This window comes from Macaca mulatta, chromosome 3 (assembly GCF_049350105.2).
Source record: "Macaca mulatta isolate MMU2019108-1 chromosome 3, T2T-MMU8v2.0, whole genome shotgun sequence".
Lineage (NCBI taxonomy): Eukaryota > Metazoa > Chordata > Mammalia > Primates > Cercopithecidae > Macaca > Macaca mulatta.
Window position 1 is genome coordinate 6,525,766 of NC_133408.1, and position 1,089,650 is coordinate 7,615,415.

Consider the following 1,089,650-nt stretch of genomic DNA (forward strand, 5'->3'; position numbering starts at 1 on the left):
AAGTAGTAACATCAAAGATCACTGATCACAGATCATCTTAACAGATATAATAATAACGAAAAAGTTTGAAATATTGTGAGACTTGCTAAAATATGGCACAGACATGATGTGAGTGCACGCTGTTGGAAAAGTAACATCAGTAGACTTGCTGGGTGCAAGCTTGCCAAAAATCTTTAATTTGTAAAAAACTCAATATCTGAAAAGTGCAGTAAAGCGAAGTGCAATAAAACAAGGTATGCTTATAAAAGTAAATAAAACAAGTAGAAGAAAAATTTTAGAGTTGATGAATAGGTTTATCATTTACATTGTGATGGTTTGCAGGTCATACTTATCTCCAAACTCACCAAATGGTATACATTAAATATGTACAGCTTTTTGCATGCCATTCTTACCTGAGTAGAGTGTTTCTAACCAAAGCATCCTCTTTGCTTGATAACAGAAGGACCTGGTAGACAGTAAGACAGTAGAATTATAAATCAGGAGATAAGTGTGTTCGGAGGGCAAGCCATATAGAACAGAACCACAAGCTAACACCTCACTCCAACTAGCATGGCAAAACCCAAAAGATAAACAGTAACAAGTGTTGGTGGGGATGCGAAGAAATTGGAACACATATACACTGATGTTGGGAAGGTAAAGTGGTGCATTTAGCATATGGCTAAACATACTGTTATAACACAATTCCACTCCTAGGTGTATGCCCAAGAAAAATAAAATCATACATCCATATATGAAATCAGACAATATGTGTTCAGTCCTTTGTAACTGTCAGCAGAGTGTTTTCATATTGTGTGATTTAATTTATGTGAAGTGTCCAGAACAGGCAAATCTATAGAGACATAGAGTATATTAGTGGCTACCTGGGGCTGGGAATGGAGGTAAGGGGAGAATGGGGAGTGAGTTCTTAATCAGGTCTGTCTTAGTTTCTTGTGCTTCTATAACAAAATACCATAGACTGGGTGGCTAAAACAACATAAATTTATTCCTACCAGTTTTGGAGAATTGGAAGTCCAATGCCCAGGCCAAAGTTTTAGTCAATTTGTTTCCTGGTGAGGGCTCTTTTCCTGGCTTGTGGATGGTTGCCTTCTTACTGTGTCCCCCATGCAGAGAGAGAGAACAAGGGAGAGAAAACTCTCTGGTGTCTCTTCTTAGAGAGGCACTAATCCCATCATGAAGGCCCCACTCTCCGACCTCATTAACCCTAATTACCCCTCAAAGGCCCTACCTCATAATACCATCTCCTTGGAGCTTAGGGCTTCAACATATGAATTTTGGAGGGCTGCAAATAGTTAGTTCATAAGAGTTCATTTTTAGGGTGATGAAAATGTTCTAAAAATGAAGTGATAGTTGCACAATTCTGTGAATCTCTAAAACTACTGAATTATATGCTTGCAATGGATGAATCATATGGTATGTGGATTTTATCTCCATAAGGCTATTTCTGATTTCTTTGTGAAATAAAAGGTGAGGTTGTTTCCTGAGAACCTGGGGGAAGATGATGCAAGAGAGATAAGATGTTGTGGAGATGAGAAGCGCCTTTGACCAGGAGCCTGCAGGAGGATCACAGGACTGCAGGTTGAAGGGTTGGGTGAAACTGGCATCTGAGAGCTTGTTGTCATACCAGTCCTTCAGATATGGTTTCTCCAGTGGCCTTTGGCAGACAAAGTATATGAATGTCCTCCTAGTTTTAAACAAATACTCAAAGAATACATATTTTTATTTAACAGTGTCTCTCTTTGCAGCAGACTGAGCATATTTGCAAAGGAGGCTGAGTAGAGCCTTGCCCAATGGCCCCCATTTCCTAATAAAACAGCCATTATCACCCCCACCAGCCCCAGTGCAACTGTGCACACTGACTCTATCCATCAGCCTACGTTCTTTCCCTAGAGTAGTCATCATCATTACAAACACTCAGTGTGCCCAATTTTCTTCCTAGAGCTGTGCTATCCCTTTTCTGTAGATTAAAAAAAAAAATTTTTTTTTTAACAGCAAGAAGAGTGTCATTATATCCCCATTGTGGATAACAGACCAAGACTCAGAGGCATTCGGTGACTTACTCAGGACTACGGCTTGTAGGCTTTGAGCTTTGGGACTGAGGGGTACCTGACGACTAGGCTGGTAGGATTTCCACCACTCCGTGCCACCTCTTCATACATTCAATAAGCACTTCCTGATCATGACCCTGTGCCGGGCACTGAGCTCAGTGATGAGAATATAGGGATGGCCTCAAGGAATTGCAGAGACCTGGCCGTCTTGTGTGAAACCAGTCATGGCACGTCATATGCATGGGAGACAGGATAGTTTAATGCAGGTTTTTGATTTGTGAGACATTTTGACACAAATTTTGATGCCACCATTTGACATTAGCTAGGTCAAGATGACTTTATAAACATGTAAAATCCTATTCTTTTTATTTAACAGTTCTTCTATTTATACCAAAAGCTGCTTGGAACAGGCATACCTGAACCTGAATACATCCCTAACTCCCACTTTGGCTAAAATGTATTTCCATTTTTTTATTATAGCAATTTCTTCTATAATGTTTCTTTGTTTTTCCTGAAAAAGAATTGCTTTTGTAATCAGAAAATAAAGCCTTTTCGAGAGTTTGAAGAATGGCATTCATTTCTAAGGAATGTTAGTCCAGTCACCCTAAATCATACTTTTAAAGAGTTTTTATGATATTAAATATATCACAGATACTATGGAGAAAACATTCAGTCATTGAATGGAAGATTTCCTGGCATATCTAGACTCAGAATCAAGATACTTCCTTTTCTTCTTATTCCCCAGGCCCAGGGGCTAAAATTTGTATATATTCTATCAAAAGGTGAGCATAATTGTGAAGCCTACACAAAGCAGAGATTTACAATGTCTATAGTTGATTTTTTCTTTTTTTTTCTTTTTGGTTTTCAATTGTATTTTCTTTTAGATGATATATTCACAAAGCACAATGTTTATACAAATACAAAAGGGAATGTAAAATTTTCCTCCAGTTCTCTCTTCCAGCCATCACCTCCCTTCTTTAGAGGCAACCAAAGTTACCAGAATCTTCTTTGGAGGCAACCAAAGTTACCAGAATCCTGGCAGAGCTAATATACACATATATTAGCAAACAGGTACATGTGTGTGTGGATATCAGTACAGACACATAATATATCCATTCATTAACATAGATATAATGTAGGTATCTAATATGGACTACTGACATTGATTACGTTTTGCGTGAATGATAACAACTATACACATTGATTCATGCTTTGCTTCCAGTCTTATCTGAAATTTACCATAATAAAAAATCTTCTACAAACTGATATTATATAATCTAAGATGCCTTAATAATAACACACGCTTTTATTTTATGGGTCACTAAAAAAAAAGAAAAAAAAAATGCCACCAATTAAATCATGTCACATTGATTACTCATCCCAATATCTAAGACACATCTTAAAGATTGATAAAGTAGAGCATATTGTCATGCAAGCCTGTAGGATAAATCCCCAGAAGTGGAACTGTAAGTTCAAAATGTAGATACATTGTTCTTGACTTTTGATTAGAATGCTTGGTTTATGTGTTAAGAAGGATACATTTTATCACATTAAGAAAGTAGCTACCTAATCCTGTGTTATTGGAGATTATTTTCTTAAAGAAGAGATGTTCATTGTTATTAATGTTTTTGCAACATATGTGAAGATAATTATTCTTTTTAAATTTTTTGATTAATTAATGTCGTGAATTATATTTACTGATTTTCTAATTTTGGAAACCAACTTTGCATTTCTTAAATAAACTATTCTTGGTTAAAATGTGATGCTGGTTAACACAATTTTCAAAGGAAGAAAATATTGGTTCTATTACTAAGTAGCCAAATCTAATTAATAACAACATAATTTAAGGTGATCTCCACCCTCTTCAAGTGTCTCAAAAATCTCCCTATACACTCTCAGGAGATGATCTAACTCCTATTTTATAGGAAAAATCCTCAAATAGATATTCTATTTTATTTGTGAAATTACACATACAAACCTATCTACATCCCTTCTTGTCAGCTTCTGAGTTACAGTGAGTCCCTTCCTCTAATTTAAGGCCAAGTGCTTCCCTGTGTGTTGGCTCCCAAATTCCTCCCAGGTTCTCGTGACACCATCACTTATTTTCATTCTCCAGTGGATCTTGTGTCTTACAATTGGTCCTACTGAAGTGGTGTTGTTTGTCTAGAGAAATACTTGACGTTCATTGTCTCATGCTAAGGAAATTGAAGATGTGGACACACAAGGAGTGGATTTAAGAGCAGAAGTTTAGGCCAGGCATTATAGCTCATGTCTGTAATCCCAGCACTTTAGGAGGTCGAGATGGGTGGATCACCTGAGGTCAGGAGTTCAAGACCAGCCTGCCCAACATGGCGAAACCCCATCTCTACTAAAAATACAAAAAATTAGACAGGTGAACTGGTGGGCACCTATAATCCCAGCTACTCAGGAGGCTGAGGCAGGAGAATCGCTTGAGCCCAGGATATGGAGGTTGCAGTGAGCCAAGATCGTGCCACTGCACTCCAGCCTAGGTGATAAAGTGAGACTCTGTCTCAAAAAAAAAAAAGAAAAGAAAAGAAAAAGAAAAAACGTGGAAGTTTAATAGGCAAAAGAAAGAAGAGAGAGCTTCCTTGTGCAGACGAAGGGAGCCTGAGCAGGTTTTGGGGTTTGGGGCGAGATGCAGTTGGTTTTATAGATGAGCTTGGGGAAGCAGTGTCTGATTTACATAGGATCTAGAGGAGTGGTTGGACCAGGTGTGCCATTTACATAGTGTGTAAAGAGGCTGACCAACCCACCCTAATCTTTTATTACGCAAATGGAGTCTTTACCTAGCTGGTGCCATGTTACCTGCATACTTGGCGACAAAGAAAAGGCAAGAGGAAACTTCCATGTTGAATACACCTACCTGACTTCCAAGTATCCCTTTAACATTGGCACAGCTGCCAACATTCATCTATGCAAGCTTCCAGGTTGCTTATCTTTCCTTGCAGCTTGATTTTTTCAGGATGCTTCTCGTTAAAAAAGAAATTATTAAAAGAAATTTCACCAAGAACTCATTTACCCTTAAACTGCCTACAAAATTTCTTTTTAGCTCCTTTATTACCCCTTGGCTTTTGGACTTGAATGGAATTTTTATTTCCCATAAAAGAAACACCTTCCCTCAACCCTATATTACTCCACACCTGAGTCTGTATCTTTCACCCTTTATAGTTCACCTCTGGGAAAGAAAATAAAATCATATCTTCTGTCTGTATTTTCTCACTTCTGTTTAGTCATCAGTTCTCTGTGATTCAACCCAACACCGCACTGAAATGTTCTTATTAATGTCATTGATAACCTCAAGTTTCCATCCTACTTAAATCTCTTGGTATCGTTCAATACTGTTGATTTCTTCTTGTAGCAGCATCTGCTCTTGGCTTCGCAGCACCACATTATTTCAGCGTTCCTCTTTTTTTGTTGTTGTTAACTTTCATTTTAAGTTCAGGGGTACACGTGCAGAATGTGTAGGTTTGTTACACCAGTAAAGTTGTGTCATGGGGCTTTGTTGTACAAATTATTTCATTACCCATTCATTAAGCCTAGTACCCACTAGTTATTTTTCCTCATCCTCTCCTTCCTCCCATACTCCACTCTCAGGCAGGCCCCAGTGTGCATTGTTACCCTCTATATGTCTATGTGTTCTCATCATTTTCCTCCCACTTATAAGTCAGAATATGTAGTATTTGGTTTTCTGTTCCCGTGTTAGTTTGCTAAGGATAATGGTCTCCAGCTCCATCCATGTCTCTGCAAAGGACCTGATCTTGTTCTTTTTTATGGCTGCCTCGTATTCCATGGTGTATATGTACCACATTTTCTTTATCCAGTCTATCACTGATGGGCTGATTCCATGTCTTTGCTATTGTGAATAGTGCCGCGTGAACATGAGCATGCATGTATCTTTATAATGCAATGATCGATATTCTTATAGGTATATACCCAGTAATGGGATTGCTGGATCAAATGATATTTCTGCCTCTAGGTTTTTGAGGAATCACCACACTGTTTTTCACAATGGTTGACCTAATTTACACTCCCACCAACAGTGTGTTTCTTTTTCTCCACAACCTCACCAGCATATGTTATTTTTTGACTTTTTAATAATAACCATTGACTGGAATGAGATGATATCTCATTGTTGTTTTGATTTGCATTTCTCTGATGATCAGTGATGTTGAGCTTTTTCCTGTATGATTATAGGTGCATGTATGTCTTCTTTTGAGAAGTGTCTGTTCATGTCCTTTACCCAATTTTTAATGGGATCGTTTTTTTTTTTTTTTGCTTGTCGGTTTGTTTAAGTTCCTTACAGATGCTGGATATTAGACCTTTGACAGATGAACAGCTTGCAAAAATTTTCTCCCATTCTATAGGTTGTCTGTTTATTCTGATGATAGTTTCTTTTGCTGTGCAGAAGCTCTGTAGTTTAATTAAATCCCATTGTCAATTTTTGCTTTTGTTGCAATTGCTTTTGGTGTCTACATCATGAAATCTTTGCCCATGCCTATGTCCTGAATTCCTTAAGTTTTCTTCTAGGGTCTTTATGGTTTTGGGTTTTAGATTTAAGTATTTAATCTATCTTGAGTTGATTTTTATACATGGTATAAGAAAGAGATCCAGTTTCAATTTTCTGCCTATGGCAAGCCAGTTATTCCAGCACTATTTATTAAATATAGAATCCTTTCCCCATTGTCTGTTTTTGTCAGGTTTGTTGAAGATCAGATAGTTGTAGGTGTGTGGTCTTATTTCTGGGCTCTCTATTTTGTTCCATCAATCTATATCTCTGATCTTGTACTGGCACCATGCTGTTTTGGTTACTGTAACCTTGTAGTATAGTTTGAAGTCAGGTAGTGTGATGCCTGAAGCTTTGTTCTTTTTACTTAGGATTGCCTTGGCCATTTGGGCTCCTTTTTGGCCTCATATGAATTTTAAAATGGTTTTTTTTTTCTCGTTTTGTGAAGAGTCTCAGTGGTAGTTTAATGGGAATAGCATTGAATCTATAAATTGCTTTGACTTTGAGAAGTATGACCATTTTCATGATATTGATTCTTCCTATCCATGAACATGGAATGTTTTTCCTTTTGTTTGCATCATCTCTGCTTCTTTGAGCAGTGGTTTGTAGATCTCATTGTAGAGGTCATGGGTTTCCTCTTATGCCTTGGGTGGACTGACCTCTACTTCATTTGTAGTCTTGTCCTTAGCTGGCCATTAACTGTAGTTTCTAAAGTTGATTGCCACTATTCTAATGCTCTAATTCAGGTTGACAGAATTCATATCTATAGAGACCCCACGTTACAACTAATGAAGTTTAGTTCTGACGTGAATACTAGTTGATATTTTTGTTTGCATTAAGAAGGGAGACAAAAGTGAAATCTGAAGACCCACATCAGAACTTCACTTATTGGATGTGAAACCTGGACCAAGCTTCTCTTCTTTTACTGTGTTCTCTTTCCCCAGGGACTGTCTCCCATGCCCACAGCTTCATTTACCACATGTAAACTGATGACTCATTACTCTGTGTCTCCACCCATGGTCTTTCCTCTGAGCTCCAGACTCATATATCCAATTTGAACTTGGCTTCTCCTCTTGGAAGTTTTGTTGACATGTCAGACTTGACATGTCTGATCCTAAATTCATGATCTAAATGCCTCCCCCACCCCCAACCCCATGCTGATGTGGTTCTCTCCTCTGTTCCTTCTCAAAGTGACAGAAGCCTCTTTACAGTTATGCAAGCCAAGCTTCTGGCATCTGTTTTAGAACCTCCCTTTCTGTGATAGTCATGAGCTGGAGCTGGCTTGTATTGGCTCATGATAGCCGATTGTTACACCTTCTGGCATTTTGTGAGCTTATTGTTAAATAACAAATTATACGAATTTAATTATAAAAGTTAAATGTTATTAACTTACAATTAAGTAAATTATACTAAAGCAAAGATAATATATATGAAGAAACATCACTTCATAATTATTTTGCTACATTTTCCTATAGTCTATGTGCTTGAGATTATTCATATCTATGGTGTTCATATGTAGAGATGTTAACAGTGCTGCTGTGCGTCTCTTCCCTACTCTGCCCTCTGCGACTTTGCATTGATAACTTGAAATTTACCATGGAGGAAGTATTTTCACCATGAAAATTGGCAAATGTTACCAACCAGAGCTTTATTTATTGCTTTGTTACTTGTCTCAACTTAAGAAAGCATTGGAGAAAATGTTAAAAATGTAGATTAAACTTGTAAATGTGTCATGCCTTTAGCCATTATGATGAGAATAGCACAAAAAGTTGAGGAAATGGACTTCTATAATTCAAAAATTATTAACCCATTCAGCAAGAAAATAGATCCTGTCGTTGACCAATAAGTGAAGTTCTGATGTGGGTCTTCAGATTTCACTTTTGTCTCCCTTTTTAAAGCAAACAAAAATATCAACTAGTATTCATGTCAGAACTAAACTTCATTAGTTGCAACATGGAGTCTCTATAGATATGAATTCTGCCAATCTGAATTAGAACATTAGAATAGTGAAAATCAGTTTGATATGTGAAATTTATAATAAAGAATACTGCTTATATTATTATTATTTGTAAATTGTGTGCTACCGTCATTTATAAGAGTAAAGTTCACAATAAACTGTATGTATAATATATGGAGACAGATGTCACACACATACATCTTTAGTCTTTGATAGTCGGTTTTTACAATTTTACCATGACACCATTGCTCACAGCCCACTCTATTTATTACCAAGACCTGTTGTTTGTACATCCTGCATACCTCTCAACCATACCTATCTCCTCTAACTTAGTCTAATTATGACCATCTCCCAAATGCCAGACCCCTAAGTAGCCCCTCAAATCTATCTTCCTCCCTCCAGTCTTTTTGAACTTCAAATGTGATCATTCATCTTTTCTTTTTAATGAATATTTTATGAAGGACTGGCTGTATATCCTACTCTAGAGGCTGGTTATAAACAGCAATGCATAAAACACACAGAAATCTCTGTCTTTGTGGCGTTTACACTCTGGAGAATTAGAAATTAATAAGTGCCACAAAATGAAATGGAGCAAGGATTGGGGCTAGCAAGGGTGGGTAACAAAGTTGTAATAATCATAAAAATTGCACAACAGTACAGCCACATATTACTGCCCCAGGGACTGGGTTCTGGCTCTACCTCCTAGTGTCAACTTAAACCCAGCTGTTCCATCCTGCTTGACCATGGTCTTAGGTCTCCCAAGCCCTACCCGACGTCAATTTCCCTCTTTCCTCATCCCAGTTTCCACTGAGCCACGTAGACCCCAGGCTGGGTGAAAGCCTCAGGCTTATAGATTGCTTGAGAAAATAATTTGAATAAAAATCTGGAGCTTTATTCTTATTTCAAGTAAAATTTGTTACCCAACAGTGAATGCTAGAGGGGAAATGTGAAGCATGAACTAAAATGTCATTGAGAGTGCATATATTTTAAACAAAGGAGGTGGAGATACTTTGCACTGCATGATGACTGTGTTAAAAGGGTTAGGACTTGTGCAAACCAGTCTTTATAAGCTACTCTTCCTGCTCTCGGTGGATCAGCAATGGAATTGTCTTGGCCGGTGAGAAGGGCCTTTTCCTTCACAATGGCTGAGACGGTATTTTAGTTTTCGATTGCTGCTGTAACAAGTTACCACCGACTTAATCACTTACTGCAAACATTTATTATCTCCCAGTTCTGTGTATCAGTAGATTCCCAAGCCCAGCATGGCATGGCCAGATTCTCTGCTCAGGGCCTCACAAGGCCAAAATCAAGGTACTGTCCAGCCTGGGCTCTTATTTAGAGGCTGTAGGGAAGAATTTCCCTCCAGGCTCACTCAGGTGTTAGAAGAGTATAGTTCCATGTGGCCATAGGACGGAAGTCCCTGTTTTCCTTCTGACCGTTAGCCAGGTTCATTCTCGCTCTCTGGAAGCCTCTACATTCTTTGACTCATGCCCTCTCCGCCATCAAAGTTAGCAGTGGCCATCAGGTACTTCTCACACTTCAAATCTGACTTTCTCTTTTGCTTTCCTCTTCTGTTACTTTTGAGGCCTCTGGTGAACACATTGATGCCACCAGGATAATCCAGTATAATCCTGCCATCTTAAGGTCATTTATTAGTAACTTAATTACATCTGAAATGTAACATTCCTGGGCATAACATCAGTGGTCAAAGTGATGGGGGTCAATATTCTGTCTCCCACAGTCTTCCCTCATATCTATGTGATCCAGATCCATCTCTCATACCTCCTAACATCCTCAAAACATACCTCATCCAATTACAGCATCAACCCAGGGTGCAAAATTTCATCAAAATCTCATCAGTTCAAAAGTATACCAAATCAGAAGCCAGGTGTGGTGGCTCAAGTACATAGCCCCAGAACTTTGAAGGACAAGGCAGGAGAACCCCTTGAAAACAGGTCAACAAAAATAGAAAAATTAGTTTAATGCTGCAATGAGCCATGATCATGCCACTACACTCCAGCCTGGGCAACACAGTAAGACCCTGTCTCAAAAAAATGTTTTTTTAAGTACACCAAATCCTGTCGTCTAAATCAGGTACAGATGTGTAATCTGTCAGTCAGGCCCCAGCGAATGAGTTGTGAGGGTGTTGGCTCCACAAAGCCCCTGCAAGCCAGAAGTTTCCAGGGTGTCTAGTCTATCAGAAGGGACAGAACTGAGCCAGCTTTCTCCAATGCTAGCAGGGGCAGGGGCACAGGTGTTTGGTGATGGCATTGAGAGTGGAACTTGCCACACGGTTACAAGGAGACAGTGGTGAAACGTCCTTTGCAAAAGTCATAATAGTGAGAAAGTGACAATGAAAGAGATCCGATCTAACCAATCCCCATCTTGCCTTTAACCTCCAAACTGCCCTTGGTCGCTCCTGGGCTGGGGCCAAGCTAACTCTGGCAGAAATTTAATTTAGAGTTTAAATGATAAGAGCCCTTCTCCAAAACTAAACCACCTTTGTAAAACTAATGCAAGGCCATCAGGTTAGGAGGATGAGAGGAGCCTGAATTCTGCTAACATGTAGGGATAAACCATTACCAGTCTTTATTCTGGAGGTCACAAGATTTGGAATCTCCCCAGTTACTACTGCAGATAACATCACTATGGCAGAACCTGAGATTTGCTTTTTGAGATGCCCTTTCAGGCTTTGGTGTTTCTGAAAACCAGATCCCCACCCAGGCCCACAACTTTTGGTTCAATTGCTCCTGTGATCCCACCCAGAAGCAGACTCAGCACATAGGAACTCTTTTCCTCATCCCGATGGTTATATCCCCAACCAATCAGCAGCGCCCATTCTCTAGCCATCTGCCTGCCAAACTATGCTTGAAAAACTCCAGCTTCTGACTTTTTAGGGAGGCTGATTTAAGTAATAATAAAACGCTGGTCTCCCATTTAGCTGGCTCTGTGTACATTAAACTCTTTCTCTACTGCAGTTCCTCTGTCATGATAAATTGGCTTTATTTGAACAGTGGGTACAATGAACCCATTGGGTGGTTACAGTGCAATGGAGACCCAGGAAAACACCCATGGTGAACAAGAAGTACCTTGGCAGGAGCCAGCGCAGTGCCTCTCAGAGTGTGGGGACATGCAAAGTGGGTCCTTGAGTCAGGGCCTGGGAGAGCGGGGAACTCAGGGTGGACACATCACTCTTTGCTTTACCACTCTGAAACTGGGCATTCGTGGACCATGTGGTGGTGATGACCAAGGTTCCGTTCTCATGAGAGGAAGGGAATGGAGACTGCACATGGGCAGAGGCCATGCTGTCCTGTTGGGGACCAGCAAGGCTTCCCCTGAAAGCAGCCACAGAACAAAGGGCGTCAGCCCCATGTGGCCTCAGCTCTGTCCCCTCTGCCTCATTAAGCACTATTCTGGCTTGGACCACTCAGTTTTGGGTCTTTTTTTCAGAATTTTGGCAATGGATGAAATGAGAACTGCAGGAGTCTAGGAGGATGGAATTGATTAAAGGATTGATTAAAGTTAGGAGGATGGAGGTTGTCTCTGAGAAGTGAACAGGATAGATCTGGAAGGGGTGGGAATGAGAGCAGGAAAAGTCGTGCTGTGCTGGGTTTCAGAGTTTTGAGGTGTTTGGAGCAAAGAAAGGAGGGATTTGGGATGCAAGATAAAGAAAGAGACTCAGAGAAGAGGAATTTCGAAGAAGCTTTATTGCACACTGTGTTTCATGAATGGAATCCCCCTTTGGCAGTTTTAAAAGACTTCCTTAAAGTCTTTTAAATTGCATTTCAGTAGTTATCTGGGAGTGAGTGGCAATTCTTTGACATTATAACCATGTAAAGATGGTCCTTCAGGCAAGAAGATTTTATATGGTTTTACATGGGGTACATTCAATTGCTTTTGGAGCAAACCTGGAACAACTTTTTCTCCAAGCAGGGAAGTATTCAATAAACCTTTCACTAATTTATGTGTATTTTCCTTGCTGGCCAGCAAGAGTTGAAAGGAGTCAAAAGGGCCAGGCACAGTGGCTCACACTTGTAATCCCAGCATTTTGGGAGGCCGAGGCAGGTGGATCGCTTGAGATCAGGAGTTCAAGACCAGCCTGACCAACATCGTGAAACCCCATCTCTACTAAAAACACAAAATTTGCTGGACATGGTGGCACACACCTGTAATCCCAGCTACTTGGGAGGCTGAGTCAGGAGAATCACTTAAACCTGGGAAGTGGAGGTTACAGTGAGCTGAGATCACACCATTGCACTCCAGCCTGGGCAACAAGAGCGAAACTCCATCTCAAAAAAACAAACAAACAAACTCCAAAACCAACCAACCAAACAAACAAAGCCAAAGGAGTCAAAAAAGTGGAGCCCAATTCCTGGAGAATTTGGATCATAAAGCTTTAGCTAATATGATGAGGCCCTGATGCTATTATTTACCTCTGTCCATCTCAGCACTCCTTGTCATGCTACTCCTGTTAGTTTCTCTTCAGATGTAAAAACAGGTTTTCCAAGGTTTCCCCCACTTCTCTGCTTTCTTCTAAAAAACATGTATGTTTGGTGGTCTCCAATTCTCTTTTGGAACTGTACTTCCGTTGATCTTGTTCATGGCAGATCTGAGAGCTCCTGCCTGTCGCCATTGACTGTGACTCGCTTAGCAGAAGAGAAAGCTGATCTCAGAGCACCTCAGCTGCACCGCAGATGATGTGCCCAAGTTAAAAGCAATGGAAAGGTCACAACACGTCATATCTGGAGCTGGAACATTCCACAATTTATTGAGGATTCCTTATTTTATTTTATTTTTTTCTCCATAAGCACAAATATTGCCAAGAAGAATATGAGCTACAATTTTACATCATGGATAAATTATTCCTTCCACATCGCAATTAATTTTTATTTAATTCATTTTCATTCATTAATTTATTCATTACACAAATATTTATTGAGTTCTTACTATGTGCCAAGTTCGACTGGGTTGGTTGATGGAGAATATACCATCTCATGCTTTTGGCCATGGACTCTGTAATTTAGTACTTTCTAGTTCTCTTTGCCTGTTTCAGTAGATTGTCTCATTTAGTTTTCTCTTTATCACAAAGTGTATTGTTAAAATCTGAATTCACTTATATGTTTCTAAAGCAATAGTAATAATAGTTACTATAATCATAAGATGTCAAGCTGATTTAATATATTAAAAGATCAACTTGCTAACCAATTTCAATGCCAACATACTTTAAATCACTAATATAAATGGTTATAGGAGACAAGAAAAATTTAAAAAGAGGGATAGGAAACTTAGGTGCACTGTGTCCATCAATGACCTTGGGAACCTGTTATAAAATCTTTTACATTTTGAAAGGGTGAAATGAGTGGTTGGAGAAAGACACTTTAAAAAAACATATGCAGGTATAACAATACATTTAGCAAACTAATTGGGGCCTGTTTGCAGTAATGAACCAACCAGTTGCCCATCACAAATGCACCAGTCAATGTTGACAATGGTGACATTGTGTGTTCCCAGAACTCAGAAGGTTGTGATGTGAAAATTATCCTCCAGTCAGCTCTGTTAGCCCTGATTCCAAATTGAACTCTTAGAGAAATATTTGGTTAGACCTGTGCTTTCAAAATGAAGCAAATGCACTTAAGAAAATCAAAATAACTTACAGACAATGGTTTTACAGAACCATGTGGATTAAATGGATTTAACTGTAATTTTAGACAAAATAAGGTTAGTTTCAGGAGACTTCGCACGAGGAGTTTTAAGAAGTTAAACAAAGCACACCAATGCAATGGAATTCCATGGTGGCTGCCTGGTGGCAAAAGCAATAAGCAGCTTCCTAGCTCAGCACAGTAATCAGTGGCTATTAGGCTAAAAGGAATCAAAAGATACAGAGTTCACCTAGAGTTTTTATCGGCATTTAGTGTTTCTTGACTGAAATTACCTTATATTAGTAAAAAAAAAAAAAGAAAAAGAAAGAAAGAAAGAGAAGAAAATAAAAGAAATCCAAATTTGCGTCAGGTCTTCTAGTGGCAAATCAAAGCAAGTGTTGAACAATACAGGTCAGGAAGAAATAAAACAAAAAATCTGCAAAACAAAAACAGTATCCCTTTGCCCAAATAATTCAGATTAACATACACCAGCATCGCTGGGCGATTACTCTGTTCCAGGCAGCCGCAGGTGGATCTTCATACAAGGCCAGATTTCTACCACAGTTCAGTCTCAGAGTTTAACACTTCTCTAACAGCCACGTAGAACAGACATTCTTCAGCTAGGAGTTTGAAGGCTCCCCAGTCGAGCCTCACAATTGCCCACCCAATCCTTTCTACCTCTGGGATGCCCATGCACCAGCAGGTAAGTCTCCTTCCTGGCCCTTTCCTCTCCTTCCTTTTTCCTTTCCGTTTCTTCTCTCACCTGAGCACCCACCACCTTCACCAGGACCACAAGCCCTTGGTTCCTACTGAACCTGGAAACCCCTGTCTCCTCAAGTCTGACTCCTCATGAAGGGTGTGTACTAACTAGTTTCTTGTTGCTGCTGCCACAAATCACCACAAACTTTGTGGCTTAAAACAACACAAGTTTCTTCTCTCATAGTTTTTGGAGATCAGAAGTCTAAAGTGAATCTTACGAGGCTGAGATCAAGGAGTAGGCAGGGGTGGTCCCTTCCGGAGCTCTGGGGAAACCCACCACCTTGCCTTTTTCAGCTTCTGGAGACTACTGCCTGCATTCCTGGGCTTGGGGCCCCTTTGCATCACTCTGAGCTCTGCTTCTCTGGCCACATCTCCTACCGACCTCTTGCATCTGTTTTATAAAGACCCTGGTGATTACATGAGGCTTCCCTGCGTAACATCTCACCAACACCAGATCCTTAATGTAGTCACATCAGCCAGTCCTTTTCACTGTATGACGTGACATATCCACAGGGGATTGGGATGAGGGCATTTGATGGGGTGGATTATTCTGCCAACTACAGGCCCTCACCAAATGCTCCACCATGTGTCTACGGCATCCTCTGTGCTGTCTGGCTCCTATGACAGCAACCATGTTACAACATTTTCAGCTATTTGCTAAAAATTCACTCATTTGCCTGAGAAATCCCAGCCCTTGCCATCTGTGTGGTCCACTTGCTTGCCCTTGGATCTATTTCTGGGCTGTTCTATGCTCTCTTCCTTAACATAGTGGGACTGGCCCCCAAACCAGGCCTGCAGCCCCCATCTGCTGGTTTTGGGTTGCGTTGGGGAAGTCAGGGGAAAGGAGAAGCTGGGACTTTCCTCTGCTTCCCTCTGTGCTGGGTGGAGCTCCTAGCCCCAGCTGCTTGTTCTCTGTGGTTTCCCCTCCTGCTGGTGGTTCCATTCCTCCCCTTGTCCTCTCCATTTGTTCCTCCAGTCTCCTTGTGCTGCTAATCTCTGAGTTGCCTCCCTTTCTACTGTGTGTGCTTTCAATTCTTCTAAACACCTTTTCATTTAATTCTCCCAGTTATATTTCCCTATTAAATTATCTGATGGGGATTTTGTTTTCCTGGCTAGACCCCGACATACCTGCCATTTCAGCAGCAGTGGAGAGGTAGAGATAAAAATGGCTTAGCCTTCTTCTCTCAGAGGTTAACAGTGTGGCTGAGGACACATCAGAGCAGTGTTGTGCGAAACACAATGAGATAAGGGTGACAGGTGCCCGTCAGCAGGATGCCGTGGGGGCTGCAGACAGGTTCTCCAGAGAGATGTTAAGCCTAACATCTAGTTTGGAAGGACAGAAAGAATTTCAAGGCAAAAAGGTGGGGAAAGGACATCTCAGGGGGAGAGAAGAAATCGGTAGACACTGAGGCAGGACCCTGCAGGGAGCCCTTGGGAATGAAGAGTACCAGGTGTGGCTGCGGGGCCAAGTTCACACACCCGGGAGGGGTGAGAGAGAGTGTCCTAGGGCCACTGGAACAAACTAATGTACACCAGCTGGCTTAAAACAACAGAAATCCACTCTTTTGCAGTTGTAGAAGCTGGGAGTCTCTGGAAGTCATTGAAGTCCCATATTCATGAGCTGTAGGACCATGCTCTCCCTGAAAAATCTTCCAGTTTCTGGGGGTGGCCAGTTATCTTTGGTGTCCCTGGCTTGTGGAAGCATCACCCAAATCCCCGCCTCTGTTGTCCATGGTCTGTTTCCTGTGTGTGTCTTAATGTCCAAATTTCCCTCTTGTAAGAACACCAGTTGTTGGATTTAGGACTCCTTGGATTTAGGACACCTCTGTCCAACAGAAAAACTCCCTCCCTACATCTTCACCTAGCCAATGCTTACTTGTCTCATGCTAAAAAAGCAGTAAGCAGAGAAAGACAGTGAAGAGCTGAGTATTGCAATTATCTTTCTATGATTATCTATTCACCCACCCTCCAATTCTCTCCCCTTAGGACAGACTCCACCCAAATCGAGTCTGACCTCATCTTGATTACATCTGCAAAGACCCTATTTCCAGTTAGATGAGAAGTGATGTTTGCAGGTACCGGGGTTAGGACTTGGACATATGTTTGTTGGGGTCATAATTCTTCTGATAATAGGCTGGTTTATGAAGAGCCCCAAATGCCATGCTCAGACATGTGTTTGGTGCTAGGCTGTTATGTTAGCTGGGGAATGACATGAGGAGCATCTCCTCTACTGTTACACTGTCATGAGCATTTAAACCAACCCCAGTCTCCTTTATTAACAAAAAGAAAAACAAAACAGCAACTTTCCCAACCCCATGAATCCCTCTGACTCTCTTCCTTTTAGAAACCAACTTGTCTACCCTTGCTGTCCCCACTCTATACCTTGCATCTATTCCACCACTCACTGAAATCTACATTCTGTTCCCATTACTCTCATCTGCTCCCTCTGCTATCAGCCACCATCTTTCCTTCTACCTGCAGAAGATGCTTCACTCTGCCAAATAGTGTCACTTAGCTGCCACACCCCTATCTGCAACTCAACTTCTCCGAAACCCAGTTATTCACTTCTCCATTTTTGAGTCCTCTGTGAGAGCAATGAATAGCCTTACTACTGCCCTAGCTCCCAAACCAGAGCTCTAAAGTCAACCTCAACACCTTATTCTCACTCCTGCAATATCCCTAACTCTGCATAATTGCACTATCTTTCACTAAAATTGCTGCAACCATCTCCTAAATGATTCCCAGGCTGTCGGTCTAGGTACTGTAAAATGCTTATAGCAGCCACAGAGCTCTTTCATGAATGGGAATCTAGTCATATGGCTCTCCTGCTTGAAACCTCTCCATGCCTCCAATTGCCTCCAGCACAGACTGGCTTCTCATGCTGCTGACCTGGCCCTGCAGGGCTGGACCCAGCTTGTTTCTATTCCTATCATGCAACATATATATTGCCTTACATGCACTATCTCAAGTACTGTACCACACACATTTCTGACCCCTAACTATGCTGCTTCTTGTCCCGCAAAGCTTTCATCCAACAGAAAAACTCCCTCCATACCTCTTCACCTAGCCAATGCTTACTTGTCTCATGCTAAGGAAGCATGAAGCATGAAGCATGAAACAGAGAAAGCAAGTGAAAAGCTGAATATTGAAATTATCTTTCTATAATTATCTACCCCCCCATCCTCCAATTCTCTCCACTTAGGACAGAATCCAGGTGTCCCCTCTCTTGACACCTCAGGATGCAGGAATGCAGGGCCAGCAGATAGTCCCCTACACTGAGCACTAGGAGAGGCCAGGCAATTCCCTAAATGAGGGGAACATGTCAAATACTCATCAGTTCCCAAATGGACAGGGTAGAATTGGCAGTTAAAAAAGCTCTTTGATTTCCAAGCCAAGAAGATATATTTTACATAAATGACAGGAAATTTGTGCTCCTTTACATCAAAGCCCTGTGCAGTGCAGCATGGACTTGACCATCTGTGGGGGGATTGACTAACAGAAGCCACTTCTAAAAGCAAATCCCAGTGAAATTTGCCAATTTGTATTTTGGGAGATATCAAAAATGTCAATGCTGAAAAGGGCCTTAGCTATCACCTACGTTCAACTACTTTGCCCTCTATAGGTAAGAGCATGTGGATTCAGAGAGATCAGATGACTCACTTAAGGTGATTTAACTCAGTGAGGGATGAGCAGACGCAGGCAGTGAGTGTCCCAAGCCCCATGCCAGTGTTCCTTTTATAGACACTTTCTATCATTTCTGATGATACTTTCCATTCCCATTATAGTGAAGAGAAAAGGTCAAAGGAGATTTAGAGTCTAATCTTGTTGAACTGCTTACCAGCTTTGTGATCCCAGGGAAGCCACTTGTTTAAGCCCAGACTTTCCATCTCTACCATGAAGATATGGTTTGGCTGTGTCCCCACCCAAATGTCATATTGAAGTGTAGTTCCCATAATTCCCATGTGTTGTGGAAGGGATCCAATAGGAGGTAATTGCATCCTGGGACCGGGTCTTTCCCATGCTGTTCTCATGATAATAAATAAGTTTCACAAGATCCGATGGTTTTATAAAAGGGTTCCCTGCACACGTGCTCTTGGCTGCCACTGTGTAAGACCTGACTTTGCTCCTCCTTGCCTTCCACCATGATTGTGAGGCCTCCCCAGCCATTAAACCTCTTTCCTTTACACATTACCCGGTCTTGGGTATGTCTTTATTAGTAGCTTGAGAACAGGCTAATACAGTAAACTGGTGCTAGGAGTAGGGTGCTTCTGTAAAGATATGCAAAAATGTGGAAGCAACTTTGGGACTGAGTAACAGGCAGATATTGGAATAGTTTGGAGGACTCAGAAGAAGGCAGGAAAATGTGGAAAATTTGGAACTTCCTAGAGACTTGAGGGCTCAGAAGGTAGAAAGATGTGGGAAAGTTTGGAACTTCCTAGAGACTCGCTGAATAGCTTTGACCAAAATGCTGATAGTGATATGGACAATAAAGTCTAGTCTGAGGTGGTCTCAGATGGAGAGGAGGAACTTGTTGGAAACTGGAGTAAAAGTCATGCTTGCTCTGCAAACCGACTGGTGGCATTTTGCCTCTGCCCTAGAGATCTGTGGAACTTTGAATTTGAGAGAGATGATTTAGGGTATCTGGGGAAGAACTTTCTAAGTGTCAAAGAATTCAATAGGAAGCAGAGGATAAAGGTTTGGAAAATTTTCAGCCTGATGATGTGATAGAAAAGCAAACCCCATTTTCTGGGGAGAAATTCAAACCAGTCATAGAAATTTGCATAAGAAAGAAGAAGTCAAATGTTAATCACCAAGATAAGGAAGAAAATGTCCCCAGGACATGTCAGAGACCTTCACGGCAGCCCCTTCCATCACAGTCCTGGAGGCCTAGGAGGGAAAAATGGTTTCCTGGCAGGGCCCAGGTGCCCCTGCTATGTGCAGTCTAGGGTCTTGGTGCCCTGTATACAAGCTGCCCCAGCCATGGCTAAAAGGGGCCAAGGTACAGCTTAGGCTGTGGTTTTGGAGGGTGAAAGCTCCAACCCTCAGTAGCTTCCATGTTGTGCTGAGCCTGCCAGTGCACAGAAGCCAAGAATTGAGGTTTGGGAACCTCCACCTAGATTTCAGAGAATGTATGGGAATGCCTGGTTGTCCAGGCAGAAGTTTGCTGCAGGGGTGGAGCCCTTATGGGAACCTCTGCTAGGGCAATGCAGAAGGGAAATGTGGGATCAGAGCCCCCACACAGAGTCCCTACAAGGGCATTGCCTAATGGAGCTGTGAGAAGATGGCCACCATCCTCCAGACCCCAGAATGGTAGATCTGACCATGGACAGCTTGTACCATATACCTAGAAAAGCCGCAGACACTCAATGCTAGCCCATGAAACAGCCATCTGGGTGCTGTACCCTGCAAAGCCACAGGGACGGAGCTGCCCAAGACCTTGGGAGCCCACCTCTTGCATCAGCATGACCTGGATGTGAGACATGGAGTCAAAGGAGATCATTTTGGAACTTTAAGATTTGACTGCCCTGCTGAATTTTGGACTTGCATGGGGCCTGTAGCCCTTTTGTTTTGGACAATGTCTCCCATTTGGAATGGGTGTATTTATTCAATGTCTGTATCCCCATTGTATCTAAGAAGTAACTAACTTGCTTTTGATTTTACAGGCTCATAGGCACAAGGAAATTGCCTTGTCTCAGATGAGACTTTGGACTTGCCTTGTCTCAGATGAGACTTTGGACTGTGGACTTTCAAGTTAATATTGGAATTAGTTAAGACTTTGGGAGACTGTTGGGAAGGCATGATTGGTTTTGAAACATGAAAACATGAGATTTGGGATGGGCCAGGGAAAGAATGACATGGTTTGACTGTCTCCCTACCCAAATCTCATCTTGAATTGTAGCTCCCATAATTCCTATGTGTCATGGGAGGGACCCAGTGGGAGGGAATTGAATCATGGGACCAGGTCTTTCCCATGCTGTTGTCATAATAGTAGATAAGTCTCATGAGATATGATGGTTTTATAAAGGGGAGTTCCCCTGCACACATGCTCTCGCCTGCCACCATGTAAGACATGACATTGCTCCTCCTTGCCTTCCACCATGATTGTGAGGCCTCCCCAGCCATGTGGAACTGTGAGTCCATTAAACCTCGTTCCTTTATAAATTACCCAGTCTTGGGTATGTCTTTATTAGTAGCGTGAGAAGACTAATACACATGGGGTGTCATCCATCCTGTTTTTGTCTTTGTCTTATAGCAGAATTTAATATTCTCAGATAACACAGCAAATTCACATCATGTTTTTTTCTAAATAGCTCTTTAGGTAGCAGAAAATTTGCAATGCAAATTAAGAAGTAGTTAGAACAACAGTGAAACTCTGCTTAAGAATCTGGTGGGATGCTGCTAAAGCAGCACTTACTGGTACATTTATAGCCTTAAATGGTTTTATTTAATTTGAACAAATAAAATTATATTTAATATTTAGTCTTACTAAATAATAGACTTATATAATAAGTACTTAAATATTTAAAGAAGACAAGTAAATTAGTTAAGCGTTCAATTCAAAAAGCTAGGTTGAAAAACAGTAGAAAGGAGACGACTTGGATTAAGAATAGTTAACAGAAAGGCTGAGGTGGTTTTAATTACTGAGAAGCTCAATAGCATCAATGGGGTACTGACTTAAGAAAATAAAGGCCGGGCGCGGTGGCTCAAGCCTGTGGTCCCAGCACTGTGGGAGGCCGAGACGGGCAGATCACGAGGTCAGGAGATCAAGACCATCCTGGCTAACATGGTGAAACCCCGTATCTACTAAAAAATACAGAAAAACTAGCCGGGCGAGGTGGCGGGCGCCTGTAGTCCCAGCTACTCGGGAGGCTGAGGCAGGAGAATGGCGTGAACCCGGGAGGCGGAGCTTGCAGTGAGCCGAGATCCAGCCACTGCACTCCAGCCTGGGCGACAGAGCAAGAATCCGTCTTAAAAAAAAAAAAAAGAAAGAAAGAAAATAAATGCAGTCTGAGGCTTAATATAAATAAAACGCTTTATGCCAAAGATGGTGATGGCTACAGAATATTCTGCATTACTCAGTTCAGCTCCAGGGCTTTAAAAGATTGGAATGAGAAGAATGGTGAATCAATTATTCAGGAATTACTATGGAAACTGAATGTCTAACCTAGGAAAAAGAAGCCTATGGAAGGATCTACAAAAGGATGGGTGAGACTCAGTTTATTTGATAATTTAGGAATAAATATAATGTACTTGTTTGGAAGTTATAAAAAGTCAGATTTCAAGTCGTTATAAGTAAAAGATACCCATCTAACAACTGGGAGTGTTCAAATGGAGCAGGGTGCCCTGTGGAGTTGCATCCTGTTGGTTCTTTCCGGAAAGAGTTCAAGATGGTGGGATTATCTGTGAGTAATGGAGAGAAACTAAATGAGAGATTCCTTCCCTTGTAGGAGACTCTGGATCCTAAGAGTCTATTGATCCAGAATAATAATATGATACTGTGTAGTCAATTCTAGTATTTAAGAGCTGCTTTCTACCAACAAAACTCTATTATGTATAAATTTTAGACAAATGTGATCTCGTAATCATGTTCCTGGGGCAGTAAGAGCCACTCCAGATTACTTTCTTCCTAGCACTCATTATGATTAGCAACTATCTTATTTATTATTTGTTTATCTGCTGCTTATATTATTATATACTATTTTCTTATCTGCATATTGCCCTTGTTCTCCTTCCTGAGAACAGAGACCACTTTTTCTGAGATCTCTGCGTACTTGGTACCTAGTAATGGACTGGCACATAGTCGATGCTTGGTACATATTTGTTTAAAGAATGAGTCTAGAGTTCCCAACTTTCTAAATCGTCAATATGTCTTGTTCAAGAGATACATAAACTCTTGAAATTTGCATCTAAATGGGGTCTGTTGGGGGAGAAAGTCTATAGTTTCTATCAGATGTTTAAATGGCCCCCGGATCCAAGTAGGGCTGAGACCATGAGTTCAGTAAGGGCAGGAAGAAACAAACAGGAGTTTATATTTTTTCCTCTAGAACATTGTGGAAAATTTAGATCTAGTGCAAAGTTCAACATTGAAGCTGAGCTTCAATGTACTTGCTCTGTTGGAAACATCTTCATGTGACCTTTCTAGAAGTTGACAATTTGTATAGGATGTAAATCTGATGATTCAGCTTTAATCACAACGCTTGACTCAACAAATTCCCTCTCCTACTCTATTAGATAATAGATTTATTCTAGATTTTTTTTTCAATTTTGAGGAATAGTTGTATTTCTTAATACCATGAAAAAAATTTCAGAGATCCCTAAAACACCTTTCTCTCTCTTTTTTAAAGCACCCACTGGTTTTAGCACAGTGCAGACTCCTGGGGTGGAATTACTGCTCAGAGAAGCACTCACAAAAACACAAAAATATACATGCTTGTGCACACACACACACATACTGGTGCACACACACAAAGACTCACTGTATACCAAAGGGGGAAAGAAAGTGAGTTTGGACAGTTTAGATGGATAATCTACATCATTTAACTGCATCATTTTTATTCCTGTATGAGTAATTTATAATTATCTCATTATGGTAGAGACTGTGGCAAGCTCCATTCTGTTAGGAGTTAAATATACACTTAAAATTAATCCCACTGGCAGCTATGATTGGAATATAAAAATAAAAGTTGATAAGAAATCATAAAATAGTCTGGGCCTTGGCCTCTTTCTGTCTTTAGATGAGTTACTCTTGCTTCTGCAGGTCTCTCATTCTCTGTCTTCCTTTGTATCCATTATTTGCATTCTTATAAAAATCACAGAATATTACAATCAAACCCCAGATTGCGATGGCAGCCCTGAAATTCCAGCTTCTTTATTCCCATCACCTGTGTCCTTCTTACAGGGCTAGTGGGCTCTTTGACAGATGACAATAAAATTGGTCAGGCATGTATCACCATTCTTCCAGCCCTGTCCAGCCCTGAAATGCAAGTAGAAGAAGTCCCACTTGAGAATCTTCTGCGTGACCCCACGTGCAGGAAAGAAAGGGTCGGTCCTACCTGTGAACGCAGGTGAGGGAAACCCTTTTATTATCCAACGTGATGCTCATTCAAGAAGGGGTAAGAAGGTTCTAAATGAGAAAATATAGCTTCAAAATATTCTTTCCATTTTGTCCTTTGACCTGGAGCTAGAAAATAAATCAGAGAGACTTTTTTTTTTCTTTATTTAGGGGGCAGAGATGAAATGGAGGGAATACACCTAGTTACTACTTCTGACTTCCAGAGATTCTTTTCAACTGGAGAGAAGAAGGAAATCTGTCTAAACCAAGAACTAATACTATGAATTTGTAGGGTAATTGCATGTTCATAGACCTTGTCCCCTGGAGCATGTGTTAATCTCTTTATATGTGGAGCATCTGGGATTTTCAGTAATTAAAAGAAAGCTTGGAGCCAGATATTTCCTTAAGGAGCCCGGAGAGATTTAGGCTCCAAGTTCTGTGGAACCCCTGGCACTCAATGACATTTCCAGTACATTGGTTTAAATTGGGCATTGTAGATGTATTTGGTGGTGAGTACTAGCAACTCGAAAGCAATAGGGATACATAAATGCAGGCAGGACAGAGGTTCGTTTGTGGGTGTCAGGCACTCACACCCCAGCTGGAAGTGTGTTTCGTGCAGTTATTTGTGCCAGCAGCCAGTGGCTGTGGAATTTGCATGTGTCCTGCACTGTCACTTGCTTTGGGCCTGGTCACTTCCTCCACAGCTGTCCTTTCCCCTGCCTCTGCCTGGGTCCTTCTCTACGAGATCCATGTTGCATTCCCTGGCTTCACGCGGGATGCCACCCAACCCGTGCCTGAAGCTGCTCCTCCTTGATTTTGTGATCAAACAGGCTGTATTTCTTGTTGCCTTCCTTTTTCTCCACTTGGCCCAGCTTTTGTATTTTCCTATCACCTCTGTGAATGAAATTCGTGGAGTCATGATTTCCCAGGGGAAACAACATTCCTCCCCCACTCCCCACGCCCTAGCACCACATTTGAAAGGGATTTTTTTTTCCCCCAGCTACAATCCATAGAATTTCTGTATTTGGACTTGACTTTTATAGCCCGTCTCTCTGCAGCCGTTCAAAGCTTCCTGGTATAAAGGGGCAACAAGGGCTGGCCACCTGAGTGCTCACTGAGCTCAGGACCACTTGTATAAAGGGCATCAATACTGACCAGCAAAACAGCCCATTGTGTGTGCAGGGCTGCCCTGAGATGATTCCACCCTTGAGTGATGAGCAGGGCTCAGCTGCTCCCAACTTGAGGTAGCATCCAAATTCATGATCATCCCGAGGGCTGCTCTTTGGATTCCACACCACGCTGTGCCATGTAATTGCAGAGTTCAGGTAGATGCAAACACTCTCAGAAGCCATTGCTGCAGTCCATGTTAATTACTCTTCTTCTCCTAGGAATTCAGCAGAGCCAGGCTCCAGGGGTAAGAACTCTCACTCTGCCAACTCCAGGCTCTGACAGAATCACCATTTGAGAGCACTGGGTAAGGACTACAATAGCCCGTCCTCAGGTCTTCCCCAGGGGCATTTCGCGTCTTCTCAGTGAACACAAATGAATTCCCTTCTTCATACCTAAATGAGGCAGCTGATCGACCTGGCACTAAAAAGGTGGACTAAGGCAAAAAGGGCAAGAGCGAGAATGGGAAACATTCTTTGGAGCCCCCAAACAGGAAACACATTTACTTTTTGCATTTCTGCAGACATTCAAAACAATTTCTGAACATTAAGAATCATGCACCCATTTGGAATAATTGAAACTGAAATGTGAAAGGAATTACATTTCACTAATCCATTTACAATGGTATGAATTGCTTCTCATAGCCAACTGCCAGATGGGCTGCTTTATTTAATAACTTGAATGCTAAAGTTCCCCCAGGCAAGGAGACAGTTCTACCACCAACTGTGGAATTTTCTTTCCCTTTCTCCTTTTTCTTGAGGTGGTCTGGCTTTGGTCCAAAACTTCCTGAGCTCTCAGCCAACAGGGGTACCTGCTCGCCTCTTCCCAGTTCCACCCGCCCATGCTGTGCCTCGAGGGGACAAAAGGGGAAATAAAGAACATGTCCTGTTTTGTTCCCACCCCATGACGGCTCAATTTCTCATAATTTATAGAAATAAAATATGCATGATGGCTACACTCGAAGCGCGGGAACAGGAACTCTTAGGACTTTGTGTCAAATAGAATCATAAAACAAAAACAAAAACAAAAACCTTTTGAATCAAGGGCACTTGGGGAAATGATGTCAGGAAGGCCATCTTGGTTGTGCAGCACAGCAAGGCTCAGGGAATTGCTTTTCCCAGGAATCAAAGCACTCGGAGGGCCCTCCGGGATGGTCCTGTTGTCTTCTTCTCAGAGACTCTAAGCTCCTCTTTAATCAGGTTTGATACAGAGTCCAATTATTTGTCTATTTGAAGGTTTGAGATTGCAGAGATGTCAGGAGGAAAAAAGGGTTAGGGCAGAGGTTCTCCACGTGTGGGCTGTGGAATCTCTGAGACCCTTTCTGTGGACCATGAGGTCAAAAGCACTTACATCATATAATCAAAAAGATTTTCTTAATGTAATACTATGGTGCTATTTGCCCCCTTTTTTTTTTCACTGTGTAGACATTTGCACTGATAATGCAAAAGTGATGTTAAGTGTATCAGTCAGAGTCCTCCAGAGAGAAACAATAGGATGGAGAGAGAGAAGAGTGGGATAATACATATATACAAGATAGATAGATAGATAGATAGATAGATAGATAGATAGATAGATAGATATTTTAAGGAATCAGCTATGCACTTGTGGGAATTAACGAATCTGAAATCTGCAGGGTATGCTGTCAGGTTAGAGACTTAGGGAAAAGTTGATGTTTTAGTCTGGATCCCAAAGGCGGTCTGCAGACTGAATTTCCTCTTCCTTCAGAGAGTTTAGTTTTTTTCTTTTAAGACCTTCAACTGATTGGATAAGACCCACCCACACTGTGAAGAATAATCTGCTTTACTTAAAATCTATGGATTTAAATGTTAATCTCATCCTTTTTTTTTTTTTTTTTTGAGATGGAGTTTCCCTCTTATTGTCCAGGCTAGAGTTCAATGGCACGACCTCGGCTCACTGCAACCTCTGCCTCCTGGGTTCAAGTGATACTGCTGCCTCAGCCTTTGGAGTAGCTGTGATTACAGGCACCCACCATCATGCCTGGCTAATTTTTTGTATTTTTAGTAGAGATGGGGTTTCACCATGTTGGCCAGGCTGGTCTCAAACTCCTGACCTCAGGTGATTCACTCACCTTGACCTTCCAAAGTGCTGGGATTACAGGCGTGAGCCACCACGTCCAGCCCTACTCTCATTTTAAAAGTACCCATGCAGAAATATCTAGATGAGTATTTGATCAAACAATTGAGCACCACTGTGTACTCAAGTTGACATAGAATTAACCATCACAGTAAGTAAAACTGCTGGTTCTTTAGGATAAATGAAGGCCGTGGATTCAAACTTAATAGGAGTCATTGAATTCTTCTTGATGAAATAATCTGAAATAATTAATTTTATTAAACCTCAAATCCTGAGTTTGTCTTTTTTAAGTTTAAAAATCAATTTTAATCTCATCACCTTTTACTGTTACCATATTTGTATAATTCTTTTCATATTTGCAAGCATAGCATACATGCATTTTGATATCCTTTTTCATTTAATTTTTAATTAATTATTTTTGTTGGTATATAAATGTGCCTATTTTGGAGGTGCATGTGATATTTTGATATCAGAAATAGGGATATCAATCACCTCCAACATATATTGTTTTTGTGTTAGGACCATTACAAATCTTCTTTTCTAGGTATTTTGAAGTATACAATAAAATATTATTAGCTATAGCCATCCTACTCTGCTATTGCTATTGAACTTTAGAGCTTATTCCTTTTATCTAACTGTATTTTTGTACCCCTCAACCAACTTCTCTTCATCCCTTCTCCCCCCCCGCTCCTTTCCTAGCTTCTGGTAACAATAATTTCCCACTGGGAAGATTTCCTTTCACCACTATCCTTCAGGGGTGTCCCAGCAAGGGGCTGGGGTGCTGCAGCTGTCCACTTCTGGGTGGTGCCCACACATGGTGCAGAACCGTCTGTAAACCAAGCTCAAGTCTTCCCTTCCTCTGTCACCTGATCATAGGGAACTTCCCATGAGGCCACAGCGCAGGCTGGCAGAGAGAAGGCAGTGTAGCAGGAGTGGGGACCATGGCCATTGGGGTCACTTCTTCGTGTAACTTACTCATGTTTTCAGGGCCTGCTTGGGTCCAGTCACGTACAGACCACTCCTGTCTGATGATGGACTGCTCCTGTGCATGCCCAACTTTATGGCGTGGTGGGTCATGTGCATGCCCAACTTTATGACCCAGTCCATGATGGGGACCTCAGGTCACATGGGAACCTGGTAGCCCATGGCAAAGTGTTTAGTTTCTATCAAGGCCCAGTTGCAGGCCAAGAGCCTGTCTCAAAAGGAGAGTGGTTGTTTGTGGAGGATAGCGGAGCCTTCCTCCAAAATCCTAGAGGTCTCCACTGCGATTCACTTATAGGAACTGCCTAAAGCTCCACACTGCATTCCTCTCTGCCACTGACACCTCCAGCACCATTGGAACTGCTGGGTCATATTGTCCAGGTGGCAGGGCAGTTTGAACAGCAGCCTGGGCCTGTTGCAGAGTGTTCTTCTTTTCTGCTCCCCACTCAAAACTAACAGCTTTTTGGATCACTTGATAAATGAACTGGAGTAACAACCAAATGTGTTCCCGCCAAAATCCAAATGGTCCCGCTAGGTGTCATCCTTCTCTTTTGGTTGTAGGAGGGGCCAGCTGCAGCAACTTATCCTTCACGTTAGAAGGGATGTTTCAACAGGCCCCATACCACTGGATCCCTGAAAATTTCACTAAGGTAGAAGGCCCATGAATCTTAAATGGATTTCACTCTCACCCTCTGACATGCAAATGTCTTACCAATAATTCCAGAGTGATTGCTACTTCTTGCTCACTAGGTCCAATCAGCATATGTCATCAATGCAACACACCAGTATGACATCTTGTGGAAGGAAAGGTGATCAAGTTCCCTGCAAACAAACTTGTGACTAGAGAGGTGGATAGGACTAGCGAGATGATAGGCCCCTGAGGTAGGACAGTGAAGGTGTATTGCTGGCCCTGCCAGCTGAAAGAAAACTGCCTCCTGTGAGCCTTATGGACAGGATGGCAACAAAGGCATTTGCCAGATCAATAGCTGCATACCAGGTACCAGGAGATGTGTTAATTTTCTCAAGCAATGAAACTACATTTGGTACATCTGCTGCAATTGGAGTCACCACCTGGTTAAGCTTATGAAAATCCACTGTCATTCTCCAAAATCTGTGTTCTGCACAGGCCAAGCAGAAGGGTTGAATGGGGATTTGATGGAAATGACCACCTCTGCATCTTTCAAGTCCTTAATGGTGGCGCTAATCTCTACAACACCTTCAGGGGTGCAATATTGTTTTTGATTTACTATTTTCCTATGTAGAGGCAACTCTAACAGCTTCCATTTGGCCTTTCCTGCCATAGCAACCCTGATCTCACAGGTCAGGTAACCAATGAGGGGATTCTGCCATCTGCTAAGTGTGCGTCTATTCTAATTATGCATCCAGCACTGGGGAAATGACCACACGTGGGTCTGGAAACCTCCTGGGCCTACTGTAAGTCAGAACTGAGCCAACACTCCATTAATGACTTGATCTCAATAAACCCTACCCTAATTGAATGGCCCCAGTGATGTTTTAGGTTCAGAGGCAGTGTCTAGCAGGTCCTTGAAAAATCTGGTTATTTCCTTTCCCACAATGCACAGTCACTATGGCTAAATGCCAGAGGTCCCTTTGGGAAAGCATCAGAGAAAGTTTAACAGTATACATTTTCAGTAGTGTACCAGTGTCCTTCCTCAGGGAGACCTGGTCTCCCTTTCATGCAAGGGGCTGTATCTGTAAACTGGCTCATGTCCAGAAATTGGTTGAGGGCTCATGATTCGGTTTTTATGATTTGAGTTAGACTTTTGTTCACCTGACCTTATACAGACCAAGTAAGAATGTAGTAGACTTCCCATTTATTTCATTTCTAGGAACACCATGATTAACTCCAATGTCACAGGCCAACATGAGTCAGACTTCTGATTGCTGAATTGCCTCTGCTGTCCATTATAGTAACTGCACCCACCTTGTCTTTGGGGATTGATGCTGCCACTTGACTCCTGCCACACCAGGATCCAATTATCCCCATTGCATTTCAGTTTTCCAATTGAGTAATCACGGTTCCCACTGTAGGATCTGGCATATAAGGAACAGCAATCACAGAGATCTCCAGGGATGCTGGGGCTTCCATACGAACCTGTTTCTCAAGGAGTTGGTGAAACATCTGTTTTCTGGATCCACCAGTGTGGGTGAGTGGCTTTTAAGTGATAAATTCACATTAGCATTCCAGTCTGCCTAAGCCTTTGAGCCCCTGCCTCTATATTAGCCCAAGGGAGATCAGGTGTCTGCAACTCACTCATAGCACACCATCTTTTGGTCCATGTTTCAGCCAACCAACCAAACAATTGTTGCCTGTTTAAACTCCCTGAGCTGCAACATTAAACACAGAATCCCTGCTTAGTGAGCCCCTATTAACACAATTTTCCTGATCTAACTTTATGTTCCTTCCATCATTTTCTAACATTCTTAATATGCATTCCCACAGGTTTTCCAGATTTCTGCTTGTATAAATTAGAAAACTCAAGTCATGTTTTTGACTGTACCACACCTCCTCATGGTTCACCCTGTGTATCTGACCATTAGCGTCCAGCTGGAACTTCAGCATAGTTACAGGTCTGGAAGCAGAGGGATGGTGGGGCTGGGTCCTGAGGAGAATCAGCATTGTCTTGCCTGGCAACTGCCTGAGGGGAGGCCATTACCATTTCCTCGGGCAATGCAGGGTTATGCCTCTCAAACAGGTGGAGAGGGCTACATCACCCAGGATGCCACTGCCGTTGAGGGTGAAGAGGCCACTTTTTTGGGAAAACAAGATTCATCAGAATTTAGGACATCAGTGTCCCGCGCTTTATCGGGGTCTTCCCGCATGGCCCCATACCAGCTCACAGGGTCCCATTCTTTCCCAATCAATGCCATGATTTTAATAGGAGACCCCTGGCAAGACTGGGAGTTCCCTTTCTCATTGTAAGTCAGCCAATCTCAGGATGAGGGCTTGTGTTTGCTTTTCAGCAATGTTAACCCTGTGGCTACAGAAGAGGAGATTCTCCTTCAGGGCACATTTAGAAGATTTTGGGCTATTGATGTGCATCTGGAGCAGGGAGTTGGAATCCCTGAGCTCATCCTTCTTTCATCACTTTGTCCAGTGATGTTAGGAGCAACCAACTGTTGTTATTATATTGTGTGGTTTCCCACAAATGCTCAAAAGTGTCATCTACAGAGTCAATGAGTTCTTTGCTTCATAAAGTGGTGAATTAGGAATATTAAAATTATTTATTTTGTGTATCTCTATTAACAGTTCATGCCATGGACTATCAGTGCTGTCTGTACTATTAGTACAATCTTTCGTATTTTTAGGTCTAATCAGATTAGAGAGCAAAGTTGAGAAACTCCAGAACCAATTAAGAAAATTCATTCTTAAAATTCCGTCTCTTTAGAATCACTTTTGGTGGCAAAATCTGTATTAGAGATTGAATTACTGATTGAATCTCACTGATTGAATCAGTGAGATGTATGGAAGGGGATTTATTAGGGGGAATTGGCTCACATGATCACAGATGCAAAGTCCCATGATAGACCCACTGCAGGCTGGAGAAGCAGAGAAGCCATTCATGTGGCTCAGTCCCAATCCAAAGCCTCAGAACTGGGAATCCCCTAGGGTAGCCCTCGATCAGGCCTAAACGCCCCAGGAGGCTGTGGTGCAAGTCTCAGAGGCCAAAAGCCGAAGAACCTGGTGTCCGATGTTCAAAGGCAGGAGGAGAAAAAGCATCCTGCTCCACAAGGGAGGGAGAAAGCAGAGACAGTGCTCAATCCCGCTTCTTCTGCCCGTTTTGTTTCAGTCAGGCCCTCACCCAATTGGATGCTGCAAACTCACATGGAGGGTGGATCTCCCTCCTCAATCCACTGACTCACACACCAGTCTCCTCTGGAAACATCCCACAGACACACCCAGAAACGATGCTTCACCAGCCATCTAAGCATCCCTCAACTCAGCCAAGTGGTCACCTAAAATTAATCATCTCACAGCTCCACTGCAGCTGACTCTACCCTTTTGGCCAGGCCAACTGGAATCAATGTGTGCCATGCTGGGCACCTCCTCACCATGCTTCCTGTCCAATGTCCCTTTCCTGGCCTCATGTTCTTTCCTCATCTTTTATCTTTTTGCAGACCACTCAATCTCCAGTTCCTGAGCAACGTGCTCTTCAGACCCATCTGGCCTCCAACTCTTCTTATTCAGTTTGGACACACACAAACCCGTCTCAGATTCTTCCTCTGTTTCTTCTATCAGGGACATTCTTCTGACACTTGCATGGCCCAGCATCTGCCTTCTTTCATTCTCTGCCCACATTTCATCATCCTTGGGACACCTCTCTGAGAACCACCCTCTGGAAAGGGACACGCTGGCCGTTTTCTATCCTCTTACCTTGCTTTATTTTCCTTCTTAGTTGATATGGTTTGGCTGTGTCCCCACCCAAATCTCATCTTGAATTGCAGTTCCCATAATCCCAACACGTCGTGGAAGAGAGATGGAGATTATTGAATCAGGGGACCATTTCCACTATGCTCTTCTTATGATAGTGAGTGAGTTCTCACAAGATCCGATGGTTTTGTAAAGGGCTTCCCTTTTCACTTGGTGCTCACATATCTTCCTGCCACCATGTGAAGAAGGACGTGTTTGCTTTTCCTCCTGCCATAATTGTTTCCTGAGGCTTCCCTAGCCATGCTGAACTGTGAGCCAATTAAACCTCTTTCCTTTATCAATTACCCAGTCTTGGGTATGTCCTTATTAGCAGCATGAGAATGGACTAATATCATCATTTGCCATGATATTTCACATTTCCTTTTTACTTGTTTATTGCTTTTCTCCTCCTGTTTCTTTCACTACCATGGACATGTGCCTGTTTCATTCACTATCATGGCCCTTTATTTAAAACAGGACCCGGCACATAGCAGGTACTCAGTGCATATTTATTGAAGAAATGAATTCACTCCCAAAGTCTCCTTTTCCCTTCTGATGTACAAATAAGAGTTCTTAAAACTTGCATTTTTTTACAAAAGAAAGAAAAATCATTTCATTCCGGAAAACAAAATGCTTTCTTTCCTCCCCTTCCTTCTTCAATTCCTTCCACCCAGCCACACCCCACGACTCAGTACCTCTTAGAGACAGTGTCCCTTGGTGGCATAACACACATGGGGTCAGCATTTATCTTCTTGATTTGGGAATGGCATGGACACAGGCTCATTTGCCCCAGTCAGATAAGATTTCCGTCCCCACATCAGGAACTCCAAGTCATTGCCCAAAGTGGGAGTGGGAATGAGATGAGAAAGGAAGAATTTTGTAATTCATCTGGGCTTCAACTCTAAGCATTTATTTAAAAAATACTTTATTTTTTTACTATGGCAGCATATATATGGTAGAGAATTTGAAAACTATAGAAACTTAGTTTTATTGATTGATTAATTTTGATATGCCCATGTAGAATGCTTATCCAGTGCTAGACACTCTTCACAACAACTCTGTCAGGTAGGTACTATTATTATCTTCTTTTATAGATGAGGAAGCTGAGACACAAAGGTTAAGTATTTTGCCTGAGGTCACACAGCTTTCAGGGGAAGAAGAGGTGGGGTTTAAACCTGAATCTGCCTCCAGAGTCTGTGCTCTTAAACACTATGTGAAAATAAAATAAAAATAAGATGTGTGATTTAGAGATAACCAGTGGCTATTTTTCTCTTCTTTGTGAGATTTTGTTTTCCTTTTTCTTTCTCTGTCTCTGCCTCTGTCTCTCTCTCTCTCTCTCTCTATGTGTGTGTGTGTGTGTCTATAGGCAAATTCTGGGCCATATTATAGATTGCTGCTTTGTTTTAAGTAACGTACTTCATAAAATATTACATACCTTACATTTTCTCATGTCATTAAGTGCTTTTAAGACATGATATTAGGCCGGGCATAGTGGCTCACGTCTGTAATCCCAACACTTTGGGAGGCCGAGGCAGGCGTCAGGAGATCGGGAACATCTTGGCTAACATGGTGAAACCCTGTCTCTACTAAAAATACAAAAACAAAATTAGCAGGTCATGGTGGCGCGCACCTGTAGCCCCAGCTACTCAGGAGGCTGAGGTGGGAGAATAGTGTGAACCCAGGAGATGAAGCTTACAGTGAGCCGAGATCATGCCACTGCACTCCAGCTTGGGTGACAGAGCAAGACTCCATCTCAATAAAAGACAAAAAAAATTTGATTTTAGTGGCTTCACGGCATCTCATCCTATGGATGTCTCACCGTGAATGTGACCTGCTCTGATTGTTGAACACTGAGGTTGTTCTGTGTTTTCACCATGAGGAATCCTTTCCATCTGCTGGCCGCTTCCGTGAAGCCTTATGGTGACAGCTCAGCTGTGGCCGCACTAACCTCGCTGCTGTGGTTCCCCGGGATTGGGTTAGGAGAGTGAGGCTTTGGCTGACATCACTAATGGCTTTCTTGTATTTATATATTCGTGATGTTTTTACATCTGAATCCAAGCATGGGTTTCCATCATCATCCAATGACACTGCAGTCAAGAACAACCTCATTTGCTTAATATGCAGTGAACACACAGGTGTGACTCACCCACCCCATGCCGGGAGTGAATCGCCTGATGGTCCCCACCAAGCAGCGGATTTATGAGGCTGTGGAATAACCTTTGCAGGAAACAGAGAGCTTCTATTCTACCACTGCCCCGTTCCCAGACTTTCCATCTCAGCATGCCAGTATCACTGATCTGCGAGCATCTTTGAGAGACACACGCTGCTGAAGCACATTTTCCAAGTAACAGAAACCATTACCTTGGAAAACGTTACACATTTTTGATAGAAATGATGCTAACATTCAGCTCCCCTGGAGCAGGGGTGTTCACAGCATCCCCAGGGCTCTGACCTATGATCAGACCCTGAACAAATGCTTGTTAATGTCCAGAATAAATGAAGGTGGTGAGACAAGCAACCGGCGTCTGATTCTGCAAAGTGAATCTGCCTCTTCCTTTTCTCCAGGACCCAGGATGATCCTCCCCAGCTCTCATCCTTCCCTGCATGTTCCCCAGTGGCAAGCAGGCAGATGGCCACTCCTGCAGCAGGGACCTTTGCTGGGGTCTTAAGATTGCACCTGCTCTTAGTGGTTTCTCTCTCCCCGCACCCACTGCTGCTGTGGTGCAGCCTCTAATCTGATGTTGGCCCATAATGACCGATGAGCATTTGTGAATAGTACAGTTAGCAAAGAGATGTTTACCCATGCTGTGTAAAACAACGAACAACGAAGTTTGTTAGCACATGGGTGTATTTTCTACGTCTGAGGGATGTTTCAGCCCACTAATGACAAGCCTGTGGCCTGTAGAGCTACTGTGTGGGGGCCAGAAAACGACAGGTGCCTGTGGATGGGCTCAGGACTTGGTTTGATGCCATTTTCATCACTGTTTTTCAGATACACAGAGACATTTGCTGCAATTTTTAAGGTAACAGGGACTTGAATGATTTTATTAACATTTCTAAAGAAAGAGCATTTATTAGCCCTGGAGAAGGGCAGCAGCCAAAAAGGAAGAGCATTTGGCCTGAGTCCAAACATTGCTTGGGGACAGGGCTGGCTTCTGGAAGCTCAGTTATAAATAGAGAAAAGGGGTCCCTTTATTTTAGGTGAGGAGGGGATCCCACCTGCTGGGCACTCTGTACACAAAATTTCTGACACTGTGCATGTGGCTTGGGGTCCTCCAGGAAGCTGTACCTAGCAGAATTCGATGTGCAGGAGCCTTCCTGGGGGGCTGTCCATAGTGCAGGTGGGCAGGGAGGGCTTCAGGGCATCATGGGGTCTGACACATGCAAGGAAAGGAGGAGGAGGTAGGGTTGGGTAGAAAGAGCCTCACTCTGAAGTACAGTCCCCAGAGAGTCTTGAGCAGGCTCACAGGGACCCCAAGACTGCCTTAGAGGTGGCCTGCGTTGGCAGAAACGGCCTGGCTCTTATACTGTATCAGAGCTGCCTGGGGAGACAGTGGCCTCAGCGTAAACATTGCAGCAGATCTGGAAGGTGTGGCAGATGGATGCTGTCCACAAACTACACTCCTGGCTGCAGCCTTTTCTCAAAGGGTGGGCTGAGATGCCCATACCCACAGCTGCCCCGTGGTGCAGGTCCACCCACATAGGTGGAGGGGCCCTGGGGAAGGTGGACTGTCATGGGTGGTCCCCTTCTCCCTTCTCAGCTCATCCCGAACTGTCCTCATTCCCCTGGACCTGGCTGTGCACAGGAATTCCTCTCCCAGGAATGCTGGTCGAGATCAGAAAAGGGCCACCATGGTGTGAAGGAGGAAACAGCTGATGGAGAAGTAGAGTCATCAAGAGGGTACCAGGCAGGAAAACACATGGCCCTGACTTCATTTTCCGATACCACAGTTACCAAGAAAGAAGACACAAACTATAGCTGCAACACTGAGGGATCCAGGGAAGGTGAGACCTTTGACATGGAAGCTAGAGCTGAGTTGGCCAAAGAAACCTGGGGAGAAGGACCACGAAGCCCCAGGTGGGTAGCACCACGTAAGTGGAAATCCACCACCACATGTGCCACTACACACAGCTCATAGATTCCTTTTGTTTTCTTTTTCAGTGGACACTGAGTAAATTTATATTTTCTTGTACAGAGGAGCAATTGTTCTGAAGCTGGCAGTGGCTGGGCTGCTAGGAATGGCCACGAGTTTAGGCAGTGCCTGCTCCTCAGTCATTTGTAAATTTTTATTTTCTCGTACAGAAGAGCAATTGTTCTGAAGCTGGCCATGGCTGGCCTGCTAGGCATGGCCACTAGTTTAATGCAGTGGCTGCTCTTCAGCCGTTGGCCAGCTCAGGCCTGAGCTGAGCAGGATGGTTGTCACGATGGTGGCAGCTTTTAGCTCAGAAGATGCAGATACGTGCTCAGAGCCATTGTGGCCACTCTTACTTTCCAGAAAAGGTGTGGGAGCTCCAGGCAGGTGAACCTGCCACACTTGTGTTCTGAGGGCTTTTCCTCTTCTCTTGGCTCATTCTTATCTCCTGAGTAAGCGAGACTCTCTGCTTCCTCATCTGCTCCGGGTCTGTGGTTGTTACTGTGAGGCTCAACCTGGCATTGACCTTCCTATCTGCCATCTGACCCTTTTCCTCCCACCTTTGTATCTGACTCTGCCCTGGTTCATGAAACACCCTGGCCCACCCTCACCTGTGGACGTCTCTGCTTAGCACTTTGCTCAGTCAAGAGGTTTATCCGTCATTTGCTGTAGATAATTAATATGTATTTATATATACCCTGGGATAAATATATATATTTGTATTTTAACATAAATTTTATATATATCTATATATCAGGATTAAAACATATATATGTGTATGACCTAAAATGTGTGTTTCTTTAGCTCAAAATGTTTACTTTTTACATTCAAAACACATTTCCACTTTAAAACATATTTACCATTGTCTGGAAATGTTTTGAACATATCAGTTTTCCTGATGGGCCACTGAACACTTCCTATGATGGCTATGTGGTTTGACTTTGGAATGGTCCTACAACTGAAATGTGCCTTGGCAAATTTCATCACCTAATTATGGCATACGATCTTTCCCATGTGGTAGAAGTAAAGCTGTTTATCACAGTGACTTCTGATATCATACACATTTCTCAAAGTCACATTACAGGGGTTTCATCATGAGAAGGGCCACAGGTGAAACGCCTCTACACTAAGGCTCTGTCATGGATAACAGATGTGACGTGTACACATTTAAGAAGATTTTCATCCTCAAGTTGCTGACAGCCTGATTCAAGAGAAAAGACACAAAAATTTCTTACCAAGTGTAGACACTAAATAGGTGCTAAGTGAGGGACAGTGACATTAAATTCCATGGAGAAAAGAGAGAGAGCTCTATGGCAATGTCACATTTAGCTTGTGGCTGTCTGCATGCAATAAAAATGCACTAATAATATTTAATTACTGTGATGGTGTCTGCCAGGAGCACTGGGGTTGAGTGTGCCCCACTGAAGGGGGAAATGGGAAAGTGATGGGGAGCCAGGCAGGTGCTCTGGGCAGGGACCAGCATGGAACCATGGATTGGTTCCAGGAGACTTGAGGACTAGGCTCAGACCTACTTGATTAGAATGAATGGTTCATTAAAGTGGGGGTGGTGAGAAATGAAACTGGAAATTAAGTGAGACACCTCGAAATTGTGAATTCCAAGATGAACCCTAAGTATCTTCTCCCATGCAGCATGCGGATTCGAGCACAGATGGCCAGCCCACCTGCAGCCCGTAGTTCCTCAGCATCTCAGCCATCAGTTTATTTCAAAAGATGTAATCCAGTGTGCCCACTGATTCATTGATTCGGGGTTACAACGATGGAGGCGTCAGCCCAAACAGGGGGGTTGTGCATAAGGAGAAATAGTGCATGCGTTAGGTGTGGAAACCCTGAGCCCAGGACACTGAGGATTCCCCACACTTAGCATGGTGGGAAGTGAGCTCCCACTTTATAAGAATCCTCAAAGGGTGGAGTTTACTGTTATTGCTGAAAAACTCATGCTGTTTTCCTCCAAGCTAGTGAAACTATTTCATTTGTAAGAAAGATAAGCAGGTTGCGTTCCCTGTGATACCTTGCTTCATGACAATTTAATGAAGAAATAAGAATAATGGATACTCAGATGTGGCACTTGCCACTTTGAGCCCCACTGGGGAGAAAGAGAGAGCCCCACGTACTCACAGAGCTGGTTATGTGCAGATGAGCCCTGGTGGGGGTGTCTCTGCCTCTGCTGAGCCTGGAGGCTGACCCTGATGAACACATCCTGAGGCCCCTTACTTTCTGGCCTCTCATAGCTTCCCCAATGAGAGGCAGGGGAGGGAGATTTGAGGGGGAAAGGGAGCGAGGAATTATGTCCAGGGGTAGAGATGGCTTCCCACTTTGGTCCCTGGGTACTGTGCATCCTTTCTTGTGCCTGTGTTTGAAGACATGGGTCTTCCATTGAACTCTTTGTGGGTGCTCTCTCATTCTTGCCAGGTCTTTGATGGCACCACAGTACCTCATTCTGTGTGTGATGTAGGCAGCATCTTCCAAGAAGTATATGAGAAGAGGATGAAGGCATTTCTCCTTTTAATCTTGGTGATGGAAGGGACACTTCCAAGGAGAAGAGCTAATCCTATCTATGTACCATGGACCAGGTACTAAGCAGTAAACACTTAGCTATTACACGTATTGCCTTATTTCCTTCCCATCCCATTGGGTACTGAGGCCATTTTACAGAGGAGGAGACTGAGGCACAAAGATTAGACAACCATGCAGCTAATGCATGCTAGAACCTGAGATTAAACCCAAGGTCTTTGACTTTATAGTTCACATCCAACCGTATGTATGTTTTCTTCTTGATAAGTATTTCATTTCCTGATTTTTCTTTGATTTCCTCAGTAAAATTTTTCAGAATTTTCTATAGATCAATAGCTAAAATTGATATTATTTTCAAATATTGAGGTATGATAAAATATTTTTTTCCCATTTTAGGTTATTAAAACATACAAAACGTTGTGTCACTGATCTAATTTGGACTTTTTCAATTCTATTCTTAATATTTGTTTAATAGTCCAAATGTCTTGACTTCATTTTTCACTGTAGTGGAACTAGTATATGCTGGACTTAGTTCAATTACATTGCTGATGAATAGTGAGGTTACATTTCTCATAGAGACACTCGGTTAAAAGTAGTTATGAGGAGCAAACTAAATAGAATGAAAATATAATATTAAATAAAATATATTCATAATATGCCATATATGTGATTAAACTTACAAGCAGACTTTACCTGTACGCTTTCTTAGTGTAATTTGTTAAAATTTTTATTTATAGATAAATTAGTTAAACATAACTGTTTTTAATACAGGGCTCTTATTTGAAATTGTTATTTACGTTGAAATGATGGTTTGAAGTTCCCTTTTCATGAGTTACCATTGCTGAATTTCAAATGGTGTGTATACTAAAACCCACATAAGCATGAAATGGAATCTCTGACATAGTTTCTAAATGCATTCCTGGCTCCAAACCCATCATGAGTGAACCAAAACTTATCACCAAAAATTTGTTACAAGAGATAAGACACACAAGACACTTTGACTTTTAGCCCCTCCTCTAAAAAATAATTCAGATATTATAAGCCTGTCTCTCTCAGCTGTAACAATCTTTTCTCTTTCATGTTTTTTTTTTCATTGTGGTAAAATATACATAACCAAAAATTTACTATTTTCAGTCTTTGTAGTGAACAGTTCAGTGGCGTTAAGCACATTCACGTTTTTGTTCAAATGTCTCCAAAACTATTTCATTTTCCCAGATGGAAGCTCCGTACTCATTATATCAAGGTTTTTGAAGCTTGACTCAGCACTCAGTATATTGTCTACCTGTTACAGCTAGCTAGTGTCACGTGAACAACTGATAACCCTATGGCCACCATCCAATTGCTGATAAAATATGAATGCCAGAAGTCAAGATTATAATCCTTCTACATGCCAATACAGAATCCATTGATCTCTATAACAACTCATTAGTCAGCACTCTGGAAGCAATTGTCCAACTGGCTTAGAGTTCTTCTAATTATTCCAAGTTTTCCTCATCAGTCTCCATTGCATTCACAGAATGTAGGAAAGTCTTTGTCAAAGGACTCCCTGAACTCAAGCCAGCTTTCTCCTGGGGTCTTAATCTTTGAGATGAGATCTAACAGATCATCCCGATCTAACAGATCAGTACTCTTGCCAGAAAGAGAAAAATGGTACTTTATCAGGACATCCTCTTAGTGACCCCATGCTCGCTCTTAATTGCTGTGTTTTGCTCATGAACGCATCTGCAAGGCCAACAGGTGTCCAGCATGTTCAGTTGTTTTCATCAGGAGGATTAGCCAGGGTGCCTCCTTGTTCATACTGCAAAGTGAGAGTGACAGCAGTGCAAGCAGGAGGTACCTCTTAGGTGGCTGCTCACTGCCTGGCCTGGCCATGCCATACCCTGGTCCCAGGTGGCACACATGCCCTCCACTTTGGCAACCTATCACCTCCTCCACATCTTGGCACTGCCTGGTACTCCTTGGGCTGCCTACCAGACAATTAAGTGACCCTGAGCCCTCCCAGGTGTCACATCTCCTGCAGTTCTTTTACAATAGCATCCCTTCTGAATTTTCTAGTAAGCTCAAATCCATCTTTTCTAAACCAGCTTTGTGTGTCTGATTTGTCCTGAATTCCTTCTCCTTGCTATTATGGTCATCAAGAGACCACATTCACTTTGTCCCAAGATTTCTGGAAATTTACTTTGGGAAATGTTTATTCAACACCACCTAGCACTTGCCAGACGTTGTTCTCTTTTAACCCTCGTGACAATCCTTTCAGCTAAGTACTGTTTATTGCCTCCAGTTTCAGAGGCAAGATGGGTATGAAAAGGTTAAGCAGCTTCCCAAGCCCTGCAGCCATGTGAGGCTATCTGGCCCCAGAGTCCAGGCTGCTAGCCCTGTATTCTCTGTGTGCTGTGTCTCCAGAACAAACCAGCTCTTTCTTGGCAGTTATATTAAATGTCCCCTTGTTTTTTCTTGGGATAAAATTTTTAGCATTACTGGTAAGCCAATAATGCATTAGATGTTCTCACTAAGATGAATGAGACTTCCCTTAGACCTCCTAGGCTGGAAACCCCCACCATTCTGGCCCCAGAAAGATGCAGATGGTGTTTTCCTAAGGCCCGTTATAGGGGAGCCCCTTCTTTTCCCCTTACACACAAGCTCTTCACTGCATAATCACACTCTGTGGACTTTCATGTAGTCCAGTGTCCTCTGAACACAGAGTGTCACAACTTCGTCTCTTCAATTAAACATTTAATTATGAGAGGAATAAAGCAAGGTAAGTGTTGCAAGTCCCAAGGAAAAAGTGTTCTTATCTTTGGTCTAAAATTGTTAGTGTTCTTTATAGAAGGCCTAGCCCATCTTCTTTCTTTCTGCCTTGCTCTTCTCATCTCTGAAATGGGGTATTATCCATAGCTAGCTCATAAAATTGTTGTACAAGTAATCAATAAATAGCAACTAATTCACAAAACTATATCAACAGCTGAGGCATAGTAATTGCTTTCTACCTTCCCCCTCGAAATTATTCAAAAGACAATTTTAGCTAAATACAGCAGGTACATTCTCTAAATAATTTATTTTTCTCCTCAAATAAAATAATATAGCTGCTTAATTCAAACAGGCACTTAAATCCATTTCCCCTTTAGAAGTAATTTCAGATTAAAAAAAGGAATGAAGTCCATATTTACTGTATAAATAAAACAATCCAGAGACATTTTTAGTGAGCTCAAAGAAGTTAGTGAAGCTTAAAAACATCTCTTAAGTCCTACAGCTTTGGCTCTGAGAAAGCATACATTAAAACTCAAAGCTTCAGGTAACCACAAAGGCACTTCTTAATAATAAGGTATTTCCTGTATTTGTACCATGAGCAATTTAAAGTTTTTTATTACTCATGTTTGTGCTCCCAGAAGTTACTGTTAAAATTTTGTAGCCCTTCTGGTTTCCTTTTTGTAAGTTTTGTAATAATGGATCTTTCTTCAGTGACATTTACCTGACTTTGGCCATCCCCCCATCATAGAATTCCTGGAATAGAATAAATTATTCTCCAACAGAGCTTTATGAATTATAAAGTTTACTAATTCCACTGTCTCACTGAATCCTCCCAGCAGTCCTGGGACGTACTATAACCATGCCCACTTCGCAAATTCAGAAACTAAGACCGTAGAGTCACAGTCGTCTTTTGGGAGTGAGATGTAGGGGTTTATATAGTAAAGCTTTTTAGGAGGTTGAGGTCATACTAGAAAAGGAAGGGCTCTGGTTACACTTTGGATAAATCATATTGTCTTATCAGACTTTTTTTTTCCCCTTATGTTACTGGCAGTTTCAATCAATGATCTGTAGATGATGTATGATTCTAAGCTCTTAGAATGGAAAATATCCATATGTACCATGTGGCAAAACCTCTTTGCTGCCTCTGGGTTGACATGTTTAATTTGGTTTGTCTCAGAAATTTAGACTTGAGGCTTTCAGAAGCGAAGTCGCGTAATTGTGTGGTTTGACTCCCAAAACAGCCAACATGTTTCCTTAAGGCCTGGTTACAAATGCCTGGGATGCTGTGAGTTTCTTTACTGGACAGAGAGTTCCTTGAGAAGCAAGAGCATGCCCGTCATTTCTTTCTTCCTTGGTCCTTGCCACATGGCCGGCGATTATTAAACATGCTTCCAATGGAGTCCCTACCATATGGACATCATTAGGTTAAGGTCTATGGGGGATACACACCATGTTTTGTGCAGAGCTGGCTCTAAGGGCCGCCAAGCTTGGCCAAGGAAACACTGTGTGGCTTCCTCAGCATCAGGGCTGTCACTGTGCCAGGTTGGACCACAAGGGCTCTGGGTCTGAGAGAGGAGCAATGGTCAGGCTGGAGAGAATTGGAAAGGCACTGGGAGGAGCTGGCACAGGGCTGAGCCTGGAAGATAGCCAGGGATTAGATGGGAGTGACGAGGCTGTCACTATGGAAGATGGAGCCTATGGTCCAGGTGTGTCTGGGCCATGACCACTAGGACTGATTCCTCATGGGGAGGGGTTTTTTTTGGGAGTAGAGAACAGGGTCTCAGTCTGTCACCCAGGCTAGAGTGGAGTGGCACAAACATGGCTCACTGAAGCCTTGATATCTGGGGCTCAAGTGTTCCCACCTCAGCCTCCAGAGTAGCTGGGACAATAGGCACACATCAACATGTGATATGGTTTGACTGTGTCTCCACTCAAATCTGATCTTGAGTTGTAATCTCTGTAATCCCCACGTGTTGTGGGGGGGGGCTCTGTGGGAGGTAATTGAATCATGGGGGTGGTTCCCCCATGCTGTTTTCATGATAGAGAGTACGTCTCATGAGATCTGATGGTTGTATAAGCGTCTGCCATTTCCCCCTTCACTTGGCACTCATTCTGTCTCCTGTTACCCTGTGAAGTGGTGCCTTCAGCCATGATTGTAAGTTTCCTGAGGCTTCCCCAGCTATGCAGAAATCTGAGTCAATCAAATCTCTTTTTTAAATGAATTACCTAGTCTCGGGTATTTCTTCATAGCGGTGTGAGAACAAACCAGTACATCATGCCCAGCTAATTTTTAAACTTTTTGTAGAGACAGGATCTCACTGTGTTTCCCAGGCTGGTCTCAAACTCCTGAGCTCAAACAATGCTCCAGCCTTGGCCTCCCAAAGTGCTAGGATTACAGTTGTGAGCCACTGTACCCAGTGTGGGGAGAGTTTCTAACAAAAGTTGAGTTGTGGGAAGGTTGGAGATATCAGCTCTGACCCCCCGAGGTGATGACTCTCTTCCCAGATCCCCTGTCTCTGAATGCTGCCTTTAGTAACTGGACTGCTGACAGGCGTGAGATGCCTGCCAGCAGTGGCACTGAGCTAGCCCTGGGTGCTGCCAGTCACTCATCAGTGAAAAGCAAAGGCTGTTTTCCTTTCAGGTAGAAGAGAGAAAGGGAAAACACAAAGACCAAGCTGGGAGACCAAACACTGTCAAGGTGGCATTTTGCCAACATGCCACAAAAGCAAGCGCAGACGCCAAAGCACGAGCAGTTGGCTGGAGTGGAGACAACACCAGGAAACGGAAGGAAAATGGTGAGAAATGAGGCAGAAGCCATGTGGATGGAATACTATCAAGATGACATGCACATTCTAACACCAAGCCTGTAGCCATAAGTATGGATGGGTCAGAAGTATTTTTTCTCACCCCATCCCTCACTGTGTTGTCTTTTGTTTATATCAAACATTTTCTATTTTAATCACTATATACATCACACAATACTGTGTGATTCAGGTAAAACAGGCAAATTTTCAAAACTCATATTTGAGGTATTCCTAGTAACCACCCAGAAGTCATGATTTTTTGTACAATGTGTGAGTAAGAGAGTTGTTGACTTTGCCTTCTTGTTTTTCAGATTTGGTTAATAGTGAATGGTCTGTTGCTACCGATCTTGGCAATGCTCACGTGGTTTGGAAGGTTCTCCCCTGGACCCACTGGCAGTAGGAGATAAACAAGCCATGTCCCAGTAGGGCGACGTGCAGGCTCAGTTCCAGCTTGGCACCTTTCCTCTGCTATCTTCACAAGCACTCCCTGGAAACACTACCTCCAATCTCATGATGAACTGCACTGTGGAAAAACACCTATTTGAGTAAAACCAAAAGCTTCCTATCATCATTCATAGACAGTCCAGTGCAATGGACTGCACATTTTGTGGGGCAACCATGGAGTTACAATGATTCCCAAATGCTAGTGGACTGATCAGTAATATCAGAGGCAAATACTTGGCAGGTGAAGTTGCTGGAACTCTTGGAGTTTTGGCCAACACAATGTGGATGTTTTTGAATTGTTGTACTTTTTGTCAGCTCATAGCTTCAGTGGTTTACCACTATCCCTATCATTCTGTCTTATATCAAACCCTCCCAACCCTTCTGTTTCTCACCTGGTTTGAACTGGCTAGGCCTCACAATTGTAGATTCTCATGAAAGCCGGAAGTCTTCCTCAGTTGCTGTATTACACATTCATTTTGAATACTTATCTGTTTATGTAACTGTCTCTTCTCCAATATCAAGAAATAACCATAAAGGCAGTAACCACATTTCTCTAGTTGTCTGTTGCCTTCCCAGGATCTAGCAGAGACTGCATGCTTACTTGTTGAAATAATTGTTAGTTAGCTGGTAGGCACTGCAATGTCCCTGAAAGAATGCAGGAGGGATCTGTTACTTCACCAAGATTAACATGTAAATTAGAAAACAAATCATTTTAGTGTCTTCACTCCTGTGTGTGTGTTGCGGGGGGGGTGGATGGTGGGAGCCTGTTTCTGGTCCAGCCCTCAAATTTGAAAGTCTGAAATTTAAATCTTTTATGTCTGCTCAAGGCTTGGTTTTCTCTCCCAGAATGAGATGTACCAAGTAGCCTCCTTCATCGCCTGCATTTTGAATGCAGTTTGGCTGCACAGTGGAATGGAAATCCCTGTGCCAAGATACACCTCTTAAAAGAAAATAATATCTTCCTCTGTGTGTATGCGTGCATCTACATGTATATTGTGGGGACCAGAATATACCACCCCAAAATATAAATGACTGTTGAGCTGAAGGCAATTAAGAAGAAGTAGGTACAGGAAAGCGCTCTCCTCTCCCTTTATTTGTCTAAAAGTAGGACACAGGTTTATAAGGACAAAAGGAATCCTGCTCTGCCTTCTTCGCCTATGGGAGAACAAAGATTAACCACGGAAGACCACCTTGGACACTGATGACCCTGGAGATGATACCAGAAGCATCTCCATGAGCAAGCTTCCCTAACTCGCCTTTATTTGCCATTATGTGTCTTCCTGCAAGCTACTGCCCTGGAGAATCCAAGTCCTTTTCCTTGTCTTGTTACTTCCTTAACAACGTACTGTTCTTTGTTAAAAATGCTATACAAGCCAGAATTCAAAGCCACCCCTTTGAGAACTACTCATTCCCTTAGCGTCTTTCACGTATCTATGAAATATACACGTTAATAAACTTCCATTTGTTTTTCTCTCATTAATCTGTCTTTTGTTACAAAAGTCCATCCCAACTCCGAACTTACAAGCGTTAATTATCTTTCTTCCCCTGGCGTTCATATGTGTGTGCATTCATATGAATACAAGTGAAACACTATTTTTCCTCATATGAAACACTATTTTTTCAACATTTTGCATTTTATGTTAACTATCTTAAGCATTCAAATAGGATCCCAAAGAGTAAGTTCATTTTTTATAATGTCATATAAAACCAGAGAGATGAAGAGAGGGGCAAAGTAGAACTGCTCTCAAAAACCTGCCATGCCTCTTTACCTGAATGTTTTAATTTGGGATAAATATGAGACACTTCGTACACATGTTTTAAATGACCAAGGAAGCAATTGTTTTTGACAGTGATAATTCTAGAAAAGGAATGAAAGCTTCAGTCGCTATGAGCCCATTTCATCCTCAGGGTTCAGTAGAACCAAGACTGTCATGATTTGACCCTTTTTAACACAGAAAGATCATTTGAAGGATAATAAGACTGCAGGAAAATAAAAAGTTTTATTTTTATTCTGGTTTTGGAGATGAAGTGGGGTAAGCAGCCATAACAATCAATAGAAATCATTAGAAAGATTAGGCATAAATGACATATGCTTATAGGGTTTAAAAATACAGCTGTGATAGGTCTTTGGGACTAAGAGTTTTGGGGGTTGCTATGGTTGGCATGTGTCCCCCAAAATTCATGTGTTGGAAATGTAATCTGTAATGCAACAGTGTCAGAAGGTGCACCTTTGGGGAGGAATTACGTCATGGTGACTCCATTCTCATAAATAGATTTATATGTCATTGTCAAAGGGCTTGATGGAGAACTTTGGCTTCTTTTTGCCCTTCCATCCCTTCCACTATGTGGGGAGGCAGCATTCGATTCTCTGGAGGATGCAGCGTTCCAGGCACCATCTTGGGAGCAAAGACTAGACTCTCCACCAGACACCAAACCTGGCAGCACCATCATCCTGGGTTTTCCAGCTCCATAACTGTGAGAAATAAATCTCTATTGTTTATAAATTACCCACTCTCAGGCATTTTGTGATGGCAGCACAAACAGACTTAGACAAAGACGTATACTAGCCAAGCTTGACTGAAAAGAGCCATTTCTTCATCTGCAAGCAAAAGAATCCAAGTGCCATAAGTGGCTTTATGTTTTATTGTTTGCTCTCCCATATATTCTAGGCCTTTGTGTGTTTGTCCTGTGAGAGGTGCAAACAAAAATATATTCACCACAATACTCAAAATGCATCCATCACAACCCCCTGCAGAGCTGAAGTTAACACAGCCTTTTTTTGCAAGGGATGCAGATTGCAAACACCCTGGAGTCATCTCTTGACTACAAAGCTGATACAGCTGAACCACTTAGCGCGGAGGAGTTGATGTTTACAGCAGCTCTCATAGCATGATGCTACTTTGCCTATGATATAGCTTAGAATTCCCTGATCTGTTTTTGTTCATATAAGGTCACTTCAAATTAAATCTAAAAAGTGGTTTGACAACATGCAGATTTTTCTCCTTGCCCTCCATGTGTGTGCCCCATTTCTGTACTGAATAGTGAGATATCTTTTAGGCTGGCCCTTTGCATTTGGTAAATGAACTCCTCTGGAGCAGCTGAAGTGAGTGATCAACAAGGTACATTTCTGTTAATTCTTCTGCGGATGTTGTCTGTTGATATCATTTATATTCCTGCCATACTTCTAAACATGCTCCCCTTGGGTGGACTCTCACAGTATCTTCTTGTTCTTGAGCGGCAGTGTGTTAGGCTGTTCTTGCTTTGCTATAAAGGAGTATCTGAGACTGGTTAATTTATAAATAAAAGAAGTTTAATTAGCTTATGTTTCTGAAGGCTGTATAGGAAGTATGGCGTCAGCATCTGCTCTGCTTCTGGTGAGGCCTCAGGGAGCTTGCAGTCATGGTAGAAGGCCAAGGGGAAGCCAGCATATCACATGGTGAGAGTGGGAGCAAGAGAGAAGGAGTAGGTGCCACAGATTTTTAAACAACCAGATCTTGTGAGAACATGTTCACTATCAAGGACAGCACCAAGGGGTTGGCATTAAACCATTCATCTGAAATCTGCCTTCATGATCCCATCATCTTTCACCAGGCCCCACCTCCAACAATGGGGACTCAATTCAACATGAGATTCAGAGGGAACAACATCTAAACTACATCATTCCACTCCTGGCCTCTCAAATCTCATATTCTTCTTCCACTGAGAAATATAATCGTATACATAATCATCCCCAGCCAATGGTTTCCCAAAAGTCTGAATTCATTTAGCATCACTCACAGGTCCAAAGCCCCAAGTCCAAAGTCTCATCTGGAGATGAGTGCCTACCACTTATGAGCCTGGAAAATCAGAACAAATTATTTACTTTTAAGATACAATGGGTGTACAGGTATTGGGTAAACATTCCCATTCCAAAAGGGATAAATCAGCCAAAAAGACAAGGGCTACATGCAGCCCCCACACAAGTGCAAAACCAAGCAGGGCAGTCATTAAATCTTCAAGTTGCAAAGCAATCTCCTTCAACTCCATGTCCTGCATCCAGGGCTCACAGGTGCAAGGGTTGGGCTCCCAAGGCCATGGCAGCTCTGCTTCTGAGGCTTTGCATGGTTCAGTCCGCACAGCTGCTCTCATACGTTGTGAACCTACAGACTTAACACTATATGGAAGCCACTGAGGATGATGGCTTTCACCCTCTGGAGTGGAGGCCTAAGCTGTAAGTTGGCCCCTCCAGCTGAAGCTGGAGTGACTGGAATGCGGGAAGCAAAGTCCTATGACTGTGCAGGGGTGTGTGGCCCTGGGCCTGGCCTCCCAAAACATTATTTGCTCCTAGACCCCATGGCCTGTGATGGGAGGGGCTGCCTCAGAGATCTCTGAACTGCCTTTGAGACCTTTTTCCCCCTTGTTTTGGCTATCAGCACTTGGATCCCTTTTAGTTATGCAAATCTCTGTAATAAATGGTTGTTCTGTAGCTCACTTATATTCTTCCTCTGAAATTGGGCTTTTCTTTTCTACCACATGGCCAGGGTGCAAATTTTCCAAATGTTTCTGATATGCTTCCCCTTTAAATATAACTTTCAAGTTTAAGTCATTTCTTTCCTCCTATATCTGAGAGTAGGTTGTTAGAAGCAGCCAAGCCACATCTCAAATGCTTTGTAGCTTAGAATTTTTCTTTTTTTCTACCAGTTACCCTAAGTCATTCCTCTTAAGTTCAAATTTCCACAGATCTCTAGGGCATGAATACAATGCAACCAATGTCTTTGCTAAAGCATAACATGGGTGACTTTTGCTCTAGTTCCTAATACATTCTTCATTTCCATCTGAGACCTCAGCAGGCTGAACTTCACTGTTCATATCACTATCAGCATTTTGGTCACAATCATCTAACAAGTCTCTAAGAAGTTCTAAACTTTCCCTCATCTTCCTATCTTCCGCTGAGCCCTCCAAAATCTTCTAACCTCTGCCTGTATCCAGTTCCAAAGTCACTTCTACATTTTCATGTATCTTTACAGTAATATCTCACTCCTGATAACAATTTTCTGTGTTATGTAGTTCTTGCATTGCTATAAAGGAATACCTAAGACTAAGTAATTTATAAAGAAAAGAGGTTTAGCTGACTCATGGTTTTGCAGGTTGTACAGGAAGCATGATACTGGCCATCTACTCAGCTTCTTGTGAGTCTTCAGGGAGCTTGTAATCATGGAGGAAGATACAAAAGAAGCCAGCATATCACATGGTGAAAGCAAGAGCAAGAGAGAGTGGGAGGAGGTGCCACACACTATTAAACAGCCAGATCTCATGAGAACTCACTGTCACAAGAATAGCATCAAGAGGATGATACTAAATCATGCATGAGAAATTCACCCCCATGATCCAATCACCTCGAACCAGGCCCCATGTCCAGTGCTGGGGATTACAATTCAACATGTGATTTAGAGAGGGCACACATCCAAACTATATGAATCAGTGTGTACAACAGCCTCTTTCAGGTCTGTAATGGTTTGGTTGTGTCCCTCCCCAAACCTCATCTTAAATTGTAACTCCCACAATTCCCATGTGTTGTGGGAGGAACCCTGTAGGAGTTAATTAAAACATGGGTATAGGTCTTTCCCATGATGTTCTCGTGATAGTGAATAAGTCTCATGAGATCTGATGGTTTCAAAAATGGGGGTTTCCCCGTACAAGCTCTCTCTTTGCCTGCTGCCATCCATGTAAGATGTGACTTGCTCTTCCTTGCCTTCCACCATGATTGTGATGACTCCTCAGCCATGTGGAACTGCAAGTCCATTAAACCTCTTTCTTTTGTAAATTGCCCACTCTTGGATATGTCTTAATCAGCAGCATGGAAATGGACTAATACAAGGTCTGTAGGGGAAGTGCTGAGCTCTCTTGCCATTTCCATCTTTCTGTAATTTTGAAGCTTTAGTCAACTGATATGCATAGATGAATTCATAGTATTGGGAATAATACTGAATGATCATAGTAGCTGACATTTATTGAATGCTTACAATGTTGTTGGAACTGTTCTGAGCACTTTTTATGTACAAACTTACTTTATTTTCTCAGCCACTCTATGAAGCCAGGTATCAGTTAGGGCTCAGTGGGGGTTGCTTAGGATGATGGGAGGTCACATATGCTTGGAGCTCCAAAGTGCACAATTCTCAGAAGGTTGCTTGGAAACTGCTGCAAATTTCCACATCTGTCTGGTGCTGATGCTCAAACAGCTACCTTTCACTGATCTCCAGGCCAGCTCCAGAGAGCCCATGACAATCTCTCTTTGGCAGAATTTCCCTGGAACTTACTGGTACAGAAAGATGGGGTATGAGTCCCCAGGCCTTACCTTGTGGATTAGGGGAGCATTTTGAAGGCAGATACCCCACTGAATGTCCACACACAGCATCTGAGACATAGAGAAACTGCTCTTATTTCAATTATACAGAAAGAAAATTATGGCGTAGAGACATCAACTAACCATTGACGTGTCCAAGATCTTACAATTACTGAGTGGTGGATTTTAAATACAAACCCAGGCAAACCGCTTTGTAGTTCATGGTTCTAACCACTTTGATCATGCTACCTTCCTGCTAGGTGTGGCATGGGCAGGTGCTGTGGTAAGTGTGCTTAGGCTGGGCCACCTCCTTTAATCCTTGAGACTGTCATTATCCCATTGTGTGCAGATAAGAAAGGATGCTCAGAGGTGTGGAACCTGTGGCAGCTTCTGTAACAGCAAAAGGGGGAGCTGACCACATTGTTCTTCCCTCTGAGCTACTCCACAGAAGGTGGCCAGGCCAGGGATGTCAAGCAAGGGTGTCCATTAGCAAAGGGACACCTGAAAGTGAGCCACAGCATATGCTCATCATGGAAATCTCTTGGCTGGTGGCAGTGGTGGAGGGTGTGAGGTAGGCTCCCGAGAAATCCGTAAAAGAGCCCTGGGAGAAAAGGACCTGGCATTTGAGCATCTTCCTTGGTGAAGGAGCAGACAGCACCTGCCAAGTCAAGATAAACTTTTGCATCTTCAGGTTCATGCTTCCTTCCTATTCAATACTGAAGACTACAGCAAGGAAGCAGCAAGGAAGCGGATCAAGGAAGGATGAAATGACGCCCAGACATTATCCTTGCAGATTTTCCAGCCTAAATCACAGCTGAACTGCAGGAAAATCCAAAAGATATTAACATTTTGGAATTAGACTAGACCGGCATTTTTATATTCAAAATTGAGACTTTACAAATACCTGAAACTGACTAGAAAAGCTAGCTTCCCTGAGACATCACCCAACACTGCAGAATAGAAAATTGAAAAGTAGGTTTGAAGATGGTGGTGGGTTAAAAGGAAAACTATTTCCTGATTACTACCTCCCAAGTTCAGCCCCTTCCATAAGCTGGTTACAAAGACATCATCATCCTTGATTTTCTCAAAGTAGTCTGAGGTGAGGCCACTGTATCTATTTTATAAATGAGCACACTAAAGCTTAGAGAGTTAACTGATTTGCCTGATTTGAGGTGATAAATCTCAAAAATAATCAGACACACTCACTTCACTGAATTAACACGGTTACGTTGGATGAAGACTGCCAGACTTTGTATGTGTTTTATGATTTCTCCTTAGAGAGTTTGTTCCTGTCTAGATGTTGAACACTTGGCTATGGTACTGTAATAAGTTCTGATGGAGAGATTATATCAACACTTAATGAGAAACTGGTGTGTAGTTAATGAATCATTAATATTCAAGTGAAGCATCCACTGATTGTGATATTTGGTAAAGAATCCAAGTCTACAGCACTGTTAATGTTTGAACCTGACATTGATTTGTATAGATTAGCATTAAAGGTAGTATTTTATTACTTGGCAGGAGAGAGGATAGACTGACTAGGAGATCAATAATCCCTTGTGGATTAATGATCAGTTGGGGAAATGAGAAATTGTGAAAAAGATAGAAGTCAAAGAACTATTGTTCCAGACTGAATTCGACCCAGGATAGTGGCCCAACTCAGAATCCTCTGCAGCTGGCATTCTGGTGCTCGGAGTTGAAGAAAGGAGATTGTAACAAACACTGTTCTTGCAATTACTAGGAGCCAGAACACTGCATGAGCTTTCTCACAGCTGAAGGTTTACTAACTCTAGCACCATCTTGGATCTGGTAAAGCCACCCCCAGCAGTCAGAACAATTTGGTTCTGGTCCAGTTGTAGTGTTTGCCCCTAGCTTTGAAATATTTATGCCTGAAATGCCTTATTTTTCTTTCAGGATTAAGCCTATTTGCGTATTTACTTGCCCTTACAATCATACCTTGTGTTATTATTCTTGTCATCATCGCCACTGTCGCCACCATCATCACTATAATGTAGGTCCTTTTTCCTCCACAAATATTTGTGTACTTTTTTGTAATCAAATTAAAACAATGCTGGAAGTCACATATTTTTGTCTCATGGAAAATGCCTACAATCCCTAAGCCCAGTAGCCATGCCAAAGTTCTGAAAAGCCTTCAAATTAAATGTATAAGAAAGCATAATAGAGTATAATATAAGGTAGCAGGGATTGAAAATCTCTAAAAATGAAGTGTTGAAAAATTTAGTGAAATAGTACGGTAGAAAACTGAATGCTAACTTTAAGATACCATACAATGTCTTTTTAAAGCTCTACCTTATATACTTGAATTATGCCTACTAAAAAGATATAAAATAAAAGCTCATGTATTTGAAGGGAACTACGTAGAGTGAAATTATTAAAAATTCCCACTGCATCAAATAAAAATGTACTAATGATTAATTATTTCATACCTCAGGCCTTAAAAAAAGTTTTAAGATATTATCAAAAGAGCATCTTCCAGGACTCTAACCTACAACAGCAAGGTGTGCTCATAACACACTAGTGTCACAGCAGCCAGGTATGAGTCAAGTTTCTTTTTTTTTTTTTTTTGTAAAATATTTCTTTTATTTTTTCTTAATAATTTTCAACTAACACTTCCATAATTGAAATAAAATTCTTTTAAAGTTTTCATCAAAAAGGTTTTCTTCTTTGTGTAAGAATCCCAGCAATTTTACAGCAACTCAGTTATAAGCTCAGAAATCAAAATTTACCTAAAAATTTTTATTGGACATTTAATTCTTACATCGGGCAACCAACTTCATTGATTTTGTTGTTACTGTTGAAAGAAAACTGTTTATTAACTTCACTGTGTATTTTCTGAGAATGTCTCTTTTTTAACTTTTATTTTGTGTTGAAGGGTACAAGGGCGGATTTGCTACACAAGTAAACTTGTGTCATGGGGCTCATTCGTACAGACCACTCCATCACCCAGCTGTTAAGTCTAGTATCCAATAGCTGCTTTCCCTGTCCCTCCCCCTCCTCCCACCCTCCAACCTCTGAAAGGCCCTGGTATATGTTGCTCCCCTCTATGTATCCACGTGTTCTCATCATTTAGCTTCCACTTATAAGGGAGAACATGTGGTATTTGGTTTTCTGTTCCTGTGTTTGTTTGCCTGGACCTGGATTCTTCAGAGCTCTGGGGAGTTAAGACTGTGGAAGGTGGTGCCCACGGATGACTGCCTGATTCAATTGTCTTTACATTTGACATAAAATTCCAAGCAGAAATAGCAGCTTAGAAGTCATTTTCAAAGGTAAAACATAAAGATTTGTTAGAAACTCCAGCATACATGTGATAACTTTCAGCACAATAAAGACATTGCTGTAAAAAATACAAGCGATGGAATTGAGTAGAACAGTGTGAATTCCACACTTTGTTGATTGTTGTGGCTTATGGGTTTTAGTGCACTGTGCTACTGAATCAAATAGAAACTGTTTTCAATTCTTCACGTATTCCCTCTTCTCCTTCCTTCCAGAGACAGGCCTCTTAAACATAGAGTGAGCTGGTGACCTGAATGAATGGGGTCATGAAGAAGGTGCACCACAATGATTCCAGAGCAATAACTGGGATAATAAAAAGCTGAAACCTACTGTTTTCAAGATACAGTTAAGATCGTAATTACTTGGCAATGGATGAGTTATAAGATGGTTTTCAGAATCAACTTAGGTAGAAACAGGGTGCAACTCCTTGGTATTGCTATTATATAAATCAGATGTCTAAAATATTTTGTTGCATTATTTAAAATACAATGGAATAATCTCAATGACATGTCCAAATATAAATACTATGAAGTAAATATTTTTGGGTATGAAAATCATGAATAATGAATCCATCACCTCAAATAATTTAGATAGGATGTTAATCTGTGTTATAGTACACCAACCTCTTCAGCCCTGATTTTATAAAGTGTGCGTGTGTTTTGAACACAACAAGGCTACCATTCAAGATTCTTCTGGCTATAACTCACTGTTAGCTTATTTATTTATTTTTTTGAGACGGAGTCTTGCTCTTTCTCCCAGGTTGGAGTGCAGTGGCGTGATCCTTGACTTACTGCAACCTCCGCCTCCTGGGTTTAAGCGATTCTCCTGCCTCAGCTTCTGGAGTAGCTGGGATTACAGGCACACATCACCATGCCTGGCTAATTTTTGTATTTTTAGTTGACATGGGGTTTTAGCATGTTGGCCAGGCTGGTCTCGAACTCCTGACCTCAGGTGATCTGCCCACCTCGGCCTCCCAAACTGCTGGGATTACAGGCACCTCACCTGGCCCACTGTTAGCATTTTTTTTTTAGATCTTTCTACTACGAGAATTGATGTTTAAAATAATAATCATGGAGCTGAACAAGGAGGGTGAGGCTGGTCATGTCTGACTTTGAGATCCTTAGCCTAACACTCTGGACGTTTATCCCTGAATGGTGTTTTCCTCTGCTGCTGCTGTTGCTGCTATTTTATTTTTACTTTTCGTTTCCCTCAGAATTTAAAGTCTTTTTTCCTTTCCAAGTAGAGACCTGCTTTTATATCAATCAGTGCACGTGCTTAAGGAGGTGTAATGTGCAACCCTTTCCAGGGATGATGGCAATCTACCAGCAGTGAACTTCAAGCTGCAGAACTGAAATGTTCATTAAGAAATTCCAGGCACCACGGAACTGCTGGAAGAGTTGTTGGAGGGACATAGGAATATGGTCTTGAATCCGGGACATGTGGTTTGAATCCAACAGTCAGTACTATACTATTGTCTCTATTCTGTAGATGAGGAAACTAACACACTAAGAAGCTAAGGAATGTGGTGGTCAAAGTCTACCACATAGCTAATGAGTGGTAGAGTGAGATTCAAGCCCAGCTCTCCTTACCCCACACCTGGGCTCCTGGCATCCTGGTGTGCAGTGCTGGTGACATCAGAGAACAAGATGGCGCACACACGTTTCCTGGGAAACGCAGTGCTGTACAGGGCTGGAGAGAGAAATGGATGGAAAATTAGGAGCAGTGGGCTCCGGCCAGGCTTTGAACTAACTGTGCTCCAATTTCCAGCAAACCAAGGACCTCCCTGGGCCTCCAGTGACCATGCTGAGCCAGAGACTCCCCAAAATCTCTCTCAGGTATGAATTATATGACTTTCAAAAAACTGTAATGTGTGAAGTACTTTACAAATTGAATAGAACTAAATAAGGTCTTCAAAAGAAGTGGAAGAAGTGACATAGATGTATTTAAAAGAAATGAAAAACAAACAAACAAACAAAAAACCGAAAAAAACCCAAACACAGGAAAGAGCCTGACTTCAAAAATACTGATTTTCATCAATAATAAAACAAAAAACTATATGGCTACTGTGTTCACCCATACAAAATAATTTGACTGGACTAATAAGAAAAAGTTAATTCCATGGGGCTTTTCGGAGGGGTAGACAGTGGGAGAAGAGAGAAGATCAGGAAAAAAAACTAGTTGATATTAGGCTTAATACCTGAGTGATAAAAGGCTCTGTACAACAAACTCCCATGACACAAGTTTACCTGTTTAACAAACCTGAACTGTACCTCTAAACTTAAAATAAATGTTAAAAAGAAAAGAAAATAAAAAGTTAAATTCAGTAACATTGTCATAAACTCTGTTTGGTTAAATTTTTTATTTTGTAACTTGACAGTACTAGTATTGAAGATGCAACATGGGTAAAGGCCTGGAGTGGCAGACAGGGGCCCAGGCAGTCACTGGACAAACCTGAACCTGCACAGGTGCTGGTTACTGCATCCAGGGAGGCCCCCAGCACGCATGAGCCCAGGGCATGAGCATGACAAGCCATCCTTTTCCAAAGTAGGCAGATCCTTCCAAGAACACATTGGGATATGCAGTCCAAGAGGGCAAGGAAAGCCTCAGAGTCTGGCCCAAATGCCTAAAATCCCAAGAGGATCCCAGAGGAAAGAACTTGTGGAACGAGACACTTGGGGAGAACAGAGGGATAAGATGTGACTTTAACAACATCCTTCAGGTTATCGAGAGGAAAATGATGCCTGTTCTAGAATTTCATTGAATGAATGCAAACTGTAATAACAATAAGCCAGGAAGATTTAAAGGACAATTTTTTTCTATAAGGAAAAGTTTTTTAAGCAGTGAATTGATCACAAAAAAAAAAAAAAAATCACACAATTGACATCAGGCTCCTAAAGAAATACATTATGAACATTTTTTTTTAACCCATGAAGTTTAGCTAAAAACTACTAGAAAGTAGCAAAGAAAATTAAGAAAGAGTTGATGGAAAGTGACCCTTTGAAGATCTTATTTCTTTTTCTACCCTTTCCCTGCAAGATTGGTGGTTAGGCTGAATTAGGTTGGCAATTCCTTTTCCTCAGATATTTGGACATTGCTCCTGGCTTAGGAGAGTCTCATCTCCTGGTTTATTATTTTTAGAAGTAATACAGGTATTATGAATAGTTTAAAATAAAATAAAACAGGGATCCCCCCATGATATGCTAGCAATAAAAAGTGATTCTATAAAATTTGGGTATAACATAATTGGTGGTCAGCTCTGATTCTCTGCCCAGGGGAGAGGAAAGACTTGGAGAGAAAGTTGAGACGAGGAGGAAAATGTCAGGAGACCCCATTTCAAAAAGTGGGAAGACAAAGAGTGAGTCCTCCTGTTGCCGGTTTTCTCCCAGTTCACTTTCCTCAGATCCAATCCCACCAAACATATTGTGCCCAGTCACCAGGGGAATCCAGGAATTGCTGACACTTTTCTGGGCATCCCAGGCAGCCACATGTCCCAAGCCATCCCTACCCAAAGGAAAGCCTGTGCGACACTGGCCAGCAGGGGGTGCCCGCCCCCGGACAGGCAAGCTCGCCTTGTTCATTCCTTAGCCTTTCAGGAGTAACCCCTGGTTGTCCCAGAGCTTCGTGCATGGCAGTGGCACTGCTGCTGGTGGTGTGATGGTGGCTTTTACGTTTCTGCTCATTGAAGGGTGTCATAAAATGAACATTAACCCTCTAAGAAAGATTTCAGTGATTTGCCCTATTTTTATGCTGCAAGTGGATAACTATGCCGCCTTTCAAAATCAATTCTCTGGCAAGGCCACAGCCCTGCTGTAACTTTCCATACATGGCCTTTATATATTCTCAATAGTCCTCTCCCTCTATTCCTCTATTACACCTGTCCACGCTCTACTCCAAAAATTTCAGAAGACTCTCAGTTACCCACCAGGTTCCTCTTTGCGGTGGTTCAAGAGTGACAGATTCCTGGGACTGTGCTAAACAGAAGACTCAAATGTGTGCAGTTGGCAAAGCTTGGGGTAGAGTCAGGTAAGGAGCCATGGGGTGACGTCTTCACTCCGCACTGGTCTTAAATCAGAGCTGACACCTACCTGGTTGCCACCTTAACCTACATTTTGGCTTTGTTTGCTTGGTTTTGCTTATTAATTTATTACTATTTAATTATTATTAGAGACAGAGTCTTGTTCTGTTGTCCAGGCTGGAGTGCAGTGGTGCAATCACAGCTCACTGCAACCTCCGCTTCCCAGGCTCAAGAGATTCTCTCATCTCAGCCTCCCAAGTAGCTGAGATTACAGTCATGTGCCACCACATATATTATTTATTTATTTATTTATTTATTATTTTTGTAGAGACAGGGTCTCCCTATGTTGCCCAGGCTGGTCTTGAACTCCTGAGCTCAAGTGATCCTCCCTCCTTGGTCTCCCAAAGTGCTGGGATTGCAGGAGTGAGCCACTGTGCCTGGCCTGGTTTTGCTTTTGAAGTTGGCTTCAGCAGTCAGTCTTTCCTGGTCAGGAGGCACAGAAAGTAAAATGAACTCTTTCTCATCATTTTCCCCTAACGTTAGTCTTTTATGGAACACAGGATGTGCACAGGTTTGAGCTCCTCTGTGTCTTAAGGCAATGTAAGGAAGCACACCCAAATGAACCAGTTATTTCAAGTTCTGGCAGAACACTACCCTTCGCACTGCTGGTGAACCTGGGCTGTCATTTGCACTGCTGGGCTGGCCTGGTCACCTATGTGGACAGTCTTCCCAATGCTCTCTCTCCTAATTTGCAGGTACAAACCTGCTGAGTGACTCAACCTGTTTCCTGTGTGAGCCTAGGGCAAATAAGAGAAGCAGCTGTCTGTCCTCACCTGGAAACTTGTTCCTGTCTTCACTGAGACTTTTGGAATTGGATAATAAAAATTGTTTTGTAACCCGTATGTCTCTATCACCCTTGTTGTTTTCCTGCTGACCATCAGCCAAGGTGGGTCTCCAGCACTGCTTGAGTACCTGCTGTATACCCTGTGGATATCAATTCGCTCCATCCACACATGGACCTTAAGAGGTTGATTTGGTTTGGATCTGTGTCCCTATGCAAATCTCATATTCAACTATAATTCTCAATGTTGGAAGTCGGGCCTGGTGGGAGGGGATTAGATCATGGGGGCAGTTTCTAATGGTTTAATAGCACCCTTTTGGGTGCTGTTCTCATAATAGTAAGTGAGTTCTCATGAGATCTAATTGTTTAAAAGTGTTTAGCACCTCCCTTCTTACTCTCTCTTGTTTCTGCTTGGGGTCATGTGAAGTGTCAGCTCCAGCTTTGCCTTCTGCCATGATTGTAAGTTTCCTGAGGCCTCCCCAGAAGCTGATGCCACCATACTTCCTTTACAGCCTGTGGAACTGTGGCCAATTAAACATCTTTTCCTTACAAATTACCCTTATAAATTATAAATGGATAGAAGATTTCTTTGCGAGGTGAAGTATTCTAAAGTTTCAAGTATGTCTTTATAGCAGTGCAAGAATGAGCTAATACAGAGGCCGAGGCCATTCTCCCCAAGGTACAGCTGCTCTTATTTGTAGGTAATGTGCCCAGGGTCACCCACCAGTGGGATCTGAACACCGTCATCTAAGAGGGTGGCTTAGAAATCAATCTTCAAAAATAAGTCCCGAACTTCACACATTGGCGGTAGGGAGGCAAAAGTGTGTAACCACCTTGGAAAACAGTTTGCCAGTTTCTCAAAAAGCTAAAAATAGAGCTAACACATGACTCAGCAATTCCACTCCTAGGTACATACCCAAGAGAAATGAAAAGAAATGTCCACAAAAACCTGCACTTGAATATTCATTGTGACACTCTTCACAATAGCAAAAAAGTGGAAACAATTCAAATGCCCATAAACTGAAAAATGGATAAAGAAAATGTAGGATATCAATACAATGGAATATTATTCAGCCATAAAAGTATGAAGTACAAACACATGCCACAACATGGCGAGCCTTGAAAACATGTTAAGTCAAAGAGGCCAATCACAAAAGACTACACATTGTGTGATTCCATTTGTATAAAATGTCCAGAACAGGCAAATCTGTGAAGACAGAGTAGAACGGTGCTTGCCTGGGGCGTCAGGGTTGGATGGGGTAATGGGAACAAACTGTTAATGGATAGAAGATTTCTTTGCGAGGTGAAGTATTCTAAAATTAGACTTAGTGATGGTCTTCGGCTTTTACAGTTTATTTATTTATTTATTCATTTATCTGTTTGTTTGTTTTTGAGATGGACTCTCACTCTGCCACCCATGATGCAATGCAGTGGCACAGTCTCGGCTCACTGCAAACTCTGCTTCCTGGGTTCATGCGATTCTCCTGCCTCAGACTCCTGAGTAGCTGCGGTTACAGGCGCCTGCTACCACGCCCAGCTAATTTTTTTGTATTTTTAGTGGAGATGGGGTTTCACTATGTTGGCTAGGCTGGTCTCGAACTCCTGACCTCAGGTTACCTGCCCACCTCGGCCTCCTAAAGTGCTGTGGTTGCAGGCTTGAGCCACCATACCCGGCTGGCTTGTACAGTTTAAATAGGTCAGCTGTAGGGGATATGAGTTCTCTCTCAGCAATGCTATTATTTTTTTAAAAACATTAGCTTTGTAGGTCATAATTACTTGGGTATATTGGATATAAGTTAGAGGCAGAGAGAAAAAACTTGGTCCTCACAGTCAAAGTTTGGTGGTTACGGAGGGAGCAGGAAGAGTTTACCCACTTGAATGCTCAGAGCTATTATTATTTTTGTGGAATTATTGACACATAGGAATAGAGCTTTGAAAAATTTTAACCATTCTCTTCTGATGGAAAATAGTAATCGGTATCTGCACAAGCAAATACAGATGATAGAGGATGAACCCACATCAGTTCTTTTTTCATTTGATTCACTGAGGAAACAAATAATTGCTCCCAGAGCAACGTGGAATGAACAACTGTTTCATTACTGGAAAAACTTTAACCCCCCCTCAGAGTTTAAATAGGAATACATAAAAAGCATAGTTTCTTCTTCCAATTTCTTATTTTATGGTAATGAAAACAAAGAATTAATAACAATAATCTGACACTTTATAGGCTTTTACATATTCTTAATAACATAAGCACTCTTTTTTAACTTTAGCAATATCTGTGTGAGAAGAATAGCAATGTTATTCACATTTATTTATATATATATTTTTTGAGATGGAGTTTTACTCTTGTTGCCCAGGCTGGAGTGCAATGGCGTGATCTTGGCTCACCGCGACTTTCGCCTCCCGGGTTGAAGCAATTCTCCTGCCTCAGCCTCCGAGGTAGCTAGGATTACAGGCATGCGCCACCACATCTGGCTAATTTTGTATTTTTAGTAGAGATGAGGTTTCTCCACGTTGGTCTGGCTGGTCTCAAACTCCCGATCTCAGGTGATTTGCCCACCTCAGCCTCCCAAAGTGCTGGGATTACAGGCATGAGACAGCGCTCCCTACCTATTCACATTTTATAGGTAGTTAGTATCAAGCATTAGAGTGGTTAAGGATTTTGTGCTTAATCATACAATTCACTAAAATCCAAGTCTCAAGACACTTTCTCATACTGACTGCTCCATTTTAACCCAAAAATAGTAACTTCCTTCCCCTACCGTCATGCCCAGTGAGAGACACATACATACAGAGATTATAAAATTAAAATTCTTTCTCTAATTATAGTTTTCAACTTCTATACGTAGTCATGCCTCCAGAACAGAAAGATTTTACGGAAACGTAAACATTTCCTCCTGGATACAATTACTTCCCATGGAACTCCCTTGTCCTGCTCCAGTTAAGAACCTGGAGAGCAAACAGGCCTGGAAGCACATGTCACCTTTTTGAGGAGGCAAACCCTATCCTACCCTACCCTACCCTGCCCTGCCCTGTCCTACCCTTCCCTTCCCTCCCCTCCCCTCCTGTCCCCTCCCCTCCCGTCCCCTCCCTTTCCTTTCCTTCCTTTCTTCCTCTCTTTCTCTTTCTCTCTCTCTCTCTCTTTCCTTCTTTCCCTCTTTTTCTTTTTTTTGAGATGGAGTCTCGTTCTGTCACCAGGCTGGAGTGCAGTGGCGTGATCTTGGCTCACTACAACCTCCATCTCTCAGGTTCAAGTGATTCTCCTGCCTCAGCCTCCCTAGTAGCTGGGACTACAGGCACCCGCCCCCATGCCCACTTAATTTTTATATTATTACTAGATACAGGTTTTCACCATGTTGGCCGGGATGGTCTCGATCTCTCGACCTCATGATCCACCTGCCTCAGCCTCCCGAAGTGCTGGGATTACAGGTGTGAGCCGCCACGCCCAGTGGCAAACCCTCTTGAAAGACTAAGGATGATGCTTTTCTTTCGGAGGCCCATTGTGTGGCCTCTTTTATTTCTTTACCTGGTGCTTTAACTGACTAAGTAGGCGGCTGGAGGGCTGGAAAAGGGAAAGAACAAAGCCAGACTATTCCACCCATTACTTATTCAACTCTGGAGATGAGGCCACAAGAAGAGAAGAGAGGAGATGACAACCACATCCAGAGAGGGGTGCCACACGGAGAGATGGAGGCTTGGATTGGAGTCGATTCACGAGCCCTGCATTCGACCTTTAGCTCCATTGTGACATAGCAAAGTCATCTTGACTGGACGCTCTGAAGTTTTGATTATTTCACCTATAATCCAAGAACTGGGTTGCTGAGAATTTTATGTGAAACAGCATCCATGAAGGCGGTTTGTTACCTCTAGAGTTGAGTATTTATGGCCATGCCTAATGGACGTTTTAGTGAATTGAGTCAGACTGGGCAGTTTCCTTGATTTTTTAATAAAGTGCACCAGCCTGGTGCTAATCAAGATGATGAAGTGAGTTAAAATAGAGAACGTTAAGACTGACAGAACAGACTCCTTGTGGCAATAAGACACCAAATTATAAACAAGACTTAAGGCCATGTGGGAGGAGTTAGGTTATACACCTCTGCACTTAAAGAGTCCACTATGTTCTGCTACAAGGTTTTTCTGTTTCTCCAGGTAAATGAGCACTGGCCTGGCGATAAGCAATATTGAAACAATTGGAGCTCACCGATAGACAGATACTAACTGACCTCCTCACCTCACCCAATCCCACAAAGCATACTACAGCTTTGATTGGAAAACAGACTAATGTTAGTAACTTTCTCCTGATAAGAGACCAGCAACCACAGACTGGTGGTCTGGCAGGTCCACAGAGGCTGCACATTGAGGATCTTCCTGTCCTCTGCTTCATCTTTTTATGTACAGAGACTAACTTTAATGCATTTAAATATTACGTCTCCACCCCAAACTGAACCTGGGATGCATATTACACGCAGGTTTGCTTACCATGCATGCACATACACCCCTCATAAATATTCACAGCCCCTCCTATAGCTTCTTAAATATATATATTTAGCCAACCCATTCAGCATAAATTCCTGTCTCACCCACCCTCCTTCGCAGTAGCTGCTTTCAGTCTCTGCCGAAGGCTATGCTTCCCAGTCTTTCAGGGTGGCCAGAGGCTGCAACCCTTCATAAGAGATTAAGCTCTCTTCGCCAAGTGTATGAACCTTGGGGTTCTTTTGTATACAAGTGTGAGAAATTTGTCTTTGATGTCCTCTCAGTCCCTGAATTAATGTCCTCTCAGCATGTAGTGCCTTTCCCAAACCTCACACATCCGATCTTCCTCCTTCTGGCTCTTGGAGGAAAGAAGGCAAGGAGCCAAGCATTTGCTGAGTCAATTGAGTTTCAGGCACTCTATCAGGAATGTTTATATGTGGTAACTCTGCTAAGGTGTTCATTACAAAGGCTACATCAGGTAGTCTGATAAGGGATTAAGATGGAACCCTGCCCAGAAGTTATGTTTTAATAGTGAGAAGTTAAAAGTAATCAAATTTTTTAATTCACCCCAGCATTTCTTCATTTGCTCAACAATCATTTATTAAATGTCTACCAATTGGTCATCCTGCCAGCTCCTGTGGGTTAAGAAGGTGGACTCACTGCCAGCCTCACAAGGAGCTAACTTATTGTCAAAGCCCCCAGGGAGAGGGTGGGCAGGCAGAGCAGGCCTGGCAGCAGCAGCATTACGGCTACATTAGTCACTAAACATGCAACTTTGGGCTAGTTTTGCAACTTTTCCAAATTTTAGGTTCCTTGTTAGCAAAACATAGAAAATAATCCTCTCTGGCTCATAGAATGATCTGTGAATGATTATAAAGAGGTCCACATGGGAGGAGCAAGTAGTTCTCAGTGAAGCCCCGATACTGAGCTCCATTCAAGCGTATGCTCGAGCCCTCAATAGCCCCCCGTAATGTGAGGTGCGTAAACAGCCTGTGGGGAATATTGCGGGAAACCCGAAAGAGGGTGCTAGGTCACAGGCTGGGTTACAGGAGATGATATATAAAACTGGCTCCAGATGGGTAAGGGGTGCGCTCTCCCCTGGCAAAGAGAAAGGAGCAAATTTCTGGCATGACATATTTGGTGTGTTTTGAAGCTGTGGGTATCTGGTGGTGTGTTCGGAATCGGTGGGTTCTAGGTCTCACTGACTTCAAGAACGAAGCCACGGACCCTCGCGGTGAGTGTTACAGTTCTTAAACATGGTACATCCAGAGTTTGTTCCTTCTGATGTTCAGACGTGTTTGGACTTTCTTCCTTCTGGCTGGTTCGCAGTCTCGCTAGCTTCAAGAGTGAAGCTGCACACCTTCGCAGTGAGCATTACAGCTCTTAAAGCAGCATGTCTGGAGTTGCTCATCCCTCTGGGTGGGTTCGTGGCCTACGCTCGCCTCAGGAGTGAAGCTGCAGACCTTCCCGGTGACTGTTACAGCTCATAAGCACAATGCAGACTCAAACCACGAACAGCAGCAAGATTTAATTACAAAACAAAATAACAGGCCTCCAGATAGACTCCAGAGGGTTGCCATTGCTGGCTCCGGCAGCCTGCTTTTATTCCCTTATCTGACCCCACCCACATCCTGCTGATTGGTCCATTTTGCAGATAGCTGATTGGTCCGTTTTGACAGAGTGCTGATTGGTGCTACACACAAAAGTTCTCCAAGTCCCCACTAGATTAGCTAGACACAGAGCACTGATTGGTGCGTTTACAAACCGTGAGCTAGACACAGAGTGCTGATTGGTGCGTTTACAAACCGTGAGTTAGACACAGAGTGCTGATTGGTGCATTTACAATCCTTTAGTTAGACATAAAAGTTCTCCCAGTCTCCACCCAACTCAGGAGACCAGCTGGCTTCCAGTCGTTTCTTGGCCGGGGCAGCGGGTGGAGCTGCCCGCCAGTCCCGCACTGTGCGCCCGGCCGCCCGCCCTCCTCAGCCCTTGGGCGGTGATGGGACCAGGCGCCGCGGAGCAGGGGGCGGCGCCTGTCGGGGAGGCTCGGGCCGCGCGGGAGCCCACGGGGGAGGGGCTCGGGCAAGGCGGGCTGCAGGTCCCGAGCCCTGTCCCGCGGGGAGGCAGCTGAGGCCAGCTGAGAATTCGAGCGCGGCGCGGGCGGGCCGGCAGTGCTGGGGGACCCGGCGCACCCTCAGTAGCTGCTGGCTTGGGTGCTAAGCCCCCTCACTGCCCAGAGGTGGCGGCGCAGGCAGGCCACTCCGAGTGCGGGGCCGGTCGAGCCCGCGCCCACCTGGAACTCGCCCTGGCCCGCGAACGCCGCGTGCAGCCCGCGTTGCCGCCCGCGCCTCTCTCTCCACACCTCCCCACAAGCAGGGGGAGCCTACTCCGGCCTAGGCCAGCCCAGGGAGAGGCCGCCGCAGTGCAGCGGCGGGCTGAAGGGCTCCTCAAGTTCGACCAGAGTGGACGCGAGGGCGAGGAGGCGCCGAGAGCGAGTGAGGGCTGCTAGCACCACGTTGTCACCTCTCAGTGGTTCTGGGACTTAGGGTGCCTGTGCATTGGGTGGCGTGGGGGAAGGTGAGTTTTCAGGGTGGGATGTGTTTTATTTCCTTTTTTTTTTTTTTTTAGAGATAGAGTCTTGCTCTATCACCCAGGCTAGAGTGCAGTGGTATGATCATGGTTCACTGCAGCCTCTCACTCTTGGGCTCAAGCAATCCTCCTGCCTAAGCCTCCTGAGTAGCTGGGATTACAAGTTCATGCCACCACACGCCGCTAAGTTTTAAAAAGTATTTCTTTGTAGAGACAGAGTCTCACTATATTGCCGAAGCAGGTCTTGAACTCCTGGGCTCAAGCAATCCTGTCACCTTGTAATGGCGAAGTGTTGGAATTACAGGTGCAAGCCACTGTACCAGGTCTTGGATGTGGCTTTGAAGGGCCCTCTGTGGCATGGGATAGAGGTTGTTTATCAGTGAGAACCTAGTTTAAAGCAGAGTTTCCAGAATGTATTCCCATTCCCCTAACTCTATTACTTTTTACCTTAAAAATGCTTAGTATCTGATTTCTGTAAACAAATTGCCTTAGGAATATACACTTGTTGCAATGAGTGAAATGATAAAATGTATAAAATGTTAATAGTCTCTCTCCTACCGAATTGCCTTCCAGTCCCATCCCCTGACCTAACCAAAGGTAATACCTTGGTTGTGTCTTTCTCCACACACTTTGGGAAATCCTGGCTTAAAGGGAAAACCCTATCACAGTAAGGTGACTGGCAGCAGAAGTGACATTCTCAGTCAAAGGCTTTTTCTGAAGATTCCCCAAGTCACATCACTCCTTAACTGACTTCAAGTCAGGTTTTGTGTCTGCCACAAAGAGAGAGGTTCTTGATAAATGAAATACTGTAAATGTTTTGTATGTTGCTATAGAAAAAAGCTTATAAATACATCTCCAGCTATCATACTGATAAAAAGATCTGATGTTACATGACCTGAAGGAAGGAAAGAAATGTAGGCCACCCATGGTTAAAGTAGCCATGAAAAAAATAGTGCAATGCATTTCTTTTTTTTTTGTTTGTTTTTTGTTTTTTGTTTTTTGTTTTTTGAGATGGAGTCTCGCTCTGTCGCCCAGGCTGGAGTGCAGTGGCGAGATCTCGGCTCACTGCAAGCTCCGCCTCCTGGGTTTACGCCATTCTCCTGCCTCAGCCTCCTGAGTAGCTGGGACTACAGGCGCCTGCCACCGCGCCCGGCTAATTTTTTGTATTTTTAGTAGAGACGGGGTTTCACCGTGGTCTCGATCTCCTGACCTTGTGATCCGCCCGCCTCGGCCTCCCAAAGTGCTGGGATTACAGGCGTGAGCCACCGCGCCCGGCCTAGTGCAATGCATTTCTTAACCCACAAGAGACACACAAGATTTTATTTTATGTAATTTTTTAAATCAGCCATTCAGAGATCTGGCACAATAAGCATAAATATCCCTTATGTGTGGACTTGCTAGTTCTGGATGAATTGTTTTGCATTCTGAAGGAAGACAAACTCTATCAGCCTGGCTGTGCTAAGCACCGAAGATTCCGCTGGGTCAGGCTCAGCTGGGTCTGAAAACTGCTTCCCAGACAAAGGCAGATGAGACACAGGTGGAGGCAGTAACCGGGCCTGGAAGCCAGGAATTCAGGTTTCCACTTCAAAATGCATATCCAGTAAGCTTAAAATATTATTTGGATATCAAATTTGTGTAACACAATTTACTTTTAAGATTGTTTTGATTCTTACTATTCTATTTGATACATTATAAAATAGGCACACTGACCGTATTTATGGTAAGCTCATTTTTGTAGGCTAAAGATTCAGCTTCTAAAGTTAAACTCTGTTGCTTGCAAGAGTATCTCTAGTGTCACAGAAAACTAAAAGCAAAAGGCCACCCAATAGAGCATCGTTATAACATGTCCTTTGGTGCAGATGTGGGTCTTCAAGGCCAAGGTAGGCAGAACATGACGTGATGAGTCTGAACAGTGGAACTAATTCTTCTCTTTGACCCTAGAGGGTTTCTGTTAGGTAAGGAATTGGTGTGCTTGCCCTGTCTCTACCAACTTCCCAGCTGGAAACAGATGGCAGGAGCAGTGAGCGACTGTGAACTGAGGTGTGGGCACCAAGTAAGAGAGGATGACATGACTCAGGAATGGCCCCAGCACAAAGCTTCTGCACTCCTTAGAGTGAAAGGGCAAGCAAGGGGAGCGAAGGGTGTTATAGGACCCTCATCATGGTCAGAAGAACCATAGAAGCAGGTTGCAGACAGGGCTTGTGGAGCAAGCCTCTCTCTTTCTGTGCTTTGGATTCCTGTCCAGGTCTCTGTTGGCCAAACCCAATGGAATCAGTGTCTTAATTCATTTGATCTGTGGTAATAAAAGTACCATAGATCAGTGGCTTATACATAACAGAAATGTTTTTCTCATAGTTCTGGAGGCTGGAAGTCCAAGATCAGGGTGCCAGGACGTTTGGGTTCTGGTGAGGGCCCTCTTTCAGGGCAATCTGGTGAGGGCAGATTGCAGACTGCTGATTTCTCATTGCATCTTCACAAGGTGGAAAGAGGGTGAAATAATTCCTTGGAGTCTCTTGGACAGGGACAGTAATACTGCTCTGAAGGTTCCACCCTCATGACCTAATTACCTTCCAAAGACCTCCTGGTAGCATCACATTAGGCCCCAGCACAAAGCTGCTCCACTCCTAAGAGTGAAAGGGTGATGGGAGCAAAGGGAGTTATAGGACCCTCATCATGGTCAGAAGAACTGTAGAAGCGGGTTGTAGACAGGGCCTGTGGTCATTAGGAATACAGCCACCCACAAAACCCCAGTAGGAGAGGGAGGGAGGAAGGCTATGTAATTAGACTGCTCTCTTTCTGCTCTCTGGGTTCCTATCCATGTTTCTGTTGGTCAAACCCAGTGGAATCAGTGTCTTAGTTCATTTGACTTGTGATAATAAAAGTACCATAGATTCGTGGCTTATACATAACAGAAATGTATTTCTCATAGTTCTGGAGGCTGAAAGTCCAAGATCAGGGTGCCAGGACGTTCGGGCTCTGGTGAGGGCCCTCTTTCAGATTGCAGACTGCTGATTTCTCACTGCATCTTCACAAGGTGGAAAGAGGGTGAAAAAATTCCTCGGAGTCCTTAGACAAGGACAGTCATACCATTCATCAGGGTTCCACCCTCAAGACCTAATTACCTTCCAAAACTACCTAATAGCATCACATTAGGCCCCAGCACAAAGCTTCTCCACTCCTAAGAGTGAAAGGGCAAGGGGAGCAAAGGGTATTATAGGACCCTCATTATGGTCAGAAGAATTGTGGGAGGGGGTTGCAGACAGGGCTTGTGGTCATTAGGAATACAGCCTAATGAGAGTACCCAAGCATTTAAACCTTTGCAATGAGAGAGCCAAGTTGATGCAGTCCACAGAAATCAGCTGCTTAGGGCACAGAGAGAGCAGAGAAAGGTGGAGGGGTATAGAGACCAGCCAGTACTCATAATACCTGGGATACAGTAGTCAAAACTACATCCTTATTATAGTGTTAATGTTATAAACAACAATTAGTTGAATCTACATTTTTATTGTATTTCTATACCTGTAAAGAGTTCATGAGCTATTGCTGTGAAGCAGGATCTCACATGAAGAATAGCATGGCTTTAAGGTGACAAAGACATTTAGTAAACAGTCTCCATGCTTACTCAGAAATGTTGGCAAATATAGTCTGTAACTTTCTGTCTCTTGCTCATGTGTTTCTAAAACAGCTATATGGAGACGTATTTCATATACCATATAATTTACCCATTTAACGAGTGCAATTCAATGGTTTTCAGTGCATTTACAGAGTTATACAACCATGGTCAAATCTGACTGTAGATCCTTATTGTCACCACAAAATGGAACCTGATAGAGTTTGGTTGGTTGTTCTGTCCAAATCTCATACTGAAATGTAATCCCCAGTGTTGGAAGTGAGGCCTGGTGGGAGGTGTTTGGGTCAGGAGGGGGAAATCTGATTGTCTGAAAATGTGTGGCCCTCCCCCCTCACTCTCTTGCTCTGTCTCTTGTTCCTGCTCTAGCCATGTGACATGCCAGCTCCCTTTTCACCTTCCACCATGGTTGTCAGCTTCCTGAGACTCTTGGCAGAAGCTGAGCAGATGTTGGTACCCTGTTTGTACAGCCTGCAGAACCGTAAGCCAATTAAACTTCTTTTCTTTATTAATTGCCTAGTCTCAGCTATTTATAGAAACACAAATATGGCCTAACATAGAACTCTTTACCTACTCCAATTCGCCTTTTCCCATTCTTCTGTTCTCTTTCTACTCCACCTGCTCTAGCCCTAGACAACCAGTAATCTATTTTCTATTTCTATAAATTTGCCTAGTCTGGACATTTCATAGACTTGGAATTATGCCACATGGGGTCCTTTGTGACTGGCTTCTTTCTTTCTTTCTTTCTTTTTTTTTTTTTTTTTGACACGGAGTCTCGCTCTGTTGCCCAGGCTGGAGTGCAGTGGCACGATCTCCACTCACTGCAAGCTCTGTCCCCTGGGTTCACGCCATTCTCCTGCCTCAGCCTCCCGTGTAGCTGGGACTACAGGTGCCCGCCACCGCGCCCGGCTAATTTTTTGTATTTTTAGTAGAGATGGGGTTTCACAGTGTTAGCCAGAATGGTCTCAATCTCCTGACCTCGTGATCCGCCCGTCTCGGCCTCCCAAAGTGACTGGTTTCTTTCACTTAACTTAGTGCTTTTAAGTTCATCCACACTGTAGTAATTACTTCATTCTTTTCTATTGCTCAATAATATTTCATTATATGGATATACCACATTTTATTTACCTATTCATCAGTTAATGGACATTTGAGTTGTTTCAATTTTTAGCTATTATTAGTAATGCTGCTAAAATATTCATGTAGAGGTATTTTGTGGATATATGTTCTCATTTCCCTTGAGTTGATACCTGGGAGTTGAATTGCTGGGTCACGTGGTATCTCTATGTTTAACTTTTTAAGGAACTGCCAAGCTGGTTTCCAAAGTAGCTGTGCGTATCTCATTTCCAGCAGCAATGAATGAGGGTTTCCGTTTCTTTACAACCTTGCAAAGATTTGTTACTGTCTCTCCTTTTGATCCTTAGTGAAGTGGTATCTCATTGTGGTTTTGATTTGTATTTCCTTGATAACTAATGATATTGAGTGTCTTTCCATGTGTTGTGGTCATTTGCCCATGTTCCTTGGGGGAAAAAGCCTAATCACATCCTTTGCCCATTTTTAATTAGCTTATTTATTTTTAATCACTGAGTTGTAAGAGTTCTTTTTATAGTTTGAATACAAATCCCTTATCAGATTTATGACTTGGAAATATTTTCTTCAGTTTGGTGGGTTGTGTTTCCATTTTCTGAATACATGTTTTATGTTTCTTTTGTTAAATATATTTCTAAATATATTTCTAAACATTTTATTTTTTAATGCTATTGTAAATGGAATTGATTTCTAGATTTGATTTTTAGGTTGTTAATTGAAATGGTATAGAAATATAGCTGAAATTTGTAAATTGATCTTGTATCCTGCAATCTTGCTCAAATTATTAGTTTTAATAGTTTTTAGTGGGTTCCTCAGTGTTTTCTATATACAAGATCATTTCATTTGCCAATAAATAGTTCTACTTCTTCCTTTTCAATCTGAATGTCTTTTATTTCTTTTCTTGCCCAATTACCTGGATAACTTTTTTTTTTTTTTTAAACAATATTGACTAGAAGTGATAAGAGCAGACATCCTTACTGTGTTCTTGATCTTGAGGGGAAAATATTCAGTCTTTCACTATTAAATATTATGTTAGCTGTGGGGTTTTGTAGATTTCCTTTATCACATTGAGAAAATTCCTTTCTATTCCTCATTTGCTGAGTAGTCTTATCGTAAAAGGGCATTGGCTTTGTCAAATGTTTTGTCTGCATCTATTGAAATGATCTCAAAAATTGTATTCTTTATTGTATTCATATGTGTTATAAGCATTGATTTTTCAGATGTTAAACAACCTTGCATTCCTAGGATAAATGCTATTTGGTCATGATGTACAGTTCTTTTGTGTATTGCTGAATTGGGTTTCTAGTATTTAGATGAGAATTTTTAAATCTACTTTTATAAGGCATATTATGAAATTCATCCACTACAGATTCTGTCTGTAGTTTTCTTGTGATATCTTTGTCTAGTTTTGGTATTGGGTTAATACTGGCCTGTGGAATGACTTGGGAAACAATCCTTCCTCTTCTAATTTTTGGAAGAGTTTATGAAGAATTGGCCTTACTGGTTTTTCAACTGTTTGGTAGAATTAACCAATAAGGCCATCAGTGTCAGTGCCTGGGCAATTTTTATAGGTAGTTTCTTTTTTTTCTGCTTGGAAAATTCTAATTAGTGTGATTACTATGGAAGTGGAAGTAATTATTTTTTATTTATTTTATTTTTTATTTTGTTTTAAGTTCTGGGATACATGCGCTGAAGGTGCAGGTTTGTCACATAGATACACATGTGCCATGGTGGTTTGTTGCACCTATCAACCCATCATTTAGGTTTTAAGCTCCACATGCATTAGGTATTTGTCCTAATGCTCTCGCTTCCCTTTATCCTTTTCCCTTTCCCTGCAGATAGTGCCCAGTGTGTGATGTTCCCCTCCTGTGTCCATGTGTTCTCAATGTTCAGCTCCCACTTATGAGTGAGAACATGCAGTGTTTGGTTTTCTGTTCCCGTGTTAGTTTGCTGAGAATGATGGTTTCCAGCTTCATCCATGTCCCTGCAAAGGAAACGAACTTACTCTTTTTTATGGCTGTGTAGTATTCTATGCTATATATATGCTACATTTTCTTTATCTAGTCTATGATTGATGGGCATTTGGGCTGGTTCTAAGTCTTTGCTATTGTAGGTAGTGCTGCAGTAAGCATACATGTGCACATTTCTTTATAGCAGCATGATTTATAATCCTTTGGGTATATACCCAGTAGTGGGATTGCTGAATCAAATGGTATTTCTAGTTTTAGATCCTTGAGGAATTGCCACACTGTATGTGGGTAGTTTCTTGATAAATAATCCAATCTTCTTACTTACTATATGCCTAGTCAGATTTTCTACTTCTTTTTTAGTTGGTTCCAGAAATTTGTGATTTTCTAGCAATTTGTCCATTTCATCTAAATTATATAATTTATTTCCATATAATTGCTCATAGTACTTCCTTATAATCTAATTTAGTAGATCAACAATAATATTTCCTGATTCTTTCCTAACTTCAGTAATTTGAATCTTTCTTTTTCTTAGTCAAGCTAAATAAAGATTTCTTAATTTTGTTGATCTTTTCAAAGAAACAACTTTTAATTTTATTGATTTTCCATTGTTTTTCTATCCTTAATTTCATCTCTAATATTTATTATTTTATCTACTTGCTTTAGGTTTAATTTGCTTTTTGTTTTTCTTCCCTAGTGTCTTCACATAGTAGGTTACTAATTTTAGATCTTTCTTATTTTTTAATAAAGTCAATTGTAGTTAAAAAATTCCCTCTCACTGCTTAATCTGCATCACATACATTTTGGTGTTATGTCTTCATTTACATTCATCTCAAAATATTTTCTAATATTCCTTTGGTTTCTTCTTTGACATATTACTTATTTAGGAGCATGTTGTTTAATTTCCAAATTTTACAACTTTCACAAATTTTGTATTGTTACTGATTTCTAATTTATTTCACTACGGTGAGTGAACACAGTTAGTATGAGTTCAATTCTTTTAAATTTGTTTGGGCTTTTTTTGATGGTCTATGCAGAGAATGTTCCATGTGTGCTTGAGAAGATTGTGCATTTTGCTCTTACTGGTTGAAGTGCTCTATAGATCAGAGATCCCAAACCCTGGGCCATGGATTGATACCAGTCCATGGCCTATTAGGAACCAGCAGGAGGTTAGCAGCGGGCAAGCTAGCGAAGCTTTATCTGTGTTTACAGCCAGTCCCCATCACTTACATTACTGCCTGAGCTCCGTTTCCTGTCACATCAGCAGCAGTGTTATGTTCTCACAGGAGCACAAACCCTATTGTGAACTGTGTATGTGAGGGATCGAGGTTGTGTGCTCCTTATGAGAACCTAATGCCTGATGTTCTGTCACTGTCTCCAGTCACCCTCAAATGAGACCATCTAGTTGCAGGAAAACAAGCGCAGAACTCCCACTGATTCTACATTATGATGAGTTATATAATTATCCTATTATATAGTACAATGTAATAATAATAGAAATAGAGTGTACAATAACTGTAATGTACTCGAATCATCCTGAAACCAGCCCCTGCCCACCCTCCACTCCCGACTGTGGAAAAATTGTCTTCCCTTAGAGTGGTCCCTGGTGCCAGAAAGGTTGAGGATTGCTGCTACAGATGTCTGTTAGGTCTGGTTGTTTATGGCATTATTCAAGTCTTTATCTTTGTTGACTCTTTGCCTAATTTTTGTATTTATTATTGAAAGTGAGATATGAAACTATTATTTTTGCATTGTCAGGTTTGCTTTACCTATTTTGGGGACTCTGTTGTTTGTTGTATATACGTTTATAATTGCTATATATTCTTGACAAATTTGTTTTTGTCTTTATAAAATTTCCCTCTTTATAATTATTTTTGTTTTAAAGTTCATGTCATCTGATATTTATATAGCTACTCCAAGTCTTTTATTCCTATATACAATTTTGTATTCTCTTACTTTAAACCTATGTATATCTTTGAATTTAAAGGGTGTCTTTTGTAGATATCATATAGTTGGATCTTGTTTTTACTTTGTCCAATCTGACAATCTTTGCCTTTGGTCAGGTAGCTTAATTCATCCACATTTAATATTGTTATTGATATGTTTGGATTTGTCTATTATTTTACTTTTTGGTTTTTTAAAAAATATGTCACATGTATTTTCTGTTTCTCTATTTCTCATTTACTACTTTATTTTGCATTAAGTGAATATTTTCTAATGCAGCATTTTGATTTATTTAGTCAATTTTTTACTATATATTTTCCAGTTTTCTTTTTACTGGTTTCTCTGGGATTTACAATATACATATAATATATCAGATTCTACTTTAGATTTAGGCTAACTTAATTCAAGTGAATTATAGAAACATTATTCTTATATAACTCCATTCCTTCATTCTTTTTTAAATGTAATTATAATGTTTGTTATATGTTATAATAATATTTCCTATTTTACATTTCTGTTTCTCTTTATTTCTTCTTGTAGATTTTAGTTATCAACTTGTGTCGTTTTCTTTCTCTGACATAATTTTGCTTCTACCTGCCTCCTTTGTGCTATTATTGTCAAATATATTACAATTTTGTAAGTTATGGGCCCAATAATATAATTCCATACATATTATCTTATGCACTTGTCTTTTAAATCAATTGAGAGAAGAAAGAAGAAGAAATATTCAATTATTCTATCTTTTACAATTAACTATATAATTTATTGGGACCTTTTTTGTTTCATAAATTTGAATTACTCTGCTGTCACTTGCATTCAGTTTGAAGATATTTCTTTAGTATTGCTAATAAGGCAGGTCTGTGTGCCATAAATTCTCTGCCTTTTTTGCTTTCACATTAGAAAGATTGTCTTGCTGAATATAAAACTCTTGGTTCTCTCTTTCTCTTTTAGCATTTTTAATGTCATCCACTGCTTTAGCCTCCATTAATTCTGATGAAAAGTCAGCTGTTGAAATTATTGCAGTTTTCTTGTATGAGTCAAGTTGTTTTAGTCTTGCTGTTTGTAAGATTTTTCTTTGTCTTTGGCAATCAACGTTTTGTCTATAATGTGTCTGGGTTTGGATCTCTTACATTTACCTGACTTAGAATTTATTGAGATATTTGGATTTGTAGATTAAAGATTTTTATTATATTTGCTCAGTTTTTAGCCATTATTTCTTTAAAAATTTTTCATACTCTTTTCTCTCTTTGCTTCTTTGATACGCTCGTCGCACTTCACTGCTTGAAGTGATGGTTCCCGACATTTGCTGAGACTCTGGGAATTTTTCTTTATTCTTTTTTCTGTTCCTCCAATTGCATAATCTCTATCTACTTATCTTCAAGTTTGCTAATTCTTTCTTCTACTAGCTCGTATTGACTTTTGAGCCCCTCTAGTAAATTTTTCATTTTGGTTAGTGTAATTTTCAACTCTAGAAATTTCATTTGGTTTGTTTTAATAATTTATATCTCTTTGTTGGTATTCTCTATGTGATGAGACATTGTAAACATATAGACCTTTACTTTTTTAAACATAGTTTCTTTAGCTCTTTGGAAATATTTGTAAGAGAATCTTTGATGTTTTCATCTAAGTCCAAAATTTGAGTCTCTTAAAGGTGCTTTCTGTTGCCTGGTTTGTATTTTTTTTTTTTTTCCTCTGTATGTGTCATTCTTTCCTATTTTTGTTTTTGAATGATCTCTTTCTCTCTCTCTCTCTCTTTCCCCCCCTCTCCATCTCTGTTTCTCTCTCTGTCTCTCTCACTAAAACATGGACATTTTAGATAATATATTGTAGCAACTTTGGATACTAACCTACCTCCCCCGAGGCTTGCTGGTGTTATTTGTTTTTTTATCTGTTTAATGACTAGTGACTTGACTGGACCAGTTTAGTGAAGTCTGTTTCCTCTGCAGTGTGTCAACTTTGATATTGCTTCTCACAGGGTACAGACTTGGACATGCATGACAACAGTTTTAGCCAGGCTTTCTGTGACCAATCTCTTTGTGTGATTTCCCCATTAAGCTTTGGGCTGTTTTCACTGTGTTGAGATCACACTCAACTATTAGCCTCTACCTATTGCTAGCTGATTGCACTATTGTTTTTTGCACTGCCCTGGGGCATACATTGCTCCACCTTCTAATCCAATTAAAATCAGGCCCCTTTTCAGAGGTAGTTTTTGAGGCTTTCTCTGACTCCAGATGACTCATCTTAACTGATTCTCCCCATGGTTCTTTCTGTTAAACTTCTAGCTTGTCTCTTATTTCACTTATTGATATCATGAAGCTATAAGCCTTCTCTTAATTGTTTACCACCACAGTCTCCATTGTTTTTGACAATGCCCTTTGGCTTGGACTTTCCTATGCTCTGTTCCAAATAAAGTCAGTCCTGTTAGGGACAGCTACAGAGTTCTCTCTTTTCATAGCCTGTCTCTCCCTTGGGAAGAGATTTCAATTCTGTTTCAACTTCTCTTTTAGATACAGGGGGTACATGTGTAGGTTTCTTACATGGGTATGTTGTCCATGCATAGTGAACATAGCATCTAATAGGAAGTTTTTCAACCCATGTGCACTCCCTCCCTCCCTCTTCAAGTAGCCTGCAGTGGCTGTTGTTCCTATGTTAATGTCCACGTGTGCTCAATGTTTAGCTCCCACACATAAGTGAGAACATGTGGTATTTGGTTTCTGTTTCTGTGTTATTTCACTTAGGATTATGTCCTTCGTCTCCATCCATGCTGCTACAAAGGACATGATTTCATTCTTTTTTATGGCTGCATAGTATTCATGGTATATATATATACCACATTTGCTTTATCCAGTTCACCATTGATGGGCACCTAGGTTGATTCCATGTCTTTGTTATTGTGAGTAGAGTGGTGATAAACTTATGAATGCATGTGTCTTTTTGTTATAACTGTTTCCCTTTGGGTATATACCCAGTAATGGGATTGCTGGGCCGAATGGTAGCTCTGTTTTAAGTTCTTTGAGAAATCTCCAAACTGCTTTCCACAGTGGCTGAACTAATTTACACTCCCACCAACACTATATAGGCATTCTCTTTTCTCTGCATCTTTGTCAGCGTCTGTTGTTTTTTTATGTTTTGATGATAGCCATTCTGACTGGTGTGAGATGGTACCTTATTGTGCTTTTGATTTGCATTTCTCTGATGACTGTGCTGTGCATTTTTTCATGTTTGTTGGCCGCTTGTATGTCTTCTCTTAAGAAGTGTCTCCTCACGTCTTTTGCCCACTTTTTAATGGGGTTGTTTGTTTTCTCTTGTCAATTTGTTTAATTTCCTTATAGATGCTGGATATTAGACCTTTGTCAGATGTACAGTTTGCAAAAATTTTCTCCCATTCTATAGGTTGTCTGCTTACTTTGATGATAGTTTCTTTTGCTGTGCAGAAATTCTTTAGTTTAATTAGGTCCCACTTGTTAATTTTTTTTGTAATTGCTTTTGAAGACTTAGCCAAAAATTATTTGCTAAGGCCCATGTTAAGAAGGGTATTTCCTAGGTTTTCTTCTAAGATTTTTGTAATTTGAGGTCATACGTGTAAATCTTTAATCTGTCTTGAATTACTTTTTATATATGGTGAAAGGCAAGAGTATAATTTCATTCTTTGGCTTATGGCTAGCTAGTTATCCCAGCACCATTTATTGAACAAGGAGTTCTTTCCCCATTGCTTGTTTTAGTCAGCCTTGTCAAAGATCAGATAGTTGTAGGTGTGTAGCTTTCAAAATAATAAGAGCCGTCTATGGCAAACCCACCACCAACCTCATACTGAATGAGCACAAGCTGGAATCATTCCTCTTGAGAACTAGAACAGGACAAAGATGCCCACTGTCACCACTTCTAATCAACATAACAGTGGAAGTCTTAACCAGAACTATCAGGCAAGAGACAAAAATAAAAGGCATCCAAATAGGAAAGGAAGAAGTCAAACTATCTCTCTTCACTAACAATATGATCCCATACCTAGAAAACCCTAAAGACTCCACCAAAAGACAATGAGAACTGATAAAATTTTTTTTACAAGGTTCCAGGATACAAAATCAATGTGCAAATCAGTAGCATTTCTATACAGCAGGCAGAAGAATCTCTTGAACCCAAGAATTGGAGGTTTCAGTGAGCTAAGATTGAGCCACTGTACTCTAGCCTGGGTGACAGAGCAAGACTCCATCTCAAAATAATAATAATAATAATTTCAGTTTTATTAACTTCCCATGATAGCAGATGAATACTGAGTTCTATTTCACTCTACCATATCTTTGACATTTGCTTCCATCATGAATCTCTCAAGATAGTTGTCAAATTAATCTAGATCCATACTACATGTTCATATTTTCAGTATCCAGTGTTTCTGAGTAGTCCAATATTCATAGCTGAGCTACACAGAGTAGTGCTTTCTTCCCCTTCTCATTTTTAAAAATTTATTTTTTCCTAAAGTTAGTATTTGTCGGGCTCTCTTATTTGCTTGGTTTCCCATGTCATTATTACCAATTCCAAACTCTCTGTCATTTATGTAATTTTCCTCTTACTGTGTTCAAGGACCCAGACATTTAAAGACATCTCCGGAGAGCTTCTGACCAGATTCTGCCTGAGTTTGTTGCTCTCTGGGCTTTGGATACAGCTGCATCTTAGGACCCTCACCATCCTCTTGGACAGTCCCTTCATCCCTGTCTTGTTTTAGACTTTCTGTTTTCTGTACCTCAGGTCTTCTTTTTTGGTTTCTCCTTTTGTTTTAGTGGAGCCCATCCTTCAGTAACTCCCTGGTAAAGCACATCGGGGAGGTAAAGTTTTTCAGACCTTGTTTTATGAAAGTGTATTTATTCTACTTACTAATAGGTTGCTTAGGCATTAAATTCTAGGTTGGAAATAATTTTACCTATGGTTTTGAATGACTTGGTCATCTGTTCTCTAACTTCTAGTACCATTTTTAAGAAATCCAATGCTATACTGATTCTCAATCCTTTGTATTAAATGTAACTATTTTTTCCACTAAGAGTTTACAGGATGGGTTGCTGCTGTATCCTAAAGTGTCACATACGTGTGCTGAGGTGTAGGTCTACATTCTTCTGTTGTGCTAGGTATTTGATGGGCCCTTTCGGTTTGGAAAATCATGTCCTTTGAATCTGAGAAGGCTCCTTGGATTCTTTGAGGATACTCTTCCCTCCATGTGATCTCGCCTCCTTCTGGAGCTACTTTAAGCCAGATATTAGACTCCATGGGCTAGTCCTCTAATTTAAAAAATTTCTTGTATCTCTAATTTTCTTTCTTTAATTATTTTCTATTGACAAAATTGTTTAATAGTAGCATTTCTTTATGTTAAAGAAAAACAAAGTTCAAATGCCTAACCATAATTATGTTAAACACTTGGTGTGCATGCAAATAAAGACAAAAGGCTGCTGAGCCAATCTGAATTTAAATAGAGGTGTTGTAGGTATAATTAACTGTAACTTATTTTTTGAATAAGTAAGAAAAAAGTCACTGGCTGCAAAGGATTATTAGAGATGTATTTTGCAAAATTCATTTATCTGGACTGCCTCTCCCCACCTCTACCCCCTGCCAACTGAGCAGACTTCCCACTATTAACTCAAAATGACTACTCACTCTCACCCCCCAGCAGTTATAGTACACAACATCACTGCCCCACTGGATCAGGGAAATACTGCATTTGGCCTGCGACTCTGCAATCTTGTTCCAGCTTCAAGAGCCTAACAGACACCTCTGATCACCTGAGACTTCTTAAACAGCACCAATACTTCTGTCTGGTTGGAACCTTAAATACCACCACCCATCAGAGACAAGGTTCTCACTAGATTCTAAATCTGTTATTTAAATTACTTTTCAATTTAAAAAAGGAGAGACAGAGAAGAAACTTAACTGGAATAAGGCCACCTAGGAATGTTCTTAACCTCTCCATTCAGCTTTTGGTGGATATATGAAACTACACATAATAAATACAACTTTTCCTCCAGGTGCACAGCTAAGCAACAGCTTCTGGTACTTGACCTCCAGTGTTCAGAAAGACACACTGCCTAGAGTCAAGCTAGTGTGTAGATCCGGTGGCCTCTGCCAATGAGGGCTTGCCAGTCAGCAGAGGACAGACAAATAGGATCCAGCACACACAAGCAGGATGTGTGTGAGGGGAGTAGCCATACTTCTATTGAAGGATGGCTGTAGTACTCTTCATGGTATAGCCTGGACAGATGATAACAAACTTTCCAGGCACAGATAAGTCAACTGCAGTGGAGCCCAGGCAACATTCAGGGTTCTGGCCATCCCTGATGTGTCCCCCATCAATGACCAAGGACAATCGAAGCAAGAGGTCTTGAGACTCCTTGACATTCAGAGAATTGGCCTGGGAGCTGAGGCTGGCACTGGTGAGAACAACAGGTTCCCCAAACACCTAGGCCAAGTCTTGCATAAAGGCATGATGAGGAATCCAAATGCCTACAAGAGGAGCAAAGGGGTTCAGGTACTTGTCCCGCTCTTCTAAGCATTCCATCACCAGGTCACTGATCCTGGCAACAGATCTTTCAAGAGCTCCTTGAGTACTCTCCCATGGCAGGACCTTGTGCATTCCTGCATCCTGGCATGGAGTCTGGAGCCCGGCGTACGCTAAGTGTTCAGTACACATTACCCATTCCAGACTCCTTGGTGAGCCTGGACAAGCCCCTCCTGCTCTCTCTTTAAATTTTTGCTTTAATTTCTAGATAATGGTTTCCAGCCTTTCTACTGAATTTTTCAATTCTGCTATCATGTTTTTAATTTCTTTCTTTTTTTTTTTTTTTTTTTTGAGACGGAGTCTTGCTCTGTCACCCAGGCTGGAATGCAGTGGCTGGATCTCAGCTCACTGCAAGCTCCGCCTCCCGGGTTTATGCCATTCTCCTGCCTCAGCCTCCTGAGTAGCTGGGACTACAGGTGCCCGCCACCTTGCCTGGCTAGTTTTTTGTATTTTTTTTTAGTAGAGACGGGGTTTCACCGTGTTAGCCAGGATGGTCTCGATCTCCTGACCTCGTGATCCGCCCGTCTCGGCCTTCCAAAGTGCTGGGATTACAGGCTTGAGCCACCGCGCCCGGCCCATGTTTTCAATTTCTAAGAACTTTACTTTTGATCTTTGAATGTTCCTTTTGGAAAAATAACATGTATTCTATTATTACAGATGCAATATTTTTTATCTTCTCTCTCTGAGAATAATGGTTGATTTAATGACATTGTCTTCTTGCCAAAGAGTCTTTTTCCTCTATGTCACTATTTTTTCCTTTTTGTTTGTCTTCGTCACTGTCTTTTAGAATAGATTTTTTTTTTTTTTCCAAATGTCTTGGCTCCTTTGAATATTTAATCTGTGCTTGCACTTAAGAATTGTAAAATGCTGGTTGGAAGCTCATTGACACCCATGTATTCATTGACTCTCTAGAGCAGTGGTTCTCAAAGTGTGGTCCATGGAGCAGCAGTTTCAGCCTTCCCGAGGTGCTTGTTAGACGTGCATGTTCTTGAGCCCCTCCCAGACCTTCTGAATCAGAATCTAGAGTGGGGCCCAGCAATCTGCATTTTAATGCCTCCCTCCCACCATAATTGTTATTCATGCTACAGTTGGAGAAGTACTGAAAAGTTAAGGGTGGTCTGCTTCGGTGGCTTCAATGAGGCGATCTGCATGGCAGTATCTTTGTGCCTCTTCTTTTGGACTAACCAGGTATCACAGCATCATCTCTGGCTGCCAGACTCCTAAGAGCCTACTAGAGAAAGAAGGTGGGGAATCTCAACCTTCAGTATATGAACATTTCTTTAACCTCCTGTTTTCAAATTGAATTTCATTTTCAGCTTTGTCTGCTGTCATTCAGTCCAGAGACTGTTTATCCCTCTCTGGAATTAGACCTTGGGTCTTCAGTCAGATGACTGAGGGGCAGTTCCCTTTTGTCCCTCTTGCTGGTTCTGCTACATATCACCTTCAGTTGTCTTGGTTTCATCATCTCCCATGTTGGCTCCCACATTCCACACAGAGCCCCCAGAGCTCTGCAGGATCAGCCGCTGCCCGTGCCTCCTGACTCTCCTCTTGCTTCCCACACTCCGGCGGACCAAGCTCCCAGCCATTCCTGGTCACTGCAGCAGCCCTCTTTGCTGAGGGCCTCAGCATGTGCTTTTTTCTCTAGCAATGCTTTCTTCTTCCATCCTCCTTCACCCAGTCTAAATCTTTGCTACCTGTTAATGGCTGAAATGTGTTTCTCTAAAAGATGTTGAAGTTCTAACCCCCAGTACCTGTGAATATGACCTTATTAGAGATGATCAAGTTAAGATGCACTCATTACAGTGGTTTCTAATCCAATAAGCCTGATGTCCTTATAAAAAGGAGAAGCTTGGACACAGACAGGTGCACTAGGAGAACACTGTGTGAACCCCAAGGCAGAGAACGCCATGCAAACATGCAGCAGAAGCCGAGGCACACCCAAGATTGCCAGCAAATCACTAGACACTGAGGGTAGGCCTGGAAAAGATCCCTTTCTCAGAGCCTCAGAAGGAACCAACCCTGCTGACAACTGGATCTTGCACTTCTGGCCTCCAGAATCATCAGAAAATGTATTTCTGTTTTGAAACGACCCTAGCATGTGGCGCTTTGTTATGGCAGTCCCAGAAAAGTAAGTCACCACCCTCTCTGGTCCTCCTCATGATGCTGTCTGATCACTCATCCTTGGTTAGCACCTCTTTGCCGTATCTCCCCACACCTTACACTTTTTCATCCAAGTACTTTCCGTAGTACAATTATGTAATTGCAATTTCTTTAATTATTCAGATGTGTAGCTACTTGTGCAATTATTGGTTTATTTGCCCCCATTAGTCTTCTTGTCAGTCCTCTGTGCACGTAGGGGTTAGGGTCATGTCTGTCTTATTTACCAACACACTCCAACTGTGTAGCACAAGACTTGGAACATAGCGACTTTGGTTAGCACTGGTCGAAGGATTTAATTTTCTTTGATTTCTTCCCTCTCCCTCTCCTTGAGGGTCGCATTAGTTTTAGACATATAAAGTAATCTGTGACCTTGGCCCTCCTACTGGAAAGGAAGCTCCAGGCCTGCCCCCAGCTGTACTTACTGCAGGCTGCCCACTTACTGCCCTTCCTGGCTGCTGTCAGGGAATGAGGGAACTCACCTACACTTCCAGCTGTGGCCTCCCCCGGGACATGGGACTCACCTGGGGCTTATAAAATGCAGATGCCTTGTCTTCACAGCAGCTCAAGCTCTCTAGGTGATTCTAATATGAGAATCGCTGAATTTGAGCCCATTTACATCTATCTTGAGTACAGTAGTAATTTATTTGGTCACTTGTATTCCTAGTTCATAGCTGATTAAAAACCAGAAGTGAATATGGGGGCTAGGTATCAGAAACTGTCCCAAACACCAAACAATTGAGTTCCGCCAAATCAATGGGAACATTAAGTAGAGTGACAGCTGGGCCTCTGACCTACACTGTAATGTTCACAATGATGGGCTTCAGTAAATAAGAAAACTTTAGTTACGCTCCATGTGCGTTCCTTAACAAGGTGGAAAATGATAAATCGCTAACACTACCACACTGAGCTTATCTATGTCCCAGGCATAGCTCTGAGCAGAGATGATGTTTGATTTAAACCTTACAAGAACCTTATAGGTTATGTTCTGTTGACATTCCCATTTTTCAGATGAGGAAACTGAGGACTAGAGAGAGCCAGTGAGTTGTTCAAGGTCGCATTACTAGTAATGGGAGGGACAAACTCAGATCTTCATCTGTCCAACTTGAAAGTTGGTAATATAAGTGTTTTTTGAGCAAGTTCCTTTTGTTCCCATAAAAGACAATTATTTTTGTGAAAATTCATTTATGATGGCATTGCCTACCAGTGCCATGTTAATGACACTACCAGTGTCAGTGACCCACCAACACCATGTTAATGGTGTGTTTACTTAAAAATTGCACACAAGAATGATGTGGGTAATGGTTGACAAATGTGAAATTTTCAAAAATTATTTAATTTTTATTCAGACCACTTTGGTAGATAAAAAGAAAACTAGAAGTGATTCTATTGTGTTTTACTCCTTTGCACCTTCTGAAGAGAAGCAGGTGGTTTGCTGAGTTATATTTGCTGGGTTTTCCCATCTGATTAACAGTTAATAGCAGAAATGTGCTCTTTTACCTCATCTTCCCTTTTCTGGCCTGCTTTGAGGCTCTCTTGGTAAAATGTCTGGCCTAAGACAGGATGTTCTTTGTGGGCTGGTCCAGACCCCATCTTTGCCTCACTTTCCTGCATGGTGGGTTCAGATCAGGTTGCTATTATAAGCTGATTCTCATAAAAGTCTGTGAATAAGAAAAAGGAGAGCTTGTAGCACTGGGAGATTTACATTCCTCTCCTGGTAGCAAGAAGGTCATTCTGAATATTTGTTTGCAGGGAAATATGCAGTTTGTGCTTTCTCCGCAGGTTCTGAGGTCTCTCCTCTAAAATGGATTGTTGCAGTTTCTTCAAGGGAGTCCAAACAGGGAAAAAGAGAACTAGAGTGAAAGGGCGTTTTGTATTCGCACACACTTCCTCCTCTATTGGTTGATTATGAAAACCCCCAACCTAACAGATGGCTTGGTGCGGGGCTCTTTGTTGAAGATACTATTATTAACAGATGAAATGCATGTGTCCGCCACAGAGACGTCTCAGGAGGGCAGCTCTCCAGCCAGATAATGGTCCAATACTCTATTAGCTTGGTGTGAAAAGGAGAGAATTTTAAAACCAGTTACTTTCACTCTGAAGGGCGAGGGTAAGAGGTACTTCTGCATTTATCTCTTCCTAATTGGAAGAAGACGACTTCTAAGTCTAAAAGTTTACTTTGTTGGCATTTGACTAAGACTGTAGTTTTGGTGGCTGGAGATTTAAATTCATATTAGACTTATTAAGAAACACAAGTAAAACTTTCAGAGTAGAAATGAATGGGCAATCCCTAAATAATTCATTGGTACTTTTTAGCTTATTGAGCCAAATACACTGATAACTTTTAGTCATCCACGGTTATCCAAACTCAAGTCTCACTTGGGATTATGCTTGTGGCTTCTCAGTGTTGGAAGGGACCTCAGAAGGCTAAACACGTTTGAATGTGAGGAATCTAAAAAAGTGAGGAATTACCAGCACTTACACAGTAATTAAAAAATCAGATTAGGGTTGGTTTGTACTTATTTTTTATTACTTTATGCTAATAAATAACACCAATAAATAGTGATCAATCTGTGTTGCTGCAGGGGAAAAGTTCCCAGACCTTGTAACACTTAAAATATATGCAAAATAACTTAAAGTCTTGATCATGACACTGTAAAAAGGTTGAAGGAATGACTTTCTAACTTTGCTGCTTGTTAATGAGTGGAGATAGAAGGGGAGATGTGTGTTAATTTTGAGGAAACTTCTGTCTTTTTCTATACTATACAGCTCTCCTGGGTAATTTTTGAGTCAACTCTAGTGTGAAGAACGAAGGCTTAGATATCTCATGAAAAAATTCACTGGCTCTAGGTTCATAGAGTATGCAGCACTGTCCAATATAACTGTCTGCAATAATGGAAATGTTCCATATGTCAGCACTGTTTAATGTGCCAGCCACTCGCCATGTGGCTACTGAGCACTTGAAATATGGTGAGTGCAGCTGAGGATCTCATTTTTTTTTAACTTCAATTAATTTACCTTTAAATTGAAATAGTCATGTAGCTAGCAGCTGGCATATTTGACAGTTGTAGAACTGTATATAATAACCTCTTAAAGTTCATTGGTATCTTTTTATAATTAAGAAGTAGACTTGTGCATGCTAAAATAAAACAAAATTAGTAAGAACACATCTATTTAATCAAGAAGGTAATTTCATGAAATTATATATTCCTTCTCTGTCCTACTCCAGTCTGTCTTTTGAGATGTAGCTATGGATAACAGCTTCTTATAGATCTCTCCAAGAGCTTTGTATGCATGCATAAACATAGAAATGAGTACACATTTCTTTACAGGAGTGGAAACATACAGTATCCACTAATTTTATTTCACTACTTCTTCAGCTTCAAAATATCTGGAGATCTGTTATATGAGCCCTAAAGCTGCCTTGTCATTTTAATAGCTGCATAATATTCCATAATCTAGATGAATGATTATTTAATTGGTCTCTAATGGTGGATGTTTGTTTTTTTCCCCATCCAGTTGCTATGGTATAATCACAGAACTGACCATTCATCCAGTTATATTTTTGCATATGCATGTGTGGTTGGTATTTCCAATGACAGTAAATTGCATGAGAAGAGAAATCTCAAAGACAACACCAGGATGCAAGTCATTCAGGATTTAATAAGTTTTTGTCCTTGAAATGCTCTCAGAAACAAACAAGCATGAGTATAATTTTCATACAGTGAGCATAATGTTGACTGTAAGCATCGTGTGAGAAACAGTTGCTGTCTATTTTGTCCACTGGTATATCCTATGTGTTCACAATGCTAGCCAGTAGCAGGGGCTCAATAAATCTTTGCTCAATGAATAGGTCGATGTCCTGGTTGTGGATCACATTCTGAGTCTTTCACTTGCTTTGGAAAGGATCTGCCAGAGACCGAAGAGGTTACATTTGTCTTAAATAACAAAAGCTATTAATATCTCTCACAGTCACATATTATTTAGTTTTCAGTTGCTCCTCACCCATCCTTGGAGTAATATCCATTACTATTCCTAGAGAAATAGTTATGAAAAAGTTAAAATACCTTACAGATACTGAGAGTTGCTTTTCAAGACTTTTCTTAAAATGTGATGAAATCATATAGGCATTGGCAGACAGATGTCATTGGCTATGCTCTGGACTGCAGGTGCTGCTTTTAGTTGCTCTCAGTGGGCCTTCCTCAGCTGAGAGGGCACTGCCCTCAGCCACCCTGGCACATGCCATACCTCTGCAAGGCAAAGGCTAGACACTGTGAGCCAGGCGGTCAAGTGGACTTGAATCTGGACCCCTCCTTACTCTCCAATCACAGATCTCCATAAATACTCCATGTCTTTTTTTCTGTAAACCGCTCACCGTCCCTCCCATTCCCGAAAAACGTTCACTTCTGCAAGGACTTGCTCTGTGTAAGTGCAGAAAACGGGTTCCGTCTCCCCTGTCACTTCCTTTACTCTCAACTGCTGTTTCCATGGAGTTTTGTTTCTGACTTCTCCCTGCCCCGTGGCCCGGCCTTCTGGAGGAGAATGAGGAAGTGAACCTGATGGGGTACTGTGATGGTTAATTGTATTTGTTAACTTGACTGGGCCATGGGGTGCCCAGATAGCTGGTGAAACATTATTTCTGGATGTGTCTGTGAGAGTGTTTCTGCAAGAGACTCACATTTGCATTGGTGGACTGAGTGAAGTAGATGGCCCTCTCCATTGTGGGTGGGCCTCATCCACTCTGTTGAGAGCCTGAGTAGAACAAAAAGAAGAAGGAAGGTTGAATTTATCCTCTGCCTGGTCCCTTGAGCTGGGGCATGTTTTCTTCCCCCAGAGTTCCTGGTTATCAGGCCTTCAGACGCAGACTGGAATGTGTACCACTGGCTCTGCAGCTCTCAGGCCTTTGAACTACACCACTGACTTTCCCGGGTCTCATCTGCATCATGCTTGCAAATGGCAAGGCGTGGGACTTCTCAGCCTCCATCGCCGTGTGAACCAGTACCTTACAGTAAAATGCTCTCTACACACACATATATGTATAGGCATGTGTGTGTGTGTGTATATATATACACACACACATACATATATACACATATACATGCACACACACATCAAGTTTCACAAATGTAGTCTATAATATATTTATCCAATTTGCTCTGTTTTCTCTTAAGAACCCTGGCTAATATAAACAAGTTACTTTGTTTAGAGATTTTAACAATGAGAAAAGGTCAAAATGGCCTCTCATCCAACACACGTCCAGTGTAGTGGACGCTGCAGAATGAAACATACCTTCAAGGGTCCTTATGAACTCTCAGGAGGATATGGATGACAAGAGGGGGAAGTGACAAGTGATATGGGAAGAATGGGCCTGTGGATGCATGACTGTGATGGAAAGTGGGTTCACACCCCTCCCTAAAGGTGCTGCTGTGTTTCAACTAGGCAGGACCAGAAAGATCAGAAGAAAAGGAGACAAGAAAGTTAGTTCCAGTGTGTGCCTAAGAACCTGTTTGCTGTATTATGCTACACAAATCTTGTTAGGTTTCATAATATACTTAATTTTGTTTCTTTATTGCCTTTCAACATAATTTTAGATTTTTTAAAGAAAATAAAAATAATCAGATAACCCAGAAAATTATAATAGACAGAGAAAGAACTGGCATCCCACTACTTAGATAACTACCATTGCCATTTTATTTTAGTGGTTATATTTTACATAAGTGTGGTCATGTTATATGTGTTGATTTTCTAAATTAACCCCTTTTTGTTTGTTTTTCTCTTTTCTTTCTCCTCTTCTCTTCACCTCAATAAAATCAGGTAACCAATGTTAATATTTGCTGTGCAACATGTTTTCACCCTTACAAGATCTCTCTTTCTGTCTCTCTCACACACACAGATGTGTGTGTTGTCTGTTTTACAAAAGTGACATATTTTATATCTTCTTCTGTATCTTGCTTTTTTTTATATCTTCTTCTGTATCTTGCTTTTTTCACTTAATTAAATGTGGTGGAAATGTCTACACATCCCTGATTTTTTAAGACTATATTTAATTCAACATTCCTCAAGGATAGGTATTTGGATGGCTTCCTCCCTTTCTCTCTTTTCTTTCCTTTTCTTCTCTCTCTCGCTTTTTTCCCTTGTTTCAGCAAACTGTTCGGCAGCAGATAGCATTCATTGCCAATACAGCTTTAAGTTCTGCTGATGTTTTATCTCAGTGGAACAGATGCCTAAGACTAAAATTGCAAAGTTGAAGGGTAGGTGATTTTTGTTTTGTTTGTAAATAGATATTGCCAGAATCCATTAAAATTAAAGACAGCTACAAAAGTATCAAATTGCCACCAACAATGTCCACAAGTATCCTTTTCCCCTGTGTCCCACCAACATTAGTTTCCTTGTCATTTAGGTCCTTTCCGTTTGGTGGATGAGAAGCAATGTCCAATTGTTATTTAAATGTACAGTCCCCTGCCTATTAATGTGGTTCAGCTTCTGCTCAGCTTTATTGGCTGTTTTGTTTTCTTTTCCTCTAAACGATCACATGCCTATTAATTGCTTTTTGTTGTCAATTGTTAAATGTTCAACCTCATATTGACATTAGGCCTCTATCTATCTTGCAGGTGGTGAGTGTGCCCCTTAGTCCACCCATTACTTGTCTTCTGACTTTGTTTTGGTCAGAAGTTTGTCATTAAAAGAATATTGCAGTTATTTGTCTTTTATTTTATAAGCTTCTGGGCTTCTGTCAATGTTTAAAGATGTATCCTGGCCGGGCACAGTGGCTCACACCTGTAATCCCAGCACGCTGGGAGGCTGAGGTGGGCAGATCATGAGGTCAGGAGATCGAGACCATCTGGGCCAACATGGTGAAACCCTGTCTCTACTAAAATACAAAAAAATTAGCCAGGCATGGTGGTACGCGCCTGTAGTCCCAGCTACTCAGGAGGCTGAGACAGGAGAATCGCTTGAATGTGGGAGGCAGAGGTTGCAGTGATCCAAGATCGTGCCACCGCACTCCAGCCTGGGTGACAGAGTGTGACTCCATCTGAAAAAAAAAAAAGATGTATCCCTGGCCCCTGGGTTATACATGAACATACTGTCTCCAGAATATTCTTCTATCTGAATTGCTTGGTCTTAAATTTTGCTTATGATTCAAGTATTTTTCTTCTGTATATTTTTAATTAGCATTTTTAATGTGTCTGAAATGAAGAGTCCAATTTCATCTTATCCCCAATTTCTTACACTTCTCTCGAGCCACTAAAATTTGGTTTATGTCAATGAAAAGGAAATGCCTGTATAGTTTTCTTCTTTCTTTCCATCTTCTGCTTTCTACATTGCCTGCCTTCCTGTCTTTTCCTCATTCTTGACCTGTCTTTGACACTGTTCCCTTTCTTCTGCTCTTGCGTCAAGGCATAGAACCTCACTAAAAACACAGCAAAGCTGTAGCAGCAGTAACGATAGTAAATACTTACATTTATAGGATCTTTTGCTCTCTGCATGCTGGGCACTATTCTAGGCGCTTGGCAGGTTTTAAGTCATTTGATTGTCACAGCAGCTCTGTGGCATAGGTAGGGTTAACAGACCAGTCTTTGGAGGGCAGAGGTAAAGCCACCTGCACGGGTCACCTCGCTCTGGCTCAGGCTCAGCAGCCCTGACGGGGTCTGACCCCAAGCCGGGTCTTAACCACTGGACTCCAGAACCACATCAGTCCTGCGGGGAACACAAGGCTGGCCCCTCGCCTTTCTCCACGTGGTGTTTTGGGACCTCTGCCCCTCTGTGTTGAGCGCCTTCCCAGTGAGGACGGAACTCCTTTAGAGACCCTGGGGCATTTCATCAAGGCTGTCTTCCCTGGTGTCTGAAAAGCTGCCCACGAAGCCACAGAGCTGAGCTGTGACTGGGGCTACAGGGGTCATACGAGGATCCCTGAGCTGCTTCCTCATTCTGCTGTCCTTGGGGCCATGCTGGATCATTCCCCAGACATTGAAAGCCCCGTGCTGAAACCAGGATTTCTCCGCGTTATCTCATCTGGAGGCCCCTAGCATAACGAGGCCCCCGGGACAGCTGCCTGGCACGCCTGGCGCCTCCAGGAACTCTGTGTGAACGCTGTTCTTTCAAGAGGGGGCCGCTGCACCCCTCCACAGGAGTCCCGGGGCTGGTGGGAACTCAGGTCCCTCAGGCAGATCCAGGCTCGCACCCCCATCTGCAGCTCTCCCCCCAGCCTCTTCCCTCAGCGTCGTCCTTCCCCTCAACCGAATCCCAGTGGGCCGCCATGATCAGTGCTCTGCACACAGGCTTATGTTTGGCTTTGAAGTGTTCTCTGCTTCTAAAACCTATTTGATACAAACCCCGCCTTGACCTTTTCTTATAATTCAAATCCCTAGACTCACTACCTGTCTTCATTTAAAAAAACACCTTGTTAGAGTGCCTGTGAGCAAGCCACCTGCCCAGTGCAGAGTAAAGAAATATTTATTTTGATGAAATGTTTATGCAAGTTGATAAGCTGACTTGACATCTAAGAATTTTTTTTTTAATTCCCTTCCATCTGGGTTTTTTTTTTTCTGTCACAACTCTGTGTCTCCCAAGGTGTGAAATGCAGGAGATGTCACTAAGGGTCTCTGTGCCTTGCCTCATGCAACACTTTTTTTTTTTTTTTAATCGAGTGTCTCTTAATTCAGCAGATATTCATTGAGCATTTACTATATGCTGAGCATTATTCTAGATGTGGTGAGTGTAGAAGTGAACAGAAAGACACAATCTCAGCTTTCATCTAAGGATAAGCCTGTAGATAATTGCATACATTTATACATCAATACAGAGAAAATGAAGCTCAGTGGATACACGCTGGTAGGGTAGAGAATGCTGTTGGTGTGGGGGTTTGTCAGGGAAAGGCTCTCGGAAGAGGTGTTTACGTTAGCAGTGATGGCAGTGGGAGGGCGGCCCCTGGGGTGGCTGAGGGAAGAGTGTGCGCCTGTGCTGAGTGTGCCTGAGCAAAATGCAGGAAGCCAGCGCTGAATGTATGAGCAGGAAGGTGGCAGGAGCAGGGGATCTGGAGCTGGTGCTGGATAACACAGGGCTCATTGCCTTGGTGAGGACGTCGGATTTCACCTTGTATGAAATCACTGATACAGGGAGGCAATGGAGAGTTTGACCAGGGCTTCCAGTCATCGTGTGTGTGTGTGTGTGTGTGTATGTGGGCATTGCAGGATCAAGCTGGCTGCTTTACAGAGACCAGGCTGTGTGTGAGAGAATAGAAGTGGGGAGAAACATAAAAGCCCATGGGAGAAGATGGGGTTCCTGTTCTTGGTCAGAGGCGGCTCTGTCTACACAAGTATCCACCATGGATCTTTTGGAGTCACCTTGCCATCCTCCCCATCCCTCCCCACATGCCCCATCTCTTCCCTCTTCAACTGATCATTACTGGACCTCTGGGTGTTGTGCTTGGGTTCAGGCCAAGCTCTGCCCCTCACTGACTGGTGATAGAGTGCAAGGTTCTGGACCACTCTGAGCCGAGGATTCTGCATCTGGTGGACAGGGAGGAGAGCAGTAGTGCTCGCCTCTCAGGAAAGAGTTGATTTCGTGAGCACAGGCAGCACGTGGCCTAAAACTGAACATACAGGCGCTGAATGAGTATCAGTGACAGGCTAACGACCTCATGTATTGAGAATGATGCAACTGTTATTTAAAGTACTATTAAAGTATTTTCAACTCCTGATCATCTCACCTTTTAAATGTCTTTCACTATTATCTGCAGCAAGTGCCTTTATTCCAGTCCTACTGCGTTGGTCAGGTCTTACTCATTTCCTAGAAAGTCCTCCCTGCATCTTTCTCACATTCCTCAGGCCATTATCCAGTGTGTCCCCAGAAGGGAATGTTTCCAAGGCATACCCCTCATTGTGTCACTTCCTTACTGACCATACATCAGTGGTTTCCTCTTGCCTTCAGGATGGAGCCCAGCTCCTCCTTGCAAGGGGCCTTCCATGACTGTGCTGTGTCCTTCCAGTCTGTGTCTCTGTACATTCAGCTCTCTCTGCTGGGTGGGGGTGGGGAGCAACTGTTCCTTCGTGTACAAGGCTGAAGCCAATAGAGTGTTCAGGACTCAGCTCCGGTATCTGCAGGGAAGCCTTTCCTGCTCACTGTCTCTGCCACACCTGTTTCCACCACACACATACACACACACACACACACGCACACACACATAAAACAATGCACATAAACACACACCACATATGCAAGCACACAGAATACACACACACACTAAAATAAAAACACACACCACAGAAACACATAGACACACAACACACTTTCACAAACACACAAACACAGATACCACACAAACAGCACACACAGAAAGACACACATGGACAGCACACACACAGGCACACATACACCACACCAGCTAGTTGAATTAGATGTGTCAACTCCTGATTATATAATTTATCTTATCAAATTGTTGTCACTATTATTTGAATTTCTTGCTTAATTGAGGTTAGTAGATACTGTGTTTTGGTCTTTATTTTTTTACACACAGTAAGGCATGTAAAGTACATAAGGCTTAAGCATGCAGCGTGGCAAATTTTCCATGTGTATGCTCCTGTGTGGTGTTCACCCACACGCATATGGAGAACATTTCAAGCAGTCCACAGGCTCCCCGGTGCCCATCCCAGTTCATCCTCATCCATCTTTAACCCCACAGGGACTGTTATAACAGCCTCTAGATAACAGACTTACACCATGTATTTGTTGAAGGACTCAGTCAGTTCACTGGAGGAAGAAATGGGTGGGTCGCTGCTGACATTTTTGGTCATCTCTGCCCTTTGCAGTTCTGAGACCAGAGGTGTGGCTGTGTCTGGCGTCAATGAATCAAAACACCCTACAGCCAGATTGAGGCTTTGCCAAGTAATGTGTTTCCTCAAAATGTTTCTGTAGGTCCAGTTGTAGGCTGTGATGACATCATGTAGTGGTTATCTGTGTAACCTTCTCAGAGCCAACTCCCATATCTCATTGAATCCTCTCAACAATCTTCTAAAATAGGAAGGGTGGGTATGATTACTCAATTTTCCACGAGAAGAAACTGAGACTCCAGGTAAAGTCCGAGCTCCTTCTCTGCACAGGGGAGCACTGTGATGGCCCCTGATGCACGTGGCTCAAGTGAGTTACAAAGCAAGATGCTGGTGTCCTCACCCAAATCTACGGAAACCCTTCCCTGCCTCTTGCCTTTTGACTTCAGGCATCTTGATCCTGTTGGGGTTTAACTGCGTTCCCTTCTCTCCAAAACATACGGTGCAATCCTAACCCACAGTACCTCAGAGTGGGACCCTATTTGAGAGTAGGGACATCAAAGGTTGCAAAGGTAATAAGTTGAAATGAGATCATACTGGAGTAGGGTGAGTCTCTAATATAACCACCATTCTTGTAAGAAGAGGAGAAGAGAGGCCCAGACACTTACAGAGAGAAAGAAGGCCATGTGAAGACAGAGGCTGAGATCAGAAAGGTGCAGCTGCAAGTCAAAGAGTGCCAAGGATGGCAGCAACCACTAGAGGCTGGATGAGAAAAGGGGAAGCTCTTCCCTGCAGGTTGCAGAACGCGGAGGGTCCTACCAACACCTTGATTTTGGACTTTTAGCATTCCAAATTCTAAGACAATACATTCCTGTTGTTTTAAGTGACCCAGTTTGGGGACCTTTGTTTCAGCAGCCCTAGGCAACTAATACAGGTCCCCCATGGGAAACTCCTTATTGCCTTGATCAGAATGAACCCCACAGGTCCAATAGGAGTGAGGCTTCACGGTGGAGACCTTCCTGCCTAAAATGCCCTCCTTGCTCATCCCTGGCAACATTCAACCCCAACCCTTCCTTTAGCACAAGGCTCAAAGGCCATAGCTTCGTATATGCTCTCCCGGTTCTCCAACAGAAAACAGAGGAGTAACAGATGCTATACGTGGATGATGTAACTTGGATGATGTAACTCCTCAAATGTGCATTGTTTCTTATTTAGCATCAGTCAAGTGGGCACCAAGGTGGCCTCTTTGACTTCACCTTTCTTCCACTAGGATGGCTGACCAAGAGCTGTAGGAAGACAGAACCGGGGAAGGGACAAGTCTGGATGGAATTGTTTCAGGTCAAAAGTGGTCTTCCAGAGGCTACACTGATTAGCAATACAAAAGGAGGAATCGCTGTAAACCTAAGCTATTTTATAAAGCTGTCTTTTCCAGGTGTCTCTACTCTCAGGGCAGAATGCCCCCGTCCTTGACTCAGTTTTGCATATTGACATCTTAACTGAATTTGAAAGCTCAACTTTCTTGCCATTTCCTCTGAGACTTCTGTATGAAGTACAGTACTCACTTTCCCTCTTAAATTTCCACGGTGCTTTATGTGTACACGTGTGCGTATCTGAGGACAGGTTCCACCTTCTACCTGCATTAGAGATCTCCATTCCAGCCCACAAATACTTACCCAGCATGTACTTGGGCCAGGCCATGAGGATACCGCCCTGAATAGGAAAGAGTGTCTGGTCTCATGGAACTCACAGTTTAGTGAGAAATAAGTGTGTTTCTTACTGAAGTCTATTATGTAAATACATTTGAAAAGACTCTGGTGCATGTGTTAGGCGCATTCAAGATCCTTCACCCATTCAGCCTGTGGCAGATGCGTTAATAGACAACCACATAGGGTCGCACTCACATGGGGTCCCATCTGGTCCCAAGCAAAGAAGGGCCTGCACTTGAGGTTGAATTCTCTGTAGTCACCATCTTGAAATGTTTAATGATATCATCTCTGTTTTACCTTTTCTAAATCCAGTGGGACAGTGGAGTATGACGGGGGCTTGTAGCCTTGGCTCCTGTACCATCCTGCCACCTGCCACCTCTCCTTTGGGAGAGGTTCTCAGCTGTCCACTTCCCAACCTCATGTTCCCCCAACTCTTGAGCAGCCTCTGCCCCTGCAATTGTTGCTGCCCCCCAATAGGGTGGCAACTGCATCATTTTGGAACAGCAAGCCTATGTTCTGCCACCACCTGCCATCTGTGGTAGGTGTCTGGGCATATGTGTAGGACAAGCACTGTGTAGGGGTTCACTGTGAGGCCCGGCAGTGACTGTCCCCTCAGCAGGCTGGCAGTGCCAGGGCACATTCCAGAGCCTCGCACCCACCTCCAGTCCAGGTACCCAGAGCTTCCCAGCAGGGAGGTTGCAATCCCTCAGGGATCTCATGTCCACTGTACATTGGGACAGTGGGCTGTGGGAGAGAGACAGTGGCTTCCCCACCCTCTAACTGTGGCTGGTCACAGCATGTGGGTGCAGCCAAGCGCCAGGAAGCAACTGGCAAGTACAAGCCTCTTGTACTGCACCAAGTCACCTGGAAGCGCTGTGGGGTCTGTGCAGGGCTGCATTCCCATGCCTGAGGAAGAGCAGCATGAAGAAGACACCATGACTGGTTGAGAGAGGCAGGAAGAAAGAAAGGAGAAAGTGTTCTGTTTTATACTTGTCATGGTGCTTCCTTTTCATTTTTTTCATTTTGAGAAAATTTTCATTTTGCAGTGGACCCTGCAAATCATGTTTCCAGCCCTGCTCCAAAACTCAGTAACAGTTAACCACAGCCATTGCTAACTATAGTGACCATGTGCTGTCAACGGATGGAAAGATCTTCACAGCCCTGTGAGTTAAGAACTGTGGTAATTTCCAGTCTGTGTATGAGGAAAGTGAGGCTCGAGTCACATGCAGAAGCCCCACATTGGGGTAGTGGAGGAGCTGCAATTTGACCCCGGGTTTGCCTGACCCCAGTGCCTGGGCACCCTTGCAGGTGGCTAGTGTGCAAGTAAGAATTAATGAATAGGTCAACCAGCTGGATGCAGGGACAGAATCGGGCCCATCCTCTGCCTTCCTGGGCTGCATTTGGGAAGGACCAGGGACTGAGCACCCAGCATTTGCAAGCCGGAGGACACTGGTTCTGGTGCGTGGTACTGGGGGCTGGGCCTGCGCAGCCTGAGTGGGCGGCAGCACGTGATCACCTGCAGCTGCAGAGCAGTGGTGAGCCAGGCAGCATCACCGGCTCAGCTGACCCTTCCCGGTACACAGGGCCTGGCCATCTTGTGCCCAACCCTGGTAAAGCACCATTTTGTTTCTGCCTCACCATTTGCTTCTCCTGTGTTGTTTTGTGAGCTGTCTGAGATGTGCATCATTCTTCTGTATTTGGAGGGGGACATGGAGCCCAGTTAGAAGATACCTGGTGCCTAGGAAAAAGCCTACTCAATTTCCCTTGAAAATATCTCCCTTGACCCCCACCGAATGCTTTTTCTCAGTCCTGATTGTCCTGCCTCTGAGCATTTCATCCTGGGTTCTACACTGGGGTGCATTCCAGCCCTGTCGGTCATTATATTGCAAAGTGATGGATAGATGTACGCCCTTTTGAGAGCTTTAATTTATTATCATGACTTCAGGAATCATACAGGATATTCAGGAAATGTTAACATATTGACTTTTCACAGAAACGTGAAAGGGGTTATATGTTTGGGATTACTCAAATTATCAGCAATTTCAATCAGCTTTTTTATGCGCCATTCAGAGAGCAAAATTAGAAGTGCTTGTGTTTGCATTCTACAATGTATTCAAGATAATTAAAAATTAGCCTGTGAAATCATAGAGATCTTTACAGTAGCAGCAAGGATTTGGAAGGAACATTTCCCACTAGGCAAATGAACTGGACTTTTCTGAGAGTAAATACGGAATCGGAATCCAGCAGCACATCTTATTAAAACTACGAGCATTTCATGTTCACCTCTCTGTGGCTGGCCACCTTCCGCAATAGTCACCCTGGCCATCTCTTATTAGCAACCTGCAGGAAAATAACTAAAAATAAGCAGCTGTAGAAATGATTATTTAAGCCTCTAAGAAATTCCTCCTGATGACTGTGCGTGACTGTGCGGTGGCTGCGCTCTCCCCGGTCCTGTCTCAGTTCGGCTGCACGTCTCTGCTGCTGCTTTAAGACTGCAGAGCGCCCCAGCGGCCAGAGGCAGGGGAGGGGTCCCTGCTCGCCTCCGCGCTCGGCTTCACTCGCCCGGCTCGCAGGCAGGGAAGGTTGGCAGAGGGATCCATGTGACTGAGGCCGGAGCACGGCAAAGATGAGCCTGCCCGCCCGCCTGCTGCCTGGATGCGGAGGGTGAGGGCTGGCGCACGGGAGGCCGCTGGCTGCGCATTCTGGGCACCGGGTGCCCGGGATGAGCTCACGCCCGCGTCTGCGGCTCTCTCCACCTGCCGACCTGCCGGGGGCCCACTGAGCTGACGGCGCACCTGGGCTCCGGCCGCAGCGTGGGGCGCGGCGCCCGGGAGCAGGTGTGCAGGAGCGCAGCGCGCGGCGAGCGCAGCCCTCGCTCCGGAGCCCGGCCGCGCCGCGTGCCCGGGCGGCTAGGCAGCGGCAGCGGCGGCGGCGCCGGCGGCGCGTCCTCGGCAGGCGGCGGGCGGCGGGCGGGCGGCGGCCCCCGGGCAGGTGCCGAGCGGCGAGCGGAGCCGGGCCGGGCGGAGCGCAGGGGGCAAGGCCGGCGCGTCGCTCGCGGGAGGCCGGGGAGCGGCAGGGGCATGTGGATACTGGCTCTCTCCTTGTTCCAGAGCTTCGCGAATGGTGAGCCTTTCGGTTTGTGATGAATTTCATTCCTTATCATTGACCCGGGGGGCGGGGGATGGCATTGGATGCATGGGTAAAGTCTTCTTTCTTTTTCCTCTTCATCTGTGTTTAAATTTTCGTGCTTTTATTTATTTTTTAAATATTATACTTGTTTTTTCGGGGAGGAGAGGTGGCAATGGAGAGGCCGGGGAGAAATTGCTCTGTAATCATTGGAAGGCGCTTACCTAGCCAAGTGACAGCTCAGAGCCTAACTCCAATACTAGAGAGCTGCCTCATTCAGAATAAACCAGGTCTGGTGACAGAAGGAGAGACAGGAAGATCGCCACTTTGAATATTACAACCTGGGAAAGGGATATGACATTCCAAGTGCACGCAGGTGGAGGGGTCAATGAGGAACATCTCCCTTCAGATTCAGTGCTTTTTGAGATTTTTCAAACACGTAATTTCATGCTAGTACAATGTATCTCCAGCACCAAGGAGGGCTTTAAGAAAGATCTGTCCTTCTGTGCACCCCGTGCTGCTTCATGCTCCTCACAGTCGTTTATGTAAAAATATGCACTGATAAGCATTACATCATCTGAAATGTTGACAAATTAAAAAAAAGAAACACCTGTATAGTAGTAAAAATGAAATCAGTGAATATTGTAAATAGCATTTCTTTCCTCATGCCCAGCCAATATTATATTTTGAAATGATTTCTTCCTGGGTATTTAGAAAGCTATTGCTCTTGACTGAGTCAGACCCAATTAGTAAGTGTGACTGCACCTTAGGCTGTCTGTCACCGCGTAAATATGAACTTACATGTATGAATGGCTTCCTCTCTTGTGGGAACCAGAGGAAATTGTCATCATTTGACATCGCCTGGGAGTAGCTACAGCTTAAATTCCCATTTCAAATTTTGAAACACACATCTGCATAAAATGTATAACCTGCTGACAGTTGAAATTAAACCATTAAGCAGAATCCCCTAGCCAGAAGAGAGGGGAGAGAGAGAGAGAGAGAGAGAGAGAGAGAGAGAGAGAGAGAGAGAGAGAGGAGGGAGGGAGGGAGAGAGAGAGGGAGGGAAAAGAAGAAGAGAAGGTAAAGGAAGAGAAGAGAGGAAATCTGGCCCTTGTGAGAAAATACGAGAAGCAAAGGGGAGGCTCTGAGATTTTCCTGGAAGATACACAGGGAAGCTCTGCATGTTGGCTGCAAGGCAGTGCATTTTCTTTACCTACCTAGACAGTACCTAAAGAATCAACATACCAACAGGCCAGAAGAAATGCATGAACATTGTCAATTTTTTTTAAAAAATGGTGACTACGAAAAGGTGGAGTTGAAAGAAGGTGGTATCAAAATGAACATGAAGATGATACTTTCTCTCCAATATAACCTAAAGCAAAGTGTTTGAAACTTTCATTTTGAGATTTCCTAGCAGGAAAGAATTGCAACAAGTTCTGACAAGACACCCATCTTTCCCAGAGGGCACTGTACCTGTCCTGTGTCCTCCTGGGAATTTCCCTTCGGGGACAGATCTGCTTAGGGAACATGTGGAGATGTGTTGGGGAAGTCAGCCCTTTCTGCTCTTCCGTTAATGCAACCTGCTAAGAAATGTACAGATGCCTACAGAGGTGTTCCAAAGACACAGAGCCTTGACAGCCTGTTTCACCTGTCAGGGAGGACCTTTCTGAACTCCTTGGAAAGGCCTGGGTTATAAGGTGAAACAAAATTTGCACCCCACTGGGAAGTGTGTGTTTCAGGATGACGAAAGAGGCTGTGCTGGTTGTCATCAGCCAGTATTTATTTACAGTGTAAGCATTTTGTATGACAAAATGGTATGGAAGAATTTATGATACTGATACAGAGTGTTAGCCTCTGATACACAGATGCTGTATATGTGTGTGACTTTTTTCTGAATTAGCATTTCATAACTAAAATAAACAATCATAGAAATAATTGTATATGGTAATACAATTATAGAAAACCTCAAATATTCTTCAATATGAAAAATACATGCAAAAATTATGTAGGTGCTCATATAGTGAGTTCTGTATTATTTCAAGACTTTTAAAATCAACTGATAATCACCATTATTATTACTGTAATAAATATAGGTAGATGCCACACTATTAGACATAAACAGCAAACACAAATGAATATTTTACATTACTGTATTATGTATTCTGATCCAATCTAGCAGAACGCTATGGAACTATCTTGTATAAAAATGCCCCTCTCTTTATATGATCAAGCATGAAAAAATAAAAAGCCTGACTGTAAAGCTTTAGGATCTTTGAAGGGGGAGGGGAAATCAGCTTTAAACAGTTTTCTAAGGCATGGTGTTCATTACGTACTGGGGAAAGGATCATAAAATATATAGACATGTTGAAATAAGAGTCCAGTTTGGAACTATGCCTGTTCGTAAGACCATATTTCAAAAATATAAGAGTGAATGCTTTCTACCTATCTGAATTAAATTTTAAAAAATGGAGAAGTATTTTTGTCAACAACTGTCATATTTTGTTATACCTCAATTTTGAAAAATTTCTGAATGTGTGTGGTTAAAGATTGATGAATTCTAATACCTAAACTGATTATTGCTAGGCCTCAGGCATCAAAATACCTGACATGATAACTTTTTTTTTTCATTTGTAAAAGATTATGCAGTTTAATATTTGGGACTGTTAGAAAAAGCCCACAATACATCTGCATTTTAACAGTAGATGACAACATTTTTCTTATTGATGTGTCGGAAGTACAGTTATTTCTTAGTAAAAGTATGATTGCTAGACAGGCTGCAGACAGTATTTTTGGGAAAAAAAAAAAAAAAGAAGAAGTCATTGACCAGGCCTTTAATGGGTTAAACCCTTAAATGAATGACCTCACCTGATAAGGTGCAGTAATCGTGTTTTAAAGCAATTTGTTCTGCCATGTTCTGGAAGTACACGCGAGCTTCTGTTACAGTGCAAGACGCCAAGGTACACGTATGTGCAGACACTCACCCACACACGTCCCTCAGTGTCTTCTCAGCAAAGCTTCCTACTGCATTGTGTTTCATCACCATTTCTGCTGGTTTTAACCCCAGAGCACATTCTAGTTTAAAATTATTGCTAAAAGCAGAGCCGGGCCTTCAGACAAGCAGAATGATAAAGAATCAGATTTATTATATATAATATATTTTTGCTAGTATCCTGGCATCTCTGTTTTTACACACACACACACACACACACACACACACACACACACACACAGACTCACACACATGCATTCCTGACATCATCTTTTCCTGAGCCGTGGGATTTTGAGCTCTACTGCATCCGCTTTCATGGGACCTGAGCATCGTGGAGATTAGAGAGGGTGGGGTGATGGGAGTAAGAAGGTGCTCATTAAAGAGAAGGTGAGTATGCAGCACCTTTGAGCTTCATCCATTCACTTGATAGGAAATTACAGAGCACACACTTGCTATTTTATTTAATTAGAAGCAGACCTTTGTAAATACAAATGCACCTTAAGGACTTTGAAGGTGATTTTTATTTAATTCACATTAAAGGAAAGGAAGGAAATGTGTGTAAGGAAAAAATGTTATCAGGTGAACAATTTCAGGGCTGCCTCCCCTTCCCTTTCTACCCCATCTTTATTAAGCAGATTAAAAATCTATCCATAATCTCAGGGTTTACCTAAAATTCCTAGGGCTTTTAACTTAAGCTGCATGCCCCTCCAAGATGCCCTCTGTAGGAAAACAAAACGCCACGCAGACCTTTAATAAATGCCAGTGGATCCTTTTCCACTTTTTGACTCTCTCCTTTGTCACTTTGGTGTGACCATGGTTTGCTGCCTCAGGGGATCAGTGAGTCATGGGGGCTGAACCCACGCAATAAGGCATTTTGGTAGGAGAACTAATTTTGACTAAAATATTTGCCAATTTTAATCCCCAATTCCTGGACCTCCAGGTAGCTGGCAAGGTATTTTATCTTAGATGTGTCTGGGGTAAGGGGCATGGAGTATTTTGACAAGAGACTCAATTCAATGCGTATTAAAACTTGATTGAGAGAGAGAGAGAAAGAGAGGGAGGAGGTCACTTTATAAAGAAAGACCTGTGAACACTAGAGTGGAAATTTATGTTTGCAAAAGAAAATGATGGGTTTCTCAAGTGGGTGCATTTACAAAATCTGTGGCATCCAGGTTTCATAAAATTAGCTGAATTCTACGGGCAAGATTATGAATGTGACTCATAAATAATTACTAGGTAGTGAAAAAGAATGTATTTTGCATTAGGCATTGCATTCCATAGTATTTCAGAAACGAGCACTTCGATTTCCCTGGTTTCCATGCGTGGCCCACCTCACCAGAGCAGGGCAGGCACCCAGGGGTGTGCCCACACAAACGAGCACGTCTGGGCATTTCTTGGCTGCTGCACTGAAGTGCACGCTGGGCCTTGGTGCCCGCACCCTCGGCCTGGGAGATAGGGAGGTGGTGCTACCTGCATGCCGATTGTGTCCCCGCCATAGGACACTAGTGGGCGGCAAACCTCACAAGACTCTTGCAGCCAGCCTTCAGCAGAGCCAGCAAACCCAGCAGCCGCCGAGGGAGGACTGCTCCATGCAGATGGTCAGGGGCTTTCTTCTGAAGACGCCATCCCACGCTGTCTCAAGTTCAGGGCGCCCAAACTCACGTGTCGTAGAGTTCGTCTAACAGGAACTGTGCAAAGGCAGCCGCAGGCCAGGCGGAGTCCGGCAGCCTTTGTTTTCAACTGTGCAGCGGAGGAACATGTTCACAGCAATATCTAGAAACCCGGAAGGTGCCCAGAAAGGAAACAGAGGTGTTGCAGTGGGTAGCGGGCCCGCAGAAGGGTGCATTTGCACCCGCTTTCCAAAGCCGCAAGGGAGCCCCGGCGTGGCGCGCGCCTCGGAGGTGGCAGCTCCGGGAGCAGCTCTGCGCCTGATTGGCTGACCTTCCAATGTCATTCCAGGAGCCGCCGCTTCTCCTGCTGATGGTGACAGGGGTGATGCTGACGTGCCCGCTCCTCCGCAGTCCATCAATCTCCGCAGGCAAGGCTCCGGGACCGGGAGCCCCCTTCCTTCTCCCCCAGGCCCACTGGAAAACACCTGTTCCCCTGGACCGGGGGGTTAATGCTTCATGTTCCAAAGACCTGGGCACAAAAATGCTCATCTTCTCTCTCCCCGCCCCTCCCCCCCCAACTATATTTATGTTCTTTTCTTCAATGTTGTGAAAATGCAAGAAAATTCAAAGTTGCATTTCCCTTACCGAATCTATGGGTTAAGATAAGGCAGTGGGAGTGGAAGATTCCAGCAGCCCCACGGAGTATCCACTATGTCGTTCTGAATTCAAAGGGTGGAGCACACGGATGTTTTCTGCAGGTGACGCAAGGTCTGTCAAGGTGGCAGGAGGGAAGCAGGGACAGGATTTTGGTTTGGAGGTCAGACAGCTTCTGACCAGGACATTCAAAAGGGTTGAGTTTCAGAGATCTACCCCTGAAAAATCCATTCCCTCGATATTATCTTTTTTCTTAAAATCTTGGCTGTTGCCTTGATGGTGTCTATGGTAATCGTTAACCCTGCATTTAGGTAATGCTGATTTCACTAGTGACTACCTCTCTCACTAGATAGACAGGAGCCTCCACAGTCTGAGATGGGTGTGAAGCTTGAGCATGTCCTTAGCAAAGAGCACAGCACATGGTATGGAGTGGTGGAAATAGATGATGTTCCTTATGGAATGAAAGGATGAAGTGACAGGCAGAGCCTTTCTCCCCTCCTTAACTCACCTGCCTCCCTCCCATCCACCTCTCTCTTCTGCCTCTAGCTGATTGGCTTCCCATCCTAGTTTTCTTTGCTGGCCTTGCCCTTCTGGTCCCCATCTTGAAATCTGATGGCTAAACCATTGGACTCTTTTGCTACCCACCTTTTTCTGTCGTAGTGACTCAATCACGGTGAAAAATGTTTATTTTCCAGAAATGCTTGTGGCTTGGGGCATTTTCTTCTCTTTTCAAAAACAGATTCACGTTTCGAGTATCTGATGGGACTTTATCACTGTTGCACAACAGCTATATAATTGCTTTAGGTGCTCTTCCTGCCGTGCAGTGGGTCAAGTGTCACGGACAATAATATCATCCATGTGCTGGACCCCTTGTTCTCAAGTGTATGCTGCTAAATGGCATGATTTAAAATTCCTATACAATGTTTATTGCCCTGTCGCATTTTGAAAGCCAGCCAGAAACATCGAACCGACATTTAGGTTCCCCCCGCCTCAGCTCCTGGGAATTCATTTCTTCATCAAAGAGCCACGCAGGACATCAAAACGAGCTTAGTTTCTCAGGCCTTAATCATCTTTAAAAAGTCATACTGCTGTTTTCTTAAGCATCTCATGGATTTATGGTTTTTTGTCATTATCTTTATTCTTATTTTGCAGATTCAAATATGACAGTTGGTATCTTCATGAAAGTAACATGAAAGGATAGGTTTTAATCATTGTTAAGGTTGATTTTTGTCCAAATATAAAAATCAAATTAAGTGTCTTATAGCTTACAGTATTTATCAGCTTTTGATTTTTGGAGATCTCTATTTGTTCTATGTGATCAACGCGGAATTTTTAAAAAATCATGCAACTGGATTAATTTTTGGTCTTTAAGCCCCCTGGATTATGTAAATGTATATTATGGTTTAACAGAGAGGGATGAATGGGATTGAGAAGATATATGTCAAGATAAGAAGAAGGAAAGAGGCTACTACACAGAGGGATGGAATGACAGGGATTAATGAATCTTGCCTGTATCCCTAGTTATTTTTTTTTTACTGAGAAGACAGTGAGTAAGATTTAAGAGTGAGCAAGCAGTCCTATTTATAGAAAGCTGTTTTTAAGTGCAGCCGCAAAGACAGTGAAAGAAAGAATTGAAAATGCAAGAGATCACCTCCATACTAAATGCTAGCTTCCCCTAACGTCCCAGCTCTGTACAGCATTTTGTAGGAGAGAAAAAAAAAAAAGCATACCAACCCTTGCAGAAATATTATGAAATCTCTTTGGACTCTCTGCAGAATATTCTAGAAATGCTCTCAGTCTTTAAATCTATGTTAGGCTTGGGAAGCTGGGGGTGAGGAAGCAATATATATATTATCTGGAAACAGCTTTAGATCTGAACAAAAGACTGGAGGTGAAGGGAGGACATCAAACTTGCAGCACTGCTACAAATATTTCTTCTGTAATAAGTCTTGCCTTTCTTAAAGATGTTTCACAGCAGGATAGTAGGAGGGTGAAATCTGCATACATGTTTAGAGTAAAGCAATTACTGAGGGAAGAGTTCAAATGTAGGATCCTGTGATTATCACAAGTCCCTTCTTGTTAACCTGTTCTCAAACTCTTGGGTTTTAAATTGCAAGATATGAAGTCCTTATTTGTCAGTCTGTATGGGGCAGACAATATCACCCCAGGCATTGTGATTGACACAAATGTTATTGGACAAGGGAAAAAGAATGCCACATGCTCTGAGAAATGAAATAGTCTTTTTAAGATTCCATATATAAGTGAGATCATGGATTTTGTGTGTGTGTCTGGCATATATCACTTAGCTAATGTCTCCCAGCTTCCTTAAGTATATACAATTTAACATAAAAAAAAGAAATGAAATAGTCTTCCTTTCTAGGACTGTATTTGTTCCTTATAGCATTCTGGGTTTACTGGTTCCAAGTGGGCTTTAGGTTTTATTAATAGTAGAATCGTTGAATTTGTATGCAAATACTGCTGATTTGCAAGTTGGAAATCTGGACAAAAGTCAGGTCCTGACCTGCCCTAGAAGATGATGCTGTGGAAAGTGTTTGCCTTTTGTCTTATAAAGAACCATCTGTAAAATGGATCATTTTGTCGCTAGTCTCTCCAGACTATGAGATTGGCATTTTGATAAGGTGATGGAAAGAAATTTGAACTATTTAATTACTGATTTTGATTCATACAAGTCTTGACTCTTTAATATTAAAAGGAAGAAACAGGAAACAGTTTTAAGTCTGGTTTTACACAAAATCTGCATTTTTTCCCACTGAAAATAATACAGTAAAAGCCAGTGTATAGTTCTTTCTAAATACCCTTTCTCATTATTGGATGCTTCTGCAAAACAACAGTATGGTGATACCCCCCCCAGTGATGACCTTGATGACCTTAGGGTCCCAAAGTGGCTTCAGCATTATCATGGAGTCAACACAATGATCAGGTTGAAGCTGGTGTTAGGACCAGTGTGAGTAGGTCACAGGGGCAGAGGGGAGCTGTTGGGAGGTAGCCCATGCTGTGCACTGAAGATCCATCCATGCCACTTCAGGTGGGTGATTGCAGTGGACTCTCATACCATTGATTACTCATGCTCATATTGAGTAAAGCATTGATTCTTCTCATGAGCATGAACTGCTGGACGATGGGAACATTTCTATGATTGTATCATAAGAGAAAGACAAAGTAGAAAGATAATTAGAACTGCTGCAATTCTATCTGTATTTTGATTTTATTTCTTATTTTAAATACAAAAGACTGAGCTATATTTCCTATATAATAAGGAAACTTCTTACTTTCAGGAAATACACTTTCTCATGAGAGAAACTCAAGATTCAATTATTTTCACAGTAGCCCCACTGTGGTGTGATTTGATCTTGGGTTCCATAGAGATACGGAAAATCCAAGTCCTGATCTGCTTAATTGCCATGTTTATTTTTTAATCTTGGCTGTAGAGCGTTTTTAATAACTGATACGTAGCTAGCAGGGTAGAAATAACAATGCTTTGGAATATTACTTGTGAGATTTTAGGAATGAGCTGAAGACACCCAACAATAACAACAATGACCTCTACCAGCAACACAGGCACCATAGAGAAGGCACCATGGCTACTTATCACTCCTGCCAGCTGTAGTTCTTGTCAGTTCCTGCAAAGGCTAGTCATTTGTCTATTTCGTTGGCTAGTGGAAAGGAAATGCACAAGAAATGTGGAATGCTGTCTAAGGGACAGAATCCTCCCTTCACAAGTTGTTTGAGTTGGCAGCCCAAGTTAGCAACCTCTATCTGGGGCCTTGACGTGACAGCAGAATGTGGGTAGGATGATTAATTACCAGATGCGTGTGTGTACCTATTACGACTCACGCAAATCAATAGCTATTAAATCCTTGGTGGCTACTGTTTTAGAATAGGCTTGATTGAATATTTGTGTAGAAATCTGGGTAGAACCATTTTGACCTGGAGGTGATCTAGGTATTTGTTTTGGGTAAGGAACTCTCATCCATGGGTGGTTTATCTGTGTCTTGGGGGATCTCACATTATCAGCCTTTATTATTCACAGGCACGAGAGGCCCCACATTCTCCCCTATACCTCTACCGTCCCGTTGCTGAGGATGGGAGGGTAAGAATATGCTGTAGGCTTCTGTGGGATTAGATGCTTGGAGGCAGTGGAGGCAAATGTTTATAGGAAGATTGAATATGGAGGAACAGGCTGTGCCAGCCTCATAGCCACACATCCCCTCCATCCCTACATCAGGATAAGAGGAAGACCACAGTCTGCTGACACTTGAAGCTGAATATTAGTTAGTATCTCTCTATCTGGGCCTTCCCAGGTAGGGATCGAGGACACCAGTTCTCAACACCCTGGAGTTCTGGGTCTGGGAGAATGGAGAAAGAAGATACGGAAGTTTCCTGAAATGCATTTCCTCTCATTAGCCTCCTATTGGAAATTCTGATGCCATCATTCTGGGGAATGGGCCGTAGTTTGGAAACTCCTCAGGTGTTTCTAATCCCATGTGACTTTGTCATCTTTTTCCCACCACCACTAGGGTCTCCCAAGTTATAGTTTACATGTTTGTTATGTCGTCTTCCAGCTCTGATACCAGAGAATTTGATTCTGTAGCCTTGGTGTATGCACGGCCTATGAATTTGCATTATGAACACATACCTTTGCCTGTTCTGATCCACATGAACCATAATTCACCTTTGCAAAACACACACTTGCAAAGAAGCTACCCAAACAGTAGCTAGGACGTTGACCCAGTAAAGTTCCAAGTACATCTCGATGAACTGTTGGAGAACTCTGTATTGCGTGGTAATTTATTGGAAATGTCTGTATACAGGGTTAGGGCTTCACTGACCACCATAAGAATCTGGGCATGTTTCAGGATAATCGGTGCTGGGGGTTAGTAACAAGAAAGACTCTTGAGTAGAGGTGTATGTGATCCTGCCAGAGGCACTCCCAAGGTGGATGCTAGCAGCTTGCGAATCATCTGTGTATTAATATCTATCTCTTAGTGCCATCATTTTTTCTTCCAGTTTTAGCGTATTTGATATTCAGGTTTATAAGTGCTTGTGCTTTGCTTATGGTGTTGATTCCATTGTATTTCTCACATTGGTACCTTCTTCAATAGCAGCTGGAGTCCTAGCAGAGAAGCCCTTTGAAACCTACGTGTAACCATGAGGCTCCAAGCAAGAGATCCATAGTGGGAAACCATTTGGGTGACTCTGTTGAACAAGTTTAAGGGATGAGCTAGGATGAGGTGAGACAGGACAGGAGAGTGGATCTGTTTGCAGCTAGAGGTTTCGCTTTGATGCCGCCCTGGGATGCTGCACATGCCTTTGTCCAGGACACAAGCTCATTCCAGAGCCAGATCTAAAGGGCTCTGGGTCATTTGCTCTGTTGGATTTTCTTGGCTTTCTTTTAGGTAAATAATCACAAGTTGACTGTATTTATCATACAAAGCATATGTCATTATGCTAAGTTGTCAGAAAAAAGAGAGAAACTGGCATATAAGGGCATATGTGCATTTTAGACCTTGTTACATATATGACAAAATTGAGGGCAGTTATTGGTGGCAGATTAATTTTTTCAAAACATTGTGTCCTTGATTTTTGCACTAAAATAGACTCAAATGTGTGCTGGAGAGAGGCCTAAATTCAGAACCTTAAAAATATCTTTTTGTGTCCTGAGATCTTATTTTAGATAATATTAAAAATAACTTCCCCTTCTAGGCATCTTAAGTTTGATGTTATAATCCTTTGGCGATTTTATTGTGTTTCACTATAGAAATTACCTTTTAGAGTGGCTGTTTTGAAATTTAGCTTTAGAAGGAAATGGTATAAAAGCCATTGTAGGCTGAATAAATGTGAATTCTGCTTACTCATCACTACAGGAATTGGGGTAGACTGTTTCTTTGCAATAATAGTTTCCTATACTCATGTTCCTTTAAAAGGGGGTGGGCGCATTATATTAAGAAGTCACAAGCTCTGACAGGGGAATTGCAGAGGAAGATTTCAGTTTAAAGTAGCTCACAATTCCTCTCTGATTTGGAGTTTTCACAACCTACATGGTATAGCACAGACGTTCTCTTTTAAATTTTGTAGTAGAGTAGGTCAATCTTTTCCCATCTCTCTGCCACAGAAAGGGCATAAATATTTCCATCATCAGATTTAATAACCTGCATTAGACTCATGAGTAATTGTAAGTGGTGAAACACTTTCTTTATTAAAAAAAGTAAAAATGAGAGATAGTGTGACTCAGTGTTATTATTAGAACAAATCACCTTAATCCATAGAAAATATTTCTTTCGTACAGTAATAAGTGTTGAGTATTTTTCCCTGGGGTTTCTAGCATCTCTTGATAAGAATAAATATGATTAGGTCCAGCCTGACTGGTGGCCAAGGCAGGTTAAGGTTGTGCAATGAATTGATTATCGTGGAGATCCATTTGCAAGAAATGGAGGAGCAGTCTGCATTTCGCCTCTCTCTGTCTTGTTCACCTTTCTCTCTCCCTCTTTAGAAACTGGGAGCAAATATCGGAGCGTCCATGTGCTCAGTGAGAGTGGAGGGAGAAAGCTGTATTTCCCTGGGGCGTCTGGAGGCCTTCTCTGGATTTATTCGTTTCCAAAGTCACTGGTGGTTTGCTCCCTCATGGGTAGGTGGAAGACACTGCTGTGATCTCACGCCTGCTCAGGGCACATTGAAGTCTGGAACCAAGGGTTAGAGTTCTTTGAGCCTGTGAGTTTCCCCATTCAGAGGTGCTCCTGGAAGTGTCTCTCTCAAGATCTTTGATGGAGGAGGCTGGTATTTAATTATTTTTTTCTGAAGTGCAGAGGCATAGGCATTAAGGGTTATTGTAGAGCTTTAAATAGATCCATGAGAAATAAGGTAAATCCATGGAACTGGGCAACTATTATTATTATTATTATTATTATTATTATTATTATTATTATTACTACTACTACTACTTTGAGATGGAGTCTCGTTCTGTCGCCCAGGCTGGAGTGCAGTGGCGCAATCTTGGCTCACTGCAAGCTCCGCCTCCCGGGTTCCCGCCATTCTCCTGCCTCAGCCTCCCCAGTAGCTGGGACTACAGGCGCCGCCACCACGCCTGGCTAATTTTTTGTATTTTTAGTAGAGACGGGTTTCACTGTGTTAGCCAGGATGGTCTCGATCTCCTGACCTCGTGATCCGCCCACCTCGGCCTCCCAAACTGGGCAACTATTATTTTAGGCTCATTGTTTTTTGGCAGATGGAAATAAAAAGACTCCTCCCCCTATTTTTATGACTTGGTTACTTTTACAAGAAGTATGCGCCGGACAAATTGTGTTCTTCAGTGGTTCTTAACGGAGGGCAATTTTGCACCCACAGAGGACAGTGAGCAATGTCTGGAGACATTTTTGGTTGTCACACCTCTGGTTGCAGGTTGCTACTGGCATCTGGAGGGGACACTCACTGTAAGATGCTCAACACCCTGCAATGCACAGGACAGCTCCCCACGACAGAGAATGATCCAGTTCAACATATTAATTGTGCCAAGGTTGAGAACCCTGACTTAAATAGCTCAGAGTCTAGTTACTGTAACATCAGTACTGCATTTTCTCCATGGATTTTAGAGCAGTCCTGGAGAGAGAGGAGGAAGGAAAATGTGAATCTCAGTTGCAATTCCTTTGGCTGCTAAAACCATAGCTGGTGATGCTTGTCATTGATTAACTTTATTTGCTATTTTCTTCCTTTTTTTTTATGAAGAAAGGGAAGCCAAATCTGTGTTGCCTCTTTTGTCATTAAGAACATGGATGCTCAGGGTGTTCCTGGGTTCCTCCAGCCATTTCTCCCTCAAGCAATTATGCTAATTAGTGTTTGATCAGATGATTAAATTATAATGTGATTAATCCTGTGTGCTAACCACTCTGAATGCATTTTCTCTCGCTTGGTTGCCCTGTGCCCGAAGCACCCTTTGCTGCGGCTGGCGGAGGCCTGTTTTTCCCGTGGATGTGGATTTCTGTTTTCAAAGCACTGCAAATTCTCTTTGTTGCCTGGTAAAAGGGAGAGGGGATATTTTTGTAACCTGTTCTCTCAGGCAAAGGCTGGACTGGAGAGGCCTCTGGGAAATATTGAAACCCTAGTTAGAAAGCACTAATGATCTGAAGATATTAGATGTGGAGAAACGCTTGAAGAGGAGAGAGCGTCTGTGTGCACAGACAGCTGTAGTGGCTCCAAAGTCCATGAAGTCTTTTTCTCTGAGAGAGTTTTTGCTGTTTGCCTTCCTTTCCCTCCTGAGTGTCGCCTGAGTCTCTGCCTCTTGTGTATGTGGTGGCTCTGGGAGGGGTGTTCTCTGTTTATTTCAGGTTTATATTTCCTTAAAAAGGCATGCCATCATTTGGTTTTGTTTTCTGATAACACGGCTTAGGTTTGCTTTCGCATGCTGTGTACTTTGGGTGATTTTTTGAGGCTTGTTAATTTACAATGTTGACGAAATGCTTCCTAATGTAATAAAACTGGGACTGTGTAGGAAAGAATGTGAGTAGAAAATATCGATGGTAGTGTTGCCATCGATGGGTTTCTCCTCTAAGGCTGCAGATTACCATGGCTCATTGTGTAGTTTGATGAGCTTAGCAGTGATTGAATTTTTCCTTGCGCCCTATCACTTTTTCTCCCTTTATATTAGCATAACGGGGTAGTCTGGATACAAGAAATAGGAGCATGTAGAATATGTATAGTTTTTTTAAATCAAAATTTGCATGTGTTTTGATCTGGCTGGAACTCATATCCTCTTGCGTTCAAGAGCAGGCCACACGATGATACCATATATCACCATTCCAACCCCTGGGCCACAAGAATTACTCAGAGAGAGAGTAAATATCTGCATAGATTGTCACATACCCCTTCAAATATTGTGTAATCTCCTTCATAGAAATTAAAATCTCTTGGTTTTCTTTGAAGAAAGAAATTCTCCTTGTAATTATTTCCCTAAAAAAGAATGAGGGTCAAAGGAAACACGTATGTACTGGGCATCTAAAGTGTGTGGATGCTTGAGCTAACCATATGATTTGCACTCATTATGTTTATTAGCTACAATAGTAATGATCATAAAAACAATAGCTTGAATTTATGATTTATTACTAGATGTGAGTATTGTTGTTATCACCATCGTAAAGAAGGCAGGGTTAGCGTGCTCATGGTCACACACTTGTTGAATGACAGAATGAGGCCTACGCCTCTGTTCATTCTCAGTCAAATGGGTATTTTTAATTTCAGTTTTACAGACTGTGAAACCAGGGTTTGGAAATGTTGACTGTCAGGCCCTGGTCAGGTGGGAACTGTGATTTGAGAACAGCACTTTCAGCCCAGGTTGTCTGGTGTCACAGTCTTTAAATCTTCTCCCAAATAAAGCCCCATTCCTTCATTTGAAGTTTTCAAGCTGAAAATGATTATGTTAAATTTTCTTTGAAGAGTTGTTTTGGGAAAGTGAAAGATCGGTTTTTAAAAAATCGGTGTATAAATGGAAAATTCATTTACTTTTCCATGTCAGCCAATTCGCTTCCTTAAGTTAGGTATGTAAGAGACAGGTTAATTAACTTTTACCCACTTCAGAGGTGCAACTATTTCATGAGATTGCATTCTGTTGGGAAGAGTAAAATTGGAGACCAGATGACAGTTATATTACATTCGTATTACAGGATAGGATCTTTCCCCAACTCTCAAGTTTAAATCATGCATCTGTTTTTAAGTACATCATATTCCATTTGTCCTGAACTGACTACCAGTTTTCTCAGTGCCAAAATATCAGAATCAAAATATTTTTGAAATTGCTAATTAGAGGCTGAAATTGTGAGTTTTGTATCAGTTTGGGCTTTTCTGCAAAAACACCCAAATTCGTTTTGTTAGTAAGAGTCTGAATCTTATTGAAGCTGAATCATTTTACCGGAAGTGTCCACGGGACATGCGTCTTAAAGAGTTTAGAAAATACTGCCTAGACATTCTCACATATTCAGCTTGACTGAAAGCTGAGTGATAAATAAGAATAAGATATGCCTGTGTGTGTGTACATACCTGTGCCATGCTATGGTGATATTGCTCTTGCACACTGAGTTAAGGTTCAAACCAGCTACTCATATGTGATATATGTCCCCTGAGAAAGGAAATTTGCCTTCTGTGGAGTGTGTCCATTGTCTAAATGTGATGAAAATAGCCCAGTTCTCTCAGAGCTCAGAGCTTCCCTCGGCTGCTGGCTGCAAGGTGGTGGAACTCGGTTTATTGCCTGGGTGGCCCCTCTGCAGGATACACTGCATGGTGCTGGTTGGAACACTGCTGTAATGAAGCCACCACCTGGGTCCACCAGTTGGTCCCCTATCGTGACGATTGCCTTCATCCTGTCCAATCAGCCACCTCACAAACCTTGGCCAGGGATCCCATGGAGAGTCTGACTACAGAGAAATTTAAAGATATTTGATTTCTTGTCTGTGGCCTAAGCGACCTGAATTTCATACTATGACAATACTCATAGAATCACCTTTTTTTTGAGTGGTGAATGAACTTATTTATAATAATTGCTAATATTTATTGAGCTCTTATTGTGTGCCAGGAACTGTGCTAAGTGCTTTATTTTACCATCCCATTTAATTGACAAACAAGTCTTTGAGGTGCTTATTGGTATTATTTCCACTTTACACTTGCGGAAATTCAAGGCTTACAAAGGTGAATGCCTTTCCTAAAGAAGGCATACATCCAGCCAGGGGTGGAAGCAGGATTTGAACCTGGGCAGTCTAATTCCACAACTCCTGCACTTGACTTCCAGGCTGTCTTCCTAGATGAATGAGCCCCAGATAGGTCAGCTGGTTTCTGAGTGCACGTAGTATTTAGAGTGGTGATATAGTTTGGATATTTTTCCCTGCCCAAATCTCATGTCCAATTGTATTCCCAGTGCTGGAGGTGGGGCCTGGTGGGAGGTGTTTGGATCATGGCTTTGTACCATCCCTAAGGACAGATCCTTCATGACTTGGCGCTGTCTTCATGGTAGGGAGTTCTCTGAAGATCTGATCATCTAAAAGTGTGTGGCACCTTCCCCACCTACTCCCTGTCTGTCTTGTTCCTGCTTTCACCCTGTGACCTGCCTGCTCCCCTCTCACCTTCCCCCATGAGTGTAAGCTTCCTAAGGCTTCCGTAGAAGCTGGGAAGATGCCAGCACCAGGCTTCCTGTAATGCCTGTAGAACTGTGAGCCAATGAAGCCTCTTTCTTTACAAATTACCCTGTCTCTGGTATTTCTTTATAGCCTAACACAAATGGCCATGCTTATCTGGAAAACTGGAAATGTAAGTTATGTGGAGAGTTAAGATGAGCCGGATAGCAAACCTGGCTTTCTTAAGTTTTTCTGAAGGAAGATGCAGGAAAAAATGTGGCAATATGGGAATAATTTTGAAGTCTCAGGGTTGGTTTGTTTGCATCCCAGCATTTCCGGAATCTCTGCTCATTCATCATCTCAATCATCCAACATTGCCAAGCACTCGTGGCCTCTCCCATGCAACTGAGCACCTGGTCACCTCCACTTCCCAACATGCAGCATGTGTTACCCATCTTTTCATACCCATTTCTGTGGTATTTGGATAAAAAATTAAACCCTCCAAATTTCAGCGGACAACACTAGGTGACCACCACCTGTCTGTAGTGATCTCGATACCATCGTGGCTCTGTCTCTTGACAGCTGACTGCAACTCCACCTGGCTTTTCCTCTGACCTATTTCATCAGGTGCTCACACCTACTCTGAATTCCCGTGTCTCAGAGACTATTGTGATATACCTGATTACACCGCCCCCGCCTGTCTGCCACTGCATCAGAGCAGCTGCACCTGACCAAGGGGCTCTCGCCGCACACACTGTGCTCTGATAGGTCTCATTATGCATGACCACAAACCTCGAGTGGGCTCTTAGCTCTGCCCTCAATCTCACTTCACTGCCGTAGTTGCTTTCTGTGTCTGTGGGAAGACTACTTCACACCTTTCTCACCTCCCCAAACCTCAAACTCTCCTTCCTTTCCCAGACTCTGAGTCAATAACTTCATATTAAGTCATATGACAAAACCAGAAAAAAATCATACTGAGAAATCAGAAGAATCAAGTGAATACTTGGACCAGTCCCTGCTCTCCAACACACACCCACACACTCAGTTTTTCATGCGCTCAGTGTCCACTCCTGTTTTTATTGCCTCCCTCTCACCTCACTGATGAGGGGGGAGTCAGTTACAGCGGTGGTTGAACACATGACCCTGGGCAGATAAAATTGACAGCAGTGTTTCATTCAAGTATTCCCACAGCCCAGGGGAGGAGGACAGGGCAGGCCATACAGAGTGAGCTAGCAGGGGCTGCGGGAAGCAGGCCTTGTAGTAACAAGAAGGGGTGGTGGCTAGGTGCTCACACCTGTAATCCCAGCACTTCGGGAGGCCGAGGCAGGTGGATCACCTGAGGTCAGGAGTTTGAGACCAGCCTGGCCAACATGGTGAAACCCCGTGTATACTAAAAATATACAAAAATTAGCTAGGCGTGGTAGCACGTGCCTGTAGTCCAGGCTACTTGGGAGGCTGAGGCAGGAGAATCGCTTGAACTCAGGAGGCAGAGGTTGCAGTGAGCCAAGATTGTGCCACTGCATCCCAGCCAGGGTGACAGAGTGAGACTGTCTCAAAAAAAAAGAAGAGGGTGGGGTGTCCCCCGGTTCCTGAGGGAGAATGTGATTGGCTTATTTGGCTGATTCCACAGGCTGATGGGAAACTGAAGCCCACTACTCATGGATAAGCAGGCACTGTGCCTGGTCCCTATGAGCGGAGTGCCATTTGGCTAGGGGACTTTATCCCTGAGAGCACATGGGTCGGGGAGAACTAGCAGGTAAGCCCTTTGAGGCTCTTCTGAATTTACCCAGTTCACGGAACCTTAATTTCGGGTCCCATACCAGACCCGTATACATGACCTTCCCTCCTGTAGCCATGGAAGCCCTGGCCTTGCTCCTGTTGAAAGCTGAAACCTCCATTCATGTCCAGAATTCCACATCTCCCAACTGCTTAAAGACTTTGTCCGTGCATTTATTTTTATTTATTTATTTTTATAGAAACAGGGTCTCACTATGTTGCCCAGGCTGGTCTTGAACTCCTGGGCTCAAGCAATCCTCCTGCCTCAGCCTCCCAAAGTGCTGCAGTTAGAGGTGTGAGCCACCGCATCAGCCCTGCCCTTACATTTATCTCACCCTCAACTTCCACTTCTTCCAGCTCAGCAAACAACACTCTGTTATCTCTCTGTTGCCTCTACTGCTATAAAACATTCTTACAACCACCACCTCCCATCTCGTCACCACTCCCTTCTCCCATCCAATTCCCCTGATACTTTTTAATAGTAAAACTACTGGAAAGAGTTGAGTATAATAGTGCTGCTCAAACTAACTGTGCTGAAGGATCAGTTTTTCATTTTCCAATCTGTTGCAGATTGATGTGAGGTCCTTACAGGACTTGCCTCAAACACAGCTTATTGCGCATGCTTCTTACCACATGAGTTCAACAATACGCAAAGTTGTCTGTACCTCCCTTCCTCAGAATGGAGCCCACTGATCACACCCTTGAATGTTGCAGCAATATCTCAGTTTCTGTGCTTGTCTCACTGCAGATGAGATAAAAGCAGCTGGTCTGTGCATGCACACTTCGAGTAGAGCTGTTTCAACTCACCTGACACCCTCATCTTTCAGTCTCTGTTGTCACACACTGGTCAGTGTCTTCTTCACCACTCCATTGAATCTGCTTTTGTCAATGAAGCCAATGACTTCCACATTTCTAGTCTTTCTTTCCCTCCCTCCCTCCTTCCCTCCCTCCCTCCCTCCTTCCCTTCCTCCCTCCTTCCCTTCCTCCCTCCCTCTCTCCCTCCCTCCCTCCCTCCCTCCCTCCCTCCCTCTCTCTCTCTCTCTCTCTCTCTCTCTCTTTCTTTCTTTCTTTCTTTCTTTCTTTCTTTCTTTCTTTCTTTCTTTCTTTCTTTCTTTCTTTCTTTCTTTCTTTCCTCCTTCCTCCCTCCTCCCTTCTTCCCTTCCCTTCTCCTTCCCTTCTCCTTTCTTCCTTCCCCTTCCTTCCCCTTCCTTCCCCTTCCTTCCCCTTCCCCTCCCTCCCTCCCTCCCTCTCTTCTCTTCTCTTCTCTTCTCTTCTCTTCTCTTCTCTTCTCTTCTCTTCTCTTCTCTTCTCTTCTCTTCTCTTCTCTTCTCTTCTCTTTTCTTTCGACATGGTCTGACTCTGTGACCCAGGCTGGCATGCAGTGGTGCAATCACAGTTCACCATGACCTCAAACTCCTGGGCTCAAGTGATCCTCCTACCTCAGTCTCCCGAGTATCTGGACTACAGTTGCTGCACCACCATGCCCAGCTAATTTTTTAATTTTTGCAGAGATGGGGGTCTGTTTATGTTGTCCAGGCTGGTCTCAAACTCCTTGAATAAAGCAATCTTCCTGCCTTGGCCTCCAAAAGTGCTAAGATTGCAGGCATGAGTCACCACACATGGCCCACGTTTCTAGATTTCCTCATGTTCACTCTCTCAGCAGCTGTGACACAACAGATCACACTTCCCTTCCTGAAACACTGTCACCTGGACCATGCACACCACACTCTCTGGGTTTCCTTCTGCCTCACTGGCTTCTCCTTCTCAGTGTCTTTGGCGAGCTTCTTCCCTCTAATCAGACTAAATGTTTCAGCCCATTCCAGGGATTAATTCTTACCCCTCTCTTCTCCTTTCCTCTCTGCTTCCTTTCCCTTCCCTTCCTCTCTATACTTCCTCTCTATATAATTTAATTTAGGTTGAAGCATTAAATGCCCTCCATATGCTGATGACTTTCATATTCATATCTCTATCCGCGATTTCTTCTCTGAGCTCAAATCCAGATCCTGAAATCCAGCTGCCTACTCAACATCCCTTTACAAAATCACAGGCATCTCAACATTTAAACTCTCTGAAGCAGAACTTCTGGATTTTTCTCCCTGTACCCGCTTCTATCTCACATTTTGGTCATTCAAATTGAGCATCACTCACTGCACAGAACAGAAATCTCAGAGTCATCCTTGATTCCTCTCTGTCCTTCACATCTTATATTCAAACCACCGGCATGTCCTAGTGATGCTACTTTAAGAATCTGACCATTTCTTCTACCTTTACTTCCCTTCATGCTGTGTTCTTCTTTTTGCCTGGACTATTACGATAATCTGCCAACTCACAGCTGAACTTCCACCCAGTAGCCAAGGGATCTCCTCAAAATACAAAGCAGATCACATCACTCCTCCTTCCAAAGCCTCTCCCTTCATCCCTAAAAGAAATACAGCATTGCCTACACCTGAAAGCCTTTCCACGGCCTGGCTTGGGCTGGCCCACCACACCCCCTCCACAGAGCCACGCTGGCCACCTGGACGTTTCTCCAGCTTTCTGAGCTGGTCCTCTCCTCAGCAGCCTTGCACTGGCTGCGTGTTCTGCCTGGAATGCTCTACCCTGGGCCTTTTCCTGCCCCACTTCTTCACTTCCATCAGTTCTCTGTCCAAATATCACCACCTAAGAGAGGCCTCCCCGATCACCTGATCTAAAACAAAGCGGCCTCCTTGATTGCTCAGTTTCTCCTTGCCATGCTTCAGGTTTCTTTGTAGAAGTCAGAGTACTTAAAATCATATACTTAAAAGTTTATCATCTGTCTCTCCCAACTGGGGAAGCCCACATTTGTCTACTGTGCTCACCTAGAAGAGTGACTGACAGGCTGCAGGTGCCCAGTAAGTAGTTACTGATTGAATAATTAAACCAATGAATGTTGTCTAAACCAATGTATAGCTCTTAAGGACTTGATGTCATTGCTGTCTCTTCAATTCTACTTATTTATTTGTCTTTCTGATGGAATGACAGTATATCTCTGTGTGACAATAGTTTCTGCATTTGAAAGATCTGCATTTGTATTTTAATTAAAAGATCCACAAACATTATGCCCTAGAATTCTCAACTCTCACACACCCATATAAGGATATAACAATAAAACCCCTTAAAAAAAAATCTTTGTTGACTACCAATGTAGTTTCTGATATGTTGTATATACTTTGAGGAAAACAAAGTTGTTTGGTTCAAAATTTACTGAAAATGTTTACTGAGGCCGGGCACGGTCTCTCATGCCTGTAATCCCAGCACTTTGGGAGGCCAAGGTGGGTGCATTGCCTGAGGTGGAGAGTTCGAGACCGGCCTGGCCAGCATGGTAAAACCCCATCTCTACTAAAAATATAAAAATTAGTCAGGCGTGGTGGCAGGCACCTGTAATTCCAGCTGCTCAGGAAACTGAGGTAGGAGAATCACTTGAACCCGGGAAGCGGAGGTTGCAGTGAGCTGAGATTATGTGATTGCAGTCCAGCCTGGGCAACAGAGCGAGACTCCATCGAAAGAAAGAAAGAGAGAGAGAGAGAGAGAGAAAGAAAGAAGGGGGGGGAGGGGGGAGGAGAGGGGAGGGAGGGGAGGGGAAAGGGGAGGGGAGAGGAGGGAATGTTTACTGAACAGCTATGTATACTTAACTGTAATATCCAAGAAAGCAGGGATTTTGTTTTGCCCATTGTAGTATCTTCAGTTTTTAGAACAAGGACTGACACATACGTTGCTCCCTCCATATTTGTTGAATAAATAAATGAGAAAAAAACACTGTGTTAAGGACTGTGCAAGAAACAAAACAACTTCCTCTTTTCTGGGTCATGGCAAAGTCTCCAGGACAATAGGACATGCTCAGAACTTCAAAAAGCTTGTACACAATCGTGACCACCATGTCGGACATACAGAGAAAGCACTGCCGTGTTTATGGAAACAGAAAACAACTTCTGATTGGCCTATTTAAAAAGGGCTTCAAAAAGAAGGGGATTTCAAAACTTCACTTTTAAGGTTGTTTATGCTTTTGACTGGGAAAGGGGGGCAGTGAAAAGATTGGCAGGAGAAAAGAGGAAAAGGAGGGATGTCCCTGGGTGTGGAGAGAGAAACACTGAATTCCATTAAGTTTCTGTGCAAAGTCATGGTGGAAGACACATCTAACAATGGGATAGGGGCTGGGCAAGGTGTTTCATGCCTGTAATCCCAGCACTTTGACGCGGCCAAGGCGGGAAGATTGCTTGAGCCCAGGAGTTTGAGACCAGCCTGGACAATGTGGTCAGACCCAATCTCTGCAAAAATACTTTTAAAAAAGTTAGCTGGGGATGGTGGCATGCCTTTGTGGTCCCAGCTACTGAGGAGGCTGAGGTGGGAGAACTGCTTGAACCTGGGAGGTTGAGGTTGCAGAGAACCATGTTTGTGCCACTGCACTCCAGCCTGGGTGACAGAAGCGAGGTCCTGTCTCAAAAAAAAAAAATATAATAAAAATCAATAATAAAAATGGGATAGGGAGCAGATTGTGGAAGGATTTGAATTCAAATTTAGATGGAATTGAATTGAAGATTCGTGTGTTAAAATGATCATCTCCATTTGAGCAATCAGTGCATTATTTTGGTTGCAGCACAGAGGAGACATTGGAGAGCAGAGATGATTGGTGGAAGGGTGGCCAAGCAAAGCCTACTTCCACAGTGCTGGAGTGAGATGATCTGCCCCTAGGACTGGCTGGGTACTGACCGAGGTGGGAGGCTGCAGGGGGAGAGGGAGCCCAATGGGGATGATCCAAGCATGACTGCTGATAAAGTCAGGTCTAGATTATCCCCATGGCAGTGCGTCACAATGTGAGTTTACCGTTAAACTAAAGGTGTGGATAGGTTTTATAGCCTTGTGTGTTTACTGCCAATACTGCCTAGTTGATTTTTTTTTTCTTTTGAGATTCTATGAAATTTGCCTGTCTGCAAACTATGTGCCAGAATGGAGTCACTGACAGGGATTTTAAAACACCTGATGAGAATTATTCTATAATTTTATCACATAGTAACCCAAGAGATGCTGAAATATGACTGCATTGCAATACGTGCGGATCAGAGGGCACATCCTGAAGGGGTAAATCAGCTTAAATGAACTAATAACTGACAAGTTTCATTGCTTCTTGCTTTTGTATTTCTCTTGAAATTAAAGGACACAAAAATGTAATCTTGACACAGTGAATTTGGGTGAGGTTTCACTGTGGCAGTCACCGTCTATTATTTTACAGATCATTGGGCTCAATTTTGGTTCCTGTTAGTATAAAGCTATTTGGGTTCTATAATAACCAGAAAATGAAGGGTTCAGGACAGGTATAAATACTTACATTTTTTGTTACGTGGTATAACTTAGTATCACCCGTATATCCATTTTCCCTCATTCATACACTGAAAAATTTTAAGTTTAAAAATGTGTTCCATGTTGTGAGTTTTGAAAGTCTTGAACAAGTTGACTTGAGATTTATAGGATTCAACTTAGTATAACTTTAGCTTCAGAATAATTTGCAATTTATTTCATATTTCACATCTGTGGCCTTGCTTTTTGGTTGAGCAACTTACTGGGTTTCTTTTATGGTTTATCTTTTTCCGACCTCCTTGTCTCTCTTCCCTTCTCTCTTCATCTTGCACACTTATACACACACACACACACTGAATGTATGTATGCTAAGATTAAGCATTCTTTCTTTTTTGGGGGGTAGTGCTGGGGATGTTGGTGTCTCGCTCTGTCACCCTGGCTGGAGTGCAATGGCGCAATTTCAGCTCACTGCAACCTCTGCCTCCCAGGTTCAAGCGATTCTCCTGTCTCAGCCTCCCAAGTTGCTGGAATTACAAGCATGAACCACCAAGCCCGGCTAATTTTTGTATGTGTAGTAGAGATGGGGTTTTGCCATGTTGGTCAAGCTGGTCTCGAACTCTCGACCTCAAGTGATCCGCCCGCATCGGCCTCCCAAAGTGCTGAGATTGCAGGCGTGAGCCACTGAGCCAGGCCGAAGTATTATTTCTTATAAGAAGTTTATGTTTAAATTCTTTGCTTTTCTACTTATGGAAAAAGTTGTAGTTGAAAACTGAAAATAAAGAGAAGTAGGGTTTACATATTGTATAGACCCATCTCAGCATGATACAGATTGTGAGGAATTGGCACTATCTAAGCAGGCCAATCATGGTATAGAATGCTACTAATGTTATTAATGACCGAACATGAAATCAGTGTAAACTCACCAATGGCCTTTCTTAGAAGGAGAGCATTAATAAACCTGAAAATATTTATTGTGCTTATTTTATGTCCATTGGGAATATGGAATAAAATAAGAACAGTATAAATATGTTTCTTAGTTGGCCATTTCATTAGGAAATTATGACATAGATAAGTACAAAGTAACAAAATCTTTAAAAAAAAAAACAGAGGTAATATAAGCTAGTAAAACAAGGAGAAAAACTGAGTAATCCAATTTAGTTAGATTATAAAATGAGCTGCTGGTCATTCAAAAAATACTTTTTTTGCTTTTTCTTGAGACAAGGTCTCACTCTGTCAGCAAGGCTAGAGTGCAGTGGCACATCTTGGCTCACTGCAACCCCTGCCTCGCGGGTTCAAGTGATTCTCCCACCTCAGCCTCCCAAGTAGCTGGGACTACAGGTATGTGCCACCAGCTTATTTTTGTATTTTTAATAGAGACAGGGTTTCACCATGTTGGCTAGGCTGGTGTCAAACTCCTGACCTCAAGTGATCTGCCCTCCTCGGCCTCCCAAAGTGCTGGGATTACAGGCATGAGCCACTGTGCCTGGTCTTTTTTTTTTTTTTAACTTTTATTTTAAGTTCAGGGATACACGTGCAGATTTGTTGCACGGATAAATTTGTGTCATGGAGGTTTGTTGTACAGATTATTTCATCATCCAGGTGTTAAGCTAGTATACATTAGTTATTTTTCCTGATCCTCTCCCTCCTCCCACTTTCCACCCTTCGATAGGCCCCAGTGTGTGTTGTTCCTCTCTATGTGTATGTGTTCTCATCATTTAGCTCCCATTTGAAAGTGATGACATGTAGTAGGTATTTGGTTTTCTGTTCCTGCACTGGTTTGCTAAGGATCATGGTCTCCAGCTCCAAAGACATGGAAACAACCTAAATGCCCACCAGTGATAGACTAGATAAAGAAAAATGTGGTACATACATACCGTGGAATACTATGCAACCATAAAAAGGAACAAGATCATATTCTTTTCAGGGACATGGATGGAGCTAAAAATGTTAAATATAAACACAGAGGAGGGAGGAAGCTTTGTGAACTGTAGTTGGGGAGGGCTTCACGGAAGGGAAGCTGTTGCCACAGAATCCTAGGGAACATGGATCAGTGCTGTCCAGCAGTTTGGGAAATGGGCTAGGTGTTGACACCACTGCTGTGGGGTGTGTGTGTGTGTGTGCCTATGCGTGCGTGCACATAAATCTAGAGATTGGATGGATCTGAAGGAGGCTGAAGAGCAAACTCCAGGCTGCAGTGAGAAGCTTTCAAGGACTCTCAGAGCAAAGCTGTGTGCAACAGAGCCAAAAGATAAAATGAAAAATGTCCTGACTCTTAAGTTGTGAAAAGTCAAAAAAGACAATTTGACAAACTCAAAGCAGTGAAGATGATTCAAGAAATTAGAGTGTGTGTGTATATATATCTATGAAGATAGATGTGTATATCTATATATGTGAAGAGAGATATATATATGTATATCTGTGAAACCCTCCCCAACTACAGTTCATGTGTGTGTGTGTATATATATATATATATATGTGTGTATATATATGTCTGGATATCTGGTGTCTGGTTTGGGTACAAAAAACCTACTGTAGTAGATTATTGATAATATATTTTAAGGCACTTTACTAAGTTAAAAGCATAATAAACTATAATCTATTATTGTGCTCTACAGAAGTTATTGCTTAATGAGGAAATTAAGGTTAACATTCAAATCTGTGAGTTCTGATGTTTAAGTGGGCATAAATCTTGAATGGAGTTAGGCTCAGGGCCATGCTGGGTGATTCATCCAAATTCACTCACTCTTGATTTTGTTTTTGTTTTTTTTTTCTTTGAATTTTTACATGGCTATAGAATTCAACCATAAGAAATTTTTTTCTGTGATATATATTTATGACCCTAATTAAAAAATATTTTATTTTACTTTAAGTTCTGGGATACATGTGCAGAATGTGCAGGTTTGTTACATAGGTATACATGTGCCATGGTGGTTTGCTGCACTTATCAACCCATCATCTAGGTTGTAAGCCTCATATGCATTAGGTCTTTGTCCTAATGCTCTTCCCCACCTTGCCCCCACCCCCTGACAGGTGCTGGTGTGTGATGTTCCCCTCCCTGTGTCCATGTGTTCTCGTGTTCAACTTCCACTTATGAGTGAGAACTTGCAGTGTTTGGTTTTCTGTTCCTGGGTTAGTTTCCTGAGAATGATGGTTTCCAGCTTCATCCACGTCCCTGCAAAGGACATGAACTCATTCTTTTTTTACGGCTGCATAGTATTCCGTGGTATATATGTGCCACATTTTCTTTACCCAGTCTATCATTGATGGGCATTTGGGTTGTTTCCGAGTCTTTGCTATTTTGAATAGTGCTGTAATAAACATATGTGTACATGTGTCTTTATAGCAGAATTATTTACAATCCTCTGGATCTATACCCAGTAATGGGATTGCTGGGCCTGACCCTAATTTTTTTACCCAAGAGCTTTTTATAGTTCTTGTCACATGCAGGGGGCCTTTATTTATATATCCCTACATACAGTATTTTTCTCCATAAATTGTCAACTTCCTGCCTTATCCCATTCCTGATGATGATATCCTGCTCTTGAGACTTAAGGCCCCAGAGCCCTAGAACCATCATCAGTTAGACATGGAAGGACCTTTGTTAATCACCTGTCAAAATCTTCTATTTGAAAGATAAGAGGGGAGTGAGGATCAAAGATGTAAACTGACTTCTTTAATGAGGCACAATATGAGTTGGATGGAGCTGGAATGCAAACCAAGCCGGCCTATCTCTCAGCTCTAGATAGTTTCCATCATGGCCAACATATTAATGAGAAGAATGTTGGAAGAAATGAGAAATTCACATATAAGCCAATGCAGATCAATATATCCATGCTAGATTGTATGATCTGTCACAACAGCTTGGACCACGATGATCTCGTTGGTTGACTGAGATGGGCTTTTTTTACACTAGAAATTTGTGAGGATTAGTAATTACGTGGCATTAGCACTATGTTCCTAAATTTATGGCTCGACGAATGCTAAGTATGCAATTGGGAGCGTATACACAACCATTATGTGTTTGGCCCTTGTTGTTTTCTCTGAGACTCAACATCTTATAGGGTGAAAATCCAATAATGTGTTTTGATGACACAGACTGCCCCCACTGTCTGGGGAAGGTTCACATGGGGCCGAAAAGCTCCCCTGCCCGGGTGCAGCCCAGCACAGTGCCGTGGTTTGAAGCAATCTGTGTTCAATTATGGTAAAATGTTAAATTAGCTGAAAGAGAATTTTTCTGGTCACTTGAGTCTGCCTTTTGGACTCCATTAATCATTCAATCATTAAATCATTTAAATTAACCCCTTCTAACCAGTCCTAAAATAATCAGCTTTCTGTTCCGTGTTATTCCTCAGTTGGGTTTTCTTGGGCAAATAGCCCTGGGCCCCAGTGAAGAATCCAGCATGCCTTAGGTGCTCAGTGTTGAGCAAAGGGGTGGATGGCTGTTGCGTAAATGGGCTCCGTGTAGGGCTTATTAGACCTCAAATCCTGGTTTCTTGTCATACTTTAACAGGAAATGCTACATTTGTACTTCAGATCTAAATTTTATTTTAAATCCAGAAAAAGCTCTTTTTATATAAAATAATTATGTGGTTATTTTAAGGTAACAATGTCTCATTCCAAAGACCATCTCTTTCCTTTTTTGGTTCAGCTGTGTTTTAGATATTATCTAAATTTAGTCGTTCTCTTAGATTTTATCACATCTTCAAAAAATGCTATTTTAGAGTAAAGAGTATTTTTAATTGTTCTCTTGTTCTTAACCTCAGTGTCCACGGAGGTTTGGAGAAGAAGCAACATACATGAAGCTGAAAATTGATTTCTAAACCTTCAATTAACTTTGGCTTCCCAAAAGCAAATGTTTAAGCATGGGATAACTATCTTATGTGACTTTGTCTTTTTTTTGTTTTGTTCCTTTTTTTTTTTTTTTGAGACGGAGTCTCACTGTGTCACCCAGGCTGGAGTGCAGTGGCGCAATCTCGGCTCACTGCAAGCTCCGCCTACCAGGTTCACATCATTCTCCTGCCTCAGCCTCCCAAGTAGCTGGGACTACAGGCGCCCGCCACCACGCCCGGCTAATTTTTTGTATTTTTAGTAGAGATGGGGTTTCACCGTGTTAGCCAGGGTGGTCTCGATCTCCTGACCTCGTGATCTGTCTGCCTCGGCCTCCCAAAGTGCTGGGATTCCTGGCCAGCTTTGTCATTTTTTTTTTTTAAAAAGGAAAACAACACATCGCGGGGCCATGGCGGGGGTGCCTCCATCCAGCCAGTGTTGCAGGGACAGGTGAATGTCCCTTTACCACATCGAGGCCCAAGGAGCTTTCATCACCGGGAGCTTCTTGAAGTGATGAACCATGCAGTGTTATATTCCTTTTACCTTCTACTCTCTCATATAAATGATGACAAATTGCCTAGCTGTAAATTTGAAAGTCCCTAAATGGCATTTTTGTCAAAGCCTTTAGAACAAAATGCTTACTCGGAGAGATTTTTAAGTCTTGGGAGACGGGACGGTGGGGAGCAGGCCTAATTACTATGCATCATGACACAATGCATTATGCATCACGCTTGCTTTTCTGCTTTTTAAACACTTGTTATGGATGATGAAACTAATTTAAATGGACAAACAGGGCGCTCTCCTGCACATTACTCCTGTGATGTCATATTCTTCTTCCAGGGGATTTCATCGCTGCTTCCCTTGGAAGTCCCCCAGACATGCACATTTTAATAAGACACTTTAATAATTAGCTTAGAGATAATTGTCAGTCAAGGGAAAATAACCTTTTATCATAGGTGCCTTGAAAGTGGCGTGTTCCAGAGAAGAAACAAGCGATCTGATTTGCACTTAAGCTTGCTTCCCTTTCCCTCCTGGCATTTCTGTGGAATAAAATACTACAAACGGGGAGAGTGTAAAAAAAGGAAAAGTGTGGGTGTGGAAGGGGAAGCCGGAGCTGTCAAATTGTTAAGACAAATGGGGCTTAGAGAATCCTAATTAAACCTGAAATTGCTTAGAAACAGGAAGTATGTATTCCTAATTGTTGGCACTAAAAAAAAAAAAAATCTAATTTACTGCATATCTTTAAATAAGAATAACCCATTATTTGGTTGAATGAGAATTCAATCCTTACCTATTGAAGAGGTGAATGGCGTGATTTTAAAGGCTATGAAATTCACCTCCAAAGTTCAGCATCAGCTCTAGAGAATTTCAAGAAAGAGTGAGCTTGAAGCTATGTGTAGAATGTTTTTTATTTTTTTTTCTCCTAGGTGTATTCTAGTTTTATTTTGGGAAAATTTTAGTCTATTGAGACCCTTAGAAATATTACTTGGGTCTCTAAAAAATAAATATGGGCATATAGTCTCAAGACTCAACAGAAAATAGATTCATTCTGAAGACAAGCCAACAGTTTTGCTTAATAAGAAAAAAATGTATCCCCTAAGGCGAGGACTTTAGTTCCTGGGAGGATGTGAAGGATCTCTATTGCAGATCACAGCACTGTTGCTTCCTCCTGTTATTGTACCTTTTGATGCAGAGGATCAACCACCCCCTTTTTATTTATTTTATTTTTTTAATTGAGACGGAGTCTTGCTCTTGTCACCCAGGCTGGAGTGCAGTGGCGCGATCTCGGCTCACTGCAGCCTCCACCTCCTGGATTCAAGCAGTTCTCCTGCTTCAGCCTCCTGAGTAGCTGGGACTACAGGCGCACACCACCACACCTGGTTAATTTTTGTATTTTTAGTAGAGACGGGGTGTCACTGTATTGGCCAGGGTGGTCTCGAACTCCTGACCTCGTGATCAGCCTGCCTCGACCTCCCAAGGTCACCCTCTCTTTTTATTTGGGGATAGGAAGGGCATCTAGCATCCTGACCTCTCAAATTCATTATCACATGGTGCAGGACAGAACTAAGGACAAATCAGGACCCTTTCTGAGCCTTCGCTCAAGCTTCAAATCACACTTCTCTTTTGTGCAACACTCTGACTTTCATTTATTTAAAAAAACACATTTAACATGTTATCCCCACTTTTTAGAAACTCCTTTTGCTGTTTTGACATTGTTTCTGTAGCAGACAGGAAAGGGCAATAGATTGGAATCAGGAACTGTGGATTCTGCCTGTGGTTGCATCTCTGACTTTGGGATCTCAGGGATGTCAGCCACATTGCCTTATCTATGGTGACAGCCACAATGGTGACAGGTGGAATGATGATGGCTGCAAACTTATTGAGCACTTTCTAAATGCCAGGCACTGTGTAGGATCTTTCATCATCACATTTCATTCTCACTGTAGTCCTTTCACCCTTTACAGATGAGGGAACTGAGTCACAGAAAGGTTGAGAACATTGCTGAAGGTCACTAGAGGTGTGTGTTCAGTTTGGATACAGATCACCCGACTTCAAGAACAGTATGATAACCCAAGTCCCTAAACTCGTATTTCCTATCCTGTCTACCTCACGAAGTTATCGTAAACAACAAAGCAAATGGCCATAACTTAGGGAAAATACTTTGAAAACAAGGAAACACACCCTGGGTGTGTGTGACACTTCTATTATTATCACTTTCTCAGGATGTCATTTGGAAAACGGGCATAATCACAGTTGCCTTAGAAGAAAGTGGTGCTCGTTAGGTGGAAGAGATTTGATTAGTGGTGGAAAATTTTGTCTTTTAATTTTTCCAGCAGAGGGTTGGTGCCAGCTTTATCCTGGGAGATAAAGGGACCTACATTTGCTTATATTTGCTGGCTAGGTTCTTGTGTCTATGTGAGGGGCAGCCTGCCTTTGAGGCATTATCTGTGTCAGCCCAGGCTGTGGACTTAGGGATGGAGGCTGCTGGTAGAAACAAATGAGCTTTGTTTAGGGGGAAAATAGCCTTATCTTGTGGCACTCTGTCCCTTCCTATTTGTTCTGAGAAAATGACCAAGTGATAGGCCCTTCATCATGTACAAACACTGTTTAGGTTGGGGTTACTTTTTTTTCTTTTTTTTTTTTGGCAACTGGAAATAACAAAATGGCAGTGACCTGAAGGTTGAGAATGACCTCTCATTCAGCCCCTATAATGTCAGCTGTCACTGCCTGCATCACTGGGCTGCAGCATTTCAGCATCTCTTTCTGAAGCAGATCGGATTCTGCCTAGAAGATTTGATGTGTGGCTCTTCTCAGGCTCTTTTCTCCACTTGTTTTTATTTTGAACTTATAAATTGCCGTCACATTTTCAAACACTGCAGTCACCTCACAAATTGCTGTTTTTTTGTGAATAAGAATACGAGATCAATAGCCTTCTCAATATTTTCCTTTACCGTGAGGTAATCGAAGGTCAGTACATAAAGCTCCTGACATTTCGGTTATCTGGTCTACCTCCTGTTAACTGGATTACCTACTTGCCTCTTGTGGTTGGTCCTAGTGTTTTTATTTCTGCATCTACAATTGTCAGGGCGTGGTTCCAAGTCAATCACATCTGCAGGTCAGCCTCTCATCTTCGTTTTCCATTATATCCTTTTCCCGCTCTTCTTCATGATTAACTAAAATCCCTTGACATCAATGATCTATGTATTTGTCAGTGTTGCTGCTAAGGCTTTAGCATCACCACAATAGAGACAGACAGCTCCCTTCCTCATCAATCCATGTGTTTATGTGAGCATTTAAAATAGCTATTAGATGTAACTTAGACAAAGCAGTATTTCTTTTGTCACAGGACATCTTTTCAAGAGAGATTTTGCACTTCTCACTTTGGTCCTTTCTCTAGTACGCTAAGGTGTGGGACATCCACACAGATTGTTCTTACATTTTTAATGACAACAATAGTAAGCAATTAAGAATGTTAGTTTGATATTAAATATTGAAAAACATCACTAAAAGGTTTACAAAAGGTGCAACTGGACCTGTGCAGAGCCAGAGAGTCTGCATGGTTCTGCAGTTCTTCATGCACAGGGGAATTACACAGTTGGCACATCCCAGCCCATGCTGGAGGCCACAAATAAAGCTGTTGTTTAGTATGCTCCAGTTGCATTTTGGTCACGTGTGCTTATATTAATGCCTTTGCTTTCTGCTTCCTCTTGGTTATTATGTGGTTGCTTGGCTGCAGCAGTGAATTCCAGCTGCATTGATGACCACTGGAAAACTGCAAGAGATCAAAAGATTCAGGGAATCAAGCTTGCCTCATACCCCTCTTAAAGCTGGAAATTAACTCCAAAAGAAACCCTCAAAACTGACCGGGCACAGTGGCTCACACCTATAATCCCAGCACTTTGAGAGGTTGAGACGGGTGGATCACTAGGTCAGAAGTTCAAGACCAGCCTGGCCAAGATGGTGAAACTCCGTCTCTACTAAAAATACAAAAATTAGCCGGGTGTGGTGGTGGTCACCTGTAATCCCTGCTACTCAGGAGGCTGAGGCAGAGAATTGCTTGAACTTGGGAGGTGGAGGTTGCAGTGAGCCGAGATTGTGCCACTGCACTCCAACCTGGGTGACAGAGCGAGACTCCATCTCAACCAAAACTAACTAAATAAATAAACCCTCAAAACTATACAAATATATGGAAATTAAATAATCTGCTCTTGAATAATCATTAGGTTAACAATGAAATCAAGACGGAAATTTAAAAATTCTTTGAACTGAATGATGATAGTGACACAACTTACCAAAACCACTGAGATAGAGCAAAAGCGGTGCGAAGAGGGAAGTTCACAGCATTAAATGCTGACATCCCAAAGCCTGAAAGAGCCAAATAGGCAATCTAAGGTCAGACCTCAAGGAACTAGAGAAACAAGAACAAATCAAACCCAAATAATACCCCTGTCTTCGTATACCACAGTTATTTAGATTAATGAACATATGTGTGGTCTCATAGGTTCTCTTGCCCAACCATGGTTTTTAGGTCAAAGAGATGTGGGTCAAATCCAGTCAACTCTTCCCTAGCCTTTTATGGAATGAAATGGTGTTTGATTTGTGCTGTTCTCAATCATCTCTATTATAGTCTTTAGGATATATTAGGCTGCATTTTTATGCACATAAGCATTTTGTATTTCTCCTCATATTTCAAAGCCAGAGTTCTCTGAGGACATGTCGAAACCCACTTACTCATGTCCCTGCCTATACTCACTCAACACCTGGTGAATTTCAATCTGCCATTCCTTTCACTAAAACAGTTTACTCCAAGATCACCAGTGACATCCGTATTGTTGAATTCAGCAGGCAATTTTCAATCCTCACAGCAGTTTCCAACACTGGTGACCAAAATCTCTTTGTTGAAACAATCTCGTGCTTTGGCTTCCAACTTCTCACTTTTTCCTCCCTTCTTTTATTTTTCTAGTCTCTGTATCAACTGGGTCATGCGTGACTTTTAAGTGAATTCCTTAAAGTTCAAACCAAGGCTCTCCTCCATCTTTACTCTATACCATCTTCTAGAATGATAAATGCATGCCTGTAACTTTCTGTTTCCTACTCTACTTTGAACTTCAGACCTATATGTTGAATTGTCTGGACATACCCACTTTGAACTCTCAAAGTTGCTTCTGAAGCTAATAATCCTAACCAAGTTCCATCTTCTCCCTCTGTGGCCCACAAATGGCCATACCATGAGAGTGTGGGTAGTCATGGTTCACATGTATCCAAAAAGAGAGCACAGGTAATGGAAGGGAATTTAGGTGTCTTGGGAGCCACGGTGTGATTGCTTGGTGAGAGCTGTGGCTCAGGGGTCATTGTCTGCGTGCCGGGCACAGTGTGACAGTAGAATTCATGGACTCCCAAGCTGAAGATACGAGTGCTGGGTTATCTGGGAAGACTTCCTTCAGACACTGGTGTGATGGTGCTGTCATTGACCTGAGTACCTGCATGGAAGGGGAGAATGTATTTTTGCTAAGACTGGGTATTTGAGATGTGGCAGTTTGTGAGGTCAGATGGTAACGATTTCTGTCTCTCAGTTGATTTGCTGTATGTCTCTGATTCGATTCTGTTTCTCTGGTTATATCTGTTATATTCCTGCTCTTCTTCAGCTTGGTTGTTTCCTTACATCTAAGGAATACTTCACTCTTCACTTACTCAGTGGTATTTTCCCTGTAAATCTCAAAGCCTTTTCCTGATCTATTATTTATCTCCTTGTAAGCAAACTCTTCTACTCTCCAATACCAGGAAGATGGGAGATGAAGAAGAAACATCCTCTTTTTGCTGAAGAAAGGATGCCTCAATTGGAGAATATAGAGTGAATCACAATCTAAAGACACCAAGAAGTGAGAAAGGCCAGAACAGACACTAAAGTTGACTTCCAGTGGTCCCAGGTGCCTATCCCATATGGAACCCCACGGGTCTTCAACACAATCTGCTCATCCTGGCTCAGCCCACAGAGAGGTTCTGTGGGAGATAAAGATTTCTCAGAAAACCAAAATGAGAAAGAAAGGCCAGGCCTGGAAAGTGACCCAAAGCTGAGCTAACTGTTCTCTCAGCCTCCAGGTCACCCATGAGGATTTCTCCTTTCTGTCTGCATCAGCCTTTGTTCTCTCTCTGCAGACTGCCTTTATCTGCTTCTCCAGCATGGACCACCTGGTTCTGCTGCGCCAGGGCCCCCTTCCCAATTTCCGGTGGAAAGAATCTGACTCCACGTCTGCCCATTGATGGGTGAACGTTAAAACTCTTTATAAGACACTTTCTTTTCAAGAATTCATGTTGGTGAACTTGTGAGAATTATTAAATCAATTAAAATTCAACAAGCATCAAGTATTTGGTAGGTTATCAAGTACTTGACTGAGTCAAGTCAGGATTTAATCTCGACAGGTAAAAGCTTAAAAAGGAAGCAATCATTTGAATTAATGTTTGAAATGTAGAGCCACAGATACTAATTTGGGGGTTCTGGCTAATATGTAATACCCTCCAAAAGTCTGTTTGTATTTAAATATCACATGGAGGCTCTGTTTCTTCCTCCTTGACTCTGCACGCTGTAGCATGAAAGTGATGACATTGAACTCTCTGTCTTCTCTGGTAGAAGCCCACTGGAAAGGACATGGGAATCCCTGACTAGGGACACACTGAGCCTTCCCATATTATTTGATGACAGTCTGTGCCAGGGCCTCCATTAATTTAACCGAATGAAACATCCCTATCTGGGGTTTCAATAGCACTTCGCTGAGTGTCTCCTATACAATGTCCCCATCATGGTATAGCCTCTCATTGCAAGCTTACAATGACCCCAAGTGAAAAAAATTATTTTTATAACTATAATATATTTTTTTAAAGAGACAGGGTCTTGCTCTGTTCTCCAGGCTGGAGTACAGTGGCACTATCATGGTTCATTGCAGCCTTGAACTCCCAGGCTCAAACAATCCTCCATCCTCAGCCTCCTAAGTAGCTGGGAGTACAGGCACACACCACCATGCCTGGATAGTTTTAAAATTTTTATTTTGTAGAGATAGGATCTTGCTATGCTTCCCAGACTGCTCTTTAACTCTCAGGCTCAAGCAATCCTCCTGCCTTAGCCTCTTGGGTAGCTGGCACTACAGGTGTGTGCCACTGCATCCAGCTAAGAAAATTTTCATTATTATCTCAGCTGTGCAAGTGGGAAAACTGAAATCCAGGGAGGTTAGAGGTGGGGCAGCTAATTACTGATGGGGCCAGGATCCCAACCCAGATCTCTCTGACTCCAAAGCCTAAATGCTCTACCCAACCTTCTCATGTTCCTGGTTTACCAAACCACCCATCAGGAACAGACTGGGAACCTACTGGGTTAAGGAGAACTTCTAATAAATTCATCTCTTTTTATATGACTTGTCTCCCCCTTTTCAGCAAATTTCTGGAGTAGAAGCAATTTGCATTCTTCTAAGATAATTTTCTTTCCCCTGAAGATTACTGCATGCTCCTTCCTGTGCAGACCTCAGGGTGCAACGTTCTCGCTCCTCGGGAACTTCTGAGAGGGTGACTAGCAGATTTGGATCAGGGTGAAGGCTATGTTTGAACAATGTTGTTCTACAAGGAGATGCACAGTAACATTTAGACTACAAAGAAAAGAAGCTCCAGCCCTCTTCTTTGTCTGCAAGTTCAGCCATGTGACCTGTCATCTCACAGTTTCAGCAGAGGGGCCTGCTGCCTCTGGCCTTACTGGGCAGCAGGTGGTGGGGATGGATGTTCCTTCTGCAGCGGCTCTGTCATCTCGCCGGAAATCAGGAGGGAATGGGGCAATGCACTGCTGATATTTTTCTCCTGAAGACTCACTTGCTGGGTCTGTAGCTAAATGTCTTGTCTCATTTTCACAGCCATGTCATCGCCCTTTTCTTAGTGCTCGTGAGTGAGTCACGTGCAAAGGCCATCTGGGAGGAAGGGTTCTGTTAAACCTTTATTTAAAGCATCATTTTGATGTCCTGGGAAATGCACCTACCCACTGGAGTTCAGTTCACCAAATAATTATTAAATGATCATCGTAGGCAGGGGGCTTGCTGTGAATATAACAAAGATGAAAATGCCAGTTGACAGAAGCATGACGTCTCCTAGAGGACCCAGATCCAAGTGAAGCAACTTCAGTCCAAGGAAGGGCAAGGTCTACGCTGACAGTTTACAAGGCTCAGTTTCTTAGCCACTTACCTACTTTTGAAATGCATTCTTATATTTTTAACGTCTTTATTGAGTGACAATTTACATAGCATAGGATTCACTTACTTTAACTGTATGATTCTCTGATTCTTAACAAGTTCACAGAGTTAGAACTACCCCCAAAATATCTCTCATGCCTATTGGAAGTCACTTCGCATCCCTGTTCTTAAGCCCCAGCTGCAGTCAACAGTTTCTCTCTACTTTATAGACTGGCTTTTCCTCAAATTAGGATCTGCTTCTGGAGAACTCACACCAAGACATTGCCCCTTGTACAGTCTTATGAGCTACCAGTCTGTCCTGGGACATGGTAGCAGCTGCTGTCTTGCCTTTATCGTGGTGGTGGCTGTGCTGCCCTGGGGAACCCTGGAAATTCTGCTATCAATCCCAGCAGGTCAGAGCCAGATGGATGTTCTGGTCTCATCTCATTGGATTAGACCCTTGTCCTGCCCTAACAGTCAGGACGAGGGTCTAATCCAATGAGGAGGGGCATCAAAGATTGTTCAAGAACAATCAGATTGACCATGGGAATGGGTCAGTGCTGAGCATGTAGGATAGTCTCTGGGGTAGAAGTTAGAGGCTAGACGCAGGTTGAGGAGCCTGTAACTGATGGTCCAGGAGGGTTATGTCACCTTACAAGGCAGAGAGTGTCAGCTCATCTCCAAATGGCATTTGCCTTTGGGATGATTCCAGCCCACACTGAATAGCAGGTCCATGTGTGATCTCCAAAGTCTTCTTCAACTTTAACATTATGAGAATGGGCCTGGGCATGGTGGCACATGCCTGTAAGCACAGCACTTTAGGAGGGCAAGGTGGGAGGATTGCTTGAGCCCAGAGTTCGAGACCCGCCTGAGTGACATGGTAAAATCCTGTCTCTACAAAAAGTAAAAAAAATTAGGTAGGTATGGTGGTGGTGCACCTGTAGTCTCAGCAACTGGGGAGGCTAAGGCAGGAGGAACACTTGAGCCCAGGAGATCGAGGCTGCAGTGTGCTGTGATCATGCCCCTGCACTGCAGCCCGGGTCACAGAGAGAGACTATATCTCAAAAAACAAAACAAAACAAAACAAAACAGAACAAAACAAAAGGATGGTTGTATTAACCTGAGGCCTACTTAGAATCTCAAGGACCTTTCTCTCTCTCCTCATCTCCTGCCAGAGCTTGACCACTCTGCACTTTTATTACTTCTCTGTTCTACTTGCAAGATGGCTTCTTTTCATTTTTTTTTGTGACCTTTGCGTCTGTATGTTGTCAGCAATCTTCAGTGGGCATTTTTGGGCCTATTGGTTTTCTTGAGGTCCAGTGAGTAGAGATGTTGACTGATACAAGGACAGTGGAGTCCCCTCATTACTTCAATAATTTTAATAGGGAGGATTAATGTCTTAGGTTAATTCCAGGGAGACAAATGCTGAGATTATTTGCATGCAGAACATTTGGGAGAGAATGCTCCTATAAACAATGCTTGTGAGGAAATGAAGCAATAAGAATTAGAAGAGAGGAGAAGTTTCACTGAGAGGAAGCTGTTGTCAGGGCCTTAGCTGGCTCTTTGAGGAACATTGAAGCTGGATGGTCATTCAGACTTGTCCCAAATTGAGTTGGGTTCCAGCAACACCCATTGACCAGTCATTGGATGAGTGATGTCTCTGGGGAGGAGGCTTCTTTGGTTGACGTCATAGAAGGACTCAGCTCTGAATTCTTTGCAAGCAACACACTCAGCAAATGAGAAGATGTGTACCTAGGCCCAAAAGTAGGAATCTGGGCAGCAGACCACAGTTTCTACTATAGACAACAAAAGCCACACAGTGAATGAGCCAAAAGGCACTATGGTTCATGAACTATAATATACCTCCCAATAATATGCTATAATATGTAAAAATACCCCTTGGATAGATAAGAGAAGAAGGTGGATGGAAATTCAGGCTTTCGTCCCTTTTCACCACTTCCCAACCCTCTTCCCTTTTTCTCTCTTCTCTTGTCTCCTGTCAGAGCTTGACCACTCTCTGGTTCTAACTGCACTTTTATTACTTCTCTGTCCCACTTGAAAGATGGCTTCTTTTTATGTTGTTGTGACCTTTGGGTCTTTATATTGTCAGTTGCTATAAATGAATAAAGGCTTTTTCCTTCTTAGTGTGTTGGTGAAGAACTAGGAGTATTGCACTCACTGATCAGGAGGGAACAGGTCTAGGGAGTGCATAGAAGCTTTCCAAGAGGAGTGGACAGGAAGCCTGTCCTCCCCGTCACCCCCCACCCCCATCCCGCCCCACTTCCTGCGAAGGCAGGAGGACCATGAACCTGCAGTTTGGCTGATGGCAGTTAAGGGGCAATCAAAAGGCCAGGCATGGGAACTGGTTCCTTAGTGTCCATCCAAAGCCCCAAGAGGCTGACCTGGAAGGATGCAGTGTGAGAAGCCATGTGTGAATCACAAGTTTAAGGACATAGATGTTTTCCTTACAGAAACAGAATTTGAACACCATATAGTTAGGTGGTCAGCCAGCAACAGAGTTCAATAACAATAAACCCCTAATAAAATATTTATAATGTTTTTCCTCATATTACCTTTCTCCTATGAAACACTCATTTATTTATTCATTCTACTTTAAGTTCTAGGGTACATGTGCAGAACGTGCAGGGTTGCTACATAGGTATACACATGCCATGGTGGTTTGCTGCACCCATCAACCCATCGTTTACATTAGGTATTTCTCCTAATGTTACACCTCCCCTAGCCCCTCACCCCCTGATAGACCCCGGTGTGTGATGTTCCCCTTCCCATGTCCGTGTGTTCTCATTGTTCAACTGCCACCTATGAGTGAGAACATGTGGTGTTTGGTTTTCTGTTCTTGTGTTAGTTTGCTGAGAATGATGGTTTCCAGCTTCATCCATGTCCCTGCAAAGGACATGAACTCATCCTTTTATATGGCTGCATAGTATTCCATGGTATATATGTGCCACATTTCCTTTATCCAGTCTATCATTGATGGGCATATGGGTGGGTTCCAAGTCTTTGCTATTGTGAACAGTGCCTCAGTAATCATACGGAGACACTAATTTCTTAGGGTGATGAAACTAATAGAAATACAGCCATTGAATATATTTGTACATATTGTAGCATTCACAATTTTTTCAGACCTCATAACTGTCAAAATGAAGGGTGAATTTTGAGTACCTCTAGGATTTGGAAATAAATTATGTCACTTTTTACCTACGGTCATTCAAAGATGCTTGTGTAGCAACTCTACATTTGTAATGTAAGAGCTAGAATGGAACTTTAAAATATCATCAGATCTCTGTCAGGTAACTTCACATAAATGAGCTTATTGGTCAACACATGCCTTGTTTTGCATCTACAGGGGTACAGGCGCTGGGAGAATCAGGGCACCACAGACCTGGCTCCCCCTCTGGTGGAGCTGATAGTAAAGCAATCACGTCAATAATGGCAGCATTTTACAGCATAGTAGAATGCAACAGCAAAGTAGAATGCACAACAGCAAAGTAGAAAGCACTTTGGAAGGCCATAGTGGGGACTTAATCTAGCTTGTGGGCCAGGCAGGAAAGAAGGGCTAGCATCATAGTGAGAAGGCTTCCAGGGATAGTAAATCATGATGTGCTGAAGGATCTGAGAAGAGTCCAGCAGGGCTGAGGTGTAGCGGGCAAGGGTATCGCAGTAAATCCCCAACAGGAAACAGATGGCAGGCTAATCTTAGAAAACATTGTGTTTAGGCTGGGCTCGGTGGCTCACATCTGTAATCCCAGCACTTTGGGAGGCCGAGGCGGGCAGATCACAAGGTGAGGAGATCGAGACCATCCTGGCTAACATGGTGAAACCCCGTCTCTACTAAAAATACAAAAAGTTAGCCAGGCGTGGTGGCAGGCTCCTGTAGTCCCAGCTACTTGGGAGGCTGAGGCAGGAGAATGGCGTGAATCCGGGAGGCAGAGCTTGCAGTGAGCCAAAATTGCACCACTGCACTCCAGCCTGGGCAACAGAGCAAGACTCTGTCTCAAAAAAAAAAAAAAAAAAAAAAAAAAGAGAAAGAAAACATTGTGTTTAATAAACGGACCATTTACTACGGTATGGGCTGAGTGTCAGGACAACAGGCTAGATGGTATAGGGCTGAGCTCTGTGATGACGGACTTGCCACCATCCTTAGGCCTGGAGGGGTCAAGGGATCATGGCACAATTCCCAGAACCTGGAAGGGGAAGGAAACTTTGGTTGACAGATGGAACAAGCTAAGTAGATTCACTGGGGAGCGAGCCAAGGGAATGAATCACCGAGTTTACTTTCCTACTGCCCTCCAGTCTCCTGTCGGGACCCCTGTGGCCCTGAACACACCAAAAGTCAGAGGGCATGGAATCTCACTGATGTCGTGATTACTGTTCAGCTGCATGGGCCAGAAGGCAGGGTGGAGGGGGAATGACAAACAGAAGGACCCTTACAAAGAGAGAGAGGGAGGGGGAAAGAGAGACAGACATACAAGAGAGAGGTAAGAAAGTTGGCAGTGGCCAGATTTTAAGAGCGACTTGGCTCATACGAAGGATTAAGGTTTACTTGGAAGTCATTGGGCAGTCATCAGTATGATCAGATTATTATTAAGAAGAGAAGTAGCAGAATGGAGGGTGGATTTGAGAGGAGCAAGGGTGGATTCTAGAAGGCCATTTGGGAGGTCATGACAGCTCCCCAGGAGTTGGGGGAAAGTGAGCCAATTCGAGAATATTAGAAGAGTCTCGTGCAGATGGCTGAGTGGATGTGCCTTCCACTGATTTAGGAAACATTAGCATTAGACCAGTTATGGGGGTGGGGAAGGAGAAAGCTTAAATGCAGGTGTGATCATGGTCAGTATAAATGCCTCTGTTTAAATGCCTCTGAATACTGTTGGGTGGGTACTGTGTAGCAGCAGGAAGTTAAGTCTGGAGCTCAGTAGATAGTCCTGGATGGAGGGGAGTGTTGACTTATAGATGGGAATTTGAGCAATGGATGTGGTAGAGGTCTCTAAAGAGCACAGATAGCATGAAAAGATACCAAAGGCCTAGGACGGAATCCCTAAAAATGCCAACATTTCAGGATTGTGCAGAGACAGATGACTGAGTAAAGAAGACTGAGAAGGAACAGATAAATAGTTGAAAACCAAGTGGGCAGGGTGGGAGGCAGGTTAGAGTGAGTTGCAAAGTGGCTCAGAAATGAGAAAATGGAAACCTAGGGGCTCTCATCTTCTCCAGGAAGGTGTGCTGGGAATGGGGAGTCAGGAGAGAGGCCAGCAGGCAGAGGGTGGTAGGAGCAGAGAGAGCCCTGCTGGGAAGGGAGGACTTGAGCCTATCTAAATGGTGACCAGAGTCAGTGGAGAGGCAATGGTGATTGAGAGGACAAGGGTTCAGGTGGAACAGCGTAATCATCAGGTTGGAATGCAGAAGCCAAGCCTAGCATCCTGCAGAGCATGCATTTTGGGTTTCTATGAACCTCTGGAAAAACATCCTTCTGTGCTTCAATTTAAAGGAAGGTGCATGGACTCTGGGCTCCCCTGATTCTAAACCACAGTCCATCGGCAAGGCCATGTCCACATTCAGAGCTCCAGGAAGCCTCCCCTATCCCTGTGGACAGGACTGGAGGAGTGGCCTTATACTGAACAGGTCACTGTCTGCATGCTAACCTAAGTGAGGGAAGAGTGGATTGGACCCTGGAGTGTTTACAGAGTTGGTGGTGATGGAGGGGTGGTTTAAAGGAGTTTTAGCTATTTCCCCCCTTTCTTTATTAAGCAAAAGGGAAGATTGGCTCCTGAGAGTAAAGAGTCTGAGGCTTGAGTAGGTTAGAGAAGGTGAAATGGTATTTTGTAGAGCAGGAGAGGGGATGCTCCTTAGAGACATTGAAGGACCATTTAGGCTGGTGACTGCAAATTTATTGTGATGAAAATCTTCCCAGCTGTGGGATTTTCCCCAACAACACTCAACAGTCCAGATACAGGTATAAAGGTGTATTTTTCCCGTTCTTCCCTTCCTCTTTTCCTTCCTTTCTAATCTATCCAAATTGGAGTTCATTACCCACAGATTCTATACATAAGTGTCAGTATATTCTATATATACTAAAGTCTGTAGAGTCTAGTAATTCCTAACTCACCAACCTACTACGAGGTTTAACAGTAATAGAATCACAAATATGTCACCTTTCTAAATTATTAACTTGAGAAGAGAAAGAGAAGAGGGAGTCTGGGGGCCTGAGATCAATGACTAGAGGGTTTTGCAGTGCTGAAACATCACACGATTGATCAGACCTATTATGGCTCTTTCACTTTCATGAACATTTTGTTTTGTTTTAACAGAATTTGAGTCACCCCATAGGTGGTTTTAGTGGTCCTTCCCTAGGTGTTTTCTCAGACTTGAGGTGGGTGACGGGGTGGCATATATGTGCTCACACGGCAGAGTGGAGTTCTCATCATTTCACTGCCTTCTTGGCAGAGGGAGGCAATGAGAACGTCAAAGGCATCATTTGCATTTGTAAAGCAAAAGCCAGTGATCACATCTGTATCTACCATATGGCAGATGTTCCATAATTATTTTGAAAAACATACGAGATTTCAGCTGTGCAGCACTTATTGGAGACTTGAGGAAAGAAATTAAGGGGCAGGAAATTTAGGGACGAGTATTATTTTCCTCTTGGAAACTGACTTCTCTGACTTACCCTAAATTTAGTACTTCTAAAGAGAATAATAGATTTTCATCATTGTAAAATATCAGCAAAAACAGACCAAAGTGCTGCCGTAAGGAAAGGAATTCTGTCAGTGGTACCTTGCTTGTCTAGTTCTGAGGTGTGGTCAGCTGCAATGCTGTCACTTCCCCAGGATGTCCATGTCTGTCTTAGTCTGCTTTCTGTTGCTTGTAACAGAATTCTAGAAATGTGTAATTGGTAAAGAAAAGGAATATAGTTCTTACTGTTATGGAGGCTAACAAGTCCAGAGTCAAGGGGCCACATCTGATGAAGGTCTCCTTGCTGGTGAGGACCCTTTGCAGAGGGTCCTCTGAGACCCAGGCCCGGGCCATCGCATGGTGAAAGGCTAAGTGTGCTGCTGAGGTTTGTCTCTTTCTCCTCTTATGAAGCCACGAATGCCACTGCTGTGATAACCCATGAATCCATGAATGGATTAGTCCAATTGTGAGGGCTATGCCCTCATGACCAAATCACCTTTTAAAGGCCCCACCTCTCAATACTGCCACATTGGGGATTAAGTTTCAACATTAGTTTCAGAGGGAGTAAACATTGATATCATAGACTTTTGCCCCTGGCCCCCCAAAATGCATGTCCTTCTCACATACAAATATATGCAAGCCATCCCCATAATCCCAAAGTCTTAACTTATTCCCATACCAACTCAAAAGTCTAAAGTCCAGAGTCTCATCTGTGAGTCTGTGAAATCAAAATGGGTTATCTACTTTCAAGGTACGTAGAAAGACTTGCAGGTTTCTATTTTCAAAGTGATAAATAGGCAAAAAGAAAGGCACTAGTCCCAACCAAGTCTGAAACCTAGCAGGGCATACATTAATTGTAAAGCTTGAGAGTGATCTCCTTTGACTCCACCTTAGCCTCCGAGACAATGGGGTGGAAGTTGGGCCCCCAAGGCCTCAAGCAGTCCTGTCCCTGTGGCTTTGCTTGGTGTAGCCCATGCAGCTACTTCTATGTGCTGGAGTCTGGTGCCTGAAGCTGTCCAAGGTGGGCGTTGCGTGCTACTGGTGACTCCACAGTTTTGGGATCCTGGCGAAAGTCCTGCCTCCATGGTTCCATTAGACATTACCCTGGTAAGGACTCTGCAACAGCTGTGACCCTACAGTTACACACAGCATTGCTCTAGTGGAAGCTCTTTGTGGTGGCAACCCTGCTGCGACAGGTCCCTGCCTGGGCCCCCAGGCTTTTGATGACATCCTTGGAAATCTGGGTGGAAGCTGCCAATCCTCTACAACTCTTGCTTTCTTCAAAGTTGCAGAATTAGCACCACATGTGTGCTGCCAAGAGCCTGCAGAATTAGCGCTACGTGTATACTGACACGTGTATACCTTCCAGAGCTGTGCCACAAGCCATACCTAGGGCCTCTTAAGCCTAACTAGGGCAGCTGTGGAGCACTGTTCTGGGGTGCAGGAAACAGTCCTGTGGTGGCCGTGGGCACCGAGCCTATGGAGGGTGCCCTTGGTCTATCTCCTGAAAGCATTCTGCCCTCTTAGGCTTCTGGGCCTATGATGAGAGAGGCAGCCTCAAGATCTTTAAAATGCCTTCAGGATCTCTTTTTTCTGCTATCTTGAGGAAAAGTACCTGGCTCCCTTCTATTCATACTAATATGTTTAGCAAATGGTCTCTGAGCTACACCCTTGATTTTTCTCTCCTGAACGCACTTAATCACTTTTCACTTGGCCAGGATGAGAGCTTTTCAAATTTTTCTGGTCTGTTTCTCTTTTAATTATAAATTATGTTTTTAAATTATTCCTTTGGTCCCAAATATCAGCATAAGCAGCCAAAAGTAACCACGTGGCTCCTTTTGTATTTTCCTTAGAAATGCCTTGTGTCAGACCAAGGCATGGGGATCACAAGGTCAGGAGTTCGAGACCAGCCTGGCCAACGTGGTGAAACCCTGTCTCTACTAAAGATACAGAAAATTGGCCAGGCATAGTGGCGGGCACCTATAATTCCAGCTACTCGGGAGGCTGAGGCAGGAGCATCACTTGAAACCAGAAGGCAGAGGTTGCAGTGAGCCGAGATCATGCCACTGCACTCCAGCCTGGGCGAAAGAAACTCCATCTTAAAAAACAAAACAAACAAACAAAAATAAGAAGAAGAAAGAAAGAAAGAGGAGTTCGAGATCAGCCTGACCAACATGGTGAAACCCCGTCTCTACTAAAAATACAAAAATTAGCTGGGTGTGGTGGTGTGTGCCTGTAATCCCAGCTACTCAGGAGGCAAGGCAGGAGAATCACTTGAACCTGGGAGGTGGAAGTGAGCCGAGATTGTGCCCCACTGTTCTACAGCCTAGGCAACATAGTAAGACTTGGGGAAAAATAAAAAAGAAGAGAAAAAAGAAAGAAAGGAAGGAAGGAATAAGAAAGAAAAGAAAAGAAAAAAGAAAAGACATGCCTTGTGTGAGATATCCTAGTTCATCATTCTTAAGTTTGGCCTTCCATAAAGCCCTTGGACAGGGACATGCTTCAACGAAATTATTTGCCAATTTATAGGAAGAATGACCTTTACTCAAAGTTTCAATACCTTGTTTTTCAGTTCTATCTGAGATCTCATCAGAACAGCCTTTACTGTCCATATCTCTATTAGCATTCTGGTCACCACCATTTAACCAATTCCTAAGGAAGTTACAAACTTCCCTTAGTTTTCCTGCCTTCTAAGCCCTCACCAGAATCCAGGCTTTTTCTAGCCTCCTCCCTCGGCTTCTATACTCTGCCCATTACCCAGTTCCAAAGCCACTTCCACATTTTTAGGTGTCCATTATCATCAACACCCCACTACTGGTACCAATTTTCTGTCTTAGTTCATATTACTTATAACAGAATGCCTGAAACTGGATAATATATAAAGATAAATAATTTATTTCTTACAGTTATGGAGGTTGCAAAGTCCAAGGTCAAGAGGCCACATTTTGGGGAGGTCCTTTTGCTAATGGGGGACTCTGTGAAGTCCTGAGGTGGTGCAGGGAATTACATGGTGAGGAAGCTGAGTTATTGTTCAAGTCTCCCTTTTTCCTCTTATAAATCCACTAATGTCACTCCTGTGATAATTTATTAATCCATTGACTTGTTAATCTATTAATCAATAAATGGATTACCTGTTAAAAGTCCACATTTCAATATTGCCACGTTGGGGATTAAGTTTCAACATGAGTTTCAGAGGGGACAAACATTCAAATCAAAGCAGTGTACTATCTCCAAAATCTGTAAATGCTACCTGATATGGCAAAATGAATTTTGCAAGTGTATTTAAATTTAGGCTCTTGAGATTGGGAGATTATTTTGGATTAACTATTAAGCCTAATGTAATCACAGGTATCTTTAAAAGAGAAAGGCAGGAGATCAGAAGGATAGTAAAAGATATGATGATGGAATAAGAGGTTGGAATGATGTGTCTCTCATAAGCCAAGGAATTCAAGAGGTCTTTACAAGCCGAAAAAGACTTTACAAGCTGGAAAAAGCTTTACAAGCTGAAAAAGGGAAATCAGATATTCCCCATGTTCCTTCAAAGGGAGTGCAGCCCTGTTTGTATCTTGACTTTAGTTCTGTGAAATTGAACTTGAACTTCTGTCCTCCAGAATTGTAAGAAAATAAATCTACATTGTTTAAAGCCACCAGACTTGGGGTAATTTGTTATAGTGACAATAAGAATCTAATACTGTAGAATAATTTGCTGTGATTTTTTTTCTCTGAGTTCCACCAATCAGCTCTTCCAATGTATTTTCATTATTGCTTTTCCTGCATAGGGAAGGTAATGGGAGCAATAAATTTGACTTAATGTGTTAGCTCTCAATTTACCTATTGGCAATATAGATTCAAATTAGAGAGGAAGCATCATCTACCCCAAAGCCCCAGCAATCTGGTTCTTTTAACTCATTTCACTCCCAGGTATTTTGGTAAGAGAATCACTGATGTTACTTACAAACACAGGCTCTCAATTAAAAAAATAAAATTTTCTTTTTGGTCCAAGCTCTCTCTTTACATGCCTCAACACCGTCCTTTGCCCACAAACGTAACTGTTGATATCTAAAAATGTCTTTGTAGGATAATAACATTTTTACAAAAGTCAATAGCTTTATTTTAGAAGTAAAACATTTTAATGGCTTAGGCTATAGTGTTATAGTATTGGGGATGGAATTTTCCTGTTTTTATGGTAAATTTATTTATCTGAATTGCTCTAATTTTAATATATTTTTAATTTTGTATGATCTTTATTTTATTTTTAATTGAAGAGCAATATATACTGAATGAGTAAAGTTTGTAAAACACTTGAAACACACAACAAAGCAACTCTTGTAGTTCTACAAGGTAGAGAGATGCCGTTAAAAGTCTGGTATGTCTTTTATTAAACATTTACAATTAGGCGATTGTTTTATTCTTTTTTTACTGCTTCATGAACATTTTCTTCACATCAGTAGATCTTCTTCCCTATTACACTTATAATGACAACATCCTGGTTTATCATATGTATCTGCTACTATTAGCTGATCCTCTACTGTAGATTCAGGTTATTCCTTAAATATTATTATTGCCTATTCATGTGCTTTGCCCATTTCTTTCTTGGTGTGTTATTTGAAAAATAGGTTTGCAAGCTTTTATAAATGCTTGGCTTATTAATTTTTAAAAGATATGTATAATCTTCAAAGGTCATTATTTGCCTTTTAATTTTGTTTATGGTGAGCTTTGTTGATATAAAAGCATTGATCAATTTCATGTAATCTGAACTACTTGGCATTTTCATTTTGGGTATGTCTGTGATGATTTGTATTCTTCTTTTTTTTACAGATAGATTTTCTTTCATCTTGATGGTATACTGGATTTTAACTCTTTTCTTCTTTTAGATCAAATGCATATTTCCTTCTTTGTGGTGGAGCAGTGGTGTTTTTAGTCCTTAACTAACCACCTAGTTTATTCTGTATTAAGAACATTTTTTTCCCACTTAGTGTATTTTTGACCCTCAATCTGCTGGCTAACTTGATAGTCTTATTCATCTTAAAGCAGCTCCAGGCTGAATTCAATTATAAACATCAGGATAGTATTACTATGTGATTCTGTAAATATGCACATACTTACATTGTGAGTTAAATACCTAAAAAAAAAAAAAAAAAAAAAAAAGATTTCTTTCTATCAAGGTAGAGAAAAAAGAAGCTGAATAAGCTCTGGACTTCTGGAATGTCTCCATTCAGCTCTTTCTCTGCTTATGTTCCAAACAATTGCATAAAAGCAATCCCAAACAAATGTTTATAGTGGCTGCAGTCTGAAATACTGATAATGAATTCTACATAACAAGTTACACTCTTTCCCCTGGCTGTTTGCATTTAAAATGTACATTTTGCAGTAATTTTGATGACTTCATTTTGAAGCAGCTCTTAACAGACATTTTGGAAACGTCTCATGTCATGAATTTATTCATAAACAAGCCTGTCAAAAACCTTAGTGTTCACTGGGGAGAATGTGTCTCAAATGCATGAGTGGTTGTTCTACCTACATCATCCACCATCTTGAAATATCATTATTCATTTCCATTACTTCTTGGATGTTCTGGTTCACTGCTACTGGGTTTCAGGACAGTGTGGAGAAGAGACCATGACATTGAGTTACCAGCTAAGCAGCATCCATAAGTGCTATATTCTTCCCTTAATTATGATGATAACTTGTGTTTAGGAAGTTGTGATGTTTACTGTTATGGTTAATGGTCAATGTCACTCATCAAAAGGGTGATAAGCCAATAATGGGATCTTGGAACAGGGAAGTCAAGATAAGCACAATGTGTCATTTTTTCCCTACATGCGTACAGTCCTTAATGAGGACTAATAGGCCCTAATGTTTATTTGTTCAATGAACAAGCCATTGGATTGTGAACAAGAGGTCAGCATGGCTAGCAATGAAGTGTAAGCTGCTCTATCAAAGGGCGATACTTAGTGACTAGAGCAAGTCCTAGAATGTTTTACAGCAAACCATCATAGTTACAACACACCGTTTCTACCCCTCTGATCTCCAAGAGACAAGGAAAATAAGTGGATACTCTTGTCTTTCCAATCTGGAAATTAGAATTGGAAGTGGATGCTTTTTTTTTCATTTCTAATTCATAGCTCTTTGATCTTGATTATTCATGAAGCATATGGGTCCATGACCATGTGTTAAATCAGCACTTATCATACTTTATTGTGACATTCATTCCTGGGAATTTTATTAAAATGCAGATTCTTGGGTGGGAGCTGAGAGTCTGCATTTCTAACCAGCTGCCAAGTGTTGCTCATACTGTTTCTGGTCCATGGACCATACTTTGAGTAGCTGACTGATTCCAACTTGTAGGATAGAGACAGCAGAACCTGCCTACATAGGGTTAGAACCTTGTCTCATAATAGTGCATGTGTGCTTAGTGAGGCAGGAGAGTAACATGGATAAAAGTGCAGGTTCTGGGTGTGAATTGTACCTCACTTTTGCTAAGCTTTGTGTAGTGCCAGTCAACCCAATAGTCTCTGCAATCAATGACAACAAAGATTTATTTTGTGCTCACATTACATGTTAGACTGACAGTTGTCCACAAGTCTGCAAATTCTGGGAACCACTTTACAGACAGCCTTCTCTGGAACATGACATTTTACCCTCCTCTGTCAGGAACCTACAATGACTAAAACTTCTGCTCGGATCTGCCTATGTCATGTCCACTCACATGCTATTGGCCTGAGTGAGGAACATGGCCAAGCCTGTGTCAGTGAGGCAGGGAAGTAGACTCCTTCCATGCACAGCGTGTATGGACACACGGCCCCCTGCAGGAAAGGGAGTGAACAGTTGGGACAAGAACACACTTCCATTGTGGCGTAGTAGCTATGTATTCTTGTTATTTTCACAGGATTGTTTTGAGGCTTGAATAAACCAAAATGGATAGTACATTGTACCTACATGACACTTAGGAGAAGCTCAATAAATGCCTGTAATTATAATTGCTTTTGTTTTTGTTCTCATACTTCAGCCTAGTCCTCACTGCACAGTTGCTGTGCCTTTGAGGTTGAGAAAAGTCCTTCTCCCTGCCTTTCATGATACATGAAACATACTGAGGCCCACTAAATACCAAACAATCAGATCACCTGAGGCACCCACAGTTAAAGAAAACTGGATTACTACACGATGAGTTATTTCCAAATAATTTTAGGCATTGAGTGACTTCTTCCTGGCCATCATATTTTCTGAGTTTTTGACTTGAGTTTCAGATCACTTGATTTCCCCTGATTATTCTCTGAATTTGTTTTATGGCCTGTTCTTGGGTTCTTTATTCTACTGACTTGTACTGAGCATCCAGTGAAAGTCAGCTGTCGTGTGAGGAGCAAAGATTCCCATAAAGTGTGGTTACTATTGAGTGAAAATTCGTGAGTACATTCTACATAGAAGCCCTCATTTCACTGTTATCTAATTGCCAGGCAGAGCTGGATGAGGGTACAAAGGTGAAATCCAGCCTAAATTAATAGGAGTCTGGGAAGCTTGAGCATATTTAGTCAGCCAAAGGGAATCATTATAGCTTATGAATAGTGCAGGAATATGACCTTGGATTTGGAAAAAAAAATTGTGGGTAGTATGTGTAAGTTGTTGGAGCCTCTGCCATTGGGCACTTGGTGGAGTGAGATGATAGAGCCAGAGCATGGTGTAGTGAATGGGATATGCATGTATGTGTGAGAGGAAAATAACCAGTGGCTGCATAGCTCTGAAGATGATCAGTCCAAGCAATTGTGGACAGGCAATGAGTTTATGCGAGGGAGGAGGTAATGCATCCACTGGGGCCAAGAGTTTGTGTTTTGAATGGTATAACAAGAGAGAGATATTGGAAAAAGGGGTTCAAATAATTTTCAGACCAGTTATCCAGTCAACTGGTTGATGATCCATGACACAGTACATGTTAAAGGCCTATCAATCTTATTGTGTAAAAGGAATGTAGACCAAGGTTTACGTAGTCACTAAATGCTGAAGGTTGAGATCTTTGTTAATGCAATGGTTCACTTTATTAAGAGGTACATTTTTTTTTTTCAATTTGACTAAGAACAGGCATGCTCTACTCATAACACACTTGTTTTTGGAGCAGTGTGACACACTTGTTTTTGGTGCAGTATATTGCAAAACAAAGTTACTGTGTTAAATTTAACTGTGATTTAAACTGATGTTACCTGAGTCTCCAAAGACCAATGAAACACAAGTGGGATGGAAAAAGCAGCCACTTCTGTTGTTGCCAAATGATAGAAAAGATTTGAAAAATCAAATGCATCGGGTTAGCCTCACTGTACAGCAAGGAAAAAAAATGAATTAATTATAAATAAGATGAATAAATAATTTAAATATATCACTTATTGCTTCTTTATTGCTTAACAGTTGAAAAATTGTTTCAATTAGAAACTTAAACTCAATTTGATAGATGACGAAGAGTGTGCAGCTCAAGATAAATGTAAATCCCTTTGTGATATAAAAATTTGATTTTGCAGTATGAGCTCTATTAAAAAGAAATTAATAATCTCTAGAAAAAGAAGGCAGTGCCAGGAAAGGTTGGCCTTTTCCCACAGAATATTGCTTTTTAAGAGGAAAAATCAATAGGCTTATTATAGAGATAATGTTTTAAAAAATCAAAAATGCAAAATACTAACCACCAACCCCACAAACAACAAAACTAATAAGCATTTGTTTCTCTGGATTTCATATTAAAATCATGGAGTAGGTTTGTGTGCTTCTATTTCACATGATTTTAATTTTTGTCTAAGCCCAATGAAATGCTTCATTCTCTCTTTGAGTTTGTTGGCATCATAAAAAATAGCAGAACAGGCTGGGCATGGTGGCTTATGCCTGTAATCCCAGCACTTTGGGAGATTGAGGCGGGTGAATCACCTGAGGTCAGGAGATCGAGAGATTGAGACCAGCCTGGCCAACATAGTAGAACCCCATCTCTGCTAAAAATACAAAAATTAGCCAGGCCTGGTGGTACAGGCCTGTAATCCCAGCTACCTGGGAGGCTGAGGCAGGAGAATCGCTGGAACTCAGGAGGCAGAGGCTGCAGTGAGCTGAGATCGCACCACTGTAGTCTAGCCTGGGGGACAGAGTGAGAGTCTGTCTCAAAAAAAAAAAATAAAAAAAAAAATACCAGAACAATTTCGTATTTTTTGTACCTAAAAAGCAAGGGATTTATGTATCTGAAGTCACAATGGACCTTAACCAAGACAAGAGTATCCTGGAAAGTTGCTTTGATTCCTATGCCATCATGTTCTAATGCTGCAAAACCCTCCCTCCCCATTCTTGGCAGATATGGCTAATTAATGAGACCATGATCTTTTGTATGTCCAGTCTAAACCTCAGAATCCCTCCCATCACAGGCCTCCAGCCAGCCACTTCTTGGCACGTGGTATGAAACCTACTGCCCATCTGTCCCAGCAGCTGAAGGACTAAGAGTTCGATAACATTTTATCTGGCACATTAACAATTTGCCTGATTTCTTAACTACATGCAAACATCTATAACCTTATGTTTTAGTTTAGTCTGCAGAAATGAGTTCTTTCTATTATGTATAGAAAAAAAGCAAATGTCTCAGGAAATTATGTGGCCTGTGCATTTTACCTTTTGGATCTAAATATACACCTAAGAACTAAATGTGGCCTGAGAATCAGCTCCCCTCCCCCACCTCAAATCCATAACAAATTGAACACTCATCATCCATCAAAAAGCAAACACAAAATAAGAAAACACCAGCTGGGCCACAAATGCCAGTCCAGGCAGCTTTCAATTAACATTCAGAGCTGTCAGAAACTCTACAGCAGGGGTAGAAAACGGATGGTCTCAGCCCACAGATGTCTTGCTTGGCCAGAAGGAGTTTTATTTCTTTATTCTGGCCCTATGTGGGTCCCCTCCTCTCCAGGTATCATAGGCTTCTGTACTGCCCCAATCTCTTTATCCCAGTGACATCTGAAGACCCCTGACTTTGTGATTCCTGATGACTGAATTCGGTCTTTCCTCATTTGCAGTCACATATCTGTTCATCACTCTTTTATAGACTGAATCATGCTCCTCCAGAATTCATATGCTGAAGCTGTAAACTCCTAATGTGACTGTATTTGGAGATAGGGTCTTTAGAGAAGTGTCTAAGTTAAAACGGGGATATTGGGGTGGCCCCTAATTCCATGTAAGACTGGTATTTAAGAAGAGGAGATGGCTGGGCATGGTGGCTCATGCCTGTAATCCCAGCACTTCGGGAGGCTGAGGCGGGTGGATCACCTGAGGTCAGGAGTTCAAGATCAGCCTGGCCAACACGGTGAAACCCCATCTCTACTAAAAATACAAAAAGTTAGCCAGGTGTGGTGGTGCATGCCTGTAGTCCCACCTACTCAGGAGGCTGAGGCAGGAGAATTGCTTGAACCTGGGAAGTTGAGGTTGCAGTGAGCCGAGATGGTGCCACTGCACTCCAGCCCAGGCAACGGAGCGAGACTCTGTCTCAAAAAAAAAAAAGAAAAGAAGAGGAGATTAGGACCCTGGGATACAAAGAGGGATAGCCATGTGGAGATGTGGGGAGGAAGATGACCGTATGTAAATCTCAGGAAAAAACCTACCCTCCAAACAACATGATCTCTAACTTCTAGCCTCCAGAACTGTGAAAGCAGATTTCTGTTGCTAAGATCCGGAGTCTGTGGTCTTTTGCTGTGGCAGCACAGACCAACTAAGACCCCATCTCTAGTCCTGAAATCGTGAGGAAGCAGCACTCCCTAAGTCAATCTACAGTCAGTGAGCTGCGGGGAAATAGACTGCAATGCTGTGATTCATGGCCTGGGTCCCAACATTGGGATGAAGACAATGAGGAGAGTCGCTTTGATTTATTGTTCCAACAATTACGAAGCCTCTTAGGAACAGGACAAGAGAGTATTTGACAGTATCTTGACTCTAAGAACTATAATGACATCTTTTAAAATTCCATTATTCTATTTACAATATAACTAGCAATACTAAGACAACGTAAGTGAATATTATCAGTGTTGCATGCTTTATTAGAGCTTCTTGGAAGATAGACGTAAACACATCCTGCCATCCAGCTGTGTCCACATGAGGGCTTGGAGAGGTTTTTGCTTCAGCAGCCAGTCAGTACCGAGTGTATTTATTTTCCTTTTCTTTTCTTTCTTTTTTTTTTTGAGACGAAGTCTTGCTCTGTCTCCCAGGCTGGAGTACCTCCATCTCCCGGGTTCAAGCGATTCTCCTGCTTCAGCCTTCTGAGTAGCTGGGATTACAGGCAGGTGCCACCTTGCCTGGCTAATTTTTTTTTTCTTTTTTTTTTTTTTTTTTAAGTAGAGATGGGGTTTCACCATGTTGGCCAGGCTCGTCTTGAACTCCTGACCTCAGGTGAACCACCTGCCTCGGCTTCCCAAAGTGCTAGGATTATAAGTGTGAGCTACCACACCTGGCCTATTGAGCGTATTTCTATGAAGACATTTTCCCTGTTCCATGAAGTATCAACTGTGCATTCTGGGTGGGATAACAAAACTGAGTGGAATACTTATTACTTATTTGTTATATGGTTCCTAGAACATGTTACAAATTCTTATTTATTTGTTGTGCTGTATGCTATAGCATCCCAAACATCTGTGATGCTGTGTTACACTAGAGACAACATTCTCACGCTTGCATGCACACTCACACATACACATGCACACACACACCCTCATACACACAATTACTCCCTCCAAAAGTCAATCAGCCAATCATTTATACAACTTCATCCCATAGAGGGTTCTTTAAATTTCAAGCCCATGAAAGGATGATAACTTCTCAAAGCAATTTCCTTGCAGAGGGCAAAACAAGCTGTTAGAATGAGTATAGGTTCTATTAAGGTTAAGATAAAGTAAACTCTACTCAGGGCCTATAAGGAAAAGCTAACTGTGAGAAGCTTGAGAAAGATAAACGTTTGCCTGGCCAACATGGCGAAACCCCATCTCCACTAAAAATACAAAAATTAACTGGGTGTGATGGAGTGCGCCTGTAATCCCAGCTACTCGGGAGGCTGAGGTAGAATTGTTTGAACCTGTGAGGTAGAGGTTGCAGTGAGCTGAGATTGTGCCACTGCACTCCAGCCTGGGAGACAGGGCAAGACTCCATCTCAGGAAAAAAAAAAAGAAAAAAAAAAAACCCAAAAACGAAAAGAAAGAAAGAAAGATAAATGTTTGCATCCTAGGGGCCAAAAGGTGTCCAGCTCCTGTGAGCTCCGGATAGTGGCTTGTAAACCTCTGATATTAGAAAGGATAAGAAATCATCCGTTTCTGTACTGAGCCTTAAAAAAGAAGACTCAACCCTAGTTAGGAAATGTAAACAAGACCTATTTCTGCTAAATTGGTGAAGCCACCAATCAGAGCCATATAGACTGTGTGTTTGTGTGTGGTCAGGCTTCCCACCACTGACTTCATGACTCCTAATGGTAGAATTCTGTCCTGAGAGGCTGAGAATGAACATCTAACTTTAAGAAATACAGCAGAAAAATCAATCTACTCCTTGTGTCATGTGTGACATTTTAATTACCTAGGCAGTGTATCAGGACATAATGAAGCAGCTGCTATGATTATATAATTTTGTCCCAATTATTTACAAAGTTACTCAGCTACTGAAATGTCTCATTGTCATATCTAGCATGCTTAGGTTCTAGAGCAGGTGTTAAGCCTGATTTACTGGCCAACTCAGAAAATTATTCCATGGCTGTCACTTTTGCTTTGGAGCCAAAAGATTAAAATTTAAGTTATTCTCTAAAAGTGTGATTTTATTTTTAATCTTGGTTGTCTTCTTCTGGCTATCAGCTATCTTTCCTTGTCGTCTTGAAGGGTTCTTTAAATTTCAAGCCCATGAAAGGATGATAACTTCTGGTTTTCATTCTCTGTCTTTTTGGTGTTATCAGACTCTGCTCTATCAGCACCCTTCCAACAGGTGAGTGTGCAATATTCTCTGATTCTCCCAGAGGATAAGATGAAGCATTTATAGTAAAATGCTTTCCACAGACCCCTAGTAATACTTTTTTTCCAAGCATAATGAGTACCAACTATGTACCAGGCAATGAGATAAAAAATGCATATTTATTTCTAGTAGAAATTCTAAAATTAGATTCCGATTGCTAAGTAGAAAACAATTCTTTTAAAGGCTTCCTCTTAAATTGTGGTTGCTGAAATCCATAAAACAGTGTAAAAAGGGTCAATTGTTAAATTAATCTTTGTGATTGATTATTGCTGTCCTTGCAACAATCTGGTTTAAGTTAGAAGTTGCACTGTGCCTTTAGTTTTAAATCATCACAGAATCCCTTCCATGTGCTTTTACAGAAAAGAGATTATGATATTTTAAAAGAAATTCACATGGAACATTCTCTAGGGAGGTAGATATATTGTGTGGGTCTAAATGGATGAATTTACAGGATGCTGGAACTTGGAGAAAGTGGTCAAAAATAGCTATCCCTGCAAGTTACCTAACATTACTACCTTGAGGCCGGGGAAGTTGGAGATAAGAATGAGTGATTCCAAATCAAAAGCAGATGGAAGAAAGGGACCTACATGGATAAGAGATGCATGAGTTTCTACTGAGGAGGCCATTCTTATGTTCCCATTGTGACGGGGACTGCTGAGATACAGTGCTTCCTCTAGTGAAGCTATAAAACAAAAGTTATTTTTCTCACTTAAAAAAAAAAAGTTACACTTTAACCCAAAGGGGAACCAAATTTACTTACAAACAAAACAAATAAGGTTAGACAGGGTCACATCCCCATGGCCTGAATTTGTATAATGTACTTTTAGATTAAAAAGAAATGTGTGCTGATGAATTGTTCATTTTTATTCAGAACACAGATATCTAGTTTCAGAAAAGAAGTGTAGATCTACTTGAGTCATAATGTTTTCTTATTGAATAACATGCATTCATTTCAGAACTAAATGCATTTAGTTTATTGGGAATATTGAAGTAATTCTTGGAAGAGGGCAAGGAAGTGGACAGCATGTTTTATTCCGATGTTGATTTGCTTGGATGTTCCACAGACTGTCCAGGCTTTTTGTAGGTCAGAGAAACATTCTTAACCCGGGGCCAACTTTGACACCCAGCAGATACCTTCAATCCTCTTTATCTATCATAGTGTCTGTTTCTCTGTGGTCTCTTTTAGTGCTTCAAGTTTGCTATTAATGATGATTTGAAACTCATTTCCTCGGTATACAATTGGGGGAGGAGTAGAGAAGATTTATGTCACAGTCTCATTTTATCCCTATATTTTGCGGGTCTGACCTCGAATTCTGATCCTTATACTCTCTTAAGTTTATACATGGATAGAATGTTGTATTAGAATGTACTTACAATGGTGGCCATTATTGAGTGCATATTAATTATGGGTTGAGCTTGTAATTAATTGACTTCACGATTGTAAATGTGAAGGGCCTGGTATTACACCGAACTGCTTCTTAGCGCAAAGTAGGAACTCAACATATATGAGTGGAATGGATGAATAAAAGTGAGTATAAATAAATCACGACTGCTAAGATGAACCACTGTTCTACTGTAAACAATGCAAGATAACCCAAGCGTTCTGACATTATGAGGGAGGTGCATCTTTTCTTGAGAAATGGTGTGAGACATTAAGTCAGGGGCCTGATATGAGGAAGTGGTAGATTCATTTGTACCAGCTGTTGAGTGACAATAAGAGATTACAGAAGTCCAGTGTGTCTAGACTAGGCCACATGTGATTTTTATGGTAAATCTGATAGTGGCATGCCAATTGGGACCCATCATTTGGCAAGATGTAACTGATATCTCAGGTCTGGAAAAAAACCTTAAACTGTTTTGTGCTCTTCTGAGTGGCCAGTATGCAAGCCACACATTTAAGATTGACATCACTTTTGAGGGTGTTTCTGCCCCTGAGTAGGGGCCTAACCCATTGTGGCAAATTTTGTGTTTTTGTGAAATACTCTCCCAGCCTGTATTTCATGGACTAGTCCTAGGTGATCTTTGCAAAACAGAAAAAAGCTGTGTCCATGTTCAGTGATTCAATGTATTTAGAAAATTGCCATAAGTTTCAAATTGAGCCCTTGGGCTTTGGAATCAGGCAGGGCCGGGTTTCCAGTTGGCAAATTTGCAAACTGTGTCATCTTGGGAGAGTAATTCAGTCTCTCTGAGTTTCAGATTCGTAACATGAAAAACAGGAACAATAACACCTAATTTTGGTGTCTGATGATTAAATAGGATTCCATGTCCATATTGATATTTAAGCAATTTTAGTGTGTAGCCTGTAGTAACTATACTACAAATATTAGTGATTACTACCATTATTATAATTAGTATTGGTTTCTTTCTCTTGGGTATTTAAAATAGACATAAGAAACTCTGAAGAATCCCATGGTGAAGAAGTCGCTGACTTGCTTTAACCAGCAGTTTCTCACTCTATTTGACCGAAGGTCTTGCTTTTTCACTTAGCATGAAGATGCCATGTCCCCTGCAGCACCCTTTGAGAAAACATGTAAGTGCACTACTTTTTAAAATTCAGTGTCCTTACACGTCTCCTGGGTGTCTTGTTAAACTGAAGATTCTGATTGATTAGGTCCAGGTGGGCTCAAGACTGTTTCTAAAAAGCTCTCATGTGCTGCTGATACTCCTGGTTCATGGACCTCATTATAGGTAGCAAGGACTGGGAGCCCATGACTATGGTATCTGCATGCCTGAAGTTTATATGTGGATGATTTCTTTTTGTTTTTGAGATGGAGTTTCACTCTTGTTGTCCAGGCTGGAGTGCAATGGCACGATCTCAGCTCATCACAACCTCTGCCTCCTGGGCTCAAGCAATTCTCCTGCCTCAGCCTCCCGAGTAGCTGAGATTATAGGCATGAGCCACCACGCCTGGCTAATTTTGTATTTTTAGTAGAGACGGGGTTTCTGCATGTTGGTCAGGCTGGTCTTGAACTCCCAACCTCAGGTGATCCGCCTGCCTTGGCCTCCCAAAGTGCTGGGATTACAGGCATGAGCCACCGTGCCTGGCCAGATGATTTATTTTCGATGAGATAATTGCGTATCAGCATTAGGGACAAAATACCACTCAATGGAAGATGATGATAGGAATATGTGGAAAGGAAAGAAACTAGCAGTCTACCATTTTATGTGGGTCTATCTCTACCCCTCTGGACTGTAAATTTTCTGAGGAGGCACATGTGTTGGTTTCCTCACTATATCCCAATGCCCATGGTTTTTCTTGGCATTGCATAGACAGATCAATACATATTTAATGACTGACTGAATGAATAAATGAATGAAGGACAGGACACTGAGTCTTTTCGTCCTAGGAGTCTCATTACCTGCCACATCCCAGAGGTTGATGGGAAGCCATACTGTAGTAACTGAAAGATATGTACAAGATTAGGATTTAGGCAGCATATGAAAGCCTTACTTTTATGCTTTATTGACAGTATTCTCTATTTTTTGTTAAAAGTCTGTACTACTATTCTTCTGATAAGTGTACTGGTCAGCGAGGCCTTCTTGCCCTTATTTTAGGAAACTTCAGGAGCACCTGTTCCATGGTGGGACCACAAAGGCAGTTTTCCATCACAATAATTCCACAGTGAGCTCAAGGAAGGGTGCAAGGATGGATTCAGTAACTTTTCTTACAGCCCCTGAAGCTCTCTACAAGGGAATATTTTCTCATTAGTGTTATCACAGCTCCTGAAGGACGATAGACAGTCAACTGAGTAGGTCCTCAAATGAGATTTCTCACAGATTTGTTCATCAGTGTGGTACAGGTTCGTAGCTTTGAATCTCACCAAAAATAATTTATGTTTGTGGCTCAATGCAAATTGCTTTGTTCACATCTAAATTTATTTCCATTTTATTTGTATTGGTCTCTAGTTCTAAAAAAGCTTTTAGTGCAGAATCGTCTAGTTGACTTGAAAGTTATCTTTCTGTGCATGTAGACTTTATGAATTAGAAGGCTAAATGGTATATTTTAAATGGATATGAAAATAAAATTAATAAAATAGGCCATGATTTGGCTTTGTTTAGAATGAATATTGTCTCAGTTCATTTGGGCTACTGTAACAGAATATAAGTCCTGTGTGGTTTTCAAAACCAACATTTCCCCACCACAGTACTGGAGGCTGAAAGTCCAAAGCACCAGAAGGTTCCGCATCTGGTTAGGGCCTGCTTCCTGGTTCGTAGATGGTCATCCTCTCCCTGTATTTTCTCATGGTGGAAAGGAAACAAGAGCACTCTCTGGAGTCTGTTCTATCAGGGTACTAATCCCATTCCTGAGGGCTTCCATGAATTAATCACCTCCCAAAGGCTCCACCTCTGAATAATATCGCATTGGGGGTTAGGACATCAACAGTGAGCTTTGGGGAGGCACAGATATTCAGCCCATAACAAATGTATTTGTGCAAAGGTGATTCTAATAAATGTTGATTTGTTTCTACATATTAATCCAAAGCATGTTGTATTAGTCTGTTTTCACGCTGCTGATAAAGACATACCTGAGACTGGGTAATTTATAAGGAAAAAGAGGTTTAATAGACTCATAGTTCCATGTGGCTGGGGAGGCCTCACAATCTTGGTGGAAGTTGAAAGGCACGTCTTACATGGCAGCAGGCAAGAAAGAATCAGAGCCTAGCGAAAGGGGAAACCCCTTATAAAACCATCAGATCTTGTGAGACTTATTCACCACCATGAGAACAGTATAGGGGAAACCGCCCCCATGTTTCAGTTACCTCCCACTGGGTTTCTCCCATAACACGTGGGGATTATTACAATTCAAGGTGAGATTTGGGTGGGGACACAGAGCAGAACCATATCACATGTTTTTGTATATTCTCTAATAAATGAATAATAAATACTTATCAATACATAAAAATTATATATAGTTTTGTATATATAAATAAAATAATAAAAGATGAGTTACTTTAAAAATTTGCTTTAAAAAATTTTTTTCTTTTAAAATATTTTCTTTTCTCCAAAAACATTGCATACTTATTAGATTATATACAGAAGCAAATTTGACCTTTCCAATTTTTTAAAGGTCTGTATGTGAAGAAAGAGAAGAATGAGATTTTTTAGGCTACTGTGAGATATGCTCCTAGAGTTCTTTAGGAAGCAATGGATTCTTCAAATTGAGCATCCTTAAAGCATCACAGTCATTTGCCTTCAACAACGCAGTGCTCATGGACATATGAAAGACATTTTAATGCAGTTTCACATGTGACAAGTTACAAGTGTCTTCCAAGAGTTTCACCACACTGGTGCTGTCCACTCTGTTGCTCGGGATTCGGTGCAGCGATTTTTGAGAGGTGTGGGCCTTTTCGTCTTTATGTGTCACATGACTCCACAGATGCCTTTCCTGTGTCACCCATGGCAGATATTACTTTCCCAATTAAAGTCCTTTTAAAGAATGACTTTTCTCCAAAAGTGGAACTGAGGCCTTTTAGTGATTTGTTGTTATTTCTGACACACACGTACATGTACATGCACACACACACATGCGTGCACACACACATGCAGATAGTAGTAGGTTTAAAGCTATACATTCCACATCAATTTCTCCCCACCTCTGGCTTCCAAGTGCATGGTTTGGCATTGCTGCCTGTGTTACTGCAGGTTATTGCTGCAGTGCCATGTGCTGGTGCTGGTCAACACTGAACAGCAGTGCCCACACCTCATCTATTGTAAAAATCAGTGCCGGCTTTAGGGTAAACTGCCTTTCCGGAGTGAGAACCGGAACCTGCTAATGTTGCTATGTAACAGTCTCGGCAATGTCTGACTCTTTGGAATGTTGCTATTGAATTGGCATTATCCAATGTCCACTTTTACAGCCTCCCTTCTCTCTTTTCTTTCCCTTCTCTCTTTATAATGCTAGAATATTTGCTAGCCGAGATTGTGCCACTACACTCCAGCCTGGGTGACAGGGTGAGACTCCATCTCAAAAAAAAAAAAAAAAAAAAAAAGGTACAAAATGTTACTATTGAGTTATTTTTAAAACACTAATAATAATTCAAGAGATACATGTTAAACATCTTGTTTTGATTTTGCAGAATTTAACTAAATCAATTGCCTGAAATATGGCCACAGAAATATTCTAGCATTATAAAGAGAGAAGGGAAAGAATTAGAAGCATTACAAAGAATTTGCTAGAATATAATGCTAGAAAGCATTATAAAGAATTTGGTTGCATTGTCTGTCTCAGGGGTGAAGAAAAATACCAATAAATACCACCAGCAACCTCCTTGGCGGTTCAGGACATGGCTCCATAATCTGAACTTCCCTCCTATGTTTCCTGAAGGTAGAGGATGTAATCCCTATGTGATCAGCCTCAGGGCAGTCATGTTAAAGTGTGACCTACCTGAATTCTCAACTAAAATTTACCATACAAAAATAAGTGGAAGGTCACTTGCATGATGGAGAAGCAATTCTTAATAAGACATTATTTATTTAATAAGTACAGACTGAATCCCAGCTATGTATGAAGCAGAAAGTGTTTTTATTATTTGTTTTATATTTTATTTATTTATTTTTGAGACAGGGTCTCACTCTGTGGACCAGGCTGGAGTGCAGTGCTGTGATCATGCCTTCCTGCAACCTCGACCTCCTGTACTCAAATGATCCTTCCACGTCAGCCTCCCGAGTAGCTGAGTCTACAGGCGCGTGCCACCATGCCCTGGCTAGTTTTTTGCATTCTTTGTATAGATGGGACTTCACCGCCCAGGCTAGTCTCAAACTTCTGTGATCAAGTGATCCTCCCGCCTCGGCCTCCCAACGTGCTGAGATTTCAGGCGTGAGCCACTGTGCCCAACCAGGAGGTAATTTTAAAACTCACAAGTCACACTTCTTTTCTGTGAGAAGTTTATGATTTAGGATGAAAACTAAGATACTTAGGCTAATAATTAAAATGAAAGCCCATTACTGATTCAAAGTAAAACAGAAGTTAAGAAAGACAGAGGCGGCCGGGCGCGGTGGCTCAAGCCTGTAATCCCAGCGCTTTGGGAGGCCGAGACGGGTGGATCACGAGGTCAGGAGATCGAGACCATCCTGGCTAACACGGTGAAACCCCGTCTCTACTAAAAAATACAAAAAACTAGCCGGGCGAGGTGGCGGGCGTCTGTAGTCCCAGCTACTCGGGAGGCTGAGGCAGGAGAATGGCGTGAACCGGGGAGGCGGAGCTTGCAGTGAGCTGAGATTTGGCCACTGCCCTCCAGCCTGGGCGACAGAGCGAGACTCCATCTCAAAAAAAAAAAAAAAAGGCAGAGGCCACTTCTGGTCAGTTGGTTAGAAAATAGTTGCTGGACGTGGTACCATTGGAGTTGGGCTTGGAGAGGGGCTTAATTTCTGGCGGGACTGGAAGAGAAGGTATTTCAAGTAGAGGAAAATGGGAAGAGGATGCAGTAGCTTGACCATTTAATAATGAAACCTGGTGCAGTTTGGCTACAGAATGTAAGTAGGACATAGCTGAGATCTGTTGAGAAGCAATAATGGCCTGGGTTAGGGTGGTTTCTATGGAAATGCAAAGAAAAGTTAATTAGCTCACAATGTGAGCTTAGTACATGCATCTCTCTGTATATGTTGGGGCTTGGTTTCAGGACCCCCAACTATACCAAAATCCAGGCATACTCAAGTTCAGAAGTCAGCCCTATAGAACCTGCATATAAAAAACGTTGTGTACTTCAGTTTTCCATCCCTCAAATACTGCATTTTCAAGCTGCATTTGTTTGAAAACAAATCTGTGTCTAAGTGACTCATGCACTTCAAATCCACATTGTTCAGGGAGTCAATTGTATGTACATTGGAAGAGTGATTGCAGTAATTAATGCTATCTACTAATCTGACGTTCTGCTATTCTGTATGTTGGAAAGTAAACACAGGGTAAAATTAAAAATGTACAAAATGGGCCAGGCGCGGTGGCTCATGCCTGTAATCCCAGCACTTTGGGAGGCCAAGGTGGGCAGATCACTTGAGGCCAGGAGTTCGAGATCAGCCTGGACAACATGGTGAAACCCCATCTCTACTAAAAATACAAAAATTAGCCAGCCATGGTGGCACCTGCCTGTAATCCCAGCTGCTCTGGAGGCTGAGGTGGGAGAATTGTTTGATCCCGGAAGGCGGAGGTTTCAGTCAGCCGAGATTGTGCCACTGCACTCCAACCTGGGAGACAGAGTGAGACTCCATCTCAAAAAAAAAAAAAAAAAAAAAAAAGTACAAAATGTTACTATTGAGTTATTTTTAACACACTAATAATAATTCAAGAGATACATGTTAAACATCTTGTTTTTATTTTGTAGAATTTAACTAAATCAATTGCCTGAAGTATGGCCACAGAAATATTCTAGCATTATACTGTATTTAGTGTACATGAACAATTCAAGTACTAGTCTGCTAGGGTCCCATAACAAAGTACCTCAGCCTAGGTGGCTTCAACAACAGAAATTTATTTTCTCACAAATCTGGAAGCTGGATTTCTGACATCAAGGTGTCAGCAGAGCTGGTTTCTCCTGAGGCCTCTCTCTGTGTGTCTTTATAGGCCCACCCCTCTGCATGTTCCTGCATCCTCATTTCCTCTTTTTGTGAGGACACCAGTCAGATTGGACCAGGACCCACCCATATGACTTCGTTTAACCTTAAATACCTCTGTAAAGACCCTATCTCCAAACACAGTCACATTCTGAGCAACTGGGTATTAGAAATTCAACACATGAATTTTGTGGGGACACATTTCAGCCAGTAACACTCCACACATTTGACTTTTCATTGCCTGAAATGTTAAGAGAGAAAAATTAATCATTGTTATGAGGAAGCAATTAGACTAATGGATCTTAAATATTATTACTTTGAACTGTGTTTGTTGAGTTCGAAACAATCATTTTGGGGTAAAATATTTTCTGTGGAAGCCATAGTCTGAATATGAGTATCTGGAATTTATTCTCTACTTTAAGGCAACACGTTTGCTCCCTTTTTTGGAATCATGGAAGGGATCCCTTTACTTGTCAATTAGTATTTTCTCCTCTGATGGAACTCTTACAGGGCCACAGGCTATAAGGAACAAATCAGTCTCCTTTTGGTCCCCATCAGAGGTCCTGGCCTGGTTATCCATCTCCAACCTGCTTTGGATCGACCATTTGGTAGTGATTAATTGCTACCAACTATTTCCTTGTGGTTACTCTGGGGAAGCCGGTTCCTTACTGAAGAGTCTTTTGTGAATACTGTACATAGTCAAACCAAGTTGTTATAAACTCAAGTCATGTGTTTGGATGTTTCTTCCTTCTCCTTTTCTTCAAGTCCTCTCTGCTCTTTAATCTTCCTTCAGAGAGAGAGAGAGAGAGAGAGAGAGAGAGAGAGAGAGAGAGAGAGATCCACTGTGTATCTCTTGTTTACCCCTGCACATTAATGTTTGAAGGTGGAAGCCAATGTTTTGCTTTTTGCAAGGGTAAAGGAGCATTTTCTGAGCTCAGTATTTTCCAGGAAGGAAAGCCATCCACCCAAAGGATTGTAAAATAGAACACTCTACTCTTTGTTACAGTTTGTGTTAGTCCAGTCTCATGCTGCTATCAGGGTATACCCAAGACTGGGTATTTTATAAAGGCCTGTTACCCAATTCCGAAGGCACTTTCACATTTCCAGGTATCTTTATAGCAGTAGCCCACTCTACTGGTACCAATTTACCGTGGTAGTCTATTTCATACTGCCATGAAGAAATACCTGAAACTGGGTAATTTATAAAGAAAAGAGGTTTAATAGATTCCACATGGCTGGGGAGGCCTCACAATCATGGTGGAAGGTGAAGGAGGAGCAAAGGTATGTCTTACATGGCAGCAGGCACAAGAGAGTATGCAGGGGAACTGCCCTTTATAAAACCATCAGATCTCCTGAGACTTATTCACTATCACAAGAACAGCATGGGAAAAACCTGCCCCTGTGATTCAGTTACCTCCCATTGAGTCCCCTCCATGACACGTAGGGCTTATGGAAGCTACAATTCAAGATGAGATTTGGGTAGGGACACAGCTGAATCATATTGCTCTGTTTCCTCTAAGCAACCCAAATGGTGACAGAGGGAAGATAAATCACTTGCCCACACTCACACAGGAAATTGGTAGAAAATCTGGTCATTTCATCTACTACTTTGCTATTTCTACAACTCTGTTGGGTGAATGAGTGTATTTGATATAAATGATGCATAATGCAAATGTGAACCAAGGCCTCTGACTTCTTACATAATAAATGCAGAGGGATGATGGAAGACATTTGGATGTCCTCCCAGGCCTCACTCTGTGGAGAATTAAACAGTATTCCATAATTATGCAATGAACGGGCCCAAGCTGGACTGGAGGTGGATGACAGGTAGCAGCTGTGACCAGAACATGCTTAGATCATTCTGTGTTCAAATATAAGAGTCACTGCAATAATGACCATCCAAAATTACTCAGTAGACATTGCAGCATGGTGACAGCAGAGACCGTGCAGCCAACATGTCTGTGTGCAAATCCTGGTGCTATCACTGAGGAGCTGGGTGACTTTGGGGAAGTTTCAGGATCTCTCTGCATCAGGTCCTCCATCTGTAAAATGAAGTTTTTAATAAAAATACTGTTATGGGGCTATCATGATGATTAAATGAGTAAATACATAAAATGCTTAAAACAGGACTTGGCACACTGTAAGAGCTACATAAATGTTGGCTGTTATTATGGATGTCTGTTGGCATAATGCCTCACCTTGATGCTTCAGACCTTCTAGAATATTCCAGTGCTCACATGTGTAGCATGGACCAGGTTGATTCCTATCAATGTTTCTTGACCTGTGAGGACCACCTTTTGAGATTTTATGCCCTACAGCTAATGCATCTTTGTCACCAGTCTACTCAACTGAGTCTGCACTTTGGAGATTGGCATCTTTAGCCTTTGTTGGAATAAACATGGCAGGGGAGATGTTTTAAAAATTAAAATAATGCAGTCAGAGCTCAGTTCTCACTTTGTGTGAATATTCATGTGCTTATTAAGTTTAGCTAACATTTCAGAGTAATTAACTTGAAGATGAGATCTGGGGTATGATGGCAGAGTAAGGCTGGGTCACAGAATACCCTGTCCCTACATATTAATGTTTGAAGAAAAAAAACACATCAAAATGTACATGGGCAGAAACTAACAACCAGGCAGGAGATAATGGTCCTAAAAAAGTGGGTCTTCAGTAGAACCCCAAGGAGAAGCAGGCAATCTCAGGATATAACTCCTGACCCCAGTCTTCTCTCCTGCCCCAAGCAGTAGGGCCAGGTAATTTGAATGAACAAAGTTTTTAAAAACTTTAGGAACTGCCCCCACCCTGCTAAATTTAGAGAGAGGCAGACTGATGGAGGGTAGAAGTACCAGACACAACAAATAAAAACACAGAATGCCACAATACATTTGAATTTCAGATAAGCAATGAATCCTTCTTTTCTCTTTAAAAGTATTTTCCAAATATTACATGGGATGTTGTATTAGTTTCCTGTGCCGCTATGACAAAGTGCCACAGACGTGTGGCTTAATCAGCATTTATTGTGTTACAGTTACACGGGCTCAAAGTCCAAGGTCAAAGTGTCAGGGATTTTGTTTCTCCTGAGACCTCTCTCCTTGTCTTGTAAATGGCTTCTCCTCCCTGTGTCCTCACAAGCTCATCCCTCTGCATGGGTCTGTGTCCTCCTGTCCTCTTCTTATAAGGACATCAGTCAGGTTGAATTAGGTCCCACTCATGTGACCTCACTTTACTTTAATTAAAAGTTCTATCTCTAAATACAGTAACATTCTGAAGTACTGGGGAATTAGGACTTCAACGTATGAATACTGAGAATGGGGTCAAGTTCAGAGCTTCAACATATGAATACTGAGAATGGGGTCAAGTTCAGCTCGTAAGAGGTGGTAAAATCCAGCCAACCAAGATATAATCTAAAGGAACTCAGGAATGGAGCAGCAAGAATAAAACAACAAAAACAAACTGCTGGTAAGCTTTCAAAGCTACACAGATGCAGACTTATGATTATAAAATATAGATGCTATTAAACACAGAAATGTGGAATAATATGTATTAAACTGGGGATGAGGAGGAATGAAGAAAGGTAGATACTAGAGTAAAGAAATATGGCTGGAAATCACTAAACAAAGCAATGAAATTTTAATTATTATATACAATTGTATATATACTACCAGAAAAACTAAATCTAACCAAAAACTTCAAAATTCCTAAAATGAAAATAGAACAACATTATTCTATCCATATCAGTATTTTATGAGATGAAGAAAGGTAAACTTAGGTTTAATTGGAAACATCCAGTAGGTGGAAGAGTTGAGATGTGAGCCATTATCCAGTCCAGTTGGGAGAAGGCAGGAGAATTTTATTAAAAAAAAATCAAGTGGGGATTAGGCTGATTCATGCCTATTATTCAAATTATCTTAGATGCAGAGCCAGTTGAATAGCATAGGAGAAACTCTAGAAGTACATTCAAATATATGTGGGGATTTATTACCTGATGAAGGTAGCTCAGTTAGGTGAGGGAGAGGTAAATCTTCCAGGAATACAGCTGGGGCAACTAATTATTGTTTAGAAAAAAAAATGAAGCTAAATCTCCACCTTACTTCCTACTGCGAAATGAACTATGAAGAAATAAATATTTATATTTAAAATGTGGACCAAAAAAGTAGAAAAAATGTTTAAATTAAAAAAAAAATATTGCAGTAGGGAAGGTCTCGTTAGACATGACAAAAGTCTCGAAGACTACCCATCATTTAATAAATAAATGTTGAAGTTTTTATTTAGATATAGCTTTCTGGTAATTTTTATTTAGATATAGTTTTCTGATAATTTTTATTTAGATAGAGTTTTCTGGTAGTAACATTTATAATTGTATATAATATAAAGTCAAAAATGCAGAATTTTGGATGGTTTTGATAATATATCATTACATATACTAAATAACTAATTTTCTTCTCTTTTAAAGAACACTTAAAGTGAATAAGATAACAATGAATAACCCAGTAGTAAAATGAGCAAAACGTATAAACAGGTGGATACTTAAAATGAAATGTCCAGTTGCTATTTACAAATGTGCTTGATTTGTCTCATGGTCAAATAATTGCAAATCATAAGAACAATGCCATGCCATGTTTCATCTACCAAACCGGCGAAAATGGGAATTAGGAACTGTGTTTGTGTGGATATAGGAACAGGCCTGTCCCTTCCCACTTCTGGTGGCAACGATGATTGGAACAACCTTGAAAGAGGTGACATCTGTCAAAATTCAAAATGGAAAGACCCCCCACGTCCTCTGCTTGGAATTTCCTCTGTGATATTCTCACACAAGATATATTGTAGCAGTATTAATAATGCTAAAAAAGAGGAATTAAGTGTATGATAACTCCCATAAAAGATAATATCACACTGCCATTAGAATGAATGGTTAGATCTATGTGCATTGACATGAAACAATAGATTATCAAATGGCAAAAATGAGGTGCATAGCATCCTACATATTTTAATCTTATTTGTGCACCTCTAATGTATATAATATACATTATATATGTTTATGTACATACATATTTTTCATCTGGAAGAATTCATATTAAACTGTTACCTTTGATTTCTTCCGCTTGTACTTGAAGTTGAGAGCGTAAAAATAACATTTTTACTTTATCCCTTTCTGTACTTTCTGTATTTCTTCTTTTTTTTTTTTTTGAGACAGAGTCTCACTTTGTCGCCCAGGCTGGAGTGCAGTGGTGCGATCTTGGCTCACTGCAAGCTCCGCCTCCTGGGTTCATGCCATTCTCCTGCCTCAGTGTCCCAAGTAGCTGGGACTACTACCATGCCCAGCTAATTTTTTGTATTTTTAGTAGAGACGGGGTTTCACCGTGTTAGCCAGGATGGTCTCGATCTCCTGACCTCGTGATCCGCCTGCCTCGGCCTCCCAAAGTGCTGGGAGCCACCGTGCCCGGCCCCTTTTCTGTACTTCTAAGAGCATTTTACTAGGAACCATCATAGTGGTGCATGCCTATAGTCCTAGGTACCCAGGAGGCTGAGGTGGAATTGCTGGAGTTCAGGAGTTCAAGGCCAGCCTGGGCAACATAACAAGACCCTGTCTCTAAATAACAATAAACACAAATTCTAAAAAAAACTGAAAATGTTTTACTATGAGCACTGAAAAACTAAATCATTAGTTTCTAGAAATTGAGTAAATAAATTGTAATAGCTGCTAATAAGTTTAGGCGTGTTTAGGACAACACTAGCCTAGAATAAATAGCTTCTGGGAGGAAGACATTCCTAGGTGTCTGGGATGCCTGGGTAAGAAAGCATGTGTCTCTTAAAGGCTCTGTTTCTTTGTTAATTCTCTTTAGAATTCTCCCCAATAGTGCTTCAGTGATGCTGTGGAGTCTAAAAGTTACATCCCTCTCCTGTAGCTGAAGACAAGGACTCAGGAGATTTCATTTCACTAGGATGCTCTAAGTTTTCTTTAGAATGATGGGCCCACATCTTTGTTGAACTTCCCCCACTTGATTGTGCAGACATTATCCCTTCAATATTATCTCAACATGTAGTCAACCCTGTGTCTGAATGGAAGCTCTTGAGTGTCCTCATACCATAGAGCCATAAGTTTGATGGAGTTTTCTGTCAAAGATTTTCTCAAATTTTCACCTCATATTGCAGCTCTAGCTTGGATGAAGAACCTTCAGATTTGTGTGCACCAGTGGCCTCTTCTATCCCACTTGACAATGTCTAAAAGCCATTGCAGCCATTCAGTATTGGCTCACATATCCCAGACGCTGAAGTGCTGAATGAGAGACTGAGGCAAGTTTTACAGCTGGAGTGAAAGGTTATTATAAAGTTTTAGTGCAGTAATGAAAGGAAGTACCCTTGGAAGAGGGTCAAGAGGGAGACTTAAGAGATTCAAGTGCCCAGTTTGTGTAAGTACAATTTTCCTTGTTAAAAATTACTATGAGCTGTCGGGGTCTGGTGTGTCACACCTGTATGTAATCCCAGCACTTTGGGAGGCTGAGGCGGGCAAATCACTTGAGGTCAGGAGTTCAAAACCAACCTGGCCAATGTGGCAAAACGTCATCTCTACTAAAAATACAAAAATTAGCTGGGCGTAGTGGCACATGCCTGTAATCCCAGCTGCCTGGGAGGCTGAGACAGGAGAATCACTTGAACCTGGGAGGTGGAGGTTGCAGAGAGCCAAGATCACGCCACTGTACTCCAGCCTGGGCGACAGAGCCAGACTCTGTCTCAGAAAAAAAAAAAAAAAAAAAAAAAAATTATGAGCTAGTCACTACCAGTATTGTTATTCCCAAAATAAGAATGAGTTAGTAATCAGTAGAGTCGAAATTTAGTATTAAACGAGGTAGAAAGTCTATCAGATGACAATTTTTAGTTTGAGCAGTTGTGGCAAGGATTAATTAGAACAAAATTAATTCCTGCTTGTTATGATTGATTCATCCTAGCATGCCACTGCATGCTTATTTTTCTCTACTCCCTAGTTTCTTATAATATTTTTAGTTCATAAATAGGATAACGGGATATACACACACATACATATACACACACACATTTGGAAATAGGTGAGGCATAAAATTATAAATGGTAAGTAAAATACTGAAACCCAAGTCACCTTTACTAAGTCTAGGTGGCCAAGAGGTTGCATGTCAGTTTCTAGAGCTTCATCATGCCAGTAGGCAGGTGGTGGTCCCTTAACTTCTGGTAGAAAGAACATGGGCTCTGGAACTTTGTTTGGAAAGAACACGAGCTTCAGCACAACTTGCGTTTAAAGCCAGATTCTGCTACTCACAAGCTGTGTGACTTGTCTGGCTCTGCTTCCTTGACATTCAAATGGAGACGATGACATCTACATCTGCGATTGTTATAATTGAGAAGATGCATGTAGAAAGCCCTAGGCTCCTAACTCTGCTTATAAAGGTGAGATCCTACATGGTGTGAATGAGGACGCACTTCTAAGTTTGATCTGTACATCAGGTGTCTGTTTCTTCCTTCCCATGATATAGGTGTATATATAAATCTTAGTTATCTTTTTTAAAGAAAACCTAAGCTCCTTACCATCTGGTTTCTGCACACCTTCCTTACCCCACCCAGCCCTCTCTCACTATACAGCAACCACATGGCATTTTTCTATTCCTTGGTGATACCTAGGTAATTCCACTTCAGGCTCTTTACATTGCCATCCGTTTGCCAGGGAGGCTGTCCCTCCAGGTCACTCAAGTCCTGGCTAAGGGCCCTTCACTGACTATGTATTCTGAAGTCACTTCCCATCAACTCACGTATTTTATTTTCCTCTTAACTTTTTATCATATAAAATTATTTGTTGATTTGCTTTTTATACCATTTGTCTTCCTCCCCTTTCCCCACTGGAACGGCAGATCCATGAGGACAGCAGCTTTGCCTCTCTCGATCCCAGCTACTTGGGAGGCTGAGACTGGAGAATCGCTTGAACCTGGGAGGCGGAGGTTGCAGTGAGCTGAGATTGTGCCACTTGTACCCCAGCCTGGGTGACAGAGCAAGACTCTGTCTCAAAAACAAACAAACAAAACTTGCATGCTCCTGTTTTCTTTACTTCTATATTTTATTTTTTAACCCAGATACTAGGTATTATTTTATTATTAGCTTATTCAGATGTTATTTCTTTGGATTTCCTTACAGTTTTATAATTTCATTTGTTCATTCTTACTTGGATCCCCAACCATGTTTTTAAGGTCATGTTCCTTTTTCTTGAAGTATATCCTTTAGAATTTCCTTTATTTCAGGGTTCTTTGTGGTATACCCTCTCAGTTTTTGTTATCTTTAGCCGTCCTTGTTTTATCTTATTCGTAAAAGAGTATTTGGCTGGGCACACAATTCTGTACTGACTGTATATTTTCCCTTTGTACTTTGAAGGTTAAATATTGTTATCTTCTAGCTTTCATTAGTGCTGTTGGAAAGTCTGAAGTCATTTAAATTATTTCCTTTTTGTAGGCCCCTTTAAGATCTCCTCTTTGTTTTTGATGTTCTGTAATTTTATCAAAGTGTGTTTAGACACAAATTTCTTTTTATGTATTCTGATTTTATTTATGTTAGTATATTGTACTTTTGGGATTTTTAATACATATTTTCTGATAGTTCTAAAATTGTATGTTTTTTAAATGATTCTCTTTTATGTTCCTGAGATTCCAGTTAGTTATATATTTAGTCTTCTCATTCTATTTTTTATTTATCTTAGTGTCTCTTTCACATTCTTCATCACTATTCTATTTTTGTCTTACAAATAGATTATCTCCTGGAATTCTTAATGATGATGATGATGATTATTTTGGTTTTCTCCCATTTTCTGAATTGTGTTTCATCCAAAGTTTGTATTTTTGTATTTGTTGCCTTGGTCTTCCTCCTTCATGATGCAAACATTCCTTGAATATCAGATGGATGTTGATTTCCATTTATATTAAAGATTGAGCAGATAGGAAGGAAACTTATGAAAGTAGGCAGGGCTTATGGAATAGTCTTTGTTGCTTTATGATGTGCTGTTGTCTGAAGGTTTGCAGCTCCCACCAAATTTATATGTTGTAACCTAATCCCCAATGTGATGGTAGTAAAAGGTGCAATCTTTGAGAGGTGATTAGGTCGTAAGTGTGGAGCTCTCATCAGTGGAATTCAAGCCCTTATAAAAGAAGCTCAAGGGAGCTCATTGGTCCCTTCCATCATCTAGGGACACAGCATGTAGGCACTAACTATGAGCAATGAACCCTCACCAGACACTGAACCTGCCAGTGCCTTGATCTTAGACTTCTCGGCCTCCGGAACTGTGAAGAGTACATGTTGTTTGTAAGTCATCCAGTCTATGGTATTTTTATGAAAGCAGCCCAGCAGACTAAGATATGGTGAGAGAGAGCTGTGCTTCAGAATCTGCTGACATGTTTTGGTTGCTGACAGCTTTTTCTGTTTTCTTTGCCATAATGATTTTTACTCTTTTCTTAGCTCATTACTCTTACTTTAAGGAAGCTTAAAGGGAATATCAATAGCTCATTCTACCATCTTGAATTAAAAGCCACATGTAATTTTTTAAGAACACTCTCATTATAGTAATCTCTAGCTTGAAGTATGCTCATTGCTGCCCATTGCTCATAGAACAAAGACCAGGATCCTTACATTGGTCCCCAAGGCCCTGAACAGCCTTCTCCCCAGAGAATTTCCACCTTCACCTTAAATCATGCTCCATCTGGCTTTCTGTGCTCTTTTCTCTTCTGCTAGTGCACAGTGATTCCTCCTGTCTAAGGACGTGCACACATCATACGCTCTCTGTCTGCAGGGCCTTTCTCCTTCCTCTGGCCCTCTCAACCTCTGCTCCACAACTCCAACCTCATAATAGATCAATTTACCCTCTTGTATTATCTCACAGCATCACAGATCTTCTTTGTAGTACTTATCAAAGTTGTGATTTTTCTTTCATTTTTTTTTTTTTTTTTTTTTTTTTTTTTTAATTTATTTATTATTATTATACTTTAAGTTGTAGGGTACATGTGCATAACGTGCAGGTTTGTTACATATGTATACTTGTGCCATGTTGCTGTGCTGCACCCATCAACTTGTCATTTACATCAGGTATAACTCCCAATGCAATCCCTCCCCCCTCCCCCCTCCCCATGATAGGCCCCGGTGTGTGATGTTTCCCCTTCCTGAGTCCGAGTGATCTCATTGTTCAGTTCCCACCTATGAGTGAGAACATGCGGTGTTTGGTTTTCTGTTCTTGTGATAGTTTGCTAAGAATGATGGATTCCAGCTGCATCCAAGTCCCTACAAAGGACTCAAACTCATCCTTTTTTATGGCTGCATAGTATTCCATGGTGTATATGTGCCACATTTTCTTAATCCAATCTGTCACTGATGGACATTTGGGTTGATTCCAAGTCTTTGCTATTGTGAATAGTGCTGCAATAAACATACGTGTGCATGTGTCTTTATAGCAGCATAATTTATAATCCTTTGGGTATATACCCAGTAATGGGATGGCTGGGTCATATGGTACATCTAGTTCTAGATCCTTGAGGAATCGCCATACTGTTTTCCATAATGGTTGAACTAGTTTACAATCCCACCAACAGTGTAAAAGTGTTCCTATTTCTCCACATCCTCTCCAGCACCTGTTGTTTCCTGACTTTTTAATGATTGCCATTCTAACTGGTGTGAGATGGTATCTCATTGTGGTTTTGATTTGCATTTCTCTGATGGCCAGTGATGATGAGCATTTTTTCATGTGTCTGTTGGCTGTATGAATGTCTTCTTTTGAGAAATGTCTGTTCATATCCTTTGCCCACTTTTTGATGGGGTTGCTTGCTTTTTTCTTGTAAATTTGTTTGAGTTCTTTGTAGGTTCTGGATATTAGCCCTTTGTCAGATGAGTAGATTGCAAAAATTTTCTCCCACTCTGTAGGTTGCCTGTTCACTCTGATGGTAGTTTCTTTTGCTGTGCAGAAGCTCTTTAATTTAATGAGATCCCACTTGTCAATTTTGGCTTTTGCTGCCGTTGCTTTTGGTGTTTTAGACATGAAGTCTTTGCCCATGCCTATGTCCTGAATGGTACTACCTAGGTTTTCCTCTAGGATTTTTATGGTATTAGGTCTAACATTTAAGTCTCTAATCCATCTTGAATTAATTTTCGTATAAGGAGTAAGGAAAGGATCCAGTTTCAGCTTTCTACTTATGGCTAGCCAATTTTCCCAGCACCATTTATTAAATAGGGAATCCTTTCCCCATTTCTTGTTTCTCTCAGGTTTGTCAAAGATCAAATGGCTGTAGATGTGTGGTATTATTTCTGAGGACTCTGTTCTGTTCCATTGGTCTATATCTCTGTTTTGGTACCAGTACCATGCTGTTTTGGTTACTGTAGCCTTGTAGTATAGTTTGAAGTCAGGTAGCGTGATGCCTCCAGCTTTGTTCTTTTGACTTAGGATTGTCTTGGAGATGCGGGCTCTTTTTTGGTTCCATATGAACTTTAAAGCAGTTTTTTCCAATTCTGTGAAGAAACTCATTGGTAGCTTGATGGGGATGGCATTGAATCTATAAATTACCTTGGGCAGTATGGCCATTTTCACAATATTGATTCTTCCTATCCATGAGCATGGTATGTTCTTCCATTTGTTTGTGTCCTCTTTGATTTCACTGAGCAGTGGTTTGTAGTTCTCCTTGAAGAGGTCCTTTACATCCCTTGTAAGTTGGATTCCTAGGTATTTTATTCTCTTTGAAGCAATTGTGAATGGAAGTTCATTCCTGATTTGGCTCTCTGTTTGTCTGTTACTGGTGTATAAGAATGCTTGTGATTTTTGCACATTAATTTTGTATCCTGAGACTTTGCTGAAGTTGCTTATCAGCTTAAGGAGATTTTGGGCTGAGACAATGGGGTTTTCTAAATATACAATCATGTCATCTGCAAACAGGGACAATTTGACTTCTTCTTTTCCTAACTGAATACCCTTGATTTCTTTCTCTTGCCTGATTGCCCTAGCCAGAACTTCCAACACTATGTTGAATAGGAGTGGTGAGAGAGGGCATCCCTGTCTTGTGCCAGTTTTCAAAGGGAATTTTTCCAGTTTTTGCCCATTCAGTATGATATTGGCTGTGGGTTTGTCATAAATAGCTCTTATTATTTTGAGGTACGTTCCATCAATACCGAATTTATTGAGCGTTTTTAGCATGAAGGGCTGTTGAATTTTGTCAAAAGCCTTTTCTGCATCAATTGAGATAATCATGTGGTTCTTGTCTTTGGTTCTGTTTATATGCTGGATTATGTTTATTGATTTGCGAATGTTGAACCAGCCTTGCATCCCAGGGATGAAGCCCACTTGATCATGGTGGATAAGCTTTTTGATGTGTTGCTGAATCCGGTTTGCCAGTATTTTATTGAGGATTTTTGCATCGATGTTCATCAGGGATATTGGTCTAAAATTCTCTTTTTTTGTTGTGTCTCTGCCAGGCTTTGGTATCAGGATGATGTTGGCCTCATAAAATGAGTTAGGGAGGATTCCCTCTTTTTCTATTGATTGGAATAGTTTCAGAAGGAATGGTACCAACTCCTCTTTGTACCTCTGGTAGAATTCAGCTGTGAATCCATCTGGTCCTGGACTTTTTTTGGTTGGTAGGCTATTAATTGTTGCCTCAATTTCAGAGGCTGCTATTGGTCTATTCAGGGATTCAACTTCTTCCTGGTTTAGTCTTGGAAGAGTGTAAGTGTCCAGGAAATTATCCATTTCTTCTAGATTTTCCAGTTTATTTGCGTAGAGGTGTTTATAGTATTCTCTGATGGTAGTTTGTATTTCTGTGGGGTCGGTGGTGATATCCCCTTGATCATTTTTAATTGCGTCGATTTGATTCTTCTCTCTTTTCTTCTTTATTAGTCTGGCTAGTGGTCTGTCAATTTTGTTGATCTTTTCAAAAAACCAACTCCTGGATTCATTGATTTTTTGGAGGGTTTTTTGTGTTTCTATCTCCTTCAGTTCTGCTCTGATCTTAGTTATTTCTTGCCTTCTGCTAGCTTTCGAATGTGTTTGCTCTTGCTTCTCTAGTTCTTTTAATTGCGATGTTAGAGTGTCAATTTTACATCTTTCCTGCTTTCTCTTGTGGGCATTTAGTGCTATAAATTTCCCTCTACACACTGCTTTAAATGTGTCCCAGAGATTCTGGTATGTTGTATCTTTGTTCTCATTGGTTTCAAAGAACATCTTTATTTCTGCCTTCATTTCGTTATGTACCCAGTAGTCATTCAGGAGCAGGTTGTTCAGTTTCCATGTAGTTGAGCGGTTTTGATTGAGTTTCTTAGTCCTGAGTTCTAGTTTGATTGCACTGTGGTCTGAGAGACAGTTTGTTATAATTTCTGTTCTTGTACATTTGCTGAGGAGTGCTTTACTTCCAATTACGTGGTCAATTTTGGAGTAAGTATGATGTGGTGCTGAGAAGAATGTATATTCTGTTGATTTGGGGTGGAGAGTTCTATAGATGTCTATTAGGTCTGCTTGCTGCAGAGATGAGTTCAATTCCTGGATATCCTTGTTAACTTTCTGTCTCGTTGATCTGTCTAATGTTGACAGTGGAGTGTTGAAGTCTCCCATTATTATTGTATGGGAGTCTAAGTCTCTTTGTAAGTCTCTAAGGACTTTCTTTATGAATCTGGGTGCTCCTGTATTGGGTGCATATATATTTAGGATAGTTAGCTCTTCCTGTTGAATTGATCCCTTTACCATTATGTAATGGCCTTCTTTGTCTCTTTTGATCTTTGATGGTTTAAAGTCTGTTTTATCAGAGACTAGTATTGCAACACCTGCTTTTTTTTGTTCTCCATTTGCTTGGTAAATCTTCCTCCATCCCTTTATTTTGAGCCTATGTATGTCTCTGCGTGTGAGATGGGTCTCCTGAATACAGCAGACTGATGGGTCTTGACTCTTTATCCAGTTTGCCAGTCTGTGTCTTTTAATTGGAGCATTTAGTCCATTTACATTTAAGGTTAATATTGTTATGTGTGAACTTGATCCTGCCATTATGATATTAACTGGTTATTTTGCTCATTAGTTGATGCAGTTTCTTCCTAGCCTCAATGGTCTTTACATTTTGGCATGTTTTTGCAATGGCTGGTACCGGTTGTTCCTTTCCATGTTTAGTGCTTCCTTCAGGATCTCTTGTAAGGCAGGCCTAGTGGTGACAAAATCTCTAAGCATTTGCTTATCTGTAAAGGATTTTATTTCTCCTTCACTTATGAAACTTAGTTTGGCTGGATATGAAATTCTGGGTTTAAAATTCTTTTCTTTAAGAATGTTGAATATTGGCCCCCACTCTCTTCTGGCTTGTAGAGTTTCTGCTGAGAGATCTGCTGTTAGTCTGATGGGCTTCCCTTTGTGGGTAACCCGACCTTTCTCTCTGGCTGCCCTTAAGATTTTTTCCTTCATTTCAACTTTGGTGAATCTGGCAATTATGTGTCTTGGAGTTGCTCTTCTCGAGGAGTATCTTTGTGGCGTTCTCTGTATTTCCTGGATTTGAATGTTGGCCTGCCCTACTAGGTTGGGGAAGTTCTCCTGGATGATATCCTGAAGAGTGTTTTCCAACTTGGTTCCATTTTCCCCCTCACTTTCAGGCACCCCAATCAGACGTAGATTTGGTCTTTTTACATAATCCCATACTTCTTGCAGGCTTTGTTCGTTTCTTTTTCTTCTTTTTTCTTTTGGTTTCTCTTCTCGCTTCATTTCATTCATTTGATCCTCAATCGCTGATACTCTTTCTTCCAGTTGATCGAGTCGGTTACTGAAGCTTGTGCATTTGTCACGTATTTCTCGTGTCATGGTTTTCATCTCTTTCATTTCGTTTAGGACCTTCTCTGCATTAATTACTCTAGCCATCAATTCTTCCACTTTTTTTTCAAGATTTTTAGTTTCTTTGCGCTGGGTACGTAATTCCTCCTTTAGCTCTGAGAAATTTGATGGACTGAAGCCTTCTTCTCTCATCTCGTCAAAGTCATTCTCCGTCCAGCTTTGATCCGTTGCTGGCGATGAGCTGCGCTCCTTTGCCGGGGGAGATGTGCTCTTATTTTTTGAATTTCCAGCTTTTCTGCCCTGCTTTTTCCCCATCTTTGTGGTTTTATCTGCCTCTGGTCTTTGATGATGGTGATGTACTGATGGGGTTTTGGTGTAGGTGTCCTTCCTGTTTGATAGTTTTCCTTCTAACAGTCAGGACCCTCAGCTGTAGGTCTGTTGGAGATTGCTTGAGGTCCACTCCAGACCCTGTTTGCCTGGGTATCAGCAGCAGAGGCTGCAGAAGATAGAATATTTCTGAACAGCGAGTGTACCTGTCTGATTCTTGCTTTGGAAGCTTCCTCTCAGGGGTGTACTCCTCCCTGTGAGGTGTGGGGTGTCAGACTGCCCCTAGTGGGGGATGTCTCCCAGTTAGGCTACTCAGGGGTCAGGGACCCGCTTGAGCAGGGAGTCTGTCCCTTCTCAGATCTCAACCTCCGTGTTGGGAGATCCACTGCTCTCTTCAAAGCTGTCAGACAGAGTCGTTTGCGTCTGTGCAGAGGTGTCTGTGTGTCTTAGTTTACTGTGCCCTGTCCCCAGAGGTGGAGTCTACAGAGACAGGCAGGTTTCCTTGAGCTGCTGTGAGCTCCACCCAGTTCGAGCTTCCCAGCAGCTTTGTTTACCTACTTAAGCCTCAGCAATGGCGGGCGCCCCTCCCCCAGCCTCGCTGCTGCCTTGCCGGTAGATCACAGACTGCTGCGCTAGCAACGAGGGAGGCTCCGTGGGTGTGGGACCCTCCCGGCCAGGTGTGGGATATGATCTCCTGGTGTGCCTGTTTCCTAAAGCGCAGTATTGGGGTGGGAGTTACCCGATTTTCCAGGTGTTGTGTGTCTCAGTTCCCCTGGCTAGGAAAAGGGACTCCCTTCCCCCTTGCGCTTCCCAGGTGAGGCAATGCCTCGCCCTGCTTCAGCTCTCGCTGGTCGGGCTGCAGCAGCTGACCAGCTCCGATCGTCCGGCACTCCCCAGTGAGATGAACCCAGTACCTCAGTTGAAAATGCAGAAATCACCGGTCTTCTGTGTCGCTGGCGCTGGGAGTTGGAGACTGGAGCTGCTCCTATTCGGCCATCTTGCTCCGCCCCCCCTCTTTCATTTCTATGACTATTCGATTAAATCTGTCTCATCCACAAATAGAAGTGGGCAGCTGATTATAGTCTCGAAAGACACAGTCTAGAATACCATAATCTCAAATGTTGAAATCCTAGAAAGTCAAAATTTACAAAGTCTAAAATCCTGAAAATCACAACACCAAAAGATCAAATCCCAAAATTATAATTCTGGAAAAAAATGATATAAAAATTATGTTAGAGACATTTATTTATATTTTTAAAGGGGGACTTATTTGGGAAACATAAAAACATCATAGAGAAACATCCTAGGCCACTTTACACAGTAAAATAGGCAGTAGTAACATAGATATTTTTGCAAGCATAAACATTCAGGTATACTAATGATAGTCACATGAGCATAACAGTTAGGAACAGACAACACATATTCATGAAGAAACAGGCTAAAAAGGGAAATGTATAAATTCACATCACTATGGTTGGTAATTGTGTGCACCCAGCTTTCTAACTACAGTCATCTGAAATACCATGATGAACAACCTTAGTCTTTTGACGAGTCAATCAAAAACTGCAGAGGTTCGCCACTGCATATGCAGTTGTCCAAAGAGCCAAGATCTCCAGAAATTGCATCTTTCACAAATACAAATGTACAAAAAGGATGTCTCTTCATTTACTGAGGAAGTTCAAATGTTTATACTTTGAGAACCAGGGATGCTGACGATGTGTCTCTTATTCCAAGGTTGAAAACCTCAGGACCCTGGGAGCTGCTGGTATAAGTTCCCGGAGTCCAAAGGTTGGAGAACCTAGAGTTCTGATGTCCAAGGCAGCAGAAGAAACATCTGTCCCAACTCTCAGAGAGAGGGATCTGTGCTTCAGAATCTGTTGTAATCTTTTTTTTTGCTGACAGCTTTTTCCAGTTTGCCTTCTGCTTTTGTTCTTTCCTGGTGCCCAGCCAATTGGATGGTGCACCTGACAACATGGAAGGCAAATCTTCCTCACTTAGTCACCCAGATTCATACGGTAACCTCCTCTGGAAATACCCCTCACAGACACACCCAAAATAATACTTTACCAGGTTTCTAGGTATTCCTTAATTTCTTAACACTTAACATTAAGTCCACTGGTCACCACATTAAGTCACCACTGGTCAGCGTGGGTAACTTGGCACCCATATTCCTCTCCTTAAACAATGCTTAGTAACAAGATGGCTAATTGTGCCTAACATGATGCAACTCTCTTGTGATAGTGATTTTCAAGATTTTAGATATTAGGGATTTTAGGCTTTAGGGGTTTGAACTTTGAGGTTTTTGGTCTTTAGGGATTTCAATCTTTCAGGATTTCAATTTTTGGGATCATGGCATTTGTGATTGTGTCTTTTGGGATTATGATCCAAACCCAACAAGGGGTCAGATTGGATTTGAAAATGAGCAAAATTATTATGTAAAAATTAATTATAATTATATGATATATAATTATTACATAATAATATTGCTCATTTTCATTCTCTAGTCTCTAGGTAGGGAATGAATGCATAATTGAATGAGAGATGAATAATAGCAATAAAGGACCTTGGATGGTCTATCTCAGGCTATTTTTTGAGGATATTCAGGAGATCTTTGTTGAATCTGTTCCATGATTATGGTAAGATGTTTAAGCTGAATCTCAGACTCACCGAGATAGAAGTAAGACTAAGTGATGATGAATGTGGCTTCCAGTATGAACATGACTTATTTCTGTCTAATAATGTTTTACATTTGTACAGAACTTTAGGCTTTTTAATATAGTTTCACATATTCAGATGAATTTTGTCTTCATATTTTTATGGGACATTTTGTTGGTTCATTTTGATGAATTGGAATAAGACTGACTCACGTCTCTGCAGGTTATGAGATGCATCTAGAAATGAGGATGCTAGGATCATCAGCCACATGGCCAGGCATCAAAGAAGAAAAGGAACTGTCACTCATGTGTACCTTTTGGCAAGTGGAGCCTAGAAGGCTGTTGGGGCTCCCAGGCAGTCTGGAGCCCATGCTGTCCCATTGCTCCTTCACGTACAATCCATGGAGCTTCACTCGACTATTAACTTCACTCAGTTCGATTCCCAGCACACCAGCCTCTGTCTATGTCTCTGTCACTTCACTTTCCACTACGAATTATACTTATTCTTCCCCTCTGTCACTTCTATGCTCTTTCACTCTACATCTTTTATTAAAATCTCAGGAAAAAAGAAAAAGATTGGTCTTAGGGCAAAGCTCTCACAGTAACCAAGTCACAGGCCACCCGTCCTGTATGATGCGGTGTGCAAAGCACTGTTGTCTTAAAGTGCTCTGGAAGCTCCCTTCTGACTGTCGGACAGCATCTCAGCTGGCACTTCCCCTTGTTCTCAGTGGGGAAGCTTCAACCCAATTTCAGCTTCCCGTGAGACCAATATCTTCCTTCTTCACGGTTGGGGGGCTGCTTCTGAACCCAGCTTCTATTGTGTCTTCAAGGCTCCCATATTCTGGGGATCTGGACTTTCCAAACAGCTGCTTCAAATAGCTGTCATCTAAACTCATCCTGCCTGGTGCCCCAGTAGCTGGATTATTCCCTTGCTTACAAGATTGCTCTCACACTTGCCTTGTTTAAAGGGCAGGCAGCCTAGCAGAGGGGAACTTCCCCTAGAATTCATAGCCCATCACAGTATCTCTACCCAAATGCGTTTCTATGGCGTCAGAGGGAAAATTAGGCTTTCTTTTGCTTACCTTGACTTGTGGGCACTTTGCTGAAATGTTGGTGTAGTGGGTTGAACAGTGTTTCCCAAACATTCCTGTTCTCCTGGTACCTCAGAGTCTGACCCTTATTTTGAAGTAGAGTGTTTGCGGATGTAATTAAGTTAGGATCTGGAGATGAGATCAGCCTGGACTTAGGATAAGCCCCAAATCCAAGGACTGATGTCCTTCTGAGAGAAAAGATGGAAATTTAGACATGAAGACACAGGGAGAAGAAGGCCATGTGAAGACGGAGGTAGAAATTGGAGTTGTGTGTGTACAAGCCAAAGTATGCCAAAGATTGCTGGCAGATACCAGAAGCTAAGAGAGGCATGGGAATTAACACTGCCTACGTCTCAATTTTGGACCAAATTTCTATTGTTTAAAGCAACAAGACGTGTGGAAGTTTGTTATGGCAGCCCTCAGAAATGTAAACAGCTGGGTTTCACAGAAGCAGAACCTGAGAAGGGGGTTCTCGTGCAAGGGACTGATGAAGGATTGGTGAACAAGGGTTGGGTGGGGAGTTGCGTAAGTCAGGGATGTGGTTTCAGCTGGGGACTGGCCTCTGACCTCACAGGCTGGCTCTCGTGCACAGAGCGCCCTGCAGGATGTGATCCACCTGTGGCAATAGGGCCAATGCTTTGACCTGGTCAGCCAGTTACTGACTGTGTGCTGCCAGGAGTGAGCAATGCCTCCAGCAGGAGCTGCTTTTTATTTGACAGAAGACAGCTCTCCGGGCCAGGGTCCACCACCGCCGCGATCATGGCAAGTGTTACTTCTTAAGGCATATCCTGTGAAGTTATGGAATTCATTACGGGCCCTGGTCCATGATGGTGGCAGCCACGAGAGGATGTGCTTTGCGTAAGTAACACCCACAGAGGGAACTGCGTTGCACAGTACAGCAGATGCCCACCATTCTGACAGTGATCTGCATTTGGGAAGGGGGAGGTTGTATGATACAGAGAGGAACAGGGAATTTGGCTGGGTAGGCCACCGAACCAAGAGAGGCAGTTGGACGTGGGCAGGGCTCCTGCTGAGGGGACTAAGACAGTTCCTAAAACTGCCTGAGCTCTATGCAGCACCACCCACAGCAGGGGGTACAGGACACAGGTCTGACATGCCTGTAACTGAAAGAGATAGGCAATAGCCTTTAAATCAGGCTGGGCACAGTGGCTTATGCCTATAATCCCAGCACTTTGGGAGGCCAAGACAAGTGGATCACCTGAGGTCAGGAGTTTGAGACCAGCCTGGCCAACATGGTGAAACCCCGTCTCTACTAAAAGTGCAAAAATTAGCCAGTCATGGTGGTGGGCGCCTATAATCCCAGATACTCAGGAAGTTGAGGCAGGAGAATCGCTTGAACCTGGGAGGTGGAGGTTGCAATGAGCCAAGATCACACCATTACACTCCAGCCTGGGGGGAAAGAGCAAAACTCCATCTCAAAAAGAAAAAAAAATCACTTTTTAAAAACTATTACTAGCAAAACATTTAAAAACAGAAGCTAGAAATATAATTTATGTTGACACAATAGCACATTTTACCAGTCTTTATTATGAAATTTCTGTGTCAATTCCCATCTCTCCTTGAAGTTATCAGCATGTGTAGCAAAAGTGAATATGTTTCATGGCCTCTTTCCCATGAACATAGTCACATTTTATGAAATAAAATTCACGTAAAGATTACATCATAAACTCCAGTCTCCATTTCCCCCCTCCACTGTATGCAACATATGCATGTTCCCTGAAAATAAAACGTGCGTATTAAATTAAATTAACTGGCTATTTTAGGTTGAGTTCCCAGTGTACCTATTTGGAATGCCTTTCCAAGTCAAAAACAGGTTTTGAGGCTGTAACAATAGCATCACAGATAAATTGGATTCAGAGTTTTACCTGAAGTAATTGGGAGTAAAAAAGGAATTGTTCAAGGTTCCCCATTATATCTTCATACTTCCTTTCGCTGGCTCTTGATTTACTTAGAGATGCAGTTAAGATGGAAGTGAGCCATGCCCAGAGGGATGGAGAAGGCAGTGTGAGTGAGTTCTGGTGTTGCTTTTATGAACCACACAAGTGCTCCTTGCAGAAACCTGGGCCGGAAGCCTTCCCCCATGTAGGTGCGGAGAGGAGAAATTGCTCACAGTCCGAGGAACAGCATACATGAGAACACATTTTCAAGGGGTTCTGCTTTCAAAACTGCACATTTTGGGAAAAATGTAAAAGGTGCTTTGAGATAACCTTCGCTCGTGTTTATTCCCAATACTCCCTCCTCTGTCCGTTTCACTCATCACAGCTCAGAACTGCGTTATGACAGCAGCCTGAAGAGGAACCCAGGCCTTTCTTGTAGGACACCCAGCCCGTAGCCTGCTCAATGAAAATGCTTGGTAAAATGAGCAACGTGGTTCTATGCTAATGAAATCTCGTGCCCCCGAGCGGCTTTCTGTTCCTCGTGTGGGCTGGGTGGCCTCTCTCCCACTATACGAAGCCTACACCTCTCCACCCTGCCCAGCCCTGTTTCTTGGTTGAGTTTGACTCTGCAGCTGCTCTTGGGCATGTCCTGGAGTCTGCCAGCCTGGGGTTGCTATGCCGTGTCCATGCTGCCTCGTGTTTACCATGATCCCCTTGGCTGCTTTCTTCGTTTTATTCTAAATTTCCTGGAAGTTTCCAGAAGACAAGACTGCCCAACTTCTCCTCACCTTGGCACCCTTTCTACTTCTTCTGTTTTTGCATTTTACTTTTACTTTCAATGTGCCTCTGCATCCATTTAGTAACAACTAAAAAGTTTTGCTAATTAGGTTATGACTGTCTTAGGGTTTGATGCTCTGTTCTTCTTCTTACCGGCCACATGGTTAGGGTTGCCTACCTAATTTTTCTGTGCCTCAGTCTTTTTCATCTGGAAGATAAGGATCCCATAATAACATTCACCTCCTGTAGGGTTGTTGTGAGAATTAAGTGAGTTTTCGCACACAAAAGGTTTAGAGCCGCATTGGCCATTTGCAGGTGCTGAGTGTTAGCTGTAATTTCTTTTTCTACACCCCCAACTGTTCTGAAAAGACGGCAAGGGCTGTGAGCCCTGACTTGGCCGTAGCAGTAATTTGACAACACTGCATTCTGATTCCATGGAAAAAACTCAAATAACTCTTACAGATGAGTTTCAAAGTCAACACAAGATCACTACAGTACTCTACGGTTCCAGACTTGGGTGGAGTATTGGTGCCTAAGTTGGCCTATTTCGTAGCCATTGGAGGTGTGAGTCTCGTGGCACTACTTCAAGACTTTGATCCTAAGATGTCAATAGAGAAAATATTGAAAAGTTGAGAAACTGATTCTGAATTTGGTTTTTATATTTTGATAAAAATGAAGAGAAACGAAAAGAATTTAAGGAGACCAGTCTTTTAAGAAATGTTCAAGTCAGCTTTTTTGTCTAGGGAAGAAATGAAGACCGGTTGTACAGCAACTCCCTTTTGTTTTTAGGAAGATAACTGGATATAATTTTGAGAATGTTCGTTGGTTTTATCTTGGGGAAGAGTTCCGTGTTATTGTTAAAGAAAAAAGATGACCTTTGATAAGGCAGTAAGGTAGACTTTTTTTCAGAGCCATGGAGATCCTGCAGTGGCATTTTGAAGTAGGTGAGAGAGATTGGGCTCAATTCCAGATATAACAAGAACAAATGGGAGTTTATAGCCAAATAGTGAGGTGGGGATCAGTGGATGGAATATTACTTACAGGAGACATCAAGGGTAAGGGGCATTCTGGCTACATCACCTGAACAAGATTCTTGCTGAACACAAGCCAGGGTGATCAGACATAACCACCTGGGGGATGGTGGAGGAGGAGAAACCTGATCAGATACCCAGGATGGCCAAACTAAGCAGGATTCCTGCTAAAACTGGAGAATGCAGAGACAAAAAATGCTCCAAAGTCAGGGCTTAGTTGAGAAGAGCTTAGAGAGGGGCCTGCCTACAGTCTAGTCAGGGAAAGAGTCCATCATGATACACAGTTGAGCACAAGACTCTTGGGGGATGCTATGAGATCCACCTCTCCAGGGATGGTTAATAGAGGGCTGGTTTGGATTTGGGACTCTCTGAAAGGGCTCTCACCGGGAAGACAGCAGGATACTGACAACACCCACCTGGGTCTGCCACAGCATGCAGGCCTCATCTCCTTCTCCCCATGGGTGCAGCATGGCTGGCCAGCTTTGAGGTTGAGGTCATCTATGAGTCTCTGGCCAGAGATCCCACATTCCCTAAGTGGAAAATGAAGTCTGAGAATTTTCTGTGCTGCACCATCTTTGCTAGAATACTTGACTCAGGACCAACTATTAAGAATACGTTATGAGAGAACAAATAAGTGTATCACAGAGATGTGTCAATCCTTGTTCTGGAATGTTCCCTGCAGTGGGGATTCAGCACAGATCATGGCCACTTATAGCCTTGGGAGTGAGAGCAGAGGCCTGGGGAAGGGCCCTGGTGAGCCTTTCAGGTCTAGACTGTAGTGGATTAATAGGAGCAGACATCCCCAGCCACCCTCTAGAGACAGTTCTAATAGTTTAGTCACCAAACTACTTCACCCTGACATCAAAGGATGTCTTCAATATGCATCTCTTTGATAATCTCCCCTCTTGGGTGAATTTCAGCCTCTCAAGTGGGCCTCCACCTTCCTTTTCAAAGAAAGTAGTTTGTTTTTTCCTCCTCTTCTATAAGATCTTCCATGCCCCTATGCTATATCCAGGGTTTGGTACTCAACTTCTGTTCCCAGTAACAACTGGCTTTTGTTTCTGACTTTCACTACAATTACAATCAATGCAAGCTTTGGGAAGCCTGCTTTTACCCTGAAGCACTTCCACATCAGGAGGTCCGAGCCCAGAGGTGCTCCTTACAGCAGATGGATTGCTGCACTACCAGGGAAAGGCCATCCTGTGATGTTCACCAAAACTAATAAACACCTGGAAAGGGAAGTTGTGTTTAATGAAAATAAACAAGCCGGTTTTATTCATTATGCCCAAAATATTAGCCATCTCTAGTCTTTTCCTCACAGGTTATGGCCTGCAGGAATTACTGGGAGGGTTAGAGAAGAATGCTTTCCGTTAGTGAAACACAAGCTGTAAATTGTGGGGAGCATTGGATGAGAAAATGCACTTAAAATCACTTGGAAACTTGCATTAGCAGGCAGGACAGATAGGTTCTGGTGCTTTTCCCAGAATTATCACACTGCAGCCCTTCAGGGTGGGGGGGGGGGTGTCACCATAAGGTAATGAGGCAGGTGGGAAGGCCACCTGTCTTGGCTCAGAGTCACTGGGGTGCCATCTGGGTGCAATTCAGGCAGGGGGGTGACTGACCACCTGTCCTGGCTCAGAGCCACTGGGGTGCAATCTGGGTGCACTTCAGGCAGCGGGTGACCATGTTTCCTTTAGTGAAGTTATAGCCTATGCTATGTGAAAAGCCTGGATGGTTCCCTAAAATTGACTTTAACGTTGTTTGCCTGTATTAATCAGCTTTAGAGTGTTTTATAAGTAGTTTTCCAGTTAATCACATTCATTATTCTTGATTTTTTCTTTTTGTCCCTGTCACTGAACTTTCACATATGTAGACAAAATAAAATGCTGTATATCTCATAGTGAAACCGTGTAACACGCACACATGCACACATACAGAAAGAGAGACAGAGAGGATGGTGAGCTGCGTACCAATGATGATAATTAGTCTGACTAAACTGGCAATGTCAAACTACTGTGGGTTCTACCTCTCAAAGATCCTGAATGTCAGAGGTGACACCATCCGTGGAAATGGTAATTCATCCTGTCAACTAGCTGTGATGCCCAGGACCAAATGTTAGCAAGGCTGGGATTAATAGCAAGTGATCATTTGCGTCTGACATTCAACTGGGAACTGCTGTGAGATGCTCCCATCCTGGGGTCTCTGTTCTAAATACTTTGCAGGAAGGTTCATTCTTAAATATAAATAGCACACATGGTCTTTGCATTTTGCCTCCCATTCTAGCTGGAGAAGCTTATTTTGTATGTTATCCTAAAGGTCAACCTTCTCACGCTAAAAAAGAAAATGGGCATCAGGCAAAGGTGCAGGGAGCATTGAGGATGCTCAGTACAGCAGCTGGTGGTTGTCCTGTAACTGCTTCGTGCTTGTCTGTGTGTTTTGCCCAAAGGGATGTGGGCCCAAAGTTACTGCCAGGATCTGTCTGTGCCCTAGTTTTGCCCAATTCTCACATCACCAATTCTACGACCCTTATTTCAGGCTGAATAGTTTTTCATGTGAGACCCACTACTGGAGGAAGGCAGCCGTGCTTACTTACTCTAGTAGGAAAAGAAAGGCTGGTTTTCTTAGAGTGAAACTATTTAAAATCTTACCTCTTATTTTTGCAAACACATCCCTCCCACAGTGCTCCTAACATGTTTTAGTTGACAATTAAATGTCTCTGTGAATTAGTTTTTTTGTTCCCTGTTTCACATTTCCCCTACCCATAAGGCTTATGTATTTCCCGTAAAGCAAAGTACTTTTCTTTTAAAACAAAGACCATGAAATTAAGAAAGGTTTTTTTTGGGTGGACGTGGTAACTCATGCCTGTAATCCCACCATTTTGGGAGGCCAAGGCGGGTGGATCACCTGAGGTCGGGAGTTCGAGATCAGCCTGGCCAACATGGTGAAACCCCGTCTCTACTAAAAATACAAAAATTAGCCAGGCATGGTGACGTGCACCTGTAATTCCAGCTACTTGGGAAGCTGAGGCAGGAGAATCACTTGAACCCAGGAGGTAGAGGTTGCAGTGAGTCAAGACTGTGCCGCTGTGGTCCAAACTGAACAACAGAGAGACCCTGCCTAAAAAAAAAAGTTATTATTTTTTGGTATTGTTTTGTCTTTTTAAAAACATTAGTGATGGTGAAATTGTCAGTTGGGTGAGGCTTTCCAGGCTGTGTTTTCTCCATTTGATGCTCTTCCAGCAATCACTTTCTTTCAGTAAAAATCTCAGGGGAAAATAATGTGAAATAATTACTTTGTAAATGATACCAAACCTAAGTGTTAATGTTCAGTATTGATACTGAATGTCTCTCAGCATTTTAGTTAGTTATGTGTGATCGTCCCTTAGGTTTAAGAGTGTCATATATCAGCTATTCTGTTAAGGATGTATATTTAATTCTTTGAAAAAAAATATGTATACTGAATACATACAAAATTGAAAGGCTCTGTTTTGTATTTTTATATATGGGGAAAATAGGGAGAATTTAAATTTATTTTGTAATCGGGTCCTAACAGTTCATTATTTTTAATAAGTAGCAATCTTACCAGCAGTGCTTTCCCACCATAGATTTAATTAGTCTTTCTTCCACCCCCACCCCTTTTGCTAGTTGACGGAGCTGAGAGGAGGGAAACGGCCGCAATTTGAAACCTTGTTAGAAATTTATGAAGTGCTAAAATGTTTTATTCCCAGAGGCTGGCTTGCCAGCTGTCACGAGCTCCCTGCCTGCCTCCACGGCTGTGATAGCAGGGGTAGGAGGGAGGCTGCCAGAGCTGCACAGGCTGGGGAAATGCTGCTCCCGTCAGCAGTACAGGGTGGAGGTGAGCTCCTCATTCCCCTGCAGCTGACCAGCCACGGGTGAGACGAGAATCCAGGGGATCTGGAGCGGGCATCAGAGCCCTAGAATAAGGCCCTTTGTGGCTGTTAATAACAGGCACTGATCACTGATCATGCAATGAGAGGTCAGCTTTGGGTATGGAAATTAAAATGAATAAACACCCATTCTGTTGGTGGCCTCAAACAGATAATTGGCCTCTTCCTAGCAAAATGTCCCTGAACTAATTTCTTCTGGAGGAAACACCTTCTCACAAATGTTACCAGGTGTGAAGGATGTTCTTCCTGGGGTCGTAGCCTACCTGCAGTGACTCACTGTGCCCCCATCCTTCCCCTGTTGCTTCTATGATGCCTGGAATGTGTACCTCAGGAAACAAAGTTAAAAATTTTTTTTTTTTTAGTCCTTGAATGGGAATATCACTTGCACACCATGGTCATAGATACTCTGGAGAATAAACAATTCATAATAAAGGTACAAATCACCCACATTAGATGCTGGACTGGAAGAAAAGCTAAATCTGCCATGATGGAGACCAGGAGGTCCCACGGAAGCAGAGGAGTAGAAGGAGGAGGAGGAAGTGGGCAAGACCAGGGCCAGGGTCTGGGCCAGGCAGTGCCTTCATGATCTGCCTCCAAGTGGGCAGTAATTAGGCATGAGAGAAGAGAGAAGGGACCCCATAAATCTTTATGGCAATGACATTTGTTAGGAAAGTATGCTCGCAGCACCCTCTCTTACCTCCTCTGCCCCTCCAAAGAATTATAGTAAATACTGCTGGTTCCACAGATCTTTCTGACAAGTTCTTTTTTTTTTCTGTGATACATGTGCAGAATGCAGGTTTGTTACATAGATATACATGTGCCATGGTGGTTTGTTGCACCTATCAACCCATCATCTCGGTTTTAAGCCCTGCATGCATTGGGCATTTTTCCTAATGCTCTCCCTCCCTTTGCCCCCGAATCCCCTGACAGGCCTCGGTGTGTGATGTTTCCCTCTCTGTGCCCCTGTGTTCTCATTGTTCAACTCCCACTTAGAGTGAGAACATGTGGTGTTTGGTTTTCTGTTCCTGTGTTAGTTTGCTGAGGATGATGGTTTCCAACTTCATCCATGTCCTTGCAAAGGATACAAACTCATTCATTTTTATGGCTGCATAGTATTCCATGGTGTATATGTGCCACATTTTCTTTATCCAGTCTATCATTGATGGGCATTTGGGTTGGTTCCAAGTCTTTGCTAATGTAAATAGTACAGCAGTAAACATACATGTGCATGTGTCTTTATAGCAGAATTTCTAATCCTTTGGGTATATACCCATTAATGAGATTGCTGGGTCAAATGGTATTTCTGGTTCTAGGTCCTTGAGGAATCGCCACACTGTCTTCCGTAATGGTTGAACTAATTTACACTCCCACCAACAGTGTGAAAGCATTCCTATTTCTCTGCATCCTCACCAGCATCTGTTGTTTCCAGACTTTTTAATGATCATCATTCTAACTGGCTTGAGATGGCATCTCATTGAGGTTTTGATTTGCATTTCTCTAATGACCAGTGATGATGAGCTTTTCTTCATGTTTTTTGGCTGCATAAATATCTTCTTTTGAGAAGTGTCTATTCATATCCTTCACCCACCTTTTGATGGGGTTTTTTTTTCTTGTAAATTTGTTTAAGTTCTTTGTAGATCCTGGATATTAGCCCTTTGTTAGATGGATAGATTGCAAAAAATTTCTCCCATTCTGTAGGTTGCCTGTTCACTCTGATAATAGTTTCTTTTATAGAGCTGAAGCTCTTTAGTTTAATTAGATTCCATTTGTCAATTTTGGCTTTTGTTGCCATTGCTTTTGGTGTTTTAGTCATGAAGTCTTTGCCCATGCCTATGTCCTGAATGGTATTGCCTAGGTTTTCTTCTAGGGTTTTTATGGTTTTAGGTTTTATGTTTAAGTCTTTAATCCATCTTGAGTTAATTTTTATATAAGGTGTAAGGAAGGGGTCCAGTTTCAGTTTTCTGCATATGGCTAGCCAGTTTTCCCAGCACCATTTATTAAATAGGGAATCCTTTCCCCATTGCTTTTTCTTGCCAGGTTTTCCAAAGATCAGATGGTTGTAGATGTGTGGTGTTATTTCTGAGGCCTCTGTTCTGTTCCATTGGTCTGTATATCTGTTTTGGTACCAGAACCATGCTGTTTTTGTTACAGTAGCCTTGTAGTATATTTTGAAGTCAGGTAGCATGATGCCTCCAGCTTTGTTCTTTTTGCTTAGAGTTCTATTGGCTATATAGGCTCTTTTTTGGTTCCATATGAAATTTAAAGTAGTTTTCTCTAGTTCGGTGAAGAAAGTCAATGTTAGCTTGATGGGAATAGCATTGAATCTATAAATTACTTTGGGCAGTATTGCCATTTTCACGATATTGATTCTTCCTATCCATGAGCATGGAATGTTCTTCCATTTGTTTGTGTCCTCTCTTACTTCTTTGAGCAGTGGTTTGTAGTTCTCCTTGAAGAGGTCTTATCACCTCTCTTGTAAGTTGTATTCCCAGGTATTTTATTCTCTTTGTAGCAATTGTGAATGGGAGTTTACTCATGATTTATCTCTCTGCTTGTCTATTATTGGTGTATAGGAGTGCTTGTGATTTTTGCACATTGGTTTTGTATCCTGAGACTTTGTCGAAGTTGTTTATCAACTTAAGGAGTTTTTGGGCTGAGACGATGGGGTTTTCTAAATATACAATCATGTAGTCTGCAAACAGAAACAATCTGACTTCCTCTCTTCCTATTTGAATGCCCTTTATTTATTTCTCTTGCTTGACTGCTCGGGCCAGAACTTCCAATACTATATTGAATAGCAGTGGTGAGAGAGGGCATCCTTGTCTTGTGCCAGTTTTCAAAGGGAATGCTTACAGCTTTTGCCCATTCAGTATGATATTGGCTATGGGTTTGTCATAAATAGCTCTTATTATTTGGAGATATGTTCCATCAAGGCCTAGTTTATTGAGAGATTTTAGCATGAAGGTGTTTTGAATTTTATCAAAGTCCTTTTCTGCATCTATTGAGATAATCATGTGGTTTTTGTCATTGATTCTGTTTATGGAATGGATTACATTTATTAATTTGCGTATGTTGAATCAGCCTTGCATCCCAGGGATGAGGCCGACTTGATCATGGTGGATAAGGATTCTGATGTGCTACTGGATTCGACTTGCCAGTATTTTACTGGGGATTTTTGCATCGGTGTTCATCAGGGATATTGGCCTGAAATTTTCTTTTCTTGTTGTGTCTCTATCAGGGTTTGGTATCAGGATGATGCTGGCCTCACAAAGTGAGTTAGGGAGGAGTCCCTCTTTTTCTATTGTTTGGAATAGTTTCAGAAGGAATGGTATCAGCTCCTCTTTGTACCTCTGGTAGAATTTGGCTGTGAATCCGTCTGGTCCTGGGCTTTTTTTGGTTGGTAGACTATTGATTACTGCCTCAATTTCAGAACTTGTTATTGGTCTATTCAGGGATTCACCTTCTTCCTGGTTTAGTCTTGGGAGGGTGTATGTGTCCAGGAATTTATCCATTTCTTCTAGACTTTCTAGTTTATATGTGTAGAGGTTTTTATAATATTCTCTGATGGTAGTTTGTATTTCTGTGGGATCAGTGGTGATATCCCCTTTATCATTTTTATTGTGTCTGTTTGATCCTCCTCTCTTCTTTATTAGTCTGTCTAATGGTCTATTTTGTTAATCTTTTCAAAAAACCAGCTCCTGGATTCATTAATATTTTGAAGGTGTTTTCATGTGTCTATCTCCTTCCGTTCTGCTCTGATCTTAGTTATTTCTTGTCTTCTGCTCAGTTTTGAATTTATTTGCTCTTGCTTCTCTAGTTTTTAAAATTATGATGTTGGGGTGTCGATTTTACATCTTTCCCACTTACTGATGTGGGCATTTAATGCTATAAATTTCCCTCTAAATACTGCCTTAGCTGTGTTCCTGAGATTCTGGTACATTGTATCTTTGTTCTCATGGGTTTCAAATAACTTGGTTATTTCTGCCTTAATTTTTTTATTTACCCAGTAGTCATTCAGGAGCAGCTTGTTCGGTTTGTGTGTAGTTGTGTGGTTTTGATGCTCTACATGTTTAGAGAAACTTCTTTAGTAATGAACTATAGAAATGATCCCTGAAAGAATTCTTCTGATAAGTCCTTTTTTAAAAAAAGTAAATGTAGCAGAACACTCTCTAATTGGGAGGTTTCCTCTCTGTGTTAGTTTGTTAGGGCTATTAATAAAGCATCACGAACTGAGAGGCTTGAACAAGAGAAGTTTGCTGTGACTTGCAGTTCTGAAGGCTCCAAGTTCAAGATCTAAGGTGTCAACAGGTTTTTTTTTTTTTTTTCTTTTTTCTTTTTTTTTTCTGAGAGCTATGAGGGAAGGATCTGTTCCAGGCCTCTCTCCTTGGCTGGTGGATGTCTGTATTCATGATCACATGATGTTCTCCCTGTAGTGCACATCTGTGTTCAAATATAAGATGAGAGAGGGAGGGGTGGAGGAGAGAGAAAAAGAGCGGGGAGTTGGGGGGAGAGAGAGAGAGAGAGAGAGAGAGAGAGAGAGAGACACAGAGATGCTATGTTGTTGGCTTTGAAAATAGAGGGGTTGGGGGGGGGGCCATGAACCAGGGAATACATGTGGATTCTAGAAGCCAGAAAAGATAAGGAAACAGACTGTCTCCTAAAAACATTTGATAACAGGTACCAAGCTGGGAGACTTGGAGCAGACAAGAGCTGTACTTAGGTTTAGCGAAACTGTGTCTTCGTGATGAGCCAGACTCAAGGATGATAAAGTCCACTACTTGGAAGGACCATGGATGCAGCCTCGGGTTTAACTTGAAGTCATTCACTGAGTTCAGATGCCAGACTGGCTCTTTCCATAAGGACTTGCCTGGTTAGGTGGGGGTAGAAATTCAACAGTGACTCTTGCATTCCAGGAGAAGGCAGGCAAAGAGCCAAACTCAAGTTGTGCTTTGGGAATGTTGTGATTATAAGTAAGTGCATCAGCTCCAGGCTCCACAGTGTCACATGCACACACTATGGGGACTGATCGTGTTGAATCTCAGTGAGGTGTCTTGGGGATCCTGTCCCAGCTGGGAAGGTGAAGGGATGTATTAGAAAGAAGGCTTGGGGCCAGGTGCAGAAGCGGGAAGATTCTGGAGGCCAGGCACAGTCCATGAGCTGTAGCCAGAGACCTGGCATGAGAATCATATCTAACTTCCCAGAAAAACAGGACAGCCAAGCCAGGCATCAGTCAATGATCACAGGAGGAGAGATTTGCAGAAAAACAAAATTCCTCTACCTGGGTGGCAAAATGCCACAGCTGCTGAGGCTTCCTTGACTCTTGCCTGCTTGAAAGTGGCAAAGCAGTGACTGCTGGTGGCTATGAGTGCTTGTTAAATGGCCCATTCTTACTCCTTGACTGGCCTGTGCCCAGGACCTCTGCAGTTGGACAGAAAGAAAGAAAACAGTGTCTCTAGAGTAAGGCAGGTGAGAATCAAACACAAATTCCACTCTGTATGACCTGTGGCTCCCGTGCACACTAACGTCACCTGTCTCAGCCTCAGTTTCATAATGTAAAAAACAGGAGGAATTCTGAAATATTTGAAGCAGGTGTGAAGCAAGGGCCAACTGAATCAATAAATGTGAATGTGGCCGGGCATGGTGGCTCACATCTTTAATCCCAGCACTTTGGGAGGCCGAAGTGGGCAGATCATGAGGTCAAGAGATTGAGACAATCCTGGCCAACATGGCGAAACTCTGTCTGTCTCTACTAAAAAAAAAATAAAAATAAAATTTCAAAAATTAGCTGGGTGTGGTGGCATGCACCTGTAGTCCCAGCTACTCGGGAGGCTGAGGCTGAAGAATTGCTTGAACCTGGGGGGTGAAGATTGCAGTGAGCCAAGATCGTGCCACTGCATTCCAGCCTGGTGATAGAGCGAGACTCCATCTCATAAATAAATAAACGTGAACGTATCCAATTCAGCTCCTGATTCCTCATGGAGGCAGGAAAATGAATGCCCTTCTCGTTGCTTCCCCCTTTTGATGTGTGGAGGGCAATGGCTGGATTTTCATCTGGGACAGTGATGGAGATAGAAGGTGGCAGTGAGGAAGGAAAAGGAGGGAAGCAAAGACTGGCACCCCAGGCTGTGTAATGACTGCTGCCAGGGGCAGGCTCATGGGATGATGGCAGGAGGGTTGGGGAGCTGGCTTTGAAGTCCTGGACTGATGCCAGAGCGGTTCTCATGCTCCTTTAGCAAGTGCTCTGAGGCTAGCCCCAGCCACCAACCCAACAAATTGAGGGCAGCACAGAAGAGTCTGGACAGCCCACTCCCTGCCATATCTATATGCATTATCAGCCTACAGGTGCACCTTGACTGGGGGGCAGAGAGATAGGCAGGTCAGCCGGCAGGCTGCCCGCAGGGATATGGGTATTTATCCATGATCAGAAGGACACAAGGGAGTCATGTGCACTTTAAAGATCATTCAGTTGTTTTTTTTTTATTCAGGCTTAAAAAGATGTAATCCAACCTGAAAAGATTCCAGGGGCAATGAGGAATTCAAAGTAGAGCCGGGCTACCAGGTGACCACGATGCTTGGAGCATTTGGGGGCAGAGAAGAGTCGCAATGCATGGGGTCATGGAGAGTGGCGGGAGTGGGATGGGCACTCAGGATAGTCTTGGAGCTGGGAGGCTGGGAGCCTGGGGACTGTGGAATCCAACCTGGAATCCTCTTGGATGGTCTGGGAGACTCAATGCCAAGAGATGGGACAGGATGGGGCTAAGAGCAAAGGCCCCAGGCTGGGAGGAGCTGTGTGTCCCTTCTCTCTACCCTTCTCTCCCTCTTCTCTTTGCCCCTCCTCGCTACCCCATTTCACACCCCTTCCAGGCAGCCTTGTGCAATCTAGATCCCTTTACTCTAAGGATTGTCACAAGCGCACTTACGTTCTTTGTTTATGATGATCTATTAACGAGAATAAATGTTTGGTTGTGGGTCAGATAAAGGGCTAAAAATCAAAAGTTATCCTTAACATCTTTAAGATGCTACAGTGTATCATCTGTCAGGGCACGAGGGTCTTCATGAGGCCCACTAAAGAATCCCATTTCTCTTGAACCAAGAGTGTCTTGATTGGGAGGAAGACAAGACCATTTGGGGTGTGAAGTTTTGGGGTAGAGGCCCTTTTAGGAGCCAGGTTAGCTTCCAGCTTCCCCAAGGAACCAAGCTGCCTCCCCTCATCCTCGCCTAAGCAAGCAGCTGATGACAAAACCAGAGTTGGCCTGAGGGATTCAAAGGAAAACCATAAATAGACCCTCAAAATAAGAAAATGTAACTAAAATTCTTTCCACTTTATGCCAGAAATCACCACATCTCCTGTCCTCTGTATCTCAGTTTTAGGCCTTTATTTTGTGTTCCTCTTTCTTTTTTCCAGTCCCTTTTCCTGCATTTCTCAGGATATATATTAACGTCCTAGGACAGCCATAACAAAGTGCCAGACATTGGGTGGCCTGAAACAGAAGGAATTTATTGTGTCATAGTTCTAGAGGCCAGAAGTCTGAAGTCAAGGTGTGGGCACGGTGATCTCCCTCTGAGGCTCTGGGCGGGAGTCTGCTTCACATCTGTCTGTGGCTGCCTTCTCAGTCCCTGTCGTCATATCTGTCATACCGAGTTCTCCCTGTGGGTCTGTCTCTGCCTCTCTGGGTCTTTGTCCAGATTTTCCTCTTCTTTATTTATTTATTTATTATTATTTTTAATTTTTTATTACACTTTAAGTTCTAGGGTGCATGTGCACAACGGGCAGGTTTGTTACATATGTATACGTGTGCCATGTTGGTGTGCTGCACCCATTAACTCGTCATTTACATTAGGTATATCTCCTAATGCCATCCCTCCCCTCTCCCCCCAGCCCATGACAGGCCCCGGTGTGTGATGTTCTCCTTCCTGTGTCCAAGTGATCTCATTGTTCAATTCCCACCTATGAGTGACAACATGCGGTGTTTGGTTTTCTGTTCTTGCGATAGTTTGCTGAGAATGATGGTTTCCAGCTGCAGCCATGTCCCTACAAAGGACATGAACTCATCCTTTTTTATGGCTGCATAGTATTCCATGGTGTATATGTGCCACATTTTCTTAATCCAGTCTGTCATTGATGGACCTCATCTTAATTTGATGATATCCACAAAGTTCTAATTTCCAAATAAGGTCACATCCATGGGTACTGGGTGTTAGGACTTGAACTTATCTTTTAGGGGGACACAATTATGTCCACTGTAATGGATATATGTGTTTCCCCCCACATGAAACAGTACTGCACACATAGAGAGGATTCAATCAAGATTTGATGCCAAAACTTAGTGGCCCAAAGTGGCAAACATTTATGATTTCTCATGATTCTGTGGGGGCAGCTGTGCAGCTCTTCTAGTAAGGAGAGGTTCTCTCTTGACTCTCTTACGTGTCTGGGCTTCAGATGGGATGGCAGGCATGACTGGGCCTCAGCACATGCTCTTTACCCTCTGGTGGACTAGCCCAGCCTAGTACTCGGGTGGTGGACCCATGTCCCAGCAAGCCACAATGCTCATGCCCTTCCCAACTGCTTGCATCACATCTGGCAATATTCCTGTGACTAAAGCAAGTTGCATGGCCAGCTCCAGATTCAAGGAGTAGAGAAGTTGGGGGAGCAGCCAAGTCACATTGCACAGGACATGCATGAGGAATGAGAGAATTTATTGCAGCCATTTTTGCAAATAGTCTACCATGGAAGCTGAGTGACATGACCTTTCATACATGCAGAAGAGTAACAATATATACACATGAGCATTTGATGGGCAATCTTCCTTACAGACTGAATTGTAAATATTCTAGAGATAAATTGCAGACTTGGGAGTTACATTGCCTGGCTTGCAATACTACCTCCAAGACATGCAAACTGTATGACCTTTGACCAACCTTTCTGTGCCTCAGCTTCCTCATTTATAAAATAAGATTAATAATACCTCCCTCCTATGGCTGTGAGTTGTAGGATATAAGAAGTAAAATATGAAGTGTTTAGTACAGTGTATTAGTTTATTCTTGCATTGCCATAAAGAAACACGTGGGCCGGGCGTGGTGGCTCATGCCTGTAATCCCAGCGCTTTGGGAGGCCGAGATGGGTGGATCACTTGAGGTCAGAAACTCAAGACAAGCCTGACCAACATGATGAAATCCCGTCTGTACTAAAAATACAAAAATTAGCTGGGCATTGTGGCAGGAGCCTGTAATCCCAGCTACTCAGGAGGCTGAGGCAGGAGAATCACTTGCCCCTGAGAGGCAGAGATTGCAGTGAACTGAGATCATGACATTGCACTCCATCCAAGGCGGCAGAGCAAGACTCCAACTCAAACAAACAAAAGAGACTGGGTAATTTATAAAGAAAAAGGGTTTAATTGGCTCATGGTTCTGTAGGCTGTACGAGAAGCATGATACTGGCATCTGCTCAGCTTCTGGGGAGGCCGCAGGAAGCTTAGAATCATGGCAGAAGGCAAAGAGGGAGCAGGCAGCTCCTATGGCCAGAGCAGGAGGAGGAGAGTGAGGAGGTGCCACAAACTTTCAAATAAACTCGTTTCAAAACGAATATCTCATTTTGCTCTTAAATTCACATCAAGAAACTTTGGAATCCCCTACACAACTCACCTACAGTGTGGGAGGCCGGGGTGCTATCTCAGTCCTGCTCTCTGCCTTATCTTTTTATTCCACCATTTTCACTCTGCTGTGGCCTCTCAGGGTAGGGGAGACCTTCCCTTTCCTTTTCTCCACGCCTGTCAATCCAGAGTTTCTATCACCTCAAACCACAACCACCCTCAAAGCTAAGATGCCTCTCAAGAACCTAGGCAACATCTTTTTTAAAATTTTTTTAAATGTTTATTTTATTTTTGGCAGGTGGGGACAGAGTCTTGCTATGTCACCCAGGCTGGAGTGCAATGGCGTGATCTCAGCTCGGTGCACCCTCTGCCTCCTGGGTTCAAGTGATTCTACTGCCTCAGTCTCCCAAGTAACTGGGTTTATAAGCATGCAACACCATGCCCAGCTAATTTTTGTATTTTTAGTAGAGACAGTGTTTCACCATGTTGGCCAGGCTGGTCTTGAACTCCTGACCTTGTGATCCACCCACCTCCCAAAGTGCTGGGATTACAGGCATGAGCCACCATGACTGGCCCCCAGGCAACATCTTAACCTCATCCTTATCCCCTAAATCTCTACATGTCCTGCCCACTGTGTCATCTCCCTTCCTCTTGCATGTTGTAGAAACTCTGTCCTGAGTCATATTCTGAGTCTTCTCCACACCATGTCTTGTGGCAAAACTCCATCAGACCTCCAAGCCTTGCTCTCCCTTAATACAGAAGGGAATTTAGAAAACCCTTTTCCCTCTCAATTGTCCTATAAATCCAGACTTACAAATTGAATGCTTACCACAGACTCGAGAAACAAATCAGAAACTCAGAGCAAAACCAAGTCTATTTTAGGCTGCGTCTGTCTTTGAAGCAATGGTTGCCGTCAACTCGGTGTGTGAAGGAGACACAGGACAATTAAGAAACAAAAATGACTGGCGGTGTCGCAGGTGCTGTTGGTGCCTGCCTGGATCCTCTCACCTCCTTGCCATTTCCTGGCAGCACTTCCAGCTGCCCAGTAGCAACACTTCACTTGAGGACTCTCTTTGGCAGGTGAAAGTGCCTGAGATGGACTCCTGAGAGTAGCCATGGCCAGTGACAGCCGGAGTTGGTGATGTAAACCTCAGCTAGCTAGGCTTTCAGGAAGAGTAACTGAGGCAGGGTCCTGCTCTGGTTCTCAGTGTCTCCAGGAGATGAAGCTGCCATTTCTCATAGTGGCGACTTGCTATAATGTGCGCTTCATTGACCATCTTCCTTTTATTGTTCACTTGCCTCCTTTCCTGTCTGTGTTTCGTGAAACCAACTACTTCAAATAAACTACGTTCGCTTGAATCCCTGTCTCAGTCTTCTTCTGGGGGATTCTGAAGGTAGAGACATTCAATATGTCAAAAGTATTGCACCTGTTGTGTGTTTTAGGGGAATAATGATGAGCAGAAAACAGAAAGGAGGCTGTCATAGTGGTACTGGGCATGGGGGAAGAAGAGCAGGTGCTGGTAAAATTAGGAGGACTCGAATAGTGGCAGAGCTGGCAGAAACACGGAGGATGGGTCCGAGGGTCTGGTGGGCTGTTGCTCCCCCTTTTCTCCTGTGGAGTCTGAGCACGAGAGGAGGAGCTGGCCTGATGACAAGAAGACCTCACCGCTGTTTCTTGCCATTTTTGCCACTGTCGTGTTCATAGGTTCACTGCCCGTAGCAACTGAAAGAAATGCCAAACGCTTGCACAACCCCCTTCAATTTGTAGGTGAAAACTGGAAGTGTGGACAGGTTAAGTGGAAGCTCAAGGTCATAAAGCCAGCCAGCTGCAGAACCTTGCACTGTAACGGTGACAAAGCCACTAGCTCCATTCCAGGTGCAGTTCAGATTTTTGTTTCTCTTCATTTGTTCTATGAAACTTCAGTTTTTCCTTTTTACTTCTCGACTCTTCTAATTGTCCTTTGTATGTCTATTAGGTGTGGGTTCCCCGTTAGGCTGATCTATAGCATAATTTCTATAATAGGAAAGGGAGCTAAATAGGACATTTAAGATGACTGTACTTATCTAAAGGTTGTTTAAAAGCAATTACTACCATTAGTTTGAAGTGCTACCTCTGGCTACTCTGAGAGTAATGTGCACCCAACAATCCAATTAGTTTGGAAATGGGTTTGTCTATTTCTTACCAATGTGTGTGGTTTAAATTCAGTATAATACAGGTCTAAAGATGTGTCCATTTTATCTGTTGACCCTTTGTATAGATGTGTTGCTTCATCTTTCCATGGATAATATACTCACTGCCTTCTCCCATACTAAATGTTTTTTCATTACAAATTGATTTCCTAAACTATGATTGATGATGTTTCAGTTTCATTGTCTTTGTTAAATGATTGTAATTCTTTCTTTAGTTTTAAGGATTTCCATTTTGTGTCACCACATTGGACTAACCATGGACAACCAGATTTTCCATGGAACGAAGTCCTTTTCTGGGAATTAACAGACCAAGGAATACCTCCTGATATACTAAATTGGAGGAATCCTTGCAGATACTCTCCTCAAACACATATTAAGTAAATAAAACAGTATGTTCATGAAGCACCTCTGGGGTACCAGAAGCACAGATAAGCTGGTGTCCAAAATGGAGCAAGTCTGGCATTGAGGTGATAGAAGAAAAAGGCTGGGCTCCGTGAGCTCTGTCACGTGGTGGAGGCTGAGGGGCCTGTTGTGTGGAGTCAGGGGCAGGCCACATGACAGGGTGTTAGAGATGTAAGTCCATATTTTCTCCCATTAATTCACATCTATTTCATCTATTCATTCATTCAACAAATGCTTATTTAGTGTCTATTATGTAAACGTTTCTAGGGATATACTAGTGAACAAAACACTTGCCTTTCCTCCTTGCTTCCCTCTTTCCTTCTTTCCTTCTCTCCTTCTCTCCTTCTTTCCTTCCTTTTGTAATTCCTTACTTCCAGCTTTTTAAAATTGAGCTTTATTTTCAGGGCTTCCTTTGAACATCTGCATTCTTATCCAGTTTTAGAACACTATTTGTGGTGTTGTTATTCTTGTTGGACGGGGTCTTGCTCTGATGCCCAGGCTGGAGTACAGTGATGCAATTATGGCTCACAGTGACCTCAAACTCCTGAGCTCAGGTGCTCCTCCTGCCTCAGCCTTCTCAGTATCTAGAATTACAAACACGAGTCCCTGTACCCAATCTGTAAAAGTATTTTTAAAATAACTGCATATTTTGTCATATACTGCCTCAAATCTTGTTGGTCCTCTTGCCAAATTGTCAAATATTGGTGGAGACACAGGTCAGTTTCCTAAGGAAAAACATTAAACGTGGTCCCTGCCTCTTGATGCAGCATTTGGCTGCAGGAATGTGTGTGGATTCCATGCCACAGGGAGGGCCCCACCTCATTAAGCCAACCTAGGAGAGGGCCCCAGCTGTGCTCAGTCAGGAGGAAGAGCTGAGGTGGCTTTGGAGAAAAGGAGAGGGTACAGCAGAAAGGAAACATCCACTCTTGGCAGAGTCTTAGGAAGCCTTCTCTGCTTTCTGGATACAAACCTTCACACTAGAATAAAACCATGTGGCTTATGCAGTTAATTGGTAGATTATTATTACCATGTACAAAGTGCTGTCAGGAATGCAAAAGAAGAGATGACCTGCACTTTATTCTTGTTTTGACTCTTCTTGGAATTTTGTCCATTGGGATGAGTTTTGCCATCCAGTTGGGCTATAGAGCTAACAACGAATAGTGTGAATTTCCTGCACAGTGAGCTGGTAATGCAGCAGATAAACAGAACAGAGGCATCAGATCAGTGGCAGAGGAGATGGGGATGGGGTCATTTATATCATGAATATTGGATTACAAGGAGGTGATGCACTCTGCTATGCTTCAATGATTTTTTTAAATGTCACTTTGTCTTTTTTGTCTTTTAAAAATGCAACTTAAATTTTTTTTACACAAACAAAATATAAACATGAATAGAACCCCACTTAAGAAACAGAAGAGTGTCCTTGAAAAGGCCCCTGTGTGCTCCTCTCCAGTCACGTCTCCACCCCATCCCACAGGAGGAACCCCTTTCCTGAACTCCTTGTTAACTGATCCTCAATGTTCTTTGTAGTTGTACCACATGTTTGTAGCCTTAAGTAATATTTTGCTAAGATGTGCATGCTCTTGAACTTTATGTAATTAGAATCACAGAGGAAGAGTTCTTCTGGGACTAGCTTTGTTCTCAACATTATTGCTTTGAGATTTATCCATGATGATGTGTGTAGTTTGTTCATTTATTCAACAAATAAATTTTCGAGGCAAATACTGAGTGCCACACATGGTTTCTGGCTGCTAGGGATACAGCGTGAACAAAACAGAAGCCTTCATCTTAAGGTAGCTTTATTCTAGTGGGTGCGGGAGAGCAATGCATCAGATAAATGAATATGTAGACTAGTGGATCGTAATTAGTGCAAAGAACAAAACTGAAGCAGTGAAGAAGAGTAATTTTAAGGGAGACGTGGAGTTTCAGATAGGTTAGAGTGGGTCTCGCTGAGAAGGGGCACTTGAGTGAAAACCTAAATGAAGTGATAGAGTCTTAGGGATGTCAGCGGGGGTGGAAGAAGGTTTTTCAGGCAGAGCAAATGGCAAACACCAAGGCCTGCAGCAGCCTGTGTGACAAGAGCAGGGTTAGCAAGGGAGGCATAGGAAGGGGAGATGGGGACAGAGAGGATGTCGGAGGTTTTTGAACAGGATGGTGCAGTATGACTTACGCTTTAACAAGATTTATCTGGCTATTGTGTTGAGCGTAGAGCTGAAGGGGAATGGGGACTGGAGCGAGGGCTCCAGGTGGGAGTCATTTTAGTCATTCTAACGAGAGATGGTGTGGACATGGGGAAAGGGGCAGCATGCTGGGTACATCATAAAGGCTGGGTGTAGGATGTTCTGATGGGTTGGATTTGTGGTGACAGAAAAAGTGAGAATCAAGGACTGTAGCCTGAGTAGTTAGAATGGCAGAGGGACTGCTCATTGAGATAGGGAAACAGAGAAGGCAGGGAAGGAAGATCAGGGGCTCAGTAAGAAGAGTGTTCGGTTTCTGATGCAAATTCCACATCCTGGTGCAGATGTGAGCAGGCAGTTGGGTGTAGAAGTTTGGAGTTTAGATAAGAGGTCTGGGTGAGCAATGGAAGTTTTGGAGCTGCCAGCCTGGAGATAATACCAAAAACCTTCAGAATGGGTGAGATCAAAGGGAGAAAGGGAGTGAGTACAAAGAGACTGGGAGAGAAAGAAGGTCCAGGGACTGTGTGCTGGGATACTTCAAAACGTAGAAATCGGGAAGTAGGAACCAGCAACAGAGACTTAGAAAAAGCAGCAAGAAACTTCCTATCAGAGGGAAACCAGGCATGATCAATAGTGTCAGTTATCACTGCTACAGCAAAACACAGGCCACTGGTGACTACAAGAGCATGTTCAGTGGAGTGGAGGGGACAAAAGCCAGCTTAAAATGAGAGACTAGGAGGCTGAGACAGAAAGTGGAGCCAATGAGGTCAGGCATGGTGGCTCATGCCTGTAATCCCAGCACTTTGGGAGGCTGAGACGGGTGGATCACCTGAGGTTGGGAGTTTGAGACCAGCCTGGCCAACATGGTGAAATCCCATCTCTACTGAAAATATAAAAATTAGCTGGGTGTGGTGGCAGGTACCTGTAATCCCAGCTATTCGGGAAGCTGAGGCAGGAGAATCACTTGAACCCAGGAGGTGGAGGTTCCAGTGAGCTGAGATCACACCACTACACTCTAGCCTGGGCGACATGTCTCAAAAAAAAAAAAAAAAATGTGTATCCAATGAAGGATTAGAGGGGAGAGGCTAGGTGGGAGAAATAACAAGGTTTCAGACAGTTACATGCTGCCCTTTATTCATTCCTCTGTAGATGCACATTTAAGTCAATTCCATCTCTCAGCTACTGTGAATAGCGCTGGAGTAAACATCTAGTGCAAACATCCCTTCAACACACTGATTTCATTTCCTTTAATATATCCAGTAATGGGACTGCTGGATCATATGGTATTTCTATTTTTACATTTTTGAGGATCTTTCATGCCGCTTTCCATAATGGGCATACTTACATTCTCACCAGCAGTGTGTAAGAGCTCTCTTTTCTCCACATCCTCACCAACATTTGTTAATTTTTTTTTTTTTTTTGTATTTTTGATAACCATTCTAACTGAGGTGAAGTGATATCTCATTGTGGTTTTGTTTTGCATTTCCCCAATGATTAGTGATATTGAGCATTTTTTCATATACTTGTTGGCCATTTGTATGTCTTCTTTTGAAAAATATCTATTCAGGTCTTTTGTCCATTTTTAAATTTAATTATTTGCTTTTTTGATATTGAGTTCCTTATATATTCTAGATATTAATCCCTTGTCAGATGCATAGTGCACAAATAGTTTTTTTTTTCCCATTCTGTAAGTTGTCTCTTCAATCTGTTGATTGTTTCCTTTGCTGTGCAAAAGATTTTTAATTCTATATAATTCCATTTGTCTATTTTTGCTCTTGTTGTCTGTGCTTTTGAGGTTTTATTTAAAAAATCCTTGCCCCATTCCATGAAGCATTTCCTCTATGTTTTCTTCTAGTAGTTTCATAGTTAGGGTCCTAACACTTAAGCTTCTAATCTTTTTTGAGTTGATTTTCGAATATGGAGATAGTGATCTAGTTACATTGTTCTGCATGTGGCTATCCAGTTTCCGAGAACCATTTATTGAGGATACTGTCCTTCCCCAGTGAGTACTTTTGGCACCTTTGTTGAAAATCATTTGGATATAAATACATATATTTATTTCTAGGTTCTCTATTTTGTCACATTCATCCATGTATCTGTTTTTATGCCAGTGTCATCCTGTTTTGGTTACTATAGCTCTGCAGTATATTTTCATCAGATAGAGTGATGCCTGCAGCTTTGTTCTCTTTCCTGAGGATTGCTTTAGCTATCCAGGATCTTTTGCATTTCCATATGAATTTTAGGATTGTTTTTTCTATTGCAGTGAAGAATGTCATTGAGATTTTGATAGAGATTGCATTAAATCTGTAGATCACTTTGGATAATATGTATATTTTTACACCATTAATTATTTCAATCCATGAACATGGAATATCTTTCTTATTTTTTTTTTTTTGTCCTCTTTGATTTCTTTCATCAGTGTTTTATAGTTTTCATTGTAGGGATTTTCACCTCCTTAGTTAAGTTTATTTATAGGTATTTTATTTATATCTTGTAACTGTTGTACATGGAATTACTTTTTCGATTTCAATTTCAAATAGTTTGCTATTGGCATATAGCAAACACTACAGATTTTTATATGTTAATTTGGTATCCTGCAACTTTACCAAATTCATTTATTCTAATTTTTTTTTGGTAGAGTCTTTAGGCTTTTCTATACCTATCTATCTAACTATGATGATGATGTCTGCAAACAGGGAAAATTTGACTCCCTGTTTTCTTAATTTGGATGCCTTTTCTTTCTTTCCCTTGCCTAATTACTCTGGAATGAATCTTCAGTGCTATGTTGGACAAAAGTGGTGAAAGTGGGCATTTTTGTCTTGTTCTACATCTTAGAAATAAAGTTTTCAACTTTTTCCTGCTCAGTATGATGTTCTCTGTGGATTTGTCCTATAGGGCCTTTATTAAATTGAGGTATGTTGTTTTTTATACCCAATTTCTGGAGGATTTTTATCATGAAGGGATTGAATTTTATCAAAAATTTTTTTCCAGCATCGATTGAATTATCATATGGATTTGGCCTTGATTCCGTTAATGTGGTAATATTATGTTTATTGATTTGCATATCATTGAATCATTCTTTCATCTCTGTGATGAATCCCACTTGATCATGGTGAATTATCTTTTTAACTGTATTATTGAATTTGGTTTGCTAGTATTTTCTTGAAGACTTTTTTTGCATCTGTGTTCATCAGGAATATTGGCCTATAGTTTCCTTTTTTGTTGTTTTCCGATTTTTGGATCAGGGTAGTGCTGGCCTCATAGAATGAGTTTGGAAGTGTTCCCCCCTTGTCAGTTTTTTGGAAGTATTGGTAGAATTCTTGTGAGAAAGATTAGTCGTAGACCTTCTTTAAATGTTTGGTAGAATTTATTAGTGAAACCATTAAGTCCTGGGAGTTTTTTTGAATGGGAGATTCTTTAGTATTGCTTCAATCTGGTCATTCATTATTGGTCTATTAAGGTTTACTATTTCTTCATGATTTAATCCTGGTAGGTTGTGTGTGTCCAAAATTTATTAATTTCTTCTAGATTTTCCAATCTCTTGGCATAAAGACATTTATAATAGTCTCTTATGGTCCTTTACATTTTTGTAGTATCAGTTGTAATGTTTCATTTTCATCTCTGATTTTATTTGAGTGCTCTCTTTTTCCTTAGTCTAGCTTAAGATTTGTTGTTTTCTTATTTAAACAAAAATCCCTCCTTGTTTTCTTGATCTTTTGTATTGTTTTAAAAATGTCTATTTTGTTTGTTTCTGCTCTGATTTTTGTTATTTTCTCCCTTCTAATTTGGGGTTCAGTTTGTCCTTGTTTTTCTAAATTCTGGAGTTGCGACATTGGATTATTTATTTGAGATCTTTCTACATTTTTGATGTAGGCATTTATCACAATAAAATTCCCTCTTAGAACTGCTTTTGCTATATCTTATAGGTTTTGGTATATTGTGTGCATATTTTCATTTGCATCAAGACATTTTTAAATTTTATCTTTAATTTCTTCATTGACCCTTTTGTTGCTGAGGAGCATGTTACTTAATTTCCATGAACTTTGAGTTTCCAATATTTCTTCTGTTACTGATTTTTAGTTTTATTCCATGGTGGTCAGAAAAGATACATATGATTTTGATTTTTAAAACATTTTTAAGATTTGTTTTGTGACTTTCATTATCTATCCTGGAGAGAATACCATGTCTTGTTGAGAAAAATGTGTATTCTGAATCTATTGGGTGGAAAGTTCTGTAAATGTTAGATTCATTTGATCTGGAGGGCTGTTTAACTCCAGTGTTTCTTTGTTGGTTTTCTGTCTGGATAACCTTTCCATTGCAAAAAGTGGGGTTATTAAAATTCCCTACTCTTACCGTATAATAGTCAATCTAAAACCTTTTAGATCTATTAATGTTTTCCTTATGTATTTGAGAGTCCCAGTGTTGGGTGCACATATATTTACAATTGTAATGTTCTGTTTCTGTATTGATCCCTTTGTCATTATATAATGGTCTTTTTGTTTATTTTTACCATTCTTGACCTAAAGTCTATTTTATCTGATATAAACATAGCTATTCCTTTTTTTTTTTTTTTTTGCTTCAATTTGTTTGGAATGTCTTTTTCCATGTCTTCGCTTTTAGTCTGTGCAGGTTTTTATAGATGAAGGATCTCTTGTAGACAGCATATAATTGGGCATTTAAAAAAATCTGTTCAGTCACTCTGTGTCTTTTAATTGGAGATTTAATTCATTTGCATTCAAGGTTATTATTGTTAGGTGGGGCTTTACTGCTACCATTTTGTTACTTGTTTTCTGGTTGTTCTATCGACCCTTTCTACCTTGTTTCATCTCTTACTGTCTTCCTTAAGTGATTTTTTTTCTAGTAGCATATTTTGATTTAATGCTCTTTATTTTTAGTGTATCTATTATAAGTTTTTGCTTTGTAAATACCATGATGCTTAAAATCATGCTATAGTTAAAACAAGTTATCTTAAACTGGTAACAACTAACTTTGACTGCAAATAAAAGCAAGAAAAACAAACCACATTTAACACCATCCCACACACATGCATTTTGATTTTTGATGTTTCAATTTACATCTTTTTATATTAACTCTTAACTAATTGTTGTAATTACTGTCTTTAATAATTGTTTCTTTAGTCTTCATACTTAAGATCCAAGTGGTATATGTTCCACAATTACAGTATTGTAGTATTCTAAATTTGTCTGTATTCTTTTACCAATGAATTTTATGCCTTTAGATCTTTTCTTGTTACAAATTAACATCCTTTTCTTTCAGATGAAGAGCTCTCGTTAGCATTTTTTTAAGACAGATCTGATACTGATGAATTTCCTTAGCTTTTCCTTGTCTGGGAAAGTCTTTATCTCTCCATTGTGTTTGAAGGATACATTTTCCATGTGACTATTCTTGGCTGCAAGTTTCTTTCCCTTCAGCAATTTGAATATATCATCCCGATCTCTTCTGGCCTGCAGTGTATCTGTTGAGAAATCTGCTGAAAGTTGCATTGGGGCTCAAGTGAATGTGATATGTTTTCTTTCTCTTGCTGCTTTGAGTATTCTATATCTTTGATTTTTGATAATTTGATGATGATGTGCCTTGGTTAATTTCTCTTTGGGTTGAATTTGATTGGTGATCTCTGAGCTTTTTATACCTGGATACTGTCCTTTTTCTCCAGATTTAGGAATATCTTAGCCATTATTTCCTTAAACATGCTTTCTAGAACTTTTTCTCTCTTATCTCCCGGGGAACTACTATTATGTAGAGGTTAGTTTGCTTGATAGTATTTCATAATTCTCATAGGCCTTCTGCAATCTTTTTTACTTTTTTATTTTTCTCCTCTGATTGGGTAATTTTATATGTTCTGTCTTTGAGGTTGCAGGTTCTTTAAGTCTGCTATTGAAGATTTCTAATAAGCTTTTCATAAATTTCAATAAGTTCAGTTATTCTTTATTCCTAGAATTTCTATTTGAATTTTTAAAAAATTGTTTCTATTTACTTGTTAAGTTTCTCAAATTTTTTCAAAATTTCACTGCATTTTCTATCCATATTTCCTTGTGAGTCCCTGAAATTAGAGGATTATTCTGAATTCTTTGTCAGACATTTGATAGATATTTAATTCTTCTGGGTCCGTTATTGGAGTTTTGTTGGTTTCTTTTGGTGTCATAATATTTCCTTGAGATTGTTTTTGGTGGTGTTGTTTTTATTTAACAATTTTTGCATGTTTTATGATGATGCCTGCACATCTGAAGAAACAGCCACTCTTCCAGCTTTTGCTGGTGGTGTTAGTATTAGACCTCTACTACTTGATATTGGGACTTAATCAGTGCCCTGCCATTGTTTGCCAGCCTAGGAAACACTTATAGTGAGCTCTGGAACTGAAACACTGGACTAGAACTAAATTGCTGCCCTACTCTTGTTTCCTGGTCTGGGAAAGACTTGAATAAGTACTGGAACTTAATTTCCAAACTCAGTTTTTTCCAGGTCAGGGGAAAACTCCACATGAGCACCTGAGCTTCGTGGGAAGTCTGGCCAGGGATTCAGACCTTCCTGCAGATCATGCTTCCTGCAGCACTATAGTGCTGGCCAGTCTCCTCAGTATGGCACCTGTATCCCTGCTGATTGGAGCTCCAAGATTCCAGCATCAAGTGATCAGCACCCCCACTTTTTGTCCCCAATTCACCCCAGGTAGTTCAGTCTTCCTAGCTCTCCCAGTGGTTCCTGTGGGATGAGACCTGAGTGGGCTTCCCATGAAGATTCCCAGACTGTTAGGGGGATCAAACATCCACCTCCAATTCCATTTTTCCACCTTAGAAACCATGAGTCTGTGGCAATTCTCTGTGAGTGGCATTCTACAAGCCTAGAGAAGAGAGTGGCACAATCTGAAATGACCATTTTTTTTAGTTATTATGGTCTAGTGGGTTTCTCCACTTTTCCCCAAGTTCTGGTGAATTCCCGGTGGTATTCTTGTCTTTTAATAGTTTCCAGTTGTATGTTTGTGGAGGAAATAATGCCAGGGTGTCTTCTATTCTGCAGTCTTGCTCATGTTACTCCTTCATAATTACTGTTACTTTTTACAGAATTGTATTTAGATCTATTGGTCAGTAGATTTGATTATAAGAAATTTTGACCTATTTACCTCATGAGAACAAAGAAAAATTTTGAGACACGATAGGGAGAATTCCTTAGATCAAGGACTTGTGAAGGATCCTGAGAACTGTTGACCAGATAGAAACATGGTATCTGAATAACTCTCTTGTATCACAAAAAGTTTTTTAAAAATATATTTTCTTTATCTCAAATTTTAATTTTTTAAAATATACATTTGTTTTTCCTTCTAGTATAAGGAGATCCTCGCTGCATGTTTTGGGGGTGTGAAATTTGACATCTCTAGCATGTTAACCTCTTGTATTATGTCAGAGTGGGAAATAAGCACAGAAAAATGTAATTTATGGAGAACATTTTCTCATTTTCTGGGACCTTGTAAAGACCCTATTTGTTCCAGGTGACAGGCCCCAAGTGGGATAAAAGGCCATTATTGTGAGAAACGACAACTCAGATATAGCAAAGTTGTTGCCAGGAGTTGATGATGCAGAAACAATTTATTTTGGGCAAGATGGTATTGAATGGGGAGTCTATTAGTGGTATTTTACCATGTGAATTTCTATATGAACCGTGTCTGTGGGAGCACTGCTGCATTTATTTGTGGGATGGACTGCTTTTTGCTAGTTGCCATCAATAAAATCTGTTCTGTAGCTCTTCAAAGTGGTTGCTTCAGCCACTCTCTATTCAGGCCATAAAGATCATGAAATGAAAGCCTTCTGAGCTCCAATTAGAGTAGAATGTTATATCTCAACGCAGAAGCCTTCTTCAGTAAAGTAAGTGTAAGTGTAAATTTGTTTAGTGAAAAGTACCTTTTAGAAATTGTACTTTTGAGACAGAGGCGTTCAAACTCTGACTATTGCTTACTAGGTGGGTGATTTAGGGGATACTGCTTAACTTTTTTGATAATTTTATTTCCTCATCTTTAAAAATAATGATGAAAATGTCAATTAAAAGGATGATGATATTGACAATAATGGCAAGGATGATCACGACAATGAAGATGGCAATAATAGTAACAATGAATCTGGTGATGATGATGACAGTCTCACATAACTGTTGTAAGGATAGGACCTAATGCATGTGAAGTAGCCAGCACAGACCCTGGCCCACTAAAGGAAGATTGTTAAATTTCAGCTGCCCTTCACTGCTTTCCCAAACCTCTACTCTGTTTTCTGGATTTTCTTTGTGTGTATGTAAGTGTATTAGTTTTATATTGCTGCTATAACAAATCATCACAAATGTGGTGGCTTAAAACAACATACATTTATTCTCTTATACCTCTGAAGGTCAGAAGTCCAAAATCAGTTTCACTGGATGAAAATCAGTGTGTCAGTAGGACCATGTCCTTTCAGAGTCTGTAGGAGAGAACCCATTCCCTTGGCTTCTTCAGCTCTACAGTGGTGCTCCTCATATTCCTTGGCTCCTGGCCCCTTTCTCCATCTTTAAAGAAATTCAGTAAAGTTGCAGGATACAAAAATCAACATACAAAAATTAGTTGCATTTCTGTGAGCTACACCAATAATGAGCTACCAGAAAAAGAAATTAGGAAATGAGCTACATTTCAATGAACTCCACCAATAATGAGCTTCCTGAAAAAGAAGTTAGGAAAACAATCCCATTTACAATAGCATCAAAAAGAATAAAATGCTTAGGAATAACCTTAACTAGAGACCAAAGAATAGTATACTGAAAAATACAAAATATTGATGACAGAAATTAAAGAAGATACAACCAATTATAAAGACATCCTGTGTTCATGAATTGAAAGACTTAATATTGTTAAAAGGTCCATACAATCTAGGATGATATACAAATTCATGCAATCCCTATTGCTATGGTGTCCCTTCCAAAATTCAGGTGTTGAAACCTAATGGTCAATGTGATAGTATTAAGATGTGGGGCATTTAAGAGCTGATTAGGTCATAAGGGCTCCTCCCCTTGTGAATGGGATTAAGACTCTTTTATAAAAGAGATTTCAGGCTGGGTGCAGTGGCTCGTGTCTTTAATCCCAGCATTTTGGGAGACCAAGGTAGGAGGATTGCTTGACTCTAGGAGTTCAAGACCAGCCAAGGCAACATAATGAGACATCATCTCCATAAAAAATCAACAAAATTTAGCCAGGTGTATTCGTGCACAACTATAGTTCCAGCTACTAGGGAGGCTGAGGTAGGAGGATGGCTTGAGCCCAAGTGGTCAAGGCTGCAGTGAGCTAAGATCATGCCACCATACTCAAGCCTGGGTGACAGTAAGATCCTGTTTCAAAAATAATAAAATGAAAGAGACTTTAAGCAGCATTCAGCTCACTGTCACTTCCACCTTCTGCCAGGTGAGGATACATTTCTCCCTTCCAGCAGATGCAGCAACAAGACGCCATTATGGAAACAGCAGCCCTCACCAGACAACCAAACCTGCTGGCAACTTGATGTTGAACTTCCCAGATCTAGACCTGTGAGAAAATAAATTTCTATCGTTATAAATTATTCAATCTATAGTATTTTGTTACAGCAGCAAAAATTTGCTAATATATCTATCAAAATTCCATTGATGTTTCCCACAGAAATAGAAAAAATACTTTTAAGACTCACATAGAACCACAAAGGACCCTGGGTAGCCAAATCAATCTTGAGAATGAAGGAAAAAGTAGGGGGCATCCTACTTACTGATTTAAAAATATATTACAAAGCTATAGTAATGAAAACAGTATGCTACTGGCATAAAGACAGATGTACAGACCAATGGAACAGAATAGAGAGCTCAGAAATAAACCCACGCCTGTATGGTCAGTTGCTCTTTGGCAAGCATGCCAAGAATGCACACTAGAGAAAACACAATCTCTTCAACAAATTGTTCTGGGAAAATTGGATATCCACATGCAAAAAATGAAATTAGACCCTTGTATCTAAGTCCATTTTGTGCTGCTATAAAGGAATATGTGAGACTGAATAACTTATAAAGAAAAGGGGTTTATTTAGCTTATGGTTCTGCAGGCTGAGAAGTTCAAGTGCATGGCTGTGGCTTCTGGTGAGGGTATTTGTGCCTCATCACAACATGGCAGAGAAGGTCAAATGGCAAGTGAACACATATGAAGAAGGGGAAACTGAGGAGCATCCTGGCTTTATAACAACCCACTCTTATGGGAACTAATCCAGTCTTGTGAGAGTTAATTCAGTCTCATGAGCACTAATTTAATCTCACAAGAGTGAGAACTCAATACTGCAAGAATAGCACCAAGCCATTCATGAGAAATCTGCCCCCATAACCCAAACCCCTGAGACCACCAGTAGGGTTCACCTCCCAGCACCACCACACTGAGGATCACATTTGACCATGAACTTTGGTGGGGACAAACCATATCCAAACAATAGCACCTTGTCTTACCTCATTCTCAAAAATAAACACAAAATAGATTAGATCTAAATGTAAGACCTGAAACTGTAAATTTCCTAGAAGAAAATACAGAGGAAAAACTTCATGATATTGATCTTAGCAATAACTTCACAGATATGAGACCAAAAGCACAGACAACAAAATCAAAAATAGACAAATGGGACTACATTAAAATGCAAACACATTATATTGGTAACAGTTCATTATAAAAAAGATAACAGGCTCAGCAAGGTCATATTCCAAATACTATCCCTCATTAATTAATACATGTAGTGGTTATGCATAGTGAAGTAATCAGAAATCAATTCACTGTCCTTAGTCCTGATGGGACCTCCTGTTAAGGATTTGGCAGTACCAGTGACAGAAGCTAAAGCTGCTTGGAATTTTATATTCTCCACCTTAAAATGCCAAGATTACCTTGGACTTCAACCTGAGATGTCACATGTGACTGTCCAGGTTGTACATAAAGATAAGAGTGCCCATTGAAGTTGGCCAGTGCACAACTTGTGTGACTGTACATGGTGGGCTTTTTCTGATACCCACCAGACTAAAAACTCTAGAAATGTGTGATCCATATCTATCTTATATTCTCAGCACCTACTGCAGTTCTTGGCATACAGTAGACATTCTCATTTAAGGAAATGAAGGAATGAACATATGGGGATCGTTAATACAAGAACCACTAAGTAACGCCTCATCTGGTGTTACTCACATTGGTATACCCAGCTGCACATTAGAATCACCTGGAGGAGATTTTGAAAAATAAAAATCTCAGCCCAGATTCTATTGACAGACATTCTGATTTATTTCGTCTGGATGGGGCTGCAGTATTACTCCTTTTTAAAGAACTATCCAGGTGAATCTACTGTGCAGCCAGGTAGCTAGAACCTGCTCGTCTAGAAGAGTGGTTCTCAGAATTCATGCATTAAATTTACCCAGTGGACTTGTTAAACACTCAGGTGACTTTTCTTACTCTGTCACTCTGAGGTTGGGGGCTGAGATACTCCTTTTCTAGTAATCACTCAGGTAAGGTTGATGCTGTTGGTATGGGGAACCATGTTTTGAGAACTGCTGTTCGGGAAGACAGCAGAGAAGATAAGTTCCCTCAGTGTGCATACGTGGAAAACAGTTGGTAGAGTGATTCTGGAGGAGCACACGTGTGTTTATTTACATGTTTTATTAATATGTGGCTATGAAAGATATTAAGCACCCATTTGTGCATTTTAAATATATCATTGTATCCCTTCTGTCCAACAGCATTTCACTGTAGACATTTTTAAGTGTCAGTGTTCTAGCTGAAAAACTAGAATACCAAGGAGGTAAATCATTGTCCAAGCCAGACTTGGTCTTTTCAGCATGTCAGAGTCTCATGCTTTAGAAAATCGAAGACCACCTTCACTATTTTGTGTTCCTCCTTTTTCTACATTTCTATTCAGTTTCTGCACTGACTTTAGATGAATCTTTCATAAGAGGGCCTTGGAGTTCTCATCTTTTTCCTATGCCCCCACTAAATTCTGTGTAGCAGCCTTTGTCCTTCTGCATGCCACACAGTAGTTACCTAGCTGAGATATTGTCAGTCAGCTTGAGAGATTGTAAGCTGCCTAACCTAGAGTTGGAGGATAACACCAGTCTGAGATCTTCTGAGCTTAGCATCATTATCAACTTCTTTTACTTCCACTAAAACCTTTGTAAATCACGGCAGATATATTTCAGAACTGTGCCACTTATCTCAATGCCTCCAGGCATTTCAAAGTAGTCATTTCACACTTGCCATCCTCCCTGTCCTTCTGAGTCCTCCTCTCAGCCCCAGTGTCGCTACCACCTCAAAGCCTATGGTTGTTAGCCTGCCTTGCTTGGGTCAAAGACCTTGACTCCTTCCAGATGGATCCTAAACTTCCCTTCCATCCACTTTATCTAAACTGAAATTGTACATTCTTGAAATACACAGCGGCACTCAACGGATGCTGAAAATTATATGATTAAAGTAATTTGCACTGAAATGTAAATGAGGCTTGATGCTCTGTGGAAGTTTTGAATTTTAAAGAGGAGCTTTTTATTCCCAATGGCCCTAATGTGTGGGAAACATATTGGGGGAGGGGGCACCTGGGGTCAGCAAATGCTGTGGACGATTCTCTGCCCTCTTTACCTGGGCTGCCCTTAGTTTGTCTGGCACAGACTGAATATATGGCTTGAAGATTCTGGCCAAACTGTCTCCTCATCTCCCCTTAGCTTTGCAAAGTGGCTGCAGTGAAATCTGCCATACTTGGATTGGCACAGCTCAAAGCTAACTGTATTTGAAACTTCACATTTCAAATCTCAAAGAAGAATTCTGTACTAAATTTAGAGTACATTTCATTTGTGTCAAAATTTGCAGAGCACTGTCTTAGGCGCTTTCTAGCAGTTGCTTTAAAGGGTTGTCGGCTCCAGGCATTCTCTCTGCCCACATACAGGTGTTGTCGCGCGTTCCCAGGTGAGGAGTTAGCAAGGTTTTGCTGTAGCTCTTGGTTTGAATATTGGCAAAAACAAAACAAAACAAAACAAAAAAACACCTACATCATCTAGAGGTGGGCTTTCCCAAGGGACATTTCCACTTGTGATGATGGACTGAATATTGAAAATCATTTCTGGAAACTGTGAAGTGAAAGAAGGCACTGGCACTAAAGTGCCTGCCAGAATCAGGAGATTTTCTTTGCTTGGGGTGGGGGTTGGGGGGGGGAACAAAAACTAATTCTGTACGTTTTAACTGATTTGGGGAATTTAAAACTACAGTTTATCCCCAGGGTTATGGGCTGAACTGCACCTTTTAAAAAAATTATATGTTGAAGTCCTAACTCCCAGGACCTCCGAATGTGACTAGATTTGGAGATAGAGCCTTTCATGAGGTGATGAAGTTAAAATACCGTCATTAAGGTTGGCTCTAATGCAGTCTGACTGGCATCCTTAAGAGGAGATTAAGACGAAGACGCATACAGAAGGACAGCCCTGTGAAGACACAGGAAAGAGAGAGGCCCCAGGAAGAACCAATCCTACAGACACCTTGGTCCTGGACTTCCAGCGTCTAGGACTGTGAGAACTAAATTTTAGTTGTTTAAGCCACTCATCTGTGGTGCTTTGTTATGGCAGCCCCAGCAAATGAACACATTCAGATTAAATTCATAACAAGAAAGTTGTTGTCAAAGAATACATCCTTTTCCTGGACCAGCCTCTCTAGGGCTGCCCCTTCCCTGAACAGGTGGATTTCTCTGTCCAAGTCCTCAAGGGCACGACTGCCACCTCCACCCTCCCAGCATTGCTGCAGAAAGTGCTCCTGCCATCGTCCTCTTGTCACCTGTCTAGGTTTGGTTGTCCTTGCTCTTTCCTCTTTGCGTATGGCTGAAATTAAGAATGGTGACAGAGACAAGACTATAATCCTCTCCTTTAGCCTCAGAGTGCAAATGACACAACATTAAAATCTGGAGAAAAGAAACATGATGATATATGGGAAGGACAGCCAGCTCTGTGAAAGCATCACTGGATGCTAGTGGAAACAGTGCTCTCGGAAAGCATCACTGGACGCTAGCAGGAATAGTGCTCTGTGAAAGCATCACTGGACGCTAGTGGGAATAGTGCTCTGTGAACGCATCACTGGACGCTAGCAGAAACAGTGCTTTGTGAAAGCATCACTGGATGCTAGCGGAAACAGTGCCCTCTGAAAGCATCACTGGATGCTAGCAGGAACAGTGCTCTGTGAAAGCATCACTGGATGCTAACAGAAACAGCGCACTTCCTACCAGAACTCATGCTCCCCCTTCTTCCTACAGGATTGGAGCTGAGAAGCAGCTGCCCAGACACAGGCTGTGGTTTCCATCCTCTCACCCCTTATGGGGGATTGTCCATGTGACCGATCCCTGCTGAGGGGTGGGCAGTTGAAGTGATGCCCCTTCCAGGCCTTGGTAGTGAGGCAGGAAGTGTGTTTCTCTGCATTCGCTGCTGTCTGATTCTAGGACTTTGCTTCTCCAAGTGTGGTCCCCTGACTGGCAGCATCAGCATCATTTGATTTGTGAGATGCACAAAACCTGGGGCCCATTCCTGACCTAAACTGAATCAGATTATCTGGGGTGGGGCCCCCGCAATCTGTCTTTGAACCATCACTCTAGGTGAATCTAATTGACCTCCACTTTGAGAAACACTGGGATAGAAGACATGAGAGGTCTCCAAAAGGCAAGAACCAAGGTTCCCAAATCGCTGTGTAGAGGAAGGGCAGCCACCAATCAAGAACACTGCCAGGGTCACCTACATGTGACTCCTAAGCAGGATGTAAATGCCTGTTAGCTTGGACCACTGCAATTCTGGGGTTTATTTATTACAACAGTTAGGATTGACCTTAATGAAGGGCAGAAGAAGATGCGATTAAAATTAAGATGACAGAACCAGCTCTGGGTCCCTGATGCAGCTCTTTCCCACCCTTTGCTTTAGGAAAAGAGCAAGAGTTAGAACTTCATGCATTGACGTGGTCTACCTGCAACCTGTTGTGCATTTTAATTTAGTTACTTGGTAAAATTTTTAAAACCTTGTTCGGTAACTCCTCAGAAGCGAGAAGCTAATTGTTTTTCTGATGTAAAATATCAAGCAAATACAGTCAACCATTGCTACTTATGGTGAGGGTGTACATATCAGAGCAGACCCTTCTCTGTGCCATGACTGTGTTGTGAAGTGCATTTAACATGAATGAAACATACGCCTCCCATTAGTAGGAGCCACAGCATCCCTTGAAGGCTATCACTCCCCTGGAATGAGAGCTACCTCTCAGACTAAAGTGCAGTCAGAAAGGGAGACTTGGATGGGAGGATCATTTTATTGACTCTGCCTTCAGAAAAGGAAGGTGGTTTCTGCATGACAGGAGGTAAGGCTGCACCTCACCTTTTATGGACTGGAAGACTGGGAGCCTGAACCCACTCAAGAGCCCCTTCTGAGGTCAGCCAGATGCTGGATGTGGCCAGGCTCTGGAAAGTCAGCAGAGAGTGAGATGCTCCTGCTGCCTGCAGAGATTGTGTCCCTCTCCCTTGTGGCTTAGTGCCATCAGCCCTATCATCACTTGATAGTCAGGACACATGAACCCAGAGAGGTTGCTGAGTTTTTTCGAGATGGAGTTTTGCTCTTTCACCTAGGCTGGAGTTAAGTGGTGCAATCTCGGCTCACTGCAACCTCTGCTCCCTGGGTTCAAGTGATTCTCCTGCCTCAGCCTCCCTAGTAGCTGGAATTATAGGTGCTTGCCACTATGCCCAGCTAATTTTTGTATTTTTGTAGTAGAGATGGGGTTTCACCATGTTGGCCAGGCTGGTATCGAATTCCTGTCCTCAGGTGATCCACCTGCTTCAGCCTCCCAAAGTGCTGGGATTACAGGCATGAGCCACTGCCTGGCCAGTTGCTGAGTTTTTAAAAGCAAACCTCTCCAGTAGCTGGGTAAAATGTTGATGTATTTCCTTATAAAGCTGTGTGTCTCTATTTTTTTTTTACATGCTTGTGATCCTATAATATACATCATTTCTGCCTTACAGTGAAATTAAAACCTGTCTTTTATTTTGTAACTAAGAGTCAGAATTCAAGAAATTCACTAGTAAAGCAATCCATTAGTAAAAATAAGAAATTAGAATAAAGGAAAATACTGTCTATTGTCCTAACTCCCATAATTCTAGAGTCTTCCTTACAGTATTTGTTCCGTAGCATAAACTTGCTTTCTGATTGAAATCACGACGTAACTGTAATTTTGCTTCCTGCTTAACATTTTATCTTAAGTACTTTCTATAGTATTTCATAGTCCTTTTAAATGTAATTTTTGATCCATAATATTCCATAAAACTAATGTTCCACAATAAATTATCTTCTTCTTGTGGAGTTAGTTATATAATTTTCAATTTTATAAGGGGTTTTTAAGTAAAATTAAAAAGAATAACGGTGCAAAAAAAAAACCAACTATGCTATTTAAGATTGTAACTTCCGTATATGTTATAGAAGAAAGAAGCTTGGGCTTGACATTATGTGACATCACAGAAAGATATTTGGTCTTTGTCCCTGGTTCTTGACACACGAGCTCCTAAAACCCTTGAGATGTCCTGAATGGTAAATGTGAAGGAAGCCTCTTGTGTTCTAATGAGGTGGTTGGAGGCCTTAGATCCCTTCAGGATGGGGGCTGCTCACCAAAAAGACCAAGCCAAAATTAGAGAATTGGTCACAATTGGAGAAGACTCAGAAGAAATCAACCCTGTGGATACTGTGATCTTGAACTTTTAACCCCCGGAACCATGACAACATATATTTCTGTTGTTTAAGCTGCCCATCCTGTGATATTTTGTTACAGCCCTAGCAAACTAATATACCCACCGCCCCCATGAGCTCACCCCCTGACTTTTGGAGAGAGAAGAGGGGCTGGAGGTTGAGTTCAGTGACCAATGACCAATGATGTAATCAATCATGCTTACATAATGAAACCACCATAAAGCCCCCTAAATGATGGGCTGCAGAGGAGAGCTTCTGGGTGGGTAAACACCCTTGAGTGAAGAGAGGGTGATGGATCCAGGCAGGGAGTGGGGGCTCTTTGTCCTCCCTCTATACCTTGCCCTATGCATCTCTCCTCTCATTTGGCTATTTCTGAGTGACATCCTTTATTTGAAACCAATACTACTAAGTAAAGTGCTTTCCTGAGTTTTGTGAGCAGTTCTAGCAAATTATGAAAACTGAAAGGGGAGATTCATAGGATCCCCTTGACTTTGTATCCAAGTTGGACTGAAGTGTGGGTAGCCTGGGGACCAGCTACTTGCACCTGGCATCAGAAGGGAGGGCAATCTCGGGGGATGGAGCCCTTAAGCCGGGGATGGCGGGGTCTGCACTACCTCTGGGTAGTGAGTGTCAGAATTGATCTGAAATGTAGGATATGTATTTGCTCTTCCAGAGATAATTGGTTGGTGTGAGAAAAAAGTCTGCTAATTTGGGATCAGAAACGCTGTAAATAAAAAATAGTGCACAATGCAACAGATTTGGGTTTGAATCATGACTCTGTCACTTTCTAGCCACGTGACCTTTGTGGTCTTTGATACATTGGTTAATATCTGTCCTCCTCCTGAAAATAGGACTAATTTCTACCCTATAAGGTGCTGGTGGTTGCTCTTTGAGGGTTAAAGGATGCAATGACATTTCAAGTCTCTTAGCACAATGTGTCTGGAATGTCGGTAAGTACTGCACAAATGGTAAATATTTGTAATATAAAATAGGGCCCCGAAAGTGGAAATACTGGGCAAGAGTTTACAGCCTTTTCTTGGGATCTTGATACCTATGGCCGACTTGCTTTCTAAAACATGCACACACTCATTTCAGATGAAAGCAAGTGCGTTTTAAACACTGTGGCAGTTTGTAACGGTTCCTTAATTGCTGTAAATTGTATATGTTCCTTAACTAGTTGTATTTCCTCCTTGCTGCTTGCCTACTCATGTATCCTTTGAATGGAATTTAATTCAGTAAACACAAATAGTCATCTAGCTTGTATCAGTGCCATACTAGGTGTTAGAAATGCAAGGATAATAGGATGCAGTACTTACCTGTTTGGAACTTTAAATCAACTGGGGGAGAAAAACACGTGGATCAGTACCCTCAGTGTGATACATGCAAATAACACATATGTACAGGCGAAGAGAGCAGAGAGTAATGAATTCCTTTGCTAATCTATCTATCAACGCTTTAGCAATTTTTTAAAATTCATTTGCGAGTAGTTGACCAATTTAAATGTCAAACCAACCAGCCTTTCTGTTTTGTGACAATAACAAGTCAAAATCCAAGATTCTCTTCTTACTTTGTCTACTCTTCTTTTCTTGCAAAAGCACATTCACATTTGTCTACCTAAATATATGAGAACATTCAGAACCCAAGAAGGTGGATTGACAAAGCTGAGACTCGGTAGACTGCACGTATTAAACAAGCAGGAAAACAACACTCAGAGTCTACATTTTCATACACCACTGGTAGGGAAAAAGGGTATTAACTGAAAAGAAGGGTGTGGAAATCAAGTGTGAGCCAGCCGTATTGAAACTCTGGCTGGAACGGTGGGATGGAGGTCCCAGTTGAATTTTTCCTAAAAGGCTGCTTGGTAAACATCATCTGTAGATCTCTCCAACAATTGGATTTACATTCAAAGAAGCAGATTGAGGCTCACACTGTGAGAAGAAAGTGCGGTGATTTACACAGGTTGGATGGAAGGCCTTTGTGTCCTTTTTGTATGCATGGCTTGACTCTAAGCTCTGGCTGTGTTGTCTCTTAAAGAGGCCTTTCTCAAGGTGGCTCTTGAATATTTTTAAAAGTATTTTTCAAGGCTCCCTGCATCCAAGCATGGCACCCATATGCTGTGGGTCCTTCTCTCCCTCTGGCCCACGAGTAACTTATCTGAGAGATGAGTTTGGGAAGAGGTAGCAGCGTGCCCCTTGTCTTCTCCTCCTGCTCGCCTCTTGTAGAGTAGCCCCACAGCTTGATCTCTGTAGATGCTGTTAAAGTGGAAAGCTTCAGGTGAAAATTCCCTTGGATTGGAGATCCTCAGTGTCATCTTTTGACAACATTTAGCATTTCTTGGGGTGACTTGGATTTCCAGATGACCCCATGTCGCATCTAATGCACATCTAATTTAATCCTCACAGGGCTTACTCTGCTTATTATTAAGGACTGACATTTGTATAATTAAGTTAGGGCCCATCATCTATTTAAGATTCAAGAGTAAGTGATGTTGGGGTTTTAGAGATGCCAAGACACCCCAGCCCCCTGCCTATATCTGGAATCAATTAACAGAGAGAGAAAGATACAGAGAGGGGTCAGGTGGAGATCAAATACCGTCTCTATGACAAAGTCTGAGCTTGACAATGTGGTGCTGATGGGTGACAGCAATGGCCTTGCTAATCCTAAACCCCAGAACCAAGCCAGGCCCCTGGAGCCCTTCCCTCAACCACAGGCAGGGTCTTGCTGCAACTTAACATAGGGAGAGTGGAGCAGAGCAGAGCAGAGCAGTGGGCATGGCCTCTGTGGTTAAGGAGGCTAGAGGGGAGAAGAAAAGGAGGTGGGTCACTTTCTCTTCCCAAACTCACCTCTCTGATAAGTCACTCGTGGGCCAGAGGGAGAGAAGGACCCACAGTCTGTTGGTGCTATGTTCGGATGCAAGGTTTCTCAGCAGCAGCGCTATTGACGTTTTGGGTTGGATGGCTCTTCATTGGGAGGGACTGTCCCGCACACTGTAGGATGTTTGGCCACATCCCTGACCTCTATTCATTAGATGGCATAGCACTCCCCAAACCTCCCTCATGACAATCAACAGTATCTCCAAACATTGCCAATGTTCCCTAGGGTGGGGTGGGGGAGCAAAATTACCCCAGTGGAGTAATTCCACTTCTTCAACATAAAGTCTCTCCAAAAAGTAAAGACTGGGAGTAGGGAATTGAAACTGCAAAAGAAACTGCAGGCAGCAACCTCCTCAGTCCCATCAGTCAGTATCCAGCAGGCTCCTCTGTTCTTTCCAAGCTCCCGGTTCGTACGTCCCCTGGCCCTTGTCTCCAGCCTTCCTTCCTGTAAGTGCCTCTCCAGTGGGTTATTACAAGTGCAGCAACTACCTGGCCTTTTGCCCCTCCAGTGCCTGCATGCATGGCGCACCCTCCCAGTGCCTGGCACAGTTCGCCATACTTGTGGCCTCTTTTGTATAGGTCAGAAAGGTAATGATTTTAGAGAAAGTTTCTCAGATATTGGAAGAAAAAATGGATGAGAGTATTTTCCCATATTAATCTTTAACTGTCACTGTAATTGCCTCAGATCACTTTGTGCATCATCTGACCTGCCAATCACATGGATCTTACCCAGCACAGAAAAGCAGACACTCTGAAATAGTAGAAAAAATAGCAAGTGATCATCATATCTGTGGTGCTGGCTCCACGCCCGGGACTCGCACAAAGTACCATTAAATGGTGATAATAGTCACATATATTGCTTTCTTCACATTTTGAGTCCTCTCAAAAAGTGTTTCATATTCATCATTTATATGCATTTGTCTTGGATTCAGGCTACACTTTTCTAGTTTTATGATACAAGTAGCTAATTAGAACTAGTATAGGGGCAAAAGTAACTTATTTTGCAAAGCATGCTCCTTGAAATTGCCTCAATAATTGCATGAGCTATTTTAGGAATCAGAGCTAATGTATGATTAATTAGAGGACCCTTGTCCACATCAGTCAGGCAAGGAGCCTCCAAGGAGATGAAGTTGTTGAATCAATGTATCTACTCTAAGTCAGAGAAATACGCATTCTTCTCATGATTTCATGATTCTTAATTGGAATGAGTTAGACTAGATGTTGCTGAGTCAACCTTCAAGGTTCTTGGCATCTCCAACACACATCTCTAACACTCCTCGAAAACATTTCAATACGTTCAATGTTGGGCAGTTCTAATTGTTAGAATGTTCTACTTTACATGGTGGCAGCATCTGCCTCTCTTTAACTTCATTCTTAAAGGAAGGGAGGGTCCTAGGGCCATATAATAGATTTCATTCTCCTGCCCACAGCAGTCATTGCAGAATCTTCAGAATTCTATCATATTTGTCCCATATTATGGTCCCTGGTTCCTCCACCATCCTTGTTTCCCTCTGTTAGGGGCTGAATGATGTCCCCCCAAAACTCTTTGTTGAAGCCTTAACACCCTGACCTCAGAAGGTGACTATATGTGGAGACGGGGCTTTTAAGGAGGTAATTAAGTAGGCCAGGTGCAGTGGTTCACGCCTGTAATCCCAGCACTTTGGGAGGCCAAAGCAGGGGTATCACGAGGTCAGGAGTTTGAGACCAGCCTGGCCAACATGATGAAACCCCGTCTCTACTAAAAATACAAAAAATTGGCCAGATGTGGTGGTGCACACCTGTAATCCCAGCTGCTCAGGAGGCTGAGGCAGGAGAAGCGCTTGAACCCAAGAGGCAGAGGTTGCAGTGAGCCAAGATCACACCATTGCACTGCAGCCTGGGTGAAAGAGCAAGACTCCATCTTGGGGGGCGGAAAAAGAGGTAATTAAGTTAAAATGTGGCCTCTAGGATGGACCTTAATTAAATGTGATGGATATCCTTATAAGAAGAGGAAATTAGGACACACACAAAAAGGGGAATATAAACATACATCGAGAAGACACTTTCTACAAGCCAAGGAGAAAAGCCTCAGAACAAACCAACCCTGTGGATACTGCGAACTTGAACTTCTAACCTCCAGAACCATGAAAAAATATATTTCTGTTGTTTAAGCCACCTGGCTTATGGTATTTTGTTACAGCAGCCCTAGCAAACTAATACTGTCACTGCCCCATAAGCTATAGCCTCGACTTTCCCCTCCTTATCATGAGGACCATCATTGCACCTGCCTTGTGGGTTGATGGGGAATTCCATGAGATCATGCAGTGTGTGGCCTGGTATTTAGTGAAAGTGCTTCTTGTTAACATCATTCTCCTTATCACTCCTATCAGACTATCTGTGTTTAAGTGACTAATAAAAACATTAAATACAGCAGAGTTAATACTAGCCTAATTTTGTGTTACTTCAGAATCTGTAAGGTTGACTTTGACCCATTCCTAAATACTTCTTCAGAACAGTCATGCTTATGGCTCACATCCCTATTACCAAACCTTCCTTATGAAGCTCAGATTTGTTGCCTCTGACATTCTGGTTTACTGACCTCATCCTTTAAAAGCATGAGAGAAACAATGAACAAATATGTAAATTATTTTGTTTTTAAATGCATAGAATTGGTCCAAATATGCAAGCATAAAAATAGTAGTGACTTGGGGTCATAGGTTTACTTTCTATGGGCTAAACATTTTTTCTGATGGTAACAGGATCATTCCATAATATTTTGTCACAATTTCTGTTTTGGGTTTTAGTAATCATTGAGCAAGTTGCATGTGCTATATTGTTAATATTGTACTGTAGTTTTCCCAAAATATGTAAATACTCTAAATCTACTGATTTGCAATCTGGAGTACTGTGAGTCCGGGGTCTTGCTCCCACCCCGTCCTCTCTTGCAGTTTGTGTTGCCTTGGCAACAGTCTTACCAGCACATCACATCAGGTGGCCTCTTATAGAGACAGCATCCTCGGCTGGACAGCGTGCCAGGCTTGTCCTGGGGCATCCTTGATAGATGGTATGGGTATTATTTCCTGCTTATCAAATCTTAGATGAGAACAGTTATGTTTTTACAGATAAGATTTGATTTTTATCAAACAGGGGAAAATGCTGTGACTGGCACTGTCTTCACACTCTCTCTTGGAAATATGTGATCCTGGGTCGGTTTAATTTAAAACATTCCAGTAATAACTTTCAGACGTTACAACTCAATTTTATTTTCAGAAGTCATCATGAAGGAAATATTTAAGAAGTCTCATTTGTCTAAGATTAAAAGCCAGCCACCCACCCCAACCCCAACCTTCCAGAAAAAATATGCCTCCAGGACATTTCTGCAAATGAAGTGTCAAGTCCAAATCAAGTCAAATTTCCAATGTGGAATAATGGACTCTATTTTATAACCTCCTGTGCCCTGGGGGGTGTTTAGGGCCCATTCCACAGCTGGTACATAATAGGTATATAAGGAAAGAGACCTGAGCGGCTAGGGGGTTCTGCTCGGTGAAGCCCAAGCCACATTTCATAGGTTCTGGGCTTATTAATGGTGTGTCTAGTTGTCTTGAGAATGTTCAACTCCAGTCTGTTATGAATACTTAATAGCAAGGAGAATGGGATTCTTCTCTTTTCAGAGAGGTTTCTGTGACTCGGCGAATTCATTCTAGTGTGATAGGCAAACTGTCAAAATTAATGAATTCCAACTGAGATTTGATTGTAGTGCAGTTGTAAATTAGCATTGATACCACAGTGTATGTTGAATGTGCTACATTTTCACCATGGATCTAGCCTAGAGGACGTCTTTGGAGGAAGTCGTTCTAAAAATCATGTTTTCTGGTTTGGTTTTTTTCCATTTTTGATCATAGTTTTAACTCTGGAAGAAGTATATGAAAGTAGGTCATTAAGATTTTCTAGAACACAACAAAAAAGAAGCAGGAAATAAATGTTATAACGAAAGACATATTAGCAGTTTGTTTTGTTTTTGTGTGACTCTGACTTAAGGATCTCATTACTGAACCTCTATCTAAATGTTAAGTGATTATAAAGGAACATGATTCCATTTATAAGGCTGTAAAGTGAGCTCCAAGGACTACACAGCCATACCTAACCCAAGCACATCTTATTATGAGAATTTTAAATAATTATTCTGCAGCAGCGTTTAGCTAAATGGTGTTTTAAGGGGGGATGTGGACCTTTAAGGAGCTGGAAACAGAACTGTGTGTGACTGTCCTTTTTGTTCATGAGAGAGGGCAAGACTTTCTTCTCATTCTCCAAGGGGTCTGAGCCCAGACACAGTCACTGCTTAACTGACAGCCTAGCACCAAATCCCAGCTCTGTTCCTCACGACAGAGTTCACGTTTGTATGGTTTCTCATCTCTGATATAAAAATAGCAGTAACAGCAGCCTGTGAGGTGTATTTTGAGGATTAAAATAAGGTTTTGTATTTAGAGTACTTAGCATAATCCTAGCGCATAATGTATATTCCATAAAAGCCGATTATTCAATCATACCAAGAACAGAAGCAATAGCTACGGCTTTAAACTAAATATAAAGTTTGATAATGCACTTGGTGGTATTTTCTTGGTAGACATGGGGCTAGCAACCCATGTCAGTGGAGACTGAAATATTGCCACGTGTGGACGAACCACAGCTAAGTGAGGGAGCACCCTTGGGCATCTTGGTGCTTTGCTGACCCACAGTATGGAATTCTGGATAACTAATTTCCTTCTCTTCTCTAGAGCTCTGACTTCTCACCTAGCGCAGTCTGTGAAAATAAACATCTATAGGATTAAATGTGACAATAATGGGTGAAAATGCTTGGGAAGGGCCTAAGGTGCTGTGCAAATGGAAGGCGGCATTAAGAATCATTTATAGTGGGCTGGGCAGGCCGAGGCAGGTGGATCATCTGAGGTCAGGAGTTCGAGACCAGCCTGGCCAACGTAGTAAAACTCTGTCTCTACTAAAAATACAAAAAATTAGCTGGGTGTGGTGGTGGGTGCCTGTAATCCCAGCTACTAGGGAGCTGAGGCAGGAGAATTGCTTAAACCCGGGAGGTGGAGGTTGCAGTGAGTCAAGATTGCACTACTGCACTCCAGCCTGGGCTACAAGAGCAAAACTTCGTCTCAAAAAAAAAAAAAAAAAAATCATTTATAATGAATGTTTAATTTTAAAACTATCTGTCATTGAGATTTATTTATTGATATTTAATTGAATTTAGCCTAACAGTCTTGTATTCAAGAAGTATTAAATATTTGTTGAGACTCTTTGCTACATGCTAGAAACTGTTGTAGGTATTGGGGATACATCAGGGAATAAAATCAACCAAAATATCTACTTTTTAGGGACCAAAATTTTAGGATAGGTTTAGAGGCAGACAGTCCAAGCAAGTATAACAAATAGGTAAATGATCCGGTGCACTAAAGACGCTGAAGGCCATGGGGAGAAAGTGCAGGTGTGGGGCGGAGAGGGCGCTGCAGTAGTGGAGGTGCCACACCTTTACCAGGCAGGCAGAGCAAGCATCCCTGAGGGGGAGATGGCACAGCCAGGGCTGGAAAAGGTGAGGGAGTGAGCCCGGGAGTTTCTGTGAGTAGAGCATCCCCGGTGGAGGGAGAGCAGAGACCCAGAGGTGGGAGCCTGCAGGGGTGGTCTAGAGAGGAGGCCAGTGTGGCTGGGGTGGGATCCCCAGGGGAGGGTGGTAGGAGGTGACATCAGAGGAGGAACAAGGAACAGTGAGGATGTATCCTGTAGGAAGATAGGCTTTTACCTGGAGAATGGGGCCCTTGAAAGCTCAGAACAGAGGCCAGAGATGCCCTGAGCTGTCTTAACTGGATCACTCTCGCTGATGGAGCTGATGCGTGAGTGTGTGTGTAGGGGGCCAGGGTAGAAGCAGAGAGACCCACTGGGCACTGGGGAGAGGTGATGGTGGATTGGACCAGGGAGGTGGCAGAGGAGATGGCACGAGGCAGATGCGGGGTATATTCGGAGGGTACAGATAAGGGACTTCTTGACGCTGTGAATGTAAGATATCAGGAAAGCAGGGACCTCTACAGGCACCCACATGCTTGGGTTGAGCAACTGTTAAGAATGATGCTCTTTACTTCTTTGATTAAAACTCTCTTTTTTTTTTTTTTGAGACGGAGTCTCGCGCTGTCACCCAGGCTGGAGTGCAGTGGCCGGATCTCAGCTCACTGCAAGCTCCGCCTCCCGGGTTCACGCCATTCTCCTGCCTCAGCCTCCCGAGTAGCTGGGACTACAGGCATCCGCCACCTCGCCCGGCTAGTTTTTTGTATTTTTTTTTTTTAGTAGAGACGGGGTTTCACCATGTTAACCAGGATGGTCTCGATCTCCTGACCTCGTGATCCGCCCATCTCGGCCTCCCAAAGTGCTGGGATTACAGGCTTGAGCCACCGCGCCCGGCCGTAAAACTCTCATATTTTAAGGATATTTTTTAGTGTACCTTATGGACTCTTGTTAATTTTTTTCTGAAGTACTAACAAATGTTCAGAAGAATCACATATATGAGGAGGAAGGCAAGAAAACTTCTTGAAGTTTTAAGAATACTGGTTCCCAGAACAGGGGTGTAGCTGAGTGGACAAGGAAATTAGGACAATTATTTAACCGGGGTTCCAATCAACAGATTTTTTTAAAGTCTTGCGTGTTTGAGACTCCTAAGTAAGCTTCTGTAGGCAGGATTTCCGCGTTGTATGTTTTCCATCATTGAGAGCCTGTGGAGTGTCATTAGTCTCCAGATGACTGATGTAGATGAGAATGTCTTACTTTGTTTTTCATTGTTGATAACAGAATACCCGACACTGGTATTATAGAGAAATGATATATTTGTTTCCTACAGTTATGGAGGCTAGAAGTCCAAGATGGAAGGGCCACATTTGGGGACTCAGAGAAGAGGGAACTGGGTATGCCAGCTCAGATGTCTCCTCCTCCTCTTATACAGTCACCACTCCCACTTCCATGACAACCCACCACTAATCAATTAACCCATTACTCTATCAATCCATTCATGGATTGATCTATTCATGAGGGCAGAGCCTGCGTGACCCAGTAACCTCTCAGTACTGGCACATTGGGGATTCAATTTCAACATGAGTTTGAGTTGGGGGCAAATATTCAAACCACAGCAGAGAACCGACAATTTGTGCTGCGTCCACTTGGAAGGCACTGTTCTGCCTGGGGTTGGTTTGGGCTCCTTCTGATCATGATTGGAATCAGACGAACTCTCTAGAAACACATTCACTTACAGACTTTGCTTTCTGTGAGTATTTTATTTTCCTGTTAAAACTGTCTCTTCTAGTGTTCAGACTCATATTTTTAAGTTATCTTTTTACACCGAAATTCTTAATCTTCCAAGTTTAGATATGGATTTACCTTGATTTTATGGACTATGAATGCCCTCTTCTCTTATCTTCTTCTATTTTATCTATATAATGATACTACCATTTGGAGTTAGATCAATATTTATGATTTACCTTATTATGACTATGTAAATATTAGCTACAGCTGAGCTGCATAGTATATTATGAACACTTTTTCTTTCTATTATAGCTTTGTGTTTTCCCTACGATTAATAATCACTTGCTTCTTTGTTTACTTAGTTTTCACTGCATGTGTTACTAATTCATTCCCCAAATTCTCCAACAGGACTAAATACTCCTCTTAATACATTCGATGCATTAGCGTGTTTGATTGTTTATTTTTTCCTGGAAACATCTCTCCAGGAGCCTTCTTTCTGCTTTAATCTGGACTGATGTCTGCTGTATGTTTGTTGTTTTGTTATCTTTCACAGTCATTCTGGAAATTCTTTCTGTTTCTCACTTATGTTGTGCCCTCTGTTTTCTGAATATCATATGTTCTTTCTTAGTTTACAACCTTTTAATTCATTTTTAATTGCTTTTTGAAGAAGGGTGCATGAGAGGTCAAAATTTTGACTTTGCATTATCTAAAGTTGTCTTCGTTTACTTGTTTGATACTTTGAGTATGGAATTCTAGGTCAGTCATGCCTTGCTTTATAAATGGCTGCACTGAGGTCCAGAAAAGGCAGGCCCTTGGTCTCCACACTCCTAGGTCAGAACCTGACAGCAGGTTCCAACTACAGAGAACCCCAGCAATGATGGCACCTTTTCTCACAAAGAAATGCTTTCTCCACCTCCACAGAGGTCTGCCTCCAGTTAACATTTAAGTGTTGATTGCATTGTCCATGCACTCAGTGCTGTGTGAGCACACGGTGTACAAGGATGGCAATGCCCCCTTTGCTGCATTCAAGGTACAAATGTTTTAGCAGTGAATAAAGTCACATACACAAACAGTCTTTTGATATGCAAGGACACAAATACAAAAGTGGATCAGGTGGTATGAATACAGGGGATGGTAAAGTCGGGTGAGTTTCATTCATGCAGTATTCCCCAATGTCCTCTGGAAAGATAGAGGAGAACCTCTTACTTGGAGCCCAGACAGGTTTTTTTTCCATCACTGCTTTGGAGACAGTAGGCATTGCTGATAAGAAAAGGCAATTGGACATCTACACTTTGTCACTGCTCCCTCATCCTGCCATAGAAGCTTCATTAAAATGGAAATAAAGGAATTTACACACACTCTAAGAACAAAGGGGAAGAGAGGTGAGATGCTGGCAGTCATGAGATGCCAATGACATTGGATTTAACATTGTGGAGAAAGCCAAAAGAATTCGTACTAGAGGAAGCCAGTGAGCCAGTCTCTCATTCAGAACAAGCCCTGGAAAGGCTGGCAAATTCGAGGGACCAGATTAGACTGGAGTCAATCCTCAAAGAGTCTTTCCATTTTTTTTTTTTTAAATGATCATCACTCATGACTTAAGGTGTATTTGCATTTATGAGAATGGTCATTTATTTCGTTTCTGAAACTTAAATCTGTGCATTACATGAAGAAAGAAATTACTTAAAACATTAGATTTTTGCAAGTCCTTAGGCCAGAGCAAAATGAAAAATGAAGCACTTCTGAACATAGTGAAGTTCTAGCAAAAGAAAATAATGCTCAACCATATATTAGTCAATGAGACTAAGAAGAATTTGTGTCTTTTTATCATTTCACTTCCGTGCTTTCACTTAATGCTGGAGTGAAAGGTTTAATTACTGAACTTGGATTTTACGTGTTTATGCTGAGGTATCACTGCAGTCTCTGGTTATAATTCATTTTCTTCTTTAATCATAGGAGAAATGATTCAGTTGACTTTGGTTATCGTCCTCCTCCCCTTCCCTTTATAATCTTATTTTATTGTTGCTTCACTGCTTTGTTTGTTGCTATTTCACATTGCCATGTTTTTGCACATTCAATTTTGTAATTTTTTTCCTCTCTCTCCAAATCTTTGCCTCTTAATCTGCAGAAAGCAATTCTGTTAACATTATTGTGATGTTATCTTTATTTCTCTGTTATTTCTGCTGATTTTCTTCATTTGTAATTCTTTACATAACTCTGCACTCTTTCTTCATTAATTGGTTCTATTCTTGTTCCCTAATTTTTATGCTTCCGAATCCTAAGGAGCGATTTACATCATTTTGGTTTCTTCATGTGCTTTACTGCCTGTGATCATAATGCTCACTGTGTCTTCTGCTTCTTCCAAATCACTAGCCACTTTCATGCCTTTTGAAACCCTTGAGCTTAAAATGTAAATGCTGGAATGTAGCAAACCACATACATATTATTCATTACAGAGTCTGTATTCCTCTCTGAAAATGTACGCTTAACCCCTAGCAATGTTAATGAGAGTGACTTTCATCCATCCAAAGAGATGGAGAGACTTTTATCTCTAAAACGAATTCCCTATACACGTATGGAAATAATTCTCTAGAAGGGGATTGCAAACAATACTCAGACATTTTCTGGGTAAAATGCTAACTTATTTTTACTTTTGTTCTCCAGAGCTTTGTAAAACCCATAGCAAAAATCAGGCTTTTTCCTTCTTGTTGCAAAATAAGTACAAATATTGGATAAAAAGAACATTCTTATACAAAGTAGCTAAAATCTCAGAAGTATGTTCTTATAGCACCTCAGAAATTCTTTTTGTCAGCCACTCATCCTTGTGGTCCCTTGATATCTATATAATGGAATTTAGATTATAATAGATGATGTATATAAAATGCAGATCAAATGTTACTTCTTAAAAGGAATCTCTTTAGTTATATATAGTATGAAAAGCATAATATTTTTCTTTTAAACATTTATTTATGCATTCAATAAAAAATCTGAGGGCTTCTCTTATGTATTAGCCAGCACACCAGCTGTCTCTAAGAGTAAGATTGCATCATCTCGTATGAAGTGTGCTGCCCGTCTTCTAGATTGCATTGTAGTGGAGTGCACATGCAAAATAGCTACGATAACAGCGATGACAATGTGATGCAAAAAGCTGAAAGGTAGGACGTCGTGTCTAGTATGAAAGGTAGAAGACCAGGAATAAATTCTAAGGAATTGGTGTTTAACTGACATTCAAAGAATGAATAGGAGCTAGTTGAATAAAGAAGGTGAAGTGTTCCAGCAATGAGCCTAGTACCGGCGCAGGCCCTGAGTTGGAAAGGGGACTGGGGACCTAGGACACTTGAGGAGACCAGCATGGCCAGATGCTGGTGTATGACAGGTGTGAGATGACATTGAATTTTTTCTACTCACAGTTTATTAACCTCCAATATGCTTGAATGCAACTTAAATCTCAACAAAAAGCACTGATATGTTACCCTAATGGTAATTAGCACTAAAAAAAAAAAAAAAAAAAAAAAAAAAAGACCCAGCGTTCAGTTCTCCTTTTGGATTTTATGTTTTTCACTTTAATTCCAGCAGATTTGCTTCATGTCCTTTGAAGCTCTTTTATTAGGTACATAGACATTTAGGATTGTTATGTCATCTTGATGAATTGACCACTTTATCATTAAGGAATAACCATCTGTCCCTAGTAATATTTCTTATCCTGAAATCTACTTTGATATTAATATAATCACTCGAACTTTCTTTGGAGTAGTGTTAACTTATATTTTTTCTATTGTTTTTTCACTTTTAGTCTAGCAGTTTCTTTATATCTATAATAGAACTTCTCCTGGATAGCGTATAGTTAGGTCTTGATTTTTTATTTAATCTGACAATGTTTTACTTTTAATTAGAGTGTTTAGGAAATTTATATTTAATGTGATTGTCAATTTGGTTTAATATAAATCTATCATCTTGCTAATTGCTCCTTTTTTCTATCCTCTGTTCCTTTATTTTTCTCTTTCTTGCCTTCTTTTGGATTAGTGGAGTATTTTTTAAATGATCAATTTTATCTGCATTAAAGGATTAACATATAAGTTTTGTTTTTATTTTGCTTTGTAAGTGGTTGCTTTTAGAGTTTACAATGTCCGTCTTCAAAGTAACATGGCTTACTTTAAAATAATATTATATCACTTACTTTATAGTAGAAGGACCTTACAACAATACATTTTTATTTCCTCCTTCCTCCTGCCTTTGTGCTAATATTGTTATTCATTTTTGTCTATATGTTACAAACCGCATAATGCATTATTATTGCTTTAACAGTAGTGTATCTTTTGATGATTTTTTAAAGTGAGAAAATATGATTTTATATTCACCCACATGCTTAACATTTTTATCACTCTTCGTTTCTTTATGAAGTCACAAATTTCTATCTGATACTATTTCTTTTCTTCCTGAAATATTTTAACATTTTTTGTATTGCTAGTCTTCTGACAATGAATTCTCAGCTTTGGAATGTCTAGAAAGTTATTTTGTCTTTATGAAATTTTTTTCTGCATATAGAACTTTAGGTTGACAGTTTTTCTTTACTTTCTTTTTTTAAAAAAAATATGCTTCATATTTCTCTCTCCTTGTCTGCTGGTTTGCATTGTTTCTGATGAGAAGTCTGCTGTCATTCTTCTCTTTATTTCTCTAAATGTTACATGTATTTATTTTTTAATCTGGTTGTCTTTAAGTTTTTTTCTTTATGCTGAATTTGAACAATTTAATCGTGTCATGTTGTGATTTTCTACGTGCTTCTGTTTGGTGTTTGTTGAATTTGATGGATAGTTGAGATTCTAGTGTTCATTAAAGTTTGAAACTTCTGTATATTAATTGTTTGATTTTTTTTCTGTGTCTCATTTTCCTCCTAGAACTCCAACTATATGTATGTTAGGCCAAATGATATTGGCCCACATCTCACCAGTTTTGTGTTTATTGTTTTTAAGCCTTTTTACAATTTGTTTTTCTACTTGGGTAGTTTTAATTGCTCTGTTTTCTGGTTCATTGACAGTTTCTTCTGAAGGGTGTAATCTGCCATTAATCCTGTTTGTCTAATTTTCGTTTCATATTTTACATTTTGAATTTCTAGAAGTTCCATTTGACTTTTATTTGCAGCTTGGCTGTTTGTATTTTCTCCATTTCTCTCATCAGTGAGCTCTTCCTTTTTCCTACTGTCTTGTATGTATTGACGGAATATTTATAAAAGTGATGTTAATATCCATGCCTGCAAATTCTATCATCTTTCATTTCTGTGTCTTTCTATGCAATAGTTTACTCCTAATAATACACCATATTTCCCTTATTGTGCCCAATTTTTATTGAATGACATTGTAAATTTTATATTATTGATTGATTGTTTTCTATTAATTATTATCAAAGTTTTGTTGTGCAGTTAAATTACTTAGACTCAGTTTGTTCCCTTCTAGGATCACTTTTAAATTTTGTTATGATTAATTTGGCCCTTGCGGCTGTGTGATGCACTTCTGAGTACTCGATCTGATATTCCATTTATTAGAAGTTCTTTCTTCTTTTCCTGGTTGAAACATGAACTATTTTCTCCCCTATGTGAGCTTCACAGATTTTCACCTGCTTCTTTCTGGTGTTCCTTATCCAACCTTGGTAGTTTTCTTACACACATGCAAATATCAGCACACAGTTAAGGGCTCATCAATGGGAAGCTTCTTCGGCTCTCTGGAGCTCCCTCTCTATATAACTTCCTTCTTTCCGCTTTGTAAATTCTAGCAACCTTAGTCCCCTCAAGTGTCACACTTCGTCCCCCTAACCCCACAATATATCCAAGTTTTATTTAAATTTCCTCCTTTTGGAATTATCTTAGAAACTCAGGAAGTAAGCTGGGGCACTCATAAGGTCCACTTTATTTGTTTCCTTGTTTCATGTTTTTGTTGTTGTTGTTGTTGTTCTGTACTGCCTGAGAGTTTAGTTAAGACATTGGGTAAATCCAGTTCTTGTTTCTGTGTTTTTGTTTGTTCGTTGTTTTATGATGGATAGAGACAGAATTTCATATTTCTAAGTGATGACAGTTGCAACATCATTTCAGGGCTTGGGAGTAGATAGAATAATTGAAATATATTAAAGTTAAAGGCAAAATTGCTATAACATATGAGCACATTTTTATAACCTGACTTGGAACCACTTCGTAGAAGCCTGGAATGCTTTCCAAGTCATTATGAGCCCATCATTTAACTGATTTGTGATTGTCTGATCCAGATGACACTGAATTTCTAAGCATTTATCCAAATAAAAAACCATTTTGGAGCCTCAGAATCAGCTAAATGTTATGCTTTCTAGATATGTTTACCTGAGGCTAAGTTATATTCCCTTTCATTTTGGAAGACCTTTACATAACCAGTTCATTTTAGTAAGCATACCCACTCACATATTCCTATGCAATCAATAAAGGTAATTTGAACCCAAATGGCATTTCCATTCAAAATGAATGTATCCAATTTGCAAATTCAATAGCCTGTTTTAGTTCTCATGTTTTCTGACCTCTCTGAAGCAATTGACAGTGTTGAAAACTGTTGGTTAACGTCCCAAAATGTCTTTTTGTTTCTAAGACATTACTCTCTAGGGTTTGAGCTACTGATCTCCTAATTTCCTATTTATCTCCTTCATGATTCTTTTCCAATTTCTTTAAACTCTTTAAATTTTTAATTGAAATGTTAAATACATGCAAATCACTGTGTACACATGCAGTGTGCCCAGCACCCAGATCAAGAAAAAGAACATAGCCTGCACCTTGTACACCACCTCATGCCCCTTTCCATTCTCTACACCTGACCCCACCCCCATGGGCAACCTTTATTCTCACTCTCAACATCATAGATTAGTTTTTCCTATTTTGATGTTTGATATAAATGGAACAATACAGTGTAAATCTCTTTGGTGTCTTTTTGCTTTTCTTCACCATTATAGCTGTGTGATTTATAATTTATGTGCAGATTATTCATTGTTATTGGTATGTAGGGATTCAACGTGCCAATATATCACAATATATCAGTTTTGTTATTGATTGGTATTTGGGAACTTTTCAGTTTGTGACTCTTACAACTAGTTGCTGCTGTAGATATTCCAGCATGGATTTTTTTGGTGAACATATGCATGTGCTTTTGTCATATAAATGCTTAGGAATGAAATTATTGAGTCACAGTGCACACATGTGCTCGCTTTAGTAGAGACTGATAATTTTCCACAATAACTTTACTGATTTACATTCCTACCTGCATTGTTTGAGGGTCTGGTTGCTCCACAGTCTTAAGACTCTGAATGTATTCTGTCTTTTCCATTGTAGTTATTCTGGTGGATGTATAGTAGTACCCCATTGTACTTTTAATTTGCTTTTTCTTGATGACCAATGGCACTGAAGCACTTTTTAATGTGCTTATTGGCCATTTATATATTGGCCTTTGTGAAGTGACTGTTCACACCTTTTGTGCATGTGTGTGTGTGTGTGTGTGTTGTTTTCTTTTCTTTTCCTTTTTGGAGACAAGGTCTCACTGTGTTGCTCAGGCTGGAGTGCAGTGGTGCGATCTCAGCTCACTGCAACTTCTGATTCCCAGGCTCAAGCAATCCTCCCACCCCTGCCTCCTGAATAGCTGGGACTACAGGAGCATGCCACCACGCCCAGCTAATTTTTGGTTGAGAGAGGTCTTGCTATGTTGCCCAGGCTGAATTCCTGGGCTCAAGACCTACCTCGGCCTGCAAAAGTGCTGGGATTACAGGCATGAGCTACTGCACCCAGCACTTTTGTCCATTTTTGTTGGACTATTTTTTTATATTAGTGTGTAGGAGTTCATTATGTATTTTGGGTACAAATCTTTGGTCAAATATTATTTTCCTACCTTATAAAGTACTACCTATCCCTGAGGATTTACTTCTGGTTTTTGTCTCTTCTTGTTCTTTACACCTGATATGGTTTGGCTGTGTCCCCACCCAAATCTCATCTTGAATTCCCACATGTTTTGGGAGGGACCCAGTGAGAGGTAATTGAATCATGGGGGTAGGTCATTCCTGTGCTGTTCTCATGATAGTGAGTAAGTGTCATGAGATCTGATGGTTATTATAAGGGGAAGTTTTCCTGCACAAGTTCTCTCTCTTTGCCTGCTGCCAACCACGTAAGACGTGACTTGCTCCTCCTTGCCTTCCACCAGGATTGTGAGGCTTTCCCAGCCGTGTGGAACTATAAGTTCAATTAAATCCCTTTCTCTTGTAAATTGCCCAGTCTTGGGTATGCCTTTATTAGCAGTGTGAAAACAAACTAAGACAACACTTTTCTTGGAATATCTCACCCAGTGATAGACTTCCATTTCCCTGGCTGCCAAATCTGCCTCTAGGGTCTTGGACTCCTATTTCCAATTTGCTATTGGGTGGCCCAAGGGCAGTGCCCTCTTTACCTTAGTGAAACTGACACGTCGTTTCCTTTACCAACCAGCTCTGTCTTGTAGGCTCTCTTTGTAATGGTATAACTGTGCAACTGGGCATGCAAGCAATTACATGTGCCTCGTATTGACTTTTTTATTTTCTTCACTCTTATTGCTCCCACATCCCTGCCCACCAATGCTGGTAGGATCATATCAGACATATCTATAATTAGGCCTTTTTTCTCCCTTCACACCACCAATGCCCAGCTGGCCTAGACCTCCAGCAGAGCAGTCTAGCCAGACTTTCTGCCTGCAGTCTTCTCTCCCTGTCTACTCAGAGTTTACTTTCTCCAACTTCAGTCTGGGAAATTGATTGTTCTTTGTCAGGACTTTCAATGACTCCCTACTTTTTAAAATAGCTTATTAAAATATAATTTATATACCATAAAAAGAATCCACTTAAAGCATTCCGTTTAATGGTTTTTAGTATATTCACAGATATGGTGCCTTCACCACAGTCAATTTTAGCAGATTTTCATCACTTCAAAAGAAACCCTGCACCCTTTAGCTATCACCCTCCTATCCTGTCCCATTACCCCAGTCCTAACCATAGGTAAACCACTGATTGACTTTATGTCTCTACAGAGCTCCCTCTTCTGGACATTTCATATGAATGGAATCATATAGTATGTGGCCTTTTGTTGCTGTAATCTAGGGTCATCCCCATTGTAGCTTGTGCCAGTGCTTCACTCCATTTTATTGCTGAGTGATATCCCATTGTACGGCTAAGCCACATTTTGCTTACCTATTCTTCAGGGGATAGACACATAGGCTGTTTCCACCATTGGCTATTATACATAATGCTGCTTTAAACATTTGCACACAGTTTTGTGTGGACATATGTTTTCATTTCTCTTGGGTATGTGCCTAATTGTCCTTATTGTCTGCAGGGCTAAGCTCATGCTTTTTAGCTTGGCAACCGACACTCTTTACAATCTTGACTTTATAATCAGCACCTGGAAGGTAACCTCTTGCAGGTCAGTGCCCTTCCACACCTTGGTTATTAGTGTGTCTGCTGGTCTTGGCATAGTGCCAGGTACATGATAGGTGCTGAAGAGTGTTTTCAAGATAAATGAATCTGAGGAACCTGTAGCTCCCTCTTCAAATCATGCAACACTTTTAACTGTGCATTGAATTTCCTGCTTCCCAGCACCTTTTTATTTCTCTCCTGACTGGGACAACTTAATGTCCTAATATTTTTTAAGACTTCTGCCTAGAATGTACTTTTCTTTCCTCCTCTGGAAAGTTGTTTCCATTTTTCCTAGGTCAGGTTAGTTTCTCTATCACTTATGCTCCTGTTGCATTTTGTGAATGTTTCTGTCACAACGTTCAGCAAATAGAGTTATAATTTACCTCCCTACATGAACTATAGTACCTTTCAGACTAAAATTTCCTGGACAGTAGTACCAGGACTTGTTCTGTCTTGCATTACTGGGTGCTTCCACAAGACCTGGTACCTAGTAGGTGCTCAATAAATATTACTACATCAGTGAATGCTTGTGTCATTGCCTACTGCAAATTCCTCCCACATCTCCTCTTTTCACCCTGCCCTGTGTGAATCTTAAGAAAAGCTAAAATATTGACTTATTTTCTTTTTGGTGTAACATTCTTCTCTATGTTTGTCACTGGAGCCTTGGTTATGCCATCTGTTACAGCGATGTAAAATATTGAGAAGTCTGCAACTGAAGAAACAGTTCTCCAAGGTCCCTCCCCTTAGCTCCGTTAGTGTTGGTACCCCAGGATTTTCAACCTTGAATTTCACAAGATTGTGCCGAATGTTTCATTTAGCTTTCTGTTCTGAACCCACGATTATTTTTTAGGAACTTTCACACACACACACACACACACACACACACACACACACACACACGATTCACATTAAGGTTGCCTCTGCCCTTACTGGAGGAAGCAAATGTTACTGTATTAAAGAGCAGGAGGCACTCTATAAAAAGAAGTGCTATTATTTAGGCAGATGGATGGTCCCTTAGATGGAAGAAACAAAAGCTGTTGGAATATAGTTTGGGTTTTCTTTTGCCTGTGGCCATATGATGTGTCTCTTAGAGAATGAGTTTATGTTACATTATTAAACCCAGTGGCATGAAGGAGAAAGACTAATGTAAGATTCTTTAAAAATATAAGGAGAAGTGACAGTAATCCCCCGTAGGTCGCTTATCTCTTTAACTACAAGGATTAAACATTTATTTATCATTTTTTTTCCTGCAGTCATTTAAATAACTTCACAGGCTGGCTTGTGGAATGTGATTTTCAATAAGAAACTATACATTTAATTAAGCAATGTTTCTTGTATACATTTACATTTTTAAAGTCTTGCTATTCTTAACAAGACTGCTTTTAGGATACAAGAGGATAAATTCAAATATGACCAAATTTTGCTTAGTTCAAATTACCCACAGTCGGGTTGATGGAAGAATAATGTAGGGGAAAAAAAAATAAAAGAATCCTGGTGGAATTAATTAGCCTTGAAGAGTGACAGTTACCTCATTCCTAACAATATGTTTGGGGTAATGTCAGTTTCTTAGAAAGCTCAAATGTAAAATTACAGTGCTACTATCAGCATTTTTATTTGAGTTGAAAACTGCCATGTTGAACTATTAACTATGCTTCTGATCTGAACCAATTTCTTAGTTAGCAATAATTTTCATATTCTGACTTATGAAGCATTGCTAAAGACTTTAGTTATGGTTGGGAGAGAAAACTATAAAACACTTATGACTTGATGAACACCCCTGCCTCTCTTCTCTGTGGGTAAGATCTATCACTTGTACAAAATGTATTTTTCTCTGCCACCTTTTGACGAATGGTGTTCACTGTGTTTCCCAGCTTAGCCATAGCCCCCACTGGCCCTGGAGGGCAAACTCTTGGTTTCTGCCAGCGATGGAGACCAAGAGAAAAAAGATGGATGATTCAAGTAAGATACCTGGAGGATGCTAAATCTCATGGACACAGCTTCCCCTGGATCTGACTTTCCAGAATACAGGCAGGCATATAATGAAACTAGCATAGTGATGTGAAGAGGCCTCACCTATTCTTGTATGAGTGTGAAGAGTGAAACTTTCGCGAATTGTTGTCTTGGTTCATTTTCTGCTACTATAACAGAATACACAAACTGAGTAAATTATAAACAACAGAAGTTTATTTGGCTCATGGCTCTGGAGGCTGAGAAGTCCAAGGCCATCAGGTGAGGGTCATCCTGGGTGGAAGGATGGAAGACAGAAGCAAGTGCTCAGGATAGAAAGAAAATGGGGGCAGAATGTATTATTGTATAAGGAGCTGACTCCTGTGATCATGACATCAATTCATTTATGAGGGCTCTGCCTCTTATGAGTCACCTTTTTGAGGTCCCACCTCCCAATACCATTACCCCGGCAGTTAAATTTCAACATGAGTTTTGGCAGGAACATTCAAATCGTGGTATTCTGCCCTGGCCTCCTGAAACTTCTAACATACAAAATGCATTCATTTCATCCTGGTACCCCAAAAGTCTTAACTAATTCCAGCATCAATTTGAAAGTCCAAAGTCTCATCTAAATCAGATATGAATGAGACTTAGGCATGATTCATCTAGAGGCAGATTCCCTCCAGCCATGAGCTATGAATCAAAGCAAGCTATCTAATTCCAAAACTTAATGGTGAGACAGGCACAGGATGGACGTTCCCATTCCAAAAAGGAGAAAGAGGCAGGAAGAGGTGACAGGCTCCAAGGAAATCTAAAACCAACAGAGAAAACAACCTTAAGTTTAAAGCTGGATAATAATCCCCTTTAATTGCATTTCCCTCACCCGGGGCACACTGGGATGGGTGTTGGGTCCCCAGGGCCTCAGGAAAAGCTGCCTTGATGGCTTTGTTGGGCTCTTGGGCTCAGTTCACCCAGAAGCTCTCATGGGTTGGAGTCTTGTGCCTTCACCTCTCCCAGGCTGATGTTATGTGCTGGTAGCTCTACAATTCTGGGGTCTCAGGGCCAGCCCCACTTCCATGACTCCACTAGGCGTTACTCTAGTGGACAGTCTCTGCAGCAGCTCTGGCCCATTAGTTCTTCTCAGCACCGCCCTAATGGGGACTGTTTGTGCCAGCTCCTCCTCTAAAACAAGTCTCTGCCCAGGGCCCCAGGCTTTCTGGGAGGTCTTTGAAGTTTAGGTGGAGGAACCCATGCCCCACAGCTTTTGCATTCTGTGCACCTGCAGAATTAACACAACGTGGATGCCACCAAAGTTTACGACTAGTATCTTCCAGAGCAGCAGGTTAAACCAGGCCTGGGACCACCTGAGTCATGGCTGGGGCAGCTGAGGAATACTTTGTTACAATGCAGGGGACAGGTCCCGACACAGCTCGGGTAGCAAGCCATGGAGAGTGCCCAGGCATAGTTATTAGATCATCTAGTTATTAGATTAATGTCTCCTCTGCCTCCCCCTACTTCTTCCTTTATTGGGACAATCTAAAGTTGGTGCTTAGTGTTTAAATGACTGGTTATGTGACCATTTAGTTGCTTAACAAGACATAGTGCTAAAATGCATGAGCTCATTTCACCATACCAATTCTTGACCACTGCATGCCATTCTCATAACTTTCCAACAGTTCTTCCTAATGAAGTTCTTTCTAGGCTATAGTAGCCCAGGAATCTCATTACACTTGCCCCACCTCATCCCCACACCAACATACTTATTGATATATTTACTAAACTTAAAGAATGAAGTTGTGCCACGTGCACTGTAAGGTGTATTTGTGCAAGGAGAGAGAGCAATCCCTCCCATCTCTCTTTAGTGAGGTTAGGGGTTAACCTTCTTGGTTTTACTAAATAGAAGTCTGCATTCCATACAGGCACACGAGAGCAAGTTTTCCTAATGTAACTATGACTCAACACACATCTCAAGGCCCTGCAGGATTCTGTGTCATTGACCACTGTGTTTATACTGATAAACTTTTCTATAATTGAAACCTTTGGCCCTGGTGATATTTCCATCCTATATGACACCAGTGAAAAGAAAACAGTATGGCGATTCCTCAAGGATCTAGAACTAGATGTACCATATGACCCAGCCATCCCATTACTGGGTATATACCCAAAGTATTATAAATCATGCTGCTATAAAGACACATGCACACGTATGTTTATTGCGGCACTATTCACAATAGCAAAGACTTGGAATCAACCCAAATGTCCATCAGTGACAGACTGGATTAAGAAAATGTGGCACATATACACCATGGAATACTATGCAGCCATCAAAAAGGATGAGTTTGTGTCCTTTGTAGGGACATGGATGCAGCTGGAAACCATCATTCTTAGCAAACTATCACAAGAACAGAAAACCAAACACCGCATGTTCTCACTCACAGGTGGGAACTGAACAATGAGATCACTTGGACTCGGGAAGGGGAACATCACACACTGGGGCCTATCATGGGGAGGGGGAGGGGGGAGGGGGGAGGGATTGCATTGGGAGTTATACCTGATGTAAATGAATTGATGGGTGCTGACGAGTTGATGGGTGCAGCACGCCAACATGGCACAAGTATACATATGTAACAAACCTGCACGTTATGCACATGTACCCTAGAACTTAAAGTATAATAATAATAAAATAAATAAATAAATAAATGAAAAAAAAAAGAAAAGAAAGAGTTTTCATTGGTGCCATATATGGCCTAACAGCCAGAGTGATCCTCAGATCTCATCCCAGTGGTGGACCTCTTAGGTAGATATCATCGGCCAACATCCCCAGGGAGGTGTTGGTCTTCGAGTGTGATATCATCCACGTTGTTATTTCTAGCATTGTTGAACAAGACACTTCTTGAGATGCACAGATTGACAATAGCTTTTGATACTTGCCCTGATCAAGGAGAAAGAGGGTCTTTTCAGGGGCCCCTCTACTTTGGGGACATCTATACTCTGTGGCTCTCACAGGGGAGCAGAATTCACATCAGTATGTAGGCTTTCCTGTTCATAATGGAAGGGGGCCACAATTTGTAAGCATCTCTCTATATCAGGACCTCTGCTAAAGGCTTTCGTCTGTACCTCCCACCTTCTCTCTTTCTCTCTGTCTCAACTTCTAACAGTCAGTTCCTAAACTAACTCCAGTCTACTTAAAAGAGATGTAATTTTGTGAAATAGAAATTCCAAAAATACTTCAAAAGGTTACATTATATTATCAACAGAAGTTTGATATACTTCGTGAATTATGAGATGGAAAATGAAAAAATGGGGACAGTGAATGCACCAACTAACAATTACGAATCACACACAGCTTGCTAGGCATTAGGTTTAGGCCTGTGAGCTCATTGAATATGTGAAGTTTAAAAATCAAAATGTTTATATAATAGATAAATGTTAGATTCTTACATGAGTATGTTTTCATAAAACAAACTACACATTGTCACTGTCCAGATTCAATGGGTTCCCAAAAACATAACAGCCTGAAAGTCTTAGTTGTGTCATTGCCTTATTCAATGTAATAATTATTGCTTGTAAAAATGTTTTAATCCAGTGATAATCTAGATGTAGTACTTTCTTCCATCTTGGTGTATTTTATTTATTGCTCATGCTGTATTGGGGAGCTCATATGGGATGTTAGTTGGCACTTTCTGATTATTTTATTTAAAATAGAAAAACATCTCAGAAAGACACGGTTGTAGAGGGTAACTAGCAGAGCCTCAGTTGTTGTCTCATGTTGAGTTATCTGAAGGGAGATGCTCAGAGGAAGAGTTGGCACGCAGAAGGCCTCTTGGGAGTGTATTCTCAAGAGACACATCAGCAAGGATGTGAGGAAGGCAGAATGAGTGGAGGGAGAAGCTCCTCTGCAAAGCTCTGTCAATAGCGGTCTCAGCTGGGATGCACCTTCAGCATTGTTGCACCTTAACATGAGGGGGCCAGGCCTGTGGAGCCACCTTTGACCAGTCATTCCCTGCAGGCCTCAGACAAGGCGGTTCCCTGTAAGTGGGGCTGGTTCCCAGTGTGGGACTCAAGAGAGGACCTGCTGTGGGGCAGGGTGCATTGGCCCTAAACGGGAAATATGGAGAGAGCCCCACAGTGTCCACTTCAAGTGGCAGCAGGAAAGTACGTGCTGTGAGAGAGTCAACCACATCTATCCAGCCTTGTGCCAATGCTTGGATGCTGTGCTTCCTAACAGCAGGGTGGGGACTACCTGCTACCCTCACATTTAGTGAGCAGGCTAAATCTTATTATTAGAGGATAAGTCCAATCACCTTTGTAAATAGTGTTAATTTCTTCATCTCTTTCTTACCAAATCATATCAATTAACTACAGGCAAAGTGAGGGCCACATGTATCTTATCTCACAGACTTAGTAGCAACCCCAGCACATAGCAGGAGCCTGTAACCCCTCAGCCCCATACCGTGGAGAAAGACTAGGTCTGAAAGCACAGGCCACAGACCCACTCTATAGAGAGCTGCCTCTAATCCCCACCCAAATGAGGGGGACTGTTTTGCCACATTTGGTTCTAAGATGAGGAAACATAAATCACAGAAGCCTTCATCAGAAAGACTGAATCTAGTTCTGCCACCTTCTAGCCCTGCGTCTCGCTCAAGTGACTGTATCCTGTGTCCTTGGTCAAGTGACAGCCCTGTGAATCTGCATGTCATTGTCTGCAAAGTGGAGCCTTTGTTTACCTAGCAGAGCTGTTGTTCATCTCGAGTGTTATAAGATTGTCTGGTATGGAGTACTGTGAAGCATCCAATAAATGTTATTCTCACCTCTGACCAGTGAAGTTCATTTGAAATATCTGGGGCTTCTCCTCTCTCTTACAAATATGTAACTAGTTATATACTTGCTTTAGAAAGTCACAGAGAAGCTCAGATGGGCGACAAGTAGGCCTTCATTATGTTTATAAATCTTTTGTTTAACTTGTAAATTCTGGAAGTAACGTTTTATTTGTTCACATAACCAACACTCCAGAAAACCCTTGTTTAGGCCCTTAAATGAATTAAAAAGCTAAATGTGTATGAACACTTTTGCTGATATTTACTTGTAGAAGTGAAAGGAGAAACAATGTAAATGAAAAGAGCAGGAAAACAGTTCATAAGAATATGCATAAATTGGGCCGGGAGTGGTGGCTCACGCCTGTAATCCCAGCACTTTGGAAGGCCGAGGTGGGTGGATCACGAGGTCAGGAGATCGAGACCATCCTGGCAAACACGATGAAACCCCGTCTCTACTAAAAAATACAAAAAGCTAGCCAGTCGAGGTGGCGGGCACCTATAGTCCCAGCTACTCAGGAGGCTGAGGCGGGAGAATGGCGTAAACCCGGGAGGTGGAGCTTGCGGTGAGCTGAGATCCAGCCACTGCACTCCAGCCTGGGCGACAGAGCAAGACTCTGTCTCAAAAAAAAAAAAAAAAAAAAACAAGAATATGCATAAATTGTACATTCACTGATACTTGTGAAGTCTGTATAGAACCATGGAATTATGTAGATGATGTATAAGAGAATGAAACAGTTATAAAAATGGTACCTTTTATGTATGTACACTTTAACATGATATAATTATATAGATAAGGCATGGAGGCAGGTGGACCAGAAGGGAAATGTAAAACTCAAAACAGACACTGTAGGCTGGTGGAGTTGAGTCATGCTTTTGTCAGAATTCTCTTTATTGTTATGTCCTATTTTAAATAAAAGTGCATTGTTGATTTGACATTCTATTTTCTGATAATGGTGTTTTTTTTTTTAACATGGTTTACTCTACAAAGAACCCAAATTTACAAGAAAAAGACAACCCCATCAAAAAGTGGGCGCAAAGAGAAACTTCTCAAAAGAAGACATTTACACAGCCAACAAACATGAAAAAAAGCTCGTCATCACTGGTCATTAGAGAAATGCAAATCAAAGCCACAATGAGATACCATCTCCTGCCAGTTAGAATGGCTATCGTTAAAAAGTCTGGAAACAACAGATGCTGGAGAGGATGTGGAGAAATAGGAATGCTTTAACACTGTTGGTGGGAGTGTAAATTAGTTCAACCACTGTGGAAGACAGTGTGGCGATTCCTCAAGGATCTAGAACCAGAGATACCATTTGACCCAGCAATCCCATTACTGGGTATATACCCAAAGGATTATAAATCATTCTATAAAGACACATGCACGTGTATATTTATTGCGGCACTATTCACAATAGCACGTGGAACCAACCCAAATGCCCATCAATGATAGACTGGATAAATAAAATGTGGCACATATGCACCATGGAATACTGTGCACCCATAAAAAGGATGAGTTCATGTCCTTTGCAGGGACATGGATCGAGCTAGAAACCATCATTCTCAGCAAACTAACACAAGAACAGAAAACTGAACACCGCATGTTCTCACTCATAAGTAAGAGTTGAAGAATGAGAACACATGGACACAGGGAAGGGAACATCACACACCAGGGCTTGTTGGGGGTGGGGGGCTGGGGGAGGGATAGCATTAGGAGAAATACCTAGATGATGGGTCGATGGGTGCAGCAAACCACCATGGCACATGTATACCTATGTAACAAAACTACACATGTATCCCACAACTTAAAGTATAATAAAAAATAATAAAATGCTTTACATGTGATTTTCAATTTTAATTAAAAATGTGACTAATTTTATTTCATAATAACCCTCAGTGTACCTAGTAATGAGAGCAATTTGATCCCAGCAACAAGATCTAGGCATTCACACATTCAGCTTCCCTTTACTGAGAGCCCAGTGAGAGCTGGGCGCTATGCTCCAGGTAATAGTGGGAGTAAATCAAGACCTTGTCCTCATGAGGCTTATCTCTAGTGGCAGAAGATAGACAATAAGTGAATACAAGCTATATAATACACAGTCCGATCATGGCCAGTGTGGGGACAAAACAGGGCTTGGAGCATGAGGCAAAAAACCAATCTATTAAACAGGGCTTGGAGCATGAGGCAAAAAAACAATCTATTTAAAAATTAGCATCCAGGGTAACTTAACAGTTTGTGCACAAAATGTGAAATTAGGATGGCGCCTTATTTTTTAGTATCAGCCTGTCTGCTCATAGCATTTTGAGAAAATTTGAGTTATTTGGTTTTATTTGAGCCTGAGCCTCATGATTAATTTTCAAGATAACTTTCTGAGGCCAGACATTGAACTGCAAATGTCAAAGGCATGTTTTACTTACCCATGGATCCCCGTGTTGTCTTCTTGCAGTTTTCAGTGAAGACCTACACTCCAGCCTCTACTTTGTCAATGCATCTCTGCAAGAGGTAGTGTTTGCCAGCACCACGGGGACTCTGGTGCCCTGCCCCGCAGCAGGCATCCCTCCTGTGACTCTCAGATGGTACCTAGCCACGGGCGAGGAGATCTACGATGTCCCCGGGATCCGCCACGTCCACCCCAACGGCACTCTCCAAATTTTCCCCTTCCCTCCTTCAAGCTTCAGTACCTTAATCCATGATAATACTTATTATTGCACAGCTGAAAATCCTTCAGGGAAAATTAGAAGTCAGGATGTCCACATCAAGGCTGGTGAGTACAGCTCTGGGCTTTGTTTTTTCTGTGCCTGCTTGGGGTGGGAGGACAATGACAATGACAAATAGCAAAATGCCATTGCAGCAGAGGACTAATGAAAACCCCATCATCAGTTCATTCTGACCTTGCTGATGACTTCTTTAAGATCTCCTTGTTTAGATTTCAGAGTGCCTTACATTGTTGGAACTAAACCTTGAAAGCAGCAATTAGCAAGTTGGCAAGTTCTAACATCCCACCCTCCTTATATTTTGTCTAATTTGATACTCTAATTCAAGTTTTCAGCGTCTCAAATCCAATGCATTTGCTTCCACCCCTCCTTTTTCCCCCTTGCCCTTCTCCTACCCCATCGTGGGGGAGGAGAAAGAGAGAAAAAATATGACAAATGGTTGAGCTGGAATAAAACCATAGCATCAAGATGTACTGTTATGGAAACAGAATCAATCTAATATCCTTGCTTTCCTTGTGAAATAGAAAGGCTATTTTAACATTTTTGACTGTATCACATGTTGCTGAAATGTTGTTGGTGCATAAATCCTGAATGGGCTATGTTCCTTTTAACAACATATTGTGTCTTTTTTTAATCACCAATGCTACAAGTCAACCCAGGAAAGAATACTGCCTGAGATACACAGACATCAAAGGCTATATATACAGGACAGATTGTGTGGTTCTATAGATTTAACAAAGCCCTGCAAAACAAACTCACAGCTAGACTCCTGTTAGCAAACAGCATTTTAATTTTTTTAAGTCTAGCTCTGAAATACTTGTGTAGACTGACATAATATAATAGCAGGGCAAAGAGAATGTGACTTTGATTTTTTTCTTATACACCAGGTAGCTGGGGGAGCTTTGCAATAATTTCTTCAGTAAGTGAGTAGGTGCTGGTAGAAGACATCACAACATGAGAAAAATATGAGGTGTTTCTGAATTCCTGCATATGATCTCTTTGATGTAAGCCATCAAACATTAGACTATGACTCATGCTGCTAGCTAGTCATTTTCCCAACTATATTTTGATCTCTGTGACACGCTCATGAATTCCAAAACCTGCATGAGGATTCACATAAGGAAGAACAAAAAAAGATTGTCTTTAATCAAGATATATGAAAATTTGATGTGTCAGATAATTACAATAAAGCAAATGCAATTTGTAAAGGGACCTCTAAACCTGACAAACAGGGAGATATAGTGAATGACTTTTACTGGGAAGACTGCACATTTTAATGATGTGTTATAAAAGCGTATTTATAATCTACAAAACACCACTTATAGGGAAACCTGGAATTTCAAAAAACTATATCTGTATGTATTAATCCATTATGTCTGCCTTGGATTTTCTGTCAGATAAAGAAATGAAATGCTTACTCCTGTTTTAACTATCGTCTTCTAAATTAGTCATAGAATTCATTGTTTTTTGCATGGCACTGAAAGTTTTAGAGCATGGAAATTGCATCATCTTGTCTGGCATCTGTGCTACCTGCCTCTTCCTACCCAGTTGTGCTTTCAGTCTTTATGTGCTGGTGTTCTTGACATCTGAAACCCTATGGACGATGAATCCAGAATATAGATGACTCCTGTATGAGTTTGAACGTATAAGATGGGCAGTCATATTACCCAAATCAAATTTCTCTCCTGATTTCATTTTGCTTTTTATTATGAACACATAATGGTTATAATAATCTTTAGGTTGTCACACTGGATACTTGAAAATCTTTTTTCACCCTGTTTATATAAATGTGGGTACAGAACTGGAAGCTTGTACAAAAAGGCAGATGAAGAGCATAAATGCTACCTTTTTTTTGACAGCTGAAGGGTAAGTTTGAAGGCAATGACTGCTCACTCATGGGGCATCCTGTTCTGTATCAGGTCATCCTAAATGTCTAAATATCCCTGTAGATTGGTGTTTGGATTTTCCCGGAATAAGTTTTTAGGTTGAATGATGTCATAATCTTTCCTTTGGCAGCACAAGGGATTCTCATTCTTAATTTTCAGAAACTTTGACCTAGGTCTGGGTGCTAGCAATTGAAGGAAGGTTTACTCATCATGTGTCATTAATCATCAATCCTAGTTCTAACGTAAGATATTTTCTTGCTTATTCTAAGGGCTGGAATGCAGGTGGGCCACTTGAGACAGTATTGCTCCTTACCCAGGCTGCCTTTGCTACATAGCAAGTAGCAATCAGCCGCATGATCCTGGGCAAGTCAGTGGATTTTTTATGATTGTTTTCTCCTTAGCAAACTGTGCTTTCTTTTTTCTTTTTTTCTTTTCTTTTCTTTCTTTCTTTTTCTTTTCTTTTCTTTTTTTTTTTTTTTGAGATGGTGTCTCACTCTGTTGCCCGGGTTGGAGTGCAGTGGCACGATCTCGGCTCACTGCAAGCTCCGCCTCCCAGGTTCACACCATTCTCCTGACTCCGCCTCCCGAGTAGCTGGGACTACAGGCGCCCGCCACCACACCTGGCTAATGATTTGTATTTTTAGTAGAGACGGGTTTCACCACGTTAGCCAGGATGGTCTCGATCTCCTGACCTCATGATCTGCCCGCCTCAGCCTCCCAAAGTGCTGGGATTACAGGTGTGAGCCGCCATGCCCGGCTGCAAACGGTGCTTTCTAACATTTGACTAGAACTTTTGCTTGTGGCCGAGATGGAGGTGCAGGAGCCACACTTACCCTTTTATCTGAAACAACCAAAAACCAGTGTCCTGAGGCTGATATGGTTTGGCTCTGTGTCTGCACCCAAATCTCATCTTGGAAGATAATCTGCATAATCCCTATGGGTCCTGGGAGGGACCCAGTGGAAGGTCATTGAATCATGGGGTAGGTTCCCCCTTTCTGTTCTCGTGAGAGTGAGTGAGTCTCATGAGATCTGATGGTTTTATAAGCACCTGACATTTCCCTTGCTGACACTCATTCTCCTGCCACCTGTGAAGAGTGCCTTATGCCATGATTGTACGTTTCCTGAGGCCTCCCCAGACATTCAGAACTATGAGTTAATTAAACCTCTTTTCTTTATAAATTACCCAGTCTTGGGTATTTCTTCATAGCAGTGTGAGAACGGACTAATACAACCAGCTAAAAAAAACAAACAACAAACAAAGCAGACAAAATATCTGAAGCAACCATTTTCAAGACTGGACCTCAGGCAGGAGAGGAAAGCAAGCCTTAAGGAGCTGGAAATAAGTTGTGTCCTATGATTGCCTTATGCTTCAGGATAAAGAATATCCAAATCTGCACAGAAATTTGCATAGCAACTTTATTCATCATTGTCAAAAAATGGAAGCAAGAAAGATGTTCTTCAGTATGTGAGTGGATGGGGTAAAGAATCTCTCCTTGACTAACTTTGGAAAAGCTCCTCTGAGCCCTCCTCTCAATGAGTCCTTGACCTTAGCTTTTCATGTCTGATCTATGGTTCCCAACTTTAGCAAGAATCCTGCTAAATCATCCCCTTACTCTTGATACTTGATCACTCTTGATATCTGAGCAAGTTCTTCCTGTCCCATCTTTGATGTATACATGTTTGACCTGACTTTAGCAAGAATCTGTTAGGCCAGTTTAGCAAGAATCCTCATACCTTTGATATCTCCTCTTTCTAATTTTCCACCCACTGGTCCCCTCACTGTGTTCACTGGCTATATAAACCCTCACTTATCCTGGTTGAATATGAAGTCAAATTACCCTTCCCTATTGCAGTGATCATAGATGACTCCCACCAGAATAGACTTGAAGATAATCTTCCTTATCTTTCTAATAAGTGTTAGAACATTTTTTCTGTTTTTTAATTTTTTTTTTTTTGAGAGGACTTCTCCCTCTCTTGTCCATGTCGGAGTGCAGTGATGGGATCATGGCTCACTGCAGCCTCAACTTCCTGGGCTCAGGTGATTCTCTCACCTCAGCCTCCCAAGTAGCTGGGGCTACAGGCATGAGCCACCACACCTGGCTAATTTTTAAAAAAAAATTTGTGTAGAGAGGAGTCTCACTATGTTGCTCAGACTGGTCTCAAATTTCTGGGCTCAAGCCATCTGCCTGCCTTGGCCTCCCAAAGTGTTGGGATTACAGGAATGAGCCACAGGGTCCACCTACAGTTTTTCTTTAACATTATACAAATTATAGTATAAAATGAAGTATTGGCCAGCAATAGAAAAAATGAACTATCAAGCTATGAAAAGATATGGGGGTAAATACCTGTTACTAAGTGAAAGAAGGCAATCTGAAAAAGCGACATAGTACACCCTCTTACCTACTTGACATTCTGGAAGAGATAAACTAGAGAGACAGTAGAAAGATCAGGAGTTTCCAGGGGATAGTCAGGAGGGAGGGAGGATTGAACAGATGGAGCACAAGGGATTTTTAAGGCAGTGAAACTGCTCTGTATGATACGATACTATAATGGCGGATACCTGCCATTATGCAAAGAACTTACAACATACAGTGAAACGTAATGTGAACTACGGACTTTAGTTAATAATAATAATGTATAAATATCAGTTTATTAATTGTCACAAATGTATCACACTAATGTAAGATGCTAATAATGAGACAAATTGAAGAAGGTGGTTAGAGGGAGAATATGGCAACTTGCTGTGAATTTTTTTCTCTAAACCTACAATTGCTCTAAAAAAATCAAGTTTATTCCAAAAAATTAAAACATACTTCAAGTAGCTTAATGACAAAGTAAGCCCCAAGGGAAGGGATGGTGAGATTTAAAAAGAAGTGGAAAAATGCAGGCCAAAATTTTCCAAATTTGATGAAAACTATAAACCTGAAGATCCAAGGAGCTCAACAAACCCCAAGTTCAAGACATGTGAAGAAAAAAATGCACAAAGGCACATTAAAATACAATAAAATTGTTCAGAGCAATGATAAAGATAAAATATCAAAAACACCTACAGAAGAAAGGCATATTACACACAAAGGAACAAAGATAAAGAATGACAGCAGACGGGTTTTTTGTTGTTGTTGTTGTTAATGTTTTGTGTGTGTGTGTGTTTATGAGACAGGGCCTTGCTCTGCTCTGTCAACCAGGCCAGGGTGCAGTGAGGTGATCATTGCTCACTGCAGCCTCAACTTCCCTGGCTCAAGTGATCCTCCCATCTCAGCCTCCCAAGTAGCTGGGACCACAGGTGCATGCCACCACATCAGGCTGATTTTTTTTTTTTTTTTTTTTTTGTAGAGACAGAGTCTTGCTATGTTGCCCAGGCTGGTCTCTTAACTCCTGGGCTCAAGAAGTTGCCCCGTCTTGGCCTCCCAAAGTGCTGGGATTTATAGGCAAGAATGGAAGTAAATTTCTAAAGTAAGAGTGAAATGAAGGCGTTCTTAGACACACAATAGCAGAAAATTTATCATCAGCTGAATCCCAGTACAAGATATCTTAAAAGAAGTTCTAGAATCGGAAGAAAAAATAACACCTGATCAAATCTTAGATCTACTTAAAGGAAAGAACTGCAATGAAAATGGTAACTACATGAGTATCTAAATCAGATTTTTAAAAAAATTGTAATCTTTAAAAAAATAATTGGCTAAACACAAATAATAACAATGTCTTATGAAGTTTGTAACATAGAAGTAAAATGTATGACAACAATAGCATTAAGGCCTACAATAAAGACATAGGAGTATAATATTAGAGGTTGTTTTGCTGTATGTGAAGTTGTGTAATGGCACCTGAATATAGGCGGTGATAAGTTACAGATGTATACTAAAAAACCTAAAGCAACCTTTAAAATAACAAAACAGAGTTATAGCTAATAAGCCCACAAGGGAGAAAAAAATAGAATCATTTAAAAATCCTCAATCCAAAACAAAGAAGAAAATGATAAGAAAAAGGAAAGATGGTAAAAAAAAAAAAAAAAAGTGTGTGTGTATGTATATATATACACACATATTTATGTATATATATACACATATATGTATATGTATATATATACACATATATATGTGTGTGTGTATATATATATATCTCAAATAGCAAAATGATAAACTTAATCATATCATTATCCACATTAAATTTAAATGTTCCAGTAATCTGAATTATAAGGCAGAGATTGCCAGATTGGATTTAACACTGCTTAAAAGAAACATTCTTAGAGGGGCGCCCAACATGGCCAAATAGGAACAGCTCCAGCCTCCAGCTCCCAGCGTGAGCGACACAGAAGACAGGTGATTTCTGCATTTCCAACTGAGGTACTGGGTTCATCTCACTGGGGCATGTCAGACAGTTGGTGCAGGACAGTGGGTGCAGCCCAACTTCAGTGAGAGCCGAAGCAGGATGAGGCATTGCCTGACCCAGGAAGCACAAGGGAGAAGGGAATTCCTTTTCCTAGCCAAGGGAAGCCATGACACACAACACTTGGAAAATCAGGTCACTCCCCCCAATACTGCGCTTTACCAAGGGTCTTAGCAAATGGTACAGCAGGAGATTGTATCCCGTGCCTGGCTTGGAGGGTCCCATGCCCACGGAGCCTCCCTCATTGTTAGCACAGCAGTCTGAGATCTAACTGCAAGGTGGCAGTGAGGCTGGGGGAGGGGCGCCCACCATTGCTGAGGCTCAAGTATGTAAACAAAGTGGCAGGGAAGCTCGAACTGGGTGGAGCCCACCACAGCTCAAGGAGGCCTGCCTGCCTTTGTAGACTCCACCTCTGGGGACAGGCCATAGCTAAATAAAAAGCAGCAGAAACCTCTGCAGATGTAAATGTCCCTATCTGACAGCTTTGAAGAGAGTAGTGATTCTCCCAGCATGGAGGTTGAGATCTGAGAATGGACAGACTGCCTGCTCAAGTGGGTCCCTGACCCCGGAGTAGCCTAACTGGGAGACATCCCCCACTAGGTGCAGACTGACACCTCACACCTCACACAGCTGGGTACACCTCTGAGATGAAACTTGCAGAGCAACAATCAGACAGCAACACTTGCTGTTCAGTAATATTCCCTCTTCTGCAGCCTCCGCTGCTGATACCCAGGCAAACAGGATCTGGAGTGGACCTCAAGAAAACACGAACAGACCTGCAGCTGAGGGTCCTGACTGTTAGAAGGAAAGCTAACAAACAGAAAGGACATCCACACCAAAACCCCATCTGTACGTTACCATCATCAAAGACCAAAGGTAGATAAAACCACAAAGATGGGGAAAAAGCAGTGCAGAAAAGCTGGAAATTCAAAAAATCAGAGCACCTCTCCCCCTCCAAAGGAATGCAGCTCCTCACCAGCAATGGAGCAAAGCTAGACAGAGAATGACTTTGATGAGTTGAGAGAAGAAGGCTTCAGTTGATCAAACTTCTCAGAGCTAAAGGAAGAACTACAAACCCAGTGCAAAAAAACTTAAAACCTTGAAAAAAGATTTGACGAATGGATAACTAGAATAACCAATGCAGAGAAGTCCATAAATGACCTGATAGAGATGAAAACCATGACACGAGAACTACTTGACAAATGCACAAGCTTCAGTAACCGACTCGATCAACTGGAAGAAAGAGTATCAGCAATTGAAGATCAAATGAATTAAATGAAGTGAGAAGAGAAGTTTAGAGAAAAAAGAGGAAAAAGAAGTGAACAAAGCCTCCAAGACATACGGGATTTTGTGAAAAGACCAAACCTACGTCTGATTGGTGTACCTGAAAGTGACGGGAAGAATGCAACCAAGTTGGAAAACGCTCTGCAGGATATTATCCAGGAGAACTTCCCCAACCTAGCAAGGCAGGCCAATATTCAAATTCAGGAAATACAGAGAACGCCACAAAGATACTCCTCAAGAAGAGCAACTCCAAGACACATAATTGTCAGATTCACCAAAGTTGAAATGAAGGAAAAAATGTTAAGGGCAGCAGAGAGAAAGGTCAGGTTACCCACAAAGGGAAGCCCATAAGACTAACAGCAGATTTCTCAGCAGAAACTCTCCAAGCCAGAAGAGAGTGGGGGCCAATATTCAACATTCTTAAAGAAAAGAATTTTAAACCCAGAATTTCATATCCAGCCAAGCTAAGTTTCATAAGTGAAGGAGAAATAAAATCCTTTACAGATAAGCAAATGCTTAGAGATTTTGTCACCACCAGGCCTGCCCTACTAGAGATCCTGAAGAAAGCACTAAACATGGAAAGGAACAACCAGTACCAGCCATTGCAAAAACATGCCAAACTATAAAGACCACTGATGCTAGGAAGAAACTGCATCAACTAACGAGCAAAATAACCAGCTAACATCATAATGACAGGATCAAGTTCACATGTAACAATATTAACCTTAAATGTAAGTGGGCTAAATGGTCCAATTAAAAGACACAGACTGGCAAATTGGATAAAGAGTCAAGACCCATCAGTTTGCTGTATTCAGGACACCCATCTCACATGCAGAGACACACATAGGCTCAAAATAAAGGGATGGAGGAAGATCTACCAAGAAAATGGAGAAAAAAGGCAGGGGTTGCAATCCTAGTCTCTGATAAAACAGACTTTAAACCAACAAAGATCAAAAGAGACAAAGAAGGCCATTACATAATGGTAAAGAGATCAATTCAACAGGAAGAGCTAACTATCCTAAATATATATGCACCCAATACAGGAGCACCTAGATTCATAAAGCAAGTCCTTAGAGACTTACAAAGAGACTCAGACTCCCACACAATAATAATGGGAGACTTTAACACCCCACTGTCAACATTAGACAGATCAACGAGACAGAAAGTTAACAAGGATATCCAGGAATTGAACTCAACTCTGCACCAAGTGGACCTAATGGACATCTACAGAACTCTCCACCCCAAATCAACAGAATATACATTCTTCTTAGCACTACATTGCACTTATGCCAAAATTGACCACATAGTTGGAAGTAAAGCACTCCTCAGCAAATGTAAAAGAACAGAAATTATAACAAACTGTCTCTCAGACCACAGTGCAATCAAACTAGAACTCAGGATTAAGGAACTCAATCAAAACCGCTCAACTACATGGAAACTGAACAACCTGCTCCTGAATGACGACTGGGTACATAACGAAATGAAGGCAGAAATAAAGGTGTTCTTTGAAACCAATGAGAACAAAGATACAACACACCTGGAAAGATCTAAAATTGACACTCTAACATCACAATTAAAAGAACTAGAGAAGCAAGAGCAAACACATTCAAAAGCTAGCAGAAGGCAATAATAACTAAGATTAGAGCAGAACTGAAGGAGATAGAGACACAAAAAACCCTTAAAAAAATCAATGAATCCAGGAGCTGGTTTTTTGAAAAGATCAACAAAATTAATAGACTGCTAGCAAGACTAATAAGAAAAGAGAGAAGAATCAAATAGATGCAATAAAAAATGCTAAAGGGGATATCACCACCGACCCCACAGAAGTACAAACTACCATCAGAGAATACTATAAACACCTCTATGCAAATAAACTAGAAAACCTAGAAGAAATGGATAATTTCCTGGACACTTACACTCTCCCAAGACTAAACCAGGAAGAAGTTGAATCCCTGAATAGACCAATAGCAGGCTCTGAAATTGAGGCAATAATTAATAACCTACCAACAAAAAAAAAAGTTCAGGACCAGATGGATTCACAGCCAAATTCTACCAGAGGTACAAGGAGGAGCTGGTACCATTCCTTCTGAAACTATTCCAATCAATGGAAAAAGAGGGAATCCTCCCTAACTCATTTTATGAGGCCAACATCATCCTGATACCAAAGCCTGGCAGAGACACAACAAAAAAAGAGAATTTTAGACCAATATCCCTGATGAACATTGATGCAAAAATCCTCAATAAAATACTGGCAAACTGAATCCAGCAGCACATCAAAAAGCTATCTGCCATGATCAAGTGGGCTTCATCCCTGAGATGCAAAGCTGGTTCAACATATGCAAATCAATAAACATAATCCAGCATATAAACAGAACCAAAGACAAAAACCACATGATTATCTCAATAGATGCAGAAAAGGCCTTTGACAAAATTCAACAGCTCTTCATGCTAAACATTCTCAATAAATTAGGTATTGATGGAAAGTATTTCAAAATAATAAGAGCTATTTATGACAAACCCACAGCCAATATCATACTGAATGGGCAAAAACTGGAAGCATTCCCTTTGAAAACTCGGACAAGACAGGGATGCCCCCTCTCACCACTCCTATTCAACATAGTGTTGGAAGTTCTGGCCAGGGCAATCAGGCATGAGAAAGAAATAAAGTGTATTCAATTAGGAAAAGAGGAAGCCAGATTGTCCCTGTTTGCAGATGACATGATTGTATCCCATTCACAATTGCTTCAAAGAGAATAAAATACATAGGAATCCAACTTACAAGGGTTATGAAGAACCTCTTCAAGGAGAACTACAAACCACTGCTCAATGAAATAAAAGAGGACACAAACAAATGGAAGAACATTCCATGCTCATGGATAAGAAGGATCAATATTGTGAAAATGGCCATACTGCTCAAGGTAATTTATAGATTCAATGCCATCCCCATTAAGCTACCAATGACTTTGTTCACAGAATTGGAAAAAACTATTTTAAAGTTCATATGGAACCAAAAAAGAGCCCGCATTGCCAAGACAATCCTAAGTCAAAAGAACAAAGCTGGAGGCATCATGCTACCTGATTTCAAACTATACTACAAGGCTACAGTAACCAAAACGGCATGGTACTGGTACCAAAACAGACATATAGACAAAATGGAACAGAAAAGAGCCCTCAGAAATAATACCACACATCTACAACCATCTGATCTTTGACAAACCTGACAAAAACAAGAAATGGGGGAAAGGATTCCCTATTTAATAAATGGTGCTGGGAAAACTGGCTAGTCATATGTAGAAAGCTAAAACTGGATCCCTTCCTTACACCTTATACAAAAATTAATTCAAGATGGATTAGAGACTTAAATGTTAGACCTAAAACCATAAAAATCCTAGAAGAAAACCTAGGCAATACCATTCAGGACTTAGGCATGGGCAAGGACTTCATGTCTAAAACACCAAAAGCAATGGCAACAAAAGCTAAAATTGACAAATGGATCTAATTAAACTAAAGAGCTTCTGCACAACAGAAGAAACTACCATCAGAGTGAACAAGTAACCTACAGAATGGGAGAAAAGTTTTGCAATCTACTCATCTGACAAAGGGCTAATTTCCAGAACCTACAGAGAACTCAAACAAATTTACAAGAAAAAAACGACCCCATCAAAAAGTGGGCAAAGGATATGAACAGACACTTCACAAAAGAAGACATTTATGCAGCCAACAAAAACATGAAAAAATGCTCCTTATCACTCACCATCAGAGAAATGCAAATCAAAACCACAATGAGATACCATCTCACAGCAGTTAGACTCGCGATAATTAAAAAGTCAGGAAACAACAGGTGCTGGAGAGGATGTGGAGAAATAGGAACACTTTTACACTGTTGGTGGGACTGTAAACTAGTTCAACCATTGTGGAAAACAGTGTGGCGATTCCTCAAGGACCTAGAACTAGAAATACCATTTGATCCAGCCATCCCATTACTGGGTATATATCCAAAGGATTATAAATCATGCTGCTATAAAGACACATGCACACGTATGTCTACTGCAGCACTATTCACAATAGCAAAGACTTGGAATCAACCCAAATGTCCATCAGTGATAGACTGGATTAAAAAAATGTGGCACATATGCACCATGGAATACTCTGCAGCCATTAAAAAAAGGGTAAATTCGTGTCCTTTGTAGGGACATGGATGCAGCTGAAAACTGTCATTCTCAGCAAACTATCGTGAGAACAGAAAACCAAACACCGCATGTTCTCACTCATAGGTGAGACTTGAACAATGAGATCACTTGGACACAGGAAGGGAAATATCACACACCAGGGCCTATTGTGGGGTGGCGTGGCGGAGAGGGGAGGGATAGCATTAGGAGATATACCTAATGTAAATGATGAGTTAATGGGTGCAGCACACCAACATGGCACATGTATACATATGTAACAAACCTGCACATTGTGCACATGTACCCTAGAACATAAAGTATAATTAAAAAAAAAAAAAAAGTCAAACTAATGATAAACGTTTTAAATTGAGAAGTAAATTTAACAAAGCCACTCACTGAATTTTTATGTCTTGTAACAAGTTGGAAAATTAAAAATTAAAGCCCACTATTTACAATAGCATTAAAAAAAGAAACATTCTGTAAATACAAGGCATAAATAGCTTTAAAGTAAAAGGATAAAAATGATATACCATCCTCATCAAATCAAATCAAACTAATTAAAATAAAACATTGAAAGAAAGCTAGAATAGCCACATTAATATCAAGCAAAGTGTATTTCCAAACCAAGACTATTACTAGAGTTAAAGCAGTTCATTTCATAATGTAAAGGGGGGTGGTTAAGAGGATATGACTATTGTAAATGTTTATGTACCCAACAATAAAACTTCAAAATACATAAAGTAAAAACAGATAGAACTGCAATGAGAATCAGACATATCAAAAATTATAGCCAGAGATTTCAATACTCCTAGTTCAAGAATTGGTAGAAGTAGACAGAAAATCAGTAAGAATAAAAGAACACTTGAATGACACTATCAATCAATTTCATGTAATTGACCTTTAAATAAAGAACATTCTATCCAACAGTACAATATAAAATCTCTTCTGAGACACACAGACATTTACTAATATAGACCATACTCAGAGCAATAAAACAAATCTCAGATAAATTTGTTTTAAATTCAAGTTGTATAAAATGTTGTTTGATCATAATGAAATTAAATAATTACTAACAATAACATCTCTGAGAAATAACCAAGCATTTGAATGCTAAATAGCACACTTTTAAATGATCTGTCAAAAAAAAAATCAGGAAAACATTTGAAGAAAGAAATTAGAAAGTTTTTTCAACTGAATAAAAATGAACACACCATATATATGAATTTTGGGGATGCCACTAAAATAATAATTAGGGAGATTTTATTGCTCTAAAAAACTTAGTAATTTTTTAAAATGTCTTAAATAGTGGTCTCAGCATCCATTTTAAACTAAAAAAGAGGATAAAACTAAAAATACAAGCAGAAGGCAAACAATGAAGATCAGAGTGGAGATCAACAAATTGTAAAACAGAAACAATAGGGGAAATTATGAAACTAAAATTTATTTTTAAAAAAATTGGTAAAATTGGTGTGTTTTTGGCCAGAAAAGTGAGAGAATAGGTAAATGACTAATACCAAGAATGAGGGAGGTAACATCCCTATATCTTCTACAGGTATTAAAATGGTACTAAGAGAACATTAAGAACAAGTTGATGAAATAAAGTTTTTGAGAAACACAAGCTATCAAGACTCACTCAAGGAAAAACAGATAAACTGAATAGCCCTATATCTGTTAGAGAATTTAAATTTATTGGTAAAAACTTTTCTACAGTAAAATTCCTGGCTCAAATGGCTTCACTACTGAGTTCTACTAATCCTTTAAGAAAGAAATAATAATTTTGGCCTGGCACAGTGGCTCATGCCTGTAATCCCAGCACTTTGGGAGGCTAAGGCAGGAGGATCACTTGGAGTCAGGAGTTCAAGACCAGCCTGACCAACATGGTGAAAATCCATCTCTACTAAAAACACAAAAATTAGTCAGGTGTGGTGACACATGCCTTTAGTCCCAGCTACTTGGGAGACTGAGACAGGAGAATTGCTTGAACCCAGGAGGCAGAGGTTACAGTGAGCCAGGATTGTGCCACTGCAGTCCAGCCTGTGTGACAAAGTGAGTGAGATTCCATCTCAAAAAAATAAAAATAAAAATAAAAATAAAAATTATAAACAAATTCTTCCAGAAAATTGAGGAGAGAGTATTTCCCAAATCATTTTATGAGGTTAGCATTACCCTAATACATAAACAAGACATAAGAAAATTAAAGACAAGTATCTCTTCTGACTATAAATGTAAAAGTTCTAAAAATTTAACAAATTGAATCCAACAACATATAAAAAGAATAATACATTATGACCACAAAGGGCTTATATCCATAATGCAAGGTGAGTTACACATTTGAAAATTAGTGTAAATTATCATATTAACATATTAAATGTAAAAACCATGTGATCATTTCAGCAGACACAGAAAAGCATTGATGAAATCCAACATCCACTGATTAAAAAAACTCTCAGAAAACCAGCAGTAGAAAGGAACTTCCTCAATCTGATAAAAAGCAACTACAAAAAATCCTGCTATAGCGAACATCATACTTGTCAAAGAGTAAATGTTTTCACCCCCAAATGAACAATACCAAAGTGTACACTCTCACCACTTCTATTCTACATCATACTGGAGGTTCTATCCAGTGCACTATGACATGATGTAAACAGATGTGCTGTGACCCAGACCTTCTTGTTTTATTTCTAGAGCATAGGCAAAGTAGTTTTGTCATAATTTTAAAGTAGATTTGTCATAATTTTTAAGTAGATTTGTCATAATTCTAAGAAATAATTTTAGAATTATTGAAATGGTAAATGAGCATTGACTTCATCTTATTCATCAGTTGCATTAACCCTTAAGAAGAGTCAGCTTGTTTTTTGAAGCATTGAGGCTAGGCATTGACTTCTCCTCTCTAGCTATGAAAATCCTGGATGGCGTTTTCTTTTAATAGAAGGCTATCTTCTGTGCATTGAAAATGTATTGTTTAGGGCAGCCACCCTCATCAATGACCTTAGCTAGAGCTTCTAGATAACCTGCTGCAGTTTCTCCATCAGCACTTGCTCCTTTACCTTGCATTTGTATGTTATAAAGATTGCTGCTTTCCTTAAATCTCAGTAGCCACCTCTGCTAGCTTCCAGTGTTTCTTCTGCAGCTTTCTGACCCCTCTAAGCCTCCCTGGAATTGAAGAGAGCTAAGGACTTAGTTTGATTTAGGCTTTGGCTTAAGGCAGTGTTGTGGCTGGTTTGATCATGTATCCAGATTTTCTATCTACTCAAATTTTCTCCATATCACCAATAAAGTAGTTTCACTTTCTTATTTGTTCACTGAAGTAGGACTTTTCATTTCCTTCAAGAACTTTTCCTATGCATTTACAAATTGACTAACTGCACAAAAGGCCTACCTTTCAACCTGTCTTAGCTTTTGGTATGCCTTCATCACTAAGTTTAATCATTTCTAGATTTTGATTTAAAGTAAGATATATGAGACTATTTCTTTCACATGAATACTTAAAGGCCACTACTGTAGGGTTATTCATTGGTTTAATTTCAGTATTGTTGTGTCTCAAAAAAAGGGGTGCTTGAGGACAGCGAGAAAGATGGAAAATGGCCTGTCAGTGAGGTGGGCAGAGCACATATAACATGTATTGATTAAGTTTGCTATCTTCTGTAAATGTGGTTTGTGGCTCCGCAAAACAATTACAATAGTAATATCAAAGATCACTGATCAATGATCACCATAACAGATTTAAAAATATTTTTAAAAGTTTGAAATATTGTAAGCATTACCAAAATGTGACGCAGAGACACAAAGTGAGTTCATGCTGTTGGGAAAATTGCGCTGATAGACTTGCATGATGCAGGGTTTCCACACATCTTCAAATTATAAAAAATATAATCTTTCTGAAGTACAATAAAGTGAGTATTTCATGTGAGAAACACACATACACCCATCCAGATGCAAAGAATGGACTCAGAGACACACAGCAGCAGAAGCGACTCTTTTGTTTTTGTTTTTTTAGATGGAGTCTCGCTCTGTGGCCCAGGCTGGAGTGCAGTGGTGCGATCTCGGCTCACTGCAACCTCCGCCTCCTAGGTTCAAGTGATTCTCCTGCCTCAGCCTCATGAGTAGCTGGGATTACAGGCATGCGTCACCACGCCTGGCTAATTTTTGTATTTTTATTAGAGATGGGGTTTCACCATGTTGGCCAGTTGGTGTTGAACTCCTGACCTCAGGTGATCCACCCACCTCGGCCTCCCAAAGTGCTGGGATTACAGGCGTGAGCCACCGCACTCAGCCAGCCAGAGCAAAACTTTTAATGACGGTCTTGCAAGATCCGGAGCCTGGTAGGCAGGCACACCCAGGGCAGTTAGAGCAGGTAATTTATTGCCTAGCAAGCAAGTCCTTCCCCCAGTTCCTCATTGGTTGAGTACTATGGAGTTATGATATTCCTGGACATCGCCTAAGTTTTATTATCCACCTTATAAGGTTATAACCCAATCCCCTTCCTCACTTAAGTTTTGATTTCCCAATAACAAGACTTTCTTCCCTTTTGTGGGCTGACCCCTCCTCTACATTCTGTTTGCTTATTGTGACCTTCTAGGTGCATGAGCCATGCAGTTTGTTACATCTGCAGGCTGGATGCCAGTACTTAGATTTATTATGCCTTGAAAATGGGCCATTTAAAATGTTTTCTCACATTCAGTGCTCTCAATGTACACCAACTGTGTGATCTCTTAATAAATAAGCTGTGTGTGTGTAATCAAAGTAAAGTTGATTTCAGTTTTACATAACTTCTTATAACTATAAGATGCTTTTTGTAAGCTTCATGGTAACCACAAAGTAAAAACCTATATTAGATATGCTAAAAATATGAAGAAGTATGAAAGAAACTGAAGAGGATACACACACGCAAAATGGAAAGATATTTCATGCTCATTGATTGGAAGAATTAATATTGTTAAAATATCTATACTACCCAAAGTGATCTACAGATTCAGGGCCATCCCTACCAATGACATGCTTCACAGAAATAGAAAAAAAAAAAAATCCTTAACTTTGTATGAAACCACAAGACTCTGAAATGCTAAAGCAATCCTGAGCAAAAAGAACAAAACTGGAGGTATCACACAGTCTAATTTCAAAGAATACTACACAGGTGTAGTACTGGTATACTATAGCATAGTACTGACGTAAAACAGACACACAGACCACTGGGATAGAATAGAGAATCCAAATGTAAGTCCATGCACTTACTCCCATATCATTTTTGACAAAGGTACCATGAACGCACATTCAGGAAAGGACAAGCTCTTTAAAAATTAGTGCTGGGAAAACTGGGTATCTATAAGCAAAAGAATGAAGCTAGATCCCTATCTTTAACCATGTATGAAAATCAACTCAAAATGGATTAAAGACTTAAATTAAGTCTTGAAACTATGAAACTACTAAAAGAAAACACTAGGGAAACACTATAGGAAATTAGTCTGGGCAAAGATTCTTGGGGTAAGGCCTCAAAAGCACAGGCAACAAAAGCAAAAATAGACAAATAGGATTACACCAAGCAGAAAAGCTCTGCACAGCAAAGAAAATAGTCAGCAAAGTTGAAGACATAGCATGCAGAATGGGGAGACTATTAATATTTGCAAACTATCCATCCAATAAGAATATAATGATGGATGAAACTGGAGGTTACTGTGCTAAGTGAAATAAGCCAGGCTCAGACAGACACATGTTACATGTTCTCACTCATATATGGGATCTGGAAACATGGATCTTATGGAGGTAGAGAGTGGAATGGTGGACACCAGAGGCTGGGAAGCAAGGGGATGAGGAGAGGGGATAAAGAGTAGTTGACTGAGGGGTATAAAAATGCAGTTAAATAGAAGGAATATGTTCTAACATTTGCTTCCACAATGGGGAAATTATAGTTAATAATTGTATATTTTTAAATTGCTAGAAGAAAAAAATTTACAGTGTTCCCAACACAGGGAAAAGATTGAAGTGACTGATATTCCAGTTACCCTGATTTTATGATTATATATTTTATACAGGTATCAATACATCACATGTACCCCCAAAATATGTACGACTCTTATATCACAATGAAAATATTTGATTAAAAAATAAATAGGCCTGATTTTATTTCAAAGTCATATTACCAGGGATTTTTTTTCTGATCTAAAAAGATGACAAATTTTGCTGAATGAAGGCTCAAATGATTACAGTGGACCCTGCTGGCATCCCTGAATCAGATCCCCCGAGGTCTGTGCGCTGGTTGCCAAGAACGTGAACCTGAAGCCTTCAGAAGATTGCTTGGGCACTGGAGCCGTTGACAGAAACAAGAGTGGGAAACACCTGGGAGTTCCAACCTCCTGAGGCCAGCCCTAAGCCGATGACAGACAGCTCAACAACAGGGAATCCCGGCTCCTCTGCATGGCCATGCGTGTCAGGCATGGCTGGGACTTCACCTGAAACCACACTTGTGCTTTGCTGCTTCCCTCCCTGCCCTACTCATACTCTCCCTGCCTCTCAGGATTGTGTCCCTGCTCAGTCACTTGAACCCAGCTCCTCCTCTTGGGGTCGCATAAGGAGAAGGGATGGGGAGTGTGCCATTTTCTTCTGACCTCTGTTCTCTCTGAGCGAGCTGGGGTTCAGAGCACCACAGTGCTGTCCCTGCTTTGAGAAGATCTGGGCTTTCAGGGGAGAGCCTTACTTAGGACACCAAGCACAGTACTTAGATAATACTCTTGTCTTCTAATGCAGATGTCAGTCACATTTAAAACAAAGTGTATTTTTTTGCCAGCATCTCAGGTTTCTAGCCCAGTCTCTGTGACAAAGTTAGCAGCAGTCAGATGTAGAATGAAGATCAAAGCTGCACCCATGTCTTCGGGCTGACTGTGGGCTCAGGAAACTCATAGGGCCCTCTGAGAGGTATATCCCCATAGACAGCAATGTTGGTGTCTTAAGTTATGGGGGCCTCAGGAACAAACAATGCTCTGTTACAAAGATCGGGAGCTTTAATAAAACCCTGATTTGCATTTTTTAAAAAAACTATAGATAGTGGCTATAAATTCAAATGTGCATACATGTATATTCTGTAAAAGGATTAGAAGTTCTCCCAGAATGGAAGATCTTTCTATATATTCAGTCTCAAAATATGTATTGAATACCTCCTGTGCGCCAAGTATTTTCTAAGATAATTTTTTAAAGACTCGCTACATGGGCTGTCTTTGTGGAATGAGTAATTGAATAAGGAGAAGGGACAGGGAGTGTGCAGTTTTCTTCTGATTCCCATTCTCTCTGAGTGAGCTGGGGTTCAGAGCACCACAGTGCTGTCTCTGCTTGGAGAAGATCTGGGCTTCTTAGGGCTGACCTGGAGGTTGGAGAAGCAAAAGTCACACAGGTTTAAAATTGTGACTGATGAGGTGCCCTGGTACTGGTGAGGGCAGTGGGTAGCTAGAGAGGAGAAAACTCCATGATATGTGGGTAAGTGCTGGGACTGAGGGGTTTCCTAGAATATTGGACATTGGGTAGTAACACTGGAAATGTCCCCCGTCAGTCACCCCATATTTTTATGGCTCCTGTGATCCCGTCTACTGTGGGGCTGTACACCTGGTGGGAAGGCATTTCCTGTATCTCCCAGTAAACAGGTGAACATCTTATCTTTTCACTTGCCTGTATGATACATGAAACTTGACCCCTTTCCTTGATTTCTATTAAAAATTATCCTACTTATGTCATTAATGTTTGAAGCAGAGTCTGCGGAAGGTTTGGGAAGACAGAGTGATTTTATTGCCAAGAAACAAGCATCACACAAAGGAGCTTACATTGAAATCATACCCCTGCTTAGGGGCCCCATCCCTGTGACAGTAGACTCTCTCTCTGTTGGCCAGTCCCTCTTTCTCCTCTGTCCTCCATCCTCCTCTTCTCTTCTCTGTCTTCTGCTTCTCACCATGCCCAGATTCTCACTTACCGATGAGTTTGATTAGTTTGCCTGTATCTTTGTAATCTCTTTCTATTCTATGATTGTAGACCTCAGTTCTCAGCAAAGGTTTACTTATGCAGGAGCCTTCCTGTACAAAGTCAGTTCCCTCCTCTGGGTGTAAGGTTGTTGCTGAGGTCGGCCTCTTGGGCGCCCTGAATTTTTGCCTAGTGGACTTCCTGCAGGAGGTGTGGAATTGCTGCCTGGACCCTCACCTCATGCTGCATGGGGATTACAGTGGTGGGGGTCGCAGAGATTTCAATACTTGGAAAAATCTCTCTGGTTAGAGACCAGAATGAAGGAATTCTCCAAGTTGGGGAAAAAAGGTTAACGTTAAAAATGGAAACTGGAGAGGAAGGCTCTCATGAAAGACATGCTTTACTATGAAAATGCTCAGCGTATCACAGGGTTAGCCAAGCCTTAACAATCCTCTTCTAAAGCACTCACCTCTGCCTACTGGGGGATTTCCCTTGAGAAATTCACCTTTAACTTTGTTGGTGTGTTAGTACCTTTTGAAACCATGTTCATGGCCAGTTTTCATGGCACATACTTGTCCAGTAAGTGATTAGTTCTTTAAGTGAGCTGGTATATGATAGACAATAGATTTTCTCTGTAGATATCTTAGAAAATCGTAGACTTATAGGATTTAGACTTTGAAGAGGTTCCCACCACAATGTCCTCATTTTAAATTTGAGGAAAACAAAGCTCTAAAGAAGTGAGGCTGGCACATCTAATTGGGACTAGATTCATCAATGTCTTATTTCCCTGGAGACAGATCTTCCCCAACCCTGGGAATCCATCTCTGGCTATTGGTAAATGTGGCCTTACCCAACCTGCTTCTAGCAGACACTGTTGAATTTTCACCAACATTAACTGATTCACCACAGTCACCCTGGGGGGCAGGTGTTACCAACACCATCCCCTTGGTATAGATGGTGAGAGGATGTGCTCACTGCCTCACCATCAGGGAGCGGCTGAGCTTGGATTTGAACCCAGGGAGTTGGGCCTGCTAGGTAGGCTCTCAACACCAGTACCACCCTGCCTGTGAGCCCAGACATCAAGGATGTGGACGTGCACTCTGCACTCTTTCTGGGATGCTGCTATCATTGGAAGTGTTTGAGCAGGCTGTCTAATCAACATCCTTCCCTAAACAACGGACAACAGGATCAATGTTTCCCAAACTGCTTTGAAACTGTCATTTAAAAATTTACTGATGAAAAGTTATTTTAATTGTCTCTGAGTTTTCAAGGCTTTCCAGAAAAAAAAAAAAAAAAGCCTTGCTCGAATTTTTTATTCATTTTTTGCAGTCAGAAAAAAAAAAAAAAACCATTCTTCCCCAGCCCTTAGAGGACCAGGAGCAGTTTGCTATCATCATAACTCTGCAGAGCCAGCAACTTTTCTTTCATGAAGCTATTTCCTATCTCTTGATACCTTCAAGGGGTCTATTAACTGTTTTAGATTGTACTCCGGCCTCTTGGTATAGAGTGTAGTGTATTTTTTTTTTTTCTTCACCCAGGCTGGAGTGCAGTGGTATGATTATAGCTCACTGCAGCCTCAACCTCCCAGGCTCAGGCAATCTCATCTCAGCCTCCCAAGTAGATGGGACTACAATCACACACCACCATGCCCGGCTATTTTTTTTTTGTATTTTTAGTAGAGACAGGGTGTTGCCATGTTGCCCAGGCTGGTCTTGAACTCCTGGGCACAAGTGATCCACCCATCTGGTCCTCCCAAAGTGGTGGGATTACAGGCATGAGACACCTTACCCAGCTATGTATTGTTAAAGGAATGAATGTTTTCTTAAGTCAGGTGATGAAAGACATGAAATGTAGGTATCTTAACTGTGTTCCAGAAAGATATGTTATGCAATTGATGTGTGTGTGTGCTGCAATGTATATATTACAATGAGATACTCTCAGAATGAACCTGTGGACTGTGTGCCTTACTGAGGTCCTCTTTCTGCCTTCCAGTTTTACGGGAGCCCTATACAGTCCGTGTGGAGGACCAGAAAACCATGAGAGGCAATGTTGCGGTCTTCAAGTGCATTATCCCCTCCTCGGTGGAGGCGTACATCACTGTCGTCTCATGGGAGAAAGACACTGTTTCACTTGTCTCAGGTAGGCTTTGCATCTCCGGGGTGCAGGACTCCATGCTCACCTTCTGAAAAGGTTATTTCGGAGATGGAATCGGGTCTCCATTTATGTGTTCATTATAATTCAGAATTAGTATTCTTAAGGTTGATGCTATTTTGTAAGTAAACCTGAAATAAGTGTTTGGCTTATAATGCTTGATTGAGACATCCTTTGGTGAGTTGACTGATGAAGAGAAATTAGTTACCGGCACTGTAACTGTAGCCATTATGTTAACTTTTTTGAGAAAATTGTGGTTTTATGTTTGCTTCTAAAAACAAGGTAGTAGTATTTTGCATCTGTGAGAAACCTCAGCATTGCACATATAGCTGATATTCTGAAACTAAAACCTGGAAAGTGGAGACCCTGTTTTCATGCCCTTTGGGTGTTTTCCAGTGTCTTGAGAGTTATGTTGTATCTCTGACCTATTTATTGAAGATTCTACTAAGAATATATATGTAGCCCTGAAATGTATATTTGCATATGAATAATTTGTTGGCTTATGTTTGGTATCTAGAAAAGATTTTAAATTTAGCCTCCAAGAAGCTTCAGTTCTTTATTTCTAACGGTGTTGAATTCTTGCTCTGCGCTATTGATTTCTTGCTCTGTGTTATTTACCTGAAAAGGCTACTGTCCGCGTGATGCGTGGTGTTCCTGTTCGGTACATCCCTGGGTAATGACTGTTGGCATATCTCGAAATGTGTGTTGGCTGCTTTCGGAAAAGAATTGTGAGGAGCGTAGTCTGTGTTCCGACGTGGATTATAAATAGTTGCCTTTTTTAAACATGTCTTTATGACCTCACATGCAGATGCACACACACACACAACACATGTTAACACACCTCTTGACTAAGCAACATTTTATCAATTTATAGAGAGAAGAATTTGGAACTAAACCCTCATGCTGACACACCATTTTTGTTTTTCAGCCTATTGATTAGCTAGAGAGGTCGATTACTCTACACCAATGACCAGAAGGCATTTAAAAGATCCAAATCAAAATCGAAATACATTGCCATCATAGCACATTACAGGAATCTAGGATATAATGGAATTCTTAGTTTTTATCAAAAAAAATTGTCTTTACAGTGAATTCAAAACCCCTCATGCTTCAATGAACAATACATTCCTTGCTGTTATGTTGATTAATCATCATAATTTAACTTAGGGTGTTGAAAAATACTAAGCTTAATAGCTGAAATGTGATTGTGATAATCAGAATAGAGACTCACTTATACACTTTTACTTGCTAATTTTCTATGTTGAAACATCTTCATCTTCTCTCCTTAGGGGTCATGTTATTTTTCTTCATGGCAAATGGAAGGATTTGATGACAGTCATCTGACTAAGTTCGGAGTCAGACGGGAGAGGCCCTCAAATTTATATGGCAAGGGAGTATAGATTCAGGGAGGGGAAGAATTGGGGTCTATCTTTTCAGTCGTCCAGACTCAGGGACCTAGAATGGAGACCTCATCATTGTTTAACCCTATCATCCAAATTTGTGGCTTCAGGGTCTGCTCTGGCAGAGGAAGAGACTATGGGAGAATTACAAACACCTTCTTAGTGCTTCCACTTGGAGGTGACACATGTTATCTCTGCTCATGTTTAATTGGACAAAGCAAGTCTCATGGCCATGCCTGACCTCAATGGGGCATGTGCCTAAAGGAAGAGAAGAACTGAAATCTGGGTGAGAAATTGAAATATCTACCAGGAGGATTTTTAAACCTTTATTTTAAGTTCAGGGGTACATGTGCAGATTTTTTACACAGGTAAACTTGTGTCATGGGAGTTTGTTGTACAGATTATTTCGTCACCTGGGTATTAAGCCTAGAACCCATTAGTTAATTTTCCTGATCCTCTTCCTCCTCCCACCCTCCACCCTGAAGTAGGCCCTAGTGTGTGTTGTTCCTCTCTATGTGTCCATGTGTTCTCATCATTTAGCTCCCACTCATAAGTGAGAACATGTTCTACCAGGAGGATTTTTAAATATATGTGGTTATGCATGATATGTTTGTTCTTTTGTTTCCTAGACGTCTTTAATTAGCAGCATCCTCATGTTCATGTTTCACCTTTTTGCAATCTCTGTGAACAGACTTTATTTTCCTTCAAATGTGAACCTAATTAAATAAAAAAAGGAAAGGTATATCTAGTGAGGGGATGATGCTGGCATACAGAATGTAGAGTTTATGTCTCTGATAGGAACTGTTAAAGCCCATGTCCTCTCCTCAGTCAGATATTGGAGCTTCATCCTTTCATACAATTTTAAACGCAAAAGTTTTGGAGAAGCACTTGGCTTTTACTTCACAACAGCATCTAGAAAATAAATACAGCACAGGTGTTTATCTTATTGAGGAATACATCATCAGTAAGAAGCTTTGGTTTGTTTGTAAGTAAGTCATTGAAAGAAAGAGAGAGAGAGACTTCATATCAGGTCGTTCAACCTGAGTCGAATAGACTTGTCACTAAAAATGACCTTGTAAATGACGACAAGGCCCCAAAGCAGTGGCATGATCTGCTTATAGAAAGTCTGGAAATTGAGCATTTTCCCTGACTTCTCTTGCTCACCGCTGCAGTCAGACCCTGTTCCCAATGTCTGAGCTCCACCCATCAACAAGGCCCAGAAAAGGAGGTCATGAAGTCACTGGAGGTGACACATGGTTTAAAACATTGGACATCTTAATAAATAAACCATGCTCAGGAGGTTTAGGTGGAGAAGGGTTATATTTCTCTCTGGTTACCAAGACAAGGCACAGATAAGGACAGAGGACAACCTCCCTCCCCCATCACCCAGGCTGTGCCAGGGGTGGAGGGCGCTAAAAGGAGGACCCTCCGTCCTCCACGCTGGCCGGGGCTGAGTCACTCTGGGGAAGCACCGGGATTCTTGGCTTCACGGAATGACCTTGCATGGCACAGAAAACCCCAGGAACAGAGGGACTTTTTCTAAATTAGTCCTGACCTTCAGGGAAGCTGTCCTGAATGCCATATGCACAGCAGATGATCTGTAAAAGGTTAATTTGTCTCTGTTTTGTATATAAACTGTAACTCCTGCTGAACTAGTTTGGATTTATTCCTTGGTATGGCCGTCTCCCAGGATTATCCCTCTTCCCGGATTATCAAGTCATCCCAGCCTGCTGGGATCTGGCTGGGAAATTTGTCCCAGGAAGGATTCCTACTCTGCACAGATCACTTCCTTTGGTGGTTGATTCTCTCCGTGGAGAAAAGCGATTAAATCAGCCATGGAAATAAGCCTGTGCAAGTATCTTAGTGACTGAGTTAGGAGCAGGTATAGGAGTGCCGGAGAGCTGACCTAGGAAAGCTGGGAGCTGATGGCAGTCAAGAGAGGGTCCAGAAACATGATTCACAGGCCAAGGCCCAAGGTGCCCTGCTGGGCTCCCGGGAAGAGTGTGACTTGTCAGCCTGGGGGATACTTAGGTGCTAAGCCTTGACTATTGGGAGATCCCCTGGGAAGGTCAGAGCAGCAAAGACCTGCTTTGAACAGATGAGCTTGGGGTTTATGTGAATCTCTAGGCCAGGGGACCTTTGGAAATCCTGATGAAGGTAAATGGGTGTTTGTCTTCTACAAATTCTTTTTTAAGGAAAAGCAAAATTAAATATGTTGGTGTATTTCCCTAAAAAGAAACAAATTGGTTTCTATTAGTGTGTCTCACTAGGTTTTGCCCTTTATTTTGGTTAAGAAAACAAATGAGTAAGTTATTTTCTTGAGAAGCACAAATGCAGTGTTTGTCAGGGTTTAATGAGTGTCGTCCATTGTCACGGTTGTTTTCAGGAGCTTTACTGCACATGAGGGCCTGCATTGATTTCTTTCCAGGGCAGGCTTCGGTTGGCCTGAAGGTAGACGCAGGAATCCAGTTATGCCTCTTCATCATATGAGGCCATGAGGCTACCAATATCAAGGACATTAATGAGTTCATTGATTTTGAGTGACCTTTGGAAAGAATATCCCAACAGCCGAAAAGTAGAAATCCCATAATTCCACTAAATGGAGGAAAGATTCATAATATCTGATGTTGCTTTTCTGCCTGCCTGGGCTCTTCCCTGGGCCCTGAGGCCTCACAGGCTGACCCTTCCCTCTGGTATGATGGATGGGGGTGGGGTCGTAAATGTGCAGAGGAAAAACATTTCAGGGACAGGCACACAAGGTGCCATCAGGTAACCTCAGTTAATATGACAGATCCTGACCTATTGTCTTCTTACCTCTCTAAAATGAGCCTGGAAAAACAAGAGTCATGATGTCCATGTGGATTTTTTTAGACATCCTTATCACTTATCCTAAGCTGCAATGAAATCCTTTTAAATGCCATAATATTAATGTAGCCCAGTAAAAATATAGTAGCTTGAATAGCGACGTGCTTTTGGAGGTGTTGCTGATGTGGAGATACATAAGACACCATCCTGGAAAAAAACAATATCACTGGCTTTATATTTGGGTTTCCCTTGACAAGCCTGTTGTGAATTTCCTCCTGATTAGGGAGGCCAGCAATAAGAGAGCCCAGCCTTCCGTTTCTGTTTCTTCTGATAAAATTGTGAGAATCTCACCAGAGGTTTAGCTACATTAACATCAAAGACACAGCCCAAGGGTAACTGGATTTGGAAAACGGAAAAAGCAAACATTTTACTATTCCCAGAGAAGCTGCCTCCCTCTTTAGCAGTGGCCCAATTTTCTGCTGTCATATTTCCTATCTGAATACTTCTATTAGTGATGATTCAAGGAGAATTTTATCTCTTAGGATTACTGAGTTCAGGACCAAGGATGATTATCTTCTTTCTGTGTTTTGGGTAAACATGAACAATTTTCTGCCCACATGAAATATCAAAGGACATAAACCAACCACTTTACATGAAACATTTGCTGTAATTCTTCACTGCCACAGTTGGGTCTGGGCATCATAGATAACCCAAGACTTGGGCTTTAAGAAGCACTCCCTCCCCAGGTCTCTGCAGAGATGGTTTCTGCAGTTGAGATGCTGGGGGAGGTTCCTGCACTGTCCCTCTTGGGGTGTTAGTGCTGCAGTGGGCGCTTAGGGGCTAAGGCTGCAGCTACACACATGGTTTTGCCTGGAGAAGTAGAGAAGGTTTCAGAAAGGAGGTTGTGATTTAAGAAAACCTTTGCATTTTAGACAGGGGAAAACAAATTATAGGTGCAGCCAACCAAATTAGACAAGGCTGCCCTTAAGCACGTTTCGGCAAACCAGATTGGATGCCGTATATTCTCATGTGGAAAGGGAGGGAGAGCAGCACAGCTGTCGGGGGACCTGAGGGTCACGCTGTGGGGGGCCTCCACTTTGTGCACTCTTGACTATAGAAGTTAACCTTCCCTTTCTACGGCACTTCTATTGTGATTTTACTGCTCCTCACTGAGCATTTTCCAGACATCTGCTATGCTGTGGCTGCTACCTTGTGGAGACCTGAGTCTGCCCTCAGAGAGCTTATAAGTAAAAGAAATGAGATCAACATTAAAATGATGTAAAGTTAAAAAAAAAAAAACCAAAAACCTAGAGTCATCTGAAAGCCTCATCTTTGATTTTAAAAGTGCCGGAGAGTTGCAGAATTGAAGAAGCATTTCTTTAACATTCACTGAAAAGAAATTCGTAGGACCAAATGGAAAGTATAAAAGGAACATTTTTCTATCTGTTATCATCTACCTAGCTATCTGTCTTTGTATGTATCATCTAATCTTTTATTTATATAGCTTTTAGTAAATAAGAACCACATTTTAAACACTGGAAAGTATTCCTAGCTCAGAACGTGCACAGCAGACTGGAATTAGAAAGGCACAGAGATGTCATGCTTTCACCATGCTATATTTTTGGGAGTGAAGTAACCAAGAAATAGGAAGAGAGGGCCCTGGTCTCTTTCTTTTTTAAAATCATTAATTATGTTATACTTTTGCTATTTAAGTCTGTCGCTCACTAAATTAGTTTTTGCATGTTACCCCGCTGTCACCTGAAAGTAATTAAAAGCTGGTTGTTTACAGCTCTGGAGAGCCCCTGCGTGACACTAAGAATGGGGGTCATGCGAGGTGAGGGGCACAGCCTGAGTCTGCAAACAGCTGCTAGCAAGGCTCCGAAGCAGCCGCAATAGCAGCTAGTCTGCAGGGCCTCAGCCTGCCAGCGGGAGACCTGCGCCCATTCTGAAAGCTGCAAACTGTGTTTTGTGGAGTACAACCCAACACAGAGAAGTACGCGTTTGACTTTTGAACTACCGAAACAAGTAGACAGACACATAGAGATAGGTATGTTAATACTTTTTCTTTAAAAAAGAAAGCAAGAAAAGAAAGCATTGGGGCAAATTTAGCTCAGAGGATCTCAGGAGGGGTGTGTGTACATGTGTGTGATGTGAGTGTCCACTTATGTGTGTGGTGTTCGGTGTGGTGTGTGCATATGTGTGTGTGGTGCATGATGTGTGTGTGTAGCATGTGTGGTGTGTGCATGGCATGTGGGGTGTGTACTCTGTGTGTATGTGGTGTTTGTGCCATGTATGGTGTGTGAGCTCCGTATGTGTGTGGGGTGTGTGTGTGGAGTGTGTGCTGTGTGTGGTGTGTGAGCTCTGTATGTGTGTGGAGGGTGTGTGTGTGATGTGTGTACTCTGCATCTGTGTGTTGTGTATGTGTGTGTAAAACCTCATTTGTTGGACCACTAAGTCACACTAAAATGCCCCTTGATTTTCTATTTTAAGTTTCTGGAATATGACTTGAGTGCAACGCTGACTCAGGTTAGCTGGGTGACCTAGGGAAAGGCATTTCTATCTCTCTCAGGTTTTTTTTTTTTTTTTTTTTTTTGCCTCAGCTTCCTCCCGTGGGTATACAGTGATTTCTGTGGTCCTCTCTCATAACACAATGTCAGGATATTAAAATTCCGAATTGAATATTCCACCTATTAACCAACTACTGTCTAAGTTATTTTTTCACTTTCTTAGATTTAATCTTGCAGGATGTTATATGCGCATGTCAAAGGTCCCCAAGCCCACCCTCAGGTTTGGTGATTTGCTGGGAACACTCAGCATGTAGCTGCATCCATGACTGTGACTTAATACAGGAGAAGGCTATGGAGCAAAAGCAGCAAAGGGAAAAGGCACATGAGGTGACGTTCAGGGGAAAGCGGGCCCCAGCTCTCAAGAGTCTTCTCCCTGTGGAATCACTCAGCATGCACTTAATTTCCCCAGCAATGAGTCGTGATAAGAGGTGCAATGTCGTCTACCAGGGGAGCTCCTGGAGACTCAGTGGCCAAGGTTTTCTTTGGGGACAGGTCACATGGGCACCCTGGTATGTTTGGCATGTACCAAAGTTCCAGACTGTAGAAGGAAGGCAGGTGCTCATCATGAACTGTCTTGCTTATGCAGTTTAGGCAGCGAGCCACTCTTAGGGTGGTGGGAACCCTTCCAATATCCCAGTTCCCAGATACCAGCCAAGGGTCAGTCTTGCAAGCAGCCCTTCATAAGAGTGATAGTCTCAGACCTACTGTGTTAACTCTTCTCTGTGCCATGCAACTTTTTAAATGATGTTGGCTCATCTTCATTTTCATACATTCAACAATCACTTTGCATATGCTCATCATGAAATGCTGGAGAAAGCAAATGAAGAAAATCTCTATTTTGTGTACTTTATTGCCTTGTACCCAAGTATTTCAAGCCTTAAGAAAGGTCTCATCTCAAATTATTTTAAGGTCCGAAAACACATTGACTCATACTCTTCCCTTGCTCCACCTAAGTGTAAATGGAGTTCATTTTATATTCTGACATTAAGGATCTTCTGCCTTCTCTCTCTCTCCCTGTGATGTTTGGTTCTTTCTAGACATAGGAAACAGATGGCCAGCTAAGTCAATCAGATGTAATTTGGACACAAGCATATTCTCTGGTCTGTTGTTCATCTAGGAGTTTTCATTTCAGGGAAGTTCAAGAGAATAACAGGATCATTTAGAAAACAATGTCATGCAGTGATAACCAAATGCTGTTAGATTATTATTATTATCAACAAACTAAAATAGATGTCACAAATCAAGATTTGCTTAGACAATGTGCCACAGTATAAGAAAACAGGATTTGAGATTGAGAAATGTAATTTTGACTCAGAATAACTTACTAGCTACTCAAGAAGTCAGCGTGAACTCAAGGTATTGTCAAGAGCAGAGATAAAGGTGGGTTGGACGAGGCTTATGGTGCTGTGTCCTTTGCGCTGGGCTGGACCGGGTGGAGGAAGGTCTCCTCAGCAGGTGGGTTGGTTGGCCTCCAGAAATCCATCAGGCGGAGCCACCATGGCTGTAAGCCCTTTGTGGCTCTCCTTCTGAGCAGATGGGACAGGACAGTAAACTGTCCAGCAGCCCAGACTTCCTCTTTCCTCAGCAACTGCATCACCTGTGGAATCCCCAATCTAGGAGCCACCCCCTTTCCCTGCTCCACCGTCAGCCTGCAGAGCGTTCCTGCAGTCTGGGCACTCTGAGCATTTATGCCAGTCCGCGATCTCGGCTCACTGCAAGCTCTGCCTCCCAGGTTCAAGCGATTCTCCTGCCTCAGCCTCCCGAGTAGCTGGGACTATAGGCACATTCTGCCACACCTGGCTATTTTTTTTTTTTAGTAGAGACGGGGTTACACCGTGTTAGCCAGGATGGTCTCGATCTCCTGACCTCGTAATCTGCCTGCCTCGGCCTCCCGAAGTGCTGGGATTATAGGCATGAGCCACCGTGCCCGGCCTGGTTTTAACCGGCTCTTCACTTCTTGTCCAGATGCTCAGGTGTTTTTTGCTGCCTGCGTCTGTATAGCTGAAGAGGTCTTTCCCGAGCTTTTTCTCAGCGTCCTGGAGCACCCCATTCTCAACTCTGCTGCACCTACTCTCCAGCTTTCAAAAGATCGTAACTTTTCACTCTGCAGGGGCTGAGAACAGCTCTCTCAGACGACCCTTTCTACCTCCAGCATGGCTCAACCCCAAGTTCTCTCCCACAGGAAGAGCTTTCCTCTTTCCTTCCAGCTTAGCCTCCCACCGTGCTGCCCTCCTGGTCCCTTTCCATGCTCCAACATTCTAGGACCTCTTTTCGTCAGCTGTGCCCTCTGTTGCTTCGGACAGCTTCTCTTTAGTCATTACCGTATTTCTTGTGACACAGGTGCTCAGGTCCCCCAGTTTTAAAGAAACCTTTCCCTTTGCCGACTTTCATACTTCTTTCTTTCTCTATCTTTACTTTCTTCCTTCCTTCCTTTCTTTCTCTTTCTTTCTCTCTCTCACTCCTTTCATTCTTTCTCTTTCTTCTGGCAAACTGTTTTGAGAGAATAGTTTATCCTAGTGAGTATCTTGGGCTCTGCCTGTTACACTCTACTGAAATTCACTACTTCAGGATCACCCGTGACTTCCAAATGTTAAATCCCAAGGCTGTCTCCTGGTCCAGTTTCTCTCTGACCTCCCTGTTAGATGTACACAGTTGACCTACTTCCTCTGTTGGTTCCTGTATTTGGCAACGCTGGCTGCCAAAACAAAATATCACACACCGGGTGGCTTAAACAACAGCAAATTATTTCCTTATGGTCCTGGAGGCTAGAAGTTTGAGATCAGGCTGCCAACATGGTTAGGTTCTGATGGGAGCCTTGTCCTGGCGTGCAGATGGACACCTTCCTGTTGTCCTTGCTTGACTGACTCTCTCATGTTTCTTCTTGCAAGGACACTAATTCTGTCTGATTAGGGGCCCACCCTTATGACCCCATTTAACCTTAATTACTTCCATACTCCAAATTACTTAGTAATTACTGTATTTCTTGTGAAACAGGTGCTCAGGTCCCCCAAATTTAAAGAAACTTTTCCCTTTTCCTTTGTCAACTAACTCCCCTTCCTTTCCCTTCCTTCCTCTCTTTCTTTCTTTCTTTCTTTCTTTCACTCTTTCAGACTTTCTCTCTCTCTCTCTCTCTTTCTCTGTCTCTCTTCTCCTCTCTCTTTCTCTCTCTTTTTTTCTCTGCCTTTACTTCTTTTTTCTTTCTTACTTTTTTCTTTTTTTTTCTCTCTCTCTCTCTTTCATTCTTTCTTTGGGGTCAGGGCTTCATCATCTACAATTTCAGGGGACACAAGGCAGTTCATAGCAGTTGCCCTCCTTTGGTTTGTATCAAACTACACTGACTGGTTGATCTTCTCTCCAATGCTTTCTGTGCTATCTCTTTCCTTGAGTTTACACCTTCTCCACTCAGAAATGTATGTCAATCTAAAAGTCCAGTCCCAGCCACTTTCTGTATTGGTCATTTCATCATCTCCCAGGGCTTCATCCATGACTTGTACCTATGTGACCCTAACTTCAGACCTGCCTTCTCTCCTGGTCCTGCTTATTCACTCCCCCTGCATTCCTCCGGCCACCTCCAACAGAGGAAACCTTCCCTATGACCACAAAGGAATTTCCCTTTGCTTTACTCATTTATTATTTAATACAGTGACTGTATTAGTTTCCTAGGACTACAAAAAAAAAAAATACCAGGAACTGGGTAGTTTCAAACAATAGAAATTTATTTCTTCACAGTTCTGAAGTCCAGAAGTCCAAAGTCACAGCGTCAGCAGGGCTGTGCTGACTCAGAGGGCTGTGGGGAGGGTTCCTGTCAGGCCTCCCAGCACCTGGTGTTGCCTGAGGTCCTTGGCTCCTTGGCATCCTTCACTTGCAGAAGTCTCACTCCATCCAGTCCCTCCCTCTACCGACATGTGACTTTCACCCTGTGTGTGTCTTTGCATTTCTTCTCCTTTTCTAATAAAGACAACAGTCCTATTGGATGAAGGGCCCACTTTATTTCAGTATGGCTGCGTGGTAACTTAAATGCTTACATCTACCACAACCCTGTTTGCAAACAAGGTCACATTCTGAAGCTCCAGAAAGGACATTTTGGGGGGAAGCTATTTAACCCACTATGATTACAAATTTTTATATCTTTCCATCTCCTGCTTGACGCACAGTAGACAACTGATAAATATATACACAATAAGATTCTTAAAAAAAAAAAAAAGCGTTTGTAAAGGAAGGAAACAAAAAGCAGACAGTCCCATCAGGGTAGCCAGGAGTGCCGGTTCTCCAGGCCCTGTGCATCCCTGCAGCCCTGTCCAGGGTGACGCCAGCGTCCAGCTGGCAGCTACACCACCAGCTGCTGTGGTCCCAGCTGCAAGTAGCCTGGTCTGTGTCAGACCGGGCTGGGGGCCAGTAGAGGAGAGGATCCAGGCAGTCCTGGACCAAGCACAGAGCAGCAGGCAAGCTCCTTCACCTGCATTTCAGATCCTCACATTCGGGTGCCATGGCGTATTGGGCATCTTCAAGTCCTGTGTTTCCTTCCTCAAAACGGAAAGGGGGAAATTTGTTAATGGACAAACGACTCATCAATTTCCCAAATGATTAGTAGTCTGAAAACATGTGCATGAAAAAATTGTCTCAAAAGTTACCCCTGATTACAACATTAATTCCAAACTAACTGAATTTTTATTGGATAAACTGTCACCTATGGTTGAAACTTCAACAACTAGATTCTATTTGCAAAGTTGTATTGACTATCCAAGGCTCATGTATGGGGGAGGTAATGAGAGTATTTACAGAATATTTCAGTGTGTGTAGTTCCTGAAAATACAATGCTGATGCTGAAAATATTGGCTGTCCAGAATTGGGCTCTATGAGCTACAGAAAATCCACAGCACACACTGCTCTGCAGTTGAGCAGAGTCAAAATGTGCTTTGAAAAGAAGCTATAAGCAGATACAGTAAATAAGCAAAAATGCACGGATCCTGTGTGCTCTTAGGGATGGTTTCAGGGTTCTGCACGTCTTTCATTTTGCCAGCAGTGCACAGCAGGGCTCGGGTTTGCACTCAGAGGAGCCTGGCTTTGGGTCCCTACTGCACAGCTGTGAGAACTTCCATAGTTAAAGACCTCTCTGTGGACCTGGATACTGTGTTTTTATAAAGATGAAGAATGCCATAACTGCAGTTCCAGGCCAAGTGAGGTGCTCCATGAATTTGAACATAGCTAAGCAATTCCGGACCTCTCTAGGTGTGCATTTCTCTATAAAGCCTGTAGATAGCGTGGAGTCTGAAGCCAGTGTCCAGGTCCATACCCCATATTCAACCTGGACCAAGTTATGTAACCTTAAGTCAGTCATATAACCGTGCTGCGCCTCAGTTTCCTCAACTGTAAAATGGAAATAGGAATAAAAATAACATAGTAAGATTGTTATGAGAATTAAATGAATGAATATAAAGTTCTTAGCACAGTGCTTGACATTAATGTTTGCCATTGTCCTTCTGCTGCTGCTGCTGCTTATTATTATTATCTTCTGTCTAAAGTGTTTGTATCCCAGAAACCAGAAGGTCAGGATACCGTGACTTCAAAACAAATAGGCCGTTGTTTGTGTGATGCTTGTTAGGAAGTAAAAGAAAAGTAATTCTATTTAAGAATTGCTGAAATGCAAGGTGTGCTGAAGAAGTCATGGGGAAATAATCCAAAATCCTTCAATTTCAACATAAAAGCATTAGAATGCTATTGAACCAATAATCTGTAGGATTTTAAAAGAAACAACTCTTTACTTATTTTATTAAAATGTTTATTTTTATTAAATAGCAAAAGTATGATATAAAATGACAATAAAGCAGAATGAAAGGATCTTATTTTTTGCCTTAACCATCACAGCTAAATCAGAGCATGTATTTGCAGTTTTAGAGGATCTGCAAAGGGACATTTGGGAGCCAGTTGAGACCTATGGGAAAAAACCAAATATCCCCAGAAAAAAAAAAAAAAAGCTTTTTTTTTTTGCCAAAAAAATGGCAAAAAAAAAAAAGTTAGTATTTACATTAAAATACTTGTAGCACATTTCAATTATTGAATAGCTAACAATTCTATGGTATGCACATGTCAGGTTATACCTAAAAACTTCTCGACAACCCTATTAAGTATTGACTTTTGTTGGCCCCACTTTACAGATCAGAACCCTGAGGCAGAGAGAGCTTCAGTAAGTGACCCAAGGTCCTTTCTTAAAATTCTCCCTCTCTAGAAGGTAGAGATTTTGCCTTTTCTTAAACTTTCTTTCAGTTTCCTATAGTACGTACATGCATAAGAGCCAACAAATACTGTCAACTGAATGATACACCACTTATAACAGTCAGAACCCTTGAAACTAGGGATTTATTTAAGCAAAAAAAAAAAAATTTTTTTTCAAATAATATGATCCACGACTTAACCTTCTGAATATTTGACATATTTAGGACATTTTATTGTGATTTGAGGGCAATATGCTTTGTTTTTTGAAACAATATTGTATAACTAGAAAAAAACCCAAATAGATGAAATTGTCAGGGACAAAAATAATTTCTTAATTTTAATTTTACTTAACATAATCCCTTCCCACCAACCTCAAGGATAACATTTCCATTCCAGACACATAATAGAAGCTTAACACATGTTTATGGAGTGAATCTTGAATGAGCAACTTTTCCATCAGAGTGGTGGTGGTACTTCCTTTTACATTCTTCTTAATGCTTTAATAAGACCTTTTGCTTTTCTATATTTTTTTCTACCACTTTAAAATACAATTTCACATCAGCCTCTCCTCCCAATGCAAAGAGTGCCTGTGTTGGCCAATCAGGGGCAGCCTGGGATTTCACAGCTGACATCTCCTACGTGATGCTGTTCTGAGGGAAATCGAAATTTCAAATTCCCAGTATTTATTATTCCCAAAACAAAAGCTGCCTTCTTTTATTTTCATGAAATGATTTTATTGTGGCAACCACCTACAGCTTTACACTGCAGCATTTGTTAAAAAGCAGGACAATGCAAGTCATGGCGATGCTGACACGCCGAGCCCTTGAGAGGCGCGTTACAGCCTTTCCTGATGCCCTGAATCCATAGCCACGCCATGATCCTCAGACTTTACTTTCAGTTTTTTATCTAAAGGGACATACGCATTTGGTGAGCACAGAGTGTCAGCCTGTCATGGATAGCTTTTGTGTGTGAGGGCATGTTGTTTCAAACAGTAATCAGTATGCTTCACCAATTTATGATGATGGATCTAAAAACAGTAGAATTTCTGTGTGGAGAAGCTGGATGCTCAAAAAGACACCCTGGAAAGGTTACATGGGGGGAAGGGACAGCAGGAATGACCGTTGCTGAGCCAATCAGATCACCCACACGTGTCCACATGAGGATGCAAATATCACCTAGATCAGCCTCCCATCTCTATCACTGGCTCCGATTTCTCATTGGAGAATTATTTTATAGATGAAGAAAGCACCCAGGTGTGAAAAGTCACCTGAGCAGGGAATGGTGGTGCAGACACTCCAACCTGGGATTTTGTGGTGACTGTGTCTGCGCTAGTCCTGTGTTCAGTTGAAAATTTCTCCATTACTGTCATTGAAGCACTTATACCGGGTAAAGCAATGCTTTTAAAGTTGCATTTTAAAAAGTATGTGACCTGTTTTAAAAAGGCACAAAAGAGATAGAGACACACCAGATATAACTTAAATTATAATCAGTAGGCTTATTATACTGAAGGAATTACAAAGACTAATGGGGTTCTTTTAATTATTTATCTGAAAGAAGTTCATTGAAAACTGTACTTCTCAAAATGATTCATTTTGAAATAAACTTATAACTGAGCTTTACTTCAATATCAAATATTTAAAATATAATGCAAATAATATGTTGTATATCTGGAAATGTTTACCTGTAGTTTCCAAAAAAAAACCAAACCATATTTCTATATAAATATTGTCTTAGTCTGTTTGGGCTGCATTAATAAGTTACCATGAACTGGGTGGATTATAAACCACAGAAATGTATTTCTCATAGCTCTGGAGGCTGGGAATTCTAAGATCAAGGAGGTAGGTAGATTTGGTGTCTCGTGAGGGTTCTCTTCCTGATTCATAGACAGCTGTCTTCTCATTTTCTCACGTGGTAGAAGAGGTGAATGGTGTCTCTGGGGTCTCTTTTTATAAGGGCCCTAACCTCATTCATGAGGGCTCCACCCTGCTGACCTAGTCACCTTCCAAAGGGTCTGCCTCCCCATAGTATCACATTCAGGTTTAGGTTTCAACATAGGAATTTTGGGAGGTGGGGAAATAGATCTTCAGTATATATATATATATATATATATATATATATATATATATTTTTTTTTTATAGATGGAAATATCCTTAGACCAATGTTTCTTGACATTTTGGGGGGATCATGTACATGTTGAGTAAGTAATAAAAACTATGGGGCAGTGGATCTTCAGAAGAACACGCCAGTGCTGAAAGCTGCAAGAGTCCAGGCCTTTTTTGCTTCCCTTCAACCTAGTGACTATCCGCATTCCCTCACCCCCCGTTCCCACTTGTCCTTACCCAGATTAACCAGGGATTCGTACTCCATTAAAATGCCTGATATAGATGTTGGATCATGTCTTTCTTTTTTTCAACCTAAATTGCATTTTGAAACCTTCAGCCACACTCTTTTCTCTGATCCCTTATTTGTCCTGGTTTCCTCTGCTGCTTTTTATGCACACATTTTTTTTTCCTCCTATGCCCATTGCATTGTACCAGTATCTTTCACTACAATTGTTCTTGTACCAGGAAAAGTAAAGGGTTTTTATAAAAAGCCTTCATCAAGTCATTTTCAAACTGCAGATGATACTAGGAAAGAAAGGCCATACTGAGATTCCCCCCCGCTAATTAGATAGTGAAATTTTTAGTTCTCAGCATTGTTATCTGTTTGAATTGAAACCCTATCATTGAAAAAGCCAAATGAACTTGAAATTGAGGAGGGCCATTTCCCAAAAGGGAACGCAGCCAGGCTGAATCCCTCGGTGGAGAGCCAGGGTGCAGGAGGCCCGGATGCACGTGACTCGTTTCCACAGTTCTGATTTCCAAGCGAAGTAATTTGTTCTTTTAAAAAATTATTCTGGGATTCAAGATTTAAAAAAAAAAAATCTGTATTGCCAAATGCTTACCATGCATGCCAAAATATTGAAGAAAGGTATATCTCAGCCTTGCAGGTAATTTTGAAATGATCCACAAGGATTTATTCAAGGTCAGTAAATTCTGTGTTGGCACTTTCTATGTCAGTCTGTGCCCCACACTGTGTCCCCATCAAGTCAATTCCTCTGATGCTAAATCTACTCTATTCCTTGCCTCTAAGTAAAAAACAAAAAACAAAAAAACAAAAACAAAAAACAAAAAACAAGCAAAGGAAAGAACAATATGGCAATCGAAGTCTTAAGCATTTCCTCTTTTACTGAATTCGACACCATTCCATTGCTAAGTGAAGAAAACCTGAACATCCTATTGCTGGCCATGCCTCCCAGGGTTCTCCAGTAAATGTTTTCCATGAAAGCCTGAAGTCCATTTTTGATTCAAAACATGCAGAACCTCTGGGATCCATGAGGCCTGATGCATGACTTTGATAGGACTCTGCATATGCTTAGTTTATGGTCCTGAACATGTGTATTTTCCTGAATGTCTTGTTCTCTGTTTACTGGCTTTGACTTGTTGATGTAAGATGAATCCACATATGTTTCTCTCTTGTTTTATCAAAATGTTTAAGTGTCTTTAGTTTTATATTGAGATTTTAAAAACAAAGCTTTTCTTGCTGGTAAGGATATGGATAATTACTTTCTTGTCAAGAAAAATGGTGAAACTGGAAAACTAATTTCACGTATTTAAAATACACATTTGTTGCATAGTTATTGATCAGTTTGTGGGAAAATATATTCATAGTGACTTCTATTTTAAATTCTGGATCTAAGATGAAGCTGCTTTTTACTAATAGTGGCTATACAGTATAGGTACCCTTGTAAAATGGTTGTGCAGAAGGAGAATAGGAAGGACTATAGATATGTGATTTAAGATATTTCTGTTTTGAAGGGTTAAATTTAGGAGGCAGCACAAGGGTCAAACATTGTAAACTCTGTGTGTAAAGAGAGGATATTCAAGGTGACAGGGATCAGAACCTCTGTGAAGGTTCAGTAAAATTATTTGTGCACATCAGGTTATTATATAGGATGTAAAAATCCAGTTTTATGGCAAGATTTATTTGTTAATTCATAACTCTCATATGTGATCCGGATTTAAAAACTGTAGGACACACTCATAACAATTTAGAACGCAGCTTTTCTTGTGATTTAAATTGGACTTATTTTTCTTTAGTCTCCAACTCTTTCTTAGAAGAATTATGGTGGAGCAGAAACTATAAATGAGGGACAGTTATTTGAACCTAGTTACAGAAACGAAGTTATTGGCATGGGGATTCTGTAGGAAGGACTCTACATTGGATGGAAATGAAGGAATAACTGGAAGAAGAAAGGAGAAACAAATAGGCCCAAGTATACATTTCACTGTGTGAACCCATAATTCTCTCTGATGGCTGCATGATTAATTCAAAGATTTATTGATTTTTCCCTTCTCTAGCCTGCCGACCTGGTTTTGTTGACAGGTTTGTGTGGATCAAGCCAATCTGACAGATGAAAGTGTGCTACCATATTAGTCCCCGTGGTCTGGAACAAATATTTTATACCGTGTCTTTATCAACAGTAACCGAACACATGTGAGGCATCCGTCAACACTCCTTCCCATGCCATGCCATGAAATAGACTCAGGGATGCCAGCCCAACAGCAGAAGCAGCTGGGATTATTCGTTTTAATGAACGTGCATTGTGTGTGTGTGTGTGTGCGTGTGTGTGTATGGTGAGGTGGCAGTGTGGAAGTTATGGCATTTTTATTCTTAGTAACAAATATTAACTGACAGTTAGCTTTTAAAAATACCTTTATGGGCCTGGCGCTGTGGCTCACGCCTGTAATCCCAGCACTTTGGGAGGCCGAGGTGGGTGAATCACGAGGTCAGGAGATCGAGACCATCCTGACTAACACGGTGAAACCCCGTCTCTACTAAAAATACGAAAAATTAGCCAGGCGTGGTGGTAGCAGGCGCCTGTAGTCCCAGCTACTCGGGAGACTGAGGCAGGAGAATGGCGTGAACCCGGGCGGCGGGACTTGCAGTGAGCTGAGATCACACCACTGCACTCCTGCCTGGGCGACAGAACGAGACTCCATCTCAGAAAACAAAACAAAACAAAAACCTTTATGATACCTGAGATTTGCTTCAAAACAATCCATTGCTAGGAGTGAAAGTGTAGCCTGAATTGATAATTTCTGAAGCTGGGTGATGGTACATGGAGGTTTATTATACTCGTTGTATCCTTCATGTGTGTTTAAAATATTCTATAATGAAAAGTTGAGGAAAAACACCTATAAGACAAATCATTTTTTTTTATCTGAAACTTCAGATTACATGTTTAAACATGAGCAATTGGCACATCACTGAGCCAGGAATAGGCAGATTATAAATGTCGTATTTTAAAAATTAATGCTACAATAACTGAAGCATTTTCCTGTTAGTTATGAGCTCTAAATTCTGCCCAAAGACTAGAATCACAAATAAAATGGTCCTTTAAGACCAGTGAATCGTCTCCAAGTTGAGTGTATTCCTTCTCAGCTAATAAAATGAGATATTTTTGACCAGCATTTCTCAAATTGTGTCCATGGAGAGATTAGGAGGATAGGGAAAAGATTATGTGGATTCTGGTTCAAAAAATTTTAGGAAATAATACATTAAACAATAGCAGCCCAGTTCCATGCAGCACGAATGTCAAAGTGATTGTGGACATTTTTTTAAACCAATTGAATCAGTTAATTTTTATTTTTATTTTCTCTTTTTAGATGTATTAGTCCATTCTCACATTGCTGCAAAGAAATACCTGAGGCTGGGTAATTTATAAGGAAAAGAAATTTAACTGGCTCACGGTTCTGCAGTCTATGGAGGAAGCATGGTGCCAGCATCTGCTTCTGGGGAGGCCTCAGGGAGCCTTTACTCATGGTGGAAGTCAAAGTTGGAGCAGAAGGTTCACATGGTAAAAACAGGGGCAAGAGAGAATGAGGGAGGAGCTGCACACTTTTAAACAACCAGGTCTCATGAGAACTTACCATCCGCAAAAATAATTGTGGATAGTGCTAAATCATTCATGAGAAATCCTCCCCCATGATCTAATCACATCCCCAGACCCCTCCTCCAACATTAGGAGTTACAACTCTACATGACATTTGGGCAGTGACACAGATCCAAACCATATCACCAGACCACCCATGATATTCTATAGAATATAATTTAGAAAAAACTACTTTCCAAGGTAAGGCCACTAGAGGCGATTTGCATAAAATTGGGGTTGTTTTAAGCCTTGGGTTCAACAATTCAGGGTTAAATATGAGTTAGATGTTTTCACGGGACCAAACACCATTTATAGGTCTTGAATAAATCTGAAATTTCTACTTTTATAAAGTCATATGTAGATAAACTGGGTTTCATTGGATTCTAATTCTATTTTTTGTATTTTGGTGGGGGGCATCATTTTTATCTTTACTACCATAAAACAAGACACCATCACAGCCAACTCCAAATGGCCAGGTGTGAAGTGGAAGGAAAGATGGAACAAGAGGGAACCAACCGTGTGTAGGTGCTCAGGTAGAGGGAACTGTGGTTGGTGGAAGACCCCTAAGTGGAGTGAGCTTGGATAGGTAGCCGGACAAGGGAAGGGATGGGACAGGGCCAGCCTGCATATGAAAGGCCTTCTTGACTAAGGCAACGGCTTTGGATTTTTATGCAGGAATAATGGCAAACTGTTGAATTCTGGGCTGGGGATTGATGTGACCATTGTTGCTGTGTGGAGAACAGTACGGGGTGGAGAGCAAACATACCATTAGATGAGTAGTAGGAGGCTGGTGGAGACTGACTTGCGTGGTAGACATGAGGTCAGAGAAAAAGAGGACAGATGCGAGAGATGTTTGGGGAGCTTTGATATGTTGGCTGAGAGATTAGATGTGGGGGTGGAGAAAGACAGTCATCAAGGATGATTCAGGTTTTTTAAGGAATTTAGTGCATGTTGGTACCATCAATAGGTGTAGAGACTCTATTATTTAAGGTTATCAATCAGAAATTGAATAGCGTTAATAATAGGCAAAGCCCTATAGGCACTCTGTTCTTGGTGTATGGGTGTGTGTGGGGGATGTCCTATGAGCCACTTAAGCTCACTATAAATATCTTTCTGAAGCCTTCATTGAATGTACTATTCTGGCCTCCTACCTTTGCTCAAGCTGTTTTCTTGTTTGTTTCGCCTTCAGCTTCATCTTACTCATGCTAAGTCAGACTCATCACTGACTTCACACATTTTTTTGTTGGCTGATTTCCAGTTAGTCAAAATAAAAGGAAGCGAATAGTTTTGGCCTTTGAAGCAAAAAGGGACACAGGGACCTCTCTTTCCAGCTTCATGGCTTTATAAACTCTGGATAGAGCAGTTGATGGTCGATTTCTCACAGTAATTATTAGGCACTATAATTTTGCTAAATTTACTTAAGCTAAACTAAAGACCATCAAGAGCACCTTCTACGGGCTGATATTGTGTCCCTCTCTAAAATCATACGCTGAAGTCCTAATCCGCAGTGTGACTGTATTTGGAAGTGAGGCACTTCAAGAAGTAATTAAGATTAAATGAGGGTATCAGGGCAGTCCCTAACCCAATAGGACTGGTGGCCTTATAAGAAGTTGGAGAGACACCAGAGAGTTTGCTCTTTCTCTCGCTGCCATGTGAGGACACAGTGAGAAGGTGGCTGTCTGCACATTTGGAAGAGAGCCTTCACCAGAAACACAGTGGCTGGAAACTTGATTTCGGACTCTGGCCTCCGGAACTGTGAAAATAAAACTTTCTGTTGTCTAAGCCATCCTCTCTGTGGTATTTTGTTGCAGCAGCCTAAGATGACTTAATATAGCACCCTTTTGCTCTTTTGTCTGACTGTGGTTTCTTGGAGAACTGCTGTCTTATGTTCTTCTTACTTCCAGTGGTCATTCAGTTTCCATGCAGTTTCCATGTAGTCTAATGTCAATTCATCTTTATAAATTTAAACTATTTTTCCATTTTGCCCATAGTCATCCTTTTTTTTTTTTTTTTTTTTTTTAAAGGAATCTTGCTCTGTTGCCTAGGCTGGAGTGAAGTAGTGCAATCTTGGCTCACTGCAACCTCTGCCTCCCGGGTTCACACAATTCTTCTGCCTCAGCCTCCTGAGTAGGTGGGACTACAGGTGCACGCCACCACACCTGGCTAATTTTTGTATTTTTAGTAGAGACCAGGGTGAGTTTCACTCTGTTGGCCAGGCTGGTCGCGAACTCCTGACCTCGTGATGCACCTGCCTCAGCCTCCCAAAGTGTTGGGATTACAGGCATGAGCCACTGTGCCAAGCCTCTTTATTCATGTTAGTCTATGAAGACTTTTTTATTTTTTCAGGCTAGTCTGTTCACCTTTTCTTCCTTAGAAGAATTCTCTGTTCTCGTTGTAAGTTTTACAATGTTCAAACTTTGGATCATGTCTTTTTCTCTCTTTGATCTCTTTCTAAATATCCCTTTATTTAAAACTGTGCATAAATTTTCCCTAAAATCATATGGTGAGGAAAATGAACTTTTTACATTTCTTCAGGAAAGTAAACCTGGTCAAAGACTACAGTTTGGAGAAACTTTAGACACTCATGTATGTGACTAGAATGTGGATGTGAATGGTGTCTTTTTAAGCTTGTCTCAGGCTTTCATATGGCAAAGTAGTATTTTTAAGTTCTTTTTAGGTCCTACCTTTACCTTAGGATTCATTTTCTCATAATCTGATAAAGATATTTTTTAATGGAGACTATTTTCTGTTGTACAAGTTACATGGCCAATGTCAATTTGGCTTTTCTGTTTGAGTTGATTGTGTTCTGATTAGGAATGCTAAGTCACCTATGCAAAAGCAACTGAGAACTAACTTAAAAACATTAATTATTGGGGAAATATTTGTACACCCATGTTCATAGCAGCAGCATTTGCAATCATCAAAAGATAGGAACAGCCCAAATATCCATCACCCAATGAATGAGTAATGTAAATGTAGTACATACATTCCCTGGAGGATTTGTCAGTCTTGAAAAGAAAGGGAATTCTGACATATGCCACAACAATCTTGAGGATATTACGCTAAGTGAAATAAGCGTGTCACAAAAAGACAAATACTGTGTGATTCCACTTATATGAGGTATGTAAAGTAGTCAATTTTTTTTTTTTTTTTTTTTTTTTGAGACGGAGTCTCACTCTGTCGCCAGGCTGGAGTGCAATGGAGCAATCTCGGCTCACTGCAAGCTCTGCCTCCTGGGTTCAAGCGATTCCCCTGCCTCAGCCTCCTGAGTAGCTGGGACTACAGGTGCCTGCCACCACACCCAGCTAATTTTTTGTATTTTAGTAGTGATGGGACTTCACCATGTTGGCCAGGATGGTCTTGATAAGTAGTCAAATTTATAGAGGCAGAAAGTTAGAATGGTGGTTACCAGGGGCTGGAGGGAAAGAGAAATTGAGAAATTGTTTAATAAGTACTGAGTTAACACTACTGAAGTGTTCTCTAAAAATGGGTAAGATAGTAAGTTTTATGTCACGTGTACTTTACCACAAATAACTTAAAAAACATATTGCACCTCTGCTCTTAAAATAGCTGCATGGGAAAATTGATTTTATTTGTAAGTAAAGACCTAGATGAATTAACTTGAAATAGTACTATATTATGGCATTATATTTTATAAACAACTTCCAAAATCATAATCATAATTATTTTATCCTGTTTTTTTTTAAAGGATGTGTTTGATGGTATTGAATTTCTAATTTTTTATGATAGTCATATGTTGAAAAAAGGCAAACCTTAGAAAATGAAAAACAAGTATATTGTAGGCTTAAAAATTATAACAACATGGCCGGGCGTAGTGGCTCACGCCTGTAATCCCAGCACTTTGGGAGCTGCGGCGGGCAGATTACCTGAGATCAGGAGTTCGAGACAAGTCTGGCCAACATGGTGAAACCCTGTCTCTACTAAAAATACAAAAATTAGCCAGGCGTGGTGGCGCATGCCTGTAATCCCAGCTACTTGGGAGGCTGAGGCAGGAGAATTGCTTGAATCCAGGAGATGGAGGTTGCAGTGAGCCGAGATCGAACTGCTGCACTCTGACAGAGCGAGACTGTCTTAAAAAACAAAGCAAAACAAAACAAAAATTGTAACAACATTTGGGAAAATAGAATGATAGTAATTTTATTAGTCTTTCTATTCTTTAACACTTAGGTGACTGAACAATAGACAACTAGTACATAAGCTACAGGAAAGCAGAGATTTTGGTCTGTTCTGTTAATTTCTAGCCTGGTAGCTGGCACATAGCAGGAACTCCATGACTGTTCATTTAATGCGTTCATGTTGAGGGTATTGAAGTACTAATTACTCTTTGGGCACATGGATTGTGGAAGTGTAGAGACCAGTCCACAGTTCTCCTAGATATAAGGAGCTTTCCCTGTGTCTCTTGATCACATAATTATTCATCAGTGAGCTCTTTGTTGCTTTTGTATCTCAGGGTAAATAATTTAAATAGATCATATAGATAAGACACTGAAAATCTCTCCACTGAGAGGTGGAGAGATTCGTCCAGGGTCTCAGAATAAATCACTAACAGAATTGTTCTCTGTTCAGGACGCTAAGTGATGCAAGAAATATTTAGTGACCACCTACTCTGTGAAGGCCTTGAGCTTGGCTTTGTGAATATAGCTATGAATAAGAGAAATATACAATCCCTGCACTCAAGGAATTTATAATCTGGTGTGTGTGTATGTGTGCTTGGCAGGGAAGTGATATAACTGCTTCCTGAACTCAATACAATCTTTTCATTACAGAGCCTGGTTTTAGCCCCAATTTCTGTATCTTTTCTTTATTTTTTCCCAATCACTATCTTTTGACTGGACTATACTATGGAAAGGAAGTGGAGTCCTTTGGCATCTCTGGGTGGTCTGGAGTGATCTCATCTTCCAGGAAAACTGTTACACAGTCGTTAGTTTCTGAAAATGATACGACATGCAGCTCACTGAAATACAATTTATTAATTCAACAGATAAAGTTTTATCTTCTAATCTCCCAGAATAGTACTTAAACAGTTTAGTGCACATGAATCACCTGGGAATCTTGTTAAAGAAAGCAAATTCTGATTCGGTAGCTTGGTGTGGGGCCTAGGATTCTGCATTTCTAATGAGCTCCCAGTTGTTGCTGAATCTGCTGGTCCAGGGGTGGTATTGTCAGCGACAAGGGCGGAGGTTCTTAGCCCTGGTTGTTCATTACAGTCCCCTGGGTGGATTTTTACAAATACCAATGCCCTTCGAGATTCGCTTTGATTGGTCTGGGCTTGGACTCCAGCATTCATATTTTGAAAAGCTTTCCAAGTGAGTTTTATGTTCTACCAGCACTGAAGACCACTTCCCTGCACACAAGCAACTGGTGCTGCCTGTCATTGTGTGTAACTGAATCTACTGATGTGATTTGGTACATATCAGTATCTTTTATAAATGCAAGGAAGGCTGGGGAAATTGTCATATGACGACACCCATTGTGGAGACTAGTGTGCAGCAGTGTGTTTGCTGAATAAGTGAGTGAGGCAACCAGTCGTTTTCAGACACTGTAGATGATGGCTACTGACTGGATCCCAGTCCTGTTCCCTGGAGCTCTAGCAATGGTATTTTGTATTTCTAAACATGCTGACTATGGGATAGCAGAGTTAATAGAAGGAGACTGGGGCCTTCTACTTCCAGATAAAAATTTAGAAAGATATTAAAAAGAAGGTACTGGGGAAATAAGTTTTGATCTATGATAGAGAGATAAGATAGTCAAAAACCAAACCAAAGAAATTCAGTTCAGAGTGGAGAGGTGTATTAGTCTCTTCTCATACTGCTATGAAGAAATGCCTGAGACTGGGTAATTTATACAGAAAAGAGGTTTAATTGACTCACAATTTCAAAGGCTGCAGAGGCCTCAGGAAACAGAGAATCATGGCAGAAGGCAAACCAAACACGTCCTTCTTCACATGGCGGCAGGAGAGAGAAGTGCAAAGGGGGAAACAACCACCCAGGAAAACAGCACCCATGACAACAACCACTGGGGCTTTACCATACTTATAAAAACGAATCCTTCCCTCTGGAAGCCTCCAGCCTGACTGTAGGCAGAAGCAGCCATTGCCCATGCAAGGTGAAGAAGAACAGGTGTTGATGAACAGAGTGGACTCAGGTCATCATTGGTGAGGCAAAATTCTATCAGGGATGAAACTGTCAGCAATGGGACCACCTGGAACCCAAGCTCTGCCACTTTCTTGCTGTGTGATCTTGGGTAAGTTACTTAGCCCTTCTGTTCCTTGGTTTTCTCCTCTGGAAAATGAGGATGATACCACTCTGCTCATAGGGTGGTTTTAAAGGTTAAATGAGGTACTCCATAGAAAATACTCATCTCAGGGCAGGGCATGCACAGTGCATGGGTGTAGCTATCATTGTCCTCATCATACTGTGTCCAGAATTGGTGGGTTTTTGGTCTTACTGACTTCAAGAATGAAGCCGTGGACCCTCGCAGTATTACAGTTCTTAAAGATTGTGTGTCTGCAGTTTGTTCCTTCTGATGTTCAGGCGTGTTGACAGTTTCTTCCTTCTGGGGGGTTCTTGGTCTCGCTGGCTTCAGGAGTGAAGCTGCAGACCTTCACGGTGAGTGTTACAGCTCACAAAGGCAGTGCAGACCTAAAGAGTGAGCAGCAGCAAGATTTACTGCAAAGAGCAAAAACACAAAGCTTCAAAGAGCAAAAACACAAAGCTTCCACCTTCTGGAAGGGAACCAGAGTGGGTTGCTGCTGCTGGCTCAGGCAGCCTGCTTTTATTCCCTTATCTGACCCCACCCATATCCTGCTGATTGGTCCATTTTACAGAGAGCTGATTGGTCTGTTTTGATAGGGTGGCAATTGGTGCATTTACAATCCCTGAGCTAGACACAGAGTGCTGATTGGTGCATTTACAATCCTCTAGCTAGACATAAAAGTTCTTCAAGTCCCTACCTGACTCAGGAGCCCAGCTGGCTTCCCCTAGTGGATGCCGTGTCAGGGCCTCTGAGGGAGCTGCCCGCCAGTCCCCAGCCCCACACCTGCACTCCTCAGAGTTTGGGCTGTGGATGGGACCAGGTGCGGAGCAGGGAGTAGCGTGCGCCTGGGGGAGGCTCAGGCTGCTTGGAAGCCCACTGTGGGGGAGATCCAGCATGGTGAGCTGCAGGTCCTGAGCCCTGCCCCGCCGGGAGGCACTGAGGCTTGGTGAGAATTCCAGCGCTGTGAGGGCAGGCAATGCTGGGGGATCCGGCACCCCCTCTGCAGCTGCTGGCCAGGGTGCTAAGCCCCTCACCGCCCGGACCGGCAGCGCCGGCTGGCCGCCCACCCGGAACTTGCGCTGCCCCGCGAGCGCGGCTTGCAGCCCTGGTTCCCCGCAGGTGCCTGTCCCGCCACACCTCCCACAAGCAGAGGGAGCCGGCTCTGGCCTTGGCCAGCCCAAGGAGGGGCTCCCACAGTGCAGCAGCAGACTAAAGGGCTCCTCAAGCGTGGCCAGAGCTGACACCGAGGCCGAGGAGGTGCTGAGAGGGAGCGAGGGCTGCCAGCACTTTGTCACCTCTCAATACTTAGAATGCTTTTCTGTGGACACCCATCATCAGTATGTGTATATCTTCATCAGCAGTGAAGAGGACAGAAGCTCCTTGCTCCCTTCCCGTCATTTTGGAGATGTGGTTTGGTCTTCTCAGGTTGCCATTAAATTGTTGGCAGTCCCCACTGAGAGGAGGGAGGCAGCCAACTCCACAGGCACCTGAGGAGTTGTCCCTCTAGCAGATGTGAGCCAGGAGAGACCTCTGCCAAACTGAAGGTGGGGAAAAGCCTGAGCTGATTCCACACTCTAAGTCACCTTAGGGCCCGAAGAGCAGGTGGCATGAGATACTCAGGGAATGTTGTGGCAGTGTGCCTAACCATGGTTCTGTAATCTTCACACCCAAGGTCATGGCAGCCGACAATTTCTGTCTTCTGGGTAAGATGGGGGTGTATCTGTCCGTGGGCATTCATTCACTGATTCATTCAAAGTGGATGGATTGGGCATTGCCATGGACCAGACCCGGCACAGATGGGGTGCTCAGGGTGGAACAGTGAGCAGTAGTGCCAGCTGTGTCTGTGCTCCTGGGCCTATGGTCTTGGGGAAGACCTCAGGTAATCATGTAAATAATGATCTGCTTACAATTGTGAGACCCACTGGAAACGAACAACAGGAGTGGGGGCTGTACAGGGAATTTCAGGGGACCCGGCATGTCAGAGTTCAGGGAATTTATCCCCTGGACAATGACAAGTTGTCCTTTAGATTGGTTAAAGAAAAGAAGTGTGGAGAGGACATTCCAGGCAAGGGGAACAGGTGCAGTGGGCACTCACAGAAGGCCAAGGGGACAGCCCTGTTCCACAACAGCCTGCTCAGAGTCCAGTTTGCTCCTTGCTCCTGATTGGAGATTTTTCACATACTGTCTCCCAGCAGAGCATTCTGTCCACAGGTATTGACAGTGCCTGGCTGGTCTCTTCTTGTCATTCAAGTTGTAGTTCAGGAAGGACGTACCCAGAAGGCTGCTTTTGACCACTCACTCTGAATTTGCCACCTCTCCACACCCAGCCTCTCTCTGTGTTTTCTTTGAAATTCTCCTGTTCCTTTATTCCTTTGCATGCTATTTATAAAGAAAAGAGGTTTAATTGGCTCACACTTCTGCATGCTGTACAAACTCAGCACCAGCATCTGCTCAGCTTCTGGTGAGGGTCTCAGGAAGCTTGCAATCATGGCGGAGCACACACACCACATGGGGAAAGCAGGAACAACAGAGAGAGAGAAGAGGAGTTTCCAGACTCTTAACCAGTTCTCCTGTGAACGGAGTGAGAACTCATTTATCACCAAGGGATGGGAGGTCCACCTCCAGGACCTAGTCACCTCCCACCAGACCCCACCTCCAACAATGGGAATCACATTTCCACATGAGATTTGGAGGGGACAAACATCCAAGCCTTATCACCTGTGTACCAATTTGTTGCTCCTCCTCTGAACAGAAGTCTTCAAAATAGGTTCTTCGTCACATCCACTGTTGTCCCTTATTTTCAGTGTCTGACAAGTAAGTAGTGGGCATTCCACATCTGTGGAGCAATGGACAGTGGTTCCCAGTCTGGCCAGATTTCCCTAACATAAAAGCATGAAACACTTCCTCTCACAGGTCAAATGCGTGGAATGATTTTGCAATGCAATTCTCGGCACAGCTGACTTTCCTTGTTGCTTCTGCTGGTTTTGGTCACTTTCCCTGGGGTGCTGTGCCATCAGGAGCAGGGGCCTCCTCTTTCCTCTCCTCTCTGTTCTCTCCAAGTGATCTGCAGCTTCATCCTGGGGGGAAACAGGGCAGAGACCTTCTTCCTCAATTTCTGATTTTGCAAGGTAGCAAACTCACATGGGCCTTGATAACAACAAATGAAGAGTGACCAGATCTTTACAAATATGATGAGAAAATACGACGGGAGTCCCGGTGGAGAGTCATCACTTACTCCTTCCATGCCAATACAGATCTCCCCACAGACTTTACCACTGGTTCTATATATATGTGATGCCAGTGGGAAGGTATTTCTCAGCTGTTAGAATAATCCATTTCATTTATCCCAGGCTATGGATAAGGGGACATTTGTAGGAGAGGGGAGACACTTAGGAAGAAAAGACTGGCTTTGTGAATAGAAATATGTTATTTATGCATATGTTGTAGCTTGACCAGACTTTGAGCAGACTGATATCTGAAAACATATTTACAAGCATGTTATAAACTCATAACCCTAAAATATTGTATTTTATTTTGCATCTATAAACTGAGTTTTGAATTTGTGCAATAATTTGTATTATTCAGAACTCTTGACTGCAAGTGACAAGGAGGAACGAAAAAAAAAAAATCTTATTGGCTCATGGAACTGAAAACTCCAGGAGTAACTGCCTTCAGGCCCAGAAGCATGTCCAAAAACTGACAGGAGCACCTCTCCCCCTTGCTGTCAGTCTTACTGCTCTTGGAGTACTCTGGTTTAGATTGGCTCCTTGGCATACCTAGCACAGCACATTGCACACCACCCCAGTGACAGTAGCTCAGTACAGCAGAAGGGAAGAGTCTTCTTTCTCCAAAATCCCTGAGAAGGGTCATGTCATACGCCCACCTGTGAACAAGTCACCATGTCTAGGGACATAGAGATGAGATTTGGAGGGGACAAACAAGCCTTATCACCTGTGTACCATTTGTTGGTCCCATGCCCATAATGGATGGCTCCTCGAAGGAAAACACAAGTGCTCTAAGAGGGAGAATTGGATACCCAGAGACAAAGGCTATAGATTTGCATGATCCAGTGTTGAAGTGGTGGGAGGAGGGTGCCGGCAACATGGGCAATTTCACATTGTGTGCGACTGGCCTGTGCATATGGAGGTATTCAGTGACCTGGCCCTAGACACTCCTGCTAACAGGACACACACATACTCTCTTACACACATATGTGTACACACACACCACACATGCATACATATACACCACACACACGCACACACATTGACATACACTCACATGCTCATATGTCCCCCCACACCATGCAGACATACACTCACATGCACATATGGCACACACACGCCACACACTGACATACACTTATATGCATACACACCACACACACCACACCACATGACATACACTCACACACCACACACATATGCATTACACATACTAGCATACACACACTCATATGCACACACACACACATATCATTGACAACTATGAAAAGCCCCTGCATACCCCAGAGCCCCTCAAGCTGGGCTTATGATGATACCTCAGATACTCTCCCCTTTTTATTTTGTTTCCCATTTACTTCCTACCTTACTCTGTTCAGGCTGCTGTAATAAAGTTTGATAGACTGCGTTGCTTAAACTACAACAGCTCATTTCTCATGGCTGTGGAGGCTGGAAGTCTGAGATCAAGATGGCCACAGGGTGCTGGTGAGGGCCCTCTTCCTGGTGGCAGAAGCTGACTTCTCCTTCTTTCCTCGCCTGGCAGGGAGCAGGGAAGGAAGTGAGTGGTCTCGTGGCTCCCCGAGGGCACTGATTCCATTCTGCTCCATCTCCCATAGCACCATGTTTGGGGAGCAGGGTTCCAGCATATGATTTTAGGGGGCACAAACATTCAGCCCCTAACACTTCCATTCTCATTAATTGCCTTCAAAGAGAGCTAAGCTAATCCTAATGGTAACTTCGGGATAAAGCAAAACTTTGAGAAGACTACATCTGATATCTGCTCTTCAATGCACGCTTGTTGGGAGAAGAGTGTTAAGATTTGGAGTTTGCATCACTTATGGCCAAAATAGGACACTCCTGTATGTCTGCTCTTACATTTAAATATACCACTCTCAATGTGAAGCATGGAACTCCTGCTGTTTAAGAAAGAGCACATATTAAGACTGACATGTCTGTCATGATAATAATTTTGATAGGGGATTAAAAAAAGGAAAAAAATGTACAGAACTGAAGGTGAAAGATAGCCAGGATTAGACCTTTCAATATTAACAGTGAACTTTCTTTACATATTTCTTACATAATCATCAATGCTTATAAATTCTAGTGTTTTTGTCTTTTCACAGTGTTTTTTTTTGTTGTTGTTGTTGTTGTCTGTTTTGTTTTGTTTTGTTTTCAATGTAATGTGCTTATTCCTCAGACTTCAGGTCTTCAGGGTACCTCTGTAACACCCAGTGCGATGCCCAGGGGCTGCCACGAGGCTGGGCATGTTACTTTATGCTCTAACCCTATGTGTTCAATAAGTACTTTAAAAAAAATAAGAATATCTTGCTAGGCATATTTTAAGTAATAAAAATCTCACTTTCAGGGTTTTCTTCCTTCAAATATTAATTTACTATATTATTTTCACTTATTTGCCAAGCAGGGAACTTTTGTTCCAAGAAACAGGAGCAGTTTTAGAAGCTGAAGTTAAACACCTCTCTATTTTCATATTGCCTTTTGTCCCCTTTGGGCAGGCCCCAAAGCAGACATTCTGCTTATAAAACAGAGCTTAATGGCCTCCCTCCTTCTCTCCCTGCCTGAAGTCTTTCTAGAATTTGGAAATGTGTTCATTTTGTTAGGGTGATCTGTTCTCGTTAATGATTTTATCAATCTAAACTCCGCTAAAAATAAAGAAGCAAATCAACACAATGCTAATAAAGTCTGCTTGTTTTCTAATCCTAAGAAGACGTAATAAATTAACCTACATTTTTTATTTTAATTATAAAACCTTGCAAATAGGAATGTTGTCTCTCTTATCCTTACTCTCATTCTTGTGCCTGGTACAGAGCAGATATTTTGTGAGGGGTATTTTTGTTGTTGAATAATTGCATTTCAAATACCCAGAAAAGGACAGAGAATTACAAAAACAAAAAACACAAAAGAAAACAAAAACCAGGTACTTAGGCCCAAGGTAGAGTCAGATGTTTATGTTTTGCCACATTTCATTCATTCATTTCTTCATAAATATGAGTGTTATGAACATCTTGAAACCTTTGCAATGTATTTGTGAATCTGTAAACCATAGAAACTATCACAGTGTATTTTTTAAATGCATATAAATGATATCGTGCATGCTGAGATTTTTCTGAGATTGCCTGTAAATCATTTCAATCAAAATCTCCCTACTTTCTGTGGAAACTATGTAACAAAATGCTTGATTTCCAGAAGCCTCAAGACCAAGGGTTAGGGAGCCTGGGGTGTTCGAACGTCGTGAGAGTCCGAAACAGGCCCTTGCTTGGGCTCAAATTAAACTGAGTTAAGAAATTAGCCTGGAAGGGAGAGAAGGTGATGTCAGATCTTAATAGGATAACATTGCCATGAGTTCTCCTTGCAGCAGAGGAGGCTGCTTTTCTTCAGCAGTTATTGAGATGTATGTTTCTTTTTTCACTAAGTTTCTGTTACTGTTGGTTGATTTTGACCACAAGTTGTTTTCTTGTTGCCTTGACTGTCAAGGACATGTAATGGCAGAGGGATTCTTAGGTCCACAGACAGTACATGCTCTCAGCTTAGGCAAGCCTCAGGCGCTGTATGTGTTTCAGAATTGCTCACATTTTAGATAGCTATCTAAAAGTAAGCGTTAGCATACTCTGCATGTTTTCTGCACCCTTCCGGTGGAATGTGGGGCAGTGAAGCTTCAAGATTTCTGCAGCAGAACTGTGGAATTTTTATTGTGGGTGGAATGAACAAGGCTCGGAGAGAACCTCATGTCCATTTGGGCCATGTTTTGGCAGCAGGTGAATCATGAAAATACTTTTTCATTTTTGAGGTATTTTTGGATTGTGGGATTGCAGAAAAGGGATTGTAGATGGGTGTCGTTGTTGTTACAATATAAATTTCTATAACTTCTGGCCAGTTGATAGAATTATCCCTTGTTTTTCAATGTTGACTTCTATCCCTCCCTACCTCTTTCCCTCCTTCTTTGATTTCTTCTTTCCTTTCTTTCTTTCTCTGTTTGGTCATTTCTTTAGGATTTGAAGATAGGGCACAGCATATGATCTTTAAGGACTCAGATTTTCAAGTTAAGCATATCTGTGGCCAGATTATCTTTCTGCTGCTCATTAACTGTGTGGCCATTGTTCTGTGTAACTTCAGGAGTTTCAGTTTCCTGAGATAATCATATCTACCTCCTGTGGTTTGGGGAAGATACAGTAAGGTGATGGATGTCAAAACATTTAACACAGTCCTTAGCATATAACTAGCACTCGATAGATGCCCACTGCTATTATTGCTGCTGCTGTTATCATATACAACACGCGGCATTGGCTATTCTCTTTTAAGCAATGAATTTATTCATACTCAATTTCTTTAACATTTTTGAAATGCATCTGGTCTTTGCTTACAAGTATGTCATTTGGCACCCTGTCTGAAAATATTATTCATTATGGTTGCTATCATCGGCTTTAGCTTTAAATGTTGCTTGAAGGCCCCTGGAACACAGCTATGCTTGACCATGTGCGGAACATGATGCTGTTCCCATCAGGTACAGCCTAATAGGGGTGGATGGATGGATCGATCGATAGATACATAGATAGATAATAGACAGATAGGAAGATAGTTAGACAGGCAGATAGATGATAGATAAGCATATACATAGATAGATAGATAATTGATAGATACACAGAAGAAAAATGGATGATAGATAATAGAAAGATAGGCAGATAGATGAAAGATACATAGATAAACAGGCATATACATAGATGAACAGGCATATACATAGATGGACAGATAATTGAGAGAACACAGATGATAGTAGATAGATAATAGATAAACAGAAAACAGAGAATAGAGAGAGATGATAGATAACTAGAGCGAGAGAGAGAGAAATGAGAGAGATGATAGATACTCATCTGATCACCAAGCAGCTGTGAACAGAGGATGCTCTGAAATGTGGGATTCTGTCTTTGCTGTGAACAGGAGTACATCAGACAATCCTAGAGGAGGAAGGGAAGAATGCATGGGGCCAAGGTTGTTTCTTTGCTAAGAAATCATAGCCTTGCCAGAGTTTAGTTGCCTCCATTTTTATCAAATAGTTAGAAACACGACTGGTTTTTTGACCCTCGGAGGCACATTGGTGACATCTGCGGGGGCAGAGTTACTGATGATTGTCCATCTGTATGTTGCTGAACCTTGCAATCCTGGTTATCCCAAGATGCTTCCCCTCTTCCAAAGGAGCACTTAGGAGCTCAAGTTGATTACTGCAGGGGCTTGAAGACGAAGCCTCATTTGCCCGATTATCAGAACAGATGAGGTGTGCACACAGCCTTTGCAACTTTCCATTCATCTCAGGAACTAAAATGCGTATTAAGACTAATGTCTTAAATTTATGATTTTATTTGATTCTTTATTCAGCAATTTGAATATTGTGGTTGATTACAAGTATATAATAAGAGCCTTTCTGTGATTGACATTTTCATTTTTCTGGGTAAATAAAGTGCCTCTTGATCTGTTTTTATTTTTCTTCCCACCCCCACTCCCCCCATCAATTTTCTTTTCCTTGTGTTTCTCTGCACATACCGTGGGCATCCCAAGGGGACCGTAGTCTTCTTGTTCATGTTTCAGACTTGAAAGTCGTATTCAAATGCAGCCATATTTTACAGATTGGAAATTTTGCTATAATTAAGCTTCATGAATATGAAGATTCTTGTAGAATTCCCAGGATGCTCCATGGTGAGGATTTGCAATGAAATTTCTTCTCAGCTCACTGTGACCTATTAGAGTGTCAGTCTGGCTCAGTTTCAACATGGTGTTTACTCTTAGGAAGTGCAAACCACATATTAGCTAATTTTTAAGCCATGGCAGAAGCAGCCTGAGAGGCATATGTGTCCAGAGGGCTTGACAAAAAGCTAGAAGGTCAGTGTCTTCACAGATCCATCGAGGTTCAGAAATTAAATGATAATTTTGTAAACCAGGCAGGAAGTGACATTTGTGCAGTTGCCTTTGATATGTTTTCTTCTGCTGTGTTTGGTTTCCTCGTCTCTGCAGAATCTCAGAATGAGCCAGCCTCTAACTGAAATGGTGCTGCTTCATCTTAAAATCTGTTTGTGACAGCTTATGGCAGGAGATCCCTTGGAACCCTTGTTCTCAGTGGGACCTTTCCTAGACTCCTATGTCTGCAATACAAATGTTAATTCTCAGCTGTATTAATCCTCCATATCACTTAAAAGATACCCAAGGGAAACTTTACCTGGCCAATTTCTTTCCACAAAGGAGCATTTTCTGGAGATTACTGATTGCTGGTTGGCTCATTCTTATTTACTTTTATAAATGGGTTATCATTTATAATTCAAAACTCAAAAAGCATATAGAAAAAATTGTAGTCTCACTCCAGTCCCTTACTCTCCATTCCCTGGTGTGCCTCCCCCACCCTCAGGTACTGATAGTTACTCATCAGTATCCATCCTTCCAGAAATTCTCTGTGTATACACAAACAAATAAAAATGTATCACTTTGTACCACCAGTACTTTAGAAATCAGTTCAGCGTGGGTACTCCTGCTGGGTACTCCCTGATCAAATTGCCACATTGTGGAAGATACCTTTCTGCCAGTCAATTTTATTTCTAAAAAATAGTGGTGATGTTGCTTTAGGGTAAGTCGCCAAGGGGTGTAGCTGCACCTGTGTCTGTGCAGCCCTCTGGTATCCTGTTCTCAGCTGAAAATACAGCCCTGGAATTGGTCCACTTCACTTTTTCTTTTTTTGCAGTTTGAAAGGCACTTGAACTAGCCCCTAATGTTGCTTTTTACTCCTTTTACATTTTAAAAGGAGTTGTACCCTGGTTTATTTGCTTTTATTGCCTGTGAAAATGGCTTGGGTAATTAGACCAACGGAGAATCGCATCTTAAGAGCTAATTATTGATATATTCCTTGTGTCAGCTCAAAAGTAACCTCTGGGGATAGAAGATTAGACAGAGTATGCCTGCCTGTGAATATACACTGTCGATGCCTCTCTAGGCTTCAACACACACAAGGTCATGTAAGGCAACCTTACCTACCCTCTTAGGGTCCAGAAAGATATCCACCCAGGAGTAGAGTGTAAATATCACATCTATCAACTCACTCTTATGCCCAGCGGCTCATCCTTTCAAACATGCAAACCTTTCTGTAATGGAAAATCTGAAATACTTTAACAAGTTTAGGAGATCGAGACCATCCTGGCTAACACAGTGAAACCCCGTCTCTACTAAAAAATACAAAAACTAGCCGGGCGAGGTGGCGGCGCCTATAGTCCTAGCTACTCAGGAGGCTGAGGCAGGAGAATGGCGGGAACCCGGGAGGCGGAGCTTGCAGTGAGCCGAGATCCGGCCACTGCACTCCAGCCTGGGCGACAGAGTGAGACTCCATCTCAAAAAAAAAAAAAAAAAAAAAAAAAAAAAAAAAAAAAAAAAAAATCTTTATTGAGCACAGATTTTGATTTTTTAACATATTTTTGATAGACATACTATGGTTTGAGTCCCATACTTGCATTAAAGAGTTAAGGTAGAACATGGATTCATGCACAGTTGGCATTTCATATTTTTTGTCCAGTGAAGAAAAGAAAACCTTCTCAACTTTGATCTCCTTTAGCTTAAAATGAGATAAAATAAGATTTATTCCAGCATCACGCCCTCACTTAAACTGAGCTGATTGTCTTGATTTCTATTTCTTGCTTTCCTCACCATTGGCCTGAAATGAGTAGGCATGACCATTTTTATCCCTATGTCATATGTAATTAAACTCCAGCCTTTACACTGCCACCATCAAAGACAACGAGGAAGAAACATTTTATTATTGCAATTCATTGCCCTAAGGTAGAAGCTTCTGCAATGGTGACACAGAAGCATGATGGAGAAGGCACAAAAATGATCCATCTTCCTCTTTTAAGAGAGAAGAACATACCAGAATTGTGCAGACATAACTTTTTTTTTTGTATTGAAGCATCTTCTAGTGCATTTAAGCTTTTTTCTTGTCAACTTGAGGCTGGAGTGAAGAAATAACACACACAGCTTGTTTGAAAGCGCAGCTATTAACGAAGCAAGAGACAATAGCTTTCACTCATGCACAACAGGGCTTGGCTGTACGGTTTGCAAAAAGGGATGAACATTTTCACATTAGGATTTTGAAGGGGCTGGTGAGGAAACTAAAGATCATCAGCATTTGCATGTGAAAATAAAATGGAAACTCTAAGAAAGATTGAATGTAGCCTTCAAAAGGGGGTAGAAAGAACAAAATGAAATGAGAGTTGCTATGGTTTGAATGTATGTATGCCCCCCAAATTCATATGGTGGAACCTAAAACCCAGTGTTATAGGATTGAGTGGTGGGGCCACTGAGGAAATGATTACATCATGAGCACTCTGCTTCCATGGGTGGGATTAGTGCTTTTTTTGTTTTGAGACAGGGTCTCGCTCTGTCACCCAAGCTGGAGTGCAGTGGTGCAGTCATGGCTCACTGCAACCTCCATCTCCAGGGCTCAAGCAATCCTCCAGCCTCAGCCTCCCAGGTAGCTGTGACTGCAGGTATGCACCACAACACCTGGCTAATTTTTGTATTTTTCATAGAGATAGGGTCTTTTTATGCTGCTCACGCTGGCCTGGAGCTCCTGGATTCAAGGGATCCCCCCACCTTGGCCTTCCAAAGTGCTAGGATTACAGGCATGACCTACCATGCCAGGTGGATTAGTGGTCTTATAAAAGAGGTTGAATGGTGGCTCATACCTGTAATCATAGCACTTTGGAAAGTCAAAGCAGGAGAATCACTTGCACCCAGGAGTTCATGACCAGTATTGGCAACATGGCAAAATCCTGTCTCTACAAAAACTAAAAAAAAAAAAAAAAAAAATATTAGCCATATGTGGTGGCGTACACCTGTAGTCCTAGCCACTTGGGAGGCTGAGGTGGTAGGATGGCTTGATCCCAGGAGGTTGAGGCTGTAATGAGCCATGATTGTGCCACTGTGCTCCAGCCTGGGTGACAGAGTGAGACCCTGTCTCAAAAAAAAAAAAAAAAAAAGAGAGAGAGATTGAAAGGAGCACAATAGTGCCTTTTGCCCTTCTCCCATGTGAGGGTGCAGCTATGGGGTGACATTGTGGAAGCAGAGAGGAAGACTTCCCTGGACACCAAATCTTCCTGTGCCTTTATCTTGGACATCCCAGCCTTTAGAACTGAGAGAAATAATTTTCTGTTATTTGTAAATCACCTGGTCTCTGGTATTTTATAGCAGCACATGTGGACTAAGACAAGCATGATATTTTAGGTTCCTTAAGCAGGGTAGAGAAGAAAGTCAGAATCCTAATATGTCTAGTTGCTGTCAAGATGGGTGCATGAGTGTGGTACACCGCGGACTGTGCACTGCAAGAAAGCAGGCTCCATTTTCTCTCTCCTATGGCTGCTTTGGAACCTCCCTAAGCTAGTGAGTACCTAGTACAAACACCCATTTCCAGGCATATCTCCCTGTCTAGACAGAGCATCTCCCCAGCTGAGGGTGTATCCTCAACCTCTGGTGGAGAACCTGGTAGTTAGTAAGTGTGGCAGGCAGAGTAATGACCCCTAAAGATGTGCATGTCCTAATTTCTGGAATGTGAATATTTCACCTTACATGGCAAAAAGGATTTTGCAGATGTGATTAAGGATCTGGAGATGTGATTACCACGAATCACCTGGATGGGCCCAGTGTAGTTCAAGGGTCATTATAAGTGAAAGTCAGAGTCAGGAGAGTCAAGTTCAGCATGATGAGATGTGAGGAAAACTCCGCCGGGCACTGCTGACTTTCAGGATGGAGGAAGCAGCCATGAACCAAGGAACAGGGATGGCCTGTAAGAGCTGGAAGGTGCAAAAGACACTTTCCCCTCGAGGCTTCAGAGGGAGCACAGTCCTGCCAACACCTTGATTTGGGTCTAGTGAGACTCATTTAGGATTTTGATCTCCAAACCATAAGGTAACAAATTTGTGTTATTTTATGCCACCAGGTTTGCAGTGATTTGTTACTGCAGCTGTAAAAATTTAATGCAGCAAACAATCAAAATGGAACAGCTTCTTGCTTCACACGTGCCATGTGCTGAGATCAAAGAGGTGCTGAGAAACTGCCGCTATTGATTTTGCAGCAGCACCAGAAAGTGCAGAGCATGCTTCTAGGACTCAAGCTAAAAATCCATTTCTATGCTCTTGATAAATGACTTCCATCTGCATATTTGGGTCCATTTCCCTGATAATCAATATGATTTGTAAAGAAAAACAAAAATATTTTTACCGAACAGGAATATTGTATTGGTGATTGGGTTAAAAAGCTAAAGCTAACAGTTTTTTATGTGTGTAATGGGTATGAGGTTTGTTTGGTTTTTTTTTTTTTTTTTTTTTTTTTTGAGATGGGGTCTCACTCTGTCGCCCAGGTTGGAGAGCAGTGGCATGGTCTCGGCTCACTACAACCTCCACCTCCCAGGTTCAAGCGATTCTCCTGCCTCACCCTCCCAAGTAGCTGGAATTATAGGCACCTGCCACCAGGCCTGGCTAATTTTTGTAGTTTTGGTAGAGATGGGGTTTCACCATGTTGCCCAGGCTGGTCTTGAACTCCTGACCTCATGATCTGCCCGCCTCGGCCTCCCAGAGTGCTGGGATTACAGGCATGAGCCACTGCACCCAGTCAGGTATGAGTTTTAATCCACAAAGATGGCATGGTTAGAATTAAAATTTTATTTTTGTATAGCTCAACTTAATTTGTAGCATATACTGTGTGATGCCAGGTGGCAGAATCTTAATTTCATTTAATTCATGGTGATCACAGTCAATGCAGGGTCTTCTCCACTCTGTGTCTGGGCACCTTCCTCTGTGTTCAGGAGTCTAACCTGGGGAACGATCTCAGCAGACCAAGTAGAGAGGGTATGGCCTTCTTTCCATCACAGATACCAATTCACAGCCAGCATGTGCATCCACCAAGTTTCTATCATTGAGTCAGATTGCCTCTGACCTCTTGTGGTCTTAATTATTAATATGAAGCCTCTCCACAAAAGGCTCTTTCAACAACGTCTGTGGCCTTATGAGACACCCTGAAAATGCCTGGCTGTGGACCACACCTCTCCAGAGTTGGAGGAACTGTCTGAGGCTGTTGTAGGACCGTCTACCTGGACACATCGAAGCAGCGGTCTTTTTCTACTGCTCCAAGACCATGTTGTTAACAGGAACCCATGTGGAAATGTTGGACTATGTTGGGGTTTCCTGAGACCACCTCTTGGGTTGATGATTTGCTGGAGGGACTCACAGAACTCTGAAAAGCTATCGTTGTTAAGGTTATAGTTTATGACAGTGAAAGGAGACAGGTTAAAATCAGCAAAGGAAAAAAGTGCATAGGAAGGAGCCCAGGAGAGACCAGGCACAGGCTTCCAGTTGTCTTCCTGGAGACTTATAGGGACAGGGCTTAACTCTCCCAGTGAGAAGCTGTGACAACACATACAGAGTATCGTCAACCAGGGAGCTCATGCAAGCCTTGATGTCCAGGGTTTTCATTAGGGTTAGTCACATAGAGTGCTCAGATGACTTACCTTAACTCTTGAGTCTCCAACCCGCTCCTCCAGGGGTTGAACTGACACAGCGTGGCCCAGAGTCCCAGAAGAATAAAAATAGACACTCGTCATAATCCAATTGTTGGCATAAACAATCTTGCCTGGCCCCAAGCCTCAGGTCTGCAACGACACTTTCATCAGGCTGGAAATTTCAAGGGCTTAGAGGTTACTTCCTAGGAGTCAAAGACAAGTTCTTTCTTTAGAATGTGTGGGATTTGGACCCCCTAAGCCTGCTGGATTAACCCTTTTCTGCACACAGGCCTAGATTCCCTGGGCTCTCAGCTAAGCCTAAAGTCATGTGTGGTTTCCACTGTGTCTCCTCCCATCGGATGTGCCTCCTCTGGACAGGTCCTTGACTCAGGGCTTCTCTGCTGTTAGCCATGGGCTCATTATTCAGTCTGGGTGGAAAAAATTGGTTCTGGCTGATCACATAGCTTTTGGCATCTGTTGTTCATATCATCGACTAAATATCCTAATGAACACAGAGATTAGGCTTTTGAAGCTCAAAGCAGGATTCTTATAGCTAAAAGTTTTTGTTTTTTTTTTTTAATTTCCAACTTTAATTTTAACTTCAGGGGCACATGTGCAGGATGTGCAGGTTTGTTACATAGGTAAACATGTACCATGGTGGTTTGCTGCACCGATCATTCCATCACCCAGGTATTAAGCCCCGCATCCACCAGCTCTTCTTCCTGATCCTCTCCTTCCCTCCATCCCCACCCTTCAACAGGCCCCCAGTGTGTGGTGTTCCCCTCCATGTGTCCATGTGTACTCACCAGCTAAAAGTAACTTGGCTTTCTCATTCCTTTATAATATTTTACCTTTTCCCCTGAGAAAAGAATACTACCAACTAAATGGGGAAGTATGGCCCTAAAGAACAGTGCTGAGGTCAGCAGGTGGGGCCAGCAGAAAAAAAAGGTGCGGGGCTGTCCTCTTTTGTGCTTGCCCCTTGTTAAGGAGGAAATCCTTTCCCAGAAGTCACCAACAGATTTTTAAAAATGCCTTTATCTCATTGAAGTTGGGTCCCACTTAGACTAATTCCTGGCAAAAGAAACTGGTTTTGGTGTATTTGACTTAAAGCAAACATAATATATTCCCTAAAACTGAGTATATATCCATCAGAACAAAACTAAGATATTTCTTGAGCAATCGATCAATGGTATTGGCTATACTATGCATGTAAGAGATAAGACTCTGCAGCCTTGTTAAGCTGCGGTGCAAGTGAGTTTCCAAGAGGTCAGAGAGTGATAAAGTGGCAATAGCTATACTCCAGGGTAGCTGGGACTAAAGGCGCACACCACCACGCCTGGCTAATTTTTTTTGTATTTTAGTAGAGACGGGGTTTCACCATATTGGCCAGGCTGGTCTCGAACTCCTGACCTCATGATCCGCCGTCTTGGCCTCCCAAAGTGCTGAGATTACAGGCGTGAGCCCGGCCTCCCCACTTCTTTATTAATGAAGACAGACGTTCTGGCTCAAGAGAGAAAGGGAAAACTCCTCCTCCTTCTGCTTTTCTGTTCTATCTGGGCTCTGAAAGAACTGGATGACACCAGCCCACGTTGCTGAAGACAATCTTCTTTACTCGGTTTACTGATTCAAATGTTAATCTCTTCTGAAAACACTTTCACAGACACACCCGGAAATAATGTTTAACTGGTTATCTGGGCATCTCTTAATCCAGTCAAGATGACACATAAAATTAACCCATCACAATGTCATTGATGAAAATTGCCTAAATACCTCCATCCTTGTCAAATTGATAACTATCTTGTCTAACCACTTAGTTAATGATAAGTGGAAATGTTGCCTCTAGTGTCATGCAAAATGTGACCGGTAGTAAATGCTTAGAGATGCTTAGATGAAATAAAGCGTTCTCCAAATGAAGAGGTTTTTGTTTTGGGCATTTGACCTTGGGAGCAGTTCAATTAAAAAAAGAAAAAAAAAAAAAGCAAAACAAACAAAAAGTCCCTGTCAGTGATTTTGTAGCACCTGGTAAAATTGCATGTCATTGCTCACTTCTCCCCTGCTCCTCCACCCCTGCAATAAGCTTTGTTGTCTGGTTATATAGTCTCATGACCTCCTCTGTGCTGCTCATCTCACCGAGAGCGTGGAGCACCCTGGAAGTGGGACTCAAGGCCACTAACCTTCTGCAGTCTCCAGGTCTGTACCTGAAGCAAACTCTACTCTCTCTTTCTCTTCAAGTTTCCTTGCAGAAGACACTGCTGACAGAATAGGTGAGACAAAGTGTAGTGCAAAGAGGAGCTGGTGCCATCCAATCCAGAGAGACAACTACCTGTCCTGCAGTGCCCTGGGTTTACTGGCACAGCTGGGCTCAACTGAACCTTTCCTGCACAATGTCTCTATTTTGTGACCTCACTGTGGCACACTCACCTCTCAAAGTGCTTCTAAGACCTCCCCTAATGTGAACTATCTTGGCACGTGTTTTTCCTTTTTCCACCCCTGCATATTATTGATTGTGTGTCACTGTTCTCATTGCCAGGGCATTACATTGGGATTTCTTTGTCAGAGCACATAAAGTGACATATCCAGAATAGGTATGCAGCCAACATAAAACAATGTGGCATCATCTGTTGCTAAAATATATATATTTTAAATTCTTCTTTGGTAGTTGGTAAGCAGAAATAGTCTACTCCTTGAGACCATACATTATCTAACCGTGCTGGCCCATGGAGGCTGTGGTGGTGGTGTAGTCTTGGAAGTGGGGCTGTCTTGGAGGTGGACAGAGGTGGAGGTCCCAGGTAGGATATGTACAATGCCTCCTACTGCTATGGAGTGGGCCGGAGGTGGCAGGGACAACCCAACAGAGTGGGGGGCTGAGGGTAGCCATCGGGAATGGGGGCTGGGGCCAAGACAATGTTCTTTTAAGTTCAACCTTGCTGCAAAGTGCTGGCTTCTGGGTGATGCCCAGCCCAGACACCCTCTTTTGTAACCAGATGCAGTGGGCTGTCCCGATGACCGTTAGCTTAATAGGAGGTAAATAAAGTGTGTGAGACTAAATCACAGTGACAAAGGATTTTTCTCAGCCACTTTGCCAACCAGAGACCTCCATGGCTGGTGATATCCCCTTGCCTGGGCCTCGCTCATTCCTGGGCCTGCCCCTGGAGGCACCCCCACCCACTCAGCTTGCTGTACTATAGCTTGTACCCACGTTTGGTGGTTCCCGAACTCTTCTCCCATGTCCAAGAAGAATGAGGATACACTGACAATTCGAAGGATGAGGATAGGCAGAGAAGAATTGTATTGAGTGATGAAACAGCTATCAGTGGAGAGGGGACATGGGATGGTCCCCTAGCCCCTCAGTCGGGTGATTTCTCTCCCGATGTGGCTGGGTCTGGGGCTTTTTATGGACTTGGAATGGAGAGTGTGTGCTGATTGGTTTATGAGTGTGCAAAAAAGGTTAAAATGAAGACATCACTCAAAGGTAGGCACAACAGTGTAGAAAACTAATTAGGAAAGGGAAGGTATATGTAAAACAGGTGAAGGGTGGAGATCAGTCAGAGAAAAGTGCATCAAAATGGAAAGACAGGTTCTCAATCCAGTCTGTGGATGTACCCAGGACTTGTGGCTAGGCTTTAAACTGTCTTCAGCTTGAAGGTTGGGTTTCACCGGGGACTCACCACTGTCTGCTTAGGGATTTGTCTGTCTCCTGCCACTATCAACAGCTCAGCCGGGGACTTCAGCTTGGGACATCTGCCCAAACGAGGGATCACCCTGGCAATTCCTAACATCAGAAGTGTGGGGACAATTGGATAAACAGTTGATGCTATAGCTTCAGAAACTTGCTGAGCAGTGTGTGTGCGTGCGTGCGTGTGTGTGTGTGTGTGTGTGTGTGTGTGTGTGTGTACAGGGATATGTATGAAATTAACAGAACATTTTTTATTACTAATTAATGTATTTGTGCAGGTTGTTGAATTATTTTAGTATCACCCTGGGAATACGTGCAGCACAGCAGTTATTGAATCTTTTCAGTTACTGAATCGTTTATTCTTTTTCAAAATGCTGCAAGTATGTGAACTACAACTGCTTTCTTTCTCTATTTATTTGTTTTCTTGTCACTCGGTGCATGTGCTGTTGCATGCACCAAGTTAATTCATTTTATCTCCCTAATGAATGTGAATATCTCTCCCTCCTCCTGCGCAGCACATCATTGCCCACTCAGCGTCACTGTTTGGCACATTCAATGTGGAAGACACATGGGTGAGTCATTCTCAGCATCTGGACATTTAGAGACAGCTGGATGCTGTTGGGTGTCTTATTTTTCCTGCAGATGTGAGGCATTATATAAAGCAGCCACATTTGTATTAATGTTGAAAGGTCCTAGGGTTTCTGCATTATGAAATGAAAAATTGCCATCAGCTACTATTATCTGATGAGTTTTGAAGGTATGAAGTTCTAGAAGAAATATTTTGAATGGACATAATTTCTCAAATAATACATAGTTTTTATCCTAACCTATACCAAAGATTTTGTCTTATAACTGTGGTAGCACTATTAAATTTTTGTCTATCCCTGGATATTTTGCTATTTTAGACAAGAGAACCTGACTTTGGACTATGGTTTCTGTAATGGAATTTCTGAGTGGTCCATTATTTAAGAATCATAAAAACTTGCATAAAATTAGCTGTAATCCATCAAATCTTACATTATATTCTTAATCTGGGATTGATGTTTAATCAGATTTTTTACTGTTTTGTAACATTTAATAGGCTATTTATAATTATTTTCTCAGCCATATCTGATGGAAAAATATATTACAGAAGAGTTTTAAACGTTCCAGAAGTAAAGATATAAATATCGAAACAGTGCTCACCCACACAGGAACTAAGGCAAAGATTGTTGCTGTTATAATTTAGGAGCAAATTGATTGGTCTTTGTAAGCTATGATTAGCATAGACATCCTTATAACAGCACGCGGTGAATGCCAGTCTTCTGAACTTTAACAACTCCTCCAATTCAGCCACCAATAAAGTGATGATAATAGGACTGAAAAACTTGTTCTCACAATAATTTGCATAGCCCCATGCATATTTGTGGCTTGAACTTTTCCTCCTCCAAAATCCCAGAGCAAAATTTAAACAACTTTGTATCCTTATGAAGTTATAAATTCTTGGCAAGAATGTATAGAATGATAGCAGAGAGCAAACCAAAACTTTGGAAGAGAATATTGATAGAAACCCTTGGAGACTGGACCGGAGCTATGTGTGCAAGTGGATGCAGTCGTGCATGTGGGGCATGGAGGCTCTCAGCTCTGATGGGACCCGGGAGATGGTCCAGGGCCCCTAGAGGACCTGGAAGAGACAGGAAGAAGAGTTGAGAGTATTCCCTGGCAGCTGAGCAAGGCCAGTCAGCCTCACTGAAATTCAACTACACACCAGCTTTCTACTTAATATGTTAATTTCGTGTTACATTTTCTGCTGCAATCCTTTCTGCCAGCCACTCTGCTTTTACATACTTCATGTTGGAAGTCATTATTTCTGTCATCTCTAAATATTATATTTCATCCAAGAGAGAAAAGCTAGAATATTCCTAGAGAACAGAAACTAAGTTTGCAGGAAGTTCGGTGGGCAACATGATGGACTCCAGATTGATCAATGGCATGTTCTCTTTGCTAAAAAGAAATCAGCATTCGTGGTATCAGGTGAACGGCCACTTCTTTTTGTTTTAGACGGAGTCTCACTCTCTTGCCAGGCTGGAGTGCAGTGGCGAGCTCTTGGCTGACTGCAACCTCCATCTCCCAGGTTCAAGCCTCCTGCCTCAGCCTCCCGAGTAGCTGGGACCACAGGTGCCCACCACCACACCCAGCTAATTTTTGTATTTTTAGTAGAGACAGGGTTTCACCATGTTGGCCAGGATGGTCTCAATCTCTTGACCTTGTGATCACCCACCTTGGCCTCCCAAGGTGCTGGGATTACAGCCAAAAGCCACTTCATTCAGTGATTTTCAGGATTAAGTTCTAGGCCTTATGTTCCACCTTGTGTCTTTCTTTTCAAACCTAGTTTCACGGCCTGTTCCCTTCATTGGCTCAAACTGCACGGTGGCACTTTATCTGCTCCCACCGCCTCCAAGAACGATATCTTTTCATTTAATGCAGTTAATTTTATAGGCTGAAGGCTCTAGGGTTCTAACACTTGTGTTGTTTTTCACTCTGTACCTGTTATATTTTATGGAGGAAATATTATTAATGTCCCAAGACAATTTAAATAATTTATTGTTTTGGAATATTCCCTGGACACAACAAAATACTTTTTGCTCAATTTTTCCATTTTTCTAAATTGAAATGAATTTAGAAGTGAATATGGTAAAATAATTGTATAATGTGGGTCTAAAAAACCACCTGATTTTTTAGACCCATGACCCAATACCATTAAAACACATCACAGTGTTTTGTGAGTTACTGGAGTATTTACCTCAGATAGATAATTGGATAGTGCATTTCTAATATAAAACATGAAGAAGGGCACCATGTATGCCTGCCTGATTGCTATGAGATTTAGGAATCTTCCTACATATTCTTCTCATACTACTGATAGATATAAGTCTTTAGCAAATAGTGAATGCCTTTTAAAAAAAACTGAATTAAAGCATCACATGATTCTACAAATATGGATCAGTTCCAAATTTCACTCCTTTATGCTAACTCAATTAACAGCCTTCTACAATCCAGAATTTCATCTTTATGTATCATCATGTCTAATAAAATATTTTTACTCTTGGTTCATGATTTACACTGCTCTTTATCGGAGACTTTACATTCAGTGACTGCATTTCTGTGGTTTTGAATGCCTGTGTAGCATATTCAGTCATCAAAACCATAAGAAACAGGGCTGATTGTTATTTCTATGCTCGAGAACATTTTCTGTAATTGCTGTGGTTTTCAGGACATCAGACTACCACCACAGAAAGAAGGGAAACGAAATATTAGGGAGAAAGGATGCAAGGAGAGGGTACATTAATTATTCTTGAAAGAGCCCATTGTGCGCTTTCTAGGCTGTGCTAGGAAAGTGTCCTTGATTGACAGTCCCCAGTATGTGTATTCTGTGGCCAAAACCTGAAGCTGGAATAAAATAAAGCTTTTTTTTTCTTGAATCTTTACTTGCAAAATTTGATAGAAGAGTATGAGTGCTTGGCGTTCATTACTTGAAAACAATTTTTAAAATTTGGCAACTCTATTTTAAAACTGTGTTTTAAAAAGAACGACTATATGTCTCCTCAGATTTTAAGGATGGAAGGTTTTGACTGTGAGTTGTCTAGGTTCTTGGTGCATTGAGCAAAGAACTGAACAAAATCCACAAACAATGCAACAAGAGAATGAAGCAACGAAAGTAGTAGCATAAGTCCAGATTTATTGAAGTGAAAGTACACTCCACAGAGTGGGAGCAGGCTCAAGCAAGCAGCTCAAGATCCCTGAATGCAATGTTCTTTAGGGTTTCTGTGAAGCTAAAAGAATTTGGTAACACCCCTAGGTGCCCTTTCGAGGCCTCCAGTTAGTCACCCTCTATGAAAGATTGGCCCACAACCAATCAGAGGCTGAAGTGAAGACTTGGCCCATAGTGGACCAGAGGCTGAGGTGGAAACTTCTGTCTTGTCATCACAGGAGTGTAGATGTGGCCTGAGTGTTGTCTAATTGTTCCTAGAACTGGCTGAACCTGCTGTTTTCTTGCTTATGCCTTAACCCTTGGTTACCCTAAACCCTGTTCTCCTGCCTCACCATTGGTTAGCTATCCATTTTCTATTTTCACTTACTCTGATGAGGGTCCCAACTACAGATAAACCACTTGACTCACCAAACACTGCTTGCTGAAGTGAGAAACATCATAAAGTTATCTGAGTTTGGCTTTGTACTCTTTTATTTGGAAAAGCTTGTTCACCCATCAACCCATCCATTCAGAAAGCATTTATTAAGCACCTGTTGTGTTCTGGCTCTGCTCACTCTGCCAAGCTGTGAAATCAGTGTTTCTCTAGGCGGAGTTCTGAAGTCACCTACATTTTGAATCCAAGTCTTGGACCAACTGAATTAGAATGTCTGGGCTGAGGCTTGGGAAGTTGGAAGTTTAACAAGGTGTACCATGATTTTTATGCGTGGTGAGCCTACTGGTCTCAGTTGAGCAAATGTGGATGGAATGGAGTATGGATTAGTCTGCTCACGCTGCCATAACAAAATACCACAGATTGGGTGACAAAAACAACATAAATGTATTTTCACACATTCTGGAGGCTGGAAGTCCAAGACTAAGTGTTGGCATGTTTGGCTTCTCCAAGGCTTGCAGATAGCTGTGTACGCATTGTGTGCTCACTTGGTGTTTCCTCTGTGCACACATCCCTGGTATCTCTCTGTGTGACCAACCTTCTTATAAGGACACCAGTCATTGGATTCGGGCTCACTTGAACAGCCTCATTCTAACTTGAAGACTCTGTCTTCAAATCTAACTCTACTGAGACTAAGGGCTTCCATATATGAATTTTGTTGGTGAGACACCGTTCATCCAACAGCAAAGCAGAAATGTCTACTCTTGGCTGTCACACCAAATTAGTTGAACCTCTGCCATCCCAAGCCAGGACTTTGTAGTCCACTCTGAAATGCTGGTGGGTGTCCTGTGGAGGTAGTTTCTCCCCTCAGAGCTTCTCAGTGCACAGTTAATGCTCTGAAGTCCTCCTGAGCAGCTTGTGAAACTGAATTTAAACCAGGGTTTTCTACAGTAATTTGACCATGATCCTCTGATGTTTGCAAAATTCCTATTCTCAAACAGGTTGCTCACTTGTAAAATATATTGCTTCTCCAAGCTAGAGAAAATAAAACAAGGAGAAGTCAGGCCCCTTACTGAAGGCCACCCAAGTGTGACTTAGAGCTGAGATATTAATCTCTCTTACTCAGTTCAAGACAGTAGGAAAAACATTGTGTATTTACAGGCAGTAGCCATCAGGCAGATCTTATTCCTATAGATCTGAGCTGCACTTTGAAATTTTATCATATTACTCTCTACAGTTTCTTCATCTACCCACCCTGCCACTCATCCCTCTACTAGAAGACGTTTTTATTTTACTCTAGAGACTGCACCAGGTGCCAAGAACCTGAAACACACAGCAGCCCCAGCCTCTGCATCCCAGAGCCCCGAGTCCAGGCTCCATGCTCTTATCAAAGCAAATACAGATCCCATCACTGGGTCTCCTGGGAGGCCCTCTGCCCTGGTGATTCTCATTCTCATCACACATCAGAATCACAGGAGACTGTAATATTTGAGAGGCCAAGGCAAGCCAATTGCTTGAACCTAGGAGTTCGAGACAGCCTGGGCAATATGGCAGAACCCCAACTCTACTTTAAAAAAAATAAAAATTAGCTGGGCATGGTGGCAAGCACCTGTGGTCCCAGCTACCTGGGAGGCTAAGGTGGGAGGATGGCTTGAGCCTGGGAGGTAAAGGTTGCAGTGAGTTGAAATCACACCACTGCACTCAAGTCTGGGTGACAGAGCAAGACCTTGTCTCAAAAATAAAATAATTTTAAAAAATGAAAATAGAATTACAGGAGAGCTTGTGAAGAGGCAGATCCCTGGGCTTCATTCCTCACCTCTGGAACCGAAAACTCCTGTGAGTGGGGGCAGAAAGATTTCTCTTTTTGGAAGCACTCCAGGTGATTCTGAGGCAGGTAGACTGGCAGCTGGAGTTCTAAACCGTGGCTCTTTCCAGTGTAATTTCTCGCTGCTTCTAATGGGTGCTTTTAACTATGACCTGGGTCAGCTGCTCCCTCTTGGTTGTGCTGGATATGACCCTCCTGCCTCTGTTCCAGCCATGTCACCCTGCTATGCTCTCCTCTTCCAATGTTTCTTCATTCTTTAGACTAGCACCTGCCCTTCTTCATCAAGGAAGCCTACATCATGAGGAACACCAATACTGAAGTCTTCATCTCTGTATTCCTTCAGGGCTGTGGAGTCCAACAGTCAGGGTCCAGCTGTGCCAATACAAGATGTATCACCCTGTACAAATATTTCCCCTCTCTGAGCCTTGATTTTCCCATCCCAAACCCACAACAGGAATACATGAGTGTAATCTTTCTTTTTTTTGAGACGGAGTCTCGCTCTGTCACCCAGGCAGGAGTGCAATGGTGCGATCTTGGCTCACTGCAACCTCTGCCTCCCGGGTTCAAATGATTCTCCTGCCTTGGTCTCCCGAGTAGCTGGGATTACAGATACTGGCAACCATGCCCAGCTAATTTTTGTATTTTTAATAGAGACGGGGTTTAACCATATTGGCCAGGGTTGTCTCGAACTCCTGACCTCGTGATTCACCAGCCTCAGCCTCCTAATAGTGCTGGGATTACAGGCGTGATGAGTGTAATCCTTAAAATACATATTAACTTGGCTTTTATCAGTGTGTAGTAAGGCTCTCCATGTCAGAGTAAATAAATCCACCAAATAGGAGTCAAATAAATTCTTATCTGAAAATCCAAGCCCTAAGATTAGCATATTCTAGAACTTCTCTTTTAGATATTTTCAATCACGTTGAATCTCTTGTGTTACATATTTAAGAGAAGGAGAAAAGAAAGCTTCTTTTGAAAGCCAGTTACCAAAAGAAAGAACTAGAACCAGCAAAGGCAAATTGGTTAGTTTTCACTCAAGTAACTGCTTGACTTAAATGTGATCTGGCAAATGGGCATGACTACAAGAAACGAAAGGCTTCTTTTGAGCTTCTAGAGAAAGATAAAGCACCCTGAATACTTAATCAAGATACCTTTTTCTACGATTAGTGGAGGCCGGCTCATGTCTGTTTTCTGTCTCCCTTTTCCTTGTCTAAGATATGTGTAGCTGCTGCCGTGATGTAAATTTAAACGTCCGTCATGCAGACCACACCCATGGGGCCACCAACATTCTAGAGCGGCTTGCTCTGTGCATCTCATCCACACTGCCATGCACTCTGTTTATGTCATTAGAAAAAACCCTTGCATATTTACTAAAGGCAAGAGGCAAAATAAACTCTGAGTTACATATGTAAAATTTCATGCAGCATCATTCTCCTATGTATTACTAGGTTTGGGCATTTTACATGATGATAGAGTCTCTTTTTACACAAACAGTAGGGCTCCTACGCAGTTGTTCTCTTTCAAAATGAACACAATAGACTAGGTAATATTGTCTGTTTATATTTCTTTCTGAAAGTAGGAATGCTTTCCTAAATTGCTTTCACGTACTGTGTAAAACATTGTAGAAGTTCTGAGGCTTATCTGACATCTCATTCTCCCCTGGTGCGTGTGTGCGTGCGTGTGTTGTGTATGTGTGTGGTGTTTTTGTGTGTGTGGAGTGTGAGTGTGGCAGAGAGGAAAGGGGAGCTATTTGATTCTGTAATTCCTTTTCTGCCTTCTTCCTTTCTCTGTAAATGTTGGATATTTAACCAAATTACTAACGACAGATTGAGCCCTATGCAGATGAAATGTGTCTGTGACAGCTTCCACTATCCATATCTCTTGGGCCTGTTTTCCTGTGCTCCCAGAGCCTTCACTAGCATTCCAGAATCTCCATCCCCATCTCTCACTTATACACACATCAGTCATCAGTTATCCATTAGCTAAGCTGCCTTTCTTAATAGCTTTACACTGTTTGCTTTCTCTGGAACATTTTTAGTTAAAATTTTATAATGCAGTTGCACACAAATGAAGACACAGATGGCTGCATCCTCCATCTCTTCCCCTCGTTTACAGGAAGCTGCGGATCGGGGGGTGGTGTCAGGGTTACCCACGTGGTAAGGGCAGAGACAAGAGGGGACCCCAGTGTTTCCATGCTGCACATGGTCATTGCTGGGGACTGAGGTTTGCACATCACTCTGCCCTGTTCTGCCTCCACTGAGGAGAAAGTCAGGGATGGAGCAAGCTGCAGCATCTTCTGAAAAAGAAAAGGTGGCCTTGTCTCCAGCTCTCCCCTCAAGTCCCACCTTCCCATAGTTTTCTGCCACTTCTCGACTTTCCTCTCTGCAGCTGCTTTGAGATGGCTTTTTTCCAGCTGCACACTTGCCCCTGCTTTGCATCCTCATTCTGGTAGAAGCACAATCTAAAGCTCATTAAGGGAATGAATCAATTCTGTACATCGTGCTAGCTCAGCAGATCACCACACAGGCAGTGCTATTAGCAAGTCGGTGCTTAACACATGGCACTTCCATGAATCAATATGGAGCCCGTGTAGAACAAGACATGTTTTTTTTCCTCCTCCCATTAAGAAAAACTGATGCCAAAAACAACTCATATATTTGCAAGTATGACTTTTATGAAAGGAAAAAGCATTTTTGTTTGCGAAATCATGCTTCAATGCAGGACAGTTGTGAACTGTGATGGCTTTTATTTCTCTTGGGGCTGTAACTTTAAGGGTTTAGAATTTGGAACCACAGCCTAGCTAATCATGACATACACATACACATACTCACACATGCACATACACACAAACACACACACACACACAAAGTGTCAGGAAGAATCATATAAATCACACATCATTTTACACATGAGGGCTCACTCTAAAATAGATACCACTTTTAATATTAACTAAAACCTGTGCTCATTGTCTCATCATTCTATATGTACTGATTTGTCATTCACATTTCTTTCAAAATCATTCAAATTTCTAGCCCACAGCAATTAAATATTAATAGTACTATCTACAAACATGATTGCACAAAATCCAAGTCTATTTTTCCCACTGGTGTTAACAAGACTGCTCACACTTTGTCAGGAACTAAAATTAAGTGTCACATGATCTTAAAACTAATGTCACATACTAAAAAGCTTCCGAGGGAAATTGTAGAAAGAACTCTCGACACCATTGTTCTACTGGACAACGTACATAAAATTATTTTACAGTGATGGGAGGGAAATAGGCTCCTAGTCCTAAAAGCCGTGAAGACAGTAGCAGTGCTGTGGTTTGGCATGATTCTCCTGTGGATCCCAGGGGCGGGTGGATTTCTGCTGTACTTTATCACCAGACACAAAATGGACTAAAATGGACAAGTGTGAGGGACACAGAGGCTGCTGTAAAAAAAAAAAAAATGCAGGATATTTATGGGTCTGTGATGACCTAAATAATGAGCAAACATGGGAATCCCCTGCTGAAAAGCTGTCACAGAACTGAAGCCTGTCTGGAAATATCTTGAGAATGCTGATATCATTTTAATAGGATCTAAAATGAGAATTCTATCAATATAAAATGGGGAGAAGGGCCTCCTTCTATTTTTAAAAAATACCCAACATTCATGTTTTTCATATTTTTCTAGCCTATAATTACTCTTAATCAAAGCACAACAAATAGTAAACAGTAAAAATGAAATAAATGTGGTGACAGTTTGCCAATAACGAGGAGAAAATGTCCCATCTGTCTAGCCGCGAGTAAAATGGGTGTAATTACTGCTCATTTTTCTCGTAATTGCTGAGTTATTAGTTTAAAGCTTACACACAACTGGTGAACAGTGAGTACTACCCATTCCGTAATTACAGCCCCAGCCTCGCCGTGCTTGAAATCAGGGAATGCAAGAGCCGAGGAAACGATCTGAATTAACCCTGACTGCTTGCAAAGAATTGTGACTGTCTATTTAATTTGAATTTTATAAACTCTGAGTTCCTTTGCTATCCAAATGTTAAACCAGAATGTTTGTAACTCCAGCTTGAATTATAATTTGTTTTTAAGCTATAGTCTTGCATCTGCTTCTAATGGTGAACGCATAGGTTCATTTTTGATAGAAATAATCCATGCAGACCACCACCCTTTGCATTGTATTTGTTCAAGTTATGCGTGGTCCATTGATATGCAGGGGTCTGTTAATGTTAACATCTCACTATCAGGGAAATTGCATTTGAAAGTTCAGGATTACACCTGGGTAGTCAACACCTGACATACACAGCAGGGCAAATATAGAAAAAAAGAATCTCCCTTGATTGCTTGTTTATTACATATCAAAGATTAAGGCAACTAGAGCTGTGATTTATTTCTCCTTCCAGTATGCTGTTTTATCTCTGGGATTCACCGAAGAAAGACTAAGTTCTATAATGTTCTCACCAGGAAAATAAAGACTATAGCTACTTTTGCTGATATCACTTTAATAGGATCTAAAATGAGAATTCTATCAATATAAAACAGGAGCCAGGCGTGGTTACTCATGCCTGTAATCCAGCACTTCGGGAGGTCGAGGTGGGTGGATCACCTGAGGTCAGGGATTCGAGACCTGCCTGACCAACATGGTGAAACCCTGTCTGTAAGGGGTTTTTTGTAAAAATACAAAAATTAGCCAGGCGTGGTGGTGTGCACCTACTTGAGAGGCTGAGACAGGAGAATTGCTGGAACCTGGGACGCAAAGGTTGCAGTGAGCCAAGATCATGCCATTGCACTCCAGCCTGGGTGACAGAGTGAGACTCTGTCTCCAAAAAAGAAAAAGAAAAAAAAAATCTATATCTGTATGTATGTATGAATGAAAAGGGCCTCCTTGTATTTTTGAAAAGTACCCAACCTTTATGTTTTTCATATTTTCACATTCTAGCAAGAGTAGATTTTCTGGGTTACTTCTCTTTGGAGTCCTGTCTTTGGTCTATACACGGAACTGTAACTCACCACAGACAGAGAAAGGGCTGAGATGACAAAGCTGGGCTTCATTCTGTGTGGCTCCCTGGGTTCTCAGCCATTCCTAATGAACCTTTGATTTGCTGCCTGTCTCTGATCCGGGAACCCTGATGACAGGTACATTTATTTTGAGGGGTGTATCCTCAAGCTATGGAGTGGTTGTTGAATGAGATGTTGTGAAACAAAAGTCATGAGACCCTGTCCAAAATACTCAGACTAGCGTGGTATTTTTTTTTTTCCTAGCCAGTTATGTCATTTAAGTTACAGATATAGAAGTGGAGACAATGAAAATATAGCATAGTATATTCATTTCCTTCCTCTGAGCCCCAGTGATGCCAAGGCATATTTTTCTATGTTAGAGGGACTACCCTGGAAAAAGGAATGGTTACGGTAAAATTTGGTATGGAATATTCACTGATATGAATCTCACACTTTCAGAAAAAGAGGAGATGAGGAAGGGCCTTAGTGATTATTAAATATAACCTAAGAATCAAAGTTATTTCCATTCCTTGCTGCAGAAGCAGTGAACCACCCCCTTCCTTCCTCCCTCTCTCTTTTTTTTTCTCTCTCTCTCTCTAATATTTAACCTCTTGGTTGAGATAAGCTGGTGAAAATCGTGGAAATGTATTTTAAAAATCTTTATTCTAAGCCCCCGAGAACCACAGTATCCCAGATTCCTTTGAGCTCCGCATAAATGTCTTTGCTTCACGAACTACGTGCATATTATGCATAATCCTTTGGTTGTGCACGCCAGCTGGGCAGCAGAGATAGGCAGTGCTGGGGGCTTGCAGCTTTAAAACTGTGCCCAGGCCTCACTCAGAAGTAGGAAAATGAAATGAGCATTTGCATAATCTATCTCAAGTTACCCAGGTTTCTTTCAATCTTCTTATCACGTTTTTAAAAAATCTATTAAGCGAATATTAGAACAAAATGCATTTTTCTCTTCAGATAATTCATTTTGCCTGCGTCTTTGGGTCCTATAGGGCTTTTCATTTGTTTTAGTTTTTTTAAATGCCTTAAGACTTTTTTTTAGGAGTTTACTTTGTTCCTACTCTTCTCTATTTGAGTCAGCAGCACATATTTAGATCAATTCTTTTGACTTGGAAGTGCAGTTCTGAGCGATTATAAAATTTTTATCTGAAAAGACCCTAAATGAATTGAAGTTGTGAAAATTGTGATAATTTATTTCCTGGAATTGAAATACAGAGAGAAACTAAAATACACATTACATTTTAATTCAGTGTTAATTTCTCCCATTTGCTTATAAAAGAAAACATGGTGCAGATCTTGTGTACTTGAAATAACTGTCCACACTTTCTCAATCCACAGTCACGAATCAGACACACACACACGCACACACACCTGCCCACGCACACACCAGCGTATACTGCTAAAGTAACAAGCCTTCTCTCCAGGCCTGTGCTGCCGAGGCTGGCTGGCCACACTGCCTGCCTCCCTGTCTCTTTCTTTCTTAACTAGATTATTTTCATTAACTCTACTTTCTAAATCTTTCTTTACCTCTGTAGCAATTTGCAGCTGCATCATGTACTGACACATGTTTCCTGAAGTTCCCCAGCAGGCACTGAGTTTTGAAATCCAGTAGTTTCCAGTGTTTGGCCCGCACACCAGTATTTGATCCTGCTGTCCTGTCCTTTTCCTTCCTCCTGACGTCCCTCCCTCCAGGCTCTCTTCTGTGTCTCTTCCCTTTCTCTTCTTTATTTTCCCCTTTCTCTCCCCTTGATGGGATCTCCCTTCTTTCTTTTTGGTTGTCTGCCCCCTCTCTGTGTCCCTTCTTCCTTGAATGGTGACCTCTCTACAGACTGTTCCCAGATGCTGTCGTTCTTTGATTCAACACTGAAGTACTAAGAGTTCATCTGTGCCTGGTGCTTATTCCAGGGGCTGGAAGACAACAGAAAATTTTAAAAAGACAAAATTCCTATCTTGGTGAAACTTATATTCCAGTGGGAGCAGGCAGACAACTACTAAAATAAACATGTAACATGCTATGTTTGATGAAAAGTGTTGTAGAGAAAAATAACTCAAGGAAGGGTGATAGAAAGTTGAGGCCGTTTAATGCTTTAAACAGGATGGTTGGTGAAGGTCTCTGAGAGGTGGACCTGGGTGCAAAGACACCCTTTCTTCTCACTCAGTTATTACCGAAACAGAGAAATCACCACATGCCCGTGCTGAAGACAATGCTGTGGATACACGGGCTTCAAATGCATACATTGAAGTTCACACATTTCTTTAACCTGGGATGTCCCAAATATTTCTTTTTAGATTTGTACATATTTTGTTTTACTGATAGCTTATTTGATACATTAAGATACTATTACAGAGAACAGGAATTTCTAGGGCGTATTGGGAAGGAAGAGTATGGCCATCCTATTGCATCTGAGCTGTGGGTCCCCATGCTCTCAGTGAGATGTGAAGAGATGAGGGAGAAGGATAAATGTTTGGAGGGAGGGTGTTGTAGGCAAACAGAACCGTAAGTGCACAAGTGGAAGCATAGTACCACTGCATGCTGATAGAAGCCATGGTAGTGAAGACCTGAGCGGGGAAACACGGTTCCATCACAAAGTCCCTCTGTGTGCAGGTAGAGGCTGATGCCAGCTCTATGCCTACTGCCAACCACTGCCACCAACAGTCGTGGACAGAACAAGAGGAACAAAAGCCACAGAGCTGGTCTGAATCTCATTCCTCAAACATCTTTCCTCTTATTGTTTTCAAACTTTCTGTGTTTTGAAAGTTCTGAAATGTAACTCTTGTGCTTTCACTCCTCCATTAACCATTCATCAAATCATCTTTCAATAGAGATACTTAAGTTTTGTGTCTTTGAGATTCCTTTATATTGGGATATAAAGAAGCATATCCTACTGTACTTAGGAATAAATAGCTGCTAGGCTTTCTTTTTCTTTCTATTTATTAGGCTATGTTCCTGGGTCGAGAATAAGAAATAGTAAATCCTTTGTGTCCTCCCTCTGGGAGAAGAAAGACCACCTTATACAGCAACAACATGTGGTCTCTGTGGGGCCCATCATTCCCTGGGAGGCTTCCCAATCTAACAGGAGACTCCCTCCCTTTGGGGAAAAGACAGCCTTGTGTTTTCTGTGTATGGTTCATTCCAAGTTACACACATCCAAGCATCTTACACCATTGAACACGCTCCCACAATTCACTGCAGGCATTTGTGTTTTGGCTCCATGCATCCCCATCAAATGGTTCTTAGCCTATAGTCCTGACGGAGGCCCATCTGACCTGCCATCTTATTCTCAATGTCTAGCTAACCCCTCCTTTCTTCTCACTCAGTTATTGCCAAAGTAGAAAAATCGCCATGTGCATGTACCGTACGTGGCTGTAGATACACAGGCTTCAAATGGATACATTGAAGTTCACACATTTCTTTAATGTGGGAGTCCCAAATACTTCTTTTTAAATGTGTACGTGCTTTGTTTTACTGATAGCTTATTTATTAAGATGCTGTTTACTGAGAGCAGCCATTTCTAGGACATATTGGGAATGAAGAGTATAGGCATCTTGTTTTATCTGAGCTGTGGGTCCCCACACTCGCAGAGAGATGTGAAAGTGGGTCTTGCTGTGAGACCTTGTGAAGTCACCACCTTCCTCTCAGGACCACCGCCATTCGATTATACGGTATGTGCATTCCTTCACGTGACCACGTGCCAGATGCAATAGAAGAAGGCATTTCAGACTGCCACTGTCTGCTTCCAAAACCCAAGTATCGCATTGGTTGGAATCGATGAAAGTAAGTGTCACCCAGCCTTTGTGTCCTTTGGTGATGATGTATTAAATAGGGAAAAACCACAGGCTGAGAAGACATCAGTAAACAACCTAAAGGGGGTTTTAGATAGCAAATCAATGTGGAACAATGGATGTAGAAAATTACCAGGAAATGGATAATTAAGTTCCTTCCATGCTCTTTTGCAAAATCTCTGAGAATAAAGTCCCTTAGGACAGATACAGAGGAAAAGTGATGCCAATGAAAACCTTAAGGAAATGATTGTGTGTTGGTGCTTAAAGTAATGGAGTATTTGTGGTATCATAGTGTGCAAATGGAACCCACAGCCTCTTGAAGGGATTCACGCGTGGCCACGTCCGTCTTTCCATTCTGGTGGCACTGGGCTTCCTGTGGATGCAGCACCGTTAAGTGTAGTGTTCTTTCTAAAAGCACCGCACAGGTGCTTTTCAGTCAAGATGGAATGAAAGCCACCGGCTTAGGAATGAAGAGTGAATGAAGACCTCTTGCATTTTCCAGCTCAGCAGTTTCAGTGCTGTCATATAATCTTGTTTTCCCAGTAAGCAAAATGTGTTATTTTATCCTGGGCTCAGTGTTGGATATACTGAAAACAATGATGATAACCAGCAGTTACTATGGAGCACATACTGTGTCCCAGGAACTGTTGCGCACTTTATATGTTTTACCTCCTTACTGAGTGTATACGTGTAAAACAGCTCTTTATTATGTGAACAGAACAACTCCCCAATATATGTCATAGTTGGGTGTCTTTTAATACGTGTGTGTGTGTGTATGTATGTGTGTGTATATATATGTGTGTGTGTGTGTGTGTGTGTGTGTGTATAACAACTGTCCTCTCACCCCACCATCCAACCCAATTTCCTTTTATTCTTGTAAACAACTTTCTCTACCTCTTCATTTATTTACAGAATGACAAGTATTCATAAAGCCAGGTATAGGCAAATTCTATCAGTTGGCTACAATAACTGGATTCATCTTGGGGGAAGTTTTATTTATTACTTTGCCCTCCTATTTCTGACAGGCTCGTGAACCCCTGAGCTCTGGGGTCAGCACAGGCGTCAGCAGCCTTGGAAGCCAGCACAGCTCTTTGGAGGCCCCATGCCCAGGGCACTACCCTTGCAAACTCAGACCTGTAAAGCGATGCCCTCTTCAGCTGCGTGAACTCGTGCTGTTCAAACACACCTTCTCACAGAACCTGTGTAGTAGCGCCGGGAGGCAGACTTTGTCAGAATTGTACCCACATTTTACTAGGAAAGTACCAAGATGCAGAGAGTGTGAAGAACCTGCCCATGGTGGCAAGGATAGTGTCAAAGCCATGGCCTCTGTCGCCATCACCCTTTATTTTTCCTTCTGCACTACAAGCCCAAGTCTCCTGATACGATTGGGAAGCCTCTCGGGGAGTGGGGTGCCCCACAGAGATCATGTGTGTTGCTGTATAACTTCCTAGTTTGGGACGGAGATAAAGTTGATGACTTCTTTGGCCCTCCCAGTCCTGAAATTCTATCATCCAGATTCATTTCAGTAAACATGGAACACCACCTAAATGTGCTGGAGTAAACGGAGTAGTTGTCTGTTTCCATGACTGATTTCAGTGTCTTAACTCCTTCTCACCAGTTCCATGACTGTGGGGCGTGAGGGACAGTACAAAAGAGTAGACCCAATACTAGGAAGTTATATTGGGTTGCAGGAGTGCTCTGAGTCAGCGGGAGGAAAACGGTGAATCACCCATGCAAGCCCAGAATCCCACCCAAAACCATGCCCGTAAATCAGACATATTTTATTTTAAAGAAATAACAAAAGTGGTTGCATGAGGCAAGATGTGGGAGTGAAAGACTGGACCTGATGGTGAAAGCTAGGGAAGGGAATGTGAGCTGGTAGAGCAGTTCAGCAGCTGGCTCAATTATCAAGCGGTGAGATTTGCTGGCAAGAGTCAAATAAGGAACAAGAAGACAAATGACATGGGACAGAGAGAGCTCCACTGTGGCTGAGCTGACCTGCAGATTGGTGGAGCAGAGGAGGGGAGCTGTTGAGCTGTGTGGAGGGGCCACGTATAAGATAATACGAAGTGACTTGGCCAAATTGTGTAAGCACAGAAGGTTCGACGCTGGCATACACAATTTCTGCTACATAACATGGTGTCCTTAATGGCCATAACTGCTGAAAAGCACAGAGGGAAAGTGGATATTATCTAATTTGGAAAATGATAATACTTTTATTCTCCAGATTGACAACATAGATGTTCCAACCCCCAGGGTCTTCCTCTCCTTGGCGCCTTGACCAACGTTCTTCAAGTGGGGACTTTGTTTCATAGCCAACCTCTGAGCCCATTCTTTCTTCCCCCAACTCCCTCAAAAATCAAATTACATTGTAATGATCTGTCCACCTTTGGGTGACATTCTACCATGTTCATCTGAGACTCCAGCGTTTTTGTTTGTGTCCGGTCTTCCAGGAAAGCTGATGGGGTCTAGATGCACTTTTTATATCCCCCCAATGACAAGTATAGTGAAGGCCAAATGCTCAGTGAACAGTAACTCTCTGCCTTATGTCTAGGTGGGTGATGGATCAACACTGAACTTTTTTTTTTTAGAATATATTACTTTGGCTGGGTGCAGTGGCTCACGCCTGTAATCCCAGCACATTGGAAGGCCTAGGAGGGAAGAATCAGTTGAGGTCAGGAGTTCAAGACCAGCCTGGCCAACATGGTGAAACCCTGTCTTTACTAAAAATACAAAAAGTAACTGGGCATGGTCTCGTGCACCTGTCATCCCAGCTACTCAGGAGGCTGAGGCATGAGAATCGCTTGAAGCTGGGAGGTGGAGACTACAGTGAGCTGAGATCACACCACTGTACTCCAGCCTGGGCAATGGAGTGAGACTCTGTATCTTAAAAAAAAAAAAAAAAAAAAAAAAAAAAAAAAGAATATATTGCTTTGTTGTGGTAAAATATACATAACATAAAATCCACAATTTGAACCATTTTTAAGTGTTGACTATACACCATTTAAACCAACAAAAATGTTTGCAAATTTGGGTTTTATCCAGCAATGCATGCATATCATGTAGATTTTATTCTTACCCCACCTCTCTATGATCTTTCTGCCTCTGCTTCTGTCAGATGTGTCTGTTCCCTAATTTTGGACATACTTTGTGCTTTCCTGCTTAATTAATTGTTTGTACAGCCCTTCTCTTTCCTTTTCACTTCTGCTTTCCCGGCCAACACACCTTCCTGTTGGGCTCCATGGTAGACACCCATTAGCATTTACTCCTCGCCTCCCAGGGAATCTAGGTCATAAAGGGCACCCTTTTTGTTTATAGCACTTAATAGTAATTATAACATCTATATTGTCTATATTGTCATTTACCTCTTCTTTTAACTATTCACATGCTACCAGATGACTTCTTTTATTAATCTCTATGTATATGTCAAGTTCTATAGTAGATGCCAGGTCTCCGATAGTAAATATGAATATGATTATTAATATTAAATATGATTTGTCTCCTTTTCTCCTGGGAAATTTTATACTCTGGACAAAGGGCAGACATTGAACACTGTGTCAATCAGAATAGGCTATGTTGTAGTAGGCTAACAACCTTCAGCACCTTCAAACAACAAAGGCTAATTAATTTCTCGCTTACTCCATTTGCCCTGGTGGCTCAGCTGGGACTTTCATGGTCCTTACTCGTGGACCCTCCACACTGAGGGAGCAGGCTGCATCTGGGGAATTTTGGATCTCAGGAGCACTGAGAAAAAGAGAACACAGTAAGTCCCAAACTAGCTCTTAAAACTCTTTCCTCACTTCTTCTCTTGTTTTGTTGGCAAAAACAAGTGACACGGCCAGTTCTGACTTCAATAGTTGATGGATGTGTGATCTTCCCCTAAGGAGTTTGGGTATCATTTAACTGGATATACAGGCTATACACTCAAATGCACAATTACACGTTTTTATGAGACTCAAAACCCTTTCAAAGTAAATTCTGTTACTTCTATTTGAATTTGGTTTTGAATTTTCTGAAATTGAAGGGTTCAAAGAAATGTATAAGGATAATCTTGTCCAATCCCAAATTGTTTGACCCGTGACTCTCAATCTCTGGGCCTTTGCATAAGAGTAGAGATTAAATTATTTTACATTACAGGAAGTAGAAAAAACATCCTAAGTACTTGCCATAGACTAAGTAATATCACACACAACACACACACACACACACACACACACACACTACTACACACACATACACACACAAAGATAGATATATAGGACTGGGTGCAGTGGCCAGGGAGGCCAAGGCCGGCGGATCGCTTGAGGCCAGGAGTTTGAGACCAACCTGGGCAACATGTCAAAATCCCGTCTCTACAAAAAAAATAAATAAAATAAAAAAATAAATAAGAAATACAACAATTAGCCACATGGTGGTGCATGCCTGTAGTTGCAGCTACTCAGTAGGCTGAGTTGAGAGGATCACTTGAGCCCAGGAGGCGGAGGTTGCAGTGAGCCGAGATCGCACCACTGCTCTCTAGCCTGGGTGACAGATCAAGACCCTGTCTCATAAAACAAAAGATAGATAAATAGAAAGATAGGTAGATAGATACATAGAGGAAGAAAGGAAAGAAAAAAAGAGGAAGAAAGAAAAGAAAAGATGCTAAGCGCTTATTCCATGGACCATTCTAAATGTTTTTCATGTATTAACTCAAGAGTCAACAAACTTTTTCTGTAAAGGAACAGATACTATATATTTTAGGTTTTGTGGGCCATGAGATCTAGGTTATTACTACGTAACTCTGCCACTGCAGTGCAAAAGTGGCCACAGACAATACATAAACAAATGATTTTGGCTGTGTTCCAATACAAATTTATTTATAAAAACAAACAGTGAGCTGGTTTGACCTTTGTTTTAACTTAGTTTATTCTGATGACAACCCTACTGTTATCTCCATTTCATAGATAAAGAGGCCTGTAGACGTACAGTAATTTGTAGAAGTGCAGTTGAGGCTTGTAGAGGTGCAATCATTTGTCAAAGTTCTCTCATCTGGTAAGTCGGGGAGCCAGGCTTTGACAAAGGCAAGTTGGCTCCAGGGTTCATGATCCCAACTGTTACGATTCATTACTTCTCTAATAATGCTACTCTGCTGAATTCAGTTAAGCTATCGAAGTATGGATCAGAAAAAGAGGGTTGGGCTTCCAAGATATTTGGTCATTTTATGGATGATCTTTTCTGTCTAAACAAAGACAAAAGACACAAATTATTTGTGGTTTCATTGTGCTGGGGTTGTGTGATTTACTGGGCCACACTAAATACACAAGATGGTATACAAAGTGGTAAAATGCACCATCTGAATCATTCTTGGCATACACTGACACACAACTTTGGGGGTCTTCAAGTTTCCTTCTGGTGCCTCCCCAGCAGGGTAGAAAAGAAGACAAAAACATAGCAGAGAAAATCTGTCCAAGAATGGGGAAGAGTAGTCATGGCATGCTGAGGTGGTGGGCAGCAGCTGATTTAAAGTTAGTAAATCTGAATCCAAATAATGGTTCAATTTCTCTATGCAACCATGCATAAATACCTGTGCTTCTCCAAATCCGAGCTTTCAGGTCTGAATCATGGAGACAGTGTATCTACTTACAGATGCACTGTGGATGATAAAGTAGTTTAAGCACAAGTGTTGGCTAAATTACAACATCTTATAGACATATGTAAAGTTGTCGCTATTACTGTTGTCCTCAGAGTAAGGGTTTTGCTTTTGTTGTATTTCAAGGTGACTTAAGTGTGGTTGACTGCATATAGAAAAGGAAGAATCCAAACCTATACTGACTGTAATTGAGTCTTTAAATTGCATATTTAAAGAAAATGACTAGCTTTTAAAATCCCAAGTGATTTTAGAGAAGACTCACAGAATTGTTCAGGCTTTCTGCAACATATTTACTCATATAGTTGGGGTGGAAGAAGTTGGATTTGCACTTGTGGTTTTCATAGACTGGACAGTTTTTCTTGCCTATTCCACATGTTCTAATGCTACATAATTTTTAAGATTTGGCTCACTCAGCTATCATGATCTCCCAACCTACATCTGTTATCGATTTTTTGTGTCCTTTCCTAGTTCTTTGCATTCATTTCTGTTTGGCACAGGTTATTAGAGTTACTTGTCTATACATTCAACTAACATGTGGCTGTCTGTTGTGGAGAGGCAGTGTACTAGATGTTAGGGACACAAAGCTCATGAAGTAGATACGGCTTCTGTCCTCAGTTGGTGTATCTCTCAGTTAGAATCTGTTACTTGAGGGGCAACTGGAGCTCTTTCTCCCTTCCTACTAGGCTGAGAATATGGAAACCAGGTCCCCAGTTAATTTAAGTTGTTTTCTTGATGTTTAAAGAAAACATCCATAAACTCAAGAAGCTTTCTTATGAATCAAGTTTTCAAGTTTTATAGCATTTGCTTTGTACTACTTGTTTTGACCCCATTGGGAAGTTTTATTTCTTCTGTTCTCCTGATTCTTTACCATTTTAGCAGCAAATATGCACTTAGCATCCACTATGCGACTGATGCTTTGGAAATACTATGGAAAACTTGGTAGCAATGAACCCCCTGCCTTTAAGGAGCTTATATTCTATTTTAGATTAGGGAAGCAGGAAGGTCTCTCTCTATGTCCAACAGAATGAGAAAGAACGAGCCACATAAGTGGTGTCAAAGAGGAATGCAAAAAGACAGCATGGCTGGAGCTGAGTGAAACTAAAAAGAAGACAAGGTTGACAAGAGATGTGATTCAGATCACCAGAGGCTGGGAGACAATGGAGAGCATTTTGATTTTATTCTAAGTTCAATGGAAAGTCACCAAAGAATTGTACGAAGGAGTATAACATAGGGTTTGACACAGTGGGTGAAGAAGATCACACTTGCTACTAGAGATGAGGAGTACACTGTAGAGGGGAAAGTATGGGATCAGATAGGGGGTTATTTCAGGTGTCTACATAAGGGATGATGGTGACCTCAACTGGAAGTAGAGCTGAGTGGAGAGATGTGAGATACATTTTCAGATAGTAGGAACAGGACCTGCTGATGGGTGTGTTGACATGGCCTGAGGGCAGGGATGAGGCAGGAAGATGGTAAAATCAAGAATATTCCTGGGTTGAGCAACACTCCACTGTCCACTCCCTGTGATGCAATTTGGCATTTCTCAACTCTGCCTTCCCTCCTAAAAATCATGAATCAGTAATTTTTTTTTTTTTGAGACAGAGTCTTCTGTCGCCCAGGCTGGAGTGCAGTGGCACGATCTCAGCTCACTGCAAGCTCCACCTCCTGGGTTCATACCATTCCCCTGCCTCAGCCTCCTAAGTAGCTAGGACTACAGGCTCCCGCCACCATGCCTGGCTAATTTTTTGTGTTTTTAGTAGAGATGGGATTTCACCATGTTAGCCAGGATGGTCTCGATCTCCTGACCTCATAATCTGCCCGCCTCGGCCTCCCAAAGTGCTGGGATTACAGGCGTGAGCCACCGTGCCCGGCCCTCAGGAATCAGTCTTATATTAATTTTATTTTGGGTTCTGTATCTGTTGAATTCCATAAACATCTCTCATTTTTTTCTGGTTACTCATTCATCTATCAGAAATTGTGTAAAGTCCATATTTTTTCAAATTTGGACCTGTAAATACTAAAGATTTAAACTACTAATAAACATGTACTTAATTTCAAAAAGAGACTACTAGACGTAGGTGAATAGGGTTTCCCATTTCCTGAGAGGAGGAAGAGGTGAGAAAGATTGCGTGGGGAAAATTGAGAGGAAGATGGGGCAGCAGTAAAGGAGAATGCCAGCTAAAGGGAATTTGGTTTTGTTGCTGTTATTTATGTGTTTTTTATAAAGATGAGATACAGTCAAGCATGTCTGCACACTGAGTACAGTGATTCAATGGAGAATAAGATATCGTGGTGCAGATACAAGAAAGATAAAAGAACAGAAGGAATGACATCCTTGAGAAGGCCACAGGGTGGGGACTTCCAGCTCCTGCAGCAGGATCTGCCTTGAGTGGGTGACTGGGGTAGGTGCAGGGCAGAGAGAGGTTCTCACTGAGCAAGTTTAGGATGAGGACTTTCACTCCAGAAAAGACTAGAGAAGGCCCTGAGAGAGCTGTTAGGAGGGAAGCCAGAGATGAGAAATGTAGAATCTCATCTGAGGCAGTGAAAAAGGAGCCTCCTAGACATAGGATGGTGGGCCTTTGTTGAGTGACTCTTCCATATGAGGAAAGTGCCTGGATAGCTGGTTTCTGGAGAATTTAAGTATTACTGTATTATACATTATAATGCATCTTTATATAATGTTTTTCTCTTATTCCCCAAGATATTTCATTTTCTTTTGGAAAATGTGGACAGTCAGTCTCCATGTATATCTCTGTGGTTTCTAGCTCTTTCTAAGAGCTTTTTGCTTTTGTTTTTGAGACAGTCTTGCTCTGTCGCCCAGGTTGGATTGTCATGGTGTGATCTCCGCTCACCGCAACCTCTGCCTCCTGGGTTCAAGTGATTCTCCTGCCTCAGCCTTCCAAGTAGCTGAGATTACAGGCATGTGCCACCACGCCCGGCAATTTTTTTTTTTTTTTGTATTTTCAGTAGAGACGGGGTTTCACCGTATTGGCAAGGCTGGTCTTGAACTCCTGACCTCATGATCTGTTCGCCTCAGCCTCCCAGAGTGCTGGGATTACAGGCGTGAGCCACCGCGCCTGGCCCCTGGTTTCTGACTCTTATATTAATTTTGTTTTGAGCTGAGTATCAATTGAACTTCATAATCATCTCTCATTTTTTCAGGTTCCTCATTCCTGTTTCAGAAATCGTTCATAAATGTTCATTATTTTCACATTCAGACACCTAAATAACAATGATTTAAACTAAACGTTTAACTTCAAAATGTATATACTATTTGCCTTTTTATGGTGAGAATATATTTGTATAATACCTATTTATGTCAACACAGCAACTAACATAATAAATACACTCTTAGATTATAAAAGCTCACTTTATATAATCAGAGTATTTTCTCCATGTTTCTTATAAAATAACTGGTATGAATAAGCTATTTGGAATATCACTCAATTACTTACACCTCATTTCTTTCAAAATGTGTTGGAGATATTTCCCAATTTGCAGGTGCCTGGAAGGTTGGAGTGATGAGTGTGTGTTTGTGTGGACGTGTGCTTGGATGTGTATGCACACAAAGGTTTCCTCTTCCCTAATCTAATCTGTCTTTCTTTCTTTTTTGGCCTGACTTCTATACACAATTTTCTTAGCTCTTCTGGTAGGTTATTTAGGAACTCAAAAGTGTTGGGCAATGGCTTTCATCTCCTGTCAGGCTTCATTCTTTTCTTTGGGGGGAATGTTATGCATTCCAGAAGACTCTCCTCCCGAGCATCATTCACGTGGTCATGCTGTCCAGGTGCCTCTCACCCCACCTGGAGATGAGGCTGTTCTGTTTTCCTACTTTGGTAATCCCCGCCTCTGTTCTAAGGGCCTGGCCAAAACACAGAAAGTCTTACCTTTTTTTTTAAATCCGATCTTACAACAGTGCTGGTGACATTTTATTCTAGATGGATGTTTGCATGAGGGAGTTCTTAAAAAAAATTTAAAAACAGATTTTTCTGTCTCTGAGCTTTTTTCATCTATTTCCTCCTTCTGTCATATTGCCAGAAGCTAATTGAGAGTCAGTTATGTTTTATTTTAACCCAGTGACACAAGCAATGATGAGTTTTCATGTTAGTAAAGTGGGAAAATGAGATGTGGAGAGGCTGAGGGGCAAAATGAGAATCGGCACAAAAATCTGATTGACACAGCATTTTGCGAGAGGCAAGAATGTCCCTGTTAGGCAGGAAGCCCTGGGTAAGATAACCTGGAATGCGTGTATATGATCAGAACACAGGGCAAAAAACCGTTCTCAAGGCTTATCGCCACCTGAAGATTGAAGGACAAACAAACCTGAGTGAACTCATTGAAAAAAATCTTGTGTGCCTGGAAACATTCTGAAAGGGGCCCCTCCCTTGGGCTATAAGATCAATGGTGAATATCATTATCAAATCAGATATGGGTAAGCCTTTACAGCTCCCAGTTCCCGGTGACTATACCTTAAAGAACAAAACAAAACAAAAATACCACTATCCGTAGGCAAGTGTTTGCTCTTGACTACATATTTACATATGAAAGTCTATTCTGGGGAAGGACAGTGAGGAAGATGGAAAAATCAATGAAAAGCTCCCTCTTGGAATTTGTAGAGACCTTTCTTTCAAAGGCGAGCCCCTCCGCACTGATTTGTTTGCAGAGACCCACACAGGCCCTATATTTATTTAGTTCCTATTTAAAAAGAAGCTTTCCTCCTGCCTCAGACAGACTTCACCTTTCTGTTGCAAAAGATGTTTCCTTGAAATGAAAATGTAATGAGTGTTAGATCAGTAGCATGTAGCTGCCAGGCTATCTCTTTGATCCAGTTCGGAATGCATTTGTTAAAAAGCTGCTTTATTGATTTTTTTAGCTGCTTTTTGCTGTGTTTGGATCATTTGTACATATGCACATCACAATTTTTGCTACATCAAAGTGCTTAGTAAGTTCACTGCACTCAGGAAATAGCATACAAAACAAAGGAACTTTGCTCTAAAAAGATTTCTGCCACTTAACCTCCAATATGAAAATTGTTTTTAATGCTTTTTTTTTTTTTTTTCTGAATAGCTTCAAAATATTTTATGCAGTCTTCAATGAGTAAGCCAGGGCCCCGCTTCAGATCTCCTTTGAAAATGATACATTCTGGAAAAGGAAGGATTTGATAGAACGAGTAAATGCATCTCACATCCATTCTGCTGGACAGGAGTCATTTTACTTCAATTAATTATTTGATTGACTCAATTTGCGGTGGCAGTAGCTTCCAGGAAAGTGTTGACAATATTTGATGTATGTGAGGATAGCTATTAATTTAGTAATAAGTAGAAATTTACTAGGTAACTAATGTGATGTTTCTTTATTAGGTCCAATTATATGACAAAGAATGAGCACATTATAACCTTTAATGCTGATTTTTTTTTTTTTGTATCGTGTACATACAAATCAGTGTTAAGTGCTTTTAATTCTGAACAGATATTTCCTGGGGGCAGACTTGGAGCCGGCTCAGAGGAAAGCATGACTGGGAAGACAGAGCTGAGTTTGCTCCACTTTTGGTCTCAAGCCAAAAGCGCTGACTGTGGTCAAGTGTGGGCTGCCCAAAGGAGCTGTCCATTCTAGCCTCCAACTAGACCCCTCGTGCTGGTAGTATTCGGGTGGGCTGTACCTCCTGCAGATGGACAAAAGAACATGCATTAAAGATTTTATTTAACTCATTCTGTGAGGGAGCTAGGAAAATGTTATAACCAGTTGAAATGGGGATCCAAACCAACATTTATTTGTCAGCAATAGTGAAATGAATATGCAAATGGAGTCAAAACTGGTTTTTCCATGGGAATGGTGTCAGTGGGGAGGGAAACCAATTAAACCCCTATGAGAGGGGCGGAATTTGTGGTGTTCATCAGTTACTTACAACCTACAGGTTTGTAAAATAGCTCAAAGACAGTGAAAACTTAGAATGTGATAACCTCTAAAGTCTAGAAATTGTGTTATTTCCCATTGAAGCACACCTTTTTTTGTACACCTCCAACAGTGGGGCAGACACTCAAATCCTTTTCTTTTTGTCTTTAAAGTCAGGAAAGTAACTGACTTCAGGGGTCAGGTGAAAGTCAAGGGGTAAGAAAATAGGAGGCAGGTGATAATTGTGGGCTTCTAGTAATATTTTGGTAAGTGTAAAGGAAACACGACCTAAAATAGCAATGCATCAATTGAGTATTTAAAAATCTTTTGTCTTTTTTAGAAATTTTGTCATTGTGGTGGTAGTTGATATAAAAAGTAGTTTTCCCCTTTCCTGAATTTTATCTTTTATTTTCTCTTTCTATTTTTTCCTCCCTGCCTGCCTGCCTGCCTGCCTGCCTGCCTGCCTTCCTTCCTTCCTTCCTTCCTTCCTTCCTTCCTTCCTTCCTTCCTTCCTTCCTTCCTTCCTTCCTTCCTTTCTTCCTTTTTCCCTTCCTTTTTCTTTCTCTTTTTCTTTCTTCCTTCCCTTCCCTTCCCGTCTTCTTTCCTTTCTTTCCTTTCTTTACTTTCTTTCTCCCTCCCCTTCCCCTCCCCTCCCCCTCCCCTCCCCCTCCCCTCCCCCTCCCCTTCCATGACCTCCTTCAGTGCCAGTCCACATTTTTGTTTTGATCCATCCCTTTGCACATTGGACTCTCAAAAACAGCAATTCCTAACTGCTCAATTGGATTTGCCATTTGGGGCCATCTCTGTGCATGGCCTCTAAATAAATTTACCAAGTCCTCTTGGTGCAAAATTGAGATATAGATGAATGGGTGCTACCTAAGAGAGGAATGGGGACACCTGGGTCTGGTGGAACAATGTCCCGAAAGCACTACATGACTTCGGCAAACACCGCTCTTTTCTGGGTGCCATCCCATCTTGTCCCCAAGCGGAAGTCAGAGGGTACTTAGCAGCCATGGCCTGGCCTGGCTGGAGGTTTGAACCAGTGATCCTCAAGCGTCTCCGGTCAGGTCACTGGGAATTTATACTTTCCTAGAATGCCCATTTTCTCACTGTCTCAGAATGAAATCTCACCTCATGTAACAGTAGTCATGAAACCCAAAGGCACAATGTGGAGAGGAGTTCACGAGAATGCCTGGTATGAGGAGAGCACCCCAAATCACTCTTAATGAGCTCACCTCAAAATCTTGGGCTCCACTTATCCCATGGCAGTTTTCTTGTTTTTGTTTTTCTATTTATAAAGATGTAATTTACATGTAATAAAATGTATTATTTTTAACATGTATTTCTTCTTTTGAACATATGCTTAGAGTTATACCACAATCAGATAACATTTCTGTGGGACCCCCAAACTTCCCTGGTGACCCTTTTTTGTCATTTTTATCCCCGGTCTCCCAACTTTAGTAACCACTGTTGTGATTTCTATCTCTATATTTTGCTTTTTCTAGAATGTCATATAAATGGAATCCTAGAAATGCAACCTTTTGAGTCTGGCTTCTTTCACTTATAATGCATCTGAGATCCATCAATGTCGTCACTCGCATCAGTGCACACTGAGTCATATTCTCTAGTATAAATGCACCACGGTTTATTTTCTCATCTACTGAAAGTGAGGTTGTTGGGTTGTTTTTAGTTACGGGACATCATGAATACAACCAGTAGAAACATTAATTTACAGATTTTGTGTGTGAACACAGTGTAGTGTTTCTGAGTTGAATGGCAAACAAATGTTTAACTTTATAAAAAGCTGTCAAATTGTTTTCCAAAATAGCTAATCCATTTGGAATTCTCACTAGCAGTATATCAGAGTTCCAGTTGTTCCATCATATTCTCACCATCATTCGGTATTGCCTCCCTCCCTTCTTCGCTTGCTCTTCTCTTTTTCCATTATATTCTCATCATTATTTGGTATTGCCTGCCTGCCTGCTTGCCTGCCTTCCTCCCCTCCCTTCCTCTCTCTCCCTTCCCTTCCCTTCCCTTTTTCCTTCCTTCCTTTTATTTTCCTTTCCTTTCCCTCCCTCCTCCCCCCTCCCCCTCCCTCCTTTCTTCTTTTCCTCTTCCTTCCTTCCTCTTTCTTTTTTCCTCCTTTCCTTCTTTTTATTTATCTTTCTTTCCTCCCATTCTACTAGATTTCATAGTGTTATCTCATATGGTTCAAATGAGATTACCTTAATTATTAATATGTTGAGCTTTTTTTTACATGCTTAAAATCTTCTCTCCAAGTATCTGTTCAAATCTTTTGACTGGGCTGTCTTTCAAAAGCTTTCCAATTCAAATTCCATCTTTCCAAAAATATGAATTCATTAAGTCTAGAAAGTATCGATGGGCATATTTACAGTGCCTGTGGATGCAATGGCAAAACAAACTCCTAGAATAGATTATTTTGTAGTTCCTTAATATGTAGATATTAAAGAAAGCAGTAATCAACTCAAGCCATAGTGGATTCACTAAGAATAAATAATGTAAAGGGACCCATTTCCTTTCTTTTTCATGAATTAACTTAATTTTATATTAGAATAGTTTAATGGATATATTTTATTTCATGCTTGTGAACAAAATGGAGAAATATGAACTATGTAACAATAAGTAAATTATATTTTGTTGAAAAACTATTACCCCAACATATTAATCTTTTTGAATCTGTCAAGCTGGAGGAATATTCCTTAGTAATTAAATTCAACATAATGTAATCATCAAAAATATTCCAATTAAGTCAATAATAGTTTTATAAATATTATTAAATGTGTATATTTTATTCTTATTTTAGAAATATTACATATTATGATAAATCTGTTATAGTTTCATGGGAGAAGGATCCTCTGACATTCATCTCAGAATGCTATACTTCACTTAAAGTTTACCTCCTTTTGTTATATTAACCCCACTTCATGAGATGCTATTTATTCTTTTTAAAAATGTGTATGTCTCACTTTAATGGTGTTGCTTTTGTTTTTTAAAAAAAATTGCTTATCTTTACATTTGAGATTTCCTTTTACCCTGTGGGTTTAAGTGGCATACTGCTTGCTTCAGCCTGTTTTGAGTAATTCTGAGGTAGAAGCAGGACAGATTGCGAGGGCTGACATGCCAGTGGCTGCAAAGTCTCTCCCCTTTTTCCTGGGTCTTGGTAGACACTTGAGTTTCTGCCGTGTTGTCCCTTCCACCTCCAGGTGCTTTTCCTGCCTGTGTTCTGCAGCCAAGTGCCCTGTGATTGCTATAAGAGGGATGAATGAGGACTGGGGGTGGGGATGCAGCAAACTGACCAGCTGCCACCTCTCCATTCTCCCAGTCATCTCTCTGATCATTGTCTCTGCACTAGCTCACAGTCTGGAAGCTTGGAGAGCCTCTTTTGTTTCTCCACTTTTTTTTTTCCTCTGAGCTCTCTGTAAAAGCATGTTTTGGATTGTGCTCTCTTCTTTCAATTAATTTATATCTACCCTCTGTCTTTTAGGAACTTATTTATATTATTTGACAAAGCACAAATGTGCAGAAAAATCCTAGGCCTAATAAGCCCAGATGTTCCAGGTGCAGATTCACACTTCTCTCTCATGAAACTCCCCTTCCCAGGCCATCAGGGTGAAAGCAGGGAGGCAGCTGCTGTGAGGACAGCACTGTCATGCAGCACTAGAGGCCATTCCACACATCGCACCCACTGCCACGGCAACAAGCACCCCTCCTGCCCTCCTGCCCTCCTGCCCTCACCCTTTAGAGGATATCATGTGGAAGTTCCATAAAGGCAAAGACCATGGAGAGTTCATCAATGATTTTAGCCGGTAACGTTTTAAAATGTATTTATTCACTCTTCGTTTGGATTTTCTGCAAACGGAGTACACATTTCGATAGTCATCAAGCAGCCTGTTGATTTCATGTGCACTAACTAGCAATTTTCTTCTTATCAGAGATGCTTATTGAAACATGAGCCTTTCATTTCTTAATGCAATGCCACCTTTTTAATCAGTCCTGCACAGCCCTTAATTCAGGAGCGAGACTGTCAGTAAACAAAGTTCTCCTTAGAAAGCAGACCTGACAATTCCTATTGTTCGTGAGACTTCACCTTCACCAAGGCAGCCATATTGACAAAAGTCCCAAGTGTGTTGCAAAGCAGACGGGTGCCGGTGTTTTGCCTGCCTCACATTGGAACACCCGTCCTCTGTCTGGCATTGCTCTGCAATAGGAATTTTGGTGGGAAAGGAGAAGTTGCAGAATCTGAGTCAGATTGTAGCTTGTAGCTACTCTGTGGACACCTGACCTAGCTTCTTCTAAGTCAATGCTCCTTAACTGATCACAGATTTGACCCCAGAAGTCATATGGCAATGTCAGCAGACAGTTTCAACCATAACGACTGGGAGGGAGCTGCTGGCATCTAGTGTGTAAGGACCAGAGGTGCTGCTAAACATACTCTGATGCATAGAATGTTCCCATGAAAAACAATTCTCTGGCTCCAAATGTCTACAGCACCAAGCCTGAGAAACCCTAGTTTCAGTTACAGTACCTGGAGCCAGTGGATCTCCAGTGTCCTGCGTTGGTCTTGAAAGAGCTGGGAGGGGGCAGGCTGTGGCCTCTGGTGTTCTGTGATGGCAGCAGCAACATCCACTCAAGACTGGTTCTGTGCCTGGCCTTTGTTCTGGGTGTTGGCTTCTGCCTGGCTGTCTTAGAATGTATTTCTGGTGCCTGAGACCATTCTTAAGTTCTGCGACTCACTAGAAGGGCTCATAGGGCTCAGTGAGACTCAGGACTATGGTTCATCACAGTGAAAAAACATGCAGTGGCATCAACAAGGAAAACAAATGCACCAGGCAGTGGCCTCCAAAATCTTCCTGTGCATTTGCACAAGACATTGATTCCTCCAGCAGTGAACTTCAGTGATGTAAGCTGAGTGTCTAAGCCCAGGGAGGGCAGCTTGGGTCTCAGAGGCTAGAGCTTTTATCAGGGGCTGGTCACATAGGCACCTATTTCCAGGAGGAAAGCTGGTGACCACCATAAATCATGCTGTTGACTTGGTACGAACCACCTAGATAAGCTTGGGCAGCAGGTGTCAGGACCCTGGGTGTATAAAACAAACGTATTCATTAGCAGCACAGGGAGTATTGCAGGGCCAAAGTTTTCAGGAACTGACCAAGGGTCAGTTAGGCCTTCCTGAAGAGATGTGAGACTGGCACTGTCAGGCAGCTAGCTCTTTCCTGCACACTGCAGTTGTCAAGACCTTCCCAGTCATTCTGTGCTTTCTTTAGTAACCTTTCAGTGAAGCCCTTTCTGCTAAAGTCAGACAAATTCAGTTATTTCTGCTTCCAACCAAGAAGAGGAGCTGACTCATACACAATGTAATTCAAAAATAATAACCGAGGCCACTTATGGTGTTTGCATTGATCTTGTATGCATGCGTGTGTGTGTTTGATTTGATTTCAGAACATTATCATTTCTATCAGAAAGTGGGCTTTCTTGAAGACTTCATGACAGCCACGCATGAGTCCATGGGCTGGTGTGGTAGGGAAGCACATTGTCTGCCTGTGGCGTTTAATGATATGCATTTTAAATATTTTTTCTTTTTTTAATAGCGCCAAAGACCCAGGACACATACAAAGACTACCCATATCACATGTTTCACCTTTGTTGGTTGGTATAGAGCTGTCTGCCCAGGAAAGACTTTAGCTCCATCTGTCTGCCTGTTATTACACATTCCAGGCCACTTAATACATCCAGCTTAGCTGTAGTCTGAAGTACCCTGCTTTTCTTAGGTTTGAAATGAATGTAGCTCATGCAAGTAAGATGTGTTGTAGTCTCTTAGGAAGCAATATCGCCACTCAAAATAAAGAAAGATCTCAGAAAGAAACGGTACGAATTTGTTGGGGAGTATTTAGCCATGTTGTCTGGCTTTCTTACCCACCACATGTTTTGTTTTTCAAAGCAATTAAAGATAATGATGAAGAGATCACTCTTAAAGTGCTCGTTTTTTACTTTTCAGATTTATTAGAAAGCAGAATTTTTAAAAAAAATATATAAAGCTGACAAAAATTATTCATAGAGTCGTCATTTAGAGAAAATTGTTAATATTTTGGTATATAATGTTCCCATCAATTTTCTTTTTTCTTTTCTTTTCTTTTCTTTTCTTTTCTGAGACGGAGTCTCGCTCTGTCACCCAGACTGGAGTGCAATAGCATGATCTCGGCTCACTGCAACCTCCACCTCCTGGGTTCAAGTGATTCTCCTGGGTTTACAGGTGCGTGCCACCATGCCCAGCTAATTTTTGTATTTTTAGTAGAGACGGGGTTTCGCCATGTTGATCAGGCTGGTCTCGAACTCTTGACCTCAGGTGATCTGCCCACCTCAGCCTCCCAAAGTGCTGGGGTTACAGGCGTGAGCCACCACGCCCGGCCCCCATCTACTTTTAAGACGTGTGTGTGTGTGCACATACATACATATATGCCTAATGTATATAAAATATATAATAACATACATATGTATATATGTGGCAGAAGTATGTGTGTATATAGAAATGCATGCACAGGTAGTCATAATTTATGCAGCAATTTATGCATAATGTATATCATTTAATCCTGTTGATGTTCTTCTGAAACATGTGCTTGTTTCATTGACACCACATTGACCTGCAATATTCTTCTGCATCATGGAAGAATGTAGAATGTCCTCATGGTATTCCATCTCATCTCACACTATAGTTAGCACTTCTGTTATTGGACGTACAACTGTTTCCATTTATTTGCAGTCACATGTCAGGCTGTGATAAACATCTTTAATCAAATCTATGTGCACGTATAATTTTCCCTCCAGTCTATATCTTGGTGGTGGAATTTCTGAACCAAAGAGTGAGCACATTTTTCAAACAATTGAAACTCATGGCCAGTTATCCTCCATAAAAGTAGTTCCAAATTTCACACAATGGGCCTTTTTTCCCACGAACTTGCCGATCTTGATGGTTTGTAATTTTTAAAAAATTCTTTAGTTTGTAAGTAGCTTTTCATTATAATTAAAACAACCTTGATTATTAAGGAGTAGCCAGAAGCCCTTTAAACCGAACCTCACTGGCATTTTTTGTTTTAAATCAGGATGTCAGCCTGTTTAAATTGACCAAGTACATGAAAAGGAAAACAAAACAAACATTTCTTGACTCTAAAAGACCCTTAGGGTAGTCTACAGCCTGCATCTCTCCGACTTCCATGACTGAGGCCTGGGTCTGCACTCAGCAGGACAGGCCACCTTAGGCTGGGCCCCTGGGGGCCATGCCGGGATTGGGACTGGGATGGGGCTGGTTGACAGGAGTCTTCTCGAATTATCTGAGAATCTCACAGGGGAATATATGTGGGTGTGCTTTTTTCCTTTGGCAGGACGGATTAGGAGGACTCAGAGTTTTTCTTCTTGTGCAAGGATAACAATTTGGTCCCCAGATTTTGATTATCTCATACTCACTCCTTTCCTAATTATCCCATATTTGTTAAATACAAGATAATAGATTCTGACAAGCAATCAGCAAATGGGCACCAAGTGATGTGCTTCATTTTAATTGGCTTGCCTTTTTTTTCCTTCTCTGCTAAATTATAGCCCATCAGCATGAGATTCCCTGTGGTGAGCAGCTAATAATATGCCCAGGTGCAGCCAATTTTACTTCCTAAAGAAGAAATAGTAGCTACATATTCCCCGAATGTGAAGTGGAAAAGTGGGCTGTAATAGCTCTTCTCAGCAGTGCTGCATGCTAGGGCACGTTTTACATCCGGATCTCTATTCTAACCATTTTTTAAAAATGCAATGGCAATTAATTTGCATTATATTGATGAATTAATGAGGCACAGTACAGAAGGTTTTCTTAGAGACTTCTGAGAAATCTCTTGTTTAATTTTGCCTTGGATGTTACAATTTTAAAAAAATCTTTTTTTAAGAATTAGGAATATAAAACCACTGTAGATAAACACAAATGAAAATATCACTGTTAAATGAACCAGTGAAACAACATTCCATAATATGTATTTTCCAAAGTGGTGCTAGGATGTGGCTTTGCTTTGGTGCACAAACCCTAGACAAATGTACCCAATGGAATGTCACTTAGGTTATTGGGAACACTTTTCCCTATTTGCCATTAATAATATTTGTTCCTACTTAAAACATTTTAGTGACTTTTAATTAGCTACAGTGAGGTGAGAGTGCATGTTTTAATTTTTATCTAACTTAATTTTATTTTTAAGCCACTTGACCATGATGTGCAGTTTTCAGATAAACCCAAATATTCTTTCTGAGGCTAAATCAATAGAGATTTTCATTATCACATACTACACACAATCTGTCACAGCCATCTATCTGTTATTCTCTCAGTCAAGTGGCCGCCAATACTCTTGAGCCAACTTGAAACCATATGGGAAAGACAATAAAGGAACAAGGATTCCTGTCTTAATTCTTGAACATGGAAAGGAAAAATGAAGGCGGCGAAAACAGAAATGGAGAAAACAACAATCTCCCTTTCCTACCAAGACAGGGAGGGTTTTCTGTGTGACCTCTCAGTGTGTCTTCACTCAGCCACTGCCTTCCATATTACTGCCACATTCTGGTTCAGTTACTGTTGTCCACACATGTCCATCTTCCCTTGTCCATCTCCACATTTCAGCCAAAGGAATTATCAAAACCCTTTGATAATGTGTAACAGACATCCTCATGCTGTGTAACAAACATCCCCTAAAAACTGCCGTTGGCTATGTTCATAAACATGAGATTTGGACAGGACTCAGTGGAGCAACTCCCCTCTGCTCCAGGATGCCTAGGAACTCTGCCGGGTAGACACCAATGGCCAGTAGACAGAAATCTCTTTCTCCTTGGGGCAAATCTGACTTAGGGATTTGTAGAGGCCATTGTCATTCATAAGCTGATACTTGCTTCTCTTCAGCTCATCGCCAAGTGTCCCATCCACATGCTGTTTCTAGCATGGTACTCTCTGGGGAGTCAGACTTCAGGGCTTCAAGAGAATGTTTCCCCAAAGACTGGGGTGGGGACTGCAAGGCTTCTAATGACCTGAACTTGGAGATCTCAGGACCTCACATCCACCAGATTCTCTTGGTCAAGCAGGTCACTAGGACCAGTCAGAATTCAAAGAGAGAGAGGAATTAGATTCCAAATCTCAATGAGCAGAGCAGCAAAGAACTTGAAGACATTTAATTTCTATAAAAACATGTTGGATCATGTCACCCTCTAAGCGTATAACATTCAAAGGCTTCCCATTGCTTTTCAGATAGAATCCAGCACTCACCGCAAACAGCCTGCATGTTGCTGCTGACCAGCCTCGTCTCAAAGTGTGCTGAGTCCTGCTCTGTGTATTTCAAATCGACCGATCCTTTATTTCCCTCACTATGGTGGTTGTCCCACCTCATGCTCCTCTCTTTGCGCACTGTTTAAGCTAAAGCCAAACTATCTTCCAAGTCTCTGTTTAGTAGGGGCGACCTCTACTGACCCGTGGGTGCAGTCAGGCTTCCCTGTCATATCCTGTGTTAGCATCCAGAATTATCAAATAATTAGTTGTGTGATTTAGTACATGCTTCAGTGAAGTCCCATGTGGGCAAGGACATAGTATGTGGTTCAGAGCTATTTGCATAGCACCTAGAAAACTGTCCTGCACACAGTTGGCACTTAATAAATATTTACTAATGAGTCAACATTACATTAACCAACCTTAGGAAAGAGTGCTTACCTGTGCATCTCAAATGACACCGACTCTGTGAAATTCCTGAGACATGCTGGATCTGCAGCATACAGTAGGGTAGCCATGGCCACACACAGGATTGGGCAGAGCATGGTCGGTCTGAATTGAGGGTGCCGTAAAATACATACCCTTTTTCAAAAACATGGTGTAACCACAAAGGGTATCAATTGTGGCATTGATATTTCATATGAATTACATGTGGGCATGATAATAGTTTTAATACACTGTGTTACCTAACAATATTATTAAAATTGAAAACTAGGCCGGGCACGGTGGCTGAAGCCTGTAACCCCAGCACTTTGTGAGGCTGAGGCCGGCGAATCATGAGGTCAAGAGATTGAGGCCATCCTGGCCAGCATGGTAAAACCGTGTTTCTATTAAAAATACAAAAATTAGCTGTGCGTGGAGGTGTGCACCTGTGGTTCCAGCTACTTAGGAGGCTGAGGCAGGAGAATCGCTTGAACCTGGGAGGCAGAGGTTGCAGTGAGTCAAGATTGCGCCACTACTCCAGCCTGGGTGACACAGCGAGTCTCCATCTCAAAAAAAAAAAAAAAAGTAATTTCACCTGTTTCTTTTTTTTACATTTTTATATGACTTTTTGAAAATCTGAAACCACATATGCAGTTTGCATGTTATATTTTGCAGGACAAAGCTGCTCTAAAGAGAAGGTTCTAGGGTGAAATGTACTTGGAGAAACTCTGCGAGCACTCTCACTCTTTAGAATGTTTGCAATGAACATATCAAAGGCCCTGAGAAGTCCTGCAGCAAAACTGCTGTTAACTTTAAGCCAGTGTGTTTCAAAGCTGATTGGACCTTGCGTAGGTCTCATCTTTTTAAGACCTTGGATATTCACCTCTCTTGAAACACACTTAGGGAAATATGATTAGGTAATGGCCACCCTGATGCCTGGCCCTGAGGTCATGGACATGGTTCATGTAATAGTGAATCTTATTAGGGAGATTAGATTAGAAGCAGAGCCTATTGAAGCACATTTTTATTGGGGGAGGGAAGGGGATGGAATCAGATACAGGAGAAGTGCCAAATTCAAGGACTTTGGCAAAATCACACAGCCCCACACATAAAGTCATATAAACACATATGTTCCCACCGGAAGCTGGAAGCCGCATCTACTCTGATGGAGGGGCAGGGCCTCGCCAGACCCAGGGTCATGGGCAGCCCACTCTGAGCTCTTTACAGACCTCTGGGGCTGTTCATTGGTTTGCCTTATTTCTCTAGTTTGCTCGGTTTGCTGAAGGGGCAAACCAAAGGTGGGACACGACTTCAGGTCCACAACGTGACTGGGTGCAGTGTCCGAGACAGAGGGAAGAAATGTAAACTGAGTGGCCGTCAAGGCCCCAGGTTGTCTTGCGATTTCCTCCCAGAAATGTGGGCATTTTTTTTCTTTCTACGGTAAAGAGTGGATATTGTCTCACTGGGCTTTCTGAATTTCATTTTTGATGGGAAAGATGAGAGATTTAAAAGTGCTGTTTCTCAGCACAGAATCCTTGAGATGTTCGTGTGGACTGAGTCCCGAGCCCCGTGTTTGTTTTAAAGGTGTTTGGTTGTCAAGAAAGGTATTCTGTGAACCTAAGAAATAGTCCATCTCCCTATGAGGCAGGAATGTGGTCTCTTTTAAATTAATCCCATGTGAACTGTGACCTCTTTGTTGGACTATCACCAGAATCATCTTGATATAAGAGCACTGAGTAATAAGAATCTAACCAGAGCTTGAGGCAGCTTTGGTAGGCTCACCACCATCTGCTCATCCTGGATCTAGACTTCCCTAGGCAAGGCCTGCCTGTCCTCTGTCAAAGCAAATGCTGGCCTCCCGTAAGCTCCTAATTCTGACAAGAGTGTCTATTTTATCCCCTTACTTCTCCTCCAGTTGATACTTCCCAACGTCTTTTTTACCCTCTTCCCCAACAATTCGGTCCTAACAATGCTCTCCCCTTCCTGAGTCATCCTTCCTTTTCTCACTGAAGTTCATCCCTTCCATACTGTGGGATTAGAAAGAACACTACCTTGTGTTATTCTTGCAGAGCAGCGATGCCAAGCATTTCCCCACAAGCATAAATCTTAATTGCTATTCTTGCTACAAATCATAAATAACCCTAGCCTAGGTATCATTGCACATAAGGAGACAAAGCCAGGCAAAACATAATGAAAAGGTATTAATTGATAACTAAACAGGTGTTCTATCTTGCTCCAGTATAAATTTTATGGCAACGATTTTGTTGAATTGCTGCTTCTGGCACTGAAAATTTCATATGATGTGCATATTTTAACTCTTTCTAAACCCATCTGGGGAAACAAGAACAAAATAGTGATTTAAAAATCAGAAGCAGGCTGGGAACTGTGGCTACTGCCTGTAGTAGTACCAGCACTTTGGGAGGCCAAGGCAGGCAGATGGCTTGAATCCAGGAGTTCATGTCCAGCCTGGGCAACATGGCGAAATCCCATCTTTACTAAAAATACAAAAAATAACTGGGCATGGTGTCACATACCTGTAGTCCAAGCTACTCAGGGGCCTGAGGATGGAGGATTGCTTGAACCCAGGAGCTCGAGGTGGCAGTGAGCCGTGATTGCACCACTGCACTCCAGCCTGGGTGACAGAGTGAGATTCTGTCCCAAAATAAATAAATAAATAAATTAATAACAATCTGAAGCAATTCAACTTATTCAAGATACTTTATCCAGAAACAACTTGCAAATTACCCAGGGTGAAAACCAGTGGTAGCTCCTAGAATTAATAACCTTAAATTTAAAGAAGAGAAGAGGTGCCTGGTACACTTCAAACCAAAATTGTTGTATCCTTTAAGAGTATTGCAAACTTAACTTTCTAAATATGTGAATTTATTTAAATTTCCCAACAAGTAGACTGAATCAATGTTTCCCGAATTGTGTTCCATTAAAACTTCTCAGGGAGAGTTTGACATTTCTGCATTTGAATATGGGCTTTGATGGTCAATAGATTTGAAAAGTACCTCATAGTAGAGATCTACTAAGAATACAATGCACACAAGTACAGTAAAAGTGCTGAGATATTCTGTTGTCAACACACCTGTTTCACTTCAGCTAACCTTCTTTTCCAAAGCTTATTTGGGCACAAAACAGTTTATTTTGAGCTGCATCTCTTATTTTTCCTTAGAACACCAGTTTAAGGAATGTGAAAATATACAATGATGCCTGGTATACAATGGCATGGTTTCTTTTTGTTACTCTGTTCAGCACACCTAACCATTTCTCCCCAATTTTAATTTTGCATATAATCAGAGGATATTTTGCTGTTCTTTCCGCTTTTAAACATATGTTCAAAATATCCATTTTTATCCCTAACTCCATAAAAAAACTCCTATGGCATTTCAAAATTGTAGCCAGGAAATAGAATGGGATGTGATGTCATCAAGTTTTTAGGATAATTTCTCACTGCCAGTAGAAAAATATTTCAGCGGAATTCATGATGATTATGTACATGTCACAGTCAATTTCCTCCTACCATTTATGGTGCTCTTTATAGGTGATAATTCTGTCTTTTGAAGATCTCTGGATCACAGGAACAAGAGTGAGGGCAACACCAAGAGGAAGCCAGGGCCCTCCTGAAACTCCCCCCTTCCTCACTCACTCTTCACTGCAGCCTCTGAGAAGGGACCTTGGCCCTGCACCAACTTCCTTCTCCATCCAGGATGGCATCTATGGAATGGGGCATCTCAGCTTGGGAATATGCTAACCAATCGCTTTGTATTTGTCCGTTTTCTTGCTGCTGATAAAGACATATCCAAGACAGGGTAATTCATAAAGAAAAAGAGGTTTAATGGACTCACAGTTCCGCGTGGCTGAGGAGGCCTCACAATCATGGCAGAAGGCAAAAGGCACATCTTACATGGCAGCAGGCAAGAGAGAATGAGAGCCAAGTGAAAGGGGAAACCCCTTATAAAAATATCAGATCTCATGAGACTGATTCAATAGCATGAGAACAATGTGGGGGAATCTCCCTCCTACCGCCCGCCCATCTTTCCATTACCTCCCACTGGGCCCCTGCCATGACACGTGGGGATTACTGCAGCTACAATTCAAGATGAGATTTGGGTGGGGACACAGCCAAACCATATCATACTTCTTTTCATTTTTCCCCTAAAGAAAGAATATTGATTTCTACAAAGATAAAATCCCTGAAAAGATGGAATTTATTTCCTTAAAAAAAAAAAATCAGAATTAAAGGGAGAATGAAGCATAGGAAATTTGGATCCAAATAACTTGAAGCACATTTCTTATATATGATGATCTTTGTAGACTTCCTTTGACTGATTGGAACCATTTATCTTGGCTGTGATTTCACAGCACAGGCATAATTGTGATTGTTTTATTAGTTCTTTGCTGATTAAGTGAAACGTAATTGTGCTCTTTGAAAAAAGAGTATGAAGTTAGTTGATTTCTTAAAAAGTATGTAAGAATGTAAACACAGGGATTCTTAATATCAGTGCAAGAAAATGACTCAGTGGTGGGACTGTGTTTGGACACTGCTAATAAAGACATACCCAAGACTGGGTAATTTATACAGGAAAAAGGTTTAATGGACTCACGTTCCACATGGCTGGCAAGGCCTTGCAATCATGGTGGAAGGCAAGGAGGAGCAAGTCATGTCTTACAGGGACGGCAGCAGGCAAAGACAGAGAGCTTGTGCAGGGAAACTCCCCCTTTATAAAACCATCAGATCTTGTGAGACTTACTCACTATCACAAGAACAGCACAGGAAAGACCTGCCCCCATGATTCAGTTACCTCCCAGTGGGCCTATCCCACAATATAAGGGAATTCAAGACAAGTTTTGGATGAGGACACGGCCAAACCATATCCGACTGAATACAGAGTGGAGAGATGTTCATTCCATGGAAGCTAAAATGTGCATTTGCTCTGAGCTGTGAGTTCACGTGGAGAAGTGGGCTGCTCAGCTGCTACAGCCCAGGTCACAGTCTGCTGTCTCCTGGCTGTGTGACCTTGAGCACCTTCTTTAACTCCTGTGTACCTGTTTGGTAAAACTTGGGGCCGGCCTGGGTTGGAGGCTAAATTTAACCACAAGCTAGCCCATGTCAGCCAACTAGAAGATTTGTACTTGACAAATATTTGTGTTTGACTGTTGACCTGTGCAGTGTTTACAAATTTATTTTGAAGAGTTGCCAACATTAAATATTTTAAAGGTAACATAAACTCTGGATGTCCAGCTCCTCTGGAAGAATTGTAAATCTGGCAATACAGGCTCTAATTCCCACCTGGCAGCTTTGGCAGTGGCTTTGATGCTCTGCACTCCAGCTCATCAATGTCCCCATCACCCCCTTGTAACCCCAACACTGAGACAAAGTACCAGCTGCTATTTGTGTGACTGTCTCATTATAATTCAGAAGCATGAAATGACTAATGATATTCATATTCCTTTCTAAAGTAGAGTATTTGTTTCAAGAAAAATGAAATATAGCATTTTTGTAGAAATAAGAATGTGCATTGGCTGGGCACAGTGGCTCACATCTGTAATCCCAGCACTTTGGGAGGCCAGGGTGGGTGGATCACCTGAGTTCAGCAGTGGGACCCCAGCCTGGCCAACATGGTGAAACCCTGTCTCTACTAAGAATACAAAAATTAGCCGGGCGTGTTGGCACACGCCTGTAATCCCAGCTACTCAGGAGCCTGAGGCAAGATAATAGCTTAAACCCGGGAGGCAGAGGTTGAAGCGAGCCATGATTGTGTCACTGCACTCCAGCCTGGGTGACAGAGTGAGACTCCATCTCAAAAAAAAAAAAAAAAAAAAAAAAAAAAAAAAAAAAAAAAAAGGAATGTGCATTAAGCACATATATAAGTGAAGAACATCTTATTTTTTATTTAAAACCCATTTGTCTTTGCTCATGTTTACTAATGTCTTGGCCCCTGATAACCTTTCACTCCATAGCCTTTGGTGTAGAGCAGGGATTGGCAAAATGTGGCTCACAGGCCAAATGTGGCCCACCTCCTTTTTTTGTAAACAAAGCTGTATTGGGGCACAGCCATGTTCACTCATTCGCATATTGTTTATGGCTACTTTCATATTGCAGTAGGACACTCGAGTAACTGCAATAGAGACTGTGTATCTCTCAGAGCCAAAAATATTTATCATTTGGCCCTTTGTTAGAAATAGTTTGCTGACTTTGATTTTCAGCTAGGACACACAGAGAACTTGGAAGTGATTACTCCTGGGTTCACAACAAGAAAAAAAGCTGAACAGAATGAAAATCAATGATTTTTCTTGATTCATCAGAGGCTTGAGGTCACAGGGCAAACCACTGGTCTGCAATCTGGAGAGACAGGTCAACACAGAGAAAGACAGCAAAGGTCAGCTTACTGGAGGCCTCTAGAAGCTTGCAGAGCCAGTGATTGGTAGGAACATGTAAATGGTAAGTTCAATGAATTGCTGGAGACTAAGTGTGTGAGGATTGAGAGTTAATATTTCCTAGGAGCCCCTATGGTTTTCTTGAGTTTTTCCTCCAGGAAGCTCACCAGATTCTCACATGAAGGTCAGAGAAAAATCCCCTCAAGTTCTGAGCATGAGAAGTGAGAAGGTAAGTATTTGAAGCAAGCCATTGCATTCTCCATAAGAAAATCATGTCCTCCAAGGAAAGCTACCTTACCAGAGCCTTGTCTGACTTGAGGAAAGGAAAATTAGCCACTAGTGCCCCCCTCTATCCTACCTGCCTCACATAGGAGAAGGAAGAAAAGCTAAAAAACAAAACAAACAAACAAACAAAAACCCACACAACCACAAATCACATCTGAAAGTCACAGTCCAGAGACTCAGGTATACTGCAAGCTGAAATTTTATTATGAGTATAGAGAACTTCCTCTTGCTAACAACTCAGCATCACATCAACAAGACTCTGAAATAATACCAGTGAATTACAGCTAAGAGAGCTGCAAGATGCAGCCTGTATTCAAGAATGAGTTCCTAGGGAAACACAAAGACAACAAGAGAGAAATGTGAGATAAAGAAACTAAAGGCTGTGTCACCTGCAGCTACATCAAGCATTAAATACAGCTCAGGTTCACACAAAACCTCATACTAAAAGTCTAATGATATTAGCTTTCATTACCCAAATATTGTGTCTGACTCTCAACAAATAATAATAAGAAATGAAAGGCAAGAAAAAATACATATGAAGAGATAGAATAAGCATTAGAACGAGACTCATATATGGCAGGGATTTTGGAATTATTAGATATGGAATTTAACTATGATTAACAGAATTAGGGCCCTAATAGGAAAAGTAGATGACAAGCAAGAACAGATGGATAATGTCAGCACAGAGATGGAAACGCTAAGGAAGAATTTAAAGGAGGTGCTAGAAGTCAAAAGCAATGTAATGGAAATTTAAAAATGCCTTTGATGAGCTCATTAATAGACTAGATACAGACAAGAAAGAATCAATGAGCTTGAAGATAAGTCAGGAGAAACTTTTTAAACCAAAATGCAAAGAGAAAAAAAAATGAATGCAAAAATAAGACTGTTCAAGTACTCTGGGACAATTACAAAAGGTATAACATATGCAGAATGAGAATCCCAGAAAAAGGAGAAAAGGGAGCAGAAGATATATTTGAAATAACAATTGCTGACAGTTTTCCAAAATTAATGATAGACACTAACCACAGATCCAAGAGGCTCAGAAAAGACAAAACAGAAGAAATGCAAAAAAATTCTACATGTAGGCATGTCATATCCAAACTGCAGAAATCTAAAGAAAAAGAGAAAATTTTGAAACAAGCCAGAGAAGGAAAACACTTTACCTGTAGAGCGACAGAGCTAAGAATTATACTGGACTCTTTGCCACAAGGTACATAAGTAATGTGCAAAGTGGAGTGCAATGTACAGTATTGAACAACAACAATAACAACAGCACCAAAAAAACCCACCAAGATAGAATTCTCTGTCTACATAATGTTTCTTCAAAAGCGAAGGAGAAATAAAGATTTTTATCAGACAAAAAAATGGAGGAATTTGTTACCAGTAAACCTGCCTTTAACATTTAAGAAAGGTTAAAAGAATTTATTCAGAAAGAAGAAAATGGCATAGGTCAGAAATTCAGATTTACATAACAAAAGGAGGATCTTCGTAGGAATAAATTACAGTAAAATAAAATGCATAAGCAGAATTAGAAAAACTTGCTGTTATAGTTAGGGGCTTCAGCACCCCTCTGTCAGTAGTTGACAGAGCCAGCAGACAGATAATCAGTAAGGTTATAGTAGACCTATGTAACAATGCCATCAAACAACTGAATCTAATTGACATTCTTAGAACACTTCATCAACAACAGCAGAATGCATATTCTTTACAAATTCACATGGTCTGTTCACCAAGACTATATTCTGGACTATAAAAGACATCTCAAGAAAATTAAAAACAGACATCATATAAAATATGGTCTTGATTATAATGAAATTAAACTTCAATGGAATTTAATAACATAAAGACAGCTGCAAATCTCTTAAATATCTGGAGAATAAAAATACACTTCCAAATAATACATAAGTCAAAGCAGAAATCTCAAGGGAAATTTAAATTATTTGCAACTAAACAAAAATACAACCTATCAAAATGTGGGATGCAATGAAATCACTGCTTCACAGAAGCTTATAACATTGATTGCATACATTAGAAAGGAAGAAAGATTTGAAATCAATAGTCTCAGCTTCCACCTTAGAAAACTGGAGTAAGAATTGCAATATGAGCCTAAAACAAGCAGAAGAAAGAAAATATCAAAACTTAGTTAGAAATCAATTACATTGAGACCAGGAAACCAATAGAGAAAATCAGCAAAACTAAAATCTGGTTTTTTAAAAAGATCAATAAAATTGGTAAATCTCTAACCTGGCTATCAAGCAAAAAGAGAGAAGACATGGTTTATTAATATTGGAAATAAAAGAGAGCTCATCAGGAATGCTTTCATAGATATTAAAAGGATAATTAAAAGGACAATAGGGTTATGAAAAGCCCTATACCCATACATTTGAATACTTGGATGAAATAAACTAATTTCTTGGAGGATGCCAACTATCAAGATTTTTATAAGGAGAAATAGATATTCTGAATGGGCCTATATCAATGAAAGAAATTGACTCAATAATTAATACCCTTCTGAAAAAGACAGCATCAGGCACTAGTGTTTGTACTAGTGAAATCTACCAACTCTTAAAGAAAATAGTGATGCCAATTCTTTACAATCTCTTCCTAAAAATAAAAGCCGACCTGACGACATGGCTCATGCCTGTAATCTCAGCATTTTGAGAAGCCGCAGCGGGTGGATTGCTTGAGCTCAGGATTTCCAGACCAGCCTGGGCAACATGTCAAAACCTTGCCTCTACAAAAAATACAAATAATTATCTGGGTGTGGTGGCACGTGGCTATAGTCCCAGCTACTTGGGAGGCTGAGGTGGGAGGATCACTTCCATCTGGGAGACAGGTTGTAGTGAGCAGAGATCTAGCCACTGCACTCCAAACTGGGTGACAGAGTGAGACCCTATCTCAAAAAAAAAAATAATAATAATAATAATAATTAAAAGGTAGAAGCAGAAGGACTATTTCCTGACTCATTTGATGAGGCCAGTATTATCCTAAAACCAAAACAGGTAAAGACATCACAAAAAAAAAGAAAACTACAGATCAATAACTCTCATGAACTTAGATACAAAATTACTCAATAAAATACTAGCAGTTTAAATCCAACGATGTATAAAAAGAATAATGCACCATGATGTAGTTGGATTTATTCCAGGTATTGAAGGATGCTTTAACATTAGTGGCCAGGCACGGTGTCTCATGCCTGTAATCCCAGCACTTTGGGAGGCCGAGGTGGGCAGATCGCGTGGTCAGGAGATCAAGACCATCCTGGCTAACATGGTGAAACCCCATGTCTACTAAAAATATAAAAAATTAGCCAGGTGTGGTGGCGGGCACCTGTAGTTCCAGCTACTCAGGAGGCTGAGGCAGGAGAACGGCATGAACCCGGGAGGCGGAGCTTGCAGTGAGCCAAGATCGCGCCACTGCACTCCAGCCTGAGCAACAGAGCGAGACTCCATCTCAAAAATAAATAAATAAATAAAATAAAAAACATTAGAAAATGAGGGAATGTACCTATCACATTATAATAGACTGAAGAATGAAAATCATATGATCATAACAACAGATGCAAAAAAGAATTTGGTAAAACCAATACTTATTTGTGATAAAAATGTCTCAGCAAACTAGGAATAGAGGGGAACTTCCTCATCTTGGAAAAAAAATCTACATAAAACCTATAACAAACATCATACTTAATAGTGAGAAACTGAGTTTCTTCCCTCTAAGATTGGACCAAGACAAAGATTTTCCCTTTCGTCACTCCTTTTCAACATTGTGCTGGAAGTCTGAGCTAATCCAGGAAGGCAAGAAAAAGAAATAAAAGATGTACAGATTGAGAAGAAATAAATAAAATTTTCTTTGTTCACAGATGACATGGTAGTCTATGTGGAAAATCTGAAAGAGTTAACAAAAAAGTTTCTGGAATTAATAAGTAGCCATAGAGGGTTGCAGGATACAAGACTAATATATAAAAGTCAATTGCTTTCCAATGTACCAGTAATAAACAATTGGAATTTGAAATGAAAAACCAATACAATTTCTATTAGCACCAAAAAACCCGCTTAAGTATTAATCTCAATACATATGTGCAGTATTTACATGAAGAAAACTACAAAATTTTAATTAAATAAGATCTACAGAAATGGAGAGTTATTCTATTTTCATGGACAGGAAGACTCAATTTTGTTACGATGTCAGTTTTTCTCGATTTATAGATTCAGTGTAATCCCAATCAAAATCTCAGCAAGTCAATTTTTACATATCCAAAAACTGATTCTAAAGCTTACGTGGAAAGCTAAAAGACCTAGAATAGGCAAAGAGATACTGTCGAAGAAGCACGAGAGAACTGACATTACCTGACTTCAAGACTTTCGGTATTCATTGCCTTCTGGTGTTGGTGAAAGAACAGGCAAGTAGGTCAATGGAACAGAATGAGGGCTCAGAAACAGATGCGCACAAATATATTCAACTGAATATTGACAAAGAAACAAAGACAATTCAATAGGGAAAGGATAGTCTTTTCAACAAATAATGCTGGAACACCTGAAAATTCATGTGTAAAAGAAACTAGACACAAAATTTAGCAAATATTTTACAATACATGCTTTAACAACAACAAAAAACTCAAAATGGATTAGAGACCTACATATAAAGTGCAAAACAATACAACTGCTAAAAGATAATATAGGAGAAAGTCTAGGTAACCTTGGGTTTGGTTTTGACTTTTTAGATACAACCACAAAAGTATGATGAATGAAAGGACTAATTAATAAGTTGGTGCTATGGTCTGAATGTATGTGTCTCCCCAAAATTTGTATGCTGTGATAGTCTTAGGAGGTGGGGCCTTTGAGAGGCAATTAGATCATGAGGTCTCTGCCCTTGTGAATGAGATTAGTGCCCTTATAATAAAGACCCCAGAGAGCTGCCTTGTCCCTTCTGCAATGTGAGGACACAGCAAGAAGCACCATCTATGAACCAGAAAGTAGCTCTGCACAAGACAGCAAATCTGCTGGTGCCCTGATCTTGGGCTTTCCAGTCTCCAGAACTGTGAGAAATAAATGTCAGTTGTTCATAAATTACCCATTTGATGGTATTTTCTTATAGCAGCCCAAGCTCGCTAAGATAGTTTGACTTCCTTCAATTTAAAAACTTCTGTTCTTTTTATTGTTGTATCTCTGCCAGGTTTTGGTATCAGGAGATGATGATGGCCTCATAAAATGAGTTAGGGAGGAGTCCCTACTTTTCAATTATTTAGAATAGTTTCAGAAGGATGGTACCAGCTCCTCTTTATATCTCAGTAGAATTCGGCTGTGAATCCGTCTGGTCCTGGGCTTTTTTGGTTGGTAGACTATTAATTACTGCCTCAATTTCAGAATTTGTTATTGGTCTATCCAGAGATTTGACTTCTTCCTGGTTTAGTCTTGGGAGGCTGTTATGTGTCCAGGAATTTATCCATTTCTTCTAGATTTTCTAGGTTATTTGCATAGAGGTATTTATAGTACTTTCTGATGGTAGTTTGTATTTCTGTGGGGTCAGTGGTGATATCCCCTTGATCATGTTTTCTTGTGTCTATTTAATTCTTCTCTCTTTCCTTCTTTATTAGTGTAGCAAGCAATCTATCTATTTTGTTAGCTTTTTCGAAAAACCAGCTCCTGGATTCATTGATTTTTTGAAGCATTTTTCGTATCTCTATCTCCTTCAGTTCTGCTCTGATCTTAGTTATTTCTTGTCTTCTGCTAGCTTTTGGATTTGTTTGCTCTTGTTTCTCTAGCTCTTTTAATTGTGATAGGGTGTCAATTTGAGATCTTTCTAGCTTTCCAATGTGGGCATTTAGTGCTATAAATTTCCCTCTTAACACTGCTTTAGCTGTGTCCCAGAACAATGGGAACACATGGACACAGGGAGGGGAACAACACAGGCTGAGGCCAGCCAGGAGGTTGGGGGCCAAGGGGAGGGAGAGCATTAGGACAAATAGCTAATGCATGTGGGGCTTAAAACCTAGATGACAGGTTGATAGGTACAGCAAACCACCATGGTACATGTACACCTGTGTAACAAGCCTTCATGTTCTACACTTGTATCCCAGAACTTAAAGTAAAATAATAATTTTTAAAAAGGCTTCTGCTCAGCAAAAGACACAGTTGAACAATTGAGAACATTAAGAGAGAAGCCAAAGATGGAGAGAAAATCTTTGCGAAACACATACCAGAAAAAGATTCGTATCCAAATATATAAAGCAGCCTTAAAGCTCAACAATATGAAAACAAATGATCCAATGTTTAAAAAGAACAAAAGATCTGTAAGAGCACCTGACCTACGAAGACCAGAAGTGGAAGATAAGCATATGAAAAGATGATCAACATTATATATTGTTAAATAATTTTAAATTAAAACAATAATGAGATACTACTCTATAGCTACTAAAATGGCTAAAATTAAAAAAACTTACAATACCAAATGCTGATGAGATGTGGAGTAACAGAGAAGGCAGAGTCAATTTAAAAGACAATTGGGGCCAGTCGCGGTGGCCCACGCCTGTAATCCCAGCACTTTAGGAGGCCGAGGTGGGCGGATCAAGACCAGCCTGGCCAATATGGTGAAACCCTGTCTCAACTAAAAATACAAAAATTAGCTGGGTGTGGTGGCGTGCACCTGTAATCCCAGCTACCTGGGAGGCTGAGGCAGGAGAATCACTTGAACCCGGGAGGCGGAGGTTGCATTGAGCCAAGATCGCACCATTGCACTCTAGCCTGGGTGACAGAGTGAGACTCCATCTCAAAAAAAAAAAAAAAGTTTAGCAGTTTCTTACAAACTAAACATAGTCTTACCATAGGCTTCAGCAATCATGCTTCTTGGCATTTATGCAAATAATTTGAAAACTTATTTCCCCATAAAAATCCTCACAGGAATGTTTACTAAAGGCAACCAAACTAAAATCAACCGAAGTGTTCTTCAGCGATTGAGTAAGTGAACTGTGGACATCTGTACGATGGAATTTTACTCAGTGATGAAAAGAATGAGCCATCAAGCTACAAAAAGACAAGGAAGCACCTTAAATGCATACAGCCACACGAGGAAAGCCAGTCTGAAAAAGCCACTAGTGTGTGGATCCAACCGTATGACATTCTGGAAAATGTCAGTGACTGCCAGGGATGTGAAGGTGGGAGGTGGGGAAAGATGAACAGGACAAACCCCAGGGATTTGTGCTGCAGTAAAACTATTCTGCATGGCACTGGCATGGTGAATACATGACATTATACGTTTGTCAGAAGGCAAAGAATGTACAAAACATAGACTGCAGCTTAGTGTAAATCGTGGCCTTTAGATAATAGCAAACTTACCACACTGTTGCAAGATGTTCATAATATAGGAAACTGAGTGTGGGAGAGTGGCAGGGGAAAGTGCATGAGATCTCTCTCTACTATCGCCTATCGCCTCAATTTTTCTATACATCTGCAACTGTTCTAAGAAACAGGCTGGGCACTGTGGCTCACGCCTGTAATCCCAGCACTTTAGGAGGCCGAGGCAGGCAGATCACCTGAGGTCAGGAGTTCAAGACCAGCCTGGTCATCATGGCAAAACCCCATCTCTATTAAAAACACAAAAAAATTAGCCGGGCATAGTGGCTGGTGCCTGTAGTCCCAGCTACTCTGGAGGCTGAGGTGGGAGAATCACTAGAATCCAGGAGGTGGAGGCTGCAGTGAGCCAAGATCATGTCACTGCATTCCAGGCTGGGAGGCAGAGTAAAACTCTGTCTCAGGAAAAAAAAAAAAAAAAAAGAAAAGAAAAAATAAATGAAGCCTGTTACTGTAAAAATGATAGGTTAAAAACAACAACAACAACTTGCAAACTTTGATTTAGAACCATGAACCTATACAAAGGACTCTGTGAAATGCTTGGTACCCCATTTCTGTAATTAAACCAACAAAGGAGACATTTGTTTGAAGAAGATATTTTTCCAGGAAATACAACATAACTATGAAATATACAAGGTCATGTTAGAAAAGCAGATTATTCTTCTTTACCCTGTGAATATTGCTCTCGGGATGCAACAGTGCCCTCCAATCAGGCAAAAGCTAGCTTAAGCCAGTAACAGCCAACTGGGCTTAGAAATAACAGCTAAATATATGCATTATGTGGTGAGTGCTTACTATTTATTGAGAGCGTGTTTTATTAGATTTGGTTTTCTGAAAATGTGATAAATTAATTGGGTTGATAAAATTAGCAAAAACAATTGTAAAAAGCTATAATCTTAATTGCAAATGAGATTATAAACTCTCGTTTTTTCATTTTAAGGGAAAAGACAAGTGTGGAAGATGATGCTGTTTATTTTATTTTTAATATAACATCACGTTGCCTTACCTATTATCTTGTGATGAATTCTGGAATACTGAGGAACATGAATATATATATGTGTGTGTGTGTATATATATATGTATGTAAAATGAGGAATGTGGGAGCTATTTTATTTTTCCACAAGAGTGATTTTCAGCTATAAAACTGTAATGTGACCAGGTTGTAGATCACATAAAAATCATTCTGTGTTTCCCTTAAAATTATCTAAATAGAGTTCAGTGGTTTTTCTTAATGTGCACATTTAGTATCACCCAGTATGGTCAGGGGTGCAGGGGGTAGGTTATCTTCAAGATATTTTCTTGTTGCAAGAAATTACCACAATTCTGTGTTCTGTTGTTATTTTTAAGATATTTACCTGCCAAGCCTACAGCATAATTACACTTTCCAACCTCTCTAATTAAGAAAGAACTTTTGGTTCTTTGTGCTGTGGAACTCTGAATAGATGAGAGGTTTCTTCTTTTATCTAACTGAATAAACTAATACCCACAAAATTCAATAAGCTCTTTGACAAAAATGGCCATCGAGGGCCTCTGAGTCACCTTATGTTCATCAACTCCCACCCATCAATGAATATCAGAATATGCGCTCTAATAGGCTTTAAAATTAGTCCTTCCTTAAAAAGATGTCATTCAGGGGAAGCACTCTTATATTTGAAAGCAAGTATCAGAAAGCTGGACAGTGGTACCAATCCTGCAGATATAAAAATATCTTGAGCGTTTTTCTAAAACATCTACTTTTCTAGGTAGTAGCTGTCTGTTACCATGGGACAAGTGAGTCAGCCATGTTGATGTAACGATGTTAGGGTCCTTCTTGCTACACACTCATGTGCCATTTTAAGGCTTACCCCCAGGGAATGGGCTCAGCAAACCACTGCAGAGAAAACAGGCTGGTCCTAGTGCTCTGCCTTGTGCTAGTTCTTGTGCAAAGGAAAACCACAGGCCAGCAGGGACTAAGAATCAGACCAGACACGCACATGCACTCCCACAGAGCACAGAGGGCACAGTTTGCCGCACGTGGATCCCATTACCAACAGGGATGACGTTAGGTGCCAGGATACTCTGTTTCATTCAGGTCAAAAATTTTACTTTGCCTAAAGCATTTCTCATTCGTGATGTTTGGATCCAAAGACTGTAGTAATGTTACAGCTTGCTCGCTTCTTTGCTATTTTCCTTTCTTTTAAAAATGGGATGTCATCAGAACATCCCTTTCAATATAGTATTAAACTATATTTGGATCTGATCCTCTTATAAATTGGAACCAGAGTATGTGGTTAGGTTGTGTCTCATCTTTCGTATTGATAAGTGTTTTATGTGAGGAGGTTCAGAAGAGCTGACTTTCAGCTACAAAGGTTGTGTTCCTATTCCTGAGGCAAACAGCACCCTGGCCTTCTGGGCAGAGCTTGGCTGTGCCATTAAGCAGTGGGAGTCTTTTGCATACCTCTGAATGGAGATGGCTCTGTGGAAACCCAGTATGTCCCTTTCCCTAGCATTATTTTTTCTTTTCTTTTTTCTCTTCTCTTCTTTTCAGTCCCTTCTCCTTTTCCTTTCCTTTTCGGACAGGATCTCACTTTGTCACCCAGGCTGGAGTGCAATGGTGTGATCATGGTTCACTGCAGCCTTGACCTCCTGGGTCCAAGTGATCCTCCCACCTCAGCCTCCTGAGGAGCTGGGACTGCAGGTGTGCACCACCATGCCTGGCTAATTTTTGTATTTTTTGGAGAGATGGAGTTTCACCATGTTACCTAGGCTGGTCTCAAACTCCTGGGCTCAAGAAATTCACCTGCCTCAGTCTTCCAAACTCATGGAATTATAGGTGTGGATATGGAAAGAAATGCATAGCGGGTGGTAAAATAAGAAAGAAACACAATGGCACTAGATGGAACCAAAGAAGGCCTGCCCTGTGCTGCCTGGGCTGGGGGTACTTCAGAAGGTGTCCTGTTTGAAGTTGTACCCAGTAAGTGTTAGTTGCTCACCTCACCAAATACCTACCTGTCCTTCCATCAGGGAGCACACAGAATTGGGCTCAAGAGCATGAAACGTTCTTAAGTGATACCTCTTTAGCATATGGGGTTCCCTTTACAAAGACTGAGACTGCCGTCTTGGCATCTGCCTCCTCTTCCCCTGAGCAGCACCAACAACACAATCATTTGTTCCCATTGCTGGACCCAGTTGAGAGCCCACATCTGTTACTGTAGGCAATCAAGTTTTGATTATCTACATACAAATTATTGATTATGATTATGGCATGCGACCCTCTGTTCACACCTAACTGCTCCAGCATCCTCTTTAGGCCATCATCCCAACATGATCTCCGTGGCTATTCTTTATCACCCCCTACCCTGTGCCAAATATTATGCTAACTAATGGCCTGACAGATGTTATTTTATTGAATACTCATAGCAATCTTGAGACAGTCGTTAGTGTTTTTATTTTTCAGATGGTAAGAGTGAGATTCAAAGAATATAAGTATCTTGCCCAAGGTCATACTCCTGATAGGACAGGCCAGGATTACTGCCCAAGTGAGTCCTCTTTAAACCCCGACTCCTGTCCGCTATTGTGATAATCTGTGTCACACTGTAAAATTAATCTGCTGGTTACCTTCCAGGGACTCATGGCTTTGCAGAATCTCTACCTACCAGCCACACATTTCCAGACTCTATTGCACAGTGTATTATTGTTACAAATCTAGGATTGATTAATATTTTCCTGTTTTACCTTTAAGAGAGTGACCCTTTTTTGACTTCATCCCATTAAGTTTTGAGGTAGGGGCATCTTCCTACAGGCCTTATGGATGAAAATGATTCTCCACAAATTTAAGTATGGTAGCCTCTGAAATCAACTGAAAAGGAACTTGTAAGAAAGCAGAATTTCATTTCAAATATAGTGGGATAAATGAATGGACCCAAGTAACTTTCTGAAAAAGCAAAAACACAAAAACAACAACAACAAAATTCATGCTGTTTAACCTGTGTTCATAGGAGCGGATTAAAGCTTCTATTTTGGAACATGAGATTCAGTGAAGACGTCTGTAGATAGGTAGCAAATGTTAGCAGCTATTTAAGATGTAAATCTGACTTACTGATGAACATCAGAAATGGATCACTTGGTCACTTGGAAATTCAACCTACATTTCCTGTGTGTAAAGTATAAATAGTGTAGTTTAAGTTAACAGGTTTCTAAGGCAGTACCACACTTCGGTTTAGGGCAGAAAATACGTTTAGCACTAATTTTGAACTCTAATCCAGAAACCATTTTGGCTCTTCAAACATTTAACTTAGTCTAATGTATTTTGTTTTGCGTGTTTTAAAACCTTGTTTCCATTTAATCACTGGTACAATATCTGCAATTCATTTGCTCAACAAATATTTGCGTGCTTGTGAGTTCTTCTGAACTCGTTTAAGGGCTGGGGACAGCAACACGTTAGAATTCGATCTGTGTCTTCATGGGGCTTATATTCTGTGAGAGGGAAAGACAATAAACATATGATCCATGGTGATACATGTGTGGTGAAGGAAATAACCCAGAGTGATGCTGTAGAGATGACAGGGGTGAGGGTGATGGATGGAGATGGTCAGGAAGGGATCTCCAAGGTCTCCCTTGGCAAGTGACATTTAAGTCAAGACTTGAATTCAAAGGAAGAAGCCAGGCAGAAGGAACAGCATGGGCAAGCACACAGAGGCAAGAAGGAGTTTGGTGTATTGGAAGAACAGGAAGAAGGGTGTTTCAGAGTGGACAGTTAAGGAATTGGACAGTGAAGTGGGAGAGGCAGGCAGGGGTGAAACCACTACACCTTAAAAATGGTAGCAAGGTCTTTACATTTTAGTTTAATTGGAGCAGGAAGCCATTGTCCAAAACCAAATAATAACTTGACCTTTTGCTGCCTATTTGAGTCTCTTTAACTTATTAAAAGTAAGATTCACAAGCCCCTATGACTATAATATTTGATATTTAGTTAATGTAGTTTATTAGATATTTCAAGTCTTTGAAATATCCTTACGGTTACCTTGCCTTAGTATAACTACCTAAACTATTTACAGAATAATTGCATTATCAGAGTAATTTCTCACCTGAAAAATATAACATTTCAGGTATGCAAAAGTCAGATCAAAAAAGAAAACAAAATCGTACTTAGCTCTAAAACTTTAATGGAGTATTACTGCCTTCCTGGATGTTGTAGACCACCTTCTTAAATGTGACATATTTAGCAATTCTGAATGCCAGAAGGCAGCTGGGCCATGGGGGAAAGTCCTGACTAAGGTCAAAGTACGACCCTGTCCCTTTCTTGCTGTTTAATTCTTGGGCAGATAATGTAGTTTCTATGACACGTAATTCCTTCATTTGTAAAATGGGTCCAACAAGCTAATACGTATTATTGGTAAGCTATTAGAAATCTAATGCATTTTCTCCAAATAGCCTGGGCCATTTGTATTGCCAACATATAATTGGCATATGGTTAAGGGATTGAAGTGAAAAATATTAAATTAGAATTCAGTATGTCCCTATTATAACTATGACCCACTTCTTGGGAACAACCCTAGAGTTTATGTATATTTAGACCTTGTTACCTCACTTTGTTCTTTCCAAACTCATTTTTAATAGAATTATTCCAAGAAATGTAACCCTAGTGGACACTTTCTATTCCACACAATATAACATACACTCACAAGTACACTCCTTTTATCTGTTTCAAATGTCTGTCATACGGGGATAGAAAACAGGTTAGCATACTATTTTTCAGCCTTACTTATATCAAATGGTAAGGGGGCTTTTAACAAATGGCTTTATATAACAACTAGTATTGTGTGTTTAGGTAACAGGTGGGTACTCAGTTCTTTATTGGCAATGGTGATGAGGGAATTTTGATCTTGGAATTCCCAGCCTCCTGAACTAGGAGGAAAAATAATTCTGTTGTTTATAAGTGCATTATTCTGTTTCCAGACTGGGTAATTAATAAAGGAAAAAGTCTAATTGACTCACAGTTCTTCATGGCTAGGGAAGCCCCAGGAAACTTAGAATCATGATGGAAGGCAAAGGGGACGTAAAGCACCTTCTTCACAAGGTGGCAGGAAAGAGATTGAATGCAGGAAGTTCTACCAAACACCAAAAAAAAAAAAAAAAAAAAAAAAAAAAAAAAAAAAATCAGATCTCGTGAGAACTCCCTCACTATCACAAGAACAGCATGGGGGAACCGCCCCCATGATTCTATTATCTCCATCTGGTCTCTCCCTTGACACACGGGGATTATGGAGATAATAGGGATTACAATTCAAGATGAGATTTTGTGTGGGGACATGGCCAAACCATATCAATAAGCCCTGGCATTTTGTTATAGCAACCTGGATGAACTAAGGCAGTTGGTTAGAATACATGATTTTAAGGAAAAGATGAGGAAAGAGAAGAATCCTGAACCTCGCCCTGATAACCAGATGGTTTAGACAGAGCAATACCCCTCTAAGATGCTGCTTCACCTGAGAAATGAGAAGGATAATATTGGTACAGGACTTTCAGAAGTGAGATAATGTTCAAAAGTTACAAAAGGGGGACCCAAGTGTGGTCTCTTGTTTCTTCGTATATTTGACTTTGAGATAGATGTATGTATGTATGCATGTATGTATGTATGTATGTATTTTTGAGACGGAGTCTTGCTCTGTTGCTCAGGCTGGAGTGCAGTGGTTCCATCTCGGCTCACTGCAAGCTCCGCCTCCCGGTTCCATGCCATTCTCCTGCCTCAGCCTGCTGAGTAGCTGGGACTACAGGTGCCCACCACCACGCCCGGCTAATTTTTTTGTATTTTTAGTAGAGACGGGTTTCACTGTGTTAGCCAGGATGGTCTCAATCTCCTGACTTCATGATCTGCCTGCCTCAGCCTCCCAAAATGCTGGGATTACAGGCATGAGCCACCACGCCTGGCCAATTTATTTTTTAAAGTAATAGTAAGTGACATTATTATTTGCTATTACTAGCTGTACACCTATTGGCTGGTTATTGTCACCAGCACTATACAAACTCCTTTAAATATATTACCTCACTTACTCCTCACAGTGACACCATTAAGTCAAGGCTGTTTCCCCACATTTTACACGAGGAATCTGAAGTCAGAGACTTTAATCAACTTTCCCCATGTTCACATGGTGAACAAAGTGGTGGAACCCGGATTTAATTCCAGCTTCAAATGCATGGAGCAGAACCCCTGCAGAGGCTCCATGAATGATGAATATGTCCCTCTGGCCCAAGCATGGGTTAAGAAAGTGGACCTAATGATAGAACACTAAATAGGGAATATTTGAATCATGCATTTATCAAGGTGCTATTGTCCATATCATGTTAATATTTTATATTTACATACTTTCATGTAAGTCGCAGACTCGGGATGTGAATCTAATCCTTTGAGCCTAGGCTTGGTCTTCCCTGTGAGTAAAAATCCTGTTTCACTTTGGGTCTATTTCTTAGTTACATTGGAGATTCATATTCAGTGTTTGGAATTTCTTACAAAATGACAAACTGCCTACTAATTCCCATCCATTGAAGACACAACATCTACCAATTAAGTTCCCAGGAAGAGGAGTTGTTAGGTTTAAATTTATTTTTACATCTTAAAAGGCACTGCTGAGTGAGAGGAGAGGAGAGTGTTAACTTGGAGTGGTGGATTAAAAAAAGTGAGCCAGTTCATTTGTACATAATTTTGGGCTACATTATCCAGACATAAGCTACCAGAGGACAAAACAGTGTAATAAATCTAATATTTTCAAATAGTTTGTGTGCAGAAGTTTAACAGTGAGGATGGTTTTGTAATGACTGCATGTGCTAGACTGCAAACTCCATCGTTCACTATTTGAGTACATTCAGTAATGTCATATACGTTGCCAAAGACGATTTCAAAAATGGCAAGCTTCTATTCTCACTTTCCTTAGCTGTGATACCTTATATCTTAAAAGAGTGGTAATTTATTAGTTGGTTTTTTGTTTTGTGTGGGTGTTTATTTGAAACGTTTTGAAATGGAGTCTCGCTCTGTCGCCGAGGATGGAGTGCAGTGGCGTGATCTCGCCTCACTGCAATTTTCGCTTCCCAGGTTCAAGCGATTCTCCTGCCTCAGCCTCCCAAGTAGCTGGGGTTACAGGCACCTGCCATCACACCCAGCTAATGTTTGTATTTTTAGTAGGGACGGGGTTTCACCATGTTGGCCAGGCTGGTCTGAAATTCCTAACCTCGTGATCCACCTACTTTGGCCTCCCAAAGTGCTGGGATTACAGGCATGAGCCACTGCGCCCAAACTGATATATTAGTTTTTATTGTTTCATCTTATTTAGATAGAAAGCATGAAGTTAAACATTAATTGTACTGTATTGGCTGCCAAAGCATAGAAATTGTATTTTGGAGGTGAGAGCTGCAGGGTAGGTTGCTGTTTCTTCATTGATTATTCCCATGGGAAAAAAGTGACTTGTTGATAGATTGCAGTTTCGTTGTGAATAATAGTTATTTTCATGGTCTTTGAAAAACAAGACAGAGAAGTGGAGAGGGATATGGTAGCAGGGCTGGGATTGTCACAGGAAATAACTTGCCCCAGTCTACTTTTTTTCATACAAATGCAGTTTAGGTTCCTAATTAATAAGTTGAAAATTCCAGCTCCTGAAAATATGACTACAGAATGCTGATCTTTGATTGTGATTTATTTTGCTTTACATAAATGGTTTCATTTTCTTTTCTATGAGAATAAAGTTTCTCTTTTTCTTCGTCTGTCAGCATAATTCCCTTTGTTCTTATTCAGTTTTCTTGTTAAGTGTTTTTCCACACGTAAAATAGTAGAAATTGAATAATACAGAAAAAAAAAAAACAAGATCCTTGTCTTTTTTTCTTTCATCTAGGCCATGGGAGAATGAAAAGCTAAAATCTTCATGAGCATCCCATACTCTAAATATTTGTATTAGATTATCATTATTTATTACTTTGCTAAACAACCATTTTTACCCATCACTTTTAATGAATCTATAGTAAAACAAAAATAAACAGCCTCCATGCTTTCAACAAGGAGAGTCTGTTGCTCTAAATATGTCCATTTCACCACAGTTTTTCCTCATCACCACTTGCTGAAACTTACTGCATTTGTTGATGTTTATTATAAAGGCTTTTACCATCCTGTTCAGTATTTAAGATTAATCACAAGGGTATTCCCCCGTTAGATGTTCTGACTGATGTTGATATTAACCATGTGACATTCACAAAGTAATTTTTTCTTGAATATATGACAGTATATATTAGGTTAGTGCAAAAGTAATTGTGATGTTTGCCATTACCTTTTAATGCCAAAATCCATAATTTTGTGCCAACCTAATAATATCAGAGGGATGGGCGATGCAATTATAAATGAATGTTCTTTGGAGCCAGGTAGATCCTGCCTCTTCTCAGAGCAACTGAGGGGCCTGCCAAGGTCTGTGGCTGTAATCCTGAGTCCTGCGGATCAGGAACGCCTTTAATTCCATGCCTGGCAGCTGAAGGCATCTGCAGTTTAGATTCTTCTTGTACCAATTTTGCAAATCTCTGCAATATTGGAAGCCATGCAGCCAGTTGAATGGAAGCAGGTGAAAACAAGGCCACATGACGTCATAGCCCTGTAGGCAGCAATGTACCAGGAGTAGCTCTTTGTGCTCAAGAATAAATGATGACTGTTGGCAGGGATTAAAACCAGGACTGACTGAGTGCTGGGGCTTTGATCTTAGCCAAATCCACTGAGACAGCTGAAATTTCATGGAAAGGTGGCAAGGATTTCCTAAACCAAATGCAAATTGATGTTTAACTTTCAACTCCAGCTCACGCCGAAAGGCTTTGCAAGAGCTTGAAAAGATAATATCTGGCTTGTACATCAGAAAATGATTTTTATAAAATATTTTATTTGAATGGGCTAAAACTTGAGCTGCAGCGTCATTGAAAAAAATTACTCATTATTTAAATAATAGTTTTCATAAGATTTCAATGACAGAGATGCTAAGTAGAGATGATATTTATTGAAAGGCATTCTTAAAATTTGAGAAGGATTTATCACATGATAAACTTAATATTTTGTGATAAAGACCATGCATTCTCACTTATTTGGTAATGCAGCTAGTTAACAGGGTACACACCATCTTTTTTCTTTTTTTTTTTTTTTTTGAGACGGAGTCTTGCTCTGTCACCCAGGCTGGAGTGCAGTGGCCGGATCTCAGCTCACTGCAAGCTCCGCCTCCCGGGTTTACGCCATTCTCCTGCCTCAGCCTCCCGAGTAGCTGGGACTACAGGCGCCCGCCACCTCGCCCGGCTATTTTTTTGTATTTTTTAGTAGAGACGGGGTTTCACCGTGTTAGCCGGGATCGTCTCTCGATCTCCTGACCTCGTGATCCGCCCATCTCGGCCTCCCAAAGTGCTGGGATTACAGGCTTGAGCCACCGCGCCCGGCCACCATCTTTTTTCTTTAACTGATGTGATAAAAAATTGTATAAAACTTAATAAACATTTTCCAACATGAATGGGGGCTGTAATTAACCTATACTCACTAAAATCAGTGTGTAGATTAGCATTGTATTGGGAAATATATGTAATTATGTGAGTTATAACCCAGATTTTGTCATGAAAATTAGATGCTTAAAGCTAAGACATGACCCTGGTGTTCTCATCAGAAATATGAGTAGATACAAGTTAGATGATTTTGAGATAATTTTCAGTTAAAAATCTCTGATACGTATCCTTTTTCATATCCTCTCCAATGGACCCTTGTTTCGTTGATGAGATTATTACACGTATTTTATTAATTTCCTCCCAAAGCTTTTTATGTATGTTTGTTGATAGCGAGATTTTTTTAAGTAAAATAATTTTGGTAGATTTAAAAATGATTTTCGAAAAGGTTGTGTCCTCTAATGTACTCCTTGAATCACTCATCTGTTTTCTTTATTTTTGAATCATGGAATTAGTGTCTTGTTTTCCTTTTTAGATGCTATTTGATGTGGTTACTGCCCCAAATGTTCATGTTTGCTACCACTTAGAGTCCAGCCTTCTTCTGTAGTCTAATTATATGCTATTGAGATTGTCATATTGTGTTATGAGGTACAGAAATTTGCTTTAGAAACAAACTGAGGATTGCATAAGTATTGACATGGCAGGGTAGTGTTCCGTGGGTTTCTTAGGCAAGTCAAGTTTCAAGCATGGATCTTTGTCCAAACCTCTCCCACCTTCTTGGAAATATACACAGCTGTGTCACCAGAAATATCTTGCACCTTAAGGCTGTCTGCCGCTGTCAGCATCACTTGGAAGCTGGTCAGGAATGCAAAATCTCAGGCCCTGCCCAGACCTCCTGAATCAGAATTGAACTTTAACAAATCCTCTAGTGATTATTATGCAATTGAAGTTAGAGGAGCACTAGGCTGAAACACCTTTCTCCTTCATAACAGCTTTGGGTGAGGTGCTTCCAAACACTCTTTCCCAAGATGCAGTGTTGTCATTCTCCTTAATCAACTCTGTCTCTGGGACACAGAACAGTCAAACAAGATCTTTTGTCTTAGTCTGCTCTTACGTTGCTGTAAAGGATTATGTGAGACTGGGTAATTTATAAAGAAATAGATTCATCTGGCTCATGGTTCTGCAGGTCGTATAAGAAGCATGGTGCCAGCATCTGCTTTTGGTGCAAGCTTCAGGCTGCTTCTACTCACAGTGGAAGGCAAAGGGAAGTCACTGCACGGAGATCCCATGGCAAGAACAGAACAAAAGAGCATGGGCTGGGTGCATTGGCTGATGCTTCTAATCCCAACAGTTTGGGAGGCTGAGGTGGATGGATCACCAGAGGTCAGGAGTTTGAGACTAGCCTGGCCAACATGGTGAAACCCTGTTTCTACTGAAAATACAAAAATTAGCTTTGTGTGGTGGTGGACACCTGTAATCCCAGCTCTTCAGGAGGCTGAGGCAGGCAAATCACTTGAACTTGGGAGGCAGAGGGTGCGGTGAGCCGAGATAGTGCCATTGCACTCCAGCCTGGGCGACAAGAGCAAAATTCTGTCTCAAAAAACAAAAAACAAAAAAACATGGGGAAGATGCCAGGCTCCTTTTAACAACCAACTCTCAGGGGCACTCTCTTGGGAACTAGTAGAGAAATAATTCATTCTTTACTACAAAAACACCACCAAGCCATTCATGAGGGATCCAATCCCACGACGAAAACACCTCCCACTAGGCCCCACTTTCAACACTGAGGGTCACATTTCAACGTGAGATTTGGAGAGGACAGACATCCAGACTATATCAGTGTTCTTGTATCTGTGGGTCGTCAGAATCACCAAGATGGATTTTTGACAATTTCAGGTTTGTAGCTCCCACCTCCAGTGCTTCCGGGGCCGAGAGAACCCCCAGGACCTGGTAACTGTGCAGAGCTCTTCAGGGCTTCCAGGGAGCTGCTGTGTTTGGGCCCTGCTGACCTGACTTTGCAGAGTCCCTGCTTCTTCTCTGAGGGAGGGAGGCGTGATGAGAGCAGTGATGTTGATGAATGTAAAAGCACTTTGCAGACTGCAGCACTCCGCACATCTCCCTGGGCACCCTCTGCTTTCATTCTTCCATTCTGCAATTCTTCCTGATTTCTGTACTTTTTCCAGCACCTCACTGTCCTGCTGCCGACGCTTCTGATATGAGAGTTGATCTCAATCCTTGTCATTCTGATAGCATTCCAGCTTCACATTTTGAGCTAATTCCGAGGTTTCTTTTATCTGACTTGCAGATGGATTTGCAAAATATATGTAATTCATTTATCACCCAGGCTTGACCTGGTTACTTCTACCATGAGGTAACTAGGGTTCTGAAACTGGAGTTACCTGTGCTTCACGTAAACTATGCCTATGCCCCTGTGTAACACCAAGGAGCGGAATCTGACCCCAGCAGGCAAGTTCATGGGAGCAGTATCAGATTCTCTGTGCTTCTTTTCTTATGGATTTTTCCATGGCGCATATGGGAAGTGGGGATCAAGTGAAGTATTTTCTGACTGATACAGAACCATTTTCCTCTACAGGTTTTTGGGGGCATAGTTCCAAGCACACTGGCAATTTTGCCTCATTCCTTAATGCAGCAGTATCATGCTTTTCAAAATACAGAAAAATGCCACTGAATTTTACTCACTTTGATCCTTTACTGTCTGGGCTTTTTTTGTTTGTTTGTTTGTTAGTTTTTAATAGACTTTATTTTTAAAGCAGGTTTAGGTTCACAGCAAAACTGAGTGGAAGGTACAGAGATTTCCTGTACACCCCTGATCCCACACATGCACAACCTCCCTCATTATCAGCACCTCCTCCCCACCCCCCGCAGAGTGGTACATTTGTTATCAATGAACCCACCTTGAAAGATCATTATTACCCAGTGGACACAGTGTATATTAAGGTTCACTCTGGGTGTTTATGAGTTTGCTTGAAAAGTTTGAAAGACTCAAGGAATTTCTTTCTGAACCAGTTTGCCAGCCAAGAGGAAACTGGCATTTTTTTTTTAAACTAGGACATTTTGTTTCCCTTTATCCTCTTCTCTTTTTTCCTTCCCACTCCCCTGGTAGGTCTGAGTTCCCTTACAGTTGAGGTGAGGGTGGGAAGAGATAGGTGAGGACAGTGGAGTCAGGTGTGGTGGAAGAAGGGAGGGCAGAGGACCAGCTCATGTTCCATGCACCAGGCCAAGAAGCATATTTTTGTCTGTGGGTTCATTTGTGGCTTATAGTTCTGAAAGTCGATATGCCACAAATACAACTCTCTGGGAATTGAACAGCCAGATACGAAATCAATGGAAATCAAACCCAGCCTGGAATTGCTAATACAATCTGTCCTCAACCCAGAAAAACCAGTGAGTGCTTCAGATGTACAATGGGTACTGGCCCCTGGTAACCTTTGCGTTGCTGGCTGTACCCAGGACGTTTATTGCTTTTGTCTTACATTTATAAAATGGATCTCTTGGAAACTTCAGTACTGGTTTTCTAAATATCCTTTTATGATTCTACTTTGTACTTGCCTGAATTCTGAAGTGATCTTTCTTCAATAGTTCATTCATAGTCAGTCATCCCTGATCTATATATATATTTTACTGATTCCTAAAATGTTTTGGTAAGAGTAATTCATCTCTCATCTAGTAATGACTTTAATAGTCTGTTGCAAATATCGGATTGCTTTTCCCTTGCTCAAATATCAGTGTGCAGTACATATAAAGGCAATCCCTTTATTTACCAAAGGACAGTCCCACTAGGTTAAATCTATTGCTCCATCTGGCCGAGGGGATGGGTTCCGTTCACTTAGTGTTTCCAAATATAAGGCACTCTGTTCTAGACACTTTTTTGCTTCTGGTAAGGCAATGTTCAAAATATCATCTCAACTTCTAGGAAGTACTTATTAGTAAAAACCACATGCTCTCTGAAAATGAGCTCTGAGCTCATTTTCTCCAGGTCTTATCTTTATGTACATAGTATATGTACAGAATCCCAGTAACTGCAAATTCCTGGAGTATGTGTTATGTGTGTTTATGTCTCTAATTTGCTATCTCTCCTTGTATGCTTAATGTTGAACTTTAAAAACACTTTTTGGGAATTGTTACAAAAGCTCTATAACCTAAGAATGTGTTCCTCTAGATCCTTTTGGCTGGGACTGTTAGCTATCATCTTGGCTTCTGAATCTGGTTTCTGTGTTGTGAGTATGTGTTTTTTTGTATATTTTGTCCCATCTTTGGACTCACAGAAAATTAAAAACCTGCAAACCGAAACTCACAGTGAAAATATCTGATATAGGTGTTTTTTTAATGCATTTTTAAAATAATAAGTATTCCCATTATTTAAACACTATTGTAACCGTTCAGCAAGATTCAGATTTAGACCTGAAATCAGCCACTGGAATATATGCAGAAGAACTGATTTATGGATGAGTTATTTTGTAGAGTTTTATTATATACAGTCCCCAGGACTATACAGCCAATCCCAGTAGGGCTTAATCAGGTACCGTTAAATACTGGGCTTTAGGACCATAATCCTAAACGGCAGAATGATATTTATCTAAAGTAATTACCTTGTGACTCAACCACATTTCACTAGTATTTGCTAATCTCCCTAGCATATGGGATCCGGGAATTAAAAACAAGAAGCAGATCAAATAAATTACATTTTATAGCATCCTTAGAGGATACAGTTTGACTTTGGAATTGAAAAGATATTTGAGTTACTTTGTTATGTTTTTACAAGGAAAAATTAAAAGAAATAAATTCTTCTATATGAAAATGTTACTGTGTAGCTTTAAAGGCAGTGAGAATAAATTTGTGGTAGCCACGAATTACCAAATTCAATGACTTCTCATCTGTTTCCAGCTAAGATCTGTGTCCCCTGGAAGGCTTGGGTACCAAATGTGCCCATCTAACAGTGGGAAAATAGCTTGCGCTGGGCTGGCCAAAGCAGAAAGTCATATTTTGGAAAGAGTAAAGAAAAACGTCAATGCTGACCTCACACTTTCTCCCAGTTTCTGTCCCCATCCCCACTCCCCTCCTCTCACACCTGGGAGGAAGCAAGGAAGTCGCTACAGTTTAGGATTATGAGTTTTGGAGTAAGACAAACCTGGGTTTGAAACCTGGCTTGCCCACTAACTGGCTGAGCAAACCTGGCTCTGCTGTTTGACATTCCTGAGCCCCTTTTTCTTCACCTGCAAAACAGGGATGAGAATGTATACCTCACTGGTTTCAGAGAAAAGATTCATAAAAGGTCCTAGGTGCACACTTCTGGCTCAGAGATTGACACAAAGCGCCATACACAGCTGCTCAGCCCGTCAAACTAGCAAAAGGTGGTCTCAGTCCTGAGGGAGAGGACTCAAACTAGGTTTCCTGCCACCTCCTTGAGGTTGCAGCGCATTCTCCAGCTTCTGCCAGAGGACCACACGTGCTTGCTTCTTCCTTTAAATAAAGGGTTCTCTTATGATTTAAAAGGACCTGCTTTATCCGGAGTCCTGTCTTCTTTTTCATTCCTATTGGTCATTTGTGTCTTGCTGAGATTTTTTTCTACACTGTATTATTCATCTTTTTAAAAACACAACTTTCAATTCCTTGTTGTTTTGTATTTTATCATCTTCCTTCTAAGTCGTTTGAGTTTACTGCATTCTTCTTGCTTCTTAAATTGAATATTAAGCTAATTTGTTTCCAGTCTCTTTAAAAAAAAATGCATTTAAAAGTACACACTTCTTTCTAATAATAACACTGTAGCTATGCTCCACAAGATACTTTTCAAAATCTGTTGTTGTTTATCTTTAGTCAGTCATGTAGGTACATATATTTTTCCTTTGGCTTCCGGTACATTGGGTGTTTTCCACTGACCGCATTTGGTCTTGGATTGTCTTCCAGCTCACCTGCCTTTCCTGTTCCCATTAGATGATTCTCTGTTTCCTTTATTTCTTCTACTGGTGTGGAAGTTTATATAAATTCTATTGACTTTTTTCTACTTTCCACGCTCTTTTGATTACAATTTTAAAATTTACCTTCTTTTTAATGCTCTCAGTAGTCCTTTTTTTAATTTTTTTTATTTTATTTTTTTATAGACAGAGTCTTGCTCTGTCACCCAGACTGTAGTAAAGTGGCATGATCTTGGCTCACTGCAACCTCCACCTCTTGAGTTCAAGCGATTCCTCTGCCTCAGCCTCCCAAGTGGCTGGGATTACAGGCGTCCCTGCACCACGCCCTGCTAATTTTTGTATTTTTAGTAGAGATGGGGTTTTGCCATGTTGGCCAGACTGGTCTTAAACTCATGACCTCAGGTGATCCACCCACCTCGGCCTCCCAAAGTGCTGGGATTACAGACGTGAGCCACACCGCCCGGGCCTCAGTAGTCTTTAAAAGTTAATTTAAGGTAGTCCCAGCTACTCAGAGGCTGAGGCAGGAGAATGGCATGAACCCGGGAGGAACTGAGATGGCGCCACCGCACTCCAGCCTGGGCGACAGAGTGAGACTCCATCTCAAAAAAAAAAAAAAAAAAAAAAACCCAGTTAATTTAAAGATGGTAAAGTTAGATTATCCAAGGTAGATCTAGAATCTGTTATTCGCCATTGCTTCTGGTGGATGATCTGAAGTGAAGATCTGTGTGGCATGGACCCTAGCCAATTGGAAGAGAGACCTCACCATCAGCTGTATACCCTGGGCCACCAAGTGGCTCCCATTGGCTGAATGCCCACCTTCCACGTGGCATCCCACATGTGAGCGTGACACTCTCTTCCTTAGTACCAAAGAGGAATCTTCACTTTTTTTTAGTGAAGGTCTGATAGTAGTACGTTCTTTTATACTTTTTATGTCTGAAAACATCTTCGTTTTGCTTAATTTTTGACGAAAAACATAAATGGAGATAGAATCCTATATTGACATTTATTTTCCTTCAGAATTTTTATAATGTTTTTCTTGTGACGATCTTAACTTTGCCAGTAATCATTTTCTCTCTGTTAGGTTTGAATATATTTCTCTGGCTCTGTGATAATCTATAATTTCATATAGGCAAGACATGGGTTTCTTTCCTGCTTGACCTGTAATCTTTCTAGAATCCAAGGATTCTTGGCTGTTTGTCAGTTCTAGAATTTCCTTCAGGTTTTATCCCTTCAAATATTGTCTCTTCTGTTATCTTCTTCCAAGTCTCCTATTAAAGAGACATTGGAATTTATCATTCTTTTCTCTGTATCTCCTAACTTTTCTTTCATATTGCCCACCTCTACCCCTCTGTGTTATGCTTTGGGTGATTTCATCAAATCAGCTTTTTTTCTTCACTGCTCCTTTTTCTTCTGTGTCTACTCTGAAGTTTTGTTGAGTTTTTTTTTTTTTTTGGATCTGCTTTCAGAATACAAATTTATTATAATTTAATTATATACCTCTGAAATTCATATGTATTGTTGCTTTCAGATGATCCAAAAAAACACAAACCCATCAGCTCTTTTGCTTCCTTTCTGTGGTGGGCTCTGGTCTGTGTGAGGAACGTTCCCCTTTGGTTACATTGATTTCCTTTGATCCCCATAGCCCACTCCCTCTACCTTCCTCCATCATTAGAAATGTGCTAACGTGCATCTTTCTGTGTTTTCGTACAATGCATATTGTTGTTTTGTTTGCATGTGGGTTTCAGTTTACATCATCAAGTTGTATTATCCATCTTCATCCATACTATGTTTCTGGAACTCTTACACATCATTTCTTGAAAATTAAATTCCCAACACCTAACCACTGCACTGTACTCTATGGTCTCTGTACAGCATATTTTATGTATCCCCTTCCCAGAGATGATTCTAAAATTGACCAACAACCCCTGCCACACATCTTGCTGTGTCCGGAATTTATTCCTTTTTGTGGGTTCTTGGTCTCTCTGACTTCAGGTGTGAAGCCGCAGACCCTTGTGGTGAGTGTTACAGCTCATAAAGGTAGTGCGGACCCAAAGAGTGAGCAGCAGCAAGATTTGTTGTGAAGAGTGAAAGAACAAAGCTACCACAGCATGGAAGGGGACCGGAACAGGTTGCTGCTGCTGGCTCAGGTGGCCAGCTTTTATTCCCTTATTTGGCCCTGCCCACATCCTGCTGATTGGTCCATTTTACAGAGCACTGATTGGTCCATTTTACAGAGTGCTGATTGGTGCGTTTACCATCCTTTAGCTAGACACAAAAGTTCTCCAAGTCCCCACCTGACCCAGAAGCCCAGCTGACTTCACCTGTTATTGCTACAGTGAACATCCTTGAACTTGTCCCTTTCTGAACCTGTGTCAGAGTTTCTCTGGGAGATTCACAGAAGGATTTAACTAGATACTGCCAGATAGCGCTACGCTGTGGCTGTGTTAGCCTGCACTCTCTTTTTCTCAGTGCATGAGGGTTCCTCTGTTCCTAATATAGTCACCCACCCTTGCAAATACCTGGTTTTCTAATTGTTGATAGATGCAAAGCTATAAAAAGATATCTCATTATCTTAGCCCTTTTTATGATTATTAGTTAATTCTAGGATTTTTGAAATAATTTATTGAACCTTATGTAAAAATTGCCCAATCTTTTGATTGCATTCCTGTGGGACTTCCTGTCTTCTGTTTGATTTTCAGGAGTTCTATATATATTGTAAGTATTAAATTTTGTTGATTTTAGATATTGTAGATATCCTCTCCTATTCTATCACTATGTTAACTTGTCTCTGTTCTCCTGTGTTAAACAGAAGCCCATGGTTTTTCTTAAATGATTTTTTGAATTATAATTTATATACAATCAAAGACACTGATAAGTTTTTAGCTTAATATGTTTTGTCATTTGAACACACCCATGTTGACATCACCTAAAACAAGATGTAGAACATTCAGTTAACTGTCCCCAAAGAAGGTTCCCTTGCTCCCGTAATTATCAGTGTCCTGGCCTGCACCCAACCCAGATGCAATCCTTTCTGATTTCAACACAAATTGGTTTTACCTGTTATGTAAATAGAAGTAAGCAGTATATATTCTTAGGTATCTGGTTTATTCGTTTAAATTATAATACTTCTGAAATTCACACATGTTGTTGTTGGTTTCAGAAATTTGTTTCTTTTTCTAAACATTTTTTCCCTATTCTGTTGCCAGGCTTTTGGGCTGTTTCCAGGGTTTGACTAATAGGAGAAAGGCTCTTATGAGTATTTTTGTAGAAGCCTTTTTGTGAACATATGTTAGTATTTCTCTTGGGTAAATACTAAGAGTGGGATGGCATGTTTAACTTTATAAAACTTCTAAAAGGTACCACTTAAACTCTTGCCAACAATAGCGCTTGTTGCTCCATATTCTCTCCAACTTTTCATTCTAACAGCATTTTAAGTTTTAACCAATATAGTGTATATGAAACGGTATTGTATTATTGTTTAAATTTGTCTTTAATTACTAATGATGCTGTTCCATGTGCTCATTGGACATGATATATCTTCTGAAGTGACAACTCAGATCATTTGCCTAATTGTTCTTGGGTTGCCTTCTTACCACTGAGTTGCAAGAGTTTTTTTTTTCTTTTTTGTGTATTTGAGTATGAATCTTTTGTCAGGTATAATATTTTGTTTTTAATTTGCAGCCTGCCTACCTATTTATTTTATTAGTGATGCCTTTCAATTAGCAAATTTAAAAAACTGATGAAGCCTAATTCTTTTAATTTCTTTATGATCAGTGCCTTTTTATCTGTTTGCAAAATTTTTGTCTATCCCAAGACCTCAAAGATACTCTCCTAGACTTTCTTTAAGAAAATGTATGGTTGCAGCTTTTATATTTAGGTCTTAAGATCCATCTCTGGTGAATTTTAACATAAGGAGTGGAGTCAGACTCAAGGTTTATTTTCCTCTGTCTATTTATCTGATTCTTACAATATTATTTATGAAAAAGGGTTTCATCCCCCTCATCTAATTGGCTTTGCATCTTGGTTCTTAAAAATAGTCATGTATGTGTAGATCTCTAGTCTATTCCCTTAATCTAATTGTCTGTCTTATGCCAAAACTACACTGTCTTAATTATATATGGTTATTCTAGAAATCAAATTATATAATTGTTTTGAGATGGTAGTGATTACTAATGTTTTATTGCAGTCTTAAAAATGAGGTACCTTAGCCAGGCACGGTGGTGGGTGCCTGTAATCCCAGCTACTCAGGAGGCTGAGACAGGAGAATCACTTGAACCCGGGAAGTGGAGGTTGCAGTGAGCCAAGACCATGCCATTGCACTCCAGCCTGGGCGACAGAGCAAGATGCCATCTCAAAAATAAATAAATAAATAAATAAATAAATAAATAAATAATCAGGCACCTTATGTGATTCTCTTTTTAACATTGTTTGACTTTTGAAATGTATTATCTTGCCATGCTGCACTACCTAAGACTTCTTGTACAATGTCGAATATTGATTAGAAGTGACTAAAAGTGATGAGTGAATACCTTTGCCTTGTTCCTAACCCTAAGGGGAATGTTTGCAACAATTCAGTGTTAGATATCATGTTATTTATATATCTTCTGTAAATGCCCTTTATTGGATTGTGAAAGTTCTCTTTTGTTCTTAGTTTTCTGAGGATTTCTCATAAAAGGAGCTAAATGTTGTCAAATGCTTTTTCTGTATGTATTGAGATAATTATATAATTTTTCTTCTTTAATCTGTTAAGAAATGAATTATTTTGACTGATTGTTAATGTTAAACCAATTTTGTATGCGAAAATAAACTTGATATGGTCATGACCTGTTTTTCTTTTTAAGTTTATAGCATCCAGTTGCTAATATTTTAATAGATCTTTGTATATTGGACCATAAGAGATATTTTTCTTTTTCCTTAAACTCATAATGCCTTTTGTAGGTTTAATATCTGGGTTGTGCAGTCTCAGAAAATCATTTGGGAAGTGTTCCCTCCTCCTCTATTAAAAAAAATTATGAAGGATTGGTAATTGTTATTATGCCTTCCTTAGATATTGACATCTGGTCTGGAATTTTTTCTTTTATGTTTTTGTTTTATTTTATGGGAAGGCTTCTGATTAGAAATTCCATTTCTGTAACAGGTATTAGGCTTTTTAGATGTTCTATTTTTTTCTTGCATCAGTTGTGATAAAATGTATTTTTAAAGGAATCTGTTTTATATAAGTGGTTAGATCTTCATTGGCATGAAGTTGTTTATGATATTCCTTTATCTTTAATATCTGTGGAATCTGGAGAGATGCTACTACTTTTATTATTAATATGAATTCTCATTTTTCCTTTTTTCTTGAACAATTTTCTAGAAATATACCAATTTTATTAAACTTTCTTAAAACAACTTGTCACATTGTTAATTTTCTTTTATGTGTTTTCATTTTATTTCTGCTTTTTATTATTTCCTTTCTTATATTTTAGTTGTTTTTCTTAGTTTATTAAAATCTAAATTTTTGTATTTTACAACTAATTATTTTCAATTCAAGTAGGGAATTACAGCTACGAATCTCCTTACATGCACTACCTTCACTGCCTTTCACATTTTGATATGTTGTGTTTTCATTTTCATTCAATTCAAAATTTATTTAATTTTTCCATGTGGTTTTTCTGTAGGTCATCATCTGTTTGGAAACATGTTGTTTAATTTTCAAATATTTGAGTAGTTTTAAAGCTATTTATTTTCATTTATTTCAATATTTGTTTGTTTGTTTATTTATTTATTTATTTGAGACGGAGTCTTGCTCTGTCGCCCAGGCTGGAGTGCAGTGGTGCCATCTCACCTCACTGCAAGCTCCACCTCCCGGGTTCACGTCATTCTCCTGCCTCAGCCTCCCAAGTAGCGGGGACTACAGGCGCCCGCCACCACACCCGGCTAATTTTTATATATTTAGCAGAGACAAGGTTTCCCATGTTAGCCAGGATGGTCTCGATCTCCTGACCTCGTGATCCACCCACCTCGGCCTCCCAAAGTGCTGGGATTACAGGCGCACGCTACTGCGCCTGGCTAATTTTTTATATTTTTAGCAGGGTCTGGGTTTCACCATGTTAGCCAGGATGGTCTGGATCTCCTGACCTCATGATCCACCTGCCTCGGCCTCCCAAAGTGCTGGGATCAATTTTAGTATTGTTGTTTTCAGATATCATGCTTCGTATGAATTTTATCATTATGATTTGCTGAGGAATTTTTCATGTTGTAGAATGTGATTCATCTGAGAAAGTGTTGCATGTGATCTTGTCAGGAAATTGTAGGGTACAGTTGTTGAGTGGAGTATTCTATTAGAGATAATTATGTAAATTTTGTTGACAGTATTAAAATCTCCTATGTTCTTTGATTTTTGATCTACTTGTTTTATCAGTTATAATGAGAGTCATGTTAAAATCTTCCATGGTGAATGTGAGCTTTTAAAAAGCAACATTCTTCCTTTAGTGCTGTCAAGTTTTTTATCTTTCATTTTGAATCTCTCTATTAGGCTCATACACATTTAAGATCATTACTAATTCTTGATGGAGTGACTCTTAGCATTATAATATACTCCTTTTTCTCTTTGGGTTACTATTTGTCTTGATTTGTACTCGGTCAGATACAAACATAGCCGTCGAGATTTATGATGCATAGTGGTTGGATAGTACATCAGTTTTCAACATTTTATTTTCAGATATGTGTCTCTTTATGCTCTAAGTGTTTCTTGTAAAAGTCATTTATTTGAAACTTATTTTTAATCTAGTAGGTGGTGTTTAGTTCATTTATATTTAATGTAATTATCAATACAATTGTATTTAAGTATTTTATCAGTATTTGTTCCTCTTTCTTACTTCCCACCTTATTTTGCATTATCCAGTAATTAACTTTTTAAATACACTTTGTGTTATTTTTCAGGAGTTTGCTAGAAATTACAGTATGTATACTTAACTATCATAGTCTAATTTTCAATTAAACTTTAAAAAAAATCTAAGACTATCACAATTACATAATTCTGTTGTCTCATTCTTTGTATTCTTTTGTTTTACTGTATTCTATAAAACTTATAACATGTTGCTACTGGTTGTGCTGAAATGTGTGTGTGTATATATATATATGTACACACACACAAACACATATATACACACACACCACACATATAGGTTGAGTATCCCTTATCCCAAATGCTTGGTACCAGAAGTGTTTTAGATTTCAGATTTTTTAGGATTTTGAAATGTTTGCATTATATACTTCCTAGTTGAGCATCCCTAATCCAGAAATGTGAAATTCTCCAATGAGGATTTCTTTTGAATGCCATGTTGGATCTCAGAAAGCTTCAGATTTTGGGCCAGGTGCGGTGGCTTACACCTGTAATCCCAGCATTTTGGGAGGCTGAGGTGGGCGGATCACCTGAGGTCAGGAGTTTGAGACCAGCCTGGCCAACATGGCAAAACCTTGTCTTTACTAAAATGAGAATATTTCAGATTTTGGATATTTGGACTGCGGATGCTCAAGCTTTAATATATGTTTAATGTATTATGCAAACACGTATATCTGTATACACACACACACATTAAATATAATAAATAGGTCCTTTATTTTTACCTTTATGTTATACTACCTATGGTTTTCATTCTTTCCTGCAGATCTGAGCTTCTATCATGTATCATATTCTTTCAGCCTGCATTTCTTGAAGCATTTCTTGGAGCACAGGTTTTTTGGCCAGAAAAATCTCTGAGTTCTTCTCTAGCTGAAAATGTCTTTACTTAGCTTTCATTTTTTTAAATTGATACATATTAGATGTCCGTACCTTCAGGATGCATGTTACTTTTTGAAGCATTCATATCAAGTGTAAAGATCAAATCAAGGTAATTGGGATATCTATCACCTTGAATATTCATATTTATAAGAAGAATATTTGAATTGCTGTCTTCTGTAGCTTTTTTTATTGATACTTTGACTAAATATAGAATTCAATATTGATAGTTTTTTTTTTCAGCGTTTTGAATTTTTTTTCCATTGTGAGAAACTCAGCCATCATTCTTTTCATACTTCCCCTAAATATAACATGGGCTATGTTTTCTTGCCTTTTTTTTTTTTTTTTTTTTTTTTTGGAGACGGAGTCTCGCTCTGTCCCCCAGGCTGGAGTGCAGTGGCCGAATCTCCACTCACTGCAAGCTCTGCCTCCCAGGTTCACGCCATTCTCCTGCCTCAGCCTCCCGAGTAGCTGGGATTACCAGCGCCCGCCACCTGCCTGGCTAGTTTTTTGCCTTTTTTAGTACAGATGGGGTTTCACCGTGTTAGCCAGGATGGTCTCGATCTCCTGACCTCGCGATCCGCCCGTCTCGGCCTCCCAAAGTGCTGGGATTACAGGCTTGAGCCACCATGCCCGGCCTTTTCTTGCTATTTTTAAGGTTTCTTTTCAATTATTTTTTAATTTTAAGGTTTACGTCTGATGTACCTAGGTGTGATTTTTAAATAACTTTTTGAAAACTTATCAGGTTGTGGTTCGCTAATCTTCTTGGGTATGTATGTTGTCGTATTTCGTGAACTTAAAAAATATTGGCTCTTATCTCTTAAAATATTTTTTCTCCTGTATCTCTCTTCTTCTTCTGGGATTCCAATTGTTTATATTGCTTGATATTTTTACACAGGTCGTGGACGCTTTGTTTTATTTTTTCATGTTTAATTTCTTTGCGTTTTATTTTAGATATTGTTTATTGGCCTGCCTTTGATTCTTTTTCCTTCTTTGTCCAGTCTGCTATTAAGCCCATCAGATGAATTCTTCCTGCCCAATATCATACAGTTACATCCTGATATTTCCATTTGAGTTTTGCTTTCACTGTTTGCATCCCATGCTGTAGTTCTTCATCTGTTCACACATGTCAGTATTTTCCTCTAGAGCCTTCATCATAGCTACAAAGTTCCTGAGTGATAATTCAAACATCTGGGCCATTTCCATATTTGTTTCTGTTAATGATTTATCTTTTAAACATGGGCCTTGTTTTCTTGTTTCTTTGTGTGTCTTGTGACTTTCTACTTTATGCTAAACATTGTGTCCAGATTGAAGAAAGAAATATTTACCTTGTCCTTGCAGGAAGGACATGCTCCTTTGGTTGGGCTGATAATGTGGGGCTGAGTCAGTCTGACAGGTGGTTGGGCTCTGCTGCAGAGTTAGGGTCCTGAGCTAGAGTCTCTTTACCTTGGGTTCACATGGTGTGAAGGTGGGGTCACAGCTTTGCCTTCAGAAGGGCTTGGGATCTGAGCACCAGCCAGACTCTTTGGATCTTTGTGCTTTACTGACCAGTAACCAGCTTTCCAAACTGTGGGACATCTCTTTCTGCTTTACAGCTTGCCTGCCAGCTCTTTGAGTTTCTGGGGCATTCTCTTTGTTCTCTAGACCTGTTCTTGACTTTCTGTGCCGGGGGAGATCTCTTTTTGCATCAATGCACTGCCCTCAGCCTTTGAAGGCCACTGCAGGAGTACTTGGGGAATGAAGAGACCCATCTCAGTTCTCTGCCCTTATCCCAGCTTTTGGCATTCATTTTGTTCACTACATTTGTCCTTGCCTCTTTACATTCATACCATCAACTTTTTTTTTTTTCTGTTTGCTAATTCTATGTTCTCTATATTATTTTTATATTTTAAATTTGTATCTTGCTCTCTTGACATCTGAAATCCAGTGTAAACACAGAAAAAATAAATAAGTAGGAAAAACCCCAAGTTCCCTAAACCTTAACTAAGGAAGTCATTTCTAATTTATACATAGTTGAAGCTTTTGAAAGGTCTGATACAGCTCTGGTACAAGGGAGGTATGTCAGTCAGGGTCCACTACAGACACAGAACCAGTAAATTATATAGAGGACAGATGGAGATCTGAAGAGGAAGTGTGGGAAGTGTTTTTAGCAATTGGCAATTGGTGTAGCAACTGTGGGGCCGGGCTGAGAGTGTCTGAAATCCGTAGGGTGGGCTGTCAGAAAGGACAGGCTAGAACTCCCAGGCGGGAGCTGATGGCACACTCCACAGGAGCAATTTTTTCTTTCTCAGGGAAGCTTCAGTTTTGCTCTTAAATCTTTTCAACTGATTGAATGAGGGCCACACAAACTATCAAAGACAATCTCCTTTACTTAAAGTAAATTGATTATAGCTGTTAACCACACCTACACAATAACCTTCATAGCAACACCTAGATAAGGGTTTTATCGAATAATTGGAAACTATAGCCTGACCTGGTTGATACATAAAACTGTTACCACAATGAGTAAGGGTCTATTCCACAATGTGGCACAGTATGTGTTAAAGAATAAACTCTAAGGAAGAAAATAAATGGAAGCAAGTAAATGAAAGGGCTCTGAATCCTGACATCATCCAACAGCGAGGCACCCCAGGGCCAGCTCTCCTGCACAGTGGGTATGTCTGTGTCCAGTTGAGGGACCCTCCTGCACCCTGTGACTCTCCCTTCTTGTTAGCCCCAAAGAAATGCTACTAGGCAGGGGGATAAACAGCCTATCTGGGATTAGGGATCAGCTGTTACTGGAGTTGCCTGGAACAGCCAGCTGCCCAGCACCTGGAGACGCTGAGGCCTATGGGAATATGCAGGCCCTGATGCCAAGGGAAGAGGCCTCACGCTGCAGCCCTCGTGGTAGCAGAAGGAGGACCCCCTTCTTCCAGTTGGCTCGTTGTCTAGCCTGCCCTGAGTGAGCTCCTGGGGCCACTCTCATATCATTCTGCCCACCGCACAAAATTGTCTGCTTATAGGGCAGACATCAAAATGCTGGTATTTTATTCTCAAAGTGTAAGATTATTATTTATTTTTATTTTGCCTTTCTACCCATCTGTATTTACTAAAACTTTTACAATGTGAATATATTAATTCTATAATAAAAATCAATATAACTTCCAGCATTTTAAATAAAAATGGAGACGTTTATATTCCCTAAGGAAGAAAATATCATTTTTAATATTTTGTAGTTTCCATAAGTCTCCACATATAAATACCTTAAGCATCTCCTTAAATGTACAGCCTGGAGTGTTTCTGTGGCTGCAGTGGTCTTTGGGAAGGACAAAAAACACCCTAAGACCTGGGGGAATTCCTTTTTGGAGGCAATGGGGTAGTTTGTATAATCATAATATTGGAAATGATTAATCTAAATTCATTGTCTTTTTTCAACTAGACCGGCAATCTTAAAGAAAAATATATATATATATTTGAACCATACTAAGACACTGTGCTTTAATAAGGATAGGCAAGTAACTTTTCTAATATGCTCTCTTTCTTCTTGCTTCTTGGGAAACTGTCAGAATGGTATAAAATTTAGAGTACGATGTTCTGACTTAGAAAAGAATTTGATACGGGAAGAAGGGGGGTGGTACACATGTATTCCCTATCCATTGCTGAATGCTTCAATCAAACATAGTTTACATATCAGAAATGGAAAGACAGGAAAACATACTTATCAGTCTACACTATCAAGAACAGTAGAGGCAGAGGTTGCAGTGAGCGGAGATCGCACCCCTGCAACTCCTGCCTGGGCGACAGAATGAGACTCAGTCTCAAAAAAAAGCCAACCAAACAAACAAAAATATACTAGATCAAGAGTGGTAGTTTTGTAGAGAATAAATTCTTATAGAAAGGAAAATCCTAAAGAGTGAATTTTAATGTTTTTCAAACTAGTGTTTCTGGTAATTTTCAAGTCCATTAAATTTAACGAGAAACAGTCACTGAGTGCTTATGTTATGCCTGACGCTCATCTGAGTTTGGGAATGCTAACGCATTAGCAAACAAAACATCCCAACCCTTGGGACTTTGTGGAGCTGGCATTCCCGTGAGGGGAGACAGATGATGGGCCTAATGAGTGAGTCCGTTGTAGAATATGTTCAGAGTGGTAAGTAGCGGGAATGAGATGAGGAGGGGCGTTTGGTGTGTATGGATAATTATCGAGACAGATGTTTGTCTGTGTTCCTTGAAGTGGGGCTTCTTTGGTTTAGTGCATTTACTAGTGGATAACTAATAAGAAAGGCTGCAGTCCCTTGAGCCTTATTTCACCTGGATGTCCATCGTCTTCCAGAGTGAATTGTTATTATTTGGTGCGGAGAGGAGATGCAGAAACGCAGAGCTCTGGCTGTGTCCTGAGCACTAAACCAGCCGCTTTCATTTCCATTTCCCTCATCTTAGCAAGGAAGACAAGGGGGCATTAAGCAGCTAGCTACCTTGAACGAAGGTCATTCAATTAATGGGTGGTGGAAGACCGGGAGGCCCCAAAGCCAGGACCAACTATTTGCTAGGCACAGTAAGTTCAGTATCTGAAACCAGGATATGTTTTGGAGCCCATGAAAATGTTTTAATTTCTTTTAAAATCGGAAAAACATACCTAATACAACCTGACTGTATGTGTCTTTATACTTACAGAGTCATAAAATGTAGTCCTCACGGATTTTTATGGAGGAAGGACCCCTGAACATCTTAATATGGCCCTGCTCATGTGTCTTTCATAATTCTGTTGCCTACACCCCTTCTGCTTGTTATTTCTTGGCATTTCTTCTTCACACTGAAAGGATGCTTGTGCTTATGGACTTGGATCATCTTCAACCTGTGTCTATCCCCACTTTCCTGTGTCTCACAGAGGGCCAGTGAAGCCAAGGTTGTCACCAAGTATGATGCTCAGCATTTGGTAGGGTACAACACGTATTTGTTCAATGAGTGAATGAATGAGCAAATACATGAATACATGAGTGGAGGAACCTGGCAATACCAGTAGTGGTGGTGGTGGGGATATTTACTTGTCTTCCTAGCAGACTTTCTTTCAAAGAAATGTGGCATCAACCCACTGAATGTTCCAGCCAATGAAATTATTTTCAAAGCATTCTGTGTCACAAAGCCCATACTGCTCTGAACTAAAGGGAGAATTATAAATAATCTGAAACTCAGTTAAATATAAGTTTGCTAAATCCAATGCATGATAAATTCAAATTACTTTTGCATAATGAATAATGCGTTGGGTGGTGAGGAGCAGTGTGAAAAGCTAAATTGTGATAAACCCAAGCTTGCAAGAGTCAGTGAGCGTCTGGAGAGTCTTAAACTACTTAGGTGCAGTTGAAGGTCAAAAGTTCAGTGATGTCTGGCAGAGTAGCTCACGTGGGATTCCCTTGATTATGTTATTAAGATTTTATGATATTACTTTCAATGTCTTGTCTTCTCTGGATAATGGCTGATAAGCATGTTTCAGGCCATGGCATTCTTACTATGACGTCCCAGGAGGGACTCCCCGGCATCACTGGCCGTGTAGGATGGCCGTTTCTGAGTGTCAACAGTGCCAAACCTGCCCTGTCTCCCAAAGCATGTGCTTACAGCAGGCTAAGGAGAAAGCCCTGAACATGAAGTGTAGGACAATAATAACATATATGAAAGAGGGAAAAAGATGACATCTGAATTATTGATTTAGTGGAGAGGGTAGCTAGAGCTTGGCTTAAATCTAGACTTAAACACCTACTCTTGTGGTTTGAGAATTCATGTTTTAGTTATCCTTATGTGCCCTTTCTCATGAAGCTTCTCTTGGCTGGGGTGTAAAGTTGATATCAATGGGCACATGTTGGTTCATGCATCAGTGCCGGGAGACCTGCATGTGTGGAAATGACAGGAGTAACAACAGTCTAATTTTACAAATAACCTGGGACCCTGAAGTTTTGGTAGCAGACATTTGTGATTCCCTCCGTGTAGATGAAAGTGATTCACCTGGCAGTATTTTCCCTCTCTTGAAGTCGAATCCCCCTTTCCATGTGATGTTAAGGATGCGTGTGGACAGGCAACATGGCCCTTCTTCAGATAAGACACTCTGGGCTGCTGGCTGCTGTTCTGGAACATCTTGAAGCCCCCGAGGCACTGAGTGTGAATATTTGGGTGCTGATGATAATTCAGAAGCTATTTAAAAGGTAGGGACAGCAACGCAGTTTTGCAGAAATTAATTCCAATGTAAGTGTGATATGTCACTTATCTAAGGGTGTTCCTTATGTGTGACCTATTTCTGTGACATCAGTGGCATGAGGCTTCTCCGTGAACACATTAATATCTTGGCATTCTTTGGTTGAGATTAGCATCAGTCAGAAGCTGTGGATAGGCTGGAGTCATCTCAAAGACCCCAATCACGTATCCTGATCCCTGAGAGTTTATTATGTAGTCACAGGTGGCTTCCCTGTTCTATAAGAGTAGGACTTCCTCTTCATGGTCTTCTTCGAGATACTTGGTGCTGTCTCTGTATAATTTCCCTAAATGGTTTCTCAGCTGTCAAGAGATGTAAGCCCTATTTGCCTCATTGGCCATTCAGCCGTAGACACCCAGTAGCCACGGCGGGTAGCAGAGCAGGTCTGGCTGGAGAGAAGAAGCCGGTACCTCGGCTAGTGGAAGGCAGCAGGTGTACAAAGGCTGCACTTCTTGGTTCCTGTCTTATGTCTTTACTTTGTTGTCTTTACAACATGACCTTAAAGCATTTTGGAAACAGCACCGTGTTGGGTCACGTGTGTCAGGGGAGCAGCACCCTCCCCTCCAGCTCTGCCCATCTCACCTGGGTCTCTTCCCCTCCAGTCTCCAGGTGCCCACCTGGGAGGCACAGGGAGCAACTAGGTTCATGCAGCACACCTTGCTGGGACACCGATTCTCCTTTTGCCAAGCAGCTTCTCACCCTAATTAGGTATTAAAATAAAGTTGCATTTGTTATGGATAGAATGTGTTTTTAAGGCAAGACACAAAATTTTAGGAAATTTTATTTCTTGACTGACAGGATAGGACACAGAAGGGTCTAGCCTTGGCAGGTTCCCGTTTCGCAAGCTCATTCCATTTAGTCTTGAAAACAATCCCATGAGTAGAGGCAGACTTAGAGGAACAAAGTGGAGGCAGGGTTGGCAGGATGCAGGCGAGGTAGTTGGTGCTGTCCTCAGCCCTTAGTCCATGCCCCAAAACAGGTCAAAGGAAGGCCAGAAGTATTGATAGAAAAGTGGAGGAAGGAATTGGGTGGTAGGAGGGCAACGCTGAGTAAATAAAGCAACACTGCCTCTTCCCTCTAGCTTCTTTGTGTGCATAATCAGAACAGTTTCTCCAAATACTTTCTGGCATCTGTGAAGAATTTGGAAGAGACAAACGTACCATTGTTTTCATTTTTGTTCCTCGCAGGAAAATTCATATTCTAAAATCATTGTTTTTTCCCCTGCAGATGGTCATTTTGAAGAGTTCCCTAAGCACTTTGTTTCCAGTGGTAACTGTGTACTTCCCTCTAACACAAGATTTTAAGGGAAAGAAACTACCAAAGATGTTTTATGGTGATTTCTTTTTCCGTATTTAGGACTGCTGACCAAGCACATTTATTGTGGTTATCATTAAATATTTGACATTTATGAACAGCAGGGCACAGAGCAGGCATCTCTCAGATGGATGGGAAGCCTGAGAACCAGGAGGTTTCAGCCACATGCCTTCTACATGGCTGGCCTTGCTCACAGCTCTGCTCTCACTCTGCCTCCCTTCTCCCCTGAAATGTGCTTTTCATAGGAGGTTCTCTCTGTTCTGGTTTTCTGGTTTTTATGGCTTTGCTTCTAAACATGCAATTGAAAGTTACAAGTTACTAAATCAGCTAGAATTCTTCATTCACCAAGAAATTTTGTTTTATACATATATACGTATATAAAACTATATATACACATATATAACTATATATAAACAAATATATAACTATATAAACATATATAACTATAAACAGATATATTTTGTTTTATATATAAACAAATAGATATATTTTATACATATATAAACAAATATATACATATTTCACAATATATTCTGGAACTTCAATCCAGAAATTCTCAGAGTTCCACCAGATCAATGATAATACTACGTATATTTCAAAATATAGGTAGCGTTTCTGCTGCTTCTCTATAATGTGTTAGTAGATCTCTTGATCTCAGGTGACTTCAAGCTGGGGGACAAACTGTCTTTGTTTAGCAAGGACAGAGAAGTTAACCAGTTGCATAACTTTTGATGAACAAAGTGAGAGAGTCCTGGACAAACCAAGACAAATGGTCGACCTGTGAGTGGTTTCAGTTTGCAAGAGCACACTGGCAGTTTAGACATTTTGAGATGTGGTGGCTCTCCTAGATAGTAAACTCTCTTCCACTTCTGTGCAGGCTTTTCTCAGGGATAACTCAGTCTGCTTCAGCAAACCCGGGCCATTGTCTCTATCAGCCAAATTCTGCACGTGTACCCTCTGAACCTAAAATAAAAATTGAAATAAAAGAAAATAAGATGCTTTGTTTTTGCCTCTCTCTCTCCTAGCTGTTGACTTTTAGTGTGTGTTGTGCAGGTGACAAACATCTCCCTGCCCTTTCTGTCTCTGGTCCTTTTTCTAGGGCAGGATCCAAGTAGTTTTTGTGAGCATTGCAGCCAGGGATCATTTCCTCTTTCCCTTTTAGGGCTCTAATACTGACCTCCAGCAGCACTGGGTACTGAAATACAGGGCTCTGGCTTTCCGAGTCTCATAGACGTAGCAGAGCGTCTGGTTTAAGATCTGTATAATTTTCTGTAATTATATTCAATTGCTCACTCAATCTCTGATCACTTTCTAATGAGCTGTTATTTTCAGAGGTAGTAGAAAAATCAGTTCAGGAAGAGATGATGATGTGAGAGAAATAAATAGCAAATGACTAGTGAGGAGAAATTACACAGTAAACATGATGCTGAGCTTTCTCCAAGTGAGCGCTGCGTCTAGGGAGGTGTATTAGTCCATTTTCACATTGCTATAGAGAACTGCCTGAGACTGGGTAATTAATAAAGAGAAGAGTTTTAATTAGCTCACAGTTCCACATGGCTAGGGGGGCCTCAGGAAACTTAGATCATCGCGGAAGAAGAAGCAGGCATGTCTTACATGGCCTGAGAGAGCAGGTGAGAGAGCATGTGAGAGTCTGGGAAAAACTACCATTTATAAAACCATCAGATCTCGTGAGAATTCACTCACTATCATGAGAACAGCATGGGGGAAACCACCGCCTTGATCCAATCACCTCCCACCAGCTCTATCCCTCAACACCTGGGGATTACAATCAAGATAAGATTTGGGTGGGGACACAAAGCCTAACCATATCAGGAGGGGTGTGTTAGTTGAGCAGACACAGAAAAGCAAAAAAAAATGATAGCACAAGAGTGGAACACATCCCTTGTAAGGAGAGGCCACGATGTGGGGAAAGTCAGTAACATGGACATATGGCTAGGTTTGTTTAGTGTTTGAAAATGCCACTGAAGTCACTTTTTAATAATGAAAAATATGTGAATTGAAGAGTTTAAAAGAGAAGTATGCCCAGATGTTATTTAAAAAATTGGAATGTACACACAGGGCCCCCAAATCTAGGCTGCCTTAGTATTTTTGCCCCTAGCTTTGTTTTCCCTTAAGTGACATCAGTAACTGCCAGTGTTCCCTCTGCATCTCCAAAACCGAAGACAGCTTAGTTCACTCAGTCTTGTCATTATTGTTTCATGAAAACGTGTCATTGGGAGATCTGGGATCAGAACTAAGATTGAAACAAAAAAGGAAAGAGAAAGATGAGAAAACCATCTCGTTTTCAAAAACCTTCACAAACCCCACGTTTTATTAAAATATAAACCACTTGAAGAAAATCCAGAGGAAAACAGAGGAAATGAGGTATCATTCAATGAAGCAGAAGCTAAAGGGTGATCATATAAATTATCTCAAATAGCAGGTCAGGAAGCAGTGACTTGTCACCATGAAAACAAAGTTAGGGGAAATAGACAAATGAACCTAAGTGAGTTTACATTATTCCTAAGAACTTTCTGCCAGTGAGAAAATAATGGAACAACATGTAGTCGGCATACACACAGGAATCTATATTTTGTAGGTTACACTTCAGAGGATTCATGTACCCTGAAAAGAACTGTTGTCTGTAGGGTAAGTTAAAACCAGAGGGTGCTAGATGCAGGCACATTGATTCTGAACTACTGGGTTGCCATTTTAAACTGTTAACACACCTATAGTTTAGGTCATTAGATAGGTGTGGAAATGAAGCCTGGCTCCTTATCAATCCAAAGCCTATGCCCTTACCAAATACACTATACTGTTTAATTTAATGTTGGTAATATTAGTCCAATTTAGCCATTTCAGAGTTTTCCTTCTTTCCCCAAAGCATCATTTGTCAATGTTTGTTAATGTACGACACTTAGTGTAATCCTCATAAACAAAGTGGACATCCTCAAGTTCTGTTTTCTGGGATTTTTACATAAACATATGGTCCTTGAGCAATGATGGTTTGACTTTACTGTGGCAATATTTGACTTTACTATGGTGTAAAAGTGATATGCATTCAGTAGAAACCATACTTCAGATTTAGAACTTAGATCTTTCCCCGGGCTAGCAATATGTTGTTCCATACTCTCTTTTGATGCTGGGCAGAGGCAGCGAGCTGCAATCCCCAGTCAGCTACACTGTCACGGGGGCAAAAAACCATTCTCTATGATGCACTGTGTTGCCAGCTTTTTTTGGATGTGATTTTGCCCAACTGTAGGCTAGTGTGAGTGTTCTGAGCACATTTAAAGTAGGCTAGGCTAAGCTACGATGTTCGGTATGTTAGGCGTATTAAATGCCTTTTTGGCTTATGATATTTTCAAGTTACAATGAGTTTCTCCAGACATAATCCCACTGTAAGTCGAGGAGTCTCTGTATTAACAATGGGTAGACTGAAAACACCGACGTGCACACCTGATTCAGTACGGATGGGGTGGACATCAGCATCAGGGTTCTTGTGAATATGCCCTGGGAACGTGGGGAATGTGATGTTGTGAAATCTGGAGCTGACCAGGAATTTTGGGATCATTCCCTCCAGCTTTCCGCCCCAAACAGGGGGTCCCCCTGGAGCCACCTGCCTACCTGACTGCTTATCTTCCAGCCTCTGTCTGAGCTTCTTTAGGTAGCTCCTGCATCCAGGGCAACTAATTTCCTGGAGCAACAGAAGAGCCTTCCTTGTGTTGAGACAACATGCATGACCTCCCTGCAAATGCTGCCCTGTCTCCTGCATCTTCACATCTTAGTGTACGAAGAGCCATAGTGGGTGGGAATTTGGGTACAAGTGTTGAGTTCAAAAGACATAAAAATTTAAAAGCACCAAAACAACCGTTACAGAGTGAAAAAAATGTTATTAAGTATCTTAGAACTGCTTCATTTCAATAGATACTACAATAAGCTGGCTTTTTTATGATTTGTAGGTCCTGAATCATTGATATTTATGTTTGCAAATTTGTGTCTTTTGTGTAAATGAGATCCCAGAACTACAACATAAACTTCTAATGAACTCTATTTCTATACCTATGTGGATCATGAGAGGTGCTCAGATATGAGAGGATGTTTCTCTTAACCTTCTATTCTGCTTAAAATCATTTGTCTTCACTTATACTATCTTTAACTGGGAGAGTTCATTCTTCCAAATATGCTTATTCATGGTTTAATTTTATTGCATTACATCGCATTGCTCCATTGCATCTCCTACCTGTACATTTTAAGAGTTTCCACTTCAAATTTTGTTTCATTAGAAAGTTGACCTTAAAAAATAAAGCCTGTTTTCTGAAGTGCCACAGACATTTTGTCAGAAGAAAATGTGACTGTCCTTTAATCGGGCACTGTTTTATGCACATAATAAAAATGATTTCTGCATGCTTATCAGATGTACATGTGGACTCATAAATTCACTTCATCCTGGCACACCTAGTGAAGGACATTCCTCCATGCCCTGTCAAGAATAATCAGAGTTTTAAAATCAGTTCCAATGGTGATAAAAATAACGAGGATGGTTTGTGAAAAGGGACAGAAACTTGGTAAAAATAACATTGAAGGACTTATACACAGAGAGAAAGTGAACCATCTCTTTGAAGATAAATGTAAAGAAAAGTTCTAGTATTTTATTGATGCATAAGCTATGAAGAGAACTATCAATGTTTCTGTCTTGCTATAAATGAGATATGACTGGTGAGACCCAAGATTATTTGATTATCAGTTTGCAGACTGCTCTGTTTGTTTAAAACATATTCTGGTCTCTCATTCTATAGACTGACTTACTAGATAGGAGTCTGTGCTTTATAAGTAAAGTTAACTTAGATCATTTTAATAACAACTGATAAAGAGACAATCAAATGATGACATATTTTTCTCAGTGATAGAAATATGTGATGGAAAGTATTTGAGACAAACGAAAGAGATGGGAACTAATTTACCGAGGATCCTTGGATACTAGTCATGCAGGTATACTTATATTATCTATGCAAATATACAAGGTCTTTTGAAAACCTTTTACATGCCCAAGATCAAATATATTAAATGAAGATACTGTAGATCAGTAAACAGGTATTGGTAACATTTGTAGCAAAACCCTGTTGATCCATATGGTTGGGTCTTTCTTGGCATGGTGAGATATCAGTGCGTGTGTATATATGTGTCAGTGCATCTTAGTTCATTTTGTGTTGCTATAATGTAATACCTGAGGCTGACAAATGAAGGAGAGATGTTTGCTTGGCTCCCAATTCTGATGGCTGGAAAGTTTAAGATTGGGCATCTGTATCTAGTGAGGGCCTCCAGTTGCTTCCACTCATGACGAAAAGCAGAAGAGAAGTGGGCATGTACAGAGAGATCACATGGTGAAAAAAGGAAGCAAGAGAGAGAAGCCAAATAAGTCAGACTCTTTTTAACAGCATACTGTCTCAGGAATTAATTCCCAAGAGAAGGGGAATGCACACCTGAGGGAGGGCATTAATCTATTCATGAAGGATTTTACCCCATAACCAGCACAACTTCCACTTGGCCCCACCTCCCAGCACTGCCACATTCGGGATCAAATTTCAATATGAGTTTTGCAGGGACAAACCATATCCAAACCATAGCAGTACATATTGATATACAGTTGACCCTTCAACGACATCGGTTTGAACTGTGCAGGTCCACTTATATGTGGATATTTTTCAGTGAAACTTACACTGGGTGTGCCTGCCTCTCCTGCCTCCCCTTCCACCTTCTCCACCCCTGAGACAGCAAGAACAACCCCTCCTCTTTCTCCTCCTCTTCCTCAGTCTACTCAATGGGAAGATTATGAGGATGAAGACCTTTGTGATGATCCACCTCCATTTAATGAGTAGTGCTATGATATGGATATTTGTTCCCTTCAAACCCCACGTTGAGATTTGATCCTGATGTTGGAGGTGGGGCCTAGTAGGAGGTATTTGAGTCTTGGGGGTGGATCCCTCATGAATAGGTTAATGCCATCCCTCAGGGGTGAGTGAGTTCTCACTCTGTGAGCTCCCTCCAGAGCTGATATTTAAAAAGAGTCTGGCACCTTCCCTGTCTCTCTGACTTCCTCTGTCTCCATGTGGTCTTCACACAGTTGGTTCCCCTTTGCCTTCCACCATGAGTGGAAGCTGTCTGGGGTTCTCACCAGATGCCCAGTCTTGAACCTTCCAGCTGTCAGAATTGTGAGCCAAATAAACTTTTTTTCTTTATGAATTATTACCCAGACCTCTGTATGCTGTCATAGCAACACAAAATGGACTAAGACATATCGTAGTATATTTTCTCTTCCTTACAATTTTCTTAAGAACATTTTTTCTCTAGCTTCCTTTATTGTAAGAACACTGTATATAATACAGATAACATACAAAATATGTGTTAATTGACTGTTTTTGTTATCAGTTAGGCTTCCAATCAATAGCAAACTATTAGTAGTTAAGTTTTGAGGGAGTCAAAATTTATACGTATATTTTTAACTGTGTGGGGAGTAGGCACTGTGACTTTGTTCAAAAGTAAACTGAATACATAGAATCTCATCTTCTGAATATTATAACTATTATTAGATATGTCTTTCCTCAAAGGTGATTATTCTATATAGTGATTTGGTTTGGAGGTGGAAAAATACAGAGAAAATTTAAGCAAATATTAAACATCACTTTTTCTTCTGTACATTCTATTTTTCTTACTGACAGAATTTTTCTGGAACATTTAACATTATCTTCTAACAGGTACCTCTCTTACTCAACTTGTCCTCAAGTAATTCCCCTACCTCAGTTGAGCTGTGTATGGTGGCTCACACACCTGTAATCCCAGCACTTTGGGAGGCTGAGGAAGGGGGATTACTTGAGGATAAGACTTCAAGACCAGTCAGGACAACATAGCAAGACCCCATCGCTGCAAAAAAATTTAAAAAATATTAGCCAAGCATGGTGGTGTGCACCTGTAGTGCCAGCTACTCAGAAGGCTGAGGCAAGATGATCACTTGGGAGCAGAAATTTGAGGTTATAGTGAGCTGTGATTGCACTAATGAACTCAAGCCTGGGTGACAGAATCAAATGCTGTGTCTTAAAAAACAAACAACAACAAAAAACATTGATTTGAAATTTGACAAAATGTTCTGCATTCATATTTAGAATAAATGTTTTATAAGAGGAACTGAATGTGTCATTTTCTGTAATTAAATACAATATAATGTGGGTTTAAAATTTCATTCTGATTCTTATTTTGGCATCATTAAAAAGTACTACTGGATCTTGATATTTAGAAGGTTTCAGAAGCCAATTACTAGTGCCTCAGTAACTCAGTACTGTGTAAATGACATATCAGTGGGTTCTGGTAATGAGGAATGACTATTTTTCTTTGGGTGTTACTATCAAAACATTTTTATAGGCATCTGTAAAATATCTGCCTGATTAAAGAGCTGTGTTTTAAATGCTCAAGATCACGCGTGCTTTTTCCTTCCCTGTGTTCCCCCAAGCAAATGGAATGCCATCTGGATTCTAGATTTGGCTTTCTCATGTAATGGATGTGAGACCCTGAGCTAGTTAATTAACATCATCAAGGCTTTCTGGAAAGTGAGGATAGGAATGCCTGAATATTGAATTTAAAATATTCAAGTTAATAGTGTATAAACTATAAAGGTTTTTGAAATATAAGGTGTTCATTTCACTCACTCATTCTTTGATTTGTTAATTCATCCACCATTTACTCAATGCCTTCTATGCACTAGATACTGGGCTTGGTGCTAGGTGCTAGAAAATTAATAAAACATTGTCTTTAAGGGGCTCACAATGTCATGGGGGAAATCACCAAGAAAATATACAATTTCAATACAATGTGTTAAGTGTTAAATTCCAGTACACCACGTTAATGGTTACAAAAACACAAAAACAAAAATGAAATATTATAGGAACAGAGATTACACTTAGTATCCTCCAGAAGGTTACCAAAATCCATTTTATATTTTACATATAGTTTGTTCTGCCATCTTCTAAGAACACCTAAAAATAGGAATTACTTCTATAATTTTAAAAAATAATTTAGTGCAATACAGCATAGGAGGAGAGTATCTCTCCCACTATGTGAGTGGATAACCATCTCTGTAATATAAAATTTTCTGGGAATTGTAACTCATATTCTTTACTCAATACTATATTCAGTACACAATGAAATTCCTGTTACTGTTGACTAGATGACTGTTGAAATTGGCTTATTTCCCCAAAATTGTCCGCAAGGTGAAAAACTTGAGGAGTCCCTGAAAGGCTAGGTCCACAGAAGAACTTGCCCCATGGAACTGGCCAGGGGAAAAAATTCCTAGTCAGAGACAGTTATTTCCAAGATTTAAACTATCTTTTCATTTTTGTAAGAATGATAGCTGCCCTTTCCCCTGGATCTTGCACCTAAGTAAGACTTACCAGAAACAGCCTAATTTAATTGTTTGCAATCATGTTCTAAAATGTTTTTAATTTCATTTAATCCAACAATTTGTAGCATTAAAAAAAAAACTATCAATCAAAACAAACAGCCAGGCATGGTGATGCATGCCTGTAGTCCCAGCTACTAGCTACTAGGGACACTGAAGCAGGAGGATTGTTTAAGCCCAGGAGTTTGAGATTGTGGTGAGCATTATGACATCTGTAAATAGCCACTGCATTCCAATCTGGACATCATAGCAAGACCCTGTCTTAGACAAACAAACAATACCTCTCCAAATGACAACAATGAGAAGCACCCTGATTCAAGATCTGGGATTTTTTTGTTTCCTCCTTTGCTTGGCTTTGCTCTGAGGAGGATAAGTCAGGTAACCTGCTGGGCCTCAGTTTTGTCATATGATAAATGAGAAAATGGAACTAGGGGATCTTTCAGGAACCTTTTATTTTTAACAGCCTTGTTTTACTGACACGATGACTCTGTCTCAGAATGTTAAAAAAAAATTCAGCAGAAAAATTTACAGGTTGAAATGGATTTGAGAATTGAAACATGAATTGCTGGCAGGTGTTTGCAATATACTTTTGGGTGCAAACTGATGTGTTATCTTGGGAATGAAGAGTGAGAAAAGCATTTCGATATCACAGTTCTTGGCTAGAAGAGGAAGGATTGGTTAAAAAAGTTAAATGTATATTTGGTTAATGATATATATGTAAAAATCTTATTTCTTTGCGAAGAGTTAAGACATACCTGAATTTTCTTACATTATACATAGTAATGCCGGGGGCCTTCTTGCAGGGCCTCAGGATGTGTCTTGTACACAAAATAATTGATACCTCCTGAAACCTTGCATCAGGGGAATCCTGGTGGATTTCCACATTATCACCACAGGCCCTTCAATATAAAATGCTGATTTAAATGACCTACTGTCATTGAGTTGATCTCTAAAAGTTGCTGGAAATTTTCAGAAGAAAGAACTTGATCCTCAGATACTACATATGCCCTTTCCAAGACATAAAAGGTAAGTCCAGCAGTACTTTCACGAAAGCACCACTCAAATATATCAACAAAAACATTTTCTGGAGTTCTACAGTCTAGAAAGAAAGGTGACTTGTGTTGTTTCTTCTATTATTTTTTAAATCCACTAATAGAAACTGTCCCTAAGAGGCTTAGTCCTTTAATCCTAGCTGTTCGTTAAACAGTTTGTTATTAATATCCTACAATTCAGTGCAGATGGTTTTGAGCAGTGATCAGATGAACAAAGATGCTTAGTGATGGTTCAATTTCCGGGTTGGATTTGCATCCTAATCTTAGTCTTAAAAAATTAGAAAGCTGTTTCCAGATGAGCTGTATAATGTTTTACTTTTTTACTACAATTGCTGTAATACTTTGGTCCTTAAGCTTAGAAAATAATGCCCATTATTATATTGGGTGAAAACAAAGCGTTTTAAGAGTAAAACATGTAATTGTAGTCTCAAAACTATTTATATGGCATCAGTTATGATGAAATTAGTTCGTGAAGGTAGGTGAAAATACATAAACATTGTGTATATGCTAATTCATGTAAATAAGAATTTTCATGTAGATTTCATCAGCTGTGTTAGATTTAAATGTAGTTTCAGATCTGGTTCAGATGGAAAGTAGATGAGGCTGCCAACATTTGGCAGCAGCACACAGGTGGAGTAGCTGAGGTAGAATAGGTGATTGCTGAAGAAGATAGAAACCTTGCTAACACATAGAAGATTTCAGGACAGTGAGTGTGGCACATTCTAGATGTTTCCCACACTGGAACAATAAGAGATATAGAGATATTCCTCAGTAAACCCCTATTTCTAGATTATGTGAGTTTCCAGATTTGAGAAATGCAGTATGCTAAAAGGCAGCTCTTCTTAACTCCCTCTGTGAACCCGAGGAATCTGTCTCATTCATTGGAAGGGTCTAGGAAAGAAAGATAACTCTTTTCTTTTTTTTCTTTTCTTTTTTTTTTTTTTTTTTTGAGATGAAGTGTCACTCTGTTTCCCAAGCTGGAGTGCAGTGGTGCGATCTCAGCTCACTGCAACCTCCAACTCCCGGGTTCAAGTGATTCTCCTGCCTCAGCCTCCTGAGTAGCTGGGACTATAGGCACACGCCACTATGCCCAGCTAACTTTTGTATTTTTAGTATAGACGGGGTTTCACTATGTTGGCCAGGCTAGTCTTGAACTCCTGACCTCATGATCCTCCTGCCTCGGCCTCCCAAAGCGCTAGGATTACAGGTGTGAGCCACCGTGCCCGGCCAGAAATAGGACTCTTACAATTTTTCTGAGTTTATCTCTTTACATCAGCTGCCTCCTTACTGTAAACCAAAAATACAAGTCTAAATTCCCAACTGAGTGAATGGACCCACCCTCTTGGCCAAAGGGACCCAAGGAAACCTGAAAAAGTAGTTCAGGCCATGACAGGAGGAGGGGCCATCAGACATGTCTCATTATACTCTCTCCCTTTTGGAGTTTAGACACAACTGAGCAGCATTAACGTTGAAATAGAGATGGACAGAAATATTTTTTGTAGCAGTAAGATACCAAATGCCAACCTAACTTTAGAATAATATCACACGACAGATAAAGAAGGAAATCAAAATATTTTACCCCAAAATATTTTTCTTTGCCAAATTTTGGAAATGGTTCTGCAAAGCTGTCTTTTGTGGGGGAAAATTTGCATCTGTTAATCTCTATTAACATAACTAGATCTTTCATCTTCCAGGCCCTCCCCATCCTGAAGAGATTAACAGAGAGTCTAGCACCTTTTAAAAGTCTGCTATCTATTGTCTCTAAGGGTAGCCAACTATGAGACTTCATCTACATAATAAGAACCTCAGTCTCCACAACCCCTTATCTTAACCCAGACACTTTCTTTCTGTTGATTCTAGGTCTTTAGATAATAATTTAACTTTCCAACCAATTGCCAATCAGAAACTCTTTGAATCTGCCTATAACCTGTAAGCAACATCCTCACCCACATCAAGTTGTCCTTTCTGGACTGAATCAATGTATACCTCACATGTATTGATTAATGTCTTATGTCTCCTTAAGATGTTTGAAACCAAGATGTAACCCAACCACCTACAGCACATGTACTCAGGACTTCTTGAGACTATACCTCAGGCCGTGGTCACTGGTATTTGGCTCAGAATAAACCTCTTTAAGTATTTCACAGAGTTTGGCTTTTTTCATTAACACTGCATTTTTTAAGTTTGGCCTAAATGTTTCTCAGCACATAGTGAACTGTCATCTAACTGGATGTGTAAAGGGATTGTAATCTACTCTTGGAACTAGCAGCTGAGTCTCAGCCAATCACAGCATCCCAGTTTCAGCCAATCACTTGCATCCAACTATTCAAACTGAGCTGGAATAAGCCTTTAAGCAGCCCAGCTGTTTCTCTGCCTCTCCTCCCTTTTCTCTCCCTCACTTTCCTTTTTCTGTCCATAAATGTTATCCCAACCATGTGACAGTCCCGCAGTGACTCTGAACATACTATGGTTCTGGAGGCTGCCCAATTCTCAAATCATTCTTTGCTCAATTAAACTCTTAAATTTGCCTAAAGTTTTTCTTTTAATAGCTACTACTACTCTAGAGAAATATCCACAGAGAGCCTAATGGGTTTGTTCGGAATACCTTGTTGAATGGGAAGAAGGGTCTATCCTAAGGGACAGTTGCAAGGATTGAGACACTTGGTGGCAATTTTGAAGAAAAAGCAAGTTTTCTTGAGATGGATTCTCGCTCTGTCGCCCAGGCTGGAGTGCAATGGCACGATCTCGGCTCACTGCAGCCCCCGCCTTCCAGGTTCCAGCGATTCTCCTGCCTCAGCCACCTGCGTAGCTGGGATTACAGGCACGTGCCAACCATGCCTGCTTAAGTTTTGTATTTTTAGGAGAGACGGGGTTTTGCCATATTTGTCAGTTTGGTCTCCAACTTCTGACCTCAGGTGATCCGCCCACCTCGGCCTCCCAAAATGCTAGGATTACAGGCATGAGCCACTGTGCCCAGCTAGTAAAATAGTAGATGGCTGAACAGCAGAAACCCTGGGAGGCAGGGCAGCCCAGAGAAAGGATATTAGTTGAATTGAGTGTCAAGCCTGGGATTTGGTGTTGGTGTGGATCTGGGATCCAGATACCAGTGACTACCTGGGTGATATCAGACATTTCCCTTAGACAGGACTAGTGTTTTGGTAGGGTTTTTTTCATTTGTAAATAATATCAAGAACTCAAAAGACCAAGCATAGGGCTTGATGCTTCATAGATCCTCAATAAAGCAAGACTCTTCGCTTAACTGTTCATTATTTCATTCATTTCAGCATTTATGTCAGTGTGTAAAGGATACAGCAAAATATTGACTTAGCCAGCACATTTTGTCACCTTAGAGATTGGTAGTTATCAGTATTATTTACCTCGTCTTGCATGATGTACGTCCAAGAGGTTTGTTCATTGCCACCATTTCACCACAGCCTTTCTCCTTATTCGCTTAGCTGGGGTTTCCAAAAGTCAATACAACAGATTAAATTTCTTTGTTAAATATGAAGGTGTGTGAGCAGAAGTATGACTTGTCCCAAAATGTAACACCCTATGAGACAGGCCTAGAACCTAGGTCTTCCATACCCTTTCATGCTGCCTCAGTATCTCTGTGTGGTTGGCAGCCTATTAAAACAACGACATAACTGATTCAGCTCCAGGTCACGAATGTACACAGCAGGGAACTTTGTTTTATTTCGTTTGGTCATATGGGTGCCGAGAGAAGCAGTGTCATGACCACCACTCACCCTTCTCAGCTGTTCTCTTCCTAAGCACAAGTAGTGGGACCCTCACAGCCCTGGGTGCATTTTTTTTTTCAATCTCAAAGTAAATGACTGAAGAATCGGCAGGAGTTTTCCAGAATGAAAATGTAGTACCTTGGTCTGTTTGGAGCTCAGTCAACACCTTAGGAATGTTCTGCCAAGCATGTTTATGTTACAAATTGAATGTATACATCTTTACTTTTTTTGTTGTTGGTATTCTCTCAAAACAAGAAGATAAATGGCATTTTTAATGTTTTACCTTTTTTTTGAGACAAAGTCCCACTGTGTTGCCTGAGCTGAAGTACCATGGTGTGATCTCAGCTCACAGGCTCAGGTGATCCTCCTGCCTCAGCCTCCTGAGTAGCTGGGACCTTGGGTGCACACCACCACACCCAGTTAATTTTTTGTATTTTTGGTAGAGATGGGGTTTCACCATGGTGCTCAGGCTGGTCTCAAACTCCTGAGCTTAAGCGGTTTGCCCATCTTGGTCTCCCAAAGTCCTGGGATTACAGGCATGAGCCACCGTGCCTGGCCTTGTTTTATCCTATTCTGATTCTTCCGTGGCTTTTGGAAAATGCGCTAGATTTTTAATTATTTGGGCCACTCTCAGATAAAATATCAATGTGTACTACTATTGACAGGTTAATTTGTCTTCTAAAGAACAATTATATATCCCAAAGTCTTGCCTACCTAATGGTACTTTAGAAGGGCTAGTTTGATGATCACTGTTTAGGACATAGAAGAACTGTGACCTTAGCCTTTCAAACACATTCTATTCAATTTTGCAAAGTGAGAAGGAAAGTAAGAGGAGAAAGAAAAAAAAATGCTGCTTTAATAAAATTGGAAATGGTTTCAGGAAATTGCACGTGCTGTTGAGATCTTTCTCTGATAATTTAGAAAAGGAAATTCAAATTCCTATACACACACACGACATACAGATGTCACTGGGTGGCAGCCCTCTTCCAGATACATATATATGTGTGTGTGTGTATATATATGTGTGTGTGTATACATATGTGTATATATGTGTGTATATATGTATATATATTCCAGATACACACACATATATATATTTCAGATACACATATATATGTACAGCATAAAAAAAAATATAGTACATATATATATTTTACTGGTTTATTTTCAATTGAAGATTAATTACACCCAGGATTCTAAATTGCTCCTGGGCCATTACTAGTCACCTACTGTCTTGCAGCAGAGCAGGAAATCAGACGTGGGCGCTTTAAGATGAGCTGGTTTAGTGTTTACTTACTTAAAGATCATCACCAAGCAGAACCCCCTTGGGAGGAGTCGATGGCTCATTGGGCCCCATGGGGCGGGCGGTAATTAAACTCTGAAGGCAGCCCTGATGTTCAGCTAAAAGCTGGTCTTTAAATAGTAATACACTTGCCTTGTAAAGCGCTAGGCCCTCGGGTGGCTGTTGACACAGTGCGAGGAGCTGGCGCTTTTTTCTATAAAAGCCAAATTGAAGAAACTGTTATGAACTCATCTGCATAAAGCAATATGATTTTGCCTGAGGGTACAGGCAATGGGGAGTGATTAACCAACCGGCTCTCTCCCCGCTCCTCTGCAGCTCTGCTAACATGCCACTTGTCACTAAAAAATTGGAGACACCATATGCCAGGCTGCCTCTGCTGAGCGCCCCTGACTGATGACATGCGAGGAATCCCTCCCCAGCTTGGGGGCTGCAGGACACTGCGCAGTGTCTGCCTGTAGAGGAAATGCTGCCTGCCTGCCTTCGTCTTCCTCCCTGCCTTTCTCAGCAAGGACATCCCATTGTTCCAGGGAACGTGGCAGAGACGGTCTGAGTTTGCTTGAACAATTTGAGGTACATTTGAAGGACAGTGGAAGCATTGCTCCAGAAACCAAGTGGCCAGACATCTTGTTTCCTCTCCTCCCTGTGCCAAAGGCTGGAAGAGGGTCCCCTCTGACTGGCTCTCATCACCTGCCTTTTGATTCCACTGGTGTCTTTGTACTTGTGCAGGATAACTCGGGAGGGCACGCCTTCCTCCTGCAAACCTTTTATTTCTCCTAAAACCTACTTTGCGTTCTGTCTCTCGATTTTTCTGTGCTCCATTAATTATGCAAACCTCTTTTGCTTCAATGTGTAGACAGTGCATTACGGTTTTAACCTTGAGGAGAATGGTTTTCATGAGGCCTGACAGCCGAATCTCAGGTCTTGGAAAAGGAGACGACGGTGTTTGGCTTTTGAAGAATTGGCTTTCAGGTCCCTCTGGGTGATAGGTTTGGGTGCAGGGTGGCTTCTGGGCCAGTTTGATTATAAGCCACCATTTCATGTTTCCCTCAGTCACCAGAATTAAGACCTTTCTAACAGCAGGCACATAAGAAGCAAGAAAGGAAGGCCGTGGTGTGGGATTGGGGAGAAAAATGGATTCTAGAAAGGGAAGCAGGCTGTCTTCCTTGCTGCTATTGTGTCTACACCAGGGGACAGTGGGGTCATGTCTGCCTCTGGGCTGTCTTCCCCAGGATAGACAGGGTTGGGGACAGAGAGGACGGTGAAGATTCCCCATGACCAAGGTTGGGCTGCTCTTGGCTCTGTCTTAGTTGCTCTGCTTGATGTTATGAGGGAATTTGGATGGGGTTGACATGGGCCTCAAGAAGAAATGCTTCTCAGTCTCCTTCCCCCCACTAACTGGGTGGTGTCAACCTTCAGAAAGGATCCTCCAAGCTCCCACTCCAGCCCAAGCCCCTGGAGCAAAACCACGTTCTCACTAGGCCTCTCCTGAAAAGGGGAAGTGTAAGACGTGACTTCCATTAGAAAGACATGAGCTTCTCTTTTTCTGTGAGTTTTGGGGTGAGGCCAGCAGTGACTTGATCCCAATAAATATTAAATGAGACATAAATCCAACTTTAGCAAATTTCATCCACAGACTTCTACTAAATCAAACTTATTTTTATTTTATTTTTTTTAAATGGATGAACTGCATCTCAAAGGAATATAAAAAACTTACAAACCAAAGGCCATTGAGGTCTATGCATGGACTAGGGAGGAAAACCCCATGTATTTACTGCCAGATCTGTGCCAGGAGCTGTGCTTGGGGGAAGCTACAACTGGTGGCATAGGTATTATCATCTCCTACTCCTCACATGGAGACTGAGGTGGCTCCGAGAAGTCTACGTGATTTGCCAAAGGTCAAAAGACGGGGAAGTGGCTGTTATTTGAATCCAGATCTGTCAGACCCGAAGCCCATGATCTGTTGGCCACTTGGGCTTTTGCTTTGGGCCAGAGTCTGCCCGAGGCCCTGGCAGAGATGTCACTGACTGGGCGGTGGTCCTTTTCCAGATACACATCCCCATGACCCAAGGAAATGCTACCCACAGCTACCCTGAGTATGCGGACTCCCAGCTCTCCTGCATGGCTTCCTACTGAAAATATCTCCCCATAGATGCCTTGTAAATCATTTTCCCAAGAAAAGGACTTCTCTACACCTTGATCCTCTTTAAAAATGCTTGTGTCCTACGAGGGGAGAATGTACCCACTGAGTTTCATGCAGGAGTCTTGTCAGGGAAGACAGAATGAGTGCCTATCCATGGCCAGGCCCTGGTACCAGATCACATCATTTAAGTATTATGACCAGGTTACTAGGGATTATTTGGATCTTCTTTTGTGGAGGAGGGAACAAAGGCTCGCCAAGGCTGGAAACCCACTAAGGTTTCCCACTGTCAGCAAAAGCCCAGACTGGACCTGACTCTGTTCCCAAAGCCGTTGACATGTGGCCACTCCAATCACTGTTTTTATCAGTGACAGACTGGCTGGGCCACGTACAAAGGGGCTGGGGGCTGAGGCCACTTTCTGAGGTGCCTCTTCATTCTCCCCGTCATTCAGTAAATGTTGAAAACTGGTGCTTGGAGCCATAGCCAGACTGTTACTGGTGCCAGCTCAACTCCTGCAGTGTGCTGGGATGGTGTGCATATTTCACGCATCATCTCACACAATTCTTATGCCTGCCAAGTGTCCCAGGACACCCGTTTTACAGATGAGGAAACTGAGATTCCCAGAAAGTCAGTGGCAGGTGCAAAGGTTATCCTTTGTGTGACTTCCCTGTGATCTGTCTGGTTTCCCATGACATTTCTGGCATTTATAAAATATTAAAGCAAAGACTGAAAGAACAAGTGGGACTTTGCAGGTGAGGCTGTTTAACTTGCTGGGGGAGTGAATATATGTGAAATTTTGGATATTACAGGGCTGCCTACCCCCAGTAGAGGTTGTCTGGGCAGAAATGATTTTCTTGATTTGTGAAGATTAATAAATATTTTGTAGGTCTCTTGGTCAACTTAGGCTGCTGTCACAGAATGCCATAGTCTGGGAGGCTTAAATGACAGACATTTATTTCCCAATTTTAGGGGCTGGACATCCACAATCAAGGCACCAGCAGATGCTGTGTCTGTTGATGTCCATGTGGCTTTCAGCTGGTGGCCTTCTCACTGTGTCCTTGTGTCGCCACATGGCAGAGAGCAGAAAGACAGAACACAAGCTCTCATGTCTTTTCATAAAGGCACTAATCTCATTCTTGAGGGCTTCATCCTCATGACCTGATTACCTCTCAAAAGTCCCACCTCCTAATACCCTCACCTACTGGGGGTTATAATTTCAACAAATGAATGTTGGAGAAACACAAACAATAGGTTCTTAAATTTTGAATTCTGGCCCCTATTCTACCTTTTTTTTTTTAGAAACTTTTGAGCCGAGATCACGCCACTGCACTCCAGCCTGGGAGACACAGCGAGACTCCGTCTCAAAAAAAAAAAAAAAAAAAAAAAAGTGAATACATGACCCAGTTTTCTTATTTGGAAAAAAGTGATGCAAGTTCAATTTGACTATCAAATGCAAATCGACAGATAATTTTCTTTTGGAAAGGTTCAATTGATAAACATATAAGGACAATAAAAATGGCTACAGTACATTTCCTAGGGTTGTCATAACCCATTGACATAAACTGTGTGGCTTAAAAAAATTGTATTCTCACAGTGGTTCAAAATCAAGGTGTCAGCAGGGTCGAGCTCTTTCTGAAAGTTCTAGAGGAGGATTATCTCTTGCCTTTTCCAGTTTCCGGTGGCTCCAGGCATTCTTCAGCATTCCTTGGCTTGTGGCCGTATCGCTCGAATCTGTGCCTTCATCTTCCCAGGGGTTCTTCTCTGTGTCTCGGTGTGGCCTCTCCTCTTCTTACAAAGACACTAATTATTGGATTTAGGGGTCACCCTAAATCCAGGATGATTTCATCTGAAGGTCCTTAACTCATTACATCTGCAAATACCTTGTTTTCAAATAAGGTCACGTTCTGAGGTTCCAGTGGACTTTCTTAATTTTGGGATGACACCATTCAACTTAGTATAGCTGCTGTTCATGTGAAGTTTCCAATGTGACAGACTCTTCCAAGTGATTTGCATTTACTTTGCATAGAGTGCCTCCCATAATTCCTGTTCCACTCCGTGACCAAGGCTTATTCCTCAATTTATAGAATCCTGTGAGGTGAGTTATTTTCAGCCCCCCTGCCTGCCTTATGAAGATTCTCCCCCTCCTCATGGTTCCAGGTACACCTACCTCCTGCAGGTGCTGCAGGAAGTTTCACCAGTGCGATGGCTCACCCCTCACTTCCAGGTATCCTCTTTGTTAAACCCAACCCACACTCACTGAGAGTTCAACTTGGCACTTATTGTCTATAGAACAGGCATTTTCGAAGATAAAAAGTTAAGCTTTGGAAAAAACAAAGAAATGTTCTCCTCGGGCAGGTAGATGAGACAAAGTAATGAACACAACCGAGAGTAGCAACATCTTATTTATGATTATTTTTAATTATGTAAATTTATATGAAATAAAACTTTTAAACAGGAGATTATGAATAATAACAGAAGTTGTCATTTAATACTTTGATTGCCTTGGGACAGTCCTAAAACTACTAAAGTAATGCTGGGTGGCTAGGTGACCCTCTGAGACTCATGAGAAGTACTAGTTTGATATCCCTTTAGAGGTAGAGGTAGAAGAATGATGCCAAGTAGACAGGGTTGGGAGGCTTCCTCAAGCTGGGACTTAGTTTCCCTTGTAGATTTGGAGTCCCTGCCCCCCCCCCCCCACTTCCTGGCCTCCACAGACTCACTGTGGCTCCCCCTTCCCATGAGGTCTGAATAAAGGTGTGAAGAAGGGATGTGTGATTTCCACTCAACCTGACATTCTGCTTAATGCATTCCCCCAGAGGGTCCCTTGTGATAGGACATGACCTACCCCAGATTCTGATTCTGGGCCATGAGGCCAACGCTCTGTGTTCTGGCTGCCCGTGTCCTCTTCATCACTTAACTAAAAGCCACCTGGATGCCAAATGGTGGATCCCAGTGGCCATGATCACTTTTCTTGCCCCATCCCTATAATTCATTGCTGGAATTAGGGAAATGGCAGGACTTCTTGGTACTAAGATGTTCAGGGCTTTGGGGTGTTGGAGGTGAATACATCAGGTTTTAAAATTTATGGCATTTAGACACACACTCTCAGAAGGAAGAGGAATCTTACCTGTCTGACCTTTCCAGTCTATCAAATATTTTAAATACTTAAACATATTTTGTATGCAAGAAGTATGTATTCTTCATTCTTTTTTCAAATGAGCCAGATACATTTTATTTAATGCATTGCTTCCCTTTAAAAATGAATCAGGTAAGTATCTCAAGGAGTATATCATGTCTTAAGGGAAATGCCACACGGTGTGATCAGCACCACTCCAGAGGCCCAGGTGAGGGGCCAGGATTCAGAAGAGGTCACCTACCTGGGGCTCTTTCCTGGGGTCGTTTCTGGGTAAAGGTATAGCCACAGAATGTTGTGACATGATGCTGGGCTGGGAAGACCTGGAGTCTGGTTAATGGTGCAGATATTTAATAACGAGGATTTTAAGCAATTTGCTCTAAGCCTTCATTTCCTTGTTGACAAAATGAGCACCTTAGCCCATTTTGGGTTGCAGTGATAAAGTAGAAAAGACTGGGTGACTTAGAAACAGAAGATAATTATTCCTCACTGTTTTGGGGGCTGGAAGTCTGAGATCAGGGTGTCAGCAGATCTGTCATCTGGGGAAGCCTTGCTTCCTGCTTCCCAGACAGTGCCTTCTCTTTGACTCCTCAGATGGCAGAAAGCAGAGCTGAAGAAGCAGCTAACTCTTGGGTCTTTTCTAAGGGCACTAATCCAATTCTTGAGAGTCCCACCCTCACGACCTCACTACCTTCCAAAGGCCCCACTTCCTAATCACAGTGGAAGTTAAGATTTCAACATATGAATTTTGGGGGGGCACAAACTTTCAGTCCATAGCAATGAGCAATTAGAACAATTTGAAAACCATTAATCTAACTTCCACAACATTTGAGAGTAGATGCTGGGCATCCAAATGTGTTTCTTGTGACATTCTTACCCCTAAAAATGTTCTCTTACTACAGTTTAAAATTCATGTTGAATAGGTCATTTCCAAAAATATGTGTAGATAGCATTGAACATTCATTTTTTGAGATTGAATATTTATTTTTTGAAACATTCTGTATATTTTGAATAATCTTCTGAAATCAGTCAATTAGAGAACATGTAGGCAGATAGTCTCAATGAAGAATGGAGCAAAAATGCCATGTGTTTTCAGAAAAGAAGTTTCTTTTGTTAAAACTTTGAGTTCCTATTTCTTTTTTTCCATGCTCTTTTGTGTATTTTGCTTGGTTCTTTCTTTGCTTTCAGCCACTGATCTATGTAGGTGACAATCTTTTTGATCATCAGGACTGCAAAGTTATCCCAAAAGAATGCCTTTTGTTTTTAGAGGCATTGCCACATCTACCCAGGTCCACAACAAATATAAATTTAAGTTTATTCCGAATACTTGCCTTCTACTACTTTCAGTGCAGTAAATTTTGCTGAATTTGAATGGATTTATTCCAAGTCTTCCTAAACATCAATATACTGAAAAATCATTCTTCCTTAAGTATAATATTATTACTTTATTAAAGTTCATTTTAATACATGTAATATCACAACTTGTAAAATGTTGACCTTTGACCTTAGGTCTTATATATACTTATGCACTTATATGCATTTATGTGTGTGTATACAGACACACACACAAATATACATATATATGTGATATATTAAACATTTTAAAATTCTTGGCTCTGAGAAAGGCCTCTATTCTTTTAATAAGAAAATAACATTCAATTTATGAAGTAAACTAAACCAGAATAAATGGTACAGACAATTTATGAAGTGTATTATGTTTAGAATTCTTCTCTTAAAATGCTTAAATTTAAGCTTTGCAGTTTATTCTCGTGTATTTCAAATATGTTTTATCTGATGCTTACTAGCGTGGTACTTTATTTTATTTATAAATTTACTTTCCACATAGGTTGTGTTTCAGAGAAGCATTTAAATGTAGTCTGTTACTAAAGGCTGGCATAAAATAAGTATTGAAATAGAGTCAATTGCAGAAACTTCTGGACTAGTTATGGTAATGTGAATGCTTTCTTATTGCAAATTTCTATGCTTGTTGTCTAATATGTAGAAAACAAATGGACAAAAATAATAACAATGACCTGCAAAATAATGACATTCATTAATATTTTAATGTATAAAAAGACCTCCCCTGTATCAAGATTATATTGATATGCAACTGGATTTTCTTCTAGCACTTTTATTGTTTTATTTATAACATTTAGTTTTGTAATATGCACCTGTAGTCCCAGCTATTCGGGAGGATGAGACAGGGGAATCACTTGAGCTCATTAAGTTTGAGACCTGCCTGGACCACACAGCGAAATCCCATCTCTTAAAAAAAAATGCCCAAAACAAAAAACCTTTAAAAATAATATATATGGGATTCCTTTTAATAAAATATTTTCTCTCAGTTGTTAGTCCGTTGGCTCAATATTTGTTGGTGGAATAATGGCATTAAAAACTGATTGAAGTTGATCCAAGAGGGATCAGGTTTGCACAGAAAGGCTGGGAGGGATGGGGAGCCCTTTTAGGGCCTTCTGGTGGAAAGCAAAGGAGATCCAGGACCCTGGTGCCTGAGCAGCAGACCCGTTCTTTCGTTAATGTTTGTTTATTACCAATCTTTTTCTGATTTATATTTTTAAAGCTCTTATATCCTAGGAAGTTTTATTTGTTGCCTCCTTCACTAAGCTTCCTATAATGTGGAAGAATTAAGGCCCTATTTAGTGACATTAGAACACGTGAAGCAAATAAAACCTGGTTCTCATCCTCCAGAGACTCGCAGCGCAGCGTGAGGAGGGGCATGGAAGGACGTAGACGTGGGTAATTAACATAGACAGAAGATTACGCTGTGTGTGAAAACAGAATCTCTGAGTCCTGTGGGAGTGGAGGGGAGACAGGAATTGGTTCTCTCTGGGAAATCAGTGGTGGATTCTTAGAGGAATTTTTGTTTGATCTGAACTTTTGCCTTCAGAATCTAGATGGACCTTAATTAATGTTTAGTGAGTGAATTAATGAATAGAGTATTTTTTGCTTTCTGCTTTTGGGTTGTGTGTGTGAAGGGGAGGTGAGCGGGCATCAAATGTAGGAGGAACGGCCCAGAAGCATGATAGTTGATAATTAGTTAGTGTATGTTAAGAGCTCATTAATTCTAATAAGGATATTGGAGATGTATCATACATGAAAATAGAGCACCCCTAAATGCATAATGCAACTCAATAGAATCAAACTAGTGAAGGCTATCAACACTAACATTATAGTACTATACAAGTAAGGACAGGTTTTTTGGCCATGTGTTTCCATAGCATCTAGGAAAAAAATAGAATCATGAAAATAGTTGTGAGTACATGGGAAAATGATTTTATTTTAATAAAGCCATTAGGTGAAACGAAACACACCAGGAATGCCCTGGGTCTTATCTGCATATAGAGACTATGCCTTCATCTTAAGATATCTGGTCCATATTTTCCCTTTTCAAAAATCTCAGGAATTGTCTTTTTTTCAATTGATAACATATCATAGTATCCCTTCTCATCTTATAAAAAACAGAGATACACAGGACCAACAACAAAAAACATCCTTGCTCTTGATCTGTCCCTAATTATAAGTGATTTTAGCTGTATTTCATTTCACTGATTCTGTTTGCAAACAGGCTTTCACACTTGTTTTTAAGAAATAAACTCCTTTTGTCAAATAAAATCTCACTGGAAATCCCAGTTTTCCTAACACATCTCAGTGATGCTGTGGTGGACCCGGTGTGGACATCTGGGGTCTGGGCCCTCTCGGCCTCCCCAACCACAAGCTTGTCCCATGAAGACCCCTAAAGCTTCCCTGTAAACTCCCTTAAGCAATGACTGTGGTGTGGTCAGCGAGGTTCCATCCTAGTCCCAAATTTTGTTCTATAAAAGTCTCTGTGTTTCTTTTCATCCTCTAAAGGACACATTTTTCTCTTCATTTTATGAGTTGATTTTCCTTTGTGCTGTTTCATCCTCTACTACTTGACCTCGTGAAGGAAAGATGAAATCCAGAGAACTAGATATTGCCCTTCATTGTGTCTGAGACCCTGAATAGTAAATTAGAACAGAAATGTATCATCTCCTCCTTCCCCTCCCCTGTGCTCCATGTTCCCCAGTCTCATCGAGCAATTCTACCTGAGAGGCCTTAAGATCTGATTTGAACACCACAGCCTTGATGACTTTATTAGCAGGTGGTTCAAGGACCACACTGGGAGGAAAAATAAAAAACAAAACACAACAGAAAATTAAAATAAAGTAATACCATTGCTCCAGAATTCATTGTATGGCGAACACAGAAAGCACAATATCAAGGCAAATTTTGATTTCATACTTAAAAGTTGCTCGCTTTTAGTTTTGGGCCAAATTCTGCTTAGCGTCAAAATGGGGAAACCAGAATTGTTTTCAAAAGATGAAATATTTCCCAAGAATAGTTTAAAACTTGTACATTTAATAGTTTTGTGGTTGTTACAGGAAAGTACTTGGGGGAGTGGCGCATTTTGTTTGAAGCCAACAGCTCAGGGTTCTACAGGACAGTGTGATGGGTCTGCTTAGCTCCCTGCTCGGCTCAGCGCCCCGCTGTGCACCATTCCTTGTGGTTTGCTTTGGATTCATACAGATGCTGTCCTCTCTTTCAACTGGAAATGAAGAAGCACTAACACCCCCTCTCTTTATCAAACACGTGGCCTCTGAGTGGAGACAGCAGAAGGGCTCTCAGGAGTGAGTGACCGGAGTGGGGGGAGAGGCTATCCCCAAATTCTTTGGCTGTCAAGCAGACCTTTACCCAACTGGGTGGCCCCTGCTCTGCCTCTGTGTCAAACACTACATCCATCCCTTGACTCTTTCTGTGCTCCACTGCTCACTCACTCACCTACCACTTAGCATTTATTGAGCGCTCTGTCTGACATCCAGAAATGAATTCCACCTGGGTCCCACTTCAAGGCCCTCCAAAACCACATGGAAGGACGACTACTTCATATAATGCGAAAGGTGCTTGGGAAGCGTGGGTTTGTTGGGGCTGCTGTAAGGAAGTACAGCCAGTGACAGAAATGTATCATCGCACAGCTCTGGAGGCTGCAATTCTGAGATCAAAGAGTCAGCAGGGTTGGTTCCCTCTGAGGCTGTGAGGGCGTCTGTTCCAGGTCTCTCCCAGCTTCTGAGAGTCTTTGGTGTTTGCTGATTTCATCTGTGCCTTCACCGTCTCAGGGTACTCTCCCTCTGTGTCTGTCTGTGTCCAAATTTTCCCTGTTTATAAAGACACGAGACATACAGGATTAAGGACGCATCCTACTCTACTATAATTTTGTTTTGTTTAATTACATCTGTGACAAACCTATTTCCAAATAAGGACAGAGGTACCGGGGGTTAGGACTTCAGCATGTGTGTTTTTTGGTGGGGGTGGGGGATATAATGCCTATAAAAGGTAGCATTCTCTCCCAGTAATTTCTTCTTGAGGCGTTCGATGTCACAAATGAACAACTTTAGTTTTCTCAATTAGTTACTCAAGAGTGCTGTCCGTATGTGGAAGTGTTTGCAAGAGGTAAAGGCAGCACAGATCTATGTCATAAATCAGCCTGCTGTCTGTCTGTCTCTCTCGACCTACCTCCCTTCCTCAACACATGTTGAATACATTATACTGAGTGATACGATATTTCAGTAGGCCTCTAGGAACTTTGTTCAGTGAATAGAAGGTTTGATAAGTTGTTAAATAATAAATTAATCAAATTGTTCAATACTAAGGGACTTTCATGGGTATCTCTGTGGCCCATGAGAATGTTCTGGAAAGCCAGGGAGAGAAAAAGATGTTTCTCCAGTCATGAGCTGGAGTCTGAGACCTAAAATGGGAGTAGAAAATACTCTGCCTTTTCATCCAAAATGTTTGGAATGAGTTAGGTGTTTTGCAGTTCTGGGAGCATTTATTAAGGGGCATATCCTAAGTGAGGGCGTCCTGTTTTGGGGATGCACAAGGAGGCATCATGCCTCTGGCCTTCAAAGCTGTCACTGCTGGACTTGTTTTTAAAATTTGAGAGCTTTAAATCAAGTTCAGAAATTATTGCCAAATTTTTCTATGCCCTCTTTACGCATCCCAAAACTGTATTTCTATGTCAGCCATTATATTATGTCCTTACAAAAATTAATAAGATCAAATCTTCCCTCTGAATTAGAATCTACCAGTCAGCTTTGGTTTTCAAAATCCATTGGTAGAGTATTGGAAACCTTTGAATCTTAGATGGTTTCACATCACCTCTATAATTACCTGACCTCTAAGTATAAGGTCACATTCTGAGGTTCTTGGGGTTAGGACTTCAACATAGGAATTTAGGGGGTCACAACCCTTAACAGTGTCCCAGTCGGCATCACAGCAAATCAGTTTCTGCTTCTCCATCCATAAAAATCGAACATGCTGATGCCCACTTTCATTGTTTTTCGTGCATTTTGCTGGCTGAATGTTGGACACTTATGTTTATTAATGGCATGAGGTTTACCATTCAGAGATGTGATGTAAAGTAATGTCTCAGGCTCACCACTGTACTGCAGGGGGTGGCCTTGTAGGGGCTTCTTCATTTGCCTTGAGAATTGGCCACAGCACTTACCTCCAGCTTCTTGCCTATAAATACTTCTGAACTGAATAGGTATTTTTTTCTCCCAAATCATGATCCATGTTGACCTTGCAAGGAGACAAAGTCCTGCTTTAAATACTTTCGGATGTGGTTGGACCTGGACATCTCTCACTATCTTAGAACCGGTTGGCCACCTTGCTTCATTTAGGTTTACCTGGAGTGCTGCATCTCTCTATAGTCTCACACCCACCAACCTTTAGCATGTTATCTATTTATCTGCCTATCATTCCCACCAGACTTTGAGCTTCTCAAGGGCAAGGATTGGCTCTTATCCATCCTGTCTCCTCTGCACGTAGCACAGTGCCTGCTACATAGCTGATGCTTAACTAATAATGCACGTTAAGAAACGAGATGAATATGTTTTTGAAAAATATTTTGCGTATCTAAAGTTAGTTGAGTCTCTACAGTATGAATGATGCTGATAATTTATTTTTTAACTTCACTAAACATCATTACTCTCACATCCTGACTGGTAAAAGCTGAATGAAAGTTGAGGAAACTAAGGCTTAGTTAAATTAGATACAATGTGGCAGGCATTTGCCAAGAACTCAACATATGCTGTCACATTTAAACCACACCCTAACTCTGTCTGCATTTTTGTCTAACATTACGGATGAGGATATAAGTCGAGGGAAATTATTTGTTCAAGTTATTATATGTTATGATAAGGAGAAAATGAATGTTTTGTTTTCAGTGCTTACACACATGAAGCACTGTTCTAAGATTTTAAATATGTATTATCTTACTTGATTGTCCCCTAAACCGTTAAGACAGAGAGTGTCATTGCATCCATTTTAAGAATGAGGATACTTAGACACAGAGAATGTAAGTAAAATGCAGATCAGATAGGGAGCAGGTAGCCAGCCAGCATGAAAACCTAGGGACTTGGTATCAAAAGTTACAATCTTAACTGTGACCACCTCTTGGGGAACCAAGTCAAACCCAGGTATGCCTATCAGAAAAGTCCTCTTGCCCCAAGCTGGAACCCCTTATTTTTCTTATTCGCTACTAGATGATACCACATAAGTTTAGAGATTACAGAGGTAATATTAGGAGAAATCATTACAACCACCCATAATTTGATGTCATACTGTAATGTATTTCTAAATCAGAGGATACTTGATAATAGATTAAATTAAAGTAAATAATACAGAAAATTATTTGGGGGTACTTACCTTACATAAAAGTACTGAGTAACATAATAGATTACTTTTTAAAAATATATCACTCTATATCATTGCCCTGGATAGCAAGCAAGATACCTGCTCTTCAAATGTAAAGAATGTTGTTCAAGGCAGAGCTCAAGAAATACGTTCATAAAATGAGCACTCGGTGATAAATGCCATCATCCTGCAGAGTGAAACGAGAGTTGAGGGTTCTGGGGACATGTCTATGGAGCCTCCACGTCCACATCAAGATGGGCTGCACACACGGATCACCCCACGTCTACCCTTTGTGCAGGAAGACTCCCTTCAGCTACCCTGGAGACGTGCACATTTTCTAGTCGAATTTCCTATTTTTGCCTTTCTTACAGACGAGAGGAAGTGAAACCTTGACTTGCTTCTGAACTGTCACAAATGACATTTACTTTCTTCCCTGTGGAAACTACTTGAAATAATTAATATCCAAGAATATAATCTTTATACAACTACTTTACTCCTAGAGAAATTCCAAGGTTAGAAAATGTCAAAAGGAATCTGAATTGATTTTGCCACCTGGGGTCAAATGTTCTCTTCTAGTTATGAAAGTCAATTTTCATAAAAAAATTTCACATACTATAACCTGGGAATATCCTAATTTCAATGAATAAAAATCATGCGGCTGCCTGTTTAAATTTCGACTTTTAATGCAGAACGGTGGTATTTAGCTTTTACCTTCTGTTTTATAAAATTCTGTTATTCCATAGGAATAAAGTAGATGCAGATTTACTCAAGTAAATTTTAAAATATGTAGCCATTTTAAGATGAGATCATCCTTGCAGCACATCAGGTATTAGTAACAGAAGATTTATTTTTTAAAAAATCAAATGGATTTCCTTTCAGGGAAACCACTTGAAGAAGTTAACTTCTAAGAAGCTAGAATATTGAGAGTGATGACATGTTCCAATCACTTAAATAGGTTTTGAAGCTTCATTTTCAAACCTAAGTGGAAGGAGGAAGAGATGGAAAAACAGAGGGAGGGAGGGAGGGAGGGATGGATGGATGGATGGTTGGATGGATGGATGGATGGATGGATGGATGGATGGATGGGGAAATAGAGAGATAGGTAGATTCATTTCCTTTAACAATGCTTATATGTTGGTTTTGTGCATCAGATCTTTAATTAGGAAATCAGAGAAAGAAATAATTTTCAAATATATCCTGGAATATGCAAAATATTTTGTATCTGTACATATATAGAGCAAAGAAAAGGAAATTATTCTTGCATACATTCACACATGTCTGGATCCATCACACACATACATTGGCAGGAGGTGAGGGCATTTTTGATCATTATTAAGCCAAGACAGTGAGGTAGCATTTATTCTCTTTACAATCTCCTGAAACAATCTTAGGACCTAAAGAATCCCTTTCCACTCAGATTCCCTGCTCTTGCTGACCAACTGCAAGTGAAACATTTTTCCATTGAACTTGTAAAGTTAATTCAATTAAGTGACTTTCTTTTAACACACATCTGTCCAGGCTTCAGATGACTGTGCCATCCCTCACTGAGGCTCTCGCGGTGGTCCCTGGGCCCTGTGAAATGCCCCAAAGCGCGCGCGCGCACACACACACACACACACACACACACACACACACACACACAGCGCCTTCTGGCTGTTTTGAAATACCACCTCCGCCAAAGTCCTACTCAGGGCCATTCCATTTGCAGGTTTCTCTAACTCCAGGCTCTCTTCTCCAGGTCACCCCAGGCTCTCTCTCCCCCAGGCCACCCAAGGCTCTCTTGCTCTTTTCTTTGAGTCTCTGTACTTATGTCCCTTCATCAGGATGCCCTTGGCCATCTTTTATCAGTAGCACGCCCCCGTCACCTATGATCTTCTTTCCCTGCTTGCTTTCTTGGTCCAGACCACTGAGCTAAAGCCCTCGACAAGATCTGTCTGAACACTACATATAAATCATGACCTGCATGACCACCTTTCCTTTATGTTTCCCTATAGCTTTCAGTACCGCTGCACATACGCCATGCTCGCTTATTTACATGTTGTTTGTTGCCTGTCTCCTATGTGTCTAGAACATGCATGTTGTCTGCTTATTTAGTGAGGCATCTCAGACACCTAGACATACAGTGATTCTGTCACAAAATAGTTCAGGGAAATCAGTTTGCAAGAAGGAAAAAGATGAATCTTTTATTTATTTTTCTAACTTGACGTCAGCAACTATCCTATCTGATATTTATTAGTATTTCAGATTCATTGTTCATTTTTGGTTTTCCCCAGTGGTTTGAATTTTAAAGGAATTTCTTTGCATAAAGTATTTTAAACACCCTCTTTTATATAAAGTATTAAATCATAACATTGATTTAAAGCCATTTAATTTATATGACCTCTTAAGCAGCTGTGAGAGCATAAAAGAACTGTGTATCAAAGCAAAAAGTAAGAACTCTTGAGTCTTTTGAAAATATTTACTTTGAACAGATTGCAGTTCCTTAAATGATGAGGCTTTGGAATCTGGGAGGTGGTCAGACCCCAGCTCTGCCTCCTTGAGGCCACCTACATGTTCCCGGACCCATAGTGTGTCCTTCCTAAGCCCAGCACGTCATCTTCAAAGTGACACCCACATCAGCCAGCTGTGCAGAGCATCTAGTGGGATGCCAGGTGCAGAACCTGCCAAACATCACTGGTTGCTGATTTATCAGTTTAATTGAATTTCTGCTGGAAAAGAAGGAAAGGAATGGGGGCAAGACCTGCATTTTCCATGACAACATTTGTGTTCTAATGACAGGGAATGTGCTGCACGCCACCTGCCTGTGATGCAACCACTCAGGAATGGGGACCAAACCTTTGTGCCCATCTCTCCTCCTTCCTTAAGGCTGAGCTGAGGGCTCTGGGTTGGAATTTCCTGGTGGGATCTGCTCTGTTCTTCCTTCACCCTTGCCCTGAGCAAGCTCACTGAGCAACTGCCTCTCTGAGCCGGGAGCTGGGCCAGGCACAGGGGCCCAGTGGTGGAAGCACTGATGTGGTCCCTACCCATCAGTCTGCAGTGCAGCGGGGACACACATAAGGCCAACGTGGGACCATGAGGTGTGCTGGGTGCTGCAGAAGGACTGTACAGGAGCTTGGGCACGTGGCTATAAGAAAGGACAGGTAAACTGAGACAGGAGTGAATGAAGAACGACACAGGTGTGGTGGCTGGAACAGGGTACCCGGCAGAGGGAACCTGAACCCAGAGGGTGTGTAATGCGCCTGCAACCGGCAGCAGCCTTGGGGAGAGGGAGGCAGATTCCAGACAAAAGGCAAGCTGCAGGTGCCAGCAGGAACTGTAAACCACCATGTCCTGCAAGCCTTGGTGGTTTTGGCTCTGCTGGTGTTAACGAGACGCCAAGAGGGAGATTGTAGCTGGAGAGAGACAATCACGTTTTCATTGTAAACTGTTATTCTGCCCGAGGTGTGGAAAACAGTTGTGGGAATGAGGCTGACCAACACCAGAAGCAGGGCACGCCTTGTCCATAGTTCAGTCCAAGGGGAGTCCGGGGAAGCCTGAATGGATGGACAGGAGGGCTGAGAGATGTTATGGCAAAGAGTCATGTAGCTTTGGTGAACACCACGGATGTGGAGACAGTGAAGAAAACAGGGAGGATGTGGTGACTCCCTTATCAGGTGATGGGGTGGGTGGTGGAAACTGTTGACTCTAGGAGGGGCCTGAGGAAATGTGGGTTTAGGGTGGAGAAAGGGTGGTTTGGTATTCCATAGGTGGATTCTGAAGTGTCCTGGGATTTCCAATTGAGAGGGAAACTGTATAGATGAGAAAAATATATTTTCTTAGAGAATTTTAATGTCAAATGGAACTTATTTTAAGTTATTTGTCATTTTAAATTAGCCAAGCACTTGAATTTCTATATGGTGGATATGCGATGGCTCAGGATTTTCTTATCATGACACAGAATGAGATAGAGGATTTAATTTCAGTGTAAACTCAGTTCAAGACACCACCTGGAATCAGAGCTCCCAAAAGACAACTTGTAGACAAACAGTCAACTAAAGGGCTCAAAATTATTTTTTGTGAACATTTAAAAACTTTTTTTTAACCTCTAGTTTTGTTTATCAACAAAAGTCAAATTGAGAAAAGAGAGCTATCAAATCTGTATGTGACTTAAACAATGAATGGAGTTTCAGTTCCAGGGTAAGAAAAATTATTCTAAAAATAAAGTGAAATCAGGAGGAGTCAATGCTGCTTTCTTTGCACTGAGTTTGTGTCTGTCGTACAATGACCATGGAATGGTGCATTTGGTTTGGACAAGCCACTTCTGGGGGCAGTATGGAGCTAGAGCAGAGAGCAACTGAGATGTGAGCCCAGGGCGATTGTATAAGGGTGTTCAGTTCTTATTACTTCATCATGTTAAGGCATCTCTTGAAATAAACAGCACCCTTAGAGTTAAAGTAATATATCTCTGATATAGAAATTGTTTCTCCAAAGTATTGCTGGGGTCGATGGTAAATAAGCAGCGACAAGCCTGTTCCCATAAACTTTATTGCCTCCTGTAACTGACTTTCTAAGTAAATAAAGGTTCTTAGTTTTGCTTTTCTTGCAGAAAGGAAAGATAGAGTGGTACCAGAGGGATAGATAGCCAAGAGTTATGCTAATCCTCTGATGTTTTATAATAAAAGAGAGTTCCTCTAAAAAGAAAAGGAGGTTCTGAACGTGGTTATGTACATTCTTCCAAACTCAAAGTCATGTCTGGAACATTCTTATATGGAAAGAGCTAAAAATACTTAAAAATTTACCTTGAACATTTCTCCTGCAATCATATTATGGTCCAGGCAGGTACTGATATGAAGGATATGTGGTGCACTATCCTTTGACAAGCAGAAGGTACTGCGAGTCTCTGAGGATGGGATGCAGACCTTTGGTCTGCTCCATACAACTATTAAGGAGGCCCATGTGCTTTTGAAATGCATTGTAAGGATCCAAGACTTTATAGTTAAGGTTGCTCCTAATAAACGCAAGCTGATAGTGCAGATATGCAAAGGTAAAACTATTTAACAGCCACCAAGAAACAGCACCATGTTTTGTAATAGTAACATGCAAAACCAATGGCAGATGCACGCTAGCGCCTCTTAGCACTGGAGAGCACGGTGATCACTTCCTTACTGGAGAACCTTCCCAGAGGTGAGAGCCATGGAATGCTTTGAGGAAGAGGAGGGGCCAAAAATGGAAAGCCTGGGCCAGGAGCAGTGGCTTGTGCCTGTAATTTTGGGAGGCCGAGTCGAGCGGATCACGAGGTCAGGAGATCGAGACCATCCTGGCTAACACAGTGAAACCCCGTCTCTACTAAAAATACAAAAAATTAGCTGGGCGTGGTGGCAAACACCTGTAGTCCCAGCTACTCGGGAGGCTGAGGCAGGAGAATCGTTTGAACCCAGGAGGCAGAGGTTGCAGCGAGCCGAGATTGCACCACTGTACTCCAGCCTGGGTGACAGAGCGAGATTCCAACTCAAGAAATAAAAAAGGAAAACCTGGACATTGCCAAAGACAAAATGTGTCTTTCATCCTGTCCATGAGGAGGCTCTGACTGCTGCTCACCCTCGCTGGCTGCTGCTCTGCCCTTTATCCTCTAGGACTCTGCAACTGGAGACATTGACTTAGCAGGTGAGTTATTGAGGCCAACTGAGCAAAAGCAAAGGACAGATGGAGTACCTGGCAGTGGAGTAGAGATGTATAAAACCATCCTTCAAGGCTTGTGACCTTAAGGAATAGACCAGTTAGTTAGAAAGACAAGATGCACATGTGCAAAATTTAGCCACAGTATGAGACTATGGTGCCAGCAATGTCACAGACATGACGATTGAAGTAGAAGAAATTCTTGGTTCAAGGAAGAGCACTATCCAGTATTTACTGGAAGGAATATTTTAAATCAATGCTGTTCTAGAAAATTTGGGGCAATGGGTATGCATATTCTATTTATAAAACATTTCTACATACTCTAAATATGTATAATAATGTCTAACAAAATAACAGGCCAGTAATTACTATAATGGGGTATAATATGATATAATATGAGAACTGGAGGCCAAGTTCTCAGAGGAAGCCACTTTATTCCTTAAGTTAATATGATGAATCTCACTTTGTGTCTCTTTCTTATGCCTTATTTGAGCCACACAAAGGAGGAAAGAGGAAAATCCCAACACATAATAAATTCTTGAATTTCACCATTAAATATGGCTCAGGACTGTGGCTGTGGTTGTGCTTATGTCATGGAGAGCTTTGTGAAATTAAATCAGTGATAATTTATAAAGTTGTCATCAGAACATTGTAGAAATACTATGGTTTTGGGCACTGAAGAACCCTAGTGTTGAAAGGTTTGCTTTTTGGCTTTGAGATTTAAAAAGGAACTGTGATATTTTGAGACACAGAGATGATGGATGGCAGCCAGACCATGTTACCTTACATGGCAGAACTCCTGGAGATGACTAGAGGCATGATTAGATCATCTGCCCTGTTTCCACAGCTATGAGGAGGGTGGTCTTCAGGAAAAAAGGAGAGCCATAGAAACCCACACAAAGGGTTTCTGTCTCAGGATTTCACTCACAGTTCTTCCTTCAGAGGCAAAGATGAGCTTCATGTTTCCTTTGCACCAGTAGCAAAGACAGCAGAAACAGGCACTGCATTATAATTACACTGGATTTATTGCAGGGTGTATCTGTTACTTATTACTACATAACAAACTACCCCAAAACTTAGTGGCTTAGAACAATAGCTGTTTGCCTAGTTCATGATTGTGTGAATTGACAATTTAGGCTGAGCTCAGTTGGGTGGTTCTTCTGCTCTCAGCTAGGTTCAGTCATGAGTTTGTCAGTAGCTGCCTGTCAGGGAGGTGACTCTTCTCCTGGGGTTGGTTGCCAGCTTTGTGTTAGGGAGATGAGGGGAACTGGATAATTGTTTCCTGTTGTCCAGCAGGCAACCCTAGACTGGCCCACATGGTAGCTCAGCGGGTTTCAGAGAGAGAGTGCAGAAGCTTAGACTCAGTGCTGGTACACAGCAACTTCTTTCACATTCTAGGGGCCAATGTGAAATACAAAGACACCCGATGTGGCTACAGTGGAAAATAAGACTATGGGCCTTGACAGGAGGAGCTGTGAAGATCATTGTAAAGGCTATGGTACTTGGAGACATGGAGGATTATGGCCAGTTTTGGCATCTACCATACATGGGGTAGTTTGTGTCTGAAGGCAGTGTGGCTGGACGCATTTAGGAAGTGAGAGCTTCACCTGTATGTTCATGTAGGACACTACCAGAAATAGGAAGGTCAGAGAAAAAGGGAGCTTAACAGAGCAAATGCCTTAAAGAGACACAGAGGTCAGAGCCACCTGCTTGGAAAGATCAGAGGGATGGAACAGCAGGGCAGGGACTTTAAGCCACACTAGGCAGTGCGAATGATGCTGACTTCACAGGGGCTCAGGAACACAGGCCAGGGAAGCACCTTGACCTCCTGGCTCCAAAGCTCTGAGCATCATTCTTAGAAATAGTTCCCCTGCCAGCATATTTTGTACTACTAAGAAAGTGACTCAGGATAAAATCCAGAGCTCTGTTTTGTTTTCTTAATTAACTAATTGGTTTTGACAAATAAAAGTGGTCTGTATTTAAATTATACAATGCAATGTTTTGATATATGTGTATACTGTGAAGTGATTGCCACAATCAAGCTAACTAATGTTTTCAGGCCTCTATTGAAGTGCCCTAATGGTTCTCTTCAAACTGCTGCAAAAATCTGATAAGTAAAGTTCCTGGCCAGCCAGAAGATACCTCGAGGGCTCTCATTATCTCCCTAAATCCAACCCACTGGCCACACATACCGTGTCATCTCTCACGCCATCCTCTCTTGGCAGATGTCCTTGTCTTCTACACACCTGAAAAGGGGAAGGCATCCAGTTTCACGTTCTTGTTGCAGGTCCAGTGTCAGTTAAGGCTTGGATGGATCCCTCTGAGTAGCTTCCACCCCCTTCTCCCTGAAGAAGTCAAATAAAAGTGGGTATAATTCGAGGCAGTGACAGGTCCGTGCAAGGCTTGGCCTTGTGGTAAGTCACAAACAAGGCGTGAACAATATTCCCACCTTCTCCTCTCTGCTAAGTTCTTGCCCTGAAAAAAACTAAGTTCTGCAAAGTGCTCAGAGGATTTAGGTGTGAGCCACCCAGCTGGAGGCAGAGTTATAGCTCTGCCTCTGGGGGCCAGCTCCAGCTGGGAGGTTGATGGGAGCCTCCGAGTTTGGGCTCCCCAGAAACAAGATCCTAGAAAAGAATTGGAGTGTACGGAACTTCTTTCAGGGGCAGGCCCAAAAAGTATCCTAGGAAATTGGGGAAGGGACATGGGAAAGAAAAGAAGTCAGTAGAGAGGGTGTTGTCCAGCAGTTTACTAATGTGGGAAACTGGGGTTCAGTCCCGCCTGGGGCCCCCGAGAGGCTTGGTACGGCACACTTCAAATGATAATGCCTGAGGTACCAGGAGCCCACCATATCTGTTGCTGAGGTCTGTTCATGCCCTGTCTTGTTTGCTGGCCAAGAGAAGGTTCTCAGATGGAAGGCCACAGGGGTTTTCAGTAGGAGCCCTCTTGGCTGAAACTGAAATGAGGATACCTCAAAACATTAAGTGAATTTTCTGAGTCCATATAGCCGGGAGCTGAGTCTATCTAATTGTAAAGTCCTTGTTCTTTAGCAGGAGGAAAGAGGAAATGGTGACAAATAAGTAGTTTCTTGGATCCAAGACATTGAGAGTGGCTGTTTCCTCCTTGCACAGAAGGCTTCTTGATGGAAACCAAATTACTCTGAAAACTTACTTGTTTTAATGTCTTAGCAAATCATTCGATACATTCAGGGAAGTGTTTATCAGCAATGTATAATTGTTCTTCTCACTTGAAGAATGTTTGTTTCATGACATTGGAGATCTATAACACAAAGACCTACTTTGTGTGATGAACCCCCGTGGTGAAGCTGTTATAGGGCCCTCACACACACACTCCTGGTCCCTGACCACATCTGTTTTGACCTGGTTCTAACTCTACCACTGTCCACCGCTAGACAGAAAAGAGGAAGGCATGCTTCATTCTCCAAAAACTGGAGGAACTGCGTCATTTTCAAGTTTAGTTTTTGTGGTTTCTAAGTATATTTATGTAATGCTGGATTACATGTATATACTTGCCATGAATTAAATACATCACAAATAAAATCCACTTTTGGGACTCAACAGTATATAAAAACACAAGCCGTATGAACAGATTTATTTATAAAGTTATGATGAGCTTTTCTGAGATCTTTCTAGCATATCACTGGTGTAAATGTCATGGGAATTGAAAATAATGTATTTGAATTTCACAGTCTTCTGTGAATGAATTTTTTTTTTTTTTTTTTTTTTTTTTTTTTTTTTGAGACTGAGTCTCTCTCTGTTGTCCAGGCTGGAATGCAGTGGTATGATCTTGGCTCACTGCAACCTCTGCCTCTCGGGTTCAAGCAATTGTCCTGCCTCAGTCTCCAGAGTAGCTGGGATTACAGGTGCATGCCACCACACCTGGCTAATTTTTGTATTTTTAGTAGAGACGGGGTTTCACCATGTTGGTCAGGCTGGTCTTGAACCGCTGACCTCATGATCCACCCACCTCAGCCTCCCAAAGTGCTGGGATTACAGCTGTGAGCCACCACGCCTTGCCCTGTGAATTTTTTAATACTGCATTTCCCAAAAAGAATTTGTCTTTCTCTCTTTTTTAAAAAAAAAAGTTTTCCGAGTCTATTATAAAGTCATTCTTGACCAGAAAACTCAAACAAAAAACAAATGAATTAGATGACTTGTCCAGATTCTATGTTTAGCAGACATGTGTACCAAGAGTTTGTATTGTTACTACATGATGACACAGATAGCACTGAAAAATCTTAACTCTGTGTAAAGTGTTTATGTATATAAACACTTAAGATTTTATGTAATGTAACTTTTTCTATTCAACCTTTTAAGGAATATCTAATATTTTAAATTACTTTATCAAGCAAAGAAACAAAACGGACAAGTTTAAAAATAAAAACATAGAAAAGGAAAAAAAGAATTATCCTGTGGTGTTCTCTCATTAACTAAAAATCAAGGTTTCAGAAAATCTGTTAATTTTCCAAATTTTAGATTTTTTGTGCTATTATATTCAAAAATGACAGATTAAAATTTTGAAAAATTTGTTCATGAAAATTCTAACAAGTTTGCTCATGATCTAAATTTTCTTAGCTCTCATGAGATCTGGTTGTTTAAAATAAATAAATAAATAAATTTTCTTAGGGACCCAACTGCCACTAAGATTTTTTAAATGGTAGCTACTGGCATTTTTTGTTATAAGCCAAATTTCTTTCATCAAATCAAGCTCACACATTCACTCAAGTTCTTAAGATACTGTTGAAACGGGAAAAGTCCCTTTGTCTCCCTCTCAGGGCGTGTGACGGGGGTGTGGCTGGCTTTTTTGGTGCCTCACTGCTCAAACTTCTAGGGGAGGGCATACAGACGGGCAGGCTGTGGGGCTCCGACCCCATGGCAGCATCTAGAGGTGAATGTTCACAGCTCCTGAGGCCCCAGTGTGTGTGTGTTACCATGTACCCTATTCGTTTAGCATCTGCAGGTGGCTTGTGTGCAACAGATTAATTAGACTCCTGCCTTATTACAAGGACAGAGGGCTTTTCTGTATCCCGGGATTTCTTGCCTTGGTGTACCAGAAGAATCGGATCACACCTGGGCTTGGAGAATGAGTGCAAGGTTTTGTTGAGTGGAAGCAGCTCTCAGCAGATGGGGGAGCCAGAAGGGAGTCGGAGTGGGAAGGTGGTTTTCCCCTGGAGTTGGGCCGCGCAGCCACTGGGGCTCTCCTCCCACTGTCCCAGCCAAACTCAGCATTCACCGGTCAATGGCCTGCTGGCTTCTGTCGGTGTGCTCTTACACTGGTGCATCCCTCCTGAAGTCCAGCCACTTGTGTCTTTTTCCACTAATGTCTTCCTCTCAACATCCAGCTGCTGTGTGCGTGCCTACTAGAGTCTCGGGGTTTTTATAGGCACAGGATGGGGGCGTGGTGGGCCAGGGTGGTCTTTGGAATTGCAACATTTGGGCACAAAAACAGAAATGTCTGCCCTCACCTAGGTCCATGGGCACAGGCCTGGGAGTAGAGCCCTAGTCAGGGACCACACCCTTCTCTACCCAACACTTCCCTGCCCCCTTCTGTATCACTATTCCTTCATTAATTAGAAAGTATGCATTTTTTAAAAATTATAAAGTGTCTAGGTATCTGGCAGCATTACTCAATAGGAAACTCCAATAGAGGAGTAAAGTTATTTCTCCAAGGTCAACAAAATTAATAAATGCAAAGCCTTCATCACCAGAGTCGTGGTGAAGAGCTCTTTGCACTATGTGTAATTGAAACATGAAACCAACAATTTATTTACCTTCCGTGTACATTGTTCATTGAATGTCATTATGTTGTCGATTATTGACTTCCTACCAAATGTGACAATTACATGTGGCAGGCAGATATGTGCTTCTGCCTTCCCTGCCCTGAGTACCAGACTCCTCTCAACTCTGGGCACCAAGGTGGCAAGATACAGTTGATGGAGTTGCGAATGGAAACAGGAAGATTTGACATCTGAATCTTGAAAACTCTTGACTAAAATCCTCTTTCGATATAGAGATTTGATAACTTCTTAAAGTGAAGTTTGTTTTGCTCATGGCAACCATACCTATCTGCTGATCAATTCTGTTTCGTTTTCAAGAAAAATTATGTATCCTGCATCAGCAAGGATTCATGAACTAAAGGACTCACAGAGTAGAACTCTCCACTTTTGAAACTGAGGAGCCAAGGCCCAAAGAGAAAACGTGACCTAGATTTAGTTATCATTTATTGTTTTAAAGGGGGGACAATCAAATTAATGAAGGCAGTTAAAAATACATTTCATTCTTATTAAATACATTCTGTAGGATTTATGCCTGATGATCATGAACATCAAATTTGACTTCCCTGTTGAGCAAAATGAACTATAATCAAGTGGAACGAATTGCATTGCTATTATCCCTTCTTGTTGATTTGTGTCAGCTCATGGTAACTGAGCTGAAATGGGCTTTGTTTGCTTAGCTCTTCTCCTAAGGAGAACAGTGTGCCATTTACTGTGAGTTTGTACTGGGTTTCTATCTACTGACTGCTTATACTGGCCTTACTTTAATAAAGAGTTCTGTCTCACTCCTTAATACAGCATACGCCAATGGGAAACACATACCTTATGCCTAGCTTTGTTCTGTAGCAGAGTTTCTCAACCTCAGCTCATTGACATTTTGAACAAAATAATTCTTTTTCCTGGGGAGGGAGTGGCGGACTGCCCTGTGCATTTAAAAATATATTTAAAAAAAATTTTAATTGACACACAATTATTGTACCTTTTTATAGGGCACAATGTAATGTTTTGAAATGTGTATACGTTGTTTAATGATCAAAGCAGGATAATTAGCATATCCATCACCTCAAACATTATCATTTCTTTGTGGGGAACACACAAAATCCTCTATGACAGCTATTTTAAAATGTGCAATACCTTTTTGTTGACTGTAGTTGCCAGACCATACAACAGGACACCAGAACTTCTCCTTTCTCATCGTTAAGTTTGTACCCATTGACCCTTCACTCCCCATCTCCCTATTCCTATTCCTTACCCTGTTCTATTCCCTAGTTTTATAAGATCGATTTTAGATTTCACATATGAGCGAAAACGTGATATTTGAGGGATTAATATTCAGAATACATAAGGAACTCAAATCAACAGCAAAAAACAATAAGCAAAAAAAAAAAAGACATACAAATGGACAGCAGGTATATGAAAACATTCTCAGCATCACTAATCATCAGAGAAATACAAGTCTAAACCACAGTGAGGTATCACCTCACTTCAGTTAGAATGGCTGTTATCAAAAAGACATGGTGAGATAACAAGGATTTCTGAGGATGTGGAGAAAGGAAACCCTTACACACTGTGAGTGGAAATATAAATTAGTAAAGCCATTATGGAAAAAAGTATAGAGGTTCCTCAAAAAACTACAAGTGGACCTACCATATGATCCAGTACTTTCACTCCTGAATATACGTCCAAAGGAAATGTCTTGTGTATTTTAAGATGTTTAGCAGTATCCCTGGCCTCTACTCACAAGATGTCAGTACCACCCACCCTCTCACTCCCAGTTGTGACAACCAAGAATGTCTCCAGGCATTCCCAAATGTCCTCAGAAGGTCAAAAATGACCCCGGTGGAGAACCTCTGTTCTGCGTACAGTAGGGATTCTTGAATTATTGTAAAACACAGAAAGAGTGCTTTTAAGTTGTTTGAAATTTTATTTTATTAGAATCTATGAAAGTCTTTTTAAATTTTTAGTGATACATAATATTTGTACATACTTATGGGGTACATGTGATATTTTTAAGCAAACAAGCAGAGGCCGTTTAAGCTCAGTTCTCTTGTGCTAACTCAAACACAATTATTTGCAATTCCTTATATATACACTATGTCACACTACGTATCTTTATTTATTTATTTATTTATTTATTTATTTATTTATTTTTAGAGAGAGAGAGTCTTACTCTGTTGCCCAGGCTGGAGTGCAGTGGCACAATCTCGGCTCACTGCAACCTCCACCTCCCAGGTTCAAGCAATTCTCCTGTCTCAGCCTCCCAGGTAGCTGGGACTACAGGCGTGCACCACCACGCCTGGCTAATTTTTGTATTTTTAGTAGAGATGTGGTTTCACCATATTGGCTAGGCTGGTCTCAAACTCCTGACCCCATGATCCGCCCGCCTTGGCTTCCCAAAGTCCTAGGATTACAGGTGTGAGCTGCTGTGCCCGGCCACACACTACATATATTTTCATCCATTCTCACATTAGTGTTTGTGTTTTATTTCCTCCTCAAGAACCTATCAAATATAAAAATATTTAATGCATTTAAATTGTTGACAGCAATCTTTGATTTTGAAATACTTCGTGAAAAGCATATTTTCTGGAAGATAATAGCATTGCATTGAATCCTGCTCCTCTTAATTGACTTGCTATACTTATTGCAGAGAATTATTTTCTCTTGCAGAAAGATAGTATTTAAAGTAAGGTATAACTACTGACCTGTGTGCCTTTAGAATGGGAGCAAGTAAGTATACTGCCAAAATTCAACTGGAAGTTTGTAGTTTTATGGCTCCTAGAATTTATTCCAGGAGAAATTTATTCCACGATTGCAAGCTAATCTACTTCACATATAATTTAGGGCAAATGAATAATGTCATTAAGGAAACATACTCATTTAGAGTCGTTAAATGCCTTCTGATAGATGCAAGATCTGAAATAATATAAATATATGCTTATATTAGGAGTCAGGGGCAACAAAGTTTGGAGTCTAGAATGATGTATGAAGGAAGGTCATGTATTTTATGATTTGATTTAAACTACCCTAGTGATTCAAGTTACCTAGAACCAATAATCAACAGGGTATTTTATATGTGTATGTACACACACACACACACACACACACACACACACACACACACAGAGAGAGAGAGACAGAGAGAGAGAGACTTTAAGGAATTGGCCCACACAATTGTAGGGTTGGCATGTCTGTAATCTATAGGGCAGAGCAAGAGGCTGGAAGCTCAAGAAGGATTTCTATTTTTATGTTACAGTCTTGAGTCAGAATTTCTCCTCTGGGTATCGTAGTCTATTTGGGCTGTCACAGCAAAATACCATAAACTGGGTGGCTTGTAAACAATAGAAATTTCTTCCTCACAGTACTGGAGGCTGAGAAATCCAAGAACAAGGCACCAGCACATCCAGTATCTGATGAGGAGGACCCACTCACTGGTTCATAGACAGCGCCTTCCTGCTTTATCCTCAGATGGCCAAAGGGGCGAGGGGTCTCTCTCAGGTGTCTTTTAAGAGGGCACAAAACCACTCATGAGGGCTCTCAAATCCCCACCTCCTAATACCATCACCTTGCAGGTAAGAATTTCAATACACAAATTTTGGGCAGATACAGTCATTCAGACCATAGCACTGAGATTTTTTTTTTCCATAAGGTTCTCAACTGACTGGATTGTAGATGTTAAGCATATCTACAATATACCTTCACAGCAATACCCAGATTAGTGTTTGATGAAATAAGTAGGTATTGCTGCAGCCTAGCCAAGCTCACACATAACACTCATCATCATATATTTATACACACCTAGGAAGAGTAAAATAAAGGGCTATCTGGACATTTTCTTGAATTACCAGATTCATAAATACAGGTATGTACCACATAATGACATTTCAGTCAACATCGGACTACATGTATGACAATAGTCCCATAAGATTATAATGCTGCATTTTATTGTAACACTTTTATGCTTGGGTATGTTTAGAAATGAAGTACTTAACATTGTGTTCCCATTGCCTACAATATTTATGCAGTAACATGCTATACGGGCTAGTAGCTTAGGAGCAACAGACTACACAATAAAGCCTAGGCATGTAGTAGGTTATGCCATCTAGGTTTGCATAAGCACATTCTATGATATTTGCATGATAATGAAATTGCCTAATGACGTACTTATCAGAACATATCCCACTGTTAAACCATGCACAGTTTTATCATGATGGATGAATATTCTTCCTGTAATTCAATGAAGTACAATTTTAAGGTATTAGGTGGTGAATATATGTATATAAGGGCAAACTGCATTGAAAATATGTGCAGATGGTCTGCGAGGCTCTTTGACAGACTGGCTGCCACATGTCAGCAGAGGACTGGGCTTGTGCCTCACCCAGCAAGACAGGACGCATCTCAGGCCTTCAGAGTCTTGCAAATGGTCAGAACTCAAGGGTCCATTGGAATGCACACACAGATTCCTATTGAATTGGAATATCGGCTATTCACTCTGTGTTTAAGAATACTCAGCATTGAGGTTCACTAATACCCATCACGGAGGTTCTATGTGCCCTCCTTGGTCCCCTGTGTCCCTGGACCCAAGGTGTGCCTGCCCTCTGCATGAAGCACCCAGATCTCTGTGAAGCAAGAGTCTGCCGAGTCCAGGAAAGCATAGGACCCAGAGGCTGGCACTCGGGCTGAAGCTCACACTCAGAGCCATGTGCAGGACCAAACAGGTGATTAAAAATGAGAGCACTGGGCTGGACCCAGGCTGAACTCAGGAACAGGCAGCAACAACACATTTCCAGTAATGAGAGTCTGCCAGAGACACAGCACTGTCACTTTCCTCCTGCCACCTCGGGAGTTAAGTCTAGGCAGGTCTCAGTGCCCACAGCAGCGCCCCGAACTGCATCCCAAAGAGGGGATCAGAGAGGAAGCACTTTGGTTTTTTTCACAGCTCTTATTTATGTGTTCTTATGGCATGCACTGTCCTGTTTTCATGGTTTTGTTGAAGTTCCAGGTAGAACAGGCTAATGCACATTAAGACTGAAAGCAGAATGTTAAATGGCGTCATAGACACATCAGAAAAGGACAGCTTAGAGATTATCTGAGTCAACCTTGTGCAAAAACTTGCTAAAAATGAGACCCTAACAATGTTATATGGCAGCCTGCAAAGGCTGGCTTTGGGTTCCAGAAGAAAATGTGTGTATGTGTGTGTTGTTTGTGTGTGTGTGTATAGATGTGTGTATGTTGGTATATGTGTATGTGTAGATATATGTATATACAGAGACTATATAAGGTGAATATGTACATTTGCATTTATATATAAGTATTTAAATACATAAACATATATATATACACAAAGTGTATGTGTGTGGGGGTGCATATATATGTATATGCAGAGAGAGAGTATACAAAGTGAATAGGTACATTAGTATTTATATGTAAATATATACAGTGTATATATACGTAAGGTATGTGGGGGTATATATGTGCGTGCATATATTTAATACATATATATACATACACAGAGTATATTAGGTATATATACATATGTTAATATATGGTATATATGTATGTGTGTATATATATGTATATTTACACAAAGAGTATGGTGAATATATATTATATAAATATATAAGGTGTGTGTGTGTATATGTATATGGTGCATGTGCGTGTGTGTGTATCCGGATTTGCTACTGTCTAATGAATAAACAGATCTGGATTTGAAACACAATGGTGTATATGAACGCTAGCAGAAAAAGCCCATCAAATTTCTCCCACACTGGGGCACTGCAGAGTCCTTCCCTTCTCGAATGTTCTCCCTGGCACTTGTGTTTCTTTCCTTGCTGACCTCTGCCTAGTTGCAGATAGAGATGGATTTTGACAGAACCGGGAAGAGTTGTTCTATCTCCATGGCAACGTCAATTCACATTCTGCAGGTACATTGGCCGCCACTGCCTAAATGAAGGCTCCTGAAGGCTCTGTGTGTTGCCGTGCCTGGCCAAAAATAACTTGGCATGCCACCGTTCCTCACAGCCCCATGGAGAGAGGCATTAAACTGACTGGATGCCAACTGTCAACTCTGTTCCCGTCTTCCTGCTAAAGAGGAAGAAACAGGAACTGCCAGTGTTTGGGGGAGGGGAGCCAGTGAGGCTGCTACGTTGTTCCCATGGTCTGAGAAATATCCCTTTCCTCTGTTGAATGGAACATGAAATACATTCTAACTTGTTCACCCCGGGGGCACCAGATAATTTGTATTTCATCAGAAGTATTATAATTACATAGTTTAGAGTTAGAATTAATTAGCATTTGGGGAAGTAGTGATAAAACCAAGCAGTTATTAAAAAATTAATTTTAATAGAGGTCAGTTTGGAGCGAGTACTTGGTTTTCTTTTGAAAGATCTGTGTGTGTGTGTGTGTGTGTGTGTGTGTGTGTGTGTGTGTGGTGGGGGAGATAAAAAATAAAATTATTAAATGATCCTTTAATCAACCTGAAATGTGAACCACCTTATTAGATGCTACCACTAGATGTTAAAATCCAAATCAGCAGCACACATGCAGAACATATTTCAAAAGAAGTCAAGAGTTAGGTGAGTCTTTGAGGGTTATCTATGAAGAAAAAGAAAGTTTTGTAGTATCCTTTAAAAAGTATATCATGTTCCCAAGAATATGGGTCATAGCAACCTTCTTGATGTTAAACATAGTCAAGAATGATTTAATATACTATACTAGACACATGAGATACTTAATAATAATTAAATATTGTCTGAGGAATAATTTTTGAAATCAGTTAACATTGCCTATGAGTGTACTGAGTGTGAAGCTCTCCTGGGAGGGCTTGCGCACCCGGGAATGAAGTCGAATATTTGCCCTTGTGAAGCTTTTACTTTGTTGTGAGTGAGGAGTCAGAAAAGATTGTAATTTTTAAAAGTATTTTTACCTTCAATTGGAGTTTTACAATACTCCTCTAAGTCTTTCAAATCAAAGACCATCACAGTTAAATTTTAATTTTTTTCTGAAATTGATCACCGTTCCGTGGTTGTATAAAAGACCCTCCTTGTTCTCAGAGGATAATGTTGAAACCTTTGGGGAGAAAGATACATCATGTATGCAACTTACTCTCCAATTGTTCAGCAGCAACAATAATTGTTTTCATTAGAATGAGAAAAAGGGAAAGCAATGGAGAAAATGAGGCAACTTGTTATCAAGTGGTGAGTGGAAGAGGAAGGTATGCTACAGTTTATTGTACTATTCTTGTAACTCTTCCTTCATTTGTATATATTTTTTTCAAAACAATAAGTTAATGCAGTCTATAGCTTTAGGCAAAAACTCTTTTTCAAGAAAAAGGAACAGTGTGCAAAATTTATTTTAATTTTTTCTTAAATGAATTCCAAGACTTTTAAAAAATCTACGACAACACTTGTAAATATATACTTCTTTAGTTTTCAGATTATAGTAGGAGTTACCCTACTAATATTCTGAAATAAGAGGTTGCCTTTATGGATATACCAATATTTTTAAGCAGTGCCAATTTCTAAGTAATCTTTTCTTAACTTTGCTTCCGAAAATTTGAAAAATGTCCTTTCATCAAAAGCTATAGGCTGCATTAGTTTAGCTTTTCATTTTCCTTCCAAGACAACACCCTTGCCGCAATTTGGGGACAGAATCATCAACTGACCCACTCCACATCTTTATACTCGAAATCAAAGTTGTTCCCTTTAAAAAGCTCACTGGAGAGGAATATGTGGGATTTGATAAGCTCTGTTGATGGTTTAATAATTATGAATGTTTCACAGACATTATACATTAATCCCACATTTACTAGCATAAGAGCAAAACTAAGGAATGAAAGCAAATTGTTCTGCAGGGTCCATTTGTGCATGCCATTATCATGCCCCATAAAGAAAACAAAATCTTTCATAAAGGATCATTAGTTTTTTCATCTTATTTACACTATTAGATGTTGCCACAGAACATTGGAATATGCATTGGTGCAACCTGAATTGTCTGTCTGCTGTTCATTGAAATCTCTGTCCATTTTATGCATTGTCAAAAAGGAAAACAAAGAACCAAAAATACATGGTTTATTTTAAATTAGGAGATAAACTCTGATTTTCTGATGTGTTAAGTTGAAGCCTGGAGCATTTTCTCGCTAATCCAGTGTGAGTTTCTAACAGTGAGCTCTGTTTTAAGAGGAAAAAGGGTGATGTAGCCCAGTTAATAAGACGGCCTTGTTCATTTTCCCTGGGATGATGAAGCATTGCGTGGCTCCCTGGCTCAGTGAAAACAGGGTGGAAAAACGATCCAGGAATTGTAAATTGAGCATGCGGGGCTCTGCAACAGCTGTCCTGTATCTCTTTGGGAATAAGGAGTAGGGTTCACCATACTTGTCCAGTTTTCTTTGCACTTGCCACTGTTACTCTTAAATTATTTTGGGGGGTTGCTTTCATTTTGGCACATTTTTTGAAGAAAAATGTGTGCCTCCAAGTTCATGCCCAGGTTGTCTGTCCTGATCACACAAATGGCCTTGGAGGTTTCTTATGAAATCTGTGTGCAATCTCTCACTGCATTGCTTACCTAGCAGTTTTGAGTGCAAAGCCTTGAAAATTAATGAAGTGCCTTTCTATTTTCTGTTCCAGTCTGTGATCTGGTGCCTGGAGGATATTTTGACTATTTTTGACTTCACTTATGTTTTGTTGTTGTTGTTGTTGTTACATAAAGTTTTTTATTTTTAAATTCTCTGTCTAATATGTTATTTTTCTTTTATTCTGTCCATTCATTCAACATCCATGTTGACATAGTTTGCATATTTGTCCCTCCAAATCTCATATTGAAATTTGGCCCCTGATGATGAAGGTGGGGCATAGTGGAAGGTGTTTAGGTCATAGGGACAGATGCCTCATGTATAGCTTGGTGGCATCCCTGTGATAATGAGTGAGTTATTTTCCTATTAGTTTATGCAAGAACTGGCTGTTTTAGAGAGACTGACACTTCCCACCATCACTCTTGCTCCTTCTCTGGTCGGGTGACCTGCCTGCTCCCTCTTCACCTTCCACCATGATTTGAAACTCCCTGAGGCCCTCACCAGAAGCAGATGTTGGTGCCGTGCTTCTTGCACAACCTGCAGAACCATAAGCCAAATCAATCTTTTCTTTGTAAATTACCCATCCTCATGTATTCCCTTATAGCAGCACCAAACAGACTAAGACATATATGCATAGTTGTGTTCTTAAATTTTGTTGTTCCCAAGATAGTTCTTCCTTTCTTTTTTTCTTTTCCTTTATCCATGATTCTTCATTCACATTACAGATCAGGCACAGGACCTGGCTGAAGTATGTATGGGATAGGTAGGTTACTTTCTCTCCTCTTTCTATGCAGTCAATGTAAGAATCCCAGCACTTTGGGAGGCCAAGGCGGGTGGATCACCCGACGTCGGGAGTTCAAGACCAGCCTGACCAACATGGAGAAACACCGTCTCTACTAAAAATACAAAAAATTAGCAGGGCATGGTGGCACATACCTGTAATACCAGCTAATCGGGAGGCTGAGGTAGGAGAATTGCTTGAACCTGGGAGGCAGAGGTTGCGGTGAGCCGAGACTGCACCATTGCACTGCCGCCTGGGCAACAAGAGTGAAACTCCGTCTCAAAAAAATAAAAACAAAAAAATAGTGGAGGAAATGGGCAAGCATTGAAGCTGAGAATTTTCTACGGTCCCTTCCCTTCCCTGCAGTTCTGGGAGTGGCCACTAGGGACGCAGTTGTGCTGTTAATGGGTCTCAGAAGAGGCCTTGCCCAGGTGTGAACAAGGGAGGTTAGCGCACTATTACTTTTATGGCATCTAACTGTACGGTAGTATAAATTCACTGTGATAACTTCACTGAGCAAAGGTACAAATCGACAAATGGACAACAATTTCTATCATTGATTAATCAAATAGTCAGAAGTCGATAATCTGCTAAGAATATTCTGACCTCTACTGGCCCTCGGCAATAGATGGAGACAGAACAATGCCATCAATGTGAAGACAGCCTCCCACTCTCTCCTCTCCCACTTCTCCTACAGGCTTTGAGGATCACCAGGTTTCACTCCTTCATTCACAGGTCTCTGACGTTTGAGAGTCCGGAACATCACAAGATACCCATAATTTCCCATGACGTGAAGTAATAGAGATGAGATTTAGTAGGAGAGTAAACCTACCTCTCTGCTTGCTGTTGTATCCCCAGTGTGCAGTGGGGTGATTTCCCAGAGTCGGTGTGAAGTCAGTGTTTGTGGAATAACAGATATGAAAGAAAATAGACTCAGTTTTGTAAGAAAGAACAAGGTTCACTCGACATAACGAACAAGGGAGTTTCTTCTTGTGTGTGATAACTGAATTGTATAATTGGGAGGGAAAGATCACTGCTATGTTAATTTCCTCCTGCAAACACACACAGTCTCTTCTTGCAAAACAGTGCAACCTGTCTCCCTTGCCTTTCTCATTGGAGAAAGCTTTTTGCATGCAGGTGTTTCCCCCAAAAGCAAGAACTCAAATAGAATACGTTTTGTAGGTTGGTGAAAGAGTGACTTATGTATAGGCAGAGGTGCAAAGAGACTGTTTTACTGGAAGTGCAGGATTGTAACTTTATAAAGAATTATAAAGTTTGTAGACTCATGGAATATTAGAACTGAAAATAACATTAGTGATTCTAGTTTCATCTTTTCCATGTTTTTAGTTGAGGAAGCCTTTTCTTTGGAGAAATGGTAAAGTTAACCACAATCACATTCATTTTGAATATTTTTGTTATTAAGTAACATACGCTAAATTTATGACATTTATTTTTCAATAAGAGCTGTGACATTGATACTCTAATCAAGAAATTAATGTAATAACTTACATTAAGCTGAATTTCTTGCATTTAAAATTTTATCTATATGTGAATGTATTTTTAATGTCACTTTTTATCAGCCCTTTTAACTTGAGGGCTGTGGGAAAATTCCTATTTATCTATAAAATAAAGATTATATCATATCTGTTCTGCTTTCCTCTTTTCTCAAAAGTGAGTCAGAAAATGTGAAAGCATTTTATGAACTATAAAGCAATATACCATGAAGAGAATGACACAAATGAATATAATTTTATTATTCTCCCAAATCCAACCTTTATTATTAACACCTATGGGAACAGTGCAAAAACAAGTCTGATACATTTTTTAAAGGTCAGGAATTTTGTAGAATTTTTAAACTATAAAAGAAACATGACATGATTTTCTCAAACATAAATTTCTTGCTTTTATTAGAATACATGAATAAGCACCATACTGATAACCTATGGGTCAGATTTGGCAGGCTTCCAAATTAACCCATCTGGCAGAGGTCTTGTGATCCATGGCAACATCCGGTCCCTGGGTGGGGTCTTATCAGGAGTTCCTCAGATTGTTGACATACTGTTTACTATGTAACCTACACTGAAAAGTATCCTGATTTGTTTCAGAATCAGGAAGTCTGGCTGATGGTCTTGTACACAGACCCTTTAACCTGTATGTTGCAGTCTGTAGCCAATGATTGTAACTTCTGTAACGTACCCGCCAGTGAAAAACGACAGCTCTGGTGTGAGGAGTTCCCTTCCTTCTAAACTTTCTTATAAAGGCCTTCCACCTCTGGAACATACCCAACTTTTGTTGACTTCCTGAGTCAGTCCTCACATTTAGTTTCCAATAAACCTTTGTCAATCGTCACGTTTGATTTCCAACAAATGTTTATCAAACCGGTATCAGGCCTCGACAGTCTTAGTTTTGGTCAACAATACTAACATTTTGAGCAACTTATTATTTAAAAATTGATATATATTAATTCCTAAAAGGAGGACTTATTACAGTGTAACAACCAGTCATGTATAAAATGCCACTAGAATATTCCTCATAAAAATACTATCTCTGTTGAATTAATAAATTCTCCCTTCAATTTCATAGTCTTTTTTTTTTTAGAAGCATAGCCTATATAGCGTTTATTTCTATATTGAACCTGGCTATACTCATTAGTGATTTCATAGTGCTTTCTTTGTTATTTTAGAGTGCAGGGGGCAGTTTTAGATTCTTTTTTTTTGTTTGTTTGAGACGGAGTCTCGCTCTGTCATCAGGCTGCAGTGCAGTGGGCCAATCTCAGCTGACTGCAACCTCTGCCTCCTGGGTTCAAGCGATTCTCCTGCCTCAGCCTCCTGAGTAGCTGGGACTACAGGTGCATGCCGCCATGCCTGGCTAATTTTTTGTATATTTAGTAGAAACGGGGTTTCACCGTGTTAGCTAGGATGATCTCAATCTCTTGACCTCGTGATCCGCCCACTTCGGCCTCCCACAGTGCTGGGGTTACAGGTGTGAGCCACCTCACCCAGCCTAGATTCTTTTAGAGAAAAATCAAAGCATTTCTAATAAAGTTTGCTTTCTGTTCTAGTTTTGTTTGGCTTCAGAATGCATGTATAAAATTTTTATAACTTCACAGAGTATGAAGGCATTGTGCTCGGGCCTCGTTTCTGTTTTTCAGTGTGATTACATATGAGCTCTTTCATAGAAATTTTACTAAGTAGTGGTCACTGTGTGTGAAATGCTGCTTATTCACTGAGTTCATGTGTGTGTCTGGTTTTCCTCATCATTCTGAACCTACTGCATATTGGCATTTGCCATTGGGGTGAACGTACACAGGCCTTTTGGGAAACCAGGCTCAGGCCCCAGGCTCTGAGTCAGAGGAACAAAGGGGAGATGTCATTCCCTCACCTCCTCCCAGTGAAAAATAGAAAATGAAATCTCCTTTGGATACTTGGCAAGGATCTAGCAGTTATTTCTCCAGTGTGAAAGAAAAGAGTCTTGGAAAAAGACCCTTTGCTAATCAATATACAAGTAGAAAAGAGTAGAGAGGTGTGACATCTTGGGCATTAGGGTTCACGGCCTGAACTCCTTTTGAATTCTACTTTCTGTTTTATTTTCTTGGAATTTATGGCTGCAAATGACTGTGCTTTTGGCAACTGAGGGCCTGATGAAAGTTCTTCCCTTGCGTATGTAACAAGTGACACTCACGGACTGACATCAACTTCCAAAAATATGAAGAATTTTAGAGAAAAAAACCACTCTTCAATGAGGACAAGTTGCAATTTTGTACACAGAGGAAACAACAATAACTTTGTGTTTTAGGTATTAGGGAGCTTACCCACGTTCAGGTCATTTTACCAAATTTAAATTTTTTTTTTTTTTTTTGAGACAGAGTCTCGCTCTGTCGCCCAGGCTGGAGTGCAGTGGCCGGATCTCAGCTCACTGCAAGCTCCACCTCCCGGGTCTACGCCGTTCTCCTGCCTCAGCCTCCCAAGTAGCTGGGACTACAGGCGCCCGCCACCTCGCCCGGCTAGTTTTTCTGTATTTTTTAGTAGAGACGGGGTTTCACCGTGTTAGCCAGGATGGTCTCGATCTCCTGACCTTGTGATCCGCCCGTCTCGGCCTCCCAAAGTGCTGGGATTACAGGCTTGAGCCACTGCGCCCGGCCAAAAAATTTTTAATAACCAAAAATTTACCTTAGAAATGTAGTATTTAGCCATCATTCCTTTTGTCAAAATATTGTTTTTCTGGCTGGACACAACGGCTTATGCCTGTAATCCTAGCACTTTGGGAGGCTGAGGCAAGAGGATTACTTGAGACCAGAAGTTTGAGACCAGCCTGGGCAATAGAAAAAGACCTTGTCTTTATAAAAAAGTGAAAAAAAAAAAACATAAATAAATAAAAATTTAAAAATAAATAAATAAATAAATTAGCCAGCTGTGGTGGTTTGCACCTGTGGTCTGAGTGACTCAAGAGGCTTAGGCAGGTGGTTCCCTTGAGCCCAGGAGTTTGAGGTTACTGTGAGCTATGACTGCACCACTGCATTCCAGTCTGGTCGACAGGGCAAGACTCTGTCTTTAAATAATAGTAATAATGATAACAACAACAACAATACTAATTTTAAAATGTTGTTTATCTCCATGTTTAAATGCCAAACTAGTTAGCATTTTTAATTTGATTTAAATTAACCTGTGCTTGGGATCTTTTACCGTTACCAATTTGCATTTGAAATACATAATAGAGTTATTCTAATAATCCAAAAATTGACTTTTTAGATCTTTCCCTTCTTTTTTTGATTTATAAATAGCATATTAATTCCCATTTAAAGTGTGGATGCAGCGTGGCTGTCAGCATATTCCATTTTAGTAATTTCACTATTGATTTATTTCTTTTGTAAAAGTTACAAAAGCAATGGTTATTTGCTTTCACAAATAGAAGTGACTCAGAATGGTGAATACTTACAGTTCATGTTTTCTTCCCTGCCTGACAGTGTGAGTCAGAAATTAAATAAATCGGTGATGAAATTCCTAGAATGGAATCTGCTGGGACCCACACTGTGTCCACACTCCATTCTCTCCTCTACAACCAAATTAAACATACTCTCTCCAAGTAGGGTGGTTCCACTTAGCAAAATAAAAGTGACTCAACTCTACCCATTTTCCCACAGGTGCATTTAGCAAATACTGGTGGCTTTTGGTTGCAAAGCTCCAGGGATTGGTGCTCTTGGAGAGCAGTTCAGGAAAAGGGCCTGTATGCAGGAACGGAGGGGCAAGGGTATACAGAGAAAGCTGCTCTATGATGGTCTGTCCACAGGGCAGCTCCAGCAGTCTCCTGTGAATGCAATTTATTTTTATTTATACATTTTTTTTTTTTGAGACAGGGTCTTGCTGTGCTCTGTCACCCAGGCTGTAGTGCAGTGGCATGATCACTGCAATCTCCACCTTCCAGGCTCAAGAGATCCTCCTGCCTCAGCCTCCCGAGTAGCTGGGACTACAGTTGCACAACACCATGCCCATCTAACTTCTGTATTTTTTGTAGAGAAGGAGTTTCACTATGTTCCCCAGGGTGGTCCCAAACTAATGAGCTCGAGTGATCCACCCACCTCAGCCTCCCAAAGAGCTGAGATTACAGATGTGAGTCACCACATCCAGCTGTAAATGTAAGTTATATTCACAAATGTAAGACAGACGTTAGAGTACATGATTTGCCTGCTATAGAAATACAGCAGCGTGTATGTGAAAATGTAAATGCTGTATTTTTTACCCATAAGACAAATAGAAGAGCTATATGCTTTAATGATGCATAGGACTATTTTCTGAAATCTGCTACTGGTATTGAATGGTTGTGGCTGTTATTTATTTATTTATTTATTTATTTATTATTATTATCATCATCATCATCATTTGAGACATAGTCTAGCTCTGCCACTAGGCCAGAATGCAGTGACGTGATCTCGGCTCACTGCAACCTCCCCCTCCAGGGTTCAAGCAATTCTCCTGCCTCAGCTGGGATTCAGGCGTGCACCACTATGCCTGGCTAATTTTTGTATTTTTAGTAGAGACAAGGTTTCACCATGTTGGTCAGGCTGGTGTCGAACTCCTGACCTCATGATCTGCCCACCTCAGCCTCCCAAGGTGCTGGTATTACAGGCATGAGTCACCGTGCCCGGCCAAGTTGTGGCTGTTATTTTAACATAGAAAGTCTATTTTCCAATCAAAGTGTAACTTCTCTAATAATATGCTTTGTATTTGTGATTAATGTTTTAGTAATATAGGACAAATAATTTTTTCCCTTTTTTGATTACCACTAGGCCAATATTTTTTGTATTATGGTTAAAGTTGATATTTTAGTAAGAGAATAAGAAAATATATCTTTTTCCCTTTATAACCACCAATCTGATGTTTCCCATGTAGCAGTTTTTTCCTGGATATACCTAGTGATTCCTGAATTTTCTTACTATAGCTTACCCACTGTTACTGGCTCTTTGCTTTAAATAATCTTGACACATAGTCCTCATCACAGATCCACATTTTCTTTGGCCATATATACAAACTCGACAGTATGGTGTTGGAAACGTGAAAGGGCTGCTAACTCTCCTGAATCTGCTGTCATTGGTTATCAAACACCATTTAAGCACTTTATAGCTGAATGAAGCCGATTTTGTTTGAGCCACTTGATTTTTCCAATGAAGCAAGGAGGAGCAAATAAGTGGTAAAAACAATGTTGGCTTGTTTTATTTTTCCTCCATGAAGTGAGTCTGGGACTCCCACTGGTATTTTTCATGTTTATCATGGACGTCCCAGGCAGTAGCAAGTTCTGAGAAATGGTATCTAACCTTTCAAATTGAAGATTTTATTTGCTAGAATATTCATTCTTTCTTGCTTATCTCAAAGTCAGGTGGGATGAGCGTCGTTACTGTCCCCTCGCGCATGAGCTTGAGATCAGTTGGTAGCTAAGCCTTGCCGATGCTTATTCGTCTTTGAGATTAACAGAGCAGCTTATAAAATGCATTACGTATTTTTGAAATGCAAGCATGAAGTACATTAGTAACAAATCTCCTTCAGTAAATCTTTAAGAATCTGGGAAAAAAAAAGCACAAGTCAGTTCAAGAGTATTCTACCCATGGTTCACTTTGCAGCAGTGTCTTTATATCTTGTTTTGTGCGTGTGTGGTTCTTTGCATCACTTTGAACATCTTCTTGAATGAAAATGAGTCAGATACAGCTACTTTGCTCATCTCCTATAGACACACACTTTGATTAATAGAGTTGTTGGTGAAGTGTTAAAAGTCAAGAATGTTGTTATCACCACACGTAGAGGGACTGGATATGGGGAGCATAGTGGGATTTTAAATGAGAAGCACTGCATATCATAATCATAGAGCAACTCCCTGAGTGATTTCACGTGATGAGCCGAGCTTCCCCAAAGAGCAATTTAATTGGCATATTTGAAGCTAGAAGTTTCTGACAGCCACCCCAGACCTTAGCAACAGCCTGTTCTCTTAGTAAGAGTCCCTGTAAACAGGTGGGAAAATTAAGGCACTCCAAATGTTTATCAAGTGTAGAACATTCATTATAGTATTTACCTTTTAGAGGTATTCTCTGAAATTCCATAAGGCAGTTTAAGCAAGCCACCAGCTGTTGTAAAGGGAATGAGAAAGCTCTGACTAATAGACTTCTTAGAATTTACCAGACTCTTTTTTTCTCAGAATGCTATGAATAAATCATAGACTTTCGCTAGACTTTCCTATTCTTATCAAATAGCAAATAAACTGGCTAAAAATAACTGGAAGAAATCTTTTAGCATGTAAGAGAATACTCAGCTACATGGAAATAGCTCTGTCCTGTTTTCTTTTGTAAAATTGCAAAAAAGAAAAAAAAAAAGTCATTTCAAACTGTGCTGAATCTCTGGCAGGTTTTGAACCCAGCTGCCTGTCATGGTTTGGGTCTCTGTACTGTGTGAGGGATGGTAGGCTAGATCCACTTCCACTGGTTTTTCTAACTCATTCTTCTCAAAGTTGCTGCAAGACTTTCCCATTATTTCCTGTTACCTGTGAAATGGGCAATGAGGACATGGGACACAGTATCACAAAACCAAGTCATTGATAGGCTCTTACCTTCCACCTGGTGGGGGCCTCAGTCTTCCTTTGAATCTTCTGAGTAACATAGCACCAGAGAACCCTATAAACAGCCCTTGATTTCCAGCCTCAGAGGCAGACATGAGAGCTGGTATGATAGTCAACTTTTACTGTATCTTATTCATATACTATACAAATAAGGGAATAAATACAAATAATAAGATTTTTTTCTGATAATAAAATAATGCATGTTTCCACTGGATAGTTTTAAAACTACAAATAGTTACTAAGAGAAAAAAATAAAATCCACTTACAGTTTCACCCCCAGAGATACGTAATCAGGGCCTCTGTATTGAACAGTTCAAGGGGGGAGTCCAGGTTCCATTGGAACACAGCATGGATGGCAGCCCCAGAAGTTGCACAGCTTGGGGCTTAAACAGCTGTTAACATCTCATGTCATCAGTTATTTGAGTCTTTCGCATCGCGTGTGTAGTTCTTTTGTTGTTGTTCTTTTTTAATTTTGCTTTCTAAAATTAGTATCATGCCATGCTGACAGTTTAAAGCTTGTTTTATCCTATATGTCTTAATGTAATGCCCAGTAACCACAGTATTCCACATCAAGAATTCTATTCTCAGTGAGAGGTGCACTGTTCTCCTGAGGGAGGGCTGAGGCAGGAGGAAGTGCCCAGACTTAAAGAAGGAGTGGAGAACAGGGAAGGCGGGGACAGCTCTGTGCCCTGTGACCATCACCATTGCTAGGACCTGATTCTTGATGCCCTCCTGGCTGAGGAGTCGGCCAACATCCCTGGTACAGACTTGGTGTTATTGAGTGAAAAACAAATCCTCTTTCTCCTCTCTCCTCGCCCTGCTCATTCCTCACTCTTTTATCCTCTCTTCCTCTTTCCTCTTCTCTTCTCTTCCCTTTCCCTCACTGTTCTAAGCCTCAGACTGTTCATTTCTAGAGCTGGCCAGATAGAACAGTGAGTCACGGTGAGATATTTTGTCCCATGGGTTTGTTCAACCAGAAATGTTTATGAGCCACTGTTTGGGGAGTTCTGGTGCTCTTTTGAAATATCCAATATCATCTTTCCTTTGAAAGCCTAGAAGAGATGTTCCACTAGTCAGTGAACTAGCAGTAATGATCAACTACAATGATAACCCATGACCATCCATTCACAATGGCAGTAAATCAATGCCAATTCAGACCTGAATTTTACCAGGTCAAATACGGTTCCAAGTTGCACAGTGAAGATACTATCCAGCTACAACTAAAACCAAAACCAAATCAAACAAATATGTGAAAATCAGAGCTAGATCTTAGTCTTTGTGGCTTGAGAAATTCAGAGAAAATAGGACCCTGAGTAAGCCCTACAATTAAAGAGACTAATGTCGATGACTTAAAGATTTGTGTTCCAGATCTTCAGTGTACTTTTGTTTGAGAGTTCTTGTAGCTACCTGTGGTAGGTAACCCACCAAAAATCAGCGGATCTACAGCGTGAAGTTGGCATCCGACAGCCCGTTGATAGCACTGGCACCTGCTCACTTGCTCATTCTAGCTGCAACAGTTGGTGGGAGAGACGTGTGCTAGTCTTGTTATAAGTGCATGTTAATAAGATTTTCTCTGATAATGCAGGAAAGCTGGGGACAGAGGTGGCTAGAGTTCATTTTTCAAAGATAGCGTTTCTAGTCTGGTCAGATCATCCATAAGAGGGGAAATAAACAGTGTAGGCTGATACTCATCCAGTACTAATTTCCTCTTGGTCGAAGCATATCAGGCGGTGAGTGAATACTGGGCAATGCCCGCAGACTTGAAGAATGGGAGTCTCAGCTCCAAGGTCGGTGGAGTGCTCTTTGAATTTAGCCCTGCAGCCCATCAGCAGTGTGGCCTTTGGCAAATCACTCACCAAAACCTGGTTTCTTCTTCTGTAAAAGTAGCATAATAGATCTTTTTATTGTGTAACATTATTGGGAAGTAGGAATTAAAGAGAATATGTGCAAGTGACTTTGTGGCAGATGTTTCCTTAGAAGAATGCTATGGTTCTAGCTGTCAGCATCACTGTCGCAAATGAGAGGTTCTTAACCGGCTGTGTGCCGTAGAGCTCTCTGGCAAACTCATGGAGCCCATGGAACTCACCTCAGGATAGTTTTGTTAAATAAAAAAATATATATACATAATATTATAAAGGAAATAATTTAGCAAATTATTATTAATATATATGTTAGGCAGAATTATGACTCCCCAAAAATGCCCTTGTTTTAGTTGCCAGACTTGTGAATATGTTGTGTTCCATGGCAAGGGGAAGTTAAAGGTGGAGATAGAATTAAGTTTGCTACCCAGCTGTCTTTGACATAAGAAAATTATTGTGGATTATCTGGGTGAACCCCATGTCCTTAAAAGTAGAAGGAAGAGACAGGAGGATCCGTGTCAGAGTGATGCAATGGGAAGCTCAAGGGGCCATTGCTGGCTTTGAAGATGGAAGGAGACCATGAACTAAGGGATGTGGGCAGACTCTAGAAGCTGGAAAAAATAAGGAAATAGATTCTCCCCTTGAGTCTTTAGAAAGAAGACAGGCTGCCAAACCCCTTGCTTTTAGCCCAGCATGAACCATTTTGGATTTATGGCCTACAGAACTGTAGACAATACATTTGTATTCTTTTATGTCATCATGTTTGTGGTGATTTGTTACTGCAGCAATAATAAACTAATATAGTTATTAAATTAGATAAAATCCGTGATGTATGATATGTTCTTCTTGATTAATGTATTAAATTACATGCTAGATTTGTGTCTATAGCAAATTTTAAGAAGCTATTAGTGTCAATAAAAATGTATAGAGAGCTATATCTGAAATGTGATTTTGCAAATATTAGTAATTTTTATTGATGATGAAGTCACAGTAATAATACTACTATGGTTTGTTGCCTATATTAATAATTTTAAATTTTAAATTTCAGTTAGAGGTTAGTGAAAGGATTTTTTCCTACACCCAGCTTCATGGAGCTTCCTGAATTTTATGCATAGAGAGTACACAGGCCCCAGATTAAGAGTCCCTGGCTTAGATATATGAAAGAATGAGAAACTTTCTAAGTTCTTCAAGATATATACAATTCAAAAGCAAAATCAGAAAATCACTGCAACTGGAAAGAAGATTGATAATCCATTAGCCGGCCAGGCACTGTGGCTCACGTCTGTAATCCCAGCACTTTGGGAGGCTGAGGTGGGTGGATCACAAGGTCAGCAGATCGAGACCAGCCTGGCTAACAAGTGAAACCCCATCTCTACTAAAAAAAAAAAAAACAAAAAAAACTAGCTGGGCGTGGTGGTGGGCACTTGTAATCCCAGCTTCTCCGGAGGCTGAAGCAGGAGAATGGCGTGAACCCAGGAGGTGGAGCTTGCAGTGAACCGAGATCGCACCACTGCACTCTAGCGTGGGCAACAGAAATAAACAAACAAACAATTGATTCCCACTACCTTGGTGTACAGTACCTCATTTTCCAAGCAAAATCCTCCTTTAGGAAACACACTGAAGACTAAAGTAAGGTCAAGACAGGCAGTTTTACATCTCAGCTCTCTAAATGCAAATAGCAGTTGCTAATATTAATAAGTCTTTTTTTTCTGTTTTGTCATATCCTAGTGTTTTCAGTTTAAACTAAGCCACCATACATAGCTAAAAGGAAGAGAAACACATACAGTCCCTAGTATACATTTTTTTTAACACAAGTTAATATAAAAGCAAATGTATGTCATAAAAACATATATAGAGAGAGAGACAGAGTCTTGCTCTGTTGCCCAGGCTGGAGTGCAGTGGCGCGATCTCAGCTCACTGCAAGCTCTGCCTCCCAGGTTCAAGCAATTCTCCTGCCTCAGCCTCCTGAGTAGCTGGAACTACAGGCGCCTGCTGCCATGCCCAGCTAATTTTTGTATTTTTAGTACAGATGGGATTTCACCATGTTAGCCAGGGTGGTCTTGATCTCCTGACCTCATGTTTTTGATCTTTCACGGTCTTACTTTCCCAACCTAGTTCTCAGGAAGTCTGGCTTTCCCTCAGCATGGGCCTTAATCTCTATATAGACTTGGACAAAACGTAGGACTTCTCCCACTCTCAATCTATTCCTCTGCAGCACATGCAGTCTGATTGTTGTTGTCTAGTCCATGTACTGTAGCATTCCATAATTCTGTCAATTTAGGTAGAATTTGAGAGTCTATGAATATGGCTATTTTGCTGAGAATCAGTTTTACTCCGAATAATGAGTCCTTGTTAAATCTTTGTTCATTTAAATACTCCAGTGTGACAAAATTTATTTTGAGAGATAATTTTTCAAAGTCCTTTTTTTTCTCAGAATCGCAGAAATATGAAAACTGAGTTTGCGTTTGATTGGTATAAGTTATTCCTTTGAAATTACAACTGATTTCTTGGTGGCATGCTTACTGTGAGGGAAGATGTGCTAATAGTGCTTAGAAGATGAAGCAGCATTTTCAACAGTCTGCTCATTATAAACTTCTGTTTTCAATAAAATAAGAAAAGGTCCACAAACAATTCAAAAGAAGTAATTCACAGACATACCTCATTACTCTACTGCTGGAAGATGGTTGCTGTAGGCCATGGAGGGGTGCCAGGTGTCATCTGCATGCATGGACATGAGCAGAAAATGAAATATCACTGAAGCCAGACAAGGAGCACAGTCTCTAAATGCCTTCTACAGACCAGGTCCTAAGTATTCAGTTGTAACAAACCCCTTCAACCCTAACGTAGAAACGTACGATGAAAGTAAATCTAACTCCTGAGCCCTAAAATAAGAAATGAGTTAACTCAACAAAGACTGAGATTTTTCTGTTTTGCTTATCACTTAATTCATATTCAGGAATCTCTAAAAGCTCTTCTTTGATAATGCAGCACTAGCAAATGGATCTCTCCTCTGTTAGGGGCAGTTAGATCAAAACTCCATTGCTTTTGTTCCTGTTTATTTTAACCGAGGACTGGCAAATTTTCAAAAAGTATACTCTTAAAAATTTTTGCACAGATATCAAGTTAAAGTCTTAGACTATGTGGTTGCAGTAAATTTTGAAGTTATAGTAAGTTGCTAATTTTGAACTTTAAAAGGCACCAAACAGGCTCATCTTGGTCTTTGAAATATGTTATCAATGCTCAGAACCCCCTGGGTCATTGAATTTAGGTCAATATAGAGTTGACCTTTGTTATGGGTTAAATGTTGTCCCACTCAAAATTTATGTATGTGAAGTCCTAACCCCCCTCCCATGTCTCTGAAAGTGACCTTATTTGGAAATAGGGTTGTTGCTGATATAATTAGTTATGATTAGGTCATACTGTAGAAGGGTGAGCCCTTAATCCAATATGACTTGTTCCCTTATAAAGAGGGGAAATGTGGACATAGACACAGATGCACACATACTGGCAACACTCTGTGAAGACTGGAGTTATGCTGCCGCAAGTCAAAAACTACCTGAAGCTGGGAGAAAAGTCTGGGTCACATCTTTCCCCAGCATCTTCAAAGAAAGCAAGGCCCTGCAGGTACCTTGGTCTCAGAATCCTAGCCCCCAGAAATGTTGTTCAAACCACTCAGTTTGCAGTGTCTTGTTATGGCATTCCTAGTCACTAATACCACCTTTTCACATGCTCCAGCCAGTTCACCCCCAGGCACTTATCCAATTCAGACACTGGGCATATTATCTTATAGAAAGCATGTGAGACATGGCTGCCTAGTTCTCCAAATAATTCTAACAACTTTATGAGTCATTTATCTTGTCTGGGCCCTAAGCTTTATTCACCTGCTAATTGATGAGTTTGAGTTTTTCTTAAATCTTTCAATCTACCTGTGCCTAAGGAGAGCGTAACATAAAACCCCAGAGGGTTTGGGATTTGCCCAAAGCAGCCCATTGCCAGCTTAAACTGTCTGTTAAACTTGGGTTGTCTTGAAAAGTCATGTGGATATTTTATCCTTTGCCACATTATATGTGTTTAGTTTAATATGAAATAATATTTTAAATGGCCCATTGTTATATAATCTTGAAGTGTCTGTAACATGAACTATACTTACCCAATGAATTCCTAGTCTCTGAGATATCACCCCATACCCCATATACTTGGAACCCATTTGGTCCTTGACAGCCGTGTGGTTCCTGCCAGCCCTAACACTGCACGATCCTAGGGCGTCTCGTAGATAGGTTATATCACAAAGCCCACACTGTGTCTGTGTGCACAAGTCCCCCAGAAAATTTCTGGAATGAGTTAGCATAACATTAAAATACTCATGGAACCAGTTTTGCTGGACGGTATGGAAAATAGAATGTCATAAGGGGTACCTGGGTCGGTGGGGCAGGTCCCGAGCAGGATACCTTGATCTTGGAAAGTTTGTTTAAGGGATCCTTTCATCTTGTGTAAAAGAACCGGTGACAGTCAAGAAAAATGACTTAGATTCTGGGTCCTACACCACTGCCTTCCCACTGAACTAATTCATGACCAAGTCACTTAAAACCAGGGACATCATGCACAGCCTCCAAATAGCAAGGGAGGGAATAGCTGCCCCTGGAGTTTGGTAGTGCCCTCAGCTTTGCCTAAACCCCTATCAACCTGACAAGTTTCCTTATCTGGAAAATTGGAAAAACGATCTGTCATAGGTCTACTGTGAAGACTAAATAACATATAGCAAATATTTCTTATAAATTATAAAATGCTGTAGGGGCATTAGGGATGAATATTTGGTACATTTCTAAGTAGATCTAAAAGGCGTTGATTGAGCTACTGATAGGACTGATCTGCCTTGTGCTTGGGGCCAGTTTGGAGTGTGTGTGTGTGTGTGTGTGTGTGTTACAAAGTCTTGCTTTGCAGCCCAGACTGGAGTACAGTGGCATATTCATAGCTTACTGCAACTTCCACCTCCCAGGCTTAAGCCTCCAAGGCTCAAGTGATCTTCCCACCTCAGCTTCCTGAGTAGCTGGGACTACAGGCACACACCACCATGGCTTGCTAATTTTTCTAATTTTTGTAGAGCCAGGGTTTCACTATGTTGCCCAGGCTGGTTTCGAACTCCTGGGCTCATGTGATCCTCCTGCCTTGGCCTCCCGAAAGTTCTAGCATTATAGACATGAGCCACCACACCCAGCCCAGTTTGGTTTATGATGCACATAAACTAAGAGGGTGACATATTGAGAACAAGATTCTCAAGGCTTCAATTAATGCAAACATTTTTATAAAAAATAAGAGTAGAAATGATATGACAAGACTGAAGGAGTATAGTGGCATGTAGATAAAAGGGTCAACAGATGTCAAATACCCTTTTCAATGTAGGGAGCAAAGACTAATCAATCATCTTCGAAAAAGCAGTGAGTTTGAATTGTTGGAGAACCGGCAAGACCATCTGTAAAACTCCAAAGTGGTAATATATATTAGGGGTGAAATCAAATGAGCAAAAAGATGGGATGGAGTGGCTGCCCATCAACATGGCAAGATACTAGACTTTGATGGTGACAGCACACAACTTCAACACAATTAGATTTTAGCTATTTTTTTAAATAAAAGAAAAGAAATGAAAGGTCTAGTTTTCTCAATAAGATGGAAGTGAACCTCAAGTACTAGCCATTTGCAAAACTGTCTGGTGAATACACCACATGTATCTGTAGAATAAATCCATAGTGTGATATCACAGGAGGATGAATACTTGACATCTATTTTGGGGGTATCTATCCTGTGCTGGGGACTGTACTATAGGCACTAGCTATACAACAACAGGCAAAAACCAAAAAGACAAAAATTGCTGTTCTCATGAAACTTATATTCTATAGCAAGGAAGAAAGACAAATAACTGTATTCAGGAAGCAGTTATCAATGCCCAGAAGAAAAATAAAGTAGGTTAAACATCGAAGGATGACGAGGGTGGTGCTAGACATAGAGCGCCCATAGGTTACAGGGAAGTGAGTGGCTGAGGCTGGTGAAAATGGGGAAACAGAAGGAAGAGTTAGTGCACAAACTCTGTCATGGCTGGGAAATTCAGGACCAGTGAGAAGGTCAGGGGTGCTGGAATTTCTGAAAGCAGATAAGAAGGGGAGGAGAGGGGATCTGAGAGGCCAGGCCATGAAAAGTCCTGTAAGGATTCTGGGCTTTCTTTTGAGTGAGATAGGAATCAACTGAGGAGCTGCAAGAAAGTAAACAGCAGGGAGAAGCGGACAGCATCTCTGCACCCTTACATCCTCCCAGCTCCTTTCTGCTCCGTCCAGCCCTGGCCATGCGGACAGCTGCTTCCCTCTCAGCAGCCCCACTCTGGACCAGGTGAGGAAGGGTGCCAGCATTTTAAATGCTCCACGCTAATCCATCCAAGAAATTACCTTTCCTTCAGTAACCCCCTAGAATCCTTTGAAGCGATGGAGCCACCGTCTTATTTGTACTTGTATTGGTTTCTACAGATTCATATGTTTCTTAGCCTTAGAAATATGCTGAAGATTCATAAATCAAGATTCATTTGAAAAATTCGTTCTTCCCATTTATACACAAAAGGCACATAAGAAAACTTCACAGCCTTGCAACAGAATGTTAAGCTTAGGCCGGGCACGGTGGCTCACACCTGTAATCCCAGCACTTTGGGAGGCTGAGGCGGGCGGATCACCTGAGGTCGGGAGTTTGGGACCAGCCTGACCAACATGGTGAAACCCTGTCTCTACTAAAAATACAAAAATTAGCTGGGCGTGGTGGTGCATGCCTGTAATCTCAGCTACTCGGGAGGCTGAGACAGGAGAATCGCTTGTACCCGGGAGGTGGAGGTTGCTGTGAGCCGAGATGGCGCCACTGCACTCCAGCCTGGGCAACAAGAGCAAAACTCTGTCTCAAAACAAAAAATAAATGAGTACTAAGATTAATGCCTTTAAAAATGTATTCTCATGAGAAAAGAGGCAGCTCGTGGATGACCTCAGTGAAATCAGTACATTCTCTGTGGAGACAGTCTTTATTCATTATTCACAATGAATAAAAATAGGGAGCATGATTTTTAAAAATGGAGGACTCAAGAGATAGATTGAAAAGGGGAGCACAAATATGAAACTCACAGAAATAATACTAAATATAACACACCTGGGTAGAAGCTCATCTTCTATGGTCTTTGGGACAGAAGTAATAACAATACTTCAAATATGATTTGAAGAATATATATTTTAATATACAAAGAGGTGGGGTTGTCACATAAAATACAGGATGCCCAGTTCAATTTGAATTCCTGATAAAACATAATATTTAGTGTGAGCATATCCCAAATATTGTGTGGGGCATACTTATACTAAAAATTTAGTTACATAGTGCATATGTAACTAAAATTTAGATTTAAGTGGTGTCCTGTATTAGCTAAATGTGGTAACCCTACTGAGAAGAGACTACTAATTCACCTTTAGGCTGTATGAAGTAATATTTGCAGTAATAGATATTGTGTGGAGTATCTCTGCAAATGAAATTATCTTTGAGCTTGCTCTTTTTAAGAAGAGAAGCCTTGTGCTGCATACCTACCATGTGCCTCTCCAAGCCCACTCATCCCCTGTGTTCACCCTGCTCTGAGCCCCAGGAGGCTGGCCGCCTCAATGGGCTCCCTGGTCATGGGCTTCCAACTGGGTTCCACAATGGGAGGCATTAGCAGGAGACTACAGGGGAGAAGAGCAGTATTGTTAGAGAGTTGATTTTGTTTCACCTGCTCCTTCCCATTCAGGTTGCTCTGAAATCACTCCTGCCCACTAACCCTCTATGCCTAGGGAAGATCACAGTTTCGAGCTGCTATTAGCCCCTGGGTACTGCACTGGCTTTGTAAATTACCCCTTTATTAGATTCTCCTCAAATGATTGAGCTTGAAGGTGCCATCTCTTCCCTTCTAGAGCTCTAATATGCTAGAGAATATGATGTAGATCTCTAAGGTCAAGAGTACAATCTGCATCCACGAAGATGTGAATTAGAAAAAGAAAAGTAAGATTTGGAAAGAAAATGGTTAAATTGACATTTTGCTGTGTCATTCAATAGTGAGGTCTTGCTGGTCACTTAACCTCTCTTTTAAAACAGATATTTATTCCTGGAAGGTTTCTAGAAAAATTAATAGAAACAGGAGTGTTAATTAGTTGAAAGACAAAGACATAGACTGCAGAAATAAGCAGTTTATTACTAGAATGTCCATGTTCCTCATAAAACAAGACATAAATCCTGTATTTATAAAATATGTATTAAAAGGCCTTTCTTCAGAAAACTTAACAAAATATTTAGAAAGTATTTCATAAATATTTAGGAAAAAGGCAAAAACACGCAAGTCATGTGTTGTCCTGAGACTTTCTTCCTGCAATCTCCCCTTTCTCCTCCTCCCTCCCAGTGCTGCTGGAGTTTTCTTCCTAAGGAAGGGTGCTTGGCTGGGCACAGTGGCTCACGCCTGTAATCCCAGCACTTTGGGAGGCTGAGGCGGGTGGATCGCAAGGTCAGGAGGTCTAGACCATCCTAGCCAACATGGTGAAACCCCGACTCGACTAAAAATACAAAAAATAAGCTGGGCAGGATGGTGGGTGCCTGTAGTCCCATCTACTCAGGAGGCTGAGGCAGGAGAATCACTGAATCCGGGAGGCGGGGGTTGCAGGGAGCCGAGATTGCATCACTGCACTCCATCCTGGGTGACAGAGTGAGACTCTGTCTCCAAAAAAAAAAAGGGTGCTCAGATCTTCACCTCCAGCACAGACACTTGGATGACTTCCTTCTATGCATCTAAAAAGTTCTCAAAAAATATTTGCTAAATTTAATTGCATTTCTGCTTCTTTAACCCAGCTGTCTTAGATATGGTTTGGAAAAGAGCAAGAGAAAAGTAAAGTTAAATTCCCTAATTATTTCTTAAACTTTCCCCAGAAACTTAACGGGCACATTGGGTCATGGTTTGTCCCACATGGTAAATGGGACACATGCATTGCTGCTGAGTGCCTTCTTAGATAAGAACTGAGATCTTTCATCTAGAGGCTGGCACAGATTGGAAGGTTCTGGCTGCTATCATCCTATATGTAGTAGAGTTTCGGTTTTTTTGTTTGCTTTAATCTGAATGTCTGATTGAGGTATTCAAAGAGCAAGAGAGAAACCTGTGAAGAGATGGACTATTTGTGTCAGAACGGTTTAATCTTGTGGCTCGGATCACTTGTATTATTGAGCTAGGTTCCTCAATAGCTGTCTAGATATTTGACATATTGTGTTTTACTCTATTGTGGTATATGACCACATAAACAGATAAAATAGTAATCTTTTCAATCTTTTATAGTCCATGAGTATTCATACACTTATTTCAAAGTAGTCTGTTTCTAGCTTAGGTAAATTTAGATGGTTTCATTGAATACTGTATTAAAAACCTGCTTCATTCCAGTTAATTTTTTTCAGGAATTATTACTCATACTACAAGGCATTATTTATAGCTCCAACTCTCTTACATGATAAAGAATGAACTGCATATTACGTTGCTATAATGAGAAATTCTCTTGTGTTTAATCTCCCCTCTTAGCATTGAGAAATTCTGTGGATTCTAAAATTCTATTTGAGAATTGTAAGAATGTTTTATTACTCTCTTTTAATATGTGCCATATTTTTTCTCTCATATATCTGTCAGTGGTATATATATACACACACACACATACATACACACATACATTATACATACATAGTGCATATATACATATTATATATACATACTCTCTATATATATCCATATTTACATAGGTATATGTGAAATAGATGTGCTTATAAATCCTTAACAATGCCAGGCAGCTGTTTTTATAATCTTGCTGGTTTATACAGAAGTCAGTTTCTACCACCTTTCTTCCAGTCCTAGGGAAGTTGTGTCTAAAATACCCATCTACAGCAGAAAGGGAAGCCTATGGGCCAGCCATTGTGTGTTTTTTTAATATGCATTGCTTTGTTTAGTCCTCAGTCCTGCAGAGCAGGCGGGGAGTATTCCCATTTTTAGAGAAACTAAAGCTCACTGCAATCCAGTGAGCTGTTTAAGGTTACTCAGCTCAGCTGGTAATGGTGGGTCACTGTTGCCTTCATATACAAATGACAATAGTAATTCCTCCCTCCTGGTAACAAAATGAGATGTGTCCTGAACTCCCATTTTGAAGGAGGCACTGTGTCATTTAAGCAGCCCAATGACACTGAGTTATTATTCCCATTTTATAAATGAGGAAAACCAAGACACAGAAAGGTTATGACCTATGCAGAATTTGAAACCCAGATCTGTCTAATGCCAAAATCCATACTCTTAACACTTTATTTTGCAACATACCGTGTGCTAGACTTTGATGAATATGTTGGATTATACTCCTCTTTGGAAATCCAGTGCTTCATATTTCATAATTTTAGTGGTTTCAAAATCCATGTTATCTTGACCGATCCCAACATAGCAGTTCTCATAGCTGGAAATACAAGTTAGAAATCAGCTTCCATTTAGTGATGCAAAACTCTGCACAGGCAAATGTATGCAAACTGATCTTTATGAAAAGCAATCCCAATTAACTTTATTTTTAAACTAATTAATTTATTTGTATATTGACATATATATATTTATTATGTACAACAGGATGTTTTCTTATATGTATACACTGGGAAATGGCTAAATTGAGCTAATTAACCTATACATTACTGAATATACTTACTTTTATGCTCAGAGCACTTCAAATTTAGTCTCAGGGCTTTTCAGGAATACAATACATTGTTATTAATTGTAGTCACCATTTTGTAGGATAGATCTCTTGAACTTATTCCTTCTGTCTAACTGAAATTTTGTCTCCTTTGACCAACATCTCCCCAACTTCTCCAACCCTGCCCCCAACCCCTGGAAACCACCATTCTACTCACTACTTCTATGAATTTAATTCTTTTAGATTTCACATATGAGATCAAGCAGTATTTGTCATTCTGTGTCTGGCTTATTTTACTTAACATAATGTCCTCCAAGCTTAGCCATGTTTCAAATGACAGAATTTCCTTTTTTGTAAAGCTGAATAGTATTTACTTGTGTATATATATCACATTTTCTTTATTCTTCTGTTGACATTTAGGTTGATTCTAATTTTTGTCTATTGTGACTAATGCTGCAATGAACATGGGGGAGGAGATATGTCTTCCATATACTGATTTAATTCATAGCCTTTTGATATATATCCAGTAGTGGAATTACTGGATAATAGGGTAGTTCTATCGCTGATTTTTTGAGGAACCTCTATAATGTTTCCCCAAATGGCTGTACCAATGTAAATTCCCACCAACAGAGTGCTAGGGTTCCCTTTGATACACATCCTCACCAATACTTATTATCTTTTGTCTTTTTGATCACAGCCATCCTAATAAGTATGAGGTGACATCTCATTGTGGTTTTAATTTCCGTTTTCCTGGTGATGAATGATGTTGAGCATTTTTTCATGTATCGATTGACCTTTTTTTTTTTTTTTTTTTGAGACGGAGTCTCGCTCTGTCGCCCAGGCTGGAGTGCAGTGGCCGGATCTCAGCTCACTGCAAGCTCCGCCTCCCGGGTTCACGCCATTCTCCTGCCTCAGCCTCCGGAGTAGCTGGGACTACAGGCATCCGCCACTACGCCCGGCTAGTTTTTTGTATTTTTTTTTTTTTTTTTTTTTTTTTTTTTTTGAGACGGAGTCTCGCTGTGTGGCCCAGGCTGGAGTGCAGTCGCCGGATCTCAGCTCATTGCAAGCTCCGCCTCCCGGGTTCCCGCCATTCTCCTGCCTCAGCCTCCTGAGTAGCTGGGACTACAGGCGCCTGCCACCTCGCCTGGCTAGTTTTTTGTATTTTTTTAGTAGAGACGGGGTTTCACCGTGTTAGCCAGGATGGTCTCGATCTCCTGACCTCGTGATCTGTCCGTCTCGGCCTCCCAATCGATTGACCTTTTGAATGTCCTATTTTGAGAAATGTCTATTCAGGTTCTTTGCCCATTTTTTAAATTAGGCTATTTGTTTCCTTGCTATTGAGCTGTTTGCATTCCTTATATCTTTTAGATATTAATCCCTTATCAGACATATGGCTTGAAAATATATTCTCTTGTTCCTTAGGTTCTCTTTGCTGATTGTCTTCATTGCTGTGCAGAAGCTTTTTAGGTTGATAAAATCTAGTTGTCTATGTTTGTTGCCTGTGCTTTTAGGGTCATATCCTAGATTCACTGCCAACATCAATATTATGGAGTCTTTCCTCTGTATTTACTTCAAGTCTTATGTTTAAGTGCATAATCCATTTTGAGTTGATTTTTGTATATGGTGTGAGATAAGGATCTAATTTCATTCTTCTGCATGTGGATATTGTTTTCCCAGAACCATTTGTTTAAGACTGTTCTTTCCTTAATGTGTGTTCCTGGCACCTTTGTTGAAAATCTATTGACTGTAAATGTGTGGATTTGTTTCTGGGCTCTCTATTCTGTATTCTGTTCAACTGGTCTGTGTATCTGTTTCTATGCCAGTACCATCTGTTTTGGTTACTGTAGCTTTGTATATATTTTGGAGGCAAGAAGTGTGATGCTTCCAGCTTGTTCTTTTGCTCAAGATTGCTTTGCTATTTGGGGGTCTTATGGGGTTCCATATACATTTTATGATTTTTTTTTCTATTTCTTTGAAAAATGCCATTTTGATAAGGAGTGCATTGAATCTGTAGATCACTTTGGGTAATATGGACATCATAACAACATTAATTATTCTAATCCATAAACATAGAATATTTTTCAATTTATTTGTATTTTCTTACATTTCTTTTAACAGTATCATAGTTTTTAGTGTACAGATTTTTCACCTCCTTGGTTAAACTTATTCCCAGATATTTTACTAATTTTTGGCAGCTGTAAAAAGTGGGACTATTTTCTTGGTAACTTTTTTGGATAGTTCATTGTTAGAGTATAAATATGCTACTAATTTTATGTGTTGATTTTGTATTCTGCAATTTTATTGTATTTATTTATTAGTTCTAACAGTTTTGTGGTGGAGTATTTAGAATTTTCTACATAAAAGATACGTAGCCTGCAAACAGTGACAATTTAACTTCTTTTTTTTTCCAATTTGGATGTTTTTAATTCCTTTCTTTTTCCTAATTTCTCTGGTTAGGACTTCCAGAGAAGTTGAACAGAAGGGACAAGAGTGGGCATAGTTATTTTCTTCCTGATGTTAGAGGAAAACTTTCAATTTTTCATCATCGTGTACAATGTTAGCTTTGGGTTTGTCACATACGCCCTTTAGTGTATTGAGCGACATTCTTTCTATACCTAATTTGTTGAGAATTTTTATCATGAAAGAATTTTGAATTTCGTCAAAAGCCTTTTCTGCATCTATTGAGATGCACGTGGGTTTTCCCTTCATTCTGGTAATGTGGTGCATCACGTGTATTGATTTGCATATATTGAACCATTCTTCCATCCTAGGGACCAATTGTACTGATCATGGTGAATAGCCTTTTTAGTGTGCTGTTGCATTTGGTTTGCTAGGATACGGGCCTGCAATTTTCTTTTCTGTCTGACTTTGGTATCAGGGTAATGCCGGCCTTGTTAAATGAGTTGCAAGTTTCACCTCTTAAACTTTTTGAAAGAATTTGGGGAAGATTAGGATTAGTTCTTCAATGTTTCATAGAATTTATCAGTGAAGCCATCAGGTCCTTGGTTTTCCTTGATTAGAGATTAGAGTCTTTTTACTGTGGACTCAATCTTGTTACTCATCTGTGATCTGTTCAGATTTTTTTATTCATGATTCAGTCTTGGTAAGTTGTATGTGTCTAGAAATTTGTCTGTTTCTTTTATATTATCCAATTCGTTGGTGTATAACTGTTCATATTAGCTTTTTATAATCCTTCATATTTCTGTTGTATCAGGTGTGATGTTTCTCCTTTTATTTCTGATTTTGTCTTCTTTTTTTCTTAGTCTAGCTAATGGTTTGTTGATTGTATTTTTGAAAAAAAAACCAACTTTAGTTTTGTTGATCTTTTCTATTGTTTTTCTAGTTCTATTTTATTTGTGTTGGTTCTGACCTTTATTATTTCCTCCCTTCTACCAATTTTGAGCTTAGTTTGTTTTCCTTTTTCTTGTTCCTTGAAGTGTAACTTTAGGTTATTTGAAATCATCTTTTCTTTTTTTAATTTAAAAGTTTTTTGCTAAAAGCTTCTTTCTGAGAACTACTTTTGCTACATCCTGTAAGTTTTGATACACTGTCTCTGTTTTCATTAGTCTCAATGATATTTTAGTACTTAAAATTTAGACTTAAAAAATGTCCTATTAATTTCTTCTTTGACCCATTGATCGTTCAGGTGCATGTTGTTTAATTTCCATGTATGTGTGAATCTTCCAGAATTTCTCCTGTTACTGATTTCTAGTTTCATACCATTGTGGTTGGAAAAGATATCTGATGTGATTTCAATCTCCCTATATTTGTTAAGAAATATGGCCTTTCAGTCTATGCATGTCCTTAAATGTGAAGTGAGTGTCTTACAAGCAGCAGATAGTTGGGTCATGTTGTGTTTCTTTTTAAATCCACTTAGCCACTCTGTGTCTTTTTGTTGTAAAATTTAGTCCATTTACATTCAAGGTAATTGTAAATAGGTAAATTGTAAATAGTGCCCCCTTTTTTTTTTTTTTTTTTTTTGAGATGGAGTCTCGCTCTGTCGCCCAGGCTGGAGTGCAGTGGCACGATCTCGGCTCACTGCAAGCTCCACTTCCTGGGTTCACACCGTTCTTCTGCCTCAGCCTCCTGAGTAGCTGGTACTATATAGAGGCATCCACCACCATGCCTGGCTAATTTTTTGTATTTTTAGTAGAGATGGGGTTTCACCATGTTAGCCAGAATGGTCTTGATCTCCTGACCTTGTGATCCACCTGCCTCGGCCTCCCAAAGTGCTAGGATTATAGGCATGAGCCACCACACCCAGCCTAGTGTCACTTTGTTACTGGCTTTCTGGTTGTTTTGTAGATCCTTTGTTTGTTTCTTCATCTCTTGCTATCTTCCTTTGTGATTAGGTGATTTTTCTTTAGTGGTATGCTTTGATCCTTTACTTTTTATCTTTGTGTGTCTACTATAGGTTTTTGCTTTATGATTACTGTGAGGATTACATAGGTGGCTTATAGTTATAACAGGCTATTTTAAGCAACTAATGACAAAACTTTAATAGCATACAAAAGCTACACTTTTCACTTTGCCCAACAGTTTATACATATATATATATATTCTATTTTTGATGTCACACAATTTGTATCTTTTAATATTGCATATTTCTTAATAAATTGTTGTAGCTAATATTATTTTTAATGGTTTTGTCTTTTAACCTTCATACTAAAGATGTAAGCAATTTACATATTACCATTACAGTATTAGAGTATACTTAATTTTACCATTTACTTATACTGAGTTTTAACTTTCATATATTTTTGTCTTGTTCTTTCAGCCTGTAGAACTCCCTTATTATTTCTTCTAAAAGGGGTCTAGTGGTGATGAGCTGTGTCAGCTTGATGTTTTCCTGGGACAATCTTTATTCTTCCTTTATTTCTCCTAATAATAAGCCAATATTTAAAAATGTAAAATTTTGACATTAAAAATATAAGTGTTGGCAAGAGTAAAAGTGTAGAGATTTTGTATACAATTAAAGTTATGTCCTTTTCTGAAGGACAACTTTGTTGAATTGGCAGTTTTTTCTTATAGCATTCTGCATATATTATCCCACCTCCTCCTGGCTTGTAAGGTTTCTGCTGAGGAATCTGCTGCTAGCTTTATTGGAACTTATTTTTGATTTGCTTATTTTCTCTTGCTGTTTTCAGGCTCCTCTCTGTCTGTGATTTTTAATGGTTTGATAATAATATGTGTTGGTATGGTCTTGCTTGCATTGAATCTGATTGAACCTTTCTGTACCTGTGTATTTATATCTTTCCCTAGATTTGGAAAGTTTCTATTAGTTTTTTAACTAAGTGTTCTACCTCTTAGTCTTCCTCTTCTTCTCCTCAAACTCCTATAATGCAAATATTTGCTTTCTTGAATTGGTCATGTAATTCCATGTATACTTCCTTCAATTTTTCTCATTCTTTCTTTCTTTTTTTCTGCTCTATTTATATAATTTCTGCCTTTAAGTTCACAGATTCTTTCTGCTTTATCAGCACTACTGTTGATGACTTCTATTGCATTTTTCTGCTCATCCATTGCATTTTCTAGCTCCAGTATTTGCTTTTTTTTTTTAAGAAAAAAATTTCAGTCTCACTGCTGAATATCTAATATTGATCATTTATTGTTTCCTGATTTCAATGAATTGTTTCTCTGTATTTTTGAAGAGTTCTGGGGTTTCTTAAAAATTTTTGAATTATTTATGAGAAAGATCATCAATTTCCAGTTGCTTTAGAGTTTTACTTTATTTCTTTGGTCGTGGAATCTGCTCTGGGAGTGTGGTGGGAAGTCAGCCTGTTCTCAATTACTTCTTTTTTTCTTATTTTTATATAACTGGTCACCAATGACCTATATTCATATACAAAGCAAGCCAATTTCTTAATTGAAGTGGAACTTATCCTCATTATCTATAATCTATACCTAATAACACATGCATTATAAAGTAGAATTTATCAAAGTCTCTGAAGCACTAGAATAGGATTTTTTTTTCTAAAGCAATGGAAAAATCACTTGATTTATTTGAAAGATATTTTTTGGTTACTTATTATACTCTGGTCATTATTCTAGGTGTCTTAGATATTTGAGTGAACAAAACAGACAAAAGTTTTCCTTCATGGGATTTCTGTTGTGGGGAGAAGGGTACTACATCAAGCCTAAGAAATATGTAAATTACATAGTATGATCAAAGGTTATGTGTAGCATGGGTGAAAGAAATGAGACCCCGGAAAGGGGGTTGGGAGTGATGGCATAGGGGGTGGCAACAGTCACTGGGGGCAAAGTGCTTAAATCAGGGCCTGCTGAGAAAGTGGCATTTGAGGAAATGCTTAAAGGAAGAAAAGTTGCTGTTGAAATGTATTTAGAGGAAGAGATTTTCAGGCTGAGAGAGAAGCTAGGCAAAGGTCTTAGGGCAGGTGTGTGACTAGCATGTTGAGAAACAGCACAAACGCCAATGTGCCTGGGTTGAATGAATTGGGGATGGGGTGGTTATAGAAGGAGGTTAGGAGGACAGAGAGGAAATGGGAGCCAGGTTACCTGGGGTATTACAGCCCTTGGAATACCCTTGAATGGTACAGGGTACTTTTGCAGGGATTTGAGCAGAGAATCTAATTTCCGTTTTAGCAACTGCAGTAGTTGCTGAACTGAGAAAAGACAGAGGTGACTGGGTGGGGGCAACACTAGAAAGAGGGAGACCTGTGAGGGAAATTTCCAGAGTGCCAGCAATACTTGACAATAAAAGAATCATGGCAGAAAAGTTAGGCAGAAACAATCACTGTCTGGTCATATTTTGCAGGTAGAATGAATAGGATTTGTTGACAATGTGAACAGGAGATATGAGGAAAAAAAATAGAGCAATTACTAATAACCTCCCAGCATTTTGCCTTATTACCTGTCAAAGAGAAAAATAGATTTTTCACTAGAAAGCATTTATTTTTAAAAAAGAGAATAAGAGAACACATTTGAAGTGTTCATAATTAAATTAATTTTAGACTCTAAACTTGCACTTTCTTTGTTGATATTGTAAGACAAAATACTTTGAAATTTTACAAACCTCTTAAAAAACAGGGGCAGAGACTTCCAGATTTTATAAGCTGGTAAACTTTTATGTTTGACTTCCTTGTGTCCCCAAGTCACATAAAAGAATAATGGAGCTCATCTATGTCATCTGTAGTTTAAAAAATGACCTTAAATCTGTTTTAATTAATTCTTTTCCCAAAGTTTGGCAATTTTAGAGAAAGGTAAAGAATGATTTTTACACGGATAGAAGTCAGCAAAAATCCCCAGTGACAAGGAATCCTTGTGTGAATAGAGAATGCTGGTGTTTATACTGACACATTTTCATGTCCATGAGACAGAAACCTTGCGGGACAGTGGGAGAGAGTGGGGATAAAAGCTAAGCAAAGAAAGCACATAACAACTGGTTCTCGTCCTACCGAGTGCCAGAAGCTCCTGCCTGCACTGCTAAATAACTCTAGACAACTTCTTTGTGACATCAAGGTTGGGTACTCCAGCCAGACCTCTGTCAAATCCTTTCTCAAAAATGAGGTGGAAGTTAAACAAAGACTTCCCACCCCTAACCTCCTTCCTCTCACATACCCTTCCTGATTCCTGCATGGAGAGGAGGATGGTGTGTGATCCATCAGCCACACAGTGGGAAAGTAATATTTCAACATCCAGGTAATGAAAATATACTATGTGAACCTACATAGTAAGTAAAAGAAATAAAAATGTCTGGACTCCAATTATAGATTCAATTACAAAAAAATAAACTGCATTTATTGTGGATAACCCTGTTCTTAGCAAATCACATAGACCTACTGATATGGTTTGACTGTGTCCCTGCCCAAATCTCATTTTGCATTGTAGCTCCCATAATTCCCACGTGTCATGGGAGGAGCCCGGCAGGTGGTAATTGAATCATGGGGGTGAGTCTTTCCCGGGCTCTTCTCATGATAATGAATAAGTCTCAGGGAATCTGATGGTTTTATAAAGGGGAGTCCCCCTGCACACACTCTCTTGCCTCCTGCCATGTAGGACCTGACTCTGCTCCTCATCCACCTTCTGCCATGATTGTGAGGCCTCCCTAGTCATGTGGAACAGTGAATCAATTAAACCTCTTTCCTTTATAAATTACCCAGTCTCTGGTATGTCTTTATTAGCAGCATAAGAACAGATTAACACACCTACAAAATCTTACATTGTATCCTGACTGAACAATATATCTTTCATTTTTATTTCCATTTCCAAACTTTAGAGGATAGAAGATGTCTTAGGGTTCTCTGGAGAAACAGAACCAATAGTACTTGTTTGTATATAGAAGATATTTATTTTAAGGAATTGGCCAACATGATAATGGAGGCTGATAAATCCAGAATCTGCAGGGTGGGCCAAGAAGTTGGAGACCCTGAGAAGAGCAAATGTTGCAGTTTAAGTTTAAAGTCAGCAGGGGACCCAGGAAGGAACTGATGTTCCAGTTCAAAGGCCATCAGCAGAAGAATTATTTTGCTTGAAGGAGTTCAGTTTCTTCTTCCATTTAGGCCTTTAACTGATTGGATGAGGTCACCCGCATTAGGGAGGGCAATCTGCTTTGCTCAGAGTCCACTGACTAAAATATTAGGCTCATCCAAACACACCCTCAGAGAAACACCCAGAATAATGCTTGACTAAATATCTGGGCCCCCTGTGGCCTAGCCGATTTGACATATAAAATTAACCATCACAAGATTTTTTTTCTTGATGCAAATTTTATAGCATTACTTTTGCGTTGTGGTTTTTTAGCAGCATAGACCTAGAGAACAGTGCCCATGACCTCTGACTGTCCTACTACACATGAGGATTGCATAGTACAGTAGAATCTCCTATAATGTTCTTTCCACATGGCTGCAGAATCTCTGTGAATTCTCTTTGAAATCTCTGTGAACTCTCTGGAACTCATTTTTGTTGCCTTTTGGTGGGGAAATAACTAGAATTTAAATTGTGTCTGGTAAAGATGATTCTGGAAATGAAACTAAGGAAAAATAAACCATTCAACTAATATTTCAAGGGGCACAAGAATTGGAACAGACAATAGTGAAATAAAGCTTTTCCTTTTCGCTGTTCAAGCTCTAATATCCCTCCTAGGTGAGAGGTATTCTGGCTATAATTCCTAAGGGAACTCTTGTCACAGTGGCGTCTTTAGTGGGATGATTTGATTTTTACCCTTTTTTCCTCTGGGTGGATGCCTTTCTCCTCTTCTTGACTATGCATGTGTCACTCTGTGCCCACAGAGACAGAAAAGAATAAAAAGCTTATGTCTCCCCCTGAAATGCAGCAGAGTCAAACTTCAGAGTTCAGCAGTTTCTCATTGAAACTATCAGGCAATCTCATGCAGAAAGACAACCTCAGACATGAGTGAGCCTTCAAATAGAAGTTTCCAGAGACCAAAAGTCTGTTTTCCTGGATCCCCAGGATGGAGAGAAGCTGTGATCTCCACGGAGACTTCAAGGCTGTCTGGCATGACTTCAGCAGAGCAGCCCTCACTGCAGAAGCAGGAACTCAGAGAGGAAGGGCTTTGCTGCGGGGGCTCAACAAGGGTGTCCGTCTCCAGCCAGCCACCGTTGCAGGTGCGGAGGACAGAGAGGGTGACCCTCTCATGGAGTTGATAAGTTCACTGAGAATGGGTGCATAACAGGAAAGGTTTTGATTAATGTGGAGCCTTAATTCAAAATGTGGTCCCTGAGCAGCAGTATTAGCATCATCTGTTAGAAAGACAAAAACATCAACCCCACTCTGGATCTCCTGAACCAGAGCCTGTGTTTGCATAAGATGCCCCAGGGATTTGAATGTGCCTTAGTTTGCGAAGTGCCGTCTAGAGTGTATAAGAACTAGAACGTACATGAATCTGGCTCTAACTAACTGTCAATGGCCTCTTCACTATGCTGGCTACAACTCTCTTCTCTCTCCTGTGCTCCTTCGCTCAGTGAATAGCAGAACCATCTATGAAAACTCATGCCGGAAACCTGGATGTCTCCCTGGAAACAGCCCCCACTTCACCCTCAAGCAGCTTCATAGGTTCTCTCTAGAACGTTTCTAGAAGCTGTCCATCTTCACTGCCTCTCCCCTGGTTCCATCTCTGAGATTATTAACTTTCTCACGGGCTTCTTTACCTTCACCCTCAGCCCTTCCAGTGGATTCCCCACCCTGCAGTTATGCTGATTTTGCTAAAATTCAAATCTTCTCATGTATCCCTCTGCTGGAAATGGTTGAGTAGCTCTGATTCTCTCAGCATGAACCCACGTGGCTTGGTATGACTTCTACCTCCCTAAGGATGTGGCTGTGGCTGCAGCAGCCCCTCCAGCCTCACCTCATGCAACACCCAAGCCTGCCTGAGAGACAATGGCAGTGTGCTTCACTGGTGAAATGTTTTATAGCTATCTGACATGCTTACCTTACACCTGTGAGCAGGCAGTCTCTCTCTCTCTCTCTCTCTCTCTCTCTCTGTCACACACACACACACACACACACACACACACACACACACACACAGAGAGAGAGAGAGAGAGAGAGAGAAAGGGTGGAGGAGAGAGAAAGAGACAGGGGGAGAGAAACAGAGAGAGTTATAGGTTATAGAGAGATGGAGAAAGTGCTTTCTTACCCTGAAATTATTCCATGAACCCATAGATAAGTCAGAACCAGGAATTAAATAAAAGGCCCATGAAAGGTTAAATTTAAAAGATCAAACCTTTGTACTAAAGACCCTGCTTCAAACACGTGGAGTTCCTCATGGTCTTATTCTCTGAGTCTGCATGTTGTTACCACCTGCTTACCTGGTGCTCCCAGACTATTAGAAGCAGAAAGTGAGACCAAGCAGAGTTGCTAAAGGCAGGCACTGATGACCCCATGCCAGTGGGACAGGCACCCAGGAAGGAGCAGAAGTACTCTAGGGAGACAAGCAGGAGCTCAGCGGAACCCAGGGTGGGGGCAGGTGCCCTACAAATGTCAGCTCCGATAGTAGCTGATTTCAAGCTCTGTTTGATGACAGATGTTGATCCCAGTATTTCAAGCTTGAGCCATTCAGGGAACATTAGAAGCTAGAAAGGAAATATGGCATAGCTTCCTCGAATATCAGTTTACTCCGTGAAAATTCAAGCATTAGTCCTAATGCTTAAACACTGCTGTATTAAGGTCTGTGTGCACTTCAGGGTTAAAACCTGAACTGTAAAATATCATTTTGTATAGTTATGGGCCCTTTTATGCTACAACCCCAGACCCCCTGAGGGCCTTCTCATCCCTCCCTACTCCCTCCCCCTCCCTCCCCTGCCATGCCCTCCTCTCCTCCCCTCTCTTCTTCCCCTTCCTTCCTTCCTTCCTTCCTTCCTTCCTTCCTTCCTTCCTTCCTTCCTTCCTTCCTTTCTCTCTTTCTTTCCTTCTTTCTTTCTTTCTCTCTCTCTCTTCCTCCCTCCCTCCCTCTTTCTTTCTTTCTCTTTCTTTCTTTCTTCTTTCTTTCTTTTTCTTTCTTTCTCTTTCTTTCTTTCTTTCTTTCTTTCTTTCTTTCTTTCTTTCTTTCTTTTCTCTCTCTCTCTCTCTTTCCCTCCCTTCCTCCTTCCCTCCCTTTCTTTCTTTCTTTCTTTCTTTCTTTCTTTCTTTCTTTCTTTCTTTCTTTCTTTCTTTCTTTCTTTCTTTCTTTCTTTCTTTCTTTTCTCTCCCTCCCTCCCTCCCACCCTCCCTCCCTCCCTCTCTCTCTCTTTCTTTCTTTCTTTCTTTCTTTCTTTCTTTCTTTCTTTCTTTCTTTCTTTCCTTCCTTCCTTCCTTCCTTCCTTCCTTCCTTCCTTCTTTCTTTCTCTTTCTCTCTCTCTTTCTTTTTCTTTCTCTTTCTTTCTTTCTTTCTTTCTTTCTTTCTCTCTCTCTCTCTCTTTCTTTCTTTCTTTTCTCTTTTTCTTCATTCATTCCTTCCTTCCTGCCTGCCTGCCTCTTTTACTTGACATTTGTTGATGAGTAAATACTCCATGCCAGGATCTGAGTTTACAATGGTTCGTGGCTAGGATGGACCGTCTGGAGTCACCTGAAAAAGTTAGGACAGTCAAGAGGGAAAGGACCAGCCAGCATAAAGGCCGTGAGTTGAAAGTCATAGAGAGAGTAGTGGAAAGAGAAGCCCAGGATAAACCATGCCGGATGATTATCCCAAGTCCTGGTGAATGCATTCCATGTGCTTTATTGACTGTGTTACTATCACTGACAACTGAGTGGATAGTGGTCTGTCCTTATAGGTGGGTGAACCGTTAGCCATCTATGGCTGACCTCTAGGAATCAGGGAGGATCTTTTGATGTGTAATTTGAATATTAACCACATCTCAGACTTTATTTTTGCTGCCCTCAGTTTATAGTACATAGTTTTGTAAGCTGCCTTAAAAACTTTTATACACAAGCAAGTTAAAAGAATATGCAATAGATTTCAATGAGGGTCCTATTTAAAAACATTTAATAAAAGTAATGGTGTAATAATTGTGTTGGTACTCAAAAGGTACATTTAAGACTGTGTGTATATGTGTGAAAAGTCAGTGTGTATGTATGTGTATGTATATATGTGTGTATATAAATATAACCTATAATATAAAATATACATTTGATGCACAATTTAAGTATACAGGTTTAAAATATTTTAAAGTTAAATAACAAATAGAAATAATATATGCATGTAAATAACATCTAAATTGTTCTATTTAAGTATGTAATTTATTTTATAAAATAAAATAATGTTAAATACATTTTATTTATTTATTTGTTACTGGTGGATTCAAAACCTACTGATGATTAGCCTTCTGTATTAGTTCCTTCTGTGTCTGGTAGAAGGTCGACTTGATATTGGAATATGTAGAGTGGCTGATTGTGTTCTATTTTTGGAGGGTGGATGTTAAGAAGAACTAGGCACACTAATCTATTCCAGGGATAGGATGCTTGAAATGGACAGTTAGTAATCCAGGTTTATTAATGGGTATTCATAGTTGTTAAAGGAATTATATAGAAATAATTTCCAATAAACAGCTTAAGAAATTTTAACTTATGTTTAATTATAACATGCCTCTGTTATACAGGAAAATAAAGAGGAAAAAATTATCATTATGTAATCAGGCAAAAACGTTATGGCTTGTTGATCCTCACAGTAATATTGTTAGGAAAAATAACTACTAAAGATATAATTCCCATGGTAATGTCTTGTTGAAATATTTGGCCAGTGACAGTAAAACCAAGCCAACGTAAATAAATATATTGCCCATTGAACTTAATTTCACTTAAAATTAAAAATAACCCACAATAATATCGTAAAGGCCTAAAACCATACTTATCCATAATAGGTAGCCATTTTTTCCTCCTTGCTATTCAGATAGATTCAACATGAAATGAAAGTAAAATCTCACAATGGTGAGACACTTGGAAAGTTTAAAATAGATATTTGCTCATTTATAAGTCATGCAAGATCGTGAGGAATTTGTGCTTTTCTGCAGATGTACCTGCATGCTTCCTTTCCCATTAAATGACATTTCTTCTGTTTCTAATCTTCTAGAGATTCAGAAGAATTGTCTGGGATATTTTTAAAAATTAGTCACAACTGATTTGTCATCAAATGTTGTGAGATCTTTCACTGACATAGATCATCAGTATATAAAAAGCAAGTCAAATATACTTTAAAAATAATTACATCCACAGCACCACAACTCTACCTTAATTAAAATTTCACAATTAGGCAGGCTGTGTGTCATTAGTCTCCCTGATAGTGTTCTGTGTATTGTCACCTCATTTTCAAGCACACATCTGTTGGCAATAAGACACTTTGCCACCTCATTCCACCTTCTCTATTTTACACCTCTGAAAGTGTGGAGGTAGTGTGCTAAGAGTTATAAATTGTCTTGCTGAAATTCTTTGGGAAAAAACAGGGGGCTTCCATAGAAAATAAACAATGAGACTCCAAAATTCTAGAATCAAACATTTATTGCCGTCTGCGTCTGCTGTCAGGGTCCACCTCCTGGGAATGTGTGTTACCTTTTGCTCTAATTCTTTCTGAAATGTCTCCACAGAGTGTGACAAGGTAGTGGTTTCTCTGGTTTTGATTTTCAAAACCAATAAAGTTTTTCTTTTAGTCCAATTTTTAAAACATAAAATGTTTTCAGGCCGGGCGCTGTGGCTCAAGCCTGTAATCCCAGCACTTTGGGAGGCCGAGACGGGTGGATCATGAGGTCAGGAGATCGAGACCATCCTGGCTAACCCGGTGAAACTCCGTCTCTACTAAAAAAAATACAAAAAACTAGCCGGGCGAGGTGGCGGGCGCCTGTAGTCCCAGCTACTCGGGAGGCTGAGGCAGGAGAATGGCGTGAACCCGGGAGGCGGAGCTTGCAGTGAGCTGAGATCCGGCCACTGCACTCCAGCCTGGGTGACAGAGCGAGACTCCGTCTCAAAAAAAAAAAAAAAAAAAAAAAATGTTTTCAGAGGATACCCATGTTGTAGTGAGTAAAAATTCTGAACAATTCTCTATATTAAAAAATAAAAATAAAACAGTTGAGCCTAGCAGGGGCAGAAGAGGAAACAACAGTATGAAATGTCTACAGGTGACAAAGACAATCATTAGCTTTATTATTTTGGGTGCTAAGCATGTGTTTTAAATTTGTTCAAAGAAAACATACCCAGTTTAGTTATACTCTCCCACAGCTGTAAGGGCATAAAACTACATATCTGTTAGGAAAAGTGCTTCTGACAGTACATAAGTGTATAGTAGCTATGCTTAGAATACTGTTCAATGTGGTCATATTTTAAAATTATGAAATGTAGGGAAGAAATCCAATTATGTGAATAAAGAGGCTGGAAATGGTCTTCATTTCTATGCAAGGATGACCACAAAAAATGTGACATGGAGCCATTTTCATGTACAAATAAATGAGAAAAAAGCTCACAAGGAGGTGAGAGGCTGCACTTGCCCTGGAGTGGTGTTGCCATGTAATTATAGTGACTTCAGCCACGTGTGAGATTTCTGGTTTCACACTCAACTGGGAACAGTGAATCGCCTCTGTGGGTGACAGGATCCACTTCAGTAAGCAGTGCACATGTGTTCCGGGTCTTGCTCTGCCATTCATTTGCTGTAGCTTCATAAATTGCTCTGTCCCTCCCTCACGTGTGACATGGGTCCTGTCTGCCTCTCCAGGTTGTTATGGATGGGGAGCCAAAACCCAACTGCTCAAGAAGTTACTAGGCAGTGCATGTGAGTTAGGATGGCAAATTTTATTCTCATAATTGGTTGTTTCCACAATTGAATATAGTTCTGGCTTTATTATACACTTTAAAAATCAGAAGAAGAAAATCACACTTTTGTAGCATTGTTGGATTATTTTTGGTCATTTCCACTCATACTGAAAAATGCTGGATATTTGAGTCCATTTCATTGTTCTGGAGCAAGGCTTTCCTTTGCTCTTGTGAGTTTTTTGTTTGTTCGTTTGTTTGTTTTTTTGGAGACAGACTCTTGCTCTGTCTCTGTGCCCCAGGCTGGGGTGCAGTGGCGCGATCTCGGCTCACCGCAAGCTCCGCCTCCCGGGTTAACGCCATTCTCCTGCCTCAGCCTTCCAAGTAGCTGGGACTACAAGCGCCCGCCACCATGCCTGGCAAATTTTTTTGTGTTCTTAGTAGAGACGGGGTTTCACCGTGTTAGCCAGGGTGGTCTCGATCTCCTGATCTTGTGATTCACCTGCCTCGGCCTCCCAAAGTGCTGGGATTACAGGCGTGAGCCACTGCGCCTGGCCTGCTCTTGTGATCTTTCTACAGGAAGTGACTTCTGCTGCAGGGAGCTTCTGTTGGGGGAAAAATGAATTTAAGAGTTTTAAAATAGTGGGTTTTAAACAATTTATACATAAGTTTATTTGACTCACAGTTTTGGAGGCTGGGAAGTCCAAGGTCAAAGGGCAGCATCTGGTGCCTTCTAGCTGCATCACCGCAGGGTGGAGGGCGTCCCAGGCCCAGAGGGCAAAGGCATGGCCTAAAATAGATTTTTTTTTTCCCCCTAGATGAGAATAAATTGTTAATTCTTTCCCAAATCAGTCATTTTGGTAGGTTGACTAAAATGTTTTCTGATTGTGTCAGAGAAAAGATACATAAATATTAATATTTAGAGTGCCTTTTGCCCTTGAGGCAGTATCATCTTTAAGATCCAGTTATGTGAAATTCAAAGCGTCAGTGATAATGGCCTTCCTAATGTACATACTTCAATATACTGTCACTTAAACTTTCTGCACTCAAATCCATGCGGCACGTCGCTGTTTAATATGACAGTCCAGCATGAGGCCTTACGTTCACAACCTTCAGTAGCAACAGTGTCAAATTTCTGTCATCAAAATTGTAGCATGTAAACATGTCACATGAAGACAGGTTTCAATACAGAATGTATGTGAGAGATAAGTCATGTCTACAAACATTAAAAATTCCTCTTGACTATGTTTCAGGTATTTAGAAAATGAAGTATGATATTTGCCAAAGTGTAGCTTCAATGTGTTATGCATAGAACTAAATGTGTGTGAGGCTATGAGCAAGACTGTCTCAGTCTCTGACCTTTTATTTGTTCACGCTGACTTTAGATTTTTAAAGGCAGGAATACCAGGAGGGAATGAGCGATACTCTCTCCTCCCTAAAAGGCTTTGAGAAATTCTTTATCTCATGTGTTAATGACTCTTTAACTTTTGTATATAGAGCCACATCTATAAAGAGACTATTTCCTTTTCTAACAGGAGCCTAAGTCAGGGCACAAGGAACTGCCTCTGGACTGAGAGGCTGGAGCAGCCTTTGAACAAGGACTCCCAGAGAAATGGCGTTTGACCTTCCTCTGCGTCATTTCTGGTGTTCTTGTTTCTTAATGTTGGGTGCAGGCAGTTTCGCAGCTGACTGAGTTTGGGGGTAAAATATTGTTGCACAATATTTAGTTTTGTTTAGTTAAATAAATGACATGGTAAACAAGTCTCATACATGTTGCTATCATTTACTTGGCACAAAAGACCAGTAGCTGTGTGTGTGTGTGTGCGCGCATGCGCACACACGCACACACATATGTCTGAAAATAAGATTAAAAAATATTTATAACTTATTTTTCTTCACTGCTAGGATATTCATTTTTACCGCTGAGAGATTTTAAAAAATCATGATAGTCGATGTGGAGAATCTCATGTGATATGGTCTGGCTGTGTCCCTACCCAAATCTCATCTTGAATTGTAGCTCCCATAATCCCCACGTGTTGTGGGAGGAACCCAGTGGGAGGTAATTGAATCATGGGGGCAGATTTACCCATGCTGTTCTTGTGATAGTGAATAAGTGTCATGAGATCTGATAGTTTTATAAAGAGAAGTTCCCCTGCACACGTTCTCTTGCCTGCTGCCATGTAAGACATGCCTTTGCTTCTCCTTTGCCTTCTGCCATGATTGTGAGGCTTCCCCAGCCATGTGGAACTGAGTGAATTAAAACTCTTTATAAATTACCCAATCTTGGGTATTTCTTCATAGGAGTATGAAAATGGACTAATATATATGTGAGATGTTTCTAAGAGGACTAAGGAATTAAGCACATCAGAAAACACAGATGAGCAGATGTTACCCTTGCACCATTAATGATGATAATGATCGTGTACTTCCCTGAGCAGATGGGAGCATCGGGCTATATAGGGCAGTAGGAGCTAAGTTTCATGTCCAATGGACCTGAGTGGTGAGTAGCTTTTTGATTGTGGTTAAATTACTCATGGCCATGTCTCTGGTTTCATCACATTTAATTGAACACAATAATATAATTTATAGGATTACTTAAAGGATGAAATGCCTCATTGCAATGAAGCACTTAGCACAGTACCTGGCACATAAGAGGGCTTCTGTTCTTTTTTTTTTTTTTTATTGTGAACTACTTTTAAAAAAAATTTTATTATTATTATTATACTTTAAGTTCTAGGGTATATGTGCACAATGTCCAGGTTTGTTATATATGTATACATGTTCCCTGTTGGTGTGCTGTGCCCGTTAACTCATCATTTACATTATGTATATCTCCTAATGCTATCCCTTCCCCCTCCCCCCACCCCACGATAGGCCCCGGTGTGTGATGTTCCCCACTCTGTGTCCAAGTGTTCTCAAGGCTTCCATTCTTACAGCATTCTCCCCCTTATCTGCAGTTTCAGTTTTCCTTGATCAACCATGGTCCGAAAATAGTTGAGTACATACAGTACAATAAGGTGTTTAGAGAGAGAGAGACCACATTCATATAACTCAGAATACAGTACATTGTTTTAATTGTTCTATTTATTAAAGTTATTGTTAATATCTTACTATGTCTAATTTTATAAATTAAACTTTGTCGTAGGTATGGATGTATATGAAAAAGCAAAGTGTATAAAGGATTCGGTACTGTCTGAGGTTTCAGGCATCCATTGGGGGTCTTGGAAGGTATCTCCTGTGTATAAGGCAGGGCTACTGTATTTATTTTGTTGCAATTGTTGTCATTAGTTGTAGTTGTGGTAGTAGCAGTAATAACAGTAGTGATCATTGTTAGATTTATAGTTCTTTGCTCAAAATCTCGATTCAACACCTGAAATTAAAAATCCTCCCTATTGACCAAGAACTGATTTTTTAGGATGGTCCATATATTTTGAAGATTATATAAACAAAAAGTGGCTATAATTTTAGTACAATATAACATTTTTACAATTTGCTATTTTATTTGGTGCATAGAAAGTAATGGCAATGCAATCACTTTGGAAAATGACCAATCTTTTAAAAATCTTGTTCTATGCCTACCCTATGGCAAAGCCATTCCACTCCCAGCTGTGTCCCCAAAAGAAAAAAATATTTACCTATGTCCATAGGTACTACAGGTTCCCAGGTACACACAGGCATATACAGTGTTCTTGGCGGCACTTTTCATAATAGCTCCAATAAAAAAACTATGCAAATTCCCCCAAACAGCTAAATGGATAGATAAATGGAGTTATATTCGTTCAATATAATACTACTAAGAAATGAGAATGAATAGTCAACAACTACACACAACCAGGTAGATAAATCTTGCAAAGGTAATGTTGAAGGAAGAGAGACAAACACAAGAGAATGTATTCTGTGTGGTTCTATTTACATAAACTTCCAAAACAGGCAAGACAAAGCTATCCTGTTAGAAATCAAGATACTGGCTGGCTTTGGAAGAAGAGTAATGACTATAAAGAGGCATGGGGGATGGGGCTCAGGGGTGCTGGTAATTTTTTTTGTCTACCTAAATGTGGGCTACATGGGTGGGATCAGTTGGTGATGATTCAATTAGGCTATTCACTTAAATGTACTCTTCTCTAGGTATATTACACTTTACTGACAAGTTTTTTAAAAGTAAGGCAGAAAAAAATGTCAATGGAGACAATGTCATTCTTTTATCTTTTAAAATACTGAATAAAATGTTAACAATTTAAATGAAAATTCGTGATTGGATTTTAAATTAAATATATCATTTTGATAATATTCTAAAATATTTACAAATTTGTGCTCAAATGAAAAGCAGACCTCTGAGTGTTGATAAACACTGCATGTAATTTAGTACCTCAAGTAGTGTGGGTTTCATCACTTTCTTCCAAAACATAAAAAGTGAAACTTACTAAGTTTCATATGCTATTTTAATGGGCGGGTTCTTTGGAAAGGATGTAAGTACATATGGTGGAAATAATTATAGATTATTCATGTCTATCAATGGAAATGTACACGTCCTTTGGAACTTCAGTACTGAACATCTGAGAAACTGCAAATTTCTACTATAGAAAAGACTATCAGAAATAATATCAGGGTTTTTTTTTTTTTTGCCATTATCATTTTTTTTTAACTTTCTCCTTTTTTATGTTAAGCATGGTATCTCCTTTTTCCTATTTCTTTTCATTTTCTTCTGGTTCTTATCTTTTGTTACATCAATTTCTGATTTTCTGTGGCAGGTAGAGAGCTGGTTTTATTTTTCTAGACTATTCAGTGAAAAAGAATTCATATTCCTCTTTATTTGTGAATATTGTGTGAATGACGTTTGAACAGATATATTTTGAATATTTCTTTATAAATTAAAACACATTTTATACTTTTCCACATTGAGATCCTAAATGCATGTGGGCTGTCTGCAGTCTTCCTTAAATACTTTAGGAAGTTATATAACTTTTGTTTTCTTTGAGCTCTTCCCAAATATTCCAAATTTCATGCAATAAAATATACTTATTTGTACCTTAAATTTTAAAATGAACATTATTTTTATCAGGTCTTGGCTTGCAAAATTATGGTCACAGGACTAAGGTGAGAAAGTAAACCTTTTTCCTACTCCCTCTGAATTTCCCCTCAAGTTTTTTTGGCAGTTCATGGTTAATTGGATTGATCATGTAGAGAACTTTCCACCCATTCTTCTTATCGAGGCCTCAGCAGGGAACACTGTGTAACAGCCTACAGTGACTGATTTTTGAGCCCTTCCCATCAAAGCGTTCCCTATGGCCTGCCCTGCCCACCACCTAACACAATGGTTAGTCAGCAAAGAATAAATTCTTTCCTCTAAAACTCCCCAGTTATAGTCTTCTGAAATTTCTAGAGTCCCTTCTGTCCTCACCTTAAGCACATCCAAAAGCTCATTGTTTAGTTTCAGCTGATAAGGTTGTGAGCAAACTCTGTTTTAAACATACCTCTTATTAAATGTTTGTGATTGTCACTATCATCATCAATATTATTATGATAAATTGATTACTATGTGCCAGGCACTTACCTGTGCATTTTGCATGCAATATGTACATATTAATGTTATCTAAAAATTTAAGCCTTATATAAACTCAATGGGTTATATTAGCCTCTAAACTGAGGCTCAGGAAAATTAAGAAATGGTCTAGGTTCATATCCATGATGAATGGCTAAGCTGTAGCTCAGACTCAGAGTTGACTGCCCTTTCTCATGCCATATTCTCTCTCTAAAATTATCAATATACCTTCACTAAGGGCCTTCAAATGGGACCCTCCTATAGAAATACAAGGACATTTCTGGCATAGCCCATTTCTCTATGAGGTCATTAGTATAGCATGGGAGTGAAGCACCCATCCAAAGATGAAACACTTGTGGAGGAAAGAAGCCTAATAGGATTGGATAACCTGACAAATAGTTGAATATCTTACAAAATGAAAAATGGAATGAAATACCAACTTACACACAAGAGAAACTTGAAACCACTCAAATGGAATAGGCTGATGGGTTACTTTTTTATTTTGTTGTCTTTTTTTAAGACAGAGTCTGGCTCTGTTGCTCAGGCTGGAGTGCAATGGCATGATCTCGGTTCACTGCAACCGGGTTCAAGCGATTCTCCTGCCTCAGCTTCCTGAGTAGCTGGGATTACAGGTGCATGCCACCAAGCCCAGCTAATTTTTGTATTTTTAGTAGAGATGGACTTTCACCATGTTGGTCAGGCTGGTCTCAAACTCCTGACCTCATGATCTGCCAGCCTCGGCCTCCCAAAGTTCAGCCACTGTGCCAGGCCAGCCTGACCGTTTTGTATGGAAAAGTCAGCACTTTCGTGAATGAACACATTGATCAAGCCACTGAGGAAAACGTGATTCAAATCATAAGGAGGCCAGGACGAAGGTCACACAAAGAACCCTTGACTCTAATCTACAGTCATGACAAAGGGGGCTCCAGTCCAGTGTTAGGAGAAGCCTCCCTGCCTCATCCAGTGACGAGTTTCACAGCAGCAGGGATCTTGCTGAGCCAGTTAGGCGGGCCATGTCCCGTCCTGGAAGATGCACCATCCTCGTGTCCTTCTGAAGGGCACTGGCCTGAATGCTGAGACCTAAATAAAAGCAGATTTTGAGGGCTTAAATGTGGAATAAACCCAGGGGTGACCCAGAGGAGCCGGCTGAAGTGCTAATGTACCTTCAGAATCAAAGGTATGAAAGCTTGGCATTAATTGTGCACGACAGGCTGAAGGAGGAGGGTGGAGCATCTTGCTGGCTGGAGAAACTTCTGGAAACCTTAAGTGCTCTTCAACTTCAGCATCCAGGGTAGGTGAGACAGCAGCAAGCCTACTGACTGTTTGGGATGATGGGCTTTTTTTTTTTTTTCTGGAGAGATGCCAATCTTCAGAAGCCCTGAGAACCTGCAGAGCTCCACGGAAGGTCACTGGCCCAGGTGCCCAGCTGTGGGTCTGCCTGCACTGGGCCTCTGAACTAGCAGGGCTCCCTGGCGGTTCTGGTTGTGGGAACCCTCAGAGGACGCGGCAAGAACAACGTCCCCCTCTGTCTCTAATGGACATGGACTGCCCTTCCCAGGCAGAACGCACGCACTCGCCTTCACAAACCTTGAGGTCACCATTATTTATTATGTCTGGGGGATGCTGCCATCCCCTGTGATGCCCGTGATTAATGATAATGTGCAAACCTGAGGTAATTTGCTGACATATTAGATCTTTGTGAGGCACCAGAATGGAAGCGGCATTTTTCAAACTCTGCTCTGCCAGAGCCCCAGGGGCTGTTCCAGCTCAGGGTGGAAGGGGAGGGCGGCAGCTACCGCGACTGCTGCTCCATTTTTAGCTATTTTATGTGTTTATTTGTTTACAATTCTTGTTAAGATTCTGGATGGACAAAGAAAAGTATTGCCTACAATAAAAGAAAGAAAACAATCAAATGGAATATTATATGCTGCAAAGGAACATGCCAAGGGGTCCTTGGACCATTTTCTGGAATTTTCCAGTAGTGTATATGCCTTTGGTTTTTTGGTGTTTTTTTTTTTTTTTTTTTTTTTGAGATGGAGTCTCAGTCTGTCACCCAGGCTGGAATGCAGTGAGGCAATCTCTGCTCACTGCAACCTCCACCTCCGGGGTTAAAGTGATTCTCCTGCCTCAGCCTCCCAAGTAGCTGGGATTACAGGCGCCTGCCACCACACCCAGCTAATTTTTGTATTTTTAGTAGAGACATGGTTTCACCATGTTGGCTAGGCTGGTCTTGAACTCCTGACCTCAGGTCATCTGCCCGCCTCAGCCTCCCAAAGTGCTAGGGTTACAGGCGTGAGCCACTGTACCTGGCCTGTGCCTTCGTTTTGATAATCATCTGCTAGGGCTGCCACAACAAAATGCCGCTGACCGAGGGTTTGAACAGCAAAACTTGTTTTATCGTAGTTTTGGAGGCTCTAAGTCCAAGATGAAGCTGTCAGCAGGGTGGTTCCTTCCAACGCTGTAGGTGGCGCCTCCTCTCTGTGTCCTAACGTAGTTGTCCTCCGTGTGTGTCTGTGTTCTCACTTTCGCCTCTTCCAGTGACACCAGTCATACTACATTAGGGCTCATCTTGACCTCATTTTACCTTAATCACCCCTTTATAGGCCCTATCTCCAAATACCTTATCCCGAGATACTGGGGGTTGGGACTTCAACATGAATTTTAGAGGGACATGATGGAGCCCATAACAAAATCTGGAAATAGTTGTATATGCACATTTTGTAACACATAGAACCTATATGATCTACCTGACAGGTGACCGCTGCCCAATTTCAGAGCCCTTAGTTTTGGTCATATTTGCATATTTTGGTCATATTAACACCAGGCCGTTACCTAAGGGTGGTCGGCATCCACCGTCTATCATATTGGAAAGCATGGCAGCCATTAGGTTGGCCGTTATTGTCAGATGGCTTCTCAGCCCCCTCTTGATTTAGTTACTGCCTGTTTCACTGGTGGATTCCCAATAAGCTTCATAATTAATTCCAGAACTTGAGTTAGTCTATTCAAATTGTACATGCAACATACCTTAACCACCTCCAGGTCCAAAATGAATGTACCACTCTTGGTGCCACTCTGTGCCTGCAGCACATTCTGCTTTTCTAATTCATTCTGCTCTTCTTTAGTTTTTAAAAAGTTCAGAGCCATTACTTAGCTGTAGCTGGCAATTCTTCCTGGCAGGTAAACTGAGTTGCTGTGGCTGCTTTTTAGGAAGGTCTCTGCCTGGTTGGTGAACAGCCCCTTTATTCCCACAGAACAACATAGATACTTCTACTCAAATAAATCCATGCCCCATATGGACCGTCTGCTTTGGCAGGGAAATGGGTTTGTAGCCCACTGAGACGGCTGACACATATGACCTCAGCAACAAAAATATGAAGTGCACAACTGTGTTTGCACTCATCAGCATGGACAAACGCACTTTCTCTTCTCATTTCTCTTCACACAGTGATGCGCATTAACCAGCGCCCAGTGTCTGCGTCACACACACATATTGGGAGAGTTATTATTCTAGAAGGGGACGGAGGGGGAGACACCTCAGATAATTGGTCTGAGAAATGAGTATGAGGTCTTTTAAAAAAAAACTATACAACATTTAAACACACAAACCATTTAAAAGAAACCACTCCTCCAAAACAGACACACAGTGAAACAAACCAAATCAACTATCCATGCATTTAATTTTGAACCATCTGCAAGATCACCTTAAAGCTCTAAGCTCCTACAGTGATTTTGGTCATTACAAATCCAAAATAACATGGTTTCAAAATGAAGTTTTACTATTTTTTTTCCCCATTTAGGAAACAGTATATCCAATACAACAAGATGCTTGAACCTCCATTAAAATTTTAAGTTAAGAAAATTAGAATTTACATATGATAGATTAAAATATGATTATTTCCTAAAAGTTTTCTTTAGTTTTACAGATTTGCTTCAGAATTGCTTTCAATAGTTGTTAGTGAATTTAAAATTTGATTCAATATGAAGATAATATACACCCATCTTCTCCAGAACACGTATTTTAAAATGTGATGTCATCTCTTCGGAATCTAAGCGCTGAAGAATGAAGTGTCCACATTCACCATATTTATGCACAGACACATGCTTATTCCACTGACACATTCAAGTGACGTAATAGAACTAAAACTGCCACAAAGAGAGGAGGGTTGGAAAGCTGACCTCTGGACAGCTCTGTCACTGGGCAAGTAATATGGTGTTCAGAAAATCTGCTCCTGTTTGCTCTCCCCACTGATAAAATGGTGGAGCAGGTCACCCCTAAGTCAGAGCTTGTGTAACAGCTGCCTGGGAGGGTGAAGCCAGGCTACTTGGGAGCCAGTGCTGGCTCCAGAACTTCCCAGCTGCATGTCCTTGGGCAGGTGGTTTACACTCTGTTGCCTCAGTTTCTCCAGCAATAAAATAAGAAAAAAAATCATAGCCAGCTGATCAGGTTGTTGTGGAGGATTACTTTATTAAATCCTGGCTAAGCGCTTGGAGCAGGCTCTAACCCTAGTACTGTTTCATGCATAGTCAGTTGCTGATGTTGCTTTAAAAGCATGGGGTTAAAAATCCCTGCATCTAAGATCTAGATCCTGCCCTGCCACTACCTAGCTGTGGTGACTGGAGGCATAGAGCCCCATAGTTGTGAAATGAAGGAGTGGCCCCAAAGGCCTCTACCTGGTGAAGTCCACCTCCCCTGTTTGCTTCCCTAATGTGCTTTCTTATAGTTGACATAAGCATATTTCTCTGACACACAAACAGATGACTTTTTCTGCAGGTTTGGTCAGAACTTTAGAAGTAAAGTGTTCCAGTTGATGAGATAATTTGCGGCTAATTGCTTGAAGTTCATGTTGGTTATGCTAAACCTCAGAGGAAGCAAGCTACCATTTCTGAATCTTTATCATTTATGTTTTATCCCTTCTGACACATTAAAGGGAGAAAAATACCAGTAAAGAAATGGCTAGAGAAAATCAAATATGACTGCCAGAGTCTAGGGAGGAAAACCGTGAAAATGTCTGTAATAAAAAGAAAGTTTCTAGACAAAACAAAAATAATTAATAATTTGCCTTGTATATATGGCATTCCAAGACTACTGAATCAAGATTCCAAGTCTTTTGTTAGCCTTAATAATAGTAATTTTTAATAAATGGTGAGGTGGGGTGGCTCACACTTGTAATCCCAGCACTTTGGGAGGTCCAGACAGGTCCCTTGAGCCCTGGAGTTCAAGAACAGCCTAGGCACCATGGCAAAACCCTCTCTCTACAAAGATTAGCCAGACATGATGGTGCAAACCTGTAGTTCCAGCTTCTTGGGAGGCTGAGGTGGGAGGATCTCTTGAGCCGGGGAGGTCAAGGCTGCATTGAGCCATCAAAATCATCACACCACTTTGCACTTCAGCCTGGGTGACAGAGAAGACTTTGTCTTGAAAACCTAATAAACAAATGAGACACTTCAGGTGCATGACTAAGAGTAAGCTTAGTGTTGGGCTGGAAATGCTGTTCAGTTGAAGGCACTGGAGAAGAGGGGGCAGAAAGCTCTTGGGCTCTCGGACGGCCTCACATAAGCAAACCTTGCTCCAATGAGGGAGGCACCAAATGGCACAGGTGGTTTTGGCATGACGTTATCGTAAGCCTACCACGTTTCCGTGGTATACATTTTAGAATCCAAGGCTCTTTAATATTGTGTTTCCATAGCTTTTTCATTTAAGGCAGACACACAACATTAATGACCTCACAGAACTCTTGATTTTAGTCGTAGTTACTGAATCCCCATTGGTTGAAAAGCTTTGTGTATTGTATTAAGTTACAATTTTTTTTCTTTTGCATCCAAACTTGAAATAAACACAACACACCAATTAGGTTACTTTATATTAATTATAACATGAATCACATCATTGTGGTTTATTGAGATTAAAAATTGATAGATGTGCTATATTCAGAAAACAGTAATGATTATTAAGATATAAGAGGCCCCTGTAATTCTGTGCCCCAGAGATGAACATTTTAAACATGTTGGAATAGATTTCTCCCATTATTTTCCAGTGACAATATATGGGATTGCATTATTCTAAAACCCTTTTTTCCACTGAACCTATTACAACACTTTTCCACGGAGTATATATGCCTCATTGTTACATTTTTTAGTCAAACACTACATGCAAATAATTTTAATGTCACATGGTTATAGAGAAGTTATAACAATAAAAAACTGATAATTCATTCCCCATTTCCCTCCCTAGAAGCAATTGCTCTTATTATTTTTTAACTAAGTTTCTGGTATTTAATTTTTTTAAATCTTATTCATGTATTTATTGACTCATATTATGATGGTTCAGAAATTTAGGTCACTTTGCCCATATTCCCATCCTCCCAGTATGTCTTACATTTTAGTTAAATGTATTACAATCATATGAATATTAAGTGTCAAGCCAAGTTGTATGCTATGATTACATTTTTCCTTTTTGCTTTAAACATCTAACATTTCCACACTTCAAAGCACAAAATGATTTTCCACATGTTCAACTTTGTCAGAGGATTTATTAGTTCTATTTTGTTTTTCCAGCAGAGGCAGCTCCAGGAGCCCCTCAACCAGCCTCCAATCTAAAGGGGCTGCCACCTTAAGTATTCTTTCCACGTCTCCCTTATGCTGGATTTCCTATTTCCTAAATCGTGTGCTTTCCTGTGTCTTTTTTTCTCCCTCCTTTCAGTGGGACATGCCATCCATCATTTCTGAGAAAGGATGCCTGAGAAGTACATTTTTAAGAACTTGTGTTTGCAAAAAGAATATACGTTTGGAAGTAATTTTTATCTTAGAAATTTTAAAAACTGCAAAGGGAATGATTTTTCCATTGTCTTTCTTTTTTTTTTTTTTTTTTCTTTGAGACGGAGTCTCGCTCTATCGCCCAGGCAGGGGTGCAGTGGTGCAATCTCGGCTCACTGCAAGCTCCACCTCCCGGGTTCCCGCCATTCTCCTGCCTCAGCCTCCCGAGTAGCTGGGACTACAGGCGCCCGCCACCTCGCCCGGCTAGTTTTTTGTATTTTTTTTTTTTTTTTTTTTAGTAGGGACGGGGTTTCACCGTGTTGGCCAGGATGGTCTCGATCTCCTGACCTCGTGATCCGCCCGTCTCGGCCTCCCAAAGTGCTGGGATTACAGGTGTGAGCCACCGTGCCTGGCCTTCCATTGTCTTTTAGCTACCAGGGTTGCTGTAGTTCTGATTGCTGATCTTTGGGTGTAAGTTCACTTTCTTCTTTTGGGTGGGTAACGTCGAGGCCGTTCTCTTTATTCCTGAAGTCCCGTAACTTTATGAAGATGTGTCTGGCTGTAGCGTGCTGGTCACTGAGTGGGATCTTGGAGTGCAAACACTCCTGCTCCTCAAGGTAGGGTGATTTCCCTGTATTTCTTTGTGGACGATTCCATTCCTACTCTTTCCACCCTTTTCTCCTGCTGGAATTCCTACTGTTCGAAGGTTAGACCTCCTGGATGGAGATAATTAAAAAAAAAAAAAAAAAAAAAAAAATCTTTATTATTTTGTTGTACAAGTCTTGTCCTTTTTGACACTTCAGAAATTTTTGACTTCTGGTTCTTGTCTTTATACTAACTTTCAGAAAATACCTACACTTCCATCTTAAATACCCAATAATCTGTTTCAGTTTAGCCAGAGAATAAACCCCTTAGGCTATCGAGATGCTTCTGGAGGCGGCATAATGTGCACCTGAATGTGCAGGCGGGGCACAAGGACCCAGGATTTCAGGAGACCCCTCCTTGTTCAGCCCTTGCCCCACTCCAAACCCCAAAGCCTTTGGGGCCTCCCCCTCCAGAATCTTGGGTGCAATATTTTCTGTTTTTCCATCTACTCCCTAACTTCAGATTGTTGAGCTTGAGTTCATGGACATTTCGTAGTAACCCTGAAATATTCTAAGTCTCTGAAATAGTGTATTTCTCTTCCTTTCTCTTCTCCCTCCTTCTCTTCCTCCTCTCTCTGTCTCTGCTATGAAATTAACTAGTTTCTCATTGCAAACCAAAAAGTATCTCAGACAGGTCTCAGTTGACTGAGGATGTGCACCCAGGAGACAGGTCTGTGCCTTCCTCCAAAGATGATTTTGAGGGCTTTGGGATTTAAAGGAGAAAGGGCAGATATTGGGGAAAGAGACGGAGAATTTTAAATTTCAGTGTATCTGCATTTTTACATAAGATAAAATAAACATAGGGCAGAGGAAGCAAATCAGATATGCATTTGTCTCAGATGAGCAGAGGAATGACTGAATTCTGTCCTTTGTCCCACAGCTGTGAAGATAAGCTATCAATTTATCTTGTCGGAGTGAAATGCAACAGAACTATTTTAGGGTAAAGATCTTGGGGCCCGCAAGGAATTTCCTAGTGGGCAAATTGTGAGGGAGCTATGTAGGTTTTTTTTAAATCTTTGTAGCTGTCTTATTTTGGAATAAAATGGGAGGCAAGCTTGTCTGATACAGTTCCCAGCTTGACTTTTTCCTTGGGCTTAGTGATTTGGGGGTCCCAGGATTTATTTTCCCTTCACATAATTGATGACATTTTCGTCCTTATTCTTTTACTTTTACTATTTTTAAAATTGCTGATAAAATCCCAACAATAGTGTATTTTTCTTTAATCAATTCTTAGATAAGTTACTGCTTATTATAAATTCATGTACATTTTACAATAGTCCATATTTTAACAAATTACCCTCAAAAACATCAAATTATTAAGTTTCATTTCTGGAAAATATGTATAAAAGTGTTGATTCTTCTCTTACACTTCCTGACATTAAGCATTATTTTTAAATCAATTTCATATACAAGTCAATTTTATGCCACCATTCATACTTCTAAATACCTACCTTTAGAAAGCTACATATTCCTGAAAATAGAGTATTTATTCTTTCACACACAATAGTTATTTGAAAACTTCTGCAGGTATAGACAAGTCATAAAACTTTTAAATCCTTTTATAAAGATCAAGACTAATTATTTTGTAGATTAAATCGTGTGTGTGCATGCGCACGCGTCCACAGCATGTGTTTAAGAAGATAATATGTGGGGATTAAATCATTGTGTATATGCATAGTGTTTAAGAAGATAGTGTATTGCAATTAAGAGGCAAAGGCAAATAAAATTGTTTCTAAAAAATTTGTGACACATCTTTGTGTCGGAAACAGCTTATATTTAAATTTGTTGTTTCTATAAGTCCACTTAATTGTCTTGATTGTTTAAATACAGGTAGAGTAATAATGATCAAAATCTGGGAGCCCTCTGGTGGCCAAAATATCTTTAACTACAGATGTGTATCTTTGGCTTATATTCTAGATTCTCTTATATTCTAGATTCTCTGGTTATTTTAAACTTCTTGAAAATATAGGCTTTTAAAAAGAATCAACAGATGAACAAAGTGAAATAAACAAGAAAAACACATGTAATTGCATTAGGAAGACAATGTAAATTTTGAAAGTGATGGCTAAGTTCAACTCAGTTCTCGTAAGTGTTTTTGGAAACCAGCAAAAATCAAATGCATATATTTGTCCAGGAGAAGCCTCAGTATCCTTGGAACCTTGTTGTCCACTCTCAGCAATGCAAAAGCCCTTTGATGTGGTCCCATAGAAATGTATAACATGTTACCCTCAATGAAGTGAAGGCATTTAAATTGGAGGAAAAAAAAAAAGAGTTGTGTTAGCTGTGTCTTCAGCGGTCAGAAGGGAATCTTTGTCATAGGATCACATTCCTTACCTGGATGGTGCAGGGAGAAACAGAAGCTGAAAAAAATAATAAAAAAACCAGTTTCAAGCCCATTTAAGAAATAAATTATTATTAAAAACAATATTTTCAAAAATTGACTGCCTTGATAAGTAGTGAGTTGCCCATCACTGTGGGGACCCAAACAGGAAGATGGAAACCCACTCATCAGAACTGCCGTGGAGGGGATTCAGGCTCTCAAGCTTGGGTCTAAAGTACATGGTCTCTTCCAACGCTGTAACCCTGGGGGTACGTGGATCCACAATCAACTGTCAGGTAGGAACTGCTGATGGCCTCAGAGCCTGTCTCTTTCAATCAGAGTTTCAGGAATGAAGAGTGTTATTGGCATGAGAGGTCTTGGGTCTGGACAGGAGTGAGTGTCATTTGTCTCAAGTTCCAGGAAGGGTAGATGTACCCAGGCTGCATGCTGCCTTACTTCTGAAAGGATAAAAGCAGAGATGGCTTCTGATCTCCAGCAACTCCTTAGTTGTTCAGAAGCAATGGATTTAGAATCACAGATGGTACCACGCGTATGTCTGTGGGATGCTGGCATTTCTTTCTGAACAACAGTTCCGTTTTTATTGCACTCCTTGTGACCACATCTGCATGTTTCACAGTCTTTTTGAGATTTTTGCACGCATGATACCGTCACCCAAAACAGCAAGGATGTGCTCCTCTTATTTCTATGCCTTCAAAAACAAACAGATCTGAAGATTTGACAACCTTGCTGAAAATATTTTTTTTTAACCAAACATGTTTATAATCAAACAAGTTGTCAGAACAAGGGGTCATTGTTGCTTTCTCAAGTATCTCAAGAGTTAGCTGTAATGGCATTTGGAGAGAGAATGTAATTTTATTCTCTAGAACAGGGGTGTCCAGTCTTTGGCTTCCCTGGGGAACTTTGGAAGAAGAAGAATTGTCTTGGGCCACACACATGAAATACACTAATGATAGCTGATGAACTGAAATAAATTGCAAAAATGTCTCATGTTTTGGGAAAGTTTACACATTAGTGTTGAACCATATTCAAAGCCATCCTGGGCCGCGGGTGGCCTGCATACCACGGGTTGGACATGTGTGCTCTAGAGGAAATGAGATGAATGGCTCATCTCATTATTTTTAATGGAACAGAGTTTCTATCGTTGATCTGGATCCATTTGAACAGGTGATTTAACCCACTTGGGTGCCTCAGTTTACTCATCATTGAAGGTACCTTTTCACATGCAGTTCTATATCAAATGTTCAAACAGAGCTTTTGGAAGACATTTAAGCTCAGACCTGAAGGAAGAGAAAGAGCCGCTCATGAGAAGAACTGGAATAACAGCATTGTGGGGAGAGAGAAAAGCAGGTGCAAAGGAGGCCGAGAAGCATTTCATGTGTTTCGTGCAGCAAAAGGACAACACATCCCAAGCCAAGTAGTAGAAGGATAGATTGATGAGAAAAGATGTTGAAGAGGCACACTGATGCGAGATCTTGCAAGATCTTATATGTACATGAAGGGAATTGGGATCTTATTTTAGTGCAAAGAGGAGCCACTTTAAAGCATTGTAAGCAGAGGAAAACAATTTTATTTACATGGTTCAAAGATGGTTCTGGGCTGGACGCAGTGGCTCATGCCTGTAATCCCAGCACTTTGGGAGGCCAAGGCAGGCAGATCATGAGGTAAAGAGATCGAGACCATCCTGGCCAACATGGTGAAACCACATCTCTGCCAAAAATACAAAAATTAACTGGGCACGGTGGTGCGTGCCTGTAGTCCCAGCTATTCGGGAGGCTGGGGATGGAGAATTGCATGAACCTGGGAGGCGGAGGTTGCAGCAGTGGACAACAAGAGCAAAACTCTGTCTCAAAAAAAAAAAAAAAAAAAAAAAAAAAAAAAAAAAAAAAAGATGATTCTGGGGAGAATGAATTAGTGAAGGAACAAGAGCAGATGCGGAGAATCCAGGTGAACTTGGGACTGCACAGGGTGGCTCTTTCGAAGATGGAGAAAAGTGGGTAGAAGTCAGATGTATTTTGAAAGTGGGGTGGACAGGAGTACGCTGATGTTGCAAGTGAGGAAAACTGAAGAGTCGCACTGACTCCTGTTTTCTTTTTGCTTAGACAGTGCTTGTAGATAGAATGAGAAGCAATGCCTTTGTGTGTATGGCGGTTCTAGAGTGAGGGAGTCATGAACTGAGGCTCAGCTTTGGGAGTCTTACATTTCAGTGACTGAACAGTTTCTGCCTTCCTCTGAGCCTGCTCTCTATTTTTCCCTATTGTACTCGTCACTTTCTAACATGCTACCTAGTTTATTTATCTTGTTTATTGTTTCTTGTCAATCTCCCTGCTCCACCTGCTCCCTGCTCCTCCATTGAAAGGAAGATCCATGTGGGCAGCGATTTACTTATTTACTTTTATTGATGTGCCCAGAACAGTCCTGGAGCTTCAAAGGCATTCAGAGAACGTTCGTAGAGATGTGCAGGAAGCAGTCAGTCTACAGAGTTCAAAAGAGAGACTTGGGAGATAGAAATGTGGGAGGAATTCATATGTGTATGGTAAAATCATGAAAATGGATATGGTTACCTCAGGAAGCAGTATGCAGATGGTCCAGGAAGAAGCTGGAGAATTTCTAGTTGATGTTTGGAGGGGAAGGATGAGATGGCAAAGCAGAACCAGCAGTGGCCATTTTATCAGGTGAGAGGTTAGAGGGGGATTGTCCTAGAAGCCAGAAAGAGAGGACTTTCAGAAAAGGAGGTGCTCACCTTCAGAGGTGCTTTCTAGTGAAGTATGAGGTAAGGCCAACAGTTGCAGGATGGGTGTCTAGGGATGAGAAGACAAATGATGGAGCTCAGGGAACAAGAAGGATACCAAAGAGGCTGGAAGCAGATGTTAACGATGGTGCAACCTTCTGGTACCAGCCTTTAAGGAGCAGGGGTCTGGACCTGCATGTGTATGGGTGGTGCCAATCTGTGATTTGAAAGCCAGCATGGGGACCAAGGATGGACCTTCTCTCTATCTAGTCCTGATGAAGGTCAGGAAGCGCAGCAGCCTATGTTGCAAAGGATGGGATGAGAGTGGGCCTATAGAGGATGCCCAAGTTTCAGTTAAGACCTGGGGAAAGTGGGGATGATCAGAGCCTATGCTGCTGATCTTGGAGGGAAATTTTAGAGAACACACTGGAAGAACTGCTCATTGGACAAATGAGCAGATATTCAGTGCAATACGGGGCAATCTTGGTATGAGCAGTGGGGCTTGCATTTCTGATGCTGATTGAGATGGACAGAAGAATATCAGGGCACTGGGCATAGTTGTTATTGGATGTTCAGCTATGTCCAGCTCACCACATGTGATTTTAACTAGGCATTTGGGTTTTTAAGTGCATTATAGAAATTCCCAGATAACTCCTTGCTTGCAAGCCATTATCTAGTAGGTTTGCAATAATAATGAGATTCTCAATGCCATCATTTTAGTATCCTAAGGAAGTATATTACAATGCTCATTATTAGGCTGAATAATATGAAATTGCTGTTTTATATGTCAAATGTGGACCAATCAAGCAATTTCAGATGGTTCAACCTAGCACTCTTTATAGCAGAAAGTAAGTCAAAGAGGAAATAGTAGCAACAATTGCAGTGATACAATAAATGAACTCTTGAACATTCTTTGAACTATATGGAATAAAAATGACTTTAACATTTCTGTTTTGCAAAGTTGAATATCAGTTGACTTTTCAGAAATGAGTGGGGGTTGGGGAATGACTTTTCTCCTGAGCCCCACCTTTACCACGTGGCACCTAACCCTGATCAGGTGCTACAAGTGGGAATTCTGCTCTGGCTTTCACCTTAGGGGTGCATTAGCATCATCTAGAGATTAAGAATCCTGACACTCAAGCTGTAAGCCAATCAATTAGATCACCTAGGGGTGGAACCCAGGTATCTGTACATTTTAATTGACCCTGAGTGGTTTCAGTGTATCAAGTTTGAGAACTGTTGTTCTAAACCAGTGCTTTCAAACTGTCACGCATATGGTTCACTTGGGGATCTTTATTGCCACCTCCCCTGCCTAAGCATTCTAATTCCAAGGGTCTTGGGTGCAACAATGTGAAGAGTTTTTAAAGATCCCCAAGTGATTCCGACGTGCAGTAACACTTTGGATGCTCTGCTGAGTCTAAACCAAGAGCTCCATTAAGCCAGCGGTTCTCAGGCATGCATCACATCTGGCTTTTCTTGGAGGGCTTGTCAAACCAGAGTGTTGGCCATGGCTCTGAGTTTTTGATTCCAGCTGCCAGAAGATGGGTCCAAGAATTTGATTTGCTAACCCATTCTCAGGTGACACTTCTGCTACTGGTCTTGTTGCCACATCATGAGAGCCACTGTGCCAGGCTCTGATAGATGTACTCTTGGGTTCCTGTTAGTAGGTGATATGTCTCGGATCTCCTATATTCCCTGCATGAAATTTTCTTATCTGAACTTGCAGGAAGGAGTTCCAAGAGGAAAGACGTGGATTTAAAATCCCATCTGCTCCCTACTGCCTCCTTATCTTCCTGTGGTCATTCTTCCATTCTTTTCTACCATAGTCATTTCCTGCTGCTTAAGTGGCTTAAGACAAAGTTTATTGTCATACTATTGTGAATGTCAGAAGTCCAGGGTGCTAAATGGTCTCACTGGTGTAAAATTAAGGTGTTGGCAGGGCTAGGTCCCTTTCTGGGGGCTCTAGAGCAGTTCTGCTTGCGTTTCCCAGCTTTTTGAGACAACCTGCAGCTCTTGGCTTACAATCCCTTAGTCCCCTCTCTCTGCAAAGCCAGCAATGGCTGTTCAAGTCTGGCTCATATTGCATCGCCCGCTCTGATGCTTGCTTCCACTTTTAAGAACTCACAATTACCTTGGACGTAACTGGATAATCCAGCCTAATCTCCCTACGTTAAGGTCAGCTGAGGAGCAATCTTAATTCCCCTTTGCCATGAAACCTAACACATTCACAGGTTCTGCGGATTGGGATGCAAACGTTTGTTGGGGGATTGGGACATTATTCTACCTGTCACACCTGCCTCCCTCCAGACCCCAGAGCTGGAATGCTTGAGTGTGAAACCAGCTCTACCTCTCAGAGCTGGGTTACCTGGAGCAGGTCATTTAACTTCTCTAAACTGCTGGAGCCCAGGGAAATAAAGTACCTACCTCACAGTATTTGTGGTAGGGCTACATCCTGTGGGTAATGAATCATGTGTATGTGTGCCAGGTCCTGGAAAAGGGATTTTAGAAAATGTTATTTTTATAATGTTCATCATTTGCAATTGTATTAAGAGTTTCTGCTGATAGTCACACAGTTTCTCATTTCATAGGCAAACACCAGTTTCTTGGGTATCCTTTCAGAGCTACTCTATGCATGTATAAGCATATGTAAATATAGAATTTATTTGCAGAAGTGATAAAGTATTACGCCTATGTGAATAATACTTTAATTCATGTTTTTTCTGTCTGTTAAACAGCTGCATTGTTCCTATTTTATGAATGTACTTCATTTACTTAGCTAGCCTTTATTGATGAATATTTTGTGTTTAATTATTTTGCAACTATGAACAGGGCTGTAACTGATAGTTGTATAAATCCATACATTTGCATATGCACCTGTATATCTGTTGTATAAATTCCTAGAAATGAGCCTTCTGAATCAAAGGTTATATACATTTTAAACGTTTGATAGATATTGCCAAATTTGTCTCTGTATATCTTTTATAGATTTTCATTTCCATCAGTACTATGAGACTGTGTATTTCCGTATCTCTTTGGCTGATTCATGTCACCCAGCGTTCTTATTTCTGCCATTCTGACATTTGAGAACAGCATTTCATGTTTTTGATTTGCATCTCTGTTTTGAAGAAAAACAGCATCTTTTCATACATTTCTTAGCAATCATATTTCCTTTTCAATTAACTACCCATTTATGTCCCTTATCCATCATTCTTTTGGGTGGTTTTTTTCTTTAATGAATAATTAATAGGATTTACTCACAGCTTAAGGAAAGATCTATTTTCTGTGATCTAAATTACAAAACATTTTCCCACTTTGTTTACTTTTGCTTTAGCTGTAAATAATTATTTTTTATGTAGTTAAATTTCTAAGTTGTTTATGGAATTATAATTTTGTATCATACTCAGATCTTTGCTATCTTAGACCATATAAACAAAATTTCCTGTGTTTTTGTTTAATAATGACATTATTTTATGTTTGTCATTTATATCTCTGGAACTTGTTTTTATTTTTTAGTTTTATTTTTTTCTTCCAACTTTTTAAAAAATTTAATTATATTCTATTTTAAGTTCTCAGGTACCTGTGCAGGATGTGCAGGTTTGTTACATAAGTAAATATGTGCCATGGTAGTTTGCTGCACCTATCAACCCATCACCTAGGTATTAAGCCCAGCATGCATTAGCTATTTATGCTGATGCTCTCCTTTCCCCAATGCCACCAACAGGTCCCAGTGTGTGTTGTTCCCCTCCTTGTGTCCATGTGTTTTCATTGTTCAGCTCCCACTTATAAGCGAGATTATGTGGTGTTTGGTTTCCTGCTCCTGTGTTAGTTTGCTGAGGATAATGGCTTCTAGTTCCATCTGTGTTCCTGCAAAGGACATGATCTTGTGAAACTTGCTTTCATCTGATGAATTAGATAGGAATGCAGTTTTGGTTTTTTCCACAAGTTCCAGTTGCCAGTTGCCTCAACACCATTTATTCCATAATTGATTCTGTTTTTCCTACTGATTGCTACCTTATTTATTCTTTTTTTTTTTTTTTTTGGCAGGTTTTCTTTAAAATCTGGTTGTTTTTGCATGTTTACTTTAAAATTGGATTACTTTGCTGGAGAAAAAAAGTCTCATTCGTATTTTGCTAGAGTTGTTTGAAATGTATAGATTAATTCATGCATTGCTTTCTTTAGGATATTGCATTCCCATCTTAAGTAGAGTCTGCATTCCACTTATTCAATTGACATTTTGTGTAGTAAAGAAGCATTTCAACATGCTGTTCGTATAATTCGTACACATTTTTTATATTTATTCCTTTTGTTTCTATTGTGCATGGGTCTTGGCTCCAAAAGCGTGTTTGTTTGGATACACGTAGGCAACCTATTTTTACCTTTTACTTTTTACTCAGTCACTTCACTGAATTATCTTTACCATGTCTGAGAATTTTCCAGTTGGTTCTCATGAACTTTTTACTTACGCAGTTATATTTTGTGCAAATAATGGTAATTTCCTTTCTTTTTTAATATGCAGAGTTTTAGTTTCCTTCTCTTATCGAATGGTATGTTCTAGCATTTAATTTCATCACTATCTTATTCGTTCCTTGTTCTCATTTCTAATTTTGTGTTTTGTTCTTCTTTTCTTGCTTAGTTTAATCAACAATCTAATTTTTTATTTCAAAACTTTAGATTTATTTAACAGCTCTAAAATCATTCTGTTTTCAAATGCATTAATTCTTGTTTTTATGATTTTATTAACCTGTTCCTTTTGCTTTCTTTGTGCATGTTTTATGGATTTTTTTCTAGTTTTTTCAGTTGGACGCTTATGTCCTTTATTTTCATCCTTTCTTGTTATTTACATACGTATGTGTACAGGACTTAAAATGTCTCCTGAGCATTGCTTTTAGCATATTACCTCGGTTCTACTCTCATATACAACTTTTGTAGATGTTCTCCAATCTCCGTTTTGGTTTCCTTTGTGATTCAAGAGTGAATTCTTGGTCATAAATCCTGATAAGTTATAACTGTGGGGAAATATTTAATGAACTTCTCTTTGTGACCTAACATGTCTTCAAGATTGGCAATTTTTTCCTTGGTTGCTGGGAAGGAAGATGATTGTCCTTAGGTTATAGAATTAGGTAAAGTACAAATAGATCTAACTATGCTGTTTAAATCTTCATTATTTTTGCTTTTGATGTTTAATCAGCAATCTATTTTTTTATCTTAAAACTTTAGATTTACTTAATAACTCTAATATCCTCCTGTTTTCAAATGCATTAATTCTTGTATTTATGCTTTTATTAACTTGTTCCTTTTGCTTTCCTCAGGCATATTTTATTGGCTTTTTTCTAGTTCTTTCAGTTGGATGCTTATGTCATTTATTTTCATCCTTTCTTGTTATTTTTATACATATGTGTACAAGACTTAAAATGTCTCCTGAGCATTGCTTTTAGAATATTACCTCGGTTCTACTCTCATATACAACTTCTGTAGATGTTCTCCAATCTCTGGATTTGTTTCCTTTGTGATTCAAGAGTAAATTCTTAGTCATAAATCCTGATAAGTTATAACTTTGTGGGGAAATATTTAATGAACTTCTCTTTGTGACCTAACATGTCTTCAAGATTGGCATTTTTTTTTTCTCGATTGCTGGGAGGGAAGATGAATTATCTGTCCTTAGGTTATAGAATTAGGTAAAGTACAAATGAATCTAACTAGGTTGTTTAAATCTTCATTATTTTTGCTTTCGGTGTATACTGGGTCCATCATGGACTGAGAGATGTGAATTAAAGTCCCCCACTATTGATGTACTTCTGCCTATTAAAAAAATTCTTGGAGGTTTCACTTTATTAAATTTGATGTGATATTTTCATCATGTGCAAATGTTCATACGTCTTATATGTTTATTGCTGAGTATATGCTTAGTCATCATAAAATGCCATTCTTTGTCACAGGAATGCTCTCCACGCTGTTTTAACTGTGTCTGCTACTTAAGAACATGGCCATGGCTTTCCTTTCCAGTTCGCCTGATTTGCCTTTCCACATTATTAATATCTGATATTTTTAAACACTTTAAACTTCACCACAACAATGTATAGTTAAGTTTGTGGTCCGAAAGGAAGCATATTTAGAACATTCACATTGTGAATAACATATTCGATGTTATTCTTTCTCTTTATATCTTTATTTTGCATTTTTCCCCTCTTTTTTTCTGTGTGCATGCAATATTTCTTCTCATAATATGAAAACTGTGGGCTGTTTTTAGTTTTTTAATGGCTAATTCTGTAATTACAAATTGATATAATACAGTGTTTTTTTGGTTGTTGTTGTTGTTTGTTTGTTTTTTGGAGACAGGGTCTTGCTCTGTCCCCCAGGCTGGGGTGCGGTGGTGCAGTTGTGGCTCACTACAGCCTCAAACTCCCGGGCTCAAGCAATCCTCCCGCTTCAGCCTTCTGAGTAGCTGGGACCACAGGCATGTGCCACCACACCTGACTAACTTAACTTTGTTTATTTTGGTAGAGATGGAGTTTCGCCATATTGCCCAGGCTGGTCTCGAACTCCTGGGCTCAAGCAATCCTCCCGCCTTGGCTTTCCAAAGTGCTGAGGTTACAGGTGTGAGCTGCCATGCCCAGACGGCCTTCTTCTTTTTCTAAAGACAGTGTCAACTTCCCACTATGGCCAGAGACGAAATTATAAAGTATTCTAAGTATGCCACTCCCCAAATTTACTTGGTTATGTTTTTATTGGTTTTTCCAGTATTTATATTTATATCTTGATTAATTGACTTATCACCATTAAAGAATCTATTTGATTCCTGTATAAATATCCCTCTATCCCTTACCTCTTATCTTCCTTGTCCTATGGACTTTTGTTGCAGTAACTCTAAATTGCCGTGATTTACGGTTGATTTCTGTACTGTAATTTCCAAGATATTTTACTCCTAATACCATAGTTAAATAGAATAAATGCAGCGAGACATACTTTGCTATGGTTTTGTGATTCATTTTTCATTATTTTATTATGAAAAGTCATAAATATATAGAAATATGAAAATAATTGTATTGTGACAACCCATTAACCATTACCTGGGTTGTACAATCAATATTTGTGATAGTTGCTTTACCTATTAGCTATCCATTTATTGATACTCATCATTCCATTGTTTTTCTGGATGCACTTCACAATAATTTTCAGATAGCAATCGACTTTACCCTTGAACATGTTAGCACACGTATCATTAGCTAGAGTTCAGTATTAGTGGTCTTTATTCATTTTCTCATTAGCTATTTTTTTTTTTCTACTTGTCAGGAAGATTTTACGGCACCTGCAATTCCTGTTTTACCATTTGAAAATGTGACCTGTAATCATATAATTAAATGTTATTCTGCCTGGGTATAACATTATTTTCTTGAGAATTTCATAGATGTTATCCCACTATTTTCATAAGTAGATTGTTACTATGAGAAAATCTGAGATTGGTGTGATTTTAATTTACTTTTTTTAAGTGTACTTTAAAACAATTTTTTTCTAATTATTATTTATCTACAAAAGTCCAATTAATGAAATACTCATTTAGATAAAGGTCTTGCTAAATTTTTAATATCAGCTATTCTTAGGACATTGTGATCATTTTCATCTGTATATTCAAGCCTTCTTGTAATGATGCTTCTCTATTATTTTAAAAAATAATATATTTAATACGTTTCAGCTCATTTATATGCTTCTCTTCCCCAAGCACATCAGTTATGCAGATTTTGAATCTCCTTGTCTTCTTCCCTGTCTCTCTTCCTTGAATATTTTTCCTGTCTATCTATTTATCATCTATCATCTGCCAATCAATCAATTAATCTATCATCCATGTAGTTTTTTGTTTTGTTTTGTTTTGTTTGTTTTTTGAGACAGAGTCTTACTTTGTTGCCCAAGCTGGAATGCAGTGGGGCAATTTCGGCTCACCGCAACCTCCACCTCCTGGATTCAACCGATTCTCCTGCCTCAGCCTCCGCAGTAGCTGGGATTATAGGCGCACGCCACCACGCCCAGCTAATGTTTGTATATTTGCAGTAGAGACAGGGTTTTGCTATGTTGGCCAGGCTGGTCTTGAACTCCTGACTTCTAGTGATTCGCCAGCCTCAGCCTCCCAAAGGGATTATAGGTGTGAGCCATCGTGCCCGGCTTGGTTTATTTTTCTAATGCAATTCTCCCTTTTCTGGACAGTGTCTAGTTTCTTTGGGTTGATTACAATATGGCAATCAGTTTTATATTTTTTAATTCCCTTTTTCAAGTATTCTGATAACTTATATTCCATCTTTCTCTTGTCTGAACTTCATCTTTTACCTCTGCTTTGAGCTATTTGATTGCTTCATTCAGTTCCTTTCATTTATGGCCATATATTGTGTTCAAACGATTCATCAGCTCAATAAGTACTCTTTCTGGTGGAGCGTTACGTTCCACTTGTTTTTCCAGTGCTTCTCTGAACCTGGTCTTACATCACATTGATATCAATCCCATGCTGGGAGCTTCTTGATGTATGTGTCGCTTTTTGGTGGAAGGTCTTCCTAGATCAGGTACTTGCAAAAGGTTTATTTGGAGGGGGGAAAGCATAACCAGATTAGTAGGAGTCATGCCCCATTTACAGGGAAGTACCTCTGAAATCAGGTTACATTTCTGTATGAGTTGTTCCCCTTCACTTCTTTCCAGCCTACCTAGGTTAGCAGGTTATGAGAAGTTTGTAATTCTGAGGATCTCTACCTCACCCATTTTTGTGGACGTCAAGATAGAATTTACCTAGCCCTGCCTCTCCTACTATTTTATGGAGCCACACACTCTCTGGGGAGGTACCCATTGCCATAGTCATCACCAAAGTCTGTGAGTAAGCCGTTGGTAGTGTTTCCTCTCTGTGTATTCACCCTACTTTGAGAAGAGTGCTTCTGCCTGAGACACCTTCTTGTGATGACTTCTATATTTTCATTTGATGTCCCTTGATTTGGGAAGGTGATTTACATGTACAGAAATCGCTTAGTTTTTTTCAAAGATGAATTGTATAAACTCTGCAGCTATTGAACACTTGCCCGTGTGAACTGTTTGCCCATCCCTCCTCTTCATTCTAGAAGGATTCCTTTCTGTTCTATATAATGCCTTTACATTGTTATATTGCCTTTTCTGCTTTAGTCATACATTTTTTAAATAAAGTGGGAAAATTGGGTAATTGAAAATCGAGTGTTTCAGAGTGGTCTTCACAGAAAACTTTCACAGATATAGTTTCATTTCGTGCTTTTGACAATCCTTCCGTTCGGGCATTGTAAACTTCATTTCACAGAAGAACAAAAGAAACTCAGAGCACACGATACGGCTCAAGCCACATACGGACACGTGACTGGGCTGAGTTTCCAACACTTTCATTGTTTCAGTATGCCACCTTTCATAACTGGGAATGAAACCTGTTCAGTCCGCTGAACATGGTGAGAGTTTAGACGTTTGATATAGATTGGAGAAAAGAGAAAATTGCCCTGATTCATCATGAGCAGACTTTGCCATGGTGACAGACTGTCTAATTGGTTTATATATATCTTTCTGTTTCAGTCCGTAATTTTGCTCATTAGGATGTGCTTTTCTTTATCCTACCTAGGCAGGGATTTGGGGTGTACTCGTGAACCTTGTTCCCATGTTGGGGCCCTGTTGGAGAGTAGAATAGTTTCATGTGCCAGGCATAGGCCCAGCCAAGGACATATCCCCTGCTTCGATGTACTTATACACAATGCATGCCTTTGCTGATTGAAAGGCCAAGGCTCTTACTTCCTTTTAGTCTTGTTAGTGAGTGATCAGTTCATCTCCTGAGCTTTTCAGTTACAATAATTTTATAGGAGGGCAGGGACTGTTGGTACTTTATATAACCTCAGTGCTTCAAGCATTTCAAGTTGCTGTATAAATGTTTCTTAATTGAATATTATCTGTTCTTAAAGGAAGAGTTGTAGCACTTTTGATGTCCTACTTTTGTTTATCTCTCGTCATCATCAACAGCAGCAAATGTTTATTGTCATTAGGACTAAGCAATGCTCAGATGGATGGTGGAATTGTCCTCCTAAGGTGCTGGATCAGGACATGGGCAGTGGTCCCCAAGGATGGCAGGAAAATGGTTGAGGGTAATTGAAGCTTTCTGGGGTATTTTGAAAATGCAAAGGAAAACATACATTTTGTTGTTGCAGGCATTTTGTGCATTGAGGATGTAAAGTCATTTGCCAGTCATAGTGCAGAATCTGTCAGGATTGCAGTTGTCAGCTTGTCAGTGTGACCTTTCCCAGTGTGACATACCTTGGAATTTTATGTCATGCTAGGACAATATGACAGGACTGTGCATTGCTTTTTCAGTATATCTCTCCATCCTTATCTTCTCAAGAAAGAATACATTCTGAAAGAGATAAGGGAGTATGCTTATCACATATTAATCCTATAAGGTCAGAAAGCAGATGAAAAGGTTATACATTAAGCTTGATTTTATACAGTAATTCACATAAGTGTGTGATGTTACTAATATGTGTTTGCATGTATGTATAGATATACATATATCTCACACACACACACACACAGTCTTTAAAGTTCAGGAACTAGAGAGGCAGCCATGTTTCTGGCTAGCAGCAGGAAAAGAAAGACTGGAAATATCCAAACTCATTTTAAATGCCATTCTGAACTTAATATGGAATTACTTAATTATGTCTAATTCAACAACTGAAGCATCAACTACTAATTTCATCCCAAGCCAGAATTTTACAGATTTCCTCATTTTCCTGTATAGAATATAACACTTGGCACAAATCCTAGATCAAATCTTCTTTGCAGCTATTACCAAGGCTCTATGAGTCTTGATAGAGAATGGTTTGCATCATGCACTAAAAAAAAGAAACTAAATCCTAACATTTTGAGTTTCTGTTTTTCTATTGGTAGGGAACTCTCACAGACATTGATATCACATAACCTAGTAGCATCCTGCTTGCTAGAGCATGAGTGCTGTATTGTATGCTTTATGAAACAGAATATAGAAGTTTGCTTGATACTGGTAGGCAGGTAATATATTTTATACTTTGTATAATGCTAATAAGTTACTAGAGTAACTGTTGAAACTAAACTTTCAATTTAAAAATGTTTACAAGCAAAACAAGAATTGCATACGATATCACTCTTTAATTTCTTAACTTCACTAAATATCATAAACTTCTTTGTGTCCCGATGCACACATTTCCTGAACCAGCTTGTAAAAGGTGTAATTGTTCAGAAATCAGATTTGAATACTCAGCTTTTTATTTCACAACTTAGACCGATGCATTTCCAGAGTATTTTCCAGGATACCTCCAGGATATGTGTGCGTATGTGTGTGTAATATAGTGCATATACAGTATGTATATACTATTATAGATATTATATAGTGCTCTATATCTATATATAGTATATACAGTCTGTGTATCTACACAGTGTTCTGTATTTTTCATTGGATGTATTTTTCTCCGTATTTAATCATCTTGATTTTGTGTATAATGGGCAAAAAAACTTATTTTTGAAATTCACCTGGTTGAGGGGCCTATCGGTACTTCATAGTCGCAGGGAGGTAATCAATTGGAATCTTTCAGCAGCGGCACTGACTGCTGAGGTACCCTTCTGTCATAACCAGTATCCACAGTGAAGTGGGAATTCCTCCTTAAACCCACTTATGCTGGAGGTTGCAATTTTTTTGAATTTTTGCATCGGTGAAAAATCAGACTTTGGCGATGACCTTGAGCAGTAGGATATAAATAAATCCCACGTACTTAGTGTTCCAATAATGGAACACTTGAGTATTACATTTATGTTAATCCAAATAGTTTCTGGCGTGCACACATCCTGCAGCCACCCTCAAATCCTAACCCTAGTGATTTATTTGTACACTTCTATGCAGTCCACCATGTGTTCTGGAAACAGTTGTGGCTAAGTTACTATCATTGTTGTGCTTTGGCACACGGATGTTTGATGCAACTGAGAAAGCAATTTTAATGTAATTTATTCTGACAGCTATATATACCTGGTGCAGACTTAATATGACATGATACGAGCCCCACACGCATACTCGTGTAGGATTCTTATGAATACATCACATGGATACAAAACCAAGAAACACTCAATTATCTCATGTGTTTGATGTGGAAATTTCCTTGCTACCCCAAGTCTGTTACCTTTCACAACCATTAAAGCAGCCCCACTAATCTTTTTATAAAGATTTATGTTTTGTTCAAAAAGAAGGGATGTCTAAGCCAGTAGAAACTGCCATGGGGAGCTGGGCTATAATAGTAAGTGCTCTCCTTTCATTAAAATCCCACCTGCTCTTTTTTATAAATGCTGGAGACTGGCCTTCTCTTACACTGTGGCCCTTTGGAGTCTGAACAACTTAACCTCAGCCATTGACAGGAGATCCAAATTCCAATGGGGCAGAGCCTCTGGATGATGGGCTGAATGCTCAGAGATGACTTGCTAAGCATCTTGGAAATCTTTGACCTTCCTGCTCCCAACTCCACTGAGCTGTGGAGAGCGCATGCATGCTTATTTATAGGCCTGCCCTTGAAGGACAAGGCATACAGATTTTCATCCATCCTAGAATGGTCCAGCCAACTGGCCACAATGCCCACCAACAGAACATATCTTGAGCAAGAGGTAGGTGACCAGCAGAGATTCACACGTTTATAAAGTAAGATTGAAATCCTAAGATGCAAAAGAGAAACAAATAGTACTATTCAATCATTACTGGAAATTTTACATATGAATTCCTTAGTAAGAAGCATCTTAAACATTTCTTTTCAGAGATATAGTAATGTCTGTCATTAAAAAGCAGCAACAACAACAAAATTTACCTTTGGTAAAGTCTCACTATATTCAATAACAATCATGTATAACATAGACCTTGTGAGCCCTGATGGCTTAGATAAACTTAATACCTATGAAAGATAAAATCTCAAACATTTGCAAGCAAATTTTATTTCTGAATTAAAACCTATGTCGTAGGCTGTGAATATGGGCAATTCATCAAATGTTTTGAAGTCATTGCCCATGAATCCTAAATCAAAGGCTTTATCCCTGTTAATATTTTTTTCCAAGGCCATCAAGCTTGTGTTTCTGAGTAAATAACATGTTTTTTCATTACCAAAAGCAAAGTGCTGAGTTTCATGTAGTTGTGAATGAATTAATAAGATTGTGGCCAGAATTTGAAGGCAAACAGTGGTACATCAAAAACATTTGGGATCTATTTTCAAGCGTCAGTCAGGAGTATAACTTTTAAAAAATCTGTGCTCGATGGCCTCTTCAGCAAACTAAAAGTGGTTTGTTCTGCTGGTTTTCCCAGTATCAAAGCAAGCAGGAATCTTCAGATATATTATTTTATGTGATGTTGTTTGGTTTGGTTTATAAAGGTGCTGTCGTACCATGGTGTGAAAAAGTTTTTTTTAAAAGAATACCAGAGTAACTTGTTAACCATTTCCTTGATAGCTTTCTAAGACTTTTCACTGCATATTGACATTTATGTTGATGTATATGGAGAAGTGTCACTGAACATTTCATTGAGTTTTCCTCCTGTGTATCCCAAGGCAGAACCTACTTAAAAGAAACACAAAAAATCAAACTTAATATATTAAATTTTATTTCTGCCTTTGAAAAAATATTTTAGTTGGCTTATGTATTGTGGATTTGGCCATCAACTATTATAATGTACAGAATTAATTAAAAATAGGCTTAAATGAAATATATTAATGTAATTGTGAAAATTCCTATGAGGTAAAGTATGCCTAGTCTTTATTAAGAAATTTAAGACTGTTTCATCAAAGAAACTTGGAAGAAATTTAGATAGGAAAAAAGATATATAGATGTTAGCTCTTCTGATTACCTTGGCTCAGTGTTTTCATGCCTTTACCTTCAACAAAAACTGCCACCAGAAGAACATAGGCATAAGTCATATGATGCAGCAAAACCAGCTTTTCAAATGTCTGCTTGATTACTGTTTAGAATATAGCATTAAACAATGCATCATAGATGACTCCTGAAATCACTTTTTTGATCACACATGAACATCTGTGGTAGGTGCAAGTTTATTTTGATTTCCAAGAAGTGAATGTAATAACTGGATGGTTTCTTTCGTATCTTTCATTTCTGAGAATACAAGGATATAGATTAGTGTAATTCATTTACAATTTCACATTGTGGGATGTACAGTTCTTATAGGTGAGGAGAATTCTTGAGAGATAGTCATGTATATAAAAATATTGTGATAGACAGAATGATGCTCCCCCACCAAAGATGCCTACATCCTAATTCCCAAAACTTGTGTTATGTTACATTCCATGGGAAAAGGGAAGTAAGGGTGCAGCTGCAATTAAATGACCTTGAGGTGGAGAGTTTATCCTCTGTTATCCAGGTGGGTCCAGTCTAATCATATGCATCCTCAAAGGCAGAAGACCTTTTTCGGATATAGTCAAAGGGAAGCATGACTACAGACGATGGCCAGAGAGACTCCATGGTGCTGAACTTGAAGATGGGGAAAAGGGCCACAGCCAAGAAATTTTAGCAGCCTCTAAAAGCTGGAAAAGGAATAATAATAATAATTTTCTCTTCAGAGGCTTCTGAATAAATGCAGTCCTGCCCACCTTCATTTAGTTCCGTGAGACTCAAGTTCAACTCCTAACCACCAGAAGTATAAGATATACATGTGTGTTGTTTTAAACCACTAAGTTTGTGGCAGTTTGTTATAGCAGCAACAAGAAAACAAAATAAATATGAACAAGATTTAGCATTATCGCCCTCCATTCGGAGACAAAACTGTCATAATTATATTTTTGAGTTGATTTTGTGAGAATATACTCCTAAGAACAAAAGAAATAGATTTTATGTTTACAGCATATATTAAAGTACTCCAGAGAAATCAGAGAGCCAGTAGAAGATCAGATAAAGTAGGTAGGTAGGTAGGTAGGTAGGTAGGTAGGTAGGTAGGTAGGTAGATAGATAGATAGATAGATAGATAGATAGATAAATAGATTGATTTATTATGAGTATTGACTTACATAATTAGGAAGGTCAAGGAGTCCCATGATCTTTTTCCTCCAGGCTGAACCAGGAAAGCTGGTGGTGCAATTTAGCCTGAGTCTCAATATTTGAGAACTAGGAGACCCAGTGGTGTAATTCCCAGTCCAAGTGCCAGTGCCTGAGAACTGGGGGGCCACTAGTGTATGTCCTAGAGTCCAAATGTCAGAGAACCAGGAGCTGTGATGTCCATTGCAGGAGAAGAAAGACTTTCCCACTCAAGAAGAGGGAATGAACTCGCCCTTCCTCTATATTTTTGTTCTATTTGGGCCTTCAATGGATTGGATGGTGTGTGCCTGCATTGCTGAGGGCCATCTTGTTTACTCAGCCTACTGATTTAAATGCTGGTTTCTTCCAGAAACACCCTCACTTCACAGACACACACCCAGAAATAATGTTTCACCAGCTATCTGGGCATCCCTTAGCCAGTCAGGTTGACACATACAAAATCATCACACACAAGAAACAGACTATAAACCACAGTTGATTTCCATGTTGACCTATTGAAGGAAGTTAGGCTTCATATTGAATTTTATTCAACATATACAAGAAATGCTTAATTTTATTAGGCTAATATTATAACAACTGTAGGAATAAAGATCTAATTGATCAAAAATGCCCTTTAGCAAAGTAAATAGGTCTGGAAGAATAGAACAATCACATGAAAATAGAACTTTTACTTATTTTCCTCAAAAATTCCTCAAAAAAAAAAGAGAATTTTACTGAAACTCTAATATACAGGCAAGTGGATCCCTCGTTAAGCAATGTGTTCATCTTAACAGATATGTACATATTTTTCTAATACAGAAACCGATTTCCTGGACTAATTGAAGATCCTTGCATTGTAGGTAATAGAGTCTTATTATTTGCATTCAATGTGAACTGTAAAATCCAGGTCATTAGAGAAAACAAGAATATACTTCTCTTTCAAAGAACATCAAGCATGTTTTATATAGTCTTAGTTGCAAAGTTCCGTAGTTACTGTGTAGTGAAGGTTTTCTGAAGGAGATGAGGATTTTTCAGAGCAAGGGTTCAGTTAACTGCATCTGGAAAGGACCAATCTTAATTCTGAATCCTAACTGGATTTTCAGAGGCCATTCTGAGGGTAGTAGATTCTGTCTGTGACCTTGTGTGCCAGATGTTTCATTTATGTTCTCCCTTATTTACCTGAAAGTGAGTTGATGGGCAAGGGGAGGCATAAGAAGGGAATTTTATACTAAATTGTAATCTCCATTCAAATATGAAACTAGCTAACTAATGATAACACGTGATCAACTGCAGGCTGCATAGCTGAGATACCACAAAGGGTTTACTTAGGATTTCCTGCCAATCTGAGATTTGGAAAGTGATTTGGGATAATAAAACAAACACATAGAAACAGAATGTGATTTAAAGAGACCATTCACTCAAGTCACCAGTCTCCAGCAGAACAGAACCAATGTTGCGTTACCCCAGAGTGAACTGAGTCACCTCACAGCCCAGAGGCCAGCGTGCAATTAAAGCTTCTGAGGTGGTGTGATCTGAATGCTGGTGTCACCCCAGAATTCGTATGTTGAAATCTAATACCCAATATGGTAATATGAAGAGGTAGAGCCTTTTAGGACGCGATTAAGATATAAGAACTCCACTCTCATGAATGGGATTAGTGCCCTCATAACAGATGTTGAAGGGGCTGCCTTATCTCTCCCACCATGTGAGGATACAGGGAGAAAGTACCATCTTGGAAGCAGAAAATATGCCCTCACCAGACACAGAATCACCTGGGGTCTTGTTCTTAGACTCCTCAGCCTCCAGAACCATGTTTTGTTGTAGCAGCCCAAATGGGCTAAACAGGAAACATAGACAATGTAGGGCAAGCATAGGTCAGTGACAGAGAAGCTTTGAAGCAGCAAGGAGGAACGTGGGATGGACAGTGAGTGAGGCACATGTAAGGAATGGAGGTAGACGGCATCATCTAGGGTACATTACAAATCCCACCATCATATGTAATCTGCCATTTTTCAGTGTGAACAGTCACCGAGCATCAGAAGACCTTGATCCTATTCTCTTCTCTACTTTGGAGCAAGTTACAACAGCATGGGCCTCAGTATTCTCATCTACCAAATAAGAGGATCAGGCCCAGATAATTGTGTCAGTTCTTACCCATTTTGTAAATATTTTATGCTATCCCCCAGTTTTTAAAAATAGAATATGTATTAGTCAGCCATTACTACAATAATGCAGTGTAACAAATAGCCCCATGAATCTAAAAGCATCTATCTCTCTTGTTCATGGGTTTGCCAGGTGGCTGGATATTGGCTACACTCAACCAGGTTAGGTTGGACTTGTCTCCAGGTACCAGATTGGGCCAGCTTGACTCTACTTGATGCTCCTCTCCCTTATACCAATAAGTATGTGGGGTTTTCTTTTCTCAGGCAGATCACAGCAGTGTCAGAGGCAAGCCAAGCCACACAAGAACATTTAAAACCTCTGCTCCAGACATTGTACTATCATGGCCTTGGCTTCCAGTTACATGTCAGAGTCTAAAGTCAACAGCCTTGATAAGTGTACACCTCATACCCGCGGGGAGCGGCAAAGGATGGGAAAAATGATAGATTGACCACAATCTAGTATCCTGAGTCTCCAGTTTTAGTTATGAAGCCTCCCTTGAACATGTTTTAGAATATTTCAAAGTCGAGAAAGGAATGAGTAGCACCTGTTAACACTGGAAAGACAAGAAGGAAAAGTAAAAGCAGCAGTTTTTCTCTATTATTGTACCTCATTCCTTGTCTTAAGGAAATTCCCATTTTGCATAAGATGAGGGTATTTAAGTGTTTTTCCTTCACCTACTTTCTTCTAAATTATCGGTGAAAATACTAAGTTCACAGTCAGAAAGCTTGACATAAATGCCTGTTTGTCAACTTTGTCGAGTGGATGGGAATACAAATATGATATAGAGCTGCTGTAAATCTGGTAGACTAATTAAAACTTTAAAATATTTCATGTCACCTGTAATCACTACAACTATAGATATGATGTAAAGCAGAGAAAATAGGACCCATCTTACATCTGCTAGTATTTGTTATGAGGACATTACCTTTCCTTTTTTTAAAATTTCACCAGTGAAATTATACTGATGAAATGAAAACTCATAGATTACTAATGTGAATTTAATATTTAAAAATAATGTTGAACTCATATTGGACATAACAAGTGATGATATAAATCTAGATTTTATTTTGATCATGAAATAACCTAGTCATCAGGAGTAGAACTGTGGAAACCTGGCTTCCCCAGCAGGAACACAGACGGGAACACAGACCACCATGAATGGAATCCTGTAATCCATCTGCAGCTTCAACTCTTTAACTCACAATGAAGCCATATGAACATTCTCTTTAATTAGGAGATGTTATAGTTTTGCGAGATACAAAATACTACTGAAATAAAGAAGGATTTCAACGTCTTTATTGACACTCTTCTGCAGCATAAATGCATCTACCAAGTAGGGTACATTATGCAGATACATGCCCACAGCAATACAAATGTTAATTAAAACCTTGTTTAAGATTTTTATTTTGGAATGAGTTAGCATTTCATGCTGGTAAAAGAAGTTGATTAAGCGAATTACATAAATTAGCCAATACCCAGAAGATCCACATAGCCTTCCTGTCACTAATACAGATTTTCATCAACACGATATGAACCACAGGTGTGAGAGCAAACGTAACAAAGGAAATAACTAAGAAATCTGTAGTGGTGATTTCTGCATCTCAGGAACTTATCATCTAATACTTTATAACAAGAACAGTTATACTTTCTCCTCTATTATTTTGTATGCTTTTGTTTCATGTCCACCCACACATGCACACATGTGAACACATGTGCCAGGGGAAGAGGGACGAGGTTCACAGATGTATCCTGTATTATTTCCTTCATTAAGGGGGCATATTCCAGTTGGAGAGTCTAGACATTAATAAAAAATTACCTCAGCCAGGCATGGTGGCTCACGCCTGCAATCCCAGCACTTTGGGAGACCGAGGCGGGCAGATCACGAGGTCAGGAGTTCGGGACCAACCTGGCCAATATGGTAAAACCCCATCTTTACTAAAAATGCAAAAATTGGCTGGGTGTGGTGGTGTACGCCTGTAATCCCAGCTACTCAGGAGGCTAAGGCAGAAGAATTGCTTGAACCCGGGAGGCAGAGGTTTGCAGTGAGCTGAGATCATGCCACTGCACTCCAGCCAGGGCAACAGAGCGAGACCCCATCTCACACACACACACACAAATTAACTCAGGGGTCTTAATTTGTATCATATTATTTTCACAAATTATTAAATATTTTAGTAGTACATGTTTATTGTTAATAGGTAGCAGATACAGATTAGTAAATTAAAAAAATCATTCTGGTGTCAACATACTAAAATGGATACTGTGACCATTTTGACCTCAATATCCAGACTTTTCTCTACACATATGCATATAAATGTATATATAAGTTATATACACAGACATTTGACATATATATACTTAAGCAGGATTATGGAGTGCCTAACATTTTGTAATGTACTCTTTCATTCAACAATATATGATGAATCACTTTCTGTACCAAGAAACATTTTTAGGACAACTCATTCTTTTAGCAGATACGCTTGGTTTCTTTCAATATACCCCCTCTGATGGAGTTGTGATTGTTTGGTTGTCTTCATAACCTCTACCCTCTGGATCCACAATCTAGAAGAGAAGATAAACATTAGTTAAGTAAACAAACAAGTGGATTTCTTACAAATTGTAAGAAATATTCTGAAAGCAAAATAAACAGTGTGCAATGAAAGAGAGCAATGGAAGGATAGAAGCATGAGGAGGAAATGGAGATGAATTGTCAACAAACTCAGAAATGATTCCATCATGGGGTCCCATGGCACAAGGATCCTGAGCAGAGGGCACTGGTCAGCGAGCAGATGGAAAAAGATTCATGCACAGAAGCTCAGTGAGCTAAGGAGGAACCAGAAAAATAGGTCTGGGGTTCACCCAGGGCTTGGCAGGGCAGGTCAGGGAGTTTAAATTTTGTCCTAAAGTTCATGAATATCTTTTAGGCCAGAGAAGGAAATGATCTATGTTTGGAACCAGAAGTTCATTGAAGATTTTGGCAAAAGGATGCTTAGGAGAAGTAGAAGAGGGGCAGCCAATTTGAAAGGTGAATGGTTTCATAAATTATGGTGAGGGATCTGCCATTATTTACTTAATCCTTCCCATATTGTGGAATATTTAGCATCTGTTTTCTTTGGAACCAAAACAAAACTGAAAAGAACAATGGTAAACATCTATATCTTGGATAGTTAAGTCACAATGAATAATCCTGCTTGTTAGAGGCACATGACAGTTCACACATGGTCAAGGCCCTATGCTTATTTGGCCTCCAGGGAACTAGACCAAAGGAAAGACTGACAAGAAGACTACAGGATGGGGTTGCGGGGTGAATTTCAGCGGGCTGAATAGACAACAAGGCTCTGTCTTCTTGGGTCATGGCTTCCTTGATCGGCTCTCAAGAAAGATGGTCTTGGCACTTCCTCCTTCTTGAAACCTGGGCTCTAGGGTCTAGATCTGGTCTACTTGGGAGACAGACAAAAAAAAAGGGAGACAGATACTCCCTTTTCCTTCCTATTCCTATGTGTTTGCCTCAGGGTTTACCATTTCTTGTCCACAGACTGGTAGAAACTGGACATCCAACTAAGTAAGCTTGGGGTTGGGGGAAAGAAGGATCGAATAGGTCCCATAGCCTGCCTCCAGTGCAGACCCTGAACTTGCCTGAAGTCCATTAGGAGCGTGTCCTCAAAGCTCCAGGTGGTCCATTCTAATAACATTGATGATAACTGTATTAATAATAGGACTAGTCAATACATACTGTTTAAGTGCTGTTCAATTTACACATGTTAACTCATTCCATCCACTCAGCCACCTCATGTGGTATAGGTCCTGCCATACAGGGTAGCCCTGAGGCTACATTGCTCAGGGTCACACACAGCCAAGACTCAGACTTGGGCCTTTGGACTTTGGAGCCTTTAACATTTGTGATTACCCTTCTTCTATGCTGTCTCCTTCCATGTGTCTCTCTGGATAACTGCCACTATGTTGAACAATGAGTCAAATGTTCAAAGGTCTAGCATCGTGGATGCCGATCACCCAAATGCTATCTCACCATGGCCACTGACATCATTAATGTGCAGATACATGTTCCTACAACTCATATTATTCAGAAGACCCCAGGTTGCTTTACAGTCACAAAATACTTCTCTCTCCATATTTAATACAGTTTTCCTTAAACAAGAAATCTATTTTGTTAATGCTCATCCCACCTGTATTTCCTAAGCTTTAAGCTTGGGAATGAGGTAGGATTTGCTGGGAACCCACAATGTCACAGAAAGCAACTGTATCAAAGACCCTTCCTAGACCACACAGGGCAGGCCTCCTTCCCAGTGCCAGCTTCAGAACCTCCCTCCTCTTAGCTTCTGTTACTAGCTCATCAGAGAAGACCCTGAAGGATTTGTAGATAAGAGACCTTCTGTAAGGACTCAGCCACAAGGGAGAGCTAATGGTTGAGGACATTGATCCTCCCTGACTTGGAATGAGGCACAGAGCATTGGGATGGGGTCCAGAAGGTGATATGGTTTGGCTATGTTCACACCCAAATCTCATGAATTCCCACGTGTTGTGGGAGGTAATTGAATCATGGGGGCACGTCTTTCCTGTGCTGTTCTCGTGATCTCATAATAGTGAATAAGTCTTATGAGATCTGATGGTTTTATAAGGGGGTGTTTCCCTACACAAGCTCTCTTTGCCTGCTGCCATCCATGTAAGACATGACTTGCTCCTCCTTGCCTGCCATCATAATTGTGAGGCTTCCCCAGCCACGTGGAACTGTGAGTAAATTAAATCTCTTTTTCTTCCCAGTCTTGAGTATATCTTTATCAGCATTGTAAAAATGGACTAATACAGAAGGAAGCATTGGGCTTTAGCATGGCTAGGCGGCTCCAATGTGTGCACGGGACTCAGATCTCAGCCACTTCTCTCTGAGCTTCCCAACACATGCTTCCTAAGTACTCAGTGCTGAATTCTTTCTGTTCAAACATCTGAAGTGTTGCTAGTCCTACCTTTATAGAACTATGTTTCACTTAAATCTGTTCTACCTTTAACTTGACTTTCTGACTTCACTCCAGTTCCACTGTATTAATAACTGAACAGTGGGATCCAGGCCTGATCTGCACTGGAATAACATTTTCGCGCAGGGATCTTTTGAAAGTGATTGAAGTTCTGATTCTGTTTTACTGTTTTGCCTGTGTATATGTTGTTGAACTAATATTAACTAATTTATTGAGTACTATTTTCAGGAACGATCATAGCTGCTTTATGTCTAGTTTCTCCTTTAATCCTCACAACAGCTCCATGATACAGGAGGTACTATTAATATTTCCCATTTTGGAAATGAGTCAACTAGGACCCAGAGAGGTTCAGCAATTTGTCTAAATATGCACAACTAATGGGTGGTAAGCGGGGATGTTGCTTGCATGTATGACAGTGGTGCAATAGAAAATGATATTTCTGCTTCCTGATACCTCACTTTCATCTGCTGGCAAATTCTTGAAATATACTGTTTTTTTTAAGAACATGCCACTCTATGGCCACCTTCCAGAAAAAAAAAATTGTAAAATATGTAAATCTAAGATGTCGATATTGGCAGTGTGCTTGGCACCCCCTAGAGGGTGCAGGGGTGAAATCCGTGAATCCAACTCCAGCAACCATGCTCTCAGCATATATGTTACAGTGCCTCGTGAGAGATGAAAGGTCTGCTGTTTCTCAAAAGGTACCAGAAGACACACTCATTTGGGAGAGCAAAAATAAGTCATCTCAATCAGTCCTCATTCCTTATGTTGTTAGAATCAAAAGAAAGCTTTTTCTCAGGCCAACATGATAGCTTTTACTCAGAGACACTGTGTGCCTATTACCAGCAATGATAGGTCCAATAACTAAATGTTGATGAGACCTTGGACCTTGAGGTTGGCCAAGGCCACGCTATGATTGCAAGATTCAATTTGGTGCCATGGTTTGTGACGCTTACAAAAATGTAAAATATTCATTTGCTTTCTGTTGGATTATTGCACTTTCTCATTTATTTAACTCCTTCACTTGCCACTTATTCATTCATTCATCAAACCATTCATTGTTTGAAAGCCTACTGTATATCAGGAACTGTTCTAGACCTCCAAAATACCAAGATTAACATAACACATGATCTTTGCGTCTATGGAGTTTATATTCTAGAATGATTTTACTTTGGACAATATCACAAGCTCTATTTTATTGAGTGTGATCATTAAATTAGGATACCGGATCTTAGGGTTGAAAAGGATCTCAAAAATTGTCTCATCCCCTTCATTTTAAGCTCAATGACAAGTGGCATCCTCAAGGTCACACAGTCTATGGCAGAACACAGACTTGATGCTGTTACCCAGGCTCCTGGTCCTGGGTCTGCTGCTACTGCCAGAAACTTCATTTTAATCAGGTGCTGGTGTTAGCATAGAGACAAGCGAGCAAGAAGGCAACTTCAAGGTCAATACAGGGCAGGACATGGGGTCAGACTGAGACCCGTGACGCTATGAGATGAACATTGCTGCAAGCCAAGTCTGAGAGCTTGGCCTCAAGGGCCTGACTGCCAGAACTCCAGTTCTGGCTCTTCTTCTTCTTTTTTCTTTCTTCTTTCTTTCTTCTTCTTCTTCTTCTTCTTCTTTTTTTTTTTTTTTTTTTTTTTTTTTTTTTTTTGAGACAGAGTTTCACTCTTTTTGCCCAGAGTGGAGTGCAATGGGGCGATCTCGGCTCACTGCAATCTCTGCCTCCCAGGTCCAAGTGATTCTCTGCCTCAGCCTCCCGAGTAGCTGGGATTACAGGTGCCCACCACCACACCTGGCTAGTTTTTGTATTTTTAGTAGTGACGGCGTTTCACCATGTTGGCCAGGCTAGTCTCAAACTCCCAACCTCGGGTGATCTGCCTCTCTTGGCCTCCCAGAGTGCTGGGATTACAGATGTGAGCCACCACGCCCAGTCGGCTCTTCTTTTTAGGTGTGTGAACTTGAGTAAGTTATTTAACCTCTCTGTTCCTCGGTGCCTCCCTTGCAAAATAGAGATAATCATAAAGCTGGTCTCACAGGGTTTTCACTAAGATTATGGAATTGCTCATGGGAATCTTCATGGCTTCTCCCATGGTAGGTGCTTGGTGAAGCTTGGCTATTGTTATTACTATTGTCAGTAGTAGTATTACCTCTGTGACTCTGGACACCTTGGTGCAGCCCCGAACTTAGGTTCTTGAATCCACCTTGTGATTCTTAGAGTGGAAGTTCCCATCACAGGTCTCCCCTTGCTTATAAATGGCCCTGAATGTGAGCAAAACAGTGAATGTGTCACAAAGCCTGTCTACACCCCTTCTGAAGAAAGCCTCCTGTGGATCATCCATCAAAATAATCATTTAATTTCACATTCCTGATTTTGATCCTTTTCAGGAATCCTGAAAGGGAATTCCTACCTTTTCAGCCAAATGTAATTTATTTCCTGTGTTTTCAGCCACCACATCTGATTATAGGTACATGCCATAGCTGCAGTAAGTGTAACACACTGTTTCCCAAAATACAGCCATAACTCACACACAGAACCAAATCCTTTTGGAAAACAATATAGGCCTTTCCCAGAAACACCAAATTAAAATAACTTATTAAACACTCTGGAGGGTACTGAGGTAATAAAATCTAAATTCTACCAATTGTTTCAGCAAGAAACAGGCTTCCAAGCTGGCTTCATGCATGCAGGAACTCTCTCACCACAAAGGACTGTGCTCTTAGGAGGACCCAGTGCTTGACTTAATGCGCTGCTGTTTTTGTCTTGAAATTCTTCACCATTTTTTAATGAGGGCTGCCCAGTTTCACTTTATGGGTCCTTCAAGTTTTGTAGCTTGTTCCTGGCACCCCTCATCATATCCCACAGAACCGGTGTTCTGCCAAACAAGCCTCGGGTGAGACCCCTTTTGTCTGTTTTCTGTCATCTGGGTCAGTAAGAGACAAACTCAGTGGAGAGTTAAGAATCTATCTTGATAAAAATATGCACCAGATTTCCTAATCTAAATGTGTATGCACACACCACTAGATGCCAGCATGAACCTGAGCTGCCGAATTCCTGGTCAGAGAATTCAGCTAAGCCTTGTTTGGGGAAGCTCTAGGTTCTTCCCCCAAAGGATTATGATGGGGCAACTTAAACCAGAAAATATTGTTCAAGTGTAATTTGTGTAAACTAAGCATCTCAAAGGGAAATTTTTCCACATTAATCTTTATATAATTTATGAATTATAAAACTATTTTTAGATGAAGAAATACATCATTACAATTGATACAGAGACACTTTAATTTGGCACAAAAGTATGTTAAAAATATTCCACAGTACAGATGCTCCCTGACTTATGATGGGGTTATGTCCTGATAAACCCATCCTAAATTGAAAATATCTTAAGCTGAAAATGCTTTTAACACACCTAACCTATCAAACATCATACTTAGCCTACCTCAAACACTCAGAATGCCCACATTAGCCTACAGTTGGGCAAAAATCATCTAACACTAGTCCGTCTTGTATAAAGTGTTGAATGTCTCATGGTTGTTTTTCTTGATTTCGTGGCTGAGTGGGAGCCGTGGCACCCTGCTGCTGCTCAGCATCATGAGAGAGTATCATATCACACATTGCTAGCCTGGGAAAAGATCAAAATTCAAAGTATGGTTTCTATTGAATGGGTATCACTTTTACACCATTGTAAAGTGCAAAAAATCATAAGTCAAACCATCGGACAGGAACCGTCTGTATAGGCAAAGGGATAGACATGGACATCAATGAAACTGAATAGAGAACCCAGAAATAGACCCACACAAATATGCTCAGCTGATTTTTGACAAAGGTACAAAAGCAATTCAAAGGAGGGATGATAGTCTTGTTTCCATCAAACAGTACAAGAGCAATTGGACATGCATAGGCAAAGAAATGAACCTTCCCGTCAATGCAGAGTGAAGGTTCATTTCTTTGCCTATGCATGTCCAATTGCTCTTGCACTGTTTGATGGAAATAAGACTATCATTCTTCCTTTGAATTGCTTTTGTACCTTAAGTGTTTTCATTTAATACATATACTCTTCTAAGACTGCATATAGAGGGATATGATGGAGCAGATACTATTGGCAACTAAGTCTTATCTGTGCACTAATGTTTTGATTATCTGCATATAGGTCAATCTTGCCCACTAGAAGACCCCGTATCCTTGATAATGAGGAAGGTGCCTTAGTTCCCTTTTCACTTCCAATGTCAAGCATGGTAGCTGGCATATAACCAATGCTCAATAAATGTGTGTTCAAAAAAGAAAAAAAAAAAAGAAATGTACCTTCACCTAAATCTCATACCTTTTTTTGAGTAGGTAAGGTTTTTAAATTTGTATTTATTATTTATTGATTTTTAAACTTTTCGGTTCAGGAGTACATGTTCAGGTTTGTTACACAGGTAAACTTGTGTCACCAGGGTTCGACATAAAGGTAATACAAAAATTCACTCAGAATGGATGCCAGACTTAAATCTGAAATGTAAAACCATAAAATTTGTTGTTTTGTTTGATGCATAATGCCAACTAAAACAAACATTAGAGAATTTGAAAGAATGCAAGGATTTAATGCGTCATCTAGCAACGAGGCTGCCCTTCCAGCAGCTGCGGGCTCACAGGATTTTCCCATAAGCCAAGAGGATTCAGCTTGGCAGCTGCACGGCAAGGCCACTGGTGTGCCATGCCACCTCGCATCACAGCCACCAGACTTCAGAACCAGAAAAGAGTGATTCCGAGGTAATCTCCCTGACCTCCTGCCTAAGAGGAGATCTTGTCCATGCCCTACCATTTGTCTATCACCAATCGATTCCATTATTGGAAAACTTTCTAGAGCACTTGTGGGGGGAATGTAGGTCTTTCAAGATAGGATGGCCTGTCTCAAAAGGTCATCCTAGGGCCAAGTTCTTTCTCCATTTCCTACTTGTCCCGCTCAACAAGCAAGGTTAACTGTGGCTACCTCTCAAGGCTGTGAGGAAATAAATTAATCATTCATAGCTGAGTGGGTCTTACAGATATCAGTGATTATATACTCTCCCCAATATCTGGATTTAGTATCTAATCGGGTGTTTTTTGTGACATATGGTGTATTGATAATGATCAATATAGGTTTATTGAGAATAACAAATAATTATACAAATTCAAAAGTTATTTTCCTTCATTATACACAGGGCATATCAGGACTGCTTTTTGCAATTATAATTGAGGTGCTGCCGCATTATTTTGTTTAATTATTTCCACCCGATGGCCTGATTAGGAAAATTGCTCACCTTGTTTTCCTAGCATAATGCACCATTATGAGAAGCAATTACTGCAGCCTGTGTCCCCAGCCCCCAGGCTGAGCTACCATCCCATAGTGAACATGGCCTTGCCAACGTCCAGATAGGGTTTGAATTTAGCCATTTGATTCTAAGCCTAAATTCAAATAATCTGTTTTTCAAGAAAGGGTTTTGTTTAGCTCTAAGACACTGGAAAGGTGATGTATGATTTCCTATTTGCCGATGTTTTGCTGTCATTGGCTTCTATGTGTTGGGCATGAGCACACCGCTCTCTGCCTCCATGTTGTGTGTTCACACCTGCTCTGGCTGTACAAGCTGAAAGGGTGGAGATTTCCTCCTGCACACTCCCATCAGTGTGACTGTAAATGTATCCTCTCCTGGTGGACTTTGTGTGGCATTAAGGTTTGAGAATAAGTGTGCTCTGCCACCACGTGATCATGTGTGTGTAAACATGATTAAAAGGAGAATGCTGATGACAAGGCTGGTAAGGAAAGTTGTGGAACTGCATTAGAATAGGCAGCCATGCAAGGGCCAGAATGAAAGACCCAGTTTGACCCTTTCCAGATGAAACCATGTGGTGTAACTCCAGCTGCCTCAGGTGACATCGCCCAACACAGGTGATATTGCCCACTTCAGGTGATATTGTCCACTTCAGGTGATATTGCCCACTTCAGGTGATATTGTCCACTTCAGATGACATCGTCCACTTCAGGTGAAATCATCTACCTCATGTAACATCATCCACCTCAGGTGACATTAACCACCTCAGGTGATATCTTCTACCTCAGATGATGTCATCACCTCAGGTGACCTCATCCAACTCAGGTGACATCGTCCACTTCAGGTAATGCCATCCACCTCAGATGATGTCATCTACTTCAAGTGATGTCATCTACTTCAGGTGACATTATCCAGTCTCTTGCTAATGATTTCCCTAAACTGAAGGAGAGGTAGAAAAAATAAATCCTGCCTCTGCCATCCGCCAACAGTGTGAACAAATCCAACTCTCTCCAAGCTTTTGTTTTCATTCCTTAATAATTGGGTAGTGGGAAAATCATTAAAAAAAAAAAATGCAGTCCCATACAGGGGTTGGAGATAGGGCCAGTCAAAGCAGAAGGAGCCCATATGAACAGGCAGATGTCATGCTCTCTCTGTTGGTCCCGTGCAACTGGTGCCTGCCTGCTGTAGGTGGCTCCTTTTTTTTTTTTTTTTTTTTTTTTTAGATGGAATCTTGCTCTGTCACCCAGGCTGGAGTGCAGTGGCACAATCTTGGCTTACTGCAACCTCCACCTCCCAGGTTCAAGCAATTCTCCTGCCTCAGCCTCCCACGTAGCTGGGACTACCTACCATGCCCGGCTAATTTTTTGTATTTTTAGTAGAGATGGGGTTTCATCATGTTGGCCAAGATGGTCTCGGTCTTCTGACCTCATGATCCGCCCGCCTCGGCCTCCCAAAGTGCTGGGATTACAGGTGTGAGCTACCATGCCCAGCTCATTTTGACAGGTGTATTAATGAAGAAGAAATGTGACTGATTTTTGTTGTATCTGTAAATTGCTTATAACTTGAAACAAATAGAAAATGGGTAGCAGTTAACAGCAGAAATGTTGGCTTTCACAGCCAGGAAAGAACAAATGAGAGGCGATGGGTCACCCTGCTTAAGAGAGTAGGTTTCAGGCTCCGACTTCCCCAAGTGCAAACCCAGCTCAGCTGCCATGGAACCTGGGCACACGACTTCACCCTCTGGGCTTCAGTTTCCTCACCTGTATGACAGACATTATCTCATCTAAGCCATATAATTGCTTTGAGATTTAGTAAGTTGATGCATGTCAAAATGAAGGGCACTGACTACTTTTTCCCTTTACTGTATCTATTCATAGCTCATCTTCTGGCTTCATTGATGAAAAGGGGCATCTATTTTAGGGCAAGATAATTAGCTGTATCCTGTATGATAGGTTGAATAAGGCCCCATTCCCCAAAGATGTTGAATCTGAAGCACTAGGAACCTGTGAAGGTTACTTTACGTGGCAAAAAAGGACTTTACAGATGTGATTAAGCTGAGGATCTTGAGAAGTGGGGAGGTTATCCTAGATTGTTTGAGTGGCATCTAAAGGTAATCCCAAGGGTCCTCATGAGACGGAGCCTGGAGGGCCGATGTGGGAGGAGGTGATGTGAGGAAGGAAATGGAGATGCGAATGATGGCCAGGAGCTGAGAAATACCGTAGCCTCTGGAAGGTGGAAGAGGTAAGGAACAGATTCTCCATTGGAGCCTCTGGAAAAAACAGCCTTGCCAACACCTTGATTTTAGCCTTTTGACTATCAGGAAAAGAATACATTTATTGATTTTTTAATTTTTTAATTTTTTATTATTATTTTTGAGCATGCTGTTGCCAGGACTGGAGTGCCATGGCACGATCTCGGATCACTGCAACCTCCAGGTTCAAGCAATTCTCCTGCCTCAGCCTCCTGAGTAGCTGAAATTACAGGCGCCCACCACCACGCCCGGCGAATTTTTTGTATTTTTTAGTAGAGACAGGGTTTCACTATGTTGGCCAGGCTGGTCTCAAACTCCTGACTTCAAGTGACCCACCTGCCTTGGCCTCCCAAAGTACTGGGGTTACAGGCATGAGCCACTGTACCCGGCCAGAATAATACATTTATAAGAGAATCAGTTTGTATTGCTTTAAGTCGCTAAGTTTGTGACAATCCATTACAACAGCCACAGGAAACTAGTATGGTTGACTCTAGAAAAATGCAGGAGTTGGGCACTGACTGCTCAGGCAGTTGGAAATCTGTTTATAACTTTGTACTCTCCAAAACTTCAATACAGTAGCCTATTGCTGACTGGAAGCCTTACAGATAAACAGTTGATTGACACATATTTTTTGTATTATATATTTTAGATACTGTATTCTTACAATAATCTTGAGAAAAGAAAATGTTATTAAGAAAATCATAAGGAATAAAAAATATGCTTACTATTCATTAGGTAGAAGTGTTTCGTCATAAAGGTCTTTGTCTTCATCGTCTTCACACTGAGTAGGCTGAGGAGGAGGAAGGGCAGGAGGGGTTCGTCTCAGGAGGGGCAGAGGCAGCGGCAGAAGAAACTGCGTATCGATGAAACTGTGCAGAAACTTGGGTTGTTCAGGAGCCAATTGTACACGCCATGACATGAGATTTCAACTAGTTTAGATGGAAGTTTTTCCGAAAATTTTTGCCTAACATCAGCCCTTCCTTTTACACGAAAGAAAATGAAGATGTGGCAGGATAACTATTTCTGTTCCATATATTTTCACACAGATGCTGTATAACAGAGAGATGCTCCGTATTCTCGGACTGCTTTGCTTTTTGAGTTGTTGGTTTTCATTTGGAAGATTTTGCAGTTGTTTTTCCCCCTTTCCAGCTGTCCCAGTACCGGCTTCTCTGTCACTGCTGCCTCCACCCGTATCACCTTCTACTTGTACAGCTAGAGAAGAAGAATGCCAGTAAAGACGTGTGAAGCATGCGCTGTGTGTTCAGCCTCAAGTGTGTTGCACACGGTATCTCATTTGACTTTCCCCAAACCCCTGTTTACAGATTGTGACAATGAGGCCCAGAGGTGAAGCCGGCAGTAAAGCTACACAGGAGGAAGATAGATAGGAGTCCAGCGGCAGAGCCAGGGCCCTGAAAACCACTCTTCACTGCTGTATTAGTTGGGGTTCTCTAGAGGACAGAACTAATAGGATAGATATGTGTATATATATAAAGGGGAGTTTATTACCTATAACTTACACAATCGTAGGATCTCACAATAGGCTGTCTGCAAGCTAAGGAGCAAGGAGAGCCAGTTTGAGTCCCAAAACTGAAGAACTTGGAGTCTGATGTTCGAGAGGAGGAAGCATCCAGCCCAGGAGAAAGACATAGGCTGAGAGGCTAGGCCGGTCCTCGTTTTCACGTTTTTCTGCCTGCTTAATGTTTGCTGGCAGCTGATTAGATGGTGCCCACCAAATTAAGGGTGGGTCTGCCTTCCCCGGCCCACTGACTCAAATGTTAATCTCTTGGCAACACCCTCACAGACACACCCAGGATCAGTACTTTGCATCCTTCAATCAAGTTGACACTCAGTATTAACCATCACAGCTGTCTCTACATCAACTTTTAGAAAACATTGTCTTGCTAAAACTGTACCACTGAGCTAGGCTGTGAGGGAAGGTATGAAGATTAATTCTCCATCAAATGCATGTGCAGAGAGCTGGATTTTGGTAAGAGGTGGCAAGCAGCGACCAGCCCCCTGCATGTGTGTGAGGGTATTCTTTAGATTACTGGATATTAGGAAAAAGTGTTTTTTGTTCATTTGTATTTTACACAAGGTCTTAATGACTTCTGTTAGAGTTGTTCTGAAGGCTCTTTTCTTGGTCGTTTTTAAGGAGATATTAGTAACTTTAATTCCTGTGGCCTGAAATTGCATTAAGAGGTCATGTCTTCTTATATTTTGCATCTCACTATCTTGAATAGCACCCAGCATAGAAAAAATCCAGAAAGTGTTTATCAAGTAAGTAAAATAAGTAACATATTCTGGAGGACTTAATAATAACCAGCGCTTACTCTGTGCCAGGCAGTAATCTAGGTGCTGTTTGTTTCTATTAACTCATTTCATTCTCTCACTGACATTATAAGAGCCTGAAGAACAAAGGCGTTTAACAACTTTCTAAACTACAAGTGGCAGCCCTGAGCTGGGAGCCCAGGCCATCTGGGTCCACAGTTCACACTTTAAAACTTGATGCAGGCTGGGCACTGTGGCTCACACCTGTAATCCCAGCACTTTGGGAGACGGAGGCAGGCGGATCACCTGAGGTCAGGAGTTTGAGACCAGCCTGACCAACATGGAGAAACTCCATCTGTACTAAAAATACAAAAACTTAGCCAGGCGTGATGGCGCATGCCTATAATCCCAGCTACTCGGGAGGCTGAGGCCAGATAATTGCTTGAACACAGGAGGCAGAGGTTGCGGTGAGCTGAGATCGCACCACTGCACTCCAGCCTGGACACCAAGAGCAAAACTCCATCCCACACACACACACACAGCATTTGCCCTCATGGTCACACAGCTGAAGGCCAGCGCCTTTGTTGGGAGAATGGAGAGTAAGTCAGTCTTGGGTAAAATATTGGGGTTAAGACAGATGAGCTTTGATGTTGAACATGCCAAGCCTAAATTTCAGAAACCTAAAGGCAGATGCCCTTTCATAGTAGATCAAACTGGACCTGGACTGTGAGGACAGACAAGAAAGATGGAGCTCTCCTGGAGCGAAAATTGTGCAATGTAGGACAACGTATAATGGGTCAAGGGCTGGAAGAATTTAGGATCAAAATTCAGCTGATTAATCAGTATCATTTGGGGAATTCCCTTTAAAAAAAATGGGCTTTCTGCCTCAGTGTTGTTATTAACCCAGAACACAATGCTTAACTGACCTCAATTGGATGACATCTCCAATCAAAGCTCACAGGAAGAAATAGCAGCACCAGGCAACACGCAGCAGGCAGCCATGAGCATAGCCTCCCTAGCTTGTGTCTGGTTTGGTTTGATGCATCAGGATGAGAATCTGCAGCATTCTTCCAATGACAAAGCTGATAGGTCAGTTTATCCTCTCCCTAACTCTTCCCCTGTATTTACTGTGCTGTAGAGATTTTGCATAAAGTGCTGCAAAGTGGGCAGCAATAGGGGAGCTGGGGTTTTATTCACAGAAGGAGGGCCAGGGATTCTGACTGTTGACTGCAGGTGGGCATTGTGTTTGGCAAATCTCTTCTACTTGAGGTCTGACCTTAGCCTTCTAGACTCAGAGTAACGATCCTGATGCTGACCCAGATTGGAAGGGGTTTGGTAATTCTGGTTCATCATAACAAAGCTCCCATTAACCTATTGAACAATTGAGTTTGTCAGTATATGAATGGCCCATGCCCAGGGCAATGGTCAGCTGGGACACACGGGTTCATGCCCAGGGCCATGGTCAGCTGAGACACATGGGTTCATGCCCAGGACAGTGATCAGCTGGGACAGACAGGTCCATTCCAATGACAGAGGTTGGGTCAGCTGGGACAGACAGGTCCATGGTCAGTGCAGGAGTCAGCTGGGCCACACAGGCCCCTCTCCTGTCTGCCCTGCCCGCTGTCTTCAAGGCTCATTGCAGAGAGCTCTATGGTCAGGAGGTTGCTTAGTGAGCCTGGAATCAGAACACTCAAGCTTCTCATATCTCAGGTGGCTGACAGCGTCAGGTCCCAGGGCTGACACCTTAGGTACCTGCTTACTATACCCCCTGTAATAAGTATTCCCACAAATAGGGGTAGTACCCTTGCACACTAGATTTCTTTTTCAAAGCGTTAGCTAAGGACCAGTGAAGAGCAAATGTGAGCCAAGATGACAGTTTGGGTTTGGGTGAGGAGAAGGACTGTGGACATTGTCCTGTGTGTGCTGCTTCAACCCCCCAGCCCAAATGACACCATTCCCATTGTCACATTGGCTGTGGTCACTAGCTGGTGCTCCTAGGAAGCACACAACAAAGCTCGCTGGGCCTCTTCCCTGGGCCCCAGCCCTTTGAGTTATGCCTCTGGGAACGTATCTGGTACTTTTCTTCATCTCTCATGTCATAGTACTCTCTAGAACATTTATCTTTGATGACCTTGACATTTAAAAACAAAATAAATAGTGAAATTTGGCCTTTGACAACTTTAATATTGCTATTTATATTATGAACCTTTGATGATTTAGAATGTATAACAAGATGACAAATTTCCTATTTCTGAAAGTAGTCACAGATGCATAATAGTATAGACTATAGACCTCCCAAGTAGTATAGACACATAGATGCCGTGATCTGTTCCCACAGCAGGCAACGTCCACTCACGAAAATGCACATAGACCACCTTGCCAAATCACTGAATGGCCAATGAAAGGACGAATGGAGAGAAAAGGAAGCAGCACAGGTTTTCCAATAAACTGTCCGTGGATCTTATAAAGTGACAACATTTGTGACTGTTGTAGGTAGACCCATCTATGCAGCTTCTGTTAACTGTGACTGCAGTCGGGCTAGTTTAGGAAGTCTGCCTCCTGCTTAGCTAGCCCCAGGGCACAAGCCCCTGACAATTGTGCCTGGCTTTGCTGAATACAGTCCAGAGTCAGTCTTTTCTTCCAGTGCTACCAGTGGAGTAGTGTGGGGCCAGCCACACCGTCTGACCTCAATCCATGTGTGTTCACAGGTGCAAATTTAACAATCAAACATGAGATATGGAGAAGCCCTTGATTGACTAGCAAACAAAGTGAAACTTACCAAAAAGTTTATCTTCATTGTCCTTTATTTTGCCCCCACACAAAAGGATATTATATATGGATATCCATATATACATAGTTTATTCATGTTCACATATATAACATATATAGTTAATATATAGTTAACATGTATATGTTTATATATGTTTATGAATACACATGCATGTGTGTGTATATACATGCTGAAAGTTGATTAGAAACTATAAGATTAGAAGTAAATATATTCTTTAGAATTATACTAAAACAGAAAAAAATCATGGGAAGTTGTTTTTTTTTTTTTCTTTTTTTGACACAGAGTTTCACTCTTTGTTGCTCAGGCTGGAGTTCAAGTGATTCTCCTGTATCAGCCTCCCGAACAACTGGGATTACAGGCACCCACCACCATGCCTGGCTAATTTTTGTATTTTTAGTAGAGACGGGGTTTCACCATGTTGGCCGGGCTGGTCTTGAACTCCTGACCTCAGGTGATCCACCTGCCTTGGCCTCCCAAAGTGCTGGGATTACAGGCATAAGCCACCATGCCCAGCTGGGAAGAGAATTTTAATCTCAGCGACATCATTAACTTTTTGATCCCAGCATTCCTTTATGTAACCCAAACCTTGGTTCTGTTTTGGAGTTGTAGCCTCCATAACTATAAAAGATTAAACTTCTGTTGTGATAATTTGTGTTTGTTTGTTTTTCAAGATGGAGTTTCAGTCTTGTCACAGGGAGTGCAGTGGTGCAATCTTGGCTCACTGCAACCTCCATCTCCCAGTTCAAGCGATCCGTGTGCCTCAGCCTCCAGAGTAGCTGGGATTGCAGGTACCCATCCCCACACCCAGCTAATTTTTTTGTATTTTTAATAGAGATGGGGGGATTCACCATGTTGGCTAGGCTGATCTCAAACTCCTGACCTTAAGTGATCTGCCCACCTTGGCCTCCCAAAGTGCTGGGATTACATGTGTGCCCAGCCTGTTGTGATAACTTTTTATGGAACCCCCAGGAAACTCACACAGCTTATTTAGATTAAAGATAAGAAAACTATTCCCGATATGTAATCTATTCCCAGAATGTCATGCCCTCAGGCATAGCATTGTGGAACCCTTGACTATATTCTGGAAATAGAATTTTTACCTTTAATCTGAAGTAAATTGTGTGAGCTTCCTGGGGATTCCATAACATATGACCACAACAGAAGTTGATTCTCCCATGGTTCTGGAGCTTACACCTACAAAATTCAGGTGTCCGCAGGGCCATGTTCTCCCTGACAGTTCTGGAGAGGTCCTTGCTCACCTCCTGCAGCACCTGGCACTGGCCGGCAAGCCTTGCTGTTGCTTGGTTTGTATTATAGACATCATGCCAGTCATACAGTCGGCTTCTTCCAGTGTTTTTGCCTCATTTTCCCTCTATGGGTGTCAGTGTCTGTCTCCATATTTCTCCACTCTATAAGGACACCACTTATATCGAACTGGCACCCATCCTAATGGCCTCATTTAAATTTGATTATCACTATAAAGACCTTATTTCCAAGTAAAGCCATGTTTTGAGATACTGCAGGTTAGTACTCTGCCATGAATTTTGGGGGGACACAATGTATCCCATGACTTCTAAATTAGAAAACAAAAGAAATGTATTTTAAAAGATATGTCATGCTGCTAGGTTATCTGCAAATTAACAGTGTTCCAAATCTGGGTACTCATGTTTGCAAAATTTAAAAATAGGACAATTCAAATTTTACCTTCCTGTTGTTAGAAATAAATCATATTTTTATATTAGCTTATTTATTAAAGTGGAAAACTGATATTATATATATATAAAAAGAGAAAGGATAACAGGGACATGAGGAAATATAAAATTTTGTTTATAATATTTCTCTAAATGTTTATCTAGCATCTCCCTCTTCCCCACACCCCCACAGCCTCCACTCTTGAATTTCTGCCCATTAAGACTGATAACAGGAATATCTATGAAATGCAGTTCATAATTTTGTTACGTCGCTGATCATGGCCCACATGTGTTACTGGTGGACGGTATCTGAGTTACCGGCAGGGAATCCATATGGCACTGCAGCAACACCAATTTTTGCCTCCTCAGAAGAAAGACTTCGACCAAGGGGTATAAGGCAGAAAAAGAGACTGAGGCAAGTTTCACAGGAGGAGCGGAAGTTTATTTTAGACAGCTTTAGAACAGGAAAGAAAGGAGAGTGGGTTTGGAAGAGACCCAAGCAGGCAACTTGAAGGACAAGTACGATCTTTAACCTTGATCCTAGTACTTTGTAGGCTGGCCCACTTCCAGTGTCTTGCACCCCTTTCGCATGACTCTTCCCTCAGGGCGGGCTGCCCGCATGCGCAGTGCCCTCCTTACCATTCGGAGTTGAGCATGCGCAGTGTGTTTAGGAAGTTGTAACACTATTTACATATATGGTCTCTCTCTCTCTCATGGATAATGAGTCAGTTAAAAATTAGTAACTGTCCTTGTTAATGAAAACCTACATACAATAATACACTACTTCTGTTCAAAATGTTCATCGAGACTCAAAATTTTAGGAGTAAATATCTATTTGCTGTTAAAATGCTTCTAGATGCTCCCATATGCCACTGCCTGGCAAAGTCAGAGAGGGTAAATAAATTACCCAAGCGATACCTTCTATGCCCTCTGGACTTCTATGCCTTGTTAGTGTCTAAGGTTACAGAAAAAAGAAATGGAACACTCGGGTTGCCAGGGAGACATCCAAGCCTGTCAACTCCTCTAGCTCTAATAGTGACAAATGGTACTTATTACATCAGGACTAATTTCATCGGATTCTGCTCAGATAAAGATACTTAACCTTTACTGATAAAATTGTGTCGTTATAATTACTTAGTAAAAGACCTTATTAGGCAACAGTATTCTATGTGGATAGACGAACATCTTATTGAGGTTGATTACATACTACATTGATGGAATATTTGAATGTATGATTTTCTGCCAGACCTTTACGTATTGGAAAAACCTGCAGCAAAGATATTTTGGTTTTGTGGCTGCCTCATTTTGAGGAAGTTTAAAAATGTGCTTTCTGCAAGTTGTTATTGAAAATCCAGAAAAACAACATATAAATTTTTTAAAAATTAGACTTTACGTGCCAACTTTTATTGTTGTTGTTGAGATGGAGTCTCACTCTGTCACCCAGGCTGGAGGGCAGTGGCGCAATGTTGGCTCACTGCAGCCTCCGCTTTCCGAATTCAAGTGATTCTCCTGCCTCAGCCTCCTGAGTAGCTGGAATTATAGGCATGCACCACCACGTCTGGCTAATTTTTGTATTTTTTTTTTTTTTTTTTTTTTTTTTTTTTTTTTAGTAGAGATGGGGTTTCACCATGTTGGCCAGTTTGGTCTCAAACTCCTGACCTCAAGTGATCTGCTCACCTCCGCCTCCCACAGTGCTGGGGTTATAGGCATGAGCCACTGAGCCCAGTCACCACCTTTTAAAATAAAGCTTTCTATCCAGGCACATGAAATTAAAATACCCAAATATTTCAACAAACCTTTTAGACTTTTAGGGTATATGCTCTTGAAGGCCAAGACTGGAAATAAATTACACTTTGAATGTCAGTTCCATCTGATTGGTAGTGACTGCCTGGAACGCAGAACTTGAGAAGGATTCTGAAGTCTTATCTGTGCTCACTAGAAAAGAGTGTAGTAATTGCTTAGCAATGTCTGCCATGGGCATGAGCAGGACATGCATCAGTGGACATGCTCATAATTGCCATCCCTTGTCTAAGATTATAGAAAGATAGCAATTGTGTCAACGAGGCATTCAGTGTTTTTAGAAGAGCCTTTTGTCTCTCTTCCACGTGCATCGCATGCTCAGAGCCTCCTCATTCTCCGTTTTTCTTAGGCAGAGAAACCACAGCCCTATAGGACATTTCTCAAGGTTGGCTCTGCAGACCTAAGCACCCTGCCTTGCAGGGGACCTGAGAAAAGCCCTCTCCCAAGGAGCTGTTTGTCTCAACACTGTCAGAGGGAAAGTCATGGAGATACTTATCTTAAAATCCGCGTACTTTTTGTTTCCTTTTTCCATTTTGGTTTCCCCCTCTCAGGTGTTAATTCTGCTAAAACGGTGATTGATACTGTTGTTTATCACTCCTGAGAGCCAAAGATATGCCCCTTGATGGCGGAAATTCAAAGACTGTGAGAGGCAGTAGAAGAAAGGCTCTGGGACAGGGTTGTTTTTCAACATACACCTGAAATCACACAGCGCTGGCAGCTCCTATGAGAGCACATGTATTTGATACCCAAATTTTTCCAGCCTAGTGTCCCATACCAATCCCATAAGCACAAATGTAATTCCTCAAAAAGGAGCATGCTGAGAAGTGCCCTGAAGTTTGCAGAATGAACTCATGCAGCACTTTCTGAGCAGGCTGGGCTCCCCTTGCCTATGACTACGCTTACCGAAGGTCAGGCTTCCCTTTGACAAGAGAGGACAGGTACTGTATGCTTAGTTTCTCTCCTCTGTCTCACCAGTTTCGGAGACGTGTTCAGGTTCTAACATCAGGGGTGAAGTGAATCCAGGTGAGGAATGGTGGAGGAAAGGATGCAGTGATGGGCCTGAGCTGCAGGCAATGGTGATACCAGCTCCTCTCCAAGGCTCTCAAGTCTTGAACACATCAATTCCTCTGTCTTTCTTCATGGCTGAAGCAGTTGTCAGGTTAACATATTATGGTAAAAATTGGTGAGAAGGCGAAACTTTTAAGCCTATGCCTGAGGCTGTAGCTGCTCCCACTCTCTTTATTAAGCTTCTGTATTAGTTTAATATTAGTTTAGTATGCTGGGTCTGCCATCTCAAAGCACACACAGCGAATGGCTTACAATGAAAGAAATGCATTGTCTCCCAGTTTTGGAGGCTAGAAGTCTGAGATCAAGAATCAGCAGGGTTCTTCCTTCTGAGGACTCTGAGAGAGAATCTGTTCCATTCCTCGATCATAGCTCTGGTCATTTGCTGGTAATCTTTGGCATGTTGTTGGCTTGTAGAAACATCATCTGATCTCTGCCTTCATGTTCACATGGCATTCTTCCTGTGTGTCTGTTTGTGTCCAAACTCCCCCTTTGTATAAAGATACCCAGCATACTGGATTAGTGCTCACTCTAATGACCTCATCTGAGCTCATTTCGTCTGCAAGGACAGTATTCTCCAGTAAGTTCATGTTCTGAGATACTGGTGGTAGGACATGAACGTATAAATTTTGGGGAAGTAGACACTTGGTTCAAACAGTGTACTTCTGTCTGTCCTCCCAACTCTCCTGAATCGTGACCTTCCTGCTTGCTCCATAAAGTTTGACTTAATTCCTTCAGTTCTCCTCAGGATTTCAGTTGCTTCCGCCTTTTGAAAACAAAAGCTGATTTTCTGAATTACAAATACCAAGCATTCTGATTTTAGCCAATGTAGAGGCTTTTGATATGGATAAGGAAAAGATAAACGAAATCCAAGAACCCAAGTCGTAGATCTTGAGTCATACAGTCAAGTGCATATTCATGTGGACCTGTTTCCTTTTAGTCTTTCACATACATCTGTAGACTTACTTTAAAAATGAAAATTGGGATTATTTATATATAATTTCTCACCGGGCTTATTTTACCAGTGTTATATTGTGATTATCTCATCAAATTATTCAATATTCTTGAAAATATGAGTGTTCTTGAGCTACAAAGCTATCACAGTTGGTATCCTGTTACTGTATTTTGTTTTGTGCCTACTTTTTTGTTTTATTATATTATCATTCCCTTAATATGTCATTTTCATAACCACTTTTTCTCTAATGACTCAAAGGCATTCCTTCAGTATTTGTTCTAGTGATTACTCTTAAATTTTATGTATACCTACGCAAACTTTTTATAGGTATAAAAGCCAGGGTTAAAAATTATCTACATGTTTCTTGGGTATAAAGTGGGTAATTTTATATGATTTTAATTTTTTATTCTTTCTAGCCAGTTCCTTGTTCCAATAACAATAATGTGAGACTTTATACATGGTGATGATGCTGACAGTGATAGAATTGATTTTATTAGGTTTCATGACCATATCAATAACATATCTTTTGACATAATTTGTATTTAGCTGAGATTAAGTTATGCAATACATTCTTGAGTTCTTTTGATAGGCTGGAAGATGTATCTGAGTAATTTTTCCCAGAAACTATATGTGAGTGGTATAGTTGGTAAGACCTTGAATCTGGGTGAATCTCTTTCTTTGCCCTCATATATGAAAGATAAGATGGCTAGGTATAGGAGTTTGCTCAGAGAGGTGCATATTTTGTTCCATTGTCCTTGGATGATGAAACCAAGTTTTTTCATGTATAAATTACCTGTTTTATCAGCCTGCACAGTTAAAAGACTTTCTTTACCCCTATATTTCAAAATGTCTTTGATACATGTTTCAGAATTATTTCCCTTTTAAATAATATTTCTGATACTTCGTGAATTTTTCTCTCTGAAAATACAGGATTTTATGAACTCTTTAATACATTTTTAAAATATTTTCTTTACTTATTTCCTTTTTTGTGTCCTGATTCCTGGAATTTTTGGAAAAAAATAGGTTGGATATTAATGTCCAGTTCATAGGTTTTTAAATTGTTCTATCAGTGTTTTATTTTTTTACTCTAAATTATTGTGAAACATTTAGAGTTTGTATTTGTATTTTACCACACGAATTCAGTTTTATGCATTATTCTGTCTTCTATTTTCAATCCTTAATTCAATTATCATGTTTTTTCATATCTATCCGGTTTGTTCACATCCTAACTTGTCCCTTCATTTTAGCAGATTGTTCTAGTTTCACATACAAAATTCCTTTTTGATTTATGTTGTGATAATTAATTAGATGGTTTCTAAAACCCTAATTTTTACTGTTTGCTAAACAGTCTTACTTTTGCCTTTCAATACTGGCAATCCTGAGCAAAATAAGGCTTGCTTTGATTGCCAATAACACCATGGTCTGGGAGGCCAAGGTGGGCGGATCACGAGGTCAGGAGATTGAGACTATCCTGGCTAACACAGTGAAACCCTGTCTCTACTAAAAATATAAAAAAATTAGCCAGGCATGGTGGCGGGCACCTGTAGTCCCAGCTACTCAGGAGGCTGAGGCAGGAGAATGGCGTGAACCTGGGAGGCAGAGTTTTCAGTAAGCTGAGATTGTGCCACTGCACTCCAGCCTGGGTGACAGAGCGAGACTCCGCCAAAAACAACAACAACAACAACAAAATAAAGCAAAAATCATGTTCTTGTGGCCATAATCTTCACCTCACCTAACTTAAACACCTTTCCTGGAATATTACAAAATTCTCCTATTCCCAGCTGCGGGACTATATGAATTAGATTTACAGATATCATACTTTGTTCCAGCATCCTCATCTTTAACTTGAGTTTCAATTAAAACTTATTGGTTGGTTAAAACTTAAACTCTTACAGGATGTTTTGTTCAGATACCATGTTAAAGTTTAGAGGACTTTCACTGAATCCTTTCTTCTGGCCAACCTTACTTTCCTGTCTTCCCACCCTAACAGTTTTCCACAATCTGAGGTGGATAGCATTGAAATCTCCTGCCCAACACAATTGATACTCTGGCTTCATGTTCATGAAAGTTCTTTATACCCCCCTAATCCCCTATAGTACTTCAATGGTTACTTCCAAGGAAGTTCTCCGATCTGCCTTTTATTGAGGAACTTTTTGCATAGAAGAAAGGGCAGGTGTATCCAAGCACTAGGTCTAGGTTTGAGGCTACCTTAAAGTTACTGAGTAACTCTAGGCAAGGGGCTTCATAATTCGGAGCCTCACTTTCCCCATTTATACATGAGGTTCATGATACTGGACAGGCATTTGTCTTCGGAATAAATGAGATAATTTGTATAAACAACTTTTTTGTGTATTTTGTTATTGTGATCCTTTCTTCACGTCTATTATCTCAAGTGATTTACTTATGTGGAAGGGATTTTACTTGAAAAAGTCTTTATTTTCTTGTGATTAATATCGACTAAGCACAATGATTATAATTTGCTAAGTTAAACTGAATTAAATTGCCTTATATACCTAGACCCAGACCAGAAATATCTGGGTGGTTATTATAGCTAAATTCCATACTATAGCAATAAGATAAAATATGAGTTATTTACTGTCTAATATGGACGTATACATGGCTCCATATATCTCTTTATTTTTCTTGTCTTCATCAAATATCAAATCCAATATTACACGTCAGATACAACAATTAACTTGTGTTCATGTTTCTGAAATGAATTCTAATGTATTTTCTATTGTACTCAGAAACTTACCATCAATTTGCAAGATCTTTACAATGATTATTTAAAGATTACCTTATTTCGTCACTTTTATTATCTCGAAAAATGGTTTCTGATCAAAAAGAATTAAATCTGTATGAAATATTATATATTGGCAATAAAAAATGAAAATAAATGAGATAAAAATAGATGTTCATGCAACCTTGACTTTCCAATGCTATTAAAATAAAATTTTAGGAAATTTCCTATTCAATTGGGAGTTGTCATATTGGAAATGCAAATACGGACGTCAGAGTTGTAGATATAGTCAGATGCCTCAACCAGATCAGACCAATGTCACCTTTCCAGATGACGAAATTTGAAAGAGCATTGCATATTCCAGAGTCCCTTGATTTTCACCTGCAATGATCACTACTAACATGAGATGTTCTTGAATTTTGAAATTATAAAGCATTTTGGCGGGGGGCATGAAATGTTCATGAAAGAATGAGATTTTAAATTTTATTTACATTTCTGTTTTTCTCTTTCTAAAAAATCCTAAATTAATTCTGAAATCATCTTGCTCTATAATCCAACCACTAGAGAGTAGTATAATACCTCTCCTAGACACATCATTCATGAAATTTTATTAAAGTTTTTATTATAGTATCCTTATTTTCTTTTAGTTTAATAATTCTATCAATTCAATTGAAGTTTATATCAATCCCTGCATTTTTTTTTTTGCAAATAGCTCACTTTTTCCCCAAATTGCTGAAACTACAAACCTGTCATTTTTCATTTTGTTCTTGCTTTGTCTTGAAATACAGTGACTATTCTTGTCTCCAAACTCTTTGTCTGCTTATTTTGGCAAAATGGCAACATTTACGCAAGAGATGGCAAGAGGAATGTCCATTTTCCTTATTAGATGACTTCAACAAGCATCTATTAAACACCAAAAACTTACCAGGCACAGAGTGCAACCAAGGGTATTTCTACAAATAATTATGAGGCTTTTCCTTCCTTTGTTGATAAAACACACAGATGAAGACATAACCTGTGTGTGAGCACAGTGGGTCAAGTGATCAGTACAAATAAGGGAAATGAAGGAGATAAGAAAGGGGAGAAACCAGTGCAGGATGGGCTGTCAGAAAAACGCCACAAAGAAATACAGGAGTGGGCAGGAGCAGAGCCTTGAAGGACAGGTACGAAGCAGTGCATTAAATCAAATGTGCCCAATCCAGAAAAAGGGGATCCCCTCACGTCCAGCCAAGGCAGGGCTTTTCATATGCTGTGCAAGTGTGCAGGTCATTTTGTTGAAAAAATATGTTTGCACAGAAAAACTGATAAAGTCTGGATTGTAAATAGCCTCTTGTGCCTATTTTAGAAGTTTGAAGTACTCCTGTGTGCCAGTAGTTCCCAACCTATTTTTCTGCCTAAAAATAGAAAATCTGAGCTATAAAACATATGTGTCATTAATTAAAATGGATAGTGATGACAGCGATGTGTGACATGATCGTGCTGTCCTGAGAGCTGGGGGAAGGTGTGTATAGGGATTGCGACAGGGGCTGGGAGAGTTTAGAGAGGGGAAGCAGTGTATAAGGATGAGAAGACCCTCCAAGTGGGTCCCACTGGGCCCCTGGGGAGCCTGTGCAAATGGTGCCTCACCGTGATTACCTTGCCAGGGTGTGAGATCTCCCTTAGAGGGATACAGGCATTTGTGCAGTTCTGCAGATCAGATTTCTCCAGGGCCAGGGCAACTTCCAGACCTAGGCCAGTTCTCTTGTCCTTTCAAGATTCTAGATTTCTCTTCCAGTATTATCACAATGTAAGCGACTGTGCTCTTTGCAAACATTTGGTCTTACTCCTCAGCATCTTGCACAGTGACCATCCAGACCTGGGTCATTCTTTAGTTTGCCTAACTCATATTCATTTATCTTTGAAATATATCTGTAACTCAGTATATTAGCTCTGTTTGTTGTTCGAACAGTCTAACAATGGTGCTACCAACTTTTGGCACGTTCTATTAAAGAGATCCTAGATGACAATGCCCTTTTATATTCAGCCATATTGCACTGCTATTTTGTCCTAGAAATTGAGCCAGTTAAATTCCATCTGTCTTTTCTTTTTTTATAACCATAAAAAAATCATGTCTCCCCCATTTAGTTATAAATACAGAGTTTTGTTGGAAAAATTCAGTCTCGTTTGACGATAATCTTTACTTTTAATATCAAGAAATACATTCTATTGAGTACCTCACATATGAAAAACGTCCAAATCAAATTCTAAGTCTTTTTTTTCTTGGGCTCTTTCTTCCTTTGTTTCCATGGAATCACACCTTCTTTCTGTAGCTTTGATCCTGGAAAATTTTGTAGGCATATATTATAAATCCTGCTATATGTAACTTTGGATATATTTTATTGAGGGTGAGAAAATTGTCTCTTGGTAACTTGTGAATATCTATATGCTGAATAAAGCTGAGACGAATAAATAGCTCTTCCTTCCTTTGTCCCATGTCTTGATAAATTATCTTTTTAGCTTTTAGACCTGATGACTTACCTTGTGCTTTATCAGAACACTTTGTTGCCTTAGGCAGGTTCATGTCGGCAGGTGAATGACTCACTCGAGATATTCTCTGCACTTTGATAATAATAATCTGATTTTCAAGACATGCCTATATAGCTAACTGGATCAGTGTATTTCACACTGCAGGTTGTAACTCATTGTTAGGATCTGAAATAAATTTAATATTGTAAGGCCAACATTAAAGAAAAAGATAGAGAAAAATATGAACTAAGCAATGTAAAAATGTATCTCACATAAAAAGTGTAAATTATTTATGAATATTTTGCATTCCCACAAGTAATAGATGAAAAGTTTAGTTGTCTCACTTCTTCACAATACATTTTAGTTTTAGCTGTTCTAGGAGGTATGTATTGGTATCTAATTGTGGTTTTACTTTACATTTCCCTGAAAATGATATTAAACATTTAAAACATGCTAATTGTTCATATATATCCTTTGATTAAATATCTGTTCAAATATTTTGCACATTGTAAATGGCAAAGAAGACTTTTGTTTTCCTATAGTCGAGTTCTAAGAATTCTTATATGTGCTAGATACCAGTCCCTTATCATATATATGTTTTATAAATATTTTCTCTTAATCTGCAGTTGGACTTTTTATTTTCTTAAACGCGTTTTTGGAAGAGCAATGATTTTCGGCTGTGATGAAACTTGTTTTATAAATATTTTTTCTTTTATAGCTCAAATTAATTTTGTCCCATATAAAACATCTTTGCTTAGCCTAAGGTCACTTCCATTTTCTTAAATGTTTTCTTCCTGAAATGTTACAGTTTTAGCTCTTACACTTAGGTCTATGAGCTACTTCAAGTTAAGTTCTGTATGTGGTTTGAAGTGATAATTGAGGTCCATTTTGTCCATACAGATTTCTTAGTTTTTTTTTTCCCCTGTGTATATTCACATGTTCCAGTACTACTTTTTGAATTTTTTCTTTCTCCATTGAATTACCTATGCACATTTGCTGAAAACCAATTAACTCTATCTGTGTGGGTCTGTTTTCAGAATCTAATCAGTTCCTTAGGTCCATATGTTTATCCTCATGTGAATAACATACAGTCTTGATTATGTAACTCTATAATGAGTCTTAAAACCAGGTAGTCTAAATCCTTTCACTTTGTTCTTATTCACATTGTTTCAGTCATCCTGTATCTTTTGAATTTCCTTACAGACTTTAGAATTAGTTTGTGTATATCCTGCTGGGATGATGATTGGGATTGCATTGAATCAAGAGATAAACTTAGGAAGACTTGATCCCTTAACAATATTGGGTTTTCTAATCCATGATCATGACTTATTCCTCCATTTATTGAAGTCTTCCTTCATTTCTCTTTTTAACACTTTATAGATATTAGTCAATAGTCATGTGCACTAAAAATATTTTTGCCTAAGTATGTCATATTTGTCCAATTATAAATGGCCTTGTTTTTAACTGTTACTTTCCAGTTGCTGGTTGCTAATACAGAGAAATACATAAATACATTTTAATTTTTTGGTATATTGATTCGGTAAGCTTGCTAACTTCTCTTGTTAGTTCTGGTATTTTCTCTGGTAAAGCATTTAAGATTTTTTCATGTATATGAGCACATCACCTATAAATACAGTTTCATTCTTGCTTTTCAATCTGCATGTATTTGAATTACTTTTCTTCCCTTCTTGCACTGGCCAGGACCTGTATTTCAATGTTGGATAAAGTGCTGAGAGCAGCCATCCTTGCCTTGCTCCTGACCTTAGGAGGAAAGCATTCAGTCTTTCAATATTAGGGATGATACTAGCTGTGAGTTTTTCATGAATGGCCCGTCTCATGTTGAGGAAGTTACCTTTTATTCCTAGCTCTATATCATTAATCATTGAATTTTATCAAATGCTTTCTTTTTTGCATATAATTAGATGATAATATGGTTTTTCTTTTTAAGATTATGTACCACTTAGAGTCTTCTGAGAAAGCTGCCAAGACAGAAGAGATGTGCAACAAATTTATTTGGGAAAATGTTTATTAAAGATAAGGAGCCATAGAAACAGGGATAGGTGGGGAAAGCCTTCAGACCACAGCACAAGTCTGACAACTATGAAAAGATGGAGGGAAGGAAAGACACAGAGAAAAACCTTAGACTGCAGCGTGTGTCTGAGAAATTGTCAGCTAGGCGAGAGGAAACCCCAGCACAGGCATGGCTTGTGAGAAGTGTCCTGCATCTGGCAGTAATGGCCCATTCTAGTACCATTCTAATACTGAGTGATAGTCACATGCCGAGAGTAGTCTGGATACAGTGTGGTGGCAGCATCAATGCTGTAGTGAGCCTGGGGTGTGCCAGCATCAATGCTGTTGTGAGCCTGGAGTGTGTCAGCTGGTGGCAGTGAGCCAACTACATACCCTCAGGAGGTGCTCCTGAAGGGAAATTTGATTGGCACACCTTTATGGGAGCCAGAGTTTGCCAACCTAACAAACGGCACCGGTTGGTTCTCAGATGTTAAACCCATCTTATGTAGTTAATATAAATATATATCTACAGTCATGATGTGTGTATATGTGTGTGTGTGTATAATCACTGGATCTACTTTGCTAATATTTTGTTCAAGATTTTATTTCCTATAATGACTTTGGTTTTGCAACAAGATTAATAGTAACCTCATAAAATGAATTAGGAAGTGTTTCCTCCCCTTCTATTTACGGGAAGACAGGATATGGAATTGTATTGTTTTTTCCTAAATGCTTGGTAGAATTCACTAGTAAAATCACCTTTGCCTGGGCATTTTTGGTGAAGGTTTTTAACTATAAGTTCAGATTACTTGAATAGTTATAGGACTATTCAGGTAATCTGTTTTGTGTTGGGTGAGTGTATTAGTCCATTTTCATACTGCTGATAAAGACATACCTAAAACTGGGCAATTTACAAAAGAAAGATGTTTAATTGGAATTACAGTTCCGCATGGCTGGGGAAGCCTCACAATCATGGCAGAAGGCAAGGAAGAGCAAATCATGTCTTACATGGATGGCAACAGGCAAAGAGAATGAATGCCAAGTGAAACAGGTTTTGCCTTATCAAACCGTCAGATCTCATGAGACTTATTCACTACCATAAGAACAGTATGGGAAAGACACACCCCCATAATTCATACATCTCCCACCAGGTCCCTCCCATAAAACATGGGAATTATAGGAGCTACAAGATGAAATTTGAGTGGGGACACAGAGCCAAATCACATCATTCTGCCCCTGGCCCCTCCCAAATATCACACCTTCACATTTCACAACCAGTCATGCCTTCCCACCAGTTCCCCAAAGTCTTAACTCATGTCAGCATTAATTCAAAAGTCCACAGTCCAAAGTCTCATCCAAGACAAGGCAAGACCGTTCCACCTATGAGCCTGTAAAATCAAAAGAAAGTTAGTTAGTTCCTAGCTACAGTGGGAGTACAGGCATTGGGTAAATATAGCCATTCCAAATAGGAGAAATTGGCAAAAACAAAGGGGCTACAGGCCCTATATAAGTCCCAAATCCAGTAGGGCAGTCAAATCTTAAAGCTCCAAAATGATCTCCTTTGACTCCATGTCTTGCATCCAGGTCATGCAGATGCAAGAGGTGGGTTCCCATGGTCTTGGGCAGCTCTACTTCTGTGGCTTTGCAAGGTACAGCCTCCCTCCCAGCTAGATTCAGGGGCTGGTGTTGAGGGTCTACAGCTTTTCCAGACGTATGATGCAAACTGTCAGTGGATCTACCTTTCTGGGGTCTGGAGGACAGTGGCCCCCTTCTCACGGCTCTACTAGGTGGTGCCCCAGTAGGTACTCTGTGTGGGGGCTCTGACCCCACATTTCCCTTCTGCATTGCCGTAGCAGAGGTTCTCCATGAGGGCCCTCTCCCTGCAGCAAACTTCTGCCTGGACATCCAGGCATTTCCATTCATGTTTTAAAATCTAAGTGGAGGTTCCCAAATCTCAGTTCTTCACTTCTGTGCACTCGCAGGCTCAACACCGCGTGGAAGCTGCCAAGACTTGACGCTTATACCCTCTGAAGCCACAGCCTGAACTCTGTGTTGGTCCCTTTCAGCCACAGCTGGAGCAGCTGAGATTCAGGGCACCAAGTCCCTAGGCTGTACACAGAGACCCTGGGCCTGGCCCATGAAAACGCTTTTTCCCCTTAACCTCTAGGTCTGTGATGGAAGGGGCTACAAAGGTCTCTGACATGCCCTGGAAACATTTTCCCCATTGTCTTGGGGATTAACATTTGGCTCCTAGTTACTTATTCAAATTTCTGCAGCGAACTTGGATTTTTCCTCAGAATATGATATTTTCTTTTCCATCGCATGGTGAGGCTGCAAATTTTCCCAACCTTAAATGCTGTTTCCCTTTTAAAACTGAATGCCTTTAACAGCACCCAAGTCACATCTTGAATGCTTTGCTACTTAGAAATTCCTTCCACCAGACACCCTAAATCATCTCTCTGAAGTTCAAAGTTCCACAGATCTCTAGGGCAGGGGCAGAATGCCACCCAGTCTCTTTGTTAAAACATAACAAGAGTCACCTTTGCTCCAGTTCCCAACAAGTTCCTCATCTCTATCTGAGAACACCTCAGTCTGGATTTCATTGTCCATATCATTATCAGCATTTTTGTTAAAGCCATTCAACTAGGCTCTAGGGAGTTCCAAACTTTCCCACATTTTTCTGTCTTCTTCTGAGCCCTCCAAACTGTCCCAACCTCTACTTGTTACTTTGAAAAGTTCCACATTTTCAAAGTCACTTCCACATTTTCAGGTATCTTTTCATCAGTACCCCACTGGACTGTACCAATTTATTGTATTTGTCCATTTTCATGCCACTGATAAAGATATACACAAGACTGAGCAATTTACAAAAGAAAGAGGTTTAACTGGACTTACAGTTCCACATGGCTGGGGGAGCCTCACAATCACGGCAGAAAGCAAGGAAGAGCAAGTCACATCTTACATGGATGGCAGCAGGCAAGGAGAGAATGAATGCCAAATGAAATGGGTTTCCCCTTATCAAACCATCCGATCTTGTGAGACTTATTCGTTACCAGGAGAACAGTAAAGGGAAAGACCCAACCCCGTAATCCAAACATCTCCTACCAGGTCCCTCCCACAACACGTGGGAATTATGGGAGCTACAAGATGAGATTTGGGTGAGGACACAGAACCAAACCACATCAGTGAGTATTGGTCGTTTGTGGTTTTATGAGAAACTAGTCTAAGGTGTTTAATTTATGTGTATAGAATTGTCCATATTATTCTCTTATTATTCTAATATCTGGGAGATCTTCAGTGACATCTCCTATTTCATTACTTTTATTGGTAATTTGTGTCTTCTCTCATTTTCACTTCTTCAGTCTTTCTGTTTGTTATCACTTTTATTTGATATCTATTTCATATCAATGGTTTTAACTATTATAACTTATGTTGAGTAGTGTTTATGTGAGATTTTTTGTCTGCCTTATTTTTTATATCTTTCTGCTTTAACCTTTCTGTGACTTGACTTAAAGTATGTTTCTTTTAAACAGCATATAATTGGGTCTTGCATTTTATAAAATCTGATAATATTTGCTTTTTAGTTGAAATACTTGCACTATCTAAATTCAGTGTGATTATTGACAATATTGGGTTTAAATCTTGCTATTTTTTTTCTGCTTATGCTATCTATCCTTTGTTCTATCGTTCCCCCTTTCTTGCCTTCTTTTGGATTAAGTCCATATTTCATTGTATTAATTGTATACATTATTTTGTCTCCATTCTTGGTTTATTCTACCTCTCTTTTATTGCTGTCTGCTTGTTTGTTTTTCCCCTACAATTCAGTATATGTATATAGTGTGTGTATATATAGATATGTCTATATTGTATATATGTAATTACTATCTTCAAGTAATATTGAGTCTGGTCACATATATTGTTGAAATCTTGTAACAGCGTATTTCCGTTACTCCCCTGCTAGACTTGCTACTATTTTTGTGTGTATTTTATTTCTACATATGATGTAAACATCACAAAATATGGTTAATTATCTTTTAAATGTTTAATTATCTTTTAAAGATATTTTAAAACTAATAATAAAAGGTGTTACATTTAACCACCTATTTTCTGTCTCTTATGCTCTTCACTCATTTACATAGGTTGAATTTTTTCCGATGTTCTTTTCTTTCTGCCAGAAAGGCTCCCGTGAGCAGTTTAGTGCAGGTCTATGGGCAATGAGTTCTTTCTACTTTGGTTAGTTTTAGCAAGACTCGATTTTACTTACTTTTTTGAACTTTTTTTGGACTGGATGGGGAATTCTATATCAATAGTTTTTCTTTGAAAACCTTACAAGTGTCACCCCATTGTCTCTGGTTTGCATGGCAAAATCTTGTCTTTCTTGTCTTCATTTGTTTGTAATTTAACCCTGGCCCCTTTAGACATTTTTTTCCTTCATCGCTGGCTTTCAACAGTTTGGAAATGATGCAGCATCTTGGTGTTGTTTTCTTCACATGTCCTTGGCTTGATATTAATGGTACTTCTTGCATCTGTGGCTTTATAGTTTCATCAAATTTGAAACTACTTCTTTTAATACTCCCTTCAAATATTATTTTCTCAAATATTTTTTCTGTTCTATCTCTGCTTTCCTCTGATAGGAGTACTATCTCTGCCTCCTCTACATCTCTAATTGCACATGTTCTATGCTGCTTGATATTACACTTCGAGTCATTGATGCTTTGTTCATTTGTATCTGGTTCTTTTCTATCCGTATTTCATTTTGTGTAGTTCCTATTGTTGTTTATGAGTTCACTGGTGATTTCTTCTGCATTGCCCAACTTCCTGTTAATCCCAACCAATGATAATTTTTCATTTCAGGTATTAAATTTCTTATCTTCTAAAGTCTTGGGTTTAATTTTTATATTCTATTTCCATCTATACTATCCTTTTTCTGCCTTCTTGAAAATGGCATATATGTATGATCAGTGTTTTAATTTCCTTGCCTGTTAATTTTATCATGTGTCATTTCTTTATTTTTTGGACTGTTAAAATGGATTGATTTTTCTCATATATAATTTTTCTTTATATAATATATGCATATTTCTGCTTTAGGCATGTTTTGCAATTTTTTAGTGGATACCAGCCATTTTGAATTTTATGTTGTTGGATGCTGGATTTTTTAGTTTTCTTTCAATATTGTTGGACCGTTTACTGGGATGCCATTGAGTTACTTGAGATCAATATGATCCGATCAAGCCTTGCTTTAAGCCTTGTTTGCACAGTTCTTGTTTGCATGGTTCCAGTCTAGAACTGATTGGCTCCCTTACTAAGGTAATATTAATACACTTCTGTGGTCTCTACTTGATTTCTCAAATATTCAGACGTAGTTTCACTGACTCGCAGGGATACAAACTATTCCCACCTCTGTATGAGCTCCAGTGATTCTTTTCTTGCCCTAGCCTTGGCTAATTTTCCCACATGCATTATCAGAATAACTCAATAAAAGACAGGGGTGGGCCCTCTATAAAACTCAGGATCTGTTCCCCTCTCACTGGTATTCCTCTAGTACTTTTCCCTACATTCTAGCTCTGTGGCCTCTTCAACGTTGAAACTGTGCTCTCAACTCAGAGAAGAGACCATCAGGCTGGTTGGGTTATTCCTCCATTTATTGTGTGTGTGTGTGTGTGTGTGTGTGTGTGTGTGTGTAGTGGGGGGTGACCTCCCTCCAGGGGCTAGGCTAGGAAAAGCAGAGATTTCACTTTCTTGTGTGTGTGTGTGTGTGTGTGTGTGTGTGTGTGTGTGTATGTTGGGGGGGTGACCTCTCTCCAGGGTCTGGGCTAGGAAAAGCAGAGATTTCACTTTCTTTGGTGCGTGTGTGTGTGTGTGTGTGTGTGTGTGTGTATGTGTGTAGGGGGCTAGTTTAGGAAAAGCAGAGATTTCACTTTCTTTATTGTGTGTGTGTGTGTGTGTGTGTGTGTGTGTGTGTATGTGTGTAGGGGGCTAGTTTAGGAAAAGCAGAGATTTCACTTTCTTTATTGTGTGTGTGTGTGTGTGTGTGTGTAGGGGCTAGGCTAGGAAAAGCAGAGATTTCACTTTCTTTATTTTGTGTGTGTGTGTGTGTGTGTGTGTGTGTGTGTGTGTGTGTGTGTAGGGCCTAGGCTAGGAAAAGCAGAAATTTCACTTTCTTTATTGTGTATGTGTGTGTGTGGGGGGGGTGTGACCTCTCTCCAGGGGTTAGGCTAGGAAAAGCAGAGATTTCACTTTCTTTAGTGTGTGTGTGTGTGTGTGTGTGTGTGTATGTAGAGGTAGGCTAGGCTCTCTCCAGGGGCTAGACTAGGAAAAACAGATTTCACTTTGTTTGCTTTGCTTGTTTCAGGCTTCCCTGCATGTTCTCCAAATTTATAAATCACCATTTCATATATTTTGACCATTACTCAAGTTGCATAAGATAAAAGGGAAAATAGGGACTTTGTTAATCAAGGCTGAATGTGGAAGTGATTATCGTGTAATATCACATTTAAAAATACAAATTATATTCTGGTGGAATTTTTTAATGTCAAAGCTCTCAATACTCAGAAGCTAAAGGTATTGCCAGTATTTACTATGACATTTTTAAGACCATATATTGGGGAGCAGTTTTGAAAATACACCCTTAGGTATTTAAATTATTCTTTAGGCTTAATGGTTTTCTTTCTTTCTTTGTAAGCATTAATATTGGGCTATAATTGTTATCCAAATAAATAGTGATTTCTCAGAGAAAAAGTAACCAGACATTACCTAAACACCTGGAGAAGTCAGATGATAATATTTTAGTTTCATTCATAATGTACTAAAAATGGAGTATTTTGAGATTGCTACCTATTAGAGAATAAATGTCTCATTGATCAGAATCACACTAGCCTAAGAACTCTAGTTATGTCATTTGAAATTATGACTGGCATCACGGGGTATGCAGTGACTGCACCGCACGCGTGAATAAACATGTCGCTCCGGCTGTGTGTCAGACAGGGATCCTGCATCATCCCTCCTGTAGGAATGAGCGGGCTCAGGGAAGGAAAGTGCAGGGCACACTGACAGACAAAAACAAAGAGTACTAAATATCCGTAAATGGTGTAACTACATCTTAGGATAGAAGAATCCTACAGGAACCAATGCCAACTTACGACTGATGCATATCTGTTGCTGTGTCAGAAATAAAAGATATTCAATTTTCAGGTTGTCAATGTTCCTCCCTAAATGTGTTCCCCAGACCGAATGTGATGCCCAAATGATCTCCTAGAGCAATTTCCAGCAAATATCTCATAACCAGCATGTCCCTTCACATTGTTTGTAAATAGCCTTTTAATCCCTGAAATCTCAACATTTCCAGAGTGTATGGTTTCCCATTCTAATGATAATCTATTTTAATAAGTTAACTCCAATTCCAGCTCATTTTTCAGTGTCCTGTCCACCCACCCTATCACAGATCTTCCAACTTAGTAACCGTTCTTTCTTTCTCATCATCCACAGCATCAATGAAAATTGTCCATGCTAGCTCTGAATTTAGGCTTAGTGTACTTCATTCTTTCTTTTATTTAATATATTCTTTATTTTCCTGTTGGGCACTGAGATGACCCAGGGCTTAAATAATTCTGTGCCTCCTTGTAGCAGCACAAACCTACTTTCAGGGAAAGATGGGTGATATCTTCTGTTGTTAAAACACAGTGAGCACAGCCCTGTCGTGCCCTGTAAACCCACCAGGTAGCCAGCGAGCCTTATAAAGAGCTGAGTTCCTTTGATGGGCTCCTTGAAAGATAAGGAGCCATCGAGATATTCCTTTGGATCTGGTTCACACCCAGAAAGGTTATAACCAGTTATTAATAGATGCATAACAAATCACCCAGAAAGTTAGTACTTAAGATAAACATCATTGTACAGCTTATATTAATAAGTCTTTGGGATAGGAAACGGAGCAGGGTTCTGGAGGGCAGCTTGCCCCTGCTCCACATGCTGTCACCTGAACTGGGTATGAAGCATCGAAAGTGGCCTCCCATTTGTCTAGAACCTCAGCTGAAATAGCCCAAATGAGCGGGCTCACAGACCTCTGGAGCCTCGCTACTCCTCCACATGACCCTTCTTTTTATATAGAGTGTCTCATCCTCCAGGGTCTCCCCTCCATGTGACCTACCTCTTTATATTAGGAAGTTTGGACTCCTTCTTCTATGTGCTGGGTTCCGTCTGAGCAAAATTAGAAGCTGAAAGACCTCCAAAGGGTCACCTTGAATCTCCCAGGATATCACCTGCATTGCTCTCTACTGGTCAAAGCAAGTCACAAGATCATCCCAGATTCAAGGGGCGGGGGAAGAGTCCCCACTCTTGAATCTGGGAGTTAAGGCAAAGTTGTCTCACAAATGGATTGTTGACATGGAGAGGACTGACTTATTGGAAACCTTCTCTTTTTTAAATTTAGTTTTAGTGGACAAATAAAAATTGTATATACTTATGGTGTACAACGTGCTGTTCTGAAATATGTATACAATGTGGAAATGTATACAATTTATTCTAATTGAGCTAAATTAGATAAAGCTAATTAAAATGTATATTACTGCAGACTCATCATTTTTTGTGGTGTGAACATTTAAAATCTACACTTATAATGATTTTCAGGTATACAATACGTTGCTATTAGCTATAGTTGCTATGTTGTACAATGTATTTCTTGAATTTATTCTACCTGTTTAACTGAAATTTTATATTCTTTAGCCCTTATCTCTCCAATCCACCTACCTCTCAGCCCCAGGTAACCATCATTCTACTCTGCTTTTATGAGTTCAACTTTTTAGATTCTACATATGAGGCTGGATGCAGTGGCTTACATCTGTAATTCCAGAATTCTGGGAGGTCGAGGCAGGTGGATCACTTGAGGTCAGGAGTACCAGACCAGCCTGGCCAACATGGGGAAACCCTGTCTCTACTAAAAATTAACAACAACAACAACAACAACAAAAAACAGACAAATCAGCTATGTGTGGTGGCACACACCTGTAGTCCCAGCTACCTGGGAGGCTGAGGTGGGAGAATCACTTGAACCTGGAAGGCGGAGGTTGCAGCAAGCTGAGATTGTGCCACTGCACTCCAGCCTGGGTGACACAGCGAGACCCTGTCTCAAAAACAAACAAACAAAAACGTTTTACATATGAGTGAGATCATGTGGTAGGCTTTCCGTGCCTGGCTTGTTTCACTTAGCATAATGTCCTTCAGGTTTATCCAGATTGGTTTAAATGGCATGATTTCATTGCTTTTTTAAGGCTGAGTTGTAGTTCATCATTTATATACATTTTCTTTATCCATTAATGCATTGGTGAACACAGGTTGATTCTATATCTCGGCTATTGTGAATAATGCTGCAGTGAATATGGGAGTGCAGCTGTTCCTTCAAATATTGATCTCATTTCCTTTGGATATATACCACCTAGTGGGACTGCTGGATCATATGGTGGTTGTATTTTTAGTTTTTTGAGGAGCTTCCATACCATTTTCCATATGATTGTCCTAGCGTATATTCCCAACAACAGTACACAAGGTTTCCCTTTTCTGTACATTCTTACCAACTCTTATTGTCTTTCATCTTATTGATAATAGCCATTATAACAGGTATGAGGTGATATCTTATTGTGGTTTTAAAATGCATTTCCCTGATGATTAGCAGTGTTGAGCATTTTATAATATACCCCTTGGCCATTTATATATCATCTGTTGTTGTTGTTGTAGCAGAGTCTCACTCTGTTGCACAGGCTGGGGTACAGTGGTGCAATCTTGGCTCACTGCAACTGCTGCCTCCCGGCCTCAGGCGATTCTCATGCCTCAGCCTCCTGAGTAACTGCGATTACAGGTGCACACCACCATATCCAGCTAAATTTTGTATTTTTAGTAGAGACGGGATTTCACTGTGTTGGCCAGGCTGTTCTTGAACTCCTGACCTCAAGTGATCCACCTGTCTTGGCCTCCCAAAGTGCTGGGATTACAGGCATGAGCCACCGTTCCCAGCTACATATAATCTTTTATAAAACGTTTATTCAAGTCCAGTCCCCATTTTTTAATTAGGTTATTTGCTTTCTTGTTATTGCATTGAGTCTCTTATGTATTTTGGATATTATCAGATATATGATTTGCAAATATTTCCTTTCATTTTGTAGGTTGTCTCTTCATGCTGTTGGTTATGTCCTTTGCTGTGCAGAAGCTTTTTAGTTTGATGTAATCCATTTGACTATGTTCGCTTTATTGCCTGTGCTTTTCAGGTCAAATATGCAAAAATTATTTGCCCAGACCAATGCCATGTAGCTTTTCTACTGGGGACCACTTTTAGCATATATCACTAATGCTTACCCCCAAAATTGCACCAGTGGATATAATGCTAGGTCTTGATAAATTGCTCAACTTCTAAGTGCATACATAGATATTATATACACAAGGTCTCAGAGGGATAATATGGTAAGATGGCTGCTCTGATCCCAGTTTAATGCATAAAAGGCCCCTGTCCCATTTTCCCAGGGTCTACCTCTGCTCAGTGCTCTCAGAATATAAGCATCACTCAGTATGAAAATTATCTTTTTACTGGACAATATCCTTCACTAGATTCTCAGTTCCTGGGGGCCATGGGCCATGTCCGATTCACCTTTGGATCTCCCATACTTCATGGCTTCTGCTATATGGGAGCCAGCTGTCCAGCGAAAAAACCTAAATAGCTCAACTTGAATAATATATATTTTGTACTGAACCAAATTAAAAGCCTTGCTGTAACCACACTGAATTATTTCATATGTCTCTGAGATCCTAGAATCTATTGCCTAGGTCTGTTGCTGGGTGTGCCTGCTGACCTCATGAATATCAGTCATTCTAGGAAAGATGATCCATTCGTTGAATCAAAATGGAAATGAATTCAAAGCAAACAATGCCCAGAAGTGCAAACGGAGGAGACTTTCCTAGAGGATGACAGCACAGTGAGCGCCAGTCAAGGAGGGACCCCGCCTTCCTCCACTCACTATCCTATATCCAACCCCTGGCCTGGAGCCTGGTGTATGACAAGCCCTATGTGTTAAATGGAGTGTTGGTAATGGTAGAACTTTCCAGAGAGGATATCTAAAAGTGGCATTATTCCCTGTGTTTATTTAAGTGCAATTCAAAGAGCAGGTTTTCAGAGACACACAGGAGGAGCCTGGGAAATCTGTGACGTGTTAAGGGACTTGGGCTATATTAAAGAAGCACCAGGTTTCCAAGGAAACCCTTTAGCCTTGTGCTTAATGTTTGATCTTCTGTCCTCAAGAGGCCCAGTGAGCAAACAATTGTTTATAACTAGTCAAGAGACTGGATCTTAGGAAATCATTTGCAAAATTGGACTCCTATGTCCCAAACTTCCTCTAAAATCCTTGATCTAAGAGATCTCCAACCTCCTCTTGGTTCACAGAATCTGAAACAGCGTCTTAACCATTTCACTTTGCTGTTCATGTACATTTCCAGAACATTTTGCAAATATAAAGTGCCTCGCAGCAGCATTTTGTGTGTGCCATAGACAAATCCCTTTGAAGTTAACCTTTATTGGGGCAATTGTTAAATGCTGTGTCCTAAACTTATGTTCACAGAAGACAGGAAAAGTGTAAGCTATAGGTCTGAAATAAGAGAGAAATAAGAGAGTCAGCAAAGGACACAGCAGTCCATCTCAGGGCTTTCTCACTTATGTTAAAAGGGAATTAAAGTAGATAATCTATGTCAGTTTCTTGGCACAATGCTGAACAAGTAGTTCAATAAGTTGTAGCCATGATGATGATAATGATGACGATGATGATGATGATGATGAATGATTTGGAAACAGACATGCCTGATTTTCATATTATTTTCTATGATATTTTCTTCATCAAATGTTCTGAACACTTAAAACTTAACTGCTGTATGCTTGAAAACTGTTCACAGGCACATTCAATACTCAAGCTTTATTGATGATAAAGGTATAATGTCCTCATCAGCCATTCAAGTCTAGGGCCGTCTGTCACATTTTAGGTTCAACTGGCTTCTTTTGTGATTTTGTCTTTGGTACTTTCACAGTGAAGTTTATGGCTCTAGAAAGAGAAGGGCATGTGTATTTGTGTGTGTGTGTGTGTGTGTGTGCGCGCGCGCGCGCGCGCACGTGCACTTGCATACATGTATATAAGCATGTGTGTTGATGAGAGTGATCAGCCTAACCACCCATGTAAGAAGTCGGCTGTATAAGGCATAGTATGTTAAACTACAAGTCTGATTTTAAGGTTTCCAAAGAAAATTCCACTGGGCATTGTCTTTAATTTATTCTTTGTAAAATAGATTTACTCTGTAGTCCCAGCTACACGGGAGGCTGAGGTGGGAGGATCACTTGAGCCCAGGAGGCAGAGGTTGCAGTGAGCTTAGATTGCATCACTGCACTCCAGCCTGGGTGACAGAGTGAGACCTCGTCTTAAAAAAAAAAAAAAAAAAAAAAAAGATTAACTAATCACTTGGACATTAAAAAATTGTTCTTTTTAAATATACATTCTCTATTAAAGTATGCTAGTTCATTGATACCTTTTCCTTTTTAATATTTCAAGGGATCATTGAAAATATATAGTGATGCTTTTAATGATTATGTCCATTCTGATCATTCCACATCATTGAGCATATTAAGCACACACGATGTCAGGTGTGGTGCTTGATAGAAATGATACAAGGTTGGCATGTTGTTGGAAGTGCCTGCTTTCAGTGTCTAGTGGAGGATATGGGGAAATAGTTAAATGAGCCAGGATAGGGAATTAGTATGAATTTTTGGGGAGGGGGGTAAAATCTGGCTTCCAAATTTTCTCAATTGTGTTAATTCATTTTTTCCTGTACTTGTCTATCTTAAGTAATACAAAGAAATAATTTATTGATAGCTATTGCCTTACTCTGAGTTTTGATAGTTCATTAAAATTAAGCCTTAAAACTTTGTGTCCCAGCACTTTGGGAGGCAGAGACGGGCGGATCACAAGGTCAGGAGATCAAGACCATCCTGGCTAACACGGTGAAACCCCGTCTCTAATAAAAAAATACAAAAAACTAGCCGGGCGAGGTGGTGGGCGCCTGTAGTCCCAGCTACTCGGGAGGCTGAGGCAGGAGAATGGCGTGAACCTGGGAGGCGGAGCTTGCAGTGAGCCGAGATTGTGCCACTGCACTCCAGCCTGGGCGACAGAGCGAGACTCGGTCTCAAAAAAAAAAAAAACAAAAAACAAACTTTGTGTTTTGAAAGGTCAAAAAATGGTTAGTATAGTGAGGACCTGACTTTCTAAACCTAAAATTAAAATGTAGGCTGGGCGCAGTGGCTCACACCTGTAATCCCAGCACTTTGGGAGGCCGAGGCAGGCAGATCACGAGGTCAGGAGATGAAGACCATCCTGGCTAACACGGTGAAACCCAGTCTCTACTAAAAATACAAAAAAAATTAGCCAGGCGTGGTGGCAGGCGCCTGTAGTCCCAGCTACTCGGGAGGCTGAGGGAGGAGAATGGTGTGAACCTGGGAGGCAGAGCTTGCAGTGAGCCAAGATTGTGCCACTGCACTCCAGCCTGGGCGACAGAGCGAGACTCCATCTCAAAAAAAAAAAAAAAAAAAAAAAAAATTAAAATGTATATCAGAATCAATTGAATTTTTCCTTCAAGAAATTGTTATTAAACCTTCCTCTCAATAAATTGTTTTAAAAAACAAAAAAAGACAATATCAATTTTGAGCTAAGTGCCATTTTCTTTAAATCCTGTTTATCTACAAGGGGCCACAATCTGCCTAACTTTAGGTAAAGAAAAGCAATATCATTTGGAAATACATAGATATTTTACTCCTCCTGGAAAAAATCATTTTTTCTCCATTTAGAAATAATTTCACATTTCAGATCTCTAGAAGTTTACTTTTCCCCTAGGCAGACACTTGTTCTAGTGATCTGAGATAGGTAAAAAACCCTTAACTTCTTCTTAGGAATCAAATACCATTTGTCTTAAAAATAATATATTTTACTTGACCATTTAGAAATCATAAATGTTCCCTGTCAACCACACGGGGGATTTAAAAGGGGGAAACATTTGATTATTTTCCAGTGTTGCTCTGCTCTGTTGGGTGTAAAATATAGCTAGCAAGGCTGGGCAGACTTCTGGAGAAAGAGGAAGGAGAACTGGCAAGACAGGCCCATTGCAGGTCTCCAGGTCAGCAGCCTCCAGAGGGGGACATGGGGCCCATTTGGAAGGCACGACCCTGGCTTGGGCTGGGCTTCGTGCTGTTCTCTTGACCCTGGTGGGAACATGGCTGTTAGAATACCATCCTGTCTACTCTCCTTGTATCCTTTGTAAACATATGATTATCCCATCTATGGTACATTTTAAGTCACAATGCCAAACTGCAACAGTTTTCAAGGAGTGGTCCCTGCATGCCTGATGGTCTCCAAGACCCTTGAGGGATTTGTAAGGTCAAAACTACTTTCAAGATAATATTGAGATATCATTCACTTTCTTTGTTGTTCTGGCATCCGCAATGGTGGATAAAATCGCTGGTGTCTCAGCAGGTGTCAAGGCTGCGGGACCCAATTATACTTGTTTTGTGTAAATAGTGTACTATATTCTTCACTGCTACACACTAACAGAAAAAAATCCAATTTTATTGAGAATATCCTTTATCCAGTCATATAATTATTAGTTTTACTGAATCTCAACCCTTGAGTATATGACTTTTTAATAGCCTCTGTGAGGAAACAGGAAATGTATTCCCGTAAAGTGTGGTTATTTTGAGGAAACACATTTGAGTGGTTGAGCTGCAAGCTGAAATAATCCTTTTCTTAATAGAACTTAAAAAACGTTACTTTTCCTGTTACTGTTACTTTTACTTAGCAGAACAAGGGACAGAAAACCATGGTGATTTGGACTACAGATAACAAATATTTTCTCAAAATATGAACCAAGGTGATCCTGTTACTTCAAGGAAAATAACCAACAGTATTCGATTCAATGGTAAAATTTTAACTTTCAAGCAAAAATTCAAATTTTGGAAAAACTGTATCCACCATTGTGTGTTTGACAGACTCCCAATATTTAAAGAACTTTTGTGATGAGATCAGTGATGATATTAACAAATATGATTTTTTGGTATTATATATTGAAACCTGTCAGCATTTGAAAGAGCTGCATAACTCAGTGAACTATATTTTATAAATGACTAATGCATGATGTTACAAAAGTCATGCATTAGTAATAGATCCATTTAAAGCTCAAGATAGGGCAATCAATTTTAATATAACAGAGTATGAAAATACCATTCCAACTAACCTTTAAGAAATTACCCCAGAAGACCAGGCACAGCAGCTCATGCCTGTAATCCCAATGCTTTGGGAGGCCAAGGCAGAAGGTTGCTCGAGGCTAGGAGTTCTCAAGACCAGCCTGGGCAACATAGCAAAACCTTGTCTCTACAAAAAACGTTTTTTTAAAATTAGCTGGGTACTCATGCCACTGCCTTCCAGCCTAGGCAACGGACCCAGACCCTGTCTGAAAAGAAAGAAAATAAAAACCTACCTCAGTAGAATATCCATAATTACTTACAAAGACTATTAAAACACTCCTTTATTTTCCAACTACATATCTATGTAAAGCCCGAATGCAGATGCAGATATGAGAATAGAGCATTCCATTAGGGTAGACGTTAAAAAGATTTATGAAAATATAAACAATATCACTCTTCTAGCTGTTTTTTTGTTTTAGAAAATATAATTTTTCATTAAAATATTTTAGTAACATGTAGTGGGGTTACTATTTCATTTTAAAAATAATAAATACAGATTTTAAAATTGTTTAAGATTTCTACCACACTAAACATAAATAGCTACAAATCACATAATGAAACCTCTTTATGGTCTCCAATAATTTGGAAAAGTTAAAGGGGCCCTGAGACCTGCTGCTTGGGAGGAAGGTGCTCCCAGAACAGGGAGAAAGGGTGAGTCTGGGGAATGCTGACCATGACACCTGCTTCAGACACAGATTCCCTGCGGCTCTTTTTCCTCTAGGATTCTGTTAAAAATCCCACTGAAGAATCCCTTCCACATATGAGTAAAATTTAGAAATATGTTCCCTGGAACTGGGAAATCCAGAGACAGGAGAAAAAAGCAGCAACATTGCTTTGTTACTTTGTGTTACTTGCTACATCAGACAAAAACAAACAAAAAGGAATGGATATAATTATTTTACATACCTCTTAAGGGCAGTGTGAGGTTTAGGTGAGTCAAGGTTTATAATGTACTTAGAGCATACTTGTCACTACTAAGTTTATATAAATGCTTGTTAAATAAAAATGAATTAATAAATAAGCAGCTTCTAACAGGAACAGTGGCAGCATTTTTTTTTGCTGAGCACATTGCTAGGCAGTAACTAAATTAATGTGACACTTGACCTCAGAGATTTAGGAAGTTGATTCAATCTAGGCACATGCAGAGAAGATAACTTTGGATTTCTGAATTTCAACGGACATTATCTCTAAATATCTTTCTGAAACACAGTGAAATATAAAGACTTTTATAAAATCAGATAGCATGCACACAGGAATTGACAATCCAGGCTCTCCAGTTTAAGTAGGTGGATTTCCTAAAGAACTCTAAAGCTATTTAGGAACTAGAAGTGACTCAGCTTCCAAAATAGAAACACTTTTCCATCCATACACCCAAAATCCATGTGAAATAGCTATTTGTAGATGGAATCTTTGTACCCCTATTTTTTGTTTTGTTTTGTTTTGTTTTGTTTTGTGAGAGAGGGTCTTCCTCTGTCACCTAGGCTGCAGTACAATGGCACAGTCGTAGCTCACTGCAGCCTTGACCTCCCAGTCTCAAGCAGTCTTCCTGCCTCAGCCTCCCAAGTAGCTGAGACCACAGGCATGTGCCACCATGCCCAGCTAAGTTTTTCTATTTTTGTAGCGACAAGGTGTGGCTATGTTGCTCAGGCTGGTCTCAAACTCCCAGGCTCAAACTATTTGCCCGCCTTAGCCTACTAAAATGCTGGGATTACAGGTGTAAGTGACTGCACCTGGTCTGGACCCCTATTTGGCTGAATCAATCATTCCTCAAGCAACAAGTGCTTACATGGGAGATACAAAGAAAATGATATTGCCTCTTCTTAGAAAGAAACTCCTAGGCTAGGTGCACTTGCTGACACCTGTAATCCCAGCATTTTGGGAGGCAGAGGTGGGCAGATCACGAGGTCAAGAGATTGAGACCATCTTGGCCAACATGGTGAAACTCTGTCCCTACTAAAAATACAAAAATTAGCTGGGCATGGTGTTGCACACCTGTAGTCCCAGCTACTCGGGAGGTTGAGGCAGGAGAATCGCTTGAACCCAGGAGGTGGAGGTTGCAGTGAGCCAAGGTCACGCCACTGCACTCCAGCCTGGTGACAGAGTGAGACTGCATCTCAAAAAAAAAAAAAGAGAGAAAAGAAACTTCTAATTTCACAGTGGAGATTTCAATGTGTATGCATAATTCAAAAGTCAGCGGAGCAGACAGAGCAAGGGTGTTGGGACTCTAGAGCCCTAGAGGCTAATTTTAAGTCCAGCTCCAATCATTTTGTAGCTGTGTGACAGCGAGCAAGTTATTTATTATTTTAAACATGGGATGGGGAATTGGGGGTATGTTGACATTTTAGGAAGAGGAAATGAATGGTGTGAGTGAGTGAGCACAGGGGAGAAAAGTACAAGGTGTGTTGCAAACCATTTGTAGTCAACTGCAAAATGGATCCAGGCTGTAGGTTAGAATCTGGGACAAGGTCGTGTTTAAGGAGACTTGAACTTCAGGATACTCAGAATCACTGAGGAACCATTAACATTGGGTCACTTCTTAACATGTCTGAATCAAAGTGACATGTCCCCTAAGAGTGTATAAGTGCCCAGAGCATAAAGATTCTGTAGTTTGTAGATAGTTCTAGGACCGGGGAGTTTAGGTAAGTTTTTCAGCAACAGCCAGCAGAATCCAAACATCCTCAATGAGATATTGTGTGCAACACAGCCTCCTAAACTACAACTTATTCTCCAAATTGTAAGTTGACAAGTAGTAATGCTCCCAGTGCTCTTAGAGTAGTGATAGAACTAATGGCAGTAGTGGTGGTGGTGGTAATAGTTGTAGCAGTAGTAGTGGTGGTAATAATGGTATAGCAGTAATAGTAAGAGTAGTGGCAGTAGTAGTAGTGGTAGTGGTAGTAGTGGTGGTGGTAGTGTTAGTGGTATTAGTAGTGATGATAGTATTGGTGGTAGCAGTATTGGTAATAGTAGCATAGTAGTGGTGGTAGTAGTAGTGATAGTACTAGTAGTAGTAGTACTAATGGTAATAGTGATGGTACTAGTGGTAACAATAGTATTGGTAGCATTGCCAAAACACTAGTGGTTCAGTCTAGGTCCTACTGCTCACCACACGAATGCCAATCACTGAGTGTTTTAGACTGTGGTTGAATTGCTATAAAGAAATACCTGAGACTGGGTAATTTATAAAGAAAAGAGGTTTAATTGGCTCACGGTTCTGCAGGCTGTACAGGAAACATGGCATTGGGCATCTGCTCAGCTTCTGGGAGGCCTCAGGAAGCTTCTAATCATGGTGGAAGGCAAAGGGGGAGGAGGCATGTCACATGGTGAAAGCAGGAGCAAGGGAGAGAGTGAGAGGGAGGTGCCACACACTTTTAAATGACCAGATCTTGTGTGAACCTAGAGCAAGAGCACACTCATCACCAAGGAGATGGCCCAAGCCCTTCATGAGGGAGTGGCCCTCATGATCCAATCACCTCCCACCAAGCCCCACCTCCAACACTGGAGATCATATCACAAGGTGAGATTTGTCAGGTACACAGATCCAAACTATATCACTGAGACAATGACTATTGCCAGTGAAAAAGACTATTCTGGCACTGCAGCCAAGGAGATAAAAGATCAGTCTCAAATCCATCTCTCAGACTGATTAAAATTGGGTTTTTTTTAATAGGATGGAAGCAATGTAACCATGTGTGGGAAAACAGGAATTAGGGAAGGGTAAGGAAAAGGACTTTGTCAATAGGAAGCAGGTGGTCAGTTAGGCAATCATGATAGGTAAGGGTCTGGCACCTCATTTTCTAGATGTGGTGATCTGGAAATTTTCAGTTATTTGATGTTATCTGGGAGGCCTCATGGTTACTTTCCTAAGAAAATAACTTAGATAAGACAAATGTAATTTTGTCAAGTTTTAAGACTGGGAGGGTCAATTTCTATGTTTATTCAAAAGAAACCATAAACATTAATTCTGTAGGACAATTGAGTCAGCATCAGTTGTAGTAGTTGTGATGGATAGTGGTAGTGGTAGTAGTTGTGGTAGTAGCAGTAGTGAGAGTAGTAGGAGTAGTGGTGGCAGTGGCAGTAGTAGGGGTAATAGTAGTAGTATCAGTGATAGTAGTACTGTTGACAGTGGTAGTAGTAGTGATCATAGTGGTAGGAGTAGTAGTATTAGTGTTAATAGTGGTGGTAGAAGTAATAGTGGTCATAGTGGTAGTGGTAGTAGTGGTAGTAGTCATGACAATAGTGGTAGTGGTGGTAGTGATAATAGTAGTAGTGGTAATATTAGTAGTAGTGGTAATATTAGCAATAGTGGTAGTAGTAGTGGTAGTGATAATAGTAGTAGTGGTAATATTAGCAATAGTAATAGTAGTGGTAGCAGTGGTGGAGTAATCATGGTAGTAGTAATGGTAGTTACAGTAGTGGTATTAGTAGTAACAGTGGTAGTAGTAGTAATAGTGGTAGTGATAGTAGTAGTGGTAATATTAGCAATAGTGGAAGTAGTAGTGGTAGTAATGATAGTAGTAGTGGTAGTAGGGGTAATCATGGTAGCAGTAGTGGTAGTGGTATTAGTGGTAGTAGTAGTGGTAATAGTGGCAGTCGTAGGAGTAATACTGGTAGTAACAGCACTAGTAGTAGTGGTACTAGTGGTGGTGAGGTGGTAGTAGTGGAAGTGGTGTAGTGGTAGTAGTAGGGGTAACCATGGTAATAGTAATGGTAGTGATAATAGTAGTAGTGGTAATAGTGGCAGTTGTAGGGGTAATAGTGGCAGTCGTAGGGGTAATAGTGGTAGTCGTAAGGGTAGTAGTAGTTGTGGTGAGGTGGTAGCAGTGGGGGTGGTGTAATGGTAGTAGTAGGAGTAATAATGGTAGTAGTAGGAGTAATAATGGTAGTAGTAGTGGTAGCAGTATTTTAGGGGCCTGCATTCTCCAGTATTTTCCTCACAGACCCGGGGCCACAACCATTTCAAGTTAAGTGTTGTGTTCCCGGTGGGCACCCAGCTCGGGAACACTGCGCATGTGGACTGTGAGCTGCTCCCATCCGGAATATTCTTCACCTGCTCACCCCCCATTACTGAGCTGCAACTTCCGCAACAAACCAACAGCTTCATTGTTTTGGGAAACTGTTCTCGTTACAGTGGATATTAAGGAGCCCTAAATCCCGTCTAAGTGAATTTGGCTAATTCCCAAAGTTAGGATTTTCTGGGAAGTTGGCATGATGGTGAAGAATCCCTTTTCTCTGGTACCCGTTATGGTTGACAATCAGTGAAGTTTTCTTGTGCAGTTGCTTGCCATTTAAACATTCTTTTAGCATATTTTTGTGAACTAAATGTACTATTTTGGAATTTGAATTTATCTTTTGGTGAGACGTAGTGGCAAGGAAGAGGAAGTAAACAAAATCTCTCTAATGAATTAAAATGTACAATGGTAAATGTCATCTCGATTTAGGAACCTGTTGGCGGTTCACAAGCAAAATGAGCTGCCCTGAGTTGGAGCCTCCGCAGGACCAGCTTCTGTAGGTACAGGCATAAAGTCAGCTTTCCTCTTGCTGAAGGCTTGGAAGAGGCTGCAGGAGAACACTGTTATCAGATTTGACATTCCGAACTGATGGCTGATGGGCTGTGAGAGGCGTGGCAGGGAGTGATTTCAGGGGCTTTAATAAGGCTTGGCAAATAAATGATCAGGTCACACTGTTCACAGTGTGAATGCCAATGTCTTCCTCCCCCATCCACTCCCTGAGAGGACTCCAGGACCAAATAGAAAATAAAATAAATTTAAAATGAACTGTAAACAGAAAAAAAATTTTTAATAGACTTTGTCCATGGAAAGTGATTCTTTTATAAAATTGCTTTAATGCCTATTTTCTTTGTGTTCATAAATATAAAGAGAAAACAAAACCAATAGCAAGGTCTCAGTATTTCTGATTTTTTTTTTTTAAGTTTTGTGATTTAAGAAAAAAAAGAATTCAAAGATACATTCCTTGCAAAGGGAACTGTGGAATCTACACCCAAATCTCCAAATTGTATTCTTAAGTCAATTGTAACTAATTTTAGTGTTTCTATTTACAAATTGCTCTTAACCCTTTTAGTCTAAAATAGAGGAAAATGTTACAGTCTCCAGGTAGAAAAAAAAATGCGTCATTTTAAGCTGGATACCAAAGAGACTCAATTTTTTGATCCAAAAGAAAAAAAATACAGAAGGAAAGTAAAAATAGACCTGACCTTTGAAGGCAGAAATTTCTTGTCTTTAAATTTGACTTTCATTTTCTTTCATTAAAATAAAAATAAAATAAAATAAAGAATGCCCCCTAATAGTCTCTTCTCAAGTTAAAAATACTGCACCACATCAAATTATTTTTGGAACCAGCCAAGAGAGGAAAGGGAGGAGGAAGTTCAAATGCAATGCTATCATTTCTTATTGAAGTTAGAATTTTCATAACAATCTTGCAAATGTTTTTTATAAATTACACTAACTGAACACAGTATATTTGTATCAAACGACATTGTTTGGCCACTCAAATTAACCATGTAAAAATAACCTAATTCTACCTTTACTTCCTTATAAATTTATCTTAGAGTCCCCTTGGGAAATATTTAACATACTTTAAAGATCCTGGGATTAACTTAGGTTTTAAACCCCTCTGCCATCCAAGATTGTCTGTATTTCTAACCTAATCCCTCCTAGTACTCCCCAGTTACACACAAAGAATCCAAGTCTGAACTCAGTTCTACAGTTCTCAGGGTTGAAAATCCCCCTCTCCCCAGTCCTCCAGGTGAAATTCAGCCATTATCCAAAACCTCAGCCCAAGATCAAGGCTCCTCCATCCTCTCCTCCTCTAGGGAAAAGATAGCTTGGCCCTGCCAGGAAGAGTTTTCTTACTCTTCTGTAAATACTTCTGTGCAGGGTCTGTGTGGCTCAGTATTGCATTTCCACTTCTTTCTGGTTTACCTACCTTGGCTGAAGACTCGGGGAAGCAAAAAGCTATGTTCCCAGACATAGCTGCCAGGGTTCTGGAAGTGGTTAAAATGCAGTCAGATGCGTTGTATATATATGGAGACTTGAGAGCCTGCTGAGTGCAGGTTCATATTCTATTATTTTTCATCCTGGCTGTATAAAAGCCATCTGATGTGGAGGAAAGAGTGTGGTAGTGGGAGTCAGGCAAGCCTAGGTTGTATGACCTTGGTCCTCAAACTATGCGATCTTGCTGAAACTCAGACCTCTCATTCAACTCATGAAAAGGGTTAGGGGAATGAAATGAAGTAATATGCAAAATGCCTGGACTGTAGTAAGCAATAGAGATCATTGTTCTTATCTTTATGTCGCCTCCTATTCATAGTCTAGGTGAAGTAGATAAGTGTGAATTCACTGCTATATTTAGACCCCAACAAGATTATCATTGCATCAAACCACCCAACAAATGCAGGGTAGAATTTATGCCTTGACTGTTCCAAAAATTGATTCCTTGACTACTCCATGAATTCATCAGTTTGATGCCTTTCTTTTAGAAAAAAAAATGTATAGATTTGACCACAGAAACTTTCCTTTAGGGAACTATATTAAGGAAATAGTTAGAAATGCAGAAAAAGATCTATTTGGAAACTCTTATTTTAATTATAATGGTGAAATATTAGAAACACTCAAGAACAGATAGGCCAGTCCAATTATTATATACCCATCCAATGGATTATTACACAGTATTAAAATGATGCATTAAAGCATTCAAATGACAGGTAGCCGCTCCTCATTTAGCAACATTCAAACAATAATCACGAAGCACATGAATCTCATAAAAGAATCAAGTAAAATAAGCTGAATGCAAAGCTATTTAAATGACAATTTAATCTCAATTATCTAAATACACACATATCTGTAGAAAAAGCATAGAAGGGTTATGCAAACATGTTAATAATGGTCAACTCTGATGTTCAGCTGTTCATCCTTGGTAATGGAATTATGTGGGATTTATATTTTATTCTTTAAAGGTTTTTTTTTTATTTTTCAGATTTTTCACACTGTGCCTATACTTGTAGTCAGAAAAAAATGTAAGTTAAAGTTTTATAAAATGATAATATGGATTTCCTATTACCTTGATTTTAAAAAAATATGCCTATAAAAACATATAAATTTAGTAAAGTGGCTTTATAGAATTTTCGTTGTATTTTCTCCTCCAAAGCATAAGCTCCCAAAAGGGCCGGGAACATGTCTTTTCATGTTTATATCTTAATGAAGACTCATCCATGTATTTCCTGTTTGTGGAGCTGATATGGATTGAGTGCTGCTCCGATTCAGAGGTCATGCACCTGGGTCTGGAGATTCCTGGATGATAAAGGGGAAGGTGCCACATTCCTTGGGTATGGTTTTGAAGTGGGAGAGACCGAGAAATCATTACCTTTCTTTGGCAGTATACCTTTAAGTTTGCACTCTTTAGATTTGAGGGCATTCTAAATCTTTCATCCAAGAAGGCTTTGTGGTCTCAATCTGGAGCCGATATTAGGGAACCAGCCTTTGGAGCTGTGTGCATTAAATATGGGCTTACACTTGATGTCAAGGAAGCAAAATTTGACAGATATCTAACATGCACTAATACCTCTGTACATGTGTATCAGCTCATTGATCTTTTTAGTACTTGGTTTGGGGGTTGAATTGTAAATTTTATTATGTCTTTTGAATGTGTTACATTTTTTTTCATGATTAACAATTGACCTGGTGGCTTCCTAAGAAGCTCTGGCCAGGCTGTGTCACGCTTTGAAAAATTTCACTGAGTTGTGGACATTGCTTCTGGGGTTATATTCACTATACTGCTGCTGTTTGGTCCTTTATGGGAAGCATCTCTTCAATAGCATCTCGCAGAGTTTGGCAGGACCAGGGGGAGAAGCTTGTGTTTGGGAGTCAACTCAGGGGCTTCACTGTTCTGTACCTGGTGGCTTTCTTTTCCTTCCACGTCCTAGATGAATAACACATTCCCCATCCTGGAATTCCAATTCCAGTGTTACAAGAACTTGTGTTCTACCCTTCTTTGTGACCTCGAAGGATACTTATAATAAATTCGTGTGATTATTGCTTTCTAAGTTGTATTGGTTAGTTTCTTAGAAAATCGTTGAAAGTTTATGTTTTAAAGGAGTACCATTTTCTAATCCACTCTCATCCTATAACTATTTTTAAAATATATTTCATTTTAGGAAGGGTGTGGCCTACAGATGAACATCTGATCTAACCATCTGAGGGTGGTTTTATTGCTGTTAGATTTTTCCAAATATTTATCAAACATCATTTGTCTTTAACTCACACTAGAATAATTATTCGTGATTATTAGTTTATTACTAGATTATTAGATTAGATTATTAGATTATTACTAGATTATTCTAGATGTGATTATTAGTCTTAATACCTGTACATAAATATCACTTATAGGCATTAATTTTTATAGTGCTAATAGGATTGCATGCTCAAGAAGTACTAAGGATTAAAATTAAGGAATTCCTCTCATTTACCCAATATTTGAATATGAGATTTAAGATGTGTGTTGGATATCAGACAAGGATATGTAGAATAACCATGGAGATAATGAAGGAAATAAGAAATGACTTTTGAAAAGACCGATCAAGGCAACTACCTTATGAAGACTCAGCCTCAGATGGATATTTCACAGGTGTGGTTCCCACAGCCCAAACTCCGTGCTCCTTTGTACATCTGCTTCTCCCTTGGAGAGGTGCTTTCTCTCTGGGAAGAATGAGGGGACTAGCCAAACTTCCTGGCATGTGAGATCACCCAGAGTCACATTCTAGTGCCTAGTCTATGCAAATTGTGGCAACATACCATACTCAAAATGAGATTTTTATAGTTCACAATCTTCCAATTTTTGCAACAGGAAATTCCCGATAACAGCAATGTGGTAATACACTTCTCTAAATATTTGCAGTGAGCAAGTATGTATTGAGTGAACATGCCTGATGCTATGTGGGACACTGCAGGAGAAATCAACATGTGCCGGTGGGGAGATATCCTGTCACTGACACTGCTCAAGCTTACACTAACCTGTAGAAAAACTCCACAGTATGAACAACCCTGGAGAGAAGGATAAATCATAGCATGAAACTGACAAAATTAAAAAACGTCCCCTTCCAAAGAAAGAAACACTGAAGTGCTTTATGGTTGTATTTTTAAATTACTTTCAAGCACATTGTATCATTTGATCAAACCAAGTTGATGGTTCGGTAATCTTCTCATTGATCTGCTTTCTTTGCTTGTAATTTACATTAAGAACTATGGCACTCTTATTTCAAACAGGAGGTGGGTAGATTGTGCAAAATTTAGCCTCCCTCAAGATTTCTGTATGTTTGTGTTTATGCAGAGATTTTTAAGCGTAAAATTGGCTTCTTATTCAAAGCCAATGTGAGTGAATAGAATACATATTGCTGCTTATTCTAACAGCCATGAGCCCAACCCCTGGTAAGGCAATAGCTCTCACCTGTGTTTGTGAATATTATTTATATGGCAGCATTTGCTGGTATGGTTGGAGCTTCAGGGACTGTTTAAGGAGCACAATGGTTTCATGCAGTCTGCATCATCCAATATGAAATGTTATATACCTTGAAATATTTTTTCCATGATGAGAAGGTCTCCCTCCGCTCCCCACATTTGCAAAGAACCATAGATACAGTTTTCTTGCTTTTATTTTAAGCTTGCTGCTACCTGAGGTAGGCAAGGAATGAGCTGCTTCGAGATGTTAGAATAGATTAAATTGTGTCCCTCAAAATGATGTTGAAGCTCTCATGCCCCAGCGGCTTAGAATGTGACCTTATTTGGAAACAGGGTCGTTGTAGATACAGTTAGTTAAGATGAAGTTGTATTGGAGTGGGATGGGCCCTTAATCCAATATGACTGGTGTTTTTGTAAGAAGAGGGAAAACTTAAACGCAGAGGGAACATGGCCATGTGAAGATGGGGTGGAGACTGGAATTACGCTGCCACAATCCAGGATCACTGAGGCCAACCAGAAGCTGGGAGAGATAAGGGAAGATCTTCCCTTGAGGCGTTGGAGCAGGTATGGACCTGCTAATAATACTTCTGGCCTCCAGAAATGGAAAAGAATACATTGCTATCATTTAAACCACCCAGTTTGCAGTAATTTGTTCCAGCAGCCCTGGGAAAATAATGCGGATGCCACGTCGAAAGGTGAAGCCAAGAGCACAGCACAGAACAAGGCGCACTGGCAATCAGCTGACCCAAGGCTGTCTACCTTCGCTTCATGAATTATTCAGGTCTTCTTTTTATACCTGTCAGTTTGTAAAGGGAGATTGTCATCTCTTGATTGGCTATTACAGATTCTTCTAAAATGGTTGCTGTCTAAAAGCTGAGTGATAGACTCCACACCTTTTACCCCTGTGCAGTGAAGAAGAGTAAAAAGAACAAAAATGTAGCTTTTGATTGAATATTAAGGTCAGACTCATCCACCCGCTGAGCAGGTGTGAATACCACTGTACATGCAACTGGGCAAGCGTAGTCAAAGGCGGCCTGATTAAGCAAAACGAAGCTGAGACAGCCCTAGTCTCTCCCTTGCCCCATCCTGTCCATGCATGCAACTCCCGCTCCAGGAGACTTGAAAGGGATGGGGTGGAGTGAGGGGGGGATGGGTAGTCACAGATGAACAGGTGACCAAGGACATTTATTCTCAATGATGCCTGATGGTGATCCCCAAGAGAATAAACACCCAGACTTCTAGCTCTGGCCACACAATATGTCCTCTTAGGATATATTCATTCTCATTTATTCCCCATGTCCTCATGTCCACACCTGTTCTCTCACTTTTGCATCCTCCCCAAATCTCTGTTCTTTTCTCTTACATGATGCATGAACACGTGCCATGGCCATTGGGTAGGGAGCAGTGCAGGCAAACAAGTCAGCCAGTGTACAGGAAGATTTCTCGAGAGTACTTGTCCATTCTGTGATGGTAACAGGCTATATCTTCTTTCAAAAATGAGAGTTTAGGGTGTGGTTTATCACTCTTTTCATTAACCTGGGTCAGATAAATCCAGATTCTGATGTACTTTATGGTTCACATGGTAATCTCTTTGTCAACTTGGTCCATATGGTTAAAAAGATTTGGAGAATTTAGCAAATAATTTAGTCGATATCCCTGGACAGTATTAATGAGAAAAATCCTATTATGGTAATTCAGCATAGATTTTCTATAATGTATTGTGGTTTGGCCAAATACAGTGGATATCTTTGGAATGTACCAGAAAGAAGTGGTGCCCACTAATCAGATGTCTTTTTTAGAACATTAGCTGTTTCTTTAATGGTCCTCATTTTTGTTATTTCTCTTCATAAAATATTGGCTACTTAAAAGAATATTCTCTAATTAAAATTTAATACCAGGAAATGAAAGAAAGATGGTTTCAATGCTAGACATTTATAATGACTTTATGATATCCTTGCTCAAATGACAAGTGAAGTTTTCTCAGCATGACATGAGACTAATTTATCAGAAGATATCAAAATGAGTAAAATGTACATTGGAGAAAACCGTTTTATACTCTCAAGAAGAGAGCAAATTATCTTGAAACACTGGGGATTTTTATTCATCTTTTATGCAGGAATATCTTTTATTAAATACGTGTTGAATTACATTGAAGGTAAGAGTAAACTTACCATCTTGTATCCCTCCCATTTCTAAATGGCACAGGGTATTTATACTGTACACTATATCTACTGTAAGAATTGCTAAGAAAAGGCAACATGCAATAAGCATGTTCTACATGGAATTTGTAAACAATTGCTAAGTGGTAAAATGTGGGGAGAAAATATAGGGAATGAAATTAAAAGGCAAAATTGGCTTACCTAGAGTGGTGAATTGATACCACCCTACTCCAATAGGGTATGTGCATTTGAATGGATTGTAATAGGTTCTAGTAGGATTGAACACACTTTCCAAAATGTAAAGTTTTCAATGCTTAGACTTTTATCAAATATTTTCAAAGAACACAGCTGGTCTATCAGTGGAGGAGGGGGGTTTAAAATGGCCTTAACTCCTGTGATTTTCCTATGAAGATTAATTAGAGTAATGACCACGAGAGCCTTATGGAAACTGTAAAGAACAAGGTCTGGTTCCTCAAACAGTAAAGAGATGCCTGCCGGGTTAAGATGTCGGCGAAATGGAATTTGTGGAAAAGTGTCAAAAGCACTAAAGAGATTGATTTTCTTCACCCACAAATACAGCACGCTGACCTACCTCATACCGAGGAACACATGACTTCATGATACCCTCTCTTGTGACCTCCCTCCCATCTGAAATGTGATTGTCTTCCAGTGTTCTAGATGCATCTAGATTTTTATATCAATCATATTTGCCATTATTATCACTTTATACACTCATTATTTGTTAAGGGTTACTCATCATACCTAGTTCTTTCTCCACCCTTCTTTTTGCATCTCATTCTTGAGTACAATTTCCTTTCTGAAAGAACATTCTTTAGTTCCAGGTGCAAGCCTGCTATTGGCAAACTTTCTTAGTTCTTATCAATCCTGGGAAATTTCCAAATTGTTTTCCCAAATATTGCTTTCTGCCATTTTTTTCTACTCTCTCTTTCTTGAACTGTAATCAGCCATGTGGATTTCCTCCATCTCTTATTCAAGTCTCTTAACCTTTCTTTCATATGTATCTTTCTTTCTTTTATATGCTTCTTATTCTCTCTAGGAAATATTCTGAGTAATTTCTGTGAGTTTATTTTCTTGTTCACTAGCTTTTCCCAACTGTATCTAATATAAATATTTATGTCAAGGGTTATGTGTTTTATTTCTGTCCGTTCTGCACATATTTTACTGTTTATCTAATATTTTTATATTTTATGATATACTTTTGTTCATGTATCTTATTTTTAATCCAATTCTATAGTTTTACAACATGTAAAATACTTATTGTGTAAACAATATTGAGTTATTTCATTATTTGAGGACTCTTGCTTCTTCTGACCATTTTTTTATGATAAATTGTTCTCTAATGTGTTAGAGGTTTGGTATTGGAAGCTCAAGATTGGAAGGGAGGAATCAAGCTTCATCTGTAAACATTTCTCTCAGTGCTCCTTCCTCCAGGGAAGATTTATTTGTCTTTGCTTTTGCCAGATGTCCTTAGAAGCGGAGTCACTATATGTTACTTTCTAGAGTGAGGTCTATTGGACGCTGCAGACAGTGAGAATACAAATCCCAAACCAGAGCAAGGCGAGTACTATGGTTAGACATAATCCCTACATAAAGCTTGGGCTAGGAAGGCAAGGGTATTTGCAAAGGCTCTTTTTTTTCAGGTCCAATCTTTTAGTGAAGTTGTAGCTTTCTGCAGACTTCTCTTGTGTAGGACTTATATAGGACTAACAGCTTTCCATTTCCTCATTGCTGTTAAACTGTGTTTTTTTCCCTTGAATGTGCAAATGCCACAGGGAACTTATAGATAGTATCAACAAGATCTTTGCTGTTAGGTACTCACCTCCCTCTTCCTTTATAGAGCCCAGAGGACTTTTCTTACTTGAGAAACCTGCTGTTCGTTTAAGTCAATATTATTTTTATGTAGCATGTCTAAGTGTCTTATACCTGGAGTTTTCAAAATAATTAGTTTTTTGCATAGTCAGAAATGGAAGTTGCTACATCTCACTTCTGATTCACTGACTATATTAAACTACCTGAAAAAAATGGAAAAATAAGATTCCAAATAATGTACTCTGACGTACATTTCATGACAGAAATGACCAAAACTTACCTTAATAGTATAAAAGCAAATTAATTAGGTGGTTTTAAAGCAAAAATAAAATTTAAAAATAATATAAATAAACGTGGAGTGGAGTTCAAGAAAAACATCACTGTTTCCACTTTAAGTGGAGAAATCGTTTGACAAGTTTTCATTGAAAGAATTTTGCTGATCTCGAGTTTTATCAAAGCCCAAGAAGTGTAAACATAGGACGTGCTTATAGGTTAATAAAGCAAAAAATCATGTGTTATTAACGAGGAAGTGTAAAGGTGCAGCCAGATCCACAGGCATTCACTATTTCATTTCTGGGAGTGTTTTTCAGCCTGCGGTTCCCACACCATGTGTGCCGTGGAGCCCTCTGTGCCACGCTGCGGGACCTCGGTCTGACCAGCAGGGGGCGCCGAGTGTTCTCCTGCAGCCGCTCTGCATGGGCTGCGGCTCCAAGGTCAATTCCTCAGCACCAGGCAGGTGCCTTTGTAGCAAATGACATTCATTCACATTCACAGAAGTCTCTAGAAAAGCCTTGTACGTTCTTCAACTGCCTTCAACTAAAGCTTTGGAATCTGAAAACCTGGAAGGAGGCTTAATGTCCAGACTGTATTTTCCTTTTAATTTTGCAACGTTTACAAAATCCATTAAGAATTGCTTTGCAATGATAAACATACACATTTTTAGACTTTTTTTTCAAATGCTTTATTCCATTTATATTTAGCGGTGAGGTGGGCCTAGACGAAAATAAAATAAAAGCACAGTGTTAAGATCTGCAAGGCCATTAAATTGCAGTGCACGTAATTAATGGACCATGATATTGCTTGAACACAGAAATGTACATTAACGTTGATCCAGTGACACTAGCGATTTGTTTATACAGGGCTAGATCCACCTAAAGCTCGTGGTGAACACTTACAGCCTTGCACAGAAAGTGACTGTGCTTTAAAGCACGAAGGCAAAATCCCATTGGGCCAAAGATACCTTGTGTTCCTAGCTGTGGATCTGTTTATCCTCTTTATTTTATACTTTGCGTTATTTCATTACTTGGAAGAATTCACCCACTTTTTCTGATAAAGGCTTATCAGGTTTTTGAAAATATATATGTATGTGTATATATATAAATTTTATATATATTATATAAATGAATTAATTTATATATAAAATATATATTATATATGTTATATAAATTTTATATATCATATAGTTTATATAAAGTTTATATATAATATATTTATATATAAAGATAAATATATATTATATATTTTTATATATTATATATAATATATAAAGACAAAGATATAAATATATCTTTATATCTATATATAAATATATAGATATAATAGATAATATATATATATAAAGATATATATATATATAAAGTTTTGAAGAAAAGACAAAGCATTGCAAAGAGCTGTCAGAGGGGGACGAGGAGCTTATGAAGTGCACAGGCAGCCCACAGCCTCTCTGCAGTGGTCACGTGAGAGCCAACCCCTCAGCCACATCAACAGCCCACAGCATGTGCCAAGCCCTTAAGAAGTCACACAACATTTCAGAGAATCCTACAAAACCAAAAACACAAAAGCTGTCAACGCAATACATACATTTCTAGGTAGACATATTAGCACGACTCTTATGTGGGTGCCAAGGAATCTTGTAAAGGTTTGTGAAAAGTTGCCATCGGTTTTACTGCCTGTCAGCAGTGGAATGAGTGGATTCATTGATTCGTTCATTTGACAAACATTTAATGAGCAACTACTCTGTATGTGTTCTAGGGGCTGGGAATACAGCATTGAACAAAATACAGAACTAAACGATGCTTGATGGAGCTTTTATTGCCATGGTTAGCATGAGTTACATTCATAAAATATAATACTTAATTTTCATTAAAAAGAATGAACTAGATTTCTTTATATCAACATAGATCTTAAGAGAACACAATGTTGGATGGGAAAAGTGAGTTTTTCCATGAGAAATAGTAAAATACTTTTGTAAGTTTGAAAAACAAAGAGAAAATACAGAATCATACTATGTGAAGTTCATTGCCACATCTATGTGTGGGAGTGTGTGTGTAATAAAATAAAAAATCAAAACTGGGAATACACACTAATATTTCTGATAATAGGGCTTTTTAGGAGAAAAAGATAGGATAGGGAGGGAAGAAAGAAAAAGCATTTTCTGTAAAGTTTTATTTCGTTCATTAAAAATAAAGCAAATGACACCAAATGTTAACAATGATCAATTTTAAGAAATAAGTACATGGATGAGTATTTTATGCATATGTGGGTGATTGGTACTTTTTCAGTTAAATAAATAAATGGCAGTGGGAGGAGGGACAGAGGAAGGACATGGGGAATGAGATGAAAGAAGGATCATGATGAGGCCAGAACTTCCCTAGAGGACTGACCCGTTGTGAGCCTGAGAGATCCCCGGTAGCAAAACTGAGCGGAGCTCCCTGTGGCTCTTTCCGTCCTGGCCTCACGCTGCCTGGTTAGCTTTCCCGACCCATCGTCCATCTCTGCTGTCCTGTTGTTGTCGTCGTCGTTTTGTTTTGAGATGGGGTTTCACTCTTGTTGCCCAGGCGGGAGTGCAATGGCGCGATCTCAGCTCACCGCAACCTCTGCCTCCCAGATTCAAGCAGTTCTCCTGCCTCAGCCTCCCGAGTAGCTGGGATTACAGGCATTTTTCCACCATGCCCGGCTAACTTTGTATCTTTAGTAGAGATGGGTTTTCACCATGTTGGTCAGGTTAGTCTCTAATTCCCGACCTGAGGTGATCCACCCCCCTAGGCCTCCCACAGTGCTGGGATTACATGTGTGAGCCACCATGCCAGGCCTTCTGCTGTCCAGTTTTAGTAACAGCTTTAGCACCTGCCTTGCTCTGCTCTCAGCATTCCCTGCTTTAACCATCCCGATTTCACCTTTGCCTCCCTTACGTCTATCTTTTATCTCACAGTCTGAAAATGAAAATCATCTACCACTATCCTGGCACCAGCCCCTGAGCCTCCCAGAACTCCCACTTACCTGGGCCATGTCAGCCCTGCAGCCATGGAGCGCCTCCAGGGGGTGCCTCTCCTGTGCTTCCTTGGCTGTGATCTCCAAGAAGAGGAAAAGCCAACTGCCCGTCTCCTTGTCCACCTTAGTAGCTTCGTTTCTCCCTCCTAGCAGTAGACTGCTATCCCTTTCTCCAAGAAACATTGTATAACCCACCTCTTCCAGGAAACATCATGAACACAGTGCTTCTCAAATGTTGGTGATTCATGAACTGTCTTTATGATATCTGCAATCACTGAATACCATCTGTGCTAGTATTTTTGTGTTTTGAATAATTCTTGTTTACTTAAAACAACGTAATTGTAAAAAAAAAAAAAAAGAAAAAAGCATTACGTTACTACTTTTAAATGGAAGATCAGTTTAACTAGCCATATAGATAAATGCAATACAATGAAAGAAAAACAATAATATTAAATTCTAGTCATATACAATTTTCTTCCAAAGACTCTAAGCCAGTAGTTTACTTTTCCTTTGTCAAAAAAAAAAAAGAAAAGAAAAAGGAGATTAAGAAGTGTCAGAGCAGTTGTGAAGATATCTTACTTCTGCAGAAACATGCTGAGAATTCTAGTGGAGGCGCCTAAGTAGGTGGGTGGATAACTGGTACCTTCTGTGGCTTTCCGTTTGAAAGAATCACAAGAATTATGATTTACAGAGGGGAAAAATTCTCACCGTGTGTCCGGATATCATTTCTCTGTAGCATCTTATCTTCTGCATACCATCAGTGGGTTCCACTCCATCTGAATTCATCATAGATATATCCTTTTCTTTTCTTTTCTTTTTTTCTCTTTTTAGAGGGAGTCTTGCTCTGTCACCCAGGCTGGAGTGCAGTAGTGGCGTGATCTCAGCTCAAAGCCTCTGCCTCCTGGGTTCCAGCAATTCTCCTGCCTCAGTCTCCTGGGTAGCTGGGATTCCAGGTGCACGCCACCACGCCTGGCTGATTTTTGTATTTTTAGTAGAGACAGGGTTTCACCACATTGGCCAGGCTGGTCTCGAACTCCTGGCCTCAGGTCATCTGCCCGCCTAGGCCTCCCAAAGTGCTGGGATTACAGGCGTGAACCACCTGCCTGGCCAGATATATCATTTTCTATCTCTCTTTACATCAGCGCTTACGTATATCCAACTGACAGTGTTTACCTCTGTTCTGCAGTTGTTTGCACTTTTACTTTAAGGTATGTTTCCTTTCCTTCTCATTAGGAATTAGCCTTTTAGATACCTTTAATTCCATTACTAGGTCTGCATATGGTGGGCAGTTGCTCTATGATTTTATTAATACCATTTCGTTACAAAGGATATTGCAAGGCAATGGAGTTTGTGATAAGCTAGATCTGGGAAAGTCATTTAGGGAATTGAGTTACTCTCACAGTGCAAGGCTCTGTGACATGGAAGCCAGCCTCAAAGATTCTCATGGGGTCAGACTATTTAAAACCAAAAGGCTGTGGAGTGGGAGTGGCATGGGGGACCCCATCTGACATGGTTTCTACCCTTGGATGTTCTCGTAGGTACATATATTTGCGTGTATATTTGTATGGACGGCTCAGTAAACTCATTGCAGTTTCCTTTGACATTATCGCGTGTCATCGGGAAACAAACATAATCCAAAACCTTCAAACGATGTTGCATTTAAAAAAAATAAACTACTTTCTCTGCTATTCCCATTATAAATGCAACCAAGCCTGTGACCTTATAGACTTGCTAGTCTTGAAGCATGTGTTTGAGGTGGGAAAAATTGTGGCATGTCCAAGAAAATGATACTATATATATTTTGGAAATAGAATTGATAGGACATAGAATTGGTCTGAACGCCAGGATGAGGCAAAGGTGTTGAAGACCAAGGTGGCTGCTAGGTCTTGGTGAGGAGCCCTGAACAGGTGAAGAGTCCCCCTGCCAGGAATAAGAACTAAGGGACTTACTAATGCAGACATCTTTAATTTAAAATACAGAAATGTTTAAAGAGAGAACTTTAAGAATCCCAGATATACCAGCTGAAGCTTAAAGACGATTAGCCTTGCTTTGAAACGGAAGCCTAGTCAGAAAAGTAACAATTCCATCTCTAAGATGTCGAGAAAGGCTCTTCAAACATTTTTTGCTCTGACTCTCGGTAAGAAATGCATAGAAAAAAGACATTTTATCTTAGAACTCAGTAATGCACACACATAAATATACAAACACACCCATAATCTTATGTACACACAGGTGTACTGAAACAAGACTGCAGAATATTTATCATCACTGATACATACTGATACATTCTATGCTCTTCTACTTCATTTTTTAAAAAAATAAAGCTACAATCCATGAAACTGATTTCACAACCTATTAATATGTGAACCCAAAGTGTGAAAAACCATTGTCCCATAATATTAAGTGGCCACAACATAGTGTCTATTTTCATTCTTTATGGTTCCTGTTTCTCCAGATTCTTTCCCATAATCCTATGTCATCTGTATCAGGTAAACAGACTTTACAGTTAATTTTCAATGTGTTTTGCCAATAAACCCAGTGTCTTAAATTCCTTTTGGGCTGCTAACACAGACCAGGTCAGCAGTCATTGTGGGTTGAAGCGCCATGCTCTGACCTTCCTTCACTTAATTTTTCCTTCTTGCACATATTGCCTTTTAATCAGCACTGTATTGTGCAGCCACAACTGGAACAGACGATCAACCTGAAATACACACTCCCTTCCAGCCCCAAAATGCAGAAATCTTGGGGGACAGGAAATAACGCTGATGTACCTCTTCTAAATGTGAGTCCGCCTGATACAACAAGCACATTCAATAGCATTCTCTTCCTTCCCCTTTCCTTATCTCTATAATGGGGCTAGTTTCAATTCCCCAAAATCCAAAATAGGTCAGCCATGGACAGCCAGTGCCACGCCCCCTGGTTCTTATTCCCGGCAGGAGGACTCTTCACCTGTTCAGGGCTCCTCACCAAGACCTAGCAACCACCTTGGTCCTCATCGCCTTTGCCTCATCCTGGCATTCAGGCCAATTCTATGTCTTATCAATTCTACTTTCAAACTGTATCTTGTGTCAGTTTCTTGGATTTGCCACAGTTTTTCCCACCTCATATATACTTTTCCTTTAACCTTGTTCTTAGCTGCACTTATCCATGAATAAGCCCTTCTCATCTTCCTACCTTCCGCTGAAGTGCAACCTCCTCAGAAATCCTTACATTCACACCCCACTCCAAACCCCCACCATCGAAACAGCTCTACTCTTTACTAGAGTCAGCTTCCGTTTCACAATTCACATAAATGCACTTATGAGAGTGGACTTATTTTCTTTGTCAGTGTACTCTTTTTGTCTGTGTTCCCAACTGAAATATTTGTTTTCAAATGTCAGTGGCCAAAACCATCTTGTTCATCATATAAATAAATAAATACAATATATAAGTTTTGTGAGCTTCTTTGGTTCTTTAATAAAAAATCCCTTTACTTTTAAAGGAATTATACAAGTATATTCTTTCTAAGGATTCATTCTTTTAAACAACTAGAAATCTAACTAGAACAAAGATTAATGATAGACGCGAATATCTTCACAAAGATCTGATCATTAACAAACTAAATAGGGTAATTAGGTATACAGTTGGAATGCAGTGTGCAGGCTTAAATTAGTAGTGTATAATTGGGCCTCATTTAACTGCAGGAGAATTTCACTGAGAGAATTTTATTTACATAAAAGAAATGTCTTAGTGAAATTGCTTTGAGAGAATTTAAAATATGTACACCAAATCTCTCCTTACATACTGGATCCAGCTGAGTTGTAAGTTTATTCCTCATGCCCAGTATGATGGTGTTATTTCTAGCCAAATGATTTCTTCCAGGCGGCTCAAGATCCATGCTGGGGCTTCATTATTTCTTGGATATCTTGATGATACTCTCATAAACATAATAGGCTCCAACAAAGGTTAAATAAAATGATATGGCGAGGGCTCTGCCCCCTCAATATGATCCCTTATTTTACTGATTCTATTTTTAGAAAAAACTCGAAGTACATATATCTTCTAGAGAATCACTTAATTTAGCACTGTGCAAACCTTTGGGGGCAGCAGGTAAGTGGGGCAAACAAGAGGATCCCTTTGTCTTCAGAGAGGAAACTGCCATTTTGAGGGGGCAGCGCTAACACCCGTATCAACTGGATTGATGCAATTATGTGTGAAATGGAGAATTATCGCAGAAGTTCAGGGAGATACTACATGGCAGTTTCAACTTTTGTTGATCAACTACATGGCAGTTTCAACTTTTGTGTGAGGTGTTTGGAGGGGAGAGAATACAAAGACCAGGGTGAACATTGAAAGACTTCCCTTCTGCTTTTAGGCATGTCCGGGTAGCGACCAGCTTGAAAAGCAAGCATAATAAAAGCCGTCTTTGACGCATCTACTCCCGACAGCAATATCATCCTAAATTCATCTCCTTCTATGTTGTGTGTTACATGGGTTTGGTTTACGTCTACTGTGTCCATATGCTCACCACCCACTGACATCTTTTTCCAAAATAAATTTTAACTACCCAAGAAGCACATTAATAGAGTCTTCTTTTAAGATACTCAAATACATGACAGTGTAAAATGAAACACAATTTCCCCTGCCCTTCCCCTAATCCACTCATGGTTTCAGAGAAAACTACAGTTAACATTTGGGCAGATACCTGCTGATCCAGGCCTCTCTGTTCATTTGCATACACAAATTTATTCGTATACCACTGCCTTTGGTACGTAACATTACAGATGGTTATGTAACCACTTTAGACTATCTAGTGGATATTTTTCTGCAGGATATGTGTACATATACCTTGCTGTCTATTAAGTAACTGCAGAGCATAGATGTACCCTAATTTATTTACTTACTTATCTCTTGATTGGCATTCAGGTTTATGTATAACTTTTCATTGTTAAATTATGCGTCAGTGCATTTTGGGGTGAACATCAAAGTGTGCACATCTGAGTTTTTCCATAGGATAGTCTTTGACGTTGCAAGATGGATTGAAAAGTATGCACGTCTCATACTTGCAAGTTGCCTTTTGAAAATCAAAAGGCTTCACCAATTTACATGCCCACCTGTAGAGGTTTTTATTTCCCAGACCCTTTGTCAAGACCACTTGTTTTCAAACATTTTATTTTTTTGTTCTAATCTCCTGGATGAAAAGAATCTCTCATTTTAATTTATGTTGATTTGGTCAAGTTCTAAGTAAATTTTGTTCTGCAATTAAGTAAAATGTAATTCATTTAACTTGTGAAAAGCTGACATTTTTGCAATATCAAGTTGTCTAATCCTAGAATTGGATATGCCTCTTAATTTATCCAGGTCTTTATTTTTTTTTTTTTCTTTTTTTTTTTTTTTGAGACGGAGTCTCACTCTGTCGCCCAGGCTGGAGTGCAGTGGCCGGATCTCAGCTCACTGCAAGCTCCGCCTCCCGGGTTAATGCCGTTCTCCTGCCTCAGCCTCCCGAGTAGCTGGGACTACAGGCGCCCGCCACCTCGCCCGGCTAGTTTTTTGTATTTTTTAGTAGAGACGGGGTTTCACCGTGTTAGCCAGGATGGTCTCAATCTCCTGACCTTGTGATCCGCCGGTCTCGGCCTCCCAAAGTGCTGGGATTACAGGCTTGAGCCACCGCGCCCGGCCCAGGTCTTCTATTTTGTCATTTGGTAGTGACGTGGAGTGTTCTTTAACTCAATTTTGTGCATTTCCAACTCTTAGACATTTAATATTTTTATTGGTTCAGCAAGAATATTTTATCATATTTTATTACAGATTAGAGCTATTCTAAAGTGCTTTTCTCTGTCAGGAACTTACACAGATGTTCTTATTTAATATCATGATTTTCCCAAAAAGGCAATATTGCCCCTTTGTACAGGTTATATATGTACTCAAGGCTATGGCAATAGGAAGGCACAGAGCTGAGGCCATTTGCACCATCCTTTAGAAGTCCTCTCCCACCTGGCTTTCTTAGCACCATGCTGGCTTGGGTCCTCCAAGCCTCCTCTCACTCCTTTCCTGGGTCTTTTCTTGGCCTTCTTCCTTCACTCCTCTTCCTGGGGAGTTACTAAACTTCAGTTCTCATGAAGGGCTCCTCCTCAACAAGCAAAGTGTGGTCTCCAATGCCCTGTCTCCAGCTTGACTTTAGTCGCTGATTTTAACTGACTCAGCATGCTCACAGCTGAGCTCTTATCTTTTCTGAAACAGAATCTCCCCTACCCCAAATCCTTTGCTCTACCAATGCCACTCCAACCCCATAGATCCCTCAGACCTAATACCTGGCATCTTCTGCTCCTCACCTGAGCTCCGTTGAATGTTTAGGTTAAATATCTTTACATGCTCATGGCTTCTGCCCCACTCTGCTTGTACCTCTGCTTGCCCATGCCTTGCCGTCTCACACTTGTGTCGCGATGCAAACCCAGGGGAGCGATTTGCATGAGGGCATGAGCCAGCGTGCCAGGGCACTATCCTGGCACAGGTACTTCTAGTTGTATAAACTGGGGCAAGTCCTTGAACTTCTCTGTTTCTCAATTTTCTCATCTGAGAAATGGAAATAACAGTATCTTCCTCTTGGGGTCATTTTAAGAACTAAATGTGTCATAACATAAATAATGCTGAAAGCAGTGGTGGCCTCCACCTAGAACCTGTTGGCTCTGATTAGGATTCATGTTAATATCCATGCCTCTATCTAAATGTCCCATTTTTATAAGGACACTGGTCACATTGGATTAGGGGCATACACTATCCAAGTATGAGTTCATCCTAACATATTACATCTGCAGTGACCGACCCTATTTCCAAATAAAGTCACATCTCGAGGTACTGAAGGTTAGGACATTAACCTAAATTTTTGAGGAAGGGGGAAATTCAGCTCATAACATCAGGTTAGATGTCTTCTCTTTAGGGGGCTCTTCTTTTCTCTTATATGCAACTTTCAACATGCGCGTATTTTTGTCAGGCAACTCAATTGCTCAGGAAATATCTGTAGCTCATTCATGCCTGCATCTACTCCTTTATATATATTTTTATATATCTATTTATAAGATATGTATGATATATATATAGATATTTATATATATCTTCTATTTCAAACACTTCCATTTTAGTTAATGCTAAGAGGCTCATGTCGTTTCTAATGCTATACACTTAGAATGTAGATTTAATTCTTATGTTCCTCTGGTATTTCAGAAACTGTTATTGAAATGGCTTTGGAGAAAGCTCAGTTTCATGACACAGTGTGGCCGTCAGTTGGAGACGGCGGGCACAGCTAATAAAAGTTTCATCGTGGTCGTGCTACCATTTGGCATCTTATTAGCAGAGCCATCTGTTCTTTTAATTGCTATTAACTCAATTCACATAGATTTCAATAGGAAAAACAAAACAAACAAGAGCTCTAAGATATGTTTCTCTAAGTGAAAAATGACATATGCTTTTAAAATCTTCCCCCAAATAGTATTGCCTTTATTGAAGATCTAACAGCTTAGCCACATAGTAAAAAGCCAGGGAACATAATGAAAGAATAATTCATCACAATCTTAAAATATGCTCATTTTCATGTAAGAATATATTCATCTCTGGAGGGGAACAAACTCTTTTTATGTAGTCTACATGAGGAAATGTGCTGAAATCTAAAAAAAGCTACTTTAGCTTTCTTTTTACTGAGACCTAGGAAAGGATGTTTTGAATACAAGCAATAATAGACTATGTAATCAGCCCATGCATTCAACAAATATTTTAGGATATCATAGCCAAGTCCTGTTCTATGTAATGGAGATGAAATGTTGAACAAGACAAAATGAGTTCTTGCTCTTCTAGATGAAGGAGGGAAATGTTAAACCAACCTCTTGCACATGTATGAGATACAGGTGTAATAAAACCAAGTCTCTGATCATGAGTGAGCATGATCATGTGGACTGACTTTGCTGGAAATTTGACTTAAAAACTGAGGCCGGGATGACAAGAAGAACTCAGCCAGGGAGAGATCTGGGCTCAGAGCCTCCAGTCAGAGCAATTAAAAGAAGGACAGCATAGCCTGGGCATGGTGGAAGAAGGAGAGAGTAGAAGGGAAGGTTTTGGAGATATGGTCAAAGCCCAAACCATCATAGACCATCATAAGTGGTTAGGTCTAGTGGGATTCCATCAAGGCACTAAATGAGGTATATTGCTAAATGCTCGTGGATGATGAGTAGAGAATACATTGTAGAGAAGAAGAAGTGGACACAGAGAGTTTGAAAAGAGATTGAAAGCTACAATCCTTAGATGTGTGTGGTACAGTTTTGAGGGAGGAAAGTGGATGGATTCAGGATATATTTTGGAGGTAGAAGCAGAAGGCCTTCGTGTTAGATAAAATATGATGGACAAGAATGATTAATTTTGAGAACTTCAGGATATGGTTTTTTTTTTTTTATGTTCAGATACTAACAGATATGCCAGGGAGAATTTTTCAAGTAACATGATAATGATTTGGGGGAAAGTCCCTAAGTTTCTGTGAATATCCATTTCTACTGTGGAAAAGACTTCTGGAGACAATATCTTGGTCAGCTTGGGCTGCTATAACAAATATCATGGACTGGGTGGCTTAAACCACAAAAATTTATCTCTCACTGTTCTGGAGGCTGGGAAGTCCAAGATCAAGGTATTGGCAGATTTGGTGCCAGATGGGGGCCCCCTTCCTGGATTGCAGACAGCCGCCTTCTCACTGATCCCACAGGGCAGAAAGAGAACGTGAGGTCTGGTCCTACCCTTATAATCACATCTATACCTAATTACTTCCCAAAAGCTTTATTTCCAAATACTGTCATATTGGGGATTAAGAATTCGTCATATAAATTTTGTGCAGATGCAAACATTCAGTTCATGGCAGATGTCTGTGATCCTCCTTTCCCCAAGCCTTTCACTGGGATATACAAAAATACTCCATAGACTCAGTATATCTTTCTGTTTACCAATGCTCTGTCATGTGACAGTGGCTCAGAGGTTCGGTAAATATTTTGCCTGTGGTTGACATAGCTCCAAATGGCAGAATTGTGATGTAAAATTCATCTATGTCATTACCACTCAGATTCTTTAATATATGAGGTTGCCTTTCGTAAGTAAGCAAACGAACAATTGAGAGGGGGCCCTGCTATGCTTATGTCAGTGGGATCTTCCCTGTCTGGCTCACACAGGCTACATTTTATACACCTGTGGATTGGCCAGAACAGCAGAATAACAAACATGGCATTTACTAGGATAGATACCATTTTAATTTTTATTTATGGTTAATATTTTTTCAATTGGAAAGTTATAATTATATACTTTTATTGGGTACAATGTGTTGATTTTGTATGTGTCTATATATGCACACCTAGGTATATACACAGTATGAAATGATTACATCAAGATGATGAACATATCTACCACCTTGCTTATCCCTTTTTTGTGATGAGATATTTGAAATTTACTCTCTGAGCTATTTTGAAATACAGAATACATTATTATTGAGCTTAGTCACTCTGCTGTGCAATGGATGCGTGACTATCTGCTAGATGACATAAATGCATTTTAATTTGATCTTCAACAGCAGAACAGAGATTACTCATCATCTCTCTTCTTTCTAGATGAAGAAAGCAAAGTTTAGAGTTGAAAGACTAGACTGAGGCCACACAGCTGGAAAGGGACAATGACCATTTTGTAGTTCAGATCCACTGGCTTCCAAAGCCCAGGTTTTTTCTTCCACACGGAGAAATCTCTCAAAGTGGATGAGCTTATTGCACCTGAAACCAGGAAAAGATCTTTTAATTTGATTCTTTATAAGAACAAAGAAAAAGTTAGCTGAGTAGATTGAATAAGCACATTAATGAAGAGGACTTTAACATATAAAGTTAATTATTTGCATTTGAATAACACACAAGGATAAAAGCAGGTGTGGGGATAAATACCAGTTTTTCTCCTTGGGTATCAGTAGCCCCTTCATCCTGGTGAGACAAAGACAATGCCTCTTCCATGACTGCTCTCCAGGTTCTTCCCTACTATCCTTTTTCCTCAACTTCTTGGAATGCTCCTAAACCCAAAGGCTCAAATCTGTTTAGATTACAAGCTCCCTAGAGATAGGGGCTGTCTCTCTCATTTTTGCATTTTCGGAGCCTAGGACAGTGCTGGCCCAACGAATGGGTGCATCGCTTGGCTCTGTTTCCTGCCCACTTATAACACATGCTAGTTTCTAGAATCAACTCTGATGCGCATCTTTCTGGAGATCATGCATGCCTGCTTTCTGCAGCTCAGATCTTAAAGATCTGCCTTTCTGCTTTAACAACCCATAGTTCAGCAAAATAGATTTCTAGAACTGCTGCTATTTTAATATCTACCTTTGAAGCAATCGTATAGAAAACCCAAAATGGTGTCGTGCTAGAGCTTCAGAACCCACTGCTCTCTGGGCGGCCCAGCACTATGACAATGGGAAGAACGTGGCCATAGAACTCCAACCCTGAGGGTTTCTGCAACATTTTCCTATTGGGCTAATGCCCCATTTTCTTTGGTAGTTTTGTGTCCCTACATAGAAATATCCCACTGGACCCTATGCTAATCTTAACCACGCTGACTGAACTGGCACCATGCGGTAGATTTATTTTAGTGGCACTAACATGCAAGCTCATGTTAACTGACATTGGAAAACCAGTCTTTGACTTGCTCATAACCTATTTACTCTTCGTTTATACAAAGTCCTAACAGCCTTGGTATGTCTGTTTTCTAACTCTGAGCATACTGAATGCATCACATTGTGCATTGACAAAGATACTGATAACAAAGGGAAGTAGCATGTAACAACTGCATAGTAAAGGAGGAAGCAGAAAAGCTATTAAAGACAAGCTCAGAGACTTGAACATCTGGCAGTCTGGGACCATTCCATGCATCTTGAGATGCCAGATAGCTTCTGAGATATTAGTAACTGAGCAGCATGGCTCAGTAATCGATGTCCAAAATGATGACTCAAAATCCAAAAATCATTCACTGTTCAGTTGGCTCTGAATTGCAGTGTGTTTAACATGACAAAAAGTATGAACTATGTTTTAGAAATGTGTCCACTTAAATGCTAATAGTATTCCAAGGAAAATAAAGTTACTCATAAAATTTTTGCTTTGCACAGTTGTATGTTACAAGACAGTTCTGAATAGTCAAGGATGTGTGTGTGCTTGAGTATGTGTGATAGAGAAAGACACACAAAGAGAGAGAGAACCAGACAGAATTGTGTGTTTGCACTTTTTTATACCAATAAATTGAATTTAAACGTTTACCTATTTTAGCAGAAGCACATTCATTAATCCCATTGAAGGACATGAACAAATCATTTATTCCATATGACATGGAAACCTTTGGTGGCATAAAGTGTCTAGTGGGGTACAGGGGCAAGATAGAGAATAGTTAAAATGATTCCTTATTACCACAGAGCTGACATATTTGGTGCTCTAATGACATAGCTGTGCCCTTATTGTCCCTTGATAGTTCCACAGGACTCCCAAGTTGAGACTGTACCCGAGGACCCTGGACTTACCTGTTCCTCTCATAATTAAAAGATCCTACTCTTTAACCTTATTTTATGTTTTAAAATGTTGATCAATTTCAAGATGACATACATTGAGAAATGAAGGACTAGGCAGAGGAGGTCAGATTAACCCATTTATGCCTGAGGTTGCAATTTTTTGAATTTTTGCAATCAGGCCTTGGCCATGACCTTGAGCAATAGGAGATAAATAACTGCCACATGCTTAGCGTTCCAATAATGAAACGCTAGGCATAAATGGGTTTACGTACAGAAACTCAGTCAATGTCAACTCCTTCATTCTTATAAACATCTCAGAAAATGCTTAAGACAATCAAAGGTTCAAGTTCTTCTGAAATGATATGCCCTAAAGCCTTATTTAACATAAGTGAGTAAACAAAAAAATAATGTTAGATATTGCAAGAACAAAATGTTCCTAGAGAATAGAGCCCTCTCTGGAGTCGGTAATAACGCAGGCTGCTGCTATCTGTGTGCATTTCTCAACCTTTCTGGAAAATGGCACGCAAAATCCTTTCCACTGATATTTTGCCACCACTCATGGCCTGTCAATTCTAATGAAAATACTCCATGCTAAGAAGGTGACAGGAATTACATACATCATCTTTTTTTTAGTTTCCTTTCTGTCTATCAAACTGTACTTTAAAGGAACTGATTATTAAAGCATTATGTAAGTATGCAAACGATATTGAAAGAGAAATAATATTTCCATTATACACAATGTGTATCATAAGAAAGGCTGAGTGTGATGACATATGACAAGTGGTAAAAGGTATTTTTAGTTGCTTTCATTTTGGGGAGTAATAAAGAAAAATTATCTGGAATATACAGCATTAGGAGATTTTTCAATTTCTCTAATAGCTAGCATTATTTGTGGCATATTTTAAACTAAATATCTAACTGGAATTGTTTTGAAAGTTAATGTAGATATTAGTTTAAATATGTTATACTAGCTTTAATAATTAATTTGTACTCATTTGAAAAGCTTATACAAGGTCAGTATTTGCTCTGTTATTTTATGATCTTTTTCACATCTGTGTTCTTTGTAATTACTCCTAACTCATGAGATTTCATAAATCATTTTTGGGCTGGGCATGGTGGCTCATGCCTGTAATCCCACTTTGGGAGGGATTACACTCCCTAGCACTTTGGGAGGCTGAGACAGGTGGATCACTTGAGTTCATGAGTTCAAGACCAGCCTGGGCAACATGGTGAAATCTCGTCTCTATGAAAAAATACAAAATTAGCCAGGTGTGATGGCCCACTCCCATAGTTCCAGCTACTCGGGAGGCTGAGATGGAAGGATTGCTTGAGCTCAGGAGGTGAAGGTTGCAGTGAGCTTAGATGATACCGCTATACACTACAGCCTGGATAATACAGCCAGACCTAGTCTCAAAAAAAAAAAAAAAAAAATTAATTTATCAGAGCAACTGACCTATGCATGATGTGTAGTTATTGCAGAAAATGACCAAGAAATTATGTTTACAATTTAAATATGTAAAGCTCAAAAGCAATGAATCTAAGACTCCTGGAAATTCAGACTGAAATAAACTAAAGGACGTTTCAACTGAACCTGAGAAAAACAAGCAATAAAACCTGATTCTTTGGCATTTTAGTCTTTTTTCAAAGAGAAAAATCACATTCTTTCCAGTGGAATCACATCACATGCAGAAACAGCCCATAGAAGAGTCTAACGGTGGCAGGTGTACTGAGTTACCCACCACGAAGGTGCAGTGAGGCACTCTCAGCCCTACTTTTATGCTCCAACTTGTTTTATCACCCAATTAAAATTGAACAGTGAAAAATATATTTAAAAGTTACGTTTTCAAAGGGAAAAAAAAACATGGTTGCCCTTCTTAAATTAACACTGATATTTGATCTCAGTGTTGGCCCTTTCTGTACAACTGAAGCTTTACCGGTAAAAATCACAGGTTACCGATAGGACACTGTTTTGTGCTGACATATGGGAAATGACTGATCATGAATTTTTTTCTTGAGGTAAAAATTGTTATTGTCAATGATTTGAATAGTCCCTTTAAAAGTTAGTGATTAAGAAATAACAGTATTCTAAAACTCTGAATCTGGGAAGAATTGATGTGTGTAGTAGAATATAGTGATAAATATTGGTTATTATTGGGAGGAAATAAGACAGCCTTTTTGGGGAAAGTTTGTAGAATATTTTGTTACTTTGTAGTCTGATATTTTTGTGCTTTTATTGAAATATTTTAAACTGAGAAAAAAGTTTATACTTTTATAAGCTAGAAATATGCAACAAAAAGTTAATACTCCCTTAATTTGTCACATGCTAAGAGAAATGCAATGATCCAAGAAAATATTCTATGTTCACTATATACCAATTATATGACAGCTTCATTGCTGTAAGATAAATGCATGACCTAAAAAACAGTTTGAGGTTAGATTTGCTAAGTGTATATTGTATAGCATAAGTACTAAAAACCCTTAATGTAGGCTAGTCAAAAAGTTAACACAGCTTGGACCCATATTTGACACACACACACACACACACACACGACACACACACCCATTCTTAGCCTTTTCATTAAGTTTCTTCAGGTGGAAAAAAAAACTGTTTAAGGACTTTGTCTATGTGGTTGGGTTGCTTTCATTGTGTTTTAACCAAGTCATTGTTTTCCTGTATTTCAGGATCTAGATTTCTCATCACATCCACGGGAGCCTTGTATATTAAAGATGTACAGAATGAAGATGGATTGTATAACTACCGCTGCATCACGCGGCATCGATACACCGGAGAGACGAGGCAGAGCAACAGCGCCAGACTTTTTGTATCAGGTAAAAACTCATCAGACTCTGTCTGCCATGTCTGCTGTTTCTTTGTTAGTATCCTGAGACGACTCAATCAAAATTGTGGAGTGTTGCCATTAAAATGGAGCCTTCAATTCCTTTTCCAAAATAGTTTAGCAATTTTAAAACTCTTTTAAATGAATATGAATACAATTTCATAGAAATACAGATTTCACATTTGTCAAACCAGTAATTGACCCATTCACATGATGACGTGTTAGCACTTCAGGGAGCACATTAGGAGTGAAAGATCCATCTCCATCTCAAATATCCATCTCAAATGCAGTCAAATTGCATTTGATTTGATTAGAAAATCAAATACAAAATACCCAACCTTTGCCTTTGTGGCTGAAGAATATAAATATCCTGTGGTAAATATCCTGTAAGGTTGTAATAGTGAGATGGAAGTGACCAAAGGTTGCTTGCTCTCAATATTTAAGAAGTACCTTATTTGTAATAATGCTTTATGGGAAGAAGTGAAGGGAACTTGTTGAACATTGGGATAATTTAAAACATCACTGCCTGAGCACCCACTTTTTGTCCTTGATTAAACGACACAGGAGCCAACATAAAGGGGCTCTCATCAGTCAAAGGGAATTAACTGAGTATCAGCAGTGATGCTTGCACATGATTGATAAACATTAAATACTGTGAAAACCTTTGAGTTCATTACAATTTTATACCTATATGTATATATACACATACATGTGCATATATACTTCAATGTGAACACACGAATATATATTTCATATAAAGAAAGAAATAAGAATCTCATTGGTCTGCATAGTAGTAACCAGGACACTAACTCTTCATTCTGATAACAGGTGATTAAAGACAACAACAACTCAATGTATTCTGTCTTTCCTATAGCTACTGTATTTTTAGGTAACCAGCTAACCTTAGTTCAGAAGGGAAAGTTCATTTTGCAGAATAATTGTGTCTACTGAATGCGACAGAAATGACAAAATTAGAAAATTTCATTTTCAATCTTAAAATAACTCAGATAAATTTTAACATCTGACCTCACTGATCAATTGAGTGTCACTAAGAACGGGAAAACCACACATTATGTGGATGCAATGTGAAGTGCACAGCACCCCTCTCAAAGAGAAAGAGGTTGAACACTTATCTAACCAACCCACTGAAATAAATTCCAGTTCATAAGAAAAATGCCTGTGGCAATAATGGCACAAATTAAATGATGTCATAGACAAGCAAATTCAGCATGGTAACTAACTATCTGGTTTCTTTAGGAAGTCAAGTCAAATACATGGGAGAAAGGAGGGCTGGCTCTGCATTAAGAAAGACTCAAGAGATGTAACAACTGCATGTGAATAGGAGAAGGATCTTGATTTAATTAATTCAATTGTTTAAAAGCTAGCCACTTTTGAGCTGATGAGGAAAAATGAATTTGCAGTGTATATACTACTTGATATTGTGTAATGCAGACTGTGGTTATGTAACAAAACTCTATTTTTATTAGAGAAGCATGCTAGTGATGTGATGATAAAATGACATAGCTTCCCTTTTTTGTTGCTGTTTTTGTTTTGAGGTGGAGTCTCGCTCTGTTGCCCTGCTGGAGTGCAGTGGCACGACCTTGGCTCAATGCGATCTCTGCCTCCTGGGTTCAAGTGATTCCCCTTCCTCAGCCTCCTCAGTAGCTGGAACTACAGGCGTGCACCACCACGCCCAGCTAATTTTTTGTGTTTTGGTAGAGACAGGGATTCACCATGTTGGCCAGGATGGTCCGATCTCCTGACCTCGTGATCTACCTGTCTTGGCCTCCCGAAGTGATGGGATTACAGGCGTGAGCCACTGCGCCTGGCCTATAGCTTCCCTTTTGTTGCATATTCTTTACCACCAAAAACAAAGTAAAACTATCAAGAAATAAACGTGATGAAGAATAGAAAAGTTTTGGTGTCAGAGCCATTAATATGATGAATATATGGGATGCATCATATTATTTTTGTCTATTTTTGTGTAAGTTTTCAAACGTTTGGGATAAAAATAACTTTTGTAAATATATATTAAAAAGTGTGAAGACTGAGACAAAGACAAAAAAGATACTGAAGGGGATGAAAAGGAAAGACAGTGCTGTTTGGTTATTTAGATTTGACATATGACCAAATATCCCCACAAGAGCCTGTCTCAAGCATTGCCTCAGTCATGCACTTAAAATATAAAACATCGGATGCTGGTGAGGGTGCAGGGAAAAGGGAACCCTTATACGCTACTGGTGGCAATGTAACTTAGTCCTGCCATTATCGAAAGCAGACTGGAGATTTCTCAAAGAACTTAAAATAGAGCTACCGTTTGACCCAGCAATCCCATTACAGAGTAATATATCCAAAAGAAAATAAATCACTCTTCCAAAAAGACGTATACGCTTGTATGTTCATCACTGGGCTATTCACAATAATAAAGATGTAGCCGGGCGCGGTGGCTCACGCCTGTAATCCCAGCACTTTGGGAGGCCGAGGCGGGCGGATCACAAGGTCAGGAAATCGAGACCACGGTGAAACCCCGTCTCTACTAAAAATACAAAAAATTAGCCGGGCACGGTGGCGGGCGCCTATAGTCCCAGCTACTCGGGAGGCTGAGGGAGGAGAATGGCGTAAACCCAGGAGGCGGAGCTTGCAGTGAGCCGAGATCGCGCCACTGCACTCCAGCCTGGGCGACAGAGCGAGACTCCGTCTCAAAAAAAAAAAAAAAAAAAAAATGTGAAATCAGCCCAGGTGTCCTTCAATGGTAGATTGGACAAATAAGATGTGGTACATATAAACTGTAGTATACTGGAAAGCCATAAAAAAGAATGAAATCTTGTTCTTTGAAGCAATGAGGATGGAGCTGGAGGCCATAATTCTTAGTAAATTAACACAGGAATAGAAAACCAAGTACCTCATGTTCTCACTTATAAGTGAGAGCTAAATATTGACCACACGTGGACACAAATATGGGAACAACAGACACTGTGGATACTAGACTGTGGAGGGCAGGGAGTTTGGGTTAAAAAGCTACCTATCAAGTACCATGCTCACTATCTGAGGAACAGGATCTCTACTCCAAACCTCAGCATCACGTAATATTCCCAAGTAACAAATCTACATATACCACCTGTATCTAAAATAAAAGTTGAAATAAAAAAAGAAATACGTCATTCCAGTTTCATAAAACAGTTTTATTGAGATGCAATTTACTTTCATATAAACTCCATTCAGTTTATTCACTAATTTTAGTAAATGCGTAGAGTTGTGCCACAACCGCACCAATCTAATTTTAGAATATTTTCACCACCCAAAAGATTCCTCCTACCCATTTGAAGCCAATTTCAATGTCCATCCCCAGTCCCAGACAACCACTAATCTATTGTCTGTCTCTGTAAAGTTGCATTTTCTGGATATTTCACATAAATGGAATGATACAAGATGTGGATTTTGTGTCTGCCTTCTTTCATGTAGCACCCATGTTGTAATGTGTTAGTCATTCACTCTTTCTTGTTGCTGAAGAGCATGTGATCATCTGTAAATACTGCATTTGGTTATTAGTTCACTAAATTATGGACATTTGGGTTGTTTCCACTCTTTGATGATGAATAATCCTGCTACGAACATTTGTACCTAAGTCTTTGAGTGAACATGTTTTCATTCATTTAGGGTAGGTACCTAGAAGTTGGGGCCTCATGGCAAATTGAAGTTTAAACATTTTGAGAAAATGCCAACCTGTTCTGGCTGCTTTTATTTGGCAAGTATATCACAATACACCTGAGGAAAAAATAAACTCTAGCCAATGTGATGTAAGAGGAGAAAAATGTGTGGGTTTGTAGGAAATCCTGCTTAAAAGTGACTTCACTGAGGGGGCATTCTTACGCATTTTTGCTTTCCTTCTTTATACCACCTGTGATGTGGATGTGAAGGCTGACACTCCAGCAGCCATTTTTATGTGAAATCTATATGTGTGCCTATGTAAGTCTATATTTACCTTCCACCAACAATGGGTGAAGATTCCAGGTCCCTACATCTTTACCAGCATTGTTTGTGATTTTATTGCAGTCATCCTAGTGGGTGTGAAGTCATGTCTCACTGTGATTTTAATTCATATTACTGTAATGCCTAGTGATATTGAGCATCTTTTTGTGTACTGATTAGTTATTTGTATATCTTCTTTGGTGATGTAAAATATCAACGATTTTGCCCATTTTTGGGTTGTTTCTTCTCATTATAGAGATGTAAGCATTTTTAATATTTTTTGGATTTGAGTTCTTGATTAGAAATATGATTTTCAAATTTTTTTCACTTAATGATGCCTTTGAGAATGCTACAGTTCTTTATTTTTTTATTTTTTTATTTTTATTGTTTGAGATGGAGTCTTGCTTTGTTGCCAAGGCTGGAATGCAGTGATGCGATCTTGGCTCACTGCAACCTCCGCCTTCCGGGTTCAAGCTATTATCCTGCCTCTGTCTGTAGCTGGGACTACAGGTGCATGCCACCACACCTGGCTAATTTTTGTGTTTTTAGTAGAGACGGAGTTTCACCATGTTGACCAGGCTCATCTTGAAGTCTTCATCTCATGTCATCTGCCCACCTCGGCCTCCCAAAGTGCTGGAATTATAGGCATGAGTCACCAGGATGGGCCAGTTTTTTTTAATTTTGAAGAAGTTTATTATGTTGATTTTTTCTGTTGTTGCTTGTTTTTTTAGTGTTATGTCTAAGAACTTCTCAAGGTCATGAAGATATTTTCCTTATGTTTTCTTCTAAAAGCTTTTATAGTTTTAGTTGTAATATTTAGATCAATAATCCATTTTGAGTTAGTTTTTGTAGGTAGTGTGAGGCAAAGTTCTAATTTATTTTCCTTGTGGATATCCAATTGTCTCAGCCATTTTTAAAAATGTCATTAGAACTACATAGCACTGTCTTAAGCATATTTGAGAAATTTCTGCCAATAGTTTCCGTTAGAATAAAACTTTTTAAGTGCAGTCATTGAGAGTTGATTTTTTATGAATAGCATTAGAAGTTGGTGCATTTCGTTTTCAGAGATGATGGGATTGTTCTGCAAAGAAAGTCAGAGGTGCGCACTGTGGTGTTTGTTGTCAGCCACCCCTGCCAAAGGGGTGACATCTTTGTACCACCTTCTCCAACTCTACTTCTACTTCCTATTCTAAATAAAATGACAGATTTCGCAACTATTTTTTCATAGTACTTTATAATATCTTCAATATTCCACTCTAGTGTAACTAAAATCTGTATTACTGAAGAACAAGAGCTATCATTATATTCTCATATTTCTTAAATAAATGAAGACAGTTCAGAATAATAGAGAAGCTTACCCCAGGTAATACATATTATCTTGGATATGATTTCTACTTACTAAACAATATTGCGATGTTTATATGGCCTGCAAGTTAGTGTAGTAGGAGGTAATAAATCACATGCGGTTGAGGATGTCCAAGACCATTTCTGGAGTTGGCTTTAGGCACATCTTTGTGTCTTCTCGTTCACGGAACCCATTGGGTGTGCAGGTGATGATACTTCCAGTAACATGGATGCAGAGAGCTAACCATTTTTCTAGATGCTTCGTTGATGCTAGAAGATGCCAGAGATCGGTGAGACATCATTGGTTAGGCCTGTCTTCTTAATTATTCAGTCTCTAAGAACATAACTTGATCTTCAAACCAATACTTTTCAAAGTCCGTTTGTAATTTCCTTTAGAAGCAGGTAAATGAAGCGGTGAAGTTTTTGCTGGCACAGGTTCTGTACTTGGGTAGTGTGAAACTTTTATATCTCTCTCGCCTCCTGGAGCCCCATAGTCATGCATGTGAATGAGTATAATTCTGGAATATAGAATCCTTCAGTTAATGAAGAATTAGAGGAGTCCTGGAAGCTCATCAGGTATTCTTTAAAAGAGTATTTAGGTTCCCTCATCATATCACTGTCACATTGTTCTCATAAGACACCAGTGAAGTTAAAGGAGCAGCAAGTTCATAATGAAGTTTTATCTCTCTCTGATGATTATAAAAGAAATGGAAAGCCAAGACATTTCAGCTAAATGCTTTTGTTCTATTTTCAACAGTACCTGCTGACTGCCCCCAGTGGCTGACTACGGAATCACAGCCTCTTAAAGAAGTCTTTCTATTAATAAATGATTTTTTGATGTTATTGTTTATTAAAACAGAAGTTTACTCTCTTGTATATAAGTCCAGAAGCTGGTTTGCCAGCTCCAGTGTCACCAGGGACCAGGCTTTTATCTTTGTGATCCATTATCCTCATGTGAGATTCCATTCTCCATATGATTTCAAAGTCCAAAGTGAGTGCTGCAGCTCCTGCCTTTATATCCACATTCCAGGTGATATAAAGAAGCAAAGGAAAAATGCATAAAAACACCCTCTCAGCTAAGTCACCTTTAAGCAGAATTTCCTACAAATCCACACATTTTCACCTCTTACATCTCCTTGGCTAGAGTTTATTTTTCCTCCAGGTTAATTGAGGTATTGAAAAATGAAAATTGAATATATTTAAGGTATACAATGTGATGGTCACTATGCATATATATATATGCATGTATATATATGTGTGTATATATATACTATGTGTATATATATATATACACCACTATCAAGCAAAATAACATATCTATTGCCTCACATAGTTACATTTGTATGTGTATGTATGTATGTGTGTGATGACAACATTTAAAATCAACTGTCTTTGAAAATTTCAAGTATATAAGATAGTGTTATTAATTATAGTCACTATGCTGCATATTAAACCTCCAGAACCTATTCATCTGGCATAACTGAAACTTTATACCCTTTTACCTACCATATGATCTAGCAATCCCACTCTGGGTATATATCCAAAGGAAATGAAATTAGGTATCTGCACTCCCATGTTTATTGCAGAATCATTCACAACAGTCAGAATATGAAAAAAACTTAAGTGTTCATTTACATATACACACACGCATAGGAATATTATTCCTATATACACAAAGGAATATTATTCAGCCTTAAAAAAAGAAGGAAATCTTTCCATTTGCAATGACATCGATGAACCTGAAGGGCATTATGCTAAGTGAAGTAAGCCATGCACAGAAAGACAAACATTGTCTTTACTCACATACATGTGAAATCTAAAAAAGTCAAACTCAGAGAAGCAGGGAATAGAATGGGGGTTGCCAGGGACTAGGGGATGGGACAAATAGCGAGGTGTTCGTCAAAAAATACAAAGTTCCAGATGGCTCTCATTTGATAGGACAGTGGATATCCATTCCTTGGCCATCAGATTTATTGCAGGTAGATCAAAAAAGTCATGGCATTTTTCTTACTGAGGCAAAGACAAGAAAATTTCAGGAGGCAGGAGTCTATAACTCTTCTCTCCATGTGGAATGCCAGGGTGTTGGTTCATGCAAGTTCTAAACAGGATGAATTAGAAGAGACAGCAGGGAGAGAACACTGAGTTTTACGTTTAGCATCTGATCAGGTGCTATATTTTATATTCTTCGTAGTCATGCAGATTATGACCTTGGGAACATCACTGCATTCAAACAAACTTGAAGGACTTTGAGCTGCGTGGTTTCCACAGACCCAGTTCTTGAGAATATTTTATCAAATTCCTCACCTGGTTCAAGATGATGTCATAGAACAGGCAAATTTTAGAAGGCCATGTCATAAGTCATAAGTCATCATTTGCAAGCTGCTTCTTTCTAATCCATTGTCTTGCTATGCCACATGTTGTTGATAGTGCTTATTCACCTGACCTCAAATACCATCTTCTCAGAGAGTCTGTCCCTGAGGACCCTATCTTAAGGCCTCCTGGCTGCCTCCACACCCATAACATGTGGAATTCACTCTGTGTTCTGCCCTCTTTTTCTTTCTTTAATTGTACTTATTACAAATTATCTTTATTTGCTTGCTAATGTGTTGCTTGCTCCCTAACACCCACCCACCCAACAGAACATGAGCTCCAAGAAGACACCTGTGTCATCCACCACTCTCCCATTAGTGCCTAACTCTGTGCTGGTCTACACTGGAGGATCAAAACATATTTGGGAAATGAATAAATAAAATGCTTTAAAATTCAAAAGCTATGTGTAAAACTCTTTCTCTTGTGCAATAAATTTTACTAAAGGTAAACAGCTATTTCTGCTAGTGTTGCTCTTTTTTTCTGTTTAAATTTATTTAGGCTGGGTGTGGTGGTGCATGCCTGTAATCCCAGCATGTTGGGAGGCCCAGGCAGGAGGATCACTTGAACCCAGGAGTTTGAGACTGTGGTGAGCAATCACTGCACCACTGCACTCCAACCTGAGCTACAGAGTGAGCCACTGTCTTAAAAAATTATTTATTTTATTAATTTTTATGATATTTTATTGATGCATAATAGATACACATAGTTTGGGGTACATGTGATAATGTATTCATATAATTAAAATCAAATCAGTGTACTTGGGATATTCATCACATTATACGTTTGGCTTTTCTTTAAACTGTAATTATTTCAATTCTTCTGTTCTAGCTATTTTGAAATACACAATAGATAATTGCAAACCATAGTCGTTCCACTGATCTATCTACCACTATGTCTTATTTCTTCTCTCAAATTGCATATTTATACCCATTAAGCATCTTTTAAGAGAATTCTGACATTCCCGGTTATGAAAAGACAATCTGATTCTTAGCCTGAGCTGACAGCTCTTGTTGAAGCCTGCTCATTCTGGATCTGTTATTCATTTACTGGGGAATGACCAACAGAAGCTTTGACCAGTGTTCAACCTTTTGCAAATTCTGAGCAGAAAATAAATTGTATGAATAGGGCATTTCTTTTTCTGTTCACTTATAAAATCTTACAGATCTGTATCAATAGTTGGTATGATGCACCAGTTTAAATTATACATGAAGTCCTACAATTCTAAATGACCACTTCAACTCCTCATTCACTGTCTCTAAGAGTTTTTCTTTCTTCTACAGACCCAGCGAACTCGGCCCCATCCATACTGGATGGATTTGACCATCGCAAAGCCATGGCTGGGCAGCGTGTGGAGCTGCCTTGCAAAGCACTTGGGCACCCTGAGCCAGATTACCGCTGGCTGAAGGACAACATGCCCCTGGAACTTTCAGGGAGGTTCCAGAAGACCGTGACGGGGCTGCTCATTGAGAACATTCGCCCCTCGGACTCAGGCAGCTATGTGTGTGAAGTGTCCAACAGATACGGAACGGCTAAGGTGATAGGCCGCCTGTACGTGAAACGTAAGTTGGACGGTAACTTGCAAAGGTGGTGTTGGCTTCCATCGATGGAGCTCCTGTTATAAGCGAATCTCCGTGTTTTCTCTGTAGCTTTCCATTAACTCCCAAAAGAGTCCAGCTGAGATCAACAGAAACCTCACTTTACAGATGTGAAAATTAATGCTCAGATGAATTCCCCAAGGTTACACAACTGGAGAGTCTTGGGTGTCAGATTTGATTTGAAGACTGTCTGATCCCCAAACCTCTGTGAGTTCCATTAGGCCACAGACTATTACATTTCCAAGATACGATTTCAAGATAACACTTCCTAGCTGATGAATTCACAACAGCCAGTCTCTCTAAAAATGAACAGAGTGAGAGGGTAGGATTGTTCTTTCAGCACAAGTGATGATAGCCAATCAAAGCAGTTGTCCTTTGTCTGTTTCCAGACCATTTCTGCATTTAATTTCTAAATAAGGCTATTAGCCAAAGTATGAGGCTCAAACATACCCAAATATTAGACTCGTGCCTGATATTTTAGATCATCTACTCCAAATATGATGGATATATTTGATCTTCCATTGATTATTGATTGCCTTGGCTGCCTTGAGGAATGTGTTGAGAAGGATACTGAAGGCAGATTTGGAGGAAGAAGGGATATGATTGCAGGGTCACAATCTAATCTACTCAAACACCCTCAATTTTGCTCATGCAGAAACCAAATTAAAGTGAATTACTGAAGATCACATGGCCAGAAAAGGAAGGCAGAGCCTTGGTCAGAGAGGAGGTCTTAGTTGCCAATATAATACTCCTTTTTTGAAAATATATTTTTACTTGATGAACTAAATTGAACAGATTTAACCACAGGAATCTCACACTGAAAATAGAAGTGTTTTTCTTACTTCCCCCTCCACCTCCCCGCCCAGCCCTAACCCTGTTTATGGAACTTTCTCTCAATGTCAACCTGTGTGTAGACTCCCTTGGCATAATACCAGCCTAAGAGAATATATTTACATTAAATATCCAAATGACTATCTGGAACAGGCTGTCTAGCCTGAGTCCTGCAAAATATTTGAACATGTTTAGTCTGGGATTAGAAAGAAATGGATGATAAAATCCACAGTTACACTTCTATGCTGAAGAATCATGTGGATAAAACATGCAGCATTGGACAGCCAGCCACAGGCTCAAAGTCTCTTCTACGTTAAAAGACCTCTCCTAGCTCCCTGTTCTCTGCTGAATAAAGTTGATACCTTAGGATAGCACTGAAGGCATCTCAAGCAAATCTGTCTGGTCGTATTTCCCCTTGTTTTGCATTAAAATCCACTTATGGCTGGGCGCGGTGGCTCGCACCTGTAATCCCAGCACTTTGGGAGGCTGAGGCAGGTGGATCACAAGGTCAGGAGATCGAGACCATCCTGGCTAACATGGTAAAACCCCGTCTCTACTAAAAATACCAAAAATTTGGCTGACTGTGGTGGCAGGCGCCTGTAATCCCAGCTACTTGGGAGGCTGAGGCAGGAGAATGGCATGAACCTGGGAGGTGGAGCTTGCAGTGAGCCGAGATCTCACCATCGCACTCCAGCCTGGGCAACAGAGCAAGATTCCGTCCCCCCCAAAAAAAAAATTGCAACCTCAGGCATAAATGGAATAATAAAAACCTATTCCTGCTAAATCTAACTTCTTCCTAATTCCTGCACAAACCATTCCTTTCCTTATTGCAAGTCATATTACTAATGTTGCTTCCTCCACATAGAAGATTATTTCCTAATACTCCGTTATCTAACACTTCCCATCTCTCTTAGCCTCCATCTGCAAAGATGTGTTGTTCCCCATTCTCCTCCTGTCTCCTCAACTCAGAGTATGTTACTGCTCTCTCTCTCAAGGCGTTTATCACTACATGTATTTTAAAAGCCTTTATTATTAATGTGCTTATTTTTATCATTGTTCTCTTCTTCCACATCTAGGTGATTCTCCAATGCTTCTGGAATGTTCTCTGCCTCCCTTCTGACTGCTTCTTCTAGCTGCAGAAGAAAACAGCTTCCTCGTTCCCGTCTCTCTTCTCTATTGGAAAGCATTCTCTTGGACTCCAAATTCAGAACTGTCTTCTTGTCAAGCTCTTCCCTTTTCCTTAGGCTCTGTTTCATTTGTAGAGCTTCAAATTCCTTGCCTCTGAAAATAAGCTCTGAATCTGTACTTGTAGCCTTGGCTTCCTTCATGAGTGTCAGACAAGTGTGTCAACCAGCTTTCTTTCAGAAATTTCGCTGGCACTTCAAAACAACAGTGTCAGATACCAAACTAAACTCTCCACCACCTCTTCCTTCCAAGTGGCTCTTGTTATTATTACCAACATCTTCCTCCCTGTCATCCATCAGATGCAAACATGAAATCTTGGGTGCTCTTTAAGCCTTTCCTTTCTACATCCTGCCAAGTCCTGCCATGTCCTGCCGAGTCCTGCCAAGTGATACAAACTGAATCTCACAGTTACTCAGCTCTGTTCTCAACTTCTGTCCTGCCTTAGACTGGATCTTAATTGTACCTACACTAGACATGTGTAATGTCTTCACTGACCAGTTTTCCTCACCCTCATTTGTCAAAAGACCTTTGACTTAGTGATTCCATTAAAAGTATGTTTGAGCTGGGTGCAATGGCTTGTGCCTGTAGTCCCAGCTACCCAGGAGGCTGAGGCAGAAAGGAGGAGGAGTTTCAGGCTACAGAGAGCTATGATTGTGCCACTGCACTCCAACCTAGGTGACAGAGCAAGGCCCCGTTTCCGGGGGGGAAAAAAAAAGACTTATTTGCTAAGCATTTTTGAATGCCTTCTTTAGTTATCTTTGTTTAATTCCAAAATCTTAGGGATTCTCTGTTGCATCCAAAATGAATCAGAAACTCTAAGACATGCCCCTGCTCCCTGCCTTAATTCATGTGGTTCCCAATCTCTGTGATTCCTTCTTTCCATTCTGACTGGTCTCAGTTCTATCCATCCTTGATATCTGGATTTCCTGCTCTTCCCAACCACCCTTCTCCGCATGTGCTATCTCTCTAATGGCCCTTGCATCACTCTGGTTGGTTATTACAGCCATTTATTGCCTTTTCTTATCAACCTAGAAGACTGAGCTCCTTGAAAACAAAGTGTGGTGAGATGAAAAGTTAGGAACAACTGGGGTAAAAAACTTTTTTCACCCACTTTTTGATGGGGTTGTTGTTTTCTTATAAATTTGTTTAAGTTCCTTGAGAATTCTGGATATTAGACCTCAGTCAGATGGATAGATTGCAAAAATTCTCTCCCATTCTGTAGGTTGCCTGTTCACTCTGATGATAGTTTCTTTTGCTGAGTAGAAGCTTATTAGTTTAATTAGATCCCATTTGTCAATTTTGGCTTTTGTTGCAGTTGCTTTTGGTGTTGTAGTCATGAAGTCTTTGTCCATGCATATGTCCTGAATGGTATTGCCTAGGTTTTTTTCTAGCATTTTTATGGTTTTAGGTTTTACATTTAAATCTTTAATCCACCTTCAGTTAATTTTTGTATAAGGTGTAAACAAACCTGTACATTCAGCACATGTATCCCAGAACTTAAAGTGAAATAATAACCATAGCAAAAGGAGATTACCAGAATGGATTAAAAAGCAAATCTTAGCCATCTGCCATCTACAAGAGATGTTTGTTAATTTAAAAGATGTATTTATATGTCTTCTGTCCTCCATGTGCTTCTGTTAAGCAATCAGAGGTCATTAAGATCTTTGTTTCTCTATATGTCATTTGCCATTTTTGCTATCTGCCTTAAAGAATTTCTCTTTATTTTTGGTTTTCTATAATTTGTAATATGACTAGACAGGATTTTCATCAGATTTTTCCTGCTCGGCACTTTCTGACATTTAAAAATCTGTAACTATATGTCTTTCACTAAAAATTTTGTTTTGTTTTGTTTTGCCATTTACCTGTTGATTAGATTTGGCTGAGTTACTTAAGCTCTCTGAATAACCATTTTCTGTTTTGTAAAATGGAGATAACACAAAAATTACAGGATTAGGAGAAGACTGACTTCAATGACCTATGAAAGATAGTCAATAATTTTATAGCACATGCTAGTTGCACCATAAGTATTATTCCATTTTTCTTGCCTGTGAGTTTAACCTCATCCTTGGCACATGACAGATGCTCAGTGAATGCTTCTACGTTGGATTAGGGTTGTTGAATTAACATGGGAAGGTGAGGATGAAAGTTTCATCCCTGTCTAAATCACTCAGCCTCATTTTAAAGAAAATCTCTGTTTCATGGTCACAAATTCTAATACCAACCCATTTATTGGTTGGTTTGTTTGTTTGTTTTTTCCCCACAATTGTGTGTTATTGGCCCTTGGTAAACCACATATGGCATATGAGTGAGTATACGTGTGTGTGAGAATGGCCCAGGGTAAACCCACCAGTGCCACCTTGGGACAAGGCAAATTAGGATTTATATGTTCAATGTTCAATACTTATGTCACTATTGGTAGCCAGCACATTGCATTTTTTTTTTTTTTTTTTTTTTAGACAGAGTCTCACTCTGGTCGCCCAGGCTGGAGTGCAGTGGCACGATCTTGGCTCACTGCAAGCTCCACCTCCCAGGTTCATGCCATTCTCCTACCTCAGCCTCCCAAGTACCTGGGACTACAGGTGCCCCCCCACCATGCCCGGCTAATTTTTTGTATTTTTAGTAGAGATGGGATTTCACCATGTTAGCCAGGATGGTCTCGATTTCCTGATATCATGATCTGCCCGCCTTGACCTCCCAAAGTGTTGGGATTACAGGTGTGAGTCACTGTGCCCGGCCTGCATTTCTTACTGTCAGTGGATTTATTTTTTTTTATTTTTATTTTTTTTATTTTTTATTTTTTATTTTATTTTTTTTTTTTCAGATGGAGTCTCGCTCTGTAGCCCAGGCTGGAGTGCAGTGGCCGGATCTCAGCTCACTGCAAGCTCCGCCTCCCGGGTTCACGCCATTCTCCTGCCTCAGCCTCCCGAGTAGCTGGGACTACAGGCGCCCGCCACCTCGCCCGGCTAGTTTTTTGTATTTCTTAGTAGAGACGGGGTTTCACCGTGTTATCCAGGATGGTCTCGATCTCCTGACCTCGTGATCCACCCGTCTCGGCCTCCCAAAGTGCTGGGATTACAGGCTTGAGCCACCGCGCCCGGCCACTGTCATTGGATTTATATCAACATCCTCACATAGACTCAGTGAGAAGGCAGTTTGACCAACATTATTCCATTTGTTGCATAGAGAAATAAAGCCAGAAATAAAAAATAGCGAAGAGGATGTTCCCAAACAAAATGTTCCTCTGTGAAATAATATGGCGCGTAGGAACTGTATGGAGTATGACTGCAGTGATGCACTTGCTTTGTTGAAAGTCCAGCCTGTTGTCCAAATGCTATCTAGTGATGTTTTTACCTTTTTTTCTCTCTCTCTCTTACTAAAACCTCCAGAGCCACTGAAAGCCACCATCAGTCCCAGGAAGGTTAAAAGCAGCGTGGGTAGCCAAGTTTCCTTGTCCTGCACCGTGACAGGAACTGAGGACCAGGAACTCTCCTGGTACCGCAATGGTGAAATCCTCAACCCTGGAAAAAATGTGAGGATCACAGGGATCAACCACGAAAACCTTATTATGGATCACATGGTCAAAAGTGACGGGGGCGCATACCAGTGCTTTGTGCGCAAGGACAAGCTGTCCGCTCAAGACTATGTGCAGGTGGTCCTTGAAGGTCAGTGGGCCTCGTTACAGGGTATGGCTGAAAAAGAACCCAAACCCAGAGCCCTCAGAAAAGAAGAAGACAGGGCAAAGCAGTGCTGATCACTCAGTTCTGGGCTCTCTGTCTGTCTCACCAGCTACTACTCTACCCAAATTTTTCAAGCTAAATCAGGCAAATGGGAGAGAAAGTTCTGATGAGAATGAAATTGTTTCATATTAGAAGTAATGTAAAGTAACATAAATGTTACCCACTCGTTAGTTGTAAGTTATTTGCCAAGAATGAAATCTTAGAAGAAACCACAATTAACCACAGTTTTTGTTGATCATTCATCTCTAGACCAGGGTCTTTCAAGAATACCTTGCTTGGGGAACTTTTTTCTTGTTTTTTTTTTCTTGAGATGGAGTTTCGCTCTTGTTGCCCAGGCTGGAGTGCAATGGCGCAATCTCAGCTCATCGCAACCTCCAGCTCCTCAGTTCAACCCATTCTCCTGCCTCAGCCTCCCAAGTAGCTGGGATTACAGGCATGAGTCACCACACCTGGCTAAGTTTGTATTTTTAGTAGAGATGGGGCTTCTCCATGTTGGTCAGGCTGGTCCCGAATTTCTGATCAGGTGATACCCCTGCCTCAGCCTCCCAAAGTGCTGGGATAACAGGCATCTTGGGAAACTTTTTTATGTGTTGTGGGATCTTTAGCAGCGTCTTTGGCCCTTTTCCACTAGATGTATGCTAGGAGCACCTTCCTCCAAGTTGTTACAACCAAAAATGTCTCCAGACATTGCCAGGTGTTCGCTGGGTGGGGTGTGGGCAATAGCCTCCAGTGGAGAAGTACAACTTCAGATTCAAAATGCAGAGCGAGATGTCAATACAGCGGTTGGTGGAGTGAAAAAATGGCATCTGTTTGCTGCAGTTGTCCCTAGATCCATCCAAATGTTCACAGATTTAAGTAAATGAAATTTGTGAGGACTTATTTTGTGGTATAATAACAGGTTTTAGGTATGTGGTACAGTTTGCTTTTTTTTTTTTTTTAACTGGTTACTGCATACTAAATCTTCAAGCTGATCAGTCAGCCAGAGAAAGAAGCTATCACGGGCAACATATGTTTATCACTACATGATTGAACTAGCTTCTATCTATGTATTTGTGTGTCTCGTTGGAAATTATGTCCTTCTATATAATTTAAAATTCATCTGATATCAATTGATTAAAATAATAAAATGATTTTGATATAGCCTAAAGGGAGAATGAATAAAACACATTGATATATGAAAATAAGTTTAAATATATCTTGATTATAAGACCATATTTCTGTTATTCTTTTTTAAACCTTAGCTAATTTTTTAAGAAGTAGCAGGTTTAGCAATGAGATTCCTATTTTGATTCAGTCGTTTCATTGCAGACAGTGAGATTTTTAAAGCAGAGGTGAAATTAGCTGAAAACATGGTATTCATATTAAATGCCTGACACTGTGTTCCGTATAATAATTAAGTGAAGAAAGTAATCAATTTGTGCAGAACCAGTTTGCTAATGATGATGCACTCTAGTCCTTACGTAGTCACTATTTTTAGATTCTTTGTAGAAAAAGGAGAGATTACCTGTCTAGGCCCAGTTACCTCGGCAACCATTTCGTGCAACTAAGAAAACCTAAAGACCATATTGATAATCCATAATGATGTCAGAAGAGTTCAGGTTATCAGAGTGACAGCAAGAAAGATTTCAAAGACACTCAGGTCTCCCTGGGAAAATAATGTCTGCTTTCATCTCCAAAAGAGCCTGTCACTTGAACTAAAAAGGGGGCCGAGGAGCACCGCCAGCACACTCGCGGATTTATTTGTCGCATGTCAGCTTCCATTCAGGACAAGAAGCTTCACTTTATTTTTTTTTCTCTTCTGAGAGATGACAGTGCTAATGTAGCAAAAGAAAGCAGAAATGGAATTACAAATACATATCTAGTACCTGCTTTAAAAGAATGTCTGGCTAATTTCCTGTGGAAAACAAAAATACTCCAATTATTCTCACTGAAATAGCGATGGATTAAAGTAAAACTATAAAAATTTGTAATACTGTGAACTAGGACTGACCATAGATACAATGGAGAATCTGGGAATATTTCCTATGAGGCTATAAAGTGGAATTTAATAACTATAGGTTCAGGATAAAACCATAATACCTTGAAAATGGAATGATTTTTTAAAAAGAATAATAAAGGTTTCCAGTTCTGGGAATGGTAAAATAGCATATATCAGACTAAGTCCCAAGATGATAAAACACAAGAAACTTTGGGAAAAGCAAAAGTATATATAGACACTTGAGAGACACCAAAAGCAAATTGGAGAGTATCCTCTTCCACTGAGGACACAGCTGAACTCCAAAAATCGGGGGGAGAATGCAAGTGTGCAATAAAAAAAATAATTAGACATACAAAACACAGAACTCTGCAACCGAAGGACACAAGACAAAGCAAGCAGTAGAAACAAATCATGAGAGGACCCAGACGTTAGAACTGGCAGACAAGGACTTTACAGCTGCTATTTAAAATATGTTCAGTAACTTACAGGAAAATATGGACTGAAAGAGTGAACGTATGGGAAAGACTAACAGAGAAACTGAAACTGTAGAAAAGAATCCGTAGAAATGAAAAAAATCACCATATTTGCTTTAATACAAGATTAGAGAAGGAAGAAGAAAGTATCAGTGAACTCGAAGATAAATCTTAGAAAATTATCCAATCTGAAGCATGGGGAGAAAGAAGACTACAAAGAAAATGATTAGAGCTTCAGTGACAAGTAGGACATCATCAGATAACCTGACAGACACATATGATTAGAGGCCCAGAAAAATAGGAGAGAGGGAATGCGGAAGAAAAAAGTATTCAAAGAGATAATGACCTTAGTTTTATCAACTTTGGCATAAAAGTAAGGTTGCAGATCTAAGAAACTCAGCACACTCCAAAAATAAACACAAAGAAAATTCTATGTCAGTACATCAGAGTTAAGCTGCTAAAAACCAAAGATAAAGAGAAAAACTTAAAAATCTGAGGGAGGAAAAATATTACATAAAGGGGACATCAAGAACAAATGGTGGATGATTCATCAGATATTTTGGAGGACAGGAGACAATGGAGCAACATCTTTAAAATATTGAAGAGAAAATGAAAAACAAAGACACAAGCCCTGCCAACGTAGACTTCTATAGCAAAAAAACCAACAACAACCGGCTTTAAAAATGAAGGCAAAATAAAGATATTTTCAGTAATAAAAAGGTGAAAGAATATGATGTCAGCAGCCCTGCACATTAGGAAATGATAAATGAAGTCATGCCGGATATAGAGAATGGACACTTACATCTATAGGATATAGATAACATGGAACAGAAACGGAACATAAAATGAAAACATATCTATAGGAACAAATACCATGAGAAATGGTAAACATATTCATAAATATTTAGCAAAATTGTGTTTTATTTTTTAATTTCTTTAAACAATTGATGATTATAACATTAATAAAATTACCACACTTGGCCATGTGCTGTGGTTCACACCTGTAATCCCAGCATTTTAGGAAGCAGAGATAGGCGGCTCACTTGAGGTCAGGAGTTTGAGACCAGCCTGGCCAACATGGCAAAATCCCGTCTCTATTAAAAATACAAAAACTAGCCAGGTGTGGTGGCACGTGTCTATAATCCCAACTACAGGCAGAAGCAGGAGAATAGCTTGAACCCAGGAGGTGGAGGTTGCAGTGAGCTGAGATCCTGCTACTGCACTCCAGCCTGGGCGACAGAGTGAGACTCCATCTCTAAAAGTACAATACAATACAATACAATACCAACACTTTATTATAGAATTAATATAATAAATAGATGTAATAACAAAAAGGGAAGAATTATTTGTTGCAAGGGTCTTACATTTCACATAAAGTACTGCAATCTTAACTTTTAGTAGACGTAATTTAAAACATATACACCCACATAGATATACATATAGGGGTGTGTGTGTGTAAATGGAACTTATCTTGTAAATGCAAGATTGGAAGAACATTAAAAATCTAATCTGTGTAAGTGACTATATTAATAGAGTAAGGGAGCAAATCCAATTGATTATCTCAATATAGACAGAAAAAATCATTTGATGAAACTTGAATCCATTCAGCATAAAGAATCTCCAGCAAACTGGAGACTCTGGAGAGCATCCTTGACCAGATAAGTGGCATCTGTGAACAATCTACAGCTAAAATCATACTTACTGGTTAAACACTAAATGTTTTTCATTTAAGATTGAGACCAAGGCAAGGATGCCCACATCCACCATTTCTATTCAACATTATACTAGCAACCCTAGTTAAACTTGAGTAGAAATAAAATACATGGAGTTTGGAAAGGGAAAATTTGCAGCTGTCTTAATTACAGGCACTGTTGTTTACAAAGAATATGACAAGGAAACAATAAAGCAATTTCTAAAAGTGAGTTTAAAAAGTCATTGGATATAAGAATGATATACAAAATGCAATTTTATTTCTGTATACTGAGAACAAACAATTGGAAACTAGTATTTTGAAACTTTCATTTACAATAACATAAAACATAGGAATATATTTAAAACAAATATGAAAGATTTCAACATACAAAAATACAAAACTCTGCCAATATAAAATTGAAATAACCTAAATAATTGAAAAGATATACCATATTCAAGGATTAGAAAACTAAACATTCTTAAGTTAACAATTCTCTATAAAATGATAAATGTGATTTCAAGCAAAACCAGAGCATGGTGGCTTGTGCCTGTAATCCTAGTATTTTGGGAGGCTGAGGCAGGGAGATCCCATTAGCCCAGGAGTTTGAGTCTGGCCTGGGAAACATGGCAAAACTTCGTCTCTATAAAAAAAAAAAGAAAGAAAGAAAATAGGTGTAGTGGTGTGCACCTGCAGTCCCAGCTACTTGGAAGATTGTGCCACACCAAGGACAACAGAGGGAGACACTGTCTCCAAAAAAACAAAAACAAAAAACAAAAAAAAAACAAAAAACCAAAAAACATACACACACATACATATGTACCTTTTCAACAAATTAACACGGAAACAACTCAATAAATGTATGGCAAAGAATGAGTATTAATCCCTACATCACACTTCATATCCACACAGAATTAAGTTGCTATCCATATAGAATTGAATATAAAGTATAAAGCAATACAGTCTCCAAAAGAAAACATAGAATAATTCTTCATGATTTGCAAATAGGTAACAATTTCTTAGGACACAGAAAGCATTAAATGTCAACACAAGTACATTATTAAGAAAAGATAAAGGCAACCACAGACTGGGATAAAATATTTTATACACACACAAATATATGTGCTATATATATGTTGACAGATATATATAATCTCTATAGGATATCTGACAAATGTATCAGATCATTATAAGATATCTGACATAGATACTCTCTCTATATATATTTCCTTGTATTTCAAATACATAAAGATTTAAATTTGTTGTATTCCACAACAAATCAAGAACAAAAAGGCAAACAGTCTAATATAACAATGGCCAAAGATTTGAGCAGATACTCACTAAAGGAAACACAGGGCTGGCCAATAGGCACATAAAACACGTACCTTCCATGGTATTTCTGGGAAAAATATACAACCTGCATTTAGTCATGAGGAAATATGAGACAAACCCAATTTCAGCAACTGACTACAAAATTACTCTTCAAAAATATAAAAGTCAAGAAACACAAAAGAGGCTGAAGAATATTCCAGATGAAAAGAGACTGAAATGACATGAAACATAAATAATGGGTGACACAGACTCCACTGGAAAAAAACAGTGACGAAAGATATTAGTGGTCAACAGACAGAATTTTGCTGTGGACAGTGTGTTAGATAATAGTACTGTTCCAAAGTCACATCTTCTAATTATATTCTAAGTGTGCTCTGGTTGTGATGAAATATATGCACGTATAAAGCATGCGTACTCTATTATTATGTTTCTTCTAAGCTCAAGCACAGGCAAAACCAGCACATCCTAAGAGGAATCATAGCAGTGATCTATGTTGGATGGGGGTTTATTGAAAGGAGCCCTTAGGGAATTTTGGTGATGGAAATGTTTTATGTCTTGATCATTTTGGTGGTTATTCTGGTGTGTATATTTAGCAAAACTAAGCTGTACACTTAAGATCTGTATATTTCACTGTATGTAAAATTTACCTACAAAAAGAGAAGTATAACCGAAGAACACTTTGCTAAACCCATGAGTTTTCAGAGCTTAATGTAAAAACGAGTGAAAAGAAATCTACAGCTAAACACACTTTACAAAAACCACGGAATTATGAAGGACATGTGAAATAACTCCAGTACTCCTAAACATTAACGACTGATCACGGACAATGAATAGCAATCATGATGACATCTAACTTCTCCATAAAATTAAACACAGGACGTGATGAGGCAACGTCTGCAGTGTGTTAAACACAAAAGCATCGATTTTGCATGTTAATATTTTAAAGTTTTCTTTTTCATCTCTGACAGTAAGAGACAAAATGCTTACAACCCAAGGACACTGCAATATGCTACTTATGAGCATATCTTGGAGAAAACAAACTCCAGGGCCTTCTCCAGCCACCTGAAACATGAGCTGGAATGAATAAGTGAGATTCAGGAATTTGGGAAGGAATAGATGGTAGAGGGGTGGAGGGAAGAGCTGCAGCACAGCCCCACCATCATGAAGGCCCTACATAACTGGCCTCCCCGGCCAAGAACTAGGCCGCAAGGTTTTGGGGGAATGAGTGGCACTTTCCTCAAGGATGTTTGGACCTATTAACCATTCACTGTTGCCTTTCCCTGATGGAATTGCAAGCTATCCTAAATTTTGCTTGCCTCCTTTGTTTTTGTTGATAATACTTTCCAATTTTCAAGAAGAAAGATATTCAGAAATGGAGATATATTTTTTATAATAAAAATTAAAAACTAAAAAAAAAAATCTAGTCATTCTTATCTTTCATTATGGGACAACCCTTTAATTGAACACAAAAATTATTTTAAAAAATAAAAAATGTCCCCTCCAGCAAGGTCTCTTACCAGACTCAGAAATCCTGTGGCATGTGATTACAATTATGTCAAAATGACCCACTTATGCCTAGAAAAAATGTGTCACAGTGTTGATTTGTATGCCTGAGGCTGGCTGACCTATTGGTAACTTTTCTTCTGATTTTCATACATTTCCTTTAATATGCATGTATTGCTTTTTATAAATGGAAAAACATATATAAAAGAAACATGCATTTGTAACTATAATAAGAGAAAAAACCCATATGGATGATAGAAAAATAATGGAATATGAAAATTTGATCTATGTAAACATACTGAACATTTCTGTGGAAACTTCTCTAAGATTAAGATCCTAGTTTGCCTGCAACAGTTCTGGGTCGTGCCTGTTCTCTTGGCATAATTAGCAGTCATTTCTGTTTCAGCCTCAAAAGTGTCCCACGTTGGATGTTAAATTATATGACCGGCCTACTTAAGTTACTTTTAGAGATATTTAAAACATGCTTAAGTACCCACCCTACTTAAGGGATCTTTAGAGGTTTTTAATACACGGCATTTAATGCAAACTTTATTTAGCTTCTGCCCATCCTCAGACACTTCATGGAAGTTTGCATGCAGTTACCATTTGTAATTAAAGCTGTAAAAGAGGAATTCTTATGAGAAAATGATGAAGATGAGATCATCAATCTCTCAGTAGTCTCCTTTATTCCTGTAAACAATTCCCTAGTGAGAAAACCCCAAATAACTTGAGGAAGTATTAGGTTGGTGCAAAAGTATTTGCTGTTTTGGCCATTACTTTTTGCAATCACTCTTGCATCAGCCTAACAGATAAAGTGACTGTGGGGGTGAGCGGATGTGAATTTTCCCTCTATTTATAACTTTGTGTGAGGAAACACCAGTTTTAAACTAGGGACTTCTTGGGAGCTGTGATTGTTTAACCCGAACATCTAAGTTGTATTACCATTCCTCTTAAGTCAGTCAGGAAATACAGAAACAGTTTATGAAAGCTTGCTAATGCTGTGCTTACCTGTTTTGAAAATAGTGAACTCTTGTTCTGATTAACGTTTTGCCTTATCAATAAAACCAGACCTTTTTGGTAATGTTGAACAACTACGACATCTACCTCCTAGACATTAAAGAAATGTACTTGGAAGTTCTTTAATTATTTGTATGTGCCACTTTCTTCCATAATTTGTTTTCCTGCAGATGGAACTCCCAAAATTATTTCTGCCTTTAGTGAAAAGGTGGTGAGTCCGGCAGAGCCGGTTTCCCTTATGTGCAACGTGAAGGGAACACCTTTGCCCACGATCACGTGGACGCTGGACGACGACCCCATTCTCAAGGGTGGCAGTCACCGCATCAGCCAGATGATCACGTCGGAGGGGAACGTGGTCAGCTACCTGAACATCTCCAGCTCCCAGGTCCGGGACGGGGGAGTCTACCGCTGCACTGCCAACAACTCGGCGGGAGTCGTCCTGTACCAGGCTCGAATAAACGTAAGAGGTGCTTGTCAAATCAGCTCCTCAAAAAAACACACATAACTCATTGTAGTGGAGAAGAAGATTTCTGCATGCACCGAGCTGGGTCTTGGAATGCCAGAGCGGATTAACTGTTGCTTTCCATTTCCTGCCCTCTCCTTCCTACTCAGGAATGGCACTGACTGGGTTAATGTTGGAAATGGCATTTTGGTTTCTGTAGTCAGCTTGTTCTTTTTTACTCTAGATCCGTTCACCTGATGTTTCCTTTCCTGGTTTATGCTCTGCATGCCCTTTCCCTTCTCCTCCTCTTCGGTTCTTCCACATTCATGGTAAACCTTCATGTACATGGTATTAAACTTACATTCATGCTGCAACGTGGCGTAACCTCCATCGTCATCCTGGATTTTACAGAGAGAGTTAAACAATTGATCAATGGCTGCCAGTGTTTTCACCAAAAGTGCATGATTGTCCAGTGTAGACTAGTTGCTTTCTATTAATTAAATTGCCTTTTATCTTGTAATTTTTAATTCAAAACATTTTCATAGAAGTAGCAGATAAAGTATTTAACACTTAATTCATTTGAATTTAAGAAAAGGAAAGAAAAACCTTCTTTGTAGAAAATGCCACATGCAAAAATATTTGTTTAACCGAAAAAGATGTGCTTACATGAATAGAATCTACATTTTTAACTCAAGGAAAAGCGTCCCCATCTCCCCACATGAGATGTACCCTTAAATTATTTTCAAGAGTTTCTTTGTGTCTCTCCAGGGCCTGCAAGCATTCGACCAATGAAAAACATCACAGCAATAGCGGGACGGGACACATATATTCACTGTCGTGTGATTGGCTACCCGTATTACTCCATTAAATGGTACAAGAACTCTAACCTGCTTCCTTTCAACCACCGCCAAGTGGCATTTGAGAACAATGGAACTCTTAAACTTTCGGATGTGCAAAAGGAAGTGGACGAGGGGGAGTACACGTGCAACGTGTTGGTTCAACCACAACTCTCCACCAGCCAGAGCGTCCACGTGACCGTGAAAGGTAAGCCCTGTTCTTCCGGTTCCCACACATCTCATTCCAAAGCCCGACTACTTCCCAGACCAATGATTTGAAGTCAGGTAATCTAAGATCTGCTTATTTAGAGCAGGATAATTGTACAGGGTGAAGAATGACAGAGAACATGAGATATCCTCTTTACTACTGACTGAATCTTCACAGGACCTTTAGTTGATCTAATTTTCTCTCCAGGTGGAATTTTGACTGGGTTTTCCAGAGGGCATGTGGTGTTAACATTACAACAGGAAAAAAAAAAAAAAAAAAAAGAAGCACATCATTGGCTTGGTTATCTAGTCGTCTTTCAGATAATTTTTAAATAGATAACTTTCTTTTCCTCAAACCTCCTAAAAGCAAGGTCTCTTAGAATGTAACTGGAAGGGATTTTCTGTATTGGATGAGGATTTCAAACAAATGTCTTATCTTCTGTAGATGAGCAGGTCAAAGCAACAACATAGAAATTATATGTTTAAAGGATTCCACAGAGCGTTTTTCTCATTAAATTATTTGCATCATGGCATGGACTGTCGTGGAATCTACCTGTCAGGATGATCTTTAGAGATCCTGCATTTCAACTACAATTTCCTTACCACTAAAAACAATAAGGTGATCAGACTCATCCAAGGATACACAGCTTTGTAGTGGCAGAACCTTAGATAGGCTCGTTTCTTCTATTCTCCAAGTCAGTTTCCTGAGCTGAATATGAAATAAAATTGTTTTAATTATGTAAATAATCTACCTGAGGTAGGTCCTAGGAATAGAACTAATATGTTATAAAACTGTTTCTAAAACCTGTGGGTGTTGCTTCTAGCCGCACTGAGCTGCCTTTCTGAGATGTCCAATGTATCTCCCCAAGTACCAATAATTGGCTTTTAGTTGCCCTTGTTACAAAGTTGCATGGGTTTCCTGTGGTCTTCCCCAACCTTCTTTTCCTACCGACCCTGTGAGTTTTACTTTATTGAGAACACCTACAAACACACACACACACGAAAATAATAATATAGTATATTATTATTATGGGGCATATATATATTACATACATTATATATTGTAGAATATGTATTGTGTATTGTATATTAGATATGACTGCACATATAATAACCATGTATCTTGAGAATCTCCTCAAATCACTAGATATTCTTGGTAAACCAGGCTGGTAATAGCTGCATAAAGGTTCGTTTTGTGGTTGTGTTTATTCTTTAATCCTCATTTACAGAACATCTGCTTCATGCCAGGCACTACTCTAGACACGGAGGAATGCAATAATGAAAAAGGTCTGCAAAGTCCTTCCCCTCATTGACTCTCTTCTCAGTCAGGAGAGAGAAACAATAAACAAATAAAGCAAGTGAATAAACCAGAAAACACCTAATGGTGCTCCCTACTATGCAGAGAATTAAAACATGGCAGTATCTTAATGGTTCATTGCCATAGTCAGATGCCATATCAACACATTTGCTGTACTCTGCCATCTTAAAATTCACTGGTCTGTCATACCCTTGGAAGGAACGTTTTACCCACACATGATTTTGTAATATAAAGAGTTGATCATCTGGAAGTGATTGGTTCACCGTGTTATGCAGATCTTCCCAATGTTGATACAATTTGTTATACAATATCAAAATATCACAACTACGAACATTACCATGATCTCATCAGAAAGTCTTCAAGTAAACTGTCAAGTTCATGCTGATGGACACAAGTTTTCTAAAATTCTATTCTTTCTTGAAAGATTCAATTTTATTATTTATAATAAACACCATCAATTGTAATCGTAGGAGTGATAGGCTCATTTCTCTGTAAGAAATTGTTTGACAAATAGAAAAGACTGCATAACCATTGATTTTAGGTAGCCAGTCTTTTAAGAAAGAAATGGAATTCCATGAAAAAAAAAAAAAGCAGCTGCTCAAATTTGCAACTTAAGCAAGCACAGACATACTCTGACATGAAGTATGACATTCACGTCAGACATACTCTGACATGAAGAAGACAGCCCCATGCTGCTCAGGAGGCAGAGGACACACTGTGCCTTCTTCCCATTTATTACACAGGACATACAACATTAAAAATAACATGAGCTTTAGGGTAAAAATGTAATAAAACTGTTCTTTTTCTTGCTTCATTAAGTGTCTGTAAATGAATCTGGCATTTTTAAAAATCCAACTCAGACTATGCGTTGGTAAACAGTACAATGAACAGTCATCCTGTTAGTGTCACTGCTGGGATTCATGGTAAGGCTCAGCAGTCCCACCCACCATGGCTTTTACTCCAACGGTGCAAATATCGACACCATGAGAAAGGCAAACAGCACCTCAGCATTGTCATGAAAAAGATTTTCTTCTTAGAAATCACCTAAAATGGTCTCAGGGATCCCTACAGGTCTGTGAGCTACATTATGAAAACATCTAATACAGTGCTAAAATTTGAGGTTATTTCTAATGTTTGACCATTACAAATAAGGTATCAAATAAACTTCTTTATGCATTGGCCTTTGTCTGATTTTAAGATCATTTTTTTCAAGAAAAATTTCCAGAAGTATGTCCATTGAATAAATAGGTATAATATTTTAATGTAATTTTTAGGAGACATAAATTTAAACAAAAGCTCTTTGAATCATTAACTTTTGCTCTTTAAATTTGCCAGATCATTATAAATCAGTGTATTCATCTTGATCCTTTTGAAGTGACAGAAACCAATTCAAACTAGCTTATGGCCAAAAGAATAATTTGTCGTCTCTTAGAAACAATATATTTGTGATTTTAGGAAGTAATTCTATTGAATAATTTTGTCTTCAGCAGCTTCTTTTCTTCTAAACACATATCATATAGTATAAAACTTGTCAGCTCCTTTGCAAGTACTTGCAAACAAAGGAAGGAAAATATTATTTTATGTGGTATTTTATTGCCTGGAAAGAAACGGAAGTTGTTGGGATTTGAGGCTTGCAAAATTTATCAGAATAGTCAGGAAAAGCTGCCTTGAAAAAGTGAGACTTTGAGCAAAGATGTGGAGGGGTTTGAGACAGTTCATAGGTAAAGGGAAGAGATAGAACCACGATGTTTAGAGTTTGCCCGGCAAGCTTGAGGAATAACAGAAAGGCTGGTGTGGCGGGAGCCAAGTGAACAAGAAAACATTAAGAGGTCCTGAGTCAGAAGGAGCAGAACCTTTTCATGGGGGACTTACTAGATCAGGACTTCGGTTTTCAGGACATGGGGTTTTCTGCTGAGTGAGATGGGGGCTTTGTTGTATGACTTTAAAAAGAAAAGTCACATGGCCAGACTAAGGTTTTAAAAGGATGCTTTTAGCCAGGTATGGTAGGACGAGCCTGTAGTCCCAGCTACTCCAGAGGCTGATACAGGAGAATACTTCAAGTCAGTAGTTTGAGGTTGTGGTGCACTGTATTTGCACCTGTGAACAGCCACTGCACTCCAGCCTGGGCAACATAGTGAGACCCCATCTCTAAAAAAAAAAGAATAAGGATGCATCTTATTCCTGTGCTGAGAATGGTCTATGCAGGGAAAGGGAGCAAGTAGAATGACCTGTTGGAAAGTGAATCCAAGTGAGAGATGGTGGTGGGGGAGAGTAGAGGAGGTGATGGGTAGAAGACAGACTCTGGATCTGTTTTGAAGGTCTATTCAATCGGTTTTCCTAGTGGTTGGATACAGGTGTGAGGAACATAAAGACATCAAGGATCAGGTCAGACTTCTGACCTGAGTGTCAGGAAGAATGGCATTGCTTTCTACTGAGTGAGCAGAAGATGCAGTGGACCGGTTTAAGGAAGGCGATGAGGAGTCTAGTTATCGATGTGTTGAGATTGAAATACACACTAAACAAGTAAGTGGATGCTCTCAGTAGGAAATTAGATATGGGAGAGTAGAGTTCAGGAATCCAGGCTGCAGACCTGGGGACATCAGTGAACAGATGATGCTCAACACCACAGCGTGGGTGGGACCCTCACGGGACTTCATGCACCACACCGCAGGTTTTGACTTCGTATGGACAGGCTGCCCCAGCCCCTAGTCAGACTCACATTAGAACCTTTCACCAAATATCTGAAGATAAAGTCTGACAAAAATTCAAACAAGGATTGTTTGAAATGTAAGTTTATCTCTTTTTAGATTTCCCAGATTGGCACAGATCCATGTATTGACTATGACCCTATTGGTTGCAAGGTGCAAGAACCCAAATTACCTTTGCTTCAACAGCCAAGTGCCGAGGCACACTGCTGTAATCCCAGCTACTTGGAAGGCCTAGGTGTGATGTGGTACGCAACTGTAGTTCCAGCTACCACGGAGACTGAGACAGGAGAATGGCTTGAGGCCAGGAGTGCGAGGCTGCGGTGAACTACTTCCAAAACACAGTAACAATTATACCCCATTCACAATCTTAGCCTTTACTCAGAACTTAGAAGGGTCTTAAACAAATTGACTTCTGAACATTTAAATTTACGTTTTAAAATGTTTTAATCTCAGCACTTTGGGAGACCGAGGCAGGAGGATCACTTGAGGCCGGGAGTTCAAGATCAGCCTGACCACCATAGCAAAACCCGGTCTCTACTAAAAATACAAAAAGTAGCCAGGCATGGTGGCACACACCTGTAATCCTAGCTACTCGGGTGGCTGAGGAGGGAGGATATCTTGAACCCAGGAGGTGGAGGTTGCAGTGAGCCAAGATAGCACCACTGCACTCCAGACTAGGTGACAGAGCAAGACTGTCTCCAAATAATAATAATAATAATAAATCAACAAATAAAATGTTTTTAAAAGAAATATTGATATGTAAATTAAATTATACTCCAACGGTCAGGATTGTAGTTCATCAAGGCTTTTTAAAAATTAACAACCGAGTATTAGGGGAGGAAAATAAGAAATCAGCTGAATTTTAGGAAAGGACTTAGAATTTTGGCTCTCCCTGTGGGTTAGGCTTGAAAGAGACTTTCTTAGTCTTTTCGTGTAAATGCAGCTCCCCTGCCTTTCCTGGGAGACCACACAGTGACTATTTCACCCAGCTAATTTTGGAAGAGCAAACCTGAAGCCTTAAAAATTGGCTTCCTTGGGAAGTAGAAGTGACCCAGTTGATCCCAGCAATATTGCTGCCAACAGTGAAACCAAATTACTGTTATCTTGCCTCCAGGAGGTTCCTTTTAAATATTGGATATAGCGGAGAGTATGTGCATATGTGTTTAGATGATATTTGGAAACAATACTATTTTTTCATCATGTCTTTTTTTGATAGTAGTCATAACCCTTTGCTTATTTTAGAGCATATGCCTGCAATAAATTTTTTAAATTTCAAAGATTGATATAAATAACATGCTTATTATTGATGGTGGTTGAAGCTTAAGCAGTTCTGAAATATATGTAACTATCCAGAAGTGCAAGTTTGCTGCCTTCAAACATAGAGGCAGAAGTAAAAGTCCAAATCTCTTCTTTCACTTCATTTCAATTTAACAAGCAGATTTATATTTAACACATTTTCAAGCTTTGTCTTTCCCATTTTAGGTGCCACATTGAACTTGAACGGTGCTTAATTGAGTGTTCTAATTGCTGGGAATCAACACTGCCAGGAAAGTTAATTGACTGCGGGATAAAAATGTCACCTTCTATTTATATTTATATAAAACTTTGTAGTTTACAAAACACTTTCATCTGTGTCACCTTAATTAATACAGTGACTCTGTAACGTAGATAAAGCGTAATCAGGGAAAGAATAGAAGAGGGATGAGGCTGCGCAGTCTTCCAGTAATACATTCAAGACTCAAACGCAGATGTTTTGATTCCAACACAACCCCATGGTGACTCCCAGAAGAATAATTCGTATTGCAGTGGGAAACCGGGGTAGGAGTGGAGAGAGATGAATACAAAGGACCCTGGAATAAAGCTATTTTAAAAGTCAAGACAAACAACATGTTAAAATGTAGGGCAAAAGATATTGAGGGACTGATTTAAGAGAGATAGAATTTGTTGAATTGGAGAGAGGAAAAGCAGAGAATGGATTTGGTGAAAGAGGGCAGGTCAGAATGAGAAATGACTCCAGAAGCTTTTGCCTGGGAGATGGGGGTGCTGAAAGGAGTGATGTGGCACCTGAGTGCCTTGGCGAAAGCCTTTGGGTGACGGGATTGGTCTAAAGTGCCTGTGTATCACCGTTCTGGCTTCAGACCATGGGGATTTAAAAAAAAATAGACAGGAAAGCAGACTAAAATTCATAGAGAAAGATAGTTAAAATTACAGGTAAATAAATGTCTAAGAAGCACCAAGCTTTCAGAGTTATATTTTATAAGGATTTTTAAAAGTTAATATTTGCCGGTAGTGAGATGAAATGGCCATGCTAGGAATGCAGAGAACAACCAGAAACATCCACTTTTACATGTTTCATTCACTGTCTATATTTGTGGCAATTTCCCATTTTAATGTACCACAATTTTTTTTTTTTACCCTGTCCTCCTTCAAATTGAAAGGAGAATTAGATGTCACTGCCAGGGTTTCCAGCTCTTGTGTTGGTGGCACTTTGTGTACCGTAGCCCAACAGGAACACTGTTCTGCACATTTTGATGTTAAAATCCTGCTTCCATGCAGCTTTTTGTCCTATGCTGCGTCTCGTCTGTCACTGTAACGTCTTACTGGATTGCTGTTGGTGCAAGTGGGGAAATGAATGCTGAGTTAAGGCGCGGTGGCTCAAGCCTGTAATCCCAGCACTTTGGGAGGCTGAGACGGGCGGATCACGAGGTCAGGAGATCAAGACCATCCTGGCTAACACAGTGAAACCCCGTCTCTACTAAAAAATACAAAAACTAGCCGGGCGAGGTGGCAGGCGCCTGTAGTCCCAGCTACTCGGGAGGCTGAGGCAGGAGAATGGCGTAAACCCGGGAGGCGGAGCTTGCAGTGAGCTGAGATCCGGCCACTGCACTCCAGCCCGGGCGACAGAGCGAGACCCCGTCTCAAAAAAAAAAAAAAAAAAAATAGTGCTGTGAGTTTGTCCGCTCGCCTTCCACTCGAGGTGAGCGGCTGGGGATGCCGTCTTCTAATGGCATCATTCTTCAAGGGCTGACAACAAATGTCATCTGGCCTAGGGAAGGGACAGCTTTGTGCACAGAAATAGCCTTGGCAGTTCCCCTACTCCCGCTTTCAGACATTTGCTCATTAGCTGTTCCAACCTTGGCACTATCAACTTGCACCGAATTCCAAACCCGACTCTGTCAGCAAGGAAAGGTCTTTCATTGTTAATATGTCGCTTTTTTCCACTTTCTCCTGCTATCTCTTCAGATACTGGAGTTAGTTACAATATTGTTTATGGAAAGGACAACATTTTGAGGTTATTTTTCTATTTTAGTTCCTCATTAAAGTGGAGCAATGGTTAACTTAGGCTCCAGTTTGCTGGGGTCTTTTGTGTGTGGCCATACACTGCAGCCATCCACAACTTTTTCATATTTATTTTTCAACAACGACTTGGGAATTGCAGAGCTTCTGTTATGAATAATACAGGAGAAATATAGACCTGGGGAAAAATAGAATGGTAATGTATTAAATGTGTAATCCTTTTATGTTAATTTATTATTTAAAATGAGAATTTAAATTCTCTTTTTAATTTAATACCCTAATGCGAGAAAAGAAAACTAGTGAAGTGGGAACTTTCACTGTCCTCCCTTTTTAAATGATGCAAGAAAGCACTCATGCTTCATTGTGCTTAAATGCATGCATTTACTCAGCTACCCTGGGGATTTATGCTCTCAAGTGTCTGCAGAAGAGAAAGGTAGGATATCTGAGCACAGAACTCAGCTTCTATGGTTTCCTTCAGATAGGTTTGTCCTGGAGGTAGAATGACTTAAAATTCCTGTATTCTAGAAATCAAAGCAGGTACAGTGTGTAAGATTGGTTTCAATATCAAAGAATGCTATATATATGTATAATATATATTTATTATATATATGCCTATAATAAATATATACAATTTATTATATAAAATATATTCATATAATAAATATATATTTGATGTATTGCATATATTATATATTGATTTTAAATGCATATATATGATTTTTTACATTATAAATAAAATGATATGTATTATTTACATTTTAAATAAGATGATATGTATTTCCTGTGTATAGTATAATGTTTTGAAATCTATATCCATTGTGGAATGACTAAATCTGATCAATTGACATATAGGTTGCCTCACACAGTTATCATGTTTGTGTTGAGAACACTTTACATTCACTGTCAGCATTTTTCAAGAATACAGTAAATTATTAGCTATAGTCACCATGTTGTACAATAGATCTCTTGGACTTTTCCTCCTGAAATTTTGTGTCCTTTGACACACATCTCGCCAGTAACTCCAGCCCTTGAGAACCACAACCATTCTCCGTTCTATAAGATCAACCTTGTTAGATTGCACATATGAGTTAGATGATGTGGTATTTGCCTTTATGTGCCTGGCTTATTTCACTTAATATAATGTTCTCCAGTTCATCCATATTGTCACAAAGGGCTATAGTTCACTCTTTCTTAAGGCTGAATAGTCTTAAGGCTGAAGGTCCTTATTTTGTTTTATTTTTTATTTTTATTATTTATTTATTTATTTTGAGACAGTCTTGCTCTGTCATCAGACTGGAGTGTAGTGGCGCGATCTCGGCTCACTGCATCCTCTGCCTCCTGGGTTCAAGCAATTCTCCTGCCTCAGCCTCCCGAGTAGCTGGGACTACAGGCGTGCACCACTACCCATAGCTAATTTGTGTATTTTTAGTAGAGATGAGGTTTCACCATGTTGACCAGGATGGTCTCAATCTCTTGACCTGGTGATCTGCCCGCCTTGGCCTCCCAAAGTGCTGGGATTACAGTTACTTTATTTTAACTCGTCCCTTTTTTTGGTAACCATTGTATATGTATACCACATATTTTTTAATCCATTCATCTGCTGGTGACCACTTAGCCACTTGATTCCATATCTTGGCTATTGTAAACAATGCCACAATGAACATGGAAGTGTAGATCTCTTCAACATACTGATTTCATATCCTTTTCATATATACCCAGTAATGGCATTGCTAGAAAATATGGTGGTTCTATTTTTAATTTTTTTGAGGAAGCTCCATATTGTTTTCTATAGTGAGTATAGTAACTTCCTTTTCTATCAATGCAGTACAAAGCTTCTCTTTTCTCCATATGCTCACCAATGCTTGTTTTTTTCATGTTTTTGATAATAGCCATTCTAACATGTGTGAGATGATACCTCATTTTGGTTTTTTAGTTTGCATTTCCCTGATAACTAGTGATGTTGAGCATTTTTTTATATACCTGTTAGCCATTTGTACCTCTTCTTTTGAGAAATGTTTATTCAGGTTCATTGCCCATTTTTTAATAGCTTCATTGAATTTGCCTATTTTCAAATCAGATTGTTTTCTTGCTATTGCATTGTTTGAATCCTTCATATATTTTGGATAGTAACCTTTTATCGGATGTATGGTTTGCAAATATATTCTCTCCTTCTATATATAGGTTGTCACTTCATTCACTCTGGTGATTGATTTCCTTTGCCGTGCAGAAGTTTTTTTTAGTTTGATGTAATCCCATTGTTCTATTTTTGTATTTGTTGTCCATGCTTTTGGGGTAATAACCAAAAGTCATTGCCTAAAGCAATGTTAGGGAGATTTTCTCCTATGTTTTCTCCTACTAATTTCATAGTTTAGGCCCTTCCATTAAGTCTTTAATCCAGTTTGAGTTTAATTGTGTATATGGCATTAGAGACACCATAAATTAGAGATAATGACCTAATTCCATTTTTCTGCTTGTGGATATCTAGTTTTCCCAGCACCATTTACTGAAAAGACCCATTGTGTGTTCTTGTCTCCTAACTTTGCCCTTGTCTTCATTTGGACCTTGTTTAAGAAATTTACGAGCTCATGAAGATGCGTTCCTATTTTTTTCTGTATTTGTTTTATGTCTATATTTTTACTGTTTGCATTTAGGCCCTCAACCCCCACTGAGGTTCACAGATATAATTAAGGTGGGGTCCAATTTATTTTCTATCTATATTGAGTCAGTTATCTCAATATTTATTAAGTGACCCATGTTTTCTTCTTCTCTCCATCTACCAAGATACCATGATGGTGTTGTCAGAGGCAGTCTTCATTCTGTGAAATGTATTAACTACCTTTTTATAACCTTGTCTCACTGTAACATATTTCCACACTTTACTAAAAAAAATGCAGCCTGTTCAAGTCAGTTATTATTAATAACCAACCTTCTCAAGAGCAATGACCTTTTCTAAGCCAAAGTCATGGAAAATACTTCTCAAGTAAATAATCTGCTATTACTAACAATCCTCATAAAGAAACTATTGGAAAAATAAGCTAAGTTTTAAAATGAATACCAGTGATTTTATGAATCTTGTTTACCTCTGTTGTTAAGCCTGGTTGTCATCACCTCTGGTTGGGGTCACATGGCTTTACTTCCATCAAAAGTCCATATAAACAAAAATGAAATAATTGCACCTCATCTAGATGATACTTTCCTCTAACTGAATAAGTAAAACATGAGATATGTTTCATTTCCTTGATGCCATGATGATTCAAATGGCTTTTCTTTTCATATTAAAGATGCAGAAAAGTAACACAGTTTTATTACAGTCTCCTGTGTGAAGCTATTATTGCTCTCAACCAGGGGAAACATAACCTATCATCCTTCTTGGACCATGGTGACTCCAGTTGTTTACGTATAGAAATTGTCATGAGTTTTTAAGTTCTTTGTCATTTTAATCTTTTAAAGAAACCATCTCAACATAATATGATTATGACTTTACAATACACTCCATAAAAATAAGTTTAAAGAGACATTTCATATGACTGAAGACTAAAGTGACCCCAAGAAATTATCCAATTCTTTCCACCACATTCCCCTTCAGGTATCTGGTTGACAATATTGCAGGGCATCCATTTTTCTAGAAAGTCCTTTGGAAGGAGACACTGCCATGCTTCTCAGAGCTTGTTTTACTCTTTTACACCCCCAAATTTCAAGTAGTTTATTTTTGCCTTTTTGGTATCCAACTTGCATCTTTTGTGTTTGTCTTCATTATAATGCTACTTTATGCCTTGGGATGTCTTTTTCTTGTTCCTAAAACATTTTGGTTTTTTTCTTTTTTCTCACTTGGACTTACTTAATAATTTTAAACAATTTTTAGGAAAAAAGTTATTTGCCTTCCTTTTATTTCCTTCTCTCTCTCTCTCTCCTTTTTATTTATTTTTTTTAAGACAGAGTTTTGCTGTTGTTGCCCAGGCTGGAATGTAATGGCATAATCTCAGCTCACTGCAACCTCTGCTTCCTGGGTTCAAGCAATTCTCCCACCTCAGCCTCCCAAGTAACTGGGATTACAGGGGTGAGCCACCATGCCCAGCTAATTTCTGTATTTTTAGCAGAGATGGGGTTTCGCTGTGTTGGCCAGGCTGGTCTCAAACTCCTGACCTCAGGCGATCCTCCCACCTCAGCCTCCCAAAGTGCTGGGATTATAGGCGTGAGCCACTGCACCCAGCCCCCTTACTCTTTATGTTGTTATATTTATGACTCTTTACCTCTTTTCACAATCTAGCAGTCTAAAATAAGCATCCTGTAGAAGAACTACTTTGTTAAAATCATTGTAGAAAAGTTAGCTACTCTTATCCCCGATATATTGCAAATATTAGAGATAACAACTGAATTTTTGCTCAGAACACTAGCTGAACTTGGGCCAGCTGAATGAGCAAAAACAACCAAACAAACACAGCTTATGTTTTTAAGTTCACGAGCAACTATTTTAAAATTAATCTTTTTAACTTTTTCCCTTGCTTCTTTTTTATTCTTCTATCTTTTGCTTTCTCTGAGGGAAAATAACAAGATATTGTTCATCATGTATAGAGGGGTATAATTGAAAGAGAACTCAGCACTAATTCTGTTCTAGTCACAGTCTCAGATGAGTTAAAGTAATATGAATGGATGATTGAAGTATATGGAGGCAGTGTCACACACAGACCTGATTTTGTCATTAATGGTGCATGCATTTTTGCTGTAGATGAAACAAACAGTTGTGGTTGGGTTCTTCAAGAAGCCGACTCTGAGATAGATGCTAGTGTGCAGGATGTTTATCAGGGAGTACCTTATGACCAATACCCAAGGAGGGAAGGACAGGAAGAAGGACTGGGTCAAGAAAGAGTGAGCTGGGATGCAGGCAAATGACAGTGAACTCTGGAGCAAGAACAGTCCTTCAGGATTGTCCTGAATTTGGGCAGAATTGCTCCTCAATCAGTCACTGGATTGAGGACACTCCAAAAAGAGCCTGTCCTTGGGTGAAGTGGGCCTCTGCAGCTGAGACAATCTCTGAGGTGGCCAATAACTTCCAAATGACATCACCCCCTGAATTGGTGGTAACATGTCCTTTCTTGAAAGCAATCTGGTCAGTGCAACTCCTCCCACTTACGTAGATGTCAAATGGCTATAGATGTGCATCTTAAACACCTTTTCCCAAATACTTTTTTTCATTAAATTGCTCCCACTGGCTGGGTACGGTAGCTCACGCCTGTAATCCCAGCACTTTGGGAGGCCGAGGTGGGTGGATCAACTAAGGTTAGGAGTTTGAGACCAGCCTGGCCAACATGGTGAAATCTTGTCTCTACCAAAAATAAAAACTTAGCCAGGTGTGGTGGCGGGCACCTGTAGTCCCAGCTACTCAGGAGTCCAAGGCAAGAGAATTGCTTGAACCAATTCTGTCTCCAAAAAAAAAAAAAAAAATTGCTCCCACTTTCTATAATGAGTCTAATATTTCAAATTAGAAATGAGAAATGTTACAGTATGTCATAGTGTATTGTGGTGTAGTTCATAGCTCAACTGGACCTTTGTCATCAGAACAAATTTCACCTCAAAAAATCTCTTTAGTTTTGTGAGTCCTAAGATGTTTTTAAAATTTGTTCAGGTAATACTTGTGCATCTGCTGTTAATAAGATCAAGTAATAATAGGATGGTCACTGCCAGCAAGGTATTGGGGTCTGTGGGAGACCCCACAGACAAATGATGGCAACACATGGCGGGAAGCAGCAAATGTCCTGGGTGAGGGGCAGCAGAGAGTTCGAAGCAGCAGCCATGACACCTGGCGCAGGAGAACAGCAGGGAGACAAAGAAGAGAAATGCGGACATCAACACAATACCATCAGAGATTATGCAGTATGTGTTTTCGGAGCAGAGGAAGTGGACATTTAGCCAATTCTGGGCATAGGGTAGGCTGAGAAGTCTTAAGGAGCCAAAAAAAATGTCCAAGAAAGGCTGAGTTGAATCTCAAAAGGGTCAAGAGCCTGAAGCGGTTTCCAAACACAGGGAACAATTTAGTGTAGTTTTGCCATTATAAGATGATCGGAGTGAGAATGGGGCTCAGACAGGGCATGGGGACAGAGATGAGTCAGGTGCAGCTGCTCACATGAAAGAGCCCATATGGCTGACACAAAGGATACTCCCAGTAAGCGAAGGTCTGCATCTGCACAGAGAGGACCAGGCCTTGGAGAGTTAGCACATCCTACTGGATCCTAAAGGTGGCGGAGCAGAGGGAAATGCTCACAGCAATGTTTTAGAAACATTAATCTGGTTGGGGTGTGTAAGATATATCACAATGTAGAAAGATTAAAAAAAGAAAAAAAGAATGACCAGTTAGGACACAATTGAGAGTTGTAATTAAAAAGGTGATAGTACTGTGTTTGGAAAAAGAGAAACACAAGACATGTTGAGAATTGGAGTAGACAATACATAGCAGCCCACTCTCAGCAGCTGGACACGAAAAGAAACGCACAACTAGGAACACTTTTATTATTCGAAGCTTCTTGCAACCAGAAGATTTTGCTATCACTGCTAAGAACAGAGAATTGAAGAAGCTTAAAGGGAAACTTGCTATGTGTGGTTTGGGATTTGAGATGCTTCTGAGACATCAAGATGAAGATATGGGCATACTATTGAACAAGCAGGCATGAATCTTGAGAAGAAGTTTTTGTTTGAAAACTTAGATGAGGAGTCAATGGCATTGAGCTGACAGCTGGGGCCAAGGAGGTGCTGAGACCATCAGGGAGAGAGAAGGAAGAACAAGGCCAGGTCAGGACACTGAGGAACAATTGTTCCATTAGTGTATGTTTAGTAAGAGACATTCCTTTCCATCTGAATTGTTGAACTATTTATTTACGGTTTTCAATTTCATAATCCAATTTTGTCATGTGTGGTATGATTCTTCAAGTGAATGTGATATCCACCCTCATTAACTTTTGCCATGGGGTCTATGAATTCTCATAAACTCTTATAGGGTACTTGTCTATGTTTTAGACATTTAAAGTAAATACACATAAACGAACAGAGATGGTGACTGATAGGGTTTGGCTGTGTCTTCACCCAAATCTCATCTTGAATTTTACTCCCATAATTCCCACGTGTTGTGAGAGGGACCTGGTCGGAGATAATTGAATCATGGGGGCAGTTTCCCCTATACTGTTCTCATGGTAGTGAGTAAGTCTTATGAGATCTGATCGTTTTATCAGGGGATTCTGCTTTTGCGTCTCCATCATTCTCTCTTTGCCTGCTGCCATCCATGTAAGATGGGACTTGCTTCTCCTTGCTTCCCACCATGATTGTGAGGCTCCCCAAGCCATGTGGAACTGTAAGTCCAATTAAACTCTTTCTTTTGTAAATGGCCCAGTCTTGGGTATGTCTTTATCCACAGCGTGAAAACAGACTAACACAGTGACAAAATTGATTATTTTAGAGAATATATTACTTGCCCATTTAATTAACTTAGAAATAATTTCAAATCACATTTACTATAAAAATATGTAGTTCTAATAATTGAACAAAACTAATACTGCATTTTCCATATTAGAATCTTTATTGTGTAAAATAAAGAATAATTCTACATGGGAAGAACCATATGCATTATGAAATAATACCAGGAAATAAAATAATTCAATCCGTTGTTAAAAATTACAATATAATATGAGGAAAGATTTTCATCACAGCAGTAACTATAGCAGACATAATGTTCTTCTATTTTATTTCATTTAATTCTCAGTTCCAAGATACATGTGCACGGTGTACAAGTTTGTTGCATAGGTAAATGTGTGCCATGGTGGTATGCTGCACCTGTCAACCCATCACCTATGTATTAAGGTGATTTCATTTCATTCATCACCTGGGTATTAAGCCCAGCATGCATTAGCTATTTTTCCTGATACTCTCCCTCCCCCTACCCATGCTTTCACAGGCAGGCCCCATTGTGTGTTCTTCCTCTCCCTGTGTCCATGTGTTCTCATTGTTCAGCTCCCGCTTATAAGTGAGAAAATGCAGTGTTTGGTTTCCTCTTCCTGCATTAGTTTGTGGAGGATAATGGCTTCCAGCTCCATCCATGTCCCTGCAAGGCATGATCTCATTCCTTTCTATGGCTGCAAAATATTCCATGGGGTATTGGTACCACCTTTAATCTCTTGGTGCCCACCCTGAGTGAGAATTGTGAAACTTGGCCTGCATGATTTAGTTCTTAGTATGGCTATGTGGTCAAAAAGTCAAAAGATAACAAGTGTTGGCAAGGCTGTATGGAGAAAATGGAACCCTGTACACTGTTGGTGGGAATGTAAATTGGTATAGCCATGATGAGAAACAATAGGAAGTTTCCTAAAAAAAAAATCATATGATCCAGTAATTCCACTAGTGGGTATATATCCAAAGGAAATGAAATCAGTATGTTCAGGGGGTACCTGCGCTCCCACATTCACTGCAGCACTATTCACAACAGCCAAGACATGGAAACACCCTAAGTTTCCACTGGTAGATGAATGGATAAAGAAAATGTGACATATACACACGCATGAACATTATTTAGCCTTTCTTGTTTGTTTTCTCCAAGTCACAGCAGGTTCAGTGACCCTACACTTTCTGAAAATAAGGAAGACGTGGATGATTGGGTCCAGCTATTTTTTTCTGTCCATGGGGAACATGTTTTCTTAAAATGGAGAATGTGGCCAGAGCAAACTTTGGTCTACTGGTTTTACTTATAACTCCTCCCCTAAATGAGTATACTTCTCATTTCAGTACTCCTTAAATAATTCAAAAGATGTAAATGTATCAAAATACACCCAAAACTCCTACTTCATTGATCCACAGAAATTCAAATGCGGTATTTCAAATCTATGTCTAGAGAAAAATATATACCTGAAACATTTTTTAAAGTTTTTTATGATTTGGGCTGTTACAAATATGCCCAAGACACAGTTCTTTAAGGAAATCTTAAAGATAGATCCTAAAAGTCATCTCCACCACACTGCAAGGACAATGCCTTGTCCTTCCCTGTCCTTCCCACCCAGAAGTCAGGGCCAAAGAATTCCCTGCTGGCTCACTCTTGCCTTTTTTGCCTACGTCAATGTCAGTTAGTATCAGCTCATATTGAACCCCCCGGGGAGCTTGGAGTGAGAGGCTAAGGGAAACTAGTGGAATGTAAGTTGATGTGACCCATGCAGCCTCTGGTTTCTTTTAGCACCCACCGGCTCCAGCAATATCTTATTACACGCTCATCATATGTCTCTGCATCTTGGCCTCCTGCCCTTCCTGCTAAAACAGGTGCAGGTCACAGGACCAGCAGTCTAAGTCATGGTGAGCTAGGTGCATCTCTGGCTGCTACTGGTTGGAAGTCACTGATCTCAGGGAAACCAACTTCCATAGCAATTCAGAGTTGGCACAAGGACCATACCTAAATAAACGAGTCCAGATATTGACTCAAGCTGGCCCTGCCGGCAGAGGGGAGAGTTGGTGCAGTAGTTAGAAGCCTGCACGTTGTGCACATGTACCCTAGAACTTAAAGTATTAAAAAAGAAGAAGAAGAAGAAGAAGTCCTTGCCCCCTAGGCTAATAAGACTATGAAGAGGAGCTTCTCTCTTGTTCCTGCCATGTCATCATTGTTAATTCCTGGATGTGTCTGCCCAATCCTCTTTTCTAAGTCATTCTTAATGACTTCAGGATTGTCTAAAGTTCAGAGTGTAAACATACGTTCATCATCACCTCTGAAAGTTTTTTTTCTAAAAAACATTATTCAATCAAAATGAACAAGGCGGCCGGGCTCGATGGCTCACACCTATAATCCCAGCACTTTGGGAGGCCGAGGCAGGTGGATCACCTGAGGTCAGGAGTTCGAGACTAGCCTGGCCAACATGGTGAAACCCTGTCTCTACTAAAAATACAAAAAAAAATTAGCTGAGCATGGTGGCATGTGCCTGTAATCCCAGCTACTTGGGAGGCTGAGGCAGGAGAATCACTTGAACCCGGGAGGCAGAGATTGCAGTGAGGTGAGATCATGCCACTGCACTCCCGCCTAGGCAGGAAGAGTGAAAACTTCGTTTAAAAAAAGAAAAGAGAAGAAAAGAAATAAAAGGAAGAACAAGGCACTATTTATCCCACTAGTTGTGGGAAATAAAAATGATAAACTTGATACATCTCCTGCCCTCCTGGGTCGCTCTATTTAAGGAAATGGGTGTGTCCACAAATCACTATACTCACTTGAGTCATAAATGTGATAAATTCCATACAAGAGTTTTGAACAAGAGTGAGTAGAGGAACCGTTTACTTGTGTTGTGTGTACATTGTGGAGAACTATATCAGACTGGGTGGGTAATCTAAAATTTAGGAAAGCTGAATGATGTAAAGTATCGGAATGGACCAAATAACCAGTCTTATGGGTGAGGAGATCATGAAGGCATATCCTGGACTAGAAAATCCCGCCTGCTCACAGCCTCGTCGTTTTGGAGTCACAGCTTGCACTGAAATGTACAGTGAATAGCCCTATGGCCGTGCAGAAAAGCTACTTACTGTCCAGTTCAATGCAAGCTGGTAATGAACTGCGTTTCATGATCACCTTGTTACACATGAAGAGATAGAATCACAGAGTTAAAGAAACTGGATGAAGATAACACTGCTTATCACCCAAAATTGATGAGCGCCCCACCCATGATTTTATCAATATAGTATATTCCTCTTCTCTAGGAGAAATCAAAATATTTTCCCCCATGAAAAAGAATATACAATTAATTTTAAGAGACAAGACACAGAAATATATTAGTCTGATCTGATATTCTTGTTAAGGGTTTAGATAGAATAAGAGTCAAAATTGACAGTTGACAGTATTCAATGATCTGAGCTGCCTAGAAAAAGGACCCCTGCCGTTATGTTAGAGTGAAATACACAAGCCTGGTAATAAATGACCTTTATCAGATATTTACATACTTCTTGTAAAAAGGGTATGTCAAAAGCGGTGCATGTCATATTCAGGATTTCTGCTGCTATGATATATAAGCTTTCACCATCAAGAAGATTCAGATAATTTACCTTATTTAGGCAATATCGTTAATCCAGTAATCAGTGTGTCTCAAATAGGAGGTTCAGCTTTCCCAAAATCATGACAAAAGTTTTCTAATCACTGGGGTTACTTTGTGCCATCGATTTTATGTCTTAAGAATGTAAAATATAAGACTTCAGATGCTTTAAAAATTGTTTGCATTTGTATGCAGCAGACTTGCAACTCACAGCTGATGCAAGCAAGGCAACTTAAGCAGTGAAGAAATAATTAACATGATTGACAAATAGGTCTTGTGATTTAATTTACATTAACAATGATGTGATGTGCATATTGACTTAATGTGTCCTTACATAATGTGGCAAGCAGAACAACACATAGCAAACCTAATTTTGACATTCTTCTGGGAAAAGGACTTTTCCCTCTAAACTTTTCTTTGATTTTTATTTTAAACCTTTTGGAAAGGACTTTTTTTTTTGTAGATATATTTTAAAATATTTTAAATGTATCTTTTTTATTTAATATATTAACCATGACTTATAATTTGGAATATTAATTATTACAATTTTATATTAGTTACAAAAAAGCTGACTACTAAGGGCAATGCGCTTCCAAACAAAATGTCATCCAGCTACAGTGTGTGTTGCGTTTTTGTGTCTGTTCTTTATAATTTACTTTTAGCTTCTCACTCTCCTCCTTTTGCTTGCCAATTGTGGCTTCTTACTAAGCCCTCTTCAATATGCCTGAACTCCTAGAATCTGATTTAGGCCAAGATATGAGATAACTGAGAGTGTTGTAATGATTTAAAATAAGATGTTCAAAGCAAAGGATTATCCTTGGAATAATGTGTATGAGATTTAGTGCATTAGCTTTCTGACACTGGTTTTGCAGTGCTGTGGAAGTGTACTTCCTGATTTTCAGCCCCGTTGCTTTGTACTAAAGTAATGATAAAAATATTCCTTAAATACCATAAATTGATGAATTACAAATATTTTGAATATAGAAAGCATAGGGTTTTGGTTTTCGTTTTGGTTTTAATGCTGATTCTTCTATAGCTACCTGTTACTTCTGTTCTTGAAAAATTGTATGCACATACATTTCCTGTATTCTATAACTCTCTTACGTTCTAAAGGGACATTCTACTACTTTACAACTATTTACAACCTACACTGTATCGTGTTTTCCTTTTTTATTTATTTGTTTTTTGAGACAGGGTTTCCCTCTATCTCCCATGCTGGAGTGCAGTGACATGACCTCGGCTCACTGCAACCTCTGCCTCCCGGGTTCAAGCAATTCTCCTGCCTCCCCTCCCTAGCAGCTGGGACTACAGGTGCGCACCACCATGCCCAGCTAATTTTTTTGTATTTTTAGTACAGACAAGGTTTTGCCGTGTTGGCCAGGCTGCTCATGAACTCCTGACCTCAGGTAATTTGCCCGCCTGAGCCTCCCAAAGTGCTGGGATTGCAGGCATGAGCCACCATGCCTGGCTTTCTTATTAAATAACTAGATTTAAAAATATGCTACGTCATACCTTTCTTTCTTGATTGGAGAAGGTAAATCCTTATGTATTCCTTCTCCCTGTTGTGACTGATAGAGAAAATTAGACCAATAACCTTTCAACTTACCTGTTTTTTCCTCATCTTAAAGCCTTGTGAAATAGAACAAATGCTAAGAAACTGATTCAGATGTATGACCAAGTTTGTGAATTACTGTGTTAATTCATTCAGAACTCAAGGCAGCACTCTATTTCATAAATAAGGAAGCTGAGACCCTGAGAGGGTTCAGTAACTATAGTAAGCAGCGTAGCTGATCTTAAACCAAACTAGTCTGGCTCCAAAGTTTTATCTTAGAAAAATTGTCTATTATTCAGATGGCAAGCACCAAGCCAAGGTTTGTCTGAATATGCTGACAACAAGGTTTTTGTGTCCAAGAAATCAAAGGGGAGGAAATGTCATTATTTTCTTTAATAAAGTATGGCAATTTAGTATTAATAATATTTACATGTGTAGTGAACATTTATGCCACTTGGGGGCAAGATTTAAAGAAATACAAGCACCTTTGGTACAACATGACATTTTCTCCAACACATTCCAACTGAGAACATTCACACCTTAATCTGACCCGATTCTCTCCTCCAGCACTGGATAGAACCTCATCCTGAGACCTTTTCTCTTAACATCAGATCAGCCCTTTTCAATCCCAAAGCTCTAACTTTACATTGAGAATCCACAGCAGGATTGATGTTGAATATGCTTGTTGGTACCTTTGGCCATTTAAAAAAATTAATTCCCCTAGTAAGACCTAACTTGAGCCACCTAGTTCTTCTACCTCTGGCTGTATTTGAAATTTTGAGTTCTAACTCCCAACTGCTTTTGAAAGCAGACAGCAGTCATAGTGATAATACAAAATAAGAGAAGCGCCATGGCTGCATTTCCTTGCTGTCTGCTGCCTATGGCTATGTATGGAAGCTCCACTGGCAGAGGCTGATGGGTTATGCTCATTGCTGTGTGCCCAGCACATTCACTGCTGCCACACACATCCCAGGTGCTCAATAAACATGACTTGATTGAATGAACAAATAAGTGAATGGTTTTCTATTAAAATTTATCAGCCAGATCCCTTACCTCTTCCTTAAGCTGATAGTAGAAATGGACTTACAATTGTTGAATAAACTGCAGACACCTTTAACAACTTCATTAGCAAAAACTCCTAGTATAATAATTGGTTTATATTAGATTATCACATGATTAATCATCTTAGTTTGTACTCTTAGTCATTTCCATGCCCCTGCATACAAATAAACCTTTTTCTTTCAAAGAATGTATGCAAAAACACGAAAAAAGGCTTACATTACAGCCTCTGATATTAGCCATATTGACATGATTTAAGCCCTCCGATAACAGTTAACTAGTTCTGAGATCGAAAGGGCAACGTAACATCTTTGAGTATCACTCTTCCCATTTGCAAAGTAAGGCAATAAGTAACTAATCTTTTAGGCTGATGAAAGAGCATGTTACTTTGCTCATGATCTGTAACTAACAAGTAACAGATAGGGTTCAAATGTGGTTCATCTGACTCCATTTTAAGTATTTCAGAATGCTAATACCCTATGACATCATCTAGGAGGGCACCGAGGAAGAGAGTTCCTGAGGCAAGATGGACAAATAGGCGTCACTCAGCAAAACTGAATCAGGAAAGAGCTTTCCAGGCTGAGTTTGCCTGCAGTGTCCGTGGTAGGCCAGGCTGAAGGCTATAACCTGACCTCCTTAGCAACATATCAACTCAAATAACCTGCCATGGACCAGTTCATAATTAAAAGTTTCACACATAAAGTGTGAAAAACTAAGAGACGCAAGGTAAAGATGTAGTTTTTCTAATATGAAATAAGAATTTATAGTTAATGGTTGTTATTAGTTGGACATAAAAAAGAACTTTAACGATAAAATTGGAATATTTATTTTACTTTTATTTTTTATTTTTTAGTTTTTTAGAGACAGGCTGGAGTCACCCAGGCTGGAGTGCAGTGGTGCCCTCATAGCTTACTGCAGCCTCGAACTCCTGGGCTCGAGGGATCCTCATGCCTTGGCCTCCTCAGTAGCTAGGACTAGAGGTGCACACCACCACAGATGGCTAATTTTTTAAAAAAATTTTGTAGAGATGGGGGTCCCGTTATGTTACCCAGGCTGGTCTTGAACTCCTAGCCTCAAGTGTTCCTCCTGCCTCGGCCTCCCAAAGTGCTGGGATTACAGGTGTGAGCCACCACATCCAGCCAAAATTGGAATCTCTGCTTCTTCAGTGGGTTTAGAATATTCCTATTTACAAGGCAGGAAACAATTAGAAGGGGCAACAGTAATTGCAGCGTCATAGTCACAAAGCAGGAAAGAAACCTCCTCTTGTATACATCATTTTAAAAGGCTTTGAAGGAAAAGCAAACCTAAATCCCCCTTTCGCACTATTTACACTACAGAATATAGTCTGAAACATTTTCATTCAAAAATAATTATTAAATTTAAAAAAGTCTGTTGAACAAAATTAGGTTAAGTAACTTGCTGAAGTACAAATTGAACGACGCTTTTTATTTAAAATGATGAGAAAATTCAAATAATAGAAGCATAATTTCAAATTGGCTACACTTCCTGTATTTCTATGCTGTATCTATGATTGTCTGTACTACTCCTTCAGTGCCATGTACAGGGTTAAAGGAAAAGAAATGTAGTATAAGCATGGTTGGTTATTATCTTCCCTCTGTTACTTTCTTTTTTCTTGCAGTTCCACCTTTCATACAACCCTTTGAGTTTCCAAGATTCTCCATTGGGCAGCGGGTCTTCATCCCGTGTGTCGTGGTCTCAGGGGACTTACCCATCACCATCACTTGGCAGAAGGATGGCCGGCCAATCCCTGGGAGCCTTGGGGTGACCATTGACAATATTGACTTCACAAGCTCCTTGAGGATTTCCAATCTCTCCCTGATGCACAATGGGAATTACACCTGCATCGCCCGGAATGAGGCCGCCGCCGTGGAACACCAAAGCCAGTTGATTGTGAGAGGTAAGCAGAGGAACGTGAGCCACGTGGCATCCATAGAGTTGATTTAACAATGGTTTAGGATGATGTGGCTTGAAATATTGTGAAAATAACTAGAACTTTGAAATTCAGTCTTGTTTCAGTAAAAAAATACAACTCTGGAACACAGCCATGAATTCCCCTAAACTCCAAGATAAGGCTTTATTTACTTAAAATATGTTTTAAATCATTAATAGCTAAGAAGGTGGGAGCCATAAGGTTTAACTCATGAACTAAGGCTTCCGTATGCTAACCCAATGAGTTTTGAGGACTAACGTTGATGAGCTTTTGCTTTATTGTATTCATATCATATTTTAATAATATTTCTTTTTTCAATAAATGGCTTTTTAAAAATATGTGTCAAAGCTATATATCAAAGTTTTTCCAAAGAGCCATAAAATAGCTTTTCATAATGTTTGTTTGAGTTTTAGAAATGTGGTTTTCTTTGCCCATCTATTCTATTTAGCATTAAATATATCATTATTTTGGAAAGCCATTGCAACATTTTAAAATTAAGCAGAGTATGGTCGTATTTATTCAAAAGAATTAAAATAGCATAGGCTAACATTCAGAAAACATTGGCAGTAATCTCATTACATCTAAACTGTAAACATCAGTCTTATTTTGAACTTCTATTCAAGTCACCAAATTCCCATTAAGGCTCACACTCTTCATCTATGAAATAAGCTGCTAGTGTTCTCTAATGTGTATCAAACACAGACATTCTGTGATTTTTAAGATTCTCCAAGAGTACTATACATTAATCTACCATTACAATATTGCAGAAGTAACTGTATGAAGTTAAAGATTTATATTAACAATGATTATTTGCATTTTAAAATTCCCCAAATTGTGGTCTCAGAGTAGTTGTTAGGAGCTGGAGGATTTCTGTAATTTCCCAGAGAGTGGAGATAGCTCTTTCTTGAACAGGAGATTCTCATGTCCTTCCTCAGTCCTTAATCCTTGTCCCCTTGATAACTCTTCTGCCTTTCCGACTGGGGAGAAATACACTTTTTATCTACTTGCCAGCAAAAGGAAGTGACACAGACTTAGAAGTCATAGGAAGAAGCTAACTTTGTATTTCCGGAAAAAAAAAATGCCCCAGGTGAGTAATTTAGAAAATATATATTCAATTAGACACAAACTTAACATCCTCATGACATTTTTCTCATTTCCACCTTGTTCTTTGGAGTGGAAGAATTAGGATACTTGATTTTTTCCCAAAATTTGAAAGATAAATAAAAAAAGGGAGCCAAGGTAGTATCTGTTTCCCAAGTGTTTTCTTATAAGCAGAGTTGACTCTTGGGTTTGTGAAGGGCAAAATAGTACATCAGCCTACTTTCTATGTAATCTGCTCTGAAGGATCCAGGTCAGGAATCTGAAATGTCAGATAAAAATGTGCAGGGATGCTTTTTGTACCACTTGCCCTTGCAGAAAAGGCAACCAGAAGTTTTTAACCAAGACAAAGGTCAGATGAGCTGAAACTGAGCCTAGCTATTTGGGATAATGTAGCTGATCATGACATGATTAATGTCTCCATGTGGTTGTTCTTCAAATATGTTAAATAAGATTTAGTTAAATTAATATTAAATCACCAGTGAGATAATGCAGCCTAGAGGAAGAAAATGTGCTTCACAAACAGGTCAGTGTGACTGGAGAAACAGACAGGGACAAGGTGGTGTGGGACTGTGGTTCTCAATCCAGACAGTTCTGTAGAATTTCCTGGGAGATTTAAGAAAACACTGATGTGCATTTTTTGGTCCCAAACTACACCAATTAAATCATAATCTTTAGGGGTAAATCCATCTTCCAGATCTCTGGGGAATTGTTCTTTTTTTCCCAAAAATCACTAGTTAGTGATTCTGAAACTTTCTTGTACATTCAGATTGCATAAGAAGCTCTAAAAAGGCCCTGATGTTCAGGATGAAGCTCCCACCAATTAAAGAACCATCTTTGGAGGTGGAACCCAGGCATCAACAATTTGTAAAATCCACAAGTTTATTCTAATATGTAGCCAAGTCTCAGTCCCAGCCCCCTGAGTCATTAGAACATGCAGCCATTTTAGAAGTGTGGATTTTTTTTTCTAGATTAAAGATTTGGCACTGTTGACTGTAACCACCGCAGCACCCTGGCCTGATTTATCTTTTTAGTTATCACACTAGTAGCTGTCTGAAGAATGGACTGGGCTAGAAAGCAAGAAGAGTAGTTAACAGGCTATTTCAGACTTTCAGGCAAGATAAAAATGCCTTGGATGAAGATGGTAATGTTAAGGTTATGAGAAGCAGTGGAATTCACAATCTATTTTGGTGGTAAAGCAAACAAAACATGCTTGTGGAGTGAATGTTGCAAATGAGATAAAAAAGAACCTTTAGTGGAATCATGCTTTGCCTAATAACAAGGTGAACGAAAGAGTCTTTAGCAGAAGCAGAGAAGAAATGATGAAGAATGGTTTTGACAAGGGGAATGATGGTCAATGATATGGAAGAAGCACCTGTCCTAGCAGTCACTAGAGCACTCCAACATTTAAGGCCCTGGAATAAGAGGAGGAAGAATCAGCAGAAGAGACGAAGAGGGAAAAGGAGCAGCTTGTAAAGGAGGAGAAAATCTAGTGGACTGTGACACTCTGGAAGCAAAATCGGAACTAAATTGAGAAAGAGGATATTAAACAGTATTGAATCCTGCTGAAAGTAGACAAAGAGGAAAACCAAGAGTTGGTCACTAGTTTAGGAAGATGGATATTGTTTATGACCTTGATGGCTATTGTTTATGACCTTGATGGCTATTGTTTATGACCTGGTGTCACTGCAGCAAGGGCCTGATTAGAGGAGCTTCAGAAAAGAAAGAAGGCCAATGTGCAGGAACTCAGAAAACACAACTATTTTTATATTTTTAGGAATTTTGCCATCACAGGAGGCAGCAAAATGGAGACAAAGTTGGAAATGGACATGGGGCAAGGGCAGGAGTTATTTTTAAGACTGGATACTTTACAGCATGCTTATATGCTTATGAGAATGAGCCAGTAGAGGGGAAAAAAATATGTGGCAAGATAAAAAGGAGGTTATTACAGGGTCAAAGTCCTTGAGTTAGTGAATGCAACCAGAATTCTTTGTACCAATGCAGTAGTATGTTCAAAGTAGTATAATAACCATGGTGTGAAGCTCCAGTAGGTAGCACCAACAGAAATGACTGAAAATTATAGGGAGGAGGAATGTTTTGGGTCAAAGAAGTAGAAAAACAAAAATTATCTAATGGGACCATCACAGAGTAACAGGTAACACATTTATCCTCCTACTGCAAACTAACTATAAATTGGACTGATATGCATAAACAAATTCATGCAGTGAGCTCCAAATTCACCCCAGATGGCTGCTTGGGGTACTTTGTGCACATGACAAGGGAGTGCAGAGCCCAAATAGATCACAGTGATCTTGGCAGGTGGAGAAAACAGAGAGAGAAATTGAAAGATACTGAGATGATTACTGGGTATTGAAGGACAAACTACTGGAGATTAGGGAGCTATTCAAAGAAAGATCTCTAGAAATCTGTACAGGGCTCCTTTGCAGTTTCAGCTGAATACTGTTCTTCACATGCAAAGGGTGCTAGCAGAAGTTGCACACTGCTTGGGAATGCTGGAGTTCTAACTAGCCAGAATAGGGGAATTCAGTTGAAATCTCAGAAAGGCCACCCACTAGGAGTAGAACTAATCTAGCCCCAGAATAAGGGTTACTCTAGGCCAGCCCTGAAAAGCCTACGAAGATTCTTGACAAGATAAAACTTCTCCACTAGTAAGTTAATTGTGTGCACGTACAACATTTGACACTAAAAAGGAAGACAACAAAATCCAGACCCCCAACAGCACAGCATATCCACAATGTACTGCATTCAGTAAACACAGGCACACCTCATTTTATTGCACTTTTCTTTTTCTTTTTTGAGACGGATCTCACTTTGTCACCCAGGCTGGAGTGCAATGGGCCGATCTTCACTCACTGCAACATCGGCCTCCTGAGTTCAAGCAATTCTCCTGCCTCAGCTTCCTGAATAGCTGGGATTACAGGCATGTGCCACCACGCCCAGCTAATTTTTGTATTTTTAGTAGAGATAAGGTTTCACCATATTGGCCAGGCTGGTCTTGAACTCCTGGCCTCAGGTGATGCACTCCATTCGACCTCTGAAAGTGCTGAGATTACAGGAGTGAGCCACCATGCCCAGCCACACTTTGCTTTATTGCGCTTCCCAGGTACTGCATTTTTTACAAATTGAAGGTTCGTGGCAATCCTGCATCGAGCAAGTCTTTGGGGACCATTTGTTCCAACAGTATGTGCTCACTTCGTGTCTGTATGTCACATTTTGGTAATTCTTACCACATTTCAAACTTTTATTATTGTTATGTCTGTTACGGTGATTAGTAATCAGTAATCCCTAGTGTTACTGTTACAATGTTACTATTATAATTGTTTAGTAGCCATATGAGATGGCAAACTTAATCAATAAATGTTGGGTGTGTTCTGACCACTCTACCAGCCAACCATTTCCCAGTCTCCATTTCTTAACTTCCCTATTTCCTAAGACATAACAATATTGAAATGAAATGGTCTCCAGTGTTAGAGTGAAAGGGAGAGTCATTACACATCTCTCACTTTAAATCAAAAGCTAGAAATGATTACATTCGGTGAGGAAGGCATTTGAAAGCCAAGATAGGCTGAAAGCTAGGCTTCCTATGCCAAACTGTTAGTCACATTGTAAGCACAAAGGAAAAGTTCTTGAAGGAAATGAAAAATGCTACTCCAGTGAACACACAAATGGTAAAGTGAAACAGCCTCATTGCTAATATGGAGAACGTTTAAATGGTGTGGAAGATAAAATACAAACCAGCCACCACATTCCCTTAAGTTAAAGCTTGATCCAGGGCAAGTCCCTAACACTCTTCTTTTCTATAAAGGCTGAGTGATGTGAGGAAGCTGCGGAAGAAAAGTTTGACCTGGGGTGATTGTAAAACTTAGCACATTGTTTGGTAGTCTGGGTTACTAGGAAGATTTGTAAAGACTTGATCTAAAATAAATTAGCTGTTGTCTTGAGGAAAATATAAGAAAACAAAAACAAAATCCCAAAAGCAAAAATCTCTTAGCTGTTATGTATGAGTCAATAAGAGCCAAATCTCATAGCTCTTATGACAGTGGACTGATGGTTTCCCTGATATCCTGCTCAGTGGAGTGACCTTAGCATTGATGAAGCTGTTAGAAATAAAGCATTAGGCTTCATGACAGAGCACTTCTGCCCTTTGCTTCCTGTTGTGGTCTTTGCACCACTCACAGGAAAGTACCAACACAAGAGTTCCTATTTGTGATTCCAAAGGAGGTTCATTTTCTCACCCTTTTTTATATCTTCTGATGAGTCCATGGTTTCTGACTTTTAATGGTGAACTGCCACATAGAGAAACAAACACATTGGCTAAAATAGTAGTTGACTGTCAGTTGACAGGAAAAATGAAAATTATAGAAGGTTTCTATTTTATTGTCATCTATTGATCCAATTTTTGATAGAATTCTCATGCTATGATTTTACTTCATTCATTCATTCATCCTTACCCAAAATATTTCTTAAATATCTGTTTTATAATCGGTATTATTTTGAGTGTCGAGGATACCATGGTGATTAAAATAAAGACACCAAGTCTCTGCCCCATAAGGCTCAAATTCTAGTGAAGGGAAGAGATAATGAACAAACAATGTCAGTTATTTACAAGGACTATGAAAAATAAACATGTGGTACATGGATTGAGAAAGATGGGGATGAAAATAGTGTTTTAGGTAGGCTGGGCAGGGGAAGGCTTTCTGGAGAGATCTTTGGGCAGAGACTTGACTGAAGTGAAGGCGTACGACCCAGGGAATTGTAGGAAGCGAGTTTTAAGCAGAGAGACCAACAAGTCTGAAGACAGAGTGTGGAGTGAGTTTTGTGTGTTCACAGCATAGCAAGAGGCCCAAGGTGCTTCCTGTTCAGTAAGAGAGGACAGAAAGTTTAAGGCAGAGAGATAAGCAGGGGCCAGGCCATCTATTCTCAGAATGATGGGAAAACATCGATTTAATTTTCAGTGTCGTAAATTAAATCTTACCTAGACTTTGGCCAAGTCCCATCTCAACTAAATGTCACCGAGTAGAGAATGGCAGTATTTATCCATGCACTCCCTCCCACCTCCACCAAATGGCATTCATTAAAACTGAATTTCTGCCCACGTTTACAGCTAGGGAAACCTAAATTAATTCTTTGGAAATATATAGCAACTTAGAAGCCATGGCTTCCACACGTAAGATGCTGGACTACATTTAAAACTAGAAAAATGGCTGTCTTATTATAACCATAGTATTCTTTATTTAAAAATAAAGCAACAACAGAAGTAATCCCCCCTCCAACACACACAAAATAAACAGATCAAGCCAAAGACCTCTATATTTTAAACAACCCTCATTTTAGGCAACACCAGGAATAAACTTCCTCAAAGAAACCTATTTGAAACTTCAGATACTCTCAGCCTATGTGGATCCCATGACAAGATATTGGTATTTTGGAATATATATCAAATTGTTCTTTTTGGAGAGACAGGAGTGCTGGTTATGTGCATGGAATTATGATTCACAGAAGTGTTGGCAAAGTTAGCCATATTGCCTCTTGGAGATGTGATATAATTATGTAGCCGAACCTATTCATCTCTTTAATTACTCCTCCTCCCCACCAGAAAAACCGCTCTGTATTAGTCCATTTTTATGCTGTTGATAAAGACATACCCAAGACTGGCTAATTTGTAAAGAAAAAGAGGATTAATGGACTCACAGTTCCACGTGGCTGGGAGGTGAAAGGCACGTCTTACATGGTGGCAGGCAAGAGAGAGCTTGTGCAGGGGAAATCCCCTTTATAAAACCATCAGATCTCATGAGACTTATTCACTATCACAAGAACAGCATGGGAAAGATCCGCCCCCCATGGTTAAATTACCTCCCACTGTATCCCTCCCGCAATATGAAGGAATTGTGGGAGCTACAATTCAAGATGAGATTTGGGTGAGGACACCACCAAACCATGTCATGCTCTATTGGAAAACCAACTATATTGGCAAGCAGGCTCACCACAATATACCAAATAATGTGTTATACTAATAAAAGGAAATCAAAATATCATCTTTAAAAAAGGAAACCAACAACTTTGGGGAATTATACACCCAGACACTATAGAGTACTGGTGGTGTTTTTGTTCTGTCATAAGTTTTGGCCCAAATGGCAGCAGTCCCAAAGGCTTCAATCCTTCCATCTCAGGCTTTGTATCTTGTTGGCCAGAGTCCTCCTATGAGGCTGTCTTCTGCTGTCCCTCAGATGGCACTTCCATTGGGTCCACTCTTCTCAAAGACCTCGGGCTTTGGGGGTCACCCTGATCTGAGTTATTAACTTAGCCATGCTCCATTTCCCTAGTCTATAAAACTGAAGTAATAACATTCATTTATTCATGTGTCCTTTCAACACGTAGTTACAGAGTGCTTTCTGTACTCCAGATCTGTGCTGTGGGCTGGGCATACCATGGTCTATGAGAAATGAATGGTTCTTGTTCTCATAGCGTGCACAGCCTAGTGTGGGAGACAGACTATTAAACAGAAATACCAAATGAGTGTAGTAAAGGTTATGGTAAGTGATTAAGGGCTCAAAGAAGCACTTAATCTTATCCACAGCATCAGAAAAAAAATGTGCCTAAGTGAGCGCTAAGCTAAGATGCAAATAGTAATTGGGAACTTGTTAAACAAAGATATGAAGAAGTCTGTGTGAAGACTCGGTAGCAACATCGGTCTTGGGGACTGGATAATAGACAGGGTTTTAGAATGGTTGGGGCAAAGTCTGCAAGAGGAGAATGTCACAGAATGCAACTGGAGACCAAGGGCTCAAGTCATAAAAATCCTTTAAAATATCCCAAGAGTCTGGATTATACCAAAGGGCCATGGGAATATGGGATGCTTTGAAGCAAGGAAGTCACATCATCCAATTTGTGTCTTAGATCCTTTAGGTTGCTGTGTGAAGAATGAATTCAAGTGGGACAGTTGGTGGCAGGTAGACCAGTTAGGGGGCTGAGAAATCTAAATAAGAGACATATGGGCCTTGTCCTAGGTTGGGTTCCCTTGAAAGTAGAATGTGAGGTACAGAATTGGCTGGCAGGTTATTTATTTGGGATGTCATTCCTGGATCCCAGAATGGAAAGAATGAGATCAGAAAGGAAGAAAAAAATCAATAAAAGTTACTTTAATGAGCTGGTTGCTGCTATGGGCAACTGGAGCTCATTCCTACTGGGAGCCCTCTAAGGAATCACATAGAACAGTGGTTCTTGAAGTGTGATCTCTGTACCAGCAGCCTCAGCATCACCTGGAAGCTCATTAGAAAGGCAAAATCCTGGATTCCACCCCAGACCTACTGAGTCAGAATCAGTGGAGACAGGGTTCAGCAATGTGTGGTTTAATCAGCTCTTCAGGTGGTTCTAATGCCCTCTAATATTTGAGAAGCGTAGGCATAGAGCAGGCCTCATAATTGCCCCCACTGGATCGGAGGAAAGTGAGGCAGAGAATTTATACCCTGACTCCTGTCCCTCAGTGATGGACAATTGTTTTTCACATGTCAGGGTTGCACCAGTAAGGTGGATAAAGGCTCATGACTTCTGAGAAGGCCTGAGACAGCAAAGAGAGGGACCCATCCCCTTAGTGCAGTGTCCTGGCAAAGTGTGTGGAGGTGGAGCTGTCCACCCAGAGGTGCTGAAACCGGGTGGACAGAGGGGCTGTGCCCCTTTCCCACATAACCAGACTACTCACTATGACTGGGGTGTGGCAGTGGAGATGAAGAGAATTTGAAGCTACATTTTCAAGAAATAATTATCAGTATCTGATTAAAAAAAAAAAAGAAAGAAATAGAAGAGGATATGAAAGGAAATTCCATTTTTCTTGCTTGAGGACCTTAATGGATGGTGGACAGGAACAGGTACCATTTTGGAAACTTGAGTTAGAGGTACGTGTGATATAAGTTAATGATGGGGGGATATGGTGCTCTACACACCAAGAGAAGATGAAGGCAATCATCATTATGGGAGTGGGTGAAATAGCTCAGGAGGTTTGTTGAGTAAGATGTGGAGAAGATTGAAGACAACACCCTGAGAAGCAGGAGAGGGCCATAGTAGAGGACCCTCTCTTTAATAAGCAAGTAAAATAAGAATTGTCTTGAGGGCAATTCTGGGAGGGGTCAAAGGATGGAACTAGGAGTACTTGAAACCCACTGAGTCCTCAGGAAATGCTCACTTTTATTACTAAGTGACTCCTGGGGGGGCTCCTGATTCCTTTAGGACAATTTCTTAGGCTGCCATTTTGTAGAAAAAAAATATGTGGGTCAAATATTAATAATTTCTTTAAAAAAATCTCTACTTTAAAAAAAATAAACTGCTGCTTACTTTAAAAAATTGGTAACTCTGTTGTCCCTAGGGATAATGGTCATTCCCAGTGCTTAGAGCATACGAGGATGATGTCATTAATTACATGTTAAACACTGGGTCCTCATTCAGACACTCCCCTGCCCTGGAATTTTATTCTTAGCTGGTGATGCAGCTGTCTCAAAGTGATGGCAACCCCCAAGGGACTGTATGCCTGTTGTCTTCCCATTAGGCTCTGGGCAGGCAAAGAAATTTGTTTAGAAACTTATTACAACTTTTCCCAGGAATCCATCACCTCTAATTTTGCCAGGCAGAACTCAACCCAAGCATACTCTTTTTTTTTAAATTATTTTTTATTATTATACTTTAAGTTCTAGGGTATATGTGCATAACGTGCAGGTTTGTTACATATGTATACTTGTGCCCTGTTGCTGTGCTGCACCCATCAACTCGTCAGCACCCATCAACTCGTCATTTACATCAGGTATAACTCCCAATGCAATCCCTCCCCCCTCCCCCCTCCCCATGATAGGCCCCCGTGTGTGATGTTCCCCTTCCCGAGTCAAGTGATCTCATTGTTCAGTTCCCACCTATGAGTAAGAACATGCGGTGTTTGGTTTTCTGTTCTTGTGATAGTTTGCTAAGAATGATGGTTTCCAGCTGCATCCATGTCCCTACAAAGGACACAAACTCATCCTTTTTTATGGCTGCATAGTATTCCATGGTGTATATGTGCCAGATTTTCTTAATCCAGTCTGTCACTGATGGACATTTGGGTTGATTCCAAGTCTTTGCTATTGTGAATAGTGCTGCAATAAACATATGTGTGCATGTGTCTTTATAGCAGCATGATTTATAATCCTTTGGGTATATACCCAGTAATGGGATGGCTGGTACCATTCCTTCTGAAACTCTTCCAATCAATAGAAAAAGAGGGAATCCTCCCTAACTCATTTTATGAGGCCAACATCATCCTGATACCAAAGCCTGGCAGAGACACAACAAAAAAAGAGAATTTTAGACCAATATCCCTGATGAACATCGATGCAAAAATCCTCAATAAAATACTGGCAAACCGGATTCAGCAGCACATCAAAAAGCTTATCCACCATGATCAAGTGGGCTTCATCCCTGGGATGCAAGGCTGGTTCAACATTCGCAAATCAATAAACATAATCCAGCATATAAACAGAACCAAAGACAAGAACCACATGATTATCTCAATAGATGCAGAAAAGGCTTTTGACAAAATTCAACAGCCCTTCATGCTAAAAACGCTCAATAAATTCGGTATAGATGGAACGTACCTCAAAATAATAAGAGCTATTTATGACAAACCCACAGCCAATATCATACTGAATGGGCAAAAACTGGAAAAATTCCCTTTGAAAACTGGCACAAGACAGGGATGCCCTCTCTCACCACTCCTATTCAACATAGTGTTAGAAGTTCTGGCTAGGGCAATCAGGCAAGAGAAAGAAATCAAGGGTATTCAGTTAGGAAAAGAAGAAGTCAAATTGTCCCTTTTTGCAGATGACATGATTGTATATTTAGAAAATCCCATTGTCTCAGCCCAAAATCTCCTTAAGCTGATAAGCAACTTCAGCAAAGTCTCAGGATACAAAATTAATGTGCAAAAATCACAAGCATTCTTATACACCAGTAACAGACAAACAGAGAGCCAAATCAGGAATGAACTTCCATTCACAATTGCTTCAAAGAGAATAAAATACCTAGGAATCCAACTTACAAGGGATGTAAAGGACCTCTTCAAGGAGAACTACAGACCACTGCCAAGCATACTCTTAAGGTGTCGGATCTGAGGAGTATGGCCCCAGTTCTTCTTGGTGTAAGTACATGGATGTTCCCAGTCTTAGAATTCTTATTGTAACTCACAAGTTCATTTTCATGAAAGGGACCTACATATTCACTGGTACATGATAAGAAATCACTTAGGGATTGAATATTTAAATTCATGACAGTCTTCTGTCAAAATTTGAAGGAAATGTATATGATTTGGCTTATTCATGCTCTTAGTAAAATATAGCATTTTCCTCAAGGTGGTCTCAAGTTGCATGGTCTATCAGCCAAACATCAAATATCTGAGCTATTAATTATTCTCTTTGCTGTAAAAATTAAGAAGTTCACTGACTGCAGAAGCTTCTTTCTTAGGTCTTCATGTGACTGTAAATCACTGGGGTATCTGAAGAGAGAATTCCAGTCTATGAGGAAAGAGGTGCACATGGGAAATCCCCTGGCTACTCCAGGGTCAGAAACAGTTTTCAATGATATAGGGTAATTATTCTAGTAATTTAGGGAACATTTTCATCTGTAACTGCGTTATGCTTACAATATTTCAATAGTTGTTTCTCATATAAACTTCTTTGATGAGATTTTAAGGAACATTTTGTTGGATTAGAATCAAACTGGGAGGGGTAATGGATCAATTATAATTAGACATGCTACCAGAGGGAATGCAAGAGATTTTCTACCCTGTCCATTGATGAGCAATTTCTTGCTCTTGGCAGAACTTGAGCCAAATGGAGCATAGAATGTGGATGGCTGCAGATTTCCCTTCCACCTGGGGAGAATAATTTTGGCACAATGTCTTCAACTTTGTCACCTACTCTTGAGGTTGATTGGTTACTTTTACTAGAAAACTTAGCTCTATATAATCTCTACCATATTTCTTAGAGATAATTTACTCCCCTAGAGACAGTCATTCCTTATTATCTTATTTTAAATATATTTTCATTTTCTTAATTACATTTTGTCTCCGAATACCATGAAGTATTCTACATGAAGTAACATTGCTTATTAGTTAAGCAATATCTCAGAGACCCATTGGCTGTGCAAATTATTTATTTCATTTGCAAGTTGGGAACTTTGCTCGTTAAGAATATGTCGGGGCCGGGCGCGGTGGCTCAAGCCTGTAATCCCAGCACTTTGGGAGGCCGAGATGGGCGGATCACGAGTTCAGGAGATCGAGACCATCCTGGCTAACACGGTGAAACCCCGTCTCTACTAAAATACAAAAAAAATTAGCCGGGCGAGGTGGCGGGCGCCTGTGCTCCCAGCTACTCGGGAGGCTGAGGCAGGAGAATGGCGTGAACCCGGGAGGCAGGGCTTGCAGTGAGCTGAGATCCGGCCACTGCACTCCAGCCTGGGCAACAGAGCTAGACTCCGTCTCAAAAAAAAAAAAAAAAAAAAAGAATATGTCGGGCCATGTGCAGTGGCTCACGCCTGTAATCCCAGCACTTTGAGAGGCCGAGGCGGGTGGATCAGGAGGTCAGGAGTTCAAGACCAGCCTGGCCAAGATGATAAAACTCCGTCTCTACTAAAAATACAAAAAAATTAGCTGGGTGTGGTGGCAGGCGCCTGTAATCCCAGCTACTCAGGAGGCTGAGGCAGAGAATTGCTTGAACCTGGGAGGCAGAAGTTGCAGTGAGTGGAGATCACACCAATGCACTCCAGCCTAGACAACAGAGTGAGACTCCGTCTCAAAAAAAAAAAAAAAGGCAAAGCCAAACATACCTGCATTTACTAAATTAACCAGCACTCTTATAGCAGTATCTCCACAGTTCTGAGAACTTTTCTAATCTTAATTTGTTCGCTCTTTTTAACAGTCCTTAAAAATGAGTTCCATAATTATCTCCAATTTTCAGATAAGAAAATTGAGACCAAGAGCCATTTTATACTTTGCACAAAATTGCCCAATAGGAAATAGCAGAGCTGGACACCAAGCCAGTATGTTTAACAGTTGGCTTTATGCTGGTAGTCTGGTGCTTCTTCATGTGTAAATCTTTCTACAGAAAGTAAGGCTAGAAAATTAAAAGCAATGATTTTCCAGAAACACTGTGGTTAATTCCATCTCTGGCTGCTTCTTGTGTCTTGACATTTTCCCTTCCTCCTTGGTTATTTTAAGGCCAAAGTGATCTTCAGCTTGGCTCAGATCATTGTAACATGCTTCTAAGCCCCTTGCTAACTTAGGCCCTAACCATCTTCTCAGTCTATCATATGTGGTAGCTGGAGTTCCTATCTACTTATAACATGTAGGCTCACATTTATGTCTCAAAATTAAGAATTCTGGATTTTGCAAGGCTGAAGAGATTAGCCTTACCAGGAATTTCCAAGTATTTACTCTATGGTGTAGATAATTCATCTCCTCTCACATAGTTTATGACTGCCTCATTGAAAGTCTACCCTGTAGTGAATCCCTGATCTGCTGGGAAAGATTAGGGGATTAGAATACCTTCAGATGCTACCTTTCCTAGGAGAATGTGTGTGTTCTTCTCTCTAAGAGGTATGATACATATTAAAATCCTAATGGCTTGTCTCAAATAATATGCTTGCTTTTGGGAGATATGTTTTAAGTGAAGTCATATGTATGTTTTAGGTAGGGATGGGTGTTTACAGCGCCTCACAACATTCACCAGATAAGCAGTCACTTATTATCTTGTTTTTTATAGGCACACTAGAAAAGCTTTATGGTACCTCACTGCAACTGCTCTTCAGAGTCCGCCTTTGGCCCGCCCTGGTGCTGACATCAGGCATAACGCACTATGTCCTCACCAGAATTTTGGGAAAAGTTCAGCCCCACATTGTATTCTTTTTTTTTTTTTTTTTTTTTTTAGACAGAGTCTTGCTCTGTCCCCCAGACTGGAGTGCTCTCTCGGCTCACTGCAAGCTCCGCCTCCTGGGTTCACGCCCACATTGTATTCTTGATTGCCTTTAGGAGGTGCCTATTATTTCTCACTTTATCTCCTGTTAGAGGAAAAATCAACATCAAATGCTTTGACCAGTTCACATCCAAGATGAATACTTATATTTGATAATTACTATTGGAGGCACAAATATGTATTTGATCTGCTTTTTTTTTTTTTGAGATGGAGTTTCACTCTTGTTGCCCAGGCTGGAGTGCAGTGGTGCAATCTCAGCTCACTGCAACCTCCGCTTCCCGGGTCCAGCCGATTCTCCAGCCTCAGCCTCCTGAGTAGCTAGGATTACAGGCATGCGCCACCACACCCAGCTAATTTTGTGTTTTTAGTAGAGATGGGGTTTCTCTGTGTTGGTCAGACTGGTCTCAAACTCCGAACCTCAGGTGATCTGCCCACCTCAGCCTCCCAAAGGGTTGGGATTACAGGCGTGAGCCACCGTGCCCAGCCTGATCTGTTCTTTAAATGGTGATTCTGATTCAATTTTCCATTGAGGGAATTTCTGAATATTTTTGATAACACAAGCAAAAGCAAAATGTTCCATTCCTTTGATTTAGTCAAACTTCCTCCTTCGAGGCCAGTTTTCCCTAGTGCAAAGGGCTTTTACCTGTGACAAAAGCTCATTGATATGAATCAGAAAATTTTTCAGCACTGAGATTACTCTCTTAATTTGTCCCAAACTGCCAATAGTATTTTTATTGTCCCATGTATATGGAACAGTCTTATTTTTAATGTTCGTTAAAATGATTCAGTTTCTTAAAATCACACCTTTACTCAGTTTCTGGTCTAGTGTTAATTACTGGTGACATTTTTCTCTTTTCAGTTCCTCCCAAGTTTGTAGTTCAGCCGCGGGACCAGGATGGGATTTATGGCAAAGCTGTCATCCTCAATTGTTCTGCTGAGGGTTACCCTGTACCTACCATCGTGTGGAAATTCTCTAAAGGTATAGAGTTACTTGATCTGCTTGTTACCTGTCAAACATTTGCTATGTTCTAAAGGATTAGATAGATGAACATTTCTAGATTTCCAGAGAAGTTTCTTGCGAATAGATATGTATCTCTGTTTCCACCAAGCCTATCATTCTCTCATAGACATTCCTAGTCATCCACCTAGGTGTTTTTATTCAGACCCACAGTGTGTCTGTTCTATATAACATGCCCTTGGAAAGGCCACAAAGGGATGGAAGGTTTTCCCATAGATTGTTTCAGCACTTAGGAAGTCCTACCTTGCCCACCTATATTACATAACCATGGTCTGCTTAGAGATCACTGCATGCTTGTCCATGAAGACATGTGAGTTTAAATTGTCAGAACTACTCATAGCTGGAAAATTATTTCCCCAGTATTTAGATAGATGAGTGGGTTTAGAAAATGACAGATAATATCATTGATTGTTTTATTCACCTGATTACCTTAGAATATACACATTACACCTCATCTCCTTGGCATGCTCTTTTTAAAAACAAACACCCCCAATGTCCCATCATGATTGTCTCATGTTCCCCGCTCGCACCCCTAATCATGTTCCCTCTTCTAATGCAGAGCAGTAGCTCGTGGGTTTTAGGTGACATTGTAGACATTACACAAGTAGAAATGTATGATATGGAAACAAAGGGTGGAATCATGTTAGACTTTGGAAAAACAATTTCTGTTCATTAGGGTAGCTTCTTCAGAATGCTTCCTTAACTGTACTTGCAAACATATTGGAAGTTCTCTTTCTTTTGTCATTTAGACACTTGAATTCAGCACTATGTTAATACAAAATAGTTGAGGGCCAAATATGTACTGGTGAGATCAAATAGTCAGTCAGTCATGACCTTTTTTCCCCAATAACCTAAGACCTAGTATCTAGGTTTAATTATTGTGAGGTATTTGTTTTTGTGTAGACTTAATCATCATTTATACTCTAGATGTTTCTTTTTAAAACAGAATGTTGCATTTTCTCATTACGGAAACAACTATGACCAAAGGAAAAACAAATGGTACATTGGTTGCAACCCTCCTGCCAACTCTCTTTTGAGAAGGAAAGTAAAGAAGTGGGGAAGAGGGTGCTAGACACTGTCTGGGAGAACAACTAAATTTTTAAAAGTCCCTGAGGCACCTTCCCTGTCACACACCACATCCACTGTCCATGTGCAAAGGACTTCTTCAAAAATAAAAGCCTGTTATTCGGAGTTTCTGCTCCCATGACTTTTTATTTCCTGCCATATTTGAAGCTCCATTGTGCATTATTACATGGAAACAGATGAATATCATAAATTTAATTTAGTTTCTATCGAGGTACGTATTTGATATTATGGACATTTTCCATGACATTTGCCTCTTTGACATTATTTTTAATGCTTGTCATTATGCAGGCGTTCTCTCTCTCCCTGAGGGTGTTGACAGTTTTCACTCTCATAAACGCTGTAGCAAATGAACAGTCCTGTATGTTAATTCAATGTGCATACATGTGAGTGAAGTGAAATGGCACCAGCCATATAGAAGGCTCTTACTCTGTACTGCCCAAGGGCACTTAGGCCACCAACAGTAGGGGTGGGTGTATGTGGCCCAGCATCCTCACCAACTAGATAACAGTTTTTTTTAAATAGTCTTTACAACCTGATGGTTGAAAATGCCCTCTCATTTTAATTTGCATACTTAGATTGTTAACGTTGTTTAAAATGTTTTATCTTATGTTAACAGACCACTTCTACTTCTCCTTTGGGAAATTTATTATTCAGGTTACTTGCACACTTATCTCTGTGTCTTATTTATTTGGAAGTGTTTCTATATAGATGAAATAATGCTTTGTCTGTCTTGGATGTTACTGACGTTTTATCCCTTCTTACCACTAATTTAAAAATTAAGTTGTAGTAGTAGCTTTTTTGTCTTTAAATTTCATATGCAATATCAAGTCATCAAAGAAAAAAATTAGAAATTGCAATTTTTTAAAAAGTTAAATTCCCCCCCAAATAACATCACTCAAAGATAACCAAAGATAACTGCTGCAAACATGTTTTGTCTCTAGCCTGTCAGTCCTGTTCCCAAGCAACTGTATACCCGTAGATGCACATTATACATTTTTAAAATTTTTGATCATATGATTGTTGCTGGCTTATAATCTTCTTTCTTCAGTTAACAATATGCTATGTATATCTTGCCATAACAACAAATATGGTGCTTAATATGACTTTTTTTTTCTGGAGATGGAGTCTTGCTCTGTCGCCCAGGCTAGAGTGCAGTGGTGCAATCTCAGCTCACTGCAGCCTCCGCCGCCTGGGTTCAAGCAATTATCCCACCTCAGCCTCCCAAGCAGCTGGGATTACAGGTGCGCGCCACCACGCCCAGCTAATTTTTTGTATTTTTAGTGGAGATGAGGTTTCACCACGTTGGCCAGGCTGGTCTTGAACTCCATGACTTTTTAATGTCTGTGTAATGTTTATTTTAATACATCAATAATTACATTTATCTAATTAGTTAAGATTGAGTTCAGCCACTTAAACTCACAAGAGTTTATTTTTCTTGTAAGAGGACTCTGGATGTAGACAGCTCAGGACTAGTTGGCTTGACTAAGTCATCAGGCACCCAAACTTCTTATGTGTTAGGAAGATTTCTGCCTCTCCTAGCAGCATTCTTCATCCCCAAATGATGGCCACCAAGCTCTAGTGTCAACTTCCTTTCACATTTCCCTGGATAAGGAAGAGCAAAGGGAGATGACTGCCCCTCCCTCATGAGTCACCTCCCTTTAAGGTCCTTTCCAGAAGTGCATCACAGATCAATTTTATCAGCATCTCCCTGGATCACTGGCCGGGTCGCCCCTAGCGATGAAGCATCTGTAAGCCATCATGGACATAATGTGTGTTATTTTCTTAAGTTAGAGGGGGTGTTGGATACTTAGCAACTAGATATCTCCAACACGATTGTTGAATGTCATATTTTTGGTTTTTGCCAGTTTTTCTCTTAGAAAAATATCATAATGACTTCTATCACATTTATCTTTGTATATGTGTTCATTTATCCCTGGGAATAAATTTCTATAAGTCAAGTTGCTGACTCAAGGAGTAAATAATTTTTATAACTTTTAATATGTATTGACAATTTGCCAGCATTTTATTCATTTACACATCTCACCTCAGTTTGCAGTAGTTTCTGTCTCTTATAACCAAACTAATACTGGATATTAGGCTTTTTTTTGACGTTTTCCAACCTGATAGAGAAACATTGTATATTGTTATTTTAATTATTCAAACAATAAATCTCTTTCTTAAGAACAATTTAGCCTTGCTTATGGAACATGTTTTCTTTCATTGCAATGATCACTAAGAGCTCAAGTGCAGCTCCCTTATAAATGACAAAACTGTATAAACAAAACGGATTCAGCTTGTTTCCTTGAGAGATGCAACAGTTTAATTCAGGGGAGGCAGAATTCCAGGTAAATCACTGCAGTTTAAAGGTAGCTATTGTAGAAATGAAACAATCTTTGCTAAATAAAAAACAAAACAAAAAAAAAAAAACATCATGTCATTACATTTTTGACCTTGGGTCTAGATACACAAAGTCTAAAACATTCAGTTCTCTTTTTGGATTTATTTATTTACATGAACAAATGAGGCCTCTTGTTTAAAAGAGATTTTTTAAAAAAAAGTCAGGGCTTCATTCTGAGGTGGGTCTCACCTGTACTCCCAGAAGTCCATGGCTTAATGCCATTCTCTTGCGTGTATGTCATTTATACTGGAGGGAAAATAGTTTCAGTGGTTGTCCTGAGGACCAGGGCCATCTCCTTGTTACCTGCTGAGAAGCAAAGAGGGACTGCAGATACAAGAGAATAGAGGATGCATCAGCCTGGGGCCTGGCCTGGGCCTCCTTTGCTCTCTCTGGCTGCCCATAGAATCTCTGACCTCCAGGGAATCTTGGTCTGGGAATGTCCAAAGACAAGAGTCAGAGCATGCCTGGGGGTGATGCCGCAGGACAATGGGGAGTAGTCTGCATTTAAAATAGCATTGTCAGCATACCCCAGGAGTAGGGAGTCTGAGGAAAAACTTGAAAGACAGATGAGTCCTGTGCTCCTGTCCTCAGAGAGAGAGCAGTTGGGGCCAGCTAGTTCCCAAGTTGGGGGTGGGGGGTGAGGCCGGGAGGGTGATGCCTGGAACGATCCAGAAACACCAAGGAGGTCATTGCAGCTGTGGCAGAGTTAGTGAGAGGGAGTTCTGGGAGAGGAGACTCCTGCACTGGGTCCCCATCAGTCATTGCAGGGACCTGGCTCTGCCCAAGTCGGGAGTGGGTATGGTGAGCATGAGGGTTGTGATGGTGATACACTCTCTTCAGCTGCTGCCGTGCTGAAGCCAGAAGCTAGGAGGCTAGCTGGGTAATCAGGGAGAGATGGTGTGATCTGCTTCATGCTTTGAAAGGATCACACTAGCATGCCGTTTTGAAAGCAGACTGTGTAGAGGACAGGAATTTCAACTGGAGAGCTGTTCCAAGGCCTTGGCTGGGATGTGGCCAGGACCAGGGTGATGGCAGTGGAGGAGGGACAAATAGTTGGATTCTGAATGTCTTTGAGTGACAGATTTACTATGGGTGTGACAGAAAGCGGGGAATGCCAGGCGATCAGGAGAGTGGAAATGCCTGTGACAGACAGGACAACTCCAGGAGGGCAGCTCTGGGGCTGGGATAAGATCAGCGTTTTGGGCTCCTCTCTTTGCAGACACAGCTGTCAATTTCCAGTATAAGCAATGATAAATTTTCTAAATATCCTAGTTTTCACTGAATATTTTCTACATCATCAGGGCTTAGACCCTCTGTGTTCTATTCTGCAGCCATATGCCCAACTTTTGCAATTGCCAGTTCTATGTTAGATTGATTTTGTGCTCAGTATGAGTTATTTGGCCATGGTGAAGAACATTCCAACCTCTTTCTGGTTTGCAATGGTTTGTTCCTCTTTCTGGTTTGCAAGTTTGTTCCTTGCAATGGTTTGTTGCCTTTTTACACCCAAAGGACAGAGTATCTGGTAGGATATTGGTAGCTTACACTGTCTCCTTGGAGGGACCACAGACTGCCTGATTTCCCTGTAGAAGGAACTTAATCTTTTTGATTCTGTGCACCAAAGAGCTGACTTTGAAGTCTGGTAAATTATTATTATTATTATTATTATTATTATTATTATTATTATTATTATTTTGTGATGGAGTCTCGCTGTGTCACCCAGGCTGGAGTGCCGTGGCACGATTTTGGCTCGTTACAACCTCCACCTCTGGGTTCAAGTGATTCTTCTGCCTCAGCCTACCTAGCAGCAGGGACTACAGCCATGCACCACCACGCCCAGCTAATTTTTGTATTTTTAGTAGAGACAGGGTTTCACCATATTGGTCAGGCTGGTCTCGAACTCCTGACCTCATGATTCACCCACCTTGGCCTCCTAAAGTGCTGGGATTACATGCGTGAGCCACTGCACCTGCCCCAAAGTCTGGTAAATTTTTAGCCTATATTTTGGTGTTTTCCATTTGGGGTGAATTTTCCCATAGATGTGGTACATCTATTTAATATGTAAATTCAGGTTATTTTTTAAAATATTTTTCCCATGAATTGTATATCTAAGTATTTGTTCTCTTCCCTGCTTTCATTTTCTTCTTCAGAGTCTCTGATTGTGGTTCCATATGATTGCCACCTATTCTCTGTAGCTGTCATTTTCTCTCTGCTTTTTTAACTCATTGATTTCCATTTTAATTTGTTCTATATTTTTCCATTTCTATTCTCCGTGTCTTTTCCCCAGCAAGGTCTGTTCTTCTTTGTGACCACTCTGGTTCTGCCTTCACTGCTGTGAATTTATATCTTTTCTCCTTCTTTCTCTCCAGCTCTGCCAGCTCACAGTTTACCCTTCTTCAGCCATGGCTTAATAGACAAGTGACTGTTTTATTCACAGTCTTCATCTAAGTCATGACACCTGGTTTCTTGTTCTGTTTCTTTCTTCTGTTTTGCTTATTGTTTTCTTTGCTAGATCTTGGCTTCCTTTTGAATACAGTAGCCCCAAGACCCCCAGGGGATGACTGAACCATGGGGAGCACCAAACCCTACATATACTGTGCGCTTTCCTACACATGCATACCCCTGATAAAGTTTAATTTATACATCAGGCACAGTAAGAGATTAACAAAAATCATGAGTACTAGAATAACATTATTATTACAATGTCCTGTAATAAAAGCTATGTGAATGTGCTCACTCTCTCTCTCTCTTAAAATATCTTATGAGGCTATACTCATCTATTTTCAGACTGTAGTTGACCTCAGGTAGCTTAAACCATGGAAAGTGAAAATGCGGATGAGGGGAAACCACTGTACTTACATTTGAAGAAAATCCGTGTCCCCAGAAAAAGATTGTTTTGGGCAAATGCCTGATTCCTCAGCTCACCCTACTTCTAAGATTCTAAGCCACATCAGGCCTGGGGAAGCGCCCACCCACACCCGGCCTGTGCACACTGTTTTCACTGATGGAGGCTTTGCCCTCACCTGTGACCCACTCTGCTGGGGCTTGCTGAAGTTGACAGTGGTGGCCCTGGTTCCATCGTCTTCCTGCATGCTCTTCTGCTCAGTTACCCTGTTGGTTACCCATTTACCCATTCTGTAGTTGGAAGTTGAGCTATTTTCTAATTTCATAGGAAATAGAGGTTGTATTTGTCTAGGCTTTGCTCTCCCATTTGCTTTCATGTTGTTCCCAGGAAGAGAAGAAGAAATGCTGGTTTATGCCTCCATCTTCAAATATGAAATTCTATTGTTTATATACAAAGGTTCATTGAATTTGGACTTGATTTTAGTAAAATAAGTAAAGTAGGAATCTAGGAGGAGGAGTAGAAATCATCAGTTAGGAGACTGGACTATAAGTTCAAACCCCAGCCACAACACAACACTGTCTGGTTGCGTGACTGCATGTAAATTACCTACCCCATATGAACCACAGCATCCTTGCATCTGAAACAGATACAATAAGGGGATAAATGTGATGATTTAGTAAGGTGACTCATAGAAAGCATTTATTATGGCTTCTGGCACATAGCCACTAGTCAATACATATTAGCTATTATTAATATCATTATTGTCATTATCATGAACTTACATGGTTAGCCATTTGTCCTAAAACCATTTGTTGAAGAGCTCAAACTTTTTCATTTGTGATGCTTTATTGTCTAAGGGGAAAATGTGAATACTGGAGTCTGTGTTTCAGCCTTTTCTCTGTTACACTGAACTGCCTGTTCAGCACCACACGTATTAGAAGTTTATCTCTTTCTATTTTAATATCTGTTTTGACACTACTCCCCTTGTGACTTTTATTTTTCAAAAATGTCCTTGCTTTTTTGGCATGCATTTTTGTTTGCTTGTTCCTTCTAGATGAATATTAAGATAACTTTGTCAAGTTTCAAAAACATCTGGAAAATTTGGAGGATCATAAATTTAAAGCTTAACATGAAGAATGTTGATGTCGTTAGAATATTGAGTCTTCCCAGCCAATACCATGGATAGTCCTTTCATGTATCCAAGTTTTTCTTTTATGAACATTAATAATTTTATTGCATTCTTTCCATTTGTCAGTAGTAGTGAATTTTTTATAGGCTACAGCATCTGGTTTTCTTTAGTCCTCCCTTGGTTTTCTGGGTGGAAAGGGGTCAAGGTCTGTCTACAGCCAGTCTTTGTTGAGCTTGTCCTTATGTAGCTGTCCACAGCTCGCTCTTCTCCCAGCAAGGGTGATGCTGTTCTGAATTTAGAGGAGTTTCTATTTCCCCACTCTGTAGCTCATACACAGGGCTGCAATGGGAGTGTGACCCTATTTCTTTCTCTCTCAAGACTGGCTTCCCCACCTGCCCCTTTTCCTGTGACCTTTCTGCTCACCGTAGTTTCTCCAACTCCATATTTCCCTGGAGGCTCCAGAGAATCCACCGCTAGTTGGTGCACGCACAGTTTTACTTTTGCTACTCCTTCTCCTACTGTCCCCAGACAAGCTGCTGGAGGCTGTCACTTCTGCACTCACTAAACACAGTCCCCCAGAGGGTCTGGCTATCCCTTACCACTAAGGCCCTAAAAGTACCCTCTTCTGCTCGATGTCAACCCACCTGCAGAAATCTTCCCCTGTGGTTATAGTCTCTAATCAAAGGGGGCCAAAGGAACTTGATTATTTTGTTGAGAGATTCATAGCAATAAAACTAGGCATTCCAGACAGTTAACTAAATGTTTCCATGCAAGATGGAGGGGGAAACACATGCTGTGCTCAATACTGGCCAGACTGCTCAAGTGACCCTCTCTGGAGTCCCCTCCTACTTCAGAGGGGTGCCCTGGAATGGCTCACCTTGATCCTGCCCACAACTTCCCTCCCAAGGTCTAGGGGACATCCCTGGGACCTTCTGTAGCCCTCAAGACCTATGTCTCAGAAGACCATGAGAAATATGAGGGAAAGGACAAGCTCAAGCAGGTTAATTCTAGAGCAGGTTTTCTGTCAACACCAGTTTCAGACCTCCTCGGTGAGATGAACAAGGCAATCTCTTCCTTAGCAGTCAAGAGAGGGCTCACACTGCAGATCACACTGCAGATCACACTGAGGATGACACTGCAGATCACACTGCAGATCACCTATGGATCACACTGTGGATCACACTGCAGATCACCTGTGGATCACCTGAAGATCACACTGTAGATCACATTGCAGATCACACCATGGATCACACTGTGGATGACACTGCAGATCAGACTGCAGATCACACTGAAGACCAGACTACATATCTCACTGCAGATACCTTCAGATCACACTGAAGATCACACCGTAGATCACACTGTGGATGACACTGCAGATCATACTGCAGACCAGACTGCAGATCTCACTGCAGATACCTTCAGGTCATACTGCAGATCACACCGTAGATCGCACTGTGGATGACACTGCAGACCAGACTGCAGATCTCACCGCAGATACCTTCAGGTCACACTGTAGATCACACTGCGGATCACACTGTGGATCACACTGCAGGTCACACTGCAGATCACACTGAGGATGATACTGCAGATTACCTGTGGATCACACTGTGGATCATGCTGCAGATCTGACTGCAGATACCTTCAGATCACACAGCAGATCGCACTGCAGGTCACACTGCGGATCACCTGCAGATCACACCATGGACCACACTGCAGATCACACTGCAGGTCACACTGTGGATCACACTGCACATTACCTGCTGATCACACTGCGGATCATGCTGCAGAACACACTGCGGATCACACTGCAGATCACACTGTGGAGTACACTGAGGATCACACTGCAGATGACACTGTGGATTACACTGAGGATCACACTGCAGATCACACTGTGGAGTACACTGAGGATCACACTGCAGATGACACTGTGGATTACACTGAGGATCACACTGCAGATCACACTGTGGAGTACACTGTGGATCACACTGCAGATCACACTGTGGATTACACTGAGGATCACACTGCAGATCACACTGTGGATTACACTGAGGATCACACTGCAGATCACACTGTGGATTACACTGAGGATCACCTGCAGATCACACTGCAGATCACACTGTGGATCACACTGTGGATCACACTGCAGATCACACTGTGGATCACACTGTGGATCACACTGCAGATCACACTGTGGATTACACTGTGGATCACACTGCAGATGACACTGTGGAACACACTGGAGATCACACATTCCAAAGATAAGTCTGGAAAGGAGAAAATTATCAAGAGACAGAAATTTTCTTAAATAAAATTCTCTTTTGTTTTTCCTCTGGGAGAGCAGGGGATTTATATTAAAATAGCTCATTGGGGGGGGTATGTTCATAGAGCCCAGTTGGGATGCTACTGGGTTCTTAGGTCCTCCAAGGCTCCTCCCCAAGTTCTGGTCCATTTGCCCTGCTCTATATGCCCTTGCATGTTTCACTCTGCCCCACCCTTGTGCCTGAGTGCCCCTGGGTTCAGTGTCCAAGGTGCTTCGTCTCATTCTTTTTTTGCCCTTGCTGCCACTCACTCTGACCTTGAATGCCAGTTCCACAGGCTTTGCTCAGACAAATGTCTCTTTTGCATTCCTGTTCTGGGAAATTGGGTCTCTGCATTGTCTCTGACCCTTGTCTTGTTCATCTCCTTGGGACCAGTCCCTATAATCCTGACCCTATGTTAATCCTCTTAGTGTGGATCAGCAGAATAAAACTTCTGACCACAAGCCTGACCTGGTGGAGGCTGCTGCCCTCCCACTGTCCCACCCATGCCTGTGCATCTGCAGACCATTCAGTGCTCTCACCATGCCCACTCCTAGACTCACCATTTGTCCTGCTCTGTACTGTTTAGAGCACCCCAAGCCTCCACATCCATGGTTTTGACCTCTTCCATGTCCTTGGTTTCCTGGAACAGCAGTGACTGCCTGTTCTACACCAGTGCATTCTTCTGATCCAGACTATCAGGTCCCGGCTCTCACCTAGTGCCCCCTATTTCCAATTATGTGGTAAGATGCATATATTCAATTAATATGGGGAAATAATTCAAATAATCTAAAAAGGAGAAGGAGGCAATATCTTTCTATGGCACACATGGTAAAAATAAAGCCAAGTTCAAACTCCAGTGTGGATCCCTCATACACAACAAAAGGAGCTCTGCTTATGTGTTCCTCAAGAAGAGACAAGGGGCCTCACAAAGAAATAATGAGTTTTAAAAACGGGTTGTAAGCTGAACAGAGAAAGTGAGTGTTCCACGTATTGTTTTATTTTCTTCCTTTGATGGTAGGGAAACACTTAGCAGAGCAGGAAACCTTCTGCCTCCCTCTGTGCTACCCTAATCAGCATCTCAGTGGCGCCGGGAGCTGCTGCAGGACCTCTGCAGGGTCCTCACCTAAGGAAGTGTAATTCCCCTAAGTCTTGGTGGAGCCACCAGGACTGTCAACCCCAAGGCCCATCTTGCTCTTCCTTTATTTTTTCAGCACTCCTCCATCTTTCTTCCTTCTTTATATCCCAGGAAACTTTCTAGAAGCCTTCTTCTGGGTATAGGCAGCCATAGTGAGGACAAATGCTCGGGGAGCTCTTGCTCCAGGGAAATGGTGGCTGGAGACCTTGAATGGTAGACACAGCTGCAGGGCTCCTCCCAGGAGCAAGGCAAAGCCCTGGTGGCATCTGCATAATTGAGCTACCTCAACCACCTCCAATATCATGTGACCCCTTGACGAGTGCTGAATCCTGTTCAGTTCACAGCTCAGTTTTCTGATAAGTGAATGAAGGGTCAATGTTTCATCTGGCTGATAAAAAAGGATTCTTGCGTATTAGTTACATAATTCCTTATTAGTTACAGAATTAGACATTGAAGTGCTAGTGGACTAGCAAGTTGTAACAAATCCTGATTACGCACTAATCTAGACCATGACATTTCCATTGTTTTCAGCAGATAGCCTCAACATAGAAATGAAGGCATTAAGGAAAGATAACTGGATCGCACAGTGGACACAATTATGTGCACATTTACAAAAGAAGTAACCTGGATGGTGTCTCAGTTAGGGTGTGGTGTGTTATCAAGAAGGGATTTAATAACGGGAATTAGAGGCGTGCAAAATCTGTTGAATCATTGGACAAACTGACTGGCCCTTTAAGCACTTGAGCAGTGTAGGAACTATGAGATGCTCCTCCCATCACTGCTAACAGCTGCCTCTAGTGCTCAAGCAGTGATTTGTAGAAGTTATCCCACAGGCAGCCATAAACCTAATGTTTGGGGTTGACCCATGTATCAATTTGCTGCTTCTAAAGCAAAATAATGGCTTTTCCACCCTTGCACCTTCCAAATTGTTTTTAAGTGCCTCTCACTGGTAAAATGTAAACCGGAATCTAGTAACAAAGGAGCCAGGGAATGTGGTCTTCAGGCTTTCAAACCCTGCAATTTAGGGTAGAGATTAGAGGGAAAGTGGTAGTTCTAAAGATCAGCATACACCATCTGACACAAACTTTCAGTGACATAAATATTACCTGCACGGTTGTGGAAGCTGCTTTCTCAGGGATTGGAAACATCTCTCCAGCCTGAAAACAAGCCAGTAGTGTCTCAGGACTGTGCCTCTGTTCACTTCTGGATTCTTCTTTGTAACGGAACTCTTCAGCACTCCTCCACTGAATTCTCTTTCCATTGCGACCTCTATCTTTTTACCCAATGACTTCCTACAATCCCCCAACTCTTCTCAGAGAAGGAAGCCCCCCTTCCTAAAGGAGAAAAACAAATTCATTCTTGAGGAAAACACCACTCTCTCCATAAGGATGAAAGGGATTTTGTTTGACTCCTTGGTGAGAAGAAAGAACAGCTTACAGCCTGACCATTGGTGTGCAAATCATAGAGTCTAAAGAGACCTCCTTTAGGTCCTGCGACTGAAGAGTCCTAAGAGGACCTCTCTGGATGAGCTAATTGACCAAGCTCTCATGGTCCTTTTATGCAGGCGTTTATACCCACGTTCTTACAATCTTGTTTTGCTTTATGTGCACAACAATCCTACATCATATGTAAAGGGATTATTCTCCTCATTCATATATGATGAAATTAAGGATGCAGAGAAAAGCCACTTGCTTTAAGGCACGGGTAGTTTTAGAGAGCATGAGAACCCAACCCTTTTGGCTTTTAGCCAAGTGCCTTCTCTACAGACCAGCAAAGACCTAACAGTGAAATAAAATTTTAAAAAAAATGAAACAATTTTCTTATTTGCTGCTGCCTTCAAATTGAGCTCATTTGGTGACAATCAGCCAATCTTTTTCCACTGTCCCCATAGCATCAGTCCCTGGGAACACAGCTAGGCATACCTTTGCAATTAAATAAGAAAGGTGACCCACTGTTAATGTAACTAGCAATTCAGCATGTGCCTTACATATTGCTTTAGCATTTTATTTTCATGTAACGGAGCATTGAAATTGTCCCCACTTGACCCCTGCTAGTCACAGAAAATTGACAGTGTTTTAATTAATGACTGCTGGTTGCGGCATTGTATCTTCTAGCTAATTACCTAAAGTGCTTACCTTGTCCTAAGAAGATTGCAGGATTTTACATATTGATGCAGTGGGTTAAATTTTGCTCTTTAGAATAAAGATGAATCTGAAGTAGATGACTGATAGGTTATTCTGTCAAACCCCCAGTCCACTTCCCTCAAATTAAACAAACGCTAACCCTTGGAACTGCAGTCCTCATAGTAGATGAATTGGTTGGCAGTGTGTTCACTATTATTCCGTTTAGTAACCACAATTAGATCTTTAGATGCAATAACCCTTCAACTTAGGTTCATTTTTCTGATGAAGAAAAGATTTAATGTTTTCTTAAATGCATTTGAGACTTTATTTCTGCCTTCTTTAGGACCTTTTAGTAATAAAGAGGCTTACCTCAGTCTAGCTAAGAATTAACAGATCATCCTTTTCTGCTATTTAATTGAGACAACTTAGCATTGTAGTTAATTTTATGTTGTGATTCTTTAATATAAATGTTTCAACTATTACAAGCATTTTTCAGGTGAAAATTATTTAAGAAAAGGAAAAAAATGTGTTGTTGACATAGATATTCATGTAAATTTTTCAAACCATACCAGCACTTTGTTTGATTTTCAGTTTCTTAAATACAGTTTTATATAATTTAAAATTTTTAGATTACCTATCTTATGGTTATATTTTTTCAATCCTATATTTGGTTGAATTTTCAGGTTGTTTGTATTGGACTGCATCTACTCTCAATTTACAGTCAACTTTGAGAAAGACATCAGTAGCCTTTACTGATTTTCAAAGTGTGTTACAAATTTAAGCACTTAAATAGAAGTTGAAGGCTTTTTCCTTAATTTTAACTTCCAATAAATCTATTATCCTTACACTAATGAACACAATATCTACAAGAAGTAATTTGATAATTTATAAAAACCAAATTCTTTAAAAATGCAGTGTAATTTTACAGGAGAAAAAAGCATATAATTATCTCAATATATGATTAAAAGGTAGCTAATAATATTCAACATCCTATTGTGATTAAAGCAACAAGAACAAAAAAAGAGTTTTGTAAAATAATTACATAGAAACACTTCCTTATAACCTAACGTGCTTTGGAAAATGAAGAAAAAGACAAAAGCTCAGTAGAAAAATGGGTAAGGGATATAAATAGGCTGTTTACCAAAGAAAAATACAGATGACCAATACATTCATGATGTTCAAAATTATCTATAAAGAAAAACAAACAAAAAAATACAAAAAATATGTCAAAATGTGCAAATTGAAATAGTGATGTATAGTATTGATGAAGATTTAAAAGATTAATAGCATACATGTTTGAGGAAAAAATTAACCCTCAGCTAGCACTGAATGAGGTAACAGTACGGTTTTGAGGCAGTTTATTGTAAATACGGCAATATATTTTAAGATTTGAAGATGCATCACCTTTGGTCCAAAATTCTTCTCCCTGAGTTAGGCATACAGATTGCCTACCACTATATATTTCTCTCTACTGATGGACTGATTGATGAATGGAGACATTCACTGCAACATGGTCCCTATTCTTGTGGAATGGGAAAGACAGAGAGCTATATAATCTTAAAATTATTAAATAATTAAAAACAGAATGTTAAAAAGCACAAAGTTGTTTGCTTACTATGAGCCTTACCAATACATAGTTCAAGAACTTTAGTCTTTCTATCATCCTACGATGAAGATTTTATTATTATTTCCATTTTACAAGTTAAGAAGCTGAAATGTAACTTACCTAATTTTACATATATGTTAGGAATCTATGACTGTGTAACAAATTATCCCAATTTAGTGGCTTAAGATGATACACATTTAATAGCTTCCCATTTCTGTAGGTCTGGAATGCATGTGTGGCTTAGCTGAGACCTCTGGTTCCTGGTCTTCCCAACACTGAAGCCAAGGGATTGGCTGGGATGCGGTCCTTTCAGAGCTTAGCTGTGGGAGGATCTTGTCCCAAGCTCACTCTTGTGATGGTTGATACGCTTTAGTTTCTCGACCACCCCCAGTTCCTTCCCATGGGAGCCTCTCCACGGAGCAGCTCACAACATGGCAGCTGGAATTCCCCAGAGTTAGGACTGAAGGGGAGGGAGAAAGGAAGGAGAAAAAGATCTTTCCATTGATCTTTTTAGCCATAGATCCTCACCCAGTATCTGTCACAGTACAGGTGCTCAGTAATCAATAAAATCAATTTGCATAAAAACAAAAGATACATTATTTTATGTTGAGAAAATATTAGAAAGTCCATAATCCCTCCAAAGGCATTTACTTTTTTACTGTTTGAATTTTTGACAAAAAAAAATCAGATTCCCTAATCTAAAATTCTCATGCTTTAAATCTCAATAAGTAAACTATTAAATAGCTTTCGTTAATTATTTTTCAAAATCAACCAGTCATATACTGATGTATTTATTTTTTCTCAAGCATTTGAGGCCAAGCACAATGGCTCATGCCTGTTATCCCAACACTTTGGGAGGCTAAAGTGGAAGGATCAATTGTGGCCAAGAGTTTCAGACAGTCTGAGCAACATAGCAAGACCCCATCTTTACAAAAAAATTTTAAAAGCTTAGCAGGGTGTGGTGATGTCTGCCTGTATTGTAGTCCCAGCTACTTGGGAAGCTGAGGTGGGAAGATTGCTTGAACCCAGGAGTTTGAGGCCACAGTGAGCTATGATGCTATCACTGCCCTCCAACCTGGGCAATAGGGCAAGACCCTGTCTCAAAAAAAAAAAAAAAAAAAGGCACCAAAATCTTCTGTGAACTTTCATATGAATTAAGTTTTTTTTTTTTTTTTTTTTAATTATTATACTTTAAGTTCTGGGATACATGTGCAGAACGTGCAGGTTTGTTACATGTGCCATGGTGGTTTGCTGTACCCATCAACCTGTCATGTAGGTTTTAAGCCCTGGATACATTAGGTATTTGTCCTAATGCTCTCCCTCCCTTTGCCCCACTCCCTCACAGAGCCCAGTATGTGATGTTCCCTTCCCTGTGTCCATGTGTTCTCATTGTTCAACACCCACTTATGAGTGAGAACATGCAGTGTTTGGTTTTCTGTTCCTGTGTTAGTTTGCTGAGAATGATGGTTTCCAGCTTCATCCATATCCCTGCAAAGGACATGAACTCATTCTATTTTATGGCTGTATAGTATTCCATGGTATATATGTGCCACATTTTCTTTATCCAGTTTATCATTGATGGGCATTTGGGTTGGTTCCAAGTCTTTGCTATTGTAAATAGTGCAGCAATAAACATACATGTGCATGTGTCTTTATAGTAAAATGATTTATAATCCTTTGGGTATATACCCAGTAATGGGATTGCTGGGTCAAATGGTATTCCTGGTTCTAGATCCTTGAGGAATCGCCCCATTGTCTTCCACAATGGTCGAACTAATTTACACTCCCACTAACAGTGTGAAAGCATTCCTATTTCTCCACATCCTTTCCAGCATCTATTGTTTCCTCACTTTTTGATGATCACCATTATAACCGGCATGAGATGGTATCTCATTCTAGTTTTGATTTGCATTTCTCTAATGACCAGTGATGATGAGCTTTTTTTCATATTTCTTTGCCGTGTAAATGTCTCACATGAATTAAGTTTTAAATTATATTATACAAGTTGCTGGTATAATTCTGAATTTTGTACATTTGGTAATTTATTTCCAAGGAGGGAGCAGATTTAGGGATAAAAACGGTTGTCCTTTTAGTCTCACTTTATAAAATATTCATTAGCTCAAGTGAGGAAAGCAACATATTGAAGAGATAATAAAATACTGTTATGTTTTAAAAATGTTTTTGTCCCTGACTTTGAATTCCTTATGAAAAGAAGAATTTTAAGAATATTTTCTACTTATAACCATTTTATGAAAATTCATATTTTATGTATGTAATAAAGAACTAATGCAAACATGTGAGTTTTGTTAGTAGATGCTCCACCTTCTAAATGTACAATTATCCTATATTTACATTTCTCTCAATTACCTTTAAATCAGATATCAGAAAACTGTGGGCCACAATTCAAATTCGGCCCACAACCTGTTTTTGCTTTTGTAAGTAAGTATTTTAGACTATCTTATTTCCTCATAATGATCACCAACATTTATCGCTATATGCTCGGACAAAGATCAATTCTTCTCAGATTCAGTATTTTTGAAGACTCCTTCATCTCTTCCTCCTTCCCTTCCTCCTTCTCCTCCCTTTCCTCTTCCTCTTCCACTTGTTTTAGAGACAAAGTCTCACTGTCACCCAGGCTAGATAGAGTACAGTGGAGCTCACTGTAACCTCAAACCCACCTCAGCCTCCCAGTGCATTGGGAGTAGCTGAGACTACAGGAATGACCTAACATGTCCAGCTAATTTTTAAAATTTTTTATAGAAATGGGGTCTCACCCCATGACTCTGGCTGGTCTCAAACTCCTAGTCTCAAGCCATGCCCCCACTCTGGTCTCCCAGAGTGCTGGGATTACAGGTGTGAGCTATCATGGCCTGCCAATAAGTTGTTATGAAGCACAATCATGCTATTTCGTTTCTGTATTTTCTATGGCTACTTTCATGATTCAGTGGCAGAGATGAGTACTTGCGATAGAGACTGTATGACCTGCTGAGTTTAAAATATTTACTCTCTGGCCTTCACAGAAAAAGATTACCAACCTCTTTCTGAAAATGTTAAGCATTTTTATTCATGAACATGGTATAACTCTCTAATTATTTAGGTCTTATTTGGTTCTCAATGACTTTTACAATTTTCAGTGGGTTGGTCTTGCACATATTTTGTTAAATTTATTCTAAATATTTCATGTTTTTTGCCAATATATTTTCTTTTTAATTTTTATTCCCAATTGGTTGTTACTATTATATGTAAATGAAATTGACATTAATTTTTGTATATCGACTTTTACAATTTTCAGTGGGTTGGTCTTGTACATATTTTGTTAAATTTATTCTAAATATTTCATGTTTTTTGCCAATATATTTTCTTTTTAATTTTTATTCCCAATTGGTTGTTACTATTATATGTAAATGAAATTGACATTAATTTTTGTATATTGACGTTGTGTCCCATGACTTTGCTAAACTCATAGTTATAGCAACTTTTTTGTTTACACTTTTTGATTATGTAGAAAATAATGTTATCTGTCAGTAAAATTGATACTCTTATCAGTCTACATTCATGTAATTTCATTTTTCTTTCTTTTTTTTTTTTTTTTTGAGACGGAGTCTCGCTCTATTGCCTAGGCTGGAGTGCAGTGGCACGATCTCGGCTCACTGCATCCTCTGCCTCCCAGGTTCAAGCTCAAGCAGTTCTCTGCCTCAGCCTCTCAAGTAGCTGGGATTAGCAGGAGAGTCCCTTGAACCCAGGAGGTGGAGGTTGCAGTGAGCTAAGATTGTGCCACTGCACTCCAGCCTGGGTGAGAGAGCAAGACTCCATCTCAAAAAAAAAAAAAAAAATTTCAGGTTATCATATGTCCCCTCTAGCAGTTCCATTTTGATGGGAACCACCTGTTGCAGGGATTCTACTTGATCTCCTTATTCAGTGTGAAAGGTCCCCTTAGGAACATTATCAGTTTCTCTCGTCTCTTCAGTGGGGCTAGAGACCAGTTGCTGAGAAATCTAAACCAGAAACATGGGAAAGGAAGGCACAGCCACAGTCTCTGCCATTGTGAGCTCAAGTGAGACCAATATACAAGCTGTCATTAGGGTGTGGAGACAGCAGGGAAAGTATCTTCCCTTCTCCTGTCCTCAGATGCAAATTCTGAAGTTTCCTGCTTAAGGCCTGCGGAGATGGCTGACCTGTTCAGCTCCCATGTAGGTTCTTGGGTCAGGGAGTTAGCAGCTTCTCTCTAGAACACATCCTTGGCCCAAATATTGAGCTTCCTCCAGGAAGATGCTCACCCCAGAGCTTTCCCCTCAAGTCCCCAGACACTCAGGCCAGAGAAGAAAAATGCCCTGGGAGAATCTTTCAGGGCCTGAATCCCATTCTTCCATCCCACCCAACTCCTCCAGGCCAGAAGCAGGCAGCATGGCAGGTTCATCCAAATCACCATCTTCCCAGAACTCTTCTAGGACCTTCGTAGTCTGTTTCATTATTGCTAAAATCCTTTTTTTTTACATAGTTGTGTATAAATCCTTCATATGAATTGTATCACAGTCATTATAACAGCATATCATATCTGTGCCATTTCCTCCTTGCGTGGAAACCCTCTGAGGAGAGTGGCATTTTAATTCTGTGCTGTCTTACTGCACTAACCTGATGTATTTATTTAAATAACATTAAATGATATTAACAGTGTGTTGTGTTTCTGGACCAGAATGTAACCACCCTTAAAGAAAAACCTGCAGTATTCCTATTCTCTTTGTAGCCTCAGACATGTGCAGTGAGCAAAGACTTCAAATGCCATGTCCCTGGAGCACTCCTTGTTTACATTCATATTAAGTCCCTGGGAACACAAGGAATTTATTTAGCACCGTGAGAGTTGTCTGCTTCTGTGGTTGTTCTACTGTGATTTCTTTGAATAATTTATCAGCTACTTAACACTCATCAAATTTGGCTTTTTATGTAGAAACTATCTGTAAGTTCTGTTAGTTTTTTATCTCAGAGTCTGAAATACTGTCATTCCAAATAAATGCTTTTCTCTCTAAACAAGAATTTTAATATTGGAGGAAAGAAAGAAAAACCTGGTGTATCCCGTGACTGCCTTATGGGATCTGTGTGAAGTGTCTGGTGCTTCTCTTTATGAGTCTGGGTGTACTTGAACTCATTGTCTTCCCATACGTACTCACGTTTGCATCATTGCTCCTCTTTCTTTTTCTGTCTCAGGTGCTGGGGTTCCCCAGTTCCAGCCAATTGCCCTAAATGGCCGAATCCAAGTTCTCAGCAATGGGTCGTTGCTGATCAAGCATGTCGTGGAGGAAGACAGTGGCTACTACCTCTGCAAGGTCAGCAACGATGTGGGCGCAGACGTCAGCAAGTCCATGTACCTCACGGTTAAAAGTAAGAGAGAAGAAATGCTTCGTTTTACCTAGTTTAAATGCATAGGTCTTTGGGGGCTGCCATTTTCAATTGTCTCCATGCATACCTGTTTAAAATCAACACAAAAGGAGACCCATTGGTGTGATATATCTGGGTTTAAAGTTTTGTTGTTCTGGAAACATGATTGAAGAAGATGGTAAACGTCCAGCCAATTGTTGACAGCATGCCCAGGGCCCCTTGTGTGTGGAGCATGAGCCACATTCTTCTCTCCCTTTGGTTCTCACAGCCATTGGTATGGGCTCTGGGCAACCTAGCAGATGAGTAGGTCTTTGCCTTTAACACCCACATTGCTACCCTGTTGATTTTCCTGTGGAAAAACCTAATACGTGGTCTCAGATGTGCTCTTTACAAAGCCTTTTGTCATGCTTTTTGTTATTTGCAAGCTGGCTTGTCCATGGATTTCCTTTTAAGGACCATTTTAAAATCAAGTGACTAGTAAACAACTACACAACAGAAATGTCTAGGACTAGGCTTAATGCTGGCGCTGCTGGCCCAATATATACAAAAAGGTGCTTTATAATGAAATTATTTTCATACATTGGTCACTGGCAACCAAGGAAAGGATATAAAGTGAACCAGTTTTACTGAGTCATGCTTATTAAGATGGTGCATCTTAGTTTACAGTGAATGGCTTATGCCCATTTGTGTAATTTTCCATTGAATGAACTGTGATTTCTTCTTGATTACAAGGCTTTATTCAGACTCCCCTCTCATTTTTTTTTTTTTTTCTGAGGCAGAGGTTCACTCTGTTGCCCAGGCTGGAGTGCAGTGGCGCCATCAAAGCTCACTGCAGCCTTGAACTCCTAAACTCAAGGGATTCTCCTACCTCAGATTTCTTAGTAGCTAAGACTAGTGGTGTATGCCACTGAGTCCAACTGTTTTTGTTTTTTTTTTACATGTTTTGTAAAGATGAGGGTCTCACTTTGTTGCCCAGGCTGGTCTCAAACTCCTTGCCTCGAGTGATCCTCCCCTCTTGGCCTCCCAGAGCACTGGGATTACAGGCATGAGCCACCATGCCTGGCCCTCGGATTTCTTCTTTTTTTTAACTTTAATTCTGCTATGAATAGTTTGGAAAAGTCTCTACCATATGATTTATTAGAAGGATGGGATTTAAAAGTGACATTCAGAGGTGTGTGTATTTGTGTGTGTATGATAGTGAAAGGCTAGCTAAACAGACAAGTATCCATCCTCACTCACTGAATTTATTTTAGTTAGTCCACTATTTCTGACAGAACAATAAAAACATCCAAGTGTTTATTTATTAAACTTTTATATTGTGAAATAGATTATAATTATGAAATGGGGTTGTTTTGGAATATATTTTGCACATACTCAATACCTAGTTTTTGACTTTTAAATCATATGCTCTGGAGGAAATGATGTGCAAGAATTTGATAGCAAATTGTGATATCATTTAAATCCAGAGCTGAAATGGTAATTTTTAAAAGTTATAAATTGATGAACTAATATGGAAACCTAAAATTGGAGGAGCAGTGTTGACCAGAGTTGGTCCATCTTTCCCCAATGAAAGGGGTGTATTTTGCAGTTATTTTAATAGATTTTAAATGTATAAGATAATTTTCTAATCCATAAACACATATCTAGGACCTAATATATATAAAACCCTATGAAGGATACAAGTACAATCAACCATGGACCTTACCCTCATGAGTGACAGGCCTTGTGTTTTGGAAGGGGAGATAACCAGGAAGAAGGTAGAAGCCACTGATTATAATGCAGGGTGAAGAGTCACATGGATCATGTCTGTGACATTCAGAGGAGGATGGGGGAATTAAGGAAATGTCAGCTTGGGGGAATTAAAGAAAGCTTCATGGAAAATAGGCTTCAAGAATAGAAGATGCCCCCACATGTCCTCTCTCCAGATCTCTGTACTCAGTGGTAGTTGTACAGCATCAGGGAGGACTAAGGAGATGAGCTGGCCCCTGCCCTCTGGGAGCTTTTGCTCTCTGGGGATAATTGGGTGGGTATATGTCCAGTTCCTGTCTGGCAGAATACACAATTGGTAGAACAGAGCCCGGAACACCAGCGTGCATGGAAGAGGGTGTGATTTGCTTCTGTTTGTAGAATCAGTGACCATGTGCAATGAACTGAATGTCTGTGACCCTTCAATGTCCGTATGTTGAAATCTTACCCCCAATGTGATGATATTAGAAGCTGAGGCCTTTGAGAAGTGATTGGGTCACAAAGGGGGAGCCCTCAGGGATGGAATTAGTGTCCTTATCGAAGGGACCCCAGAGAGCCCTCCTGTTCTCTGTTTCTACCATGGAAGGATACACAGGAAGGTGGCGACCTAGAGGAGGATGCTAGAACCTGCCCCTGCTGGTAACCCCATCTCAGACTTCCGGCCTTAGAACTGTGAGGAATACATTTCCGTTGTTGGGAAGCCACCAACGTGTGGCGCTTTGTTACAGCAGCCTCAGTTGACTAAGAAACTATGGAATGAAAAGCTGCAGCATCTGAATTCAGTCTTAAAGACACAAGGGGCTTCAAAAGGCAGGACTGTTGAGGCTAGAGAGGGTGTTCCGGGGAGAGGAGGCAGAGAAAGCAGGTACGAGAAACTGAAAGATGCCAGGCAAGAGTAACTCTCTGTTCGAATGTTCTGCGGTACATGGAGGAGATGGGAGAGGAGAACGTTCAAAGTGAACACAGTTCAAAGAGAGATGATGGAGTTGGCCACATTTTAGATTCTTAACCTAATACGAGCTAATCACGGAGAGGTGGATTTAAATAAGTTAAATGCACCTCTCCGTGGCTGTTTGTTTTAGTTTACCTCTCTGGGCCTAGTAAATAGGAAGAACTATGCCATCTTCATAGAGTGATGAAAATTAAACAGAGTAACACATGTGAAAACACATTGTATGATATAAGATGTTCTAAATAAGTATTCCAATACATACCTAGAGTAAGTGATTCTTTGGTTGGAAAGAAAGAGAAAATATATTGATGGTGCCATGCATAGGAGCATTTCCAGAAAGTTGTTCTGAAAAAAGTTTAAAAGGCCACAGGCTAGGAAAGGGGAAAAAGAAAGAGGACCTCCATGGCCCATGGGGAGGCATTTTCATCCTTGTGTAATAGTCAGCCAAAGCTCAGCCCTGGAGTGGTGTCTTTAGAAACTCTAATGGCCAATGTCTTTTTCCTAACCCTGGTTGTTTAATAACAATCAGTAAAGTGTTTGAGGATCTCAAACTGAAAAAAAAAAAAAAATTAGATATAAAGGAGAGTTTACTGGTCTAAATAAACACATTAAGTACTTTCCCCTTTCTATAAGTCATTTTTAAAAATGAGCTGCAAATATTTCTAAATTCAATAGGGAAGACCTTGCTGTCTAATTGGATGACGTCAGGAAATTAAGACAGCTGCTCCTGCAGGAAGTCTGGACTCCCAGGATGGCCTGGTGCTGGCTGTAAACATAATTTAAAGACCCAGACTCTCCTGATGGGACCTGCTTCTGGGGACTCATACTGTGGGATCCTGCGAACCCAGCACGGATGAGTCTTCTGTATGGGAAATTTTCTTACTGCTTTCAAGAAACAGCACTCCAAAAATAAAGCATTTTAACAATAAACACCCACCACATACACACACGCACACATCTTTTTGTTGTTGTTATTGAATCAAGCATAAGGAAGCCACAGGCAAAGAAGAAAGCCGGCAAGGGTGTATGGAATTGTCATGGAAAGCAATCAGTGGGATGGAAGGTTACTGCATGCAAATCTGTCCAGCTCTGTCGGGGTTCCTGCCTGTGAGTCTACACTGTCATCACAATGCTGGTTTATGTTTTACCCAAAATAATTATCATGTGAGATAACGATTAGGAGCCTTGGCAGAAAAGGCAGAGGGAGTAGGCCCTGCTTGCAATCAAATTTGGCCTCTGGTGATGACATCCTGCCCTATGCTCCAGGCCAGTCAGGGGCTGCAGAAACTATACCACATATGTGCTCCTTCCCCCAACCAGGAACTGTTTGAGGCCCAGGGAATGCCTTTATGTTTAAAAAAAAAAAAGAAAAAAGAAAAAAATAGCTCTGCCAATCGAGGAAAATAACGAGACAAGTCTTAATCATTTTAGGATATTTATTTGCCAAAGTTAAGGATGTGCCCGGGAGACAGGTCTATTCCTTTCTCCAAAGGTGATTTTGAGGGCTCCAAATTTAAAGGGGAAAGGACGAGCTATTGAGAAGCACACAGTTTTCACATAAACAAAAGGGGCAGAGGAAAACTGGGGAATGTGCATTTTACATGACACAGACAAAACGGGGAGGGGAACATTCAGTTACGCGTTTGTGTCTGGTGGGCGGGGCTACTGCATCTGTAAAGATAAACTATCAAGTTGCATTGCCATGGTGAAGTTTTAACAGCTCACCAGGAATTTCCTTGTGGGCAAAATATGAGGGAAGCGTGTAGCTTTTCATCTTGTAGCCATCTTGTTTAGGAACTAAAAGGTGGAGGCAGGTTTCTGTGACCCAATTCCCAGCTTGGCTTTTCTCTTCAGCTAAATTGAGTTTAGGGTCCCAAAATTTAATTTCCTTTCACAGCTCTGAAAACCACTGAATCTCTTAAATTGATAGCCATCGCTAAGGTTTGTCTCAGATGCCCAAATTACATCCTCCCTGCTCCCAACTTTCTGCCACTGGCCGATCTGAAGCCTCGTGTTTCCAGGAACACTGATTTCAGCATGAACCTGTGGCCCACAGTGAACAAGCAGCTCTGCTTTTGTGGGCTGCTCTGCATCGGTCCTTTCTGATCCCCGCATGCAGGACAAAAGAGCACCGCTTATCAAACAGGAGCAGGCGCTTCCCTGGAGAGTCAGTTACTCTTGGAATCTAATGAACCCCCAAGCTCCCACAGTTAGCCCGTGGGCTCCAGTCCAGCCTAGGTAATGTGGTCTTCCTCCTCCATGCTGAATCCGGGAAGGTCTGTGGGTCGCTATGCCCATCAGATTTCTGTACTGTCAGAATGCAAGTGCATGTGTGTGTACACATACATGTGCAAGCACCAACTCACTCAGCTCTGACCTGACCGTCCACAGGGTCTTGGCTATTTCTGCTATTTCTGGACAGATCTCCATGTTCTGATTTGACCTCAGGCCACTCTCAAGCCCTGCCATTGCCAGGGCAGATATATGGAGCCTGACATATAATAACCCATCTCCTTTCCTGTCAAAAGAATCCGTATCTAGGCCTGGATAATCCAGTCAGCGTCTTTTGCTTTCTGCTCTCACCTGCTGCCACCAGTATGCACAGATCTTTACCCTAACCCCTAGTTAGCTAAATGGAAATCTCCAGTCCCTGTAGCATTGCTCTGGAGGAGGAAGCAGCCCAGCCCCAAGCTGCACCCCATGGTGAAGCTTCGGCCACCTTGAATCAACCCTACATGTTTCCCAGGCTCCTTATCATCACTCAGGCTGCTGAGCCAACCACCTCCCAGCAGACCCCTCCTCCAACACTGGAATTACAATTGAACAGGAGATTTGGATAGGAACACAGGTCCAAACCGTATCAATCATCATTTCTGAATTATAGTTTAAGTCCTTCCCAAACACGACAAATTAGTGCCTGAAATAGAATATGAGGCGTCCCAGATTTACGAACACCCAGCTTATGCATTTTCCTAAATTCACAGTCACCAGCCCCTCCAGGAGCCCCCCAACAATTTATCCTGTGCATATGCAACACTCAATCCCTCCTGCTTCCCTCTCAATTCCAGTTGCCAGATACATCTGCAACTTTGCTGGGAATTTTTCCAAGGAAGGGTCTCCCGCAGAAGCTTCAGAGGGACTGCAGCTGTGCCAGCACTTTGATTTTGCACTTCTGGCCCCCAGAACTGTTTGAGAATAAATTTCTGGAGGCGGAAGCAGAGAATGGGAGAAATCCAGGGAAAGTAAGTGTGGTGGAGGGGACATCGCTTAGTGAAGGAAATCCCTCAGCAGCTGCCACGCCCTTGGTAGGGCCTCCTGAGCTCCACCCAAACAGAAGCATTTCACTTCCCAAGTCTGCCTGAAATTGCACTGGCTAAAGATTGCCTGGAGTGAAAAAGGAATTTGTAAAACAGGAGGGTTCCTATAGCAGATGCAGTTTGTTCCCTGCTCCGATTTCAATTTCCCTCCTTTCTCTGTGCTGAAAGTTGAATTATTTCCCGTCCACCCACTAGATTTATATGTTGAATTCCTAACCTCCAGTACCTTATGTGACCACATTTGGAAATAGTGTCCTTGCACCTAGCAGATGTAATTAGTGAAGATGAGGTTCTACTGAAGTAGGGCTGGATCCCTAATCCCATGTGACCGGTGTCCTTATAAAAAGGGGACAATGTGGATGCAGACACAAATGGAAAACATAGCTGGGCAAAGACAGAGATTGGAGTTATGCTGCCACAGGCCACGAGACACTGGGCCAGGCAACGAAAGGGTCTCCTGTAGAAGCTTCAGAGGGACTCCAGCCCTGCCAGAACTGTCATTTTGGACTTAGCCCCCAGAAAGGTGTGAGAATAGATTGCTGTTGTTTAAGCCCCCCAGTTTGTGCAGTAACTTTGTTCCAGCAGCCCCGGACACTGTACACTCAGTGACAACAGAACTCTTTTGCAGTCTTGTGTTGGAGAGAAGCCTAATGCAAGCCACATCGCCTGCCTAAGCAGGAGAGTCCGAATCCATCAAAGCCACTGGGTGTGAGCCCTGGCCAGGACTCCTCAAAGGCAGCAGCTCCCTTTGAGTTCAGGATGGTCAGATAACCAGGATTTGAACAATGAAATGTAACAACAATTCTTCTGAGGAGTTTCTGGAGAAGGTTTCCATATTCTTAATATGGGACTCTGCAAGAGAGGTTTATCTCATTTAATTCTTGACCCCATAATGTCTGGCAGTACATGAGATCACCTGGGACTTTATTGCCTTTGCTGTGTAGGCCAGCGTGGGTCAGGGTTTTTGCCTTTGCAGCTGGAGGCATCCAAACTAATTAGGTAAGGAGACAGCTGCATCACCAATTCATGGAGTGCAGTTCAGCCACAGTGCTCCCCTCAGTAATCGTGCTGAAATAAATGGCTCTGGGGGAATAAGGAGTTTGATCTGGGTTGAGAAGCTATAGGGATTTGCAGTGCATGCTTTGGGCTGGGGAAGAACAACTCCGTGGGAGGACAGTTGAAGGTGGATGGCAGCTCTTGGACCTGGGCACATCTGCTGGCTCACAGCAGGGAGGTCAGTACCTGGTGAGGGAGAAGGATAAACAGCCTTTTAAAAAAATTACTGGGGCCAGTAAAAATCTTATTTTTCCCTTTTACTGTTCCCGTCCTCCTCCTCCTCCTCCTCTTGCCTCTCCTCCTCTTCATTCTTCTGTTCTGAGGCTCTCCTCTACCAGGCAACTGAAATGTTATATATATTTTTAAACTTTGGGGTAATTGTGGCTATTTCAATGTTTTTTAGTTGATTTAAGGTCCTTCTGTTCCATGGCCTTCCCCTGTGGCCACAATGTTCTGAGCCCTCAATCAGCCGTGACCTTCCACACTGGCATCTGCTGAGACATCTGCACCACCACTTGGTCCTTGGCTGTGGGGTCCCTGCTTAGCTCCCTTCACATCTCCTCCTGTCTTCTGGCTGCCCCTGGCCAGATCCGCCCATTTGCCCATCAGCAGGGTTCATTGAGCGCTCCCTAGTGTCAAGAATTGGTCTACATCCTGTGCACTCTGAACAAGACCAAGTATTAGTTCACTGTTATGGAGCACATACTCCCTTGAGGAGAAAGACATGCAGACGGGTACATAACAGAATGCCTGGCAGGGGTAGAGTGATAAAAGAAACCAAGGTGTGCATACGTCTTGGAGAAAGCATTCCAGGCAAATGAAATAGCAAGGGCAAAGGCTGAAGGGAGAAGTTGGTTATGTCTGTGGAGTGGCAAGGACCCTGTTTGCTTGGAATGTATGTATGTGTGTATTTGTACATATGTGTGTATGTACACATGCATATGTTTGTGTGTGCACACATACAGTATACATAGACCCACACAATCCAGATTTTTTTTTTTTTTTTTTGAGATGGAGTTTCTCTCTTGTTGCCCAGGCTGGAGTGCAACGGTGCCATCTCAGCTCACTGTAACCTCCACCTCCTGGGTTCAAGTGATTTTCCTGCCTCAGCCTCCCAAGTAGCTGGGCTTCAGGCACCTACCACCATGCCCGTCTAATTTTTGTATTTTAGTAGAGATGTGGTTTCACCATGTTGGCCAGGCTGGTCTCAAACTCCTGACCTCAATGATCTGCCTGCCTCAGCCTCCCAAAGTGTTGGGATTACAGGAATAACCCACCATGCCTGGCCCACAATCCAGATTTTATGTTATATAGTTATGTTTTGCATAACAATATTTTGGTCAATGATGGACCACATCTATGACAGGGCCCTTAAGATTATAATGGAGCTATAATGGACAACATCCATCTAATGTATGTTATAATGGACAACATCCTAACATTATTACTTAATGCATGACTCTCTTGTTTGTGGTGATGCTTACATAACAAACCTACTGCCCTGCCAGTGTACAAAAGCAGAGCACACATTATATACACTATAAAATACTTGATAATAATAATAAATGACTATTTGTGGTTTATGTATTTACTATTTGTTTATAATTATTTTAGTCTACTCCTTCTACTTATAAAAAAAAAGTTAACTGTAAAACAGCTCAGGCAGGTCCTTCAGGAGGTGTTCAGAGAAGGCATTGTTATCATAGGAGATGACAGCTCCATGTGTAATACTGCCCTGAAGACAGCCAGCATGGAGGTGGAAGACAGTAATACTGATGACCCTGAACCTGTGTAGGCTCAACCTAATGTGTGCATCTGTCTTAGTTTCTAACGAAAAAGCTAAAAAAAAAAATCATTTTTAATACAAAAAAAACCTTATAGAAAAAGAATTTAAAGAAAGAAAATAAATATTGTCGTGCAGCTGTACAAGGTGTTTGTGTTTTAAGCTACATGTTGTTACAAAACAGTCAAACATTAAAACAATTTAAAAGCTTATAAGGTAAAATGTTGCAGTAAGCTAAGTTTAATATTGAATAAAGACAGTGTTCTATAAATGTAGGGTAGCTGAAGTGTCCAGTGTTTATAAAGTGTGCAGTAATGGGTAGTAATTTCCTAGACCTTCCCATTCACTCACCACTTACTCCCTAACTCACTTAGAGAAACCTCCCGTTCTGCAAGCTCCATTCGTAGTAAGTGCCCTACACACGTGTACCATTTTTATCTTTTATACCATGTTGTTACTGTACCTTTTCTATGCTTAGATATGTTTAAATATACAAATGCTCACCCTCGTATTACAGTTGCCTGCACTATTTGGTATGGTAGCATGCTGTACAGGCTTGTAGTCTAGGAACAATAGGCTGTACCATATAGCCTAGGTGTGTAGCAAGCTATCCCATGTTTGTGTAAGTGCACTCTATGTTGTTCACACAAGGACGAAATTGCCTAATGGACATATTTCTTAGTACACATTCCTGTCGTTAAGGCATAACTGTATGTGGAAAGGTTAGTCTATCCTGACTCTTTGCCATTACAACAAGGATGAAACATTTAATTCTACTTTACAGTTTGATCTACAGGTTAAAATTTCTTAGGTAGATAAATGTAACAGGTTTTTCTTATAGCATGCTTACAAAATAATTATCTCTCCCAAGAGTATGAATATTCTATATTTGTCATTTAACTCTCTATGCTTAAGGAATTTATTGTGATGGAAATTATGAGTAGGAACTAATATCTTTTCCAAATTATGAGCAGGAGCTAATATCTTTAAATGGTTAGTTAATTGTTCTAACATAATTTGTTGAACAGCCCATCCAGTCCTTATATTTTGAAAGGGCAGTTTTGTTTTAGGATAAGATATTTTAGAAAATGGGCAGTCAAGTAAAACTTGGTTAGTTCTGCCAAATAGTAGCTGTGTACCATGGGCAAGTTACTTAATCTCTCTGTGCCTTTGATATTTAATTCTCAGATTACCTCAGAGTACTGTTACAAGGCTTAAATGAGTAAATGTAGAAATATAAATTTTCTGGAACAAGGGAATGAAGTTGGGTCCCTCCTCACACCACTTACAAAAATTAATCAAAAACAAATTGTATGCCTGAATTTGAGCTAAAACTATAGAACCTTTAGAAGAAAATACTGGAGTAAATCTTTGTGTCTGTGAGGTAGGCAATGGTTTCCTAGCTATCACACCAAAGGCATATGCAACAAAAGGGAAACTACATGATTTGGACTCTGTAAATATTAAAGCATTCTATGCATCAGTAAAATGAAAGGGCAATCTGGAGAATGGGAGAAAATATTTGTAAATCACATATCTGATAGGGAAATTATATCCAGAACTCTTACAACCCAACAATGGAAAAACAACCCAGTTTAAAAAATGGACAAAGGATTTGGAAGGACATTTATCTGAAGAAGATATCCCAACGGTCAAAGATGCACCACATCGTTAGTGATGAGGAAACTACTAATCAAAACCACAATGAGATATCACTTCACACTCACTAGGATGGCTAAAATATTTTTAAAAACATAGCCATTATTGAAGAGATTGTGGAGACATTGGGACACTCATACATGGCAGATGGGAATAGAAAATGGGGCAGCCACTTGAGCAGCAATTTGACCATTTCTCAAAAAGTCTAAAAACATAGAGTTGTCTTATGACCCATGAATTCTACTCTTAGGTATATACCTAAGATAAATTTGTCCACACGAAACAGGTATATGAATGTTTATAGGTACGTTATTCGTAATTGCTAAAAAGTGGAAATGACCCAAATGCCCATCAACTAGTGAATGGATAACAGAATGTGGTATGTCCTATAATGGAATATTATTCAGTCATACAAATGAATGCGGTAGAGATACATGCTACAACACAGATGAACCTTGAAAACATTCTGCTAAGTGAAAAAAGCTAGGCGCAAATGACCATGTATTATTTAATTCAATTTATATGAAATGCCTCAAATAGGAATATTCACAGAGGCAGAAAGTAGATTAGTGTTTGCCGGGGACTGGGAGGAAGGGCAATGGTAGTCATTGCCAATGAGTATAAGGTTCCATTTGGGGTGATCAAAATGTTCTGGAGTTAGACATTGGTAATAGTTGTACAACTCTGTGAATATACTAAAAACCACTGAGCTGTAGTAAGCATACGAACACAAATTTTATGCTATGTGAATTATACTTAGATAAAACTATTACAAAAAAATAATTCCAGAATGTTTAGCAACTTCTAATGGGGTTGTGTAACTGTTGTTAACAGTTTGAACTTTGAAGTCAGATAATCTGCTTTCAAATCCCAGTTCCACTGCCTCTTAGTTATGTAAACTTGGGCGAAGTTTTTGAACCTTTCCAAGCTTCATGTTCCTCAACTGCAAAATGGAGTTATGAGGATTAAATAAGATATTTTGACAGCAGAGTGCCTTGCCAAAGAAAAAATATAAGCTCTTAATTAGTGGAAGCTTTCATGCTCACATCCCAAATGCTCAGGTATACATTTGCATTTATTTTTCTTTAATGTCCACACCAGCATCATGTGATTTAAATAAATTGTATCTTCATAATATGTTAAGGTTATGATACGGAAAGATCTGCCTTTCCCTCCACCTATAACCTTTCCCCTTAACTGTTACTTGTTTTTTCTTTGTTTTTAAATTTTTTCTGTTTCAGTAGCTTTAGGGGTACAAGTGGCTTTGGTGACATAGATGAATTGTTTAGTGGTAAAGTCTAGGATTTTAATGCACCCATCATCTGAGTAGTGTACATTGTACTCAATATATCGTTTTCTATCCCTCACCTCCCTCCCACCCTCCCCACTTCTAAGTCTCCTGAGTCCATTATAGCACTCTGTATGCCTTTGTGTGCCCAAAGCTTAGCTCCTACTTATAAATGAGAACGTAAATTATTTGATTTTTCAATTCCTGAATTGCTTCACTTAGAATAATGGCCTCTAGTTCCATCTAAGTTGCTGCACAAGACATTATTTCATTATTTTTATGGTTCAGTAGTACTTCATGATGTGTGTGTATATATGTGTGTGTGAAAATTTCAAGATGACATATATGTAACATATATATACAAGATATATATAACATCTTTATATATAAAATTTCAAGAATATATATATAATCTTCATCCATTCCTCAGTTAATGGACACTTAGGTTGATTCCATATCTTTGCAATTGTGAATTGTGCTGTGATAAACATAGACATGCAGGTGTCTTTTTGATATAGTGACTTCTTTTCCTTTGGATGGATACCCAGTAGTGGGATTGCTGGATTAAATGGTAGATCTACTTTTAGTTATTTGAGAAACCTCCATACTGTTTTCTGTAGAGATTGTGCTAATTTACTTTCCCACCAGCAGTGTGTAAGTGTTCCTTTTGCAATACATCCATGCCAACATCTATTGTTTGTTAACTTTTTAGTAATGGCTATTCTGGCTAGGGTAAGGTCGTATCTCATTGTGGTTTTAATTGGCATTTCCCTAATGATTGGTGATGTTAAGCAGGTTTTCACATGGTTTTGGCCATTTGTATATCTTCTTTTGAGAAATATCCATTCAGGTCCTTTGCCCACTTTTTAATGGGATTATTTATTTTTCTTGCTGATTTGAGTTTGTAGATTGCAGGTATTAGTACTTTGTCAGATGCGTAATTTTCAAATATTTACTTCCATTCTGTAGGTTGTCTGTTTACTTTGACGATTATTTATTTTGCTGTGCAGAAGCTTTTAAATTAGGTCCCATGTATTTACTTTTGTTTTTGTTGTATTTGCTTTTGGGGTCCTAGACATAATTCTTTTCCCAGGCCAATGTCCAAAAGAGTTTTTCCTAGGTATTCTTCTAGAATTTTTATAGTTTCAGGTTTTAGATTTAAGTCTTTAATCCACCTTGAGTTAATTTTTGTATCTGGTGAGAGATAGGAATCCGGTTTCATTCTTCTATATCTGGCTATTCGATTTTCCCAGCACCATTTATTGAGTAAGTTATACTGTCCTTATATTATGTGTCTAATCTGTTGTGTTTTTGTATGCGTTGTCAAAGATCAGTCAGTTGTAAGTATTTGGCTTTATTTTTGGGTTCTCTATCCTGTTCTGTTTGTCTATGCATCTACTTTTATATCATTACAATGGTGGTTTTTTTTTAATTACTATAGCCTTGTAGTATCATTTGAAGTTGGGTAATGTGATTCTAAGAGTAAATCTTTTTGATTAGAATTTCTTTGGCTATTCTAGCTCTTTTTTGGTTCCCTATGAATTTTATGATTTTTTTTAATTTTGTGAAAAATGATGTTAGTATTTTGATAGGAATTGCATTGAATCTGCAGATTGCTGAGCAGTATGGTCATTTCCACAATACTGATTCTTTCAATCTATGAACATGGGATGTATTTCCATTTGTTTGTGTCATCTACAATTACTTTCAGCAGTGTTTTGTAGTTCTTGTCGAGATCTTTCACCTCCTTGGTAAAGTATATTTACCAAGTGTTTTAAAAATAAATTGTTTTATTTTCTTTGTAGCTATTATTAAAGGGGTTGAGTTCTTTTTTTTTTTTTTTTTTTTTTTTGAGATGGAGTTTTACTCTGTCACCCATGCTGGAGTGAATGAAGTGGCATGATTTCAGCTCACTGCAACCTCTGCCTCCTGGTTCAGGCGGTTCTCCTGCCTCAGCTTCCCAAGTAGCTGGGATTATAGATGCCCATCACTACACCTGGCTAATTTTTATATTTTTTTCAGTAGAGAGGGGGTTCACCATGTTGGCCAAGCTCGTCTCAAACTCCTGACCTCAGTTGATCTGCCTGCCTTGGCCTCCCAAAGTGCTGGAATTACAGGCATGACCCACCACACCCGACCTGAGATTGTGTTCTGTATTTGATTCTCAGCTTGGTCATTGTTGGTATATAGCAGTGCTTCTGATTTGTGTACATTGATGTTGTACCCTAGGACTTTACTGAATTCATTTATCAGATGTATGAGTCTTTTGGAGGAGTCTTTAGGGTTTTCTAACAGAGGTAGTTTTACTTCCTCTTTTCCTATTTGGATGCCCTTGATTTCTTTCTCTTCCCTGATTTCTCTGGCTAGGACTTCCAGTATTATGATGAATAGAAGTGGTGAAAGTGGGCGTCGTTGTCTTGCTTCAGTTGAATGCTTTCAACTCTTCCCCCATTCAATTCAGTATGAGGTGGGCTCTGGGTTTGTTACACATGGCTTTTCTTATTTTGAGGTATGTTCCTTCTATGCCTAATTTGTTGAGAGTTTTTATCATAAAGGGATATTAGATTTTAGCAAATGTTTTTTCTGCCTCTATTGAGATGATCATATGGTTTTGTTTTTAATTATGTCTATGTGATGAATCACATTTCTTGACTTGCATATGTGGAACCATCCCTGCATCCCTAGAATGAAACTCATTTATTACGGTGAATTATTTTTTTAATGGGCTATTGGATTAGATTTGCTATTGGATTTGGTTTGCTAGTATTGTGTAGAGAATTTTTGCGTCTATATTCATCAGGAATATTGGTCTGTAGTTTTCTTATTTTGTTATATCCTTTCCTGGCTTTGGTATCAGGATGATAATGGCTTTGTAGAATAAGTTAGGCAGGATTCCCTCCTCAGTCTTTTGGAATAATTTCAGTAGGATTGATACCAATTCTTTTTCGGATGTCTGGTAGAATTTGGCTGTGAATCCAACTGGCCCTGGGCTTTGTTTTGTTGGCATTTATTTTTTAATTGCTGATTCAATCTCACTGCTTGTTATTAGTCTCTTCAGGATTTCTATGTCTTCCTGATTTAAGCTACGGGGTTGTATGTTTCCAGGAACTTATTCATTTCCTATAGATTTTCTAGTTTGTGTACATAGTGGTGTTCATAGTAGTCTCAAATGATCCTTTTGCATTTCTGTGGTGTCAGTTGTGATGTCTCAATTTTCATTTCCAATTGAACTTATCTGAATCTTCTTTCTTCTTTTCTTGGTTAATCTAGCTAGTGGCCTATCAATTTTGTTTGTCTCTTCAAATAACCTCCTTGTTGTTTCATTGATCTTTTATAATTTTTTTGTTTCAACTTGATTTAGTTCTGCTCTGATCTTTGTTATTTCTTTTCTTCTGCTAGCTTTGGGTTTGGTTTGTTCTTCTTTCATTCCTTGAAATGTGACGTTAGGTTGTCAACTTGTGATCTTTCAGACTTTTAATGTAGGCATTTAGTGCTATAAACTTTCCTCTTAGCAATACTTTTGCTGTATCCCAGAGATTTTGATAGCTCGTGTCACAGTTATCATTCATTTTGAAAAAAAAATTTAAATTTCCATCTTGATTTGATGGTTAACCCCAAAATCATTCAGAAGTAGATTGCTTAATTTCCATGTATTTGTATAGTTTTGAGGGTTCCTTTTGGAATTGATTTCTGGTTTTATTCCACTATCGTCTGAGGAATACTTGATATGACTGAAATTTTCTTTGCTCTGGTCACATGTTTATTCACCCAGATAAAACTAAACATGATTTTGTCTATTTCAAAAATAACCATTAAGTAATTAAAACTTTGTTTAATTTATAGAATAATTTGATGTGAGGGACCTACTTTTTTACCATATTGACTCATCATATCCAGAAATGAAACTTCTCTTCATTTTCTTTAGTTTTCTGCTAGGTTCCTTAATGAAGAGGCACAGTTTTCTCCATTTTGGACTTAGACATATTTTATTAATTTTTACTGAAGAATTTTGAATTTTGTATGGCATTTTAAAAAGATATCTTGCCTTTTTCTTTTATTTGTATAACCTAAGCACAAGTTCTTATTAATTTAATACTATTGGACTCTTAATTATGTTTGAATGTTTTTGCAAAATTAACAGCCTCATGGTGAGATGGCCAATGGCAAGAAAGCTCCAAGGTGCATGCACATTAGTTTCAACAGGAGCTGCCTGATTCTTTTCATTGAGTCAAGAAATATTTGCTGAGTTCTTACCGTGTGCCAAGCACAGTACTAGGCACAGTCAGCCAAGCCTCTGAGCTGGGATTCCCAAACTGCTGTCCTTGTACCTCGTTTCTATCAATGCCCTCCAGCCAAAGCCCATCAGCTACATACTTGTAGGGTAACAAGTTGGGTTTATTGTTGTCATGAGGTAAAGCGTGCAACATGGGGAGCAATGAGATGCCTTCATAAGAGGGTGTTGGGAAGGATGTGTTATATACTCGGGCAGGTAATTTGGGGGAAGGTTCAAGTAAGTAGCACCTAACTCTGGAGTGATGCTTCCAGAAAGTGGGTGTAATTCTACGATTGGGTATTGTTTTGATTTGTTTTCTGTTGCTATAACTGATTACTTGAGCCTGGGTACTTTAAAAAGAAACTAGACTGATTTCTTACAGTTCGGAGGCTGGGCAAGTTCAAGGTGAAGAGGCTGCAACTGCTAAAGACCTTAATGCTGGTGGGGACTCTCTGCGGAGTCTTTTTGCTGCATAAAGCATGACATGGTGAGGAAGCTGACCTCATCTAAATCTAATTATCTCCTAAATATCCTGCCTCTGAAATACCATGGTTAGACTTCCCACCCTCTTTTGGGGGGTGGGCTTAAACAACAGAAACTTATTTCTCACAGTTATCGAGGCGGAAAAGTCCAAGATCAAGATTCTAGCAAGGTAAGTTTTATTCTGAGGTCTCTTTTCTTGGCTTGTGGGTGGCTGCCATCTCACTGTGCACTTACTTCTTCTTTATGTACACATGGACAGAGAGAAAGAGAATGAGAGGGAGAGAGAGAGAGAGAGAGAGAGAGAGAGAGAGAGAGATAGAAAACACTCAAGTTAACTCTCAGGTGCCTTTTCTTAAAAGGATACTGTTCTCATCTGACTAGACCCTCTCATGACTTCATCCAACTCTAATTACCTCTCAAAAGTAATTACTTCCCCATCTCCAGATACCATCACATTGGTTAGGACTTCAACATCTGAATTTTGGAGAGGCACTGCTATTCCATCTATAACATTAAATTTCTATTTATCAGAGTTATCTAGAGTAACAAAGCCAATAAGATATATATAGAAATAGTGCTGTTTATTAGCATACATATTTATATATCTTTATATTGGTATATATGTATATACTTATATAAGTGTGTGTGTGTGTGTGTGTGTGTATGCGTGTAGAGAGAGAGAGAGAGAGAATAAGTTATTATAAGGAATTGGCTCACGTGATTATGGATGCTAAGAAGTCCCAGGAAAGCGAATGTGTAATTCCAATCTGAAAGCCATGAAGCTCTAGGCCCAAGAAGAGCTGATGTTTCAGTCCAAGTCCAAAGACAGGAAAAGATCAAGGTTCCAGCTCAGCCATCACGCAGGCAGAGTTTCTACATACTCAGTCTTTTTGTTCTTTTCATGTCTTAAATGGATTGGATGAGGCCCATGCACACTAGAAAAGGCAGTCTGTTTGACTCAGCCTACCAGTTTGGCTGTTAATCTTGTTCAGAAACACCCTCACAGACACATATAGAATCATGTTTGACCAAATATGTGGGCAAGATTTCTCACCTCCTTGGTACGGTTATAATTGTGGTTAAGTTTCAGTGTGAGTTTCAGAGGGGACGAACATTCAAACCATAGCAGATATTTAATAAATCTTGTTCATAAGATGAGAGAAATGAAGCCAGGCTAACGCTGTCATGGGTAAAGAAGCAGTGGTCAGTCAGGTTGGATAGGAGAACAGATGTGTTTGGTCATTGCTGTGCTTTCTTTGGACAATGCTCATGCTATTGTCTATGTTCAGACATGATAACGGAGGGGTCTTCTTTTGTCTTGATCCATCTTGGTCACAGAGCTGTTTTGTCTGATGTTAGTGTTTTGTGAAATTGTTTATCTTCAATAAGAGAACACCAAAGCCCAAGTGGGAGTTTCCAGCCAGCTCCTGGATGTTGGGGGCTGTTTTCCAATCTCTAGTTTCATTATTATCATGTAATCATTTTTAATATAATTCATCTTGAAAAGGATGCAGAAGACAATGCATAGTTTTGTTTAGACTTAATTAAGAAGAGAAATTACACATAAGTGCTTTCCTCAAGGGCCACTAGACCAGTCTTATTGCAAACTCAGCCGAAACAAGCTCTTGGCTCACCTGACCTGCAATGGGCCTTGTGAATGGATACATGGAAATAAGCTGATGAACAGGCAAGACTTGGAGATGTTTCTCTGATGATTTATTCTTTGTAGAATGCAAGTGCCTGGATGTGATGCTCACTTTGCTCTTGAGGACTCCCAGGTGTGACCCTCTGCAGGGACGATCCTCACTCCTCATGTTAGGACATAGCCAAAGACCACAGCTACGGAGCAGTCACTGATGCACATTTGTAATGCAGTGGCAGGTTGTGAAAAGTGCCCGTGCCACAGGGCAGTGACCCACCATCTGCTCTTTGCAGTTCAGCCGTGGCTGAGGCGGGCAGGCAGAGATAGGGCTGGAGGTGGTAGATTTTTGAATATACTATTTTCCCACCTATTTATTTCAATTTCCACACCCTTAAGCCAGTTGATTCCAGAACCTCAAGTTTGATGTTCATTTTTTTGTGTCTATCCGTTTGGCTACTGATTGTAAGACACATTGCAGAGGTGTACAGTCCATGTACACACAGGCAAGTAAGGACCTTCTCATTCCAAAGATGCTTGAGCAGAAAAGAGCACCTGATTTTCAGCTCATTCTGAACACTGGAGCTGTGACTTTAATCATCAGCACGTTATGTAATAAAACCTGAAGGACTACACAAGATAAGCATTTTTAGTTAAGAATGGCTGACTCAAAACTCTCATTCGCTCTAAGGAGAACTATTCAATAACCAGCATTCAACTGATTCCAGTTGTAGCCTTCTCTCTAAGGAAATGGAGATAACTTTTAACTTCTGGGCCCAGAGGCATTGCCTCTTTATGGGTGTGGCCTGATTCTCATCTCTGGTTGGTGCTATGGGATCTGCCCCCTACTGGGAAGTCCCTGTCTAGTTTCTTGCCCCTTATTACTTAGCTTCTGTCTTTGCTCAGAGTGGAGTCTTTATTCTTAATGAGAAGGAGGGAAGCCATATGCATTCCAGGGAGATGGCACAACCAGAGAAAAGGCCCTGTGGCAAGAGGAAGCTTGGTGTGTTCCCTCCATGATGCTGCCGGGGTAAAAAAATAGTTCCTTAAAGAGGAGATCAAATCCTTTGAGGTGGTGAGAACTTTGCATTGCACTCTGGATGGATGGCCGGGCTCTTCATTTTTCCATTTTCCTGTGGGCATATTGATATGTGTAAGCCTTTTCTCTTTTTAAAAAATGAAATCACACAGTATATGTTAGTATGCATTTGCTTTTTAAGTTGACAATGTATCACAGTTGTCCTTCCAGATGTTAGAAATGCTTGTTCCTCAGTGCTGTAAAGAAATAACACTTGAACATACATTTAATTTCCTCAGCAAGACCATTTTTACTTTCTGCAGAAAGGGCACGCTCGCTAGCAGTTTTGCCATGAGAGTACACCGAAACACCGAAGAAAGGAGACAGGGTCATTTATAACCTGACGTGTCCAGCCTACTGCTGTGTCCAGTTTCCATTCACTGGAACAGGACCTCACCTTCTGTGTTTGTCTTGATTGGCTAGCAACTTAGAATTTTTTAAAAGAGGCAAAGGCAGAGGAGAACAAAAGAAGGAGGAAGTAACTTGTGGAATGCTGAGAAAGGTAAAAACACCTTCAAGTAAAGAAGAGGAGCAGGCTATGACTTAATGCTTGCTTGGACCAGTATAAGCATGCCAGGGCAAATATTTAAGCTAAATTCTGGGAGCTAAGAACATGAAGTACATTGATTTCTTTATTGCGGCTAGCAGATATTTAAGAATGTTAGCACAGGTCTTTGAATAAATTTCGCTTCTAAGAGAAGTTACTGTTTATTACTAATTAGATGGGGAGGAAAGTGTTTAAGGAGGAATCTCTACTTTACTTTTTACACAGATAAATACACATAGCTCCATTTTATTGTGTTTCAGGAGTAGCTCATATTTCACTTTATGGTTCGGCATCATTTTGTAACTGTTATCTTAGTTGGACATTCAGCTTGGAAACAATTTCATGTGTTCCTGTTCCTGTCCTTTGAGAATAACATTTCTAGGCCTTGCAAGTAGTAGGTTCTCAACCAGTGTTTGCAGCAGGAAGAAATGCAAGAGGGAAAGAGCAGGAGAGCTGATGCCAGACAAAGAAGAAGATCTCCAGGAAGAATTTTTGGAAGACATGCTTTTAGGTTTTCCTCGCTTCTCCTTTTTGTATACTGTACTGCTGAATGCTGCCGGGAACAATACTTTCTCCCCAGAGATGCAGGTCAAATGCCATGTCTTCTGTGGCTCATTTAGATTGATACAGAATGGCCCATTGCTAGAGAATGGGAACAGAACAGTCAGAAAGCACTTCACAATTCTGAGTCTTTAGCCATTGATTGTAAATGTGCAAGAGGAGAAAAGAGCACTTTTGCTTAAAACCCTATTGATAATGCAGCAAGGGGAAGGTACATCCTCTGTGAAAAGAATAAGGAGAAAGGGGCTTTCTGTAGCCGTAAACTGCATTAATAGGCACATAATACCATGAGTGTTGTCATTGTCATCACACCATGCAGCCACCTCTGTGCTACCTTGGGCATGTATTGAAGGCAGGAGAAAAAAACAAGGGTAAGTGCATGAGCATTTAAAAAAAAAAATTAATGTTTGGAAGTCCTGAGTTGTCTCTTTTACTTTCTGAGATCTCTGAGAAGCCCCTTTTTCTCGTGTGCCACTGTAAAATTATTTCCACAACTGTAAAAATTGGGATTGCAGTAATGCTAACTGAATCCATTCTGCTCATTCAATCCTGTCCCCCAAGGTAATTGCTGTAAAAGGCTGAGGATGATGTATTATGAGAGAATAGCACAGCCATGTGGAGAGGCAGTGCCAGGGAGTGCATTTGCATTGTGTGTGTGCGTGTGTGTGTGTGTGTGTGTGTTCAGCAAACACAATCAGCCCTTTGAATCTGCAGCTTCCGCAGCCATAGATTCAACCATCCTCAAATCAAAAATATTCAGGGAAAAAAAAATAACAATACAAAAATAAACATAAACACAAATATAAAACAGTACAATACAACAGCTATTTGCATAGCACTTACATTTTATTAGGTTTCATACGTAGTCTACATGGCACCTAAAGTGTACAGGAGGATGTGTATAGTTTAGATGCAAACACTAGGCCATTGCATATAAAATGTCTTGAGCTCTCTCACAGTTTTGTAGCCTGTGTGAGGGGTTCCTGGAACCAATTCCCCAGAGATACCAAGGAACAATTGTATCTTTGTTTTCTTTCCTTTCTTATCCCCTTACCATATAACATATGATATATTGGTTTGATATCACAGTATTTAAGTATTGTCAAGTTTACATCATAGAAGTGAAGTTACGGGACATTAAGGAGAGGCATGAACATCGCCTAAAGACTTTGCTTTTCTTTTAGGGACAGGGTTTGTGTGCTTTCAGTTGTGCTCAGGGTAGTGGTATCACATGAAGTGGAAGTATGACCTTGTTATTGTCTTTATTTGAAGATTATGATTTAAGCAGACGTGCATGGATGCCCAGTTGACAAGGGGTGGATTTGTGATGGTTAATTTTATGTGTCAATTTTGTTAGGCATGGTACTCGGATGCTTGGTCAAAAGCCAGCCTAGATGTCACTGTGGAGGTATTTCTTAGATGTGATTAACATTTAAATCTGTAGATTTTGAGTTAAGTCGATTATCCTTCATAATGCAGGTGGGCTTCATCAGTTGAAGTCCTTAGAAAAACAGACTGAAGTCCCTGGAAGAAGAGGAGATGCTGCCTCCTTTGGACCCAAGCTGCAACATCAGTTCTTTTCTGGGTACAGCCTGCAGGCTGGCCCAGCAAATTTTAGACTTACCAGCCCACACAATTTCATAGAGCAGTTCCTTATCATAAATCTCTGTGTCTCTTTGTGTGTGTCTGTCTGTCTCTCTCTCTGTCTGCCTGTCTGTCTCTCACTCTCTCTCCTATTGGTTCTGTTTCTCTGGAAAGCCCTGACTAATGCACATTTTGATATTAGTTGCCTAAAAGTTCACGCAGGATTATATTCCCACACACATGCCTTGCATCATCCACAACCTAAGTATCTCCCTCAGCAAAATGACACATGTTAATGTGTGCATATTTTAACATGCCATGAACTTCCATGCTGTTTACAAAAAGTTGAAACTGCAAATGCACTCTATCAATGCTTCAGTGTATGCTGCGTTTTAATTTGGGAATACAGAGTTTTAAAGACTCAAGTCCAAAACATACGTTGGATACCTACTGTATTAGTTTTCTCAAGTTGCCATTACCGATTACCACAAACTTAACGACTTAAGGAAAACACCCTTTTATTATCTCAGAGTTTTGCAGGTTGAGCATCCAGTGGCTTGGCTGGTTTCTCTGCTTCCCATACCACAAAGCCAAACTTGGAGTGTCTACAGCACTGTGCCCCTCTTACCAGAGGACCTGGGAGAGAATTTGCTTCCTGGCTCTTTCTCACTGGGCAGAATTCTGCTCCCGGTGGCTGAGACAGACATCCTTGCTTCCCTACCAGCTGTCAGCTGGGGGTCACCCTGAGCTCCTATAAGCCTCTTTTTATTCCTTGCATATAATCACTTACATCTCAGAATTAGCTGAGTGTGGGGTGAGTCCTTCTGACACATCAGATCTCTGACTCTCCTTCTGTTTCATTTCTTTTGCCTCTGTTTCTGCCACATTGCATGGACTGACTCTTCTGCTTTCTTATTCTGCATTTAAAGTCCCATGCGATGTCTCTGAACCCACCCGGAGAGTTTAGGATCTTCTCCCTATTTTAAGGGCAGTTAATCAGCAACCTTCATTCCATCAGCAGAATACCTTTCACTATGTACGTAACATACTCATGTTCCCTAGATTAGGCTGGGGATGTCTTTGAAGCACTGTTATTCTGCCTACTGTACGGCTATGAGCAAGGACTGCAAATGTCCTTGCCTTTAAGTCTTTTACAGACTGACTGGGGAAAAGAACCACATGCATGTAATAGATCATTGGTAACATTATCTCAAACCATAACACGAGGTTGCAGAGTGAAACCCAGCTTCATGAATCACACAGCAAAAACGGAGCAGGAGCTGTCTGAGTCACCGTTATCTGGCATGGAACACCCAGCACACAGTAGTATACACAGCAGGTACTCAGTGGTTAAAGGGATGAATGGATATAGGGGAAAACTGAGTAGGAGACTAAAAAAATGGAATTGTCTCCTCAATGGGATTTAACATCCTTTATTTACCTGTTTATTCCAATATTTATATATTGGGAGTCTGGTGCTGGGCCTTAGTGATGCAATTGTGATTAGACCAGGGGGCCTTCACCCACACAGAGCTTATAATCTGACATTAATCATGCCAGCAGATGAATAATCCTATAGTTAAAACATGCACCAAGTATCATGAAGGGACTTACTAGACGGCATGTGAGAGATAAGGGAAAGCCACTCTGAGGAGGCTGATTTTTTAGTGGAAAGGAGGATTGTCCTAGGCTGGCTTCTGGCAGGGATCAGTGTGCTGGAAGCCTGCTGGAAAGCACTTGGGATCAGCTCCCTTGTGGGAGTACAGGAAGTCAGAGAGGCGGAGAAAGAGGCTGGGATGCAGATGCAAGCAGGGCCCGGCTGATCCTGCAGAGAGCTCTGAAGCTGGGTTGCCCTTCCAAGGTGGCTGGGGCTGGGGGCCTGAGCTTTATATCCACCCCCATGAACCAATCACCTTGATTCTGTGTGTTAAGTCATGATGTACTTCAGTTTTCTGGAGGTGAGACCTCTGTTTTGAATGGTTGGAAAAGCTCATGACTATAAGCATCAAATGCATTCAATATTGCCAACTCTACCATTTTGTATGCATCAGAAAATCCTGTTCTTGCTTAGAGGAATAAGGGAGCATAATGCATCAGTTTAAATTTGCTCCCATCACCACCTTCCACAGGGTTCTGAGCTTTTTACTTATTTCCTTATATCATCATAGCTAGTTCAACATAAACTGTGACATGCCACCCTCCCCTGCCTGGAGTGTTTGGTCTTTTCATTCCGGGTAACTTGCTTCTATTGTAATGGGGTGATATGATATGAGGAGATCATGAAAAACAAAGGCTCTCTCATTTATCTTGGCTGTGACTATTTCTCTAATATTTACTGATCATCAGAGCACTCACTCTGTATGAAAAACAGCCTGCATTCCTTCAATATTGTCTGACACCAACTGGGTATCCTACAATTTAATTTGATTCAGGCACTAATTACCTGGAGTTAGTATCAGATCCCATGAGTTAAAAGGCAAGATCCCCAGCAAGACTGCTCTTACGTCAGACACCAGCAGTGAGCGGGGTCCCAGGCTTCCCACGCTTCTGCCTGGACAGCTGCAAATTCAAGATGGCACACCCTCCTTGGGTTTGATAATCTGCTAGAACCTCTTACAGCATTCAGGAAAATGCTACACTTAACAATTATCATTGTACCAAAAAGGACATGAATGAACAATCAGATGCACAAGTACATGTGGCAAGATCTGGAAGGGTCCTGAGCACAGGAGCTTCCAGCCTTGTGGATCTGGGTTGTGTCACCCTCTGGATATACTCATATATTCACCAACCAGGAAGCTCTCTGAGTTGCATTGTTCAGAGTTTTTATCTAAGTTTTATTCCTGAGGCGTAATTGATTAAATCATTGGCCACATGACTGAGATCTATTTCTAGCCCCTCTTCCTTCCCCAGAGGTCAGGGGGTGGGGCTGAATGTCTCCCTCCTCTCATCATATGTTTGATCTTTCTGGAAGGCCAGCCCCTCCTTGGTAATCATCTGAGAGCCCACCATGAGTCACCTCATTAGCATAAACTCAGGTACTACAGAAACAGAAAAGGCCTGTTATGAGTAACTGAAGACACTCCTATCACTCTGAAAACTCCAAGAGGTTTGGAAGCTCTATCCAGAAACCAGGAACAAAGACCAGATATATTCTGCATTGTATCACGTAACCAAATATATGCAATTTATTTGGCAGGGAATTTCCAGGTTCCCTGCTATACAGTCCCTGAGTTAGGAGAATGATAAAGAGGTAAATAACATCCTCCCTCCCACTATGCTCCCCAATGCCTTCCAGAGACTTTTGCTGCAGAATTCCCTCACTGTGGACCAACCATCCTAAGCCCAGATAGTTTCTGTAGTGTTCATGGAAACTCATGCATCATTGTCCCGTGCTAACACTTCGCCTGGCATCTCTCTCCTGGTTTATGTCTTCCTGCTCAGGTATGTGTAAGGCAGATAAACATGTCGCCTCCCAATGAAATAGCAAACAGAAGAATATAAATTCCATTTTCCCACTTTTACAGGCACTCCCAACCCCTGTGAGTGATTCTTTTTTAGCCCCCCTTACTTGGATCTGGAGGGACAGACAACTCAAGCCTTAGCACTCTCTAGTAACCCAGGACAATTTTCTCCCCACTTCCCGCAGTTTTGTTTTATACATTGGGAAGTTGTGGGGACTGGAGTAATGATTGAGAGTAGCAGAACTTAAGCCTTTAATGGGAATCTGGTCCCCATGGTCTTGAAAAAAGCTTAAGGATATGATACTTTAATCCTCAATCTTGAATCACAGAAACAAAATCTAGGGCAATAGTAAAAAGTCCTTATCAAAACTCACTTGCATGTACCTGGCCACCTGGCTGGCCCTTCTTAGTATTTTTTTTCTGATTTTAACAATTACACAGGTTCCCATATATTTTAAAAATAAAATAATAGATTGAAAGGTAGAAAAATCTCTCCTTGTCCCAATATTCAAAAGATGGTGATAGAAGTATCTCTTTTACCTGCTCAAGATCTAAAATTTATGAGGGAAACAAAGGAGGAAAACAACCAAATCTCATTTGTCACAGATAAAATTCATGTGAGACAATTCTGTTTATATCTATAGGCAAATAATCCTCATAATGTAAACTAAGAATCCAATAGGCTTACCCAGACAGTCCTAGGCATCACAAGAGCCTAATACCACCTCTGTGCCCTACCAAAGACTAGGGCCACCCATGCATACTTTATGGCATAAAGGTCTGCCTTTATTATCTATGTCTTTGTAACTAATTATCACAGACTCAGCAGCTTAAAATGGCACACAATTATATTCTTATAATTTTTGTGGGTCCAGGAGTTCAGACACAGCTTACTGAGGTGCTGGCTTCAACCTTCTCAAACAAACAGCCTTCTCAATGTCTTCCTCAAGACTGCAATCAAAGTGTTAGCCATGGCTTAGGTCTCATCTGACGGCTCAAGTGGGGATCTGCTTCCAAGTTCATGTAATTGTTGTCAGGAGTCAACTTGTGGCCTCAGTTACTCTTTGGCTGTTGGCCAAGTAAAGTTCACCCTTGGTACCTTGCCATGAGGATGTCTGCAACATGGCTGCTTGCTCTCAAGTGTTTTTTGTTTGTTTGTTTTTCAAAAAAGGAAAGGAAAATCATGCGAGTGGAGAAGGCAACAGAGAGAGTTGAAAGATTGAAGTTACAGTATCATGTGAGCTAATCATGGAAATGATATCCCATTATCTGTGCCATATTTAAGTGGTTAGAAGAAAGTCACAGGACCTACCCACACTCAAGAAGAGGAGATTCCACAAGAGCATGAATATCAGGGGACAGGATCATTGGGGGCTATCTTGGAATCTGTCCACTACACAGTGTTTCTTATGAACTGTCAGCTTCCAACAAAAAGTACAGGAAAATGTAGAGCTGTATATGCCTAGTTCCCCCTTCCAAACTCATTATCAAGTGTAAGTCATTCCTTCTACCCTGAGTTAAAACAAGGGAAGACTAGGGAAATATGAAAAGTGTTACATCAACAGAACTGATCCATGTGGAAGGAAACATCAGGAATGGTGAGAAACACCCTCCTTCGCAAAAAAAAAAAAAAAAATATTAATATAGTGATAAATCTCCTTGTGGCTATTTTCTTCTCTATGCTAATATGTGTTGAAGCATTTTTCTATAACTAGAAACATCTGAATACACTGTTTAATAACTTAGCCTTTATTCTGATCTATATGGGTTGATTTTTTTCTGTGTCATTCAGTGTTCTTCTGCTATGTGCTCTTTAGTGGTCTGTACTCTGTATCACATGGCCAGCCCAGTAACTATGTAGCCAGCCCTCAATGGCCCATTTGACTCTGGTCCCTTACAGTCTCCAAGCTGCCACAGCAGCATAGCTCCCTCCACCATATTTCATTGATGACAGAAGAGAGGGCAGGCAGCATGCTGCAGAACAAGGGCTGTGGGAGCCCAGAAGTCTGCAAAAAGGCCTCCACCCCCTTTTCAGGATATCAGATGATAGAGATTGAGCAAATGCTCTGTGGTCTTATCAGTGCCCAGAACTGGTCTGATAAGCAGGGAAAGATGCCAAGAAGGACAGGGTCTTGGAGATGCAGGCAACATGTGCACACAGCCCAGCCATCACCCTTTTCCCATTAAAATCTTGAACGTGCCAAGGTAGCCCTTTATTGAAGCAGTGCTTAATTACTTCCGGCCACCTCCATGGACATGAACGTGTCAGGAATCTTTCAAATGTTCTCATTAGCAATGAGGTTGGGAATGTCAGCCCTGACCCAGTGCAGCACGGCAGCTCTCACTGAGCTGTCGCCGCCACTTCAGGAAAGTGTCTTAATGTGAAGGCTGCCTTTTCACAGATTAGCAATGGGGATGAAAGGAGGTGACAGCAAAGCCATCTGGGGATTCAGAAATTCTGGGTTAATTCTTTGTGAGAAAATGTAAAATGGCCACATTTTGCACTGTATTAGCAGGCCATCTATTACAAGTGTTCACTCTAAGTGTGAAATTTTAAAATGATTATAAAAGAACCACAGAAGATGCATCAAGCTAAGTTGAAATTTTTATCTGCAGCTTACCACGTAGTGTCATATATATACTCTTACTTTATGTCTTCCTGCCTTGACTCATCCTTAAAGGAAGTAGCATTCATCTCCCTTTATTCATGTTTCTAATCGAGGCTCCTGACTTTTTTAAAAAACACCAAAATTCCTTACCATGTAGAAGTTTTTCAGAGATGTCACAAACCACAGGAAGAGTGTTGGGGTCCCCAGATGCTGTACGAATTAAGCTTACAACAGAGTCTGTGAATCCCCAAACCTTCATAGGTAATTCTACTGGCCTGAACCCTGCAATTGCCAAACCCAGGCAAGGATACAACACTGTCTCAGGTTTAAATTCCAAGGTCATGGAGTCAAGGTCAATGTGAGTAGAACCTGCAAAAACAGTACAAAGTGACCATGTTCTGAAGGTTAAAAGTCAACAGAGGGACCTCAGCTTCCTTTAAAATGGCTCCTCTCAGGTCTCAGATGTGTGTCAGCTTAGGGCTTCCTTCCACTTGGAACAGTGCCAGGAGGCCTTGGTCTCAGACAAAACACCTTGAGGCCTCTTCCTGGTTAGGAGCTGGGGCCACACACCTACCTCCTTCATCCACCTTTGGAGCTTGGAGGTGGTTCTCTTCTCTTCTGGCTGCAAGGAATCCCTGCATTTTCCCCCATGAAGCCATGATCACCTCAACTCTGTGTTTCCTAAAGCTTAACTCCCAGCATACCAGGTTGCAAAGAGAGCTCACTTCTGACCCTGAGACCTACCACATCACACATTCCAGAGGGACAGCTGCCTTCACTAACCACTTTATCAAACCTGCTGAAATGTTGCTTCCATACTCATGTTTGTTCACCCTTCACAATTCCCATGATTTGAATATATTTCTACTCTAATGTATTGGTCTGTTTTCACGCTGCTGATAAAGACACAAATGAGACTGGGAAGAAAAAAGAGGTTTAATTGGACTTACAGTTCCACGTTGCTGTGGAAGCCTGAGAATCATGGTGGGAGGCGAAAGGCACTTCTTACATGGCAGCGGCAAGAGAAAATGAGAAGGATGCAAAAGCAGAAACCTCTGATAAAACTATCAGATCTCATGAGACTTATCCACTGCTACAAGAACAGTATGGGGGGAACCACCCCTATGATTCAGATTATCTCTCACCAGGTCCCTTCCACAACATGTGGGAATTATGGGAGTACAATTTAAGATGAGATATGGGTGAGGACACAGAGCCAAACCATATCAGCTAATATCCAACAATACTGCAATTTGGATAACTGTATCTGCCCTGCTTCAGGTGATGAAACTAATGTTCATTGATAGGGTTTGGCTGTGCCCCCATCCAAATCTAAACTTGAACGGTATCTCCTAGAATTCCCACATGCTGTGGGAGGGACCCAGTGGGGGATAATTGAATCATGGGGGTTGGTCTTTCCTGTGCTATTCTTGTGATGGTGAATAAGTCTCACGAGATCTGATGAGTTTATCAGGGGTTTCTGCTTTTACTTTCTCCTTATTTTTCTCTTGCCACCACCATTTAAGAAGTCCCTTTCACCTCCTGCCATGATTCTAAGGCCTCCTCAGCCATGCAGAACTATAAGTCCAATCCAACCTCTTTTTCTTCCCAGTCTCAGGTATGCCTTCATCAGCAGTATGGAAACAGACTAATACAGTAAATTGGTATCAGTAGAGTGGGGCATTGCTGAAAAAATACCCAAAAATGTGGAAGCGACTTTGGAACTGGGTAACAGGCAGAGGTTGGAACAGTTTGAAGGGCTCAGAAGAGTACAGAAAAATGTGGGAAAGTTTGGAACTTCCTAGAGACTTGAATGGCTTTGCCCAAAATGCTGATAGTGATATGGACAATAATGTCTAGGCTGAGGTGGTCTCAGATGGAAATGAGGAAGTTGTTGGGAACTGGAGCAAAGGTCACACTTGCAATATTTTAGCAAAGAGACTGGCAGCATTTTGCCCCTGTCCTAGAGATTTGTGGAACTTTGAACTTGAGAAAGATGGTTTAGAGTATCTGGTGGAAGAAATTTCTAAGCAGCAAAGCATTCAAAGGATGACTTGGGTGCTGTTAAAGGCATTTCATTTTATAAGGGAAGCAGAGCATAAAAGTTTGGAAAATTTGCAGCCTATGTGGTAGAAAAGAAAATGCCATTTTCTGAGGAGAAAATTGCATAAGTAATGAGGAGCCAAATGTTAATTCCCAGGATAATGGGGAAAATGTCTCCAGGGCATGTCAGAGGTCTTCATAGCAGCCCTTCTCATCACAGACCTGGAGGCATAGGAGGAAAAAATGGTTTTGTGGGCCAAGACGAGGGTGCCCATGCTGTGTGCAGCCTAGGGACTTGGTGCCCTGCATCCCAGCCACTCCAGCCATGACTAAAAGGGGCCAAGGTACAGCTCAGGCCATGGCTTCAGAGGGTGCAAGTCCCAAGCCTTGGCAGCTTCCACGTGGTGTTAAGCCTGTGGGTGCACAGAAGTCAAGAATTGAGGTTTGGGAATGTCCACCTAGATTTCAGAAGATGTATGGAAATGCCTGGATGCCCAGGCAAAAGTTTGCTGCAGGGGCATGTCCTCATGGAGAACCTCTGCTAGAGCAGTGTCAAAGGGAAATATGGGGTCAGAAGCCCCACACAGAGTCCCTACTGGGGCACCGCCCAGTGGAACTGTGAGAAGAGGACCACTGTCCTCCAGACCCCAGAATGGTAGATCCACTGACAGTTTGCATCATGTGCCTGGAAAAGCCACAGACATTCAACACCAGTCCATGAAAGCAGCTGGAATGGAGGCTGTACCTGGGAAAGCCACAGGGGTGGAACGCCCAAGACCATGGGAATGCATCTGTTGTGTCAGTGTGACCTAGATGCAAGACATGGAGTCAAAGGAGATCATTTTGGAACTTTAAGATTTGACTGTCCTGCTGGATTGTGGACTTTCATGAGGCCTGTAGCCCCTTGGTTTTGGCTAATTCCTCCCATTTGGAATGGAGTATTTCTCCCATGCCTGTACCCCCATTGTATCTAGGAAGTAACCAGCTAGGTTTTAATTGTACAGGCTCATAGGCAGAAGGGACTTGCCTTGTCTCAGATGAGACTTTGGACTGTGGACTTTTGGGTTAATGCTGAAATTAATTAAGACTTTGGGGGATTGTTGGGAAGGCATGATTGTTTTTGAAATGTGAGAACATGAGGTTTTGGAGGGGCCAATGGTAGAATGATATGGTTTGGCTGTGCACCCCTACCAAATCTCAACTTGAATTGTATCTCCCAGAATTCCCATGTGTTGTGGGAGGGACTTAACTGGAGATAATTAAATCATGGGGGTCAGTGTTTCCCATGCTATTCTCATGATAGTGAATTCGTCTCACAAGATCTGATGGGTTTATCAGGGGTTTCCGCTTTTTCTTTCTCTTCATTTTTCTCTTGCCGCCACCATGTAAGAAGTGCCTTTTGCTGCCCCTCCATGATTCTGAGGCCTCACCAGCCATATGGAGCTATAAATCCAGTTCAACCTCTTTTTCTTCCCAGCCTCAGGTGTGTCTTTATCAGCAGTGTGAAAATGGACTAATACATTCATCAAGGTTAAAGATTGACCCAAGGCCACATATAGGTGACGAGCTGTCCCAGTTTCCCTGGGACTCTCTCAGTCTCCACATTGAAAGTCCTGCATCCTGGGGACTCCTCACGCAGCAGGAAATTAAAAAGCTGAGCTTTAAACTTCAGCTGTCTCTAGGCTATCCAATGTGGGCTTCTGCCTGATTTCTAGCACTGTTCTTTAGGGTAGTATGGAGTTCATCTTCATTGCTGTTGGGTACTTTTTCACCATATTAGTTATGAGTAGTGCACATCTACCCACCCCAAGATACTGCTCTCCTGGGGCCTCTTTTTTCTTTTCTTTGATATGGAATCTCTCTCTGTCACCCAGGCTGGAGTGCAGTGGCGCAATCTCAGCTCACTGCAGCCTCTACCTCCCGGGTTCCAGCAATTCTCCTGCCTCAACCTCATGAGTAGCTGAGACTAAAGGCATGCACCACCACACCAGCTAATTTTTGTATTTATTATTAGTAGTAGTAGTAGTATTTTAGTAGAGACAGGGTTTCATCATGTTGGCCAGGCTGGTCTTGAACTTTTGACCTCAGGTGATTCACCCACCTTGGCCTCCCAAAGTGCTGGGATTGCAGGCATGAGCCACCATGCCAGAGCCTCTTTTCTGCTTCTTTCTGGACATGTGGGAAGTGAGTATGGGATTCTTGCCTGTGTTCACTCAGGCTCGCTGAACAGGCTTCTTGAGGATATTTTTTTAAATCTTCTTTGGCTTTTATTTGAGAGCGTAGATTCAGGCAACACCCCATTCGATGCCACAGAATGAGTTCCCATGAGCTAAGCAGAGGAGATGAGGTTTATAAAGAGAAAAGGGCTGAGGAAAGCAGATACAGAGAACAAAAATCCGGTGGGTGGTTTAAAAGTGTCTGTCCTTAAAGGACTAAAACAGAAGGAACTTCCTTATCCTGCCAACCTAGGTAAGCTTGACCCCTTCTGATCCATTGCTGTGGAGCTCCTAATTCTTAAGGAACAGGAACCTGGATCTTACCAGAAATCAAAGACTGTTCTTTATCTACCATCCCTGTTCCTACTCCTGCTAGATAACTGTGAAGCATCATTGATTTGTCCAGTTTCAGTATAATGAAAAGCATAAAAGCCCACGTAAGACCAGAGGTGTACTGTCCACGGCTCAGCGAGGCTCACACACAATCTCTTCCTCATTTGTTAATTCCTGGGATGAAGGGAAGGGAGACTATGAGCTCCACCCATCCAGAGGAGCCTCCCTACCAGCACCAATCCTGAAAGGGTGAAAAGCAGAGATTCTGGTCATCAAAACACTTGCAAAATTCCCCTGACTTGCTGCTTGATAGGCCTCCCTTCGGGGAGAGGTACAGGTGGAGGCATCTTCAGAGGCCATCCCAGCCCCAGGAGCCTCATGCGAATTGCCCAGCAAGCTATGATGGACTGGGCTACCCTCTCAGCTTTCCTTTTTTCTCATGTGTCAGAGAGGAGCTAGGGTAAATCCTGAAAACATGAAACAGTTCGCAGATACAAGGACTTGCCCTTGTTAGGCTAACAGGCCCCTTTTTGTCCTAATGAGGTCCTCCCACTCGGAGGGATGAGCACACTCTGAGGGCTGCTGGCTGCCTCTCCAGACCATCCGCACAGCTTTGATTTAAGGACTTGCACTTTACTCACCCATCATGTGTCATTACCCCGACAGGTGGCAGCAGCCGCAAGACACAAGTGCCAGTAAATTGTGCTGAAAGTTGCTGGAGCGATTCTTTGTTTATTTTCTCTCACAGCTATTCTGTGACACTTGGGCCAGCGTTGGAACAACACGGTAGCCACATGTAAGCAAGGGGTTCAAGGTGACTGGGGGAAGCAGGAGCACCCCTCCCTCCCTCCCTCGATTTTCTTCCTGTAGGTTCCCAGTGCCTCACTCAGCTCTCTAGGAAGTCAAGCCCTTGGCAGTCGGCGGAAACGAGCACTGTCTCATTAGCTAATTGCCAGTACAGATTTTCAAGCACTTCTGCATGCAAATCATAACAGCACTGAGCTTTCTTCCTTTCTAAAACTCCTCTTTCATCCATCCCACCCCCTGGCTTCTGGAGGAAAATGAGGTCTGTTACAAACTGCACATCAGATCACTTCCTGGGCTTTTCTGGCTCACTTTTCCCACCCCTGCCACCCCAACCTGAGCAGGGCTCCTACCTACCTACCTACCAGTGCTGTGAGGGGCCATGAAGCAGAAGGTGCTACTTAGCTTCAGTACAGAACACCTCAGCAGCTTTCCTTGTGCTCCTCATTCCTTCAGGATTCATCTCAGACCTCTTAGATCTGCATCACAGAAAACAAAATGCAAACCAGGCACAGGGACTTAAGAAAATGAATGATTAAACAGAGAATAGTCTACTGCTGCACAATTATGATTTTTTTTTTCCCCGGAGACGGAGTCTCATTCTGTCACCCAGGCTAGAGTGCAGTGGTGCAATCTCAGCTCACTGAAACCTCCTCCTCCTGGATTCAAGCGATTCTCCTGCCTCAGCTTCCCAAATAGTTGGAATTATAGACGTCTGCCACCACGCCATTAATTTTTATATTTTTAGTAGAGTCAGGGTTTCACCATGTTGGCCAGGCTGGTCTCGAACTCCTAACCTCAAGTGATCCACCGCCTTGGCCTCCCAAAGTGTTGGGATTAGAGGTGTGAGCCACTGTTCCTGGCCACAATTTTGAATTTTTAGTAACAATTTGACTGCAGTCAGTATGATAAAAGATGTAAGATATTAGTTCACTGTGACAGAACAGTCTCTTCCCTGTGTTGTCTAAATGAGGAAGGAACAACCCATTTGGGCATCAAGGTGCATTTATTTCCCACTTGTTTTTAGCTGTGCCTTCCAGGGTTGACAGGACTGAAATGAACATCACAGATGGGAAATGCAAGGTGGAGCCCCGCCGAGGTGCCTCCCTCTGATGCCTGTGTGGATCACTGTCCTGGTAGACCGTCTGCATGACACTGGGGGGAAATTCATGTGATGATAAGCAGTGGTGGCTGCTGGCAAGGGGGTTCCGTTCCTCTGTTTCTTTGCATTATCCTTTTCTTCTCCAGAAATGCTCACTGAATTCAGCGATCACACCTGGGCATTCTCTGACGTCATGGAATACAGTGCTGAAACAATGTGTGGAGGAGCAAAAAATCTTCTAGAATTTCAGAAGGCTGCCATGTCACACACAGGGCTGGCTTTATTGGGGAGCAAACTGTGCAGTCACACAGGGTCCCACACTCAGAAAAAAACCATGCTTTTATTTATGTACTGCTGTCATCATCTTGCAAATCTTAGTTTTTGAACGAGAAGCTTCACGTTTCCATTTTGCACTGATTTATGTCTCCTGTACAGGTAATATGCATGAAAATCTTCTTGTTAAAAGTGCTCATTTCTTTTCTTTTTTCACTACCTTTCACTATTGAAAAAGAAATGCATTCAAGAAGAGAGTCTGTGCTTTTTTTACCAAAGCAAAACAACCCCATCAAGGAAATGCTCAATCCATCCGCTCCCCACAAAGACTGAAATTTTATTTTTAAAAAATCACTTTTTTTTCCTTTTTCTTTATGATTGTTCATTTGCTTTAATTCTAAATTACGAAATGTAACAAGAGTCTTACAGGAAGGCCTCTCTCCTGAGTTTTCGTGTTTCAATGTCATTCTAAATACACGAGAACATTCACCGTAACAGAAGCCCAGGGGTGGTCCCAAAGCACAGACCAGATCACTCGGCTGTGAGGTGGGAGACTCAGATATCATTAGCTGTAAATAGAAAACAGGAAGCAAAGCCCCAGACACAAGGGAGTCTTATGTTACTAGAATAAAATGGGTAATAAGGGGTCACCTTCAAGGACAGAAGTTGTTGAGAGAAGGACCTGGTTGTGACTGGAAGAGCTGTGCATGAGGTGGAAATGAGTGGTGGGAAAGAGACCCAGAAGAGGCCTATGCCAGTGAGGATAGAGGGTTCTGCTCAGTACGCAGCAACCTGCTTCTTAGCTGTTTAAACAAAGAGTTGTTTATCACTCACACAATATGCCCGCTATGGGATTGGGGGCAGAGAGATCTGCTTATCCCAGGATCCCAGACTGATAAAACAGGCACCATCTCAAAGTTGCGTGTCACCATGTCAATAGGAGTGTCCTGGATGGTGCCATCGTAACAAGGCTTCCAGCCTGGAAGCCACACTTGGCACTTCTGCTCACAGCTCATTCACTGAAGGCTACACATGGTGCTCATGCTCACAGCTTATTTGCTGGAAGCTACATATAGTACTTCTGCTCACAACTCATTGGCTGGAAGACACACATGGTACCACATGGTACTTCTGCTCACATTTCATTGGTTGGAAGACACATATGGCACTTCTGCTCACAGCTCATTGGTTGGAAGATACACATGGCACTTCTCACAGCTCATTGGCTAGAGCCAGTCATATGGTCCCATCCAACCACAAGGGACCAGGCAGAACAAGTTTCCCAGGTGCTCAGAAGGTAGATGACCAGAAACATGTGACAGACAGCACTCGTGATCACCACAGAGCCTAAAACGTTACTTTATTTTCTTGATTATTTTGACCATTCATCCATTTGTTCGTTCATTCCTTTAGGAGTCCATCTAACAAAGTCATTTTCTTTCTTTTAAAAAAAAAAAAACAAAAAAACTTTTAGGTTCAGAGATACATGTGAAGGTTTGTTATATAAGTAAACACGTGCCACAGGGGTTTGTTGTACAGATTATTTTATCACCCAGGGATTAAGCTCAGTACCCAGTAGTTGTCTTTTCTGCTCCTCTCCTCCTCCCACCCTTCCCACTCAAGTAGACCCCAGTGTCTGTTGTTTCCTTCTTTGTGTTTTTAAGTTCTCATCATTTATCTCCCACTTATAAATGATAACATGTGGCATGTTGTTTTCTGTTCTTGCATTGGTGTGCTAAAGATAATGGCCTTCAACTCCATCGATGTTCCTACAAAAGAAGTGATCTCATTCTTTTTTATGGCTGCATAGTATTCCATGGTGTATATATACCACAGTTCCTTTGTTCAGTCTGTCATTGGTGGGCATTTAGGTTGATTCCACATCTTTTCTATTGTTAATAGTGCTTCAGTGAACATTCGCTTGCATGTGTCTCTATGGTAAAATGATTTATATTCCTCTGGATAGATACCCAGTAATGGGATTGCCGGGTTGAATGTTAGTTCTGCTTTTAGCTTTTTGAGGAATCACCATACAGCTTTCCACAATGATTGAACTCATTTACACTCCCACCAAGAGTGTATGAATATTCCCTTTTCTCTGCAACCTCACTGGCATCTGTATTTTTTTTTTTAACTTTTTAATAATAGCTGTTCTGACTGGTATGAGTTGGTATATCATTGTCGTTTTGATTTGCGTTTCTTTAGTGATTGGTGATATTGAGTTTTTTTCATATACTTGTTGGCTACATGTTTGTCTTCTTTTGAAAAGCATCTGTTGATGTCCTTTGCCCACTTTTTAATGGGGTTTTTGTTTTTCCCTTGTAAATTTGTTTACATTCCTTATAGATACTGAATATTAGACCTTTGTCAGATGCATAGTTTGCAAATATTTCCTCACATTCTGTAGGTTGTCTCTTTACTCTGTTGATAAGTTTCCTTTGCTGTGCAGAAGCTTTTCAGTTTAATCAGATCCTACTTGTCTATTTTTGCTTTTGTTGTGATTGCTTTTAGTGTCTTTGTCATGAAATACTTGCCTCTTCCTAGGTCCAGGATGGTATTGCCTAGGTTGTCCTCCAGGGTTTTAACAGTTTTGGGTTTTACATTTAAATCTTCAATCCACCTGGAGTTGACTTTTGTGTATGGTGTGAGGAAGGGGTCCAGTTTCAATCTTCTGCATATGGTTAGCCAGTTCTCCCAGCACCGTTACCGTTAGTCATTTTCTGTGAGTAAATATGATAGATCTTGATAGAGTCATCGGGATCTCTGCACCCAAGAAGCTTAGATGTGGTGGGGAAGCTACAAATACCTGTTACAAGGGGATCAGTGGCACTTGTCACAAATGGCATGCATGCCTGCCAGGCAATTTGTTATTGGAATGTAGAGGAGGAATCCAATATTTTCACACAGGGCAATCAATGGATACTGCACAAAGGAGGGGGCATTGGAGCTATGTAGTCAAAGCTATGCAGTTTCAGTAAGCAGAGGAAAGGAGGGGAATGGGGAAGAAATTTCTGACATTAGGAACAACCTGAACAAAAACGTAGAGTCTGGAAAATATAAGGTAATTTAGTTAGAAAAGGCTCACATGTAATTTACTGTCATCTTATGGAAGACACAGAATGCTGTTAAAGGCAGAGAAAGTATAATCCAAGACGTATTTGCAGAAAAGTAATGAACATCTATCTATCTATATGCAAGATGTATTAGAATGGGTAGAGTGAGAATAGGAAAGGAGGCAAAAAAAACAGTGAGGAAGCTACTGCAGTAGCTAGATAAGAGGGGATGAAGGCCTACTCAACAAAGGTAGAACGGGAATAGAAAGGAAAGGTGGAGGTCCCTGTAGGACAGGCAGGTAGACATGGCCAGCGTTTACCTGCCTGGCTTGAGTGTTAATCAGGAGGGCTCCCTCCTGTGGTTGTGTAGGTCAGTGCTGCCCAAAGCCGGGTCTGGAGACCCATAGCATCTGCATTGCAGGGGGCTAAGGGGCAGATCTTGTTAGAAATGCAAATTTCCCTGGGTTGTAGCCTGGCAATTTGTGTTCCAACAAGATCTCTGGGTGTTTTCTGTGCACATGAAGATCTGAGCAGCTATGGTAGAGGCGATGTGCAATGGCTCTAGCCTCCCTATCCAGTGTTCCTGCCAGGACCCGATGGAAGTGTAAGTGAGATGCTCGCCGGGAGAGGCCCCTGCATATGTACACCCTGGAATGGACAGGTGTTAGACAAGCATGGAATACCTTAAAAAGTAACATCCTAAAGCATTCAGGGTTACTGTATAAAATATTTCCAGTCCTGTTTTCTAAGTCTTTTTCATACAACTTTTGAGTGCTTTGGGAACTCTTTCTGAGGCTGGATTAAGTTACTACTGCTGTAACCTGTGCCACTTCTGAGGGAAGAAGCCATATTGAGCCTCATCTGTCTTTCTAAATCAAGTAACTTCGGAAGTTTCCTATAAAATTCTAGGCACTTATGCTCAATTACTTCATCATATCTTCCCAGCATAGAAAAACTTCCTAACCCAGATGATCTAATTCACCTTATGCTGGAAAAAGCATTACATTTTATTTGTTCTCTTATAGAATTACTTCCTTTGTCTCTTGAAAACTTAGAAGGAGCTGCTTCTTTCACCATTGCTTTTTGTTGATTTCTTCTTGCACAGTAAAGTGATTAACTCAAATTTAAGAAGGCAGCTATCCAAAAATAGCACATATGAAACAGGCCCACTTCTCTATGTTGTGATCTAAAACAATGTTGTTATAGGTTATTATTATTTTCTTTTCCTAAGAAACTTGTGATATCAAAATTATATTTCCAGCATGTACTATCGTTATTTCTTCTCACTTTGAAAAAAAGGAAAAATTAATTTTCCTTTCCTTTTCTTTACTAGGGCCCAATTCATCTTTAAGTATCTGGGTATTTAAGGTTTTGATATCTTGAAACATTGTGCATTCTTCTCTTTAGAAAAGACCTTTGGAGCAGACTTTCTAGAGATGGGGAGAAATGATGGTAATCCATCATAATGGCCTGATTCCACTCTGGACACATAACTGTTCTCCATCTCTGAAGCCATTCCAAGGGAAAGTTTAAAAGATCCTAAGTTAGACGGTGAATGATACACATGATGCTCAAATTAGAATCTACTTTTTTTCAGAGCATCTTTGCCACTGCCTCCCAAGCAAAGGGAAGCAGGAACATCACCTTATATGGGGACTTATATCACTGTCAGATTCAGGTGAGAAGGGCACAGTCATTCTCCCCTGAAAGTGGTAGGATTCTAGAAAATTACGGAAAGTCTTTTAATTCCTCCTGAGTACTGCACTGTCACCTCTGGGAGCTGTCACCGAAAAGAATAGTTGCATGTTATTTAAGGCCATGTAAAGCTGGTACTTAGACATAGTTTAGGCATGGAAAAGGAAAGAGAAGCTTCTGGATGGTGTTGCTTATTTAGGCAATACACAAATTAGTCATTTTCTTTTCCCCCAGCTGCTATGGCACGTGTGAGAGAAGACACAAAACTTTCCACTCAGAGAGCTTGGTTGTCTCTGTCTTCCTCCTTCCAAGGGGACAGCTAGGCCAAGACACCTGCTAGGTGGAGTTGAGGGGTGAACACCTCCATCCTCTCTCCTGCTTGCTGTTAGGCCAAGATGTCCCCAAAAGCTATCCAGCTCTACCACCTCCCTGCTTTTAAAGCACAGAGCCTTTGGCTGTGGATTATTGCATAAAGAGGAGATTCTCATGAGCCAAGGTCTGGCCCATTTTCATTTGGACTGCCACATCCTGAGCGTGCTTGTCCAAATATGTCCAAGGGTCATGTTCACTGGGGATGAGAGAGCTAACTAAGAATGCAGACTCCAATTCCACGTTCCAGACCACAGAATCAGACTTGGGGGCTGGAGTTTTATGTTTCTGTTCTTGGAGGCACGCAGCTGATTCTTTGGAGTATTATGGTTTAAAAAATCCTCAGAAAGATTCTACCCCAGGGAGGGTCATCTTTCCTTCATTTCCTCCCACACATCCCCAAATCTGATGCAGTTTTTCTCCCAAACTTCTGCAAGCTCTTTGGTAGACAGAAAAATATGCACCTCCTCCCCAGGATGTCTATAGCCCAATCCATGGAACCTGTGAATGTATTACTTTACATGGCAAAATGCCTTTGCAGATGTGATTAAGGGAAGGATCTTGAGATGGAGAGATGTCCCTGGATTAGCCAGGCAGGCCCAGTGTCATCACCAGGATCTTCATAACAGAGAGGCAAGAGGCCATGAACCAAGGAATCTAGGCAGCCCTTAAGAGACTTGGAAGACATGTGGTGATTCCTCAAGGATCTAGAACCAGAAGTACCATTTGACCCAGCAATCCCGTTACTGGGTATATACCCAAAGGATTATAAATCATTCTACTATAAAGACACATGCACGCATGTGTTTATTGCAGCACTGTTCAAAATAGCAAAGACTTGGAACCAACCCAACTGCCCATCAATGATACACTGGATAAAGAAAATGTGGCACATATACACCATGGAATACTATGCATCTATAAAGAAGGATGAGTTCATATCCTTTGCAGGGACATGGATGAAGCTGGAAACCATCATTCTCAGCAAATAACACAAGAACAGAAAACCAAACACTGCATGTTCTCACTCATAAGTGGGAGTTGAACAACGAGAACACATGGACACAGGGAGGGAAACATCACACACCAGGGCCTGTCGGGCGTGGGGGGCTGGGGAGGGATAACATTAGGGGAAATATCTAATGTAAATGATGGGTTGATGGGTGCAGCAAATCACCATGGCACGTGTATACCTATGTAACAAACCAGCACGTTCTCCACATGTACCCCATAACTTAAAGTATAATTTAAAAAAAAAAAAAACAACTTCTTTAGTGCCTCCAGAAGGAACACAGCCCTGCTGACACTCTGAGTTCAGATTTCTCATCTCCAAAACTGTAAGAGAATAAATGTGCATTATTTTAAGTCACTACCTTTGTGAGAACTTATTCCAGCAGCCACAGGAAATGTCTACAACCTCCTAGCTTTGTTGCAGTGTTTTTTCAGCAAACTTGGACTGAACAGTCTCCACGGAATGGTTGAGGAGCTACCCCTGGGACGTGTGATGGGCACTAGACACCTACCTTTTAGGAGTTGATGGGAGAGTTGGAAAACAGTTGTTCAGTCATTGTCAGAAGTAATAAAGCTGCCCATGGCTTCCCACACTGTTCTCCTCATATTCCTTGCCTGGTGACAGTGGCAGCCTCCTGTCAGACATTAGTAAGATGGAACATCTTTGATTTGGTTATCTGAATGTAATTAGGTAGACACTGACTGCTTACTGTAGGTCAGTCATGGTCCCAAGCTGTTTATCCATATTAACTTGTTTAATAATTATTCCTCCACAATGACTTGGGTACTATTATTAACCTCATTTTAAAGATGAGGGAACTAATGCCTAGGGCACAGTTGATCCCAGGCTTCTATGAAGCAGAGCCAGGATGTGAGTCTGGGCAGCCTGGCCCCTGGTGTCACTCAAAACCTATCCTGTGCTCTGTGTCTGAGGGCTGGATATTTCTTTCTTTTGGTTACAGCACCTGAGATCTAGCTCCTTATACCCCACATATTTGTACCCTGGAAGTAACACCCTACAGAACTGGAAGTTCTGTACAAATTTTGGAAGGATAAACTAGCCCACATCCACGGAGACCCACCAGATAGAGAAGAGCCAGAAGCCCTGGGCTATGATGACCCTACAACATGGTGAGAGTGAGCCAGAGCTCTGATGCTCTTCAGAAGGGGCACTTTGAGAAGCACATTTTGACTTATTCATTAATCAAATATTGATTAAGTTTCCTCTTTGGGCCACACCCTGAGCTCAGTGATGGCATATCATACAAAACAGGGCAACCTGCTGGCTACACACAGAAAACAGTTTCTAGAGTGCAGGCAAGAAACATGGGCAGCTAAGTTCAAGGTTTAGAATTCGTCTTTAATATATGCAGCTGCATCAGCAGAAACAAGTTGTTTATATATTTAAGTGTGCAGATGGAAGCAAGTGTTCAGAGGACATTTATTGCTAACCACAGTGTTTCCACCCTCGGTATGGTACTTGATAATACAGCCACATGGTACTTCATCACCTGGGGCTTTGGAAACTTTTATTTTAGCAAAACAACTTTACTTTCGAATAACAGAAAAATTACCCATGCAATAGTGAGGTTTTTTCTTAGTCCCATTGATGATACAAACTTAAGTTTATTGCATCTAATGTGACAGAGCTCTCTCAGTAATGATGATGGCTTTTGGTGCAGTGTAAAGGGATCTGAATTTTTTTTTTTCTGAAAAGGAATGCAAACCTGGCGATGCATCATCATTAACTTCCTAGTTGCAATGTCCTTGGGTGTGAGGCTAAATTTGCTTGCAGATGAATACAGTTGAAGAAGTGTCAAATCAGGTGATCCTAAGGGCTGGAGAAGATGCATTTTGAAGGGAAGGCAGTGTTTGGCCCTCATAGGTGCAGTGCCATTTTCTTTCTTCCAAATGATCCTTGAGAACTAAACTCTATTTTCCATGATTTCAGCTGAGCTTCTTGCTGAAGAGGGCCAGGGTTATGAAAGAGCTCAGAAAGAGTCCTACACAGACTAAAGTAGCAGCTCTTTTAGTCTTAATTATCGGCCTTTATGTAACATTCTTCAAATTAAATATACAGTGAAAGAAAATAAATGCCTCCATATTTTGAAAACCCGACAGCTTCCTCTCCTGTGTTTTCCTACTTCATGAGGCAAAATGTGTTTCTTCTAGAGGCTAGTACAGATGGTTCCTCTGGACCATACGGTTAACTGATATGAAACCACTGTCTGTTTTGAGTCTCGTCTTTGTATTTTATGGTCACCATCTGGCCCCCGGACCATATCCCAATGCCTCAGTAGGGCTGATGGTGGATAACTCCATTGTAATGTATCACTGTTGCCGTAGAATAATACAAACATTTGCTCTGCTAATTTTCGTTTCTTGGATGTAATGTAGTAAATTCTTTAATTATACAGGCAAATAAAATACTCCTAATACTATTGCATTCTGAAGAGGCTAGTCTCATACAAACGAGGAAGAGCTGATAGTGATAGTGATTTTTATTAACAAGGTCTACTGTCATTGCAGACATAGAGCAACTAAGTCATAACGTCCTGATATGCTTATGAAGGTCTGGAGCTAGATGGAGACAAGCCTCTTGTGACCTGCTTCTACCCTGGTCTTCAGGGATACATATTTTACTCACATTATATTGTAGGGAAAACAACCCAGGGGAATCATTCGGGGTATATGAAGTTCTATCAGAAAAAAAAAGAAAAGAATAAGAAAAAAAGAAACATATATCCACCCAAAGAACTGGCAACTGGATGCATTTAAATGTACCAGGAAGGAATGACAGAGACCATGTGACTGCAGAAAAGTGAGAGAAGAGAGAACTAGATCAAGAACATCATAGAATAGCCAAGGACAGAGAGAAGAAGCAGGAAACAGAATGATGAGGCTACAGTAGACAGGAGTTAGAATGGTCACAGAATTTTTCATATTCCTTATTTCCCAAAAGTTCAAGAACCAGTCACATCTTGGGTCAACATTACCAAGAATGGAAAAGCACATAATAGCTTACATGTATCATTTTCTTACAAGAGCCAGGCCCGGCGGGAACTGCTTTGCTTATGTAATCTCATTTATCCTTACATCAGCCTCTGAGGTGGACATGACCACGATTTCCATTTTACAGGCAAAGCAACTTGTGTGACTCAGAGATGTGAAGCCACTTGTCCAAAGTTGCCGAACTGTTCTGTACCTGAGACTGGAGTTGACTTCTGCACTGTGTAGATCTTCACAACTTAGATGGTCTTAGTAGAATTACTTGAATTTGCCTTGACCCAGACACCATGTTATCCAAAAAGTAACTCCATGTCTCAAGAGTAAAGTAAAAACCAAATCACTGTTTTAAGACCGATGTAATATTCTGAGAACACAGCCATGTCCCGTGCTAGCCAGCTCTGCAGGTTGACTCTCTGACAAGAGCTGTTGTACATTCCCAGCATGGGCCTTCTGGTTAAGAAGGACTGCAGGCGTCATTAGCCTGGGAACTGAGATTGCACAGACTGGTTGAATGAAGTGAGTCATGCAACAGCCAAGGCGAGGCAGGGAGGAGTGTGCAGACCTTATCTGAGGCTGTCAGATGTTGGTACAGCCTGGAGCCATCTTAACGTGCAAGAACTATTACTGAGCCATGAAAACAAAGTGAATTAGAGTGATACCAGATCATGTGGAATTGCTATGAGTTATTGCTGTTTGCGAAAGTAAATGCAGAATTGTGTGTAGTGGATACTCTTCTGTCAAATGAACTATAACCAAAAAATTGCATATGTGTGTATGCATGTACGTGTGTGTATGATTGCAGAGAAAAACATGAAAGGGCATACACCAGGTTATTAATAAAGGCTGTCTGGAGAGTAGGGATGAGCATGAGGGAGTGTGTCCATGTGGAGGAGAAGGACAAAGAGATGGACATGGGGGCAAAAGGTCTGTAATTCCATCAACTGCATATGTAATGTGCTTCCACTTGTGCAAAATTACGTGTTTGTGTGTGTGTGTGTATCATACATAAAAACATGTTGAAGCATGGTCAGTAGAAATTTGACCATAATTGCCTCAGACTGGTTGGTTGAATTTTAGGTGACCTTTATTTTCTTCATCAAATTTAAGTATATTTGTTTAGGTGAGCTTTTTGGAGCCTGCAGATGCTTTTGAGTGAAGAAAAAAATATATTTAAAATATTACTTGGACCTTAATATGGGCATTTATTAAAGTTATAAATGCAAAAACCCTCTTTTTTCAGTTCAACTTATAAATTTTATTATTCTATGTGTGTATCTAGTAAATTTAAACAAGTACTCCTAAGAGATTTTTTTAAAAACTTTCAGGTTCAGGAGTACATGTGCAGGTTTGTTATATAGGTAAACTGTCATGGGGTTTTGATGTACAGATTACTTCATCACCCAAATAATAAGCATAGTACCCAGCAGGTGTTTTTTCTGATCCTCTCCCTCATCTCACGTTAAGAGATTTTTGATTAATGTTTAGACCCATTTATAAACTTAGTTCATTTTTCTTCTTTGTACATTAAACTATATTTATAAATTACACATATTTAATTTCCTTTTTAAGTACTCCAATTATCTAACAAAACTTTTCTGGGCATCTTAATAACTTATAAATAAATAAACAACATAAATAATTTAGTATTATTATGACTTCTTAAATATCACATTACTATGTTTAATCTCAGTAAAAGTCCTGCTTAATATCACCTGTCTAAATCAATTACTTAATTATACATTTAAATTAGAATTCCACATCTGATAAGAAATACTAGTATGTTATATCTCATAAAAATTACAGTTAAACTGCACAGATGTCTTACCATAAAAATAGTAATACTTTGGGCTTCTTCTCTAAAACATCTCAGTATGGAATTCTAACTCTTTCTGGAGCTAGAAGACACTTATCTACTGAGAAATCGTGAAATACCAAGCAGCTTGGGCGGTAGCTTCCTGGGCACCTTTAGGGATATTTTCCTAGTGAACTGAGGTTTCTTAATAACCAGAGAAGACCCTTGTAGAGACACTGACTAGCATCTTGTTTGTAAAATTCAATCCCAGTCTGTTCTAAGGTGTATCAAAGGGCTGTATCAAAGCTTTTCCCTTGGGTCTATCATACCCCATGCTCCCCAGATTCATGCATTCATTATCTGTCTCATGGCAACTCACAAAAGCCAGCCACCCCTTAACAGGTGGCTAAGCCTCTTTATTTAACTCAACAAGTCCATTTTTGGCTTCATCATATTTGAATTTTTCCCATGTGTCTCCTGTCTTCAAGGCTGCAACTAGAAATAGAATTCAATCCTAGTGCGTAATGAATGACATCATCTGCCTTGTAGTTACAGTTCTAGGTCTGCCAATGCCGAAGTAGTGGAATTCCATTCTGTAAACATGCACTGTTCATAAAGTCCCCAAAAAATTACTATATTCATTTTGGGGTAAAAAATGATATTTTTCAAGCAGATATATGGGAACATTTAGATGATTCCTAGAATGTAAGATAAATATTAATCAACTAAAATGCCAAGGGTGGTGTCCAGACCAGTTTCTCATTGTGCTACTCAAATATATATCAGATTGGCAAATATAATATTTGATCACAAAAGAGGAGGCATCAACTTTTAGTTTCAGCTCTGGACAGATGAAGAGCTTGTAGGGCATCATTCTCATCTTTACAATAAGAAAAAGCTGGAGTCCAGGCTCGGTGGCTCACACCTGTAATCCTAGCACTTTGGGAGGCCAAGGCAGGAGGATCACTTGAGCCCAGGAGTTCCAGACCAGCCTGGACAACATGGCAAGACCTTGTCTTTACAAAAAATACAAAAGTCAGCTGGGCATGGTCGTGTGTGCCTATAGCCCCAGCTACTTGGGAAGCTGAAGTGGAAGGATTGCTTGAGTGCAGGAGGTAGAGGATGCAGTGAGCCATGAACATGCCACTATAGTCCAGCCTGAGCAACAAAGCAAGACCCTGTGTCAAAAAAAAAAAAAGAAAGAAAGAAAAAAGAAAAAGGGAAAAAAAGAAAAGAAAAGCCTGGAAAAACTGAAAATCAACAAATTTTCTTACAGAGAACTGAATTGACACAGATAAACTCTGACCCAGAAATCTAGGGAGATAGGTGACACAGCAAGATACAACAACAGAGATCGGCCCACCTGGAACAGAAGCTGCTGGGCCAGTGAAGTAGCAAGAACAAGTAAATGACAATTTTAGTACATTGCTGGTGGCTGAGTGTGGGCTGGAGTGAGAATGAGGAGCTCTTAAGGGCCACTGTCTTGGGGTTATCCTCACACTTTCACAGACTTTCCCTCTAGGAACCTTATCAGATTCTCACAGCGATGATCAAACCTTCTCCATAACAAAGGTCTACTCTCCAAGGAAAATTAAAACAAAAAAACAAAAGCTTTTCCAGAAGCACATTCTGAAATTTTGTCCCACCTGCAAGGAAATAAATTCCTTCCCTCTCCAGCCCTCTCCAGCCTACATATCTGATCTAAGGGGTGGGAGGAAAAAAAAAAAAAAAAAAAGCATAGTTAGGAGTCAAGGCTTCAGAGAAATGGATTGGGAATGCAGAGAATGGAGCAGGGATGCGGGGTGGGGGTTGTGGGGACATCTGTGTACCTGGAGGGAGGCTGACACTTGGAAGGACACAGCCCTGAAACACTGGCCCAAAAAACACTGAGATTTAACCATGAGTATGAAACACTCCCCAACCCTCACAACTTATGACCACAAAAAAATCAAACTGTCAACCAATAGCAGAAAGATAGCTGTAAAATATTCTAATATTTAGAAATTAAACAATATAACACTCTTAAATTATCCCATGGGTCAAAGCAGAATTCTCAAGCAAAATTAAACAATAGTTTTAACTAAGTAAAAATAAAAATACTTATTGAAATGTGTGGGCTGCAGCAAAAGCAGTGTTTAGAGTAGAATTTATAGCAGTAAATCCATATATTCATAAAGAAGAGAGATCTCAGATCAAAAACCTAACTCTATACCTTAGAAAACTAGAAAAAGAAATGAAAGAGGGGTCACTATGACTGGTCCCATAGACTTTAAAAGGTCGGTGCTCGCAGATTTGATTATTCAGATAAAATTGGCCAATTCCAGAAGTTAAACAAAGAGAAACTGATAAACTGAATAGTCCTATTTCTATTAAAATAATTGAATAAATAATTTTAAATCTTTCAAAAACAAAAACAAGCGCAATGTTCAGATTGCCTCACTGGTAATTCTACCAAACATTTAAAGAAGAACTAACACCAGTGCTCCACAAGCTTACAGAAAACAAAAGCAGATAGAACACTCCCTAACTCATTCCATTAGTCTAGCATTATTCTAATATGAGAAATAAAAACATTGCAATTAAAGACAATTTTGTACCATTATTTCTCATGAATATATGATGACAAACAAGTATAGAGAAAAGATGCTCGCTATTATTTATCATTAGGAACATGCAAGTTAAAATGACCTTGCAATAGCACTATGCATCTATTAGAATGTTTTAATTCGAAGACCTGATAGTATCAATTGCTGACAAGGATATTAATTAATAGCAACTCCCATTCATTGCTGGTGGGCATGCAAAAGTATAGAGCCAGCTTGACAGTTTCTTACAAAGCTAAACACAGTGTTGTCTTAGGATCCAGCAATTGTACACCTGGGTGTTTGCCCAACTGATTTAAAAATGTACGTCCACATAAAAATCTGCATGTCAATGTTTGTAACAGCTTTGTTCATAATTGCCAAAAATTTGGAACCAACCACGCTGTCCTTCAACCGATGAATAAATACACAAACTTCTGTTGGGTACATCTCTCGACAATAGAATATTATTCAGCTATAAAATAGAATGATGAGTCAAACCACTAAAATTAAGTGCATATTAAGGGAAAGAAGCCAGTCTAAGATGGTTAGATACTCTATGACTCCATTTTTATGACATTCTGAAAAAGGGAAAACAAGAGTTGGGAAACAGATCAGTGGTTGCTAGGGATTTAGGGAAAGGAGAGGACTGAACAGGTGAAGCATGCAGGACATTTTTAGAGAGATGAGGATATTGTGTATAATGCAACCATGAATATGCAACGCCATGTATTTTTTAAAACCACAAAGCCTTCCAGCAAAAAGAATGAATCTTAATGTAGGTGAATTAAAATGTAATTAAAATTTTCAAAAAAAAAAAAGCATTTAAGAGGTCACGGGACCCCAGGATGGAATGCAGACTGTGCAAATCAGTCTAACTGTATTACAAATGAGTTAAATAACATTACTAATTGGGTGCTGACCTAAGTAACTTTGGAGATGAATGGAAGCTGTATGACTAAAGGCACAAAGAACTGTACGTAAACACTGCACTCTGGTTGATAAAGTTGTTTCTAACAGGGACTTATTTCTGAAACTACTATATGTCTATACTGTAATTAAACAATTAGGGCCCTGGGTGGCAGATCATGGGAGTTAGGTTTCTCACCATGAAGTGGGAGTTTACAAACAAGCTAGGGAAGAGGCTAGAATGAGCTGTGTGGTACCTAATTAGACTTAGAGACATCAGTATGAACTCATGCTTAGCTGAATAGACATACAATGGATACATATAGAAATATTCATAGGTGTGTGTATATACATGAGTTAGTATACACACATTTTTTTTCTGTCAGGTAAGAGGACCTGGAAGCAAGGAACAGTGCCACAGTAGCAATATACACAACTGTCCCCAAATCTTGGTTTCTAATAGGATTTTCCAGTAAAATTAACCAGGACTCCTTTGAGAATGCTAATTCTAAGACTGGTAAGGGAATATAAAAGAACTTGGAATTTCCAAACACTTGGAACTTCTTGTAGAGTCAGAAAATAAAGAAGCACCAAGAAAAAAAAAGAAAAGAAAAATAGAGAAAGAGGTGGAGGGGGAAAGAAAGAAAGGATAAAAGAAACACGTAATGATGGTGATGCATCAGTGGGATGTGGGAGCCAACTGAAGGAGTTCGCAGTGGTTAAATCTGGAATCATTTGCGCAACAAAACTAAGGCGGTATTGGATTATAACCCAAAGTTTAAAGTAAATGCACACTGATAAGTGTATCAGTGTAAAATCAGTGATTAGTGTAAAATAAGCCCACACTGATATAAATAAATGATTGAATAAATACATGGTGACAATAACCAAATTTTCCTGACAAAAGAATTCCAAGTGATTTATGTAGATATACCACCTCAAGAAGATGAAGCATAACTCTCGCTCTTTATGTGTGGGCTTTGTAGAGCGACTTCCTTCTGGAAAGGACAACACGGAAAGAGAAACTTTCCAGTGGAGAAACCTGACAAGCACCACCTTAGCCAGGTGGCCAAGGTCAACAGCAACAGTGATAAGCCCTGTTGATAGCACTTACCCTTGATATGAGGTGGTGAGAATGGCACTCTACCTCCATGGTTTGTCCCTTCAAAACTCTCGTAACCTCAGCCTAAAAATGAGAAAAACAACAGACAAGGCCCAACTGAGAGGTATTCTACATGATACCTGACCAGCATTCCTCAAGACTGTCAGTCATCAAGAACACAGAAAGTCTGAGAAACTGCCACAGAGGAGCTTAAGAAGACATGATTGCAGAATATAGTATGGAATCCTGGATGGGATCTCGAAACAAACCAGGGACATTAGGTAGCAGGTAGGGACATCTGAACAAAGTATGCACTTAGTTAACAATGCATTAATAGTCATTCAATAATTGTAACAAACTTGACACACTAATGTAAGATGTAAATAATGGAGGGACTGGATGTGGAGATGTAAAGTATATGGGGACTTTCTGTGTTATTATCACAAGTTTTCTATAAATCTAAATGTATTCTAAAATGTTGTTTATTACTTTGAAAAACTGAATAGAAGAGGAGGTATCATCCCAGGTGTACCAGTAAGTGTAGCAGTGGGGGAAAGGGGTGGCACTGTGTAGCTACAGACCTCAAAATACCTATATGATCTTAAGACAGAATCATCACATTTCAAATTCTGAGAAATATCATGGGAAGAACTGGAGATAGCTACTAGGCATTTAGAAAACAATTTACCCCAAATGTTGTCTAGTATTGGTAAAGTAGCATTTCCTATCAGCCTCAGTCTTATGACAGGCCACAAAAATGACCCTTTTCCAAAGAGTTGGTTACCATGCCCTAAGCTGCCTGCCTTCCTCTATCTTCAGGGAAGTGGGAGCTGGGAGGCTGAGTCATTGTGCTGTGATTCTCGCAGAATGTCTTCTGGAAAAGCTCGAAGGCTTCCAAATGCTTTAGTGCTGAATTCTCAGGGATGTGGCTTCAGAATGGGCCGGAGTCAACCATGACACATTTTACCCCAGCATCAGGCTTTGATCCTTAAATGATTTTTTTTCTTCTTAGAGCCTAAGAAACTACTAAAAAAAAATGGGGTACATATATCATGAAATACTATGCAGCTGTAAAACAGAATGAGATCATGTCCTTTGCAGGGACATGGATGGAGCTGGAGACCATTATTCTTAGCAAACTAACGGAGGGACAGAAAACAGATACTACATGTTCTCACTTACAAGTTGGAACTAAATGAGGAGAACACATGGAAACAGAGAGAGTAACAACACACGCTGGAGCCTTTTGGAGGGTAGATGGTGGGAGGAAGGAGAGAATCGGGAAAATAACTAATGGGTACTAGGCTTAATACCTGGATAATGAAATAATTTGTACAACAAACCCCCATAACACAAGTTTACCTATGTAATAAACCTACACTTGCACCCCTGAACTTAAAATAAAATGTTTTAAAAATTTAAATAATTGCTGAAGTATGAACAGCATAAATGGCAATTTGACTTTTGGATTGGTTAAAGGATCTATATTGCTCTGCTTCAAAGATGTGTCTAAACATTAGAGAATGACTTTAGGTTCATTTGCTACAGCTTGGCACAATGAAAATTCACTGGCATATAAATATGAAACATAAGATGTAGCCTGAGAGATGGTTGTCCTAATAGCTGTCACTTGAGAGGATGCAATGTCTCGGATACTCGTTTTAGAAAATATGAAAGCACATTTTTATGTTTATTTTTGACTATTGTAAAATCTTCAAATGCAGATTCAAGATGTCATCTATTGCCAATTATTGCTTTTTGCTCATTTGTGCATCAATATTAGTTTATGGAATTAAATTCTTTTTTTTTGCAATGTTATTGATAATGTTAGTTTTTATGGTAGAAGGCTGCATTTTCCAAGCAATCTTTCCGCATCATAGTGCTCTTCCCATCAGTGTCATTGCCTCCAGCCAGACTTCATATGTTTCTGATGAAATGTGAATGATAAGCATATTCCTGCAAGGAAACTGTAATTGTCTTCAAAGAGGAGCAAGTCTCTTTCTTTCATTTCTTCTCAACATTCACTTAAACAGTTGACTAAGAAGAAAACTACCGGAGATGTTTAAATACCAGAGACATTTAGATATTAAATATGGTATCCGTTTATCACCAGAGTTATTCTCATTTGCAATTTAACCAGATCTTGTTTGAAATAGTGTTGGTGTTCAATGGTGTGTCAGTGATAATCAACTAGTTAATGAAGGATTATACTGCTTTGATTTCTTGGGGGAGAAAAATAGACTGAATCACAGGATGTTTAAAGAGTTCAAAAATACTTTCTCAGTTAAAAAAAATCCCCATTTTTATACTTAGCCAAAGGTTTTCTCAGTTCCCTAGTACACATATTGTTATGACACTGTGAGTTATTTTGAGAAATTCATTCTTACTTCATCCTGATTTCATTCATTCTTCACTTCTCTGAAATCTAGGAAATGCCAGTGCATTCCCCAGGGACCCCCAGCATGTCGGGTGGGGTAGAGGTTTCCAGAAGCTCTCCATCCTTCCTGATGGAGGCAACCATCACGTGGGCCTATCTGAGCAGGTGGGAAACATGAGAGGGCATTTTTGAGCACCACCTGTTTTAGAGAGTCCCTTAAATGTGCTCACATAGGTGTTGTCATTCTCATCCTCAGAAACCATTCTAACCTTCATAAGTGAATGAGAGCAACTTTTTATTAATGTTTTAACTTTTAACAATTTCACATTGAAATATAGCATTGACATTTTATTAGATCATGCTAACAACCACTATTGATGGCTTAAAAGACAAAAAAAAATCTAGATAGATACATGGATGTGTCTGAGCATGTGTGTTTCTAATTATAATGTGTGTATATGATATGACTGTAGGAAAAAAAGGTAACTTGGATTTTCATTAAAGATGTTTAAAAATACTCTTCTGGTTCTGAGAAAAGCTGTCCTGTTGGAGCTATTTTTTACCTGTGTTTAGGAAGCCCATATGTCATGCTGCAGGAAAAGAATGTGTCTAAGAGCTGAAAATGGCATTTCCCTTAGGACAGTAGCAGCTGGAATGAAAGCGGTGATGATGGCAAGTTCAGTGTGTCTCAGAAATGACTTGAATGGGAGCTATCAGGCTCAAGTGATGGGCATGGCTGTGAGTCACAGGTCTAATGACCGTGCTCAGGTGTTACCTGGGGTTCAGTGCCCTGCAGCCTGGGGACCTCCTCAAGGCTGCTCTGAGGGTGAGTCTCAGGGGGTAACTCCAATTCTGCACCTTCTTCCTGGCTCCCACTTCGGGACCAGGGACTGAGGGCAGGCTGCCGGGCAAGTCTCCTCCTGTCACGAGGAGAAAGAGGCCACACCAGACACACCTGAGAAGGTAACAAAGGCTGGTAGAGATGCTGGGAGGGAGCGTGGTCATGGGTAAAAGAATATTGAGCAAGGAACATTTCCAGGGATTAAAGTTTATTATATTTGCGGATTTGGCCCTTATTCTAAGAAACTTCCATTAGACTTTAGATCTTTAATGCAGATCAATATAGATTTCAAACTTTAAAATTGTCTCAATTATATAGAAGGACACTTCTCAAGATTTTTTTTTAATTTATTTATTATTATTATACTTTAAGTTGTAGGGTACATGTGCATAACGTGCAGGTTTGTTACATATGTATACTTGTGCCATGTTGGTGTGCTGCACCCATCAACTCGTCATTTACATCAGGTATAACTCCCAATGCAATCCCTCCCCCCTCCCCCCTCCCCATGATAGGCCCCGGTGTGTGATGTTCCCCTTCCTGAGTCCAAGTGATCTCATTGTTCAGTTCCCACCTATGAGTGAGAACATGCGGTGTTTGGTTTTCTGTTCTTGTGATAGTTTGCTAAGAATGATGGTTTCCAGCTGCATCCATGTCCCTGCAAAGGACACAAACTCATCCTTTTTGATGGCTGCATAGTATTCCATGGTGTATATGTGCCACATTTTCTTAATCCAATCTGTCACTGATGGACATTTGGGTTGATTCCAAGTCTTTGCTATTGTGAATAGTGCTGCAATAAACATACGTGTGCATGTGTCTTTATAGCAGCATAATTTATAATCCTTTGGGTATATACCCAGTAGTGGGATGGCTGGGTCATATGGTACATCTAGTTCTAGATCCTTGAGGAATCGCCATACTGTTTTCCATAATGGTTGAACTAGTTTACAATCCCACCAACAGTGTAAAAGTGTTCCTATTTCTCCACATCCTCTCCAGCACCTGTTGTTTCCTGACTTTTTAATGATCGCCATTCTAACTGGTGTGAGATGGTATCTCATTGTGGTTTTGATTTGCATTTCTCTGATGGCCAGTGATGATGAGCATTCTCAAGATTTTTGACCGTAGGACCGCTTTATAATCCTAAAAATTATTAAAGATCCAAAAGGGCTTTTGCTACTGTACGTTGGATCTATCAATATTTACTGTACTAGAGATTACTCTGAGATACTTTTTAAATGACAACTATGACATATTATCATAAATACACTTCTTTCTTTTTCTTTTTCTTTTTCTTTTTCTTTTTTTTTTTTTTGAGACGGAGTCTCGCTCTGTAGCCCAGGCTGGAGTGCAGTGGCCGGATCTCAGCTCACTGCAAGCTCCGCCTCCCGGGTTCACGCCATTCTCCTGCCTCAGCCTCCGGAGTAGCTGGGACTACAGGCGCCCGCCACCTCGCCGGACTAGTTTTTTGTATTTTTTAGTAGAGACGACGTTTCACCATGTTAGCCAGGATGGTCTCTATCTCCTGACCTCGTGATCCGCCTGTCTCGGCCTCCCAAAGTGCCGGGATTACAGGCTTGAGCCACCGCGCCCGGCCTACACTTCTTAATAAAATGTATTTTTAGAAATTGGTGAGAAGAGGATGCGTTGTTTTGCATTTTTTGCAAATCTCTAATGTCTGGCTTGTAGCTGCTTCTGCATTCAATCTACTGTGATGTGTTGTTTTCGTTGAAGCATATGAAGAAAATACAATTCGCACAGAGATGTAGTTGGACGGGGAAGCTTAACGGTGTTTTCAGATCGTCGTGGCTGTTGCTCTTTGATACTCCACCAAAATTTGGCAAGTGGTAGTTTTTAAAGATTAATTTCCATGCAGAACCAAAAACCATATCGACAGCCTTTTTCTACTCTATTGCATTAAAATACATCAGTGTTTCTGGATCTTTTACACATGCATGATTTTATAACATGATGCATTGGTTTTGGGAAAGTATTTATTCACTTAGTAACATAGACATTCCAAATGTTGATGCACTCCATTATACAATAATTCTGAAAATCACATTTATAATATCACTATTAATGTCATCCAAAATATCTTTAAATATTGGGAAGGTATGTTAAGCATGTGGCGAAGAATCCAAGTTTTCTAAAATCTAATTAAGACTTTTTTAAAAGCTCAAATTTTACCATTGGCAACAAACACTATCAGTTGTTTCCCTTGAAGCGACAGGTTCACTTCATTCCTTTTGAGAAAATGTTTGTCAAATACCCAGACAAAAATAGTTTATCAGTTTTTCTTTCAAGCAGAAATGTCTTCCATGAAAATCACAGCTGATCAGCTCACATTCAGTGCCACACTGGGGCTTTTCTTGAGCACCCAACACACAGGTGCTTTGTATGTTTCTGCCATTCCGTCACACAGAATGTTGAAAACACACACCCTCTACGGTTGAGAGGGAATGAAATGAAACGATTTTCACTGCTTAGTCAAGGACACGCTGAAGTGAAGCTGCCTCGTTTGTTTTTGTTGCGAGTGTTGATGCACCATAGTGAAGATCACAGTGGCCATCAGGACAGTTTGGTGCCGTTGCCTTGAGTCCTATTAAGACCCCAGCAGATTTGCCCACTATTGCTTTTGTACTGTTGTCTAAAAAAGGCAAATAATTTTTTAGTGTTATTCTGAAAATAGCTCTGATCTCACAGATCCTTTGAAAAATTGTCAGGGATCCCAGGTGTTGTTGGACTGTACCTGAGATCACTTGATATAAAACAATCTTATTATTATTGTTTATATGTATATTATATAATACATATTTTATATTATGTATATCATATATTATATATTTTATATTCATATAATCCTATTATATGTGTATTGTATATTTATATATTATACATATGTAATACATGTATGCATTATTATATATAAATATATATATATAATAATTTTTCAGGTTATCTAGATCTTGGATCTGAGTAATCCACTCAGGTGTCTGGTAATGCCTTCTGCAGGTTGGGTAGCGTGGTGATGGCATGCGTGGGGCAGGTAGTGTAGTTCTGGGAGAGATCCATCTATTATTCATGGTTTCACCCTACTCAACTCTTTGAGGGTCTCAACTCTTTTTCATCCTTTTTGACACTCCACAACTCTTGCATAATAATTAACAGACATACTATAGTAGGCAAAAATGAATTTAAATCCTTACTTTGCTTCTCACTAGCCATATGAATTGTAGCAGGTTTCTGAGCATCTCAGCCTCAGTTTCCGCATTTGTGAAATGGAGATAATACAAAGCTACCTCCTAGGATGGTTCAGAGATTAATGAGGTTAAAACCTCCATTGATGGAGTGACTTCAGACAACACATTGTCAAAGTAAGCTTGTGCAGCCTTGTGGCCCGGTGAGCACAGTGATGAACGCAGAAGGATAAGTGACCACCTTTTGGTTGGGTGCTAGGGTGAGCCTGCTGCATTTCCTGCCACTTCTTACACGTGCACAATACCTCTATCCACTTTGGAATACAAGGAAAGAAATTGCATCCTGCATCTGTTTCTTCGGTCACAGTTAAGCTGTGAACTCTCCTGGGGAGTCTCATATAGCTATTCTAATATATCCTCATCACTGCGGCACCAAAATTGTGGAGACTTTTTATTAAAGATTATGAAATATTAGACTTTATCATAGCAGATTTTGCATAGCATCAAATTTCTTTATAATCTATTTATGTACCATGGAGGAAAACCATTTTAATTAAAAAGTAGGATAAGCTAATTTATCTCTTGAATACCAAATGTCTTAACCTCAAAACCCAGGCTAAGGTTATCCTTACAAACACAGACTGTTTTCAGAGGAGAAAAAATAGTGAATTCAGTGAATATTTTGTTGTACAGTCCATTCTGCATTTTCCTTCTACATTTTATTTATTAACTCAGACATGTATATTCACTTTAAATGAAGCTCTTCTGATGCTTGACTTGGCTATGTTTGGAAATAGCCACTTGAGGTTGGTTCATGGAGAAAGAGGTAGCTGACCACACACAGACAGTGACTCTCCCTCAAGTGTGCACAAGGTGTTCACATCTTCCCAAAGCCTGCTTCCAGGATCCCAGGCCACAGTGGATGTGAGAGACAGGATGTCAGGTTGAAAGGCAGATTTATATTGCTAAGGCTCCCATAGCACAGTTAAAACCAAAGATCAAATCTAACCGGGCAAAACGTTGAAAACAGTTTACAGCTGTTTATTAGAAAAAGTTAAGCCATTAACTCCTTGGATAGCAGTGATTCCCATTTTCTTTTTGTCCACAGCTATTTAGTATCTTTTATGGAAGTATAGAATATTTATGTCTGAACTGCACCAGACATTTTCAAAGATGGTATTTGGTGTATATATAACAAAATTAAACATGTAAGATTTAGACCTGTTGGCATTAGTATTAACTTACAAACATTATTTATGAAGTAGAATGCTACTCAAAAAAAAATTCATTTAACTTGTTGCGTATTGGTTTTATTAATAAACACATGGAGAAACAAAAATGATAATATGGAAAATTGGCAGAGATGCACAAATATTTACATTCTAATATATCATTTGGCAGGAAAAATTTTTAAAGCAATTTTACAAAATATATCAAAAGCATAAACAGTTAATGTCTTTTGCCTCATTAATTTCACCCTTAATTATCTATACCAAAGAAATAAAAGTTATAGACAAATATTTATGTAAGAAGAGTCAAGATAGAACTTTATAATGATAAAAAATTGTTTCTCTCTAAATAGCTTAATTAAGTGACTGCTTCTGGGAATGGTGGTGTATCAGCCTAATTCAATATTATGTAGTAATTTTAAATTATGGGTTTAAATAAGTTTTCTTAATATAGGAGGCAGTCATATGATATAGCTGAATTTTTAAAAAACAGGATTTGACCACCATCATCAAATAGGCTTTATCCCCAGGATGCAAGGTTGATTCAACATACACAAAGCAATAAATGTGATTTATCACATAAACATAACTGAAGACAAAAACCACAGGATTATCTCAATAGATGCAGAAAAGGCTTTTGATAAAATTCAACACTCATTCCATTTCAAAACTCCCAATAAACTAGGTATTGAAGGAACATACCTTAAAATAATAAGAGCCATATATGACAAACCCACAGCCAATATCATATTGAATGGGCAAAAGCTGGAAGCACTCCCCTTAAAAACCGGCACAAGACAAGGATGCCCTCTCTCGCCACTCCTGTTCAACATAGTCTTGGAAGTTCTGGCTAGAGCAATCAGGAAAGAGAAGGAAATAAAGGGCATCCAAATAGGAAGAGAGGAAGTCAAACAATCTCTGTTTCCAGATGACATGATTCTATATGTAGAGAACTTCATAGTCTTAGCCCAAAAGATTCTTCAGCTGATAAACAACAACAGCAAAGTTTCAGGATACAAAATCAATGTACAAAAATCACTAATTCCTATACACCAACAACAGCCATACCAAGAGCCAAATCAAAAAGGCAATCCCATTCATAGCCACAGAAAGAATAACATTTCTTGAAATACCAGCTAACCAGGGAGGTGAAAGATCCATCTCTACAACAAGAGATAAAGAACACTACTCAAACAAATCAGGGAAGACACAAACAAATGAAAGAAAAAAAAACTCCCATGCTCATGTATAGGAAGGATCAATATCATTAAAATGGTACTGCCAAAATCAATTCACAGATTCAGTGCTATAACTATCAAACTACAAATGACATTCTTCAAAGAACTAGAAAAAAAATTTTGAAATTCATATGGAATCAAAAAAAGGGACTGAAAGCCAAAGCAATCTTAAGCAAAAAGAACAAAAGCTGGAAGCATCACATTATCCAACTTCAAACTCTACTACAGGGTTACAGTAACCAAAATACCATGGTACTGGTACAAAAACAGGCTCATGGACCAATAGAACACAATAGAGAGCCCAGAAATAAGGTTACACATCTACAATTATCTGACCTTTGATAAAGCTGACAAAAACAAGCAGTGGGGAAAAGACTCCCTATTCAAGAAATGGTGCTAGGATAACTGGCTAACCATATGCAGAATACTGAAGCTGGACGCCTTTCTTACAACATATACAAAAATCAAGAAAGACTAAAGATGTAAATGTAAAACCCAAAACTGTAAAAACCCTGGAAGACAACCTAGGCAATATCGTCCTGGACATAGGAACAGGCAAAGATTTCATGAAAAACATACCAAAAGCAATCGCAACAAAAGCAAAATTTCACAAGTGGAATCTAATTAAACTTAAGAGCTTCTGCATAGCAAAAGCAATGATCAACAGAGTAAACAACCTACAGAATGGGAGAAAATATTTGAAAACTATGCATCTGATAAAAGTCTAATAATCAGGAACTTAAGCAAATTTACAAGAAAAAAACCACCCCATTCAAAAGTGGGCAAAGGACGTGAACAGACACTTCTCAAAAGAAGACATATGTGGCCAAAAAGCATATAAAAAAAGCTCAATATCTCTGATCATTAGAGAAATGCAAATCAAAACCACAATGAGATATCATTTCACACCAGTCAGAATGACTTTAATAACTTTATTATTAAAAAGTTAAAAAATAACAGATGCTGGGGAGGTTGTAGAGAAAAAGGAGTGCTTGTACACTGTTGGTGGAAGTGTAAATTAGTTCAGCCATTGTGGAAGACAGTGTGGGGATTCCTCAAAGACCTAAAGACAGAAATACCATTTGACCTGGCAATCCCATTACTGAGTATATACCCAATAGAATATAAATTATTGTATTGTAAAGATACACACACGCATATGTTCATTGCAGCACTATTCACGATAGCAAAGACAGGGAAGTGACCTAAGTGCCCATCAATGACAGACTGCAGAAAGAAAATGTGGTACATATACACCATGGAATACTATGCAGCCATAAAAAAGAATGAGATCATGTCTTTTGCAGGAACCTGCATGGAGCTTGAGGCTATTATCCTTAGCAGACTAACGCAGGAACAGAAAACCAAATACCAGGTGTTCTCACATGTAAGTAGGAGCTAAATGATGAGAACTTATGAACACAAAGAAGGAAAGAGGAGGCAATGGGGTCTACTTGAAGGGGGAGAGTGGGAGGAGGGAGAGAAGCAGAAAAGACAACTATTGGATACTGGGCCTAATACCTGAGCGGTGAAATAATCTATACAACAAACCCCCATAACACAAGTTTACCTATGTAACTAAACTTTCACGTGCACCCCAAACCTAAATTAAAAGTTAAAAAAGCAGGATTTTTGAAATGTGTATGTATACATATATATAGTATTAACTTGACAAGGCTCAGAAATAGTATATTTTTAGATAGAAGAAAATGTGCTTGTTAAAATGGTTGCATCTCTCAGGATTACAATTAGGAGTGATGTCTTTCTTTGCTTTTTTATACTTTTCTGCATTTTTCAAACCTTCTGCCTTAAGCTTCTATTCATTTGCAATCACAAAAACATAATCAAGAAATATAATACCATAGTAAGAAATATACATAGTCTTCTGAGATGTCAAATATAAAATAATCTTGAAATGACGAAAATCTTTGTCATGGCATTTTTGAGAAAGGGATAACAGATGTTCTCTTTAGAAAGTCAGGTTGTGTTTCAGAGTTGGAGAAGGGAAACCTGTCCACTGGTCCCTTTTTTGGCTGGGATCATTAGTTGTGTTCAGTTTTTCAGACATAGCAATCTCTGTTTTCCACTTAGGGTAACCAACTTTGAAAAATAATGCAAATGACATCAAATTCTTGGCCAAGAAAAGACATTGGTCACTTAGCCCTGCCAAGGTGTCCTGTCTTTTCCATCACGTTCTAACAGGGCAGCAACTCCAGATGGGAGGTAGGGCAGTGGCTGCCTTCTTATGGGGGCACTGGTTGGCTGTGGGAGGGGCCTCCTGGCCTTACTGCTGAGTGTTACCTGTGCTGCTGTGACAGCAGTCCCATCTGCCAGGTGCAAAATCTGCTCTGTGATGAACTATTCAAGTGATATGCCTGTGGTTACATAAATCTAAACAGTCTTGACATTTTTCTATACTCACAGTTCTCACTTTGGTTTTGTAACTGATGATGCATTAATAGGTGTTGGTTACAGATACCTATGTAGATAAGCCTATGACTTCTCCCAAGATTCTGAAATAGAGAGACTTTGCCTCTAGGTGTTTTTAAAAGCTTTTTTTAGGAAGCAACTGGTTTAATATAAATTCATGAAAAAATGGATCATTGGCTGGATATAGTTGTTCATGCCTGAAATCCCAGAGCTTTGGGAGGCCGAGGTGGGAGGATCACTTGAGGCCATAAGTTCAAGATCAGCCTGGGCGGCATATTGAAACTCTGTTTCTAAAAAAATTAAAAAAAAAAATTAGGCAGGCATGCTGACACACGACTGTAGTCTTAGCTACTTGGGCAGAAGGCTGAGGCGGGAGGATCGCTTGAGTCCAGGAGTTTGAGGTCGCAGTGATCTATGGCCTTGCAATTGCACACCAGCGTGGTTGACAGAGAGATCCAGTCTCTAAAACAAAACAAAAAGGGCTCATTTATAGGAGGCCAGAAGAAATCATTGCATATCTTGACTTGCTTAGCACTTATTCTGAAGAAGAAATATTGGCTTGAAATGCATGTTTATAACTGGGTCCTTCCCATAGTAGTCTCGAGCACAAATATCAAAGTTTTTTCTTTTTTTAAAAAAAGTAGAAGAAAAGGAGCAGTTTCACCCGTTTTGTACAGCATGTAAACAAAATGGCAGTCATTTATGATTGATTTGTTCTACCTACTTAGCATGCAGGGACTCCCCAGTGTGGTTTTTAAATTAATTAATGTTTTTCTTTCATTAGTTTTAATGGTACAAGTGGTTTTTGGTTACATGGATGAATTGTGTAGTGGTGAAGTCTAGGATTTTAGTGCACCCATCACCCAAGTAGTATACATATACCCAACTGCTAGTTTTTCATTCCTCACCTCCCTCCCCACTTCTGAGTCTCCAGTGTCCGTTATACCACTCTGAATGCCTTTGCATAATTATAGCTTAGCTCCCTCTTTTAAGTGAGAACATGAGTACCTGGCTTTTAATTCCTGTGTTACTTCACTTAGAATAATGGCCCCCAGTTTCATCCAAGTTGCTATAAAAGGCATTATATTGTTCTTTTATATGGCTGGGTTGCCTTTCATTTTATATATGTATATATATTCCCTAAGTCAAAACCCATAATCCTGCATGTCTGGGAGAGGCTGCCTCAAGGACTCCTCCTTGACTCTGCTTATTTTCATGGAGAAGGAGCCCCTCCATCCCTGCCATCCTTAATAGATTCCCTTCTAGCTTCCCCACTCCATCTCCAAGCCAGGTGTCCCTTCACTTCTAGAAATAATCTGCAGTGGCTGCCTAAGATGTCTTCTGCATGGAACCCAAATAAAAATGTAGTAATTTAAACTGGAATTTTCTACAATCATGTATTGCTCACGTCTATATTGTAGATACCCGGATGGACACATGTAGGTAAGCAATTAGCAATTATGGTGGAAACAAGACTTCCTAACAGGTATTGTGGTGGAAACTTGAAAGCTGTTTCTAAAGCTGTTTATTCATGCAAACCTCATTACAGTCCTGACAGTAAACCTATATGTGCATGGTTGGGGATGGGGTTGGGCAGGAGGCCATGAGGCAGCAGCAGGTCCTTCACCCCGTGGCTCACTCACAGTGCACTCTTTAACCAGGTCTTCTTATGTGCACGCTTCTGGGGTTATTAAAATATGCCCTAGAAGCCTTGATACGCAAAATAAAGCAAAACATGGAATATGAAGTTTAAAAACATGAAATAATAAGTAAAAGTTTTGAACAGTATAGAAAAATTTATTTCACAAAAAATGCACGCCTGGCTACACACTTATGAGAAAAACAAATTTTTTAAAAAATTATAACGCCACATGCTGGCAAAGATGTGGAGAAACTGGATCTCTCATGCATTGCTATTGGGGATGTAATATGGTGCAACCATTCTGGAAAACTCTTTGGCAGTTTCTGATAAAACTAAACATGCACTTACCATGTGGTTCAGCAATTGTTCTCTTAAGCATTTATCCCAAAGAAATATGAATTTATGTTCACAAAAACACTTATATAAAAATGTATATAATGTCCATAGCAGCTTTATTTATAGTAGCTAGATTCTGGACAAAAATAAATAAATAAGTAAATGCTTCTCACAGGTGAATGGTTGAAAAATCTATGGTCCATCCATAGTTTGGAATGCTACTATTTAGCAATCAAAAGAAATGAACTATTGACACGCGCAGTAACCTAGATGAGTCTGAAGGGCATTGTGCTTACTGAAAAAAAAAGCCAACTTCAAAAGGTTATGTTTATAAAACATTCTCAAAATGATAAAACAGCAGAGGTGGAGAATACCTTAGTGGATACTAGTGGACAGGGACAATGGGTAGGATGGGGCCAGGTGCAAACACAGACAGATAGGGACAAGGAGTTCTTCTGTGGTATGGAACAGTTCCACCTTTGACGGTGGTGGTGGGTACATGGACCTATAATGGGATAAAGTTAAACGGAAGTATATATCTACAGATATACACAAGCACAGGCACACAGATGAATGTGGGTTAAAAATAATGAAGGTGGCCAGGCGCAGTGGCTCACGCCTGTAATCCCAGCACTTTGGGAGGCCGAGGCGGGTGGACCACCTGAGGTCAGGAGTTCGAGATCAGCCTGGCCAACATGGGGGAACCCCATCTCTACTAAAAATACAAAAATTAGCCAGGTGTGGTGGTGCACGCCTGTAATCCCAGATACTGGGGAGGTTGAGGCAGGAGAATCATTTGAATTCAGGAGACAGAGGTTGCAGTGAGCCAAGATCGCACCACTGCACTCCATCCTGGGTGACAGAGTGAGAATCCATCTTAAAAAATAAATAAATGAATAAAAGAGGAAGGCAACTAGTCTAGTGGATAATGTTAACTGGGAATGTTCCTGTGTAGGTTTCCTGGCTCTGATATTGCACAACAGCTGTGGAAAATCACAGCATGGCCAGAAGCCAAAGGACACAAAACTTTACTATTTTTGCAACTTCCTAGGAGTCTGTATTGCAAAATTTTAGCTTTGTAAAAGTAAATGCCAAAAGATATATATACACAATAAATGTGATCTATACATTAAAAAGTTGTGGGAGTTTGGAGAAGGGAGAGCCGCTTGTAGGAGTGAGGTCAGGGAGGGCTCCATAGAGGAAACAGGACATGACTGTAACGTGGAAGGAGGAATGAAATGCAGCTTGAAGAACTGGAGGTAATTTTCGGAATGGCCAAACAGTGCCAGCCAGTCATACCTGGAAAAGGAAAACTGTGTTCTCAGACCACAGAATAGGGAATGGGGGAGGTAGAGAAACATACAAGGTATTTTTGAATGCTGGGGTAGATTGTCTGGGTAAAGAAGGAGTTAGTGGGTAACAGGAAGTATAGATTACAGCAAGATTATAAAACGTCTTAACTTTTAAGCTGTGAAAATTGAGCTTAATCTGTAAATAGCAGGAAGACGTTGTAAATTGCAAGTGAGAGGATACAGTACTGGAAGTCGCATGTAAGGAAACTGAGTCTGGCAGAGCCCTAGGATAGACTGGAGTGGGGACGAAAAGGAAGGCAAATGAGTGATGAGTTATAATGCCATTTCACAGCCCAGCACAGGCATCCTGATTATGGCTTGCACTAAACTAATGGTCACAGGCCTAGAGGGGACAAGTCTAATTTAAATGATGCTATGAACCTTGACCAGAAAGGACCAGGCCACTGATTGCCTTGGGGACCTGGAATCCATCCAAGGAGGAGCCTGGGACAGGAATAGGGACAGGGAGAAAGCTTGGAAGGAAAGGTGTCACATTTCATCTGTCTCATGTTGATTGTAAGGGGACAGTGTGCCTTCCAAATGACATCAGCTGACCTCCAGAGATGGGAGATGGCAGCTCAGGAGAGAGTGGTCAGGGCTTTGTAAGAAATAATCAAGGCAGCCCAAGCAAGTCAGATCAGCAAGGGTGAGAGTGGAAAAGAGAGCAGAAGAGGAAGAACAGAAATGTAGGTGCCCCATACAATGTCTATGAAATCAGTAGTTTCTCACTTCATCCAGTCTTCTTCTTGGCATTCTGTTCAAAGCCTGGCATTATACTGGGCAGGTCCAGGGTTGGCCACACACCATGCATAACCTTCTCACTCATTCTCCCCCACTGCTTCCTTAACAACTTCCTGTCACTCACTGTCCTCAAGGCAGAAGCATGTGCACTTCACTTCATCAACCATGGCAACCAGCTCTGAGAGTCCCCGGTGGAAGACAATGAGGGAAAAATCATTCATTGTCCTGGTGGCTACAGGCAACCTCTCGGAGCCCACAGAACCTCGCCCCTACAATTAATCCTGAATGTGAGTTCTCAAAATAGTGCCCCCTCATTTAGCTGTCAGCTGTCTTGCTCTTAGAGCTTCTGAAAAGAAATCACAATAGCTCAGACCTTATCTTTGGGAAGCTGTTTGTTTTGAGGGCTTTTTCCTTTGTTACATGCTTCCTATTGCCAGCAAAAATTTCTTAATCTCCTTAGAGAATCAGGTTGGCCTGTTTTAGATTTTTAAATGAGAGGTTGAGAGGAGGGAGGAGTGGGGCAGTGAAAGCTGCAGCTGCCTCTCCATATTTCTGCCTCGCAACCCAAGGGGATTTTGTGTAGGGCTAAATGGAGGCCCCTACAGAGAACAGTTATGTCAGGAGATTTTTCTGCATGTTCTCGTCATGCTCAAAATGTTCCTTCACACATAAATCGGAGAGGACATGTTACTTCTTTCCCCAGCTGTTTCCTGGTGAGTAAGAATTCCTGACCATGGGAGAATGTGAGAGCATGCAGTACTCCAAGATCCTTGGGGAAAACAATGAAAGCAACAGCTCAGTGAGCCATTCTCCATGCTCAACCGAAGACCCTTTGAGATTCACTGCCATTTTCTGTGACAGTGGAACTGTAGCCAGGTTTAGCCCAGAAATGTAGCCTCTGAAAGACTTCAGTCTATGCTGAAAGACATTTCAATGCACATTTTTCAGGAGGAACTGCTACTCAATTTTTTTTTTTTTTTTTTTTTGAGACAGAATTTTGCTCTTGTCGCCCAGGCTAGAGTGCAATGGTGCAATCTTAGCTCACTGCAATGTTTGCCTCCTGGGTTCCAGCTATTCTCATGCCTCAGCCTCCCAAGTAGCTGGGATTACAAGCATCCGCCACCACACCCACCTAATTTTTTTGTATTTTTAGTAGAGATGGGGTTTCACCATGTTGTCCAGGCTGGTCTTGAACTCCTGACCTCAGGTGATCCACCCACCTCAGCCTCCCAAAGTGCTGGGATTACAGGTATGAGCCGCCACGCCTGGCCAGTGCTGCTCAAATTTGAACCAGAAATATTTGTTGATGGGAACATACACTGAATCTATTACTTCATCAATTCCATTTTTATTCCATTTATAATGTATCATAGGTATTATTAGGAACTAACTTGTGTCTCCCCCTAAAATTCACATGTTGGAGCCCCAACTCCCGATGTGACTGTATTTGAAGATAGTGCCTTAAAGAGGTGATTAGGGTAAAATTAGGTCCTAAGGGAAGTGCTCACCTAATCTGACTGGTGTCCTTCTAAGAAGAGGTTAGCGTGCAGCCACACACAACAGAAGAGTAACCGTGTGGGGACCCAGGGTGAAGATGGTTATCTGCAAGCCAAGGAGAGAGGCCTCAGGAGGAACCAACCCTGTCAACAACTTGGTCTTGGACTTCCAGCCTCCAGGACTATGAGATAATAAAGTCCTATTATTGAGGCCAGCCAATCTGTGGTAATTTATTATGGCAGGCCTAGCAAACGAACACAGGTGTCTTTCTGAGACTTTACATATAGTTTTCAGTGTTTTAGGGGCTGAATAATATTCCACTTATAGATGTGTAATTACTTTTTAAGTAACTGTGAACATTTATGTTGTACCTAGAGGCCCCTATAATCAATAAGGTTGCAATGAACCATCCTTATACATAAACCATGCACATTTATCTAATTAATTTCCTAGGATAAAATACAATAAAAGGAATTACAGAGTCAAAAGATCTGCTCATGCAACGTATTTTTACACCTGGCCAAACTGGCTTCCCAAAAGACTGTACCACCTGACATTTCCATTGCAAGACTGGAGTGCCAACACCCCAGTCCCCACCTCCTACCAACCTGGACCCTTTCAGTCATCTGCTCTGCAATGGCAAGCAAATTCCACAGAAATTAAAGAAGAAATTAAAGAAAGAAGTTGAATATCTTGGTATTTTAATATTGAAATTTCCATTTGTTTAATGAATTCTCTATCCTTTTTCCCTTTTTCTGGGATTGTTTTTAGCATTTATAAATTTATGTTATTGCATAATAATACTTTTTTACTATAGTTACAATTTTTTTTTCAGTTTGACGTTTTTAAAATTTGGTTTGGTTTATTATTTATTTATTTGTTTGCATGTTTATTGCCATACAGAATCTTTAACAGGATGCGTTATCACATCTGCTAAGCATTATCTTTATAGTTTCTATCGTGGGGTATCATGCATGCAACGTCTTTCTTTTCTTGAAATGGAAAAGAAATCACCTAAATTTTCTTTAATTGTTTTTGTTTTTGTTTTGAGACAAAGTCTTGTTCTGCTGCCCAGGCTGGAATGCGGTGGCATGAACAGAGTTCACGCAGCCTCGACCTGTTGGACCCGAGGGGTCCTCCCACCTTAGTCCCACTGCCAGCTGGGACTGCAGTCATATGCTACCATGCCCAGCGTTTTTTGTTTTTTTTTTTTTTTTTTCTTTTTTTTTTTGTAGAGATGGTGTCTTACTGTGTTGCCCAGGCTTCTTTTGAACTTTTTTTTTTTTTTTCCCCCAAATCTCAGGGGAAAAGCAAGGGTTAGAGATATTTGCTACCACATTATTGGGATTTTTTAAAAATAAAAACAGAGTTTTAACTTACTTGACAAAACACATCTGAGTAGCTGTGTGGAAGTGGCCCAGGAAATATGGCTGATGCTGGAGGCACCCATTCCTCTCACTGGGTCTCAATGTGTGCCCTCCTCCACCACCTACCCAGATGTACCATTGTCCCTCAGGAACATGTGGAATGTGCAGCCTCTGGAGTCCCCCCTAGACCTACTGAGTCAGCCCCACAGGTTGGGCCTACCCCTGTGTGCTAACATGCCCTCCAGAGGATGCTCACAGCCTCTGCTCGGCTACCCCGAGCTGCCTCCCTGACCCCTGGCCTCAGGTGCTTTTCCCCAGCAGTTTCCAGTGGATTCATCCTCACATCCTGTTCTTGTCATTAGGGACACACCTACTGGGATGAAGGTATTCTGGTGACAGCTCATTTGCTATTCACACAGGCACACACAGACTCACACCGGTGTTCAAAGCTCTCTTTACCTAGATGCACTGACATTACTATCCTTAGAACTGCGTGGAGTTCAGAGAGATACAGTTAGAGCACAGGTTACACATTTTGTCAGATTTCACAATTCCCTCTGCTTTGGGCATCCCAGGCTCTCTGAGAGGAAGCAGGTGCTGCCGCCAGTGCCAAAAAGCCTCTGTGGGTGAGATAGTTCCATGTCAAATATAAAAGGCCAAATGAGGTAAAACCTCCAATACCTATTGCATAAATCCTCCCTAAATGGGATGGAGAGAACAAAACAACAATTTTTCTTCAGGAGAAACTATAGATGATGATTTTAAACATTATTTACTATCCTTGAATATTTTGAAACATGCCTAAATATCGTATATGCCTGTTTTATATGTACATAGGGGGAAATACATGATATAATATTCACCCAGGCAAAGAATTGGGGATATTGTCAAGGAGATATTTTTAATACTTCAACAGATCATTTTTTGTGGCTCTTTAGCCTGGGACCTTGTGCTGTGAGAGGCACAAGTTTCTGTGTTCAAGAGAACACTTTTTTTTTTTTTTTTCCCGAGACAGAGTCTTGCTCTGTCACCCAAGCTGGAGTGCAATGGTGCAATCTCAGCTCACTGCAACCTCCACCCCCCCAGTTCAAGCTATTTCCCTGCCTCAGCCTCCCGAGTAGCTGGGATTACAGGCTACCATCACCACGCCCAGCTAATTTTTGTATTTTTAGTAGAGACGGGGTTTTGCCATGTTGGCCAGGCTGGTCTCGAACTCCTGACCTCAGATGATCTGCCTACCTTGGCCTCCCAAAGTGCTGGGATTACAGGCATGAGCCGCCGCACCCGGCCCAAGAGTACACTTACTTGCATGAAGGAGCAGTGAATGAAACCTGCGAAGGCCCCAGCATGCACTGCTTGGCAGCACTCATCTTCCTTGGAGCTGAATCTTCCTAGCAGGTTTCTGCTTCATTTAGAGCCGTCAATACCTCAATTAGTGTCTGTTCGTCTCCCCTGGGAGGGACCGTTACACATGTCGCTTCACGAGCCTCTGAACTCTAAAACCCCCCTGAGAGCTTCTGGGTCATAAAATACCTCCTGATTAACAGTGCTATTTGCCAACAATTCCTTGCTCCTTCCATTCCCCCCTTTTTAAAGATGTATCAACCGACATAAACAGAAGCTACAGAAGGGGTGCAGCCTGCCAACAGTTACATGGAATGTATTCCTGCAAATGTGCCATGCATCTGTTTACCCACTTCACTCCTGGATGCAGGGCTCATAGACCCACATCACAAAGCAGGAAAAAGCACTGGTTTTAGTTGCATGTGTGAGTGTGTGTGTGCACGTGCAGACACACTTGCTTGTGTTGGCATTTACTCGAAAGCTAGGACACAACCTCCATCTCTTAATATCATTAAAATACTGCAATTCAGTTACATGAGAAGAATCTCGCCCCCACTTTGAGTTAGGAAAGTAAAGGCGCCGGTTCTGGCTTCCACAGGCCGGGTGTATTCCTTGTTCTTTCAGAAGAGGTGCTTTTCTGTCTGCAAAACCACTGGTGTTATTTTGTATCTCCATAGCCTCTCTAAGTCAGTTGTCCCCTCCACAAACCTATAAAATAGGCCAAGGTTATAGAGACCATCTGAGAACTTTAAGGTTTTCCTTTATGAGAAAGTCTTAAATAAGAAAGAAATGTATAGTTGTATATTTTCTAATGAACGTAATAAAAAATGCATCATCTTGGCTTTCACATAAAATTTGGGAGAAAGGTTTTAAGATAATTAAAAGGCTTTAGGGGCCTTTGCCCTCTGTCCCTCCAGCAGACACCCAGGCAGGTATGAACATAAACACACATCCACATCCACACAAACGTGTACACAGGCACACAGGAAATAATGGATGTACATGCATACAATTGCACATGTGCTCACACAGGCACATTCGTGGGTACGTGTGTGCACACATGCACATAAATATGGGCCCTGGCCGGGCGCGGTGGCTCAAGCCTGTAATCCCAGCACTTTGGGAGGCCGAGACGGGTGGATCACGAGGTCAGGAGATCGAGACCATCCTGGCTAACACGGTGAAACCCCGTCTCTACTAAAAATACAAAAAAAAACTAGCCGGGCGAGGTGGCGGGCGCCTGTAGTCCCAGCTACTCGGGAGGCTGAGGCAGGAGAATGGCGTGAACCCGGGAGGCGGAGCTTGCAGTGAGCTGAGATCCGGCCACTGTACTTCAGCCTGGGCGACAGAGCGAGACTCCGTCTCAAAAAAAAAAAAAAAAAAAAAAAATATGGGCCCTACAGTTAATCTGTAGCAAAAATCTCTTTGAAAACACTGCTGGAAACCCTATTCTTGGAAAGTAAGCAGACCATCACCCCATTCTCTTCAAAACAAGTTAACAAAAGGTAGCACTTAAAACGCCCCTGTTTTCCTTTTATCTTTTACCTATGTTGTTAATATTCTAGGTGATATGATAGACACAGCTCTTATATTATTTATCAAATTCATTAATATCTCGTTTAAAATCTACGTGAGTGAAATTTACTTTTAAACGTATTTTATTTATTGTTCAACCTTTATAAAAACCACACTAAATATTTAACCTTTTTAAATCAGCATGATCCCATCATCTTAACACTTTTTTTTTCTTACAATCCTTGCCTATACATATATATGAAAAGCTCTTTAGCCATGGAGGAATGTACAATGTAATTAGAAAACCAAGTCATGAATACAAATATTAGCTAGAAAAAAAACTAACCTTATAAGCACTTTATAGTCTACAAAGGTCTTTGCGTGTATTGAATTGTGTTGCTTCTCTCTATTGAAGCGGGCATCACCATTGCACCCATTTGATAGATGATTCAGAACATAAATAGCCACCTAATTTTATAGCTTATCAGTCGGCAGAGCCAAAAAACCTCAGAGTCAGCTCTGCGGATTCCAAAGCCTGAGCTGCTTCTGCAATATGCACACAGGGTACTAGAAAACAAGGCTCTGGGTGACGGGTCGGGGAGGAATGTCGCAAAGAACAGGTGTAAAGAAGTCCCCAGGTGGGGGATGATTCAGACAGATTGTGTGGTCCCAGAATGTGCATTTATAGCATGTTCCCAGATGATGCTGGTTCAGGGCTGTATAATAACTCTTTTATAAAATGAAAGAAACAACAGGCACTATACATATATGGTAGATATGCAAACATAAGATGGAAGGAAAGAAGCAAGACACAAATGAATGCAGAAAGGTTGATGCTATTTTACATACAGTTCAAAAGCAGCCAAGGATATACCAAGTTGTTCATGCATCCACACACAGGTGGGAAACAGATAGGCTGCGTGGGCTAAAATTCTGACTCCACTCCTCTCTACCTGTGTGACCTTGAACAAGTCATTCAGCCTCTCTGTGCCTCAATTTTTATACTCATAATTACAACACCTCCTTCCTAGGATTGCTGTAGATACTAAAAGCTAATACATTTCTCAGCATAGAGCTTAATGCATATTAGCTGTGATTATCATCCTCATTATTACACCAGATGTTTTTTAAAGGACATTTAAAAATCCTTGATACTAGCATAGTCAAATGAAAAAGGAATGCAAAAAATGATATAACCCAGATAACCAAATAAAAAAATATATATGGGCATTTTATGCAAGCCAATGGAATCATACCACTAATGCTCGAATGAAGAGGGCCCAGTGGAAAATGAATATTGACACAGATGAAGATCACATGGTCAGAGTGGCTTCAAGGAAAAGGTGAAACTTTAGAAATATGGTGGAGATTATAAAGTTGAAGGAAGGATCAAAATCCAGGGCATTGGCCCACTTTGGACAAGAATCTTCAGGTGGAGGAGATCCCTGGGACACCCTAAAGAGCTTTTAGCTTTTAATTTCTACAGCAACCCTAGGAGGGGGTGCTGTAATTACGGGTACAGAAATTGAGGAACAGAGAGGCAGAAGGACTTGTTCAAGGAGATAACCAGTCCAGCTTCCAGGAGACACAGCACACTAAACTGCTAGGAGCCACAGGCAGTGTGCTGTGCAGTGGGTGATGGAGACAAGACATGGTAGAATTCACCACCCCATTGAGTGCTAATGGGGATGATGATTTATCTTCTCTGTTTCTCCATGAAAAACAGCTGTACATAAAGCAGCTGCTCAAAAGTTAGAACATGGCTTCAGACATGAAGACTCTGTGTCTGTCCCCAAGCCACGTGGAAACTGCTGGTTCTGTTCCTATGGAAACTGCTTGCCTTCTGGGAGATGCATCTGAATATAAGAGTGAAGGGTGGCGGGGGTGGAATCCACCCCCAAGCTCCCACACAGGGTAGTTGGCAGACTATTGACCCAAGACTTGTCCTTCTCATGGTCCTCTCCCTGGGCCGCATGGGTATCCTGGTGACATCATGGCAGGCTTCGCTGGAGCAAGTGATCAGACAGAAAGAGAGAGAACTGGTGCCCCCAAGTAGAAGGTAGAAGTCACAGTCCTTTTATAATCTGGTCTCAGGGTGATAAAATGTGGAGAGTTTGAATTCCAGGAGGTGAGATTGCCACAGGTCACCTTAAAAACTGGCTAACCCATGGCTCATAATATATTTTTGCTGCAATTAATATCCTGGACAGCACTTACCCAAATTTTCAGGATGACATGATCTGTTTTCTTCCTTGTTCCATTTATTTTTTTTACTATCATCAATGGTAGGAAATCAAAATCTGTTTACTCTTTTCCTTTTTCTACATAATGATTAAGAAGTTTCCTGCCGGGCATGATGGCTCATGCCTGTAATCCCAGCAATTTGGGAGGCCGAGGCGGATGGATCACCTGAGGTTGGCAGTTTGAGACCAGCCTGTCCAACATGGAGAAACCCCATCTCTACTAAAAATACAAAATTAGCTGGGCGTGGTGGCACATGCCTGTAATCCCAGTTACTTGGGAGGCTGAGGCAGGAGAATCACTTGAACTGGGGAGGCAGAGGTTGCAGTGAGCTGAGATTGTGCCATTGCACTCCAGCCTGGGCAACAAGAGTGAAACTCCATCAAAAAAAAAATAATAAAAAAATAAAGAAGATTTCTTATTGGGCAAAATATAGTACCTATGTACATAACCAGACAGACAGAAAAAAAAAATACTGTTTTTGATATCTTTTGGTTAATATTCATACTCGTCTTAAAAAATAAATCAACTTTCTTCCGATAATGTGACTTGAAATAACTTCAGAGTGAATGTAATATGAACCCTAAATGCTCTTGGTCTTTCCCCTGACACATTTAATCATGTCATAAGGGCCTGGAAAAGCTGCCAGCAAGTGGAGATGTTGTCATTCTTGTTAAAGCTTAGCATCAAATATGACCCACTCCAGCTTGGAAACATGAATTTGATTAATGGTTATAATCTAAGTAACTTCATTATGTCAGCATAATAACCCAGGCGAGGAGATATTTTAGTATGTGCTAAGAATTTATTAATTCCTGGCTGGAGAAATCATTTTCTTTATAAGGATTAGAGCTGCCTAGTAGGCAGCCTCACTTGCTGAAACTTTATGAGCAATAAGTATTTGGACGGGAGAAATTTTTGATTCTGCAGCAGGGATAATCACACTTGGTGTTTCTGTGGGGCCATTCTTCCAACACCCTCGGTGGGTTCCACTAACATAATCTCATTAATCCTCATTACAGCCTTAGGAGGCAGCAGGTCTCATTGTTCTTACAGATGAGGAAACGGAGATGAAACTGAGAGGCAGAGACCACAAACAGGGAAAATACTGCTTGGCCTTTGAATGGCTTCAGAAAAAAACACGCAAAAAGTCTCAAGCCATTTTCTCTAGCAAAGTTCTACAGACTCTTTAAAAAATAATGTTTTGCTTGAAGAGGTCCTTTACATCCCTTGTAAGTTGGATTCCTAGGTATTTTATTCTCTTTGAAGCTATTGTGAATGGGAGTTCATTCATGATTTGGCTCTCTGTTTGTCTGTTACTGGTGTATAAGAATGCTTGTGATTTTTGCACATTGATTTTGTATCCTGAGACTTTGCTGAAGTTGCTTATCAGCTTAAGGAGATTTTGGACTGAGACAGTGGGGTTTTCTAAATATACAATCATGTCATCTGCAAACAGGGACAATTTGACTTCTTCTTTTCCTAACTGAATACCCTTGATTTCTTTCTCTTGCCTGATTGCCCTAGCCAGAACTTCCAACACTATGTTGAATAGGAGTGGTGAGAGAGGGCATCCCTGTCTTGTGCCAGTTTTCAAAGGGAATTTTTCCAGTTTTTGCCCATTCAGTATGATATTGGCTGTGGGTTTGTCATAAATAGCTCTTATTATTTTGAGATACGTTCCATCTATACCGAATTTATTGAGAGTTTTTAGCATGAAGGGCTGTTGAATGCAGCACTATTCACAATAGCAAAGACTTGGAATCAACCCAAATGTCCATCAGCAACAGACTGGATTAAGAAAATGTGGCACATATACACCATGGAATACTATGCAGCCATAAAAAAGGATGAGTTCGTGTCCTTTGTAGGGACATGGATGCAGCTGGAAACCATCATTCTCAGCAAACTATCGCAAGAACAGAAAACCAAATACCGCATGTTCTCACTCATAGGTGGGAATTGAACAATGAGATCACTTGGACACAGGAAGGGGAACATCACACACCAGGTCCTATTTTTGGGGGGCGGGGAGGGATAGCATTAGGAGATAAACCTAACGTAAATGACGAGTTGATGGGTGCAGCACACCAACATGGCACATGTATACATATGTAACAAACCTACACGTTGTGCACATGTACCCTAGAACTTAAAGTATAATAAAAAAATAAAATAATGTTTTGTACACCAGTGTTCATGACAGCCAAAAGGTGAAAGCAACACAAGTGTCCGTTGACAGATGACTGGATTAAAAAAATGCTGTGTACACATATCTTGAAATATCATTCAGGCTTGAAAAAGAAGGAAATTCAGACACAGGCTACAGCTTGGCTGAACCTTGAGGTCATTATGCTAAGTAAAATAAGCCAGATACAAAAAGACAAATACTGCATGATTCTTCTTATAGGAGGTCCCCAGAGAAGTCAAATTCATAGACACGGAAAGTAGAATGGTGGCTGCCAGGGCCTGGGGTGCCGGGAAAAGGGGATAATAGGAATTCTTTAAGAGGTGCCAAGTTTCAGCTTGGGAGGGTGAAAATGTTTGGGGGATGAATTGTAGTGCAGGCTGTACAGCAATGTGCCTTGCAGCTGAGAAAATGGAAATTTCAAGGACTTTATGGGAAGTCTCCAGTAAATGGACTCAGGCTCCAGATTGAGGGGCTTCCAAGGGTGTTCTGGCTTGAAGACAGACTAAGAATGTACTTAATCCACTGAAAGTGACAAAAATGACAATTTTTTGGTTATGTATATTTTACAAACAGAAAAACAAATGGAGAATCCTGAGGAGAGCAAGTATTCGCTGTGACTGAGAAGATACTACTGTGGGTGTTTTTTTTGTTTTTTGTTTTTTAAATTTTACTTTAAGTTCTGGGATACATGTGCAGAATGTGCTGGTTTGTTACATAGGTATACATGTGCCATGGTGGTTTGCTGCACCCATCAACCTGTCTTCTAGGTTTTAAGCCCTGCATGCATTAGGTATTTGTCCTAATGCTCTCCCGCCCTTTGCCCCCCATCCCCTGACAGGCCCCGGTGAGTGTTGTTCCCCTCCCTGTGTCCACGTATTCTCATTGATCAGCTCCCACTCATGAGTGAGAATAGTCAGAATGGCTATTATTAAAAAGTCAGGAAACAACAGATGCTGGTGAGGCTGTGGAGAAATAGGAATGCTTTTACACTGTGGATGGGAGTGTAAATTAGTTCAACCGTTATGGAATACAGTGTGGTGATTCCTCAAGGATCTGAAACCAGAAATACCATTTGACGCAGCAATTCCATTACTGGGTATATACCCAAAGGATTATAACTCATTCTACTATAAAGACACATGCACACTTATGTTTACTGCCACAGTATTTACCATAGCAGAGACTTGGAAACAACCCAAATGCCCATCAATGATAGACTGGATAAAGAAAATGTGGCACATATACACCATGGAATACTATGCAGCCATAAAAAGAATGAGATCATGTCCTTTCCAGAGGATGAACCTGGAAGTCATCATTCTTGGCATACTGTGGGTGTTTTTATGACTCCAAGGTGATGTAAGGAATAGGAACCACAGATTTAATGAAAGATAATGGTGATGCATTTAGTGGCTTGGGAAGATGTTGATTGCAAGGGGATTAGCCACTTCCCTCATTAAGGCTTGCCTCTGTACCCATTGCCTTCATGATGGGAAGAGTGGGCTCCCTACTTCAGATTCCAGATTGTGGTTAGTCATAAGTCTTACCCAAGAGACTGCCCTCTCAGCTCTTCTTGTTCCCCTCCTCCTCAGGGTAGCTGGGCTGTTTCTCTCTACTGGAAGCAGTAGAGGATGCCTAGGAAGTGGAGTACTGTCCTGACATTCAGGGACAGCATCATGGGTACATGACCAGTCCAGTCCCACAAGCCAAAGATTGTCTGTAGCCACCATCTTGAATTCTTAACAATTTTGTCTTTGAAATTGTGTTTTGCAAGTGAAGTCCAGTGTGACAGTGGAGCATGAACAGGGTATGCGGAGCCACAGCTCCCATGTCATCCCACCTCCCATTGCCTTTCCAGAAGAGATTTTCAGCTGTCCACTCTCCTGCCCTCTGGAGCCCTAGGCTCCCCTTTCCTGCAACTGCCCAGCAATGGCTATGGTCATCTAGTCCATGGGGATCTGGGTAAGTATGTGGAGAAGGTCAGAGACAGCCCCCTGTAACATTTCTGGGTGTGGCACCCCTCCCTGCTTCTAGGTGGCAGTACCATAGAGCTTACAGAGGATGACTGGGCAGCGTGGGTCTCCAGGTCACTGAGGGTCACCTATTCGACTGAGAGAGGCCTGACTACACGTCCCCCCCACCTGGCCTGGGTATGATGATGGTGGGAATCCAGGCATGTGGGGGGGCACATGAGTGTGCATGCCAAGTCACAAGGCTGTTCCTGGGAGTCAGTGAGGGTCAGCACTTGACCAGTCAGTATCACCATGCCAGAGGAAGTGGGATATTAAATAAAAAATAAAGGCCATCATGACAGAAAGAGAGAGGGAGACCACAGAAGGAAGGAAAAAGCTTTCTAGTTTAGAACTTTAATGGTACCTTTTTCCTGCTTTTTGAACAAAGGGCTCCATCTTTTCATTTTGCTCTGGGTCCTGCAAATGACGTAGCCAGTCTCATCTGCATAATTCTACGAGTATGCAGTAGGCTTGCAGGAGATGTTTGGGTCTTGCCTTGCAGCTGAGAAAATGGAAATTTCAAGGACTTTATGGGGATTCTCCTGTAAATGGACTCAGGCCCCAGATTGAGGGGCTTCCAAGGGTGTTCAGGCTTGAAGACAGTCAGGGTGCCAGACACTTCTGTGGTCAGACACTCTGCACCCTGTGGGCCAGCCTTGGCCTCCTCCACTACTGTAAGGCAAAAAGGCTTTGCACTCGGAATCAGAAGACCTGGATTCTCCTTCTAGAGCTTCCATTTACTAGTTGTATGACGTTAGGCTAATTACTTAATTTCCCCACCCTGTGTAATTATAGGTAAATGGAATTAAGAATCCCTTCTCTACTGAGAACACGTATGTTGCTGTAAGCTCATGATGTGAAAGTGATCTGAGACATGAAAGGACAGAAGGACAGATGCATTAACAAACTGTGCTGCTACTACAATTTAGTTTTCCAGATCCTGGAGGAAGGAAGGAGGAAAGAGAAGGGAAGAGAGGGGATGGGAAGATTCATCACTTTAGGGATTAATGAAGATCATTTTACTGTATTACTTTTATGGTAATATTAATTTTTTTTAATAAACGTACTAAACAAAATAGAACTTTGCAGTAGGGATAGGAGAGAGGCAAGGGGAATAGGTCTAGTCACTTCCAGTCTTAAACCCCCTAGTTCTCTGTTTCCTTACTTAGAAATTAAGGAGAAAAGGGAGAAGATGTCAAGTAGAAATTAATTCCAAAATTATCTTATATTCTAATCTTTATTTTTGCCCATTTAAAGCAGGTGTTTGGTGTCTGGTTTCTATTTGACCAACTGCATAGACATTTGTTAATATAGATGCAAATCCAATGAATCTGTTGGAAATGTTTTGTCTACATGTCTCAATTCTATTTATAGCATAATTTAGAATCGACTTAAAATAGCACTTATATGTCTTGGGTCATTTCCATGGCTAGTGTTTTTATTCCATCATGTTGTCATATGGCCTAAATACTTATGCAGTATATGGAAAAGTTCTTAGCACACAGTCAACATTCGTAAAAATTAGCTGTTGTTGTTATTATGGCACTGTGAAAGAGAAAACAAAAACAGCAGGAGACAGAAAATGAGGGAGGGTAAAATAAAACAGAAGAAGAAAGAGGGGAAAGGAAGAAGGAAGGGAAGAATGAAGAAAAAATTGGGAGGGAGGGAGGAACAGAAGGATAGAGAGAAAGAAATAAAGAAAAAAGGAAAGGAGGGGAAATGGCAATTAAAGGGGGAAAAGACCTTAGGGATCATCTGGCTGAGTTGTTTCTTTTTCTTTCTTTTTTTTTTTTATGGAAAGAGCTAAAACTCTAGCTTTTGATTTCCTAGTACTTTATATGCTGACTGGAACAACTCTTCCCTTGAAAATTTTATCTTCTGCCACCTCTCTCTTAGCTTTTGTGGCACTCTAACCCTGATCAATTCTTTGGAACTATTTAGGATTATTCTATCCTATTTAAAAATTGTGATTATTGAAATAGAAAATTCACAATAATTATTTAAGTAAGCCTGAAAATGTAGTATTGATTGAAACATTTAGGAGTCTTAACCACTTTTAAAGCAGGACTAATTGCCTCCATGACAATGCCTCCTAGATCCTCATAAGTTCTCATTCATTAAGAGTTTGCTGTGCAAGTGATCTGTCTTGTAAATTGTTCACAGGTTTTTACATATCCCCCAGACATAACACATCCTCAAAATACATAGATTTAAACTGTATTCCAGCTCTGAAGATTTTTAATTTCTTATTCCTGAACATAATTTACGGTTCTAAATGTAGCTACTAAATTTTTAGGTAATTTACCTTGTCTTATATAGTTTTTAAGAATAAGTAAAATGTCAAGTGAACATGAGAGAAGTTATTGCTTTATTTATTTATTTTTTTATTATTATACTTTAAGTTCTAGGGTACATATGCATAACGTGCAGGTTTGTTACATATGTATACTTGTGCCATGTTGGTGTGCTGCACCCATCAACTCGTCGGCACCCATCAACTTGTCGTTTACATCAGGTATAACTCCCAGTGCAATCCCTCCCCCCTCCCCCCTCCCCATGATAGGCCCCTTTCAATCCAGGCTATGTATTTTAGGATCATCTGGGAAACTTAAGTAAATCCATGCATAAGCCCCGCCCCCAGTGACTCCAAGCCAATCTGCAGTGGGGCCTGAGCACTGACCTATTTTAAAAGCTTCTAGGTGATTCCGAGACACAGGCCAGGTTGAGAGCCCCAATCCCATTCAGCTCTCCTATGACTCAGGTGAGAAAGCCAAAACCAGCACAACCGAGGGTCCCGCCCAGTCCAAGCGGCAGGAGGTCGGTGTCAGGTTCTCTGCTTCCAGGCCCCTTCTTCACCTTTCCTTTTGGTGAGACATATGTGAGGGGCACCACTTTACCCCAAGGGCCACCTAACCCCACATCACCTCTGCAGGCCAGGGGGTGGTGGTTCCTTTACCTGGGACACCAGGAGCCCAGTGTGTCTCCACCCCGAGCTGCAGAATCCAGGCAGGTGGCTGCCATCTTACAGCTTGACCTTTGAGACCCACGCTGATGTATGTGTTTACCTAAGGTAGTTTTAAAATAGAATAATACAAAAATGCATTCAGTAAATTTTGATAACAAAGAAAACACATTTTGATTCAACACTGTCCATTAAAATGTGAACTGTGGAATCCAGGTGGTAGATACATGGCTGATTGGCTTCCTGTATGTTTGAAATTTTTTCATAATAAAAATTTGGGAGGAATGTTTTAAAAAGGGCTTGAAAAAAATAGCTTTAAAATGTATTTATGTCCCAGAGCATCTCCCTCTTTTGACCTCCCACCGGGAACCCTGTAATTCCTGCCTCAGTTTCCCATCTTGGGCATTGGGCCAGGTTTATGCTGCCTCATTCTTGGCTCCACACCCTCCTCTGCCATATCTGCTCTGAATGCCTGGAGGGACTGAGAAACTCCCCAGGATACAGACTTCTTGTGCTAAAACACCGGAAGTCCTGGACGCTCTGGACAGTTGGCCATCTCCTATGTTGGGGGTGATGATGACAATGATGGTTTTCGAATAGGACCGATCAAATTTGATCCTGATGGACTCCTGTATTTGGGCTTTTGACAGCCATTCTTCTCCATAAAATGAAAGTATTGAGCCAGATGCTTGTGACAGGAATCTTGTCTCGTTCGGGATTATCCAGGCTGTTTGGTACTTTCTCCTGTTTTCTTTTCAATTGCTTTCTTTTCAATCTGTTTTCTTTTCAGCAGAACCAGGTAGGAACGAAAACTATAAAAATGTATAAGGATTAATTTTGCATTATTGGTAGAGTCATTAAAAGACTTGAGAGTAAAATTTGGAACCAATCTTTAATATCAGTGATTTACTGGTATAATTTTTCATTCTCTCTGTATCCTTGGGTTAAAATTTTAATATATGCATCAATGTATCACTGAATTACTTGCCAAAACATACAGTGACATACTGTTCATATTTTAATTATTTAATTAATAATTAAGTAATAGGGGTTTACTTTTATTGATAAAGTTAATTATTGCTCTTAGCTTAATCTCTCCATCTTCTCAGTATCTCTTGTACGATGGGAACACCCTTTAAAATTATTAATACAGTGAAACACTCTCCTAAGTATCGTTCTGCTAAATGTTTATCAATTAGCTATTGATGGGGAGAGGGTAGAGAAAGCCCTGATTTCTAGCACTTGCCAATTTCAGTGGCATAAATACTACCACCATTACCAATTTCAAGCTAAATGGGAGAGAGAGATGACTGCACTGCCAAGCTGGGCAGAGATGTGCACAATCCGATCTCCCTGGCCAATGACAGCAGCTCCACTACACCACGGCATCTTTATGCTGCAAAAAAGTAGGTCAGACAGATGCTCCCTTATATCATAAGAACTCAGATTTGTTGAGCATTAAGGGTACTGTTAGATAATATTATAGTTTATGAAGCAAATTTATCAATTGATACGATGTAAAACAGCACCTTCCTCAATGGGTAATTTTGCAGGAGAAGCACACAGCGCACAATCTTTGGACAAAGGCTTCCTGGGTCTGGATCTCCCTTGGCCCTGATAGCAGGATTTGCCCACAGCCTCTCCTTGGTACCAGTCCCTGTTAAATTACCCCATCCATTTGTTATGCTTCAGACATCCTTGCAGAAAGGGCTGCTGTACAGACATGTTGTCATCTCTAGGCATCCATAACTGTGACAAGTGAAAAGGTCATGCCTTCAAACATTAGCATTGCAAAGAAGCCATGATAATGATTCCTTTTTAAAAATCCTTTCCACCATTTCTTTAAAGGGCTGAAAATACTTGAGCTGGTTAGAAGAACATGGTCTAGTCAGAGCATTTCTCTCTAAGTGCTGAATTTAATAACCAGAACAAAAATACCCATTTTAGTAGGGCACTCTTTCAAAGTAGAAATCTAAATAAAACTGAGGAGTATTTGCAGATTAAGATGGGCAAATCATAAACAAACCAGAGGTCTGTGGTTTGGCCAAGGTATTTCTCTCATCAAATGCAATAAAGCTTGCGATTATTTTTTTTTTAAAGGAAAATAGAAGAAAACAAACAAGTCCTCAAAACAATGCTGCAGTTTTTGGAGAACAGTTCTTCCAGTTGGTTGTTTTAAAGTACTAGGGAATTAAAGTTCTGGGTCAACACCAGCCTTTGCAATGCATTGCTCCCCTGCACAGAGCTCCTGGAATAGGACAGAAACCCTTACTTCAGAATTGGCTCACTCTGATTGGAATAAAGTCAGTGAGTGTTAAACTACCCTGGATTTCAGAGGTGATGATGGTGACTTACCATGTTCTCACAGGAAAACTGTCTTTTTTTACGTCTTACCATTTTACAGATTTCCTTTTTACAAACACTGCACAATAGGACATCCTGACCATAGCCTTGAGATACCCAGGAGACTGGGAGGCATTAAACATGGATTGATTTTCAGTTTTGCAACCAGAGTTTCTATATTTTGTTCTAAGGACGAGGGTGTTGCAGGAATCAGGACGCTCATCAGGAATTGGGGGATGGGGGATGATGGTGGTGGACAGGGGTCACCTTTCAAAGCTAAATTATATGTGGGTGTCACGGTTTCTGATTCACATTCCCCAGCTCTGAGAGAAAGAATGAGGAGTAAATATTTTCTTGTTCATAGGCCTGTAATACATTAGGTTACTTTTGTTGGCTTTGAGATCTCTAATTATCATGAGTTAGCCCTTTTCCCTTATGAGAAAAAAAATCTTGATTAGTGGATTTGAGGCCAAACAGAAGGCGCCACCACCTTTAGTTCCTCTGTGACAGCAGATCCATGGTGAGCCTGGGCTTTCTACAGCCAGTAAGCCTCCAGCTGTTGAGGAACATGCCAGGTTACCTTTTTGTAGGTACACCCAATCTCTACTCTTTCAGTTCCCTCATTGAATTCAAATGGTTGAACTCAAATTGCTGAACTCAAATGGTTGAAAGGGAATGTTCCCTCACCATAAATGCTGAATCTTAACACCTCCTCTCATTCCCTCTTCTCTCTCCAATCTCCTGCCACGAGAGTGCAAAATGGTGCTGCCACTTGGTCAAACAATGTGCCTGTTATCAAAATGTTGAACATGAAATTGCCATATAACCCAGTAGTTCTACTTCTAGGAATCTCTCCTGGAAAACATGAAAACATTTGTTCACACAACAGCTTATACAGGAATATTTGTAGTATAATTACTCATAATAGCCCCAAAGTAGAAATAACCCCAGTGTGCATCAGTGGGTGAGTGGATTTAAGAAATGCAGTATATCCATGAGCTGGAATATTATTTAGCAATAAAAAGGAACAAAGTACTGATACTTGCTATGACATGGATGAACCTTGACAACACTATGCTTAGTGAAAAAAATCCAGAAAACTAGATATTAAAGAATACATGCTATATGATTCTGTGTATAGAAAATGATCAAAAAAGGCAATACAGGGACTGTGTTAGTCTGTTCTTTTAAAGACGTACATGAGACTGGGTAATTTATAAAGGAAAGAGGCTTAACTGACTCACAGTCCTACAGGACTAGGGAAGCCTTAGGAAACTTACAATCATGGTGAAAGGGGAAGCAAACGTGCTTCTTCACATGGCGGCAGGAAGGAGAAGTGCAAAGGGCGGAAAGCCCCTCATAAAACCATTAGGCTCTTGTGAGACCTCAATCACTATCATGAGAACAGCATGGAGGTAACCACTCCTATGATTCAATTATCTCCCACCAGGCCCCTCCCATGACACATGGGGATTATGGGAACTACAATTCAGGATGAGAGTTCGGTGGGGACACAGCCAAACCATATCAGGGAGAGAAGGTAGATTAGCGATTGCTTAGAACTTGAGCGGGGAAAGAGAAATGACTGTAAATGGGCAGGAGAAATATTTTGGGGTAATGTAAAAGCTCTAAGGTTTGATTCAGTGATGATTATACAACTGTGTATATTTGTATTCAGGTTATAATGGTATGTATGTATATGTATTAGATAATATAAATATATTTGTAATGGGTTGAATAGTATCCCCAAAATTAATGTCCCCTTAGAACCTTGGAATATGACCTCATATGGAAATAGAGTCTTTGCAAATATAATTCGTTAAGAAGAGATCATATTGCATTAGGGTAGGTTCTAAATCCAGTGACTGGGATCCTCATAAGAAGTCCATGAGAAGACACAGAAACATTCAAAGAAGGATGTAAATCATGTAAAGATAAAGCAGAGGCTGAAGTTCTGCTGCCACAAGCCAAGGAATGCGTGTGGCCACCAGAAGCTGGAAGAGGCAAGGAAGGGCTTCCCCTAGAGGCTTTAAAGGGAACATGGCTCTGCTGCTACCTTGATTTTGGAATTCCAGCCTCCAGAACTGTGAGAGAAGAAATTTCTGTTATTACAAGCCACACAGATTCTAGTAATTTGTTACAGGCACTCTAGGAAGCTAATGCAACATTAAGTGTACAACTGAATCACACACTTAAAACAGGTGAATTTTATGGTATGAATATTGTACCACAATAAAGCTGTTAATAAAAATAAACATTTTTCTTTGATAGGCTAGGGGAAAGGGGGGATCAGAAACAAAGGCTGGGGACAGTATAGCCAGTTTTGCTGCATCTCAGAAATGCCGGAAGAGGAATTTCACAACAGTTGTGAACAGCTCTCTTTGACATGCAGGACTCTTGGCGCCTCTTTCCTCAGTCACCAATTTGCCTACTTCCCATCTTATTACACGGTCAGTGCTGTGGGGCGCATCTCTGCCACATGGCTGCTGACTCTGGAGAAACTCCCAAATGTAGGTTCTTCTGTGAGTGTCCAGGCTACAGAACTGCTGGTATTTTGACGTTTTATTATATGTCTCAAACCTCTCTGGTAAGCTATGGGACAAGGCATGACCCAGTATGTGCCAGTCTTAGAAGAAGCCACCCAGTATGTTTCTATGGTAAAGTACCTTGGAAGGCTTATGAGGCAAGCAATCAAGTACATAGTCTGAGCTTGACCTCAGAAATGGGGGAAGGGAGCTTCTTCCTGTAATTGGGGAAATGAGATTTAAAAGCAAGTAAAAATATAGTTATGTTTTGATGAATTTTTAAACTTTCTAGTCCTTTTTGTTAACATCTTATTCCTTTATCATATTTTTAAAATATCTTTAAACATGTGTGCATAGTTATTTTGCAGTCTGTATCTGATGACTCTATCATCTGAAGTCCTGGGAAGCTGGTTCTCAGTCATGGTGTTAGTTTTCTCATGTGTTCTTTAGTTTTAGTTTGTGAGCTCATGGCCAGTAGAGCTTTATCTGGGTGCATTTCAGTGGGCCTGGACAGAGAACGTATTCTTGTAGAGTATGTTAGCTTTTGCTAGTCTCCTCAGGCCATTATCAAACTACAGTCACCTTCATGTTAATTCTTTAGCATGAATTTGACTCCAGACCTATGTAGAGTCAGGCCAGTTTTGCAAATTCTCAGGGGAGAGATTGTTTTTCTACATATATAACACAAGCTGAGGTAGTTTTATTCTCTCTTTACTTTTGTGGATTTTTATTTATTATTATTATTATTTTGGTTATATACTTTCTGTCAAGATAGAACCCTTTGAGGAGCCTGGCTTTGGAGGTCTCACATTTAATGTCATGCCTCTCAGGTAGTCAAAACACCACCATTATATTACCTCTGACTTTTCACCATCAGCTTTTGTTTTTGGTCTCTGGTTTTTCTCTCACCTTCTTATAAGCTTAGTATGCATTTTAAAAGGTGTTTGTTATATACAGTCTACAATTTATAGGTGGCTTGTGGAATTGGGGTGGGATCTTGTGTCATCTGTTGCCAAGAAGAGAAGCCTACATATTAGACTAATTTTGATGTGGGAAAAGAAAACTTGAGAAGCTTCACAAATAAAGAGTTCCCTTTTCTCAGTAAATTGGAGATGAGATTCTCTGATACAAGTTATGGAAGAAGGACAGAATTCAGGTCTCCAGTGACTGATAAAGGTTTGCAAGGTTTATAAAACTGTGGGAGATGGACATTGTGAAGAGTGGTTACGAGCACTGGTTAGCAGCAATAAGGGATTCACGTAAAGTTGACTAAAAGTGGAGGTTTTATCTCCATTGTTGAAAATGATAGTTAGAAACATAGATGATCCCAGAAAAAGGAGGATAACCCTTCCTGTGAACTTTTTTTTTTAATAGACAGAGCAACCAGTAACATCATTGTATTAGTCCGTTTTCATGCTACTGATGAAGACATACCCAAGACTGGGCTATTTACAAAAGAAAGAAGTTTAATGGACTTACAGTTCCATGTGGCTAGAGAGGCTTCATGACCATGATGGAAGGCAAGGAGGAGCAAGTCACATCTTACATGGATGGCAGCAGGCAAACAGAGAGAGCTTGTGCAGTGAAAATCCCATTTTTAAAACCATCAGATCTTGTAAGACTTACTCACTATCATGAGAACAGCATAGGAAAGATCCACCTCTGTGATTCAATTACCTCCCACCAGGTTCCTCACATGAAACATGGGAATTATGGGCATATAATTCAAGATGAGACTTGGGTGGGGACATAGCCAAACCATGCCAATCATTCTGGGTGTGCTAAGGGATATAGGCCATGGCCCTCAACAGGATTGGAAGAGAGCAACATGCCGTGGATATGAAACGGCATGACAATTTCTGCTGAGGGCTCACTTACTCGAGTTTCATTTTTCTGCTGCCTTTCCTTTATTTTGCCTGTGATTCTCACTCAGCAGTTTCTTGAATAAATTTCATTTCAAAGAAATATCTCTTGAAGCATGATTTACCTGAGTGTGTTGCCAGGGAAAAATCAAGAACCCTGCTTTGCTGAACAAGTTGTGTCCCTTTTGGTTTTCCAGTTCCTGCGATGATAACATCATATCCAAATACTACCCTGGCTACGCAGGGGCAGAAAAAGGAGATGAGCTGCACGGCGCATGGTGAGAAGCCCATTATAGTCCGCTGGGAGAAGGAGGACCGAATCATTAACCCTGAGATGGCCCGTTATCTTGTGTCCACCAAGGAGGTGGGAGAAGAGGTGATTTCTACTCTGCAGGTAAAAGCATGGCAAATACAACTCAATGAAATGAACTTTATTAGAAGAATAAGTCTTTCCTTTCACACAAGTGGGTGCAGATAAGTAGCAGATAATCTTTTGGAATTTATTTATGAAGCACCCTTTCTCTCGCCTTTCACACAGCGAGATTACTGAAGTAGCCTTCAAAAATAGTGCTTTAGCCTAAGTGTTAAGAATGGTGTCATTATGAACGCAGCAGGGAACCTAACTGTAATAAAAAAAAAGTGAGAAATAAGGTTTTTAAATGACAGTTAATCTTTGAGGAATGACGGCCTATGCTGTGTGCATGTTTTAACTTCCTGCAAAAAGAAAAATGAGATGGGCTTTGGGACAAAGATATTATAAAAACTATCTTGCTTCTTTGGAAAAATCCACAATAAAAAAAATGCTGTTGTCAAGAGAGGATCACAAAAGCTAGAGAAAAGCACTGTGAGTAGTGAACTGGCTTGTGCTGTTATCGTGGGGATAGAGGATGATACTATAGCACACACAAGGTGGGGAGGTGGGGAAGCCCTGTGTTCGAAATGCTTATATTGGCTCTCAGACATTCCGTTCCTGGAATCCTCCTGGAAAAGGAATCTGATGTGAGTCGTGCTGGCCCCCAGCCCTGGCTGCCGTATTTAATCTGTCTCTTTAGGCATGGTTGCTTTGGATACCATGAAAAAAAAATGTATATGTGGGATATATGTCAAGCTGACCACGACATTCTATATAAATTACACATCCAATTTAATGAGCTACAACTGACATGGATAATGTACATGAATCCTATTCATCCACCTACTTACAATTACACTGAAATAATTTGTCCTCAGAGGGATACGTACATGTGTGTGATTTAGCGTATGTGTCTGGAGGAATGGGAGTTGTGTGAGTGAGTGTGAGTGTCAGTGTACATATGTGTGTGCTGGGCATGGCAGGAGAACTGAAAGAGTGGAGAGAGAGCTTTACGGCCCGAAGTCATTTTGCCTGCTGAAAAAGATAAATTTCTTTCTGCTTCACACATAGATTTTGCCAACTGTGAGAGAAGATTCTGGTTTCTTTTCCTGCCATGCTATTAATTCTTATGGGGAGGACCGTGGAATAATTCAGCTCACAGTGCAAGGTAGGAAGACGATAGCATAAGAGAATAAACACAGTCGTTTCAGGACGGGAGCTCTATGCTCAGCCTTGGGCATCTGTGTGGCCTCAATTTGCCCTGTAACACTTCCTAATTCCCAGGAAATTTTGAATATGTATAATGTCAGTGCTAAAGCAGAATTTTGCAGTGCCTGTGATTATGTCAAAGTAAAGCCCTGAAACAGGGAACGAAGCCCTTAGAGGAGCCAGTCAACATGACAAGCCCATCACAGTCAAGCCGCATGCACACAAGTACAGCGGTGGAATTTCTTAGCTCAATTTTAGGAATCCATGTACTAGATGACCAGAATAAAAGGGAAGTTTAACATTTGGGGCCAAAATATGTTTTGAGTTAGAGATCCAAACTAGAATAGTGACATTTTATATCCTCCAGGCTTGGTCCAGTTCTTAAGGACTATGAAAATTGGAAGTCTTGGGAAAGTGGAATTTCTCTTCCCTAAAACGTGATTAGGAAAAAGAAAATGTTTCCAAATAAAAAGCGTCTGTTCTTGTCTAATGCAGACAAATCATTTGTGAGTCACACTCAGCATTTCCACTGGCATTTCATGTCAGAGCTCCGTTTGAACTAACTCGGAGTCTTTCTGTTGATGGCGCAGAGCCCCCAGACCCTCCCGAAATTGAGATCAAAGATGTCAAAGCACGCACAATTACGCTCAGGTGGACCATGGGGTTTGATGGAAACAGCCCCATCACGGGCTACGATATTGAATGCAAAAATAAATCAGGTAAGTTCTTTACTTCCTCCAGCTTCATTTCCACCTCAGAAAGTTCCTTTATTTTACTCCTTATTAATGTGTTTTACCTGTAAGCGCACAACTCAGCTCACCGTCACTCAGAGGCACCATTTCCCCCAGTCAGTCTCCCTCCTGGCCGGAAGCGCATCCTAGCTTTCTGCTGTGGGAGTGGAGTTTTGTGTTGAGGCTCAGCTCTGCTTCTTTTTCGTTTTTAGCCAGCCCCAGACTTCGGTCTTGCTTTCTGCTGGACTCCTTGATACTGCAGCTGCCTGTCGGCATGTGGGCAGTGGCTGATGGAGCCAGGCCCCTGCCATGACCTTTTCTATCTCACCTGCTCCCTTCGTTTCCCATTTCCTCAGTTGGGTGACTTTTGCAGAGCCTGAGCCCATGTCCTGCACCCAGAGTGCTGAACTCGAGCTGTGCTTGGTGTTGGTCGGATAAACTGTGCAGTGGTGGTTGGTGCAGAAAAAGGAAAATTCACTCGGGAGCAACCTCCTGGAAATGCTCAGGGACCATCGGCAACACTGGCTGCTGCACCCAGGACCACTCAGCCCAGAGCCCATAAATAAAACCGACCCTGCCGCCAGGGCCACTGCAGGTGTGCCCGTTCATTGCCTTCAAGGAACAATGCCGGGGCCATTTTGAACTTTATGATGCGTGGGGCGAGGGTAGAATACCACCACTGTGGCCTCCAGTCAGAATTTTTACTGTGTCTCATAAAAGATATGAGGAATTCGAGCACCGCCAGCATAGGAAGGGTTAATAAAATCCTTATAGGCCACAAAAGCAGCTTTATTTTTCACTTCCTGGACACAGCACATTATTTCAGATTACCCAGTTGTGACCCATTCAGTATCTTTGGCACTAAAGCTGTAGTAAAAAATCAAGCTCAAGGCAGCTAGGAACCACAGGTCAGGAGTGAGGAAATGTGTCAGCAACAGCAAGCCAGGAACAGAGCCAGGAAATGGTGACTGCAAAGGAAAGCCAAGGGGTGACTCTTCAGGAATTCAGGAGAACAGAATTTGAAGATTGAGAAGATGGTGAATCAAAGCAAAAAATAGTGTTTTGAAAAGTAGTATCTATGACTTGCTGGGTTGGAAATGCATGTAAGAAAAAATGGAATGGCTCAGGCCATCAGCCTCTGAGTTGCAACTAGGGACCTAGAAGTGAGGTGATACTACTTACACAAAGTCTGAGGAAGGGCCCTCCAGGGGTTGATTGGACTGCAAGTCTCACCATAGCCAAGAAATGCTGCAGAGCCAGGGCCCTGGGCTCAGGGGTGAGGCACAGTGACCTGGGGGGAGGGGGGAACTCGCCCAAGACAGTGCTGAGCTAAACAAGCGTCTTTTGGGGACTAGGATGAACAGGTTTCTCAAGGGCCCAGGGAGGAGAGGCTGACCTTGCCTTTGTTCTAAAGAAGTGGGATTGCAAGTTCACAGATACAGGTCTTGAAGTGAAGCAAATGCTTCTTAGGTGAGGCAGGCACATTTGAGCAGAAACTGGCCTGGAACCTGGTGACAGTGATGAGAGCTCAGACAGATGCAATGAGCACTGTGGGGACAGGGACAGCCCTTTACCTTACTGGCTGCGCACTGGCTATGGGGCTGCAGGCTGCCCGTGCTGCTGGTGCCAGAGCACACAGGAGGCCACTCCTAGTGGAGCAGCTCAGGACCTCCCCTGTCCTCATAAAGGATCGGGCATTGCCGGATGCTGGTGGCAGGCCTAGGCTCAGTGGTTTGGGACCCAGCCTGTATGGGATTTGCTGCTGGGCCTGTGTTGCACCAGCTCTGCACCTTCGCTTGCTCATCTCACCTGTGAAGTGGGCACTGCTGCATCCACCTCAAAGGACTGGCAAGGAGACCACAAAGGCCACCAGCTGCCCTCTGCCTGGAGTCCTCCCTTCCTTGGGCCACCCAGTTACTACCCCCTCCTTAGATCCCAGTTCCCAGGTGCTCGCCCAGCTCCATCTCCCTTTCAGTCTCCCTTTCAATCTCAGCACATGGCATTATGGGACATCATATATGTATCTCTGTGATTACTGACAAATATACTGATTAATGCATTTCACCTCCACCACGCTAGAGGCTCCTTGGGGACTCCCTGCACCTAGTAGGTCTATTTTCACCCAGCTCATTTCTCCAACACCCAGAACCACACCTGACATGTGGAGACACTCAATGGATATTGGCAAACTCTAAGAAGGGAAGACGTTGAAAATGCCTTCCTCGTTGCCTGGAGCATACTCAACATCTAATAGGTGGTAGCTTGTAGATTGCTCCAGCATGCAGGAAAATACGAGTAAAATGCCTCTAAAACCCTCTGTGTTAAACTACTTGCTCAGCATCTAAGAGTCCTCACTATCTCCCTACTCCCCCAGGGGTTTCCCAAAGGCAGGGACTCTGGTTCTCTGTGTCCTGGGATCCCCAGCACCCAGCACAATGTCTGTCAAGTGAACGAGTGTACTGTAAATGTTTATTGCATTTAATTTACATGCAATTGAAATCTAAGAATCATTATTATCAATAGCAGCTTTAAATGTATACATTGATCATGGTTTATATAACCAAAGCAGCAAAGCTCCTTGTCTATAAAGCTGAGTGCAGGAGGGATTGAGGGATACTTTTTCCATCCTTCATGCTCTACTTCAACCAGAGACAGGGCCAGGGCCAGTGGTGTGGCTTAGATGTTATGCAGCCCTGGAGCAAGTCATTTTAAGAGTCAGCATGGGTCCCAGGAGAATCACTGGGGAAAAGCCCACAGGACAAGCGGATCCAAGTCCATGACCAAGGTCTCCACCAGGACCCTACAGAACTCCCATTACTTTCAGTTTGGAAGCCCTGGGAGGAAGGAGCTGTGCTGAGAGTAGACAGCACCTGTACTCACTGCTGTATGAGGTGTGTTAGTCAGATTTTTCATGTATTAGTTGCTTCCTCAAGAAATTTTTGGTGTATAAAAATTACAACCATAGTTTAAGTGAGTGTAGTTTTAGACTGATTACAAAGAAAGCTGATCCTTCAAATATTAATAACAGCCTAAATGTCACTTCTTCCAGGAAGCCTTCCCTGACTACCTATTCCCCTTCACTATTCATAGCATGTCTTGGAACATTTGGTGGACTTGTGACTATTAATTTACTATCTGTACCCCACTGGACAGTTGTCCCCCTATGGGCCATAGTGAGCTCTGAGGGCTGGAATTGTGTCTGACAAACCTTATGCTATGTCCCTGAACCCCTTGTAGTGCCTGACAGGTATACTAGATTCATGATAATCATTAGTCGAATTGTTGAGTCTCAACCCCTGTTTCAGGCAATGGTGAAATTATCCCCCCAAAAGTTTTCCTTTATTTTCATTAATTTTTGAAGAAAGCAGCATATAACCAATGTATTAAAGTACTTCACATTCTTAACAGAAAGAACTTCTGCAAGTTACCATTAACTCTATGCTTGAACAATCCTAGAAACAGAAACTCATTAACCCAGGGAACACAGTTCTGTCTTTGGTCAGCTGTGACTGCTACAAGTTCTTACATTTATTGCACCAAAAAAGACCGTCCTGGATCCAGCGGCTCTCTTCCCATCTCTTAACCCTTTGGCCAAATAACACTCCTCCCAGGATTTGACAACAGATGACTTTCCTTGGCTTACTATTTTCCAGGAAACACTGACCATCCCAAGTCCTTGTTCTTGTATCTCCTGTCATCATCTCCTGGCCCCGCCAACTCTGGTCATGCCCAGTTGCAGCACCAGAGGGCGTCATCTGACCAGGCAGAGGCACAGTGAAGCTGTCCCTTCCTTACCCACAATATTCTTCTTCTCCCATAGCTGACAAGTACACAGGTTGCTTTGGTTGCCATAGTTTCTGATTCCCAGGGACTTCTGCTTCTCCTTTACATGGACCCAAGGCCACCTTTAACATCCCTTTGAGCATATTGTCCGGGGACCTCCAGCAGATCCATCTGCAGTTTGCTGCCTCCCTTTATTCCCTTCCTGGGAAGGCGGCCTGCCCTTCAGAGTCTGTTCCTCTGGTGGCCATCTCCTCTCAACAGGTTCTCTTGTTGCCCCTCCTGTCCACGGTTCCTCTGGTGGCCCCTCCTGTCCACGGTTCCTCTGGTGGCCCCTCCTGTCCACGGTTCCTCTGGTGGCCCCTCCTGTCCACGGTTCCTCTGGTGGCCCCTCCTGTCCACGGTTTCTCTGGTGCCCCCCTCCTGTCCACGGCTCCTCTGGTGCCTCCCTCCTGTCCACAGTTCCTCTGGTGGCCCCTCCTGTCCACAGTTCCTCTGGTACCCCCCTCCTGTCCTCGACTCCTCTGGTGCCTCCCTCCTGTCCACAGTTTCTCGGTGGCCCTCCTGTCTACAGTTCCTCTGGTGCCTCCCTCTTGTGCACAGTTTCCCTGGTGGCCCCTCCTGTCCACGGTTTCTCTGGTGGCCCCTGCTGTCCACAGTTTCTCTGGTACCTCCCTCCTTTCTCTGTTGGCCTCTCCTGTCCACGGTTTCTCTGGTGCCTCCCTCCTGTCCACAGTTTCTCCTGTCCCTCCCTCCTGTCCATAGTGCCTCACAGGTCTCGGGCCAGGTTTCAGCACCATGGCAAGCTCCATCACACCCTGGGAGGTAACAGGAAACACAGACTCTGACACAGAACGTACACGCCCCCAGCCCCTCTCCTCTCTTGGGCTCCCACCCCTAGTTCACCCTGAAAACTGTTATCCTTGAGAAGAATAAGACAGAGGACAAGGGGCTCTGCTGTGTCCCCACACCTCCTCCTAGTCACCAACATGGAGGGCCCACTCCTTCTCCCAGCTACCACTCCATTGTTAAGCCTTTCATGTAATTCACCTCTAGAACTTTCAGTCACCCTCACTCGTTCTGGTCTTTAGCCTATAACAGCACTTCTTCATATCAAGTCCACACTCTTTTATTAGTCCTTGTTGCTCCTGCATTCATTGGATTTGGGGTATCTGACCCCCAAGACAAGCTCCCCAGCAAGCACCCAGTGCAACCTCACTGGCTCCTGTCAGCTCCTCACTCCTTCCTCACTGCACAGAGGCTGCAGTGGGACTCTGAACTGCCCCATCCTCCTACACCACCAGTCTCCCTGGGAGGAAGTAGGCAGTTGTGGTGGTTGATGCCTCTGCCCAGGCAACATGGAAGTTTCTGGAGCTGACAGGGCCAATGAAGATACAGCCATCTTCACCGGAGGTTTTGTCTGGGAGTTGGCGGACAGCCTGGAGAGCCATATGAGTGTCCATGACTGCAGTCCCTTACACCAAGCCGTGGCATCCTGCTCACTCTTTCAATGAATGATTCTGACAACTTCTTCCTAAACCAGGCTGCAACTCTGAGCCTATACAGCCCTCTCAGTCTTCCTGCAAACCCACAGATGGTACAATAATTCTGGGCCAAAGTTTTCTCCTCTTACATTTGACCAAATGATTTCTGTGCATTGTCAACTTGCCAGAAGGTCTTCTAAGCATATGAGATTTTCAGCAGGTGCCTGGAAATACCAAAATCCTGTCTTATTAGGTGTTTTCAGAGACTATGTGGATGTCACACATTATAGAAAAATGACCTTGAGCTTGGAGATAACACAGATGAGGCCAAATCCCAGCCCTTCTTCTTACCAGCTTTGTAACAGGGCTTGAGTTTCTTGACTTTTACTAAGGAAATAAAAACCTTACCTTGGCAGGATGTTGTACAATTTTAATCATATAAAACAGTCTGTCCAAACTATACATCAGAATGACCAAGATAGGGAGTCTTTTTAAAAGCACAGGTTTCTGGGCACCATTCCCCAGAGATTCTGGTTTAGTAGGTCTGAAAGCAGAATTATCAAAAAGCCCCAAGGTGTTTCCAATGTGCTCACAGATTTGGGGGCCACAGAAGTCATATTTTAAAATGCCCAGCACATTGCCCTGATGGGGGGATGAAACCGAAAATTGAGATATAAATATAACTAAAAAGAATGCACCATTAACCAAATAAAGAGGTTCTTAGGAGTAAATCACAAACAGAAATGTATGAATGGACATCCAAGATCTGAAAAGGGCAAGTGTGACTGGGGAGAGTCTGGGAAGGCCGTGGACAGGAAGGGTGAGGATGGGCTTTGAAACGGGTCCCCTAACCCATTGGAGGGAGTGAGGGGTAGTTTCTACAGACAGGGAGCAAATGCAGCATCAGAGAGGGTTTGTAAGTCACTGGGAGACTGTTGAACAAGGGAGTGTCACTGAGGTAGGGGCTGAGCTAAAGGAACCTATAGGGCATGGATGTGGAGGTGCCCATTGACCACCAAGAGGGGACTGTCCTGTCCCTACCCAGGTCCACCATATGCCTTGGATTGGTGTAAGGGACTGCAGTCATGGATACTCATATGCCTCTCCAGGCTGCCCGCCAACTCCCAGACAAAAACCTCCAGTGAAGATGGCTGTATCTTCATTGGCCCCATCAGTTCCAGAAACTTCCATGTTGCCTGGGCAAAGGCATCAACCGCCACAACTGCCTACTTCCTCCCGGGGCTACTTAGCAAATGTCTCTGCATCTTGCGGCACCTGGCATTCCTCCTCATCCTCCTAAACATCTCTGCAGAAGCCGGGCTTTCAAACTCTGTGCGACAAGGCTCATAGGTGTGTGCCATTTCATTGCTGTAAAATTTCCTCTCCTCATTTGTCTTCTATTGAATCACATTCTTCTCCTCATCAATTTTTTTCCAACTCTTTCTATTTCATGTTTTTCCACCTCTAATCTTCTTGACCCCAAATATGCTTTTTCCTTGTCAACTGCAATATTCATTGTCAGCTTCCATTAGGCTCCATTCTCTCAGAAGTAAAAAGTATTCAAAAGCAGTCTTTAAGCCACATATTTTTCTTCAATTCCAGAAAATATCTCGCATTTATGTTTAAAACTGGACAGAGAAGTCCCCTAAACTGCCATACTCACCCTTAGTGTGACAAAGTGAATGACCCCATTCCCAAGACTCAGAGGTCTGTGTATTTGTGGTTTATTTGTTCATCTATTGAACATTCATGTACTGTTTGTCTACTGTGAGCCAGGCACTGGGCTAGCACTCGGGATAAAAGACTGGGTATGGCCAGCATGGCCTCTGCCCTCCTGGAGTTCAAAGGCCAGCAGGGAACACAGATTCAGATTATCCATGGAAGACTTACTTGTGTGGTCATCACCACCAAGGCAGACCCTGAGGAGGGTGGGAATATGTAGGTACCATCTCTGTCTCCTGTCCTGGGGACTCCTCTGTTCATCCCCCCAGCCAACACCAGCTGTCAACCACCCACCTACAATCAACAACTGCCCACTCTTTTGACATAAGAACCATGTATTGACATTCCCATCCTTGCTTGAAACCTGAAAATCACCAGATACAAAATGTCATAGATTCAGTGATAACATTTCACATGAAGCAGGTGCTGCTGTTATAATTAGCTGTGGTTGAAAAATAATTCCTACAACCAAGGATTTGGCACTAAATGATTTCAAAAAATAGAATCAAAAAATATGTTTGGTAATCAGGATTTATTCTGGAAATGGAGACTGGTTTGTATGGGATTATCTTATTTTTAATACACTGGAGAGGAAAGGATCTGGTATGGCATGAAGTTTTGCTGGTTTTCAAATGCCTTTTAGAACCAGGGATTTTGGGGGGACCCAGGGGTACTATCCAAACCATAGTTCATTGTACTGTCCCATACAATGAGTGCTTACGGTGACCATTGTCCATTTCACTAACCTGAGCTTCGCCACTGGAATTTGCCTTCTGAGATCTCCCGCAGTCGGCCGCTCTGTGCTTCCTCCATCGCCCCTCCCTGAATTCAGCTGGCTCGTTGCCCCATGTCCCTCGCAGCGTGAATAATGAGTGTGGGATGTCACATCCCCTCTGATGGCCAACTCTGCCAGAAAGCTGGGAACATTGCATTGAGAAATCGCTTTGAGTGTAATTTTTCTTTCTTTCCGTCTTTTTTTTTTTTTTTTTTTTTAATTCCTGCTTGTGAACTTTCAAAGGCAGAGGAAAAAAACTCACATCTCTATCTCTTCTTTTTTGAAAAACAAAACCCAAAAGACTCCTGGGATTCTGCTCAGAGAACCAAAGATGTTTCCCCTCAGCTGAACTCGGCCACCATCATTGATATCCACCCTTCCTCCACCTACAGCATCCGCATGTACGCCAAGAACCGGATTGGCAAGAGCGAGCCCAGCAACGAGCTCACCATCACGGCGGACGAGGCAGGTACGTGGGACCGGGCGGAATCTTGCTCCAGAGGAGCCCGGGAGCTAACTCTTGAGGGCTCAGATGCTTAAATGCAGAAGCAGACCTTTGCCCGTGCTAGGCGGAGGTCTTTGATGCGTGCTCTCCGTAGTTCTGTGCCCTGTAAAAAACGCAGACAGCGCTCTGCATCTTACTTTGAAGGCACTGCTCTTCAAATAGGATTTAGTTCAAGTTTCCCATATCCAAGACTTAAAAGAAAGACGTATGAGGCTAACAATCTGGTGAGATTCAAAGAATCATGCAGTTTTACAATTCCTTTATTTGGACACATGGAATCCAGGTTGATAGGAGAACCGTGAGTGTGTTTCTTTCCTGAGACCCTGTGAAGTCCGGTGTGGGAGGAAGCAGTAACGCTTAACTAGGAAGCTGCAAGCGTGCTTACCGTGCAGGAGATGTGGGAAGGGGAACAGATTATTTTATTGACTAGAAACATCAATATTTAAAAATAATGTTTTTGCTCTTTTTTCTGTTGCAAATAACATTATATTTAGTGTTACAAATTCAGAAGATAGAAATAAGCATTGTGGAGAAGGCAAAACGGCTTCCATCATTTTCCCACCTAGAGCTAACCCAGAAACAGGCAGTGATAACTGGCTAAATAATTTCATCACCCACACATGCACATGCCCACAGACACACACCAGTGTATACACACCTCTTAACACACTGTGGGCCACTCATGTTTCCTGGGGATGAAATTAACAGGTGTGCAGAGAACTGAGCAATGAGGCAATGGTCCGTGAATGCTGATTGTCAACTTGCCTCCTGGCAGGAGGAGAGGAAGCCACCGTGCTTGGGTTTCTCCCAGGATGAAAAATAAGGAGTGCATGCCTGGCTCATTTATTGGAGGGAAAGAGTGTCCAGCCCCCAAACCTGCCTCTTCTTTTCCTGCCCACCATCAGAGCAATCAGCCACTCCCTACTGTATGGAAGATGTCAGCTTACTCTCAGGTCCCTATTTTTCCATCACCAAGATTAAGGTGATTGCCATACCCAGATGGCTAACAGAAGAAGGGAGGTTTGTTCCAACTTTCAGTAGAGATTGATCTTGGCTTCCTTCCCACCACCTCATGTCTGCTACCTCCATTAACAGCATCCCAAATAGAACTCAAGCTTCTGTATCTCTTAAATACTTCTCTACAATTTGTAGTGATATCTGTCACCACACGTTTAACAAATCTCATATTGCCAAATGGCTCAATTATTTTCAAGTTTTCATTAGTATAAACACTACAGTGAACATCCTGGTGGTATGTCTTTTGCCATCTCCAAGATCATTTTCTTAGATTAAATCCTAAGAAGTCAGATGGTTGGATCAATAAAATGCAACATTTTCACTCTTCTGGTATCTGTAATCAATGTTGTCTTCAAGAGAATAGGTTAAAATGTACAACTCTTCCTGAACTGCAGAGGAATGCCCATTTCTCAATGTTGGAAGACATCAGTTCTTGAACATTGTTTTCAAGAGTGAGTGACAGAAGACCTTTATGCTGAAGTGCCTGAGAGTGAGCCATTTCTGAGACTTGGATTCTCTGTATGATTTCTTGTCTGCAAAATGGACATTATGATGCCTTACTGCTCCTTACACAGACGTATCTTATCATTGAAAAAAATCTCAAGCTCTAAAAATACTTTTCATGTCTCAGAAATAAGTGGGAAATAAGTGTTAATCTGCTCCTGCAAAAATAGAATTGTATTTAATTATGTATGTAAACAACCCACTAACTTCCTCAGATCCCTGGAATTTCATTACGCTGGGTACTTAGGGAAAATAAGCTGTCCCCATCCTTCAGCCCAAAATGTCATCTCTGACTTCCTGCTCAATCTTCTCCATCCCTCTCAAGCGCTTTTCTAATCCTGCCCCATCCCAGCCACCTCCTCAGGATAGCAGCATTTTTCCGGTGATGTATTTTGCACCTGCTTTTCTGATTGCCATTATTAATGCTGCTGTTGTTGCTTTTTTCTTCGTTTCCTCTGTGACCTCTGCTGCGGCTGGCAGTTGCCATGGCAGCAGATCTCTCCCTGCCAGAAGGCCAGGTGAACAGCCTCTGGGGTGCTGGTCTGCAGGGCAGCTGCCTGGCATGTCTGCAGACAGATGCAGACTCCTCCTCTTTGGCTCCCGGGCTGACCTTTTGTATTCTATCTGGGTGCTGGCTGTGGCAGCCCCACACAGCCCCTCTCCTTTAATATTCAGAGGAGCTAAGGGGAAGGAAAGGGAAAGAGCAGGTTCCAGAAATGGAAAGCTACAGCAGAGAACTTGTCTTTGTCTTGGTTCATAGGTTTGCATGACTGAAATTAAAAAATCAATTTCCTGTGTGTAACTTACCTAGAATGGGTGCTCTGGCCAAAGGCATCCCATTAGAGTGTTCAGCAGGGGCTGTAGACACTGCTGCCCCTTCCCAGCAGGCAAACCCAAAGGCACATCATTTTAGCAGCTGTAGCTGTCTTGAGATGACCTTGTCCCACTGCTCCCTTACTCCTCATGTGGGTGCCTCTAAAAGCTGTTGCCCACTCACTTTTACTGCAATGTAGTACCCAAGTCTTGGGCACACGAGGATGGCTCCCCAGTGCTACTGCTTTGCAACGACACTCAGTGACTCCCCAGAGCCCCATGCCCAGCACTGACCTGCCTTTGCGTGCTCCCACACCTCTATTGTTGTGCTTCTTCCCCTGTGTGGAAGGCACTACAGGTTCCATGTCCCCTTTTCTGTGCTCTTCCTTGAAAAGCCTAGTTCAAAGATGCCTTCCTCCCTGGTGCAATGCCTTTTTCCATCTCCCAGGTAGAGTTGGGACTCCTCAGTTCAGCACAGAAGAGGGATTTTGCTGACAGTAGCCTTTGAGGTATATCATTATGTCTTCATGGACCCTGCTGTCCATGATGATATGCCACCTGATATGGAGGGGCTGTGGCCCCCTCCACAATTCTGTCCCTTGTGTGTGTCTGGCATAAGGGAGATGAACGTATGAGATGAACATTTATAAACGTTATTTACAGTATTGCCTTTAGAATGGGTGTCGCAATGAGCAGAGTATGTGTGTGTGCGTGTGTGTGTGTGCACGTGTGTGTGTGTGTGTGTGTGTGTGTGTGTTGAGAAAATATATCCCGGATTAAACCCACAGTGAAATTCTGAAGGGTGCCCTGGTCTGAATGTTCATGCCTTCCCTTTCAAATTAATATCTTGAAACCTAATTCCTAATGCAATAATATTAAGAAGTGGGTCAGAAGTTACCCCTTCTGCCCTGGGAGGACACAGGAGGAAGGCACCATCTATGAACCAGAAGAATAAGCCTTCACCAGATACCAAATCTGGCATCTTGATCTTGGAATTCTTAACCTCTAGAAATAAATTTCTGTAAGAAATAAACTTCTGAGCCAGGTGCAGTGGTTCACACCTGTAATCCCAGCACTTTGGGAGGCTGAGGCAGGGGGATCACTTGAGGTCAGGAGTTCGAGACCAGCCTGGCCAACATGGCCAAACCACATCTCTACTAAAAATACAAAAAAAAAAAAAAAATTAGCCATGCATTGTGGCACATGCCTGTAATCCCACCTACTTGGGAGGCTGAAGCAGGAGAATCGCTTGAACCCTGGAGGGGGAGGTTGTAGTGAGCTGAGGTCGTGCCACTGCACTTCAGCCTGGACAACAGAGTGAGACTCCTTGTCAAAAAAAAGAAAAGGAAATAAACTCCTGTTGTGTGTAAGTCATGCAGGTTAGTGTACTTTGTTATAGCAGCCCCAAAAGACTAAGGCAAGAACTTCATGCAGAAAAGTAGAGAAAGGTGAAAGATAGAAGAGGAAGGCCGAGGCGAAAGAAGATGGGGGAAGAATACAGCCCCCATCAGAGCTCCAGTGACCAACCATGAAATAGCTGCATCTGGGGCTCGAGGTGCTCTCCCCAAATCCTGATGGAATAGGGCATATTCCAGGCCATAAGCTGCAGCCCATGACAAACCAGGCCTGTGGATATAAGTCAGCTTAGTGTTGTGCAAAACTTTTTAATTCAGTGTTAATTTTTTAAATCTGGAAATTTCAGCTGAAAATCTAAATTTTGAGTTGCTCTTGAGTTCCTGCTTGGCAGCAATGAGCTGGAGTTAAGCATGGAGTGGCCACCCCAGAGGCTGACCATACACCCTCAGTGAGCCATAGTTCCCATCCTCCATTCATTGAAGGGTCAGCACACTACAGTCGGTGAGCTAGATTTCACTTACAGACCTTGAACTAAGCATAGTTTTTACATCTTAAAAAAAAAAGAATAACATGGGCCCATAAAGCCCAAAATTTGTACTATCTGAGTCTTTATAGAAATGTTTATGGATCTCTGATGAAGTCTGGCCACCATGGGAATTTGAGTTTTAGATTTCTGCTGTATCCACTGCAAAGCTTAGTGAGGAAGGGATTTCTGCCATTGGCATAGTGTCCCTACCTAATGTTGGGAAATCACATTGCTCCAACCCCAAACTACTGAGTTTATTTGCATGTGAAAGTGCATGAAGCATTATCACACCACTTTAATACACTTGACCTCAGAGAATAGCCCTGAAGCCAAGGCCAGACCATTCAGCACAGTCTTCACGGTTTCCCCAACCCCCCCCAGCACCAGCAGCCCCCACAACAAAGGAGCAGTCAAGAGAGTAAGTAACACAGTCGGAGTTAACAAGATCAGCTGTTAATGGACCCGAAGTGTCTCTTTGATGCAGATCAGCCACGTGACACGTGACCTTCACAGCTGACCCTTGCTTCAGACCAGCTTCTCCATTAGCAGCTGCCCCCTGCAGGTCGTGAGTCACTTAGTGCCTTGTGACCGAGTTTGGGGTGGCTGCCCCCTTCATTATTTTCACTATAAATCTATGCATAGAATGTGCAGCTTCAATTAGTGGGCGCTCGTTGAAACGCCACTGAATTTGACAGACCATCAGAGAATGGAAGGTGTGGATTATGGAAGGGTCATGACGCAGAGTCGCTGGGTTTCCAAGGAATCTGGCACTACGTTAAGTCTTTGCCTCATCTTTCCTCCCATTCCAGGGCAGCAGCTGTGATCTGGAAGAAGAGTTTCCTATGCGCTGAGCTGGGGCGGAGGGGAGAGGATGGAATGAGGGCAGAAGGAATAAAAGTCAGGAGCATGTGAAACAAACATAGGGCTAGCTGTTCTCATTAGCTCAGAGGGTGGCATCAATGTGTTTTTCAGTAAGAGTCAAATGCACGGCGTTCACTCAGCGAGAAGAGCCGAGCACACCCCATGCCCAACCAGGCCCTCAGGGATCTGCTTCTGTAGATTTTTGTCTTTCTCGTCCATCCTGGGTTTGAAGAAACTTTGGAAATTAAACCTAAAGAAAGTTATTGGCCTTCTTGCTATCCCTCATACACATTGTGTATACCCCTGTCTGCTATCCTGAAATGTTCTGGAACAGTTCTGGAATGTTCTGAAATGTTCTTCCTTTCTTCCCTTAACACTTTCAAACATTATTCTCCAAGAATCCGATCCTGGCCACCCTATTAAAATTCATCCTGCTGCCCACTCCGCTGGGTCCCCTTCCTCCCTTACCACTCTCCTTCTACCAGTTGCTTGTATCACCAGCCGGTATACTGTATAAGTTGTTGACTTATTTTGCTTATAGTCTGTTTTGATCCCATCCCACCAGGACAGGTGGAGTTGTCTGTTCTGCTCACTCACTGCTGTATCCCAGGCACCTGGAATGGTGTTTAGCACGTAGGATATGCTAATTAAATAAGTAAATTAAATAAATGAGCCATTTATTTAATAAATAGTTATTACATGACTTCATCCTTTCCCCATCTGGGCACCAGCTATTCTTTGTCATACTTTGATTTTTACTAAACACCGTCTTGGTTCCCTTTGTCCAACACAGAGCATGCCTCTCACCCACGCACCCAACTCCTGTAGAAGACAAATGTGTGTTTGTAGAATTGTACAGCTGCTCCTCACTACTTTGCAAAAATTTATATATTTTTTCTACTTTTGTATCCTGGTCTTTGCCTAGTTTAGGACCTGGCACATAGAAGGCAAATCTCCCATTCAAAACCAGAGGCAAAAACGTGGGAGTGGTTCCCACTGGGGTGATTGAGCCCATATCAATCAATGATGAGGCCCCAAGATGCTGGTTAAAGCCAAGATATAGAGACAGGGAGGAGAGTATTTTGGAGCAGAATGGAGCACCGAGGCTTGAGTCTCAGATCTGGGAAGGATACAGGAGCTGCTGGGCAGCCAGAGGCTGTCCAGCTGGGGAGGGACAGGGACAGAGCCAGCGTAGCCAGGAAGGATCAGGACAGGGAAGCAAAGCAGAGATCCATGCGTTTGGCAGTCAGGAGGCACCTGTCATCCCTGTGTTTCAGCCACACAGAATGAATTGCCCTGCCTTTTACCTTTGCAAGCATAATAGAGATTATAAAGATAGTCTTTGCTTATTACTGCTTTACAGATTGAAGAGTTTTGACTTTTGTAGAAATGCAGAGTTTATTTTGGAATGGAGTCTTGCTCTGTTGCCCAGGCTGAAGTGCAATGGCACAATCTCAGCTCACTGCAACCTCTGCCTCCTGGGTTCAAGCAGTTATCCTGCCTCAGCCTCTCCAGTAGCTGGGATTGTGGGCATGCACCACTGCACCCAGCTTATTTTTGTATTTTTAGTAGAGACCATGTTTCACCATGTTGGCCAGGCTGGTCTTGAGCTCCTGACCTCAGGTAATCTGCCCACTCCGGCCTTCCAAAGTTCTGGGATTACAGGTGTGAGCCACTGTGTCCAGCCTTGGAAAATCACCTTCACCTCTAGCCTTCTCCATCCCCAGGAAATAAGCTAAATATTCGGGATGGGGCTAGGGGGTGGGGAAACCAATTCTGCTTTCTCTATATATTACATTTGAAACCATGTAAGTAAATTCTTAAATGTCCAATGTCAACACATTTTTCAAATTTAGTTAAATAAATGGATATACCTAATGATTGATGCTTAATACATTTTGCATTGGAAACCCAATTGGCTTTGGATTGTAATTTTATAGGCATCATTGGCAATCAGATGAGAACCTATGAAAAAATTACAGCTCAGGAGTTATACAGAAAGCAATAAAATTCTTAAAGGAAGCAAATTTTATATAATTTAAAACATATTTAAAGTAATGTTTTAGAGACATAGTAGAAAACTTAGTGTCCTTTGTTAAAACACAAGCAAACAGAAAACATTCCTAACGATATTGGGCATAGCCATAATGTGTGTTTGTATAACTTAAATTCTTTTGGTTTGTCTGGACTATTTTCATCACTTTTTTTTAAGAGGAGGGATCCAAATGCTCTCACTTCAGGGAACAGGCAGAACAATAAATACATTACTGACAAATCATGGCAGCATTGGTAGGCTAAGTAATTAAGCTGTTACATTCTTAAAAACAATCAAGTCTGTCCTGGATACAAGAACTGTACCCCCTCTCCTCTTCAGCGGGGACCTTCATAAAATACCAGACCTGGGCCTGGCATGGTGGCTCACACCTGTAATTCCAGCACTTTGGGAGGCTGAGGCGCATGGATCACTTGAGGCCAGGAGTTCGAGACCAGCCTGGGAAACATGGCAAAACCCCATCTCTACTAAAAATACAAAAGTCAGCCAGGTATGGTGGCATACACCTGTAATCCCAGCTACTTGGGAGACTGAAGCAGGAGAATCGCTTGAACCTGTGCTGTAGAGGTTGCAGTGAGCCGAGATCATACCACTGCATTCTAGCCTGGGTGACAGAGTGAGACCCTATCTCAAGAAACATAAATACCAGACCAGATTGGAAAAGCAAGTTATTCCCAATTCATGATTACATTATGGAATGTGTGCTTTCTGATAGAATTGAGGACATTCTTGTAAACACTATGGTGGCACCTTTGGTGTAATTATGAATATATCTCAACTGGAAAATCAAGACTGCAACTCTTGTCTGCCATCTTTCTGAGAGGACCAAACCAAAGGCCACGCCCCAGGGAGCCGGAGGATTCAGGATGAGACAGTGCCCCTGACGTTGCCCCCAGTTCCTAACAAACTGGCTTCTTGTTAAATTCAGTTAAGGGTTGCTAAATTAAAGTAACGCAGCCTCAGTATAGCTGTCAGACTCAAAAATCATTTTTCAAGGATTTTTATGGAAAACGGTGTGCTTTTCATTGGGCACAGAATTATCCCTGTGTGAGGGAAATCCATTCCATGAGTTTGTATTGAATTTGATGTCCAAAGTTTCCTGCCTAAGAGCTTGACCCCATGTGCAAGAAATTGGGTACAGAGCCTTAACAATAATTACCACCATTAGCTGGAAGCCAGCCTCTCCCTCGGTTCCTGTGCTGGACTTTAACTTCAGTTCTAGCAGAGCCTTTGCACTTTTGGAATTAATAGATCTGAGAGGCTGCAGCACTCCAAACTGCTAGTTGTCCCCGGACCTGCTGAGGAGAGGGATGCATGCTCAGCATTTCAGCATCTACAAATTGCTTTACCCGTTCAAAGTAAGGACTCACTCTGGGCTCAGTTCCTGGTGCCATGTAGAATCTGCTGGGTGACCAGAGATATGCAAAGACAGACACGCAAATGTATATGCACACTACAGGGACAGGTCCCCAGGCCCAGGCGGGGATAAACTGTAGCAGGAGGCCCACAGACATGGGCAGCAAACCCTGATGGAGGGAGAAGAAAGCTTCAGGGAAAAGGTTGGGATCTACCCAGGGGTCCCATGTGTTTTGAACATGGCTGGGACATGGTTCATAAGGAGTGTGCAGAATAAAAGCATGGAGAGGACAGTGAGGTGCCATCTGGGAGCAGAAAATTACTAGGATGGGTGAACAGTGTGAATTGTGCTCTGGGGCCATGTCCCTTTTAAAAGAGTACAATAGAGACCAGAATTAATGTTTAGGAACTAAATAGAAACTGTCACCAGGCATAGAAGTGGGGTGGAAGTGGGGCAGCAGAGTGAGAGATAGGGATGCCCATAAGGGCAATGGTGGAGAAAGCAGGACAGGGGCCATTTGGAACAGATGCCAGGGACAGCATCAGCAAGTGTGTGAATGAGGGGTGCAGGGAACAAGCAACCCAGAGATCGAACTCCCATCTCCTGTCTCTCTCCAGCTCTTGCCTTTTAACACCTTTGTTTTAATTATGAATACATCTTAACTGGAAAATTGAGGCCGCAATATCCCCGTTTCCTTTCGAACTCATATTTCTAAACCATACAAACCATATATTCTGGAGAATCCGCTTCATTTCTTGGCATTCTTATAGCATCATTCTCTCCCAGTCCTGCCAGCCCCAACCTGTGGAATCAGCTTCCTTCTTGGTCCTCGGTGCACGGACGGAGCTGTGGAGTCCCATTATCCTCTTGGAGTAGCAATCCCTGCGTCTTAGAGCACTGACTCCTGGGGAGGGCCACTTTGATAGAGCGCCTTAGTGCCCTAAGACACAGGGTGCACCCTTTTCTATAGACCATAGCCATTTTCCAAGCCTTTGTTTTGTTCCTAAAGCCCATAACTCTCTCCTTCATGTTCCCATTCTGATTTCCTGCTTGGCTTATTGTCCTATAGTTGAGAAAAGCAGCAATCAGATTTCAACCTGTTTCTTTCAACCAGTAAGTTTACCTGTGTCTGCCCTCACCTGGCTTCCCTCAACCAGTAAGCCTACCTAAGGCCTTCCATAGCTCTGCCCTCCTCCCATCCCAGAGGTGTTTGTTCCTATGCCGGACTCACTCCATAGCCTGTATCTTCTGCCCTCTTCAGTTTCTGCCAGGACATTCATTATTTCTTCAAGTTTACCTTTCGTTGTTGTTGTTAAATTTCTCCCATTTGCTTCCCCCATTTAAAAACACTTAATGATAATTATATTATGATTATAATTTCTTATATTTACTGAACATATTGTTTTCATAACAACCCTGTGATACAAATTCTATTGGTCCATTATATAGAGAGAAAAATGGAATCACAAACAAGCTAAGTAACCCTCAAAAAAAGCACACAGCTAACAAGTGATACAACCAAAATATGAACTTGGACAAAAAAAACTCAAATGGCCATCAGCTTAGCAACTACATCATGATACTACTCAGAACTTCCTCTTCTGTTATAAAAAAGGAAGCCAGCTTTCCTTGGTCATGCCCTTCCCCAATCTACCCTTTATCTTTCAAGTATTTTCACTTTCCTGTTACTTCCAAACTCTCCAAAATGAGTTCATATTCACTACTTCTGCTTTCTTATCTCCCGTGTGCCATACAACCTTTTGCAAATGTCCACAGAACTGGCTTTCTGTAGTTCTGCAGTGATCTCAAAAATGTCAATCCAAAAACATGTTTTAATCTAAAGGACTCTTTCCCTCTGATCTCTGTGTCGTCATTTGCTTCTGCTTCTCAGAAGACACTTGTTTACCTGCTGCCTTGCATTGCAACCTTCTTTCAGTGTGTGTATCTGATAGCTCTGATTACATTCTGAACTCTTGGTTGGCAAAATGTTTACATCTCTTAGTTCTACACCATGTACCCAGTATATAGCACATTTGCAACACATGTCAATCAGCTCTAACTGGGATGTAATTGGGATGTCTCTCATTGGCCCGCTGACTTACAGCACACTCAGCGGAAATAGGTTGCTTTAAACTGCATACTTTGTTTTCCTCTTCAACATTGCTTCAGCCCTCTGTGGCCAGAGCTCCCGGTTCACAAGGGTTTTTGTTGTTGTTGTTTGTTTGTTTGTTTGTTTTAAGATGGAGTCTCGCTGTCTCCCCGGCTGGAGTGCAGTGGTGCAATCTTAGCTCACTGCAACCTCTGCCTCCCAGGTTCAAGCGATTCTCCTGCCTCAGCCTCCCGAGTAGCTGGGACTACAGGCGCCCACCACCACACCTGGCTAATTTTTTGTATTTTTAGTAGAGACGGGGTTTCACCGTGTTAGTCAGGCTGGTCTCAATCTCCTGATCTTGTGATCCGCCTGTGTTGGCCTCCCAAAGTGCCGGGATTACAGGCGTGAGCCACCACGCCCGGCCACAAGGGTTTTTAATTGAAGAATAAAAGCCATGGAAGACACCCAAAGGCAGAAGAATCTTGATTATTTTTGCCCGAAGTCGTTCTAATCAACTGAGAAACCCCAATACTAAGCAAAGCTTCCAGCGGGGAGAGAAGGACCTTCGGTACACACCATAGACAGCATTTTATAAGGGAAATTTTGTTTTGCAACTTTCTGTTGTACCCCTTAACTTGTTCAAACTTGGGATTGATACACGAAGTTGTCTAAGACATGGTGAGAAGGAATACCGTGATAGGTCCTCAAGATTCACGTTTCCAAAGAGCAAATAAACAAAGGCCAAGAGTTGGACACAGTAACTCTACAAAACTGACGTTTCCCACGACCGCTAAAAACTTCTTTCTCTGTGCCAAACATGGGGATGGGATGACTTCGGGGACCGCCTTTGGCTGTGTAGGCTTCGATCTGCTCTGGCACGCTTCTCTAACCTGCCTGTGGGTTTTTGGTCCTTACAGCTCCTGACGGTCCACCTCAGGAAGTTCACCTGGAGCCTATATCATCTCAGAGCATCAGGGTCACGTGGAAGGTAAACCCAGCAAACACTTGTATTCCCGGTGCTTTCCCCCCAGGGCGAGCCCTTCACTCCTGTTCAGTGTTCCGACACCAAGACTCTCAAATTTTACAAAACTTAGTTTTTCAAAATTAACTGGAAAGCCCTTTTCCTAAAATGCAGTATTTGTATGCACATTTTGAATACTGTCACAGCAAATTCTGTATCACAGAGAATAAAGTGGTTTTATCTTTTTTTTTTTTTTTTTTTGCTTGAATCTTAATCAAGGTCCTAAGCAGTGGTCTCTACAGAAATAGTGAAACTGAAGTCCCTGACTGCTTGCTCTCATTTCATCCCAGCAAAAATGTTTTCAGATTGCTCTTTTTTAAATAACAAAGCATGCGGTGGCAGACAGTCCACCGAGGTGGCAGGAAACAGGCCAGGTCCTCACTGTGCCACTAACTTGATGTGTTCTCAAGAAAGCCCCTACATTTTCTTGCCAGTGAAGCGAGCTGTTGAATCAACTGACTCCCAGGGCAGTGCTACCCCATGTGTGGCCCATAGAGGCCAACTGGCTGCTGGTTACTTTAGTGTTTGTTGTAAGTAGCTGGGAGAGAAAGAAAGCTTGAGCCACAATGTAAACAATTGCATCACTAAGCACATTGTTTCATTCAACAGCCATGATTTCCATAGCAAACTTCCTCAAGTAAGGAAGCAGTGTTGATTCTGGAGCAAGCTCATCACCAACCACCACTGTTCCATGACCTTCAAGTCAGTAGCATGGCCCTGACCTGGTGGGCCATGGTATTAGTCATCCTCCTGAATGTGCTCTTGGAGATGACTGTCTTAGGCCAAATTCCATTTCATCCAGAATGTTATTATTGAACCAAGAGTTCTGTAAGATTGCATTAACTATCCCAGCTCTGAATTTCTCTCATTGCATGTGATTTTTTTTTTCTTATCTCTTTCCTCACCCTTTTTTTTTCCTGTGGTGTCAATGGGAGAAGAGGGCAGCCAACAACCACAATGAGGTCTTCACATCACACACCTCTTCTAACCATTGCATCTGTTTTTTGTTTGATTGTTTGTTTGTGTTCCCTCTAGTGTGGGTTCTTTCATAAGATGACCAGCCTCTGTAACAAAAATGGATTTTCAGTGTTGGGGCGGATACCACTTTTGGTATTACATGCGTTAATGCAGCCCCTTTGTGTCAGCGTTTCTCAACCGCAGTCAATGAGTTGTGTTTCCTGTGGGCAGTGTGATGTGACTGTTTAGCTGCACAGACAGTGCAGGCCGAGGAGTGTGGGGGGCGGTGTCATTGGTCTTTGTGAGCACATTCACCACCTGCGAGCATCACACACATTGTAGAATAAAGACACTCAGCAAGCCATAACCCCACATGCATTCCCGCCACTCTACAAATGGAATGCTGACTCACTCTGTCTTGAATGGAAGACTGTGAAGTTTTACCCACTAGCTTTACACATTCTCTTGTGTTTTTCCCTGAAAAAGACCAGGTATTACTATGGCCTCAAAAGCTTTTTGGGTCTTTTGGGTCCTGCATGAGAGAGGTGTCTGTCCACAGAGGATCTAGCTCTTATAACTAAAAATGGAAACTTCTGAGGCTTTAAAAGGCATTGTATCCTTTCTCTCTCTGTAGAAAGCAGCCACAAAAGTCAGTGCATTGCAGTTAAATTTCTTTTTAGTGCCAAAGGATGAACATGTTGTGGGACTATTAAAAGGAAGCCTGGCTTTCATTAGATTGTGAATCGACTGTAATATATTGTTCATGGAGGAGTGCAATATATCTCTGTAGTGGGCCTTTGTGGCATGGCCTGTCAGCAGGCGGACTTGCCGGTGATCTAACTGACTAATGAGGTAGGGGCTGCCCTGTTACCAGTTTATCATTTCATATTGGCCTGTTTATATAATGAGCTTTTAAAGGACAACACTGATTCAATCGAATTGGATGCTATTACGTGAAATCTAATGTATGTGTAAAGGACAATATGTTACATACAACATGCCTTTATTTATGGCATAAAATCCAGAATATCTGTTTTGTGTAAGGAGAAAGAAGGAAGGAGAAATAGCGTTAGCCCCAAAGAGGGAGCCCCACATCTGTCAGTCAGAGTGGACATATGCAATCGTGGGAAGTCTAAGGTGGGAGCTCATTCATGGTCACGGATTGGAAGTAAAAGATGCATTCAGTAGAGAGATACAGGGTATAAAGGAGGAAATAGCTCTGGGGTTTTGGTGGGAGAATTGGAAGTAAAAGATGCATTCAATAGATAGATACAGGGTAAATGAGGAAATAGCTCTGGGGTTTTGGTGGGAAAATAACCATTTAGACTCTAAGCCTTTTAAAGGTAAGGGGCGCTTTGGTGGCCTTTCTCTAACACTGGAGATAGAGATTACATTTATTTAATTATCATTGAACAAGCACTGCTTCTGTAACAACACCCTCTATTGATCAAAATAAGGAACTTTCCCCTTTTATTTTATTTTATTTATTTATTATTTATTTTGAAACAGTCTCACTCTGTCGCCCAGGCTGGAGTGCAGATGGCACAATCTTCGCTCCCTGCAACCTGTGTCTCCCAAGTTCAAGCAATTCTCCTGCCTCAGCCTCCCACGTAGCTGGGATTACAGGCACGCGCCACCACACCCAGTTAATTTTTTTGTATTTTTAGTAGAAACAGGGGTTTTCACCATGTTGGCCAGGCTGGTCTTGAACTCCTGACCTCAAGTGATCCACCCACCTCAGCCTCCCAAAGTGCTGGGATTACAGGTGTGAGGCAGTGCACCCGGCACCCCTTTTATCTTAGTTATTTCTTTCACCAAAGAAGAGCTTCTGATTTTGAAATCTTTCATGTCCAGCAAAGGTTGCTCAGGACCTAGTGAATGCAACCATCCTACATCAGCTAGAGCACCCGGATTCAGGCCCCTTACCTTGCCCCACCTTCCCAGGGATTCCTACCCACGCAACAGTCCACAAGTATGATCGTCTTTCTTGTCAGTGTTCCACGGTTTCTAACACGCTCACCTCTCCTGTCCATTCCTGCTCATTTGAGGCTCAGATTGTGCATGACTGACCCCGTGAACATGGGAATTTCCAAAGTGCAATTAGAGTTTCACCCTCTGTGTTACCCATCGCTCTTGGTGATGGCTCAGGGAGGTTCCCACCCCATGGCTTCTGCAGTCTGTTTCACATGCATCCCCTCCACTGTTCTGGGAGCTCCTTGGCGGCAGGAAGAGAGGCTTTTTCAGCTCCAATCCCTCGTGGCTGACATGTGTTCCATGAATGAATGAATGGGTTGAGTGAAGGAGAGGTGAGTGTATATGTGAGTTGGGAAGGAAGAGGCCTAGAAGACAAGTGTTCCATATCACAATTGCCTGTGAAGCATTATGTGTTTCTGAGACTGCCATGGAGAAGGCATCCCAGCTATTAGGATCTCCAGACAGCAAACATGCTGAGCTCAGGCCTAACTCATGATACAGTGAAATGCCCCAGCCTGTACAATGGCAGGCACCCAAAGATGTGAACCACACTCAATACACCAGGCGACCAACCACTTTTCATATGAGTTTCTACTATAGTAATTTTCAATATAGTTCATTGAAAAGTAAAGGGCAATAGTGGTCCAATTTGTGATAAGTTTCATGGGAAATGGACATCTTTACATCCCAAATGTAAGCCCATAGAAAGATGTTCAAGAACCACAAGCGTATTTGATGTCTATATTATGCAAGATAAAGTCTTGGAAAGGGCTCTTAAATACTTTTACAAATATTAAGTTAATTAAAGTGCTAACCGAGGCCTTGACAGAAATTCAAGAGACGATGTAAGCGGTTCTGAATAAACTAAAATAAATGACAATAAAGTTTCATTTGACATTCTTGGAAAAACAAAAGGATTTGTCTAAGCAAATACAATTTAATTTGTGGCAGATTTTGTTTCTGATTCAAAATCAGAAAGAGTATTTAAAGCTATAAATAATTGGTAACATATTTGATAAAGTACCTGAAAATTGTACAACTAAGGAATTCTTTGGTTTTTCAGAAAATTCTAATTTTTAGTTTATCTCCTAAAGTGTCTCTTTTAGCAGTGTCTGTCACCTTCTCTCGTAATCAGTCTCAGAATCAACTTACCCTCCTTTTATGCAAATTAAGGACAATGTGATTGCCAGCTACTTGTGTGCATGCTTGCGTGTGTGTATGTGTGTGTTTGCCATGGTCACTCCTAAAATAAAACTTTCATTATTTGGAATATTTAATGATTATATACATCTCAAAACATTTATCCAGAGAATACAATTTAAGACAGATGCTTTTTTCCTATTGATATAAAATATGTGTTGTTGTTTTATTTTTGCATTAAATGAGAAACCTTTGCAGAACCACAGGCTGTCCCAAAACTATGAAATGGTCAATTACTTAAATATTCCTGTGCTGAGAATAATGATCAAAGTGATAACTTGCAATAAAAATCTGAGAATAATTTTACCACTTTCTTGGCCCTCAGTATTGTACCATCTGGGTGAAAATTTTACTTAAAATGAGCAAAATTCTCATTTAGAATTAAGAAAGAGAGTTATGACTTCTGTAAAATATTAAAGTTGAATATTTAGAGATTTAATTAAATTTCAGTAATCCGAAGAATATTTTTAACCAGAATATCACGTCTCCACTCTCCCCAATAATTCCAGCTAATTGAGGCATCATTACAACCTATTACATTTCAGAGTTGAACTCTTACAACAGGAAAATGGCTCAGTCTGTCATCTAAAAACAAAACTGCCATATTTCCAGTGACCTCGACAGTAATGGTTTAATAAAATAAACTGCGGGCTCCGCTTGCCTTCTGCACTGAAATCCCTCTACCTCCGGGAAAGAACAAGGTACCTTCCCGCACTAGTATTTCCTGGCCAGGGGTTCCTGGGACAGCTGTCCTTCCGGGGGTTTGCTGCCTGCCAGGTACAATGCTCAACTTCTGCACACAGTATCTCATTTTATCTGTGAGCTGGGAACAGGCAGTTTTCTGCAGAGGGAGATCCTGAAGTCAAAGGAACTTGCCCAAGTTCTGAAGGCTGGTGACTGTCAGATTGAGGACTTCCACCCAGGCTGCCTGGGTCTGCCTCCTGGGTTTCTGAACAGTCAACAAGTTGATGACTATGAGGTGCCAAGATTGTAGTTCATGCCTAGTAATGCCCAATAAATATTAACTACCTTTACTATTCCTTCCAAACTCATGTTATAAATCATATCCAACCCCATAAAAATTAGAGAAGATATATGAAATTTACATTCTTACCTGCTATCCTTTTCTTTCCAAATTATAAACTTAACCTTAGAGTAACTTTAGTAGTGAGTAGACACCCTTTTTTCCTATATCAATTGAAATTCGAAAAGGTTGCCTTGAAATAAACTTTACTTAATTCTTCAACTATCACTTTAATCTTTAGGCTGTGAAAAATGGCAAAAGTTTGTATTTGCTTTTATGAACTAATCCATTGGCTCTAGCATTGGTTTTATAATACAGCCTTATTGAAATTCCTGAAAATCAACATTTCTTACAAATACTTAAATAATTTTTGGCCCTTCTCATATTAACGAGTCTAACCTCCTTCCTTGATAACAAGAAAAAAAATTTCAAAATCTCTGGTCATCCGTATGAAGTAAGATTGTTCTTCTTCAACTTTTTTAGGTGGACTAGACTCTAGGTTCCATGAGGTTTGAGGACATGTCTTGTGTGTTCACTGTAGCCTCAGCAGGAGTGCAATAAATTCTGTTAAATTAATGCATAAACCATTTACCATTATTTCCTTTTATCATAAAAGGTTCCTATCAAAAGGTGGTGCTTTAAAAAAAAAAAAAAACTGTGGACTTTCTAGAAAGCCATAGGTGACTAAATTTGCATATTTTTGTTGTATATATAAAATATGCGTGTTTCTTTAATGAAACCATGATGTTTGTTTATACCATTTGGAATGTATTCTACATCTTTCCATCTACGTATTGGGTTATTCCTCTCAGTTTAGCCATGTGATGGGCCTTCTTCAAGGACTCCAGTTCTCTGTCCCAGGAGAGAGCTGCCAGCCTGCATGCACAAAGGGTCTGGCAGGTCTCCTGACCTAAGCAGGCAGTTCCCTTGGTTTCTAGCTTCAGAGTGCAGCCAGGAAGATGCTGGCTGCATTTGCGAGCGCTACTGGCGGCCACAGGGGTGGAATCTGGGTCTGATGCTCAGGTAGGCTGGAAAGAGATGCTGTCTGGGACTGTCAGGCTAAGAGGCAATTCTTGATTCAAAACCCCACTGAAAAAGCTGTGCCTCTCCAGCAGAGTGACCTTGACAGGACACAAATCAAACTTGGCCTAGGGCTTACAACCAAGGCCGTCTGTCGTCATCAAGCCAGAAATCCTGTTAGATGGTTTCTTCTGAGAGCTTCACATTAAGTCTGGATGAACACAAAAAAATCTAAGTGTAGGCACTTTGATTTTTTTTTTTATAACAGTTAGGTTATAAACTGTAAAGTTGCAATACAATTTTAGAAGGAAAGTATTGTATTTTGTCTTGATTTAAAGAGCATATGATCAGAAATGCAAATAAGGTTGCAACTAAAGGGTATTTTGGTCATTTATTGATGCTCATCCTTAGGTCTTTTCTTAGTGCATCAACATTACGTTTTACAATTGGACCAGGTCCTGAAGTTGTGACACTAGGTCAAAAATTGTGTATGGTCAGAATAATATTGAAAATGACTTAAATTGTCTAATAAGCACACTATGCATGATATTCACTAGGAAGCTTTACAGTAACATATATGTACAAACATGTAATATTCACAGTGAAAACTGAAGAGTACATGTAAAAATATAAGTTGACATTATTTCATCACATTTTATATAAAGTAGCCTTAGCATAAGTTAAATCCATTTCCAACAAGTAAATTATGTATAATTAGAATACAGTATAAAAAGTACTGGATTAAATTTCAGAAAATTAGATACAACGCACATCTCTACACCTAACCAAAATGACCTTAAGCAAGTCACTCAATTTGTCATTATTGGAACTTGAACCCTTTTCTCTAGTTCTAACTTGAGTGTTTTATTCATTATATCATAACCAAGAAAGTAGCAGTGCATTTTAATGATAGATTCTCCTCCCTCTTCCCCTCCCAGCACTGACTTGATAGCCATAGAGGATAATGGATGTGGGCCCACTCTGGAATCCGTAAGGTGATCCCTTGATTAACAACCCCAATTTCGATCCCTATGCTAGATTCTGATTCCACCCATCCCACCAATGGCTCTGGACAGCACTGCCATTTCTGATGGCAGATACCTCCCAATAAATGTAAATATTGTGAAATTTTCCCAACAAAAAAAAAGAAGTTTATTTTCAATAACCTAATAATAGATGGATGGGGTTGGGCACAGTGGCACATGCCTGTAATCCCAGCATTTTGGGAAGCCAAGGCAGGCAGATCACTTAACATCAGGAGTTCGAGACCAGCCTGGCCAACATGGTGAAACCCTATCTGTATTAAAAATACAAAAATTAGCCAGGCATGATGGCTCATGCCTATAGTCCCAGCTACTTGTGAGGCTGAGGCAGGAGAATTCCTTGAACCCTAGGAGGCAGAGGCTGCAGTGAGGCAAGATTGCGCAACTGCACTCCAGCCTGGGTGACAGAGTGAGACTTGTCTCAAAATTTTAATTAATTAATTTTTAAAAATAGGTAGTAATTTAATAAAAGTATTCAGAAGACCATCTTAGACAGTTTTATTGGTTCTTATATAATACTAACTCTGCTTTTCATAGAGAACAAATCAGAAAATCAAGCTAAAGTGAATATGGCATTGAGCATTATGAATGCACAGATGCCATACAGGGAGAGCATAGGTGGATATACACTGTTTAATGTGCTGAATGTCCTCAGACAGCAGTTCTTAAGTCATCTCGCTGATGACATTTCCCATCTTTTCAGAGAAATCAAATGAGATAGATAAGTTAGTAAACAGGGCACAGATGTTAGAATGAAAAATCAAAGGAAAACGTATATCCAATCAAGAATTACATAGACATCATCAAATGGCATCTGCTATGTCATGAACCCCTTTCCTAAGGCAAAGGAAGAAACATGACATTAGTTTTACTGTTTAAAACTCGGTTGGACAAAGTTGGTTAGGGTCCATCATAGGAAGAAACCCAGCCAGGAGAGCATGAATTAGCTGCCCCAGCACAGGTAATTTCCAGACTATTTTCAAGGTAGCATGAAGCAAGACAGAAAAACACAATGTGTGCCTTCAAATGTATTTCACTAGTTCAAATACATTTAAGTTAATACATTAAGATGTAACTAACTCTATTTCAAGAGAGCCCATAACATTTTTAAAGCCAAACTCTTCATTGTATTAAAAACTCTGAAAGCTCCTTTAAATTCTTTCAATTCCTATAATAAACTCTTCCTGTTCTTTTGAAAAATTTAAGTTGAGACCAAAAATGAAAGTACTTTGTGCTTTGAGTAATTATAGATGTATAAGACATAAAACCATTTTACCTTCCTGTTTTCCCCACCAGTAACAATTTAAAGTTGGAAACAAGGTTTGTTTTTCTGTAAATAACAGAAGAATTTAGGTGGCAGATCCTCAGTGAATTTAGGAAACAAGACTTCCCACTGAAGTAGAGTGTGATTCAGGGAGTGCCTGTGTTGCTCCCGTGGGCCTGTGTGGTATCTGTGGCACGTGTTGCATCTGGACTTGTGGAGTGTTTCCCCCCAGCATAAGCCAGAGTGTTCACAGGGGCCCTTGGTCTGAATGCTTCTAGCGCGTTCCTAACAGGGAATATACAGTAGCCTATTGGACAACTCTTTCTTTTCTTTTGTTTTTTGTTTTTGTTTTTGTTTTTGTTTTAAGACAGCATCTCACTCTATCACCAAGGCTGGATGGTGTGTAGTGGCACCATCTCGGCTCACTGCAGCCTTGACCTCCCAGGCTCATGTGATCCTCCTACCTCAGCCTCCTGAGTAGCTGGGACTACAAGTACATACCACCATGCCCAGTTAACTTTTTGATTTTTTTTTTTTTTTTTTTAGAAAGAAGGTCTCACTATTTTGCCCAGGCTGGTCTCAAATTCCTGGCCTGCAGTGGTCCTCCTGCCTCAGCCTCCTAATGTGCTGTGATTACAGGCATGAGTCACTGTGCCTAGCCTAGACAACTTTTTCAATACTCTCCCCCCAAATACCTATTCTTGCATGTTGATGTCTAAAATTCCCTTTAGTCAAGGCTAAAGCCTTTCATTACCCAAAAATAGATAAGAGGCTACATGTGGTGGCTCATACCTATAATCCTAGCACTTTCCCTCATCTTCCTGTCTTCTTCTGAGCCCTCAACACTCTTCTAACCTCAGCCCATTACCCAGTTCCAAAGTCACTTCCATATTTTCAGGTAGCTCTATAGCAGTGCCCCACTCAAAAATAGTTTCCAGTTCATTGGTTCTTTTGGCATGGATGTAAAGCACTCAGGAATTCCTTCCAGTTGTAAAATTGAAGCTCACCTTTCAGCAGGCAGGCTCCTTCTGAGACCTGGATCTTCTCTGGTTCTTCTGGACAGATACTTAGCAAAAATGACAAAGGCTGCAACAACCATGCATGTGACTGATGCTGCTCACTCCTTTACAAGCGCGCTCTCTCTCTCTCTCTCTCGCTCTCTCTCTCTCTCTGTCTCAGTTTGACTGTCACAGCTTCCACCTGCCTCCTGGCAGTGCCATTCCCTGCCATTCCCATCTGTATGTCCCTTCCAGCCCAGGGTCACTCTCACCCACTACCTGCTCTCAGCCTCATCCCTGTGAATTCCAGGACTCAGTTTGTCTCCACACTTACCCTCTCCTCGTATATCACGTAAGGGTTCTCTTAGTTATTCTTGAATTTATATTATTAACAAACATGGAAGAGTGGGAGGGAAATGGAGGCAGTTTCAGTTTAAAAACCTACAAAGTAGACAGAGTCTGCCCTGTGCACCTGTCAGAGCACTGGTCAGGGCGACTCCTGGCTTGGCTCCCTGCCCTGGCCTCCAGCTTCCCAAACCCTGCCCTCCTCAGTGGAAAGGGCCTGTTTGGTCCCAGGGAAGATTCTTCTTCACCCTCCTTTCCTCTCTTTTCTCATCAAGACATCCAGGTTGCCTCCAGAGCATGCAGACCCGGTGGTTTGTTGGGGTGAGAGGTGGATGTGGATATGTCTTCATCTCACTCAGCTCCACCCCTGCCCAACTGGCCTCCTTACCAGCCATGTTGGATCATGACTGGCCCTCCACTGGCGCTGTCTTACAAAACTTCCAGAATCAGACGCTGTCTTCTCCCACCCCACAAAACTACTTCTGAGCATTTTCCATGGCCCCGTGACCATGCCTTTGAAATCCTGCCTCTTGTGCTTGTTTATCAGATTAGGGTCAGGGAGACCCTCCCTCCCTTATCTCTGTGGCCTTTCTTGGGCCCCTGCCCTGCCCTCCTTGGCCACACTACCATTACAGGGCCTCCATTACCTGCAGAGGGTCTACTCTGGGTTGAGCCTTCCAGGCATGCGTGGTGGGCCAAAGCCCTTTGGGTTCACTCAGCCACTGCTAAATAGTTGGGGCCCAGCCTTAGGCTCACAGACTAGCATACTCCCTCTTTGGCATCAGAGCACACCCTCTAAGTCCCCACTGTCGGGCACAGGAGATAGGTGGGGGCATTTCCAGAGGCCACCCCTCAGAGCTGATTCATAGAAAGCAAAGCCCGAATTCCCTTGTTTGGTCCTTGGCAGAGAGCACTGATAGGCCTCTGTGGCTGGTAGGAAATACTAACTGTGGCTAGCAGGTGGTATGAGGTATGAAGAACAACAGAATTCGAAAAAGGAGTGTCCCAGCAAGAGGAGCTGTTTCACAGGTGTTTTTTGGCTGGATGAATACAGTGGAAGCTGTCCTACTCTTTAGAAATGGAATAAATGGAGTTTTGCTTTGCAGTAGTTAACCTCAATTCCATATGGTAAAATTATCAGTCTATTTATAGCATTCAGCATTTATGTCTCAAGGCAAAGCCCACATACACCCTTGGCCACCCTTTCCTCCTCAACTGCCAAGTCTGACTAGAATATGGCTGCTGCAGCCTGCAAATAACATTCTTGGTTCTCAAGACAGCGCCTATTTCAAATAATCTGTCATTTATCATTTATTTATCAAACTGAAATTGCATAGCCCCTTAGTTCTAAACACTGTCTCATTATCAGGTTATGTGGCCCTTTTCTACTTCATGAAATATGGACACCTCATCCTTTCCTAGCTCCTCAAAAGATAATGACTTTGGGGGAGCCAGTCACATGCCTGTATATCTCCCCATTATGAGACCTAGGACACAGATAGTGTTTTTAATACAGTACAACTCTAAGGAGAGATATATGAACAAAAATATCATTTAAGGCCAGAAGCAGTGGCTCACACCTATAGTCTCAGCACTTTGGGAGGCTGAGTTGGGCAGATTATTTAAGCTCAGGAGTTGGAGACCAGCCTGGGCAATATGGCAAAAACCCATCTCTACAAAAAAATACAAAAATTCGCCTGGTATGGTGGAATGCTTGTGATCCCAGGTACTCAGGAGGCTGAGGTCGAAGGATTATTTGAGCTTGGGGAGGTTGAGGCGGCAGTGAGCCATGATCCCACCACTGCATTCCAGCATGGGTGACAGAGTGAGACCCTGTGAAAAAGAGAAAAGAAAAAAGAAAAGAAAAGAAAAAAAGGGAGGGAGGAGGGAGAAAGGAAAGGAGAAGAAAGAAAGGAGAGAAAAGGAAAGGAAAGGGGAAAGAAAGGAAAGGAAAGGAATTATTTGAGGCAGTAATGTAAAAAAATCTCCTCTCTCTGACGTAACTCCCTCAAAATCCATTGTCCATGGACCAAGATAGCCAGCTGGTTCTCACACCACCCACACACTTATCGTAAAGCAGAATCCCTTTAGGGCTGCGTAAGGTAGATCTTTAAATTGCTCCTAAGACCAGGAAGGTCTAACAGTTTTATGTGCATGTATTCCCTTTTGTTCTGCAAAGAACCAGGAAAATGGGTTATTGGCTAACCTGAGAAATGGGGGAATACACAGTGACTGCTTTTTAACTAAATAGTCTCTTCAAGCAAAGCCAAATCTAAATCACTGAGTGACTCCCGGTGATAAGAACTGTGATTCTCAGACTTGAGGGAGCACCAGTATCCCGGAGGGCCTTTTAAAACACACCTCACCAGGCTCCACCCCCAGGGTTTATTCTAGATTCAGGAAGTCTGAGTGCTTGCAGTTCTTGCAGCTCTAACAGTTTTCCAGGTGATGTGGATGTTGCTGGTAGCCACGATGCTACTACATACAGGCTCCATAGGTTCTGTCCCATAGGAATGTCCCTAGCTTCATCTGTGCTTGTACCATCCCCCACCCCTGTGATCACCATGGATACCTCACCTCAGAGTCACTTGAGCCTCTCTGCATTCCTTGGTGTCTTCTGTCCTTGCACCTGGATGCAGCTGTGTTAGCCAATTGCTTTGCCGACAGCATTGCACCCTCCAAGGCAACGTCCAGTCGCCCTTCAGCTCAGGTGAGGTGTGCTCTTCTCTGGCAATCCTTCTGACCCCAATTTGCCCCTCCATAGTACCCTGGGCAAACCTGCAGCACTGCAAGTATCATGCAGTTTTCTGAACACTGATTAACTCATAGGTGTCCCTGGTGTGCCATGCCTTGTGTAGAATAGATGCCCAGTTAAAGTTTGTTCAATGTGATGCGCCCATTCACTGAGCAAGCTTATGGAGTAGCTACTGTTTATGTTGGAAAGCAGGTAAGGGCGGGGGGCGGGGGGCTGCAGAAAATGCACAAAGATGAAAAAGACCATCCGCCCAACTTACCACATAAGGGAAACGAGGACAGATTACATTTTAAGTGGATTTGGAGGAATCTAAAAAGAAAATGTTCATTTCCCAACTAAATTATTCAACATGCCTGAGAAAGACAGGGTTCTTCAAACATGAAATTCTGCAGTGAGGCTTTTAGCTGACTCTGGCCAACAGGTGAATTCTGCACATCCAGCAAAAGTCATTTCCTTTCAATGGGAAGGGGCGGGAGGCATGTGGGAAACAGAATATGGCTGGTGGTCTTCAGCACAAGAGATGCCTGTTCTAATCAGCCACATCCAGGAAGGTACGGTGAGCATTTGCACGTCTACTGTTTTACTGTCCCTTTAAATGATGAAGCATCTGCCACCGGCGGCTTGCAGCAGACTGATTAGGAAGGACGTATAAAATACAGTCACTTGCACACCGTGCAAATACATTGACACGGTGCAACTGTTGTCATGGAGATCAAAAGAGAAGGTTTCTTAAAGGAAGAGGGGGTTGGGAGGGATTTGGAAGCTGGAGAAAGGGCGTCTGGGAGGATGAAAGGAGGCTGTTTAGGAGGACTACAGGAGAAAAAAACCTGCCAGGCCAGGAAAGGCGAGAGAGAGGAAAAAACCTGCCAGGCCACCGCAGATAAATGAAAGAAATGAGAAGAAATCAGGATCATTACTGGATCCAAAGGCAAATGAATGGGGGAGTAAAGTTCAACACAGGAAAAACAATCTTTGTGTGAGAAACCTAACAATGAGCAGGCATGACCTTCTCTTGGATTTGCACTGCATTCAACAGGATTTGAGAAGAGGCAAACAGAAAGCACTCACTTTGGAAAGCAGTCTGTTGTTTGTAAATACGTCCTCAAGGATTTCTTTAATTTAAGCACATTTCTAAATTTCAACATTTTCCCCTGTGGAAAGGACCTCATTTTATTGAGTTCTTAAATAGGAGTAGAAGGGAGCCCTTAGGGGTTTTTGGGGGGTTTTTTTGTTGTTTTTTTGTTTTTGTTTTTGTTTTTTTGGTTTTTTTTGTTTTTGTTTTTGTTTTCATATACTTACTTTTCAAAGGACTCCTTTAATTTGTCTTAAGATGACTGGTTACCAAGTGAGATTTGCTGTCAATCTGCAGGTCCATCATCATAAAAACATGTAACCCACTGGCTGGCTGAATAAGTGAGCAAATTCTCTTTCTGGAATCATTCTTTTAAGAAGGACAAAAATGAATGACAGTGTTCAAATAAATTGGCTCATCAGAAGCTATTTTCATCCCTGGTGGGGCCTGGGCAATGAAGCTCAACCCCTCCAAATCCTGCCTCAACCTGTCATCCTTCTGTGTAGGCCAGCAGGCTAAGTCCCAGCACGGAAGCCAACCCTCAGCTGGAATCCACACTTCCCGGCTTTCACATTGGACTGCTGAGTTCTCCGCTTCTCTTCAACAGCTAAGCCAGGTCTCTCTTCAACAGCTAAACCATGTGTCTGCAGTCGAGGAATTCCTTCTGACTTCATACCTTTGCCATCAGTCCTTTACCCAGTTAGAGTATAAACCTGTATCTGCGATCATTCTTACCCATCTCTTTTCTTGCACCTCATGTGTGTTCAAAACCATTCTCTTCTCCATCTGCAAGAGCATCTTCTGAGAACATCCCAGTGTTGAAGCCCTGATTTAGACAGGGGGAAATAGTAAGTGAGATTACATTCTGTAGGGTTCCTTGCATTCTAGAGCTTGCAATGCTATTCTTTGAAACCACATGTTTCTTCGAGAATGGTGGCCACCAGAGGAGGTGGAAGTGATGAGTGAATGCCAATGGAGACCAGGGAGGGAGAGGGCTTCTTGGTGGGAGTGGTCTGGGGAAGAGCCCTGGTGAGCTGGAAGCTGAGCTGGCCTGCAGAGAAGGAGTAGAGGGGGTATTCGTTGAAAGAAGAAAGAAGAAAATTTTTTGACAACAGCTTTTATAAGGTGGGAATATGTAAGAGAGTTGGGATCCCCACCCTCTTTCAGGCAGTCAGAGAGGAACCCAGGTGAGCAAGGAACACCCAGGAGGCATTAGTCTTGAAAGATGAGGCAGAGATCAGATCTCACAACAGGTACTAACTGAGATCGGGAGACAGAGATCAAAGAGGCATGGTCAAAGTGGTTTCATAGGAAATTTGTGTTCTCCAATATTATGCAACTCAGATTCAAAATACGTTTCCAGATCCCTACCTGATTTCTTCTTTTCCTTTTCTTCTTACCCCACCATTAACCTCATTCACTGAGTTTCATGAAAGTGAATCATTATTTCTACCCATGTGTCAATTGTTCTACAGTGCTAATTAACAACCTTAATACAGTGTTCTAAAGATCATTTCCCTATGAGGATGTATTCTCTATACCCCAGAAAACCATCTCCCTTTGTTCCAAGTAGACACATGCTCCAAGCAAAAATGGCTAAAGCATCATTCAAAACAATTTTCCAGTAAAGGATCTTATGCACTAATTTTTCTTGGGAATATGAAGCCCACTGCCAGACAAATGGATTAAAATGTCTCCACTAAACACACCTTCCACTCCTGCTGACTTGTCCATAACTCAGCGTGAGCCTCTAGTGTCATTTTTGAAAACCTGAACTACAGGCCCTAACATTTCTTATACTTAATATACAAAATCCCTACATTTATGGATTTTTTTCAGAGGGTGTTTTAAAATACATCCGCAAGGATTTCTTTAATTTAAATACATTTCTAAATTTCAATCTGACTAGTCTATCTGCAAATTAATAAAGTAACTTAAACTTTCCCTGGTAGAGTAAGAATTTTTGCTTGCTTTTATGCATAAAAATATATAATTTTCTCTTCATGTGATCCATTAAATTTTCCTCTGATTAGAAATGCTATGTATAGTATAACTTTACAAAACTAGCAAACTTTGCAAAAGGGTGAAAAGTTCTCTGAGGCTCTATGAGTGGTTAATACCAAATACAACTTTGGAGAATTCCTACTCTATACTTGCCTTGAGATAGTTGTTTTAACATATTTGACCTTTTGTTTCTTCATCTGTGAAGAAGTATACTTATACTCTGTGGGGTTTTTGTGGGAAAGAAAATGAAATAATATACATAAAGCACAAATTACAATGGGAAGCAAACAGTGTTCAGTAAGTGGAAGTGGAGGTGGTAGAGGTGGTAGTAGTTGTAGTGGTCATTGTGGTGGCATTCATGTTGGTGTTGGGATAGTGATGGAATGATGGATGGTTGTGGTGATAGTGATGTTGGTGTTGGAATAGTGATAGAGTGATGGATGGTTGTGGTGATAGTGATGTTGGTGTTGGGATAGTGATGGAATGATGGATGGTTGTGGTGATAGTGATGTTGGTGTTGGAATAGTGATAGAGTGATGGATGGTTGTGGTGATAGTGATGTTGGTGTTGGGATAGTGATGGAATGATGGATGGTTGTGGTGACAGTGATGTTGGCGTTGGGATAGTGATAGAGTGATGGATGGTTGTAGTGATAGTGATATTGGTGTTGGGATAGTGATGGACTGATGAATGGTTGTGGTGACAGTGATGTTGGCATTGGGATTGTGATAGAGTGATGGATGGTTGTGGTGATAGTGATGTTGGTGTTGGGATAGTAATGGAGAGATGGATGGTTGTGGTGATAGCAATGTTGGTGTTCGAATAGAGATGGAGTGATGGATAGTTGTGGTGGTAGTGATGTTGGTGTTGGGATAGTGATGGAGTGATGGATGGTTGTGGTGACAGTGATGTTGGTGTTCAGATAGTGATGGGGAGATGGATAGTTGTGGTGATAGTGATGTTGGTGTTGGGATAGTGATAGAGTGATGGATGGTTGTGGTGATAGCAATGTTGGTGTTGGAAGAGATGGAATGATAGACAGTTGTGGTGGTAATGATGTTAATATTGGGATGGTAATGGAGTGATGGATAGTTGTGGTGATAGTGATGTTGGTGTTGGGATAGTGATAGAGTGATGGATGGTTGTAGTGATAGTGATGTTGGTGTTGATAGAGTGATGGATGGTTGTGGTGATAGTGGTGTTGGTGTTGGGATAGTGATGGAGTGATGGATGGTTGTGGAGATAGCGGTGTTGGTGTTGAGATAGGGATGAAGTGATGGATGGTTGTAGTGATAGTGATGTTGGTGTTGGGATAGTGATAGAGTGACGGATGGTTGTGGTGATAGTGATGTTGGTGTTGGGATAGTGATAGAGTGATGGATGGTTGTGGTGACAGTGATGTTGGTGTTGAGATAGTGATGGGGAGATGGATGGTTGTGGTGATAGTGATGTTGGTGTTGGGATAGTGATAGAGTGATGGATGGTTGTGGTGATAGCAATGTTGATGTTGGAATAGAGATGGAGTGATGGATAGTTGTGGTGGTAGTGATGTTAATATTGGGATAGTAATGGAGTGATGGATAGTTGTGGTGATAATGATGTTGGTGTTGGGATAGTGATGAAGTGAAGCATCTTTTTAGTAATAGTGATGGCAACATCAAGGATGATGATGGAAGTAGTAGAGGTTGAAGTGTGGTTTGTTGGTGAAGTTTGTGATAAATATGGTGGTAAAGTTGGAAGAAGTGATAGAGGTGCTTCTACCTTTAGGTTATTTCTATGGCGGTGACGTTGATACTGGTGGTTGTAATGTTGGTGATGTCAGTGGTGGAGATGCTATTGGTGGTGGTGGTCGTGTTCACAGTATTTTTGGCAGAGATGAAGCTGGTGGTGATGATGGTGGTAGAGATGGTAGTAGTGATGGTGGTGGCTTGGCTGTGTGGGGGACCTGAGGGAGTGACACTGATGTTGGCAGTGGTGACAGTGACCTGCAGAGGTGGTATGCGTTGATTGGTGGTGGTGGTCATCATGGTGGAGGTGCCAGTTAGTGTTGTAATTGAAATAGAAAGATAACCTAGAGATGAGTCAGCACACTACCTTTTTTTAAAAAAACAGCTTTATTGAGATACAGTTAGCATGCTGTAGCATTCCTATTTTAAGTGTATGATTCAGTGGTATTTCATATGTTTACAGAGATATGCAGCCATAACCATAATTGTAAACATTTTCATCACCCCACAGGGAAAGCTTGCAACCACTGGCAGCTGCTCCCATCCTCCCCCACTACCTTTTAAGTCTGTTTTTAAATCATATAGTTTGGGAAACTGCAAGCTATGAAACTGAAAGTATATGTTCTTTATAGGAAACACATCTCACTTCTTCAGGTGCAACAGTTTATTCTGCATGAAAACTGTAGATCGTATTAGCACCCTTTTACAAAAGGATGTAAAAACACTACTGCCATCAAATAACTCATAACTCTACTCAATATATTTCATTTCAAAATTGGAATATTAAGAAAAATAGAGGAGAGCTCTCTTGTTTGTTCCTTGTGATATAGTCCCTTAACTTACCATAGTATATTACACATCTGGAAGAATAGTAACCAAAAAAGCCCTATCTCATTAACAGCCAACTGAAGCATGGACTTAAAAAATAAGACAGTCATCTACTTGTGGGACTTGAGTTCAATAAATAGAAACAGAGAAACTATATTGTGAAGATGTTTAACATAGCATTTGTGGTAGTAAATAAACCCGGAAAGAACAATATCCCCAACAATAAAAAAAAAATGGTTAAATAAAATAAAACATCACTATGATGGAATATGATATTTAAAGACTATGAATTAAAGATGGGAATATAATCATAATAGCACATTAAATGAAGAAGAAAAATTCAGACACCAAGTTGCACAGGCTACAAACACAGCTATGTAGGGCAAAACACTTTACTTTAGATGAATAGGCTGAAATGCTTCAAAATGTGAATAGAGTTGCATTGGATAGAAATGGTGGTGGTTTACTTTTATTATAAAAATGAGATAATTATTCTGCACAATATTTTGCAGAAGTATCAACTAAGAAAAAATAAGCTTTATTTTGGAACTCACAGGACTAAAATGTAGTTCTTCTAAGAAAAATGTAAAGAATTTTCTTTTTCTTGTTAACAAAATATTGAAATGGAACAGAACAAAAATACCTGTGTTGTCTATTATACTTAAGCTTCTTAGAATGTGTTTTCACCCATGGGGAGGAAAAAAAGGGAAGATTTCTCCATTCTACCTGCAAAACATAACAGGCAGGATTAATCCCGCCAAACTGGAGGAACTACATGTCAGCAAGCAGGTCCCTTCATTCTTGTGGAGGATTTAGCTAAATTGGTTACTCTATGAAAACATTTTCTCACAGGCATTTGACTCTACTGTCTACACTTCTTGACCTGACTCCACATTCCCCATACTATGAATCCAACTTGCTGTCTTAGGGAGCCTTCAAGCCTCACTGGGAGCCAGTTGAACAATTAGAATATTTAATGGATGTAAACCTCATTTAAAAATAATATTATTTTATTTGGGTCACTATATCTAACATTAAAACACTGTGTAAAATAGGGGAAATCTCCTTGTTGGTAAATTTGACTTATAGGTGATGTTGGCAGAGAAATTAATTTGGTTGATTAATTAGGTTACATAAATACAATTCAGTGGTTGCAGCAGAACAATTTTCACGTAGAGTAGTTGAATTTTCAAAACACAGAATCTTGATATCTATTTCTAAACAGTGTGAAAAGCCATAGCCCATCAATGCAAAAGCCAGCACATCTGTGGATTCAGAGGTGCATAGACATTTGTTTATAATAAAAAAGGTATGAGCTCTTCTACCAGGATCTAACTCTGAGCCAACAGATACAAATAATAAATGGTTTACGTGACTGTTTCACTGACACCTGCTGGCACCATGAATATACTACATTAGATTGGCTATTGGGAAAAGCAAGTGGAGTCCAAGAAAATCATAAATGGAGAAACTTGCTGTGAACAATAAAAATGATTTTACTGCTCTTGAATAAGTCAGAATGACTACTAATGACAGTCTGAGGCATGGAATCCCCTGGGAAGTTACTATTAGGCAATCCATAAGTGTTTGCTGAACCCATCAATGCTGCTCATCAGCTCAAAACCTTCTTCTGATTTCTTCCTGTCTGCCCTGCCCTGGTCACATTTGGCAGGTTTTCAAGGTCTTGCTCCACTCTGTCTGTTCCCTCCTGACTCACCGCTGGGCAGGTGCACACCCTCTGCAGGCTCCACTCACCCCATCCTCCTTCCACTTCTCTGAGCCATGCCCCACCAGGCCCACCTGGGCTCTGAGTCTTCCTACCACTTCAGAACACCCACACTAACACTTTCTGGATGCCTGCTGGCCTTTACCTCCCTACCATGCATGTCCACACTTCATAGTTCTCTACAGATTCCTAAGTGCTTATTTCCTCTCTCCAGGTCAATTATAAGCACTTTCAGGACGGAGCAAGCTTTCAGAGCCCTGAGAGATCTAGATCCATAGTTTGTACTTAAATGTATGGGTGTATATGTATATGCATACATGTGTACATGTATACATATATACATACACATGTATGTGTGTATGTATACATATATACACATAAACAAACATATCTGTTGACTGCCTGAAAGTCTACAAAACCTTTATTTCCTAGAGCCTCATCTTGGTGGCATTCGTATACCTTTTTTTTTTTTTTTTTGAGACTGAGTCTTGTTCTGTCACCCAGGCTGGAGTGCAGTGGTGCAATCTCAGCTCACTGCAACCTCCACCTCCCAGATTCAAGTGATTCTCCCATTTTAGCCTCCCAGGTAACTGGGACTACAGACGCCCACCACCATACCTGGCTAATTTTTGTATTTTTAGTAGAGACAGGGTTTCACCATGTTGGCCAGGCTGGTCTTGAACTCCTGACCTCAGGTGATCCGCCTGCCTCAGGCTCCCAAAGTGGTGGGATTACAGGCATGAGCCACCGCACCCGGCCTTATACCATTCTTGAAAAGGCTCCGGTTTCTAAATAAAGTCCTACACATCGGCCTAAATCCTACTTTGACCTGGTGGACCATCTTCACATCAGCAGGGTGGAGTTAGCACCAGCCTCTCTCTTGCCCCCAATTTAATCACCCCCAAATGATTCCAGAATGACTCAGGGCTTCATGAAAGAGATTACCTTTCTGTAGGGTGTGCACTCACCTTCCCATGCCAGTTTTCAACCTGGAAACACCGTGATTCTGGGATATTTCCTTAGAATATAAGCTCCATGAGGACAGGGGTCTTTTGTTTTCTTACATTTCCAAACTCAATTCTGTTCCCTGGTGCCTGGAACAAGGCCTGGCACAGAGCAGCGAGCCCAAGAGTTCTTGCTGGGTGCAGGCCTGAGGGTCAGTCACACCCCATCGTAAGTGTACCTGGAGATGCCACAAACGTGATCTGTATTTTGACACTTTCTCGCCAATTAGACAAGTCAACCAGGACAGCATGAAGGACAGAATGAGAGCGCAGGCTCTGGGGCCTGACACCTGGGTTCAGATTCCCCTGCTGCCATGTATACTCAGGTGACCTCCAGTGTCCATTGACGGTCCAGTGGCTCAGAGGGGCTGAGAGGGCCAGATGCACTCACAGGTAAAGGAAGGGTGCCTGGCACAGACCAAGCACTGCACGTGGCTTTGCGGCTGCTACTGGACCACCACCCCAGCATCATGGCAATGACACCACTTTATTTCTGCTTTCCTACGTGGGTGTGGGCATTGATGTCGCTCTTGTCCTACCTCAAGACTTCTTTAGTGTGTTCTTTTCTCTCCTGTTTAGGCTCCCAAGAAACATTTGCAAAATGGGATTATCCGTGGCTACCAAATAGGTTACCGAGAGTACAGCACTGGGGGTAACTTCCAATTCAACATCATCAGTGTCGACACCAGCGGGGACAGTGAAGTTTACACCCTGGACAACCTGAATAAGTTCACTCAGTACGGCCTGGTGGTGCAGGCCTGTAACCGGGCCGGCACGGGGCCTTCTTCTCAGGAAATCATCACAACCACTCTCGAGGATGGTAGGTTGGGCTGGGCCCTGGTGATGACTTCCCCTCCGCAAAGGTTCCCTCGGGTCTCCCCGGCTCCCCCAACCTCGCCGCCCCCCCTCCTCCCCCCACTGACTTTGCAGTGCCCTGCAGGGCCTGGGGTCTCAGGTGGGAAAGCCTTGCCTCGTGACCTCGCCCACCTCGCTGATGCGCACCCCTCGGTTAGGGCTGGGTTGCAAAGCCAGCAAGTCCCTCGCTTTTCAGACTCTTCCTCATTCATTTCGGGTACAAGAATTGGGCTTTTCTGGAGTGAAAGCAAGGCTCTCCCTATTACTGCAGAAGTCTCGCGAGAATGCAGAAATGCTATTTGCTTAAAAACTTTCTCCCAAATGTTAAGAAGGTTTTTTAAATTTTTTTTTTAATTGCTTTCTATTTTCAAGCATTCTGAGCACAGAGAAAAGGAATTTTCAGATCGCACAGTGATCAATCGCCCCCTAGCGGCCAAGATGAATTAATTAGCCCTTCCACGGTGACACAGAATAACCCAGAAGCTCAAATTTCCAGTAGTGTTTGTAAATAAAGAACCCTGGTATCCAAAGGCATAGTGTTTTAGGCAGAAAGTTAAGATATGGGGTTATTTGTAGCAATAAGTGGTAGCTTTCAAGGCAGCAAGCTGGAACTGCATTTACCTCTTGTGCAGTTAGCCATTTGATCATAGCTCCACCTCCCAGGTTGACGCCATTCTCCTGCCTCAGCCTCCCAAGCAGCTGGGACTACTGGCGCCCGCCACCACGCCTGGCTAATATTTTTAGTAGAGACAGGGTTTCACCGTGTTAGCCAGGATGGTCTCGATCTCCTGACCTCATGATCCGCCCGCCTCAGCCTCCCAAAGTGCTGGGATTACAGGCGTGAGCCACGGCACCCGACCCTTTATCATAGGTTTGAGGAAGCAAATATGACTTGCACCTGTACTATCTGACAAGTTTTGCAAGGAGAGGAGTCTTCAGTGACTTGCAACTTGAACACTGGAATTGTCTATCTTCAAAAGCTTTGCAATAGTAGTTAAATATGCCTTTGTTTTTGCTTCAATGCTCATTTTTCATTAAGATGCTTGTTTCAGCCAGTATTTTGCAGCCCCTCCTAGTGTCAGCAGTTAAGATGTACAAAAGCTCAGTAGTAAAAATGCTTTCAATATTCTTCTGACCCATCTCCTCGTCTGTGGTCTCTCTTCCCTCTGGGGAAAGGGATGAGGATGAGACGGGAAATCTGTGATTATATTTCTACTTTTTAGCACTTTACAATGGTTAAGCTTCCAATTTATATGCCAGATGTTACTAAATACAGAGGTACTGTACTCTATAAAGTAAATGCAACTTAAAGAAGTAACTTCCAAGAGTAAGGGGAAAATAAATCAGACAAACAATGATCTTCTACTCAGGCAAAAAAAATTAAGAAGCTGTCCTAAAAGTAAAGAAACTAAGTTGGAAAGAGAGACTATGGAATCCATTAGAATATATGCATTGACTCATGATATTTTACTGAGTTGTAAGATTTATATAGAGAAGTGATCTTTGTTATTTTTTCTTTCATTTTGGGGTTGAGTGCATTTTTTGCTTGCATATTGAAATATTAAAATATGTTGCTTTTACAGTATTGCTTTGCTCATAAACCACCCACGGTTATTACAGATTCTCATTATTTGATTTCAGTGCCCAGTTACCCCCCTGAAAATGTCCAAGCCATAGCAACATCACCAGAAAGCATATCAATATCCTGGTCCACACTTTCCAAGGAAGCCTTGAATGGAATTCTCCAGGGGTTCAGAGTCATTTACTGGGCCAACCTCATGGACGGAGGTAAGAGGACTAAACTAGGACTTTGGGTTTGCCTCCAGAGAATGCATGATGGAATTTGCAGACCCTTCCTAACTCCTAACAAGGGGCTCAGGATACGGCGGGTACCTCTTTATCAATAGACACTTTCGCCTTTTCTGTCATCTCTCATTCGACATTTGAACAGGTCTCTCTGTTTAAAACATCACACACCTTCTAAACCCAATTTGAAGCCTAGGCGGGGGTGGCACTCGGGAAATTCAACATTGATGTATTTTCCTAATTATGAGTGTCTACATCAAGTCTCTGCAGGCAGCACCAAAACCTCCATCTCTACCTAGATCATTCTATGTGATATGTATTCTAGAATGTTGTCCCCTTCCTGTTTCCCAGATAGAACTCCGCGGGGAAACATTAAAGTTCCTGTAGTTGTGCTGTAATTGGGTGTGGGAAAAGTGCCCAGGCACACGGAGGGGGGCACTCAGGAGGGGCCAGGACGTTCAGGGCCCTCTCGTTTTGTCTCCTGTTTCTCTTTCTCCTCTTCCTTCCCCTTCTCCTCCTCTCTTTTCCTTGTTCTTTATCGTGTGTGTGTGTGTGTGTGTGTGTGTGTGTGTGTGTGTGTGTGTGTGTTTCAAGTTGTAGGACAAAATTTTCCTGTTTGTTTAGGGCAAGACTTTGAAAAAGTGACTTTCTCAAGTGGCCATAAGATTGGGGCCACAAGTTTCTTGGAGCACACCTCATTGTCTTTGCCCTCAGGCTGCGAGTGGTGCCTGCCAGGCTGGGCCGGGTTGTGTGAGTATCCTGGGGGCAGAGCGAGGCTGCAGCCCCCAACAGGAGAGGCCTCTGGAAGTCTGCTCACTGTCTGTGTCCCAAGCCTGGGGGGCCCACACCTGCCTCCTCCCCTGCCCTCCATTTGCAGCCCCCTCCTGCGCCCCCTGTCCCTGGACGGTACCTCTCCTCCTGTTTGGGGCTTCTTTTCTTTTTTTGGAGAGAGGGTCTCCCCCTGTCACCCAGGCTGGGATGCAGGATCTCAGCTCACTGCAACCTCCACCTCCCGGGCTCAAGCAGTTCTCCTGCCTCAGCCTCCCAAGTAGATGGGATTACAGGCGTGCACCATGCCTGGCTAATTTTCAGTATTTTTAGTAGAGATGGGGTTTCGCCAGCTTGGTCAGGCTGGTCTTGAACTCCTGGCCTCAAATGACCTGCCCCCTTCGGCCTCCTAAAGTGCTGGGATTACAGGTGTGACCCACTGTGCCTAGCCTGGGGCTTCTTTTAACCCCTGCAACTGGATGTGATCCCTGATGAGTGCTCACCTCCAATTTTGGGCAAATGCAGTCAAGGACCTATCCCTTCCATGCTCAGGACCTCCTGGATCTGTTCTACCAGGCAGGCCCCTGTCCCCATGCAGGTAAACATAGGGCCCCACAAGGGGCAGGAGCCTCCACGGTGGGTGCAACAATAAGGCAAGAAGACACATGAGCAGCGCAAGCATTACTGGCTCAGTGAGCGCAGGCCTTTGAGCCTTAGCTCTGCTTGTCCCTAACTGGATGTGTTTCTCAGGACTGAGACCAGACCTTGTGGCTTTGATGCCACGTGTAGTACCTGGAGCAGTACCAGCCATGGGAGGCGATCTAGAATGACCCCCCTTGGTCCTGCAGCAGACACATTTGCTAAACACCCACTCAGCACTGAGTTCATGGGAAACACCAAGGTTGCTGTGTCTGTCCCTGTCGACGTTCCAGACCAGGGACCGAAGGAGATGCTAATGAATATGGAACCACAGACCCAAGAAGGGCAGATTTAAGTAGATGATTCTGTAACACCTTCACCCCCCCACCTAAAGACAAGCTTTTAAAACACCACAGAGTAGAGAGCGATGAAAATTTGCAAAGTCATCTATTTTATGGACAAAATGCCATACGACATCATTACACATGTTCCTTCTAATTTCTACTCCTTACATTGAGTGGGTGAAATTAAATACCCTAACTTTCTTCTAAAGGCAGTGTTATGCTGAGGTGTCTCTTCTGTTGTTCTTGTTGGAAATATTTCTAGAATTCAGTGGCGACTTCATCCACATGACCCATATTTTCTAAGATCACTCACATTTGCTAACATTGCCTGCTGGCATCTCCATTCTAAAATGAAAGATGTGGCTTCATACCTTTAAAGCTGTGAAAACTTGAATATTCAAAAACATAATTCTTTAAATAAAGAAATGCTTGGGAGTGCATGCAGCTTTTTAAAGACACTTTCACTCATGGAATTAAAATCAAAGTGATGAGATAAATGTACAGTGTAGACGTTCTGCACGTAATTTCCGAAAGATAAGCAAGAAACCTTCAGAAACAGGAACCTGCCTGCGAATGGTCACTCTTCCTGCTACCCGAGAGATTTCGTTTATGAAGCAGGTCAGTTCATGGGGCTACTGGACACTTTTGCACAAACTCCTCATTCTGTGGCCTCCAGGGCTGGCTGGATTTCCACAGACATTGAGCATGGAGTGACTGTGTAAAGCCACACCTTGAGCAAACGTCACCATCACACTCCACACACACACACACACACACACACGCTCATCACAACACACAGCACGTAACCTGCACCCATGTGACACATATGCCACACACCCACATGCACCACACAGCAACCCCACACACCCCATACACACCACACACCACACCACACACACTACACCGACACCACACATATACACACCACACATGCAGCACACACCAAAGCGCACACACCCCACACACATACACGCACCCCATATACACCACATACCACCCCCAGACACATCACACATGCACCACACCACACACCCCACATACACATGCACACGCACCACACATACACCACATACCACATCACACATACACACCACACATACACATACCCCACATACACTGCACACTATGACACACATACAGACCACAGACACAACACATACACAAAGCCCACATATACTGCACACCACACCACACATACACACCACACATACACACTCCACATACACCACACACCACACCACACGTACACACCACACATACACACACTCCACATACACCACACACCATACCACACATACACACCACACATACACCACATATCACACCACACACACACCACATATCACACCACACACACCCCACATACACATGCACACACACCACACATACACATGCACACACACCACATACACATACCCCACATACACCACACACACCCCACATACACATACCCCACATACACCACACACCACACACTCACCACACACACCTCACATACAACACATACCACACCACATACACACCCCATATATGAGACACACCACACCACACATATACAAACCCCCCACACACACCACACACACTCCACATACACATGCACACACACACCACACCACACACACCCCAGTACACCACACACTACACCACACATACACACCACACCACACATACCCCCCACACACACCCCACATACACCACTCACCACACCACACATCACACACCTCATGCTACTCACAACATATACCACACACATACACCATACACCCACATACCACACACACAGGCGCACACACACCATTCACATCACATACCACAAACACCACACACACACACCACACATTCACACAGGCTGAGAGAGGCAAATATCGTTACTACCACTGTAATTAGCAATAACCCGAATACTTTCCAAAATATGTCTAAGAAAGAATTCTGTTGTTAATGTGATCAGATGAGATAAAACTGGTTAGTATATTTGATAGGGCAGGTTAAATAAACAATACTTTGATGGATTTTCTGATTTTATTTTTCATGGTCAGAAAGTTAAATCATGGTTGAGGCCTGACAGAAACAGTTTATTTGAGATTGCTAGGACAATTGTATCCTTTGAAAAGTTAGTGTTTTCCTTTGAATTTTTGCTACCTTCCATCTCATCCATCTTCCTTCATGACAAAAATGGTAAATTCGGAAAGGAAGCAATATTTAGGTGCCAACTAGTGTATGTAGGCAGCTGGGGGTTGCTTCTGAAGCTATTCCCACACCTATTTTGTTTTCTGCCTTAAAACCCTCTGAGAATGAGGCAGGATATAAATAAATACACAAAACTATTTTGTTTAAAACAAAATTTGTAATAGAAAAAATCTGATATCTATATTTATTTTATATATATTTTTAATTTTATTCCCCTCATGGCCTCAACTGAACAGTGCACTTCAGTTAACGTGTGTGTGTGTGTGTGTGTGTGTGTGTGTGTGTGTGTATTAAACAGCTCTATAGGGGCGTGGAAGATCGACTGTAGAAATTCACGTTTAAAAAGAAAAAGAAGTAAAAAGAATGGCAAACTAAACACTCAGTTTTGTATCTGGCTTTCTTTTTTTTCATCCTTTGCTTTTTATTTCTTCCATATCTGCTAGTCACCCAGTATCTGTCATCAGGAAAATACCCTTCCTTCAGAGTCTATGAGGCGTTCTAGCAAATAGGGCCAACTCTGGCTCAGGTGGTTTTCAAAATCTTAGAATTGGGGTTTTGACTGCTTTTGTCTTCACGGTTCATGATAAATTAGTTGATCAAAATGACTTGAACCCTCTAATGAGTAAACATCTAAATGTTAATTCTAATTAGCATATTAACTATTAGCATTTTTAATCATTTTGTTTTAAGTGTTTCCTTTTTTTTTTTTTTTTGAGACGGAGTCTCGCTCTGTTGCCCAGGCTGGAGTGCAGTGGCGCGATCTCGGCTCACTGCAAGCTCCGCCTCCTGGGTTCAGCCCATTCTCCTGCCTCAGCCTCCCGAGTAGCTGGGACTACAAGCACCCACCACCATGCCTGACTAATTTTTTGTATTTTTGTTAGAGACGGGGTTTCACCGTGTTAGCCAGGATGATCTTGTTCTCCTGACCTCGTGATCCGCCCGCCTCAGCCGCCTGAAGTGCTGGGATTACAGGCGTGAGCCACCGCGCCCGGTCAAGTGTTTGCTGTCTTTAAGAAGATCAGAGAGGCCAGGTTGCCCTTCTGGCTCCTCACCAGGCTCCTCTTCCTCATTCTGTCTGATTCAATTGTTGCGTGGCCGGAGGGTCACAGCTTTCTCCTATATTGTGAAATGATCCTACTTTCCCTGTGAGGTGGACACCTGCACTCTTGAGGAAAAAAAAAAAAAAAAAACCTTCATCAAAGTCTCATTACTAGCTCCCAGCACCCTGCCCTGACCAGCCCCTCCCCTCAGCTGTATTTTTATTGACTGTGTGTGTATATATCTGTAGGAATGTGTGTGTGTGATCTTTGACAGTGAAGTTTCTAAATTTGAAAAGATCTTAATGAGTTCTATATTTAAACTTTGTCTATTAGCATTTGAGTTTTTAATTAGTTTGTTTAAAGGCAGGGTCTGGCTCTGCCACTCAGGCTGGAGGACAGTGGCACAATCACAGCTCACTGCAGCCTCCAGTTCCTGGGCTCCAGCAATCCTCCCACCTTGGCCTCCCATGTAGCTGAGACCAGAGACATGAGCCACCATGTCTGGTTACATTTGGGTTTTTTATCCTAATCCAAAAGACTTGCATTAAATGCATTCAGGAAAAGGAATATAATTGAATATGGAAAGACCCTTCCTTCAGGGATGAGAATTTCCAATCCATCTGGGGCAACGAAGTATTGATATTTTGACTGCCTGGTGACCACACATGCGCAGACATTCTCCTCATTTTCATAAGCCCTCTGTTGAGATTTCCAAATTGTGACCTCTAACAGCTGGCACCCTGCTGGCCTCCCTAGAAGACAGGAGTCCAAAGGCATGTCTTTGGACCATCCTCACCCTGCTCTCTCCCCAGCAAAGCCCCAGCCTACAGAACTGCTTCTGGTGGTCCCAGGCCTTCGGCTCCCACTGGGGCGTGGACTGTGGGAGCCACAGGGAGCCCCTTTACCCCTCTTCTTGCAACTCCTAGAAGGCACAGGTGTTCTCTGGCATGTGAGGGACAGGCCTCAGTCATCCCATGCAGTATTTGCCACTCTCCTTTAATGCTGTATCCATTCCACATTGATCCTTTTGGTGACAAAAAATTAAAATGAACAAAAGACATTCCACAGTCATCCTCATCACAAAATACAGGGCTATTCATTTGTGAACTTCTGTGAAATATCCTGGACACACAAGAGAAAAGAAAAACAACGAACAGGAAGGAAAAACCGGGCAGGCAAAAAGCAAAAGCCCGTTTAATCTGGCAGACACGACGGCTCGTGGGTGCCTCTATTTTCAGCCTATTTTCTGCTTTTTCCCAGAGCGACGGAGGAGAGCAGCTGACATCTGCAGCCTGTGCCCTCAGTCACTGTGCTGGGCTCCTTGATCCTCTCTGTCCCTTGACTTCCTTGTCTGTAAAATGAATGAGTTGCAAAAGTAATGGAATAACTCTGCTGGTCGCATAAGTTACTATCTGTACTTAGAATAGCATAGCGCTGGCACCTAGGCAGGCATGCAAGTCACGTCCACTCCCTACACGGAGGCCAGGGAAAGTGAGAGAGATTGACAGGCAGCTAGCATTGCCCTCTAAAGGTAGCCAAAGCAGACCTGTTCCACAAGGTACTCCCCGGACCTGCTGGTCTCTCGGGGTAACCGACCTGCTCTGGGTACCAATGTGTCACTGACAGCCCCTTCCCCTAGGGAAACAGTTCTCAGACCCTTCTCATGCTCTGAAGATGACTCATTTCAAAACCCATCAGCCAAACCCCAAGGAAGTACATCCCTGGTAAGTTTTCTCAAATGGCCGTGTAGCATGTGCTGGTGACGAGAGTGCATAGTGTTCCATCTGTGAACGTTATTAGTTGATCCCACTCCTGAAAGTGAAGCATTTTTAGCTGACAGCAAATTTCTGACACATGCGCATGTCCCTTCAGGCTTGAAGCTGAGAGTTCACTCCAGGTAAACAGAGGGGTTTGCTGAGCCACTCAGTTTAGCGCAGGTGTATTTTTTTCTAATTTAAATATGTTATCTTTTCAGCTTTTTAAAGGTATAATTGACAAAAATTGTGTATATTTCAAGCATGCAGCTTGTTTTGACGTATGTATCCCATGTGAAATGCTCGCCACAATCAAGCTAATTAACAGCAGGTCCACCCCCTCAGATAGTTGCCCTTTTCTTCCCCCACCCCCAAATGATACCAAGTTTCAGTTATACAAGATGAGTAAGTTCTGGAGATCTGATGTAGGAAGTGGTGACTATAGTAAAAGATACTGTATTGTAGACTGGAAACTTGCTAAAGAGGGTAAATCAGATATTTGAGATGAAGTTAGGTACTTAAAAATACATGTATGTTAAAGTAGAGTTTGTTTAAAATAACGGTAAAACCCCTCAGCTTGCAGACGCTTCCTAACGAATAGTTAGCAGTGGAACTGCCGCGTGTGCAGTGCATGTGGGCCTCCGAGTGTGCAGTGCGTGTGTGCCGCCACATGTGAAGTGTGGGTGTGCCGCATGTGCAGTGTGTGTGAGCCGCCAAGTGTGCAGTGCGTGTGTGCCTCCGAGTGTGCAATGCGTGTGAGCCGCCACGTGTGCAGTGTGTGTGTGCTGCTGCTCGTGCAGTCCATGTGGGCCGCCACGTGTGCAGTGCGTGTGTGCCTCCGAGCGTGCAGTGCATGTGTGCTGCCACGTGTGCAGTGCGTGTGTGCCGCCGCGCGTGCAGTGCGTTGTGGGCCACCGCGTGTGCAGTGCATGTGCCGCCGTGTGTGCAGTGCGTGTGTGCTGCCGAGTGTGCAGTGCATGTGTGCCGCTGAGTGTGCAGTGCGCGTGTGTGCCGCCATGTGTGCAGTGTGTGTGTGCCGCTGAGTGTGCAGTGCGTGTGAGCCGCTGTGTGTGCAGTGCGTGTGAGCCACGGACTGTGAAGTGTATGTGAGCCACCGAGTGTGCAGTGCCTGTGAGCCGCCGAGTGTGCAGTGCGTGTGAGCCACCGTGTGTGCAGTGCGTGTGTGCCTCCGAGTGTGCAGTGCATGTGAGCCGCCGAGTATGCAGTGCGTGTGAGCCGCTGAGTGTGCAGTGCGCGTGTGTGCTGCCGTGTGTGCAGTGTGTGTGTGCCGCCGAGTGTGCAGTGTGTGTGTGTGGTACTAAGTGTGCTGCTCGAGGTGCAGGAGACATTGCTCATTAGCACCTGCTGAAGGCTGAGTGGCAGCCCTGGTGCTGGCCTTGGGTTGATAACACTTAACTTGGAGCGAATTGCTTCATGTTCCAGACCAACGTTCTGCCTTGTGTTCTGGAGCAGTTTGGTGTGAATGATCTTTTCCAAAGGGCCACATGACACCATGAGCTCACGGATGACTGTGCACAGTCCCTTTGAGGAATTCCCATGTCCAGATGGTGGCTGGACGGGTGATGGCATGGCACAGGGACAGTCAGTGGGGACAGCACGGGAAAATGAGCAGAAATAGGCTCAGAAGTGGGATTTTGTTTTCTTGTTCTTGTCCTCCAGAGCTGGGTGAGATTAAAAACATCACCACCACACAGCCTTCCCTGGAGCTGGACGGGCTGGAAAAGTACACCAACTACAGCATCCAGGTGCTGGCCTTCACCCGCGCAGGAGACGGGGTCAGGAGTGAGCAGATCTTCACCCGGACCAAAGAGGATGGTGAGAGACGGGTGGGCAACTGCTGGAAGGGCTGGGTCAGAGGGAGCTCACTTGCCTTTACCCTGCAGTTCATCAGGCTATTCTCAGTGCAAACCTTTGCTGCCTTCCCAAAATATCCCAGTGCAATTTAGAGCATTAGCTTCCTCTCTTGCCTTTGCTTGATGTGTCTAATCCATTGCTGCTTCTTCCTCTCTATTTTTTCTTCTTTCTTTTTTTTTTCCTTTGGCCAAGTATTATTGTAAACAGAAATTCATTTTATCCTGGAGCTGTAATACTTGTCATACATGTTTTGTATCTTGTTAGAATAATTTTAGTGGCTCTTCAGTTATTAGTGTAAGCTCTGATTAAATCCATCCTTCCACTTCTTGAAAATTATGTACAGGCTGAAGTTCTATTATTCTTTGCCAGCTGAAACACTTTAGAATAAGTCCTTAATTTGAGAACTTCATGTTAATTTTTTTTTAATTCTTGCAAGAATTCATGGTGATTTAGTAAAAATTTAAATTGCTGCTCATTTTGTTCTACAACAATAATTCTTGCTGTTCCTTACAATTTGGATCGGGTTATGTGACTATTACCCAAACCTACAAAAACCGTACAACAAAGATTCTGTACTATTTTAAGGGAAACTCTGAGGGGCATTAGCCAAGCCTGTTTGAGGAACAGATAAGTTCTGATAAATACTACTGTGGTAGTGAGAAAAGTAGCCTCCACCTTAGTAAAGGAAGGAGCAACTGATGTCAAATTGATGCCCACATAGAACCTTCCCAAAATATTCCAGCACGGATGTATACGTTGAGATGAGACATTAGCAGACCTAAATGCTGTGTTGGATTGTCTCTGCAACTTTTGTCATCTTGCCGGGACTCTGTTCCCCAGGCAGCATAGGGGCGGGAGAGTTGTTGGCCATTGCTGGTCGCCTCCCATGTACGGGCAGGTTTGATGTCTATACCATCTCCCCAACTACTAGAGTATCAAAAATGCTGTTATTCCATCCCATATCTGTTCTGATGAAAGCAAAGAACACCTGCTCAGGGGGCACGATACGCTCTTCTCCTCAGCCTTTCTGCCCCTGACCATGACTCTCTGTTATTCTAAGCCTGCCATCTTCCACCTCACTCTCTGCTCTCACCTTGGCAAGCCAGGCCTGGCTCTCCTGAGCTGCCCCAGGCATCCACTGTCACCTGGTGTTTTTGCTGCTTCTGTAGCCCTTCTCACATTATGATGTCTACACCCAAACTAATCCTCATTTGCTTTAGTTTTTTTCTATAATGCACAGGTAGTTCTTCCAGGGAATGTGCAGGTGTCAGCCAGTTCTGCTGTAAGAAATTGGATTATTTAGGGAAATCTAAGTTTCAACTGTAATGCCATTAGGAAGTCACACATCAATAGAGATATCTAGAAAGCTAAGTCCTGAGTAAAGACAGCCATAATTTCATTTTTTAAAAATGTAATAGACACAGAGCTGTGCATATGCTGGCTCTGTCACCTGCTACCTGTGGGACTTTGGGCACCTTACCTAAGCTTCTCTGGACTGGATTGTCCTCATGGATAATCTGCTGTAGCAATCAGCCTGCACAGAACCAATGTATGAGAGCTGAAGTGATATCCGAAAACACCTGCTTGCCACAAAGTGGGATGCTTCCTGACACTCAATATTTGATTATTTGCTCTCCACTCCTTCAGAGCAGGAGTGAAATACTCTTTTTTACATTGCTAAGCAATAATGCAAATGTCACTGGAATAATTATTTAAAGAGCAAATTGATCATCCACAAAAAGTTTTGCATCTGCATTTTTAGAAGAATGTACAGAAATCCAATAAGAAGGGAAGGCTCTTCACAGATCCTTATTAATTTCACAATTTTAGATCAATTTTAAATTAATATTCTAGTTTTAAGAATCATAGAGTTCTCTTTCAAAACTTGACCCCAAGGCCCAAGGTCTAATTTGTCAATCAATTATGCCTTGCTTTTGTCTCCAGTGCTGATAGTGTGTGGAGCTGGGATTGACTATGGAAAACCCTGCCTTGGGTGCCCCAGTTACCCCAAGGAGGATGCCGTGGATCCCACTTTTGCTGGTGGTATGGGACAAGGACTATGCAGAACTGAGTGTCAATATTTCTTTAGGATAAGTGTGTATTTTCAAAAAGAAGTGGAGTAGTGGATCATTTGAGGCCAGGAGTTCAAGACCAGCCTGGCCAACATGGTGAAACCCTGTCTCTACTAAAAATGCAAAATTAGCTGGGTGTGGTGGTGGGCGCCTCTAATCTCAGCTACTCCGGAGGCTGAGGCAGGAGAATCATTTGAACCCAGCAGGCAGAGGCTGCGGTGAGCTGAGATCATGCAACCACACTCCAGCCTGGGTGACAGAGTGAGACTCCATCTCAAAAAAAAAAAAAAAAAAAAAAAAAAAAAAGGTGGAGTGAAGATTGGGTGGAAGAGGAGAAAAACTAGAATAATATCACTTTATCTCCCAGGTTCACATGAAAAATTCAATAATTTAGAAATGGTGAAGAATTGTGTCAATCACTTTTGTAGACTCAATACCTAATATAATTAGGCATTCCAGCAGTTTACAGAATTAAATGCAATTTTATTTATCTGATTGGAAGAAAGGACAAAGGCCAATTCAAAGAACAAATGCCCAGTCGAACTGATCACAGATCCTATTAATACCTCAGTGAGAAAGCTTTGTAATTTTGAAGTTTGGATTACACTTGCAAGTTCAATTAAATTGTGTAAAAATACAGATAGATTTCCAGTAAAATGATAATTACCAACATTTACTCAGTTCTTTCTCAATAAGACACTATTTTAGGCTCAGGTTGAAGTTTCAGTGTTTATCAATATTCTTGCAAGCAAAGAAAGACAGCTACATTAACAGGGACCATCCAATTCAGTTGTCTATGCCAGACACACGTCCTGCACCAGTCTTCCTAATCTAGGGAGCCTGGAGGCTTAAACTGTGTTATTAGGTCACTGATCATACTAAAAAGAGAAAACCCTAATAAAGGCAAAATTTTACTTTTGCAGCAGATTATTTGCAATAGAAATATTTGTTTAGAGAACAAGTCTGTGCTTTAAGTAGTTTCTCTACCTCTATGTAAAGATTCTTGGGCTCATAGACATATTCACAGGTCCACGGACATATTGTCATGTCTCTGGTCATAATCTCGGGGCCATGGACATAGTCTCGTATCCATAACTATAGTCTCAGGTGCATGGACATATTCTCATGTCTGTGGTCAGAGTCTCAGGGCCCATGGATATTGTCTTTTATCCATAAATGTAGACTCAGGTGCATGGAGATATTTTTGGGGTCTGTGACAACTGTTCACAGTTCACATTCTCTTTCCAGTACTGCTCTATCAATGAGAACTTGTACCCCTATTATTGCTGCAGAAACACAAAGGATGACTTGGTGATCGGGCTTTCTGTTTTTGAGCGCAAGAACAACTAATCCTGACTTCTAAAACAGTTGTGAAATCCTAATGCCATTTTATTTGCCAATACTATAATATAAGCCAAGCCATAAGGAAAGAGAACACAAACAAAATGAATCTATTAATCTTCCAATTGCTGTTTTCACTCTGAAGGCAAAAGCTAGTTTCAGCCTTGATCCCTTTACACAAGAGTAAACTTTGCATATGTATCAATAGAGATAGTTAAGTTCAAATATTGACTGAACACATCACTAATGCACATAACTCTGAAGGCACATGTGAGAGGGCCAGCAGCAGGTGTAATATGTCATCTCTACTCCCTCCCCACCGTCAATTAGCAAATCTTATTGGGAGGAGACCTGAAAGTAGAGCTAAGAGGAAGCAAAAAAATAAGCTGACATCCAGATACCTCTGAATCCTCCGACCACCCATACCTTGAGCCATACATACTTGTGAAGGTGTGGATAGTATGTGCCTGCGACGTGTGCTGGGGTGATTATATGACCACACCTCAGTGGACCTGAAAGGGGGTAGATTGCATGTTGTGTTTGCATAGCCACCAGCGGTGCTGCCCCGCAGTAGACACTGGGAAGTACAACCAATCAACACTGCTTAGGATTCCGGGGCTCTACAGCCTATGGTAGTGTGCCCTGTGCAGTGGCAGGTATACCAGCAACACGACACACAAGATGTCCTAGAAGAGGTTCTATCACGTGGCTTTCCACACTCCCTCCACTGCAGTGGTTCTCAAACTAGGTTCTTACACAGCCCAAGGGTTATTGGGTGGGCCCCAGTGGTAAGCAAGAGGCCCAGTGAGAGTCTCCATTCTCTCCCTGACCCTGGCTTCAAGAGCCACCCCACTTCTACTTGTGTTATGTGCTGGGTTTCCACATGATGGTTTGGTTAAAGGATCAGTCAAACATTTAAAGAATGTTTGAACACTCCTGCTCTAGTGAGAGGAAAGGCCAAAAATACCAGAATCTTATGGACATGGGAAGAGAAAAGGGACATATGTGCATTGCTTGGTGAGATGACAGCTGTGAACGTGACATGTCCCTCCAGGATTGTAGCATCTGCACGGCACGGCATGGCTCAGGAAAAGCCACTGAAAAGTTGTGGGCTCAGAAGGATCTGGCTACCATGGTATACCACATATGTACATGCATGTTTGTGTGTGCACATGCGCATACACACACACCTGCCTGTGGGCTGTTTACTAAGAGCAGAAAAATGATGGTGAAAAAAAATGAAGCTGACTGCAGTGTTTGTGTGGGTGTTTAGTCAGACTTCTATCTGATATTCATACTTGAAACCAAAGCTGTTTCAGAAAAATGATTTTGGTATTTTACATTAAGGTATGTTACAGGAGGGCTTACCCATTTGTATTTATTTTCTATGCTGTGGAACAGATTGCTACAACCTTAACACCTTAAAGCAATACAAATGTCTTATCTCATCCTTTCCAAGTGTCAGGCATCCAGGTCTGGTTGAGCTGAGTCCCCTGCTCAGGGTCCCACAGATGAATCAAGGTGTGAGCTGGGGCCGTGCCCTTATCTGAGGTCAGGGTTTCCCAGGCTCACAGGTTATTGGTGGGATTTTTTGTTGTTGTTGTCTTTGGCTATGGGGCTGGAGTCACCAGCTTCCAGAGGCTGCCTGTTACTCCCTGTCACACCCCCTACCACATGGCAGCTTCCTCCTTCAAGGCCAATAGGAAAGCCTCACATGGCTTCCAATCCCTCTGACCTCTTCTGTCTCTCTCTGACCTCCATCTCCTCTTCTAAGGGGCGCATCTGATTAAACCCAGCCCACTCAGGAAACTTTCCTTTTCATTAACTGAAAGTCAAGTGATTAGGACCTCAATGATACCTGCACAAGCCCTTCACCTTTACCACATGGCACAACCTGCCCATGGGAGGGTTCTGTCCATCGTAGTAACAGGTGCCACACCCATTCAAGGGGAAGGAATCACCAAGGCACATACACTAGAGGGCAGGGATCTTGGGACCCATCGTAAAATCCTGCCTACCACACAGACACGAATGAAATCAGTTTTCCACTCTTGAAAAATATGTATTGAGGATCTAGTATGTTCCAGATACTGGCCCAGGAACTAAAGATGCAGAGAAACAGGATGGGTGTGGTGGGGTTTGCAAGCTAGTGGGGGAGACAGATGTTGATAGATCACCCCTGAGTGGATTGTGTCAAGTGCAATGATGAAGAAGAGTCTTGACAGAGACATGGGAGCCCTGACCTGACCTAAGCTGGTGATCTGGGAAGACTTCCTGGAGGAAATGACACATGCTAGACCCTGAGAGATGAGTAGGAGTTGCCAGGGAGAAGGCAGAGGGTGGGGAAAAGTCCAGACAGAGGCATCCCAAGGCCCTGGATCATGGCAGCCCAAGGGCCCGGGGTGGGAGAAGCAGACCACGTTCAGGGAACTGAAACAGAGCTCAGTGTTGGGGAGCACCAGCGAATCAGGGGGAGAGCCCAGCTGCTGACCTGTCACATCCATGTGGACCTCCAAAGGGCTCGTCAAGTGACAATGGGAAGGGAATTCCAGGTTCTGGTTCTTGCAACTGAGAAGATGGGGGGAGCCCATGTCCTGAGATGGGGCAAGAGAAGCGCAGGTTTGGATAGAAGATGGTGAGCCCTGTTGTGACTATGTTGGCCTAAGGTGCCTGTGTGACCCCTGGTGGAAACGTCTCAGCCAACTGGACACATGAGACACAGAAGCATTTACAGCTCAGAAGGGATGTCCAGGTGCATTGGAGGAATGTAGAAGAGAGAATTCTCTGAAGGCCACATTCTTTACTGCAATCAATTAAACTTGTATGCAGAACTTTTCTCTACGATGCCCAGGAGTTCATGAAAACTTCCCAAGCTTGTTTTGACCTTCGTAAGAAAAACTCAGATTACCAAAATGGGTGTGGTCACTAAGAGTGTTTCAAGAAAATATGTCCCAGACAGACATATACCATTTTTTACTCCATCATCTGCCATCTCTGTCTTCTGCAACTCTCAGTGTCTGGTGTTTGTCATTCACCAATGAGTCACAAAGTAAAGGCTATTATCATTTAATGACATTTAATCTAAGGACATAAGGATGGTTATTAGAGATGATAGCTAGAACTTATTTAGCGCTTACAGAGAACGATAAATAAATCATTTACATGAAGTATCTCTTGTAATTCTAACAGCAAAAACATAAGCCAACACAATTATTGTAGATTTATAAATGAGGGAACTAAAGATTATTAGAGTAGTTAATCGACTTGCTCAGGACATGGAACTAAGGGGTAGAGCCACATGAAACCAGCAGTGGGGCTCCAGGGCCCACACCTTTAAGCTTTATGATATTGTCCAAACCAGAACGAAAATGTTAAGTTCTAGCTCTGAAAAGATTAGCTCAGTCATCCAGAAAACGTTTCCAAAATGCCGTGTTCTTCACATCTTCTACGTTGTTATTTTATTGTACAAAGTTCTAGTAACCATACAAGGAAAGACTGTGCAAGATAGATCATAAATCCATGTAGGAGGAGTCAACTGTGAGTTTAGATGGTGCAGTCAAAGCCCCTTGATTGGCTGTGACACAGGCGTGCTCATGGAAATCCTCAGTTGAAACAAGGAATCGCCAAACTTTACAGTGGCCAAGAAGTACCTGAAATGCTGCATTTTAGCTTAATACATATAAATATGTATTCACTCCCTAATCATTCTGTAATCACATGACTTAGGATCACTTCAAGTTTTGGGCGAAAACATTGGAGTTCTGTGCCATCTTTTACTCCATGAATTGTGTATTTAATGTGTAGCATCTGCATTTTTCAACTGGTGTCTCAAGAGCATGTGACCATTTATCAACGATCTATTTGCAAATGGAGACAAATCCACATGTCCCATTCTTCTCAGTGGTCCTGACCAAACATAGATCAGCCTTCTTCCTTCCTTCCTTTCTTCCTTCCTTCCTTCCTTTCTTCCTTCCTTCTTTCCTTTCTTCCTTCCTTCCTTTCTTCCTTCCTTCCTTTCTTCCTTCCTTCCTTCTTTTCTTCTTTTCTTTTTTTATCCTTCCTTCCTTTTGTCTTCCCTTCTTCCTTCCCTCCTTCCTTCCTTCCTTTCTTTTTTCTTCCCTCTTCCTTTCTTCCTTCCTTCCCTCCTTCATTCCTTTTGTTCTTCCCTCCTTGATTTCTTTCTCTCTTTAATTTCTTTCTAACTTACCTCTAAGGAAGCCTTTCCAAAGCAGTCCCATTAACTGTCATAGAAACAGCTTTCTCTTGCACTTGAATTTCATTGGTTTATGTAATGAATTAACTTACAGTATTACCCGTGACAGGTACATTTGTCACGAACAGGTTGGAAACAAATAGAATTGACTCCTCTTCAGCAGCCATTCAACTGGTTGGTGCTAAACTACTTGGCCTCCTAAAGAGGAGATGTCCAGCAAGAGTGGTCACTGTGGTGAACACCAACCAGGGCCTTTATGGAAAGGACTGAGAGTGTTGGCTAAGCTAGGTGTCTACTAGGATTAAAATCCTCAGGAAACGTTCACTCTGCCCTTGTCAGGAGGAGCCCTGGCAGCTCTGAACTAGGTTGTGGATGTCTTAGACATTGCCCTCACCTGATAGGGGTTTGTTCTCATGGGATTTCTTAATCCAGGATCTATCACTTATGTGTGTTACCTTTTCTAGACCTTCCACTGTCTGCAAGACTTGCCAAAACTAGATTTTATATTTTCAAATGGTGACTATGTCCAACCCAAGTTAGTTCTCACCAGAGCTCTTGGTTTTGTTATGCAGACTTAGAAGAGTCAAGATGACAATTATGAGATGCACATTCAACTCCACAACTATTTACTGAGCAGTTGCATTGCCGTCAAAGCAGTAAAAGACTCACAGCCTTCTCCAGGGGCTTGCAAGGGACTTATATGGGCTTGAATTTCAGTGCCTCCATCAATGTGCTTGCCCTCCATGTGGACAGTGAGGTTAATGAGGAACAAAGCAAGAGCTCTGATGCCTTTCTCACTGGCACCTGTGACATTTTGGCATCTTCTGTGTCTTGGTCATCTCATCCCATCCCCCACCTCTTCAACCTGGAAAATAAAAGAACAAGAGGAGTGGGGCATGCCTTCAATCTTACTCCCAAATCATGCTTAATATTGCTGCCACCATGTTCTGCCTTCTTAGCTGGTTTACAGGGGAGAGTTTGTCTTACATGGATACTGTGAATCTTTGACACAATAATCCCTATTCATCAACAATATTTCCATTTCTCCTGAGCCCAAAGTGGTGCCATTACAAAATGACTGGGGTGAGGGAGGGTGGGGTCTCCATGGCTGAGGTAGTTCACCCTCATGCTTCTCAAATTCAGGATCCAAAAGGTTCATCCCCAGTACATTCAAAGCCGAAAACTGCAGCAGAAATAAGACTGATCCAGAAGTTAATTGTCCAGTTATCCAGAGGCAGGAAGTCTCCAAGCACTGAAATGGGCTGGGAAGGCTCCCCAGGACAACAGGGACTAGAACTGACTGTATTAGGTCCTAGAGCTACAAAGAACCACAGACTCCAACATTAGGAATGTATTTGCTGTCTCTGAGTTCTGGAGGCCAGAAGTCCAGAATCAAGGTGTCTGCAGGGCTGGTTGTCTCTGAGAGCTTTGAGACAAGCATCTGTTCTGGGCTTCTCTCCTTGGCTTATAGATGCCGTCTTCTCCCTGTGTCTTCACATCATCTTCCCTCTATACATGTCTGTCTCTGTGCCAAAACTGGCCTTTTTATAAGGACACCAGAAGTACTGGATTAGAGGCCACACTAACAAACTCATTTTAACTCGATTGCCTCTGTAAAGACCCTACCTCCAATGACAGTGTCATTCTGAGGTCCTGGGGGTTAGGACTTCAACGTTTGCATTTGGGGGGACACAGCAGAACCTATAACGCTCGTCCTCAAAGAGCTGAACAGTGAGCATGGAGTGGGGTCGTGTTGGGAGGCGTGGGCCCGCAAGCCCAAGTCGAGGCCCCACCTTGTGACTAAACGCACGGCTCTTCCAGTTCCAGGTCCTCCCGCGGGCGTGAAGGCAGCGGCGGCCTCAGCCTCCATGGTCTTTGTGTCCTGGCTTCCCCCTCTCAAGCTGAACGGCATCATCCGAAAGTACACTGTATTCTGCTCCCACCCCTATCCCACAGTAAGTTGGCAAATAACCAAGTGCCTTTCAAGCGTCTGCCAGGGACGAGCTGCAGGTGCTCGTGCTGGACAGTTTCATTCCTTTGTTTCCCACCTACTTGGGTCTTTCCAGTGGTTTTGTTTTGCCCCTGCTGTCTCCACATACAAAGCAAAGTCCTCATTTACACCTCATATGAAAATACGCTCCTGAATCATGACAAGGGGGACAATTGTCTGGAATTATTGTTTATTTGGTGAGTTCCTACTAAACTGCCAGCAGCCTGATCAAAATCAAAGCCCAGAGGCCTTAATTGTGCCTTAATTGATAGTCAGTGGACAACACCTATTGATTTTACTGTTGGACTCATCATGACGGGCACTTCACGCCTTCCCTCCCTCCGACTCCTTCCCTCCCTCCTTCCTTCCCTCCCACCCCATCCCTCCCTTCTTTCCCTCCTCCGTCTCACACTGGGAAAAGAATAGCAGGCAAAACCCTATTGTGCTAGAAATGAGGGATTTTCATGAAGATCTATTACCCTTACGGTTACAGCAGTCAGCCTGGTTCATTGTGAAGGAACTAAAAGTTATTTACTATTTCAAAGTGTGGTTTTTGTTATCATTCATATTATTCCTGCTGAATAATTATTATAAAATTAGACTGTTCTGAGACCACACCAAAACATATCAAAAAGGGAAATTAAAAAAAGAAATGTTGAAATCACCCACCAAAATTGATGATGTCTTCATAGAAACATTATGACATTTTCTGCGGCAGGTGCCATGTTTCTTCCATCTTTGCATCTCCAGCTTCCAGTATAGAACTTGACACATGTAGTCATTCACTAAGCGTCTGTGGAGTGAATATACACACTGGTTTTGTTTATTTTCTGGTAAAATACACATAATGTAAAACTTACCATCTTAACCACTTTGATTATCGAGTTTATCAGTGTTAAATACCTTCACATTGTTGTGAAACCATCACTACCATCCATCTCCAGAACTTTACAAAACCAAAACTCTGTCCCCATTAAACACGAATTCCCCATCCTCCCTCCAGCCAGACCCTGGCACCCACCATTCTACTTTCTGTCTCTGGATTTGACTCCTCTAGAGACCTCATGCATGTGGAATGATACAGCATTTATTACTTAGTGACCGGCTCGTTTCACTTGACATGATATCCTCAAGATTCATCCATGTTGTAGCATGAGATGGAATCTCCTTCCTTGTGAAGGCTGAAAAATATTCCCAAACAAATTTATGGATTAATAATCAAGGTGATGTATTTGTGCAAGCTCAGAGTCCACAGGGGCCCTTGAGGCCTGGTGTACCCCAACAGTGAGTGTGAGCGAGAGAGTGTGTGGGCTTCCTTGGCCCATGAAGGTCCGTCTGTCTGCTGAAAAAGGTGTGTGCTCTACTGCTTATGCATTCATGGCAGTACGCTGTCCTTGAAGTCCATACATAAATGTAAGTGGTCTGAGTTAGGCTCCACAGTGTTTTTATGGGCTTCTTATGTGGTTTGCAATATGCTGTTAATCCTCACTTGCTGAATCCTACCATCAAAGCCCAGAGATGTAGAGCACTGTAGACACAGAAAAAAAAACTGAGCCATTGTGCCCTCTACTCAGAGTGGCAATTCTTCGAGGACCCCCCACCCTGCCCAGGGTGGCCTCCGATTTTCTCCTTAACACTGACATGTCCCTGTATTCACCAAAGAGAGACAAAAATTATTGCTGAAATAAAGCGTACTCATTTTCCACTAGAACTTGAATTGTATCTGTATTAGTATTCGCTCATTCATTCATTGATCTCTTTGCTACGGGATTCATGTTTGCTGTTTTGACTCTAACAGGCTAGAAAGCACCTAGCAGGGTACAGAAACACCAGCAGCTTCCTCTCGTTTTGTCTTCTCAATCAGATATTTATCTGTAAACTAAAAATCCCTACCTGGCTTATTTGAAATGAGTCCTTAGTGACTGATGCTTGCCTCAAAGAAGCCCCTCTTTGTGGATGATACAGGCTGTATCTGGCTCTGTCCTCCCAGCCTGAGAATTACATACAATAAAAAAAGGAAGAAAAAACATCCTATCCTGAAAATAAAGTCACACAGATGTTGTTAGATGGGGTAGAAACGCGTTTCCCCGGGATTTCTCCTGTCTCTTCGCCCACAGAACAATGGGATTTGACCTGCCCAGGATCTTAACAATACACTCTCAAAAGGGACAGTAATGAGGGCCAGCCAGTCCTGGTGGCTCACGCCTGTAATCCCAGCACTTTGGGAAGCCAAGGCAGGAGGATCACTTGAGGCCAGGAGTTTGAGACCAGCCTGGCCAACATATGAAACTCCATCTCTACAAAAACTACAAAAATTAGCCAGGCGTGGTGGCACATGCCTGTAATCCCAGGTACTTGGGAGGAGGCTGAGGCAGGAGAAACTCTTGATCCTGGGAGGCGGAGGTGGCAGTGAGCCGAAATGACACCACTGCACTCCAGCCTGGGCAACACAGCAAGACTCCGTTAAAAAAAAAAAAAAAGTAATGAGAACAAACCAACCAGAAAAAGGTGGGAAATAACAGCTGAGATTTTTATCAGGGTATCTCTGTGTTGCCTTTTGACCATATTAAAAAGACTAGAGACATAGAAATATGATGAGCAGGTGCCTGTGTTCTTCCAGGCGGTGATACCTAGAAAGTGTTACAAGGAGGTCCCAGAACCCCAGAGCACCCTCATCGAAGTGAAGTGAACTAAAAACAGTTCCATCTCCATATCCACATTCCTATCTATCTATCTTAACCATCATTTAAGACCAGGAGGCCTATTTTTTACATCAAATAATATCGTTGAGAGTCAAGGTCAGAGGTAATTATTTCTCTTCAGAGGTGAATATTTGCAAAGAGTATCTATTATTCTGTTTTAAATATGAAATGATCAAGAAACTTTAAAGTACAGGAAAGAAGAGTGGTTTTTTGTTTTATTTTGTTTCTTTGTTTTTTGTTTTTTGTTTTTTTCCGTCAGTTTCTGCAATTTGACTTTCAGTAAACTGGATGCTGTCAAGTGTTCTGAGGTATTTGCCTTTCTGGCTATGTGTATGAATGACCAGCAGAGGGCAGTATGAGCTCTAGATATTTTCCTTACTCAAATCTGAATTTTTTTATTTGAAATGATTTCATAGTTGAATGTAGAACATAGGGGGATAAATCAGGACACAATATGCCTTGTAATTTGATCCTTTTTATAAGAGTCCCTCAGATAACCTCCTCGCTGATGTCAATTTCTCTCAAGATCCCAAATCATCTCCCTTTCTTGGGAAAGGACCTTGTTAAAATAGAGCTTTTTTATCTAATATGTGACATATAATGTCTGCTAATAGGCATTTATTTAATGGTGCTGTCTCAGTTTAGCTTACAAAAAGCCATTAGAATTTGAAACATTGCATGTGGCCCGATGACAAGTTAGAGTAACTGAGAAGGAATCTGCAAACAGGTTGTCTAAAGATGGTGCTGACTGAGCATGAACCTTCCCTCGGGGGTCCAGCAGTGCAATGAGATATTAAACTCCCCAATCAGAGATTCAAACCGCAAAATCTCAAGTCATTTGATTCAGAGCCTTATCCCCATAATTTGCAGATTCTGGCTATTAATTTTAATATATAATGGTTTGAATGATCAAACAATCTATTATAAGCAATGAAAGTCCAAAGACGTGAGACGGCCCTTTTAAGGTTCAGGAAGGAAACAGCCAAGCTTCATTTCCTCCCTGATGCTCCGGTCTACATAAAAGCAGTCTGAAAAAATTTTACATACAGACTGCTTTTACTGTATACACATTAAATAAGCATTATGATGTAGACATTGTCTATTTCACAATGCTAATCTCATTTACAGAGCTTAGAAATGTAAAATTAGGAAGCACAGACTTCTCATTAATGAAAACTAAAAGTCAGAAGGCATAAAATATTTCTGAGCTGTGATTCACATTGGTTATTCCAGTTTCAGATGATAATATTATTCAGTTCCTATACATAGTACGTGCTCAATAAATGTTACTGAGTGAACCAGTAAGAATACACCACTACTCTTCTTACCCAGAAGACCTGGGCAATTAAACTCTCCACAGTGTAGACCACAACTTAGAATTAAACAAGTCTTCTGGGAGGCAAAGTAGCTCACCAGGTCCAGACAGCTTCCCACCCCAGACAACAGGTGTGTGTTTGCCTCCCAACCAGCTGCAGACTGCATCGAATAAAGCCATAGTCAGGCTGAGGGCGAAAGGGGACTTCCGAGGACCAGAAATGTGCAGGAATCTCAAGGAGTGGGAAAGTGGTATAACGTGGAATCCGGAAAGCAGCATCTAACATGCTCAAGTGTATCTACAATGATACTCATCACAGTGTTCATTCTTCCCCTTTCACACGAAACAGGGACCTCCCGGCTGTATTAAAATGTCATTCCTCCCTCCCAGTACCCTCCCTATTTCATGTCACTGTAGCATATAGTGACACTACTAGACAGCAGTTTGCTTTTAAAATCCTCCTTTTCTTAGCTTCCATTATCTTGTTTTTTATTCTTTGTTGCTTCTCATCCCTCTGCTTCTCACCCTTAAATGTAGGCATTTTCCAATATTCTTCCTTTATCTCTTTTAATATTCTTCACTATCTCCGTGGATCATTGAATCTGCTCTTATAATTTAACTATCATTTGAAATTAAAGAGTTCACATTTTTTATTTCTAATCCTGACAATCTTAGAGAACCATCAGTCCTATATTTCCAACTTACCACCATCTGCGTACTCAGGAAGACCTCCCCGGTACTTCACATCAGTGTGCCCACAAACACATTTATACTTGTCTCTCCCTCTCTTCCTGTGTTCTAGTTTAGCTGATGATCTAACAAAATCTGCTGCTTTCTGACCAGAAACTCCGAGCTACCTATAGTTCCTCTCCTAATCATTCATTCATTTATACCACAAATAAACATAGAGCACTACTCTTACACCAAGCTTTGAGCCAGGTTCTGAATCACATCACTCAAGAGATGCTGAGTTAGGGGGCATCACAAACAGGCCTGAATCCTCAGTGATTTACAACAACCAACGGTTTTATTTTTCTTTCACGATCATGCTCATTGTGAGTGTATGGCAGTCCATGCCGTGTTATCTTCACTCCAGGAAGGACCCAGGCAGGTTTCATGACAAAGAGAAAGAAATCTCTGAGGCTCTGACACAGGCATGTAAATGCTCCAGCACAAATCATGGGCCAGAATCTGTCATAAGATTCTGGTCCATGTCTTAACCACAAGGGAACCACGACGTATGCTCCAAACCCATACCCAGCAGTTCTAGGAAAGGCAGGAAACACTGGACAATGTCACCCTTCTGTGTGATGTGACGGAGGACACAGCAGTGATGTGTACAGCACGGTGCAGGGGTGCGGATGGGGACGGGGGGTCACTCGAACACCGGGCCAGAGACGGTTGCTTGGAACACACAGCTAGTCCTGGCTTGCAGGAAGAGAAGAATCTTACCTGAAGAATCAGAAGCAGGAAGGGGTAATATGATCAGAGGAAATAAATGAGCAAAGTGACATCATGTCACAAGAGCCCTCTGCAATGTTTGTTTGTTTGGGACGGAGTTTCACTCTGTTGCCAGGCTGGAGTAGTGGCACAATCTTGGCTCACTGCAACCTCTGCTTCCCAGGTTCAAACGATTCTCCTGCCTCAACCTCCTGAGTAGCTGGGATTACAGGCGCCCACCACCACGCCAGGCTAATTTTTGTGGTTTTAGTGGAGACAGGGTTTCACCATGTTGGCCGGGCTGGTCTCGAACTCCTGACCTCAGGTGATGCGCCCGCCTCTGCCTCCCAATGCAAGGTCTTCTTAATCTCCTTTCCTTTCACACCCACTGCCCTTGCCTTGCTTCAGGTCCTCCCCCAGGGAACCAAAACCAAGTCAGAAGCCTTCCCACTGCCAGGCTCAACTCCCGGTCTGCTGTCCACATCCCTGTCACAATTCATTTTTCCAATCCTGAATCTGGGCATGTTATTCCTTTGTGCAAATTTCTTGGATGACTTCTCATTTTTTACCTAAAGACATTGAAAATTCGCAATATGACCTAGATAGAGTTCCAGAATCCAGCTGCAGCTCCTGTCTAGTTTCATATTTTACTAACCTTCTTCCATCCGGTGTCTAAGTAATACCATGTCTCATATGTGTCTGCATTTGTGTACGTGTGTGTGTGTCTGTGTGTGTGTGTATGTGTGTGTTGGATTCTCCTTGCCTTTTCCATCTCATCCTCTTTGGTAAAAATGTTTATTGTTTAAAGTTGAACTTAAATGCTATATTTTTATTTCACCATTTCTTAGCACTGGCTACATGTTAGGCACTGGGTGCCAAAAGCTTTATACCTATGGTTTTTGAACTTGTTCTATGGTGACCTGCAATAGAAAATGTAAGTTATAATCACACTACGAAAGTACACGCACACCACAAACTTGCATTTACTACACGTGATGCCCTCTGATATTTTCTGTTCCATTTGATTTTTTTTCTATTCTATTTCATTTTGTTTTTAAAGTGGTTGTCATGTTCCACTAAATTGCTCCTGTGACTCACATTTTTAAAAAATACTGTTTTGCATCAGTTAATTCTGGTGACTATCTTACACAGGAAGCGTTGTGATTGTTATCTTCATTTACCGATACTGAAAGGAAGACTGTACAATATGGCCAGAGCCACGCAGGTTAGCAAAGGAAGACGGGACCTGCAACCCACAGGGGGCTGAGTTCAGAGTCCCAGCTCTTTGTCCTGATGCTTACCTGCCTTCCCTGGGATGTCAGCTCCATCCTGCCCCAGCGTTCCCAGCACTGATTTCAACCTCACTTTAACATAACCACAATCTCTCGCGTTGTTGTTAGACATGAGCATAAGCTGGCAAACCTGTTACTGTGCTGAAACAGTGGATGCTCCTCAAATGTGTGTTGAATTAAATTTTACAGATTATGACTGTGAGTCTTCTAAAAGAGGTTAAATTGTGTAATGAAGCTGTAGCTTAATAAGGCAAGAAATTGTGTTATGTACTTTGGGATGCTTTGTATCCCAGAAGGATTTGGATCGAGTGCCTGTGCTTTTAAATCACTTACATAGAAATCATTCTTCCATCATTTTATTTAAATGACTTAAGGGTAAATCTTTTTTTTTTTTTTTTTGAGACAGAATCTCACTCTGTTCCCCAGGCTGGAGGGCAGTGGCGTGATCTCGGCTCACTGCAAGCTCTGCCTACCGGGTTCACGCCATTCTCCTGCCTCAGCCTCCCAAGTAGCTGGGACTATAGGCGCACACGGCCATGCCCGGCTAACTTTTTGTATTTTTAGTAGAGACGGAGTTTCACCATGTTAGCCAGGATGGTCTCAATCTCCTGACCTCGTGATCTGCCCGCCTCGGCCTCCCAAAGTGCTGGGATTACAAGCATGAGCTACCGCGCCCAGCTGAATATCTCTCTCTTTTTTTTTTTTTAATAATAGAAAATCTGAAAATTATGGAGATACCACAAGTTAACCTAAAAATAGACAAGTGTGTTCCGTTTACACACATGTAATGAATCATGTACATGAGACCTTTGTGGAGTGCTTCTACATGGCAGGCAGATGCTAGGCTCTGTATGTTCTTGGATCATCCAAACATTATTGAAGCCCCAGCATCCTGTCATGGAATCATATGGCTGGAAAAAAACCTAGAAGGGTTTCTTTGAGGCAAGGCTACATCTAAACATCCCAGACATATGAAAATCAATTCTGGTTTTATAAAATTTCTTGAGAAGTCTATTCTTGAAGCTTTCTTGGAAATATCTTTGTATTTCACGGCTGGTTCTAATGGAATGCAGTTCTTTACTTTTTAACTTTTATTTTACGTTCAGGGGTAACGTGCAGGTTTGTTATAGAGGTAAACTTGTGTCACAGGAGTTTGTTTTACAGATTATTCATCACCCAGGTATTAATCCTAATATCCGTTAGTTGTTTTTCCTGATCCTCCCCCTCCTCTCACCCTCCACCCTCCAAAAGGTGTGTGTTGTGTGTTATTCCCCTCTATGTGTCCGTATGTTCTCATAATTTAGCTACCACATACAAGTGAGAACATGTGGTATTCGTTTTTCTATTTCTGTGTTAGTTTGTTAAGAATAATGGCATCCAGCTCCATCCATCTCTGCACAGGACATGATCTTTTTCTTTTTCATGATTGCATAGTATTCTGTGGTATATATTTATCACATTTTCTTTATCTAGTCTATCATTGATGGACATTTAGATTGATTTCACATCTTTGCTATCGTGAATAGTGCTGCAATTAATATATGTGTGCATGTGTCTTTATAACATAATGATTTATATTCCTTCAGGTATATACCCAGTAATGGCATTGCCAGGTCAAATGGTATTTCTGTCTTTAGGTCTTTGGGCAGAGTTGCCACACTGTCTTTCACAATGGCTGAACTAATTTATAATCCCATCCACAGTGTATAAGCACCCCTTTTTCTCCACAACCTCACCAGCATCTGTTATTTTTTGACTTTTTAATAATAGTCGTTTTGACTGGTGTGAGATGGTATCTCATCGTGGTTTTGATTTGCGGTTCTCTGATGATCAGTGATGTTGAGCTTTTCCTATGCTTGTTGGCTGCCTGTATGTTCTCTTTTGAAAAGTCTCTGTTCATGCCCTCTGCCCATGTTTTATGGGATTGCTTTTTTCTTGTAAATTTGTTTAAGTTTCTTATAAAGGTTGAATACTAGACCTTTGTCCGATACATAGTTTGCAAAAATTTTTTTCCCATTCTGTGAGCTGTTTACTCTGTTGATAATTTATTTTGCTGCACAGAAGTTCTTTCATTTACTTGATCCCATTTGTCCATTTTTGTTGTGGTTGCAAATTGCTTTTGGTGTCTTCATCATGAAATCTTTGCCCATGCCTATATCCTGAATAGTAGTATTACCTAGGCTGTCTTTCAGGGTGTTTATAGCTTTAGGTTTTACATTTACATTTTTAAATCCATCTTGAGTTGATTTTTTTATATGGTGTAAGGAAGGGGGCCAGTTTCAATCTTCTGCATATGGCTAGCTAGTTATCCCAGCACCGTTTATTGAATAGGGAATCCTTTCCCCATTGCTTGTTTTTGTCAGGTTTGTGAAAGATTAGATAGTTGTAGATGTGCAGTCTTATTTCTGGGTTCTTTATTCTGTTCCATTGGTCTATGTGTCTGTTCTTGTACCAGAACTATGCCATTTTGGTTACTGTAGCCCTGTAGTATATTTTGAAGTCCAGTAGCATGGTGCCTCTAGCTTTGTTCTGTTTGCTTAGGATTGCCTTGGATATTTGGGCTCTTTTTGGTTCCAACTGAATTTTAAAATAGTTTTGTGAAGAATGTTAATGGTAGTTTAATGAGAATAGCATTGAATCTATAAATTGCTTTAGGTAGTATAGCCATTTTAAGATATTGATTTTTCCTATTCATGAGCATGAAATGTTTTTCCATTTGTTTGTGTCATCTCTGATTTATTTGAGCAGTAGTTTGTAGTTCTGCTTGTAGAGATCTCTCACCGTCCTAGTTAGCTGCATTCCCAGGTATTTCATTCTTTTTGTGGTAATTGTGAATGGGAGTTTATTCCTGATTTGGCTCTCAGCTTGACTGTTGTTGGAGGACAGGAATGCTAGTGATTTCTGCACTATCCTGAGACTTTACTGAAGTTGTTTATCAGCTTAAGAAGCTTTTGGACCGAGATGATGGGGTTTTCTAGATATAGAATCATGCCATCTACAAATAGGGATAGTTTGACTTCCTCTCTTCCTGTTTGAATGCCTTTTATTTCTTCTCTTGCCTGATTGCCCTGGCCAGAACTTCCAATACTGTGTTGAGTAGGAGTGGTGAGAGAGGGCATCCTTGTCTTGTGCCAGTTTTCAAGGGAAATACTTCCAGCTTTTGCTCATTGGGTATGATGTTGGCTGTGGGTTTGTCATATATGGGTCATATTATTTCGAGGTATGTTCCTTCAATAACTAGTTTATTGAGAGTTTTTAACACGAATGGATGTTGGATTTTATCAAGAGCCTTTTCTGCATCTAATTGAGATAAACACATTGGTTCAAAATAAGGGGATGGAGGAAAATCCTGTAAGTAAATCAAAAACAGAAGAAAGCAGGGGTTGCAATCCTAGTTTCTGACAAAACAGACTTTCAACCAACAAAGAACAAAAAAGACAAAGATCTAACTGTCCTAAAGGTACATAATCCTATATTTTATGTAATGGTAAAGGGTTCAATTCAAGAAGATTTAGCTGTCCTAAATATATATTCACCCAACACAGGAGCACTCAGATTCATAAAGCAAGTTCTTAGAGCCCATCAAAGAGGCTTAGACTCCCACCCAGTAACAGTGGGAGACTTTAACACCCCACTGACAATATTAGACAGATCATTGAGACAAGAAATTAACGAAGATATTCAGGACTTGAGCTCAGGTCCTGAATTAGATGGATCTGATAAATATCTACAGAACTCAAATGGATCCGAAAGATATCTACAGAACTCTCCACCCCTAAACAACAGAATATGCATTCTTCTCATTGCTACATGGCACTTACTGTAAAATTTACCCTATTAATCAGAAGTAAAACACTCCTCAGCAAATGCCAAAGAACTGAAGTCAGAACAATCTCTCAGACCACAGCACAAATTCAAAATCAAGATTAAGAAATTCACTTAAAACTCTACAAATTACATGGAGATTGAATGACCTGCTCCTGAATGACTTTGGGGATTAATAATGACATTAAGACAGAAATCAAGAAGTTCTTTGAAACTAATAAGAACAAGGATACAATGTACCAGAATCTCTGAGACACTGCTAAAACGGTGTTAAGAGAGAAATGTATAGCACTAAATGCCCATGTCAAAAAGTTAGAAAGGTCTCAAGTTAACAACCTAACATCACAACTAAAAGAACTAGAGAACCAAGAACAAACAAATCCCAAAGCTAGCAAAAGATAAGAAATAACTAAAATCAGAGCTGAACTGAAAGAGATAGAGACATGAAAAACCATTTAAAGGATCAACAAATCCAGGAACTTGTTTTTTGAAAAAAAAATTAATAAAATAGATAGGCTAATAAAATAGCTAGGCTAATAAGGAAGAAAAGTGAGAAGATTCAAACAAGTACAATCAGAATAAATAGGGGGCATATTACCACTGGCCTCACAGAAATACAAACAACCATCAGAGAATATTATGAACACCTCTATGCACATAAACTAGAAAATCTAGAAGAAATGGATAAATTCCTGGACACATACACTTTCCCAAGACTGAAATAGGAAGAAATTGAATCCCTGAACAGACCAATAATGAATTCTGAAATTGAGGCAGCAATAAGTACCCTACCAAACAATAAAAGTCCAGGACTAGATGGATTCATGGCTGAATTCTACCAGATGTACAAAGAAGAGCTCATACCATTCCTATTGAAACTATTCAAAAAAAAAATGAGGATGGGGGGACTCCTCCCTAACTCATTTTATGAAGCCAGCATCATCCTGATACCCAAATCTGGCAGAGATATGACAAAAAAAAAAACTTCAGGTGAATATCCTTGATGAACATCAGTGCAAAAATCCTCAACAAAATACTGAAAAACTGAATCCAGCAGTACGTCAGAAAGCTTATTGATATGGTTTGGTTGTGTCCCCACTCAAATCTCTTCTTGAATTGTAGCTCACATTTTCTCCATGTGTCATGGGAAAGACCAGTGGAAGGTAATTGAATCATGGGGGTGGATTTTCCTGTGCTGTTCTCATGATAGTGAATAAGTCTCATGAGTTCTGATGGTTTTATAAAGAGCAGTTCCCCTGCACATGCTCTCTTGTCTGCCACCATGTAAGACATGCCTTTACTCCTCCTTTGCCTTCTGCCATGATTGTAAAGCCTCCCCAGCCATGGGGAACTGTGAGTCTATTAAACTTCTTTTTCTTAATAAATTACACAGTCTCTGATATTTCTTCATAGCAGTATGAAAATGGGCTAATACACTTATCCACCTTGATCAAGTAGGCTTTATTCCCAAGATGCAAGGTTGGTTCAACATATGCAATCAATATGATTCATCACATAAACAGAAGGAAAGACAAAAACTACGTGATTATCTCAATAGATATGGAATATGTTTCTAAATCTTCTCTTAGTGTTTAGTGCAGCAATTTTTGCCTACTTGTTTGACGTCTATTCTTTAAGAAAGTGGAAGGGAAGTCTATGTTGCTTTTTATAAGTTTATCCTTTAATAGTGGTCTTTTTTCCCTGTTATCCTATTCACAGCGTATTAGTCTGTTCTCATACTGCTAATAAAGACATACTCAGGATTGAGTGACTTACAAAGGAAAGAGGTTTAATTGACTCACAGTTCAGCATGGCTGGGGAGGCCTCAAGAAACTTACAATCATGGTGGAAGGGGAAGCAAACATGTCCTTCTTCACATGGCAGCAGCAAGAGGAAGTGCAGAATGAAAGGGGGAAATGCCCCTTATAAAGCCAGGTCTCATGAGAACTCATTCACTATCACAAGAATAGCATGAGGGTAACTACCCCTATGATTCAGTTACCTCTCACTGGGTCCCTCCCACAGCACATGAGGATTATGGGAACTACAATTCAAGATGAGATTTGGGTGGGGACACAGCCAACCCATATCACACAGTGACCCAGCCAATAACTACTCAATCTTTCTGTTGAAGCTGTATTTCAGTTTTCTCCTCATATTGTTCTCAGTGGTCATTGGTCTGCTAGGCATTATGTAAAGCCATTCAGTTGCTATAACTGGTAAAATGCAGATGGCCTATACTCAAGGTAGAAATCTTGGCCTTTAAAATTCTAAGCCCAATCGTGTAATTTATAGAGCAAAGGAAAACATAAGCATATATTCCACTAACATTTTCACACAGAAAGAGGCCCTGGAAATCTCTTTTGAAGGTCAATCTCAGAAGACTGCCTGCCCGATTTGTCAGATAGCCTGTCACTAAGCATTTTGACTCTGAGGTAGCATTCATTCAGACTAGGTAGCCTAGTATGTGTCACCCTGAATGCACTTCCCCATTGCTGCATAGAGCTTTCTGATTATCCATAGGCTAAAATGCTCTTTAAAAAACTTGACTTTGTTTAAGTAGTTTTAGGTTCACAGAAAAATTGAGAAGAAGGTACAGAGATTTTCCAAATACCCCTGCCTCTACTGCACAGCCTTCTCCGCTATCAACATCCCCCAACGAAGTGGTACATTTGTAACGATGGTGGAATCTGCATTGACACATCATTATTAGCCAGTGTTCATAGTTTACATAAGACTTACTCTTGGGGTTGTACGTACTATAGGTTTGGACAAATGTTCGATTACATGGATCCACCATTATAGCATCATGCAGAAGTTTCACTTCCCTAAAGGCCCTCTGTGCCCCACGTATTCATCCCCTCACCCTCTTAACCTCTGATCTTTTTACTGTCTCCAAAGTTTTGCTAAAATGCCCTTTTTATCAATCAGCTTTTGGAGCTTTTAGAAGATTCCAGCTCTGAAAACATCTCACCTTTTTGACTTGGCCCGACACAGACATATTGTATGATTTAAGGAAATAAATTGGTCTTAAATCATTTTTCAATTAACACTAGTGGAAACAGCTATTTTTTCAATATTGTAAATTCTGCATGTATTATTTTTATTACTAAGAATTGTGTTTCTCATTAACTTCTTTCTTGTATGTGAGAAACCATATGATAAACTAGTATTTTTGTACAGAATTGTTGAATAGGTAACAGCAATCAAGTTAAATTAATAATGCACCTTTGACAGACAGATAATTTTCGTGGCAGGTGGTATGACAACGAAAAAGGTATGAGGCAAAATTGTAGCAAAGGAAGAGTGTATTGGTTGGAAAGAGCCTGTTAACATAAGTATCTGTAATGCCAGTTGGGCTAATTGGGTGATGCTTCTAATTCTAAACAATTACATCAAGAAACTAGTTTTTCTCATGCTTTCTCTGGATAACAACTTTAATATAGTTGCAAAACATTATAGCAATAACTTTTATATTTAGGTCAAAAAATAAAATATTTTATATTTGAAAGGCTTTTTAAAAGTAGCCAATAGTCTATGTAGTTATATATATATATAGTCACATATATAAATATATAGTGACTATATATTTATATATAAATATATATGACTATATATAATATATATTTATATATTATATATATTTTTATATATATTATACATATAATATATAATATATAAATATATTTATAAATATAAATATATATTATAATTATAAATATATAAAAATTATATTTTATATAATATAATATATTATATATTATATGTGTATTATATATATAAAAATATATATATTATAAATATATACTTTATATATAGTCATATATATTTATATATAGTCACATATATAAAATATATATATTATATATAAAAATATATATATAGTCATATATATAATGGTATCTATAGTAATCTCAATAAAAGGCAGAGGAAACTACCAGAATTGCCTGGCTGTTATCCCATTTCTACCCGTGTTGGCCCCTCAACCTGTGCCTTTAGGAAGATCTTTCTGCCATGACATCCTCTTTTATAGATGGGAACTGTGAAATAAAATGGAAATTAGATCAAAATATATTATACATAAGATTTTTTAAAATCTTAAATTAATACAGTGAACTGCTTATTCTTAATGGAATCCAGGCCATTTCTCTGCCACTAAACAGAAAGATGTTAAGCATTCTGAAAGTGCCTTACCCTATAAGTAAAAGAGCTATCAACTTTGTTTATTGCCTTGGGGGAGTTTTTATTTCACTGCTGTGAACATTCTATCTGTGAAATCACAGCCTTCAAGTTTTTTTAATTGCATGTTAATAATTAGCTATCAGAGCTTTTTAAAACATCGCATTTCCTTGATAGAATTAGTTTTTCATTAAAAAGCTAATTGAAATTTTTAAAAGTAGAATTCCTTTTATATCAGACAGGCTGAATAATTTGACATGAACAGCCTATGGCTCTGTAGTCATTTTATACTCATTATTTTCTATTGTACTCAAATCATTTCTAGGTCATTACTAAATTCACCTAATACAACAAGAATTTCTTCAGTCTATTCCGGTTACTGGTCATTGAGTCCCAACTCTAAGCAATGCTCTGAACCAGGCTCCCTGCAGAGTGAGTAGGGGGATGGGTCAGTAGAGGGAGTAGAAAGGTGGGTCAGGGAGCCTGACCCCCAGGTAGATGCAATAAGCACATGCAAGACCATAACCCACAGTGGAATAAAGGCAAACACTATGAAAGACAAAGGGCAGACTTAGCCGCTGATTGAGAGGACTAGAGAAGGCTCTGCAAGGTCTGACAGGTGCAGCTATGAGCTAAATAATGTGAGGGGTTTGGAAATGAATTTGGCAATTCCTGGGCAAACATCTAGTTTTATAGACATGACCAAAGAGTGTTTAAAGCGCCTCACTGTGGCTAATTGTATCTTATATACTGGTGAAAAGCATCTTACACATAAAAAGAAAAATATCACATCAACACCACAAGGCAAAAATAATTGTGGAATGAAGATAGGTCTAGAAAACACTGTTCCCAGTCTTTCCGTGGGTTGACCCTGAAGCTCTCAGAGGAAACTAACCTTCTCACAACCCATACACTCTTTTGACTGGAAGGGTAAACTGTGCACATTTAGTTCTTTAGGAACCCGCGACTCTACCCAGCAGACCTAAAGCAAAAACACACAAAGACAAAACGCTTGAAATGTGAACAATCTGGCTTGGGTGTCACAAGAGTTATCCCATTAACTGCATTTTCCCCTCTGGATACGGCTTTGGGGAGGCAAACATGTCAGAAGTCTTGTAAAACCTTGCTATAAATATTTTTTAAAACAAATATATGAAGTTTCCATTCATTTTTCACGCATCTTTTAAATATTCATCCATGTCTTCAACTATGACAGGGTTGGTTTTAGAAAAAGATTCAAATGAGTGTATATCTAAATTTTACTAGGAACTGGTCAGACTTCTACAGTACCTCATTTTAATCTTCTGTTTGCTGTGATCATTTCTTACTCCTTGGGGGCGGGAACTTACCTTATAGTCTACACACTGCAACTGAACTGAGTGCATGACCATGAATTAAAGCCCAGTCATTATTTACAAGCCCTTCCTATTACGAGGTATGAAGCTAAGAACTTTTGCCTAGATTTCCTTCCCACAGCCCAAAGGAGAGAACTATAGTCCAGCAAATTTCTATGTCTGGCGTATGGGGTCCTCTAACTCTTGCCGTCATCCCTCATCCACAGACCTCCATACTTTCAATGCAGTGGTGTCTGCCTGGACCCCCCACCACCTCCCACGGTAAATACCATGACCAGCCCACTGTAAGAACAGTATTTGAGATGGTTCATTACATAAGCAACATGCATATTTTACATTTTATGTGTGTGTCCTCAGACCAAATACCCAAACCTTTCCTTGGGAACACTGTGGATTGCCCCTGTTACAAGACATCAATAGAGCAGGATTCCCCAACCCCCGGGCCACAGACTAGTACTAGGACCTATACTGCATGCTTCTTATGGGAATCCAACGAATGCCTGATGATCTGAGGTGGAACAATTTCATCCTGAGACCATCCCATCCTACCATGTCCATCCATCTGTGAAAAAAACTGTCTTCCTTGAAACCTGTCCCTGATGCCAAAGATGCCGGGGACCGCTGAGCCAGAGACAGCCGTGTTCTCATGCCACCACGTTATCTGGTGGACCAAGAAATCAGTAACTTGGCAGCCACTTAGGGCCATTTCAATTGAGACATGATTAATTAATAATAAATGTTAGGTTGCTTCTCAACTTGGATAGAGCCTACGTGTTTAAACACATTTTAGATGAGGAATAACAGGCTTTTTTCTCAGCTGGCCAACAGGAATTTATGACAGATGCAGAATAATTGGCAAGCCCAGTCCACAAATGTCCCATCCACTTCCTCAAGCTGGGCATGGACAGAGCAGGATTAAAAATAAGCCGTGGAACAGAATCCCTGGCATTCTGGTTCAGGGCCATGGGGGATGGGATCCCTCAAGTCCATGCCTGGCTGCACCTGCGTAATGTTGGCTGTTTCTGTATTTCCACAGGCCACAAAGGAACTCTGATATCTTCTCTTCAAACAAATGATTAGCACAATTATTGTAGTCCACTCAAAATTAATTCATACTTTAGGCATAATAAAATCTAGGATGACTGGCATGTCTGTCTTAACTCTAAAGAAGATGAGATTGGAGAGTTCAAAGTCTACCTGAAGAAAAGGAAATAATTAAATATTAAGAAAAGTGTCTTTGTTGCTTCCCCACAGATTTCTCCTTTTGCCACATTTGGTTCATTAATCCCTAAGAAACTCCATTGTGAGTTTGCCCTTCTTTATACCATAATGTTTATCTGTCGTCCTTGATGGCGAAGCTTTGCGTTGTTCCTTTAAAAAAAAAAAAAAGATTCAGAGTCTCTGAAATAGTAACCCAGCTGATATATCAGGAGAAATCTGGAAATCAAAGTGATCCCTTCTCATTGAACATTCTCTGTATTTGGAAGAGAGTGCTACATAATAAAATACGCATGTAGAAAGTAGCAAGTCAGTTTACACACTATTGGATTGTTGTGTTGGAAAATCTGGTATCCAATAAAAAGAAAATTAATGAAATGTAAATATAGTCCATGCTATCCTAACTTACTAAAATATGGAGGGAAATATGGAGGGAAATGCATAAAAAATAAATAGAAACTTCATATATTTGTTTTAAAAAATATAAAATAAGGACATGATATTTATCATCCCTTCTTCTCAGAACAAGCATTTTTGGCTGAGTATTAAGAAAAAGGATTTAATCAACTAGATTGGCTCCACTACACTGAGAGAACTTCTGGTTATTTTCTTCCCATTTTGCTCTTTTTTTCTTTTTTCTCCTACCTCCTCTTAAAATGGTTAACAATGGTTAAGTTACGCACCATCCATAGCTAAGGATTCTGTTTGCAATAAATACTATATAATTTACACTGCATCCCTCTGTTGGAGGCATCTCATGTCTTGAGAGAGGCATCTCTCTTTCAAGACATCCAGGCTTGCTCTGTCCTCTAGGGTCCACCAGTAGGCATCCTTACCCCAGTTCACTCTAGGAGGCGTGGCCAGTCTGGCCCAGCCTCCTCTCCTGTTGTGAGCAGGACTAACCTCTGCCACTGTGGCTTGCCATTAGCCTTCTCAGGGGTGACTCACTTACCAAGCTCTGTGTCCTTCAGACTCCAGGTTCTCCGAGAGATTCCCTAGAGCTCGAAGCCCTCTTCCACTCATAAGAGGGAATGCTCACAGACCTCTCTCAACAGAAAATCCTTGTTCCTGCCCCAGCCTCTTTTGGAGCCTGGAAATGGGTGATTGGCAAAACATCAGAACCAGCAAGTCCTGCCCAGGTGGCCTCACAGCTCTTGTTAGGAAAGAAGGTACTGGCATCTTTAGGAACATTCTCACACTTTAAGATCATTGCTAAAACTTCCAGAGAACAGGAAGAGTCAACTTTAATATCCAGTTACATATATTCCAAAGAAAAATAAATCAACTCTGATGGCTTAAATTGTTCAGTTATCAATTTTCTGCTTGCCCTGCTACTAAGACCAGGAAAATGGTGCCTAATTATGGCAGTCCTCAGAGGAATACACGGTGGCATCAAAGGGTGGTGACATCAGTGCAACTAACTTGCCCAGATAACCAATAGGAGCCACTAACAGCTTGACTTTATTCTTTTTCACCCTAACCTACAGAGAAATGAAGGAAGTTTCTATTAATATACCTTTTTTACTTCAATTCTTGATTAGTCTTCTATATAAATGATGAAACAAATCTTGTTGCATAAGAAACCATATTTTATTGTTGATTTTAGCCACGCATTATGTTACAGGCAAACATTAAAATGTGTGTTTTGGAGGTAATCAAGAACAAATTTTACTTTGTCAACAGGATAAAGTATGGAGTTTCAACTAAAAGCTATGTTGTCTATATAGAAAAAGATCTTTATTTTATAAATATATCTTAATGCTTTCCTGATGCTTAATGTTCAGTAGAGCAATGGTTATAATTTGCACATCATTAAGCTTTGTAAAATTAATTTGGCAATGACATAGCCTTGGAGAATCATACAGTGCAAGTGCATACAGTCTCAGGATTGTCTCTGTGGTTTATCAGGAAACAGGCCAAATTCCCTCTGAACTCCTAGAGGGACTAATTTTCCCATAATACTCTAAGACATGACTGGAGTGTTGTAGTGGGAGGAGGGTGGAGGTGAGGTGTAAATGAGTGCATACACATGCACATGCATGCTAGATTATAGGCATGTGTCTAAGGAATCCATGCAAGAGTCTCTCCAAATCATCTGACACTGTGTACCCGCAAATTAAAATTTTGACAATAAGTAATTATCTGACATTATGTTTTGTAGAGGAAGCATGAGATTGTATGACAATTAAGAGATATAGTGAAGATTTAAATCCCCTGTTTAACTGCATAGCTGGTATTGTAACTTATGCAGCCTGCGGAAGCATGTAAGGTTTATTGAAAAGCTAGCAAGGGTAAAAGTAAGCCCTTCTTGTTTTGGTCACTTATAATTGACAGCATAAAGTGTGAGGAAACAGCACCAGACTTGGGACCAGAGGCTCTGAGCTGGAACCATTGTTTTGCACTTGTCTGGCCTTGTGACATCAGTGAGTCACTTGCTTTCTCTGAACCTCAGTTTCCTGATCTATAAAATGGATTCAGCTCTACCTACTCCATATGGCTTTTTAAGGAACAATTCTGACCTATCTAGGTCTATGTCTCCTTGAAGTTCCATTAGTTTCGTTTCATGTAATAATAAATCCTAAACATTTTTTCATCTAATAACCGAGCTTCATATCTTTGAATAATTGGTGAATATTAGGTGAATAAATGTTTAGAATTGTTATGTTCTCTTGATGAACTGACCCCTGTTCTCATTATGAAATTTCTCTCTTTCTTACTGGTAATATCCTTTGCTCTTAAATCTATTTTATCTCTTATTACTATAGCCACTCCATATTTCTTTTGGTTAGTGTTATCATAGGATATCACTTCCGTTCCTTTATTTTTAACCTATTTGTGTTTTATATTTCAAGCACGTTTCTTGTAAGCAGCATATAGTTGGATATTGCTTTTCTATCAGGTCTGACAATCTTTGCCTTTAATATATTTAGATCATTTGCACTTAAAATTATTATTAATATGTTTATGTTTAAATCCGTGGTAGTACTATTTGAGTTCTGCTGCTGTTGTGCTACTTGTTGCCCTTGTCACTCTTTTTCTGACTCCTTTGGATTTCTTTTTGTAATTCCATTTTATTTATCTTATTAGTTCATTAGCTTTATTTTATGCTATATTTTGTAATTTCAGTAGTTTCCTTAGGATTCACAGCATATGCTTTTAACATTGTAGTGTACTTTCAAGTGGTATTACACACTTTGCATATAGTATAAGAAACTTATAATCATATACTTCCATTTTGTCCTCCCAACCTTTGTGCTATTGTTAAACATTTTACTTTTATTTATATTATATATCCACATTACATTGGTATTGTTTTTAACTATCAACCATATTTTAATAATATTTAAATAAGAAAGATCATATATATTTATCTATATAATTACCTCTTTTTTCTACTTATTTGTGTATATTTATGTCTCTATCTGGTATTATTTTCCTTCTGCTAGAAGGACTTTCTTTAACATTTCTTGTAATGTAGGTCTACTGGTGATTAATTCTTTCAGCTTCTTATGTATCTGAAAAAAGTCTTTATTCAATTTCATTTTGAAATATATTTGTTGAATATAGAATTCTAGGTTGATTTTTTTCTTTTAGTACTTGAAAGAAATCATTCCACTGTCTTGTTACCTCGATTGTTTTTCAAATGAAATTGGCTGCCATGCTTATCTTTGTTCCCCTTTATATAACATGTACTTTCTCTGGCTACTTTTAAGATTTTCTCTCTAGCACTGAAACTAAAACTCTTGAGTAGTGTGATTATGATGCTGCTGGGTATAGTTTTTGTTTTTGTTTTTTTTTTTTTAATATTCCTGTGGCTAGAATTCACTGAGTATCTTGGCTCTATGGGCTACAGTTTTCATCAAATTTGGAAATTTTTCAACCACAATTTTTTACAACCTTTTTTTGGTCCCGTCTCTCTCGCTTCATTTAGTGACTTCACTGCATGTATGTTAAGCATCCTGATATTTTTCCATAGCTCACTAATGCCCTGTTAACTTTTTTATTCTGTTTTCTATGTGTCATTTATTAATATGTCTTTGTGAACCTCAAGTATCTGAGACAGGTCTCAGTCAATTTAGGAAGTCTATTTTGCCAAAGTAAGGATGCGTGCCCATGACACACAGCCTTAGGAGGTCCTGACAATATGTGCCCAAGGTGGTCCAGGCACAGCTTGGTTTTACACATTTTAGCAAGACATGAGACATCAATCAATTTTTTAACATTGGTTCCATTGGAAAAGGCAGGACAACTTGAAGCAAAGGCAGGACAACTTAAAGTGGGGAGGGGGCTTCTAGGTCCTAGGTAGATGAGAGACAAATGCTTACATTCTTTTGAGTTTCTGATTAGCCTTCCAAAGGAGGCAATCAGATATGCATTTATCTCAGTGGGCAGAGGGATGACTGAATAGAATGGGAGGCAAGTTGGCCCTAAGCAGTTCCCAGCTTGACTTTTCCCTTTAGCTTAGTGATTTGGGGGCCCCAAGATTTATTTTCCTTTCACATCTTTAAGTTCCCTAATCATTTTTTCTGCAATATCTACTCTGCTGCTAATCAAGTTCAATGTATTTTTTATCTCATGCATTGTGTTTCATTTCAAGTTTAACTTAGGTCTTTTTGTATCATATCTACTTAAATTTTTGAACATATGCAGTTATAATACAGCTATAATACAATTATAACTACTTTATTGCCCTTGTTTGCATAAATCTAATGTCTGTGCCAATTATGGTGAATTTTGATTGATTGATTGATTTCTTCTTTATGAATTATGTTTTCCTGGAAATTTTTATGACAGCTTTATTGAGATGTCAATCACTTTTAAATTCAACAATTCAATGGCTCTTCGTATATTCACAGAGTTATGCAACCCTTACCACTATCTAATTTTAGAACATTTTCATCACCCTGAAAAGAAGATCCACACCCATTAGCAGTCATTCCCAATTTTCCCCTTCCCCTACCCTGCGCCTGACAACCAGTAATCTAATTTATGTTGCCATCAATCTGCCTATTCTGAACATTTTAAATAAAGGGAATCATAAATGTGTGGTTTCTTATAATTGGCTCCTTTCACTTAGCGTAATGTTTTCAAGATTTATCCAAGTTATAGCATTTATCAGTACTTCATTCTTTTCTATTATCTCATAACACTCTGATATGGCTTGGCTCCGTGTCCCTACCCAAATCTCATCTTTAATTATAGCTCCCATAATTCCCATGTGTTGTGGGAGAGACCCAGTGGGAGATAACTGAATCATGAGGGCAGTTTCCTCTATACCATTCTCGTGGTAGTGAATAAGTCTCAGGAGATACAATGGTTTTACAAGGGGGAACCCCTTTTGCTTGGCCTTATTCTTTCTTGCCTGTCGCCATGTAAGACATGCCTTTCACCTGCTGTGATTGTGAGGCCTCCCCAGCCACGTGGAACTGTGAGTCCATTAAACCTCTTTTTCTTTATAAATCAACTAGTCTCGGGTATGTCTTTATCAGCAGCGTGAAAACAGACTAGTATAGACTCCATGGTATCACTATGACATATTCTGTTTATCCAGTCATCAGTTGACAGATATTTGGGCTATTTGTATGTGAAAATATTTTATTAGGTGTTAAACTTTGTGAACTTTACCTTTTGGAGGACTGGATGTTTCAATTTCTATAAATTCTATAAATATTCTTGACCTTTATTCTTGGGTGTAGTTAAGTTACTTGGGAATAATTTGCTCTCTCTAAGTCTTGCTTTTAAGAATAATTAGGAAAGACTAGAGTGGTATTCAGTCTGGGGCTAATTATTTCCCCTTTGTGGTAAGACCCTTATGCACTATACCCAAAGCATGATGAATCTTGATGTTTTCCAACCCAACTGGTGGGAACAGCCACTACTCCCAGCCCTGTGTGAGTGTCAGGCACCGTGACCTCCAGTTCTTTCAGGTGGTTCTTTCCCTGGCCTCAGGTAGTTTCCTCACACATATCCATGGATCTGCTCAGCTGAATACCCAAGTCAGACCCTCTTCAATCTCCAGAGCTTGTCCTTTGTGTGTAGCTCTCTTTCCAGTGCTCTTCCTTGTGAACTCTAGCTTCCTTCAGGCTCTCAGCTCTGCCTCCTCAGCTTGGAAAGGCTGCCAGGCTCCTGAGTTGAGGAGGCAGAACTCTCTATTTTATCAGAAATAAAATTCACATTGCCCTAAAAAATGCAAAAACTCTGCGATTGTGGGGTTTTCTTCATTTGTTTCCCATTGTTCAGCGATCACTATCATTTATTACCTAATGTGCAATGCCTTTAGAACCATTGTTTTATATGTGGTGTGTGTTCCTCAGTTGTCTCAGGTAGGAAGGTAAATCTGGTTCTTCTTACTCCATCTCAGCCAAATATAAAAGTGCTGTGGCCTGTAATGTAAAGGGATAAATTATTTATTGGTGGCCATCAAAGCTGCTACAGAGAAAAATGTAGATGGTGGCTCAGTTAAACTCACCAGTTATATTTTATATTGCAAAGCCAGCCTTTTAGAGGGGAGTGAGTTGTGAGTTTTGTTTGTTATGATATTTAATATGTTCATGACCATTCCCTCGGGAAATCCATTTTTGCCACATGCTTCTTTGAATGTGGGAACACTTATGTCTCCTTTCACAGGTGATCAGCGAGTTTGAGGCCTCTCCCGACTCGTTTTCCTACAGAATTCCCAACCTGAGTAGGAATCGTCAGTACAGCGTCTGGGTGGTGGCTGTGACTTCAGCTGGAAGAGGCAACAGCAGCGAAATCATCACAGTCGAGCCATTAGCGAAAGGTAGGCAGTGGCAGTAAGGACCTCATTTCCTGTTGTAACTTGACTGTTTTCAAGTCTCTATTTTACCTGAAATAAAACTTACACGTCCCTAAAAATTAAATAAACCAGAATATCACATTTTAGCTCAAGAAACAGGGTTGTGGCTAGCAAGCTCTGAGCTTCTGTCCCGTGGGAAAGGAATTCCATGGGGGTAAACACAGAGCTAAGAATGAGTGGCCTTATGATGGAAGTATCTGAAAATCAGGAAAGGAGACCCCATTCACCCCTTGGAGTAGCTGAAAATCATTACATGGCATTTTCCCAGGGATGTTCTACTTTCACCAAAATCAGGTATCACACTTCTTAATGAGAAATGTCTATTTTAAAGTCTGTGGAATTTGCAAGCTAAAAAATATTTGAAAATCGTTCACTATCTGTTGATAGAATGCTATAAGCAAAGACTTGAAGTAACAGCAGGAAGTAGGAGTCACCAAAGAACAAAAAGTTCCTGAAAGTGAATATAATATCTTCACATTTTTCTGTTAGACTGGTCCTTAAAATGCACGTGCAGGCACAGGGCATTCTTGCTCTTCTGGTAGTCACTACCATCCAGTGTTTCCAGGAACCCCCTAAATTAGCACTCACGATAAGTCAGTTTCCTTACAACACAATTCCAGGCCAGCAGGAGTTGCCCCTGATTTGGGGCTACAGAATAGTGGCAACTTATTACTATATGTTGCCACTAATATGTCCTCTGAGAGCCAGAAAGAGAACAATAAACATTCCAAGATTCCAATTTTACCTCCAAGAATTCTCTTGATAATGTGCTTTTCAATGAGATAGTTAAGAAATAGGCAGAATGGGGGGGCGGAGCAAGATGGCCGAATAGGAACAGCTCCAGTCTCCAACTCCCAGCGCGAGCGACACAGAAGACCGGTGATTTCTGCATTTTCAACTGAGGTACTGGGTTCATCTCACTGGGGAGTGCCGGACGATCGGTGCTGGTCAGCTGCTGCAGCCCGACCAGCGAGAGCTGAAGCAGGGCGAGGCATTGCCTCACCTGGGAAGCGCAAGGGGGAAGGGAATCCCTTTTCCTAGCCAGGGGAACTGAGACACACAACACCTGGAAAATCGGGTAACTCCCACCCCAATACTGCGCTTTAAGCAAACAGGCACACCAGGAGATCATATCCCACACCTGGCCGGGAGGGTCCCACACCCACGGAGCCTCCCTCATTGCTAGCACAGCAGTCTGTGATCTACCGGCAAGGCAGCAGCGAGGCTGGGGGAGGGGCACCCGCCATTGCTGAGGCTTAAGTAGGTAAACAAAGCTGCTGGGAAGCTCAAACTGGGTGGAGCTCACAGCAGCTCAAGGAAACCTGCCTGTCTCTGTAGACTCCACCTCTGGGGACAGGGCAATAACAAACACAGCCGAAACCTCTGCAGACGCAAAGGACTCTGTCTGACAGCTTTGAAGAGAGCAGTGGATCCCCCAACACGGAGGTTGAGATCTGAGAAGGGACAGACTCCCTGCTCAAGTGGGTCCCTGACCCCTGAGTAGCCTAACTGGGAGACATCCCCCACTAGGGGCAGTCTGACACCCCACACCTCACAGGGTGGAGTACACCCCTGAGAGGAAGCTTCCAAAGCAAGAATCAGACAGGTACACTGGCTGTTCAGAAATATTCTATCTTCTGCAGCCTCTGCTGCTGATACCCAGGCAAACAGGGTCTGGAGTGGACCTCAAGCAATCTCCAACAGACCTACAGCTGAGGGTCCTGACTGTTAGAAGGAAAAGTATCAAACAGGAAGGACACCTACACCAAAACCCCATCAGTACATCACCATCATCAAGACCAGAGGCAGATAAAACCACAAAGATGGGGAAAAAGCAGGGCAGAAAAGCTGGAAATTCAAAAAATAAGAGCGCATCTCCCCCAGCAAAGGAGCGCAGCTCATCGCCAGCAACGGATCAAAGCTAGACAGAGAATGACTTTGACGAGATGAGAGAAGAAGGCTTCAGTCCATCAAATTTCTCAGAGCTAAAGGAGGAATTACGTACCCAGCGCAAAGAAACTAAAAATCTTGAAAAAAAAGTGGAAGAATTAATGGCTAGAGTAATTAATGCAGAGAAGGTGATAAACGAAATGAAAGAGATGAAAACCATGACACGAGAAATACGTGACAAATGCACAAGCTTTAGTAACCGACTCGATCAACTGGAAGAAAGAGTATCTACGATTGAGGATCAAATGAATGAAATGAAGCGAGAAGAAAAACCAAAAGAAAAAAGAAGAAAAAGAAATGAACAAAGCCTGCAAGAAGTATGGGATTATGTAAAAAGACCAAATCTACGTCTGATTGGGGTGCCTGAAAGTGAGGGGGAAAATGGAACCAAGTTGGAAAACACTCTTCAGGATATCATCCAGGAGAACTTCCCCAACCTAGTAGGGCAGGCCAACATTCAAATCCAGGAAATACAGAGAATGCCACAAAGATACTCCTCGAGAAGAGCAACTCCAAGACACATAATTGCCAGATTCACCAAAGTTGAAATGAAGGAAAAAATCTTAAGGGCAGCCAGAGAGAAAGGTCGGGTTACCCACAAAGGGAAGCCCATCAGACTAACAGCAGATATCTCGGCAGAAACTCTCCAAGCCAGAAGAGAGTGGGGGCCAATATTCAACATTCTTAAAGAAAAGAATTTTCAACCCAGAATTTCATATCCAGCCAAACTAAGTTTCATAAGTGAAGGAGAAATAAAATCCTTTACAGATAAGCAAATACTTAGAGATTTTGTCACCACTAGGCCTGCCTTATAAGAGACCCTGAAGGAAGCACTAAACATGGAAAGGAACAACCGGTACCAGCCATTGCAAAAACATGCCAAAATGTAAAGACCGTCGAGGCTAGGAAGAAACTGCATCAACTAACGAGCAAAATTACAGTTAATATCATAATGGCAGGCTCAAGTTCACACATAACAATCTTAACCTTAAATGTAAATGGACTAAATGCTCCAATTAAAAGACACAGACTGGCAAACTGGATAAAGAGTCAAGACCCATCAGTCTGCTGTATTCAGGAGACCCATCTCACACGCAGAGACATACATAGGCTCAAAATAAAGGGATGGAGGAAGATTTACCAAGCAAATGGAGAACAAAAAAAGCGGGGGTTGCAATACTAGTCTCTGATAAAACAGACTTTAAACCATCAAAGATCAAAAGAGACAAAGAAGGCCATTACATAATGGTAAAGGGATCAATTCAACAGGAAGAGCTAACTATCCTAAATATATATGCACCCAATACAGGAGCACCCAGATTCATCAAGCAAGTCCTTAGAGACTTACAAAGAGACTTAGACTCCCATACAATAATAATGGGAGACTTCAACACTCCACTGTCAACATTAGACAGATCAACGAGACAGAAAGTTAACAAGGATATCCAGGAATTGAACTCATCTCTGCAGCAAGCAGACCTAATAGACATCTATAGAACTCTCCACCCCAAATCAACAGAATATACATTCTTCTCAGCACCACATCGTACTTACTCCAAAATCGACCACGTAATTGGAAGTAAAGCACTCCTCAGCAAATGTACAAGAACAGAAATTATAACAAACTGTCTCTCAGACCACAGTGCAATCAAACTAGAACTCAGGACTAAGAAACTCAATCAAAACCGCTCAACTACATGGAAACTGAACAACCTGCTCCTGAATGACTACTGGGTACATAATGAAATGAAGGCAGAAATAAAGATGTTCTTTGAAACCAATGAGAACAAAGATACAACATACCAGAATCTCTGGGACACATTTAAAGCAGTGTGTAGAGGGAAATTTATAGCACTAAATGCCCACAAGAGAAAGCAGGAAAGATCTAAAATTGACACTCTAACATCGCAATTAAAAGAACTAGAGAAGCAAGAGCAAACACATTCGAAAGCTAGCAGAAGGCAAGAAATAACTAAGATCAGAGCAGAACTGAAGGAGATGGAGACACAAAAAACTCTCCAAAAAATCAATGAATCCAGGAGTTGGTTTTTTGAAAAGATCAACAAAATTGACAGACCACTAGCAAGACTAATAAAGAAGAAAAGAGAGAAGAATCAAATCGACGCAATTAAAAATGATAAAGGGGATATCACCACCAACCCCACAGAAATACAAACTACCATCAGAGAATACTATAAACACCTCTACACAAATAAACTGGAAAATCTAGAAGAAATGGATAATTTCCTGGACACTTACACTCTTCCAAGACTAAAGCAGGAAGAAGTTGAATCCCTGAATAGACCAATAGTAGGCTCTGAAATTGAGGCAATAATTAATAGCCTACCAACCAAAAAAAGTCCAGGACCAGATGGATTCACAGCTGAATTCTACCAGAGGTACAAGGAGGAGTTGGTACCATTCCTTCTGAAACTATTCCAATCAATAGAAAAAGAGGGAATCCTCCCTAACTCATTTTATGAGGCCAACATCATCCTGATACCAAAGCCTGGCAGAGGCACAACAAAAAAAGAGAATTTTAGACCAATATCCCTGATGAACATCGATGCAAAAATCCTCAATAAAATACTGGCAAACCAGATTCAGCAACACATCAAAAAGCTTATCCACCATGATCAAGTGGGCTTCATCCCTGGGATGCAAGGCTGGTTCAACATTCGCAAATCAATAAACATAATCCAGCATATAAACAGAACCAAAGACAAGAACCACATGATTATCTCAATAGATGCAGAAAAGGCTTTTGACAAAATTCAACAGCCCTTCATGCTAAAAACGCTCAATAAATTCGGTATTGATGGAACGTACCTCAAAATAATAAGAGCTATTTATGACAAACCCACAGCCAATATCATACTGAATGGGCAAAAACTGGAAAAATTCCCTTTGAAAACTGGCACAAGACAGGGATGCCCTCTCTCACCACTCCTATTCAACATAGTGCTGGAAGTTCTGGCTAGGGCAATTAGGCAAGAGAAAGAAATCAAGGGTATTCAGTTAGGAAAAGAAGAAGTCAAACTGTCCCTGTTTGCAGATGACATGATTGTATATTTAGAAAACCCCATTGTCTCAGCCCAAAATCTCCTTAAGCTGATAAGCAACTTCAGCAAAGTCTCAGGATACAAAATTAATGTGCAAAAATCACAAGCATTCTTATACATCAGTAACAGACAAACAGAGAGCCAAATCAGGAATGAACTTCCATTCACAGTTGCTTCAAAGAGAATAAAATACCTAGGAATCCAACTTACAAGGGATGTAAAGGACCTCTTCAAGGAGAACTACAAACCACTGCTCAGTGAAATAAAAGAGGACACAAACAAATGGAAGAACATACCATGCTCATGGATAGGAAGAATCAATATCGTGAAAATGGCTATACTGCCCAAGGTAATTTATAGATTCATTGCCATCCCCATCAAGCTACCAATGAGTTTCTTCACAGAATTGGAAAAAACTGCTTTAAAGTTCATATGGAACCAAAAAAGAGCCCGCATCTCCAAGACAATCCTAAGTCAAAAGAACAAAGCTGGAGGCATCACGCTACCTGACTTCAAACTATACTACAAGGCTACAGTAACCAAAACAGCATGGTACTGGTACCAAAACAGAGATATAGACCAATGGAACAGAACAGAGTCCTCAGAAATAATACCACACATCTACAGCCATCTGATCTTTGACAAACCTGAGAGAAACAAGAAATGGGGAAAGGATTCCCTATTTAATAAATGGTGCTGGGAAAACTGGCTAGCCATAAGTAGAAAGCTGAAACTGGATCCTTTCCTTACTCCTTATACGAAAATTAATTCAAGATGGATTAGAGACTTAAATGTTAGACCTAATACCATAAAAATCCTAGAGGAAAACCTAGGTAGTACCATTCAGGACATAGGCATGGGCAAAGACTTCATGTCTAAAACACCAAAAGCAACGGCAGCAAAAGCCAAAATTGACAAATGGGATCTCATTAAACTAAAGAGCTTCTGCACAGCAAAAGAAACTACCATCAGAGTGAACAGGCAACCTACAGAATGGGAGAAAATTTTTGCAATCTACTCATCTGACAAAGGGCTAATATCCAGAACCTACAAAGAACTCAAACAAATTTACAAGAAAAAAACAACCCCATCAAAAAGTGGGCAAAGGATATGAACAGACATTTCTCAAAAGAAGACATTCATACAGCCAACAGACACATGAAAAAATGCTCATCATCACTGGCCATCAGAGAAATGCAAATCAAAACCACAATGAGATACCATCTCACACCAGTTAGAATGGCGATCATTAAAAAGTCAGGAAACAACAGGTGCTGGAGAGGATGTGGAGAAATAGGAACACTTTTACACTGTTGGTGGGATTGTAAACTAGTTCAACCATTATGGAAAACAGTATGGCGATTCCTCAAGGATCTAGAACTAGATGTACCATATGACCCAGCCATCCCATTACTGGGTATATACCCAAAGGATTATAAATTATGCTGCTATAAAGACACATGCACACGTATGTTTATTGCAGCACTATTCACAATAGCAAATGAGTTTCTTCATTTGGAATCAACCCAAATGTCCATCAGTGACAGACTGGATTAAGAAAATGTGGCACATACACACCATGGAATACTATGCAGCCATAAAAAAGGATGAGTTTGTGTCCTTTGTAGGGACATGGATGCAGCTGGAAACCATCATTCTTAGCAAACTATCACAAGAACAGAAAACCAAACACCGCATGTTCTCACTCATAGGTGGGAACTGAACAGTGAGATCACTTGGACTCAGGAAGGGGAACATCACACACAGGGGCCTATCATGGGGAGGGGGGAGGGGGGAGGGATTGCATTGGGAGTTATACCTGATGTAAATGACGAGTTGATGGGTGCAGCACACCAACATGGCACAAGTATACATATGTAACAAACCTGCACGTTATGCACATGTACCCTACAACTTAAAGTATAATAATAATAAATAAATTTAAAAATAAAATAAAAAATAAATTAAAAAAAAAGAAATAGGCAGAATAAAACAGTGAGGGGAAAAAAGAGGGGTGTCACATTTTGAGCTCAAATACAGATAGAAAATAAGTAAGTTGGTAAGGGAAATAAACTGGGGGGACTTATTTTTTGTGTTACCCTCTTTGGTCATGATATTCAGCCACTCCCTGAGATTGAGAAAATGATGATTACCAAGGAAAATGTTGGACATAAGGACTGAGCTGTGTGATTTACCAAAAAAAAAAAAAAAAACTACAACAAAACACATAGAATTAGCAATAATATTTCTTCCTTTCCTTTGTGCTTTCAAAGTTCTATCTCTCGACACGGTCAGAAAGGCCTGGCTAGTGCAGTGGGGTATGACTTACTCAGTGGGGGAAGAGTTGAAAATTCCCATAGTAGCACGTCTTGCCTGGGGAAGTTCAATGTCCTCTAGTCATTTAATAAGTCATTTTGAGTGCCTGTTGCATGTCAGGGTCTGTGCTGGGGACACAGAGGATTTGGTCAAGGGAGGCTGACTGCTGAAACAAATGTTCCCTAAATCTCAGTAGCTTCACATAATAACATAGTCCAACAGAGATATTTTTGGTCAGGGCTCTCTTGGGTGGCCTGTTCCACATGGTGTTTCAGGGATCCAGGCCTCTTCCACCTTATGATTTACAACCCTGGATTTCTCCTCATTTAAAGCTACATTGATGGGGGAAGAAGGGAGTATGGAGGGTTTGATGAGAGGTTTTCATGAGCCAGATATGGAAGTATATATGTTATTTTTACTAATATCCTATTGTCTAGAATAAAGGGATGGACCCACTAGGGAAAGGAAAGCAGGGTTTGGAGAGCCCAGAGGAGTCTCTTAAGATGATCTAAGAGATGTGTTCACTCCCTGACTCCCTTGATCTTACAGTCTGGTGGGGAACCAGTCAGTGATATGGTTTGGCTGTGTCCCCACCCAAATCTCATCTTGGATTGTAGTTCCCATAATTTCCACGTGTCATGGGAGGGATCCGATGGGAGGTAATTGAGTCATGGGAGCGGGTCTTTCCTGTGCTGTTCTCATGACAGTAAGTCTCATGAGATCTGATGGTTTTGTAAAGGGGAGATCCCCCGCACATGCTCTCTTGCCTGCCGCCACCTAAGATATGCCCTGTGCTCCTCATTTGCCTTCTCCCATAATTGTGAGGCCTCCCCAGTCATGTGGCACTGTGAGTCCATTAAACCTCTTTCCTTTATAAATTACCCAGTCTCAGGCATGCCTTTATTAGCAGCATGAGAACAGACTAATACAGTTAGTAGACAAAGCATCACAAAAGTATATGCATAAAGACAAACTGCAGTCAGTGCTATAAAGAAATGGCGTGAGAGGACCTCACCCGTAGTGTCAGATGGAAGACACACTTGGTCCCTGAGGACAAGCAAAGGCAGTTATGTGAAGAGGGAAGAAGCGAGCAGTCAGAAGCTCCTTCAGAGAAAGATTTAGCAGGGGGAAGTCCAGGACACTGGACCCTGCTGGGGCCGGGGAAGGAACAGTGGTCCCAGAGATGCTGGGAAGGAAGGCAGGGGCCTGATCATGCTAGGTTTTCAACACTGTGTTAGGGATTTCAGATTTTCCCATAAGAGAGATAAGAAGACAGTGTAGGGTTTTAAGCAAAGGAGGCACATGATCTTTGTGTGTGTGTGTGTGTGTGTGTGTGTGTGTGTGTGTGTCTGTCTGTCTCTGTGTGTGTGATAAACCTTATTTTTTAGAACAGTTTTAGACTTACAGAAAAATTGTGATGATAGAATACAGAGTTGCCATTTACCTCACACCTAGTTTTCCTTTTTATAGACATCCTAATTAAATGGTGCCTTTCGCATAGTTAATGGCAGGTGTGCTTTTTTTTGTTTTGTTTTGTTTTTTTAGACAGAGTCTTGCTCTGTCACCAGGCTGGAGTGAAGTGGTGCCATCTCGGCTCACTGCAACCTCTGCCTCCCAGGCTCAAGCGATTCTCCTGCCTCAGCCTCCCAAGTAACTGGGACTACAGGCACGTACCATCACACCCAGCTAATTGTTGCATTTTTTTCTTTTTAGTAGAGATGGGGTTTCACCACATTGGCCAGGATGGTTCTGATCTCCTGACCTCGTGATCTGCCTGCCTTGGCCTCCCAAAGCACTGGGATTACAAACGTGAGCCACTGCGCCCAGTCAATAGTGGATGCGCTTTTTAAGACCACCCTGATCTCTCTGTCCTGAATGGACTGCAGAGGGGGAAGGGTGAGAAAAGCAGATGCCCAGCAAGGAAGCCAAGGGGTCACCCAGTGAGGCTTGGAGTAGCAGAGTAGCAAAGAGGATTGAGAGGAGAAGCCGAGGGGCCTGGGCTGTGTTGTGGACACAGAGCAGAGGAGACTCGGTGGCAGAAATGGAAGAGGGTGGAGAGGGAGATAGCAAGAATGAAAACCCAAATTCTCATGTGGGTTAGCATAAGTGGAGGCATGATTTATTGATGAAGAAGACCATGGAAGAAGTGGATTTTGAAGCCAGTGAGAGGAGGCACAGGCATTTGGAGGGGTTCCAACATGACGAAGAGCCATTCACTCAGAGGCGTCTATGCACTGAGGTGTGTCCTGGCTCTCGAGAGACATCTGGAAGGAGGCAGAAATTCAGGGGGTCAGCATCTGGGTATCCCTTACACCTGGGATAAGAATGAGATTGGCTGAGAGATGGAAGAGAGATGAAGGTACAGGATGGCCTCTCAAAGGGAGTGGGAGCAGTTAAAGGAAAAGGGGAAAAGCCAGAGAGGCAGGGGAGACAGCAGGGTGTTAGGCTGCAGATTCAAAACAAATGCTTGCAAAAGGAGGGAGCGGTCAGCTGAGGCTGCTGCTGCTGGAAAGTCAGGTGAAACCAGGCAAAAATGCCCCTCAGTTTGGCCACGTGGAGGACCGTGGTGACCTTTCTGTGAGTGGTGTCAGTGAGTGTGGAGGGGCATGCAGAAATGAGCCTGAGTCAGGTGAGAAAGTGGGTAGGAGGTGAGGGACAGGCTGACTGGGCAGAACATTCCTTCAACACACATCACTTAGAAGAAGTGACAACCAAGAGAAGAAGCTTGGAGGTGTGGGAGGGTCTCATTCGAGGAAAGGCTCTGGGTTCATTGTTTTTTCATGAGGCCTGCCATGAGAGCATATTTGTATGGTAATGGGAAGATCCCAGTAGAGAGGGAGAAAGGAGAAGTCAACAATACATAAGAAAGAGCCGATAACCACAGCTCTGAGGTTTAGAGGAGGAAATGCCAGTAGGTTCACAGATTTGGTGACTGGAAATGCAGGATTCCTGGATGGTGTCCCTGAAACATTAGGCAACTTGGGGATGGTGGAGGGAAGCCCAGAAGTGTGAGAAGAGGAGGGACAGTAGGAAGCCATCGTTGCAGGGAACGGGGAGGACATTTACTAAAGAAACAGTGAGACCGGCAGGAAGTACTGACAGATCAGTTGAGGTTGGTGATCCTAAATGGTGGTCAATCTCCAAGTACTCTATTGCATGGATTTTTTCCAGAAAGGTTCAACTTTTCATGCTTAAGGGAGGTTGACTCAGGGTTAGGGTCCTGTAGGTAAGTTTTCTGGAAAGGGGATAAGCTAGGGAGTGCCCCAGGATGGAGCAGATAATCAATTGGGCAGCCCCCACCCAGAAGCCCAGACACTGGCAAACCATTAAGGCTGAAAGGCCCATCCTAGAGGGGTGGGGATGTCCACAGCAGAGGAGACTGAGACAGGTTATTCTGTACTTGTTTGGAAGTCAAGGCAGACCAGCAGCAGTCTAGCGACAGGTAACAGGGTCCAAAATTCAGATATAGGTTAAAGAAGAGGAGGACCACTGCTTTTGTGGAGGGAGTGGCAGAATGGGGCCATGGCACTGGTCCTGGGGGAAGCCCCTCCTAGGAAGGGTCCAGGACACGAACGAGGCACAGAAAATCTGGCCCCATGGCTGAGAACAAACAGGACCCGAATCAGAGGGGACACCAGGTTGCAAAGGGATTCAGTTTCTCATCAGAATCACCTGGGATACTTGTCAAAAGGCAGATGTCCCAAGCACACGAAAGAGCTGCTGAATCCACAAGGCCATGGTGGGAACCTGCATTTTAAACAAAGATTCTAGGGGATTCTCTTGGCTGCCCCAGGTCTAGTGTGTTGAGTTGCCCAGTCATGACATCTCTGGCTAGAGACCCTTTAAATTTCAACTGTCTAAAATGGGCATTGGGCTATAGCATTGGAGGTTGTTGGGCTTGAAGATGAAGTAGCTCTAGCTTGTAGTTTTAAAATTGCTAATGGAAAAGCATTCGTAAGTCCTGGAGTTAATTTGAGGGGTTATGCCCAGAATGTTAAAGAACAACAATGGAATAGAATGGAACAGAGTCAAATCAACTAGACTAGACTAAACTAGGGTTAAGAAAGGGTAGAAAACATCATAATGCATCACATATAGTGAAGTCTTTATTCAGGCAACTTTATTTGCACTCACACAAACATCCCAATGCTTGTGTAGCTTCTGGAATTTGATGTAAAAGATATTTCTTAAAGTGGCTGACTGTTAAAAAGCCAGAAAGCCCAAAACTCTAGCTGAATTTCTCTAGCCACCCCCCTTTTACTGTTGAGGACATTCTCCACTCTCTAAAGAACTGTCTGAAGAGTGTGAAAAAGAAAATGCCAAAAGCTACCAGTGCGGGAAATCTGATGCTGCCTAATGAGGACCATTTTGTTATCATGATGCAAAATCAGCAATGTCAATGACTGATGAAATGAGCCCTGCCTTAGAATACTTCATCTCAGTCTGCGGAAACTGCTTGAAACATGGGTTTTGCTGCAACAAAAAACAAGGTCTAGCTTCTAAGCCCTCTGGCATTTCCTTTTTCTCTCTACTCTTGCCCACAGTGCCCGGAAGCATAAATGTCTGATTTGATCTGGTAGATCCTAGTGGCTAATGTGGGTATTCTATACTAGGATGGCTGCATAATGACTTGGCTCCGGGTACTCTGCCCTTCCTGGGATTCTAGAGCTTCCCTGGGAGAGCCCTCTCACCTTCCTTTGCCAATGCAAACCCTCAACCCAGAAATGGTGCAGGGGTCTCACATTGGCCCCATTTTTATGGGCTCTGAATCAGATCAAGGCTGCCTGCCACCTGTGGTTTTTGGTCTGTGCATCTATTGAGGGTGAGCTCCCATAGGGGCACCTGTTTCCTCTATGTCCCCAGCTCCATGACAGTGTCTGAAACATACTGGCTAAAACAAAGGACAGGAGAAGCCCCTGGCTCCTGTTTATGCCCCAGAAAGTAATGTCCCAATGTATGACACAGACTGAGCAGATTGTTTTCCTCTAGAAGACTTGCGTGTGGCGTCCCTGTCAGCTTTTCTGACTCACTGATGGAGGTAGTACTAGAACCTCTCATTGCTGGCCACACTGGACTTCAAGGCAAGTTCACCATGAGCTTTTTTCCTTGTCTCCTGGGACTTCCTGCTACCTTGGGGCCGTGCCAGCACCAGATGCCCCTGGCAGATGCTCCTGTTTAGGCATCTGAATCACTGTCCCAAGCAAACGGTTGTTCTTCGAGAGAGGCCGCTCTGGAAATGTTCATTCTCCTTAATGTGCGTCCTAGAGATCAAGTTGCTATAACACAGTCGGGAAATTGATAAGTAGAACTTGTTCCAGTTTTACTCCTTCCTGTCTTTGGGGCCTTTGTGTTTTGTATTGTCTACTTCCTCTGATATTAAAGTATATTTTAATGAACAGTTTTTGTGTTGAGATAAATTGCTTCATAAAGTGCTTTGAGAAGTAATTGGGCTCATAGAAAACACAGCTTGGAGCTGCTTGGCCTATGAAGCCCCAAATATTTAATTTGGACTCCTCATGTTTAGTCAATAAAAGAAAAAAATGCTACAATGGGAATTTTCTGCTAGTTGTGTGTTCTTACAATGACAATTCCTCATAACCCAGCTACCAGGGAGTAGCATGGACAGTTGTAATGTGACTTGGCTTCACATCCATTTTGGGGTATTGCCCTTATTGAGTAGGTCACGTTGGCCTCTGTGTAGACGCGTCTGTGGAGTAATCAGGCATCCACTTCGTTTGATTCCTCAGCTCCTGCGCGAATCCTGACCTTCAGTGGGACAGTGACTACTCCATGGATGAAAGACATTGTCTTGCCTTGTAAGGCTGTTGGGGACCCTTCTCCTGCGGTCAAATGGATGAAAGACAGGTAACCAGTAACCCAATGTATGCCTTCAGTGAAACTCTAAGAGATTACATCTGACATACTTAGGTTGGGTCTAGTGGTCTTCTAATTTTGTGTTTGTTTATATTAGTGAAAACTCAAGGAAACCTACCAATTCTTCTGAGATGAGGGCAGGGAAGAAATCTCGGCTTTAGCACTGAAAGGGTCTGATTTATTGTATCAACCCTCTGTTAATTCAGAGCCTTTTAATTCATGAAAGAATGCTTGCAAGGAAAATAGTCGAACCAACTCAATTATTGTGGACGTTTGCTGTACCCTCTCAGATAAATTGTCCATGTAACTGAGATGAATGTACCCAAGGTTATTGTGTGACTTAACACCTATCTCTTCTTCTTTAAAGTTAGCGAACTAACCATAACTCAAATACCCTGAGAAAGGACTTTAAGAAATGGAGTACATTAGGACTTTGCTCATTTAAAATCTGGTTCTCCATACTCAATAGTAATTATTAAAATAATAGGAGCCAAGATAGAGGGAGAGAGTGAGTGAGATGTGGTCTGTCCATATAACTTTTTAAAGTGCTTTATCTCTATTCAGGAGAAGAAATTAGGATATAAGTAAAGGGTTGAAAATTCATTTATGAGCATAGAAATGTGATATTTCTATTTTCTTCTGAGAAAGCCTAGTTTCAAGCAAAAGCACTTAGAAGGCATAAACTATAGAAATAATGGCTTGGTGTAGTGACCAAACTGTAGAAATAATAATGGCTTGGTTTAGTGACCACTTTTCTCATGCATTTAAAGTTGGTTCATCCAAATGAAATATGTAGCTCCCAAGGTCAAGCTGGCATTCTGCCTATTGTGCGAATGACCCCAGAGGACTGGACAATCTGCCACCGGAGCAGTGGTTATGATGGCCACGCAGTTCTTTTTATACTGGGGTAAACTCATCACCCTCTTGAGATATCACATGTCATTTTTCATGCCAAAATCATGAATAATTGTGACTTGCAGTGAATCTAAAAATGATCCCAAGGTTTAGTTTCACCTATATGATTTGTTCAAACTGGCGCTTCTGCCTACAGAAGAAATTCCCAGAATTGCCAAAATGAGGAGATCTCCAGTGCCCACAGAATGGAGTAAAGAAGGACCCATCAGTCTGTGGCATGGATGAGGAGCCCATTGACTTGAGCCAGAATCTGGGCCCTTGATGCAGATCTCGTCTTCAACATAACATTTTTTACAAAGGAAACCTTCAGCTACACAGCTATTGATTGTTTTCATTATGTAATCATATTTAGTTCTTTCATAATGCAAGAAATATGAAGCTTTCAAACGTGTTGTTTGCTTCACAGAGAGTCTTTATGCTTTTCCCCAACCTCAGCTAATTTGGATTGTAATTTCTTTAATCTGTGCATTTTTCTTCCTGTGAGGCAGTAACGGGACACCCAGTCTAGTAACGATTGATGGGCGGAGGAGCATCTTTAGCAACGGAAGCTTCATTATTCGCACGGTGAAAGCAGAAGACTCTGGCTATTACAGCTGCATTGCCAACAACAACTGGGGATCTGATGAAATTATTTTAAACCTACAAGTACAAGGTACAGCATCTGAGGACTCTTTTTAATGATATCTTTTACATGTACACTTTGTATGCAAAGGGTAACATTGAACACATTTTAAAATCAGCCCTTATAAAGAGCTAATCTCTGTTTTCATATTACAGAAAACAACCACATGTTCATTTTGCAAAATATAATTAAACAAATCAAAGAAAATAAAAAGCATTCACAGCCTCAGAAATACCAAGATACAAAACATCTTTGCATACAGAATGCCTAGTCTCTTTTTTCTTTATGCGTGCATGTCTAAAAAAGTCCTTCTTAATTTCCATTAATTACACTGTTTACATATGTGTAAGTGTATCCCCAGAAAACACAAACAAAAAACAAGTCTGAATTGTGGTCTTTTTCGTATGCTAATTAGCTCAATTTTTATATGCAGTGTATTTTATAAAATGACAGTGACTGGACCTCTAACTAGATTTCTATAATATTTAGCTATGTATTTAATACTAAGTATTTTTCTTGATATCATACACAAAATGTGCACAACTTCAAAAGATTATCATATTAAAATTTTGTGTAAATCCCGATCAATAACTGATTGAGTTCAGATTTGTATGCACAGCAATATTTTATTAGTAGAAAAATCAAAGTGTGTGCCTCTTTGGATTTAGGTGTTGTCGCATTAATAGATTACAGCAAGTAAAAGTAAAATCAATACTGTTCTCAGTGGGATGGAAGGAAAGGAAAAGGACTATATTTCTAAAAATATTGCAAAATTGATCTTGAATTTCAAGTTAATTGAAGTCAGGATAATTCGAGGGCATTTTGGAAGACAGGCACTATATTATGACTCTAAAGAGATAGGCCAATATATCAGGCTTCTCTCGGAGGAAAAGAGAAGGGAATTTTATATGAAGCTTTATATGAGGCTTTCTATATGATTTGGATAACCTGATTCTGAATTTAGTGTTTCTGTCCTCAGAACCGGTCCAGACTTATTTACCAGTATGTATTCTACAAGCCTTGTAAGAGAGACCAGTTCATGTTCTGCAGTTCAAAGGCCTGCTTTTGATTTTCAGAGGGGTGTGTGTGTGTGTGTGTGCGCGTGTGTGTGTGTGTGTGTGCGCGCGTGTGTGTTGCATCTTGGAGGAATAGCTTAGAAAGTGAAGATTTTTCCAGTTCTTTTTCCCACTAGCTACTTTTCCTCCTTCCCCTTTCCCATCCTGAGAAGAACAGAACTGCTAAGTGGATGCCATTTATCTTTTCCATTTAAATTTCATGGCAGAAATTCATAGTAAAATGAGGCATGTATACTTAGTAAGTTTAAAGATTTCAATTAGTGATGAATAACTCAGACAGTCAAGGAACTAGTGAGGAAATGCGTTAGATATGAATCCAAGAAGAAATGTGGCTGATTTTTTTAAAAAATAATAGATTCACTCTGTTCTATCTCTTTAGCCCAGGATATCAACTAAATAGACATTTTGACAGAAGTGAATTGCTTATTTTGGCAATCTAAAACACTTATTTAATAAGTGGCTGTTAAAAATGAGTTGGTAAATGACTGTTCAGGAAAATTAAAGATGTGAAAAAAACTAATTCTTGTTTTCTAAAAACTGTTTCCTCTCTAGTTCCACCAGATCAGCCTCGGCTTACAGTCTCCAAGACCACGTCTTCCTCCATCACCCTTTCTTGGCTCCCTGGAGACAACGGGGGCAGCTCCATCAGAGGTAATAAGATAGAGATTGTACACAAGAGTTGATTAGTTGTGTGATCCACACGCCAATAAGTGACACATCTTCAGCAAATGACTGGTATATGTTAGTTTTTTCTCCCCAAAAAATACTATAAACAGTCCCTCCATAACCTACGACAGAAACCATACATCTATTTTTAGGACATGTGTTGAAACTCAAATCATTCATCCAAGGATGCTTATTCACAGAGTGAAATATCAACAGTTGCAAGAAAGAAAGAAAAAAGAAATTTAGACATCTCTTTTTTGAGATTCTAAATACTGTTTCTTTTTTATTTTGTCAACACAATGTCATTCATTTATGTAACCATACGTACTGTCCTGACTTAGAAAGTAATAAAAGACAGAAGACCTAAAGTGTACATGTAAAACAATCTATTTGCACAAAGCCTTTGCAATTAGTTCACAGTTGAGGTATATAAACAAGGTTTTGTTTTTTTGAGATGGAGTCTCACTCTGTCACCCAGGCTGGAGTGCAATGGCACTATCTTGGCTCACTGCAACCTCCACTTCTCCGGTTCAAGGGATTCTTCTGCCTCAACCTCCCAAGTAGCTGGGATTACAGACACGCACCACTGCGCCCAGCTAGTTTTTTGTATTTTTACTAGAGATGGGGTTTTGCCACGTTGGCCAGGCTGGTCTCGAACTCCTGACCTCAGGTGATCTGCCCACCTCGGCCTCCCAAAGTACTGGGCTTACAGGCGTGAGCCACCACACGCAGCCTAAATGAGGTTTATATGGAAGGAGTGAGCATGATCGTTCTAGTGTAGGTGGAGTTAAGCTAGAGACAGAAGATACACAGGAAAGAGGGCCTGAGCCATAAAAGAGGTCCCAGGGCTGGGGAGAGAGAATAGGGGCTTAGACTTCCTAAGGCAGAGAACACCCTTTCTTCTGAGAGAGAAGGAAGGCTGGGAAGTAAACCAGAAGTCAGGAGCAATTCAGAGTGACTTCAGTGGTGTGCTGGATCAGCTCCTTCCAGCTCCAAGAGTGAAGTGCCCTATACCTTCCCAGCTTTGCACTCAGTAGCCACAGCCATCCTAAGAACATTCCCTCACCATGGAAATCAGAAATGCTACAAATAAGAGCCTTTTTTCTCCTCTCCAAGACCAGTTGTTAGACTTTTATCAGCATTCCAATGGGTGAAGGGAAGATCTTTCTTTCTTTTCATTTTTTTTTTTCAGGAAAGAAAAAGTGAGGTGATTTTTTTTTTAAATAGTGGTGAGGATGTGTCTGTGGATTTGAGGATCATGGGATAGGTTTGTAACAGCTGCCTTGTGGAATGCACAGGGAGTCATTAATAGATGAAAAAAGTCATTGCCAAGAAGCTACAAGGACCCAGCTGCAGATGCACAGCACAAATTGTAGGAGTCACAATTATCACAGTTTAATGACTTTCTCTTCTGTTTTGTTTTGTTTTGTTTTGTTTTGTTTTGTTTGAGATGGAGTCTCACTCTGTCGCCCAGGCTGGAGTGCAGCGGTGTGATCTAGGCTCACTGCAACCTCTGTCTCCTGGGTTCAAGTGATTCTCCTGCCTCAGCCTCCCACGTAGCTGGGACTACAGGCATGCGTCACCACATCCAGCTGATTTTTCTTATTTTTAGTAGAGACGGGGTTTCACCATGTTAGCCAGGATGGTCTCAATCTCCTGACTTCGTGATTCACGTGCCTTGGCCTCCCAAAGTGCCGGGATTACAGTCCTGAGCCACCACACTTGGCCTAATGACTTTCTTAAATGATTCTGGACAGCTGGGAAGAAAAGTGGATCACAGATTACCAGTAACATAAGCATGACCAGAAGTCTAAAGAGTGGGAGAAACGAGGCTCCTTGTTGAAACGGCCTACCAAAGGTTCCAGGCTGACTAGAGAACCTTCTTATAGGAAAAAAACGGGGGGCATCTGGGGATGGGCTCAAATGAAATGAGGCTTGGATTCTGCAAGTGTGAGAGCATGGGAGAGGTAGAATAAGAGGGGTGTCAGAGCACAGGGTCCTCGGGATAAAGCCAGTTTTAGTGAGGGAGAGTTTCCGAGACAAAGATAACCCAACATTCCTGAAACACCATAGTGGCCAAAGCCGTTGCCATCATCAGGAGGTGTCGTAAGTTGTGTGCCCACACTGATGGACACTGATGGCACTGAGGATGATAGCAGGGGACAGGGAACTATACAGGCCTATCACCAAGGATTAGGGGAGTTTTTTGAGGTGACTTCAAGGGTGGAAAGTGGGAGGAAAGCGGAATCCCTATAATGTGTAGGGCAGCTGGAATACAGGCTGGGATGTGGCTGGGAGCAGGTGCACAGATATCACCTGTCAGGTACTGAAGGAGCTTTGCGGAGGTCAGATGAGGAACACAAAGGCTCAGGAAGGAGCAGGGACCCTACGGCTCCAGAAGTCCAGTGGGGAGGGAAGGCTGAAAGGAGTAGGGAAGACACTGACCGTGACCTCGGAAGGAGGCATCAGAGATGAGTGTGGAAATCAGCAAACCTGCCCATTTGGGTTTAGGAGACACTGTAGTGTGCAGGGAAAAAAATGGTTTTTTTTAAATTAAAATGGAGCTCCACAGGACAGGAATAGAAGGTACCAACCCGTTGTTGCAAAGACGCCATATTCCAGGCCAGCTAGCCAGGGTGGAGAAGGAACACGGCTGTAGATAACAGGGATGAAGGAGCTAACAGGAAGAATATTTCAGCATTCACGGGGGTGAAGAGCATGGGCTTCAGGCTGACTGAAGGGTCTGTGTCCTCCTTTCTGCACGTGGGACTCACCACTTAGCTGCTCTGGATCTCAGTGTGGGAGAGTCATCACTGTTCCATAGACTTGCAGAAATCCTGTAAGCAAAGGGCTTAGGACAGGGCTTGGCATGGAGTGAGTGCTCAAGAGTGGACAGTCATCGTTAGTAGTTGTAAAAGTAGAGGCAGTGGTCCTGTGGAGGAATGAATTGTTGGAGGAATTTTTCAAACTAAAGAGAAGCCAGGTTACTGTCAGAATATTGGGATGGCTGCAAGACTTGGAGTTGTTTCTCCTAGTGTCTATGGATTGTGAGACCAGGAGTGCATGAGAAGTGAGGCAGTTGAGGAAATCTCTACTCCCATTGATAACGTGTCCCTTTCCCAGAGATTCAGGTCTTGCAAAAATAACTCAGCTTCAGCCTACGTCTGCACTCAAGGATTCAGGCACATAAGATCTGAGGGGCAGATACTGAGCAACTTAGTATTCCCTGCTGCCCAATATGGCTTTTAGAAAAGAATGAGCAGAAAAGTGGTTTAATTTTGACCACACTATCCAGCAATACTTTGCAGTGATAATGTCTGGTGTGGCCCAAATGACTCACTAATCAATACATCATGGCGCTTCTCCCAGGCTGGGTTAAATTTCCTGGAGTCAGAAAGAGTGAAAATGTTCCTTCTGAAGATTCTTCAGTTCTGAGAACGTTCATTCTATTACACACACAAAATGCAAACGTCAACCCACTTCCCGTAGAAAGCAAACAGTGCTATGTGAGTCTTTCTCATTCTCTGCAGGATACATACTGCAGTACTCTGAGGACAACAGTGAGCAGTGGGGGAGTTTTCCAATCAGCCCCAGCGAACGTTCCTACCGCTTGGAAAATCTCAAATGTGGGACTTGGTATAAGTTCACACTGACAGCCCAAAACGGAGTGGGCCCAGGGCGTATAAGTGAAATCATAGAAGCAAAGACCTTAGGAAAAGGTAGGTGTGCCTTCTCGTCGCTTCTAAATATCCTCCATTTTCCCAGCCAGAAGGGGAGATTGGAGTCATAAAAGATCCATCATGTTTTATGTTTATGTGTTTGAACTTTGTCATTCCTCAGATGGCTTCAGCAGTGCCACAGCATAATGAGAGGGACAGCTGGACCTTCCAGAGTGTTCTGGTCCTCTCTTTTATTGTTTCATTTGCAGTTAAAGAGAAGAATGTCGTTTGAAAATCAAGAGCGTGGTGAACGTGAGGTGCCAAGGCTGTACAGCCATGAAGCGTGACACTTGCCCTGTCAGCCGTTTTGAGGCCCCATTCTCCCTTAGCCAGCCCATACCCCCACCTTCCTATCATTTCCGCATTGCCACATAGCCCCTGCTTTTCAGAGGGAAAATGATGGGTAAATTGTTAACATTTCAAAATGAGTTGCATTTTTTTTAATCTAAAATGTGGACTTTCAAGGAGATGAACCCCAAAGAAATGATATTCAGAGAAAGAGGTTTTGTCCCAGGAACTCCAGAAGGAAGGAGGGGTGATGCAGCTCTGTGTGAGCAAAGGGAGAAGGTGAGGAGATGTCTCTGCAGGCTTCCCTCCCATGGGAGTCCTATCAGGTGGGGTGGGGTCAGATGGCAGGAGAGCGAGTAATGAGATGGCAAGGGTATTATTTGTGCCCGGTGCCACAGTTTTGAGTAACAAGTGGTAAGAGGTCAAATGATCTGGGATTGATTTATGCAGAAATATATCCATTAGGTCCCTGGGCTCCAAGACCAAGTGTTTAGTTGTGGAGGAAAATCTGTTGGTGCTTCCCAAATCCAACTCTGTCTTCTCTTGAGTCAGGTTCATCACATGAGGATGGAAAAAGGTCAGCCCAGCCCACTGCAGTGCAAACCACAGAAGGAAACCCATACGTGAACGTCGCATTGTTCTTTAGGGAACTCTAAGATACCCCAAAATAACCTCCGCCCGTGCAATTTTCCCTCACACACCCAGGTCATTACAGTTGGAGAAAGCCTGTTGGTCCATAAAGTCTCTATTAATGGGACAAGTTGCCAGTGCCTGTGAGCCAGACTTGAACTGAGCTCCTGGCCTCGCTGGAGGAAGCAGTCTGAGGGAAGTGCGTGAAGACGCTGATGGCCTCCCCATGTGTCCTGTGAGCTGACCTCCATGTGCCTTCTCCCGCAGAGCCCCAGTTCTCAAAGGAGCAGGAGCTGTTTGCCAGCATCAACACCACGCGCGTGAGGCTGAACCTCATTGGCTGGAATGACGGCGGCTGCCCCATCACCTCCTTCACACTGGAGTACAGGCCCTTTGGGACCACGGTTTGGACCACAGCTCAGAGGACCTCTCTCTCCAAGTCCTACATCCTGTATGACCTGCAGGAAGCCACCTGGTATGAGCTGCAGATGCGGGTGTGCAACAGCGCTGGCTGCGCGGAGAAGCAGGCCAACTTCGCCACGCTGAACTACGACGGCAGTAAGCTGGCTGGCTTCGTGGCCCTCCTGTTTGTGTCTTGGGGAATGTGCACGTGGGCCCTGCCCCTTTCCCATCGAACATCATCTTTGCCATAGTGTGACCAGTGCCCATGGAGCCCATTAGGCTTTGGGGATTCAGTGAACTCTGTCTGGGGCTCCCTAGTTCATTATATCCAGATGACCATCACTGTGTGTCCAGAAATAAGAGACTCAAATGAAATGAGGCTTGGATTCTGCAAGTGTGAGAGCATAGGAGAGATAGAACAAGAAGGGTGTCAGAGCACAGGGTCCTCGGGGAGAAGCCAGTTTTAGTGAGGGAGAGTTTCCAAGACAAAGATAACCCAGCATTCCTGAAACACAGCAGTCACCAAAGCCGTTGCCATCATCAGGAAGTGTCGTAAGCTGTGTGCCCACACTGATGGACACTGATGGAGTCTCAGTGGGGAGTCATGGGGCAGGAGTGATTTCTCTCAGGGCTGAAGGACTCTTGACCATGTGGTTCTGTGCTTGTGTTGATGTCTATGAGCTAACATTGCGTTTGTTGTCTCCCACCCCTTTCCCCACCTCATCCCAATCCACATAACAACTTTCTTTTTTGCACTCATTATGCCCTTAAACTGCATGTGCGAAAACAATTTGCCATGGTAAAGGAGCTTATGTTAGTCTCTGGGCAGGAGCAGGGTCACCGATGGAAATAGGATAATAGAAATCCATGAACACGTGCACACACACAAACTCACACACACTTGCCACTTGCATTTACTTTCCAAAAACTAGGTGAGGTGTCTCTTGACATTAGTTAACCAAAAATAAATGGTTGAAAATCTCACTCATTTTTTCTGGTATCAAGGGCCATTTATTGCTAACTGAACAAATGCTAAGCCCAGCAAAGCTGAAAGGGAGTGTGTCCTTGACTGTAACTTAGTAGGAGAACTTTAGAAGGTCCCGGTAGCAGCGCGTTGATGCTGATTTCTCACTAGGGGAACAGCAAGGATTGAGTTAGGTGCTCTGATTGCAAGGTAAAAATGGCAGCAATGCATCAGGATGAATTGGAACTCCAGCGCAACTCTCCTCAGAGCCTTCTGTTCATCTTCTGTTGGTCAGGCTAGACCACAGTGTTGAACGACTTAACCAAGAAACACCGAAACCCTTTATTGACAGTTAGCCAAACCAAGACCAAGTTGGAAGTACTCCTCTACCTGTGGGTGATGCTTTGTGAGGAGACATCTTTCAATGAAGTCACTCAAAACTAAGGGCTGTGAAATTAGACAGAGGCAACCCATGAAAAGCATCAGCCCTTGAAGAGAAAGGTTGCCCTCTGGAAGAGTGATTCTTCCTCTACTTCGTGCATTCAGGAGGCCGCTTTATTACAGCTCCAGCAAGTAGCTCCTTGGAGCACAGTTTATGCCATCCTAAGAAGAGTGTCTGTGAAACTAAGGACCCACAGAAATGACCACAAGGAGCTAATGAGGTGAAGTTGCCTGGGATTTTCATCTGATCAATTTCTCCTATAATGTCCGGATGGTGCAGAACTGGCTCTTCCTGCTTCGCACACAGAGCAGACCTACCCCAAATCTCCTGTCCAAGGTCATTTTTCCACAACACCCTCCTCCGCCAGAGCCCAGGGTCTTCCTGGCACTTCTGGCCTGGGTCTCAGGGCTGTAGGAAGACCTTGAGCTTGTAGAAAGTTCTTCTAGTGTTGGTTACACCAGCCGGGGTCCCTAGCCTCTGCAGGGGCTCTGTCCTATGGCCCCAGAATAGCCTATGCCCTCCCAGACAACAACTTTTCTCTTCAGGGGCTGATGCTTTTCATGGGCTGCCTCTCTCTAATTTCATAGCCCTCACTCGAGTGACTTCATTCAAAGGTGGCCCCATCACAAAGCATCACCCACAGAGAGAGGAGAACTTCCAAGCTGGCCTCTCCCCATAATGTGGCTGAATTATTTGATCTTACAAAGTAAAGAACTTTGACACTTACCAGCCACTTTACTTAGCATTTAAGGGTTCATCAAAATCCTCTGTTAACCAGCACACATTTGAGTAGTAAGTATCTTTTTTGCTTTAGATCATTGTCTTACAATATTCACTTTCTGGTCCCCAGCTTCTCTATAATATGTGCAGATGCCTGGGCACCCAGCTTAAATGTGCACACTGATGATATGCTCACAGCTCATGATTTAATTAGAAAACTACTCATGTAGAATTTGAAACTGTGATTCTAATTCACAAAGTGCTCTGCGGATTTTAAATGTTTGTCTTCTAAGAAAACATATCATTTTCTCACTTTAAGATCCCAAATTTTGAAAAATCCTGCAAGCTACCTTTACATTTTGGAAATATGAAATGACTTTATGACAGTAAGAAATAAGACTGCATATTTATATTTTCCTTGAAAGAGATTACAGATTTCTTTGGACCAAACTTATGAATAGATAGCTTTAATATCTCTATTGTCACATCTGCCTGAAGAACTTTTTTATCTTGAGAAAACCAAGATGGACAGCCTACATTCATATCACTCAGGTTTCAGAGTCCTCCATTTATCGATCTCACTCTTTCTTCTGCCATTTCCTTAGCCAAATGTTTCTGCTTGTCCTTGTGTTGTCTTGGTTTTGCAGACCCATCCTTATGGGCATCCTGTAAGTGCCTCTTCCCTGAATTTCTAAGCATTTGGAGACTTGGGTTTTCACAAAAACACTTTGAAGTTGGAAAAACAGTCTTCTTGGCTTTAGCGGAGATCTCAGAGGAACGAGGATTCCATTATCCCTGCTCTGCTCACTAAATGCGGGATAAAGACCATTTTGCTGGGAGAGAAATTATATTATTTTTGCATTCTCTTTTCCTGAAGTGCTGACTTTCTGGCCCTTGCTGTATATGGAAAGTGCAGTGGGGTGGAGCATCTTACATAATGGAGGGTAGCAAAATACATACCCCATAAAAGGTGGATGCCTGTGTTTAGATCTCTGCATCCATTGTACTGAGCATCTAGATAGAAGGCAGCTTAAGATAGCTCAGAGTTCATTTTCCTTCAGTGTTTCCTTGTAACTCGAAATAATCTGGATTTTGTAGCACTATTTAATAATGCCAGATCAAAAGTAGGCTCCTTTAGAAACCTGGATGGGTCCCCTTTGAAAAGTTGTCTGTAGCTCTTGTACTCTTAGATGGCAGCTGTTGAAGTAGATTTGGTCTTACACCTGTGACAAAAGCCCACAAATAACCTAATCACAAGGGATTTAAGCTTTATGCGAGTGTATCTAGGACCCTCTCCCTGCACATGTGCTTCTGTCCATTTGCCCAACCTTTTGTTCATTCTTTGATGTGCAGTTTTTTCAAGTAGTCTCTATCAGTTGTAGTGTGGGTGACAGTCAAGGGAACACTTAATTCTGGGTAGATGCATGTGGCTTTTGTCAGCACCGAGCCTGGGCCTCATGCTTTCAAGTGCCTGCGCTCAGTAGTGTGTCGCAAAAGGAAGTCCTTTTCAAATGTGCGCTATAGAATAAGTTGGAAATTCAGGCAGAGGGAGGGAAATAAATACGAAAATAAGTGAGCCAGGGCCTAGAAAAAGAGTTCTTTTCATTTTTCATCACCTCCGACACCCTAGGATCACACCACGATTTTTATAACCTATCATCCCTAAAAGCTCCACCATGCCGTCTTCATTAATAGCCATCTAACACCGTGGCCCTGCTTTCAGGTACAATTCCTCCACTCATTAAATCAGTTGTCCAAAGCGAAGAAGGGCTGACGACCAACGAGGGGCTCAAGATGCTGGTGACCATCTCCTGTATCCTGGTGGGGGTCTTGCTGCTGTTCGTGCTCCTGCTGGTTGTGCGGAGGAGGAGGCGGGAGCAGAGGCTGAAGAGGCTGCGAGGTAGGTCTAGACCCTGCTGTCCACCTCCGCATGTCCCCTGCTGCTCTGCAGCCACCGGGAGAGATGCCAGCTGGAGAACAAACCTCAAAAGGGAGTGACTCTTCCTTCTCTGACCCAGGTCCCCCCACTGCCTGGTTCTCTGATGTTCCTTCAGCGACACTGCAGAGCCTCAGGGAAGAACAATAAGAATGTTCCTAGCTCAGTCAGAAATCAGGCGAAAACCAGCCCGTCCCCTAAATCCTAGCTGTTGGTGGGCAAGGAAAATTAATTTTTTAACTCTAGTCTCTTTAATTTTCAGTGGGTCCAGCAAAGCCACCAATTATGGCTTTCTATGAAAAGATCTATCAGATTTGCTCCAGGAATGAGAATTATTTGACTGACTGGAAGTAGAAATTGAGGGCTTAGGGTACTGGTGAAGCATTGTGAAGCAGACGACACATGCCATCCCAAATTAGAAATGGGATCTGAAGCCTGGTGTAAGAGTTTCACTCTAATGAAGCAAAAAACTAATGAAGGCTGGAGAAGCCAGGCCAGATGAGCTCCATTGTGAACAGACACCATGATTATAATGTCCAGCCCCATGTCGTTCTGTGTGATGAGGCTGTTCTCAGCTTCTGGCCAAGAGCCCTTACTTGCCCTTGCTCTGCAATGTGAGGACAAGGAGTTATTTCAAATATGAAACTGTGCAGAAGTGTTCCCAGGTCCTTTGCCCTTTACCGGTGAGGGTATTTAACCAAGCCGCTTTTTCGGTAAAGTGCATTACAAGGTATTTTCATTTTAATATCAGTGTAGTGTGGGATACTTCTATGCAGCGTCCTGTGTATGTTTCAAAGTTATGTTCAAAATACAAATCTGGAAGCACTGTCTCCTCAAAACGTATCCCAAACTTTACTGATACATTTAGAAAACAATGACGTCTTCTGTAAATACTTCATTTGACCATAATCCACTTAGAGCAGAGAACGTGGTAATATTTTCACCTGTCTTCACTTATCCAAAGCACCCCTTTTTATGGAATTCTAGTACATTTTACGATCAACTTGCTTTTGCTCTGCCAACAAGTTACAGTTTCGAAGTACATTGTACTTCATCTGTACAATTAAGAATCTGTCCATGGGCCGGGCGCGGTGGCTCAAGCCTGTAATCCCAGCACTTTGGGAGGCCGAGGCGGGCGGATCACGAGGTCAGGAGATCGAGACCATCCTGGCTGACACGGTGAAACCCCGTCTCTACTAAAAAATACAAAAAAAACTAGCCGGGCGAGGTGGCGGGCGCCTGTAGTCCCAGCTACTGGGGAGGCTGAGGCAGGAGAATTGCGTGAACCCGGGAGGCGGAGCCTGCAGTGAGCTGAGATCCGGCCACTGCACTCCAGCCTGGGCGGCAGAGCGAGACTCCGTCTCAAAAAAAAAAAAAAAAAAAAAGAATCTGTCCATGTAAATCTCCTGCAGCCCAATTAATTCAGGTAAACATCAGTCTCCTTGAAATGTTCTTTCTCAATTGTGCGAACCAATTATCTTTTAATTTTGCAGACATTACTTGAGTGAATGCTAGGTGCTTAATATGCAAAGATGAAAAGAAAGAGCTTTCTGAACTCTGGGTTTAAGGTAGGAGGTAGACCCATAGCAGCTACCAGTAAAAGAACAAAACTGTCATGAATACAGAAATAGGGCTTCAAAGAAGGCCTACATCAGTGAAAAAGAAGGACAGATTAATCCCAGGTGGAGAGGGAAAGGGAGGCCACCTCAGTGCTAAGTAAAATAGAACTACAAGTATATAACACAGCCCATTATGGTGAGAAGTTCCATACAACATGGACCGTGTTGAATTCCGTTCATTTCATGAGTGTTCATCACTAAAATACAAAAAGGATGTTTTCATAACCTTGTTCACGGTGGCCTGGACTTTAGAAGAATTGTTATGAGATACCAAGGGTGTCTGTCCTTGTTACCATTGGATAACTATGTCTAACTACTTGCATTTAGAAGGCTATACGTTGTCTGTATGACATTTCTAAAAACCAATAGTAAATATTTCTTATTAATGATTTCGATTTAATCACAAGAGTTAAGCATCTAGGTAATGCTTCTCATCAGTCTACACCCTCTGCCAAATTCAGCTTGTCTTCTTTTCCCTGATTCCTATCGCTCTCCATCCTTCCCAGCTATTATTTTATTTTTCCTATTTACCTTTGAACTTGAGCACCCCCAGCAGTGCATTTCCTGTCGCTGAGAGTGCTTCCAGATAAACGTGCTGTGGACTCTAACTGAGTGAGGCCTTTGGGTTGAAATGATGACCCATGCATCCTGTATTTGAATTCTTAGTAGTTCTTTGTGATTTAATTATTGCTGTATAAGGGCTCTCTCCAGAAAACATCCTGGGGCTGGCGTTTTAATTCTTGGTCTCTCTGCTTCTAGACACTAGTGTTTTGCAGTTGGGCTTGGTAAAGACAGCAGTCCGTCACCTCAGAGAACATGGCCTTTCATTCCCCAGAAACAGTTTGTTTTCTTTGTTCTGGGGAAAAGGTAAATCTAACACAAAGGTTTCAGTAGGAAGAAAATAAGTGCTGGGGCAAAGATTCCTAAGAGAGGTTGAGGAGCAAAGAAGTTCAGAAAATAGCTTGCCGTGGCACAGAGGTATCTGCAGTTCCGCATTTTGTACGTGGCTAACAAAGGCTCTCAAATCAAGAATCTGACAAGAGGGCAGTCAGGATGCCAAGGATTGGGTACACAATTTCACACCACTTCTGAGTGGCAAGTTTTAATGTAGACACACTGCAATAAATGCAATTTGACAAACCACTGTAGATTATCTACCAGGTGCAAGATGGAACCTTTTTTTAAACTATTGGTAACATTTGCTTGTCGACCATTTCTATTTGATCACAAGAGTTTAGCTAGGTCCTAGAGAGAGAAGAGATTTCTAAGACTCTGAGAACTATAAAAGGTGACATTGTAGTGGCAGTGGGTCAAGACTTGCAAGGGGCAGACTCATCTCCATACCTGTGCAAAGCACTGCCATAAAAGGACAGCGCCAGAGGTGAGGGTCATAAAGGGGAATCGATGAAAAGTCAGGCCTTGCCCCAGAAAGACCTTTGTTTCTTAGCCCTGCAGGGCCCTGAAATGTTCATTACTAATTCAAAGTATTTTCAACTCACTCATGGAGGGAAATTGCAGCTGCCGAGTTTAAAGGAATAGGTGCCTATGTATTAAATATCCGGATTGCATTAGTCGAATCACCCAATTTCAAGCGAACCCACATGAGGTACAGACTCTGTGCCTGTGGAAGAATAAGTTTAAATATATTTACAGACTCTACAGACAGAGTATTTTGATTGTCAAAAGTAAGGACAACATTTCTAGTAACATGTCAGCATTGCCTGAGCAACCATCTATCAGGATCAGAAATGGAAATAAGGAGATTTGAATTATAGAAAAATATTATAGGGATCCCCAGTGAATTAGAGTGATTAGGTGAGATCAATTTTATATGGTTGAAATTGATCACATTTTTCAATTGCTAGAAACTACAAAAATGTTTATAGGCTGAGTATGTTTTACTGTATAGACAAGTAACCTAGTTAGATGAATATAATATGATGTTATTTTATGTAAAATTTTAGAAAGAAAGAAAGAAAATGGGACTCTAGCAGTGTAGTCAACCTATATTCTCTCTTCCTGAGTACTTTACTAATTTTAGAGCATAGCGACCTCCTAAACTCTAAATTGCCTGCAAGTGCCCACATTTTTTTAAAATCTATAACCTTATCCAGGAGTTCAGGAGCTGCATTTTGCTTTTAATGGTGCCCTGGTTTTTCTTCAACTTCTAGATCCTTTGAAGTGCAAGGTTATAGAGTGAGTCACTGGTTGGGCCTGAGATGCAGGCAGCCCCAACCTTATAAAATGTGATCCCATGTCAAGTAATCAACTCCAGTCTTTCTAAAAGCCTCCTCCTTTGGTATGCATTTATGCAAGAAAGCACAAGCTAACTCGGCACCAGTTAGCGTGGGTCAACCTGCAGGACTTCAAATAAGCTAAAGATAAAAATCAGTGAGGGATGTCACATTTGACCATGCTTTTGTGGCAAAGCGTCTTGCTTTTCTTGAATGGAAATGTGTTTATTATTTTAAAGATGCTTTGAAATGGATTGTTACAAAACTGATCAATTCTAGAAGACCGTTCCCAAAGAGGATCTGGGTTCATGGTGCTATGCAGGCAGATTAAGGGGTAGGTTATGAGGAATCATTGTTATTTTCTGAGTTCTAACAGGACATTTATCTGCTCTGCAAATGAGCCCAAAGCTCCCCTCATTTGGAAAACCAAAAGGTAACTTGAACTTTGCTCATCTAAAGCAGGAATGTGCATCCAGGAGCCCAGTGACACTTAGACTTGAGACAGACTCAAAGTCTTAGTAGATGCCCCAGCACTAATGCATAAAGCCACCCTAAATGTGGGAAGCCCACATTGTTAATGAATTAGTAGCACACATGCACCCTAGAGATTTCATTGCCAAGTGTGGCTAAGATGGCATTAGAAGCCTGTACCCTGAAACTCTTTAGTTCTGTGCTTTGTGTTTTCTTTCTCTTTCTTTCTTTCTTTCTTTCTTCCTTCCTTCCTTTCTTTCTTTCTCTTTCTTTCTTTCTTTCTCTCTCTCTCTCTTTCTTTCTGTCTTTCTTTCTGTCTTTCTTTTTCTTTTTTTTCTTTCCCTTCCTTTCCTTTCCCTTCCCTTCCTTTCGCATCCTTTCCTTCCTTTCCCTTTCTCTCTCCTTTTTTCTCTTTCTCTTCCTCTCTTTCTCTCTCTCTCTCTTTCTTTCTGTCTTGGTTTCTTAATGAAATTATTCTTTGAAAACATCAAACTTGTTATGGCAAACTGAATAGAAAAGGCTCTCTGCATCTGAGAGCGGGAAGCAAAGAGCATGGGGGTGAGGGGGAGTCGAGGGCTGCCCGTGGAGGGGGACCAGGGAGTGGGCAGTCGGGAGGGGATTGTGGGTCTCAGCCGGGCCCTGGAGCTCCGCCTTGCCTGGGTGTTCTATTTTGTCTGTATCTGTGCATGCAGTTTTTTCAGATCACCAGTATATATGGCCTTCTTTTTTTAATATATGTCTGCCACAGTTTTCAAATCAGCTTTCATCTGAGCATTGTGATGATTGGAAGTCCTATTTGGGATCTTGTAAAAACATAATGCAGGTTTATAGCCCTTGCAAAAATAGCTACTTTATGAGACTATTTCAATTCCACAGAAAGACAGGGACTGTTGAGGGAGAGGCTACAAATAAAAGCTTTTGATGGATGGTAATATAAGGTCAAAATCTGCTACCCTCAAATGTTTTTTTGTGGGTGTCTGCAGGTGACTGTCCAGTAAAGATATTAACCTAAGCATCTTCCAGTTTACGTAACTAGAACTTCGGACATTAAAACATAGCCTTGTGGCTATAAAACAAAATCTCTCTTTTTTAAAGAAAAATTGGGGTGTGCAAAATGTGAGGCAATTCAGCCTCTCAAGCTTTGCACAGTCGCAGTACCTGGGGTCGTGGTGAGCACTCTCCCATGCCATGCAGTGGCATGCTCTGCCTCGTTGATATGCAGCTTCATGCCAGGCACATCACCAGGATGCAAGCTGTGGTCTACAACCAGAACACAGGAACTGGGCAAGGCCAAGCTGGGAGCCTCCACATCCAACCAGAGGTGCCATTTCCCAAAACTCGATCTAACCACGTCCTAATCCACAGGCTACTAATGTTTCCCATTGTTTCGCTCCTCTTTCTTTTCCATAGTACTTCACTATACACCATCTTGCCTTAGTCTTTCAATAGCTGTGCAAAACGGTTGAGTATGAACTGCCCATTATGATGCCCCATTTTCTTTCTTTTCTTTTTTTTTTTTTTTTTCTCTGAGACAGAGTTTTGCTCTTTTTGCCCAGGCTGGCTTGCAGTGGTATGATCTTGGCTCACCACAGTCTCCACCTCCCAGGTTCAAGCAATTCTCCTGCCTCAGCCTCCCGAGTAGCTGGGATTATGGCCATGCACCACCGTGCCCAGTTAATTTGGTATTTTTAGTAGAGATGGGGTTTCTCCAAGTTGGTCAGGCTGATCTCGAACTCCCAACCTGAGGTGATCTGCCTGCCTCAGCCTCCCGAAGTGCTGGGATTACAGGCGTGGGCTACCGCATCCAGTCATGATGCCCCATTTTCTGACATGAAAACTGAAGGCCAGCTATAGAATTATCCAGAATCACATATGAGTCTAGGCAGAGCTAGAAGGGAGTTCAGATCACTCTCCCTACCCCACTCCTCTTGCCTTGAAACTTCTGTAGGATTTTGAATATTCAAGTAAGAAACAGGTTTTCTCATCAACATTAAGTAAGCTCTAAAGGTTTATCAATTATACCTGGAATTAGAAGATGTATTAACACAGTATCAATAGCTACTATATAATTTTGTTTGCCCATCAAAATACTTGGTCTATTGATTTTGTATCTCGATATTCACTGCCCTTCACCCTTCCCCTAATTATATTTTAAATATATATACATTATGTATATAGAGAGAGACATATACATATTCCTTCTAGCTTGCATATCTTCAACCTACTGCCTCTCTGATTCTTTTCTCCACTGAATGCTTGAGAGTATTCTGTCAGCTACACTACCTCTCAATTCCTCCCAAATTCTCACAGTCCCCTTCCACTTGCCACCCAAATGTAACTGCTTTCCTGAAGACAGATGACCAGTTATTCTCTGATCTCCACATTATCCTTTCAGCCATCATTTTTTAGCCCTCTTTGCAGCATTCAGAGTGTTAGCAAATGTTGTCTTTTGAAATGCCTTCATTCCACATTTTAATATCACTGGATTAGCCTGCTATCATTTCTCCATCATTTCCCAGTCCAACAGATAAGGGAGGAGCCCAGAGCCAAGGATGGATGTGTGGGAGTAGCAAGGGGCTTTAGAAAAGATGTCGCAAAGTCTGAATCTCAGATTGATCTGAAATGTGTGGGAAAAAATGTGACAGGCAATGCAAGGGCTGTTTAGCTGTGTTTGTGCAAGAAGAACACGGCTGTGAACAATGTTCTCATATTAACAGATGGCAGGTAGACAGGAGAGCTGCTCAGCATCTGCTTTGCTTGATGTGTACCAGGAGAAATGCTATTTGAATCAGAAAATGTGGACCAGGAATTATAAAAAGAAGGAAGGGAGGAAGGGAAGGAAGGAAAGGAAGGAAGGAAGGGAGGAAGGGAGGAAGGGAGGAAGGAAAGGAAGGAAGGGAGGAAGGGAGGAAGGGAGGAAGGAAAGGGAGGAAGGAAAGGAAGGAGAGGAAGGGAGGAAGGGAGGAAGGGAGGAAGGAAAGGAAGGAAGGGAGGAAGGGAGGAAGGAAAGGAAGGAAGGAAGGGAGGAAGGGAGGAAGGGAGGAAGGAAAGGAAGGAAGGGAGGAAGGGAGGAAGGAAAGGAAGGAAGGGAGGAAGGGAGGAAGGAAAGGGAGGAAGGAAAGGAAGGAGAGGAAGGGAGGAAGGAAAGGAAGGGAAGAAGGGAGGAAGGGAGGAAGGAAAGGAAGGGAGGAAGGGAGGAAGGCGGGAGGGAAGAAGGGAGGAAGGGAGGAAGGAAGGAAGGAAGGCAGGCAGGAGGGAGGGGAGGGGAGGGACTCAGGATGCTTATGAAAATAATCAGCGCCCTGATAGTTTAAAATGATTTATTTTTTTCAAAACATACTGTGTATTAGCCATTATGTGGAGGTGTAGATGTTGCTTTTTGCAGACAATGTTTACAAAGAACTATTACACAAGTTCCAAAGCTTAAGCAGCCTAATGCAGACACAATAAATGCTGTGCTGTTTCACTGAAGGGGAAGATCTCCACCACCACTAAAAACTTGGGGAAGCTGTCATGGGGTTCCAGTCCCATGATTCTGAAGGACAACATTTTAGGGTTCTGAACAAAATTTTTCCAGACATAACCCCAAGATCTTTCTGGATAACCTTTGAACAATCAAATGCAAATTAGAGGTGTTAGAAAATGATTATGCAGATGGTCCCTGACTTACAGTGGTTCAACTTAGGAGTTTTTGACTTTACAATAGTGCAAAAGTGATACGCATTCAGTAGAAACTATATTTTGAACTCTGATCTTTGTCTGGGTTAGTGACATGTGATCCAACACTTTTACATGAGATACTCAACACCTTATTATAAAATAAGCTCTGTGTTAGCTAGTTTTGCCCAACTGTAGCCTAGAGTAAGTGTTCTGAGCATGTTGAAGATAGGCTAGGCTAAGCCCTGATGTTTGGTAGGTCAGGCATATTAAATGCATTTTTGACTTAGTTATATTTTCAATTGATGATGGGTTCATCAGGAGGTAATCATAAGTCAAAGAGCATCTATACCCTGTATGCGTTTTCAACAATAGTAGATTCATTCTGGACATTATAGATTGAAATAAGTTAGTTGAGGTTATAGAAAGGATGTTTTGTGCGCAATCAGGGAATAGAAGGGACCACCAGGGGCCAGGACAAACTCCATTTGCATTTTGACAGGGCTGATTAATAAGGGAACACCAGGATGTTGCTGAAAGCATGGGCAGGTTGATCCAATCTTGGAGGCCACATATATCCTGGTGGGGAAGCTAATGAATTAGAGGGACGAATCCACATTTTAAGAGATTTTGAAAGGCTGGAACCAAGAAGATACAGTTTAATAGGAATAATTGTGAAGTCTTCTGTAGAAGTTGTAAAAAAAATTCATTTGCAACACATATAATGAGCATTGTGCTCTCCCTAGTGTGCTAGAAGATCAAGAATTACCAGCATCTTTCTCAACCTCATTTAATAAAGAAAGAAAAAATCTCAGGCCTTTCAAAGAGGAGAGTCCCAAGTGGGGAATTACCTAGAAATCATTCCGTATGAGGAGTGGCTGAGAGAATTAGAGAATGTAACCCAGAAAAGAGAAAGCTAAGGCCAAACAAGGGAAATGCACCTCCATAGAAATATCTGAATGGCTTGCAAATGACTTCAGGTTAAAATTACATCAAGGAATTTCTGCACGAGAAAAGGAAGATGTCTCTCACAGTTAAATGTGTCTTCAGTAAATCTTTGTGTAGCTTCACTGTGGATCAGGGACAGGACTGTGCCCAAAGGGGCCAAGAGAAAGACAACCCAGAAACAGGTGGGCACAGTATGAGCTGAGAAGAGATGTGTGAGGTATAAGGCAGAGGTTCAGGGAAGCAGAGGGAACTGAAGCTTCAGCCCTGCCTACTGGGCATGGGAGGGTGCATGGAGAAAGTTGAATCCGCATGGGGTGGTGGGGACAATGGAGGGCTTTGCACTAGCAAAGCCTTGGGCTCTCTGCAGAAAGTGGCAAGTGCAGGAAACTCAGAGAGAGGTTGGAGGTTACAAGTGAGCGGCAGCAGAGCCGGATGACAGCTTGGACCAGCATGGAAGGTGGTTCTCTGTGCTGATGAGGGCTGTTGCAACAAGGTCCTTTTGAAGGTTTCAAAGCACAGGTGTGATGCAGTAAGATGGATTCCAAGTCTTCACCCTTCCTGCAGTGTGGATATCAGTGTTGGGCACACCAGCAGTAATGATGCTGACTAATAAGTGAGATTAGGACTGAGAAGAGAAGAAACAAAGGTTCACCTGGGGACATGCTGACTGGGAGAGACCTGCAGACCTGGAAGGCAGGAGAGTACTGGGAGGAGAGGAAGGACACTAGGTGTGCAGCAGGAGCACTGACCCCAATGCTGGAGTGGCAGTGGCCCCAGCTCTAGATTCATGTAGACAGAGAATATGTGCCCGTTTGTGTAAGACGTTGTGAAAGGGATTCCAACATTCATTAGGAGGCCAATCTGAAAAGTCTTTATTGCTCTTAAGATTCTGTGAATCTGGGACTTTAAATTTTTTCTTGGCTTGTCTCAGACTGTCTTCTCACCCTTAATGAAAGTGTGACCCAGATGAGACTCTGCCATCTTCTTTTTGCACTCTCGCTATGGGGATATGAAAAACACCCAGACCCTCATCTCAGCCGTGGCATCTTTCCAAACTTGATTCCAAATTTGCCTCTGAACAGCCTCACCTAATGTCCCCCGATATTGAAACTAGATGAGTCTCTCCCCAAATTGCTGCTTCCATGTTGTTTTAGACCATTCCTGTCACTCATGTTACTACATCTAGCTCTGCATATCCCAAATCTTGCCCTTTTCCTGGACTCCTTGCAACTCCTCCTTGTCCCACTGTACACCTGGTAGGACTCTGATTCTTACACATTTCCTCTATCTTCACATTATAATGTTACCCACACAACCGCTGCTCTCTCTTCCAATGCCCAGAGCCTCTCACTTGGACTAAGGACTAAGAAGCTTTCAATAAGTCCCAGGCCACCACCTCCCCATTCAGAGCATTCTGGATTGCCCGGTGGACGCTAGTTCACAGTACCCACACCCATCCACCACCCACCTCTGCCGTTCTTTTTCCTCTCTCCCCTTGGCCCAGGTAGAAGCTTTCAGGTCAGTAATACAAAGTCACATCTTAGCTCTTTAATGTCTAGACTGTGCACCAGACCACCATCCTGGCAACTTCTCTGTCCAGTCAAACTGACCTAGTCATTACTTCTCAAATGGGCTCATAATTGCAATGCATGTGAATTCTCTGCATGGAGCACACTGCCCGTTCATGTCAAAACTCCCCACGTCCCATGCTCCTTTAAGGTAGGGTCAGTGTTAGGTTGAGGGAAGGGTTGACCCAAACGGCTTTGGGCATCTAGACCTGTGAAAGACCTGAGCCTGGGGGAGGATGCCTGCACGTGGCAGCCAAGAGAGGTCTGCTGTTGGCATGGCAGTCATTGCAGGGAGCTCTTTTCTCCCTGCTGGACACTGCATTTCCTTAGTATGTTGCCATGACCAGCTCATAGGAGAGAGCTTGATGACTGACCGAGAATAGGAAAAGGAGAATTATTGTGGTGGGCAGAATGAGGAGAGCAGTTGATTCTGAAGACAATTGAGGCTGATAACTCTTCCAAGTGTGAACTGAAGTGGGATGTTTACTCCTAGAATTTGTTTCCCCCTTTTTAGAGTATTGTACCAGCCACTGCTTGGTAGTTCCCTGGAGCTAATTAAGTCCAAGCTTCTGGCGGCATTATATGTATGCGTGTATATATATGTATACACACACACATGAAGTATATATAAGCACATATATATATATACTTTGTAAGTGTTAAGTCATTCGGGGAAAGAGGAAATTCATTATATTTGCTGTGTCTTTGCAGATAAGTATAAAGACATGAACTGGGAAATCCAATGCTATTTTGCTTTCTTTTCTTTGCTGTGTGGGTGGAGTAGATGGGCCCTCTTTCATTTCCCAGACTGAACCCATCTGTGCACAAAACCAGGCCCCATCTTGGGGTTACCATTGGGACTGGCCGACTTAACGAACTAAGCTTGGCTCATGGCGAGGACAGCCTCTACGTGGTCATTCTGTGACTGTCCACGTCTTTCAGAAATAGCATGCTGCTCACTGTGCAGAGACTGACCACGTTTGCCAGCCCCCAAAGGCATGAGATGGAAATGCTCCCACATATGTATTCTTTCACTGCAGAGCTGGTCACACCATCAGTTGAGTCCATTTCCGGAAAGTTCTGTTCATTGAACAGTATACTTAGCATCAAGACTTTTTAGAGAGCAATGAAATAAAAAAGAAAGGAAGGTTTTTGTGCTCTAAGTAAGGAAACATTCATTTTTGCCAGGACCAAATGTGTAAAAAGAATAAATTATATTTTAAGGGAAACGGGAATTTCAAAATAGCACCACCAAAAAAAATTGGATTTTTTTTTTCTACACTTTTAGTCAGGATTCCTTCTGTCAGGAGTGATAACCAGGTCTTGGTAAACAATGTCCTCAGAGAAAAAAAAAATGAAGTTTTTTTTATTTCTGAATTCGAAATAAACATCTAAGTTTCCAGGAACATTTATATTTCATTTATATAATTCTTTGGTCAACCCGAGGAACTCAGAGCTCTATAATAATGCCACTTACTTCTGATATTTTGATAACAAAAAGCATGGGTTTGTTCAACATAAATGATATACTTTCAAAATGTTAATTTTCTGACTACCGAAAATAAAATTGGATTTCCTAGAAGTTACTGTAGGCTGGAATAAAACATTTAGTAGATGTCTGAGAATGTTATAATCATAGGATAGTTATGTTGATCTTTTTGTAATTAAAATAAGATATATTTTAAAAGTCTCATTTAGAAGAAATAAGGACTCCATAAAACTCGAGGTCATTAGTAGTAATCTGGGTATATGATTGTGTTTAAAAATGACTGTTGTGATCTGACTGTAGAGTATTTGTCATAAATGCCTAAGTGAATGTTAATGAGTTATTTACCATGTACTAATGTTAACTTTCTTTCCCCAGATGCAAAGAGTTTAGCTGAAATGCTCATGAGGTAAGAACAAGACCCCAGATACCATGTTTGAAAGAACAATTTCCAACTTGCCTTGATAATTTCTTTTCTTTTTTAATAATGGCAGTCTGAAATGGATAATATCTTTTCTTTTTAGAAAAGAATGCAATTTCCTATACATTCCAAAATATTTATGTAATACCTTGCTGAAGTTGTAGATGAAAATGATGTATTTGTAGACATGTCTTGTTGGCTGGACACAACCAATAGAAGGCTTCCATTAGCCGGGGAACAGAGGCACATAAAGAGGAAGTAGCTTTAGTTTTGCCTTCACCTAAATTTACTACTCATGAGGTCAAGCCGTCTTTCTAACAGAGTCATCCAAGTTAAAAGAAAAGCACAAAAGGAGTGTGCTGTGCCCCATGCTCTTCAAAGGCTCTGGGTCTCCATCAACACCCTCCACCAGGGCACCCATCAGCTCCTCTTACCACTGTCTATTCACTGTCTATTCTGGTCCTGGAAGTCATAGCCTTCATAGTTCATCCTCATGTTAGGAGTAGTCAGCACAGTAGTTGCCTCATTCATAACCGTGGAGGGGATGAATGAAGAGTGGTTATTGAGTAAGTACGAGAATGTTCACAACTGTGGAAGACAGAAATGCATCCTTCACAGCTTTCCTTTCACACGTCCACAGGCTTGTGATCGGCAAAGCTGTGACAAGCACGTTGCTTTCACGTCCCCAAACTCTATTTTCCACCCAGTCCCCCTCTTCAAACGTTCAGTTTTCTTGTGCTGTCCCACCTTTTTACTCTGTAAATAACAGAACACTCTGATATGAAGCATTTACACGTATGGATTAATTGCCTGATGTGTTACCTCAGCCTGATATTTGCATTTTAGGCCTTTCATATTGCAATGATTAAATGAAAAGTGAAAAAGGAAAATCAGAGTCTAGAAAATAAGTAGGGAAAATGGCAAGGACTCTGATGGTGAACTCAACATTGCCAGTTTAGGATGATTTATGTGGGAGAGAAAGAGGGTGGATCTAGGATCTCTTCCCACTCCCATCACCAACACATTTGGCTGTGAGTTCCTTCTCCATCTACACATATAAAATTAGTACTTTTTTGTTATTTAAAAACTTCACATGTTCCATATCACTAGTATCTTTGAAGACCGAAGACAGTAGTAGAATGCCGTTGGCACACAGATTCCATCCTACAGACATTTTGTTTGGCCATACTGTATTTTAAAACAACGTGAGTTGTAGGTAAAACAATAGTATGAAGGATAACTCTTTTGTTGTTGTTGTTGTTGTTGTTGGAGTTTTGCTCTTGTTGCCCAGGCTGGAGTGCAATGGCGTGGTCTCGGCTCACTGCAACCTCCAGCTCCCGGGTCAAGTGATTCTCCTGCCTCAGCCTCCCAAAGAGCTGGGATTACAGGCACCTACCATCATGCCTGGCTAATTTTTGTATTTTTAATAGAGACAGGGTTTCACCATGTTGGCCAGGCTGGTCTCGAACTCCTGACCTCCGGTGATTCACCCGCCTTGGCCTCCCAAAGCGCTGGGATTACAGGCTTGAGTCACCAGGGAAGGATAACTCTAAAATGCATTTGTTGTGACTGATCTGATGAACGTTGGTGCCATCTGCCACGATGAGGAAGATAGAGGCAGGCTATGGACTTTTGATTTTTTTGGAAGGTAGGTTGGGAGGAGGTGTTGATGGGAATGAAAAGACCTGTCTGGGTCATGTTGAATTTGGGATTATTTTTAAGGCATCCAGAGGAAGTGTCAAATAGACAACTGGTAGCAGAAATCTGGAGCTCAGAGGAAAAGCAAAGATGCAAATTCTCTCTACAGTATCTCCTTCACAAGGGGTACTTCATCACACTTCCGGGAGAAGATTACAGACATTGCATGAGATGCCTTCAGCCCGTGCTCTTTGTTTGCGTGACATTTATGGGTCACAGGGAATACATCCAAACACACATGCACTTGTGTTGAGTAGATCTGATAAAACATGGAAAAGAAAGAAGTCAGAGTCACTTGACTTTTAATAACTAATCTACCTAATAAAAGAAATTGTCAAAGATAGACTTTAAAAATATGAATTAGTTGATGACATTTAAAATGAAGAGATTTCATATAAAATTTGGCTTTCTGGGCCGGGCGCGGTGGCTCATGCCTGTAATCCCAGCACTTTGGGAGGCCGAGGTGGGCGGATCATGAGGTCAGGAGATCGGGACCATCCTGGCTAACAGGGTGAAACCCCGTCTCTACTAAAAATACAAAAAATTAGCTGGGCGTGGTGGCGGGTGCCTGCAGTCCCAGCTGCTGGGGAGGCTGAGGCAGGAGAATGGTGTGAACCCAGGAGGCGGAGCTTGCAGTGAGCCGAGATCATGCCTCTGCACTCCAGCCTGGGCGACAGAGCAAGACTCCATCTCAAAAAAAAGAAAAAAAAAATTGGCTTTCTGATTTCTCTTGAAAATGCCCTGGCCATACTGGACACCGCTGAGGTCATAATGGTGCCTGGAGGTAGGCACAGTGCCCCTTTAGAATGGCGTGACTTTTGCTCACCACAGCAGCCCCCACCCCTGGCCTGCTTCACCAGTTCGTACACTGAGCACGACTCCTGCAGCCCCCCAGACAGCTTCTCCTCCCCTCAGCTGTGCTCTGCACAACCTACCCTGGCCCCTCCCCTATCTACTTCCAAACTGTAAATCATGCCTTTGTCCAGAGGCTGTGAAACTGCAGGCTATATTTTCTGACATGTTCAACATTTGTTCAGTTAGGATGATTGCTTTTTCACTTCTCCTGATGTTCTAGAGTGTATTCCTACTCCTTCTCCCTAGCCTCTGAGAAAGACATTAGCAAGCATCCTCTATAAACAGGGTAGTGCTGTGGTTGCAAGACCATCTGTTGATAAGAGGAGGAATTAATTATGGTCTTCCTATTGCCAGTTGCCAGGATGAATTAGGAACAGTAAAACCAGTAATCAAAACCACTTATGATAGTTACAGTGGTTTTCCTTCAAATGGTCAAAGTGATTGAAAAGGAAGAGAATTTTCAAGCTTCTCAAATAGGTGGATTTTTATGGGATTAATTTAGAAGTAAAAGCAAAGCTTTTACCCATGAAAGGTTCGTTCAATCTAAGTTTGGCAGGTGAATGGGCCAAGCACACAAAGACCTCGTTACCTAACTGGTCAATTTAGGATCAACCATTTTTGGACATGTCCCAAGGGGTCCAGACAAATCGTGTCCATTGGCAGAGAGGATACTGAACAGCTACCCCTGGTCTGTGCTGCTGTTGTCTCTGGAAGTCAAAGGAGCTGGCAGCCTGGTACAGTGAGAATATGAACCACAAGTCTATGTTCTAGGCCCCGTGTGGCCATAAGCTGGTTTTCAGATCTTAGCAGGTCATTTTACCACTTTGTGTCTTGATTTCCTTACCTAAAAAATAAAAATAAAATATTCAACATTGTTTCTAGCTTTATCACTCCATGTTCTGTGTTCTAGGTGAATGTAACATTTATTTTTCAACCATTTTCTACCAAGAAGTATCTGCGTATTTCAGGGAGATTAGCTGAGGGCCAGGCCAGGAAGGCAGGTGAGACAGCAGAACATACCACTCAGCCTGGGTCCCCAGGGATCCCTGGCATGGCAGCATCACCCATTGCTGAGCTTCATGCTCCTAGATACCCACCTATTTTACCCATGCACATCACCCCAGGGAAGAGAGACTGCATCCCTCACACCCAGATAGAAAGGTTGTCCTTTTATATTTTTATGCAAGATTTTAAAAAAGAAACAGCCTTCTAAGAGGTGCTTGCTCTAAAGAGCTAACCTGTATACTGTAGAGAGCTAACATGTATAATGTTTAAGGTCCAGGAATCAGTATTAGTGAGTGAGTTGGGTGTAAGTAGAAAAAGGTTCAAATGGAATGGTCAAATTAGTTTAGCTTTTTTGATGTTCGTATTTTTGTGCACATAAAAAATCTCTACCCTAGTGTTATAATGAGCTATGCTCTTAACAGTCCCATAGTCATTTGTACATTTAAGGAGTGTTCTGTGTCATATTTGGGAGGATGATGGACTATTAAGACTTTGAAGAGTGGCAGTGGCTGCAAATAATTGATTGGCTAAGCCGGGAAATTCTCTGCCCTGTGAAACCCCCTCTGCTCTCTTCTTCTTCTCATTTTAATCAAACAACCAGATGGCAAATAAATGGATGGTTGAAGATTATAGCTCAATAATAACTAATATATTTAGCATGATCCTATGCCATGCCAAAAAGATGCAATTTTTGCTTCCACAGTGAAAACATTTGGACTCTTTTTTCCAGGTTGCAAATGAGGTTTGTTCAAATCACTTTTTTAAGGTTTGCTGCCATTCTAATGACCAATTGTTATCATTTTTGAGGTTCACAGAACACAGAGTGATAAATATAAATGTAACAATAGATTGTCAAAAATGACAGCAAATATTAAGTAATGGAATAACTTAGTTGGAATCCAATGACCCTTTTAGAATGAGAAGGATATTATTGCCTCGAAACAAAGTCACTCAGCTCACATTGTGCCCTCAAAATAAATCAGTGTGAGGATTTACTTAATAGATATTTATTGAGCACTTACTTTGGCCATATACTGTTCTAAGTCCTAGGGAGACACAGGAAACAGAGCAGGTGAAGAAAACCCTGGTGGAGCATATTTTCCAGTGAGGGAGGCAGATAATGGATAAGATAAATCAGTTAAGTATATGCTAGAGAGTAATAAGTGCCAAGGAGACAAAATTAAACAGAGAATGGGGAGAGGACTCATGAGACATCCCCATCACATGGCCAGCCTGGCTCCATTGGAAAGATGGCATCTGAGTTGAGCTTTGCAAGGAGGGAGCCAGCTATGGGGGTTTTGGGGGTAGCAGGGGAAGTGTGTTCTAAACAAAGGGAGCAGCCAAGTGCAAAGAGAAAGAACTGTGAGTCCAACTGAGTGCAGTGGCTCACACCTGTAATCCCAGCACTTCGGGAGGCCAAGGCGGGCTGATCACGAGGTCAGGAGATCGAGACCATCCTGGCTAACAGGGTGAAACTCTGTCTCTACTAAAAATACAAAAAAAAAATAGCCAGACGTGGTAGCAGGCACCTGTAGTCCCAGCTACTCAGGAGGCTGAGGCAGGAGAATGGTGTGAACTTGGGAGGCAGAGCTTGCAGTGAGCCGAGATCGCACCACTACATTCCAGCCTGGGCAACAGTGCACGACTCCATCTCAAAAAAAAAAAAAAAAAGACCGCAGTGAACTGTGATTGCACCACTGCACTCCAGCCTGGGTGACAGAGCAAGACCCTGTCTCTAAAAAAAAAACAATCACAACAACAACAAAAAACAATTAGCTTCTGAATCTCAAGGTTTGTTGGGCCATTTTCTTATAGTCTTCTGAGGAGGAAGAATTTACCTCCAGCCTTGGTCGTCCTGGCTCGCAGGGTCGAATCATGTTCTAAATCTTGATGCCAGCCAGTCGTGGCGGTTCACAGCCGTTATTTAGCCTGCTTCCTGTGGCAGTCTGGTAGCAGACCCCTTATTGTTGTTTAAGTATAGCCTGCACTTGGTGTTCATCGCTATTTAATAGAGCAGCCGCTGACTGCCTCATAACTATTCATGAAGAGCAGAAGGAACTAGCTCACACTTCTATTTTTGGTGCAAGGACAAGCTCAAGTCTCTAGTGAGGTTTCTAAACAGATCTTTGGGATATTCACAGAGGAGTAGTTCCCCATATGTTTTTGTGGAAATATAGCTTGTCTAAGCATGCCGTAAGTGCACACCCCCAAGTAACCAAAATGCTCTTCATTTTATATGATTATTTGAATTTTTTTGTTACTCTCTTTTTAAAAAAATCAATAAATGAGAAGTGAGTTAAGTAATTTGAAAGAGCACAGAGACCATGTGAAAAATCAGGACAAAACGTTTGAATTTGGGCTCTGCATAATTAGCATGATGTAGGTACATAACCCAGTTCCTCATCTGCAGAGCAAGAAATCTGGTTCAAGATCAAGTCCTAAGTAGAAATGTTGCACCTTTCAGAAGTTGTCTTTCTCATGGGATAATTTGCTTTTCCTCAAATGAGGAGTATACATGGATCTCATCAGGCAAACATCTAAGGGGGTACTTGAGTGAAATTCACTTTGGGATAATTAAGGTTCTGTCCACCACTTGGTTCAAGAATGGATGAGTCCTCATTAACAAGGAAGGATCGGTGGAGGCAGAGCCCTGGGACTTGGGGTGAATGGCTTGGTTAGAGGGGAAAGCATTTAAAATGTAGCGTGAGTATTCCTATTTCGGTCTCCATTGAAAGTAACGCAGAGGTAAACTATTATTGAGTTAACTAGGCTCCGGAAATCTTTGTCAAAACCAGTGTTAACAACAATTGAGCTGGACTGATGGATGCCATAGATTATGCCATTGATTGGATTATCCAAGGGACTGTTACTTCTTACAGGATGCTTTAGCAAATACTATTTGAACATCTAGTAAAGTCTTATTATTCTGTAAAGACTGAACAACCGCCCTTCTAATGTGGATTGCTAATTAAGGTCTTTATTGACTTTCTTAGATTTTTGTGCAACGTGGAGATTTTTTTTAACTGCAGGCCATAACTGAATACAATTCTACCATGCAGTTTTACTACTTATTTCCATTTACTTTTAGAGAACAGCTCACTCTAAGAGTAATTTTCTGGAACACAAATTTTGAGATTAAATTATGATAGTAATTGCTTTTCTTTTTTCTATTCTAAAATGTACTATCAGTTAGGAAAACAAATGTCAGGGAAGCTAACAAGGTTTGTGATTTGCTTCTAGAACAAGCATAAAATGACACCAGATATAAATACAAATCCATTAGTAAAACTCCCATCCGACAAACAGCTGGTGCACGTGCTTTTTCCCTCACCATCTTTGGAATTTCTGGTGCTCTATTCCTCACCCTCACTGGAATATCTCATATGTGACAAATGAAAATGCTGTTGGTTTTTAATTGCTTTTCATTTGTTTCATTTAGCATTTACACAAGAAATGAGAACTTTCTAAAGATTCTATTGATGTAGAGCCAGTCTCTACTGACAATTTGTATTTTCTGAAACTCCCCAGCCAGCTGAGATTTAATATTAATAAATAACATTTGAATGAAGGAAACATTTTCATAGTATGTACTTTTTCTGTTCCCCTCCCCACAAGGTATTGTATATTTAGACAATAAACTAAGTTGGTATACAGGTCCATGTTGGTAGAATGTTAACACTGAACTGGATTTGTTAATGCATTCCCCCATTTTATTCCCAGTAAGAATACCCGGACTTCAGATACCTTAAGCAAGCAGCAGCAAACCCTGCGAATGCACATCGACATTCCCAGGGCTCAGCTTTTGATTGAAGAGAGAGACACAATGGAGACCATCGGTAAGGTGCCCTATTTGCCACTTTACAGAAAGTGGCTGCCACAGCCATGCCGTCTCAATCCAAACCCCAGGGTGTGGGAAATATTAGACAGGAGAGTGTCTTGAAGGCTACATGAGTACAAAAGCTAGAAAGCAGAGAATTGTTCTTGTGAAGAAGGGTAAGTACCAGCAAATGTGCAGAAAATTTGACTTATATCTACCACCATATATGCCAATATGCCATTCATTTCCAGGCATTTGGGACAGAAATCCCCCAGCTCTGATCCATTTGGGATCTTTCCAGGGGAGGCTATGGATGCCACTCCAAGGAATAAACATCTGTAATCAAATACACATCAATCCAGAAGGCCTGCACTCTAAAGCCCCAGGTTGAAAATCCACTCTGTGCCCCCCTCATCAACTCTGATAACGCAAGCCGTCCTTAAAGAAAACTTTTAAACTATACTTAACACTTAAACAAACACATGTCTTTGTACAGGACATCTTCCCCCACACCCATGCCCCAGAAACATCCTGCAGCTGTTTCCCCAGCAGCACTTTGGAAAAAAACACCAGGGCCCTAGTCTTAGGGTTTCAGAACAGCCACCTGGAGGTTTCCTGGCTTGTTCACCCAGAACCCAGGTGTCTTCACTCTTCCCAGCCTCTTTCCACCTGAAGTCCATTACCCCACACTGCCTCCCTCGATTATTCTATTTATTCTGGAGTGAAATACCTTATATTTCCTTTCCAATAATAATGAGAAGAATAGCTAACATGTATTGAGAATTCTGTAAATGTCACATAGTTTTTGTGAGCACTTCGTGTGCATTACTTAGTTTAACCTTTCAGCCAACCTATGAAAGAACTCTTGCTTTTGTAACCAAGATGTGGAGAGGTCTGTGTAGCATTCCAAGGTCACAGAGACAGGCGCAGAACCAGGTTCCCCACCTGGCCACACTCACCACCGTGCTGTCTGTCTCCAGTGACAGCTAGCACAGCAGCAGGCCACCTGCTTCCACACCAACAGGCTGCTTCCAAGAAAGCCTCAACCAGAAGTTACCCAAGCTTTTAAGTGCCCATGGAAACCCTCTGAGGCAGGCTCCAAGGCTGCCTCTTTTCAAACCTGGCTATGTTTGTTTTGGAAGGTGTTGGCTGGCATGGGTTCCAGGGCAACCCTTCCTTGTGGTCTGGATAAACTGCCTGACTCTCAGCACATAGCCCGGCTGCCTCCTGCCAGGAAGGCAGTGGTAAGAGGCCACGTGAGCAGCACACCTCCTCCATCAACCCTTGCACTTCTGCTGCCCCGCCCACCACTGGCGACATCTTGACCTACTGGCTCCTAAATTCTAAGGCCTGGGTTCTCCTAGCTGGAGTCGCATTTGGTCCAGGCATAGCAGCACTTAAAGCAAGACTGGTCAAGTCCAAAGTGGCTCTTGATGGGCTAACTTCAGTGAAACGCTTCAGTTAAACCATGTATATGAGGAGGCACTACCTGCCCTGAAGTACACAAGATTTTATTAGCTTGCTTATATCAGGATAAGGGATAAGCTACTATGTTTTGCTTTTGATAATCTTTTTTTGGGAAAGGGAAAGGTAGACCTGGAATCTCTTTTGTTTCACCCAGTAGATTGGGCATTAAAACTAAAAATTTCCTTTGAAAAAATTTCAAAAATCAGAATGTAATTCCTTTGACCATGTAATTTTCTAAGCCCTTTATATGCATTGTTTAATTTAACCCTTCCAGCCAACATAGGAAAAGGTTCTTTTGTAACTGAGACGTAGAGAGGTTACATAGCTTGTGGAGGTCACCATGGTTATATAACACGGTTACAGTATTTGCTAAATGCGCCTCACTAGAGTTAATAATCCTACATATGGCTATGAAAATAGATAGGCAGATGCCATGAGTGGTCTATGGCCTGCTAGGAGCTGGTCACTGGGGGCTTAACACCAGAGAAATTCTGCCAGTCATTTCCATTTGTAAATATGACCCTTAGCCAGAGATCCATCCCAGTCCATGCAGGATCATCTATCAGCGAGAGCCCTTGACCTCCTTGTGATGCCTAACAATTGGTCGATGGCATTTTCTAATTACTGGGAAGTAGAACTGTGGTGCTTTAAAATGCTCCAGGCTCTGACTACAACAATCCAATATTACAGTGACATTAATTTCCAACTAGTATGAATGGTTAACCTCATGATCAGATGGGTGCCCAAAATTTTCCATGAAAAGTGTGTAACCTAGCCCCACAGATCATCTGGTGTGATCTAAAAAGGCCTGCATGCTAGAAACTGTGATACTTCCCATCATTAATGAAAAACAAATGTAGACATGGAGCCTCTGGTGCTGGGTCCACTTGTAGGACACTGTCTGTGGAAGAGCCACCCTCTTGGAGGAGTCAAGTGACCGCCACGGGGCCGGACCTCCAGGCCAAGCCCTGGCTCCTGCTGTGGTGCCACCCTCACCACACCACACGCTGGGATACTCACAGACATCTTGGCAGCCTTTCCTCTATTTCTCTGCCAAGAAATTTTATTCTAACTTCGAGAGGCTTTCCTTTCCTGCCAGAGCCTGAGTAATTGGATTTTGTAAGGTTCATTCTGTTCAGAGCCTTTTTTGGGCATGGGCGTCGAGCTGTGTTGTTTACGACTTTCGCATCCCTGTTGCAGTGTCAGGGCAGGCTGCAGCGTGGTCCCTGCTGACTGATAAACTCCCAGCAACAGCATCCTGGGCTGCAGTCTTTGAAAATTTATGAAAAATCTATATATCCTAGCCAAAGTCTCCCTTGGAGTAAAAAAGCTCTTTAAAAAGTATGGAACATATCACGAGGTAGTAATGAGAACCCTGGACCACCAAATAATGACCCAGCTCAAACGGCGGCTCCTGCTCCAAAGACTGAGATGCCCAGAACCCATCCAAACCCAGGCTCCTGCCTTGCTCACCTTCAAGTGCCCACGGCAGTAGGACTTGGGAAGTCTGACAAGTGAATCACGTAGGAGAAGTCAGTTAATGGATGTTCTAGAGTGATTAAAGCTTACAGGAGGTGGGAAGGAAAGGAACATACCTTGAGTCCTTTAAAATAGAGGAATCAATAAGCTCTGAAGACTGGCACGTTTTCTTCTCTTTATTTCGCCTCCAAACATTTGCCAAGTTCAGAATAAGAGCAAGCCTCAGTAGAGAGAACTGCAGTGGCGATTTTCTAGTCCTGCAAACAGAGCTTCCCAGCAGCCAAAGGGATCCATCTTCATTGACAGCCTCATCACTGGTGAGGGGGCTGGTGCTGCAGATGATGTCTCAGAGAAGCTTTTGACAAACACATAAATCCAGAGCTCACATCAATGTTAGCTTAATGAAAAACCAAGCGCAAAGAGAAAGAAGAGCTCCTTCTCTGCGTAGTCATGGTTCTTCTTAGCTCAGTGCTCCCAAAACCAACCCCTAGGAAGAAGCTTTTTTTTTTTTAAATTTATTTATTATTATTATACTTTAAGTTGTAGGGTACATGTGCATAACGTGCAGCCATCCCATTACTGGGTATATACCCAAAGGATTATAAATTATGCTGCTATAAAGACACATGCACACGTATGTTTATTGCAGCACTATTCACAATAGCAAAGACTTGGAATCAACCCAAATGTCCATCAGTGACAGATTGGATTAAGAAAATCTGGCACATATACACCATGGAATACTATGCAGCCATAAAAAAGGATGAGTTTGAGTCCTTTGTAGGGACTTGGATGCAGCTGGAATCCATCATTCTTAGCAAACTATCACAAGAACAGAAAACCAAACACCGCATGTTCTCACTCATAGGTGGGAACTGAACAATGAGATCACTCGGACTCGGGAAGGGGAACATCACACACCAGGGCCTATCATGGGGAGGGGGCAGGGGGGAGGGATTGCATTGGGAGTTATACCTGATGTAAATGACGAGTTGATGGGTGCAGCACACCAACATGGCACAAGGAAGAAGCTTCTATTCCTAGCACTCTAGAGTAATGCTGATTCAGTGCTTGAATTTGCAATCATTTTTGTCACTTTAGATGAGGCTATTCTTGTGGTTGTCATTAACAGTAACACAAGTGCCTCAGGAGAGAAAAGGCCAGGGAGTCGTTGGAAGGGAGGTAAACGTGTTTGGCTTTCTGTCTGTGTTCTTGCCGTTCTGTAGATGATCGCTCCACGGTTCTGTTGACGGATGCTGACTTTGGAGAGGCAGCGAAGCAGAAGTCCCTGACGGTCACTCACACGGTCCATTACCAATCGGTGTCTCAGGCCACTGGGCCCTTAGTGGATGTTTCAGATGCTCGGCCGGGAACGAGTGAGTGGTCAACAACACTTAAAATGTGTGGGTGTTAACAACGCTGAAAACATAGTAATGCTCTTTCTCTCTTAAATGAAAATGTGTGGCTTTTCATACCTGTGCCTGAGAAACAAATGGGTATAACAACATCTCTAGTTGGGATAATGAGCTGTTATGGATGGATCTTGGCTATTATCATGTCAGTTGAATTACTGTTAGTATTGGTTTACTATAAAAAGTGCTAGAAATTTCAGGTACATGTATTTTTTTTTTAATTTAGGCAACACAGAAAAGGAAGAAGGTAATCCACATTAGTGTGTGTCTGCCGTGTGCCAGTATTGGGATAGAAAGATGATGTCATGCAAGTTATCTTTGCAACAATCCTGTAAGATACCTACTCATGAAGTAGGTATCATAGCCTCTATTCTGCAGATGAGAAAACTGTAGCCTCAGATAACTTATGCAAATGCATAAAGTTGCACACATAAGTAGTAAAACCAAGATTCAGCAACAGACCTGTCTATCCCCAAAGCTTATGCTTTTCCCCCTGAACATGCTGTTTGAGAAAAATTATAGTTCTGGTTAATGTGAAGATTATGTTGGATTCTGTTATTAATATTTGCATCCATAATATATGGAAATTAATTACTGCAATGAAGGTGAATCCCCTAATATGTATGTAGAGCTTATTAATTAGATATTCTTATTTCTTCATAATTGGAATCATTCCTAAATCTCTTTACAGACTGAGAAATTAATGTCCTGATTATTATCATTTTGGAAGCTTTGATGTCTAGCTTTCAAATCTCGAATCAATTTCTTTGCAAAAATTTACATTCTTAGTGTGTTATTATTAGAAAAATAAATATTATAATGTTAAAAGCTATTCTTCATAAATCCTAGCTTGAGAAGCATTTGCAAAATGCAGTGAGCTTTATGAAGTAAACCCGTTGCCTACAAAATAACATTGTAATATACAGAAAACAGTTTCAGCAGGCATTGAAATTCATTTAAAAAATGTTTTCAAGAACATTCTACATTCGAAAGAAGTCTTTTACCTCTTCCTTTTGTCTAATCTTCTTCCCCCCTTTCTTCTTTGATCACATTAGTACATTCTGAAGACATAAACGGGATATGAGTGGGAATTAGCTTTGCAAAGGGGTGTGTGCCAGAGCCTTGCTCTTAAAAAATGATTCAGGCCGGGCGCAGTGGCTCACGCCTGTAATACCAGCACTTTGGGAGGCTGAGGCGGGCAGATCACAAGGTCAGGAGATCGAGACCATCCTGGCTAACACGGAGAAGCCCTGTCTCTACTAAAAATACAAAATAGTAGCCGGCCTGGTGGCAGGTGCCTGTAGTCCCAACTACTCAGAAGGCTGAGGCAGGAGAATGGCATGAACCCGGAAGGCAGAGCTTGCATTGAGCCGAGATTGCACCACTGCACTCCAGCCTGGGTGACAGAGCAAGACTCTGTCTCAAAAAAAAAAAAAAAAGATTCAAGGACTTTGACGTCTCTTCAGCCATTGGCTTCTCCACTGTGAACTGCCTGGTGTGGCTTGCTGCTACTTCAAGACACTGCTCCAATGGGTTTAAGAGCCACTTTTTTGCTGCTACATCAGAAAAAGTTATAGATATTGAAAGGATTCGATTTTTAGAGCGATGCAGCCTTGGCTTCAGCATTCTGTTAGAAACGGTAGCAGAAGAGTAGGCAAAAGAGGCAACAGAGCAGATGCCCTGGGTCTCATTCTCCACCTTTACATGCATCAGAATCACCTGGTGCCTATTTAAAATATCAATTCCAGGCCTCCACCAAGAGATTCTGGCCTAAGAATCTGCATGGTGACAGATACCCTGGGTGATTCTAATGCTGGCTGTTTGGACCCCACATTGAGAAACACTGCCGCAAGGGTTAGAAATGTTTCCTGTGTGTAACGCAGCAGGGCAGGACCCCTCCAGCACATCAGTTCTTCCTGCCAGGTAAAAAGCAACGTGCATTTCTACTTTCCTTTCAATGGTCAGCTAGCAGCCGAGAATGCATAAAGCTAGTCATAAATAGTTAAGACAGGAGAAGAAGCAGCCCAAAACAAAAGCACTGGCAACCTTCCGGCTGCATGGTCAGCCCCAGAATAATGGAGAAGTTGATTTGTTGGCATGTAAAATATCAACAGAGACATGAACCTGAGTCACAGCAGATACTGTAAACCAGTGGTCAGTGAGTGGCAGGCAGGATGCACATGGGAGAGACGTGTGTATATCTCATGGCTATACAGTTGGAAGCATGCATTCATTCAGCTTTCAAAAATATTTATTCAGGTTTCACTTTACATATATGGCTCAGTGCTGTGTGATGGAGATACACCATGAGTAAGACACAAAAAGACATTCATTTCATTCTAGTCAGGGGGCAGACGTTAGACATGGAGCTAAAGTGTTTCTCATGTCTCAGTAAGTCCTAGACAGAAAGAGAATGAAGCCATGGTGAGTCAGCGGGCATGTGGAGCAGTGGGAGGGGCTGTCTTGGGTCCAAGTCATTCGAGAAGACCTCCAGTGAGGAGAAGACATGAAACAAGATCAGAGCCACAGCGGGAGCAGATGGGGTGGCAGGGAAAAGCTCCCAAGGTTCCCCGCATGATGAGCATGGAAGTTGGCACTGGAGCACAGTGAAAGGCAAGGAAAAGGTGAGACAGAGAAACAGCTGTCCTCATCTTGCAGGGTACCTACCCTAAGCCAGCGTGTGGCAGGTGTATTTCATTCTGAGAGTGCTGAGATGCTGTCCTTGGGGCTTAGCCTGATGATCACAGGGAAACACTGCAGCTTATAGAACAATGTTTGTTTCCTTTGTGATGAATTTCACTAAATGATGTTTACCAACATCAAGCAAATCTACTCAAATGCATGCATCAATCTCTGGTTCCCCCCTCACTCTCCAAAATGAGCTTATTCATTTAGCACTTGCGGAACCCTCTGTGTTAGGAAAAGATCTTCTGGATCATTTTTTTGTTAAATGTTCCTTAAAAACCACAGTACGAGGGACTGACAACACTCTATGTTTTATTTAGAATTAGAAATGATGGGTGACTGGCCCCACAGTGGGTTCAAGAGTCTGAAACTCATGAACTTTCTGAAGCACAGTTCCCCCACTAGCTTCTTGCACCAGAGCTTCTCACCTCTGCCTCAGTGAATTCCATGGAGCAGGTTCTTCTCACTGCAGTTGGGCATATTTGCAGAGATTCATTTGTATTCTCTATTTTCTCAGCTAGAAAAGACATCATGATTCTATTTTATATGTTAGGACTGTGTTGTCATTGCAAGCATTCTTTATTTTTAAGAAGAGCATCTAAAACATGTTGCTTGCACACCAGAATGACTGCATTGTAGAAGTTACGTTTCTAGGCATTTTATTAGTTTGCCAGAGGGTTGCAACAGATTCTTATAAGGGTGGGAGAAATCATAACAATTTGCTATTTATCTCTGTCAGTGTGTGAAAACACGTCCCTTGGCTGTTCTGCTGCACTGATTACTTCTCTGTCTCTCCTGTGGATTATAATACACTGGAAAACTAGGACTCTATTCATGTCCTCATCTGCATACCAGCCACAGTGTCTGACACAGGCATGTAGTGGATAAATACCAATCAGCCATCATGTTCTGAGATCGCAACAATGGGAATGGAAAAAAAAAAAGATGTTGAGTCATGTTTGCTGCACAGGAATCATAGGCGGGGCCGGCTGAGCCTGCCCCTTGTGCCCAGAGCACTTGGGCACATTAATCTCATTCAAACTTCACGACAGCTCTTAAGGTGGGTGATGACATCACCCAGTCTCAGAGACTAGGGGATTAGGCAGGTCTGACAAGGTCACTTGGCCAGTGACACAGCCAGGGAGTAGTGAATATGAACTTCCAGCCCAGGCAGCCTAATTCCAAAGCTCTCATTCTCAGTCATTCTACATTGCCTTTAGGTAGAGATGCTACATATAGGATATGTAGAGACTAAAGAATTGACTTCACACATATGCACATTCAATGACAAAAGCTTACAACATGGACTCGAATTTTTACTGTTGAGACTCTGAAAAAAAAAAAAACAAAACAAAATGCCTTCTGTCACCCAGGATGGGACTAGCAATGGCCCTGAGGGAAATACCTGGGGTGGGTGAGGTGCATCCAGTGGTCCAGGATGTAATAAGTGCTAGGTAAACATTTGTTAGTTACATGAGGGAGTGTTCAGATCTCCCAGTTTCATCCTCTCTATGAGACAATTAATAAATTTGTTATGTAAAGCTGGACCTCCACAACTACAAGATATGGAAACCAATGGCACGGACGAAAGCAGATTAAAAGCATGATCCCAGTACACATGACACGTTCTGTAACCCTATTATCTACAAAATCCTCTGTCATCCCAAATTCGGGATAATTAAAATAATCTGATTCAATGGGCAGAAGCTTAATTAGGGTTCAGACCCCAGGTTGAAAGGCCATGAGCTATTTATATCCCATGCCCTCCAACTCATGGGCTGCTGGGCAGGCGTGATGCTTAATCACCGAGTTTTATTTATGTTAGGATGCTGGGAGCCTAACAAAATACTTTCCATGAAGGGGCAGTAAATCCCAGCGTTTATTTGCTTAGTAGATGAGCTAGTAAGTTATACAAAAAAGGCTACCCATGGAATCCAAGTAAAAATTGTATTTTAGCTGCTATCTTAGGCATTATCATACAGCAGAGTTCAGTTCAGGTACAAAACAATGGCTCTAAAAACCCAATTATTAAAAAATAAATGTGTCAAATACTTCAGTATTCTACATACTGAGACAATTTTGATCCTAGGATGCCTGCCTCCCGCAGAACAGAACTGAGGGCTGTGATTTAAGGAAACTAATATCCTGACCTATATTTTCAACATTATCAGGCCACCAGTAAAACTGTTCTTATCTAGAAAAAAGAGATTACGAACAAAATTAACTTGAAAAGAGACCTGGCTTTGAATCAAGGCTGACATGTGCGACTTTCCCATGGAATTTTCCAAATAGGGTGATCTTAATGAGGAAAGGGGCTATGACAGTGAAGATCTTTGCCCCACCATTGGGGAGTGAGCTCAAGGAGAAGCAGCGAGGGTCGAGGTTTGGGGGATTGGAGGAAATAATTGTATCCTTGAAGTGGGACTAGCAAACTATACCCCCCAACCACCCTCCAACTTCCATGCCAGACGTAAACCTGCTCAGAATGAGCTGCAACAGTTGTAGTTGCAAGAAACTTAAAGAAGAATAAAAATGAAAATTTTCAAAACTTATGTAAGGGACTGGGTAATTTTCTGGAAAAAACTCATTAGCATTTAAATAACAAGCTCCAGTTATTTAAGCTCCACTTATCAAGTCGATAGTGCCTGGAAGACATTTAGCCTCTTACCCATGATAATGTTTTTCTGTCTTTTTGAGGACCTCTTTCCTAGCATTTCGGTGAAGAAACCCAATTATCATTCATACCTGGTTGTGTAGAGCTCCAGCATAACTCATTTACATTTTCATTAAGGCCAAAAAATATCTTCTAATGAAGTCTTCCATGGAATTGTGCAAGTAAGGGATGAAATGTGCCTTAAAATCAATGCCCCAGAGAATATTCACCAAGATTGAGTATTCTGATGATTTAGGAAATCTTAAAATCTATCTCTTTGGCTGCCATCTTAACGTGCCTCTCCAGCAACACAGAATGATAGATTAGGTTCAAAGTCCAATTAACTAGAAACTTGCAATGAGGAAATCTTCCATTTAAAAACAAAGTCATTGCACCTTCCCAGTGTTAGCCTTTCAAGTTCCAACATGGAATTATAAGCAAGCCAGGGTCATGTAGACACTGTACTAGGAAACTTAGACACTCAGGATTTGGCCATATGTGGTCAAGTAACAGGCATTATCTGAACTGAAAAGGCAGAAGGTGTGGGTTATAGTTTTATCACTTAACAGCTGTGTCACTTCTCTCTGAGCTTCCATTGCCTTCATAAAGTAACCCTAGGTCTATGAATTCCTTCAGAAAACTCTGTATGTCAGGGATTATTGTAGGTTCTATGGATGGATCCAAAGAGAGATACCATTGCCCCTGCCCTGGAGACACTGCCAGACTCATGAAAGCACATAAATAAATCAGTGCAATAACATTACAGGCTGGCCCTGTCAGTTTTGCTCCTTTGAAACTTTGTGAGGGCCCAACAGTGAATACAGTCTGCTGGGTTTAGAAGTGGCCAGACCATACTGAAATATGACTGCACCAAACTGCTCTTTGAGAAGCAGAGAATTCAAAGGTAGAAAAGACCCATCTAGGACCTTAGAATGCCTCCAGGCTGGAGCCCCCAAAAAATCATTCCAGGTAACTGAACCTCTCTCGTTTTCCACAGAATTCTGGAAAAGGCAATGTCGTAGCCCACTCTGATACCTGACAGTCTCTGCTGGTAGAACATCCTTCTTCTTAGCTCACCAGCCCCATCGACTTGCTGCCTTTGGTTCCAGATTTAGAGAAAATGAAACCCATCTGGCACCAGCTTAACCCTTTGTTCTCCATATTAAATAACCCAAGGTGTCTGTGTTAAAGTTAGGACAATTCCATTAAAGAGATGTGTTATCATACGCAAGGAGCTTAAGGAGAGTTGGGACATAATAATATGGTCCCTCTGCTCTAGGAGCTTTCAATTTAATGAATAAAACAGTCATCATTAAAACAATGAGTAGCAATATGAGAAACAAAAATACAGGCAACATCTGTATTAATTTCCTAGAGCTGTTTTAACGTAGTACCACCAAATGGGTGGCTTCACAGCACAGAAATGTATTTGCTTGCAGCTGTAGCACTCCAGTCTCCACCTCCATCATCCCATGGCCTTCTCCCCTCCTGTGTCTGTGTTCTCTTCTTATAAGGACACCAGTCATAGTGGATTAAGGGCCAACCCCATTCCAGTATGACCTCGTCTTAGCTAATTTCATCTGTAATGACCCTGTTTCCGAACCAGATCACACATTCTGAGGTCCTGGGGGTTAGCACATGAACATATCTTTTGGGGGGACATGATTCACTCAAAACAACACCTAAGGTTGTAGAAAGGAGGTCGTGTGAGAACACATTGGGCTGAACTTCCTTGTGTTACAGAAGATGATGATGCCCAGGAAGGTTAAATGATGATGCCCAGGTCATAACATTATTTTTTTTGTACCATCATTCATTTAATTACGGTTGCAAACATCATAACTGAAGTACCTCTCTCAAGTCATTCTCTAGCACAGTAATTGGTTGTATTTTCTTTATAATCTTCATCACTATCTGAAATTTTCTTGTTTTGTCCTGTAATTGTTGTCAGTCTCCCCTCATTCCATTTCTAGCTTTTAGAAGCATCACAACATTATTAAAGGCCAAGAACAAGACTCAAATATGTAACTTCTGAATCCAAGTAGGGTATTCTTTTCCTTTCAGGGCTGATTAAACACGTAAGTATCAGATGAAGGTTTCAAGCCATAAAGGAAAGGGAAAGTATCCTCTGCACAGGAGAAGTCAAGGAAGTTTTCCTGGAGGGTGTGGGCAAGTCAGCAGGGCTGAGTGGGTGGCACTGACCTCCGCTCTTGCTCTCAGCTGACCACACTCCTCTGCAGACAAAGACAGACACAATTCTTGGCTCTTCACAGATCCCACCACCAGGAGGAATGCCAAGGCTGGGCCCACAGCGAGAAACCGCTATGCCAGCCAGTGGACCCTCAACAGACCCCACCCCACCATCTCAGCACACACCCTCACCACAGACTGGAGGCTGCCAACACCCAGGGCTACAGGATCAGTAGACAAAGAGAGCGACAGTTACAGCGTCAGCCCTTCGCAAGACACAGGTAGGCCCTGACGCTGCCGCTTCCATCCCTGGAGACCAGCACAGCCCCCACACCTCGAGCTTCCTGGTCTCCTTGGGGAGGGGAGAGAGGGCTTCCTCCCTCCTACTGATGTTCTTTTGAAGGTCACTTTCAAATTGTTAAGCGGTTTATCTAACAGTTACCCATACAACTGCATAGCCTTTACTCCACACAAGGCAACACAGAGCCAAACTGCATCTCTTCTGCAGGTGTCCTGAATCTTAGACCCAAGCTTCTTTCTCCATTTAGTTCCTACCCCACTGGGAGAAATAGAGACATTTTTAAATTTGCACCCCCGTGATTGCGATAATTGCTGATTACACTCTGAGGGCGTCTGACCCACTACCTTCTCCAGGATTAAGACACTGCACTTGAAGTTACATGATGAGGTCGCAGCACCCTCTATAGGGAACATAGGCTGATCTGTTTGACAATTAAACAGGGGTAGCTTATAAGGTAAGTCATTCGGTCTATGCCATCAACCACCAAGTTTTCACTTCAGAGAGAAGACAGGGCCTAAGAATAGCAGTGGGTTGCCCACCACTCCCCCTTAAATTTTGAAAAGAAATTACATCTGAATCTAATAGCTGTAGGAAATATTAATACTCATTTTTCTTTTGTTCTTGATGATATACTTCAAAAACAGTGTTCCAGAGGTGGATCGTCGCCATGTGAATTTATTTTTATGGCTGTGATTTCTCTTAGAAGAGTCTCAGAGTTCTGCAGAGGTGACCTTAAAACTTTTTAGTGCATTTGAAATGCACACATCTCCCTGACCAAGATGATGTGGCCCAGCTCAAAGGCACGTGGGCACCGGTTTTTGTCCTGATGGTTTTCTAGTCCCCATAGAGGGTAATCACAACAGAAGATGCATCCCAGGGGTTGCGGACCATTCTGCACTTGTGTCCAATTTCCGTGCAATGTCACGTCTTTATTTCTAAATATCGTCACATCTTCCTTCCTGAGCTGAGGCCCCAGAAGCTGAACTGCAGCTCAAATCATTCATGCCAGTTAAAGAGTCTCTAGGGCACAGATCCATTTGCAGGTTGGAGCAGAGAGAGGGGTGCTGCCAGTCCTGCTGTTTTCACTAAAAGCAGGACTTTTTTAGAGGGAATGCATTACTTATTTTTGGAAATGTCCCAAGCTGGAACATCTGACTACAGCAATTTGGTTGCAACAAAGCTTTCCTTAGCCAGATCTGCTGAGGCTTGTGAAGCTGGCCTCAGGAGCCTCTGACAAGGAACCAGAACTCCTACCAGGTCCCACCATGATCTGGAAGAAAACGGTCCCAAGCCAGGAAGGGCCATGCCGTTGGTTCAGACTTCTGATGGTGAGTCGTCTGTCTTGTTTTTCTCTTTCATGGTGTAGATCGAGCAAGAAGCAGCATGGTCTCCACAGAAAGTGCCTCCTCCACTTACGAAGAACTGGCCAGGGCCTATGAACACGCCAAGATGGAAGAGCAACTGAGGCACGCCAAGTTCACCATCACAGAGTGCTTCATATCAGACACGTCATCCGAACAGTTGACGGCAGGGACAAATGAGTACACGGACAGTCTGACCTCCAGCACCCCTTCCGAATCGGGAATCTGCAGGTTCACTGCATCTCCCCCCAAACCTCAGGATGGAGGAAGAGTAATGAATATGGCAGTTCCAAAGGCACATCGGCCAGGTGAGCAAGACCACGTGGGGGCCGTCGCTTAGGGAAGTGCACCTTCCTGGTTCTCCCTTATCTGCTATGAAAGCCCTTCTCAGTGTTCAGACCAAATGGGTGCTCTGTTTATTGATGGCTGCATAACAAACCATCCCAAAGTTCATTGGATTAAAACTACAGCAGTCACTTGTTTTATGAATCTGAAATGTGGGTGGGGTCTAGTGAGGGTGCCATGCTGCAGAGGCTCTCCTGGGGCTGGGCATCTACTTCCAAAGTGGCTTACTGGCCTGGCTATGTTCTCCCTGTGCCGGCCTCTCCACAAGGTGCTTTAGCTTCCTCACAGCATGGTGGCTGGGTTCTAGCAGCAAATGGCCCAAGACACAGTCTGTGGAAATAGCCAGTTTCCTTAGGTTGGGCCTGGAAACACACAGCTATCATTTCTCTTATATTCTATTAAGCAAGCAGTCACAGAGCCCAGGAAGCCCTGATTGCAGAGAAGGAGGCTCCCGACTGCTTGAGGGGAAGACTGTTAAACATGGGAAGGCTGAATTTTAAAACGGCCACACTGAGGGCTTCTGAAAGGGGAGAGGTGTTACTGTAGCCAGTGTTTGGGACTTGGCCTCACTGAATTACACAAGGTGATGGTAACTGGCTAACATTAGGTCAGCCAGTAGTTTGGTCTTCAACTTGAACACCTGTGAATCATCTGGATTGTGAAAGAAAGCTGCACATTCTGGGGTCTGCAGGGCCTGGCGGATAATAGAATGCAGAGGCTAAGAACCGGGTCAGAGGAGTGATGGGGACATGGGCCCTTTCAGAGTTCACTGCTGTCTAAAGGAAAAGACTCTAGCAGGACCCTGCCAACTGATCACAAGTGGAAATGGGGGCCTTAGTGTGGGCTTGTGTTTTAAGAGAAGCCAGAAATCTTGGTTTTCTGTGGAAATTCACAGCTTTTTTAGTGTTGGCTTGGATATTTGTAAACCATTGTACAGGGCAAATAAAACACATCTTCAGATGGAATCCAACGTATGGCAGCCAATTGTAGTTCTCATCTGAAGAACCACGTTTTCTTTTTCACCCTGAAATAGCTGCCTGTAGACTTTCCTTCACAGACTTATCTAGCCACTCTTATGGAATCCAGTTTTATTTCCCATTTTACCCATTTTCTACACCACTGTTCTGATTCCATTTCAAAAACGTATCTTCACTTTTGAATGACTGCAGTTCCCTTGGGTTTTATGGGATAAGGCCTAGCTGAAATGAGCTTTAGAGATGCATAAAAATATATAAAATAAGAATTGTTTATCCAGCAAATAATCTTCCATACCAGCTCAAGATTCTTGCCAGCATCCAATAAAGAATGATGGCTTCATTTATTTTCATTCTGTCTACCTCCTCAGGGGAAAAGACGAGCTGTTATTTGTGGGTGTTTTTATTTCAACTATTTTTTTTTTTTTTTGGTATTGTTGGCGTTTATTTGCAAGGCAAATGGAGAAAAATGCAGGATAAATGTCATGGCTTTCTGCAGCCGTTCAGCCTGAATGTGAGGAGGACCAGAGAGAAGACCAATGAGCCTGTAGGCATATTGGATAGGCGTTCTCAGCTTCAGTTCCTGCATCTGTAAAATGGGAATGGCATTGGTGACTGTGTACTGGGCTTCTGTTAGATGCACGTAGCATAACACAGGTGAAGAGGTCAGCAGAGGAGGCGCTCAGCCATATTAGCTGTTGTTTCTGGCGCTGTCTGGTGGCTGTGGTTGTTAGAATCCCCATGGTGACTCCAGTTGTACTGCTGGCCGCCTCTTCCTTCTTGCTTTTATTTTTCTCCAGTGACCACTGAAGTCCTAGCAGGCACCCACCTCAATTGTGTGCCACCCAGTTAAGTACTTTATGCTTCCACCTGAGATAGCATGCCATCATTTTCCCTTTGTGTGTGATTTAGGGCACAGACTGAGCTTCTAGGTTAGAAGACTGTCCTATTTGTGCAGGCCTTTACATAATTAGAGGGTTGAAGCTTCTTTTTGATGACATGCTGTTCATATTGTTGGATTGTCTCTTAAAAATTTGACCTTTGCTCATGACATTGTTGCCTGGATCCATTAGAGCAATGGAAGATCATAGCTAAGTTACTATTGTCTTAATATACTTTTCAGAGTAACATGATTTTATAAATACAGGTTTGAATAATCTCTTAAATCAATGCAAGTTCAAATGTCCACAAACTTTGTTTTATCTACCCTAGATGACTGCATTATTATTGAACATCTGATATGCTTTAGAAAATACTTCAGCCTTTGGAAGCCTTTCCATTGCTCCTTTATAATTCAACTAAATTCAACGTTGGGCACAAAATACAAGGTTCCTATTTACTTTTCGGCTAACTGGAGGCTGTGATACAATTAGCAGCTCCTTGAGTTGTGCTTTTAAATCACATTCTTTTCCTATGTGCCCTCTTCACGCTAAGTGATATCAGTCATATATCTGTTTCCGTTTATAGTCTTCCAAATCTCTTGATATATTTCTCCTCAGCCTTAGAGCTTCTTTTTTGATGGTCCTTTTTGTTCTCTTTCCCTTTTTATTTTTTCTGTCTTCGGTACAAATAGTTATGATCCCCAAACTTTTAAATTCTCTGCAAATTGGGATCAAGTTACATGAATTTGAGCAGATTGTGGCTTCAGAAAAATAGGAAACATGTCTGAATTATCTTCATACTTCCTTCTCAAGGTCTAGCAGATACCTGATAGGCAAGTAGCTATCATGCAAGAAATATTTATAAATGGATTAATACTATTGAATATCCAATAGTATTAATTCATTTTTAAAACTATATATATATATATATGTATCTCCAGTATGTGTGTGTATAATATACACATATATGGCACTGTGTCTGGTACATAGTAGGTGCTTCATAAACATTATTGTATGAATGAATATATTATGGTTGTGACAACAAAACCAATTGGTGAAAATGAAAATATTTCAATTACTGGAAATAGTCAAATACAAAAGGACATTTAAATCTACTCCAACTTTCAGCACCTTTAATCAAAGTGACTTATTTTCTGTTCTTGCCCTTAGCAAATAAAAAAGACATCTCTTCAACAGATAAAGGGGTGCCCTCCCATGAAGTGAGGCTAGCTATCCACAAAGGAGGCAGCATTATCTAGCTATAATTTTCCTGATACCTGAATTTTGAATTTGCCTGTACAAGTACAAGTCCTAAAAATGCAGCAAATTATTGTCTTCTTCCATAAGGGATGACTATTCCCATCTCTACAAACAGAAAACAAAATTCTATTCCTCTGAGAAATAGCTGCAAAGTTTAACATCTTTTTTCCTCTGGGTCAAGGTGGCTTCCAATTCTTTGATTACAGTACCCATTCTTGGTTTCAGGTAGCATTTTGAGCCTGTTGCAAACATTCTTGGATTACTGTTGCTGCTTCTTGATTCATGATGTTTATCCTGTGCCATCAAGAGAAGCCATTGCATGAAGCTACTTAATTCAATTTCAAGCTTCAGACGTGCACCCTACCACAGCCTGCCCCACTAGCGGTAGGGAAAGCATCAACCCCTTGGGATCTCTGTGCTCATGCCCTCTGGGCCCCAGACACAACATTATGAGTTTCAGCCCCTTCCTTGGGGAATGCATTTGAGTTTTGTTTTGTTTAGTGGGAAAGGGCCACTGCCTGGTGCCAACTTGTTAATTCACTGAATGACAGTAATTCGAAACAATTACTGGATTTTAAATTTAGGATCCATTCATCTTGCATCACTCTCTCCTGAGGGTGTGAGGGTGGAGAGTAAGAGGCGGGGCCCAAGGCATGCATTGAGGCCAGGAGCTCCTGGAGGAGCCCTTACCTGAAGAAAGAGCCTACCTCTGCACAGGTCAGCACTATTCTGACCAAGGCTGGCCACCTTATTCTCAGTTGTCATTTTGACCATGCTGTTTTCCCTCTCTGAAGTCTGTGTATCTCTCTTGTTGGCTCTTAAATCAAAACAAGATACCAGCAATCCAATCTTCAGAGCTAAATAACCCCCACTCCCAGCTTCACTTACCTACATCTCCCTCACTGCCTGAGGACTTGGCTCAGGCAGCTGGGGTGCCAGGCCTCGGCACCGGCATCTTCCTCCTGTTTTGCACATCACTAAAACTCAATTTTGAAACGTTTATCATAAATATTATAGTAAAGGTCTCCTTTCAAATGAAAATCTCTTTGATGCCTACACGTGTGTGCATGGGCACACACAGGCATGCACACATACACATTCACACACAAGCACAGATGCGTAGGTACTTGTGCACACATATGCACATATGCATGGACACACATATATGTTCACACACATGCACATGTATGTGGGCACATAAGCACATGCTCCTATGCATGGATACACACAGACGCACACACATTCTCACTGCACTGCTCTGGGTTTTCTAGAGGAAGGCTTGCTCCCTCCCTCTCAGCCTCCCTGCTTCCCTGTGTTTCTTTGCCATGCATGTGTTGAGTGGACACTAAATGACTGGTCCTGTTTTGGGAACTGAGGATGCAGTGATAGACAAGACCCACAGAGATCCACATTGAAGACACTTCTGTTCCTGGAAGGGAGACAGACACTGATCAAGTAAACAAATAGTATCGTTCCCGACCATGGTGAGTGCTGGGCAGAGACGCAAATCCAGGAAGGGGATAAAACGTGGGAGAGGAGTATTTTGGAAAGAATGGCCCAGAAAGGCCTCTGAGGCAATGAGATGTAAATGATGGGATGGAAAGAGCCCTGCAAAGATCCTTCTGGTGGTCCAGAGAGCTGAGCAAAGATAAAGGCCAGGAGAAAGGAATGAGCTTGGTGTACACAACAGGGATCAAGAGTTCCCTCTGAACTGCCAAACACACATGACCTTTCAAACACTCCCGTAGAATTTTAGGTTAAAAGAACCCTGGGGCCATCCAACAAAGCCTCCACATACTGCTGTTCACGCCCACTCTATGTCGACCTAAATATTGGCATGTGCTAATCCTGATTTCTGCTGGAAAACCAGGTCTCTCTGAGGAGTATTTGCAATTTTAGCTTCTTAAGTGCTCTTGTAGAATTTCAGTGTCTTCTTAATAGCTCCCCCTCAGACTCAGAAGGTAACAGTAGCACCTGCTCTGAGGGGTTCCCAAGCTTAGAACTCTAAGCCCATTGCCTGAAATAAAAGCGTAGCACATATGTCCATTGGGTCTTTTGCAGCCACCACTCCGCACCCAGCCTCCTGCCACTGTGTTCAAGAGGCCGTCCCCTGTACCTCTGACCTTGTCCGGTGGTCTGGCTGGTTCACTGTATTTGCTGCGGGTGCTGGGCTGGTGTCTGTGTCCTCTTGTTCCAGAATATGCATTCCCTGTGTTCTGATTGCCTTTTCTCTGACTTCTGAGCCCCTTAAAAGCCTCACTGTTTTTCTTGGGTAGCTTATTGGGGTTCAGTTCTAATCCTGGGCTGTGCCAGTTCCTCGAGAGGTGGAAAGTGATGGGGGAGGAGTGTACCTGAGAGAACAGTGATGTGGGGGTAGAGGCCTCGTTGTCCCTGCTGAGTGACCAGAAGGAAGCTCCCAGATTCCAGCGCTGCAGACAACAAGAGAGAAGGCTGCCCAGGCTAACTGAACATTCATGGCATCTCAGACCCAGTTAAAACACAAATATGCGACACTCGTGTATTGGACACCTACTGATTGAATATCTCCTGAGTAAAAAGACACTGGGTATTACCCTAAGGCATAAAAGGGTTAATATCTTAAATTAACATGCCTCACAGTCTCATTCATTTATCAGAATAGTGTGTATCAAAGACTGCAGGCAATGGGTTCTGAAGACATGAGACAGGCAAATCTTGAGAAGGTCAAAAAGTAATACAGAGCCCAGCTCATAGAAGATGGTCAGTCGCCACCTATACACACGCACACACACATACACACACACAAACACACACAGCCCAGTGAGGCCTCGTGAGAAGCTAAAGCCCCATGAAGGCCCAGGGGCATACAGAAAGGTAAGAAGAAGACAGCAAAGACCATCGTTTTCCAGTGTGGCCGCCTGTACACTCTGCTGGCACCAAGGCCTAAGGCATCCTGTATCCCAAACCAGAAAGGGGAAACAAGCCATCAACTCCAGTAAGAGTCAACCTTCTCCTGTTTAACCTCCTTCCATGGCTTCCTGCTGCTCTCATGGCGTCTGAGGGGTCAGCCGTGTCTTCCTTGCCTTGACCCCTGGTCTCTAGCCTCCAACCTTGACCCCTGGTCTCTAGCATCCAACCTTGACCCCTGGTCTCCAGCCTCCATCCTTGACCCCTGGTCTCCAGCCTTCAACCTTGACTCCTGGTCTCCAGCCTCCAACCTTGACCCCTGGTCTCCAGCCTTCAACCTTGACCCCTATTCTCCAGCCTTCAACTTTCTGGCCTCCTACAACTCCACAAATACACATTCACTCTGTCTGGAATTCTCTCATTTCCAGCTAACTCAGCTCCTTCTGTGGGATGATTGAAGATGCACATTGTTGTAGAGACAGCTCTGTCAGCTTCATGGCAGAACAAGGGCAAGCTCCCAGCCGGGGTTCTGCGTCAGGTGGTCCCCAGTGTGTGGTTCCTCCTGGCTCTCATGTGGGAACTGTATCCATCTTTGGATCTCATGAATCGTTCCACAGTGGGTGCTCCAAAACCGTTGCTAAGTTCTGCGCTTGCCTAAAGGACAGGGAAGATTTTCCAATCACACTTTTATTCAGAACTACTTTATTTGAGAACAATCATGAGCCTCAACAAAGTCAAAGCCCTACTTTTATACCTCAGTGTAGCTTTTAAAGTTCACGAGCAAGCAGAAGGATCACAATATCGATGAGCTCTTAAAAAATGCATGAGGGCCCCCTAAGTACAAGCCAAGAATTGTAATCGAATCCCTGTACATGGACCTCTGATATCAGTCTCACATTATTTATTTAGGGTTTTTCCTGGTTGCCATTTGGGAGTGAAGATTCATTTACCAAGAGAGATTATTTTACTAGTTTTCATTACCATGCTGCAACATTAATATTAAACTCAAAAAGTGTTAGATCTCTTCTACCTCTGGTATGGGTGGACTCTGTGCTCCCCTTTGGGAACCAGCTCTTCGACACTGTAGTGTTGTTGCAAGTCTGGTCTCTGTGTTTTTTATTGAAATTGCTCGAACTCAAGGAAATCATCCTTTGCTTCTTACTTTTGCATCAATATCCAGCTCTATCCAGGCAGACCTCAAACCTTGTTAGAAATTGATGAAAGTTCCTTTTTATGTGTCCCCAGAGGAGATCGAAGCCCCAAAAACTGTGATTCACCTTCATTCCCACAAATTTGGGAAAGCATCTGCATGTTCACAGCCTCCAACTAACAAAGCGTTGCAGAGGAGGAGGAAGAAGGCTACCGCAAAGTGCCTTGGAATATCTGGCCCCCAGAAATGCATTTCATTTGTTCCACCCTTATCCATACATTCCTGGTACAGATGTATATAACCAGTTTTCAGAGGTGAGATAGCTCAGAGCACAAGAAGGGCTCTTTTAGGCTTCAAGATGCCTTTAGAAACTAGTGTGCCTCATTCATTTGACTAAAGGCGAGAGCACTGAGACTCAAAAGGGTCACAAAACTACCTGGAGGCAGAAACAGAGGCAGAGACAGTATTTCAACACCAAGCCCTGCAGTCTGTAACTACTGTTCTTTCCACTGGAGTCAGCTCCCACCTCAGCGGGTGCCACTGGAGAAAGACCTGGGGATTTTGCCTTCTGATTACAGTTCCATTGGACCATCTCTTATTTTCTTCCATGAAGAACTGAGGTCGTCACTCCTTGTGGACTAGTATTCTGAGGCTGAGGGGTACAACTGCTTATCCTGGTTGAATTCAATGCTTTATAAGTAGAATTAAAGTGAAATAAGGAACACTTGGCATTATGAATTCTATCATCTAAAGCAGAGTTTCTCAACAGCAGCACCGTTAGTATTTGAAGCCAGATCATTCTTCGTGGCAGGGGCCGTCCTGAGCATTGTAGGATGTTGAGCAGCACCCCTGGCCTCTGACCAATAGGTACCAATAGTGGCACCCTCCCCTGTGTTGTGACAACCAAAATGTCTCCAGACTTTGCCACATGTCCCCTGGGAACAAAACCGCCCTCAGTGGAGAGCCTCTGATCTAGTGTTCAGATATTTTCCCCTAGTGTGGTGCCTGCAAGATGGCAAGAGCCATTGTTTGATGATGGATTAATGGAATGCACATCCATTACAGATTTTGTGAATCACTTCATTCTTGTTGTTTCAGTATTGATTTTGCCATCCTTCTTCCAAGAACTGAAATACATTCAAACTTTGCGTGTGTCCAAATAGATTGAGAAAGTTCAGGAAGTTTTGCTTTCCTGGGTTTCAACTAAAAGGAGGCAGCTTTAGTTCAGCAGTTTTCACGCAGTCAGGCCAACCATGGCTCTAGTGCACCATGAGTGCACTAGAGTGGAGGGGGACAAGCTCTCAGTGTGTGTCTGATGATAGATGTGGGGCCTGAAATCTGTACATTTCAGAACCAAAGGCAACGTGGTGCTTGTGATACCTGTATGCAGAGTGGTTAGGGAAGGAAGGAGAAATCAATGCTGACTTATTTAATCAGGACTTTTGGAGACGTTAATGGCACTGAAGGTCCCCAGAGGGCAGCAACAGAAGGATGAGAAATGAAGCATGATGTCAAATAATAAAGCATTATGCTGCAATAATTGGTAAAGCGTCTCATCCTCAAGGCTGAAGTCAAAGCAGCTGCCTGGGCTCCCTCCAGAAAGGCAGTGATGGGTGCAGCTTGTGATCTGCACTGGGTTTTGGTGAGGCTGATGAGGAGAGAATGAGAAATGGGTGCCCCAGTGATGGATGGGCCAGTGGTCATTGTATGGTACACACATCTTTAAAGCTCCACAAGGGCTGTTAATTGTGGGTAATACACATTTATTCTCATAGCGCCCACCTTTCTGGTGCCCTCTTCCCCCACTACTCCTTACCACTGTCCCAGTTGGTTACCATGTTCCCTTTTTCCCTTCTCTATTTGTGACTCTGCCCTTAATTTTTATCTGTCTACGGATCTGTGTAGCTACATTTCTTTCTTTCTGCCTCCCTCTGTGTGTGTGTTTCCCTCTCTCTGATCCCTCTCTCTCTCTCTCTCTCTCTCTCTGTCTCTTCCCCCTCTCTCTCATCCCCCTCTCTCTCATCCATCCTCCCTCACACTCACCCAACCTCATTCATCTCAGCCTCCCCTGACCCTGACATATTCCTGCATCTCAGTCCCTCAGTTTCCCAGAGCCCTTCTCTGTGCTGGGCCTTCTCCACCTGCTTCATCCCTCACCCTCAGTTAGAGTCTGACAGGAAGGGTATTGGCCTCAAGGCAGAGCACAGTGGGTTTGTGGTGTGCAAATCCACCACTACAGCCCAAAGAAGTCAGCAGGGGAGACCCTGTCCCAAAGGCCCAGGCAGGACTCTGTTAGCCTTTGTATTCATGCTGGGGTTAGGCAGGAGACACTAACTGGGTTTAGCTCACTGGGAAGGGGAAGGAACCGGCAGTGTGGGCAGGTAGGTGAGCAGCGGAGAAGGAGGGCATGGAAGTGAGTTCAAGCTCAGTCCCTCCTGCTGTCAGACCATGAGCCGGGTCCTCCTGCCAGTGCTAGTCCTTTCCTTCTCCATGCCTCCACTTCCCCTTTCAGTATGCTGCTCTTCCAGTTGGATTTTCCCTCCCATATCTCTCTCCTCTCTATCTCTCTCTGTCTCTCTGTCTCTCTCTCTCTCTCTCACACACACACACACACACGCACCACACTTTTCTTGATGTTTATGCCCTGCTTGCTGTCTTTTTGCACTCAGCCATCTCTTTGTTCCTCCCCTGCTTCATGCTTTTACCCCTTTTCTATGCCTTTGATTTCATGGATGAAAGTTTTAGTACAAGGGAAACAAGAAAAGGAAAAGAAGGAAGGAAGGAAGTTAGTTTTCATGTTACCTGAGACTGGATAATTTATAAAGAAAAAGAGATTTAGTGGACTCACAGTTCCATGTGGCTGGGGAAGCCTCACAATCATGGTGGAAGGTGACAGGCACATCTTACATAGAGGCAGCAAGAGAGAAATGAGAGCCAAGTGAAAGGGAAAACCCCTTATAAGCCATTAGACCTTATGAGACTCATTCAGTACCATGAGAACAGTATGAGGGAAACCACTGCCGTGATTCAATTACTTCCCACTGGGTCCCTCCTGCAACACATGGGAATTATGGGAGCTACAACTCAAGAAGAGATTTGGGTGGAGACACGGCCAAACCATAGTAGAAGGAAAATAAAGGAAAGAGTGGAGAGAATGAGAGAAAGAGAGAAAGAAAAAGGAAGGGAAAGAAGGAGGGAGAAGGAGAAGGGGGAAATGTGGAGACAGGTAGAGGGAAGCAAAGCAGAGGAAGTGACGCCATAGAGTTTGGAAATCATTACCAGGAATATAAGTGAATTTTGTCATAGCTGGGTTTACTGAAACAAGTACTAAGACCAGGCATTTGCCTTTGCCAGTGTTTATGGCAATGATAGATTTACACACAGAGACGCCGAGGGCATTTGCACCCAGTGGAGGTGAGTACCCATGGCATGGTGACCCAATATGGTGACCTTGGAGTTCAAAGCACAAAAGATCCTCAGACTTCTCCTGGATCCCTGCTACTTTTCACTGCATAGGAGAACTGGAGAGGGTCCTGACTGATAAGCTATGGGGCAAGTGAGCTGGGGAGTGCCAAACACACCCATGAAGGCCCTGCTCTCTGTGGAAACAGATTTCTTAATCCATGGAAGGTGTTCACATGCATTATCTAATTTACTCTTCACCACAGCCTTCTATGCTAGATTCTGCTATTACTCCCATTTTATGGATGAGGAAACTGAGCTCAGATCTAGAACTGTCAGATAAATGCAGGCAATGTTATCCTGGCCTCTACTCCTCATCACCACAATTAAAGCCAAGGGCTAGTTTCTCCCATGTGACACAGGCGGATGGCAGGGTGCTGGGGGTGGGGGATGCTGTGCCAATGTCCCCATGGTCAACACAGTCTCACACATCACGTGTCTCTTTCTGGATCAATAACTGTGTGAGTTGTCTTGGTATGTGTAGGCATCTGAAGCACATGGGATGACTATTAGAGAGTCCACATCCTCAGAGGCTTTGTTGATGAGCACATGGGCTGGGGTTTTAATGGACATAAGTGCCTATAATAACAGAGCTTACCGCTGACTACTCTGGTGCTCTCTTCTCTGTAAGTGCATGAATTATTGAGAGAACTCATTTGCAGCATGCACACAGTTGAAAGGGCTGCTGTGGGTGCTAATCAGAAAATACACATTTTTGAAGGGAGCTAATTAGAGAATCGCACAACTTTACATAGAGTTTTACCTGAAAGACTGGATCAATCAGAGATATTGGATATTCAGAGATACTTATCAGACCTGCAGTAAACAAACACATGTAGGCATTGCATGTAAGCACTGAGCTGTTCCCATTATGAAGGATTTTTACTTCTCACCTGTCCATTTCAGCGACTGGAGCCCTCTTGATCACTACATCTGAAGTGGGAGCCCCTGCAGGCAGGATGCAGATATTATGAGTCCTATCTTTTGATTTCAAACACGTTTCTTCCTTCCAATCTAAGACCCGAATGTTCTGCAGTCCAGCGGGGACCACGATGCTATTACTTTGTAGGGGTTTAATAAGCCCTGTGCATTCAGTGGGGAGTCACTAGAATAGAGATTTATCCCCAAATCTGTTGCAACACATTACAAATATGTCAAGTGTTCGTGATTGAGTCGGGTCTCAGAAACAGCATGAGGCATTCTCGACCTATATTTTTAAAGAACCCTGGAGTTAAATGTCTGTTGCATTTCCTCAAATATACGAACAACATGAGAAAAATAATATTTAATAAAAATAATTAAAAATAAATAAATAAGAAAATTAACAATTTGTTTATAAGATTCTTAGGAATAAAGACATCACCTTCTGGAGATTGATTATATAAAACTACAAATTGCAAGATTGGTCAATTAAGATGTATTGATTCACATACAAAAGGATGTTCTCATTTCAAAAGAATTATTCAATTTATTTCTTAATGACAACTCTGTTAATGTTTTCATCACTTTTTTTTTTTTTGCAAATAATTAACACCTAGTTAGAGAAGACTGAAGAATAGCTACCATAAAGGAACATAAGTAATTTTCAATGCCATGAAGTTTCATAAAGTTTTAAAAAATCAAATTATTTCATCTTTCAGGAACAAAGCTATTCTAGATGGCAAGATATTCCTGAACCCTCCTCATTAGTGTCTATAATGGGTAGGCCTCATGCCATTATATTTTTATAAGCCAGAGTTCAGATGCATCAAGTTACCAAAACCCTTTTTACAAGAATGCCAAATTATGTAATTTCTTCCTATAAGAATGTTATGGACCAGGTGCGGTGGCTCGCGCCTGTAATCCCAGCACTTTAGGAGGCTGAGGTGGGCGGATCACCTGAGGTCAGGAATATGAGACCAGCCTGACCAACATGGAGAAACCCCGTCTCTACTAAAAATACAAAAATTAGCCAGGTGTGGTGGTGCATGCCTGTAATCCCAGCTACTTGGGAGGCTGAGGGGGACGAATCGCTTGAACCGGGAGGTGGGAGGTGGAGGTTGCAGTGAACCAAGATCGCGCCATTGCACCCCAGCCTGGGCAACAAGAGCAAAACTCCATCTAAAAAAAAAAAAGAATGTTATGGTGCATTTATTGTCTAGGTATTTATTACTGAGCTTCCCTTGGATTCAGTTGACAGTAGGAAGCCAACATTGAATTAGAATTGCCTTTAATTTCAGCGAACCCAATCCAGTGTCGCCGGGTCATTTAGTGAATTACATGCTGCCATTCCCAATGAAATCATATAATTACTCATCATCACTTAATAGAATAAAGACATCCTGAAAAAGCTAAATGGAATTTTGAATCATACATACCAAGGGGTGCAACAATGTAATAATACAAGGACAAATCATTTGGTGGATTTCCCAAAAATAAGGTCATTACTCCTATTGTTGGGGGTAAAAGGTTTTCAGGAAGGGTAATAACATTTTGAAAATTTGTATGCTCATTTACATTGTATAAAATGCATTTTTACGGCTTGACTTGGCCATATTTATTTTTAGTTCTCTTATACTCTTTTTTTTTTTTTTTTTTTTTTTTGAAATGGAGTTTCATCCTTGTTGCCCAGGCTAGAGTGCAGTGGTGCAGCAACCTCTGATGCCCGGGTTCAAACGATTCTCCTGCCTCAGCCTTCTGAGTAGCTGGGGTTACAGGCATGTACCACCACGTCCAGCTGATTTTTCTATTTTTAGTAGAGACAGGGTTTCACCATGTTGGCCTGGCTGGTCTCGAACACCTGACCTCAGGTGATCCATTGCCTCGGCCTCCCAAAGTGCTGAGATTACAGGCCAGTTCCCTTATACTCTTGAATAGTCCTTTCCTTCTGTTATGCTGGTTATTCTTTTTCTGTGGGTAAACTTGAAGTGTTTCCTAAGGTTCAGGCTTTAAGCACTATCTAAACACACATCACTTCCGTTGCCCCGCTAGCAGGGCAGCTGGCTAATGACAGCCCTCGCTTGGCTCAGGTGGTCTCAGATCCCCTCAGCCTGCACCTACAGGGCCTACAGGCCCAAAGGGGCTGGATGAGGAAGGCTCAATTAACTATTGTTAGCATACAGTAACCTAAGGAAAGCAGGGAATATTTTGAAGCAAAAGAAACGAGAATATTCAGTTACTTTAGATTCAGAAAATGAGCAATGAGTCATTCTAGTGCTACGTTTCTACGATAAAAATACCTACTAGATACCTTGTCTTGAATGTCCCCAGCTGCATCAAACTCAGCAGGTCTGAAACTAAACCCTTCATCTTTTGTCATCAAAGTACAATCTTTCCCCTATACACCCTTTCACAGTTAGTGGTTTCACTGTCCACAGAGTTTCCTGAGCTTAGAGCCTGGGAAGGAGTCGCCCCTAACCCCTTCCCCTCTCTCACCACTCCCACTTGTCATTGACTCTGAAGCCGCCTTCCTTGGGCCCCCTTTGTATCACAATTTAATTCCCTCTCTCACATCCCACAGCTTCTCCTGAGCTCAGACCATTATCATCTCTCTCTCTCTCTCTGCACATCCTTTTCCCTGGGCCCTCGCTCCAGGACCACATACCACCAGCCCATTCTCTAGCCAGAGTTTTGCACCTGGTATGACATGAGTTATAGGTGTGCCAAGACGGTGAGTCCTTCAGACCTCAAGGTGGCCAGAAGCAACTCCCTGGGCTCATCCCAGTGTTGCTGCACAAATACCCCTTGTCTGCCTATACCTCAAAAAGATAAAAGTGGAAAGCACTGGGCTGGAGAATGCACACTGCCTATACCAAAACAGCAGAAACTCAGACGCAGCGTCAGTCCAGCTCAAGCCAGGCAGTGTTGGTGGCAAAGTGGACTTGGTGGCTGGGCCCTAATTGTGCTCATGCATTGCAAGGGGGTGATGGGATGTTTTAAAGCCTTGAAACAGGGCCCTGAAGATGGGAATGAGAAGGAGTCAAGGCCAGGTGGCTAATGTCTGTAATCCCAGTGCTTTGAGAAGTTGAGGCAGGAGCATTGCTTGAGGCCAAGAGTTTGAGACCAGCCTAGGCAACTAAGAAAGACCTTGTGTCTCCAAAATATTTTAAAAATAATAATAATTATCCAGGCATGGCGATGTGTACCTGTAGCCCTAGCTATTCTGGAGGCTGAGGTGGAAGGGTTGCTTGAGCCCAGCAGTTTGAGGCTGCAGTGAGCCATGAATGCACCACTGCACTCCAGTCTGGGCAACAGAGCAAGACTTTATCTCTTGTTTTTTTTTAAAAAAAAATAAGGAGTCAAGAGATATTTTGCCAGTAGAATTAACCTGGAGAGAAAGGTGTCAGTGTCGCCTCTGAGGTTTCAAGGATGGAAGGATGGTGATAATGTTACACAAGATGGAGCACACGGGAGAAGAGCAGCATTTGGGATTGGGAGGGGATGGAGTTGGCCTTCATTAACTGAATTGGTAGACTGTGTTATTCAGAATTCCAGACGGACACTCATGTGGAAATGCCTAGCAAAGCACCTGAAAGTCACATTTAGGGCTCAGGAGAAAGAGCAAAATGGAAAAGATAGATGGGAAAGCTATTTATAAAGAGAAGAGGAAAGCAGCCAAGCCTTTCGAGAGAGGGCTGAGAGCAGGCCACTGGGAATACTCTGTAACATTTAGAGGAAAGACAGAGAAAAGGATCCAGTCAAGGAAAGTGAGAAGGGATGGCCAGAGATGTAGGCAGAGATCTGGAAGACCACAGTGCCCTGGCAGCTGAGGCGGCCAACAATAAAAATATCAACAGCATCAATTGCTATAGTAATGCAGGTAGGAAGAGGACCAAGAGGAAACCAGAGAATTTGGCAATGAGAGGTCAGAGTTGACCTTTCAGTAGTTGGTGGTGAAAGAAGCTGTGGCAGTTCAGGTTTTCTGAGAAGCACCTATGAAGACAGATTAGACAGGCAAGGAATTTATTGGGGAAATTCTTGTGAAGAACGAAGCAAGTGGAAGCAGGAGGTGGCAAGGAGAGTCCAGGGACCATAACAGAGGTCTGACACCTGTGAGAGGAGAAGGGGAAGGAGGGATTGGTTGGAGGCACCTCAGGCTGCAGTGCACCTCTGAGAAGGCTGCAGTGAGGCTGATGGGGCATCCCTGAGCAAAGGATGCCTGTTAGGGAGATCCCGCACTGGGCGGGGATGGCCATGAGGAAAGCCCTGTCATGCTTGTCACTGGCTTGCAGCATCCCAGAGAACTGGTACCTCCCTGCCTGCAGCAGATGCTCTTGGTTTTTTTGTTTTGGTTTGGGGTTTTTTTGTTTGGTTTGTTTTTGTTTTGTTTTGTTTTTGAGTCTTGCTCTGTCACCCAGGCTGGAGTGCAGTGGCATACTCTTGGCTCACTGCAACCTCCTCATCCTGGGTTCAAGCAATTCTCCTGCCTCAGCCTCCCCAGTAGCTGGAACTACAGGCGCCCACCACCATGCCTGGCTAGTTTTTGTGTTTTTTAGTAGAGACGGGGTTTCGCCGCATTGGCCTGGCTGGTCTTGAACTCCTGACCTCAGGTCATCCTCCCGCCACAGCCTCCCAAAGTTCTGGGATTACAGGCATGAGCCACCATGCCCAGCCAGCAGATGCTCTTGAAGGAGACCTGAGGTTATATTTACATGGCACCACAGAAGCCAGAGTGACCTTGAGCAGGAAGTAGAAATGCTAGAACTCTGGTCTAAGCTGCTGTCATCTCTATACACAGCATGGCTGAAACAGAAGAGCCACGCAGAGGTTAGCAGGTAGGCAGGGCCTGGTAAGGAGGCCATAAGCTGTGGCACTTTCACCCAAAGCTATCATAAAGACCCATAATGAAGTGGCTGGCCAAGGTCACAAGGTTTCATAGAATTGCCAAGACGAGAGCCAGCTGTCCATCATTCTTCCCTTGACATCCCTGGTCTCTCCTTCAACCCTGTGCTCTCCACGCACTTCCAATCACATGCGGGATTTGGTCTATCACCGTTTGTAACCAGTGGATGCTGTTGCCTTTGATGTATGTTTTTCTTTCAACAATGGTGTTTTGAAGGATTCTGTTACCTCCATTCCTCCATTTCTGTACAAGTAAGTTAATACAAGTAAGTACTGTCGGAAAATGAGCTCCTCCCGTGCCCAGCGAAGAGGTAGGAGGACGATTCCACCTGTCTTTGTGGTGAGCGCTGATGGAGGATCTTGAGAAAAGCACCTGTGTGCAGCGCCATTCTCGTCTCTAAAACCCGCATGGCCACCCACGTGCACACAGGGGATTCTGCCGGTGTTTACCAAATGAAGACACCAACTAACTACCCTGTCTTTCCTTCTAGGTGACCTCATACATTTGCCTCCATACCTTAGAATGGACTTTTTGTTAAACCGAGGTGGTCCAGGCACCAGCAGGGACCTGAGCTTAGGACAAGCATGCTTGGAACCTCAGAAAAGCCGGACCCTGAAGCGCCCCACGGTCCTGGAGCCCATCCCGATGGAAGCCGCCTCCTCCGCCTCCTCCACGAGAGAAGGACAGTCGTGGCAGCCGGGGGCCGTGGCCACATTACCTCAGCGGGAGGGGGCAGAGCTGGGACAGGCAGCTAAAATGAGCAGCTCCCAAGAATCACTGCTCGACTCCCGGGGCCATTTGAAAGGCAACAATCCCTACGCAAAATCTTACACCCTGGTATAACAGACAGCATGACTGGACAGCGGTTGTAAATACAATTCAAACAATTCAATCAAAGCTACCTTTTTTTTACGGAATTCCAATATTTATAATTAAAGAAAATTGCCAAAATATATTAAAAAAAAAAGAGAGAGAGAGAAAATACTGAAACCACAGACAGTGCAAAGACTCTCCCGCTTTTCTTCTGTCTGAGTGTGAGCTCCATCCGCCTGGGCGTCTGATTTTTTGGGAAAGAAGTCCAGTTTTATGATCTTCACAGGCTATTGCATTTTTACTGATTTTCTACAAAAGTGCATGGGGGGATTAATTAAACCTTCTGACTGGAAGTTCTATCACACAAGAGGCAAGAAAGAAAACAGGGTGGGGGGGAAATTAGCCTATTTGTGATTTTAAAAGGAACACCGATTTGCGGGCAGGGGAAAACTTCAGTCACGTTTGCACACCTTTCTTTCCCATTAGAAACCGGGTTCTCAATTTGGTCTTCTTTTGTTAATTAGGATGAGTGCCGTCAGTGAAGGGGTGGGGGGGAATCAATTTGATTTTCTTTTTTGTTTCTTTTTTAATTTAATGAGACACTCTTTGCATTTTGTCTAAGCGAAATAAAAAAGAAAAGGTTGTCTGCCTTTATTTCCATGTCTGCTTCTCTCGTCTTCTACCAATGGCCTGGTCCTCCTTCCCATTGGTACTTCTGTTTGGAAACACCAGGCCTGAACCCAGAGCTCAATTTAATAAACCAGAGTCCATAGTAACACCCTGAACTCCTCAGGAATCTCCAGGAAGCACAAAGAAGGTACAGCTCCTGCTCTCAAGCTGGAGAGGACAAAATGCAGGCTGGTCTCCACCGAAACCAGAGCCCAGCCCAAGTATTCAAAGCCCCTCGCAAGGCTCTGTCCCTTGCCTGCCCATGGCCAGGGTTCAACTGACTGTGACCTATGGGCCAAATCCAGCCTCCTGCTGTTTTTTTAAATAAAGTTTTATTGAAACAAGACCACATACACTATTTGCTATTGTCTATGGCTGCTTTCATGGCACAATGGTAGAGCTGAATAGTTGTAACAGAGATGGTATAGCCTATGAAACCTAAAATATTTATTACCTGGCCCATTACAGGAAACATTTGCCAACCCCTTGCTCTGGAGTCTGAAATGTAGCCCCAGCCTGGGCACGATCATGCATCCTACCCTGCATGACTTTTCCTATCTCCACTATGCCTGGTATCCAAATTTGTGATAGACCATCTTAATAAACATTGCCTCAATCCTCTGTAACCAGAGGAAAGTGATGTTCCTCTAAAATCTAAGTTTTTAGTTTCCCTTCCCCCAGTTTATCTCCCATGTGGCTCATCCTAAGAGAGAATTTACTCATAAATAGTTGGAACTGCATTCTCTATCCCGCATCCCTCACACGGTTTGCTTTTGAAAGAGGATGTAATCCTCCCCTGGCTGCAACACTCCATTCCAGGCTCACTTCCATAGAAGTGAAAGATAACCAGGTCTTCATGTCAGAGATTTGGCATTAACCAGAAAACATGATCAAACGTCCGTGGCTGCTCAGTCTCCCAGGCTGAAGATTCTCTACAGGCTTCCATTAAGGCCACCAACATAGACTGGTGCCAGTTATTACCATCTTGGGAACGCATTCAGAAATGTCTTTCCTTCCCTCCCTCCCTCCTTTCCCATCCTTTCTTCCTTCTATTTATTTTCCAGGCAGGCCCATCTGCCTGCTTAGATTCAGTGACACAGAATGTGTCCAGGACCACCTGCTGGTGCTAGTGTTAGATGACTCCATGAATGTGAGGTGTGCATCTGTGGTTTCAGAATCTAATCCGTGTTGACATGTACTGTTTGCATATTCTCAGACTGGTTTTTTTTATGCAAAAGAAATGAAATGCTACTTTCTGGGCAAAAAAAATGAAAGTCTATCTTTCATCAACCTAAAACTTCTATATCCCCCAAACATAGAAGTTCACCTTTTTAACATTTTTCTCTCAACCTGTACAAAAATAAAAAAAAATTCTACATTATATTTGCCTCTAGAATGGATTGCTTTCAAGACTCCTGCCTTAAAAAGTACTCATTAAAACCAGTTCAACACACAAACAATTGTCTCAAAAGATCACCTCCTTCCAGTTCAGATAGGGGTCTATGATTATTGTCTTCCAGGGGCTGCAGATTAAAGGGTAGTGTATACTAAAATGACTATTATTGACAGTAATAATAATAGATTTTCCTCTGGACCTCTACTTGTCTGATTTGTTTTGTGGAAGTCATCCTATTAGCCCAAGTCTGCACACAGATTATTCTGTGTTGGAATGGTGAAACTCAAATTCTGTATCCTCTGGTCAATATCTGTAGGGTACATGGGCAATAGCTATTAGGTCAGTGGACTGGGTTTCCTCCTCAGCATCCATCTGGCTGACAGCCTGAAAAATGCCCACACTCCTGGACTAAGCAAGGCCTTCTCTTAATATGTAGCCAGTAAGCCACTGGCTACATATTCACATCTGCCTGATGACTGCTGTCTTGCATCCATGTCCACCGTGTCTACCCGTGAAGAGAAGAAGGGGAACAGTTGAGATGGCAAAAGATGGAACAGTGCCATGACATGAAGCTGGTCACCAGCTACACTGGATAAGCTTTTATTCCACCCATCGTCTTTGGGCCCTTGCTGCAGAGACCCTTGATACTACCTTACGACACAGAAAATACACTGTTGCTTACATTGCTCTTTAAATAAGCAGGAGATCACCACTCAGTAAAGTCCCTCTGGTCTGGTGTCATGATCCCTGAATCACTCATATGCCAAAAGGTTTATGCAACTTTTAAGGACATGGCTGAGGCCTTCTAGAGAAGCTCTGGAACTATATGAATCAATTTCCAGCAATGACGCACAGGCTTCTAGAACTGGAATAAGACGGGACCAAAGGACTAGTGTGTTAGAGGCCACCTACTCACCAAAGGTTCAAAGGAACCTAACAGTTTGTCCATAAACGTCCTCTTTTAAATTTCTAAGGAACGTGGTAGAGAGTATCTCAGCTCTCTGAAGACCACCTGGAAAGACTAAATATCCTCAGTTTAATATCCAGGGCACCCGAGGCCCATGTTGCTTCTCCACCCATTATTCCGAAATGGTCCGTGAGAGGCAGTAGAGTGTGGCTGCAGTGAAGGAAAGATTTTCTGCAGATCTTGGAAACCAAGCTGTTGTAATCCCTAACAAAAGTTTAAGCCAGGAAGGAATCTTCAGACCTGCATAAAACCCGTGTCTGTTTGCTGTGGGATGTTTGTTAGCTTGAGGAGGAGACTTGTGATGGCAGGGTCACTGAGTAGCCTGAAGAATATGTGGCACTGACGAGCCAGAGCTACAGCAGGGTCAGATGGAGCTGTGGACAGGATCCTCACTGAACTCCTCACCCCTTGGCAAGCAGGGACTGAAGACTGGATGGGCCTGATGATAACTTGGGTCACCTGAGTGCCATCAAGCATAGGAGTGGGTGTACCTGTTGTGAGACCATCCCCCATGGGTCACTGCATTTGTGCATGTCTCTTGAGCAGAGGCTTTGATGGCTTCTGTTCTCTACTGTTTTTGCAAGGATGCTTGCGTAGCAGATAGCCTTGGAAGATAGAGATAGTGTGTCCTTGCTAGACAGATGGCAGATTTGTTGGTTGACCTAGATAATAAAAACAATGTCTCCTTCTGAGGCAAAATTTGGGCAGGTGTACCAGCAGCCCCCTTCCAGAGTTTTTTAGGCATTAGACACAGCCAATCAGGAGCCACAGCCTCACTGGTCCCTGTCTAGAGATTCTAGACAGGTCTGGGGCAGCCTCCCTCAGTTCCTTCATCTTTGGTCTAAGTTCATCTTTTCAACGAGGGCCTCCGTGAGCACCCTATTCAATGCCGCAGTTCCCCCAGGATTCCTGCCCCCATATCTGCTTTAGCTCTTGTCCATACCCTTATCATCTAACTTGCTCTGAAATTTATTTATTCATAATGGTTATTCTTTGTTACCTGTCTTTACTCTCAAGAATGTCAGCTTCACAAGAATAGAATTCTTTGTTTTGTTTACAGTCTCCACAGTTCCTAGAAACGTCCCTGGCACACAATAGGCATCTTACAAGTATTTGTTGTCTGGGGGGAAAAAAAAGTTTGAGCTCTAAGCTTAGAGCTCCTCAGCTATGACACAAACCCACTGCGTGCACAGCGTCCACCTGAACGTCTCTGAATCACCCCATGGGCCCTGCAGGGATGGGGAGCTGGTGAGAATATGGCTCTCACACTTATTGCTATACTTTGAGCAATGATATCCTCAATCTCTGACCCAGGAGTCTCGTGCCTTCTGCCAGCATCTATGAAACCGAGACAAGCCAACTTGGTAACTCACAAGAAAGGTAAAAGTCCCAGGCTTTCTACCATCCTCAACAAGCACAAACCAGACATGGGCAGCACCAGCTCCCTCACCCACTCCCCAGAGGGACAAGTCACAGCTTAGACTCACAAACTTTTTGCGATTTGGTGGGAGTGGTATTTTTTTTTCTTTCTCTCTCTTCTCAATCTCTCACCATCAAAAAGAAAGAAAAACGGAAAACTTGGTAAAAGTGACTTTCAGCACATGGCGGGGGGCGCCTGTTTCATCTCTCAAGACCAGCTTGACAAAGCCAGAAAGCCTTTTGTGTCCCAGAAACTTCAACCCCCCTCTAAGAAGAAAAGATAATGTTTATCATCTTCAGCACTGGATCTCCCAGAGTGCTGGACTCTGCCTCTAGGAGATCATCTTTCCATGGAGAAGAAAATACCTGCCACGTACATTCATATGTGTGGTGGCACCAGGGGCAAGGGGTGCTCCAAGGGTCCTTGAGGACAGCAGTGCTGGACCAGACTGCAACCTAGGTGGGTCACCATGTCCACTGGACATCAGAGGGCATCACAGCCAAAGCAGAGGTGGCATTCCCAGTCATGCTGTGTGTACCTGCAAGGGTTTTATTCTCAAGCAATTAATTCAATGTTTGCCTCAATCTTTCATTCTCTGAGATTGCCCTAAGGGTGACCACCTCACTAAATAGAGGGGACTGTCCCCTTGCTACTCTGTGAAGCAGTGTTTTAGCAGTCTATTAAAAAGATGCTTCCTGTTTCTAGAGCTGAAAGTGTAAGTGTCTTATAAAGGTGCAGCTTCCTAGATGGCAAACTGATGGTGTGGTATCGTGGTCCAACCCCCAGGTACAGAAAACCAGGCCTCTCACCCTGAGTGGAAGCACAGTCGTCCCTGCAACTACTGCTAACACTTGGTAAAACACAAATCTACTACACTCTTGCAGCACGTCAACAACCCCTCAACATCTGCTTCCCTATCCAGGGTGAGAGGTGGTTTTGTCACAGCCCAGGAAGGTGACTAATGACAGTTCTAAGAGATGCCAAGTGAAGCAACAGCCACTAGAACTGATTTTACCTCAATCAAGTATCAGCCGAATCCTGTGTCTATTCCTCTGTTAAGTCATGTGATGAGAGAACATTCCTGTCTCATTGAAACTTCTACTTCTCTTCTCCAGTTGATTCTCTTTGACAGGCCTCTCATCATCTTCGAGTTAGCAGATGGCATTCTGTCCACTTCTGTAGCAAAAGTTAACCCTCAACACCAAGGTGCTGACATTTCCAGGAAGAGGACTGGGAGTTCTTTGCATGGAGCCAAGAATAATGAAGATGCTTCCAAATGGAGTTACAGAGCACCTGGCAAGGGGACATTCTTGTTGCTATGGAAGTAACTGGAAAAGCTTCTAGTGTCCATCTTGGTCAAGGTCCATTCTCAGCTGTGTTTGGTTACCTGCCTCACATGTCCATTCTGCAGCATGTGAAATTGGCTTATTCAATGACCTAGGATCACAGGAAAATTTGGGATGAGCAAGGAACATAGCCTAATAGGAAGAACACTGCACTGAGAGGCTTATTCTAAGCACCAGCTTCTCAGTAACAAGTCAGGAGGTCTCACAAAAGGCCATCTGGTTGGGCATCAGTAACCAGACCTGAGTGGACCAGGAGGCCTCTAAGGCCCTGTTTGCCCAACAAGGAGATGACCTTTCTCAGTACCAACATCACTGGGCAAATATTTGAGCTCCTTAAAAGTGTGTGGTGGGGGGTAAGTTGAGCCTGCCTTTCATTTATTTTTTGTACTCCTAGCACCCTGCACAGGTATCAGCCCAAACCGGTGAAAAGGTGAATGTTTACGAAGAATGTGACATGAAAGTCAGTGTGGAGAGATGTGTTGTGGAATGTAGAAAGGGATGTTCTCCATGTCTATGAGCTCAGTGTATAAGGCAGACTTTTATGCTTTTAATAAACTCCTAAACTCACCTAATTATTTTTGTATTTGCATTTTATCCTAGAGGGAAAAGGAAGTTTAAAAGACCAACCTGATCATGTGTAGGTTTCAGATGCTGGAGGCTTCATGTGTGTTGCACAAAATCTCACGTGCTGCTGTTGAAAAGATAGACCTTCCCTCAGGTCCTTCTAAATAAAAACTTCTCTTTAGACAAAGCTCTACCTGAACATCCTCTTGAGTAGATTTCTAAATTTGTGCTGGTGGCCCCTGCATGAGAGTCAGCAGAAAACTGTTTTCTGTTGTTGCCGTCGTTGGTAAAAAGTCTGACGGTCTCTCCGTAGGGAGCATGTCCCCAGTCCCTCCCTCTTCCGAGACCCTGCTCCTGCCATAGTACACCGGCAGTAGCTGCTCACATTTCTCATCCTTGGAAAGGTGAACCAAGTGACCATTGCTGAGCCAGGTGAGTCTTCTGGGGAGCCAGCACATCCGATGCCAACCCAGGCAAACCCTTAGGGACCTTTCCAAGTGCCCAGCCCATCTCCTTCCCTCACTCTCAGCAGACAGACACCCCTGACATCAAAGGCCATAGTGTATCTTCCCTGTTCTGCCCCCACCACCAAACTCCTCACAGCCACCTCCTTCCTGACCCTGCCTCTTCTCATCCATAACTCCTCCTTCCATCCATAACCCCTCCCTCCATCCATACTCTGGATCACAGCTGCTCCCAACTTTATAAAACTCTCACCCTCCTTTCTATACCTGGATCTCATCTTATACCCATGTGTGAAGACATTCAAGTCTCCCCCATCAGTACAAAAGCCCCCCACTTTCCCTGCACTCACTGGAGATACTGTCCTATGTCTCCCCTTCGGTCTTAGTCCATTTTCTGTTGATCATAACGGAATACCTGAAACTGGTTTATGAAGAAAAGGAATTTATTTCTCAAAGTTATAGAGTCTGAGAAGTCCAAGATCAAGCGGCCATATTCAGTGAGAGCCATGTTGCTGGTGGGGACTCTCTGAAGGGTCTTGAGGTAGAACAGAGCATCACCTCAGATCTCTCTTCTTTTTTTTTTCTTTTCTTTTTTTTTTTTTTTTTTTTTTTTTTTTTTTTGATGGAGTCTCGCTCTTGTCACCCAGGCTGGAGTGTAATGGTGCAATCTTGGCTCACTGCAACCTCCACCTCCCTGGTTCAAGCAATTCTCCTGCCTCAGCCTCCCGAGTAGCTGGGACTACAGGTACGCACCCACACACCCAGCTAATTTTTGTATTTTTAGTAGAGACGGGGTTTCACCATGCTAGTCAGGATGGTCCTGATCTCTTGACCTCGTGATCCACCCACCTCAGCCTCCCAAAGTGCTGGGATTACAGGCGTGAGCCATTAGCAAGTTCCTCTTTCTCCAAAGTACCTTCAAAGGTGTATGTTCCCAGAGTTGCAACCTCAGTCCTGTGCATTACTCACCCTGGGCAATGTTAGCATCTTGTCTTCAATCACAGCTTTAGTTACCATCTATATTCTGATGATTCCTAAATTTAAATCTTCAACCTGACTTCTCTGAGCTTCCAGTCCACATTCAATAGCCTCCAGACACCTCCACTTGCCCATCCATGTAAAGCTCAAACTCAACCTAATCAACACTCATAACTACATATGACCCCACAACTCCTGGATCCCCTCTTCCTGAATCTGTATTGCAATAGATGGCATTACCATACCACTCAGACTGACTGACAACTGCAGGTGCATGAAAACCCAGCTCCCTGGCATCAAGGTAGAACAAAGTCTGAATTTTTCCAGACTTTCCTCCTCCACCCTATTCCTGATTTATCTTGATAACACTTTAATAAATCACTGCATGTAAATTCACATCTCGAGTTCTATTTCTGGGGAGCTCTACCTAATGCAAGTTCTTATCCTTTATTCTACCCCTGTACCTATCCTAGTGCCTAGTATACATTCGATGTTCAATAAATATTTGACAATAAATAAATAAGTAGATGAATGAATGAATGGATGAATGAATGAGAGTAGATGATATTGTAAATGTGATATCTCCTTCCTTATTCTCCCCAGTTAAGATTTCTGTAGGGGCCAGGTGCAGTGGCTCACGCCTGTAATCTTAACATTTTGGGAGGCCAAGGCACGTTAACCACTTGAGGTCAGGAGTTTGAGACCAGCCTGGCCAACATGGCAAAACCGCATCTCTACTAAAAATACAAAAATTGGCCGGGCGTGGTGACGGGCACTTGTAGTCCCAGCTACTCGGAAAGCTGAGGCAGAAGACTTGCTTGAACCCGGAAGGTGGAGGTTGCAGTGAGCCAAGATTGCACCGTTACACTCCAGCCTGGGCAATAAGAGTGAAACTCTGTCTCAAAAAAAAAAAAAAAAAGATTTATCTAGGGCGATGCTTACTGAATACCATCTGAGCTTCTCAATGCATAGTGCAAGTAAATCTTGGCCAAAAGTAAAGGAGAAAGTATAAGATCAAATCTTCTTGAAATGCAAACGTCTCTGCTATGCTTTCAAGGAGACATGAGCCAGTCCGAGTCTGCTCTGCAGCTGCCCAGGAGCTAAGGGGAAGGAAGTGGAAAGCAGCATGGTAGCCACTGCCTCTGCATCCCACAGCAGTCAGAACAGGCTTGCTCTGGGTTCAAATCTTCCCTTGTGAGCCCTCCTGCAAAGGATAACCTGAGAGGACACTGATACCCAGGTACTCAGCAAAGGACTTTTCCAATTGGATTGACAGCCTGGAGGGAGAGGTGAATTTGTCAGGGCTTTGAATTCACAGAGGGGGAAATAATTTGGCTTCTTCAAGCAAGCAGGCTGGGCTCAGCCGGGAAGCATCTAATTTTAGCACTATCTTTGATGACAAAATCCTTTCAGGGTTTATAACCTAATGAGGATTTACATTTGGACTAGCAGTAAGGCCTTTCAAAGATAGGAGATGAGATATTTATAGATCTCAGAATACATGTGGAACCTTTAACACATTTCCAGAAATTTGAGTTTGGCCTCCTTTTAAGGTTCCTTTGTGATGCCCTTCTTTGTGGCTGATTCACGCTCCCAGCTTCCTGCTAGGATGTGGCCAACGTTTCTAACACCTGGGGCAAGAACTTGTTCACTTGAGCTGAGCACAGTATTTCAAAAGACGGCCAAAAATAAATGGCATTGCACACAAAGTTAATAGGAGCTTGTCTTTGGACTAAAAATAATAAATATAGGAGAATGAGCTTCATTGGAGCCTTCCTATCATACATATAGAAGCCACTCTGAGACCCTGAACACACACCACACCAGGATTTTTTCATCAGTTAATCCTGAGACTTCACGGAACAGCCCAAAGAGGGCTTATTTGCTTTTCTTTAACCATCTTGAAGACTTTCTCACTGACTTCCCCATATGCACCAACCCTGAAGGAAACTTAAAATGCAGTACTTAAGAGTGTGGGAGGGCCAGGCGCGGTGGCTCACGCCTGTAATCCCAGCATTTTGGGAGGCCGAGGCGGGCAGAGCACAAGGTCAGGAGATGGAGACCATCCTGGCTAACACGGTGAAACCCCATCTCTACTAAAAAAAATACAAAAAAATTAGCCAGGCTTGGTGGCGGGAGCCTGTAGTCGTAGCTACTTGGGAGGCTGAGGCAGGAGAATGGTGTGAATCCGGGAGGCGGAGCTTACAGTGAGCCGCTCATGCCGCTGCACTCCAGCCTGGGCGACAGAGCGAGACTCTGTCTCTAAAAAAAAAAAAAAAAAAAAAAAAAGTGTGGAATCTGGAGCCAGAGGTTGAGTTCAGAACCGTGTTGTACCACAGATAAGCTTCTAACCGTGGACGAGGTACTAACCATGGCTCCATGTTCTTATCTTTAAGGCATGAGAAATAACAGTAACTCACTCGATTTAGGGATAGTTTGAGTCATCAAATGAGTTACGACATCTAAAGGGCTTAGAATAGTCCCTGGCACATAACAAGTTCTCTCATAAACATTAATGATGATCATTAGTCATTCTTTTAATCTACTTACATAAGACCATGCATGCTTAGTAACACCTGCCCATGGAGAATGTCTCAACAAACATCCCACTCAGTCATCCCAAGCACTGTCTCAACATTTGGGCCGAAAAGGGTCATTCTGTTATATTTGTACATATCAGCATAAGGCACACTCCCACGGCACTTTTAACTGGGCGACTGCCCATGTATCCTGAAATCAATTCCTAGCCCAACAGCATATATATGTGTGTTTATTCATGTTCAAATGCTTAATTGTGCAGTTTTTTGCCGATCTGATACCATGTCTTCAGCTCATTTCAGCCAGTTTCATTAACAAAGTTAATTATATTGACATCTATTTAAGAATGAGGGGGAAGAGAAGAAGAGCAGCTAATTAAAGCCACCTTCTAAAGTATTTCTACCAATATGTATAAATGACAGCATGTACAGTTTAAGCTTCAAATGAAACTGTTCTGTTATCAGTCTAAGAGAAACATGTTGAAAGTTTTAAATAGTCATTGTTCCTGTTGGTACATGCTCTCATTTATTTCTTATGTATTAGACTTAATAAAAGTAATAAAAGCAAGTTTGAGTTTCTCAAATGTTATCTCTTTTGCAAGAGCCAAATTATTATTATTATTATTATTATTATTATTATTATCATTATCATTATCATTATTTGAGACAGAGTCTATTTCTGTCACCCAGGCTAGAGTGCAGTGGCACCATCTCGGTTCACTGCAACCTCTGCCTCCCAGATTCAAGTGAATCTCCTGCCTCAGCCTCCCAGGCAGCTGAGACTATAGGAGTACACCACCACACCTAGCTAATTTTGTATTTTTAGTAGAGATGGGGTTTCTCCATGTTGGCCAAGCTAGTCTCGAACTCCTGACCTCAAGTGATTCGCCCTCCTTGACCTCCCAAAGTGCTGGGATTACACGCGCGAGCCACCATGCCTGGCCATAGCCAAATTACACTGAGTAAAACTTCAGTAAGCAAAGGAAACAATTCCGCTGGTCTCTAGTGGCATATGAAAGTGTAAAATGCAGTTCACCCACATGGAAGCAATCCTTTCTAGCAATCACTACAGAGTACTGCTTGTCCAGGTTTTTCCAAATGTAGCACTCCCTCCTGTCCTTTCTCTTCTCCTTGTCTTTTCAACAATCTACGTTCTGGGGAAAGCAGGGGAGAGGGAAACTTACACTCAGTTTAGGACAGGGTACCTGGCACAAGGGCTGCCTACAGCTCTTGCAGTTACCTCTGCCTCAGTGAAGTCACCCTTCATGGTCTTTGAGAATTCTTGGCTGACAGTCATGGCTGAAGTCAATGGGAATTATGGGAGCTACAATTCAAGATGAGACTTGGGTGTGGACAGAGCCAAACCGTATCACTGCATTTGCATCTTACGCTGTGTGCCCCCAGCTTTCTGGCTTATTTTATGCTTTCCGTGCTCAGGCCTCTGAGCTTTCTTGCTGAAACCCACAAATCCTTTTGTCTCTCAACAAACTCCAGCACTTGTCCATCTATATCCTTTAGTTTTTAGACTGTAATCTGTAGAGTGAATCTCAAGAGCCTGCTTCTGAACTCAAAAATCAAAAATCTGGCCTTTATCATTCCTTCCTTTGAGAGCTGAGAGATAGACAGCTGCCTGAATGCCGGAGGAAGGTAGAGGGAATAAGGGGAAAACAGCAAAATGATTCTTTGCCACGCACAGCCGTGTACAATAGACATGAGAGCCTCCCAAAAAGACACGTTGAAGCCCTAACTCCAGTACCTGCTAATGTGACCTGGAAATAGGCTCTTCGCAGTTGCAATCAAATAAAGACGAGGTCGTTTTCAACTAGGGTGGGCCCTAATTCAATAAAACTTGTGTCTTCATAAGAAGAAGGAAAACCCAGACAGACCACGCAGGGAAGATAATGCATCTGCAAGCCAAGGAACACCAAGGATTCATGGCAACATTGGAAGTCAGGAAGAGGCAAGGAATTATTCTCACCTACAGCCTTCAGAGGGAGCATGGCTCTGCTGACCTGACACCTTGATTTCAGACTTCTGGCCTCCACAACTATAAGAGAATAAATGTCTGCTGATTTAAGCCACACAGTTGGGGTCACTTGCTACGGCAGCCCTGGGAAACTAATAGAAGGAGGTAGCCAGAGGCTGGTAACACCATGAATTGCTAGCCTATGCCACCTCTCTTCTCTGCTACCAGACTTCAAAATAGATGGGCATATTAGTGAATCATCTTTCAGATGAAAGTGAGTGGACATCCAGCCCATCCTGGTTTCAGGAAGAGAGGAAATTTGTTGGCTTAGCCAAAGGTCTGAAAATAGATTTTATCAGCTTCAGGCACAGCTGGATCCAGGAGCTCAAACAGCATTGTTGTTACCCGGCACCTCTGTATTTTCTTTTGGGCTTGTTCTTTGCTCTTCACAGGTCCACCCTTTCACTTGGTCTATTGATCCACACTTTTGTTCCTTCTCTGTGGTTGTTTACCACCAATTTCTTTCATCTTTCTCTGCTCAGCCAATCTATCAATCAACAATCAGTTTTTATCCTGAAAACTCATTCAGCATGAGACAGTGTTGTACAGTGACTAAAAGCATAGGTTATCAAGCCTATTTTCCTGTCAACTGCCTTCTCTGTGTTCTTGGGAGAGTTATTTAACCCCTCTGTGCCTCAGTTGCTTCATTTGTAAGACAAGGATAATTTAAAAATTGGACTCCTAGGGTTACTTTGAGAATTGAGTTAGTAGATGTTAACTGCATGCAATTCAGTGAGTTCATATGCGGTAAATATGGAGAACAAGGCCTGACACATAGTAAGAACCATATATGTGTTCCGTATTTATGCAAGTAGAGGCACACTATGCATGTTTGTTGTTATACTGATGGTATAACATTACAAAACCAGCCTTTGACTTAGGCTTGCCATCTCTAAAAGTTACATGTATTAAGAATGTCAGGCTCTGAGAGGTTTATTGTCTTTTCCAGGGTCACCAAGCTAGTGGAAGTACAGCCAAGATTCCAAAAGAGGTTGAGCATTTTCACTACGTGTTTGGTCTCTCCTGCCCTCTTGCTCTTTCTCTCCTGTCAACCATGATACCCAAGTCTCCCTCATCCTAAAAATATCTTTCCCTCCACCCTGCTTGGACCTAAATGTCCCCTACATGCCCTAAAGTTTCCATCACCTGTCTCTCCCTTTATTTACTAGGATCCCATAAAAGTAAGTGGCTAACACTGAGTTTTTCCATATTGCCTATCCTTACAGTCCTTACTGACCTTTTCATTCTTTACAACCTTATTTTCTTTCTGGCATTCTCCCAAAAATATGCTCTTGAAGGTCACCAAACATCTCTCAAATATCAAATCAAATGACTTTCCCTAAAGCCATCTTTCCCTGACCTCTGTGTAAAGGGTGTTCCCTTTATCCATGGCCTCTTCCCTCGAACCCTCTCCCACCTTTGGCTCCCTTTCACCCCCCACTGGCCTATGGCTTTCTCCGCTGGGACCCTGAGGCCCCCACTGCTCCAAAGCAGAGTCATCAAGTCAGCAGGAAAGAAAGATGTCAAGTTCTTCATCATCTGAGTTTTGTCTTTTGTTGAGCTCTAGGCCAAAGAAAAGAAGAAAATATTGTTTAACTACTTGCTGCTTCTAAGGAACCATACTCTCTTCAGGCTGAAAGAGCGAGCACAGAAAATGAAAAGAATGAAGTGCCTATGGGGTTTCTCAAAAGGAACCATGAACCCACCCAATGCCTGGCCACAAGGGGATTGTTGTTGTTTGACAGTCCTAGAGTTGAGGAATCCTAGGTGCCCTTTGCCTCTGGCTGCCCTGGGCACCAAGACAACATTGTCTGCTCAGGAGGCTGAGGCCAAGGACATGAGGAAGACTCACAGTGGGCCCCCACCCCTGCTGACCCATAATAGAGTAGAGAGGAATCAAATACGGCAGCAGACAATGGAGGAGAGGACACTGTTCTCGGGTAAGGTGGACTGGCCAGTAGAACCAATAAGCACCAATGGGACAATGCTCATTGCAGAGGAGGCCAATGCCTACTGAGGCCAAGGAAGACCCATCTCTCCCCTGCTGAGACTGAGACGCTGCCATGTCAGTCCCTGGAAGGAATGTGTCCCCTCTGAAATGAAGGTCGTGGGAGAGGAATCTGAATAGTCATTGTGCTTCCTGTGAATTAGGGAAATTCTATTTCTGCTCCTTGCAAGAAAGGGACCTCCAGAGAGAAAGTCAGTCACATTTCTAGCACACCCAAGATGGTGGATTGAGAAATTCCCGCCGTCACAGAAGCAACCTTTTTCTTCACCATTGTTAGATTTTTCAGATCCTGTTATTCCTTCAGTCTGATTGACCAGTTAGAGTCTGTAAAAATCAAGGTTAGATCCAAGCAATAAAACCATCAGAGTGATAGAGACAGAGAGAGAGACAGACTATTTAACCAGCTTCCATTCTTGACTGTTTAACCAGCTTCCATCCTTGACTGTTTAACCAACTTCCATCCCTGTGTGGGGTCACATTACTATAATAAATCCTTTATGATAAGGAATTTGATCCTTTATGATATGATTATAGGAATTTGATGCCACATAATGATGGAAGTTAGTTATGTGGTCTCTGCAAGGCTGTCGTCTTTGTGTCTGGTTCTGACATTTAAAGTCCACAGGGGAGGCAGTGAGGAAGAGCGGGGGGGACTTGAAGTGGGAGAGAGTGAGGATGAGCAAACCCCACAGGCAGGAGCCAGAATCCAAGAGAACAGACTGGAACCTCGGGGGGCTGTGTTCTGAGCATCATCTCTTCACCTTGTAGGTGAAGGAGGGATTCCCTGCCCAGGATTTTGAGTCTGGTCAAACATAGGACACCTCAACACTGAACGGGTGAAATTGACAGGTTGGGAGGAGGACACCATATACCATTCAGGGCCACACAGTGATTGCACTTAGGAGCTGAGTGAAGAAGAAAAGGCTAAGGGAGGCAGGCTCTGTGGTATCAAGGGAATAGGGTGCCCCTTGGCTTCTGCAGGAGGATGTGGTTCCTGCAGCGAACAGAAGCCCCTACCAGCAATAGCAGGCACTGTGCCTGGCCCTGGTGTTAGGGAGAGTGGCTTAGCCACGACACCTTCTCCGCAGAAGCACCGTGGGATGGGGAACTTGCCATTAGACCATTCCAGGCCCTCCTGGGTTCCCCAGATGTGAAGGCACACACATAATATTGGGCTGTAGCTTTAGGCCTCATACCCTAGTCTCTCACATTTCTAGGCCTCGACTTCAGTGACAGGACTGAGGGTTCTGCAGGAGAAGCTGGCTTTCCTTGTTGTGAGGCTGAGTCTGCCTGCGGCCCAGGAGTTGGAGAACAGAGTGGGCATTCAGCAGGAGCTGGAGGCTGAGCAGCCAGGTGAGCCACAGGTGAGGACAAAGTGCACAAGCAGTTTCAGAACCCAGCCCTTGGCCTCAATTGGCCCCCAAGGGCTGAAGGAACACAGCTGTTGCTTCTCCTTTACCTTCAAAACCTCCTGCACATGCCCTGTGACCCACCTCCAACCCACCCTCCAAGGGGAGCGGAATTCTGGGAAATGTAACTCCAGCATAGCCAAGTCAACCTGTGAAGCCACCACAATCCCTGCCTTTCTTCCACGTTCAGTGGAAGCTCCATCTCTTGATTATCTCAGCTGAATATGACACCTTTCTCCTCTGAACTTCCATAATACCTGATCCTTCTCTAATGGCACTTTTCACTTTGTGCTAGATAATAAGCATTTGTGATCACATTTTATTTCCCCTAATAATGAATTAAACCACTAGGGGCTGGGTCTTGCCCTGTGCCTCCTCTAAGTCTCCCAATAGCCAGAAAGCAAGCATGATGATCCCCGCTTCCAGGTGGAGAACACTACTCAGGGAATGTGGGAAACTCGCCTGAGACGATGGCAGTAAAAGAGGGCAGTGATGTGAGCCTGAAACCTAGACCCTCTGATGACACTCAGCCGGCTCACCAGCTCTCAGCTCCCCAAGGGAAAGGGACTGTGCCTTATCTGTACCACTTTCATGCTGACTATTTCTGTAGCTTGCACAAAATAGTAACCCACTTGGGATTCATTCAAATCCTTTTCCTGTGTGCAAAGCAAAGGACCCATTTTTATGGAGACCACAACTGCGATTGATCAAACCTCAAATCACCATGCAGTTGATATGGACTGGCCCCTCGCAGTCTTTGTGTCCTCAAACAATTATGATGACACTTCTGGTGACATGCTTTTGACTTGGGCCCCCTGACCACGCCTCAGATTCCAGGGTCTGTGTTCAGTGCACACGGTCCTTTGTTTGATGTACATCACAGCCCCCAAGGAAGGTGTTACTAGCCCCATTTTATAAGTGAGGAATATGAGTCTTGCAAATAATCACTTGCCCAAGGTCATGGACTTATGAAGTACAAAAACTGGAATCTGAAGCATGCAGAACTCCTTATTGCTGTCTCAGGGGCTGCTCTTGCTCCTAATCCCCATCACAGATGGGAGCAGGCTTCACCTTGTACCACCTGCCAGATTCTAACATGTCTCAATGCCCTTCTCCCCTCCAGACGCCTCAGCTCCCACCATCCGTGCTTGCCAATGTGGTCTACTCTGTGCCTCAACCCCCGCTTGTTTCTGTGTTTTCTTGCCCATCTCTGCAGCCATTGCTGGGGCCAGGTGCTCCTTCTCTCAATGCAATGTTCTCCCAACCAGTCCCTTGGACTCCAATCCTTCTCCCTCCATCCTCTCCTTCATATTCCTGGAAAATCCATTCTCCTGAAATGGGAATCTGATCACATAACTCCTCCACTGACATTTTTGGTGACTTTCCATTGCCTCAGGACACGACACTCAGAGTCCCCTGGTCTGGCTCTACCTACTACGTAGACTCAACTCCCCAGCGCCTTGCAGCAGTAACTCCAGAACTCATCATGGCTCTACATGCCTCTGAGTTTTTGCTTAAGGGCATCCCTTTATTGGGAACACTTTTCCATGCCTAAATCCTACGCAGTCTTCAGAATGTCCCTTCAGGTGTCACAGGTGTACCCAGTCTTCAGAATGTCCCTGAGCCCATATCTGGGACAGATGCTCCTGAGTACCCTGGGAAGCCTCCATCAAAGCCAGGGTCACCCTGAACTCTCATGACTACCTACTTGTCTTCTCTCTTACCAGATGGAGCTTCTGGGTCCAATGGGTTCTTCTATGAATCTTGGCACTCCCACTTGTGCAGCCCAGTGCCTGGTAAACAGTAGGGGCTCATTATAGTTTTCTGGAATGAAAACAGTGATAAAACAGCAACTGCACATTGATTGAGTCCTTATCACGTGCCAGGAAACTAGAAAGCCCTTCCCAGGCATTATCTCATGTGATCTTCCCAATATCCTTATGGAACAGCGATCTTCATTTTACAGATGCTGAAACAGTGCCACAGAGCTGGAGAGCAGTAGTAACTTCCCCCATGCTACTCATGAGTGGCTGAGCCAGGCGTGGGGCTCCATGGCTTCGATTCCATCACCATGCATTTCCCAGGGCTGACTATGCAAGGCTTTGAGCACCCAGCCTGCACCTTCGGCAGATGAGAAGTTGTGCTCTGGGATCCATGGCAAAGCAAGGGTTAACTTACCTAAAATACACTCTGCTGTTGTGTAGGGCCCTTAGGAGAGAGCAGGGTGTTGTTTAATGAGGGAGCATTTCCCAGGGTCTGGATTGTAGGAATTAACAAGCTGGGGTCAGGTCTAGTTAAAAACTCATGGGACCCTCCTCAGCTTCAAAGAGAATCAACAGCTTAACAAACAAGAAAAAAAAAAAAAAAAAAGACACCTGCTTAACGGAGAGTCCCAGGGTGAACAGAAAAGACATTCATACTAACAAAAATTTCAGGCTGATAAACATTGGAAATGCTGCCCCTCTGTTCACTTCAGGAGGGTTTATTTCTTCTTGGGGTGACCAGCTGCCCCTTGCAGAAGAGGCTGTTCGTGGGCCCAAGCCCTGTGAGACCATTATGTCTTCTTTTTTAGTTATTTTTCTGAAGGTTTTTGAGTTTTCTTATTAGGATGAAAGCAAATTTTATGCTGTAAACAATTTAAACATCCTCTACCGTGTCCCCATTAAGCAGGAAGTCCTCTCACATGGTAAGCAATGGCTATTTTTAATTAAAGTTTCACTGCTACTGTTTCATGGTTTTCAAGTAATTATTCAAGTTGATATTTTCAGCCAAAGGGTGCTCTTGGGTTTAGGCCCAAATAAGCAATTAGTGAAAGACTTAGACTTACTTACTTGACCCAAATGCCTTCAGTTTAATGAGAATTTTAAAAAATGTGTTTACTTTTTTTTTTTTCTTGTTTATCTTGGGTCTTGGGTTGATTACTATCTCTTACAAAGCTGGCATGCCTTCTGCTTCTTCTTCTAACCACTCCTCTTTGTCCTTCGCATTCAAGATACAAAGATACCTTTGTACCCCACACCAGATTCTCCGGAGGCAGGGCTCCTGGCCTCTCGAATTTAAGGAGGGCTCGCCAGGATCCCACATCCTTGTTCCTTCCTCAAACTCAAGTGAGGGGGCATTATAAGTTCATAGATGTCAACCAGAATGCCTTCATTGAAACCTTATGACATTTTCTCAAAAAAAAAAAAAAAAAAGGAATAATAAAAAACAACCCAGTTCATGGTAGATATAAAAATACTGTATGATCAGATGTCAGGCTTCCTCAGCATTGGCATCAATATTTGGATACCTGCATCTGAAGCAACACAATTTTTGGTGTATTATGCAAATGTAAGCCACCATAAGTGGACACAAAGCCCTTTGGCAGCAACAGCAGTCCGTGTCCCCAACCCCATTATTGAGCTGCTGCAGGCACAGGACCTTTGATAATGTAACACCCATATTCTGCTCTCTACAGATGAAAAAGATCAGAGGCAGAAGTCATCACGAAGATACTGAGATTGCAGATGAGTCCGCCAAAGTCACACACCTCCACTGGGCAGCCAAGTGGAGGTCAGAACCCGTGTTTCACTGACTCGTTTCTGGTTTCATCCACTCAAAAACCAGAGTGGATTCTAAAACCAACCCAGCCACTGAAATAACCAGGAGGAAACAAGAGCCATTCCTGGGGAGGAGAGGTCAGGAGTGGCAGTGAGACTTATGCGGAGCTCACACTGGAAGAAAACAGCACCTCTGAGTTACTCTAAGGGACTTCTGCTTTAGCACAAATGAAGCTGGGAGTACGGTTCATGAACAGCTTTCTATATTTCAGAGTCAGTACTTTGAGAAATAATTGCTGGAGACTGGCTTGCCATTTTTAAATCAGCCAGAACACAAGTGGTTGTCCATCCAATGCAGTCAGCGACCAGCCAGAAAGAAAAGGACACCATGGAACCACACTACTGGAAAGAAGACGGCAGAGACAGGGTCTCTTCAGTGGCCCCAGCTCTTAGGGGGCAATGGATTTGCACTCAGTACCAGAACCGGGCTATTCTTAGATTACATAGGAATATTGGTTTCTTATGCACATGTTATAGTCAAAGTCTCCTGCCTAGCCAGCTGTGTATTTATCTTCCCTAGCATGACTTTGATCCTTCCCAAACTTTTCCTTGGTTGCTTCTGTAAGGCACTGTGGAGAGATCCCTTCTAGAGAGACTGGGAAGGAAGCTGAACAGGAGAAGTCACCTACCATCCTCTGTTAAGGTTCTGGATCTCAGAATAACTGGAACCGGCATTCTCCTCCATCAGAACCTGTGAATGGGGCCCCCACTTGGTTGGGTCTGCCCAAGGTCATACATTTGTACATAAAATTCAATAAGGGAAAAGGGGAGCATCTATCAATTATGTATCTTTTCAAGCACATCACAGTTTCCCAATAAAGAAGGACTCAGGGAAAGACCAGAATAACTCAAACTTCCACTACTAGTTTGAGCTGCCCTTTCCAATCAAATGTTCAGCATTTTCTACTCAATAAAGAGCATTTTCTACTCAACGAAGAACATTCTATCAAATGTTCAGTATTTTCTACTCAATAAAGAGGCAACTGTAAGTCCTGGAAAATATGATTCCCACGTTTAAAATTGTATCATCTGGTTAGAGAAGTGAGATGAATAGACTTCACATACACAATAAGACAAAACAGATGAAATTTAGTGCTGAATTATGCATTCAGGAAGAAAGATAAAGCCAGGGTAATCACAGGAGCCTTCAAGGACATAGTTATCTCCACATTAAAAGGAGGACTGATTTGGATGATGGAGGAAAGACCTAGATGCTCAAGGACCACGTGTGTCAGGGAGAAATGTGAAATGTAGGGACGACATAGGCTGGGATGTTTTCTCACCTGTAAAAGGAGAAAAGGATCAACCTTTTCAGCCTTATTGGATTTCTCCGAGCAGGAAATTTAGGTAGCTGGTGTGTTTCAATTCAAGCCTGATGATGAAGTTAGAAACCATGGGGTCCTTGGAAGAATGACTCCCTGTAGCCGATCAGAAAATTCCTCCATAAGCCTCTCTCCCTCCTAAGGTACCACTGGCCCCACCCTACTGCTCTGTCTGCTGCTCCCCATGGCTCTCCTCAGAGGAGAGGAAAAGTGGGATAAAGCAGCACTCCTCCTCTGCGAAGACCAGGGAGAGGTCTTCAAGACTGGGCATCCCGAAGCAGCCTGAACCTCCTCATGAGACGTTGCAAGAATCCAGGAGTTCCCTGTGGATTGAGTGAATACCGAAGGTTGTCCTGGCATGTGGATACCCAGTCAAGAGGGATCTTTTAGGCATGAAGCCAGAAGCTGAGGGCATGACTTCCTATAGTGGGAGCTAAGGAGGTGAAGATCTCCATATGGTCTCCAAAGAACCATATGGGTGTCCACCAATGACGGACACTTGGATTTCCAGCTTAGGAAGAGCAACAAAGGCCAGCATCAGCCACCGAGGCCACAATACACAGCAAAGCAGACTGTCATCTCACCCAGTCACTCGGGGGGCACTTGTACTTTCTTGCCAACTTCCTGACCTTATCCTCAAAGGATCCTAGAAGAGAGATAGGGAGGAAGGGAAGAAGGAGGAGGAGGAGGAGGACAAGGATGAGGGGCATGAGGAGGAAACAGCTGAGGTGTACTTGCTCTGTGGGCAGGAGACAAGAGATCTGAACCCATCTCGAGAGAGATGTTTTTAGGGGAACAGCACTGAATCCTGAGTAGCAAGATGAAACTGTGCTAAGAATCAGTGGGGCTGAGAAAGAAGTACAGGCTGCAGCAGAAAGTCATTGAGGATGCCTGGAGAAGGGAGGGTTTATCCTAACAGAGTTGGAAGGGGTAAATACTGGAAAAAATAAAACTACAGGACTTCCTGTGCATCCTGCCAGTGAACTGACACTTCACAAGAAGCCAATGTTCATTTGTATTTGTGAGAAATTAGTATGTTCACATTTCTAAAAGTTAGCGTTTCGGGCTTGTACATAAACCTATGGCTCAAGTTTTGTCAATACCTTATCAAGGAATAAGAAAGAGTAAGTAGGAAATCATTAGCTTTGTAATAGGAGCATAAGACATAATTCACAATGCTATTTTTTTTCTTTTTTGCCCTGCTGCAGTTCAAAGTGACAACAAAAGCTATTTCCCCTAATTCACAACAACCTCAGTTTTAGTTGACAGAAAATTCCCAGACAGTGGTTGTTTTGGTGAGCACTGCATTTACCCTACAAAGAAATACTACATATATATTCAAAAAGTCATATTTACATAAAGAAACATCCAGTAAAGTAAACCATTTGCTACAAAGTAGGTTTCGGGACCTAAGCATTTCGGTTACTTTGACTGTAGGGAAAGTCCCTGAATGGGGGAGATCTTAAGTATTCAGAAATTTCCAATGACCTAGTTTTTTTAAGTTTATGTAAAATTGTCATGATTTTTAGAATTATTTTTCAGTCATATTTTGTTTTATATGTCTAAAGTTGCAATTTACTCAATAATGCCCTGGCACCCTGAAAACATTAACGAGCATGTTTGAAGGCTGGTTTGGGGTACCCATGGCATCATTCACAAGAATCCTCAAAAACCTGCCTTAAAGGTCCCGTTTATTTATTTCTGGATTTGGAATACAGGAAAGTTGGGCTTCCTGGTGTGAGCTTCCTTCTCATCATCTTCACAAATAAAGAAGCAAAACCAAAATAGTCAAATGGCTCTGCCCAGGGTCATGAAGCAAGTGCATCAAAAATGGAAATGGGACGGCCGCGGTGGCTCACGCCTGTAATCCCAGCACTTTGGGAGACCGAAGCAGGCAGATCACGAGGTCAGGAGATCGAGACCATCCTGGCTAACACGGTGAAACCCCGTCTCTACTAAAAAATACAAAAAATTAGTCGGGTGTTACGGTGGGCGCCTGTAGTCCCAGCTACTTGGGAGGCTGACACAGGAGTGAACCCGGGAGGCAGAGCTTGCAGTGAGCTGAGATCGCCACTGCACCCCAGCCTGGGTGACAAAGCGAGACTCCATCTCAAAAAAAAAAAAAAAAAAATGGAAATGGACATTCTCTGTCTTTTTGCCAGTCCGACGACCACACAGATGGCTTCTTAACATGATGGGAAAATGACAACCTATCCCCTTTATTCCTCCAATATCAGGAACATAAAGAAGCCGCATGGACAGGGTCCTTGGAGAGATGGGCTCTCCTTAGGCTGTGACTCTGGACCACAGACACTCCCTTCCTGAGAGTGATAGACACGAGTCAAGCACCCAAGTTATTCAATTATTTCTTTCTGAGATTTGCCAATTCCCAGTGAAATCCAAGGAACGTTATTACAAAATGTCAGTGATATTTGCTGCACTGTTTAATTTCTATGTTGATTCCACACAAAGAAGCACAGGAAAATCTTCTGTGACACTAATGTGAAACAGAGCTGTGGGTATGGATTGATCTGGACTGAGGAACCTGGTGTTTGTGGGTTCTGATGGCAACCGGCTGGGGATCAACCCCGTGTAGCTCTCTCTCGGCAACTCACCTGATTCCTAGAAACCAAAACCCATTCCAATTTTTACTTCTTTATCCCTATCAAAAAAAAAAAATCTGAGGACTGCAGACACAACCTCAAAACCCCAAGTTCAGACAACTTTCAGTATTTCATCAGACTTTGCATTCTTATAACAGAGCCCCTGCAAGCCAAGCAGACAAATGCATCCATGTGATGATAATGGAGCATGCCCTGGGTTGAACTGTGTCCCCCAGAAAGATATGCTGGCATCCTTAACCCCTGTACCTGTGAAGGGGACCTTATTTGAAAATAGGATTTTGCAGATGTAAGCAAATTAAGATGCAGTGGTATTGGACTGGGGTGGCTCCTAAATCCGATGACTGGTGTCTTTATAAGAAAAGAGAAAGTTGAGCATAGACATACACAGGGAGCACATTATGTGAAGATGGAGACCAAGATGAGAGTGACACAGCTGCAAACCAGGAAACACCACGAATTGATGGCCACCCCCAGAAGCAAGGAGGAGGCAATGAAGGATTCTCTCCAGAGTCTCAGAGGGAGCATCTCCCTCTTGATACCTTGACTTCTTTTTTTGTTTTGTTGTTGTTGTTGTTGTTGTTGTTTCTTTTAGGAAAAGATAACAACCACCTTCATACTCACTCCAATTAAGATGTTATGTTTATCATCTTTATAGTTACCTCCCCCCCATTACCGTGTAAATTGTTCACTGGTGTAGAGCAGTGTCAGGCACATGGTGCATCTGTTGAGTTAAACAAATGTTTTAAAAACTACCAAAGACAATCATGAGGAAAAGGCTATTCTTATTTCCTGGAACCAGGATAAATCACTGACGAAGCCAGAGGCAGGGCTACAACTAAAATTCAAGCCACACAACAGCACTGTATGGAAAGTCTACACACTCCTATAATAAAGATCTTCCGAATGACCAAAATGTAGCATCCACTCGTTTGTGGATAAGTGAATGTGAAGTATGTCTCTAACTGATACCTTGACTTCTGACTTCTACCTTCCAGAACTGTGAGAGAATAAAGCTCTACCATTTTAAGCTACCCAGTGTGTGATATGGAACAAAGAAATCCAGAGTTGCACAGATGCTAGGTTTTTCTGTTTGTTTGTTTTTAATTCTTCTCCTTAGAATGCACATATTTTAAAGATGGCAACCCTCACTGACATTTCCATTTCTCCTTTGCTGAAGCTCACAAGTCGTAGTGAAAATGTAACCTCATGAGCCCCTCCCCGCACCCCTTGTTGTATCTTCTTCAGCCTGAGGCTGGGACAGGACTCATCTGGAAAGATGAAGGGCAGCTAGACCCATGAAGCCCATCACACACCTGGATCCTGTCCACAGGGCATCCCTGACATCTGCTTGGCCAACGGCAAGAGTTTTCCAAAAATGTCAGAGTTTTGCACTCAGTGAGTGCTTCAGGATGCAATAGATAATAAAAAGCACATCAAACAAAATGACTCGAAGCCTGTGCAGAAGACGTGCGTCAGAGCACATACCCTGAAATTGCAATGGCAGGTGCTTCAAAGTTGGTCAGCCTGGATAGAATATGGTTAGAAGTTGGAAGCCAAGAGTCAGAAATATTGGCCCTATTTTTTTCTCCTTGCTGAGCTGTGGTGCATCTATCAGTAAATCATCTTTGCCTGTCTGGATTCCAGTAACCCAAGTACATCTACAGCTATAACTACATCTAATTCCCCAAGGCATTAAATTACCACCTTATCATGAAGTGCTTGTGAAGAGCAAAGGAATCACCTTAGATCTCACAACAAAGTGATCTGAGTGCCTCAGAAGTGGGGGAGAAGAAAGGCCTATTCTGGATATTTGGTTCTTTAAAAATCACACGCCTGTATTTGAAGGGAGCAGATGCTGAGGTGAAAGATGATTATGCAGATGACACTGACTCTGAGCAGCCACCCTGTGATAATTGTTATTATTAATAGTCATGCTTCATCTCTAACCCTAAGACCCTTCGCATGGCCAAATTCTGGCCTGCTGTGTACATCTGAGCATCCCAAAACCTCTTCCAGAAAACCAAGCACTTGCTGCAGCCTGGCTGGAAAGAAAAATATAAATTAATTAAAACAAAACCACCCTGCAGTGACCTCAAAGCTGAAAATACAGCTGTCCTGTAAAAAAATCTGTGAAAAGACATTGATTCGATTCAGGATGTTTTTTGGGGGGGAGGTGGGGGCGGGGACAAAGTCTTGCTCTGTCACCAGCCTAGAGTGCAGTGGTGCGATCTCAGTTCACTGCAACTTCCGCCTCCCGGGTTCAAGCAATTCTCCTGCCTCAGCCTCCCCAGTAGCTGTGACTATAGGCGCACATCACCATGCCTGGATAATTTTTGTATTTTGAGTAGAGACGGGGTTTCACCATGTTAGTCAGAACGGTCTCGATCTCTTGAACTTGTGATCTGCCGGCCTCGGCCTCCCAAAGTGCTGGGATTACAGGCGTGAGCCACTGCGTCCGGCCCGATTCAGGATTCTTAACTACAGGAGACCAAGGGTAATAAGAGCGCAGATGAAAACGTAAATTGTCCATGTTGAAGAAGGAAGAGGTGGTGGAAAGAAGCACTCTTCGGGGGCTAATTGCTGACCCTAAGATGAGTACAGAAACCAAGAGAGTGATCAAATGCTGTGATGGGTAAAATTACGTCCCCCACTACCCAGAAAAGGTATGTTGGCTTCCTAACTCCCAGTGCCAAATGTGACCTTATTGTGAGATAGGGTCTTGACAGAGGTAATTGAGCTCAAGTGAGGTGCTTAGCGTGAACTTTAATCCAATATGAGTGGTGTCCTTATAGAAAGGAGAAATCTGGGAACAGTTATACACATTCAGGAAAGACAATTATCTTTGTTTTGTGCTGCAATCACAGAACACCACAGGTCATGTAATTTATAAAGAAAAGAAATGTATTTTTTATAGTTCTGGAGAGTGGGAAGTCCGTGATCAAGCTGCCAGCAGGTTCATCGCTTGATCAGAGTCTGGTCTCTGCTTCCAAGATAGTGCCTTGAACACTGTGTCCTCAGGAGGGGGCAAATGCTGTGTCCTCACATGGCAGAGGTTCTAGGCCTCAGAGACATCAAAGGGGTGTGTGTGTGGTGGGATGTGGTGTGGGATGTGGGAGGTAGTATGTGGGGTGTGGTGTAGGGGAGCAGGGTGTGTGGGAAGGTGGGGGGCTGTGGTGTGTGGAAGTGTGTGTGTAGTGTGTGGTGTGCTGTTTGTGTGTGGTGTGCATAGAGATATGTGCGGGTGTCTGGTGTTTGTGTGTGTGTGGTGTTTGGTATGTATGGTGTGTGGCATGAATGTATGTGTGTGCACAGTGTGTGTGGTGTTGGGGGGAGTGTCTGGGGAGTGTGTGTGGTGTGTTTTGTGTAGTGTGTATGTTTGTGTGAGTTGTGTGTGTGGTGATGTACATAGTATGTGGGAGAGTGTCTGGTGTGTGTATGTGAGTGTATGTGTGTTTTGTGTGGTGTATAGTATGGAGGGTGTCTGGTGTGTATGTGTGTGTTTGTGTGACATGTGAGTGTATGTGTATGTGATGTGTTTTGTGTGCTGTGTGTGTGTGTCTGGTACGTGTGTATGTGTGTGGTGTGTGTTTGTGTGACATGTGAGTGCATGTGTATGATGTGTTTTGTGTGGTGTGTGTGTCTGGTGTGTGTGTAGGTGTGTGGTGTGTGTTTATGTGACATGAGTACATGTGTATGTGATGTGTATTTGTGTGACATGTGAGTGTGTGTGTATGTGATGTGTTTTGTTTGGTGTGTGTCTGGTGTGTGTGTGTCTGGTGTGTGTGTCTGGTGTGTTTGGTGTATTTTGTGTGGGGTGTGTGTGTGTAGTGTGGGGGGGTGTCTGGTGTGTGTGTTTTGTATGTGTGATACATGTGTACGTGTGGTGTGTGTGTGATTACTACGGCGGTGTCTGGTGTCTGTGTGTGTGTGCAGTGTGTGGTGTGAGTGTGTGGTATGTGATGTGTTTTGTGTGGATATTGAGTGGGTGTGTGTGTATAGTATGGAGAGTGGTGTGTGTGTGTTTGGTGTGTGTTTGTGTTATATGTGAGTGTGTGTGTAGTATGAGGGGTGTCTGGTGTCTATGTGGTGTGTTGTGTGGTATGTGAGTGTGTGTGCACAGTGTATGGTGTGTGTTTGTGTGGTGTGTGTGATGTGTTTTGTGTGGATATTGAGTTGTGTGTATAGTATGGAGAGTGTCTGGTATGTGTGTGTGGTGTGTGTTTATGTTATATGTGAGTGTGTGTAGTGTGGGGGTGTCTGGTGTCTATGTGTTTGGTGTTGTGTGGTATGTGTGTGTGCACAGTGTATGGCATGTGTTTGTGTGGTGTGTGATGTGTTTTGTGTGGGTGGTGAGTGTGTACATGTGTGTAGTGTGGAAAGTATCTGGTGTGTATTTGTGTTGTATGTGTAATGTGGGGGTGTCTGATGTGTGTGTTTTGTGGGTGTGTGTGTGGTGTGCGTGATGTGTTTTGTGTGGTTGGTGAGTGTGTGAATATTTGTGTGGAGTGTGGAGAGTGGTGGTGTGTGTGTGTTCAGTGTGTTTGTGTTGTATGTGAGTGCGTGTGTGTGTGTAGTGTGGGGGTGTCTGATGTATTTGGGCGGTGTGTGTGTGTTTGGTGTGTATGTGTGGTGTCTCCTGAAGAGCCCTTCAGAACTGTGTCTGGAAAGGTCAGAGAGACTCTGACCGTGGAGTAACATGAACTCCCGCTGACAGGCTAGACTGCAGGTTGTGAGCCCACGGATGTTTTAGAGACCCTGTGGGCCCTGGGTGATGCAGGGATGGAGGGATAGGGGAAGGGGTGGGAAGACCAGCGTACCAATAATCCAGTCTGGAGATGGGTGAGCCTCCATAGGCCAACTAACATCATATTTGGGGTTTGAACTAGAGGAGAGGCTGTGAGAATGTCTGGGAGATAGAGTTTTAAAAAGAAACACCAAAATCCATGACTAAGTAGGGGAGACAGGTAGGTCCCAGTGAGGCAATGCTGGTGGAGAACTTGAATTAGGAGCCAGGATCTTGCCTTGGGGCAGGGGCAGGATTTGAACCTTCCCTCCAATGTCTATTAGCTATGACTTTGGAGTTTACCAATGTCACTATGCTTCGCATTTCCAAAATGACAAATATGAACAGATCGTACCTCAAAAGATGACTGAAATGATTAAATAAACAATACCAATAAAGCACTTGGTATGATGCCTGGCACAAGATAAGCATTCCTAGAACATTAGCTACTGTGGGAGAAGAGAAGCACCAAAGACCACTTTGAAAATCTGAAAAAAATCTATGTACTCTCTTCCCAGAAAAATGCACTGTGCAAACGCACCCTCCCCACACCCCCACATCCATAGGTATGCACACCACACGGACACACACACACTCACACACTCAATTTTGCATACAACTTCCTCGGAACTGTGGGCTCCCAGTAGCCATGGTGGATTTTGTTAAATGCCCATGGATCCAGGCTAAATCGTTCCAATCTCCACAGAGGCGTCTTGCAGATATTTGGAAATATGGCTGGATTTCCAGAGGCTAATCAAAAGCCAGAGACGTGAACTTGGAAATCTCCAGCACATGTTTGTCCAAGATCATGAACCCTGAAGACTTTCCGCGGGATGTGGGGAGACTGAGTGGGGAACTTGGACGGCCTCATGCAGTCCACATGCTAATGGGAAGGTGTCAGCAAACTGAAGAAGAAGCCCCCACACCAGAGAGCTGCAAACAGTGCTGGACCACCGACATTTTAACTCCAGCTGGGTAATGTCTTAGGAACACAAACCACCACAACGAAAGCCCACAGGCAATTATTTTAAATTTCACTGAACTACATTTCACCATCAAATCCTTCTGTCTTATTTGGAGGCTGAATTTTTTTTTGAAGCTTGTTTCTCCAGCTGTTCAATTTAAATTTATCCCTTTGCGTAAAACTGTATTTCCCAAATCAAAACCACAGTACACATTTAGAAATAAGAGTATTTTTAGGGTTTATGGATTTATTTATGAGAGGTTTTATAAGCATACAAAAAGTAACATTTAGTTATGTAAGTTCAACAAATTAAATTTATTGAAAATAACAAAATTAGATGAAACCACAGGGATTCTGGAAAATCCCATTCTCAGATTTGAGATATTCTAGTGGGTACCACTGGTGGGCAGAGAGCAGTGGCCCAATACCTGTTAGTTTCTCCTACTCCCTTTCAGCCTCAGCTTCAGAGGACAATGGGGAAGGAAGGAAGGAAGGAAGGGAGGGAGGGAGGGAGGAAGGAAGGAAGGAAGGAAGGAAGGAAGGAAGGAAGGAAGGAAGGAAGGAAGGAAGGAAGGAAGGAAGGAAGGAAGGAAGGAAAGGAAAGGAGGGAGGGAGGGAAAGTTGTGGTGATGGCATCTGGTGATCCAGGATTCTACTCACTTAGATGATGGGATTTGCAAGGCTCCTCTCACCAAGTTTCATGGTGGTTGTGTTACTGACCACAAGTTCTTAGGCCCCCATGCAACAGAAATTGTCACTAGGCCAAGCAAGTTTCCTACACAAGGTTTATTAAGACTTCTCCCTGAAACACGGCGTACACTGGGAGAAAGCGCAGGAAGAAGGGTCCTCTGGCTGGCTCCCCAGGGGAATGCATTGTGGTGTCTTAGGAAGGGTGACATGCATGACTCATGAGGTAGGTGAAGATCATTACATGTGCAGGGTGGAGTGCAGGGTGTGCAGATGCAGTAAAAAATCATGTTAACACATATTTTGCATGATCAGAAAATGGCAGCTAAGCCCCTCCCTGGGCGAAGGTATTACAATGAGGCTCACGGTAAGGATTGGTCCTTCTCCTGAGCTCTCCTTCTCCAGTAACAGCAGATCAAGGCATTACTGTTGAATATTTTATGCTCAACAGCATGTGGTCTACATAAAGATCATATTCATTTATTTACTTACACATTTAATAAATATGTATTGATCACCTACCATAGGCAGGGCCATGAGAGTAAAACAGTGAGCAATGGTTATGCACACCACAAGAATATGACAAAGAAGATAAATTCATGACATAGAATTGAAATATGACAAATTATGTCCTAATCTTGATCTATTCTATATGAAGAGAACTTCTCATAAAAAATATGAGAGCATTTTAAAGAAATGTGCATGTACTGATTCCAAAGTTGTGCATTTGCAGGCAAGGCATCTAGAGGTTGATCTACATAATAGCTGAATTTTACGTAGGAAAAGGAGTTGGAGGAAAGTTACTGTGCTACAGCATATAAAATATATTTCCAATATTTTCATGCCAAAGATATTCTGGTTTCCCATTGAACTCCTAGAATTTTGCTTTTCTCTTTTTTCTTTTTATTTTTCTGTTAGAGAACTTAAAGTATTTTTTCGAGCTTGGTAGTAGTAGGTGGTCTACCACCAAGTGGTCTTATTGAAGATAGTAACTCTTGGTTAGAAAGGGGGGAAAAAAGCAGAGAACCCTCAATGAATGACTCTCAGAAAAATTATTCTTTTCAGCTGGGCTCTGTAAGCAGAGACTTGACATCTAACATGTTGATTTTGAGGGAAGGCTGGTTTCTTATGATCACAACAAGTTTCTTAATGATCTTGGTTGAAGACTGGAAAATAAATAGTTCATTCTTTTCTTCCTTGAGAATCCTTTACTTTTGCCTTATCTAAGAGTGCAAAAAGAAAGGCTATCCTCCTCACCCAATCAGCTTTGACATCTACAATACTTGAGGTTAGGGACACTCTGCACAAAACAGTGACCAAGAAGATTTCTTTTGCCTTCTGCAAGACCTCATTGTGATGTAAAGGGCCTAGTTAAACGGATTGTAAGTATTCAGTTCTTGACGCTTAATCTAAATTTTCCATATTGGGTTCCTATCTTGTTAACTGAGTAACAGCAAATGGAAAACAGGGCACTTACTGGTTGAAATAAAACTGGTAAACACATTTAGAAGACATTTGGATGCTCAGCAGATGTAGGTGGAGGCTGCCTGTGGGCTGGTGCAGGTGAAGGAAAAAAGATAGCTTCCTTTAATTTCCTTAATGGATGTGGCAATTTGCTTTTTCTAGTCAAGAATCAACATAAATTAGTTGCCTATAACAACGGCCAGCCATTAGAATTAATTCTTGGTTACTATGTAGTTAATATCCTAAATGGAAAATACCTATTAGCATGAATATTCATATGGCACCACAGGCCATTAAAACTCCATTTATTCCACAAACAGAGTACTTGATGATTTTGGAGCCAACTTCTTTTAAGTAGCTTCAATAATGGACACTTTCAGATCTTCAAAGTCTGTCTTTTGAGCTCAAAATAAGAGGCAGGATTGCATCCATTTACTGAGAGAATTATGCTGTGAAGCTGGGAATTTCGTCTCTATTTCTCCTTGATTTCCCAGAATCGTTACACTTCTGAACTGTATAATAAATTTCAACTTTGTGATACCAGTCGATGAAGGATTTGTTTCCTGGATTTAATGGAGTGGTCACTTGGAGATGGGCTGGGACCACCAGGATGTTTCTCAAACTCTGCCAAGATTTTTATAGCCCTAAAAAATTATTTCTGCCAACAGAAGCTCCACGCCGCAGCAGTCTTAAAAGAAATTCACTGCCTGCCACCGGGTTCAGACTGTAAAAGATTGAATAAAAGAAAATTAAACTTGGAAACCCCTAGAGAAAGGGCACAGATTTCCCAAGTGAGCTATAAGACTGTAACCACTAATTTCTTTTCATCTTTCCTCTGACTTATGTGATCTTTCTACTTTGTTCTCAGAGAAGCCAGCCAAGAAAGAGTCGGGAGAAAGAAGAAAGAAAAGGAGCTGAGGCAAGCAGAGAAGGAACACCGGTTCACCACAAGGAATGCCACTCTGTAAGAAGGACTTGCCCCACACTTGATGGCCAATATATGAACTAATAAAATGTATGGGACATTAGTCTTACCCTCAAGCAATCATGCAGGTATACATGAACACAAAGGAGGAAGTCATGCCTGGAACTTCTTTTTCAAAGGAGCATACCATTAAAATTTAGAATGTGGCCGTGTCTCCACCTTCCCCAGCCCCAGTGGCCTTTCTTCTAATGCACATGCAAATCAAGTAGTATTTTTTCGGAAGGAACCTTATAGATGGTTTAATGCAAAGTATTTCAAAAGAACCAGCCACGTGATCTTGATGATGATCATTACTACTGTGGAATGTCTGGTATGTCCCAGACACCGTGCTAGGAGATTGTACGTGTTACTTCCTTACATTTATTTCGCGTCGCAGATGTGACTCTCCACACATAAGAAATGAGCAATTGAAGCTAAGTAAAGGTAAGCGACTTCCCCAGGTCCACAAAATGGCCCAGTCTCATTCTAAAAGACAGAGATCTCTTTTCTTGGGAAACATCTTCAACTGTCCCGAAAAAGAAAGAAAATGATAGTGATATCAGCGTATTGCCATTCGGTTGCTTGCCACTGGGAAAGGTGGCACCCATGTGGGTATACATCTAACACACGAACCGGGTGGATTCTGTGAACTGAAAGGATTTGCAGGGAGAGCCCGACCTGCTGTCTACATGCCTCCAGCTCCAAGTCACCTGACTCTGCCTGTCCCACAGGAGCCCTGTAAGCCCCCACCCCCACCACTCATATAGCTGCCTCCCTGTGCCCGGTCCTGACTCCTGCCCCAGCCACCTCTAGCCCTAACTCCACCAAGTACATCACTGAGTCCTGAGAATCCCGACCCTTAAATACTTAAATACTACAGATTTCCCTCCACTGGAGGATTAAATCCATGGGTCATCGAATTTGACTGTAGAATCTGACATTAAGGATTTAAGAACTTACAAAGGGCAGTAAGCTTGAAAGCCAATGTAAATACATTTATAGCCACTAACATAAAACAACAAAACTCCACATAATCAATGGCATGGATACATTTTTAATTAGCAATGTTGTTTGCAGGGAGATTTATTTCCATGCATTTTCCTTGCTTGCTAGGGAATTCTCTAGCGCTCCACCTTGCCCAGGCTCAGTGAGCTGCTCTGACCCTCATTTTGCTTGACTGCAGCTCCGCTTACTGCAGTTCATCCCTGCATCTGATGTTCTGTCGGGACTTTCTGACTGCAGGATAGAGTTGCTAACCTCTATGTGGCTCCGTGGCCCCAGCGAGGCTATATGGCATGAGTATTTGAGATACATTGGAATATTTCCTTGAAGACTGCAGAACAGGCATTTCACAAGCCCTCCATGTTTTCAGGCTGCAGCCCCTGCCCCCACCCCTCTCGCCTATACCTCCGTACCCTCTCTCCTCAGGACCTGAGATTCGAGATGCTTTCCAGCTCTCAAGGCTTTCAGTGCAAAAATATGTATTCTTTATTCTGCCTTGTTTTCAAAAAATTACTCGCAGGAGCAACTCCTATTTTACAGGTACCAGAAGTGAAATTCTCCCAGACTGAGAAGAAAAGGTGTCTGCACTGGTGTGACGCCCTTGGTTGGAAAGAGAGCCCCGTGGTCACAAATCCTTCTCATCCTCTCCTTGGCCGCCCTGCTCATGCTATCTCTTCCAGACATGGGCACACCATCCTTGCTTTCTCTGTCTCTCTCTGTCTCTCTCTGTCTCTCTCTGTCTCTCTCTCTCTCTCTCTCTCTCTCTCTCCCCCCTCCCTTTCTCGGGTCTTTCTCAGCTGCAGTCTATCCTCTGCAGGGCAGCCTGAATGTTCACTCCACCCACACCCTGACCTACCCTCCCCAGCTCACACCCTCCTGAGTCTCCATGTCCCTCCATTGCAGCAGCCCTCCACACTGTCTCTGTCCCAGCATGCCTGAGGGACACACCCACAGCAGCCACGCTCATCAAGCCAAGGCCAGTACATGCAGAAGGGAAGAAGGATGTGCAGGTTTCCCAGTGGAAGGAGTGGCCAGACCTCTCACGGTCGTGTGAACTTTGAAATGCCCCCCCTCAACAATTTCTACACTATTTTCCCATCTCATAACTCCAGACCCCAGGGTGACAGCCACATGTTCCAGATTCTTCACCACGGTCTACAACATCCTTCCTACTGTGACCCAATCCGTCCTTCACCCTGGATCCTCCACCCTCCCAGGGCCTTACACCCCCTGAGCCAGTGCCTGGGTCAGCACTCAGCACAGAGTAAGCATTCTGTAAGTGGAAGCTATTTCTATAGTATCATGAATAGAATAACCCCTGTGGATGTGAGTGAATGGCTATCAGGGGCCAGGGACCATGCTATGTGTTTTACATCTATTACTTGCGAATCACCAAATGGAGAAACTGAGGCTTAGAGAAGTGAAATCTACTTCATGGCAGAGACAGCCTCAAATGTGAGTCTGTCTACTTCCACATCTATGCTCCTTCCATTAAGCATGACAACCCACATTGTGTTAATTCCAGGCAAGGTGCAAGTGTCTTTTTTTTTTGAGACGGATTCTCACTCTGTCACCAGCCTGGAGTGCAGCGGTGCAATCTCAGCTCACTGCAATCTCCACCTCCCGGGTTCAAGACGTTCTCCTGTCTCAGCCTCCTGAGTCGCTGGGATTACAGGTATATGCCACCACACACGGCTGATTTTTGTATTGGGGTTTTACCATGTTGGCCAGGATGGTCTCGATCTCCTGACCTCGTGATCTGCCAGCCTCGGCCTCCCAGAGTGCCGGGATCACAGGCGTGAGCCACTGTGCCTGGCTGGTGCAAGTGTCTTTTATGCATCAACTTATTTTGGACAGCAGTTTATGAAGTGAATGTTATTATCATTCCTCATTAATAGGTTGAGAAGGGCAGAGAGAGGCTACATAACTTCAAGACACACAGCTTAGTAGGTGATTTGGCCTCATAAGTACTGACTCTGTGGCCTGTTCTTGTTACTCGGTATAGTCTAAGGTTTAAATTAAAGCTAAGTATTATTTATTTCCTTCCATCTGGCAAAATCAGGAGGGCCTCAGATGGCATAACCACAAGCTCCCCTCCTCAGTCTGCTCCTGCAGAGAAGGTCTCCCAGCCAAACAACCCTCCTTATCAAGGGACCAGGCAGATCCTGCTTATCCTTGAGTAGTGAATTTCATTCCCTGCCAGCCTGTGGAATTACTCAAACGAGCCAGTCGCATCCTCCCACGGGACCTGGGAGACACTGCAGTCTCTTGTTACTACAAAGCCTGCCTCCCACGGCCCCCGGTTGTTCACTCTGTCCTTAAGTGGCCTGCATGGCATGGTGTCCTCCTTCCCTGGGCTGTGGGTAGATGTTAGGAATAGGCTGCTGTGTCGATCGCATCTGTCCACTGTCAGGTGTTGTGTGTTCAGCCACATTCCAAACCCTAGGGAGGGAATCCCTCCCCCACCAACGGGGTAAACAGGAGGCAATTAAAGCTCTAAGGAGGCCGACGTCGGGGGATCACTTGAGCTCAGGAGTTCTAGACCAACCTGGGCAACATGGCAAGACCCCATCTCTACAAAAAATGCAAATATTAGCCAGGCATGGTGGTGCATACCTATAGCCCAAGTTACTTGGGGGGCAGAGGCAGAAGGATTGCTCGGACGCAGGAGGTCGAAACTGCAGTGAGCTGAGATTGCATCACTGAACTCTGGCCTGGGTGACAAAGTGAGGCCCTGTCAAAAAAATAAAAATAAATAAATAAATAAATAAATAAGCTCTGGGAAGGACTGGACCAGGGAGTGAAAGTCAAAAACTCAGAGATTGAAATTTGAACAAAATACTTATAAATAAAGCCTCATGCTCACTATTCATTCCTTCACATGTCGCGTATTTATTGGGCACCTGCTATCTGTCAAACACTGGGAATAGGACCTGGGATCCAACAATGAACGTGATAGGCAAGTACCTGGCCCACAAGGAGCCTCCATTCTGGTAAGCGGGGTCAGTAAACAGGAAAACAAATAAATAGGAACCTTGATTTCAGGTTGTGCTGGATCTTTGTAGGCCCTTCCCTGTGCCAAGTCTAGGTTCTAACTGAAGATTCCCAGTTAGAATTACAGAACCACAGAAGTCCAGTATGACTTCCAGTTGGACAACCATCTTTACTGACTTCAACTAATAGAAAAATTCTGAATGGCAGTACTGGCAAGGGCAAGTTTGCCTTCTTCCTTGTGTTTTGTTCCGGAGCCTCCATCTATGTCTTAGCTTCTATTTTCCCCCTTGCTTGGGCCCATTCCCCACCTTGGTTGGGCCCATTCCCTCTGTTCCATATTGGTGTTCTTTCTCTTCTTTTTATCCCAATCTGGTTATTAATTTTCTGGTTATTAATCTGGTTATTAATCTTCTAAACCTGGTAGAGAGCAAAATATCAAGAACCTATAGTCATGAGATTTCACTTAGTTGCCTACAAGGGAGATGAGTCCAAGGTGGAGGTCAGGTCTCCGAAGAGGCAGGAACAAAGATCAACAAAGATCACCTACTGGACATTTTTGTATCACACACACACACACACACACACTCTTAATAAAACAAATTATTTTAAAATCAAAACTATGCTTTCCATTTTCCCCAAGAGCCAAACATCCTTGATGATTGTTACATAGTTTTAATGACTCACACAAACTATGAATCTTTAATATGCAACTGACGTACTGAGCGCAGATGCAGACTCCCTGGGAGACATTTATGGAGGCCGCCGTTAGGTTTTCCTAATTAGATGTTCCAGAATGCAGATTTCCTACTTACAGCATGCCTGCTTTCTGTGAAATCACCCCACAAATTCAGTTCAGCGGACACTTTTGTTTATCCACAGACCATCAACAGAAGTTAGCTGAAATAATTTAAAGAGGCAGTTACATGCTTCTGGCAAAAAGTAAAAAAAATCTAAAAATCAGCATTTCATGGTTCTTAGCGAGCTTGAGCTAAAAATATGCTGGGCTGCAGTCTGAAGTCTGAGTGCCTTCCGTCTGAAGTTGACTGGGCACGCTTTTGAGCAGCAGCAGGACCGCAGGGAAGGACTCGTGGGTCAGGAGAACTTTGGGAGCGGGGGCCAAGCACCAAGAGCAGTTCCTCTACCTGCCTCCGTGGGCCACGTCAGGGAAGAGAGATGCAGGGCTGAGGAGAAGCTGACCTTCTCCTGGGAGAAGTGATACATGTGCTGGGATGGCTCCAGGCTGGTGGTGGCCATTAACAGGAGACATTCCGTAGTCCATGCCTTTTTCCGGACACGGGATTGCAGGGCAAACCTCAGGCCACCTGCACTCGCGTATGCCTGGTATATTTAAGACAAATCAGGAGTCCAGGAAATCAGAGGTGGGTAACAGACCCATTACCAAATGGAACATTCTAGAAGCCCCACAGAGCCAAACACACTATTGGATAAAAATGGACACACTGAACAAAAACAAATCCAATGTTTGCATAGATATTGGTGACTGAAAGGAACAGAAAACCTCCCATCCAAAGAGATGTTTGGAAATAAGCTCATAGACATGGCTGCTGAGAAGCTGTGATGTCCAGGAAAGTTGGGAACTGGATGGGCGTCTGCAACATGAAAGGCTTCCGTGCAGGTGAGGCCTACTTAGAGTCCAATGAAACACCTGCAGGTTCACACCTCCTCAATGATTCTTCTGTTCGCCTTGGCAAGACCAAAGGGCAAGTGTTCTCTTGCATTTACTGTCGACTTCCATGACGACTCAGCACGGAGACTCCAGCATCAAGACTCAATAGCAAAATGGATTTTCCCTGGCCGACAACGCAGGACCCAATGTTATCCTTCTGCATCTCTGGGAACTCTTTGTAAGCCTTTGTGCTTCCTGAAGGCTAATCTGTCTCCCAGGGCAAAGGCCTTGACCTACAGAGAATTAACTTCCATGTCAAAGCCTCAGAGATGCTGGGAGTGGTAGAGATGTTAAAAGATGGGGCAAAAGCTTTGCTAAAAAAAAAAAAAATTGAAAATCCCTCTGTCATTGTTAGAAAGAAAGAAACCACAGCTTCCAACTCTTTAAATGAAAATTTGTTTAACAAACTAACTTTAAGCTTAATTTTTTTCAGAGGAGCTTGGTCCAACATCAATTAACAAGGTCATCAGCCCTGATTGTGCCAGTCTGCAGCAAAGGTCTCCAGTTAAAAGGCTTTCTCAGCATTTCAAATATTTTGTTTGTACCAGATAAAAGCTGCTTTAGAACACAAAGGTCAGAGTTTCCGTGATTTATCTTTTAAAAGCAGGCATGCTGGGTGTCTTTTAAATGAAGTCATCCTGGATAAACTGCACACACACACACAAAAATTCAATGGCTAATTGAATTGATGATGGTTATTTGGGGAGGACCCTCTCCCTAAATCACTTTGGGACACGATTGGTAAAAAGCTGCCACCTTTGATCATGGCCAGGAAAATCTATTTCAGTTTCCTCCTCACATAACAGCAATCATTTTTTTTTCCTATGTACTCTCTAATCTTCACAGCAAACCTAGGAAATAGACATTGCTTTCTCCATTCTACAAAGAAAACAACAAGACTTGGAGATATTTATTTACTTAATTCGTTGCAGATGCAAGACTTGAAACCAGATTCTTTCAGCTCTACTCTGGGCATTTTAGGCACATAATTCCTCATTAAACCACTGGAATTGTCCCCATGTGCTGAAGTTCGGTTTAGTGCACAGTCATTCGACTCAGCATAACTAGCTGTTCATTAGCAAATAACAAAAAAAGAAAGAATTAAGAATAAAAATTAGTCTTTGGTCTCAAGGAGTTCAAAGCACTTCATTTTAAAAATTTTTTATTTTTATTTATTTATTTTAGAGACAAGATCTTCCTCTGTCTCCCAGGCTGGAGTGCAGTGGCACATTCATAGCTCACTGCAGCCTCAAATTCCTGGGCTCAAGCAATCCTCCTGCCTCAGCCTCTCAAGTAGCTACTACTACAGGTGCATACCACCATGCCCAGCGAACATTTTTATTTTTTTATGTAGATGGGGTCTCGCTATCTTGCCCAGGCTCGTCTCAAACTCCTGGTCTCAAGTGATCTTCCAGCCTCATTCTCCCAAAGTGTTGGGATTACAGGTATGAACCACTGTGCTTGCCCTCAAAGCAGCTTAGAAGATTAGAGCTCCTCAATGCTCCTTGAATTATCTTCTTTATCAGCCTAGGTCTGGATGCTCACCACACAGAAAGCCAGTCACTGAGACAAGTATTGCTAGGGAAGAAAGGCTTTATTGCAGGTGACGGCAGCCAGAAGATGGGTCTCAAGTCTCAAATCCATCTCTATACCCAAGTAAAATTAGGGGTTTGTATAGCAGAGAATTAGGGAGGGGTAAGGAAGAAGAGTTGGTCCAGAGGTAGCAGGTGTGTCTGATTGTCCGAATGTGGTGATATGGGAAGTTTCAGTTCCTTGATATGATCTGAGAGTCCTCATGGTTAGTTTCCTGAGAAAGTAACTCAGGTGAAACAAATGCGAGTTGCTCAAGCTTCAGTTCTATGGGAAAACTGGGCCAGTTCTGTGATTTTGCTTGCCTTGGTGTAATGCTCCTTTCCTTTCAGTAAAACTACATTTCTTCATGACTCTGTTGCACACAGCAGTGAAAATCAGCGGGGGTTTTGCTCACTCAGATTCAGAACATGGTTCCCACTTTGAGGGAGCCACCCCATTGTGTGACTTCCAGTGGAAGGCATAGCGGCAGTGCCACCCTGACTGCTACTGCGTGGGCCTGGGACTGCCACTCTGCCAATGAGAAGCTTCCGCCCCAGGCTTCACATTCAGGAGGGTGACCCAGAGATGCTGGCATAGTGTGGTGGCTGCCACATGGAGGCAGATGTCTAAGGGCCTCTGACCCCAGGATGTATCAGCATGGGCATTAAGCAACCAGTGGTAGGCACAGTGCCAACAACGAGGCCCAGGCTGGCAGGTTCTGGGCTTTATCCCTGTGCTGCACCTGCCTTGGACACTGCCCTTCCTCTGCACCACATTCTCCAGCCTTCTCTTTGGTTCTAGAAACTTCCAGTGCATTCCTCCCTGCTTCAGTTGGCAGAGGCTGTTTTGCATTCACCCTACACCCGCTGACAAAACAGCCCCCGAGGTCAGGAATCAGATGGACATAGTAATATCTGGGCCAGCAGTGCCGAGTGGTTTAAGCCACATGAACAAGTGCACCCCGAAGGCTCCCCAACCATTTTACATTTTATATAAGCATCTGTATTCTTACCTAGTATTCATTCATTCAACAAATATTATAGGAAGCCGCCTCTACACTAGTTATTTAAGATGGTATGTCTTTGAACAAAGAAATAGGGTCCAGGATTTGTGTAGGTCTTAATCAGCAATTAAAAGATATGCCATATTTCACAGAACCAGCTTTTTCTGAGACAAATGGAAAATTCATTCAGGGACACACAGGACTAACTATAATTATGATGTAGCTAGATCCTCATTCTATGTCTGGGCTTCAAAAGTTTTATTTTTCAAAGCGTAATTATAATAATTTATCTAAGTGACAAAATAGATGGGTTTTGGCTTTATAATCAAACCACAGAAAAGGGCTTATGAATAGAGAGGTACGAATGCATTAAGCCCTGGCCTTAGTAGATGAGAAAACATTCAACTAGAACAGTGCCAGCCAGAGATTACCAAGAATTTCTGTTCCTAGTTGAAGAAACTGATGCTTGTGATATTCCTTATCTTGTCCCAGTCATCAGGTTTGAGGAAAATTTGAAAATTTCCTTCAGTTTCATTCAACTTTCTTTTTTTTAGTGTGGTGGTCCCTGATCCACAAGCTGAAATGGACAAAATATTTTTGCCATGTGGAACTGTAAGTGCAATTACTTCTTTATTTCGTAAATTGCCCAGTCTCGGGTATGTCTTTATCAGCAGCCTGAAAACAGACTAATACATCCATCTTCACTCAGAAAAGTTATAAAATAGTCTTTGTCATAAGTCATGTGTTTTTAAATCTGGAGTCTATAAATTTGCGGGATCCTTCAAATCCTGTGATAACATGCATATTCTACAACATGTGTTTTTTCAACTCTCTAAAGCCCGAGCTTATTCTGAATGGCTGGATGCTCATGTTCACCTCAGGATTTCTGATGTTATGAGACTAGCTGACCGCCAAAAATGGCAGCATCGTTTCCCTCAAGGATCCATAAGAGGGATTTTTCTCTTTCAAAGGCGTTTCTACAATACTTGAGTTTGAGAAACCCTCTTGTAATAAAGAGCGTAGAAGACCTGGGTCTAAAAACGTGATCTAGTCCTGGATCCATCATTCTCTCCTCTGGTGGGTTATTTTACCTCTAGTGATCACTTTGGATATTAAATAAATTAAAATATAAAATACAATGTGTGCTGTAAATTATGAGGTTATGTAGAATTGTAAACATCCCTTGTAATCCAGTCCCAGCACTGCAGAATGACATGTTCTGGAGCTCTTAATTGCAATGTACCATGTGTGTGTGTGCATGTGTGTGCTTGTGTATGAGTGCAGATTTTAAAAAGTCAAAGGAAACTCAGTGTCTAATAAAACCATAACCATGTAAGTTCATTCCTTTCCTTTGGCAAAACAAACAAGCACCACCTATTTTGTGCATTGCGTATGAATCAGTTTATATAAACTGGGATTGTTATTTTGTAAAAGATAATTCATTAATTTAGGAATCCAAATGAAAATGAGTTCAAGCAGCTGGTGGGGATGGAGGGTGTGGAGTGAAGAACTGATTCTCTCTCTCTTCTCTGTTCTTACAGGATCTTGATTCTGGCTCCTGGCCTAGGGCACTGAGCATGTCAGAACCACTGGGGAAAAAGATGATTACTCTATCAAATTGAGTGTAAAGTCAATCAACAATATATCATTAAAATAAAAATGCAGCTTCTAAATGTAATTTAGCTCCCCAATGATGGGTTCATGTTGGAAGCACAGAAAATCTAATCTAAAATGCCTGGAAGGTTCCTAGCCAGAGGCAGAAAAGAGGCCCATCATTAAGAGCAATAGAAATCTTTAAGAAGTCATGCAAGAAGGATGTTGAATGAGCTTCCCCCCCCCATCTTGTGAATATTCTAGTCTTTGCTAATAGAGTAGGAATCATTGCCTTCTTCACAAGGTATTTAAGCATACTTGTTTCAAAACAATGTATGAATGAGAGATAATGAGACTATGACAGAATCTGTATCTCAAAATGAGTTTGACTCTGAAAGTAATGTCTCAGTGATGCTGAAACACATAAAGGCATTTTGAAATGGCTTTCTGAGCTTGTTTATAAATAATCCAGGCTTTATAAAAAATGTCATAAGAAATACAGGCTTAATTATTTATTTAAACCCTATCTTTAACTAGCAGAAAAGGCCTAGGACTAACCCCCTTTGTTCAACTCTGAATGATTTCAGACAATTCTCAACTCTGTTCTCAACTCTGAACTGTTTGTTCTCCACTGAATGATTTGGACAATTTCAAAAACTCAAATTCACCCTCAAAGAGCAGGAATTTGCCAGCAGTGAGAAGAATGTGCCTGTCTTTGAAAGAACGTTTTTGTTTACCACTATATGCCTAGTGCCCAGCTCATATTATTTGTTAAATAAATGGCCATACTTGCTTATAATGGTTTGGGTGTGCGCTTTAGGCCAAGTGTGACTAGCAAAACGCTTGATTTTTTTCACAAAATGCAGATATTTATAGTTTGAAATAAAAATTTTCCACCAAATGGAAAGATATACATTAATTCCAGTGATGCTGTTGTTGTACAGGATGTTTGGAAAATCATTTTGTTGGGATTTTTTTTTAACAAGTTCTATGGGGCATTACCAGCCCACAGGAAGGTCTCAGGCATTTTGTGTCACACTGCAAATGACTCCAAACAGGAGGCCCAAATGATCCACTGGGCTGTGCACCATTTTAGGGGAAAGAGCCTGGTATATGGAAAGGACTCTGAATTGAGAGAAGACTGAGGGCCATTTGGTAACAGGAGTCCGTTCATTAACAATGAAATAAATATTTCCAATCCTGAGGCACATGCCAGCCTAGAGAAGCATTTGAAAAAGAGCAGTCAGCCAACAGTGCTTACAAGGGACTTATGAGTTACTCAGGTGACCAGGGAGGCAGGTAAACATATTACTCCAGAAGAGATGATAAATGCTACCCCCCAAGTTGCTGCGGACCACAGAGGACAGAGACAGGAATTCCAGAGGAAACACGACAGACCTCAGGGAGGTGCTGGCATTGGAGCTGAATCATAAAGAATGGATAAGATTTTAGTGAGCAAAAAGGGAAAAATAGCACAGCATGTAGAAAAGAAGGGAAGAATGTATTTAATGAGTTTCTTGTCTTCCATTTAATAGACACTTACTCAGTATATCTGATGTGCCAAGTCCATGGATCAGAAAACCATGCCACCATTTTGTGAGAGGTTCATAGTCTAGATTGGTTTCTCAACCTTGGCACTGCTGACACTTGGGTCTGAGGCGTTCCTTGTTGTGGGGCTTGTGCAACATATCATTCAATATTCAGCAATGTATCTGGCCTCTTTTCATTAGATGCAAGTGGAAGCTGCCAAATAGTCACAACAGAAAATGTCTCCATACATTGTCAAATGTCCTTCAGAGAGCAAAATCTCCCCTAGTTAAGAATTGCTGCTCTAGGAAACAAGAGAGAAGTCAACAAAAATGCAATGCACGGTGATGACTGTCCTGATGGAGGAAAACAGGGATCCCAGAGAAAAAGCTTCCCCCCACCCCAACTCCAAACCACCCCATGCAACCTGAGGACCCAGAGGATGCCAGAGGGAAGAGCAATATGATGTGAGTCTTGAAGGCTCAATGGAGGTTATACAACTTAAATTTCAGGTCAACATATTGTGTTTAGCGTAATAATGAGCCACTTATATGCAGGTGTCTGATAAGCACTTGAAGTCTGGTTTGTTGCCAGAGAGGAAGGTAAGAGACTACAAGTGAAAATTTGGAAGCCATTCAAACAGAAATGGAAGTGTAAGGCATGAGTTTTAGTGAAATTAGGAGAGAATGTCCAGTAAGAAGAGGAAAGAGAAGAGAAAATGGAAAAGACCCAGAAAGGTTACATCAAGGGAAATGCTGAAGAAAAGGCCAGAGGGGGAGAATTTTAACAGTAAAAGCAGCTGGATGTTTGGGTGTGAGAAACACTGAGAAGAAGCCTCTGGATTTTGTCATGTAGAGGACATTTGAGGACCTTACCCAGAACTCTCAGAAGCAAAGTGCCAAGGGGTGTAATAAGTAGGAGATGGTGAGGAAAAGACAGCCCAAACACTGGAGTAAAAGGGGAGGGGGCGAAAGGGGGTGCTGTTAAGGGGCGTCAGAGTTTTAAAACTGTGTTTAGAGGTTGAGTGAGATGACTCATACCTGTAATCCCAGCAGTTTGGGAGGCAGAGGTGGGAGGATTGCTTGCATCCAGGAGTTCGAGACCAGCCTGGGCAACATGGTAAATCCCCATCTCTACAAAAAAAATACAAAAATTAGCTGGGCACAGCGGTGCATGCCTGTAGTCTCAGCTACTCAGGAGGCTGAGGAAGGAGGATTGCCTGAGCCTGGGAGATTGAGGCTACAGTGAGCCAAGATCACACTACTCACTCCAGCCTAAGCAACAGAGCAAGAGACCCTGTCTCAAAAAAAAAAGAAAAAAGTACTTAAGAGAGAAAATACATAAAGATGTTTTTAAGCCAAAGGAAAAGAACAGGAAGAAAGGAAGATTCAAGGGAAAGAAATATGGTTTGTGGAGCAGGATCTTTGAGGACTCAGAAACAAGACAAAGAATAGAGACATTTTCCTTAAAAGGGAAGACAGAGAAACTTCTGCTTCAGGGTAAGATGTACAAGTCACAGTAGGGCAATGCCCCTATTATGACAACTACAAAAAGGTGAATAAATTATAAAATCATATTTTTAAAGCAGAACTATGGGACAATAGGAAATGGATGAACCAAAATTTCAGATGTAGGGAAACCATTCTGAGTTGAAATGATGGTGGCCTCCGTTTTTCCCCTGGGACATGTTCTACGTCTGGGTGAGGGCTAAGGATCAGAACATGCAGAGGGCTACTGTTGGGAGAACGGAGAACCGGCAAAGCTTCTAGCAGCAAATAAGTCTGGTGTGACCAACTGGAAATGAGAGAGGTCTCAGGATATCTGCTGAGCTCTGGAACTATGTGGGAGATGGGGGAGCCAGGCCATAGTCTCTAAACAATAAAGTGAGTTCTCCTGCATTTTCTCGGTACTTAAAAAATAAAACCTACCGGGGGTTTACCTCAAACACAAGGCAGGTCTTCCCTGAAGATGTCTGTCAGATTTTGAAAGACATATTAGGAGGTTTGATGGTTTTAAAGTATGTTCACAAATTTGCTTAGACTTTTCCCTTCAGTAGAGCTAATTCCCCTCACCTTGAGAGTGGACTCTACTTAGTGACTCACTTCTGATCAATAGGAATTTCTGATGGCAGAAAATATGGACAGTGACCACTGAACCTAAGTCATAAACACATTATGATTTGCTGTCTCTCTCAAATCACTCATGCTTGAATCACTCATGATTAATCACCAGGTCATCAAGACACATAAGAAATCACCGAGAAGCTCATGGTGAGGAAATGAGGCCTTTGGCCAGCAGCAAAAAAAGACAAAAGGCCCCAGCCCACAACGATAGGACCAAACTTGGAAACAGGTCTTTCAGTCCCAGTCCAGTCTTCATTCTGTGGTATCTGCAGCCAACAGCTTGAGTGAAACCTCATGAGACACCTACAGCCAAATTCACCCACCTAAGCTATTCCCAAATTCTTGACACACAGAAACCATGACAAAATGAGTATTTGCTGTTTTGAGCTTCTAAACTTCAGGTGATTTGTTGTGCAGAAACAGACACCAACACAGGTGTGAAGTTTGAGAGCTAAGCTAAAAACCTCTGAAGGGCAGAACTAAATCTTTTGCAGTCTTTCAGGACTGAGATAGAAACCCAATGGGCTTGGGTCAAAAGGCTGGAAGAGCCATGAACTAGATGTAGACTGAGTCTCACAAAAACTGCAGCTCAACACCCAGCTCAGCTCAACCTCTGTATTAAGCCGATTAGTCCTTACCCTCTCTGCCTAACAAAGGAAGCAACAACCTCTTTGGTGGAAGAGAACAACAACTGCAGTCTCTACTGACTATGAAGAAAAGGAGAATTGGACATCCAAAGAGGGAAGACCACATGACCAATAATCAGAAGAAAAAAAATTCAATCAAAGTAAAATCACAGATAAGCTAAAGAGAGCAAACAAGTTCTTTAATTTGATTAATATGTTTATTTAAATGAAGAAAAAGAATCATAAGGTAGATAAAAAGAAGGATAATTTTCCCAAATAGCTAGTTTATAAATAACCAAGTGGACCTCTGAATTGAAAATGTAATAATGCCTAAATATTAGATAATAGTGGATAGGTTTAACAGCAGATCAGACACAGCAGAATACAGTATTAGTGAACTGGAAGAAAAACTAATAGCACCCAAATTTCAGAGAGGGAAAAAAATAGTGGGAAAAATGGTTAAGAGCATAAATAACATATGGGATACTCACAGAAGGTCCAACATACATATATTTGGTGTCCCAAAAAGGAGAAGAAAGAGGGAAAATTGGACAGAAGTAATATTCACAGAGATAATGGCTGAGAATTTTCCAGTGATGAAAAAAGAAGAGAGATATTTCATCTTCTGAAATACTACTAAAAGAGAAGAGAACAGGGGATGTAGAGAATTCTGATACTGGTGAGGTGAAACAGGCTGAGAGAGAGGAAAATTTTAAATAGTCATGTCTTCTCAGTGAAGTAGAACACAAGTTGATTTTTAGAGAGTAAGGAGGTTTAAGAAAGTAAGTTTGAAACTTGGAGAGACTAGAAAAGGGACAGATTAGCCTTTGTGAGCAACTCACTAGGGAATTAACTAGGATAAATGAGGAGAAATGTCACATAGGAAGGAGGCCTCAACTGAGGCTATCTGAAATAATTTCATAGTGAGAGGAATAAACATTATTGAGTATTGTTGGCCAGGCATAGTGGCTCATGCCTGTAATCCCAGCACTTTGGGAGGCCAAGGTGGGCAGATCACTTGAGGTCAGGAGTTCAAGACCAGCCTGGCCAACATGGTGAAACCCTGTCTCTACTAAAAATACAAAAATTAGCCCAGCATGGTGGTGCACATCTGTTGTCCCAGCTACTCAGGAGGCTGAGGTGGGAGAATCACCTGCAACCAGGAGGCAGAGACTACAGTGAGCTGAAATGGTACCAATGCACTCCAACTTGGGGGGCGGAGCAAGACCCTGCCTCAAAAACAAACAAACCCACAAAATAACCATTATTGAGTATCTTTCTCTAGCAGCGTCTAGAAGCTCAACATCAAGACTAGAAAAAAAAAAAAACTGCACAAGCATGTGGACACACACAGAGGTGAATTTAATAAATGAAAATAAAAGCAGTGAGAGTTAGGGAGTGGAAGAGACCAAAGGTCACAGCCCAGGTGAGGAATTTGCCCTCCTTGTAAGCAGAGTAGCTCTGAGTGCTTATAAGACCCAGAAAAAGGGCATGAATGACAGTTTCTGAACTGAACTGAAATACAAGTGATGATTATTGATGCCAAAAGGGTTGAAAAACTGTTACCGTGTTTCCCTACATTTGAGGTAGGACCCAAGTCAGACACATTATCTCATCCCTCTATTTCCTCTCCTCTCCTTGGGTCCCTGACTTAAGCTAAAATGCAGTGTTTTCTGGGGTTGTTAAATTCAAATTTTTAGGAAAAGTTTCATTCTGTAAGCTTTCTTGCTAAATGAAACATTCTTTTAAAATTTCTATTCAAATTGTTAAAAATAAAAATACAGAAATAACAGTTTTTGAAAAGTCACTGTATTTAATAAATGCCTGCCTATTTTATTTTTGAGTCCCAGCCAAAAATACACAAACTGGCAGAATGTGAACTTCAAAAAAAAAAGAAAGAAAGAAAGAAAAATCCACCTGACTCTTGAAATTTGAGGTGGAAAACACATGAGGTCAGCAAGTTTCAAAAAAAGAAGCAAGAAAGAACCTCCCATTTCATGTGACTGCTCGGCTTATTCATAAACACCAACACTGACAGAAACATATTTTGGATACAACTTAGAGAAAACTTCTACCCTGCCTTACCTGTTAAAAATGTTGTATATTTGCCTCTGTAATCCTAGCACTTTGGGATGCCAAGGCAGGCGGATCACCTGAGGTTGGGAGTTTGAGACCAGCCTGACCGACATGGAGAAACCCCATCTCTACTAAAAATACAAAAATTAGCTGGGCATGGTGGTGCTTGCCTGTAATCCCAGCTACTTGGGAGGCTGAGGAAGGAGAGCCGCTTGAACCCGGGAGGCAGAGTCTGTGGTGAGCCGAGATCGCACCATTGTATTCCAACCTGGGCAACAAGAGAGAAACTCCGTCTCAAAAAAAAAAAAAAAATTGTATATTTGCTTAATGTATTCAGCAGATGTACAGTTGTATGTCACTTTGAGAGTCAGTTCGCAAAAGGTGTATCAGATACCCCTCAAAGTTTAGCCACACATTCATAGAAATATCTTCCTCCTTAGATAATTTTAAGTCTTATAACCTCAGAAGTACCGCTTCTTTTCATAAAACTTAGTTTCCTATCTTTAAGTTTTTTAAAATTAGTTGCTTAGAAGCCAACATCTACATTTAAAACCAAGAGTTAGCAGGCTCACATAATATTTTTTAAAATACTCTTTCTATGTTGTTTTATTCTGTCATGTACCATAACTTCCCAAGGTCAGACATTGTGGGAAAAAAAAAAAAAATCTGGGCTGCAGTGTTTACTGAGGGTGCCAAAAAGTAGAAAGAAACTAATTCTTCATAAGCTTAATTTCATTTACACGACATTGGCTTGAGCCTCTAAGTTTTAAAGACGTTCCCAAGCTTCTAGAAATAGTTCCCTGGAACAATAGCTAGAAGAACATGATCAGCTTTTATCAGCAGGAAGCCTGACTATCCTTGGATACAACATTGCGTTTGGGCGCTTTTGTTGGTGGGATGGTGGGGAAGGGAACAAATTAATTTTATAAAATTCCCTTTGGATTTGGGACTGAATAATAAAATGCCAAAACAAATCCAATTGAAATTTATCAGGAACCAACAGAGAATCTTTGTAATTTTGCACCAAAGTGACTGATACAAAATTTTTTTAGTTTTTGAAATCATCATCCCATTGATGGGAGGTTTTCTATTTTCTCTTTAAGCTCCTCTTCTTTCTCCAGTTTAAGGTCTTTGCATAGTGTAATTTCAACAACATTCAGAAACAGTCACTGTTTTTCCCTATACTGCAACTTTTCAATACAATTATAAATAAATCCCAAAGAAACCATCCTCTAAAGCGTCAACAGCAAATCATTTTTATGTTAGCTGTCGCAAATTAAAAGCTTCAGTGGTAAACCTGTGTATTAAAATCCCACCGCATTTTAGCCTACTAACAATTCTACTTTTTTGAGAAGAGGTTGCAGAGCCTGTTACGATAGCCCATTGCATCTTGACAGGTTGCTTCTATTTTTAGCAATAAGCACGTTAAATTTTCTCTAAGATCATCCTTCATAGCTAGCTGTAGAGATGGCCAGAACTATGTACTGGATCTTACATCTTTTACATTTTATAAACTATGTTGAACACACTCCCTCTTTAAAATTACTGTTTTAACAAAATTACCTACAATTGTTCTATGAGCCAGTCACATTGAAGAGCTATGCATGAGAACCTTGAATTCTAGAGTACCCAGCAGTGAAGGAGTGAGAAAGTCACAAAGCAAGCATGCGGATCTTCCTGAAAAATCGATTTCATTCCCTGGTGAGTAAAGTGCAAGTCCTAGAGAATTGAATGCAACGTTTATGTGAATTTTTAGACTGAAACACCAGATTTCAAACACATTTGAAGCCTTTGGTCAGGTCATGTCCTGGGCTGGACATGACATTAAACACAACTTAGAATTTCTCTTTTCTGGTCTCCGAAACTGAGTCCGATAACAACCATCACTGCAAAAGTTGAGTTTCCAAATGGATTCTCTCTGTCATGCAAAATGCTTCTATGTATTTTATTACCAGGTGCTGCTGATTCCCTCGGGCTGCGTTCATTCAGCAAAGTCACTGAGTGTCTGCAGAGGTGCCAGGTACTGAGCTTTTCCTGTGACCACAGCACCCTCTCCCAGGTACGGTGTGTGGATTCTCTCGCCTCGTGTTTTGGAACATTTAGTAGCCAGTGGCTACCATTTGGGGGCCCCTTTCAATTCAAAGCTGAACCAGAAAGTTTTCAATAATATTTAGACTTGATAATAATTTTTAAATGGTGGGAAACGGGATAAGCCTGTGCCAGTGAAGATCCCACTGTGTGGGGACACGAGAGGCCTGGGTGTGTTGAAAGTGAGAAAAAGCAGATAGGCTGACTCTTGCCCTTAAATAATTTGTAAGACAGTCTGCCATTTGCAGCGACATGGATGAACCTAGAGGACATTATGCTAAGTAAAATAAGCCAGACAGGGAAAAAAAAAAACCACCTGATTTCACTTATACGTGCAATACAGAAATAATAATTAAATACATACAAACAGAGTAGAAAGTTGATTACCAGAAGTGGGGGCTTGGTAGGAATGTGGAGACGTGGAAGCATATCAAGATGCAGTTAGCTGGGGTGAATTACCCTAGAAATCTAATACAACTTGAGGACTGCTAAAAAGTGTCCATTTTTGATACTCTTACTACAAAAAAAAAAGGAACTATGTAAGGTGATGGATATGTTGATTTACACAACTGTGGTAATGACTGCACTATGGACACAGACATCAAAGCAACATGTTGTAAACCTTAAATTCATAGATTGAGAATATTTAAAAAGAGAAAACAGAGGTTACAATTTGGCTATACCTTTGGCCCTACTGCCCACAGCCACATAACTAACACTTAAACCATCCTGATTTCCTTGCAATGCTAGCTTTAACTGTAAACAAAACTTAAGATTTTATTTGGTCATCATGATTCTGAACTAATCAGCTACAGACAAAACAGCTTATACAGCTCTACTTGGCCTAAAAGGAATGGGAGTTTATAATAGCCCGTCGCAATAAAATCAGTGTTCTTCTTCATTTGTGCTTCATGAGCTGCACTGTAAATGCTATGACCTGAGCTACTTAGCACTTTTAGTTTGAAGTCTCCTAGTTCAAGACTGCTTTATTATATGCAGAGTAAACTTCTAAAACAATTTTTAGGCCAGGCATTGTGGCTCATGGCTGTAATCCCAGCCCTTTGGGAGGCCAAGGCAGGCAGATCGGTTGAGCTCAGGAGTTTGAGGCCAGCCTGGGCGATACAGCGAGACCCTGTTTCTAAAAAAAAAAAAAAAAAAAAAATTAGACTGGTGTAGTAGCATGCAGCTGTGGTGCTAGCTACTCCAGAGGCTGAGGTGGGAGGATTGCTTGAGCCCAGGAGGCAGAGGTTGCAGGTTTGCAGTGAGCTGAGATCTCATCATTGCAATCCAGTCTGGGCAACAGAGCTAGACCCTGTCTCAAAAAATAAAATAAAATAATTTGTAATCTCTGTAGGCAGAAATATATTCTTATCAGACAACGGATGAGCTTTCTTTTTATAAGTAGAATACATCACAGCATATGCTGGGCACTAAGTACGGGCAACCTGAAGAAGACCGTTCACACAGTGGGACGTCAGTGAACAGTCCGAAAGACGAGCATCAAGAGAAAATCATGACTCAAACTTCAGCAAAGGTGTAGGAGCCAGAAACCCCTCAGAGGCAGCAGCTGAACGGCCAGAAGAAATGGGGAAAACAGAGCACCCTAGTCTGGGGCCCCAAATAGACTCACACCTGGTTTTCCAGAGTGGAGCCAGCCCAGGGCTGAGGAGGCCAATCTGACACTTCTGGAGCTTTCCATGTGTTTCTGGCCCTTCCTCTTCCAAGCATTTTGGCCACGGTTCCTGGAGGTAACTGGAGTTGACAGGGTGAGCCCTGTCCATGGCCCAGCCTTTCCAGCTCTGTGGAGTTGCCAGCGCCTTCGCAGAACACGGAAAGGCCATCCACACTGGGCTCTAACATTGCCGTCCTTCCTCAACAATGCCACCAGGTCTCTCTCTGCACCCTGAGAACAGTCACTCCAGAGCACTTCCGACAGGCCGCCCACGATTGTCAGTCTGCTGCGTCCTGCAAACCAAAGTGGCACATTTAATATTAATAGAGTTTTTATTTACATCATTGGCTGCTTAATGACCTATTGTAGATAGTCTTCCGTACTCATAATAGATCAGATTAGCTGTGCTTCATTGGTTTCTAGACTGTTCTTTCTGGGAAGTGTTTTTATAGACTCATTAGTCAATCAGCTAGTCTTTGTGAAGGCCACACAATTTCAGAACATCTCACTTTTGATAGGCAGGAGAGGTGGAAACTGCCCCCAATATCCCTCTAGAATAGTAGTGGTGAGTTAGAGGGATGGTATTAGTTACCTAGAGCTGCTATAACAGATTACCACAAAACCAGTGGCTTAAAATAACAGAGATGTATTCTCTCACAGTTCTGCAGAAGAAATCCAAAGTTAAGATATCAGCAAGACCATGCTCTCTCCAAAGGATCTAGGGGAGAATGGATTTCTCGTCTCTTCCAGCCTCTGGTGGCCACCCACATTCCGGTGGCAAGCCAGGTTTCACTACCAGCTGAACAGGCCTCCGTGACAATGGTTCCAGCACTGACTGAGTGGTTAAGTTAAATATTAAAAGCTGAAAGAGGTTGCTCATGGTGGCTCACACCTATAATCCCAGCACTTTGGGAGACAAAGGCGGGTGGATCACGAGGTCAGGAGTTCGAGACCAGCCTGACTAATATGGTGAAACCCCATCTCTACTAAAAATATAAAAATCAGCCGGGCGTGGTGGTGGGCACCTGTAGTCCCAGCTACTCAGGAGGTTGGGACAGGAGAATTGCTTAAACCTGGGAGGCAGAGATTGCAGTGAGCCGAGATCATGTCACTGCACTCCAGCCTGGGCAACAGAGCGAGACTCTGTCTCAAGAAAAAAAAAAAAGAAAAAGAAAAGAAGGCTGAAAGAGCTAGCACCCTTGTACAAAGACTTGAATGTAACAAAAACCCACCAAGAGTTTTGCCCAGGGCTTTCCTGGGCCTTGAAGCATGACAAGATAATGAAGGAATTCTTAATAAGACCTGTTTAGGATTACACAAGTTTTATTGTGCGTCTGAAGAATCTCTCCAAACCTTCACAAACAAGTTTTATTGGGGGACTAAAGGAACTCCCCAAACCTCCATGATTTAGCAGGTGACAAGATAAGGGTAATCACTCCTGGCACCTGGACCCATCAACATTAAGTAAATTTACTGAGGCTCCAGAGGAAGGTCTTTAGGACTCAGACTTTAGTTATAGATTAGAAGTTAATCACTTTTGTCTTTGGATGAATGCTACATGTCTTTGGATGAATGCTACGTGTAAGCTATATGTCTACTTACACATAGACATATAGCTTAGAAGGTATATAAGCTCCGGAAAACTTTGTAATTTTGAGTTGACCTGGTGATATTTTCCTGGCCTTCTCCCTGTCCCTGGTTACAGAAATAAACTTTCTTCTTTCCCAGTTCATCTACATCTCGTTACAAGGCTGCGAGAATAAGCAGCCTGACCCTTGATTGGGTCTGGGAATATTCCTTGGCTTGGGACTGTCTCTCCGCACCCTCTGCCTCTGTGGTCACGTGGTCGCCTTCTCTTCTGTCTGCGTAATCTTCCTCTGTGTCGTTCTTACAGGAACACCTGCCATTGGATTTAGGGCCTACCCAGATAAGCCAGGACAATCTCATCTCGAGATTCCTAACTTCATTATATATGCAGAGACAGGGTCTGGGGTCTCTGCTTTTTCCCAAGCAAGGTCGTATTGACAGGTTCTGGGGATTAGGATGTGGACATATCTTTTTGGGGATAAACTATCCCAGTTTTCCAGGGGCTGAGGGGTTTCCCAGAACATAGGACTTTTACTGCTGAAATGGAGACTAACTGATTACCCTAACTCAGAGAAACAGATCCCAGAAGAAAAAACACCCTTAGGCAGAGTTAGGCAGTGGTTCTCAAAGTGTGGCCCTGGACCAGCAGTATCAGCGTCAACTGGATATTTGTTAGAAATGCACATTCTTAGGCCCCACCCCAGACCTACTGAATCAAAAATACTGAGGGTGAGCCTCCCAGATCCCTCCAGGTGATTCCAATATGCACTAAAGTCTGAAAACCTCTGGAGAAAGATTTAAGTCTTGGCCAAAAAAGCACAGAAAAGCAGAGAACAAAACCCAACGGGAACGTTCGTTCTCAGCGCTGGCAGCACATTTGAATCCCTTGAAAAGCTTTTGAAAATGCTGATGCCCAAGCCCTATAATTGGTCCAGAGGAGGAGCCCAAACAATGGTGCTTTTGCAGAGCTTCCCAGGTGACTATTATGTGTGGCAGGACCCAGCACCTAAGCCACGAGACTCCATCCAATCGCAGCTTAATGAGCACGTGAGCGAGTGTGGGGGCTTCAAAGAGGTCGCTTGCTCCTTTGTGTGCTACATCACGGAATACACACTAGGCTTTTATTTTGAACTTAAAAACAATGAAAGACCATATTGCTTTGGTCTACATCTACAGATGGACAACAAAATGTAATTTCAGAGTAATTTGGCAAGCAGAAGTATGTGAATAGCTTAGGAGTTAAAAAAAAAAAAAAAGTTCCCAAATTAAGACAGAACAAAATGAAGGTGTGATGGGGAGGAAGGGCAGAAACGCCGAATATTTTCTCGGAGGTGAGAGGCTATTTTGCACACCTGGCAATGTGAGCCCACCAGGAAGCCACAGCAGGTTGACAGGGCATGCCACGCTCTGCCCTTATGCATGTAGCCATTGCAGCAATATTTTGACTTCTGTCCTTTTTCTTCCCCCCACTGCTTCAGCTATGGCCAGGATTTCCTCGCAGTTTCCAAGAGAAGGGAGTTCACCATGCCATGCGGGACCAGCTGAGAGGCTGGGGAAATCCTGGCCCAGAGCCCTCATGATGGTTTCCACGGTGAAGCAGAGCAGACAAGTTTGAGCAAGTTTAGGGCTGGATAGTTTGAATAATTTCAGCAGGCTCTGGGCTAGAGAGGTGGTCTCTAGTTGTCCAGTACCTGACCTTGGGGACAATGTAGGGCAGAGAAGATATTGGCTTGGTATATCAGAGTTTGATAAAAGAGGCGGTTGGTGATTTGGGCTTTGGTTTTATTGTTTTGCACATGAAAGGCGTGTTTGCAGGGAAAATGTTTGCTATGTTGGGAATTCGCTAGCCCTGGAAGGAGTCGCCTCTCCAGGCCCCAGAACAGCAAAGCATCATAAAATGCAAAAAAATACACATATGATTAATATACCCACACAATCTAAAATCACAAGGCTCTTTCCCTCAGGTATGCCTTATAGGGAACCTGAGCGTGTCAAACCAGGAACCTGCTGATGGAGATCTGGGAGCCAACTGCGTAGAAACCATGAGTCTGCCTATGATTATCCCTCAGAGAAGGAATGAGGGGAATGTGGTGCCCCGAGCGACTCTTCCATTTATTAGTGCGCAGCAGGAAAGGAACACCCAACAATGAGGAGAGAAGAAATCAGCAGAGAGGAAACATAGTGACAAGAGGGTAGGGAACTCTAGGATTGTCCTCCAGACAATCCTCAGCCAGGATTATCACCAGTGACATTTGGAGGGAAGGAAGGGAAGGCCAGCCCACAAATGCCAGGTGGGTAATTTTTTTCCAGAAATGCAGACAACTTTTTTAAAGAAAATTGGCTGTGAGGAGAAGGACAGGAGTCTTCGGAAATACCAGAGTAATGGAATGACTTTGTTTTTAAAGGCAGAGTAGACCTGACCATATATTTACAGGGACAACAGGGACCACAATGGGGAAGAAACTGAATGCTCATTAAAAGGAGGAGAACTGTGGAGTAGCTTTTCCGGACAGCTGGGAGGAGAGTGATCCAGCACAGAGGGCAACAGGGTACCTTTATAAGGGAACAGACATTTCTTCATAAACAGGAGCGAGAAGAGAGATGAGGCTAAGCCACACTGTCCATAAGAGGAGTGAAATTAGGATTTATGTTGGAATGGCTTCAGTCTGCTCAGTAACAGGGGAGGTGAGATCATCTGCTAAGACTTTAGGGAGCAGCTGGCAGTGGGATGAGCATCTAAAGAGAATTTAAAGGGTATATGGCAGCTACTGGGGAAAACCAACACTGAAAGAAGGAATGACCTGCAGAGAGGATGGACAGAGGTTAGAGCTCAGGGGGACACTGGGGAGCAGGTGTTCCCAAAAACAGGAGCATTGATTGAAAGTCTATGTAAAGGCAGTTACCCCCCAAGCTGTCCACCTCCACCCGGCATGAGACTGAAGTTCATTCTCTAGAGAGACTGAAGCAGAGGCATCACTGAGGTGAAGAGAATCAATAAAAATGGACACACTAAATGGTAAGACCCCTGAACCCCTTCAGTTCAGAGCGCATGCGCTGCCAGACTTATACTCTTCCTGCTACACACTTCACGCTAGGACTTCGAGGATTTCTCCTGAGCCCTAACAATGATCCAAACTTAGCAATGGAAAGACCCAGCCAAACCTCCCTACCTTGAAGCCACCAGTCAGTAAGCCTCACCCACAGATACTTTGGAGCGCACTGCCGTTTAAATGTGAACTATCAGCAGACATTTCACAAAAGCATCTACAAGCACAGGGTTTCTCAACCTCTGCACTATTGTGATTTGGGACTGGAAAATCCTTTGCTATGGCAAGGTGTATTAGTCAGGGTTCTCTAGAGGGACAGAACTAATAGGATAGATGTATATATGAAAGGCAGTTTATTAAGGAGCATTGACTCACATGATCACAAGGTGAAGTCCCATGATGGGCCTTCTGCAAGCTGAGGAGCAAGAAAGCCACTCCGAGTCCCAAAACCTCAAAAGTAGGGAAGCAGACAGTGCAGCCTGCAGTCTATGGCCAAAGCCCCGAGAGGCCCCGGCAAACAACTGGTGTAGGTCGAAGAGCCCAAAAGCTGAAGAACTTGGAGTCCAATATTCGAGGGCAGGAAGCATCCAGCACAGGAGAAAGAAGAAGGCCAGAAGACTCAGCCAGTCTAGTTCCTCCACGTTCTTCTGCCTGCTTTATTCCAGCTGTACTGGGAGCTGATTAGATTGTGCCCACCCAGATTGAGGTTGGGTCTGCCTCTCCCCATCCACTGACTCAAATGTGAATCTCCTTTGGCAACACCCCTACAGACACACCCAGGATCAATACTTTGCATCCATCAATCCAAACAGGTTGACACTCAGTATTAACCATCACAGGAGGCTATTCTGTGCATTGTAAAATGCTCAGCAACATGCCTGGCCTCCACCCGCGAGATGCTAGCAGCACCCGCGCCCGTTGTGACAATTCAAACTATTTCCAGCTATTGACAAATATCTATTGAAGATGAAATATCTGTCTACCCCCAAACCAGTTGAGAATCACTTACCTAACATGAAGGGAAAGACAAACTCTAAGAAATAAAAAATAGAAAAAAAGAGATGATGTAAGGAGGATAATATATCTTTTGGGGAAAAACCATAATTAATATCATAATAGCTATAAGTAGATACTTTTTAAATAAAATCAGAATAAAGTGTGATTACAAAAAATTAGATTCAAGCAACTAAAAACAGACATAGGAAACTAAAAATATCAGGTCAAAATGAAAAATAGATGCATTGAAAGGCAAAATTGAAAAAACAAATCTTCCAGCTAGTAAGACAAAGTGACAGAGAGATGAAAAATAGGAAAGAATAATAAACAAAATGAAAGGATCATTCCAGGAAGCCAACATCCACATAACAGATATTCTAGAAAGTAACTTCAAAGAACAATGGAGGGGAATAAATTACCAAGTAAATAATTTAGGAATATTTCCAGGAACTGAAGGACACAAGACCCCAGTTGGAAAGTTACCTTTAAACATCCAGTACAAATGGATGAAAGACACTTACCTCAATGCAATCCATATAAATTTTCAGAAAACTGGGGCTAAAGAGAAGAACCTTAAGGCTTTTAGAGCAAAAACTAGGGCACAAAGGATTGGAAATGAAAATGGTGTTGGATTCCTCTTCAGCAATAATGGAAGCTATACAATAAAGAAGAACAATTCAGAGTCTTAAGAAACAGTGCCAAGTATTGACAAGGATGGGCAAGTACTAAAAATCTCATGCATTGCTGGCACAAATGCAAAATGGCACAGCCACTTTGGAAACCAGTATATATAATTAAGTACAAACTTACCATATGACCTAGCAATACCACTCATAGAAAAAGAAATGAAATAAACACATATGTGCACACAAAGACTTGTATGCTAATATTTGTTGCAGAATGATTAATAAAATCCCAAAATGGATGCAAATAAATTGTCTACCAGTTGTTGAAGGGACGTTGCAGTATATCCATACTAGGGAATACTACTCAGCCATAAAATGAAATGAAATATTAGCATACACGACAACATGGATGAATCACAAAACATACTAAATAAGAAGCTAAACACAAAAGTCTACGTACTGTGTGATTCCTTTCATATGAAGTTCTGGAAAAGGCAAAACTGTAATGACGCAAAGCAGAGCACTGGCTGCCTGAGGTTCAAATATAGAGGGGCGTGAGGAATTGTTTTAGGGTGATAGGACTGTTCTGTATCTTGATAGTAGTAGTTGTTACACAGTTGTATACAGTTACCAAAATCATAAAACTGTATCCTTTTTAATATACATTTTTGATCATTATTGCTAGTAAATTATGTATTAGTAAAGCTAATAAAAAAGAGTATTAAAAAAAAATTTGTTCACCCCCTAAAATTTTATGCCTAGCCAAACTATCATTGGATTAAAGGGTTAAGAAAAATATATCTTAAAAATGCAGAAATTCAAACATTCTAGGTCCCCTTTCTTAACAGGATCCTAAAGATATATACCATCCACATGAGAAAGACAACCATGAAAGAGGAACATATGACAACCTAGGACCAGAGAAACACTGAACAACTCCCTGAGGGATAATGAACAGACACCCCAGAATGGAATCCGTGCCATAGCCCTATTGGAGCGTGAAGATGGAGGAAGAGTCTATGAAAAAAAAACATGTGAAAAAAGGAAACTACAGGTTACTCTTGAGACCTTTGAATATATTAAGGAAAAATATATTTTTGGTGGAAAGTCCAGCATTATAATAGTGGTAAGTACATAAAAACTAAGCAAAGGAAAAGTTAGAAAATGATTAACTCCAGGAAAGAAAATGCAATGACAGTATATTAAATGACTCAGCTGTGGATTACATTAACAAAGACATAATAAAGAAAACACCAAAACGGCAATTGTGTTGAGAAAATAAGAGAAAGGAAAGACCAGGAGGAGAGGCAAATCCTCATGTTTCACGTAGGAAGTTATCATGCAATCTCTGAAACTGAAAAATTAGGAAAGAGCTACACAAGCATGTTTTAGAAATATGGAAGTAAGTGCCCAAAGGAGCAGCTGAAAAAGTTGAAAGCATTTTGGCGGGGAAACAGGACACGGAAATGGAAAATTGGGGGTATAACACGTATGTTTATTGTGGCACTATTCACAATAGCAAAGACTTGGAATCAACCCAAATGTCCATCAGTGACCGACTGGATTAAGAAAATGTGGCACATATACACCATGGAATACTATGCAGCCATAAAAAAGGATGAGTTTGTGTCCTTTGTAGGGACATGGATGCAGCTGGAAACCATCATTCTTAGCAAACTATGGCAAGAACAGAAAACCAAACACCGCATGTTCTCACTCATAGGTGGGAACTGAACAATGAGATCACTTGGACTCGGGAAGGGGAACATCACACACTGGGGCCTATCACGGGGAGGGGGGAGGGGGGAGGGATGGCACTGGGAGTTATACCTGATGTAAATGACGAGTTGATGGGTGCTGACGAGTTGATGGGTGCAGCACACCAACATGGCACAAGTATACATATGTAATAAACCTGCACGTTATGCACATGTACCCTAGAACTTAAAGTATAGTAAAAAAAAAAAAAAAAAAAGAAAAAGAAAATTGGGGGCATAGAATACTGTGTTTTTCTTATAAGCTTTGCAGAATCATGTAACATTTTCAAAAGTAAGAAAAAAAAATGAGGCAATGGGCCAAGAGGGGAGGGGAATGTGTATGCTAAAAAATTAGGCTGAGTTAGAGGCAGAGGCTAAAATGAAAGTGAAGTTTAAATGGGGGTGGTTGGAAGAAATTAATGGAGAGGGCAGAGACACAGTCATAGTGGGGCTGTAGAGCAAGGTAAATAAACGGCTGTGGTTGCAGACATGCAGAGGGAATTAATGGAGGCAGCAGGAAGGTAGGGGTGGAATTCAGCATTCAGATCAGAACAATGTGTTTCGAAAACCATCTTCATCAATTTTCTGTTCATCTGCAGGTCAGGTCTTCAAGCACTTCATTTCATTTCTCAAACAAAATGTCCCTTTTGTTCTATTCTAAATCATTTTATCAATAAAGTAAGAGTCATAATAATGAAGAACGGTTATCAAGACAGTACTGCCGCTGCCCAAGTTTTCAAGGGACACATGCACTAAACATTTATATGCTGTAACACTTTGCTGGAAATTCTGCCTTTGGCAGATGAATATGCTTCTCTTCACATACCCTGATTAATCTACCAGATTAACTAAATGATTAACATGATTAAGAAAACAAAGCCTAAACCATGACGTGAATATCATGCTTTTAAGAATTGGTTGCAAAGAACTCTAAAAGCATAGACAGGCTAAAGCCCCTAAATGCAAAATACAACCAATGCCATTATATACATCTTCAAAATGGAGATAAGAGTTCCCACTCCATAGGGTCAGTGTCAGGTTTAAATGAAAAAAAAAAAAAATCAGAGCACTTAGAATGACATCTGGCATGGCATGTGAGCTGGACACCTGTTCATAGTCACAGCCATGGTGGTGGTGGTGTTGCTGGTGGCAGCTGGCATGGTAGCATGTGTGGTACCACCATGCGAGCTCACCTTCCCTCTGCACATACAGTCTGCTCCTCTTTGGGGGCAAGTTTATAAGCTGCCTTGTAATGCACTTTAGTTTGATCCTGACTTTTCTTCCTTGTTAGGCTGAAATGTTTCAAAAAGCAAGAACTCTATCCCATGTATCAATGATTTTTCAACGTGCTGGAGTTAGGGGAACTTGAAAATAATAGATGCTCAACACCTATAGTGAAATAAGAAATTTTTGAAATAATGAGCATGACCCACCATTCAACGATGTTCATCCACTCTAAAGGGTGACAGAGAATTTGTTGTCTGAGGTTCCATAATAAGGAACCTATGGACTTTCCTTTTATTTTATCCATGGGATGTGGGTTGGCAACTGTTCCATCTCAGATGTGCTCCCTGATAGATGAAAGATACAGACCCCCTGGCTCCTCACTGCCTGTTAATAAAACATAAGTGCCTCACTTTCATTTGTAACTCTATGAGTTAGAGTGGTGCTAGCTGCTATAACAGGTAAATCCCCAAATCTCTGGGATGCACACAATAGTAGTTCATTTATTGCTCAAGTTAAATCCAAAAGAAGTGTTCTTGAACATCGGGTGGCCTTCTACATGACCATTCAGGGACCTGGATGCTTTCCATCCTGTGGGGCTCTGCTATTGTCTCCATCTGTTAAGACTGCTAAAACAAAACTGCCATCAAATGGGTGGCTTCCATACAGGAATTTATTTTTCACAGTTCTAGAGGCTGGGAAGTCCAAGGTCTAGGTGCAGATTCTGCATCCAGTGAGGGTCTGTCTCCTGGTTCATAGAGGGCGCCCTCTTGCAGTGTTCTTATGTGGTGGAAGAGGCATGGGAGCTCTCTCAGGCCTCATTTATAAGGGCATAAATTCCATTCGTAATGGCTTCCTCCTCATGACCCCCTACCCCATCCAAGACCCCACCTCTTAACACTGTCACACTGAGGATTAGGTTTCAACATAGGATTCCTGGGGGAATACAAACATTCAAATACTAGCAGCCCTCTTAAACCAGTTCCAAAGTCACCCTAATGGGCATGAAAATATAAAAGTGCTATGTGTGATCCTCCAGTCTCTTTCCCCATCATGGAAACAAGGAGAAAGAGAATGGAGACCACATATAGAACTTTTATCTTCTACGTGCCTAGCTTGAAAGTGACTCATGTGGCTTCTGCCCTGTGGTTTCACTGGCCAGGACTCAGGCACATGGCCACATTTCACTGCCAGGAAGCCTGGCCAGTGTTGACAGGCTGTTCCCAAGACGAAGAGAAGACAGGCTGGTGAGCTGTTAGCCAGTTCGGCCACAGTGGCCATCTGTCATCCAGCCTGGCCTTGACCTACCTCTCCAGACTTGGATTCCACTGAACCCCTCCATGCTCCCTATGCACTTCCCAGCCTGGAAGAGTTGCTATTCCTCAAAAGAAGTGTTTTCTTGCCTCTGTGTGTGCGCTTCCTAAAATGTCCTTTTCCCTATCTCCACCTGTTCAACTTCTATGCTTTCTTCAAGACCTATATCTCTCTATCAAGCATTCTCCTAGTCAACATTGATCTCTCTCCCTTCCCATTCTTCCTCTGTTTGTCTCTCAAAGGACTCACCACTTTTACCTTATTGGGGAACATGTCTGTCAGTTCCATGAGAAAGCAAACTCCTTGAAGACAAATGGCCATGTCTTGTCATTGTGCCTCACTGAAGAAAACCTATAAGCATTATCTGTGCCTAACTGCATCCTTCACTCTGTCCCCATGAAATCGGTACAATACCTTGGGCATGGTAGATGCAGAGTGAACTAGAGCCCAACTCATGCTCTCTGGTGTCACCTGCCCCAATCACAAACTGCCGATGGCTATCCAACTCCTGGAATGAAATCTGTTGCATCTGCAGACACAGAGAGTGGGCTTGCCAGAATTTGTGACAGACAGGGTTATCTGCTAACTATGTACTTGTCAAAGGTATGGTAGAACATGTTTTCTCTTACTTCAAAACCAAACTACAGGGAAGTTATTTTCTTTCCCACCTAGTGACTTTGTTTCTTTTCTCGCTTCCCTTTCAGTCTCTCTTCCTTCCTTTGATTCTTTTCTTCCTTCTTTTTGCCCTTCCTCCAGCATCATTATTCTCTTGGTCTTTATTTCTTTCAAAACAGCATTTACTTTTTTATCTGCTATGTGTACAAGACAGATCTGGATCAATAATCAGTAATGAGGTACTAAATTACATAAGCTTGTTTTTCCCTCTTTGATCTTTTGCAAGCCAGCAGAAAATTTTCCAGAACAGAAGGGGTAGCGTAGAATGGGAAAGTGACCCTGGTCCCTTGTCCCCACCTGCCAAGAACCTAAGCCTTCTTGCTCGCAAATATGCTGTGTGGCTCTATTCAGACAAGGTAGCCTGGATCTGCTTCAAACAGGCTGCCAACTTACGTTTTGCAGCTTGATGTAGATTGTGCTGGAGCTGCTGATATGCCGTTCTGAAAGCAGCCAAAGTAGAAATAAATTTTCTGTATCCTCTCACTCAAAGTTGATAGCTGTGCTTGAAGAATAAAACATCAGGTTCCACCTAGCCATCTCTTCTTTGGCAGATGAACTTGTCAACATTTGCTTCCATCAACTTGAGACATCTGCATTGTCACTTCTGTCCATTGGTGTCATCCAGTTTCTGGGCCAGAAAGTGAAAACTTTGGCTGTGTTTTCAGTCTTTGATGTGTCCTTGAACAAGTCACTGTGGGAACAAGAAAGCTGAGACAGTGTCTAGGGTGAAAGAAAGAAATTTTGCAAGGAAAGGCAGTCCCCAGTAAGCACTTAGCTCTAAGCACTTAGCTCCAGTGAGCTCAGCCTCCAGGGATAAGTAAAGGAAATCTGAGACTAGGCATGGGGCTGTGACAACTGTCCCACAAGGATAAAAGACCAGGAGTCAGTACAGTTAGAAGCAGCATTCTATGGGGCAAAAGGCCCAGGCTCTGAAAAGTCTGCTCAGATGGAATCAGTGGTTCTACCATTTATGAATGACCTGGGAAATTTGTCAAGGGACTCTGTGCCTCTGCTTATTTGTCTGAAAATTGGATAACTAAGAGTGTCCACTTCAGAGGCTTCTCGTGAGGATTAAAAGGAGACAATCCTTGCAAAGTCCTCAGCATGGCATCAGGCACAGAGGAAGCGCTCTTTGAACATGGCCATGTGTCTGAGACTAGCTAGGTGCTCACCACCTCCATCTGCTTATCTGGGCAAACAGGAGGATAATCTTCCCACCCTCCCTTGCAACCAGGGCTGTGCTGTGTGATTCGAGCTGACCGATGGAATGTGAGTGGGCATGGGTGCCACTTCTAGGCATGATAATAAAGCAAACAGACATGTGCAGTGGGTTGAATAGCATCCCCCTAAACGATGTACCCAAGCCCTAACTCATGGAACTCATGAAGGAGACCTTACCTGAAAAAAAACGTATTTTTGTAGATGTAAGTTAAAGATCAAAAGATGAGATCATCCTGGATTTAGGGTAGGCCCTAAATCCAACAACTTCTGTCCTTACAAGAGGCAAAAAGGAAAAAAAGAAGAAGAAGATTCACACAGACACAAAGGGCGATGTGAGGATGGAGGCAGAGACTGGAGTACCGTGTCTACACTCCAAGGAATGCCAAGGACTGCTGGCAGCCACCAGAAGCTAACAGAGCCATGGAACAGATTCTCTCTCTGTCTCCAGAAGGAACCACCCCTGCCAACACCTTGATTTCAGACTTCCAGCCTCCAGAACTATAAGACAATAAATTTTTGTTTTGTAAGCTATCCAGTGTGGAAATGTGTTATGGCAGCCGTAGAAACTGACACATTTTGTGATCATCCAAGCTCTTTCTCTCAGAAGCAAATGACCCAAAGACATAGTCATCCAAGGGACAGAGCCTGCATCCCTGAGTCACTGCCTGGATGGAGAGCTGCCTACATAGCTGCGCAAAGCTCATCTGGCTTCACAGGAGTGAGAACGATACTTCCTGTGTATTAAATCACTGAATGATGGGGTTGTTTGTTACAGCATCTGGCATTGATTATCCCAAGCAATACAACTATTATTCTTAAGGGATCTATAGTAGGGATCTAGATAGAGAGGAAAAGAAGCCTGGATATTAGGAAAGGTGGTGAAGAACTAATTACAGTGACTGTGTAACTGTACTTAGCAGTTCCAGCCCCTCACCTTCAGCAGCATATCCAGTTCTGGACCTTTCTAGTGGATATGGGTTCAGGATAGAGTGACCCACAGTCCTGTTATGTTAAGTCCCACATTATCCCCACAACCTACTGAACTAACTGTTGTCTCAGAGACTAAGTCAGACTTCTTATTACAAACAGAATGCTAGAGCCCATGAACCCTATGGAAAGCCACTGGGGAGACCTCAGATTGGGAATGAGTGTGATTCCAGACCAGAGGAAGCCAAGAGAAATACCCCAGGACTGATTCAATCCAGAATGAGCATCCAGTTTAAAGCAAGTTGAAGATGATGTAATCTATCTAGACGGTAATTCAGCTTGTTACACTGCCCATAAAGGAAACTGGAAAATCATAGCATGGGACTTAGAAACTATAGAAAAAGAGGAAAGACAGGACCCTGGAATATGCTAAGGGGTTACAGTGGGATCAGTTTCACCCCAAACTGAATTGATTTTAGCTAGAATAGCTTTTCACAGTCTTAGATTAGGACAGGTGCTGGGAGGTGGGCTCTGCTATTTTCAGGCTATAGAGTCACGCCTCTCTGCAGCCAGGGTGGCTGAGAGCTTGTGTCCACCAAACAACACTGGCACAAGGCGTCAGGGATCCTCCTGGGAAGCAGCTATCCCAAGGACAGAGAGCTTCAAGGTGACTGAGGCGACCAAACACAGAGTTGTTCTCGGGGAGTAAGGACCATTCCAAGAATGGTCTAAGGGTAAGGGGCATCCCACTGGGATGAAGCTTCCAGAAAAAATGGAGACCACATCTCCCTCATCTTCATACCTTCAGGACTTAGATGGATCCCCACACAAAGCAATTGGATCACAGCCTCCTACTCCACCTTCCTTCCTTTCAAGGAAAGGAAATAACTCTTGATAGACACAAACTAAGTTAATGTCTGCCCATTTTTATCTTAAGGTGCTGATATCTTAATTAAAAAAAAAAAAAAGGTTGTGAAAAATAAGACAGAAACAAACCATGGTACATATGGTCCAGAATGCTTGGAACCTAAAGTTCTTCAACAGAGAGCAAATAGGCAAGCATCAGGAAGACAGAGAGGGGCCAGGCCATGGGTAACATAGCGTGGGGAAGGGAGGGGATGAACATGTGCACAGAACACATCCCTGTTTTAACCTGAGATGCAGAAGCAGATTCAAGATGTCAGCGTATCCCAGAGAGTGGAGCACCAAGTCACACACGCAAATCAGTAAAGGAAGCAGCATCCCTGAAGCCACCGAAATGCATGTTCCACCAGCCTAGAAAAGCAGAGGGAGTTCGTATACAATTCCCAAGGAAGCAGAAGGGAGGGGCTCATGGCTGAAATGCCTGTGATCAAATAGGCGAGGCTGATGCAGCACCACGTGATCTTGTGATGGACGCTGAGACCCTCACTCTTGGGCTGAGGGTCCTTTCTCCTCCTCCCACCTATCTGGTCCTCTTCTAGAAGCTTCTGCCTTCCCAGCTATCCGTGGAGTCCAATGGAAAAAGCATATCCATTATGCTTTTTCATAAATGTGAGCTTCGCTGCGACACGTCTTGCATGTCTCTCTCATGCTCTTAGCTGACTTCTCATATACAGGTCTCTTAAATCTCCCATTTGAATGAAGCTTCCAGGGAGAGTAGAGACCACGTCTCTCTCATCTTCATACTTCCAGGACTTAGATGAATTCCAACACAGAGCAGATGGGTCCTCCTACTCCACCTTCCTTCCCTTGTAGGGAAGCTTTTCCTTCAAGGAAAGGAAACAACTCTTGATGGACAAAAACTAAGTTAATTTCTGCCCGTTTATATCTTAAGAGGCTGATTTCTTAATAAAAAAAAAAAAAAGAGGTTGTGAAACATAAGATGTAAACAAAACATATGGTGCATATGGTCCAGAATTCTTGGAACCTGGAGTTTTAGCTAAAAATGCCCACACGTCTCCTTTGCCATCTGTCTTGGGCTGGGTTCTCCTAGATGCAAACCTTGAGACAAGCATTTAAATATAAGTGGTTTGTTTGGGAGGTTATCTGGGGAGTATCAGGAGGGAAGTGAGTATGTGAGACAGGGAGAAAAGCCTATACAAAGTACACCCTCCGGCAGTTTACTGCATGTGTGACCTGGGGCTCACCCCTGTAAGGGAACTCTGGGAGGCAGAACAGTACAGCCTCAGAGTGATTTCACATAGACAGCAAGTTAGCTGAGATATTTATCCTGCAAGTACAAGGCATTGGCCAGGAACGGTGCTGAGTGGCAGGAATGCCGATCACTTCCAGCTGCCCTGTGTGCTGGCTAGGAGATGCATCAGCATTAACTGGAAGGATGAGTGCTGGGAAGATGCGTGCATGGATGGAGACCATCTTCTGCCATACCAATCACATATCTCCAGGCCGCACAGCACCAGGAGAATTGGACAAGTGTCAACCATCTGGGGAGCTCAAGCCACATGCATGCCCAACTACCTAGTTTAGGCCACAAAAGATGGCCCATGAGGCAGAGACTGTGCTCTTCTCTGTCCATCCTCCCAGTTGTCCACCAGATTGTCCCCTTCCTGCGGCGGGACATGAGTGTAGTGGTGATCCATCTCAAACTATGAGAGAAAGGGCAGTACACTAAAGATGGCCAGACAAGGTAGAAGTTCTGGTCCTGATACCAGCAAGCTCCTGTTCATCGAGGCTCTTACAGATGAAACACATGAGACCGGGTCGTTGAAGCCATTGTCACTGGGGATGTCAAATAAAGTGCTGAGATTCCATCCTGATGGCAACATCCCTTCCCTCTACTCTTCTGAAATTCGGACTGAAAAAGCAATGGAGTGCGCCACTGCTTGTTTATTTTTGCTCTTTCTTCCATGTCTATTCCCAGGGAATTCAAGCAAGTGATTGGGCAACCTGGCCAGCAAGGGGCCTCTCGGGGCCTGAATGGGCAAAACACAGCCTCCTGTCTCTGGTGGAGAGTTGCGGATGGGTGGTTGCAGCCTTGCTGAGGGTTCAGCTGCATCAGGATACGCACTGACCCTGAAGGATGCTATGCCTGGGCCTCACCTGTGGTTGCAGGCAAGCACTCCATTTATCAGAGCTTCGCTTCACTTGTTTATAAAATACAGGGCTGGGTGAGGTCCCTAAGGTAGTTAGCAGCACTCACGCTCTTTGATTTATAAGCATGAAGACACATCAGGGAGCCGGTAGTTGGGGGTGAGAGGCACTGAGTAAATGAGAGCTGGATTGGGAGCCAGGCATTCAGAAGGGAGCTGCAGAATGCCTTCGTTCATTGAGACCCAAACAATCAAAAAGGGGAGACCAACAACTCCAACCACCACCCAACAGAGTTCTCTCACCTTCACACACCCACAAGGAGGTTATCAAAGTCATAAAACACCCACTTCCTGCTTTACCACCCCACTGGTCCTTTACACTGGGTGGATGGGCAGCTCGTCCCCTGGGAGCTTGACAGCAGTGGGTCCAGGGAATGCGGGGAATGGCACGATATTTCAGGCAGGAATACAAATGGCGCAGAGTCTTCACGGCTCCCTCTCGGCCTGCAGCTCTGCAGTGGCAGAGTCATTTGCATGGCAGCCAGATTTATTGGCTTGGCTCCGTGCCTGGGGTTGCAGAGGCTGCTGGCTTGGTTGCAAACAAATCACACAAAAGAGCCTGAGCGACACCTGAACAAGGAGAAAATCTGTGGCCGGTGCTGGCCACAGGCCAGCCTCCAAAGCTCACCCACGGCTGTCAGGCCACAGCAGCTGATGAACCACAGTGCTGCTGGCTTGCCTCAGCCCTCAGCACCTCCCTGTCCAAGGGGGTCCTACAGAGTCTGTGGTATAATCATGTTGCTGCAGATCCCACCCATTCCCAGAGACCAGGGCTGAGGACAGTGTGATCTGACAGCCATCTCAGTAGCCTCACCACCGTACCACAGTTTTAAAGACCAGAAAACATTTCCTTGGCTCTTCTGTATCTGCAGTGTCCTCACAGAGAGGGATGTACTGGGTGACCCTCTCGAGGGATGCTGTGTGAGCTGGGGTGATAATAATTAGTGCATGCATAACAGGTGAGCTGTGAGACCACACAAGCATTAAGGTACAAGAGACATGGCACAGAAATTACCATTGCATTATAATTTCCAAATTACCACAAACCTAGTAGCTTCAAACAACACAAATTTACTATGCTATAGTTCTGGGGCTTAGAAGTCCAAAATGAGTCTATTATAATAAGGTAAAAATCAAAGTTTTGGCAGGGCTGTGTTCCTTCTGGAGGTTCCTAGGGAGAATCTGTTCCTTCCCTTTCTAGAGGCCACCTGCATTCCTTGGCTCATGGCCCCTTCCTCCATCCTCAAAGCACATTCCTCCCACCTTCTTTTTCCAACACTGATCCTCTCTTGCCTCCTTCTTAGAAATATGCTTGTGATTACATTGAACCCACTCAGGCAATCCAGTACAATCTTCCCATCTCAAAATCTTTAACTTAATCACATCCATGAAGTCCTTTTGGGCATATTCATGTGTTCTGGGTTTTGGACGTGGACATCTTTAGGGGTCTTATTCTGTCTACGGTCATCACTATTGGAATGCAGAGGCCAGAGGATCCCCAAAGGACCTGAATCATTGAGAGAGGCATCATGGGGGCACTGGAGATTACAGAACCCAAACGGTGCCCCATATGGATAGGAAGCACCGTAAGTTACAAAATACATTGGTGTTCAATGCCTCCTACTAGATGAAGTGGGTGTCAAAGACTTCAGGCTCTCAAGTCAAACCCAGATGCAGAATTCAACCTCATCCCTCAATAGCTGCATGACCCTCATCCTCTCTGAGCCTTAGTTTTCTCATCTGTAAAATGGGGATGAAGTACATCCTTTTTAAGACTGTTAAGACTCAATGAAATAGTATGTGTGAAGCCCTTAGTAGCTTGCCACAACCCGACACACAGGAAGAACTCCACACAGGTTGTTTTTAATCTCTCCCTACCATCCTGAGAGTTATGTCCACTTTATAGAAGGGTAGGTTGTGGCCAGAGGAAGTTGTGCTCCTTTCCCAGGACAACCCCAGTACTAGGCTGGCTGACCACAAGCCCAGGGCAGCCCACTGCCCACAGTGAGGGTAGGCTAACAGCAGGCATTTGTTCTATACAGAAAGAATGACATGGCCAGGCGAGTTGGCTCACGCCTATAATCCCAGCATTCTGGGAGGCTGAGGTGGATGGATCACCTGAGGTTAGGAGTTTGAGACCAGCCTGGCCAATATGGTGAAACCTCATCTCTACTGAAAATAGAAAATTAGCTGGGCATGGTGGTGGGGACCTGTAATCCTAATTACTTGGGAGGCTGAGACAGGAGAATCGCTTGAACCCAGGAGGTGGAGGTTGCAGGTTGCAGTGAGCCTGTGAAAGAAAGAATAACATGGAATAAAGTAGGATCCTGAGTCTGCAGTTTGACCTGAAGACCTGATTGACCTGAAGACCACCATAGGCTTGGGGATTTGTTCAGCTTTTTGGGGGAATAAACAAAGGCCTAGAAATGTAACCGTGTCTTGGTGCCTGTCTGTCCTGAATTCCACTCTATGACAAGAAAATCTACAGCACAGTGGCTTTCTAACACCCTCCTAGAGAGGAAAAGGAAAAGCTGAAGCATACCAGCTGACTTTGGACTCTGACCAGATCAAGGTCTTCCTTGACTGTTTGCTGAATGAAAACATTAGGATTCCTTTATGTACCTCTGCCCTCAAATACACTGGGAAAGATGATTTCTGTAGAGTGCATGCCCCAAATGTGAGCATGGATGTATTTGTTCATTCTTGCTGCAAGTTCTCATGGAGCACCTGAACAGCTGGTAAAACGGGTGTCCCTGACCTCATGGAGCAGCATGGAGGAGACAAGTATTGATCGGAGAATCCCAGTGATGCCTGTGAATTGCAGTTGTAATAACTGCCATCAGGAGCAGGACCTTAGGTGAGGGGGATGGGTAGGTGTGTGGGAATGGATGGGATGTGAGGGGAGGGGGCTGTGGCAGAAACTGCAGTGATGCCCCAAACCTGCTTCCTCCACTTCCTGGGCACACAGGTGGACTGCATTTCCCCGCTCCCCCACACATAGGTGAGACCAGGTGTTTTCTCCCAGCCAGGGGAATCAATGTCAATCAGTCACTTCTGGATCTGACCCATCAGAAACTTTTGACACAGCCTCCCGCATGGAGAATGCAGATGACTCTGGAGCACCAGTCTTGGATTCTGCTGTAAGCAAGAAATAAAGTTCTACCGGGTGCAGGCACCGGGACTTGGGGGTTTATCTTTCCATCAGTTAGTTCTCCAGAAAGTAACAGGTCAGCTCAGAACTAAGATGATGGGAAGTATGAGATGCAGAGAAAGAGGGGCAGACTGAGACTGAGAAGCAGACTCAAGCATCTTGATGTTGGGGGGACAGGAGAGCACATCCCAGGAATATCAGAAGCCTCCAGAACGAGAGGAGAGGTGGCAGTGTGGGTACCACACAGAGGAAATCGGCTTTATCCTGTGAGCACAGTTAAGACATTGAAGAATGTTGAAGTTTGAGGGGAGGGAAGCATGGAAAAGATGATAGGACCAGGTTTGCATTTTTTAAAAATTACTCTGGCTGCTACAGAATATACTAGAAAGAGGAAATTATGTGGTGAAATTGGAGGGATGGTCACTGAAATTATCCAGATATAGAACAGCGTTAGCTCTCAGGATTAGCACTGTCTAAGCCTCTGTACCTGTCAAGAGTTAGCGAGTCAACCACAAGCTATTTTGTCTAGGGCCAGACATGCCCCATGTGTGACTCCTAAACCACAGTGCTTGGTTGGAAGGCCTGGGTACCGGGGACCTGGCTGCTGCAGAGGGAGGAAAGCAGCCAGCCTAATATTTTTGGCAGCAAGGTTCACATGAGAGTACAGCAGGAAGGCATGGACTCCTCTTAGTTTCATCGAATACCATGGGATTTCGCCTGAGTCTAGGCATTTCTATGCAGGAATCCATCTCACTAAATCAAAGACTCAGCCTGGCTTTGAACAAGACAATCATCTAACAATGTAGTTCATGCAGTAGGTAGTCTAGAAAATTATTCCTTAGCTTGGGGGCTTTAAGAAAGACCCACAGTAGAAGCCCCAGAAGCACTAACAGACAAGCACATCACTCTCCTTTGTGAACTGTCGTGGTCCATGTGATGGTAGCTCTTTACACCTGCAGGTGCCAGAGAAAGCCTGAAGCACGGGCATATAGAAATAATGAGTGGTTAGCTTTTTTTGGTGGGGGGGGGGTTCAAAAATTTAATATTCACATCAGCTTTACAGGGCAGAGAGCAAAACCAGTGGCTCTACTTTAACAATCCTCTGGTGATTTTATTCAAGCCTTGCCCTCCAGCAGGTGCCCTCCAACACATGCCTCGGTCCAAACCCATCATCATCCCCTCTCTGCAGACTCCTAACTCCCATGGAGGGCACATAAAGCATAGCAGCATTCTGCTTACCCTTAATTCTTATTCAATTAAGCAACCGTTAGCAAAAGAGCAAAAGACTTCCTAAAGGGCAATGGGGCACTGAACAGAGTACATTGTCACAGCTGTAGGGAAAATGGAGCCAGTCTTGAAGCAGCAGCCAGTGGGGAACAGTGGCAGGCAACGTGAGCATAAATCCACGTTGTGCGGTAAATCGATGGGCAGTAAATAAAGTCCAATCTTCTGTTCAGTCTGATCAAATTACAGAAAATGAAGACCAAGGGTGAGCTGAATGTTATGGACTGAAGGTTTAAGTCCCTTTAAATTCACGTGGCAAATCCCTAACTCCCAAGATGATGATATTGAAGTGAGACCTTTGGAAGGTTATTAGGCTTAGGTGAAATCAAGAGGGTTGGGCCCCATGATGGGATTAGTACCCCTACAAGAAGAGAAAGAGGTGGGCGCGGTGGCTCCTGGTTGTAATCCCAGTACTTTGGGAGGCTGAGGTGGGTGGATCACCTGAGGTCAGAAGTTTGAGACCAGCGTGACTAACATGATGAAACCCCATCTCTACTAATAATACAAAAATTAGTGGGGCGTGGTGGTGCGCACCTATAATCCCAGCTACTCGGGAGGCTGAGGCAGGAGAATCACTTGAACCCAGGAGTCAGAGGTTGCAGTGAGCCGAGATTCCACCACTCCACTCCAGCCTGGGTAACATAGCAAGATACCATCTCAAAAGAAAAAAAAAAAAAGAAGAAAAAGAAGAAGAAGAGGAGGAGGAGAAAGAAACATCAGAGCAAGCTCACTCACTCTCTACCATGTTACCACGTGAGGATGGAGCAAGGTGGCCGTCTAAAAGCCAGGAAGAGAGACCTCACCAGGAACCAAGTCCAGCAGCACCTTCATCTTGGACTTCCTAGCCTCCAGAACTGTGAAAAATAAGTGTCTATTGTTTAAGCTGCCCTTATGTGGTATTTTGTTATAGCATCCCTAGCTAAAAGTGTGACCAAGGGACTCCACCTTGATTGTCCACGATTGGAGCTGTAATCAAGTGAAATCTCCTAGACATGACATTTATGTGAATCCTCATCTTAAATACAAATCCTAAATAAGCTCTAACCCTAAACTCTTCCTGTTCAATCTCCCCTTATAATTATACTAATTTATTTAGGTTAATCTCCACAGTCTATAAAATGTGTGCATTCAAAGGCACAATAAGAGACTCATGAAACTTGCGAAAAGATGATCCTATGAAGTTAAAATTAATCAACCCAAAATAGGTGCAAATGACAACCCCAAGAGATGGTCTATCACTATAACTGTTGAGACTGAAATCGTGCCCAAGCCTCCCTCAACACACAAGAATTAATTATAAGGAAGATGAGACAGAACAAAGGAAAGGAATTAAAAGTTGTTGGAAAGAAGAGACAAAATTATTGTTATTTGCAAGTGATAGGACCTGGAAATCCAAAAATATTCACTGGAAAATGATCAGAAATGTAGTTCAGTAAGATGAATAGTTACAGAGCTAAATCTACAGAAATCAGTAGTTCTTTGAGATAACAGCAAAACCTACTAGAGAATGCTTTGGAAAAAGATCCTGCTTACAAGGGCAACAAAACCCATGAAACACTTAGAACAAAAAGAAATGTGCAAGACCTGTATGAAGAAAACTATAAAACCACCAAACGTCACAAAATGCTATAAAAACAATAATATAAAGACATCAATTCTTCCCTACTGTGCCCCAGTTTATTTATAAATCTAATATAATTCTGCCTGCCCATGGTGTTCTGTTCTTTTCTTGGGTGTCTTGGATGTTCTATTCTTGGATGTCTATGAAACCTGAATAATTCTCTCTTTTTTTAGCTAGTATGAGTGGGCTTCTATTCATTGCCACCAAATGACTAACTCAACCTGGGCTACCTCTTCATCTCTCATGGGCTCGTGTACCTTGAGTCTCAAATCCTCTCCTTCTTTCTGCACCTGTCCCACATGGGCTTTTGCAGCTCCTTGCAAAACAAAAAAAAGATTTTTAAACCTTTTTTGCAGCTTTTACCTGTCACAACACCAACCTTGTCCCAACTCAACATCTCCTTCATCTTAACTGACTCAGCTCCCATGATGGTTAATTCAGAATCACTAAAGAAATATTCAGACAGGCTGAGCCCACCCCTTGAGTCAGGTGCCCACCACTGATCCAACTAGCTGTAGTCAAGAGAAACTGAGTCTTGTGGCTTCAGTTGAGTGAGGTGTTGTGTGTTGCGTGTTGATAAGGGAAGCCATGGTTGACTCTTTACCACATGGGTTTATCAATAATGATAGCTTACCTTTATTGGACACCTACACTGAGCCAGACACTAATGCATTTTGCCTCATTCTAAATTCCTAATACTTTGCCAACCACCTTACCACAAAGATTTTATCATCACTTTGCTGTTAAAGAAACTGGCTACTTGAGGTAGGTAACTTCTCTGTGTCACTTGACTGACCTGTAAGTCAAAGATGGATCCAGTTTCAAGTCTCAAATACTTGGGTTCTTGCCTCCTGGCCTCCCCAAGTTCAGAGAGCAGAGTCACATCCCCCAGGCTGACGTGCACTGATAAATTCAGCCTCTGGAACAGCAAAACTGGGCACTTCCTTCTCAAGGACTTTGCCCAGACACTTCTCCACCAGCCACCGCCCTTATTTACCCAGGAACTCCTCTCAGCCTTCAGTTATCTGCCAAGTGTGGATGTACCTGGAGAAGACTTGAGAGATTGATTCTCCATGCTCTGCCTTGCTGTGCCCCTCCTTCTGTTCCAGCATCTGCTTATCCTCGTCCCTTCCCCACCAGCCTAACAGCACCTTGACAAGGGCTGTCCTGCTTTGCAGCCACTGCACCAAGTCCACACCCACAGCAGGAGTTGAATACACATGGCTGAAGGGACATTGAATTAGTGATGCTCCAAATTGCTGGCAGCCCGTAGCACCTCAGGAGTTTCCTTCCTTTACCCTAAATAAATACTGCAGCCCATGGTAAGGAAAAGGTGCTCCCTAGCCTGCAGCCACAATCCCTTGTCCTTCTTCTGGTTTTATGAGACCATAGACTCAACATACCCAGTTCCTATGCTGAGCGGGGGCGCATTTGGAATATTCCCCATGCTGGTAGCTGAAGCTCTAGACCCTCATGAATCTACCTGGGAAGTGAACAGTTAAATTCATCCCTGTGGCTCAAAGGAAAGCAGTTATAACCCTGTCCTGTGATGGGAAAAAGAGAGGCACATCACAGTCTTTAAGGGACCTCTCCAAATTTCACGTCTCTCACCCCACTTTCATCCTTCTTCCCCCAATGGGCCATTGTTACTGAAAGAATATTCCCAGTCCTTTGGGGACATAGGGACGAACCACTCCATTGGAATTTTCTGTTCTGCATAGAGAGTCCCCTGTAAAGAAAGCATCCTCATTATAAGCCAGATTAGCTTCCAGAGGGGTCAGTGTGGGGTGAGCACCAGCCAGAGTGCAGCCAGTATAGACAGCGTCCCTGCTTCCTTTATGTGAAATATTCAGAGGATGGGGGTGCTTGAAGTATAAGGTGTGGTGAAATTGATCCAAAATTTGTAAGTGTTTGTTTTGTTCCTGGCTTACTTTACATTGGTAGCTTAAGGGAATGCCAAAGAAGACTACATCGAGACTCATCTGATTTCTTTGGCATTCATACCCCTGTATCTCAGGAAGCTTTTCCTGGAGTGTCCCCTCAGCCTGTGTTCCTCTTTTCAGTAGGGACCCCAACATCAGGAGTCCCTCAGAGCCCTCACTGGTTGTTAGGGCCAAAGTATCCTATTTAGCTCTCTGATGATTGGAAATTGATCAGAGTCTATGAGTTTTCCCTGTCTCTAACAACCACAGGGAATTATCTGGCAGGAGAGGTTTCCTTACACAAGAAAATATGCACATTTTCAGAGGGATTTTTGAGACAGTAAATCACCCAAGCATGCCAGTGTTTCTCAACCTGTGCCCTCCCGACAATAAATGGGGCCCTGCTGCAGGAACAGCAGCACGTCCACCTGCAGTCAGTGCCCTACCCATGCCTCACTCACCATCCCTTACATCCACACACCCATGCACACACATGGCGTCATCCCTTGCCCCTTTTCCCATTATTCTTCATGCTCCACCTTGACCCTTGGTTAAGGAGCTGGCAAAGGAAAGACATGCAATGTGCCACAGTATACAAGAGCAGTCATGGAGCATCTCAAGCATCTCAGGAAGTTGAAGATGAGATGTGACTTACACATCACGTTATCATGTGGAAAAGTTCAAACAAAAACCACAAGTGCCTCCCAAGGCAGGTACCCACCCAACCAACTGGTTCCCGAATCAGTGACGGCGAGGTCCTCTCCGTGTGATGGACCTCTCCTCAGTGCCTACAAAACCACTTTGGGATTTGCAGAACAGTTTACCTGCAAGGTTTGCAGGGGGAGAAAATGGAGCGGAAGAGAAGCCTGATAGCTTCTCTAAATTACAGGTTGTAATAAATAACCCTACCAGGTGGCAAATCACAGCATGGAGGAAGTTGGGGAGTCTGGAGAAGGTGCCAGTACCCTGGAGTCACACAGGTGCAGAGTACTGCAGGTAAGCCGCAGAATGGCCTCTCACAGGCTAGGGTGTCCCCTTTGGAGATCTGAAATGGGTCTGCTGAGTAAATCTGGGGACGCTCCAAACACATACGCATCACCTTCTCCCGTTTTATTCTCCTGGATCAGTCATAATTCCCCAGGGAAACTTCTGAGTCTTCGGCACCCGAGGATGCAGGGCTCTATTCCCATGATAAGAAGAAAATATATTGCCATCGCCAGCCAGCACTTAGGACTCTCCGAATGAGGCAGGCATGGCTGAAAATGGATCTCTCACTCCCAGCAAAAAAGCTCCTAACAGAAGACAACGTGTTACGTCTCTGACTCCTAAGAGAAGGAGGAAATAGACACGTGTCTCACAGTCATCTCTAACGTCGGGTAAAATAAAGAGAGAGAGAAAGGCAGACACTTGAATTCACTCATCTTAACTTCATTTTATTACAACATCAAGGAAAATAGTTGCAGGAGGAATGAAAATGGAGAGAAACATAGAGATTAAGCTACTCACAATTCCATTGTCTATACCTTCCTACAAGGGTCTAAATATCACAGGTTTCTGTACATGCATTGGAGGTTTGCTGTGCGTGTGTGGATTGTGTGTGGATGACTTCTCTCTAGGGTGTTGTTCGTTTAATTTCTTGACAGATAATGGTTGAGTTTGGTGTTTTCAGGTGGAATAGGAGGGGGCTCTCCCGCTAGGACTGAGACCCAGCCTTCTTCTTCTGGAATTTTCTGAACTGAGACTGAATGGCCACCGCTGCACGTTCTGTCTCTGGTGCATCCATGTCAATGTCAAATTCTTCTTGAACTTTCTTCTGTCCATCTGTAGCAAGACAAACACAAACAGAAGGCAGTCACTGAGCTGAAAATAGGAAAGCAGACAGCCCCACTAGATAAGTGAAGCCAGGGAGTCCACCTTGGGGCACACACAGGGGCTTGACTTACACCCCAGCACAAGAGCTCATTTGCAAAGTAAAATCCAGTGGACTGTTTTGACAGAGCTCAGAATCTACCACCTGAGCAGGACAATAAAACTCAAGGACACAGTCTCAACACTTCATGTACTTTCTGCACATGATTTTCTGTTCTCAATGACCATCTTGATATATGGTTTTAATATTGGCTGTGCTGTTACTTTCACTTGCTATCTTACATAGGTACCATTTAAATATTGCTAAGACATTGGCCCAATGGTAGCTGATATTCACAGCTACTGAGTTAGCAAAGTCGTACACTGAGTTTCCATGTGTAATTCTATGTGTCATTCTCAGGGAAGATTTGCTTATTGCAATCAGGGCTTCCATTTTTATCATCGTCAAGATGGGATGACACCATTTGATCTTCATAGTTCGACTGAACTTTCACAAAGCTTACATTCTTGTTCCTGTGAGGTAGGCTTGGCAAATGGCTTGCTAAGGTGGAGGGATTTCACCAATTTGCACGGTGACAGGATATAAAGCAGGGGGTGGAGGAGGGAGCAAAGGCTTGGGCCTCTGTGCTGTGTACCTTACTACAGCACAGGGCCAGTGCAGCCAAGAAGGAAAAACAAATAAATCAATAAAATTCTTCAGTCGTGGAAGGTAAATGTCTTTCAAAGGCCTTCAGTCTGATCAGACCCAGCGTGTTCAGGGTGGTATGGACGTAGACTGTATAGTGTATGCTGCTTGGGTGATGGGTGCATCAAAATCTTACAAAGCACCACTGAAAAACTTACTCATGTAAGCAAACACCACCTGCTCCCCAAACACCTATGGAAATAAAAAACTAAAATAAAATAATAAATGCCTGTAGTCTAATGAAGACTAGACATCAGATTCATCAAAGGCATCCTTTTTCTTTTTCTTTCTTTTTTAAATACAGGCATGAGGGTCCCACCCCAAACTCCAGGCTTCCTCCTTGCCCAGCTGCAGTGGGAAGGGTGCTCCTAAGAGCAAGATTGATGTTGAGAAATCCGTGTCCCTGCGGGGAGGCCAGACATCTACACTTTTTAAAAAGGCTCTCAGGTGTAGCCAGAATTGAGATCCAAGGACAAAGGAGGCCTTGGAGTTACCTCGAGCCAGAACTGGGGACAGAACTCACCTCTCCTGGGACTTGGACCAAGAACCTCGCTGCCACCCTGGGCTTGTACCTAGAGCAGAGGAGGCCAACCCTGTGAGGAGCACAACCAGCTTGGAGATGGGAGAACTGGGGGCATTCTGAGGCAGAGGAAAAGCCCTAGCCAGGGAGCAGGACACGGGCTCTATTCCTGACTATCTGCAGGCAGCCTGAGTTCATCATCCACTACCTTGTTTAGGGACTTTGCATAATAATGTTCAGGCACCAGCTCTATCGGAGAGGGTGGAGGAAGCTGGGGTTCCTTGAGGATTTCAGGTAAGGCCTGCCTATTCTCCTGCTTGCAATAGACAGACAGACAGACAGACAGACAGACAGACAGATAGATAGATAGATAGATAGTAGATAGATAAATAGATGTAGATAGAAGATAGATAGATAGATAGATAGATAGATAGATAGATAGATAGATAGATAGATGGATAGACAGATAGATGGATCAATAGGTGGATGGATGGATACTTAGACACATACATATATACATAAGTAGATGATAGATATAGAAGATGATAGAAAGATAGATAGATATAGAAGATGATAGATAGGATCGATAGATAGATAGATAGATAGATAGATAGATAGATAGATAGACAGACAGACAGACAGACAGACAGACAGATAGATAGATACATGGATGGATAGATTAGATAGATAGATAGATAGATAGATAGATAGATAGATAGATAGATAGATAGATACATAGATAGATAGATAGATAGATACATAGATAGATAGATAGATAGATAGATAGATACATAGATAGATAGATAGATAGATAGATAGATAGATAGATAGATAGATAGATAGATAGATACATGGATGGATAGATTAGATAGATAGATAGATAGATACATAGATACATAGATACATAGATACATAGATAGATACACAGATAGATACATAGATAGATACATAGACAGACAGATGAACATAGATAGATGGATAGATAGGTGGATGGATTGATAGATACTTAGATACATGCATACATGTATACATAAGTAGATGATAGATACCTACATACATACATACATACATACAAACATAAGTAGATGATAGATAGATACAGATAGAATGGGAATAGATAGATGAGAATCAGCACTTATTTCAGATGCATCTGGTTGGGTAACATTTCCTCTGCAGATCCGTAAGCAGCCTCCTCTCAATTTTCCTAGCACCTAAGCAGCTTCTACCTGGTATAATATGAAGGAGCCCTTCAATTATACCCTCACCTAACAGGAGGGAATGTCAGCTCTGGCTTTGGAAGCCTTGTAGGACTGATGCAGCCATGACCCAAATCAGAGAACTGTTGTCTTCTATTTCAAACTTGCTGCCAATGCTCATAAAAGCAGAGATGTTGAGTGCACCAATGCTTCAGAATATTTCAGAGGCAGGGGAGGGGGGCACTTCCTTTTTAATCCACGACAGCCCAAATGATAGAGAGACAAGTGGAACTGTTTCTCACACTCCAGGTAGCTATTCACATTGTCTTCTACATTGCCAGGGCCCTTTCTTTGGAGAACCATAAGGGATAGGATCACTGGGGGAAGTAAAAGTTTCCTGTGGCTCAAGTAGCTGCTTTAAAAGTGGTTAATTAATGTTATCACATGAGCCCGGAACTGGAGGGCAAGTGTCTAGCAAGCCCAAAATGCAAATGGCTTCAGTGTTTGTGCTGATGGCAATAAACCCTTTAGTACCAATAACATCCTTGGTTAGGAAGCATCTACAGCACTAGGAATTGTCATTTTTCATAAGATGGTTTATAGTCCCAAATCCTCCTACTCCCAGAGGAATCCTTGCATCGACTGTACAGTGAGTGCAAAGGGGAAAAATTCACTCTGATTCCAAGGAGGAGGGGAAGTTACTCTTTCAAATTTAAAATGCTGCTGCAATCTGAAGTTTTAAAAGGGCCTGATTCATCTTTCCTCTTTTATAATAATGGAAGAAAGTGGCAATATTATTTTTTGACAAATGACAAATGAAGACTCCGAAAATTATGTATATTAAGGAAATGCATAATGAAACAGTGAGGACAGGTCACAAAAATCAATTTTGCACTTATATCTTAAACTAATATCTCAGCCACAAGTGGTACACTGATTCCTCTTTTGAAAAACATTACATTGTTTAATGAAGAAACCACTGACATTTAAGGAATTGCTACTTTCTGTGTATACTTCAGATAGGCCAGTCCCGGGGGAGGGTCAGATGCTGTTAGAGGAGTGACAGGAGTTCCTTCCACTGAGCCAGCCAGGAGTGTGTAAGGAAGAGAACGGGGCACCCGACTGCAGTGGAGAAGGGACAACCAATTAGACTCGGCGGCACAGGCACAGGGTTCAATACAAATGGCCTGTGGCTCTGGAAGTCAGGAAAGTGCAGTTCTAAATACCCCAGATTCAGAAGGCACGAGGGTTGGGGAGGAGAGTAAGGGAAGGGACCACAGCCAGGCCCAGAACCACTCTTCAGGGTCTTGGAGCCTGCCAAGGTTCCCCAAGAATGACCCCAGTGATAGTGACAAGACCACAGGAGCAGGGTGGCCCCGTGAGGAGCCTCCCCAGCCCCATCAGTCCCGGGCACTCCAGCCTGGGCAACAGAGTGAGACCTGTCTCAAACAAAAACAAAAACAAAAAGCACAGGCCTTGTGTCCCAGCAGCCAAAGCCCTCAGTCTCCTTGGGGATGAGAGGCTGCCTCTCTCCTCACACTTAGATACTCCCCGCACGGAGTGAGGTACCCGGCAGAAGCAGGGCTGTGGAGTCCGGGTAAAATCTGAATTTGGGAATTGCCTCTGACTACTCTGTGACTCTGGAAAAGGTTCTTAGCTTCTCTGGTGCTCAGTTTTCTCATCTAGAAAACAAAAGCCTGTGCTACCTGGCTCCCAGTGTTAGGTTTATGTTCAGATCAACACTCGATGGTACCTTAAAGAACAGGCCACACTGTACTGGGCATGGCATGGCCACAGCTGCAAAGGCCAGTGAAGGGGACGTGGGCAGTAAGGTGGCCCTCCAGCCTCAGGGTGTCTGTGTCTGCTCAGCGGTGTGATTCATGGATCACTCAGGCCCTAATCCAGGGAGGAAGAGAGCACTTTCCATCATGGATGCCCACAGGGCCATCGTGGTCAGCTGTTTGCTGGGCTTGTTGCAAGATGGCCCCAGCCCAGAAATACAAGGCAGAAAGAATATCCTTAAAATTTGTTTGGCCGTGTGCGGTGGCTCACACCTGTAATCCCAGCACTTTGGGAGGCTGAGGCGGGCGGATCACAAGATCAGGAGATCAAGACCACCCTGGCTAACACGGTGAAACCCCGTCTCTACTAAAAATACAAATAATTAGCCAGGCGTGGTGGCAGGCACCTGTAGTCCCAACTACTCGGGAGGCTGAGGCAGGAGAAAGGCGTGAACCTGGGAGGCGGAGCTTGCAGTGAGCCAAGATCACACCACTGCACTCCAGGCTGGGGGACAGAGCAAGACTCCGTCTCAAAAAAGAATGTGTTCAAAATAGAGACCTCCCTCTGCCGACCCATACAGTCCACAATTCACAAGTCAAGTCACTGTAAAGCTTGGACAATGCAGAAGGACATTCTCCTTAGCTACGAGGACACGCACCATGCCCTCCTAGTGGCCTAGAGGCCTTTTCAGAGCTTCTGTGTCCAGGTGGGAGCAGGGCATCTAAATGAGTGGTACGATCGAAATGAATGCCATTGTCATGTCCAGATTGCAGTACAATCATTTCTGTCATATTTCCACTTGCTCCTTCACACAGATGTCTGAAGGCTTGGGTCTGGACTGGGTGGCCTCTCCCTGACATTTGCACGTAGGATTCTGCCACCTGTACTGGAACATCACTTTGGCCACACCCAGTCTCAATGGTGGCTTTTCAGCCTGAGCAAGCAGCAGGTTAGACTAAATTACAATTGGCCTGAGGATGCCTCCATACTCCGATCCTCAAATAAAAATACAATCTTCCTTAGTACAAAAACTAACTAGAAGTCTAACTCAGGAGTACTGTACAGGTGCGCTCTGGTCAACAAACAGTGAGGTATCCATCAATCACAGCAGCCCATTTTCAGTCAATCACAGGTGGGCAACTTACTCCAACAGGGCAAAATGCTGCTCTGTAACCAGTTAAACTACCTCGGTGCCTCCTGTCTGCTTTCTGCCCGTGAAAGCTGCCTAACCACGTGGCAGGCTGGAGTTCTGAGAACCTGTTCTGGGTCAGAGAGACGCCTAATTCTGGAATCATTCTTTTGTTTAACTCCACTACATTTGATTTGTCCATGGCTTTTCCTTTTAAGAAGTATTTCACCAAAATACCTTGTAAGCCGTCCAGGGCTTCACAGTTGTCATTGCTTGTATTTGCCTCAGGTCCTGGAATTCGACCTTTTCCCACTCTGCCCAGACATTCTGAAATTCTCAAGCTGATTACAGAACAGTCAAGAGGATATTCATGCCAATTAGCAGATTTGATGTAAGAGAACAGCAATTCCAACTCCACCAGAAGGCGAGGGGAAACCCGACTTACTGATCATTATAGCTCAAAAAAACGGCCCCTGCCTATGTCCTGAATGGTACTACCTAGGTTTTCCTCTAGGGTTTTTTTTTTTTTTCTGAGACGGAGTCTTGCTCTGTCGCCCAGGCTGGAGTGCAGTGGCCGGATCTCAGCTCACTGCAAGCTCCGCCTCCCGGGTTCATGCCATTCTCCTGCCTCAGCCTCCCGAGTAGCTGGGACTACAGGCGCCCGTCACCTCGCCCGGCTAGTTTTTTGTATTTTTTAGTAGAGATGGGGTTTCACCATGTTAGCCAGGATGGTCTCGATCTCCTGACCTTGTGATCCACCCGTCTCGGCCTTCCTCTAGGAAGATTGACTGGCCATCAGAGAAATGCAAATCAAAACCACAATGAGATACCATCTCACACCAGTTAGAATGGCGATCATTAAAAAGTCAGGAAACAACAGGTGCTGGAGAGGATGTGGAGAAATAGGAACACTTTTACACTGTTGGTGGGATTGTAAACTAGTTCAACCATTATGGAAAACAGTATGGCGATTCCTCAAGGATCTAGAACTAGATGTACCATATGACCCAGCCATCCCATTACTGGGTATATACCCAAAGGATTATAAATCATGCTGCTATAAAGACACATGCACACGTATGTTTATTGCGGCACTATTCACAATAGCAAAGACTTGGAATCAACCCAAATGTCCATCAGTGACAGACTGGATTAAGAAAATCTGGCACATATACACCATGGAATACTATGCAGCCATAAAAAAGGATGAGTTTGTGTCCTTTGTAGGGACATGGATGCAGCTGGAAACCATCATTCTTAGCAAACTATCCCAAGAACAGAAAACCAAACACCGCATGTTCTCACTCATAGGTGGGAACTGAACAATGAGATCACTTGGACTCGGGAAGGGGAACATCACACACCGGGGCCTATCATGGGGAGGGGGGAGGGGGGAGGGATTGCATTGGGAGTTATACCTGATGTAAATGACGAGTTGATGGGTGCTGACGAGTTGATGGGTGCAACACAGCAACATGGCACAAGTATACATATGTAACAAACCTGCACGTTATGCACATGTACCCTAGAACTTAAAGTATAATAATAAAAAATAATTTTAAAAAATGTATAGCTAGTATCACAGTTGATTATAGAGGAAATGTTGGTGTTATGCTGTTTAATTTATTCAAAGAAAGTTTGCAGTAAAAAAAAAAAAAGTGATCCATTTGCACAGCTCATTTGTGAACAGATATTTTAATCCAAATATAGAAGAAGTTTAAATTTTGAATAACACCAAAATGGGTTCAGGAGGTTTGGGTTTCATCAGAAACAGTTAAAATGTATGCCAAGAATAGAAAATGAGAAATCGTACCTTTTTCTTAAAAATAAAGAGTTTTTGCTTAAAAAAAAAAAAAAATAAAAAAAATAAAAAAAAAAAAAAACGGCCCCACGATTCAACGTCCTGTGTGCCTGGAGGGCCATTATTCCTCACAAGCCCTTCAGACTTCAGCCCAGTCCATCACCTGCAAGATCTCACCTCAAAGGAAGTGACAATCAAAATCTATCAGGCTGGGCAGTTACTTGAACTGCTACATTATGTAGCTACCTGTCCTTTACCTGTCTACCTGTCACATTGCCCTTTCTCAACAAAGCGTGTAGCTGCAAAATGGCTCCAAGCAATGAGGCTTTTCCCTCTGAGCAGAAACCTCATTAAACCACCAGGACCTGACACAGAGCTCTGCCAATTGTCATTGAATAATGAAGAAATGATGCTCCCTGAGGCTTGGAACGTCCCCTGATTCAGTTCTGCCACAACCTCCACTAGGAAGCAAAACAGTCCTATTCAAGTTTAAACTTTGCACTAGTATAGACATTTCTTATGCTACTTTCCTGAAATACTGCCTTTTCCCCACAGAAACTGAATAGAAGGTGGCCTGTGCAATTATGTTTTATTATGTCATAAGAGAAAGCTCAGGTAGCCCTTCTTAAAGATGGAATGGCAATAAAAACCACTCCTTCCTGAGCATTAAATAGATCCTCCCTCATATACTCAAGTAGATTTTCTTTTATAGATCATTTGATGGGCAAATGTAAAATAGAGAATCATAAATATAAAGGTTAGGAACTATTACACTACCAGTTGTAGACAATCCCAAATGAATATTATGAGTCTCTGGGCCAGGCACGGTGACTCACACCTGTAATTCCAGTACTTTGGGAGGCCAAGGTAGGAGGGTCACTTGAGCCCAGGAGTTTGATACCAGCCTGGGCAACATAACGAGATCCTGTCTCTATTTTTTTAAGTCTCTGGTATTGTCATGAAAATCCAAAGAACAGAAAAATGCTTTGATAAACTAGAATTCCACTTGCATTTATCTATTCTGATAAAACAGAGTTTGGTGCTGCAGCAGAGGTTCTCACATCAGTCCCATAGTCCATCAGCAGATACTTGTCGAGAAGAGTATTAGTTTGCTCAGGCTGCCATAACAAAATACCAGAGACTAGATGGCTTCACCAACAGGAATTTATTTTCCCACAGTTCTGGAGGCCAGAAGTTGGAGATGAAGGTGTTGGTAGGTGTGGTGTCTCCTGAGGCCTCTCTCCATGGCTTGCAGATGGCCACGTTTTTTGCTGTGTCCTCACCACGCGAGGACATTAATTTAACATTAATCAATTAACCATCTCTTTAACCATCTCCAAATGCAGTGACACCCTGGAGTACTGGAGGTTAGAGCTTCCACATATTAATTTGGGTGGGGAGACGACACGATTCAGCCTATAACAGCACCTGACCTAATTGGGGGGCTTCATAGGTTTTAAAGTAGCTTTACATTATAAAGAATCTATATATTATGATTCTCTATTTTACATGGAGAATTTGGGCTTCTGTAGCCTGTAGTTTGGACTTACGTAGTCATTTATGAGAGCTGCAGGAAACATTCATCATCCTCATTCTAGAATGGCCTCGCTTAAGATCACGTTGTGAAGACTGGCCAAGCCTGACTTGGGATCCGGGTCTTGTTCCAAATCTTGTTTTCATTCTATGGTGTTATGCTACTTCATCTCCTTAGATGTAGACCAAGTTGATAGACTTCTTTATGGACCAGTTAATATAGCTCTGGGGGAAAAGCATCTCTTGGATGGTCCAAGTCTAAACACATAACACAGTCAACCAGCTTGCAAAATCTGCTGGCTTACCAGGCAGTCTGGGGGAACTATAGCAAATTCATGCTTTCGGCGAGTGGTCTGAGAGAGCCGTCCCTGTCCTGGGGGCTGGGAGAGAGCAGAGAACAAACCTAGTCCCCTCCTTCCCCAGGAAAACAAATGGAAAGGTAAATGCACAACTCAGTAATAGAATTTCAGAGATTCAAAGAGCAAAGCAGGCCGCTGGCAAGTGTGAGGTAAGGTTGTCAGGTGGGGCTTCTGCCAAGGAGTCATCCTGGGAGGAGCACAGCCCCACAGTGACACCAACCAAGATGGGGGCGACAACCAGGGCTCCTCACGGATGGTGGGAAATAGCACTTCCAGAAAAATGGTCTTCATCTGTGCGTTCACAATCTAAGTGGCAGGCTTCAAATAATTAACATAAATTCCTAGGAAATTAATGAACATGAAAATTCACCTAGGGCATGACAGAGCTATTCATGGATCCTGCAACAGTCCCAGAAAGGATAAAAAGTTTGAAACACAGCACAATTCAAAAATATATTAACCCCTAAACTTGGGAAAGGAAACCCTCAAATCTATTTGTTTCCCAGTTGACAATGATGAAAGATCATTTCTCAGGTCATCATGGTAAGGTCATTGGAGGAACCATCAATAAGTCATGACAGCAGCTTTTACTTTTAACACACGGACACGCACACATACAACATAACACACACACACCACAGACCCACACATCCACACCCATCACACATCACACACCACACACACACAAACACACCACACATACACCACATCAAACACACATATCATACCACATACACAAACACACCACACACTGCACACACACACCACACACATACCACACACACACACATCACACCACATCACACATCAAATACACACCACATACACACACACACCACACACACACCATACCCCACACACTCACACCACACCAAACACATAGCAAACACACAACACACACACCACAAACACACCACACACACACCAACCACACATATCGTATCACACACAAACACACCACACATAAACACACACCCACACACATCACGCCACATCACACATCAAACACTATACCGCACACACCACACACACACAAACATCCCACACATAGACCAAACACATACACACATCACACACACAAACACACCCTACACACACATACCACACACACATACCTACACACACACACCACACACATCACACATCAAATACATACCCCACACACACACCACACACACACCATACCCCACACACTCACACCACACCAGACACATAGCACACAAACACACATCACACACAAACACACCACACACACCACACCAACCACACATATCGTATCACACACAAACACACCACACATAAACACACACCCACACACATCACGCCACATCACACATCAAACACACTATACCACACACACCACACACACACAAACATCCCACACACAGACCACATACACACATCACACACACACCCTACACACACACATCACACTACATCACACATCAAATACACACTACACACACACACCACACACACACCATACCCCACACACTCACACCACACTAAACACATAGCACACAAACACACACTACACACACCACACACAAACACACCACACCAACCACACATATCGTATCACACACAAACACACCACACATAAACACACACCACACACATCACGCCACATCACACATAAAACACACTATACCACACACACCACACACACACAAACATCCCACACATAGACCAAACACATACACACATCACACACATCACACACACAAACACACCCTACACACACACACCATGCACACATACCTACACACACACACCACACACATCACACATCAAACACACCCCACACACAAACACACACCCCACAGACACCAACACACACACCTCACTCCACATGCACGCACTCATACACAAACACACCACCACACACACTTCTACACAAACACAACGCTCACCACACACATTGATACACACCACACACAAACACACACTACACACACAACACACACAAACATACCACACACACACAAATACATCACATTACACACACAAACACATACCACACATACACAAAAACACATTACACACATCACACTACACACACGTACACACCACACACACACACCACACACACCACACACATACACACATTAGACCACACACGTCACACCATACACACACTCATACACACCACACAAACAGGTAAATGTTTTAATTTTCATATTTATCACTCTTCATATTTTAAGATTGATTTGATAGAAACGAATGACCTCTTAATGCCTAATCCTGTAGATCAGAAATTTGTGCCCAAGCAGTAAATTTGGATGTAATAGTCCCGAGTAGGAGTCTGCCTTCATTAGGAGTCGCAGCACATAGCGTACTATAAAGGACCTAAATTTTAGCACGCTGTAAAGAAATAACAGTCATTTAACTTAAGTATGCCTTGCAATTGGGGTATTTTAATGCCAAGGTTCTTAGAATGTCCTATCTTCCTTCAAAGTATGATATTAACTTTGGAAGAATTAATATCTGTCAGCTGTGTTGCCCTTGATATAATTAAGCTAACTGATGCAGAGTTCTATGCTGCTGAGGCCCTCTTAGCTGGGATCCCCTCCCCCACACCAAGGCCACTTGGCCAAGGAGAAGGAGTGGGGATTCCTTCCTAAGGACCCCAAACCCTTGCCCTTGAGGCAGAGAAAGCCAAAGAGACAGGTAACAAAGCAAGTAAGGATTGGAATTTTATCCTTTACACCTCACATTGGATCAAGATGTACTCAGAGAATAAGGTGTCTAGTGTGAGAGAAAAGGTCAATTCCTCCAGAGGAAAAAAAATTGTAACAATAAGTTTATACCCATAGTACCTAATAATGCTGGCATACAGCATCACACTTTATGAAATGTCAATTTAACAAAAGACCATAAGCTCTTTAAAAAGCTGAGAACAAAGCATGCAGAGAGCCACCATGTCCTTCTGCCTGACTTCCCGAGTTGCAGTCCCTCTGCGGCTTGGGGCGTGTGGGACTCCAACAAGCCAGCCCCACAGCCCGGAGCCACTTCTCGCTCTGCCTGCTGGCTCCGTATTTATGAACGGGGGCTGCTGGTGCAGAGAATTGCAATTTTCCAGGTCTGTGCTAAGAGGCAGAGATTAATAAGCAAGTTCAGGCATTAACAGTCCCAGGCAAGGGGACTTTTCTGCATCTATTGTATTCCCCAAATCAAATAAAAACACAACTCTCATTTCTTCTAGCTTTCCATTTGCCAAGTTAGTGCCTTCTTTGGTACTTAAAGCTTTTTCCAAGACCGAACTTAAAGCTTTTTCCAAGAGCGAACAATTCTCCTTTGTCCTAAAATAGAAGTATTCTGAAACCCACAGTGTTCGATTGTTCAAATCAAGTTCTGATTAATGCAAAGCCTAACTTGGGAGCCAAAAGTAAGAGTTTACTCTGGCCTCCTCTCAGTCATCTATTTCTCATTATTCTGTTTCTCGGGCTTCCATCCAGAAGCACCCTGGCTTATATAAAATGCCCTCTGTGGTACTAGATAATCAAATAAGCACAGATCCATGAGTATCGATTGCACAGAATGAGAACTAATGAGATCAGATCTTCCTCCAAATTTATTAAGCGAGGAAGAGCACAAAAAAGAAGGTATAATCATCACTGAAGAAATACTAATTTTTCTGTTGAAAAAGCAAAATGTATTCTTATTTGTATGAATTGCTTAGGCTGTCATGACAAAGTACCATACACGGGGTCACTTAAGCAACAGAAATTTATGTTCTCACATCCAGGAGGCTGGAGTCCAAGATTAAGATGTTGGCAGACCAGGTTCCTCCTAAGACCTCTCTCCTGGCTTGCAGATGGCGTCCCTCTGTGTCCTCATAGGAGTATCCCTTTGTGAGTGTCTGTGTCCTCATCTCTTCTTCTTATAGGGACAGCAGCCAGACTGGATGAGGACCCAGCCTGAGGACCTCATTTCAATTGAATTACCTCTGTAAAGACCCTATCTCCAAATAAGGTCACATTCTGAGGTCATGGAGATTAGGGCTTCGACACTTGAATTTGATAGGGAGGGAGTACACAATTCCACCCAGAACCACTAGCCAAATGCCTACATTTTCAAGAAAAAAGTGGAGACAATCGGTGAGGTATGATGAGAAACAGCTTGACTAGGGGTAGCTTGAATTCAAGTCATGACTCTTGACTGTGGTCAGATTTGCCTTCCTGAGGTTCATATCCTTGCCTAGGCTTGTTTTTCTCTGGAGAGCATGTGCAGGGACACAGTTTGTAAGGAGTCGAGGGCCATCCCAATGCAGGGGTGCATTGCCCAAGATGGCAGCTGACAGCCAGGCTTGCCCAATGCACCCTCCTTCCAGCTTCTCCATCTACCACCAGGCTGAGAACCTGGAGGAAATCATTCCCAGATGTCTCAGGGGTGGAAGTTTGCTGCGCAGGTTAGGGTTGGCCAGACAGGTGCACTAGAAGGATCTGAGAGGCAGAAATGAGCACCAGGGGGCAGTCAACCACAGGAAGATCCCAACTTCTGGCAAACCCTGAGGCGGAGGCACTGGGTTTATCTTGGGCAGCTGTGAGGACATCCCAGGGTCCTTTGTCTGGTGGCACATGCCAGGCAACATTAGGAGCAGTCGAGCGTCTGCTAGAAAGATCTATCGTGTAGCTAAATATCTTCCATATGAATTGTTTCTGCCTGGATACCATCTAGGCTGAGCTCTCTGCCTCCCAGAAATTTTTTTTTCTTTAACTTTCATTTTAAGTTCCGGGGTACATGTGCAGGATGTACAGGTTTCTTACATAGGTAAATGTGTGCCATGGCGATTTGCTTCACAGATCAACCCATCACCTAGGTATTAAGCCCAGCATCCATTAGCTATTCTTCTTGATGCTTCCCTCCCAATAAGCCCCAGCGTGTGTTGTTCTCCCCCATGCATTCGTGTGTTCTCATCATTCAGCTCCCACTTATAAGTGAGAACATGTGGTGTTTCCTTTTCCGTTCCTGTGTTAGTTTGCTGAGGATAATGGCTTCCAGCTCCATTCATGAACCTGCAAAGGACATGATCTCATTCCTTTTTTAGAACTGCATAGTATTCCATGGTGCATATGTACCACATCTTCTTTATCCAGTCTATTCTTGATGGGCATTTAGGTTGATTCCATGTTTCTGCTATTGTGAATAGTGCGGCAATGAACGTATGCATGCTTGTGTCTTTATAACAGAATGATTTATATCCCTTTGGGTATACACCAAATAATGGAATTGCTGGGTCAAATGGTATTTCTGCTTCTAGATCTTTGAGGAATCGCCACACTGTCTTCCACAATTGTTGAACAATGGTTGAACTAAGACATACATAGGTTCAAAACAAAGGGATGGAGGAAAATTTACCAAGCCAGAAATTATTAAAGGCCCTGTAATAAAAGCCCTTTCTTCCAGATCCAACGAGAGTAGGTTCTGTTGTCTGCACCACCACCTCCTATAGCCATAACAAGTTACACTGGGGCCAGGGGAGGAGAGAAAACTATACAAAGAAAAGCGGCAATCTTGTGCTTTTAGAGATCAGATTGCAAGATTTTAGTTTATTTACATAGAAAATACTTTAATATTTACTTGAGAATAACTTGAAGGAAAGTGGGTAAATGAGAACTCTTTTGGGAGTGGGAATAACATACCAAATGCTTTCTTCCTCTCTGAGCACATGGGAAGAATTGAAATTCCTTCCCAGGAATCAGCAGCTAGCTGCCCTAACAGCAAACCACAGAAAAGCCACAGTTTGCCCTTCTTCACACTCTGACTAGGAAAAATAGAAAAAAAGAAAAAAATCTCTTCAGGCTGATTGGAGGGATAGAGGACAAATTAGTCATCAGACAATTCAGATAGCCCCTCTGTGCAAGCTAACCAGCTTGTAAGTACCCAATAAACTCCAGGAGCAGAAAGGGGTTGTGGCTGAGTCTGTTCATTGCCTTTGTTTATCCCCTTTTTCTTAGTTATAAAACCCCTGATCTGGGGCTGAGCATGTCGTTATCCAGAAAACAGTTTCCAGCCTCCTTACTGTCGGATGTGGCCCTGCAACTAGGATTTGATCAATATGACATAAGTGGAAAAAAGAAATCTTACAATAAAGTTGACAGACACCCCTTGCCCATTTTTTCTACTCTGTTCATATCTGTTTTCTATTGGCTGAAAGGTAGGTGCAATGGCTGGTGCTCACGCAGCCATATTCAACCATAAGTTGGAAGTCTTATGCCAAATACGGCCAAACAGTAACAGATGCTTGATGCTCCTTGAAACTACACAGACTGCCCTTGACCATCTACCTCCAGACTCCTTCTATATGAGAGAGAAATAACCTTCTCTACTGTTTAAGCAGTTTTTATCTTGGGGTTTCAGCTTCTTTTAAATGAACCTCATCTTCTACACATATGTGATAATCAGTGTATAATTCATCAGGAAACATTTTATTTCAAGTTAATAATGGAAGTTCACATATATTTTACTGTGCATTGGATGGGTTCATTTCCTTCCCTGAACTGCACATTTTGTTTTTTGCTTACGTGCATTCATTCAGTTTCTGAAATGGGTGGTCATTTCTTCATAGCATTTAATGCTTTAAAAACCCCAGAGACAGTTTTTTGCAGAAATACTTCCTTTATATGCAGTAACTTTTGGCAACATTCCCTCTGAGGCTTCCCTGCTTCATGTTATTTTTTTTCTCCTTTTGGGACATTTGCTTCTCCCTCCACACCCTTCCCTTTGCGGTAGATGAAACTGTGTAGTTTTTCAGTTGCCTGAAAACACAGGAAATTGATGTGAGCAGATCCTGTTACAGGGAAGGTGACCTCCCTAGTCAGGTTTCAGGCCACTCCCTTCATTCTGCACTGGGTCCATTTGTTTCTTCCTTTCGCAGCTTTGGAATAATTGGAGTTTTCCTTTTTCTTTTATATTCCCTGGTTTTACCAGGTATCAGCTGACTCTCCTAAGGGTGCTCACTACCTTCTAGGACTCACATGTGCCCCAGCTTCTAAAATTTCAAATACCAGATTTAAAGCATTACACTCTAAAAATTTCATCACCATAGAGAATTTCATACAGTTCCCCAGTTTTTAAATAGAAAGAAAAGTCAAATGCAATCATAATTACAGGACATTTTTAAGTAGTCTCAAAAGAATACCAATTAGCCTAATTAATGTAAGAACCTCACTTGAACCCAATGAGTTTCTTCTAATACTCCTCGCCCCATAATTCTACAAAGAATTTTACTTTCTTTCTTTTTTTTTTTTTTTTTTTAGACAGCTCTGTCACCCAGGCTGGAGTGGAGTGGCACGGTCTCTGCTCACTGCAACCTCTGCCTCCTGGATTCAAGCAATTCTCCTGCCTCAGCCTCCTGAGTAGCTGAGATTACAGGCATATGCCACCACACACAGCTAATTTTGTGTGTGTATGTTTTTAGTAGAGATGGAGTTTCACCATGTTGGCCAGGCTGATCTCGAACTCCTGACCTCAGGTAATCCACCCGCTTAGCCTCCCAAAGTGCTGGGATTACAGATGTGAGCCACCACGTCTGGCCAAAGATTTTGACTTTAAGAAGGAAAGGTGGAAGCCAAGGCAAACGGAGTGTGTTCCAGGATTTGGTGAAGAAGGAAGAGAAAGGCTGGTAAGAGCCCCTGAGAGCTTCATGAACGGTGGGGAAAGCAAAGAGCAGCACGGGTTGAAAAATCATCACATGTACATCAGAAAGGGACCAAGGCTGCTTTCAAAAATGGGTACTCTGGGCCTTTTCTCCTTACAAATACTCTTTATTCTCTTTGGTGCTGTTTGATTTAAATAAAGAATAAGAATACTCTTTATTCTCTTGGTGCTGTCTGATTTAAATGCCTTTCTCCCACAATGTGTGTGTGCATCTGGCATCCTTAAGAGCTCATAGCCAGGCACTTGCTGATTTCTTGGAAATAGCTTTTTAAAGATGGGTCATTTTAATCTTTGTACCTTTTTCTACTTATCAGAAAGATGGGTTCTCATATTTATAAAAAGACAATAAAATTAAATACCCCAGAAGTAAAGTTATGGGGCATTCTAGACTAAGTAGCTGAACTACATATAGTAACCTGGACTCAAAAAGATTAACTAAGAGTAGAGTTTTGGTGTTAGTTTTAAGCAACAAGTAATAATGTCCTCCTTTGGGAGGCCTAGGTGAGAGGATCATTTGAGGCCAGGAGTCTGAGACTAGCCTGGACAACATAGTGAGACCTCATCTCTTCAAAAAATAAGTTACCCGGAGGGGGGCCCACACCTGTAGTCCCAGCTACTCTGGAGGCTGAAGCGGGAGGATTGCTTGAGCTGGGAGTTCAAGGTTATAGTGAGCTAAGATCTCACTACTGCACTCCAGCCTGGGAGACAGAGCAAGACCTTGTCTCTAAAAAAATTAAGTAATTAATTAAAATAATAATGCTCTGACACCTAATCACCCCGAAAAATGGCATTGGGAAGTGCTTCCCGGGTTGTGAAAAGTTCTGAAGCGCCAGACTTTTTGTATATTGGTTCAGGTAGATGAACACCTAGGCAGAATTCAGATGGGGCCTGTTGAAATGTGACCGTTTAACCAGGGCCTGTTTTATGTGGCACCTTGGCAGGAGAGCGAGGCTCCTGCCCTTTGTGGGTGCCATCGGAGTATCTCCATCCAAAAAGCTTTTACAAACCAAAAATAAAGTGGATTACTCTTATTCCTTTCAAGAAATTTCAAAGACAGAAAGAAATTTTCTGGGATCAAGGCAACAGGGTCAAAAATTAATCAGTTTAGAAATCGTTTAAAAAAGAAAACAAACCCTTCCAAAGACCAACAATGAAATATCATCCCTTGACACATTCTAATTATCAGCAGAGGTAGTAGAAGCATTTCTGTCTAAACCAAAAATCTAATCAGTGATAAAATACCCATTTTGGGCTGCCATGGCTCAAGGGAGCATTAACAGAGGCTGATGTCAAGAAACTGATGGGGGAAACAAATTTAGATAGAATGTTAGAAAAAAAAAATGTCTAACATCAGACTATTAGAGACTGAGAGCATCTCCCAGGAGCAGTAGCATCTGACCTTTTGCTAAAGTCATTTTAAGCTGAACTGAGGAAACACACAACAGGGAGTTATATTTCACCAGCCGTGAATGGCCGGGGTGACCTAATAGGCCGTTTCTAGCCCAGATAGGTAATTGGCAACGTTTGATAGTTTAGTTCAACTGTGAGATGTGTGAATAGAATAAAAATGAACATTTTATCTGCAGGTAGCTCATCTTGTCTTCTGAAACCCTATCTCCTTCTTCCACAAACAAGTCTGGATTATAATTTCAAAATTACAGTTCAGCTCTTCCACACATAGCCATCATTTAAGGTGACAATAGGCTAGATTTATAGAAAAGACAAGTGAGGAGTTTTCAAGGAACCGCTATAACTCAGTATTCCATTGCCACGGGGCTGAGGAGCACCTATCCCGGCAACCTCTGGCAGAGGTTTCCCGTAGTGTTTGGTTGGTACCAGGTGACACTGACGAGGCCCACAGGTGAAAAGGCGATAAAGTTTCTAAAGAATGTTGGCTACCTTCTGCCTGAAAGATCGCAGTCACACTTTAATTTCATGTATGCCAATTGCCCCAGAGAGAGGCACCCAGTTCTTTTGTGTTTCTGAGTCGAGTGGACCACTGTTGTCTACAGCTGTGCTCCCCTCGGGGTCAGTCACTGGGGCGCCAGCCTCCTTGCAAAACTGGACTCACACTACAGAAAGGTCCAGGAAAATAAACCCTGTTTCCCTGTTTTACTGTCAGATATTGGGAATGCAGTTTTTCTAGAGGAAAGGTTATAATTTCCCATTTTCACCCATTTTGTTGAAATAGTTATTTCAACAAAAATAACTACTTGTTATCCTGTGTTCACAGCCGGTGACCATCCCATTCAGATTCCAACCATTGCCCTTACTTTCCCCTCCACTTCCTCCACCAAGAAAAATCATCGTATTTCTCGTATTTCTCCTGTGGACTCATAGGCGATATCCCCTTGAGGCTTACAGAAAATAAAATCAAAAGAAGTCAAATGTCCTACACTGTCCTAGGAAAGAGACAGCCACAGAATCATAAAGAGTCAGAATTTGACAAGAGCCCAAAAACAATGTCATCATACAATATTGCAACCCAAAGAGAGAAAATGATTCACTGCAGGTGAACCAGGAACAAATGAGTAAAGCACAGAAGGGCAGGGACAGAACAAACTTGGGAATTCACCCAAGCCCCACCCCTCATGAGCAAACCAAGAGTCAGATGCGCTTTCCTGGCAGGACTTCAGGCCAAGCAGCTGAGGGGCACTGCCACCAGGGAAATGGCTAATGGGCGAGGAAGACCCTAAAAACAGTCAGCAAAAATGCCCAACTCCTGCTGGCACGGAGGCAGCCTGGTGTCAGCTAATCCATGGAAAACCTCAGTCAAAACTGGATGCTAAACATTGCTCTATCTTCTTCTGAAAGTTCTATGGGAAACAATTATTGAGTCAGAGCTACCTGGGAGGAACCTTCAAAGCACTTTCCCCAACCAGCAAATGCATTATAATCTACAAGCAAATGTCTGCATGGACCAATTCTCATTGCCTGGCCCATTTTCAAAGCTCACTACAAAAACACTTTTTTTTTTTTAATGGACTGGTGGGAAATTGGATTTTGGTGAGTGTACATCCATCCAAACTGCCAAAAGCTTTATGTTTGCATGGAAACAGCAAAACTCGAAGTGTAAGAAAGGTTGGGAGCGAGGAGGATCATTGTCCCACAGTGATTAGCCCCGTTCGCGATGACTGCTGTGGGAAGCGAGGTCTGCCCTCCTACACAGGCCAGGTCTATCGCATTTGGATTTGGTGAACTGGTAGCAACCGGAATCTGAAGTGAGAATTGCTTCGCTCACATCAGTGGCCGGCCACGAAAGCATCTCTCTGACATCTGAGGAGACTTTGCTTTCTGAATGAACACCAGAGCACGATTCAATTTCCAATCGTTTTCAGGGTCTGGGATAGTAGAATAGTAGAGAGAGAAGAATGTACCTTAGAAATATTGAAGAAGCCTTGGGAGGCCGAGGAGGGTGGATTGCCTGAGATCGGGAGTTCGAGAGCAGCCTGACCAACATGGAGAAACCCCATCTCTACTAAAAATACAAAAGTTAGCCAGACTTGGTGGCACATGCCTGTAATCCCAGCTACTTGGGAGGCTGAGGCGGGAGAATTGCTTGAACCCGCAAGGCAGAGGTTGTGGTGAGCCAAGGTCACGCCATTGCACTCCAGCCTGGGCAACAAGAGCGAAACTCCATCTCAAAAAAAAAAAAGAAAGAGAGGAAGAAATTTCGAAGAAGCTGCTTGCCAAGCACAAAATCGCAGCAAGCATCCTTTTCACATAATCATAAATTCCTGAAGCGAGTTTTCATAAACATTGTGATGGAGGCCACGTCGCTGACTTCCCAGTTCCTCCTCCCGGCACCCCCAGCCATATCTGGGTCTATCCAATCGATACATATTTCCACTGATCACAGTTCTACACCATTCCACATCCCGAGAGGAACAAAGGAAATGGCAGCTGAAACAGAAAAACCATGACCAAAACGCAAGGAGATCCCAGCAGGTGAATAAAAAGCATCTACTCCTTAGTGAACAGGAGAAGGGGGTAACCTTCAAAGGAAATACAATTTTAAAGTTAAACCTAGTGATATGCAAATAATTCGGCTTCTTGCTCACGATGAGACTGAGGGAAATAACATGACAGAAAAACAGAGCAGCGACACGGAACAACAGTCTGTAAGAAAAGAGTGTGCTCAGCCTGAGTAGATACAGGATCTGCCCAGCGAAAAAGCGATAGTAAAAGAACAGATCAATACGCCACAATATCCCAAGAAATCGTCATTATAATAACTGTAATATCTGCTCCTTCAAATTAGTGCTGGAAATAGTGAGGTCTATAAATGGCTGCATTTTAAATTCAATGATCTCACAGCACTTGTTATTCTTCTTCCTTCTTGAACATCCAGAATGTACTTGACATTAAAGGGGGCCCTGATCTCATTTCTTCACCATGGTGCAGAAAAGAGCAATTCCCCTGTGTCGGGGGAGGAGAGAGAAGAATTTAAAAGGAAATACATTTAATTTAAATAAGGAGATGGTCATTTCTCATATGTTTAAGCATCTGATCCTGCAATCACAAATTTGAAGTTTAATTCAAGCTGATGAAGCCAAGAAATCCAAGAGGGACCTAAATGAAAGCAGACTGGCTCCTTGATGCCTCTGCATGGGGATGGAGGCAAAGTTCAGCCTCTCCTCTGAGACCTCAGTGCTGTCTCCCAACCCAGACCAACACCTACAGCCCCAGGCACAGCAGCAGCTACTCCAGCCTCCCAGAGATCACCTGGAGCCGCGAGTGCTCCCACCCTCCTCCCCACCTTTCCTGTGGGCAGAGGCAGCTGGGGAGTCATCCAGAGGCTCCACTGAGTGGGAGCAGAGCCTGGGGCGCCCACTAGGCCCCTGAGAAAGCAGCTTTCTAGAAGCCCATAGTCTGTGGGTGTGTGGCTGGAAGCTACTCTCCTCCTCCCTCCTGCTCTGACAAACTCCAGCTTACTGGTGAGAACAGTGCCTGCCCAGTCCCCTCCCCATTTCCCAGTTGGCCTGCTATCCAGCGGGGCCTTCCCTTCAGACTGGGTGGAGGTGTGCATGGCTCTGTATTCGCCCTCACCCCCTTTCCAGCCACCTTCCTCTTGTATCTCCTCTTTGGCCACCTCCTTGTCCCCTTAATGACACCTGAGGAGGGATGAGGGGCTTACACCGACTGTGAAGAACACACATTAATCTTCACAAGGACAGCCTCATCGCTCCAGGAATGTCAAATATGTCATCCTTAAAAAAGAGAGAGATCTGACAGTTTTCCTTCCTTTAGAAATACTAAGCCAGCCAATTACACTACACAGTTAACATGAAAGCATGGTTTCAATAAACCACTTTTCTTGCTATTCTTTTTTTTCTGAAACCAATCCAGAATTCGTACACAAAAATCATTCCTGCTTTGTCTTTGGGAAGCTGCAATCACTTATCGTATAATAAGCTAGATTTTTTACTTAGTAGGGACAGAGAAGGGAATAGGGTGACCTGGCCCAAAGGCCAGGGAGGGAAGTGCATTGGCAAGAACTGGAAAAAGTCACTTGATACAGTGGAACGATGCATTTCTGGCTTCTCAGATTCACTCTCCACTCTTGCCCTGCTCCACCTAACCATTGCTCTGTAGTTTTGGTTGGGGAAGTCCAACGGGTAGAAGTGATTAGGAGGCACTTTTTTTGAGACAGAGTCTCATTCTGTTGCCCAGGCTGGAGTGCAGGGGCACCATCTCTGCTCACCTCAATCTCCGCCTTCTGGGTTCAAGTGATTCTCATACCTCAGCCTCCCAAGTACCTGGGATTACAGGTGCCCGCCACCACGCCCAGATAATTTTTGTGTTTTTTTAGTAGAGATGGAGTTTCACCATGTTGGCCGGGCTGGCCTCAAACTCCTGACTTCAGGTGATCCACCCGCCTCGGCCTCCCAAAGTGCTGGGAGCCACCGCACAGGGCCTTTATTTCTTAATTCTAGCAACGTACTAGTCTCTGCAAAGTTGCCACAGCTTAGCTGTGCCTTTCAACAGGCCAAAGCCCCTGTCTGTCTGCTCCTCCAGATAGGCCTCCCTGGGATTCTGGTTTCTCCTTTTCCGGGTCTGCATCTCCCCCGAGCTACGTTCTAGACTGGCTGCTAGAGTGCTTCCTTGGGTGGCCAGGGGACTTCTGCCCCGGGGTCTGAAGAATGTTCTGTGGTTGCTCTAAGGGTATCTTGGAGACACGCCCAGGGCTGCGAAGTGGACTCTTCCTACCTCATATGGAGGGGAGAACAGATCTAGCTTGAGAGGGAGATCTACTCTCTAAGGACAATTCAGCCCACTCCGTCTACTGACAGTTCTTTTCCAAGGGGAAATATTAGCATTTTTCTGTGCTTTTGTAATCCCAGATGTACCTAACTAATATGAAACCTACAAATTTAAGCCATCTTATCATTTGGCCCAGCCTGAAATTTAGGTTGGATTTTGCTTCTGAAAAACTGCCTGCAGTGTAAATTAATTCTATAAATAAGATTCCCAGTGTTTCACCTACTTAAAAGAGCAAAAATGTTTTCAAGCGCACGAGAAATACTATTTCCATAAAAGTAATTGACAAGCAGAACCTGAAACATTTGAAACCTGGAATATCTCCTGCTTGGGGCAGGATTCCAAAGGCTAAAAAGATCCACATGTTCCTGGTTCAGGCTAAAGCTACTTCATGTCCAAGATCTTGAAGAAGATCTTTAAGAGCAATTCATTTAGAATAATTTATAACTTCACTTTTTCACCAAAGTATATAGGCTTTCTCTGTATGATGTGGAGTGAAATTCTATTTCAGCTCATCTAAAGCTGTCCACTGCTCAGTCTCGAAAAGAAAGAAGGAAGAAAAGGATGAAAGGTAGGAAGAAAAGATGGAGGAAGGGGAGGAAAGGGGGAGGGAAGAGGAAGATGGAGGAGAGGAAGGAAGGAGGGAGGGAAGGAAGGAAAAAAAAGGAAAGGAAGGGAAGGAAATGAGAGAGAAAGAGAAAGGGTGAGGAAGAGGGGAGGTGAAATATGAAAAGGCTATAAATGAGCATGTTGCTTTGATGTTTTAATTTTGAAAATTATCACGGCTGTCTCTATGATTAGTCTGAGACCACCCCTATTTGTCAAAGGCTAGTTAACTAAACTGATGAGATAATGGTACTATGGAGACAATAGTTTCTGGTTTGGCTGAGATGTAAGCCTGTTAACCTTATTCTGTTCCAAGGGGCTTTGATCACAGCCCACCCAAGTTCCCCACTTACAAACAAGACCCTGGTCAAGAGGGAAGTCAGGAGAAAGTATAAATAGAGACGACCTGGTATGTTTGGACTGTGGGTCTGATGACCAAAACTTTCCTCCTCTTATTTAATGTGACCTTGGGACAATCCCGAGCTCACCAGCAACTTTGCCTGAGATCCTCTCCAAACCCACCTGCAAGGCCATGGTGAAATCAAAGGGAAGACAGCATGGGGGAGCATTTTTTAAAACTATGCAAATCTATAGAGATGTAAAGAATTGCAACTAGGGGTGGGTAGGAATCTCCGCTTCTGTCCACAATGCTTCAAGCACTTTCACACCCCAGACTGATCAGAAGCACCGTCCTTATCCAAGGTTTTCCTTGCTCAATGAAGTTATTATAATGCTCACTCTGAAGGGCAAAACAAACAAAAAGTCACTCTTTTAACTGGGATGGATGTTAATAAATTCCCTCTCAGCACTAACCCCTACGGTAACCTTCAGACAGAATCAGCTCACTTGTTGAGCAATATCACCCATTGACTGGGTTTGTCTGGAGACTGCGATGGCTTTAAATGCCTGGCTTAATAAGCCATTCCAACGTCATTCTTTCCCCATCTGGATCAATATCAGAGCAGCTTTGTGTGTCCATTTCTTCCTTCTGGAATAGAGACTCTTTAGAGTGTTTGGAGCCAAAAGCACAAAGGACCCCATCTCTTGAGCATCAGCCATTATTGTTTTGATTTTTTTTTCTGATTTCTTCAAATATGGAAAAGGAAGAAGATAAAGAGCCAAGAACCCCCAGAAAGAGACCAGAGCTGTTTGATTTTTTACCTTGAAGGCGCCACCACCCATGTGCCTCTGGTATTCATAGCAGCACTCACTATCTGTCACTATGGTGGGCTCTGAGCTTTAGGCAGCTGAGGGTTTCACTGTCCTAGCAGGAAACAGATTGAGAGCTTTCTGGTCTGGGACGTGTTGCACACCTTAGACATTAATGACTTTAGGGAGGTGTTTTTTTCACAGCCAGTGCTGTCTGTGAAAGTTATAAACAGCATATTTCTGACACACGTTGCAGCTGGATACTCAAAGTTGTCTCTGTTCCTTTTCAAAGAGGCTCATCTTGACTTGGTAAGTTTCCATGTAGACTACTGAGATTTGTGCAGAATTGGCATATTAGACCCTCAGTGTGGACTCAAGCTTCACCTCCCCCTGGATTCCAGACACCTGCACCCACTGGCCTACAGGAACAGCAAAACTCTGAATCGCAAGCTCTGTCTTCTGTGTACCCTGATCCATCCTCAAATTCTGATCTGACCACAACCCACATCTGAATCAGAGCAGAGCTGAGTCACTGCTGCAGGCAGGGGAAGGGCGTGTTCCCTCTGTAGTCTTTCTAGAATGGATCTCTTCCTCTTGCCTTCCATCCCAGCCCCGCTGTGCCCAGGAGCAAGATCAGCCAGGCAGCATCTTCTGCCAAAACGGACCTCTTCTCTTGGGCATGATAGTAATCACTCAATCATCTTTGGTTTCTGGACTCAACACCAGTTTCTTATTACTCCAACCTGATGCCCAGCCTTGCACACAAAACCTCACTCCACACACTTCAATATACCCAGGAGAGGTGATAGATAAAATATATCCTAAGCAAAATCTGCCTAAGTCAGCACATAGGTCTTGAAAGATAATCTTGCACCAAGAACACAGACACAAGTGGGAGGGGGATGAATGTCTACTGGGAGATATGGAGCCACAAAGGGCCAGGGGTAGGGGTTGATGAAATTTCTTTGGAAATAAATTTTTGAATCATATTTTTTATTTGAAAAATTATACTTCATTTAATGGTAGCATGTACATCTGTCTGCGTATAAATGCAAGTCCTTCTTGGGACCTGTCTCTCTACCTACTTAAGAGCAGTAAAATAAGAAAGTGATTCTGTGTGTGTACACATATGCGTGTTTCCTCAAAATCCAAAGGTGAGATAAACTTAAACTTCTAAGGTTTGGGATTTATTTAAAATAGGGAAAGGAAAGTACCCAGTACATTAACATTTCATCTTATTTATTCTTGGCAATCATATAATCATATCAAATCAAACTAAGTCTTAAGGACTCCTAGAATATCCCCACACCTACTAGAAACTTCTCAGGCCACAGTCTCTCTCCCAAAGAAGGGGCACAGGTATTCAAGCATGGAGCCTGAGCTTGTGCAAGGCTACTCACACTCAAACAAACACAACTGCAGTGAGTCCCAAAGGTAGTTCAAAATAATACTTTCATCTGTAGCATTTACCTACAGCCTGGATGTGAGGAGATTCTTTTCTTAAAATCAGGTGTGTTCATACACCTTCCACCAGCAGAAATACAGCCTTTTGGAAACAAATGCATCACAGCTCACTAAGTCAAGAGAAATCCATTCCAGTTTTAGAAATTCAATTTAGCTTGGGTAAGCCTCCAGGCTCTGCAAGTAAGCCCCATCACGAGGTTTATTATTCATAAATCTCTTTTTCAGGTTGGAAGGCTCCCAGCAGCCACTCTCTTTCCAATATTTTTCTGCTTTTGTATGTCAATAAAAAAAATTAACTCTTGCAGTCTCTCTGAACAACCAATATCAAGGGATGGATCAAGAAATCCAGCAATATTAGAGTTTCCCCCAAAAATCTTTTGGTTGTGTTCAAATTACTAATTTGTGGTGAATAATCTAGATTCAGATGGTTGTGGCTGTATGTGTAAACATGTTTGAATTTAATTTAGCCATTTATATGAGACAAAAAGATTTATAATGGAAGCTATGAGCTATTGTTTCTTTCAACTAGAAAGTTATTTCCAGAAACAAATGAAATCTGTGGCCTAACTAATCAAATGATGAAGGCACTTTGCTCACATAGGAATGAAAAATCTCTGAACCTCCAAGCCCTGAAACATTTATTTTCTACATTTAAAAATAATTGTAACCCTAATATTTCTGAACAACCTGTCTTCCTACTGCAGATGATACCACAAAATCTAGTTCTAGTAGAAACATTGGATTTGAGTGTGTGTACTGAGGCTAACATCCTGGGAAAATGAGGAGGATTTTGAAACATTCTGGAGAGTATGCAGTAGGTCATATTTCACATCAGAAATACCGTGATGACAACAACAACTAAAATAAATATTGAATTTATGAGAAATTTGGTTCCCAGCAAATGGTGCTCTCAAGATAATATTCCATGTAATGAAATGGCAGGAAAGCCCAATAATCTAAACACCTTCTGAAGTTTTAACGTACCTGACTTGGGTCTTTCGTGATTCAAATAATTTCAAGGCATCCATAGTTTACTCCCACAGTCTTTATTGCTTTATGTGTTAAATGGAGACCTCAACTAAATTTACAATATGTGTATTAAGAACACCCTGACTTGTATGGACAATTAATACAATTGAGAATGTTCCTTTTATTATTAAGTGTTACTATCCAAATCTCATAACATTTTGATGGTTTTTTAAATACTTCATATTTCAATTCCCAAGGGTCCTTGCTCCTTCAAGACATGTAGACAGCTTCATTTGATATTAATAGGAAATATACATTAACATAATAGATCTCCCTAGATACCTGTAATGACAGAATAAAACCATTTGAATTTCAATGGAATGTAATACTAGGTTAAAACGGAAATTCCAAGATGATCTTCTCATATCAGGAATTTAAGAAAAAAAAATTAAGTAACTTCAATTCTTTAGGAAAATGTTTTTTAGATCACTTCTAGAAGTTTTTACCCTCGTCTTTCTTGGGCTGTTTCGGTTTTTGTCTTTGCTCCTTTTTAGAGGCAAAAGCACAGACTTTATATTATAATAAAGTATCATGAACAAATATCATATATAGGCAGTTTTAGCTGAAATTAAACTATAGCTTGTTAATAATAATTTACATTTATACATTGCCATTATCTGGTAATTGTAAAACAATCTCAAATTCCCTTTTCTACCCCAAAAGGACTGTCATTTAATATCTAGAATTATCTAATGAAAAGCCTTATTCATAGCATCAGGAATATTTCTATTTAATTAATTTTCATACCTCCATAAAAAACCTCACTCAGTTTCCACTGGTGTGGACCAGTTTTCAGCTAAAAGAAGTTCCATGTCTTTGAATGGCAGAAGGTGGCATCACCTATAGTAGCCGGCAATTCCCTTTGGTGCAAAGCACTGACCATGTCAGCGTGCTTTGAAGAACCAATAGGATAGCAACGTAAAGCCAAGGGGCAGAGACATCGAACACACAAGACCTAGTCCTGGCTTCGTCACCATGTGCCTGGTCTTCAGGCTCCTCAAGGCATGACATGAGACACGCTGAGCAGTAGTTCCCGAAGTGTGAACCGGGTACCCTGGGGGGTGCCTACATCCTTGAAGGGAGCCCGAAAGATCAAAAACATTTTTGGTCTTATAAAAGACACTATTATTATCAAAGGTAAGAGTTTGATCTTAAAGGATATTATTTGCTTTTTTAAATCTCGTACTCTCCCAAGTGAACAGAGGAATTTTCCGTAGGCTATACATCATGTGATATAACAGGTTGAACGCAGAAGCCAGTATGGAAATCCAGCTGTCCTCTGTCAAGCCAGACTTTAAAGAGCGTTGCAGAAATGTAAAATTGCCACTTTTTACTAAATATCCTTTTCCATTTTGGAAAATATAATGACTTTTCATTTTTTTAAATGTTACTTACATTAACATGTAGTAGGTTTATTATTTTATTTTTAATAAATTAATAAGAAAACCATTGAAAACTGTCTCCGTTTTAATTTCTAACATAGGAGACAGTGTATGGCGGATACACCTGATATCAATAGCGTAACTTAAGCATACCCTGAGAATGACCCTATGGTCTAAGAAGAATGTGTGCTTAGAGTTGAGTTCCGAGCTAAGGAATCTGGGAGTGGCCAATCTAGAGATTCATTCCTATCTGTGAGGAACATCTGAATTCCCAGCCCATCCCATGGGATGCAGGCCATACAGGGAATTGGGGACCTTTGTTTTGGAATGAATGTAGATTGCCAAGTAGAAGTTGCTAGAGGGAGGGTGCTAAGTGAAAACACTGTGTAAACTGCAAGCTTGTTACACGCAGTTGTGGTTCTTTTATCCAGCCCCCCACCACTGGACTGCCGTATAAGGTAAATCCCCTCAATAAATCCTATGTCTCGTTCACTGGCTTCAGGTCTTTTCTTCAGTGCCATCTATGTTGGAGTCAGTAGGGTTCCAGTATGACAAACATCAATAGATATCACCAACATAAACAAAAGTTCTTTGGGGTCCTCAAGAATTCTTTAAAATGGAAAGAAGTTGTGACAACAAAAATGTTGGCTGGGTGTGGTGGCTCACACCTGTAATCCCAGCACTTGGGAGGCCAAGCCGGGTGGATCAGCTGAGTTTGGGAGTTCGAGACCAGCCTGGCCAACATGGTGAAACCCTGTCTCTACTAAAAATACAAAAATTAGCCAGGCGTGGTGGTGGGTGCCTGTAATTCCAGCTACTCAGGAGGCTGAGGCAGAAGAATCACTTGAACCCAGGAGGCGGAGGCTGCAGTGAGCCGAGATCATCCCATTGCACTCCAGCCTGGGCGACAAGAGCAAAACTCCATCTCAAAAAAGATAATCACTACAATAGAGGATCTCTGAGAAGCCTTTTGACTGTAAAACTCTGTAATTCTAAGGTTGTGAGGGTCAGTGGAAAGGAACTTGCATGAACAGATGGCTATGAATGTATGAATTAGGAAAATCAGTGGAGGCTCACAGCGCCCTATGCTCCCCTATGGCAGGCAGTGGGTCCTTCCTCATATAGGCAACTGTATTATTGCTCCTCCCTTTTAAGCCTCATCCTTTACTCCCTCCTCTGCTTCCTGCCTTCCTTGCCAGGACCCCACACACCTACCCCAACTCACACACAGGAGACAGGGAAAGCCCCGGGCAGCAAAGGAAGAGCCATCAGCCTCATGGAAAACCTTGTTTCCTTCTTCTCCCAGCCCTCTCGCTCCAATTAGGACATTGTGGAGTCCCCACCTCTCTACTTACTGATATGATGACCCCTTTACCCAGGGGACACTGCACTCACCCTGCCCTACAGGACTGCCCTAAATGGGTAGGCACGTTGGCAGCCTGCAGACGCAGAGCAACATTCTTGTACTTGAGTCTTGCTCAGCTCAGACCCACCACAGAGACTCCAAAGGGCTTGTCAGGCCCCAGGGAATTTTAACAGGTGGTATTTGAGATTGGCATTATCCACAATCTGACTGGTGGACACCAGCATCGATTTCACCCAGTTGGAAGCAAGAGTCATTTTCCGTAAAAGGAGAGTTCCTCTTGAGTTAACAGAAAGGAAGAACACCCAGAGTCCACCTCACCGGAACTATGCTGTGGCCCTTGGTGCATACCACTGGGTATTTTTTATTATTATGCTTGTTCTTATGTCAATTGCTAAAGTTAGGGACCTGGGGTTCCAACTGGCTCTATTTCCTTCAGGATCCATGGACCTTCCATTTCTAGCTAAATCTCACCCCAATGCCAAGCGTCCGTTTCCTGATCCATAAAAATGTGATGATCATTCCTACAGTTTAGGACCATGGTTGAGACGGGCCCATGGAGAGGCAGGATGCAACGTTCCTGTCACCGCTATCATTTTTATTTGCTGGTGATTCGCTGCAGTGACATTCACTGACTCAGCAGCTTCCAGTGGACCAGCACCGCATTCTGTGTGCTCCAGAGGGCTGAAGCAACTTTTAAAACATAATTTCAGAAGTTGTGTACTTCACAGTTTTCAAATCACTTATCTCATTTGATCTCATTTTATCCTCACAACAACTTGGATGATTCTCACCCACCCTAATGAAGAAAGCAGAGAACTATATTTGCATTGTAATTACCACGTTGCCCAAAATGGGAGTCCTCCTATGGGAAGGAAACTTATTACGGCATTTAGCTAGCTCAGTTGTCTTCGTAAAACCAGACCTCAGTGCTCACTGTGAATTGCTAAAATCCACTGTCAGCTGAAGCACAGACACATATAGTAAGCTGATTGGGATGGGATGCATGATCCACACCTGCTGTGTACCCAGGGCTGCAGATGGCAAAAGAGAAAGAACTTGGACTATTCATGTCCTCTTACCATTTTCACCAGATGTCTTGTCTTTTCCATTGGTTGCCCCAGCACCTTGTCGCTAAAGGCAAAAAAGAAAAGAAAAAAGAAATTGTTATCAGATATACTTGGGATTACTTTTGCCTCTTTTATAGTTCCAAATGTCTCTTGCACTATACCAAGTTCTGTGTTACTTTAGCTCAGATGGGTAAAGCACGGTGCTAGTGAGACCAGGAATAGATCCACCAAGCAAGGATGTACTGAAGCTGCACAGACCAACCCTCTCATCCACATCCACTGCTCTGGGAATGCAGGTCACCAGTAACAAGAGAAACCAGGAGGGAGATCAAGCATAACTTCACTGAAAATATGAAGGCAACAGCCAATGTTCTGTATCAGCTACAAGATCAGCATTATTACTTTTGTTAATATCGCTCATTAGGCTGCTGTATTTTCATTCCAGTCACCATGTCCAATGTCTTTTTTTTTTTTAATGAAACGGAGTCTCGCTCTGTCACCCAGGCTGGAATGCAGTGGTGGGAGATCTCGGCTCACTGCAACCTCCACCTCCCGGATTCACACCATTCTCCTCCCTCGGCCTCCCGAGTAGCTGGGACTACAGGCGCCCACCACCACACCCGGCTAGTTTTTTGTGTTTTTAATAGAGACGGGGTTTCACTGTGTTAGCCAGGATGGTCTCGATCTCCTGATGTCATAATCCACCCACCTCAGCCTCCCAAAGTGCTGGGATTACAGGCGTGAGCCACTGCGCCTGGCCCAATGTCTTCTTTTTAAATAAATTTTAATCAACTAAGAAACTCTTATATTTCCTCCTACTTAAAAACTATTTTTTCTGCCATTGCTTACGCCTATCTTGTGCATTTTCATTTTACCAGGTTAACTACAAGTATGAAGTCTTTTAAGGTCAGACTTAACTCTTTGGGCAAGATTCTCTGGGTGTGAAGTCTGGGGAGCCGTGTGAAATGCACCACACATGTAAACAGAAAGAGTGTTTCCTCAAAGCTTAACGTGATTCTAGTTGATGGAGAGAGAAGCATTTAGTCAATCTCATTTTTTGGTTGTTATCAAAAAGTATGCTTTGAGTTGGAAAGGACTGAAAAGCTTATAAAGTCTCTAACTTTTTTTTTTTTTTTTTTTTCTGAGACAGAGTCTCACTCTGTCCCAGGCTGGAGTGCAGCGGCTGGATCTCAGCTCACTGAAACCTCTGCCTCCCAGGTTCAAGTGATTCTCCTACCTCGGCCTACAGAGTAGCTAGGATTACAGGCACATGCCACCACACCCAGCTAATTTTTGTATTTTTAGTAGAGATGGGGTTTCACCATGTTGGCCAGGCTGGTCTTAGACTCCTGACCCCATGATCCACCCGCCTCAGCCTCCGAAAGTGCTGGGATTACAGGCGTGAGCCACTGTGCCTGGCCAAGTCTCTAACTTTCAGGGGAAGAAAATGAGGGAGGTAGAAGGAGCATGACTTGCCCTAGATCATGCAGCTAATGAGTGACAGAGTAAAGACTGCACCCTAGACTTCCTTGCCCTCAGGAATTGCTACTGTGACGCCACTATCTGAATGGGATCCTAGAAAAAAACAGCAGAGCACTGAACAAGGAGAAAACCATGATGGGTGACTAAGGGATAAGGTACCCTCAAAATTCATATTTGGGTCCAGGTCTTTAGCCTAAAAACAGTATCAGAAAAGTAACAATCAGTTCCCTTTGGCATTCAACATTGTCATAAGAAATTCTCAGGTCATTTGTCAACCCTTAATTAATGGTAAATGGATCATCTGGGAAAACCTTGCTTTCAGAGTCTGAGAAGTATAAATAAATAGAATAAATGATCAAGATTTATATTAATAAAGTAAACCATCCTCACATATGCTGATTGCAGACAATAATCCCATAAAGAAGCAAAGTAAAGCTTCCCACTTATTACCAACACTGTTCACCCTCCATCTGAGTCAATGTGAAATGATTTAAATCAGGAAGACTATTTCTTAAATATAGTAGATTTGCAAGTGAAAATGCCTGCTTCTTTTTGTCTGTCCTTATGTTGATGCCTCCTCTTTTTAAACACAAGGCTCGTACGTTTGCTGCACTGGGTGGAAATCTGACTACTATTGAGTTGGACCAAATCCGAGATGCAACAGCAGCCTCAGGTGATTAAACTCTGGCATTCAAATCCAGTATCTTTCCCTGCATAATTCATAGATGGCTCAAATAAAAGAAAATTTCATGGAATAAAAGAACAGTGTTTTAGAGTAGAATAAAGTCAAATTAAATGGAAGGCAAGTGCAAAATAGGTGCATGCTCAACCCCACTGTCTTTAAATGCCTTAAACATGGATGCTTTTCAAATGTCGTGAATAACTTGTTCCATAAAAGATCACTTTTAGAAACCAAAAGAAAACCGAAATGAAATGTGCACAGGGGAGAAAAGGAGTCATTTTTTCGGGATTTCTAAGATGGGGTTTTTATGTCAGGTTGTATTTAATGGAGACACAATGAAGGTGATTTATGTCATAGGAGACAGTGTCTCGCATCAAAAAATGATCCTGACAAAAAAGAACTTGTTATTGAAAGTATCTCATTTCAGAATTCTTTGAGACCTTTTGACATTTTCAATGGAGGTCTTAGGGCAGAGGAGGAATTCTCCAAGAGCTACCCTATTCCCAGGGTCTGGTCTTTACAATGCCAGGCAGTCGCAGTTTCACTGAACTTATAGTGGAGAGAGTCTTTGCCAGGCTGGGTGTTGGGTAATCACAGTTCATGCTGCTGGGGCCAGGCTTCAAGGGTGCTCAAGCATCATCAACTTATTGAGTTCTGACAGCATCCCTGATGGGGTAGATGCCCTTAGTGTCCTCATCAGCCTCACTTTACCAATTATATCCTGAGGTACAGAGAGGAATTTGCTCAAGCCCACAAAGTGGGGAAGAGGCAGAGGCAGAATTCAGCCCCCAAGAAGCTGGCTCTGGAACCTTCCTTTTAGCCACTGTACTTAAGCATCTCTCAGTACTGTGTGCAGCATCTCTCCTGAGGGCCTCTGTCAGCAGGTGAGGAGTTAGGAGGCAGTGAGATTTGAGTTTGAAGGTAAATGTGACTTCATTTACACCACAGGCTGGAGTTTTGAGAACTCTTGGCTTTTAGGAATAAGCAGAGTCAAACAGCAGCCAAGGGTTCAATTCCAGAAATGCTATCAGATCTTTATTAATGTTTAAATAATATAAGCACCCAGAGCTAGGCTCTACTAAAATAAATAGCGGATGGATGTGTGGATGGATAGATGAATGGATGAGTAGTTGAAAGAATGAATGGATGGATAGATGAATGGATAGGTGGATGAATGGGTGGATGGGTGGGTGGGTGGGTGGGTGGATGGATGGATAGATGGACGGATGGACAGATGGATGGATGAATGGGTGGATGGATAGATAAGTGGGTGGATGAATGAATGGATGGATGGATGGATGGATGGATGGATGGATGGATGGATGGATGGATAGATGGATGGATAGATGAATAGATGAGTAGATAAATGGGTGGATGGATGGGTAGATGGGTGGATGGTCAAATGAACAGATAGATGGAGGTAGGTCATTCTCTAAGCAACCACTAGGGAAAAGATTCTTTTTCATGAGGTGACAGAAGTTAGCATCTTCGGGAAGAGGCTGCCTTTTCTCTCCACCCCACTCTCATTCCCAAATAGGAGAAGATGTGATCTCTTATCTCTGTTCTAAATGAGCTCCAACTACAAGTTCATCATCCTAAGAACATATGTTGCCCACTGAACAGAAGTAGTCATAGTTCAAAAGTATCATTTATTATAATTGAACTAATAAATGAAATCAAGTGTTCAAGAAACAGGGCACAATAAATTGGCTTCAGAGCAAACCCTGATATGAGATTCTGGAATCCTGAGCTCTTTCTTAGGAATCTCAGAAATGATCCAATGGTATCATGAATACCACCAATGTGTCATTCAGTTTAGATATCAATGTAACTTAATATGTTAGGATATGCAGAAGGCAGTACAAGTTCTCCTTAAACAAATATGCATAGCCACAATGACCAACTTAATGCAGGTGTAGAAAATATGCTATTGGAATTATCTAGAGAACTAAGCACTAGAGTATTTGAGAGCTCATGAATGTGGCATTCAGATATCTGCGAATTTGTCAGCAGTGTTTTCTTCAATGTTTTCCAAGGGATCTAGAGAGTGAGTCAGTTATGACTGCTAAGAACAGCAGGGGTTGATACATGTGGGATTTCGCTTATCTTTTCTTCTGGGGAAGGGGTTAGTAGGGTGGTAGTAGAGGAAAAAGTCAGTATCAACTTCAACCACAGCAAAACCAAATCCATTAGATTGTCTAATAATTCCACTCCCAGGAGAACGCCGCCATGAGTCTTGCAGTCTATATCACAATACTCAGCTCAGATGTTCTCATTCTTCTCCTGATCATCTCCAGCCCGACACCCACCCTAATGACTTCTCTTTCATAAAATGCTCCTGTTTGGGACCCTCCGCAACACCTTGTTCCCATGCAGACATGGCATCTTCCTGGATGCTCACGGAAGAGTCTAGAAGAAGGACAGCCCCTTCCTCCTTCAACCACCTGAAATCAGCATCCCTGGTGCTCAAGTCAGCTCTGTGTCTGTCCACATCATCAGGGACACTGGCCCTCCCTCTTTAAACATGTTAGAGCGATGTCCCTATTGTTATCCCCAGAGACCTCCACAAAAGACAGGTGGCCCTCTGTGGGTCAGTGTATTCCACTCGGATTGACCTTCACGATCACAAGTAGTAACACCACTTGGCTCTTTCAAACAAAAGACACATTTCCCTCACAATGACTTCCTTCAATATTGTCTTTATTTCACCATTAGAACATGCTACATGCCCATCTAAGGCTCAACACAAGAATCAAAATCACAGCCTGCATCCTTAGCCCTGTGCCAGGCAGGTGGTGTGTGTGCTGGGACTCTGAGGAGGAGTCATAGGAAGACCCAGGGAGGCAGGTGAGATGCTCTGGGTTCTTAAACACGTGCCAAGCAACTCACACAACCTCAGAAAGCGAGGTTTCCATTCTTGGCAGCGTTCATGAACAAAAGTAGAACACTTCAGAATCTAATAAAACCCCAATTAAAGGGAACCTAAATAACAAATGGGTATATGAAGATCCTTGTGCCTCTAAATGTTTCCTCTGATAATCTCATACGTGCCCGGTATCCATAAAAAGGCAGGAGAGGTGTTTAAAGGTACAATTTTTTGAAGTAAATTTTCCTGACAGTTCTGTTGCACCAAGGTCTGCAGGAAAGTAGTGAAGAATATATATTAGTCTGGGTTTCCCAGAAAACAGAGCATGAGGCAGATGCCAGTTGCACTACGGTTTTATTAGAGAAGGCAGTGCCAGAAGTGAAAGAGAGAGGATGGGAAGGTGGGGAGTGGAGAGGCAGCTGCTATGAGGATGCTTCATCAGACTGGCCATTGAGAGGTATAACCAAATGCTGATCCTCCCAGACGCGGAGGGTAACCATCCTTCTACTCTCTATGTCTACGAGTTCAATTGTTTTGCTTTTTAGACCTGACAAGTAAGTAAGAATACGCAATGTTTGTCTTTCTGTACCTGGCTTATTTCCCTTAACATAACAATCTCCAGTTCCATCCATGTTGTTGCAAATGACTAGATCTCATTCTTTTTTATGGCCGAATACGGGAGGTGGGGATGGTTAATACATACAAAAAAATAGTTAGAATAAGTAAGACCTACTATTTGATAGCACAACAGGGTGACGATAGTCAACAATAACTTAACTATACATTTTAAAACAACTTAAAGAGTGTAATTGAATTGTTTGTAACTCAAAGAGTACATGCTTATGGAAGTGGATACCCCATTCTCCATGATGTTTTTATTTCACATTGCATGCCTATATCAAAATGTCTCATGTCCCCTATAAATATATACACCTCCTATGTACCCACAAAAATTAAAATTTTAAAAAGTTTTAAAACACAAAATTCTAAATGCTGATCTTGCAATGTGGCCCCGAGAGCTGTGTGAACTGTGTCTGAGGACAGAAGCTCTAGGGAGAAGACTAAAAAGTGATCTACCACGTGGGCGGAGGACTACCCAGGTGCCTAGGCAAGAGACTGAAGGCACAAACTGTTTCAGTGTAATAAAGAAAATAGTTTGAATAAGAATAGTCATAATACAAATTAGATATAGAGATGATCATGAACAATTATCAATCATTATTATAAACATTAATCATTAGCTTTTAATATTACTCTTTATTGCATTACTAATATAACCTAGGAATAACCGACGGGCATAGGGTCAGGTGCTGAAGGGACATTGTGAGACGTGACCTAGAAGGCAAGAAGTGAGCCCTCTGTCCTTACACCCATATAAGGGCCCCTTGAGGGCTCCTTGGTCAAGCGGTAACGCCAGTGTCTGGGAAGACACCCGTTACTTAGCAGACTGTGAAAGGGAGTCTCCTTTCCTTGGAGAAGTCAGGGAACACTCTGCTCCACCAGCTTCTTGTGGAAGGTTGGATATTATCCAGGCCTGCCCGCCAGTCATCCGGAGGCCTTAACCCCTCCCTGTGGTGCTGTGCTTCAATGGTCACACTCCTTGTCCACTTTCATGCTCCTCTGGTACTCCTGGTTCCTCTTTGAAGTTCGTAGTAGATAGCAGTAGAAGAAACAGTGAAAGTCTTAAAGTCTTTGATCTTTCTTATAAGTGCAGAGAAGAAAATGCTGACCTCTGCTTCCTTCTCTCTCTGCTTCGGTACCTAAAAGGGAAGGGCCCCCTATCCTGTAATCACGTGACTTGCTTCACCTTGTCAATCACTTAGAAGATTCACCCTCCTTACCCTGCCCCCTTGTGTTGTATGCAATAAATATCAGCGAGCGCAGCTATTTGGGGCCACTATCGGTCTCCGCATCTCGATGGTAGTGGTCCCCGGGGCCCAGCTGTTTTCTCTTTATCTCTTTGTCTTGTGCCTTTATTTATTACAATCTCTCATCTCCGCGCACGGGGAGAATACCCACTAAGCCCCGTAGGGCTGGGCCCTACACCACCAGCTGTCGTCTCTCATTGATCCAAGGTGCTTCACAGAGCACCAATTCCCGACACATCTGGACCCTGCAAGGTCTTGCACCTAGCATCTGCCTGGGTTGATGAGGAAGCCCCAAGGCAAGGGGTGGAGGTGGAGGTGATTGATGTGGGCAGGAGATGACATGCTGTTACTGTGCACCTTGCCTGAAGTCTGCAGAGCCCACGCTGAGTCAGCCACCCACGGGGGTCCTCAGAGAGGGCCTAGTGACACATGAGAGGTGTCTGACTCAGCACATAGACATGACTGGGTGACTTTTTTTTTCTTCACTAAGTTGCAAAATCACAAACAATCCCTTCATATTCAATACCCTGCTAGTTGAATGGACCACACCAAGTTCCAGGTGAATAACTGGACTTGGATCCATTTCTCTCTGTACTTTACGCTTAGAATGGACATAAAGATATGTCTGACCATATGTACGCTACAGTTAGGAGCTGCACAACATCATTAATACCTAGGTCTTCAGTTCAGGGCTTGAATAGAAAATGTGCTGGCATCCCGAACATCACTAACAGTCCCACAAACAAATTCTTTTGAAAACAAAAATCTCGATTACTTCTCAGTCTACTATTCTTCCTTGTGAAATATATTACAAAATCACAGTGTTCCTGAAATCACCACCACTGGGTAAGGCAAACAAGGCATTTCCCCTGGTCACAAAATTTAAGAGGCCTCCAAGCAACTCAGTAATCAAAATAAATCATAGGTTAATGCAATATTTTTCAAATAAAAAGTATTGCAAAAAGTCATGATGAACAAAATATTAAAATTTTGGCAGAGCACGGTGGCTCACACCTGTCATCCCAGCACTTTGGGAGGCTGAGGTGGATGGATCACCTGGGGTCAGGAGTTTGAGACCAGTCTGGCCAACATGGTGAAACCCCATCTTTACTAAAAATAAAAAATTAAAAAAAAAAAAATGAGCTGGGTAGGGTGGTGAACACCTTTAATCCCAGCCACTCTGGAGGCTGGGACAGAAGAATCGCTTGAACCTGGGAGGCAGAGGTTGCACTGAGCCGAGGTCGTGCCATTGCACTCCAGCCTGGGCAACAAGAGCGAGACTGTCTCAAATAAATAAATAAATAAATAAATAAATAAATAAATAAATAAATAAATATTACAATTTGAAATAGGATCGGAATTACTGATATTTCCTTCTGCCTCAGGCTTCAGTGTGTCTCAACCCAACTCTAGTCACCATGTCTCCCCGAAGTAAGGAAAAGATTGGAGAAACCCAATAATTCCAAGCTTTCAGAAAATTATTCTAATATAGTCATTGAAATCTTTTCATTCCATCACGGGCCGTGCCTGGGCCGGAAGGACTCCTGTTGTGGTTTGGAGAGTGTTTGTAATACGACTTCTAGAATGCTTCAGTGGAGGGTCTCGCTTCCAACCTTTGGTGTCCATACCCATAAAATCAGTGTGCTATTCATACGTCAGTAAGAAGCCAACTCACCTAAACCTGTTTTATCATCATCGTAACCCAGCACACAAGACAGATCATGCCTATTTGGGAAATAATTCAGCCCAGTACACTTTGTTCCATCTTTAGGATAAAATACAAGTTCCCATTAAAAGACACTTATTTTTCACTCCAGAGGTTGAAGAATATGAAATGTGAAATTCCAGTTGGTTAAATTTGGGGTCCAAACTGCAGTCTAATAATGTTTTTTTCTGAATATATGCCTCTAGCATTTAAAGTAGGTAAATCTGTATTTACTCTAAGAACTTGGTTTGATATTTAATTTGGTGAGATATGGTTGGACTGGGGGTCACCACTTTTGAAGACCCCTAAGCGTTAGGGAACAAGGAGGCTTCTGAAGCTGTCAGGGTCCAGGTCATCCCCTAATTTCTTAGGGTGCCATACACCCCTCCCTTTCTTTCCCATATCCCCAGTAGACTCGCCTATGTGGCCACCAAATATTGGAAAGAGCTTTATACATGAGTCTGGCTTTGGCAACACTAGAAACAGACAATCTTCATGCAGCCAGGTCCACAGGGGACAAGGGACAACTGGACCCACAGAGGCCCCTGGCTCACAGAGGCGTTCCCTCTCAGCTCTGTGATCAAGCCACGCAGGGATGGAAGTGAAACGGGCTCTCCCAGTCCTGCTATCAGCCTCTCACGGCTACTGCCCAGGAAAACTTCTCTAGTTAAAGGACTGCGGTGTTCCCCAGGCTAAGAAGTAAAGATTATTTTTTAAAGTGAAACGGAAATTAGGTACATTTACCAATGTGCAAAGCTGTCAGCAGAAAAAGTCACAGGTATAGAGTCAGACAGGTACCCAAACTCAGCCAGGGCAGGGGACAAACTCCTGGACTGTTCGTGTTTGCCTTTGCTGAGTCAGGCCCTGGGCTAGGCCCGAGGGTCCCAAGCAGAAGGGACCCAATGCTCCCACTTTGGTGGCTCGTAGCCTGGAGGGCCAGGCAGAGAATAAAGCAACCATCTCAGTGTGGAGGGGAGGAGAGCTGAGACCCAAGAATGATTGACATCACGGGCAGTGGGGAAGTCCCCTAACTCACACTGCTGTCAGGTCTTGAGGGAGGTGTGCTAGCCACTGATTGTCCCCACCAGCTGCATATCACTGGAGAAATTGCTCATTGAAGTCTCAGTCCCCTCCCTGCAAAAGAAAAATGATAATCCATGCATCCTACTGGCCATATCTAAGGGACCTGGACCCAGCAGCCGTGCTCTCCCCACCTGTCCATCAATGACAGCGTTTACCACAAAACCCATTGTTGAGTGATGTTAAATGGGTTGTTTATCTCTATGAAAAGAGAGAAAGTATTTGTTCCTAAGTCCTCTTTAAAATTTTGCCCCCTGTTCCCAACATCTGACTTTTGTTGGCCCCTGTCTACCACGGAGCTGCTGCGATTCTGCAAAGGAAGGAAAGTAAATCCTTCTTCTTCTCATGGTGGCTTGAAAGCTCTTGTTAGCAGGTGCTACTTAACACCGTCTATCCCCCGGTGATGTATCTTCTCTTAAGTTATTTTTCTCCACAGTGCTGTCTTCTTTTTGTGCTGTAGCATCCTGATATCAACACTTCTAATGGTTTCAGGGCTTTTAGCTCCCCTGGAATGGCAGCATCTCGACAAGCAGTTCCCTAGATGGATCATAAAAAAGGGGAAAAACACAAATCTGCATATCTTTGGTATATATGGCACATGAGGACCATGAAGTTTCAGATATTGCATATCCCTCACACAATTAATACCCCACACAGGAGAGACACAATGTGCAGGACTGCCTCCGTGACCCCAGTTAGCCCCTCTAAGGGTTTCTTGTCCCCTTCCTCTGAATCATCACATTGATAAAGAAACAAAAAGGCCTGTTACCATGGTATTATATTTAGTGTTATTTTGACAAAGGCTAACCAGGCTCTTAGATGATCAGTCTTTAAATGAACAGAGGAGCAAAGCCACAGAGATTGCACAGTGAAATGGTGTCAACAGCCAGGCAGGTAAGCAGGTAGCTGATGACTGCTTGGGACCACCTCGATCATTAAGTACATGGATTCTCAGGAACATTAAAGACCTATGATTAAAGGCAACTTCAAAATTAAAGTTGCTGAATTTGTGTAAAGAGCAGAAGAGACTTTTATGCCTACATTTTGTGATAGAGACGGAAAAGATTTAATTTCTCGCCGGTGATATTTTTAAGTCATCTGTAATTCTCCTAATAACATTCCAAAAATTGAGCATTAATTTAATCCCTAAAGGTGTAGAAAGTAATGTCAAAAGAAAACTTCAGATGAAGGTTTTAAAAAAAAAAAAAAGTTGGTTAAAAAAAAGTGATGGGATCTTTAATGACAAATGCATTAACCTTTCTAATTCCTCCTCTCTTTCATTCTCACCTCTGGAAGACCCAAAGGCTGAAATTCTGCCCCAAATACTATGTTGTATTCCTATCATTTTTTATCCTGACCTTTATGGCGAGAGAATTAATTAGCATCACTGCTGTTTAGGCAAAGCATTTATAAAGGTACCACCATTTTCAGGTATCCGTGATTTATTTTATTGGAATTAATTTTATACTTTTTTCACAGTTATATTTTTTAAATTAGCATTTTCTGCTTTAAAAATATCTTCTTTGTGCCAATTTTCATGTTGAAGTACACTGTTTTCTATTTGCAAAAGTACGGTATGGCCGTTGTAAAATTTTTGGAATGTAAATGCGCAAGGAAGAAAGCAAAAAGACACCTACAATCCAACTAATCAGAGTGAATCCATGTTAATACTTCAGAATATTTTCTTTCCATCTTCTTATAGGTGGACATATATATAGTCTCTCTTTTATAAAACCAACCACATGTCATATGTATAATTTCATAAAGGTATACATTGCAACTTAAAAAGCACAGTCATTATTTAATGACTTCTGTGCGGACTCTTCTAATTTCACAGATTTCACAGTGAAATGTCCAGCCCACGCTGCTGAGTTCATTTGGAATTCCCCCTAACTTTTCAAATCTTACGTATTTCATACCTGCCAAAAAAGCCACTTGTCTATTCAACTTGGCTCAACAAAGACTCATGGTGACGACTTGTGTGTTGCTGTCAGTTTCCTGAAAATTAATATCATAGAAGGTTCTGAATGGTCCTTGATGTTGGGCAGAGCTACTACAACTTTTGCAGTGTGGTGGGCTGAATTTGGACCTCCACCTGCAAATCACATGAGGAAGTCCTAAACCCCAAGTACCCCACAGTGTCATCCTATTGGAAGATAACATCTTTGCAATCAAGTAAAGAAGAGTTCATTGGAATGGGATCTAATCAAATAGGACTGTGTCCTTATTAAAAGGGACAATTTGAACACAGACATGCAGAGGGAAGATAGGGTGGACACACAGGGAGAAGACGGCATCTACAAGCCCAGGAGAGGGGCCTGGAGCAGACCCTCCCTCACGGTGCTCAGAAGAAACCAACCCGGCAGACACTATGATTGTAAACTTCTGGTCTCCAGAACTATAAAAGAATACATTTCTGTGGTTTAAGCTGCCCTCAGACTAATTAATACATTCAGACAGCAACATAGGAAAGAACAGACTTATCCACAGGGGCTGATAGAAGGACGCTCAGGAAAGAAAGCCGGGCACAGGCCTGGCTCTGCAGGCTCTGAGGCCTGTCCTGGCGTCCTGTCCCAGAGCAGGGGGAGGGTGCCTGGCTTTGGGGGAAGCCCAGGGCACAGGGGAAGGCATCTCCTTCAGTGCTGCTTAGGTGTGTGCCCTCTGCAGGGGGAGTGTGACTCCACGGGCATGGGCTGAATTCCCACCTGAACCGCAAACCACATGGAGGTAGGACACTGTCCCTGGGCTTAGAAAGAAGAGATGTGTCCTCCCTCAACCGCATGCCCAGAACTGTTTCTCCAGCCCCAAGCCAGAGGTTTCCCCAACTGCCAACGTGATGTCCTTCTCAGCCGCCTTGTGAGGGCAGCACCTGGCAGAGGGACGAGCTGTGGTTGGAGTAGAGGGAGGGCAGCTGGGAGCTCCGCTGGGCCTCAGGCTCGCTCCTGGGCCTCAGGCTCATTGCTTCTTAGCAACCAACGCCTTCCACAGCCCTGGCTCCCCCAGGACTACGTGGTTGAATAGTCCCCTGGAGCAGGAGCAGGTGGTGCTTGCCGAGTGTCAGTTTGAGAAGGAGCAGGACAGAAACTCATTTAAAGGCTCTGGCTGAGGCTGCTGTTCAGAATCAAAAGCACTCCCATTCACTGAATGCCCTCCCTGCAGTCAGAGATCCTGGCAAGATTTATAAGGACCAGGAACACAGGTCACTCTGGTGTCATTTTGTTACTTTTCTATACTTCAGCTATTCATTATAAAGTAACATTTATAAACTGTTGCACTATGAGATTTAATTGACTTAAAAGCCGATATGATCATGCTGTTCTCAAAACGGTGTAAATACCTTGCGTCGTAATTGGGCTTATTTTTATTTAAGGTGTGCTGGTGAAGAATGTGGGCTCCAGGGCCAAGGGTAGAAAGAAAGGACTGACCATAAGCACACAAAGAAACTTTTTGGGTGATAGAATAGTCTATCTCTCTCTCTTTTTTTTTTTTTTTTTTTTTTTTTTTTTTTGAGACAGAGTCTCCTCTATCACCCAGCCTGGAGTGCAGTGGCACGATCTCCACTCACTGCAACCTCTGCCTCCTTGGGTTCAAGCGATTGTCCTGTCTCAGGCTCCCAAGTAGCTGGGATTACAGGCACATGCCACCACACCCAGCTAACTTTCATATTTTTAGTAGAGACAAGGTTTTGCCATGTTGGCCAGGCTGGTCTCGAACTCCTGACCTCAGGTGACCTGCCTGCCTCAGCTTTTCAAAGTGCTGAGATTACAGGTAGGAGCCACCATGCCTGGCCAGAATAGTCTATATCTTAATTATAAGACTGCATATGTGTCAGCTGGGTGTGGTGGCTCACTCCTGTAATCCCAGTGCTTTGGGAGGCCGAGGCAGGCGGATCACTTGAGGTGGTGAGTTTGAGAACAGCCTGACCAACATGGTGAAACCCCGACTCTACTGAAAATACAAAATTAGCTGGGTGTGATCGTGCACGCCTGTAATCCCAGCTATTTGGGAGGCTGAGGCAGGAGAATCACTTGAATCTGGGAGGCGGAGGTTGCAGTGAGCCGAGATCGCACCATTACACTCCAGCCTGGGTAACAAGAGAGAAATTCCATCTCAAGAAAAAAAAAAAAAAAAACCTGCGTATGTGTCAAAACTCACCAAACATACAACTAAAAGGGGTAGATTTTACCACATGTAAATTACACCTTAATAAACTTAACCTCAAAAATAAGTGTGCTGGAATCCTACTACCCAGGTAATCCCAGCCCTAGCCCCCAGCAGCTGTGTGGCCCAGTTCAGGTCACTTGACTTCTCTGAGCCTCAGTGTCTGTTTTTATTAAATGACAATAACAGTATACCCACCTCTTTAATGTGTGAGAACTAAATGAGATTAAAATGCTCATGTTGCATGGGTCTGGTCTCTAAGAAAAATCAGAGCAAAATAATGGTAAAACAGGCTTAAGAAGAGATGTTTCTCCTTTTTTTTTCCCATTGTATTCAACTTGCAATATAGTGAAGGTAATGAAAAAAGTGCATTGAGCTCACAGTTGAAAGACTAGGAGTAAATATGGCTGAATCACCACAAATAAATGATTCCGCTCCTCAAAGCCTCAGTTTCTTTATCTGACCAGTTTCTTTTTCACGGTGAATTAAAATAAAATGAAATACAGAAAATATGTACCTCATATGAATGTTAAGAGACTCCAAACAAAGAATACTCATAGTTGTGTCATTTTTCTCATGAAAGGATGCAGGCTCTACCCGTATTATTAAGTTGTTCATTTCAGCTGAAGTTTCCTGGATCTCTGATTCCAACGGATGCATTTTGTGTGTTTCATACAAATCACAGCTCATATTTTTTCCAGAAAGGGAAGATACAGGAGGAGGGTGCGCTGATGACAAAGAAGAAATGTGGACGGAAGACCAAGAGAACCCAGTGGCCCTGCTACAAGGTGTGTGCATCTGCCCCAATCAGCAGCCTCTCCCCAAGCCAGAGGCTGGATCAAAGGGGACAGGAATCAACATATAAGCACCTCCATTTATTCCAGCTACAGTCAAATTCACATGCCCCCAACCCCACCCCACCAAGTCACCCTTGGAAGCCCCATGGATCTGTAGGGTGCTAGGACAATCCATAAATGTGGGGGTCTACCACCTTCTGCATCCAAACTGCACCAAAAGAAATGCTTCTCCATCCACCCCACTTCTTTTATTGCCTTCCTGAATTTGTGTTGAATCCTTAGATTAGTCTCAGAATAAAGACGGCTGGCATATGAGCCAGATGCTAGCCAGAGCAGCTGCTGTCATTAGAAACAACAACAACAAAACAACAACAACAGTGGGCTCTCGGACAAAGGCAAAGAGACCCCAATGTTTATTACAAGGTTATATTCTCACAGTCTATGTAGAAGGTGCCAGATTGAAACAGTACAGAGAAGAATAGAAGAGATTCGATTTCTCTCCTCATCCCTAGAAGTTATGGCTGACCAGCCAGATGCCAAGAGTAACAGAGGATGGAAAACTGTCAATGAAAGATTAGTGTAACGACAGAAACTGAGCTGTGCCTGTAACTCACCCATTTAAGGGCAAGTCTTTCTTATACAGATGATTAAGGGGGAAAACCAACAGGCAGGGCAAGTCTTCTAGAACTAAATGAAACTGACGATGTAATCATTTCAAGAACACTAAGGACGCCTGCCTGTCCCTCCGAGGATGATGTGGTTCTTCTAGCAATTTTGTACTTCAAAGGCTAGGGAAGATGACATGAAGTCAGAAAACTCACATGGGGTCTTCCTGGATTACAAAAACTGGCCACAGAGAAAGACACATCTTTCCTTTGCTTTTAGCAGTAATGCCAGCTTTCCATTCCCCCAGTCCTCCCCAATACAGCTGGTAAAATGCCATGCCAGGTGTACTCAGATAAAAGCCAAAGAATGACCAAAGACCACAGAATGAAAAGTTGCAATAGCTGGGAGACTCTTGCCCTGCCAGTCCCTTAGCAGTCATCCATCCTGAATGATCTCTCATCATGGCCACACTGGCTCTGCCACGGTTGAGCCACGCATAATGTACTGCTGCACTCAGCATCCTCATCAAGTGAACAAAAAGGTGTGAGAAAGAAAGGACACAGGCCAAACCCACTGTTATCCAAGAGAAGCCCATATTTAGAGCTGAGCGAATAGATGACACCTCCAAGTTCGGTAAAGATGTTTTGCTTTCTTTGCACCAAGGCACAAGGCTCTGTCTGCAAATGCAAGCAGCTATGTTTTTTCAGTCACAGTAACAACAGCTAAACACTTTCATGGAAACAAGCCTACTATGAGGTGGCTACTACCTTTATCCCGACTGGATGGAGAGAAAACTTGAGACACGGAGAGGCTTAGGAATATGCCCAAGCTTGTTACAGCTACGTGAGGGGGTCAGGGAATGGAATTGGAGTCTGAGCAGATCGACTTGGTAGTCTGAGAACTTGCCATTTCATCTTTCTGGTCTAGAGGGGGAAAGATTGGCTTGGAAGATGGAAAACCTGACTTGGACGCCCCCTTTCTGCTGTCAACAATGCAGACGTGTTATGCCTCAGTCCATCTGGTTGCAGAGTTGGAACCATGTTTCCTGCCCTTTCTTATTTTAAAGCAACATTGTGGAAATGTATGACATCACACAAGACTCTGCATTTGAAAATAGGTGGGCCATTTTAGGAAAAAGACGGGACAAATGCATTTCACATTGTCAGGGAACTCAATAATGCATCACTCAGGGTGCCGTGTCTGCTGTGATGTCAGAACCGCAGATGTACGTTTCATGCATCTGTGAGGACAGGACTCTGGGACCGTGAAAACAGTTCTTGCTTCATAATTCACTCTCCAGGTGTCTCAATGTGTTTTTCAGGTGTTTAACTGGCTTCCTAGACCCCCATGCAAACCCTCTTCCTGTGGAGGCTGCTGCCACTGTTCCTGCAATGACTTCTTGCGATGGAATGCACATGTGTAGTTCATTCAGCACTGTGTGCTGCTAAACATGTTTCTCCAACAGTGAGTGTCCCAAGCTTCAGAAGATGGAGATTTTCTTTTTTGGTGTAATAATAAACAAACAGCCAGGCTTTTTCCCCCTCAACATTCAACTAGAACAAAAATAGCTTCAGAAAACAGTAGAAGCCTGAGGTTGGATACTTTTGGAAAAAGGGAATGTTTTGTCCTAAATCAGCTGTCACAGCCCAAGAAATGATGGAGACTCAGATAAGAAGACAGGTAAAAGTTATATGGGCCATTTGATCAGCTGCTCTCTGCAGAAGTGAAAATTCTACTTTCCCCACAAAAAAAATGCACACTACCAACAACCAACTCAGTCTAACAGCTGTGCCTCCTTCATAGTAGATATTTGTTCCATATTTTGTTTCAAATTCCTTTGAAATCCAGAAGGATTTAATTGACTGTAAAATAAAACCCAATTCCAATTTAAACATTGTTTTCCAGAGACGAGGCACTTACAAATGGCCAAAGCTCACACCACCAAATTACTTCCTATCTGCACATATTGATCCTGGAATTACTAAGGTAGATCTCTTTATTTCCAAAGCCCTGTTTGCAAAACTGTTTCTTTAATTGAAAAAGCCTAGTACATCTGCATTCTGTTCCCTCTGGACATACTCAAGAAGAGGAAGTGAGGACCAAAGACTTGATAGAAAAATACTTGGGACAAAACTGGCCAGTAGATGCTTTCACCTGGATAAACAACCAACACTCAGTAAAGACAGTTGGAATCAGAACTCAAGGACATGTGCACACAGAGTTTAGCATTTATATGGCTTTTAAAAACACACACATACATATATGTATGGCTTCAGACATTGCAAAGATAATGGAATTATGTTTCTTCAGCTCTGCCTCTTTTTTTTTTTTTTTTTTTTCCATTAAAAAGCAATTGGGATGCTTCTCATTTTGACCCAGGACTGGCCTCACTGGAGAGTGACCCGTGTGGTCCAAAGGGCCCACTCTCAGAAGGGCCCCGGCTTGGTCTGATATGTTGCTGTTCCCATCTTCAAATTCTAATCAATGTTTAACAAGGGGCATCATATCGATTTTTCATTGGGCCCACAAATTGTGTCACTGGTCCTGCCCTACTCCCTGTCACAGGCTTTTATGGATGTCCCAATGCTGAGCTACGTTACCTCAAACGAGGCTGAAGGCAGAGGGGGCCAGGAGGGAGCGTTACAGAACTGTGGTGTGTTTTTAAATGGCCTCACTTCTGCCAGCATCTGCCTGACTCTTCAGCCCGTATCTCTTTTCCTTGTTGTAATACTAATAGGACATTAAGGAGCCAGAGAAGGGGCCTCCAACACCACTGCTTGTACCTCTGGAGTTACATTTGGCGGCATTTATATTTTGTCATGTGAAAATTCGAAATCCTCATCCAAAATGCAACTGTGGGGGAACTCTCATAGGAATTTCAGCCAATTCTGGCTCCCAACAAGAACTCAGCAAAAAAGTGATGACATGGAAATTCATAGAATAGTGCCTGAAAAATGAAATGAATCATTTTTAAAGATGGCAAAGATGGAATCTGGATGAAAAATAACTATGAACTTGAAGGAGGTATTTGGTGGAGGTGCTTGACAAATTGCTACATCTATTTTAAGAAATTTTCTTGGCCGGGCATGGTGGCTTAATGCCTATAATCCCAGCTCTTTGGGAGGCCAAGGCAGGCAGATCACTTGAGGTCAGGAGTTTGAGACCAGCCTGGCCAACATGGTGAAACCCCATCTCTACTAAAATTACAAAGTTAACTGGGTGTGGTGGTGGGCACCTGTAATCCCAGCTACTCGGGAGGCTGAGACAGGAGAATCACTTGAACCCAGGAGGTGGAGTTTGCAGTGAGCTGAGATCATGCCATTGCACTGCAGCCTGGGCAAAAAAAGTGAAACTCGGTCGCAAAAAAAAAAAAAAAAGAAAAAAAGAAAGAAAGAAAGAAAAGAAAAGAAAAGAAAAGAAAAGAAAAGAAAATTGTATTCAAGAAGAAGTAAAATATCCCACATTTCTGAGGTGTCGAACATTTCCAGAAATGATATTTGAGATGTGGCACAGTATTATCTAGATATTTTGACAGGGCTTAAGCATATGTGAGAACAGAGTTATAAATATAGGGTTGAGCCCACTCCCTGAACAAGCTTCAAATAGAAGACAATAATATATTGGTTAATAAGCCGCTAGAAGTTCTGAGATACAGAGTGCAATGATACTCTACCATGAGCGAGCACGGATAGATACTCTCACAAAGGGAAATTACAGACATACCTAAATCCATGTACACAGTTCTCACAATAGGAACATATACATTTTATAACCAACCAACATGGGCACTTTCAAAAATGTAATTGACTGTCCTCATTAATCTCTTTCCAATACACAGGAGACTTTTCACTTTTAAAGAAAGACGTAACAAGTCCATACAGCCCGAATATTCATTGACATGGGTGAGAAAATGTCCAACATGTTTAAAGCAATTTTTATCACCAGGTAGGAGTTCAGAATTAACTACAGTATCATAATGGACATGTATCTGTACAATGAGCTTGAAGATTGCTAAATTCTCACATGGCTCTAAAATGTATGACTTCTAAGACTCACAGAGTGCTGTCATAGTGCTATTCTTCAATCAATGTGTGCTGAGCCCCTACTTGTGTAAGCCCTGGCTGCTTTGGAAAGGTTACCACTGGCAACTCCTTTCCTCTCCTTCCCAGCCGTGAGAAATGGCAAATTAACCCAAGTGCATCCTGGCACTTGCTTTATACAGAGAATAGGCCTGTAGCTCTGCATGGACACCAGAGTAGAGTTAATTTTATGTGATTCTGTCTCCCCCTACAAGTTCTTTAAGGGGTAAGGACCACGTCTTATTGATTCTCCATCAATGTGAGTTCAATGATACAACGCTGGGAAGATGAAATGGTATAGAAGAAGACATCTCTCTCTCTCTCTCTCTCTCTCTCTCTCTCTCTCTCTCTCTCATCACAATCTAGAAGAAAAAAAGAAATGTGACTACAAAATTTGTAATAACTGATTATATATGCAACAGTTTTGGCCATAAAAAGGGTCACCATTTTCTGGAAAAACGTTTTCTAAAAATGGTATATGTTAGGGTTCAGAATGCTCTTTCTCATTCAAACAGAACCCTAGAGAGTAAGCAAGGCTTGAAGGTGATTGGCATAACCTCGAAGTCAAGAACACTACCAGGCAAAACAAAAGAAAACTTTGCCAACAAGGGTCTTGTTTCTTTGATTGTTTTGTTTTTGTGTTTGTTTTTGTTTTGAGGCAGGATCTGGCTCTGTTGTCCATGATCATGGCTCCCTGCAACCTCCACCCCCTGGGCTCAAACCATCCTCCCATCTCAGCCTCCTGAGTAGCTGGGACTACAGGAATGTACAACCACACCCGGCTATTTTTTTTTTTTTTTAATTTTTGGTAGAGATGGGGTTTTGCCATATTGCCCAGACTGGTCTCTAACTCCTGGGCTTAATCAGTCCTCCTGTCTGGGTCTCCCAAAGTGCTGGGATTACAGGAGTGAGCCACCATGTCCAATAAGGGTCTTAATGAAACATTCCACAGGGTAGCATTATGAACATTTCTCAGCTTCTCCGTGTGTGATGGGATGGGAGGCTGGGGGTATCAGGGTGGAAGCTGGAATCCCTAGAAATAGAGTGGAAGACCTGGTGAAGAAAAAAATGGCTTTGTCAAGATTTCTGCGGCTATTCTTTTTTTACTCAAGGCTAATAAAAATATTCAGGACAATTTTAATTTAATAAATTACTTGTGCAAACCCTAAGTGGAATTCCTACAGGTTTAAAAGAAATTGGGTTGTATCCAGAAAATGACAAATGGAATAGGATGGAAAATGTGGAAGGGAAACTTAGGCTTTCTCTCAAGAAGCTCTGTGATTTTGCACAAGATTCATTGTTGGACACTCAGTCCCCTATTTTAAAATGACCACTTTGAATGAAATGGCAGCAATGCCCTTCTCTGATTCCCTGAATTCTAAGTGGAACTATAAAAATTGACAGTCTTTCTCAAGGTCAACAGTCCTTAAGCAGGCTGATGCCAACTCAAGGAAGGCCAGAACCACCATTTTCAGTGGCATAGGTTGTTCACAGCACAACTCCAAGAGGTGCTGTTGGCACAGACTACAGTGTCAACGGCACCTCTGGGGTTGTAAGGTGTTTCACTGTCACAAACACTCATGGTAAAGAAGATTTCTTTAGGATTTCTATTTATATTTGTGTAGGATCTAAGATCAATTTAAAAATTAGGTTTCATTAATAGCTAATATCTGGACTGATACTGACATCACTTGGTGGGTAGGAAAGAGTAGGAGTGCCACAATTGGAGATTGTCCCAGACACACTGCCTGTTGACTTGCTCTCAGCATATCATCACATGATGCATTGCAGTTCCTTGTGTTCCGTTAAGAGGATTTATAGGTTATACAATCTACCTTTAAGTAAACTAATCTTCCTGAAGTAGGTAAGTGGCTTTTAAAATTTCCTATACAGTCACAGGCCGCAACATGGATGAACCTTGAAGACATTACACTAAGTAAAATAAGCCAGTCTCAAAAAGACAAATACTGTATGATTCCATGCATATGAGGTACCTAAAGTAGTCATACTGATAGAGGTAAGAAATAGAATGGGTTTGCCAGGGGATAGGGGCGGGGTAGTGGAAAGTGGTTGTTGAATGGATGCAGAGTCTTGGCTTTGAAAGATGAAAAAGTTCTGTGGACATGTTTCGCAGTGTAAACGTAATTAATATAATTAATACTGCTGAACTGTACACTTAAAAGTGGTTAAAATAGTAAATTGTATATGTCTTTTACCACAATTGAAAAATTCTGCATAAAATCATAGACTGAAAATAATACTAACACCACTAGCACAAACACCAAGGAAACAATAGAAACACTAACTAAACCTTCTATTCTTAGGATGTCTTCATGGGCATCAATACAAGCTCAAAAACCTCAGCCATCAAATTAGACTCAAAAAGAAGTTCAGTTACCAAAAAGTCTATTGGAATTAGATTTCCATACCCTTCCTTTAACAATTAACTCTTACTATATTAGCATATTAGCATGTATATATAATTGTAAAATCAAAAAATATTTGTTGTGTATACATGGTCAAATTTTTTTCCTATTAGGGTACACTATCAAAAACTTCAGAATATTGATATGCATAATCATTGTGGACACTATTCCATTGTTCTGTTATGGATCTTCAGGAAGATTGAGAAGATAGTTCTCAGAACATTGATATGTTAAAACAGACAGTTGTTAGAGCAATGACAGTTGTGGAAAGTCATAGAAGGCAAGAGGACAAAATTACGTCAAGTCACCCTTCATTGTTTTAAGGAGAAGATGTCACTATGGCATAATGATTTGAAGTTTTGCTTCTTGCTATTTCTATCTAAAACTCTCTAGAAGATGCAGAGATAAGATCTGTAAAGGAAGGCTCCACACCATCGCCCGTCTTGAACATGGGCAGGTTTGTGGCAGCGCCAGTGTCTGTGTGCATGCTGTCACCCTTCAGAGATGAGGAGACGAGCACCCAGAATGCTGTCACACAACCACACTCAGCTTGAAATTTGACCCATTCATTGCATCAGAGATTTGTCTGCATACCAAAAAAAAAAAGTGAGAAAATTTACAATTTGAAAAAGAAAACGCTAAATACAATTGGTCATTTTGCTGAGCTCATGAAAAAAAAAAGTGATATTTTTCTAACAACTCCTAATGAAACAGTGGCTATTATTTAATAAAGAAATTGCAATACAGTAGTTCCTCCTTAACCTTCCTTGGTTTCACTTTCTGAGGTTTCAGTTACCTGCTCTTAACCACAGTCCAAAAATATTGGATGGAAAATCCCAGAAATAAACAATTCGTAAGTTGCAAATTGCACTCTGTACTGAGTAGCATTATGAAACCGCTTGCTGTCTGAGGACATGAAACATTCATTTGTCCAGCGTATCCACACTGTCCACACTACCTGCCCGTAGCCACTTAGTAACACTTCTAGTTATCATCATACGGAAAAAGCATAGCATGCATAGGATTCGGTACCACCCACACTTTCAGCCATCCACTGAGTGTCTGAAGACAAGGGGAAACTACTGTACATAAGAATCATAAATTTTAAAGCAGGTGTAATCTTTTAACTAGCTTTTTAAAAAAATACTAGAACTTGTATTTTAGTATTAAAATATTATAATACTAGCACCTGATGGACAGATGTTTATATATACATATTTTAAGATCTTGGAAGAAAAGGAAGAAATTATATTATTTCTCCCTCTTGTGTTTCCTTGTTATATTTTTACTCTTATTTGGTTAAGACACATGTTAATGGGTCTTGTCAACTTCTGGAGTCCTTTTTTCAGAGGTCGTATAAAATTAGAATAACCATTACTTCATTCGATTATTGACCAAACCACAGGTGTGGTGCTATGGGAACAGATGACTGTGTCTTTTGTCATGACACTATACCACAGACCTGGATTGTTATGCCAGGAATAGCGTGATCTCAAGCCAATCTGGATCCCAATTTGCTATCAAATCGTCATAAATAATATTTGACATTCAAAAGTTGTCTTTCGAACTACGAGGCAGAGGTCTGACTCGTGTATGGCTAGAAATGGTGTAGTCTCATCCAAGTCCAAGACTGTCCTAAAATAGAGGGCAGAAACCTTGAAGAGAGGGACTCCCCTGCTCTCTATTCTAGCTCCTTTGTGAGGAAAATTGCCTTATTTGAATGGTTGGAACAGTTCACAGCTTTTGCTTCCTTGCCCTTAAATGTTCAATTTGTGGATGATTACCTTCCTGCTTTATGAGTCTAATTTGTCTTCCTTTTATTTATAAAATGGCAGGTTAAGAGTAAAATATAAAATAATGGCATTTAGTGGGTGATTGATTTTTCTACCGGCAATGTCATAAATATGGGCCAAGTGTTTCCCTTTTAGCAGTAAATTCAGTGAGATTCTGAAGCATAAATTTAGAGCTCTTCATGAAGCATAAACAACATACAAGCAGACCCATGCCTGGAATGGGTGGCTTAAGCTAAATTGTTCATGTAGAATGACCCCAACATGAATGTGGCGTTTATAGGTTTGAGCCATTGATGACTGTGGCAAGCTTGCTTTGTTTGTGGCATAAAACAATCCGTTATCGAACATTCCCATATCTATACCCAAAAAGCACCTGCGCCCAGGTGATGGGAAAACGTTTCTGTATTCATCGTTCATATGGCACCTCATTTGAAAGATGGGAAGAAGAATGGCAAATAGTTTATTCCTGGGGATGACAGGGTGCACCTGCAGCAAAGACTCTGACAGATCAAGCAAGATCGGTTTTGGTTTTATTGGAAAACACCATGAAAGATACTCTTTCCTTTAATTGGGGATATTAAGTCCACACAGTCACCAGGTGCAATTTGGGTTTGAAGTTCAACTTTTCCTAATAGAGAAGGGGGTCAAAATTAAGCAGGAACATGTGTTTCCCAGGGCTGATGATTGTAAAGAGTTGCCGTAAAACTTTTTTCCCCAGTCATGCATTTTATGAAGAAATGCTGTGGGGTTAAAAAGTCTCAGGTTTTCCCTTTTGAATTTTGAAAAGCAGAGATCCTATCAGATTAATCACACAAGGATATGGACGTGCAATTCAGTTTCGAACTCCCCAAGAAGAGAAATTTGAATCCATCCCTTTTTGCATATAAATTTGCATATATTCCTGTTTCAAATATAAATTTACTAAAATATTTAAATATTCAAATACCAATTATTTATGTTAACTAATGAGTATGCTATTAAGAATTAATTTTAGGTGATAATTAAACTATTTACTTGCAATAATATGCAACTTGCTTTCCACGTGCTAGATATATTTTACCCTCAACAATATGCCAGAGTTTACAACTGGGCTGATGGCGATTGGGCACTAGGGCCTATATCACTGCACGTCTGCTTAGAACTCTCCCTTGTTCTCTTCTAATCACAGTTAAATTGGTTTTCTGTTTCAATACAGCAAACCATTTTCCACGGGATTCACAGGCTCTGACTCTCTGGCTAGTCTCTTTTGTTTGAATTTCATTGAGCTTATCTGAAGTGAGTTAGTCTCAACGGAGACAACACAGAAACATGAGATATTAGAATTGTACGTCCCTCGCTCAGTTCCCATATTTTCCCTGACATTTCCCCAAATGCCACGAGTTCCTTCTGTTGAGATTCTTCTTACTTTTTCTCATTTTCTTTTACTGTCACGAGAGCACTTGTGTTGTGTATATAACAATGCACCCATTTCCCACATTAAAGGATTTAAATAGCAAACACGGGTTTCAAACCAGGAGTAAAGAACAAAAGACGGAATACATCTTTTCCAAATGTATCCCAACCACAAGCCTCAATATTTAGAAAAGAGAATGCCTGGCCTATTGATGACAGCAACTGATAAATCCACATCCCAAAACTTATTTATTCATTCAGTAACTGGACATTTACCAAGTGCCAAATCAGCAGTCAGGCTTGTAAATGACATAAAATTGTCCCTGTTGGGAAGTTCACAGTCTAGGATGCTTCTAATCAATACTATGCAGCCTATAATACTTTAACAGCATGGTTTTTAATGTTGTTTCATAAAAATATCATTCAATATAACATAAACCTGTATGCATGCATCCCCTAAAATTCTTCTTTTATCCCAGTATGAAGACCTTTCTAGAAAGTCATTCTAAATTAATGAAAAGCCCCAGGCTTAGTCCTGATATTATCTGTGTGTCCAAATAGTTCAACGTGACCAGTGGTCTAAGAACAGAAGGATCACAGACAAATTGTGAATGCCTTCCCCCGATCACATCTCTAATGAAGCACTGAGAGTAGAAAATAGAAATTTTTAAAATAACACAGGCCGGGCCCGGTGGCTCACACCTGTAACCCCAGCACTTTGGGAGGCCGAGGTGGGCAGATCACCTGAGCTCAGGAGTTTGAGACCAGTCGGACCAATATGGTGAAACCCCGTCTCTACTAAAAATATAAAAATTAACTGGGCATGGTGTGGGCACCTGTAGTCCCAGCTGCTCGGGAGGCTGAGACAGGAGAATTGCTTGAACCCGGCAGGCGGAGTTTGCAGTAAGCAGAGATCACACCACTGCACTCCAGCCTGGGCTACAGAGCGAGACTCTGTCTCAAAAAAATAACTAACTAACTAACTAAATAAATAAATAAATAACACAAAGAATGTGTTCAGCATCAGTTTAAGAAAATTTCCATTACAAAACCACATGTTTTCTTTTCATCTTGATCACACCACTTCACTACACCTTTAATAAAATCGATAGTGAGTCGTTTATTTTCTTTTTGAAAAAAAATATACATCTTGCATTGTGTCATTCTTACAATTCAAAAGGGAAAACCTGAGACTTTTTAACCCCGCAGCATTTCTTCATAAAATGCATGATTGGGGAAACAAGTTTTACGGCAACTCTTTACAATCATCAGCCCTGGGAAACACATGTTCCTGCTTAATTTTGACCCCTTCTCTATTAGGAAAAGTTGAACTTCAAACCCAAATTGTAACTGGTGACTATGTGGACTTAATATCCCCAATTAGAGGAAAGTGTATCTTTCATGGTGTTGTCCAACAAAACCAAAACCGATCTTGCTTGATCTGTCAGAGTGTTTGCTGCTGGTGCACCCTCCAATGGGGTTATAATTACTTAAGAAGTTGAATTGTCATTTGACCTTCTGTTGCTGGGTTTTCCAGACCATTTGCAAAACCCACATTTTACACAGTCACCCTCAGAATCTGTGCTTAACAACTGGTCTAAAACACACAGCTCCTTACAAATCTAATCACCCACCCATTAGCATCTGTTTGAGTTTACTCTTATATCATAAGAAGCTCAAAGCTGTAATCTTTCTCTTCTTAGGCTCTGCTTCTTTTTAACATTAGTATCTCCACTGGGTAACCATGATAGTCAACTATGTAAGCCCCAAACCACTGTTGTATGATACTTTTAAATCAGTGGCAAAACATTTTTTTTTTAATTCAGGCTTATTCTATGCCCTCACCTCACGAGTTAACTGCATGTAAGCCTCCCGTTTGCAATCTGTCAAGAAAAATGCCATTTACAGCTTTCTTCTTCCTTTAGAGATTATTGTATGTTTTAACGTATGCATTAAATTTGACATTGATTCTGTTTGGGTGCTAAGAACAGACATGCGTATCTAAAGATTTGCCCTTCAATGTCCTTGGTGTTGTTTAAACCATGCCTTTGATGGGCATCGTCTTTCGCTGTGGCCAATGTCTGGACGAAAGAGCGAGCCACGGGCCTGGCACTGAGTTGCACTTTCCTGTCCACGCCGAAGAAAGAAAAGAGCCCAGCCCGTGACCATGAAACTCGGGGTTACAAAGAGGCTTTTCCCAAAGGGGTCTCGAGTCCAATTAATAGCTGTCATTTGATTATGTGACCTGGAACGTCTCCAACCCGCACCCTAAACAGGCCAAGGGTGTCACGTTTTTAAATTCACGCTCCAGATGTTCGTCCTTATGCCTTCCAACCTTGCCCCCGGCTCTCCTAAATGAGTTCTTTTGAAAAGCAACTTAAAAATAGACACCTAAAGGAGAACACGGGACTGACTGTCATTACTGCAGGAACTCTTTTTTCAAAGCTCTTTTAAGTGACTAAAGAAAGGTAATCATTTTTCCTGTGCCTGGGTGAGTACGATGAGGGAGAAAGCATGCACCTTGTAAACTGAGGCTGTGGTGGTTAGGATTTCTGATCCAGCTGATAGACTTCAGCCTGCATTCTGATCCCTGCTACATTCTCTTCCAATTCATCTCATAGATTGCTGCAGGCACATCTGACATATTTTAATACTGAAATGTAAATCAGACACCCCCACTAACCACCTCCTCTCTCTCACATTACCCTAAATTTGGACTTTACTTTCCTCGTTGTACTTTACTTTCTTGAGCTGTTCTTTTCTATCGCATGCCATTTTCCCTAAAAAGTGTTGTTACAGGAAGTAAAGAAGACGTCCTGTTGCAAAGCTGCCCAGTTTAAAGCCAGTTCCAGGCTCCCTTTGTTGCTCCATCTTTCCCTTAAAGGCGGGGAGGCCTGGAAGTGCAGAGCAGACCCCGGGGAGTATATGACACTTTGGGGTCCTCTCCACCCAGCAGGCTCACCCACTGGCCCGGGTAAGCAGCTAATGAGCTCCGGAGTCTCTACAGCAGGCACTCAGCCCTGGCGCGGCAGCAGGCACTATTGCCCACCAGACCCCAATCAATCCTAAGGTCAAGGAAAGTCTGGCAAATTCCATTGCTCTGGCTTTCTTTGGTAATTAGTCACACCCACAAGTAAATGATGATCTGAAAGCTATTTCCACCTGAGAGTTATTAAAACTAGAAGCCACATTTAATTCATCCAACCAAAGAAACCCCTTGAGGGGCGCCGTGAAGGGGGATCCAGTTCTCTACCCAGAAAGGAGCTTCTGTTCCACTTTATTAAATATTTTAAGCAGATTTGAGGGTTTAGTCAAAGGACAAATTCCTGCTCTCCAAGGAGCACACGCCCAGGAACGTGGAGATCAGCCAGGAGCGGTGGCCACCCTGGTGGTCAGAGGGAGGGGGCCTCATGTGATGTGATGGGGAGAAGAGGGCAGGAGGGACGATGAGGCGCAGGGAGCTGGGAGGGGTTTTGTGAGCAGCAAGGGGAGGCAGAAAAGTGGGATGCGCCTCTTGTGTGCTTTTATCCACATGAAAGGAACTAAGGCAAGAGCTCTGTAAGAACCTATCATGTGTCTGATAAGTGCCAGGACAGGGTGGTGACTGCAGAGCTGCCCTGATTACATGTTCAGCAAGAACCAGGCTGAGACCCTAATCACAGGTGAGCTCTGGAACACACGCTTTCTCCCTGGAGACCTGCACTGTTGAGTGAGCCCAGCAGAGCTGAGCATCCTGGGGAGTTCATGAGCACTTTGCTGGCCAAGAGCCTCAGCAAGAGATGGCATGACTGAGCCAGAATCCCAGGATAGCTGACTTGATTCAAGAGGCCACCCCTCAGTGCTGTGCTGCTTTCTAAGTCCTTCTTCTATAGGAAACTCTTATTGAATAAGTTGTATATGAAGAAAAGCCATTCCATGCAGCCATCCCTTCTTGTTGTAAGCAAGGTGAGCCGATGTGGACATAAGAGCTTCTGAAATATCTGTAGAGTCCAGCAGAAAGCCCCTCCCCCTAGCCTGTGGGAAATGGAGGTCTCATCCTCATCATTCCACCTCTATTTCAGAGCCTCAACTTCTTTCTTTCTTTCTCCTCGCCTCCCCTCTCCCCCTCCAACCTCTGGCATCCCCGCTGTTCAGCAAATTCCATTCACATTTAGACATCAAGATTCACCTGGCGGTCAACCACCGAGCATTGAATCAGCCCAAGTCTTGGCTCTATTGTTCATTAGCTGGTAACCTCGAGCCACTTAGTTCCCATCTCTGTGCCTCAGTGTCCTCATCTGTCAATTGGGAATAATAATGGTGCCCACTGCACAGCATTGTTGAGAGGTTCAAAGAAGGTGACAGGTGTGGAGAGAGCCTGACACTGTCGGCACACAGCCCGTTAGGCAAGTGTTAGCTGCTGTCATAGGTACCGTTGGTAGTGGTGGTGGGAGAATTCCCACCTTCCACCCCACAGTCGGTCTCTCCCTGCCTCAAACCCTTGGCTCTGCCCCAAACCCCATTTCTAAGTTTTATAGTGCTTTGCTCTTCTTCTTGTCATGTTTACATCAAAAATCACCCATCAGAGAGATAAAAGCAAGGAGGAGGCATTTTATTTCTGAAGTTGTTAATTTTACCCTAGACTTCCAAGAAAAGAATCATCCATCTGTCAGAAAAAGACAGAGAAGATAAAAGATCTTTAAAAGTAATTATTTAAGTGCCAACCAAGAGGAAATGAAAATGCATTTGGCTCGGTTATCGAGCTGAATTAGAGAATGGTGTTGTACCACCACTAATCTGCTTCATAGACGAGAAAAAAGGAGAAGATGATTTTTAAAAAACAAACGTGCTGTCAGTTGGCCCCAACAAAACACATTCTGTATAAACATATTTAGAGAAGTGACTTTGGATTTGCAAAATTGTAGCTCCCCTTCTGCCAGGGCCGCCTCCGGTCTCAGAGCCACAGATCTATACACACGGATGTTTCCCGGCTCCTACTACTGTTTGCATTTCTTTCCCTGGTGCTCTGATTAACTGCAGAGATAGTTTGTACAACCGGGCCATGAAATGCTACCCATCGGCCAGCCCTCTCCCCACCTTGTCCCTTCCCTTCCAAGGCTTGCGTTCACCAGAAGACCACCTGCCCACTCACATTCTGGAAGGTGCCACCGCGGGAATCATGCAAAGATACACATCTTCATAAGAGAATAAAACAATTGGCTTTCTCTTCTGAGCTCTAAAACCCAAAGCACTTTTCAAAGTCACAATTCAATCAGAAGCAAACAAGGCATCCCTTTCTCTTCCTCAGGTTAATTGTAAAAGTTGCAAACTTAACCAATTTCTGTACTGACCATTCAAACCAAGAGATCAATCCTGTCAGTCCTCCAAGCAAAGAATTACAGGATTAATTTGTTCCTCAGCACTGCTAAGCCCCTCACATTTCCTGACACTAATCCTTCAACCGAGGTCCCTTCTCACTCCTAAGTTTCCCTCTACAGGTCGAAGCATCACTCACCTCACTCATGTTGGCTCTAACTCAACAGCTCAGTCCCGCAGCTCAGCACAGAGAACACTGCTCAGGGGTCGCTGCTCCACCGGTTCTGGCTTTTCTCTTAAAAAGAGCTGCCCGGTGGCATCATGCCTCCCTGGAGCCAATGAAATGCATTCACCTGTCTGCAAGCCCGGCCGGCATCTGAGAGCAGCAAGGGCCACCTAGTGGTGAAAAAGAGAACGGCACGTTCGGTCACTGCTCCAAATTCCGCCAGGGATGGAAGGAATTGCTCGAGTTCTTTAAAAAGTAATGCACTCCAGCTGGGCAGCAGAGAGAGACCCTGTCTCTTTAAAAAAAAAAAAGAAAAAAGTAAAAGCTAAAGTTTCAAAGATCATCACAGGGATGCCATTGTGCGTTTTTCAATGAGTGCAAGATTTACATGCATGAAAAATACCTTTCAAAGGTCAGTGGGAAGGATTGTTTTTCTAAGGGAAAAGGAGTTCTGCAAACACCTGCGTGTTTTCTGCTGCTGCAAACACTGGCTCACGCACCTCCAGGTTTTCCCAGGAGTTGTGTTTCCCTTGCCCTTTATAACACAAAACTCAGCCCAAGGACTTTAATATCTCTGCTCTCTCACCCTCATCCCAAATCTGTGGCCCTGCTTGTACCCTGAGCTGGAAGGACAAGAGCAGATGGACTGGGATGTGGGGGTCCGTCCCCACGACTTCTACAAGGGAGGAGAGTGGCTCCAGCAGCCTTACTGATGTGCACTCCTCACAACCACAGCGGGGCCAGGAAGGAGCCTGGGCACTGGCCCTGGCCTGGTTAAAGGTCTCCTTGCCTCAGCCCTGTTCAGCCTTTCTGGGAAGAGGTTCCATCCTTGGTTCAGTCCCAACATAGTGAGACTCTGAAGAGTCTTCAAGACATCAGAGTGGGCCCTCAGCTGTCCCAAAAAGGCGTCGTGCAGACTGAAGGCACATTCACATCTGTTACTCTGCCAGTCCTGGTACCGGACTTAGTGGGTCTGGCGAGAAGACTGAAGCGTCGTGTGACCGGTCCCCAGCGCCCCTCATTTCCCTGTGCAGAGCAGGCCACCAGACTCCAGCCCATCAATCCTCTCTCCTCAGCTCAGCATCCCCACACCCTCCGACCTGGACTGCCCTCGCTACATGCCCAGGTCACCGATGCGACCACATCCTCAGGTCCACCTTGGACAGCAAGCAGAAGGCCGTGCGCCCCCAAATGGGCACCGGCGAGCACAGACTACCCTCAGAGGCCTTGGCCAGGAGCGCCAGCTGGTCAGCACCCTCTCATCCACACCGTGGGAACACCAGGCAGCAAGACAGAGACTCTACTGGGAACCAGTGTCCTTAACTTCCAGCCACTTCACATGGGGCCCTGTCTGTAGACAAGTCCTGCTCCAGTGGGAAGTTTGATACATGAGTTATTATAAAATAACCCATATTTCACAAAGCAACAGAAATGAACATTTTATTTACATATATATATGTGTGTGTTATATTCTTTTACTTTTATATGTATATAAATTATTTATTTACATATCCTGACCACACAAATCATTTGCAAACTAATAAAGGCAGCATCCTCCTTCTCCTCTCACTCCCCTTCTCCTCTTGCCACCCCCCCCCGGTGCCATGCTTGGGAAGGCCCACATGGGATGCCTTCAGGGTTGCCCAGGTGGTTAGTAGTGGGAAAGGAGGAGAAGGAGGGCAGGGGTGAGGAACTGGAGTCATAGTGTCATCTGTGATGTATGACAGATCGACAGATTGGAAGAAGGGGGCTTGCTTATCTATACTAGGAGACACCTGTGATTTCTCAGGGGCAAAACTGCACCCTCCCCAGGGCACTCCTGTCCTGTTGGGGGCTGGAGCCCCCACAGCCTGGAGGTGTAGAAGGGGCCTCCCAGTGGCAGCCTCCACGGGGTCCCTGCTGTGGTCCTCCAGGCTGTGCAGAGCGGACGTGGAGAATCAGCCTGTGCTCCGCTGGCTGGCTCTGGAGCAGACCTGCATTTTCTAACAACACAAAGACACATCAAGGGCTGCAGCAGCCTGGGCTTGGAGACACAGCAGTTAGTGCTGAGGCTCCAAGTAGAGGGGCAGGATTGGAGGTGCAGGGCTGGACCAAGGCTTTGCTGGGTAGACTCAGCAATTCTTTGGAAGCAGCCAAGGGACCAAAAAGGCTACTGGCGAGAGGGTGGGTTATGGTCTGAGCTGATTGCCTTCCTCCAGAATTCATACATTCAAGTCCTAACCCTTAATATCTCAAAATGTGACCTTATTTGGAGATAAGGTCTTTAAAGAGGTGATTAAGTTAAAACAAGGTCACTAGGGTGGGCCCTAATCCAATAGGACTGGTGTCCTTATAAGAAGAACAAATTAGGGCACAGGCACTCGCAGAGGGACGACCCTGTGAGGATACAGGGAGAAGACGGCATCTACAAGCCAAGGAGAGAGGTCTCAGAGGAACCAGCCCTGCCGCCCCTTGACCTCACACTTTCAGCCTCCAGAACTGCCAGGGGATACATTTCGGTTGTTTAAGCCACGCGGTCTTGGTACTTGGTTCTCGTAGCCACAGGAAACGAAGGAAACAAACACAGATGCCATCGCAAGCATGCGGAGAAATTTCAGGGAAAGGATAGAAGTACCTTAAGGGGGATTTTCTCAAGACTTGCCTTGTGGCAAGCAATTTCATCCTATTTATTTCCCCAGAATATCTTTGGCAAAATAACTATCTCCTGTTAATGAGCTGTGGAGTTGTCCTGTTATAGAGAACACAGAGTAAATGTTCAGTATTGCTACAAAGGGAGGGTCAAGCTGCCCTGGGAAATCGGTGCTCACTAGTGACACAAGACAGGTCTGAGTGTGCAACCCAGCAGGTCTCAAGTGCCAGCACGTTGGCTGTCAAGCGGCATCCCAGCCTGAACACACATTGCATCCTCTCCCACAGATGGGCCCTGGGACGACATCTCCTAGCCCCATTGATCCTGGGGGGACAGTACTACCCCAACAAGACCAGTTGTCAGATCAAGAACACCAAAGATTACCTGGACCTCTTCATAGCATATCCAGGGACAAGGACAGTCAATGAGCAATCTTTCAGCCTTTTCCTGTGGTTCCGATGAGCAGTCAGGTTTGAGAAGTGCTGCTTGACACAGGGACACGCTCTCCCTTTCTATCTCCTTTTCAGGCCTGCTTGGCTGTGGTTTACTTTTACACATGTATGTCAACAGCTTCGATGTGTCCCATCGTTCAGCTTTTCTCAGGTTAGCCAAACACTGGTAGGTGACCATTGGGGTTCTGAACCAGAAGCTTAGAACTTGGATCCTGGACGTGAGAAATCATTTTCTACATGACCTTGGTGATGTTGCTCCATTGCTCCGTGTCTGATTTTCTCCACTGATAATATAGAAGTATTCAAGCCTTGTGTCTGCCAACCTAAGCAAAAACATATGTGAAATATATTGAGCTGGGAAATAAATTTTGAAGGAACTTCAGAAGAATTAGATCTACAGCTTCATATGTTAGATCTTGGGGAAAACTTCAGCCTGGCTGAATTAAAATACAGACATGTGGTTCTATAATTTATGGCTATATATATATATATATATAAAGGACAGATTATTTTCATCTTCTTGGAAGCGTGCCTGAAGGGGCAGAGTTGGCCCAAGTTGTCTTTGAGATTATTTATAGGGACACTATATATTAATGACCTAGGGCTTTTCATCAGACTTTCATACGAAATGCATCATTTGTGTATAGTTTCTGGGGGTGTGGGGACTTTGAAAATGAACCTAACTTCTGCTTCATTTCCTCACCTTTGCAGACATAGTGCTGTTTTAATCCAGCACAGACGAAGAAGGTGGTCATCTTCCTTGGAACGGAGTCTGCACAGCCTGGCCTTGATGGCGAGGCTCCCCTCTTCTGCCTTCACTGCTTCCCAGCCCAATGCCAACTGTACACTCTGGGTGTCTACATGGGGAGCCTCAGCATCCCTGGCCTGACGGGCAAACCCAGGGGCTCCTGTCTTTGACTCCTCACCTCCTTCCCTGCTGCCCTGAGCTTGAATCTTCCAGCAGACTCTAGCCTGCTCCCAACCACTGGATGTGGTGTGGCCCTGAGCCTGGAGGCTATGCCTGAACCTGGAGGTTCTATCCATAGGTATGGACATACAGCTTAATTCTTTAAACCCCTCCTGGAAAGATGTACTTGCTGTAAGGATGCATGAATGTGTGTGCTTGTTTACTCAAGCCTTGTCTCCCACCTTCTGGGCTTTCAGTCTCTTGAGAGAGAGAGGCCAGGCCACACCACGCTGCTGCTTTTTTTTATTTTTTTTATTTTTTTTATTTTTATTTTTATTATTTATTTATTTATTTTTTTATTATTATTGTACTTTAAGTTCTAGGGTACATGTGCATAATGTGCAGGTTTGTTACATATGTATACTTGTGCCATGTTGCTGTGCTGCACCCATCAACTCGTCAGCACCCATCAACTCGTCATTTACATCAGGTATAACTCCCAATGCAATCCCTCCCCCCTCCCCCGCCCCATGATAGGCCCCAGTGTGTGATGTTCCCCTTCCCGAGTCCAAGTGATCTCATTGTTCAGTTCCCACCTATGAGTGAGAACATGCGGAGTTTGGTTTTCTGTTCTTGTGATAGTTTGCTAAGAATGATGGTTTCCAGCTGCATCCATGTCCCTACAAAGGACACAAACTCATCCACGCTGCTTATTTTTTCATTGCCATGCCTGGCATGATACCCAGCACTGAGTTGGCACCTGAAACCACTTCTGAATAAATAAATACCCCAGTGGTCACTAAGTGTGAATGTTGCTGTAGGAAAGAAAGCTCTTTCGTTCTGTGAAATTAAATTCTCTTTCCCATGCCAACAGGTAAGAATTTTCTCTTTTGAAAATGAGAAAAAAAGGGTATTTTAAAAGTCTGCTGTCAAATTTTAATCCAGTTTTCTAGAATGTTAAAAAATCTTCCCACAAAACACACCTGTTTTAAACCTAGATAATTGAGTTTTACTGCCTTTTTGAAGAAAAAATAATAATTAACAAATATTTGGCTATGGTCTTCCAGGATTTTAGCAACTAATATTGCACAAACATCATTCTGCCTCTGCTTCATAGCCCATCTCTTCTCCACACTACTGGTCACTCTTAATTAGCCACTCTATATAGTAGGTGTGTATGTTTTATTATTTCTTGAAGTTATTGAAAACTTAGTATGCATGACTTATATTTTCTTTCTCTCTCTCTCTCTTTCTCTCTCTCTCTCAACTTTACCCTCTATGTCTCCCTCTAATCTGAAATAATTTGTGTTTCATGCATGCAACCTTCCATCCCATCTTGACACTAGGTGAGGTGGCTCTTCCAAGAGGCACTAGCCAACAGGAGAGAAAGGAAGAATACGAGAGACAGACAGGGACAGGTAAAATCCACCTGTGATGTTCCCATGGATCTCTGTCTTGTCACATCTTCTAATTCCAAGTGCTACAAACATAACTGAAGCCGCTGCTATTCTTAAGGCTTAAATTATTCCCTATATATGGCTGAAAAGGTCATTGTATAACTCCTAGTTCCTTTCAGCTCAATTAAATGCCCAAGCCTGTCCTGCCGATGAGCACTGGCTGGCCGGCCTGCAGAGCCTGCGTGTCACCTCTGTGGCCCCTCTCTTTGATGAAAAGGTCAGTGGGTGTTTGTCTTCAAAGAGCCACTGCAGCTCTGAAGGCTGCACTGTGGGCTGGCTGAAAGGACTTCCCGATACTCAGCAGCCTGACAGCTTTCAGAATTGGGCTTGGTTGAGTCCTTAATTATTTTCCCTGTCTCCACTCTCTACACAGGTGAACTCCTCCAATTCACTTTTCAGTGATTGTTCACGAAATTTCAGATCTGTGATTCTTTCTGCAGAGCCAACCTGCTCATCTAGAGCTATGGACCAGATCATGTCGTTGCCAAATTCATATGCTGCAGGCCTGCCCCCAACACAACTGTATGTGGAGATAGGACCTCTAATGAGGTTTAAGGTTCAATGAGGTATATAAGTGTTGGACCCTAATCTATTATGACTGGTGTCCTTATAAGAAGAAGAGATTGAGACACAGACATGCACGGCGGGGGGGCGGCCCTGTGGAGACACAGGGAGAAAAAGCCAAGGGGAGAGACCTCAGAAGGAGCCAGCCCTGGTACCTTGACCTCAGATTTCCAGCCTCCAGAACTTTTAGAATGTAATTTTCTGTTGCTGACGCTCCCGGCTGTGGTATTCTTTTAAGGCATCCTGAATTGACTAGGACCTCTGGCCAAGAGCTAAGGTTGGTTTCTGTGCTGGACTCCACAGTGGACCACACCCCAATCCCCTGCCCTCTGGGGACTGAAGTACTCATTGTCGCACCTGCTGAGAGTGTTGGTGATGGACCCAACTCTCAATTCTGAGTCCCTGAAAAGATTGCTCTCAGGCAAAGGGAGCTATGCAGGGGGCAGAACATATCCAAAAAAAAAAAAAGGCCTGGCCCCCTGGTCCCAGTTTGGGACAACTCTGCAGAATCTTCCATTCCATCTCCAAAGCTTGCTGTAGGATCCACTAAGGCATTGCTCTGCCTCAGTCATGGCCTGAATTCTCTCTCTGCCACATCCTGCCCCATTCACTGCCACACAGCAGCATTACAAGGCGCGGCTCAGTGTCACCTCGCATTCTCAGCGTCACCTTAGAGGCAGCTTCTGGGAGACTGACCTGACAGTCACATCAGGAGCAGTGGGAGGAAAGCAGACCTTGGCATAGGGTTTGGAGCTGGATCACCTGCCAGCCAGCTGACAGTGTGGACCCTCAGTGCAGCATGCAGGTGCAGCATAGAGCCCCACAGAAGTGCAGTATTGTGCAGGTGTTAGGGCACTCACCCTGGGGAAGTGGGGTGCTACACCTGTGGAAAGAATGCACGATGTGGGAACCATGAAGAGACTGAGTCAGCCAGCCAAGAAATATGTGGGAAAGAGTAGTTATAAAGACAATGAAATCAGATAGCTGATGCTGCGGAAATCAAGGCTCTAGACAGAAATAAAGCAAGGCTGGGGGTGATTCATTAGGACCTCAAGGCTAAGTATGAAACCCAGGTCCGTTTTGGAAGCTCTGGTTTATTTTATAAAAGTAAAGAAGACTCTTATTTCCTATGGACTACAGGCAGAGGAGGTTGAAGAAAGCCCAAGGCTTATCATGAGCCTAGCAGAACCCCACACAAATCCAAATCCTCAGTGTCAGCAGGTGTGCTGGGCCAAGGTCTGATTGAAATAGAAATGGATCCTGAGTCACGGGTGGATGTGCTTGAAGATCTCAAATTCTCAGATCCCTCTGATGCCTCTGGGCTTGCAAGACTGGCCTTTTCCTCCCTGTCGAAGGCTAGTGCCCCTGGTGCTTGAAGATGATGCAGAGTCTCTGTCTGGTAGGATAATACACACCTATCCCAAGAGAATTTCCACCTTCCCTCATGCCCACCAAACTCATGACTAAGCTAGAATCACCCATAAGCTGGTGTGGAGGAGTGCTAAGCCTTATAGTGGAGGAAAGGGCTCTCCCCAAAGGACCTGCAGGACTTGGCCAACATGTACAAATAATGTGCAGGAGACTGGATTTGAGCATCAGATCAAGGCAGGAAGGCACCAGCAGGAGCAGGAGCAGAAAATGAAGTTGGGCAAGAGAAAGCTCATTGATACAAGAAAACTATCTTATGATACAGGACTTAACACTTTAGGAAAGACCTCAGGAGATGATACCTAAAAGCTGCTAGGATGGCTTTTGGAACCTTGAAGAAGATGGTGCTCATACTGACTGAGGCCAAAATGCCAGACCCGCCATGACAAAAAGTGGATGTGGGGACCAAAGGGCTAGAGTTGAGGGCATGCCACAGCGGATACACCCTGCAAGTCTGAAAAAGTGCAATGAAGGCATTGCCTTTACCAAAGCAATAAGGAACATGCTAATGAGAGGGACCCCAAAAGTACTGAGTAGCATGGTGGTGTCCATCCTCTGCAGGACAGGACTGGGTATCAGGGAAACCACTACAGAACCAGGCTCCCTGATAACAACATGCATGGCAGGATCTAGAAATAATAGAGGCTGGATGGCAACATACACCCATCAAAAGCACGGTGGGTGCAATAATCATAAAAGGGCAGGCAGCAGGTTGGCCTTACACCAAGCTATAGTAATAGATGTTAATAGAACACAGCACCCATACCAACAAGACAGAGGGCAGCCAACAAGTAAAGCCCTCAGTCTACCCTTGTGGTTCCCAAAGGAGGAGCAGGGCATTTCCTCTTCCCTCCCTGGGGAGACACTGGCAATGTCTGGAGACATTTTTGTTGTCACAGCTGGGGGAAAATATTTTCAGTTATTACAATCTGAACTAGGAGGATGTAAATGATATCTAGTGTGTAGAGACCAGGGATGCTGCTAAATATCCTACTGATATGGTTTGGCTGTGTCCTCACCCAAATCTTATCTTAAATTGTAGTTCTCATAATTCCCATATGTCATGGGAGGGACCCAGTGGGAGGTAGTTGAATCTTGGGAGTGGTTACCCCTATGCTGTTCTCATGATAGTGAGTGAGTTCTCATGAGATCGGATAGTTTTATAAGGGGTTTTCCCCGTTTGCTTGGCACTCATTCTCTCTCCTGATGCCCTGTGAAGAGGTGCCTTCACCATGATTGTAAGTTTCCTGAGGACTCCCCAGTCATGCAGAACTGTGAATCAATTAAGCCTCTTTTCTTTATAAAATATCCAGTCTTGGATATATTTCTTCATAGCAGGGTAAAAACGGACTAATACAGTAACTTGGTACCAGGAGTGGAGTGCTGCTATAAGGATACCTGAAAATGTGGGAGCAACTTAGGAACTGGGTAACAGGCAGAGGTTGAAACAGTTTGGAGGGCTCAGAAGAAGACAGGAAAATGTGGGAACATTTGGAACTTCCTAGAGACTTGTTGAATGGCTTTGACCAAAATGCTGATAGTGATATGGACAATGAAGTCCAGGCTGAGGGTCTCAGATGGAGATGAGGAACTTGTTGGGAACCGGAGTTAAGGTGACTCTTGCCATGCTTTAGTGAAGAGACTGGCAGGATTTTACCCATACCCTAGAGATCTGTGGAACTTTGAACTTGAGAGATGATTTAGGGTATTTGGCAGAAAAAAATTCTAAGTGGCAAAGCATTCAAGAAGCAGCAGAGCATAAAAGTTTGGAAAATTTGCAGACTGATGATGTAATAGAAAAGAAAAACCCATTTTCTGGAGAGAAATTCAAGCTGGCTGCAGAAATTTGCATAAATAACGAGAAGCCAAATGTTAATTGCCAAGACAATGGGGAAAATGTCTCTAGGGCATGTCAGAGACCCTCACAGCAGCCCCTCCCATCACAGGTCCAGAGGCCTAGGAAGGAAAAATGGTTTTGTGGGCTGGGTCCAGGGCCACCCTCTGCTGTGTGCAGCCTCAAGACTTGGTGCCTTGTGTCCCAGTCTCTCCAGCCATGGTGAAAAGGGGCCAAGGTAGAACTCAGGTCATTGCTTCAAAGGCACAGGCCCCCAGCCTTGGCATCTTCCACTTGGTGTTGGCCATGCAGATACACAGAAGACAAGAATTGGGGTTTGGGAACCTCTGCCTAGATATCAGAAGATGTATGGAAACACCTGGATGTCCAGACAGAAATTTACTGCAGGGGCAGAGCCCTCATGGAGAACCTCTGCTATGGCAGTGTGGAAGGGAAATGTGGGGTCAGAGCCTGTATGCAGAGTCCCCACTGGGGCACTGCCTGGTGGAGCTATGAGAAGAGAGCCACCGTCCTCCAGACCCCAGAATAGTAGATTCACCAACAGCTTGCACTGTGCACTTGGAAAAGCTGCAGACACTCAACCCCAGTCTGTGAAAGCAGCCGGGAGGAAGTTCTGTACCCTGCAAAGCCACAGGAATAGAGCTGCCCAAGGCTGTGGGAGTCCACCTCTTGTATCACTGTGACCTGGATGTGAGACATAGAGTCAAAGAAAATTATTTTGGAACTTTAAAGTTTAATGACTGCTCTATTGGATTTCAGACTTGCAAGGGACCTGTAGCCCCTTTGTTTTGGCCAATTTCTCCCATTTGGAACAGGTATATTTATCCAATGCCTGTACCCCCATTGTATCTGGGAAGTAACTAACTTGCTTTTGATTTTACAGACGCTTAGGCAGAAGGGACTTGCCTTGTCTCAGATAAGACTTTGGACTTAGTCTTTTGGGTTAACGCTGGAATGAGTTAAGACTCTGGGGGACTGATGGAAAGACATGATTGTGTTTTCAAATGTAACGACATAAGAGTTGGGAGGGACCAGGAGTAGCATGATATGGTTTGCCTGTTTCCCCACCCAAATCTCATTTTGAATTGTAGTTCCCATAATTCCCACATGTAATGGGAAGGACCTGGTGGGAGGTAGTTGAATCTTGGGGACAGTTACCCCCATGCTGTTCTTGTGAGAATGAGTGAGTTCTCATGAAATCTGATGGTTTTATAAGGGGCTTTTCCCTCTTTGCTTGACACTCGTTCTCTCTCCTGCCGCCCTGTGAAAAGGTGCCTTCCACCATGATTGTAAGTTTCCTGAGGCCTCCCAAACCATTCAGAACTGTGAGTCAATTAAACCTCTTTTCTTTATAAAATACACAGTCTCGGGTATTTCTTTATAGCAGCATGAGAATGGACTAATACACCTACAGTATTCAGGACTGCTCCTGATAGCAAAGAATGATCTGGCTCAAAATGTTAATGGTGCCAAGATTGAGAAAACCTGAGCTTTACAAACACACCTATACAAAGATCTATAAATCTATACAAGAAACCAAAGGTGGATAATCAAGGAGCTGAGAGCAGACATCTCAATAAGAAGTCAAGATTCCTTGCTCTATTTTTAGATCTGAGCCAATTTTCAGTCCAGAAGCAATTGACAGAAAGCCAAGTCCCCAGGAGAAAGAATCTACCAACATCAAGGCTACTGTATGTAGTAATAACTTTCCTAGTTCTTCCTCAAAAGGACCCATAGCCATTTCCTTGAGTAACAGTGCACCAGGAAAGGAGAACACTCACACATCTTGAAGATTTTTAACTGTAGAATCTAAGTGGAAAGGGGGATCCAAAGTGTTGGCCTTCCTGTTAGAGAAGGGGCATCCAGGGGTCGAATATAGATGGGATCCTGGCACAAGTACAAAGTGGATGGACTGGAAATAGGTGCATTGGACAGTTGACAGAACATCCATATTAGACTCATGGCTTGTGGCAAGAGTGTTCTTAGTTGGGAAGGCTAAGTAGAAGCTCTGAACTGCCCCTGCTCCAGCCAAAATAATAAATAAAAAGTATGGCCCGGCGCGGTGGCTTACACCTGTAATTCCAGCACTTTGGGAGGCCAAGGCAGGTGGATCACGAGGTCAGGAGATTGAGACCATCCTGGCTAACCCGGTGAAACCCCATCTCTACTAAAAATATAAAAAAATTAGCCGGGCGTGGTGGCAGGCGCCTGTAGTCCCAGGTACTCGGAGGCTGAGGCAGGAGAATGGCGTGAACCCGGGAGGCAGAGCTTGCAGTGAGCCGAGATCGTGCTACTGCACTCCAGCCTGGGCGACAGAGCCAGACTCCGTCTCAAAAAAAAAAAAAAAAAAGTAATATCACATCCCAATGAAATGGCAGAGATTAAGGCCACTCTTATATACCTACAGGAAGCTGGGGTGGTGGCGAACCCCACCTTCATTTATTTCACCAGTGTGGTCTCTACAGAAACCAGACAGAGCCTGGAGGATGTCAGTGGAGTCCTTCAAACTCAGTCGAGTGGCAGCCCCAACTGCATCTGCTGCATCTTTGTTAGAGGAGAGCAACATGGCCCCAGGTACGTGGTATGTGGTCAGTGACCTAGAAAATACCTCCCTTCCTTTCACAGCCAGGAAGGAGGATCAGAAGGTCTGAGCCCCTGACATGGCACCAGCTTTCAAGGAGACCAGCTTTTGGTTTCAAATTGAGGTCATTAAACTCCCTCTACCACAGAAGAGGCAATAATTCACCTTGACTGGAATTGACACATATTCTGGTGTGCGTTTCCTTTCCAGTCCACAAGCCTCTATCAGTCCAAGTGCAGCAGCACCACCTGAGGCTCCGTGTGTGACCCAGTGACACAGGACACTGTGTAGCATCACCTGGAACAAGGGCCCACTCTATGTCAACAGAGGTATGACAGAGGCATGTTAGAGTGGGTGTACCATGTAAATCTGGAAAAGGCAGTGAGGTCACCACCTCCACCAGGGGACACCAGGGAGACTAATTTTGCAAGATTCCATAGCAAAAAGAAGGGAGCTGCGGAGAGAGAGCTGCAGAGGTCTTCAGAGCATTTCCTTGAGCCTTTGAATACAGCTCTGTGTGAGAAAATTCCCTGAAGCCAAAGTGAAGGAAACCACCCAAGCTCAAGGGAAAGCTCCATGAATAATTCCCAGAGCTCCCATGGAATTGGAATCACTCACCTTCCCCCCAGCCAATATGAAGCAGCCTCAAAACACTCAGACATGGGGTAAAGGCTCCACTCATCTTTTTATTAGAATTAACGTAGTCTTTGACTCATCATGACAAAGCCTCAGATCAGAGTCTCAGCAGAATCAGACTGGTCCAAAGGTTACTTAATTGCCTGCGAGAAAAGTAAGTAATCCAACACCCTTTAAGGGAATATGATAACATTTAGTACCCCAAAATATGAAATTCACATCTGGCATCCAAAATTACTAGGCATGCAAAAAAAAAAAAAAGGTTAAAACCACAATCCATTTATTTCGTAGAAACTAATCGCAAAGAAGATGTAATTACTAGACCCTCCCTCCTATGCCTCTGCTCTATGATCCTGGAAATGCCCAAGCAGTGGCCATAGACAGATGAGTAGGATTTATAAATACTATAGGGTCAGTCCATGGTTACAAGGGCTTCCAGGGAAAAGCAACTTAGGTCAGTGAGATGAAAGGAGTCTTGCATCTCAGAAGGATCCCAAGTGATCTGAGACTCAAAAACAACAGAGAAACAGCTGGCTTAGCTGTTGTTACCCACAATATTAACTTCTTTTTTTTTTCAAAGTGAAAGCAAGTTTATTAAGAACGTAAAGGAATAAAGGAATGGCTACTCTATAGACAGAGCAGCCCCCAGGGCTGCTGGTTGCCCATTTTTATGGTTATTTCTTGATGATATGCTAAACAAGGGGTGGATTATTCATGCCTCCCCTTTTTAGACCATATAGGGTAACTTCCTGACGTTTCCATGGCATTTGTAAAGTGTCATAACACTAGTGGGAACGTAGCAGTAAGGACGACCAGAGGTCACTCTCATCGCCACCTTCCTTGGTTTTGATATGTTTGGGTCGGCTTCTTTACTGCAACCTGTTTTTTGTTTTGTTTGTTTGTTTCTCTTTTTTTTTTATTATACTTTAAGTTCTGGGGTACACGTGCACAACGTGCAAGTTTGTTACATATGTATACACGTGCCATGTTGGTTTGCTGCACCCATCAACTCGTCATTTACATTAGGTATTTCTTCTAATGCTATCCCTCCCCCAGGCTCCCACCACATGACAGGCCCCGGTGTATGATGTTCCCCACCCTGTGTCCAAGTGTTCTCATTGTTCAGTTCCCACCTATGAGTGAGAACATGTGGTGTTTGGTTTTTTGTCCTTGTGATAGTTTGCTGAGAATGATGGTTTCCAGCTTCATCTGTGTCCCTGCATGAACTCATCCTTTTTTATGGATGCATAGTATTCCATGGCATATATGTGACACATTTTCTTGATCTAGCCTATCATTGACACACAATATTAATTTCTGATCACCTGAATTCAGAAAATCCAACCATTTTCCCCAAGAAAATTTGTTTATACAGTGATAAAATTCATAAAGTGGCACGTGTCTGTAGACTCGGTTACTTGGGAGGCTTAGGCAGGAGGATCCTTTGAGCCCAGGAGCCTATGATCTTGACACTGCTCTACAGGCTGGGCAACAGAGTGAGACCCCATCTCAAAAAATTAAATTAAATTAAATTCAAACTAAAATTAAAAAGTTTGGCCAGGCACAGTGGTTCACACCTGTAATCCTAACATTTTGTGATCACAACACTTCGGGAGGCTGAAAGGGTTTGAATTACGGGTGTGAGCCACTGCAGATCACTTGAGTCTAGAAGTTCAAGATCAGCCTGGGAAACATAGCAAGATGGGTCTCTATAAAAAGTTAAAAACGTAGCTGGGTGTGATGACACATGCCTGTAGTCCCAGCTACTTAGGAGGCTGAGGTGGGAGGATGGCTTGAACCTAGGAGTTCGAGGCTGCAGTGAGCTGTGATCATGCCTCTCCACTCCAGCCTGGGCGACAGAGTGAGACCCTGTCTCTAGGAAAAAAAAAAAAGTTTCGTCATGGTTTTCCCTGGCCTTGGATATATCAATATGGTAGAAACCATTTCTCTTTCATACTCAAAAACGGTCATTTTCCTGTATTAAGGATTATGTCAAGCAATCAAACAAGACAGAAGTATGTGTGTGTGCCTATGTGTGTGTGGTAGGGGTGGCAGCTGGAGAAAGAGGTAGATGAAAAGTAAACCCACCACAACACACTCCCAGTGGCTACTGGGTAAAATTGTACAGCATTTAAATGGGTCACAAAAGAAGAACTATTAATAGTTACTCCTATGTAGGCTTAGTGCTTATGTCAATAAAATACTGTGAAACGATGCCAATATCTTTCCAAATGAAAGCAAAAATGATATCCAGAATTGATGTCCTGCAAAACATTCATATCATTTCAGTTATTTCAAGACTGTAAAACATTAGCATAAAAAGTGATAAGTTCATTCCAGTTCATATGAATCCTTCCTTTAAATAATTTCAAATACTAAATCATACTGAAGAATTTATTACCAATATAATAACATTTAAAAACTCCTCAGTCTATTAAATTCAGTGAACCAAAAGTCTTCAGAAAAATATAATTCCCTAATTAAGCTGCAGCGAGGTGGGGACCTACGAGTCCTACTGTGCAACAAGGTTCCCAGCAGGGCGGCGGCAGGGTTACCAGCCACACTCACGAGCTGTTTCAAACAAGGCACAGCTGTGGAGAACGAAGCTTAAAAATGCATAAACGTCAGCATATATTTAGATCCCAAAAGGCAAAAGCATTTTCATTGAGAAATTGGCCAAAAAAGCACCTTTATTTCTCTTCTAAAAAAAAATAGCTTTTGCAACCAGGTTCCTGTGAATTTCACCCAAAGATATTTGGGGTTTTAACATTTAATTCAATGACCCTACTTTGGCCTGAATATTCCAAAGCCAGAATGTCATCTGTAGCACCATCCCTACCCATGACATTCAGGTGTGGACGAGCTCACTGTCCACTCTGCATTAAACACATATCCTTTAACAGTAACAGTCATGCCTTTAATATGGTCCATAGGGACATATCAGGTCCTGGCATCCCTGATCTCTAGGATCACAGAAAAAAATGCCTGAAACTTCATAAAAAACTAGAACTACCATAGGAGTGGGGCAGAAACATTCGAGAACACCAGTCTAGAGGACCAGGGATGGATAAATAGCTGCAGGCAGGGACTTTAACCTTAGGTGAAGGGAAGGGTTCTACAGTGGAGAGGGAGGGAGAGGCTGTGGAAGGTGAGTGCACTCTTTGTATGGAAAATTTGCACTGAGAGAACCAGGGACAAGAAGAGACTGATGGGAGAGTGGGGTTAAGACACAGAAACGGGGCTGGGCATAGTGGCTCATGCCTGTAATTCCAGGGCTTTGGGAGGCCAAGGCAGGAGGATCACTCGAGCTCAGGAGTTTGAGACCAGCCTGGGCAACATAGTGAGACCTTATCTCTACGAAAAATTTTAAAAATTAGCCGGGTGTGGTGGTGCACACCTGTCAGCTACTCAGGAGGCTGAGGCAGGAGGAGTTCTTGAGCCTGGGAGGTCAAGGCTGCAGTGAGCCATGATCATGCCACTGCACTTCAGCCTGGGTTACGCAGAAAGACCCTGTCTCAACAAAAAATAAAAAAAAAGAGAAAAGAAAAGAAAAAAAGACATAGAGGGGAAGAGTCAGGGGAGATTACCCAAAATTACTGAATCCCCAAGAATTACTGAATGCAGAAGAGGGAAAGAGGCCCAGAGCCAAGTTACAGAGGAGATCTCAGATTGTAAGCAAATCACGCATCAGATGACAGGAGTTAGGAAGAGACAGCTAGGTCGGTACCTGCAAGGCAGGAGACAAGGTTGCACCGGCAGGTAGAGAAGTGTGGCAATCAGGGGCCTCAGTCTGAAGAAGAGCTGCATCTTATGACATCCTGGATCGTCCTACTGGGCAAGGAGGATTCTTATGGGAGAAAGCTGGGCTGAACTAATAAGTTAATGGCGGTGGGGAGGGGATCCACAAGCACTGGTACTGGCTGCCTAAGCCCTGGCCCAGGGACACCTGCCAGGAATGAGTCACCCATCTGTGGCTGGAGCCATCCTATCTCTCTGGGGGATGGTTATCGTATTGTGCCAGGATAGCTCTGGGGTCACTTGCCCGGGAAGTCAGGAAACCCAGACTGCATATTCCTAAAACAGACAAAAGGGAATCTCTCTCTCAGTCTGGACCCAGAAGCATGAGAAACAAGGAGAGAACAAAAGACTGGCTCCCTAGTCCCTGACTTCAGGAACATAGTGAGATAAGGTCTCACTATGTTGTCCAGTCTCATCTCAAACTCCTGAGCCCCTGATCCCACCATGGCTAAGATGTGTTCACCATATCCACGTGTGAAGGGGCTCTGCTTTGAGGTTTCAGGTGGAGTGATACTTCTTGCAGTGAGGAAGAACCAAAGAGGAACCAGGAACCATGACAGCACCTGGATGAAGCCGGTGGTGTGGGTCTGTCCCTCTCAGGGCCCCCAGAGCTGATTGTTAGCAATGTAAGAGCCAGAAATGGATGGAACTGCATTGTCTTCTCCATGAGCTTATGGAAGAGAAACAAAGTCCAACACTAGTTAAAGTGGTAAGGATAGACTTTATTCAGTAATAACTATTGCAATAGAGAAGGGGTCTAGCATGAAATAAGCTCCACTTTGCCAAAACAACCAGAAGGAGACTTTTACAGACTAGGGTGTGCTGAGGGAAAGGCAGTGCCAGGTGCTAGGCTGGGCTGGTTCATGTGACCAGGACACCTGGGTTGGTTAATAGGCACTTATCCAGAGGAGAGACAAACGTCTCATGTCTTTAGGACGGGAGGCGGTGCTGCAAATAAGAGCAAGGTGCCCACCAAAGTCAGGACCTCACCCTCCCGTGGGGACAGGAGTGGGGTTACCTCCCTGAACGTCTGCAATCAGTGAGTCAGCTCGCAGGTCCTTCAGAAGACAGTTCCAAGTGGTAGAAGATTTACATCTCAAAGGGACAGAGAAAGGACTTACAATTGCAAGCTTTCTAAAGGAACTGCTCTTAAATGGGGCTCAGGGCCTAGCTGCCTGTCACCAGGTGTTGGCTGGAACAAACGGTAGATTCTTCTGGCAGCGATGAGGTTTCACAAGCAGGAATTTTAGGGGCTGGAGTCATTGTCACTCCAGGGACACAGCCTTGAAAAACCATGCAAGTGTTTATCTAAGTCTCTTAATGTAGGAGGCAAATAAAATCAGTTGTGCTGAGAGTCTGCAGTTTTCACAAGCCAAGCTTGAGGCCTCGTTAAGAAGACGGCTCAGAGGTGCCTGAGAAGAGTTTATTCAAGAAGAATCTTGGCCCAGCTGCACTGTCAACTCCCTGATTGCACCATGCCTTCCATGATGGCACCATCTTCTCCATGACGGCACCGTGCTTTCCATGATGGCACCATCCTCTCCATGAGCTGCACCATCTTCTCCATGAGCTGAACTGTCTCTTTCATGAACTGCCTTGGTGAGATCCTAGACAAGGCATGATCGTCAGTCAGTATGTAGTGCACCCATCTGAAGGAGACGTGGCAAGGTTGAAGGCAGAGTAGTGCTGCTTTGGGAGCTGGCTGGCAGGGAGTGGCTCAGAACCACAGCAGGGTCACTTCCTGCCCAGGGAAAGAGGCAGCACCTGGAGGGTCTGATTCCCTGAGCACATCCCAAGAGAGCTAAGCTTGGATGCTGTGTCTCATGGTGGGAGCTGGCCGTGGTGAACCTGTGACACATGGCTGGCAGGCAGCAGCTGTGGATAAGAGGGAGCCAGAGCCAGAGAGGAAAGAAAGAACGGACACACGTCCTCACTCATGCATGAGCCCAGGAGTACCCTTCTGAGACTCCCAGGGATTCCTGGAGGTCACTTGGACAGCTTTTCATTTCCAGCCCGGAGGCCAAGAGGGATGAAGTGACCAAAACCGATCATTGCAAAGGAGCATGACACTATTTTTTAAGCCCCAGGCTGCCGAATCCTGGAGTGTCTGAGTCTTCATCACAGTCTAGCAGCAAGAATAGATGAGGTCAAACCCCCTGGGAAACAGGTCAGGCCCTGCGAGCCTCCACTGCCAGCCCTCTCTTGAGATGCAGATGTTTAGGGTCCTGTTCCTTCTGGATTTATTCTCCTTGTGATGCCATCCAGCCATTTTAGTTGTCTTTTGCACATGAATTTCCTGCCAAAGCAGCAGAGATTGCAGGAGAGGATGAATTTTTTTCTACAAATGGCAGAGGGGGAATGGTGTGCCCAAAGGCCCACACGGGCAGCTGGGCTCCAGCCAGAGACCTCAGGGGAAGACGGAGTCCTCCGGAAAAGGAAACAAGGCTTAATTCTCCTTCCAGGGTCAGTCCTGGGGCCTCTGAGTTGTATTTAATTTTATTTGGGAAGATGGCATTTCTTTTTCACATCTGCGATGTGCACGAGGGGGATAACATTTTCCCTGGAGAAGCTGGTGGCACTGTCCCGTCCCCCACCACCCAGCCACCTCCACAGCCTCAAGCTCAGCAGAACTGGGAGAAGGCGGGTGCTGAAAACCTTGGACCAGGGTGGGAATGACAGGTCGTGCCCTGGAGCAGGGGATGTATGCAGAGTGGGTATATTGTCAGTTCCCACGGAGCAGCCACTGCACTCAGCACTTCCTATGCAGGAAACCGAGGCTGGC

At 41.5% G+C, this 1,089,650-nt stretch overlaps 2 protein-coding genes, 1 long non-coding RNA gene and 1 other non-coding gene across 4 annotated transcripts; 2 read left to right on the plus strand and 2 right to left on the minus strand.

Annotated features, from left to right (window-relative positions):
- The first annotated feature begins 99,599 nt into the window (after positions 1-99,599).
- DSCAM (DS cell adhesion molecule) lies at positions 99,600-931,299 on the plus strand. Its single transcript, XM_028845317.2, has 33 exons — positions 99,600-99,767; positions 251,319-251,636; positions 273,242-273,388; positions 595,742-595,888; positions 604,860-605,138; positions 610,577-610,852; positions 619,091-619,387; positions 620,131-620,406; positions 643,012-643,290; positions 658,288-658,407; positions 678,268-678,441; positions 766,216-766,412; positions 767,442-767,538; positions 768,170-768,298; positions 776,373-776,540; positions 788,073-788,143; positions 809,697-809,937; positions 811,614-811,760; positions 820,191-820,346; positions 829,833-829,966; positions 853,955-854,108; positions 867,220-867,337; positions 868,750-868,913; positions 870,512-870,610; positions 874,156-874,344; positions 875,530-875,820; positions 879,514-879,690; positions 892,088-892,118; positions 899,409-899,524; positions 903,678-903,827; positions 911,475-911,672; positions 913,059-913,361; positions 930,323-931,299. The coding sequence occupies exons 1-33, from the start codon at positions 99,725-99,727 to the stop codon at positions 930,673-930,675; spliced, it is 6,039 nt and encodes a 2,012-aa protein (XP_028701150.1). The 5' UTR covers positions 99,600-99,724; the 3' UTR covers positions 930,676-931,299.
- LOC144339651 (uncharacterized) lies at positions 334,247-346,905 on the plus strand. The gene is made up of 4 exons (XR_013414907.1): positions 334,247-334,354; positions 335,462-335,563; positions 344,440-344,586; positions 346,546-346,905. It is a non-coding gene; the product is annotated as an uncharacterized LOC144339651 (long non-coding RNA).
- On the minus strand, positions 446,961-447,095 carry LOC114677248 (small nucleolar RNA SNORA51). Its single transcript, XR_003728539.2, has one exon. It is a non-coding gene; the product is annotated as a small nucleolar RNA SNORA51 (small nucleolar RNA).
- Positions 931,300-1,008,655: 77,356 nt separating the features above from the next.
- On the minus strand, positions 1,008,656-1,070,607 carry PCP4 (Purkinje cell protein 4). Its single transcript, XM_028845319.2, has 3 exons — positions 1,070,535-1,070,607; positions 1,040,116-1,040,167; positions 1,008,656-1,009,064 (listed from the first exon to the last, which is right to left on the minus strand). Exons 1-3 carry the CDS (start codon positions 1,070,541-1,070,543, stop codon positions 1,008,937-1,008,939), a joined length of 189 nt encoding a protein of 62 aa, XP_028701152.1. The 5' UTR covers positions 1,070,544-1,070,607; the 3' UTR covers positions 1,008,656-1,008,936.
- Between the last annotated feature and the right edge of the window lie 19,043 nt (positions 1,070,608-1,089,650).

Coding starts and splice junctions, on each gene's coding strand:
- DSCAM (XM_028845317.2), top strand. CDS start 99,725: ATGTGGATACTGGCTCTCTCCTTGTTCCAGAGCTTCGCGAATG. Junction 99,768..251,318: donor GTTCCAGAGCTTCGCGAATG/GTGAGCCTTTCG, acceptor GTCTTCTTGCAG/TTTTCAGTGAAGACCTACAC. Junction 767,539..768,169: donor AATTCAGCTCACAGTGCAAG/GTAGGAAGACGA, acceptor TTGATGGCGCAG/AGCCCCCAGACCCTCCCGAA.
- PCP4 (XM_028845319.2), bottom strand. Junction 1,009,065..1,040,115: donor CAAGACATCTGGTGAAAATG/GTAAGAGGACAT, acceptor GTCTTGCTACAG/ATGGACAGAAGAAAGTTCAA.